Source organism: Gopherus evgoodei, chromosome 10, assembly GCF_007399415.2.
Source record: "Gopherus evgoodei ecotype Sinaloan lineage chromosome 10, rGopEvg1_v1.p, whole genome shotgun sequence".
NCBI lineage: Eukaryota > Metazoa > Chordata > Testudines > Testudinidae > Gopherus > Gopherus evgoodei.
Genome location: NC_044331.1, coordinates 42,625,252 through 43,572,502, shown reverse-complemented (window position 1 = coordinate 43,572,502; position 947,251 = coordinate 42,625,252). Strand labels below are relative to the sequence as shown.

The 947,251-nt window shown below is 46.6% G+C and overlaps 9 protein-coding genes and 1 long non-coding RNA gene across 31 annotated transcripts; 4 read left to right on the top strand and 6 right to left on the bottom strand.

Annotated features, from left to right (window-relative positions):
* Positions 1-22,133: 22,133 nt before the first annotated feature.
* On the bottom strand, positions 22,134-73,001 carry PARP6 (poly(ADP-ribose) polymerase family member 6). 10 transcript variants are annotated; one of them, XM_030578399.1, is made up of 23 exons: positions 72,916-73,001; positions 62,793-63,047; positions 58,660-58,737; positions 57,581-57,675; positions 53,846-53,906; positions 52,912-53,002; positions 51,350-51,416; positions 49,603-49,752; positions 48,564-48,741; positions 47,263-47,316; positions 45,737-45,832; positions 43,949-44,041; positions 43,440-43,565; positions 42,654-42,719; positions 42,003-42,070; positions 40,491-40,563; positions 39,839-39,951; positions 38,365-38,437; positions 37,301-37,370; positions 31,302-31,381; positions 27,828-27,891; positions 23,729-23,813; positions 22,134-22,794 (listed from the first exon to the last, which is right to left on the bottom strand). In XM_030578399.1, the coding sequence occupies exons 2-23, from the start codon at positions 62,793-62,795 to the stop codon at positions 22,692-22,694; spliced, it is 1,887 nt and encodes a 628-aa protein (XP_030434259.1). In that variant the 5' UTR covers positions 62,796-63,047; positions 72,916-73,001; the 3' UTR covers positions 22,134-22,691. The 10 variants fall into 10 exon arrangements, with proteins under 10 accessions (XP_030434259.1, XP_030434260.1, XP_030434261.1 ...); XM_030578400.1 differs by having other exon boundaries at positions 39,839-39,948; XM_030578401.1 differs by having other exon boundaries at positions 40,515-40,563.
* A 41,784-nt stretch (positions 73,002-114,785) lies between these two features.
* On the top strand, positions 114,786-156,084 carry PKM (pyruvate kinase M1/2). The gene is given in 14 exon segments (XM_030577011.1): positions 114,786-114,925; positions 125,455-125,615; positions 126,629-126,720; positions 132,416-132,547; positions 133,567-133,753; positions 136,734-137,004; positions 138,221-138,371; positions 142,381-142,533; positions 150,132-150,298; positions 153,721-153,801; positions 153,803-153,884; positions 153,886-153,901; positions 154,826-154,888; positions 154,891-156,084. Coding segments are annotated over 13 exon segments (1,578 nt in total). The 5' UTR covers positions 114,786-114,925; positions 125,455-125,473; the 3' UTR covers positions 154,932-156,084.
* Positions 156,085-186,645: 30,561 nt separating this feature from the next.
* On the top strand, positions 186,646-270,347 carry GRAMD2A (GRAM domain containing 2A). Of its 6 annotated transcripts, XR_004002390.1 has the most exons (13): positions 186,646-186,715; positions 223,996-224,109; positions 225,371-225,455; positions 234,161-234,233; positions 234,807-234,910; positions 236,541-236,639; positions 239,425-239,496; positions 247,273-247,335; positions 260,149-260,305; positions 261,733-261,835; positions 264,121-264,228; positions 266,556-267,309; positions 267,416-270,347. XR_004002390.1 is itself a non-coding variant. In XM_030578258.1 (12 exons), exons 1-12 carry the CDS (start codon positions 186,672-186,674, stop codon positions 266,557-266,559), a joined length of 999 nt encoding a protein of 332 aa, XP_030434118.1. In that variant the 5' UTR covers positions 186,646-186,671; the 3' UTR covers positions 266,560-270,347. The 6 variants fall into 6 exon arrangements, 5 of the variants coding, with proteins under 5 accessions (XP_030434118.1, XP_030434116.1, XP_030434117.1 ...); XM_030578258.1 differs by having other exon boundaries at positions 225,371-225,428; positions 266,556-270,347; XM_030578256.1 differs by having other exon boundaries at positions 266,556-270,347.
* A 25,982-nt stretch (positions 270,348-296,329) lies between these two features.
* SENP8 (SUMO peptidase family member, NEDD8 specific) lies at positions 296,330-307,441 on the bottom strand. Of its 2 annotated transcripts, XM_030578396.1 has the most exons (3): positions 307,367-307,434; positions 298,546-298,655; positions 296,330-298,007 (listed from the first exon to the last, which is right to left on the bottom strand). In XM_030578396.1, the coding sequence occupies exon 3, from the start codon at positions 297,962-297,964 to the stop codon at positions 297,326-297,328; it is 639 nt and encodes a 212-aa protein (XP_030434256.1). In that variant the 5' UTR covers positions 297,965-298,007; positions 298,546-298,655; positions 307,367-307,434; the 3' UTR covers positions 296,330-297,325. The 2 variants fall into 2 exon arrangements, with proteins under 2 accessions (XP_030434256.1, XP_030434254.1); XM_030578394.1 differs by lacking the exon at positions 298,546-298,655 and having other exon boundaries at positions 307,367-307,441.
* Positions 307,442-307,568: 127 nt separating this feature from the next.
* Positions 307,569-763,123, top strand: MYO9A (myosin IXA). Of its 7 annotated transcripts, none has more exons than XM_030576852.1 (44): positions 307,569-307,636; positions 426,956-427,869; positions 502,919-503,013; positions 511,543-511,605; positions 515,216-515,315; positions 519,611-519,667; positions 527,384-527,481; positions 529,817-529,943; positions 558,521-558,610; positions 589,888-590,004; positions 603,202-603,336; positions 649,934-650,055; positions 652,804-652,945; positions 655,856-656,051; positions 663,376-663,495; positions 673,569-673,644; positions 684,548-684,691; positions 685,684-685,723; positions 689,439-689,561; positions 700,230-700,310; positions 701,469-701,579; positions 703,207-703,329; positions 704,012-704,161; positions 706,870-707,183; positions 707,998-709,710; positions 713,818-713,908; positions 714,423-714,635; positions 723,037-723,149; positions 724,193-724,350; positions 725,871-726,094; positions 726,656-726,772; positions 727,671-727,859; positions 729,150-729,197; positions 730,960-731,071; positions 734,002-734,063; positions 736,997-737,189; positions 738,659-738,787; positions 739,973-740,078; positions 741,181-741,312; positions 748,830-748,953; positions 750,321-750,374; positions 755,785-755,987; positions 757,812-757,954; positions 758,374-763,123. In XM_030576852.1, the coding sequence occupies exons 2-44, from the start codon at positions 427,027-427,029 to the stop codon at positions 758,847-758,849; spliced, it is 8,067 nt and encodes a 2,688-aa protein (XP_030432712.1). In that variant the 5' UTR covers positions 307,569-307,636; positions 426,956-427,026; the 3' UTR covers positions 758,850-763,123. The 7 variants fall into 7 exon arrangements, with proteins under 7 accessions (XP_030432712.1, XP_030432711.1, XP_030432715.1 ...); XM_030576851.1 differs by lacking the exon at positions 307,569-307,636 and adding an exon at positions 307,691-307,931; XM_030576855.1 differs by lacking the exons at positions 307,569-307,636; positions 519,611-519,667 and adding an exon at positions 307,691-307,931.
* A 3,105-nt stretch (positions 763,124-766,228) lies between these two features.
* On the bottom strand, positions 766,229-781,179 carry NR2E3 (nuclear receptor subfamily 2 group E member 3). Its single transcript, XM_030578338.1, has 8 exons — positions 781,122-781,179; positions 777,517-777,667; positions 776,058-776,161; positions 775,295-775,558; positions 774,050-774,231; positions 771,179-771,419; positions 767,946-768,051; positions 766,229-766,491 (listed from the first exon to the last, which is right to left on the bottom strand). Exons 1-8 carry the CDS (start codon positions 781,177-781,179, stop codon positions 766,359-766,361), a joined length of 1,239 nt encoding a protein of 412 aa, XP_030434198.1. The 3' UTR covers positions 766,229-766,358.
* Positions 781,180-856,854: 75,675 nt separating this feature from the next.
* LOC115658825 (protein maestro-like) lies at positions 856,855-858,757 on the bottom strand. Its single transcript, XM_030578275.1, has 4 exons — positions 858,681-858,757; positions 858,318-858,499; positions 857,808-857,960; positions 856,855-856,914 (listed from the first exon to the last, which is right to left on the bottom strand). The coding sequence occupies exons 2-4, from the start codon at positions 858,396-858,398 to the stop codon at positions 856,855-856,857; spliced, it is 294 nt and encodes a 97-aa protein (XP_030434135.1). The 5' UTR covers positions 858,399-858,499; positions 858,681-858,757.
* A 36,367-nt stretch (positions 858,758-895,124) lies between these two features.
* On the top strand, positions 895,125-902,749 carry LOC115659165. Its single transcript, XR_004002464.1, has 3 exons — positions 895,125-895,241; positions 900,447-900,546; positions 902,704-902,749. It is a non-coding gene; the product is annotated as an uncharacterized LOC115659165 (long non-coding RNA).
* A 10,656-nt stretch (positions 902,750-913,405) lies between these two features.
* On the bottom strand, positions 913,406-929,043 carry LOC115658342 (endonuclease 8-like 1). The gene is made up of 9 exons (XM_030577074.1): positions 928,178-929,043; positions 926,052-926,171; positions 925,007-925,070; positions 922,723-922,823; positions 921,049-921,172; positions 917,614-917,641; positions 916,960-917,021; positions 915,278-915,492; positions 913,406-914,536 (listed from the first exon to the last, which is right to left on the bottom strand). The coding sequence occupies exons 1-9, from the start codon at positions 928,654-928,656 to the stop codon at positions 914,494-914,496; spliced, it is 1,236 nt and encodes a 411-aa protein (XP_030432934.1). The 5' UTR covers positions 928,657-929,043; the 3' UTR covers positions 913,406-914,493.
* Positions 929,044-931,629: 2,586 nt separating this feature from the next.
* Positions 931,630-939,258, bottom strand: LOC115658341 (COMM domain-containing protein 4-like). The gene is made up of 7 exons (XM_030577073.1): positions 939,179-939,258; positions 937,542-937,613; positions 936,817-936,882; positions 934,686-934,941; positions 934,051-934,131; positions 933,073-933,249; positions 931,630-932,798 (listed from the first exon to the last, which is right to left on the bottom strand). Exons 1-5 carry the CDS (start codon positions 939,179-939,181, stop codon positions 934,103-934,105), a joined length of 426 nt encoding a protein of 141 aa, XP_030432933.1. The 5' UTR covers positions 939,182-939,258; the 3' UTR covers positions 931,630-932,798; positions 933,073-933,249; positions 934,051-934,102.
* Between the last annotated feature and the right edge of the window lie 7,993 nt (positions 939,259-947,251).

The following is a 947,251-nucleotide window of genomic DNA, read 5'->3' as shown; positions in this document are numbered from 1 at the left end:
CAACCTGTGTTGTCATTTACGCCTGTTCAAAGTGAGTGTAGGATGCTACCAGATCAGAACTGGTGCATCTTATATCCACTTGGTAGCAGTGAAATGGCAACAAACGACGCAGGACAAGAGAATTAGGCCCAGAGTCTTCTGACCCAACCATTAACTTAAACTGCTGAATTTTTGTGGCATGAATAAGGCAAAGGGCTTCTTTTGTCAAATGATCCACTCCATTCCAACCTTTGGAAAAGTTTGTAAGTATTTCAAGACAGGATTTTCCTCCCGTTCCCTTTGACTGCCATTTTGGTTTGAATTCGCTGCCCTAGAACATTGGGGCCAAAAAACGATCTTCAGGTCAGTGAAGAAATGATGGTGAAAGGAAGTGAGATCCACTTTGCTGACATGTCCTACTGTTGAGATCAAACTACAGTGTAAAGCAAAGGGGTGGATGTTCTACAGATCCTGTTAAACCATACTTAGTATTATGGCTAAGAGAAGTAAAGCTAGTCTGCTACTCCTGGCCTTAAAAACTGGTCCCTCAGTCTAAAGCGAGCAAAAACAAGACTTTCATAGGACTTACTGGCTTGGACAACACCAAATAAGCATTAAGATACCACAATAATTGGAACAGCATAATAACCTGAATAGAATAGAATAGAAATATGAAGAAGTAAGTGGCAAGCAATAGACAGGGAACCAATAGAACAGGGAGGTTTGGACAGTGGGAATTTAGGTCACTGGAATTGTACTGTACATCCTTGCCTCAGTGAGGACTTGGGAGAAGTCATGGGTTCATGTTGTTAGTATGCTTTGAGAGCAGGAAATGAAGGATGCGTTATACAAGGAAGAGATTAGTATTATTCTATGGTTATTTTAGTATTTCCTGATTCTCACAAATTCATTGGTCAATGGTTGGTCCCAAGACCTTCTCTGTATCACAAAGTCCACACACTTTGTAGACCTGGATGCCCTGGCATGGTGGACAGTCCTGGCTTGAGATTAACCCTTCCTTGTTCATAATTTCACTAGTGGAGGAACGAAGGCTGGGATTTCCAAAGGAATCTAAAAGAGCTAGGTGCTTAATTCTCATTGACTTTTAATGGAAGTTGGGTACATAACCCCCTTTGGCTCCAGACTAAAAGAGCATTCCTGAAAGGCTTAGGTGGAACAGGCAAGAACCTGCTCATGTGATATGCCTCTTGTTCCATTTCCCATAGTGGCATAAAAGAGAAAAGTAAACAACTGAGACCAGTAACATCAGAAGGCTCCCAGAGTAGAGAATCTAGCAATAATCTAACCTCAGCCTTGATCTGCCTTGCTTGGCACAGTATTCACTCTCTCACCACTTCTGAGTTTCAAAGATCTAGTAGATTCACTAGTAGCAGAAGAAGCTAAACAAGACCATGCCCTGGCCAGGCTCCATAGTACAAAGTGTCCATGATGGAACATATTTGTCCCAGTTATTTGGGTGAGATTTTCTTTTATAACAAACAGATTTTGCTCACCATCCGCTGCCCACAACCACTTTTGGATGATAGCTGTTGCCAAATTCAAGGGATGATATTTTCCACCTCCTGTCTTAATACATCTGCCAGGTCCCAGAGCATGTTATGTTGTAACTGAAAAAACAATTGCTTCTTATTTCTTAAAGAGCTGACCACTTTCTTGCCCAGCATAAAAATATTCACTAGAGTGTGTTAACTCATAAAAGGTTGATTGATTGGTCCATTGCCTTATGCCTGTGGCCAGTCTTGGGCCAAATCCTCAGCTGGTTTCAATATGTGTAGCTTCACTGAATTGAATTGAATTTGTTGGCTCCAACAGAGCTACATTGATTTACACCAGATGAGGATATAGCCCTGTGCATCTCTCCATTTCAAGCCTATTGTGATAATGACTTGAGCAGGCAAATTAACTGGCCAAAAATGCAGAAATACTAACCGTTGCTTCCTTCTCGACAACACCTACAGTGACCAAGTAGACATGGACCATCCCACCCACATGGAAATTCCAGGTGCAGAATTTCATCTAGTTCCTACTGGTCCAATTGGACAATGACCATCAGGTTTTGGAGCAGAACAAGGGACCTATTCATCTGCTTGTTCCAAGGGCTACCAGTTCATGGGGCTCCTGGCACTTCAGTTCAAGGATTCAGATGGCGCTTACTGGAATTGTTACCAGGGCAAAAAATGGCCGCATTTGAATGTAGTATGATGTGATCTCTGAATAGATAGAGCTGGTTCTGGAGTTCCCACTGGTGTACCGCCAGTGACTTCCCTTACTGTTACTGTCTCATTGTGATTTATCCAGGAGTGTGATCAGAATCAGGCACTATACATTTGTAAAGCACTTTGGAGTCCTTCACCCTGAAAGGCACTAGGTTCCAGGTACAAGGCTGACATTAACAATGGAAGAACAGAAAGACAGTGATTGAACCATCCCAGTTCAATTACCTCATGGGGCTGGTTCATCTAGTCTTGTTGCTGTACCACACGTTGAACAGGAAGGGAGCATTGCTGATCTAAGCCTTCACCAGCGTAACAACATTATGGTGCCTACTCCTCCACCCCATTGGCATAGACCAAAAGTAACTCCACTGAAGTCAATGGAGTAACACTGATGTTCAACCAGCGTAAATGTTGGGAGAATCAGGCTCATAAAGGATTAAACATGATACATATTATTAGCTGTGATTATCAATACATTTTAAGAGGCCCAATAAAGATGCCTATTTCTGTGCATTCCTCTAACTTTGTGGAATCATAGAATCATAGAAGATTAGGGTTGGAAGAGACCTCAGGAGGTCATCTAGTCCAACCCCTGCTCAAAGCAGGACCAAGACCAACTAAATCATCCCAGCCAGGGCTTTGTCAAGCCAGGCCTTAAAAACCTCTAAGGATGGAGATTCCACCACCTCCCTAGGTAACCCATTCCAGTGCTTCACCACCCTCCTAGTGAAATAGTGTTTCCTAATATCCAACCTAGACCTCCCACACTGCAACTTGAGACCATTACTCCTTTTTCTGTCATCTGCCACCACTGAGAACAGCCTAGCTCCATCCTCTTTGGAACCCCGCTTCAGGTAGTTGCAGACTGCTATCAAATCATCCCTCTTCTCTTCTGCAGACAAAACAAACCCAGTTCCCTCAGCCTCCCCTCGTAAGTCATGTGCCCCAGCCCCCTGATCATTTTCGTTGCCCTCCGCTGGCCTCTCTCCAATTTGTCCACATCCTTTCTGTAGTGGGGGGGGGGGCAAAACTGGATGTAATACTCCAGATGTGTCCTCGCCAGTGCCAAATAGAGGGGACTAATCACTTCCCTCGATCTGCTGGCAATACTCCTACTAATGCAGCCAGGGCTGGTGCAAGGAAGTTTCGTGCCCTAGGCGAAACTTCCACCTTGCGCCCTCCCCAGCCCTGCAGCAGCTCCCCGCCCGCCCCCTGCCCTGAAGTGTGCGCCCCGCCCCTGTGGCAGCTCCCCACACCCCGCGGCAGCTCCCCACACCCTGGCCCGAGGAGCCCTGTGATACCTCCCCACCCCAGATCACCTCTGCTCTGCGTCCTCCCTGAGCATGCTGTCCTGCTCTAATTATCCTCCCAGGCTTGTGGCGCCAAACAGCTGATTGACACCGCAAGCCTGGGAGGCGGAAGAAGTGAAGCAGCGACTGCACAGTGGAACCCCTGGGCTGCCGGCTGCCGGCAGCGACGCGCTGACCCAGGGGAACCCCTGGGCTGCCGGTGGCGTCGCGCTGACCCAGGGAACATCCTGGGCTGCCGGCTGCCAGCAGCGACGCGCTGACCCAGGGGAACCCCTGGGCTGCCGGTGGCGTCGCGCTGACCCAGGGGAGCCCCTGGTTTGCTGGCTGCCGGCGTGCTGACCCAGGGGAATCCCTGGGCTGCCGGTGGCGGCGCACTGACCCAGGGAACACCCTGGGCTGCCTGCTGCCGCTGCCGCCGGCAGCTCAGACTCCCTCTCCATGCCAGCAGCAGCGGGCCACTTAACCACTTAAGAAAAAATTGGGGAGCGCTGCTTTTTGGCGCCTTCAAATCTTGGCACCCTAGGCAACCGCCTAGTCTGCCTAAATGGTTGCACCGACCCTGAATGCAGCCCAACATGCTGTTAGCCTTCTTGGCAACAAGGGCACACTGCTGACTCATATCCACTTCTCATCCACTGTAACCCCTAGGTCCTTTTCTGCAGAACTGTTCCTTAGCCAGTTGGTCCCCAGCCTGTAGCGATGGAGCTCAGAGGCATCAGTGGAACTGGCGCCTAAAGCACAGAGGCAGGGATGGGCAGGCTACGGATGGAGCTAGACTGGGAGGGATCCCAAAGGGGCAGATTTGCTTGTCTCCCTTCCCAGCAGCAGTGAGCGGTTGGGACCTTTTCCCCTCTTGCAGCCTAACTGCAAATAACCAGGGATGGGCCCAAGCAATTGGATCCACATGGGCTCTTTGCCAGAGATCAGCAGTCCTAGCCCCAGCCCATCTCTATAAAATGTGAGTCTAAGCCACAATGATGGAGCCAGCCCCTGTCTGTGCAGCAAGAGCCAGGCTAAGCACCTACACCCAGGGTAAGCTCACAAGACCCCAAGCAGTTTGTGACACAACTAGAGCGCAACTAACAAAACGGCAGCATTTTAACACAGGACGGGCCAGGGTATTTTTCCAAGTGGGAGATTTTTATCCTGGCTTCTGGAAAGGGCTGTGTGACAGTGGGGCTGCGGCTCTGCTGTGCGTGTAGGAGTCTATTACTCTGTCCTAGCCAATGCTCTAATATTACCTTCATTTGGAAGTACAGTCACGCATGCCTGAACTTTTATCCCTGAGCCTTGGCAGAGTCCCAAAGGAACATGCTTGGGGATACAAATCTGGGAGCCTCACAGTGGCTGTTGCATGGCAGGCCCAGAATAGTTTTCTCAGCAGCGTGAGGGCAGGGATTTCGCTGTCTAATATTAGTATATGTTAAAGTCACAACAGAAGTATGTGTGAACCCATGGGTCCCCAGAAGAGAGTGTCTGAGCCAGGCTGCTAACTGACAAGTGCTCATTTCCTGGTGGGGCCAGATCTCCGCATATCATTCCTTGCTAACAAAGCCTGTCGATAAAGGCACTGCAGCTGGGCTGGGCCAGTTGGGAATGGTGCAGGGTCTCAGGGAACCCAGATGATTAAGAGCAGTCACCTGGGAAGGGCTTCATCAGAAAGCTTTCTAATGAACAACAGTTACGAGGTGTGAGGTCAGCTAATACTATAATTCAGTGGCAATCAAGGGGGACTATCGTGGACAGCCAAGGCACACAGAACTAAGAGCCAAGTTTCACTCCTCCACAGGTCATCTATGTCTCCAGCTGATGTAACATTTTCAGGCATGGGGAAGAAGCAAGGGCTAACGACCACTGTGCTAGCATATGAGGGACCTGGGCCCAGCCTAGCCAGCCTGCTCCTAGCCTCATTTTTCAGCCTGAGCATGCTCTCTGGCTGCACGGTTGCCCTCAGCCCCAAGAGCTGTGTGACAAGACTGTCAGCTCACCAGTTCTGCAGAGCGCAGGCTGACGCAAAGAGATAGTGCCTGGCATGTAGGTGCCAGCACCTCACAGCTGGATTTGCTCGCCCTAGTCAGGCATATACAAGGGACTTGGGCAAACTGGCAGCCAGCCCAACATAGGGACCTCACAGTCTGGGGCGATGGGGAGCACACACCAGATGGCACGTTATGCACCGTGGCTTGTGGTGAAAGGCTGGGACAAGGGGCACAAGCGCTGGCTCTTCTACTGACTCACTTGGTGGCCTTAGGCATCTTATGCCACTTCCCAGTGACTCAGCTGTCCCACCTGGAGCATGAGGCTGATAATCAGGACCAAACTCAATGGACTGAGAGGCTAAGTCCAGTCATGTCTGTAGCACCCTTGGAGAGCCTTCCAGGAAAGGCAGCACGAACCTGTAAAGGCCTTGTGTTACTGGGTGCCGAGCTGTGCACAAGGGCTCCAGATAGCATGTTTTGCGCCGTGACCCTAATGACTCATTGCAGGGCCTCCGGCTCTTCTAGGTTCATCCTCACACGAGTGTAATCCAGCACGTTTTTGAGCCATGCAGGCCAGACACTAGCCAGAGCTAACCACCAGCAGCCCCTAACCAGGGCAAACCTAGTGAGCTGTTATCCACATCTGACATGGCCCATGTATCAAGGGGAGGGTTCATTTTAAAGATTATGGCAAGGTAGATGCAGCCAGCGAGATCGGGGCTGAAGGCTAACCAGAGCCAGCTGCATCAGCAGCACCAGCCCCATCCCCTTAAGGCAGGGATTTTGACTCTCCTAACAGGAGAAGCACTGGGCAGTCCAGGTTGCCCCCTATCACTCATAAGGAGGGCATGGCAGACTCCAGCAGAGGTAAGGGCCCTTCACACATCTGTACCTTCCTGTCAGTTCAGGGCCACACAGCATGGCCCAGGCTGGTTAAATGGGACCACTGGCCAGTTGGGGCTGCGCAGCAGTTTGAATGACTCCTGAGCCGCTCCTGCCAGCAATGTCATGTACCAGTAAAGGGATGAGTGTGAAATGTGTATGGAGGGGGTGGGGCCCAAGCCACTGGTACACGTTACCATGCAGACCTACAGTGTCAAGTGCCTGATAATTTTGGATGCCCAACACAAAGCTGCTTAAAGGGGATTTTCAGAGGAGTGGTGCTCAGCACTGTCTGAAAACCAGGCCCCCTTCGGGTCTCCAACAGGGCACCCAGGTCACTTTGGAACTTGCAGGCCTCAGTATGCAGCAATATTCATGCGCTGGCTTTTTGGGATGCCGGCAAGTTCTGTCTGGCTTTCTCTAAGCAACCCCAAGGCTTTTTCTACGTCTGTTAGGGGAGTAGGGAGGGAGTGCTGGAAAGTGCACTGGGCCAGATCCTCCATTGGTACAAATCATCTCCATTGACTCCAACAGCTCTACCGTGATTTACACTAGATGAGGGTCTTCATGATTAGCATTATGACAGCACTCCTTGGAGCCCTAGTCATGGGCCAGCCATGTGCTGTGCCACCACAGCATGCCATGTGCTGTGCCATGTGCCATGCAACCACAGACCAAAAAGAGCTGGCCTCTTTCCATGCAGGTACAAGCCAGGGATTGCACCGAGCTTCCCAAAACTCCAGTAATGAATGGCCCCTTTGCCTGAGAAACAGCCATGTCCTAGAGCCAGGCCATGTCTACATCTAAAATTTTGCAGCGCTGGTTGTTACAGCTGTATTAGTACAGCTGTATAGGGCCAGCGCTGCAGAGTGGCCACACTTACAGCAACCAGCGCTGCAAGTGGTGTTAGATGTGGCCACACTGCAGCGCTGTTGGGCGGCTTCAAGGGGGGTTCGGGGAACGCGAGAGCAAACCGGGAAAGGAAACCAGCTTCGCCGCGGTTTGCTCTCGCGTTCCCCGAACCACCCTGCAAACCGCAGGGAAGGAGACCTGCTTGCTCGGGGTTCCGGGAACGAGAGAGCAAACTGGGAAAGGAGACCAGCTTCGCCGCGGTTTGCTCTCGCGTTCCCCGAACCACCCTGCAAACCGCAGGGAAGGAGACCTGCTTGCTCGGGGTTCTGGGAACGAGAGAGCAAACCGGGAAAGGAGACCAGCTTCGCCGCGGTTTGCTCTCGCGTTCCCCGAACCACCCTGCAAACCGCAGGGAAGGAGACCTGCTTGCTCGGGGTTCCGGGAACGAGAGAGCAAACCGGGAAAGGAGACCAGCTTCGCCGCGGTTTGCTCTCGCGTTCCCCGAACCACCCTGCAAACCGCAGGGAAGGAGACCTGCTTGCTCGGGGTTCCGGGAACGCGAGAGCAAGCCGGGGAAGGAGACCAGCTTGATTACCAGAGGCTTCCTCCTTCCACGGAGGTCAAGAAAAGCGCTGGTAAGTGTCTACATTGGATTACCAGCGCTGGATCACCAGCGCTGGATCCTCTACACCCGAGACAAAACGGGAGTACGGCCAGCGCTGCAAACAGGGAGTTGCAGCGCTGGTGATGCCCTGCAGATGTGTACACCTTCAAAGTTGCAGCGCTGTAACTCCCTCACCAGCGCTGCAACTTTCTGATGTAGACAAGCCCCCAGTGCTGGGAGCTAGGCTATGCTATGAGGAGATTTTCCTGCTGCAACAGGCTAGCTGTTCTCTTAGCTTCTGCTTACCCTGACTGCCAACTAGACAGAGCGACTGTCAATCATAACACATTGTTTTAATTATATTGTTAACTTGCTTTATAAATCATGGTTTAAAAATGCAAGTGATTTCAGTGGGTTTGTGCAATGAAGGACAGTTGGAATTCCTGATCTGAGACCACTGCTGGGCCAAGGGGAACAGAATTCTTCTGATTTCTTCTCTCTTTGTTTTTGGCTTGTATTATCTGTAGGGTTGAGGGGGTTGGGAGGGCAGGGTATTTTCTCCTCCTCCATACATTGAAATCCTTACACATGAGCCCAGTGGGGAGAACAAGCCCCCTCACCAAGTCGGTTCTTTTGGTGGCCAGAGGCCGATGACTCGAAGGGAACCAGAATTACAGAGGCAGCTGCCGAGGCACAGAGAATTGATGGTTCAAATGTCCTGGCTGGGCCTGGGATGAAGGCTTACCAGAGAGCCTCCTGCAGATATTGCACTTTGGCTGCCTTTTCGGGTCTGAATGGGGGCGTGCAGGGGTTGTTGGCACACAGTCCCTCAGAGCTTGGTTAAAGATGTGTGTTGCCATGAATGGGGGCGGGGGAGGGGCTTGGTCTGTTTTGCCATCTCCCAGCCCTGGCAGGGCTGAGCTCACACACAGTTGTAGGGATGTGGCCCTGTTCTCACCGTTCTTCCCCAGCAACCCAGCCCTGCATGTCCATTGACACAAACCGAGCAGTGACTGCCATCTCTAAGGGCTAACTTTCTGTTGTCACAGTCTATTGCTACCTTGAAGGACTGGGGCAACCACAGGAGCATTCTCAATATAAAGCTACCTCGGACATAAAGGCTGCTATCTCCCAGCCCCATCTTCCATTTACTCACCCTCTATGCCTCCCTTGCTGCAGAAAGGACCCTCCCTGCTTCCTGCCAGCAGCCCTCGGAAGTAGAATCCATTAAGGGGCCATCGCCTTCCTCTCAAAAGTTACTTCTGTCCCAGCCACCTCCCTCCAAGCTGGGAGCCTCCTTGGAGACCACAGGACCCAGCCAGCGAGTACCTTTGTGCAGTACCTCCCTTTAACAGCAGACCTGGAATTCCCTGGTGCTTTGTCCCCTGGCCCAACATCTGTGTCCAGGAGAGGGCGGGAGCCCCACTGGGAGGACCAAGGCAGTGTTCCACCTGGTTCGATGAGCCAGTCAAAGCCATGCTAAGCTTGCCTATCATGGAAGATGGTCTTCGCACAATGCATTCACTCCCTCTTTTTCTCCTGGTCTCAGCCCCTTGCAGCGTGGATTGGGGGGACTGGGAAGAAGAGGTGTTGTAGCTCAGGGGATCACAGACAGCTCCCATCCCAGGAGACCGACCCTAGCTCAGGAGCCCTCCCAAACCCCACCAAGACTAGAAATGGCATCCCTGTGTGAAATACTATGAGAACCCACCCCCCCCCCAAACACAAACACCCTCTCTCCCTCTTCCCCATCTCCCTTCACCCTTTCCAGGCTGGTGTTGCAAATTCCCAGCTGGTTTAGTGCCAACTCTCTTTGCTGCATGGACTCCTTCTGCTACCGCATCCATTGTCTGGTGTTCCTATCCCCACCCTAGAAAACAGCTGCTGGAGTGCTGGGCTGAGTCCACCTAACGGATCGCTTCTTCTGATGCCTCAGGCTTGGGGTGTGAAGGCTGGGAACTCCCTGACTGAAAAGCAACCGAATCCTGCCTTGTGAGGGGAACCGGGAAATGGGCAGGGGAGACAGTCCATCCTTCCAGCCAAATCACACTTCAAGGCACCAGGCCTGCTAGCAAATGCTTTTCAGTGGGTACAATTCCTCATCCCATCCATGCACAGGGCAGCTTGGTGAAAAGCTCCTGACCCATAATTACTGACCTACCTTCCTTCTTAGGAACAAAGCTCCAAGGTAGAAGCACCTGGCACTCCAGCTAGCTACACACCCAGCCCTCATCTGGCTTTGGTAGGGTCTAGATGGGCCTTCTGGGCTGACAAACACACATAGAAACTCGCCCCCCCCCCCCCCGCCCCATCTCTGGCAGGCCAAAGAGAACAAAAGACGCTGCTCCCGGCCTGCTGGGATAGATGTTTCTTTCACACCCACCTCGTCGCTCAACTAACCCTTTTTAAAAATCTTTTCCCTCTCTACTCTCTTCCTTTCCCATAATTCCAAGCAGAGGGCTCGGCTCCAAGGAGGGGAATGTGGGGGCAGGGGAGGGGGAATAGAACACAACAGGCTTTGAGATTCCAATTGAGTCTAATTATTTTGAATGAGTCTCATTTTGATGTCCTTGTAGCATAAGCCAGACGAATGGACAGTAACTCTGTAGCTCTGTAGTTAATGATATGCTGCTTAAACTGAAATAAAGCACAGTGCAGTGGGGTTTTGCCTGGTTGTTTCATGCTGGGGTCTCTTATTAATCTGTGTCTCTTTGTCCAGTAGTATGCAGTTGGCCCTGGGCCCTGATGCCATTGGCATTAGAGCCCTGGGATGTTTCTCATGGTCACGATGCCCCAAGCCGGAGCCAGCCATTTGCTCTTGTGATTTCATTTGCCTGTATGTCCCACGTGGCAGCGCTGATGCTTTCTGCTCCACTCCAGGTCTGTCACTGAGCGTTCCAAGTCAGTAGCCATAAAGGGCAGGTTCTGATTTTCTGGGACAGGGAGACGCAGCGGATGGAAACAAGATCCCAGGTCTTTCCAGGACAGTTCTCGCTGCATCCAAGCAGCTGCAGTCACTCCAACCAGCAGGCTCTCTCTCCCCACACACTGCATGGCTCCGTCGAGCTGACGCCAGGAGCATTGGTCTCTCCCCAACCTAGGCCATGTTTCCTTCTTCAGTAGGCCTGGCAACGGGGCATTTTCTAGGGGGCGGTTGTTGGGGCAGGGTGGTGCCTCGAAGAGGCCTGAGTTTTCCAGACTGGCCTCTGTGTCTGGAACCCTCCATTTTTGGGTGGGGGGATGTAGACACTATAATACCGTGATTGGCAGAGGGGCTGACCATAGGCAACGCACAGCGGGGGCATGCGGGGTCAAGTGCCCCCCCAGATTTCTGCTAGGCTTGCCGGCAGAGGTGGGAGGAGAGGGGCTCTGCCCTTCTCCCACTGCACCTGCCCCCCCCGGCACGTTTGGCCCCTGTCCCTGGAAGCCAGGCCCAGGCAGGGAGTGGAGGGGATGGAACAGAGCCACTTCTCACGTTAGCCACTCCGGGTCACTACTCTGGGCAGCGCAGCACCTGCTTGAGAGCCCGGTTGGGGTCTGCCCCTTCTGCTTCCAAACTGGACAGGGGCCAAGCAAGCTGGAGCCTCTCCCCGGCATGTTTCCGGCTCGCTCAACACCTGTATGCAGGCAGGGAGCTGAGGGGGTGGGCCATCACCGCCTCTCCAGCTGGTCTGTCTCTCAGGCAGCCGCCATGCTACACAGAGGCCGTGACCTGGAGCCTCTCCACTACGGAGCACAAAGCACAGCTCCCCAGCTTGCACTGGCCTTCCCTTGAGTAGCGATGTGGCCAAATGGTGCGGGGCTTGGAAACACAACACCCCAAGGGAGGGGGCCAAGGTGAGAGCCCTTGGCCAAACAGCCATGATGCTCCTTTAACCCAATATCGCTCTAGGGCTGGAGTTCTCAGGAGGTGCCCAGCAGTGGGTCCCAGAGTCTGTGTGCAGTGGGCACCAAGCACTTCTGAAAACCTGGCCCTAACTGTGGGTGATGAGCACGTGAAAGCCCAGCTCTGTGCACCCAGAGACCATGGTGATGGGCACTTTAGAGAGACACAGATGTAACCCTTCTGCCAGGTGGAGTCGGCAGCGACAAGGACCAGGTTCAATACAACACAGCACAACATGGAACCAGCTCAAGCCCCCTCCTAGTAATCTGGAAAAATTACATACCACTTTCCAGGAGCAATACTTCTCACAAGCACCAGGTCTCTGTATGGAAAAGAAAACTTTCAAGAGGAGGGGAAAGGAAGCTGGTTTTAATTTGGGGAAACACCACAAGCATGATTCCAAAACATACAACCATGGAGTGTAACAGAGCATACCTGGCTCCTGCCTCTGCTAGGCTCAGATAAAATCACTCAGAGACCTCAGGTTCTGAAACCACTGGTACTTTTATTTACAAGTTTGTGCTCCGTCCATCCGTGCGTGTCCCCCCACCTCCTCCAGCTTCCTTCTTCCCAGCCTTTTATATAGCCCTGGGCTAACTGGGCTGGCAGCTGACTCTCATGCCCCCATTAGGGCAGGTTCTTTCCAGCCAGCTCCACTTTATTCACCTAAATGGGGCTGGTGTGGCAGGGAGCTGATTCTGCAGCCTTTCTGCTCAGCACCCTGTCACGATGAGCAAAACACCCTCCCCAGGAAATGCTGGACAGTGTCCTTTTCCTCAGTCTCTCCCCTTGATGCATGAAAGTCTGACAAACAAATGTCCCCTCCACCACACCCCACTCACAGTTGTTGTCCTTGGTCAGCGAAGATCCAGAGCTCAGAGGTGTGTAACCCTTCTGCTCCTCTGAGTTGGCAGCAACAAGAGTTGGATTCAGTATCCAGGGGTTTCGTTTCAATAACACAATGCCAGACCAGCTCGAGCCCCGACCCAGTGACCTGGGAAAATCTTACACACACCTCTAGGCGCCTCTAAGAGGCAATACTTCCCCTCTCGCAAGCACAGAGTCTCGGTGTAGTAGAAAAGGTTTAATTACATGAGAGAAACAACAAGCATTAAATTGGGAAAACACCTTAACTAGAGTTCATAGACCAAACCGTGAGCAAAGACCCACCTCAGGAAATTGGGCCGTGTCCTTTTCCCTGGGCTCTTGAGTCCAGCAACCCCCAAATCACCCACAGTCCCAAAAGTCCCACAATCCAAAAATCTCTGTGCTGGGTCAGCGCAGCCCCAGAATTCAAGAGTCTATCTGCAGAGGTCCCTCCCCCCAGCCTGGGTAGGAAGGGGCATCTTACGTGGTGCAGGGCCAACTGCCCTGCCTCTCCGTGGCGTTCTGCTTCCACGAACTGCCCCGCTTTACCAGCCACTCTGCTCCACCAGCTGTCCCGTGATCTGCTCTAGCTGTCCCCGCAAACTGCTTGGCTCCGCTCGCTCCGTGGGCTGCTCCACCTGTCCCACAGCTGCTTCGCTCCGCCAGTTGCTCTGCTCCACCAGCTGTCCCGTGATCCACTCCAGCCATCCCCACAAAATGCTCCACTCCACCAGCCGCTCTGTTCCACAGTATAGCTTCAGGCTCCCCCACTAGTTATCACAGTACTCAGTGCTCTCAGCTCAGTAATTCCAGTTCTTTAGTGATTTCAGCTCATAGTAGGAGAGCCCCAGTGCTAATGCACCATTAGCTCAAAGTGAGTTCAGCTCAGTAACCTGTACCTAGATTCTTAATGGAATAAACAATTAACTCTGACATTCCACAGTGGAGAAAAACATGGAAAGAACTGGTGCTTCTGGCTCCACAAGACACCTACACCACCAGACACAAATATCTATCCACAACCTCTCTCAATTCACTGGGTTTTGGAACCCATGTCCCTTGTTTAGCAAGTACCACCCAACTGAGGTTGAGTCATCTCTGTCACAAAGCAGTCCCACAGTTCCCTATTCACACAATCAGGGTGACAAACTCCACTCCTCCTGCCCCAACAGCAAAGAAACTAGGGATCCCAGAGCTGTCAAAACAACCATCCCAGGTTGCTTTGGGCCACGCCAGATGGGGTGGGTGTGCCTAGGCAAATACCTGAAATCTCTTTCCACACTCTTTGGAATTCTTTCTACACTCCCTATAATTCACCACTAGATGTCACGGTAGAGCTCATCCTGACTCTGCTTACAGGTGCATTCACATGAGCTCACCTCTCACCCCTGGGTGGGGGGCCTTGAGCAATGCCTTAGTACCTGCTGCTGTACCATCCACTCTGCATTGCTACCTGCTGCCAACACAGCACTACTGGCCACTTAAAGTGCGGAAGGGAGCATGGTTACCTCCTGGTCCCATCCCCCCCGCTTCTGGCACCCCTGGACACTGCCACCATTGTTTTAGAAGCCATGCTTCTCTTTCAGGCAGCTTCCCTAGAGATACAGAATGCTCCATGTACCTGTTCAAGGCATCAAGGCAAAACCCCTGCTTATAAAAGATCTTCCAAAAGGAAACCCAAAATGAAGACTATTTTAGTGGGCTCATACAGCTATATGTATATATTTTCTCCCACGTTAAAAACTACATTAACAAATTCAGGTTGAGAGTAGGGCTGGGCAGGAACTGTTTTTTCCCATTCTACAAGAGTTCTCAAGATTTTTGAAAAATTTCCCACCCCAAATCAGGATGAAAGTCAAAAACCTTGAAATTTTTCACAAACTGACAAATAAAAAAATTGAAATTGTTACAATACTTTTGAAACTTTTTGTTTGATTTTGCCCTTTTAACCTTTTTCTTTTTTGGTATACATTCAGTTAAATGTCTAACTGAAAATTCATTTTGAACCAAAAAATACCTGAAAGTTTTAATTCTGAGCATTTCAAAACTTTTTTTTGCAATTTTTTTTCAAGTCAGGCAAGTCACTGAACCCAACCCTTTCCTGAGAGCAGGTTTGGTTTCAACAAATCGGCATCTTTTTTAACAAAAAATGTTTTGTTGAAAAATTCTCAACCAGCTCTAGTTAAGAGTCTGTCTTAGTCATTTAGGGCATGAAACATTATAGCGATGTTGTAATCATCCCCCCTAAAGGGGTGAAACAGGGGGATACATTTCTTAAAGGGCCCATTTTTAATCAATTTTACTTTCTAAACTGTTTAACAGATTTGTTTGTAAATTCTCCAAAAATTCATCCTGTACTCAAAGAGTAAGTGGTGCGAAGGGGGGGGGGTGATATGCAGCAGCCTCCCTGCTTTAAATGCAAAACTCAGCTCAGTTCTAACTATGCAGCTGCTACTGATGCCTCCATTATCTTCCTAGAAGCTGTCCTTTGGACTGCACATTTCTACGTATGCCTGACAGAAAAAATACAAACAAAAAAAGGAAATCGGTCTATCTCCTTTAATTGGTGTTGGAGCAGATTAACAACAGATACCAAAACTGTCCAGCACAGAAGGAAACATGCACAAGGTGTGAGCACTCCACCAATATCCCAAGCATTGCAGCAGGAGCTCCCACTGCTTCTGCCACCGGGGGACGAGGGCCAGCAGTTTCTTGGGCAAATGGCATCCATGGTTTAGAATCACCCCTGGAGCTGCCCCGTGTCTGCCCTGGCTGGGCACCACTTCCACATGGCAGGAAGGTGCAGGTGGGAATCCGATGCATCCAGCAATGAAGATGGCTCCTTCCAGCCATCAGGGAGCAAGAAGCTGGAAGTGCCGTGTCCAGCTGATACAGAGTCTGCCAGTCCAGGTCGATGTTTTCCTCTCTCCTGGGTCAGATCAGCAACTCCTTGCGGGGAAGTTGGTGGTTAGCACCCAAGCACCCACCTGCTCCTCACTGCTGGTGCCCTCTGTCTGCTGCCTCTCCTGCCTCTTGAGTGCCCCGAAGATCACAAGTCCAATAAGCAGGGGTCACCCGTGTTAAGTGCTGAAGGCTGGAACGTCATTGCCTCAGTATCGCTGTTCAGGCTGCTCAGTGCTTCTGTCATTGGAGCTCCAGTGTTACCAGTACTAATAGCAGATAATTCTGTCTGCTAATTCAGCACACCTTGATTGCTACTCATCTCTGCCCATGGTCAAAACGGCCCTCCAGCCTTTCATCCCGACGGCTTTCAGTAACTCTGTCATATATGCTGCTAGCACGACAGACCAGAGACTTGGTGCTCAGCTAACACCGAGGGCTCTGCACATCTCTCACAGCCTCCTGCAGGCTGTCTCCTCCCCAGCTCCCTCCCACACCTCACAGCTGCTGTGTGACTTCTCACCAGCCAGCAGTGCAGCGACACCATCTTTCTTTGCCCCTCCCAGGTCAGGCTCTTCTCTACTCTCCAGCTGCCCCTGACACTTCCAGCTTTGATTCCTGAAATTAATCACCAGAAAGGAAAGTGTTAAACCCACTTTAAAGCAAGTTAGACCCTGATTTCCAGCCTCTGGGCCAGGGCACCTGGCTGGACAGTGCCACAACAGGAAGGGCTCAGAAATGTCAGGCACAGAACGCCAGGGTACAGTATTAACAGCCTTAGGCCTCTGTTATTCCTGGTGCGCAGCACATCCCACCACTGACTCAGCTCAGCACAGGAGCTGCCCTTGCCCGTTTTCAGTGTTTGAATGCCCAGAAGCTCCCTCTCTTGGCATAAGCTGCTGGGGGGGGGGGGGAGGCTTGCAGCTGATGCATGGGCCTAGCCTTCAGAACTCCATCACTGACTTGTTCTGGCCCCTTGTGCAAGTCCCTTCCGCATTCTGGGCCTCAGTTTCTCCATCCCCCAGGAGAGGTTTTGCAAGGTGCTTTGACAGCCCACTTTGACTGTAGCTCTGCAGGGCAAGGGCCCAGCTTTTCTGGTCTGTTTGTTCCGCACCTAGTACAATGGGCTCAAGGACACTGGGCACGACCACAATACAATAATACAACAAGGCACTGAGTATTATCCCTTTCACAGCTGAGAACTAATGCTCTCAGTCCAGCACAGCAGCTCCGAGCACCCTGCAATCGTGACATCTCTGTAGCCCCAGCCATGCCTGGCTTCCCCTGGTGACCAACTGCCATGCTGCTGTAACGCTGCCTGAAGAGGGGTTCTATCATACACAGGGTGCAAAAACACCAGCATTGTCTGCTGGGGCCTGAGCCAGGGGTGGATATTGGACGACCTGTGTCTCCTGGGTTCTGATTCAGCAAGTGCCTAAGGTCAAACCTGACTTTGAGGGGCTGGCTACACTGAAACCTTAGCCCCTGCTCCTACACATATTTGCCTGCCCCCACCCCTGACACACATACACATTACTACGTGTGTGTACATGCCCATGGCCACACCCACACACCCCGCAAGCATGTGCTTACTTAGGGCTAGTCTACACTGGCAATGTTAAAGTGCTCCCATGGCAGCGCTTTACTGTGGCTGTGTAGTCGTGGCAGAGCAGTGAGAGAGAGCTCTCCCAGCGCTGTAAAAACCCACCTTAACGACGAGGGGCATATCTCCCAGCGCTGGTGCACTGCCTACGCTGGTGCTTTACAGCACTGAAACTTGCTGCATACAGGGGGTGCTTTTTCAGCCCCCCGAGTGAGAAAGTTGCAGCGCTGAGAAGTGCCAGTGTAGACAAACCCTTTCACTTTGAACCCATGCATGCTTGGATGGGGGTAAGACCCCAGGCTCTGCTTCAGCTTGGCCTGCAACCCACTCACTCTGCAGTGAGGGTGCAGGCAAAATCAGCGGAGTGATGACACTGTCACAGGGCCCACAGGGCAGCCAGTTCTCCTGGAAATGGCAGGGAAAGGACCCTGGTGTGGCACAGCACAGAGACCCCTGGGACATGCCTCTGACACACATGGGCCAGAGCAGAAACTGAGGCCACAGTAAGTCAGGGAGGGTTTGCTGTGGGAATGCTCAGCCAGATGAGTTAACTCAGCGGTAGGGCCAGGGCCGGTGCAACCATTTAGGCGAACTAGGCGGTTGCCTAGGGCGCCGAGATTTGGGGGCGCCAAAAAGCGCCCCCCAATTTTTTTTTAAATGGTTGAGCAGCCGCTGCTGCTGGAACAGAGAGGGAGTCTGAGCTGCCCGCAGCAGCCGGCAGCCCAGGGTGTTCCCCGGGTCAGGGCGCCGCCATGGCAGCCGGCAGCCCAGGGGGTCCCTTGGGTCAGCATGCTGTTGCCAGCAGCCCAGGGTGTTCCCTGGGTCAGGACGCTGCCGCGGCAGCCCGCAGCCCAGGGGGTCCCCGAGGTCAGGGCGCCGCCGTGGCAGCCCACAGCCCAGGGCTTCCTCTGGGTCAGCGCGCCAGCAGAGCTGCCCAGAGAGGGGGACAAGAGGGGCAATTTGCCCCAGGCCCCGCAGGGGCCCCCATGAGAATTTTTGAGGCCCCTGGAGCGGGGTCCTTCACTCACTCCGTGAGCCCTAGAAAACACTCGTGGGGCCCGGGCCCCTGGAGCTTCTTCTGCTCCCGGTCCTCGCTGGCGGGGGGTCCTTCCACTCCGGGGCAGAAGGACCCCCCGCCGGTGAATTACCGCCGAAGTGGGACCCGCTGCCGACATGCAGCCCAGTCTTCGGCAGTAATTCGGCGGCGGGGGGCCCTTCCACTCTGGGACCAGTCGCCAAAGTGCTCCGGAGACCCACGGCGGGGGCCCTCCACCACAGAATTACCGCTGAAGACCCGGCTGCACTTTGGCAGCTGGTCCCGCTTCGGCGGCAATTCGGTGGTGGGGGGCCCCCGTGGCGGATGGCCCCCATGGCGGGTCTCCGGGGCACTTCGGCGGCGGGTCCCAGAGCAGAAGGGCCCCTGCCACCGAATTACCGCCGAAGCGGGGGCCCCCTGCCGCCGAAGACCCCAGGCCTCCGGAATCCTCTGGGCTGCCCTGGCGCCCCGTTGGCAACCCAGGGAGGTCCCCTGGGTCAGCATGCTACTGCTGGCAGCCGCCAGCCCAGGGGTTCCACTGCGCAGTCCTGCTTGGAGAGGACACGGAGCAGAGGTGAGCTGGGGTGGGGAGGTACCGCAGGGGTCCTCAGGCCAGGGGGTGGGGAGCTGCCACAGGGACGGGCGGCACACTTCGGGGGGGGGAGGCGGGGAGCTGCTGCAGGGCTGGGGGGGGCGCAAGGTGGAAGTTTCGCGCCCTAGGCGAAACTTCCTTGCACCGGCCCTGGGTAGGGCAGCTGGACCATAGGCACCCACTCCGTGGGTGCTCCGGGGCTCAAGAACCCATAGAGAAAACAATAATGGGTGCTCAAGTCAGCACCCAGGAGTCAGTGCTTGAATGTGGAATGTAGTAAGTTCTGTGCTGCTAACAACTTCTACCCTTGGGGCTCCGAGTTTTCTTATAAACAGAGGCAGGGTGATTAAGGGTATGGCTACACTTACAGCTGTACAGCGCTGGGAGTTAAACCTGCCTTCGTACAGCTGTGTAGGGAAAGCGCTGCAGTCTGGCCACCCTGACAGCTACCAGTGCTGCAGTGCGGCCACATTTGTGGTGGTGCTGGGAGTGGTGCATTATGGGCAGCTATCCCAGCGTTCAAGTGGCTGCAACGTGCTTTTCAAAAGGGGTGGGGTGGGGTGTGACAGGGAGCGTGGGGGGGAGAGAGAGAGGATTTTTGGAGCCAACACTGTGTCAGCAGCTGCCTTGCAAGTTCCAACCCCCTCCCCCACCCCTCTCTCACTCATTGAAAGCAAACAGACCCCCCTGCCCCTACCGCTCTGCTGCTTCTCTCCTCAAGCCCTCTCCCTCCCCCTCTCTTCAAGCAAACACTAGCTGTGGGTGTTCCAAAGGGAGCCCCCCTGCCTGCCTCTGTTCATTCACAGCAAACACTAGCTGTGTTTGTTTTTTTGATAACCAGCTCCGGAGCCCGGCGTTCACAACAAAACAAAGAGCGGAATCTTCACTTAAAAGGATTATGGGAAGCTTCCGGAGGTCAGTTACAGTGTACTAAGATTATTTCCTGTTTACACTGGTGCCCCAGTAGCAGCACTATACTCTTTATTTCTCTCGGGGAGGTGGAGTACGAGCAGCGCTGTAGCCATGAAGATACAGCGCTGTATGTGCCTTGCCAGTGTGGACGGGGAGTGAGTTACAGCGCTATAACTCTCAAGTGTAGCCACGGCCTAAGATAACAAAAGGCAGCTTGTCATTAAATGAAATTAAGGGTGGTTAGATAATCCTGAAAGCATTCCAGGCACTGCAGTTAAAAGATAGGGTAGGAACAAATGGTCCATTTTCAAAATGGAGAGAAGTAAATAGTGGTGTGTGTCTTTCCCCCCACACTCCCCCCGGCTTGTACTGGTCTGACACCAGTCCTGTTCAACATATTCATAAATCATCTGCAAAAAGGGTAAATGGTGAGGTGGAAAAGTTTGCAGATGATACAGAATTATTCAAGGTAGTTAAATCCAAATCAGACTACAAAGAGTTACAAAGCGATCTCACAAAACTGCGTGACTTGACAACAAAATGGCAGATGAAATTCAATGTTAAATGCAAAGTAATGCACATGGCAAAATATAATCCCAACTATACATATAAAATGACAATGCCTAAATTAGCTGTTACCCATCAAGAAAGAGATGTTGGAGTCATTTGTGGTACTCTGGAAGCACTGTGATTCCAGAGCACTGCAAATTCATAAGAATCCTTCTCACTGTGCCTGTATCTCCTGAATTGCGGCATGCTCATTCTCCTACTTCAGAAGATTGAAAAATTCTCTCCAGTCATCAATGGGACACACACAACTGAATAATGTAGCTGTCCTTAACATGCATCAAAATAATACCAGGGAACGTAGATGGAAATAAGATTGCTGACAGTTTCATCCAGAAAACTACTGTGAGACATAATGTCTTTAAACTGGGATGTTAGTGAAGACAGCTTGTGATTGCAATGATCTTAATGTACCACAATCGATGATAATGTAATTATGTGGTTCATAACAATGTAATCATTATTAAAATAGTAAAGATACCAGTGATAGACACGTTCAATAACTAGAATATGGAAGTAGTATATAAATATGCTGAAAATAGCCTTCCTCCAAAACTGGCAGAGTGCCCCCCCCCCCCCCGCAACACACACACCTTTCAAAAGCACCCACTGGCAAAAACAAAAGTCAGCACCTATGCGCTGGATCCTCAGTGTGTGATGTGACTAGTGCCGGTGACTTTAATGGGACAGTTCAAGTGCTTAAAGCTTCACCCGCTGGCTGAACTGTAACCCTAGGGAAGGCCTGGAAACAGGGCTGTGCATTTGACTAAAGTGGGGTAGGGTTGAAGCTCTGGGACTTGCTGATGCTGCCAGGAGCTGAATTAGTTTCAAAGCTGCCTGTGCCCCTGGCGGCCCGTGCAATGGGTGCATGTTGGAGCTTTGCAGACAAAAGCCATTCTTCCTCTCCTAGCCTGCAGGGCCACACCAGCTCTGGAAAGGCCTTACCGCCAGGGCATCCTTGCCAGATCAGGCAGCCCTCACTCAGTGCTGGTGGGCCTGAGTGGAAGAGCCTCTGCTTCTTGTGTCTGTCTCAACACCAGGGCAAAGCAGGGGCAAACCATCACCACTCAGATTTGGGAGCAGTCGACGCCCATACTGCACTGATGTCAGTGGGGCAATGGGGAAGCTGGCTGGCAGAGCAAGGTGGGGTTTGCGGTTATGGCCCTCAGTGGTCACTGCGGGGTTTGTAAACGGAACAAATTATGTAGCAAAACCACGAAGCAAAGAGAGCCCCTGAGGCACCATTGCAGAGCTGCTTTACACTCCCATCAAAGTGCCTGGCTCTACTACCAGGGCAGAGGCATTGCCCCAGGGATGTTCCCCTGGTGATCGCAAAGCCACTCTCTGAGCAGCACAGCCTGGGGCTTAGAGTCTCTGATGCGGCTGGCACATGATCAGTGACACTTTCCTCAATCATGACTGCCTTCCAAGAGGCTAACAGTGTGTGGCTGAATACCAAACAGCTCAGCCTTACTAGCTATGGCACTACCATCCTTGGTGCCCCATGGGCAGAGGGTTGGGCTCAAAACTCATCACAACTTGTGACTGGCACTGCTATGCCAGGGAAGTCTCACTGCACTGTCCCAGCAAGTCTCTGGGAAACGGATGAGCCACTGAGACCTTGAGCAAAGCCACTAAACCTACTGCAGCTGTTCCTCCGATCAGACCAATCGGCACCCTGCTACTTACAGTGACGCAACCAGCCCCTGGGTTCAAATGCCAATGTAACCACCCCTGGCTGCACTTCACAAGTGGGTTTCAAACACAGGAGCTTCCACCCTGACGCTCAGCCTGCTACTACTCAAACTAAACCAGCAAAGCCACTAACTGGCTGCAGTAGTAGGCTGTTACCCTTCTATGCCCCAACCACTCATGGTGGCCACAACATTCACATCAGAGGCCCATTCACAAAGGCAGAGTCAGGGACAGTTTTTTAAAGAACTTTAATAAGCTAAAACCATTTTTTTTTGCCTTCTTTTTATTGTTGTTAAAAATGTCATTGCTGTAAACTTGAGAACGGCCATGTGCCCAAGGGCAACGCCCTGGTCCAAGGGCAGGCACATGAGGCAGGATGTGCCCATGGCTCCTGCTCAGTGCTGGGATACAGGGTGATCAAGGCTGGGGGTGGGAGGGAAATGGGAAAATATCAACAAGCCCGCCCTGGCCGCGTTCTCTGCTATACATCTATGCACAGGCAGCAGGGAGCCAGCTGGGAAACCTGACTCACAGTCGCACCTCTGCTTCCCAGATGTGGTATCGGAGCCATTGCCCTTCATATGTGGTGCTGGCTGAAGCGGCAGAGTCCTGCTCCAAGGAGGATGCTGCAGCCGTACCCCACCCCCCCCGCCTGTCTGTTTCCTTTGTGAAGCCAGTGTTTTCATTGCTCCTTTTGGCAGCCTCGGACACCCGGCTCCTTTCTGCCTGCACCAGGGGGAGCGGCTCGCCGGCTCCCTGCATGAAAAGTGTGGGCTCCGCAGGTGCCCCTCAATTTGTGTAGACCTGAGTTCCGATCACGCGCATGATTTCCTTCTGGATCTTGGGGTCCTGAGTGTTTATATTGGCGTCTCCTACTTGCCCGTCTTCATACCTGGGAGGGGCAAGGCAGGGAAAGCAGCATGAGGGGGGACTCAGCGATCACCCAGAGCTCCCATCGCCAGCATGTCCCTGCTTCAGCAATAACCCACCCCCATGGCCACACCCCCATCGAGGGGAGCAGAGCTGGGGTCTCCAGGCCCTCGGATAGAGGGAGAGGTCTCTGACTGCAAAGACAGGCACCCTGCTCTGTATCTGGGCAAGGGGCTGGCAGGAGGGAGATGAGGCCCAGCTAAACCACCTAGGTTTGCCAGTGGGGCTGCAGACTGGGAGCCATTCCATTGCTAACACCCCTCCCAGAGCAGAGCCGGGCCGCTGGCGCCAGCAGCCTGGGTGTCAGCATCTGGTAGTAGCTCTCAGCTCCAAGATGGGTCCGTCTCAGCAGGGCTGGCCTCCTGGTGAGAGTGCAGACCCCTCTGCTGTGCTGATGGCGCTGAGCACCAGGCCAGGGGCTCTGCCTGCCAGCACCTCCCTGCCCAGCACCCCATTGTGCCCCCAGCTGGCAGGCATCAGGCCCTGAGCTGTGCAGAGCCAAGGGGAGCAGGTTCTGGGGCTCACCTTCCTCCCACTGCTGACGGCTGCACGCCAGTGCCGCTCTGGCTGACTGGGGCAGGGGATGCCATAGGGAGAGGGGGTGGTAATGAATGGAGAAGCCTGGTGTGGGGCTAGAGGCTGCACTCGAGCATCCGTTTGGTGGCACACAGGATGCTGCTGGGCCCTGGAGACCTCCCTGGGGGGTGGGAGCAGTGAGGGGCACTGAGCTCTCCTCTCCCCTCCCCTCCGGGGCTGAGTCAAGATGTGGACTAATAGTTCACGATGCTCTTGCTGTTTGGGCCGTCCTGGTGCAGTTTGGGCCATCCCATCCCCAAAGGGGGAGCTGCCACCACCCCACAAGCAGGGCCACTCCTCACTTGTGCCCCAGCACTCACACAAAGAAGAAGCGGGTGCAGACATGGTCCGAAACCGGGCACACCCAGATGTTCCCATGCTTCTGGAGATCCTTCGAGGTGATCACTGCAAAGGGATGGTTGTCAGATAGGCGCCAGCGGCCCTCATGGCTCGCACACAAAGCTGGGGCCCTGCCTTGGATGCCAGTCCCATGGCACTGTCCCTGGGTACGTCTGTCCTGCCGCACCAGGCTGTGGGGGGGAAGGGCTGCCTCCCCATGCCAGACAGGACTGCTGGGAGAGGCACAACCACCAAGGAATAATGGGGTGACCATGCCAAGGACACCCACGGTGCTGCACAATGGCACTGCCTGGCAGTGACCCAGGGAACTGCACCATTATCTACCCACTGACCTGTTAACACCTGTTGCTGCAGCCTGGCTGCACTCCCATCAGTCACCTCATTTAATTAATCCACTGAAGTGTGCCCATTCAACAGGATAACGGGGGAGATTTGGGCCTGTGCTAGGAGGAGTGGTAGATACGCTGGAGGGTAGGGATAGGATAGAGAGGGACCTAGACAAATTAGAGGACTGGGCTAAAGAAAATCTGATGAGGTTCAGCAAGGACAAGTGCAGAGTTCTGCACTTAGGACGGAAGAATCCCGTGCACTGCTACAGACTAGGGACCGAGTGGCTAAGCATCAGTTCTGCAGAAAAGGACCTGGGATTACAATGGATGAGAAGCAGGATGTGAGTCAACAGTGTGGCCTTGGTGCCAAGAAGGCTAACGGCATTTTGGGCTGTATAAGTAGGAGCATTGCCAGCAGATCGAGGGACGTGATCATTCCCCTCTATTCAGCATTGGTGAGGCCTCATCTGGAGTAGTGTGTCCAGTTTTGGGCCCCACACAAGAAGGATGCAGAAAAATTGGAAAGAGTCCAGCGGAGGGCAACAAAAAATGACTAAGGGGCTGGAGCACATGATTTATGAGCAGGAGCGCCAGCAGCCTTTTTGGCGCCCTAGGTGGCGGAAGGTCCCGCCCCCAAAATGGCCCCCCCAACTGCAGTGGCCGAACATCCGGCTGCCGCAGTCGCCGCCCCCCAAATGTCAGCACCCTAGGTGACCACCTAGGTCACCTAATGGGTTGCGCCAGCCCTGTTTATGAGGAGAGGCTGAGGGCACTGGGATTATTTAGTCTGCAGAAGAGAAGAATAATGGGGGATTTGATAGCTGCTTTCAACCAGGGCCGCCCAGAGGACTCAGAGGGCCTGGGGCAGGGCCAGGTCTTCGGCGGCAATTCAGTGGCGGGTTCCTCTCGGAGGGAAAGACCCGCCACCGAATTGCCGCTGAAGAATGAAGCGGCAGCAGTAGAGCAGCCTAAGTGCCGCCAATCGTGGCTTTTCCCCCGCCCCACCCACAGCTTGCAGCGGTTGTACTCACCGGGTGGCGCTCCGAGGCTTCGGCAGCACTTCAGTGGCGGGTCCTTCACACGCTCCGAGTCTTCCGCTGCACTGAAGGACCCACCGCTGAAGACCCGGAGCGAGCGAAGAGCCCGCTGCCAAAGTGCCGCCAAAAACCTGGAGCGGCTGGTGGGGCCACTGCAGGGCCTGGGGCAAATTGCCCCACTTGTCCCGCCCTCTGGGCAGCCCTGCTTTCAACTACCTGAAAAGGGGTTCCAAAGAGGATGGATCTAGACTGTTCTCAGTGATGGCAGATGACAGAACAAGGAGTAATGGTCTCAAGTAGCTGTGGGAGAGGTCTAGGTTGGGTATTAGGAAAACCTTTTTCACTAGGAGGCTGGTGAAGCACTGGACTGGGTTACCTAGGGAGGTGGTGGAATCTCCTTCCTTAGAGGTTTTTAAGGTCAGGCTTGACAAAGCCCTGCCTGGGATGATGTACTTGGAGATTTGTCCTGCTTTGAGCAGGGGTTGGACTAGATGACCTCCTGAGGTCCCTTCCAACCCTGATATTTTATGATTCTGATTCTATGCAAGAGGTTCTCCACCTTTTTCATTCTAAGTCCCTCCGCCCTGCAACATGCTATAAAAACTCCACAGCTCACCTGTGCCAAAACAACTGGTTTTCTGCATATCCAGTGTATTAAAAGTCAGGGCCAGCGTTATGGGGTAGCAAGCAGGGAAACTGCCCAAGGCCCCATGCCACACAGGGCACCGCAAAGCTAAGTTGCTCAAGCTTTAGCTTCATCCCCAGGGAGCTCAGGCTTCAGCTTTCTCCCCTGAGCCCCAGCAAATCTAAAGCCGGGCCAGCTCTCTGGTTTATTTTGGCAGACCCCCTGAAACCTGGTTGAGGCCCCCAGGTCCCCGGCTGAGAACTGCTGGACTACAAGATCTAATAACCTGGCCTTAAAAACTTCAGGAATCATTAGGATCGCCCCAAGGAACCTGCTTATACAATTATGTTTCAAAACATACAAAAAAGAGTTGACTAACATCAACTGAACAGCATTATTTATTTGTATTGTTGGATCATCTAGGAGCCCCCACTGAGATCAAGACCCCATTGCGCTAGGGACTGTATAAACACCCAGCAAGAGCCAGTCCCTGCTGCAAAGAGCAGTGCAGCCAGACAAGTGAGGAGAGAGCCAATGGCAAGGAAGTCAGGCTACAAGCAAAGAGCCTAGAGCTGGCTGGGATTGATTCAGTTCAATCTTTCTTTGTCCCCCTCCTCCCCCGCCCCCTCCCCCCCAAAAAAGCAGAATCATTGAAACCAAAACTTCTGGTGGGAAAGTTTGGACAAATGTCTCAGCCCCAAAACATATTTGGAAAAACCGTTTCTGAACAGTCAAAATGCCCATTTTGCATTTCTCAGAACAAAACGTTCTGGTTCCTCCAGTTGGAAAGTCCTGTCCATTTCAAAACTCAAGCCAGGTAGAGTAAAAAATAGAAACTGGAAAGTCGGCAAAATGTTTTGACTTTATAGCAATGAAATGTTTGACTGAGCCAAACCAAAACGCCTTCGGATTTCCAATGCATGAACATTTTCAAGTTTTGACTTTTCATCCCAATTTGGGACTGGAAGACATTTCTCAAATATTCACAGGAAAAGAAAACTGTTTCCTACCCAACATGAAGAGCAAAATGCTTTCCCCCCCCCGCCCCACCTACCGGCCCCAGGAGGTCAGTGGGCTCAGACCCAATAAAGGGCATAAGTCAATTCCAAAGCATAGGGGCCTAGCACTGGAAATGTCCAGGCAGGGTGTCTGGCTCCGGGGACAGTTCACAAGAGAACATCGGCTGATCTCAACTACTATATGGGGGCCTGGGGAGGAGGCAGGATCCCAGCCAGACAGTCCCACCAGGCAGGGCTTTAAAAAGTCAGTATCAGCCCCTGGAGCTGTGCCCAGAAGCCACCAGGGATCCACCCAGATACCATGGACAGGCCCCATCCATGCCAGAGTCCAGCCATCAGCTGATCAAGTGAGCCCCAACCACACCACCATTCCCCAAGCCCTTTCCCCAGCCAGGCACTGAGAAAAGGAAAGACACTGAAACCAATGGGCTCAGCACAGAAGAGGCCAAGACCTACCTGTCACGCACAGTTCATGGTGGCTCGCTGCCCCCCACAGCCTCACAGCCACGCTGAAAGTGAGGAGGTGATCTAGCAGAGCCCCTGCAACCCTCACCGCTACCGGGGAAAGCTGCTGGGGAGGAGCCAGGGCTAACACCACCCTTCTGGGTCTCCAAGAGAAGACTTCCGAGTGAGTGACGCCAGCCAAAGCTCTACCAGAGACAACGTGGCATGGGTCCCCTCCAGCCATGGACCAGCCCCCAGACTGGCCCAGATACTCCTAGAGAGGGAGAAATGATGCCCACTACAGCACAAGGCCCGGGACATGTTGTGCCACAGCCATTTGTGTGGCAGAGAGGGGACACCAGCATATGGATGGCCAAGGTGGTGAATGGGCAGCGCATCCCACTAGGGCATGGAGCGAGCAGACCACCAGCTGCACAGCCCAGCAAGAAGGGATGGTACGCTGCGACAGTCTGCACTCAGAGAACAGGCAATAGACAGCCAGGTTTCTGACACCCACCATTCCAACCCCCCTTCTTCCAGTGCCATTCCTGGGTCCCAGGGCCCTCAAGGCAGTGAGTGAGGACACCCCTTCTTCCACCTCTTACCTTCACAAAGTGCTATACAGTTTAGATTCCGACTCTGTAGGAACCGGGACTGGATGGATCGAGTCTGCAAACAAACCACAAAGTCTGGGTTACCATGACCTGCCTGGCACCCCACTCGGGTTGCGTCACTGCTCTGCCCTTGCAGCGGCCGGCCCTGCCCCTTTCATAGTCCAAGCTCCGTAGGAGCAGCCAATCACAGTGGAGAATACTGACCACTTCAGAGGTATAAACACTGATAACCCAACCCTGGCCCTGCCTTCATTTGTTATTCTCAGTAATTTGTTGAGTTCTGGGCTCTGTGGCCCAGCCCCCAACTGAGGGTGGGACCCAAAGCACCCCTCAATGGCCACTGGCAGAGGGCCCACTACACCATAACTCGTATCAGGCCTGACACACCCACTACCCCAACAAGCTTTTGTCCTAATATGTCTCTAAAAGGTATCGTGTAAGGTATCATATGTAAACTGGTGACATGCTGGTCCTGAAAGTCATTGCGTAACGCATGTACAGCTAGGGTACAAAGAGTTGTATATGTGTGCTGGAAATGTGTTTGGGAGTTGGAGCATGACCCCAGCTTACCCTAGGCAAAGGAATGTCTGACAGGCTTGATGACCGGTAGAGGACAATGAAAAGTACATTTACATATCACGTGAACAAAGCCATCAAGCTAACAGGCAACGGAGGAAGGCACTCAGTGAGCTCACCGGGGCTTGAGGCCTGCATGCCCAGGAAATCATTCTGGCTCTTGAGACAAAGACAATAGACTTTGGAAATTGTAAGAGAGCACAAAGACATTCTAAGTATCTATCACTTAAGTGAGGCCAGAGCCCTGGGAATCTGTGAAAGGTGGATCTTCAGCCATGGGGGTTGAAGTCTCTGAGAAGAGATTATAAGTGAGAAATTGCCTGAGACCAAGCTTGTGATCAGTTATGTTTTGATGCTAGAAAGTGGGTTTTACTTTCGTTTAGCTTGTAACCAGACAAGCCTCTTGCTTAGTATCACTTAAATCTCTGTTCTGTATAAATCAACGTATTCTTGTTTTCTTACCAAACCATCTCAGGGCTTGTCTACATCAGAAAGTTGCAGCGCTGGTGAGGGAGTTACAGCGCTGCAACTTTGAAGGTGTACACATCTGCAGGGCACCACCAGCGCTGCAACTCCCTGTTTGCAGCGCTGGCCGTACTCCCGTTTTGTCTCGGGTGTAGAGGATCCAGCGCTGGTGATCCAGCGCTGGTAATCCAATGTAGACAGTTACCAGCGCTTTTCTTGACCTCCGTGGAAGGAGGAAGCCTCTGGTAATCAAGCTGGTTTCCTTTCCCGGTTTGCTCTCTCGGTCCCGGAGCCACCCAGCAAACCGCAGGGAAGGAGACCTGCTTGCTCGGGGTTCCGGGACCGAGAGAGCAAACCGGGAAAGGAGACCAGCTTCGCCGCGGTTTGCTCTCGCGTTCCCGGAGCCACCCAGCAAACCGCAGGGAAGGAGACCTGCTTGCTCGGGGTTCCGGGACCGAGAGAGCAAACCGGGAACGCCGCGGTTTGCTCTCTCGGTCCCGGAGCCACCCAGCAAACCGCAGGGAAGGAGACCTGCTTGCTCGGGGTTCCGGGACCGAGAGAGCAAACCGGGAAAGGAAACCAGCTTCGCCGCGGTTTGCTCTCTCGGTCCCGGAACCCCGAGCAAGCAGGTCTCCTTCCCTGCGGTTTGCTGGCTGGCTCCGGGACCGAGAGAGCAAACCGCGGCGTTCCCGGTTTGCTCTCTCGGTCCCGGAACCCCGAGCAAGCAGGTCTCCTTCCCTGCGGTTTGCTGGCTGGCTCCGGGACCGAGAGAGCAAACCGCGGCGTTCCCGGTTTGCTCTCTCGGTCCCGGAACCCCGAGCAAGCAGGTCTCCTTCCCTGCGGTTTGCTGGGTGGCTCCGGGACCGAGAGAGCAAACCGCGGCGTTCCCGGTTTGCTCTCTCGGTCCCGGAACCCTGAGCAAGCAGGTCTCCTTCCCTGCGGTTTGCTGGGTGGCTCTGGGACCGAGAGAGCAAACCGCGGCGTTCCTGGTTTGCTCTCTCGGTCCCGGAACCCCGAGCAAGCAGGTCTCCTTCCCTGCGGTTTGCTGGCTGGCTCCGGGACCGAGAGAGCAAACCGCGGGGAAGCTGGTTTCCTTTCCCGGTTTGCTCTCTCGTCCCGGAACCCCCCTTGAAGCCGCCCAACAGCGCTGCAGTGTGGCCACATCTAACACCACTTGCAGCGCTGGTTGCTGTAAGTGTGGCCACTCTGCAGCGCTGGCCCTATACAGCTGTACTAATACAGCTGTAACAACCAGCGCTGCAAAATTTTAGATGTAGACATGGCCTCAGTGTTGTGCATGGAAGTCAAGGGCAAGTCTTCAGCTAACCTAACCAATTGGTGTGCACACCGTCTCTTTGGAGGCAGCGAATGCAAGTGTCCAGTGAAAGGGGCCAACACTGCAGGGAGATCGCTCCAGGGAGTGCGGGAACTGGGGTTCATTGATGGTTCCCAGCAAGGCAAGGCTTAGCTGGTCAGAGCCTTGAGGAGTGTGCAGTGAGGTGGGCTGGCTGAGTGGCAGGGAGTTGACTCACAGTTTAAGCTCCAGCACAGTTCTCACTTGTGGAGGCAAAGGGGTAACACAGTGGCGTTAGGTTCCGAACAGAGCATCTTTCCCTCGGGCAGGCTCCACCACCCCCTTCTCAGGATTCAAAGAGGCTGCCCCCAGGCTGTGCACAGCCAACAGCCAGCTGTAGACCCTAGTGAGCAGTGCCGTATCCACCCCACCCTGAACAGTGATGGGGGAATTCCCAGTCTCACTGCTCCCATGGAGGGACCAGGATTGGATGCTTGGAGAGGCTGATGGCTCAGGCTGGGTTCACTGCAGGCAGAGCTGTACAGGCTTGGTACACACACACACACACACACACACACACACACACACACACACACCCCTCTGCCAATGCATCCCAGCCTTGTCTCAGGACACACGATCAGCTTCATGCTTTGCAAAAATAGAGCCAGAATAAATCCCAGCAACATCTGATAGATGTAAACAGCCAGGTCTCCAGATGTAGAAGCCCAGGGCACAAACCAGAGAGGTAGGTGAGGCTGACTATACACATTTTATAGATGGGTAAACTGAGGCACAGAAGGTGAGGTTTTCAGAAGTTGACCCTCAGAGTCAGAAGTTGATTGCCCATTGACATCAATGGGACCAGAGTCGGGCCAATACTAAGCGATTATGGCCCTTACCAAAAGACCAACAGAACTGCAAATGAGCCCCAGTCATCTGCTCTAACCACTGGACAACATTCCCTCCCCTCAGGCACAGAAGCAACAGTGATTGCGCACACATATCTCAGGCATGACACAGGCCAGTCTTGCACATACCCCTGCGGCTGGCATGAGGGTAGAAGGACAAACAGAGGCTGTGCATGACTGGAATTTCAGGGACAAGGCCCAGCAAGCAATACCGCCGGTTACCTGAGGGATGGTGTTCATTCGGTTATATCTCTGGACGAGCTCATCCTTTGAGGGCATCCTGTGCTGTCCTTTCCCCATCCCTGTTGGACAATAAAGGAAGAACAACAGCACAAGTCAGCAGTTACTGGGGAAAGGCCGCCCTCCTCTCGCTAGATCCTGTGTCCAGGATGCTCCACAAGGCACACAGCTGCTTGCTGAAGGAGGCGAAAGGATGAGGCTAGCTCTCCATGCAGATCAATAGTGCCCTGGCAATGCACTGCCAAATCCAAGGCTGTGCCCTGACCCAAGCAGACATTCCCATCAAGAACATTAGATGGTGCAGGAACCCTCTCGTATACAGGAGCACAAACGCATGCGTGCACACGGGAACTACCATGCAGGGGCTGACTTGGTGAGTGTAACCACACAGGGACAAGTGTCCCTGGAGATCATTTGGGCAAGAGCTGGGATGACCATCTTCAGTCTGCTGTCTATCTTTTAGGAGGCAAGGCCGAGTGAGGTACACAACATGGCTCCGCCACACCACAGCCACTCATGGATTTAGCCCCAGTGGGAGGACTGGACCTACTCTTACAGCTTGGGAACTGGAACACAGGGTAGATCACATGATTTGCCTAAAGCCACAGCATTTGCAGCTGAGCTGGGAATTGACCCCATGTCTCCTGAGCTACAGCCCAGCACACAGCTCCACCAGGCCACGTGTCTTACCCTGCGTATGTACCTCACTGGCTACATGATACCTGCCTTGTAGCTTAACAATCACAACTGCTCAGGGAGGAGAAGACTCTGCAATAAAGTGCTCCTGAAAGGGCCACGCACTGTGGAATGACAGAGAGCCACAGCTGCCACCATCTAGGGCTGCCTGGGGCCATTGTGAAGGACAAAGGTGGGGAGCAAGTGACACTGCTGAAGGCAGGGTCTGAGCCTTGCTAACAGGAGTTGCTGTGGTTCCCTGTTAGTCTGGAGTTTAACAGGACCTGGAGCTCAAATTCTGTCTCCCCCAGCCTCCTGAAACTGCCATGGGGCCGCTTCAATCCACAGCAGCCACATGAACCCCCGAGCAGCCAGCTTCCTCCCTAGGTGCTTGTGACTGAAGCAGGGGCACACTGATTTTTTCTGCCATCCCACTGGCCTGGGATGGGCCCCCCAGACATGCATTGTCACCAAATGCTCCTGGTGAAGATCCAACCTGACTGGGAAGCATTCATGAGTCAGGGCCCTTGACAGACGACGCAGCGATGAGTCTGACTTTCCAGAGCTAAGGGGCAAGGCCTGCAGCAGTGTGATGTGTCTCAGGGACACTCAAGCTGGAGGTGCATTAAGCAGACAAGGCTTCCACGGCCCTCGTTTGCTTCCTGATGTGCCTAAGAGACATCAGCCCATTGGCCCCAGATCCTCAGAGTGAGTAGTGTAAAAGGGCCCTGGGAATCAGAAAGCTCCCCACGTTCACCTTCCCATGGAGAGGGGAATAAACAGGGACCAGGAGTCTCCACGTCCCCCAGCTCTCTGGCCTGGGTTAGACAGGAGGCCAGACTACGTGATCATGGTGGTCCCTTCTGGCCTTCAAATCTGTGAATCCATGGGACCAAGAGAAAGGCCAGCAGAAACCCTGGAGGGGGATCTGTGGGAACTCTCCCTCCACCCCCACTGGCCATGGCAGCACTGTCTGGCTAGTAGCCGTGATGCCAGCAACTGTGCTGAGACTGCTCCAGGAGGGGGATCTATGGCTTCTAACAGCTTTGGCTGCAGCTCTTTAGCACTCTTCACCTCTCCACGTGACTGGCCCGATTTTCTTAGGGGCTCCGCCCACTGAGTACGGCGGGTACAGGGCTCTCTGGGAAATCTGGCCCCAGTGAAGGGTTCCAATACTGGAAATCTTGGCCTGAGCTCTTTTGAAGAGATAAAGCCAGATTTTCAAAGTTCCTGTGGAGAGACTTTTGCAGATCAAATAAACCAAGCAAGCCCCAGCACGGGAAAGGCCTGAGAGGTGATGGGCTAAGAGATGAGGGCGGAGGACCCTAGTCCTCACTGAAGCCAATAAGAGCTTCAGATACACAAGGGAGGCAGGACTGGGCTCCCATTTTGCATCGGGTTTCTTATGGTGCTGATGCAATGGCTGAGGGAACTGGGCCAGCCAGGAAGCTGGGCGCCCTGGCAGACACATCGGGGGAAGTATGTTAATTAAAGCTAGTTGGAAAACAGGTTATTTTTCTATGGCAAATTTCTACACAAATTAAACAAGTTATTTTTGTCCAAATTTTCCATGGGAAATGTTGATACTTCTCTGAAAAATGGGAAACTGAAACCGAACAAGTTCAGTATGGAAATGCTGCTGCGGTGCCCATAGCAGCTGTAGTTCAGGTGCTTCATGTTCTCCTTCTCTTAAATGGAGCACAGAGTCTGGTCCAAGAGGTGAACACAGCTGAACCACTCAGTAATAGTGACCATAATGTAATATCTTTGGAGGGGGGAAATGCCACAGAAACCCACCACAGTCACATTTTACTTAAAAAAGGGGAACTACACAAAAAGGAGGAAGTTCATTAAATGGAAATTAAAAGGGACAGTCTCAAGGGCGAAATGCCTGCAAACTGCATTGACACTATTTTAAAACACCATGACAGAGATTCAGACTCAATGTATAACCCAAATATAACACAACAGAACAGTAAGAGAACCAAAACACATGCTGCGATGGCCAAAGAGCTGAGTAAAAGAGGTGGTTAGAGGTAAAAAGGTATCCTTTAAAAACTGGAAGTCAAATCCTAGTGAGGAAAGTAAAACAGAGCATAAACTCTGGCAAGTCAAGTGTAAAAGCATATTAAGGCAGACTAATAAAGACTGAAGAGAAACTAGCTAAAGACACAAAAACGAACAGCAATTTTTTTTTAAGCACCACAGAAGCAGGAAACCTGCCAAATAATCAATGAGGGCACTGGATGACTGAGGTGCTAAATGAGCACTCAAGGAAGACAAGGTCATTGTGGAGAAGCTAAATTAATTCTTTGCATCAGTTTTCACTGCAGAGGACGTGAGGGAGATCCCCACACCTGAGCCATCCTGAGGAACCATCTCAGACTGAGGTGTCAACAGAGGAGGTTTTGGAATAAATAGCTAAATTAAACAGTAATAAGTCACCAGGACCAGCTGGTATTCACCCAAGAGTTCTGAAGGAACTCATATATGAAATCGCAGAATTAATATCTGTGGTATGTAACTATTGCTTAAAACAGCCTCTGTACCAGATGACTGGAGGATAGCTAATGTAATGCTGATTTTTTTAAAAAGCCCCCAGAGGTGATTCTGGCAATTACAAGATGGAAAGCCCAACTTCGTTACCAGACAAATTGATTAAAACTGTAGTAAAGAAGAGAATTATCAGATACATAAACATGATATGTTGGGGAAATGTCAACACAATTTTTGTAGAAGGAAATCATGCCTCACCAATCTATTACAATTCTTTGAGGGGGGTCAACAAGTATATGATCCAGTTGGTATAGTTTTCTTGGACTTTCAGAAAGTCTTTGACAAGGTCCCACACCAAAGGCTGTTAGGCAAACTACGCAGTCATGGGATAAGAGGGAAGGTCCTTTCATGGATCAGTAACTGGTTCAAAGATAGGAAACAAAGGGTAGGAATAAATGGTCAGTTTTCAGAATGGAGAGAGGTAAATAGTGGTGTCCCCCAGGAGTCTGTACTGAGACCAGTGGTGTTCAACGTATTCATAAATGATCTGGAAAAAAGGGTAAACAATGAGGTGGCAAAATCTGCAGATGATACAAAATTACTCAAGAGAGTTAAGTCCAAAGCTAACAGCAAAGAGTTACAAAGGGATCTCACAAAACCGGGAGACTGGGTAACAAAATGTCAGATGAAATTCAATATTTATAAGTGTGAAGTAATGTACATTGAAAAAAAATAATCTCAACTATGGATACAAAATGCCGGGGTCTAAATTAGTTGTTACCACTCAAGACAGAGATCTTGGCGTTATTAAGGATAGTTGTCTAAAAACATCTGCTCAATGTGCAGTGACAGTCACAAAAGCTAACCCAATGTTGGGAACTATTAGGAAAGGGATAGATTAAAAAACAGAAAATATCATAATGTCACTATATAAATCCATGGTATGCCCACACAGTGAATACTGCATGCCGTTCTGGTCACCTCATCTCAAACAAGGAGTATTAGAATTTGGAATGGTATAGAGAAGGGCAACAAACATTATTAGGGGTGTGGACAAGCTTCCATTTGAGGAGAGATTAAAAAAAATGGGACTCTTCATTTTAGAAAAGAGACTACTAAGGCAGGATATGATAGAGTCTACAAAATCATGACTGGTGTGGAGAAAGCGAATAGGGAACTGTTATTTACCCCATCACATAACACACAAACCAGGGGTACCCCAATGAAATTAATAGGTAGTAGATTTAAAACAAACATAAGGAAGTATTTCTTCACATAACCCGCAATCAGCCTGTGGATCTCATTACCAGGGGATGCTGTGAATGCCAAAACAATAACTAGATTCAGAAAAGAATTAGATATGATCATGGAAGACAGGTCCCTCAATGGCTATCAGTCAAGATGGCCAGAGACTAAACCTCATGCTCTGGGCATCCTTAAACTTCTGACTGCCAGAAGCTGTGACTGGACAACGGGGAATGGATCACTTGATAATTGCTCTGTTCTGTTCATTCCCTCTGAAGCACCTGGCACTGGCCACTGTCCTAAGACAGGATACTGGGTAAGATGGACCTTTGGTCTCACCCAGTATGGCCCTACTTATGTTCTATGGGCAAAACCCCCTGGTCAGACTACATCGCCCACGGTTCACCACAGTCTCCCCTCTTGGAGAGGTGGGTGATGCATCATGAGAAATAAAATCTGGCTGTGGAGCCTGGCCCAGAGAGGAGAAAGAGGACACGAGGTGCCTGAACTACAGCTTCCAGAAGGTATTCGGGTTTTGGATGAAAAATCAAAGCTTCCCCCAGCAAGCAGATGCTTTTCAGAGAGCCATTCATTTTCCATCCGCTCCTGAGACAAGGATGGCACCTTCCAGACTGCAGGTACGGGAGGCTGCTTCTCAAAATCAGTGCCATGCAATGCTGGAGAAGAACCAGGACACCCTGCCCCCCACAGGCTGGCAGAGTCACCTTTCCGACTGTACCAAGCTGTGACAGCAGATACCTACATAGCCAGGGACTTCCCATCAGAGAAGACCCATCAGTCCGTCAGACGGAGGCAGGATCTGGCACTCCCAGCCAATGGCTGCGGGTACATCCCAGGGAATGTTAGAGAGAGAGAGGAGGGGAGGGGAGAAAGAGGGAGCAGTGCAATGCGTGGGGACTACCATAGCTGAGACAGGTACACACACAAACACACCACAAAGCAGGCATGCTGGCGCCACCAAGCAGGCGTGTATCAGAGAAGGCAGGCATAAGCAAGGGTTAATCCCAGGAGGCCACAGGACCAGCTCCCCTACAATTTAAACCTGGCTCCATGCCACCGGCACGCCCTGCCCAGCCACCCTGCATGGAACTGTTCTTGGCAATAGCCCTGAGGGGGACAACCTGGAGCACAGGGGTGACAGAGGAGCAGGGTCTGGGAGCACTCATGCCAATCACACACAGCTCTGGCTGGAAGCAACATGTGCAGCCAGGGCTCGCATAAAGCCCAGCCTGGTGCGCAGACCAGAGCTCCAGAGGGCAGGCTGTGCAGGCTGACCCACGTGGGAAACCCCGCTCAGAACTGGCCCTGGGACCTGCATTCTCCTTCCCTACTACACATGGCTTCTGGAAAATGCTGTTTGCACATGCTTCTCCCAGCCTGAGCGGTGTGCAACTGGCATGAGCCCTTTCCACAGGGCACCCAGAACTGCCCAGCCCAGCAGCATCGCTCCCAGGCTGGGTTTGCAACAGGGCATGGAGGGGAACGTGTAGTTCTCCAGGGCCATGGGGTGCACAGACAGATGGGGAGAGAGGCGAACCTCTTACCTGAGTATCCAAAGGAAATACTGGAGATGGGGCTCAGATAGATGCCTTTGCCGTAGGCTGCTCCATGCAGCTTGCAGGAAAACACCAGCGTGAGCAACACAGGCAGAGGGTGTGAGCATGTACCCAGAGGCGCCGCATCTGCCAGCCCAGGGCCAAGGCAGGGAGAAACCAACAGGGCACAGACTGGCCAGACTGCAGGCCCTCCCCTGCTAGTCAGTCTGTCCATCCGCCCCACGCTGCAGACCCTTCCTCTGACTGTTGGTCTGTCCATCTGCCCTATGCTGCAGACCCTTCCTCTGCCTGTCGGTCTGTCCATCCATCCCACACTGCCAGTGCCTCCCCCACCTGTCGGTCTGTCTGCCTCACACTGCAGACCTCTCCTCCACCTGTCAGTCTGTCCATCCACCCCATGCTGCAGGCCCTTCTTCCCGCTGTCAGTCTGTCCATCTGCCCCACGCTGCAGGCCCCTCTTCCCGCTGTCAGTCTGTCCATCTGTCCCATGCTGCAGGCCCCTCTTCCTACTGTCAGTCAGTCCATCTGTCTCACGCTGCAAGCCCCTCCCCTGCATGTTGTCTGTCTGTTTCCCGTCCATCCTCCACCAGTCAGTCTGTCTAACTACTTTTCTGTCTGCTTGTCCCACTCAGGAGCAGCTGAGCCTGCAGAGCCAGCGCCTGGACACTGCTGGGAGTGGGGCGGTTTGGAAGAGTCGGCTGCTGGGAGCTGAGCTGCAGTGAGAAGAGGAGAGGGCATGGCCTTGGGCGTGGGACCCTCCCTGGGGGGGGCTGTCAGTGAAAATCCACTGCCCTGGGAGCCCTCAGACATGTCTCCCCTGGGTACACCCTGCTGATGGGAGACTCTGCTGCTGGTGCTCACTGCAGCCCAGCACTGCAGGGGTTAATCTCTCCCCACAAAGCTGGGCTCTCATATAATGCCAGCCAGGCCAGAGCCCACATCTCAGACCTACTGGCTCGCTCAATGCCCAGGAGAGCCTAGGTCACCTGCAAGTGGCCACGCCCAGCCCATGTGGTCAGTGCACTGGCAGAGAGCGGGCACCAGGCTGTTACCTGCAGTTTGGTGTAGGACGCATTGACCAGCCCGTTGCGTAGGATGGAATGCCAGTTCTCAATGTGAGATCCACTGCAAGAGCAAGGAACCAGCACGTCAGGCACACAGCCCTGCCCAGCGCTGCCATCCTGCATGCGCCCCGGTTATAAATGTCCCCTCACTCATCCGCCCTCCACTCCTTCATTGACACCTAGCACAAACACAGCCAGCCATTCCCTTGCTACCAGAGCAGCACCCGCCCCGGCCTCCCTCTCTCCCACGCACCCACACCCAGGATGGCAAGGCCAGAAGTGGAACTTCTGGCTGGAACAGACTCCCACGCGAGCGCTAAACGTTGCCGTGTCTGTGGCAGTGTGGGCACCAGGAGGGGCTGGCCTCCCCGAGGACAATCCCAGGGGAGAGCCTAGCCACATACATAGGGCGGCTAGCCCCTCCCGCTATGCCTGGCTATGTCCATGCCAGCTAGGACTCACATCTCCTGCTCCAGGAAAGTCAGACCCACAGATACACCCTCCCCTAGGGCTGGGGCGGCTTTGTAAAGTCTCAAGAACTCTCTCCTCTGCTGGGGCACGCCCAGGCTCTCCTTCTCAATGGCCCTGGGCCTCTGGCAGGATGGCAGGCCTGGCGGAACGGAGACAGAGGTTCGGCAGACCCAGCCAGCAGCCCTTCCCAAGGAGCTCCCTACTCACGCACCCTGGGGATGCGGGCGGCCTCCCAGGGCTACCTCATCAGCCCTGAGGTGCCCCGGAATGCCCAGCTGTGCCATGGCCACATAACACGGACTTAGCCGGGCAGTCCCAGAAAGGTCCCGCTTAATGCAGGTAAGTTTAGATCCTTCTGAACCTCTGGGCTTTGAGGCAGCAGGCTGGGATTCTCAGGAGAGCAGCCTCCACTGCTCCGTCTGGGCCTGGCCACGCCACCGCCCTCCCAGGGTAAGGAAATAATGCAAGTTAGCTGGTCCATGTCAGCCGCCAGCCCCTTTGGGGCTGGAATCCCTGTTCTGGGTATTGGATTGAGCAGGTTCTGATCTGACCCAGAGGGTCCTTCTCCTCCCTAGCACACAGCACCACCATTCCACTGCCAGGCGAGCTCGCAGGGCCCGATCCAAAGCCCAATGAGGGTCTTTCCATTGACTCCAATGCACTTTGGATCACGCCCTAAGTTTCCTTATCTAGCAGCAACCCCTCCCCCAGCCTGCCTGTAGCACAGCTCTTCCCCAGGTACACTGACCCTCTCGTCTGGCTGAGTACCTGGTTCAGCTGCTGCAGCAGGGGCCTTGGCTCGCTCTCTCTGGGCACTAGTGCCGTCAGGGCATCACTACCAGAGCAGAGACAGGCCCCACTGCAGGGATTCTCCTGACATGCTGCAGCAAAGGAGAACCTGGGGGTGGCAGCACCAGCCGTTTGGGAGCCCCAAGGAAGAAGTAGTGGGGAGCTGCCCTAAGGGGAAGGCCCCATCCCGCCGCAGACTCACTGAAAAGCGAAGGTGCTCCCGTAGAGTTTCTTGGCTGTGCGGAACCGGGCTTCCTTGGCTGGGGGGCTGCTCAGCAGGAGGAACTGGTGTGAGGTGTGCATGAATTTCAGCTGCTACCAAGGGAAACAGACCAGCAAAAAGGGGAGGGAACGAGCAAGCAGGAGAGAAATCAAAGAGAGAGAGATCATGCAGGGAAGTCCGTCCCCAGCGCTGAACCCCCACCCAACCCCACCACCGTCTCCAGGAGCCAGCGCAGGGCCCAGTAGTGCAGACTCCTGCACACCTCAGGGTCGCTGGGTGCCAGGCAGTGACTGGTGGGGGTGGAAGCAAACCAAGGCTGCTCCCTGAGTGGCTAGCAATGGCCACAGATAGAGCCTTTCACCTTCCCAGCCCTGTCCCTCTCGGCAGGGCCTTCAGGCTGTTACCAGTGACCTAGACGTGAGTGAGCTGTACCCAGAGTCCCACTGGATGGGAGTCCTCACCCCAGCAGGTGGCTCCGGCCACATGGGCTGGGGAGCCATGCTGGGAACGGGAGTTGGGGAAGCTCCAGCCCACTGTGGCAATATGGAGCAGGGCTGCACTCACTGGGCATGCAGGAGGGAGTGGGATGGTGGCACGCAGCCAGCCTGATCCAAAAGGAAGGAGATCGTACCCTGAAAGGGGGGCGGCCACGTACCCTGCTGAGAGGCAGCTTGACAATGTGAGATCTGTTACTGGAGATTATCCTAGGGAGGAGAAAGAGGCCATTAGAACTGCGGGATTACCCTGCCAGATCAGCTATTGGCCCAGTTAGGACATCTTAGATCAGACCAGTCCACATTCTTCACATACTGAATCAGACCTCAGCCCATCCAGCGTGGCATCTCGCCTCCTCCCTGGCAGACCAAACCCCACCCATCCAGCGTGGTATCCCGCACCCTGTCCTGGCAGACCAGACCCCGCCCATCCAGCATGGTATCCACCCCCTGTCCTAGCAGATCAGACCCCGCCCATCCAATGTTGCATCCCGCTTGCTCCCTGGCAGATCAGACCCCACCCATCCAGTGTGGTGTCTGCCTCCCCTCCCCTCTCAGTTCAAACCTCAGCCCATCCAGTGTGGTGTCCCGCCCCCTGCCCCAGCAGATCAGACTACCGCCCATCCAGTGTGGTGTCCTGCTCCCTGCCTTGGTAGGTCAGACCCTAGCCCATCCAGCGTGGTATCCCACTCCCTGAACTGGCATGTCAGACCACCGCCCATCCAGCATGGTGTCCCACCCCCTGCCCTGGTAGGTCAGACCCCAGCCCACCCAGCATGGTGTCCCACCCCCTGCCCTGGTAGGTCAGACCCCAGCCCACCCAGCATGGTGTCCCACCCCCTGCCCTGGTAGGTCAGACCCCAGCCCACCCAGCATGGTGTCCCACTCCCTGCCCTGGTAGGTCAGACCCCAGCCCACCCAGCATGGTGTCCCGCCCCCTGCCCTGGCAGGTCAGACCACCGCCCATCCAGCATGGCGTCCCACCCCCTGCCCTGGCAAATCAGGCCACCACCCATTCAGCGTGGTGTCCCGCCCCCTGCCCTGCCAGGTCAGACCCCAGCCCACCCAGTGTGGTGTCCTGAAAGCTTCAGAAAAAAGAAAAACGAACCAGCCGTGCCACATGATCTCAGGGGGAACAAGTGTTTCCTCTCAATTGCTCCCTTTCAAGGCTCATCCAATCCACAGATATTGCAGCTCCAGCCCTGCAGGATTGGTGCCTTTGTGTCTGGCAATGGGCCAGAGAGGATGACAACATTCCAGCCCATCCACCCACCGTGGGACCCACGTTGCCCTAGTGGGCCAAGCAGAGGCTGTTTGTATGAGAAGCAGCACAGCTTTTAGCCACTCGTGGTGGCACAGGGGAACCAGAGGTTGGGCAGTACATCTGATATTGGCCCAGAGAGATGCTCATGCTTCTACTACATTAATAACCATAGGGTCTGACACTCCATGCCCTGGGGACTGTGCCTCTGTACTGCCTGGGAAGCTCAAACCCGCACTGTTCCCAGATTGCTCATCACGGGGAGAGTGTAACTGGGTCCCTTCGGTGAGCCAGTGCTTTTATCCCCTGGCATCTCATCCATCCTATGAGACCCGTGCCCACCTCTGCCCCGACCCTCCCACAGCCCAGCAGGACATGGAGCACTTACCACTGCAAGAGAGGGTGTGCCAGAGGGTCCAGCTTGTCCATCTGCTTCTTGATTTCCAGATACGAGCCCTGCAAAGAACAGGGCAGCGCTAACCCCGGGGACTGGCACAGGACACGGGGCACCAAGGAGCACTTCTCAGTTAGAAAGTCACATAACTGAGTCGGAGCGCCAAGGGCACTGGGGTTTCCGTCACCAGCATCTGCAGCCTGCGTCCTTCCACAGGGAGAGGAGGGTGACAAAGGAAAGTGAACCTGGCTCACCAGTGGTGCTCTGTGGCTAGGATGCTGGCTCGCTAGGGGATGGGACTCTGGCCTGGGGCTCAGGAGAAGCAGACTGTACTCCCAGCCCTATCGCTGACCTCGGAGATGTCATGGCTCTGTTAGCTCTTCAGGAAAGAGCCTGGCTCTTCCTCTGAGGCTGTGCAGTGCCTAGCACACTGGGGCCTGGATCTCGGTTGAGACCTCTAGTGCGGTGGGCCTATGAGTAATAATGAACGTCAAGAATGTCACCTCCCCTGCAGCAAGGGGACACAAGCAGCCACCCCAGTGGGTGAAGGTTGAAGGGCAGGATGGGCTGAGAGAATCTGAGGGGGCCTGGATTTTGGGTCTGCCCTGAGGCCAGACCCAGCAATGGCAGCACCGGCTACCGCACCTGGGTCATTTCCCGGATTGACATCACGCTGTCCAGGGCCTTCTGCAGACGCTCATAGTTCTTCTTCTGCAGCGTGGGAAGGGGAAGAGACAGCTATCAGGCACAGTGCACATACCTGACCTGTCCTCGCTGCCCATCCCCCCCACCAACCCGCAGTCCTGTCAAGGGAACACCTGGCCTCATTGCCCTGTTGCGTCAGTGCAAATTGGAACGGCACTGCAGCCACAGGGTGAGTGGGAGGCGGATCAGATGCCATCCCCGCCCATTCACACAGGGGTGCTCCAGAGTCTGGCTTTGGGCCACAGCAGGCTGGCGGCACTGATGCTAATGGCTGTCAGAGACAGGAGCCTGGGCTCTGTTCAGATCTGCTCTGGCAATTCCTTTGTCCCTCTGTCCAACTCCTGCACCCAAGCGAGTTGCCCCACTCCCTGGACCTGATCTGAGGGTGGGAGGAGGACGTCTGTCTCCCAGCTCAGATAGCATCTCCCCCACGGAGCATAGTCACACCTGGAAACGTCTGGGTTTAAATGGCCTGGGGTCACCACTGTCTTCTTGACTGACAGCAGCACAAGGTCCTACTGAGCCAGCCCAGCTCCAGGAGAGAGGTTGGCATCTCCCCTGCCTCAGGCGGGGGCAGGAGCTGAGTCTGTAGCGAGAAGGGACAGGCCACCACATCCCGGCTCAGTAACTCTCCCAAGCGGGAGTCACGCCCCCAGCTGGAGCTCGCTGCCATGGTCTCAGGAGCAGCCCAGGGCCCCGCTCGCAGCGGTGGGATGAGGCGCTTACCTTGGGGTTAAAGGCAAGTGTTTTGGGATCACTGGGGTCCACCACAGAGGGATACGGCTCAAAGATGATGCTCTTGCGCGGGGACTCCAGGGCAGCCCGGCACATTGCCACAAGCAGGTCCACCACCTGGGCCAGGGAGAGTGTGACTGAGAGAAGGAGGAGGGTGGCAAGGAAGTGCCACTGCTCCTAGCGTGAGATCAGGCCCTGACGAGAGATCCAGCCCTAGAGCTCTGGGCCGCTGGAGCCGGCAGCTGCCAGAAAGCAGGGCCCTGATCAGGAGCAGGAAGGTATCTGCTCGGTCCAAGTCGGGGCAAGATGCTCAGCTCAGCACCCCTCCAGGCTGGGGCTGTCAGGGGAGCAGACGCTCCAAGGGACTCTCACCTGCCATGGCAATGCTGCAGCACCATCACTCTGCTCCTTCCCTAACAGCTCTCCCCCAGGCGCAGGGTTCCCCGCCCCCCAGCTCTCTGCCTGTGCCCCTGCTGATGTCCTCCACTCGGTGCCGGTACCTCTGCTCCCGTGGCCACCTCCTCCGCCGCGCCAGACATCACCCCCAGGGTGTAGAAGGAGAAGACGCACAGCTCCCGCGTGCACACAGCCGGCTGCAGGGAGACAAGAGCAACGCTGCGGGTCAGAGAGAGCCCCATGCCCAGCTTCCTGCACTGACCCCAGCACTGGAGTCATTCATCATAGGCCAGGAGCGGGTACCGCAGGAAGCAAGCCTGCCCCTGCCCCCAGGCATGCTAGCAACCCAGATGAGATGGCACTGCAGCATTTGCCCCCTGGAACCTGTTCCCATAGAGACCCCGGTGCATTCTGGGAATATTTTTCATTTCTGTCAAAGCCGGCAATGCAGCTCCCGCACCGCTCCGAGGCTCCTGGACACAGAAGCAGCTACAGCTACAGTTACATGTCACAACAACAGGCCACCTCCTTGCTCCAGCACCGACCATCCAAGGCGCTCAGCACACGTTCCCTCATTAACACTCACATTCCCCAGGAGGCACCATCCCCTTACGACAGGTGGGCAAACTGAGGCTTGGGTCAGGGGTGGCTCCAGGCACCAGCATGCCAAGCGCGTGCCTGGGGCGGCAAGCCACTGGGGGGCGCTCTGCCGGTCACCATGAGGGCGGCAGGCAGGTTGCCTTTGGCAGCATGCCTGTGGAGGGTCCACTGGTCCCGTGGCTTTGGCAGACCTCACGCAGGCATGCTGCCAAATCCACGGGACCGGGAACCTCTCGCAGGCAAGCCGCCGAAGTCAGCCTGCCTGCCGTGCTTGGGGCAGCAAAATACCTAGAGCTGCCCCTGGCTTGGGTACAGTGAGGCTGGCGTTCTCAAGAAAGCTCTCTAACTTTCGGTACTCGGTTGCTAAGTCCTCAGTCTGAGGTTCTCTGGGCTGGATTTGAAGAGATAAAGGGCAATCAGCGGCCCCTTCGAGTTCAGCTGGAGGTGGGGGTACTCAGCACCCCAAGATTCAGGCCTAAGGACGTTGCCTTCTCTTCAGCTGGGCGGGGCCAAGTGGTGAGTGATTAATGCTCCCATGCTAGTTAGGAGTCAGCCAGCAGGAGGTAGCAGCAGAACAGGCACTGCTCTGCTTCCCTGCGCACACATCACCACCACAATGCAGCTGCTGCGCTGGGGGGAGCAAAGCCCGCTCCCGCCATAGGCCTGGCTATTGGTGAAGAGGGGCCTGTGGGTGTGGGATGCTGGGCAGGGAGCAACGCTGAACTTAGCCTCTCTCTGACTGGGGAGTTTCCCAGGGGGCAGTTGGGCTGGGCAGGGGAGGCCAATAAGGCCGGCTCAGCTGGCTCCTGGTAGCACCCCTGTGATCATAGACTGGGATCAAACCCCCCACATCGCTGGCTGTGCCCCTGGCACACAGCAGCCCATGGGCCGAGGGAAGACAGCACTGCCAGGGGGCTGCCGCCAGATACAGCCACTCTGAACCATGGCAAACCTCCCTCTGCACTCACTCCCTGGGGGGGGGCCTCCTGCTGGACACAATTTAAAGGGCCCTGGCGCCTCCCACATCCCCTTCCACCAATCACTGCACTTCTCTTTGCCTGCCTTATTACCCCGCCTCAAAGTTACCAGTTTCCATCCTTTACTGGGGCATGTTAATAAAACCCCCAGCTGCCTGAGCTCCACCCTTTGCTGACTCCAACAGCACAAAGGGCAACAAGGAGCGCTCCCAGTGCCAGCCGAGCCAAAGGACACCAGCACTTGGCCTGCGTCCACCCACCCCCAGCCCCACCATGAAGGCGCTCCTGGAGAGGCTGGCCTGGAGGTCTCTGTACCTTGAGCATGGATCCGTTCTGGAAGACGTGCTGCTCGTCACACACTACGCAGTACTCATTCAGGGTGGGGATCCGCTGCTCCGCATACTTCATTATCTGCACAGCGAGGCCGCAGTGAGCCAGGACCATCTCTGGGCCACAAACCCCAGCACAAGCCACCCCTCCACACCGAGCCACAGGATGAGCATACTCCACACCAGGCAACACTTCCCATCCTGGGGCAAACGGCAGGTCTGGACCCTCTATTTAGCACTGAGCTGTCTCTGTCCTGTCCTGCCTGCTGATCTGGGCATCTGGCTGGGCAGAATTCACCACCTCCCATGAAGCTACCCCCAGGATGAGCCTCTGTCTGAGCTAGGACCAGGCCACTTCTAAACTCGAGGGGCAGGATCAAAACAGGTGTGGGTGGGCGCAAGAGAGTGGAGCTGGGCCTGTTTAGACAGGGTCACATCATGGCTCCCTGGAGGTGTGTACCACATGGAGCAGGGCTGAACATGTGGCCAGCTCGCTCCCCAGAGGCTGCGTGTCAGGCCGGATACCTGTGTTAATGAGGGAACCATGGCTCAGGTGGAGGGTTCCCAGCAGCCAGCACTGGATGGAAGAATGCTGACCAGTGTGCCCTGCCCCAGACCTCAAACGGTCAGCCTGGAAGTGCTCAACTCTGAGAAACAAAGCGTCCATGCTGCCAGCCCACGGCAGGGTGGAGAGCTGCCCTGCAACCCACAGATCTGGGGGGAGCGCTAGGGTTTCAGAGGCGGGACCTTTGAGGATTCTGACCACACACACACACACCCCGGCGCACTGGGGTCGTGTTACCTAAAGTGTTACAAACACCCTTTTTCTCCTAGTGATGACAAGGCCTGGCAGGGGAAACCCTTATTGGCTGAGGGAATCCTGTCCTGTCACCATCACAGACACCATGAGGAGAAGCGCAGACAGACCATGCTACAGCCATGCAGATGGGCCTCTGTCCCGAAAGACAATAGCCTGTGGGCTGCCCACTGGGCAGTCCAACCCTTCCACATGGCAGACAGTACCCGTGTGCCAGGAACATCTATGAGAATAGGACTGTAGCCTTGCAAAGCCAGAATCGGCACCATGGAGGGGGGTTAATTAAAGGTTTTTCCCTATTGACTGACACCCCTGGACGTTGAATTCCTCCACCAGAACAAACCCTTCCTCCACCCCTCACCATCCAACCTAGCCTGCGGCCTGGTCTCGCCTGGGAGCTCAGCCAAGTTAAGGTCAAACAGAGAAATGGAGTTCAAGACGTTACCCTGCATCCACACTGGGAAAGGCAAAGAACTGAGGCCAGCCCAGCTGGCTCCTGGTAGCTAAGCTTGACCCTGCTCGTAGCCAAGACAAGAGTCAAGAGCAAAAAAGCCCTGTCTCTAGGGCCCGCCACACCTGGGCTCTCCCAGTAGGCAGCAGCCGCCTGTGAAAGGGGCCAGGCTGGAGGGGGATGAGCAGAAGGAGAGGGCAGGTGAGGCATTCTCAGGGGCCACCGGTTAGTGACCATGGTTTACCTGGACGAGAAATCCGTACTCCAGTGTGGGGATGTTCTTGCAATGGCCGCCAACCTGCAGAGAGCACACAAACCAGACCCAGCCGCGTTATCCTGCATTCCTGCCCCTCGGCGTGGGCTGGCAGAGCGGGGAGCAGCCCAGAGGGCTCTGCGCTTGCCTTCCCCTTTGCTGCATGGGACCACCTCATGCCAGATGGCTGAGGATGTTGGGCTCTGCCCCTCATCTACCCCAGTACCTTACCGCACCCTTCCAAGGAGTGACATTCACCTGGGGTGGCTCGGCAGGCACTGTGCCAGGGCACATTGAGACCCCGTCCCGGGGCAGAGCTCTTCTGCTAACTCCCCTTGCTTTGCACCATCCTTGGCAGAAGGGAGGGGAGAACGGCTCTCAGGCAAAGAGAACTAGGGAGCTAAGCCAGAGTAGATCCTGGCACATAGGCACTAACTCTCTGGGTGCTCAGGAGCTGAAGCATCCAGGAAAAAAAATAGCAAGTGCTCAGCAGCAATCGGCCACTGCTGATTGGCAACAGTGCCAATCAGCTGTTCAGCAGCTGGTGGAGGCATTTGGGGAAGGGCAGAGAGCAGAAAGCAGCAGAGACCTCAGGGGAAAGGATGGAGTGGGGGCAGGAAGAAGTGGGGCGAGGGTGGGGCCTTGGGGAAAGGGGTGGAATGGGGGCAGGGCCTGGGGTGAAGCGAGGGTGGAGCATCCCCCGGGGGGAAAGAAAAGCCAAAGCCTGTGTCTTGGGGGAAGAACGGCCATGCTCCAAGAGGCGGCTTCAGCTGAGGGGTCCATCGTATCATTGCTGCTGAGTTCCCAGTGAAGACATGCCCCAGGAAGAGGGTGCATTAGGACACTGACTCACGGCCTGGCTGCTCCACTAGCAAGAAGGGAGGACTCACAGCTTCCAGACAGTGGGGTGCTGGCAAGCAATAACACCTGCTATCACAGCATGAGAGCTGGAGGAACGGGTGGTATGCCTCTGGCGGCGCAGGTGCCAGGCCAAACCAGGTTGGCGTTATCCCTGTTGGCACCAGGATCTGCTGGAGCTGCCTGGCTGCTTCCCAAAAGGGCCAGGAGCTCTGCTGCCACACACACTGTATTCTGCACAGGCCTCGTTTCAACAGGCTTCTGGGCGACCGCAGTGGGGGAGCTGGCCTGTGCCCAGGGGGATCCCCCAGATGCTGAAGTGGGGAAGAGGGGGAGGCAAACCTGCATGAGCATTAGCAAGGGGAGCACACTCCAGGGTGAGTGTGAGCAAAACACACCCAGAGCCAAGGCAGGGGGAAGCAGAGGAAACCCACCAGGATGTTGAATGGGGCGACACCTGCCTGGGTGCTGGAGGGGTAGCCGAACACCTCCACCTTGGGGTTCTTCATGGTGCAGGAGATGGAACGGTTCATAAGGCGATTGACGCGGAGCTCTGGCACCCCCAGCTTGCCCTTCAGTATGGAGTCCTGGATGATGGGGAAGCTGGGAGACCTGGGGAGACAGAGGGACCCATGAGCCCACCAGGGGGCCAGAGCCAGCTCACAGGGAGAAGGCGGGGGCGGGGAGTAACGCAGTATGGACAAGGGGAGAGCAGCACGGCATCTGGAGGCCTGTGTCAGTTTGGCACAGGTAGAGCTAGCGGCACAGCACAGGGGTCACAAAGTGCTGGCTTGGGGGGGGGCGGGGGGAGAGCAGCAAGAAGGGTGCCAGTCCCAGGGCCTGGTGATCAGTGCCCCCAGCCAGCACCCCTGCTGAGGCTCCCAGTGCCAGTCACTTGTTCCTGGACCAAGAGGAGCTGGGAGTGCCACCGAGGCAGCATGTGCCTCCCCCTCTTGCAAGACTCACTGGCTGCAGGGTCCGGGGAGCCACTGATGAGCTCTACCCACCCCCCAGCAATAAGGAGGGGATGGCTGAGCTTTGTTCACAGTTCACTGGCCTTTAGCACCCTGGCACAGCCTGCCTAGCATGGGAAATCCCGAATCCCACAGCAGAGGCAAGCCTGACACCGTCAGGGACAGCACTTGACACAGCGCCAGCCCCACCCCAGCCAGCACCCCGGCACAGGTAGGCAAACTGCAGCACAGAGCATGGTAGTGAATCCTGTCCTGCACGGTGCCCATGGAGGCTCCTGGGCTGACAAGGCAGCAAATGAAATCTTCCCTGGCAGCGTGTGGGCATGGAAGAGGGCCAGACAGCATGGGGGGATGAGGAATCCCACCACACGCACACTGACAGGATAAACGCAGGAACCTACAGGACAGGGGACGACCCTGGGACCACAGTTCAGAGAGAGCCGTGCTCGGGGAGGGAGCTGGGCCAGAGACAGTCCCAGGGCATCTGCGGGAGCCTTACTTGGGGATGGGAGAGAAGATGCTGAGACCTGCTCGGAATTTCTTGATGGTGACACTCGACTTGAACCAGCTTTGTCGCTTCTCCTGCTGGGTCTTCAGGAAATCGTTGCTGAGGTGTTTCCATTGTTGGGACGTGAACATTCCCAGGATCCTGGGGAGAAGAGCCAGAGGTGACTTCATAGGCTGGATGGGGCCAGCGGCCCGGCGCTCAGTCCATAGGGAAAGGCACAAACGCCAGACCTGGGACGTGACTAGGCGTCAGGTCTGATGGGGATCAGGGGCCTCATCTAATTCCCATTGGATCATCATGAAACCCAAAAGGCTGGGGTCTCCCCTGTGCCACCACCTCCCAGCTCAGGATAGGGGTGGGTCACGGGGGGAGGCAGGGGAGACCCAGGCCCTGTGTGTGACATGGAGCAGCCCAGCTAGCAGCTTCTGCCTGGGTGCAGTCTAAGGCCCCAGCAGAGGAGGGCACTGCAGGCCAGGTGCTTTGGCAGGCTGTGAGAAAGAGGGGCCAAAGCATGGGTGTAGCAGAGAGAACCGGGGCTGCGGGAACGGGCAGGATTTCAGACTAAGTGGACAGTTCAGTGCCTATGTCCTCACTCGCCCATTCCTCCAGCAAGGCGCCAGTCAGTGCCATGTGGCCGAGGCAGTGACTGGAGCTCAGCAGCTCATTTTGCATGGCTTCTCACCGGATGGCGACAGTCTCCACTCAGCATGGGCTAGACTTGACCGCAAGTGCATGGCACCACAGCCCTTTGCCAATCTCCTGTGCCATCCGTCCCCTGGCGAGTCGCTCAGGGCACCATGGCTCCCGCCCAGCAAACCCCTCGGCAATCCAAGGGAACCCTAGTGCCCTGGGCTTTGTGCTCATGTCTGTCTCCCATGGGACATTCTGGCCTCAGGGAGTCATTGAGAGATGGGAGCCCAGATCCCACGGCATTTCAGCCCTGGCTAAGGCTTCTCACGGCATTAAAAAGGCCTGTGAGAAATACAGACCAATAAACATAATTACAACCTGCCGACCCTGCATCCTGCCTCACCTGGCTGCCCCTTCTGCACTAACAGGCACTCACAGAGTCCTGCATCCTAAAGCCAGAAGGGATCATTGTGATCATCTTACCTGGTCCCCCTTACAACCCGGGCCAGGGGACATCCCTGAATTACCCCCTGTGTGAACCAGAGCAGGGCTGGTAGACAAACAGCCAGTCTTGGTTTACAAATCACCAGGGATGGAGAATCCACCATGACCCTGGGTAAATTGTTTCAATAGTTCATTCCCCTCACTGTTAGAAACATACATCTTATTTCCAGGCTGCATCTGTCTGGCTTCGACTTCCAGCCATTGGATCTTGTTACACCTCTCTCTGCTCGACTGTAAGAGCCTTTAGCCAATATTTGTTCCCATGTAGGTCCTTCTAGCCTGTCCCCCTTTAACATTCTGTTCGTTAAGCTACACAGATGGAGCTCCTGGAATCTGTCAGTATTATCTAATCCTTTAATCCTCCTCGTGGCTCTTCTCTGACCCGTCTCCAATGTATCACCATCCTTCTTGAGCTGTGGGCCCAGATTCCAGCAGCCCTCATACCAGTGCCAGATACAGAGGCAAAGTAACCTCTCTGCTCCTATTCATGGCTCCCCTGTTTATACAGCCCAAGATCGCGTTAGCCCTTCTGGCCCCAGCCTCACACTGGCCATGGGAAAGACGCCCTGACTGCATGTCCTGGTGACAAGCGCACAGGCCTTACTTTTTCAGCTGAAGACCCAAGCCAAACCCCTCCTTATTAGACGGCTGGAAAACCTCGATCGATGGCTCTGCAGAGAGATCAGAGTCAGCCGACATCAATACCAGGCTCCCCTCCTCCCAGGGCACTTTACCCAGACAGGAATGCATTCACCTGGCCCACTGGGCAAAGCATGGCAACTGCTTGACCATGCGCACCCACACTGTGCCGCATAGGGCACTTGTAGAACAGGCCATAAACACAAATAGGGCCCCACACCTCTGCGGGCAATTGGCCTGGGGCTGATTCAGGGAACAAAATGCTGCCCACTGAATCACCAGCAGCACATGGCTCTTCTCGAGTGGTCTCCCAGCCAAGGAACTGGCTAAGACACCCCTCTCCTTGATTTCAAACACTCTGAGCGCTGACCTACAGAGGTCCTGGAGTCCACACACCTTGGTAGCTGAGTGTTAACTGGGCCAGATCACACTCTGTGGTGCTGCAAATAGGGAGGGGAAAGCCAAAACGCTGCCCAAGTTTAGGCAGATTGAATGGATTCCCTCCACAAAGGCTCTGACCCTGGCCAACCTGTCATCCCGGAGGATATGGCTTCCCACTGGCTGCTCCACACAAGGGTGATTTCCAGGTCGGGAACCCCCACGATGCCTTGGAAGCTCTGCACAAGTTCCAGTGGACTGGAAGGACTGGAAGCACAGACACCCCCACCTCTAGGGAACCCAACCCCTGTGACTCTCAGGCCAGGGAGAAGGGCTGGCAGGTCTCATGGGGGGGCTGTTTCCCATCATCCCCTTGGAGAGCCTGAAACCCTGGATGGTCATTGCAAACCAGGGGGTTGAGCCAATACCCATGCAATGGGTCCAGGTGCCTCTCCACAGAGTCCCAATAGCCACTGGGAACCCCAGAGTCCAGGGAGGTTTGCATAGGCCACCTCCACCACAGAAGGGCAGATGGACCAAGCTGCCCCTGGAGCCTGCAGAATTGTGCCAGGGATAATTGCAGCCTATGGATCACGTGGTTAATTACTCCCAGAGGATTCTGCAGTGTAGTGATAATAATACTGAGCTCCTACAGAGCACCTCTCCTCAGTCAATCGCAAAGCATGTTACAACGGAGGGCAGCCTCATTATCCCTGTTTTACAAATGGGGAAACTGAGGCACAGAGCAAGGACGTGACCTGCCCAAGGTCACCCAGCAGGCCAGAGCTCGGAATACAGCCCAGGTCTCCCAAGGCTCAGTCCAGTCTCTAGCCACTAGCCCACACTGCCTCCAGGGTACCCGTTTGCTTGGCCAGGATGCTGAACAGGCTACTGGTGGCTGTTCACGTTGCCATGACTATTCAGTGTATGATGCAAGGCCCCCTTTCCCCGAGCCGGTCTGACTCAGCACGCTCCATGCTTTTCCCTACAGAGCAGGGTGTCCGACCAATCACCCTCTTCCCTAGCTTGCCCTCTGCTTGTGGGCAGGGCAGGGAACAGAATCCTGGGCAGGGGATGAATTGTGAGGCCAAGGTGCAGTGCTTCCCTGTTTTCGCTCTCTCTGTCCCCCCAGCATAGGCTGGCACTCACCGGGTCCATCTAGGTACTGGGAGAGGGAGAACCGCAGCCTCAGGACAATGGGTTCGGTCCGTAGGACCTTCCAGGCCGTCGACACCTCCTCCTGCAGAGAAAGCAGAGCTGGGGAAGGGCAGAGAGAGCTGAGGGCTCTCGCTCCTTACTGGAGGACAGCCAAAGGAGGGCCTGATCCTGGGAAGGGCTGAGCACCTGTAGCCCATCGGCATGATCACCCAGCAGCAGCATCAGAGAGCGTTTGGTATCTGACCACTGTGCTGGTGACCATTGCCACGGGCCTGTGATTGTTCCTGTCATTGCTCCAGGGCGATGGTTTGGCTTCTCTGGTAGGAGAGCTACCGTGTCTTCCTGCTGCCATGGTTGACTACTCCCCAGCAGCCCTTCTGCGCTGAGCTATGTCAGATCTCAAAGCATCCCGACCCTCACAGCTGGGATCCCACTTCTACGCGCCCCCAAACCTCCGGGTAACTCGCAAAACATGCCACTAACTGCCCATTATCCACCTCTGCCTGCGCGGTGACCCTGAGCCGAGAGTCTCCACAGTGAATGGATATCTACGCCCACCGAGTAAGGCAGGAGCAAACGCTGAGTAGGGACAGTTGGATTCAGCCCAGGAACTCTACAATCTAACACCAGGCGTGTTTGTATTTCCCAATCTCTTTGCAAACACAAATCCTCTGGAGATGGGGCATTTTCATCCCGACCAGCAGGTGTCTTTGTACAGGGCTGGGTAGAGCTTCATCAGATCTCTGCAGCCACAGGGGAATGTGGGACCCTACTGGAACCCAAGAGGGTAGTGTCCGTCTGGCGACAGCAGGTGTGACCATCAGCTCCTACCCACGCGGGAGTCGTGCATGGGACTGTTCAGCCACTGGGAACGAGGCCACGGGAGCACATGTAACCGCCCACCAAAAGCCCTAGCACCACTTACATCCAGGAAGCTGATATTGATGTGGAGGTCGATGTCCACATCGTCAATGGTCCCATATTCTCTGCAAAAGACAGGTAGGATTAGGGGCTGGACCAAAGCCACATGCTCAGCTCCGTTGGGATCAGCGTTTCCTGGGGGCGGATCCACCAGCTGGCACCTGGGAGCATCAAGAGCCCACCTCTCCTGGCAGGGGATTTATAAACAAGCTGTACACGTGTGGATGTTCACAGGCATACCACAGGCCCCACCGCCGCCCCCCCCCATAGCACACACCCTTCCACAGCCCCCTCATGACAAACAGGCCCCACAGCCCTCCCACAGCGCACTTACACCACGTTTGGTACGTGGGGGAAAAGATGCAATGATCTCTCACTGAGAGGAGCAGCAAACATCTGTATTCTGTGTCGAGACCCAGCCTGGCCCATGCAGCAAGAAATCACAAGTCATAGATAGCTCTTTGGGGAAGGGTCTATCCATTGGTTCTCTCCATACAGCTCCTAGCACCCTGGGGCTCTCTGCCAGGCCTGGGGCGATAGGTGCTCCTAATAATTAATAATGATCGCAAAACCCTTCCACTTAGCTCTGCTGCAAGCAACCAGTTACTCACCTCCATTGAGTGCCTGCCAGCTCACTGCCCCCCACAACTCCTGGGGCACAGCTGGTCAGACCCCCATTGGCTGATCCCAGCCATGCTCCCATGGGACACAATCTCATCCTGGATTGCTGGTGGTATTTGCATGGCAGTAGGACCTACGGGCCCCACTTAGGGATCAGAGCCATCCTGCGCTACAGACATCAGGAAAAGGCAGCCCCTACTCCAGACAGCTCCCACAGGCAGGGACATGTTCCTGGGCCAGGTGCTCACCAGTCGCCTCCAGGCTGGACTGATATGGGAGCCAAGAGCCTCAATATCTCCCTCCAGCAGCAAACACGTTCACTTGGGATGGAGGAGAACTGGAATGCCAGCTCCGACTCCCCCTCCCCTACCCCAAAGCTCGTAGATCTGGATCCGAACGGCACAAGCCCCCGTCTCTATTAGAGGTGGGGGCAGGGTGCAAACTCCGCAGCCACACCCGAAAGCCCAGAGGTCTCAGTTCAGGCCCACCTCCAGTCTCTATATTGGGCCAAACCACAGCCCCACCCAAGCACCCCAAACTCGGATCCGTGCTGGCCCCCAAACCTCCTGGCTCAGGCCCAGCCCTCCTGGGTCGGAATGTCATGAGAAGAGATGCCTGTTCCTGAAGGACCCATATCCCTTGGAGGTTTCCAGGTCTCAGACAAGGAGCTAGGGACAGCCACAGGGCCAGAGCTTGCCTGGCCTTGGTGATGCCTGCAAGGGGACCAAAGCACCTCCCTTCCTTACTACCCCGGAAAGGGGCTTCATGCAATCTGGGCCTGGTGCGCCGTGCTCCCCAAAGCCACCTGGACAATCCCCAGGGGTGGGGGAGTGAGTCCAAAGAGATAGATGGCAGTTGGCACTCCAAGGCCTCTGCCTTCGCTCAGCTCCCCGGCACATCAGTCACACTTGGCTAGACTCCCCAGCCCAGGTCAGGCATAACGCCTGCCTGCCCGCCCAACACCCCAGCACAGAGATGGGCCCCACCTGCACCGTGCAGCACTTAGGCGAGCGAAAGGTGCTGGAAGGTTCTAGGCAAAGATGGGACTGGCTCTTCATAATGGCCGTTCCCCAGGGCACACTGCTTTCATCGCCTCCCCCACCAGGGGCAGCTCTAGGTATTTTGCCGCCCCAAGCATGGCAGGCAGGCTGCCTTCGGCAGCTTGCCTGCAGGAGGTCTGCCAAAGCCGTGGGACCAGTGGACCCTCCACAGGCATGCCACCGAAGACAACCTGCCTGCCATCCTTGCAGCAACCGGCAGAGCGCCTCCCGTAGCTTGCCGCCCCAGGCACGCGCTTGGCGTGCTGGTGCCTAGAGCCACCCCTGTCCCCCACCTCTCTCTGCAGGGGAGACGCCCTGTATACTCTAGCTAGGTCTGGAAGGAAATCTTGCAGAATCAGGGGCCTCCAGCCCAGCCACACAGTCAGGGCCCCAGCCGACTCTAGGCACCAGCTAAGGAAGCAGGTGCCTGGGGCGGCAAATCTGAAGGGGTGGCACTCCGTCCGTTCTTGGGGCGGCACTCCAACTGTTTTTCCCCCCCTTCTTCGGTGGCAATGGCCCTGCCTGCATAACTGCTGTTCTGCTTCACCAAGGGAAGAACAGCAGGCTCCCCTCAGGCTGCCACAAGCCTCCCCAGTCTGGTCCCTCCCTCCTCTCCTTTTCCAGCCTTCCTGGCTCCTGCTGCTCACAGAGTGGGGGAGCCGAGAGCCCCTGCATCTTTCTATTTAGGCAGGAGGTGAGTCAGGGGGTCCTGCTCGGCTGGCACTCAGTGGCCTTCCCATCTCCCTGCAGGGTACCTGCCCCTCTCAGGGTGGGGGCTATGCTGTGATCTCAGGGCCAGCTCCTGCACGTGCAGACCCATGGCTCCAGAGGGTGCTGGTTGATTCAGCCCCACTGCACAGCCAAGGACAGGATTCAGGAAGATGGCTCTGGGCATCACCGCCCTGGGAGTGAAATTCAGTTCTGCAGGGGCTTGCAGCTCGCGGGGGGGAGGGGGGGTCACCAGGCAGCCCTCTTTCCCCCCACACACACCGCAGATCTGTCCACATGCCTGGGCCACATGCAAGGTGAGGCTATCGCCCTCCACACCGAGCAGCATGGCTGACGTGCAAGGCAGTGAAGGAGCCGAGAGCACAGATGATCCCAGGGCAAGAAGAACCCCACCCCGAGTCCTGCTCCATGGCACTGCCAATGGCTCTCCTCAGCCCAGGCTGTGATTAGAGCTGGCAGCTGAGGCACGGGGTGGGCATGGCCCTGGCTCCCCAGCCCCTCCTAGCAGTCAGAGGAACACAGGGAGGGGGAGCGAGCTGCTCCATGGCAAGGCCTGTAGCCACATATTCCCCTCCGCAGAGCAAGGGGGAATGGGAGAGGGACTTGAGTCTCTGGAGTGCAGCAGCCTGGTGAGCCACAGCCTAGCTCCAGCCCTGAGGCAGGTCCAAGCAAATCTCGACCATCCATGACAGGTTTGTCAGGCCTGGTCTTACAAAGCTCCAGAGCTTAAGTACCCTTAGAAAGTTCTTCCTAATATCTAACCTAAATCTCGCTGCAGATTAAGCCCATTTCTTCTTGTCCTATCTTGAGCAGACATGAAGAACTGATCACCCTCCTCTTTATAACCTTCAACATATCTGAAGACTGTTCATGGCTGTGACTCTTTTCCCTCTGACTAGAGAGGGGTCCGGACCAGCCCTCTCATCCAAATGCAACCTGGACTTATCTCTACTTCTAATTGGGCCATTCATACCCTCACCAAGGGGACATGGTTCACAGCAAATCTGGCACCATCTCAGCCCTTTGTGACAAGCTCCCGTATAAGCTTGGGGTGCAGATCCCAGCACTAATCAGCGCTTTAGGTGGGTTTTCTGTCTTTCCATCCTGGCAGCTCAGATTCTTGTCCCAGTGTGAATCCTCTCCCCATATCTGAGGCATAGGCAGGGGCTCTGGGTATTCCCCATCCTGGCATCCCAGCAAGGAGATGCAGGGAACATGCTGCCCTCTATGGACAAGCTGTGATCTCTGTTCACCAGTGCAGGGAGGAGAGCAGCTCAGTCAGTGCAGCCCCCATCGGGCAGCCAGAAGGAAGCTGCTGCCCGGGGCTGAGTCCCGTCCGCCCTACGCACCTGACGGACACAGAGTTCTCGCTGTAGATTTCCTTCACCGCCTCAATGTCGGCATCCAGCTGCGGGTGTCGGTACAGATCCGCTGCGCAGGTCCCCTGCAACACACCGCCGGAGCAGGGAGGGGAGGGAGTTCATACAGGGGCTACAGCCAGCATGAGTGTGCCGGGCCCCAGCTAGGCAGATGGCAGTGGGGGCTGCAGGTTGGGACGGAGGTGCACTGGCAGAGCTGAGGGGTGCAGGGGCCAGGGTTTAGCTCAGGCTTGAGATGCGCTAGCAGATGCCCATGGTTTCCTGGCAGCGGGGGCTGTGGAGGAGGACTGAGGGGCATCGCCACACCTGCCTCCCAGCCGTGCAGTGAGACTGTCACAACTCCAGACACTGACCTCTGCTGCAATCAGAATGAGTGGGAGAGGCCACCCCAACACACTCTCCTGGGGAGACGGCAGAGGCTGTTCTCATGCCCCAGTCACCTATGACCAGAGCCCAGCAGGACACACTGGGGTGCTAATGAAGAACTGTCAGTAGCAACCCCCAGCATGCCCCTAGGGCTTTGCCGCCCAGCGGAGGGGTCCCAGGGCACTGCCAGTCTGCAGGGAGGGCCATTGGCAGGAACCTGGAAAATGCTGAACTAAAAGGCTCCACGCCCGTGGCCCCTTGCAGAAAGGCGGGCGCTGTGCTCCCAACCAAGCTGCCCACCAGGGTCTCCCCAGGACAGGGCCAGGGCCAGGACCAGCCACAACATGGCCTCCTGGACACTGCCAGCTCTAGCCAATGGCCAGACGGTTGGCGGCTCCTGGAGCCAGTGGCCCTGGGGCGCTGCTGTCAGTCCATGGAGCTGGACAGGTTTGCACCAGCTGAGAGCATGAGTCCAGGGTTCCAGCAGTGTGTGAGCATGGCTGCCCGGGGCACAGGGGACCGACAGGTCACATCACTCCCATCACTCCCCACCGAGTTTCCCGTGCTAATCCCACTGGGTACGCTGCCCTGGCACACAGCAGAGGTCATTGAACTCCGTCACGCCAGTTTCAGCACTGCACCGTGCCCCCCAGAGGCAGCCGGTGGGTCACCCAGCTCCTTACCTGGACTCCATAGAGGAATTCCTCCGACTCATTGTCTCCATCCGAATCATCGTCAGTCCAGTACTGGCCTTTGATGTCCTGTGAGAAGAGGCTATTGTTAGTGTTTACAAGCCACAGCCGGAGCCTTGGGCCCATGGCCATCTCGCTCGCATCCAGCTCAGAGTAGAAGGGTCAGTTTGCCAGGACAGGGCAGAGGGGACTGAAGTGGGCTCTGTCTATGTACTGGTATGGTCTTCATCTCTGGAGCATCTGAGCACCTCAGAGCCATTCGTAGGGTCTCATGTCAGCACCTTGGAGGAGGGACTATTACCCCAGGTTGCAGTTCATTGACAATCAAAAGGGACCATCATGAATGAACATCTAGTCTGACCTTCTGCACATCACAGGCCACAGCATCTCACCTACTCACTCCAGGTGACAGACCCCTAACCTCTAGCTGAGTTACTGAAGTCCTCAAATCATGGTATAAAGACTCCAAGTTAAAGAGAATCCAACATTTACACTAGTATAAACCTGCAAGTGATCCATGCTGCATAGGAAGGCAAAAAAACTCCTGGGTCTTGGCCAATCTGACCTAGGGAGAAATTCCTTCCTGTCCCCAAACATGGCTATCAGTTGAAGCCTGAGCATGTGGTCAAGACCCACCAGCCAGACTGTAGTAACTCAGAGCCCTGCCCATCTAGTGTCCCATCACCAGCCATTGGGGACACCTGCTGCTAGCAGTCACCAATGGGCCATATGCTATTGTAGGCAGTCCCAACATACTAGCCCCTCCATAAACTTATCAAGTTCAGTCTTGAAGCCAGTTAGGTCTTTTTTCCCCACTGCTCCCCTTGGAAGGCTGTTCCAGAACTTCACTCCTCTGAAGGTTAGAAACCTTTATCTAATTTCAAGCCTAAACTTGTTGCAGGCTGGTTTATAGCCATTTGTTCTTGTGTCAGCAATGGCATTTAACTTAAATAACTCCTCTCCCTCCCTGGGATATATCCTCTGATGTATATATAGGGAGCAATCCTATTTTCCCTCAGCTTTCGTTTGGTCAGGCTAAACAAGCCAAGCTCTTTGAGTCTCCTCCCATAAGCTAAGTTTTCCATTCCTCACAACATCCTGGGAGACCTTCTCTGCACCTGTTCCAGTTTGAATTCATCTTCCCTAAGTCTGGGAGATGAGCATTGCACACAGTATTCCAGATGAGGTCTCACCAGTGCCTTGTATAATGATACTAACACCTCCCTGCCTCTACTGGAAATACCTCACCTGATGCGTCCTAGGACTACATTAGCCTTTTTCACGGCTGCATCATACTGACAGCTCACAGTCACCCTGTGATCAACCAATGCACCCAGGTATTTCTCCTCCTCTGTCACTTCCAACTGATACATCCCCAGCTTCTAGCAAACCCCAGGCTTGGGGAGAGGAAGATGCTTGCGCAGTGTCACTTGTGGCTGAACAGGAAACTGAATGCAGGTCTGCTGAGATCCCCTCCGGTGCCCTACCCACTGGGCCGTCCTCCCCAGGCAGTGAGCCAGGGCACAGCTCTGACCTGATCCCATTGGCCAATCGGTGATAGCGCTTCCCCTCCACACACATGTCCAGATCAGATCAGCTACCAAGGGGCCTGTGCCCTTTCCTGACCCTTCCCAGTGGCTATAGGAGGCCAGAATTGTGGCTTGTTTTCCATCAGGGGAAAGAGAGTGTGGCTTGTTTTTATATGAGGGTCTCAGGAATGGCCTGCCATATTTCCCCTATGGGGCAGGAGGTCCCTCTTGGGGAAGCCAGAGATGGGGACTGGGAACTCACTCAACCCTTAGCTAGATGAGGCTGTTGGACCTTTAACAAAAGAGCCTCTCTCCCACCAGTTTGTCAGGTGTTTGAGTGAATTGAGAGTTAACAAAAGACCCAGCATTTGAAACCAGGGGTTCTCTCCAGTTTTCCCACCATGGGCCACATGCTAATACTGCTCTATTTTAGTTCTTTCATTGTGCTCATCTCTCATCAGCCCCCATGAGACTGTCACACAGACACTCCCCACAGCCCAGCCCAGCTCCCAGGCCCCTGGCAGCCACAACGTTCGCTAACATGGAAGAATGACATTAGGGACACATTCAATGTATTTTTAGCTTCTTTTGATGCAATTTATCTGCTGGAAATAGCAAGGAGGAACAGGCATCGTGGGACCAGCCAGCTCTCTGCACACCACCAGTGAGTGCTCAGCAAACTACTGGCATTAAATTAACCTCCCTTCTCCATTAATTGGGGGCAGGGGCAACATTTTTAAAGCATCTGTGTCACCTGGAAGCCTACACCCCATGCAAATCAATGGAACTCAGGCTCCTAAGTCACCTAGGTGCATTTGAAAATGTTGCCAGGTGTCTGTAATGTCACCTGCCAGTCACAGATTCCAAGCCGAGAATCGACCACTATGATCAGCTAGTCTGACCTCCCGTATAGCACAGACCAGAGAACTGCCCCAAAATAATTCCCAGAATCCACCACGACCCTCGGTAAACTGTCCCAGTAGTTAATTCCCCTCGCTGTTACAAACTGACCCTTTATTGCTAGTCTGAATGTGTCTCACCTCAACTTCCAGCTATTGGATCGTGTTAGACCTTCCTCTGCTAGACCAAAGAGCTCATTAAATATTTGTTCCCCATATAGGCTGTAATCAAGCCACCTTTTAACCTTCCTTTGTTAAGCTATATGAGAGACAAGGTGGATGAGGTGATATCTTTCACGGGACCTACTTACTCTTTGTCATCCATAGACGGACAAACAGGAGAGACAGGACCTGAGCTTTGAAAATAGCAAAACCAAGCAGCAAAAAAGTGTAATAGAATAAAATGAACTTTGGGGCCATGTGGATGCACCACATAGGAATCAAAAATGACATAAGCCACACTCCTTGTGCGGGTCTCCTTTAAAGAAATGGCTGCATTGTTTTCCCTCTCAAGTACATACAGCAAGTCAGCAATGACACCCTCCCCCACCTTGTGTCTATCCTGTTGACTGGGACTGTACACGCTTCAGGGCGGGACCACCTCTTACTCTCTTCGCTTACAGTGCCAAGCACAATGGGGCCCTGCTCCCAGCTGGCATCTTTAGATGCTACTTAACAGAAATGTGTTACTAATTATTAGAGTTATTAATTAACAATACAGTGATGGACCAGGGAAGCAGAAAAAAGCCATGCCAAATATTTTATTATTATTTACCGAAGCCCCTAGAGCCCTAGACATGAAGCATGATGCTAGGAACCGTACAAACACGGAACAGACCAACTGTATTTAGAGAGGGGGAAAACAGGCTTGGGAGAACTGCAGAGCAAAATCAGGCCCTTCATACGTTCAGAGCCAGGAGCCCCCGTCCAAGTGCTCTGGGACATTTGCAAGCCCACCATTCCCTCCCTGCATAGGGGTACTCTTCTTCTCATGGTGGCTGCTAGAGACCCTGGGATTAGGAGCCAGGTCTAGGCCCAGTTTCTCCAGGGAGAAATTCCAAGGGCCGGATTCCCTAAGCCTCAAAGATAACAGTCAGGTTAGGAGAAAGGAAGGAAGGCTAAAAAGGGGAAAGGAAAATAGAGTGGGGGACAGAGAACAGGCGGCAAGGGAGGAGTGAGATGGACCTGCTTTGGTCACTGAACAATGAAAAGAAGAAAGATGGAAAACAGTCAGAAAGATAAAAAGATACACAAGAAAAGACAGTATGGAAGAGGCCTTGAGGGAGGAACAAGAGAGAGAGAGAAGAAAGTACAAAGAAGCCACACCCCAAATGGCAAGCCATGCCCAGCTGTGTGGCTGGGGCACAGCCCTGTCCTGCTATCCTTTGCCAAGCCAGCTGCTATCTGGGAACCCCTGATCTCATGCTTTGAGTCCCAACAGCCTCACTTGTCCACAACATCCCTGACTGTGCCTCCCCTACCTCAGCGCCATCTCTTCGTGCTGGGAAGCTGGCGGAGCCAGAGCATCATGAGCCTTGGGTTGACCCCTCCCCACATTTGCCCCTTGTTTCCCTCCATGCTGCTTTCCCACGCCCACATCCCTGGGCTTTCCCCCACAGCAGCAGCCTGGTGGCCGTCGCTGCGCTGGGCTGGGGCTCCCGCTTGCCTGCCCATCCCTCTGCCATGCCCTGCTCACCATTTGCTTCGTGGTTCCCGGGCACTCCTCTGTCAGGCTAGGCCTCTCCCCTCCATGACACCAGGCGGCCTGGAAAGAGCGACCCAGGCATCCAGGCAGCGTCAGGCCTTGACGTCAGGGCTGAGATCCAGGCTGGAGAGTATCTTCGGCTGTTTCCAGGCAACCGAGTCCCTGGCCTCTAAAAGGCAGCCAGCATCGTGGTTACGTCAGCGCTGTGCAGCGGGGGCTCGGGTGCAGCTCCAAACACTGCTGGCCCTGCACAGCAAACACAGGGATTGCAGACAGAGAGGCAAGACCAGGGATGTGGCACAGGTGCCTCAGCCCCTGGGCAGTGCCGCTGGCACTCCTCGTGCCTGGGATCCTGCCCTCACCCTCCTGCATTGCAGGCCAGGAAGGAATCCTGCCTCACTCCCATGCCCGGGGAAGAGAAGGCTCACTTTGACATGGCAGGAATATGGGCCTATGCCACTCTGCTGTGCCCGGGGAACACACACAGGGCAAAGAGGGTGCAGCAGGTCAAGCGCCCAGCCTCTTTCAGGGCGCTGGGCTGGTCCCCTGGGCATCCAGGCAGCAGAGGCAGAGGAAACTTTCCTCTGAAGTATTTAACCCTCCTTACCCCTACGGAGTGAGTGTGACACATGGGACAGCCGAGGTGGCGGGGGTCAGGGGCCCTCCACTGGCCAGCCCACACAAGGGTGTGACAGCAGCTAGGGAAGCCATTCTCAGCCTTTTGGGGCTCAGGACCCATCTGCAAACCTGGCTGGCCTGTTACGCCTCAGAGACCCCCCGAGATGCCCCCAGACCCGACGCACCCCAAGAGGTGCATCCAAGGGGTCTCAAAGCAAAGATTCCAGATGCTTCAACCAGATATGAATAGCTGGAGACCACCCCACACATCTGCAACTGGGGGAGGGGCAAGTCAAGACACGCCAAAACAAACAGCCACCCAGCTCACAGAGGGCAGAGAATAATAGATAGGGGGAATTTGAGGGCCTGAAAGTGAAGTGGAGAGATTGAGGGGTGCAGTCAGGATTAATGGTTAATTAATGGTTCTAGGAGGGCTGGGGAAGGAACTGGGGGGCAGAGGGATATATGGGTACAGTGAGCTGGAGGAAGGATCTGGGGGCAGAGGGTTGGCAAGCTGATAGTTCCCCAAAAAGCAGAACCCCCCACACATGGCCCCTCGGTTCGGGGCATTTTAGGTTCTGGGGTAAAGTGGGGGGGCTGGAAGGAGTTGGGGGCACTCAAGAGGCTGGGGTGCAGTGGGGGAGGAGCCTGGCTATGCAGCAGAGGGAACATCAGGGTGTCCAGGACAGGGGATATGGAAGATGGGGTGTCACCCAGCTGCAGGGCAGGGGGAACACCAAAGGGCCGGTAGTATACAGGGGAACATGACACCAGCCGCTCCCTCCTGGCCCAGCCCAGGGGCCTGGCAGAGCTCGGCTCCCAACTCTGGGGGTTGCGAGCTCCAAGGCCACAGCACCACTAAGGTTTGGCTCAGCTGTGAGCGGCATTGTGACCTGGCGCACAGATGGCAGTAGCACTCCCTCACACTTAGCCCAGATGGCCCCCCCGCCATCAGGACGGGGTGGCCGGGTCAGACCTGAGCAGCCCCATGACCCTGCACACCAAGCGGCAAGGCCCAGACAGAGGAGCCAAACCCAGCCAGCCCCACAGCTCTGAGACACTCTCTGGAGAGCCGATGTTGGGTGGTGAGGCCAGGGTAAGAACACCTAAGCGAGAGGCTGGCTGTGTGTAGATGGCCCGGGCTGGTTCCACGGGTCTGGAGAGAAGGATTGGCCCGGCTATTGAGCGAGAGGCTGGAAAAGGGTGTTCGAACCCACCATGCATAGACCGTGACTGAGCAGGCAGCATTAGCCTCCTCCTGCTCCCCCCGTAACACCCAGCCCAACCAGCAGGGGGCACACGCAGCCACTCCTCCCCACAGGCAGGGGCCCCTGCACCTCGACTACGGAGATTACCCAGTTTAGCAGAGTGCAGGAGCACCCAGCTGCAGCAATGCTACAGGGCTGCGGTATTCCAGCCCCAGTGCTGCAGTAATAGTCCTGACAATGTGGCAATATTGGGAAACAATCTCAGCCCTCTCTGCTGAAATGCAGCCACCTCTGGGGCAGAACTTGCCATCTGTTTAATGGCACACAGCAATTGCACATAGCAGTTTGGAATCCCTCAGCCAGCTGAAACTGCAGGGCCAGTGCAGGGTGGGAGGAGAGGCCCCAACCACGAATCTGGCTAAGGAGCAATATTCCTTCCATAGCAAAGAATGCCCAAGGAACAGGCCCTCAAGCCACTTACCCCAATATGCCTAGACCCACCTATCACCCTACCACCCAACATGCCTTCCAGTCAACCACTCGACTCACCCACACCCAGCAGCCATCCAACCGCCAGACACGCCTGCACCCACCAGTCACCCAAGCACCCAACATAACCGCACCCACCAGAGAGCTCCCTTCATAGCCACTGCACCCTGAAGGCCCACGGCATCACCCCTGGGGACAGCTCCCATGGCTCCCCCTGCATGAGTGAAGTGCAGCTCCATGTATCCCCCTAGTGGCCAGACCCCTGCAGCTCACCCAGACTCAAACAAACTGGGATCCATACCGCTCCTGGGTCCAAGGCTGCTGTCACTTCACCCCTTGACCCCTGCCCCTTACCAGCTCTCAGAACCCCGTCAGCAGCCTCCAGGCCATATGGGTGGGGGGAGAAACCCGTGGCCTTAAAGCTCCAGGCTCCCTTTCCCTTCCCACGCCTGGTACCCTGTGCTGGAGCATGCCAACAAGTGACCAGCCTGTGGAGCTGGACTGAAAGCGTCGTCTCAGCTCTGGCTCATGTCCCAGGTTAGACTGTCGCCTGAACAGACTGGCCCAAGAGCAAAGCCATGGCTGTGTTGCTATGCCGTGAGCTGCTGGGAGAGGCTGGCAGCGGGGTAGCTGTGGGCACTACCCACAATCCATGCTCCTCCTATTGGAAGTGACAGTTGTGAATACCACAGAGCCGGGCCATAGATTAGCCCCTGTACGGGGTAGCCTGGGCCTTCAGTCCAGCATTGCTTGGCTATTCCCTATTGACAGAGGCTGAAGCAGCTGCAAGCCCTCATCAGCTGGCTTTCCTACAGCGCCCCCTACTGGCAAAATATGGGAATGGCATAGACGGGGCCCTCCCTGCCGGACGAGGCTGGGACAGCTCTGTCCTGTCCCCACCCACAGTGCCCCAGAACTAGCAAGCCTGGAGCAGCATTAACTACGCACAGCCCATTAATAGCTTCCAAAGTTGCCAAAATGTCAGTTTTCCAGCTAAAAAGACCTAAGCAATTATGGCTTTGACTTGGGGTTTGTGCAGGCTCCCCACCTGAGAGGATCTGGGCATCAATGACCCCCAAGATGACAGTAGCTAATAAAGCCCCTCCCTGCGTGCCCTCTCTGCCATGCAAGGAGCTAGGCTTTACAAATGGCACCTGACCTCCCTCAGCCAGCGCCAACAGCAGCCCCGGGCCGCTGCTTGGTTTCCCTGAGTAATTTCTTTTCCGGGATGAGAACATGATGCTTGGCTTGGGCAGGGAAATGCCACTGACTGCCTGCAGTGGAGCAAATGCCAGCCATGGGCTGCGAGATGCCAATGCCTTTGGGCAGAACAGTGATAGCTCCAGTGCTGGCACACATCTGGGCACGGGTGGCATTACTGGCCTCCTCCTTTCTCTCTCAGGCTGAGCTGCCAGCCCCTCGCTTTCCTGGGGACCCTCCTGCCTTCCCCCAGCAGCCCTGCACTGTGAAGCCAGGTTTATGGACGCAATCAGAGCTGGGCTGGCAGCCTGCGATCCGCTGTGGGTTCTGATTGTGGCTCTTTGCATGCTGGGAATGTTGCCGGGTGCCCTCTCTGAGCACCAGCCTGCAGGAGGGAAATTTCTGATGGCACTGAGACTCAGGCCATGGGGCAGTGAGCTCTATGATCTTCCTGCTAGACCCAACAGAGGCTGGGGTAGGAGACACCTTGCCGGCCAGAGCAGCTCTGATGGCTTGTGGCAGGAGCCATGGCACTGCACACAGCTGGAGGGGCCTGGCCCTCGATAGAACAGTATGGCTGGGGGAATCTGCAGGGCCCTACCAGGGCAGTGGGGCTGGGCCGGGGCGTGAGAGCAAGGGACAAGCCAGGATTTCTTTTAAATCCTCTGCAATGCCGAGCCAAGTGCATGGGGACCCCCTGCCAGCATGCAGGGCCTTTAACCCTTTCAGAACTCACACAGCCTAGCAAGCAGGTAGCAGCATATCCCCAGGGGCTCTAGTCACCTCCATCGGGCAGAGTTAAGGTGATGGGTGGTGGCTGGTGTGTCCCCCAATCCTGTGTCTCTGCTTTTCAGAGGGTTACGCTCAGGGGCACTCAATGTCCTGGCAAGGCAGGAGCCACAGTCTGTCAGCCTCAGCTCTGCACCAACACAGCTTTGGGGCAGTGATGACGCAGAAAGCCCATGGGCACTAACAGCACCCTGCGAGCCCACCTCCATGTACACATGGCTGAAAGTGGAGAATACTGTGAGCGCCACTAGAGGGCTCACAGGCTATTTAAAGGGATACCACCCAAGTCCTATAAGGACACAGTGTCATTGGGTAAAGCCAGCTTGGCCCACCCTGGGAGGAGCACACCAGCGCAAGAGGAATCCTCCAGGGGCATGGAGCCTTCATGCCACACACCACGCGAAAAGGGGCATGGCTGGGACGGGAGAGGGCAAGGCTTCCTATGCAGCCCCTTGTGGGTACAACAACTCTCCAGTGGCAACCAGGGGACTGGCCGGCCCAGAGCCGCAGCAGGATGATGGAGGAAAGATGGGGAGTGTGTTAAAGGAGTTCTTTACTGGGGCTGCTGGGCACAGAGCACTGAGGCTCCTAGCCAGCATGCTGCCATGGTACTGCACAGGGCCAGCCTAAGTGCTGGCTGGGCGCATGCTGTGGCAAAGGGCTCGCTGACTAGATACTTCCCCACCCACCTCAGCATCGGGGCTCCTTTCAGCCCAGCCCTAGGGAGGGGAGCCTGCTGCTGCAGTCTAGCCCTTCTCAAAACCCATTGCTCCCCACTGTGGCTGGAGGGAAGAAGGGGGCTCAGGGAGCAGGGCACTGACAAGGGGCTCCAGAGCTGTGTTGCCAACCCCCATGATTTTAGGGTGATGCTTGGAATCATTGGTGGTTTTCACAGAGCCCCAGTTCCTGGCCTCACAGGTTGAGAATCTGGGCTTTCAAGTACATCCAAGAGTTTCTAGCCCTGGGGGATGCTGAGAAAAGCTGGAAAACATGTCCCAAGGGCAAAAACCAAGAGGCGAAGAGAGACCTCAGCATGGATCATTCTAAGACAATCTCCTGTCTTGGTGATGCTCCAAGAGACCTGGGCACAACTCCCAGCTCTGTCACAGATTCCCTGTGAGCCCCCAGGCACATCTCTTCATCTTCACTGAAGTGTTCCTTAACAACCTGAGCCAGGAGCGGTTTCCTTGTGACAGGGGAGAGTTCCTGACAGAGGATCCCCTCCAGGCAGGGCGGAAGCAGGCAGAGTGGGCACCCAGCCACCAGAAACTGAACTGGCCACACCAATCATTTCCCAGGAGCCCACCACCATCTGATGGGTACAATGGTCCGGCACCGCTGAGCAGTGATAGACAAACCCTGGTGACTTCATTTAGTCCCTGTCTCAGCCGCGTTCTTACTTCACTGTGCAGGGTGGGAAGACAAGAGATCGCACAGGGATTCCAGCTGCTCTCAGAACTGGGCCCCAGACCTTCTGCCTGGGGCTGGGGGCTAGGGCCACCCCAGCTACCCTGATGCAGGTGGGCTGGTTCCTTCCTCTCCTTGCCCCAGCCCCTTAGGGCTGCCTTTCAACCAGAGTGGGAAAAGTGGGGCCTGGCCCATGGAGCACCCTTCTCTTAACAGACCAGGACGTGCGGAAATGGCAATGCTCCAGCTTGTTTTGTTCAGAGTGTGTTGGGACCTGGAGTCTCTGCAGGCTGCCCTCTGGTGTAAACATGAGGGCCCCTGCCATCCAGGAGGCAGTGTGATCTGGTGGTCAAGGACCTGGGCTAGGAGACAGGAGACTCCCATCTCTCAGTGAAAAGCTCTAACCACTAGGCCACAATACCTCTGATTGCAGATGCCCTCGTAGTTAATAGAGAAGCACAAACTGCAGAGACTTCATAGCCCAGCATGCAATGCTGTGGCACCCTAGGAAACCCACTTCGTCTCTTTGCAGCTGTTTCCTGTCCCACCCTTTGTCTTGCCTATTCTGATTGGGAGCTCCTTGTGGTAGAGACTGTCTGTTGCTCTGTGCCTGTGCAGCTCCTAGCACAGATCCAGGAGAATCCCAACTTTCTGTTCAAATACAGGAAGTTTCTAGTCCTTATGATTGCAGAGAAAAGCTTGAAAACATGAAACAAGTGCAGCCTAAAGGCTCAGAATGGAGAAGGCAAACTAAAAAGAACCCCTGCTGTATTGTTTTAAAGGGCTCATGATTTTTAAGCTCATCTCATGATTTTTGGAGGCCTGACTTGTGATTTTTGAATGCTTAGAGCTCGCCAGACTGCAATGCTGCCCTTGGACGAGCAAAGGTTGGATCCTCAAAGGTCTTTAGACACTTAATTCCCCGGAAAGTCAATGGGAGTTCGGTGCTAAAATACCTTTAAGGATCTAGGCCCTGCTCTTTAACTCAAGCACCGACGTGGGGTACGGCAGAGAACGTACGTATGTATGTCAAGCTGCGTACAAGTCTTGCAGACATATCTGAATCCTAAGGGAAACCCCTTCCTTTCTGACACCCAGGTGTAACCCCAGGGCATCCTGCCCTCACCAAGCCATCAGTTAAGGCCTGGAGCAAATCCAAGGGACATTAGAATAAACTGCCAGATTTTAGCAGCTATTGCCATGTCAGGCCCAGGTTTTTCCTATCTGAGAGAACTGTCCTATGAGCTCCTGTGTGGCTGGGCGGCCAGGATGACAGTTACCTCGCCCAACTTTCACCAACCCCAAACACCATGCAGGATGGTGCAGCAGGGCCAGCTGGAGGGAAGCACCCACTTTGGTTCTCCAGAAGGTTGGTGTCTCCCTGGAGCTCTCCCCCAGTTCAAGGGGAGACAAGCTATCCTGCCCTTGGGAGAAGGGAGATGTCCGAGGAGTGAGATAACTGGCTGAGTCCTCCCTGCTGACCTTCGATGACCAAGCAGCGGGCAGATAGTTATACTGAGACTCCTTGACATCTCAGGATTTTAGCAAGGCTTTGACCCAGTCCCACATCACATTCTCATAAACAAACTGGGGGAAATGTAATTGCCGCATTTCCCTAGAAACCCTGAGATAAAGCCCAGAGACTTTAGTCTCCTGAGAACTGAATTGCTTTAGTCCAGCTAAGCTATTGTGTGCCACAGGCAGAAAACAGGACAGATGGAGGAGCCACCTATGCCCCAGGACCCTGCAATGGCAGGGAACCTATTAGGTGAGACATGCCCAGCTGATCCCAGCAGCTGACCAGCACCACATGCTATAGAGGAAGCGAAGACCCTCTCTTCAGGTTCCTACTAATCAACCCTGGGGAAAAAACCTTTCCTGACCCCAAATCTGGCAATCAGTTGAACCCTGAGCATGTGAGCAAGATGTACTAGCTCAACATGTAAAACAGAGGATTCTCTGGAGCACCACACAGCTGTGGTCCACCCCAACCAGTGTCCCATCTCCAATGCTTCAGAAGGCAAAAAAACCCACACAGAACATAACTGGTCAATTGTGCATCCGGGGATCCTTCCTGACCCCTGCAGGCGGTCAAGCCTGAAGTATGAAATTTGATCATGCTCATCATCCTAATGTACCACAGCAAGTGTTGGGAGCATGGTAAGGGCAATATGGGCAATCACATTCTCCCCAAGGCCCATGACGGAAGGGGATGAACAGGAAATCACATATTCCAACCAGAAGGGACCACAGACCTTTCAGCCTCACCCCCCGCACTCGTGCACACAGACTGCAGAACTTTGCTGAGAAGACGGATTAAAGCACGTCTTTTGAAAACACAGCTAATCTTGTCTGAACCACTCCAAGTCTACCACCATCCCGGGAAGCTGTTTAACGCTGCAGCTACCAGGCCTTTTCTCTATTTTCAGGGGTGTGGGGGGAATTCCCTAGAATGACTCCTTCCTGCTCAGAGAGACAGATGTGGCCCAGAGGTGTACCAAGCCCTGTACCCCACACCCCATGGCTAGGAATCTTTGCAGTAGGGAAGCAGGCCTCTCCTGCCTCTCTCTCCCCTTTGTCAGCCTGTGAGTGTTTTTCAAAGAAGCAAGGGACACCTGGAAAAGCAGGAGCTGGATCTATCCCAGAAGGTGAGGGCGGCCCGGTGCAACGACCCAACTGCCACCTCCAGGCTCTGGGCTGGGCGGACGGAGTATAAAACTCTCCCACACACAAGGGTAGAAGGAGCAGGAAGCTGCTAAGGTGGCAAAGGGTGCCAACCGACAGGCTCTGCCAGTGCTTCAATCCACTTAGTATGGAACAATACAGAGGGTGGCATAAGGGTCCCGGGCAGAGGTGCCCAGCCCAATACAAGTTGGCTTCATTCTCCCTCAGCAGACAGCGCGAGCACTAACCCCTGATCAGCGCCAGATAGGTTGCTCTGTAGGGGCAGCTCACCACTAAAGTGGGGCAAACTCTTGCCCAATTGGCACTCCTGAGTTGCTGCCTGCAGGCAGGGCTGGCACAAGGCAGATAGGGCTCGTACATAACAGAAGGCAGGGCTCCCCTCGCTGAATCTGTGTCACGCAACCCACAGCCAGGGCAACTCCACCTGTAAGAGAGGGGGACTCTGCCCACAACCCTTCACAGCCAGTGGCCTGCACTGTGTCCTGCAGCGCCTCCTGCTGGGAGAGGCAGGGTTGGATAACTTCCCACCAGCAGAATCATGGATTTAGTGACGTTTTGGCTCTCCTTTGCTCTGTAGGGTCTCCCCCTCCTTACCCAGCAGGGATCAGCACAGCATTGCCCCACTGCAGTGGGGATCAGGACAAAACCCGAGGATGATGTTGCTGCACTTCCATCAGACAGGAGTCAACCCCTGGCCTCAACAGTATTTCCAGCCTGCCTAGGGATATGACCCAGAAGGCGTTGGCCCTGCTCCAAACCCACCCTCACTGACACAACAGTACTCCATGGGGATGGATCTCCTCCTAGGATTTTATCGCCAAGTGTGGCAGCAGCCCTTTAAACAGCACCCAGGCAGGGCTGCAGCGACTCTGTCTCAGACACTGACATAGTTCAGTGAGGGACCTGGGCCTGCTCCCCGCTGCCAGCCATGCCAGGGGCTGCAGGCTGTTCCCCTTGCTCCTGGCAACAAGCAGAATATCCTCACAGGATCCTTCTGCCTGTGCACAGCCTGCTCCGGGTGCTACCTGGCAGAGAAAAGCCACCTCAGGCAGCTCCTGGGCACAGGAGCAGAAGACCCTGAACAGGGTTCCTGTGCCTGGGAGGAACAGCCCTAGGGCAGAACTGAACCTTCCAAGATCCCTGGGCCCACCTGGAACAGACCTATGAGCAGGTGGTGTGGGGGAACGGAGCCTGAACAGGACTGCTGGGCCCACCTGGACGCACTCCGCTGCAGCCCCTAGAAGCAGAAGAACCTGAGCTGAAATCCCACGCTCATCAGCAATGGCCTCTAGGGCAAGATGGCCAATTCTGGCCCACCCCAGGCCTGCTGGCAGGACCCTTCCCCTGACCACAGCCCTGCCCCCCTGCTACCCTGGGCTGTACAGCAGGGACTCCCACAGCCAGACTAGGACTCGAGCGCCTCACCAAGGCCTATGTCGGCAGAAGGCATTGAGATGTGGGGTGAGGGAATGAGCAGAAAACCACCTCTTTCACCTAGCTGGCTCCTGCCCCCTCCCAGCCCCAACACAACAGGCAGTGTCCTGAGTTGAAGGGCTTGTCAATTCAGCAGCACCTGCCAGAGCCAGGGGGTTGAGCAGGGCATTCCACATCTGTGGCTACCTCACCCTCCTCCCTGCCCCACTCAGTGACAGGCAGTGCAGCTTGCTCTCCCACCTACCCAGCCCCAGCTCCAGCCACCGCCAGGCCTCGATACTCACGGTGATTCCTTCGGCCAAGTCCCTGCAGCCGTGAATGCCCTGGGAGGCTGCCAGGCTGGTGAGGAAGCACTGCTGGGTGCCAGGGATCAGGGCTGGAGATGGCTGGCCTCTCTCTGCAGGGGAGCGGAAAAAACGGAGGCTGAGGAGGCTGAGTGGAAGAAAACAAAAGGCTTGTCGTCTGGCTGCTCCTCCTGGCTTTGTTGTTTCACTTAACAGAGCACAGCACAGCAGCCCAGATGGCTTCGCCCATGCTCAGTGCCGCTCCGGGCTGGAGTCATGTGATGCTTTCGGCTCAGTGAGCAGGAGAGTGCTGTTGGGCTGGAGGCAGGGATGCAGAAAGCTCACACACGTTCACCCACACGCATCTAGTGCATCGGATGTCCATGCATCTGTAGGCCGAGCCCCCCACCTACCATCTCAGTGCAGCACAGAAAGCCCACAAGCTCACCCTGGCCCTGGTGCAGCATAAGACACAGGAGATGACCCAACTCCCTACCCCAAGGTCTGTCCTGCAGACTCACTGTGCTGCCCTACCCTCACAGATGGATCGGGCTGGGTGCCAGATCTCTTGAGGGGAGAGCACTGCACTGCAAGTGGCAATTATAGCCAGCTTCTCACGCTTGACCAGGATTCTTAAATGTCCTTTCCCTCTCTGCCACCCTCATAGTTCACCCACCTGCCCAGCTGTGGCCTGGTGACTTTCGAAGGCCCTGTGCTGTGGTGATTATGATGAAGGCTAAGTCAGTCTTTGTTTCTTCCACCCTACTGACCGTAAGGTCCCGAGTCGGAAGGCTTGTTCCAGGGGACAAGGTGACCCAGCCCAGCCTGCCTCTCCTTGGGAACCAAGGCAGCATGTCCTCGCTTGGAGGAATTTCCCGATTGCTTTGTTGAGAAGGCTGCTCAGGTTCAGACCAGATTGTCCAATTTCTAGCAGAGAGCAAATGCTGGTCCCCACACACCCCGGGCCAGTTTTACTGGGGCAGAGCCAGGAGGTAATTGAAGGTCTGCAGCCTCCAACCTGTGGGATGGAACAGTGCCCCTCCTAGCTAGGTAAAGTGGTGAGACGGGCAGGGCAGATCTTTGCTAGCAAACAGTTATGACCTCTGCCCAGGAGGGCCAAGTGCTAGCTTCCCCCAAGCAAGCCATCTCCCAGGGCTGACAGCCTCATCACTGCAGTCCAGCCTCTGACCTTCCTCCTGTGGGAAAGGTTATTAAGGAAGTTGTATCAGGACAGCTGTGGCACCACCTAGGATCCTCTGGTCCTGCCTGGCTTGATGCCAGGGTATGGTAGAGACTGTACTTGTCTCACTGGTCAGGGAGCTTCTCCAGGGGATGGAGGAGGACCCCTGCTGATGGGCAGGCAGTGCTGTGGTCCTACCTGCAGCCCCTGGATGGAATCACAGACAACTGGCTCTCAGGGAGGTCCCAGAGGGTCAGTGGCTTTGGCCTGTGACTCGTACTTCCCCAGGGCACTCCCAGAGTATTGGGGATGGTGTTCCTCAGGGTTCTCACCTGTCACCCACTCACAGTCTGTGAGGCTGCTGGGGAGGTGCTGTCAGCAAGCTGATGACAAAACAAGTCCACATTCCACTCCCATCAAACCCAGGCCATGCCATCTGTTTTCCTAGAGTCTGGCTGTAGTTCAGATCAGACAGGAGAAAAGTGATGCTGGGAGTCTGGGGGAACAACCTGCTAGCTCTGACAAAGGTGCTGTCCCCTCACGCTACTAAGGGCCTCTCTCCAGCTTTTGTTAGCGAGGGTCACAACTGGTGGCCCTTTCACATCCCTGGCTACACCTGGACTTTCATGTAGCAGCAGTAGCCTGGAGTACTTTTATCCTTCGGAACCTGGGTAGGTGGTTGAAATGCTTCTGCTCAAATATGGACGTCCCCACAACTGTCTAGGCCTCTGTCACGGCCAGGCTGGATAACTGTGATGTGTGCTACCTACAGCTGCCTTTGAAGACTGTAATGGAGTACACTCACTGCTAGGGCCCCTCCTCATGGCTACTCTGGGGATTATCTTCTTCAAAGTCCAGCACCCCCTTCTGTCACTCATTCACATGCCCTGCTGCTTCTCTCTCTCTCTCAGCAAATTGGGTGCTCTCTCTTCATGGCACAGCCCTTCAGCCATGTCACTCTGGTCCTCCACTTCTGGGATATCAAAGTTCCATTGGACAACCTGTCCCTGGCAATTTTCTGCTACACTGCCCAGTCTGTGCCACTTCCCCAGCAGCTGGTGGGGGAACCCAGGCCCACACTCCACTCCAGGTTCCAGCTCAGGACTCTCTAATCAGTAGCTAATGTCTGCAATGCCCCACCTTCCTGCTATTTCCCTGGGCCATTTCCTACTCCACCTCTCTCAGGCTTTTGCTTCACCATCCATCTAAATAAATCCTTCCTTCCTTCAGGAGCTGGATCCCCTGGGGTTTCTACTGGCTCCCTGGGCTTCCTTCCATCTCTAACATCCAGAGAGTGGCCACAGGCTCCCTGTCTGCAGGCCCTTTCTGCTGCCAACTTCCTGGCTTTGTCCTAGCCCTGCCTGTCCCTTCTCAGCTGAGCTCCATCATCAATCAGGGGCTACTTAAGCCACAGCTGAGGGGAATTCAGTGGCCTATCAGGTTAATCAACCTACTTTAACCTGCTTTGCATTGTGTGGGAGGGGGTTACCCCTTCACAAAGACCCTTCAGACACTTCCCCCACTGGGGCTGTCCAGCATCAGTGGTGTTCCGTGCTCTTGATGCAGATTTCGCTAACTCCCTGTTTGTTTCTGGCAGCGTCAGCTTCAAGCTAGCAAACCCAGCAAGGTTTGGTTCTAAGGTTGCTGCTTTCCATAGGCCCCATCTCCAGAGTGGGGATCTCCTGCTCTGGAATTCCTTTCCCCTATTAGCCTACTAAGACCAGTTTATTTCTGCTATGGTCTGGCCCCCAGGCCTGTAGTACATGAGCACCTCACAATCTTTAATGTAGGAGCTACAAGCCTCATTTTACAGACTAGGAACGGAGGCACAGAGAGACTAGATGATTTGCCCCAGGTCACACAGAGAGTCTGTGACTCAGCAGAGATTTGAGCCCAGGTCTTCAAGTCCTAGGCTAGTGGCCTAACCACTGGTCCACCCAATCTGTGACCTTCAGGCCACTTGCAAGGTTTTTCCTGGTCACGCTGGTGCGTTTTCAAAAGCAGCCACTGACTTCGGGTGCCAGCTTGAGACACCTGGAGACTGATTGTTCAAGGGGCTGAGCACATCTGAAAATCAGAGCCAAGGAGTCACAAGCTGCAATCCCAGAAATGAAGCAGTGGCTGCTTTTTTAAATGGTGGCCTCTGGCTTTTGCCTGAGGGAGGCCGATTGTCTTCCCTAGACTGGGAAGGCACGTGGGGGGGTGCTCTTTTGGGGCTGACTTTTGCTGTGTTCTAATTTGGAAGTTTGGTGGGCTGAGATCCATTCCTGGCAGACAGAGGAGGCTCAGACTGCAGTGCGGTTCTGGAACCCTGCAAAGCCTAGCGAATGCACTGGATGATTCAGTTAGAAACGCTCCTCCCTTCCTTTCCAGGAAGCAGTGACTGGCATTCAGACCCCCATAGCCCTGCATCAGCCCCCACACCCAGTGAGTAGGCTGCTGAGTCATGACAACAACAGTTTAGGATGCCTAGGAAGGGGACTGAGCCACATTTCCTTGAGAAGACAAGTCCTTCCCATGCCCACTGCTCCCCATCTCAGAGCTGGTAGACTGCTGAAACCAGGGGGCCTGAGGGAGGCATGACAGGAAATAATCAAGGGGAGGAATGTGGAGGCCAATGACGTTTCCAGCTGGTGACAGATGTCAGCTAATCTGGTGGGTGGAGCCAAAGAAAATGAAAGGCCCACCCCCCTCAGGTGAAGGTGGGGCCACACAATACAGACAACAACTGAGTACATTTTGACAGCTCTGGAGACCTCTTTATGCACAGAGTAGGGACAGCTCAATGAAAGCTTCTCCAGCCACATGCCCCTGTCCTGAGCTGAAGCAGGGGAACCACCCCTATGGCAGAGAGGACAGTGCAGCCTCCATGGCCCCTCCAGTGCCTCACCTTGCTGCTGAGGATGCCAGCTAGTGCTAATCACAGTGAAAGTTTTGTCAAGTGTCCCTGGGAGCTGGACTGAGACCCAGCAAACTCATTTCACCCAGGCCACAGACACACCCCCAGATGGGAACAGCTAGACAAGTTTGTGAGGGGGTGCTTGTGATGGTAGGGGGCAGGGCTTGGCAGCCTTCAGGCTCCCTTCTGGTAGATTTCTGATGTTCCATGATTCAGGGCTTTAGCAGCTCACCTGCAGGGATCAGGACTGGATTCCCCGCCTCAGTGTATGATGACAGTTTTTGGTCTCTTTCTTCTGAAACATGAGGAATGGCCACAGCTGCAGGGGAGACACTGGGCGGGGTGGGCGAGGCTCTGAGGTGGCATCGAGCACTGTCTCTCTCAGGTGCTTGGCTGGCTGGTTCTTCCCACATGCTCATGGTCTCACTGATCACCATATGGGGGGTCTTGAAGGAATTTTCCCCCAGCTCCAATTGGCACAGACCTGGGACAGGGGTCACCTTCCTCTGCAGCATGTGCATGCAGGTCACTTGCCAGGATTACCTGGGTGTATCTCATTAACCATTTATATGCTGCTCGGTCCCTCCTAGCTCTCCCTGTGGCAAAGAACAGTTGAGGCTCCTGTGGACTGTGACCCTTTCCTCTCAGTTCTGTTGGTGGGTTTAGCATGCAGGTGCTGGTGACCTGTGATGCACAGGAAGTCAGACTGGGTGATCTGAGCCTTTCTAGCCTTAAACTCTGACTCTTTTGACTTGTTGTCCCTACCCCATTAGGCTGCACCCAACAGGGCAGCCTGACAATGTTGGGGATGAGTGTGCAGGCAGAGCACCTCCTCTGTCTGGGCATTGCCAGGATGCTTCTTCAGACCCTGTGCCTTAGTCTGCATCCTGGCCATGGGGATCCAAGAGGTGTTGTGGGAGCCAGGGGTAGCTGCAGGGGGAAGTAGGAATGTCCCCCAGAATTTCTCCTGAGCTGAGGGCTTCTTTGGGAGGCTGAGGAGTCTTCTTCTGGGGGCCTTGCTACCTTCTGGCCACAACATCCCTGTGAGTTGCCCATCTCACTCAGTAATCTCCTTTGTTAGCAGGTTCAGGACTCAGGGTGTGTAACCCTGACAGCCCTGGAGCATCCTGGCCTCCCCGTGGGCACAATTCATGCTCAGTTCCGCAGGCAGGGTGGCGCAGTGAGATATGGGCTGGCACTGGGAGCTGGGTCTGGCTCACAGCTCCTCCAGACTTGCACTGCTGTGGCTGGAAATAGCCCCCCTCCCTGAGAAGATTTCACTGTGGCATTGGGCCCTCACAGACAGCCAGGAGTTGAAGGGGCATCACCTGATGTTGGGGCTTGCTAAGAGGATGTTGATTAGGGACCTGAGTGTGCAGAGGTCATGGATGGGCAGGGAGATGGGAAGAAGGGTGTGTGGCTATAACAGCTGTACTGCCTCCAGAGCACCCCCTCACAGTAGGAAGGTGCCCCTGCAGGCACCCAACCTCTGTTGCTACCCCAACTAAAGACTCTCTTGCAGGGCCGGCCTTAGGATTTATGGTGCCCTAGGCGAGATTATTAAACTGGTGCCCCTGTGCCTGATCTGCTCTTAGCAACACAAACATAAGCTTACAGTATTGGAAAACTTGCCACATTCACATTATTAAAACCAGTTTAACTTAATTAAGCACACTGTAATGCTGATGGACTAGCACTAAAGAAGCAGCACTATAGAAAAAATTCTGATGACAGAATGATGCAAATTTTTTTTAATTTATCAAAATTTTATTGGAAATTTATATGAAGAGGTATTGAAACAAAGATTTGTTTTTAATTAAAAGCAACCTTTCTGGCTTTTTTGGCTGCAAAATCAGTAATAATGTCATCGTATGACAAAGACAAAGTCGTGTCTTGTTAGATTGCAAGAATAGCAAGACCAGTTAAGCGTTCCTGACTCATTGTAGAGCGGAGATAGTTTTTAAAGAGCTTTAGTTTTGAGAAACTCCGTTCTCCTGACGCTACTGTTAAAGGAATTGTCAGTAGAATATGAGTGGCAATGTACACATTAGGATATATGTCAACAAGTTTGCGGGTATGAATAAACTGTACAATGTCCATCACCGATTTTGCATGTGGCAACATTGATGACAGTGTACTCAATTCTTCGTACAGTTCAAGTCCATTTAAATCAAAACTATCACCGTGCTTCAGGAGGCTCTCTAGGTTCTTGCACTTTGTCATTAGTTGCTCTTGTTTTCCTATTTCGTTGAATTTAGTTATGTCATACAAAAATCCAAACTGTTCATGGTGTACTTGCAAGGTATTAAACCTTTCATCAACAGCAGATACTGCTTTATCCATCACAACATTAAAAAAATTCAACCTCAAATTTCTTTTCTGGATCATCTATGGGCATGATCTGCTGTACAGATTCTTCACAAAGAAGTGTCCCTGGCCTTTTTAACTCATATTAACTATGTATTTACTTTATGAAAGTTGGAGAAAACATTGTGAAAATGTAAAACATTGGCTGCCCAACTTCTGGGCTGGCAAAAGTTATACTGACTCACAGGGAAAAAAAAAAGCAGGAGAATCTTAGTACAACATATGGTCACTCTATACCAGGGGTCGGGTCGGCAACCTTTCAGAAGTGGTGTGCCAAGTTCACTGTAATTTAAGGTTTCTCGTGCCAGTAATACATTTTAATGTTTGTAGAAGGTTTCTCTCTATGTCTATATTATATAAATAAACTATTGTTATTATCTGAGGTCTTGGCCACCGGTCCTGCTCAAGCCACTGCCAGCTGAGTAAATGAAACCCCAAACCGGCAGCGGGCTGGTGGTTGGAACCCTAGACAAGGATCCCAGGCCCTGCTCAGCCCGCTGCTGGTCTGGGGTTATGACCACCAACTCCTGCCAGCCAGGATCCCAGCCGCCAACCCCCGCTCAGCCCGCTACCAGCCTGGGATTCTGCCCACCCAGGCTGGCAGGAGGCAGAGTGGGGCTGGCGGCTGAGCTCCTGACTGGCAAGGGGCCAGCAGCCGGAACCCTGGTGTAGCAGTAGGCTGAGTGCTGCTGGCACCCCAGACTGGCAGCAGACTGAGCCACTCAACCCCCCATCGGCCCTGCTCAGCCCGCCACCAGCCCACTCAGCCCGCTGCCGGCTGAGTGAACGGAACCCCAGGCTGACAGCAGGTTGAGTGGTTCAGCTGGCCTGCTCAGCCCACTGCCAGCCTGGGGTTCCTTGGGGGTCCCCAGGCCAGCAGCAGGTGCTGAGTGGGGCCGATGGCTGGTATCCCAGCTGGCAATAGGGCAGCAGCCGGAACCCCAGAGCAGTGATGGGCTGAGCCGCTCAGCCTGCTGCTGCATACCATCAAAAATCAGCTCACCTGCCACCTTTGACATGTGTGCCGTAGGTTGCCGACTCCTGCTTTATACACTAGTAAGGAGATGAGCATATTACAGTTGTTGGAGGGCTCTTATCAGGAGTAACAGGCTATAGGAAAGTCAGTCAACATTTTTTGTTTCTCTGATGAAAACTGGCCCACTCCCTGCCTCAAACCAAACCTGTCACTAATAATTGTCAACAACTTAATTTTCTGTTTTTGGCTAAGATATTGATTTTTTTTTTAAATAATATTGAAATTGGATTCAGGATTGTTAGCAAGAATTTTTGGCAAACAAAGTTGTTAAATGACAATCTAAATGGCAACACAGTACTGCTTTCATGCTTGGCTCACCCCCCAACCCGCTGGTCCAACAGCTGCAGTAGAGGAGGAGATAGGTGGAAAACTGCAGGACCCCAAAATCCACCTCTTGGGGTGCAGAGTGGCAACAGCAGCAGCAAACCCTCAGGTCCAATCACACGCCAATGGGCACCACCACCAGCCTTATGGACCATGGTGAAGTTAGCACAGCATCTGATCTCAGGGACAGGGCACCCATGGAGCCACAGCAGCTCATCCTGCCCTATGCAGCTCCCCCCCGGATGAGATGGATAGCTGGCAGCTGCCAGCCCGGGGGAGAGGCGCTCCCCAGCTAGGGTGGCCAGATCCAGATGTCCTGATTTTATAGGGCCAGTCCCGATATTTGGGGCTTTGTCTTATATAGGCACCAATTACCCCCACCTAGAGTGACCAGACAGAAAGTGTGTAAAGTCAGGACAGGGATGGGGTGGGGGGGTAAAAGGAGCCTATATAAGAAAAAGACCCCAAAATTGGGAGTGTCCCTATAAAATAGGGATATCTGCTCACCCTACCCCAATCCTGATTTTTCACACATCTGGCTAACCCCGTCCAAACCCTGCGTGACATTCCAATTCTGGCTGCCTGCCCAGGAAGTGAGTTACTTTCACTTTCATTCCTCAGCAAGCAGCCAGCCTCCCCTCCCCCCACCCACCCCCAGCACCTCACCCAACCCAGCCCTGACGGAGGGGAGGGAGGAGAGAGAGAGGGGTGCTCCTGGGGAGGAGGGAGAAAGGAGGGGGTGCTCCGTGGGGCAGGGGGGGAGAAGAATGGATGTTATGGGAGACAACAAAGGATACTGGTTCCAGAGCCACAGCCTCACCTGACCTCCGCCGGGGGGGGGGGAAAGAGTCACACTCACAGGTGAGCTCCTTTCCCAACCCCCACCCCCTTCCCTTCCCAGAGACCCCAGCAGCCAATCCCGTCCCTCAGACTGTGCTGCATTCGGCTCTCTTTAGGACCCAGCAGCCCTGCTTCTACACTGTCTCGGCTGCCTGCAGAGTGGTGCCCCCAGGCAGTGTGAGGCCCTACGCCTTTGCCTATTCTGCCTATGGACGGCCCTGCTCTCTTGGGCTGGGAACTCTCTTGTCCCAGGGTAGTTTATTATTGTACACATGTCAAAGGTTTCAACTTCCCTCCCCTCTCTGCTGCCTTTTGTCACCTCAACTTTTCTTGAGTGCCCAAGATTCCTCGGGGGTCGGGGGTGGTTCCTGAGCTTCTCCCTGTCATCCCCAGCTCCCTGCCCCTTGCACAGATCCAAAGCCATAAGGGCACTCCCTGGCCTTCCTTCACCCCAGCAATCACAGCGTGGCAGGACACAGCCCCTTGGCTTCCTTCAGCTGCCATCCTCTCCAGGATCCCTGCCCCTCACACCTGACAGGGCACAGGGCCCTCCCCGGGCTGTCCTCTGGCTCCAGGGTCTCCACCCCCAAGGCCTCACCCTTATCCATCCCAGAGGCCTGATGAGACATATGTCCCCCTCTTCATTTTTCCCAAGATGGGAAGGTGAGTTCACCATAGCACATGCAGGGTTGAGACCCGTTTCCTGTGACCCACAACCATCCTGTGATGGTATTACTGACAGCAGGGGCACCACCCTCCTCCTACCACAGTCTGGCCCCAGAGCACACCTGCCAGACTTGGGTCAGCTGGAGTACAGTGCAAGGAGCATAAGTTTCAATTGACTTAATCACCAAAGAACACTCTGGCTCCAGGGATCGGTGTGTGCACATGTTCACTGGGTAACAGAAGGTGGCCTTCCCTAGCTCCCTGTCTTAGATGACTGCCCAATGTCATGAGATGGCATAACCACAGAGGAAGGACTGGCTCCATGGCAGTGCTGGAAGGTCACCGTGCTGCTGGTCCTACCTGTTTCTGCTTTGTCAGGCATCCAAGAGTCCTGTCCTAAACACACACAACATGTACCAGAGAATAATATGGCCACTATGCCAGCTGCCAATCTACAGGGCCAGCTCTGCCTCCCACACCCTCCCTGCCTCCTCCTAGGGCACAAACTGTATCAAACTACCCTGAGCAGGAGCAACTGTGAAAGGAATGAAATAGGAAACCAGGGTGCTGGCCATCTGTGGGTATTAAAGATTCCAGGTCCCTTTCCATAAGTTAAGTGGTTTTAGCCAGATGCCCTGGTGTAGTTGGGTGGCACCCACCTCTCATGAGTGCCCCCGGTCCAATTTCTCAGCTCATGGTGCCCCAGGCATCCACTGTGCTTCTCACGTGGGTCTTCGGTGACACAGCCCTCTGGCTGAGTCACCCACAGTCCATGTGCAAACAAACCCTTTCTGGGGTACACTGTCCAACCAGGCCTATCTCAAAGCCCTCAGTAATATCCTGTAGCCCTCCCTGGGCTCAGCCCCTTTACAGACCAACAGGGTACCCCACTGTTGGCAACAGGTCTATAGCCCTCCCCAGGCTCCACTCTGACCAAGGGAACCTATCTCAGTACCCCAGCTGGCCTGTTCTGGTGTGGAGCAGCACCCCCCAGGGCTTCCTCCCTGGAGGCTCTTCACCTGCCCTTTAGTCCTCTGACACCAGCTCTCTAGCTAGGTCAGTTGCAGTTCAGCCCTCTTCCAGGGGGATAACAGGTCCAAATACAGTCCCTTCCCTGGGCTTGTCTAAACTCCTGTCACTCAGGGCAAGCCACTTCCCCAGTGGCTGCTGGTGACAGAGGGAGACCCACACCCACCCACTACTCCAGGTTCCAGCCCAGGGACCCTTTAAGTAGCAGCCACACACCACATGCCTTTAACCAACTGCTTTTCCCTGGGCAACTTCCCCATAGCCCAGTGATGGGCAACCTGCAGGCTGCACATGGCCCATCAGGGTAAACCACTGGTGGGCCACCAGACCATTTGTTTACATTTGCACCACTTCTAGTGGCCATGGTTCACCATTCTCAATCAATGGGAGTTGTGGAAAGCAGCATGGGCTTGGCCACTGCTTCCTGCAGTTCCCATTGGCAGGGAACAGCAAACCATGGCCACTGGGAGCCACAGGCCACCATGCAAATGTAAACAAACAGTCTGGTAGCCCACCAGCAGCAAAGCCATAACAAGGAATTTTTGTGCCCGAAGCAAGGGCTGGCTCCAGGCTCTTCGGGGGCAGGTCCCTCAGTCCCTCTTGGAGGGAAGGACCCGCCGCCAAAGAATGAACAAAGCAGCAGCAGCAGCAATTCAGCAGCAGGTCCTTCCCTCCAAGAGGGACTGAGGGACCCACCACCAGTCATGGCTTTTTTTTTTCCCCCTTGTCATAAACAGATAGCTAAGGGTTAATGTCTCTTTCACCTGAAGCACCTGACCAGAGGACCAATCAGGAAACCGGATTTTTTCAACTCTGGGTGGAGGGAAGTTTGTGTCTGAGTCTTTGTCTGTCTGCCTGCTTTTCTCTCAGCTATGAGGAGTGATTTCTATTTCCTGCTCTCTAATCTTCTGTTTCCAAGTTGTGAGTACAGAGATCATGTATTTACATGTCTATAGTTGCTGGAGTGCTTTGATTTGTATTCTTTTTGAATAAGGCTGTTTATTCAATATTCTTTTAAGAAATTGACCCTGTATTTGTCACCTTAATGCAGAGAGACTATTTGTATGTATTTTTCTTTCTTTCTTATATAAAGCTTTCTTTAAAAACCTGTTGAAGTTTTCTTTACTGGGAAACCTCAGGGAAGTTGAGTCTGTACTCACCAGGGAATTGGTGGGAGGAAGAAGTCAGAGGGAGATCTGTGTGTGTTAGATTTACTAGTCTGATTTTGCATTCCCTCTGGGTGAAGAGGAAAGTGCTTTTGTTTCCAGGATTGGAATTAGAGAGGGTGGACTCCCTCTGTTTAGATTCACAGAGCTTGTGTCTGTGTATCTCTCCAGGAGCACCTGGAGGGGGGAAGGGAAAAGATTTATTTCCCATTGTTGTGAGACTCAAGGGTTTGGGTCTTGGGGTCCCCAGGGAAGGGTTTCGGGGGGACCAGAGTGCCCCAAAACACTCTAATTTTTTGGGTGGTGGCAGCAAGTACCAGGTCCAAGCTGGTAACTAAGCTTGGAGGTTTTCATGCTAACCCCCATATTTTGGACGCTAAGGTCCAAATCTGGGACTAAGGTTTGACACCCCTCCACCCCGCTTGGGTGATAGAGCTGCACCCCTCCACTTTGCGCACCCGGGGCAAGTGCCTCACTCACCTTGCCCTTGTTACGGCACTGACCAGCAGCTTGCTGACTTATCCTGACAGGCCACATGCAGCCTGCAGGTTGCCCACCACTGCTGTAGCCTGTCTTAATTGAGTCCTGGCAGCCAGCCAGAAGCTATTCCCTCACTTTCCCAGGCCCTGCCAATACCTACCAGCCTCAGCCCTTGCAATCCCTGCAGCCAGCCAGGAGCACCTCTTGCTCAACAGTGCCTGCAAGCAGACTGATCTAGCTATGCCTTTCAGCTCAAGCAGACCATCAGGAACACCTCTTACATCCCCAGTCCCTGCAAACAGACTGAACTCTACCCCTGCAGCTCCTTTCTTATGAGCCTGCTATGCCCTCATTGGCAGCTCCCTGAAACCTCTCTGATTGGGTGCTTCCCCTGCAGCCACTCTAGCCTGCTTGAAGGATCCCTCCGTTGCTTCTTCCCTGGGATGGGTATGGCAGGACTCTGAGCCTCCAGTCCACCCTTTCACACCTGGCCAATTTCCAGCTCAAGTAACTACACTCAGCCCAGGAAACCCTTTTCTCCTTCACTTCCTATCCTAAACCATGTTGCTGGGTGCTGTTAAACAGCTGTCAGGTTCCACCCCAGAGGTGGCTGCACTTCAGTGGTCAGTGAAATTATACATATAAAGGAGATTAATATTAGCCTTGGGATCCTTCTGGATAAAAGGTGCTATATATTTGTGCCACAAGCATTTAGACAGATTTGCCTTAATCATAATTAATAATAACCACTTAGCTCCATTTCAGTGCAGCAATGTTGAATACAAGATTCTCCTTCACTTCCTACCCTAATCTGCTCTGTAGTATTGCTGTGTGCTAGTAAACAGCTGCAAGGCTACTCCTCAGCTGCAGCTGCATTTCAGAGGTATGTGAAGCACTGTATGTAGAGTTGGAACAAGTCATGTCATCAGGGGCTAATGAATTTTTGGCTTGCTCTGCAGGTGACAGTTCTTGACACGATTATCCTCCACTTCACTTGTAGATGGGCAATTGGGATAAAGCAAGTTGAAAGGAAAGCTTGTTTGCCTGCAGAAGTGCTGCTGGTGCTGGCTCAGAGATTCAAAATACAGGGTGGGAAGCAAATTAACTTGTGCCATGATGAGCAAAGGTACTTGGCCTGCAGAGATATCTTCCTGGACTATGCCGTACCAAAGAGCAGCATGGATCCGGTGCTCCTCTCAATTATGCTGGGGTAAATCAGGAATAAGTGTTACCAACTCTCCTGATTCTGTTGCAATTCTCATGACCCTTGGAGTTTTGCTGAAATCCCCAGCTCCTGGAGTCACATGAATACACCAGAATCTTAACTTCCAGATCAATACAAAATTGAGTTCCTAGCACATATGATTCCAGAGAAAAGCTTTAAAAAGTGACTGCCTAAAGAAGCAGAGGCCAGACAGCAAATAAAAAGAACTCTGAGTGTATCATCATTAACATATTGTGATTTTTAAGACAATCTCATGATTTTGGGAAAGGGGGACATTAGATAGGTATTTGAAGGGCCAGCAGCCAATTGTTCCCACTGGGTGGCCCCCTGGGAAATGAGTTGGAGGACTGTCATGCTTTTGGAAAGTGTGGGGTCAGCACTGACAATGCGCTGAGGCCAGTGACACTCTACCCTCAAGAAACCTGCTTATGCTCCAACAATTTGCCTTCCAGTGGGCCCAGCTGTCAAGCTCCTAGTGTGAGGATCCTAGGGGCAGGACCACACAAGTGCTCCAGCACCTTATTGGACCTATGGATTACAAGGTTCTGTTTCAGACAGACTGAAACACAGACCAGTTTTTCATATCAATTTGCAGAAACCCCAGACGGTGCAGCATGGTGTTTTCATTCCCCACAAGGGTGGTGGGGCTGATCCAGGATCCCAGGTTCCTGAACCTGCAGGCACTGAGAAAGTACGTCTGGGGACACAGCTAACTAGGACAGGGAGGGCAAATGGGCAACCTCCAGAAGGCATGCGAGGATGAGTTTTCCCCACTCCTGAGACAGGCTTTCCTCATGACACATCAGTTCCAGGTCCAGCCCGTGGCGTTGCTGGTGCAGACATTAGCAGCTCCTCAAAGAGATGAAGACAGTCCTGGTTCAGGAAGTTGAAGAAATGCTGATATGGGGAATAATCAAGGAATCCCATAGCCCCTGGTGTAGCCTTGGGTCCCAAACCCAAAGGGGCTGTCGACTTCAGATAGGTCAGTGCCAGCTCTCACTTTGTTGCCAGTCCATGCCCCAGGTGGATGATTTACCAGACTTCCTCAGCCAAGCCCAATATAGCACCATGTTGCTCTGACAAGGGCCTATTGGCAGGTTCCTCTTTCTCCCGACTCCCAGGAAAAAACAGCATTTGCTAGCCTTGCAGCCTTGTTCCACTTTTTCACAATGGCTTTGGGGTTACGCGGGGCCCTGGACACCTTCCGAGGTCGATGAACTGGATGTTATGACCTCAGTATTGCTACATGGTGGCATTTCTCAAGGATGCTGTAGTCTGCAGCCGAGACTGGTTTACTCACCTTCAGAATCGGGCTGCAGTCCTACAGTCCACATGAGAGACCCATCTCACAGCAAACCCTAGGGAGGGCCAGGTAGGCAAGCAAGAAACAAAGGATTTGGGATCTCTAATGGGTAAAATCCCTCATCAATAAGGCAGAGGCACTTAGAAAGCAGGTATGGTCCTTGTGGGGCCTAGAAAGCTGTTACCTGTGGTTTATATCATATTTCGTTTCCCTGGTGGCACCCCTCGTGGACCTCAACAAAAAGTCAGCAAGTTACCTGCTTTCCCCACCCCCATGTGACCGGCCCCTCCAAGAGCTGAAGCAGATTCTCTGTAGTAAGCCCTTTTGCCCAGCCCAGATTTCACATATTTTATGGACAGCTGCTTCACACTAGGGAATCGGGAGGAACGCCATCAAGAAGAATGGCTCAGCTCAGGAGTGCAACTGGGCGGGGGAGCAGCGAGGGGAAACAGGTCCAGTGTCGCTGTCTGCCACAACAGCAGCTTCAGCAGGTGAACAGCAGCTTCCATGAGAGAGACACTGGCTGTTCTGGAAACATGGCAAATGAACCAGATATTTCCTAAAAAACATTATTTGGGGATTTCAGTGAACTATCTGCCCATGGCCAAGTGCATCCCAGGATCCTTCAGGGGGTTAATTTATTTGTCTTTTCTTTCTGTCTCTCGGCTGTGTTGTGCGTGTTTGTTCCTGAAGCAAAGTCCACAGAGCCCCTACAGGAGCCATGGCCGCTAAAGAAAGGGACAGCTCCCACACCTAACTACCAGAGAGTCCGTCTGGGAGCAGCAATCCCATGCCCAGGGTCACTGTGTCATGGCAGGACACTGACTCTCCAGCCAGCCCAGCTGAGTACATGCACTCACCTCTAACACAGACAGATGGACACAGAGACAGACAGAAAAGGGCAAAACCACAATAATAACTATACTTAACTGGGCTAATACCAGAGAGAGTTCTCGCTGATCAGGAGAATTCTAATAATAAGTAGCGAGACTGATAAATAGTTAATAATAAATACAACTCATAGAGTCAAATAGTAATTACTATTTAATGTACTCATCTGTAACAAATCATTATTAATCATATAAAATGCTGTAATCCTAAACAGTTAATAATAATAATAATAATAATAGATAACAATAAAAACTAGCTATTTCTAAAAAAACCAAAAAAACAGTGAGGGGTCCCTGTGGCACCTTAGAGACTAATAAATGTATTTGGGCACAAGCTTTCGTGGGCCAAAACCCACTTCATCAGATAAATTTGTTAGTCTCTAAGGTGCCACGAGGACTCCTCGTTGTTTTTGCTGATACAGACTAACACAGCTATCACTTTGAAACCTGCAGCTATCTCTAGTCACTATTAAGAATCCAGTTTCTGTTTGAGCCCTATCTAGGGTTACCATACGTCCAGATTATCCCGGACATGTCCGGATTTGGGGGTTTTAAATAGCCATCCGGGAGGACTTTGTAAAAATCTAAGGAGGTCCGAGATTTCCCTCCCAATGCAGAGCCCAGCGTGGTTGACAGAGCGGCTGGGCCAGATTGAGCCACTCGCATCAGGGCCTCCAGCAGCCAGAGCCCCTCCCCTGCTCCCCCCTCCCCTGCAGCCTCAGCGCGCCATGCCAGCAGCGCTCTGGGGGGACGGGGCTGTGCACTCCATGGGGTTGGGGCAGTCAGGGGACAGGGAATGGGGGGGCTGGATGGGCCGGGAGTTCTGGGGGTGCCTGTCAGGGGGTGGGGCTGTGGCGAGGGGTCAGGGCAGTCAGGGGACAGGTAGGGCGTAGTGTCCTAGGGGGGCAGTTAGGATGGGGGGGTCTCAGAAGGGGGCAGTCAGGGACAAGGAGAACGGAGGCTTAGATAGAGGGTGGGGTCCCAGGAGGCGGTTAGGGTCAGGGGTCCCGGAGGGGGTGATCAGGAGACAAGGAGCAGGGAGGGTTGGATGGGTTGGGGTTTCTGTGGGAAGCAGGAAGTGGGAGGGAGCGGATGGAGGTGGGGCTACCCCCCACCCACATGGAGTGTCTTCTTCTTTGAAAGTTCAAATATGGTAACCCTAACCCTATCAAATATCAACCCGCATCTCCAGTTCCTCTTCGTCCTGTCTCTCTCCTGGGGGCTCTGGCTCTGTGCTCCCTGTGAGAGGGGGTGCTGGCTGCAGGGGCTTCTACCCCCCCAGTGCGATCTCCCACAGGCGTAGGGAGGAAGCAACGCCAGACCCTGACTCAGATGCTCCAGGCAATCTAGAGCTCTTGTCTCCCTCTTGCTGCGGCCTGAGGAACTCATGCCCCAACATGCTGGTTTAAAGGGACCCCAGGAACAAGCCCCTCTGGAGCTGCACTGGCCTCTAGGGGTAATGGACCCTCAGGCATCAGGGATCAGTCAATCCCCACAGGGGTCAGGAACGGTCCCCGCATCCCCGCAGTTGCATCATGAGCTCCCCTCACCTGGCGCAGGGGGCTCAGCTGGGGGCAGGATCCCAGCCTAATGGGCCCTTGATCCAGCCTGTGATGACTGACGCTGTGTCCCTGCAACAGGCCAGCAACCCCGCCCCCCCCGGCTCCCCTGAGCAACACCTGCCTCACCCCACTTCTCCCCTCCCCTGTGATTTCCTTCCAAACACATTGCTCTCCCCATGGCCCCCAGAGCCCAGCCCTGAGGAGCACATGAGTCCCGGTCCCGCTCAGCCCAGAGGAGCTGGGAGAGGCAGACTCAGGCTGGGCCAATGTCCCCAGTTGCTCCAGTTCTCTGCTTGTCATGGCTTGGGCGGTGAGGAGCCTTTATTTCTCCACCACCAGTGTTTAAGGGGGAGGCATATGCTCCCATTCCCCATCCTGGGCTCTTTCCCCCTGTTCTGCTTCTCTAGGAGGCTTCGGTGAATCAGGCCTCCCCCAAATCCACACAGCACCTTTGGGGGTGAGTTCCTGTCCCCACCCTATTCTGCAGCTGCAAACCCAGCCCCCCGCTGCCTCACCCGGAATCTTCCGTGTACCCTCCCACACCCCTGAGACCCCATGCTAACCGCCTGGCATTGGGTATGTTAGGAAAAAACTGCCCAGCTCAAGCAATGAGCCAGGGATGAAATAACAAGGGGTCCTGCCGGGGCCAGAGCCACTACAGCTAGGGAGGATCCAGTTGAGGCTGGGGAGGTGGAGGACCAGGAGCAGACATAACTACACCCCACATGGTAGTCACATAAGGCCAGTGCAGCTGGGGGATCAACACAGGGGCCTCCCGTCATGTCTCCATAGGGCCCTAGATAGAGCGCTCCTGGGACATGGCGCTTGGCTCTGGGGCCCCCACCCTTGGTTGATGGTGCCAAAGGGCTGGGGAGCATAGAAGGAGATGGAGTGCCAGACTAATGAGGAGAGAGCAAACGAGCCCCAGGGACTCTGAGGCTGAGCAATGGCTCACTGGTGATTCCAAGGGGAGAACTCAGGCGATGGGAATGAAGAAAGCAAAGGCAAAGAGATGGCTCTCCCTGCTTGTGAGGTCTGTGGGCCTGTGGCAGAATCTCTAGAGGAGGCACCAGGAGCCATGGCAAGGGATTGAAAATGGGGCTGGAGGAACAACCAGCCAATCCCCTGTGGAAAGATCCTGGGAAGAGGGACCCCTCTGGGGCCTGACAGGCCTTTGGACTGTTCTGGCTCCCATTGAGTTCTTGGGAAATGGAGACAGGATCTATACGCTTCTTTACGGGTGTGACACACGGCTAGAAAGGATTAAACATCCTGCAGAATACATAACCCTCAAAAGACGTGGGGAGATAATGTTTATGGTTTTGTGTATTTACATATGTATGAGTAGGGTCAACAATGTAATCAACAGTCCTTGTCTATGCTGTATTCTGATAGTTCAGATATCAAACGGACATCTTAGCATTTAAATGAATTGTAAACACGGTATTCATCTCTCTTTGGCATGTACTGTGAATGGTGGAGGAACAAGCAAATGGCCTTATGTTAATTCGTATAGCTAAGTACCAGTGGTGGACCTCCTTCAAAGTCATCCTAATTATCTTTTGTTCCCTGAGGAATTCCAACTTGTCAAAAGACATGAAATTGTATAAAAGATACTTTGGTCTTGATTCTGTCATCTCAGATCTGCTTAGGCTTCATTAGGGCAGGTTCGAGTCGCAAGACTGAGGTCCCAGTTATGCTGGTATGCCCTGAATATGAGATTTGGACATTGAACTATAACCTATGAACTATTTCTCAAAGAACTCCTTGCAATTACAAAGCTCACCATCTCTGCTATGAATCTGAACCTCAATGAATTGAACTCTGTGTCTGCATGTATATTGATATTTTAACCAGACTCCCTCTCTTTTGTTTTTTCATAAATTTTAGTTTAGTTAATAAGAATTGGCTGTAGCGTGTATTTGGGTAAGATCTGAATCGTCCATTAACCTGGGAGATAATGTGTCCAATCCTTTGGGACTGGTAGGACCTTTCCTTTTATAAGATAAAATAAGATTTACAGAAATTTTCATCATATTTGATGTGGGTACCTGGATGGGGGCCTGAGGCTGGATCACGTTAAGGGAACTGTGTTGTTTGGACTTCTGAGGAACCAGTGAGGTAATAAAGAAGCTGTTTTGTGCTGGCTTGGTGAATCGAAATATTGGAATATCCAGCAGCTTTGGGGGGATTGTCTGCCCCATTCTTTGCAGTTCACCTTAACTGAGTGAGCATGGCTGGCTCCCCACTAGGACCTCAATCACAATGGGGCTTTTGGTGGGAGGGGGCCAGAGCTGCACACTTATCCAAGGTGAGAGCCTCCCAACTGGGACTCTGGGAGTCCCTGAGTGCCAACGGGCAGGGGGCACAATATACCATAACTCACATCAGGCCTGACACACTCATTGCCCCAACACACTGTTGTCACAATCTGTATCTAGAGGGTATTGTGTGAGGTCTCATACACCAGCTGGCAACATGCTGGTCATTAATATCATCTCGTGATGTACGGATGAGCAGTGTAGAAAGCATTAGATATGGGTGATGGAAATATGTTCTTACAAGATTTTTTGCAAGCAGGGCATGAGCCCAGCCTGTCCTAGACAAAGAAATGTTGTTTTGCCTGTTTCCTGTGTCTCCAATGTAAACTGAGCCAGGTAATACCTCAGAGGACAATGAAAATAAATCTACATATAAGGTAAATAAACCCATCAAGCTAAATGACCAGGGAAGATCCTTAACAATCTTGGGGAGCGGTGGAGCCTGCACCCCCAGGAAGCCTTCCTGGTGCTTGAAACAGAGATAGTAGGCTTTGGGAAATACAAGCAAAGGCCAAAAGCTATTTTGGCCTCCATCACCTAGGAGACAAAGGGGGAGTAAAAAGAACAGGAGTACTTTTGCACATAGACTAAAATGGCTGCTACTCTGAAACCTGTCAAAAGGGGGAGTAGTGTAGCCTAGAGTAGCTGGAACTGACTACAGGTGAGAAACCTGCTGAGACAAGAATTGTAACTTTGCTGTGTATTAAACTGAAGGATGAAGTCCTCAGCTAACCTACCAGGCTGATGTGGGCTCTGTCTCTTTGGAGGGAGCGAACTTAACTTCTGTGAGGGACTGGGCATGGCTGGGGAGACAGTTTGGGAAGACTTGGGTTGGAAGGATTCTTGGAGTCACCCTGCAAGGAGTAACCTGGCTAGTGGAAGCCAGGGGGAGGCCGTCGTGCTGTGAACAGGCTGCTGGTGTCAGGGTGCTAAGCCACACCTGCACGGCACTGATGTGCCCAGGGTTACTGGGCAGGTGGTGGCACGGCCCCTCACTGGTCTGGGTGACCTAGAGGCCTTTGTGCTGTTCTGGCTCCCCTTGAGTTCACTGAGAAATGGAAGCAGGGCCAGAACCCCTATGTGTGTCTTTGGAAGGGGTTCTGTGTGAAGGGCCCGGGCCATGACCTGACCCAGCTGACAGCCACCACCCCCACAACTCCCAACTCCCCTGATTTCTTCCCCAGCCACACCTTTAGGCAGGGTTGGAGCCCGTTTCCCTCCCAGGAGAGGGAGGCTCCAGCCCAGCTGAGAATTTCATCTCTTCCTAAGGGCAAAACCCCATCCGACTGGCTGCCTTCTCCACTGCCCCACCTCCTGGGGAAGAGCAGCCAATCAGCACCATTGTGGGAAGCAAGGGGACCTCTCCTCCCACCACCTCCTGACCCTGCTCTTCCAGAAAGGGGGATGTGGGGGAAGCCCAGCAACTCAGGGCAGCTCTGCTCCCCACCCCCTCCTGTGACCAACAGGGCAGGACAGTGCATCTGCTCCTCCCCCTCAAGGTGACCAGACATCCCAATATTATTGGGACATCCTAGGGTGACCAGGTGTCTAGTTTTGGACCAGAACACCTGGTGAAAAAGGGATCCTGGCGGCTCCAGTCAGTACTGCTGACGAGGCTGTTGACTGTCCGGTTGGCAGTTCTGCCTAGCCACACAGCGGGGCTGGCAGCCTCCCTGCTAGCTGCCATGCTGTGTGGCTCCTGGGTCTGGAAGCAGCCAGCATGTCCAGCTCCTAGCCATTGGGGCAGCCAGGGGGATCCATGTGCTACCCGCCCTCCCCCCCCCACAGGCAGAGCTCCCATTGGCTGGGTCAGGGCAGGGGAGGAACTAGCACAACTCACAAGCGCTCAGCAGACGGCTCTTGAGGGGTTGCGTGGTGTGCCCCTCTTCCACTGCTGCCCGGCCCTCTTCTCCTCGAGCTCCTCGTGTGGTTAGACTCAAACTGTGCTGCGTGCCTGTGGCAAACCATGGTCTGTCTGTCGCCCCATTGCCAACACCCAGGAGTTTGAGGTATGTATATCCCCATCTCTGAGACAGCGCTGGGAATGGGCTGCACCCCCATCCTCTTCACTGCATCCCTCCCCGTCCCAACCCCCTGCACTCCCATCCCCCCTCACTGCATCCCTCCCCCGTAACATCCTGACCCTCACACCTACCCATCCCAGCCCTGTACCATTACAGCGCCCTCCCATCCATCCTCTCCACCTCCCAATGTCCCTTGCCTCCCACAGCCCTGCTCCCCATTCACCTCCATACCTGCTGCATTCCCATTATGTCCCTATACATACCTGTGCCCCCCACATCGTCATGCACCTGTAGCCTTCTTCCTCCCCCTGCATCCCCATCCACCCTACATACCCCCCATACTCCCACCTCTCTCCTTCACTGCCCCCTCTTACCCTCATCCTGCTCTCATCCTTGGCCTCTTTCCCTCCCCCTCCTCTCTCCTCCACCCACCCACCCCCATCTTTTCCCCTCCAGACCACCCTCCCCCTTCCCAGCTGGGTGATTTAGGCAGCCCCTGGAAAAGTATATAAAAAAGTGTCTCTGTGTAGGCAAGTGTGTGCATGCATTCATTGTGTGTGTGTAAGAGACAGTGTCTTTGTGTAGGGAGGTGTTTGTATTGTCACATGTGTATACCTGTGTGAATAAAATTTTCAGCCTCTTTGACTTTTATTCCTTTCCCTGGCTTGTGCACAAAAAAGTTGATGACATAAAATATGTGTGTATTCATTTCATAACAAGTTTTTAACAGAGATGGGAACTCTAGAAGAAATGTATTATTATAAACTCTTTGTTGCAGACTCTTTTTTATGTGTCTGTCCAGCCCTTACCACCCTGGAGCCCTGATCTTAGTTGGAGTCTCTAGGAACTAAACAACAATTGTAATATTAAAGATTGTGGAAGTATATGTGTTAGCGCATGCTAGTTGTGTACACATGAATACACGTGTGTATCTGCAGGTAAGTGTGAGTGTCAGTTTCTACAGATTTATTTATCTAGGTGTCTGGACAGATGTGCATTTCTGTGGTAGTGCTCTATGGATTTGTATTTGGGCTTCAGGAGTGGGTCTTTAATGGACCCATTGCGCTGTGATAATGTGCGGCCCTAATTCCACACATAAAATTACAATAACTTTAGTGAACAAAAAACATGGAGCTGGTTACTAAAAGTGGGAAGAGGGGAGGGAAAGAATGATGAAAACCTTTGTGAAATTTCATTTTTTTTAAGTTACCCTTTTCAACTATTTTGCTGCCAGCTCTAGCATCCTGTAACAAATAAAACCTGAATTTAGCATAATACATCTGTCAAAACAATAAATACGCCTGTTTGGGCCTTGAAGTGAAAATAAGCATGGGAGAGAGGGTCGGGGAGAGCAAGCAATGGAGGGAGGGGGGATGGAGTGAGTTGGGGTGGGGTCTCAAGAAGGGTGCAGGGCCTCAGGGAAGGGGCGGAGCAAGGGTGTTCTGTTTTCTGGAATTAAAAAGTTGGCAACCCTAGATCATCCCGATATTAGGGAATTTGTCTTATACAGGTAACTATCCCACCACCACCCCCAAAAAAGTGTCCTGATTTTTTATACTTGCTATCTGGTCACCCTATCCCCCACTCCTCTGCAGCACCTGGCCTGGGAAGGGGCAGAGGGGAGTGAAGGGCCCCTGGAGCTACCCCTACAGCCTGGAAGGGAAAAGGGGAACCTGCTGCAGCCCCCCACCTCCCAGCCTGGGACAGGGGGGAAGTCCCAGGAGGAGCAGGGATGGGACAAGGGGGGCAGAATTAATTGCTGGGCAGAGTGAGGGTGGATGCAGGCTGAGAGCAGGGCCAGTTCTAGGGGTGGGTGAGCAGGGCAGTTGCTCTGGGAGCCAGCTTCCAGGGGCTGCTGAGCAGCTGTGCTTTTTGTGTGTGTGTGTGTGTTTGCTCTGGCTGGCAAAACAGCTAGGGCTGCTCCTGGGGGAGCACTTCTGCAGGGGGTCCACATCCCCTTACTGCATTTGGGATCACTGGCAGCACTGACTGTCACCCGCTTGGCGGGGGGGTGGAGGGGGATGGAGGGAGTTCACAAAACAAAAGCCAGGCCAAAACCACAGTCTAGTTTTTGTTCAAAGGCTTTATGGTTTGCTGGGGTCTGACTCCTGCTTAGTGAACCGCTGAGGTGGACAATGCTGCAGCGTAACATGAGCACATGCTGTGACTTCTCTTCTCCCGTTTCCTCCTTGGAGCGTTTCTGAGAATCCAGGGCTAAGGCTGCTCTAAAAATGCCCTGCTTTCCCCCTTTAAACCTCTGCCCCACCCCAGCCCCCCTGGCTGGATAACGCAGGGTAGGAGCCCTTCATCCTGCCCTCTGGTTTTGTTTTAAGGACTGAGTGTACCAACACCATACAGCTAACACAGCCTGGCAAGAACTCAGGGCTGGGGGCCTGCAGGCAGCACCTGCTTCCCCCATCTGTACATTATATCACAGCAGTGCAATTTCCAGCAGGCAAGAGCATAGCACAGCGCCCCCTGCTGGCCTCCTCTTTCCTCACCTGGTAGAGCTGGGTCCTTCCAGTTCTTGTTAACAACACATACAGTGTTACATACATCTGTTACACATACATTTGTTAGTCGATGAGGTGCCATTGGACTCTTTGTTGCTTTCAACACATACAGAGTGGCTTTGCAGCCCTCATTTGAAACAAGCAACGAGCTCAAAGTTCCCCCAGGAACAAGTCACAGTGACATTTAAGGGACAGTGGCTTGGTTACTTCACAGATCAGCCTTGGTGGTGCCCTGTAACAAGCTACAGCCCTGGCAACCCTAAGGGAAAAGTCTTGAGTCTCATGTTAAATGAGTCAGGTCCCTCATCTCCTTTCAGTTTCCTCACAAAACCAGCAGGCCATTTACCACAATTGGCATCTCTGCCTTCGAGAGCCCCAGGAGGCACCAACCAGCGGGTCAGGCTGCAGGTGCAATCGTCAAACTCTGTAGGGGTGCACAGGGCAAGACCCCACAGAGATCAGCAGGTACACCTTAATCCTGAATTGCTACCCCACTTGCTAGTCCAAATAACAAAAATACCCCATCCCTAGTACTAATGGCCTGAACTCAGCACCCAGCAACTCCCATTGCACTCAGTGAAGAAGAAAATTGTCCATTCCTCTCAGTGGAAGCTGCATGCTGAGTGCCTGGGGAAATCAGGCCCTAGCTGGCAGCAAATTGAGCAGAGGGGCCAAAGACTGAGTAGGAAATTTATTATTAGTTATTATTATTGCTGCTCCTTTTTGACCCAAGCAGCTAGTCAAGGTTTGGGACCCTGTGCATGTGTCTGTTGGGAGTAGAAACGAGATAGTCAGGTATTGCTTTGATGTGGTTTTGTTTATTTACAAAGAATGTACCAAGTCTTGTGTCTCTGAATGCAGAGGAATCAAACTGCAGGAAATGGTTTCTTTTGCTCACAGCACCAAAAGCTCCCCAACCCAAAAAGTCTTACTAGCTTTCTTGCAGGGTCAGCCACCATGCTTTCAGCTGCTCCGCCTTCAGGCTGGCTCTCTCTCTCACTCAGTTTCTGTGGGACCTCTCTTCATGCTCACACACACAAAACAATATTCAGCCAAAAGCTCCGTGGTGGGTTCACACACACCCTTGGTCTTAGGTAGGGCTTATGGTTACGGTTGTGTTAATTAAAGAGTGAGTTCACACCAACCAATCTCCATGGGATTTTAGACTCGTAGACTCATAGACTTTAAGGTCAGAAGGGACCATTATGATCATCTAGTCTGACCTCCTGCACAATGCAGGCCACACAATCTCACCCATCCACTTCTATAACAAACCCCTAACCTATGTCTGAGTTACTGAAGTCCTCAAATTGTGGTTTGAAGACCTCAAGCTGCAGAGAATCCTCCAGCAAGTGACCCGTGCCCCATGCTGCAGAGAAAGGTGATAATAATGTTTCACCTAGCTCATAATATTATTATTTATTTTTATTATTGTAGCATTGGGAGCTCCAGTCATAGAATCACAGGACTGGAAGGAACCTCAAGAGGTCATCTAATCCAGTCCCCTGCACTCAAGGCAGGACCAGCATTCCTTTGTGCTAGGTGCTGTACAAACACTGAACAGCCAGTCTCTGCTCCACGGAGCTTACAATTTAAGTGCTCCTATGCAGAGCAGCGTGGGAAGAGCTGAATTTGTCCCCACCTCCACATGCTGTTCTGAGTATAGAGGTCTTTGGCCATGCTCGTCTCGTACCTTTCCTGCACAATGAAGTACCTAAAACCCAGTGCCCAAAGGGACGCCATATGGAGGTGGCTCTGAAGCAAAGCAGGAGCTGCAGATGAGGCAGCAATCCTTTGTTTTCTGGAGGCAGGTCTCCACTCCAACCCCACACTCTAATTCAGCATTTCTAATGTGACTGAAGGATAATACTAAACCCAGAACACGCTGCACAGGACAGATGGATGCCTGAATCCGTCCGTCTGGTTCCCACAATGCAATTACAGATGGAAAAACCGAAATCTCTTGACCATGATGGGTTTCACATCCAGCCATGGAAGGGATTTTAACCTTTTCAGCAGAGTTAATATGAACAGCAGAATAACAGGTGATGGATGGAGCCAGACACTCCCTCTTCCAGCCCCCTTTCTGTCACCCAGAGTTTGTTCTGCTGCTGCTGGGCAGCGAAGTATATCTGATGAACAGGATCCAGAGACAGATCAGTTAATACATCCCCCATGGGATCAAAGGAGATGAATGCTCCTAATTCAGCGCATGAGCCAGCCACAAACTGCTGAGAGTTAGGGAGAAGCTGCCTTTTGGGCAGTTTACACAATCGTCTTCTCCGGGGTTTCTTCCCACCACCTCCTCTGAAGGATATGGCCCTGGAGCAAGGGGCTGGGTGGCTTTTAGATCTTTTCCTCAGCATCATGAAGATCAGTGGTGCCTTCCTCCCTATGGCGCATGCAGGTCTGTGGTTGTCAGCGCTCACCTGCACACCTTACCCCACAGCAAATGGCAGAGGCACATCCCACCACAGCAGTACCAACTCCCCTGGCCCCACCCACAGCTCACAAACCCTGCCCACTCCATAGCCCCTGCCCTTTACTGGTTCTTCCTACCTCCCCCTGATTCTTGACCCACAAAATGGCCAAAAATATGGCCTGTATCATAGAACCACAGAATATTAGGGTTGAAAGAGATCTCAGGAGGTCATCTACTCCAATCCCCTGCTCAAAGCAGGACCAACACCAGCTAAATCATCCCAGCCAGGGCTTTGTCAAGCCAGGCCTTAAAAACCTCTAAGGATGGAGATTCCACCACCTCCCAAGGTAACCCATTCCAGTGCTTCACCACCCTTCTAGTGAAATAGTGTTTCCTAATATCCAACCTAGACCTCCCGCACTGCAACTTGAGACCATTACTCCTTGTTCTGTCATCTGTCACTACTAAGAACAGCCTAGCTCCATCCTCTTTGGAACCCCCCCACAACATAGTTGAAGGCTGCTTTCAAATCCCCCCTTTTCTCTTCTGCAGACTAAATAACCCCAGTTCCCTTAGCCTCTCCCCGTATGTCATGTGCCCCAGCCTTTTGATCATTTTCTTTGCCCTCCGCTGAACTCTCTCCAATTTGTCCACATCCCTTCTGTAGTAGGGGGACCAAAACTGGACACAATACTTCAGGTGTGGCCTCATCAGTGCCGAATAGAGGGGAAAAATCACTTCCCTTGATCTGCTGGCAATGCTCCCACTAATACAGCCCAATATACCATTGGCCTTCTTGGCAACAAGGGCACACTGCTGACTCATATCCAGCTTCTCATCCACCGTAATCCCCAGGTACTTTTCTGCAGAACTGCTGCTTAGCCAGTTGGTTCCCAGCTTGTAGCGGTGAATGGGATTCTTCCTTCCTAAGTGCAGGACTCTGCACTTGTCCTTGCTGAACCTCATCAGATTTCTTTTGGCCCAATCCCCCAATTTGTCTAGGTCACTCTGGATCCTATCCCTACCCTCCAGCGCATCTACCTCTTCCCCCAGTTTAGTGTCATCTGCAAACATGCTGAGGGTGTAATTCATCCAATCATCCAGATCATTAATAAAGATGATTAACAAAACCGGTTCCAGGACCGACCCCTGGGGCACTCTGCTTAATATTGGCTGCCAACTAGACATTGAGCAGTTGATCACTACCTGTTGAGCCCGACAATCTAGCCAGCTTTCTGTCCACTTTATAGTCCATTTATCCAGCCCATACTTCTTTAACTTGCTGGCAAGAATGCTGTGGGAGCCCGTTGTGATGCTGTACCCCATAAGGCTTTATGGGAATATGACATAACTGGAATATGTTTTGTGATGCCTTTGCCATGTAACATATTTCTGTAAAGGTTATGGTCTACTATATCTATTCATCCTATTTGTACACATATATCATTTTTGTTCTTGAAGTTAAGAATATTGGCTGTATACCTGCTTGATTTCTAAGTATACTTTGTGAGGCATTTGGTCAGCTTCTTTAGAAAGAAATTTGCAAGGTTAAGTACCCAATCAGGAAGCACTTGGGGAACAATGCATCTTGGAATGCTCCAATCCACATAAGAAGTCTTCCTGGAGCCATACAAGATACCATGTGGGCAATGGCTTCTGCCTGTAAAGACTGTGAGTCATGCATGGACATGTGACTTGCCCAGGTGACTCCGAAACTCCATCTTGGAGCTGGACTTTGCATAGAAGGGAGGAGGGGGGGTCTCCATCCACAAGAGAAAGTCTATTTAAGCCCATGGGAGACCCCTCCAAGGGTCTTCAGCTGGCTAAAGACAAGGCCTCTCCACCCCCAAAGATACCTGAAAAAAACTGGAACAAAGGACAGTGACTGCAAGGAGTCCCAGACTAAAAGGAGATTAGTCTGTAAAAGGAAGCATTCTGGAACTGGTGAGGATCTTATCAGTATTCAGTTTCTTACTGTATTAGACATAGATTTGCACGTTCTATTTTATTTTACTTGGTAGTTCACTTTGTTCTGTCTGTTACTACTTGGAACCACTTAAATCCTACTTTCTGTATTTAATAAAATCACTTTTTACTTATTAATTAACCCAGAGTATGTATTAATACCTGGTGTGTGTGGGGAGAAGGGGAACAGCTGTGCATATCTCTCTATCAGTGTTATAGAGGGAAAACAATTTCTGAGTTTACTCTGTATAAGCTTTATACAGGATAAAATGGATTTATTTGGGTTTAGACCTCTTTGGGTGCTGGGCATCTGAGTGTTAAAGACAAGAACACTTCTGTAAGCTGCTTTCAGTTAAGTCTGCAGCCTTTGGGGCAAGTAATTCAGACCCTGGGTCTGTGTTGGAGCAGACGGGTGCGTCTGGCTCAGCAAGACAGGGTGCTGGGGTCCCGAGCTGGCAGGGAAAACAGGGGCAGAAGTAGTCTTGGCACATTAGCTGGCAGATCCCAAGGGGGTTTCTGTGATCCAACCCATCACAACCGTATCAAAAGCTTTGCTAAAGTCAAGATATATCACATCCACCGCTTTCCCCAGATCCACAGAGCCAGTTATCTCATCATAGAAGGCAATTGGGTTGGTCAGGCATGACTTGTCCTTGGTGAATCCATATTGACTGTTCCTGATCACCTTCATCTCCTCCAAGTGCTTCAAAATAGATTCCTTGAGGACCTGCTCCACGATTTTGCCAGGGACTGAAGTGAGGCTAACCAGACTGTAGTTCCCCGGGTTCTCTTTCTTCCCTTTTTAAAATATGGGCACTATATTTGCCTTTTTCCAATCGTCCGGGACCTCCCCCATCGCCACGAATTTTCAAAGATAATGGCCAATGGCTCTGCAATCACATCAGCCAACTTCCTCAGCACCTTCAGATGCATTAGATCTGGACCCATGGACTTGTGTATGTCCAGCTTTTCTAAATAGTCCTTAACCTGTCCGTTCACCATTGAGGGCTGCTCACCTCCTCCCCATACTGTGTTGCCCAGGACAGCAGTGTGGGAGCTGACCTTGTCTGTGAAGACCGAGGCAAAAAAAGTATTGAGTACTTCAGCTTTTTCCATATCATCTGTCACTATGTTGCCTCCCTCATTCAGTAAGGGTCTCAGACTTTCCCTGACCTTCTTCTTGTTGCTAACATACCTGTAGAAACACTTCTTGTTACCCTTCACATCCCTTACTAGCTGCAACTCCAGTTGTGCCTTGGCCTTCCTGATTACACCCGTGCATGCTCTAGCAATATTTTTATACTCCTTCCTAGTCATCTAGGATTCCTCTGTCCAAATTTCCACTTCTTGTAAGCTTCCTCTTTGAGTTTTATCCCACAATCCTTTTCGGCTGCAGAGCATTATGGGGTCTGGTGGATTGTGGGGAGATTTGTTAGCCCTTTAAAGGCTGAGAACTACTGGGCTGGAGGGCTGGGTTGTGGAGAAAGCTTTTCCCTAAAGATCCCCCAACCCTCCGCTAGGCAGGACTTGAGGGAGTGTGTTTCATGGTGTGCCCAAGAGACTTTGGCACAGGCTGATGGGGAATACAATAAGGCTTTTGTTGTCATCTCATTATGAATTTAGTGCTGCTGCAAGGTGCAGTTTGGCCCTTGAGGCAGAAATCTGCCCTTCCTCCACCCGGCAGGGACATCAAGAGCAGCGGCAGGGCCGGTGTCCCCCATGCCTCCTCTCTGACTAGAGGGGCTGCTTTTGTAGGAGAGGTGGATGCAGGAGCTCACAGTGACTCAGCTCAGCACAGCCAGAGTTTGCCTCCCATCTTCCTCAGTCTGTGTCCTCAGGCCACATCCCTGGCCATATTGGAGAGATGAAGTTGTAGGGAGGGGGCAATGTACAGGGATAGGCCAAGGAGGGAGAACACACCTTCTAACAGGATCTGAAAAGAGATGGAGTCAGGGAGGCTGACAATGATTGTTCAGTCCTGGCCCTGCCACCAAAGACTGCTGGTCACTACGGGCCTGAGGCCAGGTTTGCACCCTGGATGGACAGGTGAAAGGCTGCACATCCTGCTGTGCTGAGCCACCAATGTCCCTGGGTGCACTGTGGAGGTGCTGTGTGCAGGGGTTCCACCATCTCCTCCCCTTTGTAGCTCACTGCCCCACCTTGAGATGCAATGCACAGTCAGAGCCATGCTCCACCTGAGGTGCAGCTGGGTTTGATTTTCCTCAGCTACAAAACAACGAGGACAATGATCAATTAAGTAATTGATTTGTATCACAGCAGCCCCCATTATTGGAGCCCACTGTGCTAGACACTGCACAAAAAATTGAGACACAGTCCTCCCCTGAGGAGTCTCCAGTTGGAACACTCAAGGCAGACATGGGATAGGAGGAGACACTGAGGCATCAAGCAGGGAAGTTACTTTCTCAGGGTCTGGCAGAGCCAGGACCAGACCCTGGCTACCTGAGTCCTGTTCATGCCCCTCTCTCACACCAACAAAGGGTTACATTATAAAAAGAGAATTGTTTGAAACAAGATTGATGCTGATTCCTCTGCAGCTCACAATCATTCCATGCCAAAGACTGGAGCTAGGGACCAAATCCTCAACTGGCGTAAATCAGCAGAGTTCTATTGACTGATTTACACCAGCTGAGAATCTGGCTTTAGAATTATAAGTGTCCTTGCACAAAGAGACTCATCTCAAACCCCATTTAGCTACCCTCCTGCCCTTCGGACGTTTCCTTTCCCATCACTGCAGTTTCTGTATCCACTCTCCTTTCTTCTCAGCTTCCTCCTCCTGGAATGTCTCATCTTCCTTCTCTCCCTCCAATGCCCCCCACCCCCACATTCAAATCAATAACAATCTCTTTCTCTGGATGGGAGGGCAGGATCAGGCCTAGGAGGTGCCTGGATTCAAATCTGGACTCTGCTGGCTCCATCCTAGGTTAATATATCTCAACCCTGACCTCTGGCAACCCTGCTATTCCAGACCTCGCCTCCCCCATAATATGATCGAACTTGGGACAGCAATACCCCGTTATTCCAGTCCTGGGTCCCCCCACAGCTTTCTCAATATATCTCAGTCCTGTCCTGTATCACTCCCTGCTACTCTCATTCTGTTGATTGAGAATCTCCTACTCATTTCACAAAGGCTACTGCACAGCCATCATCAGATGTCAGATCGCTGCCGACTTGCACTGGATCCAGACACGTGACCTAAAGCCGCAGCACATCAAAACCCCTTGCCAGCCCCCCGAGCTATCTAGTCTCTCTGGGAGTATGCACTGCTGAACGCTCTAGTGAGCTGCAGATTGAAGGCATTAATAAACAGACAATTATTCCAAATGTGCACAAACAAAGCTGGGATTTTGCAGAAAGCCCCGTGCAGCGAGATGGGGGAAGTCAATGCTGTCTGTGGGATGGAGTGGGAGGGGGTTATACAAAGCACATGGTCTCGGGAACCTACCAAATGTTCCACTGCAGAGACAACAGCTGATGAAAGTGCAGAACCCATCAGCCAAAGCACTTCCACGCAGTTGACCTCAGCCGATGAGCCTCACATGAGGCTGGCATGTGATCCTGCCGAGCTGGGTGGAGGAGAGCCTGGAGAGTCACTCACCATCACTATCCCCTCTCAGGACACATCTCCTGATAGCCTACAGTGAGCACTTGTCCAAGCAATCCCTAAGATTCTCAGGTGCAGAGGGCTCATTATGCTTGTGTCATTTGTGCCCGGCTTAGAGGCTTCCCAACAACACTTTCCCCTGTAATATGCCTGCAGTATTGCAGTGCACAGATAGCTCAGCGTAGGCAGCTGCTTCTGGTGGACACAAAATACCCAGTCAAGTTCTTCTGTTGTTTATAAAAGTGGAAAGGCTTGGGGTGGGTTTGCTGATTATCCTTTTCAAGTGAATGGTCACTGGGACCCAAATGAGCCCTGGAGATCAGACCAGAGCCCTCTGTTTACAAAGCCAAACAGGTGCAGCCTAGACAGCAACAGTGTCAGCTGTCCCGGACTGTCCGCCAATCTGCAGAGACTGCCTCTCAGTGGAGGAGCGCAGCTGAGTCCCCGTAGCCCATTCCATCCATGCGGAGAAGAGGCCCAACTCTGCTAATGGTGTCACCTGTCCACTGGGCAATGGACTGAAGCCTCCAACTCATTTCACCCAAATACCCATCAGATGGGTACGACTTTCAGTTACTACCAGCCTGCACTAGATTCAGGCCAGTGACCTCGTGGGGGAAAGGCCTGCACCCCATCTGCACTATCTCACCTAGACTCTAGCTGTGCAGTAATAACTAGGAAATGCCAGGTAGGCCCAAGCAGGGCAGTAGGCGCTTTGGCAATACCTCCGCTGTCATGGTTTTGATTTGTAATTGTAACACACACTGCTGGATAGGGCACTGGCACCAGGGACTGAACCTGGCACTTCTGAATCGAGCCGCATGAGCCCTGCGGCCCGAGCTAAAACGATCCACCTCTGTTAGCCAAGGCTGTAGCTGGCTCATCAGCTGCTATATAAGGCCTAGCCATCATTAGCGGGGATCAGAGTGCCAGTCTAAGTGGGTGTGGGTGGCACAGTTATCAGGTGGGGCCTCCCAGGGTTAGACTAAGGGGTCCCAGGTCCAAGTCATGTACCTCAGCACAAACACCAACCGTGCCTCCTAGGGGATTGGAGTTAAGCCCTGGAACAAGCCCCACACTTAACAATAAATAACACATTTAACTAACCCCGGCAAAGCCAGGAGCAGACCCAGGCTAGGATCTCTAGCAGGGGTTGCACAGCCTCCCGTGCCTCCAGCACAGTCTGCAGCAAAACAGCTCTTCCCCCCACCACACCACACCACACCACAGACATGCACAGGCTCTCTGCCCTGTGCCAATGCACTCACCCCTCCATGCGGGTTGTCCAACTTATCCATGTGCTCTGCTCTGCTGCTGGCATGTGATATGAGCTCTGAATGGTGTGTCAGTTACCTGATCTCAGCTGGCCTGTCAGCTCCAGGCTCAGAGTTTACAAGAATTCCCTTTTGCCAGCAGCTGGCTCTCCTCCTGGCAACTTCCTCTCTGCCCTAGTTCTGGGCTCTTGCTTCTCCTTTGTTGCACAATCCAAGGGCAAAGCCACCCCTGGTGCTGGTTTTGGATTCGAAGCCTAACCCCTTCGTAGCAAGGTAATACAAGTGAGGGTATTGGATTTCCAAGCAGCAGCAGCCACCAATGAAATGTAATTCAAGAAAGGGAATAGGAGGGAAAGTGTGAATTAAATACAACCAAAAGGGAGCAAAGAAACAGCAGACCCATAGATACTGACAGCCGAGGGTCTGGAATCAGTGCAGCTGTCAGTAGCAGGACTAGCAGCAACCTAGACAGACCATTTCTGACAGGTCCTGGGGCCTTGGTGCAGAGAGACAAAAAAGCAGGTGGTGCAGAAGGGACAATGGAGCTGAATGACACTCTGTGGGCAGTGATGGTTGTGCAGTCTTCAGTTTGATTGCTTAGTTCTACAGCTGTGGGTACACGCATTGGATGCTGTGAATTGCATTTCAGCTCAAGGCAAGTATTGCTTTTTCATTATCTCTGAATGGCATTGCCAGGACAACCTTTGCTTAGAAACAGGTATTTGGTGCAGTAACCTGCAATATGCTGACAGAAGGAAGGAGCTGTGTGGGCAGAAGAGAGCTGGATCTAGCCAAAATGGCTGTAGGATCAATACATCTTGCTTCCAATAACCAAATATAGGAGTTCTTCCTTGGTACTTTTAAAAGAATTTGTAGCAGATTCTAGGGCACAGTTTCCAGGTCTGGCCAAGATTTTCAGAAGTGACCAGTGACTCAATCTGAGGGCCCCGCTAGAGACACATTAAAGGGGATCTGATCTTCAGAAAGTGCTGAGCTCCCACCTGCTGAAAATTTGGCCCCTTTAAAGTGTGTCAAGTCAGACACCCAAAATCCCTGGTCACTTTCAAAAATCTTGGCTTAGGTATTTTGTGCTTTGTTAGGGAGAAATTTATCAGCATGAAGCCTCTGCACCACTTACCCCTCCAAACCAGGCTTATGGGGACTTGAGGTGCACAGGCCTTGTGCAAACTCCCTGCTGAGCAGGGGACTATACCCCTTAGTGAAGATCATATAAAACAATGAGCATGTCTAGCATGTTTCATCAGTTGATCTCAAAGCACGTTGCAAAGAAGGCAGCATCATTATCCCCATTTCACAGATGGGAAAACTGAGGCACCAAGTGGGGATGTGCCTTGCGCAAGGTCACCCAGCAGGCCCATGGCACAGCCAAGACTAGAGCCCGGCTCTACTGAATACCAAGCTGACGCTCAATCCAAGAGGCTACACTGGAGAATCAGACCCTAAATATCCAGAAACCTTGTACTTCGGAAACTCTCTACGTGGCTCATCTCACTGTCTTTCTTAGTGGTAGGGAACATTTTGTGAGTGCTCTCTCCTTGGTCATAGCCACCTTCAGGTGAGGATTTCCTTGTGCATTTGAGTGGAGGGATATGAGATCGGTGTTTTGCTTCCTTTTCCTCCCGTTGCATTTTTTTATGCTGAGCTACATTTATTCCTGCTCTTGTTGGAGCATGTTGGCTAATGAAGCCACTGCATTCCTGCCCAGACTAGGCACTTCAGCTCATAGAAATTGCACATGCATATAAATTCTATGGCTAGATTTCATCTGCTCATGAACTCACTTTCCAGGACCATCACAGGGTCTGTGCTGGCTTCCACCAGTGCAGAAAACCAGCAGAGGACCTTATTGATAGAAAGTCCACAGAGGAGAGGTAACTGCACTAGGCAGCAGCTGCAACATCCTCTGGATGCCTACAAGTGGCCGGGGCTGCCCCAGAAAAGGTATTGGCTAGGAAGCGGGCAGTGGTGAGAGCATGTAGTGACTCAATGGCTGGGGAAAGATTGGTAAAAAGTGGAGCCCATAGAATGTCTCTGAAGAGCAACATTATTACTACCATCCTGGATAAAGAATCCCCTGCTAAAAACCCCATCAGTAATGGGAAGACAGGGATCAGATTCCATGGGCTGTTTGCATCCCCCAGCCAGCATCCTCAACACCTACATCCTACTCTGCTCCAGCCTCCAACCCATCGCTCCAGATCCCTAGTTCTCCCCCTTCCAAACAATCCTTCCAGGTAGCTCCCCTGCCATCGAGCCCCCCACTTCATTTACCTGCTGGGCCCTAATCCTTAAATCCACCCCTGCTTGCTATGCTGCAAAACCCCTCACCCAGAGCAACTGATGGTGGTCCTTCCTCTAGTCAGAGGGAGAGGACTGCCTCTTTCCCTGTTAACCAAGGTGGAAACATCCTCAGGAGCAGACAACTGATGATTCCACACCTATTTTGACATCAGAAACGGGGAGGTAAACAGGCCCAGTTCCTTTGCAATGTCTTGCCACTATAACCCATGCGCATGCACCTATGTGGTGCTCTGTCCCCTCAGGGGCTGTTGGCCCACATACAGAGGTTGATAAGCTCACCCCAGGCTTGGCTAACAGAGCTGGCTCTTTTCTTTCAGGCAGCTCCAATCCTGCAGTTGCTGCCCCACCCCAGGGTGTGGTGTTACACCACAGTCTGCAGAGCTGACTCATTCAGTAACATTTCCCTTCCTCTGGAGGAAGGAGGCTTTAAACTTTCCTTCTGCAGCTAATTTCCCCATGGCTGCAAACAGCTTTTTCCATTTAGAATATCCTGTTCCAATAGAGGCCCTTTTGAATCCTCAGCGGGTGAAGTTCATCTCTGTGCAGAAGGTCAGCACAAGGCCTAGGCGCCACCTGGACTAGGCATTGAGATGCTTTCTGCACATTCGCAGACAACAGGCTCTCACATGGTGTATGTGACAAGCATCAGTTTGCCCGCTGGCGTATTTTGTTAGGACAATGTTCATGCTCTCAGTGGTTGTGCTGGTATCATTTTTCAGAAACTGCACATTGTTGCATGGTTTAGTATCATCATTGTCATATTTATTTATGGAGGCTCCTAACAAAATCTACGCAAGAATGGTATATCTCTATTATACAACACGCCGAGGCTGGAAATATACCTTCTGCTTTATAGAGAGGAGACAAGCTCCCTGCCCAACAGGCTTTCAGTCTAAGGCAAGTACCGCAGGTATGCAGACTGTTGATGATGGACTGAAAGACTGAACTGTTGTCCTATGTCTTTTCTTTGGGGTGTGCTTTGTCTTATCTGGCCCCTGTTACCAACTGCCTCACAATCTTTAATGTATTTAAATTCACAACCCCCCTGCAAGGTAGGTAAATACTATTACCCCCCAGGCACTGAAAGATTATGTGACTTCAAGGCCACCCCATAAGTCTGTGGTTCCTCCTGAACCCAGCAATTGTTTTAAGCCACGGCCTAACTCTTGCTTCAGCACCTGCCCTCCCAAAGGCAAGGCTGGAAGTCTCCTTCAGTAATAGGACTAACGCCTCCTCATTTGATTTTACCATCCAACAAAGGCATGGCTTCAAACTACAAATCCTAACCCAAAGCTCCCCCAAAGCTTCCACGGTGAGTGACCCTGACCAAGCAGAGATGACACAGCCCTTTCCCCACCAGTCACAGTTCTGCCACTGAGGGAACAGACAACCTAGCCCTGATCGGAGAAACCTTCTTGCCAAAGCAATTAAAAAATCTTCAGGTCATGAAAGGCTGCACGGTGCTGCCAGTGGGTGTCACCAGGCTGCATCCAACCTGAGAGCACTGCACTGGCTGGAGTGCTGCACCTCCCGAACAGCAGCCCCATCAAATGTCACCTTCTCTGTGGTGCAATCAGTCAGGCTTGGACTCTAGCCATCTTGTCTGACTGTTCAACTGTCACAGGCTGTCAGTACAGCACAGCAACCTGTGAGAAAGAAGCAGGGGCAGATGGGTCGACAGTTGATGACAAAAGATGACTCATCTGTCCTTTCAGACGGTTGATGGAGTTGGTCTGCCACTTGCTCACTGTTCATCCTGTGAGCTATCTGAAACTGTGTGTAAGAAACCATTTGTTTTCTTGTAACCAGGAAGATCACTGGACACTACTTCACTCTGTCTCTGCTTTTCTTATAGGGCCTATCACAATGACATATAAGGGCTGTGAAAGGCTATGGACATGTGCAATCTTAGGGGCAGGGACCTGGCTTCTGTTAGTACCTGTCTGGAAAGTGCGGACCACACTACTGGGGTTATAGAAATGAAATGTGATTAACTGCATCAGGACTCACCCCAACCCTACACATGCAAAACGCAACAGTTTCCTGCATTGCTTACCACCCTCCCATCCCGGGCAATGCTACTGATAATGCGATCTACCGTTCCAGAAGACTTTCCCTTACTTCTCCAACATACTGAAAAGCAATGAGTTCCCCACCTTCACCAAACACACACTACAGCACAAAACATTAACTGCAATCTACCACATTCTTATATCAATGGATCAGCACATCCGACTGTCACAAATTCCATTAATTCAGGAAGTTATTCTGCCCTCACTTTACTGAGGTTGATGTTAAAGTTTTGGTTTAGAGAGTGAGTTTGATGAGCCCTTAATCCTCCCTTTAGCTTAGCTGAAAAAGACTGTTCTTGTAAAAATGCTTAAAATATTGCAGTAGCGGGGGAAGTATTCTGATTGAGGCAGCTGTGCCCATTGGTCGGCTGTGAGCTCTGGGTGACAGGAGAGTGCCCACACAGCCAGGGGATGGTGCTGTTATCTTTAAGATTAAAGCAGGTACAGGTTTAGTTTGTGTCACTATCTGGCAGCAGAGATAAACCCTGCCATCTGTGTAAAATACCGTGGGCCCTGTCTGTTGGTAAAGAGCTGGGACCAGAAGGAAGGCTGAGGATGGGTCTAATCAGTGATAAGATGCTAGCATGGGCTACTTTCTAAATCTTCCTCTCCTGTCTCTCTCTTAGGCCTGGTCTACACTATGCTGTTAAACCAATTTTAACAGCGTTAAATCGATTTAATGCTGCACCCGTCCACACTACACTGCTCTTTATATCGATTTAAAGGGCTCTTTAAATCGATTTCTGTACTCCTACAAAACGAGAGGAGTAACGTTAAAATCGATATTACTATATCGATTTAGGGTTAGTGTGGATGCAAATCGACGTTATTGGCCTCATTCTTTTACAGTAGCTACCCACAGTGCACCGCTCCAGAAATCGACGCTAGCCTCGGACCACGGACGCACACCGCCGAATTAATGTGCCTAGTGTGGACGCGCACAATCGACTTTATAATACCTGTTTAATAAAACCGGTTTAAGTTAGTTCGAAATTATCCTGTAGTGTAGACGTACCCTTACTCCTCCACTCATCCTCTCCTACTCTGCCCTCCAGTGTCTTTCCCCTCTCCAGCCATGGGGATGGATAATTCTCTTGTGGAGCGGAGGCAGGTGGGGACTTCAGTCAGAGCATCAATTCTTTTCCTGACAAGTACTGCTGCCGCTCCACCTGCTGCAGGAAAGCTGGGAGACCCACAAACTCCCCAGCCAGGCCAGGCTCCTCCTGCAGATCCCACTTCACATTCCTCTGCCTGGAGAGTCCTCATTTCGCCAGCCAGGGAAGAGATGGCAGGAGAGCGAGCCCTCAGGGAAAGGCTCCCCCAAGTCAAGGAAAGAGAGAGAACCATAAAAGGAGCCCTCCATTGGCTTTTAATAGAGGAAGAGGGACTGTGCACTTGTGTACTTTAATCCCTGCACATCAAACAATGGTGGAGTAAACTTCACATAGCGGAAGCACCTTTCTGATCTCCCTTCCTGGTGGTTGGCTCTTGCTCTATAGAACAAGGGTTAACATCTCTTATTCATTTTTATGCTATCTAACGTAACTGCAGATGTTGTCAACATTGTAGTCTGAGGGATACCAGAATGAAAGGGGCAAGGCCACAGAGTCTTAAGGAGCTAGCCAGACCCTGACTCCCAACCATCCCAATAAAGAAACATTTTGTCTCACTTTTCAGTCTCCCAGCCTCTCACAAACTGCGCTCAGCTGTAACCAACCAACCAGCTGCTGGGGGAAGGAAAGAATATTAACATAATCATATACATTTCTACATAACAAAATCATATGAATCGTATAAATCAAGTTTTTTGATTGCTACCAAGTTCTTGGCTTCCCTGAAATCTTGTAAAAGTGAGTTCCACTGACTACTTATCTATTATATGAAAAACTATTCCTTTCTCTTAGTTTTAAATATGTTGGTATTTCATTAGAGAGCCTTTTCTTATAGACTCATAGACTCATAGACTCTAGGACTGGAAGGGACCTCGAGAGGTCATTGAGTCCAGTCCCCTGCCCTCATGGCAGGACCAAATACTGTCTAGAGCATCCCTGATAGACATTTATCTAACCTACTCTTAAATATCTCCAGCGATGGAGATTCCACAACTTCCCTAGGCAATCTTCTTGTGTTATGGGGAAGAGGAATTAGAAGCACCCGATTCAAACTTTTGTGTACCATTCATCAGTCTCTATATTTTTGCCAGGTGCCTTTTTGCATCAACAGACTGAGACATAAACCTTCTGTTCGACATGGAGTGAGGTTCAGGGCTCCTAGTCTCCTAGGGCTTGATTATTTCTGACCAATAAAGATTTATGGCTTAGGACACAGAGTCCACAGGGACTCACAGTAAAAGGTTTAGGTTAAGGCTTTCAAAAATAAGAGCCTAACGTTTCCAAATCCATGTTCAGGTTCCTAAATAAGTGGCCTGATTTTAAAAAGTGCTGAGTGCCTAGCAGCTACCATTGAAATCAATAGCTGCTCAGCATTTTTGAAAATCAGAGCATTTATTTAGCTAACATTAGACTCCTATTTTTTAAAATATCAACGCAAGTCCTCAGTTTATGAACACAACTGGATAACCCCAAGAAAGCAGGAACTAGGAGGCAGTTAAATCACTGGTCTAGGACTGAGGAGATCTGATAACTATTCCTGATTCTGCCAATGGCCCGCTCGGTGATCTTGGGCATGTCACTTAACTGCTCCATGCCTCAATTTCCCCATCTGTAAATAATGAGATAATGATAGTGCCCCCACTTTGTGAAGCACTTTGAGATCTACTGATGTAAGGTGCTATATGATAGCTAGGTAAAATTGTTGATTTAAAAAATAATAATACCTAGAGCACTTTTTATCTATTGGTGCCATTATCCACATTTTTCAGATGGGGAAACAGAGGAAGGAATTTACCCAAGGTCACCCAGCACGTGTCGCTTTCATTTGTCTAATGAAAAACCTATGCTGCCCCAGGTGCTTTGCGGTCTAGAATCCCTGAGTTGGGGGGTGACTCATGTCAGGTCTTAACCGGACATATGGGTTTATACTGTGAGAAAAAATAAGCCATCTCTTCTTGCTCTCATAATGTGTCTCACTGTGATATTCAGAGATCCCAGCCCAATGAATATGTGGTGATATGATGAATAGGAGCTGTTTGCTGTAGGAAGAGGGTGTGCTGCATTACTCAGTGTGGTTTGTGAATTATTTCCAGCTCAGGGAAAAGACAATATGACCTTGAAACCAGAGCAGATGAGTGCTGCTGGGTGCTCCACCACTGCAAACTCATCCTCTGAGTCTGCTTGTCAGAGAGACACACATTCTTGCTGATACCAGCCATTATCAGGGCTAGCCTCACACCTGCAGGACCCCAAGCTCTTAGGACAAGGGGAAACTGGGGGCTTCCCCTGGTAGTCTCAGCAACCCAGAGCCCAATTCCCCACTCTTTAGGCTTTGGAGAATCCTCCAAGGCAGCTCTTGGCTCAGCTGCCTGAGATTTGGAGCCTGCTGTAACCACCTAGGGGGAGGGAATCTGACCATGGGGGCCTCAAGCAGTCATTTGTCATGCTTGGGTTTCAGCTTCCTCCCTCCTCCCTTTGTCACTGGATCCATTCTTTTGCTGGCAGCTTCCCAGCTGGGATCTCAATGGTAATTTGGTGCTAACAATAAGCTCTCTAGGAGCCCTCATTAAAAAAGGGGAAGGAAAAATTCACAACTGAGGAAAAGCAACAATGGGGAACAGAAAGATCTTTGTAAATGGTTTCCAGGGCCCTGAGAGAGAGGGAAGGGCAGTGGGTATTCAGGAGAGGCTTCCAGCTGTGATGCAGGGCAGCCTGGCCTCTGAGCAGGCACATGGGGACGAGTAACGGGGAGCTGGCCCGTTAGAAGCACTGCAGCATGGGCAATGAGGCCCAGCACCGAGACTACGGGGAGCCCAGGCCCTAGCGGAATAGAGGGTCCTACGTGGAGCTCTCTCGTCTGGCACACGCCGTGAGAAGAGATGCTGCTGCTGCAGTGGAAGGAGAAGGGAAAGGGAAGGAAGTTGTGGCCCATTTAAGAGACAGTGATGCTGAACGGGGAGCTAAGGGGCATGGACCCCTTTAACAGATGTTACAGCGGGGGGGGGGTGAGGGCTGCAGTCCTCTTCAGAGCTCCTGCTGCATGGGGGTTTTAAGGGACGCGGCCCCTTTAAGAGATGGTACGGCTGCATGGGGGGAGGTAAGGAATACGGCCCCTTTAATTGCAGCCACCGCTGCCCCTATCACTCGCAGGCCGCGTGCCGAGCGCCTTGGGCGCCTCCCCATTGGCCGATTATTCACGTGATATCACACGGCTTCCCTACCGCAGCTTGTGCGTCCGCTGGTGAAAAGAATCCGTCCGCCCCGCCTCCCCGCGTGATACTGGGGCGGGCGGCGGAGGGATCTATAGGGCGGCTGAATTCACCTCGAGGAGCGGCGCGGAGCGGGGGGTCACAGAAGAGCTGAAGCTTTCGGGGAGGACGGACGTGGTGAGGAACAGTAGGTAGCCGGGCGTGGGGAGGTCAGCGCGGTGCCGCCACCCCCCGGGGCGGAGCGGAGCGGAGCGGGTCCTTCCCAGGGCGCCTCCGTCCTCCCGCGCTGCCCACCGGCCCTGTGCGGAGGCGGGGTGCCGGCTGGTGGGCGGCGCGGCCCCTCTACCGAGGCCGAAGGGGCTGCGCTGTTGGTGGGTGGAGGCGCCGCAGCTCGCCCCTCCTCCGCGGAGCGCGCAGCCAGCGCGGCCTCGCGCAGAGCGACTCTGCGTCCGTGGCGCGCGGGGGCACGTTCGTGGTCCGAGCTCCAGCTGCCCCCTCGCGAGCACGTGGGGTGCGGCTGGAGCTTTACTGTGCCCACTGCAGCCTCGTAGCGCCGGCCTGTAGTTACAGACAGGGGCGGGGCTGCAGCCATGTAGCGCTGGCCTGTTACAGACGGAATGGGGGGTGGGGAGGCGCTGCAGCCCCGTAGCGCCGGCCTATTGTTACAGACGGGGGCTCCCAGAGCCAAATGAGACCATCTACCTCACTAACATAATAAAGAGCTGCGTCCTGAGGCGGGACAAGCACAACTTCAGTTGTCAGATTCTTGCTTGTGTAATTCTGTAAAATATGACCTATAGAAAAATGCAATTTTACTCTTAAAGGCTCTGATGAAACTCAGTCCTTTTAACCTTCCCTGCTTCAGTGTTACAGGGGAGTCCACCGGGGTGACAGTAGAGGAGGAAAGGCAGACTAACGTTTGGTGGAAAGTGAGGCAATTAAGGACCTTTCAAACCATTTTAACTCAAAGTTTAAACCTTGTTCTTGCTCTGTCCCTTCATCCTGTGTTTGAGATGTCCTCATTCTACAGTGAGCTCTTAAACTAGGTTAGCTCTCCCTAGGTCAGCCTTTGAATGGCTCTTGTAGCATTGGTTAGTCTTGTGAGACAGGGATCATGTTGCATTGCATACCAAGCCTGGTCAAATGTGATCTGACTGCCAATAGAAAAGGCTGTTTCAGCTACTACAGTCCTGTAATGATCTGCATTTCAGATCTGATGCCGTTTTGTGTGATTGCAAGGGAGGATCTCTGTAAAACATACTGCTATTAAGTTAAAACTGTGAGGCCAGTGTAAGAGGGTGATTGAATTCATCATTAGAGGTGCTAGATCAGTAGTTCTCAAACTTTTGTACTGCTGACCCATTTCACATAGCAAGCCTCTGAGTGTGATTCCCCCTTTGTAAATTAAAAACTTAAATATATTTAACACCATTATAAATTATGGAGGCAAAGCGGGGTTTGGGATGGAGGCTGACAGCTTGTGACCTCCTGAGAGGTCCTGACCCCCAGTTTGAGAACCCCTGTGCTAGATTTTATCCCAACTTTCCCTTTCACAGGCAGGACTGAAACACAAATGCCCCATGATGATATCCTGAAACTGTGTGTGTGAATCAAAACTGGTCCTCCTTCTCAGCATATCTCTTATGCATACTATTGTAAAAATGGCAAAGATTAAACCTCCTTACCCCAGTGGGTTTATTGGCCCAGACTAACTGATAAGAAACTACTTTGTAGGCAAACTTGATGGGTCAGGTTGCTGCAGCACCATGCAGGGAGACCTGGGTATCTGCTGGGATTGTTCAATGGTGTGAAGGGGGTAGGAGTGCAGGTATCACTGCTGTCACAACCCCTTGTGGCTGGCCGTGACACTGCAGCTTCGGAGGTAGTGGTCTAATGTGCTACAACATAGTGCTGCAGTATTACAGCTGATGCACACTGCAGGAAAAGAAATGTGGAAGAGTTGTTGTAATCCTGGTCAAATAATCCTTCCTAAACGGTTGCCCTGGATTGAACCTCCACTTTTCATCTTTATATCTGTTTTGTTTTGTGGTTTTTTTTTTTTTTTTTGGAGGGGGGGGGTGATGTGTCAAAGTAAACCTCAAAAGAGTGAATTAAATAACTCCAGCTAATGGTATTCTTGAAACAGGATTCCAGTGTTGATAAATTTGAAACTATTACCCTATTGATGGATGATTAACTTTGTAGTTTACTATGCCTTTAAGGTAGGATTAGCTAGAATACTGTACTATGCCCTACCTTATTCTGTACTTCCTGCTTTGTTTCAGATTAATACCAAACACCTCTGGAAAACAATTCTTGGTTTGGTTCACATACATGTGTTTTCATATACTGCCATTAGAGCCATGTCCTCAGATAGAAATGTGTGTACTTTTAACTGAAGATAGCAGTAACCACACTTCTTAATTACCCTTGCATTTAAGGGAAGATAGTGCCATATCAACCCAGTTTGATTACTCAAGTAACTCTGAGCTACTAAAAGGGGGAAGTGATTAAGCAAATTACACTTATTTCTGGCTGCAGCTACATGCTGTAGAATTTGCAGAAAGAAGCTTGGATTCGGAGTTGCAAAGTATTTCAGTTTAGTGTTTCCTGGGGTGCAGGGGGTCAATCAGACTGTGGGAGTAAGGGTTGAATCAAATGGAAAAGGGAGTATTTGCCACCTCCCACACCAAGAGAGCTGGTAGTATCCTAAATGATGCTAACTTCGATCAGTATATGGCTCAAGACTTGTTAATGACTTAGTCATCTCTTCATTGCACAGGCAAGCGAAGGCCCCTTTTGAATGTGTCCTGTATTACGTCTGTGTAAACTTGTCCAATTTATTTTTTGGTAGTCATCTGTACTTCACTAAAGACTATGGTTTAAAAAGAAACCTTTGAAACATGTTTGAACTGCTCTTTTTAGAGTCAGATTTGCATGAATAGTACTTTTGTTACAAAGCATTGGAAACTTCATTGCTGTCATCTCAAATTAATAGAAGTAGAGTAGACTTTTTAAATGGTCATGGCTCTGGCATCCCAGCTACTTTGGGATAGAGTATCGCATAACAAAAAACACTGCTTATGTTTGTATTGCTTAACAGATTCAAAACGCTGTACAACCCTCTGTTTGCACAATCACTGAAACTTAGCGGAACAATTATAACTTCATCCAGCTTCAAGAATCTTAGACTTGTATCTGGTTATCTACAGCCATACATCAAGGGAAACTGAAGTGCAGTTCACCTCTTGAAATCAAGAGCTTTTATAAACAGACCTGGCCACTCTTCCTGTAGCTCTAACCTTCCCCCCCCCAAAACAGTGTTTGGGCCATGCTGGGGTATCAAGATAAACCTTCACTAAAGAATTGAAAAGATATAGAAAGGCTCAAACATGGTTTAAGAACAGATTTTGGGGTGGAGCATAATGCATCTTGAGACTAACAGTTCTCACTCCCCCTCTTCTGTTGTGGCTAGATAACTGCAACAAACTCAAGTTATTCCAGAAGAAAAGTAAACATACTGTGAAATCATAAGATACTTAAGGCTATCTTGTGTCAAAAAAGATCCTTCTGAATTTTCTAGAGATGAAATCTACAAATTCTGGTGAAAAGCTGGTGGTAAATAAGGCAGTCAATTTGATATTGCATTGAGGCAATCTAACATCTAAGAATGCATTTAGTGTATATCTGTGTGCCTCCACTCCTGAGTAAACACTTAGAATTTGGATCACCTATTTATATATAAATAAGACTTGCTGCTGCCAGCAGGGTAGGAAAGAGACCACTCTTGATTACATGAAATCCAAAGCTGAATCCATTTTGCTAAAGCTCTAGATGTGTGGTCAGGATAAATCACGTGGGTGTGTCCTCTCTTTCCTGTCCTCTGGCTTAAGAACAGGCTACTGTCCAATTCCTAGGAGAGGCTATATAGTCCCACCTCCTGTGGAAAAGCAGCAGAGCTTAGCTGCAGTGTGTTGTGATGGATAGCACATAGGAAGAAATAGAACAGCAGTAGTGGCTAACAGCCACTAATCAATGATGTGCACAGAAATCTAGGAGGGATTTCAGTTGTATGCTGTTCTGACTGCATCTATAAATCCAGCTGGGGTTCAAATCTTCACTCTACCAATGAATCTGCTGTTTTTCCTTTGAAAGACATCACTGGCCTTGTTTGCTGATAGCATGGGGGGGAGAACTCTTGGATTTTTCTAAAATGCTGCTTAATTGTAGTTGCTGTGGTAGCACATGCAATACAGATAAGCGGTGCTGGCATGTTATGCCTGCACCAGGACTGCTAATTACTTCTGGATTGGTTATATGATCTCGCTATCAGCATCAATCTGACTCATTAATCAAACCTGTAGTGAGCTCAATTCTTCAGGGCTGCAGACTGAACTAAATCATATGTTAATCTGACAGCTAATCCATTCTCATCCAGGAAAAGTACTGATGTCACAGACACAGCACCAGTGTGGCCCTCCCACCTATCCTTTCCAATCCCATTAATTTGTGCTTTGAAAATCAGAGAAACATTAGCATCCCAAAGCTGCTGCTGAATGTCTGTCTCTGAGGATACAAGTTTAGAATCTGCAATTTGATGGTAGCTGAGAAAGGTGTTCTGAATCAGCTGGGTGAAGCAGAAATTGCTAGGTGGTCCTGAATAATCTGCAGTATCTGTCATGCTGGCTGGAGTGGTTCATTAGTGACTGCCAACCTCAGGGCAGAATGTCAAAAAGTAGGACAGACACCCCAAACTGGTGGTATGTTCTATAATTAGGTCTCACAAGCCCAATAACACAGTGATCCAGGCACTCACATTTAACAGTCTTACTACAGTCAGACAATCCTCATGGGCACTCTAGTCTGTCTTGCCACCCAGGCAAGGTAGGTAAATGGTCACTTACAGTTAAGATCACACAATATTCAGGTTGCTCCCCGTCACTTACTCTCAGATCAATTTGTACCTTAGATCTCATACCAAAGACAATCCTGTTATTAACTAAGGATTTATTAACAAGGAAAAAGCAATGAGGCTATGACAGCACTTATAGCAGCGTAACTGTAGCGCTTGTGGTAGAGAGCTCTAAGCCAGTGGCCTGTCAGCTTAAAGCTACCACCTCTTGCAGAGGCCGGACATCTCAACAGGAGAAGCTCTCCTGTAGACATCGTGCTGTCTACACCAGCACTCAGTTCGGGATAATTTACATCACTCAAGGGTGTAGGTCAGTGGTTCTCACTTTTTTTTTTGTATTGGTGACCCCTTTCACACAGCAGACCTGAGTGCTGCCCCCTCCCCCCTCTCTAAATCTAAAAGCATTTTTAACATATCACTGTTATGCTGTAGGCAAAGCAAGGTGTATACAGTTATTTACAGGTTAAAGCAGGCAACATACAAGCACAAATGAATTAGTCTTAGGTTCCTAAAGGTGATAGGTGTAGTACTGAACCCGAGTCCACTTATTCACTGACACTTTAAAAACCCTTGCACCCCAATCTGGGTCTATGCCGGTTATGCGATATGTATGTATCTTTTCATCCTTGCAAATGGTATCTGTAACCCCCCATAACCCAAGCCTGACCCCAGATGTACCATACCTTCCCTCTCAACCTGTGTATATTTCATTTCAATCATTTACTTTAATAAAATTTTTAAATCTGTCCACTGCATGTCTGTTAGGGCTGACTCTGGGGAATCTTTTTGTTTCCTAGCTCCAGTCCTTTGAGAGTCCAAACAGCAAAGAACCATTTCTTTTTATATGCCCTTCCCCCAGAGTTCAGCCTGATCTAGGGCTCCTGCACACAACTCCTTCATGGGTGAATGGGGCAATCAACAACGCTTTTGTCCTACAATGGCCCATTTAGTTTTGATAGTCCTTCTTGATGGGCAAAGGAACCACTCTTCCTCCTTGAGGTAACAAGTTCACAGCCAGCATCTTTGCAATTTAAATACTACTTTGTTGCATGAGATACAGACATTACAAATAAGATTAATGCTTGCAGCAGTTTATAGAGTCTAAACATATCGTTACAAGTCTAAGGCCTTGGCTACACTCACACTTTACAGCGCTGCAACTGGGGTGTGAAAAAACACCCCCCTGAGCGCTGCAAGATACAGCGCTGTAAAGCGTCAGTGTAATCAGGGCAGCAGCGCTGGGAGAGCTCTCTCCCAGCGCTGCTGCTCTGACTACACTCACACTTCAAAGTGCTGCCGGGGCAGTGCTTTGAAATTCCAAATGTAGCCATACCCTAATACCTGTCTTGAACAATATTAACGTACAAGTGAGCTGGTCTGATTTCCAAGTATGAGTTTGTCAGTGCTCAGCTGATGCCTGCAGCCTCAGCAAGAGCTGGCACCAGGTTTACCAGTGTCACAGAAAAGATTACGTAAGATGGCCACCAAAAAGGAGCAGTTATATAATAGTACAGGGCTACCCTCTGCAAAAGCTATAGGACAGTGGAACAGTATTTTCTGCTGATCAGAAAAGGAGTTGGCAGACCCTTCTTAAACGTATAAACGCCAGAACTAGGTTTGTGTTGTAAAAGAATTCTAACTTGCTTTGGGATGGAGGTAAAATTGCTTAAAACCTAGGAGCCCCTTTCAATCAAACTTGATTCATAGGTTCTGGCTCTCTAAATATGGGTCGTAAACACTTTGCTCCTGAGGGATTGGATTCCTAAACACACCACTAACTCATCTCAGTTCAAACATGTAAGTACATCTTGCCAGAGACATATGGGGCTAGGCTGTATAATAAACTTGGGATTTACAAGTCATGTGTCCTAATGAAATCAATCTGATTTCTTCCTGTCTTATAAGATCCTCATTGTCTTGAGCAAGCCATGCTCCTTTGCATCTTACATTATTTTAGAAATTTTTGCAAAATGCCAAAAATTACTCTCAAATCTTAACCTGCGGCAGAGTTCAGTGAATGTTTTGTAGAAAAGCACTGTATAAGCTTATAAGCAGAGAAGTGCAAAAACTTAGGGCACAATATTGCAAAACTAAAGCCACTTGCAGGAAAACACACTGTTTCTATGTTCTTGACGTGCTTTCCTTTCCACCTCCAACTTCCCGGCCCAGAAAAGCCTGTGATCACTATTTCTGACTTTTGAAAAGATAGTCCCTAATGGGATTCTGACTTCAAATGGAACTTTTTTTATTAAAGCAGTAATCTTATCACAGAGTGAGTGTGAAATACAGAAATTTAAATTAGTTTGTACATGACTGTTATGGGTTTTCCATGAGATGCCTTTAACACCTCCCCTCCTTTTTTTGAAAAGCTTGTGACTCATTAATAGCCTGAGAGCCAGTGTACTATCAGTTTCCATCTCAATTGCTCATCCCTTGTACAGAGCCAGATGAGATGCTTCATATTGGTTCCAGAATTGTCTTGCATTCAGATAGTCAAAATATGCAGCATGCACTTATTGGTGTCAATGAGCATGAGGAGAACTTTTGCTGCTACAGTTCCTTCTCATTCATTTATGAGAATATACATTATACTACTCCCTAATGCATTCAGCGATTTAGACTGTACAAGGTGCTACATAGTGTAAAGGTTTTTGCTTGAATTCTTCAGAGGCATGCACCTGAAATCTAGCTTGTGATGACTGGCTATGGAATATTTGGAGTGAACTAATATTAAACCAGCTGTGTCTTAACTGCTCCCCTTCTGCAAATCAGTCTTTCTTCCTAGTAAGATCCAAGTATTGCTCCTCCCCCTCCAGAAGTTATTTCCTGTCTTAAAAAGTCAGGCTAACCAGTAGGAAATAATTAATTAAACAAATCCATCAGAGGACCAAAAGTAGCCAGATCTGGAAGTCTGACACTCTGTGTTCATGTGTGAAATTGCCTTTTCAGGGAACTCCTTTGTTTTTAATATCTAGAAAACTCTTGCATAAGAGTGGGAGGAAGTGGTTTGATATGAAGGAGCTAATGCTTCTCCTTCTGTACCACCTCCTCATGCTGCTGGGAAACATTAAGCTATGTATGCTGGAATAGCCATGTACCTTAATGTAACCTTGCAATGTTTCTAATATGGGCAGACTTTCATGTGCCTTCATTTCTACTTCAGTGAGTCAGCACCTTCCCATGGGGCTGGATAAGAGAATACTTGCCAGGGTGTACTAAGGTTTTCACTAGCATATGTCACTGATGTAAGTCTGACTCACTACATCCTCATTATGATACAGAGCTGCCTTGCGAGAGGAACTGCACGTAGATGCAGAGAAATTGGAAGGCCTGACTGGCAGAGGTGGGTGAGGGAGGAGCTAAACTTCCTGAGTGAACCATCTTAAAACAGCATGTGCTCTCCTGTGATGTCAATGCTTAATATGTGGTGGAAGGATCATAGGGGATATTGCTTCTGCGAAGGGCTGTAGGTATAGTCATAATGCTCAAGTTTATTACAGTGCTATTCTAATGGTCAGGTAGTGTCTCCTTCAGACACCCTCAGCTTGATGGGGTTTTATGGCACTAGCCTTAATTTGTATGGGGGTGAAAGTTTGTATAGGTTCTCTGTGTGGTGCAGTATTTATTAAACTTAAGCCTATTTAGCCATTCAGACAGTGTTGGTTTTAAATTCCTACAGGATTAATCCATCATGTTGATTAGGCACTTGGGTATAGAAGAGGCTTCATCTTAGAAATGAATGTGTTGAATTATACATCAAGGTGCATATTATCTGTAACATGACTGGCACAATAATAATGTTCACTATGGTATAACTAGTACAGTCTGTAGATACTTGAGGGCAGAGACAGGAAACTGGTTGAGGGAGTAAGGATGAGGGAGCAGCACAAACTATGGATGTATTTTGGACCAGCTGTAGCAAAACTACAGTAGTGGTCAGTCTTGCTGTTGCCTGAGTCCTCAAAACTGATCACAACTGCAGGAAGTATTCCTAGGCTTAACCCCCAAGTGTCAGCATTCCTAGAACTCTGCAGTACGGTGACAACACCTGTGCTCTTGCATAGTAGCACACTTGAAGACTGGCCTATAGGGAGGGGTGTGAATTGTTGAGTGCTCCAACTGCCCCATGTAGATCCTGTTGGCATGAGCTAAAAAGGCGCCAATGTGTGTTGTCCTGTGGAATACATCAACATGCACTAAATACTTTTTTTGTTTACACCAGCAGGGTCTACGTGGAGCAGTTAGAGCACTCTACAATTCAAATCCTTGTAGCCTGGACTGCAGCATCATGTAGCCCTAAGGAAGTCTAGTGTTCTGAAATGATTGGGTCAGGCAATGTTTGCTTATTATACAAGAGTCTGGCATATCTAACTGTGGTGCCATATAAATGAGCCCTTAAACAATCTTTACTATGGTACTAAGCAAACTTGGTTCCTGGTCTGATCAGTTAGGGGCTTCCCTTGGGTAAATGTTACATTAATATATCTGCAAATCCATACACTTGTCTGGTATGCAAGGAGACAGAATAAACTGGCCGTAGAAGACATTTGTCATAAACAGATAGCTAAGGGTTAATGTCTCTTTCACCTGAAGCACCTGACCAGAGGACCAATCAGGAAACCGGATTTTTTCAACTTTGGGTGGAGGGAATTTTGTGTCTGGGGTCTTTGTTTTCTGCCTGCCTGCTTTCTCTGAGCTTTGGAGAAGTAGTTCTGTTTTCTAATCTTCTGTTTCTAAGTGTAAGGACAAAGAGATCAGATAGTAAGTTATATGGTTTCTTTTCTTTGGTATTTGCATGAATATAAGTGCTGGAGTGCTTTGATTTGTATTCTTTTTGAATAAGGCTGTTTATTCAATATTCTTTTAAGCAATCGACCCTGTGTTGTGTCACCTTAATACAGAGAGACCATTTGTATGTATTTTTTCTTTCTTTTTATATAAAGCTTTCTTTTAAGACCTGTTGGAGTTTTTCTTTACTTCAGGGAAATTGAGTCTGTACTCACCAGGGAATTGGTGGGAGGAAGAAATCGGGAGATCTGTGTGTGTTGAATTGGCTAGCCTGATTTTGCATTCCCTCTGGGTGAAGAGGAAAGTACTTTTTGTTCCAGGACTGGGAACAGAGAGGGGGAGTCACTCTGTTTGGATTCACAGAGCTTGTGTCTGTGTATCTCTCCAGGAGCACCTGGAGGGGGGAAGGGAAAAAGGATTATTTCCCTTTGTTGTGAGACTCAAGGGTGTTGGGTCTTGGGGTCCCCAGGGAAGGTTTTTCAGGGGGACCAGAGTGCCCCAAAACACTCTAATTTTTTGGGTGGTGGCAGCAAGTACCAGGTCCAAGCTGGTAACTAAGCTTGGAGGTTTTCATGCTAACCCCCATATTTTGGACGCTAAGGTCTGATCAGTTAGGGGCTTCCCTTGGGTAAATGTTACATTAATATATCTGCAAATCCATACACTTGTCTGGTATGCAAGGAGACAGAATAAACTGGCCGTAGAAGACATTAATGTTTCGTTTCATAACAACCACCTCCCAGCAATTTACCAGGCACTGTTCCTAATCTTTTTGTTTCTAGTATTAGGGCTCCACACGAATAATTTGATTCAGTAACTAGCAGCAGCAAGCTCTGTTGATTTTACCCAAGAAATGATGTAAAATGGAATGTATATCGCTTATATACTCGTGCAGAATTGCTTACTGAGGCTTTTTTAAACTCAACCAACTCAATTTTCAGTGAACCGTGTATGAGACCCAACTAGGTTTTAGATTTACCTGCCAGTCTAAAATAACTCTCTACCCTCTCTCCTAGGTAAAGAATCTCAGCAACCATGTCTAAGCACCATGATGCTTTCATCCAGACCCAGCAGCTACATGCTGCCATGGCAGACACTTTTCTGGAGCATATGTGCCGCCTGGACATTGATTCTGAGCCAATCACAGCACGAAACACTGGCATTATCTGCACTATTGGTATGTGACTCTTAACATGTTGGGAGAAGTGGGGTAATTGCAGCTGTCTTCTAATATAAAATTTAAGAACAGCCCAAAGACTTCAGTGTTTTCTCAAAGATCTATAGAATGAATCATGGAAAAATGCAAATATTTAACTTCCTTATCTCTCTGAGATGAGGAGCATGGGTGAATTCATGAGTATTGCAACCATATCCTTTTCTCAAGTTTGCTTGAATCGTGGCTTCAGAAGTAAGAGAGCCTATCCACTACTACAAAATATAAAATGGAATTAGCCACTAATCACACCCTTCCTGCCTTGGAGACTGAAGCAAAAATACACTGTTGCTCTGTGCCCCAGTCTTCCTGCATGCTGCACAGTGATAGTTGAAGTTGCTTGCATTACAAACTTGTGCACAAACTAAGAAATGGATAGGAGTAGCTTCTTTTAATGACAGAGAATTGTCTGTCTTTGTGTGCAACTAGGGAATTGACTGCTAGGGGGTTGAATTTGTGTTATAAAGTGAAATGCTCTTCCAATTGAGACTCTTCTAGCTATTATAGCTGGTTTTCTTTGCAGCATCGTTATCCCTTTTCTCCATTAAATCTAAACTGGGAGATTGAAAATGCAGTAGTAAAGATCTAGTGTAATGCTATGTGCTGCAGACTTTGGCTGTGGGAGTAACATGCAGCCAGGGTTGAAGAATTCTTTTAATACTTGGGAATTTGAGTGTTACAAGGGCCCTTAGTTGGAGTGCAGTCAGTCTTTGCAGATATCTCCATCTGTCTTAGGGTTTGTATATCTGAGCTAGTTTGAGGCCATGCATGCAATTTCCAGGAGTCCAGCAAGCAAGGAGACGTTACTTCACAGATATTCAAATTCGTTTTACAATGTCTACGGCTATGTGTAGTTCACCCATTCCTACCTTGTGAAATAGCCCACAAACCTAGAACAGTTTCTGGTTTTGCATCTTTGCCTTTAAAAGTCTGTAACAAACTTAATCAATTGATAGTCAAACTGTGGTTCCTTCTAGGCCCAGCCTCCCGCTCAGTGGAAATGCTGAGAGAAATGATTAAATCCGGAATGAATGTTGCCCGTCTCAACTTCTCTCATGGAACTCATGAGGTAAGGGCAGAGAGAGTCTGAATAAACATTGTCCTGACTCAAGCAGAAGTGCTTTCATGAGGCAAGGTACTTGGCTGGAAGCTTGAAGCAGCACACCTTGGACCTTTAGGCAGTGGGAAGATATTTGTGATTTAAGTTATGCATTCTTTCAAAAGACAAATTAACATCCATATCCTGCATTTGCAGGTTCCTTTATGACACTTGGTAAGGTGTCTTGCCACCAGTAATTTGAGAGTCAAAATGTCCACAACAGACCACACTAAGCAAAGGAAAAATAGGATGATCTCTTCCCACAAAAAGATCTCATGCTGGAATCTTCTGTACCCAAACCTTCACCCTAAGAAGCTTGCAGGAGAGGTTTGCTCAGGCCTAACCTTAGTCTGACCTGAGCCCACCCAGACTGAGAGGGTTGAGTTGTTTTCAGATGCAAACTGACTTCCTCCTGAGCCTAGGCTAGTGCTGTTGTCTGCAGCATATCTGTTGGGTCTGCACAGCCTCGCTCCTGCTGGCCACCACCCACTGGTCTCTCCTGTGGAGAGAGAGATGTGCTGCACTGAAACGTCTCAGCACACTCAATCCAGCACAGCAAGGTGGCAGTGGCTGACAGGAGCAGGGCATGCAGCTGCTGCTGCACCCACTCCACAGGCAGGAGAAGGTAAGCAGAGATGATCTGAGCCATGCAAGTTATTTTTCCTCACCTGAACCTAGGACTCATGGTTGGGTTCCATGGTGTTCGGGTCCAATTGCAGGTCTCAAGCTTGCAGTTCATTAGAGGCTGATTAACCTTGGTATTTGCCACTTATGACAGTTTACTACACACGAGCATACATTCCTAGTTAAACTACTAAATCGCTCTGATTCTTCCTCAGCTTCTGTCATAAAGCACCACTGTATCAAGAGGGGTCTGTTCTTACACTCCATTTTTTTTTCTTGCGAGAAAGTACTTTTAAATGTGCAGTCTGAGGTCCCCTGCTCTAAAGAATTTTCTAGCTAAATTAAATCAGCCTATTTGAGCTGCAATCTCTTATAATAGGCATAAATGAGAGCTTCTGGGAAAGCAAGTGTGTGTGTGTGTGTGTGTATGCTTTCTTACAATCCCTTAAGTATGTTAGCAAATGCTAGTCAGTAAAACCTTTTTCTAAGGTATTCTATTTGCTGCAGAGTCTGGATTTCAGTATTAAGCTAGTAGGTCACTGCTACTACCTGACAGCTGGCATACAGGTGACCAGTTTCAAGATCCTTGAAGCATGGACTTTGCCTTTTGGTTGCTGGTTGCCTCTGAAAAGTCTTTTAAAAAAAAAAAAAAATGAAAACTAAATCACTTGACTCATGTTACTATGTGTCCTTAAGTCCTTCAGACTATCACTTAAAATTAGGTTGGGTAGGAACAAAAACAAACATAGGAACAGCCATACTGGGTCAGACCCATGGGTCCATCTGGTCCAATATGATGTCTTCCAACAGTAGCCAGAGCCAGATGCTTCAGAGGGAATGAACAGAACAGACAATTGTTGAGTGATCATCTCTTGTCCACTCTCCACTTCTGGTAGTCAGAGGCCTTAGGGACACCCAGAGCATGGAGTTGCATCCCTGCTCATCATGGCTAATAGCCAGGACACATCCTCCAGGAATTGATTTAATTCTTTTTTTGAACCCAATTATAGTTTTGGCCTTCACAACATCCCCTGGCAAAGAGTTCCACAGGCTTGCTGCATTTTGTGAAGAAGTACTTACTCTTGTTTCTAATCCCGCTTCCTATTAATTTTATTAGGTGACCCGTGGTTCTTGTGACATGCGAAGGAGTAAATAACACTTCCTTATCCACTTCTCCACACATTCATGATTTTATAGACCTGTTGTATCCCCGTTAGTCATCTCTCTTCCAAGCTGAAAAGTCCTAGTCTTTTTACTCTTTCCTCATTTGGAAGCTGTTCCATATCCCTGATTTTTGTTGCCCTTCTCTGTACCTCTTCCAATTCTAATCTCCCTTTTTGGAATGGGATGACCAGAACTGCATACAGAATTCAAAGTGTGGATGTACCATGGATTTATGTGGTGGTATCATATTTTCTGTCTGTCCCCTTTCCTAATGGTTCCTTACATTCTCTTGGCTTTCTTGACTGGTAAGTTCTGATATACTGACTCAGAAGTAATCAGGTTAGGGGTCGGCTGGAGTGGAATAAACTTCCATTTCTGCCTCAGCCACCGGTTTGCTGTTAACATGTGAATTGTATTCAGCGAACACTGATTTACTACTACAGAAATAAGCAGAGTGCTATTAAAGTGATGCATTTTGTTGTAGGCTGTGCAAGTCCCTGTCTCAGAAGCAAACTCTTAGCTACTTCAAATAAGTCCTGGGTCTCTGCTTGGCTCACTGGTTTGCAGAGTTATGTTACCTGACCGTTATGGCGATCGTGCTCTGGCATTTGAAAGCACTGTTAAATTTATGTGAGGAATAAGATCATAAGAAATGCAAACCATTTGTTGTGGCAGGCAAGCCCCCTCAGAGTTTATATAAATAGACTAGATTCCTCTTTGTGACTTGAGATGTGGAAGTGATCCCATTCCCAAATATGGCTTCCCTGCAGTGATGCCCAAGGCCTCCATGTTGACTGTCCTTTAGCCTTCAAAATGTCAGAGGCTGTAGTTTCTGTAGGACACAAAGTAAGCACCTGAAGCTGTGTAACAACTTGGCTTCTTGCCCTCCCCTAAACTTTAAAGGGAACAGGGCATTAAAGTGAACCAGACACTGCAGAAAACACGAACATGCTGACCTTTAAAGTTATGGAAAACTGAAAAATCTAAGCATTGGAGTCAGTGGCTGGGCTTCTGACGATGGCCAGAGCCAGAAGCTGCTCATGAGTTAATTTTCTTCTTTCATAATCTCAGCACTTTGAACAGTTATCTGCCCCTTGGGAAGGCTGTGCTCCTAACTTGGATGGATGTATAGGCTAATGCGGAGATGCCAATCTTACGTATAGCGAAGTTCAGGCCACAACAGGCTATTCAACTCCCCACGCGCATCCTTCAGCTCTTTCTGGGACTCCCATTTAATAGTGCCAAAATTGGTCAGGAATATTCACTGGGTTTGTGCATCTCAGTGCCTGTGACCAACTTGACGCCTTGTGTGTGATTTGAGTTACTCCCCAAAACTGAGGTTCACAAGGTTTACATACTCCTGAAAACTTGATTGCAATAAATGCTCTGAGGCAGGGGTAGGCAACCTTTCAGAAGTGGTGTGCCAAGTATTTGTTTATTCACTTTAATTTAAGGTTTCGCATGCCAGTAATAAATTTTAACAGTTTTAGAAGGTCTCTTTTTCTATAAGTCTATAATATATAACTCAACTATTGTTGTACTAAAGTAAATAAGGTTTTTTAAATGTTTAAGAAGCTTCATTTAAAATTGAATTAAAATGCAGAGCCTCCTGGACCGGTGTCCAGGACCTGGGCAATGTGAGTACCACTGGAAATCAGTTCATGCGCTGCCTTTGCTCTAAGGAGAATGCTGCCTTCCAAGTTTGCCTACATTCCTATGTATAGTCTAAAAATTGGTGCTACTTTCCTGGCACTCTTTTCGCTGCATATTCTGCAGACATGTTTCTATTTCAGTTCTTACTTCCTCCAGCAGCTTCCAATAAAAACCTCTGATGGAGTGTGAAACTTCATGTAAACATCACTGTAACAGTGACCAAATGCGCTGGCTTCTGCCAGCTCAAGTTGTCCAACTTTTAATTAACAAACTCCTTTCCCTCTAATTCTTAAGGTTTAGGTCAAACTAAAACAAAGCAATATAGGGTCTCCCAGGGGGAGGGGGGGGGAAGGCTTGCATGTGTTAAGATGACAAAAAATCCTAATTGTTCCAAAAGTCTACAGTGAGGTCAGGCAGATCCATGACTGTGTGTTTGGACTGAATTACTGTAAAACATCTCATCTTGGGTACACCACCAAGATGAGGCAGGTGCTGTGCCAGTCCTGACTTTCATTTCTTGATCATGAAACTAAATCTGTCTTCTACCCATGGAACCATTTATTTTAATGTATGTACATGAATATCTAGTGTGAACAATAATCCCCTGCCCCGTTTAGTAGTAGACCTCTGTTCCCATCTGTAAGGGGGTTTTCAGTTCTCTGTTTAAGGACGTTGTTGCTTCATATAAAATGCCACCTTCCACCTGCCTTCAGCTCAGTGTTTCCATAAACTTTGAGAATTCCTGAACACGTACGAGGCTTATGAGATCCTAAGGTTATAAAATCTGGAAAGATGCTGAACTGCCTGTACGTCAGACTTGCTACAAACTAGAACTAACAAGCAAAAGCATTTTAATCTGTCTCTTGCTGCTACGTGTGTTTTATGTGCAAAGGAGACAACTAGACTCCTTGTTACATCTATCAATTTGTTTCTAGTCCAAGCATAGTCTTTCTGAGCACCTTCTCTCCTCCAACTGTAACCTGTCTTCAACAACTGTCTGTCAGGATTTACATAACCTTGATCATGAAAAGCTTTCTTTACCCAGTGTTGCTGTTTGATCAGGCTGAGCAAACAGTTCTTTATACTGATCAGCTGTGAAGTGAAAGTCACTTGAGATAGCAAGGAACCTCTCTCAGAACCCAGTTAACTCCTTCCTACCAGGTAGGTAGCAATATAACAGAGTGGGGTAAACAGAGTTGTATAGAAATTTCCCACATCCTCCTCAAGATGAATACTGTAGGCAGGGCCTGTGGAATACTGTGCCAAGCTGGATGTGAATTCTGTAGCAGCTTCAAACTCAACATGAAGTTTTGTACAATGTTCTATCCAACTTTATGCTATCCTAAACTCTCTCCTGAGACCTTGCCATTTTTCTTCTGGAGCACTGCTGAAATTGTCAAGAGAGAGCTGGAGGTTCTTACATGTGGGTAGGCAGCAGCCAGATCTCTTGGCCTCTGGCAGGTGTGGAAGGCAGTCTGGGGTTGTGGCACTCAGAAGGCAGTTTGGGCTTTAGGTTCCAGAGAGGGTTTTCTTTCCCAGTGTTGTTCTTCACCCTGGCAATTCTTGGCAGCTGAGCAGTCCATTGCATCCAAAGGTAAAGCATACTGGCTAAAAACTTCTGTTTGAAATGATTAATAACAAAATAATATTGATGCTTTAAACCATCCTTGGGCTTTCATGTTAGTACCCATTGAGATAAAATGAATTACTTGCACTTGCCTGCCGTTGGTTTTGGCTGTCTTTGCGCACTTGACAGAACTGAATTTACTTAGGCTAGTCTAAACAGTTTTTTGTATGAATATAGCTATATTTAGGGCTGTGACGTTACCAATATATTTATACTAGTACAATCCTAGTGTGGACTGTTACCCCCACCACACACAGCAAGGTGCCTCCTACCAGATAGCTTATTCCTGACTGGAAGAGGAATACTGGTATAAGTGCACAATGTAACTGTACCCACCCTAAGGGAGTTGTACTACTTCAACTGTACTGATAATTAACTCTTGTAAGACCTTGTCCATACACATGACCTTCATAACAATGAGTAATCTTAATTAACTGCAAGCTTAGATTCTGCACTGTATTCCACTCTGATGGAGTAGCTGAGCATGGAGAAAGGGGCCAGCAGCCTTTGACTGTAAGCTTATAGTGTCCAGGACAGCGAATGAAAAGAAGTGGGCTGAAAACTTTTTTTTCTTCCTCTCGCCTCTCTCCTTGCCAGTACCATGAAGGAACAATCAGGAATGTGCGAGAAGCTACAGAGAGCTTTGCTTCTGATCCCATCACTTACAGACCTGTGGCTGTAGCGCTGGATACCAAGGGACCTGAAATCCGAACTGGGCTTATCAAGGGAGTAAGTTTTTTGTTCTGTATCGGGGTGGCCATCCTGATCCTGAGAAGGAGCCAGAATTTACCAATGTACATTGTCAAAAAGCCACAGTAATATGTCAGCACACCCCCTCCTCCAATCAGCTCCCCTCCCAGCACCTTCCACCCACCAGCAGCCCCACTGATCAGTGTGGCCTCCTCCCTACCCGCACCTCCTGATCAGCTGTCGTGCTGCGCAGGAGGCTCTGGGGGGGTGGGATGGGGGAGGAGCGAGGGCACAGCAAGCTCAGGGGAAGGAATGGAGTGGGGGGAAAGGCCTATGGCAGAGCCAGGGGTTGAGCAGTGGGGCTCCCCCTCTCTCCCCAGCACGTTGGAAAGTTGTCACCTGTAGCTCCACTCCCAAAGTTGTTGCCTATACAAGGAGCCACATATTAACTTCTGAAGAGCTGCACGTGGCTCCAGAGCCACAGGTTGGCCACCTCTGTGCTATACTATGAAGGATTATACTAGCTTTCATTCTACATTTTAAAAAATGCCTCTAAGGAACTAGATGGTCTTGTGGCTGTAATACTAACTCTCCTTCTGGACCAAGGGTTCATGTTAACAAACCTCTGAATGAAAGAATGAAGCTGGACCATTTTCAGCCACTTAGGTTCAGGGGACTGAGTGTTACACAGTGTGGATGAATTGACTGTCCACTGTGCAAAACTGGACTATGACCATAATGAACATGTTCCACCATAGCAAGCACATCACGTGCAGGAAAGTAACCTTGTCAGTCAGTGACCATTTTCCATTGTTGGCTCTAGGTGTGTATATGGAATATGCTGTAGGTGTGAGAGACATACTTATAGCAGAGATTGCCACCACAAAGCTACTCTGTCCTGGGGAAAGTGGGTGTTAGAGTCATAGAGTTTAAAACCAGAAGGGACCACCAGATCATCTAGTCTGACCTCCTGTATATCACAGGCCATCAACACTTGTACACTAATCCCAACACCCCACATGCCATTCTGTTACTAAAGTTTTCATTGTTGCACACAGAGTGGCACAGCAGAGGTGGAACTTAAGAAGGGAGCAACTCTCAAAGTGACCTTGGACAACGCCTTCATGGAGCAGTGCGATGAAAATGTACTGTGGCTGGACTACAAGAACCTGACCCATGTTGTGGATGTGGGCAGCAAAATCTATATAGATGATGGCCTCATTTCTCTGCAGGTTAAGGGGAAAGGTATGTAATGATCAAGGGATTCCAGTACCATGAACCCTGCACTAATGGTGATCTCATAGACTCTAGGACTGGAAGGGACCTCGAGAGGTCATAGAGTCCAGTCCCCTGCCCTCATGGCAGGACCAAATACTGTCTAGACCATCCCTAATAGACATTTATCTAACCTGCTCTTAAATATCTCCAGAGATGGAGATTGCACAACCTCCCTAGGCAATTTATTCCAGTGTTTAACTACCCTGACAGTTAAGAACTTTTTCCTAATGTCCAACCTAAATCTCCCTTGCTGCAGTTTAAGCCCATTGCTTCTTGTTCTATCATTGGAGGCTAAGGTGAACAAGTTTTCTCCCTCCTCCTGATGACACCCTTTTAGATACCTGAAAACTGCTATCAGGTCCCCTCTCAGTCTTCTCTTTTCCAAACTAAACAAACCCAATTCCTTCAGCCTTCCTTCATAGGTCATGTTCTCAAGACCTTTAATCATTCTTGTTGCTCTTCTCTGGACCCTCTCCAAATTCTCCACATCTTTCTTGAAATGCGGTGCCCAGAACTGGACACAGTACTCCAGTTGAGGCCTAACCAGTGCAGAGTAAAGCGGAAGAATGACTTCTCGTGTCTTGTTTACAACACACCTGTTAATGCATCCCAGAATCACGTTTGCTTTTTTTGCAACAGTATCACACTGTTGACTCATATTAAGCTTGTGGTCTACTATGACCCCTAGATCTCTTTCTGCCATACTCCTTCCTAGACAGTCTCTTCCCATTCTATATGTATGAAACTGATTGTTCCTTCCTAGGTGGAGCACTTTGCATTTATCTTTATTGAACTTCATCCTGTTTACCTCAGACCATTTCTCCAATTTGTCCAGATCATTTTGAATTTTGACCCTGTCCTCCAAAGCAGTTGCAATCCCTCCCAGTTTGGTATCGTCTGCAAACTTCATAAGCGTACTTTCTATGCCAACATCTGCCCCTTCACATCTAACTATTAACTTGTGGTGATGTTTCATTTGGAATTACCATTCTTTTAAGCTCAGCTAGCTATTGAAGATAGACTAACTTGGTACTTTCCTGGTGATTTGGCCACCCATTTTCACTTCCAGATTTGACCCAACACAATGGGGATGGACTTCTGACTTTGGTAGATGCAGCAAAACCACCTCCACTTCCTTCCCCTTAAAACCATAATTCCAGTAACTGAGTGATGACTTACGCCAGGTTTCACTAGGCTGTATTTGTTCTCCTAAACCAGGGATGGGCAAACTACAACCTGCAGGCTGCATCCAGCCCCTCAAACCTTTTAATCAGCCCCCTGGGCGCAGGGTCGGTGGCTTGCCCCACTCCGGCGATCCAGCCGGGGAGCAGGCCCTGGGACTTGTCCTGCTCTGCCCGCCTGACGCTCCCACAAGTTCAGGTGGGACCTGCGTGAGGGCATGCATGTTACTGTGGCTGCACAACCCAATTACCAAACACGCCTCACACGCCATCAGAGCCTGGAACATGCAAGCCCATGGGCTTGCTACTTGTTCTCTTAGGTGACTCTGCTGTTTTAGTAGTGTTAATTTTCCATTGTTGAGGATAAAACAAAGAATAGTTGGCCAGGAAGTGCCAGCTGCATTGTTCACATTAATCAAAAAGGGTGTGGAAAGGAGGTAAGTTTGGTTTAATTATTGTTATACTTAATTATATATTTATAATAGTAAGGTTTAATGTTCATTTCAACTAAAATGTATCTTTATTAAAGTTTTATTTGAATATCTCTGAATTGTTAATTTCATGAGCATTCATGGCCTGCCATACAATTTCCACATCCAGATGTGGCCCTCAGCCCAAAAAGTTGGCCCACCCCTGTCCTAAACCCTTCATTGCTATCTGCTCTGGTAAAGCACAGGTAAATTTTGGTCATAAACTACTTGACAATTTCTACCACTTACAGGGAAAGCTGGCTACCTCCAACTAGTTGAGTATACCATGAACTTAGAGTATTAATATGCCATGGACTTTTGTGCACAGACCAAGGCATATTAACTGAGTTCTCAAAGTGATGCAGAAACCAGTGGGTAGGGAACTTTGAGTGAAAAATCAATTTTAAAAATCACTGGTTTCAGTATTAAGACTGCTCTGGCAAAGAGTGAGGACTATACCCCCTGGCAAACTATTGTCTGCTCCCTAAATAGTTTCATAGCAATCCTCAGATAGTGGCAGCACAATATATCTGCATCAGTGGACAGTTGCTGATTCTTTTATAAAAGAATAACTAATTTTTCTGGCCTGAGGTATCTCCCTTCTGAAAGGGGAGTAATATAGGATTGGAGTAAAAAGACTGTGTACTCAAAATCTATCTGCCCTCTTGCTACACCACACCAATTCTTGTTTGTTTGTAAAATTAGATCATATAGCTAATGTGGCACTAGTCTCACTAGGAAGTGAAGTGCCAACAGTTCTGTTCTCTCTTTTAGCTATCTGCTTTCATGGTAGAGGGCACTGAACTGTGGCTGGTGAGATGCATCCTCCAGAGCTTTCCCTCTTTCAGTGATACTTATTTGCAAGTGTTCTGGAACATGTGAACAGCCTGTCTAGAAACCATCAAATTGCATTTCTATAGTTCAGCAATCATACTCATGTTTATACTATCTTCCATTTTCAGGAATGGGGGTGGAGGTGAATCTAGACTGACAGAATTTATTCCCAAGAGCAGGATTTAGCAGACCAATGCAAAATGCAGGTGCTCCCAACCAGCCTGTGCCTAAGAGATTACCATAACATGATTGTCTTGTGCCTTTGCAATAGACAATTAACTGTACTGTCTGTTGGGCAAAACAGCTCTATGCTGTGAAAGTGCCCAGTCACTTGCTCTTCTCCAGTAGAAAGAGGAGATAGTAAGAAGTGACCAGTACAGAATAATGGTGAAGTGATGGGGGAGCAAGCAAAAGACTCTGTGAATGTAAGCTGCTGACTTAAACTCATCCAATTTAATTCAGGTGCGGACTACGTTCTCACTGAAGTTGAGAATGGTGGTATGCTTGGTAGCAAGAAGGGTGTAAATCTTCCTGGTGCTGCAGTGGACCTTCCTGCAGTCTCCGAGAAGGATATTCAAGATCTGAAATTTGGTGTGGAGCAGGATGTGGACATGGTGTTTGCTTCCTTCATCCGCAAGGCAGCTGATGTCCATGCTGTCAGGCAAGTGCTGGGAGAAAAAGGGAAGAACATCAAGATCATCAGCAAGATTGAGAACCATGAGGGCGTGCGCAGGTGAGCTTTCCCAAGCATGGCTTGTACAGGTGACCAGTAAAGATTCTCAAAGAGTTGTGGAGAGGGGGGAAAAGAGACTCACTGGGAGCACAAATTTCATTTTGCTGAACTGCAGGTTAGCAGTTATCACTGTATCTGTCAACATCCTGTAACATACAAATGGGTACACTTAGTGTGTTTGGTTGGGTTGGGTTGGTTTGGTTTTTGAGTCCTGGTTTTATGTACTTAACCTCACCTTATCAGCTCAAACTTCAGTAATTTGCAGTGAATTGCCTAGTACTTAATGCTAATTAACAAGGTCTCTACTTTTTTCCCTTACCAAAACTTAATCTCCAATTCTAGCAGTAGCGGCCAGTGACGCTGAAGTATTGACCATTTATTTCTCAAGTGTCAACAGATATGTCTACACTGCACTCAAAAACAAAACAAAACAAAACCACCTTCAGCAGCATGTCTCAGGCCCCAGGTCAGCTAACTTTGTCTGTGAGACTGAAAATAGTAGAGTAGATGTACCCAGTGTGACAATACTTGCTCCTTGTTCAATTTACAAAACTGGAATCTGATTAGCTACCAAAATGATAATCTCTTCTCTCGTTTTAAGGATACACTTGGTATTGTAATTAGCCTTTCACATAACACAAGTAGGCTATGAATGAGAAGATTTTTATGGGTGAATGTCAATTTCATCCTCTACACACTTCTATCAATAATTAAAATTTTCCAATAGGAGAAGTGAGAAAAATGCTGCTTGATAACTTACTCAAAATCCAGTGATTTAGGCTTGTTACAAACAGACTAAAGAATAAATAGTAAAAACAGGTATGACGTGTACATTTTAAGGATAGTTGCTTTGTATATTTTGACTTGTTGACAACTTGTGTGTTACACCTCCAAAGCTTTTTGAATGCCACTGTCTGTCATTAAATAATGGACGCCAATAATTTCACACAACTGTGGAAAATTTAAATTGATCTAAAGTTTAAAAATAAGCATCAGTACTGTCCATTTAAATTATATATTAAAAATAAGTGGAACAGTTTATGGGAACACAGTATTTGTATCTATATTGCTCAGATGATTGTATAAACTTGTACTAAATGAAAAGTATCTGGTGGAGAGCATGACTTCCACCTTTGTCCCCCTTAGTTCCTAAAATTGAAAGATGTCTTGCAGATGGAGGAAAGAGTAAAACAAGTCTTTATTTTTTGGCCATGAGGTTTGATGAGATTCTGGAGGCCAGCGATGGCATCATGGTGGCCCGTGGTGACTTGGGTATTGAGATCCCTGCTGAAAAAGTCTTCCTAGCCCAGAAGATGATGATTGGACGTTGCAACAGGGCTGGGAAGCCTGTTATCTGTGCTACTCAGGTACTTCAAATATCATTAGCTTTCTTAATCACAGTCTTTATCATGTAACTTCTCTGGTAGTACTTGAGATTCACTATGCCCATTACTCAGTTATTATTTCAAGATATCCCTATCAGACGGCCAGTGCAAGGATGTTTCATGCCCTACGCGAAACTTCCACCTTGTGCCCTTCTGTCCCCAGGCCCCTGCCCTGAGGCACCCCCCCCCGCAGCAGCTCCCCACCCTCTGCCCTGAAGCACCCCTCCCCCACTCCCACTCCAGCTCACCCCTGCTCTGCCTCCTCCCCGAGCATGCCATCGCTGCTTCACTTCTCCCGCCTTTCAGGCTTGCAGCGCCAATCAGCTTAGGTGCCGCAAGCCTAGGAGGCGGGAGAAGTGAAGCAGCCGTGGCATGCTCAGGGAGGAGGCAGGACAGGGGTGAGCTGGGGCAGGAAGTTCCTCTACATGCTGCGCCCTCCCCCTACACACTTGCTGCAGGCCGTCCTCCCTGCGCTCCCCTGCCTACGCTCCCTTCACCTAAATGCTGGCAGCGACTGGGGCGGCCAAAGATCCGTCCGCTGGGGTTGCTGCTGAAGAAAATGCCACCTCCCCAAATCCTAGCGCTGCAGTCGCCTAAATAGTTGCACCGGCACTGCTATCAGAGCATGAAGCTAACACACGGAGTGGAGCTGCAAAGTACAGTGGCCCAGCAGCTTTTCTGTCTTCATGAACAAAACACAGGCAAACTGAGATTTCTATACTTGCTTCTCCCAAGTTAGTCAGTAAACACCTCGTACCTCTGTTCAGCCAAATAGAGTAATTTTGGGTATGGGAAGAGATGCCTTCCAGATCTTCTTGTGACTGAACCTCTTGCATGGGTTGGAATATATAAATGGTTAATCCCTAAAATATGAGGCCTAAAAACATTTCATCCAAGTGAAAAAACCTTTTATGGATTTGCCAATACTCCCCCACTTTTCTTTCCTCTTGTGTTCACTGATCTGTCTCTCCATTTAATGGAGACAGAAGATTGTTTCCGATACAGAAGTTTAAATTGCATTTTATAAGGGTAACAGGTGTTAGTGGATTATCTCTTTCTGTGTAAAGGAGTCCATTCTTCATTTCCTTTCTGTTATAACTTTGAAAACAATTAGAGCTGTGCAGGGTTTTATGTAAACTATATTCTGCAGAAGGGATCTTGGACAGAGTATATTCAGATTGCATTTTAGCAAGTAATTCTGCTCCATTCTCCAAGCTTTGTGTCTTGTGTGGAAAATCTCAAACTCTGCAGCAGCACTACAGCCTCAGTTGGGAAAAGAGGAGATGCTGTTAGTGGCAACTTAGAACTTTTATTTGTGCAACTGAGATTCTCCTCTTCTACTTTGTGCTTCACTCTTGGAGAGTGAGCTTTTAAAATGAGTTGATAGTGAATTGGTAGATTACTCTTTATTCCTGGGGGAATTCTGTGCACAACGCTTTCAAATTCTGCATATCATTTGCAGGGCTGGTGCAAGGAAGTCTCTCGTGCCCTAGATGAAACTTCCACCTTGCGCACCCCTAGCCCTGCAGCAGCTCCCCACCCCCTGGCCCGGGGAGCTGTGCGGTACTTCCCCACCCCAGCTTACCTCTGCTCTGCGTCCTACCTGAACACACTGTCCCCACTCTAATTCTCCTCCCAGGCTTGCGGCGCCAAACAGCTGATTGGGAGGCGGGAGAAGCAAAGTAGTGACTGCGCGGTGGAACCCCCGGGCTGCTGGTGGCGCGCTAACCCAGGGGAAGCCCTGGGCTTCTAGCGGCGGCTCAGACTCCCTCTCCCTCCCAGCGCAGCGGCCGCTGAAATGGCTTTAAAATGGGGGGGGGGTGCTGCTTTTTGTGCCCCTAATCTTGGCGCCCTAAGCAACCACCTAGTTGGCCAGGGCTGGTGCTACCATTTAGATCATTTGTCAAAATAACACAATATAATCACACCAGTTTCAATTATTTTTGGTTACTTATTTCAAAATACCTGTCAGCAAGTATGTCTGTATTGTTACAGACAACAAAAGATTCAGAAATGTTTTTTGACATTTCTAATTAGGCATATTAATACAGAACTCTGACTAACTTAAACTACAATATCATATTTCCTGCACTCCTCAGATGCGGTGCAAAAACTTGGGGGAGTCAGAGGAAATGGAGGAGCTGAGAGAGAGAAGTAATTGCTGGGATGGAGCCTGGGTGTGAACTTGGAGGGTTGTTGAGTATGGGTGGGAAAAGTATGGAACAGATTTTTTGGGGGGAGGCAGGGAGGTATTGTTAGGGAGCTTCCCTCATTCAGACCCCAGCTGACCCCTAGCCTTTCCTATTCAGTCAGGCACTTCTGCCCGTTCCCATGTGTTCTTGCATCCCTTGTCCACATGTCTCCCCCTTCTCCGTGTGGCCGTGTGCCCCTTCTCAGCCACCCCTGTCACCATGTGACCCTGTGCCCCTAATCTCATTCAGCCCCTGCCCAAGTCTGTCCTCCCCCGCTAGCCCTTATGAGCCCTTGTTTGACTCCCCAGCAGCCCCATGTCCCCTTAGTCCCTGTCTCCTGACCTGGCCCAACAGGCACTGTGAAGATGGTAGGCTCTTTCTCTTCCCTAGTTGGCTGGGAGCTGCTACTCACCCTTTGGTGGAGAAAGGCGAAACAGCAGCAACTTTCCAGCTGAAGCTTTTTTCTGTGCAAAAATCTAAATAAAAAATATGCACAGCTTGTTAATTATGCCTGTGCACAGTGGTGCAGAATTCCCACAGTAGTAACTCTTGCAGGAGTTTTATAAGTAACCCTCTGGTACTGGAAGGATCATCTTGCTAGTATCTCTGTAGCTTGTGCTTCAAGAATAGCCTGGTTTCCATTAGTAGGATATTTAAAGGACCGTATGGCTGTGGACACTAGCCAGTTGGGCCTCTTGGTGTTTACTACAATGCACGCCAACTCCTGGCACTGTTTAACTGAGACCTCCTCACTGGAAAAGTCCCTAGGGTTAAGTCACAGGTGGAGCAGTAAGTGGGGGAGACTGGGGGAAAGACCAAGGCAAAACTATATTGTGGGGACTGAAAGGTAGGAAAAGATGGTGCAGAATGGAGATGAGGAGAACATAAGTTTTTAAAGCTACCCTTAACTTTCCGCCTGCAGCCTCACTGGCAAAGTGCTAAGATGCTATTTTGGCTGCAGTTTATGGGCACTTCAGCCTCAGCTTGCTTTCTAAACTAGTGTCTTAATTCTGCTTCACATACTCCTCTTAGTAAAGAGTCAAAAACTGTTGAGAAGGCAGCGAAGCTTTTTATTGGCGGGGGAGGGAGCGGAGCACTGTCTGAATAGTCAGCAAACCTTTGAAGTTTAACCTACCCAATTCAAAATAGAGAAGGTGTTTTACAGCCTTTCCACCACTACTTTACCAAATGGCTGCATAAAGGAAAGATGTTGTATAACCTGAACAGTCTCACTGTTTAAAGGGAAGTGGTCAACTAATGAGCCAACTGTAATAGCAACAAGCCACAACAGTGTGCATTAGTCAACTATTGATGTATTAATTTCTCTAATATGTGCCTGGTCGTGGATTATATTATATGAACCTAAACCTCCCACATGCGCACATTTGGCTCTTACCTTGCTGCTGATCAACTGGTGGTTGAATATTAATGGTACGCAGCTGTCTTAAGTAAATGCTAATTGTAGTATCAATTTTTATAATTATGGAGCAGCTTCCTTGATGAAATCTGCTGTAACGCTATTTTTGAGAGTTCTGTCATAAGGTTCGGCATAACAGTATTCAAACTTCATACTTCAGTATGTCATCAGCTCTGTTTCCATGCATGGCACTCTTGTTCTGGTGGCCAGACAAGCATACTTGCTACAAATAGTCAAATCAGACTTACTGATACTTAATTTTGTGCTGTATCCTACAGTATAGAATGCTTTAAAACACATTCCTGTGCTTACATAGGTATACTAGAAAAGTAGTTGGTCTCTTCCGGTGTTAATTTGCTTAGCCTGACTTCTCCTTTTCCAGATGTTGGAGAGTATGATTAAGAAACCTCGCCCAACCCGTGCTGAGGGCAGTGATGTAGCTAATGCCGTCTTGGATGGAGCAGACTGCATCATGCTGTCTGGGGAGACTGCCAAAGGAGACTACCCTCTTGAGGCTGTCCGCATGCAGCACGCTGTGAGTAATGCCTTTTAAAGCAAAAGGTAGAATTACATAGTCCAAAATGGAACCTTTTCGAAGAGGTAAAGGTAACATATATCCCACTTCCTGCTTCCTCACTCCATCCAGATGTCTGGTTGTCCAAATGCATAGTCAAGTGGCTATACCTAGCTGTTCTATAATGGCAGCTCCTTGGCCATGCTCCCACTAACCCTTACTTTTTCAAAAAGTAAGTCTGTTCTCTCTCATCATTTCTTCCCCCCCATTCATCTTCTTAACCTACACTTACACAGAGCATGGACTTGTAAAACCACTATACCCTGACTGGATCAGTGTGGTGCTGCCCTCTGCCACTAGATCTGAGAAATTATTTCCTTTACATACCAGACATGCAAATATCACTTGCCGTATGCTTTGTACTCATCACTTAGAGGCAGAGCCATGAGCTGAAGTGTAATGCTGAGATGTCTACTTCACAGTGGACTATAAGAAACCCTAGTTATGTTTATATGCCAAGGTTGAGCTTTCCTCATTACCCTGGTGTTGATTTCCTTGAGTCCACTGCTCTAATCTCTAACTCCACATTTGACACCTTCTGTCCTGCGGAGCTGCTCCAAGGATCACTTTGACCTTGATTGAGCTCAATTCCATTTACTTAAATTTGAATTGTTTTTCAGTATATGAACTTGTGTGGCGAGGGAGTGGGGTGGTTTAATGGGGTGCTTGTGCCAGGTTTACTGTCCTGTTGCATTCAACAGATTTGGCTACTGTTTATGGAGATGTTTCTTGCATGATGACTGACAGGATTTTTTTTTTTTTTTTTACATGTTTAAACTGCCAGAAACCTCTCTGCTCTGCTTTGAGTTCACCCAGCTCATGTTCCCATTAATTTAAGTGTAATGCTTAGTGTCTAGAAGTACTGATAATCTCCGGGTAACTGCTGTGAATTACAGCATTGACAATGCACTAGTTTGTCAGCTGCAGTTCAGGTTCTGTAGATTAAAAAACATAGCTACTATATGTGCATTTAGAATTCCTTACATAAGTATACTTTCTTCTCTCACTCTTAACTATGTTTGAGCTATGTGCACTGGAACTTTTTACACTTAGGGAACAGATGATGAAACCAGATTGGTGTGGGCCAATGATCTTAAAGCATGTGATCACTCTGCATTGTAAACTATTCACTAACTGCCGGCTTAAAGCTTCTCCTAACAGGAAATCTTGAGGGTTGACCCTGATATCTAAATCTGGAAACTTGCTGCAGTAAAACTTATTTTCAGAAATGAACTCTTGTGATCCAGTTTAGTTCTTTAGATCTGGCCACTAGATAGTATGTGGATACTGGTGGTCTCAAGTGTTTGACCTTCCTTTTTTTTTTTAGTTACTGTAGGTACATTAAAGGACATGGTCAACAGATTAATACAAGTCATCCTAAGATTGATTTTTTTTTTTTTTTCCCCCACATAAGGCAAAATACTGCCTTTTCTTAATGGATGGTGGCTTTCAATGGTGCAGTCTTGAACTTCCATATTGTAGCTGATCATACCTGTACTCCATTTATGCTAGGTTCTTAACTACCAGGTTAAGTTCTGAACACTTGGTTTCATAGTGGCAAAACATATTGGAGAATTGAACCTCCAAGCATGAGGGGAAAATAAACCGGGGCACACAGCTAAGAAGGTGAAACTTCTTTTACTGTGAGGCGATGAGTAGTTAATATCGGCACACATGGACTAAGGTTTGTGTGCACAAAATCCCCAAGCTCAGCCGAGGGCAGTTTAAAACATTGAGGCTTTCTGTTGCCTTAGGGGGATGGAAATCTTACTAAACTCTGTAGAGCATCTGGGGTCAAAACCTCAGATTATGGAATCTGGCTGCTGTGAGGCTGTTTCTCCACCTTTCCAGACTAAGCCATGTAAAATGGCAGTGTGACCGCTTACCAGCATTGCAAGTACTGCCCACTGTAAAACTGACTAAAAGGAGCTGCTCTTCTTTCTAGAAGAAAACAATTTTATCCTAAACCTTAGCAGGGGTAAAGAATCTGATACGACAGGGACTGAGCACTATAGAAATGTCTACACAGTTCAAACAAATTCAGGTTTCCCTACCACTTATGCAGTCCCATTACCTGCAGCTCCATTTATTAGAACTGCTCTTCCTAGAAGTAGGGTCTTAATACTGGGTTGCTAAGTTTTTTTGTCACTTCTAGAGCACTATTTTCCCTTTTTCCTGCATGAGGGTTTTACATGCAGTGTATGGTGACTGCATAATCCTTCTGGGTTGCTCCTGCTTTCTTGCCAGCTAACTGTTTGTTTGCCAGTGGTAAGACTGCCCAATTCCAGTGACATCAAAATGAGCATGGACCACTTCTATTGATGATGCTTTCTTGGTCTAAAAGTCAAGTCAGCTGATGAGTAAGACCCTTATGTTCCTGCTTTCCAGCTTCTATTATGAAAAATGTTTTACACGTTTCAGCATCTTCTATAAATGTGAAGCAATACTTCACTCAGACTCTAGTCCCTTTATACAAGTTTGCTTTTTTGTATTGCTATTCTGTATTGCCAAAATTTTGTTACAAAATACTCCAGCAGCAAAACTGGATGCTAGCTAATGGACGTAGACTCAAAGATCACTGACAGCTGCTACCTGTATACATAAGACTGTATTTCCATCAAACATCAGCTTGGTGGTTAGGGAGTATGGATCAGACTGGTTCTTCACACCTACATTGAAAACAGTGAGATGCTCTAGCTAGGTGCTCTCCCTGCCCATAGCTTCTAGGAATGTTTAGGATGTTTCAGACCCTAGAAGTACTTTTATGTACTAATCTAAAAGAATTATCTCTTAGAAATGGGGGAGAAAGCATCTGTTTAAACTTATGCAAGAAGGTTCCCCAGTGTACTTGATATGTCCTTTCTACACCCAGTGAATCACTCTCTGACCTGACAGATGTGTTGGTAGAATGTAATAATCACCACTTGGTGACAACTCTCTAATTTCTATTGGATAACTAGAATTACCGCTATAGTTAATTTTAATGTCCCCAGAAGGTGGGGCACAGTACTCTAAAAATTCAGTAGCAAGTTTCCAGATGTTGGACAGGATACCTCTTCCTGGGAAGGAAGTAGCTCCCAAAACTTCCATTGGTCCTGTCCGTTTAAAAAGTTGACAACTAATTTGACCAATGGGAAAAGCAAGTCTCGAAACTCTGCCCTTGCCAGTTTGTCCGAAGAGCTCAATGAAATTCAAAGAAAGTAGGACTATGTCTATACTGCCCTGCAGCTTGGACTACAGGGGAGTTAATAACACACACCAGAGTGCTTTGCAGTAACTCTCCCATGTGTATGCTGTGGGTGCATACTAAGATTTCTAGTTCACATTAATGTAATTCATTGCCCAAACAGAAGGGCAGTGTAGACAAATCCTAAGGGCAGGTCTGCTCTACAGACTTACATTGGTGAAGCTGTGGCACATCTGGTGAAGATACTGTAAGCCAACAGAGCTCTCTCTCGTTGGCTTAGTAGTGACTGCTCCTCACAGAGGTGGAGTTATGTCAGTGGGAGAATTTCTGCTGCCCACATGGCGCTGTGTGCACAGAGGGTTACGATCATTATAACTACGTCACTCAAGGGTATGGATTTCTTTCACACCTCTGAATAATGTGGCTATATCGAAGTAAGTATTTAGATTAGACTAAGGGCTTGTCTACACTGGCAGTTTACAGCGCTGCAGCTTTCTTGCTCAGGGGTGTTACAAAACACTCCCCTGAGGGCAGCAAGTTTCAGTGCTGTAAATTGCCAGTGTATACAGTGCACCAGGACTGGTAGCTATGCCCCTCATAGAGGTAGTTTTTTTAGAGTGCTGGGAGAGCTCTCTCCCAGCACTCTGCCGTGACCACACAAGCCACGTTAAAGCGCTGTCGCATCAGCACTTTAGCGTTGCCAGTATAGACTAGCACTAAGTCTAAATGCCCTCCTACCCAACCCCACACAATTGAGGATGTGGCCACACCCTACTACAGACTTGAAGAAAGCTGGTAAAAATCCCCAGTAGGGAAAATGTTAATGAATCAACGTGAATGGCTTGCCATGGACTTTTGGGAGGGACTAACTTAAAAAAAGGGAGTGGGGGGGAGTTAATCTATAAAAAGTACAGCAGGGAGCCTTTTGGTAAGCTCAGGCTTATGCTTAATATTGCCCAAAGCTGCCTGCCTTTGATTCAAGAACTGAAGATGTACTGTGAGCTCCTGGTTTCCATGTTTGGAGTATGCTATATGAGGTGGAAACTTACTTTATCTCCCTTTTATCTAACAAGTTTCAACTCCATGTAATGGAAACTTGCAGCTTATACTGTGGCTTTTATTGCATTTAATTTGCATTATAAAGTAATCTAGGTCAGTGGTTCTCAACCAGGGATCTATGGCGCACTTGGGGACAGTAAGCAAGTTTCAGGGGGTATACCAAGGAGGGCTAGCATTAGACCTGCTCGGGCCCAGGGGAAAAGCTGAAGCCCACACCACCTGAGGCTGAAGCCTGGGGCTCTAAGTCCCACCACTCAGGGCTGAAGCTGAAGCCTGAGCAGTTTAGCTTCGCAGGGCCCCCTGTGGCATGCGGCACTGGGCAGTTGCCCTGCTTCCTACCTCCTAACGCTGACCTTGGCTTTTCTGTACAGAAAAACAGTTGTGGTACAGGTGGGCCGTGGAGTTTTCGTAGTGTGTTGGAGCCTCAGAAAGAAAAAGATTGAGAACCCCTGATTTAGGTGTCTCAGTCCGAATTATTGTTACAAAGGATTTTGTGGCTGGAGACTGGGACTCAAGATTTCTACATCCTCTAGGATATCTAGACAAGCCACTTATAACTTAGATGGAAAAAAATTATAAGAGGGGGATAACGGTGACAATTCATTAACATTTGTAAAGTGCTTTGTCCTCACCTGGAAAGTGCCACAGAGTGAAGTATCTCTATTTAGATGGATTTAGTCCTGGCCACTGGACCTCAGAGGCATGAAGCACCATCGAGGTAGGGGCAGTAGATCATATTCAGTTCCAGAAGGTAGTCTCCTACTGTTCAACTGCAATACCGCCTGTAGCTGTTTACGGAATATTTTTGACCCTGCTGCAGAAAGAACAGCAGTACTTTGGAGAACTGGCCAAGTCCTGGCCACTGGTCTGGGGGGCTCTGCATTTTAATTTAATTTTAAATGAAGCTTCTTAAACATTTTAAAAACTTTATTTACTTACATACAACAATAGGTTAGTTATATATTATAGACTTATAGAAAGAGACCTTCTAAAAATGTTAAGATGTGTTACTGGCACACAAAACCTTAAATTAGAGTGAATAACGAAGACTTGGCAAACCACTTCTGAAAGGTTGCCGACCCCTGGTCTACAGCCTCCATTTTTCTTGCTTGCTATAAACGGCTTCAGCCAGTCCTCTTGAAGAGATTATCAACTTTTCTGCATGCTTTTCTAGTAAACTCTACAAGCCTTCTTTATATGGTTGTGAAGGGCTAGCATTGCCTAGTCAGACAAGAATTCTTGTCTTAAAAATGCTTTCTGTTAGGCATACTTACTGACCTGTATAAGATTCCTAGATTATTGTACAAACTCAGAGTATCCATGGACTGTCTGTAAACTGGATGCAGAAGCTTCTCATGACATCTTCATTCTATGAACAAAAACTAGAAGTATCTTCTGTAGTTGTACACTTGACTAAGTTGAGTACATGCAAACATTAAGTAAGGGTTTCTGTACTCTACATTTTTAGAAAAAACCCATATAAGGAAGACTTGTTTCTATACTGTAAACAGTTTTAGTAAAGGGTAGTGCAACTGTAAAGATGAAGTTCCTTGGCTCTTCTCTAAGTAACAGCCAAACCATAAAAAGAGCCCACCTTCTTAGCTTACAAAGAATGAGATGGAAGGTGGTGGCATTGTTCACAATTGGACTGTTCTTATATAAAAGATTATTCTCACAGTGCTCTTGGCCATTAGAAGTTGGGGCTGAACACACATGCATCCCTGAAGCAACCTATACCTTGCATTCTACTACTGTCTGTTCTCTGGCACACCTAAAAGTTGACTCTGGAAAAGTGCAGAAGCAAGACCTACAGCAAGCTGACACTTGAGGCTTGTTTACACTCTATGGGGGGACGATTTCTAAAGTGCACTGTTGTACATTAATTGGTGCACTTAACATAGTATTGTTTAAAACAATACCACATAAAATTGCACCAAGGAGCTTGGTGTGCACCAGCAGTGTCTGCATCAATCAATTAATGTGCCACACAAATGTACTTATGGGCTATGATTTCTAAAGCACATTACCCCACCATGTAGACATGCCCTCATCATATAATTAGATGAGCAGTTTTTGTAAGGAAGTGGCCCCCCACCTTCCTTAGCCTAAACAAGTGCAGACATTTCAAAAAATATAGCCTGACTTCAGGCCCTGGGGCAGCATGACTGTAAAGCTATCAAAATAATGTAGCATAAAAGGTCTTCTTCTGAAAACACATAATCCAATGTACAGACTAGCTGTAAGAAATGGCACTGAATGTCCACTAGCCTTGGCACTGTTAAAATTCTAACCACGTTTGTCTGTATTAATTCTTAACTTCCGAGCCAAAGGAAGTTTCACAACCCTGCCTCTAATATTCTTTGCCTGCATGACTATGACAATTAAGCAAATTAACTCAAAATCACATTACTCTCTGGTGTATCTATTTCCTTCTTTCTGTGTCACTCCTTTCTTCCTTCCTTCCTCCCCTCCCTCTTACTCTGGCCTGCAGATTGCTCGCGAGGCTGAGGCCGCGATTTTTCACCGTCAGCTGTTTGAAGAACTTTTCCGTGCCACTGCTAACAACAGGGACCCTGCTGATGCCATGGCTGTAGGCGCTGTGGAGGCCTCTTTTAAGTGCTTAGCTCCAGCTCTGATAGTTCTGACCGAGTCTGGCAGGTAGGGCTCAGAGAGGGCAAGAAAGACTTAGGCTCTAAAGGTAAATGAGCATTTTCACTCCACAGTGTGGGTTAGAGATGATCTAACCAAGACAAACTTCTTGTGCTTCAGGACATGTTTCAATGGGTAGAAACACATTCCACTATAACACAGTAGTATACATCCTGTGAGCAGCTCTTACAGTTCACAACTTCAGCTTGGCATACACTAGCAGAATCTGAGTTTACAACATCCTTACAATACAGCAGGATTGGAGGTAGGTAGAAGCAGAGCAAGAGTGCCTGGCAGTTGGGCATGGATGTGAAGAGTGTGCTGGCCAGGCTGGGTGGGGTGACTTGGCAGGTGTCACAGAACTCAGAAGAGAAACCTCTTAATATCAATTATCTGGTGGGTGAATGTTTACTAAATAGCATACCCCAGTTGCTAATGTAGCCAAGCACACTGCTTGTGCATCAAACAGATGACCGCCACCAGCATGGTACCATACACTAATCTGGACTTGGTAGTATAAAACTGATAGGTAAATCTTCTGAATATCAAAATTGCGGTTATGCTATTGACATCCTGCCGGGCATGGCACCTCACCTTACCCTGTGTCACCTGAGCGCTGGCTGACATGAATGTCGTATTCCCCGAATGCGTGTTGCTCTTATAGATTGCTCGCGAGGCCGAAGCCGCCATCTTTCACAGGCAATTGTTTGAGGAACTACGCCGGTTGGCCCCTCTGAATCGTGACCCTACAGAAGCCGCCGCTGTTGGCGCTGTAGAAGCTTCCTTCAAGTGCTGCAGTGGGGCTATTATCGTCCTCACCAAGTCTGGAAGGTAGGAGGTGAAAGGTTCCTTCAAGTCAAATGGACTTCAGTGACCAGGGTGGGGGAAAAGGACACCTTCAAAAGTGTTTTTAAGAATGAATGAAATGGTAACAGTGAAGCAGCCAGAAAACCAGGCAACTTTAAAGCTAAGGTCATCAGTCTGCAATACTCAGTTCCACCAAGAAGATGGTACAAACATTTCAGAAATCTGCAGATATTTAGTCTAATTCAGTTCTTCAGCATTCCTCAACCATGTTGACATCAGCACCAAGCATATAGAATTTTTTTTTCCTGCTGATAAAATTGCATTTTTGTTACTAGTAAAGCTGACTGGAAAACTTTGACAGGAAACAACTTTTGAAAGTTTGTTCGTGGTCACTTTAACCAGAGAAATCTTGGATTTTGATAGTAGGTCAGAAGTTCACTGGATGCAGAATCTAGCTTTTCTGAATAAGGCAGTACCTTTCAACCTACATTTCCAGCTGGGTTGACTACAGTGACAGCAAAAGTAAAGACCTGCCTGGCATGGATCATGGGCTCAACCATTATTAGAATATTGAATCTTCCTGTCTTTTAGTCCTATGACCATACAGCAGACTTCAAACAGAGGACTACTGGACCTGGCTTAAAGAGAGGCTTATTTAAACAGGAGGCTAAAATTACAAAAGTTTGTTCCCTTTTATAGGTTAACACTTCCTAATGTCTATCCTGATTGGGTGAATAGGCCTTGCTTTATTATCCAGTATCCACTGTGAGCTTAGACTAAAGTATCCAACAGACAAATCTGTGGAATATGCTTCTTAATACTAGGTTTACCCAGTGCCTGTTTTCTGCACTGGCTTCCACTGCTTTGTGCCAACAGCGTGCAAGATACTAGTTCATGGAACAGCACCCTGGAATATCTTGGGATTTGACAAATGTTAGTGCTATTAAGGTCATTTAATAGACCCCATGGCTAGAAAATCCAGGAAAGCACAGTAAATGGTCTAAAACCCAGCTCATCAGCCAGCTTCTAGTTTCTCTAAACTGAGAACTGAATTGCTCCTCTCAAAGCAAGTTTTGGCTGCTAATAAGGTTTTTTTGCCCCCAAAACTGATGGCCCTCTAGATGGGCATTATGAAGTCTCACCCTGAATCTGGACCCAGCAAGTAGTAGCACAGCAGATGTGTCATCTAAACATACACAGCAAATATTCTGCATCAAGAACTGGGCTATTGTAAATTCTTGTCTTTAAAGACATTTTCAGGCTGGTGCTTGCTTTATTTCTGCAGAACAGGGAATAGCTGTAAGCATGAGTTTGTGTCCTTCTTGTACTTGTGCTTCCAATGTTTCCATTTAAAGGGTTCCAGTCAGTCTTATGCTTGACCTTTCTGAAGAGATCTGACCTTTTGATATTTGAATATTTTTAGCTCTGGATTCTGTTACATCCTCTGAATACCTGGGTCTCCTTGAGCCACTGGAAGGCTTCTCTCACAGTAGAAAGGTTTTTGTGAGTGGCTGGGTTGGTGAAACTGGCACTGCTGTCTTGTAAGCAACACAAACTTTGACTGGAAATCTTTAGTATTAAGCAGCTTTGCTGAAGTTTGATTTCATGAGAACTGGACCATAAGAATCTAGTTGAAACACAGTTGTGCACTGTATAATCCTGTTCTCTGCTACATGTTGAGCAGTAAAATATAACTATTGATATCATGGCCTTTTTGAGTTCCAGACAGATTCTCCTTAATCCCTGAGCACACACTGCCTTCCAGAACTTATCTGCCCTCCCAGTAGGAAGGAGTGGCACCTGTACCACAGCTCTAGCTTCTGCTGCTAGAGGCTATGAATAAACACCATTTGTGCCTACCATCCCATATTTATTAGATGTCCCACATAAATATTTCCACTTTTTTTACCTTATTTGCTTCCAGATCTTTGCATAAAAACAAAGTTGTGCAACAGATCATAGCAGTATAGACCTTTTATGTTATCCGCATTCATCTTTAAGCAGGTGAGAAGGGGATTGCTCCATATGTATCTGATCTGAGTTGTTTGAATCAGTTTTTAGAAAAGAACCTTAGAGCTCCCTAGGTTTTTTCCTACAAGTTTCCCTCTAACAGTGGCTCCCAGTGATTTTTGCCTTGAAAATAGCCTGCTCTAGCAAGACTCCTGTTAACACTTCAGTGACAGTGCACAGGGTATAATGCAGCACGAGTCATTCCTTCTATCTGCTGCCTCCCCACCCCCACCCCCAGCCTTCAAGGGAAGGGATTCTAGATCCTTCAGAAGAATTTGATTTCTTTTGACTGCAAATTCTGCCACAGCTCTCCCAGGCAAATTAGCTAAACTGTGTGGATGCTCTGGAAATGCTAATGACTCCCCAAAATGGTTGTGTGTGTTGCCAAAAAAAACAAAACAGAACCCCCAATGCATGTCTTCTCCCACACCAGAGACTGAATATTGCCTTTGCCAGCCATGGGAGCAAGGGACTCCATCTAACTCTGAGTAAGAGATTCCACCTAACCCTGTGATCAGATATGCTTAAATGAAAACTAACAAACCAGCAAGCAAACCCCACACTCCTATCTGACAAGCTGTCACCACTACTTGCACAGTTTATTTGCAATGATTTTTTTTTTTAAACTTAAGGTTGACAAGGAAGAAACCCTAATAGCGCAGTGGTGATATTTGGAAGACTTTTAGTTCCTTTCTCCTGCCCTTGAAAAGATGAGCACTCAGGACAAATCTTCACTGTTTTGCTGAACGAGAACAGGATCCATGCATGCTGCCTGAAGTGCCAAAGGGTCAAAACTACGTGACTATGACACAACAGAGAGGCAGCAAATTAAAAGCCAACAATATCTGCCCACCTTGACATTACTGCCAACAGAGCTACAACACCCAGTGCTGGAAACATCCACCTTAAGTGTAGAGTGAAGTTTCCTAAACTCTTCCGTTTTAAAAAACTGAAGTGGGATGACACCATGCTTGGAGAGAAGAGGGAAGAGACTCCCTGCTCCAACAGATGGTTTGCTATGCGCTAAAGCAAGACAGATGGTGTGGACCTGAAGCAGTCCTTCCAGGAAAGGATGCTGTGTAGCATGTCCTCTATTCTTGTAGGTCAGGGAACTGAGGGGACCACCCTGGCCTTCAAACTAAACTTGATGAAACCTTGACTCTCTCTTGCATGGATTTTTATTGCAGGTAGTCTTCCTGGCCAATCTGTGCAAAATACCTGAAGTGGTTACCAGTAGCTGTCTCCATGCCACTCATCTCCACATAAGTGGAGACTGGTACCTATTTTTAGGAGCCATGATCATCTCTCTGATCTTGTCTTCTGTACACTACACTTGCTGTGAACAATTGAAGTTTCTCAAGCTTTTGTTAGGCTGCCATATATGGGATGCTTTTGGAGGTTAATCCTACCTTCCATTTTGTTCTCCTTCTTATTAGATCTGCTCACCTGGTGTCCAGATTCCGCCCACGTGCTCCCATCATTGCTGTGACTCGTAATGGACAGACAGCACGCCAGGCCATCTGTACCGTGCATTTTCCCTGTGTTGTGCAAAGAACCTACCCATGATGCATGGGCTGAGGATGTGGATCTTAGAGTTAACCTGGGCCATGAATGTTGGTGAGTTATGTTGCTTATCTTTACTCTGATCAGGTAACTGATAGCTTATGGAAGAACCACCCCTTCAAAAAAACTCTAGTTTGGAGCATCTTTTGCCTTCTGGTGGAGTCTTAAGGCTGTTAATGAGAAGAAATACTGCTTGTGACAAATGAACGGGCCTCCTACCATCACACCTCCTTAGTCAGATCTGGTACAAAGACTGACAACTTAGTATTAAAAACTGTTCCCCCTTCACAACAGACCTCGATTTTTAATAGCTCTAATGGAAAACTGTAAAGACAAATGCTTGCTGGTCTGTCTGAGAGGCCACCTTTATTTGCTTTTTTTAAAAAAAAAACACTTAGGGCTGAGGTAAAGGGTAGCTCCTCTCACTGTTACAGTGCACTTTGCATTAACTGACACAGGCCCAAAACCAAAGTTCAAAATGGGCTGTATGAAATGGAATTTCATCTAGTGGCAGCACCTGTAGCTGAGTTTAAGGTCTCAAGACAGAACAAATGGTGGTGTAGGACAGAGGTGAGGTGTCCTGTCTTTCAGGATAGATCAAACCATGATTGCTGAAGTGCTTTTATTGCTAGGACAGCTGAGGGAAACCTGAGTCCCTCAGCCTGGTGTAATGATGCCATCTTGTGGCATGAGGGGGTATGTGAACAAGAACTAAGTGAAGCCCTTGGACTGTAAGAGCACCTACTAGGGCTAAATGAGATCCAAGAGAGATACTAAATCCGTGTGGTTGTTCTGGTAGCCCCCTCTATTACATTTGGACTTACAAAGAAAGCAATGGTATTCCTTTGTCTCTGGATCCTGACTTGTTGTGGAAGACATCCTAAACCCTAATGATACTGAATCTACTGGACATTGTCATCTAATAGAACTGTTGGCATGAACTTGGTTTGCAGATATTCACAAAGCTTTCTCTTCCAGGCAAAGCACGTGGCTTCTTCAAGACTGGCGATCTTGTCATTGTACTTACAGGATGGCGCCCTGGGTCGGCTACACCAACACCATGCGTGTGGTGCCAGTTCCATGAACACCAACTCTCAACTCTCCCCAGCAACACCTTCCCTCTCCCCCATTTTCTTCTCCTCTGCCCTACCCCCTTGCATTAGGCTGGCAATCGCTTGCAATGTTATCCGTGTGCAGCAGGGAAGGACCACCTTAAGTCATTCTAAAGAATACTTGAAATGTTTTAGTTTTTTGAAAAATAAATGACCTTTTTCCCCAAGGTGATTCTGCCCTGAAGTAGTTGGGATTTAGTGTATGAAATTCCTGCATGGTGACTGAACTTGTGCTGCTCATCCCCTCTTGTAACTGGATACTACCTTAGGGTGAATACTATGCCTTTCCCTGCACCTTTCTCAGGAGTGCAGGGGAAGGAGGCAAAAACAAGGTTATCGTCTGAGTACCAATGTTACGCTCTCTGCAACAGGCAGAGTACGCTCTGTACCTGTAAGTTCAGATAATCAACAGCTTCATTTAATGCCTCCCTTCTCTGCCATGTCGTCCTAATTACTTCCACTCTGCAAACTGTATTGTCACCGATGCACTCCAGTTTAGGAGCTGTGGTAGATTAAGTCATGGGTCTATGTAGCCACACTTGCAGTATGTAAACTAGTCTTCTTGTCTCCCCCTCCAGATTTACAGGGCTCGCTGCACTCCATAATTAAACTCCACTACAGATACATTAGGTATCTAACACACCAATGAATGTTGATGAAAGATTAAGATGTGCTTAACCCTTTAAGTCCTAAAGTAGGAACTTCCATGAAACATACTACTGTGTATTTCCTCCCAGTGCAAATGGAGAGAACGACTCCAGGTTCCAGTATACCTGGAAACAGTGATTGAAACTCCGCACAGACAGAGTCTAAGATGCAATTCAGGCCTGGGTTCCTTCTAAGTCACTTAGTTTGTCATTTATGGGCAGCAGGGGGAAATAGCAACAAGGGTAAACAGAGGTTTTGCTCTTAGAGTTGAGAGCTGCATTCCACTTCCTGTGCTGCTGAGGGTAAGCTGAGAGCTCCTTGTGCTCCTACTGCAGTATTGCGTATCTGAGTTAAGTAGTCATGTTTCCTGAGAGCATTCTCCTATGTTGTAAATCTGGACAAGTTATTTACTGTAACAGGTGTATTGGATTGTAGAGCACAACTATGTACATCAATAAGAAAAGCTGAAGCACCCATCAGGGTTCTGCTCTTGCTTGGTTTTTCCATTTGCAAGGTGAGAGTCCTTTGTGAAGAAAAGATGAAACATGTCAATGCTTACAAACAATGTCAGAACACTAAAGGAGGAAAATCTATTTTGCATATAGTTGAAAGCTATTTTATCCTTGGTTGTGGAAGGAATCCTCAATACTGTAGTTGGTTTGCAGCTAGATTGTAGAGCCCTCAGATATGCCAAATCTATGGCAACTTCAGACCATAGCTGTCTCTTGTGCAGACAAAAGATCACTTTATGCTACTTCACTTACCAGCTATGTCAATCCTAAATCCAATGTTGTAACTAGAGCAAAGCAGCTGTCATCTACCACCAATTTGCTTCACAGCGCAGCTGGATGCTACACATGTGGCAATTCTTAACTCCTGTTTCTAAAACTTTCTAGTGCAAGTCGTCCAAGTATCACATGTCTTGATATGGGAATGAGTCTTGTTCTGTGGGCTTCTGCTGTTCTGTCCTAACAAGGACTGCCAAATTTTAAAAATAATACATCAGAATGTAGCAATTGGTATCTAGTAATCTAGACTTCTGTTTCATTGTTCAGAAGCATCATTTGATACAAAACCCAAACCTGCTGCTACTCAAGTCGCACTTGATTTGCCAGGGCTAAATGTGTTTGAGGGAGGAGGGGAGCATGGAAAGAGACAACAAATCTTAGGAGCCTTGCAGGGAAAATATGGCTAAATATTCTCTACACAAGTGGTTCTCAGCCAGGGGTACATGTCTTCCAAAGGATACATCAACTCCTCTAGATACATGCCTAGTGTTTTACAACCGGCTACATATAAAAGCAGTAGCGAAGTCAGTTCAAACTAAAATGTCATACAGTGACTTGTTTATACTGATCTATATGCTATGCACTGAAATGTAATTACAATATTTGTATTCCAATTGATTTATTTTAAATTATATGGTGAAAATGAGCACTTATTCAGTAATAATGTGCTGTGACGCTTCTGTGTTTGTCTGATTTTGTAAGCAAGTAGTTTAATAGGGGTGAAACTTGGGGGTATGCAAGACAAATCAGATTCCTGAAAGGGGGTAAGTAGTCTGGAAAGGTTGAGAGCCACTGATCTACACTGCTAGCTTGTTCTGGAAATGGACAACATGAAGCTGCTTCACTTAAATCCCCCTTTCCTCCCCACCCCAGCTCTTAATCTGTCAACTTGATTACTCTTCGCTGGGCAAATATTTTGTACCTGTGGACTTAATACAAGCAAAATCTATAAATAATAACATATGGAGAGCAAACTCATTTGTGTGGGTGTGTAGAGGGCTTAAGGACCTACAGATAAGTAAGGCAAGGAGAGTAGTAGGTGTTCAGGGCCTTAATCAGACATCAAGGACCTTGCTTACAACTTATGTACCTATAGCAGGATGGAATCAATACAGCTGGCCACCATAAAAGGGAAGAGCTCTCCTGAAAGGGGGCTAGTGCCAGCTCCTACTTGAACTTGGAAGCTTTCCACTCCTAATGGTTTCCAATGTGGGGCGAGGGTGAGGGTGAACCAACTGCATTTTGGGTTGCAAGGTCCAGATTAAGGCGATAACTGTAGATGTGCAAAACTAATTCAATGAAATGTTTCACAAACCACTGGCTGGCATAGCTGTTTTGGTATGAAGTCCCTTGGGGCAAGGCATTGTCACCTCTTCATATCTGAAAGGCATCCTTGTTTGAAACCCACTGCCTGCTAAATGACTAGGAGGCAGGCTGTTTGCCTCAGAGGCTGTCCATCAGAATCTTGCCTAGTCAAGCTGGAGCCTATGTCTGGCAAGTTTTGTATCTAGGCCCTTCTTTCCCTTACTGGGCTGGAACTCTGATCTTGAGGCCTATTCCTACATCTTGCATTCCCTCCTCCAGCAATGCTAAGTGTGAGGCCTCTGGCTGGGGGTGAGGGCTGGGACAGATGGTTGGAGGGAGTGTGAGGGCTCCAGCTGGGGGAGCAGGCTTGGGGGTAAGACCAGGGATGAGGGTTTTGGGGTGCAAGAGGGCGGAGGGTTGGGATACGGGTGGTGAGGGCTTCAGCTGGGGATGAGGGGGTGGGGGTACAGGCAGGGTCTCAGGGCTGGGGCCGAGGGTTGGGGTGCAGGGGGTGAGGGCTCTGGCTGGGGGTGGAGAACAGGGAGAGAGGACTCATCCCTCCCCCAGCTTTCTCCCAGCAGCATGGGGCTGGAGGGAGAGGTGCGCAGCTTAGCAGGAATTTGGACCCAGAGTAATTTGCTGTGCTACAGCACACTTCACCTCTGAAGAAGCTTATAACAGCACTGGCCAAGGCATTTCTTAAAGTGAAACAGTTACAGAGCATCCTTCTCTGCTGTTAGAAAATGACCAGTGGATAACCTATATTCATATTCCTTTGGGAAGGGGTCATCAATAAAGACTAGCTCACTAACTCTCTGGGAAGTTGGGGTATGTCTACTTTGCAGTTAAGACACCTGAAGCTGGCCTGGGTCAGTTGACTTCGGTTTCAGGGCTGTTTAATTGTGGTGTAGACATTTGACCTTCCCTGAATTATGTGCCTTGCCCCTCAGTTAAAAACTACTCTCTACGGCTCACACAGCAAATAGTGGACTAAGTGCACAACAATGTGTGCAGAACAATACCTTTGTGTATGCTGTACTGATTGGCTGAAGGGGAGGGGGTAGAAAAGAGTCCTCAAAAGCAACTGGAGGGTTCAGAAGACTGCTGATGGATGACTGAAAATACTTCTAGATCACTACTTTGAGTCTAGCTCTGCTGACAAGTGAGGTCATTAGCATGAGATGACCTATGTGAAAGAGTGGGTGGTCTTGGTTGGTAGGGAGCAGATGTCTCCAGTATGGTTGACCATCTCATCAGGGCTGAGGAGTGAATGGGTGTGAAGGCTGAACAGTCTTCCCCACCCCCTTCCTAGGCGCTCTGCGTCAAGCTTGGGTGCATTCACCTCATGTGGGAAGTGTACACTGTAGCTATGCTTGTCCATATCTATTCTGAGACTTTTTAAGAAAGACATCACCCTCCCCACACACCCAGGGCCATCAAGCTGCTCCTCTTCCCCAGCAGTCCAGTAAGTCCATTTTTAGCGTCCCCTTAGAACCTGGACAGTACTGCTTTCTTAGCCATTGATTATGAGCAACACATCTCGAAGAACAACCATTACAGAAAGGTAAGTAACCAATTTTTCCTCCAGGCTTCAGCTGTGGCTTTTAATGGAATATTAGTCTAACCTGGCTCTCTTTTCCTTTAAGGTTGCAACACCTTTGATTCTTATAGCTGTGCAAGTAACACTTTTATTTTTTCTGCTAGCAAGACTAGTACTATGCAGCAGAGAGCAATCGCAAATGGTGGCCGTTAGGGGATTTTTTTTTTTTACAAAGTTAGTTACAAAGTGCCTTTCATCCTCATGGGCTCCTTTTACAGATAGCATGTGTGTGTACATATATATGCAGAGTGCGGTATGTACCAGTCAGGCAGTATCCACAATACAGCTATACGGGCAATGTTTGGGCTTACTACTGCTGCAGTGTGAACAGGGCTATGGGAACAGAGTGGCTGACAGTGGAACCTCCCTCACAATTCACGTCACTGGCCCCATTCTTGGACAGTGGTTCAGAAGTGACAGGGAAGAGTGTCATCTCTTAGAATGTTCCTGCCTGTTCCTTGAATGTCTCCCATCCAAACACTGAATAAGTTTGACCCTGCTTATTTTGAGAGCACAGTGGAAGACTGGCTGTAAAATACTGGATTCAGTAGTAGGAGTTAAAATGTGGAAGCACTGGATTTATAGGTCACAGACCCTCAGGTGCCCATGGTGAATTGATTAGGATGGTCTAATTTTAGATCATGTTTTAACAATATAAAGGATGGTCTATTCTGGGGCCCAAACCAGCTGAAATGTCAAGCCTCAAATTGTTTTTATTGTCTGCTTTTTGGCTCTTCAGAATAAATGGAAGCATGCCCTTCTGTGTCCCAGCGGGGGGGGGGGGGGGAGCTTTCACTGATGTTATCAAGTCAGACTGGAGACAGACTTGTATTTGTCCCAGATTTAGCATCCTTCTTTTTATTACTATTTCTGTATTTTTTGGTAATGCAAATGTATTAATTCATACAGTGCCAATCCATGTGCCATGGCCTTTACAATAAGTCAGCCTTTAAGTACGTGTGGTTTTTTTAATCTAATGTACAAAAAGCAAAGTCTTCAACTTTAGATTTAAAAAGAGAGACTAAATCTGTAGTCCAGTTCCCCAGGGACGGGAAGTTAGGACCATCTGACAGCTGTTTGCTAAGCTAAATGAAATGAGTTTGGTGGGGTCCAGATTAATTTACTGGGTCTTGTCTACTCACACATTTATTCTTGAAAAGGGATAAACTGTACTGCTAGATAGCACCTTTATAACTGTGCATTTTAGTGATTGTATCATAACTATCACTAAAAATCACACCTCTTACCAATGCATTTATAGAGGTACAAAAAGTGTGTGTTGTTGGCTTTAGGAGTCTGCAGCACACAGGTCCTAGTCCTGCTGGCAGACACAATAATAAGACCGAGCTTAACTATTCAGGCAGAGAGTTGGTCATAAGAATGGCCATAGTGGGTCAGACCATACCTCCCTCTAGACCAGTATCCTGCCTTCCGACTGGCCAATGCCAGGTCCCCCAGAGGGAATGAACAGAACAAGTAATCAAGTGATCCATCCCCTGTTGCCCATTCCCAGCATCTGGTCCCTCTGGAGCATGGCTCATTAGGGGATGGGGGTAGCTCACACTGTGGGTACATCTACACTACCCACCGGATCGGTGGGTAGCAATCAATCTCCCGTCAACTGCTGAACTCCAGCTCAGCGAGAGGCAGAAGCAAATTCAACAGGGGAGTGGCAGCCGTCGATCCCACGCCGTGAGGACAGGGCCGGTGCAACAATTTAGGCAAACTAGATGGTCACCTAGGGCGCTAGGATTTGGGGGGTGGCATTTTCTTTGGCAGCGACCGCGGTGGCCGGATCTTCGGCTGCACCGGTCGCTGCCAGCATTTAGGCAGAGGGTTGGGGCAGGGGAGTGCGGGGAGGGCTGCCTGCAGCAAGTAAGGTGGGGGGGCGGCATGCAGGGGAGCTCCCTGCCCCAGCTCACCCCTGCCCTGCCTCCTCCCCGAGCATGCCGTGGCTGCTTCACTTCTCCCACCTCCGAGGCTTGCGGCATCTAAGCTGATGGTGCCACAAGCCTGGGAGGTGGGAGAAGTGAAACAGCGATGGTGTGCTCGGGGAAGAGGCAGAGCAGGGGTGAGCGGGGGCGGTGCCTCAGGACAGAGAGTGAGGAGCTGCTACGGGGGGGCATCTCGGGGGGGGTGCTCAGGGACAGGGGAGGGCGCAAGGTGGAAGTTTCGCCTAGGGCGTGAAACATCCTTGCACCAGCCCTGCATGAGGATGCGAAGTAAGTGATTCTAAGTCGATCTAAGATACGTCAACTTCAGCTATGAGAATAGCGTAGCGGAAGTTGCATATCTTAGATCAATCCCACCCCCACCCTCACCCCCCAGTGTAGACAAGGCCTGTTAGGGCACCCCTGGCCCTGCAGAAAAGGAGAGGGCATTGCAGCTGCCTGTCCAACTTTCACTCAAAAGATTACTTTTTTCCCTTACAAAGAATAGAGGAGAAAATCAGCCTGAGCTGAGTGGGTGGGGGGTGTCAGAGGGAAGGAAGGCAGTAAAGGGATGGATCGCTGGTAAACACGCAGAGCTGGGCAGAGTTTATACCCATAGTTATTTGCTTCTGTGAAATGGAGGGATTAGAAGCCTGACAAGCAAATCGAGCAAAGAGTTCTCTTCCCTTAAAGCTCCAGCAACTGCATTTAAAGCCATTGAGACGAGCGGAGTAGGCTGTCCTCATTTGTTTCCTCCTCAGGTTAGATGCAGCAATAAACCAAACAAAATCTCATTCATTCATAGGGGACAGTAAGTCAGAGCCCTAACAACCAGGAGGGACAGGTCCCCATAGGGCCTTGGGGAGACAGAAGGGAAAAGGCTATCCAGAATAGCTCACCATAAAATCATGTTTTCAGGTTTCAGCAGCCCCAGCTGAGCCAGAGCTTTTCAGAGGGTCAGATTCATACATTCCAAAGCCAGAAGGGACCATATGATCACCTACTCTGACCTGTATAACATAGGCTAGAGAACCATCCCTAGTGCTTCCTGCATCCAGCGCATCACTTCCAGTTGAGCTAGAGCAGGTCTTTAAGATTAGATGGATAGCTTTCTAAAACACTTCAAGTGATGGAGAATCCATCTTATCCCTAGCTTAGTTGTTCCAATGGTGAACTATCCTCACCGTTTTTGTAGTCTTTATTTCTAAGCTGAGTTTGTCTAGCTTCATCTTCCAAACACTGGATCTCATGCCTTTTTCTGCTAGTTTCAAGAGTCTATAGTAGACTGACAGAAATGGCTTCTCCATGTAGGGACTTGTAAGCTGATATCAAATTACCTATTACCCTTCTCATGGATCAGTGGTTCTCAAGCAGGAGGTACGCACACCCCTAGGGGTACACAGAGACCTACCAGGGGTATATCAGTTCATCGAGATATTTGCCTAGTTTTACAACAGGCAACATAAAAAGCACTAGCAAAGTTAGTTCAAATGAAAATTTCATATGACTTGTTTATACTGCTCTATGTGCTAAACACAAATGTAAATATTTCAATTGATTTATAATTATATGGTAAAAATTGGAAAGCAGTATTTCAGTAACAGTGTGCTGTGACACTTGCATTTTTATGTCTGATTTTGTAAGCAAGTAGTTTTTAACTTAAGTGAAACTTGGGGGTATGCAAGGCAAATCAGACTCCTGAAAGGGGTACAGTAGTCTGGAAAAGTTGAGAGCCACTGATGATCTAAATATTTTGAGTCCTCTTTAGTCTCTCACAGTAAGTTCTTCAGAGCTCAACTCATTCACTCTGTCTCCCTAGTACATCTGTCTAGATCTTTCTAACTAAGCCTTTTACAGATTGTTGCTTTGTGAAATACCTGACTAGCATGGCAATTGCAGTGAGAGTTTGTCTATAGAATTCCAAAACTGAGGTACTGTCTTCCCATCCTCAGCATCCCAGCTATGGTCAAAGCCCAGGGCTTTCAGTGAGAAACCTGACTCTTTTCAGAGATCTCTCTAAACCCTGGCGGAGTCTATCTGTGCTACTAATTAATAGACTTGGCTGGCTAACAGACAGCATGCTATGTGCAGAATGTGTGTGGTTCAGACCAGCACATAGGGTGAGTGTGTGTGGCTGAGCGGCTTTACCAGACATTCCAGACCATCTGCACTCAGCTGGTCACAGCTTTAGTGAGAAGTACAAGCCACTGTGTACTTTGGGAAATCACCCCACTAATCCTGCTAACGGTCTGAGTTCCAGAGGAACAAGAGAGAGATTGAGAGGCGCACACAGAAGGCTATTTACACATGCTCTTTAATTAGCACCAATGCAACAACTTAGTGGAGGCGAGAGAACAGGCTTGAGGGAAGGGACAAGGAGGCAGAGCTGCTTTATTTAAATGTGAGGCTCTGTCAAGTTGTATTCACACTAGCACAGGCGCCAATACCTCTGAGCTGTATCTGAAAAGAAAGTTATAGATAGCAGGGTTGTGACAATCCTCAGAGCCAAAATGGACTCAGGCCTGAACCTTGTTAAGAGTAATTAGCATTTGATTCTCTTAGCCCTCTCAGCATAATGGTCTAAATGCAGCATCACATTCAGCTAGTCAGACAAAACTAGTCCCCTCTTTCTCTGTGATGTATTGTTTGCACTGCAGTCGCACTAACAGCCGCATGCAGGAGATGTTCTAGTGGCTTCTGCACAAACATGTCTAGTAGCTGGCATTCCACCCTTGGCTCTTGGGCCACCTGTGTCTCATTCTAAAGTTTCTAGCTACGTTCTCAGTTCTCCAGGAGATGGAGGCAATTTCAAAGGGACGAAGATGAATGGGTACCATGGGGATAGCAGTGATCCAGCTAGCAACCGATCTCTTGCAGCTAGTGACAGATGTGAAATCTCAGCCCTCTCCTGAGTCCTGTTAATTATTAACTTACCATTGCTTTATGAAAAGCAGATCATGCTTTGCTGCAGTCAAAATCTGTTCGATAGCTTTGTGGTCCTTGGTGCCTATGCTCTGGGACCTGAATGTCTCGAGTAAAACTTATCTAGTTAATAAAACTTGGGTGATGCTGATCCAAAACACAGTTCAGGAGTCTTATGTTTCCTCCTGTGATGTGGGGAATTTCCTGCCCTGCAGCCTGAATTCCACCGATAATACCATGTACCTGTCAGCATACAGGCTTCACGCTGAGCACTGGGATGCAAATGGAAAAGCAGAAAGTGCCAGAGCTGAATGCTCTAAGTCCCAGTGATTAGATTGACTCAGTCTTTCCCTGGACATGGACTATACATCATCCAGGTGCAGCATGATGGTGGTGCTCTGGCATTCCTTACATGAAGACCATGTTTTGAATATAGCAGTGTCCTATTCGCTTGCCTTGAGATCCAGCTCTCACAATGAACAAATACCAAAAATCTTCGTTAATGGCAAAGCAATCTAACCCACCTCCCATACAGGCACACTGGGAATAAGAAATTCTTTCTGGCACTAAAATAGCAGACCAGTCTGCCTGGATCCTAGAGCATGGACTAGATGATGTACCTCACAGGTCTTTTAAGAACAGATGAGCTGCCATAGTGTGTCAGACCATGATCCGTCTTGCCCAAGGTCCTGTCTCCCAACAGTGGCCTGTTCCAGAGCTTCAAGGGGAGTGTAAAGAACAGGATAATTATGGAATGATCCACTCTCGGCTTATAGTCAGAGGTTTAGGGTCACCTAAGCATGTGGTTGCATCCCTGACCATCTTGGCTAATAGCCATTGATGGACCTATTCTCCATGAACTTATCAATTTCTTTTCTAAACCAGTGATTCTTTTGGCCATCACAACATCCCATGGCAGTGAGTTCCACAGGCAAGTTGTGCATTGTGTGAAAAACTACTTCCTCCTATTTGCATTAAGCCTGCTGCCTATTAATATCATTGGCTAATTTTCCAGCTCTTATATCTGTGATCTGACTGTGTGATCCCACTTCTTCATCCAGGACAGTGAGCCTCATGCTTGGCCCCATCCAGTGATGCAAAGTGACTAGTCCCGAAGGATTCTCCCAGTGCAGGACAGTCTTGGAGGCGAGGGCTGCTGTAGTGACTCCTGCCCTACAGCCTTGGCACAGGGCCTGTGTCTGGGGGCAAAGAGCAGGGCTAGGGTATTCCTCCCGCTCAGTGATCCCTGGTTGCTAGAATGTCTCCTTGGCTCATAGGCGGCTGAGTGTAAAATAAGCAGCCTTCAGGCTGCTCTAACATGTGCCGGGGACTGGCCTGCTGCCTGGCCAGCTCCAGGATTAGGGCAGCATAAAGGTGGCTTAATGCCCCTTCCCTATTCCCCCTCCTCCCCATCTTGTGTTGAGCACAACTCAGCTGGAGGGTTCGGCCATCCAGTTGCTCACTATGTTTCCTTCTCCACTCCGGCAGTACAGGAGTAAAACAGCAGAGAGCCCCTGATGTGCTCACAGGGAGGGGCCAGGTGGGTATGTGGGACACTCCCTCCCCCCATTAAATCGCCCCATTTTCCCCTTCCACAAAAAGGCTTATTGGCTATTCGGGAGGAGCTACACCCACTACCCTGAGCATTATGGCAGAGGCACTGCAAACAGCTGGGACATGCAGGGGGATTCAGAGGATTCAGGGGGCCTGGGGCAAAGTAGGGGAGCTGCGGCACTTGTACGCACCAGGTGGTGGTCTGGGTCTTCGGTGGCGGGGGGCCTTCAGTCACTCCGCGTCTTTGGCAGCACTGAAGGGCCCCCCGCTGCCAAATTGCCGCCAAAGATCCAGACTGCTGCCAGGCCAGGGCTCACAGGGCCCCTGGGGCAAACTGCCCCACTTGACCTCCCCTCCCCCTGCCGGGTGGCCCTGGGGACATGTGGTGCTTGAATCAATGTTACACGCTCTGGGCTTCTTCTCTAAGGGAGCTCGCTGGTCCCTTTTCTTTGTTCCGGACCTAACAATCACTCCCCATGCTGGGGGTTATTTGTAGAGGGTGCTTATGTCCCCTGCTTTGTTTTCTCTAATCCAGTCTAGGTGGATTGAGCTCTTTAAAGCTCACACAGTTCAAACCCTCTGATCATTTGTGTCAAACTCCTAGGAAACCACACCCTAGTTGGTTGAAATCATTATCAGCATGCTAAATGCCTGTCATCTGGGGATCTCAAAGAGCTGCTGGGCCTCAGCCCTGGTGGGAAGTAGGTATCGTTATCACCTTATAGATGGGAAAGCAAGGCACAAAGACAAATTTGCCCAAGATCACCCAGCAAATCAATGGCATTACTAGGCTAGAATCCAAGAGTCCTGACTCCCAGTCTCCAGCTCTGACCATTAGCCCACCCTGATGGGCTGAGAATACAGTAGCAGCAGCATTTGGAGTACTTTGTAGTTTGCTTTTTCAAACAAGTTCTTACTCACTCAAGCCCCCATCTCACATGCTCCACTCCCGCTGGATGACACAAACGCTGACCACCATGGTGCTAAGGGAGCCCATACCTGCTGCTTGCTGCAGCTTGTGGAAATTAGCACGCTCTGTTCATTCTTCTGGCCTCCCTCCAAGCCAAGCTCTGGGAAGTCAGGTAAGCTAACGCTGTCCACGGCAGTGACCTGTTTCGCAGGAAGCAGCTGGGGATTTACTCTTCTAAGCTGAAATCCTCTTACCCAGACCAAAACGTTCTTGTGATGATCAAAAATCCCCAGGGCATGTTAATGAGCCTGCTCTTCCACTGCCTAGCACCTTGTAGAGTTGTTTATACCAGGGCAAAGTGGGTATAAAAGGCTGCTCTGATCGGGGAACATAAGTGAAGGAAGATGCAGGGGGAATCAGGGCCAAACCTGTATGAGTGGGGAGTGTTACTGGTGCCTTGCGGTGCCTGATCCATAGAGGATATGAGGCTATTGCAGCCCCAGTGAGGCAGAAATGGGATTTTAGCTCAAGCTGCAGCAGCTCATGGTCTTAACCCTGGACATCCCCAGTTCAATCCCCAGACTGGTGACCAAGATGGCAGCCATGACACAAGCTTGAAAACAGTCACCATCATTCTGGATGCACTCCTGGGCCTAGATCCACAGTGGGTGTAAGCCGCCACAGCTCCACTGAAATCAATGGGACTGATTCACACCAGCCAAGGATTTGGCCCAGCATGTTCACCAGGACTCTGGGGAGCAATATACCGTGACTACACAGGGGTCATTTCAGACAAGGACAGATGCTTCCCATGCCCCTTCCTTTTCCTGCCTTTCTAATGGGGCAGACTTCAACATGGCGCCGTTTCCTTTGCTTCCTTGTTGGTGCCGATGCCATTGGGAACCTCCCCAGCGCGCCGGGCTCTGTGCGTCCTTGTCACTGCACAGCCAGCATCCGCGTGGCTTTTTGGTGTCCTCAGCAGTGGAGAAAACAATTCTTTGCCATTCAAAGGTGCTGGAATACAGCACTTAAATTGGATTTGGGGCCAACAGTGCTTGTCAGCAGGTCTAATCTCAGCTTCACCAGTGTAAATCCAGAGTAACCTCAGTGCAGTCAGTGGAGCTACTCCAGGTTTACACCGGTATAAGGGAAATCACAATCTGGTCCTTTTTATAGAAGTGATTCATTAAGAGTCAGCGTGCATCTTGTCACTCTGGCCACTTTGAGATATGGGTGTCTTCTTTCTCCTATGCCTCCTACCAGAACAACCCAATTACCGTGACACTGCTTATTGCATTAGCTCCCAGCATGCTTCTCTTCAGTGAATGTGATTAGAACCATTGAGCCAGCTGACCTAAATTGGCAACTGAGGATCTGCCCCATTGAATCCAATGGTGTTACTCCTGATTTACATCAATGTAAAGGAGAGGAGAATTATTATTTGTATTACTGTAGTACCTTTGAGCCCTAGTCATAGACCAGGACTGCTCCATGCTAGGAGCTGTACAAACACTTCAGAATGAGACCTGCAGATTTCATTGGAGTTACTCCTGATTCACAGTGGGGTAACCAAGAGCAGAATGTGGCCTTTGCACAGAACAGAGCACCGTAAGAAGACCATTGTCTTCTCTTGCCACAGAGAAGCCGAGGTGAAGCCGAGCTGTTTGTTCTCAGGCAGGAGACGCTGATCCTGTGACTCTATCCCGACTGTCTGGCGCAGAGCTCTGGGTGCAAATAGGGGCAGCTCTTCACAGCTGTTTATTAGTTGGTGTAAAGGTGACACCTTGTAATTCCATGTTCCCTTTCTCTCTCTCTCTCTCTCTCAAAGGAAAGATGGTCTGGTGGGTAGTGCAGCAGAGTGGAGTCAGGAGACCTGGGCTCAAGGTCAGGCTATGCCAGGGACTTGCAGTGTGACCATAAGGGAGTCATTTGGCTTTTCTGCCCCTCTACTTCCTTGTCTATGAAATGAGGTGAGTAGCATTTCTTGGGAGTGCAGCCTCAGGGTGAGAACCCTCCATTCATTCCTGTTGACAGCATGCTTTGAGATCCTTGGATGGAAGGCAGCAGGGGTTGGTGCAAGGCGATTGCCAAAGGTAGCATCAACTGGATTCTGCTCTCAAGCCACAAAGGCCAATGCTGCTAACTGTGCCTAGGATCTGAAAACCAGGCTGGGTTTTTGCTGCTTTCTCCACCATCACCAGTAATAAAGATTCTGCAGTCAGAACTCCAACGACAACCATTCTGTCTAAGTGAAAGTAATTAACCATCGGAACAAATCACCAAGGGCTGAGGTGGTTTCTCCACTGACAGTTATGAAATCAAGACTGGATGTTTCTCTGAAAGATCTGATCCAGGAATTATTGTGGGGCCGTTCTCTGGGCTGGGATTATAGGAGGTCAGTCTAGTGATCACTATGGTCCCTTCTGGCCTTGGAATCTCGGAATCCTGCTAATGGTGCAGGACAGAGCTGTGCTCCTGCACGGGCTGTGTCATGCCAGGAAAAGGGAAATGAGATTTGTGTTGGTAAAGTCAGTGGGTGCTCCCAGGGAACACACCAGATACAGAGATGGAGAGTACAAAGAAGCACGTGTACTACACACAGACATTTCACTGACCATAACTACAGTCCGAAGAGGCAGATCAATAGGAGGAGGGGGTCCAATAGTCAGGGCTCAAGATCCATGACTGTCACTGGCGGGAAGTGTTCTGTACTTTGGGGGCTGGTTTTTAGAGGCACCACGTACTCACAGCACATCATTTGGTTCAAGCGTGTCTCAAGATGCCAGAATTACTGACCACTTTGTAAAACTACAGGCCCTTTTTATAAACAATTGATTCCTGATTGGCTACAAACTGACCATGCTGCACTAAAATGGCTTCATACTGCCAAGGGGAACAACAAGAAACTTCTTCGTTGGAGTTTAGCTCTCCAAGATTTTGATTTTGAAATTCAGCACATCTCAGGAGCTTCTAACAAAGTAGCTGATGCACTCTCCCATGAGAGTTTCCCAGAATTCAGTAGTTAAAAAGTGTTCTTAAAATGTACAAGTCTGTTAGTTATATACTTAGTGGTATATGTAAAGGTGCAAGTGTTGTATTAATCTGTTTATTTTAAAGTTCTAGAAGGAAATCGCCGCCAGTGAGCTTCCCCACTGTCTGCAATTTGGGGGGCATGTCATAAACAGATAGCTAGGGGTTAATGTCTCTTTCACCTGAAAAAAAAGTAACCTGAAGCACCTGACCAGAGGACCAATCAGGAAACAGGATTTTTTCAACTCTGGGTGGAGGGAAGTTTGTGTGGGAGTCCTTTGTTCTTTTTTCTTCTGCTTGTATGCTCTCTCGGATATGAGGAGTGATTTCTATTTCCTGCTTTCTAATCTTCTGTTTTCAAATTGTGAGTACAAAAGATCAGATAGTGATTTATATGTTTTTTTTTTTTGTATTTACATGTCTATAGTTGCTGGAGTGCTTTGAATTGTATTCTTTTTGAATAAGGCTGTTTATTCATATTTCTGTTAAGCAATTGACCCTGTATGTGTCACCTTAATACAGAGAGACAATTTTTATGTATTTTTCTTTCTTTTTATATAAAGCTTTCTTTTTAAGACCTGTTGGAGTTTTTCTTTAGTGGGGAATTCCAGGGAAATTGAGTCTGTGCTCACCAGGGAATTGGTGGGAGGAAGAAGTCAGGGGGAAATCTGTGTGTGTTGGATTTACTGGCCTGACTTTGCATGCCCTCTGGGTGAAGAGGAAAGTAATTCTGTTTTCCAGGACTGTGAACGGGGAGGGTGGAGTCCCTCTGTTTAGACTCACGGAGTTTGCTTCTGTGTATCTCTCCAGGAACACCTGGAGGGGGGAAGGGAAAAGGTTTATTACCCTTTGTTGTGAGACTCAAGGGATTTGGGTCTTGGGGTCCCCAGGGAAGGTTTTTGTGGGGACCAGAGTGCCCCAAAACACTCTAATTTTTTGGGTGGTGGCAGCTTTACCAGGTCCAAGCTGGTAACTAAGCTTGGAGGTTTTCATGCTAACCCCCATATTTTGGACGCTAAGGTCCAAATCTGGGACTAGGTTATTGACAAGACACTTCACTGACCATAACTACAGTCCGAAGAGGCAGATCAATAGGAGGAGGGGGTCCAATAGTCAGGGCTCAAGATCCATGACTGTCACTGGCGGGAAGTGTTCTGTACTTTGGGGGCTGGTTTTTAGAGGCATCACGTACTCACAGCACATCATTTGGTTCAAGCGTGTCTCAAGATGCCAGAATTACTGACCACTTTGTAAAACTACAGGCCCTTTTTATAAACAATTGATTCCTGATTGGCTTCAACTCCATTCTTTGTAAAACTTTCCCCAGTAAGCACGGGTCAGCCAGCCAGTAATCAGAACCATCCAGTAACGTCCCTGGCTCAGAGGCACCCCTTTAGCAATCCTGTCTGCACAGATTCCATTTCATCCAGCTGAGCGTTTTAGCAGCTTTGATAATATTTCCAAAATTCTTGCCTTTTCCAAACCAAACTTCACTAATTCCATTCCTGATCCCCAAACAGAAACAAACAATGCAATGAAAGAAGTTTGTGTGCAACACACAAACTAACCCAGGGAGAAAGGAAAACATGATGGTTCTCTCCTGGTCTGTGAATCACAGGGAAGTGCAGTAGTAACAAATGCTGTAGCTATGATGAGTACTATGATGAGGCAAGGATACGCCCTGTAGTTGATGCCCTGGGTTTGTTTATCAACCAAACAGGACAGGATAGTGAGCTACCCTACAGAAAGAGACTCAGAGGAGAATGAAGTCTTAGCTGAGGGGACATGTAAAGGTATTTACAAAGGAATCCGAGTAGGACACAGAGAGAGAGAGGGGATGTAACTGCCAGGACCTCTACCTGCTTCCACAGAAGCAGCTCTAGCTTCCTTGAGCACCTCCACAGGGGTGAAAGTCACCATTGCTTTTTCACTGTGTTAGAATGTTGAGCTGAGAAGCCCACCCCCTTTCCCCTCCTGAACATTCATGTTACTATAATAATCCTGCTCCGACTGGCTCCTACTGGAAGGCTGTTCCAGAATCTCCCTCCTGTGGTGTTAGAACCTTCTTTTCATTTCCAGCCTGAACTTACTCAGACTTCTCATCCATAGATCTGCAGGTGCTTTGCAAATGGGGTTCAGCATCAGCACATGAGCAGGAACTGTGGGGAAACTGAGGCAGGGGATAATTACAGGCTTGGTGTTCAGAGGTACTTACTGAGCACCCTGAATTCCAGTTGAAGTCAGTGGAGGTGGAAAGGACTCAGCATCTTGGGAAATCTAGTGACTGCACAAGGGCACAGAGCTGGGGATAGAACCCAGAAGTCCTGACTCCCAGTCCTGATCCCCATCAATTATTTCATGGGTGCTAAAACCAGAGACTCTGCCAAACGTGAGCCAGGCAGAGAAGCAAACAAGCAGCAGGTTGCACCTTGTCCTGGGCGGGGCCCACAGGTGCTGAAAGTGGCTGCTGATCAGATTGGAAATCTGTGAGCCAGACTTAAACTCTTAAAACAAAAGAGGTGGAGTGGATTGAGCTATTGTGTAACCTCAAGCTGGGGGGTGGTACTTACAACTCTGTAACCCCATAGCTCAAGGAGATCAGAGACCAGCCCCACAGCACTGACAGGGTGGGCAGGCTGGTCTGCAGCACTCAGCATACTAGGGGCCAGTGCAGGCCTGAGGGAAGCAGCTGTGCCTCCCAGGGAGTTCTCTGGGCCATATTCATCAGTGACATGGATGGAGGTATCAGCCACACATAGGGGGTAGGGTGTCAAGGAGTGGGTGTAAGTCTGTAGTGTAACATGCACCAATCTTGGTTTGGTGGGTGTGCAAACTGGATGTAACTTACATGCTGAGGGGTGAACTGGAGGCTTGGTAGCAGGAAAAGCAGCTAACAAGAGATATTGGGGGGGGCTGCCCATGTCCTTACACACTACTGTAAGTTGCTTTCCCATCACTCCCCCCTTTCCTTCCTGCACCCCCAAGCATGTAAATTGCACTTGCTATGCACAGAGCTAGATTAATGCAGGGGCTTTAGGGGCTGCAGCCCTGGCCTACAGCTCAAGGGGGACCCCGCAGGCCCAAGTGTCAGATGCAGCTCACTGCTTCTTTTCACCTGGCCTGTGGCAAGTCTCCACGCCATGGCCAAGACATCAGTCCCCGAGCCTCACTTCCCTCAGGGCTGGAGCCACAAGCGCTGGCTCGCTGATGTGTCCCTGCAGCTCCTAGATGAGGGGCATTCATGGAATCTCTGTGCACTGCCCCTGCCCCCAGTGCTGGCTCCGCAGCTCCCAATGGCTGGGTACCATGTCCAATGGGAGCTGCAGGCATAGGTAGCATGCACCGCACAGAGTGGCCTGGCCCCTCTGCCTAGGGGCCGGACATGCCAGCCACCTTGAGGAGCAGAGCAGTGTGGAGCCAGGACAGGAAGGAATCCTGCCTTAGCTCTGCTGCGCTGCCGACCAGGAGTCACCCAAGGTAAGCGCCTGCTGGCTGGAACCAGCATCCTAAACCCCTACCCCAGCCCAAAGCCCCCTTCTGCATCTAAATTCCCTCCCAAACCCTACACCCCAACCCCCTGTCTCAGCCCTGATCCCCTTCCTGCACCCAAACCCACCCTGAACCTCCTACTGCACCCTAATCTCTTGCCCCATCTCTGGCCCCACCCCAGAGCCCACTCCCCTAGCTGGAACTGCACCCTCTCCTGAACCTCAGTTGCCTTTCCCAGCCCTGAGCCCACTCCAAACCCCCAGGGGTCCCACAAAATCTAATAGCCCCAGGCCCACAGGATTGTTAATCCAGCCCTGGCTATGCACACCCACAAAATTCCAGCTCAGTGAAACTGTTGTGCCACTCACATCCAGCTTGCAGCCCAGCCCAGAAGGCCGGGGTGAGCCAAGCATTTGGGAACTCCTCATTGGATCATTGCTATTTACATCTAGGAAAGGTTTCAGAGTAGCAGCCGTGTTAGTCTAGGAAAGAAGCCAAACAGCCTGAAGAAGTTGCAATGCAAGCTGGTCAAAAATCTTCTGAGAAAACATTTTCATCAGAGAATGTAGTTTTGTCAAAGCTGAATTATTCCATGGGAAATGTCAGTTCCGATCACACATGACACACCCTCTCTCTCTCTCTCTCACACACACACACACAAATTATGAACAGAAATGTTTCATTTGGAAATCACCATTTTGAAACCACGTATTTTGGTTCAGATAAATAGTTTGTTTTGTTGTTTCCAAATGCTCTCAACGTTTTTGAAATATTTCATTTCATGGAAAATGTTGCTGTTTAATTTGTTTGTCTGTATCAGGATGAAAACAAACATTGATATAGCAGAATATGCCTTAGGATAGAAATTCCATTTCCCCGCTAGCTCCAGTCCAACTAGTACAAAACGGAGCAGCCCTTCTGCTGAACTCAGGTCACTGAGTGTGAATGCATCACCCTGGTGCCCTGCTTTCTGCATTGGCTCCCACCCAACAGAGTCCAGTTCAAGGTCTCTGTCCTAGTACTCCAAGGCCCCTTGTGATTAGCTCTATGGGTACCTGCAGGATTGTCTCTTCTTTCATGCCCACGACCTCCTGAGACAGCTACAATACACTGGGTGAGTGAAACTGTCCCCCATGTGCGGAACCTAGTCTGTCCTGCTGCGGCCCCCCACCCCCAACCAGCCTGGGAGAGGGGGATGAAGAGCCCCAGGGGGAGCAGAGGTGAGGTTGAATGGCTGGACTTGGCAGGGAGCTGGGGGGGGAGACGAAACTGATGGGGGGCAGGACTAACTGCTGAGCAGGTGTTGGGCAGATGTGGGGTGATTTCCTGCAGTGGGGGCCAATGTCACCTCACCCCATATGTTTGGGAGCATTGGCAACACTAATTGTCACCCATACTCTGGGGATGGCCAGGTGGAGCTCAACCATCTAAAAACAGACCAAAAGCCCAGTGTAAGCTTTGTACACACATCTCCTGATGTTTGGGGTCTGACTTGTGATTTTTGGTCTCTTGAAGCTAACAGTGCTAGTGGAGGCAGAGCAGGCATGAGGACAACATGCAGACATGGAAACTACCCCTGTCATTTGCAAAGTGCTCCCTCACGTGGAAATCCTGCCCACATGATCACAGCAACTGAGCTGCAGTATTAATAAAGCGGAGGATAATTCTAGCGAGTGACAAGATCTGCTCTAGCTCAACCCCAAGGTATGGGCTTGCTGCAGGACTCCCTGGGTGATTTCTATACCCTGTGTTTGGCAGGGGCTCAGACAAGATGATCACAATTGATCCTTGTGACTTTAACTTCTATAGGAGTCTGCTTCTCTGGAGGGAGTCCTGGCTTCCTGCCCAGATCCATGAACAGCCCTGATGCAGCTCTCTCGCTAGCCATGCTGTGAAGAGTGACTGTCTGGCTGACCGTGATGCTGAGGCTGTGCCTCTATGGTTCAGTAATGGAACCTCAGGGCTCATGGCTTGGTGAGAGAAAGGGAAGGGAGGCGAATTTGTGAGGAAGTGGTTCACCCCACCCCAAAGAGCGAACAGCAGCCTTGGCTGGGGTTTAGCTAACAAGAAGCATCCCTGAGAGCCACGTCTGGACCAGATACTCCTTGGGCATCTTGGGAGTGGGTGGGGCCTATCTGGGCTGACTGCCTCTAGTGCATCACACTCCCTATGCCCTAGGGGCAGCTGATTCTTATCACAGGCTGCCCATCTGACTGGGCACAACTTCCGTAAGAGACACGTGTAAGCAGCTGGGGCACTCCAAGGGAGCCTGGGGGACTGAGCGCCCCCACCGAGTGGTGCTGAGCACTCACAGCTCCCACTACCCCAATGGGAGTCTTAAGCTCTCCTCCCTCCCAGGCTGTCTTAGGTGGGGATGATGGGCACAGGGCAGGGGCAGGGCAATACTGCCACAGGCCCCCCAGCCCAGGTAAACTTCCAATGGCCCTGTCATCCTCTCCTTATCCACCTGTCCATCCCTGGGGGCCCTGGCTCTTCCCCTGGTGGCACCATTGGCTGGCCAATGGCTCCCCAAGCTCCACTGGGGAGGGGTTGGGTGGGATAAAAGCAGATGAGTCTTGGGCTCAGTGAGAGGCCCCGGATGCAGCCTTGGGGCTCTGTCCTAAGCTGCACCACCACAGAGTCTGGCATGGCTGAGTGAGGGGAGGCAAAGGGAGCTCTCAGCCTCCCCCAGTCCCGCTGCCAGCCTGGGATCAAATTGCCCCTGGGTGCTAAGGGCTGCTGTAACTTCCACCTGCTTGGACTAGCCCCTAGGGACCATAATGCACGTGAAGCCTAGTGGAGCGCCATGTGCAGAGGAATGAGGGGGTCCCAGGAAGGTTGGTGGAAAGTTGGCCAGTCCATGATTCCTCAGTGACGAGCAAACTCTCTACGACCTTATTAGGGCAGCTTTCAGGTCACTTTGTTCCCTGCACCAGTGCAAAGTTCTTAGCAGGAACCGAGGTCTGACCCAGCAGCTGAGACAGATCCTGCAACCATCCCTCATCCTTACACAAAAGCACCAGCGCTGTGAGGAGAATGAGGTTTGCACAGCGGGCCTTGCTCTCAGTTGTACCGGCTTCCCCCCAGTGTTACTCCACTTTGGCCTGAGGAGACACTCCAGTGTGAGAACAGTGTGACTGGGTCAGAATCAGGCCGATTGACTCCTTTCTGGCCCCGGTGTAAGACAGAGGAGAGTCGGGCCCTGGTAGTTGTAAACTGTTAATTGAACCACGATTTTGGAGCTGACTAATCAGCAAAGGCAAGGCAAATGTGTGTGAACCGAGATTTGTAATCAGTTTACAGAGTTATGTAAACAGTCTAATCTCTGGCCAGAGTCACTAATGTTCATACAATCAGCCCAGCATTCACCATGCCTTGTCTGGCAAGTCCTGAGCCATGTCCAGCACTTGTGCCTGCACACTGGGCCACAGGAGTATTAATTCACTCAAAGGATGAGTGTAAATTGGACAGTGCTGTCCCATCCCTGCTAGTTTGCACAAGCAGGGAACCACAGGCCTGTTTGCTCTCCCAGCCCTCGGTCTGAGGTGCGCAGCACAGGTCAGTGGTTAGCAGTACTTCTGTTATGGGTAGGTATTTTTAAGGCCTCAGCGCTGGCCTGTGAAACTCTGCTCTGGGCTGAAATATCCTACAAGCTCTTCTCTCCCCAGCATGGCCCCCTTCTGGTCTGCACCCTTGTTTTCTGATTGCTGCATAGGCAGGTCACAGAGCTGGCTCGAAGCAGCCAGCAAGATCCAGCCATGCCTAGAGAAGAGCTTTACTTTGACTAACTAGTGCGTGCAGGGTTGGATCCTGCGAGATGCTGAGTCCCCAGGAGCGAGACTCTGCCCTTCTCAGGAGGAGTTTGGCACTACATGGGCTTACATTCCTGACAGAGGGAATGAACGGTTCTAGCAGGTGATTGAGCCCCACAGTGAATCTGAGGCATTTGCTTGGTGCCCAGCCTGTGTGCTGAGAGGGTAACCAGCCCTGTGATCGGACGAGACGCCAACACTCTGTCCGCACCACAAGATGCGGAAAGGCAAATGAGAGATTTTCCTGCTTTCAGAGGGTTTGAAAGTTCTGTGTGGCTGCTGGCTCAGACTTTCCACTGATGTCATGTGGAGGCGGGTGTGGTGGAAAAACTGTTTGAGGGCTGGGCCTGGAAAGCAAAGGGGACAAAACCACCCCCAAGCTAACTCCACCGACTTCCCCTACGGGTGGGACTGGCCCAGGGGCCTCATTGCTTGGAGGGAGGGACCTGCATGGAGGACCATTCGGCACTGAGCAGAGGCAATGCCTGCATGGAGCCCAGTGCCACTTGCAACAGGCTGAGGTTTGACTGGCTGCTGAATAAGTACCAATTCTCCCCTTAGAGCCTGAATCCTTTGGGACTGACAAAGGTACCTACAGGAGTTAGGTAACCAGACTCCAGTGACAGTCCATGGACAGGGCCAGCGCTACCATTTAGGCAGCCTAGGCAATTGCCTAGGGCACCAGGATTATTCAGGGGGCGGCATTTTGCCGGGGGGGGCGGCAGGTGGCTCCGGTTGACCTGCCACAGGCATGCCTGCGGAGGGTCCGTTGGTCCGCGGCTCCGGTGGACCGGCCGCAGTCATGCCTGCAGACGGTCGGCTGCTCACACGGCAGCTCCACCGGAGCCGCAGGATCAATGCAGGGGGTGGCGAAAGGGCTGTGCGCCTAGGGCGCGAGAAACCCTAGCGCCGGTCCTATCCATGGGAGGTAGGCACCTTGTAGCTTTTGGCTCCTTGAAAAATCCCAGCCTTCTTTATGTGCTACGATCAGCACAGAGGTCCGAGAGTAGTGAGGTGGTTAAAACAGAACTGTCCTGGCAAATGAACCCAATCTCTGAGCACCTGCCCTGGTCTTTGTGTGTGTTTCACACTCTTAGTGACAGTGCACACATGGCAGACTGTGGCATGGGCACACAAAGGGGCAGGGGCAAAGCCACAAAGGGACTTTATTGAGCTGTGGACCTTCCCAACTGTCCTATTTGTCATGCTAATTACTACAGGTTTGTATTATTATGGCACCTGCATTCCCCAGCTGAGACTTGGGTCTCATTGTGCTGGGTGCTGTACAAACACCTAGTGAGACAGTTCCTGCCCAGAAGAGCTGGCAGACAAGACAAGGTAGTGATAATAATCCCTAGTTCTTAGCACACACCTTTCCTCAGTCGATCTCAAAGTGCTTCACAAAGGATGGCAGTATCATTAGCCCCATTTTATAGATGGGGAAATTGAGGCACAGGGTGAGGAAGTGATGTGCCCAAGGTCACCCAGTAGGCCAGTGGCAGAACTGCAGATAGAACCAGGCACCGAACAGAGCAGATTGTAAATAACCTGGGCTGTGCTTTCCCTGACATTAGTGAGCAAACATGGAGAGCAGGGTGAGTGAGCAGCATTCCCAAGATATTGCCAGAATTCCCTGAGAGGTGCCAGTGAAATGCGCATGGCACCAGCAGGCACCATCAGCATGGCACCATCAGAGATCAGAGGAAGAGCTCCTGTAAGGGAATAATCTAATACTGACATCCTAAAGCCACTCTCTGAGAGCGTGAGAGGATGGGTGAAACTCAGACAAACTGGCAAACACCCAGTAGTTGCCCTGACACAGACCCACGTTTTCAAATGTGGCCACGGCTTTTGGGTGTCTGAGGTCTGTGGATACTCCTGCTGCTTTCACGCAAAGTTTGGGGCACTCGATGCTTCTGAAGATCAGACCTGAGGCATCTCAAAATTAGGCACCCTAAAATGGAGGCATTCGGACTCAGTGATCACTTTTCAGAGTAGCAGCCATGTTAGTCTGTATCTGCAAAAAGAACAGGAGTACTTGTGCTCCTTATGCTGAAATAAATGTGTTAGTCTCTAAGGTGCCACATGCACTCCTGTTCTTTTAGTGATCATTTTGGAAAACTTTGGCCTGAATGGTTTGCTGCCCTTGGTGGCTGGCAAGCTTGCTGCAGCCAGCTCTGTGCTAACCATCAGGTGGCTCACCATTTTCCTTAGGATGCCTGTTGGTAAATTGCCAGCAGGTATCTGATTCCCTTGGATGGTGGGAATATACACCGAAGAGAGTGTGCTGGACCCTGAACAAGTGAGATGAGCATGCCTATTAGCTGGTATCAAACTTCAGGAAATCAGACCCTCCCTGATGGAAGCTACATGGATGAATTCTTCCTCCACTGCAGAAACCCCAGCGTGGCCAGGATTTTGCCCTGCATGAGGGACAAGCTCCTCAGCAGGAATAAGTTAGTGTAGCTCCAGGGAAGCCAATGAAGCTACACTGTGTGGTGTTGGGGACTGTGCCTCTAAGGGCTGAGCTTCCCAGCTCCGGTTGTGGTCAGGACCAGCTCCAGGATTTTTGCAGCCTCAAGTGGCCAAAAAAAAAAAAGTTGCGATCAACGGCTGTTCCACCATGCCGCTTTCTTCTTTGGCAGCAATTCGGCAGCAGGTCCTTCCCTCTGAGAGGGACTGAGGGACTCGCCACTGAATTGCCGCTGAAGAGCCCAACATGACGCCCCTTCCCCTTGGCCACCCCAAGCACCTGCTTGCTTGGCTGGTGCTTGGAGCCGTCCCTGACTGTGGTTATGCCCAGCCAGTTGGAAGCTGGAACTGATTTAGCATAAAGCAGGGCCCTGATTCTTGCAGGTATTTAGGCACCAAACTCCCATTGATTTCAGTGGAAGTTAGGAATCTAAATACCTTTTGAGGATGTGGGCAATCACTGAGCACCACATACTGATTCACACCAGTGGAGAAGTGGTGCAGATTCTTTTCCCCCAGTGCAACCGCCAGTTCTACAGTGATCAAAGCATGGGAAGATTTTCTTGCTCTTCAGTTTTGAGTGCAATGCTCAGGAGCCGTGAATTTGCTGCAGTGGTGCAGCCAGAACACATTGTCTCAGTGCCTTTCTCTACAAAGCCACCATCTGTTGTCAGCCCGAAGGTTCCCAAAGAACCTTAGTACAGAACCTCAAGGCTACAGCCTGCAGTCCCCACTTGGGCAAAATGGTGCAGCCATTTCTGAGGTGGAATGTGGCATCTATTTGAACAGCACACAGGAACAAGTCATTTTTGCAGGGGAGTATTTTTGTTCCCTTTCTTAAGAAGAGATGGGATTATTAACTTCCTGATTTGAAACTGTAGGGAATGTAGACTGGCAGAGTGTTTCCAGGTTGGTACAACATAATTAGGCATGTTAGAAGTTGGCCAGGGCCCTAGGGACAGCACCTACTCTTGCAAAGAGTGCAAAGGAATCTTTTAATGATGCAGGTGTCTGATTTGCTATTTCCTGCGATACTGCCGGGCACTCACAAAGGCAGCTGCCTCTTGTAGGTTAGAAAGGATTTTGTGCTCAAAATGAGAGATGGGGAAATTCTACCTCTGTAGAACAGTTCACTGCTGAATCAGAGGGCCAGTGTGCCTGGACTCCTGACTACACACCTCCAGCATGCAAGATGGCATTCTGCCTCAGGCCACTTTGTCAAATACCCATCACCCTCTCTCTGATTGCTGCATAGGAGATGCCTCCTATTCCCTGAGCAAATACAGGCTGAAGCCTGGTCTACACTACGCGTTTAAATCGATTTTAGCAGCGTTAAACTGATATAACGCTGTACCTGTCCACACTAAAAGGGCCTTTATATCCATATAAAGGGCTCTTTATATCGGTTTCTGTACTCCTCCCCAACGAGAGGAGTAGCGCTAAAATCGGTATTACCATATCAGATTAGGGTTAGTGTGGCTGCAAATCAATGGTACTGGCTCCGGGCGGTATCCCACAGTGCACCACTATGACCACTCTGGACAGCAATCTCAGCTTGGATGCAGTGGCCAGGTAAACAGGAAAAGCCCCGCAAAATTTTGATTTTCATTTCCTGTTTGCCCAGCATGGAGCTCTGATCAGCACGGGTGGCAATGCAGTCCCAAATCCAAAAAGAGCTCCAGCATGGACTGTACGGGAGATACTGAATCTGATTGCTGTATGGGGAAACAAATCTGTTCTATCAGAGCTCCATTACAGAAGACGAAATGCCAAAGTGTTTGAAAAAAAAATCTACAGGCTACACAGTGCTGCGTGACAAGCGTAATGGGAAGCCAGAGACTCAAACGGATGCTCATGGAGGGAGGGGGTACTGAGGACTCCAGCTATCCCACAGTCCACAGCAGTCTCCGAAAAGTATTTGCATTCTTGGCTGAGCTCCCAATGCCTGTAGGGTCAAACACATTGTCCGGTGTGGTTCAGGGAATAGCTCGTCAATTTACTCCCTCCCCCCCATGAAAGAAAAGGGAAAGAAATCGTTCCTTGACTTTTTTCAATGTTACCCTATGTCTACTGAATGCTGCTGGTAGACTCGATGCTGCAGCAGCGAAGAGCAGTATCTGCTCCTCTCCCCTCCCTGGTGGCAGATGGTGCAGTAGGACTGGTAACAATCCTTCTTATCAACCCGTGAGTGCTCCTGGCTGGCTTCAGGTGAGGCTGGCTGGGGGTGCCTGGGTGAAAATAGGAATGATTCTCGGTCATTCCCAGTAGATGGTATAGAATGGCTGGTAACTGTCTTCATCGTAGCAACTGGGGGCTGAGCTCCATCAGCCCCCTCCCTTTCATGTGAAAAGAAAAGATTCTGTACTGCCTGGACTATCATAGCAGTAGGATGCTGGGCTCCTCTCCCCCACACTGCTTAATGTCCTGCCTGGACTATCATAGCACCAGGAGGCTTCCTCCCCCTCATTTTATGTCACTAAGAACTCAGTGTTTCTTATTCCTGCATTCTTTATTACTTCATGACACAAATGGGGGGGACACTGCCACGGTAGCCCAGGAAGGTTGGGGGAGAAGGGAAGCAACAGGTGGGGTTGTTGCAGGGGCACCCCCCGTGAATGGCACGCAGCTCATCATTTCTGTGGGATCTGACACAGAGCAGCTGTGCTCTCTGATACACTGCTTCTCTAGTACATTTGCCCCATATTCTAGGCAGGACTGACTCTATTTTTAGAAACCATAAAGGAGGGATTGACTCAGGGAGTCATTCCCAGTTTTGCTTTTGCACCCCCAGCCAATCTCAGCTAGGGGCACCCATGATAGCAACAGACAGCACAGAAGGACAGATAACCATCATCTCATTGCCAAATTACACTGGCAGCAGATGTTACAGAACAACTGGTAACCATCTCTGCTATCATGCAAAAGCAAATGAATGCTGCTGTGTAGCGCTGGAGTATCGCCTCTGTCCGTGGCATCCAGTACACATACGGTGACTGTAAAAAAAAAAAAAGCTGAACAGGCTCCATGGTTGCCGTGCTATGGCATCTGCCAGGGCAATCCAGGGAAAAAGGGCGCGAAATGATTGTCTGCCGTTGCTTTCCCGGAGGAAGGAATGACTGATGACATTTACCCAGAACCACCTGTGACAATGATTTTTGCCCCATCAGCCGCTGGGCTCTCAACCCAGAATTCTAAGGGGCAGGGGAGACTGCGGGAACTATGGGATAGCTATGGAATAGCTACCCACAGTGCAACGCTCCGGAAATCGATGCTAGCCTCGGACCATGGACGCACACCGCCGAATTAATGTGCTTAGTGTGGCCGCGTGCACTCGACTTTATACAATCTATTTTATAAAACCAGTTTATGTAAAATCGGAATAATCCCGTAGTGTAGACGTACCCTGATTCACAGCAGATTTGTTGGGCTCTAATAGCTTTAAGTTTAAAGAACTTAACTCTTCTGAGAAGCATTCATAGCATGGACAGTTCCATTGTTTGGTTCTGGTGCAATATTGTACATTACTCCAGGCACTGGCCTGGGTCATGATAGCACCTCAGGAAAAAACACAGGTGCAGGCAATAAACTTCTCTGAAGTGCCTCATATGGCTCCTCCATTACCCTGCTGTGATAGGTGTAGTAGGCAGTGTGGCCTAGTGGCTAATGCATTGAGCAGGAATTCAGGAATCCTAGGTTCTAATTCTAGCTGTGCAGCTGGCTAGCTGAGTGGCTAGGGGCAAAGCGTGTTCTTGCTCTGTGCCTCAGTTTCCCCATCTGTAAAATGGAGATAATCATACTGCCCTCCTTTGTGGAGAATTCTGCAACTGGCTGATGAAAAGCACTAGATAAGAGCCAGGGATGGGAGTGTCTCCTATAATACTATCTATGCTGGATATTTTCTGAAGGAGTCTTCTGGCTGCTTTTCACCCTTGCCCAGAACCTGGGCTTTTGCTTGCAGTGTTGGAATCTGAGCTCCCCCTGTGATGGGTTTGGTCACAGAGACCCCCTAGGGACTGTCACCTAATGTGCTGAAACTACAGCTGAGCCTGTTTTCTCTGATGGGTTGGGAGTCCAGAACCCTGTCTTGTTGAGCCAGACAAGCTAGCCTGCTGCAACACAGACCCAGAGTCTGAACCATGCCCTCAAAGCTTCAGACTTAACTGAAAACAGCTCAGCAAGTACTCCTGTCTCCAGCACCCAGACCCCAATGGGATCCAAACTCTCTAATCCATTTTAATCTGTATAAAGCTTATACAGGATAAACTCATAAATTGTCTGCCCTCTATAACACTGATAGAGAGATATGCACAGCTGTTTGCTCCCCTTAGTATTAATAATTTACTCTGGGTTAATTAATAAAAGTGATTTTATTAAGTATAAAAAGTAGGATTAAAGTGGTTTCAAGTAATAACAGACAGAACAAAGTAAGTTACCAAACAAAATAAAATAAAACACGCAAGTCTAAGCCTAATACATTAAGAAACTGAATACTGGTAAATCTCAACCTCAGAGATGGTCAATAACCTTCTTTCACAGACTAGACTCCTTCCTAGTCTGGGTCCAATCCTTTCCTCGGTACACTTCTTGTTAAGTCCAGCTTGGGTGGTAACTAGGGGATTTTTCATGACTGGCCCCCTTTGTTCGGTTCCAACCCCCTCCCCCCAACTCTTTGGCATAATGCAGGAATCTTTTGTCTCTCTGGGTCCCCACCCCTCCTTCTAAATGGAAAAGCACCAGGTTTAAGATGGATTCCTATCATGTGACATGGTCACATGTCCCGTGAGACACCCCCCCCCCAAGTCTCCATTCTTCCAGGGCTGGTCTGCATGTACCCTGGAAGGTTTGCAAGTAAGCAGAGCCATTTACAGGTGACTGATTCTAAATCACTCTTAATAGCTTCCACCTAACATGTTTACATCGGTAATACAAGTTTATAACTTATTCACCTAATTCCAGACATAAAAATAATACATGCAAACAAATGGAATGAACACACTCAGTAGATCATAAACTTTGTAATGACACCTTACAAGAGACCTTTTGCGTAAAGCATCTTCCAGTTACATTATATTCATACTCATAGGCATATTTCCATAAACATATGGAGTGCAACATCACCCCCTAACCCCCTGACACACAAAGAGCCCACCACTGGGCTGGGGAAGAAAGAGCTAAAGAGAAGAGAGAGGCAGCCAGGCTGAGCTATTGCTGAGACACACTAGTGGGTTGTCTCGACCCCACTGCAAGCCAGATGGCTCTTCTCAGGAGGATCCTGGTACTTGGTGCAGATCCGTGGCAGGCACTGCAAGAATAGGGAATGAGTAAGAAAATGGAAGTGATTCTGGCTTTATGAAAAGTTGTGCTACAGCATGTAATATAGCACCTGGGCCCTGTGCTGATTGGCACTCTATAAATATCTTGCATGAGGCTGTTTCACAATCAGCCTGGATGCTGGCACGCTAAGTGTAACGCTACCAAGACTTCTCTTCTGCCACGCCTGTGGGGAGGCAGTAGATGGAGGGGTTTCATTATGGTGGAGAGGGGTTACTGGATCCCTTGGGCCAGTGCAAGCCCAGGTGGATAGCATTGGAGCTAAGTGTAGAGCCTACCATGGGATGTTGTGGGGAGAATTCACTGATGCAAAGGGTGCCCAGAGCATGGGATGGGCACTTGTTTATGCTTTATTAATCAAAATAAATACCTTAATGACACGTTGGAGGAGTGGGCCAAAACCTCCACCCTGTGCCTTGTGCTTCTGAACTCAGAGGGTGTCAAACAGGACCAAGTCTGGTTGGTATCGTTTGACACCCACGTGAAAATGACTACACACAATGTAAGGCAGTGGGGAATCGGGACTAGTGAATCTGACCCTGCTCTCACGTTACCAGTGCTGCCACTGTGGTGGAAAGGGGAGACCCAATCTTCATTAATCTAATAAGCCCTACTGGGCTCACGTTGGAGAGTGTGAGGCAGCACACACCTAGTGCAGGGACTTATCCTACTCTTGGCTGGTCCCGTGGCAGGCTCAGATCAGCCAGCCAATGCCTCACGTGCTACTTGCCCTGCCATCTCCTTGGTCAGGATCCCTGCAGAGCATCCTGAGAAGGAACAATGTGACATGGAGCAGGAGGGCTGTGGGGCCAGGTACAGAGCAAAACTAGGGCCTGGGACAGTCCAACTTCCAGAAACTCCACCAGAGAGGGGGTGGGAGATGCACCTATTGGGGGGACTATGAGGGGCAGGAAGGAGATGCCCCTGTTTGGGGGAGAAGGGTTGGGAAAAGGGTGGGGGAGATGCCCATGTCAGGGGGGCTATGAGAGGGGACAGGCCTCTGCTGGGAAAGGGGAGGGGTGGGCTCTGTCGGGGGGGGGGAGGAGCAGATGCCCCTGTTGGAGGGGGCTGGGCAAGGGGAGAGGGGACTAAGAGAAGCGGGGTAGGAGATGCTCCTGTCGGGGTTGGGTGGGAGGAGATGCCTGTGTCCGGGGGACTTATAAGGGGCGGGGTGAGAAATGCCCGAGGAGGGGACAGACGCCTGGGCAATGGGAGGGGGAAGATGCCCAGGGGGGAGGCCTATGAGGGGAAGGGGGAGGTGCCTGTCGGGGGGGGGGCTAGGAAAGGGGAGGGGGCAGATGCCCAGGGCGGGGGGGCTGTGAGGGGAGGGAGGAGATGCGCAGGGCAGCGGGGAGGTGCCTGTCGGGGGGGGGGGCTAGGAAAGGGGAGGGGGCAGATGCCCAGGGCGGGGGGGCTGTGAGGGGAGGGAGGAGATGCGCAGGGCAGCGGGGAGGTGCCTGTCGGGGGGGGCTGGGAAAGGGGAGGGGGCAGATGCCCAGGGCGGGGGGGGCTGTGAGGGGAGGGAGGAGATGCGCGGGGCAGCGGGGAGGTGCCTGTCGGGGGGGGCTGGGAAAGGGGAGGGGGCAGATGCCCAGGGCGGGGGGCTGTGAGGGGAGGGAGGAGATGCACGGGGCAGCGGGGAGTTGCCTGTCGGGGGGGGGCTGGGAAAGGGGAGCGGGAAGATGCCCGGGAGGGGCTCAGAGGAGAGCAGATGCCCTTGTCTCGGGGTACGCGCCGCCGCCAGGCTCCGCCCCTCACCTGAGCGCGGGGAGGGTTCTGGGGACGAGGCGTGAAGTAGCCAATGGGCGAATGCGGAGGAAGTTGTGCGCTCTGGGGCGGGCTCCTCGCAGCCAATGAGAGGCCGCTGGGTGGGAATTGGGAGCGAGCGGCCGGCGCTGGGACTGGAACCAGTCGCTGGGGATGACGGCGCCGAGCCGGGGGGAGAGCGAGGGGCCGCCGCCCAGGTGCCGGGCCGGGCCGGGCCGGGCAGGGGCGGGACTGGGGGCAGAGGCAGGGGCTGGGGGCTCAGGCTGTGCAGGAGGATGGTGCGGGGACCAGGCGGGCGGTACAGACTGGGGAGCACAGCGGGGAGAGGACAGGGGCGCAGGCTGGGTCGGCGGGGGGTCAGGCTGGGCCTTGGGGAGGAGAGGGGGTGGATCGGGCAGGGGCTCGGGCTGGATATGATGAAAGGGACGTGGGGCGATAGTGTAGCCAGGCCACAGGGAGCAGCATATTTGGGCTGCCGTGTTGTGTGCCCGGGGACCGAAGGGAAGTTCGCTCCAGGGGGTGCCAGCATCGCTTCCTTTGTACTCTCAGACCCCACTTGGCCTCTCCTGGCGCATGTCCCGGGGGGTTGGCTGGCAGGGGCCCACTTTTCCATTCATGCTCCTTTTGCAGCAGTGACAGAGACGGATCTTGCTACTGTGTAGGGGGCCTTCAGCCCAGATGGCATCTGCTGGCTTATACGAGGGGGCCGTCAGGTGGCAAGGTGGTGTTTGCTGCAGCTGATCTGTAACGCGGAGGGACTCTGCCATACCTAGCAGTGCCTGCTGAGTGCGAGTTTGCTCCCTAGCACGGCAGAGACTGTAGTTGAGTATCCCCGATCCTCCTGGGTTGGAATCTGCAAGGCCAATCGCTCTCTGTCCACACGTGGGAGGATACTGTGGGGTTAACTCAGGATCTGTAACTGTCATGACACACGTGTCACCCAGTTGTTGCTGTGGTGGGACGGGGGCAGGGAAGTGAGGTTACACCCTGGCACTGATTTGCTGTTGCTGTTTGATTTGAGGCTGAGGCGAAGGACCTATTTTCTTGGTCTTCCCTCCTAAGCTAATGGAATGAGCCTGTACACAGCTTGCTAGGATTATCTTCCTCTCTTCCCTGCTGCTATCCATACCATAGCCGCTAAATACCTGTTCATCCAGTGTGAGGTGGTGCTGACCTATGACAGTGAAGCAGGAGGGAAGAGGCTCTTGTGCTAGTTGCAGAAGTCTCTCTCCAAGCCTGGCTGAACACAGGACTTTGCAGTTCCATCCTGGGGTTGTACAGGAAGTGAAGAAGGGGGTTCCTCTGCTGCAGCCTCTGGAGATTTCCAATCTCTAGAAGTGCTCTGCGCTGTACAAACTGGTTAATCCAGGCTATATGCAGCTGTAATAGAGCTAAAGGTTGCCTGCAATTAGCAGTTCTCCAAATACTTTGCTGTGGAGATTGCTTGAGGACAGAGCTGTCTATCTCTCAGAGAGAAGTTGTGTCTCTGGCTGAGGACCAAACAAGGAATTTTTCTGTTTGAGTTTCAGCCAAGGGTTGCTTGCTGAGGTTCTGGAGGCCCTGTGGAACTGGGATGTAAACCACAAGTCCTAGCTCAATGTCCTTTCTGGCTGGTGAAAATCACTGGGAAGGTGTTGGGACCATTATTGGCACTCATTGTCAACACCTCCTTTCAGGAGGGAGAGATGCCTGCTTCTCTTAAAGATCCTTCCTCATTGAACCCTTTTGATGGTTCCCAGCTCTCTACAAATTGCTCTGTCCTGAGTCCCCTGTTATTAATGAAGTGGTGGCAAGGCAGCTGTGTCAGGACCTGGATCCTCAGGTCTCTTGGACTCCAGTCAATCTGGGGTTCGGAGATGCAGTGGTTGGTATTTGGGAGTGATTCCCCTCCTGGTGATCCCTTCCTTTAGAGCGATTAGCTACCTTCCCTATGTATGGTGGCTCTAATGGGGCAGATGGAGTCATTGAGTAATTCTGCTGCTTTCTTATTGAGGGACCCTAGAGGTTACTCGGCAACTGCTCCTCTGCCCTAAGGGCTACTTCAGGCTTGGTTTCCTGTGGTTTAATTGTGAGTAGAACATTTTCAGTAAGGGTGGGCCCCTTGACTTTGGAATTCACTTCCCTCTTGGTACAGTGGCACACTCTGGGTGTGCTGCAAGGCTGGTCTGTTTTGCCAGGTTTTCAAATGGGGGGAGGTTAGGGTGGGTATAGCTTGGTTTGAAATGGGGATGATGGCTGCAACTCCTTGATACGGTGGAGAGAGTCCGTCATCTGTTGCTTCTGTTTGCAAGATTTCCTGCCACTTCAATGCAGATGCCCCCTTGAACAGCAGAGTGGGCACAAAACCCAGACATGTCTTAGAAGGGGCTGCATAGCAGCTGGGTTTTGGTGCAGCTGGTTCTGTAGATCCAGAGAGCAGGAAAGGGAATGAGGAGTTTTCTCTTGCCATCTTTAAACAGTGCAGATGGCCAGGAGCAATTCCATGCAGGTCTTGGTGCCAGCGCCAAAGCTTGCATCATACAGAACTGAATTGCTGGGAAGGAGGAGGAGGAGGGCAGTCAGTGAGAACTTGTGGTTTCTTCTAACTTCTCCCTACACAGTTCTTGCTTTGTGTGCTGCCTTTGAGCCTTAGTCCTGGAGAGCAGGACTGTGGAAGCCTGTCTCTGCCATGTGCACAGCTCCCCAACTCTGAACAGGGCTGGACACGTTGACAGATTAGCAGGCAGTGTTCTGCTGCTGACATGTTCAGGCTTCTTGTGTGTGAATGTTTCTGGGCAGATTTTAGAAGCTCTGTGTTTTTGATGAGTTTCGTAGATCCATTTGTAAACTGGGTTGCGGAGCATACGGTTATACACTGGTAAAGCAGACTTTAATTTAGCTGGGGTACAAAGTTTTCCCCACACTTTCTCTTTTCTCCATTTTATTGCATCTCATCAAACATGCTGCTGGGTCATTCACCAGGCTGCTGGCACTTTCTCCATATGCTAATGAACTAATGAAGCTCCACACTGTTTCTTGTTGGGAAATGGGAGTCGTTGTTTCCTGTAAAGCGAGGCCTGGCCTCCCTTTGAATCTCAGCACTAACAGAGTCTGCATTGTTTGTTTTGCTTTATTACATTTCATTCCTTCCTTGTTAATATGAGCATCTGAATAACACCCTCTCCCCGCACTGGTGCGTGTTAATTCTTTCAGCAGGCGGAGCACTCTCTTGGATTGAGAATGTTTGTTTGCCTTGGCATGTTGGGATATATAGGAGACCAGTGCTGCCACACTGGGCTTGGATTTCTGAGATGCGCTTTGACTGGCTGACTTCACTTCTTCCAAACACGTGGCATCTTTCATAGCTATTTAGACTTCACTTTTTTTCAGTGCATTTAGCCCAGCTGCCTGACACTTAGAACATGGCTAGCAGGGAAGATAAGAGTCCGGTGTGCCTCACCCTGGGGGGCTTTATGTCCACAGGGAACATGGGGAAGAGATGGCTTCATTCTGCATTGTTTGTGTGTCCTTGGGCTTGCTGCTTAGATTGCTAGTATGGACACGTGGTCACTAGGAACTGGCCCCACAGCATGCAGGCTACCAAACAGTCAGGAGATAATTACTTTTGATTGCTACTGACCTCGAGACTGTGGCCAGCCAGCTAGAGCTGCCTGACTCCACTAGTCCCGGGTCTGCTGGATTCTTGTGATTAAAGAAACAGGGCAGTGGACTCAGCCCCTAGCCAGAGAGCTATCTCTGAAACACTGGGCTGAACAACTCCCGAGCATTCTCTTGTGCTTGGGATCTCCTTTCCTGAACTTGGTTTTTTTCCTAAAATGTAACGTCCTTACCCCAGCTCCAGGCTGAGTGTTCCCATCTTGGTGGTTGTCACACACATGTCCAACCCTTACTATTGGTGACTCTCACATCCCCACTCCCTGGGGATTGTAGCAGAAATCCGGCTAGATGTGCAGCGACGAGCATGTGACACAGCTTCATTTTGTTTCCAATTTCTAGGCTGTTATCTGGATGCCTGGGGACACTTATTAGGTAAAGGGTGAGAAAGCAGGGTTGGCATTTTGTTTGGCTGGTGAGTGAGGACACTGCGTGGGGACCAAACGGGACCAAAGGCAAAGGACCTGATTTCAGAATTAAGGTTGCTTTCCTGACTCTGGGTCAGCGTGCTCCTCTGTTTGTTTCTTGGGAGAGAAACGCAGACACTGCCCTCCTAATTACGCTCCTCTTTGGCACTGCGCCTTAGTCGGTTAGACTGAAGGCCTGGTGCATCTGAGCACCATGCAACCTGGACCTGTAACCTAGTTTTCTGAGCACCTAATGCTATTTCAGGCAGTCCGGGAGGAGGTTAAAGTGGGGAACTGCATTTGATTGATTTACTCTTGCCCCAGTTTGGATGAAGAGGGGAGCTGTGTTTTGGACGTTGTAGCCCACTTTGACTGTGTTTTTGTGGTATGGAAGTTGGAACTGGAGGCGGGGGCTTTTGAGCAGAGCAAAGAGGTGGAGAATTCAGGACAGCGCCGGTGCAGGATATGGTGTGAGGTGTGGGAAGAGCTGGTGGTAAATGACAAACTGAGCATGGAAATCACACTGGGTGAAACTTGCTCTGCTTGCATGGGCCTGAGTTCACTTGGCTGTTGCTGGGAATCCAGCCACAGCTGCTGCCCGTGGGGTGCTTACATGGAGTTTGAGGGTCAGCAGCTGAGCCTGATCCTAAACCTCATAGCACCACCCTTCACTGGCCCATTTGGATGCAGTGCAGGAGCTGTGGCAATTCTGCCCATAGCCTTCCCCTCTCTCCAGAGGATATATGCGCGGCCTTTGCCTTGTGCAAACCCTCTGTACTGGAATACACCTTATCCTCTGCATGATGATCACCCAGGATCAGCCTGCCCTTGTGCTGGGGAGGCTATGTGACCAGGTGTGAGGATCGGGCAGTGCGTGTGCGGCTTTCCACAGGAACGGCTCCTGGCAGGTGCCACAGTGCAGCAACTGTGAGACTGGCTGGAGCAAAGGCTGATGCACTGTCCCAGCACTTCAGGGGAGCTGGGAGCATCCTGACCTCTGGTGGTACCTGGACAACATGGGAACGCTGGCTCCACTGTTTTTGTGGGACAAACCATGAGGAAACTGCCTCCCAAACTGTCCCCGGGGCGTCTGCCTCAGAACCACACACCAGTGTGTGTAACATATACAATAAAATCTCCTTTGGGCAGTGGGGGAAGGGAGCCCCCATTTTGAGCCTTCTCCTGGCACTAGGCTTTTCATGGGGTCCAGAGAACTAGCATCCGAGGTGGCTGCAGGCAGTCTGAGACATGTCCTAGCTTCACAATGGGCCATGCCCTTTCCCAGTGTTCACTCTTGCTTTTCTTCTGCCCAGTCTGTGGCTTCCCACCCGGGTGTCCACTTCCTCCTAAGGACTTTCCACCTGCACTGGCCCCTGGCATCCTCAGTACCTGTCTGCCTGCCCTGATGCTCCCATCGTGTGTGAGCCTCAGGACTGCCTGTCCCCCTGCAGGTCTAGAGTACGACATGTCTGTTGAAGGATGCCTGGTGCAATCGCCACAGTGATGCCCTGTCTCCATCAGTGTGGGGTGTTTAGTGGCAGGATGGGTCTTTGATCAGGATGTGCCCCAGGAGACCTAGGAGTTGAGCCTCTTGAACAGCGGTGGGGATAAAGAGTCCCCTAAACCCCCTTTGAGCCCTACTTTAATGAGTGTTTGTGTCGCTGTCCCCTGGGCTGGGTGAGCGTGGCAGGAACCTCCTGCCTGAGCTCTGGCTCAATGTGGGTTGGATCTCGGGGCAGAGTGTGCGGCCAGTGGTGCAAGTGTTTATGTAGCTGTGAGTTTTCCATCCCCTTCCATGCATTCCCTCCTCACACTGATGAGCCTGATAAGGGCTTCCTGTTGTGTGCTGTCAGCGGCACTGGGGTCCCTGCAGGAAGCAGGTTGTGTGTTGTTCTAGGCCTGCCCTTGGGTTACGCCACATGCTGTGTGCACTCTACCCCGGCTGCAGCGTGTTTTTAAGGTGTGTTTCTCTCTAGTCATAAGGAACTAACTGAAGCAACCTTGGAGCCATTAGCAATTATCTTTGAGAACTCCTGAAGGATGGGAGAACTCCCAGAAGCTTGGAGAAGGGTAACATGCTGACTTTTTAAAGATAGGTACTAACTTCAATTCCTGGAAAGATACTAGAGCAAATTATCAAACAATCAGTTTGTGAGCACCTGGAGGATAATAGGGTTATAAGGCATATTCAGCATGGATTTGTCAAGAACAAATCATGCCAAAGTAACTGAATTTCCTCCTTTTGATAGGACAGCTGACCTATTGGATAGCAGGGAAGTAGTAGATGTGCTATACCTTGATTTTTGGTAAGGCTTTTGACACAGGTCTGCATGACGTTCTCATAAGCAAACTAGGGAAATGTATGTAGCCTAAATAAAATTTCTGTGAGGTCAGTGCACAACTGGTTGAAAGACTGTACTCAAAGTGTAGTTATCTATTGTACCTAGAGGGGAGGGATAGCTCAGTGGTTTGAGCGCTGACCTGCGAAACCCAGGGCTGTGAGTTCAGCCCTTGAGGGGGCCACTTACGGATCCGGGGCAAAAATTGGTCCTGCTAGTGAAGGCAGGGGGCTGGACTCAATGACTTTCAAGGTCCCTTCCAGTTCTAGGAGATAGGTATATCTCCTATTATTATTATTATTATTATTTATTATTATTATTTACTATTAGATGGAATGAGCGAAAAACTGTCATGATCACTAGCATGACTAATATAGAGCTAGATCTCAGGTATTCATTGTATTCGGTGTTAATACTATGCATGGCAGAATAGGATATTGATCTTTTCATACTTTAAAATCCAGAGAATGTTTATTGATTTTTAAATTTACACAGTTGCACAAATTTCTGGGCTTTAGGCATTTTTTCCATTTTTATTGATTTTAAATTTGCACAGTTGCAGGAAATGAAGGGGTGGTGAGGCAATCACAATTTAATGCCATCTGAAGCATTCTCATGGCTAACACACAAATTGTCAACATTCCATGTCAAAATATACAAAGTAAAGAGCCTTCAATCAAACATTACCAACTTTTCAAACAGCATTTTTCTTTCTTCACCTAGCTGTACATGTTGATTATTGATGCATATATTTTCCCACTGGCTTGCATGTGTATGGTGAAATTGACATTTACCAATTAAAAAAATCAAATCCTTCCAAGTCTAGTTAACAGTGTGACTAGCCTTGGACTGAACACGGATGTGGGTGGGGAAGAGAAGTATCTTTGTGTTAAGTTCTTCTGCTGAGGTGGCCACATCCCTGCCCTGGGATGGTAGCAGCCCCATACACAAGCAGGAACTTGACAGGAGAACTGGAATTGAAGTGGGAGCCAACTGACATAAATTCCCTGACTACTTGCCTGGAATTGGTCAGTCAAGAGCCTCAGGGTAGAATTGGCTGAGCAGACTTGGGGCAGTGATGGTGCTCTGCTTTGGGGGCTGCTGGGCGCTGCGCTGACCATGAGAGCGACACACTGATGGGTTCTGAGGTACACGAACAGCTGTTGCCTTCCTAATCTGGATGATCTTTCAGTTCTTGGGAAATGTGGGGCTTAGTTTAAGCCTCATCCTTCCCTCTTCAGTGTTTTCTGAATACGTGGCACTCAGTTCAGACTGGATTTGGTGACTGATGGCATCAGCTGGTGGTATGCTTAATTCTCAGGTTGTGAAAGCCTTCCTGCATATCTTGTATGCAGTGGTGTTGTAGCCATGTCAGTCCAGGATAAGGAGGAAGATGAGGCAGGTGAGGGAATATGTTGCTCCAACAAAAGATCTGTTGGGGGAGAGAGACAAGCTTTTGAATCACACAGAGCTCAAGATATTCCCTTACCCCCCTTGTCTTTCTCCATATTGTAAGTATATCCTCCGAGTGTTGTTGTCCTCCCCCCACCCCCATCAGGGACCTGGCTTGTCCAAGCAGTGGATATCTACATGCAATTAGTTCAGAGATTTGTGCCTCCTCTCTTGGGGGTAACATGCTTCTGCATGGGACAGGGAGAATACAGACCCTTAATGCAACTGCCATACTGCAATATAGTCCACTTGTCCTGCTGGGGAACATCTCCAAGCCCAGGCACAGATCCTGCCCAGCTGAGAAGGGACCGTGACCCTTCCGTGGTGTGGCCTCGTCTTGCTCCGTGTCAGTTACCATGTGGGATCTAGAGTGGCTTGGCAGATGTTGTATACAGAAGCAGAGCTCCTCTTTCCGGCAATGCCTGGAGTCCCTGGCTGACTTTCCCCCTGCAAACAGCCAGCTCAGGCTTATTGAAACAGTGCCTGTATAAAGGGGGTGGGTGAGAAGGAGGGGATCTGAGGTCCTGCCTTTTAAATGTCATATTTGAGGGGAACCCCAGCTATAAAGGGGTTTTCCTGACGCCCTGGACATGAGTACTGAGGAGCAAAGGGTCCCTTAAGGGTTTCCCTGACACTGTGTTTCTGGTGGTTGTGGCACCGTGGATCCTGAAGAGGGGGGGAATGCTGCAGCAAGTGGGCCAACTGAGTCAGCAGTGTAACTCCAGTGAGGCCAGCCGGGCCTTATTCCACGGGGGCATGTGGCCAGGTGTGTTCAGGATTAAAGCAAATTTCTGGCTGCTGCCACTGGCTGTGCTGAGGGAGGAGAGAGCCATGGTGGTGGGTGAGGATGGCTGCCACTGGGTCCTCTGTGTGCTCCTGCTACCCAGGCACATGACCCTCTGCTGAAGGCAGTGTCTCTCTTCATCCATCCGTTTGGCGATTGTTACCCCCGTTAGCCAGATCTCCCTGCCAAATCAACTGTCACGTGCAACAGGGAGGAGGGGGCTCAAGGCTGAGGGAGCCCCTCACATGCTGGGCCAGTGTTGTCTGTGTTACAGTAGTGCCCAGAGGCCCTAAGTGAGACCAGGGCTTCGTTGTGGGTACATAACGAGAGACAGTCCCTGCCCCGGAGAGCTTACAATCGAACAAGCCAAGGCAGGCAAAGGTTAGGAGGGGAAACTGAGGCCCAGTATGGGGTGGGGACTTCCCCAATGCCACACAGCAGGTCGGAGGCAGAGCTGGGACTAGAGCCCCTGGCTGCTGAGCAGTGCCCTCTCACTGGATCATGCTCCCCCTCGAACATACCCACTAAGATCTACGAGGAAAGCTCCGTTGCTGGCGAAATGGCAGGGGAATAGTTGGCTTAGCTGCTCTTGCTGTGAACGTGGCAGCTGCTTTGTTAGACTCTTGTTTGCGGAATTACAAATAATAAACCCAGAGCCAGTCTGCTCTCCTAACAAGAGAGACACGCCAGGCTGCGCTCAGCGGCAGCCGGAGAGGGACCAGTGCACAGAGGGAGGCAGCGCACAGGGTGCCTGAGAGCAGCTCTGGAGGCTTGCTGTGCTTTTAACAGCAGGATGCAGGTTCTCCCTTTGATCCTGCCCCCTTGGCTGTCAGGCCATGTCCACATCTAAAATTTTGCAGCGCTGGTTGTTACAGCTGTATTAGTACAGCTGTATAGGGCCAGCGCTGCAGAGTGGCCACACTTACAGCAACCAGCGCTGCAAGTGGTGTTAGATGTGGCCACACTGCAGCGCTGTTGGGCGGCTTCAAGGGGGGTTCCGGGAACGCGAGAGCAAACCAGGGAAGGAGACCAGCTTCGCCGCGGTTTGCTCTCGCGTTCCCGGAGCCACCCTGCAAACCGCAGGGAAGGAGACCTGCTTGCTCGGGGTTCCGGGAACGAGAGAGCAAACCGGGAAAGGAGACCAGCTTCGCCGCGGTTTGCTCTCGCGTTCCCGGAGCCACCCTGCAAACCGCAGGGAAGGAGACCTGCTTGCTCGGGGTTCCGGGAACGAGAGAGCAAACCGCGGCGAAGCTGGTCTCCTTCCCCGGTTTGCTCTCTAGTTCCCGGAACCCCGAGCAAGCAGGTAAGGAGAACCGCTTGCTCGGCGGTTCGGGGAACGAGAGAGCAAACCGGGAAAGGAGACCAGCTTCGCCGCGGTTTGCTCTCGCGTTCCCGGAGCCACCCTGCAAACCGCAGGGAAGGAGACCTGCTTGCTCGGGGTTCCGGGAACGAGAGAGCAAACCGCGGCGACGCTGGTCTCCTTTCCCGGTTTGCTCTCTCGTTCCCCGAACCGCCGAGCAAGCGGTTCTCCTTCCCTGCGGTTTGCAGGGTGGCTCCGGGAACGAGAGAGCAAACCGCGGCAAAGCTGGTCTCCTTTCCCGGTTTGCTCTCTCGTTCCCCGAACCGCCGAGCAAGCGGTTCTCCTTACCTGCTTGCTCGGGGTTCCGGGAACTAGAGAGCAAACCGGGGAAGGAGATCAGCTTGATTACCAGAGGCTTCCTCCTTCCACGGAGGTCAAGAAAAGCGCTGGTAAGTGTTTACATTGGATTACCAGCGCTGGATCACCAGCGCTGGATCCTCTACACCCGAGACAAAACGGGAGTACGGCCAGCGCTGCAAACAGGGAGTTGCAGCGCTGGTGATGCCCTGCAGATGTGTACACCTTCAAAGTTGCAGCGCTGTAACTCCCTCACCAGCGCTGCAACTTTCTGATGTAGACAAGCCCTCAGACTGCTGGCAGGGGACCTGCCCTCTCCTGCTTCCATTTCTCTTCCTGAAGGACTGTGGAGGCTGAGTGGGGTTGTTGTCTCTGAACTCATGTGCACTGAGAAGTTCTCCTACACCAGTGAAGTGCTGGCTGCCCCTCTCATCCCCCGACTCTACTACTGCCGTGGCAAAGACGTACAGAGCATAAGCTAAGGGTCATAAGGGTTGATTCCTGGCCCAGAGTTCCCATGGCTTTAGTGCTGTTTCTCCAGGGCATGTTACTGTCCTGGCAGGATGGATGCCGTAATCACCTGGAAATGACAATTAGTTACTGAGGTGGCCTGGGGCCATAGTGAATTCTTAGCTGCTGCAGAAGTGCATAAACAGATCTTTGGAAATTTGCAACCCTGCCCTGAAGGCATAAGTGACTTGGCAATTCATCAGCATCTCTGCCTCCTGGCAGATGGTGGAAATTCTAGGATGCTGGTTAACTCAGTTGCTGCCCCGTGCCGTGCTTTTGGTGTCCACACAGCCCCCTCACCCCCCTACCCCCCGGATGTAGGATTCTCCCACCTTATTGCAAGGTGTGGCTGAGCAATTAGAGCAGGAACTGGGTGTCTCTCTCTTGCTTTGCTCCATCATGGACTTGCTGTGTGGCTTTGGATACATCACCTCCTGGTTGCGTGTCTTGATTTCCTTACCAGTATGTTGTGGAGGATGATCTCCAAAAGCCCCTGTGGAATTGGACCAAGGTTCCTCAAGGGGGTTGGGTGGCCCTCCCCTGGCACCTGCATTCCCACCGAATTTCAAAGCCAGCTGCTCGTGAGAGCCAGAGATGGGGCCTTCCTGGCTTCAGGGCCAAGGCCTTGGAACTCAGCCTTTAGCACCCAGGCAGCTAAGGGACCACAAACCTGGCCTCTCTTCTGAACTCCATCGCCTCTTTGGCCTGGCGCTCCACAGCCACAACACGAAAGCTGAGGAGAAGGGAAGGAGCGAAGGAAACTTTGTGTTTAAAGCCTTAATGGCCTCGGGGAAAGTGAGGAGGGAAATTCTGACCCATGTCCTCCTGTGAGTTCATGGCTAATTCTTCTCGGAGGTGCCCAGTGATGGCCCCATTGTCTGAATGGAGAGAGATGGTAGTGCCCCACTGCTGGGTGGGCTCCTGGGGAGGGGGACAAGTTGCATGTAAAGCGCTTGGTGCCCAGGCAGATGGGTGTGTGTGTGTGTGTGTGTGTGTGTGTGTGTGTGTGTGTCTCTATGCTGCAGAGAAAACCTCTCCGAGCCTAGCTCAATTGACTCGGACTGTGGCGATAAAAATAGCTATGTAGACATTCCTGCTTGGGCTGGAGCCTGGGCTCTGACGCCTGGGAGCTGGGGAGGGTCTCTAAGCCGGGACTTGGGTGCAAGTTGAAACATCTACGCTGCTATGTTTAGCCCTGCAGCCCGAGCCCCACAAGCAGGGTTGGAAATTTCCTGGGGAAAAAGCCATAGGACAAGGTGCTGGTAAATACTGCCTTGAACTTGGTTTAAACCAGGAAAGGAGGGAAAATAATTGCATCAGTATTCAGAAAGCACAGAACAAATCTCAAACTTTGGACATATCTATTCAAAACTGAGGAATAGGCTCGGTCTGTCCACTACCTCCGAGTTGTTCCAGAACACTGCATGGCCAAATGGGTCTGGGCTGGCGTCTGCAGCTCTGCATGCTTCAAGCCTCACCTCTGCATGATTGGCCCTTTCGGATATTGAAAACAGAAGTCTGAGTCATGATGTGTGTAACTTCCTAGCCAGGAAAAAGCCAGGGTCTGTCTTGGCAGGTCAGGGATCTGCCTTGTTGCACAGGTCTTGGCACTCCCTCCAGACTTAAAGAATCACTCTGGCCCAATCAGAGGTTTTGGCCCAGAGGTCCTGGGAGGGGCTGCCGGTGGTTGACATTCTCTGCAATCACTGTTCTCCCCAGATGCATTGACCATGGCTCTGCCAAGGCTGCCTCAGAGACCCAGGTTCACAGACTCAGGAGAGACTCCAGCTTACCGAGGTATCTTCATGGCAGCCAGTGAGGAGACTCCTTCCTGGCTGAATCCCAGTTGTTACCTCTTGGTGAGGGCTGCCTCATGCTTCTAACAGAGCCCAGCGGCAGTCGCTCTAGGCAAAGTTGCTGCTAGGGGAGGGGCAGCTGATTGCCTGGGGGTCAGCACCCTAGTTACTGGCCCCTGGGGGTCTTGCACACTGTAAGACCAGCCTGGGCCTGGCTCACACCTCTTGAACTTGTCCAAGACCTCAAAGAGCCTCATTTGTGAAAGAGTGAGTCAAGCACAGGATCCTGCTGCTGGCCTGCAAGGCCTAGTCAGGCAGTGAGAGCATCTACTTCTCTGCCTGCTCCCCCTGCACATCACTGACTTCCTGAGGTTTGTTCACCTTCCTTGTATGAAACCCGCTGTGCCCGATGGCAGAGCTCCTCCGGCCTGTGGGTGTGCCCCCCTCTGTAGCCCAAGTCCCCCCAAAGACTGGGATAACTTCCTGAAACCTCCTGGCTTTGCTTTGAGTGACTGGGCTGAGGCGTGCAAAGGTTAACTCAGGCTGCACTCTCCCACCAGACAGAGATTAGGGGCTTGCAGGACATGTTGCTAGTTGAGGATGGCCTGTATTAGAGCAGCACCCAGAGCCCCCGGACAGGATTGAGACCCCACTGTGCTGGGAAAGGGCCCCACTCCAAGGAGTTTGCAATCAGTCCTCTCTGAGCATTTCGTCCTTCACTGTGTGCGGCTTCCTGCCTCTTCCCTTCCTCTGGCTGCCTTCAGAGATGGGCTACCTAGCGTTCAGGAATTGGGGCTCTGTATCGTCCTCCGGCCCACCATCCCCGTCTCTCCCTGCACCTACTGGCTGGTGATGGTGTCCACGAGCTGCATCCGTGGCTGGGGGAAGGGGTGTTTGCTGGCTGGAGAAGGGAAGTGAGAATGAGGCACCTAGGAGAAGGGTGGCCGCTGCTACATGGGAGAGGGTTAAGACTTGGGCTTCCTCAGTCAGCAGAAGGGATGGATGCAGTACTGAGCTGTACCAAGCAGGCCGAGGGCTGCCCTCTGCTGGCGGTGGTGAGACTTGCACCCTCTCTCGAGGGCACATCCATTGATTGTTAGCGACATCTGCAGGTTGAGGTGAGGGCACTGTGACTATTCAGCTGATCCTGGGTTCTCAGCAGTAGCCATAAATGCTTCCTTCCCCTCTTGCTGTCTGGAAGGCTCTGCTCACCCCGTGCTCTGTGCTATTGGAACGAATGCTGCTTGGGGCGGTCGTGTGGTCCGTGCTATAGACTGCCTGGGCTGCAATTCCAGGTGTTGGCTTTGAGCTGGAAAGCCTCTGAAGGTTTGGATCCTGTGTCCAAGACGTTTTCCCCTTGCGCTTCGTCTCAGCAGCTGATCGTGCTCCGATTCCGGGACGAGGCATTCAGCAGCAGCACCCATCTCTCAGGCTGGCTTTTAGGAAACGTTTCAGTTCTAGCGTTTCTGCTCCAGCTGCACTCGGTCCACAAAAGGCTGGTTTTTGATGGTGGAGGTAGCAGCCGAGCTCCTTAAAGCCAGGAGAAGGAAGTACAGGGAGCACTCAAGCCCATGGGGGAGACAAGTCAGATAAAAAACAACTTCCTTTTTTGCAAGAGTGCGAGAGAACACAGCCGTTTAGTGAGAGCCGGCCAAGGTTACAAGGCAGTAAACGCTGGTCTGCAAGGAACACTCCACTTCCAATCCCCAGCTTCCTGATTCCAAGAACGGTTCTTGTGTAACTGGCTCTGCAGCCATCTGAAACTCTTGAGCTAGAGAAAAACCAGTGCGTTTAAACTCCGGAGAGCCAGGGCATGTCATTGGCAGTAGCATGCGACTCCCCTTAACCCCCTGTAAGAGATACTCCAAAAGAACATGGCTGTATGGGCAACTAGACAAGAACCATCAATCTGTGGCACCTGTAAGCTTGTCTGTGGTGTGGGTGATGCTGAGGGGCTCAGCAACTACAGTGGGCGCCGCAGAGATGGCGGGAGGAGGGTGTTAAGTGTTTGTAGTAACAATGATTTAAAAATAAGCCCAGAGTGTTGCTGAAAATGCAGCACTGGCCACAAGGTGCGTCTCCGGTTATATTTTTATTGGAGTTGGTGAGAGATGGGACATAGGATCAAGATTCTAGGTAGCCTCTAAAAGCAGGCGCAGGTGCAGAGTCCGCCCCAGGGCGCTCACACTGTCGTGTCTTCTCCTGCATACATGTAGAAGGTCATGTTTGTTAGACGCTGGCGTGATGGAAATGACACACATGCAAGTGTTGCACCCTGAATGAGGGAGTGGGGAGCACCCACTGGGTGCGGCACTGACCTGTTACTGTGCCTCATGTTCAGTTGCAAACCTGTTCCCGGCAGGAGTCCCACAAATGACTGCTGTGAAATGCATTGGCTGGCTGGATAAGAAAATCTTCCTTTTTTATCCCCTATTGAGAAATCCCAGCTTAAAATGTGCTAAACCTCAGTTTTCCTTGTCTGAGGGAAGGAGAAATCCACTTAAAAGCTCCCATCTCCTGCTGCTGCTCACCAGGCATGGGGATTGTTTGGTAGCATCCAACCAGCACTGATAACTGGCTTCCACACTAAGGGCTTGATTGTTTTCCAGAGGTGCTGAGCAACCCCGACTTCCACTGAAAGCTAGAGCAGCTGCAGGTGTAAATCAGGCCATCCGTTCCTGGATTTCTTTTCTTTAACACCAAAATACAGTCAAAATACTGACAAGGGCAGGACCTGACCAGATTTCACTGCTCTGGGTCCCTTGTGCCCCCTTTGCCTTTGTGTTGGGCCCTGCAGAGTCAGTGCCACGCAGGATCACGTTGAACTCCTCCTCCATCCGGCTCGCCAAGGCACAGGAGTTAGGGCTAGCTCAGACTGCCTGGAGGAATAAGCCCAGTGCTGTGGGGGTCAAATATGTCAGGCTGATGAGGAAGCGAGACTGGATTTGGCTCAGTCGGCTGCGCTGGTGTGTTGAGCTGTGGGGTATTACAGCCGGCTGGATGGGTTTATGGTCCCTGCCATCTATAGGCCAGTGTCTGGCTGGTAAACATGCAGACAGTCCGTGGTTGGAGGTGGAATTGCACAGAGCAAACGCCCTGCAGCGCTGGTGCAGTTGGAGAGTGCCCGAAAGGCAGGCTGGAGCTACTGGCCCTGGGAGATCATGAAGGCGGCTGCGAAACAATCGTGTCCGGGAGCTGCCGTTCCAGGGAAGGATTGCCCATGGCATAGAGCAGACATCAGACTCCTCTCCATGCCCGTGCTTGGCTGGGTTTAGATCCCAGGCTTTGTCCTTCCCTCCTAGCAACCCTGCCTGCCCACTGCTGAGGGATATGTTAGGATAGACGGCTACTAGCCAGCCTTTCCCAGCTCTGTCTTCTCCCACTCTTCCCTCACCGGGAGTTCAGGGCAAGGCGTTTAAGTGCAGCCACTGCAGTGTCAAGGCAGGAGGATTTTGCATATGATGCCCAGCCGCACAATGGGGCCTGATCCTAATGGGAACCTTGGATCCTACCGTAACACAACCAATAATTCCATACACATAAAATGGTGCATCCTTTCTAATGGCTATTGATTTCTCTTTATAGGGCAGGCTTCTTTGTGTCCTACTAAATCTATTGCAATAGAGTCCCATGTGTTCCCCAAAGCAAGGGGGTTCTGAGCTGGAGACACTGCATTTTCCTTCTGCTTCGCTGGTGTGTGAAATAGTCTGTGTTTTTAATCCCTCTTTTTGTACACGTTCCTGTCCCAGTGATGATGCCCAGAGCATGAACGTTTCCTTAAATAGTCCTTGCCTCTTGCTCTGCTCTAAAAATGCCTGACTATTTTCCAACAATAAATACAAAGTTGAAATGACTTTGCAAGCAGAAAATAATGGTAATAAAAGGACCCTTCCTCCATCCCAGGACATCAGAGTGTTTTGCAAACATGAACCCTCTCATTGCCATTTCAAGGTGAAGGTTAGTGCTCGCCCTGCTTTTTCAGATGGGGAATTTGGGGCAGGGAGAGGTGCCAGGAATAGGTCACGGGAGTCAGAGAGCTTAAGGCCAGCAGGGACTGCCAGAGTGGACAGATGGGGAAGGGTATCTGAGTAATAGCTGCGCCTCTTGGGGGTCTGGTCCATGGTGGTTCTGGTTCTGCTTGGGGGATGCAGCAGTGCTCTTCATCCCACGGAATAGATGTTGAGTCTGGCCAGCGTTCGCTGCTGTCTGCCCTGAAGTGTGGGGACTAAGTACTCTTTGTTCTGCTGAGCAGTCACTGGCAAACTTAGCCACATGCTGCCCTCCAGGGAACCTAGGAATTGCCACGCTGGGTCAGACCGGTGCTTTGCCACCCACAGTGACCAAAGGAAGATGCAAGAAACCCCGTAAGGAGACAGTTATGGGATAACCTGCACTACGAAAATTTCACCCTGATCCCTATAGGTAGAAGCTGGCTTAAGCCCTGACACAGGAAGGTTTGTCCCTTCCAAAGCTGGATAGCTAAACTAGAATAACTGCACGTTCTTGTTGCCCATATAAATGTCTAATCCCTTTCTGAAGCCTACTAGGCTCTTGGCTTCAGTATCACCTTGTGGCATTGAGTCATGCATAATGGAAAGAGGCCAAATTCAAAACTGAACAGGAAAGGCTTTTTTACATTTCATTCAATGTCCCCTTGGTCTTGTGCTTTGAGAGGGTGTGATCTGCCTTCTGTGTATAGGCTGTACCCAGCCCGGAGTGATGCCAGTGTGTGGCTCACGGAGAACTCGTGTGAACTGAGCTAAATCAGAATCATAGAATATCAGGGTTGGAAGAGACCTCAGGAGGTCATCTAGTCCAACCCCCTGCTCAAAGCAGGATCAATCCTTTCTAAAGAGGCTGTGTGTATTCTGGAGCTTGTCTTAAATAATCTCCAGTCTCACAAAGGTATTGGACTCTAGAAATGAGGGATTTCCTTGGTGATGGAAAAATGAGGTGCCATGGATTCAGCATCTCCTTTCTAAATCCTGCTATTGCTTTGAGTGAGATCCCTAAAAGTAACTGCACAGCTGCCACTGTCAGATCTACAAAAACCAGCTCTGTGTCCAAGATCCCAGCTGTAATGAAGTGTGTGCGCACATGTGCGCACACACCCCTTCTGTAAGAATGTGTGCCAGGACTGCTGGTCAAACTCCAAGCACGTGGTGCATGTCACTCCACTCGCTGGGCCTGATCCTCCACAGCCCTGCAACTTGTGGCGTCGTTAGCACAAGTACTGGAGTAGAATGGTGACATAAAAGACTGACTATTCAGGATGCAAGGCAAGAAAGAATCCCATCCTGAATGTCATCTAGTGCTGGGCATGCGGGCTGCCAACCTCCATCCAGCTGCTCCCTGTCACAAAAGGAACCCTTTTGGAATTCAGCTAACTTCCCTCTTAAGCACAAGTGCTGGAGTGTGACCCCCATCAGCTGTTCTTCCTTAAACAGTGAGCCATTGAACCTCTTAACCTCGCCTGTTGATTCCCATCATGTTGTTTGTTTCAGTAGCTTTAAGGCTTTCATGCCTTTACCAGTCTTGCCTCACAAGGAATCAAGGTACTTTTAAAATGCTGTATATTTTTGATGCAGAGAAAAGCAGTTTTAACTAGTGGCAGGGGTGGCTCCAAGCACCAGCGCAGCAAGCGTGTGCCTGGGACTGCAAGCCGTGCGGGGCGGCCTGCTGATCGCAATGAGGGCGGCAGTCAGGCTTCCTTCGGCGGCATGCCTGCGGGAGGTCCGCCGGTCCCATGGTTTTGGCAGCAATTTGGCGGCAGGTACGCCGAAGGCGTGGGACTGGCGGACCTCCCGCAGGCATTTCGCCGAAAGCTGCTTGACTGCTGTGCTTTGGGTGGCAAAATACATAGAGCTGCCCCTGACTAGCGGTCCTGGCTGAGGACTTCGAGAATAATTGTAATGGTTTAATATTGCAGCCAGTTGACCCAACTGTCTGACCAGGAAGCTCCCCCCTCTCCTCCCCCGGTGCCCTCGCAACAGTATCATGTACAGGGAGATTTTCTCACTGAGCTGTCCTGATAAGGCATGTAATTGAAATGATCAATTCATAAGGATCCTACATAGAGCTAAGTAGGGGTGAGCTATGGGATTGTAAGCCAGCTTCTGTGCTGTTGCAGTGTTGGCTTGGTGATCTTCCGGAAGAGCTTGAGTGGTTAGTGTTTAAACAATAAAGTAAATTTCTTGTTGGCTAAACTAGAGCTATAGGTAGCTAGGAGCTGGCTTCACAGTAACTTTTTAAGACCAGGTTGGTTGGACAAACATCTGTCAGGGCTGGTCTGGGTTTACTTGGTCCTGCCTCAGTCCAGGGGGCTGGACTAGATGACCTCCCAAGGTCCCTTCCAGCCCCACATTTCTACAATTACTTGACTCTGGACTTTCCAGTGTTATTTTCCAGGAGGGTTGGTGGAAGCAGGCTCAAATGTGCCTTTTTTTTAGTTCTGCTGAAAGAGCTACTTCCTTGCTGCTCAGTTTTGTACATGTCAAGTGTCCAATGAATATACATTCAGACTAGCAAAACTTGGGGAGTCAGACAACTTTTTAGTCCAGCGGCACAAATAGGTGAGGTACTTGGATACTAAAAGCCTCTTCTGCCTTAGGTTTACAGCTGTGCCAGGGTTCTCTGTTACAATGTGGCTGTCTCTGGCCTGGCTACAACACAGTTGCATTTTGTAATGTAGATAAGACCTTATTCATATTCTATGACCCAGGCAAAGCCTTGGATATGTCTATGACAGGACTAAGGTTTAGGGACACCACTGAAACATGGTTAGATTTAGCATTGGTCAAAAACTGATGACTTCTTCCATGACACTTTTTTTGTCAATCTTGAAAATTTGAAAAATGTATCCTAGCTTTATTTAGGTCATGTCTATACTGTCATAATCATTCCTAGCTCTTCTCTAGTGCTTTTCATCGGTATGGCTCAAAGCACTGTTACAGGTGGATCGAGGAGATCCACTTTTGTTAGTAAGACTTCTGATGCTTTTGGGAAAATGCAGATGCCCAGTGCATGGGAGGTTGTCACTCATGCACCTGTAAAAGGCTTAATTCAAGACACCGGCATTGAGTGTGCGTGCAGGGTGTAGTTTAAAAGGATCTTGACTTTTTTGGACTTATTTCGGAGTGTTCTGTTTTCTGACAGTGCCCCTCTTGCGGACAAGTTGGGCTCAGACGTGTGGGTTTGCAGATCCTTTAGTGATCTGCACTGCTCTCTCTGCTACCCTGTTGGGGATGTCTTCCCTCAGGGAGCCTGAGAACCACAAGAACAAACTGAAGCATGTTAACACTTCTCTGAGCAGGGGGCTGCAGCTAATTGGATTCTGGAAGAAGTCTGCAAGAGGATTCCAGGCATGGGGGCTGTGTGGAAGGCCAGGGCTGCTGGGGAGCAGGGAAGGGACAGTTTCCTCCAGGCCCCTTGTTTCAGAAGGCTTCCAAATGGAGTGGGGTTGCAATCTGGTGCATGAGGACACAGTGCCATGCAGATTTGGCCTGACTGCTGCTCTGTCATGATGGAGAGAGGCTGGGCCAAACCTGAGTAGTACTGGGACCCCATGGACCAGGTCACCATGCCTGGAGTGGGGAGCCGGGCCCAGCCCCACGGGACAGGAGCCGCCGCTGCGGGACGAGTGCAGTGCAAGGTCACTCTCCAGTCTTCTCCCACTCCCCCTGTCAGCCTCCCCTCGGGGTAAAATTTTTGGAAGCATGGGGGGCCTCTGTTTCAGATTTTGCCCTAGGCCTCCAAAAAGTCTGCACAGCTCTGTGGACGGCAGCCAGCAGCAGAGCAAGAGCAGGACACACCGGCCTCTCGGGTGACGCGGCTTGTGGAATCGGAACGCGAAGAGATGTAGCAGGGAGTTGGTTTGCAAGGCCTCAAAGGAGGGACAGAAGAAGGTGCTCACGTGTGAGACAGCAAGAGAGCATAAGGAGCAGCCAATGCCACGGAGAGACTCAGAAAGAAGCTAATGGGTTTTTGTGGAAGAAAGATGAGCCCAGCCTTAGTAGGGGTATTTCTCTTAGTTGCTGGATCTTTGGCCTGCTTCTGTTGTTTCCCACCTGCAGCAGCATCCTGGCCACATTTCGTGCGATTGTTGTGTCTGCCCTGGTTTGTAATGAATCAGGCTCATTGAGGAGAAGAGGTGCCTGTTTGGACACATGAGATGGCTCAGACTAGTGCAGACAATACATCAGACGAGAAACAGCCACCGAGTGATCTGAAATAGCCAGGCAGCCCAAAGAAAAGATGCAATTTCCATGTATTGTAATGACATTGTAGAGAGGATTGGAGCTTTGAGTTAGAGGAGAGTGGAGGAGGGGAGGAAGCAAGAATGAGCCTATTCCTGAGTGAATGCCAGAGGGGATGGACGGTGAGCTCTGGGGACTGCGTGTGGGTGAATGGCTTAACGTTAAGTCTTCCAGACAGCAGCTGCCGGTGGCTTGGTCAAAGATGTGCAGGCATGTAGCACTTTCCCTTGTCCCCTTCTGCTCTGTTCTGGGGCAGACGAGCCTTTGAACTACACAGGGCCCCTGTGCCCAAGCAGGATTCTTGCAAACTCGGGGGCTGTTTGTGTAATTGGAGCAGAGGGACTGGAAGAGGCTGGTCTAGGTAAGGGATCATCCAGAGAAGAGGCAGAGAGAGAGCTCCCGCCACCTTCTCTCCTTTCTTGAGCAAGGAGAGGGGGTGCTGATTCTTCAGAAATCCAGGGAGCAATCTGTTCATTTCAGGTAGTTTCTGGGTGCCTCAGGCTTGGTAGTGTCCCTGTGTCAGTGGTGTAAGTTTCCCTCTCTCTTAGCAGGTCTAGCTGGAGATCCTACTGTAGGCAACTCGGCCCTGTGACTGCTTGTGTGCATGTCTCTCTGTAGCAGCATCAGGAACAAACCCATACACCAGCTTTCCTGGTACATCCGATCAGAAACTAACCCTAAGCTTCTTCTATGAAACGCCTCCTGGTAGCAACCCTGTATCTCTGCAAAATCCACCCTGCCAGAGGAAGCAGCGCTGTGGCTTCAGCGCTTAAAGGGTCATGTGCTGATGGGAGGATGGGATGGTCTCTCTGGTGGATCCATGGCACCGTAACCATTCAGGACCAGTGGTGGCACAAGCCATTAGCTTTTCTCTGTGATGTGCCACAGCAAGGCTTTGGCTTCTCTTGGGGTTGGAAGGCCTGTTTCTTGCTGAGACATCTGACTGTTCTAACCACCAGGAATCCACGCTGCTCAGGGACTCTGCAGCTTGTAGACTTGTTGCCTTGAGCTGCGCTTGCATTGGGTTATTGCCCCGGGTCCGGTGAGTTTCCTGTCTTAGTCCTGATCCTATGCACGGAGACTGAGAGAATCTTGCCAACCAGTGACACCAATGTTACTACTTTGGCCAAATTGGGGGATTCCCCGGCAATGGGATTTCACACAGGCTGCAAACCACTGAAGTGTAGACAGAGCTGCTCAGCCACATACCCACCGTGTTCCTTTGAATCACCATCTTCCGTGTCCCCCAGACTGTGGACCAGGACACTGGAGGGACCTAGGTTCGAAAACATCCTTTCATCTTGAGCTGAGTTTAGCCGAGCACATGGTTAAATCATTCTACATTGATTGCAAGCTCAGAAGTTTAACTGTAGCCTTGAGGGGCTTTGTAACTCTTTTTATACTGCACATCTCGCTGAGCTGTTTGATTCCAGGCTTCTGGGGTCCAGTCAACCTCTGCTTGCCAGTGTCATGGGGGATGTTTCTGCGATGACAGGCCCTTGCATTTAATGGCTTCACTAGCCATTCTTGCTACTCAGTTTTTGCAGGGCAGGAGGCCATTTGCTTTGCAAATGCAGTGAGTGTTTGTTGAGGGGATGGTGTGGACTTCTAACCCATCCCAAACCACAGGTTGGTGGAATAGAGTTGAAAGTGTTTTGTTTTTTCTGTTGTCAGGGATTAGCAAGTGGCTTATTTTTCTTTTCCAGTTTGCTTCCTGAAAGGCCAATCAGCTGGCTGCCTTGATTCTCACCTAGCACAGAGCTAGACTGCTTTACTTTGTGGCAACAGGCTGAGGTGTCTCAGATGCAGGAAAAAACTTTGTAGGAGTTTGCAGGCAAAGTGAGAGACTTCTGAGTGAAGCAAAAGAAGCTTTCATGCAACTCTTCTGTCTGCATTCCTGCTGCGAAGCTTGGGCTGTCCAGTTTTCATGGCTGTGTCTAAAGTCCTTAAACAAGTGCAGGGGTGGCCAACCTGAGCGTGAGAAGGAGCCAGAATTTGCCAATGTACATTGTCAAAGAGCCACAGTATTACATTAGCAGCCCCCCATCAGATCCCCCACCCTGCTTCCAGTGCCTCCCACCCCCTGGCACATTGGAAAGTTGGCACTTGTAGCTCCAGCCCCGGAGTTGGTGCCTATACAGGTAGCCGCATATTAACTTCTGAAGAGCCACAGGTTGGCCACCCCTGAATTAGTGCATTGATTTAATTCTTTCTTTTCCTGCCAACAAATACTACCTGACCTTAAAGGTAAGTGGCCGTCTTTTAAAGGCAATGTTAGCAATTTGAAAACCTCTGCATGGAAATGAGAAAAATCATGGGATTTGTTTTTCTCAGAGCATCCAGGCAGCAAATCAGAACTTCCTTGTGTGTGAACTCTCTTCCCTAGAGAGAGAATCTTACATGCTCATTACCCAGGGGTTCTAGGGGCTTGTTCTAAGAACGGGAGCCATCTGATTTGTGCTGGACATGGTTGCTGGTTCCTTTTATGTATTGAATGGCAGAGTGAAAGTGTGTGTGTATGTGCCCATCCCCTCCCTCATCCACCACACGTTGATCAGACTCCTCTGCCACACACATTAAAGTCAGCCCTGAGACCTCGCCCAGGGAATGCAAATCTGCCATGCAGATGGCTGGAATTGCTGGAAAATCCAACTGTGCTCTCCTGACCTGGAGCTTAAGTGCAGGCTTGACAGCTGAAGGAGAACACAGGCCTGATCAGCTCGGATGAGAAATGGGGGTTTTTGCATGGGAACACAGACATTGCGGGTCGAGTGTACCAAATGGCCCCCCGCCTATCTCTGCCCTGCCTTGCAGGAGCTCTGCAGACCTCTCTGCCTTGCAAACATGGCTGACCCTTATCCTTTGAGGTGCAACCATCTTTAATGTTTGTTGTTGTTTTTTTTTTTAAATCATAACCGGGGTCACTGTGGTGCTGCAGAACTTGCAATTCCCCTCTGCTGCAGCCACAAGCCTGGAAAGGCTGAAAATGTGGGGTTCTCTGGACCTAGACCATCATCTTAATTCATCCTACATCCCAGCTCCCTCCTCCTGGGTACATGTGCCCCACCTGCCCATGAGCCCAGCTGAAGACTCACCTTTCTAGCACTAGTCCCTGACCTTGTGTGACCCCTTGAACTGTGCTAGGTGGACAGGACTTGATAAACCTTGAAAAGGCTCGGAGTCCTGTGTGCCCAAGCACGGCTCCGTGTTGAGTAAGCTCCCTTCGGTTTCAACCTCACTAGGGGCGGATTCCACCAAGCGAGTCGGCTCGGTTTCCCTGGATAGCAGCTACTAGACTTGCATGGAAGGGAAAGAGCTTTGGTGCTGCTATCTGCATCTATGTGCGGCTCTGAGTTACGCTCTCCTGGGAGGCTGAAGGCTTCCCGTAAAGCTCCAAATGGGTGTCGGGGGGAGGGAGTTTGTGCTCTGAGCCAGAGTCAGAGGAGGCAATAATCTGAGGGTCTGTCTTCAGAGCAGGGATGGCTTGGCTGATCGCACCCAGGTTAGCCTAGCCCAGTGTCTGCAGAGCCTTGCCCAAGTGACTGTCCCTCAGTGCTATGCTTGTCTATGGACTTCTGGGGGCATAGCCCATGGGTCTTTGTGCTGCAGCGAACTGAACCGCTCTGTGGTTCTTTCCTAATGAATTGTGGAAGAACTCGTCCATCCTTCTGAGTTTGTGTGGGAGGGAGGATTGTGGGAGGCATTGGAGGACTGTCAGCACTTGGGTAGCTTAGCCTGTGTCCTCACAGCGAATTGGGTGGGTTACCAGCCCAAGTTAAAGCAGCACCTGATCTCTAACCCACCACCAGCCAGGACAGATAGCCCAGGGTGAAATTGTAACCCATGTGCCTTCTGGGTGTGGTGTTCTGTCCCATCTAGTGGCACCGAGCCCAATTAGAGAGAGAGAGAGAGAGATAAAACGAGTCAGCTCTACAGCCTTAGCTAACAGTCAGGTGGCTTTTAGTTCGTGTGGTAGAGGCTCATTCACTAAGCTCCAGAGGTCCCAGATTCCATCCTGCCCACCAATGATCGGGATCTGTCGGCATTACAAAAACACCACTAACCTCAGGTGAGAGGCTTTCATGGGTGGACAGGAGGGTGGATGGGTGTAAGACCGTGGCTAACTCTGCAGGGTAAGACTTACCCTAAGATGCTACTGATCTCAGGCTCTTGTGACTGTGAGTAATCGGTCTGACTCCGTTTTCTTCTGCACTCAGTCCTTGTGACTTTGCTTATTTAAAATCCCTAGGGGCTGGATTCTTTCAACGAACTCACTGGAAACTTTCTTTCTCTTCCCTGAGTTTGCAGGATGTGGTTATTTTAAGGCTGACAGTGTTACGGAGCCCGAGCCATTTCCTCATGCGCTCGACCCACTCCAGTTACTTCCTTTCAGTTACAATGTGTGGGTGAATGTAGTGCTGGTGAAGGGCCCTGCAGACTGGAGGTGGCTGCATATGCTTGGAATAAGTGTGTCACAGCCATGTTCCTTCAGCGACACGCGATGCCCCTGCCCTAGAGGCACCATGTGGAGGAGGGACCAAGAAATTCCATCTGGTGGCTTGCTCTGTGTCTCTCCAAGCAGCCAATTAGTGCCAGTTGCAACTGGGCAGCTGTTTGGTAGGAGCGTCCCAAAGTGCTGTTGACTGTATGTGGCAAAAGCTGTTTGCATTCGTTACACACTTGAACTGTTTGTTTTTCTGTAGATCTTTTCTTCTGTTTCAGTCCTTTGTTTGCTAGCAGAGCTATGTGATCTCAGCTAGCCGCCTTCTATAGAGCCTCCAGCAGAACTGCTCAGGCTATTGTGTGCGTTGCTAACTCAGGGTGCCTTCCTGCAATCCAGTTGGCTAATGTATAACTGCAAATGACAAGGCAGAAAGGATCTGTGTGGAGTTACCTGTTTGCTCCTTGCCAAACAGAAGTGGCTGTCTTCCCCTGCAGTAACAGTTTCCTGTCTGTGGCAGTGGCTCTTCTGAGGTTTTCTGGTTGTTTTCTTTTGCCATGATAGTAAATGTGATGTTCCCCCGGTGTTATCTGGACTGGTGATCTGCTAGGTCACTCCAGTCCCCAACTCTGGGAGCCAGCCTTTCGCTGCTCTGCTGTGAGAACCCCCACTCCTAGTCTGTTCACGCACAGCTTCTGGCATGGAAGCTGCTCCCAGCACATGACTGAGCACTTCGGGCCAACTGCTGCTTGGATTGTGCAACCAAATGACACCAGCCAGTATCTCCGGTCCCAGACACAACCCTAGGAACCTCCATCTTGCAGTGTCCAGTTATGCCTGCTGGACACTGCAAGCTTATGTGTTCGTCAATTTAACAAAGAAATTGATATGTACCAGACTTGTCATCCCAAGGGAAGTCTCTGACACAACCAAACACACTGCTTCAGGTAGAATAAACTAACAAATTTATTAATTACAAAAGATAGATTTTTAAATGATTATAAGTCAAAGCACAAGAAGTCACATTTGGTCAAGTGAAATAAAAGCAAAATGCAGTCTAAGCTGATCTTAACAATTTTGTGCCCTTACAAACTTATATGTTTTTCACCACAGGCTGGCTGGTTGCCCTTCAGCCAGGCTCTCCCCTTTGATCAGTGCTTCAGGCCTTGGCTACACTCACACTTTACAGCGCTGCAACTGGGGTGTGAAAAAACACCCCCCTGAGCGCTGCAAGATACAGCGCTGTAAAGCGTCAGTGTAATCAGGGCAGCAGCGCTGGGAGCGCGGCTCCCAGCGCTGCACGCTACACCCGTAAGGGATGTGGTTTACGTGCAGCGCTGGGAGAGCTCTCTCCCAGCGCTGCCGCTCTGACTACACTCACACTTCAAAGCGCTGCCGGGGCAGCGCTTTGAAATTCCAAATGTAGCCATACCCTCAGTCACTTGGTGGTATCTGTAGATGGAGATGGAAGAGAGGCAAGAAAGAGCATGGCAAACATCTCTCTCCCTTTTATCATGTTCTTTCTTCCCTATTGTCAGAGTCAGGTGATGATTACCTCATTGTAGACCAAGGGAAGGGAGCTGACTCGCTCGAGAGTCCAACAGATCCTGTGAGGCTGGCTAGGCCAGTGTCTTTTGTTCCTGTGAGGTTTGACCCATACATGCGCTGGTGAGGCGTGAACTGCCCCTCTGTTCCTGGAGAGTTTTGCCTGTGCTTCTTTTAAGCCGTGAGGACACATTATCAGCCTCATAACTGTATACATGAAATTACAACTTATAACATTACTTTAATATCAATGCTCAGTGTATCATGAACCTTCCGAAGACCACCTGGCATGACAAACTTTGCTTTGGATACCACACAATCATATTATAAGGATGAACATGGGGGTGCAGGGTGTTTCCCCCTAGATACAGAGTATCACAGTAAGGTCTTGTAGACACACTGGCTGAATTTCTGCAAGCAACCGCCTTTTAAAATGCAATATTTTAAATTAGCTATTTGATGGTGGTAATCATTGTAAAATCTGTCGCCTCTTATACGTCAATGGAGTTGGCCTCAGAATGCACCTGGGAGGTGCAGGTCCTTACCTCATTTTACAAATGCGGGAATTGAGGCACAGAGATTAAGTGGCTTGCCCAAGGACACTTACAAAGTCTGTGGAAGAGCCAGGAACAGAACCCAGATCCAGTATTGCCAACCCCAGGCATTCACAAATCATGAGTTGGGCCCTGAAAATAATGAAATTGACTTAAATACTGATATTTGTGAAAACAATACTTTGGGGTTCTTTTCCTTTTCCTTTTGAACCGTTAGGGTCACGTTCTCAAACTTTCCTTAGCAACCCCAGGACTCCAGGAGCAGCAGCTTCACAAAAAATGCCAAATGTTGCAAGACTTGGGATAAAAATCACAAGAGTTTTGCTGTGATTCCCAGTCCACTGCCATAACCACGAGACCATCTTTCCTTTGTAGCTAGCATACGCTGGACTGTGCTGGAGAGAGGCCCTGGTCTCTGTCTTCTGTAGTCCGTTAAAATGACTAACACCCACTTTCAAATTGCGTATGCAAACACGCAAGCCCTTTGGGGAGTGTAATTATCATGATTGAGTGCACAAACTTTGCATATTATTGACCTACTAGAGATCTGACTGGTCGTTTGCAGTTATCGTGATTGTGTGATGATGTTGTAATTACTGTGTGTAAATTGGGGACATAAACCCATGCATGTGTGCACACCCTCTGAAAACAGCCATTGTATTTTAGTCAGCAGTGAAAACCAACAAACAGAATGAAAATTCCAGGCATCTCCTTGACATGCTTTAATCTCCTTGAGCTTGCCCCAGCCTGTCAGTTTTACTAAGATGAACTTTTCTATGGGAATGGAAGGTACCAAGGAAGCACCAGTCTGCCCAGGTTTCTTGTAGAGAGTGTAATGTGTGGTGTTACTTGGTTGTATTAAGATACTGCGCAAAAAAACCTCTCTAGGGTAATGGGTAAAGTTACCTGTCCTGCTCATTAGTCATTCAGTGGGATTTCCTAAACCAGAAGAGACTTTCACTGCAGAGTCAACTTGAGTGTAGATCACTCGGATTACATCTCTCTGAGAGCCTGACATGAGTAAGAGAGGCCATGCTGCAAAGTCACGCTCTGTGCTGGAATGCCTGCATCCACACTGGCTCCTCTGTGGTGCTCAGACTTCTGGGTCATTGCGTGGTTCTCAGCACTGCAGTGAACTGAGCCACTCTGACTTACTTCCCAGTTATTGTGGAAGAACTCAGCTGTCCTTTCCAGGCAGAGTCCTGCTGATGCGTGACCCGAAGTGGGTGGGTTTTTTCCACTTCTTGATGGAGTTGAAGCAAAAAAAAAAAAGGAGAAATTTAGCAGCATGGAGTAAAAATCGGCCATTTTTCTAAATGTTGAACTGTAGAGAAACAAATACCCACGTAGGCGGTGAGTTATACGGGCTCGAGGTGCCCGGGCTCCAGGAATGTTCAGGGCCGGGTGCCCTGCTCCAGCAATGTTTGGAGCTGGGTCTCTCCCCTGGCCCTGCCTGGATCAGCCCCGGCCCCGGCCCCTGCGGGTCTCCCCCCACCGCCCCACCCCACCGCGTCCCTGCCTGGAGCAGGTCCCGGCTTCCGCCTTCCACTCCTCCCCTGCGCCCCCCTCCGCCGTGCGTGTCCCTGCCTGCTCACAGATCGGCTCCCGGCAGAACTGCTGTCTGCTGCCCCAGGGTCCTAGCGCCTGCCATCTGCTAATGGCAAGGCAGGCTGCCCTTACGCTGCTCTTCTGCCCTAGCCCTGAGCCTCTCCAACGCCCCAAACCCTCATCCTCAGCCCCAATCCTCATCCCCCTGATCCTCAGCCCCAGCCAGAGCCCTCATCCCCCCACACCCTGAGCCTCAGCCCCAGCCAGAGCCCCCCCACATCATGAACCCCTCATCCTCAGCCCCAACCCTCATTCCCCTGCAGCCTGATCCTCTGCCCCAGCGTGCACCTCCTCCCCCTTCCTACACCCCACCCCCAGCCGAGCCTGCACCCCTCACCCCCTCCTGCACACCCACCCCCTGCCCTAGCCCAGAGCCTGCACCCAGCACCCAAACTCCCTCCCAGAGCCTGCACCTCTCACCCCTTCCTACACCCCCACCGCCAACCCAGAGCCTGCACCCAAACTCCATCCCAAAGCCTGCAGCCCTCACCCCCTCCTGCACACCACCCCCTGCCCCAGCCCGGAGCCTGCACCCAGCACCCAAACTCCTTCCCAAAGCCTGCACCCCTCCTGAACCCTAATCCCCAGCCCAGGACCTGCACCCCAGATCTCCCCCCTGAAACCCTGCCCAGAGCCTTAGGCAGGTGGAGGCAGAGTTTGAGGGGGCGGAGTTGGGGGGGGGCAGGTTCTGGGCGCCACCAACATTTCTACAAACTTGCCTCCCGTGAATACCCATTGTCCAGAAAGGAGAAAACTCTCTCTGTGTCATCTATCGGTGGGTTGTCTGTCACTTACGTTCCCAGAAAAGATTAGGAATAGATGTTATTAAACAAACAAACCACTTTTGTGCCCTAGTGTGAGTGAGTCTGCTGAGTGAAATGACTGGCTGCATTGTTCCATGCTGCCCAGCTGGGTGGCTGGGGAGTAGGTGGGGTCTCAGCACCATCTGAGGCACAGCCAGTCTCTCAAGAACATGGCTATCCCTGCTCAGAAAGGAGATCTCGCTCAGGACCCTTTGTGACAGTACAGGAGCTCAGGTAGCTGCGTCATGCATGCCGTTGTAATCTTGCCCTGGCTCCCAGTAGCTCGAGGTTTAGAAGAGCGAGGTGGTGAATGAGGTTATTTATCCCCTGAGACCAGCTTAGCTCGCACCTAATGGCCAGGTTCCACTTGACAAAAAACAGGGAAGAATCCAGGCTCTGCAGTGTTTAATCCTGCAGCGTGTTCGGTGCTGTGTCGAATCGAGGGGGAAAGCCTGGGAATCTGCCAAGGTAGTGGTCCCTAATAAGGGCTGCTGCCCCACCCAGAACCTGATGTCTAATGTTTCCATCTTCCTCCTCTCTCTCCTGCCCAGCGCTCTCGCAGCAGACCAAGGTCTGGATCAGCTTCCAGTCCCAGGCTTTAATCTGCTGCCATGTGCTCAGAGCTGTAAGCAGAATTGTTCAGAGCTTCCCTCTGCAACCTGCAGGCACTGTTTCCTTTTGCTCACTGCTTGCTTGTTACTGAGTTCCCAGTTCTCTGGTGCTAAGATCCTGCCATGCTGAGTATCCCCTTTGCCCTTTCAGGTGAGTTCTCTCCTTCCCAAAGAAACCACTCCTCTAGCTTCCTGTGTGTGTATGTGGGGGGGGCTTTAGAGCCAATCTGACCATCTCCTATCCAGCCTCCCTGACGCTCAGCTTTTCAGCTTATCCCAGCTGTCAGCTGCTAAATAATCTCCCCCCTTTTGCTGCTCTGACCATGTCCTGTTCCCCTCCTGGAATCCTTTCGCTGGATTTATCTGCAAACTCCTTGCCCTCCTTCCTGCAGGACTGCACTACCTTGCCCTTGCCAGGTCTCACTCCTGGTTTCTGCCTGCTTTGCCCGTCCTTCCCACTGGGTTGTTCCTGTTGGCTCATCTCTCTCATGCTTCTGCCTTTGCCGCCTGCTGCCTGGGTGACTGATGTCCCCTCCTTGCAGTCCTAGAGTTCAAGGGCACAAGGGACCACCTGATCTCTTGTATATCACAGGCACCAACACCATCCTGCACCCACACACCAAGCCATGTAATGCAAATGAGACCATAGTAGTCCAGCCCTCTGCAGACTACACAATGGAGTGCTTCCCCCCTCCCCGCCCTCCACCCCTTCTCCAGTGCTCTTTGCAGCTCTGGTCTTCGATTCAGACTTAACATGGATATTGACCACTCACAAGCTTCATCTGCACCCTGCTGTGAATTGTCTTTCCCTTAGAACTCCTCCCCACGAACCTGCCTCTCTCTGCCTCTTGACTGGAGAGTGCAAGCTCTAGTCACGTTCAGTGGTTAGAGCTGCATTCAGGCCTGAGGGATGAAGTCTGTAGCTGCAGTCCAGAGCCAAGGGTTGGGCTGGAATCATAGCCAGGAACCGGAGGGCAGGGCAGGGTGAGGAAGTGGGGACCAGGAGCAAGGCGGGGTCCTATCTTGGCAGCAGATCTGGGATCTGCCTGGTGCACAGACAATTTCCTGGCACTCCCTCCAGGCTTAAATAACTGGTCTGGGCTGATCAGAGTTTGCGAGAGGGGCTGTGTGGGTGTCACTTCTTGCGGCGACTGGTCTCCCAGGCTGCATGACATGTTGAGTGGGGCTCTGCCCAGGCTGTCTGGGGGTGGTGCAGAAGCACTGCCTGCTTGGAGCTCTGCTGACCTGGGTTCAGTTCTCACAAATCCCCACCGTGGGGATTGCGTTACCGGTTAAATACGAGCGCTCACTGCTACCGACAGCAAGACGGGTAGCACGTGCAGGTGTCTGTGCAGAGCCTTCTCATCTCTTGGCTGCTTCTAGAGATCAGGCCCTTATTCTGCCTTATTGTCTGGCCCCCTGGAGATGCTGCTGTACAGACAGAGGTTCCATGGGCCGCCTTTCGTCTCTTAGGCCGAGAGTGTGGCATGAACCGGACCCCGCCCTGATGTTTTCTTAGTGGGTTACAGTGCCAGGTGTTCCTGCTGCCATAGTTATAATCCAGCCTAGACCCCAGTGAGCATTTGCTCTGTTTTGAAAATCGAGTGGAACTTGGGGCTGGACATTGCTTCCTGGGACTCTCTGTGCAAGTGCTGCTGCCTCCAAACACAAGAGGGAGGAGCAGCTCCATCACAGCCAGACATTATAGGTAAGGGTAGGGTGACCAGATGTACTGTCCCAATATTTAACCCTTTGTCCACATTCCAATCAATGCACGATGGTGATGCCATTTGTCCCAATATTCAGGTAAGGAGGTAAGTGGGAGGAAGGCACTGATCCTGTGGGTGCTCTGGAGCTGGAACACCCACGGGGAAAAATTGCAGCCAAACAAGCTCCCCCCTCCTCGCCTCCTTCTCTTCCTCTCCCCTCAGTGTGCTGCATCCCTGCTTCTCCCCCCCTCCAGCACTTCCTGCCACCTCACAGCTGCTTGGTGGCACTTAGCGGTTTCCAGGAGGGAGAGGGGAGGAGCGGGTATGCAGCACGCTCAGGGGAGGAGGTGGAGAAGAGGCTGGGCAGGGACTTGGGGGAAGGGGGTAGAATGGAGGCAGAGCGAGGGTGGTGCAGGGGCAGGAAGAGGCGGAGGGCTGGAGAGGGTCAAGTGGGGTGGGGGTGGGACCTGGGGCAGAGCCTGGGAGGAGTGGGGGTGGACTGTGGGTGGGACTGATGGCACCCCAGTGTTTCCCGGTATTTTATTGCAGTGATCTGATCACCCTAAGGTAAGGCCCTACCAAATTCATGCTCCATTTTGATCAGTTTCACAGTCATGGAATTTTAAAAATAATAAATGTCATGATTTCAGCTATTTAAATCTGAAATTTCACGGTGTTGTAATTGTAGGGATCCTGACCCAAAAAGGAGTTGGAAGGGGTAGGGGTGTTGTTGCAAGATTGGGGAGGGGGGGGCATTGAGGTACTGCTATCCTACTTCTGTGCTGCTGCTTGGCAGCTGGGGATTGGTGGCTGCTGGCTAGAAGCCTAACTTTCAAGGCAGACCTGCCGCCAGCCACAGCACATAAGTAAGGATGGCATGGTATGGTATTGCCACTCTTACTTCTGTGCTGCTGCCTGCAGAGCTGGGCCCTCAGTCAGCAGCCGCCACTCTCCAGCTGCCCAGCTCTGAAGGCAGAGCAGAAGTAAGGGTGGCAATGCCGCGAACTCCCCGTAAAATCACCTTATGACCCCCCTGCAACCCTCTTTTGTGTCAGGACCAGTCATGCCAAAAAAAAACCAAAAAACCTTGTAGTGTGTTGCTTGTTGCTTCTTTTATTTTGATTGGCTCCCGGCAAGCAGAGGCAAGGGTGGGTGGCTGGGTGGGGAAGCAGGGGAGAGTGTCAGGGTACACAGTGGGCCCACCACAGTCCCAGACTGCACGCTGGATCTAGTCACATGGAGAGTTGGGGTGCTTAAGAATTGGCTTGTTCTGGCCTTGTTTTGAAATGAGATTAGCTTGAATTTTGGCTTATTGTGAAAGTCGGCATGCTCATTTACCACATGAAAGTTGGCAGCTGTGGTCAGGACCCCCAATTTGAGAAACGCTGGTCTCCCCTGTGAAATCTGTATAGTGTAGGGTAAAAGCACACCCATGACCAGATTTCACAGGGGTAGACCAGATTTTTATGGTCCGTGACATGTGTTCCTGGCCATGAATTTGGTAGGGCCCTAATTATCAGCTGGCTTAGCTGCTGTGATGCCAACCACATCAGTGACGATGAGGGCAAGTCTAGTCTGCCATCATGTTGGCCAGTCATGGTTAAACCCTGCAGGGACCTAATGATCACAACCATGGGCAGCGCGTGAACCCCTGCTTTGGGGAGGCTAGCCTGCTGGCTGTGCCTCTTCTGCCCAAGGGCCTCCACCCCACATGCCAGAACCCCGAAATCCCACCTTCCTAACAGGAGATGCCCTGAGGGAGGCCCCCCGACGACCAGAGGAGCCCTGGCCCACCTGCCTCAACCACACAGGGCCAAGCCACCTCCACCCCTCCAACCGACTGCTCCCACCCTGAGCATCAGGCTGATCTGTCGCCCCTCCCTCCCCCGCCCCCAAGTACCAGGCCGGCCCCAGCGCCATGCTGAGCCACCAGCCCCTCTGCCTCTGATGACCCTCACAGCTAAGCCGCCGGCCTCCCAAGTGCCAGGTCAGCCCCCCCCCCACCAGTGCCATCCAGAGCCGCCAGCCCCCCCACCCCCACCAGCACCGGACCAAGCTGACAACCCCCTCCGAGCCACTGTCCTCTCCCCTGGCCAAACCGCTGAGGAGGAGAGATGAGGGAAGTGGCGAGCAGCAGGGACCTCCGCAGGTGGGGGTGAAGTGGAGGAGGCGCAGGCAGCAGCAGCGGGCAGCGGGGGCCTTGGGGGAAAGGGTGGGGCCACCGCGGCCCAGGTGTGCAGCGGCAGCACCAAGCCTGGCCTATTATACCCACTGCCCATGATCACAACTGGATTTTTGTGGTGCAGACACACGTCTAAGTTGCCTGACAGGAATTCTGGCGAAGCGTCTTTCCTTAGCATTGCCCCTGAACCACTGCCTCCCCAGCTTCACTTTGTTAGCTGTCGTCCCACTCTCGGTGTCTTTGATTCATCACCCGCTTCCGTGCTGCTTCTGCCGTTCCTCTGTTGTCTGTAGTCCTTTTTAGCCTCTGTCTGGTTGATTTCTTGTCGCAGGGAGGAACCCAGACTCCATTGCACTGTCCAGCCCTACAAAGAGGAAGTGTCCTCTCTCTGGCCTCAGGTGATAACCCTCTGTGGGCAGCCCTGGGACAGTGTTTGCTTTTGGTTTGGTAACTGCTTCATTCTGCACACGTCAACTTGATAAGCTTCTGCTTGATAAGCCTGGTTATAGCAGATAAGAAACTTGAACGGGAGGCAGCTGCTGCTTATAGCAGATGGGTATTGTTGGAAATGATGCTCTGGTGTCTGGGAAGGCAATGGTTTGTTTTACTTTGCGTTCGGCCCGAGACCGGAGACATGGAACAGTAGATGGGGCTGGTATCACTAGTGATTTGGGTGATTTATAGGAGCTTGCAGCCAGGGCTGGCTTTAGGAAGTGCGGGGCCCAATTCGAACATTTTCGGCGGGGCCCTGGCAGGGATGACTTAAAAAAAAAAAGGTAAAAAAAAGCCTTTCATTTCTTCCATGTATTATTTACTTTCCATAACTATATAAATAATACAATTATATATTATATACATTGCATCTATATGCTGTTGATTGTTTATTAATGACCACCATTTCACATGTGTGGGTCCCTGCCACTCCCTGCAGGTGTGCACATGTGTGGGTCCCAGCTGCTCCCTGTCCCCGTCATTGAAGCAGGTGTGCAGGGTTACTGCCCTGGGAACTGCAGGGGAGCAGTGGACATGGGGCTGGCTGGAGGCAGAGCAGGGGCTGACTGGAGGTAGGGTCTAGCTGCAGGCAGGGCAAGGGGTGCAGGGCTGGCAGGAGATGGGGGTGTGGGGTGGGCTGGCTTCAGGCAGGGCCGCAGGGGGATGCAGCAGGGATTGAGAGGGCTGGAGACAAAGGAGTGCAGAATTGGCTGGCTTCAGGCAGGGGAGTGCAGCGGGGTTGGCTGGAGATAGGGCAGGGGGTTTGGGGCTGGGTGTGGGCAGGGTGTGCAGGGCTGGTGCGGGCAGGGGTGTGTGGGGCTGGCTGGCTTTGGGCAGGGCCACAGGGATGTGTGGCAGGGAGTGGCTGGAGACAGGGCAGGGGGTTTGGCAGGGACTGTCTGTGGGCACAGAGTGCAGAGCTGGCTGGGGGCAGGGCAGGGGGTGCAGCAGAGGCAGCTGGAGCCCCGGCCCTTTAAATGGCCCCCAAGCCTCCCGCTATCCCAGGGTTCTTGGGGTTATTTAAAGGGCCCAGGGCTCCCCTGCTTTTACCCTGCCCCGGACCTTTTAAATAGCGGCGAGAGCCCTGGAGAATACATGGGGGTGGCGGGGCTCCGGCGGCTATTTAAAGGACGGGGTGGCAGAGGCAGCTGGAGCCCCAGCCCTTTAAATAGCCCCTGGAGCCCCCCGCTATCCCAGGGCTATGGGAGCTATTTAAAGGGCCCGGAGCTCCAGCAGGGAGAGCGAGGCTGCGGGGCAGCTTGCCGCTCTCAGGCCGCGGCTCCGGCCGGGAGAGCAGGCCTGCAGGGCGGCTTGCCGCGCTCCGGCCGGGAGAGCGGGGCAGCTTGCCGCGCTCCGGCCGGGGCTCTGGCTCTCGGCGTGGGGCCCTCTTAGGCGCGGGGCCCGATTCCTGGGAATCGGTTGAATCGGCCTAAAGCTGGCCCTGCTTGCAGCTGGGTGAGAAATTCATCCGCAAAGGAAACCTTGCATTCAAGCAGAGATGTATGTGTCTCAGCCACTCCTTACTGCATCAAAGTGTCGCCCAGTTCTCTGGTCAAACAGATGTGCTTTGTCCCCCTCTGTCGTGTCAGTAAAGTGCAAAAAAACACTGAAAAATCGGGAGTTGTGGGAGGGGTAAATCTCAACCTCTCTTCTGGTACGAAGTGAATTGGCAGCTTGGATAGCAGCTGGGCTGGCTCGAAAGAGATGTAAAAGTGACACAGCTATCTGTGAAACAGGCTAGATCAGGGGTCGTCAACGTGGTGCCCGTGGGCACCATGGCGCCCATCAGGGTGTCTAAGTGCGCCCATATACTGGCCGGTGGGCGAGCACCTGCCGAAATGCCGCCGACAAGCTTCGTCATCCAGAGGCGTCACTGCCGAAATGCCGCTGATTTTCAGCAGTATTTTGGCGGCGATGCTACTTGTTGGTGGCATTTTGGCAGCAATGTCTATTGACGTTGCCGCTTGTCGGTGGAATTTTGGTGGATGCTTGTCCGCTGCCACGGTCATCCGTGGCTTGTCATCTGGCACCTGCCAGATGAAAAAGGTTGGGGACCAATGAGCTAGATCTTCAGCTGGTGTGAGCCAGCGTCAGCCAGCGTAGCTTCATTGACTTCTGCAGAACTATGCTTGCTTATTGACACCAGCTGGAGAGCTGGCCTATAGCATTTCTCTCAAAGGGCATTTCCCTTCAATAAGCGCCAAAAGTTAAGTCTCCACTGAGCTCCAAAGAAAGGTACCTGGTGCCGTTTCTGTCACCCAGAGCTCTTGTTTCACGTTGTAGTTTTAAAGACCGTCTCCACATAAGCTTTTCTACAAGTTCAAATGCTCCCCTAACAACCAGCTCACTTCCTCCAGCTCTTTTCCCTCTCCTGCTATTCATTTTAGCAAGCTAGCAGGGCAAGAGATTTCACAGGCCTGCTGCAAACTTCTAGGAAGTCCACAGCTTGGGTCTGGCAGCTGCCTTAATTCTTCTGCATGTAATTCCATCAGCAGCTGCATGCAGCAGAGCAAAATACTTTGGCTGCCAATGGAAGTGGTTCGAAATGTTGAAAACCTCTCTGTGTCAATGGGATTTGAAAGCCATAGAATTGGAGGCCTATTTGCCATAGTTATCTGCCCCCAACCCCCGTCGCTGGTGAACTAACAAACTTCCTGTTTTATTGTGTCTGTCCGCAGCACAAAGCCGGTGCATGAAAAAGCAGCTTCCCAGAAGAACTCTGAGCTCATGCACAGCCAGGAGAAACTGGAGGTGTCTCATAAGGAGAAGAGCTTGGATGCCTTGGATGGCAGGTGAGCTCTGAAAGTTTGGATTTGTAGGGTCTGATGACAGATTAAAGTCTGGAACCATGTTGGTTGTGATCAGCTAATTAGTTCTCCGACACGCACAGGGTGGGGTTTTGTTTTAAGTACTGGTTGTGAACAGCTTCCCATGAGATATGCTGGCCCTCTGTGCAGAACACCACCTCCCACAGAGCGACCATATAACCTCTTCTGATCTCTCCCTCTCCCAGGGACGCAACCACCTTCCTGCATGTTAGAGCAGCAGCGTGCTGAGAACAGAGCTCCTGGCCTAAGTCTTTAGGGCCGTCTGGCCTGGGTGCGTTGACTGCTGCAGTGAAGGAGCTTTCTCCCAACATTCATAGCTGGAGTAGGGCCTTCTAAATACACTTTCTGCATGACTCCAGTGTGCTCTGCGGGGGATCAGTGAAGGGCTGAGAAATCCTATTAAACTAGGCCAGCCTGGCGTTTCCTGCCAAATATTTGCCCTTCTCCTTGTGTGCCAAGTTCTATCAACAATCACAGCTGGCCCTGGAGTGTGAAATGAAACCCAACAGATAGGAAGCTCTTGCCAGCCTTTCAGAGGAGAATCCCACGTTAGCAGTTAAGGGTTGGATGCTGAACATACCAAGTAATTCCCTTGAACTGCTGCTGGGTCCCTCACTGTGATCTAGGGTAGGGTCCCAAGGCCACTTGTAGTTTGCAGTCTCCAAAGTGGGGTGAATATAAAGATTTATATCCCATCGCACAGAGGGTCCCTCTGCTCCATTGTCCTGTCTGGTGGTGGCCAGAGCAAAGAAGGTTTACACCTTCTTCCTGGCATAACACCTTATATTGTCCACTACTGAACCATGAGAGGAAGATTCCTACCTGACTCCAGCTAGTGTTCAGCTTATATCCTGAAATGCAATCATTTACACCAATTATATCTGTTACCCCGGCCAGTGTCACTGCAGATGACTCATATAAATGTCCTATTCTATTCCCCTGAGCTACTTGTTTGTCTCCTGCAGCAGCTAGTTTCACAGGTTAATTATACTGTGTCCGTAAGGGACCAGGGGCCTGGGAGGGTAGGAAGCGCCTATCGCTTAGGTACTTCCTCACTTTTCATTTCAAGGGCCCTCTTATTAACCGCCCCAGGCTGCATTCTCAGCACTATTCATTACGTTGTATACCTCTGTCGTGTCTGCTTTGGGGAGAAGGGTGAGGTGCCCAGTGGATGGCTTTTCACTTGACTAGGATCTCTCTCTCTCTCTGTCTCTCTTTCTCACAGTTTGCATCTGAATGAATCTCTGAAGGATGAAGAAATAAAGAAATGTCTCAGAGAGGCGGTGAGTCGGGGAGAAACACTGCCCATGGTGCGTTTGAACTGTTACTTCAGCCTTCCAGCTGATGGGTGGCTATGTGAAGATAAGTGTTTACTGTCTTGTTGCCAGTCTGGGTCAGTGTTGGGCAATGCACCTCTGTGTGACTGACCAAGAGGCTCTGCAGTGCCTTAAGCTGAGTGCTGATCACTGGACAGGAATTCCTGCTCTGGGGGTGCTGATTGCTTTGCGAGCGCTGTACGGAGAGCAGGGTCTGGGGCCAATCCTGCCCAACCCTACCATCTGCTGCACCTCCTGGATTCCATAGTCTCAGCCCCAGCTGGGAATCTCCTCCCTCCACAACTTCTTTAGCTGCACCTGCCGCATCCTTTCCATTGGCATGAGCAGGCCCATGTGTATGTCCTCTTCTCATCCCCTCCCTCCCCCCCCGCCCACTTGTATCTTCCCCCTTTACAAATCCAGGAGGCTATGTATTTCCACTGCCAGTGCCTTTTCCTGCCACTACCAATTTCTGCATGTGGGGCGGGGGGGAGAAAGAGAATGAAACCTTTGACCTTACTCTGGAACAGTGGTCCCCAACGCAGTGCCTGTGGATGCCATGGAGCCCACTGGGGCATCTATGTGCACCCACGTACTGGCCAGAGGACAAGCATCCACCGAAATGCCGCTGAAAAGCAGCGTCATCAAGAGGCGTTGCCACCGAAATGCTGCTGAAAAGCAGCATCAGCGGCATTTTGACGGTAATGCCTCCTGACATTGCCGCTTCTTGGCAACATTTCCGCTGATGCTTTTCTACCGGCCATGGTCCTCGATGGCTCGTCGTCTGGCGCCCGCCACCCGGAAAAGGTTGGGGACCACTGCTCTGGAAGGACTAGAGGCCTAGAAGGTCATTCAAGTGGCTGCTCCTCTAAGGCATGCAGAATACGGCCTGACAACACTACTGTGAGCTAGTCTGTGTGTGCTGACAGCCTTGGCTATCACAGAACCCTCTTTGTGCCCGGCATAGCCCATTGCACCACAGCCCAATTCCAAGAGACCACAGCCGTCTCTGTGTCTGGAGCTGGTGGACCTTCCTCTGCAGCCCCTGTCATTAATGTGACCTCTCTCTAAGAGTGCGGGAGCTGCCTCCAGTTGTCTGGACACTCAGTTCAGTTTCATTGTAGCACAGTCTGTGTTTATTGGCAGCGTTACAGAGCACGAGAGCCAGAAAGTCAGAGATCCATTTCTGCATCAATGGAATATACAATGGAAAGCATCACTAGACTGACCATCTCGTAGCTATGGAATATGCATCACCCTGTAACACAGGGGTTTAACCCCTATCAAAACAACAATGTGACTGGCTCCTGAGGGGGAAAAGCCTCTGGACAGAGGGTCTGTGTGTAGTCCCTGCCCTGTAATTACAGGGTCTCCTGCTCACCTGCAGCTGTCTGCCTTTCTCGGTGATGTCTGCTTTTTGACACAATGCTCACGTGTTAGCATGGAGTCACAGTATATTTAGTTTGTGATCTATAAGTTTACCCTGTACGGGGTTGGGAGGGGTTTGTGGGTGTGTGTACACATAGAGACATTTCAGTAATTCTGTTGTCTGTGTGGACGGAGAAACAAATCTTTACCAATCCCCTGAACTACTCTGCTCTAGGCTTAATGAGTCTGGACACCTGCAGTAGCACTTCATCATTATGCGAACAAATGGAGGCCCTGTACCTGTGCCGTGGCTCAAGGTGGGGAATCCACTCCAGAATGTGAGTTATTCACATCCGCAGCGTTTGGACAGCACTTAGAGCTCCTATTGAGCAAGGCCCATTGTGAGAGACCATGACACTTTGATATCATTGAGGCATTGCGTATATTGCCTCAGAGACCATAGGTGGTTCGCCTTTGGCCTCTCCTCAGCCTCATTTTAAGCATTTTAGCCACTCAAAGCAGATTCTCTGCATACTCAAGAAGAGGAAGCAATACACTCCTATGTAGGGAAAATCCCAGTGGGAGCAGGAAGTTTGTTTGTTTTAAACCATAGTGTTGATCACAGCTCCTCCTTATGTCTTTTAATCTTCTTCCAGGCCCGGTCTGTGGTAGGTAAATGGCTGGTGTATGTCTACACTGCAATGAAAAACCCGCTGCACCAACTCTGAGCGTGGATCAGCTGTTAAAAATAGAAGTGTAAACATTTGAGCTTGAGACACCCCCACCCCCACCCCCAAGGGGCTCTAGAGCCCAGACACCAGCCCAAGGCTGAACGTCTCTGCTGTGATTTTTAGCCCAACAGCTGGAGCCGCACAAACCAGAGTCAGCTGACCTGTGCCGCAGATCTTTTATCATAGTGTTAACTCCCCTCTCCCCAGTGCTCCGTTTTAAGCCTGTATAGTATCAGGTGAGTAAATAAAGTGGTGATCAAATGGCACTAAGTCTGAGATAATTCTGTTGGCTCAAAGGTCAATGAGACCTGGCAACAGTGCATCTCAGACTGCTGATTGGTCAAGTCTGTCCCATTAGAAAACGTACGTGATGGTGTGTCCCTGGCACAGTATGCGGATAAACTTTGAGCCATGTCTTCAAAGGCAGAGTTGTTAGATCAAGCTAACCTAGGTTCCTGTTCTTGCTCACCCCATAGCACTGAGGGGGTCTAACACATGGGCCTGGAGGCTCCCCACCTATCCCTCATAACTTGCTTTCCAGATCGCTGAACTTATCTTTCTCAATACTAAAGAGAATAGTTTTTAAAAGCTGCTTATTGGTCTGAACCCACAGTGTATAGTGAATGTAACTGACACCAAGATGTTGCTCGTTAGAGGAGAAATACCAGCTGACACAATGCTGTGATACGAGTAGCTGACTGAGCCAACAGGGGCAGGCAGCTGGTTTGCATGTGGAATTGTGAGAGAGCAAGCAGGGGTGTTAAGTCACTGTAGGTAAAGAAACCAAGTGTGGGTGATCTCTGCAGTTTGCCTTTCCTGTAGGTTAGGGAGGAGAAGTAAAGGGATAAGAAGGGAGGTGGAGGGAAAGGTGCCAGCGTTGAGTCATTCTGTGACAGTGTAATGTGGTAGGAGATTCCTGAAGCCAGGGTTCTATGGGATGCAAGCTTTTTCCAGCATCTCTAAAGGTAAAGGGCTCCTTATATAAGCAGAGCTTTTGAACAAAAGTTATAACCAGAAATGGGTCAGGTCCCCTCCAGTGGTCCATTATGGCCTCTCTAGTCCAAAATAGAGATCCCCTAATTAGCAGTTTGCCTCAGTCCCTGTCGAAGGAAGCTCATGGCAAGCGTACCCTGCTAGTTACTGTAGGTCAGAATCTTCATGGCATGAGATGTAGCCGGACCACATGGCAGAAGGAACCTTATGATAGCTACATTTAGTGAGCCAGGAACTCTCCTGGCACACTCACTCATCACTTTATAGGCTTTACCTAATAGCAGACTTGGGCATTGTGGAAAATGGTTAGAGTTTGTTAGTGAGGCTGCTGAAATGCACAGTGCTGATGTAAGTGCCCTAAAGTAGCATTGGAATGTTGTAGTTACGTTAACTCCTTGATGGTGCTTTCCTCATTGTCCTGGATATCTGGCAGCGTGGCCTGACAGCAGCGATCCTCTGGCTGCCAGCTGCCTTTTGTCTGCTGCAGGGTAGCCAGCTTTCTTCTGGGGAAGGCAGATGAGTGTTGAGCCATACGTGTGCAGGTTAACGCTGATGTCTTTCCATTGATGTGTTACAGGGGTAACATGCGTTGTAACGGCTGGCACTGGATTAGTGTTTGTTGACAGCTAACTCCTTGTTGCTGCTAAATAATACGTGACAAGTGAGATCCTCGGAGCACCACATTGCTCAGCAAATGTGTTTTAAGCTTCAGCTTTGGTTGACTGACTCCAGACGTGATTGGTAATAAACTGCCTAGCTCAGTCTTGTGCCAACAGAGCAGGGGGCATGGCACTCACAGCCCTGGAATCACACCATTTTTTCTTCCCTTTTCGTTCAGCCTTATGGAAAAAGGTCCTAAAATGACACATCAGTATATTGTTCAAGCTTCATAACCACTGGTGTTGATTATTCTCTGGCCAAAAGCTTTGCTGGTTGAGGTGAGGCTGAATTGCCATTTTAACACAATATGAATCAAATAATTTCTCATCTAGATCAGGTACAGTGTGGTCTGTAATCTGGGCCCTGTGCTTCTTATGTGTCAAAGATAGTGTGCAGCTGAATGCTGACAAGGCCACGGGAGGGACAGGTGATGCATTGTGTGCATCTACCTCCTCCCAGCAGGTTGTCTGACATGCTGCAGTGATTGATCTCTGGGGCTGTATGTGGAAAGGAGCTTCCTTCAGGAAGGTGTGTGTGTCGTGTTCACATTTGGGTGCTCAATGGAACCTCAGGCTTGGCCATGAGTTACTGCTGTGGCTTTTCCTGTTCTCTTTTGTAAAAGTGGATGAATGCTGGACAGGGCAGGCAGAGGGAAGGGGTCCCATGATAGAAGGCATGGCCCAGGGCAGGACAACAAGGAGAGAAGAGGAAGGAAGCCCCTCATCTGATGGAAGGAGGGGCCTCTCTTCTAAGCTAAGTTCAGTGCTGGCGGGACAGGTCTCAGGTGGTTGAAGGTCAGCAAGGTTGCACCAGCTGACTCCAAGGGCTGCATTTAATGTGTGATCCCGACCGCCAGAGTGGAGCCTGCTGCAGAGTTACCCTCCCTGATGCCACTGCACCTTAATCCCTCTTTAGAAAGACGAATTACAGGTGATTCCTCATTCTGAAATAAATCTGATCTTGTTAAAAATTAACTCTTCTTTGGCCTCCATCAGGGCTTAGTCCTGGTTTTGAATGGGCTTTCCCACTCAAATGCCGCTCTTTATTTGGCTGAGTGTGACTGTGTACCTGTGTTTGCTCAGCCCTTGGTAAGCACACAGGTTTTCTTGCTGCTTCTGCTTTCCAGGAACCATGGGACAGTCCCAGAAGCTACCTCCCATAGTGGCTGAGAATGAGTGAATGGAATTCGGCAGTTTGCAGAGAGAGCTTTGCTTCTGTTCCCACGGGCATCTGCCCTTGGGTTTGTGTGTTACTGAAATTCTAGCTACTATTCGATTTCCCCCCTACCCCTTTTTCTCTGTTCTTTGGATCAATGAAGTCCATGGAAATACTGATTATATTAATAAAATCCAGTGTAAAAAGTTAGATTGAGTGTAAATGCCAGGCTGTCTGCTAGAGTAAGACAACGTCATAAAAGATACACTCGTGTGGACCTGTACATCTGTGCTTGTGTCCTTACAGAAAGAAGGGCCAGAACTGCCTGGACATGGCTCCCCGCTCTGGAAGGAGAGCTGGCGCTCATTGACCTGGCCGAGACAGGGAGCTGAGCTGCTATCTTTCCTTCTCGAGTAGGCCCAGAAGTGGAAGAGATTGAGGAGGCAACACAAGGAGCCGGTGCCTTCGCTCCTTCCACCTCTCTCGCTTCTGGGCCCACTTCTCTCTCAGGTTGCTTTTTTATTTTGTCCTCTTATCCTGAGTATTAAACCTGATATTTGCCCCGAAAACCAGGACCTTAATTTTTGGCACCAATTTTCATCATTTTTTCAAATGTTTGCCGTGAACACCGATACATTCCTTGGAAATTTTAAACAAAATACAAACAGCAGAAGAAGGGCCTTGATTGTGGGAGGTTTTCATTACATGATCCTAGACCCCTGAGCAGTGTGACCTCTGCAGACTTGATGCAGTTGGCCTGGCTATGTGAAGACAGAAATATTTATAAAAATAAGCTGAAGAGCATTCAGAGTATGCACCAGTGTCTAGAAGGGCTACAGGCATGGGGAAGGGAAGGCATGCTGTCGGAACCTCCTACCCATTGAGGTGGAACCATACAGGAAAATAATAAGATGACAGTAATAAGCAAGCAGTTTGCTTGGCATGGTAGCTCTCTGGTGCAGGAGCTATGGTTTTTCTGTTTCTGTGACGGGCCAACCATGCCTTTTTGGGGGGATGGGGGGGTGTTGTATTTAAAAACAACAACAAAAACAGAATCTATCCTTAATTGCAAGTAGTTCTGCACTGGGGATGTGTAGCCGGGACTTGCCTAGTCTGACTTAGGGCCCTGCTGCCGCCTCATTTTACCTTCCAATCTCGCTTCAGACCAGCCACCACATCAGGTGTTTTCAAAATACTGCTCCCCTTCTGGGTGTGATTAATTATTAAAGAATACCAGACAGACCCCCCTTCCCCAATCACAGCAAGTTCTTCAGCAGCCATGTAGTCATTCCTCTAGCTCAGAAGTCTTTCCAGTTGCTGACAGCCCTCACCCCCAGTTTTCTGCCCTCCTAGCTGGGGCTTCCTGCTCCTAGCAGGTGTCTCACATGCCGCCTGGCTGGGAGCTGTGGAGAGTTGTCACAGGCCCTTGTTCCAGCAGTGCCTCTCTGAGTGAACTCAGGCTGCCCTTGTATTCCCCAGCAGGCCTGGTGTCTAGTCACACACTCCTGTCCTGGTGTCATTTCCTTCACATGAAGAGGTGAGCTAACCTTTGCACAGGTAATGCTGAGCTCCAGCTCTCTTAAAGGGACAGCTTTCCTTGTGTCTGGAGTTAAAGTTGCTGTGATCGTATGCCAAACCCAGGGTTGCAGGGCTCCTTGCGAGGGCTCTTTGTGGTGGTTCCCAGGTCGGGCGGCTCTGGTTCAGGCTCCACTGCCTGTCTCTGCGGTGGCAGACTGTCAGAAGGCGTCTTCTCTGCTGGAATTCCAGATGGTGCTACAGCTTGTCACTTAGATTGGGCATTCGCTGGCTGAGTGCAGATCAGCAGGGGCTGTTGGTAGAGGAGATGGCCCATGGCTGCCTGAGGGAGGGCAGGGTTCCCCCTGGCCTTGACAAACGAATATTGGTCCCAGTGTGGAGTAAAAGTGGGAGTCGGGGGGGGGAAGCTGTTATTTCATTACATTGCCAAGGGGCCCATGAGGGAGTGCTGCTCACCAAACCAGGGGAAGAAGGGGGAGTTCTCCCCATTCCATCACTTTAACCCTGCTTAGACCCTTGCTGAAGACACCATCTCTGGATGCAAACAGTGCGTCTGGCTCTTGCCGCGTGTCACGTCTGATGTTCGGCGTAGATCATTCTGTCAGGTTGCGGTGGCTCCTACAACAGTTGGATTCCTTCCACCGCTGCTGCCAGTCAGTGTAGCTGTAGGTCAGAGCCCAGTATGGGATGGTGATGGTTGGTGTGTTCTAGCAGTGGATGAAGGGCAGGTGTTTCTGTGGATTCTTGGTTCTCTCTGCTACCTTTGAGCCCATTGACCAGGAACTGACATTGGCCAACTTTAGAACCTAGCCAGGCAGGTGGAGTTGCTTGTGAGTGGCTCCTTTTATTTCTTTTTAATAAATCCTAGAGGGTGGCATTGCGCAAATGGCTCATCTGCCTTGAGGAAGGTTCCCTGGGTTACCACATGGTTTCGCAGTTGCTTTATATTGTGGTGGTGCCTAAGGTCCCCAGTGATAGACCATGGCTCCGTTCTGCTTGGCTTGGTACAAACCCAACACACAAAGACAGCCCCTGCCTGTGGAGTTAACAGTCTAAGTAGTGTCGTGGTGTCACTCCTCTTGTGTGTGGGTTATTGTGCCCGCAGGAACTTGCTGCACCTAGCTCTGTATTTCTATCAGTTCTGACTCTGCCAGTGCAGTGGAGCAGTCTGCTTGGTTGACAGACGTTGGTACATGGATAAGATGCAGCCCAGACAAAACTAAGAGGCTGCTTCTCAGGTGTTCAAGGGATTTAATCTAAGGAGTAAAATCATCTTTGTTGGAGGTTTTCTCTCTGCACCAGATTCACTAAGAGAGCAGTGAGCTACTTGCACATAATTCCATTTTAAACTTTGGAATTGCATAAGTGTGGTGCCAGGGTGCTAATGGGCCCGGCTGTGTGATCCAGAGATCTGGCCAGCGCCTTTCCGCCTTTGCTGCTGTTCTTCAATTCTGCTTCTATTGTTACTTAGTGCTTTAAAAGGGACCAAAAATATATTGCTCAGTGTATGTCCTGAAGGGTTTAATTTTCTTAGATTAATTGCCCATCACGTTGATCAATATTGTCTCATTGCATCCTTATACTTTCCCGTCTCTCTGTAGCCAATTCTTGTATCTTGCTTGGGTTTGTCTACACATACAGCCACTGTAGTGCTTAGTGAAGATGCTACTTAGACTGTAAACTCCTCAGGGCTGAGCAGCGTAGCTATACCAACATAAGTTTGCAATGTAGACCAATCTTATGACTGTCAGCTCTTTAAGGCAGGGCCCGTCTTTTTGTTCTGTGTTTGCACAGTGCCCAGCACAGTGGGGTTCTGGTCTGTCTCTGAGACACTATGGAAATACAAATAATAAATAATAATAATTAATAATGGAGGAAGCTAAAGTGTTGGGCCAAACATTTGCTTCCTGGTTGACCTAGTGCCCAAATTGTTTCAACGCATGAATGTTCAGACTGTCATCTCCTAGATGAACTAAATATTATAGGGAACTGGGTAGTGTGAGTGTGCACCATTGCTCTCTACTGGCTAAAATTGGAACTGCCTCACTGTGTCATAGACCCTGTACCTCTCACAGCAATTCTTCTTTAGCTCTAGTGGCAGGGCCCCAGGCTTCAGGAGCAGGGGGATCTGGGATGGGTCCCATTCAGGGGGAGACAAGGAAGCCAAACCCCTGTTCCAGGATGTTTCTTGTCTGTGTATCAGTCAGGTTACCAGGTAGCTTCTCTGACCACCTGACATACTTTCTTAATTTCTAGACACCAAATAAATACAACTCGCAGTACCACAAGCTGTTCAAGGACATCCCCACAGAGGAGAGTGTCTTGAAAGGTGAGTGGTGGAGACAGTCTCAAGGGAGTAGAGAGACCTCTGTACAGAACCTCAGTGCTGCACTGGTGTCAGACCAGCGGCCCTCCTCCTTCCACAGATGACCAGACACTGACTGAGACCAGAGGCTGAGGAAGGTGACAAATGCAGAACCCCACTAGGCTCCAATATACTATAGTGGATTAACATGCAAGATTTTTCATGCTGGAGATCAGTCTTCGAGTCCCACCTGGAGATCAAGAGCTGAGGACTTTGATCATCATAGCCTAGGCTCTGTTGGGAGTTTGGCCACCTCGTGCCACGCACTTTAATTGTGAGGGACAGTGCTTAGTACGATGGGATTGGTTTCTTGCTTTTATGAACATCAGGTGTCCCCAAAACAGGGAGAAGGGAGAAAATCCCTGTCTGGATGTCCAGGACAGCGTAGCTAGCAGCATCTCAGGGCAGGTGACGGGCAACATGCTGAAGACCCCAGGCATGACATCAGCACAGAGCTTTGTGGGTTTTGCTGTGGGGCTAGATCTGGGGTCTGTGCTTTCCGCTCCCCTCCCAATGCTACCTTTGTGTGTTTTACAGTCTGCTCCTGTGCGCTCCAGAGAGACATCCTCATCCAGGGACGGCTGTACATCTCCCCCAACTGGCTCTGCTTCTATGCAAACCTCTTCGGGAAGGACATCAAGGTAAGGCCGCGTGGCTGCTCTCCACCGCACTTCACCTTTGGCAGAGGCCTGACATTTGATTCCAAAACACCAGTGCCAGCATATGGCAGTGATTTCCCTTCCCTGTCACTGCCTAGCACTGACCTCTGTTCCATGTGGGCCTAATGGACCCGTACCTCATTCTGTCACGTACGCCAGCTGCGCTGACTCAGAGAGATTTTATTGCTCTTAGACAGGAGCCCCTGCACCATTCCTTCCCCCGGCCCAGGTTCTGTCTTAGCAGGATGAGATGCAACTCCTAGCGCCCCGTGAAGGGTTACTTTGCCAAATGTTCTCCTTAGTGATGCATTTTCCCTCCAGCCCTAAGCAGTTAAATAATGCTGTAGTGCCAAAATCAGCCCGCCATAAGCAGAGGTGGGGGCTTTTCATGCATTGCTGGGGGAGCCATCTACATATCTAGTAACCTCTGTGTCGTCTTAATAGAAATATTGTTTATTTGTGTTGCTTTTTTAATTCCACGCTGCAAATATTTTTAGAGGCTCAAACTGTCAGTGCCTCAAGATCAAAGGCTCCTAGAGGATTCTGAAACAGATCTGAATCTTCCTCTCAACTCTCTGCCTGAGTTGGTAATTTAACATTCATGCTGTAGCTGACAGTAGCTTTTTTGTGGGTTTTATGTTTTTGTTTTAAAACTAACTTCTTTTAAAAACAGCGCTGAGCAGCTGAATTATTTATTATTTATATTTAAACAGATCTCTGCTAGAAGGAATGCGAGTCAGCTCCCAAAGTTGAGCATGTTTCGGTGAAGTTATACTGTTATGAAACTACATCCTGGTTTATTTTTAACTGTGTCCTTGAATGCAGGGACTCTTATCTAGGTCTCTAAACAAAGATCTGCTCTGCTGGTATTGGACAATGGTCTTTTTTTTCTTGTGTTAATTGTATTGAAAATGTATAAATTAAAAACCTTTTCAAACCGAGGTTACTACATGGAGTGCAGTGATCCTTAATACTGATCAGTAACAGTAAAGCTGTCCCCAGCCAATGATTGCTACCTAGGTTACTATCAAATACAGGATGCAATTAGACATCCATGTAATGGAGGTTGGCTCACTGTATTTCTAAAGAAATTCCACATGCAACTATGTTAACAAACCATCACTAAGGTTGCAAAGTCAAGCATTCGGAAGTTAGGAAATGTGAGAGTTAAGGTTGCCCATCACATACTGTTCTTTTCCCAAAGCCCCCATCTCATTCCGTGCACTGGGTGCACAGAGCTCTGTTAACAGGCAGCTGTTCCGTATTATGTTTAATCCTCGTTGGCCAGCATGGGTATGCCTACGCTGCGGGGGAGGGGAAATACCCACGGCACTGAGTCTGAGATCCCGGGTCAGCTGACTCAGGCTGGTGGGCTGCGGGTCTGAGCACTGAGACCCTCTCCCCTCTCCCCCCACCCCTCGCAGGTCTTTTATTGCAGCATAAACATACCCTGCATGGCCCCGTGCCTTATTGACTGCATAATCTCCAGTACCTGCATGGAACACAGAGCTGCCAGCTCCCTCATCGGCTTTTCTGTGGCTGTCGTTCCTCACTGTTGGATCCCCACCTGTAATACATGTGCCTTTACCTGGTGTGTGTTTTTACGTTTCAGGTGGTTATCCCGGTGGTCTCAGTTCAATTGATAAAAAAGCACAAAACGGCCCGGCTGCTGCCCAATGGGCTGGCTATCACCACCAATGCCAGCAGAAAGGTAACTGATTGGGGGTCTTATTTCCACTCAGCTGCTGTGCTAGGGTCTCATGTGAGAGTCTAATCCGACAGAAGGCCCCTAGGGTGCTCCCGTGTATGTCACAGCTACCGTTGTGATGTGACAGAGCATGGATAGCTGCTCTGTGTCACGTTGCTGAGACGACCTGGCAACTCAGCTATTATTATAACCCTAAACGTACATAGCATCTCTCATTCCAAACCATCCCCAAATGTTTAGCAAACATGGCCCCAATCCTGCACTTCATACTTAAGGGGAACCCCCCACTGAAAGTAATGAATGTTGGTGTGAGAAAGGTATGAAGGATGGGCCTTAATTGCTGCAGCCACTTCTGGGGTGGGACATGGCAGTTGTTTAACTGCTTACAAAAACAACGAGGAGTCCGGTGGCACCTTAAAGACTAACAGATTTATTTGGGCATAAGCTTTCATGGGTAAAAAGAGGTGCGGGGTTTCTTACCCATGAAAGCTTATGCCCAAATAAATCTGTTAGTCTTTAAGGTGCTACCGGACTCCTTTGTTGTTTTTGTGGATACAGACTAACGTGGCTACCCCTCTGATACTTGGCACCATAACTGCTTAAAGTAACACTACACGGTTTAAGCCAGGAAATGAAGAGGAGACTTGCATCCCCAACTGGAATTACAGGGGATGTGTGTGGAGGCAGAATGTCATTCGCACATTGGAATTTGGCTGGGGCCTGAGGGCAGACAATACAGCTGGGAGAACCTTTGCTTTCAGTTCACCCCCTCTCTCCCCGCTTGTGAATTATGTTCTGTGGTTGAGGCGAACACAAAGTGAAACCCAGCTGAACTTGGCTATCTTCTTCTTGGCTTCCAGCCAACCCCATTAGCCCAGCGCCCAAGAAAAATGGGGGGTCTTATCCAGATTTATGCCCAGTGTCTTGTGTTATGTGAGTTTTGTTCAGATCTAGCTGATGCTCCTTCTGCAAAGGGTCCCATGGAATATCAGAACGCAGATGATGAGGCCCTTGGTATGATATAGCCTCTCAGCTGGCCCCTTGACAGCCAAAGTCCCATGCTGGGATTTTGGAACATGGCTGAACTGAAGGGACAAGCACCATGTCCTGGGCCCCAGGTCTGCTTTAGCCAGCTCTTCACCATGGATGGGGGTGGAGCAGGGACAGGAAGAAGCAGGGCAGGAGGGGGGTGGGGTCTGAGACTGAGGGGTTGAGCACCCCTGGAGAAAATCAGAAGCCGGCACTTATGGTTCTGACTAATTAATTATCTCCCTTTGGTCTCTCTAACTCAAGGAGAAGCCTCAGCATCCTGGCTGGACATGTCTAACATCCCTCCCCCCCACCCCCCCCAGTTGCAAGTGAAATAGTCATTTTTCATTTCCTTTCCTACATTATATTCAGTGCAATAAAGACACATGCAAAGTGCTCCACTTAGGAAGGAACAATCAGTTGCACATGTTAAAAATGGGAAATGACTGCCTAGGAAGGAATACTCTGGAAAGGGATCTGGGGGTCCTAGTGGATCACAAGCTAAATATGAATCAACAGTGTAACATTGGTGCAAAAACAGTAAACGTCATTCTGGATGTGTTAGCAGGAGCGTTGTAAACAAGACACAAGAAGTAATTGTTCTGTTCTACTCTGCACTGATTAGGCCTCAACTGGAGTATTGTGTCCAGTTCTGGACACTGCACTTCAGGAAAGATGTGGACAAACTGGCGAGAGTCCCGAGAAGAGCATCAAAAATGATTAAAGGTCTAGAAAACATGACCTATGGGGGAAGATTGAAAAAATTGGGTTTGTTTAGTCTGGAAAGAAAAGGGGGGGACACAATAACAGTTTTCAAGCACATAAAAGGTTGTTACAAGAGGAGGAAGAAAAATTGTTGTTCTTAACCTCTGAGGTTAGGACAAGAAGCAATAGTCTTAAATCACATCAAGGAAAAACTCCCTAACTGTCAGGGTGGTTAAACACTGGAATCAATTGCCTAGGGAAGTTGTGGAATCTTCATCATTGTCTAAACTGCTCTTAAAAATCTCCAAACACCTATCATGGATGGTCTAGATAATACTTAGTCCTGCCATGAGTGCTGGGGACTGAACTAGAAGACCTCTCGAGGTCTCTTCCAGTCCAGATTCCATGATTAGTGAGTACTGGTGCTGATAATCCAATATTCCACCCCAGAGCTGGCTATATTTTAGTGCTGGCTGAAAACACGCTCTCTAGAACCCATTAGAGTTGAGCTCTTGCTGAAAGCCGCTCTACAGTACATAGAAGCAATGTCCTATTGGTCTTAAACTTTTAAATTTGCTTTGTTAGTGACCTGAAAGGTCGATTTTTTTTTTTTCAAGGTACCCAGTGTTGGCCTAATTGCTCCCACTGAAGTCAGTTACAAAACTGCCACTGGTGTGAGTGGGAGGAGTGTTTTTGCCTCCCCTCTGGGAGTGGGATGTCTCCGAGTCCTGGTGTTCCTGCACAGAACCATAATGCCATTGTGGGTGGCCCTTCTGTTTGCAAAATGAGCTGCTCCCACAACCATCAGCATGACGCTGTGCTGAGTCTGCCACAAGGCCGGCTGCAGCACCAGCTCTTTGTAACCTGCTCCTGTGCATCTCAACAGAGCGCTTAGTATGGTGGTGAGCATTTAAACAGGAGCCAGAACTCCAATGTGCTGTTGGTTCTAACTCTGAGCATCCCAGCAGAGAGAGGAGCCTGTGCCTCTGGACCGATGTCATGTGCTGAACAGGGATAGCCTCTCACTGCTGCTTCTCTCTCTGTTTGTTTTCAGTACATCTTTGTGTCCTTGATCTCTCGAGACAGCGTGTACGATGTGCTGAGGAGAGTCTGCACGCACCTACAGGTACCCTTCTAGTTCATCACAAATCCAATAGCTCCTGCCAACGGGTTGGAGGGAGCTCAAGGCTGAAGTGCGTGCCCTGAAACCACTGTGCTTGAATGGTGGCAGCACTGTATCTGTTGTTCACATGCATGGTGTGACGTGTCCCCTGTCCGGGATGGTGAAAGGCTCTGTATTTTCCCTGTGTGCCCCCTGGGAATAGCTGTCCTGGACACTGCCACAGAGCAGACTCTAGAGGGTTTGCGTGACAGATCAAACATTACAGCCTCACATCTCAAAGTTGCATGGCTTTGTTTGTTCACCGGTCTGCTACTCTCCCGCCCCCACATATTCAAGCAGGATGATCTGGACATCCGCTGCCGGGGGTGGAGGAGCAGCCCAAATGGGCATGGGAGCAAGAACATCTTCCCCTGTGACTTTGTGCATCCAGCTTCAAATGCCTGTTACTAATGGTGCCTGGATTAGCGATGAGAGAGGAGCACTGCGTCTATCACAGCCTGATAGGAACCAATGGACACCCCCAACAGAACCATATGGCTTAGATGCATTGATAGTGCTGGGGGAGCCGTCTCAAATGCTGGACAGTGGGAGCAGAGGGGATACCACAGACCCCATTGGGGAGCATCATGTGCCATCATCCGCGGCTGAGAGGCTCCCCAGAGACATGTTCTAAGGGAGGGACATTGGGGAGGCTGATCTACTGCCCTCCGCTGGCAACTGACAGTACCGCCAATGACAGGCATTCAGAAATCTGGACCATAATAAATCCATGAGATTGTCTCTGTCTCTGCCTGGAAAGGCTTGCAGGACATCAGTCCCACGGCCCAGGCCCTAGTGCCAGGCAAGCACTGCCTTCCCTGAATAGAGGAGGGGGAGCTGGCAGCACCCCTTTTCTGCAACTGCGCCTTGGAGCAAATGATCGTATTGGGCTGGGTCTATGCCTAGCTAGCAATCAGCTCCTCGAACCTCCCCTAAGTTCTCCAGCATGCTTGCATGACTCGGAATATGCCCAGATATGGCCTGGGGTGAGAGAGCATGTTCCTGGCTGGTGAGGTTGGTTTCCTCTAGGTGGAATCTTCCGTTAGATCAACGACCCCACCCCAACTAGCTTAATTTAGATAGGCCCCATGCGCGGAATGCTAATGCCTCAATGTTTCCAGTCATAACAAATGAGTCCAGGCCACTGGGGATAAACCTGCTGTTTAGATGCTTGTTCCCAGTTCGGGCAGCAGAACGGCTGAGCTGTTCTTACCCTTAACACAAGACAAACCCTCTCTCCTATTAAGCCAGTACCTGCACAGATGACTGATGCTTAAACCTCTGTCTGAGTGCTGTGCGTTTTGCTGCAGTGCAGAGCTCACCGAATGTTTCATTCTCGGGCAGTCACTGAAGTGACTTCGCCGGAGAGCGGGATGAAATCTGAGCACAGGGCTGGGAGCCAGATCATAGCTGTGAGCAGGATGTTCCAATAACCCTTTTCCATCTGTCGCCCTCAAATAGACGAATACAGGAAACATGACTTAACTCATCCTTCTTGCAGCTAACAGTGACATGAGCTTGGGCAAGTGACTGTACTTCTCTGTGCCCAGTTCACCACCTGTAAAATAGTGATCATGCACCGAGTGGGGGGGAGTGAGACTTTATTAAAGTGCTTTGAAGATGGAAAGTTCTGTATGCTTAATATAAGGAAATACATGTCCATGTAATTTGCCGTGTGCGTGCACGCGCGCACACACATGCATGCACACACACAGTAGTGCAGTGTTGCTACTGGAGTTATCAGTGGAAGTTAAATCACATATCCTAACTCGAGGTAGGCAACCTATGACACACGTGCCGAAGGCGGCACGTGAGCCGAAGGCGGCACGTGAGCTGATTTTCATTGGCACTCACTCTGCCCGAGTCCTGGCCACCAGTCCGGGGGGCTCAGCATTTTAATTTAATTTTAAATGAAGCGTCTTAAAGATTATAAAACCTTTATTTACTTTACATACAACAATGGTTTAGTTATATATTATAGACTTACAGAAAGAGACCTTCTTAAAACATTAAAATGTATTACTGGCATGCGAAACCTTAAATTAGAGTGAATAAATGAAGACTCGGCACACCGCTTCTGTAAGGTTGCCGACCGCTGTCCTGGCTTGTGCTGTTAAGCTGCCCATGATGTACATTGTTATATACGGTGGTGGTATAGCTGTGTTGGTCCCAGCATATTAGCGAGATAAGGTGATATATTTTATTGCTGTCCTCTTACAAGTACATTGCCTTCACTGTCCCTAATTCAGTTTACACCTGGAGGCGAAGGTGGTCTTTGTCAAGTGGCAGCTCACAATATGGGAAATCCCACTTGACGGTTAATGTCATAACATTGGCATTGATACTGTTTCCATTGTCTTCGCTGGGAGCAGAATCGGGCCCGTGATAGATAATTTGCATGTCGCATCACAAAAGAGCCTGAATTCCTGCTGTTTTCTAGGTCACTGATAAACTAGGCTGAATCCAAGAAATTTCTTTGCTCTAATGGTGTGCGTGTGCATTATTTATAACCTCAGTGTAAGAACACTGGCTCTGCCAATATTTGTGTTTTTAGGCTCTCTTTACAGGGGTTTTAAATTTTGGAATAAAAACCATGGTACAAATTAGATCCTAGGGGAAATTTAAAAAAAAAGTCTGAGGGGAAGAAATCCATCAGTCCTTAACCTGGTGCTGAGTTTAAAAAGCCTCCAAAGAACACCTTATTTCTGATGTCTTTATTTTGAGCTATCTTGGTGTGTGGTATAATTCAGAGGAATCCTTAATCCAGAAAAGTACCTCTAGCATGTAACAGGCTGTCAGGAGCTTGGATCTTGCATGGATTTGCAGAGTTCTTCTGCTGATTCATCCTGACAGCCAAATTAGATGGAACCCAATAACTCTGCCTCAGGAGTTCTTGCCCCACCCCACCCCCTGCCCCCAACCAAGTCAGTGTTACCTGTTTTACAGAGAGGAGAAACTGAGGCCTGGTCTACACTATGTGTTTATACCGATTTTTAGCAGCATTAAACCGATTTAACGCTGCACCCGTCCACACAATGAGGCCCTTTATATTGATATAAAGGGCTCTTTAAACCAGTTTCTGTACTCCTCCCCGACGAGAGGAGTAGCGCTGAAATCGGTATTACCATATCGGATTAGGGTCAGTGTGGCCGCAAATCGATGGTATTGGCCTCCGGCCAGTATCCCACAGTGCACCACTGTGACCGCTCTGGACAGCAATCTGAACTCAGATGCACTGGCCAGGTAGACAGGAAAAGCCCCGCAAACTTTTGAATTTCATTTCCTGTTTGTCTAGCGTGGAGAGCTCACCAGCACAGGTGACCACGCAGAGCTCATCAGCACAGGTAACAATGAAGTCTCCTGAGAATCCAAAAAGAGCTCCAGCATGGACCGCACGGGAGGTACTGGATCTGATCGCTATATGGGGAGAGGATTCTGTGCTATCAGAACTCCGTTCCAAAAGATGAAATGAAAAAACATTTGAAAAAATTTCCAAGGCTATGATGGAGAAAGGCCACACCAGGGACTCGGTGCAGTGCAGAGTGAAAGTTAAGGAGCTCAGACAAGCCTACCAGAAATCCAAAGAAGCAAACGGAAGGTCCAGGGCAGGGCCAAAAACAAGCCGCTTCTACGCTGAGCTGCATGCAGTTCTAGGGGGAGTCTGCCACCACTACCCTACCCCTGTCCGTGGATTCCGAGGTGGGGGTGGTAATCTCAGCCATGGCTGAGGATTCTGCGGACGGGGAAGAGGAGGAGGAGGAAGACGAGCTTGCAGAGAGCACACAGCACTTTGTTCTCCCCAACAGCCAAGAGCTTTTTTTCACCCAGACGGAATTACCCTCCCAGCCCTCCCAAGCCACTAGCCCAGACAATGAAGCCATGGAAGCGACCTCTGGTGAGTGTACCTTTGTAAATATAAAACATGGTTTAAAAGCAAGCATTTTTTAATGATTGATTTGCCCTGAGGACTTGGGATGCATTCGCGGCCAGTACAGTTATTGGAAAAGTTTGTTAACATGTCTGGGGATGGAGCGGAAGTCCTCCAGGGACATCTCCATGAAGCTCTCCTGGAGGTACTCCAAAAGCCTTTGCAGAAGGTTTCTGGGCAAGGCAGCCTTATTCCATCCACCATGGTAGGACACTTGACCACACCATGCTTGTAGCAAGTAGTCTGGTATCATTGCATGACAAAGCCTAGCTGCGTATGGTCCCAGTGATGGTTGGCATTCAAGCAACATCTGTTCTTTATCTCGCTGTGTTATCCTCAGGAGAGTGATATCGTTCATGGTAACCTGGCTGAAATTCAGGAATTTAATTAAGGGGACAGAGATGGCCATTCCTACTGGGCTGTTTGCCTGTTGCTTAAAAGAAATCCTTCCTTGCAGGTAGTCAAGCGGGGGGGAAGGGACAGAGGAGGGATTGGCACTGATCTTTTTCGCGTTTGGCTAGCAGGGATCTTCCATGATACCAGCCACGCGGTGGGGGGAGGGGTAAAGCAATCATCCCAGAGAATTGGATCAGGGGGTGGTTTTTGCTGCTGCATGTTAACAGGAAAGAAGCAGCACTGAACGGGATTTGCTTGGTATTTGGGAAAGGAGGGCACTGTGTATATGAAGGCTGCAGAAGCCGAAAGACAATGGCTTACCATGGCTGCATGCAAGCTGAATTCTGCTGCTCGGACCTGCGTCTGTGATCTGTAACACCAGAGCTGCAGGCACTCGATATTAAGATGCAAAATGTGACCTTGTAGTGAAATCACATGTGCTATGTAAGGTGAATAGTGTTGTTCACCGTGAAAGAGTATAAGCATTGTCCTGTAAAATGTATCTTTTTAAATACTTCTCTCCCTTTTTTCCCTCCCTCATGCAGCTGCAAATTTTTCAAGCCTCCCTACTCCATCCCAAAGGCTATGTCAGATAAGGCGACGGAAAAAAAGACGCAAGACGAAATGTTCTTGGAAATCATGGAAGTGACCCACAATGAAAGAGCTCATATGAATGAGTGGAAGGACGTGGTATCAAAGTACAGGAAAGATGCCAGTGAACGGGAGGAGAGGAGGGACAAATGTGAGGAGAGAAGGGACGCTCGAGATGAGAGGTGGTGGCAGGAAGATCAGCGGTGGCGGGATGCAACGCTGGGGCTGCTGCGTGATCAAACTGACATCATCCGACGTCTGGTGAAGCTTCAGGAACAGCAGCAGGGTCACAAAGTGCCGCTGCAGCCCCTGTGTAACCAGCTTCACCCCTCGTCATGTTCCATATCCTCCTCACCCAGACGTGTAAGAATGCGTTGGGGAAGACTTCATGCACCTGCCCACTCCACCCCCGGGGACTGCCCAACCAAAAGGCTGTCATTACTTTGAAACTTTTTTAGTGGCCTTTTCCTTCCCTCCTATCATCTTCCCAAACCACACCCGGGCTACCTTGTCAGTTCTCTCCCTCTTTTTATAATGACTTTTTAATAAAGAATACATGATTTTTAAACGATAGTGACTTTATTTCCTTAAGCAAGCTGTAATCGAAGGGGGAGGGTGGGTTGCTTACAGGGAATGAGTCAAGGGTGGGGGGTTCATCAAGGGGAAACAAACATAACAGTCACACCGTACCCTGGCCCGTGATGAAACTCGTTTTCAAAGCTTCTCTGATGCGCACTGCTTCGTGGTATGCTCTTCTAATCGCCCTTGTGTCTGGCTGAGCATAAACAGCAGCCAGCTGATTTGCCTCAGCCTCCCACCCCACCATAAAGATCTCCCCCTTACTCTCACAGAGAGTGTGGAGCACACAGCAAGCAGCAATAACGATGGGGACATTAGTTTGGCTGAGGTCTGAGCGAGTCAGTAATGTGCTCCAGCGCGCCTTTAAACAGCCAAATGCACATTCTACCACCATTCTGCACTTGTTCAGCCTGTAGTTGAACAGCTCCTGACTACTGTCCAGGCTGCCTGTGTATGGCTTCATGAGCCATGGCATCAAGGGGTAGGCTGGGTCACCCATGATAACTACAGGCATTTCAACATCCCCAACTGTTATTTTCTGGTCTGGGAAGTAATTCCCTTGCTGCAGCCGTTTAAACAGAGTAGTGTTCCTGAAGACGCGAGCATCATGAACTCTTCCTGGCCATCCCACGTGGATGTTGGTGAAACATCCTTTGTGATCCACCAGTGCTTGCAGCACCATTGAAAAGTGTCCCTTGTGGTTTATGTACTGGGTGCCCTGATGCTCCGGTTCCAAGATAGGGATATGGGTTCCATCTATCACCCCACCACAGTTAGAGAATCCCATTGCAGCAAAGCCATCCACTATGACCTGCACATTTCCCAGAGTCACAACCTTTCATAGCAGCAGCTTAGTGATTGCTTTGGCTACTTGCATCACAGCAGCCCCTACAGTAGATTTGCCCACTCCAAATTGATTCCTGACTGACAGGTAGCAGTCTGGCATTGCAAGCTTCCAGAGGGCTATTGCCACTCGCTTCTCAACTGTGGGACTGCTCTCATCTTGGTATTCTGGCGTTTCAGGGCAGGGGAAGGCAAGTCACAAAGTTCCATGAAAGTGCCCTTACGCATGCGAAAGTTTCGCAGCCACTGGGAATCGTCCCACACCCACAAAACTATGCGGTCCCACCAGTCTGTGCTTGTTTCCCAGGCCCAAAATCAGCGTTCAGTGGCTAGAACCTGCCCCATTACCAGCAGGATCTCCACAGCGCAGGGGCCCGTGGTTTGAGAGAATTCTGTGTCCGTGTCCTCATCACTCTCGTCGCCGCTCTGCTGTAGCCGCCGCCTCCTCGCCTGGCTTTGCAGGTCCTGGTTCAGCACAGACTGCACGAGAATGTGCGAGGTGTTTACAACGTCCACGATTGCGGTCTTGATCTGAGCAGGGTCCATGCTTGCTGTGCTATGGGGTTTGCACAGGTCACCCAGGAAAAAAGGCACGAAATGGTTGTCTGCTGCTTTCATGGAGGGAGGGGTGAGGCTGTACCCAGAACTACCCGCCACAATATTTTTTGCCCCATCAGACACTGGGATCTCAACCCAGAATTCCAAGGGGTGGGGGAGACTGCGGGAACTATGGGATAGCTACGGAATAGCTACCCAACAGTGCAACGTTCCGGAAGTCGACATTAGCCTCGGTACATGGACGCACACCACCGAATTAATGTGCTTAGTGTGGCCATGTGCACTTGACTTTATACAATCTGTTTTACAAAACCGGTTTATGTAAAATTGGAATAATCCAGTAGTGTAGACATTAGCCTGATGCACAGAGAGGGGAAATGACTTACCCAAAGTCTGGCCATGGGTCTGGAGAGCTGGAACTCAAAGCTCAGTGCTCCTAACATCCTCCTCAAGCCCAGACTGTCATCAAAGTGTCTTTACGTTATGTTGGTTTTGTTCAGTCTTGGAAACAAGAAGAAACACTCGCATGCTGCTGACTCCTCATTCACCTCTTCTCCAGCCCAGGCTAAACTGAGCACTCTGTCTCCACTGGAATAACCCATTGTCAGAAACCCTTCTCTAGAAGTCACATGTACAGGAGTTGCAACCCCTAAGGGTTTGCATGTGGCAAGTTCACATACAGGCGATGTTCTTACCAGGGTCACCAGCAGCTTTGGAACCCAGAGTTACTATAACTTTCTTTTTGGTGGGGAAGAGGGGCAGTGGAGTGTCCTAGTGAGGATGCTCCTTCCAGTGGAGATCCCCTGTTGATGGGTCGGTAATGTCTGCTCCTTCCTCTCTTCCAGGTTTCGAGTAAGAAGAGTTTGAGTTTGAAAGAATTCACAGAGGAACCTGATTCCGTATCCTTGGTAAGAGCCATATTTACAAACAAGGAATCAATAACAACAGAATATCACAGAATGCCCCTGGTAAAATGCCTCTGCAGTGAACATACAAGCACTAATGCTGCAGGCTGTGAAACATCTGTTTGAAGTGTTAGCAAGTTTAATAAAAATCCCCATGCACTTTGAACTTGCCAAAAGCAGCACTGAAGTGTGGTGAACACCAGCTCCTCTGCCTGCCTCCTCCCACAGCCAAAATCATGTTTAACATTGGTTGGTTGTTAGGGAAGGTCATGGTTAGACTCCATTTTTTTTTACCATGGGTTGCAGGATCTTTTGACAGCATCCAGCATGACTTGACAGAAATGGATATTAATGGGGGGTGTGGGGTGTGAAGGGGATCATTTGGAAACCCTTGTGGTGATGCCTGAATTGAAGGCTCATGTTCAAATGTCTAGTCCAGGTTAATAGAAATAAAATCTGCTTGACATTCAAACAGCTTCTTCATTGCCGGTTAGAGCTGAGATCTTAAAATTGAATAAAACCGCCTCAGTTCTAAACACTCATAACATGCTGGGAACATGATTAAATGAGCAAAAATCCCAATAGATTAAAAATATCTTATCATAAACTTTCTGTTCAACCAATTCATCAGTGGATCAGACTCCAAGATCAGCTTTTATTATTATTTGTATTTGCAGGGGAAATAACTCTGTATGAAAATCCCAGCACACCAGAGAGCACAAAGTATATGGAAAGATGTTGGCAGAAATGTTAAGTAGGGCTGGCTGGAAAATAAGAATTCCATTTTGTGACAAATTTTGTGGCTTCAAAATTTGACTTCATTCTACATTGGAACAAAAACCAGAGCTTCTCAGATTTTTCATGAGGGGAAAAAATGAGCGAGAGAGAGAGCAAGCGAGAGCCACCCCATAATACCCAATAGTCCGGTGGTAAGGGCACTCCCCTGGGATGTCAGTCACCTGACCACGATGCTATTGGCTATTCTTCTTCAAGTGCTGTCCCTGTTGATGCTCCACTTCAGGTGTTCGTGTGCCCCTGCGCTTGTAGTCGGAGACTTTTGGTAGCAATGCCCAGTTGGGTCGCACATGCTTGGTCCTTGCCTCGTGCTGCTGCAGGCAGTTAACCCACGCTGTGTGACCAACCCCCACTCAGTTCATTATCTGCCGCCCTTGGCTACAAGGCAGAGCAGTCAGCAGCATCTCCCTACTTTGTAGTTAATTAGTTACTGTCAGTTACTTAGTTTCCTTGTTATCAGCTGCTTAGCTTGTTTCCCTTTTCTTTTCTCCTTGGTTTAAAAAAAGCAACAAAAAGCTCATGGCCAGGAACTTCAGCCATTTGAGGATGAAAGCCCTCACCCCCCAACGGGAATGCCCAGTTTCCCGGGCTTTCAGTGCCTTGCCTCCAGGCTTGCAGACCTGACAGCCGGGGTGGGTGTGTTTGCTGCCTGGGCAAAGCAGCCATGCCACAAAGTTTTTGCATTGCCTCAGGCTCGTGGCCAAAACAACACAAAGTGGAGTGGTCTCTCGGACCTGTGTCGGGGCATGAGGCTCGGGACACCCTGCCCCCTCCCCCTCTTTGCCAACTCCAGCTTCAGACAGAGGTCCTTTCTCCATCCCACGTTGGAGTTCCCCACCGCAGGAATTTAAAAAAAAAAAAAAAAAAAAAAGAGCCGTCCCACAGATGATGATAATAGCACCAGCTGTGCTGTCAGCGCCAGGAGCTCGGGTGGCTGAGAGCTCCGGCACCGCTGCAGACAGACGGAAGGGTGGCTCTGGCACAGGCACTGAAGGGAGGTCGGAATCCCGTGCCTCCGAGCCACAGTCTGCAGCTGCTCCATGAGCAGGCATCCAATGCCAGCACTGCCTGGGCTGTCAGCGCTGGGAGCTGAGGTGGTGGAAAACCCCAGCACCGCTAGAACCAGAGACTCTACAAGAACGGGCTCCGACGCAGGCACTAAGGGGAAATCGAAACCCCGTGCCTCTGCACCGCAATGTCTGTTCATTCCACAGGCAGGCTTCCAATACTGGCACTGTCTGTGCTGTCAGCACTGGGAGCCGAAGTAGCGGAAAATCCTGGCACCACTAGAGCCAGACACTCCACAGGAGCCGGCTCCGACACAGGCAGTAAGGGGAAACCAAAACCTTGTGCCTCCACACTACGATCTACAAACGGCGCCGCAGCACCACTACAAAAGGCAGCTTTTTCAAAGGCGCACTGGACACGCACAGAGGCGCAGCCAGCAGCACCGCCTTCTCCTCTAGCCCTGGCACAGACAAGGAGACAGCCACAGAGGCCACTCAAACCAGCACAGCAGCAGTTCCTCAGACAGAGGGTTCTGGTATTTGGCTCTGCCCCGATCCCCCTGTCCGTGATACCAAGTCTCCCTGCATCCCCAACATCACTCATTGCCTCGCTCCTTATTTGAAGGAGGAAGATGAGGAAGAACAGGGAGCTATTCCTCCAGCGGCTCCTATCCATCAGGAGTCAGTCAACCCAGGAGTCTCTCCTGGGGCATATTATGCTGTCCCCGGGTACTTACAGTGGTATGGGGACCCACTATGCTGCTCCCATCCCAGTGGGCATTCTGGACTCCATGGGTCATATGCCCCACAGAAGTGGGGACTGCCTGCCACGGCCAGACCCAGCACACAGTAATTCCCCACAACTTCTGTACCAGCACCCTCAGTGGTACCAGGGTAAGAGGAGGAAGAACCCCTGCTCCTGCTAGGGATATCGACCACCCACTTGCCATCGTCCACAGAGGACACCTTTATGCCACCGCCTCCTAATATAGGGGATGATTTCAAACTGTTCCTTGGCTTATTTGAGAGGGTGGCCCTCTCTGGACATCTCCCTTGAGGAGGTCCTTGTGATACCGCATCAGCTAGTGGACTTTTGCATATATCCACTTAGTTTAAAAAAAAATTGCACTTCACATGAATGAGGCACTGATGGACCCTGTAAGGTTATTCTGTGGACCCCTGCGGCTGCCCCTCCAGCTGGCGGGAGGTCTGACAGGAGGTGCGTTACCAACAAAGAGCGCAGACTTCGCATCCAGTGCCTAATTTTTAGTGATAGATGCAGTCCAGCTACGTGACATGCAACAACAGCCCAGAAACGCAACTCATGATAAGGCCTGAAAAGACTTGATCAGTTTTGGCAGTAGGCTTGCTCCTTGGCTACCCATCACCTCCGCATAGCCAGCTATGAGACATTACTAACAAAATACAACTATACAAACTACACAAAAATGTCCAAATTTATTAATTTTATTTCCAAGGACAAGGGAGAATTCTCAGCACGTGATTCTGAGGACAGGGCTGCAACATCTGCCTCAACTGTGGTTGTAATGAGAAGGGTCTCATGGCTCTATCTTTCTGGCTTCCCCAAAGAGGTGCAGTCCATGGTGGAAGACTTGCCAGCCCAAATTCATTTGCCAAAAAACAGACGACTTGCTCCACTTGCTCATGGACTCACAAGTAACTCTCCTCTCCGTGGGAACCTATAACCCCAAACCCAAGAGGAAACAGAGGAATTACTTTACATCCCAACGATACCACCGGCCAGTGTATTCACAACAGCAGTGATTTGACTCACAAGGTCGCAGACACAGGCCCTAAGGGGACAACAATCTACTTCTCAAGTTGCTGCATCCCAACCATCAACCTCCAATAATTCAATAAGTTTGTCAGAAACGCAACAATTCAAGATGGTCACACTATACACTATAAGCGACTGCCTGCTAAAAATGTCAACCCATGACACAGCAGTGTAAGCCATCGAACAGATGGTAACCCTCTTCACAAATCTGGGTTTCCTAATAAATACCGACCAATCCATTCTAACAGTGGAAGAGCTGGACTTCATTGGGGCCATAGCCTCACTGCCGAGACAACATTCTGTCACTCTCACCGTGCTCATACCCACTGTGCGAAATAGCCCACAGATCTCTGCCAGGACTTGCCCCCAACTCCTTGACCACATGGCAGCCACAACATTTGCTGTCAGACACCCCAGATTAAACATCCGTTGCCTACAAGGAAGGCTATGTATCAGCTTTGTTCCACACAGGCACAGCATAAACAAGCACCTCACAATATTGGGCAAAATAAAGGACCTTCTTCTCTGGTGGGCAAAACTGACCAACATGTGCACGGGGGCACCCTTCATTCAGACCACAAATGCCTCACTCCTGGGATGCGGTGCCCACCTGCACCCACATTCTATACAGGGCTGCTGGTCCCCTGCGGAATCCCTTCGACATATAAACCTATTGGAACTTCAAGCTGTCTGCAACGCTTGCTCCCAATTCCTGCCACTCATCAAGGACACAGCTATTTTGAAGCCTTGTCTGTATATATCATACATACAAGTTAAGGGGGAGCACACTCACAGTACCTCTGTATGCAAGCCATAAAACCCTGACGATGGTGCATCAGACACAATATCCACCCATAGCAGATAACCTTCAGCAGACAAATTTCTCAAGACCGCAAAGGGAGCTTGACAACACAGTACTCCTGCATGTATTTCAACACTCAGGGTTCCCCACAGCAGACCCTTTTACAACTGCACAAAATACCAAACACTCTCATTTTTGCTCCGGTGCAGGTCTCGGCGTACAGTCATTAGGCGATGCATTCCTCCTCCAGTGGAACGCTCCCCTTCTCTATGCCTTCCCTCCTGTTCATTTCTTGAACCAGGTGATCCACAAGATCAGGCTGGATGGGCCAAGTAATTCTACTAGCATGGTCTCGCCAAACCATGGTATCCTTACCCCCTCAGTGTGACCGTGCATCCATGAATTGCACTCCCACTTCTGTCTCACCTGCTGTCCCGTGTCCTGCATCCACAGAAACTTCATCTCCGAGCATGGCTCCTCCATGACTCACAGAATCTGAGCTGATCTGCTCAGAGGAGGTAAAAAATATGGTTACGCAGTTGAACAGAAATGAACTGTCGCCCATACATCCTGAAGGAGAGATGAGTTAAGGCCTGTTGCCAGCTAAAACGGATGACTTCCATCCCAGGGACATTACCCTCTATACTGTGTTACCTATCAGAACTCAAACGGTCAGACCTATCCATGAACTATCAATAAAAGTCCATCTACCTACCATCACAACATTCCAAGGTGGGTTGCCATCCTGTCTTTTACCCATCTACTGACCCAATGTTTCCTCAGAGGATTCAATAATATCTACCCTGAACTACAGGAGCCTACCACACCATGGGACCTGAACCTGGTTCTTCGGATCATCACCTCTTCCCTGTTTGACCCCTTGATGACATAATCATTACTACTCTGGTCTATGAAAATAGCATTTCTTGTGGCAATGATATCTGTCAAACTTGTGGCAGAACTGTGGGCTTTCATGGTGGAACCCCCATACATGATCTTCTTTGAGGATAAAGCCTCCTTCAGACCACACCCCTAAACCCCACACGGATAGAACAAATTACACACTTCATAATCTTGATGTTTGGAGGGTGTTGGCTTCTTACATAGACAGGACTAAACCATCCCATAAATCACCGTCTGTTTCTATCCATCACTGAATGCTCCAAAAGGAGCACGATCTCTAAACAAAACTCTGCTATTCTCAGTGCGACTCATAGTGATTCGCTCACATCCCACTAGAACCTTATCAGCCTCCACTGCTTCCCTGCACAATGTACCTATCACAGGCATTTGTAGACTTGCTACCTGGGCCTCAGCCTATACCTTTAGACAGCATTATGCCTTAGAGGAACAGGCAACATCTGATACCTCCATCAGATGCTATGGCAACAAGTTGAACAGCAAGTGTCTTGTGTAGGAAACTGTCAAAGATGTTTCCCGAGTTTTGAAAAAAAATCAGTCTGGTCAAGACACTTTTTCAGTGAGATGTATCAAGTTTTTGATACGGACAGCTCCTGAGCCCTGGTGAGGAAAGTCAGAGAATGAGTGGTGGTGGTAGAGCACCCAGTAGGGTTCTAGGAAGACCAAAGGGCTTCTGATCTGTTTTACATTCACATGATGTTGATTAACTGCTGGAAGGACCTGGGGCTAGGAGAGCTGAGGGCTACAGCAGTACAAGCACAGGTTACTCAGATAAGGTGTGTGCACCACCTGGTGATTGTACAGGTCTTTTGTATTAATCAGAGAGAGACTGACATACACTAGCAATTCTGTCAGCATTCAAGTTACTGCAGACTAAGTGAGTCTCCAGCACAGATTAACTGGGGCTAGGACAACAGCTTTTAAGTGTTGGATTTGTTGACCGCTGGACTCCTCTTGTGATGGCCTGCTTCTGAAGCTGGTGACCTCACTGGAGCTGCATGCATGGTAGCCGTGTGCCCCAGAGAAGCTTGTTTTCTGCTCCTCTGGGTTGTGCAGGGAGCACTGAGATGAGCTGATCTCTCCGAAATCCTCGTTTTCTGCAGCTGCTGTCACACCAGGCTGCGTCACTTTCAGAAACAGCAGCCTCGAAAGTAAAGCTCTTGCAGCCTCTCACGAGGTTAAGACTTGTCTCTCTGTGCGCACTGCCGGGGAACGGCTTTCCCCGTGGAAGGGAGCAGTCAGGCAATCTGTGCTGACTGCTGAAGGGAAAGTATCCCATCTGCTGAGCCCAGGCTGGTGCATCCAAAGCCCTTCAGCTCCCCATCCTGCTGCAAAATCTCTCTAGTGACTGGGAGAGTAAATCTCTGTCTATGGGCCAGCTGAGTGCTCTAGCCCCAGGGCTCCCACCTTAATGGGATCCTGTGGTAGTAATGGGATGACTCTTCTCTCCTGGGGGCTTTTTTAAAAAAGCTTCGTCCCACAGTGAGGGCTCTGTGCCCTGAAATGAGAGAACCCAGAACCTTGACTATTGTGATTCCTTGGCCCAAGCTGCCTCAGCTGTGTCTGCTTTATCCACTCAGAGCGGGATCCACGTACGTTTCCTTTCCGTGCCTGCCCCCGTAGATGTAGCAAAGGGGACGTGCGCTCTCGCTGCTCAGGCTGCCGGCTATGACAGTGTCAGGGAAGCTCTGGCACGTTTGTCAGCGGCTTGAAAGCTGTTCCAGCGTTGGGGCAGGTTTTCTCACCTGGATCTTAGGGAGGCAGCACATTTGAGGTGATCTAGCCAGTGTCTCCGTCCATGTGAGCAGACATTGCCCTAATCTGTTGCTATTTCTGCTCACCTCTCCTTATGTTACATGGCTGGTCATGTGGTCTTATGCCATGCTGCAGAGGCCTTTTCAATGATCAATATTCCTTTTGCAGCTCTTGTATTAGTTTTACAACTGCGGTGATAATTGTCTTTTATCACGGCCAGTTATTTTCTACTTTGCCAAGTAACTGGTTATTATCTGTTAGCCATTTGCCTAATGCACCATAAAATGCTCAGAACTTCCAGGGGTCGGGCGTCCCAGGAGGGACAGCTGTTCTGGCCTATAGATGATGTTAAAGGTGTGTGTGAACAAAGCAAGATTATGGTAATAGCATAGGAATTGCTGCAGGTTAAAAGGTCCTGTTGTAGCTGACGCCCTTAACAGCCCGAGTGAAGTTACTTGGCTCCAACAAGGAGCTGTAAGAGCAATTGTATGCTTAGTATTTGCAATGCACCTTCTTGCGTGCCACAGAGATGCTTTGCTCCCTGTGCTGGAATTCCCAGAGCACAAATCCCACCTTGTTTTCTAGCCTGGGATTTGAAGTAAAACAGCACATCCAGTGGCGCTCCAGGGAGGCTGGGGGTTAAGGCACTAGCTTGAAGAAGCTGGCAGCATCTTACCTGAGACCATGTTATGTGTTATGCTTTAGGGACAGGGTCTGTATTGTTAGCAGCTGGCCGTGGGTTCAGGCTGTGTAGTGCTGCTGAGCGTGAGTGAAAGTGAGTGAAAGTGACAGCTTTCTCCCCGAGCCATTGTGGACGTGGTTTCTGGGAGTCACTCAGTGCTCATATGTGAGTGCTTTGCACCAAGATGCAACTCGTGTAGATCCTTCGAGCTGGGCTTTTGCTCCCTGGCCTAATGAGACAACCACCTCCTACCATGGGGCAGGAAGGAAGGTCTAATAGGAGCTGTCCTGAACTCTGCAGGGAGCCCCTCCAACCTCTAGGGCAAAGAGTAGCCCGGAGGAAGAAGACGATGAATCGGTGGGGTAGGAAGAGGAGTCTCCAGAGAAGACCCCTCATTTGAAGACAATGAATTGATTCATCTTCCTAGAACACAGACCAGTGCAAGGGTTGGTTGGTTTATTGGAAGCTGACCAGGGACCTGGCCAGTTCAGGAGGAGGGGAAGGAACGGACAAGCTATTGCATGAGTCCCTCTTCCTGCAGATCAGTCTGTAGCTCTAACTGCTTGGTGCAGTTGCTACTTTTCCTCCTCACTACCACGTCAAGGGGAATGTAGCAGACCTCTTGTCTGAGGAGCTGCTGGCAGGGCTGTGAGCATCCCTCTCACCTCTGGATCTATAGTGCATGGGAGAGGCATTGGTAAAACTCTAGCCTGGGCTGATTTCACCCACACGGCTGCACGAGCCCTGTGTTCTCTGGTCTCGGCACACAAGGGGGAGTCGAAGGGGCTGGAAAACAAGGGAACAGGGCTTGCGTTGTTTCCAGTTGGCTGCTGGGGTGAGGCACAGGGGGAGCTGGGCTGGCCCAGAGCACACACCAGGGCCCTGCCTCTGCCCTCCAGGTGCCCAGAGCAGTCAGATTTACGCTCAGCACAGCTTGCTGTGGCTCAGCACACATGCCCAGTGAGGCCTAGACACTGACCCCTACCGCACAAACACTCATGGGAGCTGACAAACAGGATGGGGAGAGCGGAGCAGAACAGCCTTGTGTCCAAACCCCACTGTGTGGTGCCTTGGAGCGGCTGTCAACTGCTTGACATCAGGGCTGGACAGGGGCCACTTTATTCCCAGTGAGGAGCGGCTGTGTGAACTCCCCAACTGCCAACCAGCACACACCAGGTACTGTCCACCCACACCCCCGCAGCAAGGGCCCAATCCTGCCAGGTCTCCACCTGCCCAGTGGGGCCCCTACATGGTTCAGCACAGAGATGGCTCCTCTCCTCTCTCAGCCACTGCATGGGGCTCCTCCAAACCCCAGGGGGTGGAGATCAGACTCCCTCCGGGAGTGCTAGGCTGCCCTTCACACCTGAGAGCTGCCAACTGGAAACAACGCAAGCCCTGCTCACTGTTCTCCAGCCCCCTCGGCTCCCCCTTGTGGGCTAAGACCAGAGAGCACATGGCTCACATAGCCACGTGGGTGAAGTCAGCTCAGGTTAGGGTTTTACAAATGCCTCTCTCATGAACTACAGATCCAGAGGCGCAAGGAACGCTCAGAACCCTGCCAGCAGCTCTGAGATGGGGTTAAAATCATGAGTCAGAACCCCCATGAGCATTTTTTAAGAGTCTATTGCAGGGGGAGCGTGTTTGCACCCCCCTGCCCATCTCCACTGTGTAAGGGACAATGTTGCCAACACTCCCACATTTACTAAGGAGATTCTGGCTCCTGTTGCAGGATTCCTCACCCCACATCTGCCCATCCACCTGCCCAGCAATTAATTCTGCCCCCAAATCAGTCCTGCCCCACACCAGTGCTCATCCTGCAGCTCCCAGGGTTCAAGCGGCTAGGCTCTTTAGTCCCCTCCCACCCCCGTGAGAACAGCAGTGTTGGCTCTACGGTAGGGGAGAGCCTTGCCTCCTGCAGCAGCTCCGACCGGTCAGGACGAGGGCCGTGGGGAAGGCAGCCAATCGTAAGGGTTTTCCATCTGCCCAACCCCCATGAAGCCAGACTGCCTCATGCCCAGACCCTCCTGCCGAGCCACTCCTGCACCTAGACACCCTACAACGAGTCCCACTCCCCCTGCACCTGGACCACCCTGACAAGCCACCCACACCTGGATCCCCACCCTAGGGAGCCCCAACCTACTGCACCTGGATCCCCACCCACTGAGTCCCACTCCTCCAGTATCTGGATCTCCCCCAGTGAGCCCCCCACACCCAGATTCCCCCTTGCTGAGCCCCAGCCACCTTCACCTGGACCCCCTGCAGAGTCAGTTGCACCCAGAAACCCACAACAAGCCCCTGTGCATCTGCATCCTCCACTGAGCTGCCCGTACCCTGATTGGCCCACCCAGAACCCACACCTGAATCCCCCCCACACTTGGATCCTGCCTTGCTGAGCCTGCCTGCCCACACTTGGTGCACCTGGTATGGAGGGGCATGGCTCTGAGGTGTTTCTGGGGTAGGCCTGGTCCTTGCACTGTATCAGGGTCAGGTCCAGCCTCACCACTGAGTCCATGTCCCTGGGCGAGAGCTGATCTCCCACCTCTGTGCAGCCTGTGGCCTGTGCTCCCCAATGCTAGGCTGGAGCCTCCGTATTTATTTTACAATTAAAATGTGCAGAATTTTAAAATATTGTGTGCAGAATTTTTAATTTTTTGGTGCAGAAATCCCTCAGGAGTAACAGACAAGAAAGGAAATGAAGAGCTTTGTGAATTTCAGCTCCTGTTGAGGAGAAAATCTCAGTTTGCCCAATGGAATGTCCCCATTCAGTGGGGACATAGCTGTGACCCTCCAGCTTTTACGAGAGGTTGATACAGGGTGAGGGTGGAAGAAATGGAATCCCAGCCCATCTTTCAGGAAGGGGTTAGTCTGACCCCTCGCTGCGCAGATGGCTAGGATGGGGCCTGTGGGGACTGAATACTGCAGCATCCGGAACATTTAAGAGACTTATAAGCTGAAGGCCTGGTTTGGCCTGGCGTAAGCTCTGACTTCAGCATAGTTTCTCTTGATTTCCAGCAGTGTGAGATTTGAATGTCCTATTAAATTTCCACTTCCAGAATTAAGGAAGCAAAAGCAGTATTTTTAACTTGGCTAGTGAGCATGAGACCCTGGAATTGTTTTAGTCAGGTCCCCTCCATAGCCCCCAGATAGCAGAAATCTGCTTGAGGCCAAGGGAGACCCAGCTCTCCAGACACTGATAGGCTACTACAGCTGTGGGATTAATGCAAGCAAACCAAGCAGAAGGTGTACAGATCAGCAACGCAGCCACTTGGCCAAAGAAAAACACTACGCATTAATCTGATCACTGACTCTCTGCAGTACTTCTGGTTCTTGCTCATCATTCAACGCTGTACATGCAACCTGACATCTCGGTACCCAAACTCCCCAGAGAGGCCTCCATAGGCTCGAACAGAAGGCTGTGCATCCACCAAGGAAGGATTCAAAGGAGCACACTCACTGCACATAACTGGCAGGCAAGATGCACAGCCTAGGGTTTGCAGTTGTGACTTGATTGCTTGCACTTTGATAGTGCAAGGCTGGACTGACATCCGAAAGAGGCAAAGTGTTTAAACCCCAGCAAGAAATCTGGCTCAGGCTGTAGCATTGTTTGACTGGGAACTGTTTTATAGTGTGCTCCAGAAATAAGTTTGCAATATATAATTTATCTGTCAAAATATTTATAAAACAAGTGCCTCGGCCCGGGTCGGCTGGAGTGTAGCTAGGTTTGAAATCACATAGGAGGAGGTGATAGCAGTGCCATAAATGGTACATGCTGAAAGATTTTTAAATTCACTTTTTGTTTATGTGTTGTGAAGGCTGCAGGGGCGATTTTTAAGGCTGCGGGTAATTAACTGTTGGGCAACTTTGTGACAGATTCTCCGGCACTTGGGAATCTTTTAAAGCAAGATTGGATGTGTGGCTAAAAGATAAGCCCAGTAACTTATGGCCAAACTAGAGTGTGGCGGCCATGGGGCTGAGCTGTGAGCACTTGTGACTGTTGTATGTGACCTGGCTATTGCACTAGTAACCACAGAGCTACGCTGGGATGTTGGACTGGTCACGGTAGTGGTGTAGCCGTGTCATCTCAGAATATGAGAGAGACAAGGGCCGGGGTGGGGGGGAGGCAATATCTGTTACTGGACCAGCTTCTATTGGTGAAATAGACAGACCGGCTTTGAGCTACACAGAGCTCTTCTTTGAACTGTTGTTTTAAAACCCTGTTTCCCTTATGCATTGCTGTTAAGATTGAACGGTGCTCGAAGAGAACTGTCTGGTCCCTGCATTCACCGCTGTCACAGGGCAACGTGCAGGTGCCAAGCTCAGTCAGACCTGCTGAGCAGTCAAGGCTGGGACACAGCGCTGCAGTCCAAGACCCAGTCTGAGAGCGGGAAACGAGTGGGCTTCTACCCCAGGGGAGTGCAGGCACAAGGCCTGAGACCGCAGGGGTGCCCTCAGAGAGAGTTGAGGTGGGTCAGCAGTGCTGCTAGCCCTGTGGCCATGGTGTAGAGTGATACAGGAATCCTGGGTCAGGTTCTCTGGCCTATGTTGTGCAGCAGGTCAGACCCACTGATCAGAATGATCCCTTCCTTCCATTAAGATTAATGGAGATCTGTCTAAACCATGAGATTTGCTCTGAAAATCTCAGCCAGTATTTCCACCATGGACCTGCTTTCCAAGCCCTGCCTGCTCTGGGAAGGACACCCTCCTGGCCTGCACCACAGTGCTCTTCTATCCTGGCAATTGTCCAGCTCCAGCACTTGATAAAGAATTTATACTGTGTTCCTAGTGTCTCTGAGGCTGCTAATCCAAGCAGTGAGAATGTGGCTGGTAGTGGCCACCCAGACAGACCCTTGAGGGGGCCTCGCAGCTGTGCAGAACAGGCTGGAGATTGCTGCCCAGCAGATACATGCCTCACAGAGTGAGAACCCTGGGCTTAGATCCGCTCCTGGAAATCGCTTCCAGGGCTTGGATGGTCCATACTGGAGGCCCAGGCTCTCTCTGATGCCTGCTGGCAGCGGGCGTGGAGGAATGTGGTGCTAACGTTCAGTGTCTTCCACAGGAGGTGATTGTCCCAGAAGTGAAGTGGAGGAAGGTTTCCCCAGCGTGTCTCTCTCTGTCTCTCCCGGATGCAGACTACCAGTGCATCCATCGAGCGTCCATCAGCAGTCTCAGCACCAAGGAGAGCTCTTTTAATTCCGAGGAGCCCCTGGTATCAGGTAAGGGATGCCAGGGACAGAGAGTTAGAGCTGGTAGCCAGCTCTGGCAGTGTATGTACATTGACACCTGTGATTTGCCTGTGGGAACGTTTCTCTGCCCACTGTCCTCCTTTTGATGGTTTGTTTAGCTTATTACACTGAAAACATTTTACAGATGGGGAAATAGAGGCACAAGAGCGATGTGATTTGGTCAGAGACACAACGAATACGGGTCAGCACTGGGATTAGAACTCGGCATTCCTAGTTCTCACAGCTCACTAGGCCAAACCTCTGCCAGGTGCTGCATAACTGAGAATACGTTCCTCTGGCTCCTGTGTAGCCCCGGTGCCCATCTGTGGGTGGAGGACACTAAAACAGTGTCCAGGAGATGGGAGCACTGGCCTCCAAGGAAGGAGGAAGTAGTATCTGCTGCCTCTTGTGTGAAGAAATTTCCCTTGGGAATCCTGGCCATGTGGTGGAGGAATATTCCCATTGGTGCTCTGAGGAGGGTGTGTGCAGGTCAGAGTGGTTTTGTGGGCTCTGTGGAACATAACTCTCATTCACTAACAGCGAAGGTGCGTGTGGGGCTGCTGTGTGTTGCTCTGTAGCTGTATCCCCTGGGGATCGCACAGGGAGAGGACTCCATGACCTCTCCCTAGATCAGGAGGCCAAGCCAAGACTACAGCTGAAGTGGACTGTCCAACAGAGCTGCCTCCTTGGGAGAGGAGATTCCTGTTTGAGTACAACTCTTGCCCATTACATGTGTGAGGCAGAAAGAGCACAAAAAGCTGCCAGCAGGTTTCTTTGCAGATTCCTCAGATCCAGCTCTGATGAGAGAAGAGGAATGCTGAGCCTGGGGCGTAATTAGCATGTCTAAGAGCTTAGCTCTGGTTGGATTGCACTATTGGAGATCTTGCTGTAGAAGCCATGTTCTCCTTGACTGAGAGGGTTTGGCCAACCTGTCCTGAAATGTGAGTCAGGAAATCTACAGAAGGTGCCCAGACAGCCTTGCTTTTGAGAGGGATGTTTGTCTCCTTGATGTGCATGGCTTCATGCCGTTACCTGCCATGAGTCTTAGTAGGACTTGCCCTTTGGGAAGGTGCCTTCGTGCCTGCACTGGGCAGCCAAGGATTAAATGCATTTACTTTGTAAGTATCCTTTTCCTCTTGTAGGAGATAGTTCAGTTGTGCTGGGCATCCCTGAGGTGATGTAGTGAATATTGAACAGGTTCTTAGTATAATGGAATTGAAACAGAGAAACTCATTTAAAGGGTCGGGGATTATAAATGGATTTCCCTAGGGACAGAGTCGTAGCGAATGATCAGGAGGGCGGGGTATATCAGGGCTTTGTAGCTGTTCGAGGCTGGTTCATTCAATTGAATAGGGTCCTTAAACTAGATTAACCATCTGTCAGTTTCATTTAGGTGTCTCTCTTTGCTTTTGTTTCAGAAAGTGCAATAAACACCGAAGAGGAGGAATTGGAGGAGGAACCAAACTATGTAGCAGAGCTGAGACCGTCTGATTATCAGCTCTTGAAAATCTTCATCGTACTGTAAGCACACAGTCAGGCATACATACAGCTACATGGGAGCCGAGTGGAGAGCCGAGTGCATTGGCTGCAAATCCTTTTCCCTAGGGCTCACTGGTCCAGTCACACCCAAGTCAATAGCAACTGAAAGTCATTACCATCTGACAGTCCTGTAGTGGCCTGTGTGAGATGATGTGGGCTCAGTCCAGTTCCTAGACAGAGATCCATGCTGCAGTTGGTATTAGCAGTGGAGGGGGCCTGGGACTGAACCACCTTCTCTGCAACAGACACACATTGGCAGTGGAGGGAGACAGAATACCAGAGAGAGCTTCCTACACTGTTAGAAAGGGATTGCAGTCAGTGGTGGATTAGCCACTGAGCCAATGGGGCCTGGAAAAATCGGCACACCCCCCATTCCCCACCTGATGCTTCTGCCCTGGAGCAAGGGAAGCCTCAACCCCACTCCCTGGCAGGAGCACCAGGGGGCGGTGGGGGACTGCAGGTGGAAAGAATTGGGGGAGGCCTCCACTTGCTCTGGCCCATGGCCCCACAAAACTCTAATCTGCCTCTGATTGCAGGCATTCTGTTCCACACTGCACACAACCATATCCCTGTTCGTTGCTGCTCTCTAGCATCCCCTATTGAAAAGTTCTATAGCCCAACTCTCCTCAAGTCAGGTTCAGATGCAGATCCTTGCAGGAATGCAGGAATTCTCAAAGCCGTCACCTTTGCCACCACATTGCGTTGCACTGGAGGGTCGGGCTAGCATCAGTGCGGGATGGGAGTCGCAGCGTTAGCCAGCTTTGCTGATTGCAGAGAGTAAAGGAGGAGAGGTGGGGAGGAGGAGAGGAGAAAGCACATGGTCAGAGGAATTCAGTAGAAGGTTGGAAGTAGCCTTGTGGCTACAGAGCCTAGTGGGGATGTTGAATGCCTCTGCTGTTGGCACCCTCATAACTGGACTAGCATGGCCGGTTTCAGGATTTATTATCTAAGCCACTCTGCAATCACACTGGGCTGAAACTTACGAGAGAGGGGTTGGCCACGTGGCTGCATTGTGGAAATGATTTAGATCCGTAGAAGGTGAGTAGCCCCCAAAACGCTCATCTCATCCACAGGCTGCTCAGCTTGCATTAGCCAAGCTCTGCCCCGGAACAGCTTGGACTGTGAAGGGGTTTGTGCTCCTCTCCCAAGTGCTGAGCCATCTATACAAAGCTCTTTTACTAGCTTGTCCCATGGCTCGGGCCTGGGAACCCAGATCTTAACGCTTCCCCAGCTGGAAGGTGCCCACCCAGGGACATTGGACTGTTAACCATTTGTGCACTTTATGGGGATTGCTCTGTTAGCTTTCCATTAGCCCAGTCTCTTCCAGCCTCTTGCTGCAGGGGTGAGACACAGCAGGGGCGCTGGGAGTGAGAGGGCAGAGCCTGCACTGCTACTGCCTGTTCTGTGGCTTTAGAGAACTTCTATTCTTTGGGGCTCCATATCCAGCCCCTTTTCACCTGCACTGATATCGTTTAAGGGAAATCTCCAGCACGCCCCTGGCTGTATTCTGGGGCTGAACGGCTGGGGGCTGTGTTACATAGCTGCTGCTACATGGGCCTGATTGCCATTTACACTGAGGCTCCTTTACACCACTTTGGCACTGTAAAATGGGCTTTACGGTTGGTAGAAGTGATCTTGTGACCAGTTCAAGGCCTATTGCCACGCCAGCAAGGGGCCTTGAGATCTTGGTACAACTGAAAATCGGTTCCGTGTGCCCACTGGCATTGCTAACACCTGTCTAGCCCCGGCACCAGCTTTCTGTCCACTGACTGTATATCCTGCACGCAGCCCATGAGTTCAGTCTCCCAGCTCTCGTGGGTAATGTGTTGCATCGGGCATCAGAGCTGGAGTAGAATTTTGCCCTTAGTCACTAACCACAAACTACATTAAAAATGGGAAGCAGCAATTTGTCTGGCTTTGTTTAAAAAAAAAAACTGGAGTGTTTATAAAAACTGCATAGAAAATATAGAACTTAAACAGGCAGCAAGTTACATAAAGGCTCTTGGCTCTTGCTGAATAATAGTATTTTTATCAAATCCATCTTGTTAACGTATATCTCATGCTGTTGCAAGGAGTGACACTCTGTAAAGACACAAACTAAATAAACAAATATGTCTCCAGTTGAGAATCCTCCCCCTTGGTTTTAGTCTCTTCCCCCTCTCTCAGGCCACATCTTCTCTGGCCAGGAAAACACAGCCCCTGCTGTAGGAAAAGCTTTAGCCTCCAAGGCTTTCAGACCTAACACGCAGCTCCTGTTTTGCTCCCAGGATCTGCCTCCTGGTTGTGTCCTCGTCATATCTGGCATTCCGGATCTTCCGTCTGGAGCAGCAGCTCTGTTCTCTGAATCGGGACTACCTCTCACGCGGGCACCGGAGGTAGGAGAGTGCTCAGCTCTGGGACCCTCAGGTGACAAATAGGGGGCCCACAGGGCCATGTTTGTAAAGACTGTGTTTTAGAGGTTTTGCCTACATGATAAAATCAGGGGCCCTGCTTATAGGCTGTGGACAGTAAAGATCCTGTCGTGTGTTACAGAAGAGATGCAGTGTCCTGCCCACAATCTCCTGCTCTGGCGCACAGTCAGCGTGGCAGTTGCCTTCCACATGAAGCTGGTGGCATTTCCACAGTGCTCCCCATGAATCATGTGCAATGCACTTGGGCTCCTTCCACATGGAAGGTGCAATAAATTAAATGACCTCTGCAAGGTGGGAAGTGCCCCTGTAGTTTGCGCAGCGAGACGTCTGACTTTAACTCAGCAGAATGGATTTTATTTAAGGTGACCTGGGGAAGGTCCCATTGCTGTTGCTGAGACTGGTTCTTTGGCACTGGGACAGTCCTGAGGAGCAGCGCTTGCTGCTTCCCAGCCAAGGGAGCCAATGAGAGGCATTCTTGCCATTGGCCTGAGGCTAGCACCAACCTCAGGGCTGGGTGCTGTTCCCAGCATTGGCAAGGAAACGAACATGAGCAACCTTCTCCCCCAAATCCAGAATATCTCATTGTGCAAGTTTTATTTGTCAATAAATAAATGCAGAGCTCCAGCATGGCAGTGGGGAGCACAGGCCACTGGCTGCACGGAGGTGGGAGATCACCCTGCAGCATCTCCACCCCCAGGACGTGGAGTCAGTGGTGAGGCTGCACCAACCCTGACACAGCACAAGTTCTGGGCCTGTCCCAGAAACACCCTGGAGCACTGCCCATCTGTTCCAGGCACACCAGGTGTGGGTAGGCAGGCTCAACCAGGCAAGATCCAAGTGTGGAGGGGCTGAGTTTGGGGGGGACTCGGGTGGGGTGAGAATTCTGTGTGGGACAATCTGGGTGCAGGCAGCTCGGGGGGGGGCACTAGGTGTAAGGGGATCTGGATGCACAGAGGCTCATAGGGATGGCGGGAGGTTTCAGGTGCAGAGGCAACAGAACTCTGCAGGGGCTTCCAGGTGAAAGTGGTTGGGGCTCAGCGGAGGGATCTAGGTGGGGGGGTCTCAGCAGGGAGATCTGGGTGCTGAGGGCGTGGGCCTTGGTGGGGTGGGGGTGCAGCTAGTTGGGGGTCAGTTGCATGGGGATCTGGATGTGGGAGCTCAGGATGGTGCAGGAGGGTGGGGCTTATCAGGGTGGGGGGTTGAGTGCAGGGAGCTCAGTGGAGGGTGGTCTGGGTGCAGGGGTGGGGGTCCTGAGGCAGGGGTTCTGGGTGCAGGGTGCTCCAGATGCAGGGATTGAGGGTCGGTGGGGTGGGGTTCAGGTATGGAGGGCTAGGGGGGTTCTGGGTATCTGGAGTGAGGCTTGGCAGTGGTGTCTTGAGTATGGGAGATCCAGATGCATGGGGTTTGGGTGGATGCGGGAGCAGTTCCCGTACAGTGACCCCCTCCCCCTGCAGCTGAGGAGTGATGGGGGCAGGAAGCATGGGAGGATGCTGAGCTTCCCGCAGCTGGGAGAGGTTTCTGGGGGTGGGTCTGACAGTGTACCTGCGCAGCTAGGGAGTGGTGCTTGACTGCTCTTGCAGCTTCCCTCTGCTTCCATGCCAGAAAGTCATTTTTCTGCGGGGAAGCAAAGAAATCTGTGGGGGACATGAATTCTGCGCATGCGCAGTGGTGCAGAATTCCCCCAGGGTAGTATCTGGTGCTGCATCCCCTGGTAGCATGAGACCAAGCACTGAAGAGCAGTCAGGCTTGCACTGACAGGAGATGCTGGGTGGGTAAGAACTAGATGGGTCTTTCCCCCGGTAATGCTCATGATTGTGGTCGGATATAGTGTCACTCCTAGAGCCTGTGTCATGCCTGCCCTCTCTTACCCCCCGCACAATGCTAGTGGCTCAGCATATCCCTGGCTGTGATAGAATGTTTCTAGTGCAGTTACAACACATCCCTGCTGATTGCTCCAGTGGACCTGTCAAAACTGCCTTATGGTCTGATCCTCCTGCAGTGACTCCAGCAGGAGCAGGACCTGACCCATAGTTTCCATGACTTCAGAGCAGCGTCGTGGTGGCACAGAGTCTGTGACCGAGTGCTGGACAGGGACCTGCTGCAGTGCAGGGAAATAGTGCCTGTGGATTGCCCCCTACAGGATGTGATAGGTCTTTTTAAAAGATGGGATCTGCCCCCGTCACCCCTCCCCCGCACAATGCCAGGAATAAGTTCCTTTGGGAGCCCGGGGTGAAGGCACAGCCCTGTATGGGTTTGCTTGCCTTCATCTTCCTCTGTGTCTCTGTTTGCAGGTGACCGTCGCCCCAGAGCTGTGGCTCACGATGGACCTTGACAGGAAAATAGCACTTTGTGTACAGATCTCCGGGGTGTCCTGCTGGTGAGCGTGTCTGCAATATTGAGAGAGTCTGAATCCAGGACTGCTCACTCTTCTATTCCGCGTTACTTCTGGCTCGTGACACCTCCCTTTGCAATGGCAAAACCCTCCCTTGGCCTGTCACGCTGTGGGATCAGACTGGAGCCCAGCAGGCCATCCATGCAGTCACTTCTTCCAAATGATAGCCACCTGTTTGTACAAAACCCCCTCCCAAGCATCAACTGTTTATCAAAGTCTTGGGTGCAGCTTCATTGGATGGTGGCTTGAGCTGCATCTCCAGCCGGATTCTGAGAGCAAGTAAGAACAGTTAGTAGCTCGATGGTCCAGGAATCACCTCTGTTGAGCACAGGAGGTGTCACAGCAGCAGGCAATCTGCTGTGCCCTTGATCAGCACAATTAGGACCAAATACTGTTGTTCTACCAGCAGAGACTCGTGCTCAAGCAGGGACAGACTGTCAGTATAACTTGAGCTGCTGCCAACAGGACTCCCCTTCTTTTCAATTGGCGAGGCCTGGTGCTAGTGAAACCACATGTTCTTCCAGGGGCCTTGGCTTTGGCCTAAACACATGGTGCCCAGAGCCGAATCACCATGGTAGCGGGAGACTCTAGCACTGTGACACCAGCATTGGGCCATCGTGGCATCCATCAGACGGTGGCACAACAGACTACAGGTGACCGGGCCTTTCTGGTGTGACACTGCTGGGCCCACTCCTAGAAGGACTCAATGTTCAAGTTACCACCATTTTTATTCCTAATTCTGCTTTTTTCTTTTTCAAGGACAACCGTGGACCTCAGTTAAATGAGAAGCCCCGGTAGCAGAGACTGACCCTCCCTACGGAGCTCAGGATGGGAGACACAGCTGGGGCATGTTCTGTTCTCCCAGAATACACAACCCATACTCAGCTAGTTCTCCTCAGGACAGATTTCCTCTTGCCCTTCGGGGTTTCCACATTACCCTTCCACACTGGGCCTTGGCCTAGCCGGGTCCCAAAATGCATCTCTGCTTAGGTGCCAGTGTTCATACTCAGGCAATAGCTCAGTTACAGTAGTTGTCATAACAACTTTCAGTGTAAAAATTACAGCTCCAGTGAGATGCCAGACAGGAGTTAGAGGGCTCCTGGCATGATACCTGCTGAAGTCAGGTTCTGCAGGTGGCAATAGCAGACTGTTAGTCATGGGGATTCTTGTGCAACTCGCATCCCTTGTGAGGCTAATGTGCGCAGCATAGATCATGCTTAACCACCCCACATCCCTTCCAAAATGTACCACGTTCCCTGTGCCAACGTTCCTTCAGGGCAGGAGAGAGGTGAAAATAAAAGGATGAGGTGGCTCGCTAACACCAAAGCCCAGCCCCACCCAGGACTGTGCAGAGTCCGTGCCATACTATAATAATGCACTCTGCCGCGCTGGGCAATCCAGGGAAAGGGCAGCGCGCCCATCCACAAGCAGATGCTGCAAAGCAAGGCTGACCTGCACTGGTAGAGTTTGGCAGTGGGGAGATGAGCAGCTTAGAATTAGACCCCTCATTCAGCTCCTTGAGGAGGCCAGAGGGACAGTTTAGAGCAAGATACAGGAGGGCTCTGTTGGAAAGGTGTCTGCACTTTAAGGGCAATACGGAGTCTGGCCAGGAACCAGCAGTGCAGAGTCCGAACTTGGAGTGACGGTTGTCTGATGGCGGTGTCAGGCACTCTGTGCTCTCCACATGGGGCTCCTCATCACCCCAAGTTTCTAACCACAGGAGAGGGCTGTCTTGGAGCACCCTCAAAGAACAGTCGAGAGGTGGGCCTGGAGCTGGCCCTGGGTGGTTTGGTTGTAGTAGGATGTAGCCCTGCTGCGATCAGGAGCCAGCGAACACCTTAGAGAGGGCAGGAGGAATAGCTCTGTCTGTGTTTCCCCCAAAGCTCTGTGTCGTCAATATCTAAATGAAACGTCCAGTGCTGTGTGGCCTGACGCTGCACTGTCCTGGGAGAGTGCAGGGACTGAGCAGAAACCCCATTGTACATGGGGGACAATGGAGCTGTGGGGGATGGGATGGGAGGCATGAGTGCAATGCTGGAAGAGGCTGAGCTCATAAAAGCCTGCCTGGGCTGATGCATATTAGGAGTCCAGCCTGCTTAGCGTTCTAGAAGCACCTCTCATACAGCCACTGTAACCATGCACTTTAGGAGCCTGATCCAAAGTCAATGGAAAGACTTGCATTGACTCCAGTTGGCTTTGGATCAGCCCCTCCTTCCCCTCACGCTGAATAAAGCTGTCGCTGCATCGCTCGCGTGTGTGAAGCGCTTTAGGATCACATGGAGCGAAAGGTGGGAGACAGACGCAATATGGTGCAAGCAGCACCAGGATGCAGCACTCCCCTCACCCCAGCAAGCAGCTCATGTAACTCTGGCATCAGGGTGCCCGTGACTCCCTCAGTGAGTCATTCTAGAAGGGGTGTGCCCAGCTGTTGTGAGTAGGCTGCTGGAGAGTGGCCGTGTGGCCAGCAAGGTGGCTGCCTGTTACTCACCAATCCCCTCCTCTCCGGTGTGTGTGCGCACATCAGACATCCACTGTTTGGGTTGATTGTGTTTGAAAGCACTGCTAAAACAAAGTGCCATGTCCCCTGTGAGCTCTGCAGGGAGCAGCCTCCTGCCTTCGCTATCCCCCCCTCTCCTCCTCCCCCAGCAGCCGATCTCACAGGGGAGAGGAGCACAGCTAGCAAGGAAGACGTGTGGATTGACTGCAGTGTAACGAAGTGCCAGGAAATGCTGCTTTATGCCAGGGATCATTCTGGGGGTAGGGGTGGGGCTGGGAGGGCTCACTCACTGTCTTGCGCAAATGACAGCCCAGCTTTTTGGAGTACGACTCTTTCAGTGTTTAACAAAAAAAACCCTCCAGTGACATTAACCCACGCTCCTGGGGATGAGGTCCCAGCGAGCAGTGGGGTGTGGGCTTGCTTTGCAGGTTGCGCTCCGCTCCTCCATTGCTGGAACTGTTTGCCTGCGGATTGGCCATCAAAGCTGCTCTTGCGCATTTGCTTGGGTCAGGACTGCTCCCGGCTTTCACCCTGTCCCCTATAAACACCGACAACAGGACCCCTGCAGCCGGCAGAGGTGCACGTTGACCGTGTCAGCCACAGCTCTTGATCTGCCATGGTAGTGCTGGTAGCTTCCTGACAGCAGCAGGATGCCTGGGAGAAAGACAGGGCTGCTGTGGGTGTAGCCATGTCTGCTGTATTGAATGGTGCCATCCAGGGAGGAGCACTGTGATGCTGACTCCTGCTTCAAGGCACAGCACTTGCAGAGCTGCGGAGAGGGCTGTGCAGGCGCTGGCAGGACTTGCAGAAAAAGAACAACACACTCCATGGCCTAACCTCTGTGTGTCTGGGCTGAGCTCATTCAACTCCCATTAACCTCACCACTGCTGCAAGGTCAGCAGCTGCTTCTGCTCCATTGCCATCAGCTCCAGGGCTAAGCAGGGCTCCCACAGCGGGATTCAAACACTCCCCTCTGGAGGAATAGGACCATATGATGAGCTTATTGAAGACTTGGGATCTGTTTGAGTAGCACACTCATCCCAGGGCCTTTGTTAGAGGAGGGCAGCGCAGCACAGAATGAGGGGTGCCATTGTGTGTTCCTATCACAGCTAGCTGAGGCTGGGAATCCACTCATGTCATAGTATAATTCCCAATTCTGAACCTTAGTGTCCAAAATATGGGTACTAGCATGAATTCCCCTAAGCTTAATTACCAGCTTAGATCCTGTAGTGCTGCCACCAAGCAGGACTTAGAGTGCCTGATAAACTCTGGTCTCCCCCAAACCCTTCCCTGGGGACCCCCAAGACCCAAATTCCTTGAGTCTCACAACAAAGGGGAATAAACCATTTCCCTTCCCCCTCCTCCCCTCCAGGTGTTCCCTCCCTGGGCTCCTGGAGAGATATACAGATTCAAGCTCCGTGAATCTAAACAAAGGGATTCCCCCTTCTCCTTTCTTCCTCCCAGATCTTTCCCGCCCTGGGTACACTAGGAGATCACCGTGATTCAAACTTCTTGAATCACAACACAGAGAAATCAGGTGGGTTCCCCCCCCCCCTTTCTCTCCCCCTCCCTTCTCCTTCCCTGTTAAATACAGACTCAATTCCCTTGAGCCTCAACAAGGGGAAAAATCAGACAGGTCTTAAAAGCAAAACTTTTAATAAAAGAAAAAAAGAATAAAGAAAATCACTGTAAATTCAAGATGGAATATTACAGGGTCTGTCAGCTTATAGAAACTGGAGAAAAAAACCTCCAGCAAAAATAGAATTTAAAATACTTTTAGCCAAATACACATTAGACCCCTACTAGCCAGATACACATTTGCAAATAAAGCAAAAACAATCAAAAAGACTAAACCGCCTTTCTACCTTTTGTACTTACTAAATTGGAATAGAAGATTAGAGAGCCTGTAGGTATGTGTAGTCACTCTCAGAGCCCAGAGAGAACAAAGCAAAACCCAAAAAAACAAACAAAGGCTTCCCTCCACCAAGATTTGAAAGTAGCCTGTCTCCTGATTGGCCCCCTGGTCAGGTGGTTGGTTCCCTGTTTGTTAAGCCTTTACAGGTAAAAGAGACATTAACCCTTAACTAACTGTTTATGACAACTCGTCACTGTACAGAGAGGGTTTCTAAGCACTAGCATTTGGGGGTAACCGAAGATTTGGGAACTCTCTTGATCCCACTCCCATTTTAGCTGTTTTCCACTGAAAGCACCGATAATGTAGTATCCTACATAGGTTTTTATACCACACTCCTCACCACAGTCTGTGGGCACCTTCCAGTTGGGCATTAAGCAATGTGACTACGCATCTGTGTTTGTTCCCTTATCCTCGCCCCAGAGGGAGCTGCTAGTGCAGGGGAGTGTCCTGTTTTGGTAAGGGTGATTTTAATCTGATTTTTATTAAATACACTGGTTGCAGAATGGAGATCAAAGAACAATGCACCTTGCACTTCGAGCAGAAGGTGGTGAGGTTTGTGGTAGCCCTTAGTTCCTGGCCGGGGGAGTTCATTGCACAGGCTCAGATTGCCCCTGGAGAAAGGTCTGTCTCCCGCTTCACTCTTTTTATTGTTCCATTGTGACAGAGGAGCAAAGTTGTCGACAAGGTCTTCATCCCAGAGCTTAGATGGTCTTTTAGATATTCTGGCACAGGCTGTCGAATGCTTTGAGGATAAGGACTGAGCCTTGAACTTGAGTGGAAATGCTAGGGGAAGCCAGCGTAGAGAGTAGAGGACTGGTGCTCATGGCAGGCTGTGGTGTTGAGATGTGCTGCAGTGTTCTGTACTCGGAGTTTCATGCACTGCAGGTTTCATGGCCAGGTGTATCGCATTGCTGTAGGCCAGCTGAGCGGTGATGAAGGTGTGAATAACTGAGGCCAGGCCTGATGGGATGGTGTGTCTTAGCCAGCTGGAAATGGTGGAAAGCGTTACAACCATTGTGACATGCAAGCTTGTTGTCAGTGAGGAATCCAGGAGTACTCATAAGTCGATGGACTGAATTGACCAGTTGTGGATGTGAACTTCAGCCAAAGGAGACTCCAACATGGCTGCAAACTCTTCAGAATACTTTCCCCCACCCTCCAGCATCATCTCTGTTTTGCTAGGGTTTAGCATCAACCAGCTGTTCTTCATCCATGAGCTGATCTCATCCAAACATTGAGTTGTCTTGGTGGTAGGCATGTGGTCATATGTGGTGAAGGATGGGTAGAGCTGTGTGTCATCAGCATATTGCTGGCACTTGAGTCCATGTCATCTGACCTGTTCACCAAGCAGTTGGATGTAGATTTCAAAAGGGACCGGGGAGGGAATTGATCCTTGTGGAAACCCAAAGTGAGAAGTCTAGTGGTAGAGGTGCAGTTGCCTATCACTGCTTTTTGGGTGTGTTTGTACAGGAAGGACTCAAACCATTTTACCTCATTACCCTGGACTACTGTCCTCTCAGGCCGGACAGCATATTTCACAGTCATCCATGTCAAACACTGTAGAGAGGCCCAGGAGGAGGAGAATGGCTGTCTGCCCTCTGCACACTGACAGTAGGAGATCACCCATCAGTGCCATTAGGCCAGTTTCATTTCTATGTCCTAGCCTGAATCCATGTTATGCAAGGTTTAGAATGTTAACTTCAGTTAGACGAGCTTGTAGTTGGCTTTTTGCTAGCTTCTCTGTGAGCTCAGGAATGGGAGGTTTGACACTGGGCTAGGACTGAATTATCCAGGCTGGCAGCTTTTCTAGCTGCAATTTAGCCTTCAGTTGTCATCCAGTCATTCAGTTTTTTACTTTTAGCATTCATTTATTTTACTTGTCTAGCTGCAATTTTTTGTCCTTCTCCCCTCCAATGGTGTTGTCACTAAGATGGAGAGCTCTAAGATGGGATGCCAGAGCTACTCCAGCAGGAGAACATGACTTTATTTCCTCTTTTTAACGTCCCTTCCTACAGCCCTCTCCACTACACCTCTGAATGCCAAGTCCTAGCGCCAGTCACTGGTTTGCTCAGGTCCTCTGGAAGATGGGAAGTGAGCACACACTCTTTGAAGGTTTTATAACGGTATTTATTATCTTTAAAGAGCAGGGAAATTGATCCCAAGGCAATAACCCAGAGATGAGCAACTGTTAAAGCTCAGTGGTGGGCAGGACCATCCCATGAGCTATGTGATTGGGAGATGAGAGAGCTCTGCTGGGGCCTTTTGAACCGTCCTCGCAGCTGCATGTTCACTCCCTGTCTCCTAGTGACTGGCTTGCACACTCAAGTAGCTAGTCTCTAAGGGTGTGTCTACACTGCCATTAACCCACAGCTGCCCTGTGCCAGCTGGCTCAGGCTTAGGGGCTGTTTAATTGTGGTGTAAATGTCCAGGCTCATGCTGGAGCCTGAGCTCTAGGATCCTGTGAGCTGGGAGGGTCCCAGAGCTAGGGCTGCAGCCTGATCCCGAAGGTCTACACTGCAATTAAACAGGCCTGCAGCTGAGCCTCAGGAGCCCAAGTCGGCTGGCGCGGGTGTTGAATGGCAGTGGGGAGACACCCTGAAAGGCTCAGCAGGCGGATCAACAGCTGTGTGGGGAAGCAATAGCTTTGCAGTGGATAAATAAAGGTGTTCACAGTGTGTGTGCTGGCTAACCGATTCTGGCACTCGCTTTAGCGCCGCACCAAGCAGCCGTTCTTCGCTCCTGTTTCAGACTTGGTAAACCCGGTCCTGTTTTGTCGTCTGTCCGTTGCCAGTGTTAAACACTGTGTGTAGTGACGGACCCCTGCAAATTGGCCAGGCACAGTAGTAGGTGGGGTTTGCCATCCTCTAACACATGAGGAATCTTAGCTGCTCGTGGAGACAGGATATTGGACTCTGATCTAATCCTGTCCCGCTGAGGAAGCTCTCTGTCCTGCTGTTGCACTCTGTTTTGTTTTGGGGATGGAAGGAGAATGTTTGCAATCCACTGGTGAAATGAGTGTCCCTGAACTGCTGTGACCGACTTCTTACCCTGAGATGGGTCCTCTAACCAGCAGCTGCAAGGCATTGCAGACAGAAGGGCTGCCTGGTTTCTGTAAGCTCCCAGGTAGATCACAGTGAAATCACTCAAACAGCCATTTTTCCTGCCTCCACCACCTGAGACTGGCCCTCTCCCACTGAAGTATTAATGTCAATGAGTGCAGCAGCAGGCAGTCAGAGGGGCTGTAACCTCAGCCAAGGAGGAAATGCCCTTTAGCATGGCCAGTGTGGTCAGGCTGAAGTGAAAGTGACAAGATCCAGGATAGGAATAGCCCAGTAGACATCACAATCCTGTAGCATGGGAGAGGATTCCATTCACTCACACCACACTCCCCCCTGGGAGGCTGGGGACAAAGGCTAGAGCCATTCATGGTCCTTGTGGACGAAGGAAGGGGAGTAGCCAGTGCGGAGCTAATGATGATGTCATGAAGCTTGTTTTGAGGAGCTGGGATCTGTCCCTGGTCCGGTCACTTGTACAGTATTTTTGTGAGTCAAACACAATCTCAGTGCAATTTTTACCCTTACTCTTCACTCCAGCCTGCCCTAGGAGTGTGTGCTGATGCAACACCATGCCTGGGAACTCGAAGTACTGATGCATCAATGACTGGGGAAGGCAGCTGAAGTCAGTGCATGCACAGCCCAGCCTTGTTGCTTCTATTTTTATATTTGTTGTAAACCAGAAGTATTTATATAGATCCAGTGAATGGTTCAAGTCCTTTTTTCTCCCCCTCAGTTGTATAACTACATCTGTTGGCCAGCGGGTGACATCTGAGGAATAGAATGCTGTCTTGCTGTAACCTATGAACATATTTTAAATAAAAACCAACATTTTCTAATGTGCCAGTGTCTGACAAGTGGTTACTGTCTTTCTGTATGTGGAGAATCCAAGCAGGGGAAAATATATAGATGCAAATCTGAGTTTAGCTGCCCTATCATCTCATACTGTCCTCTTGTGTGTTACAAACCAAGTAGGGCATGGGCAAAGCATGAATGGGAAGTCTCAAGGAAGATGCCGCTGTTGGAGGGAGTGGTGATGGTGGCTCAGTGAGTAGGGCCCTTCTTGTTCTGTGTCAGTACAGAACCAAGGTTGGGCTGCTGCAGGAGGCCCTGGCCATTCATTACTGGAGGCCCCATTGTGCTCTCTGGACTGATGTCTCTTGGTCTGTGCCTGGGATCCTAGCTGCTACGGTGATGCTGATAATAACAATGAGCTCCCAGCGTAGCTCCCAGCACGGACACAGGCAGCATGGCTGGGGCCAGGGGCCTGGAACACCCGAGTTCCAGTCCTGGCTCAGTCAGGGCCGTGCTGTGTCCCTAGTAGGCATAGAGCCGGCAGCGTAGCTGGCCACTGCACCTCCCTTACTGCAGCCCTGGTTCTAAGTGTAGGGGGAGCAAACATAAAAAAGGTGCCCCCCCTTGGCTCCTCTTCTGGCCACACCCCCGTTGGCTCCTCCTCTGGTCTCGCCCCCGTGCCCTGACTCTGCCCCCTCCTTCCCTCATTGGATCCCGCCCCCTCATTGCCCCAGTGGATCCCAAGCCGGGCCTGGGGAGGAGATGCCCCTGTGCAGCAGCCTGGGCACACGGGCCATGGCCGGATGGGGCCGGGAGCACTGCAGTGCAGCGCGGAGGCTGCTGCAGCCTGCGGGGCAGCGCGATGGGTCCAGGGGCAGCGCAGAGTGGGCAGGGCATGGGTGGGCAGCACAGCCGGAACATGGGCTGCCCACTGGAGACATGCGGTGGAGAGGGGTTGCGGGGGGGAGACTTGTCCCAGGCGGGGCGGCTGGCAGATGGGCGAGGAGCTGGTTGGGGTCCCCCAAACCGATAAACTTCCCTGGCGCTGTCGGGGAGCCCCACGCCTCTCCCATTCAGCTGCGCTCCAGCGGCTCCTTCCCAGCGGGACGCGCCACATGTGCCCAGGGTAGGCCGGGAGGGGCGGGAGGCTCCACGGGGAGGGCAGCACACGTGGCCAGGCCGCTGTCTGCAATCCCCCGGCGCGGCTGGGGCCTGCTAATGGTGGCTGCAGTGATGTTGGGGCTGCGCTGAGCATGGGGTGCAGTGGGTGAGGAGCCAGCCCCCTCGCTCCTCCGGCCGTGCCCGCCACCCCTCCCATGGCTCCTCCAGCCGTGCTTCCCCCAGCGCCTACCCGGTAGGCGCTGCTTTTGGAAAATGTGCTGAGGGGAAGTGGCTGCTTCCCCTGCACTCCGCTAACTACGCTACCGAGCACAGTGCGATCCGGGGCTTGGCTGGAGCACCTACGAACTGCAACTGGTGGTTGATTCTTGGCATCTTTTACCCATTGGGCCACCCTCTCTTTTGGGCTGCCTGGACATGAGCTGGGGTAGCCAACCTGGCCAGAGGCTTCCCAAGGCTCAGGCAAAGCCAGAAGATCACTTGTCTCTCTCCCTGAGGCTCCCGCCATCCAGTAGGGAAGAAGGTAAAGCAGTGCCATAACAAGGCCGACTAAAGCTGAGAGGTGCAGAAAGGCCCAAGAGCGTCCCTGCCATAACAAAAGCTGCTGCTGCCTTGGCAACAGGATGCCAGCCGGCAGCCGAGCAGCCGGCTGAGGCAGCTGCTGCACATCAGGAGGGCGAGGGAGAGGAGAGGAGGGGCACACACGTGTTTCTCAGCCCTCCCCACCCCCAGCACCCACCTGGAGGAGACTCCGAGGGGGCTTCCGGTGGAAGACACAGGATCATCTGCAACCAGTGGATCTCACTCACCTGAGCAGCTTCTAGGGCTTCAGTGAGTGTTTGACCCTGTGATCTGCCACCATTCCTGCAAACTGGGCAAGGGGCAGCCCCATCCCCTACCCCCAGTGAGGCTACAGTGAGGGGCAGCAGGGGAGGAAGGAAGCCACATGTAATGGCAGTCCCCTCCCTCCCAGAACCCACACCCCCTCTCCAGCCTCCAAATTCTGTCCCAGAGCCTGCCCTGCCCTCCACACTCCCTTCCAGAGCCTGCATCCCTCCACCCATCCTGCACCCCACCCTGTGCCCCAGCCCGGAGCCTGCACCCAGCAAGCAAACTCCGTCCCAAGAGCCTGCACCCTAGACTCCCTCCCAGAGCCTGCACCCCTCCACCCATCCTGCACTTCCACCCTGTGCCCCAGCCTGGAGCCTGCACCCAGTACCCAAACTCCCTCCCAGAGCCTGCACCCCTCCACTCATTCTGCACTTCCACCCTGTGCCCCAGCCTGGACCCTGCACCCAGTACCCAAACTCCATGCCAGAGCCTGCACCCCTCCACCCATCCTGCACTTCCACCCTGTGCCCCAGCCCGGAGCCTGCACCCAAACTCCATGCCAGAGCCTGCACCCCCAGACTCCATCCCAGAGCCCAACCTCTCAACCATCCTACACCCCAATCCCCTGCCCCAACCCAGGGCCTGCATCCCAGACCTCCTCCCCTCACCCAAACTCCCTTGCAGAGCGTTAGGCAGATGTGGGGCAGTGTTTGGGGGCAGGAGGGCTCTAAGCATTCTGGGCACCACCAAAATTTCTACAAACCTGCTGCCTCTGATACTTGGAGTGGGAGTGAGGAGGCGTGTGGCGAGTCAGTGGATGGAGGGGGGGCATCCATTTTCAGTATTTTAATTTTTGGTACTGTATTGATTGACTGCTGTGTGCATTAATATAGTGACCCCCTGGGTCTTTGAATGAGGCTTTATATTTGGGGGTGGGGGGGATGAGGAGGTGAGCGGCAAGTTGGTGGCTGGAGAGGGGCAAATCTCCCAGGTTCAAAATCTGAGATTGTGTCTGTTGGTTCTTTATACTGCTTTTCTCTGGGCTGGGGGTTGTCCCAATGCTGCAAAAAGGGTGTTACCAAAGGAAGGTGCTTGCTTCTAACCCCCTAGGCCATCAGTATGTCTGCTCTTCTCTAGTCAGACCACTTGACAAGTTTGATTGTCCTTGATCTGGCTCCCAGCCCCTCTCCAAGGGTTGCAGCTGTCTGGAGGTGCCTCCCACACCTTCCTCATTCACACCTCATTCATTCAACAGGGCAATTGATTATAAAGTTGGGGGGAAGATCTTATTCTACTTCTAGCAAAAAGATATTTTTCTTTTACCGTAATTATACTACCTTATAAAAAAATGCATAAAGCAGAGATTTATCTACAACTGCATTGATTGATTGTTGTGTGCAGTAATATAGTGACCCCTGGGTCTTTGAATAAGGCTTTATACTTGGGGAGGAAGAGGCGAGTTGGGGGCCAGCAGGTGGGCAAGTGGCGGGTGGGCAAAGAGTCGAGCAGTGAGCCAGCAGGGGTTCTTGGGGTGGGCATGGGGGTTTCTGGCAGGGAAGGGAGAAGGTGAAAGGAGGCAAGTGGTGGGTGAGGGACTGACTAGGAGGGATGCAGCAAGCCAGCAGGGGGCTAGGGAGTGAAGAGGGGTGTGATGGTGGGGCCGAGCAGGGAGGGGGTGGGTCCTATTTTACTGCTGTGATCCGGTCACCCTATGGGTGCCATTTCTTCCCCACACACACCCCTTCCTTTTTGGCCCACAGCTGTTTTGGTGGGGTGCCGCTGGGGAAGGAGGGTTTGTTTCTGCAGGGCTGGGCAATGTTTTGGGGGGGGCGCTTAGGGGGGTGTTTTGGGAGGGGCGGCGCTGGGGGGGGCAATTGTATATTCTTGCCTCGGGCACAAAAAATAGCTAGTTACGGCTCTGAGGCAAAGGAGCAGTCAGAGCTCCTCCTGTTCTGCAGCTGGCGGCTGCAGGGGAGCTGCTGAACATCAGCAGGGAAGAGAAGCAACTGCTGAGAGTGCTCCTGGCTCACATCACTGCTGCTCCTGGGGCTGCAGTGGAGGTTGCAGCAGCCCCTTCCTAGCTACCAGGCCTCATTCTTCTGCTTAAAAACAACAGGTCACGGCGCAGGGACACGTCATAATCAACTGCACGTTTCCTTCTTAGCACGGTTGGTCGGACAGTGGTGGCATGGCATTTGCATGGTGCTTTGGCTCTATAAATCCTAGGCCTTAATGAGGAGAAAATAAAGGCGCGAGGGAACGTTCATTGGAAGGAATGCAGCATCCTGGCTCTGAGCGCAGACCTACCCTCCCAATGATAAGGAAAGGAAACCAGCTTATTTCTCGTAATGCAGACAAGAAAGGAAAAGTGTGTCAAATGCCTGGGAGACTTGCTGGTTAGGCATTGGCTTCTCCCCTGTTGCCATAATACTGAATAACAGTAACTGAATAATAGCTGGGGTGAGAGCAGAGGCAGGTTTGCAGGTGTTGAGGATGGGAATTCCCACTGTGTGCGGGGTGTAGCCTTTTATTTTAGTTCAAGTGTATTTACTAATGGTATGTTACACCACAGTGGGTTTGGCTCTAGTGGCTACAGGCTCAAGCTCAGTGGAGTGAAAGTCACCTCTGCTACTTGTTCCAGATCTATAGCCTCAGCGATCACATGAAAACCAGTCACAAGAACAATGTCTAACATTCTTTTTCAAGTTTATTAGAGTTACCAACAAAGTTTTGATTAGCCAAGCATAGATAAATCCTACACATAATTATAATGATCGTTAGCAGGGGTGGGCAAACTGTTTCCTCTGAGGGTCACATCTGGATATAGAATTGTATGGTGGGCCATGAATGCTAACAAAATTGGGGTTGGAATGTGGGAGGGGGGTGAGAGCTTGGGCTGGGGGTGTGGGCTTTGGAGTGGGACAAGAAATGAGTTCAGGGTGTGGGGCTGTGGGGATGGAGTGTGTGGGGGGGTGGGGTGAGGGCTCCAGCTGCGGGTGCAGGCTCTGCGGTGGGGCTGAGGATGAGGGGTTTGATGTGTAAGAGGGTGCTCTGGGCTAGGACCAAGGGGTTTGATGAGTGGAAGGAGGATCAGGGCTGGGGCAGGGGATTGAGGCACGGGGGGGGGTGAGGCTCTAGCTAGGGGTGCAGGCCCTGGGGTGGGGCTGAAGATGAGGGGTTTGGTGTGTAGGAGGGTGATCTGGGCTGATACCCGGGGGATCAGAGGTGGGATGGGGGTTGGGGCACGGGGGGGCGCAGCTCAGGGGTGCAGGTTCCAGGCAGCACTTACCTCAAACAGCTCCCGGAAGCAGTGGCATGTCCCCCCTCTGGCTCCTATGCAGAGGCACGGTCAGGCAGCTCTGCTGCATGCTGCCCTGTCCGCTGGTGCCACCCCTGGAGCTCCCATGGGCCGTGGTTCCTGGCCAATGAGATTTGTGGGGGCGTCGCTTGAGGCAGGGGCAACATGTGGAGCGGAGCCCCCTGGCTGCCCCTATGCGTAGGAGCCAGAAAGGGGACCTACTGCTGCTTCTGGGAGCCATGCAGAGCAGCCCCCAACCCTGCTCCCCAGCTGGTGCGCCGGAGCGCGGCAAACTCCAGAACTTGCTCCCCGGCAGGAGCTCAAGGGCTGGATTAAAATGGCTGGTGGACCAGATGCAGCCCATGGACCATAATTTGCCCACCCCTGTCCTAGATAGTCTTGTGGTCTGATGTGGCTCTCCTAGCTTGATCATCAGTAGAGGGATGGTTCCTGGTGGAGTTTTCCTATGGGGAACTCAGTTTTCCCAATCTGGGCACCCACTTTTATAATGTGATTCTGACTGTACCTCATACCCTGCAACTATGTGTGAAAGTGTCAACTCTCTTTTTTTCTTATTGCATTGTGCTCCCAAAGAATATTGGAGTACCTTGTTTTCTATAGCTTGTGCCTAGTTCCTTGTATCCTCATTAGCACTGATGCACAGTCTGTGTCCTGAAGTTAAGGCCCGTATTAGTACCTTTAGGGCATTTTGTGATCTAAAATTAATCTTACGGGCTAACTTTTCACAATACCATTCATTGGTACATCTTTTCCTCTAATCGTGGGTCATTCTTTGGTCACTTATTTATGTCAAGTGTTTCTTAACACTAAGCCTAGTATGGCTAAGATAAAATCTTAACAGGTCTCAGCCTGTAAACCCTGCATTTCAACCCTACTTGGATACTTAATTGATACCTATCCCTTCTAGCTACCAATCAGTCTTTTTCAGGTTAGGGCCCTGCAATGGTAGTGGCAGGGAGCTAGGCATTTCTTAAATGAAAAAACAGCTAATTGTTAAAAATGTCTGCCCTGGGGCCATGAGCTGATGCAGCCTGGTGTCCTCTTCAGGGCAGACATCGATGGGCACACGGACCAGGGGCTTTATTCCAGGGGCAATTATTCCAGGGGCTAATGTGTAGTTCCATCCCCACAATATTATACGGAGGTGAGAGCAGGACCCAGAGGGGTCCCTGTGTGCAGGGAACCCAGCTAGGGTTACCACTTGGCCAGTATTTGACCAGCCTGACAGGTTTTGTTAAGAGATTTGCCAATTGCCAGAAAAGTTATTTAATCTGCCAGGTTTGTTTTAACAGGGGTCTAAAGATTTGCATTATTATTACAATACACTGGGACACCTAATGTTAATGTGCCCAGCTAAAGATGCTGCAGTGTTCCCACTTTCCCAGTTTGTGGTAACAGATCAAAACTGTTGCGAGTTGTGAGTCACATGAGTGTGAGGAGCTATGCAAGGCATAGTAAATAATGGAAGATCAGGGCAATGGTGCAACTGAGCCTACAACACTCCTCACCCCACCCCAGAAAATAAAGCTCACATTCAATGACAACTGGCTACATGAAATCAAAGAGGAAGACTGGCTGGCAAAATGTGCTGATAAAACAAACACCAGTTTATCAATCTTATCTGTAGGTGTTATCTCTTTAGATAATGTAAGGGAGGGGGGGTTTGCAGAGTTGCCTTGTGGTTGGGTTTTGGGCTTGCAGTGGGCTTGCCTCCTAGGGATTTGCCCTTTTTTTTTTTTTTTTTTTTTTGCATTGCAAAGGTGGTAACCCTAACCCTGGAGGAGGGGCTGGAGCAGCTGCCACATGGCTAGCTGCAGCCATCTGGGCTGGTGTGCCAGGTGGGAGCAGGGGGTAGCACAGTCTATCACCCCAGGCAGCCAAGGGCAGGTTGCTGTTCATGTGACTCACCAGCAGCTGGCCCTGCCTGGGCCTGCCTTCCAGCCACCAGAAGACACCCACCTCCAGGAGGGGCAGGAGCACATGTGCCAGCCACCAGCATAGGCAGGGGCTCCAGCTACTGATGCATTGCCATAGGAATGGCAATAGGCCTAGCCAGGGATGCCCTTTGAGCCAGCTCCTGCAGAGTCTCTGGCCATGTCCAGACTACCCGCCGTATCGGCAGGTTAAAATCGATTGCTCGGGGATCGAGATATCGCGTCTAATCTAGACACGATATATCGATCCCCGAGTGCGCTTATATCGATTCCGGAACTCCATCAACCCCAACGAAGTTCCGGAATCGACACGGAGAGCCGCGAACATCGATCCCGCGCGGTGTGGACGGGTGAGTAATCCGATCTTAGATATTCGACTTCAGCTACGTTATTCACGTAGCTGAAGTTGCGTATCTGAGATCGATTTTCCCCCCCCAGTGTGGACCAGCCCTCAGTAGCTCCCCTCACGTCTTCTCCTATTCCACTGCCCCTCCCATTCACTGAGAGCTTCCATCTCCCCACCCCACATAACACCCTCCCATTTCTCTCAATGGGGCATGTACTGTGGGGAGTGTAATTGTAACCCTTCTGCCAGGTGGAGCCAGCAGAACAGGGCCAGGTTCAGTATTTAGGGGGTTCCTTTTCAATAACACAACACAAAACTGGTTTGAGCCCCCCGCCCAGTGACCTGGACAATTACACACCACTCCTGGGTGCCTCTAAGAGGCAATCCTTCCTCTCTTGCAAGCACAGAGTCTGTGTGTAGCAAAAACTTTTAATAAAAGGAGGGAAGTAACTCAGCATTCACTTGGGAAAACACCACACTTAGGGTTCATAAACATAAACCATGAGGAAAAGACCTACCCCTCAAGTAAGTTGGGCAGTGTCCTTTTCCCATCTGGGTCTTAAGTCCAGCAACCCAAAAGCCCCTCTAATGTGCCTGTCCCTTCTTTGCACCCAATTCATAGTTGCTGTTGATGGCCAGTGCAGCCCGAGTTCAGAGGTTCAGCCACAGAGTTCTCCTCCCACCCTGTGTGGAAGGAGGTGGGGGGAGTAAGGAGTCACCTTACACGCTCTGCTGCTCAGTCACTCACTCATTGCCCCAAAAGCCAATTGCCAAACATGTGTGGGGTTCTTCTCTGGCCTTCTCTGCTAGCTGCCCTGCTGGTTGCTTGCCACATACCTCTCTGCCATTCACCCTGCTGGCTGTACCTCCCCAACAGCTGCCCATGCCTCCCCACCAGCCACGCATTTCCACCAGATGCTCTGGGGGCCACTTGTTATGCTTCTCCAGTAGCCACACTGCTGGCCACTAGCTGCACCTCTCTGCTATCCTACCCATTCACCGAGATATTTTCAGAGCCCCGCACTCAACACAGTGCTCAGTGATTTTGGCTGTTAGTGGAGGAGCTTCACTGCTGGTACATACAGGGTACTCTTTTGCAATAGAGACACTGTTTTAAAGTAGATGTAATACTTAAACCTAGGTATGACTGATTTTATCTCTACATGACTCTTAATTAAGCCTAAATTAATTTATTTAATGTACTATGGAGAGAAACAGGATCAAACACTGCCCACACCGCCAAATACAAATTCCCCACTCTTACTCAACCCACTGGGCTTTGGAAACCATGTCCCCTGCCTAGCGAGTGACATTCAGTTGAGAATGAGTCCCTCCATTGGGGTATGCCAGGTACAGTTCTGCTGCCCTCAGTTCATACAACAAGGATAACAACCCTTTATTACTCCTGTCCCAATAACAAGGAGACTGGGGCTCCAACACCAGCCACAAGTGATCATTTGGGCAAGCAATCCCATCATGCTGAGTGCCTAGGCAGGGTGGGTGTGCCCATGCAAACGAGATCAGCTCCTGAAGTCTTTTCCACAGCACACCACTAGATGTCAAGGGAGAGATCATTCAGCCTCTGCTTACATCACGATAGCTGTGGACCAAAGGCTTTTGCTGCTGAACTTTTTAGTGGCCCCATAGAGCTACACTGAGCTCATAGGCAGCGGTCACATAGCAGAGCATCCCTTCCCCTTCTCCCACTGCACAAACCAAGGACACTGGCACTGTGTCCTGGCTGCAGAGCAGTGTGCATAGGGGCACATAGATCCCATCCTCCCACCACCCTTTGTTGGGAAGGAAAAAGGGTCAGTCCATAGCAAAGGAAACCACTCGGGAAAGTAACTGCAGCTAAAACCATTTGAGTTGTGGTTTTGGAAGACCTGGGAAAGACAGCTCCAGTCAGTCAAATGTCTGCCTGGAGGTCCCTGTGTGGTATGCTCCTGGCCTGCTTTGCAGCAGCAGGGCTGAGCAGCCCCAATGGGCCAATTCATTGCAAGTGGAACACTAGACAGAGGCAAATGCGTAGGTTTGTCCACACTGGCAAAAAGAAGACCCTGTGATTTCTCCCTAGTTCCCTGGCAGTAGCAATTGTGCGAACTTCGGTATAGCTGGAACTTGGGTGTTTTTACCACCCTGCCCTCTACACTCACTGGGTCTCCCCATGCCCCTGAGCTGTTTGCACTGGGGCTTGCTTGAAAGAGGAGCTGGTGTATAAAAAGCCCACCACTTTCAGTGCTTTCTTTTATTAGTGGTTCAGGGTGGAGATGGGCCTGAACCAAGCCCCTCAGGTCCAAACACCCACAGGCTTTGGGGAACTTCAGTCAGGGCCTGGAGCTTGCACCCCGGGCCCATCTCTGGTCCCAGTGTTAGTGTTTGAGTTAGTGTGGCTCTCCTGCTAGGCTGGGGCATCCAGCTCCTGGCCCCTGCTGCGAAGCCTTCAGCCTCTTCTAAAAGCAGGAACTAACTCCTCATTCACCATCAGATTAAATGGAGAGAGGTGGCACAGGCTGTTCTCTAAGGCCTTGTCTACACTACAAAGTTGCAGCGCTGGTGAGGGGGTTACAGCGCTACAACTTAGGATGTGTACACACCTGCAGGGCATTACCAGCGCTGCAACTCCCTGTTTGCAGCGCTGGCCGTACACCCGGTCCTGCCTCGGGTGTAGAGGATCCAGCGCTGGATCACCAGCGCTGGTCATCAGGTGTAGACACTCACCAGCGTTTTTGTTGACCTCCGTGGAATAAGCAGGTATCCCAGCCTACCTGAGGAAGCCTCTCTGGTAATTAAGCAAACTCCACTGCCCTCCAAGCAGGTCTCCTTCCCCGCGGTGTGCTCTGGCGTTCCCCGACCCCCCCTCCAAGCAGGTCTCCTTCCCCGCAGTGAGCAACAGCGCTGCAGCGTGGCCACATCTAACACCACTTGCAGGGCTGGTTGCTGTAAGTGTGGCCACTCTGCAGCGCTGGCCCTATACAGCTGTACTAATACAGCTGTAACAACCAGCGCTGCAAAATTGTAGATGTAGACATACCCTAAGTCCAGCCCCTGAACGTTGAAATGTTAGCACAGCTGGCAGCATCCATTGTGGCAGACGAGTGAAAGGCCAATGTGTCTGAATCTGATTTGTACAACGGTCCCATCTTAACTGTTCTTCCAAATGATTGGTTATTGCTAACTACCGCTAACCTCATGAGTCAGAGCCTTGGCTTTCCCACAATAGCAACATCAGTCATTTAAAAGCAACCAACCAAACCTCCCCACATAGGCCTACTACTTGGGAGGAGAGAAGAAAGTGCTTGGAGGTGCTCAGCGTGACGAGAGTCATATAAGTTTCTAGATGAACAGATGGATTTAAAGGAGAAATGTTCTTAATAAAACTGTAGGTTTCTCTGCAGTGGCTTGAATTATTTGTTCATTACTGAGAAAAGCCTGAAAAGTAAGGAGGCTTTAGTGCAGGGGTAGGCAACCTATGACACACGTGCCGAAGGTAGCACGCAAGCTGATTTTCAGTGGCACTCACACTGCCCAGGTCCTGGCCACCGGTCTGGGGGCCTCTGCATTTTAATTTAATTTTAAATGAAGCTTCTTAAATGTTTTAAAAACCTTATTTACTTTACATACAACAATAGTTTAGTTATATATTATAAACTTATAGAGAGAGACCTTCTAAAAACGTTACAATGGATTACTGGCACTTGAAACCTTAAATTAGAGTGAATAAATGAAGACTTGGCACACCACTTCTGAAAGGTTGCCGACTCCTGCTTCAGTGTCATGTAAAAAGGAGATTTACACATTCGATGGCAGTAAAGAACACAAAATCCGCAGGTTGACTTCAAAGAAAGCAAGTTACCCTAAATGGACAGGCTGGTGATTCCTTTATCTATCTAAACTGTTTTTCAATGGTTTTCTTGTGTTAATTTAGTGTTGATGCAAAGCATAACGGTACTGGCATGAATGTGTGGTTAAAACATTGGCTTGGGACCCAAGAGAGCTGGGATCTGTTCCTGACCGACTCTATGATCTCACCAAAAGCTTTTAAGCAAAGTAAGCTGTCATGGGATAAGAGGAAAGGTCCTCTCGTGGATCAGTAACTGATTAAAAGATAGGAAGCAAAGGGTAGGAATAAATTATCAGTTTTCACAATGGAGAAAGGTAAATAGCGAGTGTCCCCAGGGATCTGTACTGGGACCAGTGCTGTTCAACATATTCATAAATTAGCTGGAAAAGGGTTAACCAGTGTGGTGGAAAAGTTTGCAGGTGATACAGAATTACTCAAGATAGTTAAATCCAAAGCTGACTGTGAAGAGTTACAAAGGGATCTCACAAAACTGGGTGACTGGGCAACAAAATGGCAGATGAAATACATAGATAAATGCTAAGTAATGCATATTGGAAAACATAATCCCAAACATATGTACAAAATGATGGAGTCTAAATTAGCTGTTACCATTCAAAAAAGAGATCTTGGCTTTATTGTGGAGAGTTCTCTGAAAAGATCCACTCAATGTACAGGGGCAGTCAGAAAAATAAGATACTGTTAGAAACCATTAGGAAAGAGACAGCAGAAAATATCATAGTGCCACTATTTAAATCCATGGTACGCACACACCTTGAATATTGCATGCAGTTCCAGTCACTCTATTTCAGAAAAGATATGTTAGAATTGGAAAAAGTACAGAGAAGGGCAATAAAAATGATTAGAGGAATGGATCAGCTTCATATGAGGAGTGATTATAAACACTGGCCCTGTTCAGCTTGGAAAAGAGACGTCTCGGGGATACGAGAGATGCCTATAAAATCACGAATGGTATGGATAAAGCGAATAAGAAAGTGTTATTTACACCTTCTCAAAACACACAAACCGGGGTCACTCAATGAAATTAATAGGAAGCAGGTTTAAAACAAAAATAAGGAAGTATTTCTTCACACAACACACAGTCAGCCTGTGGAACTCTTTGCCAGAGGATGTTGTAAATGTAGACCATGTTATCAAAAGGGAGAATCTGGAATAGACTCTACAAGCCCAGTCCCACCATTATAAGAAAGGAGCCTGGCAAAGAATCTAACAAACTTATTGAAGCAGCAAAGAGTCCTGTGGCACCTTATAGACTAACGGACGTATTGGAGCATGAGCTTTCGTGGGTGAATACCCACTTCGTCAATTACGCTCCAATACGTCTGTTAGTCTATAAGAGCAGGACTCTTTGCTGCTTTTACAGAACCAGACTAACATGGCTACCCCTCTGAAACTTGTTGAGTCTACCAACTACCGTGTTGTTGCCAAGTACCGACAATATGCTGTTGGCCAAGTGGCAGGAACCCCAGGAGATCATTTGCCAAAGGGGGAATGTGCACTATGACAGTGGTTCTCAACCAGGGGTCTGAGGCCTCCTGGGGGGCTGCAAGCAGGTTTCAGGGGGTCCACCAAGCTGGGCCAGCGTTAGACTTGCTGGGGCCCAGGGCAGAAAGCTGAAGCCCCAGCACATGAGGCTGAAGCCCGGAGCCCTAAGCCCCACCACCCAGGGCTGAAGCTGAAGCCTGGGTAACTTAGCTTCACAGGTCCCCCTGTGGCATGGGGCCCCATACAGTTACTCTGCTTGCTACCCCCTAACGCTGGTCCTGGCTTTTATATGCAGAAAAACAGTTGTTGTGGTACCAGGGGGCCGTGGAGTTTTAATAGGGTGTTGGGGGGGGCCTCGGAAAGAAAAAGTCTGAGAACCCCTGGACTATGAGATCTGTTGCTTGGATAAGAAAAAGGAAAAACAATTTTTCCATATGAACTAGTTAAAGGCTTGGAAAGCACAGGAGGGACTATTTATAGACCTCAAGACATGCTATATGACTTGGGACTGGAAGCGCAGCCTCCAACAGCCCCTGCAGACATTCCCATAGTAGACAGGTGCCCTACACGCCTGTGATAGCATGCTGGGAACCTGTTGGGATACTTTGGTGATCTCTTCTCCTCTCAACTGGGTCAAACCCACCTCCTGACCCACCACATCCAGATAAACCTGGGGGGGCCAAACCTGAACATAGGATCAACAGAGTTCCAGAGAAACTCTGAGTAGCTTTAGAACAGGAGGTTCCTGCAGTGCTAGAACTGGACATCACTGAAGAGTCCCAAAGTCCTTCGTGCAGTGTGGTGCTACTGGTGCCCAAACCAAATGGCACAACCTAGTTCTGTGTGGATTTCAGGGCCTTGAATGCAGCCTCACAATTTGATGCTTATCCTATGCCCCAAGTTGATGAACTCTTGGATCAACTTGGAAAAGTGAAGTTCATTATGACGTTGAATTTACCCCTTAGAGCTGACTCCCAGCTTTGCCACCCATTTAGGGCTGTTCTATTTTATAACCCATGCCCTTCAGATTGCATTGGGTGCTGCCCACCTTTCAAAGACTAATGGATCATGTATTTCATCACCATAGGCAATCTGCAGCTGCCTATCTAGACAATGTAGGGGTCTTCAGTGAAGACTGTCAATCATACTTAGTGCATGCAACATTGGTTCTGCAATCACTGAAGAAGGCTGGGCTTCCAGCACCCATGAAAAAATGTAAATTTTGCCTGCAGGAGACTTAATATCTTGAGTATCTTGCAGGGAATGGGAAAATGCAACCTCTGCAAGATAAAACAGAGGCATTGGGAAAAACTTCCATCCCCCAAACAAAAAAACGTGTGTGCCTTTTTAGGCCTGGCCAGCTATTATTGTCTGTTTATTCGCCATTTTGCAGAACTAGCCACACCATTGATGGGTCTTACCAGGACGTCTGCACCGAAAACAGTACAGTGGACATGGGACTTTCATGGTGTTTCAAAATATAAAAGACATTTTGGGGGAACAACCAGTGCTCTGGTGCAGAGATTCTTCACTACCTTTTACTTTATACACAGACTCTTCCACCATAAGTTTGGGGGCCGTAATGTCTTAAAATTTTCAAGGAACAGAGCATCCGATCTTCTGCTTAAGCAGGAAACTCCAGCAACATGAGACTAAGTATTCCACCATAGGAAAGGAATTCTGGGCAGTAGTGGCACTGTGCTGTTATCTCCTCGAAGCCCCGTTCAAACTACTTACGGCCCATGCTCCTTGAAATGGACACAAGCAATGAAAGATACTAACCCACGAATTACATGGTAGTATCTGGCACTACAACTTTACGCCTTTACAATAGGGCAGTGCCCAGGGTCCCAGCATGACAACGCACATTTCTTTTCCCAAACAGAGAGAGATCTTGTTCTTGGGAAGAATCCCTATCCCAAAATCTTTCAGGAGGGGGAGGTATGTGATAAGGCCCCATGCTGGAGGCCCTGTAGTCCTACTCACCCAGCCTAAGAAAAGAGCAGTGAAGTGGGTCCTCCAGCCTGCCTAAAATGAGCCCAGCAGACTCAACTAAAAAGAGCTGCAGGGCTTTAGCAGGTCAATTCCTGCCTGCAACCAGAGAGGTGAAGAAGGGTGTGCCTCTCTGGCCAAAGGAGCTCAATAGGCTGCATTTACTGGACCTGGGAGAGAGAGGACTTGAGAACTGTAACTCTAAGGTAATGGGGGAAGATAAAAGGACCAAGCGGGAAAAGGCCCAGAGAAAACAGCAGCAACTAATTAAAGGAGGCTATTCGTGGCTGTTGTGGATAGGATCTGTTGATCATTTGTATAGTCAATTGCTTGACCACAATTTAGTTTGTTATTTTGTTATGAAATATACTCAAGAAGAGATCAAATAACCAGTGTCAGTCAGCAAAAAGGTTCTATATGGTAGCAGTCTCCAAAGAGCAGTCCTGAGAAGCAGTGTTACATTTATCTTAAGCAGGTGTGCTTCCCCAAAGTTCCATCCCTAAAGTCATCTCTTTATACCCTTCTTGTACATCGGTAAAAGGCCACCTGAAACTAGATTCACTTAGTTAGTTTTTTACTATGTTTGTTTCTGGTACCATGGTGCAACCATTTATCTCTTGTTCTGAACCCATGCTCTCCAAGTCATAATCCACCCTTATCTTTGTTCTGGGTACATACATTTCAGGTACTAAGGGACACCTCCTAGGCCTGTATCAGGAAATATGTTTGTGAAGGTAACACCCTTTTCGTTGCTATGAGGAAACAATTATATGTCCTGATATTGACAGTTTTCCTTTCTACTTAAGCCTAAATTTACTTCCTCTAATGCTAGGTGTTATGGGATACTTAGGATAAGTGAACAGGCTTATGATAAAGGTATAGGCCAATTTGTGCTATATAACTGCTATATTAATCCTTAATATGTATAATTATTGTATGCTTGGAATATATATATATTGCAGATAGTATTATCAGCATAATATATATGTATGCTAGTCAGCACTTATTAGTCAACAGGTCTCTGGGCTGGAACCTGGAGTAATGGATGGGCCTGGGTTCCCCCACTGGCCAAGCATCGTAAACCCTGAGCAAAGGTCTGGATTTAAAGGGTCCAATGATGGGCTGAAGACCCTGGCGGGGATAGACAATTTGGTGAACACTTTGCTATCCTGGAAGGGATTTGTGTATGTGACTTGGCTGAAGGGCTGCGCCAAACCAACCTAGCGAGATTGGCAATCTATAGAGGCCATTAGGAGTGGGGAAAAGATAGCAGTATCTCACTCAGCCAGTAGGAGGTACTCAAGGGGTGAGTGCCACCCCATCACATACACACTTTCTTTGGGTGATTTTATCTCAAAGGATATTGAAGTAGCACATTACAGTAGCCCAGTTCTAATAATTTCACTCAGTAGATGGCAATATTAACTAAGAAAAACAAGCTGTAAGTATTTGATGAATAGCTATGAATGTCCAAGTAAAATGTTTGAAAAATTACTTCTTTGCGAACTGTGACTTTTAATTTGGCAGTGAGCCTTTGTAACATAAAACAGACTGGGCAGTGAGCGGGCTTTATTTTTTTTTTTTACTTTCTGGGCTCTCTGAGAATTAGATTAAGGATTCAATCCAGTTAACTTTGACACATGACTAACCTTAGTTACATGAGTAGTTCCAGTTATTTCAGTGCACAAAGTTACCCACATGCTTAAGCATTTGCAGAATCAGGCTCTATATGTGTTCAGTGATCTTAGCAAAATGAAGTGAGTTGTGCATATGCAAATCTAGGATAACTTGAACTGCATGCCTGGACAGCATGACATTAACATGCAGGCAGGGTTGTATTAGGATGGAGATGAGGTATCTTTCCTCTACACAAGATTTTTCTTCAAAGTTAGGATGTGGATAGATGCAAGATGACTTGCATTGGGTGAACCTTACAAGTTTCTAGTAAGCCGTATGGAAACTACTCTGATGTAGAAATTGGGCTGAAAATTCCATGGAAAAGACTTTGCTAGAAGCTAGCCAGTACTTTATGTGTCAAGAAATACTGTACATGCTTCAGGAATAGCCTCTCAGAATGCAGAGAAGCAGGTAAATTATTTGTAGAGAACATTATTCAGTAAGATTATTTCATCTTCAAAAGTGCCTGAGTTTAAAGTGAACTGTGCATCTAGAATCTTGCAGTCCTATCTCTGTGAATACCTGAAATACACTCCCTAGATGCATACACAATCTGATGGCTCCAGGTGTCTCCTATAGAGATAGCTAACCAAACTCTGACAAACTAAACCCCTGTATTCTTTCTGTATTTCTTTCCTCTTCGTTACTTAGGAATGTGTGTGGATACACAAATGCTCACACAGATATTAGACAATCTCTCCTTTCAAGTGAGAGAACAGAAAAGACTCTAGGTAAATCCTCCCCTAAGAGGAAGTCTGTCCTGAACTAACCTGAAACAGAAAACATGTACATACCACCTAGGTACCCTAGTCATGGACCAAAGTCATTGAATGCTCATGGACCTGGAATCTCTCTCCCTAAGCTCCTGTCCTGAAAAACTAACTCCTGGTGGCCATTCTAGGTTAGTGGTTCTCACCCCTCTGTGTATCACTGACACCTACCTAAGACAGCAATCCCCCCTGAACACTCACCTGTGCTTAAACTCTGCAATACTTACTCATGGTGGGAAGATGGGACAGGTTTTTCTTTTGCAGCAAGCATGTTGTAATGAAGTGTTTGAGGCTAGACAAAGTATTATGTAAAGATCACAAGTGACACCATATCTGGTGTTGATTACAGATTGGGCCTTAACAACCCATTGGCAAAATCAACACTGGCCAAGGATTGGGTGAGCCTCTCTGCAGTTTTCTGCAAAGAACTAATGCTTCACGAAAGAGCTAACGAGCAAGGTTTCCTGCACACATCAGAAAAAAGTTGGGAGAGTTCCTCCAGTAGAGGAATATTGCCATGTGGTATGAGAGCTGACAAATGTCTACAGACTGGAAGAAGCTCTCAGTGTATTTACATAACTCATTCATCGAGGAGTGGCTGCAGGGTTTTTAAGCCCCCAGTGACTCTATACAAACCCAAATAGCTAAATTAACATATGGAGGCAAGCGATTCTGGGCTCCTCCTTAGGCGTCTCTGCATTAGGAAAGGTTTACCCTGCTGTGCTCATCCGCACTCCTGCCATCTATAAACCACAGGACAGAACTAGATTTTTTTTCAAACATACGCTGGTGCACAGCAGGGCAGCCCTTTTAAAAATTAGATTTGTTCCACTAAAATTACCATCTTTACTCTATGTCCCATCTAAGCCTGTGATTCATTGCTCCCTATAACTGCTTCTGCTCCCATCCATGGAGGGTGATCCACTATTATCAGATACACTATTAGGGAACTCCCTACTTGTGCTGCTACAAATGCAACTATTTTGGTAGGTGAACAAATCCTTTCAGAAAGCAGCCCAGGCCTGCTGCTCTCTCCTGCTGAGCTGAACTCTGCTGTAACCACACAGTTTTGCCTTGTTCAGAATTCTGGGCTGCCTCTCACAATTCAGGCAAAAGGTGCAGCTGCAAAGGCACCTTTGAATTTTTGGTAGAGGTTTGTGTGTGGTGGCAGGGTTGTTTAAATGGTTAAAAACAGCATTTGTATTTCTGATATAAAACAGGGAACAGACAGCAGCTTAGATTAGACCCCTTCTGTCAGGGTAGGTGCCAGCTCATTGCCTACCTGGGGCTTGCAGATTGCCAGCATGTACTTACACAGGAAGCTTTGAGGAAGATAAAGGAGCAAATAGCCCAAGGTGGGTTCATACCTTTCTTTGAGCATTGCCTGTTAGGTTTATTTACCAGCAGGGAAGTATTTGTCTACCTCCCCTTTCACACTGTTTATTCTTACTGTGCCTGTTGCCGCCCTTGGTACTTTAATATATTTGCTTTTCCTTGTGTAAAGAAATTCCACCTTAAGGCCTTCAGTGCTTAACGTTTCCTTCGCTGCTCCCTTCCCAGTTGTGAGTGCGAGCCACGGCGCAATTTCGGTGCCTGAACTCCAGTCAGGTGCCTTTTTTTCAACATGGCACCACTGCGTGGCATGCAACCCCACTTAGCGGCAGGTACCTAAACTCACTTGCTGCCTAACTTTTCACTGTAAAATTTCACAGGCACCAAATTTTAGACTCCAGAGCATGTGACTACTTCCTCTAGGCATCCAGATGCCTCTCTTTCACCCCCGACTCACTGAGATTCATGAACCAGGGGCAGGCAGCTAGGTGTTCAGCTCCCTACATTGTGTGTGGGACCCAAACCAACACCTCTGAGCATGCTGACCATATCAGGTACCATTCAGAGGTGCCCACCTTGTAACTTTTAGCCTAGCGGTTAGAGCAACTGCCTGGGGATGTGGGAGATCCACATTCAATTCCTCCTCTCTGCTAGGAGAAAAAGAATTCAAACTGGGCTCTCTCACTTCTCAGGAAAGTGCACTAATCACTGAGCTATGAGATATTTGAATAGGGTGGGGTGGGGGGGATCCTTTAGTGGAGGCTGTTTTAGTGTGGATAAATAATGAAAGCACAGCCAAATGACTTTTCTATTGAAATACTTTTAGTGGAACTTGAAGGCACACAAAAACTTGTAGGATCAGTCCTTTATGCTGTAAAGTGGGCTTAGCTGAGCCACAAATCTAGGCCACCTAGCTATTTTATAGCTCTGCTAAATAACAAGTAATGATCAAAAACTTCTCCTCCCATCCCCAAGCAACAATACAGACCTGCCTCCCATTTCAAACATTAGTTCGAACTTGTGACCAATCTTTACTCATTTATGAGAAACTGTCCTACCGCTGTTGTTTGCTGTGCAGCAGCCATTGAGCATAACGGATGCAAAGAAGAGACAATAAAGCCTGAAAATATTTTTTCCCCTGCATCATACATGGTTTAACAGGAGTTAATGTCCATGCCTCCTGATTTTTGCTGTATTTTTTTTATGGCCATCCCCTTAATCCACTCCATTTACTAGCTGATAGAAGTGTTGTGAAGCAATTTAAAGAAACTTCAGGTCCATTCCAACTTTCCATGACACATGGCTCACCAGCTCCTCATGGTGACAAAACACAGTAAGAATCTGCTTGTGAATCTTGTTGTCAGCTGTAAAGGAGAAACTACCCAATAAACAGACATGATGTTGCTTTTGGACCGCTTAGCAAAAGGTGGCAACAGCAACTTCTCCCCTCTCCATGCTGTAATCTCATTATGTTGATGAAAAGAGCTAGATAAGAGTAAGGCATTATTACTGGATAATACGATGTAGGAACACCCTCCCTCCCCTGGCCCCCCAACCCAATCATTTTGAAAATGTAACCCATCAAACAACAAACCCAATTCTACAAAACAGAAAACACTTGCTTTTTTTAATTGGTATCTTTTTTTATTCTTGGTACTGGATTCTCCAAGTGATGTATTTGACTGGGAGGAGGGAGTCGGAGGTGGACTGATTTCTTTCCCCCCTCCTATCATATACTGTAATGATCAAAGATGGAAAAGCATTCTCTCTGGGGGCGGGGGGAGACCTAATGCTGATATCACACCACAGACAGAAATATTTCTGTGTATTAACTGAACAGCTAATCTGGAATGGATATTAGAAGTAGCGTCTGCACAACAGTGCTGCAGGGCAAATGTGTGTCCGTGTGTTCGTTAGTTACTTCTTGGTAGCAGCAGGGGCAACAAATAGGGAATGGGGAGAAAAACAAGCAAATTATAGTACCTTAGAGTGACCACCTCACTGTCCTGCCTCTGACCCACTAGGACAGGCTGTCCAAGCAGTACAGAATGTTGTTGTTCAGCTAGGCAATACACTTAGCATGAAGTGACTCAACCACCCTATTTTGTCAGACAATTCCAGGGATTTCAGATACAGGTCAGTGGAACTGACTTTTTCCATGTATTGAAGAAGATAAAGAGAAAGCAGAGAGCCAGAGGCAAACCCTCCAGTCTGTCAGTACTGGAAAGTCTAACAAGGATCATAACGTAATGATCTTTAACTCCTCCTCCTCCCAATCCCATAATCACTTCTGTTTATTTGACTGGGCATTTTGGAAGAATTCATTGGGCCAGATGCTCATTTGGTATGAATCAGGGTTGTGCAGTTGAAATCAGTGGAGCTATGCTGTTTTACATAGGCTAAGGATCTGGCCCACTGCCTCCAGTGAGGTTGTTGGTTACATATTCATACTACTTAATTTTACACTGACATCTCACTCTTCCATCAACATCCCCTTCTTCTGACAATAGGCCCTACTTTCTTGGATCCCAGATGTAATCCAATGCTGCAGAAAAAGCTTTTCTATTTTGAATTAGCCATTTATATTTGGTATGATAGACTAGTATGCGAAGGACTAACAGCTCGATTGTTCAGAAAAGCTGCAGCTTCCATTGATATCAGCACCTCTGAAAAAAATCAGTCACTACATGCCCCCTTTCCCCCGTACTGCTTTTTATTATGTATGAAAGGGTCAAAGGCTTTTTTCTTTCTCATTTTTTTCCCCATTAGAAATATCAGGAATGTAAAGTCTGTTTTTTGGGGATTTTGCAAGAGAAGTTGTTGGCAGTCTCATATGTATTCTGAGTTGTCTTAAAACTTGACTGGAGGAGTAGAGGTGTGGAATCAAAGGCTTCCCCCCCTCCCCCCCGCTTTTTGTAGGGTATTTGTACTAAGTATGTGTTGTTGAAAATAACCTTTATTCACTGTTTAAAACACCTTCCACCTCAATCAGGTTCACTTTCTTAGTTCTTGTTTTGTCACTCTTCTACTAGTTCTCAAGTGGTTCAATCATCCAGGATACAAAAAATGTGTATTTCCAATAAAAAAAAGAAAAGAAAAGAAAAATTCAGGCCTTTGTTAGACATCCTTAAAGCAGCAAGAGAGCAAAATCACTTTTCTTCTTCTTACCTTTTGAGGCACCTTTAAATGATCCTCACCTTTACTTTTGATTTTGCACTCTCAGATCACAAGATATAGATATCCCAAAACCAAATTTTAGCAGTCTAGCTGCAAACTCTGCCCAAAATCCTATAATTTGGAACCACAATTAAAGGCAGGGACAAATCAGAGAGGGCCTAATTTTAAAAGGACACGTATGTATGATGGACATCACTGAACCAGATTAGATTTAGACTAGCAATGTCCATAGAAAATTAAAAATGACATTGCTTACTGCAGAGGTGAGAGGAATCTTCACCAACCTAGTCTGAGATAGCCAGAAAAGTGCTTGAAGTAATAAAACTGCCTTTAAGAACGGTCTGCTGAATGCAAAAAGTGATGTTACCAGTACTTAAGTCAGAAGGCTAGTGGGTTGTAGAGCAGACTAAGGCTTTTCCGCTGGGGTAGTGCAGGGTGTAGCCATGCTGGAGGGGTTACATTCTTTCTGTGGAGAAATTCTCTACTATATCTCCCTCAGGCACTGGGGGTGGAGACTAGAGGACTGGAAAGGTAGCTGTTGGAAGGAGGGACAATTACATTTAAGTCATTTGAGTGCAAGTCTGGCAATGAGAGATTTCCATTCTGCCCTCTTCTGTGTGATATAAGGAGGAGTGAGGAGCTGCAGTACTGGCTCCTGCTGTCCCCTGAAGTATCCCTGACACAGAGCCTCTGTGTTACAGATCACATACATTCCGCAGTCATAGCTGTTCTGCTGGGCAGGGGCCTTCTCCTCTATGAAGGCCATTTTGCCGCCTCTTTTTCCCAGAAATGCCTCCAGTTTCCCTGCCACCAGCTTGGCGTGGGCAGAATTGCTCTTACTGTGGGAGTCATAATGGGCAAAGCAGTTCTTGTCCCGGAAGTAAACCAAAAGGCTCCAATGGGTGCCCCCAGCAGCCTGGTTGGAGTTATCATTGATGGCCAGGAACACAACCTCCTTGTGCGGGAGGCCCAGCGGCTTCAGGAACATGGCTACTTCCTCCTGGCTGGTGGCACACTTGATGAACTGAGCCACTTCAGGGCTGACAAAGCATACTTGTTCGGAAAAGTCTTGGAACTGGTCACTAGCAAAGTACTCAAAAGCAAACCCAATGATGTGGTCATTAAGCCAGCTGGGGGGATCCAGCAAGGAAACATCCGACTGCCTCAGCAAACTGTCCACATAACTCAGAACAACAGGGTCCATTCTGCACAGGCAGGGGCCACAGCAGTCCAAGAAAGGTCAAAAGCTAAGATAAACCAAAGGGGATAAGATAAGTTACTATCCAAATAGACTGCACCTTTTATACTGTGAAGGAGCAACTATATCTGACATTGAGTCATGTGAAAACTAAGGGATTTTCCCTACCTGTGACTAAGGAATGAGGGTTAAATAATCTATCACATTTCAAGAAATGTAAAAAGGGAGAGAAGAGTGGTTTGCAAGTACATTCCCCCTACCCAGTGATGTGTGGTGGAGGCTGCGTGAGGCCTCCTGGATCCCGAGGCTAATGCTAGAAACTGCTTGCTGTGTTCCCAATAATACATTGGTGAGGAAGGATGGTTCAGTGGTCGGAATGCTAGTCTGGGCTGTGGGAGATGTGGGTTCAGTTCTTGCTTTGCCACAAGCACCCTGTGTAATCTTGGGCAAATCACTTGGTCTCTTTTTGCCTGACCTGTAAAATGGGTATAAACAGTAATTCTCTACCTGAAAGGGCTGTTGTGAGAATACACACATTCAAGATGATGAGGTGATTGGACACTATGGTGATGGGGCCAGCTAGGTACCTAAGATAGACAGATGGATGCATGGCTCGTGATGTCAGAAGAACTACTACGCAAAACTGCTTGTCTTCCAGCTTGATGGAAAGGCAGCTGCCTGTAATGGGAGGAATACACTAAAGAAAAACAAGATTATTAACATGATAAAACTCCCCCACATTCAAGCACTCCTTAGAACCCAATTTAGCAACTGTGTTACTTCTTTGACTGTCTAAATCTATATTAAGGGCTTGTCTACATCAGAAAGTTGCAGCGCTGGTGAGGGAGTTACAGCGCTGCAACTTTGAAGGTGTACACATCTGCAGGGCATCACCAGCGCTGCAACTCCCTGTTTGCAGTGCTGGCCGTACTCCCGTTTTGTCTCGGGTGTAGAGGATCCAGCGCTGGTGATCCAGCGCTGGTAATCCAATGTAGACACTTACCAGCGCTTTTCTTGACCTCCGTGGAAGGAGGAAGCCTCTGGTAATCAAGCTGGTCTCCTTCCCCGGCTTGCTCTCGCGTTCCCGGAACCCCGAGCAAGCAGGTCACCTTCCCTGCGGTTTGCAGGGTGGTTCGGGGAACGCGAGAGCAAACCGCGGCGAAGCTGGTCTCCTTTCCCGGTGTGCTCTCTCGTTCCCGGAACCCCGAGCAAGCAGGTCTCCTTCCCTGCGGTTTGCAGGGTGGTTCGGGGAACGCGAGAGCAAACCGCGGCGAAGCTGGTCTCCTTTCCTGGTTTGCTCTCTCGTTCCCGGAACCCCGAGCAAGCAGGTCTCCTTCCCTGCGGTTTGCAGGGTGGTTCGGGGAATGCGAGAGCAAACCACGGCGAAGCTGGTCTCCTTTCCCGGTTTGCTCTCGCGTTCCCGGAACCCCGAGCAAGCAGGTCTCCTTCCCTGCGGTTTGCTGGGTGGCTCCGGGAACGCGAGAGCAAACAGCGGCGAAGCTGGTCTCCTTTCCCGGTTTGCTCTCGCGTTCCCGGAACCCCGAGCAAGCAGGTCTCCTTCCCTGCGGTTTGCAGGGTGGTTCGGGGAACGCGAGAGCAAACCGCGGCGAAGCTGGTCTCCTTTCCCGGTTTGCTCTCTCGTTCCCGGAACCCCGAGCAAGCAGGTCTCCTTCCCTGCGGTTTGCAGGGTGGTTCGGGGAACGCGAGAGCAAACCGCGGCAAAGCTGGTCTCCTTTCCCGGTTTGCTCTCGCGTTCCCGGAACCCCGAGCAAGCAGGTCTCCTTCCCTGCGGTTTGCTGGGTGGCTCCGGGAACGCGAGAGCAAACCGCGGCGAAGCTGGTCTCCTTTCCCGGTTTGCTCTCGCGTTCCCGGAACCCCGAGCAAGCAGGTCTCCTTCCCTGCGGTTTGCAGGGTGGTTCGGGGAACGCGAGAGCAAACCGCGGCGAAGCTGGTCTCCTTTCCCGGTTTGCTCTCTCGTTCCCGGAACCCCGAGCAAGCAGGTCTCCTTCCCTGCGGTTTGCAGGGTGGTTCGGGGAACGCGAGAGCAAACCGCGGCGAAGCTGGTCTCCTTTCCCGGTTTGCTCTCGCGTTCCCGGAACCCCCCATGAAGCCGCCCAACAGCGCTGCAGTGTGGCCACATCTAACACCACTTGCAGCGCTGGTTGCTGTAAGTGTGGCCACTCTGCAGCGCTGGCCCTATACAGCTGTACTAATACAGCTGTAACAACCAGCGCTGCAAAATTTTAGATGTAGACATGGCCTAAGTATGTGTTAATTCAAGATGTGCATTAACCCCAACTGAAATCCTTACTTGACACACTTGTGCTCAGGGAGAAAGGATTTAGTAGTTCTACTGTTTACTGGTCTCCTAACTAATCATAAGGAAGAGGGGTTGTAAAAAATAATTAAGGATGGTTGCTCTAAAGAGTGGCCTACCTCAACAGTTAACTCATGTTGAGATTCTTTTCTGGACAGTTCTAGGTATCTATTTGCCCCGCCTCTAACTGACCCTTGCTTTAGCAGGCAAATAAAAACAACTGAATAACCCAACGCTACCCGAAATACCTGACTTAAAGAGAGATTCAGGTACCAAATGAAGATTTTATTTTAAAAAGGAGTTTATAGAAATTTCTGGAATTCAACAGCTGTTTGGAGATTTAAATTTTCCTCTGTAATGTTGGAAACCTAAACACAAAAGCATTGTGTACATGTAGGTATTCTCATCATGGGGTGAATCACAACTTAGCAGGTAGTTATGACCACCCCTCCCTTCCCTTATTACAAAATAGGAAGGAGATTTTGGGTTAGTCCTGTTATAGAAAAAGACTGAGAACCTCTGGAACTGAGAACCTTAGAGCATAAGAACGGGGGTGTGAAACTGACTAACAAAGATAAAATTGACTAATCTCATGTCCAAGTGAAATGCACATTAATGAGACAGCATGAATAATAAAAATGAAATCAGACTTTTAAATTCAGATTTTTAAAACTCTGTATTTTTAAAAATATATTTTTTAAAAAGTATCAAAACACAAGGAAGGTAAAGAGCTATTTAATAGTAAACAATAAGCACCGTCTACACTTTCAAGCCCAGATTAGGATTTGTCCAATGGAAGATTCCCTCTGCTGAGGGAAATTGTTTAGTAGTGTGAGGCTGACAGTGACTTTTATGCCTCTCCATTTCCTCCCCTTGCCCAAATATCTCCATGTCTGGTGACCCTCAACTGCTAAAACATGCTGGAATCCACAGGCTGCTCTACTTTTAATGCCGGGTACTGGGCTGACAGATTGATGGCCCTAGAATCAGGGAATTGTAAAGGTGGCTTTAAATAACTCTCTTCCCCCCCACTCCTGAGCCATGCTACATGCAGCACAGAAGCAAGCCAGGATCTGGCCCTATACTTCCAAAGTGCTGTGCAAAAATTAATGTGTGTTGCTTTAGTATGATTCATTGTAACCAAGGCAACACCTATCCATTATGATAGAAAACAGCTCCAGCATAGTTTGTTTACACATTAGGAAGGAGTGGATTTGGGCTCTTCCTCATGGCAACAAAAAAAGTCTTTCCTAGGCTAGATATATGTAAATAAAGATAAGCCTAAAATTAACCTATCAAATCTTGGCATGGTCCCTTTAACATGTGACTTTGCCAAAGAAAGCCTGTTAAATAGAATAACAATGACATGCATGTTAAATGTGTAATATACTGGAAGGAAGATCCAAGGTAACCTGCATGAAACAGGTTGGATGTGTAATACACAGGAAGGAAGGCCCAAGGTGAAATATCTTAACTTTTAAAAGCCCATTATTATTTCTACTGAGTCAGACACAATGGTATCTGGGACCATTTCACATGTTAGTTTGGACTCAGATCCATTATTTCCAAATGTAAGGAGCAAGTACAATGGAACAAACTGGAGTTTAGGACAGTAGAGAAAACATGGAGAATGCATTAAGTCTCCAAGACTCCCAAACTCTCACTTAACTGAAATTCTGGATAAACAGGTATATACCTTGCAATATAGTCTAAAAGTGGGCAGTCTTTGGCCAGTCTGCTAACGAGAAACTTCTCAGATGTGTGCTTCATCTTTTCCCAGAGACATGCAGATCAAAACAGCAAACTTGCCAATCAAGCCTTGCAAGAATTAATGGTTGCATGATGAAGCTTGCATTCTGAACTTTGTTCTTTTTCCTCCCTGTAGCAATGAAACTTGGCTTTCCATTTTTAAAGTAAATAATTTGGTGGCTTCCCACAAGCACTCTCTCTTCCTGATTATAATGAACACCACTTAATTGTTACTAGCTACTACTTTTAATTTTATTGCCATCTGGTATTTGTGAAACTGCTTGTAAGATCTGCATGATGACTGACTCACCACATGTATTGCAGAGCTTAAAGGAGAACACTTCACAGACTCATATTCATTCCAGAGCCACTCATCATAAGTGGTACATACTGCACCACAAATAGAGCCAGTTTGGAAAGTGCAGCTTTTTCTCTCTGAAACAGAACCTTCCAATTACAACTAAAGATGAACTCTGTGTGAAGTTTGAATTTGGATCCAAACTTTTTTTTCCCCCTCTTTTACACAGATTAGGGGTGTTTCAAGTCCAAGTCACAAAATTCCAATCAGAACTTCCCACACTTCTTACGAGGAGTCTTTTTCAGCTCTCAGTTACAGATCTGACCTACTCTTTGTAGAGAATATCCAGCACATCTCATACAAATCCCTAATAATTTAGAAGAAATACCAGTTGGCTACAACGAGGACTACAGCAGTAATCAAGATTATAAACAAGAGTAATGCTCTTTGTTTTTTTGTCAAGTAGCTGGCTGAACTTGTGAAAGCAACATATACTTCTCTGTCTCCCTGCTGGGTAAAGCATCTGGGTATTGGTTTGGAAAGAAACGCACACGGGCATGCCTTCTTTCTGAGTGGAAGTTGTAGATCCAGTGTATTTAGGGACAGAGGAAAGTAAATTTAAATAGAAATTTGACTTTTACATTAGTATTTGGGTTTATTCTATCAAGTCCCACTTCTGAAGTTGTCCAGATGGTTCAGTAATTTAAATGGTTACTGTGGTACTTTGCATTAAGATGACTGAATTACCACATTAATACGCTACGTTCTTTTTTTCTGTCACATCTCAGTTATTGCAATCTTAAGTGCTACTAATAACAAGTAAAAAAATTAAGACAGAAGTGTGATTCTTAAGTTGATGGTGTCCCTTTGAACCCAAAATCTAGGGTGGTGGTGGTGGTGATGTTTTACTAAAATTTTGCAAAACCTGAATTATTTTCATAAAACATAAATGAAGACTTTTTAAAGTTGTGAACGCAAACTGTGCCACACTGTGCTACTGCATGAGAACCAGGAAGTGAAACTGACTAGAAACTGACACAGAAAAAGTGAAAGTCTATTTTTATCATCTAACTTGAGCAAAAAAGAACAAACTGTGAAGAGTGAATCAGATTTTGTTACACTTCTGTTTTAATAATATGTTAAGAACATATGGATAGAATATTTTAAAATATGTTGTTTATTATACCCCTTTAGCAAATCTACAAAATATGGAGAAAGCCCAAAAAGCCAGTGGAGGGAGATATTATCCAAATATTAGATATAGAAACATTGAGACATTAAATGATTTGCCCAAGGTCGTATAGGAAGTCTTTGGCAGAGATGGGAATATAATCTCACCTCTCAGACCCATGATTTAACCACACTACCATCCTTATAACCAATGTAGTTTTTGATAGCATATCAGTGCTTTTTCATAGATTCCAGGCCCAGAAGAGCCCATTGAGGGTTATCTACACTTCAATACAAAACTTATGGCACTGAGTCTCAGAGCTGAGGTCAACTGATTGGAGCTTATAGGGCTCAGGCTGTGGGGCTAAAATAGCAGTGTAGAGACTGGGGTCTGGACTGGAGCCTGGGCTCTAATACCCATTCTCCTCATGGTATTTAAGAGGCCAGGCTCCAGCCCATGTCTGAATATCTACATTGCCATTTTTAACCCTGCTGCCTAAGTCCCACAAGGGCCAACTATAGCCGTGCCTCGGGTCTTTTTATTGCAGGTTAGATGTACCCGGTGATCATCCAGTCTGACCTCCTGGCACAGGCCAGAAGACTTCCCCAAAATAATTCCTAGATCAGATTTTTTAGAAAAACATCCAATCTTGATTTAAAATGGAGATTCCATCACATTGTTCAAATGGTTAATTTTTCTGTTAAAATTTTACCTTATTTCCCATCTTAATTTGTCTAGCTTCATCTTTCAGCTATTGGATTGTGTTATACCTTTCTCTGCTAGACTGAGGAGCTAATTATTAACATTTGTTCACCATAAGTACTTGTAGTCTATAATCAAGTCACCCCTCAACCTATCACTACAAGACATGTGATTAGAGGATTAGAAAACATTCTCGTGGCTCTTCTCTGAACTCTCTCCAATCTGTCAACATCTTTCTTGAACTGTAGGAACCAGAACTGGACACAGTATTCCATCAGCAGTCACACCAGTGCTTTACAAAGGTAAAGTAACCTCTCTACTCCTACTAAACATTTCCTTGTTTATGCATCCAAGGATTGCATTCTCTCTTTTGGCCACATCATCACATTGGGATCTCATGATCAACTGATTATCCACCATGACACCCAAATCCTTTTCAGAGTCACCGTTTCCCTGGATGGAGTCCCCCAGCCTGTAAGTATGGCCTACATTCTTTGTTCCTTGATGTATACCTTTACATTTAGCCATATTAAAATGCATATTGTGTGCCTGTGTCCAGCTTAGCAGGCAATCCAGATCTCTCTGTGTCAGTGACCTGTCTTCATTAATCATCAGTCCCTCAGTTTCTGTGTTATCTGCAAACTTTCAGTGATTGTTTTCTTCCAGGTCATTAATATTAAATAGCATAGGGCAAAGAACCAATCCCTGCAGGATTTCACTGGAGGAACACATCCATTCGATGATGATTCCTCATTTACAATTACAATATGATAAAATGGATTTAAAAATAGTTAAACTGATGTAATGGTAATGTGTCATGTTCATTTGATATCTTTCTGATTTTTTAAAATCAAAATGCCATGCAGTACCAAATCAAAGTCTTATTTCAATGGTATTGAAATCTGACGGGATATTGATTTCTACTTTGTCATTGACTGTCCTGGACTACTAGTATGACTACCACCAAATTGTTGTTTGCAGGACACTGTTAATTTAATCTATATCTTCATATATGTCAGAGCTGCCTAATATGTTCTATTACTTAATTCCAGCACAATAAAACATCCTTCCAAAGTTATGAAAATTTACCAGCCCAGGCACGAGGTTCACCACTTATAATAAGTATGATTATTATTTACAAAAAACTAATGCTATTTGAATAACTTGTCTATTAAAGGTTATGCATTGTAGGGTAAGTCGAATGTCGCAGGGCTTCAGTTAGGTTCTAGATGGTAAAAGTTGAGGAAAATTTTCACAGTTCTCAAATGCCTACATACAGAGAAGACCGCATCCACAGACAATGCCTAAGAGCTTTCCAGTTTGTTCCCAAAGCTCAGAGACCAGCCCGCTCCAGCTGCAAAATGGAATAGCATTTTTGGTATTTACATATTAATAAAGCAAGCCTTAGAATTCTACTTTGCTTCAAAATCCTATATGGCAATAAAAAGCCTTTGAACTTAAATAAAATTTACACAGGCCAGGACTGCAGCCATGGGCTTATATTTTACTCAAGGGTGGGGGCAGGGAGAAAGATGTGAGATCATCACAGTACAGCAATCTGATCTAGTGGAGATGAAGTTTGGTGAACAGAAGAGGAAAAATCACCTCAGATAAAATCAGAATCTGGAACTTAAGTAGAAAATCAGAAAGCAAAGTGGATCACTATTCACTTATTTTTCAAGAAGCATTTATTCAACAGAATATTGAAAAGGCTTAAAGAAAGAACACACTTAAATCAAAGTGTGCATCTTCCTCCTGAAAAAGAATACGATTCTGTATGGTGGGATTTAGTCATAAAAATTGCTTTGGGCACTATGTTGTTTGATCTTTTAAAGAGTATCCACTGTAACTGATACGATAACACAGCTATCAGGTGACATTGCTGATCCCAGTGTTTTTAGTTGGTATAATCTGAGCATTTACAAATGTAGTTATATAATATTAGACAATAAGAGACTGTCATAGGATTGCTGTACCTCTCTGGGTGAGTATGCTGCTATGCCCCAGTTCCCCTTCTTTTGAAGAATCAAATCGCATACAATTTGTGTTTTAAATAGGTCTTCCCTTCTGAGGTCTGAAGGCCATTCAGCTCTTCACTCTTGTGTGTGGGCTCCCCAAATCATTTCTGGCCCTCTTCCCAGGACTTCATAGATAAACTCGTATCACAGCTTTGCTATGCCTCCCTAACAAGGCTTCACAATAATCTTGCTTCTGCCCCAACTCCCTCTATATCAGGAGCTCTATTGATCCAGCCCTCCTCCTGTGAGGTGGCAGATTCCTGTTCACTTCTCCTTGTCAGGCAGAGGAGGTGCTGAAGCCTGGGGTCTACTACATGCACCCCAGGTGAGTGCTCCAAGTTTAACCACTGTGGTAAAGATGATAAAACTGCTGCTCCTCCTCTCCCACCCAGCTGTTTTGTGGAGTTAAGTATTGGGCTGCCTAAACGACTCGTGCTGCCTGATCATCAGGACAAGGCAGGTGTGGTCACAAGCTGCCTATATCCCCCTGGTTGGTGGACACTAGCAGATAGATGCCAAATCCTGAGAGTGGGGGCTCATCACACTCCCCTCGCCCCACATCTCCTATGAGCTAACGTGGGCAGTGGGCAGTGCCTCCTTTGAACTGAAAGAACCCAAAGCTGCGGGCGGGGCATGCTGCAAGGCCCATGGGGAAGGCTCAGGCAGGGCATACAGGTACGGTGACCAGAGAGCAACTGTGAAAAATGGGACAGGGTGTGGGGGGTAATAGGCGCCTATATAAAAAAAAGTCCCGCCAAAATGGGACTGTCCCTTTAAAAACGGGACATCTGGGCACCCTCCGTACAGGGGTGTGGCAGGGCTGGCTAGTTTATGGGGTAACAGAGACGGGGGTGCTTCTCACATGAGACACGCGCGGTTTGTCCAAGGCAGGCAGCTCTCCCCGCGGGGTGCAGCAGGCACCGGCCCCTCCTGCCCGCGCGGCCCGAACAAGCGCTTCCCCACGAGGCAGCCCGGGGAACCCACCACCCCTCGGCTCAGACACTGCGGTGACGACCTGAGGGGGTAACGGGGGCTCCAGCGGGGCGGGCTTTGCCCAGTGAAGACAATTTGTGGGTCTCGAACCGCCCGGGCAGAGCCAGAGCGGCCCCGACCCACGCCAGGGAGGGGCCCTTCCCACACTGCCGCACCTCACCTGCCACCTCATAGCCCGGGCATCAGTTAACCGCAGTAGTCCCGAGCCAGCAGGCCCCTGTCGGTTCGGTTGCTAATGACAGCCGTAAAGGTAGAAAAATACTGTCGTAAACCGGCATCGCGCTGTACAACGCCCATGGCGTGGACAAGGGGGGGTGTCAAACTGGCCCCGCCCCTAATGGAGGCTACGCAGCCGTAGAAGGCGAGCGCGGACGCCGCAGATGGCCAGAGAGGACCGCAGCTGGAGAGCGGGACCTGAGGATAGTAGGGGGTGTGTTCTCTCGAGGCTCTGGGGGAGGGGCGGATGCAGTGGCCTTAGGGGAGTGGTGGGGGCGTGTCTGAGTAGCGTGGCCGCGCGGGTCCGCGCATCTGTTGGGCACGCGCGCCGGTGTGTGTCGCGCGCGGGCTGGTTGGGCAGCGCGAGACGCGCAGTATCTGTGCGAGTCAGGGCGGGCGGGCGCTGGTGCCGGAGGAGCCTGGAGAGCGACCTCCTGCCAGTGATTCCGAGCGAGCGGCTGCGGCAGCTGGGAGTGAGCTGAGGGATGCGCCGCGTCCCCAACACTCAGGTGAGAGAGCGGCCACTGCTGAGGGAACCTAAGAGACCGGCCCCCCATCCTGCGCGGGGCGCGCCCCGCCACTTCCCCCTCCCCTCGCTGGGGCCCGCCCAGCTTTCTCTTCCCTGCGTCCCGGGAGGGGACGGAGAGCCCCGCCCCCCCACGTCCCTGCATAGCGCGCGTGGGGGGGACACAGCCCTGTCCTTGCATCCCCCCGGGTATGGGGGGGGACACAGCCCCGCCACGGCCCCCCCGTCCTTGCACCCCCCGGGTATGGGGGGGACACAGCCCCGCCACGGCCCCCCCGTCCTTGCACCCCCCGGGTATGGGGGGGACACAGCCCCGCCACGGCCCCCCCGTCCTTGCACCCCCCGGGTATGGGGGGGGGCACAGCACCGTTACAGCCCCGTGGTCCTTGCACCCCCCGGGTATGGGGGGGGACACAGCCCGGCCACGGCCCCCTCGTCCTTGCACCCCCCGGGTATGGGGGGGGACACAGCCCCGCCACGGCCCCCCCGTCCTTGCACCCCCCGGGTATGGGGGGGGCACAGCACCGTTACAGCCCCGTGGTCCTTGCACCCCCCGGGTATGGGGGGGGACACAGCCCGGCCACGGCCCCCTCGTCCTTGCATCCCCCCGGGTATGGGTGGGGGACACAGCCCCGCCACGGTCCCCCCGTCCCTGCATCCTCCGGGTGTGTGTGGAGGCCCGCCGGGTGTGGGAGAACAGCTCCGCTACCACTTCCCCGTCCCCCCAGGTGTGTTCGCGTTTGTGGGGGATAAACCCTGACACTGGTGGTCCTTCCGTCCCGTCCCTGCATCCCCCCAATGGGAGCAGGGAACCTGACCTGCCACTCTGCCCCCTCTCTTTCTCCCTTAGGCGGGTTTTTCAGCTTCTGTGTTCTTCCTCTCTTCAATCCTTTTTTATAATATCGACCATTGCCACCCCAATAAGTGTAGTGTCTTTAGCTGTACCCTTGATGCTGCTGGGTCTATTGCACGCATGCCTTGTGGCTCCCCCAGGCAGAGAAGACAAGTCTTTATTGGGGTGGAGTGAATAAGATGGTGCATTTCAGATGGGTTGGGTTATGCCCCATATGTTTTCTTTGCTCCCTTCTCCCCCACCCCGTGGTCCTGTGCTGGTGCAATTGCAGCTTTTATTAGGGGAGGGGTATGCTGGGGCCCAGGGCCTCTGATGGGGAAGGGAGTGTAAGATGTGTGGAAATAGTGAACTGTGTGCAGAGACCACGATTTTCGAACTTGAGTGTCTAAAGTTAGACACCTACATCGATATTTAGCTAAATAAATACCTTAGAAATAGGTACCTAAATACATGTACTGATTTTCAGAGGTGCTGAGTACCCACATCTGCTAACTGCAAAGCTTTTCCATTGAAGACAATGAGATTTGCGGGTGATCAGCATTGGTAGGTGCGAAGTTAGATGTTGTCTTGGGTGTCTGTAGGCATGGTTTTGTGAGCACTAAATGGCAATGCTGTATTTCAGCTGTGCAATGAAACAGGTTTTGCTTTACATTAAGAAAAATTTCATGCATCTTTTCATTTGGTTATTGTTACAAAAGGTAGTATGACCTTGTAAAGCAAAACACTCAGCGTAGTGGCCCTATCTGCTCTACAAAATCCACCATATTAGGTACCTGGTTACAACATTTTGATTTTCCAACATGGTTAATACAGGGTTTGGGCTTGCAAGCTAACTAAGACTGACTGTGTTCCCAAATTGTGCTACACCTTTGGACAAATCATACCTCTGTAAGAGGATGATAATGATGCTGCTCAGTTGCTTAATCTGTGATGAAAAGAGTAAAATTAAAGAGCAAAGAGGAGAAGCTATTTTCAGTCTGCAGCCTATAGAAGAGATCTCATTGTTTTTCCATATGTCTTTTGTTAGAGTTTGGATAGATTCCTTGTTACATTAAGGATTTTCTCAAAACATTTGGTTTTTTTATTGTCGTTTTACGCTGGATAGGAAATAAGCTAAGTTTCTTTTTGGCATGTCAGAATAGTGGCAGGATTTGTTGCAATACCTGAACACTTTGATTCATGGTCAGTGTTTTGGTGATATATTTGTTTGTGCTGATGCTTCATTCTCTCTGTGTTGCTCAAAGGAGAAAGTGGAGAACACTGCAGTGTAGACTATCATCTATTAGCAAGTTAGCAACATTAGTGTCGTCAGTACAAGGCTAGGAAATCACTCCAGGCAATAAATGCTTCAAATGATATTCCAAATGGTTGTTAAAGGATGCCGTATCCTGATTAATTTTTGAGAGGAATACTTTAAACTATGGCATAGTGTGCATAATATACAGTGGACAATGTTACCTCTTTAAATTTATAATCAATTATTTTATTTTGAGTCTTCATTAAGCTTTGTAGTTTTTGTGAAGCAAGCTTAAGTGATGAGTTTGTTTAAGGTAAAATGATGATACAGATGGAAAAAATAATATTTTTGCCTTGAATGCCTTATCAACATATTAGTCTTTTCAACCATAGTTAAAGGTGGGCGGAGGATTCAGTGTTTGTCTTTTTTTTTTTTTCTGACTTAACATTAGTGTTTACATAAGGTATTTTCATTAGGGCATGGCTAGTATAGAGGTGTTCTGTGATTTCAATGTTTTTTAAAACAGTAAATGGAGGTGTAAAATGTAGATTTGTGAATAGAATGTGTTCTCAATGAAAAAACAAAAGACTTTTTGACACTAATGTTGGTTTTTTTGGGGGTATATGTGGAGTACGGGGAATTTCCCATCATTGGTAACACTAATAGGAAAGCTAGCATAGACAAGGAATCAGGTGAATGCTGGTAATATATAAGTACTGTGTCATTAGATCTGTTTTGGATGGGGTTCGATAAGATATTAAACATTGTTGCCTGTGGGGAGTCTTATTCTAGGGTTTCCAGTGTTGCTGCCACTAGTGGATCTGTATAAGGAGCAATGGGGGAAATTTTTGCAAAACATGTAGTGTAGACATAGCTCTTGTGTCAAACTTCAATAATATATATTGTGATGGCCTTTGCTATTATTCAGTTTACTTGTTTAGCAATTGCAATAAAAATAGACTGTGATGCTAATAAATAATAGCTGCATTTAAACCTCTTTTAGCCTCTAATTTTGATGATATATCCTGATTTTCAATAAATGCAATATTCTTAATGTACAGTACTTAACTCCTAGCATGAAAGGTGCCTTAATACTTCACCAAGGTTTTGAGTACTGTTCTTCTAGGTTAAAAAAAAACTATTCTTTTCATTATTCTAGAATTTTTCTTATGTGTAGAAAAATGTCTACTTTGCTTTAGGAAAAAAGAGGCTCCGAACAGGATTTGCTGTAGTGTCGGTCTAACTTAAGTGATATAGAGGAGTTTTTACAGTATCTAGCTGTCCTTGTCCTTTTAGTGTTGGAACAGTCTTGTTTATGAATACTTTGGCAGTGCTAATTTCATATAGTTACATGTTGAGACTAGTAATTTAGAATATGACCAAAAGTAATCATGGCTTTCAGATGGTTTGCTGTAGTGTATGTTATTGTGAATGTCAGACTAGCAGGCTGTGTCTGCTCTATACTGGTACTACACAATAGAGCAGAAATGGCCAAACTTACTGATCTTCTGAGCCACATACAGTAATCTTCAGAAGTTTGAGAGCTGCAGGGCACGTACAACCTGCCCCATGTGGCAGTGTCTACCAGGGCGCGGGGCTAAAGCCTGGAGACTTCCCTCCCTGCAGGGCAGAAGCCCCTATCTCCATCATCCCGCAAGAGGGCAGAAGTTCCGAGTTCCCCCACCCAAAGTCTGGTAGATGGAGAATAAGAGAGAAACATAATGGGGATCTGCAAGCTACACTTTTAATTGTAAAAGAACTGCATGTGGCTCAGAAGTAACGGTTTGGCCACACCTAGAGGATAGGAGCAAGCGTAGTGAAGAATGTTATGTAAAGATAAGTATTAGAGAAAGTGAATTAAAGCTCAGTTATAAGAAGAAAATTTAGTGCTCTGTTTTAACTTGTAAAGTTGATTACTGAAAGTCACTGCCTGCAGTTAAGTTCAGTGATATAATTAGGAGATTGTAAAACTATTTTTCAAAATATAGTTTAAATCTTTGCTTCAGTTTTCACAGTGAAGTGCTAAGAATTGTATTGTGAATCTTTTCTTCCTCTCAACTCCAGCAAATTTTATATAGCAGAGGGGTTTGGCACATCCTCAGGATGATGACTGGAGTAGACTAAGGCACCAATCCTGCAAACACGTAAACAGACCACTGTACTTGCCTGTAATTAAACAGGCGGTTATGTCAGTGAGGCTACACCATCACCCTGTACTCAAGTGTAGAGCATCCCTCCTTTAGTGTTCGAGTATAGAATTAGATAACTAAAATTTCCTTTTGCGATCACAAATGTATGTATTCATTAATCTTGCTTACCATTGCTTTTTCTTCTCTAATTACTTGAGAATTAAACTTGCTCTTGTTCCTAGGGACTATTGCTGTGTTAGGGTACATAGATCCTACTCTGGACTGCCCTTCCACAGTTCCTATTGTAGCAGGCATGCAGAGCAGCCTCTTCCCAGGTTTCTCCCAGTATTCTCTTCTCCAGCCTAAACAAACCCAATTTTTAAAAACTTTCCTCTGAGGTCATGTTTTAATCATTTTTGTTGCTTTCCTCTGGACTTTCTCCATTTTGTCCACAGCTTTCTTGAAGTTTGGTGCCTGGGATTGGACACAGTGCTCCTGCTGAGACTTTGCCAGTGCTGAGTATAGTAGAAGAATTACTTCTATGTCTTGCTTATAAAACTCCTGCTAATACATCCCAGAATGATGTTCACTTTTTTTTTTGCAACAGTGTTATATTATTGACCCATATTTAGTTTGCAATCCACTATACCCCTCAGATCCTTTTTTGCATACTCTTTCCAAGCAGTCATTTCCCATTTTGTATTTGTGCAGTTGATTATTCCTTCCTAAATATAGTACTTTGCATTTGTACTTACTGAATTTCATACTATTTATTTCAGACCATTTCTCATCTGTCAAGATCAGGATTAGAATTCAAAATGTTCTCCAAAGTGCTTGCAACCCCTCCCAGCTTGATACCATCCGCAAACTTTATAAGTGTACCCTCTATGCCATTATTCAAATCATTTATGAAGATACTGAATAGAACTGGACCCAGGACAGATCCTTGTGGGACCCCACTAGTTATGCCCTTTGAACTTGATTGTGAACCATTAATAACTGCTCCGAGAGTACGGTTTTCCAGCCAGTTGTGTATCCACCTTATAGTAGGTTTGTCTAGGCTATGTTTCTCTAGTTCGTTTATGAAAAGGTCATGTGAGACAGTATCAGAAGCTTTACTAAAGTCAAGGTGTATGACATCTACTGCATCTCCCCCATTCACAAGGCTTGTTACCCTGTCAGAGAAGGATATTAGTTAGTATCTTAATTCTTGGGTTTAAATATACTCTGTATATACTCGTGTTTCATAAATATTTATTTAGTTGCTTATTTTCAGTAAGGGCAGGTGAATAATTTATGAATTTAGGCTCATTAGCTACGTCCCAATGTTCCTCTAGTTTTTTGCAGTGTTATACTGATAGCAGTCACAATGGAAGTACAGTAAAAGCTTTTTATCCGGCATGTTGAGGGAATGGTAAACTTCCAGTTAACTAAGAAGGAGGGAGTTTGAGTGCGGGGCCAGAGATGAGCTGGAGCCAGTTCCCACTGGTTCGCGGGAACCGGTTGTTAAATTTAGAAGCCCTTTTTGAATCTGGTTTGAAAAGGGCTTTTAAATTGAACAAAGGCTCCAACAGCTCCCTGCCCTTCCCCCCCCACCCCAGCTCACCTCACTCTGCCACTGCCTTCTCCCATTAACGCTCCCCTAGCGGTTCCTCCCCCTCCCCGGTTTCCCGCGAATCACCTGTTTGCACGGGAAGCCTGGGAGGGCTGAGAAGGAAGCAGTGGTTTCCCGCAGGTGAGCTGGGGCAGGGGTGCGAGGAGGGCTCCAGGCGCTACTTGGCTCCGGCCTGGCCCCCGACCCCATCCCTGGGCGGCGCGGCTCTGGTCTGGCCCACGGGCCCAGGCCTGGCCCCGGCCTCGACCGCAGCCAGCCGGGCGCCCTGGCTCTGGCCCCGGCCCCAGTCAAGTGCCCTGGCTCCGGCCAAGTGGCTCCAGTCCCAACCCCAGCCGACCCACTCTAGCCCTGGCTGAGCGTCTCCAGCCTGTGCCCTGGCCTGACCCCCACCTCCAGGCAGCGTGGTAAGGGGGCAGGGAGGAGGTGTTGGATAGAGGGCAGGGGAGTTGGGGGGGTGGATTAGTCTTGGGGCAGTCAGAGGGCAGGGAACAGGGGGATTGAATGGGGGCAAGGATCCCGGGGGGCAGTCAGGAAGGAGCAGGGGTTGGATGGGGCGATGGGGGACAGTCAGGGGCAGGAGTTTGGGGGATAGTCAGGACAGAGAGAAGGGGTGGTGGGATGGGGCAGGGATCCTGGGGGGCCATCAGGAATGAGAGGAGGGGTTGGATGGGACGGCAGGGGGCAGTCAGGGGACAAGGAACTGGAGTGGATGGGGCAGGGGTCCGGGGGGGGGCTGTTAAGGAACATGGGGGGGTTGGACAGGGCAGGAATCCTGGGGGGGGCACGACTCCCTCGTTGGGTGGGGAGGAGGGAACCGATTGTTAATATTTTGGCAGCTCATCACTGTGTGGGGCTGAGGGTTAGGATGCAGAAGGAGGAGGGGGTGGGGGCTGTGGGCTCTGGGGGGGAGTTTGGGTGCGGGAGATGGGTTAGGGCAGTGGTTCCCAACCTTCTTGTGGCCAGTAGCACATGCATGTTTTCAGAAGAGTGTGGCGAGCGCCAACAATTTTTCAAGGCTTATTTCGTATTTGTACATTAAATAATATGAAAAACATCATATTTAATATACATAATATATGAATCCATAAGATAAAAAGGGTAATTTTACATGTAAAAGGTATTAATTAAGTTATTTGGAAATTACTCTTTCACCTTACCATGTGAATTTGCTCTTTTTTATCTACCTGTAAGAAAAATCAAGGAGTTTTTACAAAATAAATATCATAAACATTTTTCGTCTTATTTATTTAAAAAAAGTAAAACATTGTTGAACTGTTGGTCCAAATATATTTTTTATTCTTATTTTAACATAGAATGAAGCCTGCAGCCCCGAAGTTCCCTGTCCCCAGCAGGTGCGGGGCCGTGGTTTCTCTTCGACTTAAGCCGCGGCCCTGCACCTGCTGGGGACAGAGAACACCGGCACCTACAGCCCGAGAGAAGCTGCAGCCCCGTGCCTGCCAGGGACAGAGAACATTGGTGCCTGCAGCCCCAGAGAAGCTGGAGAGAAGCCGCAGCCCCGTGCCTGCCAGGGACAGAGAACATTGGTGCCCGCAGCCTGTGGGCCTGGAGTTCTCTGTCCTCGGCAGGCGCTGGGCCGTGGCTTATCTCCCCTGCTGGGCTCTAGGTGGGCGCACATAAATGCCCCGGCGGGCACCATGGTGCCTGCGGGCACTGTGTTGGGGACCACTGGGTTAGGGCATGGGAGGGGTTTTGGGGTGCTTGATCTGGGGGGCACTCACCTCAGGCGGCTCTCCGCAAGTGGTGACCTGTCCCTGCTGCTCCTAGCCGGAGGCATGGTTAGGTGGCTCTGCGTGCTGCCCCCGCCCCGAGTGCTGGCTCTGCAGCTTCCATTGATTGCAACCCTGAAACTTCTCCTGCGCTCCAACCACTTCCTCACACCCAGACTCCCTCCCAGAGCCCATGCCCGCACTCCTTTCTGCACCCCGAGCCTATGCCCGCATCCTCTCCTGCACTCTGAACCCCTCATGGTCGTTCCTCCACGTAGGAGCAGCAGGGACATATCGCTGCTTCCAAGGTGTCACGCAGAGCCAGGTAGAGAGCCTGATGACCCCGCGCCAACCGAATTATAATCCAGACTCTCTATGAAAATTAGAAATTGTGGTTTATAGAGCTTACCGGATGGTACAGGGCTGGATAACACAGCTTTTACTTTATAAGACTAATTTAATGCCATTTAATAAAGATGATTCACTTGTGAGGCCCGGATCCCATCAATCAAAAGCAACTTTGAAACAGCTTTCAAGTAAACTGAATCAAAACCCAATTTCAGCATGGGTCATTTAATTCTGTTATTAAAATAGATGAGCAAAAATTAATATAATGTAATGTATAGTTAATTATATTACACATTGTATATAGTTAATACAAGTACAGTATATTTTAGTTGCCTTTCTCTTTGGAACAGTATTGAAATTATGGCTTATAAAGTTTGATTTTTTCAATCCTTCATTTACACCAAAAAACCAGCTCTTTGTAATTTTAAAGGATCAGCAGGAAACTAATACAAACAATAGACCTGTTTCTGGTATGATCTGAACGTGCTGATACCTATATGTATGAGCTAAAACTTCAGTAAGTAGGGATGTTAGAAAACTTTTTGCTAAACTTTCCAGATTGGATTGACAAATATAATTGTTTTGTGTTGTATGGCTAAATTCTTTTTTAGTCTAGGATAATTAAGATAATTTTAGTCAATATAAATCATAATTACACACAAACTAATAAAAGAATGTCAAGGTTGGAAGGTCAAGCACTCAAAAGTTAGGAAATGTGAGAATTAAGGTAGTCTGTGCAATCTTAATTCAACTCCCTTGGGGATGTATGCATTATGATGTCATGTAATTAAGACTCTCATACAATTTTTTTACACAGGACCACTTTCCTTGCCCCAAACTGGATCTTGTTCCCTCTGCATTCAAGTTAGGGATGATTCTTCATCCATGCTATTGGAGTGCCCACAGGGATAGCATTGAGAGCACAGGGGAGACAGTCTCCTTATCTGGCACCTCAGCAGCTCCTGGCAGCTATGAGGAGCAATTGCAGTGAAAATCCTGTTGAATCCCTACACCCCTGGGCTAGAATATGCCCAGTACAGAACAATCTTCAGAGACTTTAGCTGCCAAACTCTAACAATTCTCTCTTGGGCGTATGTGAACTGAGACTTTTCACTTGGCCAAACTTGGGTGGTTTGTTGTTCCCATTTAAAAAAAAAAAAAAAAAGGCCCGTTCTGATGGAAAGGCCATCCCTTGTGAAACTTCAAGTCCCTGCTGCAAAATATGGAGGCACAAGAGCTTTTTAATGAAACAGTCGTAAGAACGTGTTTTTAACATGGGCAAAGGAAAATATTTTGCCTGATTTCGTTCTCAAAATCAGCTGAAACACTTTTGCTTAAATTTTCAAAACAACAAAAAAAAAAAATTAGCCATAGGCAGACACTCTGGTATGGAAAATTTCAGCTCAAATGGTAAGAATTTGGCAACGTAAGACCCAATTTTCGGTTGCTGCTAATTGAAAGTATTGGGCAATCTTAACTGTGGGCTTCTCTACCCAAGCTGCCTATTATTCCCTTTCTAAATGAGCTGGAATTATAATTAAAATTTAAACATGAAATATTTTAAAGCCTAAATAAATTAAGTCTTTTTCAGTGCTTTGGGAGAAACAACTATCTGATAAAACTATCGGAGAGAAATTTGTTAACTCTTACATGTGATTATGGTGTATCTAAGTATTGAAACATTTATTTGGTATATGGTTTGTGTGACTTGCATGTTTCTTTCCAAAAATTAATCTTCCATAATAGTGCATATTTCAGCCTCTGAAAGCCAGATATTTGTTTTGCTTAAAAATAAAAAGCCTTGTATTTCACTTGCTAAGGCCTCATTCCTGCAAACGTGTATTTGCATAGTATTGTGCACGTGACCACTTCCTCTGAAGTGAATGGGACTACTCCTGTGGCTAAAATAAATATGTGCATTCATATTTGAATTAGGGCTTAAAATTTCAGTTTTGTGATTTACCCTGGTATTCCTCTAGGGAAAAACAAAATGATAGTTTCTGCTTTTAAGCAGATGGTTAATGTACTCTGAGATAAAACTTGTTAATTGTGTGATCTTCCTGTTACATAATGGTATAAAAATACATAGCTGTAATTTTCAGGTTAGGTGACTCTGGGGTTATCACAGCTCATTACACTAGTGTTGGGTGAGTGAGTTTCTTATTGGGCTATTAGAGTAATACTTCTAAGCATACATATATAGAATATCAGAAACAACGTGATGGAATTGTTTCCAGATTGACCATAAAAATTACCTCAGTCTTTTGTCTTATTTATGCTAAATTTTTCCACAGAGTTCATATATGTGGTATCTTATAAGAACATGTGTTCGGGATTTAGATTCCATAAATAAAATAAACATGCACAGCTCATGCCAGATGATGAAGAGGAGGGGGGAAAGGGAAATTGAGTAGTCTTTTTTGTAAAGGTTCTCTGCATACACATCTCTGTATATCTTAATATTGTCAAGTAATATTGTAATAAGAGAGTTGACTATCTTGATGTACTTATAAATTGAGCATTGTATTAATATTTCAAGTTTATATTTTAGGAATCTTTGATATAGGTTAAATTAAAATAAACTTACACTTTAGATGTGGGACTTTGGAAAATGACAAATTATTATATCTTATATGAATATTGAATTGCGACTGAGATTATTAGGAAGAGATGAAACACTGCTGGCTTAATAAGTGTAAAAACTTTTTAAGAGTTATGTTTCTGTATGTATTTTAAATGCAAATTATTATGTTAGAATTTTTTGCCGTGGGGTTGGGTTATCTGACAGGTAGCTATAAAACAGTTGTATAAGTAAAATGAGAACTGGCTGTCCTTGCCACAGATACTTTTTAATTAAAAAAAGAAAAAGAAAAAATAGCATATCCTTTATTATTTATCCAGTTACAAAATCCCACTTCTGTTTTTTTACCTTAGATTTTTAAATTTTATTTTCAGGGAAGATAGCTTTATTAAGACATCATTACTAGATGCAAACACGCAGTAAAATGCTTATTTGTCTTTCAAGCAGGTTATCAGAATTCCTTTAGTCTCAGCAGGGAGGCATTTTCCCCCTTTAATCCTCTCCATCGTGATTTTACCTTACAGGTACCCTCATTCTGACTGAAGATAGCTGATATGTCAGTGCGGCTCCTCTGCCAGCCAGAGGTGTTGCTATGAGCATTATGAGGCTCTCTTTCCCCTACAGGGTCTGAGAGAGTTGCCTTTGTGCCAACCTCATCTCCTGCAGGCTTGAGGAGCAAGAGACAGAGACTGGAGACAGAATCCAGATTTCCCACATTTCTAGTATTGCAGAACATTATAATTAATCAACAGGTCTGGCCCTTTTAATTAAGTGCATTTAACTTCAAAGGAATCTGAGGATGTATGATGTCTTGTCACTAGCCGCACACAGAACCTATTTTGGTAGTCCTTGTGACTCAGACACTATTAATATATTTTACTATAGGGGAAACTGTTAGTGACCCCTATCTTTAGGTTGTCTGACACTTTCCATTATGAAAGATACTTGTGAGATTCTTTTTGAGAATCTGTAACACCACCATTGTTTGCAACAGGTCTTTGAGATTTAGCAGGGAGAAAACCTTAGGGTCAGCAAAATGCCTCTTCTTTGTCCCATGAAATTCTGTTGAGATTTAATTGAATTATGAACTGTTGCAAATCGCAGCAGGGCAATTGTGATTTTTATTTGCCAAGAGAACTGTACACTTGTATTCTAAAGAGCTGGGCTCACGCTGCTGCCTCAACAGCAGCAGTGCATATTGCCCTGGGAATGCTTCGGAGTGTGTGCTGGAACAGGCTACTCTTACTCCAACGTGGCAGGACTGGACCACCTTCTTCCCCTTGATCTGATGCATGGGCCAAATCTCTGGGGACACCACCCCACTTCCTGCATGGTAGTGTGTGAAGAGGGGATGGTACTCTTGACCACCTCCTGCACCTCCACAAGGCACCAGCAGTTTCTTTCCCCTTCTCTGGGATAACAGCTTTCTTCAGCCAGCTAATGTAATTAGTCCTTTAGCCCAAGTCATAAAAGTATTTTCTGTGGTGCTGAAAAATCAGGATTCAGATCATGATGGTGCACGATGTGATCAGTGATCATGTAGTCCATCATTCCCTGTGAATTGGGGAAGCGATGCTTTATGTTCTCAGGTGTGTAGCAATAAGAATGCAAATTAATAAATTATATATAGATTACAATATAGTTACTTGATGTTGATTGTCATAAAAATTAAGCAAATGGTTCAGATGTTCTCTGTACAACTTATCAGTAAAATAAGGTTCTTGAAACTCGAGGTTTGGGATTGGGGTGAGTGGGAAAGGGAAGGGAGGTATGTGAGAGAGAGAAATAAAAAAATCTTCCAAAGATTGTATTCAATTTTATTTCTAACTCCTGATGTATAGGGAATACAGTTTTCAAAAAAGAAGAGAGATTCTTTCTGCTTACTCGTTTCCTTTGCGTTGTGGTGTTCTCCTTCACTGTCTAGCAATGGCTAAAACCCACAGTTTTTCAATGCCCTTGGATTTTACCAGATAATATAGGCTGAGTAACAACCCCATCTTTCAAACTGGGACATAGCAACCGCAACTACAGGATTTTTAGGCATGGTCCAGCTCAGGCCACCTCTCCTGTTTGCCCCTTTTTCCATCTCTCCCCAATTTTACTTTCTGCCTTTGTAAACTGAAGGATGATGTTGCACTAACTGTATTCTTTGTTACATTCATTTTTTGAAGCCAGATACTTTGAGTGTTACGACGTCTATAATATTTTAATCTATGTTTTCGTTTTTCTTCTTCTGTTCTGAAAATGGACCCCAAACCTTATAAAAGGAAGGTAATGACTATGAATGCCCTTCTTAAAAGTATAGTGTTGCGTATGTCTCAGCTTTTCTGCCGGACATCCTCAAAACCCCCGAACTCATGTGAGCAGGTAGTGGCTTCCAGCAGTCCTTTTGAAGTCTGAGAGTGGCACCTGCCTCTGCAGCTACCTGCCAAGGTCTATACTGATGAATATTTACAGTATTTTATTTTGATTTGATTTGCATAAAAACTTCCTTCCATTACTCTGGATGCTTTCAAACAGTTAAAATAAACTACAAAATATATAATCACATAATTATATATATAGCTGTCCACAATAATAATCATAACTTCATTGTGACTTATCTTCCATCCCACTTGCTTCAACACTACCTCTATCAAAATATGGAAAAAAGATTCTAGGCTCTGGGCCATAGAGAGGTAGGGATTGATCTCAAAAGTCATAGATGTGCCACAGAAATGGTCCCTTTGGTTTAAAAAAGAGAAGCTCAAGCACCTCTGAGGATCACAAATGCAGAAACAAAGATGTTATTTTGAAGATAACCAGGTCCCTTATTATTATTCATTGTTGTGTTGTATTAGTACTCAGAAACCCTAATCAGGATTGGGGCCCCTATTATGCTGGATGTTGTACAAACACATTAAAAGACCCGAAGAACTTATCTGAATAAAGACGTGATGTAACAAGTGAGTATAATAGAGAGCAAAGAGAAGAGTGGATGAGGAGAGCAGTAATAGGAACATTCGGTTACATATACTAGCCAGCTGGTAATGAGCAGGTTTCAAAAGAGTTTTTTTTTTTTTTTTTAAATAGAGAAATTGAAGATACTGATGTCAGTAATCCCTGCTGGCCACCTGCCTTGTCATAATTTGTTGGCAACATAGTTCATGCCTTTTGATACAAGTTCGTTTCAGGTAGAGGATTGAAGGATAGTTTTAGCAGCTTTATGAATTACTTGAGGTAGTGCATTCCACAAAGTATGGCAGGAAAAATTGTAGACAATTGGTGAGAGAAGTAGGTGGGTAGATGGTGCAGGTTGGCCATGTTAGTGAGAGAGTCAGGGTGAGGGGTCATGCTGGTTTTAAATTTGTAAAAACCATATATCTTAAAATCTGTTTGGAAACTAACAGGTTGTCAGGGCAGATAGTGGAGCTACTAATGTAATATGGTCTTGATCAATGCAGTTGTCTTTAGTTTCAACTTCCAAGTGGTCTCATGTTCCAGGCCCACGGCAAACATGTTCGTCAAACTCAAGATTAGGTGATTATGTTTTGATCACTCTGTTGAGATGAGTATCCAGGAACAGTCTAGTATCTACAACCCCATGTTTCAAACAGTGACTGCACTTCCTTAATCAGGGTTTCTGACCTAATTTTACTGTTTTTATTTTTGGTTTTTTGTTTTTTTTTCTTCCAGCCTGTCAACATTACCTTAGTCTTGTCTTGATTTGAGTTTGTCTCACCAAGCTCTAGTCTCATACAGACACTGGTTCAGGGGATCAGGCATAAGACACATAGAGCCAAGGTATTGACATATTGAAGCCTTTGCTCATGTTTCTTCACTACCCCTCCCAATGGATTTATATACATGCTGAAAGGGCCTCTTCTAATTCCTTCTCTCGGAATAAGAATTATGGGAAAGAGTCCTAATTATAGTTTCTTCTCTCATTCCACTAATCTGGTAAAAGGGAGAATTTAGTGTCTACTAGAAGTTTGGATTTTGAAAAAAATGATCATTGACTTCTCTGAATTCCTAAAGGAAGCTGTATTTCACAAAATGTTCCTTTCCCCTCCCAAAACCATAATTTTTCAGTACCAGTCTTTAGAGAGAGAATTTTTCCTACAAGTAGTGCAACTGCTCTTTTAGATGTGATCCATCATCAAAGTGCTAAAGGAACAGAAAGTCTCAGTAGTGGACTTTAGGGTGAAATGTTAAAAATCAGGACGAGGTAGGGGGTAATATTAGCCTGTATAAGAGAGAGACCCACAAATCAGGACTGTCCCTATAAAATCGGGACACCTGGTCACCCTAGTGAATTCTCAGTTGTTTCCTATTCATTCCTGTTAATTTTTACCACCAAATTCAGCACAAGGTTATTCAAATCCATGGTTGCATTTATGACAAAAGTTGCCTTTTTAGCATCTGTGGATGTGCAGGACACATCACTATTTACCTCTGCCATTAGAGCTGCTTAAGTTTCTTGCTGGGCCTTCTTTATTTTCAATAATTTTCACTCCCTTTTAGGTCTACTTATTCTGGGATAAGAAGTTGATTCTGGCCTGATGAGGCTACATGCAAATGTATCTCACAGTTTTAGGAGTCCTTGTGCTCAGACCATCTCAACATAGTCTTCAGCTTTCAAACTTTTTAAAAATGAGTTATATTGGAGTGTTCAGCTTCTCAGAGGGGAATAAATCTTGGTTTTTTTTACAAAGTGTATGAGGTGACTAGTTTGTTCAGTATCTCTTGCTTCTTTCTCTCCATTTCACTAGAATTCTCAGGAACTTCTGCAGACATAAGGATGATGTTTAAACAAACATTAGTTCTTTGACAAATGGTCTGCAAATTGCATTTTTACCTATGAAAAGACATAAACTTAAAAAGCTTTAAATCTACTGCTTTTGAAGTATTTTTAACTTTCTAATGTTTCATGTAACACCTAAGGTTGTTGTAAGTGAAAGACCAGAGAACACTCTCTTTTTCTAAAATTTAATTTTAGTAATTGGAGATAGGTATATCTCCTAGAACTGGAAGGGACCTTGAAAGGTCACTTGGTCCTTCACTAGCAGGACCAAGTACTGATTTTTGCCCCAGATCCCTAAGTGGCCCCCTCAAGGATTGAACTCACAACCCTGAGTTTAGCAGGCCAATGCTCAAACCACTGAGCTATCACTATATCATCTATGTGAAGATTTTTCATACTTCAACATAAGAGAAAAATGTTTTTAAAAATATGATTGTAAAACCACAAAAATTTGCAGGGAACTCAGTAGCAAGTATAATATCTAAAACCACTTCTAATTCAGCTTTGAAAATGACTTGATTTCAAGTTGAAGCCGTATCTTTAAGTGAAAGCTTGATCTAGTAAAATTTCATGGTGTACAGTCAACTGCTATTCAACATCTCCATCTTTCTACCTGTTTGTGTCTTTTATATAGGGCTCCAGCCTAAAGATATTATGGTGATGTAGACAATCAGTGTTTGCTTCTGACTCAGTGGTACATTAATTAATATGAGAACCGATGTAATGTTTGACAAAGCAAATACATTCATTTTCACCAAACTTGGATTTGATTTGCTGATAAGACACTTAGCTTGAATCGTTAATTGAGGATTTGCAATGCTATTGCTGTTGCTGTTTAGCAGGTCTGTGTGTGTGTTCAGGATCTGTTTGCTTTCATCTATCAAACCCTGGCTGTTTAGAAAAAGTCCTGATTTTAAAAAAGCAACAGACAACCGCCCTGATCCCAAACCATCTGAAGTTATGTTAAGGCTAGTTTTTTTTTTAAAGGGGCCTAAGAGGGTTGGGTGCCCAATTCGCATTGAACTTCAATGGAATTGAGTCCCTACATTTGAAGAAAAACCATCCTCAGCATAAACAAGTGTTTGTTCTAAATGCTTTTTTGCACGTTGCCAATATTGTTAATTATATCCTGTATACACACATATACTGCATATACAAGTAACTGCTTTATATTGAGCACTCATTTAAATTGTTTTATGAGTTCATTAGGAGTTGTGGTTGTAGAGGTAAATCCTACTATTTGTAGATTTATTTATCTAGATATTCATATGAAGTACCTCAGAAACATTAATGGTTTTTCCTCAACAGTGCTATGGGGTAGGAAATATTTCAATGGTTTGTATTTATTGGGTGCATACCATAGGACTTCAGCTGGAAGGATTAGTGGATGATGTAATCATTAAAGAATGTGGTCCCATTACTGCAGAAAAACTTAAAGTACAAGTAGGATATGCAACAATTAATTAGAAATACATTACTCACTTTATTAAAGGGACATTAGCCAGTTGTTTAGGCTCCAAATTTAATATTTTTAAATGTTGGATATTATAGTACTAAGTGGCTTCCTAGGATTTCTTTTGACAGTTAACTGCAATATTGAATTAAAAAAACATTCTAACAACTAAAATGTAGTTCCCAAACAAATCAAGCATGTGTGGAATTATGACACTTGCTATTATAATATGCACTTTGTAATTTACTATATGCAAAATTCAGGGCTGAAACCACTTGATATAACCCTTTCATTTACACAGATTTGTCAGTAATTTGGTATTCATAGGAATGAACAACATTTAAAATGCTGTATTGTTGGACAATGCTGGCAATTGGTAATAAGGTACCGAGTCTTTTTACTGCTGTTCTCTGAAATTAGTAAATTTCCCCCATTTTACATGAGTTGAATTTTGCCCATTATCAGTTGGATGTTCAGTGACCTGTGGGTAATGAATTGATATTAACAAGTGTAAGAGGCCTTGGCTACACTGGAGAGTTGCAGCGCTGTAAACCCACCACCAGCACTGCAACTTACTCACCGTCCACACTTGCAAGGCACATACAGCGCTGCATCTCCCTGATTGCAGCGCTGGCTGTACTCCTGCTCTGCTTGGGGTATAAGGATTGCAGCACTGGTGATGCAGCGCTGCTCCGCAAGTGTGGCCACCAAAAGCGCTGTAATTGGCTTCCAGGGTATTAAGAGGTATCCCCGAATGCCTGTTGAGCCACTCTGCTCATCAGTTCGCACTCTACTGCCCTGGCCTCAGGTGACCTGCCCTTTAAATGCCCTGGGAATTTTAAAAATCCCCTTCCTGTTAGCTCAGCCAGGTGTGGAGTGCAATTAATCAGTGAATCTTTCCAGGTGACCATGCCTCCACGTGCCAAACGAGCCCCAGCATGGAGCAGTGGCGAGTTGCTGGACCTCATCAGTGTTTGGGGTGAGGAAACTGGGCAGTCACAGCTGCACTCTAGCCATAGGAATTACGATACCTATGGGCAGATCTCAAGGGCCATGCTGGAAAGGGGCCATGACCGGGATGCAGTGCAGTGCAGGGTTAAAGTAAAGGAGCTGCAGAATGCCTATTGCAAAGCCCGCTAGGGAAACCGCCGCTCAGGTGCTGCCCCCACGACCTGCCGTTTTTTACAAGGAGCTGGACGCGATACTTGGGGATGACCCCACTGCCAATCCGACGACCACGATGGACACTTCAGAGCAGGGGAGGAGGGAGGGTGGGTTAGAGGAGGGGGAAGGGGAGGGGGGGAGGAAACCGAGAGTGAGGGTGCTGGGATGGGGGGAGACACCCCGGAGTCCCAGGAGGCATGCAGCCAGGAGCTCTTCTCAAGCCAGGAGGAAGGTAGCCAGTCGCAGCAGCTGGAACTAGTTGGAGAAGGACAAGCAGAGGAGCAGGTTCCCGGTAAGCAGCTTTTAGTTTCAGGATGCAAATGTTTCGGGAGAGGAGTGGGGGTTTGGGCTGCATGCATACATGCCTAGATGTGGAATAGCCCATGGATGTGGTCTATCACGTCGTGGTAATCGGCCTCGGTAATCTCTTCAAAAGTTTCAGCCAGAGCATGGGCAGTGCGCTTTCGCAAGTTTATATGGAGAGCCACCGTGTTCCTTGTCCCAGTCAGGCTAACGCGTCCGCGCCACTGTGCCGCGAGGGCTGGAGGGACCATTGCTGTACACAGGCAAGCTGCATAGGGGCCAGGGTGGAATCCGCATTGCTGTAGAAGACACTCCAGCTCTTCCCAGGTGACCCGCAGCAGTGAGATAACTTCCAGGATTAACTCCTGTGGAAAATGTTGGGAGAGTGTTCAGTGTAGGTGCCCCCTGCAGCATTTTGCTCTCCCCAATGCACAGAAACCCCTGCACATCCCTAAAGCAATCATTCCCCCTTACTCACCATTTCCTGCCTCCTGTGGGTTAGGTGTGCTCTGTTTGGTATGGGAAAAGTATGCTAAAGTGAAGACTGTAAACTCCTTCACTGTGTGGGAATAACTGTCTGGGTGAGATTATAAGCAATGCAGCCTGTGTCCTGTTTTAACTGTTGCCATTTTTGTCTTTTGAACAGTATCCTTGACTACTGGACTGCCTGTATCATCCACTGGGCAGAGGCTACAAAACCTCAGGAAGAAGCCACGAAAAAGCAAAGAAGACATGCTTAAAGCAGTTATGGATCACTCTGCCAGAGAGAGTAAAAAACTGCAGGACTGGAGACAAAGGGAAAGCATGCTCCGCCAGAGAAACGCAGCGGTTAAGAAGAAAAGCACAAAGCAGCTGATAAGCATCCTGGTGCGCCAAACGGACTGTATCCAGTCACTCGTAGCCATGCAGGCAGAGCACTACCATGCCGGCCCCCCTTCAAAGCTCTTTTCCTTGTGCCCCAATGTTAGCTCCAAACCCCCTTCCCCAGCATCCAGGTTCTTACCACCACCAGCTGCCCCCAACACCTGTACGTTCACCAACCAGCCCTAAGAACTATGACCCTTACCGCCTGCACTCAACCCCCATCACCATGCAGTATTTTCATCCTGAAGTGCAGCAGTCATTGCACAGCACTCCAGACATGACATATTAAAACCTGTGACTGCACAGTTCACCACCCCACCCCCTTGCCTTTTAGGTTCCCAAAATGTTGTGTGTCTGTCAAGAAAGTTATTTTCTTTTCAATAAATGAATTCTTGTCTTTGAAAACGGTCTTTATTATTGCAGAAAGTGAAAGATACCTTAGCCCAGGAAAGAAACACGCAGTGCAAATCATTTTAGAAAAAACAGATTCCTACTATTGTAACCACTGCACTTCACTCCCATGCAAGGCACCAAACATTACTGTTGGTTTTCAGCCTCAAATTCCTCCCTCAAAGCATCCCTAATCCTTGTAGCCCTGTGCTGGGCCTCTCTAGTAGCCCTGCTCTCTGGCTGTGCAAATTCAGCCTCCGGGCGTTGAACCTCGGAGGTCCATCCCTGACTGACTGTTTCACCCTTCCCTTCACAAATATTATGGAGGGTACAGCATGCGGCTATAACTGCAGGGATGCTGCTTTCCCCCAAGTCTAGCTTCCCATAAAGAGATCGCCAGCGCCCTTTTAAACAGCCAAAAGCACACTCCACAGTCATTCTGCACCGGCTCGGCCTGTAGTTGAATCGGTCATTGCTCCTGTCAAGCTTCCCTGTATACGGTTTCATGAGCCAAGGCATTAATGGGTAAGCGGGGTCTCCAAGGATCACGATGGGCATTTCGACATCCCCTACTGTGATCTTCCAGTCTGGCAAAAAAGTCCCTGCCTGCATCTTCCTGAACAGGCCACTGTTCCGAAAGATGCATGCATCATGCACCTTTCCAGGCCAGCCTGTGTTAATGTCAATGAAACGCCCACGGTGATCCACAAGCGCCTGGAGAACCATAGAGAAATACCCCTTCCGATTAATATACTCGGATGCGAAGTGGGGTGGTGCCAGAATAGGAATATGCGTCCCATCTATCGTGCCTCCACAGTTAGGGAAACCATTTGTGCAAAGCCATCCACAATGTCCTGCACATTCCCCAGAGTCACTGTTGCAGTTAATGGCCTTGCAAACTTGCATCAACACTATTCCAATGGTTGACTTTCCCACTCCGAACTGGTTCGCGACCGACCGGTAGCTGTCTGGAGTTGCCAGCTTCCAGATTGCAATAGCCCCCCGCTTCTCCACCGGCAGGGCAGCTCTCAATCTCGTGTCCTTGTGCTGCAGGGTGGGGGCGAGCTCCTCACACAGTCCCATGAAAGTGGCTTTTCTCATCCGAAAGTTCTGCAGCCACTGCTCGTCATCCCAGACTTCCATGACGATGTGATCCCACCACTCAGTGCTTGTTTCCCGAGCCCAAAAGTGGCGTTCCACGGTGCTGAGCATTTCCGTGAATGCCACAAGCAATTTAGCGTCACATGCATCAGGCGACTCGCTATAATCGTCGGACTCCTCATCACTTTGGATCATAAGGAATAGCTCAACTGCCAAACATGATGTGCTGGGCTTCCTCCACTGCAGCAGCTCGGCAGGGAGGAGCCGCCTTCCGGAGGCACTGGAGAGCCAGAGCTTCCCGCTTGCGGCAGCAGTGAGCCCCAGCCATGGAGGAGTCGGTGTGGTGCAGGGGAGCAGCAGCCCTGCAAAGGCGGCAGCACCACTAGCAGGGAGCAGCTGCGCCCCCGTCCCTCCTGCCCAGGCTGCGGCCCTGCGCCCCCTCAGGGGCTCCTGCAGGCTGCAGTGGATGTATGTGGGCGCCAGCCCCCACGCGCCCCCCAGCTCCCCCCTCGCCTAGGGTTACCAGTTTTCAACAGTCAAAAAGAGGGGAGAGCCCTGTCCTAGCCCCGCCCCCATCCACTCCCTCCCACTTTCCACCCTGACTGCCCCGGTCAGAACCCCCAACCCCCCCTGCTCCTTGTCCCCTGACTGCCCCCTCTTGGGACCCCTGCCCTTAACTGCCCCCCAGAACCCCTTCCTGAGCCTCCCTGCTCCTTGTGCCTGATTGCCTCCTCCTGAGACCCCCCCCAACTTCCTCCCCCAGGACCCTGCCCTCTACCTGTCCCCTGATTGCCCCAACTCTTATCCACACCTCCTCCCCCAGACAGACCCTTGGGGACTCCTACACCCCGTCCAGCCACTCCCAGCCCCCTGACAGGATGCGCAGAACTTCCAACCCTCCCCCTGCTCTGTGAGTGTGCCCCGGGATTCCCCTTATTATGCCCATACCGGTCAGACGCTGGCTCCACGTGGAGGCAAAAGTCCATGTGGAGTCCTGAGGCAGCCGGAGGCGGGGAGCTGCGGGAGGGGTGGCGGTTCTCACTTCCGGGAATTGCAGAGCCTGAGCTCAGTGAGGGAGAAGCTGGAGGGCGAACCTGCCCAGGCTGCAGCTCAGTGTGCCCCCCCAGGGGGAGCTCCTTCGGAAGCCCCCCAGCTCCCCCTTTGCCGCGCTCGGGCTCTGCGGCTCCCGAGAGTGAGAGCCACTGCCACCGCCCGTCCCACAGCAGGCTCAGGGCCCCGTGCCCTGGTGGCTCTCGCTCCTGGGAGCTGCAGAACCCGAGTGCGGTAAGGGGGGGAGCTGGAGGGCGTGCCTGCCGCAGGTCTGGGATCCTGGCTGCCGGCCCCGCTCAGCCTTCTGCTGGCCTGGGGTTCCATTCTCTCAGCCAGCTGCACGCTGAGCAGGGCTGGTGGCTGGGACCCCAGCTGGCAGCCATGTGCCAGGCAGAATTGGCTCGTGTGCCAAAGGTGGCACGGTTGCCGACCCCTGCTCTGGATAGTCCTTAGTAGTGTAAAGGATCATCCAAACACAGTTCTTGAAAACCCAGTGGGGGGGGGGGGGTAGCTCAGTGGTTTGAGCATTGGCCTGTTAAACTCAGGGTTGAGAGTTCAATCCCTGAGGGGGCCATTTAGGGATCTGGAGCAAAAATCTGTCTAGGGATTGGTCCTGCTTTGAGCAGGGGTTGGACTAGATGACCTTCTGAGGTCCCTTCCAACCCTAATATTCAGTGATTCAATGACTAGAGTTATGATGAAGAACTGCATTTCCAAAAATGTAGTTTTTCGTATGATCCCTCAACAAATAAGGGATCGTGATCAAGGGGACCTTTGCTCTCTGGTAGATCAGAACCACTGACAGAGCAGAATTATTGGAGGGGAAGGGAAATTGGATATTATAGGGATGGTGTGTACTTGAATTCTGTATTTCCTGGTTTTCCGACATTTGAATGTAGCTGAATTCTATGTTCTGGAAAAGCATGAGCCACCACTTGGCAGCATTAACTCTGTGTTAATATTTTTTGGCAGCTAAGGGCTTGTCTACATCACAAAGTTGCAGCGCTGGTGACGGGGTTACAGCGCTGCAACTTAGGAGGTGTACACATCTGCAGGGCATCACCAGTGCTGCAACTCCCTGTTTGCAGCGCTGGCCGTACTCCCGTTTTGTCTCGGGTGTAGAGGATCCAGCGCTGGTAATCAAGTGTAGACACTTACCAGTGCTTTTCTTGACCTCCGTGGAATAAGCAGGTATCCCAGCATACCTGAGGATACCTCTCTGGTAATCAAGCAGGTCTCCTTCCCCGCGGTTTGCTCTTGCGTTCCCCGAATCCCCCCCCAAGCGGGTCTCCTTCCCCGCGGTTTGCAGGGGTGTTCGGGGAACGCGAGAGCAAACCGCGGGGAAGGAGACCTGCTTGCACGGGGGTTCGGGGAACGCGAGAGCAAACCGCGGGGAAGGAGACCAGCTTCGCCGCGGTTTGCTCTCGCGTTCCCCGAACCCCCCTTGAAGCCGCCCAACAGCGCTGCAGTGTGGCCACATCTAACACCACTTGCAGGGCTGGTTGCTGTAAGTGTGGCCACTCTGCAGCGCTGGCCCTATACAGCTGTACTAATACAGCTGTAACAACCAGCGCTGCAAAATTGTAGATGTAGACATACCCTAAATTTATATTTTCTTCTGTCATTTGATAAAGGTTGAATAGCATTGGCCGAGAACAGATCGTTGTAGGATCCCATTAGAAATACCCATGCTGGATGATGATTCCTCATTCACTCACTCATGCCCGTCACTCCAGTCGGGGTATGGGCCGCCAACAACAGATCTCCAGAGTCCTCTATCCTGGGCCATTTGTTCTAACTGGTTCCAGTTATAGCCCATTTTTTTGCTATCAGCCTGAAGGTCACATCGCCAGGTGTTTCTTGAACGGCCTCTTTTCCGCTTGCCTTGAGGGTTCCACCGCAGTGCCTGTCTGGTGATGTTAGTTGGCTGCTTGCATAGTGTATGTCCTATCCAGCCCCACCTTCTCCTTCTGATTTCTTCCTCTGCTGGGAGTTGACTGGTCCTCTCCAAGAGATGGATGTTACTGATGGTGTCTGGCCAGTGGATCTGGAGAATCCTTCTGAGGCAGCTATTTATGAAGGTTTGGATCTTCCTGATGGTGGTTTTGGTTGTCCTCCAGGTTTCAACTCCATACAGTAGGACTGATTTCACATTGGAGTTGAACAGTCGAATTTTTATTGCCAAAGACAGCTCTCTAGAGCTCCAGATGTTCTTGAGCTGTAAGAAGGCTGCTCTTGCCTTACCAATCCTTACTTTGATGTCTGCGTCTGTGCCACCCTGCTGGTCGATGATGCTACCTAGGTAGGTGAAGGACTGCACTTCTTCCAGGGGGCTTCCATTCAGTGTGACTGGGTCATTGCTAGTGGAGTTAATCCTAAGGATCTTGGTCTTGTCCTTGTGAATGTTGAGGCCAACCTGTGATGACGTGGCTGCCACTACGTTGATCTTCTCTTGCATCTGCTGTTTACTGTATGAAAGGAGTGCAAGGTCGTCAGCAAAGTCCAGGTCATCAAGCTGAGTCCACAACGTCCACTGGATTCCGTTCCTACGCTCGTAGGTGGATGTCTTCATAATCCAATCGATGACGAGAAGAAAGAGAAGTGGTGACAACAAGCATCCTTGCCTGACTCCAGTTTGCACCTGGAAGCTGTTAGTAAGCTGCCCTCCATGGATCACTCTACAGTGTATACCGTCATATGAGTTCTTGATCAGTTTGATTGCCTTTGCTGGGATGCCTTAGTGCCGAAGGAGTTTCCAAAGGGTCTCTCGATCCACGCTATCGAATGTTTTCTCATAGTCAACAAAATTGATGTACAACGAGGAGTTCCACTCTATAGACTGCTCGACTATGATGCAAAACGTTGCCATCTGGTCCGTGCATGATCTGTTCTGCCGGAAACCTGCCTGTTCATCTCGTAGCTATGGATCGACGACATCCTTCATCCTCTCTAAGAGGACTCGGTTGAAGACCTTCCCTGGCACCGACAGGAGTGTGATTCCTCTATAATTGGCACAGTTGCTAAGGTCTCCTTTCTTGGGGATTTTGATGAGATATCCCTCTTTCCAGTCTACCGGAATCACTACTTCTTCCCATATCTTCTCAAAGAGGGGGCACAGCATTTCCACTGAAGCATCCAAGTCTGCTTTCAGGGCCTCTGCTGGGATGTCATCAGGTCCAGCTGCCTTCCTATTCTTCATCATGGTGATGGCTTTTCTGATCTCGTCTCTGGTTGGTTTATCGCAATTAATTGGGAGGTCCTCGTTAGCTGAGTTGATATCTGGTGGATTTGGTGGTGCTGGTCTGTTCAGGAGTTCCTCAAAGTGCTCCGCCCATCTGTTCATCTGTTGTTCTATTCCTGTTATAGACTTTCCCTGCTTATCTTTAACGGGACGTTCTGGCTTGCTGAACTTTCCAGACAGTCGCTTAATAGTATCATACAGCTGTTTCATATTACCGCTGTATGCTGCCTGCTCCGCTTCTGCTGCCAGTTCATCCACATACTCTCCCTTGTCCTTCCTGATATTCCTCTTCACTGCTCTGTGGGCTTCAGCATACTCTTTTTGAGCTTTGGCCTTTGCTGCTCTAGTCCTGCTGTTGTTGACTGCTGCCACCTTCTTCTATCTGTCTTCTATCTTGATCAAGGTCTCTGCTGTGATCCACTCTTTCTGCTGGTGTTTCTTAATTCCAAGCACTTCCTGGCATACTGACTTAAGTGTCTCTCTCACTTTCTGGCATCTGTTTAGTACACTGTCTTCCTCTTCCTCAGACCAATCCTGTAATACTGAAAACTTATTCTTCAGCGTCAGTCCAAAATCTTCCTTGGTCTTAAGGCCCTTCAGAAGGCTGACGTTGTACTTCACTCTTCTATCTGATGTGTCTATCCAGTTCTTTTTCAGCTTCAATCTGGCCACCAGTAAGTGATGGTCGGATGCCACATCTGCTCCTCTTCTAACTCTAACGTCCTGCAAGGATCTTCTAAACTTCTTGCTAATGCAGACACAATCGATCTGATTTTCTGTCGTGCCTGCTGGTGATACCCAGGTACTCTTGTGGATCCGCTTGTGAGGAAAGATGCTACCTCCTATGACCAGGTTGTTAAGTGCACACAAATCTCTCTCCATTCTCGCTCATCTCTCCCAGAGCGTGGATCCCCATGACTTGTTCGTATCCGGTGTTGTCAGGTCCAATTTTGGCATTAAAGTCTCCCATAAGGATGGTGATGTCTTTGTCTGGGAGAATCTCTAATATTTTCTGGAGTCTATTGTAAAAATAATCTTTGTCCTCCTCTTCGCTGTCATTAATTGGAGCATAGCACTGAACAACATTCATCTTAATCCTCTTCATTTTAGTTCTGAAGGATGCTGTGATGATCCTGGGACCATGTGTCTCCCAACCAATCAGTGCTCTCTGTGCCTGCTTGGACAACATGAGGCCTACTCCCTGTGTGTGGGGTGCGTTGCTCTCTTCATGTCCTGAATACAGCAACAACTCTCCTGTCAACAGTCGTCTCTGCCCCACTTGCGTCCAGCTTGTCTCGCTAATGCCTAATAGGGTCAGGTTGTTGCTTCTCATCTCTGCTGCAACCTGCGCTGTCTTTCCTGACTCGTACATGGTCCTCACGTTCCATGTGCCTATGGTAATCCTCCTGGTTGCAAGAAGAGTAATCGTCTTAGTGGCTTCCTCACGGCTTTTACCACCCAGCCTCATTCATCTTCGAATTGAAGACCCTTCTTTTTCCAGTGTAAAAGTCTCTGTTGTCTCTGTTGTTGGCGTTTCTGTAGCAGGTTGATTTTTTACGGGGTGGAGTTGCTAGCCCCACACCCAACCCTCCTCCTTTATCCTGACTTGGGACAGGCAGATGGCCCCAAAGGACCTCTCTGGTGGAGTAGATTCCTCATTGACAATTACTTTTTATGATCCATTAGTTAGCCACTTTTTAAAATCCATTTAATATGTACCATGTTGATTTTTCTGTTGTGCTAATTTTTCAGTCAAATGACATGGTTCTAAGTCAGGTGCCTTACAGAACTGTAAGTACATTATGACAACATAGTTTCCTTTATCAACCAAACTTGTGATGGTGTCAAAAACCTATATCAAATATGAGAAGACTTATTTTCCAGAAATCCCAGTTGATTGTAATTAAGTATATTACCAGTTATAATGCCATCTTTTATTTCTTTACTGATTCCATAGTGTATCAGCCTTTCCATGATTTTTGTGCAGGACCAGTACTGGACTAACTGGCCTATAGTTACGCAGATTTTCCTATTTACCCTTTGGCACAGTGTCCTTTTTATTACATCCTCTGGAACTTCCTTAGTAGTGCAAGTTATTTTTTAAATTAAAATATAGGATTCAGACATCTCATTGGCCAGTTCTTTTAAAACTTCTGGATGCAGGTTATCCAGTCCTGGGGATTTAAAATTTTTAGCTCAGCGTAGTTGCTGTTTAACATCATCCAGGCTTACTGTTAGAAGAGAAAGTAATGAACCTATATCATTGCTAGGATTTTTTTAAAATTATATTAAAAAAATTTGTCTTGTTATCCTTGTCCGTACTGATTATAGATTTTTTCCACTAACCACGTTAGCTTCTTTTATTAATTGTCTGCATTCCAAAGCTACTCATAGTCATTGCTGTCAATTTCTCCCTTTTTCTTTTTATACACACCTCTACCTTGATATAACGCTGTCCTCAGGAGCTAAAAAATCTTACCACATTATAGGTGAAACCGCATTATATCGAACTTAATTTGATCCGCTGGAGCACGCAGCCCCACCCCCCTGAAGCACTGCTTTACTGCATTATATCCGAATTCGTGTTATATCGGGTAGCGTTATATCAGGGTAGAGGAAGGTGTGTGTGTGTGTGTATACACACCCCCGCCACCCCGATATATTTTTTTTTAATTACTGTTTTCACTTTCCTTTTGAACCAGGAAAGATTTTAACCAAAGAAGTCTTGCTCAGTTGTAGAATTGTTATTTTTTGGACATTAGTAAAATATTCTTAAATGACTCCCAATTATCTTTTACATTTTTTGTTAATTTTTTTTCTCCCATTAAATTTTGGGCTAGTTACAACTTTTCTAGACCTTAAAAATCAAGTCTTAATAAAGCCATTGGATTTATGGGTTTATTACAAAAATCTATAATTCTCTACCCCTTTGCCCCCGTTTGTTCTGTGACTACAGGCATGTTAACTGATCACTTCACCTTGAATGGTCCCATGAAATATTTGCTAACTTCTTATGCTAAACTATCTGTTCACCTTGTATGTAGCTGTGATATTCTGAGTATCTTTCCCAGACCTGAGGAAGAGCTTTGTGTAGTTTGAAAGGCTCTCTCGCTAACAACAGAATTTGGTTCAATAAAAGGGACAGCTCAGTGGAGGGGAAGGTTAGCTCAGTGGTTTGAACATTGGACTGCTAAACCCAGGGTTGGTTGTGAGTTCAATCCTTGAGGGAGCCACTTAGAAAGCTAGGGCAAAATCAGTACTTGGTCCTGCTAGTGAAGGCAGGGGGCTGGACTTGATGACCCTTCAGGGTCCCTTCCAGTTCTAGGAGATAGGTATATCGCCATTAATTAATTTATTTATTTACCTTATCTACCTTGTCTCTTTGATATCCTATAGGAAGCCAATGTAAAGAGCAGAGGACAGGGCTGATATGTTTGTAATAGTTATGTGGTTGAAGAGCAACAGTGCAGTGTTCTATAATAGTTGGAGTTTCTTAAGGGCCGATGTCTTCATTCTCAGCTATGTTGCATTGATGTAGTCCAGCTGTGAGGTGATAAAACCATGTATAATTGAGGCCAGGTCATCATTCACCAGGATGAGATGGAGTCTTGTAGCCCGCCAGAAATAGCAGAAAGCATTACTCATGGATGCTACTATGTAAGGGCTTAGTATCAGCAAGAAATCCAGGAGCATTCTTAAGCTATTGACTGAATTGACCAACTGGGGTTGTGTACCTTCAGCCCACGAAGATAGTATTGTGATTGCAAACTCTTCATTTGCCTACCAGCATAACTTTTGTGTTGCTTAGGTTGATTTTTATCCAGATATTCTTCATTCATGAGCTGATCTTGTCCAGACAAAGGGGTCTTATGCAGTGAAGGATACATAGAGCAGTGTATTTTCAGTATATTTCCAATCCAGTGATTGGACCAAGAAACTTCCATTAACACTGAGAGCTGAACAGTAAATTTTTTTTCACAGGATTGATATTGTCTCTCAGAAATGCAGTTATCAAGGAAGATTGCTTGATAGTACCCCCTACATCCCTTGCCAATTTCCCCCCTCCTTTCCTTTCTGATACTTTAGGGAAAGGACATTATAGTGAACATTTACTTGTTTTACACTTAAATGTACTTTTTTGTATTATAGTAAAATAGCTGATAGCCATTCCTGTAAAAAAAAAAAAATAAAAAAAAAAATAAAAAATAAAAAATTGTAGTAATATATTAAGAAATTATATATTTTCTGCTTTTTTCCTCATTCATAAATAGTGTAAACTTATCTTCAGGGCAGTTGTTACTCAGCTGCAAGAAACAATACAATAACTAATAGAGAAACAAATGGTTAAATGAACACGTCAGAGGATTGGGGAACAGCATAATCATCTTTAACAAAAATGAATGCAGAAGTACACACCTTTGCTCTAATACTGAGAAACTTTCATTGCATTTAAAATTACTTGCCTCAGGTAAACAAGACTCAAACTGAAATTGAGGAAAGTGTTGCATAAAAAGTTTTTTCTTCTATTTTGTATACTTCTAAAAAATGTTCTGGATCAGACCACTTTCTGGCACCTTCAATGTACGAATTTACTGATAGTTTGTTCCAAGTGGCAGAGCCAACTATGACTTAGGTTCCTTGACAACTTTTCCTTCGGTCTCTGTGATTTCATTTCCCCTATTGTTTTCTGCCTTAAGCCAGGACACTTCGCAATGAAGCAAAGTTCTTGCCACTTTCACTTTATCTTTAATTCAGGAACCTCTGAATTGTAGAAAATTGATAAATGAAGCAGAGGAGCATAAATAGAAATGTATGGGCAACAGAGTTAAGGACAACAAGAAAAAGTTTTTAAAGAATATTAGAAACAAAGACTCTTAACAGTGATATTGGTTCATTATCAGATGGAAATTGTGGAATTATCAATAATACAGAAAAGGCAGAAGGGTTCAGTAAATATTTCTGGTCTGTCTTTGGAGAAAAATATGATGTAGTGATATATCCTATGATAATGCTCTTTCCATTTTACTAGTGTCTCAGGAAGATGTTAAATAGCAGCTAATAAAGTCAAACGCTTCTAAATCAACATCCAAGTGTGTAAAAAATTGGAGGATAAGCTCACTGGATTGTTAATGTGGATATTTCAATAAGTCTTAAAACACTGGGGAAGTTCCAAAAGGCTAGAAGAAAGCTGCTCATGTGTCAATATGTTTAAAAGGCTAAACAAGATGACCTGGGTAATTATAGGCCTATCAGTCTCACATTGATTCCAGGCAAGATAATGGAATGGCTATTTCAGGTCTTTATTAATAAAGAATTCAGTAATGGTAGAATAATTAATGCCAATCAGCATGAGTTTATGGAAAGTAGACTCTGTCAAACTAATGTGATTTTTTTTTGGATGTGGTTACAAGTTTGGATGACAAAGTTAATAGTGTTGAAGTAATATAGTTAGGGTTCTGTAAGGCATTTGGCTTGGTATTACGTGACATTTTGATTAAAACTGGGAAGATATAAAATGAACATGGCCCAGGTTAAAATGATTAAAAATTGGCTAAGTAAGAGGTCTAAAAATTGTCATTGTAAACAGTAAATCATCATTGAAGGATGTGTTTCTAGTGGGGTTCTATGGGATCAGTTTTTGGCCCTATGATATTTTTAATATCTTTATTAATGACTCTGGAAAAAATACATAAAATCATCACTGATTGTGAATGACACAAACTGGGAAGTGTTAAGGAAGAGGACAGGTCACTAATGTAGAACAATCTGGATCGCTTGGTAAATTGAGTGCAGGCGAACAATATACATTTTAATATGGTCAAGTGTATACATCTAGGAACAAAGACGGTAGGCCATACTTACAAGATGGGGGATGCTATCCCAGGAAGTGGTGACCCTGAAAAAGATTTGGGGGTCATGATAGTTAATCAGCTGATCATGAGCTCCCAGAGCAGGACTGTGGCCAAAATGGCTAACACAATCCTTGGTTGCAGGGCCGGCTCCAGGCACCAGCGCAGGAAACAGGTGCTTGGGGCAGCCAATGGAAAGGGTCATGTCCAGGTCTTCGGTGGTAATTTGGCGGCAGGTCCCTCAATCCCTCTCGGAGGGAAGGACCAGCCGCTGAATTGCCGCCGAAGAATGAAGTGGCATGGTAGAGCAGCCGCTGAAGTGCTGCTGATCGTGGCTTTATCTCTCCCCCCCCACCCCCTTCGCCGCTTAGGGCAGCAAAAAAGCTGGAGCCAGCCCTGCTTAGTTGCATAGACAGGGGAATCATGAGTAGCCATAAAGAGGTTATTTTGCCTCTGTATTTGGCAGTACTGCAACAGCAGCTGGGAATAGTTTCCAGTTCTTGTGTCCTTAATTCAGGAAGACTGATAAATTGAAGAGTCTTCAGAGAAGAGCCTCGGGAATGATTATGAATTAGAAAACATACCTTACAGATATAGACTCAAGGAGCGCCCTCTGTTTAGCTGAACAGAGAGTAGGTTAGGGGATAACTTGATTACAGTCTGTCAGTACCCACATGCTTAATAATGCGCTTTTCAGTGGAGCAGGGAAAAGTATAATACAAGCCAACAGCTCGAAGTTGAAGTTAGCCAAATTGAGACTAGACATAAGGCAAAATTTTTTAACAGTCAGAATAATTAACCATTGGAACAATTTACCCAGGGCCATGGTGGATTCTTAATCACTGGTGATTTTTAAATCAAGATTAGAAGTTTTTCTAAAAGATCTTCTCTGGGAATTAGTTTGGGCAAGTTCCATGATCTGTGTTATACAGAAGGTCAGACTAGATGATCACAATGGTTTCTTCTTGCCTTGGAATCTATGAATCTATGTCTTCCCATTTTCAGAGTAAGTGAGATCTGGGTTCTTCCTAGAGACAACAGCCTCATTTGCTCTGTAAATCTGATTTGTTCTCTGCATATTATACATTAGAGAAATTCCACTAGAGTGTATTGTACACAAGTGTAGTTACACCACTTACATGTTTTCTTGACATAGACAAGCTCTAAATATTTTTCTGTAATAATTTTTGTGAATAAACACAAGCAAAATGTGAAATAGTTCAGTTTTCTAAATTGGTATATTTCACAGGGTGTGTTATTGTTGACTTCATCCCCAGAAATAACAGAAGAAACACATTTGCCTTTGACATGCCTCAGAATCTCAGTTAGGAAGTATGACTGTTGTGATTCCTGATGTCAGATTTGTGTCCATTTATTCTTTTGCGTAGGGACTGTCTGGTTTGGCCAGTGAACATGGCAGAGGGGCATTGCTGGCACATGATGGACAAACCTAACTGGTTTTAAGACTGAGTTTGGTAAGTTTCTTGAAGAATGGATGATTAAATTGCCTACAGTGGCATATAACCCATTCACAAATGCTAATAGCAAATATGCCTAACAGCCAGCTTTATTTATATCTGGACCCAAAATCCTCAAAAGACACTTCTGAAAAGAATTATGTCTCTTCTGTGAAATCAAAGGAGTGAGGTGGTCTTTTGAAAGTAAAACAGCCAAGACTTGTAATCTGTATCACTGAGGACTTGGTTAGGGAGTTCAAGTAATTTCTCATGAAAAAAATAGTTTTTAAAACTTGAACTCAAGAAGTTTCAGCCCAAGTGTAGAGCCAGAGGGCTCAAATCACAGCTTTGTTATTGGCCATACTTTTTGAAGAGGTATCAATCCCTCCTTGAGAAAGAACATGAAGAAAGAGTATACTGGAACCACACATGGCGGCATCATGTGCCAGCAATGCTCCTCTGCCATGTACATTGGCCAGACTGGACGGTCTCTACGCAAAAGAATAAATGGACACAAATCTGACATCAGAAATCATAACATTCAAAAACCAGTTAGGAAGTAGTTAATCCTGAAGTATATGCTGATGTGGGGAAACAATATGAGCCAGTTGCTGTGGCTGGTAGGGTGTGGTTCAAAAAAGACCAGTTTCTGATGCTGTTTACTGGCTGAGCTAGAAAGGGCTAATTATAGACACAAACTAGGGAAGGAAGAGAACAGGGTCAATTAGAGCATCCAGCACTGTTTCCTTTAAATTAGTAGTTGGGTTGAATAGATAAAAAAAAAAATAAAAAAGCAGTGAGTGAATTTTCAAGTGTACTGACTTGAATTGTGCCAGTGGCTATAGCAAATGAAATCTTGTAACTTTTTTCACATTGATTTTTAAGTAAATAGTATTATCAAATTTGTAGTCTTATTTGCCAGTCCATCCAAATGTAGTTTAAAAGAAGACAGCAAGACCGCTTCCCTTTTTCTTGTGATTCCTCTTTTTGATTCCTGTTGTTGAGTGAATGTCAGTAAGTCATAGGAGAGAAGTCTATGAAAGAACCAACATAAAACATCCTTTGACATTATTTAACAAAATGAATCTTTTACATGAAAGACTAATTGAGCAAGTATTTTAAAACTTCATTGACATAAAGGTATTAAAAAAAGCATCTTGAGTGTATAACCTATAGAATCTATACTGTACATATTATATAAGTAGAAATATAAAACCATTTTGGCCATGTTTTTGTCCCTGTTTTGGGGGTGATCATTTTCTTCAATATATCTTAAGGTTTGAAGTTAAGCTTTTCTGGATTTCTTTCCTCTACTTTGAATTAGCTAACGTTTGAAACTCTATGAACAGATGCTTAAGTGCTGTGTGTTTCCGGATCTCAGTTCCATTGGAATAGAAGTAGAAATAATAAACTCATATGCACTGGTTAGCAGCCAATTATTTATTTGGTGCCATTCAGCCAGCTGAACTCCTACTCTTATCTCAGTTTTTCTCCTGTCTTTCTGGTAAAAGGCAGCATTCTGCAGACTTTGCTTTTTGGAAGTAAGTTTTTGATTTTCTTTTCTGTCTTCCAGCATGTCCAAAACTTGGAAGCATTTTGAGCGAATGAATGGAGAAAAAGGAGTGGGGAGAGAGCCCACAGTTGCAGTCACGCTGTTCAGTGCACACTGGCTGGTTCCTTCTGCCAGTCCTGTGACTCAGCCGTAGGCTTGCTTGCTTCCTTGTGGCAGCTTCTGGCAGTATATCAAAGGAGTGCCCTGTGCTTTCAAGTCATGGCTGAAAGAGGACTTTGCTAGAGTGCAAGCTGAGTCTGTGGGATAGTCTCTCCTTAGGAATCTTCCGTGTCTGCACCCCTGAAACATGCACCATTTGCCCTCACAAAATCTGCTACTCTTGTGGGCAGAAAATGTTTTTTCTCCAAGTTATTTTAGCATAAGAACATAAAAATTAGAATGGCCATACTGGGTCAGATCAAAGGTCCATCCAGCCCCAGTATCCTGTTTACTGACAGTGACAAATGCCAGGTGTCCCAGAGGGAGTGAACCTAACAGGTAATGATCAAGTGATTTCTCTCCTGCCATCCATCTCCACCCTCTGACAATCAGAGGTTAGGGACACCATTCATTACCCATCCTGGCTAATAGTCATTAATGGACTTGACCTCCATGAATTTATTTAGTTCTCTTTTAAACCCTGTCATAGTCCTAGCCTTCACAACCTCTTCAGGTAAAGAGCTTCACAGGTTGACTGTGTGCTGTGTGAGGAAGAACTTCCTTTTATTTGTTTAAACCTGCTGCCCATTAATTTCATTTGGTGGCCCCTAGTTCTTATATTACGGGAACAAGTAAATAACTTTTCCTTATTCACTTTCTCCACACCACTCATGATTTTATACCTCTATCATATCCCCTCTTAGTCTGCTCTTTTTTGAGCTGAAAAGTCCTAGCCTCTTTAAACTCTCCTCATATGGGACCCATTCCAAACCCCTAATCATTTTAGTTGCCCTTCTCTGAACCTTTTCTAATTCCAGTACATCTTTTTTGAGATGAGGAGACCACATCTGTACACAGTATTCAAGATGTGGGCGTATCATGGATTTATATAAGGGCAATAAGATATTTTCCGTCTTATTCTCTATCCCTTTTTTAATGATTCCTAACATGCTGTTTGCTTTTTTGACTGCTGCTGCACACTGCGTGGATGTCTTCAGAGAACTATCCACGATGATTCCAAGATCTTTCTCTATTAGTTGTAGCTAAATTAGCCTCCATCATATTGTATGTATAGTTGGGGTTATTTTTTCCAATGTGCATTACTTTACTTTTATCCACATTAAATTTCATTTGTCATTTTGTTGCCCAATCACTTAGTTTTGTTAGATCTTGTCATGGTATAATTCCCCACTCTGAACCTTAGCGTCCAAAAGATGGGGTACCAGCATGAATTCCTCTAAGCTTAATTACCAGCTTAGAACCTGTAGCGCTGCCACCAACCAGGAATTCCAGTGCCTGGTACACTTTGGTCCCCCCAAAACCTTGCCCGGGGAACCGCAATACCCAGACCCTCTGGATCTTACCACAAGGAAAGAAAACCCTTTCCCCCACCGTTGTCTCTCCCAGGCTTCCCTTCCCTGGGTTACCCTGGAAGATCACTGTGATTCAAACTCCTTGAATCTTAAACAGAGAGGAAACTGCGCCTTGCCCCCTCCTTCTCTCTCCCCCTCCCAGACTCTCCCTGAGAGAGACAGTAATCCTAACACAGAGAGAAATTAGCCTCTCTCTCCCCCTTCCCTCCTTTCTCCCCACCAGTTCCCTGGTGAGTCCAGACCCCGTCCCCTGGGATCTCTCACTAGAATAAAAAAAATCAGGTTCTTAAACAAGAAACTTTTAATTAAAGAGAGAAAAACAGTAAAAATTATCTTTGTAAATTTAAAATGGAATAGGTACAGGGTCTTTCAGCTGTAGACACTGAGAATACCCTCCCAGCCTAAGTATACAAGTACAAATTAAAATCCTTTCAGGAAAATACAAATTTGAACTCCTTTCAGCCAAATACACATTTGGAAATAAAGAAAGCAACCATAAGCCTAACTCGCTTTATCTACCTAGTACTCACTATTCTGAACTTATAAGAGCCTGTATCAAAGAGATTGGAGAGAAACCTGGTTGCACATCTGGTCCCTCTGAGCCCCCAGAGTGAACAACAACCAAAAACTAACAGCACACACAAAAACTTCCCTCCCTCAAGACTTGAAAGTATCCTGTCCCCTGATTGGTCCTCTGGTCAGGTGATAGCCAGACTCGGTGATTTTGTTAACCCTTTACAGGCAAAGGAGATATGAAGCACTTCTGTTCTATTAACACTTACTTATCTGTTTATGACAGATCTTTTTGAAGTTCTTCACAGTCTGCTTGAACTTAACTATCTTGAGCAGTTTAGTATCGTCTGCAAACTTTGCCACCTCACTGTTTACCCATTTCTCCAGATCATTTATGAATAAGTTGAATAGGATTAGTCCTAGGACTGACCCTTGGGGAGCACCACTAATAGCCCTCTCCATTTTGAGAATTTACCATTAATTCCTACCCTTTGTTCCCTGTCTTTAACCAGTTCTCAGTCCATGAAAGGATCTTCCCTCTTATCCCATGACATCTTAATTTATGTAAGAGCCTTTGGTGAGGGATCTTGTCAAAGGCTTTCTGGAAATCTAAGTACACTATGTGCACTGGATCCCCCTTGTCCACATGTTTGTTGACCCCTGTTCCTTTAAAGCAGTTTTTTGCAAACTAGGGGATGCGAGCTCTCATCGGGCATGTGAGAAAAATCCTGTAATGGCAAATAACGCTTTTTTTATTTAGTAAGACTTGGCAATGTAATCATAGGTATATTATGACCCTATCTCAGGTGGGGGTTTGCAGTAGACTATATTATTTGGAATGGGTGCACAACCTAAAAAGGTTGAAAACCACTGCTTTTAAAAGTTCATGCCTGTCTGGGGATAAATTAGATATAGCCTTCGAAGATATTTCAGATTACAAAACTGTTCTGTTGGGGTGATTCACGCTCAAGTTCTTTGTGCTACTGTATGTCTTCTAATGAAGGGTCTGTCCTTCCCTTCAGGTTTAGTACTTCAATTTTGGAAATCCCTGGTTAAATATTGAGAGTCCCAGTCTCTCCATCGGAATTGGTATTTTGTAATCAAACATCCAGAATGTCATAGAATAAAGATCAGGATAAATCTTCCTTCTGATAGTGTCTGTTCTCCCTCCTTAATGGGACAGATTGAGATACACGGGAAGGGAGGATTTCCTTGTTTTTCTAAGGAGTGGACAGCAATTACTTGAGGTCTTGCTAGAAGACAGCTTGCTTCAGAAAATATAACTGTCCTGTGGGAATTGGGATGTGGGATGGAATTCTATGAAATATCCCCAGGTGACTTGACTCAAGTATTTCCTCTGTATATGAACTGGTCCTGCTTTGAGCAGAGGGTTGGACTAGATGACTTCCTGAGGTCCCTTCAAACCCTGATATTCTGTGTCCTATCAACTCCTTGGTGCTCTGAGAGTAATGGAATTTGGGGGCTTGTGTACAAGGAGATGACAAAGGTACCTACTTTGCACGACATTAATTCAAACTAGGTACATTTTAGAATGCACCAATAGGATATACACAGAGCAGTTAGAGCACAACACATTAGTACGCTTTACAGATCACACCTTTCTGGCGTGCTTTGCTGCACTGTGCAGACAAGCCCTGCGACCCAGAAAATAAGGAAACAAAAAGTTGTTTCTCTTCAAATATTAATTGCCCTTTCTCCTATATTTGGCTACGTTCATACACACCTGTTTATGGTGTGAAGTTGGAGAATGCTTATCTTAGTGCAGGGGTTGGCAGTCTACGGAATGCGTGCCAAAGGTGGCATGCGAGCCGATTTTTTTTTGGTGGAACGTGGGGGAGGCTGAGCCGCTTAGCCTGCCGCTGCTCTGGGGTGCCTGCTGCTGGCCCCTTGCCAGCCGGGGTCCCCCCTGCCGCAGCCCCACTCAGCACCCGCTGCTGGCCTCGGGGAAGGAACCCCAGGCTGGCAGGGGGGTGAGACCCCAGCTGGCAGGAGCCAGCAGCCAGAACCCCAGAGCAGGGCGGGCTTAGCTGCTCAGTCATAGTCCCACTCACCTTGCGCAGGCCCCAGCCAGACAGGGTCCAGGCCTCTGGCCCTGCTCAGCCCTACCAGCCGCCAGCTGCACTCAGCTCAGTTACCGAACTGGGGTTCCAGCCGCTGACCTCCTGCCAGCTGGGGTCTGGATCTCCAGCCTTGCTCAGCCTGCTTTCTGGCCTGGATCACTGCTCTGCAGCCTCCCCGCTGTAGCCCACTGCCCCCAGCCTGGGACAGTTAGGGTTGCACACAAGGCAAGAGCGGGTGCAGCTCAGCACCCCCATCTTAAAATTGCTTCTATCAGACCACACTGTGTCTGACCTTGTGCCTGCGTTCTATCGCCATTTTTTTCCCCACTGAGAGTTGAAAGGAACATTTGACAAAATGGCAGCTCCTAAGAAAACAAAGCTAGATGTCTGATCATTTCAGCCTGCCTGGACAGATGCATTTGGATTTATTGAAAAGAAGGACCATGCTATTTGTGCTTTCTGTTATGAAAGTATTGCACATCAAGTGTTCGACATTTTGAAACAAAGCACGAGAAAACTTTTCTTGATGAAGCAGACAAGATTGAATCAATCAAAAAGGCAGTAGCAGCCTATGAGAAGCAAAGCAGTATTTTTAAAAGCTTAAGTGTAAGTAAAAATCAAGTTACAGAAGGAAGTTATAAGATTGCACAGTGCATTGCAAAAAACAGCCGTTTACAGATGGGGAATATATAAAATAAGCTTTTCTTAGCAGTTCGGAGATTTTGTTCAATGATTTGCCAAATAAAGATAGTCATATCTAGAATAAAAGAACTGCCCATCTCTGCCAGAACAGTTGAGAGACGCATAAGTGAAATGACAGAAAACATTAAGGAAAAGCAGGCGACTGCATTGAAAGACACAGCAGTGTTTAGTGTTGCAGTTGATGAGAACGTGGATATAAATGACGTTCTGCGTTTGGCAGTTGTTGCAAGACATTGTGCTTCCGATGAAATCCAAGAGGAACTTTGTTGCCTAAAACCCCTGCATGGCACAACAAAGGGGGAAGATATACTGGAAAGTTTTGTAAACCATTTTGAAGAATGAGGAGTTGACATCAGAAAAATATTTTGTGCGACAACAGATGGTGCTCGTGCCATGGTCAGAAAACAGAAGGGATTTGTAAAATTACTTGAAGATCAGATTGGCCATCCAACAGTCAAATTTCACTGTATCATCCATCAAGTAAACCTGTGTGCTAAAATGTCTAATTCAGAGCTTAATAATGTGATGAATACAGTGGTGCGAATTGTGAATTTCCTTGTTGCTTGATCTGCTTTGACTCACAAACAGTTTCAAGCACTGCTAGAAGAGATGGACAGTGCTTATAACGACATCTCGCATCACAGCAACATTAGGTAGCTAAGTCATGGCAAGGTTTTGGTGCACTTTGTAAACTGTTTTGATGCAATCAAGGCCTTTTTGTTGGAAAAGAACAAAACTACCCTGAACTGGATGATGACAAATAGCTGTGTAAGCTCATGTTTCTAACTCATATCTCCGCTTACCTAAATGAAGTCAACCTCTGTCTCCAGGGTGCAGGGCAAACGGTTCTGGATCTTTATGAAGCCTGGAAAGCATTTGTTGTGAAACTAGCAGTATTTTCCAGGGATATTCAAATTTCTACTTTCCACTACTTCCAACTCGTAAAATAGCTATCGACATGTTGCACTGTCAATGTCCGATGAGATTGGAAAGTACATGCAAGAACAGGAATCAGAATTTTCTGACTGATTTCAAGATTTCCAGAGATTTGGCCCAATGCTTTCTTTTCTAATTAAACCTGAAAAGTTCAACGACAGTGATTTGGATTTGTCTGTGTTTCAGTGGATGGGTGTTGAAGATGTCATTACTCATTCAGTTAAAAAGCTCAGAATTATGGACATCAAAGTTTGTAGATCTGCAGAGCGCACTTGAAACTACTGAAAGAGATCATGGGTCCTCTATTGTGACCTGCTGGACGTCCTTGCCAGTGAAATTTAACTGTTTGAAGAAAATTGCATTTGCAATGCTTTCAGCATTTGGGTCCACATACCTGTGTGAGCAGGTATTTTCACACACGAAATCTGTCCTCTGTCCTTCTCGGAGCCGGTTAACAAGTGATCACTCAGAAGCCTGTGTGCAGCTTAAAGTATCTAAATAGGTGCCACCAGACATTGGAAAACTCAGCAAGGAGAAGCAAGGGCCAGGATCACACTAAACTGATAAGATCTGCATTTTAATTTAATTTTAAATAAAGCTTCTGAAACATTTGGAAAACCTTGTTTACATATAACAATAGTTTGGTTATGTATTATAGACTGAGAGACCTTCTAAAAAAAATGTTAAAATGTATTACCGGCACGCGAAGCCTTAAATTAGAGTGTCTAAATGAAGACTCGGCACACCATTGCTGAAAAGTTGTTGACCCCTGCCTCAGACCTACACCCCCCCAGACTGTGTCTAAGGGTACGTCTACACTACAGGATTATTCCGATTTTACATAAACCGGTTTTGTAAAACAGATTGTATAAAGTCGAGTGCACGCGGCCACACAAAGCACAATAATTCGGTGGTGTGCGTCCCTGTACCGAGGCTAGCGTCGATTTCTGGAGCGTTGCACTGTGGGTAGCTATCCCGTACCTATCCCATAGTTCCTGCAGTCGCCCCCGCCCATTGGAATTCTGGGTTGAGATCTCAATGCATGATGGTGCAAAAACAGTGTCACGGGTCATTCTGGGTAAATGTCGTCACTCATTCCTTCCTCCATGAAAGCAATGGCAGACAATCATTTCGCGCCCTTTTTCCCTGGATTGGTCTGGCAGACGCCATAGCATGGCAACCATGGAGCCCGTTTTGCCTTTTGTTACTGTCACCATATGTGTACTGGATGCCGCTGACAGAGGTGGTACTGCAGCGCTACACAGCAGCATTCATTTGCCTTTGCAATGTAGCAGAGACTGTTACCAGTTGTTCTGTACCGTCTGCTGTGCCATTGTAAATTGGCAATGAGATGATGGTTATCAGTCGTTCTGTACCATCTGCTGCTGCTCCTGGCTGACCTTTGCTGAGGTTGGCCGGAGGCGCAAAGACAAAAATGGGAATGACCCCCCGGGTCATTCTCTCCTTTATGTTGTATCTAAAAATAGTCAGCCCTGCCTAGAATATGGGGCAAGTGTGCTAGAGAACCAGTGTATCAGAGAACCAGAGAGCACAGCTGCTCTGTGTCAGATCCCACAGAAATGATGAGCTGCATACCATTCTAGGGGGTGTCCCTGCAACAACCCCACCCGTTCCTTCCCTCCTCCCCCAACCCTTCTGGGCTACCATTGCAGGGTCCCCCCATTTGTGTTATTAAGTAATAAAGAATGCAGGAATAAGAAACACTGACTTTTTAGTGAGATAAAATGAGGGGGAGGCAGCGTCCTGCTGCTATGATAGTCCAGGCAGTACAGAATCTTTTCTTTAGACATGAAGGGGGGGGGCTGATGGAGTTCAGCCTCCAGTTGCCATGATGAGGGCAGTTACCAGCCATTCTGTGCCATCTGCCGGGAATAACCAGGCGTCATTCCAATTTTTACCCAGGCGCCCCCAGCCGACCTCACCTGAGGCCAGCGAGGAGCACTCATGGGCTGATGACAAGGACGGCTACCAGTCCTACTGCACTGTACCATCTGCCACCAGGGAAGGGAGGGGAGAGGATGCTGCTGTTCATTGCCCCAGCACCGTATCTACCAGCAGCACGCAGTAGACCTACGGTGACATTGAAAAAAGTCAAGAAACGATTTTTTCCCCTTTTCTTTCATGGGGGGGGGGGGGGTAAATTGACGAGATATACCCTGAACCACCCCGGACAATGTGTTTGACCCTACAGGCATTGGGAGCTCAGCCAAGAATGCAAATGCTTTTCGGAGACTGCGGGAACTGTGGGATAGCCGGAGTTCTCAGTTTTCCCTCCCTTCCTCCGTGAGCGTCCATTTGATTCTTTGGCTTTCCGTTACGCTTGTCACACAGCACTGTGCTGTGGACTCTGTATCATAGCCTGGAGATTTTTTTTCAAATGCTTTGGCATTTCGTCTTCTGTCACGGAGCTCTGATAGAACAGATTTGTCTCCCCATACAGCGATCAGATCCAGTATCTCCTGTACGATCCATGCTGGAGCTCTTTTTGGATTTGGGACTGCATTGCCACCCGTGCTGATCAGAGCTCCACGCTGGGCAAACAGGAAATGCAATTCAAAATGTTGCTGCTTAACCATTTGTCACTTTGCTTCTCCACTACATGAAACAAGCTTTTGCTCTTACCTTTTTAAGCCTCCTCTCCCGCAATTGTTTCATCTACCGATTGCAGTGGTTCTCAAACTGTGGGTTGGGACCCCAAAGTGGGTCGCAACCCTGTTTTAATGGGGTCTCCAGGACTAGTATTAGACGTGCTGGGTCCCTGGGGTCATAGCTGTAGCCTGTGCCCCACTACCTGGGACCGAAGCCCGTGGGCTTCAGCCCTGTGTAGCAGGGCTCAGGCTTTGACTTTAGCCCTGGATGGGAGGTGTCAGGTTACAGGCCATCTGGCTGAAGACTTTGGGTTTTGGTTTTGGCTTTGCCTTCCTCCCCTGCCTAGGGCATTGGGACTCAGACTTTGGATTCCTCACTGGGGCAGCAAGGCTCAGGCAAGCTCAGGCTTTGGTCCCCCCTCGTGGGGTTTTGTAGTAATTTTTGTTGTCAGAAGAGAGTCACAGTGCAATGAAGTTTGAGAACCGCTGACCTATTGTAACCTAGATCACAAGCTGTTTAAGGTAGAGATGGTCTCTCAAATGTTTAAAAAGTGATTAGCACAGTGGGGCCTCGATACTCCCTGGGGTTTTTGTGTTATGCAAAAATAATAGATATCAATTTTGTAAACGGTTTGACAGAACCCAGAGATGAAAATTTATTTGTTACTTGGGGATGCTTTAGAGCAGACAGGACATTTTTACACTAAGACACTTAATTCCGTAATGTTATTTTCTATAAAGTCATTAGCATTTCAAGTATGTACCTGCTGTCCATATAAAACAGCCTAATGCTTGGATAGGCTGATTTTTAAGAAGATTGGCAGTGATGGCACTGCTTGATCAAAATCTGCAACAAATGCAAGCTAAATATAATCATTCCGCACAACTAATGGACAGTATTTAAGCTAGTGAAATTTCACAGCATTGCTCTTAGTCAAATTATTTTTATGCTGACTGTAGCAAGTGGCGAAGTACAGCATTCATGCTTATTTGTAAACTTTAAAATGGAACTCGGGGTTGCTTTCACCCTGGTGCATATGTGTGTTGATGTATACACGTAAAACAAAATAAAAAACCAAAACATAAATTTGGATGTTATAGAATACCACTTCCCAGATATAATTTGAATACTACCATATAATTCACTGATAAAGTGAATTAGAAAAGTACACGCTTTCTGCTTTAGAATTTGTGGCCTTTTAAAATACCAGGTTAGAATTAGCCATTCAAATACACAACTGTGCAAACTGTCTATAACTAGATGCTGAACAGAGTACAGAATGGGAATAATTTTACCACTTTGATAAGTATTTGTCATTTTTAGTTTATACAAGATATTAGTGTAATTTTGTGTAATCTTCACACAATTGTAATATTTAACCACAACTCTCACGAAAAGTGACAAAGAGCCCTGTGGCACCTTATAGACTAACAGAAATATGTATTCACTCACGAAAGCTTATACTCCAATACTTCTGTTAGTCTATAAGGTGCCACAGGACTCTTTGTTGTTTTTTACAGATCCAGATTAACACGGTTACGCCTCTGATACTTAACTCTCACAAAGGTCATTGTTTCATCTACTACGTGTTTAGCCTAGTAAAAATTTCATAACCTGTTTTAACTTTCTCCACCACCTATAATTCTCAGTAAACTTAGTATTCAGGAAACTACACTGGTTTCCTGTGGACTATTTTTAGTTGCTCTTGGCTGAGAAAATGGCAAAGGTAACTGCACTGAAATATAATAATAATTAAAAAAAAGCCCACCAAGTTGAAAAAATTAAATTTTCCTTTCCTAGGATCAGAATTAATGAATTGAGTGTTATAGTATCCTAAGGCCAGTGTAAAGTAAGTAATTTTTTTCTGACTCTTGCCACTGTTACAGAGTGCTGTGGTTAGTCTTCTCTTTGGTTGACAATAATGCAGGTAGACTGGTGATGAATGGGATTGCACAGATCCCATGATCTTCAGCTGATCAGATTCCTTTTTTACATGTAATAGGTTTGCTTCCAGCTGCTGACAAGGAAAGTGAGAACACAAGTGACAGTGATAGCTGCTAGGTTAGATAATTTTAGTTAGTGTGAAGTCAGTATTTTACTCTTCTAAAATACCTGCTTTGATTCTTTTCTAGTTTAAGGAGCTAGAGATGGAACCAGAGAGGAAAAGCTTGTAATATTCTATCTGGAGCAACTCTTAAGGTCTCTGCTGCCAAATCTTTATGTGCAGTCTGTTCAGCCTGGGAACGTACTCATTGAAGCTGTAGCTTCTCTTATTTCTGCCCCTGAGCTGCTAGCAGCAATCTGCACTTTGGCTGATGTTCAGCCACATGCCATCCTTTACTCAGCAGCATACTCTGGAAAGGAAATAAAAGGATGAAGTATTTCAGTGCTCAGACAACAGCTATGTTAGTCACTAAATAAAGTAAAAGTGTAAATGGGAGAAAACTGTCTCAGTTCAGAGATAGCTGCCCCTTAATGTTCTAGTCTCTCTGGGCATACCTGTTAGTGTGATTTTTCCACTCTTAGCCAGGGCCTGGGACACTATTAGACAGGACTCTGTGTACCAACTATGAATGGGCATCAAGTCCAACTGGATTTGGCTACCTTCAAGTTTTCCCTTTGAGATCTTTGGCTAGTGGTGAATACAGTGACCCAAAACAGCCTTTTCAAAACAAAATATTGTTTAATTTTAGCAGCAGGAACACAGCATAATAAGAGAAAAGGTTTTTAACACTAACAGGTTTACACACACATCAGTCATACTGTTTTGGGCAGTCAGTAAGATGGACTATTATACCATCACGTAAGTTTATCTGGTGTACAGTTGGCTTTCTGTGCTATGAAAAACGTTCTATAACTTGAAGTTGCCTGCAGTAAGGGTCAGAGATGACCTTTATAGCTAGCTCCGTGTCTGAACAGCTTTTATAATTTAGGGTTTATTATTAATTTTGAGCACTTACAGTGTATTAAAGACTATGCAGAATGTAGGGTTTACATAGTTTCTGTGCTTTAATAGTAAAAACTCACTTGGATTCTTTTTGATCACCTTGATCTGTTTTGATTTTTTTCCCATGTTTTCTGAGCACTGATTGTTTCTCAGTGTGTTTCACATATTGTCTGTTTGCAGCAACCAAAAATGTTTTATGGTAAAAAATACGGTAGTGTACTTGCACAAACTGATCATCTTTGGTCTGACTTCTTTCTTCTGTTTAGTACCAGATCAGATAAGGTTTTTAAAATATTTTCAGAGACCTACAATTTGTTGTACAGCTTAGGAATGGTAACATGAATCATATTTTGCTTTATTTGCCACCTTATTTTTGAGGCTGCAGAAATACAACTGTTCATTTGATACCAGTAAATAATTTTAGATTTTATTGTTCAAGATAAAAATGACTTACGCTTGAACATATAATTTGTCTTTGGTAGGGGTATGTTCTCCTCTCAGTGGGTGAGGGTTTATTTACCTAGTTTCCTTGACAATATATTTCTCACTGTAGAGTGTATATCCTGGGAAACAGAGATTCTGAAAACTGGATAATCAGCTGAACGTGAACTCCTTGTGTAACACTGGCCAAAACAGCTATTGCGATCCTTAGATGTATAAACCAGGGAATCTCAAGTAGGAGCAGGGAGGTTATATTACCCCTGTATTTGTCACAAGTGAGACTACTACTGGAATATTGTGTCCGGTTCTTGTGTCAGTAATTCAAGAAGGATGTTGATAAATTGAAGAGAGTTCCGAAAAGAGCTGTGAGAATGATTGAAGGATAAGAAAACATGCCTTATAGTGATAAACTCAAGGAGCTCTATTTAGCTTAATAAAGAGAAGGTTACAGGGTGACTTGATTATTTACAAGGTAAGAACGTATTACTCCAAAAAGTATTTCCAAATATTAAATCTCATCCTCAATTAATACGTAAACATATTATAGTGTTCTCTATGTTATGAATATGCCAAAGGAACATTATATAAAAGGGTTGAATAAGCAACAGTGTCTTGCTTATTCTGGGTCCTGGATCCTTGCACTACCCCTGCTCTCAAATGCTGTATTGAAGTGTCTCAAAGTACCTCTGTTGTCAGTTGTAACCTACAGGTTTGATATTGATTGTCTGATTTAGGGTGGTTTGAGGACATTCCTGGAGGGCCCCTCTAAGCTGTTCTGGAGCCTTGTCTTATGCTTTGCGCTAGATCCTTTTATAAAACTGATTCTAAATGGATTGTTTTATTGTACAATAAATTACTTTTTGTAAATCTCCTTTTTGTGCACCTGTTAAGATTGTTGTGAGTAAAATGTTGGTTTAGTATTTCACTATTTTCTACCTCTAACTTGGTTCTCAGCAAACACTTTTCTCTCTTCTTACATACTTCGCTTGGATACATTCCACTCCATACATCTGATGAAGTGGGTTTTAGCCCACAAAAGCTTATGCCCAAATACATTTGTTAGTCTCTACGGTGCCACAAGTACTTGTTGTTTTTGCTGATACAGACTGTTCTTCCTGGAAGCAGCACATCTGCTCTGACAGTCTGAGATCACCAACCCTTCAAAATTCCTCTCAACATGGAGCTTTCTCTTTTTCAGCCCTTGATGACTACGGCCAAATCTACACTAGAAAGTTTGGTCCATGCAAGTTACACAGGTGTACAGCCAATGAAGTCTGTATATTGTTTGGGTGCATGCAATACTGAGGTGCATCTGTTGGCAGTGCACATACTCACCAGGAGCGCTTGCATCAATGTAAAATGCAGTGCACCATGGGTAATGTGACAGGTTGCCCACCTTCAAGATGCCACTTGGTGTACTGGGATACTGCTGAGCTCGTCTGTTCTGCCAGCCTGGGCACCCTTTTTACCTGACTTGCTGAGCCAGGCTATTAAGCCTGCTCCAGCACACACACAGGCAGGGCCACACCAAACTACAGAACAAAACAAACACTGAGATCAGTTTTGGGAAGACTCATCTTAAGGGACTTGGCCTAGCACTCAGGTATCCACCTCCCTTGGAATGCAGACCCAAAGGTATATTATGAAATCCGCCTCCTCCCTCAATGTGGAGAAAGGTATGCACAGCCTCTTCTCCCCCCCGGCCCCATTATGAATTGCACAAATGGGATTATATTATAAACGAGAAATAAGTTTATTAACTACAAAAGGTGAATTTTAAGTGGTTAAAGAGAGAACAAACAGAATAAAGCAGATTACTAAGCAAATAAAACAAAACATGCAAACTAAGCTTGTTTAACTAAAGAAATTGGTTACAAATAGTAATTTCTTACCCTATATATTGTTGCAGGTAGATTACAGAAAGTCTTGAAAGGCAGTTGCACTGGTCTCCAGCTTGAGACCTTGGGTGGTATTATTCACAAGCTAGACATCCTTCCAGCTTGGGCTCAACCCTTCTTCCCCCAGTTCAGCTCTTGCTTCCAGGTGTTTTTCAGCCTCTCTTTGGGTGGGGAGGCAGAGGAGAACTTTGATGATGTCACTCCCCTGCCTTATATAGCTCTTGTGTAAGGCAGGAACCCTTTGTCTTCCAGTGGAAAAACACTGGCATTCCAAAAGGGGAGGAGAGGTGTCCAGTACCAGGTGACCTAGACCCATATCTCTGCAAGGCTGTGACAGCCATTATTCGTAGGCTGTCTCCAGTTTCCACAGAAATACTAAACTCTTTTACAGTCCATTGTTTTTGCTAATGGGCCATTAGCACTGTCTGGCTTTCTCAGTGTTGTATCTGAAGGGATAGTTGGGGGTGACCCATGAACTAAACCATTTGAAATACAGATACATAGTCAATATTCCTGATTTCAGATACAGAAATGATAGTCATATAAATTGGATACTCGCATCCAGTAAAACATAACCTTTCCAATGATACCTCACAAGACTCATCTTCCGTAAAGTACATCTCAGTTATGTCATATCCATATCATAAGCATATTTCCATAAATAATATGGAGTGTAACATCACAGGTAGGTATTCCAGTGTGTTGCCATCTGGCTCTGTGTGTCTTGAGACATTTTTGTAGTGTTTTGTGGGCTACTGCTACATTCAGGGTTCTAGTGAGGAAGAGACAGATATTTGAGCTCAACAGCTGGATGCTGATGGTCATAAAGTCATTGCTGGTATTCACTGAACAGCTCCCTATGTAGGATTGCTGCCTGTGAGCCTGAGAAACTAGCACTGATTGGTGTGATTGCATCATAATGCAGGTTTGGGATTTTGGATGCAAAAGGCCATGTTCCTTGATCTGTGCGCCAAACTTGACTCAGAGCAGCAGTGCAAGGACATGAGAACACAAGCTGCAGTGAAAAAGCAAAGGGTGATTGCACTCTGGAAACTTGCAGCGCAGAATTGCTATTGGTCAGTGAGCAATCAGTGGAAAATCCACAGTGGGGGTCATTGACACCCAAAAGTGTAAGGCCATGAAGTGTGTCCTGCTACACAGCACTCTGACTCTTGATAATGTACAGAACACTAGTGGATGGATTTGCAACAGTGGGGGCTGATAGAGGGCATGCATATCCCTATTCTAACAACAGCTCACCTTGCCAGTGAGTAAATCAACACAAAGGGTTATTTTTGTCTTGGTTATGCATGTGCTAGTTGATCACTGGGGACACTTCACTGAGATCATGAGGGAAAAGGCATGATGCTTGCATCTTTAAGATTATGGGACTGTACAAAAAGCTGCAAGCAGGGACATTCTTCCCCAACTGATGGATAACTACTGGCAATGTTGAAATGCCAGTAGTGATTCTGGTGGATTCAGACTGTACAGCTTCATGAGTCAGAGGAGCAAGGGAAACTGGAAACCTGGACAGCACTAAGGAAAGATTTCAGTTAATGGCTCAGCAGGTGCAGAATGACTGTTGAATGTGCTTTTGGTAGATTGAAGGGATGCTGGCAGTGTTTACTCACTAGATTAGGTCTCAGCAAGAAAAACATTCCCATGGTTATAGCTGCCTGTTATGTACTACATAATATCTGTGAGGTAAAGGGGAGAAAAGCTGCCACCAGTGTTGAAGGAGTGAGGTGGACCAACTGTCTGCTGATTTTGAGCAGCCAGATGTGAAGACTATTAGAAGAGCTAACTTGAAGCTGTGCAGGTGAGGGAAGCCTTAGAAGACCATTTTAATTATCATCCACAGTAGTGTTGTCTATTAAGTCTGGTTGGGTCTTTGTCTCCTGCTTTGAATTCTGTAATGTTTTGTGTAAACTTAATAAATATATCCTGAGTTTCCAAATCTGAACTTTGTTATGATCAAAGAAGCACGGAAAAAATTAAAATGCAAACAAAAACATGGTTAGAAATTTCTACCAACATGTAACATGATGAACCATACTTTAAAATCCAAAATAAAAATGGAAGTAAACCAGTCAACATTTATGCCCATGTATCTAAAACCTACTGTAATGTAGTAGATTACATATACACTGATCTGTGGCTTTTACAGATCCATGCATATGTGGCTATTGTTCTCCTTGTACAGCGTGGAGTGGTAGGGTAAGGATTCCAGGGTTCCATGTGGTATATTTGGGGAGTAGTGGGTAGGAAGCAGCGATCTTGGAGTTTTCCAAGAATTGGAAAAGCTGCTGAGTCTGGGATCTTTGTGCATGTAGAGCAACACTGCTCTGCAACTTTTTAGTTTGTTGCCTGAGAAAAACACTTATGTCCTGATGCATTTCCTGATGCACCTCAGTCCTTTTCCCTCTCCTGCAGTAACTGTTCTCTCCATTTGTAGTCCTTCTCTATAGTCATATTTAGATGAGTCTATCAAGCCCTGTGTTTGTGGATCATGGCTGTAGCGGATTGGAGGATCTCACAGAACATATCTTCCATAGTCCTCTTCTTACTGCTCCTGTTCAGGGTCAGATGTTCAGCAGATCTTCAGATTAAAATTCACAGATACACCTTTAGATTTACTGTCAGAACAGAAAGGGAAAGATAAGTCTCAAAACTCCCTTACGTTAGTCCCATGTGTACCTTGAATAATAATAATAATAATAATAAATAATAATAATAATAATTAAAAAAAAGGCTGACACTTCAGTTTTGGAGTGCATCACTACAGTACCACTGCACAGCTCAAATCATGGTAAGAATGGCCTAGCGAGAATGAGGGGCTGGTGTTCTGTTTCATGGAAGCATTAAACATTGGATGCCCCTCCCTGGGCATGGGTATAGGGAAATTGCAATGGATATTGACACTATTTTCACAGGCAGTGGTGAGTTTGGCTAATATCTCACTCCTGAAGGTGACAAAGGCATGGAAGACTCAGTTACTGCTGCTGTCCTGAGGCTGCCTGGGCCCATATGCCACAGTCCTGTTTAGTGCAGTGGTGCCAGCTGAACTCATCACAGAGTGAAGTGTGAAAATCTTCTATTGTGGGGGAAGAAACGAGGCAGGCTGACTTCTTTAGAAATCTGCAGAGAGGTTTGGAAAGTATCCACATGAAAGTTTCATCGAGATCTGTTGAGGACAAAAGGGTCATCCCTATTAAGGTAAACAAAATTCTCTGCGTGGCCCTTCCTGCCTAGCCCAATAAACCAAAGAAATTAAAAGTGGATGCTGACTCTACTCTGTTTTTTCTCTCCATACATGAGCACAGGACACTGACGTGGACTGTGTAATCAGGCTTCAACACTACACTTTTTAAAATTTATTCCTTAACATTTTATTTTGTAACGTTATACCAGTAAAGCAATCAAAACTCCAATATCTCTGTTCTCGAAATTTGCGGATGGAATGGGCACCATTTTTAAATGGGGAAGAAGGATGAAGATTGGGAGAAATGAGGTTTCAGGGAAGTTAAAAGGGGGGAAAAAATCTGTAAAAAGTAATTCACGTACACACTTACCTGAGTGCCCTTTCCCTTAATCAGTGAACTCATCTTCTGGGACTCGCTTGACTCTGGCAGAGTTTCAGATGATTCCTGGTTTGCGGCATGGTTCAAGTCACCTGTTGCACCTCGCCCTGCGTCCTCCTTGCTGTTCATGACAAGGTCTCCACTTCAGGTTCCTTCATGGTGTCTGTAGTTGTCTGTGAGGTGCTGGTGGGGTCACTGTGAAGTATGGCATGCAATATGTTGTAAAAGTGGCAGGTGTGTGGGGCAGCACCACATTTCTGGTTGCCCTTCCTCACCTTGTGGTATGCCTGGCAAAGTTCCTTCACTTTCATGTGGCCCTGCTGTTCATCCCTGTCATGCCCCTGTTGCACTGTCCTCTATAGCTGTTATATAACAGTGCTTGGACAACCCAGCTTCTTCACTCCACGGGGCGAGACTATCCATGATTTCTTGTCTGCTCCAGGCAGAGTGCATCTAGTAGTTCTCTGTGTGGAGATGGTCAGATGCATGCAGCGAAGGTGAGCTGGTACGTGTGCTTGTTCAAGGTGGGCAATCAGAAAGAGAGATTTCAAAAACATGTGGAAGGCTTTTGGGGGGAGATGGGAACAGTGAGCTTCCAGTCTTTGTGATCCCTGGGTAGTGGTGTTCAAAATTATGATTCGACTCGTCACTGACACTGGGACCAGGACATTGTGGGACAGATGGTGCAAGACTTCTTAGGGTCATCACAACTATTACTCCTGAGGGCATTCTGCACCAAAAAAAATAAATAAAAAAATTCACACAATATTTTAAAATTCTGCAAATTTTATTTGTCAAATAAATGTGGAGACTCCAGCCTGGCATTGGAGTGCACAGGCCACTGGCTGCACCGAGGTGGGAGATCACTGTGCAGCTTCCTCCCGGGACACGGACTTAGCGGTGAGGCTGCACCCAACCCTGACACAGTGCAAGGACCGGGCCTGCTGCAGAAACACCCCAGGACCCTGCCCCTCTCTGCAAGGTGCACCAGATGTGGGCAGGCAGGCTCAGCAATGCAGGATCCAAGTGCGAAGGGGCTCTGTGTTGGGCAGTCTGGATGCCGGTGACTCAGTGGGGGATCTTGATGCACAGGGACTTGTGTGTGTGTGTGGGGGGGTTCTGAGTGCAATGGTAATGGGATTCTGCAGGGGAGGAAGTGGTGCAGGAAATGAAACCAGATGTTATAGGGATAACAAAAACATGGTAGAATAGTAGTCATGACTGGAGTACAGGTATTGAAGGGTATGTGCTGTTTAGGAAAGACAGAAATAAAGGCAAAGATGGTGGAGTAGCATTGTATGTCAATGATGAGGTAGACTGTAAAGAAATAAGTGATGGAATGGCCAAGACAGAATCTGTCTGGGCAAAAATCACATTGGGAAAGCAAGATACTAGAGCCACCCCTGGGATAGTTCTTGGGGTGTGCTACAGACCACCAGGCTCTGATTTGGATATGGATAGAGGCCTATTTAATGTTTTTAATGAAGTAAACACTAATGGAAATTGTGTGACCATGGGAGACTTTTATTTCCCAGATATAGACTGGAGGACAAGTGCTAGTAATAATAATAATAGGGCTCAGATTTTCCTGGATGTGATAGCTGATGGATTCCTTCACCAAGTAGTCGAAGAACCAACAAGAGGGTGATGCCATTTTAGATTTGGTTTTGGTGCGTAATGAGGACCTCATACAAGAAATGGTTGTAGGGGACAGCCTTTATTCGAGTGATCATTAGCTAATTCAGTTCAAACTAGATGGAAGGATAAACAAAAATCTGGGACTAGGGTTTTTGATTTCAAAAGGGCTAACTTTAAAGAATGAAGGAAATTAGTTAGGGAAGTGGATTGGACAGAAGAAATCATGGATCTAAAGGCGGAGGAGGCCTGAAATTACTTCAAGTCAAAGTTGCAGAAACTATCAGAAGCCTGCATCTCAAGAAAGAGGAAAAAATTCATAGGCAGGAGTTGTAGACCAAGCTGGATGAGCAAGCATCTCAGAGAAGTGATTAAGAAAAAGCAGAAAGCCTACAAGGAATGGAAGATGGGAGGGATTAGCAAGGAAAGCTACCTTATTGAGGTCAGAACATGTAGGGATAAAGTGAGAAAGGCCAAAAGCCATGCGGAGTTGGATCTTGCAAAGGGAATTAAAATCAATAAAAAGAGGTTCTATAGCCATGTAAATAAAAAGAAAACAAAGAAAGAAGTGGGACCTCTAAACACTGAGGATGGAGTGGAGGTTAAGGATAATCTAGGCATGGTCCAATATCTAAATAAGTACTTTGCCTCAGTCTTTAATGAGGCAAATGAGGAGCTTAGAGATAATGGTAGGATGACAAATGGGAATGAAGATGTGGAGGTAGGTATTACCACATCCGAGGTAGAAGCCAAACTCAAACAGCTTAATAGGGCTAAATCCGGGGGCACAGATAATCTTCATCCAAGAATATTAAAGGAACTGGCATATGAAATTTCAAGCCCATTAGCCAGAATTTTTAAGGAATCTGTAAACTCAGGATTTGTACTGTATGACTGGAGAATTGCAAACATAGTTCCTATTTTTAAGAAAGGAAAAAAAAAGTGATCCGGGTAACTATAGGCCTGTTAGTTTGACATCTGTAGTATGCAAGGTCTTGGAAAATTTTTTGAAAGAGAAAGTAGTTAAGGTCATTGAGGTCAATGTAATTGGGACAAAATATAACATGGTTTTTACAAAAAGTAGATCGTGCCAAACCAACCTGATCTCCTTCTTTGAGAAGGTAACAGATTTTTTAGACAAAAGAAACACAGTGGATCTAATTTACCTTGATTTCAGTAAGGCATTTGATACCGTTCCAGATCGGGAATTATTAGCTAAATTGGAAAAAATGGGGATCAATATGAAAATTGAAAGGTGGATAAGGAACTGGTTAAAGGGGAGACTACAACAGATCATAGTGAAAGGTGAACTATTAGGCTGGAAAGAGGTTACTAGTAGAGTTCCTCAGGGATCCGTTTTGGGATCAGTCTTGTTTAACCTTTTTATTACTGACCTTGGCACAAAAAAAGGGAACGTGCTAATAAAGTTTGCGGATGACACAAAGCTCGGAGGTATTGCCAATACAGAGAGGGATAGGGATATCATACAGGAAGATCTGGATGACCTTGTAAACTGGAGTAATAGTAAAAGGATGAAATTTAATAGTGAAAAGTGCAAGGTCATGCATTTAGGGATTAATAACAAGAATTTTTGTTATAAATTGGGGACGCATCAGTTGAGAGTAACGGAGGAGGAGAAGGACCTCGGAGTATTGGTTGATCACAGGATGACTGTGAGCCACCAATGTGATATGGCCGTTAAAAAAGCTAATGCGGTCTTGGGATGCATCAGGCGAGGTATTTCCAGTAAAGATAAGGAGGAATTACTACTGTTATACAAGGCACTGGTGAGACCTCATCTGGAATATTGTGTGCAGTTCTGGTCTCCCATGTTTAAGAAGGATGAATTCAAACTGGAACAGGTACAGAGAAGGATGATCCGAGGAATAGAAAACCTGTTTTATGAAAGGAGACTCAAAGTGCTTGGCTTGTTTAGCTTAACCAAAAGAAGGCTGAGGGGAGATGTGAATATTTATCAGAGGGATAAATATCAGGGAGGGAGAGGAATTATTTAAGCTCAGTACCAATGTAGACACAACACTTGAAATTAGATGAAGGTTTCTAACCATTAGAGGAGTGAAGTTCTGGAACAGCCTTCCAAGGGGAGTAGTGGGTCAAAAGACATATGTGGCTTCAAGACTAAGCTTGATAAGTTTATGGAGGGGGTGGTATGATGGGATAGCCTAATTTTGGCAATTGATCTTTGATTATTAGTGGCAAATATGCCCAATGGCCTGTGATGGGATGTTAGATGGGGATGGCATCTGAGTTACTACAGAGAATTATTTCCTGAGTGCTGGCTGGTGAATCTTGCCCACATGCTCAGGGTTTAGCTGATCACCATATTTGGGGTTGGGAAGGAATTTTCCTCCAGGGCAGAATGGCAGAGGCCCTGGAGGCTTTTTGCCTTCCTCTACAGCGTGGGGCACGGGTCACTTGCTGGAAGATTTTCTGCACCTTGAGGTCTTTAAACCATGATTTGAGGACTTCAATAACTCAGACATAGATTGGGGGTTTGTTACAGGAGTGGGTGGATGGATGAGATTCTGTGGCCTGCATTGTGCAGGAGGTCAGACTAGATGATCATAATGGACCCTTCTGACCTTAATGTCCATGAGTCCAGGTATATGTGGTTGGGGCTTAGCACAGGGGAGTCTGGTGTGTGTAGGGGCATAGAACTTGGTGGAGGTTATGGGTGTGGAAGGTTCAGTGTGACAGTTCTAGATGATGGCAGAATGGGTCTCAGTGGCATGGGGGTCAGGGTGGTCCAGATGCATGAGGTTTGTCTGGGGTGGGGTGGTTCTGGGTCCATGGGAGGCTCGGCTCGGCGGGAGGGTCTGGGTATGAGGGGGTCTGAATGCATGGGGGCTTGGGTGGATGGGAGAGCAGCTCCTTCTGCAGTCGAGAGTGATCCCTCTCCTTGCAGTGGAGAACCGATGGGCACAGGAAGCATGGCTGGGGGGCAGAGGGTGTTAAGTGTTTGCAGAGCATCCTTCAGCCTAGGGAGAAATCTGGAGATGAGTCTAACACAGCTCTGGATGCTGTACAGAGGGAATCCTGTCCTCCTCACCCAACTGGGACTAGCAGCTGAGCCCGGCACAAGGTAGGAGCCACCAGCCAGGGCCGATTCCAGGGTTTTTGCTGCCCCAAGCAGCAGTGAAAAAAAAAAAAAAAAGTCGCGATCTGCAGCTCTACGGCCGCTGCTTCAGTCTTCGGCAGCAATTCGGCGTCTGGTCCTTCGCTCCAAGAGGGACTGAGGGACTTGCCGCCCCTCTCTGTTGGCCGCCCCAAGCACCTGCTTGCTGGGCTGGTGCCTGGAGCTGGCCCTGTCACCAGTTGGGTCTTAACCAGTCCAGCCCCCGCTCCACCTTACAGTGATTTACCTCTGCCATCTGCCCTGACTGCCTGAAACATACTGCTGGGGAGGGGGGGTCATAGGATTGCTCTTGTGGTTTCCCTTTGCTTCCCTGTCAGTCATTTTTCTGCAGGGGAGCAAAGAAATCTGTGGGGGACATAAATTTCCCCAGGAGTAAACTATGCAGCACCTACCCTTGAACTGTGTCGAATTAAGTACTATGGCTCATTGTTTCTTAGAGAGATGTTGCATTGCTGTAACGGGTTACTTGCATGAGTAGGAGACAGAATTTTGGTGAAGACACATGCATAACTTTGTTGATTCAAGTTAACTTACTTTGACATAATTTTGCAGTATTGACCAGGCCTAAGTATTTACTATCTCTGTACCTTATAGAAGGGGCTGTATGTGGTTAATCAGGTCTATAGCATTAGACACCTGAAAGTCAAGCAAAACCAGCATCAAAACAAAATAAGCTATTCTCTCTTTAATGTGCCTGTCCCCCAGCATATTCTTTCAGCTCTGGCCAGTTTACAGGGAACAAAACAAAGATTTTCCTCCCATCTGGTACCAGATGGAGTACACAGCCAGCCTATGCTGGCTCATGTCAGTGACAGAAAATCAAAATGAAAGGAAAATAAATAGTCTTATCTGAGAGTCTCCAGTGAGAATTTCCACTCATCTTCCAGCAGAGTTAAAGCAGTCTGTTTCTCAGGTTGTCTGAATGCCCTAATCAGGCATGGTTTAGGAATCTCCTGGCTTTTAACACAATTCTCTGGTTATGAGTAAAGCAGTGTCTGTTATGGAATCTTCAAGCCACCTACTTTTGAACAGATTTGGGATCTGCCTGGCTGTCCCCTAGATTGGGAGGAGAAAGACAGTTTGCTGCCTGTTTTCCTCTAAGAGTGCCCCCCACGCCAGCCATTTCCTTTCCCTGTCCCGATGAGCCTGCTGGAAACCTCATATCCAAGCAGGTTCTCAGGGGTGATACAGGCCCTCTACCTGGCTCCTTCTGCAGGGAGATAATCCCTTTGATTCCTGATGTACTAAATTAAAAATATAAATAGTACTTGGGCTGAAGACACATAATAAATAACAAATATAAAGTGGTGTGGTTGGAATTCTCTGAGTGCTTGCACTAGGAACTCTTTCTGACAAGTTGGACCACCAATCTCCACATCTGGAGTTCTGTTTGGCTCATGTCATGTCATATAGAATTGAGAGAGAGAGAGAAGATTGACTAGGTCATTTTGTTCATCCTCTGACAAACAGATTGACGAATAAGGCTCTGACTGTCTTCTGAGAAACAGAGGAGGGGTTCCAGAAGAAGCAGAAAGCAATACTGCTTTTTGAAATGATGAATTTTTGCTAATGTGGCACAAAACAGCACAGATAATATACTTTCATGAGAACAAGTCTTGAATACTTAAAAAGCATGTTAAAAGTAACAATATGCAATAGTCTAAATTACAGCAGATAGAAAAATGGCCTTTTAGGCCAAGATTTGCAAAAGGGGCTAGTGATTTTGGTTGCTTCCAATTTTTCATGTCCAACCTGAAGTCCTTATGTCTGTACACACCTGCCCTGATCAAGAAGCACTATCAGCCACAGCAGGCACACTGATATTTTGATCCTTCTTTTTGGCAGGACCTATTAACAAAGAGATCCAGGGGTTGTAGGCATGGGACTCCCCCAGCTGCTCCTTCGTCTCTGGCTCTTGGCCCCTCAGAACACCCAGGAACCGTAAAGCAGGAGTTTTGATGGTTCAGTTGAGGTCACCATACCAGTCTCCATCTCTCCTGACCTATGCCCCCTCACCTGTGCAAACTGTGTGTCCCACTTCTGCAGTGCTTGATCTTGGTTTACTTTGGACCAATGGACCTTGACCACTGTGAGAGTGGAATATACTTTCCAGTGTGCTGCTTCTCCTCCCTCCTGCCTGTCCGTCTTAAGGGACTACTGTCACGAGAAAGTCCTTATCGAGGAAGTTCAATCACTCTTTCACTTTGGAGCCACAGAGGAGGTTCCATTTGGTCTTAGAGGGAAGGGGTTTTATTCTTCATATTTCCTAATCCCAAAAGCAAAGGGGTTCTCAGAGCACCTTTAAACCTGTGTCAACTCAACAAAATCTTAAAAAGGATAAAGTTTCACATCATCATCCTAGCTTCTGTTATCTCTTCCCTGGATCCTTGGGACTATTATGCTGCCCTTGACTTAAAATATGCCTACTTCAATGTGGCAATCAAACAAGCTCACAGGAAGTACCCCTGATTTCTGCTAAGTCAAAATCATGACCAGTTCACTGTACTATCTTTCAGCCTGTCAGCAGCTCCCAAGTTATTTAAAAAGGTTATGGTAGCTCAGGAGTGGGCAAACTTTTTAGCCTAAGGGCCACATCGGGATATGGAAATTGTATGGCGGGCCATTAATGCTCATGAAATTAACAATTCAGAGATATTCAAATAAACTTTATTTAATAAAGATACATTTTAGTGGACATAAACATTAATAGCCCACCTCTCGTTATAGGTAGTACAGCAACACCCGTTTTTTCATGTTCAGTGTGTATATATATCTATATATATCTATATATCTATATCTATATATCTATATATCTATATATATATATCTATATATATATATATATATCTTTCTACTGTATTTTCCACTGCATGCGTCCGATGAAGTTGGTTTTAGCCCACGAAAGCTTATGTTCAAATACATGAGGCCTGGAATTACTTTAAGTCGCAGCTGCGGAGACTGTCAGAAGCCTGCATCCCAAGAAAGGGGAAAAAAACCATGGGCAGGAGTTGTAGGCCAAACTGGATGAGCAAGCAACTCAGAGAGGGGATTAGACAAAAGCAGAAAGCTTACAGGGAGTGGAAGAAAGGCAGGATCAGTAAGGAAAGCTACCTTGGTGAGGTCAGAACATGTAGGGATAAAGTGAGGAAGGCTAAAAGCCGCATTGAACTGGACCTTGCAAAGGGAATCAAAACCAATAGTAAAAGGTTCTACAGCCACATAAATAAGAAGAAAACAAAGAAGAAGTGGAGCCGCTATACACTGAGGATGGAATGGAGGTTAAGGATAACCTAGGCATGGCCCAACATCTAAACAAGTACTTTGCCTCAGTTTTTAATAAGACTAGTGAGGAATCTAGCGATGATGGAGGGATGATAAACGGGAATGTGGATATGGAAGTGGATATTACCGCAACTGAGGTAGAGGCTGTACTTGAACAGCTCAATGGGACGAAGTCGGAGGGCCCGGACAATCTCCATCCGAGGATATTAAAGGAACTGGCGTGTGAAATTGCGAGCCCGTTAGCAAGTATTTTTAAGCAATCAATAAACTCGGGGGTTGTGCCGTATGACTGGAGGATTGCTAATGTAGTTCCTATTTTTAAGAAAGGGAATAAAAGTGATCCGGGTAATTATAGGCCTGTTAGCTTGACGTCTGTAGTATGTAAGGTCTTGGAAAAAATTTTAAGGGAGAAAGTAGTTAAGGACATAGAGGTCAATGGTAATTGGGACGAATTGCAACACAGATTTACTAAAGGTAGATCGTGTCAAACCAATCTGATCTCCTTCTTTGAGAAGGTGACGGATTACTTAGATAAAGGAAATGCGGTAGATATAATTTACCTAGATTTCAGTAAGGCGTTCGACACGGTTCCACATGGGGAACTGTTAGTTAAATTGGAAAAGATGGGGATGAATATGAAAGTTGTAAGGTGGATAAGGAACTGGTTAAAGGGGAGACTCCAGCGGGTCGTATTGAAAGGTGAACTGTCAGGCTGGAAGGAGGTCACTAGTGGAGTCCCTCAAGGATCGGTTTTGGGACCGATCTTATTTAACCTTTTTATTACTGACCTTGGCACAAAGAGCGGGAATGTGCTAATAAAGTTTGCGGATGACACAAAGCTGGGGGGTATTGCTAACACGGAGAAGGACAGGGATACTATTCAGGAAGATCTGAACCACCTTGTAAACTGGAGTAATAGAAATAGGATGAAATACAATAGTGAAAAGTGCAAGGTCATGCACTTAGGAATTAATAATAAGAATTTTGGATATACGTTGGGGGCGTATCAGTTGGAAGCGACGGAGGAGGAGAAGGACCTTGGGGTACTGGTTGACAGCAGGATGACTGAGAGCCGCCAATGTAATATGGCTGTTAAAAAAGCAAATGCGATTTTGGGATGCATCAGGCAGGGTATTTCCTGCAAGGATAAGGAAGTGTTAGTACCGTTATATAAGGCGTTGGTGAGACCCCATCTGGAATACTGTGTGCAGTTCTGGTGTCCCATGTTCAAGAAGGATGAATTCAAACTGGAACAGGTTCAGAGACGGGCTACAAGGATGATCCGAGGAATGGAAAAACTGCCTTATGAAAGGAGACTCAAAGAGCTTGGCTTGTTTAGCCTGGCCAAAAGAAGGCTGCTGGGGGATATGCTTGCTCTATATAAATATATCAGGGGGGTTAACGTTAGGGAGGGAGAGGAATTATTTAAGTTTAGTACTAATGTAGGCACGAAGACGAATGGGTATAAATTGGATATTAGGAAGTTTAGACTTGAAATTAGACGAAGGTTTCTAACCATTAGGGGAGTGAAGTTCTGGAACAGCCTTCCGAGGGAAGTAGTGGGGGCAAAAGACTTTTCTGGCTTTAAGACAAAGCTTGATAAGTATATGGAGGGGATGTTATGATAGGATCGTTAATTTGGGCAATTGATCTTGGATTACCACCAGATAGGTCTGCTCAATGGTCTGCGGGGAGATGTTGGATGGGATGGGAACTGAGTTACTGCAGAGAATTCCTTCTTGGGTACTGGCTGGTGAGTCTTGCCCACATGCTCAGGGTTTAGCTGATCGCCATATTTGGGGTCGGGAAGGAATTTTCCTCCAGGGCGGATTGGCAGGGGCCCTGGAGGTTTTTCGCCTTCCCCTGCAGCGTGGGGCACGGGTCACTTGCTGGTGGATTCTCTGCAGCTTGAGGTCTTCAAACCAATTTTGAGGATTTCAATAACTCGGTCCTGGGTTAGGGGTTGTTATAAAATTGGATGGGTGTGGTTCTGTGGCCTGCCTTGTGCAGGAGGTCAGACTAGATGATCATATTGGTCCCTTCTGACCTATGAGTCTATGAGTCTATGTGTTAGTCTCTAAGCGGACACAAGTACTCCTTGTTCTTTTTGCTGATACAGACTAACATGGCTACCACTCTGAAACCTTACTTACTATTATAAATATACCATCATCACAAATATAATAATTAAAGCAAACTTACCTCCTTTCCATGCCCTCTTTGATTAATGTGAACAATGCAGCTGGCACTTTCTGGCCAACTATTCTTTGTTTTATCCACAACAATGAAAAACTAACGCTACTAAAACAGCAGCAGGCACATGGGCTTGCACATTCCAGGCTCTGATGGAGTGTGAGGTGCATTTGGTAATTGGGTTGTGCAGCCACAGTAACATGCATGCCCTCATGCAAGTCTCACCTGAACATGTGGGAGCATCGAGTGGTCAGAGCAGGGCAAGCCCCCCACCTCACTCCCCAGCTGCAGTGGGGCAAGCCCCACACCTCAATCCCCGGCTAGATCGCCGGAGTGGGGCAAGCCACCGACCCCACTCCCAGGGGGCCGGTTAAAAGGTCTGAGGGGCTGGATGTGGCCTGCTGGCCGTAGTTTGCCCACCCCTGTAGTAGCTGCATTCCTTCAAAGATCAAGAGTTCCAGTTTATCCTTACCTAAATGATTGACTTGTCAAAGACTGGTCCAGACTTCAAGTGCAGAGTAGTGTTGTTCTGATCCAGTCAATGTTCGGTGCTCTGGGACTGTTAACACAGAAAAATCTCTCCTGTCTCTGGTCCAGAGAGCAGAGTTTATAGGGGCTGTATTGGATTCATCTCAAGACAGAACCTTTCTTCTGTACTCCAGGTTCCAGGCAATTTGATCTATTATCGATTTGAAGGCTTGCCCAATCACAACATGAAACCGTTTGAGGTTTATGGGTCAGATGGCCTCCTGCACCCATATATACGAGACTGCAATTCAGAACTGTGCTGTGCTGGCTGACAGTCTACTTGCCAAGATGCTGTCAGTTAGACTCAGTGGTAAGAGTCCCCACCCATGTCTCAGTGTATGTGTAGGCGTTCTGTTTGCCCACTCACAGCCGACTCACATAGGAGTAACAGATGCTTTGGCTCTGGGATGGGGAACCCACCTGGGTTCTCTACAAATGCAGAGTCTGTGGTCCTCAAAGGACTCAGCTTTCAGTTTACTGACATTGATGTGTAAAGCTGTCAGACTGGCATGCCAAGTGTGCCTATTGCAGATTAGGGGAAGCAGCCTGTTAGTCTTCACAGACAGCACAGTGGGGGGAGCCTGCTCTTCTCCAGTCAGTCAAGAAGTGACTCTACTATGGGAGCTCTGTATTGCCAGCTCAATAGATGTAGAAGCATCTATATAGGCCTATAGAACAACTTAGCAGACCACCTGAGCAGATTATTTATGGGTCACCACATGTGCAGATGTAGCCAGATACATCTTCCAGGCATGGGGGTTTCCCCAAGTGAACCCATTTGCGACAAAGTCCAACAGAAACTGTCAGTAGTTCTGCTCCTTTGGGGGGGGGGTCCATAGACCAGGGTCCGCAACAGATGCCTTTTTACTGACATGGTCAGGCACGTTTCTATAAGCTTTTCCACCAATCTTACTCATTCACAGGGTATTACTAAAGATAAGGCAGAACCAGGGCAGAGTCATACTTGTAGCCCCAGTATGGATCCATCAGCACTGGTTCTCCACTCTCCTGGTGCTGTCAGTGAAACGTCCAATTTCACTTCCACTAGAGTCTGCCCTAATCTCCCAGGCTCATGGTCACTTACAATCTCTTCACTTAGCTACATGGATGTGCCATGGCTAGATGCTAGAGAGCAGGCTTGCTTGAAAGACATTCAAGACATCTTGCTAAATAGTAAAAAGCCTTGTCCATTTAGCAGCTCTTAAGTAGTTTCTCTATCTGGTCTCACCAATATGGGGTATCACCAGCCAGTTCTTCAGTTCAGCGTATTCTGGACTACTTGAAACACCAAGGTTTGCCAGATGGTTTCATTAAAATACATCTGGTTGCTACTGCAGTGTTCCATCCTAAAGTGAACAATTGCTCTGTTTTTTCCAATGACCTGTCCATAAAGTCTTTAAAGGGCTTAGTCAAATTATACCCTCGGTTGCAAGACCCCGTTCCCCCATGGGATCTAACCTTACTGTTGTCAAGACTTATGGGTCCCCATTTTAACCGTTGGCTACCTGCCTGCTGCTGCATCTGTTACTGAAAGTGGCATTATTGGTTGCCATTACCTCGCCCAGAAGAATAAGGGAGCTGAGGGCATTAATGTTGGGACATCCATATAAATTTTTTGTAAAGAATAAAGTTTTACTTGCGTCCTCATCTGAAGTTTGTCTCAAAGGTGGTTTCCTCTTTCCACATCAACCAGCCAATTGTTTTGCCTGTATTCTACCCAAAACCACATTCAACCAGGGAAGAAGAGTGTTTGCATACCTTGAACGTCAGAGAAGGCTTGGTGTGTTGGGCAGAACCAGACACTTTCAAAAATCCTCCCAGCTGTTCGTAGCAGTGGCAGAAAAAGCAAGAGGTCAATCAGTCTCTTCCCAGAGAGTTTCTTCTTGGACATATCCTGCATACCCATGTGGTATGACTTGGCTAATGTTGCCCCACCTGACAGTCACAGCTCATTCAATGAGGTCACAATCAGTGTCATTGCCTTTCTGGCACAAGTTCCAAGTGCAATATTTGTAGAACAACAGCCTGGTCGTCAGTCCGCACGTTTGCCACCCGCTATGCTGTGGCCCAAGACTTCAGAGATGATGCTAAAGTTGTTTTCCAATCTTTATTGAAATACTCCAGTCTTACAGCTTGTGAGTCACAAAGAGTGGAAAGCACATATGCAATCACTTGAAGAAAAAAGGTTACTAACCTGTGCTGTAACTGTTCAAGATGTGTGTTGCACATGTTTATTCCATGACCCATCCTCCTATCCCATCTTCATTGGATTTATGACAAGAAGGAACTGAGGGAGAGCCGGCGGAGGCTCTGCTGGAGTGCCCAGACAGCAAGTGTGAAAAATCGGGACAGGGGATGGGGGATTATAGGCACCTATATAAGAGACAGCCCCAAATATCATCACTGTCCCTATAAAATCAGGACATCTGGTCACGCTAGGCTCTGCCCTTTACACCCCCATGCAGTGGTGCACAGCAGCAGAAGGGAGCCTGAGCTACCCATGGGGTACCACTGAGGAAAAAAGTTTTCAGTGGCTATAAGGTAGGGCCACCAACACTGAGTGGAACTGACGTGCAACACATCTCGAAGAACAATAGTTACAGACAGGTTAGTAACGCCATTTTCCACAAGAAAAAATGATCTGCTGTGATAGAGGGTGCAAATGGAGGAATTCAAGGAGGTACGTGAATTGGTTAGTGATCAGAGAGGAAAATGACTTTAAAAGTGGTATTTTGACAGACAAGAGCATGAGACAGTGAGCCTTGATAGGAGAAGGTTACAGTAATGAAAGTGAGAGATGGCGAGTTTCAGTTGTGAATGCAGTGAGGTCAAAGGAAGATTTTTGAGTTAAGTTAAAAAGACACATGATATGAGGGAGGTGAGTAAAAGATTACTCCAATATTCCAAGCTTGATAGATAAGAAACATTGAAGTAAGTGGATACAGATGTGGGTTTAAGAGGAAATATGTTAAATTAGGTTTTGGAGAATGCTTGAGGTTAGACTATTGTAGACTAGGAGTTGGTGGGCAGAGAGGTACCCTTGCCAATTGCAGAGGTAGATTTGAGACAGATTGTAGTTGAAGCTCCTAGAAGAGAGGAGGTGATTGTGTGTGTGTGTGTGTGTGTGTGTGTGTGTGAGAGAGAGAGAGAGAGAGAGAGAGAGAGAGAACAAATAAAAGGAGAGCAAATGGAGGATTAAAAGATGTGCTTGAAAGAACCATTTGTAAGATGATAGGAGAAACCAATAAGCACAGTATGTGAGGAGAGCGAGCGAGCTTTGTAGTGGTGGAGAAGCACGATACACTATCCCAAAAGCAGCAGCAAGATCAAGGAAAATGAGGATGATAGTGGTCCATAGGTAGGCTGAGTCTAAGGCCTTGTCTACACTGGCAAATTTCTGTGCGGTAAAGCAGCTTTCTGCATTGTAACTCTAGAGTGCCAAGCCACTTAGTGCGTAGTTGCAACACTGTTAAAAAAAAAACAAAAAAACAAAACAAAAAAAAGCGGTGCCAGTGTAGACACCCTGGTAGATTATAGCACTGCAGATGACCTCCAGGAGGTGTCCCACAATGCCTATTCTTGCCTCTCTGATCATCAGTTTGAAGTCTACTGCCCTGCCCTCAGGTGACCAACTATCATCCCCACGCTGTAAATTCCTTTGGAATTTTGCAGCTCCCTTTCCTGTTTGCTCAGTGATGCATGCAGTGGTCTCAGTGCATCTTTCCAGGAGGCCATACCTGCTTCACTCACCAAGCAATCCCCCGCTTGGAGCAATGCCAAGCTACTGGACCTCATCAGCATTTGGGGAGAAGAGGCTGTCCAGTCCCAGCTGTGCTCTAGCCATAGGAATTATGATACCTACAGACAGATTTTATGATGCATGACAGAAAGGGGCCATGACTGGGACACACTGCAGTACAGGGTAAAAGTGAAGGAGCTGCAGAATGCCTACCACAAGGTGCGGGAGGCAAACTGCCGCTCCAGTGCTGTGTCCACAAGCTGCCTGTTCTACAAAGAACTGGACATGATAATTTGTGGCAACCCCACCTCCACTGCGAAGACCACTGTGGATACTTCGGTGACTTGCATGCCAGTTGAAACTGGACTTAGCCAGTAGGAGGAAATCTTGGACAAGGATGTGGAGGTGGAGGGGGAGAGGGATCCAGAGGTAGCCAGGAGCTCTTTTCTACCCTGGAGAAGGTTAGCCAGTCACAGCTGTTGGATCGCCGCCTTCCCCTGCAGCCACTGTCACAAAACTTTTTCCCATGCGTACCCCAGACACTGCCAACACACTCTTATCAACCTCCTGGATCCAGTCTGTACCCGCGGAATTCCATTCCTCCCCCATCACAGTCCAATGCTGCGGACTCCCAGTACCCACTGCACTCAACACCCATCCCTCTGCAGTTTAGCCCTGTTAAAGTACAGTACCCGCTGCACTGTACTCCAAAGGAGAAGGTTGGATATGATCCCTGGACACAAATCTTTAGCCATCTAGGACTCCACCTCTTCCTGGGACCTTCCCTTCCCCCGGGCCAGCTTTGGGAAGTGCGGGGCCCGATTCGAATAGTTTTGACGGGTCCCTGGCAGGGATGACTCACCCAGTGGCTCTCCAGGTCTTTGGCGGCACTGAAGAATGCGCTGCCGAAATGCCGCCGAAGACCCGGAGCAAGTGAAGTACTCGCCGTCGAAATGCCGCTGAAAACCTGGAGCACCGCCAGGTGAGTAAAAATTAAAAAGGCGCCTAAGTTAGGCACTCTTCTTTAGAGTGCGGGGCCCTCATGTATGCAGGCACGGGGCCCTCTTAGGTGCAGGGTCCAATTTGGGGGAATCGGACTAAAGCTGGCCCTGCCCTTCACCCATCCCCCTCAGTGCTGACATGGTTTTGTTAGTCTCTCTCCTCCAGTGGTGGTTTTTTAATAAAAGAATTGCGTTGGTTTGAAAGCAATCTTCATTCTATTAACTGAAAGCAAACAACAGAGCCCTGCAAAACAACAGACAGTTATCTTAAACCTTCATATTGCATCTGCACCAATCACAATCACTCCTAGCATTACAAGCACTGCACTCCCAAGTATAGCAACAAATTTTAGTGGCTTTCAGCTTCAGATTTCTGCCTCAAGGCATTCCTGATCCTTGTGGCCTTGCACCCCTCTAAGAGCCCTGGTCTCTGGCTGTTCAAATTCAGCCTCCAGTTGTTGATCCTCAGCAGTCCGAGCTTTCACCCTTCCCTTCACAAATATTATGGAGAGTACAACACGTGACTGTAAGCATAGGAATATTGTCATCGGCCAGGTCCAGCTTCCCTTATAGGCAGTGCCAGCGGGCCTTTAAATGGCCAAAAGCACACTCAACAGTCATTCTGCACTTGCTCAGCCTCTCGTTGAACCGCTCCTTGCTGCTGTCAAGTTGCCCCATGGACGGCTTCATAAGCCACAGCATTTACGGGTAGGCAGGATCTCTCAGGATCATAACGGGCATTTCGACTTACCCTATGGTGGTGATCTGGTCCGGGAAGAACATCCCTGCTTGCACCTTCTTGAACAGGCCACTGTTCCAAAAGATGCGTGCATCATGCAGCTTTCCAGACCAGCCTGTATTAGCGTCCTTGAAACGCCCACGGTGATCCACAAGTGCCTGGAGAATCACAGAGAAATACCCATTCTGATTAATGTACTTGGTGGCTAGGTGGTCTGGTGCCAGAATTGGAATGTGTGTGCCATCTATCGCCCCTCCGCAGTTAGGGAAGCCCATTTGTGCAAAGTCATCCACAACGTCACACACCTTGCCCAGAGTCATGGTCTTTTGGAGCAGAATGTGATTAATGGCCCAGCACGCTTCCGTCAACATGAGTCCAATGGTAGACTTTCCCACTCTGAACTGGTTAGTGACAGATTGGTAGCAGTCTGGAGTAGCCAGCTTCCACAGGGCAATTGCCACATGCTTTTCTAATGGCAGGGCAGCTCTTATTCTCATGCACTTGCGCCACAGGGCTGGGGCGAGCTCATCATGCAGTCCCATGAATGTGGCTTTCCTCATCCGAAAGTTCTGCAGCCACTACTCATCATCCCAGACGTGCAGCACGATGTGATCCCGCCACTTGGTGCTTGTTTTCTGAGCCGAAAAGCAGCGTTCCACTGTGGTCAGCACCTCCGTGAGTGACACAAGCAATCTCATGTAATAGCTAGTGTGTGTGGCGAGATCAGTGTCACACTCCTCTTGCCTTTGTAGTGTAAGGAATAACTCCACTGCCACTCTTGATATGTTAGTCAGAGCGAGAAGTATACTGGTCAACAAGTTGCGATCCATTCCTGCAGACCGAAGAGGCAGAGCACGCAGTACGCAAACCATTGAAAGATGATGCCAAATGCAGAAGCACAGGGATTGCTGGGATGTGAAACAGTGCATCACAGGTCATTAGGACAGGACCTAGGATGCCCCATGATCCCTCTGCCTTCCCACAACTCTTAGCAGCAGAAGAGGAAGAGATGCTCTGTGGGATAGCTACTCAGAGTGCACTGCTCCGAATACTGCTGCTAGTGTGAACGTACTATTGCGCAGGCAGCTGACAGTGTGAACACACAACAGCCGTTTCCCTTCAGCATTCTCTCAGTGGCACTGTAACTGTGCCAATGTAGACATATCCTAAAACTTAGGCCAGTGGTCCCCAACCGTTTTGGCTGGCGGGCGCCAGCCGAAGGACCACAGCGGCGGCAGAGCACCCGCCAAAATGCTGTGGCGGTGACGCCTCTTGATGACACCACTTGCCGTCGACAAGCAACGTCATCGAGAGGCGTCCCTGCGAAATTCGGGGGCGACACCTCTCGATGACATCACTTGTCAGCGACAAGCGTCATCATCGAGAGGCGTCCCCATCATGGCATTTCGGCAGGTGCTCTCCCAGGGGCCAGGACATGGGGCCATCTTAATGCGCCCACGGGCGCTATGGCACCTGCGGGCACCGCATTGGGAACCGCTGAGCTAGACTGAGTTTGTTAGCAGCTTGCTAACTCCTGCAGTCTTATCTCGTTCGTGCAGCATTTGCTCTTTAAGCCCCAGCTCCTGGAGTCTGATGGAAGTGAGAATCTCATCTTTCATTTAAATACAAAATGTACAAAATCTAGAGATGTAAATAAAGTGTAAAAACAGTAACCGTGTAACCAAGATTAAAATTCTATTGGTTACACAGTTAAACATTCAGTGGGCTGGCAGCCTGGAGGGACCATAGGTGAGCTGGGATGGCAGCAGAGTCCTTGCACGGGATGGAAGCTGGGATGCCGAGCACGCCAGGATGTCAGGTGGCAGCAGAGCACAAGGTGCGGCGGCAGCCCAAAGGACCCTGGCTGTTGGTACTCTGGGTGGAGTTTAATCGTTAACTGAAACTGGTAAGCATCAAATTTATCGGTTAACTGATTAAACTCTTGCGTCCCTAGTGTAATCCTCATGATGTGAAGAAATGCTTGAAAACAAGACCAAAGTGTCCCCTGAAGATCAAACCCCTGAAGAACAAAAACCAGGTGGCAAATAATAAATCCCCTTTAAAAAAAAAAAACAAAAAACAAAACCCTCATGATTTTTTAAGCCAATCCCATGACTTCTTTAAGCTACACTCATGACTTTTAGTTGCTGGGGATTTGGTGATAATATTTTGCTAAACTTGACCATGTAAGTTTCAGTGAATAGTGTGTAGAAGCCTTATTGAAAGAATTCCGATGGAGAGTAAAAAAGCAGTTCTGCTAGAAACAATAAGAATTAAGTGAGATACTCTCAAAGTTTCTGCTTGAATGGTTCAGAATTAACAGGAAAAACAAATCTATTGTGCAGGCCTCAGATTTGAAACACTCACAATTGATAACTACTAAACTAATTTTCTTAAATGAGTGTGATCATTTAGATCACTATCTAAAGCCAGGTTTGAACTTTCTGCATGCAACTGAGTTTCAAATAACTAAAAATTGGTTGAAACGTATTTTCCAATAATACTCCATGAAGCATAGAAAAATTAATCACCAAAGAATTTTATTTGTGAAAGTTGATTGGAGCTGTTTTGCCATGTGCCACATATTCCAGAATTTCCTGCTATATTCGGGACCCAAGTGACTTCTTTATGCTGCTAGGGCCTCTTGCGGAGGGGAGAGGAGGACAGGGAAATAGTAGAGCAGTACAGATTCTTTTTGACAGTCATTTGAATCAGAAATTTAATGGTGTTACTTCTGCATATATAGTCACTATATCTGCATATGTTTATAGTTTTTTGAACAGGTTTGGAAACCTTTCATCTCTTCTCTTTCCTTTCCTTTTTGGAAAAGTAACCAAACATGTAAATTGCAACGTAAATTCAGAAGCAACCACATCTTAATCTAGAAGTATTTGAGAAATAGCATGGGTATAATGTATTGGTATCTTTAGGATCATTTATCAGCATCTGTTTTTTAATACACTTACACTCAGTAGAAAGTGGAAATATCTTGCGTATGACAGTTACATTACTTTGAAATAGTAATCCAAGGGTCTTTGGAGATACACAACTGCACAGTACTTCCATCCTCAGTTTCAAATACCCTTGTTAGCAGCACATCTTTGAGCTCTTTTGTAAAACTGACAAATACCAAATAGTCATGCATCTGATTGAAGCTGAGAGGTAGCATCTGCTCTGCAACTGAACCATTATTACTGTACTGTGACTGAACAGGCTACAAGTTGAATGGGTGGTTTGTTACATGTTATGGCCTCAGGCAGCTGCCTGTTGTGTCAAGTGCTGTTGTCCTAATGTTTCTAATTCTGCCGGTGAAATGGAGTGCAAATAATTTCAAAAAGCAATAGGTTAAATCTCCCAATGCCTTCTTTTTCTCCTCCATGCTGCTATTTTCCCTATCATTTCATAATGAACTTGCTTTGCCTCAAGAGGAAAACACTGAGCTAATTTTGTTTGCTCATCTTACTTAATACTTGTGTTGCTGGATGCCCCTGATTTTTCTTTAACATGGAGGTTCTGTCACTACTTCATTATCTGAATGATTAACGTGGGTCATATGTAATCTGAAAGTTTTCAGTTTTAATTTTTAAGTATCCTTTTTCTCCTCTTCACCCTTCCACTTAAATTCCATTTTAAAATAAAATGGATTGTTTGAAACTAAAAGCAGAGATCTTGATTTAAGTAAACAATTGACCAAGTAAATACTTAAAATGAGATGATTTGTATTACTGTAATGCATAGGAACTCTACTCATGGACCAGAAACCCATTGTGGTAAGCGCTGTACAAACACAGAACAAAGATGGTCCTTGCCTGGAGGAGCTTGCAATGGAGGAGTACAATGAAGCAGTGAGACATTGGTCACAGCACACCAGCAGCCCCTGTTGTCAAGTGCTTTTTTGTAGGAATCACCCCAAAGGAGGAGGCATTTGCAAATGGATGATGAGGGATCTTTGTGGTTGTTTATGACAGCAGTTCTCAACCAGGGATCCGAGGCCCCCTGGGGGGTCACAAGCAGGTTTCGGGGGTCTGCTAAGCAGGGCCGGCATTAGACTCACTGAAGCCCAGAGCAGAAAGTGGAAGTCCTGCTTCCCCGAGCCCTGCCACCTGGGACTGAAACTGAAACCTGAGCAACATAGCTTTGCAGGGCCCGCTGTGGCATGGGACCCTGGGCAATTGCCCTGCTTGCTACCCCATAATGCCGGCCCTGACTTTTATACAGGGGTGCTGGAACAATTTGTATAGTGGGAGTGCCGAGAGCCATTGAACTAAACTGTAAACCCTGTATACTTCAGGGTTGGAAACCACTTCAAACCGGGGGGTGCGGCTGCACCCCTAGTTCTGGCACCCATGCTTTTATATGCAGAAAAACAGCTGTTGTGGCACAGATGGGCTATGGAGTTTTTATAGCATTTGGGGGGGCGGCAGCTCAGAAAGAGAGAGGCTGAGAACCCCTGGTTTATGGGGAACACCTTCCAGTTGTGAGGAGCCTTGAATTTTTATGCATTATTGAAAGTTCTGCTGCTGAAGGAAGAAATTTTTAAATATGTAACACTGAATGTGTATCTAAATAAAATAGTGAACAGGACTCAAGCAACTTAAGAAATGTAAGTTATTTCTCTAGGACCCTTGTGAAAAGTTGCTCCGTTGGTCTCTGATGTCTGTCCAGAAAATTAACAATCCTATGACGCTTCTTGAAAATAACAGGGAATATATAATCCCTCTTTCATGATGAATATTCCATCTTTATAAAACAGGTTCTAACATTTATAGGTGAAATTGAGCTATTCTGAAGAGAAAGATACTGTACTATTTTAGGTCCCATTCTTCAGATGGGCAAAATTATCTTTGTTGATATTCTGTTGGCTAGCTCGGGGTATCAGGGAATGATTCATGATTCCCTTCTGAATTATTTTTTGTTCAAATCAAAATAGAAAGAGATTAATCCATTCTGCTATTCTATTCTATGTAGGTTCTTACACCGCACTCAGCATTGAGTACCTTCAATTAATGCGATCAGCAATGTGATTGACATGTATCATGTGGTGTTTTTTCTCTTTTCCTCTCTCCAAGGGGAGAAATGTGTGCAGTAGAGCATCTTGTTTTGGGAGGATTTTTAAAAATATAGATTGTTGCTCTGTATTTGTTAGAGAAGGCAGGTTAAAGAAATGACTTGCACTTGGACCGGAAGCTGATGAGTTTTTTTGATAATCTTTAGTTCCTGTGGGAATTAATTCCATAGCCTGGACCGGACCTTGAGAAAGTCTCCCACGCAGATGAGCTTTACCTTTATTATAGGAAGGTTGTACTTTGCCAGAGGAGCGAAATTGTTGACCATGATCTTCATCCTGGAGCTTTAGGCAGTCTTTTAGATAACCAGGGCCTCAAAGCCTGTGCAACAGTAGGTAATGATCAAGGTATCAGTCCTCATGTAGAAGGTGCTCAATAGGGGGGCCAGCTTAACAGGAAAGGGGTTGCATTATGTTCTGATGGCTGAAGGCCCACACGTATTTTTACAGAGGTAGATTCATGCAGAGAAATTAAAATAAATGAGGTGTCTCTTTTACAGTGGCAACCCATGTTTCTGTAATGGCCACACATTCTTTCCCAAGCCTTTCTCTTGGGGACTTGGCAGTAGGAGAAATATGATCTGAACAGCTTCAAATTTATGGAAGATTTAAAAAAAAATGCACCTTAAAGAACAAACTAGAAATGTATTCTTCTGGTAATCAAAACCAAGGTACAGAGTTTGCAAGAAAGTTCACCTTTGGAGGAATATACTTGTTTTAAAAAAAATGTGATTTTAGTACAACTCTGTTACACATTTCAGATTTTATCTGCAATTAAATGTAGAGCTTTCTCTATGATTGTTATTAGGAATCATTGCTATTAGCTTTTAGAAAGAAATGTGTTACCAAAGGGAAGCTTGTAATGGTCTCAGTGGATTTAGGAACTGGTAAATGCTGATCTTGTAACACTGTCTTTTAGTAAAGTAGTCTGCCTTATTTACTTTGGCCAACAGCATATTTTACCTTTCTGATTCTACCTTTGATAGCAAAGCCTGCAGTCTAAATATTTTTCTTTTCCCACAGGATATATAACAGTATTTGTTTAAAATGTAGACTATATAAAGCTACACTCCTGTTAATTCATCTGTGCAGCCAAATTCACAAAATGCAGATTAAATAGAAAATGTATAAGGAGAACAATCTATACCTTCTCATTAGGAAATGCAGATAGAATAGGTATGTAGTTTTAAAAAATGTAATGTCAATAAAATTTAATTTTTTATAATTTTAATATGGCAAGAAATGCTGTTTCAGCAGCTACAAATCAAATTTTGCTTGAGTGTTTTTTCAAGACTGTTTTATTAATGGGACCTGTATGCGATGGCTAAAATCAAGGTGTGACACAGATGTACTTCAGCCTCTGTAGAAAGTAGTAGTATTGACCACCTTTTGTACTATTGCTGTGGAAGCATTGGGATAGTTTGTAATACACAGACCCCCTGGCATTGGAGAGGGGCATGGGGGATCCTAGTGAGAGTGGAGGGAGCAGTTGAGGGGCTACATGGAACTCCTAGCATGAGGGCTGTATATGTGTTGCATAGGGTCCCAAATTAAAAAAACGCAATAAAAGAACTAAAAGAGCCACCGTGGCTTAACAACCATGTAAGAGAAGCAGTGAGAGACAAAAAGGCATCTTTTAAAAAGTATAAGTCAAATCCTAGTGAAATAAATAGAAAGGAGCATAAACACTGCCAAATTAAGTGTAAAAATGTAATAAGAAAAGCCAAGGAGGAGTTTGAAGAATTGCTAGCCAAAAGCTCAAAAGGTAGTAACAAAATGTTTTTTAAGTACATCAGAAGCAGGAAGCCTGCTAAACAACCAGTGGGGCCCCTGGAAGATCGAGATACAAAAGGAGCGCTTAAAGATGATAAAAAAGCAAACAGGATGTTAGGAATCATTAAAAAGGGGATAGAGAGTAAGACGGAAAATATCTTATTGCCCTTATATAAATCCATGGTACACCCACATCTTGAATACTGTGTACAGATGTGGTCTCCTCATCTCAAAAAAGATATACTGGCATTAGAAAAGGTTCAGGGAAGGGCAACTAAAATGATTAGGGGTTTGGAATGGGTCCCATATGAGGAGAGATTAAAGAGGCTAGAACTGTTCAGCCTGGAAAAAAGGAGACTAAGGGGAGATATGATAGAGCTATATAAAATCATGAGTGATGTGGGGAAAGTAAATAAGGAAAAGTTATTTACTTGTTCCCATAATACAAGAACTAGGGGCCACCAAATGAAATGAATGGGCAGCAGGTTTAAACAAATAAAAGGAAGTTCTTCACACAGCACACAGTCAACTTGTAGAACTCCTTGCCTGAGGAGGTTGTGAAGGCCTGGACTATAACAGCATTTAAAAGAGAACTGGATAAATTCATGGAGGTTAAGTCCGTTAATGGCTATTAGCCAGGATGGGTAACAAATGGTGTCCCTAACCTCTGTTTGTCAGAGGGTGGAGATGGATGGCAGGAGAGAGATCACTTGATAATTACCTGTTAGGTTCACTTCCACTAGGGCACCTGGCATTGGCCACTGTTGGTAGACAAGATACTGGGCTGGATGGAGCTTTGGTCTGACCTAGTATGGCCATTCTTGTGTTCTTATGTTCTTAGGGTTCCTGAAATAGAAGGGTTTGGGAATGTGGCTCAAAAGGATCTTGGAGTGGAGGGAGAAGGGAATGAAGGAATCCAATGTCCTCAGCCTGTGGAAGAAACAGAGTGTAGTAGTTTTTTCTAACTAGATGATTGAGATAGAACACTAACGTCTAGACCGGCGTCTGCAACCTTTCAGAAGTGTTGTGCTGAGTCTTCATTTATTCACTCTAATTTAAGGTTTCACGTGCCAGTAATACATTTTAACATTTTTAGAAGGTCTCTTTCTATACGTCTATAATATATAACTAAATTATTGTTGTATGTAAAGTAAATACAGTTTTTAAAATGTTTAAGAAGCTTCATTTAAAATTAAATTAAAATGCAGAGCCCCTCAACTGAAAATCAGCTCGTGTGCTGCCTTTGGCACGTGTGCCATAGGTTGCCTGACCCCATCTAGACTGAAGTCATGGATGTGGCTTGAGCTTGAGCTCACCTATCTGAGCTAACTTGGGTCCTGGAACAGTGAAGCAAGGTGTGACAGCACAAACTTGAGTGAGGGCTAGCCCTATGAGTAACCATCCTGGGTTCCAGGTGAGCTTTTACAGCACGTGCTGCCAGGACTTCACTGTTCCGGGACACAGGCTAGCTAGATTAAAGTTAGCTCAGATAAGATTTCTCAAGCTGCAATCACACCCAGTGCATGCAGTCTAGATGTACCCTAAGACTTCTGATGATGAAATATCCTTGCCTATAATAGTCTAATAATTTTTCGGCCTTCATCTGAAGGCTTCAGAAATAGTTCCAAACAAAATATTTGACACTATCCTTCAACAACTGTTAACAAATACCTTTTTAAAAATCCATGGCAATCTGAACATACTGGGGACTCTTCATTGAAATGCTCAGTAATAAAACAGACACCCAAATCTTACATAGAGAATGTTTGGACTTGTGTGGAAAATCTCAAAAGAAAAAAATTTACAGATATGGAAAAATTCTTCTCTCTTCAATCTTGTATACAGTTCAACAGTTGGCTCCTACCAAAGAAATGAGTCACTATAGTATGGGCATCCTTTGACTGTCTGAAGCAATTTCTGCAAATGTCACAGCTGAATATTCTTGTGCAGATCTATTCTATAACAGTTGACAAATGCACGAGCAGAAGCCCAGGAAGTGGCTTTGAAAATATCAATTGAAGATGCTTCTCCTCTTTCTGCCCCTGAAGGTCCTATTGAGCATACAGAGTGAGCTTTAAAAGTTTCTATTTTTTTTTTCGTTTGCTGCAATGTAAACCTCTCTGACCACTTCCTTAAGCCATCTAACAATGGTGGATTTAGAGGCTGCTTAACCTTTAAGTAATGGTGCTGGCTGAAAAGTCTGACTGCCTAAACTGATATCTTTGTATGCAAAGTCTATCAGGCCCTGTGGACATACAGGCAATGTAGGCTTCTTGGGTTTGAGACAGAATATGCTAGTGTGATTTCTAGGTTCAGGTAAAAGACGATTTTGGGGGGCCTGAATTCTAGCACAATCCTTAGCCTGACCTTCCTCTGGTTAAAAAAAAAATAAAAAAAACATCCTATGGCTGTGTATGGGAAAGGATCTACAATTCTCCTATTCTTGTTGCTGAATATACTTCCACTAGAGGATCCAGGGCAACTTTTTTCTCAGAAGTGCGAATGAGGGTATTATGAGAAAACTCAGCATCAAGTTCATGGCCCATTTGTGAACCAAGGAACTAGTTCTAGTCTTAGCTTAACTTCTGCTTCTAGAGGCCTGGAAACATCATGCTGCCAGTTTGAGACTCTGTGGAGCCTCTGAGTGCTGCAATTGTTGCTGCTTGAACTGAAATAGAACTAGCACGCAGGTCTAAGATAGGTCGTCTTGCTGAAAATCTGGTATGACTTGCACCATGGCCTTGATCAGCTTTATCCTCGCTTTCACACCAGTTTACAAAGGTTTTTGAAACACTAAAGTTTGCTTTGGAAGTGATAGGCTTACTTGACAATAGCATCATAATAGAGATCCTTTCATCTGCTAAGCCTCTTTTCAGGCTCATACACTTTACTGCAAGGCCAAGAGAACATGTAAGCCATGCTGGATCCTACCTTGCATGAACAGGTATTAAATTAATAGCCTGAGACGTGGGGCAACAGGCATGATCACTAGTTCTGGGTACCATGGCCACCTTGGCCAATCTGGAGGTATAAGTATGAAGGCTCCTTTTGACTAGGGAGGTGTTGTGGAAAGATGACTGGACAGGGACTCAAGAAACCTGGGTTCTGTTCATGGCCCAGCCCCTGCTGGGTGACTTGGCGCAAGTTACTTCACCTCTCTGTGTCTCTGTTTCCCCATCCATACATTAAGAATATTAAAGCTTGCTTCTCTTTCTAAAGTAAAAGTTTGCTGTTGAAAAGAGCTGTTGGTATGATTATCTGGCAGTTTTCTACAGAACATGGGTGGGGGTGAGTATACATTAATTTAGATGCTCTAGAAATTCTATAGCTCTTGTTCTGCATGTAGCTGCTGAAGAAATTTTCCCCCCCCTTGAATGCCTGGTTAGATGACAACCTTAATTCATGGCTACTCCTGCTTTGAACAGAAGAAAGACCACTTATGCAAAGCAAAGCAGTCTCACTAACCCGTAGTGTCTTGTCTTACCCTAAAGCACTAGAGACAAGGATTATGTCTACATGGGGATTAAAGCCCTCTAGCATGGCTGTGGCTGGCCTCAGTCAGCTGACTCAGTCTGCGGGGCTAAAAACTGTTGGGTAGAGAGTCAGGAGGCTTTATTTACAATTTCCTGTAGAAACGTGACTGGTAGCAGGCATGTGACCTACTACTACAGCTCCTTGTTTTCAATGTCCCAAAGACCTGCGACAAGCACATGTACCCTAAAGCACTGTGTCCTGTTACAGGCCCCCTTGTACATATGCATTGAGATACAGCCTTCAGTTACATGATCACATGCTCTTTGTTCCGTAAGAGCATGCAGATGAAGTGTCAGTGGGTCCTTCTGACCCCATGTGGCAATTTACTAGCATCAGCCTGTCCAGACATTGGTCAGCGTATGAAGCTTCACCAAGAAAGGTAACGACAAGTAACATAACAGAGATGACTGGTAGGAGGGCAAGGAAGTATTGTCCACTGGTTAGAGCACTGGCTTAGCATGTGAGAGACCTGGGTTCAATTACCTGTTCCACACTGGAATTCCTGTGTGACCTTGGAGAAGTTACTTAGTCTCTCTATGCCTTAGGTCCCAATCTGTAAAAAGATGATGATGATGATGATGATGATGGTTCTCTACCTCTCAGAGGTGTTATGAGGATAAATACCTTAAAGACTGAAGTGCTCTGAGATCTACTGATGAGAAGCACTATATAAGAAATAAGCATTGTTGTTGCTTACTAAATTCAGTGAGAGTTGGTTGTCTAACTCCTTGAAAGTCCCATTCTTCATTATTTGTGACAGTATTCACATAACATGAAAAGACTATCAGAGGTTATTTTGGGATGTTGTCACTGATCTACAGGACTTTCTATAACTCTTCTCAAAAACATCCTGGGGATTTTTCTCGCTCTTTTCACCTACTCTTCTCTGGAGGGTAGCCATTGCTTTGGTATATTGGTATCTCATATTCAGTTTTAAATCAAACAAATCAAAAAATGAGTCATCCAAAGGGATGACCCAATAACTATATGCAACTTAGGCTTTGCTGCGTGTAATGAACTAGTTAATTAAAACTGTAAGAGTTGAGCCGTTCATAGTGCTCTGAAGATGGCCAAGCTCTAACAGAGCATTGGCTTGAGTAGGTTTCCCAGGCAAGAGCAGTCTGGTAAAAATTCCCAATCATAATCTGGGAAATTCAGTTTCAGGAAGTGAAAGCATGCCATATCTGTCAGGATGGGTGTGAGAGGGTGTGAGGCAATGTCTCAAACAGCAGACCTTCTCATTGTCCATATAATCCCAGACATGTGCAATGATATTCATACCTGAAGTGGAGAGGGCTTTTGATAAGACCTTTTTCTTTTTGTTCTCCAGATAGGTTTCAACCTTTATGATGTGCTTGGGGGTCATCATGCTGAAAGATAAATCCCATGGTCATTTAATCTTCCTACCTAAAAGCATTGCTTGTAGGATTAGGATGTTTGTATTTTGAGCAATGTGTGTCTCTTCTGTTTCAGTTTCCCCCAATGTGTTCTTTGAGATTCAGCTTCTAAACATTAGATACTACACTGCTTTATGGCTTTTTGTGTGCATGTCAGATATCATTCATCAATCTACTGTTTCCATGCTTTGTAATTCTACGGTGTATGTACACATACCACTCCTATGAGAACTACATTCTCAGTGCAAGTCTTCTATAAAGCTATTAGAATGTTAGTGTAGATATGAGTCAGGTACCCTTTCTTCCATTTTTTATGTAACCATCCCATGTCTCCTTTTTCCTTCTCTCTTCAATTTCCTGTCTGAAAGGGATGCCTTTGAAGAGTAGCAGCAGCAGTAGCTTTGATAGTGAGTAGTCTTTAAAAAATGAGTGTGCATTTTATGACTACACACAACTTAAGTGTCTTTATCAAGGATGCATTATGGATGGCCAACTGCCTTTCCCTGCTGTCGGTTGGCATCCACTAATCTGTGGTTTCACTAGTGAGCGTTAGTCCTATTCTGTTTTACAGTTTGCAGACAATGTGCATAAAGTATGTCAGTACAAAGGCATATCCTATTCTCTTCCTCTGAGTCCTGATATGAATATATATGTATATTTTTATGGTGAAATGTTTAACTCCTTTTTATTAGATTATAATAATGACATTAATGTTATTCATACCATACAAAAGATCTTATTTGTTAAAAAGAAACTGAAAACAGAAAATATTAAACAGGTTGTAATTAAATTGTAATTCACATGAATATAGAGGAATGGAGGTAAGAGAAAAGTGATAGTCCATTTTAAAGAAAGGGTTTTAAATGAACTGTGAAAATGAGAAATACACTCAGTAGAGTAGATCTTATGTGTAATTGTCCCCACATTTGAGTGTTTTATTAATTTTTGTGGATAGTGTTTAAGAGGTTTTGGTATCTGGGATTGGGCAGTTGGTGCTTTTAGTACAGAGAGTTTGCAAGATAATTAGTATTTATAGAATAAACATAGCTGGATCAGGAATGAAATTAGCAACATTAACATTAAAAATTGTCACCTGTAGATTTCAGACTCAACAGTCTGTCAATCAGTGGAGCAATACATATCTCGGTGTTATTGTTTCAGACTCTTAGCAGACACAGAAAATCAGTGCTGCATCAATTTGCACTCAGGTCACGTTGTCAACTTTCTAGAATCAGCTAGAAATTATTTTTAATGAAAGCAAACATTCTGGAGCAGATTCCCGTTGAAAGTGGTGAATTCTGCAGTTAATAATGGCTCTGACTAAAACCGTTTCTGCTATGCACTGTATGGTATGTAATAAAGTTTCTGTGGTTGCAGTTTGTACTCATGCTTTTATGCTTAATTTCCACATGCAGGATAGTTCAAAAGTAGATCTTTTATTGTGTGACTAGTACTAATAGAAGTGAGTGAAGTTTAGAAGAAGGAGGGTCTTTTCTTATTTTTGAGATCAGATTGTTGTTCTTTCTACTAGATGATTGTGTATTGCTATAACAACTATATTTAATATTTTTCCATATATAAACATAAAAAGGGGTAGGGGGGCAAGTCTTACGTTTTCTTTTCATATTTTGCCTACCTGCCCGGATTATAATAGTGACCATTTACTTATTTGTCTCTGAAACTGAATGCTTGCGAGGAAGACTTAATTTTTAATTTTTTGTTTTTATATCATTGCCCTAGGATGAGTTAATACATAAAAAGGTAAATAAACCCAGCCAATGCAGGTCAGATGTTAACTGTATTACATAAGCTGTTCCCACTCTATGAATGACATTTTAAAGTAGGAACCTGTTTTTCTAAATATATATAGATCAAAGTTCTCGGTCTAATCTTTTGTTGGGTTTAGTATTACTCTTTTTATAGGTATCTGAATATTTCCCTTGTCAAATTTTTCAACTAGACTTGTAACTTAAAGATAACACAGGCTTCTTTCTATCTAGTCACCTGTTACATATTTTATGAGTGCTAAAGAACCTTCTTAGATGTTTGTTTTTGTACACCCTGGAGCTGTTTGCATGAGTAAGGATTGCATCTATGTTTATAATACCACTTTCAGAAAATATTCCTGCCAATTTTATTTTTCATAATTAGCATAGATCAATTAGAAGAAAAAAAATCTTTAATTGACTGTAATGATGCATTTGATTTTTGCTGAGGTGCAAAAAAACCATTTTTTTCCCTTCCAAGTGAAATTTAGTGCCTGTGTAATATGCTAGAATGACATCACTATACCTTGAAGCCTGTGGTTTACATAGTAAGTGCAGATGAGCAGTGGAAGTTCCCAGTACTGTTCTACCAATCTGCCTCAGCTCAGTTCTGGGAGGGCCACTAATAATTGAGAGTAATTGAATATTCATGGCCTGTGCAGTCCTTGGTCGCTCTGCTAAAACAGCTGACAAGCCCATTTTGCTCTGGCAATAATGATTTTTAGCGAAGTTGGCATCTGTAATACTTCAGGGAGTTTCTAGCTTCTTGGGATGCTAGAAAAAGTCTGCCTTTAGTCTCATACTTTGCCATGCATCAGAGGCACAGTACTTTATAGTTTAATAGACATTCTGTTGTGGCGTGGTACTTGCTTACTTGACAGTGTCATTTTAATGTTGCAAGGTTTTTCCTTAACATGCTTGGATTTATCACAAAAGATGTATTTAATCCACTGTTTGTGCCACTCATTGTATATCACCATACATCCCTGTATTTAGAAGAATGTTTTTTTCTGCGAGTGCCAGGTTTAGCAAAAGTATCTGGTTTCTGTGCCACACAAGCCAACCTTTTTTCAGTGTCTGCATATGTGGTAGCTAGATGTATTATCTTTTGCTAAATGGGCCGTGAGTGCATAGACTGTTTTGGCAATAAATTCTAAATGACTTAAGTTTCACGATTTAATGTCTTAAAACATTCAGACTCGTTCATACTAGAGAGATTGACTTGAAAACTCATCCTTCTGATCTGGTTTATTATATTCTAGTCTAGAAGCTCCCTCCCACTCTTACAAGAATGTGGAATAGTTACTGTTCTCAATCATGGACTAGATGCTCCCCTCGGATTTCTAGAAATGAGCTGCATATTGGTCCTCATAGTGGGCTAAGTACCTCTCCCCCTTGTCACTGTAATAATGTGAGCTGGTTACTACTATACTATCTGTAGTACCTGTGTTGCAATTTTAGTTAAACCAGAACTTTTCTACATGGCCAGTGGAAGCATGAGCTATTCAATGTGGTTCTACTCTGAAAAGAGACTGTAAAAATGACATTGTGAGATTCCATGTTTGTCTGCTCAGTTTATAAGTAGCAGTATGATTTTTTAAATTGCCTGTTAATGTTTCATTGCCAGTCAAAAAGATTCTGTCCTCAGGTAGTACAATTATAAAATAGGCTAGAATTTGACTTTCAACAGGAATTTAGTTAACTATTTAATTCATGTGTAGGGAGGAGATTAGAATCCAGATTGCTTTGTTGACTGTCTAGTCTATTCAGGGAAATCTTATTTTTGTCTTTAAAGTTAGTATATATGACTGAATATAAGCAGGGATCAGAACTAATTGACTAAGAAATTAGTATTTCTACATAGTTACTTTCCAGAATAGAAATACACTTTTAATTTGTATTAATTTCCAAGGTTTGATGGTTTTTGTAACCTTTTGTTTCGGAGGAAAAGGTTGGAAGGTAGAACCTGCCTCTATTTCTCAATGCATTTTATGTTGTCCCTCTATGTAGATTATAATCTCCTTGGTGAAGTCCCAGATTGTCTTGTGTTTTGTACAGCACTAAACTCAGTGACTTTCAATAAATAACCTTTTTCAAGTGCATTTTTTTAAAGTTACGTTTGGTTTGTGAAAAATGAAAACAACCTTTGGACAGTTAACCAGGCAGATGTTGATTTTTGGTTTGAATTCACATCTGAGAAATTTTTGGGGATAAACGCTCTAAAATGTAAAGAAGTGGTGCTGTGCCTTAACCTACAGGTTAACTGATCATGTGATATGTTTAATTCATTCCAGAATTAACTAGTTGTGAAATCTACCATGAAGTAAACTACATTTTAAAGCATTTTGAAAGCCCCTTTCAAAAAGGAGATAGATTCTGTTGGAGGACTTGCTGAAACAGATAATCTGTTCTAAGAGGATGAGTAACAGTGCAATTTGTTTCTATTTGTTTACTAATTGTAACCAACGTTTGTTCGCTTGGCATGAAGGGAGCTGTGAAAAGCATGCAACCATGTTTATCAGACCCCACTTAATAGCCTTGCATGGTGTTATGCAAAGGTTGAGGCTTTGGGGAATAAAAGAGAATTACCAGTTTAAAAGTTTCCAGGAAAGCTTGGTTCACGATGATGAGTGAACCTCTAGAATCTTTTTTTTTAAGCTCTCCCTTTTACTCCCCCATGTAACAAACTGCTTTGGGATTGTTATTCTTTGGGGTTTTGATGTTGCTCAGTAAGTATTTAAAAGTGGTTAAATTAAGGCGTGTAGGTTGGGACATATTGAGCACATGTCGTTTTGCAGAGACTTCTTAGGTATATATGTTTAATGTTAAGAAAATTGTTCTAATTCACTTAATACACTAAAATTTAGAGCATCACCTGTTTTCTTGCAAAGCAGTTTTCTATAATTTTTTTCTTGTACACTGTCAACCGTGTAGAAATATACTATGCGATTTATGGTACTGAGCTCGGGTGAAGTGGGTGGATCTTGCTAGGAAGAAAGGATAGTGTATGATGTCATCTCCTCCGTCCTTTCAATATAAGATTTTACTCCTGCCTTGAGCAGCTGACAAGACTGCAGCTATTTAACCGACTATGCTGCTGAGGGCTGACTTGCCTTTCAGGTTTTTTTGGTGATACTGTTTCATGAAATAATTTGCCTTCCTATTTCAATCTACAGTGCAAACTGGAGAGAGCAGAAAGTGATAGTGAGACTGGGACAAAAACGCATGTTTATTTCACAGTTAGTTGAGAGCTGCCTTCAACGGTAATGTGCAGATGTTGAAATCTGTAGGAACAGCTGAAGGATTTTAAAAAAAGCTGTATTGAGCTGTAGCCGAGTTGGTGCAGGTTGTGGAATTAAGAAGTGGTATAACAGAGAGACAGAACTTGGAACTGGCATTTGCAAAGAAATTGAAAAGAAGAAAAGTTTTATACACAAAATTGCTACTGGGATTGCTGATCTTGCTCTTTTTTGTGGTGAAAGTTATCATTATCTGAGAGTCCACAAGGAAAATATATTAGCAACTTCATTGATGGGAGTGGAGCTAATTTCACTGCATGGTGAAGACTGGGAAATGATCAGAACAGAGACAGAAGAGTTGGAGGGTACTGTAAGAATATAAATTTGTTTAACTGATGATTTTGATTACTATACATATGTTAAAGAAATAGGAAAGTAGCACTCAGAGAATATGATACAAGGAAAGTGTTTTGGAGAGCTAGCTATTTTGTAAGCTAGATGCGCAGAAAGATGTATTAACGTCAGTATTGCCAGCCCCAGATCTTCAAAAAACCTGAGTCAGGCTCCAAAAAATTACAGTAGACTTAAAAATAATGATTTTTTTTTAAAATTACATTTTGGGTTGCATTTATTTGCCTTGTGGTTTTAGCCTTTAGGGGTACACATTTTCATGCTTTTCTCCACATCCATGAGGGCTAGAAACATAGTTTAAAAATGAAAGCTGAGATTTTCATGTATTCACATAACTCCAGGAAGGCGGGGGTTTAAAAATAGCACCAATTATTGAAAGATGAAATAAAATCATGAGTTGGCAGCACTGAAATATTAATTCTATTAATGATTGTAACAGATACAGTTTAGAGAAAATTATCATTAGGTTTGAAAATGTACCCTTTTCACTATGGATTATAATTGAGAAAGATCTGTAATAACAGGGTAAATAAGAGAACACCTATTATACGATGAAATTGTTTGATCTTGTCCAAGCAGTGCCAAATTCCACTGGTTAATTTGTTAGTTATATCAAAGATCATAGTTAAAGGATTTGAAATTAATAAGAAATCACTTGACTTGATTTCTTAAATCTCAGGAGTCTTTTGTGAAGTAAATTTTGTGTAGCAGTTTTGTATGTATTGTTTCATTATTTGTAGCATTGTTTGATTATTTGTGTTAATAATTATTGCTATAGTCCTTTACGGACAATACAAGAAATCCAATAGTTTGTTCATTTGTTTATATAAAATAGATTGAATTATTCTAAGAAGGTGGCCTGCATACTGAGAATCAGGCTAATGAAATGTAAATAGTAGAACTTTTGGAACTCGGAGTAAAATTGTAGAAAAGACTCTCTCTCTTTGATGGAGAAGTTAGATTTTTCTTTTATTTCCAGGCTATAATGTATGAAAATAGAAATCTAGAAAGTGATTCTTACCCGTTTTAGCTGCCTTTTTTGATAGTTTTCATAAAACGATGAAATGATTATACATACCTGTCATATGTATCAATAGAATGCATTTTTATAAAGAACATTATAAAATATGGTCCCCAGAAAAACTGTAATTTTCATTTTACTATCATTTATTTTAAATGACACTTAAAAATTAGAGATTCACTGTGGTCAGACTAATACAGTACAAGAGTACTCTACTGTATCCTTCCACATGCTAATGAATATATATGACTAGCCAGATTTGTCTTACTCGACATAAATGCCTTTGGGGCTGAATTAGCGTGCGTAGGGTGTGTGGTTGTGGTTTCATTCCCTTTCTCTTTGTTCCTTGAAGTTCTTGAGCTCTGCAGGGTTAGAGGTACCTTATTGCTAAAGTCCTGTAAAGCTCCTGAGCTCTAAACATAAGAGGTTCCCTTTCCCCATCTATTGTAGAGCTCCTGAGATGCTCCCTTCCCTCCTGAGTTAAGCACCAGCAGTGTTCATAGGCAGTGCTCTGCCACAGTATTTACCTAGTATGTTAATTCTTAACAAACACACTAGGGGCTTGTCTTCACTTAAAATACTGCAGCAGCTCCACTGTAGCACTTCAGTTGAAAACATTATCTACACTGAGGCAGGGGATACTCCTGTTGACATAGGTATTCCACCTCCCCAAGAGAGGGTAGGTGGGTTGATGGGAGAAGTCATTTTAAGAGAACATGGGAGAACATGTTTAAAATGACCAGGTTAGGTCATTTTAAACGTGTTCTTTGAATAGGAATGGACTGCAGAATAAGGCCCATATAGATTTGTCAAGGGTTGTTGTACTACCAGGAGGGTCAAGTGAATATCCTTTAAAAAGATTCTTAAAAACACAATAGAAAACATTCATTTTTATAAAGATCCTTCACTCTGACTATAGTTGAGGGGTACTGTTATCAAAAAGCATATTCTACTTTAGTTACCAGCAGCTGTTCAATTAGTCAGAAAGGATTGAAATTCACATTGCAGGAATAAACAAAATTAAAATTCCATTAAGTCATTACTTCATTGAAAAACGACATGTGGCACCAACTGTGTAGTACAAAAATATAATGTTGAATGTGTAAGATTTATTTTAAACACTTTACTTTTTCAGGCAATAAGTAGTATGGATTTGTGTGCAGTCCATGATTCTGAAGTAAAATGACAGTAGAAATTTATTTGATAAGATAATAGGGAAATATTCTTTTAGACTACTAATTTTACCACCGAGACAGAAATATTTCTGAAGTGTGATTACGGAAACCATTACATGGGAGATATTTTCTGGAACTACTGTAGCTTCCTTCACAATGCATTCTTCCTTTCAGTCTGTGTGCGCGCTTTTATCAGACTTACTTTGTCCTGTCCTGGAGGTGGTGATAAAGGAAAGGTGTGTATATATAGTTGTCTTTAACTTTAAAATAAGTATCTCCACTCTCCACCCGTGGCTGGGATCTCTCTTCCCACTTTTGAAGTCATCTGCAGGAGAGGTTCATACAGAGGACACTGTTTTATTTCATTCTTTGAGGTTCACAGGTCTCAATTCCTAAATGTTTATGCAAGGAGTTTTTCCTCCATAATTTTTATTATCTTCTGTGGAACTGAACATCCGTATCAGACATTGGGATAAACCTTCTTCATTACAAGTATATATCACCTAAACTACATTAAAAGAACATTAAGCTGGTAAAGTCAAGCACTCAAAAGTTAGAAAACGTCAAAATTAAGGTGGCCATGCAACTTAATTCAGCCCCTTTGTATGTATATATTATAAGTCTTGAATGACATGATCATATACAATTTTTTCCACAGGACCTCTGCCTCATTCAGTATACGGGATGGACAGTGTTCACTGAATGAGCAGCTATTCAATATTTTATGTTATCCTCATCATTCAGTGTTTGTGGTCCCATGCAGTATTCACTGCACACCATCCAAATCCTGCCTGCACTGAATACAGAATTGTTAATTTTCTTTGGCTTTTTTATGGAGTTCTCATTGTAGCATCTTAGTTCATTACAAATGTTAATGATTTCATCATCTCTACACCCCGGTAGGGCAAGGTGATAGTGTTATCCTCATTTTACCTAAGGGAATGGAGGCATAGAGATTAAAACCAACATTATTTCAAATTTGGCACCCAAAATTAGTTAACACTTTTGACATCTTGGGCCTGATTTTTCAGAGTACTTGGGATTTTACAACACTTACATGTTTTGGAGCAGAGCTCCCATTGATCTCTGTTGCAGTTGTGAGTTCTCAGAACTTCTGAGGTCTGATTTGCATGGGTGTCTCAAGCTGATACCTAGAAAATGAGGAACACACAGTGGCCTCCTGTCCACATTTTGGTTTGTGACTTGCCCAGCATCACACAAGAACTCTGGCAGAGGCAAGGATAGAAACCAGTAATCTGGGATGGCATTCAAACTGCCCTGATCAAGAAACCAGCCTTTCTTTTCCTGCAATCCCCTGCCTCATTCATCACACACTCTCCAACTTTGAGTTTGAGTCAGAGGTCCTACAGATAACAGTATCATTCACTACACAATCCTGTTTCATTCCCCAAGCACCATCCATCCTGTGCACTTTTTGAAGCAGAGAAAAAATGTTTGTGATCATCTGTTTAAAGATTGTACCACAATGTATATACTCAAGGAGTCTGAATTAAGATTGCACAGCCAATCCAAAAAGCCTGCAACTTTTTTTTTTTTTTAAATGAGAAAGTGTAATACTTTGACTTCCCCTCAGTGGGGGGAAAATAGTGAGAGTTGACTTTTTTCTTCCACTTCCTCTTACACTTTTTCCAATGGACAAAAGTATGAGAGGAAGTGAAACAGCAGCGCTTTTCCAGTTTGCTTTTTTAAAAAAAAACATACATGCATCCTCTCTACCTCCCCCTGTGGAAACTTTTATCAAAATACAAATATGGTTAAAAAACTGAACAAAATCAAAATATTTGTGCAAACATTTTCACATATTAAAAAGACCAGTTTTGTACATCTCTGCTTGAGACCAGTTGGAACAGGCCAAGACAGAGTCCACCTCTCTTGGGGCAGGAAAAAGGGCTTCTTACAGTCAAGACCATGGCTGCTCACTGGGAGGCTATAGAAACTTTTAATTACAGTTTTCAGGAGCTGATTCCATCACGCTATGCTACCTTCCTTGCTCATAAGCCAGTGTTAGGAACTCAGGATTTTTTTGAGCTCCTTTCACGATCAGGGCAGACAGTGTGTTCTTTATCTCTTGAGCCCTACTCTCATCAGCGCTCCCTCTCCAGATTAGGGGGGCTTTGGGAGGGGGAAGGGTGAGGGGGCTGTGCTGCTGGGCAGCTTTATAGGCTTCAGCATTCTGCCTGTTCAGGTGAGGGAGGCTAAATAAGTGATTAGAAGATCTATACTGGAACACCACAGCACTCAAGCAGTGAGAAACTCACTGGTCCAGATGAATGCTTTGTTGTAGAAACCTGATTGATTTACATGTAGGGAAAAAATCTCTTCTCTCCTCTCAATCCCTTACTGTAAGCACAGTTGGTGTAGATGCTACTGCTTTTACAAGTGATGTTGCTAGCTGTGCTGTGAAACAGTCTAAAATGTCAACTCTTTGGTGGGATGATATTATGACCTTTTAAATTATGCTCACATATTTTTATGTATTTCTGCACTATTTTCAGGGTTTTGGATTCTGTGTGATACCTCAATGGTTGGAATCAATACCATATCTCATTTATGCCACCCCCCACTTCACTCCCAAAGCTGTGTTTGAAAGCAGTGAAATAGGTGTTTTTAAATAAAACCAAATACAAGTCCAACATGAATTAGCTGGAGTAGTATTTTAAAGTAGTGAGAAAGAGATGATATATATATTTTTAAAGTTAAGCAAGTAATGTGTATACTAGATTGAAATCCCACAAAGGGGGGTGAGATAGCTCAGTGGTTTGCTCATTGGCTTGCTAAACCCAGGGTTGTGAGTTCAGTCCTTGAGGGGGCCATTTAGGGAACTGGGGTAAAAATCTGTCTGGGGATTGGTCCTGCTTTGAGCAGGGGGTTGGACTAGATGACCTCCTGAGGTTTCCTCCAACCCTGATATTTTATAGTTGGAAACAAAAATCTCACTGAATGTAAGCATAAACAGACTCCATTGAGGGTTCTGCTGACATAAATTGAATGACACACATTTAAACACTTTTCTATGGAATTTCAGCATTAGTACATACTGTTGAGGGTGCATAATTCTATATGTTCTTTGGGTTCCAAAGTGATTAATGTTACTCTTGCTGTTATATTCTTAAAGGTCAAATATTTTAGTAATTTGTTTGTATCATCAATGAGACTATTGTGTTCATATGGAGCATTTTATCATGAGACAATGCTGAAGTCTTCAAGAGGAATTAATATGGCAAAAATGTATTTGCTTATATTAGCACACATTGTGTTAGATGTGGAATACAGAAAATACCATATTGTTGTCCTTCCATATACCCCCCAATAATTAATTATTTTTAAAATGACTAATCCTGCCTCTGTGCAAGGGGATGGACAGGATGAACTCTTGAGATCCCTTTGTTTCTGTGATTTTACATAGGCAGTTTTTCTGGTTGCATTTTCACAGCAGGACATTGGATTTTATGAGCATTATTTTAATTGATGTTAATAATAGTAATTCTTCTTTGAGTGCTGGTTCCTATGTGTATTCCATTGTGGTGTATGCATGTGCCCAGAGCTGGAGAATTTTGAAAGCAGTGTCCTTTGGTGTGCACATGTGTGCTGGTTCACTTTGTACCTCTGACTGAGGAGATAAAAGCTGAGATAGACAGATCACATTTCTAGTTACTTCTCACTGCCAGATAGCCCAGGTAGGAACCTTCAGTGTCCAAAAAGTGTTGGCTTTATTTCTTTATCCGTGAACCTATATTTAGGTCTGTTTAAATAGTTTGTAAAAGTTTGAGTTCAAAAGTTTTATCTAATAGTTTTTTTAGTGTTTTATAGTTAGTTAGCCTCCCCGGCATGCCCTCATTCCCCCCACATGTCCCGTTTTGGGGAGTATATCCAGGACTTTGGGCTTCAAGTTTGTGCTTACTATTGCGATCTTTCTTGGTCAGCGACTACAACTGGTGCTGCCTGTACTGCCTCAGGGATTCCCACATGTGGCAAGGAGCAATATCTATTTGTTCCCTAGTAGTACCCAAGAAAGTTGGGCACTTCACCTTAGAAAGCACCTAATTGAATAGGCCTAGAGGCCGCAATCAGACCTGGGCTGGGAGACTCCCCTGACTCAGCAAGGATTGCATTTCCTGCTATGAGGTCCAACTCAGGACCAAGAGAACATACCCCCACAGATCCCTCAGCAGGGTCTTGTCTGGAGAGTAAGGAACATGCTCATAAGCATGAGACTAAATCTTCCTCCAAATCCACTTTGTAGAATATGGATTCAAGCCTTGTCTAAACTGAACAAGTCTCTGATCTCAGACTTAGTATGTTCTAAGTCTCAGCGTGGTGATAAGAAAGCTCACAAGTCTAGGGCTCCACCAGCACCGGATGTCAGTTCGCCAGCACATGTGCTTCTAGTTCATCCCAAACACAAACCCTGGGATCTGCCACCACCAACAAAGGCTTGGTCTACACTACGCTTTTAAACCGATTTTAGCAGCATTAAACCGATTTAACGCTGTACCCATCCACACTACGAGGCCCTTTAAATCGATGTAAAGGGCTCTTTAAATCAGTTTCTGTACTTCTCCTCGACGAGAGGAGTAGCGCTAAAATCGGTATTACCATATCGGATTAGGGTCAGTGTGGCCACAAATTGACGGTATTGGCCTCCGGGCGGTATCCCACAGTGCACCACTGTGACTACTCTGGACAGCAATCTGAACTCGGATGCAGTGGCCAGGTGAACAGGAAAAGCCCCGCAAAATTTTGATTTTAATTTCCCGTTTGCCCAGCATGAAGCTCTGATCAGCACAGGTGGCAATGCAGTCCCAAATCCAAAAAAAGCTCCAGCATGGACTGTACGGGAGATACTGGATCTGATCGCTGAATGGGGAAACAAATCTGTTCTATCAAAGCTCTGTTACAGAAGACGAAATGCCAAAGCATTTGAAAAAAAAATCTACAGGCTACACAGTGCTGTGTGACAAGCGTAACGGGAAGCCAGAGACTCAAATGGACGCTCATGGAGGGAGGGAGGGGGTACTGAGGACTCCAGCTATCCCACAGTCCACAGCCATCTCCGAAAAGTATTTGCATTCTTGGCTGAGCTTCCAATGCCTGTAGGTTCAAACACATTGTCCAGCATGGTTCAGGGAATAGCTCATCAATTTACTCCCCCCCCCCCACGTGAAAGAAAAGGGAAAGAAATCGTTTCTTGACTTCTTTCAATGTCACCCTATGTCTACTGAATGCTGCTGGTAGACGCGATGCTGCAGCAGTGAAGAGCAGTATCCACTCCTCTCCCCCTTCGTGGTGGCAGACGGTGCACTAGGACTGGTAGCCGTCCTTGTTATCAACCCGTGAGTGCTCCTGGCTGGCTTCAGGTGAGGCTGGCCGGGGGCGCCTGGGTGAGAATAGGAATGATTCCTGGTCATTCCCAGTAGATGGTACAGAACGGCTGGTAACCGTCCTCATCATAGCAACTGGGGGCTGAGCTCCATCAGCCCCCTCCCTTTCCTGTGTAAAGAAAAGATTTTGTCCTGCCTGGACTGTCATAGCGGTGGGAGGCTGCCTCCCCCTCATTTTATCTCAGTAACAAGTCACTGTTTCTTATTCCTGCATTCTTTATAACTTCATGACACAAATGGGGGGGACACTGCCACAGTAGCCCAGGAAGGTTGGGGGAGGAGAGAAGCAACAGGTGGGGTTGTTGCAGGGGCACCCCCCGTGAATGGCATGCAGTTCATCCTTTCTGCCAGATCTGGCATGGAGCAGCTGTGCTCTCTGATACACTGGTTCTCTAGCACACTTGCCCCATATTCTAGGCAGGAATGACTCTATTTTTAGAAACCATAAAGGAGGGATTGACTTGTGGAGTCATTCCCATTTTTGCCTTTGTGCCCCCGGCCGACCTCAGCCAGGGGAACCCATGATAGCAGCAGACAGTACAGAACGACAGATAACTGTCATCTCATTGCCAATTTACACCGGCAGCAGATGGTACAGAATGACTGATAACCGTCTCTGCTATCATGCAAAAGCAAATGAATGCTGCTGTGTAGCGCTGGAGTATTGCCTCTGTCAGCGGCATCCAGTACACATACAGTGACTGTAAAAAAAAAAAAAAAAAAAAAAGCTGAACGGGCTCCATGGTTGCTGTGTTATGGCATCTGCCAGGGCAATCCAGGGGGAAAAGGACGCGAAATGATTGTCTGCCGTTGCTTTCCCGGAGGAAGGAATGACTGACGACATTTACTCAGAGCCACCCACGACAATGATTTTTGCCCCATCAGCCACTGGGCTCTCAACCCAGAATTCTAAGGGGCGGGAGAGACTGCGGGAACTATGGGATAGCTACGGAATAGCTACCCACATGCAACGCTGTGGAAATCGACGCTAGGCTCGCACCATGGACTCACACCGCCGAATTAATGTGCTTAGTGTGGCCGCGTGCACTCGACTTTATACAATCTGTTTTATAAAACCGGTTTATGTAAAATCGGAATAATCCCGTAGTGTAGACGTACCCAAAGACTGATCACTGAGAGCATCTGTTATCCTCAATACTGTCTTTGTCTTCAGTGGCTGTGGCACAGACTATCTTTACTGAGTGTTGGGTGGACAGAATGCCTCTCACTTCAGGAAGAGCCAAGACTTATGCTCCACCCGAGGACATCTTCGCTGTCCCAGATCTGGAGTTCTTACTCCATTGGGTCCCTTCCTCCACCAGGAGAGCCAGTTCTAAGAATGTCTTCGTAGAATTGCAGGGGAACTGCAGATTCCTCTTGAAGAGATTGAGGATCCTCATCACAAGCTCCTGGACGTGCTTCAATAGAATAATGCTCTTTGTTAATGAAGCCATCCTAGAGCCAGCTAGGACAGTCTGGCATATCCCAGCTTACCTGTGCTTCTACCCATAAGAGGGCAGAGAATTGGTACTATATCCTAGCCAAAGGGGTGGGATTTCTGTTTTCTCACCAGAGGGTAGCCGTGTTAGTCTGGATCTGTAAAAGCAGTAAAGAATCCTGTGGCACCTTATAGACTAACAGACGTTTTGGAGCATGAGCTTTCGTGGGTGAATACCCACTTCCTCAGATACATGCATCTGAGGAAGTGGGTATTCACCCACGAAAGCTCATGCTCCAAAACGTCTGTTAGTCTATAAGGTGCCACAGGATTCTTTGCTGTTTTCTCACTCTGTCCCTAACTCTTTAGTGGTCCAGGCTGTCACGGAGAGATCTAGCCAACAATACTCCTTATCTACCCTGACTGGTGATGCAAATGTCTCAATTTATTGGGTGGGGAAGGTCTTTTCTTCTTCTAGTTTCCAGTTCAGCATAACCAACTATGTATGACTTCCTGAACTATTCAAACTTCATGGTGGGCTCCAACCATTTTCAATATAGAGTATTCCCTTTTGGCACTGCTACCATGCCCCAAGTATTTATCCAGGTGTTCTCTGTAGTAGCAGCCTATATCAGACGCCATGGTTTCATCATTTTCCGCTATATTGGTGATTGGCTTCTTATTGTCAGGTCATGCCAAGAGGCCTATATATCAACTTTGACAATGGTGCAACTCCTCTCTTTTTTGGGGATCAGCATAAATGCTGAAAAATCCATCCTTATCCCAACACAGGCTTTAAACTTCATTGGGGAGTCCTTAAATTCAATCATGGCAAGGGCTTACCTACTGAGGGAAAAGTTTCAGACTATGAATAATATCAGAGATCAGGTCATAAGCAGCCTCAGAGTACCTGTCAGTATTTGTCTCTGTCTCCTAGGTCATATGGCTTCATGCACTTATGTCACACCATTTCCAGGACTCCATCTTCACTGCCTACTAGCGTGGCTTCAAACAGTGTACTCGCCAAACTGGCAGTCCCTGAAAACACTAGTGCAGAGGTGGGCAAACTATGGCCTGCGGGCCACATCCAGCCCGTGGGACTGTCCTACCCGGCCCACAAGCTCCTGGCCTGGGAGGCTAGCCCCCGGCCCCTCCCCTACTGTCCCCCCTCCCTCGCAGCCTCAACTCACCTGCTCCACCGCTGGTGCAATGCTCTGGGCTGTGAGCTCCTGGGGCAGCACAGCTTTAGAGCCCGACCTCATTTGGCAGGACAGAACACTAATCATTCTCATTGCTCCCCTATAGTTTTGGTTCCTGACCCTCCTATGCATGTCATCTTGAGCATCGATTGTTGTTCAGTGTTGCCCAATTTCCTGACCCAGGAAAATGGCAAGATCAAGCATCCCAACCCACAGCTGCTTTATCTCAGAGCTTGGTTTTTGGATGGGCATTGTCCTTTGACTGATCATGTTCTGACGCTGCACAGAACCTCCTTTCTAATAGTATGATGGATTCCACAAGAAAACTTTACCTAACAAAGTGATTCATTTTTCTGTATTGGCTCATCAAAGACGTGTACCCCCAGAAGCTGCTGATATTCCTCTCACTCTGGACTATATTTTTTCCTTAAAGACAGCAGATTTGTCTGTCAGTGTCTTATAGGTCCACTTGGCAGCAGTCAGTGCATACCATCCACCTTCACAGGGCTACTCAGTCTTCACACACGCCCACTGATTGACAGGTTCTAATAAGGCCTTTCCAGAATCTTTCCACCTCTGAAAAAGCTTGCTCCTCAATAGAACTTGAGTCTTGTTATCTCTGTACTCACTGAGCCTCCTTTTGAATCCTTAGCTTCTTGTTCCACGTCTCTCCTATCCATGTTCCTCGTACACATTGCCTCAGAAAGGTTGTTGAGCTTGGAGTGCTGATGGCAGATCCTCTTTACGCTATATTCCATAAGGACAAAGTTTCATGATGTTAATGCCCTAAATTCACCCCCAAAATAGTCTTTCACCTGAACCAGTCTGTTTACTTACCTTTGTTCTTCATCAAACCGCACGCATCCTCAGAAGAAAGGAGGTTCCATTCCATCAGTGTTTGGTTAGCTTTGACCTTTTACCTGCAGAGAACAAAACCAATCAGAAGATCTCCCAGACTGTTTGTTGCCATAGTGGAAAGAGTCAGGGGGTCAAGCTCTATGCTCTCAAAGAATTTCAAAATGGATCTCTGGCTGTATTTTGCTCTCAGCTGTCTAATTTCCCCCCAGCTGTCTAATTTCCCCCCTTCTCATGGATAAGAACTCATTCCACAAGAGCTCAAGCAATGTACATGGCATTAAGATACTGCAACCCTTGTGTGCAAAAAGCTCCAATTGATATTGCTGTGTCCTGATATTTCAATGCAGGGTGGAGGTGGGCAATTTTCTACCAATAACCCTGCTGTGGTAGACTACCTTACTCTAGAGTTGAGCAGTCTTGGTCTCTTTGTGGGGCACAGATCACTTGTAGGTTTAAACTAGGGTAAATGGTGGATTCTCTGAAATTTGAAGTGTTTAAATCCTGATTTGACAAGTTCACTAACTCAGCCAAATATTATGGGTCTATTACAGGAGTGGGGTGAGGTTCTGTGGCCTGCAATGTGCAGGAGGTCAGACTAAGGCCAGAATGATTGGTCGCGATCATCTAAAGGTTAATGCATAGTTGTCAACCATGGTCTTAATCCTGGAGTTTTAAGCACTCTTTTTTTTAAAAAGAGTGGATAGTTAGCCTAGGGATGTATTGGATTCATCATCCCTTGAAATCTTTAAATCAAGACTGAATGTCTTTCTAAAAAATATGCTGTAGTGCTAACAAAAGTTATGGACTTGATATAGAAATTACTGGGTGAGGTTCTGTGGCCTGTGTTATGCAGGAGGTCAGAATAGATTATTATAATTATCCTTTCTGGCCTGAAAAATGTGTGGTTAAGATGTAATGTGTATTAATCCAACAGTTTTGTAATGAAGGAAAACAAATCTATGGTTAATTTTTTCTTTGGCTATATGGCAGTCAGTGTTGAAATAAATATTTTCTTTACCTTTTGAGTAAGGCTACGTTTTAGTCATGGGTATTTTTAGTAAAAGTCATAGACAGGTCATGGGCAATAAACATAAAGTCATGGCCCCTGACCTGTCCATGACTTTTACTAAAAATACCTGTGACTAAATCTTACCTGCTGGGAGAGGGGTGCTCCTGAAGACTTCTGCTGGGGGGGAAGCGGCCCGGCGCCCCGCTGCTGCTGAGGGCAGGGGAGTGACTTCCGTGACCTCCGCGAATGAATCACAGCCTTACTTATGAGGTGCTTGAGTTTGAAACAGTAAGAGGTGAAAATAATAAATACAAGTACATAAAAATATGTTGTGCAAATATAATTGATACTGGCTTGGTTCAGCTGTAATAAGCAGAAGTTTGAAATCCAAATGTTGCCATCACTCATCTAGAAAATATGGATACCAGTATACTTATTTTATTTTGAAGTTCCTTTTGTTTAATGCTTTTCTTTTGGGAATCTTGACCCCAAGTAGTTATACTGGATACTATCAGAATAGAAACTTTTTGTATTAAACTTGTTGCTTTCATAATGCCTGTTTTCTTACACAATGAGAACAGTCATAATGGACCCATATGAAAGCTTTTGTGCATGTGAATGAATCATGTATAGGCTATAGATGATCAGCAATGAGTTACAAGGAAACAATTCCTTCAGAGGAATGCTAGGTAACTTTATATATCACGAGAGTAAAATTTGAGTGTTCTTTCTCACTAGAACCTTGAGGTGGAATTAATTCTGTGTAGCCCTCTGCAGATTCTTTGTAGCTTGGCGTCAAATGCTGTTTTTAAAGTTTGTGAAGCCTTCTCAATAACCAAAACTTACATCAGTGCTGCAACTGAACTGTCACTAGAACTGTCAAGCAAAAATACAATACAGTATGAATTGTATTAAAATTAATTCATTGCCTTGTGCTGGAAAGATTAGCTGAGAATTAATACAATACTTTTTCCTCCGTGCAGCCTTAATGATGGTATATAGATGTTTAAAAGTTCTATTTTGGTTAGTTAGCATTTGGAGTTCACTGTTAAATTATTCAAATTCATATCTGCAGATGACTCAATATTCATGGCTGAGATTTCTTTTCATCCTGGCTGATCACCTGACTTATGCTTTGTAATCAAATAGTTATTGGAAGAAGTAAAACAACTTTTGTCACTCACATCAATTTAAAAAAACAAACAAACAAATAAAAAACTACCCACCTACCACTTAGACGGTAATATTTGTACTTGACAATTTATATTAAAAAATCACTTTATCTTCCACTGGAAATGCAGCATTCTGGGATGAAACATAGCAGCTTCTTTAAAAGTGCTTTATGTAAATTGAGAAAATCAAGTGATGACATGTTTGTGTCCATTTGAAACTGCAGTAGTTCATAGCTTCCAAGGCCAGAAGGGACCACCGTGATCATCTTATCTGATCTTTTGTATAACACAGGCCATAGAACTTCCCCAAAACATCAAATTTTGATTTTAAAATGGTCAGTGTTAGAGAATCCATCACAAACTTTGGTAAGTTGTTCCAATGGTTAATTATTTTCACTGTCAAAAATGTACACCTTATTTCTAATCTAAATTTGTCTGTCTTCAACTTCCAGCCATTGAATCATATTATACCTTTCTCTACTCGATTGAAGAGCCCAGTATTAAATATTTGTTCCTCAGTGTTTAAAGTTAAAATGTAAAACTGAGATTGAGAATTACAACTAATATATCAAAGTTAATTTTAAAAACCCCATCAATTTTCACATTCTGAAGAGCAAAAATATTCTCAGGATTAAAAGAAAGTTTACTTGAGGATTAGATTACAGTACTGTCTTTTTAAAACAAACATCCCCCCTCCGAATGATTATATTGCAATTCACAGTTGACAAGTTATTCAACGAAACTCCAGTAAGCATGTGAGTCTGTGGTCACCAATAAAATGCAACATGAATTCAGATTCATATGCTATGGCAAAAAGTAAAATTGGCTTAGTCAACGCTCCCTGTTAACTGTCATGATTATCCTAGAACTAATGTTTCTCCACATGACTGTCCTTGTCCAACATAAGGGAAAAGTAGTGTTTAACGTATTAGTTAATGTGTGACTTTATGCATTTTTCTGGTGTAGACATTCTCCAAATGAACTGTAACAGTTTATGGCAGATCTTAGAGAGGTGGCTCTCTATGAGCTAAGACGTGAAAAAAATATCCAAATGATATCAGAAGACTCATGAAGAAAATACTGTGGTTTTGTTTTCCTGAAGTATAGATATATTTTGGGTTTTTTTGCCTGCATTATCAAGGAGATGAGTACCATGATCTGTGAGGACAATTAGGAGCCACTAGTATTAGCAATCCTCAGACTGTCTTTACCTTTCTCAGAACACTTGGGGAAACCAGGGAAAAGGGGATCAAAGTATAAAATGGTGCACTGATCATCCGATGGACCATGTATTTGCTGCCCAGGCATGGAGGTTTCTGAATATGGCGCTGGTTTTCTGGCAAATTTTTGTTTTTTTGAAAAGGCAGCAGAGATCCACTTCAAGGCTTGCTCAGATTGAGCCATGACTATCCTGGTCAGGGACCACTGACTGAGACTGATGGTTTCACTTAACAGTGTGCCTGTAAATTGAGGATTCTTGCCATGTGAGTTACTTTTTAGGCTAAATTCCTTTCCCACCCATTCTAAAAGAGCACTCGCTTGTGTAGTGCTCTATGTGGACTCCCCCTTTTTCTGCAGGTTGTTGGTATGAAACCAAAACTGCTTTCTCGCTGCTCTGGGCTTGAGGATGTTGATATGCTTCCTTTTCTTTTCTGGACCATGTCTCTTGAGGATTTCTGGAGAAAAATATTGGTCTCCACATCCCCAAGGCTGCTTCTACTGAGGACTTTTCATAGTGATTCTTGCAATCATGCCATTCAGTAGATTTGGTTGGAATTTCTGTGCACTGAGGAGACTGTCTAATGGCTGCACTGAGAAGAATGGATGCCTGAAGCTCATCTCTGAGGCTCAGTTAAGTCCGGAAAGCTCTTGTGATGATGGGAGTGCTCTCTGGTCCACTGCACCAACTTGTTCATAGAGACTGTGATTCTCAGTAGCTGAAGCACTTGTCTGGCTGAGATCTCATAGACTCATAGACTCTAGGACTGGAAGGGACCTTGAGAGGTCATCGAGTCCAGTCCCCTGCCCTCATGGCAGGACCAAATACTGTCTAGACCATCCCTAATAGACATTTATCTAACCTACTCTTAAATATCTCCAGATATGGAGATTCCACAGCTTCCCTAGGCAATCTATTCCAGTGTTTAACTACCCTGACAGTTAGGAACTTTTTCCTAATGTCCAACCTAAATCTCCCTTGCTGCAGTTTAAGCCCATTGCTTCTTGTTCTATCATTGGAGGCTAAGGTGAACAAGTTTTCTCCCTCCTCCTGATGACACCCTTTTAGATACCTGAAAACTGCTATCATGTCCCCTCTCAGTCTTCTCTTTTCCAAACTAAACAAACCCAATTCCTTCAGCCTTCCTTCATAGGTCATGTTCTCAAGGCCTTTAATCATTCTTGTTGCTCTTCTCTGGACCCTCTCCAATTTCTCCACATCTTTCTTGAAATGCGGTGCCCAGAACTGGACACAATACTCCAGTTGAGGCCTAACCAGCGCAGAGTAAAGCGGAAGAATGACTTCTCGTGTCTTGTTTACAACACACCTGTTAATGCATCCCAGAATCACGTTTGCTTTTTTTGCAACAGTATCACACTGTTGACTCATATTAAGCTTGTGGTCTACTATGACCCCTAGATCTCTTTCTGCCATACTCCTTCCTAGACAGTTTCTTCCCATTCTGTATGTGTGAAACTGATTGTTCCTTCCTAGGTGGAGCACTTTGCATTTATCTTTATTGAACTTCATCCTGTTTACCTCAGACCATTTCTCCAATTTGTCCAGATCATTTTGAAGTTTGACCCTGTCCTCCAAAGCAGTTGCAATCCCTCCCAGTTTGGTATCATCCGCAAATTTAATAAGCGTACTTTCTATGCCAACATCTAAATCGTTGATGAAGATATTGAACAGAACCGGTCCCAAAACAGACCCCTGCGGAACCCCACTTGTTATACCTTTCCAGCAGGATTGGGAGCCATTAACAACTACTCTCTGAGTACGGTTATCCAGTCAGTTTTGCACCCACCTTATAGTAGCCCCATCTAAATTGTACTTTCCTAGTTTATCTATAAGAATATCATGCAAGACTGTATCAAATGCCTTACTATCACATCCACCGCTTCTCCCTTATCCACAAGGCTCATTATCCTATCAAAGAACGCTATCAGATTAGTTTGACACGATTTGTTCTTTACAAATCCATCCTGGCTATTCCCTATCACCTTACCACCTTCCAAGTGTTTGCAGATGATTTCTTTGATTACCTGCTCCATTATCTTCCCTGGCACAGAAGTTAAACTAACTGGTCTGTAGTTTCCTGGGTTGTTTTTATTTCCCTTTTTATAGATGGGCACTATATTTGCCCCCTTCCAGTCTTCTGGAATCTCCCCCGTCTCCCATGATTTCCCAAAGATAATAGCTAGAGGCTCAGATACCTCTTCTATTAACTCCTTGTGTATTCTAGGATGCATTTCATCAGGCCCTGGTGACTTGCAGGCATCTAACTTTTCTAAGTGATTTTTTACTTGCTCTTTTTTTATTTTCTCTTCTAAACATATCCTCTTCCCATAAGCATTCACTATACTAGACATTCCTTCAGACTTCTCAGTGAAGACCGAAACAAAGAAGTCATTAAGCATCTCTGCCATTTCCAAGTCTCCTGTTACTGTTTCCCCCTCCTCATTGAGCAGTGGGCCTACCCTGTCCTTGGTCTTCCTCTTGCTTCTAATATATTGATAAAAAGTCGTCTTGTTTCCCTTTATTCCCATAGCTAGTTTGAGTTCATTTTGTGCCTTTGCTTTTCTAATCTTGCCTCTGCATTCCTGTGTTATTTGCCTATATTCATCCTTTGTAATCTGACCTAGTTTCCATTTTTTATATGACGGCTTTTTATTTTGTAGGTCACGCAAGATCTCGTGGTTAAGCCAAGGTGGTCTTTTGCCACATTTTCTATCTTTCCTAACCATCGGAATAACTTGCTTTTGGGCCCTTAATAGTGTCCCTTTGAAAAACTGCCAACTTTCCTCACTTGTTTTTCCCCTCAGTCTTAATTCCCATGGGACCTTACCTATCAGCTCTCTGAGCTTACCAAAATCCGCCTTCCTGAAATCCATTGTCTCTATTCTGCTGTACTCCCTTCTGCCCTTCCTTAGAATTGCAAATTCTATGATTTCATGATCACTTTCACCCAAGCTTCCTTCTACTTTCAAATTCTCAACAAGTTCCTCCCTATTTGTTAAAATCAAGTCTAGAACAGCTTCCCCCCTAGTAGCTTTTTCAACTTTCTGAAATAAAAAGTTGTCTGCAATGCAGTCCAGGAACTTATTAGATAGTCTGTGCCCCGCAGTGTTATTTTCCCAACATATATCTGGATAGTTGAAGTCCGCCATCACCACCAAATCTTGGGCTTTGGATGATTTTGTTAGTTGTTTGAAAAAAGCCTCATCCACCTCTTCCACCTGATTAGGTGGCCTGTAGTAGACTCCCAGCACGACATCACCTGTGTTTTTTACCCCTTTTAGCCTAACCCAGAGACTCTCCACACTTCCGTCTCCTATGTCCATCTCCACCTCAGTCCAAGTGTGTACATTTTTAATATATAAGGCAACACCTCCTCCCTTTTTCCCCTGTCTATCCTTCCTGAGCAAGCTATACCCATCCACACCAACATTCCAGTCGTGTGTATTATCCCACCAAGTTTCAGTAATGCCAAGAATGTCATAGTTGTATTTATTTATTAGCACTTCCAGTTCTTCCTGCTTATTACCCATACTTCTTGCATTTGTATATAGGCATCTAAGATACTGGTTTGATGTTGCCTCCCAGCTTTGCCCTGACCCTCCTTCCTCTCTGCCATTATAGCCCGTGCTCCCTCCTGTTTCCAACCCATCTCCCAGGTCTTGTTCCCCACTTACTGTGGGCTTTGCTCACCTGTCCCCGTCGAACCTAGTTTAAAGCCCTCTTTACTAGGTTAGCCAGTCTGTGCGCAAATAAGGCCTTTCCCCTCTTCGAAAGGTGAACGCCATCTGTTCCTAGCAGTCCTTCCTCGAATAGCATCCCGTGGTCGAGGAAGCCAAAGGCCTCCTGGCGACACCATCTTCGCAGCCAGGCATTCACCTCCACGATGCATCTGTCTCTGCTCGGACCCCTACCTTCAACAGGAAGAATCGAAGAGAATACCACCTGCGCTCCAAACTCCTTAACCCGTACTCCCAGAGCCCTGTAGTCACTCTTGATCTGCTCAGTGTCACACCTCGCAGTATCATTTGTGCCCACATGGATGAGTAGCATGGGGTAGTAGTCAGAAGGCCGGATAATCCTCGACAATGCCTCTGTAACATCTCGGATACGGGCCCCTGGCAGGCAGCATACCTCCCGGGATGAACGGTCAGGGCGACAGATGGGTGTCTCCGTCCCTCTCAGCAGAGAGTCTCCAACCACCACTATCCTATGTTTCTTATCAGTGGTGGCAGCAGACCTCCCAGCCTTAGGGGTACGAGGCTTCACCTCCTTAACTGTTGGGGGTGATTCCTTCTCTCCTGTATCAAGAAGAGCATAACGGTTATCTTTTACCACAGCAGGAGGGTTTGCAGCAGGGGTGGAGCACTGCCTGCTGCTAGAAGTAACCAGCTGGCTGTGTCCACCCTGAGCCGCCTCCTCCACTGGTGTGTCAGATACACCCTGAGGCATCTCCTCCTCCACTGGTGTGTCGGTAGTCCTGTGAACTGGGACAGCTACGTCAGCTGTCTCCACATGGATACTGTCCAGGAATTGCTCACGGATATGGATGTTCCTCAGCCTAGCCACCTCCTCCTGTAGCTCTCCCACCTGCTGCCTGAGAGATTCCACCAGTAGGCACCTTTCACATTGGATGCCACCCCCAGCCTGGATATCAGTAAGTGGAAATTGCAAATTACAGTCTTTGCAAGCCCACACCAGAATCTGGGTAAAAACATCTGCATTTTCCTGAGCTGCTTCAGCAGGTTGATTGGCTTTTTCCACACTCTAAGAAGGGTAAGATTATCCCAGTGATGGTGTGAAAATGGGCTTATGGATTAGTAGTTTGGAATTAATTCACTTTTGTCCTGGTTGAAAAAGCAGAAGAGATGCTGCTGCTTATCTTCAAACAGAAGACAAATATACCTTTTTATATCAAGTGTTCACATTGCAATATTGAAATTTTATATTTTTCATTGGTGGTTTTAATGATTGATGTTTCTGCTGTTACATACACAAGCAATTTTTTTTTAAAAGTACATATTTCTGATGCTAAAGAACTATAATTCCAGTGACCTCTTAACTCTCTCTAATTTAGCCAAGACTGGTACTGTTCAACATTTTCATTACTGTTAGTTTAAACCAATTGAAAAGGAGATTTAGTTGAAATGGTAATAAAAGTGCTACCAGCCAAGGTAATCTTGTTTGTATTACAGTTCCCACTGTTGCTAACACTGGTTCAACCAATAGGATTTAAAAAAAAATCCTATTGTAGACAAGGTCGCATTCTTGCTACAGTCCTCCAACAAGGAGATGAATATAAAATGTAAACAAATAAAAATAGAAATGTCTGAGACATTCACACACTGTAAAGGACAAAACCCCAAATATTTCACTTTTTTTCAGTTTACATAACTCCTGCAGTTATCAGAAATATCATGTAGGGAACTGCTGCATTTATGAACAAAACTTTCAATATCAAATTTCAAAGTGCCTGAATGTTTAGATTTTAATTCATGTTTTCTTGTTATACATAAATAGCTATCTTTTAAATTACCTGAGTTGAGTAAGCTTTCAGAAAAAGGGGTACATCTTATTCTAATAATGCAGCTTTGTTAATTATTAAAGTGAAAGTGTCTTGATAGAATTGATATTAATAGGATGCATTACCTAAGAAGCTCTTAAATGCTGTATTAAATTAACACAGCTTTTTAAAAGCTTTTTTTGAGTCTGCGGGTTTTTTTCTTAACTATTAACTACATTATAATATCTATTAGCTTCGTACAAATTGGTTCATTTAGTTGCGTTTGTCAACATTTCAGTCCTCTTCTGGAAACTGTAGACAAGATTCTGGAACAAAGCTGTTATTATAATGGTCCAGAACAGTTGCTTATGGTTAAAAAGCTAACAGGCTAGAGAGTGGTGCTTTGTTACTCTCAAACAAGAAGCAGCAGCCCAGATTCCATTGTGATTATGGTTTTTGTAAAAAAAACAAAACAAAACACAACACAACACCAAACCAAGCCAACCCTCCCTCCCCCCATGCAATTTACCAGGTACAACCCAAATCTCCTTTTCTGTTACTGTAGGAAATCAGGAGCATGATTATTTGAGTAGACTACTGTCCCTTTTGTTTTTGATAAAAATGTACCGTCCTATTATGGTGCGGATCTTCCTGTAGAAGTATTTATATGGGAAAACAATAAGTATTAACTTGGGTTAAGTTTTTTAAAAGTAATGAATTTTGAGTGGCTTAGTTCTTGGGAGTGCAAATTTTGATGCATGTTGAAAGCACTTGACTTTGAATGATTGTCCATACTTTGGAAAGTCAGACCTCTTCAAGGTAGTTACTTTTAGATATCTTAGTTTTTTAGGTTAAGTTAGTAAAAGTTTGTGTCTGTTAAATTAATGTACATCTTATTCATGGATGTGTGGTTAGATTGAAAGTTTAGTTCCGGCTATAAAACAGAGCTAAACTGTTCCTGGAATAGAGCATATTAGACAAAACTTGGCATGAGAACTGTAACAAGACCATGATGCCTTTCTCTGCTTGCATCATTGGTGGGAAATAGTTGTGGAGACTGAAATAAAGGCTAATTGGAAATTAATAATACATTAAGAAAGGATTGGTCTGATTATTTTAGCATTCAAAAACACTCATTGTGGCATTGGTTTTCATCTTAAGGATTCCTCTCAAGAAAAACTCTGAAACATTTCTGAATTAGCATTTGCATAATTACTGAATGGTAAACACATTTTAAAAGCCTTGGATATGGCTTTAAGTTTCTCTGTTTTACTGATTTTGTAAGTATTATGTAACCACTGTTTTTATATTGTTTCAGAAATATATAACTTGGGTATAATATTCACTCTTTTTGAAGGGTTTCAGTCTAGGAAAAGATTAATTAATTTTGTTAAGAACGTAGGCTTTTAAAACGTGAATGTACTAAATGGCTGAATTGTTTTCTAGTGAGTTCTTCTTGTACAAAACTTGATCTGAGGGCTTGTTTTGGTGTATTTGCTTGCGCCAGATGGTGTGTAAATTCTGGTGTGCACAGAGTGTCGTGCACTAATTGTCTAGACCTTGCTGGCCCACATTAAAAGTTTCTGACTGTGCATTAACATAGTACTGTTTGAAATGGCATTATGTCTGTGTGTACTTGGGAACTTTTAGTGTGTATCAGCAGGGTCCACGCAGACAATTAGCTCACAACGCGCTGGTGTGCACTAGAATTTACATCCCAGTTGTTGTGTGCTAACACACCATGTAGACTAGCCCTAGATATTCCATGTTCTTACCCAGACTCTAGGGAGAAGGGAATACAGTAGAACTTCAAACTTATGAACACCTCGGGAATGGAAGTTGTTCATAGCTCTGAACAAAACATTACGCTTGTTCTTTCAAAAGTTTTCAACTGAACATTGACTTAATACAGCTTTGAAACTTTATGCAGAAGAAGAATGTTGCTTTTAACCATCTTAATTTAATGAAACAAGCACAGAAACAGTTTCCTTACCTGGTCAAATCTTTTTTAAACTTTCCCTTTATTTTTAATAGTTTACACTGAACGCAGTAATGTGGTGTATTTGCTCTTTGTGTGTCTCGCTGCTGCTGCCTGATTGCGAACTCCTGGTTCCAAATGAGATATGTGGTTGATTGGTCAGTTCATAACTCTGGTGTTCATAACTCTGAGGTGGTACTGTAAATTAGCCTCTGACTTCTAGAAGCTGGGACTGGATGACAGGGGATGGATCACTGAAAAATTGCCTTGTTCTGTTCATTCCCTCTGAAGCATCTGGCCCTGGCTGCTGTTGGAAGACAGGATACTGGGCTAGATGGATAATTGGTTTGACCGAGTATAGCCATTCTTATATTCTTATGTTACCAATTAAGCTGAGTAACTGGCAGAAGTAATAGGCCATTAGCCTTATGTGGACCAGCCATTAGAATTGGAAGGGATACGCATTTTGCCAGTGGTATTCACAGCTATTGACTGGACAACAGAGGAATATTGAAACTCTAGAATCCCGGGTTTGGTTCATCGTTCTGGAATTGAGTATGCTCTAGTGGTATCTAGATGTAGATAGAAATATTACGTTGGACTTTCCCTTGTCATTTATTTGGCAGCAGAATGGTTGTGCCAACAAAGAATGCAAGTTTTGGATTACTGATTTGAATTGGCATGTTACACAGTTCAAATAAATTGTATATTCTACATACTCATTTTATCGCACTCATTGTTTTCTGTAGGGTATATCTGAATGTAAACACATTGTGATGCAGCTTAAGATTACTCAGTTAACTATTGAAAGATATATACAGGTGCATCTGGCACACTTGCCCTGTTCTGTTCCTTTTAACATGTGTGGTCCCTGCCCATCTACTTTTTGTATTTCTTTGATTTTATTCCATCAGAAATTGTTGCTGAAGCATACACTCTGCACAGATGCAAGCGGTTTGACATAAACTATACTTAAAATAATTGATTTCACTCTTTTTGAAGATGGGATTATTTATTACTAGTTTCAAGATGCATTACTGACTGTGAAAATACCTTTCCACTTTAAAGTTGTATCTGCAAACAATATATTGTTATGTGTAAGTACAGTAACAACATTTATGTATTCCTGGGCTTTTTTAACAGAAGAAACTTGAGATGTAAAGTACAGATTGATGTACGAATGTATGCCCTCACCTTGAATGCAGTATTAGTTCTGTTCACTGCATTTCACAAAGGACATAGAAATGGAACAAGTCCAGAGAAGGACAACAAAAATTCAAGTAATAAAAAAAACCTTCCAATGAGAAGAGATGAAAACCTAGGTCTAAAATATATGTTTATCTAGCTTACTGTCTACTTGAATAGGTGCAAACATGATATAGAGAAAGTAAATTAGAATAATATAAATGTAGGGTGGAAGGGACGTCAGGAAGTCACGTAGTCCAGTCCTCAGTGCTGAGGCAGGACTAAGTATTAGCTAGACTAGTGTTTCTCAACTTTTTTGAGAACGGGGACTGGTTTGCTGCTTTCCTAAACTGTGTGAGAGATTTCAGGGACCGGCACTGGTTCACGGACCAATTGTTGAGAAACACTGATCTAGACCATCCCTGACAGATGTTTCTCTAACCTGTTCTTACAAACATTGGGTGCTTTTTTTACTTGTAATTTTAGAGAAAAGGTGAGTCCAGAGATTTTAAAAGGAACAGTTTTAAAATGAATAAAAGGTAATACCCAAAGTGAAGGGGGAGGGTTAGCTCAGTGGTTTGAGCGTTGGCCTGCTAAACCAAGGGTTGTGAGTTCAATTCTTGAGGGGGCCATTTAGGGAACTGGGGTAAAAATGAGCAGGGGATTGAACTAGATGACCTCCTGAGGTCCCTTCCAACCCTGATTATTCTATGAACCATTTTAAGTTAGGTTAATTTTAGGAGAAGTGTTACCAGTTGTACATTTCTGAAAACAAAGATTATAATGAAAACCCTGACAGATGCTTAATTTTAATAGTATTAGTACCATTAGAAGAATAGGTTAGGGAGAACAACATGGTGAACACGAGAAAAAAAATGGGTACACAATAAAAACATGTGTACATAAAAAATGGGTACATAACAAAAACAGCATGCAAATCATTAAATTAAGTGTCTTGTAAACAAGGCTGTGCATAATCATACTCTAGTATATTGAAACCTGAGACTTGCCAGTTCTCATGGGCTTCCTTGTTGATAGATTAAGTAACCTTTCCTTGCCTAGAGACGAGAGAAACAATGGCACAGGAAAAGCTCCAGATTTCCTTCCCTACAGTGTTAGCACATGCTATGCTACTTACCAGCAAGTGACTCAATCTAGCAACAGCATTGATGGCAAAAGGTTGGCTTTTTTTCCCCTTATACTTGAGGCAACAACAGTGATGAGTTCAGCAGTGTTTGCACTTCTGTTATGTTATATCACAAAATATTGTGGTGGAGAATTTCCTAAACTAATGTAAGTTAGAGCAGCAAAATGTGTTTATGGTAACAGATTTTTCTTAGTTTTTATAAGTGTTTGAATTTTCATGGCAACTATGTAACATTTTCTGTTAAGCTTTAAGGAATTATTTGTCCTAACCTGTTCCTGTTCTATCAGTCAGAGCATCTGTTGTAACATATTGGTGGATAAGTGTTCCGGACTCCCATTAAATTTAATGTAGATTAGAGGTTCAATAATGGGAGGATTCTATATTTTTTTCTTGGAGGGGAGATGCTTCACTAGTCCTTGCTTAATTGACTCTTTCTCCTTTTTGTCACGTCATGTATTTTAAGCGGTATCTACACTGGGTCTTAGGCTGGCGTAGCTACATCTTTCAGGGGTGTGGATTTTTCATACCTCTGAGAGATGTAGCTGTGCCAATGTAAGTTTTCAGTGTAGACCAGCCCTAAGTCAATCAAATAAAGAGAATTTCTCTTCCAGCAGTCTTCCTTCATCAGCCCCAAACTTTACACTAGTTTCTTCTCCTTTTTTAGCCATCCAGTGTCTGTCAACCTAGCTACCACCTCTCAAGGAGGTGGATTTGCTACAGCACTGCAGCAGTGCTACAGATTTAAGTGTAGATGTAGCCTAGCTCTGGTGATTTCAAGCTGCAGGTGTCACAAATTGAAGAGGAAAGGGGTTCCTCATGAACAAACATGGAATGGTGCCTACAGTGGCCATCTCTTTTTGTCATTTGTGCCATTTGAAGCCCTCTTCATCCCTGGAGAAAAGTCGGAAACTTCTCTTTCATAAGCCAGAGTGGTCCTTGCAGTGTGATGAGTGAGAGACTTCCCCTGAGGGCCAAGCATACTACCGCTGCAATGCTCCCACCTCATGGAGTGTGAGTGATGAGATCTGTAATGTCCTGTTACGCTAATTAGTAACAGGGCTTGCTTTCCATCTTCAGAAAATTACCTACATCTGGGGTGTAACTTAGCATTTTAACCAAGCTATATTTACCTTACAACAGGTAATTGTCAAAATAATGAGCATCCTACATCACTCTTATTTTTAAAAACACTTGATTAAAAATTCTGCTCTTCCTACAACAGAAACATTTAGTACATAAATTCAGTACTGTTAGCATTTGTTTTTGTCCTTTGAAAAATTTCATTTCCTACCAGGGTTTAAGAATGGAAAAGCTTGTCAGTTATTAAAGCTTATGGTACAATATGTCTGTAAACACTGATACTATTTACATACCAAATAGATGCACAACACATTCATTCATATTTGGAGAAACTTTCACAGATTCCAAGGCCAGAAGGGGCCATTGTGATCATCTAGTCCAGGGATTGGCAACCTTTGGCACGCTGCTCGCCAGGGTAAGTACCTTGGCGATCCGGGCCGGTTTGTTTACCTGCCGTGTCTGCAGGTTTGGCCAATCGCGGCTCCCACTGGCTGCAGTTCGCCGCCCCAGGCCAATGGGGGCTGCGGGAAGTGGCGCAGGCTGAGGGATGTGCTAGCTGTCACTTAATCCTTTAATCATTCTCATGGCTCTTCTCTGAACCCACTCCAGTTTATCAACATCTTTATTGAATTGTGGGCATTAGAAGTGGACACAGTATTCCAACATAGGTTGCACCAGTTACTCAGCTTAGTTGGTAACATATGACCATTCTTATGTTTTTACTGGGTCAGACTAATGGTCCATCTAGCCCAGTATCATATCTTCCAACAGCAGCCAGGGCCAGATGCTTCAGAAGAAATAAACAGAACAGGGCAGTTTTTCAGTGATCCTGTCATCCAGTCCCAGCTTCTGGCAGTCAGATCCCCAAATCTTTTTCACAGTCACTTCTTTCCAGGATGGACTCCCCCATCTTGTAAGTATGGGCTGCATTCTTTTTTTCTAGATTAATACTATTACATTTAACTGTATTAAAACACATATTGGTTGCTTACATCCAGTTTACCAAGCAATCTCTCTGTGTCACTGACCTGCCCTCTTCATTATTTACCACTCTTGCAATTGTTGTGTTATGTGCAAACTTTATCGTTGATCAAGTCATTGATTAAAAACTGGGAACTAGTCTCTTCAGGACACCACTGGATACCTGCGTTTATGATGATTCCATGTTTACAGTTACCTGAGTCAGTTTTTAATTCATTTAATGTGTTCCATTTTGTTTCATTCTAATTTTTTAATTAAAATGTCACACTTTACCAAATGTAGGTTATGGAAGTGTAGGTATATTACGTCAACACTGTTACCTTTTTCAACCAAACTTGTAATCTCATCAAAAAAGATATCAAGTTAATTTGATAGGATCTATTTTCCATAAATCCATTTTGATTTGCATTCATTATATTATAACATTAATAAATTTGTAATTGTCACTTGCTCCTAAAATGTTTCTGGTCAATTTGCTAATAATTTAATATAAATTATGTTTTAATAAAGGCTTGAATGTTCCCAACCCATCTTCTCAATCTACTTAATTTTATAATAGGCCATAATGCAGAATTTGTATTACTATATTAAGTTGCATGTCATTTTCTGTAATGTCCCAAGCACAGAATTGTGACTTAATTGCAAACCTAAGCAAAAAGGTTCAGATAGGTGGGCAAGAATTCTTATTCAAACTTCAATATGTGTAATAATTTCAAGGGGAATTTAATAAGTGTTTGATCAAATGACATTTTTTGTTATAAATCTTGTTTAAAATTTTGTCCTCCTTATAAGCTTTCTATATCATGAAAGTCCATTCTTAAACAGGTGCATAAAGTCCACAAATAGGTAAATAATGACCAGAGCTTCCAAAACTAAACATGGGCATTCCTCCTTTGACTGCCACAAGATTTATAGGCTGTGGTTAGATTTCTATCTCCAATGAAATCAGGGCACTTCTATTCTCTCCTTTATCCTCCTCAAAGATCAGTAGGTTGGTGTAGCAGTTGAAAGAAATCTTAGGTGTAAAGCTATCCTAATCTTATAAGCTGCAGCATGTTTGGTATAGACACATCTATACCGATTCATTAAGTCTCATTTATGAGTCTGTAAAAGTAAGTTGCTGTTTTCTTCATCCACATGGATATATTTTTATTTTGGAGTACTGGGATGTTTGCTGAAAATTCTACTAAATATTCTTAAAACACATGGCATTCTTAAAACACAAAATTTCTCAGGTAAAGTACATGGGGAATATATAAAGCCAGTGTTCATCGATAATGCAGTATCGAATCTTGTCTTAATTTATCTTTTCATATCTTTATCATATTAATATACATATCCAAAGGCAAAGATATACTTAACAATTTATCAGTCAGGGTACTACAGACAATATTGCCACCTGCTTGGGCAATATTCATTTTGATAACTCAACCTTTCTCTAGACCAGTGGTCTCCAACCTTTGCACAAGATCACTTTTTGAATTTAAGTGCAACCCAAGATCTCCCCCCACCCTTCCCCTAGGCCCTGCCCCTTTCCTGAAGCCCTGCCCTGCTGACTCCATCCCTCCGCTCTCCGTTGCTTGCTCTCCCCCACCTCACTCACCTTCACCAGGCAGGAAGTTGAGGTTCTGGAGGGGTTGCAGGCTCTGGGCTGGGGCTGAGGGGTTCAGAGTGTGGGAGGGAGCTCTGGGTTGAGCCTGGGGAAGGCGATTGGGGTGCAGGAGGGGCTGAGGGGTGCAAACTCTGAGAGTTTAAGTGCAGGAGGCGGCTCTGGGCTGGTGCAGTGTGTTGAGGTGCAGGAGGGAGTGCTGACTCTGGGAGGGAGTTTGGGTGCAGGATGGGGCTCCGGGCTGGGGCAGAGTGTTGGGATGCAGGAGGGAGTATGGGGTGCTGGCTCTGGGAGGTGGGGTCGGGGCTGGGGGTTGAGGTGCAGGCTCCTGCCGGGTAGCACTTATCTCGGGCAGCTCCCAGTTGTTGTCAGCGCAGTGGGGCTACTTGCTGCCTGCCCTGGCCCCATGCTTCTCCCAGAAGGGGCCAACATACCCTGGTGGTCCCTGCGGGTGCATGTGACTCTGTGCACTGCCTCTCTCTGCAGGCACCGCCCCTACAGCTCCCATTGGGCACAGTTCCCTATTCCTGGGAAATGGGAGTTGTGAGGGTGGTGCTTGCAGGCAGGAGCAGCGCACGGAGACCCCTTCCCCGCCCTTTCCCAGGGCCGTGCTGGCTGCTTCCGGGAGTGACATGGAGCTGGGACCAGCAGGGAGCCTGCCTTAGCGGCAGTCCCGCTGTAGCCAGAAATTGTGATCGATTGGAATAGTCTCCAGGATCGACCAGTCGATGCGATCGACCAGTTGGTGACAACTGCTCTAGAGGATTACTGCTATGCTTTTAAACTTGTGAAAGTAATGACTATTTTCCTTTGCATGGATTATTCACATTTTATCATAGTATTCCTTCTAGTATGCTTTGGAAAAAAAGGATGTTTTTAAAATCCAGGGAGACAGACCAAACATTGAGAGGTTCTTTGCATGGTATAGTTAAACTTTGTTGACATACACCAATGATTGTGGAAGACCCTTTGCAAATAACTTAACTTTGCAAACAGTCCATTGACCTAAAATAATATATCCCTAAAACATTTCTGGCACTATTTACAAATATTAAATTCTATCATCTGATAGAACATGAGTGCATGTATCTGATACTATTTCTGGGGTTTGTACAATTGTCACTTTAAAAGTGTTGCAAACCAGTTGACTTCTCTCTTGTATATTGCTAAATTAGAATTTCATTGGATGCTTCCAGCTTTAAAAGTAGCACAGCGAAACGGACTCTACAAAGGTACAATTCCAAGGTTGCTGGTATTTTTGCAGTCCACAAAATCAGTTCTTTGCTCTGTAACCTGCCAAACTTTTCAGGTTCTGATACTGTAGCTCAGCTATACAGCGCTTAAATTCATTCATAGATTCCAAGGCCAGAAGGGATCACTGTGATCTAGTCTGACCCCTAGTATAACAGAGGCCATAGAACTTTCCAAAAATAATTCCTTTTGAGCTAGAGCATATCTCTAAAAAAAATAAAAAAAAAAATAAAAAAAAAAATAAAAATCCAATCTTGATTTAATAATTACCAGTGATGGAAAAGTGCATATCTAAAAGTGAACAAAAGTTGTCTTGAGGCCAACGAGGGGAGGATGAGAGCTCTTACAGACTTTGCTATAGTTTATGTGGAACTTGTCGAGCTTCTAAGGCGGGGTGGGCAAACTTTTTGGCCTGAGGGCTGCATCAGGTTTCGTAAATTGTATGGAGGGCTGGTTAGGGGAGGGGGTCGTGGCCCGGCCCCCACTTCCTATCTGCCCCCCCCGGGACTCCTGCCCCATCTCCCCTGCTCCCTGCCCCTGACCCCACGCCGCCCCATCAACCCCCTCCTCTCATTCCTGATTGCCCCACTGGGATCCCTGCCCCATCCAACCATCTCTTCTCCCTGTCCCCTGACTGTCCCTGGAACGCCTTGCTCCTGACTGCCCTCTGACACCCCATCCAACCCTCCCATCTTCCTGATTGCCCTCCTGGGACCTCTGCCCCCATTCAACCTCCTGTTGCCCCCTGACCGCCCCAACCCCTATCCACACCCCCACCCCCTGACCACCACCCCGAACTCCCCTGCCCTCTGTCCAACCCCCCACTCCCTGCCTCCTTACTGCGCTGCCTGGAGTACCAGTGACTGGCGGCACTACAGCCGCTCCGCCCGGCTGGAGCTGTGACGCGCTGCTGCTGCGACCACTTAGCACAGAGACCGGGTCCGGTCGGGCTTTGCAGCTGCACTGCCCCAAGAGCTCACAGCCTTGCCGCCCAGAGCATTTGCCGACAGTGGAGCGAGCGAGCTGAGGCTACGGGGGAGGGGAAACAGCGAGGGAAGGGCCAGGCCTAGCCTCCTGGGCCAGGAGCTCGGGGGCTGGGCAGGATGGTCCCTCAGGCTGGATGTTACCCGTGGGCGATAGTTTGCCCACCTCTGTCTAAGGCCTTGTCTTCATTAGGAAGAAAAGTGTGTTAACTTGAGGTAAAATCCTAGTGAAGACAAGGCAGTTTGTTTTCACATGAGTTTACAAGTCAAGGTAAACCCTAGGCTTCCCCAGTCTTAACGTGACCTGCTAACTGGTATGGAAACAATAGCTGCCTTGTCTTCACTAGGATATTAGCTTGATTTAGTTACCTTGAGTTAGGTAATGTGAAAACACACTCCCTCTCCTCGGCCCCCAGTGGCAAATATTACTGCCAATGGAGAGTTTGTTTTTAAACTGTTTACACAGTTACCACTGGCAAGTATATTTGTTGTTTTTTGTTTGTTTGTTTTTAAATTAGAGCTAACCAAGGAATCCAGCAGTGTGTGCTTTCTAGTTCATAGAGTGTGCCCTGAAGCAATGTGTACAGCTCTCCTAGCATATTGTTTGATTCCATGCCAAGTATGTTTCATAGGAACAAACTGATTTATTCTGTTCTTCAAGCACATATCTAGGAGTGTACACACTTGCTGAAATATTTGACTAGAGATGAATAAGTAGATACAGCATAAAATAATACTTTGCATTTCTGCAGTACCTTCTATCAGAGGATCTCAAAAACCTTTTACGAACTTTAATAAGTTAAACACCCCAACACCAATGTGAGGTAGGAGATTTCCCTGTTTTACACAGTGATAAACTGAGGCAGAGGTTGTAACTTGCCCAAGCTCATAGGTCAAGTCATTGGCGAAATTGGAAATGGACACTGTGGTTGATATTCTCACCTCTGCTTTGTCCTCTTCATACTAGGTAAAAGGGCTGGAGTGGTGTAGAGAGGCTCTTTTAAGCTTCAGATCCAATAGGTTAAGATTCCCCTGGTGCAGGAATGGAGGAAGACAGTCATAAAAATGTCTTCTAAAGAACTTTCACGAATCCTGATGTAGAAGGTGTGCCAGGAGCAGGTATATGAGTGGGAGTGGCATGTCAGGGCAGGGTTGCAGCACATAGGACTATGGAAGTCCTGAGCAGTGCTGCAACCCAGAGGCAGTGAGGGACAGGCTGCCGTATTTCGGACAGGGCCCTAAAGTCATCTGCTATGCCAGGAGCTGCAGAGCAGCCCAGAATTGGGAGGGCATAAAGGTTGCTTAAAACTACCATCCCCCCTCCAGCCTTTGGGCTGTGACTCTTGTACTGCACCTCTTCAGAAAAATCTAAAGTCTCCGCCTGTGTCATCTGGCTGACCATGGCCCCATATTACATAACATTGAGACTATCTTGGGTGGTGCTGAAAGGAAATGTACGAGTGAGTAGATACTTGATTACGCTTCCGGCAGCATGCCACAAACTCAGGAATTATTTTTATCTTTGTCAATATTTTGTTTTCCTTGAAATCAGCTAGTGTGTGTAATACATAAATTTCTATAGAATTAGAATCTACACACCACATAGTATTTAGAGCTAAGCTCTGTTAATACTGTAAATAAATTGAAGAATGAAAGGATTTTAGAATGCATTTTATAGATAATTAAAATCTCTAACATATACCCACTCAACTGCTGTCAGCTTGCAATCTCGCCCATTTTCTGTCTGGAAAAATTCACATTAAGAAATTAGTGCTAGTATCTATGCTGTCGCTGCAAATAATTTGGTTGTGTATCCAGTGGGCAGTAAAAGGGTTGAGCTAGCTTTATGAACTTTGGTAACCCTCAGCACTGTTTGAAGCAATTTATGAGAGAAAATGGACACCATGATGAGAATGCTCAGGGCTAGGTCTTTTAAAAAAAAAAAAATTACATCAGGGGTAGGCAAACTTTTTGGAGTGAGGGCCACATTGGATTTGGAAAATTGTATGGAGGGCCGGTTGAGGGGGTTGTGGCCTGGCCCCCATCTCCTATCTGGTCCCCCCTGGACTCCTGCCTCATCTTCCCCCCCCCCCCGGTTCCCTGACAGCCCCTCTGGGACCCCTGCCTAACCCCCTCTCTGTCCCCTGACTGCCCCCGGAACCCCTGCCCCTGACTGCTCACTGTTGCCTTATCCAAACTCCCTTCTTCCTGACTGCCCCCCCCACCAAACCCCTGACTCCATTCAACCCCATTTCCCCATACCTCTGCCCCTTGATCACCACCTCGAACTCTCCTGCCCTCTCTCCAACCCTCCTTACTCCCTGCTCCCTTAACATTTTGTCTGCAGCACCAGTGCCTGGTGGTGCTACAGCCGTGCTGTGCTGCCCCCACCACCACCATACAGCACAGAGACTGGGTCAGGCCGGGCTCTGCAGCTGCACTGTCCCAGGATCTCTCAGCCCTGCTGCCCAGAGCATTTCGCCAGTGGCGGAGAGAGCGAGCTGGGGCTGCGGGGGAAGAGGAACAGCGGGGGAGGGGCTGGGGGCTAGCCTCCTGGGCCAGGAGCTTTGGGGTCAGGCAGGATGGTCACACGGGCCGGATGTGGCCCGTAGGCCATAGTTTGCCCACTCTTGTTTTACATGATAATCAAACTATTCATGACCTTGATTTTTGCACAGTTTACATTAATCCCTTCTGCCCCCTGCTCCTCCCCCCACTTTTTTTTTAAAGGGTGTGGAGGTGAGGTAGGTTGAGAACTGGATTCTGGCTGTAACTAGCCCAGCTGAGAATTTCTTGTGGGGGTTGCTTCGAAGATGGAGCACAGCTGCCTGAAGTTGCCTCCTGCACCAGCCACTGGCTACTTCACTTGGGAGCAGAAGGTGTATCAAGGGCAGGGAGGTGGAGGGGGAGGGGTGGAGTTCTGCTCCACTGGCAGTCTTACCTTTTTGTAAAGCACCTAGCTTACTGTTGGGCACTGTGTAATTGGATTTTTAACCAAATCTGTATTTCTGGGCATCTTATGGCAAGTCACTGTTTTGCTAAACTGATACCATTTGCCATAGTGGCAGTCAGGGCCGGCTCCAGACACCAGCGCAGCAAGTAGGTGCTTGGGGCCGCCAGCAGAAAGGGGCGGCACGTTCAGCGATTTGGCAGCAATTCGGCGGCGGGTCCCTCAGTCCCTCTCGGATTGAAGGACCTGCTGCTGAATTGTCGCTGAAGAATGAAGCGGTGGCGGTAGAAGTGCCGATCGTGGCTTCCCTCTCCATCCTGCTTGGGACAGCAAAAAGGCTGGAGCCAGCCCTGCTGGCAGTGCATTTGCATAATGTCAGAAATAGTAAGCTAGCTTTCATTTTGCTTTGGTACTGCATTAATAGTCTGAGCTGTAAACATTGCAATATTTGTTTTTATGAGTGAAATTAGAGCTCATGAAAAATGAGGAACTAAATTCTTCCAAATAATCTTATGAACAACCTATCAGTGTCCAGAATACCTAAACATTATGAAATACTCTTATTTTGCTTTGAATGACACCTTGTGAGTTGTGGTTTGGGGAAAACCTCTGGATTGATAAGGAAAATGGTTTCTTTTCTGGTTAGAATATTCCTTTATTGCAGGTATTTGATGCAGTTGTTTAATTTTTAAAATAATAATAATGCTGTGTTATAATGACAGTTGCCCAAAATCTCAAGTCTTAACAGATATTGAGTATCATTATACCCTTATGAGGCAGGTATTTTTAAATGCCTTTTACATATGGGTAAACTGATGAACGGATAGTTGTGAGCTGGAAAAACATTAAATGACATTCCCTCTGTTTAGTTTAAATATCTTAAAATGAGAATGCAGAAAGTGTGAACTCTCAAAAGTGAATTAATCTGTAAAAGTAAACTGTTTTATAGAATGAGTTGTTTTGGGCATGCGAGCACCACAGTTGCTCAGGTCCATTCAGTAGCTATACCACTCAAAATACACGACTTTCTTCACTGACTGTAGCCATAATAGAATGCATTAGTTTAAAACTAGAGATCTAATTTCAAATCCCTGCTATCTTAGAATCTTGGTAATTATTGCAAAAGTATGAAGTGATCAATCCCTGAGTTTATCAGATTAGAATGGAGTCTGAAATTGTTACCGTTAGCACAGTAAAGGTCTTCTGGCTGTCATTTTCTTGAAAACATCATGATATTTAAAACCGCTTTCTTTCCAATTGTCAAACTTAGGAATAATCATTTACCTTTTGTAAAATCTTAATATGATGAGAGTGGTAATTAGCTGTTAGATTGCTTTACCTTTTCATACAGTATGCGTAAATATTTTTAAAATGCCTATTACTAAAAGAAAACCCTGAGTCTAAAATATTTCTGTCTTGATTTTTGTAGTGTTGATGTCATGACAGCATACTGGACTGTTCTAAAGATGCACTGCAGGTACTGATGGGAAGGGGATCAATATGAATGTAAATGATGTTGGAGGAAGACGACGCTTTGAGGACAGTGAGTTTACACTACACGTATATCCTGGGAGCATTGCTGAAGGAACCATCTATTGCCCTATTACCGCCAGAAAAACATCAACAGCTGCTGAGGTAATAGACTCTCTCATTAATAAACTCCAACTGGACAAAACAAAATGTTATGTCTTAGCAGAGGTGAAGGAGTTTGGTGGGGAGGAATGGATTCTCAACCCTACAGACTGCCCTGTCCAACGCATGATGTTGTGGCCCCGCATGGCCCTGGAGAACCGACTGAGTGGGGAAGACTATCGCTTCCTTCTGAGGGAGAAGAATCTGGATGGGTCTATTCATTATGGCAGTCTACAGTCCTGGTTACAAGTGACAGAAGAGCGTCGCAGGATGATGGAACGTGGATTCCTTCCTCAGCCACAGCAGAAGGACTATGATGATTTGTGCAGTTTACCAGATTTAAATGAGAAAACACTCTTGGAAAATCTCAGAAACCGCTTTAAGCAGGAAAAAATTTATACCTATGTAGGCAGCATTCTGATAGTCATTAATCCATTCAAATTTCTCCCCATTTACAATCCCAAGTATGTCAAAATGTATGATAATCATCAGCTGGGAAAGCTGGAGCCCCATATTTATGCTGTGGCTGATGTGGCCTACCATGCTATGCTTCAGCGCAGGAAGAACCAGTGCATTGTGATTTCAGGAGAAAGTGGGTCAGGGAAAACACAGAGCACAAACTTTCTGATTCATCACCTCACTGCTCTCAGCCAGAAGGGATTTGTTAGTGGAGTAGAACAGATTATTCTTGGTGCTGGACCAGTGCTTGAGGTAAGATTAAAATGATGATAGTGATGCAACTATTTTTTGATGCGTTATAAAACAAATAGTCCTGATTTTATATTGCCAGACTGGGAGTATCTGCTAAATGATAATAGTAAGCAAGACTGCAATATTATTAACAATAATACAATTTAGGTATGTGTCTTTTTAAAGACAATACAATTTTAACTTCCTTGAAAAAATTCAGTAAACAGTTATTTTATGCATTTATTAATAACATGCTTTTTCACTTTAGCATGCTTTAGTGGTGCTATAAAATCATGAATTTTATTTTATAAAACATCTTAGTGATCCCAAAACAATTTCTTTGAATTAACAGCCTTAACTACTGGAAGATTTAAAAATGGAGTTTACTGCACCTAGTGCATTGGTATTGTTGCTTTCAAAGTATTGTAAGTGTTTACAGTTAACTTTATTGGGGTTTTTTGATACAAATCTAATTTGTACTAAGATTTTGACAAGTGTTTAATTAGAAGCTTTGCTCTTACTTTCCCATCTGTCAGAAAAAAATAATGTATACTAGAAAATGTGTACCTGTAGTCGGTTGCCAAATGAGAATTTTTGTAAAGAAAAAAGTTAAGTGAGCTGGACAAGTAGTTCTTCAAGTGATTGCACGTGTCCCCATTCCACTTCAGGTGTGTGCATGACCATAGTTGGAAATTGGTCCCTAAGGTTTGGTCTGCACTACAGAGTTAGGTTGACACAAGGCAGCATACGTCGACCTAACTATGGAAGTGTCTACACTTAAATTTCACTCCCGTTGATGTAACTTCCTGTGACATTACTTAAGGTACAATCTGGACAGCTGGACAGCTGTGACCCCTCGGCTTGGGATACTTCTTACACTGCTTTGCAGTGAGAGCAACCACTACTGGTCTGCTCACACACAGCCTCCAGCATGTAAGTCACTCCCAGCTATATTGTATGAGTGCTATAGCCACCTACCCATGAATTACAATGCAGGCAACACCAGCATTTCCCAGTCCCAGACTCCCCCTTAGAAATGTCTGTCTTGTACTGCCAAGCACCCTCCTGGACAACACAAGCTCATATAAACTCTGTCATTTCATGAATAGAAAATATGTACAAATCTTGTTACCCCAAATGAAGTTTCCCAAACACTTCAATCCAAACACACATTGGTTCAGATAAAACAATAAAACAAGTTTATTAACTATGGAAAGATAGATTTTAAGTGGTTACAAGTAACGAGACATAAAAGTCAGAACTGGTTACAAAGAAATAAAAGGTAAAATGCAACTAATATCTAACTTAACGAGCTAAATGCATTCTAGCAAAGGTTTCTCTCACCACATGCTTATAGCAATCTGGATGCCTTTCAGCCAGGACCCTTTCTGATGTTCAGTGTTGATTTCCTTATCCTTCAGGTGTTGCTGATGCCATGAGTAGAGATGGAGGGAGAGGTAATCTGGGGAATCAGTTCCCCTTACTTATAGTTCTCTTTTTTGAAAATCATCTCCAGCTGAGGTTCAGGAGACAGAACATCTGTGTGGCCAAGAATCTCCAGCTGTTTTGTTGCCAAAATGTAAATTTCTTTCACCCTTTTTCCTGCCAAAGAATTGCCACTTAACAGGTGATAGTCCATTTGATTTTGTTGATACCTGACTGAGGCATCAGTTTGCTTTTTGTCTTTGAGGAACTGGTTTGTGTGTACTTTTCTAAACTTGGAGCATGCCTCAGTAAGTCATGCTGTAGAATCTTAATTTACAATTTACAATTAATACAATGTTGCCACACACATCTTACCAGGACAATAATGATCAGCAAATTAGGAGTTTTCAAATGATACCTCAGAAGGCAAATTTTGTACAAAATCCATTATAATTTTGTAAAAAGGGTGAAAATGGGGATACAGACTGTCACACTTCCCCACTACAACGACTTTATAACTCCATCTCCACAAGTGATGTGGAGCCAAGGTCAATGTAGTTAGGTCAATGTAGCGTCAGTGTAGACACTGTGTTGCTTACATCAACTCTTACTGGCTTTCAGGAGTGATCCAACTATGCCCCACACTAACAGTACAATTGATACAAGTGCTCCTAGTGAGGATGCAAACTGCTGACACAAGGAGCACAAAGTGTAGACACACTCAAGCGATATAATTACTGTGGCGCCTGCCAACATAAGTTAGGTCGACTTAATTTTGTAGTGTACACATGGCTTAAGTGATGCACATTGGAGCTTGAGCGCCCTCACCAATCTTCTGCTTCTGCACACTGCTGTCAAGGATGGAGCCAGCCTGGATCCCCTTAGTTCCTTCTTACTCCTGTGATCAGTAGTCAGAGTCTAGGTAGGTCTAGATAGGTTATATCCCCATGTCGTGGATCCCCTTCCTCCCTGGGACTTGAATCTTATGCTGGTAGTGTTGATGAGTTCATTTTTTGAGCCAACAGCTACTTCCCTTACTGCACCTGTTTATGCAAGAAACATTTCTGGTAGTTATTATATCCATGAAAAGGGTGGAGGAGGAACAGGCATTTATAGCTGACTGTCCTGACATGATTTTTTCTAAGGGCAATCCTTAACATCCACATCCTATATTTCTGTCTAAGTAGTTCTGGAATTCCACCTCAAGAAAGAATATTAGTAAGTATATGGCTTTCTTAAGCCCCATTCTCGTAATGATAAGGAGAGACTCTCCATAACTTGGATGTTTGAAGGGCTTTGGCCTTTTACTTGAACAGAAGTAGGCCACTTAGATCATCATCCCAGCTGTGCATTTCAGTTGTCAACAGGATGAAAGGACTTCCAGTCTAGATGTAGACTATTTGTCCTGGATTTTATCCTGCACACATCTATGCTATGACATTGCCAAGAAACCCTCTGACTAGTTACAGCGCACGCTACAAGATGTCAAGTAGTTTCTGCATCTTTTTAGGCCAACATGTCCACAACAGACATTTGTAGAGCTGCAACTTGGTCATTGGTGCATTCCTTTTCAACTTATCATGCTGTGTTTCAGCATTCTAGAGATGATGTGAAGTTTGGACATTTCGTTCTACAGTCACTGTTCAGGTGGACTTAGAAACCCAACTCCTGTTTGAACTGCTTGTGGGTCACCTGAAGTGGAATGGATGTGTGCAGCCACTTGAAGAAAAAAAGGTTTTTAATCTGTTCTGTAACTTTTCTTTGAGATGTTTTGCACATGTCTATTCCATGGCCCACCCCTCCTTCCCTTCTATATCAGAGCATGTACTGTAAAAAGAAACTGAGGAGGGTCCAAGGTGGCTCCACCATTTATACCATTGTGTAGCAACACGAATGTGCTGCTGTGACAGGTATTGCTCTAGGGAAAGATCTCCAATTCTGGTGCGCAGTGCGTGCACACACCTGAAGTGGAATGGACATGTGCAACACATTTTGAAGAATTACTGCTACAGGACATATTAGTAACAGTTTTTTTCCCCACAGAATGGAACTGAGAACATGGAATACAATTGTTCACTTTTTGAAAAGTGTTCTGATGCTTTTTTGTTGCATCAAATTTTAAAAACAGCCTTCCTTACAAACTTGAATTTTGTTTCTGTCATATGAGGGTAAAAACCTTATGGACCGAAAAGGGGGCCCACATCCCAGTTTTCATAATAAAAGGAAGAGATAACATCTTCCTGGGAGTTGGGAAGCTAGGACTCAGATGTATTCCTTCAGGAGCTCAAGAGAAGAAGGCAGGGATACTACACCCAAGTTTTCAAATATGCTTGTTTGCTTGGAAGAATGCTACTTCTGGATGGAGAAAACTGCCTTCAGATCCTTGAAAGAGTACTTCAAAATGTATTACTTCTGTTTGCTTTTGTGAACTGTTTTGAATGTGTATCCAGATCGCTGTTTTATCTGTCATAGGGTTTTGTACTGCCTCCAATCACAGTGCAAGATTGGCAATAATGAAGTGACTAGTGGATTTCATGGTTTCCTTGTCTCTTCTCCTTTTCAGATTATAGTAAGCTCTGCTTGGAGTAAGTTTTTTTCCTTAAGAGGGAAAAAATGGGGGATGATTATGTTGTGAATTTAGTTCTAGTTTTTTCAGGTTAGGGAGATTTTGTAGTGTTTCCCAAAGGCAGCCAAATTCTAGATTCCCTCCCCCACCCTTTGGAAACTTGTTCTGTAGCTGGATCCCTTCATCTGAGAATGTTTGGTCCCTGGTTGTCATGGGCTTCAGATCGGGTTTTGTGATCTGTCTCTTCCCTGAGTAGGGCAACTGTTTTGGCATTTCATAGGAGATGTTTACCAGGGTAGCTGGAACCTATTCTATTAATGACTTCAAGAATTAGGATCAAGGTAATAAGTTGGTAGCAAAGGAGGACTGGGAGTCTGAGGGACTGGAGCACCAGCTTTATGTGCTCATAGCTGCCTAAATAACAGAGGAGGGGGATAGCTGCATTTTCCAATAGCTGGTGTATTTGCTTTATTTTCATATTCAGCTTCAGATTTTCAGTATTGGAGTAATCTGGTCTGTAGGTGAAAAATTCATGTATCGCTTTGGACTGGTCTTCATTTGGGAAGAAGGGGCAAAGTTTCCAACTAACTGGACTTGAAGGAAGACATCTCACTGATATGAGAATCTTTATGCAGATGCAAGCTTCACAGAAAAATGAATGAGAAAATAAATAACCAGGGGAATTTTCACAAATTGTTGTTTATACTAAAGTATTTGCTGCGGCTTACGGGAAGGACTGTGGAACTGGTCTGTCAGTGAAGTCCAGTACGTATTGTCACATTTACCAAGCTAACTGCACATTTGGCTCCCTCCTGATCCTGAGTACACCTTGCTCAGCCTCAAGCTGTCATCTCTTTTGGGGTGGAATCACAAGCTGTCATGGGATAAAAGGGAAAGTCCTTTCATGGATTGAGAACTGGTTAAAGACAGGGAACAAAGGGTAGGAATTAATGGTAAATTCTCAGAATGGAGAGGAATAACTACTGGTATTTCCCAAGGGTCAGTCCTAGGACCAATCCTATTCAATTTATTCATAAATGATCTGGAGAAAGAGGTAAAGAGTGAGGTGGCAAAGTTTGCAGATGATACTAAACTGCTCAAGATAGTTAAGACCAAAGCAGACTGTGAAGAACTTCAAAAAGATCTCACAAAACTAAGTGATTGGGCAACAAAATGGCAAATGAAATTTAATGTGGACAGATGTAAAGTAATGCACATTGGAAAAAATAACCCTAACTATACATACAATATGATGGGGGCTAATTTAGCTACAGTTAATCAGGAAAAAGATCTTGGAGTCATCGTGGACAGTTCTCTGAAGATGTCCACGCAGTGTGCAGAGGCAGTCAAAAAAGCAAACAGGTTGTTAGGAATCATTAAAAAGGGGATAGAGAATAAGACTGAAAATATATTATTGCCCTTATATAAATCCATGGTACGCCCACATCTCGAATACTGTGTACAGATGTGGTGGTCTCACCTCAAAAAAGATATACTGGCACTAGAAAAGGTTCAGAAAAGGGCGACTAAAATGATTAGGGATTTGGAGAGGGTCCCATATGAGGAAAGATTAAAGAGGCTAGGCCTCTTCAGCTTGGAAAAGAGGAGACTAAGGGGGGATAAGATAGAGGTATATAAAATCATAAGTGATGTGGAGGAAGTGGATAAAGAAAAGTTATTTACTTATTCCCATAATACAAGAACTAGGGGTCACCGAATGAAATTAATAGGCAGCAGGTTTAAAACAAATAAAAGGAAGTTCTTCTTCACGCAGCACACAGTCAACTTGTAGAACTCCTTACCTGAGGAGGTTGTGAAGGCTAGGACTATAACAGGGTTTAAAAGAGAACTGGATAAATTCATGGTGGTTAAGTACATAAATGGCTGTTATCCAGGATGGGTAAGGAATGGTGTCCCTAGCCTCTGTTTGTCAGAGGATGGAGATGGACGGCAGGAGAGAGATCACTTGATCATTGCCTGTTAGGTTCACTTTCTCTGGGACACCTGGCATTGGCCACTATCGGTAGACAGATACTGGGCTAGATGGACCTTTGGTCTGACCCGGTACGGCCGTTCTTATGTTCTTCTCTCACTCTCAGATAAGGCCCTGAGCTGCCGGGCCTCTGTGTTCAACTGTGAGTAACTTGCCTGATTTATCTTAAAGTGTCTGCAGTTCAGTTCCCACTGGGAGCAATATCAGTGGTGACCAGACAAACTTCTTAAAGGAAAGTATGAACCAAGACATTTTAAGGGAAACCAAATCTTAAAACAATAAACCAGTCTGTATACATGCGTGCCTATCCCTATGGCTTACCATTCTCTGGGGAAGGCCCAACTTCTTTAGAAACAGACTCCCTCCTTCCAGAATCTATGTGCTGTTCCCCTGGACAGCTTCTGAAAATTGACCCTCCCCCTTCTGCCCTCCCGACTTTTAACTTTTTAACCCTTTAATCAATTAGTTCCCATCCTTGCAAAACAGCTGTCACTTCAGGCTGGAGCCTGGAAGTATTCCACTGCCCTGTAATTGGCCTCCAGTACTTGTTGGGAAGGTTTGTTTATCCATAGCTATTTGTTTCCCCCATAACACCCTTATTAAGCAAGATCAATTCAATTAGACAGGAAAGTCAGCCAGGTGGCGCAGAGTATTCATAAAATGATTACATCTCAATATTCTGAGAAGTTAAGGTGTCTGTTTTTGAAGTTACTGATCTAATATGATTAGTCTCAGTTCCTATTGGACTCTGTAAACTTCACCAGACCTCTGGTGGACTTCGTAAAGTTTCAGATCCTATGTATGCTTTGTATTGTCTGTCACACCTTGCAGGCTTCAAGCTTCACTTACAGGAGCAGAGGTTTAGGTGATCCTGCGAGCTTGGATCTCCAAAGGATGGCAGAAGAGAGCCTCTCTTGGAGAGGTAGCTGCTGGGATAGGTTGTCTCTAAAATTCCATTTCTGCAGAGGGTAGGTGCAATGGAAGAGCACAGCTGCAGAATGCATGAGCACCATGAACTGAAAGTCCACTAACGCAGTGCTCTTAAATCTTGCAGGAGTAGGATTTCTGGCTCACACACAGTAACTATTTAATCTTTCAAATGTTTATTTTTTCAAATATAACCTTCACTTAGAATTTCCTGGTTTTAAAAGTTGGTTATTTTTAAACTATTTAAATTCTAGCTTAATCACATTTTGTGTGTGGGGTATAAATGTTAGAATCCACCTCTCAAGAGTGTGTGTGTGTGTGTGTGTGTGTGTATGCGCATGCACACACTCTTTCTCTTTCTTTCTAATGTAAAATCTATCAAAATACATACAGCAGAACCCAGCTGCAAACTGTCCATGTTACCCACCTTAAAACATATACAAGGATTTGCAGAGCCCACGCAAGCACGTGCTAGCCATATTTTTAAAAAATATAGAGAAATACTTTCCAACACATTCCAGACCCCTAAATTATGTGCTCACTCGGTGTACAAATAATGGATCTCTGAATCTCCATTGCTGCTTTTCCTCAGCTCTTTGCTCTTTCTGCTGGTAAAAAAGTGGTTTATATTACTGTATAAGCAGGGAACACACAAGCCATTTTAGTGTTGCTGTGATCTAGAGGCTCTTTATTTACAGGGGTTATGGTGGGATCTCAGGATCTAGCTGCTCAGACCTGCCCTCTTTGCTATTACTGTCTCATAAATAAACAATGTAAGGAAATTATTACTGTAGAAACTGAAGAATTTGTCATCCATTTTCATGCTGCTTCTCTTTCATGTGTTGGGATTAAAAGTAGAGTTGCCAGGTATATGGTTTTCGACCAGAACATCTGGTCAAAAAGGGACCCTGGCAGCTCCGGTCAGCACTGCTGACTAGGCTGTTAAAAGTCTGGTTGGCATGAGGCTGGCAGGTTCCCTTCACGGTTCCTGCTGCCCTTGCTGTGAGCACCAGCTCTTCAGCTTCCATTGACTGGGAGCTGTGGCCAGTGGGAGCAGCGCCTGCAAGCAGGGGCCATGCACAAAGCCTCCTGGCTGTCCCTCCCCCTAGGAACTGGAGGGACATGTTGGCCGCTTCCGGAGATTCGCCTGAGGTAAGCACCACCTGGAGCCTGCATCCCTCACACCCTCCCGGACCCCAACCCCCTGCCCCAGCCCTGAGCCTCCTCCCATACCCAAACTCCCTACTGGAGCCCACACCTCTCCCACACCCCAATCCACTGCCCTAGCCCTGAGCCCTCACCCTCACTCCAAACCTCTTGATCCCAGCTGGAGCCCTCACCCCCTCCCGCACTCCAACCCCCTACCCTAGCCTGAAGTCCCCACCCACACCTTGAACCCCTCATTTCTGGCTCCACTCTGGAGCCTGCACCCCCAGCCCAGAGCCCATACCCCCTCCCACACCCCAACCCCCTGCCTCAGCCTGGAGCCCCCTCCCACACTCGAAACCCCTTGGCCCCACCTCCCAGCCTGAAGCCCTCTTCTGCACTCCAGACCCCTCATCCTACACCCTGCACCCCCAGCTGGAGCCCTTACCCCAACCTCCCTCACTCCACCCCTCTGCTCCAGCCCGGATCCCTACCTCCACACCCCGAACCCCTAATTTCTGGCTGCACTCCCAGCCAGAGCCCTCCCCCCTCCTGCACCCCAACCTTCTGCCCCAGTCTAGAGAAAATGAGCGAGCGAGTGAGGGTGGGGGAAAGCGAGCGACAGAGGGAGGGGAAATGGAGTGAGCTGGGGCAGGGCTTCAGAGAAAGGGTGGGGCAGGGCCTCAGGACAAGGAAGGGTGTTCAGTTTTCTGCAGTTAGAAAGTTGTCAACCCTAAAAGTACAGGGGAGAGGGCATGGTGCTCTGTTCAATGTCACCTCACTGGATTTGCTGGTCTCTTAAACTGTTTCATGTGAGGCATTGTGAATTTTACAGAATCGCCAGCAGCAGCTTTTGGCAGGAGTGTGTATTCCATGTTTTGGCAGCCCTGTGGCTGTGAATGCACTTTTCTAACTGCCTTCAGATCTCTCTCCCATAGTGTGGTTACTCCAGAATTTCTTCTGGCCACCAGTCCAATTCACAATCACAAAAACAAACTGTGCTAAATTCAAGCGATGCACACCTCTGTTTCTCTCTTTCATTCTTGGAATTTGTGGGGTAAGATCATCAGCTGGAGTTAATATATTGGAGTTGGAGTTATACTGATATCCATTTAGGATCTGACATTTTATTTGTTTCCCTGTATTTTTACCTGTCTAAATTTTTGCTGTTTTTACTTACTTGACCTAGTCTTTCTCATTCATTTTTCTGTGAAGCTTGCCTCCTCACTTCTGCATTTCTCTCCCCTATTTCTTCTTTTGTTCCCATCTTTGCCTCTTATCCTTTACTGCTAAACACCCATGTCCTAAATCATGATCACTCTCCCCTTCACCAAAAGGCAAGGGATGCAGGGTTTTCTGGTCACAACTTGCTTTAGAGTTCAACCTTGTCCCTTTAGTGAGCCATTGGAGATACCAGATTGTGATATTTTTTTTGTTTCAACCTTTGCTGTAGGGGAACGTTGCTGGATTTGCTCCACACAAGACCACTAGGACACCCATTCTTTCTGTATTTATATCTTCCTTTCCATCCTCTGACCTCTCTGCAAAGTCCCTCAGATAGTAATGAAAAATTGAGCTATTTGCAAGTGATGCATTTGCAATGATGCCAGCATGAGTTGAGTGGAAGTGCAGAATACGAAGATTTTATGCAGTTTCATGAGACTCCTGTGACACCTTTGTAATGCACTTTGTGCAACAGCACACGGCAACCATCTCCATGAGATTCCCCCTCAGGATAGTTTGGAAGTATAAGATTCTCATCCTTGGCCAAATTATACTACTTTGGAACACTGTAAAGGCATGCCAGTATTTGCCATCTAGTAACCTTGTTGGGGTTGTTAATATATTTACAAACAAAGCCAATGGTGTGTGCAGATTGCTGCTTTCTGAAAGTGTGCCACCTTTAAGGTGTATTTGTTTTGAATTCTGGTTATATGAAAGGAAACACCTTTTCAGTTTTTGTCAGAATGGTGTTTAGAATACAAACTTGGTTTGTGGTGAGTTGCTTGCAGATCTGACAGTTATTTGTAGTAATAACATAATTGAATGGCAGTTCTGTCACTTTGGTATGTTTGTGTTTGACAGTGCTCGTTGACTTCAAACTAATCCTGTTAATAAGTTGGTTTTTGATTTAAGTATATGAGCTGGCATTATTTTAACAGTGACTAAACAGTCTTTTTGTGATAAGTTGCCACTTGATTGCTGCACCTATATTCTGATTGGGAAGCTTTCAAGTACTGTAGCTGAAAAAGGAAGCCAACTTGTTCTCTTTTGCTTTATTTCTTGTTTGTTATATGTGCATTTTCCAATTTCCATTCATAGTGAAAATATGTTTAGTGTTCCTAAACAAGGCTGCTTTCTTTGATCTAGCATCAGTGTCATTGAGGTTTTACCAAGAAAATAGTGGCCATCAAAGCAGATCTTGAGGAGATCAGGTGCAAAACTATGTATAATCTGTTGTTATATTTTGGTATTGAAGGAGAACAGCATTTCTTTTTACTGCAGGATAATTTATATACATTAGTTATCCTGCTGTAATCCTGGTGGCGACATGGAACTGTAGCTTTACTGTGAGGTAAAGTATGAGAGATCATCCAGAGGTGGGATACAGTGATAACTTTGCCTAGCTACCTGGTGGTAAAGATGTGCCTTGTCTCCACTAGGATTTCACAGCAGGATAACAATTGCATGTTAGTTACACTGCTGTAAAACCCCTTTACTTCTTGCAGTGAACACATAATCTAAGCTCTGCTACGAAAATGGTCTTTCAACAACCCACTGTTAAGTTTTTTTTTTTGTTTGTTTTTTTTTTAAAATATCTAATCCGCTCAACTCAGATCAACTTCAGTGCTTGGAATCACATTGTATTATATTCTGACACCTGGGCAGAAGCAAGAATTCACTCTTGGACAGTGTCTGTGTTGAATGTACATTCTGTCATGTTCCCATTATGTAGAGTCTTAAAGAAAGTGTGCAGTGACAAACCAGTTGTTGTTCTTCCTGCTCTGTGGTGTTCACAGAGCAAATTGAATCAACCTGAGACTCCCAAGTTAGAATCCCATGTAAAAGAGTCAAGTACGCAATCAGCCAAAACGATTCACATCTGATTAATTTATGAGTGTAGAATGTTGAGGTAGTCTGGTGAACTATTTTTGTTAATATTAATGGAATGCCAAAACCTCTATGCTAGTGACATGTAGTTCCCCCATAATGTTTTAAAGCTCAGTATCTAGAATTCGTGCCATTCAGACTTATGCTTACAGGCTTGTCAGTTATCAACTTGAACTTTCAAGTCTGGTCTACTCAGAAAGAGTATGTATGTTGAGAGGAGGAGGTAGACATGGTTGACTTTCACCTGTAGATTGTTTCTCATGCCTGCCTCCAATACTGAAATGGGGTGCTAGGGCTCCTTTGCAATCTAATGTATTTCTAAGAAAGCTTTGTGAATCATGGGATTTGGCACCAAATCTCAGGCTTGGAAAATGAATCAGTCTGGATTGTAGGCTCTGAATCCCCAAACCTGAACTGCAAGGAAAATTAACAAGGAAGATTTTATTGTTTAGACAATACTGAGGCTTTCTTAGAAGTGCATTACACTACCACCACCACATCTAGTACAGTGGAATTTGGTAAATTGTGACCCCAGAATACTTTGTTCGTCTTTCTCACAGCGGTTAACATAGTTTAAACTATCCTGCAAACCTTTTCTACCCAATTCTTTGCTAGAGAAAATAACTTTAAACTTTTTAGTCTAGTTTCCTCAGTGTCTTTCCTTTCATGCCCACTTGTGGAGTTTGAGATTAATCCTAAGCAATAATTCCCACATGCCTACCTTTGTTAAAATGAAGTTAAGGTTTCAGGTTCATGCCAGTGGTTTGTGGGCATATTATCTTTCTAAACCATTACAGATTTAAAAAAAATTAGAGGCACAGTAAATTGAATTAAACAAATGACACTAAACTACCATAATTCTGCCTCCTTAGAGATGCCAGTTTGCTAGCTTCCCTTTTTTTCCATGCGTTTTATGAGTTTCTAATTTTAACTCTTGATATTCCTGAAAGGTAATATGCAGACAAACCATTGATATATCCCTGCAGCCTTCGCTTCACCTTTAATGACATTTTTGGAGGTCTACTGGAGAGGAGTCCTATTCTAGCAAACACTAGGAGAGGAACCCTATTCTTGCAAAGAGGTGGGAAGCCCCGCCCAGTAGACCAGGGTGGAGGACTCCAAATGGAACATGAACCTAGCCTCACAGTCCACCCACCTTATCTTGGAGGGAAGTTTTAATGCAAATATCCAAAGGACTGGAACTCTTCTCCCAAAGTCCACAAGAAGGTAGAAAATGTATCTGGCAGGAGGCTTGGGCATCAGCAGGATTAGGGGAGAAGAACCTTGATAGCCTTCCTACTAATCTCTAGGTCCCAAGTAGGGGATTGGAGTGAGTGAAGAACATTTCCTTGCTTCCCCTGTTGTCTCCTACTGCTTTCTGGACTCCATGTAAGTGTTCCTGGTGAGAAAGGGTTCCCTTTCTTCATTCCAACACCTTTCTCTCCTTGCTAGCCTTAGAAGGCTCCTCAGCTCCCTGACATCCATCAGCCTCCACCCCTTGTGAGCCTTAGGCTTGTCAGAGCCTCGCAAACTCCAGCCACTTTAAGTTTTAGGAAGCTCAGCGTAGTGACCCTTACAAGGTTTGTGGCTTTCCCCAGTGCCATGAGTTTTAAAGTCCATCTTAGCTTCCTCTAACTTAAATAGTGTTATGGGTTAGGTTAAATCTCAGCAAAACCAGTGGGTTTAACAGCTGCCCATTATTGATAAAAGTAAGAAACAAGCTTCTTTATTAAACCAAATAGTTGAAACAAATGTACATATGGGCAGAGGGGTTTGGATATTGTTTTGTGAAAGAGAGTTTGTGAATGTCTGTTTCTTTCTCTCCATGAAAGAAGTGAGAGAGAGAGAGCAGAAAACTAAGGGCACAGCGTGAATAAGAATTGGAAATGTGGCCCTGAGAAAAGCCTGAAGAGAACTCTTGAGGCTGAGTGCTGGCTGAAAGAGGCTTGGAACTGTGAGCAACTAGACAGTTTTCTCTTTGATTCCGTCTGTGTTCAGGGAAACAGGACTTTGTACATTCTTTGTAAATAGAGGTTTGAAACAAAAATATCTGGCTCTATCAGTAGTTTCTCCTCTTAACTGAAACAACCTGCAGGACCCTGAACTTTGACTAACTCCTGGAACTCTAAAGAGCCAAAAAAGGATTATCCGTCTCAGAAACTCCCAAGTGTTCAGAAGTGGGGCAGCCATTAGATTTCTAAGGGCCACTGGGAGTTCTCCATTCTGTTAAGACTTCAGTAAGTCTTCCTGATATTTCTCCAGCCATCTTTTCTCTCTTTCTTCGTCTGTGTAAAAATCTTATGATCTGCAGGAACCAGGGTTCCTTCCTGTGGAGCTCACCAGGTCCACAGGATGGGGAGAAACTTTACAATTTGGATGTGGAATTCTCAATTTCCCAACTTGTTTTCATTATCAATTCCTTAAGAGATTGAGAGTTTGCTGACACATCATGGTACTTTTCACATGCACCAGCATAGGGACATTGTCATGCTGTACACAGCTGTAGAAGTCATGTGCACTTTACTCAATCTCCTATAAATTTAAACGCTTGGAAGGATTAGATATTTTACAGTAAATGTTGAATTCTCTGTACACACAAACTATTTACATCGATAATCAAAATTTACAGATAGGCAAAGTAAGAAAAATGCTGCTTGAACTTTAGAGTTTAAGGATATTTACTTTGTATGTTTTGACATGTGATATTGACAATTTGTGTTTTAAACGTTTAAAGCTGTAACTTTTTGAATCTCAATATCTACTGTCACAATTACTCCGAGTTCCCCATAATTTTGTGCACCTGTGAAAATATAAATAGATAAACATTAAAAAGCTTAAAAATAAACACTGATACTATCTGTCAAAATTATATAAAAAAATCTACAAAGATTATATAGAGGAATGGGATATGAGCAACTTTGTCATTCTTAGTAACAGAAATGAATGTGAGTAAATGTATTGTACTACATTATGTTGTGGTTAAATTGTTTCCTTTTATTTATGCCTGTTTGTATCCCACTATATTGCTGTGTCTCAGCCAGTAACCAATGCCTCTTTTAAAAAGGGAAAATCAGTAAATTTCTCCCGTTACCAAGAGTTGTCCCAAATCTCCCCACAAAGATACCATATGTACATATATTTGGAGGAGCCTCCCCAAGCTGCCCCACAGACAGGAGGATTTGGAGGGGTCATATGTGTGAAATTTTTAGGGGTTTGCTTCAGGTATTCTGACTCTCCATAATGTCCTCAATGTCCTGGCCTGTTTAGGAAGCCTTGTAATGGCAGCAGCCCAGGCTGGACATGTTCCCCAGGTGGCTGTTCAGAACCATTTTCAGAAAGCCAGTCTATGATGTTTAGTTACTAAAATATGAAATTAGAAGCCAAATAAATTCTAAAATAAAGGCAGAGAGCTTCAGTGGTGGTAGTTGATGGTGGCTGCTGTTTCTGCCAGTCAGAGCTGATTTGAAGACCTAAATTTGCATACTGATATACAGAAAATTAGTCATCATGGTTCTTGTCAGGACAACTGCACCTGTATCTCCTCTCAGTGGTCCAGCAAGGGTACCAGCTCTAAGGCTTCCAGTTCCTCAGCTGTTGTCTTTCTCGAGTGGAGACCCATGTCTCTCTCCCTTCTGGACAGGGTACAGTAGAACCTCAGAGTTCCAAACACCTCGGGGAATGGAGGTTGTTCGCAGCTCTGAAATGTTTATAACTCTGAACAAAGCGTAATGGTTGTTCTTACAACTGAATGTTGGCGTAATACAGCTTTGAAACTTTACTATGCAGTTTTTAACCATCTTAATTTTAATTTTTTAGTAGTTTAACACAGCGCTGTACTATGTTTTTCTTTTTTTTCTTTTTTTGTCTCTGCTGCTGCCTGATTCCGTGCTTCTGGTTCCAAAAGAAGTGTGCAGTTGACTGATCAGTTTGTAACTCTGGTGTTCATAACTCTGAGATTTTACTGTATTTCCAGGCTGCATAGTTCTCTGCATTCACTGTATTATTCCAAGCAGAGACAGACTGTCGGAGTGAATAAAAATCAATGATTTTTTTAAAAAATCAGTTTTTTTATTTAAATCGGATTTTTTGGATAAAATGCTTTTTGAGCGAAAAACTTACGTAAAGATAGTTTTAATTAAGATATATCTTTGAGCTATAATGTATCTCATCATGGAATAGGGATTACAAATTCTAATTCGGTAGTGTGAGACAATATATTCTCTTTAACAATAAACAGATTTCACTACCATGTTTGTAAATGAATTCCAATAGTTCATGGATTAGGGACCCAATCTTATGGGGTTCCAGGGGCTTCTGTAGAGATTATTTAGATTAATCTTCTATCTGCTCAATGGGACTCAGTGCTCAGAGTCCCCAACGTGGTGCCCACGTGGTCCCCAACGTGGTGCCCACGGGCACCATGGCGCCTGCTGGGGTGTCTACGTGTGCCCGCATACTGGCTGGCAAACAAGCATCTGCCGAAAAGCTTCCGACAAGCTGCGGCATCCAGAGACGTTGCCACTGAAATGTTGCCGATTTTCGGTGGTATTTCGGTGGCGACGCCTCTGGATGACGCTACTTGTGGGCATTTTGGCGGTGATGCCTATTGATGTTGCCGCTTGTTGGTGGAATTTCGGTGGATGCTCGTCCGCCGCCACATCCTCCGTGGGTCATTGTCTGGCGCCCACCAGACGAAAAAGGTTGGGGGGCTACTGATCTAGAAGATACCATCAGAGATGCTTAGTCTTGCAGTTCTCAAACTGTGGCTTTGTGTTTTCAGAGATAACATGCTTGTTAACAGCAAAAATGTTTTGAATAAATAATATAGAGACATGAGAAATAACAGATCTCAACCCTAGTCTCCCTCTGCAAATTTGTGTGCACAGAGTCAGTCCCTTACCTCTCTCTAAAAGTGCAAAGTTTCAAAAAGTTCAATGGATAGAAGATTGTTGGGGGCGGAATAGATCTGGACAAGGAGAAGAAGTCTGGAGATAAATGTGAGAAGGGCGGGACAGGTGGTAGAAACAAAAGTGAAACTGTTTGAGCAGCACATTTCAGAAGTCTTGAGGTCTTTGAGTGTAGCCTTCATTGATTTGAGATCTGCTACACCATTCTCTCCCTGGAAGGGAAAACCTATAATGGCAGCAAGCCATAAAAGAGACCCAGTTTGGGAATAAGAACCCTTCATGAAATATATGTTTGCTGACGATGATTTAAAGAAAGTGACACCAGTGAACTGGTGGAAGTAACTTAAGCACTTGAATTCTGAAACTGTTGAAGTGATAATGTCACTTTTAACAGCAGTAACTTCTTCTGCTAGTGTAGAAAGAATGTTTTTTTCCTTTGGACTAATTCATTCTAAATTGAAAAATCATTTGGGACCTGAAAAAGCAGGAAAGCTTGTTTTTTCTTTCCCAGATTTTGAACAAACAGGAAAATGAAGGTGAAGATGACTGAGTTAGCTGCAGAAGCCAATATTTTAAGTTTCTCATGTTGACCTGGCTGAGATGGCCAATTAAATTTTTGTTTTTAAAAAAATTTCACTATTTTAGTTAAAAACAATTTTAACAAAAACAAACCTGATTTTTAAAAACTCAAATGTTTTAACTAAATTCAAAAATTCATATACTTGTTTTCTTAAAATATGTTTGCTGTTGAAGAAAAAAATCCAGACTACATAACATTGTTGTTTTAGTTAAATAAAACAACTTAAATGTCTGTCTGGTGATGTTCTCCTCCTAATGCAGCATAGCAAGAAAATCCTCCAAATATTAATGATTAACCTGATGAACTGGAGATAGTTCACCTCCCAATGACTTCATAAATATCTGCTTCAGTTACCTTTGGTAAATGAAATTACCAAACAAATTCTGATATAGCTGTACAATGAATCTAAAAAATTTTCAAAATAAATCACTTAAATGTATAGTGTGTAACTTCTAAAAATGAAACCTACATCTCCCTCTGAGTTGCGAAGACTATGTATTAAGGTTACAACAACCAGCAATAATGCACTTTTATGTAGAAATCCATGATTAAATTGAGTCTTCCTGACTAGTGATTTAAATTTGATCAATTTGATTTAAATCAAATTCACCCTGCAGACTTCCCAAGCACACCTGCTTGCTGTCTCTTTGGAGATGGTTAAGAGTTGTAATTGCTAGTTATATTACCCCTTCAGCACTTCTTTTGCAAGCCTGTTTTATTCTTAAGGTAAAAGCACTGCTGAGGAAACATATTAACAATAAAAGACATGCTACACACATGCTAATAAGTTTGCCAGGGTTCACCACAGTGCTAACATGGATTTTGACAGGAGCAGCCCTTCAATATTCCACCTAAGGGGATTCCTTGTAATTACAAGTTCATCACAGGTTCAGCTCAGAACAAGACCCAGTCTTAGTACTACCTCAGAAGGCCCAGTCCTTTCAACCCTATCCTAAGGATTGGGGCTCTTTGTGGATCAGGCATCCTGTCCATTTGCTGGATCAGGAAGAAGTCCCTGAGCCTGTTTAAAACCAGGCTATTTATCCAAAAATCCTTTCTTTGTCTGTTGGTCCTGGAGAATCCAGTGGAAACTAGTATATACATACCTCTCTAGGAGAGTGGGTTCAAAGGGCTGATAACAGGGATTATATTAACATCCTCCTCCTACTAGAGAGAAGGTACATATAATTCCAGAATAACACATACACAATTGCATTTTTAATACATTGGAATGCTCACTCCCAGGTGTTAAAACTAATTAAATAAGGTTTAATTTAATTCAGTAAAGTTTACCTTAATCCCATGACATTTGTCCAGGATGTTACAGGATATTGTCACTCTGTTACAGTCCCAACTAAAAGTCAACAATTAAGGTTTTATAGTAGCTGAGATACTTCACTATTTCCCAGTTGACACCTACTTAGACAGTCTTACAACCAGCTACAACAGTATTGGAATGATCTGTCTACAGATTCGGAAATAATATCACTTCAGCAGTGTATGTTTGGTTCACGTTTGGAACTTATTGTTTCAACTATAAGGACTAGAAATTGTTAAATTTTCCTGAGAGTGTTTCCTACTCATTACTGGCAAGTGGATTTGAAGAAATGCAAAAGGAACACTAAGGAGATATTTTATTTGAATACTCAAGACAACTGTCATAGTAATTAGGAGACTGTTGCCTGTCTTTTTACAATAAGTTTAGCTGGAAGGACCGCTTTAGATTTCAGAAGGTAAGGAATCTGACTGCTATTATGCATAAAAGGAAACAAAGTTTCACTGTTTGCATTTTTTACAGTAGGTGCTGCCCAGTGCTTTAAAGTTAAATGACAAGCTGCTGAACTGGGGCTAGGGATCAATTAGCTGGAATGATTAGACATGTACAGGGCTTTCAATACATAAGTGACATAATATGAAGTTGTTTCATTTAAGCCAAATATGCATACCTTTTTATAGAAAAAGCCAGCCATCTGCACATAGGTGCCAACTTTCCCCAGCGCTGGTGGGTGCTCCTGCCCCTGGCCCCACCCTGACAACACCCTTTCCCTGCCCCACCCCCATTTCAACCCTTTTCCCAAAGTCCCCTCCCCAACTCCGCCCCCTCCCTGCCCCATTGGACCCCTTCCCCAAATTGCCGGCCCTGTCTCTTCTCTGAGCATGTCAAGTTACCCCTCCCTCCCCCCAGTGCTTGCTGTGCGAATCATCTTTTTCGTGGTGCAAGCACTGGGAGCCAGGGGGAAAAAGCAGGCATGTGGTGTGCCCCGGGGAGGAGGCAGAGGTGAGCTGGGGCGGGTAGCTGCCGGTGGGTGCTAAGCATCCACCAATTTTTAGCACCCACGGAGTCGGTGCCTATGCAACTATAGCACTTTGTTGAAGCCATCTGGGATGGTGAACACCCACATCACCCTCCAAATAATTCCAGATAGGGTGTAATTCCCCTGCTAAATTCCATTGTGTTAACTCTTTTGATGCTTATGCAAATTGACAGAATGCACTTTTCTGATGGCAGATTAATGATGTTGTAACTTTCCTTGCGGAATACAAAGTTCAAATAAAAGCCAATATGCTCACAGAACATACAAACTTGTGTACTTCCATGAATGTTTGAACAATACCACTTGACAATAAACTTTTAGGAAAGCTGAGCTATGTTCTATTAAACATGCATCAACTATGCATGTTAACCTGGCAGCAGTATTTAAAATATGCTGTATGAGCATTTAAACTATAGATGGACTTGGACCTTCCCTTCAAGTATTAACCTAACCTGCTTCTATAATTTTGGTTCAGGATCCAAATCTTGAGCACATCTCTGGCATTTTAGTGTCCCATTATTGAAACAACTTTTATTGCACTGTCTTGAGACTAAATTTGGGGATTTCCAAACCTGAAATCTCAAAGGGAAATTTGTTTATCATTGAGGAAACCATTGCTGCTGGTACCATGTGCATTTGAAATCAGTTGCTACCTTCTGACAAATTTAAGTTTGTAATATACACACCCATGCTGATGATATAGGTGTGTGTGTGTTTTATACTTAAACCCCTAGATCTCTAAGATGTTTTTCAGTCTTTGCTCATCAGCATATTTGTGTGAAAATAGGAAGCATCGACTTTGAAATTTGTCTGCATTTTTGCCTTATTCACCCTAGAAGTGATGGTGATTTTAAAAAGTGATTTGAATGTTGTCGAATGAATCAAGCAGGCTCACTGGAAAGCAGAAGAGTGTATTACCACACAAAGGGACATAATCTTTCAAGATGGATTTTTTTTTTCTAATTTTGGATGCAGAATCAAGTGTGGCCATGGGCTGAGTCTTACTTCCTCCTGTTCTGAAAAGACACCAAGTTGTGTTCTTGCCACTAGGGTGCTAAAGGACACTTTCCAGGTGATAAGAACATAGGAGTTGCCATAATATCTCAGATCAGTGGTCCATTTAGTTGAAGTTTGTCGCCAACGGTGTCTAGTACTGGATGCTTCATAGGAAGGTGCAAGAATCCAGGTGATAGACAGTTGTGAAATAATCTGCCTATCAGGGAATTTTCTTCCTAACCCTTACCAATTTGCAGTTGACTTATTCCCTGAGGCATATTGGTTTATATCTTAAACTTGCTCAGTCTTTCTTTTTATCTAATGTAGCTGAGAGAACTTAATCTGAGTAGAGATGCTTCAGAAACGTTCTGTCCCCTATGTTGTTGCTGTATGAAAGTCTAATTAACTTTAAAATACATTAAAATGGTTTTTTTCCTGAAAATTGTTTTTAAATTTAAATAGACTTTAAAATGTTGGCTTTCAAATGATTTGTGATATTGCAGTAATTTAGTTTGTAGAACCAAACCTGATTGAAAGTCCAGGAATGCGTTACATAGGAAAAGTCAATGCAATAAAACGGTGCTTATCTAATTTGCCTGTAATAGAAAAGAGTTAATTAAATTTGCTTAGTAAAATTTGTTGAGGGCTGTTACACTTTAACTGAGGCAGTCTGTTCTGTATATAAACATAGTTATACAAAATAAGAGGAACTGTTTCATGTTGTAAACTCAGTAAAATATATCTAATCTGGGTAAATTAAATGATCAGTTTATTTTTTCTTCAAAAAGAAGCAGGTTACACTCAAAGAGAATAAGGGAATAGATTCTCCGTACCTGAAGAAAGATGATCCTCATTTAACAATCAACAGGTGCAGTGATCTGGGTCCATTTACACAGAAAAATGGATTTGTAAAGGATTTTCCACACCCCTGAGTGATGTAGTTACGTAGACATAAGTTTGTAGTGTAGACCAAGCCAGTGTTCCCAATCTTCTGCTTGTAGGTTGTACCTTTTTGCCTATATTGTCTAATTAGATTGTAAACATTCTAGGGGGGAGGTTGTCTGTTACTGGGTGTTTCTGCAGTTATTTCTGGAATGGGGTCCTGATTTCAATTGCAGTCTCTTGGTCCTACTATAATGCAATTAAGTAGGGAGTTCGCTGCATTATTCTGTGTTCAGAATGTCTTTGTTGTGTTCATTCCCCCAACATTCTCAGAATGCTGTGATTCTGTAGCTTGTCTATATTAATTTATTTCAAATCAGTTTCAGACTCCATGCCAAAATATTAAGAAATGTTTTTGTTACTCCTAGCTTTAAAATATTCAGTCTATTTACTTTGGAAGTTCATTAGTGTATTTGGTATCTCCCCAGAATATTAGCAAATGATAAAATCAATCTGAGTCTGAGACATTTTTTGCATTGTAATAAACATGAATAAGACTGTTAAATTTTTGGCAGCCCTAATAAACATTCCATTACACTGCTTTTAAAATCCCGTTTCCTTAGAATGTCTGAATGTGAGAAATTGTTGTCTGTGCTTCTGACCCAAGACTATTTTATGTGAAAAATAAAACAAAAAGTTTTTAAAATAGATTTACTAGTAGCAGATACTTTCTTCATTGTGAAACATAAGCAACCATCACATTTCCATTGTGGACTGAAGGTCCACCCTTATTTCTCCTACAGCAGTACTCTCAGTAAGAAAAGATACAGGGCAAGCAAAGTGAAATGAAGAGCTTTCGCTTTTAACTTCTTATTTTGGTTCTCTTTCATTGTTGAATACCTGGCCTTTTGTCTGAGCCTTTTATCTCATTCTCTCCTTCCCTCACCCTGCTCCCCCATACTACTTAGACTTCTCTTGTTCTCCACTGCCCGTACCTCCTTTTTTTCTGTTATCCATCACCAGTTCTCTGACCATTTCTTTTCTTTCCATGCCCCATATCCCCCAGTGTTTTGGATATATCTATCGAGTGCCTAATATCTGGAACTTCACTCAAAGATACTTTTAACATTGCTGGAATATCACTGTATATACTAGTAGGTCAACAGGCGGTCCCAGTATATATGTAGAGTAGGGGTCCCCAACGCGGTGTCCGCAGGTGCCATGGCACCCGCCGGGGCCATCTAAGTGTGCCTGTGTACTGGCCGGTGGATGAGCATCTGCTGAAATGCTGCCGAATTTCGGTGGCGACGCCTCTGGATGATGATGCTTGCCGTCGATAAGCTGTCATCCAGAGGCATTGCCGCTGAAATGCCACCGAAATTTGGTGGCATTTTGGTGGCGACGCCTCTGGATGGTGCCACTTGGCGGCATTTCGGCGGATGCTCGTCCGCTGCCACGGTCCTCCGTGGCTCGCCGTCTGGTGCCCGTCAGATGAAAAAGGTTGGAGACCACTGATATAGAGAATTATTTGGAGATTTTAAGTTTCCTGGACTGTTGAAGTCACCATTGCTGTATCATTTTTTTCAAAAATTTGTCTACTTTGTTGAGAATGAACATCCAGGTTGGCAAGAAATCTATTGAAATTTATTGTGTAAGTTTAACAGCTCTCAGTTCACTTTAAATGTGCCTACACTCTCAGGATTTTTCCAGTGCTGTATGAAGTAAAGGTTGATTCTTAAATGGTTCATAATATAAAGGTAATACTGAACTGTTCATAATATTGTCTGTGGCTTGGAAAAGCTAAATGGTTACAAATGGTTACAAAATCAAGAGATGTACCTCTTCTCTCCCCCTTCACCTCCCTAGATTCATCAAACTCTTTAAACATGTGTGTTTCTTTGGTCTGGTCTACCCTACAGGGTTAGGTAAAATTGAGCTGCATTAGGTCAATTTAAAAATGAATGCGTCCACACAACCAACCCTGTTCCGTCGACCTAAAGGGCTCTTAAAATTGCCTTCTGTACTCCTCCCTGCTGAGGGGAATAGCGCTAAAATCGACTTTTCTGGGTTGAATTTCTGGTAGTGTGGACACAAACGGATGGTATTGGCCTCCAGGAGCTATCCCAGAGTGCTCCATTGTGACCACTCTGGACAGCACTTTGAACTCCGATGTGCTAGCCAGGTACACAGGAAAAGCTCCAGGAACTTCTGAATTTCATTTCCTGTTTGGTCAGCGTGACGAACTCAGCAGCACAGATGACCGTGTAGTCCCCCCAGAATCATAGAGAGTAGAATGTTTCTATGCTCCCCCTATCATCTCCATCCCTGAGGTTATTACAGATTAGAAGGCAAAAAAAATGCACTCGTGATGACATTATTTCCGAGCTTATGAATTCCTCTCGCATTGATAGGGCACAGCTTAATTCATGGAGGCATTCAGTGGCAGAGGCCAGGAAAGAATTAAGTGAGCGCGAAGAGCAGAAGCAGGATGCGATGCTGACACTAATGGGGCAGCAAACAGACATGATGAAGCATCTGTTGTAGCTGCAGGAAAGCCAACAAGAGCACAGCCCCCAGCTGCATCCAATGTATAATCGCCTACCCTCCTCCCCATGTTCCATAGCTTCCTCACCCAGATGCCCAAGAACGCGGGGGGGCCCTCCAGGCACCCAGTCACACCACTGCAGAGGATGGCCCAATCAACAGAAGGCTGTCATTCAAACAGTTTGATTTTTAGTTTGCCTACAATAAGCAATGTGGCCTTGTCTTCCCCTCCCCTGCCTGCCCACCCACCCCACCCGGGCTACCTTGTCCATTATCTCATTTTTTTTAATTAATAAAGAAAGAATGCATGGTTTCAAAACAATAATTACTTTATTTCAAAGGGGGGAGGATGGTTGGCTTACAGGGAATTAAAATCAACAAAGGGGCGGCTTTGCATCAAAGAGAGAGAGACACAGCTGTCACACCAAAGCCTGGCCAGTCATGAAGCTGGTTTTGAAAGCCTCTCTGATGCGCATCACACCTTGCTATGCTCTTCTAATCGCCCTGGTGTCTGGCTGCTCAAAATCGGACTCCAGGTGATTTGCCTCAACCTCTCACCCTGCCATAAATGTCTCCCCCTTACTCTCATAGATATTATGGAACACACAGCAAGCAGCAATAACAATGGGAATGTTGGTCGCGCTGAGGTCTGACTAACAGCACCAGCTAGCTTTTAAACGTCCAAAGGCATGTTCTACCACCATTCTGCACTTGCTCAGCCTATAGTTGAACTGCTCCTTACTACTGTCCAGGCTTCATGAACAGATCCCTGGAGCTTGTTGCTGGGGGGCAGGAAAGCAGAGTTGTAGGGATAGTGATGGAGCTGTACACCATGCCCTGGAGGTTGCTAGGAGCCGGGCACGGAAGACGTTCCCAGAACCCCTGGCCAAGCTGCATGTCCGACGAGGACAGTTAGCAGTCCTATTGCACGGTCTGCTGCCAGCAGCACCCAGGAGGACCAGTATGGATACCCTGAGCTCGTTGCTGGTGAGCAGGACAGCAGAGTTGCAGCGGGAAGTGGTGGATGAGAACAGTTAGCAGTCCTACTGCCCCATCTGCTGCGAAGGCAAGGAGCTGCTGCTGTTTAGCAATGTCAACTGCTGCAGGTACTTCTATGTCGAATGCTTGGAGGTCCAGGTAGGGCAAGGTACCTCGGCGAAAAAGCAAGAGCCCTGGAGCTCTTACATGTGTCAACCACAGAAGTGCTATGGGATGTTATAGTGCTGACCGGACTGGAATGTATGGCTGCAAGACTTCTTCACGAGTGACGAAGGACAGGAATATGATGCACCTAAAATCTAAAAAGGCCCACACATTTCCCAGAGTCACTACCCTTGATAACAGAACATCAGTGATTGCACTGGCTACTTGGATCGCAGCAGCCCCCACAGTAGACTTGCCCACAAAAACAACGGTGATGGTGAGCTGAGCAGGGTCCATGCTTGCTATGGTATGGCGTCAGCACGGGTAACCCAGGAAGAAAGGTGCGAAATGGTTGTCTGCCGTTGCTTTCATGGAGGGAGGAGTGACTGACCACATGTACCCAAAACCACCCTCAACCATGTTTTTGCCCTATCAGGCATTGGGAACTTAACCCAGAATTCCAATGGGTGGTGGAGACTGCATGAACTGTGGGATAGCTACCCACAGTGCACCGCTCCGTAAGTTGATGCTAGCCACGGGTGGACAGGTACAAACTGTGTCCTTTTTTACTTTTATCTGGGTGCATTTTGCCACCTTCTACTATATCATGATCTTGTCTTTATTTTCTGTTTAATATCTCTTCTCTCCCTCCCACTTTTTTCTTTTTTGTTTTGTTCTTTCTTTCTCCATGTTCTTTCATGATGATTCCTTAATTCTTTCAGTCACATCCTCTTCACCTTCATAAGTCTCTCTATATTCAGTTCCTTTTAATCTTAACCTCATCTCTGGTTTTTCCTCATACTTTTTGTAGCTTTTTTCCTCTCTCAATAACTTGCTCCACTGACATAAATGTCTGCACATCTGTCACTAACTCCAGCCCAAATCCACATGCCACCACCATTCATAGTCTTTCCATACAGATTATAGCGTATAGTTCTCTCCATCAGAATTTTAATCTCACAAACCACTTTGGAATTGTTTCAGTATAGTGCTACTTCCCTACCTCTGCAACATAAACTGACCTTCTTACATAGTTTATAGCCAGGTATAGGAGCATCCCGTTGATTTTTTGTCATTCATTCTTCCATTTTTATATCTATTATATCAAGGTCCTCTTCCCTTGCTAAGCATTTTAGTTCAGCTGTTTTTGCCTTTAAGCTTCTTGCATTGATATGAGTTGTCTGAAGCCAAAGATGACACCTTGTCAGAAAAAGGGAGCTATGCTTTTATTTATTTTTATCCACACCAGCTATACAGTGATCAAACAGAGTAATGAAAATTAGGGTTGTCAAATGATTTAAAAAGTTAATCATGATTAATCGCATGATTAAAAAAATTAACCGTGATTAATTGTGCAATTAATCACGCTGTTAAACAATAATAGAATACCATTTATTTAAATATTTTTGAATGTTTTCTACATTTTCAAATATATTGATTTCAATTACAAAACAGAACAAAAAATGTATAGGGCTCACTTTTTATTTTTGATGACAAATATTTGCACTGTAAAAAAAAAAGACAGTATTTTTCAGTTCCTCCATTACAAGTACTTTAGTGCAATTTCTTAATCATGAAAGTTGAAGTTACAAATGTAGAATTCAAAAACAACAATGTAAAAGTTTAGAGCCTACAAGTCCACTCAGTCCTACTTCTTGTTCAGCCAATCACTCAGACAAACAAAGTTTGTTTACATTTGCAGGAGATAATGCTGCAAGCTTCTTATTTATAATGTCATCTGAAAGTGAGAATAGGCATTTGCATGGCGCTGTCGTAGTTAGCATCGCAAGTTATTTACGTGCCAGATGTGCTAAAGATTCGTATGTCCCTTCATGCTTCAATCACCATTCCAAGGAATGCGTCCATGCTAATGGGTTCTGCTCAATAACGATTCAAAATAGTGCGGCCCATCATCTGAGTCAGATGCCACCAGCAGAAGACTGAATTTCTTTTTTGATGATTTTGAGTTTGTAGTTTTTGCATTGAATTGTTGTTCTTTTAAGACATCTGAAAGCATGTCATCATCGCATATTATTGTAACATGACATATATGGCAGAATTTGGGTAAAACAGAGCAGGAGGCATACAGTTCTGCTACAAGTTCAGTCATAAATTTAATTGACAATTTTTTTTTTTAACGAGCATCATCAGCATGGAAGCATGTCCTCTGGAATGGTGGCCAAAGCATGAAGGGGCATACAAATGTTTAGCATGTCTGACACGTAAATATCTTGCAATGCTAGCTACAGATGTTCCTGTTCTCATTTCCAGGAGACATTGTAAATAAGTCACAGGCCACATTATCTCACGTAAATGTAAACAAACTTGTTTGTCTTAGCAGTTGGCTGAACAAGAAGTAGGACTAAGTGGATTTGTAGGCTCTAAAGTTTTACATTGTTTTGTTTTTGAGTGCAATTATGTAACCAAAAACATCTAGCTTTGTAAATTGCACTTTAACAATAGAGATTGCAATACCGTATTTGTATGAGGTGAACTGAAAAATACTGTTTTTTGTTCATTTTTATACTGCAAATATTTGTAATAAAAATAATCAAAATAAAGTGAGTACTGTACACTTTGTATTCTGTGTTGTAATTGAAGTCAGTATATTTGAAAATGTAGAAAAGCATCCAAAAATATTTATTAAATCTCAATCAGGATTCTGTTTAACAGGGCGATTAAAACTGCGATTAATCATGATTAATTTTTTTGAGTTAATCGTGGGAGTTAACTGCGATTAATTGATAGGCCTAATGACAATGCATGAATCTGATTATTGTAATCAACATTTTAGTTCAAGGGCTTGATGGGATTAGCCACTGCTCTACCAGGGGGCTTCTGTAGAGAGTTGTTGATAGCTGAAGGACAAGAATCCTTCCTCGTGCCCTGAAGATGTGTGCAGTGACAATGTGGATTTCGAAAGAACAATATTTTGTAGCTGCACAGAATGAGAAATTGGTGGGGTTTTTTTTTGGCAATTGCTCATGCAGAATAGCTCCTGAAAAGAAAACAATTTATAGTAAGGTCAGTGTGGAATTGTGCTTTATAAATAATTTTAATGAGACTTTAAAATACTTTTAGGAAGTGTGGCATCTATTAAATACCACATTTAGTAATTTTAACATACTGTATCAAAATTATAGTATTGAAACCTAAATCCAAATCCTAACAAGATACTGTTCTTTATGTTAAAAAGTTAGCAGTTGTCATCAATTATGAAACAGAGGTATTTGAGATTAGTAGAGTTTTTCTCTGTATGTAGAATAGGACAGTGGTTCTTAACCTTTCCAGACTACTGTACCCCTTTCAGGAGTTTGATTTGTCTTGTGTACCCCAAGTTTCACCTCACTGAAAAACTACTTGCTTACAAAATCAGACATAAAAAATACAAAAGTATTACAGCACACTATTACAGAAAAATGGCTTGCTTTCTCATTTTTACCATATAATTATAATACAAATAAATCAGAATATAAATATTGTACTTACATTTCAGTGTATTGCATATAGAGAGGCAGAAACAAGTAAATGTGTATAAAATTTTAGTTTGTACTGATTTAGCTAGTGCTTTTAATACAGCCTGTTGTAAAACTAGGCAAATATCTAGATGAGCTGATGTACCTCCTCGAAGATCTCTTGTGTACCTCCAGGGGTACATGTACTCCTGATTGAAAACCATTGGAATAAGATGTATCTGTAGTAATTATGACAACTATTGACAATTTTTTACTTTTTAATGGTTTCTGCTGTATAAATCTGTCATGTTAGACAGCACTGCAAGAGTACTCACCAGGGATGGTTTAGAATGAAATGGTTTTTTGTATGCTATCTATTAATCTTCTCAGAAAGATAATGTAGAATTTGAAACTGCTTACAGTTAGTTCAAACAGATTTTTCAAGGACTTATGCTACAAAATCCTAAAATTCTGCATTTAATTCTGATAACTTAAGAACTAATATTCTTTCTTGTCCACATAATTATTTGGAGTTACTATCTTGCTGAACTGTAAGTACTGGAGCAAATTGCCCTCTGAGACTGCAAATCTAGTTTTTGAATATCTGACTTTCTTTAAATAACTTTCTTTAAATGTGCTTAGCGTTCCCTATTGATTTCTGTTATATAAAGTTTATGCTATTCTATTTAGGTGCTACTGCCACTTTATATATTGGAGGTACTGAAAACAGTAAGCTAGCTTCTTACAATTATTCTTTTTAAGCATTTTGAAGTCTGAGAGAGAGCTGGTCCAATAGCTAGGGCACTAGGCTGGCACTTGGGAAACCGGAGTTCAATTCACTTTCTGCCACACTTTCCTGTGTGTCCATGAAGAAGTCACTAAAGGCTTGTCTACACTGTTGCTTAAGTCAATGTAAGTTATGTTACTCAGGGGTGTGAAAAAGCCACCCCCCTGAGCAATTTAAGTTACATAGACTTAGTGCGCGGTGTTGGACACTGCTTTGTCAGGTGGAAATGCTAACCCGCTGACATAGCATCTGCTTTTCAATTAGGTGGAATAATTAAGTTGACAGGAGAGTGCTCTTCTGTCAGCATAGTGCGTCGTCACCATACGCGGATGTAGTGCGATACCACGGACTAGCCATTAGTCTCTCTGTGCTTTGGCTTCTCATCTGTAAAATGGGGATTATAGCACTTACTTGCCTCCTAGTGTGGTGTGAGGATAAATATATTACATATTTTGAGATGCTCATTAGTATTGTAATGGGGGGCATAGAAGTACTTAGAGAGAGATGGATAATAAACACCATTTCAGCAAGGAGTACCAGGATAGATGGCATTTATTGTACAGGTTGCACAAATCTAAAGACTGTGTATATGTCCATTATTGCTGGTGCCAAATACTCAAAAGTTGGATATAGGAGCTCTCTGCACTATAGAGAAGAGAGAGAGCTGTAAAGGTAGTTTTTTATATTCACAGCTCCTACGTGATGAAACCTGTTTTAATCCACTACACCAGAGACAGACATAAAGTATTTGCATAATATAAATATAATAAAAGATAGTTGTCTTATCAAGAAGGAATAAGATGGAACTACCTGTCCAGCACTCTGTGCATTTGGAGATCCTTTTAGTTAATTTCTTAAAATAGGACGTGGTCTAATAAGGGCTCTCCTGTAACAGTTTTGGTGTAACTGTTCATTATTAATGTAAAATTAGATTTCCTTATGTAAGTTGTTGAAAAAGTATCCTACACTCACTCTATTTTAAAAACCTCTGAGCAATAGTGGGTCACACCAGGAAATTAATTATAAATCATGTGTGTAGATTAGTTCGAAATGTTAAAGCTGAGAATAAAGTTAAGTATACTACAAATGTTTGAGCACAACTGTGTTCCTACAGAATGATTGTAAGAGTGTGAGCCCCTTTTAAAATTAGTATTGGCAAATGTATACTGATACTATAGAAGGAAAGTGTCACGCTATCCTTTTGGATAGTCATACATCTACCAATTATCATTTTTTTGGCAACAGCATTTTATTTGCTGTGTTGAAATGTGACATATCCATTGTTCAGATTGGTGCGATGGCTGTGATGATGCTGTAGTTTTCGTCTCAGTGAAAAGCGTATTCCTATTGTCTAATTGCATTCCACTTTTGTAGGTCAGAATGGTCCTGCTATTCGGAGGCCCCTAGCATAGATATAAACTTGCCAGCAGTTCGTAAATTTTAGCCAGGCTTTCTACCTTAATCAGGAAATGTGCTTTTGAACTTTATATAGGGGATCAGTCTAGGATTTACAGTGATCTAATACCAGTGCCCTGCCAACTGTAACATGTACTTTTACTTTTTTTATTGCTCTTATATTTTAATGTCCTTTGCTTCAGATATGTTTTTTTCTGTATTATTCTTAGCCCTGTTAATCACTAGGGGATAAATGCATTCAGCAACCCTGTGCAATGGCCCTCAGCTGTAATACATTAAATTGAATAACAGTAACAAGCAGCACAGTAAGCAGAAGAATAGCAGTTCCCAAGCTCCAGTGTGGCAACATGAAGTTGCTCTTCCTATATGTATTACATAATTGATATACGGGTTTGGAAGAATTTACTTTTGAGGAAAAAATAAAAGTAAATAGTTTTAACTTGCCCAAATCATGACCAGAGGGGAGTGCAATAACGTTCTAGAAGTATTTAAAGGTTGTATATTCCAAGTAAGGAGAGTTGGAGTAAAAGGTGGCATCAGGGAGGAATAAAAAAGTAAAAGTATACAATTATATAAAGGAAAACTTAACCAGGATATCAGGAAACATTTCATAAGTCATATCTGTTAGTGAAAATGGTTGCATTCCATTTCACATTTACAAATAGCCTGGCCAGGTAATTGAAGAATATACTGTAGGTAGGGCCCTTGGATTTGGGTTTTTATTTTATTTAATTTTTCTGAGAAACAACAAAAACAGGTGAAAATCGATGGAAAAAACAAGATCTCTGTCAAGCATTCTTACAACTACAATACCTACCTGCTGAAGTGAAGAAACAGCTTGACAGAGCCAGAAGAGTACCCAGAAGTCACCTACTACAGGACAAGCCCAACAAAGAAAGTAACAGAACACCACTAGCCATCACCTTCAACCCTGAACTAAAACCTCTCCAGCGCATCATCAAGGATCTACAACCTATCCTGAAGGATGATCTCTCACTCTCACAGATCTTGGGAGACAGGCCAGTCCTCACTTACAGACAGCCCCCCAATCTGGAGAAAATACTTACCAGCAGCCACACACCACACACCAAAAGCAGTAACCCAGGAACCTATCCTTCCAACAAAGCCCGTTGCCAGCTCTGTCCACATATCTATTCAAGGAACACCATCATAGGACTTAATCACATCAGCCACTCTATCAGAGGCTCGTTCCCCTGCACATCTACCACTGTTATATATGCCATCATATGCGAGCAATGCCCCTCTACCATGTACACTGGCCAAACCAGATAGTCTCTATGCAAAATAATAAATGGACACAAATCAGACGTCAAGAATTGACATTCAAAAAGCAGCTGGAGAACACTTCAACCTTCCCAGTCACTCAATTACAGACCTCAAAATCGCAATACTCCACGAAAAAAACTTCAAAACCAGACTCCAACGAGAAACTACAGAATTGGAATTAATTTGCAAACTGGACACCATTAAATTAGGCTTGAATAAAGACTTGGAGTGGATGGTTCATTATACAAAGTAAAAACTATTTCCCCATGCTAATCCCCACCCCGCACCACACTGTTAATCATACCTTCTTGTCAGCTGTTGAAAATGGGCCATCCTGATTATCACAACAAAAGTTTTTTTTCTTCTGCTGATAATAGCCCACATTAATTGATTACTCTTATTATAGTTAGTATTGCAACACTCATTTTTTCGTGTTGTGTGTGTGTGTGTGTGTGTATATATATATATATATAAAAAACTACTGTATTTTGCACTGCATGCTCCCGATGAAGTGGGTTTTAGCCCACGAAAGCTTGTGCTCAAATAAATTTGTTAGTCTCTGAGGTGCGACAAGTAATCCTCGTTCTTTTTAATTTTTCTGGTAATTATCAGGGTTTATTTTGGGGATGGAAGGATGGGAAAAAGTATTCAGTAGATTAATCCTTTGAATATTAGAATTCAGTGTGGTTTGTTGCAGAACTAAAACAGAACTCAAAACAAGTGCCACCTCTGAGTTTAAGAAAACAATAAATCTCTAATCCCCAAATAAAACAGGCAGCTTTGCATATACACAGAGACTAATATATTGTCATAATACATATATCTCATGCAGTGTATTGTTTTTTCCTAATAAAACAAATTATTTTTAATATATTTGATACAAAAGTAGGGTGAGATTCGGGGGAAAAAACAAATACTTTTTGTAAACCCAGGTGTGTTTTTTTTGGGAGGGGGGCGGAATCGGTTTAAATTGTAAACAAAGGAGCTTAACTGCAGGAAACAATCCTGCACTGGTGTGCCTGGAATGGGCTAGATGTGACTTGATGATAATACTTTGTATTCCTATAGTGCCTTTCATCTGATGAGCTCAAAATTAACTCACCTTTGAAAGGGCTTTATTTTCTCCATTGTGTAAAAGTTACTTGCCCAAGTCAACAGAAAATCACTGCCAGACCTAGGAACAATATGTATGTTTTCTGAGTTCCAGTACCCTACTTTAACTAATAGATGACACCTCTCTCGCTAATATGTCTTGATTCTATATACCACATACTGTGTAAAGACAATGTATTTGGTGTACGATGTATTTTATAACTGAACTCTAATTTTTCCCATTTTCTTGCTGTCTTTCCTCAAATTCTATCGCAGAATAACCGACTCTTATAGAGTCTGATTTAAACTTTCTTAATTATTATCCTAGTTCCTGATCTAAATGGGAGAACACTATCACTAATCATTTTAGAAAGTAAATGAGATAAATATAGAACTGCAAATCAGTGCTGTTGTTGGCTGCAGAAATTTTGGGAGGCGGCACAGGAATTGAAGAGCCCACCTTCCTTATGACTGTGAAACATGCACAATGATCTCTCATAATGATATGAGTGCACAAGGCCCACTGTGAGTATATGACCAATACTTGTATAATGCCTTGTGCAGATAACTTCTGAACCCTTTTCAATTACCTTTGATTTAACCAAATTTCTTATTTTTTGCATCATATGCAGTTGCCCGTCTCCAAAGATTTTCTCCATGCTTCATTTTGTGAACTATATGAATTAACACACTATAATTTAAGTTCAGTGACATTTTTCTAAAAGTGCACATACTTACGTATGTGTATGCCTTGATGTTCTAACTATAACCAGTGGGCATCCAAGGACCAGTAAGCCTGGAATAATACTGGGCTTGGGCTCTTGCAAAAGGTATTGCAAACCATAATGTTGGCATTAATGCTACAGGGCCTAAGTCAAGCTATCTGAACTTCTTGTGCTGCAGAATGAAAACTTAGCTAAAACCTTAAACTCGTATGCTTTTTACTCTACTAGCTTATGAAAGGGAAAATTACATTTTCTAGTATTACATCACAATTATAATATTTGTAATAATACAGATGCAATATAAAAAACTTTATGGCACAAGTAAAATATATGTGTAATGAATGGGTGTAACCGGGTTATTGCTTTCTTGGTTTTTCATTCTAGCTCATGTAACCCTCTTCTGTATGTAACATCTGGTTTTCATTATTGACAGAAAAACTGAGTAGTTCCAATAAAATGGAAAGAAAGCATAGTGGTTTTTAACAAATACAAATTGATGTTCATTTCAGCATTTGTTCATCGAACCGGGGGTTTTATGGGAGGTTTGTGTGGAAGAAAAATATGGCAACTGAATGATTTTCTGTATTAGTACAGTAACTCCTCACTTAATGTCCTCCCACTTAACGTTGTTTCAAAGTTACTTTGCTGCTCCGTTAGGGAACATGCTTGTTTAAAGTTGTGCAATTCTCCCTTATAACGTTGTTTGGCTGCCTGCTCTGTCCACTGCTTGTAAGATTTTGTGGAAGAGCAGCTTCAACTCATCTCCGCCTCCTCCCCTGAGCCCACGGCTCCAGGCTTGCTGGGCCAAACAGCTGATTGGCATGGCAAGCCTGGAAGGGAGAGAGGGAGAGAGAAGGGAAGCGGTGGTGGTGCTTTCAGGGGAAGAGGTGGAAGCAGAGGGGAGGTGAGCTGGGGCGGGGAGCAGTTCCTCTCCCTACCCTGATATAACGTGACCTCACCTATAACACTGTGAAATATTTTGGCTCCTGATGACCACATTATATTGGGGTAGAGGTGTACCTGAGCACATTCGTAACTTAAAGAGGAAGTAGTCTTATGTGGGCTACAGCAATTTACAAAGTTTTATTTGTTTTATCCTTCCACTCATACCAGTGTTTAGAGCATGTGATATATTTACAATTAGGGATCAAGTACCTTCTCATGTTTTTAAAACTAGCAACAAGTATGGAACAACTGTGTAAATAGGTATTCTCATTAAAATAGCTAGATTCTCTGTGCCTGTTAAATATTCTCCACCTGTATAGTTGGAAAATATTCAGTTTGAACCATACATTAATTGACAAGATTGAAAGAATTGGCACAGCATCCAGAAGGTTTCAAAGGCTATTAGCCAGAACTCCAAACAGTATTCATTATGAAAAATTATCTGAATGTCTGTTCCCAGACAGTAATGTTGTTTAAAATTTATTAACAACTGATCAGTTATTTACAGTTTATTAACAACTGTACTGTTAGCCATCTAGATACTGTGATAATCGCAGTAGAAATATTTAGATAAAAAATTCCCAAATGATAGTCCACAATGCCTTTGCTGGTGGTCCTTAGAGAGAGATCAGGTCACGCTGAGCTTGTTCCTCCTCCTCCTTTAGCTGTTAAATTTCATTAAAAGGCAACTAAAAATACACAATATTTTTACTTCTCCATGGAAATAATTACTGCTTTTCAACAGGGATGTTATGCAGTTCAGAATGGGCGAGGAGGTGGTCCATGAAACAATCTCTGAATGAAAAGATGACTAGCACTATGAAAAAGTTTGAAACCAATTTTAGGTAGCTAGATTGTCGTATTAGAGTTGTTAGCATTTTATGACATAATAGTTGCAGTGTAGCCAGGTTTTTGACTCTGTGCAATTTAGAAATTACCACTATAATGTTGTATTAATAGATTTTAAATTAATTTTCCGGTTTTAAATAGGAAACAGAAAAGTGAAAACTGGTATTTTTCATTATAGAGAGAGAGAATTTTTTATTTTAAATCTGATTTTGACCCTTCCCTTCCCCAGTTCCACCAAAACTATTCAGCTTCATATTAAATTTTCCTTATGAGCTGTTGCAAGATTAGAATTTGTTTGGAAATTTTTATATAAAATAGACAAGGTAATTCAGATGGATACAAGTTTTTAAAAATTATATGTATTCACTTCTAGTAAAGTTTCCTTTTTTTGGTTCATATTTTATACCTCACAATCATTTCGCTAGAAACTTCAGTTCTGTTTCATTCTGTTACCCTCACTGAGAACTGGTGTTTTAATCTAGTTTAGGAAAGTGAATAGTTTAGTTACTCCACACACAAACCTATGAGATGATCCAATATAAAGTGTTTTAATGCCTGCTTTCACCTTTTTTCCTAACCTAAGAATTTATTAACGTTTCTATTACTGTAGTAATTGTAATGGAAACTGCATATAGAATTTGAGAGCTGCTTCTAGAGGTAGCATCAGTTACACTTAACTTTCAGGTGCTATGTAAGAACTTGGGCTCAGAGTTGTTTTTGGACTCTCCAGTTTTGTGTATATAGTTCATTTCCAACCCCACCCACTAATGAGGTTTAACAAAAGTCTTAAAATAAAATTTAGCTTTAAAACAGCCCATCATGGGAGCAATATCTTTGTTTCCCTTCTTTAGCCGTAAGGTAATAATTATTCTTTAAAAAGAATTACTATGTCTTCCAAAAAGAAAGTTAAAACTAAAGTGAGCCTCACCAATGTAGAGGTATTCTGTATGAGGCTGCTTAGGTTAACATAAAAAAAAGGTTGCTAGCAGACTGGTGACAATGGCTCTCCTTTGTATTGCGCTTCAGGAGCCATATTCATTTGAGTTATGTTTTTTGAAAATGATTAGAATAAACAAACATCTGTTATGTTTCCAACTTCTGAAGAATGGATCACCTCCGTGATTTGCTAGGGGAAAAGTTTTCCCATCTGCTGGAAGTGAACACAGATTCCTGCACTCAGTAAAGGTATGCACAGATAGCAAACATGCCACTTTTTTCTTAACTGCTTTGCCTTAGAATTTAAGGAATTTTTTTTTTGCAGCAGCAGCAGTATCCTTACTCAATACAAGCAATTGATATACAATATACTTATATGTAAAACTTTCTCTAAGACAGGAGTACTTAATGTGGGGGAAAACACAGTTCTACTTTAATTTAAAAATGATTCCATCTTGGGTAAAGGCTGATACTGTTAATTTTTCATATTAAAGCCCAAAGACACTTGAGTTAAGTCGGGTTGTCGATTAATCACAGTTAAGTCACGCGATTAACTACAAAGAATTAGTCACGATTAATCGCAGTTTTAATCACACTGTTAAACAATAGACTACCAATTGAAAGTTATTAAATATTTTTGGATGTGTTTCTACATTTTCAAATATATTGATTTCAATTACAACACAGGATACAAAGGGTACAGTGCTCACTTTATATTCTTTTTTATTACAAATTTGCACTGTAAAAATGATAAAAGAAATAGTACTTTTCGTTCACCTCATACAAGTACTGTATTGCAATTTCTTTATTGTGAAAGTGCAACTTACAGATGTAGATTTTTTTTGTTACATACCTGCACTCAAAAACAAAACAATGTAAAACTTTAGAGCCTACAAGTCCACTCAGTCCTACTTCTTGTTGAACCAATCACTAAAACAGACAAGTTGGTTTACATTTATGGGAGATAATGCTCTCCACTCCTTATTTACAGTGTTGCCAGGTGTTGGCATGGGACTTTTGTAGCTGGCATTGCAAGATATTTACGTCACCAGAAAGCCAAGAACAGGCATTTCAATGGCACTTTTGTAGTCGGTGTTGGAAAGAACGTATGTGCCAGATATGCTAAACTTTTGTATGCCCCTTCAAGCTTTGGCAACCATTCCACAGGACATGCTTTCATGCTGATGACACTCATTAAAAAAAAAATGTTAATTAAATTTGTGACTGAACTCCTTTGGGGAGAATTGTATGTCCCCTGCTCTGTTTTACCTACATTCTGACATATATTTCATGTTATAATATTCTCTGATGATGACTTAGTACATGTTCATTTTAAGAGCACTTTTGCTGCCGATTTGACGAAACATAAAGATGGTAGCAATGTGAGATTTCTAAAAATAGCTACAGCACTTGACGCGAGGTTTAAGAATCTGAAGTATCTTCCAAAATCTGAGAGGGATGCTGTGGGGAGCATGCTTTCAGAAGTTTTAAAAGAGCAACACTCAGATGCAGAAATTTCAGAACCTGAACCACCAAAAAAGAAAATCAACCTTCTGCTGGTGGCATCTGATTCAGATGATGAAAATGAACCTGTGTCGGCCCACACTGCTTCGGGTTGTTACTGAGCAGAACCTGTCTCAGCATGGACTCGTCCTCTGGAATGGTGGTTGAAGCATGAAGGGACATATGAATCTTAAGCGCATCTGGCATGTAAATATCTTGCGATGCTAGCTGAAACAGTGCCATGGAAACTCTTGTTCTCACTTTCAGGTAACATTGTGAACAAGAAGCAAGCAGCATTATCTCCTGCAAATGTAAACAAGCTTGTTTGTTTAACTCATTGGCTGAACAGGAAATAGGACTGAGTGGACTTTTGGGCGCTAAAGTTTTACATTGTTTTGTTTTTTAATGCAGTTATTTTTTGTACATAATTCTACATTTGTAACTTCAACTTTCATGATAAACAGATTGCACTACAGTACTTGTATTAGGTGAATTGAAAGACTATTTCTTTTGTTTTTTACAGTGCAAATATTTTGTAATAAAAATAAAGTGAGCACTGTACACTTCGTATTCAGTGTTGTAACTGAAATAATTATATTAGAAAACGTAGAAAACACCCAAAAATATTTAAATAAATAGCATTCTATGATTGTTTAACAGTCCGATTAATTCTGCGATTAATCACGGTTAATTTTTTAATCACGTGATTATAGTTTTTTAATCGCTTGACAGCCCTAATTAAAACCTACATCCAGTAAAACTTTACATATTCGCACTAATAACTGTGACCTATTGCACATCATAAAATTTTATGAAATAGTAAACAAACAAGCAAATTAACAAATAGTGACTTTAAAAAATACTCGTAGATGTCACTTCCCCCTTCTAAAACATGGAAGTGAAAGAGTTTTTAAAAACGACCCCTCCAAAAAGGTTAGAATTTTTTAACATTGACAAAACTACCTATTTCCCCCACCCTTAATTTCAAACACAGCTGAACCATTTTTGCTGATACTTTATTAAAAATAAAGAAGGAATAAAGCTTGAAAAATTTGTCTGAATCGTAAGTTTGAGAAATGTTAGGCAACCTTATCTATAGGTGTCACTGCCAGCTCTGCTTTATTAAGGACTTTATGACTGATTGGTGAAACTTGACATTTAAAAGTACTATGATGCTTATTTGTATCTTTCCCTTAAAAGATGTTTGTTGTACACCCTAAAGGTCAAATGAAGATGCAGCATATGGGGTTGGCAGTTGGGCTACTAGTTTAGTACCTTGCTCTAGTGCTAACAGAGACTGGGAATGGTGACAGGCAACATATTAGGCCCTTGAGATGAGTGCCTTGTACGGGCTGCAGAGTCATTTTAGCCCTCCTGTGCTGAAGTAAAGGATGGCGTTAAGCAGAGTTTGGCAGAGTGGGAGTCTGGCTGGTACAGGACGGGGTTGCTAGTACCCAGTCAAGTAATTGTAATTACTTTTGGCTTTTCATTATTTCTAATGGTATGTGAAAGCTGATAAAATCTTTGTTTAATTTGTCACAAAAATGAGGTTGAATGAGGAATATCATGGGAACATGAAAATTGCTGATGACAAATGCAAGGTAGTACACATCAGAAGGAATAATTTGAACAACTCATACTCTGGTTTTAACTTAACCCAAACAACTCAAGGAAAAGATGTGGACAGCATTGTGTGGAAATCTTCACTGCACTTGAATGGTTATCTAGGCTAGCCCCCTGTGCTGAGGCAGGACCAAGTAAACCTAGACCTTCCCTGACAGATGTTTGTCCAACCCATACTTAAAATCCTCCAGTGACGGGAATTCCGCACTCTTCCTTGGAAGCCTATTCCAGCTAACTTTCTAATTACTTTGTCAACAGTGTGTAATGGGCCGCTCTCTTACCACTTCAGAAGTTATTTTTCCTCCTTTGGTATCCCGCTGTTAATTGATGTGGAAGTAGTGAAAGAACTGACAGGGATTTGTAGGGGATCTTAATGCATGACAGTCTCTGTTAGCAAGAGTTAGGCTAACTGTAACCCTGATAACGCGAGATTTGTAGAAGCGAGGATTGTGTGAGGCGAGTGGAAAAGCACTGTGTGAGAAGTTGTTTTGACCATGTGTAGATAATACGAAATGTAGACTGGAGTCTCTTAAGTGAGAAAAACAAGATATCAGGATGACCTATGTATAAACAAAATGCAGCTGTTGCTTATTATTGTCTGTAACAAAAGTATAAATGCCTGCTGTAATTGTTTACCTGTTGAGAGACTTGTCCGGGACTGGGGCAATCCTGTGTCCTAGGGCACTCTCTCCCTCAATTGCAATTGCTTGAGAAATAATAAAGTATCTGACTCTGCTGCGCCCAAACAAAAAGTGAGAACTGAGTTTTTCTCCGACATTGATTTATCTCGTTAGACTGACCTCACACTCGGTAAAGCAACCCCCATCCTTTCGTGCCCTCCATGATGAACTTGCAACCTTACTTTTAACCCTGTTATATTCTAGGTGCTTACAAATTGTTTAATAGTTTGTTGCAGTATCCTTCATGTATTGAAGTTAGGCTGACTGTTCTATAATTCCCCAGTTTCTCTTTGTTCCCTTTTTAAAAGATAGGTATTATGTGTTAGTCTCCCCTCTTCTGGAATCTCACCCATTTTCCATGAGTTCCCAAAGATAATTGCTTCAGCTAGTTCCTTAAGTACTCTAGGGTGAATGTCATCAGGGCCTGCCAGTTTGAATTTGTCTAACTTATCTAAATATTCTTTAACCTATTCTTTCTCTCTTCTGGGTTGTGTTCCTTCCCCTTGTTGTTAATGTTAATTTTGTTAAGCATCTAGTCACAAGTAACCTCTTTAGTGAAGACTATGGCAAAATAGGCATTAAACACCTCCGCCTTCTTGATGTCATGCATTATTAGAGCTCTTTCCCTACCAAATACACCTTCATTCAACTTCCTTTTGTTCCTAATGTATTTCTAGAACCTCTTCTTATTGCTTTTTATGTCCCTTGCCAGGTATAACTCATTTTGTGCCTTAGCTGCCAGGACAAAACCTGAATGGTTTGTACTATTCTTTTGTACTCTCGTCAGCAATTTGTCCATTTCCAGTTTTCGTTGGATTCTTTTAGATTTTCAGGTAACGAAAGAGCTCCTGATGAAGCCGTATTGACTATTCTTCCTGTCTTTTTTTCATGTTGGGATAGGTTGCTGTTGTGCCTTTTATATTGTCTCATTGAAAAACTGCCAACTCTTATTCCCATAGATTTTCCTCCCATGGGACATCTGGGAGTTCTATGAGTTTGTTAAAGTCTGCTTTTTGAAGTCCATTGTTCTTATTCTGCTGCTCTCACTTCTTCCTGTCCTGAGGAATGATGAAATGTATCATTTCATGATCACCCAAATTTTCTTCTGCCTTCAGGTCCACTACCAATTTCTGCATTAGTCAGAAAAAAGTCTAAAATGGCTGCCCCTTGGAGTTACTTCCTCCACCTTCTGACCCAAGAAGTTGTACCAATACATTCAAAGAACTTATTGGAGATTTTGTATTTTGCCATATTACTTTTCCAACAAATGTCTGGGTAGTTAAAGTTGCCTGTTACTATCAGATCTTGTGTTTTGGAGGTTTCTTATGTTTGCTCTAGCAATGCCTTATCCATCACCAGCTCCCCTGATTTGGTGGTCTTTTATGTAGACCCTTAGCATGACATGACCCCCTGTTCTCTCCCTCCCCCCCAATCTTCATTCAGAGACTATCAACAGGGTCTGCCTCTCACCTCCTTCTGGTTCTCTGAACAAGTATATATATATTCTTGATGTATGATGCCACACCTCCTCACTTCCCCCACACCTGTCCTTTCTGAACAAACTATACCTCTATACCAATATTCCAGTCATGAGATTTATCCACCAAGTCTCTGTGAATAAATAGAGTGCAGAGGGAATTGGATAAATAATCCTGAAAATATTATAATATGGTTTAGAGGCTTATATAATGGTTAATCAGTATAGGGGGAATCCACAGCTATTTAAAGCCTGCAACAGGTTTCTCCATAGCTCCATGTATGCATGCAACCTCTATGATCTCCTTAGCAAGGTATACCACTGCCTTCTTAGGGCAACCAGCTGCTGCCAGAGTGCCCTCTACTGTCTTGCACTGTGTGCTCCCTTCACTTGCCTGCTGTTGCTGAAATGAGTTGCATTAATGCCAACAACTGGAACAGGTCATTGTTCTGAGCTGGATCCATGCCTTGCTACTGGCTGGAATGGAGAGTGTGGACAGAAGTGTAAAGCCTTGCAAAGCCAGAAGCGCTTTGCTGTGCTGAGTTGGCAGGCTAAGAAAAGTTATGCACAGGAACTTGGGTAGGATAGACAAGTTGTCCCACAATACACTGCACACAATTTATAGAGCAGCAAAGCTTAGCGTGACACTTAAATTGGTGAAGCACCAGTGTGGATGTGGCTATACGGGGTATGGCTTGAGTATGGCATAGCAGTGTAGGTGCTCACGCCTTGGCTATGCTAATGCAGGTACTGGATCCGAGTTAACTGCGGTGAAAACATACCTATGATATAAAATTAATGAGAAAAGCTTCCAAATGACCAGTTTTCACCTTTCTTGGCTCAAGGTTTCATTATTTTCAAAACTTTAATTCAAGCAAGTACTTGGATTATAAACTGTTTAGGGCAGGAACAGTCATTTTGTTGTGTTTGTACAGTGCCTAGCACTGGTCCAGACTGGGACAACTTATATACTACCTAAATCCAAAAATAACAGAAATAGACCTGAGGAGAGCAAATAACTTTACTAAATCATTAGCGGAAAAACACTTCATATGTCTGAATTTTGATTGCTGTGCTTGAAAGACTTACCAAAGTGTAAACAAATAAACATTTTCTAACTATGGCTGAATTATTGTTAAGTGGTCATTTTTGGAGTGTGTTGTATTTAAACATTGAGGTTGTCAGTTGATGATGTCTTTTACATACCGTGTTCTCAAGTGCTACATTGTGCTTTAGAGATTATTTCCACAGAAAGGCTTAGAAAGGGGCAAAGCCATTCACCCAGAACTAGTGACGTGTGTGTGTAAAAAGATTAGGGCTGTCAAGCGATTGAAAAAAATTAATCATGATTAATTGTGCGATTGAAAAAAATTAATTGCGATTAATCACACTGTTAAACAGTAATAGAATACTATTTATTTAAATATTTTTGAATGTTTTCTACATTTTCAAATATATTTATTTCAATTACAACACTGAATACAAAGTGTACAATGCTCATTTTATATTTTTATTTGATTAGAAGTATTTGCACTGTCAAAAACCAAAGAAATAGTATTTTTCAGTTCACCTAATACAAGTACTGTAGTGCAATCTGTTAATAGTGAAAGTTGAATTTACAAATGTAGAATTATGTACCCAAGAAACTGCATTCAAAAATAAAACAATGTAAAATTTTAGAGCCTGCAAGTCCATTCAGTCTTACTTCTTGTTCAGTCAGAAAAATAAGTTTGTTTACATTTGCAGGAGATAATGCTGCCCGCTTCTTGTTTCAATGTCACCTGAAAGTGAGAACTGGTGTGCTCATGGCACTGTTGTAGCCAGCGTCGCAAGATATTTACATGTCAGATGTGCTAAAGAGTCACACATCCCTTCATGCTTCAACCACCATTCCAGAGGACATGCATCCATGCTTGATGATAATCCAAATCAGGGCGGACTGACGCCTGCTCATTTTCATTATCTGAGTCAGATGCCACCAGCAGAAGGTTGATTTTCCTTTTTGGTGGTTCGGGTTCTGTAGTTTCTGCATCGGAGTGTTGCTCTTTTAAAACTTCTGAAAGCATGCTCCACACATCATCCCTCTCAGATTTTGGAAGGCATTTCAGATTCTTAAACCTCATGTTGAGTGCTGTAGCTATCTTCAGAAATCTCACATCAGTACCTTCTTTGCGTTTTGCCAAATCTGCAGTGAAAGTGTTCTTAAAATGAACATGTGCTAAGTCATCATCAGAGAATATTATAACATGAAATATATGTCAGAATGTAGGTAAAACAGAGCAGGGGACATACAATTCTCCCCAAAGGAGTTCAGTCACAAATTTAATTAACATTTTTTTTTTTTTAGTGAGTGTCATCAGCATGAAAGCGTGTCCTGTGGAATGGTGGCCAAAGCTTGAAATACAAAAGTTTAGCATATCTGGCACATACATTCTTTGCAACACTGGCTACAAAAGTGCCATTGAAATGCCTGTTCTTGCTCTCTGGTGACGTAAATAAGAAGAGGGCAGTATTATCGCCTGTAAATGTAAATGAATTTGTTTGTCTAAGCGATTGGCTGAACGATAAGTAGGACTGAGTGGACTAGCAAGCTCTGAAGTTTTACATTGTTTTAGTTTTGAGTGCAGTAATGTAATAAAAAGAATCTACATTTGTAAGTTGCACTTTATTATAAAGAGATTGCACTATAGTACTTGAATGAGGTGAATTGGAAAATACTATTTATCATTTTTACAGTGCAAATATTTGTAATAAAAACACGTTGATTTCAATTGCAACACAATACAGTATATATGAAAATGTAGAGAAAACATGCAAAATATTTAATAAATTTCAATTGGTTATTCTAGTGTACAACAGTGCAATTAAAACTGCGATTAATCATGATTAATTTTAATCTCGATTAATTTTTTGAGTTTTCGGGTGAATTAACTGCCATTAGTCAACATATATATGAAAAGCTATTAAAAGAGCATTAGTTTGCAAAGTCAAACCTTCAACAATTAGGAAATACGAGAATTAAGGTTGCTAGGGTTGCCACCTTTCTACTCGCACAAAACCAAACACCCCTGCAGTTCCTGGCCAATGGGAGCTGCAGAGCTGGCGCTTGGGGTGGGGGTAGCCCATGGAGCCCCCTAGTTGCCCCTACACATAGGAGCCAGAGTGAGAACATGCAGCAGTTTCTGGTAGCTGCGCAGCACATGGAGCCATGGAAGACAGGGAGCCTGCCTCAGCCCCACTGCAGTACCAACTGGACTTTTAATGGCCCAATCAGTGATGCTGATCGGAGTCACCAGGTCCCTTTTGACTGGGAGTTCTGGTCGAAAACTGGACACCTGGCCAACCCTAAAGGTTACCCTTGTAAACTTAATTTGGCCCCCTTGCGTGTGTGTTATAATAGTCTTTCATTATATGACAGTATATTATTTTTTCTGCAGGAGCCCTGTGGATCATGTGGAATGACATGTATATGTATAGGGAGGTTTATGCTGGATATGAAGTTTTGGAAGTAGTGTACAATTATCTGGGAGGGAAGAGGAATGATTTTGTTGCTAAAGCACAAGTTTGATAGGCCAGATATTTGGGTTCTGTTTCTTGCTTTTCCACAGACATCCTATGGGACTTCAAGCAAGATGTTTAACCTCTCTGCCTCAGTTTTTCTATCTGTAGAATGGGAAAAATATTTTACCACCTCACAAGGTTTTTGACACTACATTAATATTTGTCAAGTGCTTTGATACTATGGTGATGAGCACTATAAAATAATCAATAGATAAACCAGGATTATTATAATTGTCAGTATCTTTTGTTACAAGAGTGGAGCAAGAAGCCAGAATGAACTTGCGGTAAGTGGGGAAATGGGATACCGGGAGGAGGCACGAGCAGGAGAGTGCAAGAGGGGAGGACTCCTGTCTCAGACTGAGAAAGCGGGACAATCAGCGAGTTATCTTAAGTGCCTATCACAAATGCAAGAAGCGTGGGAAACAAGCAGGGAGAACTGGAAGTCCTGGCACAGTCAAGGAACTATGATGTGATTGGAATAACAGAGACTTGGTGGGATAACTCACATGACTGGAGTACTGTCATGGATGGATATAAACTGTTCAGGAAGGACAGGCAGGGCAGAAAAGGTGGGGGAGTTGCATCGTATGTAAGAGAGCAGTATGACTGCTCAGAGCTCTGGTATGAAACTGCAGAAAAAAACTGAGAGTCTCTGGATTAAGTTTAGAAGTGTGACCAACAAGGAAGATGTCGTGATGAGAGTCTGCTATAGACCACCAGACCAGGGGGATGAGGTGGACGAGGCTTTCTTCCGGCGGCTTGCAGAAGTTACTAGATTGCAGGCCCTGGTTCTCATGGGAGACTTTAATCACCCTGATATCTGCCGGGAGAGCAATACAGCAGTGCCCAGACAATCCAGGAAGTTTTTGGAAAGTGTAGGGGACAATTTCCTGGTGCAAGTGCTGGAGGAACCAACTAGGGGCAGAGTTCTTCTTGACCTGCTGCTCACAAACAGAGAAGAGTTAGTAGAGGAAGCAAAAGTAGATGGGAACCTGGGAGGCAGTGACCATGAGATGGTCGAGTTCAGGATCCTGACACAAGGAATAAAGGAGAGCAGCAGAATACGGACCCTGAATTTCAGAAAAGCAGACTTTGACTCCCTCAGGGAGCTGATGGGCAGGATCCCCTGGGAAAATAACATGAGGGGGAAAGGAGTCCAGGAGAGCTGGCTGTATTTTAAAGAATCCTTATTGAGGTTGCAGGAACAAACCATCACAATGTGTAGAAAGAATAGTAAATATGGCAAGCGACTAGCTTGGCTTAACAGTGAAATCCTTGCTGATCTTAAACGCAAAAAAGAAGCTTACAAGAAGTGGAAGACTGGATGAATGACCAGGGAGGAGTATAAAAATATTGCTCAGGCATGCAGGAGTGAAATCAGGAAGGCCAAATCACACTTGGAGTTGCAGCTAGCAAGAGATATTAAGAGTAACAAGAAGGGTTTCTTCAGGTATGTTAGTCACAAGAAGAAAGTCAAGGAAAGTGTGGGCCCCTTACTGAATGAGGGGGCAACCTAGTGACAGAGGATGTGGAAAAAACTAATGTACTCAATGCTTTTTTTAGCCTCTGTCTTCACAAACAAGGTCAGCTCCCAGACTGCTGCACTGGGCACCACAGCATGGGGAAGAGGTGACCAGCCCTCTGTGGGGAAGGAAGTGGTTCAGGACTAGTCAGAAAAGCTGGACAAGCACAAATCCACAGGGCCAGATGCGGTGCATCCGAGGGTGCTAAAGGAGTTGGCGGATGTGATTGCAGAGCCATCGGCCATTATCTTTGAAAACTCATGGCTAATGGGAGAGGTCCCGGATGACTGGAAAAAGGCTAATGTAGTGCCCATCTTTAAAAAAGGGAAGGAGGAGGATCTGGGGAACTACAGGCCAGTCAGCCTCACCCCAGTCCCTGGAAAAATCATGGAGCAGATCCTCAAGGAATCAATTCTGAAGCACTTGGAGAGGAAAGTGATCAGGAACAGTCAGCATGGATTTACCAAGGGCAAGTCATGCCTGACTAACCTAATTGCCTTCTATGAGGAGATAACTGGGTCTGTGGATGAGGGGAAAGCAGTGGATGTTATTCCTTGACTTTAGCAAAGGTTTTGGTATGGTCTCCCACAGTATTCTTGCCAGCAAGTTAAAGTAGTATGAGCTTGATGATTGGACTATAAGGTGGATAGAAAGCTGGCTAGATTGTCGCGCTCAACGGGTAGTGATCAACGGCTCCATGTCTAGTTGGCAGCCGGTTTCAAGTGGAGTGCCCCAAGGGTTGGTCTTAGGGCCAGTTTTATTCAGTATCTTCATTAATGATCTAGAGGATGGCGTGGACTGCACTCTCAGCAAGTTTGCAGATGACACGAAACTGGGAGGAGTGGTAGATACGCTGGAGGGTAGGGATAGGATACAGAGGGACCTAGACAAATTAGAGGACTGGGCCAAAAGAAACCTGATGAGGTTCAACAAGGACAAGTGCAGAGTCCTATTCACTGTTACAGACCGAATGTCTAGGAAGCAGTTCTGCAGAAAAGGACCTAGGGGTTACAGTGGATGAGAAGCTGGATATGAGTCAACAGTGTGCCCTTGTTGCCAAGAAGGCTAGAGGCATTTTGGGCTGTATAAGTAGGGGCATTGCCAGCAGATGGAGGGATGTGATCATTCCCCTGTATTCGACATTGGTGAGGCCTCATCTGGAATACTGTGTCCAGTTTTGGGCCCCACACTAGAAGAAGGATGTGGAAAAATTGGAAAGAGTCCAGCGGAGGGCAACAAAAATGATTATGGGGCTGGAGCACATGACTTATGAGGAGAGGCTGAGGGAACTGGGATTGTTTAGTGTGCAGAAGAGAAGAATGAGAGGGGATTTGATAGCTGCTTTCAACTACCTGAAAGAGGGTTCCAAAGAGGATGGATCTAGACTTTTCTCAGTGGTACCTGATGACAGAACAAGGAGTAATGGTCTCAAGTTGCAGTGTAGGAGGTTTAGGTTGGATATTAGGAAAAACTTTTTCACTGGGAGGATGGTGAAGCACTGGAATGGGTTATCTAGGGAGATGGTGGAATCTCCTTCCTTAGAGGTTTTTAAGGTCAGGCCTGTCTGGGATGATTTAGTTGGGAATTGGTCCTGCTTTGAGCAGGGGGTTGGACTAGATGACCGTCTGAGGTCCCTTCCAACCCTGATATTCTATGATTCTATGATTCTGTGTGAGTTTGTGGTGGTTGTTATTATCCCACAGAGAGGGTGGGATGCAGTCTTTGTATTGGCGGTACTAATAGACTCTCTCCCCTCATTATCAGAAGAAAAGTAAAAGACGTTTGGGGAGGTTAGGCTCTAAATTTGTAGAGCTTGGTATTGTCTCTTCACAATAATTATAATTTCTAATAATTTGAAAGTCAGAGCTATAGCTCACTTCTGCATATCTGCATGACAGCATGGTGTAAGGTGTTCAGATGCAGCCTTTCTAGGTGTAGAGCTGGGTGGTAATGCCTGAGAAGTGAGTGAACAGGAAAACTAGGCGAAGGAGGTAGATACCTGAGAAGTGTATGGTGTGTCTAGCTTTTAGGCTCACCTCTCTTTCGCCTTGGAGTTCCCTCAGTCCAGAGCTGTAAGATTGTGTGTTACTGTGCAGGAGTTAGCTGCAACTGTGATCTCTCTCTCAGCTCTTTCCAAGTGACATGGCTGTACCTGCACTTTCCCCAGAGTTGAACTCTGTGGTTCTCCCCATTTTATACTGGATCACCAGGCAACCGCACCCTACAACACCCTCTATTTACCAGTGTACCTCAGCTTACCCAGAGAGTTATACAGTCTTCTCTGGGAACTTGTGACCAGTATGAAATGCAGTGACTCAGAACAGCTCCCATAAAAAACAAGTATGCTTTATTTGTCATATAAACTTGATAAGAAGAGAGAAACAGAGTTAAAACATGAAACACTTGTTTATATTTCCTGTTACCTAATGCTTAATCTTTCCTTGCAAGTTTAGATAGCCGTCAGCTTATCCTAGACCCCTTTTCCGAGGGTCAGCTTGCATTTCTCCAGACGTTACTTCTGTCTTCCTCCATCTTATCAGTAGTGATTGTTTTGTTTCCTGCTTGTTTTTTGTTAACGGCCACTTGTTACTTAGTCTTACAGCAATCGGACAATCATCTGGTACATACAATATTCATAAAGGTAAAAGAGATATGTATGTCCCTTGTTTGTCACAATGTTAAATAAGACACAAAAAGAGGGGGAGAGACATATTCTTTCTCCCAGCAGCTATCTCAGGCCTGGAACTTTGTCCCTGATTCAGGAAGTGTCACTGTTTAGGATGGGTTCTTGAACACATGATTAAGTTAAGCATATGAGTCAATGCTTTATTGAATTGGGGCCCATATAAGAAGTCTCCCCTCAGCTTACATTAAAGGTAGGATGACCAGATGTCTCCTTTTTAAAGGGACAGTCCCGTTTTTTGGGACTTCTTCTTATATAGGCACCTGTTACCCCCTACCCCCGTCCCGCTTTTTCACAGTTGCCATCTGCTCACCCTAGTTAAAGGGAAACCTTTTAAATGGATAAAGGATTCTCAGAAGTACAAAATTGATCAGTGGTTACGACAGAGGAGGGAGATTCTGCCAGAACTAAAATGCTTGTTGCTGGTAAGAGATCTGTACACAAGATCAAAAAGTCCTATTTAGCTGATAGAACTGATTTACCGGAATCAGCTGAGTTGTAAATCTCCTAAAAGATCATGTATTTTGTAATGATTTTTTTTGCTATCAGTTTATCTAGGGTGCCTTAATTGATTTATTTAATGGTGAGGTTTTTTTATGGTTGACCAACTGAGGCTATGTAAATTTGAGGTTCTTTATTCAAGTGAATTACTTGAAGCGAAGCCCAAATTGACATCAGCTCCAATTCTTTGTTCTACCATAAGACCTCATTTCCTCCATATTTAAAGCAATTAATCTGCTTTGAACATTTGTAAGTGATAGTACATTTTAGCTTAGTTGTTACGAAAGCTTCATTTGATAGCTGTTTTACAGCCCCCAGAAAAACTGATTTTTTTTTAAAGTGTGTGGTGGCCTTGAATAGACTTTATGTTGCTGTTACCAAGCAGGTTTTTTGGTGGATTTTAAAACCTTAAGGCATTTTTAGTTAACTTAAAATGCTGGCTTAGTTAAATAATAGAAAGTAAAAGAAAAAACATTGCTTGAAAGATATGCATTCTCAGTTTTCCTTGTGATGACTCAGACAATGTTAATATTTTACAGTTTAACTGAATATTTTTCCTGTAACAGGAGGTTGCATATTCCAATGCCACATAATGACTGTCTTTCTCTGATCATTTACTTTATCAGTCTGAAACTTGCTTAAAATATTTTAAATGTTTTGTGTTAAGAAGAATATTGGCTTTCTCTCATAATGATGCAAACACATTGTTAAGGCTATCTGGATGCTGAGAATAGTATGAAGTGCAGAACTTTAGCCTACAGAACTCAACAGACTACGTGTTTGGACCATTTTTTCCACTTCGTCCAACACCGTAAATATTAATTTGGGATTTTGACCTGTCTTTACAAGAGGCCCTTCCACCCCTGCGGGTCAGAACACAGGCAAAAGCAATCACATCATTATAAGGACTCCTGTATGCATGTTGTGAGAATTCAGAAATTTTTTTCAGAAAAAAAATCCCATCTATAAGTTTTCATTATTTGTCATTCTTTTAATTTCACTGCCACTCTGAAGTTTTTATGTCAACATAACATATATTTAAAAGATTTTTTTATACTAGATATATTAGGGTCTAATTTCAGACTTTGAATGAAAGCCCTAACATCAAAGTTCTTGTTATACCTATTAGGAAACTGGGGTTTCACTGAGCTGTAACACTGTTCACATGAGACACTTTTGCATGGAAGCTGGTATATTGTAATTTGACACCCTGGCTTGGAGAGCAGTAATTTCCTGTGTAGACAAGCCTTAAAAAGGATTAGTATTGTATAGAAGGGGAATGAGTAGAGTGATTGGTGATTTAGGGTATGTCTGCACTACGAAAGTAGGATAATTTTATAGAAGTCGATTGCTATGTCCACAGTAAGCGCATTAAGTCGGCGGAGCGCGTCCTCACTACCGTTGCTAGCATTGGCTTATGGAGCAGTGCACTGTAGGTAGCTCTCCCACAGTTCCTGCAGTCTTCACCGCACGTTGGAATTCTGGGTTAAGCTCCCAATGCCTGATGGGGCAAAAACATTGTTGCGGGTGGTTTTGGGTATATGTTGTCAGTCACCTCTCCCTCCGTGGAAGCAATAGCAGACAATCGTTTTGCCCCAGACACCAGGGCGATTAGAAGAGCACAGCAAAGTGCACTGCTCTTCAGAGAGGCTTTGAAAACCAGTTTCATGACTAGCCAGGCCTCAGTGTGACAGTTGTCTCTCTCTCCTTGATGCAAACCTGCCCCCTTTGTTGATTTCAATTCCCTGTAAGCCGACCACTCTCCTCCCTTCGAAATAAAGTAACTATTGTTTTGAAACCATGCATTCTTTATTAATTAAAAAAAAATGAGATAAACGGACAAGGTAGCCTGGGTAGGCTGGGGGAGGAGGGAAGGATAAGGCCACATTTCTTATTGTAGCCACAATAAAAATCAAACTGTTTGAATGACAGCCTTCTGTTGCTTGGGCCATCCTCTGCAGTGGAATGGCTGGGTGCCCAGAACCTCCCGCCCGTGTTCTTGGGCGTCTGAGCGAGGAGGCTATGGAACATGGGGAAGAGGTTAAGCGGTTAGACAGTGGATGCAGCGGGGGTCTGTGCTCTTGTTGGCTTTCCTGCAGCTACAACAGACGCTTCATCATGTCTGTTTGCTCCCCCATTAGCCTCAGCACTGCATCCTGCCTCCGCCCTTCATGCTAACTTAATTTTTTCCTGGCCTCTGCCACTGAATGCCCCCATGCATTAAGCTGTGCCCTATCAGTGCGAGAGAACTGCGTGAGCTCGGAAAACGTCATCACAAGTGTGTTTTTTTGTCTTCTAATTTGCGATAACCTCAGAGACGGAGATGATAGGAGAAGCATAGAAACATTCTACTCTCTATGATTCTGGGGGGACTGCACGGTCATCTGTGCTGCTGAGTTCACCATGCTGACCAAACAGGAAATGAAATTCAAAAGTTCCCGGGACTTTTGCTGTGTACCTGGCTAGCGCATCCGAGTTCAAAGTGCTGTCCAGAGCGGTCACAATGGAGCACTCTGGGATTGCTCCCGGAGGCCAATACCATCGATTTGCGTCCGCACTACCCCAAATTTGACCAAGCAAAGTCGATTTTAGCACTACTCCCCTCGCCAGGGAGGAGTATAGATGTCTTTTTTAAGAGCCTTTTAGATTGATGGAACAGGGTTGGTTGTGTGGACGCATTCATTTTTAAATTGACCTAATCCTGTAGTGTAGACCAGGCCTTAGAGAGAATGACATTGTTTAATGGGAGCAATCATAAGATGTTAGAGAGGGGAATGGGTGGAGTTGTGAATTGTTAGAGGATTTGGTTTGCTAAAATCTGTGAACTCTGGAATGCTGAGCAAGGCATCTGATAATGTGCTTCTGCATAAAGTTAGCTTGTTCATCTTATTTTTCTTAATGTTGAATCACTAAGTGATTGATTGTAATTTTTGTCAGCAAAATATAATTACAGAGTTGGAATATGGCCAGGATTCCAGGATTAAGATAAAGTCTCTTACAAAAAGTCCCGTGGTGTCTTTATTGACCAAAAGTGCCATCTCTGAAAGATGGCACCTGTAGCAGCACCGCACTAGTGTATTGTGGCAGACCGATAGTCCTGAAAAGCTCCCCAGTCTTAAATTCATTTTAATGGGATTTCTCATGCAACTTGCGCAGCTTTAGTGAAAAAAGAGAGCTAGCTAATGTTTGAAAAAAGAAATTCACATTGAGTAGAATTTATTCCTTGAAAGCAGTATAGATGAGATTGAACACCTTTTCAGTGCTATATACTGCTTTGTTTTCTTGAAACATGGGTTGAGCATTTACATTACTTGTTTTATTGTGATGTGATTTTGTCATACTTTCAGGAAAGAGAATATAGCAGTTTGATGTTACAGAAAACAAATAACAGAGATGCCTTAAAATTTCTCTTCTAAGAGGGAGATTGATATAGAATTGTCTTTTGTTGCTGGCAGGATGTTAATCAGGTGGCTCCCTATCATTCCTGTAGACCCTGTTCCAGTGAATTAAACTGTAGCTGCCTGGCCTCAGGAATAGGTGATGTGATGGAATATGAACCCTCCAGGAACATGAAAGAAAATAGTTAGGAAAAAATCTAGAGCTAAACTGTCTTCTCTGTGATGCTACCACTACAGACATTAAGCTACAACACTAATGAATAGTTATCCATTTAAAATGTTTCATTCTGTGCTCTCACTTGCATGCAAGCATTCATATAAGTGTGTCAGTAGTTTAGGGTAAAAAACTACTATTAAAGGTATATTGTAATTATTCCCCAAAACAAGCATTTATAAACCCAGGAAATTCAGGTGTTCAAAACTGAAGCTAAATCTAAAAGAAATTCAAACGTGCTGAGGTGTGGATTTGCATAGTGAAGGGACCCAAACAACTTTAACTGCCATGTAGTGATGCCATGCAGTAATCATACAATTATGTTTAATACATATTAATTCTTGTGATCTCATACTAGATTGAACTGATTATTAAAGACACATTCTTTTTTTTTAATTTTTCTCTCTTCATCATATCACTACAGGGAAAATTTAACATGTCTTTATGAGTAAGTTTCACTTTCTGTAGAGCAGAAAAGCATAGGGACTGATTACTTCTGTAGCAGCACTCCCAAGAATCAGCTTCCTCACCTGCACCCTTGTTGTTTAGTGGTCTGGCACAGAGAGGAGAAGCTGCTGTACCTCCTTTATAGCAGTGTAGTTCATCCACCCACTCATGAGTGCATGGGGTGTGTGTACGTGTCTGCAAGAGCACCCTTATCTGCCATTGCTTTGTCTGCAGATGCTTACCAGACACAGTCAGATCAGCGCTCCGGGTCCTCTTAGGGCAGGAAGGAGATTAAGGAGTCAAAGTTCCAGTTAACCTTCTGGATTCCTCCTAAGCATGGAGAGAGAAAAACAAAAGAGAGGATGCTGGAGAAAGAGGCAGCTTTTTTCATTCAGAATGGCCAAACAGTAACCGCGCTCCCCCCCCCCCCCAGGTTACTTATAGGTAGGGCCCTACCAAATTCATGGTCCATTTTGGTCAACTTCATGATCATAGGATTTTAAAAATCTGAAATTTCTGCTATTTAAATCTGAAATTTCATGGTGCTATAATTGTAGGGGTCCTGACCTAAAAAGGAGTTGTGTGTGTGTGTGTGGGGGGGTCGCTAGGTTATTGTAGGGGGATTTGTGATACTACTACCTTTATTTCTGTGCTGCTGCTGGGATTCCAGCTCTGAGGGCCAAGCCGCCGCCAGAAGCAGCGCAGAAGTAAAGGATGGCATGGTGTGGTATTGCCACCGTTACTTCTGAGCTGCTGCCTGCAGAGCTGGGCCCTCAGTCAGCAGCTGCCACTCTCCGGCCACCCAGCTCTGAGGGCAGCAGCGCAGAAGTAAGGATGGCATGGTTTGGTATTGCCACCCTTACTTCTGAGTTGCTGCTGGCAGGGCGCTGCCTTCAGAGTTCAGTGCCTGGCCAACAGCTGCCACTCCAGCTGCCCAGCTCTGAAAGCAGTGCAGAAGTAAGAGTGGCAATACCACAATCCCCCTAAAATAACCTTGCAACCTCCCCTACCCCCCGCAACTCCCTTTTGGATCAGGATCCCCAATTTGAGAAATGCCGGTCTCCCCCATGAAATCTGTATAGTATAGGGTAAAAGCACACATAAGACCAGATTTCACAGTCCGTGACACGTTTTTCATGTCTGTGAATTTGGTAGGGCCCTACTTATAGGGTCCCTTAGTATTTGCATTGAAAAAAGTAAAGATATCTGATAGCTGAATTGCACCACTTGTTCTAGTGTAAAAACTTAACTTGGTTCTTCAAAGACTTCCTTCCTTTGAGCCTTTGTCCATGGTCTCACTCTCTTAGCAGTCTGTAAAATTACCTTTCTGGTAGCCATTACCTATTACCTCTGTCAAAAGGGTTGAGGAATTGGCTGCTCTTTCTTGTCAGGATCTCTTTCTGATCTTTGCATACAGATAAGGTAAAATTTAAAGAGCGCTGCCTAATATTTCAAGAAAAGTTAATTTAGAATTTCACAAGTTCCAGCTGACTAAACTCTTGGCTTTTGTCCCAACCCTCCCTCATATGGAGACTCTTCAGCAGGCACTGGACATAATATAGGCGCTGAAGTCCTATTTGCATGTGGCTGACAACCTTTGGCTCTTTTCAAGGAAGGAAAAAAAAAAGGGGGGAGGATGACACTTCTAGGTTAAAACTAGTAGTATGGCTAGATCCTTGAAAATTATTTAGTAGGGGGTATGTCCAGGCAATCGAGAGATATGGATAACTACAGTAGGCTCATGGCTACTTCTTGGACTGAAAGGGAGTCAGCGTCCATGGATGAAATCTAGCAGGCTGCACCTTTGCTTGCTATTCATGAGTAGACGGCCTTAAACTCTTTTATTTCTAATTAAAATACTAAAGTTTAAAGCGAGAAGGGACCACCAGATCTAGTCTCACCACCTGTGTATCACAGGCCACTAGCACCCACATGCTGAACCCAACTATCAAAATTAAATCAAAGTATTGTAGTAGCCTACAGGAGACTAGACTGTTATGTGCAACTGGGAGAGCTTGTGGAGGGAGTGAGGTGCACCAATGCCTGAGTCTCCTGCAGTGGTAGGGAAAATTAAGTGAGATATTCCCAGATAATCCTGGCATATAACCTTTACCTCCACACTGCAGAGGAAGACAACCCCAAGGTCACTTTCCAAGGCAAATTCCTCCTGACCGGGGAGCAGCTGCTCTGTTCTAGCATCACAGCGGCCCCAAGTGGGAAAAGGCGGAACTGCAGCAGCTTTCTGACAGAAGTTATTTTCTGCGGGGGGAAAAAAAATGCACGGCACATGAATTATGAGTGCACACAGTGGCACAGATTTCCTCCATGAGTAGAGTCTGTAGCATTTTCCTACACATTTTTTTCCTTATTTGGGATGCGAATTTCAGATGTCTTTTCTGTGATTGATTTCTAGAAATTTCAAATTTCCTCCATATTTAACTCCTAGAGCTCTTCAATCTAGTTGATTTCTTTAAATAATTCCATTAATTTCGTCAGATCTGCCCGTTTGAAATTAAAAAACCCATAGTTGATGACCTGGCTTTGAATTAACCTTCCATTTAATTTAAACTGAATCAACATATGATAATTCAATCCGTTATTTCATGCAACCAGTTCTTCTATGATGTTCTCACTACTTATAAAACTGAGTATAATTGTAGCAACAGAGGGGGAAATACCTGTTCTTCTTCGAGTACTTGCTCGTATCCATTCCAGTTAGGTGTGCACGTGCTGCATGCATGTTCGTTGGAGACTTTTACCCTAGCAACACTTGGTGGGCCAGCAGGGCGACCCCTGGAGTGGCGCCACCATGGCACCCGATATATACCCCTGCTGGCCCATCCGCTCCTCAGTTCCTTCTTACCGCCCGTGTCGGTTGTTGGAACAGTGGAGCGCGGTTTAGGTGATCTCCACCTCCCTAGCTCTTCGCTTGTTTATATAGTTATTGTGTACATAGTTAGTTTTCTATAGTTCTAATTAGCATTTATATTAGTAGTTCTTACAGTAGTTATGTATATAGTTTGAGGGGATTTGGGGCTAGCCCCTTCTCCTCCCCCGGTACCGGGGCCCATGCCCGGTTCACCGGGCTTCAAACCCTGCACGGCCTGTCATCGGTCGATGCCTACAGGAGACCCGCACAACTCCTGTTTAAAGTGCCTGGGCGAATCCCACCTTGCGGACAAGTGCTGAATCTGCAAGGCTTTCAAGCCCCGGACGAAGAAAGAGCGGGACATTCGCCTTAAGCAACTTTTGATGGAGGCAGCTTTAACTCCTCCATCCTCAGCACTGACTCCGGCACTGGTGACGAGTGCTCCCTCCATACCGGAGCGTATGGTTCCTGTAAAGACTCCTCGGCACCAACCTTCACCGGCTCAACCTTCTGGCTGGCACCAATCTCTCTCCCCGAGGAGCAAGAGGCACAAGGCTCCTGCAGCACCTGTATCTAAGCCGCAGTCGGAGTGTACATCCAAGGCGGACCGCCCGGCACCGTCAACTGCTGCGGCACCGCTTGCCTCTGCACTGTTGATTCCGGTCTCTCAGGAGCTGTCGAGTCTGGTGCCCACCAGCTCCCCAGCGCACGCTATGGTCGAGCTCGTCGTGCCCTTGACCCTGGAAACTTTCTCCGCAGCTCAGGAACTGATTGCTCTGACGGAGCCTGAGCTGCCCCAACCCCCGGCACTGCCGGTGCGGGTTCAGTCATTGGGCAAGCCTGCCATGATGAGGCTATCTTCGCTGGGCACTGCAGAACGCCGCTGGTCCCGATCCAGGTCCCGCGGTCACTCTCGGTCCCGCCATCGCTCCTGATCCTGGCACTGCTCGCAGTCCCGGTACCGCTCTCCATCCCGGTACCGGTTGTACTTGCGGCACTGCTCGAGATCCCGGTCTCCATCGCGGTACTCTCCGCACCAGTCCATACCTCTCGCAGCCGATCTCGGCATGGAGATGTGAGGCACCGGTCGACCTCCCGGCACCGCGCTGGTCGCAGGTCCCGGTCCCACTCCCAGCACCGCTACGACTCTCTCTACCATTTGCCGGTACCGCACAGACAGGAGTCCAATGGACGCAGAGACCTGGTCCAATCGACTTCAGCTCCTCCGTGGCCCTCGCGTCATCCATCCGTCTCCTCCCATGTGGATAGTGCCTCTGTCATAAACAGATAGCTAAGGGTTAATGTCTCTTTCACCTGAAGCACCTGACCAGAGGACCAATCAGGAAACCGGATTTTTTCGACTTTGGGTGGAGGGAAGTTTGTGTCTGAGTCTTTGTTTTCTGTCTGCCTGCTTTCTCTGAGCTTTGGAGAAGTAGTTTCTACTTTCTAGTCTTCTGTTTCTAAGTGTAAGGACAAAGAGATCAGATAGTAAGTTATATGGTTTCTTTTCTTTGGTATTTGCATGAATATAAGTGCTGGAGTGCTTTGATTTGTATTCTTTTTGAATAAGGCTGTTTATTCAATATTCTTTTAAGCAATTGACCCTGTATTTCGTCACCTTAATACAGAGAGACCATTTGTATGTATTTTTTCTTTCTTTTTTATATAAAGCTTTCTTTTAAGACCTGTTGGAGTTTTTCTTTACTTCAGGGAAATTGAGTCTATGCTCACCAGGGAATTGGTGGGAGGAAGAAATCAGGGGGAGATCTATGTGTGTGTTGAATTTGCTAGCCTGATTTTGCATTTCCTCTGGGTGAAGAGGAAAGTGCTTTTTGTTTCCAGGACTGGGAACGGAGAGGGGGAGTCACTCTGTTTGGATTCACAGAGCTTGTGTCTGTGTATCTCTCCAGGAGCACCTGGAGGGGGGAAGGGAAAAAGGATTATTTCCCTTTGTTGTGAGACTCAAGGGATTTGGGTCTTGGGGTCCCCAGGGAAGGCTTTTCAGGGGGACCAGAGTGCCCCAAAACACTCTAATTTTTTGGGTGGTGGCAGCAAGTACCAGGTCCAAGCTGGTAGCTAAGCTTGGAGGTTTTCATGCTAACCCCCATATTTTGGACGCTAAGGTCCAAATCTGGGACTAAGGTTATGACAGCCTCCTACAGGGACTCAGATACGCATGCCCATGGCCCGGACCACGGACCTCATCAGTGGTCCTTTTGGATACCTTGGGCGTATTGTCAAGCCCAAGGCGAACCGACCGGCCCATCACGCTCCGGTCACTCAGAGCACCATGTGCCAGAGGCCGCCATCAGCCGACCTCCCCCCACTGGTACAGAAGAAACCAGTGCACATGCGCTGGACCCGCATGACCTTCCGGACATGGAGATCCCCTTGGACCAGGTGTCAGTGCAGGACCTGCTCGTCCCGGGGCTGTCATCCTCCTCTTCCCTGGATGAGGCAGTAGCAGGGACGTCATCATCGAGGCCACCTCCGATTGACCTCTGGTCATACCAGGACCTTCTGTGGCGTGTCGCCCAGAACATCAATCTGCCGGTAGAGGAGGTTCCAGAAGTGGAGGACCCAGTGATAAGCATCTTGTCTGCAGAGACACCCACCAGAGTAGCTCTCCCCTTCATCCATTCGATCCAGGCTAGAGCAGACACTATCTGGCAATCCCTGGCTTCCATCCCACCTACAGCCAAGGGGTCGAATGGAAGTACATGGTGCCTTCCAGGGGGTATGAGTACATCTACGTGCACCCCGCTCCTTGTTCACTGGTGGTACAGTCCGTCAACGAACGGGAGCGCCACGGCCAACAAGCCCCCGTGCCTAAATCTAGGGATGCCCAGCGCATGGATTTGTTGGGACGGAAAATCTATTCCACGGGAGGTCTCCAACTCCGCATAGCGGACCAACAAGCCCTCCTAGGCAGATACAGTTACAATACCTGGGAGGCTGTTGGAAAGTTTGCCGAGTTGGTCCCGCAGGATTCCCACCAGGAATTCACAGCACTCCTGGAGGAGGGGAAGAGAGTCGCGAGAACCTCCTTACAAGCCTCGTTAGATGCCGCCGATTCGGCGGCTAGAACGGTCGCTTCTGGCATAGCCATGTGCTGTATATCATGGTTGCAAGTGTCCGGCCTGCCACCTGAGTTGCAACATACGATACAAGACTTGCCGTTTGATGGATAAGGCTTGTTCTCGCAAAAGACGGATCCCAGACTACAGAGTCTGAAGGACAATGGAGTAATTATGCGTTCGTTGGGAATGCATACGCCTCAGACTCAGACAGTCCTTCCACTCCCAACCTCAGCGCCCTTACCCCCTGCCTCGGCCAAGGCAAGACTTTGCCAGAAGACGACGTCGTGCTAATCGCAGGCGTCAGTCTGGACCTCAAGGGGGTAACAATTCCGATCCCACCAAACCAACACTGGGACCCAAACCAAACTTGTGAGGGTGCGCCCGAGAGCAGTGTACCAATTGCCTCCCTGGATCCCTTTCAGTTCTACAGCTGCCTTTCCCCATTCCTTCCTGCATGGTCCCAGTTGATGTCAGATCGTTGTGTCCTACGCATGGTGGAGCTTGGATACCATCTTCAGTTTGTTTCACCCCCTCCCTTTCACCCCCCCTCCTCGTCCCTCTTCAGGGACCCCTCTCACGAGCAACTCCTCATCCAGGAGGTCCGCAAGCTCCTCTCAATCAGAGCTATAGAGGAGATACCGGAGGAATTAAGGGGCAAGGGGTTTTATTCCCCGATATTTCCTCTTTTCCAAGGCGAAAGGGGGCCTCCTAGACCTGCGAGGACTGAACAAATTCATCAAAAAGTTCAAGTTCCGCATGGTATCCCTGGGAACCATTATTCCTTCCCTGGATCCCGGAGATTGGTACACCACTCTCGACATGCAGGATGCATATTTCCACATAGCAATTTATCCCTCTCACAGGCGGTATCTGCGCTTTGTGGTAAACCATCGACACTACCAGTTTACTGTCCTCCCCTTTGCCCTCTCCTCGGCCCCTCGTGTCTTCACGAAGTGTATGGCGGTTGTCGCTGCTTCTCTGCGCTGTCGTCAGATACATGTCTTCCCTTACCTCGATGACTGGCTTATCCGAGGGGCCTCCGAGGCATGAATCATCAGCCATGTGGCCATTATCAAGGACCTCTTTCTGCGTCTAGGACTGATCATCAATCTAGACAAGTCCACTCTGGTGCCTACGCAGAGGATAGAGTTTATCGGGGCAATGCTGGACTCCAACCTTGCAACGGCCAGTTTACCCCCCCCCCCACCGGTTTCAGGCCATAGTCTCCCTTGTCCCAAGTCTTCAGAGTTTTCCAACAGCCTCTGCCCGCACTTGCCTTGGTCTTCTCGGTCACATGGCTGCATGCACATTCGTTACAAAGCACACCAGGCTGTGAATGCATCCTCTCCAAATCTGGCTCGCCTCCGTCTATCGGCCACGCAGAGATGCCATAGACATCATTCTGACAGTTCTGCCGAGCGTTCTCGGCTCCCTCGATTGGTGGCGAACGTCCTCCCGGGTGTGTGCAGGTCGACCGTTCCATCCTCCCCAGCCCTCCGTGTCCCTAACAACGGACGCATCCTCTCTAGGCTGGGGTGCTCACCTAGGGCACCTGCGCACCCAAGGCCTTTGGTCGTCCCAGGAGTTGACGCTACACATCAATGTCCGGGAGCTGAAAGCGGTCCGGCTGGCGTGCCAAGTGTTCCAGCGCCATCTGCAGGGCCGTTGTGTTGCAGTATTCACGGAAAACACAACGGCCATGTATTATATAAACAAACAGGGAGGGACACGGTCTTCCCCCTTCTGTCAGGAAGCGATACAACTGTGGGACTTCTCATAGCTCACTCCATAGACCTAGTAGCCTCCTTCCTCTCGGGAGTCCGGAACATGCTCGCAGATTATCTGAGCAGGTCCATCCTGACGCACGAGTGGTCTATCCATCTGGACATTCTCCATTCAGTTTTCCGGAGGTGGGGCTTTTCCCACATAGACCTCTTTGCCTCCCGGGAGAACAGGAAATGCCAAGTGTTCTGCTCCCTACAAGGTCGCTCCCCGGGCTCCCTGTCGGACGCGTTCCTCATTCCTGGACAGGCCACCTCTGTTATGCCTTCCCACCATTTCCTCTTGTCCACTGAGTTCTGCTCAAGATCCGCAGGGACAAAGCCTGCCTTATCTTGACTGCTCCGGCTTGGCCGAAGCAGCATTGGTACACCATGCTGCTCGACCTGTCTCTGTCAGACCCGATTCCCCTACCACTCTGCCCGGACCTGATCACGCAGGACTTCGGCAGGCTGCACCACCCGTACCTGCAGTCCCTTCATCTGACTGCATGGCTGCTGGCTGGTTGAGCCAATCGGAGTTGCGTTGTTCCGCCACAGTGCAACAAGTGCTGCTGGGAAGCAGAAAGCCCTCCATGCGATCAACATACCTTGCTAAATGGAAGCGCGTCTGTCACTGGTGCACTCAGCAGGACCTTTCTCCGCAGTCTGTATTAGTCCCCACCATCTTGGACTGTTTATGATCTCTCAAAGAGCAAGGTCTAGTGATCTCTTCTCTAAGAGTGCACCTTGCAGCTATTTCCACATTCCATCCTGGGGAGGCTGGCAGTTCCGTTTTCTCCCATCCTATAGTTTCCAGATTCCTCAAGGGCTTGGAGTGACTCTACCCCCAGGTCAAACGCCCAACCCCTACCTGGGACCTGAACCTCGTCTTAACCAGGCTCATGGGGCCCCCCTTTGAGCCTTTAGCCACATACTCGCTGCTGTACTTGTCCTGGAAGACAGCGTTCCTAGTCGCTGTCACCTTGGCTAGACGAGTCTCAGAACTTCGAGCTTTGACTGTGGATCCTCCGTATACGGTGTTCCATAAGGACAAGGTACAGCTGCGACCACACCCGCGTTCCTCCCCAAGGTTGTCTCCTCCTTTCACGTTAATCAGGACATCTTCCTGCCAATCTTTTTTCCAAAGCCACATTCATCGCGACGGGAACAGCAGCTGCATACTCTGGATGTCCGCAGGACTCTCGCGTTTTACATCGAGAGGACCAAACCCTTCCAGCATTCATCTCAGCTATTTGTAGCGGTGGCAGAACGTATGAAGGGCATGGCAATCTCTTAACGGATTGCATCTTGGATGACGTCCTGTATTCGGGCATGCTACGACTTGGCTCATGTTCCGACTGACCATGTCACCGCTCACTCTACTTGGGCTCAAGCCTCATTGGCCGCGTTCTTGGCCCATGTTCCCATACAGGAACTCTGCCACGCGGCCACCTGGTCTTCCATCCACACCTTTGCATTGCACTATGCATTGGTCCAACAGTCCAGAGACGATGCCGGCTTTGGCTCAGCGATCTTACATTCCGCAACGTCTCGCTCCGACCCCTCCGCCTAGGTAAGGCTTGGGAATCACCTAACTGGAATGGATATGAGCAAGCACTCGAAGAAGAGAAGACGGTTACTCACCTTTGTAACTGTTGTTCTTCGAGATGTGTTGCTCATATCCATTCCACACCCGCCCTCCTTCCCCACGGTCAGAGTAGCTGGCAAGAAGGAACTGAGGAGCGGATGGGCCAGCAGGGGTATATATTGGGCACCATGGTGGCGCCACTCCAGGGGTCGCCCTGCCGGCCCACCGAGTGTTGCTAGGGTAAAAGTCTCCGAACATGCACATGGTGCGCGCACACCTAAGTGGAATGGATATGAACAACACATCTCGAAGAACAACAGTTACAAAGGTGAATAACCGTCTTTTTTTTATGGAAGTGGAAAGGAGCAGCCTTTTCCTCATGTGTGGTGGTCCTACACAGAGTCAATTTATAAGGTCAGGCCAAAATTATTTTTTGTAAGTGTTGTGTATCAGTAGCTTATAATCAATCAGATTCTTATGCCTTTGTAATAACATACAGGAAGTTTGACGTGATAAAGTTGCATTAAGGATTTGCCTGTTAATTGAGTGTTTTTAAGTATCGTATTGTAGCTGTAATGAAAAATGCTGTCACAACAAGAGGAATATAAATGTATAGGGGTGCTCTGTGCTGATTGTTACCAAGAGGCAATTTATCTTGTATTATATAGCAACCTTTATAGCACATATTGTTTTTAAAATGTAGACATTTTATTTTTTGTAGTATTGTATATTGGTAGAGATATTGGCAAAGCAGAATCAGTAAATACTGGAATATACTCTACCAAATACCCCCTTTTTCTGTGCTGGTAGGTATCGTAAGGTAGCATGCCTGTATCTGTTTCTCTTTGGGTCACAGACAGACCCCTTTGCTTATATAAATCTGGAGATCCTGACACCAAACCCAGTTGCACATAGATGAATTCTGAGACCATTTACATACAGTGCAAGAATATTAGGCAAGCCCAAAAGGGGCTGGGGGACTGATGGGAATTAAAGAGCACCTGTGAAACAGTTAAAATAAACAAAAAGAACAATTCCTTCCCCTACCCTGGAGGTGCCCAAAACCATGACTTGCCAGCTAAGTTCTTTAATCACCAGTGGTTCTGGTGTTACACACAATGCTGAGATGCACTAGCCTGGTAAGGTGCGCTGCTTGCTGTCTGCTTGGTCTGGACCTCTGGCCTCTACTGCTCTTCGGCTACTTCATCTTCCCTGAGGACACATGCAAGTCTTCAACCAAAGTGGTCAGTAATCGCAGTCGAGCAGTGTCCATCACAGTCCTATTCCCCAGGCTCACTCACACCCGCATCCAAGGCAACACAGCCCTTCTTCCTTCCACCGGTGCCCCCCTCTCTACCATTCCCTCCCACAAAGATGGTGCTGTTCCCAACTAACTGGAAACCTCTGGCTTCTTGCCTCTCTTGGTCATTGATCATCCAGGACTTGGCTGCTCACACTTAGGTGCCATCTACTGGCTTATGACAATACTATAGAGAACAGTATTGTACTGACCCAATAGAATGGACAAAATCACCATCAAGTTGGTTCTAATAAATCCTCTTGTATTTCAGGGATTGATTTTTTCCCCCCCTCTATGTACAGGTAGTGTGTGTAATGATGCATGCAGGTGTAAGGTTGCCTAGGTATTTCCATTCTAAAAGGCCTTTTCTGTGGCTTACAGCTTATCAAACTACTGTATCACCTTATAGGCTGAAATTTTTCAGGTGGGGTCAGTGTCTAGGGATGAATTTTTCTAATGAACAAAATTAGTTGTCACTTTTGAGTATAAAGAGTGAAAAAATACCCTTGTTGTCATTACTAACCCTTGTTTAACAACCGTGCTTGACAACTCTAGCACTTCAGTGTGTTGGAACATAAACTTGAACTTTAGCATGAAGAGAATCCTTAAACTAAACACATGCCTTCTAATGGCCTGGTGAAATCTGAACTTTCATGGAATTTTTTTTAAATCAACACTTCAAAAAAAAAAAAAAAAAAGAAAAAACAGTAGCTGGAAATTAAAAGTTAAGGCGGTAGCTCCATCATTAGGTCAGTCTACACTTAAAATCCTGCATTGCTTAAGTAAAGATGTTTCTATGCCAATGGGAGAAGTTCTTCCATCAGCATAGTTAATCCTCCTCCATGAGAGCTGGTCACTATGTCGACAAGAGAAGCCCTATGTTGACATAGTGGCATCTACACTGTGGTATAGGTTGATATAACTGCATTACTCACAGGTGTGGATTTTTCACATCCCTGAGCAACAATTATACTGGTGTAAATCTAGTGTAGACCGAGCCTTAGAAAGAACCCCCTTTTCCCCCCTAGATATTGCAGCACACGTAGATTGGTTTGGCGATGTTAATTTGTATTAGGGCATGTCTATACTAGAAAGTTAAGTTGACCTATGTTAGGTCAACTTACAACCACAGTAATTACTGTGGTGGTTCATGTCCACACTTCCCCCCACGTCTGTTGGTGGTGTGCATCTTAACTGACTTAAGAGGGGCAGTCGGTGGGGGCGGGGGCCGAGAGCCTGGGCTTGCTGCTCCATATGCAGCTCGCTTCTGGAAGCCCAGCTGCCCTCCCAGGCTCTCGGCTCCCTGCTTCCCTCCCCCTAGCTCTTTCCACCCCCCAGCCAGGCTCTCGCCTCCGTGCTCCCCACAGGGAACCTGGCAGTTTCACCAAGGCTCTCGGCTCCCTGCTGGGAGCCTGACTGCGGCAGGGAACAGGGAGCCAAGAGCCCGTGGGGCAGTTGGGCTCTGGTGGCGGGGAGTGAGGAGCCTAAGGGACTCCCTGCAGCACCAGAGCTCCCTGCAAGGAGCCTCCAGGTAGTAGCGCAGCTGAGAGTGAGGAGCTGGATGGATGCAGTCTGGGCAGCAGCTGGGCTGGGAACTGGGTAGCTACGGTTGGGCTGCAGCTGGGCTGGGAGTGGGGACCTGGGGCAGCCAGGCTTGCTGGAGCCTCCTACCCGCCCCACGGCTTTTTTGTCAATTTTATGGCTCCAGTATGGAGCCATGAAATTGACAAGAATGATAGCGGACAGCCAACAGCCATTGTAAGGCACTGCATGGACACTGCATCATCCTAACTACACTGATATAAACCCTGTGCCTCTCATGGAGGTGGAGGAGTTATGTTGGTGTACTAGGGTACTGACACCGGTGGGAGCAAGGCTGTGGTGTGTACACTGACATAATTAGGTTGACGTAAGCTGCCTTATGTTGACCTAACTCTTTAGTGTAGACCATGCTTAATATCTTTCAGCCACTGTCCTTGGTCACAAAATCATCAGCTGCTGAGAGAGATGAAATGTCTTAGCACACGAGAGTAAGGAATGAGGTTTCAGCCTTTGAACTTAATTGGTCAATATGAACTAGATGCTCACTGTTATTTCTTGACCACACCGAACATTTTTTTTAAGTTATGCTTTTTCAGTTCTCCTTAAAAATAAATACTGGCTTAACTAAGCATTAGATAACCCATTGAGATTCTGTCTCAAATGATCTAAGTTTTACTGAATATTTCAGTTGTGTATATATAAGCATCTCATGAGTCTTGTGAGCCCAGGGACATAGTTTAAACTGTCTTAATGATTTTAACAAGATATGCATCACAGTAATAGGTATAGGCTACTAGGATAGATACCTAAAGTGTTTTTGTGCCATGACACATGTACTTTACCATATACAAGTCTGAAAGGGCCACAGGAAGTGCCTCTGAATAACATGCTGTTCATGGCAAGAATAATGTAAAGGCTGTTTTGATTTGGAAGGAATTCTGTTGGCTTAGTACAGGGCTGATCATGCTGACCTAACGTGAATTTCTTTAAAAGCTATGCTAAGGGCCTCTTATTACATTTTCCTCTTCAACAATTAAAATTTTTCATTTTAACATAGTTTGTGGGGGGGGGGGTGTTCAATGCTGCTATGGAGAATGCTGTAATTACAAAAATTTAGATTTCTTTATTTTAATAGTTAAAAAGTAGAATATATATTTCTAGAGATCTATGTCTAATTCCTTTAACCTGAATAAATGTTCAGGAATTTTTACTAGTATAGGGATAGGAAAGAGTCTAATAATCTCTTAGTGAATCTGTAGAGAACAGATTGAAATTCAAGATCCTGCAGTACAATTGCAAACTTTACAATTTGAAGTTTGAAAACTGCTATAATATTATATTTGAATTTGAGAGTCTGCAACAGCGCAAAAGTTCCTTGTTAGCCTGAGCCTGAGCTCTGGGACCCTTCCGTTTTGCAGGGTCTCAGATTCTGGACTCCAGCCTAAGTCCAAATGTCTAAACTGCAATTAAATAGCCCTTTAGGCCAAGTCAGCTGCCAGGGGCCAGCCACAGGTTTTTAATTGCAGTATAGACATACCGTTAGAGCCATGACTAAACTGGTCCCCCAGTAACCTCAGTGACACGGTCTGCACACAATCAAGTATACTTTTTGGAACACTTTTATGAAGCCCAGATTTAATCTTGTGAGAGGCAGAAGTAAGGGTGTTTTCAGTTAAATACCCACACTTAAGGGACAAATTTGTTTAGGTCTCACCCACCAGTTTCAGAGTGTGCTGCAAGATACGCTGGTTTAAACATATATTTTCCCAAACAATGTCAAAGTGACATCAGACACAAAAGGAATACATGGCAGCAAGAGTTTTTCTTTTAGGTCTTTGTGTGCTTTTTCCAGCTTCTGTTAAAGCCTCTCTCAGGGCATCCATCAGGGCTGCAGAGACTAAGACTATGTCTATCATTTAAAACGTTTGTCGCTCAGGGGTGTGAAAAAACATAACCTTGAATGACAAAAGTTTTATTGACAAAAAGTGACAGTGTAGACAGTGCTTCATCAGCAGGAGATGCTCTCCTGGCAATGAAGCTACCACCCTTTGTTGGCGATCGTTTTCTTTTGTCATCCTGATGACAAAGAGGAGCTACACTGCATATCTGACAGTGGAGTGGCTGTAGCTGTACCGATGCAGCTGCACTGCTGTAAGATCTCTTGTCTAGCCACTCTATCCCTACAGGAGAGAGCTCTATAGCACAACAGGGTCCTGGTTTAGGTTTAGGGCCAGTAGGCCCTATGCTACATGGAGCGGCCCCCTGACCCTGCTTCCTGTGGGGCTGGAGCAGGGCAAGCCCCAGATCCTGTTCCCCAGTGGGAGCTCAAGGACTGGTTTAAAATGGCCCACAGTCCAGTTCCGGCCCATGGGCTGTAGTTTGCCCACCTCTGCTTTAAATAATGATGATGATAATTCCAGTATACAAGCTTCATTCATTCTCATAACTTAATAGTGTGAACAATTTATTTTGTGTTTCAGTACATTATATTTTTGAGTTTCATGTGCTGTAATGATAGCTAGGTAAGTCAGTGCTGGCACTTACTTTTTCTATTACATGAAAAACTTTACTTTTTCACTGATGTCTTAATGCACTCACACTTTGCAAAAAAGAACTTATGATACAAGATTCAGCCTCAGAAATCGCTTGACATGATGTAATAAAGCCTCCTTCAGCTTTCTTCTTCACCCTCTCCAGTCTGGCATTCACCCTCTCCACTGAAATTGTCTTAATAGAAGTCATTAATAATGTGTTTTAAAGCCAAAAAGTTCCTACATAGTCTTTTCAGTATTTCCTGGCACAGACATTGTTGATCAGCTGCTTGGCTTTGGCACTGGCTCTCTTTACTGGACTTCTTGTTCATTTCTTGCTGACCATTTCTTTAATGTTATATTTCCATTTCCCTTTCTCTTTCTTTCCGTCTTTCTGTTTTTCTTCCCTCCTATACTCACTTCTGGGAGACTGGGTACATTCCCATAGTTTGTCCCCTTTTCCCACACAAATTTCACTGTTTTCAGGCTCCGAATTAACAAAATAGAGTTCTGATATTTTACAACCTGTAATTCATAGAAATGAATGCTGTTAGGGAAAGAAGAGATTCCAGAGGTCTCTTCTAGTGCTTGGAGGTCTTAAGATTTCAGATGAGATACAGAACTGAAGTCCTGACCACATGGAAAAAGGGTCAATAACAGAATTTTGGGTTATCCCAGATTAGAGAGGGGTGATAGTCCCGTTGAAAGAGATGCTGAAGGATAGTGAGAGAGGAAGGAGAAAAACCAGGAGAGAACAGTATCTCAAAAGCCCAAGAAGGGTGATATGTGAAGGAGAGGATAGATGTTGTCAAAAACAACATAGGGTTGGGGAGTGGCGAATGAGGGTGGAGTAGAGGCTTTGAGATTTAGCCAGAAAGAGGACACTAGAGAATTTAGCAAGAGTGGTTTCAGTAGAGTTGAGGTGAGTGGAAGCCAGATTGGAAGGAATTAAAGGCAGAGTTGAATGGGAGGAAATCTATGCATAGATGGGTCTGTAGTTGAAAAGCAGGTAGGGTGGAAGGACAAGGTATTTCGAGGATATAGACGACCAAGTCATATATATGTATTGTGAGAAGAAGGAGCCAAAGGACAATGAGAGACTGAGAGGAATTTGAGGGTAGGGATTAGCAGGGGAGTAATGGAGGAGAGAAAGCAGAAGTGATGGCGTCAATGGAATAGAGTATGAGAGGAATCTCAAATGTGCATGTATTGATCTTTGACTCTTTCATCAGTGTTTCCCAAAAGGTCATCCATTTTTTCAATGGTTCAGGTACCTTGGTAGATTTTTTTGCAAGTCCAATGCTTGCAATTTTTAGTGTAAGTCCCATTATATATATTTTTTTCTTAAAGCCCCAGCTTCTGGAATCATGTGATTATTTGAGAATCTCATCTTTTATTTAAAATAGTAATTTTTTACTCCTGGTTGTGGGGGAAAAGTTTCAAAACATGAACCATAAAGACTCAAAACCCCAAGGCAATAAAAAAGAACCCCAAACATTTTTTTAAATCTCATGCTATTTAATATCAATGTAATGCTTTTTTGTGACCAGACTTATGATTTTTGAACATTTCAGGTTGACAATATTGATTTTTTTGTAAAGCTTTTCAAATGACCTAACACAGCTTTTAAGATTTAATATACTTTAAAGTCAATTCCAGCCAAATCAAAATAACTTTCTGTTTAAAAATGTGGTAGGAACTTACAGGAGCAAAACCATAACTTGTCTGGAGCTAAATTTTTGGAATTCTTGAATCAGTGTCTAGTCCAGACTGGATGTATTGCTCATACAGAGGAGTATTTAATTTTTTTCTTCTTCAAAATGTTGAGCCCTGGCCAGTAAAAGCTCTGGCCTTGCCTAGAATTTTAGGAATGCTCTTTATGGAGTTTTGCCAATAAGCAATCACAGCTTTGCATCAATCAGTTAGCAGAGGGAAATAATATGGACAGAACAGAATTTGTTTTAGTGAAATAGTTATAGTTTATTCACACTTTTCCAAGGCGGTACTGTTACATTTCATATAATCTTGCTGACTTTACAAGAACACAGTGTACAGTTCAAATATATCTAGACTTGCTCATGTATAAGGTGCCTTAATAGGACTTTTTATAACCTAGTCACTCTTTTAACGATACCTCATGAATTAAACAAACAAAAAAAAAATTAAATTGCCTCAAGTTAACACTCTACTGTTCTTTTTAGCTAGTAACTGTATTTTCAGAATGCCTCTGCCCTAAGATATATGAAGATCTCTCATATATAAAGGAGTAATACAGAAAATATGAAAAATTGACATCACAGGTCCCATAATAGGTAATATTACCTATAATCGTTTCCATGGACTCTCAGGTCATAAAACAGGTTGGCCTGCTGTGTAAAGCCAAAAGAAAAAATGTCATGAAGCCCACAGCTTACGAAGATGGAGAATTCATGCAGCTCACAACTCTGACTCTCACAGCTCCCTATACTTAGTCAATACCTCTATTCCCTACATGAGAACACACAGCCTAAGGAAGCTTACTCCATTCCTAGTGACTGTGACTGCTACATCTGCCTATGGGGAGATGGGATGGTTTTTGTAAAGAAAATAACCTGCAGAGGTGGTGGATTGTGGGGGGAAGTGAAGAGGTCTCTCTCATCTTCAGTCTAATAATAGGCTTACAAAAACGGACATTTGCAGAGGAGGTATGTGAGGTGGTTAATTTTTTCCTTTGACCGTTCTCAGAAATGAGTGTCTCAGCTTCTGAGACCTGCTGGTCTTTTGAGAATTTTTCTCTGACTATCCCTGCCAAGCAGAATAGAAATTTTTGCCCTTAAGATACTGGAGGACTTCCAGAGCTGCTCAGTGCAACCCTCAACGTAATTTCCTTGCTTCTGATTTGGAGTACACCAAGAATATATGACACGGCTTGTGGAAAGGGGACAGGAAGAAGTACTGTACCCTGTCTGATTGGGGGAGCATCTCCTATAGTTGTAGTTTCCTTGAGCCAGTAGGCTGACTTACTACTGGATAGAACCCTTCCTAAATAACAATCATAAGAAATAGACTTAATTTCTCTCTCTGAAACAATGATCTAATCACTTTAATACAGTACAGTACAGAAAACTAGAAAGCCAACTGATCATAAAACCTCAATAGTACTGGTATTTGGTTAATTTTTTTAAGAAATATGAAAGGGTGATAGAGTAGGACCCATGTGGCTGGTTTTTTTATATTGTTGCTTGCTGATGCAAACTCCCTTAAATGAATAATACCAATTTGTTTTAAATGAAGTTTGTTTCAGTCACTTAGCATATGGGTTTTGTGGCCTTGAATTTCAGTCTTATTCCAGAAAAGGTTCATAAAATTAAATGAATATTATTAATAATAAATATTTAAGTACAAGCCATATTCCAAACACAGAATTATTGTTCTGAGTTTATTGATTTTATTCAGAGGACACCTGGGGCAATGTGCTGACTGACATGGAATATAAACATATGCTGCTTATTAGACTGGTACTCTTGCTCTGCACTGCTGAACTGCTCTAGCTTTTATCTGAGCTGTTAGGGTAAGACAAATTGAAGAACATAGGTAAATCCTTCAACTCATGTATCAGAGGGGTAGCCGTGTTAATCTGGATCTGTACAAGCAGCAGAGAGTCCTATGGCACCTCATAGACTAACAGACATTTTGGAGCATGAGCTTTCATGGGTGAATACCCACTTCGTCGGATGCGTGCGACTGTGGTTCAACTCATGTATATAATAGTTTAAATAAAGGAGAATTTCTGCACTGTAACCTTGGAATGTCCATTTCTGATTAGTATTCTTTCAAATCTATCTCTAGCTTCATTTAGATAAAAAATAATCAAGCAGTAAATTCCATTGTTGAAAAATTGGTATAGTATTTCAGTTTTGTTTCTTATTCTTAATATAATTTATTTGTGTAAATGCAAAACTTAGCTTAACCATGGAGTGGTAACTGGCATGTTTGTACTTAGATTTTGAACTCTGTTGTGCTAGAACTGGGGTTCTCAAACTGGGAGTCTGGACCCCTCAGAGTGTTGCAAGGTTATTGCATGGGGAGGGGGGTGGGGTCGCAAGCTATCAGTCTCCACCCCAAACCCCGCTTTGCCTCCAGCATTTATAATGGTGGTGAATATATTAAAACTTTTTTAATTGATAAGGGGGGAGGGGTCACACTAAGAGGCTTGCTATGTGAAAGGGGTCACCAGTACAAAACTTTGAGAACCACTGTGCTAGACACTGTGCCAAAACAGAGGGAGAGTCAGTCCCTGCCCCAATGAGTTTATAGTGTGAATAGACAAAACAGACAAAGGGTGGGAGAGGAGACAGGACTAGAGTGATGAACTGATTTGTCCAAGGTCACATAAAGGTCATTGACAGTGCCAAAAATAGAAACCAGATTTCCTGATTTCCAGTCCAGTGAGCTATCCACTCTAGACCATGTTGCAGTCTCTTTTTGTGTTGCTCATCTACGTGTTCCTTAAAAGACGAGAAAAGCTATTCATTAGTAGATTCATAAACTGCTGCAAAGAGAGAGAGAGAGAGAGAGAGTGTATTATTATGTAACTTACTGCTACTCATAACATTAATTAGACATGCATTTCTCTCCCTCCTCTCTATTACAGTCCTGGTTCAAAGCATCCTTCTCTCATTGTTTGGGTAGTAGTATTTGTTTAACATGCTTCTTAAAATTCAGTTTGTCTTTTGGATTTTTTCATCTACACCAGTGAAAAATATGTTCACAACTTCAAATGATATTTTCTTTATTTCAGGTGAGAGTTCTTGTTCTGTCCCAAATTCTAGCCTTAAAAAAAAATCCCATTGTTTTATTTTGAACTGCAAGGCAGGCTGGATACAGTATAGCTTTTAATACAGTGCTTAAGATAATGAAGGTTAGGGAATACTGAGTCAACTTGCCATTGAGGCAGTGTTTTAAAATCCTGCATTTATAAATATTAACCTCACACATTTTTCTTACTAGTTTCTATCATAAATCTTGGCAGAGGATTGTACTGAAGTGATCAGCTCTGAACCAAAAGAGCATTCCTTGAAAATCAAAGCTAGTTATCAGGTGACCTAAAAAAGTAAATCAATAGCTTGTTGATTCATGACATGGAAATAAAGTTGCCTTCTGTGCATTCTCAGATTGGTTGCTTCAGAATTTGGTAGAAAAGGTAGAAAATGTATACAGTGTTTTTATTCTTTGAGGCGAAAATGTATGTGGAACTTTCATTTGATAATTTTAAAGGGACAGTATGTACAGACTACTGCAGCAGTATCATTTTTGTGTGGCAGGACTGTTTGGTGCAATCTAAGATGGCCTTGTGTGTAAAAGGAGGGAGGCGACCATCCTCTCTCTCTCGCGTGCACACACACACAGTTTTTCTAAAAGATCTATTCTAGGAATTCTTCTGGGGAAATTCTATGGCTTGTATTATACAGGATGTCAGACTAGATGATCACAATGTTCCCTTGTGGCTGTGGAGTCTATGAATCCATGAAACACACAGTTTTCACCAGATCACATATAAAGCTGATTCACATGTATATACTAGCACAACTTGCTTCTGTAATAGTAGAACTTTGTTTTAGTGATCAGTGGAAAATTAACATGGATCAAATTGAATTTTAACATCTTCCATGTGTTCACATTTGAAAAACAAGTAAGCCAGTTATTATGACATTAATAAATATGCCTCATAGTGGACTTATTGGATTTAATACTGCATGTGATAATGGGCATCATGTTTCTTTCTTCAGTGATTTAATTAGAACCAAAATATATGCAAAACATAACTGCAGACTTAAGAGGATTGTTTTGTTGCAATATGTGATTTTGAGCCAGTACCCACAGTCAGAGAACTATTTGTTTCTATTTTATTGAGACTCATCCGGCTCCTTCTTGTTTTGAACAGCCATGGTTAAACTCCAGGCTCCGCTTGTCAGGATAATCCTGCGTTACTAGAGTCGAGGCCAGCTCTACTGTTCCTCCTGACCTAATAACTCAGGAACAGCTGCACTGGTTAGAAACAGCTTTGTTTTCTGATCATATCGGCTGGGGAGTCTTTACTGAACCAGAACTACTCTCATCAGTATGTATCACCAAATTAACGTTTCAGTAAATAGGTCAGTATTTCATGAAAATAAGTGGGAGAGATGCACTAAATGTAGGTGCAGTCCTGTAATGTCAAGCATTTCGCATCCTAAGAGGGAAAATAGAAGCATAACAAACTTTAACTTTTAAAATCTAGATAGCAATAGATTAGTGTAGACTATTGCTAATGAATTGTGTAAGAGTAAAAGTCTGTCCAGAAACTGAATTCCTGTTTGTTCAAAAGATAATTTAGGAAGCATCAGTGCAAACATCAGTGTGGGGACCTTCTAAATTATTTCAGCCAATACTTTTGGGACTGGCCTCTACTGGATTAGGAAAGTAGTACGTTTCACTCTAGCTGAGCATTGATTTTTCTCACAGTAGAGGTTTATAATGGCATATGATGGTTTTGTTGTATGAAACTGTCATACGGCTCCTTTCTACTTAAGACCTTAAGTTGGATGTAAACATGGTCCCCTGAGGTTCAGTGAGAAGCATTAAATCTATTAAATCGTTCAGCCACCCTTCTCCAGGTTTTTATCATTATTTGTGCAATGACAGCCAAGTCCCAAAAGCAAGCCTGTAATGTGCATGTAAGTAGGATATATGCAGCTTGTATCTTCTGAAACACAATGATAACATCTTCTCTTTATTGTGACAGGCTTTTGGAAATGCAAAGACAGCGCATAATAACAACTCCAGTCGCTTTGGCAAGTTTATTCAAGTGAATTACCAGGAAACAGGCACTGTGCGAGGGTAAGTGGCAGTCAGCAGCAGTTTAAGGTTTTGAACATGGGTGTATTGTATGTAGTGATATTCTTACCTGCACAACATGAACGTAAGCAGACTGAAAATATCCATATAATATGTGGCCTAGAAGGTTCATTATCTGCTTTATATTGGCCAGCTTTCTTATTTTACAGTCACTTATATGGGGATATAAGCAGAGTTTACCTGTTATGAACAGATGTTTATTGGTAAAGAAGCTTAAGTGTACATTTTAGCCTCATGACTCACAGGGATTTAGTCTATGGGAATTGCATGAGTAAACCCCTGTGATGAAAATGTAACCATATTCCTTCTCTTCATTTTTATAAGAAAATGTGTTGGTTTGTTTTATCATTTATCACTGTATTGTTTTATTTTTGTTTCCCAGCAAAATAATGTCATACTTTATTGCCTGATTTTCAGAGGGGCTCAGAACCCACAGCTCCCATTTACTTCAGAGACAGTTGTGGGCAGTCAACACATCTGAAAGTCAAGCCATTACTTTCCAACCTTTTTAGGCAATTTTTCACTCCCAACTTGCTTACCTTCTTTATTATTTATTTTTGTTTTAAACAAGCAGTTCAGCAATAAGTCCATTTTTTTAATGATGAGATTCTTCTATTTTAAAATATCCACTTAAATTAAACTCCAGCGTCCTTCTCTATTATAATTAGATGGTTGCAGTGTCAGAAAAAGGATAACTTTCCCCTTTTATTTTGAATAAAGCTAAAAGAAACATGGCCACTTCCTTAACTACGCCATCAATTTATGTAGCACCTTTTCATGAAACCTCTCTGCTGTGCACTAGTGGCATCCGTTGATTAATAGTACAGCTTTGAGAATAGCGATTCCTTCTTTGAGTGATAGTCCCTATGTGTATTCCACATATGAGATACACATGCGCACCATGTGACTCAGTCCAGAATTTTTTGCAAGCAATATCCGTTGGCTCACACTTGTGCTCACAAACTGAGGGCATAAACGTTGGTGTTGGATGACGCCTCTTCAGTTCCTTCTTACCATTGCATGGTCTGAGTTGGAATCTTTGGTGTCCGCAGCTTCTTTTTTTTACTGTGTCATTGCTGTAAGATATTATAAATAGTTAATTTTAATAGTTTTTATAGTATAGTCTACACAGGCAGATAGTAGAGCTAGTGTTTTTCCCTCCATTTCTTTCCCACGTAGAGACTCTCCCCACCCCCCCAAGAAGCTTGGAACTATGCCCAGAGTCCTGAGGTTCAAAAGTAGTGTTTCCTGCCCTTGCTTCTTTTCAGTGAGTGACAAACATCAACATTGCCTTTAGTGCTCATGAGATGAGGTTCATATTTCTACCAAGTACAGCATCTGCCACTCTTTCCCCCCCAGAACTCATGAGTGTCAGGAGCTGAGACTCAGAAAACATCTCATGGAGAAGGTAATGAAGCCCTAGTCAGACATGGGCCCGGGACCGCCCCCTGTACATAGGTCTGACCAAGCAGGCAGTGCCTCTCTGAACTCGAGCTCAGGAACAGAAGCCAATATGTTAAGCCTAAGGAGAAGTCTTCACATGAGAGCAAAGAGCACTTTCATAGACATAAGGACAAGCCATCTTCATCTAAAATGGCCCCAAAGAGAACAGATACCTCCCTGACCCCGTTAAAGTTGGGAGAGCTAGCGCACATGGGTGCTAAGGACTTAGGCCCAAGTAAATTTTCTGAACAGGAGAAGGAGGCATAGAAGGATATGTTTCCAACTGTTCTGACAATGGCTCTGATGATGAAGGTTTGGGATAAACAGCTCTTGGTGCTCCCATCCATTTCCAGAGCTGATGCAGTACTGGTAGTGATACCCATGGGGAAAGCTGATTGCCACAATGACCTGGGAAGCTCTGGTTCCAACAGCTCTGCCAATGGACTCTCCTGGTTTCCCAGGATCATCAGAGAGTTGCCTGTCCTCAGAGGACATCTTTGCTCTTATCTGCATTCTCCACTCCCATCAGAACCATCTCTATTCCAGTACATGGATATGCCAAAGAAAGAGACTATCCTGACAAGGCAGCATCCTTTTCCTGTCCCACCCGCCAGCCTTGAGGTGCAACCATCAGTACTGTCGGTTCTGCCAGAGATAAGGTATCTAGCTTTCTCTTTGGACGAGGCTGAAGCCTCTAAGGATTCTCTGTGGCATTGGATGGAGGTGGCATGAGTCAGATACCCCAAAAAATCAGAGTTCTGACCTCCCACCATATATGATTGTCCAAGAGACAGGTAGTGCCCTATGCCATGTGGTCCTCCTCTGCCATTTGATCCTTTCTACTGACAACATTGGGGGCCATGGGAACCCTACACTAGACACCTGGAATCAGTTCAGGAGTTCTATTTGCCATTGCCCAGACACCCACAATCAGCCCCATCAGAATATTCAGAAGTGGAAGGTGAACTGATTCTGACAATTCTAGGAGCCAAGCTCATTGTCTTCACTGGGTGAGGCGGTTACTCCATCAGATGACTTGAAACAATATCAAGAGCTTGTGCACAGGTGGGTTCAGAGGTACAGATTCAGCTTGAGGAAGGCCAGGAGCCTCAGCACAGTTTACTAGACATTTTGCAACCTTCCGGTCCCAGTGGAGTGGCCCTCCCCATTAATGAGGCCGACATGAACCCAGTAAAAACAGTTTGGCACACTCCTGCTTCTTGTGCTCTCACCCCTAAGAGGGCTGAGAAGTGCTGCTTGGTCCCACCAGCGGGAGGAGGGGCCAAAGCATGGTCCAAGCCAAACTCTTGGTGGTGAAGGTGGCCAAAGCGTGGTCCAAGCAACAACACCTAAAGGCTACTCCCTCTGGTAAAGGTTGAGTTGCTTGTGTTCATTTAGGGAGAAAGGTCTTCTCTTCCACCTCCCTTCAGTTCAGGATTTCAAATTATCCGGCCTTCTTGGCCAAATAAGATTTTCCTAATAAGATTTTGGAATTTAAGGACAAGCTCCCTGAGGGGGGTAAGGTCTGCTTCTGGGCCTTAGACTAGGATAAGGGCCGATTAATGGCCAAAACTTCCCTCTAAGCTGTGGTGCATGCAGCAGATACTGTGTCTAGGGGGGTGGTTATTTCCATTGTTATGGGGAGAAACTTGTGATTGTAACCCTCAGGTTTCCTAGAGAGGCGCATCCAAGATCTGTTTCAAAACAATCAATCTATTCTATAAGAAGATGGATGAGTCTCTTCAATTCCTCAAAGACTTGAGAACAACACTTCGTTCGCTGAGCATTTATATGCGTGCCCCAAGAGAAACTACTAGAGACAAGGGGGTAGGGCAAGACCACCTCCTCAGTCATTTATCCACCAATGTCCTCAAGAGCCACTATGCTAGAGACAGTTTATAGACCCAGTAACCCAGCCTCTGTAATATCCACCGCCACATCATACTCTAACCCCAAGTAAGGTTTTTTTATTTTTTATAGGACTCTCGAGACCTGCATCCCTTTATTGATGCTAATTCATTCCCCTCCTCTGATATTCAGAGGTTGCCTTACTGGTTTGCCAAAAATTGGAGGAGCTAACTATAGACGAACGGATATTAAAAATTATTCATGGCTATCTGATTGGGTTTCTGGTACTTCATACCCACAAACTCCTTTCCTGGTTCTGTTTCAGGGACCATTCTCGTGAGGAGATTCTAAGACAAGAGGTGAACTCCCTTCTCCAGGGAGCTACAGAAAGGGTTCCACTGCAACATCAAGGAAAGGGATTCCCCTCACTAGTTGATCCTCAAGGAGAATAGGTTCCTTTGTTAGAGAGCCATGACCCACATATCCTCCCCTAACAAAGGAACTGTTGTTAAGGATATATGGAATTTTGGTTTTTGAATGAACCTGTTCAGCTGTCTCAGATTGAGAATTGGCCTGCATCCCCTATTCTTCTTGAGGATCAAACAGCCTCCAACCAGATGTAAATCACTCCCAGGTATATCTTTGTATGCTGCAGCCAGCCACACGTTGGCTCTTACCAACCTTACAAATTACCTCAGAGTAACCCCAACAGACTTCTCCCAGTCCCAGATTTGCTCCCAGAAAGATATGTCTTATACTGTCCAGCCCTTTCCTGGATAGTACAAATATATGAAGTCTATTATTCCTTTAAGGGAACAATATGCACACAACTTGCTACCCCAAATGGATTTACCAGACAGTTCAGTTTGAACACACTGGATTAGATAAAACAAGTTTATTAATTACAAAGAGAGATTTTAAGTGAGTACAAGTAATGAGGCATAAAAGTCAGAAATTGTTACAAGAAAAATAAACATAAGATACTTATGAATGCCTAATTTAATAAACTATAATAGATTCAAACAAAGTTTCTTGCCTCATGCACCAGCAGATAACTAACCAAACTCTCAGGTTAGGATGCCCCCATCCCCGAATCCAACGCCTGCTTTCTTTGTCTTTTCAAGTGCAGGGAATGTGATAGGCAGGGAAAGAGAGAGGGGTGCTTTGGAATGTTTGTCCTTCATTTTTAGAATTTCAGTCCCCCTCTGGAAAAACATTTCCAGCTGAGAACTAGAAGCCAAAGAATCTGTGTGGAAGGATATTCCCAGCTGTTTTTTTCACCCGTTGAAACTTCCTTTGTCTTCCCTTCCTATTTGATGACTCTGTTTACTGCTTAAAGGCAAATTAAGCAGAGCACACATTCCTTTGTTTAGGACACATCTGCTTGCCAACTTTTGTTTGGGCAGGGCTGGAAGGTTTGGAACATGTGTTACAAGATTCCCCCGTATGGTATTATGAATTTCACATACAATGTTGCCACATGCATTTTACTGGGATATTACTGACCAGCAAATTAAGAATTTTCAAGTGATACCTTACAAGGTGTACTTTGTAGAAAGGTTATTACAATAGTGTGTAGGATATGACTGCCAGAGTGTGTTCTGTCACAAGGGATGATGTTGGACTCCACTATAGTAGGAATGTATCTACTTTTCAAGGGGTTTTAGGCCATGAGCACGCTCATACATCAGACCCAGGTCAAACAAAGCTTTCCTTTCCCTCCTCAACCACATGGCACACATGATGCTGTTTGTCAGGCTTCCTCTTTGTGGCCTACAGCCTGACTTTTCTCTGTGTATTCACCAGATAAAGGCAACATAAATTGCAAAGCCATTCCACCAAAGTTTTAGATCCTTTCACCTGGTGGACAAAACTGGAGAATGGTTCAGGTAGGGATCCCTTTCCTGACACTGACTCGTGATGCAACCATTGTTACCAGCGCCTCCCTCTTGGTTTGGGGCAGTCACGTGGGTGATCATATGGCACAAGATGTCTGGAATCTAGAATACATGGCAATTTACCAGAACTCGGGGCAGTCCGCTGAGTCTGTGATGCCTTCCTCCCACTCATCCAATCCAGTCATGTCCAAATAATGTCGGACAACACGACAATGGTGTTTTGTATAAACAAACAGAGGGGAGCAAGATCTCTCCCTTTCTGCATAGAGGCAGTGCCCTCTGCAGTTGGTGCATCAGCCATCACATAATCCTATCAGCAGCATATTTATGAGGAGTGCAGAACTACCTAGCGGACAGCCTGAGCAGACATTTTGCCATGATTTATGAATAGGAGGTTCATAATTTTGTGTTTAGCAATATCTTCGCCCAATGAGGAATGTCTTTTGGGAGAAAAGGAAACTTCCTCTGTGCTGCTACAGAGCAACCTTGGTCAAGGTCTCAGTGGTAGATGCCTCTCCTAATGTCATGGAAGAATCACCTGGGGTATGTCTTCCCTCCCATCCCATTAATACTACAAGTTCTGTGGAAGATCCACCAAGACAGTGCTCTGGTCATCCTAATTGTGCTCAACTGTTCTGGTTTATGGGTCTGCTGAAGCTCTCAGTTCATCCACCCATCAACATCCCCGCATTACCTGGAAGGTTCAAGCACCTCACTCTGGGCTGCTGCAGCTCAGGGCCTGGTATCTGAATGGACATGAGAAATAGAGCATTTATGTTCTTTAGGGATGCAATCCATTCTTAACCAAAGCAGAAAAGACTCTACAAGAAGCTGTTACTCAGCAAAATAGAAGCATTTCTCCTATTGGGCTTTCCTATTCAACTTGTGTCCAAAATCTGCCAGGATCCCCTGCTATTTTAGAATATCTACTTACCCTTAAATCATTGGGTCTTCCGTTCAGTTCTCTGTGAGCGCATGTAATAGCGATCAGCGGTTTCCATCCTCTGGTGGATAACCATACAATATTCACTCATCCTGTCACAACTAGATTTCTGAAGGGGATTCTCATATACTTTCCATCCTTGGTGAAGATTGCGCCTCACTGGGACTTCAATTTTGTTTTATCATTGCTCACTAACCCCTCCCCATTTAAGCCTGTAGCTATGTGCCCTCTGGCCCATTTGTCCATGAAGGTGGCCTTTCTAATAGCCACAATGTCAGCCAGAAGAGTCAGTAAGCTCTGAGCACTCATGGCAGACTCACTGTATACCACCCTCTATAAAGAAAAGGTCTTGTTACAACGCCACCCTAGATTTGTCGTTAAAGTAGTTTGAGTTTCAAGTGAGTCAAATAATCCACCTACCAGTATTTTTTCCGCAGATGAAGAGAAATGGCTGTATTCTCTAGACTTTCGAAGGGCTAAGCCTTTTATCTGGAAAGAACAAAGGATGTTAGTAAGACACCAAACTATTTCCATAGCAGAGCAATCAAGGGATCAGGCTATATTGGTACAGAGACTTTCAAAATCAATCTCGGGTTGTATTGCCCTTTGTTACCAGTTAGCTCATATTCCCTCTCTGGAGTGTGTGTGAGAGCTCATTCCACTAGAGGGCAGACTTTTTCCTCTGCCTTGCTAAGACTTGTACTCCTCCTAAAGATACTTAAGGCAGCTACCTGGAGGTCTTCGCATATCTTCATGAGACATTTCGCTCTGGTGCGTTCAACAGCAATGGATACAGCTGTGGGGACAGCAGTATTACATTCAGCTATCACTTCTGTGTCTTCGTAGCCACCCCATGTCTGACTACTGTTTGTTAATCTCCCATGTGCAGAATACACATTGGGATTATCTCTCAGATTAGAAATTGAGGTTACTTACCTGTACTGAAGGTTCTTCGAGGTGTATGGTCCCTATCTGTATTCCATTACCCATCCTCCGCCTGCTCTGCTGGGGATTGTTAGAACTGAGGTAAGAATGGGAAACTGGAAAGATGTCAGTCCGCACCATCGCTTATGCTCTCGGTTCAGAGCATGAGGAGAGCTATGACATGTGTGCAGGCCAATGGACACTGCCTGAGAAAAATTCCGGACTCAGGCTCATGGTGTGCACATGTGTATCCCACGTGTGGACTACAGATAGGGACCACACATCTTGAAGAACTTCGAGTTATAGGTAAGTAAGCTCCATTTTTAGTATAATCCAGCTACTGAAAAAGTAGGAGGAAACCTCTTGCTTCCCTTAGAAATTGCACTTTGTTGTCTCTGGCCATCTGGTATATTATGTTTCTACACGTAATTGTAAGCTCCTTGGGTGCCGCCCCAAGCACAGTAATAGCATTTGAAAAAATAATTAGCTGCCTCTGTTGTAGTATAAAATATTGTTTTTCCATGAACCTCACAAAAATGTTTTTATATAATTCCCTAACTGTGAGTATATTTAAAAATATATATGTAATAGATGTCTAGAGCCAAGCTTTCAGAACCTGTGCAAAATTTGTCTCTGTCTTATACCTGCTGTTTATCAATCATGTTTATTATGGTGGTGCCTAACAAGGAGCCACCTAACAATGGACACCTATTGTGTTAGCCACTGTACAACCACAGTAATATAGCCCTGCCTCAGAGATGACAATTTCTGATGTTTCTAATTGCATTTACACAAGTACATTTGATGAAAAAACAACTTGCACACAGTTCTGAAAATCATTGTCCAATATTTGGTTAAAGAACCGCATATGTATAATTGCCAAAACATGAAGAGCTTGTAAACTTCAGAGGTTTAGTAGTAAGATATTTAGCATCAACAGACTATTCAGCAAAATACTTGAATATATACTTAGATGTGAATGACTGGAGAGTGACCATGATAAAGGAGGGCTTTAAAGTGTAGACCTGAACTTGCAATGAAATCTTCATGGGCAGATCACTGCATCCACATGGATTTCATTGCAGGATCAGGACCTAAATGGGCTCTGATCTCAGTTTGGGATTTAGAGGGTTAGTCAGTCAATTTTATCTTTCTGAATTTAGGTTTAATAGGTATCTTAGATTCTTTAGTTTCTGTCAAGGCTTCCCACTACACTCCCTGCCCATAGGCTAACTCATCAGAGATTTCGTATAGATGTTCGTCCTGGCTTCGTATCAAACTAAAACCCTTAAAGTCAAACATAATTTTGGGCTTGTTCTGCCTAGGAAGAAATTTATATAACTAAATGAAACAAGAATGAAATAAAAATGTCTCTCTTCTGTATAGTAAAAAAATTGCAATAAAGCTCTCCATTTAATCTGAACATTGGATGAATGACTAATTTTTTTCTTCCAGAGCTTATGTTGAAAAGTATTTACTGGAGAAATCCAGGCTAGTCTATCAGGAACACAATGAACGGTAGGAACCTGTTTTTTACTTATGTGTATCTTTTTATTTTTAATGATATATTTATTCGGTGCATGACAGATAGTTTTAATATCCTATTTTAACTGGACTGTAGGATATCAGTTTCACCATTCTAAGGGTACGTCTACACTACCCACCGGATCGGCGGATAGTGATCGATCTATCGGGGATCGATTTATCGCGTCTAGTGTAGATGTGATAAAATTGATCCCCGATTGCTCTGCCATCGACTCCGGAACTCCACCGCGGTGAGAGGTGGAAGTGGAGTCGACAGAGGAGTGGCAGTGGTTGACTCGCTACTGTCCTCGTGGCCAGGTAAATCGACCTAAGATACGTCGACTTCAGCTATGCTATTCGTGTAACTAAAGTTGCGTATCTTAAGTTGACACCCACCCACCCCACCCCCAGTGTAGACCAGGCCTAAGTATGTATTGCTAATAAATTTGCAAGCAAGCTACTTAGAGCTTGTGTACACAGTGACATTCAGGAAAGTGAATTAGTTAAACTGCATTAAACCCCTGTATGAACGCTCATTCAGAATTAAAATGGCGTTAATTCAGTTTAGTTTCAGTTAAGCTAAGGGCTTGTCTACACTTGAAATTCTACACTGGCATAGGTGCAATACTGCAGTTGTAATGCTGTAGTATGTAGACACTCACTACAGCGATTGGTGGAGTTTTCCTATTTGCGTAGGACAGGTAATCCACCTCCCCAAGCGGCAGCAGCTAGGTTAACAGGAGAATTCTTCCATTGACCTAGCCCTATCTACATCGAGGGTTAGTTCAGTTTAACTGTCTTGCTCAGGGATGTGGATTTTTCACAGCCCTGAGTGATGTAGCTTGGTCAGCCTAACTTTTGAGTGTAGACATGGCCTAAGCCTGTTTTGCAGTATTTATTTAATAGCAAATTTCATTTGGGGAGTGAAATCTAGAAGGAAGGAAAATCCAGATGTCCATTTCATCCTTACAGTCCCTTTCTTATATTTTCCACTGTCTTTCTGACTAATGGATACATCAAATGTTATAGCATGGTTATTATGTGACTTCTGCATTATTTGTAAACTATTTAAAATTTAATTTTGGGGCAGGGGCTGTCTTTTTGCTCTTTGAGCAGCACCTTGCATAATGGGCTAGGGCTCCATGACTCCATGGACTAGGGCTCCAAGGCGCAATGGTGATACTAATAATGAGAGAGATTTATTTTGCCTACTGCAGACTTCTCTTTTAATTTCAGTGATTAATTATTCCCTATCTTTTAAACAAATTTTACACTGTCTCATAGTTCATTCCAAAAAAACCCTCAAACCGGCCCCCCCCCCCAAAAAAAAACCAACCATAAAACCCTACAAACCCCACATGACCCTTATTAGGAGGTAGAGAAAGTCAAACTTTATCTTCTATTGATTATGTCAACTACTGGCACTTTCTTCTGTGTTGCTCTTTGAGGGTATTTCTACAGTGCAATAAAACATCCACGGCTGGCCTGGGTCAGCTGAGTTGGACTCCAGGGCTATAAAATTGCTGTGTAGCAGTTCGGGCTCGGACTGGAGCCCTGGTTGTGGGAACCTCCTGCCTTGCGGAATCCCAGAGCCTAGCTCCACCTAGCGCCCAAACGTTTATACAGCAGTTTTATAGTCCCAGAGCCCAACCCTCTTGAGTCTGAACCAGCTGACTGGGGTTAGCTAAGAGTGTTTTATTGCAGTGTAGACATAACTTGAGACTATTGTTCTTGTACAGTTTTACATTAATTGCTATGTGTCCTTTGGTGTAATAGATAAGACCCTCTTGGTGCTAAAATTATCCTATTAAGTTAGAAGGGGAAAAATAAATCGTTTTGCAATCTGAGTCTCATCCATGTGGAATTGGTACATCCATTATTATAATGCTAATGTACTGCTCTCAAGGTTAAATTGCATGCACACTGAAACTTGAAAAATGTATTCAAGGTTGTTATGAGTTAATCTTTTTTCCCCTCAGAAAAACTTTTGATAAGACTCCTGAAGTGCAGAATTCTTAATTTTAGAAATACTGTTATGCTGGCAATACTATTCTATTGTGAAGTCATGCTTAAGTAAAAGTAATTGTTATCTTAGCCATTTTAGCTTTTCTAACATTAATAGTGTATTTCAAGCATTTATGATGTGTTTGATATCAAAATGAAATAAGAGGATTTCAAATCCCCTTCTGCAGAGCCAAAGTGGCAGAGTTCTTGCCCTGTTTACCACTTTGTAAGGAAAAATGTTGACATTTTGGGGTTTAGACTAATGTATTACTATTACACATGTTCCTAAGCTCTTTCATAAATTTATTCTTGGACAATGGGTGTACTAAGTGGGAACGAAGGTTCTAATTCTCTGTTACTCTGCACTTTGTGCCATTGTTAACATCAGTATGAAGTGGTGGTCTGATTTAGTAGTTTTTTTTCACTCACTTTATGTTCACTTGAACGGGTTTAAAAGACTACACATGGTGCAAGGCAACAATCAGACAGAAGGCTTTCCCCTTTCTGCTTCATAGCCTCCATTTATAAGGCTCATATACCTAGTGAAGTCAGATATCCTGCCCATCCTTTACATATATCTAAGCATGAAAACATGCCTCAGGGTTCCAGCGATGAGTGAAGGCCTCACAGGGGAACCGGGGGCTTGTGTCAGGTGAGCGGCTGGGGTGTTCTGTTTTCTCTTTGGGAAAGATGGTCACCCTGCAGTTCCCAGCTGCCATGGGCAAAGAGGGGGTCCCCCTGCAGCTTCTAGCCACTATAGTGGCAGCGGAAATCATGGAGCCACAGCAGCAAAAGTCACAGACGGGTTATGGCTTCCATGAATTTTTGTTTATTGGACATGACCTGTCCATGCCTTTTACTAAAAATAACTATGACAAAATCTTAGCCTTAGTTAAGAGTAAGGTATGTGTAGATAAGTAATTCCTTTAAGTCTGTATCCTTTGCTTTACCACTGGGTTGTCCCAGAAGGAGTTAATTAGAAAACCAGAGGTACTGGAGCCAGGTGGGAGGAGGGGGTATAGGGTAGTGAGCAGTGGGTGGAGCCTTGGGGGGAAGGGGCTGGCTGGGGGCAGGGCCTTGGGGTGGAGTGCAGGCAGGGCCCTGGGGCGGGGAAGAGGCCAAGTGGTTGCTGAGTCTCAGGACAGAGTGAAGGTGGAGCAGAAAACAAGGCCACAGTCTTGGGGGCGGTCCTTTTCTGAGTGTGGGCCTGATGCCATTGTAAACCTGGTACTGAACACAGATGTGATTGTTCCAATGCCTGTTTCTAAGCGGGAACCTGAGTACGGATTGGGTGTTTGCACACACATTAGCCAGTTGTACATTGAACGGACCATTTGCACATGCTCTTGGTATTAATGGCTGGAATGTTAAAAGTGAGCTAAAGAAGTGAGGTGCCCTAATCTTATTTGAAAGTCAATGAAAATTGGGTACCTAAAACCCTTCATGCCTTTGAAAATCCCAGTCCCAATTTGTATGCTCAATTGCATGTGCAGCTGCAGTCCCACAACTTTGGAAATCAGGTTCTTAATGTGAACACACAAGTATATGTACAATGCTGATATTGATTTTCAAGTTTAACATCATTTTTATTTGTTACCAGGAACTACCATGTATTTTATTACCTTCTGGCAGGAGCAAGTGAGGAAGAAAGATCAGCATTCCATCTTAAACAACCCGAGGAGTATCATTACCTCAATCAGGTGGGAATAAACAGGCAGCTTTGGGGATGTGACAGCATTTTATAAAAGGGGTTGTAGAATGTATTTATCTCTAGAATGATGGCCCATTCTTTCCTGATGACATACTTCTTCTCTATTGATTTTATTTAATGTTAATAAAGAAAATAAGCTGAGTGGTGAAATTTATTGTCTGTGGCCTTTGTATTCAGGGTTTCATGATGAGAAGTTCATCAGTGTTGGCACTTCAGCTATTTGAGAAGGGCAATGATTTTGATGCTATCAGTCATCCTTAAGTGGAGTACAGAAGAGTAAAAATATAAGCTATTTAATGAATATAATCTCCTAAGGGAAGTTATCATTTACCTTCCATCTGTATAAATGTTGTTGTTAGTTAATATCTGTCTTTTACTTAGGTCTGTTCAGATAGAGATGTCCGCTTATTAGCAGTGGGCCTGTAGGATATAACAGCTTGCACGATGATGCTATAATTCTGTAGCTTTATGGATTGTCTGCCTGATAGCATGACTTTAGTACTTTAACAATGTAACAAGCCTAATATAAACAAAATGTAGAAACCATCAACCACAAACAAGTGAGATTTCTGTGGGACTATTCAGTTAGCATCGCAGAAAATTTATGAAGCTTCGTTGTAGAAATGTTGTGCCCACTGCAACATTTATGTGAGCGGGTCTTTGTCCAGCAAGCTGGCCTCCCTTACAGCAGGTGAGAAGGAGGGGGAAAGTTTACAGGGATGAGCAGGAAGCAGTTGGAGCTGGGTCAAGACAAGGTCAATGTATAACCCTGTAGAGGTTCTTTTTACCAGGTTTGGGCAGGGTTCTCCTCTGCCATTAATGTACATTAAGAGGAAAACAGTGTTAGCCCCTGTAAATGTTAATGGGATTTGGACAGTCACATGTGGAACCCTTTGTGATGGGTTGGCCCCCTTGGGAAGCCATCCTGATGTCCTGAGATACCACTGAGTCTACCTGTTCTGCCAGCATGGGTCCCCTGTAACCTGTCTTGCTGAGCCAGGCTCTTAAAATAAATACCCACCCACCCACCCACCCAGGAGATCAGCTCTGGGAAGACTCAGCTTAAGGAACTTGCTCCAGCATTCAGATGTCCACCTCTCTTGGAGTGCAGACCCAAAGATACATTATCAAATTCGCCCTCTCCCTCAGTGTGGAAAGAGCTGTGCTTCTTGTCCCCCCCCAGTTAGAAATGACAGAAACTGGGTTTAATAATGAACAAAATAAATCTTATTAATTATAAAAGGCAGATTTTAAGTTGTAAAAGGGGTTACAAACGGAACAAAACAGATTACTAAGCAAATGAAATCAAACATGCAAACTAAGCTAGTTTCACTAAAGAAATTGGTTACAAATAGTATTTCTCACCCTAGATATTGTTGCAGGCAGTTTGCAAAGTTGCTGTGGTTCAAAGTTCCAGTTATATTCCTTTTCAGACTGGACCCCTGTCTCAGTCTGGACTTCCCCCTTGCTTTCCCTTTTGCAGTCTGTCTTCTTGGGCAGATAGGTTGTGGAGAAGGAGTCCTGTTTGCCTTCCTCCCCACCCTGAAATAGGATTTACATAAGGTGGGAATTCTTGTTTTCCCAAACTTGACCTCCCTTCCCTTACAGTGGAAAGTTACAAGAAGTCCCAGATAATGTTTTAGTATCAGGCGACAAGACCACCTTACTCTCTAGGATTACGGCATCCATTAGTCAGTGGCAGTATGGAGCGTCCACAGGAACGCCAAGCTTTTCACAATTCCTTGTCCTTGCTGATGGGCCATCTACCCTGTTTAGTTTTTCCATTGTTGGACCTGAAGTGTTAGCAGTGGATGTCACCCAAAGTAGCATAGTTGAAATACAGATATGTAGTCAATATTCCTAACTTCAGATACAGAAATGATACAGGCATACAAATTGGATAATCACATTCAGTAAATTATAACTGTTCCTATGATCCCTCACATGAGCCATCTTGCATAAAGTATATCTGTTGTTTCATATTCATATCATAAGCATGTTTTCATAAAGAATATGGAATGACATGTCACACCCTTGCTTGTCAGTGGTTAATTATCCTTTCATTTCATAAAGTTGAAATCACATGCAATATAAAACTAAAAAATAAAGAATCCAAAGTTACATTATATGTGGATTTTTTAGATTAAATGTCTGTTTTACTTTGGAATGATAGATCTGAGAACAGTTTAGTATATATTTAAAAGAAAAATGTTTTTTCATTGGCTAGCAGTAAATAATTTGCCATTCTTAGATTACAAGTTAAAGCTTCAGTTGTGTAAACACAGTGCATTGCAAATAGCTTTTTAGTCCGTCTTAAACTTGTTAAAGGTTGACAGCTTAAGAGGGCTAAAGTCTTCAGAAAGTAAGAAATTTAAAAGTCCTTTAAAGCAGTATATTAAACCCAGAATACAATGTAAAAATAATGATTGCCACCCACATTTAATGACATTAAGAATTTCACACAAGCTAGTGACCTAATAGAGTTTAAGGCTTTTGCTCTTAAACATGGTGTAAGTATTGGAGAGGTTTGAGAACATACTGTGTTCTTTATGTAACATGGAGTGTAATTCTGAAGCATGGCAGGGCCCAGATAATTTTCAAATGAATTTTTTTGTTTGGTTATTTCATAATCTTAATTTTGTTTTTTAAAACAGCTATTTTTATTACATTTCCTTTATTTTTTCAAGGTTGTAAAACTGAGATCAACAGTATTTAAAAAACAACAACAAAGTAGTATAATGTACTAGGTAAGGAGAGGGCTGACATGTTTTAGATTAAAACTTCGGTTTTAGTCTAAATCATGGTCTGAGGATGGTTAGAGGTGCACAGAATTTCCAAGTGCCCCTCAGTGGATCTTCAAAGCAGATTCTGGATTTAGCTGAGGATCATGATGACAGTTTGAAGTTTTGGACATGATTACTGTATTGTATCCAGGCCTATTTATTAGAGAAAGAGAGCTTTATCCATGCGGACCTACACAAATTGGCTTCTTTAGAAGTGTTAAATGTGTCATTTCATGCCAGTACCTTTCATTAGTGCAGTAACCACATCCTTCCCATCACCTACATCCAGTGGGGACAATGAAAGATAAGGAGGAAGAGGAAATGGAAACATGAAAAGGCAAAAATATTAAATCCCCTTTGAACATTCTCATACTAATTAAATGGATTTGTTACAGATGCCTTAGAAATACATAAACTAGAGAGAGATTAGAGAGGGATAAGAAGAGATAAAGGGATGATCAGTTACTGTTCACTGAAAAGATGAAAAAATTAGGAAGCAAAGTAAAACTTTTGTCTTTGTGTTTTCACCAAGGCTCTGGTCCACGTTTAGGTGTACAAATCAAAATTATATTTTATATTGAGAGTGAGCATTAAAGCATCTATTGTTTAAACCCCTCCAGTTTTTGTAAGAAGTATGTGATACTTGAGCAAGCCTTCAGTGTAAGAAAAGAGCTGAAATAATTTATTTTTTAAAATATTTTTTAATAAAACAACCTTATTTGTGATTTCTGCTCAGGTCAGATTTGGCCTGTCAAATAGATTTACAGTTGAAATACTAATGGTCCAGTCGTGCATGGTGCTAAATACTTCCTGAGCTGTGCTGGCTGGCTTTCACTCCTACTGCAGTCAACACCATGCAGGACTGGATCTGTAATTAGTTTAATTACTGCAATATAAACAGTTGTGCCATAACATTTTCCCACTGGGGCTGCTTTCTGTTTTTTTGTTTTTTGTTTTAGCCTTGAGAATCCTTATATTTTGTCCACCCTAACTATACCCTTTTAAACCCCATCTCTGTCTTTCTGGCTGAGAAAGACTAGATCGCACTTCTGTAGGAACCCTTGATGCTGTTCCTTGATTGGCCATATGAATCATGGTTTTCTAACGTATGCAGCTCCCCAGAGAAGGGGTTAAGAGAGTAGAAACTAGACCTTGTTTTCCAGCATGGCTGTGCAGATCACTATCACTAGGTAAGCCTATGGCTTAACTATAATGGTCATAGATAAATCTGTCTTAGAAATATATTAGCCTTGTAACATGCAGAATTATCATTATACGTGTTATTAAAATACCATAAGTAGAGATCAGAATATTGACAAATGTGGTAAATAATTCCTAAAACCTAAATTCTTCCTTGCAGATTTTAAATTGCATAACTCCATGGAAAATGAATTCTGACTTTGCAAGTAATGTAATTGCATTGCTGCCCTGTCTCAAAGGCCTGGGGGAGAGAGTTATGCTTGACTTGAATGCTACTTAACCTGATCTGCCTTGCTTTCAGATGACAAAGAAACCCCTCAGACAGAGCTGGGATGATTATTACTATGACTCTGAGCCGGTCAGTACAAGTACATGTGCATTCTGTGTTGCTGGTGTAGAGTGCTTCTTTGCTTATTTGAATCTTTATTCTACACCAAGACACAGAGGAAATTTAGTTAATTTAAAATAGAAACATCAAAGCTATAGGTTTTCTTCTCAGTGCGGTTGCTTGGATATTTAGCTGATGGTGGTGCAAATCTTTTTTCCCCCATCCCTTTTTTGGTCATTTTCCTTTGCTAAGCTTTCTCTCTTAGTTTGGATTGAATATGCCCATCTAATTGAACCAAGTATCAATTTTCTGATGATGATGTTATCCTAAGATTAGTGCATATATGTTGACAAAAAAGTGTACATTGTATAATAATGGTTTCATGATATAGCAATAATCACATTTCTCTTTTGTGAAAATAAAGTACTTCTTTCAGTGATATTTCAAAGTACAACAAACCAAGATTTTTAATTAAACAGGCATTGAAAGATTTGTTCTCCATGGTCCTTCAGAATGACTGCAGTAGTGAATTTCCTATTCGATTTGTTATATAAAAATACTGCACCACGTATGTGAGAAAATGGAGACACCAATATAATTTAGAATAAAAACAGTTCCTTAGTTAAAATAGTTCGGCTTGTAGTGTTATCTGAAAGAACACAGCTTAACAGCAAGACCTTTCCAAATACATATGACCAAAAAAGGAAATGTGAAGCTCTTTTTTACACCTCCCCCGTGCAATTCAGTCAAGCGGCACTAGCCCAGATTAGAGATGTGCTTTTGGTTTGTGTGGCCTGCAGATGATGTGTATGTGTTCTTTTTTTGTCAGTTTTGTCTTGAACCTAAAAGCATGCTTGTAAATCTAATTGCATGTTATCATTGCTATCAATGTGCTTTATACTAACGGAGTTTGGTAATCTTAAGGAGTAAAAGGTAATCTGTAAGGATATTATTTTACTGTATGAGTAAATAGGCAAAAATAAAAGGAAGACTTTCATCAGTGAGAATATTTAATCTCAGACCCACAGAAGGGACAGACTATAATTGCCTAAAGTTTAAAATACTGAATATTGAATCATTCAGTGCTTGTGGGGGGAAATCTCTGTATAATATACTAACAGTTTCAAAGAACTAATTTGGATCATGTATTTAAAAAAAACAAACCATAATAGGAGGTAGATAAGACACATCCTCCTTACATTTGAGCTGGGCTAATCACACTGTGCAGATTTTTTTTTTTTTTTTAAACCAAAGCCAGCTCGGGATGATGTAAGAAAAATAGAGTTGCTTTGCCCATTTCTGAGCAGCAAAGTCTATAAATATTTTTTAGTTATTTGCTGAATCTGGTATTTTGAGATTTTTATTTACTTGTACTGCCAGGTTAGTAGACAATGAAATCAGCTATTATGCGTCGACTATGAAGTTCCTTTTTATTTATTGCGTGGGGTGGTCCTGAATGTTTGGGGGTTTTTTTTGGGGAATTTCTCAAAGATAAAAAAAAAATGGTTTATGAACATAGATACAACACAGAATCAGGGTGGATTTGATTTAAATCAAATTGATATAAATCACTAGTCAGGAAGACTCGATTTAATCATGGATTTCTACATAAAAGTGCATTCTTGTTGGTTGTTATAACCTTAGTACATATTCTTCACAACTCCGAGATAGATGTAGGTTTCATTTTTAGAAGGTACATACTATACATCTTTAAAGTGATTTATTTTGAAAACTTTTCAGATTAGTTTTACAACTATATCAGAAAATGAATGATTGTTTGATTATTTCATTTACCAAATGTATTTGAAGCAGATATTTATGAAGTCAGTGGGAGGTGAGCTATCTCTAATTCAACAGGTTAATCATTAGTATTTGGAGGATTTTCTTGCCATGCTGTATTAGGAGGAGAACATCACCAGACAGATATTTAAATAGTTTTATTTAACTAAAACAACAACATTACGTATTCTGGATTTTTTTCTTCAACAGCAAACATATAATATTTTAACAAAACATATGAATTTTTGAATTTAAACATTCAATTTTTTTTAAATCAGGTTTGTTTTAAGTAAAATAGTTAAATGAAATATTGTTTTAAAAACAAAAAATAAATCGACTACATCAGCCAGGTCAACATGAGAAACTTATAATATTGGCTTCTGCAGCTAACTCAGTCGTCTTCACCTTAATTTTCCTGTTTTTTCATGATTTGGAAAAGAAAAACAAGCTTTCCTGCTTTTTCAGGTCCCAAACAATTTCTCTATTTGGAATGAATTAGTCTAAAGGAAGAAAATATTCTTTCTACACCGGCAGAAGGTTAAAAGTGAGATTATCACTTCAACAGTCTCTGAATCCAAGTGCTTATGTGACTTCCACCAGTTCACTGGTGTGACTTTCTTTAAAACATCGTCAGCAAACATATATTTCTTGAATGGTTCACCCTTAGCTCTGAGTTGGCATTACGGAGGGATGATTGCTGGATGTCCGTGTCATAGCCAACTCCTCTTCTTCAGCAGTTAAGGTTTGACCCTGGTACCAAATATTGAGAATATTTGCAAGAAAATGAGCTGGAGATAGTGATTGTCCCATTTGCTTTTTAATGCTTGTAATTTAACTCTCTCATTGCATATTGTCTTTTTAAGTTCTCACTCAGTTCTTTCCAAATTTCAACAGTGTCAGCAATAAAACAGCTGTTTTTCTGCATTTTGTTCAAGGCTACAGAAATAGGCTTCAGGGTACTCCACATGTGTTCAGCATTTCTCTTAAGCCCAATGTTGAGAACTTTGGCTGTGACAGTGCCATCTATTTTTTCACAATTTTGTTCACAAACTGTCATCGGCTTAGGCCAGTTCTTGATATAGTGCTCAAAACAGTCCGCTACTGAGTTCCATCTCACATCTTCTGGGAGAGTTAGGTTAGTTCTTCCCACTTTTTTTCAGAGCAGCTGCTACCAAGTGGTTGTTAAGGAAGTATTTTGCAATTTCAACAATATTAGCACACTCACCCAGCACCATCACTGCATGTGCTCCTAGGGGCAGGGCCCCTCTCAGGTCCAGGAAGCCCCTTTGCCTCCCCTGTGGTGGGTGTCAGAAGTAAGGACGGCTGCCATCACATGTGCGCGCTTCTTTCCTGCCGCTGGTGCCATTCCCTGGAGGCACAGCACAGAGCAGCAGGGCAGCTGTCCACTGCCCAGGATGTAGGCAGGGATGCTCCAGGGAGGCACGTGAGGGCAGCAGGTGGGGCTGGAGGACACTCTGGGGGAGGCGTGAGAGGTGGCAGTGGAGGTCTGGGGAGAGACCCAGCCCTGAACATTGGTGGAGCCAGGCCCCCATGCCCTGAATTTGCTGGAGCACGGGCACCACTGCCCCATGTAACTCGCTGCCCCAGTGATATTTTCATCTCTGAAGAAGCATATCTTTCAACTTTGAGAGTGGAGATGCTTGAATTCCTCCAATTTAGTGCTAGTAAGCAGGGTTCATGCTTTTATATGAAAAGGCTGGGAGACAACTCACTGCTTAAGCAGAATACTGATGACCAGTTTGATTAGTCTGCAAATATTGGCTCTTTTCACAGTTGTTTGTAATTACAACATGAATGTTCTAAATTTATGACTATCCATTTTGATAAAAGAAAATAAAGTATAAGGACTTACTGCTGATGAAATAGTGTGCAGAGCATCTGCTTTGACATAAATGATTTACAAGAAGCCTTTCCATATGGGTTAACGAGCTTGGCAATGTAAATTGTCAACCACTTTGCCTTTGGCTTTGAATGTATTGCTTCTGAGTCAGCTGTAGTAGTTTCACTATTAACTTGTGATCTAATTTCAAATGGGTGAAATCCGGTAAGGGAGCGGTCACAGGAATGTAGGCACTGTTCTTCATTTTTATTTTTAAATGAGATTTTTAGTGTCTTTGATAGATCCCAGCCCTGGATACTAAATGCATTTATTTGCCTGTGCTTTCCAAGTTCAGCAAGGGCCGGAGTACAAGCTACCCCATATTGTCCTAACACCGTGCATCAACCATAACTTGGAGAGAGGAGTTTAGTCTCATTGGCCCTTTCCTCCCTTGAAACCTTTCTGCATCTGCTAACAAGGAAACCGGTTTTGACAGTATTTTTTTCTGATGTAGACACTTGATTTTTAAGAGCTGGATTGAGATTAACAATGTATTTCATACTGCTTGCCAATTAGCTATCAGTTAGTAATGACTTTTGGTCACTAAAATCTGGGCCAAAGTGGAACCACTGACCTACACATGAAAGGCTTTGTTTCTTGTCATCTGTTTATGGAATAAAATTAATTTGTCTCATTGCTGTATTACATGGTTTATCTATTTTGAGCTATAGCTGTCCCATTGAATACATATGATATATACATTTATTCAGAGTTTAAAAGTAGTTTATGGGGCTATGTTCAGTTAAAGTGGGCATATTTCTACAGCATTATCAATTCAATTTAGCACAACTGATGAAAATGCCCCCTTTTTAATAAGTCTTGTTTTAATAGAATGCAAACATATTCATTTCTCATTTAAATTGAGATTCTGCCTACATTTGTATTACAGCTTGTTTTAAAAACCACGTATAAATCCACTTACAGTTAAACAGTTTTTAGTTGGGGGAATTGGATACTGTCAGTGAATATTGTCTAATATTCCTGTATGTTTGTGTTGTCTATTGATGCTAATATTTGAAATTAAAGTGTTTTATCTTAGGATCAACAAGTGGACATTACTGTAAAGCAGTGGTTCCCAAACTTTAACAGCCTGTGAACCCCTTTCACTAGCATGTCAAGTCTCACGAACCCCCTCTTAAAAATGAATATTTCCAGGGATTTTCTCCTGTACTTGAGTATAAATTATAAAAACAGTGATCTTGGAAATATAAAATTTGTTTGACATGCTTATTACATGCTATTATTAATTATTTATCATTACAGTATTTTTATTACATTATGAAAACGGCAACAACTCTTCCAAGATCTCACTTTTCCAAGATTTCACTCAAAAGTGTTCCTCCTACACAAGCATTCAGGTCTTGAGCAGTCCAGGCAAACAGCGCACATTACAAAAAAGCTTAAACTTGTTCTTCATAATAATTTAAAAAACAATACTAGCTGCCTATTTAATCTTAATAACAGCAAAAAATATTCACCTCCCTTTCCATTTTTTATAAGGAGTCTTGAAGTTTAAATCTCCTCAGCGTGATAGATATGCTTGCTTTGATCTGCTTAGCTCTTGGAAGTCTAGGGGCTCCGGGCTGCTGGGCCTGTGCTGCCCAGGATCCCTAGGGACAGCTCTGTCCACCTGTAGAGGAGCAGACTCACCCCTGCGGCACGTGCTGCTGGTTGTCCTCAGGAATTAGCTCTTTCCAGCTCTGGAGCACCCTCTGCAGGCCAGTGATCTGCCTGTCCTCTGGCCCTGATGTCCCTCCCTGGACCCGGTGCCCTGTTAGCTGGGGTGCTGCCCCCAAGCAGTAACCCCTTTCTCCCAGGGTCTCCCCTCCCTGGGAAACCCCATCCTCTATTGTAGAATCATAGAATATCAGGGTTGGAAGGGACCTCAGGAGGTCATCTAGTCCAACCCCCTGCTCAAAGCAGGACCAATACCCAACTAAATCATCTCAACCAGGGCTTTGTCACCTCACCTCAGTGTATGGCTACTGCCAGTCATTGCCTCGCCTAGCCTCATGCCCTGGGGGAGACTGCAGTATCAGCCTACTCATCACTGGCAAGGAGGGTTTGGACCTGCTGCCTTGGCCTACCCCTGGACTGCCCTCTGCAACCTCCAGTATCTGTTAGCCCAATGCTAGGCCGCAGCCTGGGGCTTTCCAGCTGGAGCTCCCCAGCTGCTCAACCTGTCCCTAGCTCTGCCCCACTCAGGTACCCTATGTCTCTAGCTCCTTGCAGCCAGGCCCTCCTCCCTCTACAAACAGAGAGAGACTGTTTTCTCCTGGCCTTCTTATAAGGCCCTGTTGCTCAGTTTGGGGCATGGCCCCAGCTGCAGCCACTTCCCCCAATCAGCCACTGTTTTACCTTGCCCAGCCCTCTTCTGGGCTGTTTTAAGCCCCCCAGGGCAGGAACAGGGGACCACCCTGCTACACTGCCATTAGGGAATTTTTTCCTGAGAACCCCCTGTAACATTTTGCAAACCCCCAGGGGTTCATGAACCCCAGTTTGGGAATCACTGCTCTAAAGCAATAACTATATTAAGGTAAGGGGGAGAAAAATCTCCCCCCCCCCCCTTAAAGGAGAAGATTTGTATCAATGAGTTAGCTGTGAAGATTTATCCACATATACATGCTGTGGGACGCAGAATGGAGAGACAACTTTGTGCTATTTATTGAAAGTGAGAGCGAGTGTACATGAGAGTCTAGGCAATAGTCAGTATCCTGTGATTGTTTAGTGCCTGGTCTTTGTAGCATGCAAGTAGCCCTGTAGGGTGTGGATTTTCAAAACTGTTCATGCAAGTATGTGTGCACACTTAAATACAATTCTCATGATTTCCGTGCAAATGACCAAAGTGGATCATATAATATTTAAACTCAATTACCTGATATGTGATTGTAGGTTCAGTTTTGAAAATGGGCTATTATTTTATTTATTTGTGTAACGATATTTTCTTTCTGTACAATTGTCAATAAAATAGCCTGTGGTTTAACACAGCCTGACTTGAATTTGGAGACTGACTGTTTGGGCTGTAGCTGGATGGCTCACATAGGAAGAAATAAAAATAATCTGGCCTATCCAGGGGGGAAACCCATGGTGGGCATGGGGTGAACCAAATCACATGAAAGGTGCTGGGCTTGTTAGTTTATAAACCACTTTAAGAGAGTTTAGTTGTAAGGCATATAGTTTTAACTAAGGTTCTTAAACATAGCTGTGAGGCCAATATAGATGGGTCCCAGTATATCTGAAGTGTGAAAACTCTGGAACTCTTTGTCACCATTAACAATTAGTTTTGTAATATTAGTGGGTTATAGAAAACATAAGAGTTCAGTATCTAAATCATTTGAAAGTATCCATGTACCCTCCAAATGTAAAGTTCAGTAGATTTTGAATTTTCTCTGAGTTAGCATTTTCAGAACATTAGTTAATGTTTAGAATAAAAAAACCTGTTAAATATAACAGCCTCCAATCTTCAGCATTCCAAAATTCATGATTTTAACCCCAGAAAATTAATTTTTGATGTATGTTTCAGTTAATTTTATTTATTTTAAAAAATAATGTAAAAATCCATTTACATTCATTAGGAGTGTCTGTGAGTTAGAATCCTGGGGCTCATTTATTCTAAAGATTAATATTTAGAGCAGGCTGGAAATAAGTTAGAGCGCAATCTCCTTGGAAAGTTATATGCACGTACTTCTTCCAGCAAGTTTTTTTTTAACAGTACTCAAAAGCCCCATGTTAACTTTCCTCATTCTTTATTTGACTGAATCTCCATCCCTCACCCACAATAGGTATAGTTCACAATTCATATTGTGCATGCTCTTTTCATTCTGCATTGGACTTTCAGAGTGGTGCCAGAGTGGGGAGAGCGTGAATATGATTTCAAAGATGTGTGTTGCTGGTAACTAATTGAGCTGTTCCTTATTAATGTTAAGGGAGGTCTGCGTCTGTCACTCCTCAGGCAGGAAGGGCATGGAAAGCACTGATTAAGATTTGTGATTTAAGAATTGACCAGCTAGATACATTCTGGTCTTTCATTTCTTTTAACACTCAATCTTTGTGTTTGAACCAAACAGGATTGTTTCTCTGTTGAAGGGGAAGACCTGAAGCATGATTTTGAGCGCTTACAACTGGCCATGGAGATGGTGGGATTTCTTCCCAAGACTCGCAGACAGTGAGTTCATCTTCCATGTTAATATCTGGCATAATGAGCAAAACAGTGCTGAATGCACTTGAATGTGGCTCTGTTGTGCACTATATAATTTATCAGACTGCTGATATGACAGGGTGTAATGACACTTGACAATTTATATGTTAAACCTTTAAATGTTCTTTAAAGAACATTTAAAGGTATAAACAAGATATACTTCCTGTCAGTTGAGGTATTGTTCATGAATATTAATGCCTCACTCTGCATGACTTTAATTCAAATGATAATTCAGTCAGCTATCCTGTCTGTAACCTTTTATTTATTACTTATTTTTAACCTTTGGATCCATTTTGCATGCAATTGCTGATACCAAATATTCTAGAAGCCTTAAAAACACCTTTGTGTGTAACATCTGGATCCACTCATTAAGTGGTATAGCTAGTTGAGAAATAGGGCTGATCAATCTTGTTGTAATACAGAATGAGAATGGCAGTGTCACTCTGAGACGAACAACAGCCTTCATGATGCTGCTAGGCGATTGGGGTGTACGGGGTGGTGGGAATACAACAAAAAAGAAAAGTAACCACACAACACAAGTGTTTGGATATTTTGTTTTAGTTCAGCAAAAAACTGCAAAACAATTCTATATCAATACAGTACTTTCAAGTTCTATCAAGCTACATTATCACTGAAGGTTCTTAAGTCTTCAGTAGGTTATGAATAAATTATTAGATGGAATCATGAATATCTTTTTCCGTAAACCATTACTTCTATAATGTGTTGGTCTAACAGAAATGTTTGTATTCATATTAAATAGAAAAAAATGACATCTGGGTAGTAATACTGTTTTCAGCAACAAAAACATCAGATTCATAAATCGATAACTTGAATATCACTAAGGCTATGTCTACACTACACAGCTTTTAGCAACATAATGGCATATTGGGCTGCATTAGTAGGAGCATTGCCAGCAGATCAAGGGAAGTAATTATTCCTCTCTATTCAGCACTGGTGAGGCCACACCTGGAGTATTGCATCTAGTTTTGGGTCCCCCACTACAGAAGGGATGTGGACAAATTGGAGAGAGTCCAGCGGAGGGCAATGAAAATGATTATGGGGCTGGGGCACATGACTTACAAGGAGAGACTGAGGGAACTGGGCTTATTTAGTCTGCAGAAGAGGAGAGTGAGTGGGGATTTGATAGTAGCCTTCTACTACCTGATGCAGGATTACAAAGAGGATGGAGCCTGGTTGTTTTCAGTGGTGGCAGATGACCGAACAAGGAGCAGTGGTTTCAAGTTGCAGTGGAGGAGGTCTACTTTGGATATTAGGAAAAACTATTTCACTAGGAGGGTGGTGGAGCACTGGAATGGGTTACCTAGGGAGGTGGTGGAATCTCCATCCTTGAAGGTTTTTAAGGCCTGGCTTGACAGAGCCCTGGCTGAGATGATTTAGTTTGGTGTTGGTCCTGTTTGAGCAGGGTGACCTCCTGAAGTCCCTTCCAACCCTGATATTCTATGATTCCATGACATGGCTGTGTTGCTGCAGCCGTGCTGCTAAAAGTCGTACTGTGTAGCTGCTGTTTGTCGGCTCTCCTGCCAACGAGAAACTTCCACCCCCAACGAGTGGCATTTGCATTGTCGGCAGGAGAACACTGCTGCCGACAATGTGCTGTTCACACTGGCACTTCTTGTTGCTGTCTTTCAGATGTGTTTTTTTTTTTCACCTCCCAACACCTCTGAACCTCTGAAAGACAAAAGTTTTGTCGTTCAATTGCCAGTGTAGACATAGCCTAAGTCCCTATATATATTTATTTTTTTAAACAGTAAAAATGTGTTTAAATTGTTTTGATCCAAACAATTGGATTCATTTTCTCAGTGAAGCAAAATTCTCAGAAGTATGCACCAATATTGAAAGTGTCAGCATTTGAGTGTTCAGTGAAAAATGGGCCTTAGATGACTCAAGTTGATGCTAATTTTGAGGGTCTCAATTTTCCAGTGGGCAGTTTTGAAAATGTAGGGCATAACCTATCTGTGCCTCAGTTTTCCTCATTTGCAAAATGGGAATTATAATACTTAATAAATGCAAAGTATTCATATTAAGTATTGCAGCAAATAGGATTCATAGCATTGCACTGTTTTCTGGCAGCTTTCTAATCAGAATACATTTTAAGGGGTGATAGATGATTTGTGGCAGTTTTTCTTTTGGTTCTCATTGTAGTGGGATTCTAATAACAAATGTCATTCCAGGGTTGTTGACACTGATGTTTGCTCCAAGATTCTGACAGTGATTTTTTTTCTTTTGGTATTATGAAAAAAACAATAAAACAAAAATATTTCTTGTTTTTTTGTTTCTTTAGAATTTTCTCTCTCTTATCTGCAATACTACACTTGGGTAACATCTGTTACAAAAAGAAAACATACCGGGATGATTCTATAGATATTTGTAACCCTGAAGTACTACCTATTGTCTCAGAATTGCTGGAGGTGAGCATTAATTTTTCTTTATACTGTCTACAGTTCATCTCCTCTTCTCCTTTTTTGGTGTATCTTTCTTTTAGAAGACAACTTATTTCATATATTGTAGGGAAAAATGTTATATTGAGCTAAAACTTAATACAGGCAATTCTAGTTTTCACTTACTAAATGGCTGTAGCAATTGGCTGTTGGTGGTGTGTTTCCCTTTTCTTCCCATCCTTATTTTGAGTATTAAGGCATCTGCATATTATGTATTCCTGTTTGGTCTATATCACTGTCTGTGACTTTAGATATTCTGAGAAGATATTAAAAGTAATACCCATATCAATGAAATTAAAATGATTGTATAGCTGCAGAAGAATGTATCTCAAATCCCTAACTCTTAGTTCCATCACTAACAATTCCACCCATCTCAGCCCTACTTACGTACCCACCCAAATGGATGGGCTTTGCGGAGGGTCCTGACAGGCAAGAGATTTGGGAACTTTGAGACCAAGGGTGAGTAAATTCCAGAGTTGAGGTACCCTCACTGAAAACACTGTCCTCTGTGTATTGCAGCTGTGGCAGTATCACATGAGGAGGGAGTCAGATAGGCTGGTCCCTAGCTGTATATGATTTTTTAGGTCAAAGCCAACATTTTAAGCCCATCTAAAAGCCATCAGGCAGCCAGAGAAGATTATGAAGCATTGGTGTTATTTGTTCATAGTGAAATATTTAACAAATGGACCACCACATCCTTTACTTACCTTATGTATTCAAGAGCAAAAGTCACCGTGTCCTGGCCCAAATGCAGATGGCAAGAAGTTGTCCTGGTCATTTCTGCTATTTGCTTATCTAAAAGCAGCTGGAATTCAACAGATCCCCCAAATTGTACACTTGACTAACAGATGGGAAACACTCACTCTAAATCAATTCATAATCTTTGTTTTTCCCCCTCTGGTTGGTTCCGCAAACTACCATTATCACCCTAACCTTATCTTGATTGAACCTCAGTCAACTGATTCCCATCCTTATCCGAGTCTCACCCAAACACTGAGAAAGACACTCTGTGGTGCTTCCTGGATTGGATGAGATAGAAAGTTAGATGTCATCAGCATACTGAAGGCACTTCAACCCATATCTCTGCACTGATTTAGCCTAACAGCATCATGTATGTGTAGACCAGAAGTGGTGACAGAATAGCAAACTGCAGCACCCCACATGAGAACCATTAGAGGAGACAGCTGTCCAGCACTACCTGAGACCTCTCTCCAAGTGAAATTTCCTCAGTTAGCAGTCCTGTCCACCCCCACTAGAATGTGCAGTATCAGAGGGGTAGCCGTGTTAGTCTGGATCTGTAAAAGCAGCAGAGAGTCCTGTGGCACCTTATAGACTAACAGAGATATTGGAGCATGAGCTTTTGTGGGTGAATACCCACTTCATCAGAATTACTGTTGGGGTTGTTGAAATGCCTATAGTTATCCTCGGAGACCTAGCCTACCCCTTAATGCCATGGCTCATGAAGCTGTACACAGGCACCCTGGACAGTAGTAAGGAGCAGTTCAACTATAGGCTGAGCAAGTGCAGAATGGTGATGGAGTGGGCTTTTGGATGTCTGAAAGGGCGCTGGCGCAGTTTACTGACTTGGTTAGATCTCAGCGCAACCATTATTCCAATTGTAATTGCTGCTTGTTGTGTGCTCCACAATATCTGTGAGAGTAAGGGGGAGACTTTTATGGCAGGGTGAGAGGCTGAGGCAACTCGCCTGGCTGCCAGTTTCGCACAGCCAGACAACAGGGCGATTAGAAGAGCACAGCAGGGTGCGCTGCGCATCAGAGAAGCTTTGAAAGCCAGTTTCATGACTGGCTAGGGTATGGTGTGACAGTTGTTTGTTTCTCTTGAAGTTACCCGCACCCTATATATATGAAAGGAAATAAAGTCAAAATTGGTTAAAAACTGTTCTTTATTTGATGCACAACGCATTGAGAGCAATTATAAGGTAGACGGGGGTGGGGGGGGTTGGGGAGTGGAGGAGGAGGGAAGGACAAGTCCAGAAACCAAATCAAAAGTTCATGTATCCCAGCTTTCTGGTGCTTGGGCGATCCTCTGGGGTTGAGTGTGTGGGTCCCTGTAGCCTCCTCCCTCATGTTCTTGGGCATCTGGGTGAGGAGGCTATGGAACTTGGGGAGGAGGGAGTTTGGTTATACAGGGGCTGCAGCAGAAGTCTGTGGTCTTGCTGCCTTTCCCGCATTAGATCCACCATACAGTGGAGCATGTCAGTTAACTTGACCATAGCGTCCTGGCTGCACTCATCGCATGCCTCCCTCCTCTCTTCGTGTTCCTGTAATGCTTTACGGGACTCTGCAATTGTTTGCCTTCATGCATTCAGCTAGGCTCTATCAGTGCGGGAGGACTGCATGAGCTCAGCAAATATGTCCTCCAGAGTTCTTTTTTTCCGCCTTCTAATCTGGACCAGCCTCTGGGACAGAGTAGATAGGGACTGCATTGAAACATTTGCACCTGTGGGAGGAGAAAAAGGAAGAACAGTATTAAAAAATACATTGCAGAGAACAAAGGGGGCACTTTGGTATGAGTAAGCCATTATACATGGCTGGGCAACAGAATTCATCTTGCAGGCAGCCCCTAGGGCTACGCGGGATTCTGCTTCTTCTACATTCATTTAAATGCTTTCAAACTGCTGGGCCCCCTTTCCCACAGCAAGCAATGCCTGGTAGGTTTGTCATATAAAAGGAGGGCTTGCGGGCTCTCTGGGATGATCACAGCACACAACCACCCCCCCCCCACCCCGCCCTTCACCGCATGGCTCCAATCAGGCTCAGAGCAGGGACGAGCCAATCACTGTAAACGCGAACAACCCAGCGCGGCTGGGTTCCCCCGCCCCCCACCACGTGGCTCCAATCAGGCTCTCACTCACCAGAAGTACCTTCTCCAGGGTCATGGAACAGGAGCCCGCGTTGGGAGTGAGGGGAGGTTATTGGATCCAGCATTAAGATTAGTTCCTGGCTAGGGGGAAAAATGGATTCCTCACTTGCCGCCTGTGCACTGTCCTCCTCTTTGTCCTCCAATGTCTCTTCCTCCTCGCTCCGTGCAGGTGTTCACAGACAGGGGTGGGGTAGTGGTGGTATCACCCCCCATAATCGCATGGAACTCACGGTAAAAGCAGACTGTATGGGACTGTGACCCAGAGTGCCCATTTGCCTCCCTGGCTTTTTGGTACGCTTGCCTGAGCTCCTTGATTTTTGTACGACACTGCTCTGTGTCCCTGGAGTAGCCTCTTTCCATCATGGCCCTGGAGACTTTAGCGTAGGTATTTGCGTTCCTTTTTTTTGGAACGTAGTTCTGCCATAACAGACTCATCTCCCCAGCATGCAATGAGATCCAGTACCTCCCGTTTGGACCATGCTGGGGCTCGTCTGTGAATCCAGGACTGCGTGATCTCCTGTGATGGTGGACTCTGTGTGGTCGCCTGTGATGGTGGACTGTGCTAATGGTCACTTGTGCTGCTGGTGACCAAACAGGAAATGAAATTCAAAAGTTCCCGGGGCTTTTCCTGCCCACCTGGCTAGTGCATTGGAGTTGAGAGCGTTGACTAGAGCGGTAACAAGGGAGTAGCCTGGGATAGCTCCTGGAGACTGATAATGTTGATTTGCGTCCACAATACCTTTAACCCAGGATTGTGATCTTGATTTAAGCGCTACTCCACTTGCAGAGGTGGAGTACAGAAATCGAGTTAAAGAGCCCTTTAAATTGAAAAAACCTGTTTGGCCATGTGGACGGAGTCTTTTTTTTCTTGAAATAACTTGGCTAATTCCGAAATAACAGGCTAGTGTAGACCAGGCCTAAGTCTCATGCAGTGCCCGCACTATGTCATCCATTGTGGTGATGGGAAATAAATAAATAAAATCCTCTCCCTTTTTTTTTAAACATCCTTCTTCTTCCACCATGCTGTGCACCAAATCCCACGCCTGCCACCAGTTGTGACAAAGTTCCTCCTTTGCCTTGGTGGGTCCTGCGCTTTCCGGTGGATTTGCTTGCCTCATTGAAGATTGTCTTTATATATACATGCATTAAGAGAATTTTTGAGGAAAATTGGGTTGCCTGCATGTTGAATGGGATATACCTTTCTTTAATGACTGTACCTTTGAGGCCCTAAAGAGGTTTGCAGTGCCCCAAATTAAAAATAGCAAAGAATATATAATGAAGAGACATTGTATTGTTTGATGAAGCCAACATAAGAGATGGAACTAGAAATGTAATGTTATGTCCAAATGAATATTTTCTGAATAGTTCTGTATGGAAAGCTTTCCACAAGATTGCGGGAGAAATGTATTATACTGTAGTAGCCATATAGTAGTGCTACAGGTATTGTTATGAGAACATCTCCATTAGAAACCCCTACTTTCAGGGGATTCTAACTTCTGTTAGGTCATTTCTGAGAGATGAGAATATAGGGGAAAAGTTGTTTTTCAGTAGTCTTCTAATTAATTTTTAAGATTTTGCGATGGAGTGGTTTATCTTAATTTTACTTCTCGAGAGTATCTGCCCAATGGCCAAGTATTCCTCCCGCTGAATTTCCCCTACTTTATTTGAATATGTAACCCTCTTTGTACCCTGTGGGAGGGTGAAATTTCAGAAATGGCCAGTGGGGAAGTAGGGGTGGAGGTAGGAGAGAGTCTGCTAGACTCCTTCCAATGCTATCTTGAAGGTGAAGAGAGATTAAGACTTTTTCCAAATTTTGAGGTATCATTGGGAGACATCCTGTTGTCCTTGTGTCTTTTGAGATGTCTCCCTCTCTTTTGTTTCCCAGGCTACAAATGTAATACTGTCTAGGGTATATTGTATTCTAGGTGCCCATGAAACTGATTTGAATGATTGCACTGGGATGTTGTTTGAGTGTACAATGGCAGCTAAGTTGCACCAACACACTTTGTTGTTTAGAACATTTTTTTCTTCCTTTCTATTTAATTTGGAAACAAATCCAAAGAAAAATAATGTGAATTCATTAAATTCAAGTTATCCAAATGTATGGTTTTCCCAACAGCCATAGCTCTTGCAATCCATGTTATGGAAAAAATGTAACAGTTTATGCAGTACTTTAATAAAAAAAAAAAAGGTGCAAAGTCACTGAGTTTAGGTTGCTGGAGAAATAATTTTGAATGTCTTTATTTTCACATTTAAATTCTCATCCATAAGCTTGTGCTAATGTTCTGATATTTGTGTGGGGAGGTTTATTCCTCAGAGCTGTGTTTGGGACTGAATTAAAGAGAACTCTGGGGCAGTTGCTGTAAAGGAAAGCTAGTGTTGAAAGCTATGAGGAAATATGAAGAGTGATAAAGTGCTGAGATGGTCTTCATTATTTGTAGGCATTGACAATGCATTCCAAAATATGGTACTTTTTTGATTTGTTAAAACATTCAGGCTAAGTATTTGTTGTAAATGTAGACTGCTGCATAAGATTTTGCCTGGACTCTGTGGATCATTTCATTTACAGCAAGACTTCAATTACTTAAAAAAAAAAAGACAGACAGTGTGTGTGGATTATGTGAGGAGCTTGGCAGATATTTTTTGGCCTTTGTTTAAACTTCACTGAAAGTCAGTGTTGTAGGATGAGGTTAACGTTGCCTGATGAATTGACCAGATGTGGAATTCTGTAAAAGTAGTGAAGCTATTACAGAGGGAGGGAGAATTTCTGTGACAACAGATTTCACTGGAAACCCAGAGGATCTTTTTAAAAAATAAAATGTTTGTGATGAAGAGCTTGTAAATACTCACTTGTGAGCTCACTGATTCTACCCCTCCCCCGCTCCCCTTCTCTATCTGTCTTGTGTGCCAAGGAAGAAGGTCTCAAAACCTAGGACAGAGGCCTTGGTTACACTTGCAGGTGTGCAGCACTGGGCGTTACAGCTGTCTTTGTACAGCTGTGTAGGGAAAGCGCTGCAGTGTGGCCACATTTGCAGCATTTGCAGCGCTGTTGGGAGTGCTGCATTATGGGCAGCTATCCCACAGAGCACCTCGACCCATTTTGGCGCCGTGGGTTGTGGGAAGGGGGCGGAGGGTGTGGGTCATTCTGCTTCCTGTCACAACTCCCCATGGTGCATCGCTTCACATCCGAGCACTCACAGTTTTTCCGTCCACGTTTGGCGCCATTGAGAGTCTCTGTGCAGAGTGATTTCTGTGGGAAATGGAGCCCGAGCTGCTGAGGACTTTGCTGATGACTGTCGCCAGCACATCACGTTTGGCAGTTGAGCTATTCCTTATGATCCAAAGTGATGAGGAGTCCGACGATGATAGCGAGTCGCCTGATGCGTGTGACACTAAATTGCTTGTGGCATTCACGGAAATGCTCAGCACCATGGAACGCTGCTTTTGGGCTCGGGAAACAAGCACTGAGCGGTGGGATCACATCGTCATGGAAGTCTGGGATGACGAGCAATGGCTGCAGAAATTTTGGATGAGAAAAGCCACTTCCATGGGACTGTGTGCTGAGCTCGCCCCCACCCTGCGGCACAAGAACACGAGATTGAGAGCTGCCCTGCTGGTGGAGAAGCGAGTGGCTATTGCAATCTGGAAGCTGGCAACTCCAGACAGCTACCGGTCGGTCACGAACCAGTTTGGAGTGGGAAAGTTGACGGTTGGAATCGTTTTGAAGCAAGTTTGCAGGGCCATTAATTGCATCCTGCTAAGAAGAACCGTAACTCAGGGGAACGTGCAGGACATTGTGGATAGCTTTGCACAAATGGGTTTCCCTAACTGTGGAGGGGCAATAGATGGGACGCATATTCCTATTCTGGCACCACCCCACCTAGCATCCGAGTACGTTAATCGGAAGGGATGTTTCTCTATGGTCCTCCAGGTGCTTATGGATCACCGTGGGCTTTTCATTGACATTAACACAGGCTGGCCTGGAATGGTGCATGATGCACGCATCTTTCGGAACAGTGGCCTGTTCAGGAAGATGCAGGCAGGGACTTTTTTCCCAGACCGGAAGATTGCAGTAAGGGACGTTGAAATGCCCATTGTGATCCTTGGAGACCCCGCTTACCCATTAATGCCTTGGCTTATGAAACCGTATACAGGGAAGCTTGACAGGAGCAAGGGCTGGTGCCGAATGGCTGTGGAGTGTGCTTTTGGCTGTTTAAAGGGGCGCTGGAGATCTCTTTATGGGAAGCTAGACTTGGGGGAAAGCAGCATCCCTGCGGTATATCCGCGTGCTGTATCCTCCATAATATTTGTGAAGGGAAGGGTGAAAGATTCAGTCAGGCCTGGACCTCTGAGGTTCAACGCCTGGAGGCTGAATTTGCACAGCCAGAGAGCAGGGCTACTGGAGAGGACCAGCACAGGGCTTCAAGGATTAGGGATGCCTTGAGGGAGGAATTTGAGGCTGAACACCAACAGTAATGTTTGGTGCCTTGCACGAGAGTGAAGTGCAGTGGTTACAATGTTAGTAGGAATCTGTTTTTCCTGAGCTGATTTGCAGTGCCTGTTTCTTTCCTGGGCTAAGGTATCTTTCACTTTCTGCAATAATAAAGACTGTTTTCAAAGCCAAGAAGTCATTTATTGAAAAGAAAATAACTTTCTTGACAGACACACAACATTTTGGGAACCTAAAAGGGCAGGGGGGTGCGGTGGGGAACTGTACAGTCACAGGTTTGAATATGTCCTGTCTGGAGTGCTGTGCAATGACTGCTGCACTTCAGGATGCCTGTACTGCATGGTGATGGGGGTTGAGTGCAGAGGGTAAGGGTCGTAGTTCTCAGGGCTGGTTGGTGAACGTACAGGTGTTGGAGGCAGCTGGTGGTGGTAAGAACCTAGATGCTGGGGAAGAGGGTTTTGAGTTGACATTGAGGCACAAGTGAAAGAGCTTTGGTGCAGAGGGTGGAGGGGCGCCAGCATGGTAGTGCTCTGCCTGAATGTCTACGAGCGCTTGGATAGAGTTCGCTTGGCACGCCAGGATGCTTATCAGCTGCTTTGTGCTTTTCTTCCTAGCCACTGCATTTCTCTGGCGGATCCTACTTTCCTTTTCCCTCCAGTCCTGGAGTTTTTGATTCTCTCTGGCAGAGTGATCCATAACTGCTTGCAGCAAGTCATCTTTGCTTTTTTGCGGCTTCTTCCGGAGGTTTTGGAGTCTTTCAGCTGTTGATAACACGGGCATCCAAAAAGTCAAGGTTGCTTGTAGAAAGGCAAAAAAGGCAACAGTTAACAGAGGCAGCATTATTTATATCTCAGACAGTTATTCCCACACAGTAAAGGAGTTTACAGTCTTCACAATAGCATAATTTTCCCATGCCAAAGAGAGTGCATGTAACCCACAGGAGCCCCGAAATGATGAGTAAGGGGGACTGATTGCTTCTGGGCTGTCCTGGGGTTTTTTTGCATTGGGGAAAGCAAACAGCTGCAGAGGGCACCTACCCTGAACAGTCTCCCAACATTTTCCACAGGAGTTAATCCTGGAAGATATCTCGCCGCTGCGGGTCACCTGGGAAGAGTGGGAGGGTCTTCTGCAGCAATGTTGATTCCGCCCTGGCCCCTATGCAACTTGTCTGTGTGCAGCAGTGGTCCCCCACACCCCTCGCGGCACAGTGGCGCGGACACGTTAGCCTGACTGGGACAAGGACCACAGTGGCTCTCCCAATAAACTTGCGCAAGCGCATTGCCCACGTTCTGGCTGAAACTTTGGAAGAGATTACCGAGGCCGATTACCGCGACGTGATAGACCACATCAATGGGCTATTCCACATCTAGGCATATATGCATGCAGCCCTAACCCTCCCTCCTCTCCTGAAACATTTCCATCCTGAAAATATAAGCCGCTTACTGGGAACCCGCTCCTCTGCTTGTCCTTCACCAAGTACCGGCTGCTGCCACTGGCTACCTTCCTCCTGGCTTGAGAAGAGCTCCTGGCTGCATGCTTTCTGGGACTCCGGGGTGTCTCCCCCCATCCCAGTACCCTCACTCTCGGTTTCCTCCTCCTCCCCCTGCCTCCTCCGCCTTCCCCCTCCCGCTCTGAAGTGTCCATTGTGGTCCTCGGAGTGGCGGTGGGGTCACCCCCAAGTATCACATCCAGCTCTTTGTAAAAACAGCAGGTCGTGGGGGCAGCACCAGAGCGGCGGTTTCCCTCATGGGCTTTGCGATAGGCACTCCGCAGCTCCTTCACTTTAACCCTGCACTGCAGCACATCCCGGTCATGGCCCCTTTCCAGCATGGTCCTTGATATCTGCCCATAGGTATCGTAATTCCTACAGCTGGAATGCAGCTTGGACTGCACAGCTTCCTCCCCCCAAACACTGATGAGGTCCAGCAACTCGCCATTGCTCCAAGCTGGGGCTCGTTTGGCGTGTGGAGGCATGGTCACCTGGAAAGATTCACTGATTGCACTCCACACCTGGCTGAGCAAACAGAAAGGGCATTTTTTAAATTCCTGGGACATTTAAAGGGCGGGTCACCTGAGGCCAGGGCAGTAGAGTTTGAACTGATGAGCAGAGTGGCTGGGCAGGCATTCTGGGATACTTCCGAATACCTCTGGAGGCCAATAATAGCGCTTTTGGTGGCCACACTGGCAGAGCAGCTCTGCATCACCAGCGCTGCAGTCGTTATTCCCCAGGCAGAGGTAGAGTACAGCCAGCGCTGTATCCAGGAAGATACAGGGCTGGATGTGCCTTGCAAGTGTGGATAGTGTGTTAGTTGCAGCGCTGTAAAGCCACCACCAGCGCTGCAACTCTCCAGTGTAGCCAAGCCCTTAGAATAATAAAGCAGTTTCTTATTTGCATGTGTAATTTAGAATACGTTAAGTGTGTTTGAACATGATGGGGACTGCTTAATCAGAACTCATAGCTGAAATAAATCTTTTGAGAGCAGATAAGCAAGTCTGTTTGTTTTTCTGATACTGTTTTCCTAGTGTAAAAAGCAGATATTTTCTTACCTTTTGTAAGAGGCTTTTAGCTCTTTGGGTAAAAAGTGCTACATAAATGTTAAGTGGCAGCTCCCTGCTTCTGGAGCTCTTCCCTGCCACAGGGAAAAACTCAAGCAGAGGAGATAGGGTGGAGGAGGCTGCCTCTTCCCTTCACAGCCTTTCCTTATCACAGTGAAAGGCTCTGGCAGTGGGGAGCTGCTGAAGCCTTTACCAGCTGCCTTCCCACTGCCAGAGCCTTTCACTGACATATGTAGCTACATGCTGCACTGTGGCCACAGCTTTTCTTTTCACTGTGGCAAAAGGGGCATGTAATATACACATACCCTATGTGATATTGAGCTTGGGTAATCAGAAGCAATTTTTTCCTGTGCAAATAAAAGCAACTCAGTTATAAGATAGCAGTGTAATAAATTATTCTTTACTGAATCCACCATTCCATACTGATGAGTGTTCCCTTCCAGCAGCTTATAGCCAGGTATATGGATAAATGTATGCTAAGAATTTTTCCGCTGAAAAGCTCTCTTTAGTTCTCTCAGAGGAATTCCTCATTCTTCCTCTTGCAGGACAGGCATGTGAGAAAGATAAAGAGAAATCAAAAAGGAGGGTAGGAATACCATGTCTGTCGTTGCCTTCTGCTGTCAACTATGGCAGTCCACACTGTTATACAGGCCCTCCTCATTGATGGACATATGCATCAATGGGGTCCAAGGATCTTATGGACCCATCTTCTCCAACTGAAATCTGGGCAGGTGGATCTCTGGCCTGCTACTCAAGAATAAGTTTCTTATAGCTAGTCTTGTACCCAGCCCTTCCTTTGACTTCTTCCCATAGATAGAGGCCTTGAAGGCACACAAGGCAGTTTAATAACTCCTCATGACAACAGCAGTGCTGTCCTTCATGGAAATGGTTGTAAGGGTCCCAATTACACCATTTTCTCTAAGCCTGATGAACTCTCATTCCAGCTATGTAGGTACCTGGGTTGGGCAAACAAATGAACTCCTTGTATTCTTTCAGATCTTTTTCTGTTTCCCATTATGATAAAGCTGTGTTCCATACTGTTCTTGGATTTGTTCCTAGGATGCTATCTGCAAATCACGATAACCAGGAGATGCACCTTCCTTGTTTGTAGGTAAACAGTTTATATGAAGGAGAGGTTACATAACTTAGCTGCTAAAATCCTATTTTGGGAAAAAAATATTTAGGATGCCTGCATTCATGTTTGTGTCATGGTGAGTTCAAACACAGGAATGGTATGAGGGTAAGTGCCTAGGTGTCCTATTGACTGACATAGTAAATGTATTTGTGAAATTTATTGTGTACAAAAAGCATTTTACTCTGACTTAAAAGCCCATTGCATATTGCCTATATTATCGATGCCTGCTTGGAAAAGAAAGAATTGACCTCCACCAGAAAAATCTGCTGAGAAGCATCTTGGAAGTCATTTAATTCCATTTTGCTGTGGTAAACACCTGATCTGGCTGTCTCTGCAAAGGCTTCATAAATATGGTATTTTCTGCGTGTAGTGGTCTACAGTAACTCTTCTCAATATTAGTCAAGCATGGACACTCTTACTTAGGGTATGTCTTCACAGAGATAAAAGCACCCCTGGCTGGCCTGGTTCAGTTGATTCAGGCTCGTGGGTCTTGGGCTGCGAGGCTAAAAATTGCTGTATAGGCATTCAGGCTTGGGTCAGAGCCTGGGCTCAGGAACCCTCCACCCTCACAGGGTTCTAGAGCTAAGGCTCCGACCCATGTCCAAATGACGACACAGCAATTTTTCAGTCATGGAACCCGAGCCCTGTGAGGCTGACCTGGGCCAGCTGTGGGTTTTTAATCCCTGTGTAGACATACCCTGGGTTTCCATTAGGCTGTTTTTAGTGGATGCAAAAGGGAAATTTCTTTGCCTGTGAAATGTTTTTTGGTATCAGATGCCACAAGCTGGAAACATCCTTCTGCCCACCTCTTACTTTATCAATTAACTGAATGTAATTTTGTAGGTTTTTTCCCCCCACAGTGGAAGCTAATTATCTAGAGGAAAAATGAACTGCAAAATTCTTAGAACTGTTAGAGAATAAAGTGTGGCCCGAAGAATGATTTGATTTCACTGGGGAGGAGAGGGGGGACATGCATTGACCTCATTGCTCTGTTAGTTAATACCATCCAATTGTTAGATCAGGATAAATGTTGTACTTCTGTTTTCAAAAATGAAGGGTGCTAAAACAAGTGAGGCAGAGAGATCCACATAGCCTAGCACTCAAGTTAATACAAGTTCAGTTTTCTTCAGTTGCTAGATCATAACAGCTCTGCATTACATGAGAAGCAATCTTAGGCTGTCTTGGGAGTCTGACTAGTCCTCTGGCTGGCTGTACATTGCCACCTCCCTCATTTAGCTATGCTGACATTTTTAGCAAAGGAGGAGTTGCCTGTCACAATTCACTGTTTTTTCAGAGATCCAGTTGCCCAACCACTTCAGTGTTAGTTTAACTTACATCTGGCAGGCAGCGAGACCTGAAATCTACATCAATTTTATGAAAGAATTACTTCATTTTCCTTGGGAATTGTGTCCCTATAAACAAGACATAGAACCTTGCAAGCTTTGCCATTTTTTTAAACAGCTCATGACTTCCTTGATTTAACATCAGGAAACAGACAAGGAAATAACAAGCACAATGTATAAGTGTGACGTGATACATAAACTAAAGAAACAGGTTATTTTTCTGTCCCCATAGCTCCATCAATCTTGATAGGCTGGTTAATCTACCTCATCCACTTGCATTCAGAAAGCAGCAACAAATAGGGATCTACTCTTCTGAAAGCTTTGAGTCCTCCTTCCTCTTTTTCTAAACCACTTCCATTACCAGTTTTCATTCTGCATCATTGCTCAACAGTTGCAGTAGTTTTCACTTTGCCACTTTTGTCAAAGAATTTCTTTCAGCTGACCACTGCAGCTTTTTTGTGCAAGGTAAATAGCAGAAATGTTCCTGGAATCTTTTCTTCTTGAGAGAGCGGGATCCTTCTCAAACTGTTTGGGAATGCTTAGGAAAGGTGTTTTGTCTGGGTGGTCTTTTTCTTCCTCCCAATTCTGTGTATAGCAAATACTATTTATTTGCTACCAATGATTGGTTGAAAGAAATGCACTTTGCTTCTGAGGCAAGCTCCCATGTTACCCAGTCATTAATAAGTCTCGATGACTGTCCATAACCTTGTTACTACACCTCTACCCTGCTATAACGTGACCCGATATAACACAGGTTCACATATAGCGTGGTAGCAGCGGGGCTCCAGCAGTGCTTTAACGGGTCCGGGGCTCCAGCTGCTGCGGGGAGCCCCGGGCCCTTTAAATCACCTCTGGAGCCCTGCCGCTGCTATCCTGGGGCTTCAGCAGCAGGGCTCCGCCAGCAATTTAAAGGGTGCTCCCTGTGGCCGGAGTCCCAGGCTCTTTAAATCACCACTGCAGCCCTGCCACTGCTGCCCCAATATAACAGTGTTTCACCTATAACGCGGTAGGGATTTTTGGCTCCCCACGACCGTGTTATGTCGGGGTAGAGGTGTAGTTTTATCTGTTCTGCAACTCAAACAACATTCCTACACTCGGAGCTCGGATTCTGGACTAAACTGGAGTTCCAAAATGAGCCTTGTCGCTATGCATTTGTGACAGATTTCAGCGGTAAAGATTATAGCTCTATCCTTTTGAGGAAAGTTGTTTGTATGGACAAGCCTTGAGTTAAATGTATAGTGATGTGACAGAAGATGAAAGGTCCTTCAGTACATTACTCAGAGCCTGGGCCTCAACTAAGTTCCCTATTGGGAGTGGTTAGTCTGCTAGACGTTGCATTTCTCATTTAATGGTTTTTCATATTTTGTAAGGAATGGGGCCACTATTCCCACAGACAAGTGCATGTACCATCCTGGAAAGAGATTATAGATAATTGTAAGCGTTTATGCCTTAATTCTCTTTTCAGTCTAAATTTCTCTCACATTATTACTTTAATATTTGCTTCATTATTTATGTACCATCCAGAATGCTAGGTACTTTACAAACTAATAAGAAAGGGTCTTACAGAAGAGAGCTAACTGGCTGAAGTTCAGTTACTGAGGTAATATTGGTAGGCTGCGGAAGCAACTGGAAGAATCTGCAAGGATGCTGTCTGTGCTCCTTACTGAGGGAGTGTATCTGTCATTTGGTACACAGATGCATAATTCAGAGGTCTTATTAGATCTAGGTCTATTCCTGGGTCTTGATAGCACAGCTGAGGCCCAAAATGCTTTTTCTGTATATTAATATACCATTTTCGGAGCAGGCCTGGCTATAGTGTCCTTTACCTTTGCTGTCTCAAAATTATGTTGCTGTTATAATGGAGCTATATTGGGCTATATCTTCAGATCATTCAGAAACTGAGGCAGATATACAATATGTCTGGGGCCTCTTATTAAGCAGAGGTACCACAGAAAGCATATTATACTAGTGCTCATTGATCTTATGGGCTGCCTATTAGGTAAGTATCTTCTGTGACTCGGCTGTATTAGCTGAGTTACATATATAGGCCGTATTAAAGCTCACCTTTTTTTCATTCACATCTCTGAAATTGTCCTTTTCTCTGTCCATGCAACCAAAACTCATCCAAGCCCTCATCTTTTCACATGTTGACTATTTTCTGTTCTTGATTACTGTAACTTTGCTCCCTTCAAGTGTATTCAGAATTTTGCTGCTAAAATCATCAATTTTGCCCACTGCTCTGACCACATCAAACTCCATCTTTGAGTCTCTTCTCTGGCTCTCTTTAACTCTGCATTAAATACAAGCTTCTTGTGTTTACCTTTGTGACAGTTTGGATCACAGAAATCCCCCTGGGAACTGCTAACCGATGTGCCAAGACTACTCTGCTCCTGTTTTCTCTGCCAGCTCAGGACTCCAGCATCCTGTTTTGCTGAGTCACACTCCCGTCTGCCCGAACAAAGACCCGGGGTCTGAATTACTTGCCCCAAAGCTGCAGGTTTACCTGAAAACAGCTCACAGAAGTGTGCTTGTCTTAAGCACTCAGATGCCCAACTCCCAATGGGGTCTAAACCTAAATAAATCCTTTTTACCCTGTATAAAGCTTATGCAGGGTAAATGCATAAATTGTTCGCCTTCTGTAACACTGATAGAGAGAGATGCACAGTTGTTTGTTCCCCCAGGTGTTAATACATACTCTGGGTTAATAAATAAAATGTGATTTTATTAAATACAGAAAGTAGAATTTAAGTGGTTCCAAGTAGTAACAGACAGACCACAGTAGGTCACCAAGCAAAATAAAATAAAATGCCAGGTTTCAGAGTAGCATCCGTGTTAGTCTGTATCTGCAAAAAGAACAGGAGTACTTGTGGCACCTTAGAGACTAACAAATTTATTTGAGCATAAGATTTTGTGGGCTACAGCCCGCTTCATCGGATGCATAGACTGGAACGTACAGCAAGAAGATATTTATACATACAGAGAACATGAAAAGGTGGAAGTAGCCATACCGACTGTAAGAGGCCAATCAATTGAGATGAGCTATCATCAGCAGGAGAAAAAAAAAACTTTTAAAGTGATAATCGAGATGACCCATAGAAGGTGTGAGGATACTTAACATGATACTTAATAAAAAAGTAATGCTGAGCCAATCCTATACCACATTGCTTATTTGTATGTCATATCCACATCCTCTGTTTTTGGTCTGTTGATGTATTTAGACATGGTGTAAATGCTTCATGGCAGGGTTTATCTTTTCCCTGTGTTTGTACAGCACCCGACACAATGGGCCCCTATTCCTGATTGGGGCCTATGGATTCTACCATAGTATAGATAATGTTTTCCTCTTCTTTGAATTTGAGGTATTGGCTTTGATATAGAGCCCTGAGTGGTTAGGGAGCTGCCTATTTGAGATTCTCACATCTGCTCTGGCCATTTTACACCTCAGTTTTGGCTGGAGGAGGACCCCCTCCTAAACTCTGGAGTAGGGTTTCAGGGGTGGGGCTGCAGGACATAGCATGGGGATGGTTCTGGACAATGGTGAGGTCCAAAAGACATCTTTCAGAGACAGCTGTAACTTAGGCTGCAGGGATAAAGATCAGGAAAGTGAAAAGGTAGTTTAGAGCCACATTATCCCTGTCACATTGTCTGGAGTGGCTCAAGACCATGTGTGCCAACCTCAGTGCAGATTGTCAAGAAGCAGGGTTGTATGTACTATAATTGGATTTCACCAACCCAGTAAGAAGGGTGAGCTCCTAAAGCACTGTAACAGTATTATCATAGTCACAGACAGTCCCCTTAGACATTCCAGTCTATCTTGCCACCCAGGCAAGCTGGATTTTATGATAATTGGTTGCTATAGATTCATAGACTTTAGGGTCAGATGGGACCAATGTGATCATCTAGTCTGACCTCCTGCACAAAGCAGGCCACACAACCCTATCCATCCACTTCTATAACAAACCCCTAACCTATGAGCATGTGGGCAAGACTCACCAGCCAGCACTCAGGAAAGAATTCTCTGCAGTAACTCAGATCCCATCCCATCACACCAAGGATCACAAAATATTCAGGTTGCTCCCAGTTCCAACAGACCAGTCACTTACCCCAGGTCAATTTGTACCTCAGATATCACACTGAAGACAACACTTGTGGCCAGTCTTACGATAAGCTAACTAAGGATTTTTTTGGTTAAGAAAAGAAATGAGTTGCTATAGTGTTAAAGCAGTAAAATATATATATATTGTGACAAAGTTCCTCCTCTACCTTGGTGGGTCCTGCGCTTATTGGCAGATTTGCTCACCTCAGTGATCTTTCCCACAGTCTGGATCAACTTCTCCTGTATCTGATCAGGAATTGGGAGGTTTGGGGGGAACTGGGGCCCACCCTCTACTCCGGGTTCCAGCCCAGGGCCCTGTGGATTGCAGCTGTCTATAGTGCCTCTTGTAACAGCTGTGTGACAGCTACACCTCCCTGAGCTACTTCCCCATGGCCTCCTCCAAACACCTTCTTTATCCTCACCACAGGACCTTCCTCCTGGTGTCTGATAACGCTTGTACTCCTTAGTCCTCCAGCAGCACACCCTCTCACTCTCACTCTCAGCTCCTTGCCCCTCTTGCTCCCAGCTCCTCACACGCACTTTCTCTCTTCTGGCTCCTCCTTGCCTGACTGGAGTGAGCTCCTTTTTAAACCCAGGTCCCCTGATTAGCCTGCCTTGATTGGCTGCAGGTGATCTAATCAGCCTGTATGCCTTAGTTGGTTCTAGCAGGTTCCTGATTACTCTAGTGCAGCCCCTGCTCTGGTCATTCAGGGAACAGAAAACTACTCATCCAGTGACCAGTATATTTGCCCTCTACCAGACTCCTGTACCCCACTGGTCTGGGTCTGTCACAATGTATACAGATGAGTTACAGTCTATGGTTTCTAAAAGGTGACAGAGTTGTAGTAATCTGTCAGCTTTGAGTGTCTGTTAGGGCTAACCCAGGTTGACCATGGGGATCTCTGCTTCTGTTTTGTAGCTCTGACCCTGTGAGAGTCCAAACATCAAAAGAGACTAAAATTTTTCTTGGCAGCTATTTTTATTTCCTTCTACCAGAATTCAAGATAATGGGATGGGCCCTTTTGTACATTGTCTCTTCATGGGTGTGAAGGGGTAGCTAACAAAGTCTTTGTATTGTGATGTCCCCCAGTGGCCCATTTTGTTTTGACAGGCCTTCTTGATGGATAGGAGACGATCCCTCCTGACTGAGATCACAGTTGCAAAGCAGACATTTTTTACAGTTATAAAGCAAAAGCTTAAATATTACCTTATAGCATATGGTGATATTATAAGTGAGATTAATGCTTGCAGCAACATACAAGCATTTCATGAAGTTGAAACATACGGTTGTAAGTTCAATACCTATCTTAACCATACTAGCACAAAGGGGAAACAGACTAGTTTCCAGGAATGAATTTGTCAGTCCTTGGCTGAAGCCTAAAGCCTTGGCAAGAGCTGACACCTGGTTTGCCAGCAACACAAGCCTCCATCCCTATGGGCTGTTGAGTTCTGTTCTTGTGATCTTAAAGATGCAGCAGAGAATCTCACCCTCTCTCTCTTCCTATTGGACCCTGCTAAACTTGTGATTGGGGAAGCACTGAAGCTGAAGGCCTGCCTGTCATAACATTTCTTCCCAGATCTGGACCTTAGTGTCCAAAATATGGGTGTTAGCGTAAAAATCTCCAAGCTTAGGTACCAGCTTGGACCTGGTATCGCTGCCACCAGCTAAGAATTATACAGTGCCTAGCTCACTGTGGTCTCCCCAAAACCTTCCCTGGGGAACCCCAAGACTCGGATTCCTTGAGTCTCACAACAAAGGGGAATAAACCATGTGTTCCCTCCCTGGGTTCCTGGAGAGATATACAGAAGCAAGCTCCGTGAATCTAAACAAAGGGATTCTACCCTCCCTGTTTCCAGTCCTGGAAACACAAATACCGAGAGAGCTAATCTCTCTTCCCCACTCACCCAGAGGGTATGCAAAGTCAGGCTTAGTAAATCTAACACAAAGAGATTTTCCCCCTGACTTCTTCCTCCCACCAATTCCCTGGTGAGCTGCAGACTCAGTTCCCTGGAGTCCCCACTAAAGGAAAGCTCCAACAGGTCTTAAAAAGAAAGCTTTATATAAAAAGAATGAAAAAAGGACATAAAATGGTCTCTGTAATAAGATGACAATATACAGGGTCAATTGCTTAAAGGAAAAAAATGAATAAACAGCCTTATCCAAAAAGAATACAATTTAAAACATTCCAGCAACTACACACATGTAAATAGAAAAGAAAAACAATATAAACCTATTGTCTTACTAATCTTGTACTTACAACTTGTAATTAGAAGATTAGAAAGCCTGGAGATAGAAAAATCACTCTCAGAGCCGAGAGGGTCAGACCCAAGACAAAGAACAAAGAACTCGCACCCAAACTTCCCTCCACCCAGATTTGAAAAAGTCTTGTTTCCTGATTGGTCCTCTGGTCAGGTGTTTGGTTCCCTGTGTTAACCCTTTACAGGTAAAAGAACATTAACCCTTAGCTATCTGTTTATGACACTGCCTCTTCCCCAAGTTTAAACAGGAGGGAGATCCTGGCTGGGCATTCTCTGTAGAGGATCCTCAACTTTGGTATACACACTCTTGCTCTGTTTTGAGACAGCTTTCATTCTGAGTGTGCTACAGAGCCCTCCTCTTTCTCTGTGCTTTTGAAACCTGGGAGTTCTGAGGGTCTGAGCAGTTTATCTACTTATTTAATCTGTATTTAAATTCATTGAATGCCAGCTGGAGTATAGGATATGTGCTCTGTAAATCTTAAATAAACACATGTGCCAGGTGCCCTCAGCTTATTTGGAGGTCATCTTTAGCAGACACCACACACTAACTGTTGCTACCAGAAGGTATTATGTCTACAACCAAAAATAAACTAAAATAAAATAAAAATCAAAGCCAGCATATTGACTATGTAAGAACATAAGAACGACCATACTGAGTCAGACCATAGGTCCATCTAGCCCAGTATGACAGTGGCCAATGTCAGGTGCCCCAGAGGGAGTGAATAGATCAGGTAATCATCAAGTCATCCATCCCCTGTCGCCCATCCCCAGCTTCTGGCAAACAGAGACACCATCCCTGACCATTGTGGCTAATAGCCATTGATGGACCTATCCTCCATGAATTTATCTAGCTCTTTTTGGAATCCTGTTAGTCTTGGTCTTCACAAAATTCTCTGGCAAGGAGTTCCACAGGTTGACTGTGTGTTGTGTGAAAAAATACTTCCTTTTGTTTGTTTTAAACCTGCTGCCTATTAATTTCGTTTGGTGGCCTCTAGTTCTTGTGTTATAAGAAGGAGTAAATAACACTTCCTTATTTACTTTTTCAACACCGGTCATGATTTTATAGGCCTCTATCAGACCCCCCACTTAATCGTCTCTTTTCCAACCTGAAAAGTCCCAGGCTTATTAATCTCTCCTCATATGGCAGTCATTCCATATCCCTAATAATTTTTGTTGCCCTTTTCCAATTCCAATATATCTTTTTTGAGATGGGGTGACCACATCTGTACACAGTATTTAAGAGCATGTTGCAGTCGTCTCATTTTAATAAGACTAAAGCATGGGTGATACTTGCAAGGTCCTCAGCATTCATGTTGCTCATTTGGAGTGGAAGTCTCAATGACCTTTATAATCAATGCAGTATTATTTATGTGTGACCACCTTATGTGGGAGGGGGCTATTAGAGGACAAGGAGCAGGGGGGGGGTTGGATGGGTCAAGGTTCTAAGGGGGGCAGTCAGGGGGCAGGAAGTGGGAGGGGGCAGATAGGAGGCGGAGCCTTCCCTACCCAGCCTGCCATACAGTTGCACAACCCCGATGTGGCCCTCAGGCCAAAAAGTTTGCCCATCCGTGATCTAGACTGTTCTCAGTGGTACCAGATGACAGAACAAGAAGTAATGGTCTCAAGTTGCAGTGGGGGAGGTTTAAGTTGGATATTAGGAAAAACTTTTTCACTAGGAGGGTGGTGAAACACTGGAATGGGTTACCTAGGGAGATGGTGGAATCTCGTTCCTTAGAGGTTTTTAAAGTCAGGCTTGACAGAGCCCTGTCTGGGATGATTTAGTTGGGGATTGGTCCTGCTTTGAGCAGGGAATTGTACTAAATGACCTCCTGAGGTTCCTTCCAACCGTGATATTCTATGATTCTATGTGGGTGTACCATGGATTTATATAGAAGCAATATGATATTTTCTTTCTTTATTATCTATCCCTTTCTTAATGATTCCCAACATTTTGTTTGCTTTTCTGACTGCTGTTGCACATTGAGTGGATGTTTTCAGAGAACTATCCACAGTGACTCCAAGATCTTGAGTAGTAACAGCCAATTTAGACCCCATCATTTTATGTATACAGTTGAGATTGTTTTCCAATGTGCATTACCTTGCATTTATCAACGCTGAATTTCATCTGCCAATTTGTTGCCCAGTCACCCAGTTTTGAGAGATCCTTTTGTAGCTCTTCACAGTCTGTCTGGGACTTAACTATCTCGAGTAGTTTTGTATTATCTGCAAGTTTTGCCACCTCACTGTTTACCCCTTATTCCAGATCATGTATGAAGATGTTAAATAGGACTGGGCCAATACAGATCCTTGGGGGACACCACTATTTGCCTCTCTCCATTCTGAAAACTGACCATTTATTCCTATCCTTTAACCAGTTACAAATCCACGAGAGAACCTTCTCTCTTATCCCATGACTGCTTGCGAGCCTTTGGTGAGGGACCTTGTTAAAGTCTTTCTGAAAATCTAAATACACTATACTCACTGGATCCCCCTTGTCCATGTGCTTGTTGACCCCCTCAAAGAATTCTAGTAGATTGGTGAAGCATGATTTCCCTTTTCAAAAACCATGTTGACTCTTCCCCAACAAATTATTTTCATCTATGTGTCTGACAATTTTTGTTCTTTACTATAGTTTCAACCAGTTTGCCTGGTACTGAAGTCAGGCTTACTGGCCTGTAATTGCGGGGAGTGGGGGGTCACCTCTGGAACCCTTTTTTTAAAAATTAGTGTCACATTAGCTGTCCTCTAGTCATTTTGTACAGAAGCTGATTTAAACGATAGGTTACAGACTATAGTTAGTCCTGCGTTTTCACATTTGAGTTCCTTCAGAACTCTTGGGTGAATACCATCTGGTGACTTACTACTGCTTAGTTTATCAATTTGTTCCAAAACCACCTCTAATGACATCTCAATCTGGGACTGTTCCTCAGATTTGTCACTTAAAAAGAATGGCTCAGGTTTGGGAATCTCCCTCACATCCTCAGCTGGGACAACCAATGCAAAGAATTCATTTAGTTTCTCCGCAATGGCCTTATCATTCTTGAGTGCTCCTTTAGCATCTTGATAGTCCAGCGGCCTCACTGGTTGTTCAGAAGGCTTCCTGCCTCCGATGTACTTTAAATTTTTTTTGCTATTACTTTTTGAGTCTTTGGCTAGCTGTTCTTCAAATTCTTTTTTGGCCTTCCTAATTATATTTTTACACATCATTTGCCAGAGTTTATGCTTCTTTCTATTTCCCTCACTAGGATTTAACTTCCACTTTTTAAAGGATGCCTTTTTGCCTCTCACTGCTTCTTTTATTTTGTTGTTTAGCCATGGTGGCACTTTTTTGGGTCTCTTACTATGTTTTTTAATGTGGGATATACATTTAAGTTGAGCCTCTATTGTAGTGTCTTTAAAAAGTTTCCGTGCAGCTTGCAGGGATTTTACTTTTGGTGCCGTACCTTTTAATTTCTGTTTAATATTTTTGTGTAGTTCCCCTTTCTGAAATTAAATGCTACAGTGTTGGGCCACTGTGGTGTTTTCCGTGCCACAGGGATGTTAAGTTTAATTATATTATGGTCACGATTACCAAGAGGTCCAGCTATATTCACGTCTTGGACCTGATCCTGTGTATGTATTTCCTGTCATAATCTAGTGTTAGATTTATTATCTCTGATATCATTGGGGCAAACTTTGCTCTGCAGTATTTGTGGGGCAAGGAGCTGGTGAACAATGGAAATTGCACTTGCTTACTTTAGGGCTGAATTTCTTACCACTCACTAAATATATTTCTTGCATAAAAAGAGCAGGTCAGTGACTCTGGCTGTTCTGGAGGGGACTCAGATTTGAAATCAGCCTAGCACCTCTACTGATCTGGTTTTAAAAACAGCAGGATGGTGTGGACTGCACTCTCAACAAGTTTGCAGATGACACTAGACTGGGAGGAGTGGTAGATATGCTGGAGGGTAGGCATAGAATACAGAGGGACCTAGACAAATTAGAGGACTGGACCAAAAGAAACCTGATGAGGTACAAGAAGGACAAGTGCAGAGTCCTGCACTTAGAACGGAAGAATCCCATTCACTGTTATAGACTAGGGACCGAATGGCTAGGAAGCAGTTCTGCAGAAAAGGACCTAGGGGTTACAGTGGACGAGAAGCTGGATATGAGTCAACAGTGTGCCCTTGTTGCCAAGAAGGCTAATGGCATTTTGGGCTGTATAAGTAGGGGCATTGCCAGCAGATGGAGGGACGTGATCATTCCTCTCTATTCAACATTGGTGAGGCCTCATCTGGAGTACTGTGTCCAGTTTTGGGCCCCACACTAGAAGAAGGATTTGGAAAAATTGGAAAGAGTCCAGCGGAGGGCAACAAAAATGATTATGGGGCTGGAGCACATGATTTATGAGGAGAGGCTGAGGGAACTGGGATTGTTTAGTCTGCAGAAGAGAAGAATGAGGGGGGATTTGATAGCTCCTTTCAACTACCTGAAAGGGGGTTCCAAAGAGGATGGATCTAGACTGTTCTCAGTGGTACGTGATGATAGAACAAGGAGTAATGGTCTCAAGTTGCAGTGGGGGAGGTTTAGGCTGGATATTAGGAAAAACGTTTTCACTAGGATGGTGATGAAGCACTGGAATGGGTTATCTAGGGAGATGGTGGAATGACCTTCCTTAGAGGTTTTTAAGGTCAGGCTTGACAAAACTCTGTCTGGGATGATTTAGTTGGGAATTGGTCCTGCTTTGAGCAGGGAGTTGGACTGGATGACCTCCTGAGGTCCCTTCCAACCTTGATATTCTATGATTCTATGATCTGAAAAGAAAGTCATATAGAATATAGAGGGAAATAGAAAAATGGGACAATGAAAGGGAATGCTTATAACTAATACAATCTTACAGGGGTTAAAAATGTTTGGTTTATTGAGTAGTCTTGGACTTGGAAATATTCACAATATTTTATAAGGCAGCTAGCTGGAATTCCATATTATAATGTCTTTAGCAATGCCATCCAATATTCTAGTGCCTGTTGCCTTGGTAATCAGAAAGACAGGGTACCAGCTCATTGTAACTGAGACTTGCATTGTTCCTACTGACGCATGTTTGCTATTTAATGTGGGATAATGACAGCCTGAAACCTCCTTTTGTTCCAAGCCTTTCTGTTTGCATACAATTCCTGGAGGTTAATTGACTGTTCTGCAGTTGTGAAGGGCTGAAAACTTGATGTATTTTGCTTTTGGCTGTCTGGCTGAACTGGCAAATGACCCTGTACATTTGCCCTGCTTTTGCTGAGGTAGGAACTTGGAACTGCACAGGAACTTGGACGTGAAGAGATGCATAATGTTGATTCAGAAAGTCAGACTTCCTCCAGTACCTAAAGAAAATTGTCAATCATATTGACTTTCTAAACTAAATTGATTGCTTTTTTGCTTAGCTTTAGGGAACAGAAACAAACTGTGAGGAACTGCTTATTAGTTTCTAAGCAACCAGAATAATTTTATTTTTAGAATTGCAAAACAAGACCATAACAACTGTAGTTTGTCTCTAGTGATCAGATGGGGTCAATGACATTAATTCCTTGGTGTTAGCATTTGACTTTTCATTACTTGGGCACCATATGCTGGTTGCTGGGAGTTGCACAGAGATGACTTACCATTTCTTGCTCTTCACAGATTATTTAAAAAGTGCTAATTTGGTTGGAGAGGGTGTCAGTCATCCACATAAAAATGCATTAGTTGACCAGTGAGGGGCTTTTAAGGCAGGGGTGGGCAAACTTTTTGCCCCGAGGGCAACATCTGGGAGGGGACATTGCAGGCAGGGTCATGAAAGTAGGGCTGCTGGAGCAGGGGGTTGATGTGCGGGAGGGAGTGCGAGGGGATGTGGTGTGCAGGAAGGGGCTCAGGGCAAGGGGTTGGGAGAGAGGAGGGGTGTGCAGGAGGGATGTGAAGTATGGGAGGAGGCTCAGGGCAGGGGTACAGAGAGGGGTGTGGAGTGCGGTAGGGGGCTCAGGGCAGGGGGTTAAGGTGCAGGAGGGGTGCAGCAGGGGGCTAAGGGAAGAGGATTTGAGTTCAGGAGGAGTGTGGAGTGCACGAGGGGGCTCAGGGCAGGAGGTTGGAGTGCAGGAGGGCTGCGGGGTGCGGCAAGGGGCTTAGGACAGAGTGTTGGGGTGCAGGAGGGGTGTGGCAGGGGGCTCAGGGCAGGGGATTGGGGTTTGGGGTGCGGGCTCTGGCCTGGTGCCGCTTACCTTGAGCGGCTTCAGGGTGGCAGCAGTGTGTAGCAGGGCTAAGGCAGGCTCCCCACCTGCGCTGGCCCTGCACTGCTCCTGCAAGTGGCCGGCACTGCGTTCCTGCAGTCCCTGGGGGATGAGGGGGCAGAGGTTGCTGTGCACTGCCCTCACCTGCAGGTATCTCCCCTGAAGCTCCCATTGGCCACGGTTCCCTGTTCCCAGCCAATGGGAGCTGCTAGGGGCGGTGCCTGCAGGCAAGGGCAGCGTGAGGAGCCCTCTGTGCTCCCCATCCACCAACGCTGCAGGGACGTGGTGCTGGCCACTTCTGGGAGCAATGCAGGGCCCGTGGCACCACGGAGGTGACCATCCCGTGGGCCGGATCCAAAGCCCTAATGGGCCGAATCTGGCCCATGGGCTGTAGTTTGCCCACCTCGGTTGTAAGGAGTGGCCTCTTTAGGGGAGGAACAAAGCTGTGGAAGCCAAATGTCCCCAAATAAAAGTAAAAACCGTGTACAAAATTGCCCCATTATTTCAGGGCTTTCAGGAATTCTTTGTGTTCACAAGCTGTGTCTTCATACACAGAGGATTAGTGGTAATCTTTCAGATTGCATGGCTTTTGGGATACTTCGTGTGGAGTCTGTGCCTGGGACCCCACTTATTTTGCATTTGAGACTGAATTTAATACAGCAGGATGCTCAGATGGTGTTCCAGGGGCTATCCAGCACCAGGTGCTCGTGCTTATCCACAAATGCCATACCTCTTTGAAATCCTGCCACTGTGGCCAGAACTGTTAGAAGTGTTGTATTCTTAGTGGCTCCTCCTAACAGATTAGGGACATCCAAACTTCACAGCAGAAACTTGTCCTCGGTTAATGTGCTGTTTAAACTCCCATGTTATGTCTTAATTTAATTGTTTTTTAAATTAAGTGACAGAGTATATTTTTTCAGTTGTCAGAATGGTGTATGTCGTTGGTGGAGCCAGGAATTTGATAAGTGGCTTGAGAATTGGTGCAGTGTTGACTTGTGCATGGGTTCTTTACTGCTGATAAAGATTTAAAGCACTTTCGTTTGAGGAAGTCCCAAATTCCAAAGGATTAATCAGTTTTGCTTAATCTGGGTCAAAATGGCATTTATAAAAATATTCAGATTAATCAAGTCTGACTGTACCAAAGCAATAATCTTAAACAAGCTGCCAAACTGTTCAGTAAATCATAAATTTATAGCTGGTATGAAAATAATATGCCATAATCACAGCAGAGTAGATGTCATTAGCATACTCTTATCACAGTAGCTAGTCTTATTTCTTTTAATTCCTTTACTTCAACATAAAAATCTTTGAGCAGCTGAAATTGTATTTTCTGATGAAATAATAAATCATCGAACTTGCCTATCTTTCATAGGCAGATCTATCTCACAGTGGGATATAGAGGGGAGAAATAATTGGACTTTCTCTAAGCATTTGGGGCCAGGAACCATCTTTTTGTTCTGTTCTTGTACAGCGCCTAGCTGTATGGGGTCTGGTCCATGAGTAGGGCTCATATGTGCTATGGTGATACAAATAAATTAATAGTCATCTAAATATTTTTGGTCTGACTGCCTTAGCTACAAGTTAAGAAAATAAATCTGACTTTTCAGGAAAGGTCATATTATATTTTTAACATATACTGCATCCATTTTGCTTCATATGTGCTGTTATGGACATATAGGCATGATTTTTAATTATACTCTTCCTGTGGCTTTTATGAAGAATGATATTGTCTGCTATTTGCTGTTTGTTACTAAGCATTTATCTTAATAATAGTAGCACTTATTGCACTTCTTATCTCTCCATCTCCAAGCTCAGAGTGAATCATGCTGTAAAAGTGAAAGGATATTAAATTTAATTATATTATGATCACTATTACCGAGTGGTCCAACTATATTCACCTCTTGGACCAGATCCTGTGCTCCACTTAGGACTAAATCAAGAAGTGCCTCTCCTCTGGTGGGTTCCAGGAAAACTGCTCCAAGAAGCAGTCCTGCAGGGCAGTCAGGAAGGAGGGAGGGTTGGATGGGGGGCAGGGTGCAATCGGGTGGGGGTTCTGGGGCAGTCAGGGGACAGGGAGAAGGGGTGGTTGGATAGGGCAGGGGTCCTGGGGGGGCCATCAGGAATGAGAGGAGGGGTTGGATGGGGCAGCACGGGTCTGGGGGCAGTCAGGGAGTAGGGGTGTGTGGATGGGGCAAGGGTCCGGGGAGGGGCCATCAGGGAACAGGTGAGGTTGGATGGGGTAGGAGTCCTGTGGCCGGGGGGGGGGGGCACAAATCCCTCCCCTAACTGGCCCTCCATACAATTTACGAAACCTCATGCGGCCCTCAGGCCAAAAAGTTTGCCCACCCCTGTTCTAGCCTGAGCACCGAGTCCCATTGGGTAGACAGAAGGATTAACCTATACAGAAGCCCTGGAACCCCATAAGATTGGGTTCCTAATCCATGAACTATTGGAACTCATTTGCAAAAATTTTCTTAAACATTACATGAATGTATTGTCTCATACTATAGAATTAGAATTTATAATCCCTGTTCCATGATGAGCTATCCTTGAACTATAATCTGTCTTAATTAATGCTATCTTAAGACAGGTTTTTTTCTTCAAAAAGCATTTTATAAAAAAAAAATCTAATTTTTGAATTTGTTTTAAAAAATTGATTTTTATCCATCCTGAATGAAATGCCTTCAGAGAATATTAATGCAAAAGGGACTTTAATCTTGCAGGATGTGGCCCTTTTCCCTAACAGTTCATATGATGTAAGTGTAGTAGAGTATGTAAGACTGTGGTAGGGATCTGATTCCTGGCACCCTGAGAGCCCACTATAGGGCTGTGTCCATGCTGGCAGCTGCAGTTCTTCTTCATTGGCAGTAATCACTCATTTGCCATAGTATCTGGTTTATACATCTAATTTTCTTTGAAACCAGTTTCTAAGGTTGCTGATTGGCAAATGATTGTCACCTTATTAAAAATATGCTCCTTCTGTGAGTACTGGCTGTTCTTTTGCAGCTGAAAAGGATCTCCCTGTTTCCCCTTCTTCTTCCAAGCCTTCTGTCCCCCTTCCCCCTCCAAAAATTGCCTTTGTTCAGATGTTTGTTCAGTCTGTACAGTAGCAGGCATTTTCAGTCGTTACTTTCTCTCTGTATGTAGCGTTCATGCTATCTCTATGGGAGCTTGTCCGATCCAATGCATTGTACTAAGTGCATCTCTTTTAAAGTGTCAGTGCTAGTTTGCTACTTTGTACGGTAATTGTGCCCCATCCTGATCGCACTAGAAAGCGGTGGAGTTTTTTTACTAAACAAACTGCAAAAAAACAAACAAACAAACAAAACGTGTGTGGGGGGGAAACCATCCAGGCTACAAACCCTGACAAGTTGAACCACTGGAAAGCACTAGAAATTACTAGATGTGATGTAGAAAATTGGGCTCTCAAACATGCTGTTGTGCCACTTTCTAATACTAGCTCTATGTGCAGAGTTATATTGGCCTTGTACCATCTCATAGAGCATACGCAGGGTTTTCAATAGCTGCCAGACTTGTGGCCCTTTTAGTTTTCTCCTAGAATTATTGATTAACACTAGTATTTTTGTTTTATTAGGTAAAAGAAGAGATGCTGTTTGAAGCCCTGGTTACCAGAAAGACAGTGACAGTGGGAGAGAAGCTTATTTTACCATACAAACTTGCAGAGGTAATGTGATGTTTTATATTAAACTGGAGGAATATTAACATGGTTTTCAGTGCTCTGGTGTCATGTCATGGTGCCAGGAGTGGCTCACAGCTAGGAATGGCAAACTTAGGTCGGACTGTTAGAAACCAGGGCAGACACTCCAGGTGAGTAGTATATTCTATCTGTAGATTTCACCAAGCCTGTAAAAAAAGTGTACTCAATGGATCACTGTATTAGATGTACCATGGAGTCACAGACAGTCCCCTTATGCTCGCTAGCTTCTCTTTACCACACAAACTGGACTTTATGATGAAAGGTTATTAAAACCAAAATTCACCACACATTAGGTTACTTCCAGTCCCAAAGGGCCAGTCACTTACCCCAGGTCAAAATATATTCCAGATCTCACCAAAGACAACACTGTAGCCAATCCTTTACTAAACTAAAAATAATGATGGATTAATTAAGAAAAAGGTATGAGTTATAATAAGGTTAAAGCAGGTAAAATACAGGTGAATTAGAGTTTACTGGTTCAGAATATCAGAGGGGTAGCCGTGTTAGTCTGGATCTGTAAAAGCAGCAAAGAATCCTGTGGCACGTTATAGACTAACAGACGTTTTGGAGCATGAGCTTTCCTGGGTGAATACCCACTTCGTCAGATGCATGCATCTGATGAAGTGGATATTCACCCAGGAAAGCTCATGCTCCAAAACATCTGTTAGTCTATAAGGTGCCACAGGATTCTTTGCTGCTTTTACTGATTCAGAATGAAAGCAGAGATATAGCAATCTGCCAGTGTCATAGAGTCTTATAAATTCTCTCAGGGCTTCCCAAAAATAGCTTTTGGGGACCTCTGTCTGGCATCCGGAACCTCCCTGTTAGTGCTCAGATGGATCTGAGGTAAGGATCACTCCTAAGAATTCCCTTTTATAGCTGAAACAGGCTAGCAAAATGATAGGGGTCTTCACCACGTGGACTTTGATGAATAGCAAATGCAGACAGCCTGTGATCTTAGTTGCTTACCATTCACTAGGCTGTCCAAAGGTGAAACATTTATTAACAGCCATTCAGACTACTAAGATGGTTTATAGATAGTTTACAATGTAAATCAACAAGTTTCAGATAGATAAAAACAATAACATTGGTATTTCACTAGTTTTCATGCATTAAGTAAATCTTAATCTAAATGCTAATACATACTTTGATTTAAGGTTAATTAAGCAGAGGATACATACATGAAAAAGGACATTGCTGTAACAAATTAATTTAGTTACACTAGTACAGTGGGTCTCAAACTTTTTTACTGGCAAACCCTTTCACATTGCAAGCCTCTGAGTGCAATCCCCCTAATAAATTAAACACACTTTTTAATATATTTAACACCATTATAAATGCTGGAGGCAAGTGGGGTTTGGGGTGGAGTTTGAAAGCACATGACCCCCCTTGTAATGACCTTGCAACCCCATGAGGGTTCTGACCCCCAATTTGAGAACCCCTGCACTAGTATACATCAAACAGGATATATATATATACAATGTAAATAGTATTCAGTGGGTTCCAGACAAATGTAGGCAATAATGTCTTCAGGCAATTGACTAAGCTTATTCACCCTACCACAGCCTTTGCACTATTTACATTCTTGCAGATATTACAAATGGTTTTGTGGGGATGTGTGACCATTTTAATGGCTTATGGATAATGGAATGCTACATACCCTCATATCAAAATCATATGGCACTGAGTGTTGTAGGTGCAGTGCTTAATGATAGTGTATACTTGTTCATCTCAGAGTATCATTCTATATAGACACCTGTTGAAGACTTTCAATGAGATTCTAAGCAACTGTAACAACCTTGGAATAATTTATTTTTGAGACCAGTGTAAGGTCCCCCATAGAGAACTCGTATGAGTCATTTCTTCGGTCTGTTTGCATCCTGGCTTCTTATTTTATGCTTTAGTGTAACCAGGAATGGATGGATTTCCCTTCACATCCCATCATTCTTCTCTTTGACTGGCTCAGAAGTTACTTCCAATGTGCTGTCTGCTACCCTTGGGCAAGACACTGCCCCAGGGAATGACATCTAGGACTTTTGCATAATAATGCAGGTCAGGGATACTGGATGGGCATGAATGACTTTTTAAATAAGTGATTTTCAGAAAGTGATAAAAACTATGCAGCTGGTGAACAGAAATACATAGTTCAAGTTCTTGTCTTTATATATTCCACTGTTGATGTGCATGCACCCTATAAACTTGAATTTGGATTCTTTTGGCCCCTAGTGTCCACTGGGCCACACCTGTTCCCTGAGTGTCCTCATGCCTCCCACTGAAGGGCATAAAGATTAGGCCAACTCTGGGGGGATTCCAACCTTCGCTCAGGTCCTTCTCTCTGCATGTGGCTAGGAATCAGACCTCACAGTGTCAGAGCTTCACTTGCTGTGTGGTCTATTCTTATATTATAAATAGATAAGTACCTGTCAGTCAGTCATTAGAGCTAGCTCTGATAGATTTCATTACTTCATATTAGAAGAAGAAACATTTTCTTCCCTGCTTTTTGAGAGTGCCCTGGTAATGGGACCAGTTGTTATGACCAAACATAAATATCCAGACTTTAAAAATTGTCCTTTGTGCAAGGCAGTAATGCTTCTTAAAGATGGACACACCAGATGGGTATTGTGTCTTGGTGAAGGGCACTTAAAAGATAGTTGTGCCATATGTAAATCTTTCTTAAAGAAAAATTGAAAGAGCTAGGGAGTCTTATTTGAAGATGTTTCTTCTGGATAAGTCAGTGCATTTCTCTTCAGACACTGGAGTGTCTGTGACTGAAATTCCTGAGCACTCATTCTCAAAAAAAATGCTCTGTTGGCTCCTCAGTTTGAAGTTCTGAGACAGCTGCTTCTGAAGATTCCATATCCGTGTCTAGTAGGCTTTCAGGGCATGGGGGGGGAAAATACCACCAAACTCCTAAAAGGAAGAGATCTAAGTCTCCTTCACTGGGTCCTTCCCAAAGAGGGCATAAATACCCTGAGATTGCCTCAGAAAAAGGTAGCTCAAGGCCTCTGGCACCCATTCAGATACTGGTCACTGTGCTTCTAAACCAGTGGTCTCCAACCTTTTTACACCCAAAATCACTTTTTGAATTTAAGGGCAATCCAGGATCTACCCCACCCCTTCCCTAAGACCCCCCTATTCCCCAAAGCCTCTTCCCCTCTTCCCTGTTGTTCACTCTCCCCCACCCTCACTCACTTTCACCGGGCTGGGGTTGGGGTTCGGGAGGAGGTGCGGGCTTGGGGCTGGGATCAAGGGGTTCACAGTGTGCAAAGGGGCTCTGGCCTGAGCCTGGGGCAGGGGATTAGGGTGCAGGAGGGAGTGAGAGGTGTTGGCTCTGACAGGGGGGTCAAGGCTGGGGTTTGGGATGTGGGTATGGGGTGGGGGGTCATGGCTGGGGGTGCAGGAAGGGGTTCTGGGTGCAGGAGGGGGCATGGGGTGCTGGCTCTAGGATGGGGCTGGAGGTTGGAATGCAGCCTCCCTCTGGGCAGCACTTACTTTGGGCGGCTCCTGGTTGGCTGTGCAGCAAGGCTAAGGCATGCTCCATGCTTGCCCTGGCCCCTGCCACTCCTGGAAGGGGCTGTTCCCGGCCAATGGGAGCTGCGGGGATGGTGCTTGCAGGCAGGAGCCATGCGTGGAGGGAGACCCCTGCCCCCCTATGCCCACAGGGCTGCGCTGGCAACTTCTAGGAGTGGCATGGTACTGGGACAGGCAGGGAGCCTGCTTTAGCAGCAGTCACGCTACACCACCAGAGATCGCGATTGACTGGTCAATCCTAGAGGATCTCCCAGTCAATCTAAATCGACCAGTTGGTGACCATTGCTCTATACCAACTTTGTTGGTCCATAAGATTCACCTGTTACTGACACCTCTGCACCAAGGTACCAGTACTGATGTCCTCCATTTGCCTACCTACAGCATCAGGGTACTTGGTACAAAGATCCCGTCTGGCATTGATGGACATCATGGCTTTTTTGGTAACAGACTTACCGCTGTGATTAGTAGCGAAGGTGATACCTCTGGCCACGAACTGCTACCCCTTCTCCTGTACTGATCAGAGCAGACTGAGGGTGCGCCCAGCTTTTCAGCTGGAACTGCTTCATACCTACAAGAAGAGTATCTTTCTCTTCCCCTAGCTTAGATAACAGCAGAGAGTTGTCTCCAGTTCACTCCCTAGAAACTAAGATATTCATACCCATACGTACTAGAGCGGGAACCTAGGGCTCATTTCTGTTACCCCAAACATAAAGCTCTAAGACAGATATTGCATGTTGGTCTCCATCCCATGGCCACTTTATCCATATGCCTGTTAGACGGAGATAAATAATCTTTTGTCAATTACCCTGGACTCTTTATCACCAGGGGGTATATCAATGGTTAGTTTGGGTCTTTTGAGATGATTCCTGGTTGATTTATAATGAAGCGTTAAATTGTCTGTGTTCTGTATGCCCATTTACTGAATTATTACTGTATTGTGATTAGAAACATCATTGTGTGTGTTTGCTGAAACAGTAGCTTGAAGATCTGGTGGTGCCCCACTGAAAACTTTGAAAACTGTTTTCCTTTGCAACATTTCTACAATGTTCAAATGATCTATCCGATCATTTCTGTATATATATTCCCTTTATTGTTAAAACTGAGGTAATTTGTATGAAAGTAGATCTTTCGTTCCTAGATATTTGACCCTCCCATAAAATATATCTATTTCAAGATGCCCCTGGATAATGGAGAGAAAACCTTCAACCTGGAGAATGAGATTGAAAATGACAGCTGTTAAGCCTGCGAGGAGGGGCCATTTGCGGTTGCACACATACACATTCACATGTATGCATGCTGCTTATCTATATTGCACTGAATCTTTACTCTCCCTGGTGGCTCTGTTCTTGGAGTCACAATGAAATTGACAAGGTTACTGTACTTGAGTACAATTTTAGTCCCATACCTGCTCTCAGATATTGAGGTAAAACTAAATGTAAGGTCATATGAATAGCTATGATCCCAACAAACTCAGCACGTTATTGCAGTTTTATTGAAGAGAGCTGGAATCTGCTCTCCCTGGAATCCATTAATTCTGTTCGAATGTTAAGCTATTTCACTTCCAATCCCTACTGGTTCAGAAGTGGGAGTCGGAGCTACAGTCCCAGTTCTCCCCAATCATTAATGTGTTGTGCTTTGAGTAGATATATAAGAGCCATCTTAATATGTTACTGTCAGGGGACATTTTAAGATAGAAAATGTCATTTTTAAATTGGGAATTAAATTTTGAGTCTGTCAGCCTTGAATTTCCCTTAGCAAACTCATTAGTTCCTCCTACTTTATACCTCCCCCGAACACCACCTTTCTGGTGGTCCAGCACTTCCTAGTGCAACCTACATCATTCAACCAGTCCTGCTATCTCCAGAGTATGCAGATTTCTTTAGATTTTATTAGGCACTACATGGAAACAATTGAGATGAGAAGTACAATTCTCATTTCAGGTGGGACTAATTTAGCAGGAGCAGATAGACACCTTTTGAACCAAGATCCAGTTTGGAGAGTTGGAGATCTGATCTATTTCTTCTACATTCATATATCATGCCTATCTCAAGAGTACTACAAGAATTACCGATCATATCTTAAAGCTAGAATTGTTTAGGAGAATTCTTCCAAAAAATTCTGTATACTGTCAGCTTCTCTGACTGATAATTCAGCAGATTTTGTTGTATATGAGAAATTGCATCTGACTTTCTGATATTAGCATTCAAGTAAGGCATTTTGCCTCTGGGTTTACAGGTGGTGTTGACACTAATTAAATGCTACTGAATAGGAGAGCAATGTTTTCAGGTGCAAATTGAAATTTTTGTGCACAAATTTTTGCTGATGCTATCTAGGAGGCCATTTGAAGAGCGTATTTGGCCCACTGTAAAACTCAGCAATTCAGATGTGATTTTTATGTCATGTGCAGCTCCACACCAATATTGAGAAAGGATTGTATGGATTAATTTGATCCACTCATTTAAAAGTTGTTGAAATTTAAATGAAAAAAACATCTTGTCCATAAATAATGCTTAGATTTACCTTTGAAAGCTGTCTCTTATCTTCAGACCCGCACAGGGTTTTGTTCTATAGAACTGCTTCCAAGAACCCTTCATTTTGCCTTTTATAGTAACTGCATGCATTTAGAATGGCTCTATAATTTAGTCTAGAGCTAAGATTTACCAGCTTTATGCTGTAGATAACCGTATTAATGTTTGCAGTGTTGTTGTAGCTATGTCAGCCCCAGGATATTAGAGACACAAGGTGGGGTGAGGTAGTATCTTTTATGGGACCAACTTCCATGGTGAGAGAGAGACAAGCTTTTGAGTTTACACAGAGCTCTCGTTCAGACCTGACCCGAAGGAGAGTTCTGTGTAAGCTCAAAAGCTTCTCTCTTTCTCTTTCACCAACAGAAGTTGGCCAATAAATTACCTCCCTTACCTTGTCTCTCTAATAACCTTATTAAGAGAGCCTCTCACACAAGAAATATTGCACTGTTTTTTGTTTGAAACAGCTATCTTGTGTGTAGTCTGAATTATTTAATCCTTAAGGTTAAGTCATGAATGAATTCTCACTTTTGAAAAAAGCTCAATTTTAAAATATTGCTGCTTTTTCAGGAGCAGCACATCTCCTGATCTCTCAATCCCTTTAGAAAAAACTGCTAGCCGCTTGTTGTTTTAATATTTTCTATATGCTTATTTACCTGTGCCATACAGTTAATTTTATGCATATTCATAATTACAAGTAACGAGCAGGAAAGAAGTTCTTGTTGCCAGCTCAATTAATTGAGGGTGTCCTAAACTAGATACATTCAGACATTTTCTCTGGCTTCTTGGATTGGGAGAAAAACCTCTAAAGCTGGCCAGCTGTTCACTGCATTGCTCTGAAAGTGACTTCTACGAGCTGACCAAGAAGCAGTACTTTTGAGTTTTGAAGACAATCGTGTTTGCAGTAAGAGCCTTTGGGGGGAACTTCCATTCAGTTCATTATTCATAGACTCCAAGGCTAGAAGGGACCATTGTGATTGTCTAATCTGACCTCCTGTATAACAAAGGCCATATAACTTCCCAACAATAATTCTTAGAGTAGGTCTTTTAGAAAACCATCCAACCTTGATTTAATAATTGCCAGTGATGGAGAAGCTCTCATAACCCTTATTAAATAGTTCCAGTGGTTAACTACTCTCACTGTTAACAATTTATGCCTTATTTCGAGTCTGAATTTGTCTGGCTTCTAGTTCAACTTGGATCATATTATACCTTTCTCTGCTCTGCTGAAGAGCCTATTCAATATTTGTTTTTCATCTACATACTTATAAACTGTAGTCAAGTCACCACTTAACCCACTTGTTGTTAAGCTAAATAGAGTGAGCTCTTTGAGTCTATCGCTGTAAGGTATGTTTCGAATCCTTTAAACATTCTTGTGACTATTCTCAGAACCCATTCCAATTTATCAACATCCTTCTTGAACTGTGGACAATAGAACTGGACACAGTATTCCAACATGGTTCCCATCAGTTTGCACCCCCAAATCTTTTCCTGAGTCCCTGCTTCCCAGGATAGGATTCCCTATCCTGTAAGTACGGCGTATACTCTTTGCTCCTAGGTATGGTGACCAGATATCCCGATTTTATAGGGACAGTCCCAATTTTTGGGTCTGTTTCATATATAGGCTCCTATTACTCCCCCCACCTCCATCCCAATTTTTCACACTTGCTGTCTGGTCACCCTATTCCTAGGTATATACATTTACGTTTAGCCGTATTAAAACACACAGTGTTTGTCTGCCAGTTTACCAAGTGATCCAGACTGCTCTGTATCAGTGACCTGGACCTCTTCATTATTTAACACTCCCCCAATTTTTGTGTCATCTGAAAACTTTGATGATTTTGAGTTTTCTTCCAGGTATTAATAAAAATGTTATATAATGTAGGGCCAAGAACCAACACCAACAGGACCTCACTAGAAACACACCTGTTTAATGATGATTCCCCACTTACAGTTTCATTCTGAGACCTTTCAGGCAGCCATCTTTTAATCCATTTTATATCTTTCTAGTTTTTAATCAAAATGTCATGAAGTACCAAGTCAGATGCCTTACAGAAGTCTAAATATGTTACATCACCACGATCATCTTTTTCATCCATAAAAAAATCAACTTAGTTTGACAGGATCTGTTTTCCAGAGACCTAAGTTGATTGGCATTAATTGTATTGCCTTCCTTTAATACTTTGAGTCCCCATACAGCTGCTCTGATACCTTGCCTGGGATCGATATAAGACTGACAGGCCTGTCATTACCTGTGACATCCCATTTACCCTCTCTAAATATTGGCGCAACATTAGTTTTCTTGAAGTCTTCTGGAATTTTTCTGGAATTCCAAGACTTATTGAAAAACAACATTAGTGGTCCAGCGAGTTCCTTAGCCAGCTCTTTTAAAACTGCTTCTGATTAACATCCTCCTGAGATGCTACTGGCATGTAAAGAGTATTATCATATGATATGAATATATTATCTGTCTCTTCCTCTCCCCACCCCCAAATACAGAACAGAAATATTTATTCAACACTTCTACCTTTTCAGCATTATTATTATTGATAAATGTGCCTTTGCATTTAGTAATGGACCAATACCATTGTTAGGATTCTTTTTGTTCATAATATTCTTTAAAAAACTTCTCCTTATAGTCCTTAACTGTAGTGGCAATAGATTTCTCCTTGTGTCCTTTTGCTTCCCTTATTAGTTTTCTTCTAGCTTCTGATTTATATTCATTACTATCAACTTCCCCTTTTTATCATTATTATATATTATTTTTTATAGCTGCCTTAGCTTCCCCTCCAACACAGTTGCTTTTTTAACCAGCACAGCCTTCTTCCTCAGTTGTGACGTTTTAGTCATCTAGTAAAGTGTTCTTAATGTGAATGATAATTGGGAATTGTTTTTCTGTTTAAATTCTTCCTCCCAGCTGATTTGGCTCATAATTATTTTCAGCTCCGTTAAATTGGCTCTTTTAAAAGAAGACCAAGTATATATGTCATGATTTGGACTTTATTCTGTTTATGCATTATAAATGTGATCCAGTTGGGATCACTTATACCTGAGCTATCGTTATTTTTTAGTTCTATGATTCGTTCCTCTTTTTCTGTCAAGATGAGGCCTAATGTATATTTCTCCCAAGTTGGATGCAACACTTTGTGAAATAGAAAATTGCCACCTATAATATTTAGAAATTCCAAAGATGTTTTAGTACTGCCAACATGTCACTCAAACTGAAGTCCCCCATGATATTGCAGCTTTTTTTCCCTACACATTACATATAGGTGCATAAAGAGTCGGTCATCCTGTTCCTAGTGTGATTTGGTGGTCTGTAGCATACCAACTAATACTCCACTCAATTTAGGTTCTTAAACCAGGCACCATTGTTGTGATACCTGAAAAAGCAGTTTTGAAAGATGTGAGCAGCAGGAGCTTGTGATGGTCTGTCTTGTGTCATTTTGTTTTCATTGTGGCGACTTAAATTTCTGCTGAAAATATGCTAGTCAGTCGAAGACTTTCTTTCAAAAGAGGATCTATGCCCAGGTAAATGCTGTTGTGGCATGTGGTGGGCAGGAGGTTTGGTCTTGACCTAGTACTACTCTGTTACTATATTTTTGTCCTGTGACTCCTTTGCTGTACTCCTGTTTGTTTTCCTAGTTACTGTAACTCTTGTAGCTGGTTTCGTGCCCAGGAATGGCAGAGCAGCTGGGAGAGAAACAAAGTGGAACTCCATGGCAAGTCTCTGCAAGCTGTAACAGTAGTGAAAAAAAGAAGACATGTCTTCTTAACTTTAGGTCCCACACCCTTGCCGACTTGGAATGCAGATCATGTAGCCATGCTTAGAATTTGATGTGTCCAGAGCAGAATCCTTTTCCTTGGTTTTGGATTCTTATTAAATTTATTTAAAGGGCCAGAAACTGCTTTTTTGAAAACTTTACTTCATTGAACTGAGTCCTTTGCAAAATTCACATGAGATTACAATATGTCATATTTTTAATTTGTTTTGACAGATACATGGCAAGAATAACTTTACACAGTCTCTGTAACAAATGAGTCAAACCAAATTCCACTGGACCATAAGCTAAATTCTCATAAGAAACCCCTAAATTCTTCTGTAATGTTAATTTGACTCAGTGAAACACTCTTAATTCATATTCCCCACCTCCACACAAACACACGAATACAGTTCTGTTCAAAAGTATTCAGTGTAAACTGTGTCAATGATTACTTTCAACAATGATTAGTGAAGATCAATTGTTGTATCAATAAATGTTTCTTTCTCCAGTTTAATCTGTTAACCAGGCTCAGAGAGTGTATAACCTGTGACAAAGTTCCTCCTCTACTTTGGTGGGTCCTGCGCTTATTGGCGGATTTGCTCACCTCAGTGATCTTCCCCTCTGGTGGAACTCACAGTCTGGGTCAGCTCCTCCTATGTCTGATCAGGAGTTGGGAAGTTTGGGGGGAACCCGGGCCTGCTCCCTACTCCGGGTTCCAGCCCAGGCCCCTATGGATTGCAGCTGTCTATAGTGCCTCTTGTAACAGCTGCATGACAGCTACAACTCCCTGGGCTACTTCCCCATGGCCTCCTCCAAACACCTTCTTTATCCTCACCACAGGACCTTCCTCCTGGTGTCTGATAATGCTTGTACTCCTCAATCCTCCAGCAGTACACCGTCTCACTCTCAGCTCCTTGCCCCTCTTGCTCCCAGCTCCTCACATGCAAATCTCACTGACTAACTGGGAGGCTTTTAACTAGTCCCAGCCAGCCCTTGATTGGCTTCAGGTGTCCCAATCAATGTAGCTATGTCCACTCCCTTCTAGAAAGATCTTAATTGGTCCCCGGTGTCTTGATTAACCTGGAGCAATTGCCATTTGGTTACCCATGGTACCAGGGATTTGTGTAGCCTGGGGCTAACATACATGTTCTTCACTACTTTACTGTAGCCATCTGGCCTTGCCTCATCACAAACCAAAAGTTCTGAAGGAATTAAAGTAAATGGTTGAGTTGCTTACATTGTGTCTTATTAAAGTCAGCTACTCAACCAGCGATCTAAAAGAGTAATAAATGTTATACCTATATATGAAAAGACGCTTGGATCTAGGGAATTACAGATCAGTAGTCCTTCCTTCTGTAAAGGTAAGTGGATTGAAACAATAGATAAAGTAGTTATTAAAATAGAATAAAATAGGGGCTACTAGGCTGGGCCTTGATACTTGGGTTCTGTTTCCAGCTCTGATACCGACCTGTATGGAACATTGAGCAACTCACTTCACCTCTCTGTGGCTCTGTTTCCACTAGCCACCTTCATGGCAGGGGCTCCCTCTTAATATGGTATTTTTACAGCACCTGGGACTATGAGGTCCTGACCTCAGCTGAGGTCCAGGTTTTCCAAATAATAAATAACGAACAGGAAGATAGTGATATGAGAGTCTAATCAGCATGGCTTCTGCAAAGAAAAACTGTTCCCTCACTAATCTTCTCTCTCTCTCTCTCTCTCTCTCTCTCGAGTTTTAAGATTTTCAGTAGTGTTCTGAATAAACATGAATGGGGAAATACTTGGCTCCACGGGGCAAGCTGCCCATAAACTGCTGTTCCACTTTGCCTCTTATGAAGGATGCTTCCTAGTTACTTCTGCCACCAAAACTTCAACCTAGAGTTGTTGTTTTTTTTAAAAGGATATTTTATTAAATGTCATTGCTCAAGAGATGCTTGAAATTTGCAATGCTTTTCTTTTCTTGTCTTGTCTTGTCTAATGCTGATTTCTGTCTAAACTTAGGTCATATGATTTGTAATAATGGAAACAAATAATTCCTGAATTAGTCTATCAATTTTTCTTACATGGAATGCAATTTTAACATAGGTGTGGGGAATAACAAATTTTATACAGTCTCTGACAATATGTCCATATCCTTAGGTTAATTTCCTCTGAGCGAAATAAACAAATTATTGTAAATATTTGGAGAAGGAAGATGTTTAAATGCTTTCTGACTCAGGGCAGCTCTACACTGCAAACTTTTTCTGGCACAACTATGTTGCTTAGGGGTATGCTGAGATGTAATTTGTGATTGATGCAGCTTTGCAGCTTTACTGGTATAAGTTGTATCTGCACCAGAAACACTTTGCCATGTGGTGTACCAGTATACCTGTACAGGCAAAGCCCTCCAAATGTAGACTGGACCTGGCCATATGCCTGCATAGTATGTTTTTGCTGTAGGGGAGAAGGTGGTTCTTTCCCCTTTCAAGCAGTGATGAAGATTGCACCTTTTTTTGTTGTCTTCTATCCAAGATCTGAGCAGACTTCTTTCCCCCATGGTGCTTTTTCACTGCATCTAGTTTTCAGTCATTCTACGTCCTGCACTCATAATGACCTGCTAATTTTTCACACACAAAAATTACTGGGATGCACAAGGAAGTCAGAATAGGTTTTCAGATCTTGCTCTTGGCATTTTTGGCACAATAGTGACTGGATGGACATACAAGAGAAAAAACAAAAAAATAGAATTAACTTTGGCTAAGTGACAGTCAGTTTGACTCCCCCACCCTCATACTTAAATTTATGTTCAGCCCAGAAATTCTGATGTCAAATTAGCTTATATCTTTGCTTTCAATATCTTTCTTCTGTAATTTACATAGAAAAAAACAGAACAAACCTGCAAACCACACTGACGACAACTAAGTGTACACTGCTTCCTTAAGTGGGAGAATTTTGGATATATAAAATCAAAAGAGGGCACTGATGACAATGTAATGCAGAACCTTTCACTTTTATGTTGCCATATTGAATCCAGCCTGGGTCAGCAGGATTTCTACCCCCAAGCATTAAAAAAAAAAATCGCAAGTCAGGCCTTTTAAAAAAAAAAGAGAGGGGGAGAGAAACTTTAAAAAAATGAGATTTTTTTTTAAATAATACTCTTTTTTTTTTTTGGTGCTTTTTGGTTTCTGAGCCTTTAGACATGTTTTCAAGTTTTTCTCTACAACCTGGAAGGATAGAAAACTTATTTTTCTTTAAGTGAAAGCTGAGATTCCTATGTAATCACATCTGCATGCTGCTGGAAATTTAAGAAAAACATCAGACATTACAATTCTCATGATAAAATTGCAAGAGATGACAACCCGGGGTTCGTGGAGACAGAATTTTACCCTCTTGGTGCTTTGATAATCTACAATGGGAGTTGATGGTCCGAGTTGCATTTCTGGAGTAGAAGTATCTACGTGTTTTTGTTTTGTTTTGTTTTAAATAAAAAAGCTAAAAATCAGACTTAATAAATGGTATAGATTTTGAATTCTCGTTGTCTACCTTGGTAGAGAGGCCAAGGATTAGATGGTTTATGAAGACTGAACCTCTCACCCTTGGAGACTGATGCACTTTAATAAGGGGCAGGGAAGTCTTCCCTGGTGTTATCTGTGCTACACTTTGGCTGTAGTAAGAAGGAGCATTAATAAGTGGGGAGCAAATTGTCATAGTAGAAGCCTGGGACTCAAAACTTTTATTATCCCAGATGTGCCTCAACTTGCTGTGTTGCCCCAGAGAAGTCAATTAGCCTGTCTGGGTCTATTTCCCCATCTATAAGTTGGGAGATGATAATCTTCACATATTTCACAGTGTCATTGTGCGGATGATTTTGTTTGCAAAAATGTAAGAGGATTTTTTTCCCCAGAAAAGGTTTTATTTTTGGAGATTTCTGGAAATACACTGTTACCAGAGTATGATACAGAGGTTCAAGAACAGTATAACTAGTTCAGAAAAGTTTCAGAGTAGCAGCTCTGTTAGTCTGTATCTGCAAAAAGAACAGGAGTACTTGTGGCACCTTAAAAAACTTCAAAAACGGGCTCCAAAGAGAGACTGCTGAACTCGAATGAATATGCAAATTAGATACAATTAACTCAGGCCTAAACAGAGACTGGGAATGGTTGGGTCATTACACTAATTGAATCTATTTCCCTATGTTAAGTTCTCCTCACACCTTCTATGGGTCATCTTAATTATCACTTCAAAAGTTTTTTTTTCTCCTGCTGATGATAGCTCATCTCAATTGATTACTCACTCTTCCTGTTGGTATGCATACTTCCACCTTTTCATGTTTTCTGTATGTATAAATATCACCTGTCTGTGTGTTCCATTCTATACGTCCGAAAGAGTGAGCTGTAGCTCACAAAAGCTCATGCTGAAATAAATTTGTTAGTCTCTAAGGTGCCAGAAGTACTCCTGTTCTTAGTTCAGAAAAGGGATCCTTAAAACCAACTATAAAAATGGTAATAACCAAGACTATTTTATGTCTCCCATCTGTTCTTTCTGGGTTCAGAAGTACCACCAAACAGTAAGTGTTATGGTGGGTGGTTGCAAGCCCTTCCCATACTAAAGCAGTGTTCCTGTTAGAATATTAAGTTGCAGACTTTTCCATTCAATTTTCCTGTTAAAATTTAATGAAGGGAGTATGAATAGGAAAAGGGACGCTCCTGGGTGAGGGGCTAATCAAATATGATAAAGGTTTCTAGGGCATCTGTAGTTCTGAAACTTTCCATCTTATGTTTGCTTATTAGAAGCTGTGTTCGTTCATGGATGGTTTACTATAATAGAGGGTGAAAGAGTGTACAGGGTGGATGGGGTAACCCATTATAAAAGGATGGAGTAGCATTTTTATGGTAGTCTAGGAATAATGAATGCAGAGGCATCTCCAGAGGAAGAGGCAGACTGTTCCCATTTTGATGAATTGTTATAGTGGTAGTTAATTAAGTTAGTAACACTAAAGATCTTTTTCATTATTCTATATGATACCTTGACACATGAAATAATTGTCTTATTAAACATTAAAAGATGATTTTACTTTTCATGTTGAGGTTTGGATATTTGGGAGGGGAAGTGTTGGAGGGGTCTGGTAAAGTCTGTAGGAATATCTCTTATGAGTAGATGCGGATTGTACTATTTGAGAATCAAGCATTTGGGATCTCCATCTGACTTAAAAGATTGTTGTTGGCATGGAGATGGAAAATCAGAGGGGACACTGGGAAGGGAGGCACAAGGCACAGGGAAAGGTAGTTTCAGACTTTGCAGATCAAGCAGTACAAAAATATTTTAAAAGTTATTAATTTGGGAATTTTTATAACTGGAATAGCAATAAAAAGGACTCACACTGACAATAACTAAATCCGCTCTTACTCCCGCAACTGTTAGTGCTCTAATGTAACAAATGATTTTTCCACATATCTTTCAAAATCCACAAAATACAAATAAAAAGTGTCTGAAAAGATAATGAAAATCAATATTTTTCTCTGTTCCTTAAAATTACTGGTTGGATAGTACCTCACTGCCCCCTAGTATAGCTTGAGATTCAGGGACGGTGTATGGCTACTTTGTGTGCTAATAATGCAGAGCAGTTAAATCACTTCAAGGTCTTAGTTTTTTTGCACGAGATGTATTGCGTACAGATAAGTTAAAAGAAGAAACAAAAGATTCCTTTTTAAGGTTGAAACATACTAGCATTTCTCAGTGGACTTAGGAACAAGCTACCTGATCCCTGTCTGCAACTATGTTCTGATGTTTGTCACTCTTTGTTGCCTCCTTCAGTGGTCCTTTTAAAGGAGGTTTAAATTTTTTTTAATGTTCATGATCAATTTTAAATATAAAAGTACATCCAGCAAAGGGCATAATATCTAATGCTCCATTGTACTGAATAGAGCTATCTTGGGGAAAGTAAGAATGAATACAAAATTCCAATGTAATTGTAAGATAAAGTACGAGTATGGAAAATTACATCATGCTTATTGGGTCTAAATATGATATAATATAATACTCAGTGTTGCCAAGATAGGGATTAAGCTACAGTCTGGTATCCTGCAATAGTACTTTTCTCTGGGTGTTAAGCCAATGTTTAAAAAACTAAGCCAGCCTGTCTCAGCCTATGTCCTGTGACCGAAAGGGGAACCACTAGAGCTGCTTAATCTGTCTCTCACCACAGGACATGTCTGTGAATGTAAACCAGACACACAATGTATTAGGTAACAAATAGAATGCTAGAAAAACAGCAAGAGACCATAATTCTGTGTGCACGCTTGCTCTCACACACAAAACCAGGGACCACTGAATAGATCTTAATTGTTAATGATACAAAGGAGTAAAGTGCTGGTCTGAAACCTATAGATTCAGACCAAAAGAGAAGGATTTATTTCCCATACAAACAATTCCAGTGACAGGCATATTACAATGCTGTGTCTGTTTCTCAGATCCAGCTATCTTGAATGAAAGATTCTCTCAGACCTGGTAAACATGCAATCAACGTACAATCAGAATTTTTTTTGTGCACCCTACCATAATATATTAATGTTCCTTCTCAGCTCTCCTTACTGTTCTGCCTAGCAACAAGGTTCTTGCTGCATCTTTTAATCTACCTTTCTTTGATGCCCTTGGAAGTTCCGGCCCAGGATAAGAGAGAGATGCAATCAAAAGTTTGTTAATTGCACTAGTTTCCTGTCCATACTGGTGCAAGGACAGTCCTAATTAGCCCCACAGAATCCCCTTCCTCGTATGCCAGGGAGCCTCAATAGGGAGCCTTGATTAGGATTAGTGCAGAGGGAGTCCATTTCTCCCACACCAGAGTAACAGCAGTACCATCTTCGTCCATGACTGGGGCACCGAGGCACTACAGCAGTATAATGATGCATGTTTTGAAAGGTCCATTTTTATTTTTTTTTAATTCATAATCTCCCTTTAAAGTTGTCTTAGTATAATTCCCAATTCTGGACCTTAGCGTCCAAAATATGGGTACTAGCATGAGTTTCCCTAAGCTTAATTACCAGCTTAGGTCTGATATGCTGCCACCAATCAGGAATTTTCCAGGGCCTGATACCCTCTGGTCCCCCCAAAACCTTCCCTGGGGACCCCAAGACCCAGATTCCCTGAGTCTCACAACAAAGGGGAATAAACCATTCCCTTCCCCCTCTCTTCTTCCTCCCGGCCCTTCCCGCCCTGGGAACACTAGGAGATTGCCTGATTCAACTTCTTGAATCACCACACCAAGAGGAGTGTTACCTTCCTCCTCACCCAGAGGCAATACAAGCTGCGTGAATATAACACAAAGAGAAAATTTATCCTTCCCTTCTCCCCACCAATTTCCTGGTGAGTACAAACACAATTCCCTTGAAGCTTAACTAGGAGAAAAAAAAATCAAACAGGTCTTAAAAAGCAAAACTTTTAATAAAAAAGAAAGAAAAAAGTAAAAGGTTTATCTCTGCACTTTAGATGGTAAACAGTTACAGGGTCTTTCAACTTATAAACAATAGAAAGAAACTTTATCCAGCAGAAACACAATTTAAGCTACTTCCAGCAAGTACACATATGTAAATGAAAAAAAAATAAATTAAAAGACTATGACCGCCTTTTTTCTTACTCACAATTCTGAATAGATAAGAGACTGTAGCAGGGAGATTGGCAGAAACCTGGTTGCACCTCTAGTCCCGTCCAGGACCCAGAGAGAACAAAGCCAAACCCAAAACCCACAAACAAAGACTTCCCTCCACGAGATTTGAAAGTATCTTGTCTCCTGATTGGTCCTCTGGTCAGGTGTTTGCAGGTCACTGTTTGTTAACCCTTTAAAGGTGAAAGAGTCATTAACCCTTAGCTATCTGTTTATGACACATGACTGGGGCACCTAGGCACTACAGCAGTATAATGATGCATGTTTTGAAAGGTCCATTTTTATTTTTTTTAATTCATAATCTCCCTTTAAAGTACCTAATTTAAACAGATCAATAGTATACACACACTTTACAGCAGGCTGAATATTCAAGATTTTCAAGGACACATCTGGCCTTGTTCTTGTGGACGTGACCTCTTCCTGAGACAAGAAGATTGGTTCATTATAGAAGTTTGATGTGCTCTCTCTTCTACCCATTCCAGTGTCAGATGAGGCATATCAGTAGTGGTAAAGCATCTGTGTGCACTGATTTGAGCCACTTCCATTTCAGTATAATAGATAATGAAATTAGTTTTTGCATACCAGAAACTGATTAGCTTTGTCATTCACTCATATGTACAGTGATGTCTTGTAGAAATAGGAAGAACACTGACTTACCCAGTGAATTTTAATAGTAGAACTATAACAAGCTTATATCAACTTTAAAATGTAAGCGGAACTACAGAAGCATTTAAAGGAATCTTTACTGAGCAATTTAGGAAAGTGCTAATAGGTATTAGAATGTGCTCTTTTACCTCATCCTTGAAGAGAACTCCTATACTATAGCACGTACAAATGTATGGAAGCAGCTGAATTTCTCTTAAGAGGATATACAGGAAACGTGACAGGAATTTAAAACTGGCACCAAATTAAAAGAAAAATCTGGTAACCTATATATAATCCAGAGTTGTTTGCTCATTAGATTTCTACATAATACTGCAGTTAGTTATCTGCAGCTTCTCGAAGGAGGAGACATTACAGCTTGTTATAATGGGAGCAGTTTGAATTTACTGAGGGTAATAGCCCTTAGATGCATGAATAGACATTGAAGATCTCTGGTATTTAGTGCATTGATCTTTTTTGTAGTAATTCAAATGAATTCCTTGAACACTACACTGAAAAAGTATCTTATACTTTTGTGAAAGGAGGGAAAGAGGGCACTCACTGTAAAGCCCTATTTTGATATTTTAGTGTTAAGGGATTTCCTGAGGGGAGAGAATCCTAGTAGTGTGTGTGCTTGTGCTTCCAGTGTTGAGTATTTCATTAGAAGCACCTTCCATCCTTGTATAGAAACTGTAGGACGTAAATCAAAGGCATTGTGGCAGAAGGGGATATTTTCCTTCTTCCTGTGTTCCTATCTGATTTCCTGAAGGGAATAGAAATCTCCATTTCTGATGTACTCAAACAGAGTATGTAAATCAACTTTGGGGGAGCAGTTAAGTTGTTTAGAGCACACAGTTTTAAAGTGCACTGTGTTTATATAAACCATTAAAATTCCAGAAAGATGCTTTTCCAGCAATCATGGAACTTCTCTGTTTATTCTTATGAAATTGTATGAAATACTGAACTGAAGAGAACACATGAGGTTTTTTGTTTTTTTTCCTGGAGAGAAGGGAAATGCATGCATACACGCGCACACAGGCTTATTGGTTTAAACTGCTAAACAGTGTTTCAGAAACTCATAGGTGAATTCCGCAGGCAAATTGTTGGATCATTCAAGGTAATAATGCTAATTCATATTTTCACAAATCAATGCTAGGAGACTGAATATAGAAGTCTGAAGAGGAGACATTAGTATAGGCCTGACTCCTTGCCCATCCAGAGTTCCCATTGTGGTCAGTGGGAATTTTGTATGTGTACAGAATGTAGCATCAGCCCAAAGCTTTAGCTGCTGTGGGCATATGCCATAGATGAAGTTATTAGACCTAATAGAGAAATAATTAGTAATGTAAGGGGATTCTCAGGAAGAGGAGAATATTAGTAAACACTGAAAAATATTTCTAACCTGATAGGCAGTGTGCAGCTGGGTATCAGAAATACAAATTCTCACATCTTTTTGTACCCCCATTTAAACTCTCTGTTTTCAAGCACTTTTCACATTTTGGTAAATTTGCAGGGAGAAGTGCTTTCTTACTCCCTTGTCCCTTTCTGTCCAGTGCTGAAAATTGGGGTAAAGTTTAGTAAAATTCTTTGTCTATCTGAATTATCCAAAGGGCTTTCATAACTGCACCTGCCAGGTTTGAGGAGGGCGGGGCTGGGGAAAGGCATAATATAAAATAGTAACTCAATTCTGTATATGTGGAGTTCACCATTTACTCTCCTGATTTTGGTATTCATCATGGCCCTGATTCAGCAAAGCACTTAAACACGTTTTACTTAAATCACATGCTTAAGCCTCTCCCTATTCAGTAAAGTATGTGCTTAAAAATCAAGGTAAAAAAATCTCATATCTATATACAAGGTAACTTGTCTCTTGTAAATTGCATTTTATGAGAGGCTTCCATAGTTTGGGAATAATGGGATACACCTCTCTCCATGCAAGTAGGTGCTCAGGTACCATGGTGATGGGTTGCAATTCTAAGAACCCAGATAGGTACAGGTAGATGAACAGCTCTGTAGCTGGAGTTTGGCTTCAAGACGGCCCTCTCTCAGGCACAGGGTCCTTAGCTAAACTCCTTGGTTTAGTGGAGATTATATTTTAATGCTCCCCCTCCACTCACCCGTCTAAGGAGTGAAACTGCTTCTCTTTAGGAGATTACAGTGAGGGCAAAACAAATGGAAAGATTCGGTCCATATAGAACTCTGACTCTGTCGTGAGCTTGACAATGGGTTGCCAAATTACCCCTGCCTAGCAGCATGAGTGGGGTCAAAGAAAGTGGCTTATATCTCAGTCTTATTTGTATGCTGAGGATCATATTTCCATATCTCCTCAGACATACAGATTTGCTGCCTGCTCCCTGTCCCTTTCCTCTTGTAGGCTTGGTCTGCACTGCAAAGTTGGGTCAACGTGTGTCACCTTGCATTGACCTGTTTGTGCATGTGCCTATCCAGAAATTTGTCTCCAGACGACAGAAATGACTAGTTATGGTGACACAGTAAAACCACTTCCCCAAACAGCGTGGAGTCATGGTTGACCTCCTGAGGTTAACGCAGTGCCAGTGGAGACACTGTATGATCTGAGTTGACCCTAACAGTTCTCAAGCAGCTGGCCCACAGCACCCCATTCTCAGTGACAGTGACTGCTCTGGTTACAATCTATCACAGAGACCAGAAGCCCCCCATCCCTAAAATCTTCCCATGTAGTTTTGAAACACCTTTTCTAATTGCCCAGCTTGGCAAGCACTCCTAGTAGTGCTCCCTTATAGTGTGTAACTACCCAACCAACCATGCCAGCTCCACACACTAAACTTGCTCCTGCCTTGAGTGGACAGGAGGTGTTGAATCTCTTGGGCCTGTGAGAAGAGGCTGTACAAGCATAGCTATGGTGTCAAGTATCAGAGGGGTAGCCGTGTTAGTCTGGATCTGTAAAAGCAGCAAAGAATCCTGTGGCACCTTATAGACTAACAGACGTTTTGGAGCATGAGCTTTCGTCGGTGAATGCTATGGAACAGCCTTAAAAATGTGGGCATTTACAGACAGATTGCATGGAGGATGCAGGCAAAGGGATACAACAGGGGCCAACATCAGTGCTGCATGAAAGTGAAGAAACATCACCAGGTGTGCAACCAGCACAAGGGTCATGACAATCAATCTGGTTTCAAGCCACAGACCTGGTGCTTTTACCATGGGCTGCATGCCATACTGGGTGGTGACCCCACCAGCACCCCGCTAAATCTGTATTTAACCACCATTATGTAAGTGGTCAGGTTGTTCAGAGGTGCAGGATCACTCCAGCTCCCATTGTAGTCAACCAGTCTGACCTTAAGAAATTTTAGTCTTAATTTGTATTAAACCTTACTGAGGTTAAGGAATAGTCCCCAGTATAAGAGCACGCCAATCCCAACTGGGCCCTTTGGGCACTGGCATAATATAAATATTTAGTATTACTAAGGTTCTGTTTGCTTTTCAGTACTCACAACATATAGCCATATGGAGGTCTTGTTGTCACTATGCATGGGACTCTGTTGCTCTTTAATCTTCAAAATAAGTAGTTGCATGAATTCCCCCCTCTTTCCCCCCTCTACTTTATTTGTCAAACTTATTTCTCTCATCGTCAGTTGGAAAAACTTATAGTTTCTTTTTTATCTTAAGACTTGACATACAGTAAGCTGTTTCTCATGTGTTGAGTTAGTAAACAATATAAGCACTGAATCTAATAGGGCTAACAGACTGCACACTTGGGAACTTTTTTCTCCCAGTAGATCATGTGAAAATATCTATAAAAGGTTAGCTGGGCCTCTGCCAAGAAGGCAGGTCACTGAATAAGAGCTCTGAGGATGCTGTTGTTTTAAATGGCATTTCGGCAACAATGATGCTGTTTGAAACAGCACTTGAGGGGGAGAAAACCGAATCAGCAGAATGAAAAGCAAGGGTTTCTTTCAGATATGAGGGCGTCCCTCGCTGCTCATCTTGCAAAATCATCTATTTACGGAAGCATGGTTGCTGATTTTATAAAATGCCATATGCGGCAACAAAGGAGATCTGAATGTCTGAGAGCAGAACTGAATTGAAAGATTGGACCTTCATTTTATTTAGCGAGATAATGTATTTAACAACCATGTTTTTCTCCCATGGCTTTCCTCTTTGGCTTTATTTATGGCCTGGGAGAGAAGTTATATTTAGCAACAGTTCATTTATTTAATTCCCCATTGAGAACCCCTGCCCTTCTGACAATAAAGTCAGCCCATGGGGGCTGGGAGGGGCAGAGCCCGACCTGTGCCGCCCCCTAGAGGAGAGAGAGGGGGCTGCAGCCTGAGTTCCACTGCCCCAGGTGGGGGGAAAGGTGGCCACAGCCTGTACCCTGCCACCCTGGGTGGGGATGGGGCTTGGGCTCTGCCTTCAGCTCCGGGTCCTAGCAAGTCTAATGCTGGCCCTGGTGACCCCATTAAAATGGAGTCATGACCCACTTTGAGGTCTCGACCCACAGTTTGAGAACTGCTGCATTAGAGTTATAAGAATGTGTTTAATGTTTAGATTTCATGAAATGCTTGTAAATTGCTGCATGCATTAATCTCACTTATAATATTGGTATCTCTTTGTCGTGGAGTAGATGTACTCTGTCACAGGATGCTGGGTTGTGGGGAAGCAAAGTGGGGGGTTGACCAATCAAATGGCCTAGTAGCTATCGTTGTTACAGCTGCCCCTGCTCTCAGGGCAGTATGGCCTAGTGGCTGGATCCCTCAGGGCTGTCCTTGGGCAGTCTTGTCCGCTGTATGGTGCCGGCATCTAGCAGTAGGTGCAGGGCTCATTGGAGGTCCCGGGCCCACCCCTCTCCACTGAGTCCCAACCCAGGCTCCTGTGAAACCAGTGGCCTGGATTCAGGCTCAGTTTCCCATTCAACCTTCACATTCCCTGGGCTGCTTCCTACCTTTAATTCCTGCTCAGTCAGTTCCCTTGGGAGTAGCAACCTCCTGCTCCTCTCATTTTCCACAGTCAAGGGGAGTTCTAGCTTGGATTCCACATCTTCAGCCTCTGCAGTCTGGAGCACTCTGGTTGGAACCTGCAGTATACATCTGCTCTCCTCCTAAGTCAGACTGAGCTGGGTTGCTCTGTTTTATATTCTGTTTCCAATTAGATTATGCTCAGCAGGGGTGAGGGGGCATGGCCTCTTCAGCCCACAATGTGTGATCAAGTGGGCCAGTGCAGGGTGGATACACCCTGTCACACCCATGCTATAAAGTAATATTTAAACGTGTGCTCTGAAACTGTAAACCCCCAAAGTCAGGAGAGAAGCATTACGAAGTGTAAAATACTAGTTTGCCACAGCAAGTGTTATCTCCTGACCAACAAAGGCCCATGGACACCAGACAACTATTGTGGAACATCAGAGTACGATAGACTTTGATTGCTCCCCAACCACACACCCATGAAGAGGAGATGTATATGAGGATTTGTCTCATCAGCTTGAACTATCGGGGAAGGGAATAAAAATTGCTGGCTGGAAGAAACTGGATCTCTGTGCTGTTTGGACTTGGAGAGAGCAAGATTTCTAAGGACATGGCTACGCTTGCGAGTTACAGCGTGTTAAAGTAGCCCCGGACGCACTAGCTCACTACCTGTCCACACTGGCAAGGCAGGCACATAGAGCGCTCTGACTCTAAGGCTAGAGTACTCCTCGTACTCCACCTCGGCGAGTAGAATAACATTTGATGCGCCCCTACTGGAGTGCCCCCACATCAGTGTGAATGAGATGTTGCATTACTGCGCTCTGATCAGCCTCCGGAAACGTCCCATAATCCCCTTAAGTCAAGTGGCCACTCTTGTCATTGTTTTGGATATGCCCTTTGAAAGCTCTGTTTCTGACAGCCGGCATGCTTATCTGCTCTGAGACAAAGCAACCATTACTGGGGAATGCTGTGTGAGAGAGAGGGAGGCAGGAGGGTGAAGGGGAGGTCTGCTTCTGTCTGAATTTACAAGACAGCATACTGACATGCTCTCAGCCCTTCAAAAACCCACACTCTCTCCCCCTACATGCACACAACACACTCCCTGTCACACTCCATCCCACCGCCCATTTGAAAAGCACGTTGCAGCCACTTGCATGCTGGGATAGCTACCACAATGTTCTGCGCTCTGTGGCCATTGCAAGAGCTGCTAATATGGCCATGCCAGTGCGGACAGATTACAATGCTTTCCCTACTGTGCTCTACGGAGGCTGGTTTAACTCAAAGTGCTCTACATCTGCAAGTGTAACTGTGCCTTAAGCATAAGTAGGAGATATCCAGGGCTTAGCCTGGGTTAATCTTAAAGGATTTATAAAGCTTGCATATTACAGCAGCTTATGTTACCTTTTGGAACCAAAGACTGTAACTCATTTTTACGTGTATGTTTGCTTGCTTTAACCTTGTAAAAACACTTATTTGTTTTTCTTAGTTACTAAATCTTTACTTAACTTTTATAAGATTAACTACAAGCATCATATTTGGTGTAAGATCTAAGGTACAATTGACCCGGGGTGACTGGGAGTAACCAGAATGCTGTTATCATTTTTGGGGTAAGAGACTATCTGTTACAAGGCAGGCAAGATAGACCGGAGTACCCAAGGGGACTGTCTGTGGCTGCATGTTTAGGCTGTTATAGTGCCTGAGGAGTTGACACTTGATACATGGGTTGGTGAAGTGTAAGTATAGAACTGACAACGAGTTTGGGGTTTGTGTCCTGCTTCTAAACAGCCTGCCCTGAGGTTGGTACTCTTGTTCCTGAGCCACTCCAGGCAGCATGTCAGTATTGACATCAATGGAGCTCAGTGCAGGGATCTACCTGACCTCATCTTATTTCAGAGGAAGGACCAGAATCTGGAAAGTTAAGGGGATATCAGCACTTGGTGCCATTATAGAAAAGGAAATCTCAGTTTTGTTTGAGCAAAAGATGCTCATGTACAAGTTCAAATACAAGTCAGAATGTCACTGTTGACAACTGAGGGAGAATTATATGACAGTATGATAGCACAGGCGAAAGCTCTGAGGTTAAAATAATAATAAATTAAAAAAAAACAGACTTGCTTCATTAGTCTATTTCTAGAAGTTACTGAATACAGACTAGGAACTTTCTGGGGTACATTCACATGTTCAGGGGTAGGTTCATGGAGACAAAACTCTTATGGAAATATGGGAATCCACTTTTTTAGTGTTCAAAGGAGTAAAATTTAAGTGACTAAACTGCTGCATGAAATAGTCTCTCTTTTTGGGTAGATTTACAAAAGGAGTGTTGGAAAGGTGAGAAAAACCTGGGTATTTGACTAGGAAGTTATCAGGGATTTAGAGAGGATGTTGTAAGGCTCCTGTAACCTTGCTTCCAAATAGATTTGACTTCTTACAATATTACACATGAAAAGCTATGTTAAAAGAATATGAAGGTTGCAAAATCAAGCACTCAAGTTAGGAAATGTCAGAATTCAGGTTACTTGTGCAGTCTTAATTTTGCTCCTTTGTTCATATGTATTGTTAGTCTCTAATTACATGTTTATGTAGTATTTTTGCCCCAGAACCCTTTTCTCATTCAGTGCATATAATGGGTGGTATGAAGTTAATGAACAGCTATTCAAAAATTTGTTTTATCCTCATTGGTCTATGTGTAGTCTTAGGCCTTATTTACTGATAGCAATAGCAGGTTATCATACTCTGTGTGGACCAGCATTAGAGGATGATGAGACGTTGTGCCAGTGGGTTTCACAAATATTTACTAACAGCAGTGGTGAGATTCAGGAATCTTGGGTTCCATTCGACTCCAGGCTCTGGAGGGGAGTGTGCGCTATTGGGCACAGACTCATCTCCTCATTTTTCCCAAGCTTGACCCCTTATGAGCCCTCCTCTTCAACTTGTCCCAGTCCTAGTCCTAGTCCTATCTCTTCTCTATCTCTGGCTCCTTGCTTCATTCCCATTCTCCCATTCTTCACTCCTCAGTCTTCTCATCCCATTCTCCTTGCCCAGCCAGTCCCAATTCCCTACTGCTGACTTCTTGTCCAATCTGCATCTCCCCTCCCACCACTGGCTCTCAGTCTCCTTCCATGGTGTCCTCATCTAATCTGTTTCCCTCCTCACTGGTTTGTAGTTCATCTCCTTGTCCTCTCATTCCATATGGTAAATGTATTTTTCTTTTAGATAATTAAAACATGACATTTGCTGTAATATCAAGGTGCTGAGTTAATCTAGATGTGAACATTTTCACTGTACCCATCCTTTGTATATCACAACGGTGGTTACTTTCTCCAGTCTGTGCATGTCAGTAGCACAGAGAATCCAATCTTTTGTATCATTAGCAACATTCACTTGCACCACCAATTTAAATGGAATCATGAGGGGGAAGTTCAGTTATTAATTCAGCTAGAAAAGAATATTGAAATTTGTAATGCCTATATTTAGAAAGATTGCTTAAGAATGTGGAATCAATAGGAATTAAGCACATGCTTCAACTTAAATATGTCTTTTAAATGCTTTATTTCATGGGGAATGACTTACACACTTTGTTAGGTGCTTTCCTGAGTAGAAGGCTTATAATTGTAATGAGACAAACCTAAATGTGACACACAACTTATGTAGTTGAAATGAAGAAATTCTTCTGACTCATTGAACTTCTTTGACTCTGCCATCCTTTGATTATGTTGTTACCCCTAATACATAAATAGCTGTGATGAATGGATTAAAAATAATAATATGACTGACAAAAGGTGATGAATTGTAGTACAGTTCTACTTTTAGTCCTTCTGGATTTCAGAGATTTTGTGGAGTATAACGGAATCTTTCATCTATCTCCGCTGTAGCATACAGTAATGCATTTAGAACATCTGACATTAATAAGTGACAAAGTAGAAAAATAAATGGAAACTTGTTCTCCAAGCAAATTCCAAAAATCCTGTAGGCAAATCTTGTTTAATCACACTGCTCAAAGAGCAGCAGCAATCTTTCCTCCTTTTAAATAAAAGCCTCATTATATTATATAGTTTACTATCTTATTATGGGGAAGAGGGAAAGTTTGTTCCAAATGTCATTACTCTCTTTACATGAACTGAGTGAAATTGAGTGAGGTATTATGGATTAGGACTGGTCCTGAAGACACTTATGTAAATAAAGAGCCTGATTCATATTTTATGTAAATAAAGAGCCTCATTTCCATTCTGATACTTTTGAGCCTGTACTGTATCTAAGAGTTAGTGTTTTCCCTCATGCTGCAAGCCACTTGAGATTTTCCTGTTAGAAAAACTACTGCTGTGTGATGTACCCATACAGTTCATGACCACAGTTAGTAATCCATCTGGGTTTGTTGTGGTTCTCCCTCTTTTGACATTTGATACATTTTTCATATACAGTGGGGAAAACTGACATGGAAAGGTGTGTGTGTATGGGACAACAAAACAGTGGCTTTAAAATGGAAGAATTTCCTAGCAAAGTTATGAGGCCTAGTAGATTTAAGTCAGAGGTTCTCCACTAAGAGGTTGGTTATCCTTCTAAAGACTCACGGGACATATCTTCCATAAAATTTAGAAATAGCTGTTACTTCCGGACTAATGGGCAAATATATGGCCACATCCCATTTTTATGTAAAATATATGCAGTTCTTTCTAATAGACTTGTATGCATGTGTGTGTCTACATACGAAAGTAACCTCTATTCCAAAAATTGGCAGTGAAGTCTGTAAATTACATCATTTACAACTATTTGTCTTCCCAATACAGAACTTCCTTTACCCATGCATCACTGATGCTCTGTAGGAGGGTGTCTCTCTCTCTGCTTCATCCTTGGCATACTTAAGAAGAGTGTGTAGGAACTTTTCTTCAATTCTTTGCATCTCACAAGGCCCACAGAGAACAAATCCGAAATTTCTGCAAAACCCCAGCATCCGCCTGCTTCTGAGAAATATATAGGGCCAAATCTGCTCTCATTTACACCAGTACAAATATAATGTAACTGCATTGCTGTCAATGGAGTTACTCTTGATTTAAGACCGTATAATTGAGAACAAAATTTGTCTGATAAGGAGCAATAAAATTGAAAACTAAATTCTTGTTTCATTTTTCACTAACACATTTTCTGGCATATTTACACACTTCTGTGCCAGGAGCTTTCTACCAGTTCACTTATAAACCTGTAGAACCCAAGACTCCTAGAAATTCAGGTAGAAAACTTCATGATCTAGATCCACAAATGACAGTATTCTATTGTGCCTGGGTCCTAGAGGATAATAAATTGACAGTACTCTCCTATGTGGCTGCTAAGCTGCACAGTAACAAGGCTCATCTTGAGAGAAAAGGCGCAGCCTTCTTGTGCCCTTCCTCTACTTCCTTTTCACAGGACTTAGGTAACTTGGCTATGGTGGGGTTACTACATACTTAACTATGCCATTGCCAGGGAGGGAAAAGGTGGGCAAAGGAAGAGGAGTTGTTCTGTGCACCTCATATGGTCTGCAGTAGGAAGAAACTTCACCTTTCACTGTAAAATAGACAAGGCTGAAGTAAGGCTACTCCAGAACAAATCTTTGTAACAGTAAGAAATGTTATATCATCTTGGTCACCATCTCTGATTTCCTCCATCAATTTATCTTGGGAGGGACATGATACGGTGTAGTTCAGCATTAGTGAATTGGCTTCCAATGTTAGCAGATTTAGTAAAATGAGGCAGAAGACAGGGTTACCAAAATCTATCTTGAAAACACTTCAATATGTTTAAATATTTCTGAGTAATATTTGGAAAATTCATGCCAAAAAAAAAACTGGTACAAAACTGAATTTTCAGTAAAGAGTATACACGTTGCTTAGAAAATGTAAAGCTCTGTTTATAGGATTCTTGATAAACTAACTGTTAAACCAGTCAGGTTCCAAAACAAATATTAAACTATTGGATTGTGCTAAGATGGGAGCATAGAAAGAGCTGGTCTTCAGTACAGCAAATTTCCTTAACTTTCATTGCTTGTATTTTTTGTCATACGCAAAGTTTTGGAAGTGAACAATCATTTATTTTGGCATTGGCAAGTCATTCTTTTTGCTTGACACTTTTTAATTTTCTTTTTGATTATGAGATAGTTGTGGTATATTGCCATTTAGCAAAAGATAGCCAAGGCAGGATTTGTTACTTGCTGTATTGTACAGACTCGCACACATTTGCGTATTTGGGGCCATCCTCAGATTTACCCATTTTGAGTATCTGGAGGTGATGTTGTTGATTTCATAAATGCCATCTGGTGAGTGAGAGAGAGGCCCTGGCTGACTGCAAGTAAGGGTTCAGAGTTGGCCCAAGAGCACATGGCTATAGTGAAAGATATTGGTATAAAGTACTCAAAGAAAAAAACAGGTAGCTTCCATTGAAACAGTAGTGAAAATCCAGTGATCCTTCTTATTTTGATTACTGTCTTGGTGAAATGAGGCCACTCTTGTAATGCACTGTGGCTGGAGTTGGGTTGAGTGAAGGTGAGTTTTTATCCTTGCAAACTTTTGGACATAGATCTCTATGTAGAGAACAGGAGGAATCACAGAATATCAGGGTTGGAAGGGACCTCAGGAGGTCATCTAGTCCAACCCCCTGCTCAAAGCAGGACCAATCCGCGGACAGATCTTTACCCCAGTTCCCTAAACGGCCCCCTCAAGGATTGAGCTCACAACCCTGGGTTTAGCAGGCCAGTGCTCAAACCACTGAGCTGTCCCTCCCCCACCAGGAAGGTAGGAAGGATGGATGACACAGGCAAACAGTAAATTCTTTGGATAACTTCTCTCTCCTATCTGTTAAATTGAGACAGAACTTTCATTGCCTGCTTGAAAAGAAATATATCCCATTTATGCTCAGTGCCGTATTCTGAAAGTTCACTCAGTGCGAAGCATTGCAGTGCTGTGTATAATAGCTAGCAATTACAGTTGTAGTTTAAGGCTTTTGATTAAAATGGGTGTTTCTGACTCTCCTGTTGATGAGAGACTGTCTCTTTCACCAGAAGAGCTTGATATTCTTTCTTACTTGCACCATAGCTAAAAACAGCTCTGAGTTAATGCCACATTCACCAACCGCTTCATAACATTTAAAGTAATTAACATATACAGCAGCCTTTGAATAAATGGCAAGGTAATAATTCAAGCCAAGGAATTGTAAACTGAGGGCCAAAATAGCTTCAGCAGGTTGTTAATGTCAGTAGGACCTCAGCGTGTGAATTATTGACTCCTTTCCTGCCCAGTACCTAAGTGTTTGTTTCAGAGAGCATATGTTTTTGGAAAAAACAAACTACATATTGATATCTTACTACTTTCTTGCTTTTTAACCACTGTCAGTCAAGTGAAATCCCTTGTGACATGGATGAAAGAACACTACGACTTGGATGGTATTTCTAATGAAGTATTGTTCTTTATTCTGTGATTGCTGTTTGAAGAGCAGTAAACCTGCATTTGGCTATGTCTACTCTGCAGGCCAATGTTGGTGGCATGTAGAGTATGTATAACTAGATGCTGCAGTGAAAAGCAAGCAGTGTCCACACTGGCTCCCGGCTGCTGGAATCTCTCCCAGTGGTGGGGAAAGGCTCCAGCAGCAGGATGCTACACAGCTAAAAATAGCAATGCAGATAGGAGAGGCAGTGCTTGGGCTGTAGAGCGCCATGTAGGGTATATACCTGGACAGATACTCAAAGGCCACAGGCATGTCTTTACTCACCTAAGCAGTACCTCACCGTCTTATGCTGTTTATAGCTGTGCTAGCAGTGCTTACTGTGTACGTACTTTACACACCACCACAAGAACTATGCAATGTAGATGGGTCTTATAAGTGTGATTTGCAACTCCCGGCTTGGAGCCAGCAGGTTTTAGGTATTCAGGAAGCTGAGTGATTCCATCAAGGCTCAGATCTCATCTGTCTCATTTATTGTATTCTTTAAGCTGGCCTCCTGTATCATCCACCAGAGAAAAACCAGCCAAATTCAGGGGACATAGTTCAGGTTTGATTGAATAGACTGGTAATGAAGACAAATCACAAAGTGCTTCAGGAGCAGTGGAGCACATAATGAAGATAAAAGTGTTCTCTAAAATAAAGATGGATGTTGGACACACAACTTCTTTATTATTACGTAAACCAGTTTTAATGCAGGTAATTAAGTATTTCTAATAATTATTTTCATTTTTTCTAGGCTGTGACTGTGCGGAATTCCATGGCTAAATCATTGTACAGCGCCCTGTTCGATTGGATAGTTTTTCGAATTAATCATGCACTTTTGAATACAAAGGATGTGGAGGAAAGCACTAAGGTAACATCTGGATTCTCCTGTCAGCTTGTCAGGCTGGAAACTTCCTCTTGTAAAATATATAACTACAGGGTAAAACATTACCCAAACAATTGATGGCAAATTGCCTGGCAAAGGGAGTAAAATTTTCCTTGCACAACATTAATGTTAACATTTAAAGAATGAGCACATAATTTTGTTTTTTTAAAAGTGATGTTTTGTGAGTCGGGGGCAGATCTTAACGGGTCATGAATTGTGTCGAGAATTTTAGGCCTTGAAGTAACTTGTGATCGGGGGAGGTTTTGTATTGGACACAAAAAGACATGTGCCCCTGAAAAGGAATGCCAATCTCCATGCATTTAAAAGGATGCTGCAGAATGATAGCACCCTATATTGTTGAAAAGGAAATCGAAAGAGGCTAGATGTGTGAATACTACTTGAAGGCATTGTTAATAGGGTTGCTCTACTTTATTGATTTAAAGAACAGTACATAAATATTTTCTTTTGCCCTAAAGAGGCCCCAACTCTTGAATATTTATTGAAAGCTAAGGGTGTGGGTGGGTGTATTTTTAACTATTCATTTATTTAGGAAGTTTTAACATTTGTATAGACCCTTGCCATGTAAATATTGAGACAATACAATAATCATTACAATGACGAACTTGTGTTTAGAGAAACATTATACAGTAGTACAATCAGAGCTCTCTTTAACAGAATGTTAATATGTTAGAGTGAAAACAATGAGAAGTCCGTGTGGCACCTTAGACTAACAAATTTATTTGGGCATAAACTTTCATGGGCTAGAACCCACTTCATCAGATGCATGAAGTAAAAAAATGCAGGAGCAGGTATAAAGACATGAAAGGATGGGGGTTGCTTTACCAAGTGTGAGGTTTAGATTTAAGTTTAGGTTTTGTAATGACACAACCACTTCCAGTCTTTATTCAGGCCTAATCTGATGGTGTCCAGTTTGCAAATTAATTCCAGTTCTGCAGCTTCACGATGGAGTCTGTTTTTGAAGGGTTTTTTTGTTGAAGAATTGCCACTTTTAGGTATGTTATTGAGTGACCAGAGAGACTGAAGTGCTCTCCTATTGGTTTTTGAATGTTATGATTCCTGAGGGCAGATTTGTGTCCATTTATTCGTTTGCATAGAGAATGTCCAGTATCAATTTGCAAACTTAATTTTCCCAATACTAATTTCTCCCTACTGTTACTCACACCTTCTTGTCAACTGTCTGTAATGGGTCACTCTCTTACCACTTCAAAAGTTATTTTTCCTCCCTTGGTATCCTGCTGTTAATTGATTTATCTTGTTAGACTGACTTCACACTTGGTAAAGCAACCCCCATCCTTTCATGTATTTATACTTGCTCCTATATTTTTCACTTCATGCATCTGATGAAGTGGGTTCTAGCCCACAAAAGCTTATGCCCAAATAAATATGCTAGTCTCTAAGGTGTCATAAGGGCTCCTTGTTGTTTTTGCTGATACAGACTGACATGGCTACCACTCTGAAACATGTTAGAGTGAGCATCTTTAACCATGACATTGTCATTTCTAATGATTTTATTAAATCAAGTGAAATCTCTGATTACACTTTTAACAAACCAGTCATATCAATTGAATGTTAATATTCAAAAAAGTTGGACAGGATGCAAGTGTGTGTCTGCATGCACATGTGTATAAATAATAAATATATGCACACATTCGGCTAGTCCAATTCCCTTGGCTTTTATGTTTTTGGCACAGACCAGCAGAAATTCTCGGTCATATGTCTTAGCTGACATCATGGCTGCCAAAGAATGATTGTTTAGCTAAGTGCTAACATTGCATTTGAATTATCCTACTGTACAATTGGTTGAAATTACAGAACTTAACATATGTCTGACCCATTATTTTACTGCATAGAAATGCTTGTAATTTATATAGGAAAATAATTATGGTCTGTGTGCACAAATCTTTGTTTTTTTGTAAAAATACGTGTTTAATATGTGGTGGTGACTATGTTGGCATATAAGTTTGTTAAAATGGATAACATACTATGTTTCTTCTGGCTGCTCTCTCACTTTGATATTTTACTGTAAATTTTACATTCTGTACAATTTCCAAGGGTCTGAAAGCTTTTCTCGGGGCTGTCTGAAGAGGGAATTTATGTATTTGGAGAGCATATAAATTTGCTTTATTGTCAAGGGAATGGATATCTAAAATATTAACCAGATTAATTCACTACTTCTTTTAAAAGTAAGTTTTAAAACACTAGCTGTTCTTCAATATCTGTATGCATACTTGGGCTAGAACATTATTACTTGTCTTACTGAACCTAGCTAGAATACTATAAAAGAATTACCTGTTTGTTTATGGCAGCACATCAGGATGAAGAATAGAAATACTTAAAAATAAGTTGATACATAACACTTTTCAACTTCAAAGCATTTTCCAAACCTTTATTTATTAAGATTCACTTTCACAACTCCCCAGAGAGGTAAGTAGAACTATGTATTATGTTCATTTTATGAGTAGTGGAACTGAAGCACAGAGCTTAAGGCTTTGTCTTCACAGGGAAGTTAGCACAAAATAGCTAGAAGACTTTTGAAGGGCTTGTCTACATGGCAAGTCAGGATGTGAATGTATAGCACAGCAGCTTGCTGCACAGCAATGTCCTGTGAGGACCCTGCTACAGCTCAGTGCAAGTCCCAGAGTAGAAGAGGTGCCCTCAAGTATGTTCTTACCCCATGTTAGCTAACTTGGATTAAAACAGCAATGAAGACATGGCAGCTCGGCTTTTAGCTTTAGTTAAAGCCTATATGGGTACTTGGTTGAACTGAAGTTGATAACACAAATTAAAAGTCGAGTTGCTGTGTTAGCTAACCCTAATTAAGACCACACCTTTGTTTGCAGTGTAGACATACTTTAGGCTTCCATCCCTCTCTCACCTGTTCATGTCTCTGCCTAACTGTCCTGAAAATTTAACTTCTTGCTGGACTGCAAAGACCTGAACATCCACCTTGGCTCGGATTGGGCCTATTGTGCTGCTTTTGTAGTTGGGGATTTGGAGTGCCTCATGCAGGAGGCTGCAGAAGAAAGCAATCACCTACTTAGAAGTACAGCTTTAGTGTAGCATGAAATAAGGATAAAAATACTGCTTTACTCACACTGCCATATGAAGACATATGCGGCCACCAGTAGGGAACAAAATGTTCTGAGATATTACTGAAATCAGGGCAAAACCCCACTTTCAGTAAAACCAGCTGGGCATTCCCTATAAACCAAAACTTCTGGTCAACCTAATCAGAGTCCTTCTAAAATTCCCTGCAGTTCTCTCCTACATTTACCACTGGGGGTCTAATTTATTGTATTTGAAACAAATACAAACCTTATGGATAAGATGTGTAGTTTTGTTGATTAGAAAAGCTACACCTTCATTACCAGTGGTAGACGTCATTTGCTGGTATCCCCCATCATCTGGCCTGAGTCAGCAGACCAGTGAAAAGGGAAAGAGAAGAGAATATTCATATCCTAATAGGTAGGTTTATGCTGTATATTGCACTGGCTTCTATTTTGGACCTTCTCAGTCACTAGTATCAAATACATAATCTTTGTCCCTCCAGTGCTTTTCAAATCCCTTATTGGAAGGACTTAGATCAGACCTTTGATCCATTTTTAGTAAATGTACAATGAATTATTCTGTACAAAAAAAAAAAAGTAAGGGTTGGCTTCTCTTGCTTGCTGGCAGTTAGAATTTGTAGTTTACCGTCCCTGACCTAAGTCTTGAGTTGCTGTAAGCTCTGTCCTCCTTCTGTAGGAGTTCTGCTTTTTATCAGTTTTAGTATGAGTCACTTGGTCTTATTGTGTATTCCTCATTTCCTGTGTTCCTGATTCTATACCTTTTAGCTGTTTTACCATTGCTGATAAGATTATCACCTTTTTTGTTTTGCAAGTCTCAAATCTGTCTCTTATTAATGAGGTCATAGATTTTCCTTCTGGTATCAGCTATAGCATTAAAGCTTTCAAATAGCTCTTATTGATTTCTCTTTACCTTTTAACATATGTTAGGCTTTGTATGAGTCCAGGGTCGCCTGGGGGGACAAGTGGGGCAATTTGCTCCGGGCTCCACAGGGGCCCCCATGAGAGTTTTTCGGGGCCCTTGGAGCGGAGTCCTTCACTTGCTCTTGGGGCCCTGGAAAACTCTCACGGGGCCCGGGCACCCGGAACTTCCTCCGCTCCGGGTCTTCGGCGGCAATTCGGCCGCGGGGGTTGTGTGCAAAATTTAGGTTTTATTTGTAAAATCTAGCCTTGTGTTACTGTACTAGTCATTTTCTACATATTCATGTGTCGTGTTTATGTTGCTTTTTCGTTTCTTTATTGAAAATTGAACTTAAAAATAAGATAAAGGCTAGACTTGCATGCAAAAGTTCATATTCTTCTTCGAGTGATTGCTAATGTGTATTCCACAGTAGGTGTGCGTGCTCACCACGTACCGGTGCCGGAAGTTTTCCCCGTAGCAGTACCCGTACTGGGGGAGCACCACGGCGACTCCCATATCTGATCTCGACGGGATAGGCGTTGTCGTTCTCATTCCAGTTCCTGCTCAACTAGACGTTTCGCTCAAGATTCTCTTGCGATGCCTCAGCACTGGAGATTTCGCCGCCGGCATGGGTACTGAAGCAGCTCTTCAGGCAGGTACCATTCCTTGACTTTGAGGTCCAGGTCCCAAGGAAGGCACCTCTGCTCATACCGTTCCCATGAGACCGTGTGCTCAGCGGTGACCTCGGGCCTCGGCGCCCAGCTGCCCATCCTCGGCCCGCGCGGGACAGCTACCATCACCAGGCCCTCAGACAGGTCAGTGGCAAGGGGCCCCATGGCAGGGACAGTGGTGCCAGTGGGCACCGTGGCCACAAATGCCTGCCCTGACGAGGGCCCGCTTGGTCGCCGGAGTGTCTCAGGCTCCATCAGCCTCATCCAGCCGCCTAAGAGACAGATCGGCAGGCTGCAAGTCGGCGGAGCCGCACCCAGACTCTGATCTGGGTCTTGATCCCGCCCCCGGTACCAACCGAGGCCTACAGCTCTGTGCCGGCTCTTTCCCCAGCACCGGACAACACCATAATGGCGCCTCCATCACCAATCCCTCAGGAGGATTTTAAGACACACCAAGACCTGCTAAAGTGAGTGGCATCCAGCCTTCAGTTGCAGGCTGAGGAAATGGAGGGCCCCTCTGATTCCCTCTTTAACGTGTTGTCTCCCTCAGCACCAGGCCGTGTGGGTCTGCCCCTGCACCAGGGTGTAGCCAGCTTTTCCAACACCCTGTGACAAACTCCTGTCTCCTTGGTGCCAATCTCCAAGAAGGCTGAAAAGAAGTACTTTGTGCCCACCAAGGACCATGAGTATCTATATTCCCACCCAGAACCTAATTCGCTTGTGGTAGAGTCGGTAAACCACAGAGAGCGTCAGGGCCAACCTGCACCTACTCCCAAGAATAAGGACACCAGACGACTGGACTCCTTTGGTAGAAAGATTTATTCCTCGGCAAGCTTCCAGCTCAGGGTAGCTAACCACCAGGCCTTACTGAGCAGATATGACTTTAACGTGTGGGAGTCTCTGCCTAAGTTTGACCTCTCCTCCCAGACCAGGACAGGAAGGACTTTAAGGCGCTAGTAGAAGAGGGAGCGGCGAAGGTGAAAGCGGCCCTTCAAGCGGCGTCAGACGCAGCTGACACAGCAGCCCACTCGATGATTTCGGCTATCTCCATGCGCAGGGTGTTGTGACTCCTGTCTGGACTGTTGACGGAGGCCCAATCCTTTATGCAGGACCTCCCATTTGATGGGAAGGCGGTCTTCACGGACCAGACAGATGTTAGGCTGCATGGGATGAAGGATTCCGGCACCACCTTGCAGACTTTGGGCCTCTGTGTCCTTCCAGCTAAGGACAAGGCCAAAACGCAACCGTTGGCTTAACCTGCAAGGAGCAGACACGAGCCCCCGTATAAGAGACCGAGAGACCAAAAGCTCTGATCTCAGAGGCAGTCCCACTCCACTCCGCAGCCTGGGCTCTTTAAGGGCCAGAGGCAGGGAAAGAGATGGTTTTGACTATTTGCTCAGGGGCACTGGGCCTGTTCCCAGGGAGAACCCCTAATTAATAAAATTTGTGTTCTGCAACTGTTTGTCTGTCTTCCACATGGCGTGGTCCCGTATCACATTGGACCAGTGGGTCTTCAGCACCATTTCCAAGGGCCGCAGGTTGCAGTTCACCTGACCCCTCCAAACCACCCGCCCTCCCCTGTAGGCCCTGGGGACCCAGCGCATGCCCACCTCCTAAGGCAGGAGGTGGAACATCTACTACAGCTGGGGGTGGTGGAAAGAGTACTAGTTGAACTCCAGGGCAAGGGTTTCTACTCCCGGCACTTCCTGATCCCGAAGGCCAAAGGTGGCCTCAGGCCCATCCTGGACCTGCGGAGCCTAAACCATTTTCTAGCTCGCTCCAAGTTCCGCATGGTATCCTTGGCCTCTGTTATCCCCTCCCTGGACCCGGGGGACTGGTATGCGGCCCTGGACCTTCAGGATGCGTACTTCCACATCCATATTTTTGAGGGGCACAGGCGCTTCCTCCGTTTCCTAGTGGGAATAGACCACTACTAGTTTGCGGTCATCCCATTTGGCTATCCATGGCACCCAGGGTTTTCACGAAGTGTATGGCTGTGGTAGTTGCTTACATCAGGCGGGAGGGGGTACAGATCTTTCCATATCTGGATGACCAGTTTCTCAAGGCTGACTCTCATTCCGAGGTACAGACCCATGTGGAGCTGCTCCTGTCAACAGGTGCCGGTCTCAGCCTAGTGGTGAAAGAGACCAAATCAACCTTAGTTCCAGTTCAGCACATAGAGTTCATTGGGGTGCTGGTGGACTCCTCGAGGGTCACAGCCTCTCTCCCCCTGGATAGGTTTGAGAGGTCTCATTGCCTCGGTCACGGCTTTCCCGGTGACAATGGCAAGGGCATGCCTTCGAATTCTAGGTCACATGGCGGCATGTACGTACATGGTCTGCCATGCATGGCTCCGAATGAGGCCCCTCCAACTCTGGCTAGCCTCCCAATTCTCCCAGGCCCTGGACAGGCTAGACAAGATCCTCATGGTTCTGTCCCCTATTCTGGCTTCCCTTCAATGGTGGTCTTACCCAAGCAACATGCTGCAAGGAGTTCCCTTTTGGGAGGCCAATCCATCTATGGACATAGTGACCGATGAGTCGGACCTGGTTTGGGGAGTCCACATGGAACGTGCAAACCCAAAGGACGTGGTTGATCCCAGACTTGTCCCTTCACATAAATGTCAAGGAGCTCAGGGCAGTACGGTTGGCGTGCGTGGCCTTCCACGTGCACCTTCGCGGCAGGGTGGTTAGGGTCCTCACTGACAACACCACAGCCATGTACTACATCAACAGGCAAGGCGGGACTCGCTCCCTAGCCCTCTGCTGGGAAGCCTGGAGCCTATGAGAGTTCTGTATAGCTCATGGTATCTCCCTCAGATCTCCTCAGCAGAGTTTTCTCCCCCCAGTATGAGTGGTCTCTCCACTCGGAGGTCGCTCATTGGCTCTTCTGAGAGTGGGGAGTTCCCCAGATTGACCTCTTTGCAACCTGCCAGAACAAGCGTTGCCCCCGGTTCTGCTCCAGGGGAGGACTGGGGAGGGGAGCGATATCCGATGCGTTTCTCCTGCAGTGTTCGGGCCAGCTTCTTTACGCTTTCCTGCCGTTCCCCCTTATCAGCAAAGTGCTGCAGAAAGTAAAAGCAGACAAAGTGAAAATCATTCTCATAGCCCCAGTGTGAGCCTGCCAACACTGGTATGGGACCTTCCTCTGCCTCTTGACGGCCCCTCTGAGGATGCTGCCACTCTGCCCAGACCTCCTCTCCCAGGATGGGGGCCACCACCTCCATCCCAATCTAGCCGCGCTCCACCTGACAGCATGGTTGCTCTGTGGCTAGATGAGGAGGAGGGCAGATGTTCAGAGCAGGTAAGGTGGGTACTCCTGGAAATTAGGAAACCGTCCACACACCTGGACCATGCTGGCGAAGTGGTCCAGTTTCTCCAAGTGGGTGAGTGAGCGGGGAGTCTTCCCTTCCTCCGTGCCTCTCCAGCTTGGTAGTCTCCTGGACTACCTCCTGTCCCTTAGGATCCAGGGACTGGCATCCGCCTCCATCAGGGTGCACCTTGTGGCCATATCGGCCTTCCACCCACCAGTGCAAGGGTACTTGGTCTTTTCCCACTCTATGACCTCCCATTTCCTGAGAGGCCTTGACCGTTCATTCCCATACGCTAGATCCCCTGTGCCACAGTAGGACTTGAAACAAGTTTTGTCCCAACTCATGGGTCCTCCCTTTCAACCCCTGGCCACATGTTCATGGTTTCACCTCTCATGAAAGGTAGCCTTCCTTGTAGCGATCACGTTGGCCTGACGTGTCTCAGAGCTCAGGGCCTTGACCTCGGAGCCCCCCTATACGGTCTTCCACAGGACAAAGTCCAGCTCTGCCCACACCCAGCTTTCATTCCGAAGGTGGGCTCCGCCTTCCATATGGAACAGAGCATCTCTATTCCTGTGCTCTGCCCTAAGCCCCATTCCTCCAACGAGGAACGCTGTCTCCATACGCTTGATGTACGTAGAGCGCTGGCCTTTTATCTGGATCGGACCAAGACGTTCCGGAAATCTTCGCAACTTTTTGTTGCCTTGGCTGAGTGGGTGAAAGGGCAACCTGTCTCCACCCAGCGTCTTTCCCGCTGGATCACCTCGTGCATACGCACGTGCTATGATCTGGCAGGAGTTCCCTCGCCACCAATTGTCCGGGCATACTCGACGAGGGCTCAGGCCTCATCAGGTGCCTGCGTAGCCCATGTCCCTATCCTAGACATTTGTAGAGCGGCCTCTTGGGCCTCTGTTCACATGTTTACTTTGCATTATGCAATCTTCTCCCAGTCTAGGGATGACACAGGGTTTGGCAGGGTGGTACTCCATCCTGACCTATCATGAACTCCTACCCACCTCCAGCAGGTATGGCTTGGAATCACCTACTGTGGAATACACATGAGCAATCACTTGAAGAAGAAAGGACAGTTACCTGTTCCGTAACTGGCGTTCTTTGAGATTTGTTGCTCACGTCTATTCCACACGCCGCCCTCCTTCTCCTCTGTTGGAGTTGTCCGACAAGAAGGAACCAAGGGTGGGGGGAGTGCACGGTCCCCCTTATAGCACGATATACAGGCGCCACTCCAGGGTTTGCCGCAGTGCTCCCCCAGTACAGGTACTGCTAAAAGAAAAACTTCCAGCACCAGTGCACATGGCGAGCACACACACCTACTGTGGAATAGACATAAGCAACATATCTTGAAGAACGCCAGTTACGGAACAGGTAACTGTTCTTTATTTCTGTGCATGCTTTCTGCATGGCAACCTTATGCTGAAATAAAGACTGCAGCTAGCAAACTTGAAACAGGAACTTCAGAAATTTTAAGAGGTACAAATTATTTGAATTTGTATTTCATTATTTAAATATTGTATTGCAAACTGAATTTTCAGTTCATCTGTTTAAAAATGCAGTATGTATATGTATATAAAGGAACATGCAAAGTGAAGTCCATACAAGGAAATGTTAAGCATATTCCAGTGATGTTGAGGGCGCTTCCCGAGCCAAAGGTCCTTACATCAGAGAACAACTAGAAAGTCTTTCATTATACCTGCTATCAGTGTTGCACTCATCACAGAGAGGACTGAGAGATTTTTGTTTTCGCACACGAATACATTCATATTAGAAGAACTGTTTTTTAGTCAACAGAAGAAAAATTATTTGATTGTTTACTCAGTAAATACACATTTGGGGTTGGGGTATTTGACAAACTCTGTCCTTGATAGGATGATACAACTCATGCGGACCCCTCTGGAGTACTTTTTTGGGGGAAAAAACAATAGTATATATGTAGAAGTGCTGGTTTAATAAATAGAAAATATTTTTTTAACCATTCTGAGTAGCTGTAGTAAGGCTACATTCCCCTTTTTGGAGCAGAAAACAGGGAAGTGGTTGTGAAACTCACAGGTGGTGTTTCAGATATTTGGTCAAATCCAAGACTAACTTAAGCAGAACTGCATTTCTTTTGGGAGTGGCTTAACGTGGTGATGCATTTACATCCCAAAAGAGCATTTTCGTTAGCGATTTCGAACATGAACTGGTGGGCTGAAGAGCTCTGCTCTAGTCTCCCTTGCATGAAATTGTAAAAGTAAAGGACTGTTTTAAAATTTGAGTGTCTTGGCTCGGCTATAGAATTTCTCACACAAAAAACAGTTTGGAGCCAATTTTAAAACTATAAACAGCATGCATGCTGAAGCATCACAGAAAGTGAGAGCCAGCAATCTGTGGCTATATTGTTTGATCCATTTGATGATGTGTTAGAAGAGATCTGAGAAAATTTCTGTCTTGTCCGGTGCGGCAATCACTGTAGCATACTGCATTGCCCATTCTGTGTGCTCAACTTGATGTCTCTATTGACTTTGTTAAAAAGGAGAATTTTTGGATATTAACTTTACATTGTTGTTTCTTTCCTTTACAAGTTGGAGATTCATGGGGTGCTCAGAGTAGGGAGGTATGACTGATCACTGGAGCCCTTAATAGCAATGCAAGATCAAAAGAGAATATTTTAAATAGATTTTTTTTTCATTTATAGCTGGAATAGCTATAATAAGTATTTTATTGACAGTCCAGCTAGGGTAAATTAACAGGCATTAGAAATAAGGAAATGATGATCATGCTTAAATGTTCCATATTAAATTATTTTTGGAAGGCAACTTGAAGGATCCATTTGTATTTAATGTTAATTGGACTCGCACAACAGTGTTTAATTTAATCCAAAGGATTTTGACATACTGCTCATGAGAGAGTGAGTGCAACTGGAGCTGGCAATTTACCATGAATTTTTTCCTTTAAAAATTCTTGCCATTCTTTAACACATACACTCCTGTGTGCATGTGTCCTGTGGGCGCGCGTGGTTACTTTACATGAAAATAAAAGACTTATCACCTATTTAAAGAACTTGCGTGAAATATTTCACATTGTAGCCCTAAAAGCATACATCACACTAGAATCTTTCCTTACTTAAACAGGAGGAAGTGCAAGTGGCTACTAGAAGATTGGTCTTATATTTGAAACACTGACTTTTGTCTCATGTTTCTGTTCTTATTTACATATGCATAATATATGTAAAACATTTTTTATTTAAGCTGTTATGTTTATTACAAAGAATATTCAAAATATGTTGTATTAAGGTGTCTGTACATGTAAAACAGTAAATAAAAATATAGTCCATCATGTAATCTATTGTTAAGCTGTAGTAAACATTCCAGGACTGTGTATATAGGTATACTTGATAGAGAGCAAAGGGACTGCTATATCTGAGTAGAACAATGGCAGGAAGATTTGTAATCCTCTAGGAGGAGTGAATGTATGTGTGTTTAGTCATTCTGTCTGTTGTTGTTTGGTCCAGAGACTGCAAATTTCAGTCCTTTGGTCAAACTATTGTTTCACATGAATATTTGGCCAAATGATTAAAACTTTCAGGCATTTGGTCAAATTACTGAAAATATCATAACAGATCGAGGCATGTAATCTATTTGGTAATGTTGGAATTGGGGGGAGGAGGAATGATAGCAGGGAAGTTGGAATGCCAAGCGAGACGGAGACATGGGATGGCAGAGGAAAGGAATTGGAGAGATGGACTAGGGATAACCACGGATTTTGTTTAATGTTCTTTCAAAAAAATGATTTGCAGTGCAATGAGATGACTTTATTTACACAACCACTAATTTAGTTCATTGGAATCTAAGGCCATTTCCACACTACCATTTGCGGCATGATTGGCTCTAAATATGGTTTTATATCTGTGCATAACAATTGTATCTACTCTGATATTTTAGTGTTCTTCCACCATGGCAGCTAGGGAAGAAGCATTTTACCACTGTATCATTTGACCCTACTGGGATCTGGTCAGACCACAGTGGTGTAAAAAAAACTTGTGGTCAATCTGTTCCATTACTCACTGCTGCTAGCGCTGCTGGAGCTGCACTGGTGCTAGAGTAATGATGGGAGAATTTCCTAAAATTCTACGTGTGGATCAGAGCAGTAAGATTGATATTTGGTTAGTAACTACGACAGGTGGTGGTGTATTTTTTCCCCTGCCAGAGGCTGAGGCTTAGGCTTGGTCCATGGTTCTTATTCTTTTTGTTGTGTGACCAGAGCCCTCTTCCTGTAATGGTTTAACCGGGCTGTCTTCTTTCCATCTGTCTTTGTAATAGGTTATTTCAGTGTGCAATTCACCATGAACTGCTGGTGCTGCTCTCTTTCCATGTCATACATGCACTTTTATCCCCTGCTAAAGTGCAATGGGGATAAGTGTTTTTGTTTGTTTTTTTCATTTATTTTATTTTTAAAAAAAAAAGCATCAGAAGAGTTGCACAGAATGACCTATCATAATCACATAGCAAAAATGTTAAATTGCTTTTCTTGTATATACTTTCTGATCTGTTGTGTCATGCAGGTTTGATATTATAGAGAGTTGCTCTGTGGCATTGCCTAAGTGAGTCCTTTCCCCTCGCTTATTGTGGTGCATTACTTATTTATAAACCCCTCCAGTGTGTATATTACTTTGAAATGTTCACAGCTGGAGTGTAACCATTTACAAAATTAACTCAGGGAGTCCAAATAAGCACATCCCTTTGGTTTACCCTTCATGGTGCAAGTAATTTTTTCCATTGGGTGAAAGCTTTTAAGTCTTAGATCCAGTGGAGTAGGTTGGAACTGTATTCAGATTTCCCCTAAGAGGTGATAATTCATTTAGCTGTAAGTAAAAGCCAGATGAGCACATTATTATTTAGACCAAAAAGTGTGCTATCAGCTCAGTGTGGGATGGAGTACTACAAACAGGAGGGAATTTAATGTCTCTGTCCAAAAGAAAGTACATTGAAGTATTCCCTTCTAGTAAATCAGAACTAACCTAGTGCCTAAAATTATGTATTGTCTCCTTGATTTATGTACAGCCCTCATCGTGGAATAATATTAATAGTTACAGCAGTGATTACAGATCGTTATACTCAATAGATTTCATTCTGTTTGTATGCTTTCTATCATGAATGATGTTCTCATAGTACATTAATTGATCGGATTTTTCTAAGCAACATACTTTGTTTTGTTTTACAGACTTTGTCCATTGGAGTACTTGATATCTTTGGGTTTGAAGATTATGAAAATAACAGCTTTGAACAATTCTGCATTAACTTTGCTAATGAACGCTTACAGCACTACTTTAACCAACACATCTTTAAACTAGAGCAGGTAGGTCTGAATATTCACTGCATGCTGCAAATGACAATTTGCATAGACATATTATACCTTAATGACTTGGAGTTTTTCAATTACAGTGTAATTTTTTTATGTATGAATTTGTGCTTTAATGGATTTAGTCATATTTGAAATCTAAGATGTATTTTTTACTAGTGATTATCTATAAAAGCCATCATGCCCTAGATCTCTTATGTCAAATGACTCCTCCATCCTGGGCCAGCTCTGAACTTAGAAGCACACACAGTTCATGTGAGGATCCTGAAGGCCTCAACTGTTGTACATTTGTCTTCATGTGTGTGCTCTGAGGTTCCCCAAATAAGAAGTCTCTCTCTTGCCTTTATGTGGACTCTCTGCCATGCTATCTAGATGCCACATTTATTCAAAGTTCACACTCTCCCTTCCTCCAGTGTCTTTACTGCTTTCCAGTATGGGAAGGGGTTTCTCTCACTTGTGTTTTTAAGGCAAAGCATAGGCAGCCATTACATTGCCATTATTACAGGAGGGCTTGTACAAACCACTTGGTCATGTGTTGTGTCCAAAAGGTGCCAAGACTCTGGCTCATTCTAATTTCTGATGGTCAAGGGCCTGCAGCCAAGAATGTTCAGACTCTGGAGAGTTATGTTGTGACTGATCCAGAGCTGTCAAGGTGTGTCTTGGAGGAAAAATGGTTCTTTAAGATATCTTGGCCCTAATCCACTGAGGACTTTAAAAATTAGGGGAAAAAAAACCCAAGAAACAATTTTGTTACTGAATGAGAAGCCATAAAACTCAGAGACCCAATATGTTGTGTTCTTGTATGACTGTATTGTGTGGTAGGTAGGCTCCATAACAAGTTGCAGGATGTCTCCTGCAATCCTAGGTAAATCATGCTGCATTAGAAGTGTCAAAGTGTGGACCACTGTTGCTACATCCACATTTGATAGAAAAGGGTATAGCCTCCTAGCTAGCCAAAGTTGGAAAAAGACATTTCCGATCACCTGTTGTTTGGTGTCCAGCAGCCCTACACAGGCCGAACAGATCAAGAACAGATTTTTTTAAGAGCGAGTTATTTCTAGTTGTGAAATGAACAGTTCACGAGCAGAGTCTTGAATTTATGGCCAATAGGAAGAACACTCTCTGTATGTGATTTTGCACAGATTTTAGCTAAACCAGAGTCAATGCAAAATTCAGTACCTGGGGACATTATGTAGATCTTTGAGTCTTTCGAAGGGATTTCAGGTCCCTAAACTTAGTAATGAATTATTATGCTAACACGTATATTGCTAGATAGTATGTTCATCAGTGGCATTTAATCAAATATAATGAAAGCTCATTACATAACTTTAAAATATTAATTTTTCTATGCATGCAGGTCTGCAGGTCCTCACTATGATTGAAATCCTGACTGTTGAGATTAATGGGAATTTTGCCTTTGACTTCAGTGGAGCCAGGTTTTTGTCCAGTGTGCCTTCAGCATACTTGCTGCTTTGGGGACAGAACCAAACCTGTGCATACCAGACAGAGCAGACAAGTTTAATTCTGTGCCTCTGCAGCACCACAAGAGGCCCTGAAATGCCAGACAAGCCTGGCGAAAAGGGAAAGGCACAAATTGGCTTCTCTTGCTTGTGCCCCAAGAAGAGGACACTTAAGATAAGCTACATAGCACTGAATAATTTGAAACACTTCTGAGGCAGTTTGTTGCAAGTTCTACATCTTCCTCTGGACCCTCTTGTCCTTGCTGAAAGGGCTTTTTGCTGAAGAATACCCTAGAATTGATACCTCATTGAGGTGAAATTTCAAGGCAGCCTCTGTAGCCTTGAAAGCCACAGCAGCTTCTGCCTGTTTCACAAGAGAGATCCTAGATGTGGTCATCACACTGGGAATTCCTACATTTTGCTATGTGGCTTGCAACACCTCAATATTCCTTCCTCTGCCCCTGATATATGCAGAGGTTCTGATTGTTGCACTCAGACAGGAAGGGGTGCTCTTGAAACCCTTCCTGGGTTAGCTTCTGAGCAATGCCCTATTAGTTCACTACCATCCATCTGCCAAGGGAAGGGGGGCTTTTAAAGCATGCTTTTCTGGATCAGTAAGATGGGCAATTTCAGAGGTCTACAAGTCCAAATGCCTTGTACCCCTTTGCAAGTTTAGGACACACTGTCTGAGAGCAGAAAGATCCTATGCAAGATCTCATAACAAAAGATTTGCAGGATGGCTACATGGTCATCAGTTCATGTCTTCAAAAATTCAACAAGCATCAGTGGATGCTGCATTCTGCTGAAAGGTTCCTGCAAGCAGTCGCTCCTCAGTGAGGAGAGACTGACTATAAATGTTGTATGTAGACAGGATTAACTTTTCCTTTTGCCCTCCCTGAAGCCACACTACTTAAAAGAATCCTACTTTAGACTCTGTGGACCTGACTGCACAGAAAAATGGAAACGTGTTTTTATACTTAGCTGAGAATTTTTTTCCATCTAGGAGGAAAGTCCACAAATCCAATTCACCCTTGGGGAATTAGTTTCCAGATTATGGATTAAGATTGGGCAGATGTGTACATTGGAAGATGTGATAATATTTGCATGATCTGTAGTAGGACATTTGTCAGGAAGGTATTCGTAGCCTCAGTTATTTGATTCCTTTTATGCTGCAACACAAGTAGTCTTGGCTGTGATAATTACTCAATATGGAAGATTCTTTGTGGCATAGCAGAGGGCACTCCCCTCTGCCTCTGATAGATGAGTTGGTTCTATCTTCATAGCATGATGCAGGTGGAAAATCCCGGGCAATGGGATATGCTTGGGTATTTGGACCATTGCTAGGGTATTTAGAGCTTCCTATGAGAAGAAAGGACATTTTCCGGTAAGCAGTGAGAAATTTTCTTGTAATTGTTTCAGAATCCCATGTGTGAGAATACTATTTAACAGTGACATATTATGGCCATTTGCTGCACCTTTTTCTTCAGTGCCATGCCTGCTACATTCCACAATGTGATACAACTCTGATTTTTACAGAATACTTTCATGGCAGCGAATACACTTGGATGAGAGTCCAGCACAAAAGTGATATGATATTTAGCTTTACAGCGTTATGTGGTGATGTCCTGTATGACCCATCACAAAATGTAGATTATCTAGTGGGAATCTGTTTTTTTTTATATAATCCCTTGTTCCACCTAAAGAAAATGCTGCTTCCAACTGTTTGTAGCCAACCTCTCCTGATAGAGATTGCAGGTATATCCTCTCTTATAACTACAGTTTTCATTGTGCTGTATATCAAGAGAGTCTGTTTGAGACTGAATCAGATTCAAAAATCTTCTCACTAATGGGCTCTCAACTTTGAGCCAAATAAAAATAAGTATAAATGGGAAGAATGCCAGTCAGGATATTGTTGACAGTAAAGTAAGGGAATGGGTCAGAAAGGGTTAAGTGATAGATTTCTGCCTTGGACAAAGACTTTCTAGTTGATTCCTTGCTTGCTGTATTTTATTTATTTTTAAACCAACTGTTCCAAATTACTGAAGAAGATTTAACTCGTGATGATTCACGATAGCCTTGAAGTGTGCGTTACCAGACGATAAGCATGAGTGAAATATACTAACCAGGCTGTAAAACACAGGCACATAAATCCTGCTATAGCTGGGTTACCAAAAGCTTTAGATTCAGAGCTATAATGACCTTATTTCTGGCAGCATGCCCTTGCCCAGGAATTGGAACATAAACTAAGACTATGCTATCATTCAGGAGGAGACTTTTTCCTCCCATCTCCCCAATTATTTCAGCCAAAGTGATTCTCATCCTACCACCAAGCAGGCAGGACACAGCCTCCGCCATTGCATCCACTAATCTCTTTCAGTAATTAGTTCTCTTGGAATGTGCTGCTCACCCATCTGACCAGAATTTTCTCCTCCTCATGTGACTAAACATGTTAAACTCCATGTTCTGCCTTTGTCCTGTTCAAATGGGCTCTTCTCCATGACAGATAAGCATATTGCTGCTGTGCCACTGAGCTGGCACTAAGGGTATTTCTATACTAGGAAAAATGGTTGCTCTGTGTTATAGCTTACTGTTGGTAGCACTGGTACCATTGCACCAGTGTATAAAATAATTACAATTTTTTTAGTATAAATACGGTCTGAGAAAGAGTCTGCTGCTAATAATAAAACCATTGTATGACTTTATTTGGCTTAGATATTTTAAAAAATTATTTATTCTTTTTTACACCCTGATCAAAAATCTTTCTTCTTGCATGACTCACGTGACAACGAATACTGTGAGTAAGGAGCTTTCAGAGCAGTTCATTCCTTTTTTTTATACTACAACTTTCAGGTATTCTTTCTTTGGCTGAAAGGATCGTGATATATCTGTTCTCAGATGAGTGTGTGGTGGTGGTGGTGGTAGGGTTAAGTTTGAATATAGGTTCTGCAATTTCCATTTAAAAAATGTATTGCCCTCCAGTTCACATCTCATTTTGTACACTGGTAACATTGAAATTTGGCAAATAAACAATGTTCATTCTGGAGAGCATGTACTTTTCACTCATTAAAAGACTGGTTGAATAAATAGGGTCTGAGATTGCAAAATCAGTTTTCAACATGGTCACTAGCCATGGGCTAAGATATTTCGTAAAGACTAGTGAAACCCTGTTATAATATAAAACACATTGTTGCTGATGAGCTTTACGTGGTGTTTTGCCCTCAAGCTGCTGCTGGGTCAGTTGGCATGAGGAGAGATTACAAAAATCTCACTGAAATATCTGCAGCAACGTGAAAAAACAAAACAAAAACACACTGCTTTAACCTCAGCAACAGGAGTGAGTCATGCCTGTGAGAGGAAAAAAGGTGGATCCCGCAATTACAATTCTTCAAAATTGTTGTTCCATGCTTTATTGAGCATGGTGTCTGATAATCTTGGCTAATAGCCATTGATGGACGTAGTCTTCAGAAACTTATCTAATTCTTGTTTGAACCCAACTACACTTTTGACCTTCACAACATTCCCTAGCAATGAGTTCCACAGGTTGACTCTGCGTTTGGTGAAGAAGTACTTCCTCATGTTTGTTTCAGGGCCCCCATGAGAATATCTGAGGCTTCCCCCTAGCCCTGTCTCCACCTTCCTCCGGTACCTCAGCGTGCCATGTCCAGGAGTGGCCCTGGACAGCACTGCAGCAGTGTGGCTCCAGCGGGACCTGAGCTCCTCCCGCTCAGAGCCATGTGGTAAGGGGGTGGGGCTGCAAGCTCCGGTGGGCTGAGTGGCAGGAGCTCAGGTCCCGCTGGAGCCATGCCACTGCAGCACTGTCCAGGGCTGCTCCTGGACGTGGATTGCTGAGGCTCTGGGGTGGGGGGAGGTGGGGTAAGCGGCATGGTAAGGGATTGAGGGGGGTTGGATAAGGGGCAGGGAGTCCCAGGGACACTTAGGGGACAGGGAGCAGTGGGGCAGAGGTTCTGGAGGGGGCAGTCGGGACGGAAAATGGGGGGTTGGATTGTTAGTGTTCCAGGGGTCTGTCAGGACTCAGCGGGGGATGGGTAGGGGTAGGGGTTGGGGCAGTCAGGTGACAGGAAGCAGGGAGTTGTGGTGGGGGGTGGGGTCCCAGGGTTGTGGTTGGGGGGCAGGTGTCGAGGGTGGCGGTCGGGGGACAAGGAGCAGGATGGGTCAGGGATTCTGAGGGGGGTCAGTTGGGGAGCAGGAAGTGGGTGGGAGTCAGATAGGGGGCAGGGTTTTCCCTGCCTGGCCCTTCATACAATTTTGGAACCTCGATATGGCCCTCGCGCCAAAAAGTTTGCCCACGCCTGCCCTAATGTCTCAAAATAAAAAGTGCCTTTGAGTTTTAATTTAATCGCTTGATATGATCTATATAGAAAGCCCATGTTCATTTGCAGCATGCGTCCCCACTATTGCCGTGCCGCCTTACCACGGTCCTCCCTTCCCCTCCGACTACTATTCTAGAAAACTCTTTGACCTATATAAGCAGCCGTCAGGCATGCCCAGCGCAGTGTCTACAGTGTTTGTAATCTTTGTCACGTGTACTCTACTGAAATAGCATAACAAGCCTGTGGCTTTACGTTTTAATTCAATCATATGATACCCATTTAATTTTAAATATGGATTGGTTAATTGTTAAGATAAGGAAAGGAGCAGACAAGCTGTTCATGTGAAAGAGCCTTTTTGAAACTAGCACATGTGAAAAACAAACTAAGAACTACAATGTCCCAACAGCGCCTCGACTCACTCACGATTTTGTACATTGAACAAGAATTGGCTTAGTCAGTTCATTACAATGACGTGATTGAGGAATTTAAATCCATAACACCTGGTGAGTGACGTCTCATTCTCTGGGGCAGAAAGATGAAGAAACCTTAATCTGTTTTGGTCAGTTTGGGTTAGCTCTTTATCTGGTTAAAGATAAAGATAATGAAAATTGACTGTATCTTTGTATACGCCTGGTTATCACTACAGCAAAAATTTGGTATTTTGTGTCTCATTTTTTAAGTAAAGTTTAGTTGTTAATTTAAAAAATTAAGTTTAGTTACATTTTAATTTCTTTAGTTTGTTGGATTAATAAAAATAATGTCCTTTATGATTGAGTATTCAATAAATGTTCACCTTTAAAATAAATAAATAAAATTCCCTGGGTGCGCACTCTAATGAAATGTGCTGTGCATGCCTATGTGGGCAATGCTTCTTGGTGTTGCCAAAGCATAACAAAGTGATATAAAGTAAAATTTAGAGCACACATTTTGGAAGATATTCTCCCTCCTGTGTACGATTGTTGTGACAGGTACTTCAACAACTATCTTAACTTCTGTCGCAGTTCAAATTGTTCCGCAACACACCGGGTACATAAGGAATTTTTCAGTTAACTACCTGTGAAGGTTTGGATCACAGAAACCTCCTCGGAGCCGTCACCTGATGTGCCCAGACTACTTCTAGCCCTGCTTTCCCTGCCGTCTGCCCCAACAAAGATCCAGGGTCTGAATTACTTGCCCCAGAGCTGCAGTTTTACTTGAAAGCGGCTAACTGCAGTTTCCTGTTTTTAACACTCAGATGCCCACCTCCCAATGGGGTCTAAACCCAAATAAATCCATTGTACCTTGTATAAAGCTTGTACAGGGTAAACGCATAAATTGTTCGCCCTCTGTAACACTGATAGAGAGAGATGCACAGCTGTTTGCTCCCCCAAGTATTAATACATACTCTGAGTTAATTAAGTGGTTCCAAGGAGTAACAGACAGAACAAAGTAAGTCACCAAGTAAAATAAAATAAAATTCGCAAATCTATGTCTAATCAAACTGAATACAGATAAGATCCTCACCAGTTCCAGAATGCTCCCTTTTACAGACTAATCTCCTTTTAGCCTGGGGCCTGGTCTACACTATGAGTTTATCTCAAATTTAGCAGCGTTAAATTAAATTAACCCTGCACCCGTCCACACAACAAAGCCCTTTACTTCGATATAAAGGGCTCTTAAAATCGATTTCTGTACTGCTCCCCGACGAGGGGAGTAGTGCTGAGATTGACATTGTCATTTCGAATTAGGGTTAGTGTGGCCACAATTCGATGGTATTGGCCTCTGGGAGATATCCCACAGTGCACCATTGTGACCACTCTGGACAGCAATCTGAACTCGGATGCACTGGCCAGATAGAGAGGAAAATCCCCGTGAACTTTTGAATTTTATTTCCTGTTTGCCCAGCATGGAGCGCTGATCAGCACAGGTGACCATGGAGTCCTAGAATCAAAAAAGAGCTCCAGCATGGACCATATGGGAGATACTGAACCTGATCTCTGTATGGGGAGATGAATCTGTTCTATCAGAACAATGTTCCAATAGACGAAATGCCAAAACATATGAAAAAATCTCCAAGGCCATGATGGACAGAGACCACAACAGGGACTCAACACAGTGCTGCGTGAAACTTGAGGACCTGAGACAAGCGTACCAGAAAGCCAAAGAATCAAATGGACGCTCACGGCGGGAGGGGCGACTGATGACTGTAGCTATCCCACAGTTCCTGCACTCTCCGAAAACCATTTGAATTCTGGGCTGAGCTCCCAAAGCCTGAAGGGTCAAAAACATTGTCACAGTTTGTTCAGGGTATATGTCGTCAGCCTGTCCTGTCTGCTGCCACCCCTCCCCCCCCCCCCGGTGAAAGCAAAGGGAAAAAAATCGTTTCTCGCCTTTTTTCAATGTCACCGTATGTGTACTGGATGCTGCTGGCAGATGTGGTGCTGCAGGGCTACACAGCAGCATCCCCTTGCCTTGCCTTGCCTTGCCTTGCAGACGGTACAGTAGGACTGGTATCCGTCGTCGTCGTCGTCGTCCCGTGGGTGCTCCTGGCTGGCCTCGGTGAGATCGGCCGGGGGCGCCTGGGCAAAAATGGGAAGGACTCCAGGTCATTCTCTTCTTTAAGTTTTGTCTAATGGAGATTCAATCCTGCTTGGAATTATCATGGCAGCTGGAGGCTTCTGCCTCAGGCTGTTCTCCCAGTCAGCAGCACCACGTGGTCGCGCCTACCCCAGCCTACTCCGTGCTACCAGGGCTCACAATCAGATACATAGACCTCTACATTTTGCTGCATATAAAAAAATTAAGCTGCTGTTTAGATCTGTCCCCCAACATACATATCCTGGGACATTTTGTATTTTACCAATGTCAACCAAAGATCCACATACAAATGGAAATTCAGTCCTGCCTGTGCTGCTTTCCTAGTGCTTATCACAGATTCCCATTTTCAGCTGTAGGCTGAGCAAGTGCAGAATGGTGGTTCATTCTACTTCACTGTAAGCCAACCGCCCTCCCCTCCCCCCTTTGATCTCTGCTTGCAGAGGCAATAAAGTCAGTGTTGTTTCTTATTCCTGCATTCTTTATTACTTCATCACACAAATGGGGAGATAACTGCCACAGTAGCCCAGGAGAGATGGGGGAGGAGGGAAGCAACGGGTGGGGTTGTTGCAGGGGCACCCCCTAGAGTGGCATGCAGCTCATCATTTCTGAAGAATCTCTGGGGCTCTGACCCTGAGCGGCCGTTTGCCTCTCTGGTTCTTTGGTAGGCTTGCCTGATATTCTAGGCAGGACTGACTCTTCATTAGACAAAACTTAAAGAAGAGAATGACCAAGGGAGTCATTCCCATTTTTGTCCAGGATCCCCTGACTGACCTCACCGATGCCGGCCAGGAGCACCCATGACAGCAGCAGATGGTACAGTATGGCTGGTAACTGTCTTTGCTAACTTCCAAAGGCAAGGGGATGCTGCTGTGTAGCGCTTCAGTACCGCATCTGTCAGCAGCATCCAGTAGACATACGGTGACAGTTAAAAAAGACTGAACGGGCTCCATGGTTGCTGTGCTATGGCGTCTGCCTGGGAAATCCAGGGAAAAGGGTGTGAAATGATTGTCTGCCGTTGCTTTCACGCAGGGAGGATTGACTGACAACATTTACCCATAACCACCCGCAACAAATTTTTGGCCCATCAGGCATTGGGATCTCAACCCAGAATTCCAATGGGTGGGGGAGACTGCGGGAACTATGGAATAGCTATGGGATAGCTACCCACAGTGCAACGCTCCAGGTGTTGACCCTAGCCTCGGTATATGGACACATACCGCCAAATTAATGTGCTTAGTGTGGCCGTGTGCACTTGACTTTATACAATCTGTTTCCAAAAATCGATTTCAGGAAAATCGAAATAATCCCGTAGTGTAGACATACCCTGGGTCCAGCAATCACTTATACCCCTTGCACACTGTCCTTTGTTCCAGTTTCTTTCAAGTATCCTGGGGGATAGGGAGGCTCTCTCTTTAGCCAGCTGAAGACCACCATGGAGGAGTCTCCCAGGGGGTTAAATAGACTTTTTTCTTGTGGGTGGAGACCCTCTCCTCACTCCTATGCACAGTCCAGCTCCAAGATGGAGTTTAGCAATTACCTGGGCAAGTCACATGTCCATGCATGACTCTGTTTTTACAGGTAACATCCATTGTTTACATGCTACCTTGAACATCCTCAAGTAGACTTCTTATGTGGATTGGAGCATTCCAAGATTCATTGTCCTTTAAGTTTCTCTTGATTAGGTACTTAACTTCAACATTCCTTTCTCCAGGAACTGACCAAATGCTTTACTAAGGTTATTTAGAAATCAAGCCAATACACAGCCAATATTTATAACATAGAATACAAAAATAATATGTGCGTGCAGATAGGATTAATAGATTCAGTAGATCATAACCTTTATATAGCTATGTTACATAGCATATGTAGCATAGATAGATTCAGTAGATCATATTCCAGTTATGTTATATTCCCATAAAGCATTATGTGGTACAGTGTCACACCAGCTAACAAAATGAAAGATACCAAGGGAATGAATTTGTTTGCAGGTATCATCACATAGTCAATGATCGTAGGGGTCAGAAAAATGAAATGTACGTATTTCAGGATTTGGGAAGAAAAAGCAGAAGAAAGCTAGACAGACACAAGAAGAAAAGGGAAAAATAACTCTTCACAAATTTCTTCAGGCGCAATCCAAGTCAAGTCAGTTGACTGAGTTGAGCAATGCTGACATTCAAGACTCTTCAGAGGTGGGAAGTGAAAGTGGTGTTGTAAGAGAAAAAGAAAAGGTGGTGTGTGAGGAATCCAAAATATTACCACATTCAGAAAACAATGTTATAGTTGTTGTGAAGAAAGAGAAGGAAATCCAGCCTCTTGGATAGACAATGGAGAATATAGCGGTAACACTGCTATAACTGAGAAACTGGTACAGTTGACTAGTCCTGCTGCTGTAGATGGGAATGACGAAGAAACGTTGTGCAGTAATGACCCAGACTCTTGGAATTACCTAGATATAAAGAAAAGAGATCTTATTGTATTGAAGGGTCCACCACATAAGCCTGAAAACTTTCCTTGTGATTCTTTTGGCAGGAAATTGCCGTTAACAGTTTTTTTCTAACATCTGAGTAATGATCAATGTATTGAAAGAGACTGGATGGTGTGGAGTTAAGATGCTGCAGCAATATTTTGTTTTCCCTGCAGTCTCTACAGAAGTGAAACTCAAACTAACCAATTACATCATTCAAAATTTGTCAAAGATGGAATTGCCGATAATTGGAAAAAGATTTACGAGAAAATGAAGAGTCATGAAGAAAACGCTTTACATTTGAGCAATTACATTAAGTGGAAGGAATTATTTCAGTCACTCAGTGATAAAAGAGGCATTGATGCAGCATTACAGCATAGTATTAAACAGGAGGAGAAAAAACAGCTAAAAATGTTAACTGCGGTTGTTGACCTAATTCTTTTCCTAGCAAAGAATAATCTGCCATTTTGTGGTAGCCATTCTACTGTTTTTATGACGACTTTGAGCTTTTCTTGTCAATACTGAAGCTTGTGAGCAGGTACAATACTGAGGTGAAACATCATCTAGAGATGGTATCTCAGTGCAGAGAGTCTGGTGGAAGAATGCAGGCTCACTACCTGTCATGGTGTAGTCAGAATGAGTTCTTGAAACTGTGTAGGGAGAAAGTTTTAAACTCTGTTCTTGTAAGAACAGCCCGATATTTCAGCCTTGTCGTTGATGGTACACCTGATGTTTCACACATAGAGCAGTTAGTTTTTATTCTTGGATATGTGATGCAAAAAAAATGGAAACTGGGATGCGCATGAAAGATTTGTTAAACTAGTAGATTTTGAAAAGAAGACTGGCACAGATATAGCAGAACAGATAGAAGTTTTTAGAAGAATGTGATTTAGAACTATCTTGGTGCAGAGGGCAGGGATATGACAGTGCCTCAAACATGTCAGGAAAATTTCAGAGAGTAAAGACAAGAATTTTGGAAGCCTATTTTTCTCCATGCAGCACTCACATGCTGAACCTCTGTGGCACCCACGCTATGGAAACCAGTGTAGAGGTAAAAACATATTTTGGAAATGTTCAGAAACTCTATAAAGTATTTGCTCTTAGCCCTGCGAGATGGAAATTTTTGCAGACCGTTGCAATATATCTCTTCACTCTGTATCTAAAACTAGGTGGAGCACAAGAGTTGATGCTGTTCGGGCCCCTAATTAAAAATCATATAGGCATACTGGAAAGTTTAATTAAAATTGAAGAGGAGCTTCATTTACCTCCCGAAATCCAGGCAGATGTTGACTGATTAAGTGGCTTAAGTCGTTTGAATTTGTACTACTTACTACAATATGGTTTAAAGTGCCTCAGTGTATTGATGATAAGAACAAGGTCCTACAAAGTGCCAAATTAACAATGGAAGAGGAAGCTAAACACGTGAGCAACTTAGTCAGGGAAATTCAAACAATGAAAGATTCTTGGCCAATTTTTTTTTAAAAAGCCAAACAAGTCGCTTCAAGCCTCGGCATTGACCCAAAAATGAAAAGTGACTCAAGGATCTGGAAGAACAAGCGATTCTTTGACGACACAGGGGATGCAGACTATATGTTTGACTCTCCTGATGTTCAGTTCAAAGTACAAATGTTCTTCCTGACAATGGATTTGCTTCTATCAGAGCTAAGCGGTCTTGGGGAAAGAATGGCTGAAGTCTCAAATTTATTTTCACCCATTTTGTGTCCACCAGATAAAGTGGATGAATCTTCTATAGAAAATTTTGTTGACACTTTGGCCACAGCATATCCAAAAGACCTCCAGAGAGAAGATCTTAAAGAGAAACTTAGAATCTTTTACAAAATAAAAGAAGATTCCAACTTAAGGGTTTATGGACATATAACCTCTGCACTTACACTTCTTAATGCTCTCTCTTCAAAAAAGGATTGGAAAATGTGTTTCAGATTTTTATTTATTTATGCCTACTAACAGTGTTGCCAATGTCGGTAGCATCGGGAAAGCCTGCATTTAGTAAGCTAAAATTGATTTAAAATAGTTTGCGTTCTGCCATTGGGGAAGAAAGGCTGAACCATTTGCTCACTTTGAGAATAGAATATGAAATGGCCAAAGACATACATTTTGATGACATTATTAATGAGTTAGCCAAAATGAAAGTGAGGAAAAAATTTTCAGCTGTATAATTAATGTTTAGAACAATTTGTAAAAAAATGATTTCATAAGAAGCATTATGTAATTGCAAATGTATACATACCATTAAAGCATTTAATGTTTTTAAATAATATATTTTGTGTATTTTCAAATTATTAAAAATTAATTTTGAATGTATTTCACTGGTTATTTTTTACATTTCCAAATACATGTTACTGTAGTATCGCAACTTTTTTTATGGAAGGGGCCCCCGAAATTGCTTTGCCCCAGGCCCCCTGAATCCTCTGGGTGGCCCTGGTTTGTTTTAAACCTACTTGGCTTTAAACCAATGCCTGGTTCTTGTGCTATGTGAAGGGGTAAATAACTCCTATTCACTTTCTCCACATCATTCTTGATTTCATAGACTTCTATCATATCCCTTCTTAGTTGTCTCTTTTCTAAACTGAACAGTTCCAGTCTATTTAATCTCTCCTCATATGGAAGCTGTTCCATACCCCTAATAGTTTTTCTTGCCTGTGTTTGTACTTTTCCATTTCTAATATATATTTTTTGAGATGGGGAGACCAGAACTGCATGCAGTATTCAAGGTAGGGGTATATGATGGGTTTATATAGTGGCATTATAATATTTTCTGTTTTATTATCCATCCCTTTCCTAATGGTTCCTAACATTCTGTTAGCTTTTTTGACAGCACATTGAGCAGATGTTTTCAGAGAATTAACCAAAATGACTCCAAGATCTTTCTCATCATCCAGTATGCTAAGATTTTATCCAAACGTATGTATTACTATTCCTATATGCTAGATGGAGAGCTCTAGCAATCTGAAAAACCTTCATGGAAATCCTAAAATCATAATTTTTGTGACCATCTGTGCATCACAGGGCAAAATAACTCAAAAAGCAAGTTACATTTTGTGTCTGAATCACAGCGATAAAAAATAGTAATAAGCAGTTCACTAACACGATGTAAATTGATTGAAGCCCTAGTTATTACCCGCAGTATTTAAAGGACCACAGGTGTGCAATATTCTTCACCACAATACTGCTATGGTGTGAACAGCCCTTCACATATGACTAGGACCCTACTAAATTCACGGTCCATTTTGGTGACTTTCATGGTCATAGGATTTTAAAAATCATAAATTTCATGATTTCAGCTATTTAAATCTGAAATCTCACGGTGTTGGAATTGTAGGGGTCCTGACCCAAAAAGAAGTTGTGAAGGGGTTACAAGGTTATTGTAGCGGGGGTGGGGAGGAGGATTTTGTGGTACTGCCACCCTTATTTCTGGGCTGTTGCTGGTGGCTGTGCTGCCTTCAGAGTTGTGTGCCCAACCACCACTCTCCAGCCACCTAACTGTGAAGGCAGCAGCAGAAGTAAGGGTGGCAATATCGTGACCCCTCAAATAACCTTGCAACTTTTCCTGCAAATCCTTTTTGGGTCAGGATCCCTAATTTGAGAAATGATGGTCTCCCTTGTGAAATCTGAATAGTATAGGGTAAAAACGCACACAAGACCAGATTTCACTGGGGGAGACCAGATTCCACAGTCCATGATGTGTTTTTCATTGCCATGAATTTGGGTAGGGCCCTACATATGACATTTAGAGAAAAACTGCATTATTAAAAAAGATATTTCTTCCCTCATATGGAATATCTTCCTCTCATGAGGTCGCTTTTAAAGGCTGGCAGTACATTTTAGGTATGTGCATATTTTACCTTTATCACTGTGAAGTAGGGAAAAAAAACATTAGTAATCAACCATTGAGTATTCAGTGCAAGTTTCTATTTTAGTTGGACCTGGGAATAGCATGGGCGTGCTTTTTGAAAAATGCTTTAGTCAGCTGTATTCCATGTGACATGCAGAGAAATAACAAACTGCAGAAGCTATTTATTTGCTATTTGGCAACATGCCCATCGCACATAGCACACTTTTTTTAAACGCAAAGGCTTGTAGATACTAAAACTCTGTCTTAGAATAGGAAGATTTCAAATTGAAAATGTTGAAGGAAAATGTGGCTCCAGGAATTACCAGACTGAATACTGTTTGCTTTTGCTGCAATGTGTTTGGGGATGAGGGTTTTAATGTGTGTGACTGGATTCCAATATCAGAGCCATGAGGTTCAGCACCATTTGCCACAAGCATTTTACTAGATTTTTAAAACTGTCAATTAACTTCTGACTTTTCAATTTTGCTCCAGGTAACTAAATTGTTAACTCACTGTTTTCAGTTCTCAGTGAGCCAAGGAGATAGAGGGATTTTTTAGGGGAGTATAAGAAGATGCAACTAGTAGAAATGAAATGTTAAAAAGAAAAAGGGGGAAAAAAGAAGCAATATTTAACCCAAATATTAGGCAAAATTTATCATCAGCAAGATCTATTAGGCTGTGGAATAATCTCCCAAGAAGAACTGAATTGCTTGGCCCATATAAGACTAGACTGGAGAAAGCACTAGAAAATGTACTCTAGAGAACAATCCTGCTCTGTTGAGGTGATGCAATAGATTCAGACGTCTTTTTCATCTTTGATAACTAATTAGATTAATCTGCCCATAAGAAATGAATGAGAAATATGAGCTGATTATTTTGGATTCTATAGTTCATCTGAGTAATACATCCATGAGGTCCTAGGGATGTCACTGTTGCTGTTGATTTTTTGTGGAAGGCATTCAGATACTGTGGTGTTGGGTGACAATATGGATCCTGAAGATAGATTTATTCTCCACTGTGAAAGCTACCTTGAAAAGATGAGAGGTATAACTGATAGTTTTGTTCAGAGCTTGGTCTGACCAAGAGACTGGGGCCCAATCCTTGGTAGCAGTGGCTGAGTGGGATAGGTCTTTTCCGCCAAGAACTGGCTGCTAACTCAGTAGTGCTTGAATTCAATAGTAGTTTATTGGCAGTGGCTCCTTCTCTTCTTCACTCGCTGCCTCTACTGGTTCAGCTGTTGAATATTATTTCTCCTCAACAACAGATTGCTAGAAGTGGGATTTGAAGGGAGAGAAACCAAAGCAGCTGCACTTCTGGAGAAGTTTGAGCTTATGTGGGCTCTTCCTCCTGTGTCCCCTCAGGTACGTGTGTGTGTGTGTGTGTGTGTGTAATATGTATACACACACACACCTGGGGGGACACAGGAGGAAGAGTCCACGTAATATACACACACATACAGATACGTGCAGGAGAGGAAAGAGAGCAGTTCTGGAACAAGACCAATCATCACCTTAGATGGGGAGGAAACGTTAAAGGGAATCCAAGCAGAATGAATGAAGCCAAAGGTTGTGATACTGAAGAGAAGTTAGAGGGAAAGCTATGAGGTATCTTAGTATCATGAGCCCAACTGTGCAGAACTCAGAGGATTATAACAAAATGTTTAGAAGCCTTTTAAAATGGCCTAAAATACTTTGACCTAAAATAGCTCTTCAGCACATAATGATGTTGCGATTTTAAGGTTTGATTTCCTGGGGCCTTCCACGGCTAGAAGAAGGTGTAATATCTTGGAAAGGTGGGATTCTGCTTGTGAATGGTGATAGCTCCCATTTTCAGTCTTTGTGCCACATGATATGAATCATCCTACACCTCAGGGCAGTTCCCTCATTATGGTAGGGAAGTAACATTTCTAGTTGTATAAACATCATAAAACTATGGCAGCTCAGTTAAAAAATGTGAATAGTCACAGCAGAGGTTTATTATTTGGACAAAGTACAGGTGAAGTGGTCAGATGTGCAATTTTATCACATGTGTACAACATATGGCCCCTGGTTAACTGTGTGATGTGTTAGAGGAATCTATAGGTCAATATTCAGTTTTGTGAAGAATGTGGCATGTGTATTATGTTCTTTGCACGTTTGAGGTGTATGAGAATTATTTATAGAGGAGTGGAGCCTATCAGTGACAAGTGTGGTACATGAGGACAGTGCCTCCACTTTGTGTGTGTGTGTATTGCACATACACAAAAGTACCTTAAAATAACATTATTAAGGTTGCAAAGTTAGGAAATTTCACAATTAGGTTGTTGGTGCAACCTTAATTTGCACCTTTTTTGCACATGCGTTGAGACAGACTTCAGTTACATTGTTGCATACAGGCAGATGCCTGCCTTGTAAAATTTCATCCTGAATGGTTAGTTTGCAAAGTTATAAGCAACAGAAAACAGGGTCTTACAATGGGAAGTGTCAGACCACTTTAACAGGCAGTGCTACTAGCCCCACCTACTATGTATGGGATGAGAGAAAGAGTATACATGTGATGATATGGGTGTAACTGTGCCTCTATGGGTCACAACTGAGAATACCAAATTCAGGACAAGCTGCTGGGAAAAAGGAAAGACATACCCCAAAACTAGTGGTTTTTCTTCCATGAGATATACCAAACCAGCAACAAAAGTAAACTTTTCTCTCACCACACTGGCTAACAAGAAGTCAGAAATGCAGCCTCGTTAGGTATTCCAGTCCTGAATTCAACACCCAGACACTAGCCTTAATGATGAGTGGTTATTTAAAACCAATTTCATTAAACAAAAGGGTTCTCCTGATCCCAAAGGACCAGCCACATACCCAGGTCAATATACAATTCAGATCTTACCCAATAATCATGCTGTTGCCAATCCTTTAGTATCTAATATGTAAAGGCTTTTTTATAAAAAAGAAAGCAAGGTGAGAGTTAAAATTGGCTAAAGGAATCAAATACATAGAACAATTGCAAAATTCTTGGATCAGGCTTGTAGCAGGGATGGAATAAATTGCTGGCTTGTTAAGTCTCTGGTTGTTTCCAAATCCTTGGAAAGTCCTCAGTCCTTTGGTTAGAATGCTCCCATTAGTATAAATTCATAGTCCAGAGCTTTGAGCAGGAAAGAAGCCAAATGGAGATGTTTCCAGGACCTTTTATAGCTTCTGCCAAGTGAAGGGAATCCCATTGTTCTCACTGTGGAAAATCACAGGTAACAAGATGGTGTTTGGAGTCACATGTGTGAGTCACATGTCCATGTATGATTTTGCTTAGTCATAGCAGAGACATCACAGGAAAGTCTATTAAGTGTAGTTCCATGGTCCATTGTGAGGTAAGTGTTACTTGATGAGCCATTTAACTTGAATAGTCCCTTCAAGATGTGCAAGCTAAGTATCATGTGGGTGTTACCACAGGAGCAAACATTTGTAATATAGGTACATACTTAATATTCATAACTTCAAATATAAAAATGATACATGCATACAACAGCAAAATCATAAATTTAGCAAATCATAACATTTCAATAGACACCTACTTGACATACTTTATACAAGTTTTGTTGCAATTATATGACAGTGGTAGCAACAATGATCTATCTACATGGTCATATTTTATCAGATAACGTCACAATAGGGCATAAAGATTTTATTGCCGTGAGTTTGGTGTTATTGTTCGCTAATAGGACTGTAGAAAATTAAGTCAGACAAGGTGTAGTGATGGAAGGAGAGGACCAGGGTGTTGGAGGAAAGAGATTTCCTCTTAAGGAATTGCTGATTCTTTTGGCTGTTTGTGGATAATCTATTGTGCAGCTTATTTGAATATTTCCTCTTATATCTGTGAATTTTATTACTGACAGATTATGTAGTAACTCTTTAGAGCTGGTAGCTGCCTGAGCACAGGAGGTGAGTTCTGGAAAAAAAGGTGGATCCTATTGGAGGTGGGGAAGAAACAGTGATGCTATTGTCACATAAGCTAATTCATGTAGCAACTATTTTGTTGGCTTTGAACAGAAATACATACTTTATAAACAAAAACCACAGTTGTCACTGAAGTTTAGTGGCTATTTGAGCTCAAGGTGTGATGTGATATGGGCTCTGGAAGAGCCAATATTTTCCACTCTTACAGAATATTGCTGCATCAGATATCAAAGTACAAAATAGCATTTGTGTGGGCTTTGAAAGATATTGTTTAATTGCATTTCCATCTATATATAGGATGAACAACGCAGAGATTCCACTGCAAGCAGCTCTTTAGTCTAATGAGCATTCAGCAGTAACATTTTTAACTAATAGTAGAGGGTACCAGCCCATAGTATGAGTTTAAATTGTGTGTGAGGGGGAAGAGACTCTATTATTATTCTCATCTATCATTTTTGTTAAAGTTTAGGAGATCTGTATTTCAGTGTTGTTCTGGGTCAGTCCTAGAAAATAACCTTTACTTTAATTTAAAACCCTTGCAACTCCGTACTAGTTGATTTACATGGCCAACTATGTAGCTACATCTCTCCTGTTTATGGGTCCGAGCAAAAGCCTGTTGTAGTCAGAGGGAGTCTTTCAGCAGACTTCAGTGGACTTTGGATCAGCTCCTAAATACAGTACTGTCAAATCCTGTTCATTGAAACAACTGTTATAAATTGCATTGAGCTGCTGTCCTCTGAATGGTCACTAAAATAGTAACCTCTGATGTGAAGGAAATCTAGCTGAGTGCTTTTGTTTCTCAGTCAGCTGCCAACATTCAATAACTGTTTTGAAAGTCTATCTAATTAGGTGCATACATGGTATTTGTCACCCACAGGAGAATGCTGCTGGCTGATTTACTCCCACTGGAAAAATTAAATACAACCAAGTGGTTTCTGTAAAATTCTTTACACTAATTCTAATGACTTTCACTTGCTGCTTCTCTCTGTTCCAAGAGAGATTTAATGTCAGCAGAATGATTACCTCAGAAGTTTTAGAGAGGGCCTTAAAATGGGAATTCCCTCCTTTTTCACATAGGACTACCTGTTTCTATAGAGAGATTTAATGGGGACCCCAAAGCGAGAAAGTACCAGCATGCTGTTCTGAGCTTAATTTGTTTTCACCTTTCGTAGAATAAAAAACCATAATCTTCCCTATTCGTTTTCTTAGAGACAAGCCCATAGGCCACAGCCTTGGAGCTGAAAGCGCCTGCCATTGAATGATGTGATGAACAACTCCAAGCCAAGTTAATGATTAGAGAAACAGAACTGCTCTCAAGAGCTAAGCATTTTTCTTGCCAAAGAGAGAGAGGTGACTGGTGATAAAGTGGGTGATTTAAAGGAAGTCAGTCAGTTTATAACTAGAACGGAACGTAAAAGAAATGTGCATGAAGGCTGTTTATCAGAAAGCGCACATTACCAGATGTTATAATTAACAAACTGGTTTATAAACCTCTTTATAGATAGTATGTCTTTCTGCTGTGTATGTGTACTTCTACGTATATGTTTTGTGGATAGAGGTTGTAAAAAAAATAGAAATTAAATGATCATGTGTATAAATTCATTTTATTTCTTACTGACTTAAAATAAACAACAAATAGTTGATGACCTCATAAATGAAAGTACTGGCTTCTTCAGCTCTGGCACTCTCCTCTGGAGTGGTTTCAGGAACTTAAGGCATTTGTGTCATCTGTGGCCCATAAATGTACAGGATAAAGCCAGCAATTGCAAGGATAAACGTTGGCCACATTTGTTCAGAAATAAGAGAATTTTCTTAATTGCACAATGTAGAAGGATATTAGGAGTATTCCATTTCATTGGCTAACTCAAAATGCCTATCTAGGGATCTTTGACAAAAGCATTCCATAATGTTAACTGTCTGTGACGCTGGCAAACCAGGTGCCAGTTTATGCCAAGGGCCCCCATATCTCAACTGAACACTGACAAACGCGTAGATGGAATTAGTGTGTCCCATCTATGTATTAGTGTTGTTAAACTAAGTATTAGAATTCTAAAAATGTACTTTGTGTTGAGACTTTTGAATGCTTGTATGTTGCAACATGTATTAATCTCCCTTATAAACATCTGTATCCCATATTATGTTAATATTTAAGTGTTTGCATTGAGTCTCTAAGACTATGTAAATCACCAGATGAGAGAAGTATTAACGCATGTGAAATATAGAAACATGTTCTAACCCACAAAGAAGGCCCATTGATACCAGACAAACTATTGTAGAACATTGGAGGACAAAAGACTTTGTTGATTGCTCTCTCCTCGAAGGACCATACATGTAAGTGAATTCCACCCATCTGCTAAGTTTGCAGCTCAAAACAGAAAGGGAGAAGGAATAAAAAGGAGGAACTGTGTCTCTTTGCTGCTTGGACTCTAGGGGAGGTAGCAAGATTTGTAGGCATAAGTGAGGGATCCTCAGCTGCTAAACCTAGGTTAGCCCTAAGGGTCATATATAGCTTGCTGTTATAGAAGCTTCTATTAGCTTTTGAAATGTAAGACTGTAACTCATTTGTTGGTGTATGTTTACCTGCTTTAACCTTCTAAATAACTTATATCCTTTTTCTAGTTAATAAATCCTTAAATACTTTATTATAGAATTGGCTGTAAGAGTTGTCTTTGGTGTAAGATCTAAGTGCAGTTCACCTGGTGTAAGTGATTGGTCCTTTGGGACTGGGAGTTACCTAAATATTGTTGTAATTTTTGGTGCAAAGATCATGTATCACAAAGGCAAGTTTATCTGGGTGGGGAGATATATCAGAGTACCCAAGGGGGACTGTGTGTGACTCCATGGTGGCAGGTTGCTCCATAGCACAGTGCTGTGTATCTCCTTTCTGCCAGTATCAGGCACTTTTCCTTGTTGCTTTTAGTGAGATGTCTTCTATTATTCCTAATAAATTGAAGACACGCTTTCTTGTGCTTCCTTGTGTTTGGGAAATAAGGGTGGAAACTAGTCTCTCTGTCTCATCTCTCCTGTCACATTGATAACATAGTCACTCTTCTCTGGGTTTAGACTGCTTTGTGCCACTCTGTGTCCACCAATAGCCTGTGATCTCTGATTCTGTCTTTTGTGAGAATCTGATATTTGCACATTTTACTGTGGTGAGGTATCTGCTAGTGTGGTTATTCTGTCCTGGGTTCTATAGCACTCCATCTTGTTGCTCATTTTGTATCATTTTGGACTTGTATGTACGTGTGTGTGTGTGTGTGTGTGTGTGTGTGTGTGTGTGTGTGTGTGTGTGTGTGTGTGTGTGTGTGTGTGTGTGTGTTAGTTAAGCAGGGTTGTGTTTGCTCCCTAGGTCCAGAGATTGGAGTTGTTGAGCCTGGAGAGCAATTGTGTATATAGATATATTGGAGACTTCATTTGGATTTGGATTTAATTTTTTATCCTTCTGTGTTTGAGGTGAAGGGAGTGTTTGCTGAAGATGGCACCAGAAGTTAAATATTCTTCCCTGTATGTTGATTAGAAGAACAGAAGAGGACAAGGCAAAAATTTGGGACAAAAAGTAGTCTTCTGATGCAATCATTGGTGAACGCCCTAATAGTATATTTATTTAGAATTATATGCTCAGACTAAAATGCCACTATTCATGTGCACTAGGTATCCTGGATATAATTTAAATATACAGCAAAAGTGATGCCTTAGCAAAAGTAACGTGCAGCAGTACAATTCCATATAACTCACTATAGTAAAACAGAGAACTCAAAAGCTGAAATTACCCTCCTCCTCCAACATTTTCCCACCCTTGCAATTTTTCCTCCCTCTGCCCCTCCCCATTTTCAACTGCTCAGGGAAAAAAGATGAGCTTTGCAGATTGCCCTGATTGGATTTGGGAGTATTTTGGGGTGGGAGGGAGGACTCCAAAGCTGTGGGGCCCTCAGAGTGTTTTGCTAGCAACTCCTTCTCATGTGTACTAGGGGAGCTTCAGCTTCAGGTGCCTCTGCTGATTTCAGCTGAGGTGTTCTGGCACAGAGAGAGAGAGGTGATCTCTCAGATGGGGTAGGTCCTAAGCCATTCAGATCATTATACTTCAAAACCAGTATCTTAATATCAGGAAAAACTTTTTCACTAGGAGAGTGGTGAAGCACTGGAATGACTTACCTAGGGAGGTGGTGGAAACTCCTTCCTTAGAGGTTTTTAAGGTCAGGCTTGACGAAGCCCTGGCTGGGATGGTTTAGTTGGGGATTGGTCCTGCTTTGAGAAAGGGGTTGGACTAGATGACCTCCTGAGGTCCCTTCGAACCCTGATATTCTATGATTCAAGAAATTCCTGAAGGCATCTGGGTATGTACCAAAAAATTCAGCATTTTGTCTGATGATTGTGCCTGTTAATTGGGTGACAACATGTGAAAGCCATGAGGTGTGGACTAGATGGCATTAGTCAGATATAATGTTTACAGGAAGTAAATAATTTCTTTCCCCCTCTTTCTTATCTAGCCATCTTAGTTTCACATATGTTGATAGACATTATTTTAATAAAGTTTATTTTTGAACAAATAGCTTACTGATCTTTTCTCGTGGGTTCTGACTGTAATACTCAATATTCATTTTGCTAGGATTTTTGATCATGTTCATATTGAGGGGCTATTTGTACATTTTTGGCTGGCTGACTGAATTTGAAGGCTTGGCAGTAAGCTCCTATTCAAGCCTCAGGAAACAATCTGTCTAACTTCAAAAAGAGAAACAATTTATATATTTTGGTTTATTGAGCCTAAGGTTTCATTTGTGGCTATTTATATCTTTATAGGTATTTAAGTTGGTTTTAAGCACTTGTTTTTTCTGCTTTTTTTTAAATCTCAAAGCAGGATAAGATGGGGATATAGGCTACAGGATGGAAAGAGAATTAAAGGAGATTTATTTACTAGTCTCTTCCATTGTGAATCATAGAACTGGAAGGGACCTCAAGAGATTATCTAGTCCAGTCCCTGCACTTGTGGCAGGACTAAGTATTATCTAGACCATTCCTGACAGGTGTTTGTCCAATCTGCTCTTAAAAATCTCCAATGATAGAGATTCCACATTCTCCCTAGGCAATTTATTCCAGTACTTAACCTCCCTGACAGTTTGGAAGTTTTTCTAATGTCCAGCCTAAATCTCCCTTGCTGCAATTTAAGCCCATTGGTTCTTGTCCTATCCTCAGAGGTTAAGAAAAACAATTTTTCTTCCTCTTCCTTGTAACAACCTTTTATATAGAATCATAGATTATTAGGGTTGGAAGGGACCTCAAGAGATCATCTAGTCCAACCCCCTGCTCAAAGCAGGACCAATCCCCAAATCCCTAAGTGGCCCCCTCAAAGATTGAACTCACAACCCTGGGTTTAGCAGGCCAATGCTCAAACCACTGAGCTATCCCTCCCCCCCAACCTGAAAACTGTTATCATGTCCCATCTCAATCTTCTCTTTTCCAAACTAAACAAACCCAGTTTTTTCACTCTTCCCTCATAAGTCATGTTTTCTAGACCTTTAATCATTTTTGTCACTCTTATCTGGACTTTCTTCAGTTTGCCCACATCCTTCCTGAAAGGTGGAACCCAGAACTTGACACAATACTCCAGTTGAAGCCTAATCATAGTGGAGTAGAGAGGAAGAATGACTTCTTGTGTCTTGCTTACAACACTCCTGCTAATACATCGCAGAATGATGTTCACTTTTTTTGCAGCAGCGTTACACTGTTGACTCATGCTTGTGGTCCACTATGACCCCCAGATCCTTTTCCTCAGTACTCCTTCCTAGGCAGTCGTTTCCCGTTTTGTATGTGTGCAACTGAGTGTTCCTTCCTAAGTGGAGTACTTTGCATTTGTCCTTACTGAATTTCATCCTATTTACTTCAGACCATATCTCCAGTTTGTCCAGGTCAAATGCTGCCTGAGAGTAAAGCAGAGGTGTCATGTCAGGGAGACATTAGTCTCTAAGGTGCCACAAGTACTCCTGTTCATTTTTTATATGTAGACAAGCCCTTAGTGCTACAAGTGTGAGAGAAACTCTGCCACGTAAACTGTGGGATGTACGGTCATTGGGAAGCATTTACGGATAGATGACTGTTCACTCAGGATGGACTTCATCTAAGTAAGGAGGGAAATAGAATTCTAGGATGGAGGCTCGCCGACCTCATCAAGAGAGCTTTAAACTAGGAAGTTGGGGGAGATGGTTGGGAGATGTTCAGGAGATCTCCACGCCGGAATATAACCTGGAGAGGGAAGTAAACAAAGTGAGAGGGGATACCCTTGCGGACCAAAGAATTGATCCAAGGAGGAATAGTGGAGTAGAAACCAGAGTAACGGGTGATGCTGGTGGTAAAAGGTCTGTGCACGACAGGGGACAGAATGTCACTGACGCCAAACGCCAAAAATTAAAATGTCTGTACACTAATGCGAGGAGCCTAGGTAACAAGATGGAGGAACTGGAGCTACTGGTGCAGGAAGTGAAACCGGATATTATAGGGATAACCGAAACCTGGTGGAATAGTACTCATGACTGGAGCACAGGTATTGAAGGCTATGTGCTGTTTAGAAGAGACAGGAAGAAAGGCAAAGGTGGTGGAATAGCCTTGTACATCATTGTTGAGATTAACTGTAGTGAAATAAGAAGCGATGGAATGGATAAGACAGAGTCTGTCTGGGCAAAAATCACACTGGGTAAAAAAGCAACTAGAGCTTCCCCTGAGATAGTGCTTGGGGTGTGCTGTAGATCGCCGGGATCTGATTTGGATATGGATAGAGACCTCTTTAATGTCTTTAATGAAGTAAACACAAAGGGGAAATGTGTGATTATGGGGGACTTCAACTTCCCGGATATAGACTGGAGGACGAGTGCTTGCAGGAATAATAGGGGACAGATTTTCCTGGATGTGATAGCGGATGGATTTCTTCATCAAGTAGTTGAAGTACCTACGAGAGGGGATGCCATTTTAGATTTGGTGTTGGTGAGCAGTGAGGACCTCGTAGAAGAAATGGTGGTAGGGGACAACCTTGGTTCGAGTGATCATGAGCTGATTCAGTTCAAACTAGATGGAAGGATAAACAAATGTAGATCTGGGATTAGGGTTTTCGACTTCTCGAGGGCTAATTTTGAAGAGTTAAGGAAATTAGTTAGGGAAGTGGATTGGACGGAGGAACTTGTGGATTTAAATGCGGAGGAGGCCTGGAATTACTTTAAGTCGCAGCTGCGGAGACTGTCGGAAGCCTGCATCCCAAGAAAGGGGAAAAAAACCATGGGCAGGAGTTGTAGGCCAAACTGGATGAGCAAGCAACTCAGAGAGGGGATTAGAAAAAAGCAGAAAGCTTACAGGGAGTGGAAGAAAGGCAGGATCAGTAAGGGAAGCTACCTTGGTGAGGTCAGATAAAGTGAGGAAGGCTAAAAGCCGCATTGAACTGGACCTTGCAAAGGGAATCAAAACCAATAGTAAAAGGTTCTACAGCCACATAAATAAGAAGAAAACAAAGAAAGAAGAAGTGGGGCCGCTATACACTGATGATGGAATGGAGGTTAAGGATAACCTAGGCATGGCCCAATATCTAAATAAGTACTTTGCCTCAGTTTTTAATAAGACTAGTGAGGAGTCTAGCGATGATGGAGGGATGATAAACGGGAATGTGGATATGGAAGTGGATATTACCGCAACTGAGGTAGAGGCCATACTTGAACAGCTTATTGGGACGAAATCGGAGGGCCCGGACAATCTCCATCCGAGGATATTAAAGGAACTGGCGCGTGAAATTGCGAGCCCTTTAGCGAGACTTTTTAAGCAATCGATAATCTCGGGGGTTGTGCCGTATGACTGGAGGATTGCTAATGTAGTTCCTATTTTTAAGAAAGGGAATAAAAGTGATCCGGGTAATTATAGGCCTGTTAGCTTGACGTCTGTAGTATGTAGGGTCTTGGAAAAAATTTTAAGGGAGAAAGTAGTTAAGGACATAGAGGTCAATGGTAATTGGGACGAATTGCAACACAGATTTACTAAAGGTAGATCGTGTCAAACCAATCTGATCTCCTTCTTTGAGAAGGTGACGGATTACTTAGATAAAGGAAATGCGGTAGATATAATCTACCTAGATTTCAGTAAGGCGTTTGACACAGTTCCGCATGGGGAACTGTTAGTTAAATTGGAAAAGATGGGGATGAATATTAAAGTTGTAAGGTGGATAAGGAACTGGCTAAAGGGCAGACTCCAGCAGGTTGTATTGAAAGGTGAACTGTCAGGCTGGAAGGAGGTCACTAGTGGAGTCCCTCAAGGATTGGTTTTGGGACCGATCTTATTTAACCTTTTTATTACTGACCTTGGCACAAAGAGCGGGAATGTGCTAATAAAGTTTGCGGATGACACAAAGCTGAGGGGTATTGCTAACATGGAGAAGGAAAGGGATACTATTCAGGAAGATCTGGACCACCTTGTAAACTGGAGTAATAGAAATAGGATGAAATACAATAGTGAAAAGTGCAAGGTCATGCACTTAGGGTTTAATAAGAATTTTAGATATACGTTGGGGGCGCATCAGTTGGAAGCGACAGAGGAGTAACTTACTTTTTAACCAGTTGATTAGGATATTATTCTCAAGCCCAGGGCTGACGGCGGGGAGGAAGCCAGTACAAATTACTGAAGCCCGGCAGTCTGAAAGGGGGCCCGGCTTCCCCGGCTTCGTTTGCCCTTGCTGGAGGGCCAGAAAAAAAATGTTCACTGGGGCCCGAACCCTCTCTTGGTAGCCCTGCTCAAGCCTCCGTAGGAAAGGGGGTTTAGGGGCTTGGGTTGATATTTTGAGGGAGGTAGGGCTCCAAGTGGTCCTCCCTGAATGTTTGTTTAAATCACTTGGTGGCAGCGATACCAAGGGCAAGGAAGGACTTGTGCCTTGGTGACGTTTTAAACATCAGCTGGTAGAAATAATTTTAGGGGTTTTTTATGCGGGTCCCCACATCTGTACCCCAGAGTTCAGAGTGGGGAGGATACCCTGACACCATCCCTAACAAATAAAAGCTGTAACAAACCAACCAACCAAAACAATATATCCCAACCAGAATTTTACCTTGAAAAGGGAGAAGAGCCAGAGAATCAGTGAAGTCCTCTCTTACTATTGAGTTTACATGGAAGGCACTTGGGCTAGACTGATGGAAGAATTCTTAATTCTTCGTTCATTTTTTATTTGCAGTTCATTTTTAATTGACACACAGTCAAGACCTGAGTTTTATATCTCATTCAAATGGCTATAGTGGATTTTTAAAAAAAATATGTAGTGATTTGTTCCACTCATCTGAGATTAGAAAAGTGACCAGATTAAAGCACAGTCAAACAGATAAAGCTATCTGGACCCTGCGCTCTGTAAAGTAGTTCTAACACTTCACCTTCTTCCCCCAAATGCACACATGTGCTTGTGTACACAAAATTTGTTTTCCAGCATTAGACCACTTCCTCAGAGTGGTTATTGGTTTTGTGCTTTTTGTTAATCCAGAATATATGTACCCTTAATTGTTCTGTGGATTAGGGAATACTTCTGTGTTTAAAAAACTAAATCAAAGTCTGACAACTAATACCATAGATAGAACTGATACCGCTGTTCCATCAAGGTAGTGGCTTTTATTTCTTCATGTTATGAATCATAACAATTACAGATAGAAAAGACCTATTAGATCACATCCACAGTGATGGGTCTTCTGTCACTTCTTACTTCCCTCCCAGGAATTTTTTTTTTTTTAAATATTCAGCCTCTGTTTTCTAAAATGCACCCAATACTTCTCATTACATCTGCTTGTACCACCCGAAAATATTTTTCTTCTCCTAGGTGTTTGCACCCTACAGTCACTTATAGACAGGTATTATTTTTCTTTAGTAGATATTTGGCCAAGATAGTTGTATTTGAATTTTGATATGTAAGTAAAACTACTAGATGTTCTGCTGAATTCTGTAGAATTTTTATCTCAGATTCTGCGAAACATTTTTGGGTAAAATGATTCTTTCCTCAGTGAAATTCATTGAACATATGAAAACACTCCATTGTTTAGTGAATGAATTTTAGTTTTAGTCAGGCTTGTTTTTAGATCCTTCTGTACCGTGATGGGATCATTTCCACCTGAAGTTCCCTGCAGAGATGGTCCAGACCCTCCCTCCCTCCCCAAAATTTCATGTTCAAAACATTACAGAACCAAAAGACCCTCATTTTCAAACGTGTGTGGGTGCTCAGTGTAGACACACAGATCCCTGATGTGTGTGCATGTCTACCTATGTGGGTCCTGCAACTCCAGCTGGCAGCCATTATAGGTTTGCATGCCTAAATCAGCATTGCACACTTGGATGCACACACGTCAAAATTTGGTCCAAATATTATAGGGCTTTCAATTATTTGTTAAGGCTTTCCACCTGTATTCCTGCACCACAACATTCAGATAAATCTGGTGACTTGAGAGTTTGACTTGATCAGAGCTTTTAAGGCTGCTGCTGGTCAGGCAGGCAAAACCCAGTCTAGGTCCTGTCCTCCTTAATGCTATAAATCAAGCCATGCTCCCCTGCTTAGACCGTATCTTTCTCCAACTATTGGATTAAATCAAGATTTTTTCCCCCACTGAGAGGGAGGCACTAACCCACTCCCCTGTAAATACTGGATGAGTGAGTGAACTGCGAGGCATCGATCCCATGGCTGCTTTGTGGATCATCTGGGGAATGAGCAGTAGTTTCTGTCATTGCATGGTTATAGTAAAATAGCAGATACCCTAGCAATATTGAGCTGCTAGATTCTGAAAAAGCTGATCCGTCTGTTTGGACTCTGCACTGAGCTCCCTTTGCCCAATTCCAAACTTGGGCGCTGAGTGCAGAGCCAAAGCACAACTATTCCTCAGCAGACCTGCAGTGCGGGACCTTCTGTCTGTCACGCTGTAGGCAAGGGCAGGTTTCTGTCAGATTTTAAAAACAAAACATGGAAAAAGCATCAGCAGTCCAAAAACCAGAATCCAACACCAGTCATTTGTGCAGGTATAATAGTGTGAATTAGAGGTGTGATTCTGTATGACAGTTTTATTCTGGAAAAAAGCCTTTGTATGGATGTAGCTAAAAAATGTCCTTTTGTTGGTATAAACTGCATCTTCCCTAGGGGAATTTTCTGGTCTAGTTATACTGGCCTAAGAGACTCCGCCTCTTTTAAAGCAGGCTGGTGTCAGCGAGGTGACATTTGCATAGATGAGCAGTGTAATTGTGTCCAAGGAGATGAGAGAGAGAAAGTGAGTGGGGGAATATCTTTCATTCGGTTGGTGAGAGAGACAAACTTTCAGGTTACACAGACCTGAAGAAGAGCTCTGTGGAGCTCAAAAGCTTCTCTCTCACCCACAGAAGTTTGGTCCAATAAAAGATATTTCTTCATCCACCTTGTCTATAGGTAATTAATTGGTATTACCATTTCCATTGAAGTGACTGGAGACATAAACAGTTATAGTTTATCTGTTAAGGCAGAGGGTACTGCATTCCAGAGGATTCCTTTACATCTATAAATGCTGAAATATGTTTTTCTGTATGCAGTGGTTAATTAAAAGTATGAATTTAAACTGATTTAATTAAACCTGGAAAAATACCTCTGTGGACACTTTTACTTTGGTTTTAAGAGTAGGCTTGGGTTTTTTTTCAGTTTACCTTAAATCTTTTCCCAGTCAGCTTAAGCTTGAATTTATTTAAATTCTTCAGAAATAATTTTCTAATATAAAAGATCTTTGGAGATCTTAATCCGGCCAATTCTGGGTATGCAGGTTTCAGTTGTCCTCTGCAGACATCAGGCAGAACACTGTGTGGTCTAGAAATTACTTTGGGATATAGCACATGCAATGAAGGCAGAAAAATAAACTCTGCCATATCTGAGCCAAGTAACTGAAAGTTAGACAGAACAAACCAACCAGAGAATATTGTCTACAGGAAAGGGGAAAAGATAGACAATGAAAAATAATTTAAAATCTGTAATATAACTGTTACTGTATAATATAAAGCTTGTTTTTATACCAGTGATTCTCAGACAGTGATCCAAGAAATATTAATTGGTCACATGCTTGTGGCTCCTCCTTGGTTCTAATTGTTTCTAATGACATCCAATTTAGTCACCAGCAAAAGCTGGAAAAGCAAAAGCTAGAAGAAAAGAGAGGGAGCTTTTTCCAGTATGAGTGTCTGCTATGAGATAAACGAGTCACCCTCATGAACTGGAACCACCAGTGGAACTGGGGCTGTCAGCAGGAGAGGGGGCAGGGCTGCCAATAGGTCTGGAGCACCCACTGAGGAGGAATGTCCAGGAGATAAGGAAACAATCAATGGGACAGAAAATGTCTAGGGTGAGAGGAAAACTCTGTGGTAGGATAGTGGGAGTAGATGAGAAATGGACCAGGAGGTAGAAAGGCCAAGACACTGTGGTGGGGTGGGGGGAAAGAGAGCTTAATAAAACAGATGGGAGGGGGAGATGACATGAAGAGAAAATCACAACTGCGATTATTTTCTTCAGAAATGCAAATCACTGATTGCATAGAGCATAGTTAAAAATTACAAAAACGTGTTTGTAATAATATATCTCCATGTAAGCAATAGCTGTAGTTGCCACAAGATCACTAGGTGATCATGAGTGGGAGAGAGGGTGGTCTGCATGGTTGTAGAGGAGAGGAGAGGTGATCTGTGAGACATTTTGGACTCAGCATTGTCTCTGGTCACCACAGCAGAAGTGGGGCACCTGGTTGCAGGTCCCCAATCTTGCAGACAGCCAGTCACTCATTTAGCTGTTGGAGTAATTTTAGAGGAACTTCAGCATTGTTCTACACTATATCCCAGATGCAATGACTACCAAGGAGCCATGCAATAGGTAAGGGTTTCCGGAGTGCAGTGCATACCACCCAGACTCCTTCCTCCATCTTGCCCCCATTCTGCGAGCTGATGAAAATGAAGGGGTAATGAAGTAGATCTTGCTTTCTGAGGGAAGTCCCAGCTGCCTGTTAAAGCCAGCATACAAACCCTTTGCACAACCTGAGTGGCTCAAAAGGGCTGTAGTAAGCTAATGAGCTGCAATATTTCTCAGAAGAATGTAGTCCACACTATGAAAAAGTTTGAATAAATTTAATCTATACCATTGACAAAAACAAACAATATCCCCTGCCCCCAGGAAATAATCATCTGTCTCTTGAATCTCTTCATACAGTTATGAAGCAGTCTGAGATAGTGGATTTTTAACTTGACTGACTATGCTACCTTGTGATTTTTCTTCTGTAATCATGTATTTGCTGCAGTATCAGGGTCCAAAAGAGTTACTCAAGGTTTGTTGGAAATTTATCGAAGTAGCTGCTCTGGAATAGTTATTTCAGTATAAGACCACATGTGGAGACTTTTATCTAGGAATAAAATGGTCCATATAGGAAGTTATTCTGGAATAAAAATTTTAAGTATGAAAGCTGAAATTCTAGCCTAACCACTTGCCTCCAAGAATAATAATTCCAAAATAACTATTTTAGTACATTTTCAAGTGTAAACAAACCCTTGTGCACAGAGCAGTACTATCAACTCTGCATTTACTTGCTGTTTATCAATTTAAGTTTGACTTTTACGGACATATTTTGAAGACAGAGCACAGTGGAGCCATCGGCCAACAGACACAACCTGCATCCACCAGCTTTGCACAGATAGATTGGGTAATTGCATTTACTGGTGAAAGTATGGGCATTCCTGTTACATCCACATTTAAAGAATTTGACCCTTAAAGTTTTTAACATTTGGGTTTTTAATTTTCAATTACAAAAATATATACATAAAATTAAGCTGAAAAATTGAAATAACTGGCCAACTATCAGATCAGCAGTGTTTTTTGACCCCAACCATTCAGAAATCATGAGTTGACTCTTCCCCCCCACCCATCAAGAGATTTGATTAAAAATCAGGAGATTTAAAAATAAATAAGTGTTGGATTCTTTTTATGTGCCTTTCGGTTTCTGAGCATTGACAGTACAGTTGGTTCATGTTTCAGGCTTTTCTCTACAACCATGAAAGTTTAAAAAAAATTAAATATGAAAGCTGGGCTTCTTGCCTAACCAATTGCCTCTAAGAGCTGGGACTCTTGGATACCATTCCATTAAGTTATGTTTGTCAACACGTGGAAACATTGCAATTCATGTGTTGTATGAAACACTCCCTCTTACAATGCACATATGATGTAGCTGTAAATGTACAAGAATGTTCCATGAGTGAAAAAAGGCTTGTCAGGCACAGTAATATCCAGTGTGAATGGAACTGGTGGTATTGTCATTTGCAGCCCACATAAATACTCTAAGCAAAGTACAGTACCTGCTGTGAGTGCAGAATGCCAGGTTTTTAAATAATACTGCCATTTTGTTTAAAATAAAAATAAGTGTAATAGTTAATGACTAACTTGGAAAATTTCAGGTTTAAAATTAAGCAGTCATAGTAGGCTAAATGGAGATTTAACTGTGTGCTCATAGAATCATAGAAGATTAGGGTTGGAAGAGACCTCAGGAGGTCATCTAGTCTAATCCCCTGCTCAGAGCAGGACCAATTCCCAACTAAATCATCCCAGCCAGGGCTTTGTCAAGCCAATCCTTAAAAACCTCTAAGGATGGAGATTCTGCCACCTCCCTAGGTAACCCATTCCAGTGCTTCACCACTCTCCTAGTGAAAAAGTTTTTTTCCCAATATCCAACCTAGACCTCCCCCACTGCAACTTGAGACCATTGCTTCTTATTCTGTCATCTACCATCACTAAGAACAGCTCCAACCTCCTTGGAACTACCCTTCAGGTAGTTGAAGGCTATCATCAAATCCCCCATCACTCTTCTCTTCTGCAGACTAAATAAGCCCCAGTTCCCTCTCATCTACTTGGATATTATTTTTACCATGCTGGTAGTGCTAGAAGCCTGAACTGAGATCAGAGCTCCATTGGGCTAGGCGCAGTATATACACCAGTATTGCCAACTCTAATGATTTAATCAGGGCTCTAATGATTTTGGGGACCTTTTTTTGGCAAGTCTGCTAGCTCATGAATTTTCCCTTGTTCAGAATGCCCCATGCTTCCTGATAGTCTATCTGCACATGGAAGTGAGGCTGTCCTTATGTAAATTTAGTGCCCTTGTGGCCAAGATGGAGTCTGCTCAGCAGGCAGCTCTGGCCAAGAGAAGGCGCGCGCAGGAATGCAGCAGCAGAAATCCCTTCCACCCCAGGGGCACCTGTTCCAGACCCCCCAGAGTGAACACCCCCCTACCGCCACAGGAAAAGTACAATGGCTATAACAAAGGGAGGTATTTATTTACAGAGGGATGAGAGGAGAAATACAACAAGGGGAAATATTAAGGGGAGCGGTAAAACAGGGCTGCATCCAAGCCAAGGCCCCACGGGCCCAGTGGGAGCATAGTCTGGAGGGAAAGACACTGAGCAATGTGTCTGCACACAGAGTTCAGGAGTCCTGACAAAGTTTCAGTCCAGTGGTGAGTCTTGGGTACTCCTGTTCGTCTTCGGCGCCAGTGAACTTTCCCCCAACAAACCCCTCCGGTGCCTCTTTGCCATTCTCTGCAAAGCCACGGAGCGACCACCTCCCCACTTAACTAGCTACAGCCTCCCTCCTTGTTCCCAATCCAGAGTCACAAGTCCCAGTACTCTCAGACCCATGCAGCTCTGGGCAGCCATGATACTGGGTCCATCTCCGGCCTGTCCTTCTCGGGCGATTCCTCCCTGGCACAGGGCTCCTCCTGGCTTCTGTCCTGGGCTGTCCCCGACCGGCTGCCCTGGCCTTCCCAGGCTTCAAGCAGGTTCTCTCTGCTGCCTCTCTCCCTCTCTCAGCTCCAGAGAACCCTCTGGCGTTTTCCTTCTTTTTTTCTCACTCTCCCCTAGGAAAAAGATTTAAAGGGGTCATGCTCTCTAAACCCCAAAGGGGCTACACTTAATAAATTTGGCTGCCACTTTCCACTATTTTCAGTGAGATTGAAGTCATGCCCAACAGCAAAATGGCTACCATGCTATGATCCAGGGGACTGGACAGAACACAGAGACTGGGAGGAGCAGCAAAGTCTCTGTGAAAAGGGGATGGAGAGAGTGAGGGGTAGCAGGTGGGAGGTTTAGGACTTGCAGGAGAACGAGGTGAAGAGGGATGGGAAAGAGGGAGCCCGGAGAACGGGGAGAACTATGTGGGAGTGCTGCTCAATTTGGGGTGGAGAAGAGGGGGAGACAGGGAAATGTTTCTTGTAAAAGGCTAATCCAAGCCCACAATGTTTTTATTGTGACATTGTCACTTGTATGAATGATTGACTTGAGTTTAAAGTTCTTTAACAGCTATATCTGTAACTCATCAACCCTAAACAGTAATATAAACTGTGCTCAAGTGTGAATCGTAATGCAGTAATTAGGTCAGTGGTTCTCAAATTATTTACGGTCCAGCCCTCCTTTTATCAAAGGAAATAAACTAGGAGGGGAGAGAGTTGAAGCAGGATAGGAAATGGATGGCAGTTGCCCTGTTTTAGGATTGAGGAGAGGATAAGTGGAGTCTTCTCCTGATCAGCTAATACATGTGCATTTTATGTAGCAGAGGCTGACTTTTCAGGTTCACTAGCAGAGGAATAGAGGGGAGTGAAAAAGTCAGAAAATAGAAAATAACAATTTGATGGAGGGAGTTAAATTTCATGCTATTTGGGGCCAGTCTCATGATATGGGGAGTCTGACAGATGATTTTTGATCTCTTGCGGTTGGCAATACTGCATACACATAGTAAAAGACAAAGAACTACTTATATAAATAACAAATGGTAGGGAAGGGAAGAATAATCATCCACAATTCTATGGATGGGAAACTGAGGACTGTGTAGATTAAATGATTTGACCATGGTTACACAGGGAGTCTGTGGCAGAACTGAGACTTGAACCAAGATAAGCAGAGTCTCAGTTTAGTGTTTTAACCACAAAGCTCATCCTTCCACGTCCACTGCAGGTATTACTGTGAAGAGTGCTCTGAAAAAAACTCATAAATAAAATGAGTAAGTAAACTCCCCACTCATCTCGGTGGTCCCTCTGGGTCAGCAGGTGAAGCATATTGGAAATGAAGAGCGTGAGGAAGTTTGCATTAGTCTTACCTGTTCTGTGGATAATCAGGACTTAAGGTGTCAATGCAGGTGTTAAAGGTTCAAGCTTGAAAAACTAAGCTGTTTATTTTAGTTAGGCTGAAACCACTGAATAAACATTCTGACCTGGTCTGTGCTTAAATTTACGTCATCCTAGCTGCCTCGCTTAGGGCTGTGAAAATCTTCACACCCTGTGTGACATAATTACATAGACTTAACCCCTACTGAAAACACAGCTAGAATTCATGTGTCGGCCTAGCTACTGCCTCTCAAGGGGATAGATTTACTACAGGGCTGGAAAAACTCTTTTGCTGTAGTAAGTCTCTATGCTAGAGCAGTGTAGCTTCAGCTGTGCTACTGTAGCACTCGTAGTGTAGACATACCCTCAGTTTCTGAAGAATTTAAACTATAGGAATTTACTTTCCTATATCACAATGAAAATCTGAACAGATCTTTTCTAGACAACATCTATGTATGGGCTGACAAATGATATACCAAGTTTCAGACCTGTGCAAATTTAAATATCTGTATTACAAATTTTGCTCAGGGCCATGCAGAAGCTGTTAAAAAGAGTCACAATAACAAATAGATGAAGTGGGTAAAAAACCATTAAGGGGATTAATGGGAATAGTCAGCTGACCATGGAACTGTTTATAAACCTGTGAGCTCATCTGAGTTTTCTTTGCTGCTTCATTCAATATGACAAAGATCAAGAAAAATTCTCCTTTCTCTATATTTTTTCTCCTCTGTGCACAGCTAGAAACATTTAAAGAGAAGGTGGAAATGTAATGAATGCTTTCCATATTATTAAGCCTCAGAGAGTAACTTCACTTCTGCAGTAAGGAAGGTTGTTCCAGATGAACATGAAAAACACATTTCAGAGCTGTTGTTCTGCTATCTTGGCTGCCTTCCAAAGAAACTTGGCAACAATTCCAAACCCTTTAGGAGCCAGAGCTGCATTTTTGAAAGTGAAGTCATAAATGGCAACTCTTTCTGTTCCCCTCACCAGGCCTCCTCCTCCTCCTCCTGCAGAAATGGCCAGCGTGGTAGGTGAAGAGGATCTCTGATCTCTTATTTGACTTGTGGCCTTATGGTTTTCTAAGTAATTGGGTTTAAAAGTCCTGTGTTTCTTAACAATCAATAAGAAAGTAGTACTCAGGGTCTGTATGTTGTAACCTGTATGGAGGTAACTTCATTTTTATTTGAAAGGGATCTGCCCTAAACATTATACTTGAATTCATTTTGTCTATGTGTACCCTACAAGTGGTATAGCAGCACAATCACAGCTCTGCTGCTGTAGTGTAGACAGAAGAGGTTTTCTCATCACTGTAGTAAATTCACCCCCTTGAAAGGCAGTAGCTAGGTTGACAGAAGAATTTTTCCATTTACCTAGGCTATGTCTACGCTATGTAGCTTTAGCAACACAGCTGTGCCGTTAAAAGGCACACAGCGTAGCTGCTATTTGTTGTCCGGAGAGAGCGGTCTTGCCAACAAAGCACTGTTCACAGCAGCTCTTGTCTTCGACGTAACTTTTGTCTTTCGGGGTGAGGGGAGCAGTGTTTAACACCTCTGAATGACAAAAGTTTTGTCTTTCACCTGCTAGTGTAGACAAAGCCCTAGTGCTGGCTTGTCATGGTATGAACCCCCACTCTGAAGCTTAGCATCCAAAAGATGGGGTACCAGCATGAATTCCTCTAAGCTTAATTACTAGCTTAGAAATGACAGAGCTGCCACCACCCAAAAATATAGTGTTTTGGGGCACTTTCTGGCCCGCAAACCCTTCCCTGGGGACCCCAAGACCCAAAACCCCACAACAAAGGAAAATAAACCATTCCCCCCTCCTTTCTTCCTCCCAGATTCTCCCCTCCCTGGGTAACACTGGGAGATCCCTGTGATTCAACTCCGTGAATCTTAGAAATTCACCTTCCCTCCCTTCTCTCCCCCTCCCAGACCTTCCCTGAGAGAGAGACAGTAATCTTAACACAGAGAGAGATCAGGCTTTTCCTCCCCCCTTCTCTCCTTCCTCCCACCAATTGCCTGGTGAGTGCAGACTCCCTCCCCTTGGGTCTCACACCAGAATGAAAAAACAATCAGGTTCTTAAAAAGGAAAACTTTTAATAAAAAAAAGAAAAAAGTAAAAATTGTCTCTGTAAAATCAAGATGGAAAATGTTACAGGGTCTTTCTGCTTATAGACACTAGAGAGAATCCTCCCCCCAGCACAAATACAAGTTTCAGTAACAGAGATACAATCCTTCCAGCAAATACACATTTGCAAATAAAGAAAACAATCCAAAAGACTAAACTGCCTTTCTAACTGGTACTTACTAAATTAAACAGAATAGGCTGTTTCAGAAAATGGGAGGAATCGGTTACATGTCTGGCTTTTCTTAATCCCAAGAGAGAACAATAAACCCCGCGAAACAGCCCAAAACAAAGACTTCCCTCAACTGACATTTGCAAGTTTATTGTCTCCTGATTGGTCCTCTTGTCAAGTGTTCCCGGTTCACTGTTTGTTAACCATTTACAGGTAAAAGAGACATTAACCCTTAACTATCTGTTTATGACATGGCTATATTGGGGCATGGGTTATCTTAACTACGTCTCTTAGGGCACACTCTGAGCAATATAGCTTGATTGACCTATCTTTTAGTAGTAGACCACACCTGTGACTCTTTAACACACACTTGTGATATAACCTTGTTGAGGGTTAATGTCTCTTTTACCTGTAAAGGGTTAACAAACAGGGAACCAAAAACACCTGCCCAGGGGACCAATCAGGAAACAAGATACTTTCAAATCTCGGTGGAGGGAAGCCTTTGTTTGTGTTTTTTGGGTTTTGCTTTGTTCTCTCTGGGTCCTGAAAGGGACTAGACGTGCAACCAGGTTTCTTGCCAATCTCCCTACTACAGTCTCTTATATATTCAGAATAGTGAGTATTAAGTAGGAAAGGTGGTTATAGTCTTTTGATTGTTTTCTGAATTTGCAAATGTGTAGTTTGCTGGAAGTATTTTAAATTGTATTTTGCTGGGGGGAGGCTTCTCTCTAGTGTCTATAAGCTGAAAGACCCTGTAACTTTTACTATCTAAATTACAGAGACAACTTTTTTTTTCTTTTTATTAAAAGTTTTGCTTTTTAAGACCTGTTTGATTTTTTCTCCTTGTTGAGGCTCAAGGGATTTGAGTCTGTACTTACCAGGGAATTGGTGAGAGAAGGGAGGGGGAAGGGTGGAATCCCTTTATTTTAGATTCACAGAGCTTGAATCTGTCTAGCTCTCCAGGATAGCTCGGGGGCAGGGGGGAAACCTGATTTCTCTGTTGTGATTCAAGGAGTTTGAATCATGGTGATCTCCTGGTGTACCCAGGGCGGGAAAGATCTGGGAGGAAGAAAGGAGAAGGGAGGGAAATGGTTTATTCCCCTTTGTTGTAAGACTCAAGGAATTTGGGTCTTGGGATCCCCAGGGAAGGTTTTTTGGGGGACCAGAGTGCCCCAAAACACTATATATTTTTGGGTAGTGGCAGTTTATCGGATCTAAGCTGGTAATTAAGCTTAGAGGAATTCATGCTGGTACCCCAACTTTTGGACTCTAAGGTTCAGATTGGGGAAATATACCATGACAGGTCTGGATTCATGGCCTGGCTTAACAGAGGTTTCTGAACTTGATTACGTACTTTATATCCTTTCGGGTTCAACCAAGGAAAACACTTTTTTATAGTTAATAGCTAACGGAGGGGCAAGGAAGAAGATGGGAGCATTGTCCCCTGAACATAGAATTGGAAACCAGAAACCACCTGACTTCTAATCTTAATTCTTAAAATGACTTTGAATTTGGGTAAATCAGTCTTTCTGCTTCAGTTTCCCTTCTTGTAAAATAGAGGTTATACTTATTCAGCTTGCACAGACATTGTGAGCACTAATTAATTAATGTTTGCAAAGTAGTTGGGAGTTAGGATTAAATACATGGCTAGGCATGCAGTCATTTTCACTGAGATCTTTTTCATGGTTATATAACGTGCACCACTCATGCCATCATAGCTAAAAAGCCTCTTCTTTTATAATTAAATGCCACTGCACCCATAGTTACTAGTATTTGAGATCTGAATATAGTAGAGCGAAATATCTCTGAATGAATTAAATTGTCTGAGGGAAAGCCGTATGTGCTGCATTTGATTAAGTTGCTGTCAGAAGCAGGCAGCTGATGGATGGTGCCCATTCTTGCTAATGTTTCATGCACAGACATACAAGAAGAACCTGTACTTATTGAAGAAATGTGTCCCTCCTCAAGGTTGGCAGGACGTTTTCTGCCTTTTCTATCCTGCAGGATTCACTGACTTACTAGTGCAAATGTAAAAACCGAAAGATTTGTCTATCGTTTAGCAGCAATTTGTATTTGATTTCTGACTTCTCTGCTATAATGTGGTTCCATTGCTCATTGTATAGAGATCTTCAAACACTAAAATTCTTCCATTCTAATGCAACATTTTCAGGGATTTTTTCTTTATTATGTGTTTTGAACATTAAACGTTATCCTTCAGACTTTATTCCCATTGCTTAGGTGATCTGGTTTATTTACATTGCAGTTATTATTGTATAGACTCATAGACTCATAGACTCTAGGACTGGAAGGGACCTCGAGAGGTCATCGAGTCCAGTCCCCTACCCTCATGGCAGGACCAAATACTGTCTAGACCATCCCTAATAGACATTTATCTAACCTACTCTTAAATATCTCCAGAGATGGAGATTCCACAACTTCCCTAGGCAATCTATTCCAGTGTTTAACTACCCTGACAGTTAGGAACTTTTTCCTAATGTCCAACCTAAATCTCCCTTGCTGCAGTTTAAGCCCATTGCTTCTTGTTCTATCATTGGAGGCTAAGGTGAACAAGTTTTCTCCCTCCTCCTGATGACACCCTTTTAGATACCTGAAAACTGCTATCATGTCCCCTCTCAGTCTTCTCTTTTCCAAACTAAACAAACCCAGTTCCTTCAGCCTTCCTTCATAGGTCATGTTCTCAAGACCTTTAATCATTCTTGTTGCTCTTCTCTGGACCCTCTCCAATTTCTCCACATCTTTCTTGAAATGCGGTGCCCAGAACTGGACACAATACTCCAGTTGAGGCCTAACCAGCGCAGAGTAAAGCGGAAGAATGACTTCTCGTGTCTTGTTTACAACACACCTGTTAATGCATCCCAGAATCACGTTTGCTTTTTTTGCAACAGTATCACACTGTTGACTCATATTAAGCTTGTGGTCTACTATGACCCCTAGATCTCTTTCTGCCATACTCCTTCCTAGACAGTTTCTTCCCATTCTGTATGTGTGAAACTGATTGTTCCTTCCTAGGTAGAGCACTTTGCATTTATCTTTATTGAACTTCATCCTGTTTACCTCAGACCATTTCTCCAATTTGTCCAGATCATTTTGAATTTTGACCCTGTCCTCCAAAGCAGTTGCAATCCCTCCCAGTTTGGTATCGTCCGCAAACTTAATAAGCGTACTTTCTATGCCAACATCTAAATCGTTGATGAAGATATTGAACAGAACCGGTCCCAAAACAGACCCCTGTGGAACCCCACTTGTTATACCTTTCCAGCAGGATTGGGAGCCATTAACAACTACTCTCTGAGTACGGTTATCCAGCCAGTTATGCACCCACCTTATAGTAGCCCCATCTAAATTGTACTTTCCTAGTTTATCTATAAGAATATCATGCGAGACTGTATCAAATGCCTTACTAAAGTCTAGGTGTATCACATCCACCGCTTCTCCCTTATCCACAAGGCTCGTTATCCTATCAAAGAACGCTATCAGATTAGTTTGACACGATTTGTTCTTTACAAATCCATGCTGGCTATTCCCTATCACCTTACCACCTTCCAAGTGTTTGCAGATGATTTCTTTGATTACCTGTTCCATTATCTTCCCTGGCACAGAAGTTAAACTAACTGGTCTGTAGTTTCCTGGGTTGTTTTTATTTTCCTTTTTATAGATGGGCACTATATTTGCCCCCTTCCAGTCTTCTGGAATCTCCCCCGTCTCCCATGATTTCCCAAAGATAATAGCTAGAGGCTCAGATACCTCTTCTATTAACTCCTTGAGTATTCTAGGATGCATTTCATCAGGCCCTGGTGACTTGCAGGCATCTAACTTTTCTAAGTGATTTTTTACTTGCTCTTTTTTTATTTTCTCTTCTAAACCTGCCCTCTTCCCATAAGCATTCACTATACTAGACATTCCTTCAGACTTCTCAGTGAAGACTGAAACAAAGAAGTCATTAAGCATCTCTGCCATTTCCAAGTCTCCCGTTACTATTTCCCCCTCCTCATTGAGCAGTGGGCCTACCCTGTCCTTGGTCTTCCTCTTGCTTCTAATGTATTGATAAAAAGTCTTCTTGTTTCCCTTTATTCCCATAGCTAGTTTGAGTTCATTTTGTGCCTTTGCTTTTCTAATCTTGCCTCTGCATTCCTGTGTTATTTGCCTATATTCATCCTTCGTGATCTGACCTAGTTTCCATTTTTTATATGACGCCTTTTTATTTTGTAGGTCACGCAAGATCTCAAGGGTAAGCCAAGGTGGTCTTTCGCCACATTTTCTATCTTTCCTAACCATCGGAATAACTTGCTTTTGGGCCCTTAATAGTGTCCCTTTGAAAAACTGCCAACTTTCCTCACTTGTTTTTCCCCTCAGTCTTAATTCCCATGGGACCTTACCTATCAGCTCTCTGAGCTTACCAAAATGCGCCTTCCTGAAATCCATTTTCTCTATTCTGCTGTACTCCCTTCTACCCTTCCTTAGAATTGCAAACTCTATGATTTCATGATCACTTTCACCCAAGCTTCCTTCTACTTTCAAATTCTCAACAAGTTCCTCCCTATTTGTTAAAATCAAGTCTAGAGCAGCTTCCCCCCAGTAGCTTTTTCAACTTTCTGAAATAAAAAGTTGTCTGCAATGCAGTCCAGGAACTTATTGGATAGTCTGTGCCCCGCGGTGTTATTTTCCCAACATATATCTGGATAGTTGAAGTCCGCCATCACCACCAAATCTTGGGCTTTGGATGATTTTGTTAGTTGTTTGAAAAAAGCCTCATCCATCTCTTCCACCTGATTAGGTGGCCTGTAGTAGACTCCCAGCACGACATCACCTGTGTTTTTTACCCCTTTTAGCCTAACCCAGAGACTCTCCACACTTCCGTCTCCTATGTCCATCTCCACCTCAGTCCAAGTGTGTACATTTTTAATATATAAGGCAACACCTCCTCCCTTTTTCCCCTGTCTATCCTTCCTGAGCAAACTATACCCATCCACACCAACATTCCAGTCGTGTGTATTATCCCACCAAGTTTCAGTAATGCCAAGAATGTCATAGTTGTATTTATTTATTAGCAATTCCAGTTCTTCCTGCTTATTACCCATACTTCTTGCATTTGTATATAGGCATCTAAGATACTGGTTTGATCTTGCCTCCCAGCTTCGCCCTGACCCTCCTTCCTCTCTGCCATTATAGCCCGTGCTCCCTCCTGTTTCCAACCCACCTCCCAGGTCTTGTTCCCCACTTACCTGTGGGCTTTGCTCACCTGTCCCCGTCGAACCTAGTTTAAAGCCCTCCTTACTAGGTTAGCCAGTCTGTGCGCAAATAAGGCCTTTCCCCTCTTCAGCAATGCATAGATAGAGTTGGGTGGGAATATTCTGATAGAACTTCTGTTTGAAAATGCTGATTCATCAAAAGCAAAACATAAGTGGCAGAAGTGTTGATTTCAGTGAATTTGCATTTAGAAGAGATTTTTGGAATAAAACAGTTTGATTTTACTTTTGAAATTTCTTTTTTGTTACAAAATTTCTTTTATTTCATATTATAAAACACATTTAAAAAATTAAATGTCAAACAAAATGGAACATTTAAATCTTTCTTTCTTTCTTTCTTTCTTACATTTCAAAATTCCAAGAAAATAATTGTTTTTTTGTTCCATTCCGGACTGGAAAAAAAAATTGTCATGGAATTTCCCACAAAATGGAAAATCCAGTTCCCACCCAGCTCTTGATACAGCATTGTTAATAGGAAACAAGATATCCCTGCATGTGAGAGCTGAGTTGCCCAGTGATTGAAAGCTATGGGGAACTCTGACAGTTTCTCTCTATTTGGAGCCTGCACCTTTAAACCAGAATAGTATATAAAGAGACTTAATCTTATGAGCTTCTACTGAAAACAAAACAACCTCACACCTGAATGCTCTTGTGATGTCATTGTTAAAAACCATTGTGAAATGTCCCAATGCACTTGACAAAATCTCTTGCACGCCTCATGCTGGTGAGTCTCACACAGACTCTCTTACAAAAGTAATCACTTCTGACAATTTTGTGTCAAGAACTATTGGCAGACCATAGATATTTTTAAGAGTGGTGTGTTCTTAAGAAACAGGACCAGAGGTTAAGTTTCCTGATCTCAAGTACATTCATGGGTATTACTCTTTGGCAGAGTCATACCACAGGCTTTGGACTTGGCAGAGTGGCTTCCAGTAAAAATGTTCATGTGCATTGTTTGCTGAACAGAAATGAAATGGCTGGACATTGACTTTCAGGTAGAATAATATTGTGAAGTGCCCTTCCTCTGCTTACAGGGGGCCAGTTAGTGGAGAAAAACTAAAGTTATTCCTTTTTTTAAATATGTACAAATTATGCTTAAGAAAACGGTTAAAGAACACATTTAGCTTGTATACATAAGTTAAAAACATTGCTAACAATATGAAAAACACAGTAGTAAAAAAGAATAGTAAGAGTGGATTGGACACCTGTAAAATGCATATTTGGTGCTTCTTAGGGAGCTTTGTAATAATTCTTTCTTCATCTAACTCAGAGGTGGGCAAACTACAGCCTGGGAGCTGCATCCAGCCCTTCAAACATTTAAATCCGGCCCTCAACTCCTGCCAGGGAGTGGGATCCAGGGCTTGCCCCACTCCACGTATGCCGTGGCTCCGTATGGCTTGTGGAAGCAGCAGCGTGTCCTCCTTCCTATGCATAAGGGCAGCCAGGGGTCTCCACACACTGCTCACTCCCCAAGGGCTATCCCTGCAGTTCCCATTGGCCTGCACTTCTTACCCTCTCTAGCACCCCGACCACCTGCCCTGATCCCCCTCCCACTCTCCGAACCCCTTGGTGCCACCCTTCTGCACCCCAGAGCCTGCACCCCCAGCCCTCACCACCCCTCCCATCCGCACTCCAACCCTCTGCCCCAGGCAGGAGCCCCCTCCTGCACTCTGAACTCCTAATTTCTGGCCCCATCCCACAGCCTGCACCCCAAGCCAGAGCCCTCACACACTCCTGCACTCCAGCTCCCAATTTCATGAGCATTCATGGCCCATCATACAATTTCTATACCTAGATGTGGCCCTCGGGCCAAAAAGTTTGCCCTCCCCTGATCTAACCCAATCAACAAAAGTCACACTGCTTTACAAAAATATAGTAGAAATTTGGCTGGGTTCCATTCTACTGTTTAAATAAATGCTGCTATATACACAACACTGTATATTTTAAAAAATGTGTTTACTATGGAGAGAAAACTAAAAAGTGTTTATGCATAAACATATTCTGGAGATTACATTTTATGAACGGACTACATTGATTGCCAAGTGCATTATAATTATTTATACAACTAGTGTCTCTAAATGGTTTTAAGCCTTTCTATATTTTAATTTAAGAGAAGACATCTTATTTTCAAAAGATAGAGGGTCACATCTTCATTCATGTCCATCAGCTGAGGATCTGGCCTATAAAAGAGAGAGTCTTTATTCCCAAAGTGAAGTTGGGGCAGATCCTCAGCTGGAATAAATCAGGTATATAAAGACATAAATAAAATTACAAATAGTGACTAGTTATCAAAACAAAACAGTAGAATATTGTCCAAGGCACAGATTGGCTACCAAGATTGTGCTATAATGCCTCAAATTAAATCAAAGGTGTTGGATGTTACTTCTTATTTGTGTTACCTTTCAGTCCTAAGGACAATATTTCCTAGCTGCTGGGGCCCAATGAAACAGTAAGGTTTTTATTGTTTTCCTTTACAAATAAATAAATTTTAGATAAAAGCAACACACATCTAATCCATATCTCCTACTAGATGTGTGTTGTGTGACTTTTGTTTTAGGATTGCATGGTGGTTCAGAATGTCGACAGTAAACTGTTGAATGATTTTCATGGCAGCATTGCAAACTTATCACATAATTTTGGGATAGCCAGGCAGAACTGAGAAAACATGGAATAGTGATGGGTGTGTTGTATTATACATATTTTTATGCACGGTAGGTACTATGTTGTATACAGTAAACACACTGTCTAGAGGAGAGAAAATAGGGAAAAGAATTGTTTCTCTCAGAAAAAGTGACAAATGGAATCTTTCTAAAAGTGTCTTGGTTCCATCAAAATAATTTTTAAGGATCGATGTGGCTGAATATGTAAGATGCTCTAGTTTTCTCTGATGTTTAAATTAAGCAACTATTTTATTCTCATACTTTCTTCTGCAAACCAAAAAATAATGGCAGGGCATCATCCCAAGAACTAGCACCATTGTGTTACACATTTTTATATTAATTTCCAACAAAACTATTGTTGCTTCTCTTTTCAGCTTTTGCTCTTGGCTTTGAAATGCATCCCTTGGCATTACCTACAAGTTCTCCCGTGGAGCAACTGTGAAAGACGCGGCATGTTCAGGGTCCTTAACTTCCTCCGCATCTTCATTTTGGGGGACATCCTTTTGCTTCATTACCATCTAAACTAACTTTTCTCTGTTCTTTTGAAAAGGAGAACTTCTGAGTTTTGTAAGCTCAGAACCCAACTTTATTTTAATCAGTTGATCTGTTCTTACTGACTTTCATTTTCCCCCAGGAGGAATACAGAGCAGAAGGCATCAGCTGGCACAACATAGACTATATAGATAATTCTGGTTGTATAAATCTTATCAGCAAGAAACCAACAGGACTGCTCCACCTGCTGGATGAGGAAAGCAAGTGAGTATGAACCATTTCTGAAAGTCACAATGACTGTGGTCGTGTGTTCACCAAACTCCAAAGGCTCGCATTGTCTTACCCAAATTATGTGTGCGCCAGGCAGAAGAAGAAAATAATCTGCAAGGTTACTGTTGGTGGAAGCTACAAGCTTTTGAGCTACACAGAGCTTTTTCTCAGGTTGCCATGGAGGAAAGTTAAATGAGAGAGAGAGAGAGAGAGAGAGAGACAGAGATATCCTTCTTACCTCATCCAGTATTGTTAAAGGGAAATGTTGGAAATTCTTTTCTTCAGTATTTGCTTAGAATGCAGTCACACAATTATTTATGCTGAAGTCTTCTCTTTCTTGATAATATTTGCCAAAAAGTTACCTAACACACTAATCTCTATTTCTCCTTATTTATGATTTCAGTGCCCTTCTAATTGTTTTTTAATCTAAGTGCTTGCATCTAACAGGGTAATGCAAACAGTGCAGAATTTTTTTTTTTTAAATTTAAACTATGAACTAAAAATGTTACTTATATCAAGAGGCTCCCCATCATAGGGAAGAACAGCTAAGGTTACCTTTACTTCTGTTCTGTTCTTTCTTCCAGGTCTGTGTCTCAGGGCATGTCTACACAGTGACATGTAGGAAAGTTAAGATGAATTAACTAAAGGTGTGAATTTATGGAATATTAGTTAAAGTGCATTAACTGCCTGTGTGGATGTGCTCATTCATAAGTAAAGTGGCCTTAGTTTGCTTCTAAAGTGAATTAGTGTATGTCTACATTTAAACTGCTACAGCAGCACAGCTGCAGCATTCTCCCATCACTGAGGTTAATCCATCTCCCCAAGAGGCAATAGCTAGGTCAACAGACAAATTACTCATCGACCTAGTGCCGTCTACATGGGTGTCAGGTTGCCTTAGCTGCGTTGCATGGGACTGTGGATTTTTCACACCCCTGAGCGATGATAGCTGGGTCATCTTAACTTTTTAGAGCAGATCTGGCCTTAGTCTATAGCAAACTAAGGCTCCTTACTTTTGAATGAGAGCATCCACACAGGGATGTAATGTGTTTTAATTAATGCTCAATAAATGCATACCCTTTGGCTTGGTCTATACTTAAACCGCTACAGTGGCACACCTGCTGAGCTTCAGTGTAGACACTCGCTACAGCGACAGAAGGGGTTCTCCCATCACTGTTGTTAAACTGCCTTCCCAAGAGGCAATATCTAGAAGAATTCTTCTATTGATTTAGTGCTGTCTGTGCTGGTAGTTAGGTTGGCTTAGTGACATCTTTCAGAGGTGTCCATACCCCTGAGAGACATAGCTATTCCGATGTAACTTTTCAGTGTAGACCAGCCATTAGTTACTTTGGCTCAGCTTCCCAGGTAGACAAGCTCACAAACTTGTCGGAATTTTGGCCTAAATCCTCTGAATTTAATTATCTAGGCTCATGGGCAAGAAGTCTCCAGTAGGATCCTCTGGCAAAATTCCTCCTTAATAATTCTGTTGGTGGCAGGTGGGGAGGGTTTATTCCCTTCTCTGGAATAAGCCACAAGCCTGCTCTCAAACCTGGTGGTTCCCTAGCAACCTACAGTGGGCTCCCCAGTACCAGGGCAGTGCAGCTCCATTGCATCTGTGCTTCCAGGGACCTCCCCCACCCCTTTTTTCCCCAGTGACCCTAGGGAGTCCTGCAGTAAAAGTGAATACAGCAGTAGGCTTGTATTAACTTTTCCAAGGACTTTCTCCAGAGCCTCAGGAGGGGATGAAGGGTTTCCCAGCCTGCCGAGTCTCCGCAGCCTCTCTCAGAATGGAACCCCAGACCCACAGAGCACCGCCAGAGGCCCCAAAAAGTTGGGGAGACAGTACTACAAAGATAAATGATTCCCTCCGTGTAAGAAAAGAAAGATCTGCCTGCTGAGGGTTCCCCCATACAGAGATATGGAGGAGAGCAGTCCAGGGCAGTATTATTTTTAACCACAGATTAATTTGAATTTTATTTTTTTAAGAGAGAGATTTTAATTCAGTTTCTGATAAAGCTTTAAAATATAGACAAAGGCCCTTTCAGTTGCAAGCAATTAATACACAAAGTTCAAGGGGCAGTGAATTGACATTTTGCTGTGAAAAAACCATGGGCTTGATTCTTCTGTCCATTTATAATAGTGTACATCAGGAGTAACTTCACTGAAATCAATAATATTGATGTAGAACTGGTGTGGGGTGAAATTGGGCCATGTGATTTTATTTACACACCTCTGTGAACTTTTTTAAAAATGCCCTCTTATTGAGACCTGTAAAAAAGCTTAAATACTGAAGTTATGTATGCAGTTAAAATAGCCCATTTCTAGATGGGTGAATATGCGATATATTTGTGTCCTGTGCATTTTGAGTCACAAGGCTGAAGACAAATATGTCTGACCTTTAGATAACTGTAGGTATCTAAATAATCATGCTACTATGATTATATTATTACAAATAGTTATGTGTATGACTACACTTTTGCAATTGATTCATTCTAGACCCAGTTAGCTGTACTAGATATCTGTAGTTGGAAGCTTCATCAAATGTATATAGTGTGTATTTATATGCAGGTATATGTTAGCATCCGTATATTGCCAAATGCAGCTCAGTAATGGGAGTAATATCTGTAAGCACAGAAAAGAGAAAAGCAGAATGTTCCCTCTTACAGTTTATGGTCTGTCAGCAAGGGTGTGTTGTTTTTTTCTTTGACTTCACAGCTAGCTTAATTTGTTCCCCTTTTTATCCAGTTTTCCACAAGCCACAAACCAAACACTACTGGACAAGTTTAAGCGTCAGCATGAGGGGAATTCTTACATTGAATTTCCAGCCGTGATGGAGCCGGCTTTTATCATAAATCACTATGCTGGAAAAGTGAAATACGGAGTGAAGGTCAGTCACAACAGCTGTTCACTAGCATTTGTCAGTTAAAATGCATTCTAGCTATGACTGGGTACCCATTACCCAAGACTGCAGTGTGGATGAGTGAACATTAACTCTGTTTTATTGTCTGCTAGAGTTCAGATAAGATTTTTTGTATGGCAGCAGTGGTCTGAATGTAAAACCACGGCACGTTGCTGAACTAGGTGTTGGTGTGAAGGAGATAGGCACAAGTAGGGAATGTCAGGCATAGGTGCCAAATTCAAGGCAGACTGTCAGGAAATAAGGCACAGACCCCAGATTGGTTGTGTGTTCTATAATTAGATTTCACCAACCAAGTAACAAGCATGAACTCCTCAGACACTGTAACAGCCTTACCATGGAATCACGGACAGTCCCCTAGGCTAGGGCATTCTGGTCTAACCTTACCACCCTAGGCAAGCCTGCCTCTGTGATTAGAGGGTCCCTTACGCCAAAAATCACAATATGCAGGTTACTCCCAGTCCCAAAGGGCTAGTCACTTGCCCCAGGTCAATTGTACCTAGGGTTGCCAACCCTCCAGGATTGTCCTGGAGTCTCCAGGAATTGAAGATTAAACTTTAATTAAAGATTTTCATGTGATGAACCCTCCCAGGAATACATCCAACCAAAATTGGCAACCCTCATTGTACATTTGATCTCTCACTGAAGACAACACTTGTAGCCAGTCCTTTAATAAAGTAGCTAACGATTTATTAACTAGGAAAAGGAAATAAGAGTTCTTCATGAGCTTAAAGCGGGTAACACCCACAAATGAGTTTCAGCTTTAGATTCAAAAAGATAATAGAAACTTCAGTAATAAGCAAACTCCATATGTCCTGTAGGCTAACCCAGGCAAAATAGCTCGGGGGTGGGAGGGCAGGCTTTTGCTAGTGATTCTGGCCCCTTTAGAGTCCAAGCAGCAAGAAGAACCTAGTTTCTCCTTGTCAGGGATTTTTATCCCTTTCTCCCTAGAGCCCAAGCTGATGGGAGGAGTTCGTGCACAGGTCTCTTCTTCCTGGAAGGGGTGAAGAGTTCAGTTAACAAAGTCTTTGTTTTTTTAATGTCTCACCATGGCTTATTTGGTTTCACAGATTTTGTCGTTAGGCAGGACCCAACATCTTTTGTAGGAAGCCAGCATTTGAATTAGAGAAGGCTTCTTTCCTGTTTGATGAATGGTTACAGAGGTTTACAATGCCTTATAACATGGGGTACAGATAAGGGAGACCAATACATGCAGAATCCTACAAATTATTAGTAAAGTCTAAACACCAAACACATTCTTACAACTCTAATATCTAGCTCAACAATACTAACATACGGGTGAGCCAGACTGGTTTCCAGCTATGCATTTTGTCAATGTTCAGTGAGGCCTGGGGCCTTGGCATGAGCTGGCACCTGGTCTGCCAGCATTACAGGGGGCAAAGGATTTATACAGTTTATTGTGGATGAAAGTGTAAAGTTTCAAACAATGTTTTTTTAATAAATTTAAAATGACAATAACCAGAACCTTTTAAATATAAGCATAGCCCAACAGAGCAGCCACACCTTCTTTCTGTATGGTCGCCCTCCTTGTACTGCTTCTTCCCATCCATACTCTTGGTTGTCTTCCATTTTGTGTCATGGATAGCTTTCCACTCCAAACATGCAAGGACTCACATACATGCTTAGCCGTACACACTGTCTTTTACTGGGGCCTAAGATTGCACATTCAACAGGATTACCCAGTGCATAAAACTAAACAGGTGCATAAATCTTCACAGATTTGGGGCTGTAGATAGTAAATTCTTTGGGATAATAACTGGGATTTGTATTTTTCTGTATGGTGCCCACCTGGCTTAGCACCACATACATCAGCAGTTCTAAACCTTTTCTATACTGGGACTCTCATCCTAGTTAGCCAGGATCCCTCCCCCATTAGTAACTGGTAACCTGTTCACTAGCCACCCAGGTTGAGAACTCTTGGAACAGATGATAATATTTAAAGTTGCCAAACAGTATTATGGCACTGAAAGGGAAATTCCTTTGAATTCTTGCAAAGAAACCCAGGTCTACAGTGCAGTGTGGATGCTGAAGCATGGACTTAGATACACTGAGTCCACAAGCCCAGATCCCACAGACCCGCGCTTATTGTATACTGCAGACATACCCACAGACAGCCTTTGAAACACCAAAAGATACAACTTGCAATATGTTCCTTGTTGCAACTTTCTCTCCAAGTTCCTTGTCTAAAGCTCTAAATTGATAGCTGTCAAGTTAAAATAATTATTCTGCTGGAGCAATGCCTTGTAAACTTAGTTAACTGACACAAACTCCATGCAAACTGAGTGCCTGTGTGTAGAATTAACTTGGATTTGCATGGTATCACCAGAGTTTGGGGGTCATGGTTTCTCCAGATTACAGACAGTATATTGTTTATGGCTCATATACTAGCAATACAAGACCAAATGCATTTTCTTTGCCTTTAGTCATTTTACTATTAAATAACTACAACTGGGATTTTCACAGATGTCTAAGGGAGTTAGGAGTCCAGCTCGCTGAGGCATGTTTAAAAATCTTATGCTAATTATTTTAAACTTGACCCCATTGACATTCATGTCACTAAAAGTATTGGTCCAGATCCTTCTGACTGCTGTTTGGCACCTGACCCAGCTCGTGTGGGAGACTACGTAGGTGCTATAGTGTTTAACAATGTACCAAAAAATCACATTAAAGAGTATTAAGTTTGTGGAGTCAAGCACCAGCTTTTAAAATGTCTGTTTTATTAGAAGTGTGTTGGACTGAGAATTTTCATTAAATTGTCTTGCTTTTGAAAGCTGTCACATGCAGAAGAACAGGGAGGACAGTATAAATAAAAGTTGTCATATTACAAGAAGAGTCAAGCCCTTTTTTCTTTCTCACTAGGATTTCCGGGAGAAAAACACAGATCATATGCGGCCAGACATTGTAGCTCTCCTAAGAAGCAGCAAGAACGCCTTTATCTGTGGGATGATAGGAATTGATCCAGTGGCTGTGTTCCGCTGGGCAGTCCTCAGAGCTTTTTTCAGGGCTATGGTTGGTTTTAGGGAGGCTGGAAAACGATACACTGAGAAGAAAACTGGTGAGTAACAGATATTGGGATCCCACCTCTGTACATCTATGAATCTTAACTATATATAATAAATACATACACAGTATGTCCCTGACATCTGAGTTCAGTATGATTAAAATGTTATTGTATCTAATTTACACATATGCTCCTCTTCTTAATAATGTGTCCAAAAACTGGTGAATTGAATGGCTAGATTTCCGACTAAAGAAAAGTGCGGTACTTTACGTGTTGAATAACAAATGCAATGGACCCTTAGCAATTTATGATAAAGGATTTTCATTCTGATGTTGTTTTACCTTTTCTGTAGGATTCATTTTTATGGAAATGTGCATGATTTAAATTGAAGCTTAAAATTATGAAGCAAAAAAGAGAATACTTTGATTCTTTAACTCATATTTCTTTCACTGTTAACATAAAGTCTGAAAACACAGAAAATAGAATTCTGCTCTGTAATTTTTCAGACTGTTCACCCTTTAAGCCGAAAGAGAGAATGTTCTCCTGTCTAGCACAAATTCATAGCTGTGCGGTCAGCTAGAACGACCTACCCTCCCTCATGCAGAACAGGGAGGGCAGTAAATTAAATGAAAGTAATGGTGCATCATCATGCTGTGGCAGGCAATACTTGACTGTGCTTGTAGAACATTTCTCTGCATAAAGCTATTCCTGAATGACAGATACAAGCTATTACTATTAATTTCTGGGCACAAGAGGGCTTGAAATTCACAACAAAGCTAGAACATCAGCAGGGAAATATCAGTACAAAGTTAAAATTAAGCATTGAAATAATTCTGATGATTTCGAGCTTGAAATGTTAATAGATTTGCATTAATAGAGTGAACGAATCAAGGAAAAATCGTATAATTATGAGAATCCACCCATTTAGAATAAGTTTCTCTGCTCAGTGAGAATAACATCAGACCCTTGGATCAAATCCCAAGAATAACAAGAAACAAAACCAGCCTTCAGCTGTTTAGAAGAGTGAGGAAAAGCCAGCCCTAGACAGAATAATTGGAAAGACACTTCTGACAAATGAACCTGAGACTTTTCTTATATAACAGTACAAGGTTGAGATTGTGAAAGTTCCTTGATGGCAATTGTAATGCTGGGAGGTAAAGGGGAGAGAAGTTTTACTTGTAAAGCTCTCATCATGCATTGCATGAGAGCAGCAGTTTTCTTGAGACCTTATGCCTACGGGAGGGGGGAAAAAATCCCTAGAAATCTAGTTCTTTGAAGAGATGTTCCTGCCTTTCGCTCGTATGTTGTGGGGTGTGGTTTGTTGTTTCTTTTTTAAATCTTGCTGATTCACGAATCCTAGCTGGATAGCTGGCTGGGCTATAGAGTGCTCTCCAAGGAAAAATAATAATAAAAATGCAAACTCTCTGACAGCAAGAGCTATTGCTAACCCTGCCCTGCTAATTTCAAGCCCTGCTTCACCCTCTGTCTTCTGTAGTCACATCTGCCATGTTAGTGTCCCTAGCAGTTAGCTTTCTGATTTCTCACTTTTTAGATTGGATCAGCAACTGACTAAAATTAGACATATCAAAGAAAATATGTGAGGTTTTCAGACAATTCTAGGATTTTTATTTTTTTTCTTATGTCAGGACTAATTAGTATATGGTTTCAGTTGAAACAGCTTCTTAACCTCTTTCGGGATACAGTCCTATAGTCCAATCTGTCTTGTGCCCTTTGCATGACCACTCAAAAATGTCTCACTCCATTTTGTTTTGTGCCTTGTAACATTTATTCTTCAGATAAAATAATTCCACTGATATCAAGAAGACAGAGTGAGCCTTAAACTCCAAAATCGTTTACATCTTAATTTTTCCAAGGGACACATTTTAAAAATGTAATCAAATAATGACTGAAGTAGTTTGAGAAATAATGATGACAAACATGCCAACTTTAAGAAAGCAGAACTAAAGAAAGAGGTCACCTAAAGCCAGATTTCCAATATTAACAGTAAAATGCAGTTTAAAGCATCTGTGTGGAGGAAATGTCACAATCTGTTATCTTATCATACATATGTAGTCAATATGTTATCCAGTATACACTAGCATTGCTATCACCTATTACATAGGGTAGCAAAGAACTTACACATGGCAGCAGAAGCAGCATCAGTCATTCAGTTTATATTGCGTAGATGGTTAGTATGAAGAATAAATGATAATGTGGGCTAGTGCATTTTACATTTTTATCAATTTTTTTGGAGTTACATTATTTAGGTATAAAGAACAGGAGTACTTGTGGCACCTTAGAGACTAACAAATTTATTTGAGCATAAGCTTTCATGGGCTACAACCCATATATTATATATATATAATACACATACAGAGAGCATGAAAAGGTGTGAGTTGTCTTACCAACTCTGAGAGGCCAATTAAGTAAGGAAAAAAACCTTTTGAAGTGATAATCAAGATAGCCCAGTACAGACAGTTTGATAAGAAGTGTAAGGTTCCTGGGTTCACCCTTGCAACAAAGCCCGATGCCAACTCTGTTCACATATCTATTCAAGTGACATCTTCATAGGACCTAATCACATCAGGAGCTCATTCACCCGCACATCTGCCAATGTGATATATGCCATCATGTGCCAGCAATGCCCTTCTGCCATGTACATTGGCTAAACTGGACAGTCTCTATGCAAAAGAATTAATGGACACAAGTCTGACATCAGGAATCATAACACTCAAAAAACAGTAGGAGAACACTTTAACCTGTCTGGTCATTCAATGACAGACCTGCGGGTGGCAATTTTGCAACAGAAAAACTTCAAAAACAGATTCCAAGGGGAAGCTACTGAGCTGGAATTGATATGCAAACTAAATACAATCACCTTAGGTTTGAATAGGGACTGGGAATGGCTGAGCCATTACAAACATTGAATCTATCTCCCCTTGTAAGTATTCTCACACTTCTTGTCAAACTGTCTGTACTGGGCTATCTTGATTATCACTTCAGAAGTTTTTTTTCCTTACTTAATTGGCCTCTCAGAGTTGGTAAGACAACTCCCACCTTTTCATGCTCTCTTTATGTGTATATATATCTTCTCAATATATGTTCTATTCCATGCATCCAAAGAAGTGGGCTGTAGCCCACGAAAGCTTATGCTCAAATAAATTTGTTAGTCTTTAAGGTGCCACAAGTACTCCTGTTCTTTTTGCGGATACAGACTAACACAGCTGCTTTTCTGAAACCTGTCATTATTTAGGTATGTAACTATTGCTAATAGAAAAATATATTGCGAATAGGTACAGCATGTTATGGGACCCTGATCTCAGCTGGGGCCTATAGGCAGTGTCCTAATATGAAGTGACGCTAGACCCTTCAGTTAAACTGTAGTGTCAGTGTTCTTTCCTGGGAGGGAGTGGTTGCCTAGTATTGTTGTGCCCGTTGTTACAATTGCTAACACTAAGAGCTAATTAATGTCTTTCCCTCCATATGTGAAGTAAGTCTCCCTTTGCCAAGAATACTTTTATGCATAGAAGTTTACTTTTCTAAAAACAAAGTTCTGTTTTTCTCTTTTTTTTAATTAACTTTTAAAAATTATTCCAGTATTGAGCATGTCAGTGGCACTGTCTGTTGTGGTGGCCACTTAATATCCTTAGAATGATAGACTAGATAAGCTTTGTGGACACTTTGAGAACACACTAGTGTGGTCCCTAGGGACTGATTTACATGATGGTATGGATATTGAAAGCTTTTGTAACTAGCGCTCTGCCTCCCATTCAATTATCCAAACTCTAGCTACAGTTTGGCTTGAACTTCTCCATAACCCAGTCGGTGTCTCAAAAAAGTATCCCAAATGGCATTGTGTGTTAGAACAGATATAACTGAATGTCCGGCATGGGGTACTGGCTTATATATTTGATATCTTAGTTTTGTACATTAGTCCCCAGAACACTGAGAACTTTGTTCTGAGGCATACTTGATTAGCGAATGCAGGTGCCTATCGACTGCTATGTGACATAATACACAATTATCACAATCTGATAATCTAATTTAACATACACCTCTACCCCCAATATAACGCTGTCCTTGGGAGCCAAAAAATCTTACCGTGTTATAGGTGAAACTGCGCTATATCGAACTCGCTTTGATCCACTGGAGTGCGCGCGCGCGCACACACACACCCTCCCCCGCACCCCCCAGAGCACTGCTTTACCGTGTTATATCCGAATTCATATTATATCGGGTCGCGTTATATCGGGGTAGAGATGTACCTACAGCAACTATTCTCTGGGAATTGTTCGCGGAGCCACTCAAATTTTAGGCCCTAAAGTTTACCTATCTTGATAGTCGTCCTATAAAATAGCACATATTTCTAAGGATTGCATATGTTTGGGGTTTTTTTTAACCAAACCTTTCTAGGTTTTAATTAGCATGAGCTGAATGCATCTGGTGCAGCTGGAGTTGGAACTCATCATACAATAAAAATTTGCTTGTGCCCCTGCCCCCCTCGTACATTAATACCTAATAACACCCCACACTAGCGCATATTCTGCTCAGTTTTAAACATTGTTAAGAAAGGCTAGGTGTCTTAGGGCTTGTCTACACTTATCGGAGGATCGAAGCTGTGGTGATCGATGCATCAGCAGTCGATTTAGCAAGTCTGCTAAGTCGACCACTGAGCTTTCTCCCACTAATTCCTGTTCTCCACCTGATGGATAAGAGTAAGGGGAGTCAGTGAAAGAGCATCTCCCGTCAACATCATGTAGTGTGGACCCTGTAGTTGAGTAGATCTAAGCTACATTGATTTGAGATACACTATTCATGTAACTCAAATTGCGTAGCTTAGATTGACTTTTCTCTTTGGTGTAGACAAGGCCTTATAAACTCCCTTATAGCCCTCTCTGACCCTGCTGTGATTGATCAGAAGGTACAGTTGCAAAGCAGTTTTAAAAGATGTCTGAAAAAGCTGCGTATTTTCGTTGGAGCTTATTTTTTTTCAGTGTTTTTAGGCCAAAAGTCTATTTGCTTTCCTTTTCCCTTTGTGAAGGCCTATTTGAGTTATGCTAGCCATACAAAAATCTCAATCCTATGTGCAGTAGACTTTCCAAAACCCAGTTTGGTTTTTTTCCTTTCCTTCATTCTGTATCTTCCTTTCTTTGTGCCAGTGGTGTCCTGAAGCAGTGTGAACATTTCTGTGCTGTGCTTTCAATAGACTAGTGTTGGATAAATGAATCTACTCTTCACTGCTACCTTTTGAAGCTTTTCTTACTGCACTTTTTATATTCTTGTAGTATAGCTTTTAGTGATGTTGTGTTTATAACTGTGAGATATGTAGAAGCAGAGCAATGTAACTGTCTGAATTTTGTTGGATATGTTTCTCTTCTGGCCCAATAGGTGTTTCTTACGGTGCTGCCAACTCTTTTTAATTTGAAAACTTAGATCAGACTGGGTAAAATATCAATAGTTGAGGGGGGTAGCTCTTTGAATTGCTAGTTTTATAATTAAGCTTTCTCTGTCAGATAACAAGAAACTGAAGTTAAATTCTAAAAGAAAAGCTCACATTTGGGTTTGATTTTCTTGAATCGAAATGAACTTGATTAAAGGCACATTGTCAAGTTTTTATGAAGCAAAGTTGTCTGATTTTTTTGTAATCTGGTGATAAATATCCTCTAGATCAGTGGTTCTCAACCCTTGGTCCGTGGGCCGCTTGTGGCCCAATCAGCACACAGCTGTGGCCCATGTGACACAGAAGGAGTATTGGATGCGGCCCACAGTGGTAAATAGGTTGAGAACTACTGCTCTTAGATTAATTTATTCCACATAAAACATAATAATGAACGCCTCGTTGCCGACAAATTTAAAAAGAAAAGTCTCTGTTTTGAGATGACTTACACAAATCCAGTGATGGAAGCCAGTCATCCACAGCTTCCTCTTTGGTTTTCTCTGTTTTGAGCAAGTTGGATGTGAACATAGATCCTAGCTCTGATAAAGGATTTATATGTCTGACTTTATGCTCTCATGCTCACTCTGATGACTCTGCAATAGCATTCAACTAACAAGCACTATTCCCAGTGCTGTGCCCATTGCTGTTGACATAAATGATGATGCTGGTTTGCAGGCAGTGAAGCAAGCAAAAGAAAGCCATGCTGACTTTTGTTGAATTAGCAGCGTTATAAACCAAAAAAGAAGAAAATGAATGTTTGCTGAATAGAAAAAGGCAAAAATGGTGGTAAAAAAAAATTGGTCTTCAGGCTTCCAAATGGGCAGTACAAAAATGGTGTTACTAACATTAGAAAAACAATAGTTGACAGTGTTCCACTAAAGTGTTCAGATCACTCTTTGCTGATAGTGTAAAGCATCAGCCTTGAATGCTAGGCTTAATATATCATGCTGACATAAGGTAACTTCAGTGCCTCATTACTCCTCAAATGAAACATGACATGTCCCACAGTAATTCCCTTTTAGATGGTAACTGGAAGGAGCTTCCTGTTTACAATGTAATACCTGTATAACTTTTTTCCAGGTTACATTTATTATGAAATTATCAGAGAATTATCCTGTATGCCCACACATAGATGTCCACCGTAACTTCTGACATGAACTCCCAGAGTCTGTCTGTCAGCTAAATTCAGTATGTCTGAAATCTCCCTATTCTCAGCCCTAAGGAAGGCTAAGCATACCCCCTCTCCTCTTACTTATGTAAAGTAACTCCTGTTTCAATTTAAATTGCAAATATCTGGATGAAATAGGGGTAACAGTATGTGGAGCAGGTCAGAATTTGAGGTGGCTGTGCTTGTGAATATATGGGTGAGGAGTTCTGAAATCAGTAGCTAACCTCGGCTGAACTGAAGCAGAAGGATATATCGTACTGTAGCTAATAAAACAGATTTGCATAATCACTACTTTTTAAAGGTTACCTTGCAGTGATTATCCAGATGATTGGGCTCTGGCCAATCAACGTGATGGAATTTATATACTATTCAGTTCACAAGAAATAACCCTATAGTCACCATGCAAATCAGACCCCCCTACCCGTCAGAGTGCAAGGAAATGTGTAACTGTGAGTGGATGCCTGCAGAGATGTGGGTCAGTACATTTGCAGTGTCCTTGGACTCTGGATTGAGATAATTATGTCCATGACTGTGTGTGATGTGTCATGATACTTTATCGTGAGAGAACTGAAGTTAACCTGTGTCAGTGCTGTGCATTTTCATAACTGCTGCAAATAGCCTAGTTATGGTCCATAAACAGAAAGGAAGTGCAACTTTTGAACAATTCTTGTTTTACATGAGCAGTTGGCAGCATTGTTCTTTACTCTTTCCTGATTTCTGCTTATATAATCTTTCTCTTCTCTCCATTTTTTGTTTTTATTTTGCTTCCCAAGGGCATGATGATGCAGTGCCATGTGCGGTTTTGAAAAGTGTGGATAGTTTTAGCTTTCTACATCACCCAGTCCATCAGAGGAGCTTAGAGATCCTGCAGAGATGCAAGGAGGAGAAGTACAGTAAGGCTCCATATCCCACCATCCTCTCTGACATGACACTCACACATCAGGAAATGGAAACCAGGAGCATTCTGGGTATCAAGGGGGAAAAGAAACATGCAAAGAAACTTCCAGTGCAGCCCAATGAGAGCATCATAATCAATTGCAGGAAACCTTACGGAAAGGATTTTAGCCCTTTCCTACTAGAAATTGTTAGCTAGAGTTTTGTTCTATAGAGATCTGGATGGAATAGACTCGCTGGATCGCCTGTTCTTGTTAATGAATTTAAAAAAAAAAAATCCAGTATATATCCATGTTTGTTTAATTATACATGGAACCATTTTACTAATGGTTTCACAGGTTGCTCTCCTAAATAAGACAGTATTCTGAAGTTAGTAACACTTTTCATGCCATTAATTTTTAGTGTTACTATTATCACACTTGAAGCAAGTTTAGAACCAGTAGGAATATTTCTAGTGTGAGTTAATATAGCTAGGATTTTACTTCAAGCTTTCTTCAGGATTCAGTCCCTTTCTTTTTTTTTTTTTTTTTACAGCTTTATTTATATGTCAAACTTTAAAAATAACTGTGTTTGGAGAAAGTGCCTATGTCGTTTCAAGGGCTTTCATTTAAATGTGAGGAATTGTTATGCTAGAAGACCCCTTTACAGAACGGGTGGGCAGAGATGCACTTGGTCTCCATTTCCTTGTCCTTACTCCTCTGTTTGTTACATAATAAACTAGTCCTGCATGAACAAACAGGCCTTTCTGCCTGTATTACTAATTATTATGGCTGGACTCCTATTGTAGGAGGAGAAGGGAGTCCAGCAGCATGGAACATAACATCACCTGCCACAAAGAATAGCGCATGGAGATTCAGTGTTATAACAATGTAAAGGGCCTGTCGCAAGATGCCACGATACTAGTTCACTCTTTAAACTGCTCTGTATATCATTTAACTTTAAAGTTCAGATGCGCATACAGTTGCAAGAGCTTCAAAAATGGAACATGCAATAGTCTAATGTCAAGATTTGCCTTGTTGCCTGTGGAGAGGTGATCAAGCTTTAAAGGTGAATTTAAAAAATTAAATATTTTTGCTATCTGTATTTACAGAAGGCTTAAGTCTTATGCCATTGTATTCCTTCTTCATTTTGTATAAATAAAGTTTACAGAGATGGAGCATTACTGTAAACAAGTCTTAATAAAGGCACACTTTCCATCTAAGGCATAGACTTTAAAATGCCTGTAAGATGTGCCTAAATAGAATGTCAAAAGGCTTGTTTCCACATTGTAGAAATATGCATGGTAAGTACAGTATTTTTGTGTTAGCACTTTAGAGACTTCTAAAGTCAAGCACATCTTTCTGAACAGACTTCTTCCATGTGCTCCTTGCAATGTCTAGCACTGGGAAAGTTAAGGAAGGGTTTTCATTCTTAACATAGGCCTTGTCTACACTAGACTGTTTTCCTTTATCTTCCACCACCAATGGGAAATCTTAAGAAAAAGTCTAATGTAGACATAGCCTCTAGAATTTCACAGTCAATATACTTCTAAGTAACACTTACAGATAATTACATAGCTCTCAATAGTTTATTTCTAGTGTAAGTAAAGCAATTGGAATCCAGTTTAAGATTTGCAAGTTAATTTAGCTATATGAGCAAGTTATTTATAGTTCGTTAAAAAACGGGGGGAAACCTATACAGCACAGAATATTTTTTAACTATGACCTATAATTCAGTGTAAAAATAATATGATGCAAGTTTGTTATGGGCAAGCCCAACAGTGTTAAACTTAAATTCATTTTTGCCACTGGCGAAGTCTTGTAATCTTTTTCCCTGCAAGAAATCCATCTTTGGTTGAGAAGGTGGAACATGTGATTTCTGTTACAGTTGCTGATGTTTTGTGACTTGGCCAAGAGCAGATGATCTGGCAAACAAGTAGTTCATGCAGATTAGCTGCTTCTGTATTTGGGTCTCTTGCATATCCAAGTACGTGCTGCTATTGGTCAGTTCCTAGAACTTTTTCTTTAAAATAGGTAGAGTCCAAACCCATTTAATTATTTGATGCTTGGGAGTTAGATTTTGCTAGATCCATTCAGTTGCTAGCCTTGAGGCATGTATTCCCAAGTTTTAGAAGAGCCTGTGTGCTCACCATTGGTATTACTTGGACTTGGCTTTTCCTGGAAGTTGAATAAAGTTACATCACCTTGATTTCTGAAAAATGGATTGTTTGGTAGAAATGTCTTTCTTTTGAGTTGTAAGCATCAGTTCCAATCACAAGTGTAAATTAAAAAAGTTATTTAACCAGTGGATTCGTTTGTGAATCCAAATTCCCCTAAGGTGGTAATATTACTTACTGTTCTAGCTATTTGGCCAAGTTACTAATGGTCACCTTTTCATTGGTTACTTACTTAGATTATACCTAGTACATTTCTGTTGATTCCATAACAGAAAAGCAGGGACCCTTCAATGTCTTAACAAGTTAATCACAAAGAATAATAGAGCTTCATGCTCTGTTTTGAAGGGAATTATGAAACAAAAATTATTGCACAGTGTGATGTGCATTGTGCTTAGTATCACAGGGGTAGCCATGTTAGTCTGGATCTGTAAAAGCAGCAAAGAATCCTGTGACACCTTATAGACTGTATAGTCTATAAGGTGCCACAGGATTCTTTGCTGCTTTTACTGTGCTTAGCTGTCTCTGAGTCAAAGGCAGGAGCTCTGTTGGTTAATGTTCCTATATAGTGGGTAGAAAGCATAGTGTCCACAATTCTTCCCAAAAGCATAAAAATATAGACATTAGACATAGAAAAGACAAATTAGACAAATCAGTCCAGCCCTTGAAAGGACTAGCATTGAAGTAGGGGAAATGAATCCTCAGATGGAAGGGAGTTTTAGACAATAGTCGTATTTACAACCACAGTTTGGGTTAACTGTTCAATCTGCATCTGCCCTGTGGATGGAGAAGCACCCAAGTTCCAGATCCTTTGTTTGGAGAGTAATTGTTTATACAATTCATGAATAAATTTTCCATGGTCAGAGAGTTTGGTGGCAGGGGGAGGGGAGCACAAGCAAATCAGTGGATTAAATTAAAAATAGCTATCCTTTGTTCCCAAAAGCTCCTCTGTTCCCTGCCCAGTAGAAACAGCACTGCACCAAGACTATAGCTTTACCTAGTATTTTGGGGGGATGTAGAGCTCTAAGCATTTGCTCTTCATCTGGTAATATGTATTTCTTAACTCAGCTTGCACTCATCTCATGTGTAATTTATTTTTACAGTTGCAAGTGACAGATCTTTGGATTAGTAGACTGCTTGGAGTACATGACACTTACTAGACACCTATTATATAAGCTCCAATGTAGTTTTAAGTTGATCCTCAAATAAAAATGTTCTTTTCTTGATTTATGTAAGGCCAAGCTACAGCAGCATTTTGATAAATCTTATCTTCATAATTTCAGCATCTCATAAAATATTCCACTCTTGTGGATATTACATTTCTGGTAATTATAATCTTATAATTCTCATTTTTAGTTCATGCTGCAGTTATAGGATAAACAAGTCACTAAATAAACCAAAATCAGTATTCCAATGAAAGGTCACTATTCAAGAGAGACCCACTGGTTATGAAAGATTCCAACCAAAATAGAATATAATAGATTTTCTCCATATGTTTATAGGGAAAAATCAAGACATTTTTACGATACATCAAGTGAGAACCCAGTCAGTGGACATCAAGATATTATCTGCTTAATTAATGAAGTAAATAAATAATTTAAAATTGATCTATGGACTTTCAGTACTGTAAACATGGTGACATACACAGCCTGCTGTACTGCTGGGTTGACTCTATCCTTAGGCAAATTTCCATCTACTGGGCAGTTATTTTATTGGTAGTTCCTTGTCAGTTTTGGACAGTGTAAAATCATAGTAAATCTGCATCCGACGAAGTGGGTATTCACCCACGAAAGCTCATGCTCCAAAACGTCTGTTAGTTTATAAGGTGCCACAGAACTCTTTGCTGCTTTTACAGATCCAGACTAACACGGCTACCCCTCTGACAGTAAATCTGTAAACATCTTTGGAGATTTAAGGATGTGGTGCAATCAATGGCCAACATACAGTAAAGATACCTACAAGAAAAGGGTGAGGTGCACTCATAATTGATTTAAAAGGCTGTTTGTTTTGCATCGCTTTTTCCAGTATCCTACATGTGAACACCTTGTTGGACAATAGGATTCAGTCACGCAGCAGGAATCTGGGAGAGAAAAAGATCAGTGTATCATGTTCTATTATAAAAGCACCAGTCCACCCATTTCTAATGTCTCCTATCATTTCTTACTGGAAGCATGGCACAGATGTCTGAGTTGTCTTCCAGCTCTGCCTCTTCCAGCCCTTCTCTGCAGAAGTGAGAAGAAAGTAAGAACCTCAAGAGAGAAGAAAAAAAGTCGAGGAAGGCTCTGTGTCCCAGATGTTGGTAGGTGTGTTTGAAGGCCTCTGGGAGAATTTCCTTCCCTTTGCCTGCCTCTCACATCTCAGATCTTGGGTTTGCTGTGGAAGCCAGAACCAGAGCTCCATTTCTCAGGAGGAAGTTGCTGTTGCTGTACATCTCTGCAAAGTTACAGTTCTCCAGTGCAGATCTAACATTGCTTTCCACCCCCTGTCCCTTTCTCAGCAAGACAAGCTACAGTGTGATATGTTTTCTTTGCCTTCTGCTGAAGAGGCTTATTCCACATATCACTACAGATAATAGTTGCAATTTAGGCCCTTGCACTTCGTCTGGCTGGAGCCAGATGGGGTCCTGTAGGCAGGAATTTGTGACTCTAAGGCCTGCTGGAACACTACATCTCTGATTCCTGCTCTAAGGGAATGGAGCTGGACCTTCCTTGCCCTGGAAACTACTCTTTTTCTCATGTTTCTTTATGGGGAGAAGTCTGCAGAGTTTACTTTTCCTGGCACAACTGGAACTGTTCATTCTGTCTTCCAGTCCATGTTCTTTAACACTTTGGAGCCCCAATACAAGTGGATTTACCAAAAAGCAACCTCTGGGCCCAGACCCTGCAGTCTCAGACAGGAAGTGGATAGCCAGTTCTATCTCTGGGGAATCCCCTCCTGGAAGGAGGCTGTGTAGCTGTAGATCAACCTCAATTCTGAAAAGGGGGACCCTGAACCAGAGGGTAACTTCCTGTCACTCATAGTAGCTGAATTCTCCAATCTCCTGTCTCCTCACCTCTCTGAATCTAAATGCCATACTGAGGGTAATGCTTTTGGGAGTGCACTAAATAAGAAATGTTTTCTCCATTCTGTCATCTTGGGTTTGACCGAAAGGAATGGGGAAAAAGTGGGCTGGCATTTGACTGTTCCCAGAGCTGCAGTGAAACAGGGTCTTTTCAGGTGGTTGCAGTGTGGTTGTAGCCATGTGGTCCCAGAGTACAAGAGTGACAAGGTGGGTGAGGTAATATCTTTTTCTTCTGAATATATTCCCCTATGGGTGCACCACTTGGGATGTGTGTGACCCCATTTGCTAATGATCACAGATTGCAAAGTGGTGCTTGCAGGCTCACACCTGCATGAAGTAACACCTCATGCTCCAAATAAGTGGCTATAGGGAGGCATGAGCCTACCACCACTTAGTTCCTTTTCAGCCGCCTGTGGATTGGGACGGAGTCTTCTTCAGTTAGCTATATTCAGCTTCCCACCTTTCTTTCACCTCATGAAAGTTTTTAGTTTCTCAGTTATGGACTTTACCTTTATTTTATTTTCACTATATTTCATTTAGCATGATTTTTGTGCTCCTCGAGTGGGGCTCCCCCCCCACTCTTTGACCTTTTCCCCACAGTGATAGACATTCAAGTTGCCTGTGGTGTTTGGGAGACTCCCACATCCCCTCAAAGTGTAAGATCTATCTGGAGTTTAAAGGTCGGTCCAGAGAAGATAGGGACATTAGACTAAAACTCCTGTTAATGGAATGTGCTCTAGCTGTGGAAGGGTCCGCTTCCCATCCTGTCCCTCCACCGATACATCAGCCTGAACATTACAGGCTGCTTCAGTTACCCGTCCAACACTATCTGCACCCATGGAGACAAAGATGTTAAAGAGAAGAAGGCATTCCTCCCCTACCAGAGAAACCATGAAAAGGGGTAGGTCACCCCATAAGACCCACTCTCGGGAGACCTCACATCCCTTAAGGATACTGTGGAGGCTCTGACTGAGTCTGGTACTGAAGCATTGGTACTGTATAAGGAGCCTTGTATTGATAAACCCTTTTCCAGAACACCTATTACAGCAGCACCACCTGATCCCTCACAGCATGCATCCCTCAGTACAGGTTTCTTACCCTAGCTCTGAAGCAAGACAGGACCCTGCATCCACCTCGTACTAGAGTAGTCTCCATCTCACCAGTCCACAGTTCCACCTCCAGTACCAACCCAAGCTTCAACTATAGACTACTAGAGCCCTCTGACTCCTTCCAGATTTTTGTCTTCTGAGGCTTTCCTCATTTTGGATGAACCTGAATCTCCATTGCTACGGAGATTTATCAGAGCCCCTGCACTGGTACTATCCAGACAATTGCAAACCAAAACCTGCCTAAGTCTTCAGCTGTCAGCACCAGCCATGTTACTTGAGGCATCTCAACTTAGCTCCCAAGATGATTTATTGGACTCTGAGCTCTCGGTATGAGAATCCATTCTGCATTAATCAACCAGTTCACTGCAATTTCCCTCCTGCTTTGGAGATTGACTATCCCACAGAAGTTTGTCCAATAAAGGTTATTACCTCACCCACCTTGTTTCTCTTCAGGTGAGTCATCACAGGTAACACTTCCATCCATATTCTCTCTTTGCTCTCCTTATGAACGTTATTGTGTTTCCCTGGGTTACACAGAAGCTTCACTAACAAGAGGGCTGATTTAGCTATCTTAAGAGGCTTACGAACTGGCTACCCATTCTCGTTTTGTGTCCAGGCATAGAACAGAGATCTGAGAAGATTCCCAAATAGATAGCCACTGACCTAAGTCAGTATCTAACTTATCTGCACATTTTTAGTCTCCACTCAGTTCACTTCCTATCTTTGAGAGACATCGTGTGATAGTTCCTGATTTGCAGTGCAATAAATGGGATTGACAGCATCAGTGTCTTTGGTGATGGAATACCAAACCACATATAAAAATCAAGTTGGCCGCTCTCTTCTTCACAGGAATTAAACTCTGTCGAGAAGATGTGACGAAAGCCAATATGCAGCTTTCCGAGACCTGAAAATGCCCCCAAACATCCCAGATCTGACCACTTTGGCTGTACATCAGTTTGTAAGTGTCAGTTCTTCTTTTGACCAGCACCACCCTACAGGGGCAATGAGTTATAAGGGCCTGTGGTGCCCCCGTGCTCCAGCAAATTCAGGGCCTGGGGCCCCGGTTCCACCAATGTTTGAGGCTGGGTCTCTCCCCCAGCCCCGCGTGCCTCCCCAGAGCATCCCTCAGCCCCTCCGGCCACCCCCTGTGTGTCTCCCCCCGAGCATCCCTGCCTGCACCCTGGGCAGCTGATGGCTGCCCTGCTGCTCCATGCTGTGCTCCCTTGCTGGCCCTAACCCAAACTCCTTATCCACAGCCCTGATAGGCCCCAGAGCCCTCACCCCCCTGCCCTCGCATCCCAACCCTCCACCCCAGCCCTGAGCCCCCACCTGCACGGTGAATCCCTCATCCATGACCCCACGCCACAGCCCTCACCCATGCACCCCAACCCTCTGACCTAACCGAGCCCCTCCCACACCCTAAACCCTTCATCCCCAGCCAGAGCCCTCATTCTCCCCGCCACACACACATTGTGCAATATAGGGAAACTGTTAAACACTTACTGTTTCCAGACCATTTTTACATTTAAAAAATTATAGGCTTACAAGGCTAGTGTGTGCGTGGGGAGGACTTGGACCCATTTTGGGCACCACCAAAACTTATACAAACCTTCCACCCCCGCCAACCTATCTGATCTCTTCATTTTATCATAGGAATTTCTTTTGTCCCAGAAGGTCTCTTTCTCATGCTTTTCCTTCCAGACATTCAGTCCAAGAAGAGTTAGAGAGGATGATGATGGGCTATCACTCCTTGCCGAGTATCATCATCTTCCATGGGAGTTATGGGTCTTCAGGTGGCTAATAAGGCCAATCCTTGAACCACAAGTTCTGTTACAATGAAGGCAGATGTTTTCAGGCTCAGCAGGAGGCTGTTGACCATGACTGGAGACCCGTCTTTCCTTTCTCTCCTCCTTAGAGAGGATATGTTTTATGGGGCATGAGGAAGGAATTTAGGGACAGTGTCATCTCCCGTTTCCTTTTACTCGATTCTGTGAAAACTCTAATGGGAATACACAAAAATGAGTTTCTGAAGTGATTGTTGTTCTCAGCCTGTAGACCTAACTGTAGGACAGTTTTGCATGCATCCAGAGTGGCTGGATCTGTTCCATCAAAGTCCCTTTTGCCAATTCTGACAGCATCAAACTGAGAGGCTGAACATGTCTGAGTGAGGTGCACCAGGGTGGTTGTGACCTGTTTTGAGTAGTGTTGGAAGCTATCGACTTCAAAGACTCTCAATCAGATTTGGATTTTTTTAAAAATGTTTTCCAAGAGGACTACAGGAGGACATTGTTAAATGTCAGTACATTCTAAAATGTCTATGAGTTGGCTTTATTTAGAACCTCCAAGTGAGCCCCTAGAGGGTCCCAGGACTCCTTTAGCATAGCTGTACTGGCTTCCTCAGGATCTGTGAGGTAGGATCTCAGAGCTTGTTACTTAGGTCGTTTCTTTTGCAAAGCCCAAAGTAAAAGCTGTACAGGCTTCCCTCACTGGCCTTGAATGTGGTGTGCTGCTACAGGTTTTAAGAAGTTTCCCTCTTTCTCTCATAGGAGAAGTATTCCTTCCACATGCCCACCTTTTAAGAAGGCACATTTAGTATGATTGTTAACTCAGCCAGCCAAGAAGTATGAGACTTCATTCCACTGACCCCAGACTAACTCCTTTTTTTTCTTTTTTTTCTTTTTTTTAAAGAGAAGGTAGTGTTGTATTTCCTTCTATGTTTTATTACAAAAGACAATTTAGGCTTCCTTTTTTTTCATAGAGTTTCCCCTCCCCCTCATTTTGGAGAATTCAGGGCAAAAGAATACACACTTATGAATGTTAGGTGAATTCTAAAAAATTTCTTGGTTCACACTACAGATTTCAGACAGCTAAGAAATTACTTACCTGTTTTCATGATCAGATGAAAAGGTTGTAAATTCTCTAAATATCAGTTATTGGGTGGATAAAAACTATGTTTCGTTGCCTGCAAGCAGTTATATCTTTCCTTTATTTCTGTTAATTTCATTTGTACCCAAAACATTTTAACTTCTTGGGCAGACACAGTTGAACCATCTGCCATTAAAATCTAGAAAGCTGCTACAACATACTCTCCTCACATGTTTATCAGACCTTGAAAATTGAACCTATAAGTATCAGAGGGTTCCGTTTTGGCAGAAAATAAGATTACCCCCTACAGCATACTGCTTACTATGTCAGTGTATATTCATTTGTTAGGAAGAGGAGCAAGCAATGACATACAAGAAGAAACAATTACTGGTAATTGCAGTAATCTAGCTATTTCTCTCTCTCTATCCCAACCAATTCCCTTCTTGATGGAGTGATTGACTATTATATTTCTATATTTTTCATGTTACTGCTTTGAAGTGTTTTGACTGACAGGAAGCAGGTGAACTGGTACCTTTATATCAGTCATCAGTTTTCCTCCCACCTTGGTTTCTAATAGTGGAAAGTACACCATTAACAAATTGTTCACATGTCATATTGGCGGGTGCTCGGGGAATAGGCAGACTAGAGCGAACAGAATTGCTAGTAAGTTATGTTTCCTTGTCAAAGAACATGACAGACGTTAGTAGTCAGTTGATATTTCAGCAGCCATGGCTCCTTCATAAACCCCTTACTTTGTATTCCCAGCATGTGCCAGAATAAATACATATTGTCCTTTTTCATTTGCAGCCAACAAAAAGCTGTTGCTGCTCTAATTTTGTCCTTGTAAAGAGGGATGTAAAAACTCTTGTTGATGTGCTTCCATAGGTATTACTCGGAAAAGCCCAAGAACGCCCCTTTCAGATCTTCAGGGAGTTAACACCATCAATGAGAAAACACAGCGGTAAGTCTACTCTTCACATAAGCAGGTAAAGATAATTTCAGAGGGGATTTTTTTTTGTACTGTTGCAAAACCACCCTGTGAATGCTTCTCCCAGGATGACTTTTGTCTTTTGCCCTCGGTTCGTTCTTGCTTTGCCTTGTCACATCCTTAAATCCAAATGTCTTTGGACCCAGTTTGACAATAGAAATTGGAGAAAAGTTTCTTTCTACATAGAATCCTGTAATTGTAAGTGGGAAGGATTTTAGAAGTTGATTTATAAGGAGGAATGTGCTATAAACCGAAGTCATATTATAGGGAAATAGTCAAGGTTGTCCACCCTTAACGTTCACATAATTGTGTTTGTTGTAGTTATAGAGGTCAGAATTCTTCCACAGTTGTTCTTTGAACAAAAACAAGGGAATTGCGTATTTTATAATGCATAATTCTGTGTATCTGTGATGTGATAGGAAGAAGGTCCCATGGCACACTTTGGTTTGTGCTCCCAAAGAGTTGTGGAGGTTTGTAGTGTTGAGTTTCAAACATCTGCAGATACGTTTGCAGATGCATTTGTTCAGGGAATGTCAAAGGAATCCTAACTGTTAAAATGAAGATATCACAACTGATTGAAACCCTCTTAAAATACAGGTCATCTACAGCTCTGTCATCTTACAGGTCTGGGTCTAAAGTAATTCTGGTGTTAGAGAGATTCTTTAAGATTATAAAATGTCCTTACAGTTCTATCCTGGATTTTTCCATCAAGGTTTCAGTGAGGACATAGCTCATGCAGGATGTCATGCCTACATCTCAGGAGCCGTTAAGGGGTACAGAAGAGGCCAGCACCCCTTTCCAAGCAGTTTTTCTGACCCATATTGAGAATTAAGTCCCCTGTTAAACAGACTGCTCCTACCTTGAAGACAGATCTAGGCTTCTTCTGTGCTCCAGCTTCTCTATTCCTGTGATGCAGATGTGTCAGGAAACCTGCTTAACCAGAACCTCAGGATTCCCCTTGCCTAGGGGCAACTCTGTTTCACCCCTGTTCCTAGCCCTTGGCAAAGGGGTATGGCCAGGGTGCGCCAGCAATCTTCAGCTGCTGAAATAACTGCTTGGGGTTGTGGGCAGCTGAGTGTCATTTATAGCAGCCCTTAATTCCTTTGCTTTGGAGACCTGGACCAGCACCAGAACAGGCCAAGATCAGGCGGAATCAGTGTGATCTGAAGCCACCTTTTTTCCTTCTAGGCTGCCTCAAACACAGTTATAGGGAGACCCAGGATCTTTTCTCTAGCATTGTGGACTCTCTGTAAACCTCCCTATCAATCTACGTAAAGTGTCCCTTTAAAGATATAATATTCTCCCACCCCAGTGCTCTTTTCCTCTGATAAAGCTGAGGTAGCATGACTTTTTTTTTAATATCAGGAAGGCCCTGAAGTTCTGTTGAAACAGAATTAAAGAATCTCAGGTTGATAAATGAGTTTATTTTGATGTACCAAAGAACAACATGGTTCCCACAAAACCGTGTTCTCCAATTAGATCAAAATGTCTATCAGTGATACTTATCCTTAGAGCTAGCACTGTCTTGTTGGAGTGGCCAAGGCCTCTCCCATGAGAAGCAATGCTATTCCTGGTGTGAGGAAAGAAATAAGTCTGTAAAGTCACTGTGTGATCATCCAGGCACAATTTCACTAGAGCTCATAGAGTAGATACAGTTACAGCATTCTACCCAACTCTAGCTTCTGTTCTTGAAAAGTAATCCCACTCTGTTGTGTGAAGTGAATGCACTGGCTGTCTCTATAGTAGACTTTTTATTTTCTTAACCTTTCCTACTAGTACTATAATTGATCCAACTCTAACCAGTTTAACTCCAATCATAGTATATTTACTTTATGTGGTATGATGTGTAATTGACATGTGTGCCGTGTAATTGCACTGAAATCCCTACTCTTCCGTCAGAGGAGGAGAGGGAACAAAAAAGATGGACCTTTTTGTCTTGCTACTTGCAGTCAATGCTCAACTGCATTTATTTGGATCAAAACAAAACAGCAGATAAATTCCCTGAAAGTCAAAAGATCCCAGGATATCAGGATAAGAGCTAAAGCTTAGAAAAATTAAAGTGAAACACATCAGACTGGGTGGAACATGTAAACTTTTGAATGCTTGAATATTTTCTCTAACTTTATTTAATAAATAATCATAGTTTTAAAAACACATAACAACAAATGTCACCTTCATCCCGGTACCAAACAAACACTCCACTAAAAAACCTCATGTCAGGAGAAACCTTACAGAAGTAGTATGTTACAGAAGATGATGTCCTAGCATAGTTTGCTCAGGTTTTGCATTTGGTTCAAAATTAGTTTTGCAGTATTGTTAGGGTTAGAGTTGATCAGAAAATGTTCCATCTTGTCACTTGGCACTGGACCAGCTAATACAAAAGATTCCAATTTTCTACACACCTGTAGTGTTGTTCTCCACTTGCCTCCATAAACTCTTGTGAACAGCAGCCATGTTACAGGTCAGAGGTGGTGATATTTCACTGATGGTTGAGTGATCCTTATATATAATTTACCCAGGGGTCTGGATCCTTCCAAATGTAAGGCTACTTAAAAGTTTCTCTCCCTTGTCTTTTGAAGTCAGTGAAATTTTAAGAGGAGTAACGTACTACTCAATGTAAACAAGAGTGCCAGAATCTTGCCGTAATGTAGGACTGGTGTCATTGGCTATAAATAGTGTAAGTGGTGAATCTGGCTCTGCACTTAGTTTTACCCGTACATCTGAAGCCTGACCTGCACCACCCTCAGTTACTCCAGTCATGACCAAAGACTGTCAACCATACCAGAACATGTGAAAGTTTGAAAAGAGCCCTACTGTGAGACCACTGAACCTTTCCCATTTGCCCTAAAAGACATTTCAACCCAAGACTTCAAGATAAAAGGGGTAGTGACTATCATATTGTCATCCACTCCCACTTTTCTTCTTTCCTTCATCCACAAAGGTTGTAGGCTGGTCTCTGCTACGAGGAGATTGACATTGCTGCAATAGATTCAGCAGGGATAAATTTAGTGGGTCTAGTGAAGACCTGCTAAATCAATGGCAGAGTGCTCTCTGGTTGACCCCGATACTCCAGCTCTCCAAGAAGAATAAGGGAAGTTGACAGGACAGCGTCTCCCGTCAACTCAGCACTGTGAAGACACCGGGTAAGTTGACCTCAGCTACCTTGACAGTAGCTGAAGTAGCGTACACTTAGGTCGGCTTACCCCTGTAGTGAAGGCAAGCCCTGTGTCCCAATAAACTTTTCATCAATGAGTAACAAGCTGCCCATAAGAGTCCTAATATTGCTTTATTAATTGTGCTGGAATTTGTTCAGTGACTAGCCAAGAATGCATTATTCAAGGTATCGTAACTAGTGCATGCTCTCTATCCCAGTACTCTCTCTTAAGTAGTCACAGTCTGTGGGTCCACAATATATAGTAAACTACTGAGCCATTAAATATTTTCTGTCCCCCATAGCCTCAAAAAGTAAAAAACAAAACAAAAACACCAATTCAACATCTCATAAGGTATTTAATCCAAAATGCAATGACTGAATATGGCATAGGCTTGGAAGGATTCGATTTTACTGGTAATTATCGGTAATGTCAGTTTTACCATACACACGCAGATTGACAAAAATATGTCCATGTATAATGATCAAAATTTTCAGATAGGCAAAGTAGGAAAAAGCCACTTTTATTAAAGTCAAAATCTTGGGGTTTAGATTTTTGAATTAGACTCATTACAAATGTACTAATGAATGCATATTAAAAACTGGGTGTAAGGATATTTACTTTAAAAGTGGTAAAGAGTTCTGTGGCACCTTATAGACTAACAAACATATTGGAGCATGAGCTCTTGTGGGTGAATATCCACTTCATCGGATACATGCATCCAATGAAGTGGGTAGTCACCCCAAAAGCTCATGCTCCGAATACGTTTGTTAATCTGTTAGGTGCCACAGAACTCTTAGTCTGGACCTGTAAAAGCTGCAAACACAGCTACCCCTCTGATATTTGATATTTACTTTGTATATTTTGATGTGACACTGACAAATTGTTTTAACAGTTTATAAAGCTTTATCTTTCTGAATCTCAGCATCTATTCTCATTAAATAAATGTTTGTCCCTACCTATAATTTCCCCAACTGTGAAAATTTAAATCGATTAAAATAAAAAACTGTTTAAAAATAAACATCATTATTTTCTGTCACACTTATGACGGAAATAAAATAGAATTCTTCCAAGCCTAAATATGCCATTTGATTTTAATATCACTCACTGCGGTTAATTTTGTTGAAGACAAATGTCTGTTATTTCATTAATTTTATAAATTTTAAGTTTTACAGTTTTTAATATAATTTTAACAATTACCACATACAAAACTGTCTACAAAAGTAAAGATAATGATCTACCAAACTCTATAATAAATCAAACACTGTATGGGGGGAGCGGGGGGAGTGTAACATGATTAATTAGAAATCTATTTTTAACTAAGATGTACAAACTTAAAACAATCGTTCAGATTCTCACATCAGTGCTTTCTGATACTTAATGTGTGAGCCATTGAACATTTTTCTGGGGTTAAATTAAAACCAGTAGTTTCCTCTTAAATACAATGTATTACTGTATGGCTTGAGCCCTGCTATGTAGCCTGAGACATTATTTTGAATGCAAATCTAAGCAATGACATCATGCAAGAAGTAGCTGCAGAGAAGCTTTCTGATGAATCCACATCCTTCAACTCTCCTCCAAAGAAGTGGTTTTGTGGTTTCCACTCGAGTACTATGGCAGCTAGAGGAAAAAAGGCTTCACTAAAGCAGAAGCAAGGTAGCATGTCCAAAAACAGCCTGAAGCAGCCACTAAATAATTAAAAACATGATATCACTAACCAAAGTCTGTCAGGGTGGCTTTAGTTTCAGTTCAACAGAAACTGTTTTATGTTCATTAATGGTTTAAGAAATGTGAAAAGAACAGCTGTAGATCACTCTCTTAAAACAGTCTTGCTTTGTGAAATCATTAAGCCCCAATTGACAGAGGTTGCTGGTATTTATGCTATTGTTAATATGTTTTCACCCTAGAAAATATAATCACAGTGTAGAGGTTCTCCCACACCGTGTAGAGGTGTGGGAGAACCAGTATTGTTGACTCTAGTTCCAGCCCTGTGGCGTCCATTGAGTCCAGTACCAGTGAGGGTAATGTCAGCACCAGCTATTTTTCTGTACCAGTAACACATCAGGTGGCAGTGGACCTCCTCTGCCTTTCCATGCCTAGCTCTCCCTTGGTCCAGGACTTCACAAGGACTATGGCATTCTCAGTCTTGCTGCTTGCATGGGCTTCTGAACCTTCTTGTCTGTCGGCATTGCATCCTGATAATCCCTTGCTGCAGACTGTGGAAGTGAGGCCATTGCCAGGCTCGGCACAAGGGACCTCCTCAGCAGTGGGAGACTCCTCTACACTGCTGCACTTTGCAACACTGCTATTACTGTGGCAGCTTTCCCTGCCCTCCATCTCAGCACCACTGGCAGCATCAGTACCACTTCTGACTTCAGTACTGACACTGCTCCCAGCACCAGAGATGACTTAGACATATTCAGTGCTGGCTGTGCCATTTCCACCATCAACACTGGTCCCTTCCTTGCTGAGGGAAACAGATGAGTCAAACCAGTTGTTCACACCTTCAAGGCTAGCTCCACCTTTATCCCCTGAAACCTGAGATTCTTTGACATCCAGGTTGGGTTCCTCCTCCCGCTCTCCATCACCTGACCTGTATCCAGGACTGTTCATGGAATAGTATCAGTACTGAGATTGGCCCTCCTCACAATAGGAACAGGGGCCCCTGGCCTGGTGTCTCCTGGCCTCCAGTGCCTTACCTTTATGCTCAGTGACCCCCTTGGCACAGTCCTTGATCACAGATGTTGCTGTCCTCATCCTGCTCTAAGATGAGATCACTGGGCATATAGGTTACTGGGTCTGTTGACCCACCCCAAGCTCAGACATCAGTTGTTCTTCCCCTTGGGGAGCTTCTGGAGCTGTCCCATCCAGGTCCAACTGTTCTGGACTGGGACCTGTTATTGGTGCAGCTAATGGCCTCTTCATTGTCCCTGGATAATTCATCAGTGCCTGGTTCCTCCTTCACTGTCTGAGGATTTCAAGGCCTACCAGGACCTTTTGTGATGTGTGGCTACTTCCCTGGGCATCCAGGCAGGAGAACACTCATAAACATCCTGCAGCCTTTTGCCTCAGAGAAAGTGGCTCTCTCCATTAATGATGCGCTACTGGAGCATGCAGATGTTCTTTGGAGAACACCAGCTTTGGTGCCACCTATGGCATAGCATTTGGAAAAATGCTACTTTGTCCAAATGCAGGGATTTGAGGTGTTTTACTCCCACCCAACCCCTAGTTTCCTGGTTGCAACTTCAGCAAACAACAGAGCTTAGCAGGGCAGATTTAAGTCTGTTATTAAGGACAAAGACTCTAAATGGATGGACTTAATGGGTAGAAAGATCTACACCAGCTCTTCCCTGCAAATGTGAATGGCAAACCAGCTGGCACTGTTGTCCAGATACAACTTTGCAAATTGGATGACTACGTCTAAATTTACGGAACAGCTGCCCGAAGCCTCCAATGTGGAATTTCAGAGATTTATTACTAAACATTGCTTGGCAGCCAAGGCGTCGCTGCAGTCTCTGCTAGTTGTGGCATATACTTCAGGCAGAGTGAAGGCCTCAGTGATGCCGATGAAAAGGGCATCCTAGCTACAAAATATGGGCATTGCTTCCAACATGCAGCAGGCTATAGAGGACTTGCTCTTCAATGGATGGGTACTTTTTTGACAAACCTGATGAAAATTTGCACTCCTTCAAGGATTTTAGGGCTACCCTGCACAGGCTCAACAAATATATCAGATTTATTAGGTTCCGAATGGTCACCCTATCGGCTGTCCTCCCCTTGTTGACTCAGAATGACTGGTTTGCTGTTCTATAATTTTAGGATGCTTATTTTCATGTGGCAATTCTCCCATGCCACAGAAGAGTCTTCTGGTTCATCGTGGTGAACCACCATTTTCAGTACACATCCTTACTTTCAGTGTGTCTTCTGTTCTGTGGATTTTTACAAAATGACAGCATACCTCAAGAAGAAGGGAATCCGTGTCTTCCTATATCTGGACCACTGGTTATTAAGGAACAGGTCCAAAGAAGAGGTTCTTTCTCATAGATGCTTTATGCCGTGCTTGTTCAACTGTCGGGGTCTCATCCTAAACACTGGGAAGTCAACATTGGTTCCCACTTAGACAAAATTGAGTTCATGGGGCCCTAACAGTCTCTACAAGTTTGAGTATGTTTTTGTCAACTGACCATTTTCAGACGATTTGTTGTTTTTGTCTCAGTCTGCAGTCTCAACCTTCCATGACAGTTGCATGTGCCTGAGGCTTTTGGGACGCATGGCCATATGCATGCAGTTTGGTTCGATTTGCCAGGCTGCACCTTTGCCCTCTTGAAGTGTGACTCAGGAAAGTTTACAGTCCAACCCTTCACCCCCTTGATAGGTTGGTCTCTTCCCTCTGTTGATCCTGGGCTCCATACAGTGGTGGACAGCTCTGTGCACACTAGGGAGCTTTTAGTGTGCAGTAGCTGGGTCCACATGAACAGTTAGTGGCAGCAGGCTAGCGCACTGTACATTTGCATCTCAGCTTGCCAGGTGCGAACAAGACAAGCCCTAAGATGGTTTTGGCTCCCTGCTCCAGTTGCGCTTCCAATTGCCCCAATTCTGTTTTCCACCTCAAATTCTCTATGCCTTGGCAGGGGAAGGGATAGCTCAGTGCTTTGAACATTGGCCTGCTAAATCCAGGGTTGTGAGTTCAGTTCTTGAGGGGGCCATTTAGGGAATTGGAGTAAAATTCTATCTGGGGATTGGTCCTGCTTTGAGCAGGATCTTGGACTAGATGACCTGCTGAGGTCCCCTCCAACCCTGATATTCTGTGATTATCAGCTTCAGTATAGTGGGTCTCCTTTCAAGGGGCATAGGGAAGAGAGTGCCCATTCTCAATTCCGGTCTGATTCCTTCACCCACCTAGGTCATCCTCCTGCCTGGATCCATGTTTTTGTAGTAGCATAAGGATTTGCCAGGCTCACCTTCTCCAGCCAGGGCCTGTAAAGGATGCATTGGAGCCAGTGAATCCAAGAGTTCTTCTCAGGTAGAGCACTCCTCCCCCGACAGCTAGGGACCGTGCACTCTTCCTTAGGTAAATCCCATTCTGGCAAGCTTCTGAACAAAACCTGTAGGAACTAGACAGCAGCACTGAGAGGTGATCTCTTTGCATACAGGTCCAATTGCTGCTGCCAGATGCATTCATCTATCTGCCCCTCCCACTAGTGTCCATTCAACATTTCCACACCCCACCAACCTCTTCTGGCACTTGCTGTGAGATGCTCTCACAGCGTGTCCCAAAGAGGCCCCACTAACCTCTCCAATCACACAGTGACAGGAGCAGAACGTGGGCTCTTTCAAACAATTTTGATGGGAAGGGGAGAAGGGATTACTCATAGGAGCTGACATATCCAGCTCTATTGTTGCCCAGATCAGTCCAAGTAACTTACCTCTGAGTGGGGGCATCACTCAGCTCAAGATCCTGCACTTTGGATCTCTCCCAGGACCCTGCCCAGCAATTGGGAAACTTGTTAAGGCTGAGAGCCCATCTGTGAAGGCACAGAAGTTGGAATTCTGGGAGCAACTGAAGGTTAAACACTCTCTGCCTTAGGCTGTTTGTAAATTATACACACTGCTCAAAGAATGAATCATGGCTCCCAGGCCAGAATTGATTCTGCTGTGATTCAGTCTTCTGAGGCCATGTCTACATCTAAAATTTTGCAGCGCTGGTTGTTACAGCTGTATTAGTACAGCTGTATAGGGCCAGCGCTGCAGAGTGGACACACTTACAGCAACCAGCGCTGCAAGTGGTGTTAGATGTGGCCACACTGCAGCGCTGTTGGGCGGCTTCAAGGGGGGTTCCGGGAACGCGAGAGCAAACCGGGAAAGGAGACCAGCTTCGCCGCGGTTTGCTCTCGCGTTCCCGGAGCCACCCAGCAAACCGCAGGGAAGGAGACCTGCTTGCTCGGGGTTCCGGGAACGAGAGAGCAAACCGGGAAAGGAGACCAGCTTCGCCGCGGTTTGCTCTCGCGTTCCCCGAACCACCCTGCAAACCGCAGGGAAGGAGACCTGCTTGCTCGGGGTTCCGGGAACGAGAGAGCAAACCGGGAAAGGAGACCAGCTTCGCCGCGGTTTGCTCTCGCGTTCCCGGAGCCACCCAGCAAACCGCAGGGAAGGAGACCTGCTTGCTCGGGGTTCCGGGAACGAGAGAGCAAACCGGGAAAGGAGACCAGCTTCGCCGCGGTTTGCTCTCGCGTTCCCGGAGCCACCCAGCAAACCGCAGGGAAGGAGACCTGCTTGCTCGGGGTTCCGGGAACGAGAGAGCAAACCGGGAAAGGAGACCAGCTTCGCCGTGGTTTGCTCTCGCGTTCCCGGAGCCACCCAGCAAACCGCAGGGAAGGAGACCTGCTTGCTCGGGGTTCTGGGAACGAGAGAGCAAACCGGGAAAGGAGACCAGCTTGATTACCAGAGGCTTCCTCCTTCCACGGAGGTCAAGAAAAGCGCTGGTAAGTGTCTACATTGGATTACCAGCGCTGGATCACCAGCGCTGGATCCTCTACACCCGAGACAAAACGGGAGTACGGCCAGCGCTGCAAACAGGGAGTTGCAGCGCTGGTGGTGCCCTGCAGATGTGTACACCTTCAAAGTTGCAGCGCTGTAACTCCCTCACCAGCGCTGCAACTTTCTGATGTAGACAAGCCCTGAGAAGTTGTTCTTTCTTTAGAAAGTATATGTCTCAAAAATCTCTGTGACAGAAACTAGTGACTGGCTATAAAAGGAACCATGATTTGATGACAAGGCAATTGTATTCAGTAGTTTGGTGGCATATTGCTCCATGGCCCAAGCTGTGGACCTTCAGCGCTTGGAGGATGAGGCAACTGACACCACTCTACTTTCTTCTCTAATTACCCTTTTGATCTGGCACTGCATTGGTTTTCATTCCTCCTTAGCAAGAATCTGGCTCTGGCAGTCAACGTCCAAACATAACAGTACGTGATTGCCACTTATTTAAAGGGGAGAACCTTTAGGTCATGTTCTCCAGAACCTTAAAGGCACATATGGCTGGCAGTAGAACATTTTTATGGAACATTTTCTGCTCTGTAACAGAGCAGGAAAAATTGGATAGGCAATCCTTTGTTTGCCAGGTTATACCAGGTGCAGTTTGGTGATTCTCTTTGTGACAGACTGGTCATGTTGGGGTTAAGGTCTTGAGTTCATAGCACCTCCGTTTCCCAAGATGTTCTTAGGCATTTTACTTTCTTCTCCCTTATCTTCCATGACTGAAATGACTGTGAAACATGGGACACCACACTGAACTCTGATTTTGTGGCATCACCAGAAGTCTTAAACTATATCATTCTCAGTAGCAGAGAACTGAGCTGAGTTCTAAGCTCTTAATTGTATATCCCTAGAAGCACTTTGATTATCTACTGATCAGAAGTATCACTTTGAGAATGAAAGAACAATAGGCTATTGTGCACCTGCTTACCCAAGTAAATATTTTATTCTAAAAATACTTTAAAATACATCTAGGTGACTAGATGATGTCTAGATGTGTGTATGGTACTGTGAACTTGTGTGGTGAATGATTGGTGACTGTTGTTTTCTAATCACACAATTTTATAGTCTGTTAATTTAGAACCCTTTGGCAATTGTAATAACTATTTTCAAAGCCTTCTTTTGTTCAAGAACCAGATATTACATGTGTTTTTAAAATGCACATTGTGATGACCTGTCTTTCATTACAGCGATACCTACGGAGTTGGCTGGACTGGCAGGATGGGAATCCGACAAGGCCGACTCTCTAGTCCTAGCTCCTTCCTAGACAAAGATGGAATATTTGTTAATTCGACCAACAGCAAGCTGCTGGAGAGGGCCCATGGCATTCTCATGTTAGTACAAAAGGCGTGGATTTTGGCCTCATTCCTAGAGTATGCTATGCTGCGTGGGTAATAACAATGCTAATCCAAGAAGTCTGAGTTCCAAGTACACTTGGATGTTCCAAGGCTTGGATATATTGTATAAATATACTGTAAACACGATTAGTTCAATCTCTTAGTATTCCAGGTTGATAGTACCTCTTCTCTCCACTGTGGTCTCTTTCCATTGGAAGAGCAGGCCTTCATTTGTAGTGACAAGAATAGGGAAGGGGTAAGAAGTGCTAAGGTCAAATGATATGACAGTAACGCTATACAGTGACACTACAGGGAAGAGGCTTCCACTAAGTGGGTCACTGAAACAAGATATGGAAGTGATCTATTTAAATTTGAGAGGCTGGGGTGCCCCTTTCTTAACCCATGTTGTTGATTTATAGTACAACTTCATCATAGGTTTCAGAAGAGCTGCCAGACTAGCCAGAGGTAAGGTACTACGGGTGGTGTGTTGAAGCAGATGGGTGAATCTGTTCCCTACAGATCCCCTCTTGCTGTTCTTCACAGTCAACTACCCCATTACTCACAATCTGTAACAATCCAAGTTTTTGAATGGATTCACCTTCCCTTTTATCCCATCCTCTCTCACAGACACACACAGGCAAAGAAATGCAGAAAAAGGGTATGTGGAATGTATGCTAAACCTAGTTATTATGCAGCTTACAGGAAAACATTGCTATAGGTGGTTTGAAGAGTCTTTTTCATTTACTCGTGTGTATCCATTCTACTAAATATGATTTTTCTACTCAATTTGTACTATCTCAAATAGTGTCAATTCTTTCTGACATGGGTATTTTGGCTACTGGCCCTGATGCCAAAGTTATTGGGGCTTCCTAATGGGAAGTCCCAGCTTCTGCCATGAGAGGGTTAAAATGACAACTCAGTAGCAAATACATAATCCCATTCTGTAACCTTATGCCTGTCTTAATATGGCCCTTTTATTGTTTCCGCAGGAGAAACAAGAACTTCAAAGCCAAACCCAATCTCCCAAAGGTGAGTGAACAAACATGTTTACCTCTCTTGTTCCTGGAGTATATAAGGCAGCACATATACTGTATGCACTGCCATTAAATGTTAACTTGTGTATAATGTATACTTTATCAATTTGAGGGGAGCCGATTCAAAGTGAATTGTTCATCTCTAAAGTGTGGTTTATCAAGTTGCTGTTGTAATATGAAAGCTGTGCAAATCAACTCCAGCCCGATATGTTTGAGGTTATTCTTTATTTTATCGCAATGAAAGTTAGCAGAGTTCTCGCGGACAGTGGTGTGTGTTTGTCCTGGAAGAGAGCTGTGCAGACATTGGATTCCTTCCTGCTCAGATGCTGCTAGCTATTTTTTTTAACCTTCATTTTGTGAAGTTAAAAGAAGGCCAACACAGAAAATACTGTCACAAGCTGTTGAAGGAGGTCTGCATGTCCGTTTGCTGGGCCCACTTCAATTTAAGTCTCTAAACTGAAAAAAATGTCCAGGGATCACTCAAAAATTTTTGTACTTGACATATACAGAGCACTTTTCAGGCCATCTTCCTTCATGGTGGAGATTTCCTTTCCTAGGAAAATGTTTACAATTAGTTAATTACAGTATTAGAGTGCTATATTATTTTGGTAACTTCCATTTTATTTAAAGTGCATTTTGAACATTCCTGCTGTTTCCTTTATTTTCTGGCAGTACTTACTGTGCCTGATGGCATAAGATGAGAAGAGATCCACTGTTTATCACTGGCATAATTATAGAATTTTGCGGTCATTATTGACACTGCTTTGTTTAAAGAATGTCTGGTTTGTGCTGTGTGCCTTCCAATAAGAATTACATTTAATTAAAAATGAACAACAAAATGTAAGCGTGGAATACTTTTGAGGGTGCATGATTTTTAAATAGAAAAAAGACTTCTCCTTTCATTTTGTTGACTTCTCTTCTAGACAGATTGTGGAATTAAATGGTTTCATCTCAAGTAGACCAAATCACAAAGCCAGCAAGTATCATTCTGTATAGTGAGCAGTCTCTATTCATAAAATGCATGGTACTCAATAATAATGTGGAGAGAGAGCAGACTTTTTCTGATGGCAGGGGCTGAGTTAGAATGTGGTAGGGTGGTATTCTGATGCAGAGATCTTATCAGAAGCAGCAGTGTGAGTGCTGTAACTTGAAGAGGGCAATCCATATTTGTGCATTAAAAGGCAGAGAACAAATAATCAACTGCTGCTTCTCCTAGAGCAACTAAAGAAAAAATTTGTACTGATGCTGCTCTTTTGTGTCACATATTATAACTAAATAAGCATAGAAATAAGCATAGGTGGTTAGCAAATTGAGTTGATTGAAGTATCCATTACATTTTTGGTCTGGGGACAGCATACCTCAAGGGGATGGACTTGAACTGCTCTTTTTCATCTCTAGCTAAATTAACTCACTCCAGCTAAAATCCACACATTCTTTTTTTGCTTGTGTATTTCAAGCAAAGAAAAAGGTCATTTGAGGGTTTCTCTCTCTCAATCTATCAAAGCTCTGACCAAAACCAGGGGAAAACTCATGTCTTCCATCAACAATTTCCTATTCAAATGAATGAAACCAAGGCTTGCTAGTTATGTCTAAGTGCACAACACAAGCTCATTTACTGTATGCATGTAATACATTTTGCAATGGTCATAATTATACTTTGTGATTAATACCTCCTTAAGATAATTGGTGAAAGTTAAAAGTCCTTGCAGTGTTTCAGTTTATCTGCAGATCCAAGAGATAGCTGTGTATGGAGGGGTAGACTGAGCCCCCAAACTTTGCCTAGTTACAGAACCCATTAGCAACTTCCCAAGCACATGGGGGCTGCATCTCTATTCCAGTAAGAGAGTCTGGCTATTGCAGAAGGCAGAGCTGTGCTGTCTGAGTGAGTAAGCTGAGCATTGTAGGCTTAGTAGCCTGTCCTCGTTGCCTGTTGGCAATATAATATGTATCTCAGCAAGCCATCAGATTGTGCAGTACAGTGTACATGCCAATGGAGGATTTCATTGATCGAGCTGGAGCAAAGCAAGTTGGAGCACATAGCCCCAAAAGGCTAGAAAGGTGCTTTAACTACAACACGATTGTTGGAATTTTACACCTTGAATTAGCTACTAAATTACACTGGTTATAATTCTTAATTTTTAATAATGCTTTACTCTCACTGTATGCCATACTGTCCTGCAGCAGCTGAGGAGCGTGAGTACCAACCGCAAAGCAGACTGTTACAAGCAGGGCACAAACGCCAAAATGGTTTTGAGCTTTATACTTAGATTTCACCAACCAATTATTAAGTGTAAACTCCTCAGGCACTGTAACAGCCTTAACGTGAAATAAAACAAGCCCCTTGGGTATCCTGCCCTGTCTCTCCACTCAGGCGAGCGTACCTTTGTAATAGATGGTCCCTTACACCATGAATCACAGCAATATTCAGGTTGCTCCCAGTTCCAAAAGACCAGTCACTTACCCCAGGTCAATTGCATGTTACATCTCACAAAGACAATACTTGAAGCCAATCCTATGACAAATTATATACAGATTTATTAAAAAATGAGATGAGTTATTTTCACAGTTAAAGCAGGTAAACCTACGCACAAATGAGTTGCAATCTTAAGTTTCAAAAGGTAAAAGAATATTCTGTAATAAGCTATAATGAACTTCAGATGTCCTTTAGGGCTAACTGGGGTTCTGTTGCTTATGCCTAGATAACCTTGCTCCCCAAAGTCCAAACAGCATAGAGGTCCAGTTCCTCCTTGTTAGGGGATTTTGTTCCCTACTCTCATGTGCCATGGGCTGCGAACTCAGCTGATGGAGGAATCAACTTGCATGAGTCATCTTCATGGGGCGGGAAGGGAGAGCAGAGTACCAAAACTTCTGTCCTCTTTAATGTTCCATAGTAGTCCATCTGGTGACGATAGGCCTTTCTTGTTGGCCAGGATGTAAGAACTTCTGTTGGAGACTAGCACGTCACACTAGTTAATGTCTCTCTCCTGTGTGGTGATTTACACAGTCACAGAGGCTCACAATACAAATGCTTATGAGTAGCCTTACAATATGGGGTACAGATGTTTTAAGTCAGATTAATGCGTGCAGCAACTCACAAGCATTCAATAAGGTCTAAACGCTTTCTGAGAATCCTAATACCTATTTTAATAATACTAACACAGTTGAGCCAGACTGTTTCCAGCTCTGTAGTTCTCGGTGTTCAATTGAGACATGGGGTCCTTCTCATGAGATGGCAATTGGTCTGCCAGCATCATACCATATATGAACACACAGCATGCATTAAACCTAAATAGACTCTTCTAAACTTTTGCTAACTTGGAGCATCAGAGAGTCCTGAAAATTATGCACATACAGGAGCAAATCTACAAGCCACATGCTCCTATGACTGTCACTCATCAGCCCCCTCCCACAACCCTTTCCTTGTGGTCTACACAAACCTGCTGTGTTATGTCCGTGTTTCAGTTGTAAGCTCTTTGGAGCAGGGACTTTATATATAGTCTGTACAGTGACCAGCCTAGTGGCTACCATAAAAATTCCCAGTTGTGAATTGTTCCCTTGATATTTGCAGGGGGCATTGCATAGGGTCGGCACCCCAAGGGGAGCCCTATGGGATAGCGGGAATGGCGATACAGCGGGAGAAAGCAGGCCATAGGTAGTCAAAGTTATTTTTGTATAAAAACTCTCTTGGTTTGTTTTGGGTTTTTTGGCAGCACTTGCTGGAAGTGAAATCTCTCAAGCACCTAACTAACCTGACACTGCACGATCGCATTACAAAGTCTCTTCTCCACCTCCATAAGAAGAAGAAACCACCCAGCATCAGTGCACAATTCCAGGTAATTTACTGTGTTTACTCCAAATGTGACGAAGCACAAGAGAAGAAAGAGTTGGTCGTGGGTGCACTCAAAACAAACACTTGCATGGGTCCTCAAGGTGCAAAGGATGGTTCTCACAGGCACAGAACTCTCCTCTTTTACCCTATTCAGAATACAAAAACAGATAAGTATGTGTAGCTTGGCTAAGCAATGATGTTTAGGGGACATAACAGTCTACTGATATTTAAAGGATGCAAATACTGAGGAAGGGGGATTACTTAGGGTGAGTATAACAAAAAGCAGTGGGATGAAAATAAGAAATGTAAGATTGAGGCAGCCTATCAGGAAAAACTTCCAGACATTGGGGTTTTAGACTAACGTAATCTTCCAAGGGAAGTAGTGGAAACCCTATTGCTCAGGGATGATAAACTAGAGGGACAAAACAATCTGAAAAGTATTGTAGGGAGCAATCTTATATTGACCATGGGATGGACTAGTCCCTGGTCTTTTTCATATCTAACATGATTTTTGAGGGGTATGTCCTTGCCTTTCCGAGTTCCCTAATTTTTCTTACACACATATGCGACCTACTTCCATCTCTGGCTCTATCACCATGCGCATTTAATTTTGTATTGAAAAAAGGGCAGATGGTGTCCCTGATTCTATTTTCAAATGCAACATGACAGTTTTGGGGAGAGGAACTGCAAACCCCTAAAATGCAACAGGAGAAAATAGTGGTAATTACATATGCACAGATGGAGCACAGGTTTTTATACCCGTCTTATTGCTTAGCACCTAATTCTGAAAACAGGCCCATTTATGGGGATTTCTCTGGGGAATCCATCAATAGAAGAATTCTGAAAATGGTGGTATTTAAAAAAAGTGTAATTATTTGCATGATGCGTTTCTCAAGGTCAGTTTGTGTTCGTGCCAGTTAGAATGTAATTCCTTGGAAGAGCCCAGAAGGGAAAACCCTGCTGCTTTAGCTCCAGAAATGCATGTGAATTTTGAGATGGGATTGAGGCCAGCATTTTTTGTGCTGTCACTATTCTGCACCAGTTAACCTGCCATTTTGGGTAACTGAAGCTAAAAAAAACTTCTCCAGCCTTGTCTCTGTGGATACAGTCTTGGAACTGCAACTGTCAAGTCTCGAGACACATGCACAAGTGTGTGGTAGTATGAGAGAACAAATTTCATTTAAAATCAGGCATGTGGTCTAGTTTATAGAAAGCATTTTCTAGTTATCCTGATCATTTCAAAAATGTTTCTCTGGGAATTAGTTAATTTCTGGAAACATGTTATACAAAATATGAATGCAGCAAATGCCCTTGTCCCTCCCATCCCAGAGAAACGGAATATACAAAAAGGCAAGCCTCAGCTGGCTTGCATGTTCACAGCTTCACTCCCTGGAAGTGAAGAAGTAGATTTTAGGTATTTACCAGTAAAACACCATGAACAGATAATAAAAAGCAATGTAAGTTGGTCCAAGTGGTTCTATACACAGAATCACAATAGTGTTCTCCCCATTTGTGCTGTCATTCCCAAACAGTGCCCCAGCCAATTTTTTGCAATGATAGAGCAGTCATTTTCTAACTGCAGTCACATACATGGTTACCAAGAATCCTTAAAATGCTCCAATGACAACAAGTTAAATAAACTCCATATCCTGTTTCCATGTGTATTCTGCTAGAAAAGTTAACATCATGATCACTTGAGTATCTTGTAATTGTTAGTTCTAAGCAAACAAAAAGGCATTGCATATTTCATCCCTGATCCAGTTTGGAATTTAATATTCCCCTTGAGAGACTAAATCATGCCACATTCATACTGTAATAAAAATGACGGGCTCATTGTCATCGTAGCATGAAATCCTCTGTAAACAGAATGGAGGGAAAGAAGGAGCATAGCATCATTTTCTTTTGATTTTTTTATTATGTTTACTCTTCTGCCCCACTTTTTCTGTTCAAAGAAGTTGCTGCTTTTACAGTAGTCTGTGATAATGACATCTGTGACTCAAAACCATTTGAGTCAGTGCAGTGCAATAGCAGTCTTCCTTTTAGCTTTTTCCTCCTGCCTCTCATTGGGTGCATCTGTGCTACTCTATCCTTGACTTTCGGAGGCACATAGCCTAAGGGATTCCAATCAGTTTTAGGTATTTGTGAAATCCATGAGTGATAGAGCAGCTGTTTGGGTAGCAGACACAAAGCAGAATCTGTCACCCAAAATGTGACACGGTAAACATTTGTGTTTCCTCTGTGTGACCCAAGCCCATGCTTTCTTGGGTTTATTGCAGTGTTCTTGATAAAAAGTTTTTTTTGCAGGTTTGCACCAGACTATTTTCATGAGCAAATACTTCTGTCTTGTGCAAGTTAAATGAAATCAGAGTTGTGATATCCAGCATTTTTCCAGGGTGAGAACCAGAGGGGAAGAGGGAGGCAGCCAGTATATTGTGCTCATTCTGAGAAAAACCAGCTTGTTTGTTTGTTTTTAAGAGTTACTTTGCAAGCACATAATCACATACAGCTGCATATAGCTCCAAAGATGCAAAAGGACCGTAGGTGCATTTTAGAAATTGGGGGAAATCTAAGGGTATGTCTACACAGCAAAGAAAGAACAGCGGCAGACCCATGTCAGCTGACTCAGGCTTGAGCTTTAGGACCTTTCCATTTCACAGGGTCCTACAGCTTGGGCTCCAGCCCAAGCCTAGAAGCCTTCATAGCAGTGAAACAGCTTCTTAGCCCCTGGTTGCTGTGTGGACATATCGTTAGTCTTTGAAATAACTGAACAGGTTGGGTCCTTCTCTGCCTGGGGAAAAAGATGTTATGATGCCTAATAGCTCTTTCAATATATATTATGCATATAATAATACATACGATAAATACACAACAGAATATCTTTTAGAGCATCTGTATTATTAGAATCAAATCATCCCCATAATTAACTGACATTGGGATGTATCATTATTTAGATCATGCCAATAGTGTGCTAGGAACTTTGCATATACATGTGAGGACAAGGCCACAGTTTCAATGAGCTTGCAATCTGAATAGCCAATGTGTAGATGAAGGATATGAAAATGGAATTCAACAAAAAGCAAAATGATTGCGTGCCTGTCCTTAGCTTCATGTAAACTTTTTTTTTTGGGGGGGTGAGGGGGGGCGGATTAACACTTCATTACAGACAGTAGTTAGGCAGTGTAGTGAGTTTAGAGGAGGGATTAGGAATGATATTTTATTAAGAGACATTCTTGTAAATAAATAATAATCAAGTTATATATTGTACATGTATTAAGTAAATTGTTCAAATAATGCAAAAATAAGAGATAATTTCAGCGCATTTAGTGCTCCATGTTTGTTACAAATTTCAACATAAAAGCAGAGCCAACTTCAAACTGTCAACATGGAATTTCCATGCAAACAGTCACTCCTCTCCACACAACATGAGGTCATATGTTTTCCACAGAAAATGCTGGTCCAGTGAGTGGCGGGAGCAATGAGATGGAGTTTGTCTGGGACCCTTCCAAATGGCCTGCCAGAGCATTAGTGTGACCAGGCTGTGCCTCTAGGAGAATGAATCTAGAGGGCTCTCTAGATGGAATCTGTGTCACTCAACCCAAGCCCAGAGTAGATCTGAAAGCCTCTGCATGATGGGTTAATGCTGGTCTTCTACTGGGTAGTTATTTAGAACAATGTTTCTTCTTCGAGTGCTTGCTCATATCCATTCCAATTAGGTGTACGCGTGCCGCGTGCATGTTTGTCGGAGATTTTTACCCTAGCAACACCTGGCAGGTCGACTGGGCGACCCCTGGCGTGGCGCTGCTATGGCACCGAATATATACCCCTGCCGACCGGTCCGCTCCTCAGTTCCTTCTTACCGCCCGTGTCGGTCGTTGGAACAGTGGAGCGCGGCTCAGCTGATCTCCACTTCCCTAGCTATTCACTTGTTCTAGTTCTTATTGTGTATATAGTTTTATAGTTCATAGTAGTAATTAATACTTTTCATAACCTTTTGTTAATGTAGTTAGTGTATATAGTTCAGAGGCTTGGGGATTAGCCCTTCCCCTCTTCTGGTGCCCAGGATCATGCCTGGTTCACAGGGCTTCAAACCGTGCTCGGCCTGCCGGTGGACGATGCCAGCAGGAGACCACCACGACTCCTGCCTAAAGTGCCTGGGGGAATTCCATCTCACAGATAAGTACCGGATTTGCAAATCGTTTAAGCCGCGGACTAAAAAGGAGCGGGACTTTCGTCTTAAGCAGCTCCTAATGGAGACGGCCCTCACCCCTCCATCTTCGGCACCGAGTACCTCACAGTCCACGCCGGGGAGAAGTGCCCCATCGGCACCGGAGAGTGCCGGCACCGCCAAGATGCCCTGGCACCAGCCGTCACCAGCACAGAAGCCAGCCTGGCACCGCTCCCTCTCCCCATGTGCCAAAAAGGTTAAAGCTCCTGCGGCTCCGATATCTGCACCGCAGTCTGAGCACCAGCCAAAGCCGAGTCGCCCGGCACCAACAACTGCCGCAGCACTGGCAGATTCGGCACCATTGATTCCGGCCATGCAAGAGCCGTCGAGTCCGGAGCAGGATAGCTCCCCGGCACACGCCTCGGTAGAGCTTATCGTTCCCACCACGCCAGAGACCTTCTCGACGGTGAGAGAACTGATTGCCCTGACGGAGCCTTCCCTGCCTCAAACTCCGGCACCGCCGGTGCGGGTTATTGCGTCAACAGGGAAGCCTGCCCTCATCAGGCCACCTTCCATCGACGCCGCAGGCAGGCACCACTCCAGGTCGAGGTCTCGACAGCATTCCCGATCTCGTCACCGATCCCGATCTAGATGCCGCTCGCAGTCCCGGTACCGTTCTCCTTCTCGGTACCGGTCGTACTCACGGCACCACTCAAGGTCCTGCTCTCCAGACCGGTACTCCAGACGGTGGTCCAGCTCCCGGCACCGTTCGCACCGCAGCCGCTCTCACCATAGAGCCTCACGATCCTGGTTGACCTCCTGGCACCGTACCGGTCGCAGGTCCCGGTCAACCTCTCAGCACCGGTACGACTCCCGGTACCGCTCTCCGACACGGCACGACATCTGGTACCATGCTCACAGAGCTCCTCATGCACTCTCTCCTCCGCCATGGCCATCATGGCACCCATCTCAGTCTTCACACGCAGATAGCGCCGCATATGGGGACTCAGAAACGCAGAGCCGTGTCCTCCAGGAGGCTCAGGGCTTGGAACAAGCACCTCAGTGGTCCTTCTGGACGCCTTGGGCATATCACCAGGCCCAAGGCGAACCCATGGTTCCACCTCGTTCCGTCCCGTCGGAACATCGTGCACCAGAGGCCACTGTTAGCCGCCCTCCTCCAACGGGTACAGATGAATCAGCTCTGGCGCCAGACCCTCAGGTGCTCCCGGACCCTAATGCTCCTCCGGAACCGGAGTTATTAGATGAGCCAACCGTGCCGGGTCTGTTGTCCTCTTCACCAGACGAGGCAGTGGCGGGCACTTTGTCATCGGGCACACCCCCGATCGACATCCGAGCCCACCAGGACCTTCTTCGGCGAGTCGCCCTAAATATCAACATCCAGGTGGAAGAGGTCCCGGAAGTGGAAGACCCGCTCATTGACATACTCTTGGCAGATGCCCCAACTCGCGTGGCTCTGCCATTCATCCATTGCATCCAAGCCAAAGCGGACACCATTTGGCAATCTCCAGAGTCTATCCCTCCTACGGCCAGAGGCGTGGAAAGGAAATACACGGTACCCTCTAAAGGGTACGAATACTTATATACCCATCCTCCTCTCTGGTCGTTCAATCCGTGAATGAATGAGAGCGCCATGGACAGCAAGCCCCTGCCCCAAAATCGCGGGAGGCTAGACGGATGGATCTGCTGGGGCATAAAGTCTACTCCGTCGGGGGCCTCCAGCTACGGGTAGCCAACCAACAGGCCCTGCTCAGCAGGTATAATTATAATACCTGGCAATCGGTGGGTAAGTTCGCTGAACTGGTCCCACAGGACTCCCACCCGGAATTTCAAGCCCTTCTGGAGGAAGGGAAGAAAGTAGCATGAACTTCCCTGCAAGCCTCCCTCGACGCTGCTGACTCGGCGGCCAGAATCGTGGCCTCGGGGATTACGATGCGGAGAATATCATGGTTACAGGTCTCAGGTCTACCTCCTGAACTGCAACACACTATTCAGGACCTTCTGTTTGATGGACAGGGCCTTTTCTCTCAGAAAACGGACCCTAGACTCCAGAGTCTCAAAGACAATCGCATCATCGTGCGTTCCCTCAGGATGCATACCCCGCAAACCCTACGGAGGTCCTTCCGTACCCAAACTCAGTGCCCTTACCCACCACCCAGACCACGACAAGATTTTAGCAGGAGGCGTGGTCGCGGGAACCGCAGACGGCAATCGGGTTCCCAAGGGAGCCAGAATAACGATTCCGCCAAACCATCAGCGGGACCAAAACCGAACTTTTGAAGGTGCGCCCGAGAGCAGAGCATCAGTCCTTCCCCAGGATCCCCTCCTGTTTTCCAACCGCCTTTCCTCCTTCCTCCCTGCGTGGGCCCAATTAACCTCAGATCGTTGGGTCCTACGCACAGTGGAGTCTGGATACCACCTGCAATTTATTTCACCCCCTACCTCCCACCCTTTCTCCCCGTCCTTCTTCAGGGACCCCTCTCATGAGCAATTCCTCTGGCAAGAGGTTTGTACGCTCCTCTCTATCGGAGCTATAGAGGAGGTGCTGGAGGAGTTCAGAGGCAAGGGATTTTACTCCCGATATTTCCTAATCCCCAAGGCGAAAGGAGGTCTTCGACCTATCTTGGACCTGCGCTGTCTCAACATCTTTCTGAAAAAGTTGAAGTTCCGCATGGTGTCCCTGGGGACCATCATCCCGTCCTTGGATCCCGGAGACTGGTTCACTGCTCTCGACATGAAGGACGCATACTTTCACATCACCATTTACCCTCCGCACAGACGATACCTACGGTTTATGGTTCACCGTCAACATTTTCAAATTGCAGTCCTTCCATTTGGCCTCTCCACTGCCCCGCGCGTATTTACAAAGTGTATGGCTGTAGTGGCCGCCTTCCTCCGTCGTTGGCGAATACACGTCTTTCCTTACCTAGACGACTGGCTTATTCGTGGGACCTCCGAAGCCCAAGTTACCAGGCATGTTGCCATCATCACGGACCTATTCGAGCGGTTGGGCCTGATGATCAATCTAGAGAAGTCTACTCTAGTGCCCACTCAAAGAATAGAATTCATTGCGGCTGTGCTAGACTCAAAACTCGCAACAGCCTGCCTTCCACTACCCTGCTTTCAGGCAGTAGCCTCGGTCATAGAAAGCCTCCGAACTTTTCCGACGACCTCGGCCCGCACCTGCCTCAGCCTTCTCGGTCACATGGCCACGTGCACTTTTGTAACCAAGCACGCCAAATTACTCCTGCGTCCCCTTCAAACCTGGCTCACCTCGGTTTACCGTCCAGGCAGTGACCCATAGACATGGTCATCACTGTTCCTCAGAGCGTCTTAGGCTCCCTCAACTGGTGGCTAACATCTCCCCTGGTGTGTGCAGGAATGCCGTTCCAACCGAGAGAGCCCTCAGTATCCCTGACGATGGATGCGTCGTCTCTTGGCTGGGGAGCACACCTAGGCCATCGTCGCACGCAAGGTCTCTGGTCTTCTCAAGAGCTGGCGTTGCACATAAACGTCCGGGAGCTGAGAGCAGTTCGCCTCGCCTGCCAGACGTTCCAACATCATCTTCAGGACCGTTGTGTTCTAGTACTCACGGACAACACAACAGCAATGCACTACATAAACAAGCAGGGAGGGACTCGATCCTCCCCCATTTGTCAGGAGGCGATCCAACTGTGGGAGTTTTGTATAGCCCACTCCATAGACCGTGTAGCATCTTTCCCCCCAGGGGTCCGGAACACTCTGGCAGACCATCTCAGCAGATCCTTTCTCTCCCACGAGTGGTCACTTCGCCCGGACATTGCACATTCCATCTTCCAGAAGTGGGGTTTTCCCCACATAGACCTCTTCGCTTCCCGCAACAACAGGAAGTGTCAGAGGTTCTGCTCCTTCCAGGGTCTCGCCCTGGGCTCAGTATTGGACGCCTTCCTAATCTCTTGGGCGAACCACCTGCTTTTCGCCTTTCCACCCTTCCCGATGGTGCACAGGGTTCTCGTAAAGCTTCACAGGGACAGGGCTCGACTGATCCTGATCTCCCCTGCATGGCCCCGACAACACTGGTATACCACGGTACTGGACCACTCGATAGCCAGCCCGATCCCCCTGCCCCTTCATCAGGATCTGATAACGCAGGACCACGGCAGGCTTCTCCACCCAGACCTGCAATCCCTCCATCTAACGGCGTGGCTCCTGCATGGTTAACCCAATCGGAGTTACGCTGCTCTGCACCGGTTCCAGAGATACTCTTGGGTAGCAGGAAACCTTCTACTTAGCCAAGTGGAAGTGGTTTACTTGCTGGTGCCAAACGCGAAATGTCTCACCTACAGAGGTTCCCATCCCCACTATTTTGGACTACCTCTGCTATCTTAAACAGCAAGGCCTCGCTATCTCATCTTTGCGAGTGCACTTGGCGGCTATTTCTACTTTCCACCCTGGAGAAGGAGCTTACTCCGTCTTCTCCCACCCTATGGTCTCGAGGTTCCTCAAAGGCCTGGAGCATCTATACCCCCTAGTACGTCGCCCCGCCCCTTCCTGGGACCTCAATTTAGTCCTGACTAGACTTATGTCCCCCCCATTCGAGCCATTAGCAACCTGCCCACTCCTATACTTATCATGGAAAACAGCCTTCCTTGTGGCCATTACATTGGCTAGGAGAGTCTCTGAGCTTCGGGCTCTGATGGTGGACCCACCGTACACGGTGTTCCACAAAGACAAGGTGCAGCTACGCCCACATCCGACGTTCCTCCCAAAAGTAGTCTCGGCCTTTCACCTCAACCAGGACATATTCCTCCCAGTCTTCTTCCCCAAACCGCATACATCTCATAGGGAGCAGCAGTTACATTCGCTTGACGTCCGTAGGGCGCTCGCCTTCTATATTGACCGTACAAGACCCTTCCGCAAAACGCCCCAACTCTTTGTTGCAGTGGCGGACCGGATGAAAGGCCAGCCCATCTCTTCTCAGAGGATTTCGTCCTGGGTAACAGCGTGCATCCGGACTTGCTATGATCTAGCGCATACCTCTCCTGGTCATATTATTGCACATTCTACCAGGGCCCAGGCCTCGTCGACTGCCTTCTTAGCCCGAGTGCCTATTAAGGAGATATGTCGGGCTGCTACGTGGTCTTCGGTACACACCTTTGCTTCCCATTATGCCCTGGTGCAGCAATCCAGAGACGATGCAGCCTTCGGCTTAGCAGTTTTGCATTCTGCAGTTTCTTGCTCCGACCCCACCGCCTAGGTAAGGCTTGGGATTCACCTAATGGGAATGGATATGAGCAAGCACTCGAAGAAGAAAAGACGGTTACTCACCTTTGTAACTGTTATTCTTCAAGATGTGTTGCTCATATCCATTCCAAACCCGCCCTCCTTCCCCACTGTTGGAATAGCCGGCAAGAAGGAACTGAGGAGCGGGCAGGTCGGCAGGGGTATATATTTGGTGCCATAGCGGCGCCACGCCAGCGGGTGCCCAGCCGACCCGCCGGGTGTTGCTAGGGTAAAAATCTCCGACGAACGTGCATGCGGCACGCGCACACCTGACTGGAATGGATATGAGCAACACATCTCGAAGAACAACAATTACAAAGGTGAGTAACCATCTTCTTTAAAGTCTAGAAAAAAGTACACGATGGATCCAGGAAATCCTAACCATCCAGAATCCACCGCTTTTTGCATCTCAGTTGAGAAAAGAATATGGCAGAAAATCTATCATGTTCAAAACAGTTCTGACCAGGAGCATTCTATGAAAAGGTCAATGCTCGGTGCCTAAGGAATTCACTATAAATGGAGCTATATGAAAGAAAGGGAGGCTAGTCTGGATAAAAGGATATCTGACAAACTGCGAGAATTGATTTGAAAGAAAGCAGCCAACTCTATTTTAAGACCATGCACCAGTGATAACTTACTCTGATTCCAGTACAAGAAAAACCTGTGAGGCAGAGTCAGATGTTTAGGGAGATTTTGGAGGAAATGGGTTGTTCATTTTCACTGTAATGTTCTCCAAATAATGGATTTCTGAAAACCAGCAAAGCAGATCTATGATTATGCTGTCCCCCACAGCCCTCTGATAATTCTCTTGGGCCTCCCAGTAAAATATATATAATTGCAAAGTGAAATTCAAAGCTCATTTCCCTTTCGTACTGAAAACCTGATGTCTAACTGTACAAGGTGGGACTGGAAACTATCCTATCTCAGTATGTACAGTACAGGTCACATGAGCTGCCATTGCTATTCCTGAAGGTAATTATTCATGTAAAAAAAAAAAAGATTTGTCTTTATATCTGCATGTTTGATACAAAGTTTAACATGTTTAGCATATCTAGAGATGTATATGGAGCTGGTGCTGAATGACTTGAACAAAATGTACTCCCCTTAGGTGTTTTAGTTGACTTCTCCTCTGTCAAACAGTTCTTAAATTAGTAATTTCCTCTCATGGGTGAAATGTTTGTCACATCTGGCTCTTTTCCAGCTTTTAAGTTTTATTTTCTGCTGCAGGCATCCCTCAACAAGTTGATGGAGACTCTTGGTCAAGCAGAGCCTTATTTTGTCAAGTGCATTCGATCTAATGCTGAAAAGGTAAAGATCTATCATTGCCAAATGCTTGGTAACAAAAACACTGTTCTCAGCGTGTACATTAACCACCCATCCCACTCTCACTGAAGTGAATAAAATTGGAGGTAAAGGTCAAACTCTGACTTGCTCTCATTATGTTGTTTCCAGATACTGTGGTGTATGATTTCATTGTTTTGACGGTTCTTTAACATGAACCCTGTCAGTTGTGGTGCTTGGGTACACCGTAGCTAATCATTGCTGCTTCAGATACCACAAACAACAAACACGCTGCCCCCTTCCAATATACAGATGTGTCACAATGTCTCATTGGGGTTTCATTGAAATCCCAAAACTTGATAAGAAAGGTCCTCTCACAGAACAGCTGCTGGACTGCAGCATGAATGGTTTATTAGGATGCAGTTTCACCCTTAGTTCTCAAGTGCCTGGGTAAAATCCACAATAACTTGTAAATACTTCATGGTGTAAATTTGATATGCTTGTCTGAAAAGAAGAAAAAGGACCTCCTGGATGAGTCTGAGTGTGGAGATCATTGTTAAACATGTATGGTGGTATTGTTTGTGTGTAATTTTATTCCTAGTTGATAAACCACAATGACCCTTCTGGTCATCATATAAATAATAATCTGAGCTGTCTCCTCTGACGTTCTTACAAGCTCTGGAATTCATGTCTGTCATGAATGAGCACTAAGCCTTCCAGCTTTAATTTTAAAAAAAACTATGAAATTTTAATTGAAAAAAGAAAGATACTTTCATAATAAACCTCATTATTCAAATTAACTTAGTTGTACATAACATTTTTCCATTACATTTTGTAGAAGATGAATTGGTATCATGGACTGTAAATTTATAAACAAAGCTGGAATGAAGCTGGCTGGCTTGTGGGATAATGCAGTCTATCTCCACTAGATCGCCATTTTAAATCCAGCCAGATCAGTAATGCCTGAAAGCCATTTTCTTCCAATGCATGTTCAGTGATAAAAAAAAAAAAAGTTAGTGGTCTTGCCCAAGTTGCTAGAAGTCCATATTGTACTATTGGCAACATGTGTGTCACACAAAAACATGTCATAACATCAATCAACTTCCACGTCTAGGTACTCATGAGTTTCATGAGGTGTTTGTGGTTGGGTGAAGTAACATTGTCTGTCCATTTTTCCTCTTTCAGCTCCCTCTGAGGTTCAGTGACAGCCTGGTGCTTAGGCAGCTGCGATATACAGGAATGCTGGAGACAGTTCGAATTCGGCAATCTGGGTACAGCTGCAAATATTCCTTCCAGGTTAGACAAAGTGCTTTTACCTTTTATTCATTTCTGTTAAAACATCATATCCTGGTAGATTGAGGTGGCCCATTTTTTGCACACACCCTTATTTCTAAATGCGGGTGAATTTAGAGTTCATAGAAGTGAGTGAATAATATCAGTAGCTGGGAGCCAGGCATGGAGTGTGGTAATGTGCTAGGCCAGCTTTGCCAGTGCACCTAAGTTCTAACTCGCAGAGCCTCAGCTATTCTAGTTCTGAACCAAAACTGCCAGTCATGCATTTGTTTGCACAAAAATGTGTACCTAATTTTCATGCGCAGTTGCACACAGACATCTAAAATCAAGACCATAGTGTCCATTAGAAGCTAGAATGAATTCACTCAACCACTTTGTGACCTAAGAGGAGTCAAATCCATGTTTCCAGAAATTAAATTCTAGTGTAGAACTGAGCCTATTCCTAAACCAAGCAGAATTCTGCCTAAACTATAGTTTGGCCATATCAACAAAGGGGAATAGTTATGGGTACGATTTTATTTTAAGTGAATCTTTTTTCATTCATATTTTCTTAATTTAATATTTTATTATTGAGATCGCTATAAGGAGGATTTTTCTCATAATAAATGTGAGCCAGATAATCTCTTTAATTTAGGAATGAGCTCATATGGGAAGCCTCCTGTTGCTTGTTTCTGTTTTTGTTTCTTTCAGTGAAGATAATTTGTTCAGGCCAGTCAGCCCTAACTCAGGGAGCTGGCATTTCCTGCCAGAATCTGCTAGTGCTAAATGCATTTAGCCATCATGTAGAAGTTCCCAAACCTCACAGCACCGGGGGGCGGAGGGGTGCCTTGGTTCACACAGATTTGCTTATTCAAGGGAAATATTTCTTTTTACATGATGGTTTTATCAACAATTTTTCTTTGTGTGTGGTTCTTTCATCAGCAGCTACAACCCACTTTGTTTCCTGTAGTAAAACGAATGGATTTTTGGCATTGAGAATACTGTCATGTCTGTTACAAAAGCTGTGAGAAGGAAGGACTATCAGTTCCTGTGTAGGGAACCTGAGCCTTTTTTTACTTTGGGGGTATTTATCTTTAAGGACTCTAGCAAGTCTGATGTTTGAACCATCAAATGGTAACTGTTGTGAAGCTCTGTGTTTTCTGAGATACTCTCTGGTTCTGGTAAATCCCTCCTGTAATGATCATTTCTCAGGATTCACTGCACATTTTCACAGAATCCCTGGTTGTTCCTCTGGAGGCAGACACTGCAGTATCTCCTATTTGCCTTTCAGACAACCCCGAAAGCCACCAGAACTATAATTTACCCATGGTCATGGTAGAATCTCCAGCTCTGACCATTTAAAATCAAGATTGGATGTTTTTCTAAAAAATCTTCTCTAGGAATTATTGTGGGGAATTTCCATGGCCTGTATTATACAGGACGTCAAACTAGATGATCACAGTGATTTCTTCTGACTTCGGAATCTATGAATCTATAACGATGAAGGAATCTTTGAATTCTGCAGTTCCTGAATGTTAGTTACGTTTCTGCTAATTTACTAAAACATACCTCATTTGGCCAGCAAATAGTTATGTAACAGTGACATAGCACTGCCCTTAGAATTTAACTCTGGTGGCTTCTAATTTTACAGGACTTTGTGGACCATTTCCATGTTCTACTGTCACGAGGAATCAGCCCATCTAAGCACAACATCCATGATTTCTTCAGGAAAATAAAGCTCAGTCCAGACAATTATCAAGTTGGGAGAACAATGGTAAATGTTTACACACAGCTCAGACTCTGCACTGACAAAGTCTGCCTGTATGTGGTAACTTGGTTTTCATACATGTTTGCATTGACATGACTGTTGTCCCACTTTACCAAAAGGAAATAGATTAAGTGAGAAGGGTTTTAATCATGTCATACACAACACAAACTACTAGAGATTGTTGCTTTCTGTGAAGCCAGGATGGTCTGATCATGCTATTTAAAACAAGTTAGCCTCCAATAATCACTCCACGCGTTGTCACATAACTTACTATTCTATACGGTGTTTTCATAGCTGTGTTGGTCCCAGAATATTAGAGAGACAAGGTGGCTGGGGTAATGTCTTTTATTGGACCAACTTCTGCTGGGGAGAGAGACAAACTTTTGAGCTTACACACAGCTCTTCTTCCTGTCTCCCTAACTTACTGTTATGACAGTTATCTCCTCACTCTAGAAAGGGAATTTACTTATCGGCTGCTATATATTGTGATACACATGCAACATTTCACAGCCACATACTGTAGGTAACTGTCCAGAAAACTTTCATAAGTATCCCAAAGTAAAGTCAAATGCTAAGCTCTTCATTTGAGAGCATTCCAGATACAGATGTCTGTGGCATTAACTCATGTCTCTTGTGGCTGGGGAAGCATGACACACATTATCCTCATTCCTCATGTGCTGCATGTTAGGTTTTCATGAAGGAACGGGAGCGCCAGCTTTTGCAGGATTTGCTGCACCAGGAGGTGCTCCGGAGGATTACTCTACTGCAGCGTTGGTTCCACGCTATACTGGAGAGAAGGCACTTCTTGAACTTGAGGCAGGCAGCAGTGATCATACAGGTAGGCGAAAATAATGTTGTTCCTTACTATGTATAGCATCATTAGTGTGCCTGGCACTTCGCAGACACAAAAGACCAGGTTCCTGCGCTGAGGAGCTTACAATCCTATTATAATGAATAATGACAATGTACCTCTATGGCAGGGAAAGGCAGATTAGAAAAGGAAAGCTTGTGACACTGGAATCCTTAAATCCATTTAAAGCACTGCTGCAAAAATCATCTTCCTGGCTCCTCGCTTTGACATTATCACCCCATCTTTATATGCTTCCTCTGGCTCCACCTTAGAATCATAGAACCATAGGGTTGGAAGGGACCTCAGGAGGTCATCTAGTCCAATCCCCTGCTCGAGGCAGGACCAATCCCCAACTAAATCATCCAAGACAGGGCTTTGGCAAGCCTTAACTTAAAAATCTCTAAGGAAGGAGACTCCACCACCTCCCTAGGTAACCCATTCCAGTGCTTCATCACCCTCCTAGTGAAAAAGTTTTTCCTAATATCCAACCTAAACCTCCCACACTGCAACTTGAGACCATTACTCCGTGTTCTATCATCTGGTACCACTGAGAACAGTCTAGATCCATCCTCTTTGGAATCCCCTTCCAGGTAGTTGAAAGCAGCTATCAATTCCCCCCTCATTCTTCTCTTCTGCAGACTAAATAATCCCAGTACCCTCAGCCTCTCCTCATAAGTCATGTGCTCCAGCCCCCTAATCAATTTTGTTGCTTTCCGCTGGACTCTTTCCAATTTTTCCACCTTAGTCCAGCACAGCCTATTTGTCATCACTTTTAAGTCCCTTTAAGGCCTATCCCTGCCTTATCTATCATCTCGTACATGCTATGGACATAGACTCCACCAGTGACACCACTCTTGATTGCCCATTTGTGGAACTTCCCAGTATGCACCATCGTGCTTTCTCCCATGCTGCCCCACATGTGTGGAAGCTGCTTCCTGTAAAAACCCTCAAAGCCAAAACATTATCCTCCTTTAAACTTCTTTGTAAAATCCATCTGTGCTGTGATGTCTGCAAAACTGAGTGGTGGGTAGATGGCTGGTGCATTGTGATCACTGCTTATGACACTGATTATAATTAAGGCTAAGATTTTATCACGGTTATTTTAGTAAAATCACAGACAGGTCATGGGCAATAAACAAAAATTCACGGAGCTTGTGACGTATCTGTGACTTTACTAAAAATAACTGGGGCGTGGGGGGGTAAGGCTAGGTATCGGGGAGGAACTAACAGGCCGAGCCCCCCTGGCTCCAGCAGCCGCAGCAGGGGGTCCAGCTCTGGGATGCCACAAGGAGGTGCACAGCCCCAACTGCAGCCCCCGGGAAAACTGCTGGGCAGGGCGCATGGCCCTGGCTGCAGCCCCCTGCGGAAGCCACTGGGCCGGGGCACACGGCTCTGGCTGCAGCCCCCTGGGGAAGCCACCAGGCTGGGGCACATGGCCCCCGCTGTAGTCCCCTGGGGAAGCCGTCGGGCTGGGGCGCACAGGCCCCGGCTGCAATTCTCACCAAGCCCAGGACACCACAGGGCTGGGGCGCACACCCCTGGCTGCAGCCCCCTGCAGAAGCGCCGGGTTGGGCACATGGCCCCAGCTGCAGCCCCAGGTGGAAGCTGTGGGGCTGGAGCGCATGGCCACTGCCAAGCCCAGGATGCTGCAGGGCTGGGGCACACGGCCCCAGCTGCAGCCTCTGGTGGAAATCGCAGAGCTGGGACTGCAGGGTACTGGTTCCAGCCAGTCTTAGTTGCAGGGCTGGGGTGCACAGTCCCACCTTTGCCTCCTGAAGCCATAGAAGTCACAGAGGTCCAGTAAAGTCATGGAATCCATGACTGCCGTGACCAAATCGTAGCCTTAATTATGATAATCTCACTTGTGAGCCTGTGATTCTCTCATTTGTTTGTTGTACTTACTGGGTGACTCTCATTTTAAATTTTGTAAGCTCTTTTGGGCAGAGACCGTCTTTGTTATATTTTTGTACAGAGCCTACCACAATGGAGTCCATTTCCTAGGTGCTATTGCAATATAAGTTATATGAATCCGTTTGTTTATCATTGTTGGTATCATTTTTTGTTTAATTTGTTTCTTCTCCAAGGAAATTGGGATAACAACATATTTTATGAGCAGAGATGAGAGAGGGAGCTCTGTACTGTATTGTTCAGCTATTGATTTCATATTAAGACGGGAACAGTTTTGCAGAACTAGATGGGAGGACATTAGTGATAAAAGTACCTGGTTTGAAAAACCTACCTCTAACTCCCTGGAAACACAGGGTCACATCCTGACAGAATCAGCCTAGTCCTTCATTCTTCTGAGTTAGGCACAGCAAGCAGTTTACTTTGGAGCTGACTTTTAGATGCACTCTTACCCTGAGGCCTTGTTTGCTTATCCAAGCTGCTATTAAAGATTCCAGGAAACTTTTCCTACCAGTAGTGGTCTGACCTGGCATCCTTGGCAAAGTTTACTGTGCCCTCTTTTACAGATCCACAGGATCTGTTCTATGCCCCAGCTTTTAAACTGTCCCTTGGAGGAACCCCATCAGCGTGTCAGACTTCCAAGGTTTCCCACTGTTCCTTGAGGGTAGGCCATGCAGCCTGAATGCCTAGCACATGTTTAGGAGGAGAGGGGGTTTATTTCATGGTTCTTACTCTCTAAATGAGCCTGGTACCAAACACATCACCAAGAAATGTTATCTGTTTTTCTGCAGAGGTACTGGCGCAGTTATCAGAGTAGAAAGCAAGCTGAAGACTCCCTAGTTGATCCTCTCCCTTTCAGCAATGCAGCACTCGTTCTCCAGGCCCACTGGCGAGGTTTTGTGGAGAGGCGAAGATTCCTGCAGATGCGGGATGCAGCCTTCATCATCCAGAACTATTGGCGAGAATGCTCTAAGCGTAGGCATGCCGCAGCCATGTGCATACAGGGAGGCTGGCGAGGTTACTGCACAAAGAGACTCTACAGGGTCAAGAGAAATAAAATCATCCTATTGCAAGCAGCATGCAGAGGTTACATAGCACGGCAAAGGTAATGGCATGCACCTCGGTGGACACAAAAGTGAACTATTGGATAAAGATGACTGTGTAGCAGGAAGGCTGTGTGATTCGGAGCAATGATTCCCAGCAATTGGCCTGAATATTAGCATTTTTCAGGCTTTTGTTACTAAACATCATGTTCCCTTTCCCTGGTGTGCTTGGGTCCCTGTGCTGCCCCTACGTGTCTCGCACTCTCCCTCTAACCCACAGGGGAGCTTAGTCTGCTCCAAACACCAGTCTCCTGATCAGCAGAGCAATCAGTTGAAAGCACACAGCTGAGGCATTACTCTGAAGAAGTGGTATGACTGTCTGAAAGGGTTGGGGCCCACTGGTGTACTGTAAACGAGCTGAGAGCCAGAATAATGACTCTAAATACACTCTGCAAGTCACTAGTACCTGATTGTACCTTAATCAATCCAGCTAGAAAACTGGTAAAGAACATGGCCAAAACACCAGATACTGCATTTGAACTGTGCTTTCCTGGATATATTAATTTACAAAAGAAAGCAAAAACAAAATACTGAGAGAGTTTAGAGGAACCATAGTCAGGAAAGCAGCAGTTCTCACTAATAGACACCAATGTCATTCACAACTGGGGAAAGAATGAAGCAGCTGAAAATTGAAAATTCATGTTATGTAGAATACCCATGTGCAGTCTCGCACTTGATTTTTAAATGTGTGTTTAGCTAAGGTATTATAACCAAACACAGCACTTTCTCTTAAACGTCTCTTCAGAATCAATACAATGCATCCGAGCAATGAAAGTGGAAACACTCTAAAAATCTGCTGTTTTCTCATTCTTGCAGATTTAAAGCTTTAAAAGAGCAGAGATTAAAAGAGAGACAGCTGGAGAATGGAGTGTCAATCAGAGAAGAGGATAGACTGGAGGCAGATGATGCTATGAAAATTAGGGGCTCAGACCCATCTAAGTGGGAGGATGGATCGTTTGAACAGCGGGTGAGAGCTGTAGAGGAACATAAATCAGTAATAGAGAATAGTCGGGTTAATCATGCTGATCCAGTAGACAGTTCTGGAGACTTACTGTACAAAAGACATGAGAGAGCCAGCAGCCAAAGTGGCATGGACATTGAAGAGGAAGTAGTTGTGAGAGAGAGGCCTAAATCATTGGAGGATCTCAACCAGAAAAAAGTGGTCCGGGCAAAAAGAGAAAGCCGGAGAATGCGTGAATTGGAACAAGCAATATTTAGCTTGGAATTGCTTAAGGTCCGGTCCACTGGCGGGGTGTCTCCTTCAGAGGAGCGTCGGTGGTCCACAGAGCTTGTGTCGGAGGTCCTTCATTCTCCTCAGGGTACCCCAGAGAGTGAAAGCTCTCAGGGGAGCTTAGAAGTGTTAAGCTGTGAGGATACTCAAAAGAATAAACTTGATTCTCCAGTTTTAGAAGAGCAAGACATGCAGTCTGTCTCCACTGAGACCCAGGACTCTTTACCTCACAGTCCTAAGCCTGATTTGCAGGACACAACCTTCTTCTCAGCAGATGTGAACAGCAACTTATCTAACAGAAAAAGGACACCATCAAGTTCTGAGTTATCAGAGAGTCTTGCTACTAAGGAGCGGATGATCTGTGATACCCAGAATGTTATCTACAAAATGCATCCAAGAGAGACCTTCATTCCTAGCAATCTGCCTACTTTTTACATTCCACCACAGGACACCCAGAAAACACATCAGTCACTAGTGGAGAATAACTTGAAGAACAAACTAATGGAAAAGGAAGGAAGACCAGGTACGTTTCCTGAGGTTCAGAAAGATACAGAGCCAGACAGGCGGGGCCAGGGCAAAGCCTTGGATGAAGAGAGAGGAGAAAACCATCCTGTCAAGCAAGAGGAAAGCCTGCCTGCTCTTGCATCAGATACACATTCTTCAGACTCTGTTATCAGGAGACTTGAGAAGCTGAATGTGGAGAAGGAGGAGCGACAAAAGCAGCTGCAGCAGCAAAATGAGAGGGAGATGATGGAGCAGATCCGCCAGCAGAAGGAAATTCTGGAGAAACAACGCAAAGTTTTTGAGCAGTTTGAGAGACAAGGGAGGGGAGAGGCCTTGCAAAGGACTGAGCACAGCAGAATCAAGGATCCCTCACAAGGAGTGTCTCACAGACTCCCAAAGAAAACAGACAACAGGCCTCAATCTCTCCTCATCCTGAATCCCCAGAGCAAAAGGGAAAATTGCCAGATTGTGAATACAACACCAACCTCATCAGTGGATATTAAAGGGCTCACTGTTGCAAAGAAAGGGAGCCCCCCAGCCCACATAGCACAAAAGGACAGGCCTGTCAGCATGTTCCTGGAGCGAAAAGATCAACCTGGAATGACACAAGAATCAACCAGAACAGATCGGTGGATTTCAAAGCTGGCTGTGGAATCTGTGGACTTCTCTAGCAGCCACGCTGCAAGAACAGAGCGCCTCAGGCATCCCCGAATTCCCAACCAGAGCACCGACGCCTCTTCTAGTGAGCCACGGGCTAGTGCTATTTTCTTCACACCAAAAGACAGTCATTTCCTGTGAGTGGAGCGTTTGTTTGCTTGCTTGCTTTATACCATGAGAGGTGACTATTGCATGACCTTTCCTGAAAATAGGATTGATTTCTATAGGTTTGCAATGAAACAAAGAGCCACATGATCAGTTTTGAGCACCTCATTACCAGAAAGATGCTGATAAAATGGGGAGGAATCAGAGAAAAGTATTAGTAATTATTAGGAAGCTGGAGGGATTGACTTAAAAGGAAAATTAAAAGAACTCTCATGCAGTGCATGTCATACAGTCTGTGTCAGGTGGCTATGAGTGACTATGGATAGCCATGCTAACCATCTACAGCAAACATCTGAAAAGTGTTAATAACAAGAAAGGAGAGAAATTACAGTAGGTAGGGCAGTACAAAGTGGTGTAAGTAGAAAGGATGGGATGGAAGTAAGAAAGGAATTTAGGAGAAGTATCAGGAAAAACTTAGTTTTATTATTATCTGGTAGAATAAATTCCCAAGGGAAGTGGTAGAATCTCCAACACTGCACACGTTTAAAATTTCAGTGGACAAAATAGTAGTGAATGGTCAACCAGGGAACAATCTTGCATTGTCAGGGAAAGGGAATAAATGCAGGTCTTCTATGCAGTGTGATTGTAGCCATGATGGTCCCAGGATATTAGGGAGAGAAGGCGGGTGAGGTAATATCTTTTACTGAACCAACTTAGGTTGGTGAGAGAGACAAGCTTTCCAGCTACACAGAGCTCTTCTTCTTAAGCAATCTGTTCCACCTTGCATTTAGCTGTGATGCTAGGAGAACCTTCCCCCTACCTGAAGAAAAGCTTTGTGTGGCTCCAAAGCTTCTCTCTCTCTCTCACTAGCAGAAGTTGGTCCAGTTAAAAAAAAAAAAAAAAAATCCTCACGCATCTTGTGTCTCTCTAGAACAGATCTTCTCCTTATGGAGACTGGTGCACAAGCTTTTGAAAAAGTGTTGCTGTGGGGTAAAGTAACATTTAACAGTCTTGACAGTATTAGAAACAACTGCATAGAGTATGGGCTGTTCTTTGCAGGTTAAATGGTGAATTCATTCCAAGCACAGGTCATGGCAGCATTTCGATCCTATGCAGGTCAGGCTGATCTGGGATATGTCTACATAGCTGACGTTAAAAGTGGCAGCACTTTAATGTGGCTGTGTAGTCGTGGCTGTAGCGGTGGGAGAGAACTCTCCTAGCGCTGTAATAAAACCACCTCTGTGAGGGGAATAGCCCCCAGCGCTGTAGAACTATCTACACTGCCACTTTACAGCACTGAAACTTGCATTGCTTAGGGGGAGAGGGTGTTTTTCATACCCCTGAGCGAAGAAAGTATCAGTGCTGTAAGTGGCAGTGTAGACAAGGCCTGAGTGCCTTTAGGGAGGCTGTGTCTGCAGGGTAACAGCATCCTTCACCCCTCCCAAAGCAGCCTGCCAAATGTCTGGGAAAGGGGGCAGGAGAGAGGGTTGAATCAGTTTCCTTTGTCCAAGTTCTTTCCTGGCCTGCACACACACACACCCCGCCCTTCCATACAAAACAAGAAGTGTCACTATAGGCAGCATGGCAGAATTGGTGTTTTAAGTGGTCTGGCAGATGATATCAGGGACCTGCAATTGTACTTTGTGGCCCATGTGAAAGAAGACACAGAGGTAACTGAGACACAGGCAGACAAAGGTGGGACTTAGCTGCAATGTCTAAACTAGGGCTGTCGATTAATCACAGTTAACTCGTGATTAATTCAAAAAATTAGTTGTGATTAAAAAAAATGTTGCAATTAATCGCACTGTTAAACTATAGAATACCAATTGAAATTTATTAAATATTTTTGAATTTTTTCTACATTTTCAAATATTGGTTTAAATTAGAGCACAGAATACCAAATGTACAGTGCTCATTTTATATTATTTTTGGTTACAAATATTTGCACTGTAAAAATGATAAAAGAAATAGTATTTTTCAGTTCACCTCATACAACTACTATAGTGCAATCTCTTTATCGTGAAAGTGCAACTTACAAATGTGGATTTTTTTTATTGCATAACTGCACTCAAAAACAAAACAATGCAACACTTTAGAGCATACAAGTCCAGTCAGTCCTATTTCTTGTTCAGCCAATCGCTCTGACAAACAAGTTTGTTTACATTTACAGGAGATAATGCTGCCGACTTGTTAATTACAATGTCACCTGTAAGTGAGAACAGGCATTCACATGGCACTGTTGTAGCTGGCGAGGTATTTACGTACTAGATGTGCTAAAGATTCATATGCCTCTTCATGCTTTGACCGTCATTGCAGAGGGCATGCTGATGATGCTCATTAAAAAAAATGTGTTAATTACATTTGTGACTGAACTTCTTGGGGGGAGAATTGTATGTCCCCTTCTCTGTTTTACCCGCATTCTGCCATATATTTCATGTTATAGCAATCTCAGATGATGACCCAGCACATGTTGTTCATTTCAAGAACACTTTCACTGCAGCTTTGACAAAATGCAAGAAGATACCAATGTGAAATTTCTAAAGATAGCTACAGCTCTCGACCCAAGGTTTAAGAATCTGAAGTACCTTGCAAAATCTGAGAGAGATGAGGTGTGGAGCATGTGTTCAGAAGTCTTAGAAGAGCGGAAAATACAGAACCCCAACCACCAAAAAAGAAAATCAACCTTCTGCTGGTGGCATCTGACTCAGATGATGAAAATGAACATGCATCAGTCCGCACTGTTTTGGATCATTATTGAGCAGAATCCACCATCAGCATGGATGCATGTCCTCTGGAATGGTGGGTGAAGTATCAAGGGACATGTGAATCTTTAGCGCATCTGGCATGTAAATATCTTGCGAAGCTACAACAGTGCCATGGGAATGCCTGTTCTCACAGGTGACGTAATTAAGAAGTGGAGAGCATTATCTCCCGTAAATGTAAACAAACCTGTTTGTCGGAGCGATTGGCTGAACAAGAAGTAGGACTGATTGGACTTGTAGGCTCTGTTTTACATTGTTTTATTTTTGAATGCAAGAATCAGAGGGGTAGCCGTGTTAGTCTGGATCTGTAAAAGCAGCTAAGAGTCCTGTGGCACCTTATAGACTAACAGACGTGTTGGAGCATGAGCTTTCGTGGGTGAATACCCACTTCGTCGGATGCATGTGATGAAGTGGGTATTCACCCACAAAAGCTCATGCTTCAATACGTCTGTTAGTCTATAAGGTACCACAGGACTCTTTGCTGCTTTTTTGAATGCAGTTTTTCTTTTGTACATAATTCTACATATGTAAGTTCAACTTTCATGATGATAAAAATTGCGCTACAGTACTTGTATTAGATAAATTGGAAAATAATATTTCTTTTGTTTTTTTACAGTACAAATACTTCTTATAAAAATTAATTTAAAGTGAGCACTATGCACTTCATATTCTGTTTTGTAATTGAATTCAATATATTTGAAAATGTAGAAAATAACCAAAAATATTTAAATAAATGATATTCTATTTTTGTTTAAGAGCGCGATTAATCACGATTAATTTTTTTAATCGCTTGACAACCCTAGTCTAAACTATAATTTGTTATTATTTGTTTCATTTAAATCATTGCAACAATTAACTTGATGCTGTATAAGATACAAAATGAAGACGATTCTTGCCCTAAAGATCTTGCAGTGTAGTAGACAAAACCCGTTGGGAGGCCCAGAAGAAGGAATAACAGAGGAAATAAAATTTCTCCTCCTAGATAGTAGCATGGCAATGAAAATTTTTAATATGATTTTCTGTCTCTTGTTACTTAACTTTTTTTTACCATTCTGCAATTTTACTTCCCAACACAAAGCACTAAAGACAACCTGTATAAGAGCTACTGGCAAGTGTGCAGCAGGGATGATGGTTCATAGTTTGACAAAGGGCAGGATTTCTGTTCATTTGTGCTTTTTATTCTCACTACAGTGTTTAATGGTATTAAGTGTTTGCTGAATAACTAAAGATGGCATCCTTTAAAACACATGAAATCAAATTGCAGTTTATTCTTGATCTGTTGATTTGTACATACTTAAATGTTTCTGGAATCTGGACATGTTATGGGTGAACTTGGGCGAAGAATTTAAATGTTTTGTTGTTGTTGTTGTTGTTGAGTTTCAACAAGGAATCTTCAAATCATCAAATCCTTTCGAAAGACGAACCACCTAGAAAGCCACTAAAGTTCCCTGGGCCAGGCAGAGGAGGGGTAAGTTACAGCTTTCTTATTTTATCTTTCAATTAAACAAAACTTATTCTGCCAGTTTCCTCTCAAGTGTTTGAAGAGAAAACAGAAGGGTGGGTGCTGTTAAATTGCGAGTCTGAGAAGGAAGGGGGGATACTAATGGTGTGGAAACATTAAAACCTTCTATTCAGGATACCCTCGTTAATACAAGAACATAACAGTACAGAATTGCAAGACATTTTCTGCCATGAATGCCCCAGTGGTAAACACTGTAGAATGCAGTCATGTTGTGTTTTGTTTTGTTTAACATATGTTTTGGTAACATCCATGACTGTCCATTTTCCCAGTGCTGTCTTTCATTTTTGTTTTCCCCAATCCCCTGCACTACCTTTGATACTTGTGTGTTATGTGTGGATTAGCATATTGTTCATGGAGTTCTTAAGGCTGTACTTGACCTACCCTGTGATATCAAACATCAGCAGAATCGCCTTTTCTTTTAAAACGTTTTTGTTATCTGTTTTATCATTTGGTCAAGCAGGTTGCCAGACCGGCCCATAAAAAGAAAGCCCGCATGGCGCGGACGCGCTCCGATTTCTTGACTAGAGGTACTTGTGCTGATGGGGAGGGGGATACCGAGGAAGATGATTACGATGACAATTTTGAGTTCCTTCTCTCCCCTGACCAACCTCCTCACCTTGAGCCAGGGCCTACAGCCAGACTTGGGCAGGCCTGTCACAGTGACTCCGAAATGGTAATTTTCCAACATGCGGGAAAACAAAGGGAGCAAGCAGCTGTGCGGGAGCATTTCTTTGCTAATCCTTAGCTGTACTGACACCCTCCACTGCTTCTTCTCCCACTGATAATGATGCTGTAGATGGGTAAACTCAGAGAACACAGCAGAAGCAACCTCAGCAAATGAGGTGGAAGGCACTAGTGTTTGTATCAAACCTTGGCGTTGCCTTCAGGATGGATTTGACAAATAAGACACCTAAAGAAAGTAGTGCTTCTCCAGAGAGCTACAGTATATACCTCGGCCAAATGCTAAGGATCACCCTGCTAGCAATCATGAAAAGGACTAGGGCATAGGGAGGGCTTGCAGGACTTATGTAGTGTCTCTGTAGACTTGGAAAGACTGTTTATAACTATAGCCACAGCCTGCCTAATCTCTCTCTCCTTTGACAAGATTCATTGTACAGGAGATTGGAAAAGATCTAACCGAACAAATTGTCCCACATACATACAATCACTTCTTTGATTAAACCACAAAAACTCTATCTGTAACTTACATTTTTCCTATTAGTTTTGATTGTTTATCTTTCATTACACTTTCTGGCCATTTATTTCCCTTTTAAAATAATGCTTCACTTATTCTTTGAGGTCTATAACTTCAAAGAAACTAGTTTCTGGCATAATTCTTTTTCCAAGATAAAAAAATGGAAGCGAGACCACATGTGAAAATGTAGATATCCGCACAGGAAATGTCTCATTTCCTACCCACTCATTCAGATGGTTTAGACTAGTGGTCACCGTGCAGGCACCATGGCACCCACCGGGGCATCTGTGTGCGTCCGTGTACTGGCTGGAGGACAAGCATTCGCTGAAATGCGGCCGAAAAGCAGCGTCACCCAGAGGTGTTGCCGCCGATTTTCGGCGCCGACACCTCTGGATGCTGCTGCTTGTCAGTGGCATTTCAGTGGCGATGCCTATTGACATTGCCGCTTCTTGGCAGCATCTCAGCGGATGCTCGTCCGCCACGGTGGCTTGTCATCTGGCACCCGCCAGACGAAAAAGGTTGGGGACCACTGATTTAGACCATCTCTGTCTTACACCTACACACAAAATATTTTAATTAATGCTAAAGTTGTGGCAGAAAACTGACCAAAACTGTGAAGTCCATAGTTCAGCTAGGCATTTCTTTCTGGAGCTGTGTTGCTCTGGCTGGAGACTGGAGAGCACATGGCATGTTACCCCACAGGTGATGTGAACTTCCTGCCACACTCACTATAGATACAGCAGAATTGCCTTTATCACTATAACATCCCTTTACTGGGAATTGCTGCAGGACTACCTGAAATGAAGTGGCACTTTTTGTTAAACTCCTTTTTAGTTTTGAACAATAGCTGTAAAAAAAAAAAAATCCTTAGGGTGAATATTCTTTGCAGAGGGGAGGAGAAGAGAGTGGATTGTTGATCCAGTTGACTCTTTAGATTTCTCTTGTTACATAAGAACGGCCATAGTGGGTCAGACCAAAGGTCCATCTAGCCCAGTATCCTGTCTTAGGACAGTGGCCAATGCCAGGTGCCCCAGAGGGAATGAACAGAACAGGTAATTATCAAGTGATCCATCTCCCATCACCCATTCCCAGCTTCTGGCAAACAGAAGCTAGAGACACCATCTCTGCCCTTCCTGGCTAATAGCCATTGATGGACCATTCCTCCATGAATTTATTTAGTTCTTTTTTGAACCCTGTTCTACTTTTGGCCCTCAGAAAATCCTCTGGCAAGGAGTTCCAAAGATTGACTATATTGTGTGAAGAAATACTTCCTTTTGTTTGTTTTAAATCCTCCTTGGTTTTCAAGTTAGATATACCACTATTACTGTCTGTCAGTAACATTATTTCTAAAATATAAGGTTGGGGGTGAGGGGAGAAGTAATATTTGCATGCATGGACTTTAAAAACATCTGTGAATGTTTGGAGAAAAGTTCCCACTGGAAAAGGTGCATTCATATTTGGGCTGTTTGAATGAAAATAATTAGTGCTGCTGAAGACAAGACTAGTATTGTAAAGGATTGAGTACAATGACCAAAGGAACTGACATTGCATAGGTTCTTTGAGAACTAAATTCGGGAAACTCCAAAATATTTGGTGTCTTGCTGCAGTTCTGTTGGCTCCTGTGCTCTTTAGATTATTTACAGGCCAAACATCTAAAAAGAGATTTTTAAAAGTTATTTTAGATAAACTGATTAAAAAGAGTCTGCACTGTGTAGGTAAGCAGTGCCATAAGCTAAGTGCATGCTGTGTTCCTGGAGGTTTACCCTGTTACAAAGCATTAGTTCTTTTAGCAGTAGAAATCTTTCACCCTGGAAAACTCTGCTGAGATGCAAACGGGTGCTGGGCTCACTGTTAGGATGGAGGATGCTATCCTTGGAAGGGTTTTAGTTCATGCCTCTGATTGGAAATGATCCTATGATTCTGCTCACTGGGTTTAATAACAGTCATTGCATGCAAGTAGTCCTAGGCCTGTCTCATCAGTGCACACTATGTATCATCTCTCTTTCTGTATCACTTACCCTCTGTAATACTCCATCACTATCTCTAACTGGTGGTTGGGCATGCAAAGTGGTATCATCTGGGAGCAGTTATTTGCACGACCAGGCTCTGCTTTCTAGCATATGCTGAATAGATACATTATTGCATAAAAATATTGTATATCTGTATGTCTTGTAAATATATGCAGCATTTCCATCTGTCTTCTATATTGCAGGACTAGGTTTGAGACCAGCTCTTTGGAAGCGACAGCTTTTGGCTTTTGTATTTCAGAACCGCCTTTCCTTTGTCTCAGTGCTGTTTTAGAACAGCAAAATTTATGGACTGTTCAAGTGATGCAATTTCCAGAAGCTAATTAGCATTTAGATGTTAATAGCTTAGGCCTTGCAGTGCCTGAGAGGCTGTTCCATGTGATAAAGCAACTTAACAATACAGCAGTACGGATCTGAATTGGTTTCAGTACAAACTGGAGAGTACTTGAATGTGGGTGTTGTTTGCCTTAAGATTTCAATACAATAGAAAGGACAACCAAGCAATCTTCCTATGGATGGTGGTGATTATTTTAATGAGAAAAACAAATCAGTTTATCACACATGCACAATAGCAGCTAATTATCAAAAGTCAGTTTTTAGTAAATGTTTTTGGTATGCTGTTCATAAGCCAATGGTTGCTGAATACATGAAAGAAATACAGTGTGAGACACTGGAAACTAAAGCACTTTTTGATTCAGTTGCTGCTGTTGTTACTAGCCTGCCTGTTTGAAGTCCTGATATGGTAAAACCTGCTGACGTCCCATGTGCAAAATCAATATACTTGTGTAGCCTGCTGGTAGGTAAAGGTGCATTAGATGGTGTTGCTTGCTGGCACTGTGGTATGCACATATCTGCAAAGAAAGTCTTCAACCAGAGGTGAAGTTGAATGTGCAAATCTTGAATCTGATTGCTTAAAACAAAGTAGTACACCTTGCTGACAATAGTGTGTTTGACAATGAGGCCATCTTTTTCAAAGGCTGCTTGGATTTTCTAGGCAGCAAAATTCTAGTTATCGAACAGTATGACAAGTACAAATGTCATTACAGCTTATCTTAAAGGATTAATAGCCCTTGTTTTTACTTTTAAACAGCGAGCTTGCAATCTCTTGTATCATGTATGTAAGAGAGCTTGGCTAGAGAATTAGTTAAAGCCTCATTTGAGATGTCATAGGAAGCATTTATCATTTTGCAGTGATTTGTTTAGATAATTTGTGAGAGGAGAAAGTGAAAGTCTTTAAATGCCATTTATGGAAGTGAAACCCTTTTTCCCCAAGGCGTTTGAGGAGGCATTGAAAATGAGACAACAATGAGGATACTCTCACTACACCTTTCTTAATAAAGCAGTGACGTGAGTTTTGAAATAAAAAAATAAAAGTTCTGAGTAACTCCAAAATTTGTCACCCATTGTCCAACTCATGAAACAGACAATCCATGGACTTGAGGGTTATTACTTCAACAAAGATCCATGAAATAATTGTCATAAGCTATCACTAATCAGTGGGAAATGCATCTTATGAAAATCCTTCAATCCAGCATGATGGAACAAAGTATCATCTCCATCTGTCACAGTCACATATATTTGTGCAGCATGCACATACTAAATCTAAACTCAGCCCATATTATTCCAGAGGAAATTAATTCCCTCCTGTACCCTGCCAGACCCATTAAAGTCTACCCCCTGCAGCCTGCACAAATAGATGCACCTTGGAGTGTGCTCTAAAGGTCAGCAAACCAGCCCTGTTCTAAATTTATGGATAAAGCTTGTTCCAGACCTGAGCCCCCTGACAGAGAACACTTTGTTGCCAGCCCCCTCTCTTTGTAAGGGAAATCCACGCTTTTTAAGGGCAATCCAGCTTGAATGTCTCTGTCAATTGTAACTGGCAGCATGGCAAGGGAAGAGACACTCTTATCAGCTCGGACAGTTCAGTTCCAAGCTATTCAGGGCATTATAAGTTAAAGCCAACACCTTGCATTCAAAAATATAGTCAGTTGTTAAAATAGTTTTTTAATTTTTTAATAGAAAACAATCCCAAAGCTATGGAAGAGCTGAAGAGGAGGATAGTAGGATAGAGATTGCAATCTCAATGGTGCCAAGAAAAAATAATTTAAATAAACCATATCTAATAGTTGAATGATCTCAGATATCCCTTAGAATTGTTTCACTATGCTATATGCATCAACAGACCTTTCCTCTTCACACAAGAAAGATGGCTGTTTCCAGTCCCCACATTAATATCCAACAAGCAAGATGCCAGTGATCTCCCTGCTGCATTTTGTCATCACACAAAAAGCCCCTTCAGTAGAGCTGATTATTTCCATATCTATAATACTTGTTGTTGCTCACATAAATAACTACACTATGAAAGTGTTTACAAGCAAGGTATCTGAATTCTTTTTATACTGCTGGAAGTTTTATGCAGTGTAATCATGATGACCACTAGAATAAGCACTTTGTTCTTGCATATTCCAACTATTTATTACCAAGAAAATTACATCAGCTTTAGTCATCACATCCGCACCACGTTTTTTCTATGAAAAATCTGATTTCATGTCATGCTCTTGATGTAAAAAGCATACACAGATCCTTTCATCAGACTTGTCTAAAAAACCACACTACCAGCACCATTGTATGTAAAGCCTCTGTGGGTAAGTCTGCACAGCAAAGAAAAGCCCATGACTGGCCCATGCCAGACAATTTGGGCTTGGGCTGTTTCACTGCTGTGTAGAATTCCGAGCTTGGGCTGGAGCCCAGGCTCTAGGACCCTGCGAGATGGAAGGGTCCCAGAATTCAGGCTCCAGTCCAGCCCCAGCCTGGAAGTCTACACAGCAATGAAACAGCCCTGTGAACCTGAGTTGGCTGGCATGGCCTAGCCGCAGGGTTTTCTTTTCTGTGTAGACATACCCTGTGTGCACACAAGCTTTTGGTTGCTTTGATTTGCAAGATCAGATGTGAGGATGGGTATACACTAGCTGTGAGCTGGAAGAACATTGTGGTATTGGCCTACGGACCAGCACAACAAACCTTCCACGCTAGTTTTGGAATTCCCACAGCCATTGCTGCCAGAACCAACATGGAGCTTGTTTTAAGCTGAAGCAGAGCATATCTAGGCCAAGAGGACAGCAAACATGAACATATTTCTTTCCCCTTTACTGCTTACAGTAGTAACCAAGCTTAATGTGTCCAGTCATGTGCACTCAGACCACATGAACCATGGCTTTCGTTTGCAAAGTGCAATACCAGAAAGATCCCAAAACACAGAAGTGCACTGTTGAGAAATTCCCCTATAATGTCTTATTTTTACACATATCAGAGCTAAGAAGTTTCTGTGGATAAGGATAAGTGATCACAAAATAGGGCTGAATCCACTTAGTCAAACTGCGATCATTGAGACAGATATTTTAACAGGCTTATTTTTAAACTGAGAGGTTTGTACAAACTGTACCTACTTTCATGAGCATCTGAGGTATCAGTTACTGAAATAGGTATTTCATTGTATCCATATATCTACATGAACAGCTACTGTCATTTCAATATGAAAGATTTTTTTTCTAGTTTCTTGAGGTATTTAAAATATATCTTTAACACAACATAACACAAATAGACTAATCAAAATACTGGAAGGAGATTGGGATCTTATTCTGAGCCTCAGTGCTGCACAGCTGACCTTTGTTGGAGAAAATCCACAAGCTTGAATTATTATGCAGCTTATTTCAGTGTTGGTAGTGCTCTGCATATGCTGCCATCTGCTGGCTGAAGAGATAAAACACTTTAAATGTCTGGAAAACAACATACGTAAAATAAATAAAATAGGCTCTTCGACAGTAACAGGTTTTTCATTACACAGTGATTGTTATTCTCCTGGAATCCATATTTTATGTAATTTTGGTTTAAACCTTTTGAAATATAGATTATTCATGGGTACAGTGGAAAAAATGGTTATATTGAAAGAAATGCATTAAACACAAGTCAGCATGTTCAGCTGATCATAGTGTTTTCATTTAAAAAAAACAGTTGTATAGACCAGAAAGAGATCACACTCCTTGACATGCATCACAATGCCTCATAGCACTCATGTTGCTGGAAAAGGTGACACTCCTGTAAAGGTTCTGTGAGCATGAACCATCAATGGCTTTTTGATTGTAACATACAATCTGGTTTTACAAAGTCTGACTTCCAGCTGCTGTGGTGTTTGTGCCAAATGTGATGTTTTCAGTAAGATGGTCACAACCAGGAGTCAGGTTCAGAAACCCCAATTTTAGCAGAAAATAGTTGCATAATGACCTGACATTTTTAACATGTCAAGAAATGTTTCTCACCCTGTGATCTTTCCAGCTGCTCTGCTGAGAGAAATGGCTGCAGTTTTCTTTCAGTAGTCACATTGATGGAGTCATCAAATCTCATCAGTATTTGCAGAAGCTGGATGATTAAACAGACCATCTTCAGCTAGTCTTCTTGTTTAATATGGCCAAATCTCTTCTCCTGCTGCTTCAGGAATATCATGCATGTATAGCTTCACATGCCAAATGAAAAAGGATCTACTTAAAGTCATAACTTTCACCAGGTTTTTTTCTTTTAGGAGAGAAGAAACAAACAAAAAATACTATCAACTAATCAAACCATTTCCTCCTATAATCAGGGCAGGAAAATATATTTATTATGTATTTCTAATTTTTAATTATTTGTTTTTGGACACTACAGTGATGGGGCTATGAAAATGCAAAGATAAGAATTAAATTACCAACCTTCAATGACTGCCTCAAGACATAATATTGGACAACTTTTTAGAACCATAACCATTGCTCTTTCAAACCAAATTCGACAAAACATTGTGAAAACAGCCTCTCTATTATAACATGCGAGGGAGATTAAGAAAATACCATCTCTGTAATATTGTAATATTGAGAAATAATCAAAATAAGGCAATACTTAAAATCAAATAGACTTAACCCCAAAAAAAAGCATACATTTTCAAAGCTTTGCCTACAGTATAGTTCATGGAACTCTTATTGAATTTAATGAGCTGTGTGATTTAAATCCATTCACACTTCAAAATGTACCCACAGCATTATAAGCTGTTGAAAGAACTAGTGACCGAACATAGCATATTTATTTCTTTATATTGCATCCTCCTAAATGGTATATCTTCATTTTAGCAGGTCAGTGCTAGCACTTTGGACAAATCAATATTTTTATTAGTCTTCTACATAGTTGAATTCACACCAAAACTTGAATACTGAGGAGGATGTATTAATATCCTATAGGGTACCCTCATACGTTGGCTCTATTGACAATTTCATTGTTAGCTGGGAGTATCTGTTGGAAATTCTCTTGTAGATGTTCCTCTTCTAAAAGGAAAAGTTGGATTGATCAGTCAGTTTAGTGTCCCAACTGGCTGAACATTCTTGGTTGCTTTGTAATGTGGACAACTGTGGGTTTGTGTGAAGCAGTTTAAAATATCCATTGCTAAATCTAGTTTAAGGGATGCTCCTTTGGAAAGGAGTTGTTTTGTTAATTCTGTGTGAAAATATGTAGTTAAATACAGTGCTGAAGCCAGTATATATGTTTTGCTGTACTTAAAATGTTCTGCTCTTCTAGGAGGCATTAAGGTTTCTTGTTGCCTGTGAGTGGATCATCAATAGGTTGGACCAGGCCTATCCATTTAGGTTTCACCCAATTGTTAATTTTTTGACAACCAAACAGAAATCGGTACACATTTTAATAATAGCATATAACATTTTCAATTTTTTGTGTGTAGCAGCTGAAATCTCAGATTGTTCTAGGAGGTCTGTGTCACCTGCAGTGCTAACTAGTCTCTTGATTTTAAAGTATATTTATACTTGTAATTGTTGCAGACATTGCAGCGTTTCACATCAAGTGAAGGCCAAACAAAGCTTCATAAAACAATGTCTCAGGGTGAGATTGGGAAGCTGGCAACTGTTCAGAAGAATCTGCCTGCCGACGGAAGGTATGAAATATATACCTGATGAGGGGAGAGCTGAAATGATGAGAGAGAATGAGTCTAACCCATGTCATACATGATTCCCTTCAGACATTAGGGCAACTGGCTCATTCACTGGATTTTCGTTCTGTCTTTTCAAGAATTCCTTTGAAGGTTAAACCTAAGGATTGAGATTTTTGTTAGATTAAAAAGTTTTATTTCATATTACAAAAGAATAGGATAATAAAACCAAGAACCCTTATGTAGCAAGATATATGGACCTTAATTTTCAAAAATGAGTACGAAATTGTCTGTGCAAAACCATCCAGTTGTCAAAGTAACTTGCAGTTTCCCTGTATTTCATTTGTGATGGTTCATGCCACCTAAGTGTGTGTTTTTGAAAATGTGGCCCTTAAAACTAACTACAAGAATCCGAACAAATCACAGGCCTGGGTAGAAATAGAACATTGTGTGAGAATCACTGTGTTATGTCAATCAAGGAAACAGGAAAGAATGCACAATGAAACTGAATAAACATTACAGTGTAAGACCCACATCTCGGTAAAGAAGTACAATTTAATCACTCTATACAGAATTCTTTCCAAACTCCCTTTAATACTGAATGAAAATACATATTTAATGTAAGTTCAGTATCCAGTATTAACTTAAGCAATGTAGACTTGTCTAAGGATAAATTATCATTGAGAAACAGTGGCAAATAGAATTCTGAAGTGTATTTCAGTGCTAACTGTAGTGTTGAAATCCAAGACACACAGTTCCAGAGTCAGTTTCAGACTGGATTACAGAGTCATTCTGAGTGGGCCGTATGTTGACTTTATCCTTTTCTCCATCGGAGAAAGCCCAGCTTCATCCAAACTAGACGCCAGCTAGGATGAATATCTAGTGCTTTTCTTTTTTGCCTAGATTTCCCAACAGTGAAATAGATCCATGTTCCTTTACATGTTTTGTTGGTGTTAGAAGTGAGGAGGGTGCATGGGAATCAGTTAGATTTGGAAAAAAATGGAAATCATCTGAATTAAAGCAATTTCTCTTTTCTCACCTATTTACAGGCCTCAGAGAGCCAAGATGAGATTCTGGGTGAAAGGGAAACAGGGAGACAAGAGAACACCCAGAGAGAAGCTTACAACCCAGTCTGAGCTGCTTGAGCTGTATACAGAGCAAGAGGAACCAAACATAGAGGTGACTCCTGGCCTCCAGCTTAGTGAAGGTAAATGTTGGAGGAGGGATATGTGGCAGTTTTGCCAAGCTATTTTCAGGTGTTTTGAGGGGTCTGCAAAGTTGTACTCGATGTAGCCTCTTGGAGATATAGACCATAATAACCATTTTGCAACTGAGCAGTAAGAGTTAAACAATGATGTAGTAATATGAAGTTCATTTAATTGGTGTAAATACATCTAGAGACTCTTATAATCAAGCAGAGATTTTACAGCTTCCATGTTGACGTTTGTAGCAGAGTTGGACAAGCTCTTCTTTATCAGGAAAAACTTCAAAATGTATAATTAAATTCTTGTTAGTGAATGAATGAGGTTATATATTAGAGTGATGGAATTAGAGTAGGTGCTAGTTTTCACTGCAGAATTAGAGAATTTTCCTGAGTAGGTCAGGTGAGCGCATGGGTGCAGGATTGAAGACAGGAAACACATTGATTACTTTAAAAAAAATAGGCTAACTAGTCAAAACAATGTCATAAACAAGAAACTTTGGTTTATAAATACATGTATCAGTAGTTTAAGGGAAGAAAACTCTAAATGTGGTATTGTTGTTTTAAAATAAATTCAAGCATCTGAAAGGAAATAAATTCAGCTCTAGCTAGCTTTGGACCTGTCTCTCTAGAAAGGTCACACACATCAAATTTGATGACTAGCTCACCACTAAGCCTTCCATTCCAGCTGAGCCTAAAAGCTGCATTACTGCTCTGAGTACTTTCTCTCTCATTTTCTTATTTAATGTACTGGGATCTCTGCAGAAAATGCTTCTGAAAAACATTTTCTCTTCTCTTAAGAATCTCTTACCTCTTTCTGGACTCTGTGGGAGACAGCAGAATTAGGATACAGAGATGGCTATTTGTTCTCCCTTGTGTAGTAGGGCTTCTGTTTTCTCCATAGGTTGCAGGAAATGCCTGTCTAATAATATTTGGCATGTTCCATTTTGAAAATGCTGTACAACCACTAAATAACTAACAATCTCGTTGCACCACTTTGAGGTAAGCAGGTGTTCTCCCCCTTGGACAGACAAAGAAACAGGCAAAGGGGCTAGGTTGATTCCACTCTGATAAGTGATGTACAAATATGACACTTTCCTACTCTACTGTCTGTGAATATTCAGAGTAATATCTGCTAACTTTAGTGACTATTTTTTTTTTCCTTGTTACCCTATCATGACCATCAGTACAGCTTGGAGAGAGAGTGAACTGGGTTCTCTTCTGGTTTGTACTTTATCAGTCGAATTCTTCTCTAAGTTCCCATCACAGAATTGGTGGTGGTGGTGAAAGAGAGACTCCAGCTTGATTTTCAGGTCCTGGGTGGAACTTGCAGTACTGGCATTGGGGAAAATCATCTTTATTATTTGTGCACTGAGCACATTTGAGTAGACATTTCTGAGATTAAATATTGCAGTATTTTAAGCTTTAATAATGAAAAGTGTAAGAAATTAACAACACGATGGTGCTTCTGGGCACTCAAAAAACAGTCATAATCTGCATTTGTCTTTCCTAACTTTTAATTGTAGAGTTGGGTTCACATCACCTGACACCCCCAAGAAGTCCAGAGCTGTCAGGCATCTACAAAAGGGAATTTAAGGAGAACAAGGAGCCATCTCCCAAAGTGAAGCGTAAGCGCAGCGTGAAGATCAGCAGCTTGGCACTGGAGCCTGTACAGTGGCAGAATGACTCTCTGCAGATCATAACCAGTGCTGGTGACTTGAAAAGCATGGATGAGTTTCTCCTGAAAAAGGTACGCTCGGCCATTTTTACTTCAGCATAACTACAATAGAGAACAAAAGACAGATAAAGTGCTGCTGTCTTGTACATTACATAATCAGGGTCACCTCTTAAAAGAGCAGCAGTGGCAACATTTATACCACAACTGAGATGACAGTTTTAGATCAAAAGCTGCAATCTTGACTATAGCCATTCTAAATAATTTTCCAGAGTTACCCTTGTTGTTGTGTTATTCACAGTCAATATGGTGGGCAGGGTTTACTTAATCAATACATTTTTTAATACTGGGAGAGAAAAAACATTCCTCTTTGGTCTCCAAAGGAAAACAACTGATCAGCGAATTGGCTGTTTTAGTTCCGCACCATCAGAACAAAATGAAAAGTCTTCAGGAAGTTGTTGGTCTGATTGGCTAACTGGCTGGCAAGGAAATAATGTCTAAAGGCAAAAATCAAAGTGTATTCTCATAACCTATCAATATCAAACGATGTAATCTGCTTATAAGAGAACAGTTTCTCCTTAAGAAGTGGTGCTGGTGCGTAAAATAGAATATTGTAATTCTTTCTATGGTTCCCAGATGAATGATCTGGATAATGAAGACAGTAAGAAGGACACACTAGTGGATGTGGTGTTTAAGAAAGCATTAAAAGAATTCCGGCAAAACATCTTTAGCTTTTACTCATCAGCTTTGGCGGTAAGTAAAGGTGCTGTCATGTCAAGTACCAGTTTAGAAGAGTAGCACATAGAAAACTTTACACCAAGGAAGAATGAAGGAAAGTTGCCCTAGTTTCCCACAACAAAACCAAACTACAGCATCTTTAATGCACCTTAAAATAGTGGCGGAGACTCAAAGGAGGGCAGAAACTTTATAGATTTAAAAAGTTCATTCAGTGAAATACATATGCTCCTCTCGCCGTAAGCTGTGTGCTGTGTCTGGGTGCCTTGAAAGTGCGATGCTTGTACAATCTACTCAAATGCTGTTGGTTCTGTAAAATTGTAAATCTGGTGTAATGACTCCCTGATAAACCCTACCTTCAGCCGCGTGTAACCCCTATCACAGTAATGCAGGTAGTATTCTAACCTACAGTGGGTCTTGTACTGCTCCAAACCTCAATCATATGCTGCTGAGAAGCCAAAGCTACATTGTAGGTTAGAATGTGCACAATTAAATGGGAAGTAGTAAACTGTTACAGCTACCCAAAGTGCTGGAAACATTGATGTTAAAATTCCAGTGACAGAACTTCTACAAACTCAGAAGTCTTTGCCCTTTGAGTGTCTGTATAGATCTGCATTGTATGTTACAAGATTAGGCTTCCCAAAACTAACAAAAATTCTCTAGCACTTTCATGCGATTCCGCACTTCATGTAGCTGGTAGCCTGCTCAGTTGATCTCTCTCTTGCTGTTCAATCCACCAACAAGCCACTGTACAGTACAGTGTATTCTATGAAATAGCAATGGACAAACTAGCTTTTTCATCACACTTGTACTTACCCACATTCAAGGGCCAAGTGTGCCAGTCAGGGCTGGAACAACTTTCTGAATATATGGAAATCTATTAAAGTCCTTTTTCTGATCTTTTTGTTTCTATAAGATGGATGATGGGAAGAGCATCCGGTATAAAGACCTGTATGCCCTGTTCGAGCAGATTCTGGAGAAAACCATGAGGCAAGAGCAGAGGGATTGGAGTGAATCACCCGTCAAAGTTTGGGTCAACACCTTTAAAGTATTCCTTGATGAGTATATGACAGAATACAAACCTCTGGATTACAGTGCTGCAAAGGTATGCAGGGAACCAATCTGCCTCCTTCTCACCATACCTCTGAGATGATGTTGTAGACTGTCAAAGTGGGCAGCCATATTGCTGCGAAGCCTTGGGGATAAGGCTGGCAGGAGGCCTCCAGTAAAAATAAGTGTAATGCTTTTCACCTCCGGTTGTTCAGCTGGCAACCTCTGAAAAATGGGACAATTATTCTGCTCATCTGGAAGTGGGGGTAGTAGAGGGTCATGTGCACTTTCTGGTGGATTTGAGATTATTTTCATCATCCAAAGGTGAGAAAAGGCAGAGGAACATAGTATAGAGTTTACTAGACCTCACCAAGAGCCTTCCAGTGCCTCCACTTTTGGGAGCAATCATGCCTTAAAAATAAAGGTGTTCCTTCATTCTGCCTCTCTGCCCGTCCCCCAGTGACCACCTGCCCAACTCCCTCTCAGCTTCGGCTGCCACTGAAGAGCCTCTGCAGGGTATGGTATGGGGAGGTGAGGGTGTCCAGGCTACAGATCAGTGCGGCAACCAGCTGATGGTCACAGAGCAACCAGAACCTACCACAGTGCACACCCTGCTCTCACATCCACACTGCCATTCACACACACAGGTTCCTCACTCCCTGCTCTTTCTACTCTGCAATTAAAACCACTAATGGCTCTTAGGCCAGGCTGGTGGGGGTCACCAGTTGTTGTTCTGGAGAGGAGAGCCAACCCCTCTCTTCTGGCTCCCATGCTGCAGCTCATCTACAGTCCTCAGGGCAAGTTTCTTGTGGGCCACAATCCTTGGACTGGATGTGAGCCCTGTAGTGCAGTTTTTTCAAAGCCCGGAGCTCTCAGCTGAAGCAAGGCAGTTATGCAGTTAAGGTTGAATTTTCAAAATCACCCAGCTGACTTGAAAATGGGATTTTGGCTCCTAAGTCACTGACATGCATTTGAAACATTTCCCATAATGCCTGTGTCTGCAAGTCACAGTGTGCATTGGCAGAACTGTGTGAGAGGTCAAGGACATGAAATGTCCAAATTGCCTGTAGGTCTGGATTGAAGTGAACCGGCAGAGCTGTGGAAGGGGATGCTCGGGCCTGGAATTTTAGGGATTGTTGCAGGTCAAGATTGATACTGCTATGCAGCCATTCACTTTCTGCAGTGTTATTTTATCTAAGATGGCTGGGACTGAATATGAATTTGCGGATGAAGAATAAGAAGAGGTGGAATGAAGATAAATTTGAGAGACTTCAGCAGACTTTAACTTGAACTATTACTCTCTGATTTAATTATTATTTTTAAATCTCTTTTAAATACACCTTAGGTGCCAAAAACAGAGAGAAAAAAGAGAAGAAAAAAAGAAGCAGATGTGGTAAGTTGAAATCTGTGCTTTGGTGTTAAAGAATTAAAGTCTGCGTGGTCAGAAAGGAATCATGCTGATAGAAATCACTGTGCCTACATTTGAGCATTGTAACTTACTAAGAACAAATCTCACAGGAAGAGAGATTTAACAGTGTGCTAGGAAAACTAATGAGATGAACTAGTTTTGCTTTTATCTCTTTCTCTCTTTTTTGGCTTTGCTTTTATTGCTAATTCCAATTTCATGGGTTGGTAGAAGGAACAATATAATTTATAATGAATGCTGCGATTTAGTCGTGGAATCCATAACTTCCAAAGACCTCCGTGACTTCAGCCAGCACAGGCTGGGAGATGCAGGGTCCCTTGCTGCCTGCGGAACCTGGAAGGAGGGAGGGATAGCTCAGTGGTTTGAGCACTGGCCTGCTAAACCTAGGGTTGTAAGTTCAATCTTTGAGGGGGCAATTTGGGGATTGGTTCTGCTTTGAGCAGGGGGTTGGACTAGATGATCTCTTGAGGTCCCTTCCAACCCTAATAATCTATGGGTACCCCTGCAGCTCCAGGATGTCAGTTGGACCCCCCCACCCCCGCAGCTCCCTGCCACCTGTGGGAACCCCCACAGTTCGCAGCCACCAGTGGAGGGGGAACCCTGGAGCTCCAAGCCCCCAGGATAGTGGGGGCCCCTGGAGCTCCTAGCCTGCATGCAGCTGACCAAGCTCCCCATTTTGTCATGGATAGTTTTAGTAAAAGTCAGGGACAGGTCATGGGCTTCTGTGAATTTTTCATTATAGCCCATGACCTGTCCCTGACTTTTACTAAAAATATGGGTGACAAAATCTTAGCCTTATAACAAATAATGGAATGTATCAGTCTATAATATGCAGCAGAGGCTAGTATGTGCCTAGAGGTCCACAGTGTAAAATTCAGAAAGTTGCATTCCATTCTTGTAACATTAGGTCAAAGGAATATGATGTTTTTATTGCATTTAGAAATGGAGCCATTTGCTGGAGAAGGAACAGAACTGCAGTTTAGTAACTAAAAAAGCCCACAAAGAGTCTTGTGACATCTTACAGACTTTTAGGCTATAAGGTGCCACGGGACTCTTTGTTGCTTTTTACAGATCCAGACTAACATGGCTACCCCTCTGATAAAAGAGCGCAATTTACAGAAGTGGGTAAATATATGAGATATCTGTATCCCAGCTGCAAATGCTCAGATTGGCAGTTAGTTGTTTAGGAACTTGAATGCTGATTTCAGAGTCCAAATACAGTTTTCTGATGTCCATTCAGGTTGCTAATGTTTGAAGATTGGACTCATCAAAGTAAAAAGAGCAAGGAACAAGGAGATCCTTCCAAATTGGTGCTCTGATAACACACTTAAATCATTAGAGTTTCAATCTCACAACTTGACATGTCACCAGAACTCAAGGGAAATAATTCCTTGTTCAATTCTGTCTCTGCAGCTCAATATACACCAATTTGTGTATCAGTTTTATTTTATTCAGGCACAGACTTAGGCAGCTAGTTGTGAAAGATCTACAAGTAAATTGCTTCAGAAAAGAAAATGCAAATAATACACTGACTCAGACAGAAACACACATCTCTTTTGGGAGTATCTGTGGTGAAGAAGGTCTGTCCTGAATTCATTCCTAACAAAGATGCTGTGGCTGTCGAAATGCTCCAAGTGCTGACAGTTAATTCACCCATTCTGCAGCAGGCTGTGCATCCAGCTCTCTGTCACTTGAGCCACTGAATTGTCAATCTTGTATTTTGTCCTAGGTGGAAGAGCATAATGGTCACATCTTTAAGGCAACCCAGTACAGCATCCCCACATACTGCGAGTACTGCTCCTCCTTGATCTGGATAATGGACAGGGCTTCTGTTTGTAAATGTAAGTATGGACCGTTCCGCTCATCTTGTTTCCTGGTGATACCTATTGTGCTCCTAAGGATCCCCTGTATATTTTGCTCTTCCTTTCGATGACATCCTGAGGCCATGAGAACAGGGGACCCATCTAGGGTGCTCCCGAAATCAGCCAGTAAGGTCACTGTACAGCACACAATGCAGAAGGGAGACACCAGCTGTGGGAATTGTGTGTGGGCATCTCACACAAAACTGCAAATCCACTGCTGGCTCTTGAAGCTAGTCATGTAGCGGTTAATTTGATCTTTATAAAGGCAGTGAAAGGAATAAGAAAAATATTAGCAGGGAAGAATACTGAGCTACAATTACATAGTCTCAGCACGTGGATATGTGGTCCTTTTCAGTCTGTAGAATTTCTGATGCCCTGATGTGCCTGACACCAATTAATCCAGTTTAGAGTATTGAAATTGGAGTCAATTGGACCTTTGTGGGTATGAGAAAAAGTTCAGAGAACTGAGGGTTTTGTCCATTGTTTTAATTTTTCTGACGGCTCTAAAAATTGAATGTGGCTTTTTGATGGGAGAGGAAGGGCTGAAGTACTATTGTCATGGTATTTTAGTACAAAATTGGATACAGGGAGAACTGAAATCAGATATTTCCAACCCAGTCAAACAGATCCAAATCTAATAGTTTAGAGTAGCTTCAGAGAACCATATAAACTTGTGGAATATCTTCTGAACCAATCCTCCAAACCTGGGAATTGCGCCAAAAAACATTAACTGTCGTATCTTTTAAAAATAAAGGCTTTGATTGTCATTTATTAGGGCTGTGAATGCAGATAAGGTATTTCTCAGCCCAAGTGGTATATTGAGTGCAGAAGTGGCCATTTGTGAATGCATATTATGTGTATTGCTGGCATCTAGTGTTGTGAATTATACCTTTAGGATACACACAGTTTGTTACTAGGCTGAGGCACATGAATTCAAGACTCTGTTCCAAAACAGACCAAAGTTTTATTGCGCAATTCACCACAACACTTGAATGTGGTGGGCCTCTGCTAATCAGGAGCTGACCCAGATTTTAGGTTTTGAGGAACCTATATACCTTTTAGCAATGCATGTATTCCTCGTGCACAACATCCCCCCAGCCAATAAGCAAGTCATTTACTTATCTTTAACCTATTACACTTGACTATGCCCTGCGTATTAGCTATTAAACAAATGGTTATGTCGAGACTTTTCCATATTAGATTGTTGCTAACAGTTAAGTCTTTTTCCTTTTTTTGTGGTTTTACCCTTGTGGTTTTACCCTCCTGTCTCAACACAGCCTTTGTGATCTTTCTGAGACGTGCTGTGCCCTACATACAGAACAGAGAGACTTATAAGATGGAGTCGCTTAGGTTAACTGCTCTCAACACTAGCTGTAAAAATCAGGTCCAAAATATCAAGCAGAAGGCTGTAAAATGTGCAGAACACCAAATCTTTGCTAATCTTTGTTAGCTAATTAACTTGTATTGTGGCTTTACTAACTGTGACATTTTGAGTCCACTCAGTCCAATAAGGGATTCTATCACTGCTTGCACTGTGTCTTTGGGAGCCTTTGTATAGAAAATCCCCAGACTGAAAGATGAAATAGTAATGGGAAAGCAAACATATACAAGTTACATGGAGAATAAATGGAAACCTCGGGCTGCACATTTTCATATCAGATAAGATCCCTTTTCAAATAAGAGGTACCTATTGCTTTAAAACAGTTTCCCAGCTATAGGAAGGATCCAGTGTTTGTGGACAACCTCCTGCCTTGAGACAACTATTCCCCAAGTTCTGGATGATCTTCAGTTCAAACCACTTCCACTTGAAAAGGATTTGCAGTTTGTTTTTTTAGTCAGTATAGATATTCAAATTAGGGAAAACTCCCCCCTTTCTGTAGAATGGGGTTTTCCTTTTAGTTTCAAGTTGTTCCCATTTGCTTTGATGGTTCCCCGTTGTTTTTTCCTGGGCTGGACAATGTCTAGATCAGGGGGTGGGCAAACCTTTTGTCCCAAAGGCCACATCTGGGTGGGGAAATTGCATGCAGGGCCATAAATGTAGGGCTGGGGCAGGGGGTTGGGGTGCGGGAGGGGGTGTGGTGTGCAGGAAAGGGCTCAGGGCAAGGGGTTGGGGCAGAGGGGGTGTGGGGGGTGTACGAGGGATCAGGGAAGGAGTTGGGGTGCAGGAGGGGGCCCAGGGCAGGGGGTTGGGGTGCAGGAGTGGTGCTGCAGAGGGTTGTGTGTGTGCTCCGGCCTGATGTCCCTTACCTGGAACAGCTCCAGGGTGGCAGTGGCATGCACCGAGGCCACAGCAGGCTGCCCTCGCCTGGGGGTACTTCCCCCGAAGCTCCCATTGGCCACGGTTCCCCGTTCCCGGCCAGTGGGAGCTGCGGGGGGCGGTTCCTGCAGGCGAGGGCAGCACACGGAGCCCTCTGACTCACTCCCTAAGGGGCCGCAGGGACATGGTGCCAGCCGCTTCTGGGAATAGCACATGGCCCGCAGCGCCACGGGGGTGGCAATCCCACAGGCCGGATGCAGCCGGTGGGGCATATTTTGCCCACCCCGGTCTAGGTGCTTGAAGCCAGTCTCATGGGTCTGGGGAAGTAGCTCCTCTCTGCCTGATTGCTTCACTGTCTTGTTGTGAGGTGATGCTGAAGTACAGTTACAATTTTGTATATACGCTCCTCCTTCATAACCATAACCTGTACACATAGCTCAGAATGACTATTCAGTGCATTACAAGCTTTCATAAAAGATCTTACATGATGCACTCTTACAGTAGAATAACAGAATGCAATCACTTGGTTTAACTGTTTCTTTTTGCTGGGTTAAACCTTTTGTCCCTTTGGGGTGTCTGGAGTCTGATTATTAGACGAACATGCTAGGAGATACTGTAAAGTGCTAAGTATAATTTTTTCTCATTGTTACAGTATGTAAGTATGCTTGTCACAAGAAGTGCTGTCTTAAAACCACAACCAAGTGCTCCAAAAAGGTAAGACTTGGTCAATCCATTTAAATACCTTTTCTCTCCTATGAGCATAGCTTTAATTAGTGATTTTAAGGAGTGTTTACAGGTACAATGGTGGAATTGTACTAGCTGGAAACTGGGTTGCATTCCTGTGCATGTGTGCCAACTGCAGAGGTGAGCTCACTCGTCAAGGAGGCTGGAGAGCTAAATGCTTTTTTGTACCACCTGCCACTCCACTCATCTGCTCCAAGGCCTTAAATATTCTCGCCAGCAGGAAGAGCCTGCTTCATTTTACAGCATTTATGAGATTTCAGAGTAGAGAAATGAGTAGATGTAATTTATAGCACGTGTCACGGTGTATATAGTACCAGGTACCTAGTCGAAGCAGAGGCTATCTAGTATCACTTGTATTTCCTGACCTGTGGCGGTGGTTTTTCTTTTCCATTTTACATCTTGTTACATTTTTATAGCAATTAACTTGTGTTATCCTAGATACTCCAGCAACCAGTGAAGTCCCCTAGTACCCGCTTAATAAAACCTTGCATGTTCTCTTAGCTGTTATTTACCAGGCAGTCAGGATGTATAGACAACAGGGAATAAATTCAGCAGGTTATTAGAGATACCAATGAACCATTAAACTTTTATCTTTTCATTTTCTCCTGTGTTTATTGCACTCAGTAAGTAACTGGTATGGCTCTTGGTAATGTATGAGGAGAATAGCATGTGCAAAGCTTTATAAGCTTTCAAAGTGTAAGTCCCAGAGGGCAACATAGTTCAACTTTTCCCTGTGTGTCACTAGAGATCCTCTTTGTTAAAGCTTGGAAGAACATTTGAATGTATTTACTTTAACATCATTTTTCAGCCATCCCCCGCTCCCTACCCTGACCGTGCATGTTCTGAGTCTCTGCAGTGTGTTTGAGGGAGCTGGATCTATGATGATAGACAAATAGCAGCCCGTGATACTCTTACAGGGATAAATGCATCTCTCTGGTGTTTCCAAGAGAATGGAGTTGCTTTACATGGTTAAGCTTTTTGTATCCTTATGATCTCAGACCTGAACCTGTGTGTTTTATGCAAATATGAAGGAGAACTGATATCTTTGCTACATGCCACCTCCCTCCCCTTCTGCTCAGGAAAACCAAAGGGTATCCTCATGCTGTTGGCTCACCAAACCAGGCCTACTGCTTTGGCCACAATTCAGTGGCACACAGCCAGAAATGTAGCAAACGGGAAATGAAAGAATTCAGTCCAAGAAAACTCTGCTAAAATAAAATAACTGCTTGGTGTGAATTCATTTCCTGAGCTCTAGTGAAGTGACATTAATGTATTCTCCAAGTTCATCTTTAAAAATCTAGCTTGCTAATGCCCAGGAACATTTGGAGTCTGAAAAATAAATACCAGTCCAAGGTACTGATCAGAAATGGTTAGATCATTTGCATTTGTTAATTTGTTGATGCTGGATGGATTCAGGCTGTTAAGGATTACATTTTCACAGTGCATGAGCTGAGAGGGTTGGTGCCATTTGGTATATTTTGAGAAGGTGCCCTTTATCCAAAAGGTAACAGCAGATTTCCTAGTTGTTTTTTAACTTTATGCAGAACCTGGTGGCTTTTCATTTAGGCTTATGATGGAACTAGTAGAGCATCAAGCTTATCTTAGCAGTGTATTTGCTTTGATGGGCCTTGTAGTTTGCACTAATGCATTTTATGCCAGTGTTGGCAGTTGAACACAGTGACAGCAAAAGTTAGAGTTTTTGTTATAGCACTTGATGATAGCTATAGGAACAGCCCAATCCTGACACTAAAAGATTAAGAGATGATAGTACAATAGCTTGTGAATTTTACACGAGATCAAAACCAGTTGCTGTCACCATTTCTTCCTGGTGTGTTCTTGCATGGAGGTCTATCCAGTGTGGAAACCTCCCCTGGATGTTCCCCTCGTGTTGTTTTCATTTGTGCCTTGGTAACAGTGAATGAGAAGAAGCAGACGTGGAAGAGTGGCACTGGTCAGAGGTCTAACCAAGCCGCACTCCTACTTTCTCATTCATTGTTCTGGTTGGATCACTACCCATGCTGGGTTTGAACATACAGTCCATATGTTCAAAGCCTCCTAAGTTGATCTGTGCATTCTTGTGTGAAAAGTTATTCTCAGTCTTTTGACTTTCTCCAACCAGAATCTCTCATTCAGCTCGAATGTGATCTAATTGTTTGCTGAACGTTGAGTCTCTAAAATGCAGTTCCAGTCAGGAAAGTGACTCTGTAAAAATAGAGAATGTCAGCGTCTTTTACTGATTCTCTTTCTCTTTCAATGGCTTCTGTGTCACACTTGCTCAAAACCATTTTTTTAGCTGTCAGCACTGTAAGTTTATCTAGGGATATCAGAATCAAGCCCAAGTGTGTTCTCCTTGATGTATCATCACCAGGCAATTTTGTCAGTGAGGCATGAAGCAGACTAGAATATAGCTCACTGTCGCACAGCTGTGTTGGTTCTACAGTAAAAATGTCAGTACATGAAGCAAATAATGACTCTGAAGACCCAAGGAGAGTACCAGTGGGCCATTTTACAGAGCCATTTTTCTGAGCACAGCCCTGTTGCAAGCCTTAACTACGAACATTTGTTGGTCTTTGTAGCAATGTGCAGTGCTGCAGACATAGCAGAGTGAACACAGGGATAGCTACAATGACCGAGAAAGCCTATTGGAAAGATTGGATTTGCAGGGCAGTGTACAGGCCTTTCCTCTCTTCCCTTGTGCTCAGTTAGATTTACTAGATTAATTTGCAAATAATCCAGTTAACTTTGTTTAAAAATGTGAACTGCATCTTGAACGACAGTCATATTGCATTGCATGCATTGAAAGGTTCAGTCCCAAGACATCCCTAGGTTTACCGTGCTGTGAGCAGCATTGCATTGAGACCTTTGAAAAGGAATTAAGAAATTAATCTCTTTCTCCACATCAGTATGATCCCGAGCTTTCATCACGGCAGTTTGGGGTTGAGCTCTCCCGACTGACCAATGAGGAGCGAGCGGTGCCACTGGTGGTGGAGAAGCTCATAAACTACATTGAAATGCATGGATTGTACACCGAGGGCATTTACAGGAAGTCAGGCTCAACCAATAAGATAAAGGAGCTCCGACAGGGTCTTGACACAGGTAAGATGAAAAAGAGAGAGTCTCAGAGGGGGAACAAAAGGGACAGCTGAGAACCTCTACGAACAGGGAATTCATGTCATCTAAATGGGGCCAAAGCAAAGGAACCCTTTTCCCTTCTCCCACCATAGACTCTGGCTTTTGGTACCATGAAACTACAGACATTTCTCTAATACCAGCCTTCATGAAAAGTCTGCACTGTGTTAGAGCCCTCCCATCTTGTGGAACTGTTTAATTCTTTATTGTTTTATTCCTCCTCTTGTGCACAAGTGTGCAAAAAAAATCATAAAAAGAAGTCGGGAGAAAAAGCTACATTAGCCAGGCTTCATATTTATCAACATCACCTAGACTTCCAAAGTGCTATACAAACGCTCTCTAAAGACTTTCACCCCGGAAAACTGGCTCCTTTCACTACAAGAGTTTTAACATGGTCATATTAAAAAAGCAGGTGCCAAGGTTGTGCTGTTGTGCACTGTGTGATATGAGGTTGCTACAGTATTGATACCTGTTTTTCTATGCAGTGTTCTTGTAGCTCTGCCCACTGTAGAAGAGCCTGAGACATAAGCCCTTGTATCTGAGGGCTGGGCTAAAGTAGCGGTCAAAACTTTGCTGATATAAAACAAAATCAGGCTGTGAGCTTGAGGTAGGCCCTGCTCACAGAATCTGGCAAGAACACGGCTGGTATTGCAGAAACACGCATTGCTGAGTGCTAAGCACAAAACACACACACAAACACGTTCCAGAAGGGTGGTACCAGAACACCCCATACCAAGAATGGTACAAACACATTCCCCAAAGATAACAGGAACATACTGACCCCGCCTAAAGATATGGTCAGGATGACAGTGTGATGGATAGAAATGTACAAGGTGGTGGGTTGTGACATCAGAGGATGTCAACTATCAGAGGAGTAATACGTAACTTGTTTGTATCTGTGTATAAAAATGTATCTCAGAGGCAGTGTTTTTATCTAGCCTAGGGAGGAACGGAAAGTCCCGCCATTTGCTGAGCTGGTCCATTGTTATGGATATACATGTATTAGTGCGGGATACTAGTACTGTGCTTCATCGACAATAAACCTGGCTGGGTGCCTTCATACCTTAACGGATCTTGTGGTCATTGGGCAGTTCGCTCGAGGTCTGCCATGCCAGTTGTCTGTGCCAGGCTGGGGTGGCACACAGAGGGAACACACACAGGCAGCCGAACATCTGACCACACCCATGATAGTAGAAAGACAATGAGTGAGGTAATAGCTTCTATTGGACTGACTTCTGTTGGCAAGAGACAAGCTTTCGAGCTGCACAGAGTTCTTCCTCAGGACCTCTCTCACCCACAGAAGTTGGTCCAACAGCAGTGGTTAGGTAATAGCCAGTGCTAGTACTGACATGAAAACACTGGCTTGTTTACTGGATCAAAACTGATCATTTGCTTTTTCTTTGGTTTCTTTTCCGCTCCCTCCACTCGGTGAACAGATATTGACAACGTAAATCTAGATGACTACAATATTCATGTCATTGCCAGTGTTTTCAAACAGTGGCTGAGAGATTTGCCCAATCCTCTCATGACCTTCGAACTCTACGAGGAATTTCTGCGAGCTATGGGTAAGGAAGGTCCATACAAATCCTATACAATCACACACAAAACCCAAGACAGGGAAGGTACAGTTAGCTGCAGGTACCAAACCCAGTTTCTGCTTGCCCAGAACAAGCAGTCTTTTTTTACTTTAGTTTTATCATCACCATTGTCATGACAAGCAGCAAGCAAGTAGATTGTGTGCTTGTACAATTGTACGGAGTGTTTGAGTCCAAAAAGTCATTTTGGTGATCTGTCATCTTCTATGATGTAACTGGCAAGACAGTGCTGGAGCCTCTCCCACCTACCTCCCCCTTAGAGCCTTTTCCCACTGCCGAGGTCTTCCACTGCAGCAGGGAAAGACTCCATCGGAGGTGACGACACTGCTAAAAATAGCAGTGTAGGTGGGAGAAATGACTTTGGCATTTAGAGAGCCGTGTAGGTGTTGCTTAATTTGTGCCAAGGCTTGCCAGGGCTGAGCTCTGGCACATCTGCTCCAGCAGCTTTCTGCTGTTGAAGCCTTTCCTTGCAGCCTCCCCTTGCCAGAGCCTTTCACTGACGTGTAGGCATTCACTGCAGTGTGGGCACAGCCTGCTTTTCCCTGTGCCATGTAGCCACAGACAGCACTGTGGCACAAACTAATCCCTTACACTGTTACAGTAGTCAAAGCCTTTGCCGTTCATAGCCCTGGTACCATTGGGCTTGCCATGTGAAAGTTGAAAAAAAAAAAATGCTTGAGCCCTGGCACCTCTTTCGTTACAAATTAAGCAGTGTGTGTAGGGTATATCCCTACAGCCTTCATGCATGTCTTTACTCACCTAAGCAGTGCCTCGCCATCTACAGTGCTATTTCTGCCCATGCTAGGGTGGTACGTAGCATATGATTTTGATGGTGAGCAGAGCAGAGTGTGCAGCATAGACGTGCCCCAGGAGACGTTGTTATTCAGCTCCCAACTCTTTTGGAATCTGTTTAAAAGAAATCAGTGTCTTATGCTCATGTTTTTTGCATAGGATACTGCTACCCGAGGAACCTGCAAAGGGGGCTTGCTTGTATAGGCAGGGAGAGGAGGGAGTTGTCATCCCTGTGTCTGTGCACGGGCCTCCTGCCCAGCTCCCCTGTACTGGGCCATTCACTCTACCTTCACAAGTAAAGATGGCAGAAGACACCATGGGGAAGTTGCCTGTAATATGTGTAACTGTGTGTGCTCTCTCCAGGCCTGCAGGAGAGGAAGGAGACCATCCGAGGTGTGTACTCTGTCATTGATCAGCTCTCTCGCACCCACCTCAGTACCCTGGAACGCCTCATCTTTCACCTTGTGAGGTAATGGCAGACCGCAGCATGGGATCATCATACTGCAGCCACTCTTTCTCTTCTCCTTCCTCACTAGGGGCCTGATTCTGATACACTTACTCCCCATGAGTACCACCATACTCCATGAGTAGTTCCACTGGAACAAGGTACTGTTCTCCGTGAGTAAAAGTACCTGAACATGGGCCTATGTGATCCAAGTACTTTTGTCAGGGAAAAAGGGGAATGAAACTTCACAAGGGAGTGCTTTAAATTCTGAAATGGCTTTAACGCTCTGGACCCAAGGACTCTTTTTCCAGACAATGCTTTCATTGACAGCTAATGCCAATAATCTTCTTCTTTTTATATATGTTTCCTTTTGTAATAGCAACAAATGTTTCAGACTTGCTGAGAAGACAACCACTTTAGGTCTCAGCTGGTTACAAACACATGGTTCCATGCCATAGACCTAACCCACTGAGGGATGCAGTAAGATTGCAGTGGATCACAGTGCTGCCACATGATGCATCCTTTAGTTTGAACATTGAGGGTCTAAGGATCATGTGTGATGCTTTTGCATGAGCTTAGACAATATCTAGTTCAGACTATAGTCACTGTGTTACAATCTGCGAAGTTTCCTGCCATCTACATGCATTTCGACACATCTGTGCTCTGTTTCTAAGGCATAGCTTAATGACGGCTAAGTGAGTTGCTTGCTACTGTAATAAACATGCACTGTATCTATTCCTTTTTGGAAAATAGGTTAAGTAGGTCCAAACAAAAGATTTCCTAAAGAGCATCGTGGCATGTTGCATGGTTCACTCAGTATCCGTTGTCTTAACTTTTTGCCCATGTCTGGTATAACATTTACATCCTTGTAGAGTTACCTGTTGGTCTAGTTCCTTACCAGATACAACAAATTGAAGCTCTTCACTTCAAAGCTATATAATATTGTGGAAAATCTTCCTCTGGCAATGACCTCCAGATCTCATGTGCATATACAGCTCTCCTCTCCCTGCCCTGCTCTGAATTTGTATTTCATCCTCTTTCTGTTTCTCTACAGGGGTATTTCCTGCCAGTGTTAGGTGAATTGGAGCTACCTTTAACCGTTACTGCTTTGTTGTTTATTGTTTAGGATTGCCCTGCAGGAAGAGACCAATCGAATGTCAGCTAATGCCCTGGCCATTGTGTTTGCTCCCTGTATTCTCCGCTGTCCTGACACAACTGACCCACTGCAGAGCGTTCAGGACATCAGTAAAACAACCACGTAAGAATATAGCATTACAACTTCCAGAGTAAATCCTGTAATGAGGTCATGTCAGGACAGTCAAATGATCTCTTGAGTAATGCACTTTAATGTGCTCTAGAAGAACAGCTACAAACACATCACTGGTTTGCAAATGAATTGCCTTAATTAAATACTGTCTATTCCATCAGTAACTAGCAGCTGCTAAAGTTAGACCTTTTAAAATCTGCAGGACTGGATAACCTGCACCCAGGAGTTTTTAAAGAACGGGACAGTGAGCTCTCTCAGCCGTTGATGCTGATATTTAACAAATCCTGGATTAATGGGGAAGTTCCAGAGGACTGTACAAAAAGCTAATGTGCCAGGTATCTAAAAAGGATTAACAGGATGATCTGGGTAACTATAGGCCAGTTAGCTCAATATCAGTCCCGGGCAAAATCATGGGAAAGCTGACGTGGAATGTAATCAGTAAAGAATTGAAGGATGGCAGTGTAATTAGTGCCAGTCAACACAGTTTTTTATGGAAAATAGGTCTTGTCAAAATTGATTGGATGCCAGGTTTGGTTGGCAGAGGTAACCACGTTGACATCCTAGACTTAGATTCCAGTCGGGTCATCCTGATTAAAAAATTAACACTATACAAATTCAGTGCAGCAAATATTAAATGGATTGAAAATTGGCTAATTGATATCTCCAAAGTAATTGTAAATAGGGAATCATCATCCAATGGGTGGGAAGGGTTTGTAATGTAGCCCCACAGGGATGTTTTTGACTTCAATTGGAGTTTTAAGAATAAACATGTTGGACTGTGAGAAGCTCAGATAATGGGGCACTGGGGGTTAGATAAGTACCTAGGATGGATAGTGGATCCAGGAATCATTTGATGAAATTCTATGCAGGAGACCAGACTACATGAACCTTCCTGGCCTTCAAATCTCTCCTAGAAGCAATTCTTCTGCCTACAAATGTGAAAATTACTTTGAATCACTCTTCTAAAGGTTCCTTGTAAGAAGTCGTCTCTTTGTAACTTGACTCATATACGCCGCCTTGTATCATTACTGCTCTAAAAGGATTTGTTTCAGAAAACAATACTGATAGTATTAAACAAAATATCTGCCTGTCCAGCTTGGATGCAAACAAGCACAAGTGTGTGTGTCTACAAATAGATATAGCTAGATAGCACAGCATATCAGAAATGGCCATTCTTTCAGCCTTTCATTTGAACATGCTGTGCTTTCCTAACCTTGGTGGGTATTTTCCTTTCCAGGGGAGGGACCTGTTTCCCTGGGGGAGCCCTCTCTTCTTCTTTGAGTGATTGCTCATATCCATTCCAGTTAGGTGTGTGTACGCCGCGTGCACGTTTGTCGGAAGACTTTTTACCCTAGCAACACTTGGCGGGTCAGCTGGGCGCCCCCTGGAATGGCGTCGCTATGGCACCGGATATACCCCAGCTGACCCAGCCACCCTTCAGTTCCTTCTTACTGCCCGTGTCGATCGTTGGAACAGTGGAGTGCAGCTTAGCTGACCTCCACCTTCCCTAGCTACTCGTAGTTTCTCGTTGTTATCGTATACATAGTTACTATTCTTGTAGAGATATATAGATAGATAGATAGATAGATTTAGTTGTAAGTTCTTACATTAATAGTATAGTTAGTTTAGTACTACTTAGCGGGGTTCGGGGAGTAGCCCCTTCCCCACACCCGGTGCCAGAGCTCATGCCCGGCTCACCAGGTTTCAAACCATGCTCGGCCTGTCACAGGCCGATGCCAACAGGAGACCCACACGACTCCTGTTTGAAGTGCCTCGGGGAATCGCACTTAACAGCTAAGTGCCCTATTTGCAAGGCTTTCAAGCCGCAAACTAAAAAGGAGCGGGACATCAGACTGAAACAGCTCCTCATGGAGGCAGCCTTGACACCATCTCCTTCAGCACCGAGCGCCGGTCAGTCGGTGAGCAGAGACACCCCTACAGCACTGGATCACACCGGTACGCCTAAAGACTCTCGGCACTGGCTGCCACTGGCACCGAAGTCGACTCCACGTTGCTTCCTCTCCCCGAGGTCGAAGAAGGCCAAGACTCCTGCTGCTTTGGCACCGCCCACGCTGCAGCCAGAGAGTGCGCCCAGTTCGGACCACCCAGCGCCGATACCCGCCGCGGCACCGACTAAATCGGCACCATTGATTCCGGTCCCACAAGGGCCGTCGAGTCCGGCACCTGATAGCTCCCTGGCACGTGCCATGGTAGAGCTCACCATGCCATCCACGCCAGAGGCGTTTTCGGCGGCGAGAGACTTAATCGCCTTAACGGACTTGGAACTGTCTCTACCCCCAGCACCGCCGGTGCGGGTAATCCAATCTTAGGGCAAGCCGACCCTGACTAGACCACCGTCGGCACAGCAGACCGGCACCCCTCAAGATCGCGGTCCCACAGACGCACCAGGTCGAGACGACGCTCCCACTCTCGGAGCACCATACCTCTCGGAGCCGTTCACACTGCAGGGACTCGAGATCTCGGTCGACCTCCCGGCACCGGTCTGGTCGCAGGTCCCAATCTCGATCCCGGTACCACTACGAATACTGGCACCGGTCCCCATTAAAGAAGGGAGCGAGGTCTGTCGGAACCTCAGCCCAAGGTTTCTCTGCTCCTCCATGGCCATCCAGACAGACGTCGGTGTCTTCTCACGTGGACAGTTATTACAACCAGGAGCGAGATACGGAGGTGCCTACCGGGGTCTTCCAGGAGGTCCGGTCTCAGGACCCAGGACCTCACCAGTGGTCGTTTTGGACACCCTGGGCATACCATCAGGCCCAAGGTGCTCCATTGCTCCAGACCCACTCTGCTTCTTCAGAGCATCGAGCTCCAGAGGCCACCATTAGCCGTCCCCCTCCAGCTGGGACAGAGGAGCAGATAATCCATCCACCAGGTTCCCCAGTACCGCTGGAGCAGGAACCGACCCATGAGCATGAGGGGCTCCATTCAGGACCCCCTCATCCCTGGCGTATCATCCTCTTCCTCCCCAGACGAGGTGGTGGCAGGGACCTCATCATCAGGGCCCCCGCCGATAGACCTCAGAGCTCATCAGGACTTCCTTAGGAGGGTAGCACTCAACATCAGTCTTCCCGTAGAGGAAGTCCCGGAGGTCGAGGACCCAGTTGTCAGCATCCTGTCGGCAGATACCCCCACTAGGGTGGCTTTGCCTTTCATCAAGACCATCCAGGCCACTGCTGACACCTTATGGCGGTCCCCAGCCTCCATTCCCCCTACGGCAAAGGGAGTTGAGAGGAAATACATGGTACCCTCTCGGGGGTACGAATACCTATATGTCCATCCTCCTCCCTCCTCATTAGTTGTCCAATCGGTCAATGAGAGGGAACGCCAGGGCCAACAGGCGCCAGCCCCCAAATCAAAGGAGGCTAGGCGGATGGACCTCCTGGGCTGCAAGGTATATTTGGCAGGTGCCCTTCAGCTCCGGGTGGCCAACCAGCAGGCTCTCCTGAGCTGTTATAACTACAACACCTGGGTGGAGGTGGGTAGATTCACAGAACTTCTACTCCCGGACTCTCGCCAGGAATTTGCCACATTCCTTGAAGAAGGGAAGAAAGTGGCTAGAACCTCCCTCCAGGCTTCTCTCGATGCGGCCGACTCGGCAGCCAGAACTCTGGCCTCAGATATCACCATGAGGCGTGTATCATGGCTACAGGTCTCCAACCTGCCACTCGAGCTCCAATACACCATCCAGGACTTACTCTTTGATGGCAAGGGTCTGTTCTCTGAAAAGACCGACCCCAGGTTGCGGAGTTTAAAAGACAACAAGGTCATCCTGCATTCGTTGGGCATGCATACACCTGTGACCCAACGCAGACCCTTCCGGCCCCAACCCCACCGGCCGTACTTTGTGCCCCAGCATAGACAAGACTTCAACAGAAGGCGCGGGTGGGGTGGCCATAGACGCCAGTCCGGACCCCAAGGGGGTCAAAACCACGGCCCCCCGAAAGCACGTCCGGGGCCCAAGTCTACCTTTTGAAGGTACGCACAAGGACGGCGTACCAGTTTCAGGACAGGATCCTTCTCTTCCCTCCTCCAACTGCCTCTCCTACTTCCTCCCGGCGTAGTCCCAATTGACCTCAGACATCTGGGTCCTACGGACGGTGAAACAAAGATACCACCTCCAATTTGTTTCAACTCCGCTTTCCCACCCCCCAACCCAGTCCCTCTTCAGGGACCCCTCTCACGAGCAAGTCCTCTTACAAGAGGTGCAGTCTCTCCTCGCCGCAGGAGCAATAGAGGAGGTACCACCAGACGAGAAGGGAAAAGGGTTTTACTCCCGCTACTTTCTGATACCCAAGTCCAAGGAAGGCCTCAGGCCCATCCTAGACCTGCGAGGCCTCAACAATTTTATGGTCAAGTTGAAGTTCCGCATGGTCTCCCTGGGGACTATTATCCCATCCTTGGATCCTGGAGACTCGTATCCGCCCTCGATATGAAGGACGCGTACTTCCCTATCGCCATCTTCCCTCCACACAGGAGGTATCTTCGCTTTGTAGCCAATCACCGGCACTTCCAATTCATGGTCCTCCCCTTCGGCCTCTCTACAGCCCCAAGGGTGTTTACGAAGTGTATGGCCGTCATCGCCACCCACTTCCGCCGGCAGCAGATACATGTATTCCCGTATCTGGACAAATGGCTCATCAAAGGAACCTCCCAGACTCAGGTCAGACAGCATGTGGACATAATCACGGACCTATTCTCTCGGTTGGGGCTGCTCCTCAATGCGGAAAAGTCCACACTGGTTCCCACACAAAGGCTGGACTTCATAGGGGCAACCCTGGACTCCACTCGAGCCAGGGCCTACCTACCTCAGCCAAGTTCCCAGACAATCACGGCAATCATTCGAGGTCTGCAGAATTCCCCGACCACCTCGGCTCGCATGTGTCTCGGCCTACTAGGCCACATGGCCGCCTGCACTTATGTGACCAAATATGCCAGGCTCCACTTCCGGCCCCTTCAAACGTGGCTCAACTCGGTCTACCGCCTGGGCAGGGACCCAATAGACATTTTAGTGACCGTTCCCCCAAGCACCTTACGCTCCCTCGACTAGTGGCTGACTCCCACCCTGGTGTGTGCAGGGCTACCATTCCATCCACCACAGCCCTCGCTGTCCCTAACGACAGATGCGTCATCTCTCGGTTGGAGGGCTCACCTCGGTCACCTTCGTACCCAGGGCCTTTGGGCATCACGGGAGCGGAGAGCAGTACGCTTTGCATGCCAGGCGTTCCAGCAACATCTTCACGGCCGTTGTGTCTCAGTATTTACAGACAACACAACGGCCATGTATTATATCAACAAAGAGGGAGGGACTCACTCTTCTCCCCTGTGTCAAGAGGCCATTTGACTCTGGGACTTTTGCATAGCCCACTCAATAGACCTGGTAGCGTCCTTTCTCCCAGGGGTTCAGAACACTCTGGCGGATCAGCTGAGCAGATCCTTCCTCTGTCACGAATGGTCGATAAGACCAGACGTTATTCATTCCATCTTCCAGAGGTGGGGTTTTCCCCTCATAGACCTGTTCGCCTCTCGCACGAACAGGAAATGCCAAGCGTTCTGCTCCTTCCAGGGTCTTTCACCGGGATCGATCACGGACGCATTCCTCATGTCGTGGGGGCACCATCTGCTCTGTGCCTTCCCACCATTCCCTCTGGTTCACAAGGTCCTAATAAAACTCCACAGGGACAGAGCGCACCTAATTCTGATTGCACCAGCGTGGCCCAGATAGCACTGGTACACCACATTGCTCAACCTGTCCATGGCCAGCCCAGTTACCCTACCACTCCTTCCAGACCTCATAATGCAGGACCACGGCAGTCTTCGCCACCCAGACCTGCAGGCCGTTCACCTCACGGCATGGCTCCTACATGGCTGAACAGATCAGAGTTACAGTGTTCTGCTCCAGTACAGCATGTTCTCCTAAGCAGCAGAAAGCCTTCCACTCAGTCAACGTACCTGGCCAAGTGGAAACGTTTCTCCTGCTGGTGTACAACGCAGAATGTTACTCCTTCTGAGGTCTCGATCCTCGCTGTTTTGGACTACCTCTGGTCTCTTAAACAACAGGGCCTGGCGATATCTTCTCTGAGGGTGCACTTGGCGGCTATCTCCACATTCCATCCCGGAGAAAGTGGCCACTCCATGTTTTTCCCACCCTTAGTTACTAGATTTCTTAAGGGCCTGGAGCGCCTCTATCCCCCAGTACGCCACCCTGCCCCCACCTGGGACCTCAACTTAGTCCTAAGCAGACTTATGCATCCGCCTTTTGAGCCATTGGCGACTTGCTCACTCCTATACCTGTCGTGGAAGACAGTCTTCCTGGTGGCCATTACATCGGCCAGAAGGGTCTCCGAACTTTGAGCGCTTACAGTGGACCCACCGTATACTGTCTTCCACAAGGACAAGGTGCAGTTGCGACCTCATCCGGCTTTCCTCCCTAAGGTAGTGTCGGCTTTCCATACCAACCAGGACATCTTCCTCCCGGTCTTCTTTCCGAAGCCTCACTCTTCTCGACAGGAGCAGCAGTTGCACTCCTTAGATGTCCATAGGGCGTTCGTTTTTTATATCAAGTGGACAAAGCCCTTCTGGAAATCCCCCCAGCTGTTCGTGGCAGTCGCTGAACGGATGAAAGGTCTGCCAATCTCCTCCCAGAGGATCTCCTCTTGGGTAATGGCGTGCATATGCACGTGCTATGACCTGACTCATGTCCCTTCGGGCTATCTCATGGCGCATTCTACCAGAGCTCAGGCTTCATCAGCCGCCTTCCTGGCCCACATGCCTATCCAGGAGATATGTCGCGCAGCGACCTGGTCATCGGTCCACACCTTTGCTTCGCACTATGCTCTGGTCCAACAGCCTAAAGATGATGCAGCCTTTGGCTCAGCAGTTCTGCATGCTGCCATCTCACTCCGACCCCTCCGCCTAGGTAAGGCTTGGGAATCATCTGACTGGAATGGATATGAGCAATCACTCGAAGAAGAAAAGATGGTTACTCACCTTTGTAACTGTTGTTCTTCGAGATGTGTTACTCATATCCATTCCAAACCCACCCTTCTTCCCCACTATCAGAGTAGCCGGCAAGAAGGAACTGAAGGGTGTCTGGGTCGGCTGGGGTATATATCCGGTGGCATAGCGGCGCCTCTCCAGGGGGCGCCCAGCCGACCCGAGTGTTGCTAGCGTAAAAAGTCTTCCGACGAACGTGCACGCGGCGCGCGCACAGCTGACTGAAATGGATATGAGCAACACATCTCGAAGAACAACAGTTACAAAGGTGAGTAACCGTCTTTTTATTCCTCTAATTTAGCTCCCCTGCCTACCACCTTTTGGGGCATTTCAACCACACTGTTTGTTTCCAGCCCACAAAGCAGGAGAATTGGTGCACACGTCCCTTCCCCTCTCTGGCATTGTAGGGCTCTAGTACTTGGGCGGCACGGCCAGCTCAAACAGAGCCCGAGTTTTATCCTTCCATTTTACCACTTTCTTTTTCCTTTTTGCAGCTGTGTGGAGTTGATTGTTATAGAGCAGATGAATAAATACCGGGCTCGTCTCAAGGACATCAACAGCCTGGAGTTTGCTGAGAACAAAGCAAAAAGCAGGCTGTCTTTGATCCGCAGATCAATGGTAAGATTCAGGCGGGGTGTGGGGAGGGGTTGAGCTGGTAGTATGTTCTGTTCCTGTGTCAGGAAAAAATGGAGCAGATCTTTCCTTTGTTTTAGGAGGACAGGTTTCTCCAGCCATGTCATTGATCATAACTTCCTTTTTTACATAAAATTCAAAGGACAATCTTGTGTCCATGCAGCTATTGCGTATTTGTATAGTTTATTCAGTGTGTCTGTTGTAACTGAGAAGAATGTGCATGGTACTAAATTGAAAGTCAGAGAATAATTTGGTACTGATAAGCCGGCCCCGTTCTTTCCTCTCATTTTCACTCAGACTAATCTCCCCTAATCTTCTCCTGCCTATTTCAATCTCCCTAGCCCCTTACACCTCCCAAAGCATCATATCCAGGGCCGACAGAGAGACTGAACCTCAGCCCTGCACTTGGCTCCCTGCATTTCCTGAGTCACACATTTATATCAAAGAAAAGCCCAAAGGAGATGGGAATGATGCCTGTCAAGAGTTCTAAAGGGAAGTGCCACGGAAATGTGGTCTCTGGATTTCACAGGCTCATTTGTACATTTTGGGAATATGTTTTGCAAATTTGGACTAATTTATCCTGTGTTAATCAACTCTTTGCTAGCTCTGTTTATGACCGTCTCACTCCTGCACTCAAATCCCCTAATCCCACAGTGGTCTGCTGTCTGGTACTGCCCACTATGTTAAAACCTCTCACTTGTTTCCCTCCCACATAATGTCAGGGGGAATCTGGAGTGATGCTGCCCTTAACTAAGCCCTTGCTTTGACTCCCTGTGTGCAAGTTGCTTCATTAGTACTGCCTTCAGCAGCGAGGACTGAACTGAGCTGCCTATAAAGGGTCACTTTCTTTTCCCCTACTGCTTTTCTGGGAGTTTGGAATATCAACTCATTTAGCTTTCACACACCCAACTGGGTAGATGAATGAGAGGCAGAGTCTGGGGATTGAATCGACCTGTGTCCCCCTTTGCTGTAAGCCGAACAAGCAACAGGCTGTCATCTGCTGTGTTCTGCTCATAGAATGAGAAAGAATGGCTGATTTATCACAGGACAGTCAACCCAGGTCTGTGCTGCTGAAAGGAAGAGCAGGCTCTCCATTTATAAAGACCAAGTATCCTTCTGTGGCATGTCCTATCAGAAATCCTGCTTTGTGAATTGCAGCCAGTGCTAAATCTGCTCCAAACAGGCGCTTCAACAGTTATTTTGCAAAGCTTGTGGCTCAGCTGTGCATTGGTGCTGATGCTGCAGAGAGCTGACTCACTCATAACATTAAAAGACTCTAGAAGTTCTTTTAAGGGGCAATGGCATGTGCACTCTAACCTTCTGCTTTCCTTTTCATGTCCTCTCTAATCCAGAAACCTGTACTAATTGCAGTTAGATTTATGAGCATAACCCGCAATTCAATCCCGGTATGTATTAATTGCATCACACTCCATGACAGCTGCATCCCATCATTGTGTGTAACCCTCCGCTCATTCAAGCACCATGCCACAGGCCCTTGTTTGACTCTGCCCATTCATTCCTGTGCAGGACCCACCCCAGTGACTGACTTTTCATTTCTCTCTCAGTAGGGAGCACCCTAAGGTCCCTCTCTCCTGGAGGAGGCGCTAGAGTAGCAGTAGGAACTGATGCCCAATTGTGGTTGAAATAGCCCTCAGCAACTGCAATTGGTTACTGCAATCCACTCGTCCGCTTCTCCAAAGGCTGCTCTTGTACTCTCTGTGTGCACTCTCCTAGTCATGCCACTGCTCCCGCATGCTGTTCTTTGGAGGGATGATTTGACCTGGCAAATCACACAAACCTTCTCAGAGAGGTTGGAGGGTCAGCACTAACAAATGAAAATAGCTGGGGAATCCTCATCACTTAGCCAACAGAGGCCTCTGTTTGCTGCAGAGTTCTCTCCTGAGTCTCTAATTAACCCTTCTTCAGTCAGCTTTGCCATTGTTGCCCCTTCTATTGTGTTCCTCGTTCCATTCATTTTCTCTTTACCTGCTAGTTCTGTTCTTTTCTTCCCTCCCTTCTGTTTTCATCCAAGCCCTTCTTTTTCCTTTTCTTTCCTCCCTCACACACCTTCCTTTACTCATGTGTGTCTGTTTATACACAGTACCCCTCCGAGGTGTTCCAGCTGCTTCAGTTCTGCCACCATTTCACACCACAGTGGATGGATGCCCCCCAGATACCTGCCCCAGCTAAAGCAGAGTGGCTGAATCAGGGTACTGCAGCGCTAGAAGCATTCTAGGAGAACTAAGCAGGAAAAGAGGCGCACTTTTCCTCTTGCCCCTCCCTTCACCAGATGCACCGTGATGTGCAGAACTTGGCACTTCCAACCTTCAGCTTTTAATTTATGGATCCAATTGATGGATCTTTTATTTTTTCCTCACTCCTGCTGCAGTCTGTAGCCCATCAGGTACTGCCTGCCTCTTGCTTGACAGGATGGTCACGTTGTGATCGATGAGGGGAGCAGTCTCTGCAACCATACTTGAATGTGAAAGATGACACACCTGTTTACTCACAGCCACAGTATCTCCACGGCCTTTTACATACTTAGCAGTGCCAAGCATTTGGGGACTGATTAGAAGATCAGAATCTGAGCTATGCTGCCTTTAATTTCTTTTGTTGGTCAACGTATTCTGCAATTCCTTCATTCATGTTCGTGTCTGTGCTGCAGCATTCTCATTAAGGGTCTGTCTTCAGGAGCCCGTATTGTGCTATGCATCTTTAAAACACGCACACGTTAAAGAGCAGCTGTGTCCTTTGCCTTTCTCAGATGGGTCCAGCAAAGTGCTAGATTGATTCAGGTGAATAACAGAGGTATTATGCCAAGGCACACTTACGTTGACTACAAAGCTTTTAGCTTTTGACTTTCTCCTTCAGTAGCATTAATGTACATGATAAAGTAACTTTTACCCTAGAGCATCTCTTCCAGAAAGGCATCCCACTCTTGTTTTGAAGACATCAAATGCTGGAGAATTTACCACATCCCTTGGTTTATTCCAATGGTTAATCACCCTCACTGTTTAAAAAAAAAAAAAAAAAGCCTTATGGCATGGATGGAATATGGGTCATGGGTGACTACTGGGACTATTGCTACCTTTGCAAATGGGGGCAGGTGGTGATGCTTTATCTTCAGAATTGAGGTGATATGATGCCCCAATGGTAGTTGAGCCTCTCCTGGAGGCTAACCTTGGAACAGCATTGGCCCCAACCATAGAGCAGTTTGCTCTGCTGCTAGATAATATCATAGAATCCATGGAAATGTAGGGCTAGATGGAACTTCAAGAGGTCATCTCCCCACACTGAGGCAGGACCAAGTAAACCTAAACCATCCCTGACCGATGTTTGTCCAAACTGTTCTTAAGAACCCCCAATTTCAGGGATTCCACAACCTCCCTAGCTAACCTGTGCCAGTGCTTAACCATCCTTAAAGTTGGAAAGTTTTTCTAATATCTTACCTCAATCTCCCTTGCTGCTGACTAAGGCCTGGGCTACGCTACCCAGGGTGGGGGGGGGGGTAGTGTTTGAACTAAGATATGCAACTTCAGCTACGCGAATAGCTTAGCTGAAGTCAAAGTATCTTAGTTCGACTTACCTGGCCGTCCTCATATAAATCAATCCCCGATACATTGAACACTACCCGCCGATGCGGCGGATAGTATAGACATACCCTAAGCCAATAACTTCTTGTCCAAGCCCCAGTTGACATGGAGAACAATTGATCACCATCTCATTATAACAACCAAGACTGTTATCTTCCCTCTCAGCCTTCTCTTCTATATACTAAACATGTCCAACCTTTCATCACAGGTCATGTTTTCTAAACCTCTTACAATTTTTCTAGCTCTCTAGGAAACTTATGGACAAACTGGAGAGATTCCAAAGTGTGGTCCCCAGAACTGGACACAATACTCAGATGAGGACTCACCAGTGATGAATAGATTGGAATAGTCACTTCCCATGTCTTAGAAATGACACATACAACAAAATGCCCCAATCTGACATTCAGCTCAAAAGAGAAGGGGAGAATAAAGAGTCTGCAAAATCCCATCTGGATCTGCTCACTCTATCCCCAAAATACATGATGAGCAGCAGAAAGTGCAGTGTGTAGGGAAAGGTGCTGGGATTGTGATTGGGGCACCAGATTCTGTAGATTCAGGAATCATTAAGTGGGACAAAGCAGTATCTGAAGTTCTACCAGTACAATTTGCATTGACATGAATGAGATTTGGCAACTCAAAGCCTGTGCAGCCAGGGCCGGCTCTAGCTTTTTTGCTGCACCAAGCACCAAGAAGAAAAAAAAAAGGGTGGCCAGACTGCTGAAGCAAAAGCAAAAAACCGGCAGCCTGAGGGAGCGTGTGGAGGGCGGTCAAGGCGGCTCACAGGGGGGTGAACAGTGGCACCTGCCCACTCCCTCCCCCTGTGGGCAGCCAGGCGCTGCAGCCCACTCACAGCTGGGCGCGGGGGGCTCCCTCCTCCGGCTTTGGGGTGCCTCTCCCAGAGGCTGCAGGAGGTGCTGGCTCAGCCACTCCTTTAAAGGTGGCTCGGCTGGGCCGGGCTCAGAGCGGCGCGGGAGGCGGAGGCTGGTGCAGGCAGCGGGGAGTGGCGCATCCTGGGGAGCCCGGTGGCACGGTGAGCGGCGGGGATCGCTAGTTCCTGCCCCACTCCGGCCAGGGTCCGTGCCCCTGCAGGGCTGGGCTGGGACTGGCGGAGCATGGGAAGCCGGCTGGGGGCTCCAGAGCTGCAGACTGGGCTGCCAAAAAAACAAACAAACAAAAAAAACACAGCAAGGCGGCCGGAATGTCCCGCCCCAAGATTAGCCGGAATGCCGCTCCTTACAGTGTGCTGCCCCAGGCACGTGCTTTCTCGTCTGGTGCCTGGAGCTGGCCCTGTGTGCAGCACGTAGGAAAAAAATACCTCTCCCCACATTCTCGTTCAAAACAGTCTGGTTTTTTTTGCTTTCAGAGCAAAAGAGAGGAATCATTACAAAGAGACTTAGAGCAAAATCTGTTTAGTTTATCAAGAAGATTAATAGGTGACTTGATTGTATAATTATATTTGGGGGGAGAAAATCCCAGGAATTGAAGGGCTCTTTAATCTGGCAGAGAAAGGCAGAACAAGAAACAATGACCAGAAGCTGAAGTCAGATAAATTCAAATTAGAAATAAGGCATATTTTTGCTAACAGTAAGAGTGATTAACCATTGGAACAAACTACCAAGGGATGTGTTAAATTCTCCAGCATTAAATGTCTTCCAACCAAGACTAGGGTGTCTTTCAGGAAGAGAGGCTCTAGAGAAACACATGTTACTGGACTCAATACATGGATAAGTGGGTGAAATGTAATGTCTTGTGTTATACAGAAGGTCAGACTAAATGATCTAATGATCCCTTCTTCCCTAAAACTCTAAGAATCCAAAGAGTGAAATGCAAAGTGTTTCTCATAATGGTAAAAGTTCCCATATTCATGTAGAACTGAGAGGAGTTTTGTTTCTTCATTATGTCTTATGTCCAAAGAAACCTGTTATTCACGTGAGTCATGCATGCAAAACTGCAGCATCTTCAGTATATGGGGTGTGAAGACTGGCACAGTAATTCCCACACTAATGGAAGACACCAGACATACCATAGTAACATTTATGATACCATAGGAATTAACAGAACATTGCAGTTAGTGTTCTAATATTGAAAGGGGGGATAATTATACTATGCTGCTGATCAAGTTGTAGTTAATATAATGAGCCAGCAGCTGTAATGTGCGTTACAGTGCACTGAGTGAGCCTGTGAATATCAGAAGATACTGAGCTTGCTCACTAGGTTGGGCTTTCCAAAGAAACTAAGTTGATTTAGGAATACAGGTCTCATTCCTCCCAAAAATTACAGCAAGAGAGAATCCTCTTACATAACTAGCTAGCAGTCTTCAAACTGTTGTAAGTTGAAATAATAGAGCCTCTGCTTACTTCACATCAGAATAGTTACCCAGTCGGCTGGAGTTGTACACTGTTTGATCAGCAGTCTAGTAGTTATTCATAGCTCTGAAGGATGCTTAGACATTTTCTCTTGAACAGTTTCTCTGCTCTACCATCTTTCCCTTCGCCTTGTTTCACACAGTGGTACCTCTGCCTCCTCATTCCCTTCCCACTGGCCTCTCTGCTTACTTTAATATTGGACCTCTCATTTTCACAGACAGTATGAGGACTTAAAGTGCAGCCATGGTTTTGTAGCTGACTTTTCCACTTAGCATCATTTGAGCTCCCTAGAGTTTGTTGTATATGGAGAGCAACTCCTCAGCCCACGAAGCTGAATATTCACATTGGAGAGTGTTATCCATATCGTTTTGTGTGCATCGTGGAATTGTTTTCTGCAAAGAATGGGATGGTTTAGGACTGTGCACGCCAACGTTTTGTGTGCAATGTTCAGGATGTTCTCACCGCGAGCCAGCATTGTGATTTGGCAGACTGAAGGCTTCCCATCTTACAGCCTGGGCTTGCAAAAATACATTCTGTTGTGTCTTTAATTGATTTTGGAAGTCCGATGTGTATGTCTCTAAAAAGTTTCATCTGTCCTTTTCTGAACACACAAAACATTTATGTCCCCCCAGCCAGCCTGCTTTGAGCTTTGAGGTGTCCTTGACTGTCATGCATTGTAACTGGTGTTGTGGACTGTGTACATATGCTAAGCACCTGTTGCTGAAGTTGTTTCCTCCATTCTTGGTACTGGCGCTAAAGGGGGGAAGACATACTGTCAGTCTAAAATGTACCATGAGATGCCTGCAAGGTTTGGCAATAATGGCATGAAGTTTGTTGATATGGGTTTTTACCTTCAGGGCAAAGGACGTCTAAGGCGTGGAACTTTCCCGAGTCCAACATCTCCTGTTTCAGTGCGATTACCCTCCGTGTCTGATGTTTCTGAGGAGACCGTGAGTAGTGAGGAGGCAATGGAGATGGATGTCACAGATCAGCAGCAGGCAGCTATGCAGCAAGAGGAGAGAGTGCTGACTGAGCAGATTGAGAGCTTGCAAAAGGAAAAGTGAGTCACAGGGATGGAAGGGCTCAGTGCTCCAGAGGTGGACAATTAATGTTGGGAATCTGGAATCTTAAATTAAGATCCTCTTAGAGCCACAGGTGAACACAAATTTGGTCCCACTCTGATAGCGGTTGAAAAATGTTCTCCACTTCACAACATTTTGTACGATTAGCAATGTCTGCACATCAGGGTGAGGTGCATCAGCAGTACTATGTGAGGACCCAAAACTGAAGGCAAGTGGTGTTGCAGGTTGGGACCGAGGTGCATTTGTGCTGAAGGGTATGGGTGCATTTGTGTGGAATTGCAGGTCAGGATTGAGGCACGTTGCCAGAAAAAGAGTTTTAGAACTGATATGGAATAGAGCAGGGGTCAGCAACCTTTCAGAAGTGCTGTGCCGAGTCTTCATTCATTCATTCTCATTTAAGGTTTCGCGTGCCGGTAATACATTTTAACGTTCTTAGAAGGTCTCTTTCTAGAAGTCTATAATATATAATTAAACTATTGTTATATGTAAAGTAAATTAGGTTTTTAAAATGTTTAAAAAGTTTCATTTAAAATTAAATAAAATGCAGAGCCCCCCTGGACCAGTGGCCAGGACCCAGGCAGTGTGAATGCCACTGAAAATCAGCTTGTGTGCTGCCTTCGGCACCCATGCCATAGGTTGCCTACCCCTGGAATAGAGACTATATGGATGTCAGTTAGCAATGGGAAAAGGTGATGTGTCCATGCTGATCATTAGAAGATCAGCAGTGGTTCCTTTCGTTGAATGTGAAGTATTGTTGAACTGACTGGAATTGGCAGTGTAGCCCTTGGTTTCATTCCTTTCTATGCAGGAGAAGCCAGAGGCTAATGCTGAGTAAATGCTCTTCTTCCTGAAGAGCCCTGACATACACTTCTGTCAGGATTCCAACCGGTCACCCTTCCTGCCCGATGTGTGTGGGGAGCCACTAGGGGAGATGGTGAAACATTCTGAGCTGCGGCATCAGTCTGCGGCTGACACTCAGTTCTCTGATTCCTTCTCCTCTAATGGAGATTCTACAGCCTCGTTACTGCTGCTGTCTGACTGATCGGGATCCGAGTGAAAGACAGCCCAGATGCAGTGGGAGAGATGCTAGCTGGCAGACAGCAGCACTCAGAGTAATGATCATAGACTTTGTCTACATCAGCTGTTGAGGGTATACAGCCCTTCTCCCTTGCTAACCTGGCTCTCCAGCCTTTTGGCCTTGTTAGATGCATCACAGCTCCTGGTTTCCTTAGGTGGCCTATGCGCCTCCATGGCTGGCCAGGAGTCTGAGATTGATCTTCTCTAATGTGGACCTTGCAGGGCTCATCCTTGCCTTTGTCACCCCCAAGCCAGACTGCTGTCGTGTGCTCTATCCAGGCCTGGTGAGCACAGAACACCTACACTGAATTCTGTGCTGTCTTTTTGTTCACCTCAACAATGGTGCAGTTCAAGGTGCTGGTGATGACCATTAAAGCACTGGTCTGGGGATGGGATGGCTAAGAAGCTGCCCCTTGCCAGACGTCCAGCCACAGCACTTGGATTGGCTGGGATGTTCTTCTGATGGTTCCTCTAGTGGAAGCCTCCATGACCACTGGTGGACTGATTCCAGTGTAGACTCCAGCTCTGACATTTGCACTTTCCTCCCAGTGTGATACCCCAGTATCTGCATTTGGTTCTGAACGTTGCTTGTTGTTGTGTTTTGTTTGCACGGCCTCCCTCGAGCTCTCCAGCCAATGCCCTTCTAGGGCTCCCAGCTTACACAGCACTGGTTTACTTCCTCTTCACCTTTGTCCTGGTTCACTGACTAGAGTTATTTTCTGCAGGGAGGAGCTGACTTTTGAGATGCTTGCACTGGAGCCCCGAGCCTCTGATGATGAAACCCTTGAGTCTGAAGCTTCCATTGGCACTGCAGATAGCTCAGAAAATTTGAACTTTGACTCTGAAGGGGCTATCTCTGATCGATCGGGTAATCACAGTCCTCTTCTGACAGGTTTGCTTGGGAGGTGGCATTCCCTGCCTGGGACACCCTCCATCTTCACCCCAGAGGGAGCATAGTCTGTTGATTAAAACACAGGCCTGAGAGGCAGGTTCTAGACCTAGCTTTACTACTGACTTGTGAATGGACTTCAGCAAATCACGTAATCATTTTGTGCCTGCAGTTGTGTCAGCCCCTGGTTGTCCCAGACACTGTGGGTAACCATTTCACATGTTAACCTGTAGGCACCATGGGTGGGTCACTTCTCTTTTCCAGTTTAATCGCATATGTTCCCCCTGACATGCCCAGCAAATTCACTCTCAGATCGTAAGAGTTACATGGAAATGCATTACTGTATATGCAGCCTTGTATGTATCTGTTCTCATTTCCCTCCCCTCTCTTTCTATCAGAGAGAAGTTTAGCACTTAGTTCGCTGAGGCCTGTCAAGATCGAATCCACGAGCAGGTTGCGAAGGCAACTGAGGAAGCAGCAAGACTCTCTGGACTCAGTGGATTCTTCGGTTTCTTCTCCGTCTTCATCCTCCTCATCCTGCTTACCTCACATGACTAGGAAACGATTCCAAATGTACTCCAAGTCGCCCTTCTATCGAGTTGTTGCTCCTGGCAATATCACTGAGCAGAGGCTGGGACTTGAAGGGTTACCAGGGCAGCTTAGGGGTCTGGATGACAGGCCCCAGTTCACCAGCAGAGGGACGTTCAGCCCTGAGAAAGGCAAACAGAAACTGAAGAATGTGAAAAACTCACCCCAGAAAACCAAAGAGCTCCCAGAGGGGGCAGCTGGGGCAGGCCGGAAAAGAAACACTGAAGCAGACTGCAGCAGCACCCAGCAGCTGGTGCTTTTTGGGAACAATGAGTTCATGGTGTGAACCAGTTGCCCAAAATCTCCTCATTGCTGCAGACGAGTGATAACATCTCACCTTTGGTATCTTCCCCCTCATCATCACCGCCGCCACCACCACCATTGTAGAGTTACTGCCAGCTGCCCATGCAAAGCATTTATTCACTAATTGCTTGGGCTTCCAACCTTGCATTGCCAGTACTACAGGGAGCAGAAGACTAACTCTTAACAAAAGCCTGTTGGGGACAGTTTCAGCAGTGGCCTTAGCTCTTTTTAATATTTTGGAACTCAAAACCTGCCAGGTTTTTCTGACTGGGGACTCAGAACAAAAGAAAATAAATTGGGGGAAGAATTGCTGGTGAGCTCTGTTTTACTTCCCATCAGCCCCTGGCTTTCTCTCTCTGAGCAGAGGAAATGGGGAGAGGGAAAATCAAGCCGCCAGGTAACGCCAACAGGATCTTGGAGTTTGGGGAGCTGGTCCACACCTGTCTTGACCTTGATGTGAAAGCTGCAGACTGTGTGTTTGTGCTGGGATGAAGCATAAACTGCTCTTTACAAGGAACCACAGCAAAGAGTAGACCAAGCCCTTTGTTCAGAGCTATTTATAATGCACTCCGTGTTGTTGTCAGGTGATAATAAAAAGCTATCATTTCCATTCAAGCAATCAGAGCATGTCTCAAAATTCCCACCACACAGACCTGCAATGAAAAGAGAGTGATTTTTATTTTTGTTGTTGTTGATATGTCAGGAAAACTAATGCCAGTTTCACTCCTGGTTAGTTCAAGCCAAATACTTGTGCCGAATTTTCAATAGCCATAACTAATCCTGTGATCGAGGCACAAAGAAGCATTTCTAAAAAACAAAGGAACCTTTAGAAATATAAACCTAAAACATTACGACCACATCACAACCCTGAAGTGCTGCCTACTTGTATACACTGATCAAGTGAACAATGGTTAACAGTTCCAGTGAAGGACAGGAACTTCTCAACCAAGCAGCAAACTCATGCAGACAAAACAGCACTATTTTAATTGCAGTGTTAAATCAAAAAGAAATGCATGGAAAAGTGTTAAGGAAAATTTTCCCAAAGTAATCTGTTTTTAAAATGTGACCTTAACCAACTTTCTCCCCTTTTCTCAGATCATCAGTATTAAAGGCAAAAAGAAAAAAAATCAAGGACTACTTTTTGTTAGTATTCTGGTTACTGAAGTTCACTGTATATATATTTTAAAGGTTTTTATTTCCCCCCTGGATGGAACATTTTTGCCAGGAAAAGAAAGGGAGACGTGAGGGAAGGTAGAATAGCCCCTAAGATTATTGCAGGGAAAGAAATGGCACCATTTTTCACCATAGTGCATCACCATTCACCATGTCTCAGCTCACTGAACATTTTGTGAGATTAACAACCTGCCTAAACTGCTTAGAACACGTGAGAAGCTGATGCATGTGCACCTCTCACTGTAAATGTGACACCTTTTGTCAAGGCAAGTATGTGACAAATGTTTGTTTAAAAAGTTCTCACTAGATCTCTTTAGAGTAAGACAAGCAGTGTCATTCTGTCAGATCAAGGCTAGATTTGTTATTCATGATGTCATCCTGTGACTTGCCCCAGCACAGATGTTGCTGTAACACTTTTAAAAAGCAGATTTGTAGGAATCTAATTATTAAGCTTAGAGTCAGTAGTCCAGGAGGTCACTTAGTGACTTGGAACTTTATGGGGATGTCCCTACATGTTAGTCTGCATCCATGGTCACATGGATGAAGACCAGCAATCCCAGAGTATCATTCAGAGAAATTACAGATGCCAGGCCGTTTCCCTAAGCAGCCAGGAATATGCTGATGCTGAGAGTAGGAGTTGATTAGAAGGGGCTTCAGGACCTGAGTTAGAATAATTAGCTGAATAAATGCTGGATTGGACCTGCCAGTTAACCTGCTAGTTCTGTCCTGGGTAATGTTCTGAAGCCAAATGTGGTTGTAACCTTGATCCTCCTAATCAGAAATAGCAACACTGGTTTATGTGCCTGACCTTTCTCTCTCTAGCATCCAAGAGTAACGGGAAAAGACATTTGCATTTCATAATATTGCTGGATAATGGTTTTATTATTTTACCTCCATAATATGGAACTAGAAGTATCATGCAACTCCTAGTAACCCCTAGGTTTAATAATTCCTTCCTCTCAGACTTCACTGGTGGGGAGCATGTTCCTCAGCTGGTTGAACCTGCATTTCTTTAGAGGGATTTTTTTATTTATTTTTTTTTTGCAGTGAAAAAATGTTATTTAGGCCACTTTTACCAGAGAGGTGATGACATGGAGCAGGGACAGGGATATACAGTTCCTGCTTTGACCTCTGTGGATTTAATTATGTCAAACTCTTTAGTTCTAAAGTTGCTAATTTAATAGGTCGCTAGCCATTTTACAGATCAACCAAGAAACCCCTGGCAAGGTGGGTGGTGGTTATGAAGGTGGAAAGTAACTAAGGAAACGCTGCAGGGCACCCAAACCCTTCAGAAGCCAATTATAAGATTACCCCAAAAATGCATATGAAGTGGACTGTGTTCTCTGTGCTTCACACTGTGTATCATCTCCCCTGTGAAATCAGAATGCTGCTGGAACTTTTGCTGAGGCTCCTTCAGGCAGAATAGTACACAGCTTGCTTTTCTTAAGCTGTACTGGGTTCTGCAAGACTGATTCAGAGCATACTTTGTGAAGGAGCCACTTTTACAGAGTTACTTTTGGGATCATCATCTGATAGAGAGAGAATCCCTGTTATAAGGCTCTGCAGATGGAATCCTTAGAAATAGGAGAGGACTCAGTTTTCAGCAGGGATTATTTCTATTTACCTTCTTCCGAAGGTTTTTGCACCCATTGGCTTGCTGGTTCTTCAATAATGTTGATTATTGAGCTACAAAATTCTGCAGAAGCAATGGGTCAGGATGGGGAGAAACATGATAAAGTTTTCACAAAAGGGGGTACAGGTTGCTGTCCCCTGCAGAGTTGTACTTAATATTGCCATGCAAGGAATTAAGTTTGGGATTCCCCCAACAGTGTCCACACCTGCAGAAACAGCATGCATCTGCCCACATATGATAACAGAGGCTGCAAGTCATACTGCTGTTACAGCCTTTTCAGTTGGGTCGAGTGGAGGATACACAGGGAGCTATGGATAGCTGCCTCCACTCAAGGAATGAGATTTAACATTAGCTGAAGACTGTTAATACCGGAAAAGCATCAGGGGCTCCAACATTGATTTATCAAGCCTGGCTTTGTTTAGATTAAGGAACAGTCTGTCTGTCCTTCTCCCCCATGGTGTTGTTGAAGAGGAATTACATAAGCACTTGTAATTAAGATGTTAAGCACCAAACAGTCTGAACACCACTTCCCATTAGAAATCAAATGTGTATGGTTCAAAAGGCGATATACACACAGGAAGCCCTGAATGAAAACGTGGCTTTCGACACACCCGCCTCTGCTGTTCTCAGGGTTTCTGACCCTCCACAATGAATCCACTTAAGTTCTGCAACAGTAACTCTAGGCTTCAGATACACTCCAGGGGTGTCCTAGCTTTCCTTTCTTCCAATCCAAGAGCATTCATTTCAGCCAGAACCCTCCCACTCACCGCTTTCCTTTTATCTTGTCTTGAAGGGGGGAGGGGGAGACAGTGAAAAGGTTTCAGTGGGTCCAGACTGTGTGTTCTGTTTTTGTCATCGTTTAATTATTATTTTGAACACAGGCACGGGATAGACCAATCCTTTGTTTCGTTCCCCGTCCGCGTTTAAGCCTGATGCCTGTCTTCCCAGTCCTGTCACGCAGTAGGTAAGCGGTAGGTTCTCAGAGATGATACACTCCTGTACCAAGTGAATGTACTTACCACTGGAAAGGATAGGGGCTGCATATTATTATTAATTATTATTATTTGTAATGGAAATTTTAAAAGTAATTTATAAGAATGCTGAGTGTAAATTTAAAAAGCAAAGTCTGTATTGTAAAAGGATATATTATCCTGTGTCATACGCTCTATACGTTTTACCTGTTTAGGAAAAAAGAATATATAAAGGAGATTGATTTCTCTTACCACAGAGCCAGATTGCATGCCACAGTGCAGTCAGCTGGCACTTTGTAATTTCATGTCAGTAGGTTTTCTTTATTTTTTTTAATTAATGTTGTTTTTTTCCTTCTGGAACAAGGCCGTCATATGTATAAAGTGCAATTTGTGTAATATTTCTTAAATATATACTGTATGGCTGTACAAAACCAACTTTATGAACAAATAACCCCTAGCTTATTAAAGAACAAAGCTATTGAAAAGCAAAGAATGACAGCGATTGATGTGGTTTGTATGACTTGGGAACATTGCTCTCATCCTGTCCAGATTCACTTTCCTTTGGTTCGTGGCTTTCAAGTATTGGCAGGGATCAGGAGGACAGCCAAGAGTAGCACCCAGGTAAGACAGTTAAGACTTGACAGAGGACCGGGAACAGGGTGTGTGTGTCCTGCTTGCTTCTCCAGAGCAGACTTCAATCTAATGTGGCCCAGATGCATTCTAAAGACATTATGCAAGGTCCCAGCATACAGCCCCTGAGACAGATCTCAGCTATTGAGATCTGAGTTTCTACAAATCCCCAGTGTGTACTGAAGACATGAGTGGCCTCAGTGTGCTTCAGTTGGGCACAGTAGAGACTTGGTGACAAATTTCCATTGCATCCCTTGACTGGGCAGAGTTTGAGCTCCCTGTCTGAAATGGTATGCCCTTGGATCTGAGAGCTGGGACTCATGATCCTGGGGGAGAAAGAGAGGGAAACCATTCTTCCAGGTTTAGTAGCATGTCTGCCTTCAGCATGGTGGTTGAACTAGTCACAAGTGATCGTGCAACAATTACCGGCACTGGATAAAGTTGCCAGAAGACCATGATTCCCAGCTTCCGATAGTCACCAGCAGTTCCCCTATGGGGACAGAGAAAAATCACACAAGTTTTACTGCATGCTGGAAGTGTTGTGAGCATGCGGAGCCACACTCCCATCCCAAGCAATGTGGCTGCAATGGGCCTAGCTGCATGAGTCCAGATGAAGTAGTGCCCGCTGGGACCTTCGGTCCCCACTGTCAGGATTCTGTGATTTGGTAATGCAAAATAAAGCATCTCATCTTTAAGTTACTGGTCCAAACTCAGCTGTAGTAGGTAGTGACCTGAAGTTGTATGGCTGTTGGATCCCCTTTGTTGAATGAGTTAGTAAGGTCAGTCCAGTATCCATGTCACTAAAACCACTACATAGTTACCACTAATTGGCTCTGCTATTGACTGTGTCAGTAGAAAGGCTTAAGACTGAGGACCGAGGTGAGCAAACATCCCCTCTCCCTCCTAGAAGTGAGTGGTCTCTCCAGGTCAGGGTTGAAGCCCACTGACAAGGTCATGTATGAAGGCTTTTCTTGCTGAACCCAATGGCTGGATAAATAGGAGTTCCATCTTCAGAACTATTCATTTGGCATCTCATGAGCTTCTCATGTACATACAGATAATGAAGAGGGCCCTCTTTCTGCATTCAGTTGTGGCCAGTGGCATGCTGCCATTATGGCTCTAGCTTTGGGGACTGCTGTGGGCTGAGCACACCAGAAACCCTCAAGGGTTCTTGCCTCGAGCCATGGTTAGCAATAGGCTGCAATGCAACTGACCTGCAAGAGGAAGGGTCTCAGCCAATAGTGTGAGGTCAGGAATAGACTGGCTGCTCTTGCCTGGGGAGGTGAGTGGGATGCACACAGGAAGTAGGACTAAACAGAGAGAACGGAACAGTTCCAAAGAGCACACTTTATTAGTTACATCAAACCAGCAGACAGCACACACTCTGGCAGTTGCAGGGCGAGAGAGGCACTCTGAAAATACGATGTGTGTTTGTACAATTACAAAGGAGCTGGACTATGTAAAAAATTGCCCTGCTCCCCTTGCTGCAAACACCCTCTCTTGGTTGAAGGACATTGACTCAACATCAGCATGGCTAAGCCACGATAGCCTTTCCGAGACAACACTGTCCTTGGTGCTCCCTTTGCTGCTCACCAATACGAGTTTTAACTCTTTAACCTCAGAACTCCGGTATCTGCCAGCCAAGTGAATGCTTGGGACATAGAGTGTCACCATAGTCTCCAAAGAGAGGAGTCTATGACACTGATGCAGGTGACAGTTCTCCTCATGCAAATATACCTATCAAGCATTCTTGACATGCTAACAGATCCCCTAACAGTTGTCCTTCCTGCATGAGAACAACATCCATTGCTTGCTTCTCCTGCAAGGCACTGCAAAACCCTGCCTCTATCAGAACATGGCATCCCATTTGACTGCTTGGATAGCACTGTTCAGAGGGTGTCATGCTGCCAGAACACACTCAAGGCGCAGCAGTGCGCTATGTGTCATTACACCCACGTCATGGCCTCCCACAGTGCAGCTTTTCTGCATCAGCAGCCTTCCTCCTTTACTGCACAGAAAGGCTCTTCAGAAGACACGGTAGCAGAGATCACATCAGCCTCTCCAGGTCTTTGACTCCGAGCTGTGCTCTCCTAGCTGCAATTAGGGTTTCAAAAGAGAGGCTACCCGTCCGGGGTGTGTTTCAACTTCTCTGAACTCTACTTACATTTCTCAGTTCAAATGCAATAGTAGATGTACTGCCATCACCAAGTGTTCCTAGTTTGAGAGAATGCCAGGTGCTATATAGCACTGTTTCAAGACAGCAGACCATGCATCCCATGTTAAACGTCATAGTCTTCCTTAAAGTCAGTGTCCAGATCACTTGTTAGAACATGGTGTGTAATAGGAAATCCCAGTGAAAAAGTAATCTTAAAAACACATCTTGCACAGGTGATGTTCTGCTGCTGGTTATCCCCTATTTAGGGTTCAGCAAATACCAAAGGCAAGTTCATTTCTTCCCCCTCCAACTGATAGTCGCCTTTTCCTTGACCCTCCTAGGCCACCATCTGGGCCATAGCCCATGGCAGGACGTGTGAAGATTTCCAGGACCAGACCTGAGCCTGGATCTCTTTCAGACTTTCATTTTTTTCATTAATTTTGCTGACGCTTGTGCCTCACTTTGCATCGAGCTGCATTTGCCCACCCCGATTGGGGGGGTGTTAGTACAGTGTCCTGGCTTTCCACTATGCGTCTGTGTTCTTCACATATGTAACGTTAGTTTCATCTTAGTAGGTAGGTACCAGGTGAGTTTTGTGGTTCTGCTAATGGAGCTTGTAAACTTCTGTTCAATTCTGAGTCAGAGTATCTGCTGTGTGAGCTTCCCTGGAGTGACTGAAACCCCCAATGGGTTACAATGACCTGAATGTTGATAGGAACAGAGATTAATCCTTGGCCATACTATGTCAGGGTTGTAGATATGCAGTTGACTTGGACAACTCACTCAGGGCTGAGTGGGATCTCCACATTCCTTTCACCTGCTCTTTGGCTCAGTGCATTGGAAACCAGGTGCTTGGAACTACAGTGTTCGTGCCGCTCCAGGAAGCCCTCAGCATCCACATCAAGGGACTCTGGTTGCAAGAGGGACAGGTCAGTTTTTGAACATGTCGCAGAGCAGCTTCTCCATGGGAGTGTTCCCGATAGTTCTGCGGAAGAAGAGGAGCTCAATCCGGTCTGAGGAAATAAACCTCAAGGAGGGAAGGAGCAGGAGCAGTTTTCCAAACCTGGAGGAAAGCAGAGAAGTGTCAGTGTGGGTTTGGTTAGCTGTTAAGTAGAAGAAGAGTCTCAGGGAGGATTTTACCTGCTGTATCAGAGGTCAAAGGGCTAACAATATCACAATGAGTCAGTAATTCCCTGGCAAGAGGTGCTGCCCAAACAAAGCTTGCAGAGAGCAAAAATGTTCTGACATGGGTGGTTTCCCCTTGATTTATTCCCATCAAATTTCCCTTTGGGGTAATGTGCTTGGGCCATCAAAGCGTGTGTGGCCAAGTGTCCTGGAAAACACAGAGCAATTTGCCAACCTACCTACCACTAGGCTGTTGAGTGTAATGGTAAGGTTCAGGCTGGAAAGTAGGGACCTACCACTACAACATTTTATGCTCTTCACAAGTACAACATGGTCCATCAGGATGAATTGACTCTAGGCTCCTGCCAGATCTTCCCAACCATGTCTGGAGGAGCCACCGTGTAGCCACTGTTCTAAAGCAGTGACACATTGGCCTATGCTCAATCCAGCAGCTCAGTGATGCTGTCATCTGTTTCATGCCATGGCTGCCTGCCCTTGATGGCTTCACTCCAGAGGAGGAATGAGACTCAGTAGGTACAAGCCTGGGTGAGGGGAACAGCTCAAGAGAAGAGCTGTTTGTGCATCCATGGTGCTAAAGACACAGCAAAGAGCAAGTCCTGCCTTGATAAGCTCACAATCAATCTAGGACAGATTCCATCATGGGGGAGGGCCAGAAGGGATTGGTGGAAGAGGCCTTCCAGCCCATGGAAGTTGGCACATGTTTAGGTTTCACCTTTTGCATGTTTGCGGTTTTTGTTGTAAATAACCATGGGATGTGGGTGCAGGAAGCCCCCAGATGGAGATGAGATTACCAGGAAGAAGGAACATCCCCCTTTGCGAGAGGATGTGAAGAGAGAAGAGGGGATGCTTGATGCACAGGAAGGAGGATGGTGGGTGGCGTTGCATGGCAGAGAAGACCTCAAAGGGAGCAGTGGACAGCGGAGCGGGGATGAGCTATAGGCAGGTGCAGAGCCCAGGATGCCTCAATGTGGAGGGAGACATCCCACAAAGCTGAGTCACCCGGCACCCAATCCCTAAAGGAGGTGACGCTCTCCCCTCCCCCAGCAGAGGGCGCCAGCCCAACAGGATGAATCCACCTGCGCTTTAGCATTCTGCCTAGGCGGGAAAGGCTGCTAAAGGAAGGACGGACAGCTCAGCCCTGCCCCAGCTCTAGAGCAGCACAAGGCAAACCGAGGGCTTCAGCATCATGGAGACTAGCTTGTGCAGTAGGGAGAAGAGTGATTTCTAACGGACTTGCCTGGGGGGCAGGCAGTTGTTAGCTCAGAAGGGAGAGGAGGCAGGAAGGCAGGAAGCGAGACAGACACTGGCAAGAAACCAGCAGCGAAGGGTGCTGCGTGGTCAGTGGCATGTCTGCAGCGTGAGCCCTGTTACCTGACAGGCTGGCTGGGGTAGTGTGTCCGGTTGTGTTGGTCCAGCATCACCTGCGACTGATCTTGCAAGTTCTCCACCTGCTCTGGATCCTTCAGGCCCCGTGTCTCTGTAACAAGATCAGGGCTGTTCTGTGGCACCTGCACTGAGAGAGGCTCCTCGCACACAGCAGGAGCACACACAATTCCCGTACTGTGGGGGAGCCAGCGGGTCCCACCACCAAGGAGCAAAGCCTGGGCCCACTGCACTACCCAGGAGCCCCTCTGCACAGATGGAGCTGGTGAGGGCGTGCTCGTCAGATTGGATCACAGGTTGAACCAGCTCAGCTGAGCTGTAATTGTGCCTGGCTCAGCTCTGAGTGTGAGGCTGGTATTCCAGTGACACTCCCTGGGGGGAGCCTGGGCGGGCGGGGACTGGGGGCAGTGCCTCTGCTGCTGTTTGAGATGGTTCGCAGGTCATGGGACCCGACAGCCTCTTGCTCTGGGACAGGTGCTCTAGCATCTCCTGTCTGCCCCCCTTCATACTCCATGGCTGCTCCCCAGACGAACACAACTTCATACACAGTGGGAGAGGAGGGGTAGCTAAGCTGCGGTGCCAACTCTGGCCTTGGATGGTGAATGTAACGGTGGGTGTGAGCTATACAGCTAGGGTGTTGGGTTTGTTTTTAATCAATTCACAGGGCTGTATCCTCTAGGGAAGGACATTTGCTGACGACATTAACACTGGAACCATTGTTAATACGGTGAGAGAAATCCGATCATCTTCAGAAACCATGTGGACGTGGCATGGGCAACGTGGATGAACCCTTGTGTATTAACTCCCAGTAGCTAGGGATGGATGCTCAGAAGGAGATTGGGTTGCCAGGTGTCCGGTTTTCAAGCGGAACGCCTGGTCGAAAAGGGACCCTGGCAGCTCCAGTCAGCACTGCTGCCCAGGCTGTTAAAAGTCCAGTTGACAGCACAGCAGGGCTAAGGCAGGCTCCCTGCGGCTCCCAGAAGCAGCAGCATGTCCCCTCTCCAGCTCCTAGGCATAAGGGCAGCTGGGGGCTTCGTGTGCTGCCCCTGCCCCAAGTGCTGGCTCCACAGCTCCCATTGACCTGGAACTGCCTGGCTGTGCCTCCGCATAGGAGCCGGAGGGAGAACATGCCACTGCTTCCTGGAGCTGCTTGAGATAAGCACTGCCCGGAGTCTGCACCCTGACTCCCTGCCCTAGCCCTGATCCCCCTCCCACCCTCTGAATGCCTCAGTCCCAGCCCGGAGCACCCTCCTGCACCCCAGAATCCTCATCCCAAGCCCCACCCCAGAGTCTTCACCCCCCGCTGGAGCCCTCTCCATCCACACACACCCCTGCCCAGAGCCCCTTCCCGCAGTGCGAATCACTTGGCCCTAGCCAGGAGCTCCCTTTAACACACCAAATCCCTCATCCTGGCCCCACACCAGAGCCCTCACCCCTGCCCCAGCCCAAAGCCCCCTCCCGCACCCTGAATCCCTCATTTCTGGCACCACCCCAGAACTCACACCCCCAGCCCAGAGCCTGTACCCTCTCCCACACCCTGAACTCCTGCCTCAGCCTGGAGCCCCCTCCCATACTTTGAACCCCTTGGCTCCACCCTACAGCCTGGAGCCCTCACCTCCTCTTGCATCCCACTGCCTCAGCCAGGAGCCCCCTCCCACACCCTGAACTCATTTCTGGCTGCACCCCCAGCTGGAGCCCTCACCCCCTCCCACACTCCAACCCCCTGAGCCAGCCTGGGGAAAATGAGCGAGTGAGTGAGGGTGGGGAGAGGAGTGACAGGGAGGGGGGTGTGGAGTGAGTGGGGGCAGGGCCTCGGAGAAGGGGAGGAGGGGCGAGGTAAGGGTGTTCGGTTTTGTGCGAGTAGAAAGTTGGCAGCCCTAGGTAACGGGTTCTGGGCAGAGCAGCAGTGTATGCTGGCAATGCCAAAGGAGGTAGGGCTCAGAGATTATAAATGACACAGAACTAATCTGTTTCCTGGCACTGCAGGAGGAAGGTGAATGGCTCAGACCATCCTCCCTCCTGTTTCCAAACTAAATATTGGAAAGCCGGTGTTGTGAGGGAGCAGCACACACTGCCTGTGAGCCGGCTCCTAGGGCATAGCCTGGTCTCCTGGGCAACACGTTCCCTGGATCGCCTCCAGTCCGAGCAAGCAGGAAGCATGTGGGAGGGTCCCAGGCCTGGCAGCCAGTTTAGCAGGGCCACCGAGAGCAGGTTGAGGCCCTGGTGAAAAAAAAATGTCAGGCCCCACAGCAAGGGTGGACCGGCTAAACGGCCGGGGAAGCTGGGACCCTGGCCCCCTTCTGGACCGCAGGGCCCCAGTAATTTGTACTGGCTCCCCCACCCTCGTCAGCCCTGCAGTTTAGCGTCCTGTGAGGGTTGGAGAGGAAGGCAGCCGGCCAGGCTCTGTCCATGACCACAGTGAAATCGTCCAGAATGCCACCTCTACAGAGCCACATGGGGGTCACAGGCCTCACCAGGTGGCCAGGGAGCCATTGTGAATGACAGCCACGGAGGAAGGGGCATAGAGTTCCCAGGAGCTCACTGAGCAAGGGTGCAAAGATCCTGCGCCCAACCTCCTCAGCCACTGCTGCCCAGTCCCCTCCCAGGTCACGCTCCCGCCACTAGCTAGATCTCAGAGTCTCACTGCTGGCAGTTTGTGGGGGACTCGCGGTGCAAGCATCTCTCTGTCTGAATCTTTGTCTGGGCTCCATGATGGGATTCATACAGCCCAGGAGGGACCCGAAGATGCTGTGCTGGCCCTGGACAGATATAACCAGTGTCTCCAGAGCTGGAGTCTGCTTCTCCAAGGTCCCAATGGCTCAAATGGCCGCCTCACCCTGGGCTAGGCAGGAAGGAGCTAGGATACCAGGGGGGCAGGGGCTGCAGATTGGGACTGATGGGCATTGGCAGAGCTGCAGGGGTGGTGGGAAGATAGGGCTGGAATATTGGGGGGCAGGGGCTTCAGGTCCAGACAGGGGTGTTGGCAGGGCTCCGGTGGTGGGGGGACAGTAGAGCTGGGATATGTGGAGGGGGGGCAGGGGCTGCAGGTCTGGACTGAGGGATGTTGGCACAGCTCCGGCGGTGGGGGGACAGTGCAGCTAAGATACCGGGGGGGAGGGGCTCTAGGTCTGGACTGAGGGGCATTGGCAGAGATGCGAGATCAAGGCCTCCTGCCTCACGGCTGTCCCTAGCCACTGTCCTGCAGCACCAGCTGGGCTCACCTGGTTTGAAGAGCACAATGGCCTTCATGCACGCGAACTCTGTGGGGTCTATGGTCAGGGACTTGAAGCGGCTGATGGTTTCCTGCAGGATACGGATGTCCACGCTGGCAGACACCAGTTTCCCGTGGATGTTGGGGGAGAGCTCAGGCACAGAGAGCAGCGGGCAGCTTTCCAAGGGCATGGACCATTGGATGGCGCAGAGCAGGAACAGCTCGCTCCAGGCTTCCTCCAGCAAAATCACCTGCCAAGGCACAAGAGGAAGGAGCATGTGAGCTATGGGACGGGGCTGTGTATGTGTGTGTATAGGCGGGTGTGCAGGTGTAGGTGTACATGTACATACAGCACCTAGCACATTGAGGCCTTGAGGCCTGATTAGGGCCTGTAGCTGCTCCCGTAATACAGACATTACATCCCCTTTTATCAGGGCCAGTGCAAGGATATTTTGCGCCCTAAGCGAAACTTCCACTTTGTGCGCCCCCCTGCACATCTTTTCATTGAGGGGCAATGAGCCTTTATAGATCCCAGCAGCCAGCCATGCCCAGGGGCTGCTCCCCAGACCAGGCTCCTCCCCTCCCCATCCCCTGAACTCCCCTGGATGGTGCACAGCCCCCCTGCAATCCCATCCCATCCTACCCCACCGGCCCCCGCCCCGACTCCACTCAGTGGCTTGCTTGGGCTTGGGCTGCTGCAGCAGCCCTGCGAAGGTGGCAGCGCCACTAGTGGGGAGCAGCTGTGTGCCCCCCCCTCGCCCCAGGCTACAGCCCAGCACACACACTCCCAGGGGCTCCTGCAGGCTGCAGCAGATGAATGCAGGTGGTGGCCCCTGTGCACACACCCCCGGCTCCCCACTCGCCATCGCTTCCCCTCTCGGAGCAGGCTCAGGGCCCCACACCCCAGCGGTGGCTCACATGCCTGGGAGCCACAGAGCCAGAGCACGGCAAGGGGGGAGCTTGGGCAGGAGGGGCGGGGAACGCGGCTGATCCCTTCTAGCCGTGCCACTGCCTTTGCAGGGCAGCTGCCCCCCCGCACCATGCTGGCTCCTCTATGGCTGGGGTTTGCCGCCCCCGCAAACCGATGCTCTGGCTCTCTGGTGCCTCCGGAAGGCGGCTCCTCCCTGCTGAGCCAGGGCACCGCTTTTTGGCACCCCGCAACCACTTGGTGACCTAGGCAACTGCCTGGTTCGCCTAGTGGTTGCACCGGCCCTGCTTTTTATGTGTCATCTCCCAAAGGTTCTGAAAATGAGTTGCACAGCAGTAGCAGCTACCAGCCGTGGGCCTGCCTTTTGGTCTGAGTGCTACCGACCAAGTCGCCCATGACTACCTCACGCATGGTCTCATCACAGCACTGCTCCACCAGGGCCTGCTGCCCCCTAAACTCTGGCCTTGGCTACACTGGAGAGTTGCAGAGCTGGTAGTAGCTTTACAGCGCTGCAACTTACTCCCCGTCCACACTGGCAAGGCACATACAGCACTGTATCTCCCTGGCTACAGCGCTGCTTGTACTCCACATGGACGAGAGGAATAAAGGGAACAGCGCTGGTGCTGCAGCACTGGAGTGCCGGTGTAAACAGTGATTAATCTTACTATGCTGTAACCGACCTCCGGAATTTCCCCATAATGCTTTTAACTAAAGAACTCTTTGTTTTGTTGTGAATTCAGGGCTCCTGGAGCTGCTTATCTAAAAAACAAACACAGCTACTGTTTGATGGAGCAGAGGCAGGCAGGGAATGTCCACAGCTAGTGTTTGCTTGAGGAGAGAAACAGCACGGCGGGGGGAGGGGGGGGGGAGTCGTCAGAGCAGCTGCTTATCTGGTCTGAAAGCTATTTGCATGTAAGAGAGAATGAGAGGGGGTGGGAGAGGGGGTTGGAACTTGTAGGGATCTGACACCCTCTGGGCTCCAAAAATCCTCTCTCTCTCTCTCCCCCACGCTCCCTGTCACACTCCACCCCACCCCCCTCTTTTGAAAAGTTGTAGCCACTTGAATGCTGGGATAGCTGCCCATAATGCACCACTCCCAACAGTGCTGCAAATGTGGCTACACTGCAGCGCTGGTAGCTATCAGTGTGGCCAGACTGCAACGCTTTCCCTACACAGCTGTATGAAGACAGCTTTAACTCCCAGCGCTGTACAGCTGCAAGTGTAGCCAAACCCTCTGTGTTCCCAGCCACACAGTAGATTCGTCACAAAGTGAAAGCCACCAGCATGTTCCAAACACGTCTGATCTCTCCGGCCATTCTTGGCGGCTATGGCTCAGGAGGAGACATCAGGAGATCTGGATTCTGTTGTGATAACTGGGCCTACAACTTTGCCCCAGCCATGAGCTCAGCTGTGAACAGGGCATGAGTGGGCGGTGGGGCGGGGGAAGAGATCAGGTCCTTCAAAAAATACTCTCCAGCGGAAGGGAAAGGCAACAAAGGCTGTTGTTCACATGAAAGCCTTCCTTAACACTTTACATTTCAAAGGCTTTTGCTGTTTTGCCATCTTTGCTGTATCTTTAACAAAAGGTTACAAAGGGTTTTTAAGGGTGTTTGCCATGGTGCTAACTGCTAAGCAGGCCGAGGTGTCTCCAAACCAAACCTTGTGTGATTTGCGTGGGGACTAGGTTCTGTGAACACTTAGCTCACGTGGCAGGACTGGGACTGAGACAAATCACTTCCCTCTTTGGGCCTGCGATCTGGGATGGTGATTGAAGGGTGGGAGGTGAGTTCATCACTGTTTGCAAAGCGCTCGGGAAGGGGCACACCCAGAGCTGTGTTTTCTGCTGCCTACTCAGAGCCCTGCTGTCTGGTCCTGGGGTCGCCTCAACAATGTGCATCACACCAGCCCAGAGGCCACTAAACGGCAACCCAGTTAGTCCAGATCCCGGCTCACCTGGTCCCTGAAGGGCAGATTGGCAAAGACAGGCAGGTTTTTTGCCCATTTTACCGCCATGAAGAGGAGGCGGGCGGAAGTTTCATAGACACCCTCAGGGCTGGCGGATGGGTAGGGGGACATGGGATACCCCGTCGAGGTCCTCTCAGGCTCATTACCCGTCACGTCGATGTTCTCGTCGGCTGGAGGGAGGAGAACAGCTGGGTCACTGACAGCAGCAGCGCTCACAGAAACTGCCCCAGCTACTTCAGGGACCAAGCCAGGGCTGTTCTGAGTCTTGCTGCTCATGGGCGGGGACATGGACAGCCCAAATTTGAGGTGGGGGAGGAACCAACCCATTTTCTCCCCAAAATCCCTCTAACATTAGCCAGGTTTCCCTGATTTCTGTTTGCCCATTAGCCAGGCTCTGCAGCCCTCCCAAGGCAGCATCAGTCCCCAGCCCAAGAATCTGAGACAGCAGGAGCCCAAGCTGTGAGATACGGCACCTCTCCTGGTCCGAGCTGCTCAGGGAGCAAAGGGTGAGCACAAGGCAGAAAGAGATTTGTGCCAGCCAGGGCTGATCCCCCCGGCACCTGTGGGCCTGGCAGTTCAGGGCCCCACCATCTGTGGGCCTGGCAGTTCAGGGCCGCCAGCACCCCTTTCATTACAAATTACGCACTGCAGGAAGGGAAGCAGTTTGGTAGCAGCAGGGCAGCTGATTGCTGATGGTGCCTGAGGGATACCACAGGACCTTCACAGGCAGAGGGAAGCTCCACTGAAGACTCATCCACTCAGGGACGTTAGTGGCTGGTGCACACTCCTTGTGCTGGGGCAGCCTGGGTTTGCAGAGGGGGCTGCCCTGCGTTCTATAGGAGAGGTTTGTGTGGTGGTGACAAGGCCTGTGTGGCCCTTAGTGGGGACAGGCCATTTTCCCTGGAGGCAGCTGCAGTCTGACAGCAGCCTGGGGCCAGAGGGGCCAGCTCCACAGCTGAGGTCAGGCAGCACTGTGAACTCCAGTGCTGCTGAGGCTGCTCTGTGAATCCCAAGGGCTGGGGAACCAAGCGAAAGGGCTCAGGGCTCTGGCATGGCAAGGAACGCAGCCCCAGGCCCAGGCAGGGACATGGAGTTGATGCTGCTGGTGCCGAGCGCTGGGAAAGAGCTCACCCACTGCCTAAGCTGGCTCTGTGCCACTTGTCATTGCCGATGCCCCAGGCTGGCATGGGTATTGCCACAGCCTCCCTTCCCACCCTGCACCCAGCAACCCACCGTCCTCGGGCTCCAGCTTGGCGCAGGTCTCAGCTGTCATCAGGCTGGCCATGAAGCGGTGGTTACTCGGAGGAGTGGGCACCCGAGGTCCCAGGGTGCCTGGCACAGAGGAGCTGGGGCCCCTGAGGCTCGGCAGGGTGGGGCAAGGTGGCGGAGGGGCCTCCCGTGTGGTGGCCAGGTGCGCAGGCTTGAGGTCTATGTCCAGGGGGATGCTGTCGAGTCTGACCTGGGCAGTGCTGCGGGGCTGGCGCTCGTTCTGCACGGCTGGGGACGCAGAGCAGGATGGTTAGGGGTAGAGGGTCTGAGCACTGACATGCACAGCAAACAGCACCAGGCCCTGTCTGCCCCCTGAGCAGCCGCCCCCAGCCTCCCTGCAGCACGGTTGTGTAGCGAGATGGGCACTGACCCTCTGCCCCCTCCTTCTAGCTGAGGGTGGCAAACGCCCTCCCAGCCCTTCATCTGGAACCTGGCAGCCCTGGTACTATCCTTCCCACTGCACAGCCGTGGGGACCTAGTCACGGCAAGGCTAGGGGCTGGCCCTGTCACCTAGCTGTGTGCTCTGGCCAGCAGCCTCTCCACCTGTCCTGAGCAGCCTCTGGGCTCAGCTGTTCTGAGCTCCTCTCTGCCCAGCATCCACACTGTGGGCACCTGGTACTGCCTAGAGAGCCACAGCCCCAGGCCCCTACCCAGAAGCTCTCACAGTCGAAGGGCTGCAGGTGTGGCCTCCCCAGCCCTGCATCCTCTGGCACCCCCCTGCACTCACCATCCTTGTTCATGCCTGCTTGCAGGCACTTCTTCAGTCTGCAGGCCTGGCATTGGTTCCTGTGGGCTTTGTCCACGGGGCATATCCCCGTCCCAGCCTGGCACCTGAAGGGCAGATGAATGCAGGTCCAGTTATGTCAGCCCTCCTTGCATGGCACCTGGGGGACAAGGTGTTTTCCCCAGTCCAGGATGCTGCATCTGCCTCATAACTAACTGACTAGCCAGGACAAGGCGCTGACACTTTGGGGTCTAATCCATGGCTGGGGATTGCACCATAACCTACCAGGTGTCCCACAGTGCCCACCACCCTCAGCCCAACTGTGCCTTTCCCCCAGCGCCCACCCCCTAGCGCAGCAGCCATACAGTGCTGGCCCACCCCTACTCCCCAGCTTAGCAGTGACCCCCCACTTGCCCAATGGCCCCACGGTCCCCATCCTGTGCAGCTCTGCGGTGCCTCCCCCAACAGCCCAGCAACCTTGCAGTACCTGCCCCACAGGCTGGCTGGGCAGGGGGCTCAGCAGGACTCACTTGTTGGCGGGTGGGGTGGGGGGTGTGGCTCCATCAATCTCTGCTGGACCCTGCTGCTGAAGACCTTCCCATCAGTCCTGTCCCAGAGCTGTGCTACAGAGCTCCGTGTGGCACCAGGGGGTGACCAAGCGTGCAGGGCGCAGTGGGGGCCAGCCGGGATGCTAATGGGCCCTGTGGCTGACCCACTTGCTGGGCTGCGGTTTGTGGTTTCCTGTCTGAGTCCTGGCAGAGAGGTGCCAGCCCGGCACGGGGCCTAGAGCACATGGTCTGTACTGTGCTGGCCAGGAGGGGAATGGCCTGCCATCCGCCAACCCAGCACAGGCCTGGCCCTTCTCCCCATGCTAGTCTGAGCCTCGTCTCCTGCGGGGAGGGGTGGAGACAGCTCCAGTACAGTCCTGGCTCTGTGGCCATGGCACAACCCCTCTGTGGGCTCACTGCTGGCTGGTGTGAAGTGGCTGGGCCTTGGGCAGTGCTCACATGGCAGCATCGATCTGGGGAGCCATGGAAATGGACCTGGGCAGGGCTGGTGGGTGGGGGGAGCTGGCTCTGCCTTGGTTGGCTCCAGGGCCATCAGGCCAGGACTGAACACGGAGATGTTTGCAAAGGGGGTGGGGGGGGTGTCTCCTGGGACGGGCGCCCAGCGCCACCTCCTGCTGCGATGTTGGGGGATGCTGGTGTGTACCCCACACAGAGACCAGAGTGCCTTTGCCTGTGGCCACATGGGGCTTAGGGGCTGGCTGGCTGCAGGTCCCTGAACCTCCTGTGCCAGGGCTCAGAAGGACCAGCCCGCCCTCACGGGCTCTTAGACACCTGCCCCTGGGTGCCAAGGCCCAGGCAAGGGCAGCCCCAGAGCCAGTAGGGGAGGGGCCTGGCAGAGCTGGCACTGCCTCCCCCTGGCCCTGTGAGTCCGGGCGGCAGCACTCTCCTCTCACCTGTAAATGAGCTTCCTCCTCACGCTCCGCTTGAAGAAGCCGCTGCAGCCGTTGCAAGCGTAGATGCCATAGTGCTTCCCGCTGCTGGTGTCGCCGCACACCTGACATGTGAGCACCGGGCTCAGGGCTTTGCTGGGGGCCAGGCTGAGCCCTGCAGGGCAAGAGCAGGAAATCAGCACCTGGGCACCACGGCCTGGAGATGACCTTATCCCCTCACACCCCAGGGCTCGGCTGTCGGGGTAGAGGGCCAGCCCAACACACCCACCCACCCACCCCCCGGAACCCAGGCGTGAGCAAGCAGCGCAGGCTGGGGAGACTCAGGACAGATAGGCCTGAGTGCTGGAACAGTGCAGCTGAGCAGATGCAGTAGAAAACAGCCCTATGGCCCATAAAGCCAGGGCTCCCCAATTCAGAGAGGAGGCACGGAAGGGATGGGGGCTCCAAGAACAATCAAATGCTTGGAGAGAGCCTAGGACTATTTAGAGAGGTGTAGAAAATAGTGATTGGGATGGGGCCCAGCTCTCCCCCTCTCTTATAATACAAGAACAAGGTGACACTAGCAGCACTGGGCAAAGGTGGAGAATCTAATACCGTTAAAAGGAACTCCTCCTTTATACAGTGTGAAATTAGCCGGTGGAACTCACTGCCACTAGATATCATGAAGGTTTAGGAGGGTTCAGCAGAGGATTGTGCATTGATGTAGGCAATGTGAATGTCTCCATTGCATTAGATGGAATCCAAGGGGCCACAGGTTATAAACCAGGAGGGCATGAGCCAACCTCTGTCTGGTGGGGTTGGGAAGAAACGCCGCTATGGCAGGTTCTTGTGTCACTGCCCAGAATGAAGAGCCCGGTGCTGGCTGCTGTTGGTGCTGGGGATGGGTGCATGGTGGGATTCCCCCATGGCAGTCCCTGTTGTTACTGAGATTTGTTATATGCATTACAGTAACATCTGGACTCCACTGTGCTAAGTGTTGCCCAGACAGAGCAAGAAGCCAGACCCTGCCCTGGAGAGCTGTGTCCCCGCAGAGGCCAGCGCTGGTCAAGGTGGGTCCTTTTGGGAGGACGCAGGGCTTGGGGCACAGGGGATAGGACGGCCTGGGCTCTCTGCTAGTGGAACGTTCCTAACCATTTATTTGGCTGGGAGCTTCCTGTGTTGAGCTGGAAACTAAGGGGAGGGGGTGTGTTAGAGCAGGTTTGGCTGGGTTACAACAGCTTTCCACGCTAAACCTTCACAGGCCCAGAGCTCTTGGACACACTGGACTTTGGGGGCTGAAATTCCCCCTACAGGCTATGCTGCTTTAACCACCAGACCCAACTTCCGTCCCAGACCTGGGGCCTGAGTCCAGGAGTCCTGGCTCCCAGCCCCCTGCTCTAACCGCTAGCCCCCAGGGAAGCACCCTGCCTGTAGAGGCGTGTGTTCTTGTGGCAGTGCTGAGTGGCCAGGGCTGTGTTTGCTGTGATCTCCCAGTCTGCTGAGCACCAAGAGGCCCTTTTGACACGGCCGCAGCACAAACCCTCTGCTGGGACACTCAGCGGATCCAGCCCCAACTCTTGCCCACTACATGCAGAGCTCTGTCCTGTGTGCCTGGGATTCCCTCTCAGATCTCCCCGCAGCCTCCCCACCCCAGGCCCAGCCCTTGTGAGTTGAATGGGGGCCAGCCTATGGGCGGGGGTGGCACAGCTCCTCCAGGGGTGAAAGCCCACTCCACACACCCCCGGCAGTGAGGCCCACTGCCCGCCAGCTGAGCAGCGATCTCAGCTGTGGGAGACCCTGTGCTGGGCACTGAGCATCTCCCATGTGCTGATGCTAGGTACAGGGCTGCTCAACTTTCCCTGGCTAGTAACATCCCTGGGCACATGGAGAAGCTCAGACAGGGCCAGGAGAAAATGCTCATTAGCCAGCCCTGCAAGCGCTAAGCGGCTCAGCCCCAGCTCAATGGGGAACTGGGCCTTTGCCCTCATGAGCTATCCCCCTCCAGGCCTACCTTCCCCCACATGGGACAAGCCCCCCTCCTCCTCCTCAACCTCCCCCGATCTCCCCAGTCAAGAACAACACACAGGTTTCTGAGCCCATTACAAATGATTAACCTTGTGGAATGGGTGAAGAAACTGAGGCACTGCAAAGGGTCCTCCTCCCCCAGCACATCTGTGCCGGCCGCAGGAGTATCACAGACTCACGTCTCTCCTCCTCCTAGCTATAGGAAGAGTCAGCATCTGTGGGAAGGGGATGAAGGGCGGGGGCTGGGGCACAGCCAGACCCTAGAAAAGGGAGTTGGAGGGTTGGGGCAGCAGGCATGCTGGCTGTCTAGGGCAGGGGAGAGGGGAGTGCGTGTCAGTGGCATGATTGGCTTCTGGGGCACAGTGCTCTTGGAGTAGCAGGAGGTGGGGGACAGGCCCAGCCAGGCTCTTTCGAGAGGAGAGGAAGGGAGGTGGCTGAGGGACAGGCTCTGGGGGGGGGCTGGGAGAAGAGCCTGAAGAGTGTGTGTGGGGATTCCTCATCCTGCTGCCAACTTGCTCTCCCCCCAACCCCGGGGGGAGTGCTTGCTGAGTCCTCTACCACCTGCTACCGGAACACCCATAGGGGCTCAGCCCAAAGAGTAAGAATCAGGAGTCCCTGTTAGTACTCTCAACTCTGTCCCTGACTTGCTGTATGGCCTGGGCCCAGCTCCTTCCCCTGCTTAGTGCCTCAGTTTCCTCACCTAGAAAATAGGGTTATTGGTCTCAATTGGGCTTTGCAAAACACCTTCAGATCAGGTCTGGATCCCAACCTGCTCAGGAAGCTGGGCTTGGCAAACCAAATTGCTCCTTAGTGTTCAGCTTTTAAATAGATTCTCTGGGCTGGGGGGAGAACAGATCTGCTAATACAGTCATTCTGTGGGCTCCAGGGACCACAATCTGAGGATTTCATTAGCCTAGTCTCTTTCTCCTGGAGCAGAATTCCTTACATTTCCTGAAGGCTCCAAGATGTATTGACATTTTGCCCAGCCCTGTGGGTCTGGGTATTTTCTCAAAGCTCCAGCTTCTGGAGTCAGGGGATTTGGTGCAAATCTCAGCTTGCAATTCTTTAAATATTACATCGCTAGAAACTCATGATCCCTTCAGGTTCAAAATACAAAATGATGAGTAAAAAGAACCTGACATTTATTATTTTTAAGCCAATCTCATGATTTTGGGAGGCCTGAGTCAGGATTTTTGAACACATGGGGTTGGCTGCATGGCTCTGGGAAATCACTAGTTGAGCTGGTCTTCTGCATCCCTGGCTCCAGCCGCAGGAACCCCCTCGCACCATTATGCAATGGTACCCCCGTTGCTCTGTTTGCCAAGATGATGACACCTTGCTTCCAGCACTAATTCACCTCCCACCAAAGCTAACAAGCACCGATCGTTAGTGCTTACCTGTCAGCCAATGAGCATAGATGCACCAAAGCAGGTTCTCTGCAACTGTCTGTCTGTCTAGTTCCAATCCCTGCATTGCTGCAGTGTCTGGGCATCTCCATATGTCCCAAGTGCCAACCCATGCCCACCCTCGTGGCCATTACTGCATCCCATGGCAGCACTGGCCCCAGAGGGAGCATGGGCACATGGCTCAGGATTGCCCCTTACCTGACTGGCTGTCCTCCAGGCCAGCGCTCAAGGTGGACTCAGCGGGGGATGTGGACATGCTGGGGGGTTGTGGCAGAAGTGCAGGTGACCGACAGGTGAGCTTGCGGGAGTGTGGGGGGCCCGGAACCCTCTCCCTCTGCTTTATCCTTCAACCTCTCCTCGGCTGGGATGGCCCCTCAAGCTGGGCTATTGGGTCCGGTTGCTCCCTGCTCCCCAGCAGTTAGCACAAGGTGTCCAGAACAGGGGGAGGTCCTGGCTTCCTGTCACCCAAATCAATGCTATTGCGTGTGCAGAGAGCAGATGGGAAGCTCAGGCCTGATAGTCTGTGAGCTGCTCCCCATGGTCAGCTGTGGGGCCAGGGAGCCAGGTGCCGCTCACAGCTCCTCTGGCTCTGCAGGCTGGTTGTGCGTGTGTGTATATGTGCCTCACGCTCTCTTCAAGGCTCCTAAAGCAGAGCTGGGAAGATTAGTTCTTAACGCTGTGTAAGCAGATGCCAGTTTGTCATCCTCTTAATCTTTAGTCTCTCTGCAAAGGTGGATCAATCAGCCACACCATGAAGAATTAAAAAGGTGCCGGGACCCATGAGCGAGCCCTGGATGGAACCAGCTCACTGTAACCCTAGACCCAGTGACATCAAACCCGCTGGGCCTATGGGGACTTGACAAACCGAACTCTCCAGTCACGCTCTCAGTGCTCCTTTCTGTTCCCCTTGGAGGATGATTACAGTTCATTTGCTCAGCCTTCGCTCTGGATGGCAAAGATGAGCCTTGGCTCCCGTTCCCTGTCGGACATTCGATCTATCTAGCTCCCTGCCCCCTGGCTGCTAGCAGGCCCAGGGCCATCAGCTGAGAGTTTGTGGAAAGGGGGTAGGAATCAGCCTTTATCCAAGGGCACTAGCTAATCATAATTCAATATTTCATGAGGCTGGTTTTCTCAGGCAGGTAAATGCACCTGATTCCCTGCGCTGGCTGGAAGAGTGCCCCTGCATTACTGAGGAGGGGGAAAGGGAGGAACCCAGGGAGGATAATTACAGGGTTTTTAGGAGAAGGGGCCTCTGTTAACACAGTGATCTCCTGGCAGGGGTTAAGAACATCAGGGCCTGCCAAGAGAGTTCAGGGCAAGCTATCAGCGAGGGAGGCTGGCCCGCTCCCTGCCTCCGCTGAATTGCGGTGGGTTGTGCTGGAATGTGGAAGGGTGTGATTCCCGGGGTGGGGCTGGGGGGAAGCTATTGAGGGAGGGGCCCAACCACGCGGCCAGCTTCTCAAGGTTTAAGCACTGAGCTGGTCACCCCTGTTGACGAAAGCTGAAATCCAGACCTGATGGCTCCCAGCTTGGGGTTCAGGCTCAGCCCTTATAGGGAGGTGGATAGGAAACTGAAGCCAGAGTAGGCTATGTGGTTCAGGCCTTTATCTCAAATGAAGGCTCCAGGCAGGCCCCATGGCTAGAGGCTTGTCTACATGGAGAAATTGACCAGAGTAGCAACTGCGGAACAGTGCCCAGGGCGGCTGTACTCCTCTGGGACTAGGGACTGTCCACACCCTGAGCTATTCCAGAGTTGCTATTGGCCTTTCAGTTCACACTCTGGCTGACTCTGGAATAACTTTGCCATATAGACCCTGCACTTCAGGCTGCCAGCACAGGGCATAGTGCAGCCTGCGGGAGCATCTGCCTTGCCCTGTAGCAGCTGGGGGAACATGCAGCCAGTACCACCAGGAGATATACATGAGTGGGACTCATTACCATGACTCTCCGGTGGCTTCTTGCTTGAGGACCTTGTCCCATCTGCTTGGCAGCCCCTCACCTGGTTGCTGCTCACTGCTTAAGTGCCTTGCCCACCTCTCTGCAGAACAGTGAAGGGTACAGAGGCAGGGACATTTAGAACTGGGAGCTGGGAAGATGGATGAGAGAACATCTACGGAATCAGGGAACCATGAGCATCAAGAAAGGGAGCAGGTTTGCATCTCAGTTTTACCAACCCCATGTCTTCAAAAATCATGAATCATGAATCAGGCCAGAACATCATGAGACTGTAGAAAATAAGAAATCCTGCATTCTTTTTATTTACTTTCTGGCCTTTCAGCTGTGAAGGGCCACTTCTTTTTGCTTTTCTCTGCAACCATGAGGGCAAGAAACTCAGTTTTTTTTCCTAAATGAAAACCCCGAATATATTCATGGGACTCCAGGAGCTGGGGCTTTAAGAAAAACACCGAATATTACGAAACTTGCACTAAAAGTCATGTGCGTTTTGGTAACACTGCCAGCTGTGCTTGCAAACTGACTATTTACTGAAACACAGTTATTTCAATTATTATTTGTATTATAGGAACAGCTAGAGGCCTATACTGGGTGCTGCAGAGACACAGTGAGAAACCAACCATGCCCTTAAAGCCTAATTAAGCCAAAGGGTGAGATAGGAAGCGATTTTCCCAAGGTTCACAGCAGGCCCATGGCAGAGCCAGAAATAGAAACAGGGCTCCTGAGCCCCAGTCCATCCCCCTGCCCACTAGGCCATGTTGCCACTTCCACAGAGCATTTGAAAACAAAGTGGAAACTAATTTAAAATTAGAATCATTTATCGAAACAAAGAATCGAGAGCCAAACCACGAGTTGTTAACACAGGGAGCAGCTTCCTCTGAAACTAACTTTTGAGTGGAGCTCATTCCCTTCCCAGCACATTCTGAGCAGCTTGGGTCATTACTTGGAGCCTATGGTCCGTCATTCAGTCAGCCAGAGTAATAGCTAGTACACAGCTTACACTGTGTTGCCTGTGTTATCCCCTAAACTACGGTAATTACTGGGCGCGCTCACACACTCCCTGCAATCTCTCTGAACTAATCCATTTATTCTGTATAAGTAAAAAAGGGGGGGAGGGAAGATGATAAAACAGGTTTAATGGAGTCTGCTAGTTTAACAAAAACAATTAGCCCTGGGATTGAAATAGCAGCTCTGAGTCAATCAATCCCTAGGCATACACAGGCCATATGGTGGTGGATGCTTCATCAGCCATTAGTAACAAGGTCATAATTAGTCCCCTGCCCTGATCTCTCTCCCGGATCCCACTCCGCAGCTCAGAGCTGGCCAGTTGCAGGCTACTTTCTCCCTCCTCCTGTCCTCCGCGGCTGGGAGCATACCCTGGGCAAGTGCGCCAGGTTTAAACCGCCACTGTGAGGACAGACTTCCCTTCAGGAGGAGCATAACCGATAGTGCTGGGCAAAAATTTTCCTGTGAAACCTTTTTTTTTTTTTTTGCTAAAAAAAATAAATAAAATAATTGCAGATTTGGTTCAACCAAAACAATTTCCACATTCTGCTCGATTTTGGTGTGAATTGTTTTGGCCAGAAAAAAGGGTGGGGAAATGGATGTGTTGAAATGGTTGATTTTGGCATTTCCAAAATTAAACGTTTTGACTTTTTGTTGCCGATCCACACTTCAGTTTGGACAGTCCTTCAATTTTAAAAATGCTTTACAATGTTTCACCCTCCCCAAAATGAATCCAAGTGTTTTATTAGACCCCCAAACTAGTTTTTTAACCAACCTTTTCAGTTAGCCAGTGCAGTCCTTCTGCCAGGTGGAGCCAGCAGCAACAAGGGCCAGGTTCAGTATCTAGCGGTTCCTTTTCAACAATATAACACAAAACCAGCTGAAGCCCCCACCCAATGACCTGGGACAATTACAACTGCCCCCCGCCTCCGGTGCCTCTAAGAGGCAATACTTCTCCTCTCACAAGCACAGAGTTTGAGTGTAGCAAAACCTTTTAATAAAAGGAAGGAAGTCACTCAGCATTAATTTGGGAAAACACCACACTTAGGGTTCATAAACATAAACCATGAACAAAAGATCTACCCCCAATTAAGTTGGGAAGTGTGCTTTTCCCCTCAGGTTCTTAAGTCCAGTAACCCAAAAGTCCCTTTAATGTGCGCGTCCCTTCTCTGCACCCCACTCAGTTACTGTCCTGGGCCAGTGCAACCCCAGAGTTCAGAGGTTCATCTGCTGAGTTCACCTCCCACCCTGTGGCGGAGGTGGGAAGGAGGCACCTTTACACTCTCTGCTGCTCAGGCACTTGCTCATCACCCCAACTGCCAATTGCCATCCTTCTCTGGGGGGTTTTGCTCAGGCCCTCTCCACCAACCACCCTGCTGGCCACTCACCAAAATGTTTTCAGGGCCCCCTACTTAACACAGCTCTCTGATTTCAGCTGTTACCGGGGGAGCCTCACTGCTGGTGCATACTAGGTAGTCTCTTACAATAGAGACACTGGCTTAAAGTAGAACTAAATATCAGTGATTTTAGTTCTGCAGCCTATAACAAAACTCTCAAATATCCCTTTTATTAGACCATCATAAATAATACCTAAAACCCATACTACCTAGCATAGCTACCTCTCTGCTTATTGGGCTTTGGGACCCATATCCCCTGCCTAGTGAGTGCTGTTCAGTTGAGGGTGAGTCCCTCCATCGGGGTATGCCAGGTACAGTTCTGCTGCCCTCGGTTCACACAACAAGGATAACAACCCTTTATTACTCCTGCCCCAATAACAAGGAGACTGGGGATCCAGTGCAAGCCACAAGTGATCATTTGGGCAAGCGATCCCATCACGCTGAGCACTTACGCAGGGTGTCTGTGTCCATGCAAACTAGATCAGATCCTGAAGTCTTTTTCCACAGCTCACCACTAGATGTCAGGGGAGAGCTCATTCAGACTCTGCTTACATCAAAATGACAAATTTTGACAATTTTCAATTTTTCAGTGCACCCAGTGAACTGACAAATGGGCTATGCACACAGCTCCAGTGACTGACATGCTCACACCTCCTGGCTTTTTGATGGCCCATGTGCTCCAGCCTATCCATGCTGAAACTGTCACCGCCCCCACCCCCACCCCATAGGCACCTTTCTGGGTGACTCAGGAGAGTGCCCTGGGATAGGCTGGGTCTTGAAGCCTGACCTGACCTTTTGCTCCCAGCTGTGGATGAGGGCAACTTGCCCTGTCGCAGCCCATGCTGGCCCTGTTGTGTGGATACACAGGGACCATCAGCATATGGCCACCCCCAAAGGTTCCAAAATCACAAGTCAGATTCTCCGAATCATGAGATTGGCCTAAGCCCAGAAGTTTTGAAAAAAGAGATTCTAGCCTGTTTTTTGTCCTGGCTTCTGAGTTTTGTACATAGGGTGACCAGGTGTCCTGATTTTATAGGGACAGTCACGGTATTCGGGGTTTTGTCTTATATAGGTGCCTATTCCCCCGTCCCCAAATCCCTGTCCCAATTTTTTACACTTGCTATCTGGTCCCCTATTTGCATCCCCTCTGCACAGGTGACAATTGCCCTGTTACCAATTTACAAGTGTACAATGAGTCCGGTGGTTTCTGGCCCCTGCTACAGGAGCGCTCATCAGAGAACCCAGCCAAGATCAAGGTTCCATTGTGCAAGGTGCAGTACAAACCCAGAGTAAGCAACAGCCCCTGCCTCAAAGAGCTCACAATCTAGTGCAAAGCCTAGTGCTGAGTCTGTGACATGGGTGCTGAATTGAGACTGAGCAAACCCACTGAAAATCCATTAGACGGGAACAACATTAACCTCTATTGGGCTGGGCTGGATTCAAACAGGTGCCCTATTGGTGAAAGGCTCTGTAGTTGTATAGCGCTCACCTGAGGCAGCCCATTCCCCGGGAGCATTAATGATTCGAGCTACGGGAAATTTTTCAGCCAAAACTTTTTTCCCGTTTCAGTGAGCCCAAATAGTTAGTGAATTCATGTCAGTTTTGCTAAATTGTTTGTGTCAAAAATAAACCCTGTGACCAAAAAAAAAAAAAAATCTGAAAAAAGGGGGACATTTTGTGATGTTTTGTTTCAGAAGTGACTTCATTTATGGTTTTAAAATAATGCAAAAACATTTTTTAAAGTGCTTGAAGTGGAAACAGGTGACCAGAAAGGAATTTTTTTGTTCAACCACTGAAATTATTTTTGTAAATTTTGACCCCAAATGATTTTTTTTTCAGAAATGCCAGTGAATCGAAAAATCCATTATTCACCCAACTCTGCTAATGATCCACCTTCAAGACTGAGGCTGCCTTCTGGCAAGGTATGTTTAGTAGCTCAAGTTCTGGCCTTTATGAAGCTTGCATAGGCGGGTTCTTGCCTCTGCAAGAAACTAAAGCAAACTCTCCTACCCCTGCACCTCATCTCTGCTCTCAGGCCTGGTCTACACTACGAGTTTATACTGAATTTAGCAGCGTTAAACCGAATTAACCCTGCACCCATCCACACAACGAAGCCCTTTATTTCGATATAAAGGGCTCTTAATACTGATATCTGTACTCCTGCCCGACGAGGGAAGTAGCGCTGAAATCGGTATTGCCATTTCGGATTAGGGTTAGTGTGGCTGCAATTTGACGGTATTGGCCTCCGGGAGCTATCCCACAGTGCACCACTGTGCCTGCTCTGGACAGCAATCTGGAGTCTGATGCACTGGCCAGGTAGACAGGAAAAGCCCTATGAACTTTTGAATTTCATTTCCTGTTTGCCCAGTGTGGAGAGCTGATCAGCACAGGTGACCATGCAGAGCTCATCAGCACAGGTAACAATGCAGTCTGAGAATTGAAAAAGAGCTCCAGCATGGACCGCACGGGAGGTACTGGATCTGATCGCTATATGGGGAGAGGATTCTGTGCTATCAGAACTCCGTTCCAAAAGATGAAATGAAAAAACATTTGAAAAAATTTCCAATGCCATGATGGAGAAAGGCCACACCAGGGACTCAGTACAGTGCCGTGTGAAAGTTAAGGAGCTCAGACAAGCCTGCCAGAAAACCAAAGAAGCAAATGGAAGGTCCGGGGCAGGGCCACAAACATGCTGCTTCTACGCTGAGCTGCATGCCATTCTAGGGGTGGTCCGCCACCACTACCCCACCCCTGTCCGTGGATTCCGAGGTGGGGGTAATCGTAGCTTTGCCTGAGGATTCTGCGGACGGGGATGATGAGGAGGAGGAAGAGGAGGACAAGCTTGCAGAGAGCACACAGCGCTCTATTCTCCCCAGCTGCCAGGAGCTTTTTCTCAGCCTGACAGAAGTACCCTCCCAGCCTTCCCAAGCACTATCCCAGACAATGAAGCCATGGAAGGGACCTCTAGTGAGTGTACCTTTGTAAATATAAAACGTGGTTTAAAAGCAAGCATTTTTTAATGATTAATTTGCTCTGAGGACTTGGGATGCATTCACGGCCAGTACAGTTACTAGAAAAGTCTGTTAACATGTCTGGGGATGGAGTGGAAATCCTCCAGGGACATCTCCATGAAGCTCTCCTAGAGATACTCCAAAAGCCTTTGCAGAAGGTTTCTGGGCAACGCAGCCTTATTCCTTCCTCCACAGTAGGACATTTGACCATGCCATGCATGTAGCAAGTAATCTGGTATCATTGCATGACGAAGCCTAGCTGCGTAAGGTCCCGGTGTTTGCTGGCATTCAAGCAACATCCGTTCTTTATCTCACTGTGTTATCCTCAGGAAAGTGATATCGTTCATGGTAACCTGGTTGAAATATGGGAATTTAATTAAGGGGACAGAGATAGCCATTCCTACTGGGCTGTTTGCCTGTGGTTGAAAAAAAATCCCTCCCTGCAGTTAGCCAAGCAGGGGAAGGAGGGGGAGGGGATTGGCGCTGAGCTTTTTTGTGTTTGGCTAGCAGGGATCTTCTATGATACCAGCCACGTGGTGGGGGGAGGGGTAAAGTGATCATCCCAGAGAATTGGATGGGGGGTGGTTCTGGTGCTGCACATTAACAGGAAAGAAGGAGCACTCAACGGACTTTGCTTGCTATTTGGGAAAGGAGGGCGCTGGATAGATGAAGGCTGCAGAAGCTGAAAGACAATGGCTTACCATGGCCGCACGCAAGCTGAATTCTGCTGCCCAGACCTGCGTCTGTGATCTCTAACACCAGAGCTGCAGGCACTCAATATTAAGATGCAAAATGCGACCTTGTACTGAAATCACATGTGCTATGTAAGGTGAATAATGTTGTTCACCGCGAAAGAGTATAACCATTGTTCTGTAAAATGTATCTTCTCTCCCTTTTTTCCCTCCCTCATGCAGCTGCAAATTTTTCAAGTCTTCCTCCTCCGTCCTGAAGGCTATCTCAGATAAGGTGGTGGGGAAAAAAGACGCAAGACGAAATATTCTCTGAAATCATGGAAGTGATCCGCAATGAAAGAGCTCATCTGAATGAGTGGAAGGACGTGGTATCAAAGTACAGGAAAGATGCCAGGGAATGTGAGGAGAGGAGAGACGCTCGAGATGAGAGGTGGCGGCAGGAAGATCAGAGGAGGCATGATGCAACGTTGGGGCTGCTGCGTGATCAAACTGACATGCTCTGGCATCTGGTGGATCTTCAGGAACGGCAGCAGGATCACAGTGCCGCTGCAGCCCCTGTACAACCACCCTCCTCCCTCACCATGTTCCATATCCTCCTCACCCAGACGTATAAGAACCCCTCCACTCCACCCCAGTGGACAGCCCAAGCAAAAGGCTGTCATTATTTTGAAATTTTTTTAGTAGCCTTTTCCTTCCCTCCTATCCTCCTCCCAAACCACACCCGGGCTACCTTGTCAGTTCTCTCCTTCTTTTTATAATGAATTAATAAAGAATACATGCTTTTTAAACAATAGTGACTTTATTTCCTTAAGCAAGCTGTAATCGAAGGGGAAGGGTGGGTTGCTTACAGGGAATGAGTCGGGGGGGTTTCATCGAGGAGAAACAAACACAACAGTCACACCATACCCTTTCCCATGATGAAACTGGTTTTCAAAGCTTCTCTGATGCGCACCGCTTCCTGGTGTGCTCTTCTAATCGCCCTGGTGTCTGGCTGCGCGTAATCAGCGGCCAGCTGATCTGCCTCAGCCTCACACCCCCCCATAAAGATCTCCCCCTTACTCTCAGAGATTGTGGAGGGCACAGCAAGCAGCAATAACAAAGAGGACATTGGTTTGGCTGAGGTCTGAGCAAGTCAGTAATGTGCACCAGCGCGCCTTTAAATGGCCAAATGCACATTCTACCACCATTCTGCACTTGCTCAGCCTGTAGTTGAACAACTCCTAACTACTGTCCAGGCTGCCTGTGTATGGCTTCATGAGCCATGGCATCAAGGGGTAGGCTGGGTCACCCAGGATAACTACAGGCATTTCAACATCCCCAACTGTTATTTTCTGGTCTGGGAAGTAATTCCCTTGCTGCAGCCATTTAAACAGAGTAGTGTTCCTGAAGACGCGAGCATCATGAACTCTTCTCGGTCATCCCATGTGGATGTTGGTGAAACGTCTCTTGTGATCCACCAGTGCTTGCAGCACCATGGAAAAGTACCCCATGCAGTTTATGTACTGGGTGCCCTGGTGCTCCGGTGCCAAGATAGGGATATGGGTTCCATCTATTGCCCCACCATAGTTAGGGAATCCCATTGCAGCAAAGCCATCCACTATGACCTGCACATTTCCCAGAGTCACTACCTTTCATAGCAGCAGCTTAGTGATTGCTTTGGCTACTTGCATCACAGCAGCCCTCACAGTAGATTTGCCCACTCCAAATTGATTCCCGACTGACCGGTAGCTGTCTGGTGTTGCAAGCTTCCAGAGGGCTATCGCCACTCGCTTCTCAACTGTGAGGGCGGCTCTCATCTTGGTATTCTGGTGTTTCAGGGCAGGGGAAAGCAAATCACAAAGTTCCATGAAAGTACCCTTACGCATACAAAAGTTTCGCAGCCACTGGGAATCATCCCAAACCTGCAACACTATGTGGTCCCACCAGTCTGTGCATGTTTCCCGGGCCCAAAATCGGCGTTCAATGGCTAGAACCTGCCCCATTACCAGCAGGATCTCGAAAGCACAGGGGCCTGCAGTTTGAGAGAATTCTGTGTCCATGTCCTCATCACTCTCTTCGCTGCTCTGCTGTAGCCGCCTCCTCCTCGCCTGGCTTTGCAGGTCCTGGTTCAGCATAGACTGCACAAGAATGTGTGAGGTGTTTACAATGTCCATGACTGCTGCTTTGAGCTGAGCAGGCTCCATGCTTGCCGTGCTATGGCGTCTGCACAGTTCACCCAGGAAAAAAGGCGTGAAACGGTTGTCTGCTGCTTTCACGGAGGGAGGTGTGAGGCTGTACCCAGAACCATGCGCGACAATGTTTTTTGCCCCATCAGGCACTCAGATCTCAACCCAGAATTCCAATGGGCGGGGGAGACTGCAGGAACTATGGGATAGCTATGGGATAGCTACCCACAGTGCAACGCTCCGGAAATCGATGCTAGCCTCGGAACATGGACGCACACCGCTGAATTAATGTGCTTAGTGTGGCCACGTGCATCGACTTTATACAATCTGTTTTAAAAACTGGTTTCGGTAAAATCGGACTAATCCCGTAGTCACCCGAGTCTCAAACTCACTCTGTTGGTCACATCCTCTTCTTAAAGGGCCAGTTTTCTCTAAGCAAATACAAATGATAAAAATGTAACAACAGTACAACCAACAGCAGCATAGCATCCAAAGGTGTTTCTGCATATAATGCTTTGCAATGTAAAATTGATTGAATAATTACTCCATGCACTTTACACTAACATAAGAACAGCTACACTGGGTCAGACCAAAGGTCCATCTAGCCCAGTATCCTGTCTTCCAACAGTGGCCAGTGCCAGGTGCCCCAGAGGGAATGAACGGAGCAGGTAATATCAAGTGATCCTTCCGCTGTTGCCCATTCCCAGCTTCTGGCAAACAGAGGCTAAGAACACTTCAGAGCATGGTTTTGTTCCTATACATTTCCTAACCCATGGGTCATTAGCATTTGAACCTACAATTTTTACATCCAGAGCACAGGCTTTTCCAGTTCAGCTAGAACGCTGATGGTGGTAGGATTGGAAGCTTGCTGAGATCCCCTGTGTGGACCAGCTCATGCAGGGATTCACACCACGCACATTGGCAGTGGATCATTTGTGGGACAGTGGTGGAGCACTGAGCAGCAGGATTCTTGGTTTCTAAATGCAATGATGCCCCCATGTCAGCTGCTGGGATCAAGCCTGAATTAAAGAGCCAGCTCTCTCAGTATGGAAGCAGTGAAAATCATAGACCTCTGTATGTGGTCTAGAGCAGAGGGTCTCAACTTTTTTCTTTTTAAGTCACACCCCACCCCTCACTATAAAAACTCCACAGCCCACCTATGCCACAACAACTGTTTTTCTGCATATGAAAGCCTGGTGTTAGGGGGTAGCAAGCAGGGCAATTGCCCGGTGCCCCGCTCCACAGCGGGCTCTGCAAAGCTAAGTTGCTCAAGCTTCGTCTTCAGCGCAGGTCCTGGGCTTCAGTCCCGCACAGCGGTGCTTTGGCTTTCTGCCCTGGGCCCCAGCAAGTCTAACACTGCCTCTGCTTAGAGGATCCCTTGAAAACTGCTCATGCCCCCCCTCGGGGGGTTCCAGAGCCCTGGCTGAGAACCACTGGTCTTGAGCATCTATGTCCAAGGAAGGAACTAAGGGGCTGGAAGTCTAGGGCATAGCCTCTGGCTGTGATCAGCCAGGGAAAGTTTGTTGTGATGTTGTAGTGCTTGTAATCTTATATGCAGCTGGGAAGCGCTGGCAGGTGGAGCTTCTGTGGGGCCAGGCACACTCTCGGTACTCTGCCCTGAAGCGGGGAGATGTAATTCCCAGCTCGGGTAGATGTACACTCGCTACTTCTGCTTGAGACAGTGCACTACAAATAGCAGCAGTGCGGGCAGGGGCTTAGGCTGGCCATTAGAGAACATGCCTGAGACCTGAGAGGGGATTGTACTCGAGTGGCTAGCCAGAGCCGCTGCAGCTGCACTGCCTCCAGCAGGGCCCATCTACCCAGACTGGAAATCATGCCTCCAGCCCCAGTGTAGATGTTCCCTCCGAGTCCTGTGTCGCCAGCTGCTCCTACTGCTTCAGGAAAGCTCATTTCAGTGCATTGCTTTGCATAAAATGAGTGGCTGTTCTTTGTCCAAGGTGGGTTTCTTCAAAACTTTTTGTATGAACACAACTTGCAGTAAATGTCTGAAAAACTTTTCCGTATTCCATCAGAACTCTCTCTCTCCCTATCATCCCCATACACAGCCCTCTGTATCTGTCTATCCTTCCCTGTCATCCCCATACATATCCTTCCATCTCTCTCTCTCTCTCCATCTATCATCCCCATACACAGCCCTCTGTATCTTTCCCATCACCATACATAGTCCTCCTTCTCTCTCTCTCTCTCTCTCTCTCTCACCCTACATAGCCCTCCGTTTCTATCTAGCTCTCTGTCATCACCATAACTACATGTCTGTATCCATCTAATTAGTTCCCGGTGGCACCTAGTTTCATATCTTGGTGGCCTCACCACCCTGGCCAAGGGCTGATTGATTGGGCACTCGGTTTCCTACAGCTCTCAGTATCTGCTCTCCCGGGATTCTGTGCTGCCTGATTGTCTCGTAACACCATGGCACAAGGACAGATGGTCTGATGCTTGTGGGGCTTGACTGGGGACTGGAAGATCTGGGTTTTGTTCCTTGTTGTGACTTGCTGTGTGATCCTGGGCAAGTCACTAGATCGCTCTGTGCCTCCATCCCCTGTCTGTCAAGCCATCAACTGGCTTGTCTGCTTTCTCTACCCGTGTGTGCAGCACCAACTCAATGAGGCACTGATCCCAGCTGGGGACCTCTACGAGCTACCATAATAATACTGGGCTGGGCATATTGGCCCACACTGGCAGGGAAGGGGTTAATGATGGTCTGGGGCCCAGATAGCCCTGCCCTGCTTCACCTGCAGCCAATGTTGGGGTAGAGGGGGGACTAAAAGGGGGAGGCCAAGGGCTGCTGAGGAAGGACAGCCGAGTTCTGCTGCTCCCTCAGGGAGGGAAACCAAGAGCTGGAGATGGAGCACCGCCTGGGCGAGCCTCCACTGGAGGGGTTGGCCAGGGCCAGGAGCCCAGCCAGGGCACCGCTGAATGAGGACAGGTGCTGAGTGGATTTCCTGCAGACATCCTCGTTTTTGAGTTCGTAGAGTCCATTATTTTGGGGGTTAGTGCCCCGGAAGGGGTGGGACTCCAGCCTGCCATAGGTGGATGGCTAAAGCCTCCGCACAGCAGACCCCATGAAAGGTGGCCCTTGACCGTCGGAGACTCCCGACCGCATGAGGGGGGCCCACTTGGACCTGTCATGGCTGCTACTGATTTTGTTGTTTTAATGGATTCATTGACTAAACCAAACTTTAAAAAAGCAAAATTTCCAGCAAGCCCTGGGGTTTGGCAGCTCGGCCGTTAAACGCACATCACCTGGGTGAGGACCTCAAAGCGCTTGCCAAACACTGAGGGACAGGCAGTGTTCTCAGCCCCATTTCACAGCCAAGGAAAGTGACATGCATAATGCCAACAGCAGAACCCAGGGCTCCTGATTCCCCAAAGGGCTGGTGCTGGCTGTTTGTAGGCCCAGGCCCATCACACCCTTCCTGCCTTTGCTAGGAGAGTCCCGAGTGAGCAGCCAGGCCAAGCAGACCCTTGTGTGAAGTGCTCCTCTGAGAAGCCTGAACCCCACTGACTCAGAGAGTGAGTCTCCAGGGGACATGGCTGGACTGGGTTACCCTGGGGGACACGTCATACCTAGGCTGGAGGAGGTTGTTAGGAACCAATGTGCAGTGGGACTCTGCAACTCAGTGCCCTGGCTGTGTCTGTCTTATCTGAGGTGTCACCAAGGAACACCCCTGGCCCCAAGATCAGGATGTTCAGTGCATGGATTTGCTGCTTCTCTCAGTGCTTTGCTTGGGCTCCTCTCTCCAGTGGCTGGGGTAAGAGCTTAGCAAAGTGTTGGTTATTCCCAAGGTCCTGGGGACGTGGGCAGGTGCGCCCGTGTGTCTGTGCGTGCACATGAGTGTGTGTCTCTGTGTGTGTATGTCTGTATGCACCCGTGTCTGTGTGTACATGGGGGTGTCTCTGTGTGTGCATGGGTGTGTGCGTGTGCGCGCATCTCTGTGTGAATGTTCCTGCGTGCGTGCATGTCTGTGCAGATGGGTGTGTCTGTGTGTGCATGTCTGTATGCACCCATGTCTGTGTGTACATGGGGGTGTCTCTGAGTGTGCACGGGTGTGGGTGGGTGGGTGTGCATCTCTGTATGTGTGCGTCTGTGTGTGAGTGTTTCTGTGTGCGTGCATGTCTGTGTGCGTGTGTCTCTGTGTATGCAGGGGGGTGTCTCTGTGTACCAGCACATGTCTGTGGGGATGTGTCTGTGTGTACATAGGGGTGTGTCTGTGTGTGTGTATCCATGTGCATGTCTGATTAATTTTCTTGGCAGAGATTAGAGAATGCGATTAGCAGAACTGAGGGCATCTGCGTGAGTCTGATTTTTCTCTCTTGTCTCCCTCTCCCCATGGTCCCAGACAGATGCCTGGAGCCACTTCTTGGATGTTAGCAAGACTCTTAGCTCAATGAGCACTTTAAATGGGATAGGGCCTCCCAGCCCTGGTGCCTGGTGCATGTCGGGCTGATGCCAGGAGGAGGGGAGGACTACCTCCTGGCTCTGCTGACCCCCATGGAGCATGAGACAGGGCATGGAGGCAGGAGGCGTCTAAGAGGGATGCGTACACCACTGATTATGCAGCTCTCTGGCCTGCTGCCTCCATCCATCCATCCCTGCCCTGCTGCACTGGTTGTTTCTCATCTGTGCAGGATGGGACGCTTCAAGAAAACAAACCCCAGAGAGACCCAGGAGAGATGTCGTCCCTGGATCAAGAGCTCTGTGAGCACGTAAGCCCTTCACTAAGGAGGTGAAGGAAGGGTAACGAAAAGTGGTAATTAAAGAGCAAGACCCCTCCCTCCCCCAAGCAATTAATGATGAGCTTTCAGGATGGAGGGGGAAGCTAAGAACTTCTGTGCAAGGGATTAATCCACTCCTTCCACCCTGTCTCACACACAGTCATATACACACCCGCTCCAACAGTCTCTCTCACACACACACAGTAGTATGTACACCCATTCAAGCACAGTCATATACACACCCACTCAAATTCAGTCACGTACACCCAGCTGTGTACACACCCCCTCGAGCAGTCACACGCGCAGAGCTGTATATATACCAGCTTGGACGTCACACACATACACAGTCGTATATGGCTCTGTGTGTGTGACTGTTCGAGCACACCTGCTCAAACAGCCACACATACAGAGCCATATACACACTTGCTTAAACAGTCACATGCACACAGCTGTGTACACAGCTGCTCAGTATCTCTCTCTCTCACACACACACACGCGTATACACACCCCTTTGAACGCAGTCACATGCACATAGCTGTACGTACACTCACTTGAGCAGTCTCTCTCACTCACACACATACACACACCTGCTTGAACTCAGTCACATACACCTACCTGTTTACACACACCCTCAGTCACACGCACACAGCTGTATACACACCCGCTCAGTCTTTCACTCACACACACACACACACACACACACACACACACACGCACACCTGCTCGAACACAGTCACACACACATGTACACATATTCATACACAATCTCACTCTCACACTTTACACATGCACAGTCTCACACACATTCACACACGGACACATTCACAGTCTCACACATGCTCATGCAATCTCCGACACACTCTTACATCCACTTGCACGTGCACACAACCATCTCTGGTCTTTCTTCTCCACAGTCACATGGTACATAGGAGGCCCTTCCAGAGCTAGTCTGCAAAGCCACCGTCCTCCTTTCATTTCACTCCCTCCTGGAGACCCATATCTGCTCCCCGGTGTGGAGAGGGGATTGAGTGCTGGGGAACAGGATGTCTGGACACAAGAACGGAAGCTGGGCATTGGCAAGGGGGATAGGTTGTGAGGAGCTAAATGTGACAGAATAACCCATAAGCTGGGTGCCTCTTTTCCCCTGGTCACCTATGCTTTTTCTGAGATGTTTTTGTGACAAGCCACTGACCCCTTCCCGTGAACACCTTCAGTTTTGACAATCTGGCATTTTCTGAGGAAAAAACTCTTAGCTGAAGCCTTTTGACCAGCTGTCATTCCAAATTCAGTGGATTTGGGCAGTGGGTCCAAGCAGAATTTCCCGTGGGCCTGAGCCCACCACACAATACTGATCCCACAGAGTCCTTAAAAGGTGTTCTCAGCAAGGGTGAGCTAGCACAGCGACTGACCAGCCTTCCCAGCTAGCATGGGCCTGAAGGCCAGGATGGAGTCACTGGTGGGACTCCTTGCATTCCAGCAGCTGACCCACAGTCATTCCTCTCCCTGGCTAGTCTCCTAACTTTCTTCCCCAGGTGGGGAGCCATCAGGTGAGGCAATGGGAAGGAAATGAATGGAGCCCCTGGAAACAGAGGTTATTTTAGGAGATGGGCTGCTAAGAGGTCTCTTCTCTATGGCATGCTGAGCAGCGATCAGCATTCCAGGATGGCACACGCATACTGTGAGGTGTTCACTATTAAATTAACTGATCGCAGTTGAGCCTCCTGCCATTGGCATCATATGTCACGCTAGCTGGATGTGGGCTTGGCAGAGACTGGAAATGAGGCCTGAGGGGAGGGCAGTGGGTAGGAGTTGGGAGAACTGGCTTCTATTCTTGACTCTGCCACTGGCTTACTCTGTGCCTCTGTTTCCACTCGCACCCTTTGTCTTTCTTCTTTCCTTAGCTCAGGGGTGGGCAAACTTTTTGGCCCAAAGGTCACATCGGGAAATAGAAATTGTATGGAGGAGGTGAGGGCTCTAGTTGGGGGTGCAGGCTCTGGGGTGGGGCTGGGGATGAGGAGTTTGGGGTGTAGGAAGGTGGTCTGGGCTGGGATCAAGGGGTTTGGAGACCGGGATCAGGACTGAGGCAGGGGGTTGGGGTGTGGGGAGAGGCTCAGGGGTACAGGCTCCGAGCGGCGCTTACCTCAAGCCAGTCCCGGAAGCAGTGGCATGTCCCTTCTCCGGCTCCTACATGGAGGCACAGCCAGGTGGTTCTGCACACTGCCCCATCTGCAGGCACCACCCTGCAGCTCCCATTGGAGTGCCAGAGGGGGGCATTGGAGTGAATAGGAGCCAGAGCAGGGCCATGCCATGGCTTCTGGGAGCTGCATGGTATGGCGCCCCAGCCAGAGCACCGGAGCAGGGCTGAGCCGCGTGGTGCAGCCCCCGACCCTGCTCCCCAGTGGGAGCTTGCAGACTGATTTAAAGTGGCTCGTGGGTCAGATCTGGCCTGCGGGCTGTAGTTTGCCCACCGCTGCCTTAGCCTGTGGGCTCTTCAGAGCAGGGCCCACCTCTCACGTCCAGCACTTAGCGCAATGAGGCCATGATCTCTGGGCAAGCTCAAGGTGCTAAGGAGTACACGTGCTACCAATGGGTATCTGTTCCCATTGTGTGGGAATGCTGGCTGTGAAGTCAGAAGCAGAGGGCAGCATGTAAACATTCATCATTTTGCGTACCAGTTCGAAAGCTTGGGGTTCTGGATGGCTCAGGGGATTGATAAAGGAGTCAGGGAGCTGCTAGGGGGTGCCCCAGGGTGGGAGTGAGTTATTCCCATAGGATGACAGGGTTGGCTAGTCCCGACCCCCCATCACAGCTAGCATGTGACCAGCATTGCTGTGAGTCTGAGCAGAGCAGGGGCACTGACTGGGCCATGGAGACTGGACTCCCCTCTCACCCCAAGAGGTGGGTCACCACTGAAACATCTCAGAGACCAGCTGTGCTGTACCTGGTCTGTGGATCCATATGGAAACTTGATCTCCAGAGCCAGTCCCTTCCATGCACGCTAGATGTTGTTCTCAAATCTCCCCCTCGGCTTATGGGGAGTGAGCAACTCTTCTTGCCCCGATCCAAAGCCCAGCCAATCCAATGAATTGTGGCTTAGTCCCTTGGGGACGGCTTTCTCTGTACACCAGCCTTTAGGCCATCCAACCCAACTCCCAAACACCACCTCCTGCAGCCCTTGGCTCATTCAGGGCACTCCAGCCCCCACTGTTGGTTTGTTCCATGGTATTTCCATGGGCCTGTTAATTACACCTAGCACATATGGTGCATGAATCCTTTATGGACTTTTCCTTTCTATTTTTAGGGTCCACACTGCAGGGGTCATTACCCCCTTGGTACCCAGTCAACTTGCCAGCACCCTGTTAACTGGCATAAAGTGGACCCAGCTGGAGCCACCTTCCTCTTTAATATGGAGATGGAGACTACAGCTCCCAGCATGCAGTGCACCATCCTAATCCAGGCAGAGGCTGCTCCTAGCTGCACACAGGCTGCGAAGTATTTACCCGTTCTCCTTTGAGGATGATATATTATTTGTTGCAGGTCATGGTCACCGTGTGGCACCTTCCAAACAGAAGGAAGGCGCAGCCTCTGTCCCAGAGAGCTTACAACCCAAGTGACACAGCAAAGAGATACAGGGGAAGGGGCAGGGGTGTTACAAGTGAGAAGAAAAGTCATCTTGGGGTGAATAATGGAATGGTTTGATAGCACAATGAATTGTTTTATGTGCATCCCCAAGTTCTCAGAGTCTTTCCTTGATCAGCTGGCTGGTTGGTTTCTTGTTGGCATCGTGGAAGAAACTAGAATGTGGAGAGAGAGACTTGATCAGTCCTGTTTTCATAGAGAGCCAGATCCTCACTGGTGTGGATCAGCTTGGCTCCAATGAAATTAATAGGGCTGTGCCAATGACACCAGCTGGGGATCTGGCCCCTAGACCAGAAATGACTGTGACCTGCCTGGATCTCCTGGAATGATGATGGGCTCACTGTTAGCTCTGTATTGGAGATCTCGCTCTCTCTGTCATTCCCTGACCCTCTCCCCTTTGTTCTCAGCTTAGGGGCTGAACGTTCCCATTGTCCTGAGCTGAAGATATTACGTTGTCCATAAAGCCTCTTGCTGATTAGACTCAGGGAGATCAAGGAAGACAGAGCACGTTCTCACACACCTGCCACAGAGCACAAGGCTTGGAGATGTTAAGAGCCCATTGGGCTTGCAGGGGGGTTAGAAGGAGTCCTCCTGCCGCTAACTATGCCAGGGAAATCCCATGCTGTGAAACTGATTTGAAATACTGACTCGGACTGTGACCCCATCTCCATTCCCTTTCTCTAAAAGGGAGTGTTGACGAGAGGGGTCCTGAGAGCTCGGTGAGATCCAGAGAACGAGGATTGGATGTATTTTCTTCATTTGGACTCCAGAAAAGGAGTGTGGCCTAGTGCAGTGGTTTTCAAACTTTTTTTTTCATGGACCACTTGAAAATTGCTGAGGGGCTCAGTGGAGCACTTAATGATCATTACAAATGTTGTTTTTACCGTTAGCTAACTATTGTAAAGGGCTTTGGGTAAAAGCGTTATATAAAAAAACCCATAATAATAAATGTTTTTTTGTTCTACAAATAAAAGCACACAACTCATATTTTAATATCTATAGTCTTACCTTTCTAATGCGATGGATGTGCCTTCTCTCCCCCACCATGGCAGCCCCCAAGCTGGGGCTGGGAAGGAGGGAGGTCTCTCCCCTGCCACAGCAGCCCCTGAGCTGGGGCTGGGAAGGAGCGACGTCTCTTCCTCGCCTCGGCAGTCACAGAGCTGGGGCTGGGAAGAAGAGCCATCTCTCCCCGGCAGCCACGGCCCTGAATCTGGGGAGAGTCACTTCTTTCTCTCGCTGCCACAGCCCCTGCATGTCCCCCACCCCCTCTTCTCACACTTTGCCCCATCCCACCTACCTCCTATTCCCCTCAAGGCCACCACCTCACCTTACATGTGCATCTTCTCCAGGGTCCAGGCACCTAATTAGTGGAGCCTCGCCTGTGTGGCTCCGCTAATTAGGTGGATGAGATTCTCTCGTGTGTGGCTGCCCAAGCGCACACCTTAGTGGAAACTATCCACAGACCACCTGAATGGAGCTCACAGACCATTGGTGTCCACGGACCACAGTTTGAGAACCTCTGGCCTAGTAATTGGAACTCAGCAGTGGCAGTCAGGACTCCTGGGTTCTAAGCACTATTCAGCAATGGACTCACTGCCTGCCTTTGGGTAAGTCGCTTTAATTGCTCTGTGCCTCAGTTTCCCCATCTGAAAAATGAGCCTTATTCTTCCTCACCTCTCAGGGATACTGTTAGGAGCAGTTAATGACTGTCAGAGTCTCAGGTAGAAGATGCTCTGCATGTACAAAGGACTGTGATTACAAAGCATTTTGCCTGTTTTGAGCACTGGTGATGGGCTGATAGATTGACAGCCCTGGAGACTCAAGTTCACCAGTTAGTCACAGCGGATGAGCTGCTCACACTGCCCTGCGAGCAGTGATGGATTTACACTGTGCCCATGACTGTGTGCCCCTGAGCCCCTGCAGTGCTCCTGTAGAGGGTATTGGTTCATTCTCCAAGACCCAGCCAGTTCTCCACCACCGACAGAGGCTGATGGTGGTTTGACCTGGATATGCCCGCCCACCGAGACTCACCTCATGTACACCAGTCAGTCAGTCACTGCTTACTTGGGCCAGATTTGAATGGCGCAGATCCACAGATTTATTTAGGCTCCTAACTTCCCTTGAAATCTGCAGGAGTTCGGAGCCTAAATCTGGCATCATAGCTATGTATCCCATTACCAGGCCCCAGTGCCAAACGTCCTGCACTGTGCAGGAGTGAGATTCAGTTTCTTAGCACACTTTGCACCAAGATGAATAAGGGAGCACCCTAAATACACAGAACTAAATCAAAAGTCCCCGTCACGGCGGACTCTGTTGAGAGCTATGTGACTGGGGCATTCTAGGTGGCCGTGCACGGAGTAAAGATCAGGGACTGCTAGATACTGACTCGCCAGGCCAAATCCCACCAGAGCTCCACTGCCTCCTGTCAGCTGAGGCTCTGGCCCTTGGTTTCTAACTTGTTTTTAAAACCAGTCATCGTCTTCACGGTTGAAAGCATTCACCTGTTTGCATTAGGGTGTCGGAGTAGCCATATTCACTGAGAACGTAAAGCAGAGCCGGCTCTCAGCAGGCAGGAGGAACTTCCTGTGTAAAATAGGAACTTGTCTTCTCAGAGGTGCTGCTTTAAATGGGCCATGGGACCTTGGGCAAGTTGCTGGCCTCTCTGTGCCTCAGTTTCCCCATCTGTAAAGCAGGGCTAATGCTAGACAGCCTGTCTCACTGCACGAGGCTGAGCTCCTGAGCATATATCTGCCACTTTGAGATCCTCAGAGGGAAGGTCAAAGTCTGTTAGAAATGATCTCTCCTTCTCTTAGATCCTGGGTCTCTGCTCATGTGTTCCTGCTCTCCTGTGCAGAATCCGGGTCAGGACATCTACAGCATTAATTCTTAGCACCCAGAGACCTCCAAGCCCTTTACAAAGACAGGTAAGCACCATTGCCCCCGGGCACCGCTGGAGACTCAGACATAGAGAGGTGCTAGTGTCCCACCCCAGCTATCTGCAGAGCTGGGGCAAGACCACAGGTCTCCCGGATCCTTTGCAGGCGGTTAACCCACCCGACCAGCATGCCTCCCTTTGCACCAGCAGGAGTCACTGGGATATGCCCAGATGAGGAGGTGCTCTGCAGAGCTGGAGACATCCCCTGCCCCAGACAGAAGTCCCTCCTCCCCAGCTATCCATGCCGGCTTCACAGCAGGATCCCAAGAGCGCAGTGTGATGCCTGTTAGTCATGGGTCCTAGCGGTGGAAGGAGGCTCCATGGGAATTGGGGAGCAGAGGAACTGGATGGAATCCTAATGAGGGCCATGGAAAGAGAGCTCCGAAGAGGAAGGGGCCTCATGCATCCATAGACTGTGCTCCCCCCAGCTCATGGGTGATGTTCCTCTGGGGATGGGAGCCCAGCCAAGCAGGGATCCTGCTGGACTCCAGATTCCGCCTGTCCATCAAAACTACTTTACAACAGGCTCTGAGCTGTAAATATGATGGTTACTTAAGCAAATCCCAGGAGCTCCTTCCCAGGGGCTTGACATACTGGGTTTATGTACATGGGGCCCAATCCTACAAGGTGCTGAGCACCCCCAATTGCCGTTCACGTAAATGGGAGCTGAGGGCTCTGCGTGCCGTGCAGGATTGGGCTCAGTGAGGGAAGGGGGGTGGAGGGCCGAGGGGATCAGAGCGCTTTAGCCTTTAAAACGTGGCTGCTGATTCTTTCAAGTGCTGACACTGTCACTTTCGTGGCTGCCACCAGCCCCTGATCTCCGCCTCCCGCCGCCTAGCCAGGTGCCTCTGGTTGTGTAACCCACTGATAAACCCTTGCTCTGACAGGGCAGCACAATTTGGGATTTGAGGGCTTTAGCCTTTAAACCGGGGCTATTGGAAATTACATGGCTGCTGCTGCTCACAGGTGGCTGGGGGGCTTTAGATTAGAATTGGACCATGTCTAAGATGTCATAAATTCCCTGGGGCTCTGGCTGCCTATTTCATCCCTGCATCCTGCTGCTTAATTAATCCTTTCCCAGTCCCTGGCACCAATCAGTGAGGCTCTCATAGCGCCAAACCAACCATAACGTGTTTAGCCTCCTTGCATTAGCATCTCTATTCTACAGATGGGGAAACTGAGGCATAGAGAAGGGGAGGGATTGGCCCAGGGTCACATGGTAAGAGTGTAGCAGAACTGGGGACAGAACCCAGACAGCTCGGATGCCAGTCCCTGGTGCCAACCACTAGAGAACATGACTTCTATGTGGGACTTGGCAGGGCACCCAGCTCCCTTGCCTTGAGAACACTGGGACCTTTGCTTCCATGCAGACTGGCTCGGGAGGGGTCTGCTCAGCAGGGAGATGGTCTGGGTCAGGATCCTGTGTGGAGGGAACGCTGGCCCAGTTCACCACTGCCAGGACCCATTCCTAGCGATTAGTTTCTACCCTGGATGCTGGGTAGCAGAAGGTAGCTGGGGTGGGGTGCTGGCCCTGGAGGACAAAGCAGGTGTCTAGGGGGGTTGCTATTAATGCAGCCCAGGCCTGAATCTAACCCAAAGTCTCATCATCCAGTGGCTGTCATTAGACTGAGCTGGTCTTGTAGGCACCTTCCAGATCTGCCTCCCAACCCAGTCTCCCCGTGGGAACCCTCCCTGCAGCAGCTCTTGAGCTCAGGTCCCTGGAGAAGCCCTGATAAGAGGGTCCTAAAGAGACAAGATAGGAGGGACTCCCTGTAGTGGCTGCCCAGCCAGGGCCTTCTCCCAACCATGCTGCATCTCAGCTCTTTTCTCTCCTTTCCCCGGCTGGTCACTGGGTCTGACTCTCTCCCACTGCTCTGATCTCCCCAGGTCACTGCAAGGCAGGGTTCACTCCATGCCAGTTTGATCCCAGCTGAATTTAGCCAAAGAAACAGGTGGCCATGGGATCCGGCACACCTGCCCATGGTGCTGGGATGGAGAGGAGTTGATCTGGACACCCCAAAGAGCCCTGGGATAAGCTGCCCCTAGCAGGAAGCGCCACTGACCTACCCTGATGGAGGCTTTGTGTGCTGGACAGGAGCAGCTTCAGAGATCCCCTGGAAAAGGCCCATGGGTCATGGGGAGTGAGCAGCAGCTTGAGGCTGACGTGAAGCTTGTGCCGACAGACTGGCCACGGATCAGACCCTCTGCTGCCTGACACGCTGCACCCAGCACACTGGGGATGAGCCCACTCCCTGGCAGAACATGGCCTTGGACAGACCACCCCGAGCACAGACTGGGCCGCGCCAGATGAACTGGCTGAAATCGCATGGGATTTGCCGAGCGGCCATGGACGCTAACGAGATGAACACATTAACAAGCCCTGGACAGGAGCGACTTCTGTTTGTGTCTGTTGTACTGCCTGAGTCCCACCTCGGGCCCAGTGGCTCCTTTCCAGCCCAAGTGCTGACGCCGGCACTGTGTAAAGCACCCATAGCTTCCCCTTTAGAGCTCCCCTCATTAGGGTATGTTTACATGGCAATAAAACACCTGCAGCACCGTGTCTCAGAGCCTGGGTCAACTGACCCAGGCTCGAGGAGCTCAGGCTGGAGCACAGGCTCTGAGACCCTCCCCTGCAGCCTGAGACCTGTGAGCACGAGTTGTTTGACCCAGGCCAGCCAGGGGCATGCCTGGGGTCTGTTGTTGCAGTGCAGACGTGCCCTTAGAGGCTCAGAGCCGGGCACAGTGCAGGCATGGATGCCTAGGGCCTGCTCCTCCATCCGGCTCTGCCCTTGTGCCTAAGGCCTGAAACCGTGTACTCAGCCCTGGCAATTCCACCCTGGGCCCCTCATGCACAGCTCTGCCTGTGTTCCTGAATCCTTCCTTGCTACTCCATTCCAGAGCCCCCTTCTATAACTCTGCCAGTGCCCCGCTTTCCTGACCGGTCACTGCCCCTGCTTGTCCAGCTCTGGGTCACCCCACATACAGCCCTGCCAATGCCCCACAGTGCTGCCTTATAGCTTTTGGGGCTGCCCCCCAGGGGCGGTCTTAAGAGGCTTTGCTGATGCCACCTCTTCGTCCTGCACCAGCCCTTCTGGTCCAGCCTTTCTGCTGAGTAGAAAATGCCAGCTGCCTCTGAGCTGCCGGGCGATCACATGATGCAGGCTAATAGCCATGAAGGCCATTTCATTTGTGACCTAAATCAGGTTTGAAACCTGGTCTAAAGAGATCAAAGACTAGTAACTGAACCCTATAAACCCTTTAGCTTCAGCAGATCCAAGCTATTTCTGATTCCGAGCGTGGGCCTGTTCAAACCGCCCCTGGTTGCTTCCCAGGGAATTAAAGTCTACATGAGCTTTAGCATATGCCCTGGTGATTCCATTAGCAATCACCCTGCTCTTCCTGGACACCCTGTTTGTTTTCTGCCATTGGCTGATACCATATCAAAGCCGAAGACGCTTTTAGAATGTAGCGATCTTGAGAGAAGAGTTTGCTGCATTTTGGAGAATGACTCTGCCGTCCAGGCTTTGGGTTTGCAAAGGGCTTTCAAACAGTTTGCACACAGTGGGTTGGTAATGATGTCCCTGAGGCGGATCCTTGGGGTGAGCCGGACCTGCAGGGCTGAGCATGAGGCGTGGTCTGCGCTGCAGCTGCTCTGAGGAAAAATGGCAGCCCCAGTTTCCCGTGCGCTTAATCTAGCTAACATGCTTCTGTGGCCCCTGTTACCAAATATCCGAGCCCCTCACAATCCTACCATCACAGCTGTGAGGTAGGACCCTGCTGTTCTCCCCCTTGTACAGATGGGGAGCATCTACACTGCAGTTGGCGGTCTGGTAGCAAAATGAGTAGCACCCAGAGCCAGCTTTGAGTAACAGCAGCAGTGAGGGCTGGCTGCTCAAGTGCATAGTCTTGGGTGGCCATGCTACTGCGTTTTGCGCTCACTCAAGGCTAATGTGGCTATATCTGCCCATGCTGAAGACACACTGCTGATTGCAGGGGAGATGTCGCCTGGGTGACTTAACCACAGTCATACAGAAGGTCTGGGGAATCTAACCTGTGCCTTCGGGGTCCTCAGCTGGGGTCCTAACCACGGACCAGCCCTTCCTGCCACAGTAAAACCCCTTTCAAATATACCCGGGAATGTGGCTGTGGTGAGGCCAGTCTGGGACGTGCTTTCATTGAATGGTGGCAAAGCTTCGTGGCACTCAAAGTGACAGGCCAAGCCAGGAAGTTTGGCTAGGGCAAACCCTTTTGTTGGCAGGAATGTACCACCTGCCAAGAATTCAATACACCAAGCCATGCTGCATCCCCCACCACAGGCTGGCCAACTTCAGCCAACTTCTCCAAGAGTTTGCTCCAGTGTATCCATGACATGGTAATGCTGAACTCGCTGAACTCTTAGATGCAAGCCACAGATAATGACAAACCCTGGTGTACTAAGGCCGCACAGTTAAATTCACTGACTTCCTTGCTGTCTGCAGGATTAGACCCATAGGCTGGGGATTCTCAACAGATCCTAAGGGAATTAGGCACCCCTGAATGTGAGCTGGGCACCCAACTCCCTTGGACTCTGTTGAGAATCCCAGCCATTGGGCTAGGGACCTGGAAGATTCTGCTGCAGTTTTTGAGCCAGGTATGGAAGGGACTTGCCTCACCCTCTCAGCAAAGGAAGGGTCAGCCACCTTCATGGTGCCACCTCCCTCTAGTAGCCCTTGGAGGGACGGAGAGGATCTAATGCATGGAAGATGGTGAGGGGCTGGGGGACACTCAGGGAAGACATTCATTCCCCTCTAGCTCCCAGTCAGGACTATAGCCATAGGCTGCATGGACTGTTGTGCAGAGCCTCCTCCATGCTGGGGGCTAGAAGTGTATCCAGGAGAAGCCACAGATAGGGCAGCCCTTGGCAGTATGGGTGCAATGGATCCATGCTCCCAGGGGCCCAGAGGGGAAGGAGAGGGCTCCTGGGGCTGGTGTGGAGAGACAGAATCTCCATGAAGTTGACCCTGATCTCTCAGAGGATCTGTAGGTTCTGGGCCCAAGCCCCCTGCCTGTGCCATATCAGAAGGGGGGAGTTCAACTTCCACAACTAGCTAGGAAAACTCCCACATTGGAAGCTAATAGAATTCTCCTGGCCCCGTTCTGTGGGTTTTCATTGGGTGGGAGAGATTGTGCCCCTGATTAGGCAATTGGCTGCTCATTTCTGCTTCTGGGAGTGGCCACATCCTAAGCCCTGGAGCATGGGGATTTGACTTGCTTGCTTAGCATGAGTGGGTAGAACTGTGCTCTTGTTTATACCCATGCAACCTCCATTGACAACTTTGGGGTTGTATGCTCAGAAATGTTTGCAGAAATCGAAGGATTGTGCCAAACTAAAGGCATCACTTTGGCCCAGACTGCAGCTGCACAGGTGTAACCGAGAGCAGAAATTTGGCCCATTAACTACTTGTGTCATTATTGATCATAAAATAACCCTTTGGGAAATCCAGCAGCAATGTCTAGCTTAGGCACTTCTCTGGCTCCCGGGAGTGTAATATCTGAGCCCCTCACAGCTTTAATATGTTTCCCTTAGCAGCCCCCTGTGAGGTAGGGCACTGCTGTTAGCCCCATTGCACAGAGAGGGAACTAGGGCACAAAGAGACTAAGTGATTTGCCCAGCATCACTCAGAAAGCCTGAGGAAGAGCTGGAAATTTAACCCTGGTCTCCCAAGAGCCAGGAAAGAGCCCCCGAACGCTTGGCCATCATGCTGCTTCGTAATGCTAACCTAAAAAAAGGAATCACATTTGTCTGGCAAGCTCTGTTCTCTAGAGTGCTACCCAATATTTGTTGTGGTCTCATTCTCCTCTGGGGGCAGAGTGGTGTGTTTGTGTCTTCCATTATTTCACTAGGGTTAGCAGTTAAGCCTTCAGGATGCTAATTCTCAGGTTCACTTTTTACCTTTTGGAAGCCCTGTGCTGTTTGCTTCTCTCCATCTCCTGATGCATCCGTCCCTTTGCAGATGGTTAATACTCCGCAATGTCTGTCAAGTGGGTGGCTGATCTGCACATGTCCAGATATTAAGTGCTGTCAGTAACTATTTTTCTAAGATCTTCTGCACTCCCTGATCATCCACGTTCCTTTTCTTTCTTGTCCTTGCTGAAGACTCTTTCTGAAAAAGAAGCTCAGAGTCTCAGCCATCAGCAGCCTATGTGGTGGTCAGCTCATGAAATGTAAAGTTTGCCACTTTTGTAAACATTAGCCCCAATCTCTCTCTCTCTCAATCTTATTAGTGGCCAGTGAATTTAAAACAAAAAAGAGAAAATACTTCTGCATGCAGGACAAGCAGCCTATGGAACTGCCTGCAATAGAACAGCAGTGCAGAGAAAGGAATGATTATCTAGGGGTTAGGGCATTAGCCTAGGGTTTAGAAGACCCAGCTTTAATTCATGGGTTTAATAGCATGCCCTGCCTCACAGGGGTGCCAAGAGGATAAATACAGTAGTGCTCAGATACTATGAGGAGGGATCCTTAGTACCTGTCTCAATACCTTAGATAGTTAAGGTGGTGACAGTGGTTCCTCTCCCCTACCAGAGGGAATTATCCTGGATCCCCCATTAAAGCTTAGACAGCACAGCGGTTGTACCAAGTCACTTCTAGCAGCACTTGGAATAGAGCCCTGGTGTTGGCAGAGGCTGGCCTCTGCCATGCTACCTGTCTACCCAAGCAACATTACCTTAAGCGCCAGCCACCCATACAGCCAGGCAAAAGTAGGCTAGACCTAAGTAAGGGTAACTAATCATTGGAACAGCTTCCATAGGGATGTGATGGATTCACCGTGACTTGCTGTCAGATCTGGGTGTCTTTCTGAAGGATCTGCTCCAGCTGAAGCAGAAGTTATGGGCTTGACTCTGAAATGCCTGGGTGAGGTTCTTTGACGTGTGTTATTTGGGAGGTCAGATTAGATGATCTAATGATCTCTCTTAGCTGTGCAAGTGATAGAAATGTGGAATTTCAGGGAAGTGATTGTGTTCAAGGAGAGAGACAGAAGCTGTAGGAAGGCAAAAGCTTGTGGTATGGCAATGGGCTGCCCTGTGCTTCACCACAGACTTCTGATGTTGGGTGAGTCATTGGAAACCAACCCTTTGGGGGGTGGCGCACCTTCTGAGGGCCACATGGAGGCGACCCCTTGTAAGTGAGGACAGAAATACTATAGACAGACCTATGAGAGTAGAAACAGGGCAGACGACAGCTGAGATTACCAAAATCTAGCAGCTGCTGCTACTGCTGCGCTCTGGTAAGTAGAACACCCATGTTGGATATGTCTCATCCCTGCACACACAGATTTCCCCCTGGGAAAGAACAAACGACCTGTGACAAATAGTGCTGTGCCTCAGGTTATTCGTTTCACTTGAACTCAAAGCCTGTGGGACTTGACTCTGAGCTTTGCTGATTGGCTTTCACTGCAGAGGGCACCACACAGCTCCAGCCAGTTCCCACAGTCCTGCCCCTGCATGCACTGGGACAGACTCTATTAGACCAGCTCTTCTCTGGTTGCTCCAAAATCCAGGTCAAGAACTTGGAGAGGACTTTGGCGGAGCCTATCCCAGTGTTTGTCAAGCTCAGTGTAAAGGCAGGCAGGGCAGGGTAGAGTGAATTTCCAGCCTGGGACCCATTCGGGCCCCTGACTTCCTGGACCAGCACCAGGGGCTCAGCCACTGGCTAGGAAGGGAGGGGAAGAGCTCACACCTGGCTTTGAAATGAGCCCAGTGTGGAGCAGCAGTGAGTCTCCAAGGCGCAGCTCCATGCTGGGGGATGTGGCTGCAGGGCCATGGGGCTGGGGGGAGGAGAAAGTGCTGTAGAAACGGGAATCTCCCAGAAGGTCAAATATAAACCAGCGGGGTAAAGTACAGAAAACCTCCTCTGTCCCCCACACCCTCCACCACCACAGGGAGAGGGAAGTGTTGTTGACTAGGTAGTGCCTGTCTGGCCAGGCCTCAGTGTCCCTCAACTCTGGGTAGCTGGGCCAGGATTGCAGGCAATGCTCCTGGAAGCTTGTCAGGAACCTACCCCCCTTCCCTGGCATGCAGCCTGCATCGTCTCACCATGCCCCAGCAACCAAGTTCTGCAACCCCCCCTCCTGGAACCTGGACTAGCCACCCTCTACTGTAGCCCCCCTGCTCCCCTCCCATTCCAGTGACAATTAGACCCTCTCCGTGGTCTCAAATCCTGACCTAGATCTCTGACAGCTGCCATCTGTAGCAGCAGCCATCCCCCTGCCCTCAGCAGAATTATGACGCTGGGCTAATGCAGAGAGGAGCTAGCTGTCAGATTGCTCTCCCCAGATCCCCTTGATGGGGCTTAGGCACGCTGAGATAATTTAGAACAGCCAAAGCTCTGGGGCCTCTCGTCTCCCCCACCCGGCCCTGCCAGCACACGCACTGCTTGTCAAAAATAGCCCCTTCTGCCTGGGCTGGCCAAGGTAGGGTAGGAACGCCCAGCCCTTTCCTACATCCCTTCGCTCTGTGAGGGTCCTTCCTCTCACCCGCTTCAGGCCTGCAGGGGTTTTCCAGGGTCCTGGCTACCAAGGGTCAGAGTGAGGGCCCAGCTGGGGATCAAGGAGCACAGGATGCTGCATCTCGTCCTTCCCACGCTCTGAAGTCTCTGCCCCATCCCCCTACCCCTGGGCCCACCATTAGACCTGATCCTTCTGGAAAATCCTGAGACAAGTGATGACTAAATGGCATGTGGCTTAGCAGGCCTTTCACCTGTGGATCTCAAAGCTCATTACAGTCAGCCACTAATTACACCTCCCAGTGCCCCCGCCAACTGCTGTAGATAAGCTTTCCTATTCCCATTGTACAGAAGGGGAAACTGAGGCACAGAGCGGTGACTTGCCCACAGTCACTTTGCAGGTGGCAAAGCTGGAACTAGAGCCAACTCAAAGATCACCCTGAAGGTGGCACTTGTGTGAATTTGGCCTTAGGGCCTGAGCCCAAGCGTTTGCATTCACTCAGCAGGCTTTGGACCAGGCCCGTAGAGCGTAAGGTTTTTGGAGCCAGCCTGTGTACGTACAGCACCTAGCACAATGGGCCCAGACTGGGGCCTGAGATGAGGATGATTAATAATAGCGCTAACAACAGATCAGGTATCATCCGAAACAAAACTGAGGGTCCTGTTCAGCAGAGAAGTTGCAGCCAACTCCACAGCTGTCCCGTTGCTCCTCACGCTTTCCTCTGGCTGGGGCAGTGTGGGAGTTTCTCCTCGGGTGTCATTAGAGCTCCCAGGGTGCAGTTCATAAGAGCAGAGGGGCTAGCCCTGGCCACACGGCAATTTGGATAAATGCCTGTCTAGAATCCCCCTGCATTGTTCCCTCCCCTGCCCACAAGCTGGCCCTGAATAATAGAGTTGGTGCATTTGCCTTTCAGGGGCCGGGTGAGTGATCGCTACTGCAATGTCCGTGTAACTTTCCCTGGTGCTCCTGCCCAGCACTTCTGAGCAGCCAGAGAAGAGGCTGCCCTTTGGGACTCAATGCCATGTGTTACGCCCAGCCCAGACACGAACCTGCCACGACCCTGCCCTGATCTTCCCAGGACCAAGGATGGGGCATGTGCCAGGAAGGCCTCAGCCCAGGTGAGTGAAAACAATGTCAAGAATGTGAAGCCCAGAGGCACACAAATACACTTCACTAAATCGTTGGAGCTGCTTGAACCCTGAGGAAAGGTGCCCCCGAGTGCCGCCTGCTAAGCCCCCCAGCACATCCATGATGCCAGCCTAACTCCAGAAGACCGTGCAGAACAAGTAGTGCCCCAGCCCTTAGGCAGCTGCCATGTGCTTGGTCTGTCGCTATGTCTAGCCTCTCTATGCTGAGGCTACAAGTCTGGCCTGCTAACGTTTGCTCCTGTTTTGTCCCAGTGTAAATGATGATGAAGGGGCCGGGCAGGGGAGAATCAGACCCACTGTGTGGATTTGTGCTTCTAGCTGCTCCTTGCTTGGCAGGGCAGCTGGCTGCATCGGCATTGGGCATGCTCACTCCCCACAGGACAGGCTTGGCCTCGCCCTTCCGCAGCATTGCTGTTTGGTCCTCCCGTAACTCGCTGTTCTGCAGCCCTGAAAGTGGATGGACAGCCCCCAGCCTCATGGTACCAGAAGCAGGTCTGCTCTCCTCGCTACGTCTCTCCAGCACTAGCCCTGCTCTGCATGCCAGGCTCCTGCCTGCTAGAACATGCCTTCTTCCTGTCTCCTGCTGCTGCCTCCTTCCACCACGACCATCCAGCTGCAGACCATACCAATCCACTGGCTGCACTGCTGTCTCCATGCTGGTCCTCTGAGCCAGCACTCAGCATGAGCTGCTCTGGAGACACAGGATCCTGCTGCCCATGCTACAGGGGAGTAGGGTGACCAGACAGCAAATGTGAAAATCAGGACAGGGGGTGGCGGGTAATAGGAGCCTATATAAGAAAAAGACCCAAAACTCGGGACTGTCCCTATAAAATCAGATTTCAGAGTAGCAGCCATGTTCCGAAGAAGTGGGCTGTAGCCCACGAAAGCTTATGCTGAAATAAATTTGTTAGTCTCTGAGGTGCCACAAGTACTCCTGTTTTTTTTGCCTAAAAATTCAGGCCATCTGGTCACCCTACATGGGAGACTCCCAATGCTGTCAGTAGCAGGGGAGCTTATCCCCTCCAGGCCCACAACCCAAACCTGTGAGCAGCACTGGCATCCTGTGTGGTGAGGACGTGTGCGCTTCCATGCCCACATACCCCTCAGCATGCACCGTGTGCGCACATGCACACATACCTCCTGTGCATGTGCACACACCAGTAATCACATTCCACAGTGCTCAGCATCAGTGAAGAGCAGAACTGAAGGTGAACTGCCCCTAGGGGGCACCAGGCCAAGCAGCCAGGGACCCAGCCATTTATGGTTTATCTACACTGCAGTCAGGAGCGAGCCACCCAGCCCAGCCCAGCCAGACTTGAGCTAGTGCCGCTCGAGCTAGTGCACTATAAACGTTGGCATGAACGTTGCAGTGCTGGCAGAAGCTCAGGCTAGGTACCTGAGCTCGGCCCCTGGGGTCTGAGTGGGCTTGGACTCGGGCAGCTCGCCCCCATGCTGCTACTTTTAACTCGAGCAGAGTTAGCAGAAGTTTGTCTCCTGGGGCTGGGAGGCTCACGCCCAGCTGCAGTGTAGACACACCCTTACAGATGTGGCCGGCACTAGGAGGCGATAGAGACAAGGGAGAGGGCCCCTCACACCCACCGATCTCTGATACAGACCCACCAGTGAGCGGATGTCCCTGGTCCACAAAGGGTGTGTGACTATTGTAGCTGGTAGCTCCAGGGCTTGCTCATTTAGCTCCAGCTGCAGAGGTCCTCCGTCCAATCCCTGCTTGCAGTGATGATGGTGGTTGTCACACCCACATCCCTGTCCCTTGCATACAGCACAGGTCTGTGATAAAAGTCCCTTGGGCTTGTGCTACAGGGCTAAGGGTACATCTACACTACATTGTAAACCCAGGCTCAGACCCAGGTTTGAGCCCAAACCCCTCTACTGTCCACCCTCAAATCAGTCTAACTTGGCTCAGCAAACACTCAGGGCCTGGGTCCTAGGACTTACACAGGTACTGAGTCTGAACACAAATCCTGCTGTGTCTCAGGTCCAAGCCTTGTCGTTTTGCAGAGTGGACGCAATCAATCCCGGATCCCTGGAAGCAGAAGCTCTGACTCTTGTTTGCATAGTGCAGTGAGGATGCACCAGGATGGCTGTGGGACCTGGGTCCATGATTGGAAACCTGGATTTACAATGCAGTGGGGATGCATAAGCAAGGACTTGGAAACACTAAGCTGCAGGTCCCACAGACCTGGGTTTACAATGCAGTGTAGACATACCCTGCTTGTCAGATGCCCACAGGGCATCAAAGCCCCAATACTACTAACCAATGGGCCCCACTCCCATCACATTCTCTTTCACCTCGTGAGGCCTGTGGCTTTGAAGCCAAGGTGCTGGGGTCTGTCCCTGTGCTTTATCTACTCATTGTAATATCTCTAGCCAGGCAGCCATGGAGCTGTTATAACAGCCTCAGCCAATCAGTGCTAATGACTGCGCAAACCCATCAGTTACACCCGGGAGCTGCTGCCCCAGAGCCCCAGAACGTGGCAGTATGGAACCTGGCAGGCTGACACAGGGAGGAATGGAGCAATAGATTTACATGCCCCTTCAGAAGTCAGACCTGCAATGCCTTGGTGCAGGGCCCATCCAGTCCCATGGCCCCTTAGCATGTGTTCAAGATGGGACAAATATTTTTATTTCACCCTATTACAGCTCCAGCCTATGAGGCAGGGAAATTTCATCACGCCCATTGGACGGATGGGGCACCTGGGGACCAGGCAGGCTAAGTGCCTTGCTGAAGGGCACACGGTGAATCTGTGGCAAAGCCAGGACTAGACATCATATCTACAGCCTTCTTATCCCCTGTGCAATGCCACTGGGCAGTGCTCCCCCAGCCCCACCATGTGACAATGTCCTGGAGATACACACTTCATGCTTGTGTTGCCTCCCCTGTGAAGTCAGATTGAGTTCATTTGGATAGAGAAAAGCCCAGATGTGCTTGTTTAGAATCTGCATCCGCCCCCCAAAGGTGGAACGTGCCTAGAGCCGCGATCTGTTGCCTCCATCCTCTTCTCCCTGAGGCAGGCCGGAGAGCTGGGATTTCACCAGCTGTGGGAGGAGCTGAAATGGGTCCATGCTTCTAGAACATACCATTCTGCAGGTGTTTTACGTGCGTCTCTCTCCCCAGACACTTTGAGCCAAGCTCCTCTCCTGCAGTCATGTAGTGTGAGCCTTTTCTGGCTCATGCATGTTGCATCCTCTCCAGAGGGAGCCCTGGAATTGGGGCTGGTGGCCAGTGAAGGGAGGGGATATATTGGCCAAGGAGAGTGAGGCAAAGGCAGGAAAGGTGAAGTGGGGCTGGGGTTGCAATGGCTGGGGGGTGCCTGTGGATGGGGTGTAGGGGGTGGCTAGCACTGTGTACACGTGAATGGCTTTGGATCTGGACTAATGGACCAAACCTATTCTGAGCTGAGAAGGGTCAAGGTCATTGTGGAAGTTTTTGCACAGCCCTGATTGTCAGAGGTCCTCCTGTGTGCCCCCCCCCCCAGTCCCCCGATACAGCTTTGTGGGCTCTAACCTGCAGTGGAACATGGGCTGCCTCAGAGCCTAGCCCAAAGCTGACCCCACTGCAGGACAGAGATGCCAGCAGGTAGAGGGAGGAGCCCAGAGCAACAGTCACAGCAGCCTGGAGTTCCCGTGTTGGCACATGGCTCTCCAGCACTGTGTGCTGACTTGGCTAATTTATTGCCTGGTTGATCTAACCTGCACTCAGTCAGTGCAAAGCCAGCTCTGGAGTAAGGCTGGGGGGGGGGCGGTTATGAGGGTATGGGGGGATTAACTTGATTAACCATCTGTTACTAGGCCAATCATCATCACGCAGAGCAAATCCAATAATTAAAAAATATTGTCAGCTCCAGCCCTTCGCCAAGCATTTAGCTAACGCCATTAAAGGGGGCTTGAACTGCTGCAGTCTGGTGGCACAGAAGAAGAGGGAGTCTTTGAGGGGTGGGTAAGCCAGACTGGGGCCAGACCATGAATTGTGTGATGGGGGGGTGGGGAATAGGGATCGGGAGAGTCATGCTCACCCATGCAGTTCTGGCTTGGGGTTTATTCTCACCCATGCAATGTCAGTGAGTGGAAGTCTCTGACCTACACATGGATTGTGCTGCTTTGTGGCCAGCTGTGTTTGGCAATGAGATGGATTTTGCCGTGTGAACCTTATCCATGTTTAGGAAGCTGTGGGGCCCATGGGGCTAGGAGTCAAGAGCACTGGGTTCTCCTCCAGCCCTTTTCAGAGATTCCAAGCCCAGATGGAACCATTGTAATCACCTAGTTAGACCGTCTGCATAACACAGGCCAGAGACCTTCCCCCAGATAACTCCTGGATCAGAGCTTGTAAACAAATATCCTTGATTTAAAAATTGTCAGTGATGGAGAATCCACCATGACTTTTGGTAAGTTGTCCCAATTATCAATTACCCTCACTGTTAAAATCTTACACCTTATTTCCAGTCTGAATTTGTGTTGCTTCACCATCCAGCCAGTGGATCATGGTAGACCTTTGTCTGCCAGGTTGAAGAGCCCATTATTAAATATTTGTTCCTTGCCACCGCTGTGCTGTGTAGCAGATGTTGGAGGTTTATAGGAATCTGTCAGGGATGGTCTAGGTACACTTAATCCTGCCTCAGCATGGGTACGTGGACCAGATGACACCCCCCCCCAGGTCCTTTCCAGACCTATGGGTCTATGATTCTGATGGTAAGACACTTAACCACCATGTTCCGATTTCATCAGCTATAAAACAGGGACAATCAGCTTGTCTATGTTACAAAACAGCCGTGTGTCTGAATGTAGCTCTGAACGCTGAAGTGAGCTGCTGGGAGGCTGACTGGGCAGGACAAACCGACAAGAGCCATGTCAGTGAATTATGAGCCAATGCTGCTGGGCCCAGAATTTAATCATAGTTAGCTTCCACGACACTGAATGAGATCCATTTGGTCGCCAGTGACCCATGTCACAGTTAGTCTTGGAGCAGCTCGGATGGTTGTTCACGTACACTATAACATTTGTAACACAGACTGACCCAAGCAGCCCCATGTGTCTTTGGGAAGCGCTTTGAAGTTGATGGACGATAGTATCAGTACAGTAAAATTCCCTTTGTAGGTCATGTTATATATAGCTGCCATGCTGTACGTTAGGACTTGAGGGCTGGATCCTCATCTGGTGCGACTCGGCATTGCTGCATGGACCAGCTGTTAGTGGAAGGTTTGCTTCCAGTGCCCTTGCTCAGTCCCAGAGTCTCAGTTCCCTGCGTATCCTGTGGACTTACCGTACACACCGAGTGCCTCACAGTCCTTGACATAGTTAGCTCTGGTCAGCCATTCCCGAAGGGCTTGTGTGGCCATTAGCACTGATTGGCTGAGGCCAATATCCCCAGGGTACCTATGGGAAGCTGATGCACAGAGAGACGAGGGCCTGAATGCGCCCAAGGAGTGAGGTGTTTTGAGACCACACCAAACCTTTAGGCATCTACAAAATCAAAGTGCCACATTGTGATTCCCAAGGCTTGTGTTAGGCACCAGGGGTCCTGTACAAGGAATGGGGAGAGCCAGGCATCTTAGGACACCATTCGCAAAAGCCAACCCTCTCTAGGCAGTCTCGTTTAGCTAGCCAAAGGGGATGCCACAAAGATGGTTGTGTGCTAAGACCCCCCCACACACACACAGAGACAGAGACCTGCATCCAGGCTAGTTCTGCTAGCAGGTCACAGCCAGGAACCTGTTTTGGAATTAGCCACCAAAGCCTTTTTGTGAGAAGCCAGAGGATTCAGGGTAGGGTTGTTAAATGCCAGGCATGTGCAGTGTAACACTGCTCAGTCCCATGACATCCATGGACTTAGCCCTGACCCAGTGCATACCACAGACACCTGGATAGAGGAGGCAGAGGGCCCAGGTCTCTCTGTGCTGGGTCTAATCATGTTTTCCATTTTCCACCACCCAGCTCCTGGCAGAGGCATCATTGTGCTTATTGCATCTAACTGCGACTGCTCCATGCTTCCAGTGGAGGATTTAGGATCTGGTGAACATCTGGCTCAAACCCACTCCTCCTGGAAAGGCTCCTATCCAAAGATCTTCTTGGTTTGCTGCCCTGGCTTGGCACAGCAAGGAATTTGAGCTGGGTGAGCCCTTCCTCTTGTTGCTGGCAGGATCCCCAAGGCCATTGCTCCTGGGGGTTTTCTAGTCCAGCAATGGTGATTGCTCATGCTGGTTTGCCAAGCACTTTGTGGAATCCCATGAGCTGCACCCAGTTTGTTCAGTCTATATGGTGGATCTGAACTGGGGGCAGGGTGCGATGGCTGGAAGATTGCTTGCTGCAGTCCAGGGTTAGAGTGTTTGCTAGAAATGCTTGGGTTAGATCTGTAAGGGTACGTCTACACTGCAATAAAAAATCTGCTGCAGCGCATCCCAGAGCCCAGGCCTACTGACTCAGGCTATAAGGCTTGCATTACAGGGCCAACACCAGCAGGGTAGCTATTCGGGCTGGAGCTGGGAATGGGGGTGGGTCTCAGACCCGGGGTCCAGCCTGAGTGTCTTCACTGTTATGTGCACTTTTATGTCAGTTGACTCAGTCTGAAATTCACTGTTGTGGGTCTTTTTTTTTGTAGCGTAGACGTAACCTGAGACTCCTGGGCCCAGAGTTGCAAAGAACTTTAGGCATTGCTGCACATCGCAACAACTGATTTAAGAGCCTAAACCTTATTTTCAGCATTTCACAGCCTAACTCTCATTGACAGCCAATGGGATTTTCACTCCTAGAAATGAGGTTTCAAATCAGTAAGAGTCTGATGTCGTGGTGCCGAGAACAGCACCACCAAACACCTTTACTGTTGCTGATGATGGACCTCACTTGGGCTGGTCTCAGACTTCCCAACTAAGGTTCCAACCTGACTGTCTCTCTGTTCTCCCAGTGCTGTGACTGACCTGGGAATGGGACAGCCCATCCCCATGCTGCTCACAGGCCAGGGCATCGCCATAATGCTCTGGGTGTTCTCAAAGGGAGCACGGCCTGCTCAGGAAGGTGGCTGAGGGCCGGAGAGCAGCAAGCCGGAACCTGCCTGCAGTAAAGTGAAGGAGCAAATGTTAAAGCCAGTGGTGGGGTCGTGACTAAGATCTGTGACAGACGCTGGGGCAGATGCCATGGGATTACTTGGCTAAAACCTAGGAATCTTCTCCCCCAGCAGGTGGAGGACATTTAATTACTAATTTACTAATTACCCAGCAATGCTGCTGAGAGTCTCAAAAATCATTGCCTGGGAGGCAGCCACCTTCCCAAGGCCAGGCTTTGTCAGCCTGTAATCTCAAGAGCTTTGGGGGGCCAGGGCCATGCTGAGATGCTCCCATGCTTCAGAACGGCCTTTTGGTCCCGGTGGTGTCTAGCTTGAGGACACTTCAAATTAATCCAGCGCCTGGGGACTCCTCAATGTTTGTTCCCTGCGAGGGAATGAGACCCCAGGAACTCCTGCCTTAGAGACATGTTCCCAAAGAGCTTGGCTCTGATTTAGGCACCAGAACACATTACCCAGGTATTCGAATGAGCCTTTCCCCCAGCAGCTCCTGTTATTCTCAGCAGGGTGGGGAGGATTCTTTCAATGCCTTGGAACACTAGCTGGCTGAAATTCTCAGCTCACTAGCCCTCCCAATAACCCAGACCCCAGGGACATCCCCATATGACCACCACCCTTCCCACCTGTGCTCCCATCACACCTTGAGCGGGTTGCTATTACCTTGTGCAGAAAGTTTTCCCGTAAAAAAAATAAAGTTTTGTTGAAACCAACATTTTTTGCAGGAAAATATCAATTCTGACATAGGTCTGTTGTGTGCAGTGTTCTAGCCATGTTGGTCCTGGGAAAGCCTGTGCTTTCTGGGCCTGATGCGATCACTCAGGGTATTAGTCCTGGTGCGAATGCTACCTCCTCCCATCCCATCTATTGGCGCAGAACACACTACCTGGGCAATTCTGCTGAGCACAGAGAGGGAGCAGAACAATCAGGAGCAGTTGGAGCCTCCTAGTTCTCAGATGCAGCTGGACACAGTGAGGGTTTCCCATGGAGGAATGGGCCTGAAGGCTGCAAATGGCAATACCAGACTTCCTGGACCATCGTCGGACATCTTAGCCCATGGATCTGTACAGAGGTGATTTTGCAGGGGGTTATTTCAGCCACAGGCCAGGACATGGGCCCTGGGAGCTCCTGCCCTCTCTGAGTATTGTGCCAGAACATCTTTCACTGGGCACATGGCTCCTTCTCTTGCTGTGCCAGGATTCAGCTCCTGGAAACTTCCCCATCCTATGAGGGCTCTGCCAGGACTCGGCTCCCATGACCTCTCACTCCCCACCCCCATCAGCACTGGGCTCCCACCTGGCTCCTGGATGGGTCTCTGCAAGGACCAGGCCAAAACCTTTCTCCTGGGCACTATCATCCCTTCTGAGCACTGTCCCTAGGACCAGCTCCCAGGAGTCCTTATTCATTTTGAACCTTGAATGGCAAAGCAAAGTGTGTTGGAGATGGCCAGCAGACAAGTCACCCTACTGGCCATCGGTGCCTCCTGACATGTCCTGCCACAGTGGTAGCAGAAACACTGGGCCTTGAGGAACATGGCATTTCCCAGCAGCCATGTAACTTCATGCCCTCTCCTGTCAGATCCAGGAATCTGGGCAGGTTTAGGAGTGGCCAGTGTTTGAACAGGAGACCCCAAAGGGAATTCCAGGTGCTCCAGGGGAAATGCTGGTGATTCAGCAGGTGGGGTTCTTCCATCTGATTTAGTGCTAAGCCAATGGTCTCTTGTCCCTGGTGAGATGTAAGACCAAAACCCTTAGTACTTAGGGTCATCACAGACCCATTGGCACTTCCCCTGAGAAGTGTCCTGGGTAAATTCCAGCCCAGGTAAGTACATTCTGTCTTCTGGCATTCTCCCTGCTGGGTCATTTGGACACAGGAGTCCGGTTTACTTCCTGTCCTAAACCATTGTGTCTAGTTGCTGCAGCCTGTCTCCCCCTCCAGATGGTGGCTCTGTTCTAGTGCTGAGAGCATCTCTTGGCCAGCACTCTGGGCCATAACAATAACAAAGAGCTTACAAGTACTCTTGCTATAAGGGGGCAAACTGGAGCCACCTCTCGGGTGGAGTGAGTCAGGTCTTTGGCACAATAGTCAATATGATACTACCTACTGGCTCGAGGCAGGATGGGGGAGGGTACCAACTACACGGGGACATGTCGGCAGGCAGAATGCATTCACTTGGGTTGGAATTTGGTCAGGACCCCTGGCTGACAATCCAGGCCCCGATGACTGTGGGTGGTCATCCCCCTGCTTGCCATCTCCTCTGAAATACAGTTGGCTGGCGCTCCACAGAGCCGTCTTGTCCTTTGGTGACAGCAGGGCTGTGGAGTCTTTGGCTCCAGGCTTGGGGGGATTAGCTCCCCCACATTGTCATGATCCTTTTCTCTAGCAGCTCAGTCCCCTGCCATGACAAATGATGCCTCCTGCTCTGTGGATGCTGGTTGACAGCCTGGCTCAGCTGCTCCCAGAGTCACCTGCTGCAGGGCCAGACAAAGGCTGCGCTGACACCCCAGGCATGGAGGATTAAAGTTTAATATGACTCTGGGCATGACCCGTCCCTGTGAATCCCGGCAGTGAAGGGAGGCATCAGCAGCCTTCCTTCATCTCACTGACCGGGCTGATCTGGGCCAGGCTGGCTTGGGGCCATACACATACCAAGGAGTGTGACCATGTGCTGATCTGGTGGGAAACCTTATCTGGGCACCCCACAGAGCTTTGCAAGGCAGCGCACCCAGCCACAAACCCAGGCACGGCACTTGCACCCATGCGTCCCCTGACATGCACAGTGCACCAACTGCTGCCTGCACACACATTCTGTACACATCCCGCACCTGCCCTGCACCCACACACACACTGCATCCCACACACAGCTACTGCACACTCACACACACATATCTCCACACACACAACACACACAGTGCATCAGCAGTGCCCCCTACTGCAGATACATACGCATTGCATAGCCACATGTGCATGCTGTACTTATCCACATATTTATATATATGCACCTTGTATCACCTAGGCCATTGGTCCCCAAACTTCTGAGGGTTAAATCCAACTTATCCCAATCTGCACCCCACACCAGGGCTGGGAGTGGGGCTGTGGCTCTGAGGGGAGGGATGCGGATGGGGGTAAGGGGACCAAGGCTGGGGATGCAGCTGGAAGTGAGGGTGGGAGTGATGCCAAGGCCAGAGGCTGAGGCTGGGGGTGGGTGCAGCTCTGCTCCCAGCTTTGCTGCCAGTCTTGGCCTAGGCCAGGAATGGAGCTGCTGCCAGTGGCTGAATCTGGGGGTTGGTACGGGGCTGGGAGCAGAGATGCACCGAGGCTGGGGATGGGGCCAGACACAGGGCTGGGAATGCAGCTGGGGGGGGGGACTGGGTGGCACTCCCTCCCGCTCCTGTGGGGGCTGGCCTGGGCCCTGACGCATCCCCGGATATTCCTCCATACCCCCATTCGGGGGGGCACTCGACGGTTTGGGGACCTCTGACCTAAGCATATACAAACATACTGCAGATAACTATGCGTATATGCACAAATCACCTAGGCAGATACACACATACACTGTAGACATCTGTGTATACACATGCACACACCCACAAATCTAGCCCACACAACATGCACACTGTAACCTCATGTGACAGAAATCCTGAGAAAATACTGAAGTGCATCCATTCGATTTTAAATTCTTTGGGGGCGGGGTCATGGGGAAACCCTGGTTCAGCTGTCGTCAGTGGAAGTTTTACCATTGAATTCACTGAGGTCAGGATTACACCCCAAAGGCATCTTGTGCAGCATGGAGCAAACTCTCTAGACCAGCGGTCCCCAAACCTTTTTGTCTGGTGGGTGCTGGACGATGAACCACTGAGGACCGTGGCCGGCGGACAAGCATCCGCCGAAATGCCACCGAGAAGCAGCAACGTCAAGAGGCGTCACCTCTGAAATGCTGCCGAAAATCAGTGGCATTTCGGTGGTGATGCCTCTTGATGACGCTGCTTTTCAGCAGCATTTCAGTGGATGCTTGTCTGCGGGTCAGTATGCGGGGGCAGACAGGGCTGGGAATGCAGCTGGGGGCAAGGAGGGCTGGGTGGCACTCCCTCTCCCGTGGGGGCTGGCCTGGGCCCCGATGCATCCCCGGACATTCCCCCATGCCACCATTTGGGGTGGCACTCGACAGTTTGGGGACCTCTGACCTAAGCATATACAAACACAGGCAGGCCCGCAGGCACCGCATTGGGGACCACTGCTCTAGACTTCTCAAATAATTCCTGGAGTTAAAGCCAGAAGGGACCATCTAGCTCTGCCCTGCATGTCACAGGCTGCGATGCCGCATTGGGACCAGCAACTCATGATTATAATAAACGCTTGTGAACAGTGCCAATCACAACATTCTCCTAGTCCGCTGGGCAATGCTAAGTGCACTGTACATTCGGTTGGCTTGCCGGGAAATTTTGCACACACGATCAGGATCATAGGACATTAAGAACCAGGCCAAGCGTTTGAATTTTTCTATTCCCATTTGTATTACTCTGCTCTGGGTTTGCAATAGGCTTCCATTGCATTATTAATAAAACAATATGGGGGCTCTCTTGTGCCCAGCCCTTCCCTTTAAATCCACACAGCTAGTAAGCAAGGGTGCTATAGTCTAGTGGCTGCTTCCCATTGTGAAAGGGGTCAGTTCAGAGCCTGCTACTTCTTAATTCAGATTCGCTCCTCCTCGGTGACGTCAGTGTCGGGGGAGCAGGCCCAGTGAAAGAGGCAGTGAGGTGCTAGCAGCTGGTGATTGTGGGTGATGTAGAGCACAGCCGCCCCCTGTTGGTCAATCTGCAAATTACCTCAACCAAGGCTTGGTCTATATATCTGAGCCCTTCGGAAACCCCAGCTGTCCCTTTGTATTCCTCGGTTTGCCAAGAAATGGCATCTACCTACTGAAAATACCTGTCAGTCCTAAGATCCTTTGGAGTCACTAATAACTGAGATCGCTGGGCCAGCTGAGAGAATAGTGAGGGTTATATTTAAAAAATCTCTTTTCATCTCTGTAAATTAACTCATGACCCTCACATCCCTCCTTGGCCAAAAGGTTTGCTCAGCCGAGGAATTGGTTAAAACACAGTTAACGACCCCTGGTAGTAAAGTCAGGGTGTCGAGTTAAGTGAACAAAGAGCTGAACAAGCTGTTCATTGGTTTTGGTTCATTGACTTCAGCTAGGTCCTCAGCTGGTGGCCAGTGTTACCTAGCAACACAGGTGTGACAGTGTGTAATCACCACTGACTAGGAAGGAGTTAACTTGCGCTAGTGGAGGAATTTGGGTGCACCTGAGGGTCCATGCACCTTCCCTACTGCACCTGGAGGGATTTGCTTGGCTGAGCCAGGAGATGATGCATTGAGAGTTCAGGGCAGGCAGGGAGAGAAGCCCTGGGGAAGAGATGACGCTGGCTCTCTCCTGGGAGGAGTGAGCTGGTAGGAGATGGGGGTAAGGGGTCTACAATGAGGCAACAGGGTTTGAAGGAAGACGCCAGCAGGGGCAGGAGACATTTAACTGATTCCCTGGTTGTGGTGTCTTTGAAGAGGAGGCCAGGCTGGATAGAAGACATTCTATTGATGGTTAGGGTTGTGTGGGGCATAGGCTATAGCGTGACCTGGTCAGAGAGCCAGCTCCCCACACCAGCCTGAGAACTCGAGGAGGCAGAAGTGCTGCAATGGTGAGGGGGCTCTGGGAAGGTGAGCCTATCGACATGGGGCTGGAGGCACCCGATGCCTCCGCAATGTGCCCCTGCACCCTGCCAAGAGCCCCGCACCAAACACTTGGCATCCCCTGCGCCCTGCAGCTAGCCCAGCGAGGGCTCAGGGCAGGATTTGCCCCATGTCAGCATGGCAGGAACAGAGATCCCATCCTGGCCCCACCCTGCATGGCCACCAGCCCATCCAGGGCTGCCCCAGCCAAGGAAGCAGAGCTGACACTTCCCCAGCTCTGGGCCAGCTACCCAGGAGACAGCTCCCACTCCAGAATGGGAAAGCCCTTCTGATTGGCTTCTTCCCCACTGTCCCACCTGCTGGGGAAGAACGGCCAATCAACTGCTGCAGGAGACAGGCAGAACTGCCCCTCCACAGCTGAGAGGAGTGTCTGGGTAAGGGGGTGTCAGGGAGAAGCTGATGCTATTATCACAAGAGGGCCAGGCTGGGGCTGGTGGAGGAGGATGCCAAAGAGCCCTGCAGCTCAAGGGGCTCCAGCCCCTTCCCTCCTGTGAACAATGTGTCAGTCTGCTCCCTGCTCCCCCTCCTCCTGTGAGCCATGGGTCAGTCTGCTCCCTACTACCTCCTCCCCACTGTGAGAAATGGATCCATCTGCCCCCTGCTCCTGCTCCCATCCTGCTCTAGCATTAAGCACACTCAGGTATATAGAAAAAAAGCTGACACAGTGTTTTCATTAGATAATAGTAACAAACAATATATTAAGTAGCAAACCAAAAAGTAGCCTCATTCATTTATAGCTTAGACCAAACCCCAGACAGTTTCTCAACAGACTGATTTTAGAAGAATTCATTTTATGGACAACTATGTCAGTTGACTGTATATCACAGGCTATTAGAAATACCCCTCTGGTCCTCAGGAGGCTGAACTGTTGTGTGCCACAGGCAGAGACCAGGAGACACTGAGGTGCCACCAATGCCCAAGGTTGCTGCCAAAACAGGGAATTGAAGGAACAAGTATATTTGTTTCTGGGAATTCCCAAACCTGTGCCCAGGGAATCCTCCCAGAAAAAGACTAGGAATATCTGGCTCAGGTGACTGCTAAGAGAGCTCAGGGCCTTCGAGTTGGCTGCACTCTCTCGTCTCCAGTAGCAGCAGAGCAGGGTCTGGCAGAACTGATGTTTTTGATGGATGGAGTGAAAATGGTGACCTGAAGCCAGAAGGCCACAGTTACCATGTGCATGTGAGAACTGCCTGGCTGTTGCAGTCCGGCAGAACTGATGTTTTTGATGGATGGAGTGAAAATGGTGACCTGAAGCCAGAAGACCACAGTTACCATGTGCATGTGAGAACTGCCTGGCTGTTGCAGTCCCCATCAGCTGTCGGCAAGATACAAAGGGCTTTGTCCTCTGGAATGAGGGTGGCATAGTTCTTTCATAGTGATACTAATCCATAGCTGTCTTCTGGTTCTTGCCTCAGTTCCCCGTGCTCAGGCTGCTGCTCCTGAATCAGTTCCATGACGTGTTGCCGGGCAGTTGTATCCAGCTGGTTGTGGAGAATGTCATGATATACTATTCAGGTGAGGAGTGATTTGTACTGTCAGGGACTCTAACCCCGACGGCAAAGTTCGTTGTCTGACCGCGAGAGAGACAGGCAACACCAGCAAGGTCCGATCAAAAGCTCTTTATTGACAAGTGCACGCATCAATAGAGAGCAGCTCGTCTCCAGAGAGAACCAGCCCCCTCTTTACATCTTAGTATAAGCCTATATAGACAGTTCCATCGCGTCATAAATTATTCACTGGAGCAACCCACCCCCTTCTTCTAACAACTAGAAACTAGACACCTTTAGTATACATGCATGCCTAAAGTTAGAAATGTAGGGGAGTTAAAAACAAACAAAGAACAAAACCAGGGAGTGAAAACAAGGAGACTGGGAAACTAGGGCTCTTATCAGTTCTTCGAAGGAGCTGCCCGAACACAGCACATCTGATACTATGCCAGGAATGCAGCTTCTCTTTTATCTCACTTTTTCCCAGCGCTTGTGAGACATGCTGCTGCTTCTCAGTGTTTTCCACTCAGGGATTACCCACAAACCTCTGTTAGCCTGACTTTGGTCAGGTTGGCATACCTGGTTTTGTCTGCTATATCTTTATTCAGGCCTAACAATCCCCCCTTTGTCCCTAGAGGACCATAATGGGACTCTTGGGACACATATTCATTTAACAATTGTACGCGGGAGGCTAGTAAACCATGACCCAAGGTCTGAGTGGTGGTCCTTAAAACTAAAAGTGTGATCAAGAGATATAGCATGGAAAACAACAGAACATTCTTAATAGCTTGTAAATCCTTGTCAATTAAGCCAGAGTGATTAACAGAAAAGCAACATTTTTCCCCGATGCGAGCACAAGCTTCTCCCTAATTTAGCATTCATGGCATTTAGCACACGTTTATTTTGCAAAGTTACTTTTGCTACTTCATTAGTCTTTCGTTGCAACTTTTGGAAAGCGTCTATTAATGCATTAGCTGTTTTTTTAAGCTTTGCAGAAATATTTACAACTGCTCTCTTGAGCTTAGCCACCCACAATCCAGGAATGAGTGCACGGACAAAAGAGTGGAATTCTGTTTGTCTGACAACCTAGGGGTTGGGGCACTGACTATAAATCAGTTAGGTATACCAAGTGGTCTAATTTCCCAGATGTTTCGGTGAATAATTCAGTTTCATGTGCATCCTCCCCATGGACCCGTCAGGATTCGGTATGTGGAAGCCCACACCCCTTGGTCCAAATGCTTGGAAGGAGCACTGTAAATGTTTACACTTCCACCCAGAAAGTCTTTAGTATATCTTCATGACCACAGATCAGATGGTACTTCTGATGTTTCTGTAAGGGCAGTGGGCCAAGTCTGGTACTCAAGATCACTCCGAATGGCCATTAGCTGGTCATTCAGGAAATTTTGAATCTCCAAACATACTAGATCCCACTGCAATGCCTTCCCATCCTCAGTGATATTTAATACCATCTTTCCTTGGTGTAGTACTATATTACATTTGTTATTTAACTATTTTAGGTACTTTTAAAAGGCATTGACATTAATAGCATAGGAGGGGGTTACATTATTAGTCACTGGAATGGTTTTAATACAGGTAAAATTTCCAGTGGCAGAACAAACTCTTCGGGTGCTTGTTATTTAAAATCCAATACATGCTGAAGAATTTATCCAGAACACAGGGCACAGCCTGTAGAATAAACCCCAAAATTCAATTAATACCACATTCCCAAGCATGGGTCCCACAAATTTTTTCTGCCAGTGTACAATTCTTTGTTTCTTCACCAGGGTCAGTTCTTAATGTCCTTTCTAGTCAGGAATTCCTGGACTTTGGCAATTTCAGTGGAGTGAGTGTTTCTTCTTCTTTCCCAAAACAGTCGTGGTGCAGCATCATATAGGGCAGAGGTTACTAGCACATAACCCTGTAATGGCTTTGCTTTTTGTAGAAAAATTCAAAGGCACAATAGATCTGTCGGTGGACAAGGGAGAGGTTACTAGCACGTCACTTTGTATTTTTTCCCTACTGTCCAGAAGACACAGTGGAGCTAGAAGGAGAAATAGGCTAATCATCAGTAGGATAATTCTCCCGAGTTGGAGGGGTCTTTTTGCAGTGAGAATCATGGGTCCAAACAGTCAGTCTTTGGCACTTCACAGCGGTGTTGGTAGTCATCAGGACTTAAGGGCCTTTCCAGCATGGAGCCAAGGCAGTCTTTCGTTAGTGGACCTTTACATCAATCCCGTCTCCTGGTTGTAAGGAGTGGCAGGGCTGCTAGGGTCTTTGGGTAGTGATTCCTTACCTGTGAGAAAAGAAACTTAACACATTTCATTAGTGCCTGGCAGTGTTTTTCAGATCTCATAGCTGCATGGGCAAATTCAAGCTCTCCTTTTCCTGGTTGTTAACCAAGTCTTAACTGTGAGCAGTGTCCTTGAATGGAGTCAGTGTCTTATCTATAGCCTGAGCTTGCTATTTTATTTTATTTTATTTTTTCAGTTAATTCATTCTGTTCTTTGTCCTTCTTTCCTTCTTGGCTTCTTTTAACCTGCAAAGGAAACTTTCACTTTTTACTTATACACCTTTTTCCCAACAATGAACACCTACACATTGTCATTATACAGTACATTAGTCTTATTATTTAATGTATGCCACATATACTCTTTCACTAAAATAACTTTATTACAGAACTTTGGAGCAACAGGCCAGGACAAGCACACCCACTTTGAGGAGTTCACTTAATACAACCTGTAGTCCAATAGCTTCCCACCATCCCCAGCCCTCTGGCTAGAAATCTGAGGTAGCCAGAAGGATCCCATGTTCAATATGGGGAGTGGGTTAACTTTTCATGTCTTTGCTTTCAAAGACTGTTGGTATGCAAATTTTAACAACAATTTTTGCAATTAACAATTTGGCCAATGAAGTTTCTTTTTCTTACTTAAGGAAATGCATTAGACTTTAATATATCACATTGTCCTGATTTATTTAAACACTTTGTATTCCAAGTTGAACAAAACAAGTATGTGCATTTTAATTTAACCTTTTTTTGCCTGATTCCAAACCAGACCATCCCATGAAAACACTAAACACAACAATTCCGGCCACACGACAAACACCACAAGACAGAACATAGAACACAAAACATAATTCCTATTGTGCCAGTAAATGTATGGTACGTTGAATGCTGTTCAGCTGGCATCAGTTTTCTCTGATTATCTGAAAGACAAAAAAAACAGAGGTCTACCCCTTCTGAGCAGTCAATCATTGCTTAAAATAGACAAATACCCTTGTTGATTTCAGGAAAAACAGAGGATTTATTCCATATTTTATGTGTTTTATAGGCAGCCCAGGTTTCAGTGGCTCCTACCTTATCAGTTAGATAATTTGCATTAATACAGATGCTTTCTGGCTTGCTTTTTACTTTTAACTCTTGCTTTCAAACACTGAAAGAAAACATCACTACTTATAGTGCCCTTACAGCCTAATAAAATTTCAATTACATAGCACTATATACATTCTTCAGCTAATTTAACTAAATTCTAAATGATTGCAATTAACAATTTCTTTGCCTTAATTTATTTACAAACATTTCAAAGACACCAAGAACTTTCCTCTTTAGCATTTTTACAAAGTTCAACTGCTGTTTTCTTCAGCAACTACAGAGTTAACTTCTTACTCTCCCTTAAATCACTTGCTTGTCTCCCAACAGCCACTTTTATTAACTCAAATCACCATTCCAAGTAAGTCCTGGGTATTTGAAATCCCCATGCTTACACTTACTTACTCCTTCCTTCTACTACACCCTTAAAGTTTTCCAACCTGTTTTCCAATCTCTCTGTCTGTTGCCTGCCCACCTGGGCCTGATCTTGCTTTTCTCACTGAACCGTCCCTTCCGTAGGCACCAACTTGTTCCACTACCAGTTTAGCTAGGAGGGTGGGCTTCTCAACTAGCCCCCACCCCTCCTGGTCTCTTGCCTTAGACATTCTTACTTACAAAACTACCCGAGTCCTCCTTCATGAGGCTTGCCACCTGGACGAAGACACATGGCCCATTGGGCAAAGGCCATGTACTTAACATATAAGTTAAAGGACTATTCTTAGAGGGTTTACCCAGAGACTCATTCATCTGTTTGACACTTAAACAGAAAAGAGAATTACACAGAGAGCAGAGGGAATTACAGTCTAAGCCAGACTTTCCCACTTCTATACACTGACCGCTACAGGGGACGGGACAGAAGGATCTCAATTCCACCTCAGAGCTCTCTCGCACACATGGCTTCCACTCCGAGGAATTATGAACGAGAGGTTCAGTTCCGCCCACACTCCTAACACCCAAATGAACAGAGCAAAAAAAACCAACAGTAACTGGTTAAATAGAACAGAACCAGAACCAGATAGTGTTTCCTTATCCTATTAGGACTCACTTTTACTCATGCAGTTCTCAGCATATAACACCAACAGTACCAAGCAAAGCAAACACAAAATAACAAGGGTAAAACAAATAGATGGTATAAATTCTGCAGGGCTCCCCTCTTCTTAATTGCTCACCAAACTGTGACAAATTTCTGTTACCAATCTATCCCTCGTGTCAGGTGATCAGGCTGACACTACAGGATCGTTGGGGGAAGATAAAGAAAACACACCATATAACTGAATTTTAAAGTTTCATTAATAAAATAATAAAACAACAATGGAGAGTGTTGGGAACGCTCCCACATTACTCAGGAAAATATTAATGCCCCAAGCCCGAAGCTCCTTTCATACTCACACACGTACGTTCAGACTGGCCACTTCTGTGTATAATGTTCAGAGGAGGAGGAGAGGTGGAAGGGAGATTATCCTGTTTACAGCTTGTCCAGAATTTCCAACATGCTTCTGCTCTTGAGAGGGCTGTTCTCTTACACCCTGGAATCTCCTGCGGCATCTCTTTCAGAGATTCCAGTCCAGGTCGGCTGCCTGTGGCTTCTTTGGTGTCACCAAGTCACACCGACTCCAGGGTCACAAAGGCAGTCTGTTGGATCTTACTGGACAGTTAAGCTTTGCAAATGTAATTTCAGTTCTGTAACTTGTATTTCCTTTGCTTCGCCTCTGTCTACATTTTTTCCTTCACAGCCAGCTGGGGCCGAAAGCAGCCCCTCCCTGCACCAAGCACAGTCCGCGCCGATTCCTGACCCTGAACGCAGAGCAACCCCCTCCTTCCATCCCGGGACCAAGATGATTTTTAAATTAACCCGTTCCTTATGTCTTTTTCTTTCTTTTTCTCTTTCCCATTAAACATTCTAGTAGCAATGCTAACTACTTTAGACAAACTTTTCCCTTGCGTACCATCTGGATGCTCTCTAAATCTCTTTGCAATATCCTTTGCACATTGTGACATGAAAACCATTTTAACCATCTCCTTTCCATGATCAGTTTCAGGATTTAAATTCCCATGCTTTTTAACTTCACAAATCAGTCGAGCACAAAAGTCAGAGAGGTGCTTATCTGGATACTGAACACAAGCAGTCACCTTGCTCCAATTTGGAGTAGCCTCCCCTGCATCTCTAATACCATTCAAAACAGCTTTTAAAAATCCATCCAACTTTGTCTTTTGAGCTGGATTATTGGGATTCCAGTTAGGGTCAGTAATTAGCCAAGGTGCATTCAAATGAGCTGCAGATTTTTCTTTTACTTTTTGTCTTTCATCTTTTGTCATGAGAGTATCTAATAACTGATTTACATTTGCCCAAGTGGGCACATGAGTGAAAAAGATTGTGCAGAACATTCTTTCCACTGCCTCAGGATTGTCTCATAAGTGAGGCATAGTGCACTGCCAGTTAAACAAATTTGAAGTTGCAAACAGGATATGGGTAAAACCATCTCATGTTCCCCAGCAACCAGTAGAACCAGATAAGTTCTCAACGAGGCTTGTAATATCAGGGGTGTCTCAGAAACATTCTCCCTCATGGAGTTCATGGAGTTAAGTAACCTAGTGGGGGTCCACAAGGGCAAGGACGAGGGCTGCTGTAATATTGGGGGTGTTTGAAAAGCAGTCCCTGACCAAGTTTGCAAAAGGCTGGCTGGAGGCTGCACAGAGGGGGTGAGGCTGCCTGATTCTTCTGAAGATGAGGGACCATCACTCTGAGCTCCCCCTTGATTCTCCTCTGTCCCTGAACTGTCCCTAACCTGCTTTTGAATCTTTGCACTCCATCAGGCGGGGAAAAACAGGAACAAAATTGTCCTCCTCCCGGTGCGGCTCTGGGGCATATGGTGGGGGATTTTTTTTACAAGAGCTCTCCATACAAACAGCTTCAAAAGCTATCTGTCCCTCCATGGGTTCATAATTATACCATACAAACAAGTAATCCATTTGTCCCGGCCTAAGATCAACCAAAATATCCCTTAAGGAGTTCATCCTATCTGTGGAAAAGGTTTCACCCTCCGGCCAGTCTCTAGTCGGGGACAAATGAAAGGTAAATGATGGCCATTGGATCCAACACAGATTTCTCATCTTAAATTTAACTAGATCAGCTGTCTCAGAAATCTCTTTCCAATCTCTAAGTATCAGAGACAACGGGGCGTCCCCCGGGCACTTATTGCCAACTTGTCCCATTTTAATGAAGGGACTCTAACCCCTCTTTCCCGGGTCGAGGTAAAGGGACTCTAACCCCCACCTCCCCACGTCGAGCGCTCGCTTACCTCTCCAGGGACTCGAATACCTGGACTGGGACTCAAACCCAGGCTGGGACTCTAACCCAGACAACTTGGATCCTGCGCAAACCTGGACTGGGACTCTAACCCAGACCCGGACTGGGACTCTAACCCAGACCTAAGTTGTCAGGGACTCTAACCCCGACAACCTGGACCCTACTCAAAGGGTAGGTGGACGTTGCTGGATTTCTACGAGCTTCAGCTGGTTCACAGAACACGCCTTATCGCCAACGCAGAGACCAGATCACCAGGCAAGGCTCCTCTAAACTGGAGGATGCGCGCTGCATTGCCGCAGGGTCCGGTCCTCCGCCGGAGAGTCAGAGGGGTCCCGGCGAAGTCGCCAAAGATGTCAGGGACTCTAAACCCGACGGCAAAGTTCGTTGTCTGACCGCGAGAGAGACAGGCAACACCAGCAAGGTCCGATCAAAAGCTCTTTATTGACAAGTGCACGCATCAATAGAGAGCAGCTCGTCTCCAGAGAGAACCAGCCCCCTCTTTACATCTTAGTATAAGCCTATATAGACAGTTCCATCGCGTCATAAATTATTCACTGGAGCAACCCACCCCCTTCTTCTAACAACTAGAAACTAGACACCTTTAGTATACATGCATGCCTAAAGTTAGAAATGTAGGGGAGTTAAAAACAAACAAAGAACAAAACCAGGGAGTGAAAACAAGGAGACTGGGAAACTAGGGCTCTTATCAGTTCTTCGAAGGAGCTGCCCGAACACAGCACATCTGATACTATGCCAGGAATGCAGCTTCTCTTTTATCTCACTTTTTCCCAGCGCTTGTGAGACATGCTGCTGCTTCTCAGTGTTTTCCACTCAGGGATTACCCACAAACCTCTGTTAGCCTGACTTTGGTCAGGTTGGCATACCTGGTTTTGTCTGCTATATCTTTATTCAGGCCTAACAGTACTAAGAGGCTTTTCCTGCCAAGTGGGTTGGGTTCATTGTAACACCCTCTGTCAGGTGGGTTTTGAAAGGTGGTGTTCCTGCTTTCTGATCTGACTCCTTGCCAGGTTTGGTTGTCGTCTGGTTTTGTTACAAGCCCTAGAGGCAATGGGGATTCCATATTAATAGGTGGTGCTCTTGATGTTGGTAATAACAAATGGGACTCAATCTGTTTTCTTCCCCTGCACATCCTGCTTCCACAGAGGCTGGTAGGAGGAAGGATGCCCATAGTGCCCTGGGCCATGGCCCTGCTGCACCCAGCCAGTCTGCATTATGCCATTTGTTGATACCCAGAGAAAACAAGCTGCAACCATGTGGTTACACAATCAGAATCTGGCAAGGAGAGGACCCCCTCCCCCCCGCAGATGGAGACTCCGTGGCCCCAGGAGCCCTGTGAGACTGGAAGAGAGCGTGCATATGAAGGATTGGTTTGAACAGTGGGGATGGGGAGGATTGTTGGGAGGTTGCTAGAAATGGCTGCAGAGATGCATCAATTCCAAGGCTAGACGAAACCATTGTGATCATCTCACTGACTCGTAGACTTTAAGACCAGAAGGGACCATCGTGATCATCTAGTCTGACCTTTACATTTCCGGCCACAGAACCTCACCTATCCCCCTCCTGTAGTAGGCCTCTAACCTCTGGCTGATTTAAAGACTTCAGGTTACAGAGAATCCACCACTGACACTAGTTCAGCAAGTGATCTATGCCCCATGCTGCAGAGAAGGCAAAACCCCTCCAGGGTCTCTGCCAATCTTACCTGGGGGGAAATTCCTTCCTGACCTTAAATGTGGAGATCAGTTAGACCCTAAGCAAGTGGGTGAGACTCGTCAGAGTTGGGTTTGAATTGTTGATTTGGCAGATGTCGGTTAACCCCTTGTGTTCTGTGCCCAATTTCAGCGTTGGTCAGACTACGTAGAGCGGTACGTCAACTCTGATTCTACCTCTCCCGAACTTTGGGAACACCTGGCCCAGAAGCCGGTTTTCCTGCCAAGGTGAGTGAACAAGCTGTGGCTCTGAAAAGTGACACACAGGCCAGAAGTACCCATGTCAGCAGAGGGAGAAAGATCTTACTTGGTCACAGTGTTGGCTGTTGCAGTCTCTTGTTTGTTTTTAGTACTCTGCCACTTTAGAAGACATTAACCTGGGAGTAGCACATAGAGACACAGTGCTGCTGTTTATTCCAAGAGCCCACCCTGGGCTCTTGCTCTCCAGTGACTGAGAGAGGGCATAGGCCACAGGCAGCAGGGAGGTCAGAGGTTTGGGGAGTCACCAGCCCCAGTTTTTGGCAATCCTGCCTTTGCTTACAGAAGCCCTCTAGCTGAGTGCAGAATCAGTGCTTTTCACTAGCAGGGAGTTGGTTGCAAAATAGCTATGAAATGCCCCTACTCTCTGTAAACAGCTGAGATCAGTGGGTTGGCTTATGGTAGGCACATGAGCCTAAACGAGTTTAATTTGTGACCATTCCACTTTGAGCAACACTTTGGGTTCCAAAGGGCTGGCCTGAAGCCACCAGGTACGTCCAGCCTAGTGGGCAGAGGCTGAGCACTAATCCCAGCAGGGATTCTCTGGTTTACAGGAACCTAAGGCGGATCCGTAAGTGTCAGCGTGGTCGGGAGCAGCAGGAGAAGGAAGGGAAGGAGGGAAACAGTAAGAAGTCCATGGAGAATGTGGAGAGCTGAGACAACCTGGAGCATAAATTCAAACTGAACTCCTATAAGCTGGTGTACATGATCAAATCGGAGGATTACATGTACAGGAGGACCGCTGTGCTGCGTGTTCAGCAGGTAGGAGTTGAGTGAAGGGAATGGGATGAGCAGCTGGTGTTTCCCTGAACCTTTTGCTCCCAAAGGGCGTCTGGGGAGAGTCAGAAAACGTTTCTGGGGTGGGAGGGGGGGTTGTTCTCCTGTAACATTTAACACTCTTCATATTGCTTTGAGGACGAGACACAACATGGTTTAGTCCACTGGGCTCTGTAAACTTCCTCTGAATGCTCCTGAGATGTAACCCTTCCTTTCCTCCCCCTCCATTTCCCAAACTCTTCTGTTAGAGTAGGCAGCTGTTAGCATCCTTTTACTCGTCGGTTTCTTGCCTAGGGGCGCCTCACATTGGTTGCTAACCCCCTTGTCAGGGTGGGCCTAAAAAGGGGGATAGCAAAGAACTGAAAAGCTGACACATGTTCTGACATTGCCCGCCAAGCTCATCTCATCAAGGAGCTGTGCCTTGTCCCTGCAGTCACTGAAAGTGGGAGTCTAGGGTTGCTCCCAGGCAGTGGAGCACTGCAAACAAATATACCAGCTGCTTGAAAGCGCTGGGTCTGTGACTAGGATAACCACAGTGATGTCATAATTACAGAAAGGTCCAGGGTGGATCAAAATTGGAAGACTTTTTTTTTAATAAGTTAAATAAAATTCCTTTTTGAAAATGTTTGTTACTTATAAGTTTTTCTTTTTAAAAATGAACAAGTTTAAAATGAAATCAGAATTTAATACAAAATATGTTGAGGCCTAAACTTAGAAGATTATAATAAGACATTTAAATAACAAATAAATATGCTGAATCCATGACCCTGTCTTAAAAAAAAACAAAAAACCCACTTTGAATTAAAGGCTCCTTTTCTATATAAAGAAAGAGTCAGGGAAAGCGTCTAACTTTGAGGTCAAGTTTCAAAAATATGGTACAGTTGGTTAGCCTAGGTAATTTAGGAGATTATGTCTCTTGAAAAGATGACGGGTGAGACTGGAAATTTAAGCCGCAGTTACTTTCACTTAGGCATATTTGAAAATTTTCCCAGACCAACCTGAAATGATCAGTTTAGTTCACTGACTATAGGTAATCCCTCTGACAATTAAATAATTTATTAAATAATGTGAAGCATCTTTTGATAAGAGAAGTTTGTGTCTAAAACATTTAAGGTTGTCTTGTCTAATACATATATATGCTTTTTAATAAACACCTGCATTGAAGGCTGACTACAGTCTTGCATCACCTGACACTGCCATTAATCGGGGAAAAGATAGGAGAAGCTTAGCATTATTGCAGCATTAGGGTTATAATCAAGCAGTCACGTCAGAAACTCCTGGAAGTTACTTCTATTGAGTATTTAATTCTGCTCTGATGCACATGTATTTTTGTGTGTCACTGTTTTGATCATTAACACAGCATTGAATCCATGTAATAAAATATACAGGATAGACACTGTGGCAGAGTTAACATTCTAGTTCAGAGTTCAAATTCAAAAATCATCAAATGTTTGACTACTGAGCACTTGATTTCACAGACTTAATTTTCATTAACACTAGGCTTTTGGGGATTTCCAGTTGGGGAATAAGGATGGCTGTGCCTGCTTGTTCATACGCTGCCTCCAATTTACTGAGGTTTTCCCTTGGTCAGTCGGCAAGGGTCAGTGTTTGTATTGCCAGTTCCCCAGCAGAGCTAAACATCCCAAATCTGTTGTCTTAGGACAGTGGATTTGTTTTCGCTTTTTAAGTGTTTTGTGATCCTGAATGTTGGTGGCTGTAGCCTTTTATTTTTTTGTCTCTCCTGTTTCTGTAGTCCCATGAAAGAGTGAGCAAGTGGCTGCACCAGCGGTTCCAAGCCTGGGTGGACAAATGGACCAAGGAGCATGTGACCTGTGAAATGTCAGCTGAGACAAACAAGTGGCTAATGGGAGAAGGGTTGGAGGGTTTGGTGCCCTGTACCACTGCCTGTGATACAGAGACCCTGCACTTTGTGAGCATTAACAAGTACTGTGTCAAATATGGCACAATATTCAAGACACTGTAAAGTCCCTGAGTGAGGGAAGATCACATGGTGTGTGTGTGTGTGTGTGTTTAACAAGGAAACGAGGAAGATGCCTTTCTCCTTTCACTGTGTATCTCCGTAACATGGCCAGTTGACTAGTGCGAAGCTGGTACAGCCTGTCCCCAGCGGGATTCGGTTTAGGAAAACGAATCTCTACAAACCTAAGCTGGAACTGTTGCCATCAGGCCTCTGACTTCAGAGTGCACTGTGGTGGGAAGGACCCTCCTCAGAACTGAGTGATCCTAGAGAAATGCAGCTAGCTCGTACGCACCAGCAGTTTTGAACTAACTCCTCAATGGCCTGAGCTTCAAGGGAAGAGAACTGGATGTTGCGCACATCCTGACCGGAGTGGTGCATTTAAAGTTACATGCTCAGATATGTCGTGAAACCCAGAGGTGCCTATCACAACTGGATTCTCCTCTATTAGGCTGCTGCAGGTTTGCCACGATCTCACCCAGGGTCACCCATCTGTGCAGTCCAGCTGTTGAGAACACCATCTCCTGGATCTGACCCTCGACTCCTCCCTCCTTCACCCTGCTGGACTCCTGATTCAGCCAGTTCAGATTGGTCTGTCCTTTCTAGTGCCAGTGGGATTGGTTTGTACCTGCTTCTTTACTAGTCTTTCCTAGTGCCATGCCCCAGCTTTTCACACACATACGCGCACACAGCAGAAATACAATTTTAACATGTTCCCCTTCCTTTTTGTAAATATTGTCAATTTTTTTTGTTTTTTATTAAAGGAAGTTTGCTTGATGTGCTAGCATAACTGTACCAGCTTCTTGTGTACCATAGTACCAGGTGGCTTGAGAGTTAGTACCTACAAACAGACCTATGGAGACAAAGGGAGTTACCATTGTAGTGCTTTTGTGTGGAAACTTTTCTCTTCCTTCTTTTGTAAATAAAAATACGTCTTGGTTCTTATTGAGGAAGACACTCGCTCACCCACGGCCCTGTTCCTGTTCTGAAAGGCACCATGCAGCATTCAGTTTGCACTGTGCAGAGGGGACATTTGACCATTTTATTATTGGCTTCACAATCTGAGAGGAGAAGGCGGAGGCAATGTGTGTATTTTGTGGTGAACATGACCATGTTCTAAGCACCCTGTTAAGATATATAAATATATATTATATAACTTTTAATTTTTTTAATTATTTTTTTGGATGGATAATTTTTATCCACCTGGTCTTCCAGCTCAGAGAACCTTCACTTTTGGGAAGTGTTGCTGAGCTACCTAGCTGGGGTTGATTTGCTTATGTATTTTCCCTCTCAGTATTGGAGAAAACATCCTAAGTACCAAACCAGTATTTCATTAGAGCTGCTTTGTGTGTGTGTGAGAGAGAGAGAGGCAAGGCGGGCAGGCTGTGTAATGCATTTCACTAGTGAAATCCACAAATGGGATATATATTTTTTTAAGCATAGAAGTTTAGTGCTGGCAGATATTTAAGCACTGGAAGATTTTGGTTTTCAGACAAGTTGGCATGGACTTCGTAAGCCATGACAGACCCAACTGCACTGTGTCTCCTCCTCAAAGAAGGCATCTTTTCCTTGCACAAAACAATGCTGCCAGTTGTGCCCGAACAGCTTCCATTGTCTCAGCTGGAGAGCTGTGAATGCAGCTTTGCTGCTTTTCAAAGTCCACTTCTGAAATCTGTTGCAGGGATTTCAAGACAGCTGGTTTCCCCCTCAGAACTGAGTTCTCTTACCTTCCCCGGCAGAGAAATGGAGAAGTTGGGGAGAGAGGGTTGGGGAAGGGCAATGGCTCCAGCCTTTGTGCAGCCTGGGAGAGCAGAGTGGTGAAAATGCATGGTCTATAAGAGTCGCTAGTCATTGGCAGCCAATGTACAGAGAGTAGTTCCAGCCATGGTGATGAATGGGAGCCTCGTATGGAGAGAGGAAAAGAGAGTAAAGAGCCCATGGGGGAGTTTTCAGAGTTTGCCAGCAAGAAGTTACCTGTCCCGTTTCACCTCCTTTTGCTGTGTTCAGACAGGAAGGGAGTTTTATTGTGCCCTCTTCCATTTCAAAGGTTTTACACACACTCTCCTGCGCCTCACCCCACCCTCAGGTGTTTCTTTTCAATGTATGTTAAAGCTGATCTGGAAGTGGAAGTCCGGATGATTTAGACTTTACCAGCTTGGAAGTAACAGCTGCTACTGCTTTGTGGGTGTTTTGTCCAAGAATCTGTGCCTGCATGTTGTTTGAGCGGAATGGGGTTAACATGGCAGGATTCCTGCTGTTCAAGGTACCCAGGGAAAAAACCCAATAAAACAAGGAGATCTCCTCCAGCAGCAGGGTTTTCACCTACAGCTTTCATCCCTCCCGATGTCTGACTTCTGAGCTCCAAGCTCTGATCCCAGCCTGTACAATAGCAAAGATTTCTTTTTACTTTAAATTGCTTTTTGTATTCTGTGATGTGATCCTTGGCCACCTATCCATGTGATGATTTCTATGCAAATGTTGTAAACTTGACTGTAGTGCAGTATTTCCATTAAAATATCAGGGCTAATCATTGTGTACAGATTTTTCTTCCTTCTTGATCATACACAATGAGATTTTGACACACATGCTCTCCAGACGGAAGGGAGGAAGATGCATCTGATGAAATCACTTTAATAAAAACAGAATTAGAGGTGGTGGGAGAAAATAGTAGACCTGAAAGTTTGATCTCTGTTTAAGGCACTCACAAATGACCAATGTTTGACTTCCCCTTTAATTTATCTGCTAGGGTATTGCCTCTTGATTCCAGATACTAATTTGTAAGCAATTCCCAGTTCCTGTTCAGAGGTGTGAAACTCCTTTTATTTTGTAGCAGTTGCAACATTTTGTGGTGGCCGAGAGACAATAATTAGCCACTTCTTCCCCTGGAGTTGAGAGGTCATCCCAGCTGCTGTAGATCAGAACAAATAAGGAAGTTATCGGCCCTGTAAATTTCAATTCCACTAAAGCTGCTGGGGGAAGGGGTTGACCCTCCGCCCGCCTTGAGTCAGTCTGGGAAATGGGATAATACAATTTACCAGCCAGTGGAAATGCCTCCAAAAAAACCCCAGCTCTCTCCTTCTGTCTTGTTAGCAGCAGGGCTGTTAAATAACAAATCAATCGTTTTTGGTTCCTTAAACAGTTCTCTTTAGCCTGATTCTTTGTTGATTTAGAGCTGTCTTCAGCACTCTCTTTGCCTACATCCAGTGCTTTGAAGTTGAGGTCTATCACATATACAGTTATGGTGTTTATGGCCACTAAACACGCAGCCACCCTGATGTGAACCTTGAATTTTTTTAGCCTCAGTGGTAACACTGCACTTTATATGGCTCAGTATTTTGTGGAACAGTTTAATAGTTTTTTCTCCCTGCTTTCTGTCTCTTCCCATTGGGGTGAGGAACCTCCATGAGGTGATTGGGTTGTATAAATACACAGGTGGAACTACCAGAAAAGCTCAGCCGGCTGTCATTGGGTATCCCAAGCCACATGCTAAGGAGCACTGAATACAGACTGTAAGGCCATTCATAATGAATGGGGGACCCGAGAGGTGCAAATAGCGGCAATGTCTGAAGTGCTCTAAGGTACTGGATAGCCTGACTGGTTTTCAACAGTGCTTTGAGCCTCCCTTTGAACTCTTCCCACTTGGACTCTGAACTGGGGGATGTCAGCAAGCAAGGGTCATACACCACAATGATCCCTTCTGGCCTTAGAATCTCGTCTGCCTGCCTGTATTACCCAGAACTTCCCCCAACACATTCCTTTGGAACTGCAGCTAGCTTTAAAAAAAAAAAATCCAAAGAAGATGCGTGTGTGGAAGTGCAGCCCACAGGCTTCAGTTCAGCTGAGTCATTCATCCATCTCCTCCCATTCTTTGAGTTTGGAGGCTGTTGCGCGCTCGCACACGCGCACACACACACAAAAAAACCCCTCAGGTTTGCCTGTCCTGGGACACTGCCCGACATGCATGGGCTCTTGCAGTACTTTCAAGGGAGCCAGAACATCTGGCGAGTGCAGTCTTGACTCAGGGATGCTGCCAAGCATGTTTGTGTGGCCAGACCAGGACCACTGCAGCGTGTGCATCTTCCTTCACCAACAGCTGGTGACAGGTCAGCAAAGGTTTGTGACTTCAGGGTAGCCATTCTGTGTCTCCAGGCAGTTTTTTGCTTGTCTCTGTAAGGGCTGCCACATCTTACTGGAGGCTGAAAATCTGAGGAACCTTTGCCTCTCTGGTACTTAAAGCTGCAGCGCTTTCAAAGAATCTCTTGTTCCTTCCCCTCCCAGGCAAACCACAATTCTGTATCTAGGTCAAGCAAAACAGCTGCTCGTAAACCACCGGGTTTGCCTTTGCACTCTATGATGTCCCTGGCATGCTGGGTTAGTGACATGGCACTTGAGGCAGTTAATCCTGCCATTGTCTGGTAATCAGAGTAGTTTCACCAAGGGGTGTGTGATGGAGTAGGGGCTGTCTGTGTGGGGAATGGGAGAACAGGGGAGGACTTTAGAGGATGGACGATACCAGAGCCTGTAACCTGAGTTAAGTAAGGGAGGGAAAAGGTCAACACTTTGCCCGGGAAGGGGGACAGAGGAAGGGAGTGGCAGGAGGGAAGCAGTTTTGAGTTTGGGCTTGGGGCTGTGGGGGCGGGATTCAGGGTATCCTAGCTAGGATCCAAGCACCCTGAAAGCCCAGAAGGACTCGATGGAGGGGTCCTGACTGTGCCTGCAAGCTCTGCTGTAACCTGTGTTCCTGTTGTCCAATAAACCTTCTGTTTTACTGGCTGGCTAAGAGTCACTGTGGGTCCCAGGAAGAGGGGTGCAGGGCCGGACTCCCCACACTCCGTGACAACTGGTGGCAGCGGCGGGAGATACTGCACCCCGTGGACGACGCTTCCTGTAGTAAGTGACTGGGGAGCAGTAAAACGAAGGGGTGATTAACCCCTGGGAGTGTGTGCCCAGTGAGAAGGACTTTGCAGTAACAGGGTCCCCCAGGGGATTGCAGTGAGCAGTCCCAGGGGCGGAGGAGTCTACAGCTCGACCCTGGCAGAGAGGTGGTGACCTCAAGAAGGGCTGGTGCACTAGGGGTCCCCCTGGAAACCGTGGGAAGCGGCGAGGACCCTGCCCTGTGAGTGGCCAGCAGGAAGATGTATGCCAAGCGGCGCAAGTGCGACCTGCTGGAGCTATGCAAGCAGAGGGGGCTGTGCCCGGGGAGACTCACCAAGGACTAGCTGATTGCCCAGCTGGAGCAGGGAGACTGCATGAATGAACAGAGCCCTGTCTCTGAGGGAAGCAGCCGGGCAGATGCAGCACAGGCACCAGTGTCTGTCCCCGCTGGGAGTGGTCAGCCGGCGGCTGAGGGCTTCCCAAGACCCCCCCATTCCTAGGCCTAGGAGAAGGGCAAGGAGGAGCCCAGTGAATACCGAGGGCACCGTGACCCCCCCGGCCAGCAGGGGATCCTCCCGGCGAAGCTCACCCCCCAGCAGGGGATCCTCCCGGCAACGCTCGGCATCCATGGAGCGGATGCGGCTGGAATATGAAAGGGAGCTGAAACGGGAGAAGCTCAAGTTAAAGAGGCAAGAGCTGGAGGAGAAGGTGAAACAGCATAAACATGAGGAGAACCAGCGTAAACATGAGCGGGAGGAGAAGGAGAAACAGCGTAAACATGAGCTGGACCTGGCCCAGCTGAGGAGCAGTGAGGCCCCTGCTGCGGTGAGTGAGGGGGGACCCAAGCCTACAAAGAGCTTTGATAAGCACTTGCTGCCCCGGCGTAAGGAGGGGGAGGACATAGATACCTTCCTGACGGCCTTTGAGAATGCCTGCGAGCTGCACAGGGTTGACCCTGCAGACAGGATCGCAGTTCTCACCCCTTACTGGACTCCACAGCCGTGGAGGTGTACAGGCGACTGAAAGGGGCGGAGGCAGGGGACTACGAACTGTTCAAACAGGCCCTGCTCCGCGAGTTTGGGCTGACTCCTGAGAGGTACCGGAAAAAGTTCCGGAGTCAGCGTAAAACCCATGAGGTCACATACCTACAACTGGTCAACCAGGCGCAGGGGTATGCCCGCAAGTGGACAGCTGGAGCCCAAACTAAAGAGGACCTGCTTGACCTATTCATACTGGAGCACCTGTACGAGCAGTGCCCGTCCGACTTGAGGCTGTGGTTGATGGACCAGAAGCTGGAGAACCCACAGCACGCAGGCCAGCTGGCCGACCAATTTGTGGACAGTCGGGCAGGGGATGGCAGGGAGGAGTCTCGAAGGAGCAGGCCTGCCTCAACGCAGAGAGAGAGTTATCATGGGACCTCCCAAAGGGGGCCTATGGAGAACCCCCCCAAAAGGGCAACATCCAGCGTCAGGTCCCTCCGACCCACTCAAGGGGACCCACGAGACATGGGCCGCTATCGCTGTGGCCAACGAGGCCACATACGGGCCCAGTGCCCCAAGCTCAGGGACAGACCAAGCAGACCCAACCCGCAGAGAGTGGACTGGGTAAAAACCCAATCGGAGGAGGGGGTACATTCCCAGGAAAGGGGGGCTGGCAACATACCACCTGTGAAGGAGGGAGGAGGTCCCCAGGTCAGCTCCTCTGGGGGGCTGGATGCTCCAGGCTCCAGGATTTTGGTTTACCGGGTGGGTACGGGGCTGCCCCTCCGGAAAGAGTGCATTGTTTCCCTGGAGGTAGATGGGAGGGAGGTCACTGGGTACTGGGACATGGGCGCAGAGGTGATGCTGGCCCGGCCCGAGGTGGTGGCCTCAGATCGGATGGTGCCCGACACCTACCTGACCCTGATGGGCGTGGGTGGGACCCCATTCAAGGTGCCTGTGGTGAGGGTACACCTGAAGTGGGGGGCCAAGGATGGCCCCGAGGATGTGGGGGTACACCCATATTTGCCCACGGATGTGTTAATGGGAGGGGACCTCGAGGACTGGCCTAGTAACACCCAGAGTGCCCTGGTCGTGACTCGTAGTCAGAGTCGGCAAAGGGCACTGCACCCCAACAACGGGGAAGGTACTCGACCCGAGGTGCAGGACCCTAACCAGGGGGCGGGGAACGCCAGGGGCACGATTCAGAGAGACTGCGGCCTCAGACCCAGCCAGCAAGAGAGAGCTGGTCCCCATCCCTGTCCCAGCTGCTGAGTTCCAGGCCGAGTTGCAGAAAGATCCCTCCTTGCGGAAGCCCAGGGACCAGGCTGACCTTAGTGCGGTACAGACCATGAGGAGAGGTTGCAAGGAGAGGTTCCTGTGGGAGAAGGGGTTCCTGTACTGAGAATGGGCTCCCCCAGGGGAAGTAGAGTCATGGGGGATCAGTGTTGCTATGGTAGGGGGGACATCCTCTTGAGTGCCGGATGGGAAGGTTTCCTGTGAGTTCCCCTCAGATACTGGCATAGGCTCCTGCATTTCTAGTTCTAACAGTGGAGGGTCGCAGGTGCTCTGGACATCCTCCATCTGTATGTCACCATTGTCCAATAGCCTGTGTAAGTCATTACACTGGGGTCCCACCAGTGGCTCAGGGATGTCAGGAATGGGCCTAAATACTTCTGCCATAGGGTTTAGGGCGGAAGAGGATGTGCTCTCTTCTGATTCAGCGGATCAAGACTGAAATCTTGTCTTCATCCCAGGATACACCATGGTTGTGTCTTCCTCCTCAGACTCACTGTCAGATGTGCCGAGTAGGGGTAGGTTAGCTGCAGGAGGCCGGCTGTCCACATTGGAAGGCAGCTTTGGTACAGCACCTTCGTTTTGCCCAGTTGCCCTGTTGTGGCCCATCTCATAAGGGCTGCCTACCAATTCTCCCACAGGGAGCAAAAGGTTTCTATGCACGGTTTTGGTCTGCCCTGGACCCTCTTCAGGTTTTATCTTGTAGACCGGCAGGTCTCCTAGCTTTTCCATCACTAAGTAAGGTATTGCCTTCCATCTGTCAGCTATCTTGTGTTTGCCAGCAATACCCAAATTTCGCAGCAGGACTCTGTCCCCTAGCATCATATCGATGTTTGTTGCGGCCTGCATTCTTCTGAGCTGCAGATGTAGCTAAGTGATAAGCATCCCGCAGCTTTTCTCGTAGACGGGATAGATATTGCTGGTGAGTTTTATAGCTATCTCCATCCTCAGATACACCAAAGCACAGGTCTATGGGTAATCTTGGTTCTCGCCCAAACATTAAGAGATATGGGGTGACTCCCGTAGCGTCGTTCTTTGTGGCGTTGTAGGCGGGCACTAGAAATGCGACATGTTGGCTCCAGGTTGCCTTCTGCTCTGGCCGCAAAGTCCCTAACATATGTAAAAGGGTTCGGTTGAACCTCTCTGGCTGAGGGTCACCCTGTGGGTGATAAGGCGTTGTCCTTGACTTTTTAATTCCTGCTATCCTCAGCACCTCCTTCAGAAGGTGACTCTCAAAGTCTCGTCCCTGATTCGAGTGTATCCGGGCTGGGAATCCATAAACTGAGAAATATTTTTCCCATAGTACTCGAGCGACGGTAGTGGCCTTCTGATCACGTGTGGGATATGCCTGCGCATATCGCGTGTAATGGTCGGTCACTACTAGGATGTTCCCAATATTCCTCTTGTCCACTTCTAAAGACAAGAAATCAATGCAAACCAGCTCCAGAGGTTTGTTGCTGGTGATGTTCTTTAGATATGCAGCCCTCGTGGGCAGAGTTTTGCTTTGCACACATCGCGCGCAGGTCTCACATTTCCGGCGAACATCTTCAGCCATCCGTGGCCAATAGAATCTACTGCGGATAAGTTCCAGGGTCCTCTCCATCCCTAAATGTCCAAAGTCATCATGCAGGGCCCTCATGGCCAGGGCTCTGTAATCTTTTGGCAGCACTAGTTGATTCCGTTGCTTTTGTAGAGGGTCTGTGGTCGTGCGGTGTAGCACTCCCTGAATCAATTTTAGTTTGGTCCATTCTCTCAATAGTAGTTTGCCCTCTGGGGTAGGTGGGACAACCTCAGCTGGGCCTCGCCCCTCTCTTTTGGCAAGTAGTGTATCACGAATGTCAGCATCTTGTAGTTGGGCCTCTTGCCAGTCAGCCGTATTGAGCATGGGCAAGGGAGATTGGTCCAAAGCAATATAGTTCACTGAAGCAGAAGGCACGCCTTCAGGGGGTAGGCCCAAAGCTTCAGCAACACATCCATGAAGGCTCTCAGGGGACTCCGGCTCTCGGCGACTCACACTGCAAATAGCTCTCACGCCATCCGTGGGTATCACAGCAACATCAGGTGCCTGCGGACGTCTGGACAAGGCATTTGCATGTACATTGCTCCTCCCTGATCGGTATTGAATGCTGAACTCATAGCTAGCCAAGGCGGCCACCCATCTCTGGCCTGTAGCATCCAATTTAGCACTTGTTAACACATAGGTCAGTGGGTTGTTGTCTGTCCATACCTTGAACTGAGCACCGTACAAGTAGTCTCGAAATTTCTCAGTGATGGCCCATTTCAAGGCCAAGAACTCCAGCTTGTGGATGGGGTAGCGAGTTTCACTGTCAGACAGTCCTCAGCTGGCAAAGTCTACCGGTTTGCGTTTGCCTTCCACTTCCTGATACAGTACTGCTCCCAGACCCTCCAAACTGGCATCAGTATGCAGGATAAACGGTTTGCTTGGGTCAGCAAAGACTAGGATGGGAGCATGAGTTAGGCAAGTAATGATTTCCCGAAAAGCCCTCTCACATCTTTCATCCCACCGCGGCCCAAATGGTTCGAAGGGGCCATAGTGTCTCTGCAAAGGAGGCTTTGGAGGCCTCCGCTTATTCTGGGTCTTAGATTTGTTCTTGTTGGACTGGTATCCCCTGGTAAGATCATTCAGAGGTTTTACAATCATAGCATAGTTCTTCACAAATCTGCGGTAGTAGCCACTAAATCCAAGAAACGTCTTGAGTTCTCTGTAGTTAATGGGACATGGCCAGGTAGTGAGTGCTTCTATTTTATCGGGGTCAGTACTCACACCCTCTTGGGACACGATGTGACCTACATACTTCACTGAGGTTTGGCAGAACTGGCATTTATCGATTGAAAGCTTCAAACCGTATGCCTCCAACCTATCGAGCACCTTAAGAAGTCTTTCTTCATGTTCCTCCAGGATTCTTCCAAACACAATCAGGTCATCCAAGTAAACTAACACTTGCAGTAAATTCATGTCTCCCACGACTTTTTCCATAAGTCGTTGAAATGTGGCAGGGGCCCTAGAAATCCCTTGTGGCATGCGTTCGAACTGGTAGAACCCTAACGGGCAGATGAAGGCTGTCTTCTCCTTATCCTCTTCTCCCAGAGGGATCTGGTAGTATCTACTCCGAAGATCCAACACAGAGAACCACTGACTACCCAGCAAACAGTCCAAGGCATCTTGTACTCGAGGCATGGTGTATTGATCAACTGTAGTGCGCCTGTTTAGGGTGCGGTAGTCAATACACATCCGGATTTTTCCACTCTTCTTACGAACGACCACAATGGGTGAGGCATAGGGGCTTCGTGATTCTGTGATGATACCATTCGCGATCAGCTCTTGAAGATGATGGCGCACGTCTTCCATCTCAGAGAGGGCAATCCTCCTAGACCTCTCCCTGAAGGGTCGGGGATCTTGTAGCCTGATATGGTGTTCCACTCCCTTTGCACATCCCACGTCCCACTCATGTAGTGAGAACACCTTGGATCTCTCGCAAAGCTTCTTCCTCAGGCGATCCTTCCTCTCCTCAGACACCGGTGAGTCCCCGAAGTCAAACTTCGCAGGATCTATCATTGGAACTTCAGCTTCACACTGGGGTCTCACAACGCTTTCAGGCTCAAAGATGTCTGCAGTCTTCTGCCCTGGTTTTACAAACACATCACGGCGTGTTTCTTTAGCAACCAGTATCGTCACCTCCTCCTGGGCTTCAGCAGGTAGGGTTATGACTCCGCTGAGAACCAGCACTCCTTCTGGGAGCCCTCCCTTGGTTGGCTGCTCTACCACAGCTAATGTTCCCTTACTGCCTTTTAGGCAGGTACTCCTGACAATCACCTCCTTTTCTGACATGGCAGGCACCACTAAAGGGACCGGGCCCGCATACCTCAGTGCTCCGACTGGCAAATCAGGCATCACTTTTCTCGTGTCCTCAATTTTTCTGTAAGCCTCGGCACAGTGTGTGTGTATCACCAAGGTATTCAGATATTGGTCTCCTGCTCGCTGTCTGCAGTAATCGGCCAGTATCCTAAAGAGGCTGGAGTTGGTCCCTATTAGCACAGACACATCAGAGGCTCCTTTGGGGTCAGGGCATATTAAAGCTGCAGTGTCCACCTCCTGTCTTACCCCAGCAATCTCTTCTGGGAATTCCAGGTGTACTATGACATAGCCCTGATAAGGGTATTCATCCATGCTGAGGCCACACAGACCAATGCCAGTCAGTGGCTGTATGGGCAGGTGCCTAAGCATCTGTTGGTAGAATGACTGAAATATAATAGTCACTTGAGATCCAGTGTCAAGCACGGCTTTACACTCCGCCCCTTCAATCCTCACCATGACCTCTGCTCGAGGCCCTATCAGTCCTGCAGGGATCCCAGCTGGTTGGTCTCTTCTGGGGGAATCTTCAAATCCTCTAGGCCTAGGTGGTCTCCGTCCCCGGACCTTCTGGCAGCTACTGGATTTCTCCCAACTGATCCTCAGCTTTTCATACACTAAGGAGGGGTTCTCTTCCTTATGGCAGTTAGCAGCACTGTGCCCATCCTGACCACACCGGTAGCAAAAGAAGTGTCCTTTCTCCATTCGGCGAGGTGGGACGGTGACTCTAGATACTGACTTCTCTATCATCACAGTCTGAGGCTCCTTATTCCTGGAAGTCTTAGCTTGGTCAATGATGCTTTGCAGCTCAGCTATCCGTTCTGTCAGGACCTGCATTTGTTGGGCAAGTTCCTCTGTGGTGCTCACCATCAGTACGCTGGCCATTGGCGGTGGCGTCGTGCTGGCTGGTTCCAATGTTTGGGCTTCCCAACACTCGCTGGCTGCCTGCCTTTCTTCTTCTTCCCTGACCTCCTTTATCAGCTGGGAGTAACTTGGGGGATGTTCCTGCCGTTCTCTTAGTCGGAGATGAAGTAGGATTGGGTTCCAATACTGAGTCCCTCTTACAACTTGAGCCAGTCTGGTCTGATCCATCTGCTCAGCAGTCACTGCTCCCCTCATAACAGCTCTCTGAAGTAGTCTCTCCAGCCTCTGTATATAGGCTGAAATTTTCTCACCCCTTTGCTGTCGGGAATTAATGAATTTACTGTAACTGTCCTCAGGGCCCTCTACGCTCTCAAAGGTATTATCAAGGGCCTCTAGGCAGTCCTTCACACTGACCTCAGGGTCAGTGAGCTTCAGGGTGCGAATTACATCTAATGCTGGGCCACTAAGGCTCTCTATTAGACATCGTCGCTTTTCTACATCGGGTACGGCCCACTCCCGCAGCATTTCAGTAGTATGCTCCGACCAGAGTTCAAACTCCTCTTCCCCATCAAATAACCTTAACTTACGACAAGAGTTCGACGTAGCATAGGCCAACACAATCTTTTCCAATATATGCCCCAGTGCTTTTGCCCAATCATAGGCTGAGTCTGCCGCCCCTGAGCTAGAGGCTGCAGGACTGGGGCCCAACAAACCCGACATATTAGCCATTATACAAACAGTAGTTTCCTCAAAATATAAACATAATTATTTCCCAATACAGTGGAACACTCAACAAGTGCTTGCGAGGGGTACTGACCCAGGGATCCCGGACGAGCCCCCAAAAATGTAACCCTGCTGCCCCTCTAGTTGGCAGCAACAAGGGCCGGGTTCAGTATCCAGGGGTTCTGTTTCAGTAACACAATGCATAACCGGCTCGAGCCCCCACCCAGTGACCTGGGACACTCACATACCACACACCCCTGGGCGCCTCTAGGAGGCAATACTTCCCCTCTCACCAGCACGGAGTCTGAGTGTAGCAAAATCTTTTTTAATAAAGGAAGGAATCAATGCGGCATCCCATTGGAGAAACACCACAAACAGGGTTATAACACAAACCATAAACAAAAACCCACCTCCAAGTACGTTTGCCACTGTCCTTTTTCCGCTTAGGGTTTTAAGTCCAATCACCCCAAAGTCCAACAACCCAAAAGTCTCTGGTCAATGCCACCCCAGAGTTCGAGAGTCTATCTGTAGAGGTCCCCCACCCCCCAGCCTGGGTAGAAAGGGGCACCTTACGTGGTCCGGGGCCAACTGCCCTGCCTCTCCGTGGGTTCTGCTTCCGCCTTCTCCACGAACTGCTCCGCTTTACCAGCTGCTCCACTCTGCTCCTCCAGCCATCCTCAGGAACTGCTCCGCTCCACCAGCTGCTCTGCTCCATGAGCTGCTCTGCAAAACTGCTCAGCTCCGCTCACTCTGTGGGCCGCTCCACCCATCCCACAGCTACTCCGCTCTGCTGCCACCAGCTGTCCCATGATCCGCTCCAGCCGTCTCTGCAACTGCTCCACTCCACCAGCTGCTCTGTTCCACAGCATGTCTTCAGGCTCCCCCACTAATTAGCACAATGCTCAGTGCTCTCAGCTCAGTCATTTCAGCTTTTTTGTGATTTCAACTCTTAGTGATCTCAGCTCTTAGTGGGGGAGCCCCAGTGCTAATGCACCATTAGCCCAAAGGGCGTTCAGCTCAGTAACCTGTATTTAGATTCTTGAGAGAATAAAAAATCAACTCTGACATTCCACAGTGGAGAGAGGAGAGGGTGCAACTTGTGCTTCTGGCTCCACAAGGCACCTGCACCACCAGGCACAGATACATGTCCCCAGCCTCTCTCAATTCTCTGGGTTTTGGAACCCATGTCCCATGTCTAGCCAGTACCACCCAACTGAGGGTGAGCAATTTGTCACCAAGCAATCCCACAGCTTGGGAGTCTGGGATAGGGTGGGCGTACCTATGCAAATACACTCTCTGAACTTCTTTCCACCAGATGTCAGTGTAGAGCTTATCCTGACTCTGCTTACATCAGGAGGCAGCTGGTGGTCCCCCAGAAGTTTCGCCACAAGCTGCTGTACCTGGCCCATGACATCCCTCTCGCAGGGCACCAGGGAATCTGGCGCACCAGGCAGAGGCTGCTACAGAACTTTTACTGGCCTGGAGTCTTTACCCATGTCCGACTGTACTGCCAATCCTATGACCCCTGCCAGAGGGTGGGGAAGGCCCGGGACAAGGGGAAAGAGGCTTTGAGGCCTTTACCCATCATAGAAGAACCTTTCCAGAAGGTGGCCATGGACATAGTGGGACCCCTCAGCAAGACGACCTGGTCAGGGAAGAAATACATCCAGGTGGTGGTGGATTTTGCCACTCGCTACCCCGAGGCGGTGGCCTTGTCCTCTAGCGAAGCAGACACAGTGGCAGATGCCCCTCTGACAATTTTCAGCCGGGTGGGGTTCCCCAAGGAGGTCTTAATGAATCAGGGGTCCAACTTCATGTCGGCCCTGCTCCGGTTCTTATGGCAGAAATGTGGGGTCCAGCACAACTGGGCCTCAGCGTATCACCCCCAGTCCAACGGGCTGGTGGAAAGGTTCAACGGGACGCTGAAGATGATGCTAAAAACATTTATGAACCAGCACCCGCAGGATTGGGACAAGTACTTACCTCACTTGCTGTTCGCGTACAGGGAGGTACCCCAGGAATCTACCGGGTTTTCACCTTTCGAACTGTTGTATGGAAGGTGGGTAAGGGGGCCCCTAGACCTGATGAGGGATGAATGGGAGGGGAAGGCCGCTCCCGAGGGAGAGTCAGTGGTGGAGTATGTCCTGACCTTCCGGGAAAGACTGGCCGAGCTCATGGGCCTGGCCAGGGAGAATCTGGCCCGAGCCCAGAGGAGGCAGAAGGTCTGGTATGACCGCACGGCACGGGCCCGTGCTTTCGCCACCGGGGATCAGGTGATGGTTTTCATCCCCGTGAGGAGAAACAAACTCCAGGCCGCCTGGGAAGGGCCCTTCAAGGTTATCAAGCAACTGAATGAGGTAAACTATGTGGTGGAGCTGTCAAACCGGGCACATCACCGTCGGGTGTACCATGTGAACATGATGAAACCATACTATGACAGGGGAATGTAGTGTTGGCCGTGTGTGGACACTGGGAGGGGCAGGGAGATGACCCCTTAGTGGATCTATTCCCTGGGACAAAAGCTGGTTTCCCCCCTGGAGGCGATTCCCCTCTCTGATCAGCTGACCCCGGACCAGCACGCTGAGATCAGGGGGGTGCTGCATCTATACAGACAGCTGTTTTCCAACTAGCCTGGACGCACTAATTTGATTGTCCACCGGGTGGAGACCGGGTCACATCCCCCTATAAGATGCTCCCCTTTTCGGGTCACTGGTAAAACTGCCCAGGATCTTGAAAGAGAGGTCAGGGACATGCTGGCTTTGGGAGTGATCCAGCCGTCTTCCAGCCCTTGGGCCTCGCCAGTGGTGCTGGTCCCCAAGAAGGATGAGTCAATCCGGTTCTGTGTGGACTATCGAAAGCTCAATGCCATCACTGTATCTGATGCCTACCCCATGCCCAGGCCTGACGAGCTCCTAGACAAGCTGGGCGGTGCTCGGTACCTCACCACTATGGATTTTACAAAGGGCTACTGGCAAGTGCCGCTGGACGCAGATGCCAGGCTGAAATCGGCCTTTATCACCCCTCTGGGGCACTACGAGTTTCTGACCCTGCCCTTCGGCCTCAAGGGAGCGCCGGCCACCTTCCAGCGCCTGGTGGATCAGCTACTGAGGGGGATGGAGAGTTCTGCCGTGGCATATATTGACAACATCTGCGTCTTCAGCCAGACCTGGGAGGACCACATGTCCCAGGTTAAACAAGTCCTGGACCGACTCCGAAAGGCTGGGTTAACAGTAAAGGCTGAGAAGTGCAAGGTGGGGATGGCTGAAGTATCTTACCTGGGCCATCGGATGGGGAGCGGCTGCCTGAAGCCGGAACCAGCCAAGGTGGAGGTGATCAGAGACTGGCCTGCTCCCCAAACCAAAAAGCAGGTCCAGGCCTTTATTGGGATGGCGGGGTACTATCGAAGGTTCGTGCCCCACTTTAGTGCCATAGCCGGCCCCATCACTGAACTGTGCAAAAAGGGGAAGCCAGACCAGGTGATCTGGACTAAGCAGTGCCAGGAGGCTTTCCGGGCGCTGAAGGAGGCTCTGGTTAGTGGCCCAGTTCTGGCAAACCAGATTTTGACAAACCCTTTATGGTGTTCACTGATGCCTCAGACACGGGACTGGGGGCGGTGTTATTGCAGGAGGATGAAAAAGGGGAGAGACACCCCATCGTGTACCTGAGTAAGAAGCTGCTACCCTGGGAACAAAGCTATGCGGCCATCGAGAAGGAATGCCTGGCCATGGTGTGGGCCCTTAAGAAGCTAGAGCCATATCTCTTTGGGCGACACTTCACCGTGTACACCGACCACTCTCCCCTGACCTGGCTGCACCAGATGAAAGGAGCCTACGCCAAGCTCCTGAGGTGGAGCCTGCTCCTGCAGGACTATGACATGGACGTAGTCCATGTGAAGGGAAGTGCCAACCTGATAGCGGACGCGTTGTCCCGGAGAGGGGGCCCTTAACTTCCCCAGGTCACTGGGCAGAGTGACCCCCCTCAGTTCAGTCTCGAAGGAGGGAGAGATATGATGGAGTAGAGGCTGTCTGTGTGGGGAATGGGAGAGCAGGGGAGGACTTTAGAGGATAGACGATACCGGAGCCTGTAACCTGAGCTAGGTAAGGGAGGGAAAAGGTCAACACCTTTGCCCGGGAAGGGGGACAGAGGAAGGGAGTGGCAGGAGGGAAGCAGTTTTGAATTTGGGCTTGGGGCTGTGGGGGTGGGATTCAGGGCATCCTAGCTAGGATCCAAGCACCCTGAAAGCCCAGAAGGACTCGGTGGAGGGGTCCTGACTGTGCCTGCAAGCTCTGCTGTAACCTGTGTTCCTGTTGTCCAATAAATCTTCTGTTTTACTGGCTGGCTAAGAGTCACTGTGGGTCCCAGGAAGAGGGGTGCAGGACTGGACTCCCCACACTCTGTGACAGGGTGTTTTCAGACTTCTCACTCTCAGCTTCCAGGAATTTGATGTTTCGGCCTGTAAGTGGTCCCATCTTTGACGCACATGGAGACTTTTCCCAGTTGGGTGGTAGAGAATCTGGTGAAGGTACATGTTCCCAAGGCAGCTATAGCACCTCTCTCCTTAGCTGCTTTCTGGAAGGTATCCCAAATGAAACCTAGTCTATTTGGCTTCCTCTCGGAAGTGGCTGTGTAGTAGAAGCAGTTTATTGGAGCATGTTTATAAAACATCACCTCCACGACTGCAACCCCACCTTTGTATCTTCACATCCAACCAGCAGAACTTGCATGGAGGAGGGAGTTGGCTTTGTATTGTCCAAGCATTATTAAAAGTCTGCTTTGTGTGCATTTACCCCATTTTGGACCCAGATGATGCAGAATACTGTATTCTCATTCTAGATCAGTGGTTCCCAAACTTTAACAACCTGTGAACCCCTTTCACTAAAATGACAAGTCTCGCGAACCCCCTCCTCAAAAGGAATATTTCCAGGGATTTTCTCCTTTACTTGAGTATAAATTATAAAAACAGTAACCTTGGAAATATAAAATTTGTTGTTATGACATGCTTATTACACACTTTACTATTACTTATCATTACAGTATTTTTATTACATTATGAAAATGGCAACTCTCTTCCAAGATCTTACTTTCATAGCTTGTGTCACTTTGAATAAGCCTGTTATAAGACAAGGCTCCTACGTGTCATGCTGTTTCACATCTGATACTCCTTGATGAAGGTATTTAAGAAGCCAACTCAGAGTTCCTCCTACACAAGCATTTGGGTCTTGAGCAGTCCAGGCAAACAATGCACGTTAGAACAAAACTTAAACTTGTTCTTCCAAATAATTTAAAAACAATACTAGCTGCCTATTCATTTAAAAAACAGCAAAAATTGTCCACCTCCCTTTCCATTTCTTATAAGGAGTTTTGAAGTTTCAATCTTCTCAGTGTGATAGATATGCTTGCTCTGATCTGCTTAGCTCTTGGAAGTCCCTAGGGACAGCTCTGTCCGCCATTAGGGAATTTTTTCCCCAAGAACCCCCTGTAACATTTTGCGAACCCCAGTTTGGAAACCTCTGTTCCAGATTAATTCATCAACACTGCTGCTGTACATCTGATGTGCACCGTGTAGTCTGCTGAAGAGCAGATTCGATACGAGCTGTGGCTTCACTCTTCTCTTCCCTGAGCTCTCCTACTGAGAGGTGAACAAGAGAAGTCTGTTCTTGCTTGAGCCAATAGCTTGGTGCATTGTTCAAGGATCTCTTATATAAAGATGCTACTGTTCATCTGTCTACATCCTTACAAGTTCCCCATCAGTGCAGTATTTGGGTGCCTGTTTCTGCCTAAATTGCATAACCCCACTGCCTGTTTACACAACACGGGCATCTCTCGCCGTCTTTAATGTCGAGAAGGTAGGAGTCTGATTTCAAGTTTTGGATGAGAACAAAATGGAGACTTGATTACATGCCAGGCGCCTGCTCGTGGTGAGACTGAAAATGATGATGACGTTGTCTTTTGGATTGCGGTGTTAGTCTCTGCTGCAGGTTGCCCAGCTCTACTGTCCAGGAGAGGAAGCTCATCCTGGGCTCAATGTAATTCTGATCTCTTCTCTCTCCCCCCTCTGCCCCTGCATAGGGCTGCCTGCCGGAGGTGAATTCTCAGTGAGCGATACCCTCCGTGCAGGCTGCATGTAGCTCAGAGGTTCTGGGGAAGATTTGTTGAAGGGCCAGAGAAGGCCAAGCCTGACTGCTGCTGCTTGGCAGGCCATAAGCCTTTTCTCCTGAGCCTTGGTTCCCGGAGGGTATACATGGCAGCCCTCTGTGCCCTTAGCCACTAATCTCTTCTTTTTCTGTTAGGCTCCACCCAGAGGTAACAGATTGCAGAGGGCAAACTTGGGAGAGGCTCTGGACTCCTGGGACCTGAATCTTGATGTTTCTGCACCATAGGCAGGTCGGGGAAATACCCTTGTCTTCAGGGTTCCCTGTATAGTTCCCCAGGAAGTCACTGGTCATCTGTGTGTGTCCCTAATAGCCCAATTCAGGAGCTGGAGCTTCCATCCTCTTCCCCTCTGTGGAGGAGGAGAAGATGGAAAAGTCCTAGACATACAAAAGGGAGCCCTAGAGTGAATGAGTCTACCACCCGTTCGTTCTCTATGGGGCAAATGGAGCTCAAAGGCCCTGCTTGGTTGGCAGGTGTATGAGTGAGGCCTATGGAGCACAAAGAAAAGGCTCCTGCCCTAGAGATCAGAGCTGGGGTAGATCTTGATGAGAGCGAGACTCTCCCTTCTGGAACGCCGCAAGGCAGTAACCTGGGCATCCTCCTGCTTTCTCACAGGTCTCCTGGGGCCGGAGAGGGACGCTCCTGGAGCAGGGAAGGGGCCATTCCCTGGGGGTCCTTGTTGGGTGGTTAACAGCACTGCCTGGTGACCAACATACTTGGCCTCCCCTCAATCCCAGGCACTACTAGGGGCTGCTACCCTGCAGAGCGGAGATTGCTGCAGGAGGCTGGTCATTCCCAGGCAGGAGCTAGCACACAGGTGAGTGCAGGGCAGCAGCAATGAAGACCAGTGGGCCTCAGTGACCTGCCCTTCCCTGAGGCCTGTTTGGGTTAGGTCACTTGCTAGGGGCCAGAGATAGACCTGGTCCTGGCCACTAAACAGGGCAGGCTGTAAAATGGAATCACTGCCTCGGAGAGGCTGGCTGGGCAGAGAGGCTGGAGGTACCTGTGGGGAATAGAGGAGGAGAAGGAAACCTCACAGATCTACCCCACAGCTACACTCTGAGGGCTGGCAGAGCTCTGTGGGGGGTGGCGGAGGGCTGGATTAGTGGGGGGTCCTGGGTGCCACAGGGCAGCACTGAAGAGATCTGGGGCTTGGAGGGGGGAGTTTGCACCACCCTTGTCATGTTGTTAGAATGCTCCCAGCAGCCACCCCTGCCCGTTTGAGCCCTCAGCTGCACTCACCTGGGCCACCTGGGGGTCCCCGTCTTGTAGGTGGATGAGCAGCGTCCCCATGCTCTTCTCCACCTCAGCCCCAAAGAGGGATGACCTCTTGGAAACAAATTTGCTGAGGTGGCCAAAGAGCTCTATGGAGGCCCACCTCAGGCTGTTGTTCTCCTGCAGGCAGAGGGGTCAGGGTGGTTAGGGGGGACAAGCTCAGGCCCTCACATGCTTTGGGAATCAGCCTGGCAGCTGCAGAGCCCGGAGAAGTTTCAGCTAGTTTAAACGACAGGACAATTCTCTGCAAACTCCTCTCCTTCCTGCTGGGCCCCAGGGCTGCCGAACAATTGTGGACCCAGGACCCAAGAATGATTCTATCCCTGCCTCCCCTGGCAGAGGAGCTGAGCTGCCCCACAAATCCAGGAATGTGCCTGCCTCAGACACTGAGCCCCCTCCGTGTGAGGGCAAGTCCTGAGCATCTCCCCCTGTGGAGTGTCCTAGAGCACCCTGGGGCCTGCCCTGCGTGGTACTTACATCCTCAAAGAATGTTCTCGCCTGCATGGCCAGCGGAACGGCAACATGCACCTTCAGAGGCGCCTTGGGGTCCTGCAGCATCCAGCAGAGCCCTTCCGTCGCGTCCAGAATGGCGCAGGGGTCGCAGGATTGGCATACGGCATGGACAAAGCTCGCCAGAATCTTTCTTGTTTTTTCCTAACCTGCAGAGAAGGGGTTGGACGCCGCTTGATGAGTAATGATCTGTCAGCCTGAGTGTAACCACAGTCCGGTCAAGTCAGCCGACAGCCCATCTTCTCCATAGAGCCATAGGCTGAGGAGAAGGGGAACCAGGAGCTTCCTATCCAGCCATCTCTGCCTAGTATCCTGCCATTCCAGACCCACCTTGCCGGGAACGCGGTCCACTGCATTCCTGAGGCCATGCAGCGCTCTGCCAGGTCCTGCTGCAGCACGGCCTTCAGCACACTGCTTCCGCATGGCTTGGGCTCATTTTCCTCAGCAGGGGGCTGCCGAGGACTAAAGGGAAGGAAAGGACTGTCAGAAAAGGGCTGGGTGAGGCCAGTGGGTCCTAGCCCGCCAGGAGCAAGGGAAGGGAGTAGATCAGGGCCTAGGAGGTGACTTAGATCCGTACTGACGGCTGTTCACGAGGGGCTGGCTTCAGCTGAGCTTAACAGAATGATATGTGCAGGGGAGAGCGCTCCATCGGGTTCCAATGTGGTGCTCCCAAACCCCACCACAGAGCCCCGAGCAGAGGGATTAATTTACAAGCAATACACCACCAGAACTGTTTCTCATTGGCTGACCAGCTATTGGCCCCCTGTTCCATCATCTCCTGGGCCTGGTTAACCCTTCCCCCTGGTCCTCCAGGCTCACCTCTGCGAACAGGGTCGGTGCAGGCCATGCGTTCGCCCTCCTGGCTGGCCTGGAGGCTGGGAAGGAGAAGCTGTGGGATGCTTTTCAGGGCCAGGTTTGGGTGGCTCACTATGGCTCTGGGAGAGAACAAGAGCTTGTGTTGATGTGTGCATGACAGCCCTGCACATGCCGGAATCTGGCCCGGTCCTGGCCACCCCCTCCCATCTCTGCCCCACTTCGAGAACGTGACTCCTCAGCCTCTATCCTCACCTGCTAAGGAGAGTGAACCCCTCGGGCTGGGCCTCCTCCAGCAGCTGCCAGCCTTGCCTTGGTCCATTACTTCCACAGCTGGCTGACTGCCCCTGAGGCGCAGCACCCATGCCAGGGCCTGCACGGCCATGCTGGGAAGAGAAGGAGCAGAGATGGTGATGCGGGGGATGCCTGCTCTCTGGGTGTGGTGAGGGGGCAGGACTCCCCTGATTGCAGCACTGAAAGGATCAGGGTGGGAATAGATCTACCACCACTTCTGCCTTTGGTTCTCCCCCCACAACTGTGGGGGCGGGGGGCGGGAGTGTCTGTAATGTGACCTTCACTCTCCTCCAAAGATGTGAAAATTGCCCTCCTCCAGGAAACTGACCTGGGGGAGAAAAGTACAGGCAGTGCCTCCTGCTGGCCTGAGCCCTGCCCCCCAGGGCCCATTGCAGAAAAGGGATGAAGTGGCTCAGTGACAGGCCCGGCCTGTCCAAAGCCTTCAAAGCAGACAGTAAATAGAGACAGCAGCCAGCACTGCCCTGCTCCCCAGCTCTGCTCCCTCCGCCCTCAGCTCAGCTCCTCATCAACCCTGCTGAGCTGCCCACTCTGAGGAGCTCTCTGGCTCCGAATATCCGGGGGAGCTCTGCCTGCTCCTCACCACAACAACCTGACTGATATGAACCGTCGATCCCCCAAAGCGTTGGCAGTCCCTGGACAACAAGGGTCCAAGCAGGAAGCTTCCCCCCAAGGGGCTAGCACAGACTCTACGTGGGTGCTGGGATCCATCAGCCCCACGCATTACCTGTGTGACTGGTGTCACTGGGCCATTCCTGCTGGACTCCCGAGTGGGTTGTGCCGGGGGGCAGGCGATGGCGAGGAAGCAAGAGGCGAACAGGTCATCCTCACGTCCCTCCAGGGTTGTCCGCTTGTCCCAAGGCCCCGATCAGCTCCCACAGGCAGTATGTGATCTGGAAGGGAAAAGATACAGTCAGAAGACGGTGGCCGTGCAGAATGGAGCCAGGAAAGGGGGCTGAATGCCAGTGATGGGAACTTACCGCCGGGGCAGCCGGGTGGCTGGGGCAGCTCCTGTCCTGGGTCTGTCCAGGGTTAGCCCAGCCTTCTCCGGGCTGTCGTACAGCAGGATATGCAGTACCTCCTTGGTCAGCACGGGTCTGCACCCAGGAACCTCCAGATGGCCTTGATGTGGCTGTGACGGACGGGCAGGTAAGGAGTTAACACAGAGGACGGGCCCTGGGACACACTGGGGATGACACCCTCTGAGGGGCGACGGGCCAGAAGCAGCAGGTTGAGCCTGCTGGTGGCTGACCTCAAGGCCCTTCAGGCCCTGGCCAGTCCTAAGGGGTTCATACCCTCCTGCCTAGGCACTGCCAAGGGGTGCTGTGTCACAGCAAGGGCTGGGTGGTGGCCAGACTTACTTCCCCAGCTGGGGGCCCCCTCCCTCCCTTGCTGCCTTCTCCTGATGGGAACCAGAGGGGCTGGGGTTAGAGCCCCCATGGGGAAAGCAGTGACTCCAGGGTCAGGGGTGGGGGCTGTGAGGAGGTGCCCACCCTTGGGGGGGGCAGGGCTAGGTGCTGGGCTGGATCTCCTGAGCTGGGGGGGCAGAGATGTGGTGCTGTGGGCAAGAAGAGCAGGAGCTCCTTCCCCATGGGGCAGGGGGCGGGGGTTCAGGAGGAACAAGGCTCCAGTTCTGGCCACGCCATGGCTCTGGGGTGGGGGGTTTGGAGAAGGCTGTAAAATGGCTCTGTGCTTGTCAGCTCTGGGCAGGATGCAAGGAAGGCGCTGCTGGCCCTGGGGAACCTGAGGCTAGTGAATCAGAGAAGACCAGCCTCTAGGGGTAGGATGAGGTGTCTAAAATGCTGGATGGGGAAGGGACCAGGCTGGGATTCCAGGGGGAGAGGGCATTTCCCAGCTGGGGGAGGGGTGCCCCTGTGGGACATGCTCAGTGTAGGGGTCTGTGGGGAACGATGCAGTTAGGCTGGCCCCTCTCCTGCCTCAGCCTGGAGGATGACCTGCTGGGAGCGGGGGCGCTGACGAGGGGACCCTGCTCACATGGGGTCTCTCCTGGTCTGTGTTGTGGTGAGGGGCCCTGGAAGACTGTTCTGGCCTCCAGCCAGCTAAGCCATTGCACAGCCAAACAATGGAAGGGGTGGACTGGTTAGCAGTGCACAGAACCAAGTGGGGAGGGTGACAGCTGTGTTAGGAATAGCTCTGAGCCCTCCAAGGGACAGGGAGGCTAATGGTGACCGCACGCCAGGGCAGCTCCCTGGGGGCCTGTGTGCAAGGGGAGGTCTGTGCTGCATCTAACCATGGTGCTGTGGAGTGACCCCATTAAGGGGGCTCTGAGCTGGAGAGGGGGTTCTATCCTTTCCGAGGGCCGGCACTCACTGTTTGTAAGGCCAGGGCATCTTCAGGAGGATGTTGACTGCGTCTTAGTGTGCTGCCTAGCCAGTAGGTGGAGGATGTCTCTTGTCCCATCACTCAGCCGCCCCCCCGGGGTGGGCTCAGTATGTAGGAAAGAGCGGCTTGGAGATCTGCACCTGTGGAAGCAAAGCAGGGGCTGAGACCCTACCCCTGCTGTGGGTGGCTGGCAGGCAAGGCCAGGAGGAGCTGGTCAGGCTCAGAAACAGGCAACGTCCCATGGCCTGGTGAGGCCGGATAAACTCTCCTAGCGAGTGACCAAGCCGAGGGGGGATCTGGGTTTGGTACCTTGAAACCTCCACCTGTGATCCACTCTGTAGCACTAAGGGTCCTTGGAGGGACATAGGGCCAGTGGTAAGGCAGATCACCGGCCTGCAGAGGCGCTGAGGGATATCCCGGCTGTACCTCCCCTTGTGACAGCACACCTGGGCTGCTTCAGCACCAGAGTGGGATCTAAGTGTCTGGGATGCATTTCCATGCCCTATGTCAATCTGTGTCCACTAGGCAAAGAGTCAGTGACACTGGGACCCCACTGCAGGCTCTGTTCCCCCAGCTGAGGGATGGGGTCTGGAAATAGGGCACATTTCCCAGAGAGTGAGCCGGCAAGCCAGACTTCTGGATCGAAGCCTACAAAGGATTACAGGGCCGTGCCTAGTCCGCCCGGCAGACAGGGCATGATGGGTCCCATTGATCAGTGGTGGTGAGAACGGACGTCTCCCTCCACATCCTCCCTCAGGCCCCAGGAATTCTAGGCACGGGGCAAGATGGAGCTGCCCAAGATGTCCAATGCCCAGCCTTACTTGGCCCTGTAGCTCTGATTTTTGCTGTCTCAGCACCGCCTCCATGACGCCTGCCAGCTGCTCAGCACACTCCCCCTTCTCCAGCAGGCCCACCAGCAGGGTGAAGCTGAAGGGCATGAGGTCACGGGACTGCAGGTGTTCCGATGAGCTGCAGGGAAAGGCACAGGCCGAGTGTGAGCAGCGAGCCGCGGCCCGGGGAGGTGGGTTTGCTCTTCGGAAACGGGGACAGAGGCACTGGCAGCCTGTGCCCAGGGCTATGTGAGTAGGCACTGGAACTATACCCAGGAATTTCCATCTGCTGGCTCCTCATCGAGGGAAGCAGACAATAACCCCCCTTTCCCATATGCGTGTCTGTCTCTCCAGCCGCAGTCTCTTTTACACCCATAGCAACATGGAGGGCTCTCTCTGCAGCTGGCATCCTTCTGCGCCTTGCTCAGTACAGTCACCACCGCCCCTGTCTTGCTGTACACGACGGCTGCACGAGAAGCAGCACTCAGGCAGAGCTCTCGGGCCAGATTCTTCCCCCTCCCCATCGAGCCAGGGCAGGGTGCCAAAGAGCCAGACTCCGGCGCAGCTGGGGTGAGCTCTCAGCTGGCTCCTGGGCCAATTGCCCACCTATCACCCTGATGTAGAAGGTGTGGTAGGGTGGGGTGAGATCAGGGAGGTCCCAGATGATCCCAGGCATCTGATGAAGGGCAAATGCCAGGTTAGCCCAGTAGACACCAACCCACTTCTGCTCTGTCCCCCCTGGTCAGGGCTGATGAAGGCGCCATGTTCTCTCTGCAGCCCTGCTCGCTAGGTAACGGCCGGGGCTGTGAAGGCTGAGAAGTGGCGACTGCTTGCTCCATCTTACCTTTGCAAGGCGTGAAGAGCCAGTAGAGAGCCTGAGATGCCCAGTATCGGGTGGCCTCCTCAGCATCGAAGGCCTGGCTTGTCAGCAGCCCGCCATGTAGCCCTGCTCTGTCATGGGTTTCAGGTCCTAATGGGGCACCGAACAGAAAATCAGGGCATGTGTTGGGGCAGCCCAGCTCTGTCTGTATCATCTTCCCTCCCTCTGATGCTGAGGCGGGGGGGGGGCAGCAGGGTGTGCGCTGCTCACCTCGGTGATGGCCTTGAATTGATAAAACATGAAGAGCCGGGCGCTGGCTCTCACAGCTCGTGTCCTCTCCTGGGCCCGGGAGAGCAGATCCATGGCTGCAAGTGCTGGGGAGCAGGGAGAAAGCCGGTGAGTGGCAGCAATGCTGGGGCAACCCCCAGAAACTGCTTCCCACCCCAGCAGGGAGAGGACAGGAGCATTTAACCCCTTCTCCTCTGCATCCCGACACTGGAACTCAGTGCTCCTCTCCTGTCTGGGGGGTTGGCAGGTCTGAGGGTCTTGGGCTCAGGCTTTGAGGATTCTCCCCATTGATTCTGTGGGGTCTCAGAGCTGTTTCCTTCAGGGGCACAGAGTGCCAACCCAATTTAGGAGGCCAAAGGGACACCCCTGGAGCAAGACTAGGATTGTCTTGCTTGATCCCAGGGTTGGATGTATGCCCTGTGGGGACTGGCTAGTTCACAGCAGCTGGGAGGCCTGTTCAGCCCCCCCCCCCCCCGGGTCAACTGGAGCCTTCCTCTTGTGGTTCGGGAAGAACCTGAGCAGCCGGCCCATCCCCAGATGGCCAGTGCAAATGGGTCCCTCGCCCTCGCCCCATCATACCAGAAACAGATGCAGTAGCGTGGTGGGGTCAGGTGCTGTTCCAGGAATGTCTGCAGCACATGATCCAGGCCCTCCCAGGGCAGTTCTTGGAGAGACTAGAGCAGAGAGAAGCAGGGAAGTAAATAGCAAGGGAGGGGGTGCATGAGCAGGGGGATGAGTGGATCCCCCTCTGGAGCCAGATGCTGTTGATATTCAGGGTCCCTTTACCCAGGTGATACTGATTCCCCTGCACATAGACGTGGGTCTCACCTGGACCATGGGCTGCCCTTTCCCAAAGAATCCTTCTTCCCACCTGGGCTCTCCCCAACACATGTACTGTGCTGGCTCTGGAGGGAAGGCCTCCTCCCTCCCCCTGGAGGGGTCCCAGCTGCCCCAACACCCCGCTGGCTTGCCATGGGCTGAGCTGTTCATCCCCGCTCCAGCTAATCTCTGTTTCTGTGGCAGGGCGAGTCATGGCCTGGCCGTGTAGCTGTCCCGAATCCATGCTTTTGCTCCCTCTGCACCATATGCTATTTAATGCTCTTGGCCACAACCTCAGCTGGTGTAAACTGGGTGTAGGTTCTAGCTCCCTGTGCCAAGAAGCCAGGGTAATTCTATACAGTCTCACAGACACTCACCTCTACAGCTGTCCTCCCTGCCAACCCAACTGCAGAGTTAACTGCATAGCCACTTGTCACCAGCCCTTTGGAAAATAAACCGAAGGGCTGGATTCGGCTAGACATGTAGCTCTCTGCATTGGGCCAGGGTCCAGCTACTGAGCAAGGGGGTGGCTGAGTTTCCCAACCAAGGATGCAGGTGGAAGTTGGAGCTTTGTCTATGCCTCACTAACCTCTGCCCGGATAGCGGAGCTTTCTGCCACCTTAGTCCTCTCAGCTTCGCCAGGGTTGGACGCTGAATCATGGAGCTGGTGATACAAGTGCTGATGGTCTCAGCCACCTGCTCCTTAGACAGGCAGGCTGGAATTTCCTGATTGGAAGGAATGGAGCAGACGGGGCCATTAGAACGGAGACAGGTCCCAGCATGAGTCAGGTTGAGTTTGATGGCAGGAGGAACAGCTCCCACCCTACAGCAGAGCTCCAGAGCATCTCCAGCAGAGCCACCAGCTAGGGAATGGTCCTGTCTGGAAATGCCTATGCCCCCTGGCCCGGCAGGGGCTCTGCTGGGGAAGCTGCTCTCCGGGGATGATCCTGGGCCCTGCTTGCGGCTGCACCCATTCACAGCACTTCATGCTGACGGGAGGGCTCCCTTTTTCCAGGCAATATGCAGAGATGGGTTGGATAAAGTGACCCGGAGGCCGAGGAGGATATAGCACATTAGGGAGCCATCAGGGAGAAGCATCCTCTGGTTCTTATTGCAGCTTGTCCCTCCCTCACTTACTCTCCCTCCATCTGCCCCTCCCCGGCTGCTGAGCTCCGCAGGTGAGTCAGGCCCTATGGACATACCCTATGTATGAGACAGCCAGCAGGGCACACTTGTGGTCGGGGCTCTGCAGCCGGGCCGGTCCTTGCCTCTGAGGATCTCCTGCAGCACAAAGCAGAGAGTCAAAGGCAAAAGAATTCAGGGGAGCCCGGTTACTCAGCAAGACATGGAATCTCCAAATGCTGTTTGATGCCCCACCGAACCTCAGTCCCAGCATAGTGCACTGGGGCACGGAGCTGGAAGATGGCCTGGGAGCGACCATGTGGCCAGAATGCACCTATTTCGCCATTCCTGATGGCACATCTGGGAACTTCAGCATCTGCACGGAGCAGGGAAGGGGGATCTGGAGGCGATATTGTGAATGGGAGCATTAGAGTCCTGAACAGCTGAGGTCAAATATTTTCCTGCAAACCAAGGGAGGGCTGCACCTGTTAACTCCTCAGGAACATGTCCCAGAGTGAAAACCCTTGGAGTTAATCCCCAGGGCACTTTCTGGGTGCCGGGCAGATCCTCAGAAGTGGGATGGGAATTTCCCAGGTGTAAGCAGCATGAATCTGATAATGGAAAATAGTGTCATCTAATTCCTTGGGCTGGAATCGCACCAGAAGATCTGGCATCAGCACTGGCTTTGCAGTGCACAATGTAGAGCCCTAGGCACCCGGTAGCAAACACAGCACATGGCCTTCAACGCTGGATACTCTGGCATGTGCATCTGACCTAGGGACCCCTCCCAGGACCCCAGCGTGCTCACTCACCAGCAGGGGGGACAGCACGGTGTATGTGTCCTGGCTCACCAAGGGAATCCTGCTCACTTGGGTGACAGCTTCACCCACCAGCACGAGGCTTCTCACAAACGCAGATCTCACCAGCGGGTCCTGGGCTCGCAGGCAGGAGGAGGAGAGAACAATGAGGGAACAGCCACAGACAATAGAGAGCTGAGACACAAGGCTACAGGGCAAGTCTCTCAGAGGGAGCTGCTGTCCTAGGCTGGATTGCCGTCACGCCTAAGGGGAAGGACCTGGCTTGCCAAGTGGAACATCTTTGTATTCCCTAGGGGAACACCTCTGGAGATGGGTGCAAGGAATGGACTGATTTCCAGAGGTGCTGAGCACTTGCAGTTCCCAGAGCTGTCAATGGGCCTGCAGCTGTTCAGCTCCCCTGACAGGTCGTAATTCTGATCTAGGATAGAAATCTGCTGCTCTCTGCAGTTGGCTGGGCTCTTCTACCAAGGTGTCCATTCTCCAAGGAAAAATTCAGTTAAACCAAACTAGCATCCCCTCTCCTTTTCACTAGGACGCATATGGCATTGGGTGTAGGACTAAACATCGGCCTCAAACCTCCCATGAAGAAAACAACCTAGAGTTATCTCAAAATCCCCCTTCAGCACCAGAACCTGTCAACTGGGCTAGGGGCCTGAATCCTTCAATGCGCCTTTTGTGCCCAGCTACCCCATGACTGCAGTGTGTGGGGAAACAGGCCTAAACTTTCTCTTCTCATCCCTGGGTGCAGCACAAGCCTAGAGGCACCAAAGAGGGTACAGTCATCTCTGGGACAATAGCACCAAGTGATGCTCAGTTACACTCTAACAAGGCCCAGATGGAGTCCTTCCATTAGCTTCCATGGGCCTGGAATCAGAGAAGAAGCTAATCGAGATGGGGGAGTCCCAGAGAATGGTGCTGTTCTCATGTCTCCTGCCCCTCCTGGGGCAAAGGGCCAGCCCTTGCAGCTGAGTTTATGCAAAGACATAGCTCTGTGCTGGTGTGTGCAGCCTGGGTAGGTGCTGCGTGGGCGGTCAGGGGAGGGCTCTGACTTACATGTGGGCTCAGAAAATAGTGTTTCCGCATGGGAGTCAGGATCTTGTAGCCTATGGTCTCTAGGATGAGGTCTGTGGGCTGAGTGGACCACGTGCCCATAGGTGAGGAGCAGGAGGCTTCTCAGCTGCTCGATGGAAGCTGGCTCCTGAGAATTGCAAAGGAAAGAGTGAGGAGAAGGGATGGCCTCCAGCTGCTCCTAACTCACAAATGGGGCCAGGGGAGGATTTTTCACCCAGCTGGCTTAGCAACCAAAGCTGCTCTGCTGAGCTGAATTGCCTGGACTCTGAGGCCCTTCCCAGATCCCCAGGATTGGGGGTTGAGGTGACCCGGCAGCTGAAGGGACGCACTAGCAGCTGCTTTAATTCAGCCTAGCTCCAGAGATGTCACTGGGACTACAGTGACTGCACTGGCCCAGAGAGTTACTGGGAAGGTGGTGGTGGTGGTGGTGGGGAGGGGGGGGAATGTCAGACATGCCAGCCCTTGTGAGTCTGCCAGGAAGGTCTGTGAAATAGCCCAGTTCAGGGGAAGACCAAGGGTCTGTTCTGCTGAGAAATGTATCAGCTGGAGCTGATGGCATGGCAGTGTCTTTTGGGTCCTCTCTGAGCCTTCTTTATGGGGCTGCGTGGAGCATCTCTGAGCTCCCCAGGAGATACCCTGGAGAGCTTATACAACAGCACCACCTTCCCCCTGGATCCACCCCATTGTGCTGTGATTGCAGCTCAATGGAGGAGTAAGGAAAGGGCTCCCTCCATGGAGGCTGAGCCACTGGCTTGGAAATTCAGCTCTTTGCTGAATAGGCTTCTGGGAAGCGGGTCCTCCCTGGCAGGTCCCTTTACCTGCAAAGGCTGGTGAAGGGATGGATGAAAGAGCAGAGATGCTAGGTGGGACTGTACCTCCAGAGAGCCAGCAGCAGAAGGCTGGAGCTGCACCCTGCTGACGACCTCTTCCCAGTGCTCCAGGATGGCAAAAATCTCATATAGATGTTGCCTGGCACACAGCCCAAGTGCTCGGGAATCCCTGAGAGACAGGAAGATGGAGGTTAGAAATGCTGAGCAACAAGCCAAGGGGCCAGGATGGGCTCTCAAAGTCATTGTCGTGGGCATGGGTATAAGGAAGATCTTTTCGATCCACTGGACCTTGTCCAAGGTAGAACATACACATGTAGCATCAGGGGATTGACAAGGAATGAGGGATCACCTGACAGTGAGGAGCAAAGACCTCACCTCTCTTTCCTCTTCTTCTCGAAATTGACCATCTCCACCAGATGCCATAGCTGGGGCTTGATGCTCTCTTCTGGAGAAAACATCAGCACGGTGCCCCAGCACTTGTAGAGAAAGCTCTGTGAAAGAGACACCATCATGCTGGATGCATTGGGCATGGCCTGGCGTGCACAGAGCTCACTGGTATAGTGTCTGTTCACTGGCCCCAAGCTGCCCCTGGGTAGCGACTGCTGTTCTGAACTAGGCACTGAACCCGTTCCTTCAGGACACTGACCTTGTCACTGGGCCGCTTATCGCTGTGGGCCAGCTGGCGCTGATACTAGTGATGAAACAGCCCAGCCAGGTATGGTCCGAGATGAGGAAGAGAAGGTCTTCCAGGAACTGCCAGGGAAAGAAGAGCCAGTTAGAAACGAGAGGGCCAAGAAACTGGTCCTCTCAATAGCTCCAGCCAGGAATCCACCATAGCTGGGAGGGGAGGGAAGAGGAGCGTGCACTGTCACCCCCCATGTCTCTCGTAATGCTTGTGAATCCTTGTGAGCTGCCCCTGGTGCGTCTCCAATTTTATCTGCTAGGCTCAGCCGCTTCCTCTGTCCCCCAATGCAGTGCTGCTGAGAGGCCTCTTAATCCTGCCTCAGCTGGGGGGGCTGGACTAGAAGACCTCTTGAGTTCCTTTCCAGCCCTCCATTTCTCTGACCCTTACCTGCAGCAGCTGCTGCTCCCACTCCCTCTGGCAGAAGCAGGTCTTGTGATCTGGAAGAGATGGGCAGGTCAGTTTCTTTTGTGTTTAGACCCTTCTACTGGGGAGCAGCCTGCAACCTGGCTCTTGTTTGGTGGGGGGGGGGCTGCCAACTCATGGACCCCCAGGGGACCCATGCTCTTTGCAAATCACTGATGGACAACAATGCTCCTCAGACCCAGATCCCTTGATGTGAAAACCCAGGAGTTCTGCTTGCCAAGATCCTTCTCCAGGGGTGAGGGATGATGAAGGTTAGATATGGTCCTGGAAAGGATCCTTCCTGTCTAGGCACGGGGGCTGGGCTAGATGAACCAGGGATATGATCCTGACATGATCTCTCTGATTCCAATCACAGCATCATATTATCTGGATTCAGAGGGAGCCCCTGGCCTCTCCCTCTCTAGCCCAGCACCACAGTGTCCCCTCCCTTAGCTCCTGCAAGGGAGACACTCCCCCCTCACCTTCCACGTAAGGAGCATTCCGTTGTGTAATTATCCCAGAATCGGCCAGAGCCAGCCTGGAACATGCTCATCAGCTGGAAGAGGAGGAACATGGCTGCCCTTCTGACCTGCACGTCATGTATGAAGATGCACCGAGCACCTGGCGGACAAAGAGGCAGAGGTGGTGTAGCCCTCCTTGCAAGGCAGTGTGAGAAGGGAGCTCCCTACAGGTGCAGGGGGAGAGCTCAGTGATGGAGGGAAGGAGACACAGAGAGGTGGAGGACAACCAGGACAGGATTGAGATGAATTTCAATTGATTGGGGACACTCCATGGAGCAGCTCTTGGCTCCTTCCATCCTCTCACCTCCTGGGCTGGCTCTAGTTCAGATGAAGGAGACAGGCTTATCCAGAGGCCATCAGGCAGCTGTGGGTCAGATCCTGGGCCTAGGTTGAGCAGCACAAGGGGAGCTGAAGCAGCCCGAAAGAGCAGCTGGGCCATAAAGGGAATCCCCAGCTGCCCTTGGTAAGGGAGGATGCTGGAGGCCAGGGGGCAGGAGGGGCCTGCACAACAGTCCCTAAGGGCTCATTCCAGCTGGCTTATATTGGTGCCGTCCGAGGGCTGCACTAACTTGCTGAGGGACCTGTCCAGCCCCAGGATCAGGGAGCCAGGAAGGTGGCTGGCTCAGAAGCTGCTGGTTCTGTTAAATGCCAGAGGTGCTGGGTCGATGTGCAATGACCGAGGAATGTGACCAGCCAGCTCCTCTGGGCTGCGGGGAGAAGAGCCACCACTACGCATTGCAAGCCAGCTCCAGGAGCAGCCCCTTCCCACTAGCATAAAACCTCCTGACTGGGGTTACTCACCAGCAGCCGAGCCAGCAGCTCCTGGGTAGAGTGGCCCTGGGGCTTGACCGACACCCTGTGAACAGAAAGGGGGACACCCATCAGGCTCTGGAGGATCTTTTGCATTTGTCTCTGAGCTCTACCTGTGCCTTGACGGCTGGCTGTGTCCTTGCAGTGAGCTGGAACCAGAGCCGAGAGCTGATCCCCACCCCCACCTAGGGGCAGACGCCTCTCGCTACAGAAGGATAAGAGCGGGTGATAAAATACTAGGACTCACCTCTGTTCACCTTGCCACACCTCCTGTCCAAGGGCAGCCTGCCTTCCTCCTGCATCCTCTTTACCACCCTGACCGAGGTCTGCAGGAGAGGCAGGGCTGGCCATGGGCTGCTGGGCTCAGTGAAGGAGCAGCCAGGCCATAAAACCTGCAGAGCAGAGAAAAGCCATCTCAGTACGGACATATCCTCTTCCTGCACCAGCTCTCTCTTTCCTACACTAGACGGACCCCTGGCCTCGCCGCTGCCAGCCAGATCTCTCTACCCAGCCTGAACCATGCAGCGATCCCCGCCCCCTCCCCTTCACACCTGTCAGCGTCTGCCTCCAGCACCAAATCAAGTGACACATGACTGAGCCCGCCTTTTGCTGAGTGGAGCATCATCATTGCCAGCACCGTATTTCCTAACCCCAGTCCCACTTGGAAGGCTGTGTTCTCACGGCGTGAACGCAATACACCAGCTTGATCAATAAAGAGGAGACTAGGAAAACCAATACCATCAAGTGAAACCATGACAGGCGCTCAGGGAGGTTTGAGCTCTGACCTTCACATCCCCACAGGCCTGCGCCACTTGAACCACAGATGCAATTGCTGTCTGCTGTGTGGACAAGAGGGGGACTTAACACACACTGTGCACAGGGTCACAACTCTTTGCTGGACAGTATAGAATAGTGGAGAGCAGGAACCCCGGGGGTCTCTCCCCACCTGTGTATCTAAAGCACATGTCTTTGGCAGGCTCAGTCTGAACGACAGTGTAGCTGAGGGCACAATACTTGGGTTTGCCTTATTAGAAATGTGGCTTCTAGTCTCAGCTCTGCCTGAATGACTTGTGCAACGTGGCTGTTAATTTGTTCAGTGTGGGGAGGGGCTGGCTAATACTGACTGCTTAGGCTTGTGTTCTGAGGCCTGGGTCAGTAGTCAGGTCTGTGCAGTGTGTGGAAACCTAAGCGTAGTCAGCAAGATGAGATTGGATGTAGTGTCTCCCAGCTCAGTGGATTCTCCCTTCGGCACCAGGGTAGTGTGGGTGAGAGGCAGGAAGTCCTGGGCTAGGGTTGGCTTTTGCAAAAGAAGAATGTGGTCTGTATAGACCCCACCCTGTACCAGCCAGGAAAAAGTTAACAGAGGGACCAATGAAGAGGGACTGAGCTGGAAGCTGCAGAAGCAGCATGACTGGCCACAGGGATGCTAGAGCGGAAGAGCCCTGTGACCAAAACCTGGCATGCAGGGGCACTCAGCTGGTGAGTGTTCCCTGTTCCAAAGAACCAGGTCTGGCTCGGATCCAGGGTCCATTTTACCCAACCCCATGATGTTCTGGAGCGGGGAGGCTCAGGTAAATAAGTCTGGTTGCGGCCTGTCTCATGGAAAAGTCAGACCCAGAGAGGCCTGTGTCCAATGGAGAGGGGCAGGTCACTTACATTGGCCATTCTGGGGAGTCACCCAGGGACTGCAGGGTGCTGGAGCAGAGCTGGCGGACCTCAAGCTCCATGGTGTGCCTCCCGTCTGCTGCCTCCTGATGGTGAGAAATAAAGGAGACACCAGGGAGATAGATTCAGTGGAGACCTCCGTTGCATGGTACCTATAGTGCATGGCAGGGGGTGCAAATGGGGCTTGAAGGGAAAAGGCACAACCCTGGCTGTGATGTGCCATAACCAGCCATGGTCTGTGTGGAGCCAGTTCTAGGCTCCACCCCTCTGTGTAGTGAAAACCAGACCCATCATGGCTTAGTCTCCTGTAGGGTGGATGATCACGGTGGGGCGAGAGAAGGAGGAAAGGGGTCCTGCCCTCCCAGTGCAAGGGACAGAGCCCAGATGGCAGCTGGGAGAGGGATCAGAGAGAATGGGCTGGAGGAAAAACACTGTATTCCATTTGTCATTATCTTCCATCAGTAGATGGAGGGTACCATCTCCAGTTCTCTGCTTCCCAAGCCCTATTTGCTGCCCATCGCCTGCCCTCCCCATCTGCAGCTGCCTCCTTCCCTATCCTTGACCCATGTTCTGCCCTGTTCACGGACCCCCATCACTAAGGTCTCTGCGGATTCTTACCGTGCTATCGAGGGGCAGGTGCATGACGCACCAAGAAGTCAATTAAGGGTCTTGAATCAGATTTCTCCAAGAGCCCATGCCTCCATGGTGCATATAAAATAAGCAAGGGCTTCTCTGACCTCCAGACCCAGACAGAAACAGAAATGATTTGCACACAGTGTAGAGGGACCTTGTCCCTCCCGTCCAGGCTGGGATCCTTTCTCAGCTGTGTTTGGTGAAATACTCTAGGCAGCCCAGAGATGGCAATGCAGGCGGAGCCCTGCTGGGATTCTTTCCCCCCCTTTGCCCTACACTATGGAGCACTGATGGGTCATGTGTTTCGATGCACAGGTCCCGGCAGGCTCTGCACTGGCAGGCAGACATTCACTAGCTTTGGACGCGTTGGCCATGGTTCCAGACTCACCCGTATGCTTGTGCTCTGCAGGATTGGCCCAGGGCTATGAACAGCTTCTCTGTGTGCTGTGACATTTCGGAAACTGTAAGAGACACAGACACCGGCTTGGCAGGGCTGATGTTAAACCAGTGTGCAGGGACCTGAGATTCAGGACCTTAGAGCAACCCAATGTCCTACATGACCCTCTGGCAGGTTACCCCGCAGGTAACCAGCTGCATCTGCCCACGCTGCAGTTCCAGCAGTGATTCCTCTCTCATTGCTGCAGCATCGGCTGAGGGGCTGCAGGACTTGGCTTGTCTACTGCAGACAGGTACAAATGAGCCCAATGAGGCCCAGTGCTAAGCGCTGCTAATTGCACAAGAGGCCATAACACATCAAAAGACAGGCCTCGCTGTGGGGTCACTTACTGTTGGATCGGACTATCTGGTCCAGAATGCAGAGACTGGCACAGGTCTCCTCTTCCTCGTCCTTGTTCAGCCTCCTGAACACGAACACAAGCAGCTCCAGGAAGAAGCGAGCTGCAGGAAGAGGAGTGAATCATAATGGGGTGAATCGTGAAGGGGAAGGGAGTATAGTTCTGTGCCTGGGCTCTGAAATTCCACAGGCTGGGATCTCCTTCTCTGGGAAAGGGGAATGGTTTCTTACCCAGATGGACCAGAGAGTCCAGGGCCTTTCTCCGCTCCTCCAGGTGCTCTCTGGGGAGATGACACACCTAAGGGAAGAAAGCAACACCAGCAAAGGTAAACTAGATCCAGTGTCTCTCAGGCCAAGCCCTGGGATGGCAGAGTGGAGGGATGAGGTGGAGAGGCAATTCTAATTCCATCTAAAGAACAGGCCAGCAAGCTGGATCAGTCTATGAGTGAGGCCGAGGCTTTGGGGGCCGTGGCTCATGTAGAAGCAGAGTTGACGGGTCAGGAACCGAAGATGTGGAGCATTGGAACAAGGTGCGGGATGCTGATGTTCCTGGTCAAGGGTTGGGGTGGGTGGGAGAAAAGAAACCAAAGGAGAGTTCTCCAGGATCCATCCCCCATGGGAACAGGATGAGGCAGGGACAGCTCTTCCCACAGCCTACCCAGTTTAAGCCAGGCGCCGGCATTTTGCCTGAGTGATCCCAGCATCTCTTACCATGGAGTGGAGTGCTGGGAAGAGGATGCCAATGTCCTTCCTCAGGGCAGCCTCATCCATGTCCCTCACGCAAGCAAGGCCCTGTGCAAGAGAAGAGAGGCAGGACATGGCGATGACGTGTCAGGCAGACAAGCCCCAATGTGTAGAATCTCCATCAGCAGCTGGGCAAGCACAACCCAGACTTGGGTAAAGTTCTGGCCCTGGTGGAGAGCAGCTTCCAGCTGCTGCCGGACTCTCCCTTCTCTGGAAGGGGAGTTTGACCCCTTTGTTTGCACTAGCCTAGTATCACTGTGCTTGGTTCAGCAGGACAGTTGTACCTGGTGCCAGCTGGGGTGGTGTGTGCTGAGAGGATGGCAGGGATGACAGGGCCTGATTTGGAAGAGCGGGGCTGCCCTGATTACTTATCACTACTGATGTTATGGCAGCGCCCAGAGGCTCCAGTCAGGATCAGGCCCTGTTGCACTGGGTGCAGCACAACGCAGACAGAGACAATCTGTGTCCTGAAGGGCTGACAGTCTAGAGATCCACACAGACAGGTCAGGGATGGGGAGACAGACTGCATCCAAGGGCTCATCCCTGCTCCCGTGCTGGGGTGAGGAAACCACGTGGAAGCTTGGAAGAGAGTTTAATGTCCCTTTATGCGGCCTTACCAGGGGCCAAGGATCTGGCCCATTGTCTCTGCCTGCTCACCTCCTGGGGAGAGGTGAAGCTCAGGACGATGGTTATTATTTCTCTCCCTGGTTCCCTAATGTAGCCCATTGCTGACCAGCCAGCAAACAGGAAAGAAAGCAGAGCCAGATGCTGGGAATGGAGTCATCTCTCTCCTCTTGTTTGCAATACCTGCCCTGGCAAGTGGGGTCAGAGCATGTTCTCTAGGGCCAGAGAATGGCAGTGAATCTGGGAGCAAGCAGATAGGGAAAAGGGGTCAGAGCCTTAGAGGGTCAATGTGTTGTGGAGAAGGCAGTAGGAGCAGGAGTCCAGGCTGAGTTGGTGATGGAGGGAACGTTGTACCGTCTGTGCCATGGACACTTCCCCAGTGTGCTGTGGATTTCCCGTTCTCTCCTCACTCACTCTGGTCTTCCTTGGCCTTTCCTCCCCCTCCTCCTTGCTGATTGGGGTGAGCTGTCCCCTGGGTGACGAATAGGCCTAAAATGAAGAGAAGGATACTAAGTTGGCTCTTAAGCAAAGTAAGCAGTCATGGGATTAGAGAGAAGGTCCTCTCCTGGACTGTAGCTGGTTAAAAGACAGGAAACAAAGGGTAAGAATCTATTTTCAGTTTTCACAATGAGGTAAATTGTGGAGTCCCCAAAGATATGTACTGGGGCCTTTGCTGTTCAGGGGTAAAATGGTGAGGTGGCAAAATCTGTGGATGACACAAAATTACTCACCATAGTTAAGTCCCAGGCAGATTGCAAAGAGTTCCAAAGAGATCTCACTAAACTGGGTGACTGGGCAACAAAATGGCAGATGAAATTCAGTGTGGATGAGTGCAAAGTAATGCACATTGGAAAACATGCAAAATGATGGGATCTAAATTAGCTGTTACCACTCAAGAAGGAGATCTTGGAGTCATTGTGGATAGTTCTCCGTAAATATCCACTCAATGTGCAACGGCAGTCAAAAGAACTAGCAAAATGTTGGGAATCATTATGAGGAGTCAGTGGGGAGCTGAGCTGGTAAAGGGAGCTGCCTGGTGGGTCAGTTCCCCTTTACTGGCACCCAGGCTGCCCAGTGGCGATTCCAGTGCTGCCCTATGGCAGCAGGGCTTTAGCCCAGCGTGGGATGGCATGGAGGCTGGCTTGTAAGGTGGAGCCCAGGGCAGTGGCTTATGTGCATGTGCAGAGCAGGGCACAGAGCCTGGGTGGAGTCTCTTCTTGCCCTCTCAGCACTGGGGTTTTGCTGTCACTGTGGCTGTTTTCCCATCCCCCCTTTATTCCTGGCACTCGGTACTGGGCATGGGCCTACCTGGATCATGAGGCTCCGCACAGAAAGTGCTGGAGGGGCTGCCCGCTCCTGCAGCCAGGGTTTGTGGCGCCGGGTCTTGTTTTTGGGCCACCTCCTGCTCCTCTGTGTCTGTGGATACAGGCAGATGGTGGGTTAATTTCCCGCAATCAGGGTCACTGATAGAATGCCCTGGGGGTGACAGGGACATACAGCTGTGTGGGAACTGTCTGCACCTTATGGAACCCCTGGCAAGGGATTTCCACCAATCACGGCCCAGACGGTGTCATGTTACTTAACGCTGAGATCGGGCATTTCCCCTTCTAGTTCCTTTACAGACATTACCCACACCTTCCAGACCCCAGTAAAGGTTGTGAGTCTTATTAGCCTCATTATGAAGCTAGGGAAACTGAGGCACTGAATGATCCTGTGTGCCGTGGGATGGAACTTCCTGATGGGACAGCAACAGAAATGTGATGATTTGTCACAGCGAAAGGCTGTTGACTCCTACCTGTGACAGAAGAGTCAGTGGGGCCTGGCTGGCTGGAGTCCAGATTTGTCCTGTCTTTTTGGAAAGGTGTCTGTCCTGTAATTCAGAAGGGCAGTGGCTGGGTGAGGTGTCATGTGACTGAGTCTCTGTAAGGGCAATAGGAATCAGAGGGGAACTGGCATAAATCTGTATCGTGGGGGACGCTCCCAGGCAGAATTCCTACTCACCAATAGTGTGAGTAAGTCTTTGGTAGACACAGTCCAAAAGCCCCATCTTGACTCCTAAGAACCAATGTAAACAGATCACAAGAGTTTCTCTTCTACTGCACAGACCTCAGAACATTCACTAGGGTGACCAGACAGCAAATGTGAAAAATGGGGACAGGGGGTAGGGGGTAATAGGAGCCTATACAAGAAGAAGACCCCAAAATTGAGACTCTCCCTATCAAATCAGGATGTCTGGTCACCCTAACATTCACACCTCATTCTTGGGAGGCCAAGCTAGCGCTCTGGTGCCCAGTGCTCTGCACTGCCATGTGGAATGAGACCCAGGCTCAATTCTTTGTGTTGATCTGCGGCTCTCAATATGGCTGGAATTGCTCGAGGTGGGGGGAACCTCCATTTACATGGGGAGGCTCTCTGCTTGATTGGGACTTGGAAGGGGATTCCATTGGGTTCCCCTCAGCCAGAAGGATGGAACTCATGAGCTGGAGAACCCCAAGGAAATAGAGCCATTGCAAGGCTGCAGCACTGAAATGTGGGATCCCCCTTCTTTGGGGATAAAACCTTTGTGGTACCTCTCCTCTTCCTTGGGATTCAGCAAGGCGGCTCTATCACCTAGAACATTTGGTTCCATGAGGTATTTGAGCTTATGAGGTATGTTCTGACCAAGAAGTTACCTATTCTGACCCACCTCACTGCACAGCCACCAAACAAGCAGTGCTTGAGACAGCTTCTGATCATGACTCACAAAGCCATTTCTATATACATATGAAAAATGTGGGCATCTCAGTCATGAAAAATTCACTGGCGTCTGTTTCCAGGAATGGAATGTGTATGGCTCAGTAGCACCCACAGTTCCAGCCACAGCCATGGTCGCTTGACACACAGATAACCAGTTACAGATCACAATGATAGTTTGCACAAGTAGTCACTGCAACTGCTTGGACAATTGCTGCAACCGTGCACACGAGTTAATAAGCAGTTGTGGACATCCTTCTGAATTCTGAGCATAATGAGACATTTACTCTCATAATAACAGTTGTGATTCTCTAATATAGCACCCCGTGTTAATATACCATTGTTCACTCAGAAGGATCCCATGGGAATTATACTGTTTGCACAAGCTAGAACTAAACATTATGGTAGTTTGTGTCATTATATAATGCCTGCATCTGTAATTTTCACTCTGTGCATCTGAAGAAGTGTTTTTTTAGCCACGAAAGCTTATGCCTAAATAAATCTGTTAGTCTTTAAGGTGCCACGGGACTCCTTGTTGTTTTTGTGGATACAGACTAATATGGCTACCCCCTGATACTAAACATTCTGTTGATTCTGTAAAAGACATTGCAGATGAACAGCAACTTTGGCCTCGGAAAGAAATTCTGGCTGTGTAACATGCCACTTTCTGCCTACCTGGACCAGGAGACTCTGTGTCAGGTGGGTTGCCATCTGTGGCTGACACTGAAGTCTCTTGCACTGCTGTGTCTGTCAATAGAAGAGAAGGGTTAAATTTTTCCATTAAAGGTCTCTGGTTGAACACCCAGGAGAATGATCTGAATGATAGTGCTGAGAGGAGGGGAGTTTTTGGTACCCAAAGCAGCAGGTTCCAGTCCTCTTGTGACAATTCAATGCAGCTGATTTCACTGAGTAACAAATACAGTCACACCTGGGTCACCAAAGAACTTTCTCAGTTACAGAGAACACCTGTGTGACCCAGAAAGGAGCGATTCTCTAAACAGAGGCAAAGCCACCCCAGTTCTCTCTCTCACTGTCACAGGTTGGTGCCAACAATCACAGCCCCCGGCTTCCACAAAGTGCTTGATGGGGTCTCAGCAGTGCAGCGGGTGGCGACTAGTTTGCAGCAAACACAACTTGGAGGATTTAGAAATGTTGCATGTGCAGTGCCTGGGGAGGGAGAACTGTAGGGAGATGGAGACTCCAAGAGCTCTCCTCATTCAGGCAATGCCAGGGCCGCCGTGGGGGGGGGGGCAAGTGGGTCCTTCACTCGCTTCGGGGGCCCCAGAAAATTCTCACGGTGCCCTGGCATCCAGAGCTCCTTCCGTTCCCAGTCTTCTCTGGCGAGAGGTCCTTCCACTCTGGGGCGGAAGGACCCCACACTGCCGAATTACCGTCGAAGAGGGACCCGCCGCCAAAGTGCAACCGGGTCTTCGGCAGTAATTCGGCAGCGGTGGGTGTCCTTCCATTCCGAGACCTGCCGCCGAAGTGCCCCAAAGACCCACGGAGGGGACCCCCGCTGTCGAATTACCGCTGTGAAGTGGGATGGCGGTGGGAGGGGGTCCTTCCGTTCTGTGACCCGCCGCCGAAGTGCCCCAAAGACCTGCGGCGGGGGCCCCCTGCCTCCGAATTACTGTCAAAGACCCGGCTGCACTTTGGCGGTGAGTCCAGCTTCGGCAGTAATTCGGTGGCAGGGGGTCCCCACCGCAGGTCTTCTGGGTACTTTGGTGGGGGGTCCTGGAGTGGAAGGACCTCCCTCCATCAAATTACTGCGGAAGCAAGGGCCCACTGCCGCTGAAGCAGAACCTCATGGGAAGGAGGGGGCCGACCCACTGGAGGGAGTTGGCAAAGGGCAGGTATAGCCTATAGGTAGTGCTCTACCAAATTTACGGTACATTCTGAACAATTTCATGGCCAGAGGATTTGAAAATCAATTTCAGGTTTTCAGATGTTTACCTCTGAAATGTCACAGTGTTGTAGTGGGGGTTCTGCCCTAAAAGGGAGTTGTGGAGGAGCCACAAAACTGTTGCAGGGGAGTTGTGAGATTGCCACCTTCACTTCTTCACTGCCTTCTGAGGAATAGGTGTATGTACCTGGAGGGGGGTCTGATCTCTCCTGTGAGGGCGGCTATGCAGGGGAAGTGCCAGTTTCCTCCCTCCCTCCCCAGCCCAGAGGGGACTAGCAGGTGGAGCCAGGGCCATGGTAGGAGCCTGCCCTTCCCCACCCTCCAATAGCTAGATTTCAGGGGGAAGGTCTGATTTCATGGTCCATGACTTTTTCGTGGCTGTGAATTTGGCCTACCTATGGGATGGTTTAGGTTAAGAAATAAGTAGAAAATAAGTTTAGCACCTAAGTTAGCTCAAGTGCAGAAGAGTTTAGAAAACTGAATTTGTTAGCATGAGGAAAGTTAGCGATAAGTTAGAGGTCCTGTTATAGAAAGTAAGAGTTAGCAAGCACATGGCCTGGGGTTATGCCACTGTTTGGCTATAACTGGCTTAAGCAGGGTTTTGAATGAGTGTTTTTGAGAACTGTGACTGTTTTATTAAAACATTATGTATACTAATAGCATGGGAAGGATATTGGTGCAGATGTTAATGTAAACCACATGTAATGTAGAGAGTCAATAAGGAGGCGATGGAAATATAAGCAGTGTAAGGCGCAGTTGCATGTTCAATAGTCTGAGAATAGCTTCTACTGGGAGTTGTTTTGCTAATTCGGTGAGCGCTCCAGTTAACAGCCCAAGGTACCGTTCTGTCCCAGGGCTCTAAGGCTGTACTTCATGCTGTTGTCAGTGCACTGATCCCGCACTGATCCACAATCCAACACTCAGTGATGACAGTGTAGGTGGTAACTGCACACCTGTTTGCTCAACGAATCATTTTATTTCGGAATGAAGTTTGGTTTTATCATTCATAGTGTCGCCTAAATACATTTTCTGAAACCGACCTAGATGCTTGAACCTGGGTTTTGTTGCAGCCTTATCTGTAACAACTTACTACGAATTGGAAACATTTTAGCATCAAGGTTACAGAAGGTTACGTAGGGAAAGGGGTGAATCTGAGGAGTCTGTACCCCTGTTTCCTACTTACCTGAAGCAGCAGGCTCAGATAGGGAAGGGCTGGAACACCCAGTGGCTGCCGTAGCCTCGTTCCCCTGGTCGGTGGCTGTGGAAAAGTGCAAAGGGAAGGGGGTCATTTCTCCTTTCCTGGTCACTGATAGAAACTGCAGGGCGTGAGGTAGACAATACAGCTGTGTGGAGAACTAATGACACTGCAGGGCACCTCTGGAGAGGGACTGCCATCAGTCACAGCCCAGAGCATTTATATTGCACACCCATCTCCAAGGCATTTGACAAACACCTCACCCCACAGGTAGGGAGCTGAGATAACATGGGCAGGGGCGATAGAGGGCAGGGGAAATTTGTGGAGAATCTGCCCCAAATTCTTTCCTAACCAGGATTCCATTAGAGGCCAGAACTTCCCCAGCTCTGCTTGTCCGTGCTACTCTAGTTAATAAGAGATCTCCCTCAGGAGACAAGGAGAGTGCAGACAAGGCTGGGATGGCAGTGCTGCATTAGAGTCACATCAGAGAATTCCCTGCCAGTCCAGAAGAGCTAGAAATGTCTGGGGGGTTAAATAAAACTAAAATGCTCTCAGAAACCTTGGAGAAAACAAACCACCTCTATCAGGAGACCCTGACTCCCCAAGCACATGGAGATTCCATGCAGATTCCCAGCAGTCCCCTGCAGGTAGCTCTGGAGAGGACAGCAATGGCGGGAGAGGAGGGTCCATTTCTGGGGAGAATTCCTACTCACCTCCAGACCGGACCAGCAGTCGGCAGAGGGAGCCATAAAGATCCATATCGGCTCCTAAGACATGAACCAACATGAATGAGTCCCTGGGGCTTCCTTCCCATGACACAGACCCCACCATACTCACACATGCTTCTAGATGGGCCAAGGAGACCCAGACTTAGGTTTTTTGCTGCCTGCCTGGCTGGAGAGACAAGACCACTAGGTGGTGGCATGACCTCAACATTGATGTAAACATTTTATGAATAGCATTATTATAACTTATGTTTATAATGTTAGGTCATTACAAACATGTTTGTGCCTTTACTGAACATTCAAATATACATTTATCACCAGGATACTTGAAAATATGAGTAGTCCAGTTTTAGTTGGCTAGGTTATAAAATGTTCACGCTAATCAAAGAAATTGCAGACGGCTTCAGCCCTCTGTCATCCAGAAATGAGCAAATGTCCAGAAAATAACATCTCCTTAACCATAAACCTGTTTATGTCCAGCAAGAGTATCTGTACAAACTTTCAAAGGCAACTGTCCTCATTTTAATTTGCTTTAACTTTTATACTATTTTCTTTTTGTGCTCTGTTTAAAATAGCTATCGATTATTGACATTTGTGATTTGTAGAAAATATTTAATAGAAGTTGAATTGCTATAACAAACCACTTGTAACTCTAAGGAACTTGGGTCAAGAATCTAAGCACCCAAAAGAGTGTTTTATCTACACCAGAGCACCCCCTCCTCTATAAGCTGCCAGTTTAGTATAGATCTAATCCTTTAACTCAATAAAACACATGTTATAAAGAAAAATGTTTTAGGAAAGATCTGGCCCTGTAGAAGATGAGAATGTTATTTATGTTGGATATTCCAAAATGAATTTAGGGCTGGGCTAGGGCTAGGGCTAGGGCTAGGGAGGAATAGCTCAGTGGTTTGAGCTCGCAGCTTGCTAAACCCAGGGTTGTGAGGACAATTCTTGAGGGGACTATTTAGGGATTTGTAGCAAAAATCAAGACTCAGTTCTGCTAGTTAAAGCAGGGGGCTAGACTCAATGACCTTTCAGGCTCCCTTCTAGTTCTATGAGATCAGTATATCACCATATATGTTAGAACAATAAATCCAGGCCACAAAGTGCACTCTACTAGCCCCTCTTTGCAACAAAACCCTCTGCTTGGGTCCTTCAACTTTAGAGAAAAATGTGTGTAGTTGAGAAAAAGTTTTGAGAAAACTTTAGCTGATTTCTAAAATATTGAAATGGAAAACTGTTTTGGAGAGCATATTTGCAAAGTATTTTAACTGAATGAAAAGCATCTAATATGGTTTTCTAATATCCTTGCTACAGATGGTAAAATGCGTTATGTACTAACATGAAAGCAAATGACTTTGCTCAGCTGATTGCCAATATAAGAAACATTTAAGTCTAGACTATGTATTATATTAATGAGGATTTAATTAGCTACCCGCAGAGCTCCAGCCACTCCTTCCCCAAACTCAGAAAGATACGAAGAATCATCTCCAATAATTATTCTAAAGAATCAACAACTTCTTCAATCACTATTTAAGCTAAAGACTTGCTAAGAATGATTTGATATTAAAAGACTGCTTCAAGAACTAAAACCTTCTCATAAAGAACAGGCATGTTTGGACTTTTTAAAAACAGAATTTCATATCCTGCTGAACCCTATGAAACTGAAGAAATATCTCAGAAAATAAACTGAATAAGAAGAGATAAAAGACTAAATTTGAAGCAGTTTTGAGAATCTCCGCCACATAAACAAAGGAAATATAACTGTCAAGAAAGACTTACAGCCCTAACTCATATACCCATTAACAAACTACCTACATATAAGATGAAGAGGCTCCATGAATGTACAGAGGCAAAGAAAGGTTGAGAGAGGTGTGTTTTTCTAAAATGACATGGAAATAGGAAAGAGGCGAGAATAAAAACTGTAAGTGAGCACCCTGCACACGCTCAGCAACCCTGCTCAAACTCAACTCATCCTCTCCCTCTCAACAAGCAAGCTGACACAGACAGAAGAGAGAAGCCTCCGGAAGAAACCAGCCCAAGGAAACCTCTCCAAAACTTCAGCATGTGTTGCTAAGAGAAGTTAACTAAAACCCTGTCAAGGTTATAAACTCTTGTAACAGTTTTGTTGTGATATGGAAATACTGTTGTAATTTAAGATGTTCACAGTTTCTCCTGTGAACCACTAAATGGTTCGACCATGCATTTGGGAAAGAGACAAGAGCTAAACATTGGGAAACAGAGAATCATGGGATTTAACTGTATTTAAGATTCTAAATATTTTGTTCCTTGGCCAGTCTCTAGACAGCTCCTTAAATGGTTTCTTCTAACTCAGTAATTTTACTATTTTCTTCTCTTTCCGAGAATTTAGGTAAAATTGCTTACTTTGCCCATCTAGATAAACAGTCTAGTTATTAATAGGATCCGCCTATTCTTAAAATTATTTTGCCCATCCATAATCAGTCTTAGTATCTTCGACTCACAATAATTTTGGGAAATAAGACCTTGGTTTCAATTTACCAAAAGAAAAGTGCCCCATCAAAGGCAGGGCTGCTCACAAAGGTGTCATCTGTTAAAAGCTCTCCAGAGAGAAGCACACAGATGAGACTAAACAGAAATCAGCCTTCTCTCATTGTGTTCTCTCTTTTGTTGTTTTGTTTAGTGTTTTCTTTTCTTTAATAATCAAATAGCCATGGTTAATAACAGTGATTCTTTTGCTTGGCTTTAATCCTGGTGTCCCCTAAGGTCTGTAAAAGAGCTCCTGTGACTAAAACAGTGGAGTCACTCTCTGAATGGTCAGAAAAAGAGATAAGAAGAGCTAGCCTAGCATTGCTTGTTTCTCTAAACTAAATATTTTTGCTAAGTTTTTGGATAAAATTACTTAACATCCAACACCATTTAAAATGACCCCTTTCCACCCCACACCGAGTTCACCGCAGCACTGACTGGTTTAAATCAGAGTGAGTCAAATCAATGATTTTCACTGTGATTTAAATCAGCAAACAGAGGAAATCTTGATTGAAATCAGTGATTTTAACCTTGTTTTCCATTTTTGCTGTTTAGATATTTACCTAAAGAAATGCTGATTGTCAGAGCTTGCTATAATTTCGTCCTCCTCTTTCCTAACCCTGAGGATACGCTAGGAAAGGTCCCTCACCCCTGTGCTGGGATGGTCGAGCCACAGAAGAATGTTGATGTCTCACATATAATTGCAGATGACAGTGAAGATGTGGATTCCTCTGCAAGTTCTATATAAATAGGTGCTATATGCTCCAAAAAATGCTCCCATCTATCTGAAAAGCAGAGCCCAGACAGCCGTGTGCTCCCTCCTCCAGCTCCCAGAGCACACTGAGCCACAGGCTGCCTACCCCCTTGGTGACACAGGGCCACTGCTGACATCACAGAGGCAAGGTGGGCTGGGGCTGTCTGGCTAGGGCCCTTGGGGTTTGCATCCCCCAGATTGGATTAAGGGAGGATTGGTTTTGGCTATTGATGGGAATTTTAATCCAAGGGAGCCCAGGGGTCTCCCCACAAACCCTGTCTGTATAATGTGTCATGAGAAAAGAAGATTCAACTACAAGGTGCAAAATCATTCTGTGTCAGTCCACTCCAGTATCTTGCCTCTTGCAGCAGCAAAGGGGAAGGTGAAATCCCCACAAAGCACCTGGCCAGCTTTGCTGTTCTCTGCCATATGGGTAAAACATTCCTTCCTCAGCCCTCAGGGACCATGGAATCCCTGAAGCATGAGACTGGACTGGGCGTCTGTCTCAGTGTGAAGCGCTCCACTTGCTAGTCCAGACACAGCTGCATCGGTGTCCTGGGCCAGAGAATAAAAGGGCTGAGAAGATTCTTTCCTAAGGATACACATGGACACTAAATCCCATTCCTAAAGGCTGCAATAAAAGGCAGTCAGAGAGCAGGACCCGGGGGTATTTCCTGAGTCCCAGCAGCATGCTGGGGGCTGTACAAAATAGGGGAGGGCGGCGAATCTCTTGCTTGGTTTATTTGATTTCCCACTGTCCTGAGCAGGATCTGGTTTAAGGAGGAACTTGAAGGAAGAGAGGGAAGTTTGGGGCAGGAGCAGAGGAGAATAATGTTAGTCTGAAGAGCAGCATGGCAAGGGAAACCAGGGAAGGACAGAAAGGGAATGGCTGGGAGTGGCAGGGGAATGAGCCTGGAGAGCTAGATGGGGACGAAGTTTGCAAAGACTCAAGAAGGAGCTGCACTCAGGTGCTGAATGGAGCTGAGCGAATCAGTGACTTTTCAGTCGGAGAATTATATGTTATATATATATAGGTTCGGTTTGGCCTGAAACAAATTGTTTTGGTTGTTCATATCACTTTGTGTGTGGATGTTTTTCAGAACACCCCCACCTCTTTATTTAAAGTTGCCTCAATTTCAAAATGAAAAGTGACAACATTTTGCTGTGGACTGGTCCAAACAGACTGGGAGGGATCAGAATGGACTGGTCTGACGGGTGAGATGATTTTACAGCGGGCTGTGAAGGGGAATGAGAGGAGATATGAGGGGAGGGCAGAGTTAATGGGATGGGTGATCAAGGCCTGGAACAGGTGGGCTGGAGAGGACAAGGGGGTTGTAGAGACATGGTAAAGGAAGGACTGTTCAGGAAGGACAGGCAGGGCAGAAAAGGTGGGGGAGTTGCATTGTATGTAAGAGAGCAATATGACTGCTCAGAGCTCCAGTATGAAACTGCAGAAAAACATGAGAGTCTCTGGATTAAGTTTAGAAGTGTGAGCAACAAGGGTGAGGTCGTGGTGAGAGTCTGCTATAAAACCACCAGACCAGGGAGCGATGAGGTGGATGAGGCTTTCTTCCAGCAACTAACAGAAGTTACTGGATCGCAGGCCCCGGTTCTCATGGGAGACTTCAATCACCCTGATATGCGGTGTGAGAACAATAAAGCGGTGCCCAGACAATCCAGAAAATTTTTGGAAAGTGTAGGGGACAATTTTCTGGTGCAAGTGCTGGAGGAACCAACTAGGGGCAGAGCTCTTCTTGACCTGCTGCTCACAGACTGGGACTCTGGACTTCAGAAAAGCAGACTTTGACTCCTCAGGGAACTGACGGGTAGGATCTCCTGGGAGAATAACGTGAGAGGGAAAGGAGTCCGGAGAGCTGGCTGTATTTTAAAGAATCCTTACTGAGGTTGCAGGAATAACCATCCCGATGTGTAGTGTGATAGGCTCAGGCCAGATGTCTACAGGAGAGTGAGCCCTGTAGATATATTAGCACCAGGGTAGCAGGTCCCCTTTCCCTGGGTAAGGTACAGGGAAGGTTCCAGAACAATCAGGAACTTTCTGGGAAAGAATTAGGCAGACAGGTTGATCACCTGCAGCCAATCAAGAAGCTGCTAGAATCAATTAAGGCATGCTAATCAGGGCACATGGGTTTAAAAAGGATCTTCACTTCAGTTTGTGGTGCGCATGTGAGGAGCTGGGAGCAAGAGGCGCAAAGAGGTGAGAGTGAGAGTGAGAGTGAGAGTGAGAGTGAGAGTGAGAGTGAGAGTGAGAAGTGAGAGTGAGGAGTACAAGCATTATCAGACACCAGGAGGAAGGTCCTGTGGTGAGGATAAAGAAGGTGTTTGGAGGAGGCCATGGGGAAGTAGCCCAGGGAGTTGTAGCTGTCATGCAGCTGTTACAGGAGGCACTATAGATAGCTGCAATCCGTAGGGGCAGGCCCGGTTCCCTCCAAACCTCCCAACTCCTGATCAGACACAGGAGAGTTGACCTGGACTGTGGGTTCCGCCAGAAGGAAGATCTCTGAGGCCAGCAAATCTGCCAATAAGTGCAGGACCCACTAAGGCAGAGGAGGAACTTCATCACAGTAGAAAGAATCGTAAATAACCGTGAAACCCTTGCTGATCTAAACACAAAAAAGAAGCTTACAAGAGGTGGAAGACTGGACAGATGACCAGGCAGGAGTATAAAAATATTGCTCAGGCATGCAGGAGTAAAATCAGGAAGGCCAAATCACACTTGGAGTTGCAGCTAGCAAGAGACTGTTAAGAGTAACAAGAAGGGTTTCTTCAGGTATGTTAGCAACAAGAAGAAAGTCAAGGAAAGTGTGGGCCCCTTACTGAATTAGGGAGGCACCTAGTGACAGAGGATATGGAAAAAGGCTAATGTATTCAATGCTTTTTTTTGCCTCTGTCTTCACAAAGAAGGTCAGCTCCCAGACTACTGCACTGGGCCAGCACAGCAAGGGGAGGAGGTGACCAGCCCTCTGTGGAGAAAGAAATGGTTCGGGAGTGTTTAGAATAACTGGACGAGCACAAGTCCATGGGGCCGGATGTGCTGCATCCAAGGGTGCAAAAGGAGTTGGTGGGGTGATTGCAGAGCCATTGGCCATTATCTTTGAAAAGTCTTGGCGATCGGGGGAGGTCCCGGATGACTGGAAAAAGGCTAATGTAGTGCCCATCTTTAAAAAAGGGAAGAAGGAGGATCTGTAGAACTACAGGCCAGTCAGCCTCACCTCAGTCCCTGGAAAAATCGTGGAGCAGGGTCTGCAAGGAATCAATTCTGAAGCACTTAGAGGATAGGAAAGTGACCAGGAACAGTCAGCATGGATTCACCAAGGGCAAATCATGCCTGACTAACCTAATTGCCTTCTGTGATGAGACAACTGGCTCTGTGGATGAGGGGAAAGCAGTGGATGTGTTATTCCTTGACTTTAGCAAAGCTTTTGCTACGGTCTCCCACAGCGTTCTTGCCGCAAGTTCAAGAAGGATGGAGTGGATGAATGGACTACAAAGTGGATAGAAAGCTGGCTAGATCATCGGGCTCAACAGGTAATGATCAATGGATCCATGTCTAGTTGGCGGCCGGTATCAAACGGAGTGCCCCAAGGGTCGGTCCTCGGGCGTTTGTTCAGTACTCTTCATTAATGATCTGGAGGATGGCGTGGACTTGCACCCTCAGCAAATTTGCAGATGACCACAAAACTGGGAGGAGTGGTAGATATGCTGGAGGGTAGAGATAGGATAGAGAGGGACCTAGAGAAATTAGAGGATTGGGCCAAAAGAAATCTGATGAGGTTCAACAAAGAGAAGTGCAGAGACCTGCACTTAGGATGGAAGAATCCCGTGCACTGCTACAGACTAGGGACTGAATGGCTAGGCAGCAGTTCTGCAGAAAAAGGACCTGGGGGTCACAGTGGACGAGAAGCTGGATATGAGTCAACAGTGTGCCCATGTTGCCAAGAAGGCTAACAGCATTTTGGGCTGTATACGTAGGGGCACTGCCAGCAGATGGAGGGATGTGATCGTTCCCCTCTATTTGACATCAGTGAGGCCTCATCTGGAGTACCGTGACCAGTTTTGGGCCCCACACTACAAGAAGGATGTGGAAAATTGGAAAGAGTCAGCAGGGGGCAACAAAAATGATTAGGTGGCTGGAGCACATGACTTATGAGGAGAGGCTGAGGGAACTGGGATTGTTTAGACTGCAGAAGAGAAAAATGACGGGGATTGAATAGCTGTTTTCAACTATCTGAAAGGGGGTTCCAAAGAGGATGGGTCTAGACTGTTCTCCAGTGGTAGCAGATGACAGAACAAGGAGTAATGGTCCTCAAGTTGCAGTGGAGGAGGTTTAGGTTGGATATTAGGAAAAGCTTTTCATTAGAAGGGTGGTGAAGCATTAAATGTGTTACCCTAGGGAGGTGGTAGAATCTCCTTCCTTTGAGGTTTTTAAGATCAGCTTGACAAAGCCCTGTCTGGGATGATTTAGTTGGGGATTGGTCCTGCTTTGAGCAGGGGGTTGGACTAGATGACCTTCCTGAGGTCCCCTTCCAACCCTGACATTCTATGATTCTATGACTGGCGAGAATGGGCAGCAGCCTAGATGTGGGCTGGGGGGAGGAGGAGAAGGAGGGGCAGAGTTGTAGCTGACCCCAAGGTTGAGACTGTGGGGTTGATGGAGAGGAGGGTGGTTGTGAGCCAGCACTGGGGGGGGGCGGGCCCGCAGGTGTGGGGCAGCTGTGGGCAATGCAGCTCTCCGAAGGGCTAGTATGAGTTGGGGGCAGAGAGGCAAGCCATAGCCTGGAAGGTTTTGTATTCGGTTTAATGAATATATTGGCCTAGAGATTGAAAGGTGTTAATATGACCTGCCACTGTACAGCGCTAACAGTGAACAAGGCTTGGAATTTTGGAAGACACAGACATTGGTCTGCTCAGTCCCACAGCAAACACCCAGTTGAAATCTTTGTAACCTTTTATAAAAGACACAGAACAAGAATGAAACTGTTCACACATTTGAAATGTAGCATATTGAGTGAGCTTTTGTTTAACAATATTCTTTTGCTATAGAAAGTTTTTAGAAGGGACAAGTGTCACGGAGTCACCGGGCGATGCTCTGGAACTGCTTCCCACCAAGCCAGGCAGGACTTTGGGGAGCCTCCTCTCCCTTGGAGCAGACTTGTTCAGGGCAAGAAGCTCAGACAGCTTCACCTCCTGGGTCTCTCCTGGAGCATTCAGCATCCTCTGCCCTCCGTGCGCTTCCCACAGCGAGCACGCCCCAGCGGGGTCCTGGGGAAGCCACCGGGTTCTGCACGCCCCACTTTGCAGTCAGACGTGACTCTCAGACCAGCCAGTAACACAGAGGTTTATTCGATGGACAGGAACAGGGTCTAACACAGAGCTTGTAGGACACAGCGAACCGGACCCCTCGGCTGGGTCCATTCTGGGGGGCAGTGAGCCAGACTCCCACGTCTGCCCTCCACCCTTGACCCAGCCAGCTCCAGACTAACAATCCCTCTCAGCCCCTCCTCTCTCCTCAGCCCTTTCCCGGGCCAGGAGGTCACCTGATCCCTTTGTCTCCAACACCTTCAGCTAGCACCTTGCAGGGGAGGGGCCCAGGCCATCAGTTGCTAAGAGACAGAGTGTCAGGCATTTAGGTGCACTGGTCCTTTGCTCTGCCAGATACTTAAGAACTGCCTAGGGGACACTGAGGCACCAACACAGTATTCAGAGAAAACATAAGAACTTTCCCAGTTCGTCACAACAAGCCCTGTCTGGAAGGTCTCTTTGATGGTATTAAAGATGGTAATAGCTGTCCCTTGTTTTTCCCTTTGTTATTTTGGGTTTTGTTTGTTTGGTCGGTTGGTTTCTGGTAGAGAGAAGGAGTTAGCTGAGATGGGCTGGATCTGTTGTTGAGGACGGATGCTGTTTCCAAAAAGACCGACATAAGTCAAAACCACACAAAAGAGGAAGATTGAAACACTTTCCCTTGCAGCCTTACTGCTGGCAAACTAAAGGCACAGCACATGTTCCGATCAGCCGCTCTGAGACATGGCAAACTTGTACCAGCATTGGGCTGCTTAGAACATTGCTTTTGCTGCCACTTTAGTCACAGGATCACAGCAGTGCTGCAAAATATGCAGTCTTGGCCAGCTCAGCCAGACGCTTACTAAACAGAAGGCAAAAGGAGAGGGAGAGGGAAGAAGAGAAATAGGAGGGAAGGAAAATGACACACAAAGGTTGGAGCAGTGGTGACAGCAGGAACTAAAGTCTTACATTCCAGGTGGTGTTTGGGATTTGGCTGGAGCCAGTGAAGCTAGCCATGTCATCTGGGTCCCTCTCTCTCAGGCCTGGTCTGGACAGGATATTTGTCAGCATCAGGGTCAAGATCATGAAGGCCCAACAGTGTTATGGTGGATCCTGAGGTCCCTAGGAGATGGTGGATGTGGCAGCCATGCAGTGAAACTCACTTCTTCCTGTCCACCCATCTCTCAGCTAGTCAGAGCACTTCTTTCTCCCCGAAGGTCTTTTTTTCTAACGGACCCCAAAGGGAGTGATGGGTGTATCATAACCTAGTCCCAGATTTGGACCTTAGCGTCCAAAATATGGGGTTAGCATGAAAACCTCCAAGCTTAGTTACCAGCTTGGACCTGGTAAAGCTGCCACCACCCAAAAAATTAGTGTTTTGGGGCACTCTGGTCCCCCCAAAAACCTTCCCTGGGGACCCCAAGACCCAAATCCCTTGAGTCTCACAACAAAGGGAAATAAACCTTTTCCCTTCCCCCCCTCCAGGTTCCTGGAGAGACACACAGAAGCAAGCTCCGTGAATCTAAACAGAGGGATTCCACCCTCCCCGTTCCCAGTCTTGGAAAACAGAAGTACCGAGAGCTAATCTCTGTTCCCCCTCACCCAGAGGGAATGCAAAGTCAGGCTAGTAAATCTAACACACACAGATTTCCCCCTGACTTCTTCCTCCCACCAATTCCCTGGTGAGCACAGACTTAATTCCCTGGAGTTCCCCACTAAAGAAAAACTCCAACAGGTCTTAAAAAGAAAGAAAAATACGTAAAAATGATCTCTCTGTATTAAGGTGACAAATACAGGGTCAATTGCTTAAAAGAATATGAATAACAGCCTTATTCAAAAAGAATACAATTCAAAACACTCCAGCAACTACATACATGTAAATACAAAAAAACAAACCTATCTTTGTACTCACAACTTGGAAACAGAAGATTAGAAAGCAGGAAATAGAAAAATCCTTCCCATAGCCGAGAGGGACAGGCAGAAGACCCAGAACAAAGGACTCTCACACAAACTTTCCTCCACCCAGATCTGAAAAAGTCTGGTTTCCTGATTGGTCCTCTGCTCAGGTGTTTCAGGTACTTCTTTCCAGGTGTAAGAGACATTAACCCTTAGCTATCTGTTTATGACAGGGTGGAATAGTCCTTCCCCTTATTATTTTGTCCACCAGTTAGACCTCATTTCTGACACACCAGTTTTGGTCCCTTGATTTCCAGCCTCACAGTTCTCTTGTTGACCAGGCATGATCTTAACACTGTCCTTGAGTTACTAGTTAGCCTTTCTGTTTGGGCTCATTAAGTCTGTCCCCCTTTCCTCAACATTCCCTGTTATGAGTTATTGGAACATTTGATCAAGTTTTTATGCACTTACCCAAAGTTAAGCTTACAATTGGGATAGGTGTACGAGGCCCAAATTATTAGAACAGGCTCCACTAGCCTGGCTGGATCATAACATGGTGGCTTGTCTTGCTCTCTCCTCCCCTTGAGCCATTTCTTTAGCCCTTCTCTTCTGTACGATTTGATTCCCCCTTCATCTTCCCCTCTGCCCCCATTCTTTCCTATTCTCTTCCTCTGCATGTCCTCCAACCCTTTCCCCTGGGGCCAGTGGGCTCTTCCTCTGAGTTACCCCAGCTCTCCTTCCCGCCATGACTCCTTGTTTTCTCTCTCTTCCCCCCCCTCCTGCCTCTTTCTTTCCTTCTGTCCCTTTTTGGCTCTTTCTCCCCCACCCCACTTGCTCCCCATTCCCCAGGGGTGTCTTTCCCCAGTGCCTGCCTCTGCTCCCTGCCTCCTCTCCCTGCTTTTTCCTACCCACATAGGTACACACCCATGTACTTTCTCTCTCTGTATCCACGCACTCACACAGGGTAACTGAGGAAGAGTCTAATTTAGAATGAATCAAAGCTCTTGACTCTCTTAAGGAAAAAGCTGCCAAACTCTAGGATGCTCCCTGGCTCTGGCTTTCTGATCATCTCATGTTTCCCTTTGTACAAGAGTAGCTTGTGTCCTCAACCCCAGGCAGTATTGTCAGGGGCATCTGCTCTTCCAGTGTGCCGCTGAGGAGCATTTAGTGGCCATGAGAGATGCAAAGGCTGTCTAGAATTCTTCAGTGGATGCATATTTTCACTGGGCATTCAGGGAGGTCAGGTCAAAGGGGGTGGGAAGCAGTATGGCGCTGCTAAGTCTCTTTGATATGTGTGTGAGGAAAAGTTCCTCTCTCTTACAGTCTCTCCAACAACATTACTAAGCGTTCATCATTCAAAGTGCGTTAGCAAGGTGGGTGAGGAGTATAATCTCCCTTTTACAGATGGGGAACTGAGGATCAGAGAGGGGGAAGTCAATGTTCTCAAAAGCAGCTACTTATTTTGGTGCCTTCATTTCTTGTGCCCAACTGGGGACACCTGGGGGCTGATTTTCAGTGGGGCAGTATTCCCATTGCCTTCAACTAAATTTGGGGCTAGAGCTGGTGTGGAGGTTAAAGGCCTCTGCATGGAGAGCCCTGGCCTTCTGCAGTGCTCTGGGGATGTGCAGGGCTTGAGGGTGGGCCTTGTGGCTTTGTTCCCTCTTCGCCCCCTACCAGGATGATGTGGAGGTATCTCCGCTAGGGTCTCCTCATGGAGATTTCCTCCCCCAGAGCCTTCTAACCATGGGTTTGACCATGGGGGGTGGGATGACTTAGCCACAGAATCCCAAGAAACTGCATCCTGAAAACAATTCAGGTCAGATCAAACCCTCATTGGACAAGGATCATGGTGCAGTAGAAGTGAATGGAGAGAACAAGCACGGCGGGGTGGAACTTCTGTACTCTACTACTTTCTGAAGCCAAATTCTGCAACATGGGAAATTCACAGGGCCCAAATTCTTCTCTTACAGAGCTGTATCTTTAAATGACTGCCCTTGCCTGATTTCTAGCCCATAATAGCCCATAGCTTATTAAAGTCTTAGGGGACAACGTGAATGCCTATTGAGCACATTTGCAGAAGTGGAGGCAGAGAGTGTATATTTTAATACATGATGGAGGTCTAGCTTCTCTGGTTGCTCACACGTCTGGGAATGATGTCAGCAACTGTTCTGATCCTCAGAGAAGTGGTCCCAACGAAGGGCCCCGATCTTACAAGCTGATCATTGTGGGTGGCTCACTGCACCTAGGATGAAGCTCACCGAAGACTCTGCAGGCGTCCACCTACAGGGGCCGCTAGAGTGTTTGAAAGGGGTTCCCTCTCTACCTACGATTCATTTACAATGCAGCTGATGTAACAATGACAAGATAGTGGTGTGAGTAAAACTATTTGAAGGTGTAAAATCGCCATGCAACAGGGTCAGAGTCAGTAAAGACCCAGTGCTGTCCGCTAATTACAATGGATTAATCATCTCTTTTGCGTGCAGGGATGACTATAGAGTAGCACATGAAAGGCAGATGGAGGGACTCAAGTGCCCGTTGCTGGGCGACAGGGAGAGGCGGGACCCGGAACCCAGGCCCCGCCCCCGGGGCGCTCACTCCCCACCGTTCCACCCCCCCCCGGCGCCGCACATGCGCAGTAGCCCTCTCTGTCCCAACCCCGCCCCCCCCCCGTGCTTAGAGCAGCCCGTCCCGGTCTGCCAGGACCGAGGTGGGCGCGGGGTTGGCTCGGGACGCTGGGCCGGGGGTGCGCGGGCGAGCTGCGGAGCGAGCCCCTCTGGCCAGGCGGGGGACCCGAGCCGCCACACCGACCCCTGGGTTCCCGCTGGGCCCGGCTGTGAGCGCGGGGCCGGGATCGGACGGGTCTGGGTTTGGAAAGCGACGTGGCTTCTCCGCAGTGAAACCCGCTGCTGGGGCTGTGGGTCAGCCTGAGAGTCGCAGTGAGTCCAGCCGTGCGCCGGGGCGGGGCCATCGGGGGGGTGTCCCCCCGCTACAGCGGGTGTCGCTGCTCTGAGGCTTGGAGCGGGGGGGCAGCTTCTTTCTCTCGATTCTGACATCCTTTTGGGTTTCTCGCAGTGTAGGAAGGAGGTTCCCCTTTTCAGCCTATGGAGCAGCTCCACAGAGATCCTCTCGCAGATCCATCTGTCTTACCAACACCACAATCTTCCTGTTACTTAGCTCTCAATATTTAAACAAAAAGACTGCTTTCATAGACCCTACCATTACTGCATCTATTCCTGGCAGCTGTCACATAAATCCTTGCTCCTGCAACTTGCTCTGCTCAGGAGGACCCCAGCATGGGAAACTGAGGCCGTGTCTACACCACAAAGTTGCAGCGCTGGTGAGGGAGTTATAGATGCTGCAACTTAGGAGGTGTACACATCTGCAGGGCATCACCAGCGCTGCAACTCCCTGTTTGCAGCGCTGGCCGTACACCCGTTGAAACTCGGGTGTAGAGGATCCAGCGCTGTGATCCAGCGCTGGTCATCAGGTGTAAACACTCACCAGCGTTTTCTTGACCTCCGTGGAATAAACATGTATCCCAGCAAACCAGAGAAGCCTCTCTGGTAATCAAGCAGGTTCCTCCTTCCCAGCGGTTTGCTCCGGTGTTTTTTGAACCCCCGTGCAAGCAGATCTCCTTCCCCGCGTGTGCTGTCACGTTCCCCGAACCACCGTGCAAGCAGGTCTCCTTCCCAGCGGTTTGCTCCGGTGTTCCCGAACCCCCGGGCAAGCAGGTCTCCTTCCAGCGGTTTGCTCCGGTGTTTTTTGAACCCCCGTGCAAGCAGATCTCCTTCCCTGCGGTGTGCTGTCGCGTTCCCCGAACCCCTATGCAAGCAGGTCTCCTTCCCAGCGGGTTGCTCCGGTGTTCCCCGAACCCCCGTGCAAGCAGGTCTCCTTCCCAGCGGTTTGCTCCGGTGTTCCCCGAACCCCCGTGCAAGCAGGTCTCCTTCCCAGCGGTTTGCTCCGGTGTTTTTGAACCCCCGTGCAAGCAGATCTCCTTCCCCGCGGTGTGCTGTCGCGTTCCCCCGAACCCCCCTGCAAACCGCGGGGAAGGAGATCTGCTTGCACGGGGTTCAGGGAACGCGACAGCACACCGCGGGGAAGGAGATCTGCTTGCATGGGGGTTCAAAAAACACTGGAGCAAACCGCTGGGAAGGAGACCTGCTTGCACGGGGGTTCGGGGAACGCGACAGCACACCGCAGGGAAGGAGATCTGCTTGCACGGGGGTTCAAAAAACACCAGAGCAAACCGCTGGGAAGGAGACCTGCTTGCACGGGGGTTCGGGGAACGCGAGAACAAACCGCGGGGAAGGAGACCTGCTTCCCCGCGGATTGCTCTCGCGTTCCTCTAACCCCCCTTGAAGCCGCCCAACAGCGCTGCAGTGTGGCCACATCTAACACCACTTGCAGCGCTGGTTGCTGTAAGTGTGACCACTCTGCAGCGCTGGCCCTATACAGCTGTACTAATACAGCTGTAACAACCAGCGCTGCAAATTGTAGATGTAGACATACCCTGAGCCTCATTGAAGTTAATGCGGCTTCTTCTGCGTAGACGCACAGCCAATCCACTTAAAATAAATTGCAGGATTGGGGCCGGAGTATATGCAGATGCACAGGAAGCTAGATGTGAGCTCACAGGAGTGCCACATGTGTGTGTCCCCCTCCAATCCTGCCATGAGGCACAAAGGAGTCAGGGTAGGCTGTGTTGGGTGGAAGAAAGTGGGAACCAACCAGCCTCAGAGCGATACTACTGTTCTCACATCTAGTTCCCTGCACACGTGCACTACTCTGATAGCAGTATGGTTCAGCCACTAGCCTGGGGGGGGATGTCTGAAACCCTCCCACTTGTATTACATTTTAAAAAATCCTTCAATCCTGTTTTCCTGGAAAAGAACAAATGAATAATTGCATTGTAACCACCTTCTTCAGAACTCAGATGAATGAATGACATGTTGGGTCTAAGACTATGTCAGTCTGCTGCTTCAGGAGTGGAATTTCTGTCTGGACTATAAATTTCCTCTTGATGCTTTAAGTCATAATGTGACTCTCACTGCTCAGCTAGTGTCTTTAAAATCTATACAAGTAGATAACTGAGCCATGGTATCGCTATATGTAGTTCATGCGAGTTCACTTAGGGACAGATCCTCAGGTGGTGTAGATTGTCATAGCTTTGTCGAGTGCTAATATGCTGTAACTTTTGGTTGCAAAGCTATTTGTAAAGCGTTGAATTGGGGCTCCTATCATTTAAATAGAAAAGAACAAAAGGGAAACATTGTTATTAAGAGGATGGCGATCAATTGTTCTCCACATCCACTGAGGATAGTCCAAGAAGTAATGGGCTTAATTTGAAGCAAGGGAGATTTAGGATGGACATCAGGAAAAAAATTCTAATTATAAGGATAGTTAACCTCTGGAACAGGTTATCTAGAGAGGTTGTGGAATCCCCATCATTGGAGGTTTTTTAAGAACACTTTGGAGAAAGACCTATCAGGGATGGTCTTCTAGGTTTACTTGATCCTATCACAGCACAGGAGGCTGGGCTAAAGGACCCTTCCAGCCGTATGTTTCTATGATAGTGTGATTTGTGGGAACAAAGAAAATCTCCATGGCTTGGCACTTGTGGTAGTGAAAATATACAAGGCAGATACAGGTGTTCTGCTGCCAATGGTGACCACATGCCATGCTGGGCACCCAGGCTTATTGTCAGGCTAATAAGAAACAGAATTCTTACTTTTTAAAACATTGGTTTTTTTTAAACTGACTGTTTTTGCAATGGTGAACCACTAGGGAAAAACCAAGCGTGACAAAGCTTTAGCCTTTGTCAGGAGATTGGGAGTCCTTGTATCTTGGAGTGAATGGCTTTATTGCATGTCATCTTTACTGCAGGCTTTTCGGGGACACCTTCCCCCTGGTGTTTCTCCCCTGCTTTCAGACCCCTCAGCAAATCCTTCAGCAAATCTTCTTTGACACACCTTTCCCAACTGGAGGTACCATGCAGAAGTAACAATTTCTGGTACGAGCTGTTGGCTCTCTCCAAATAGTTGGCACTGCAAAAGGCATAGATTTCCTTTTCCTGTTCAACCACTGGCGAAGATTTGTTGCACAAGTGTTGCAGCATATGTGTGGGGCCCACCTCTTGTCCTGATCTCCAATTTTGCAGCCAAAATAAAGATGTTAGGCTTTCTTAACCATAGTGGTTATACTGCACTTTTGTGATGCAAAAGTCACTTCACCACAAACATAGCAGAAGTTATCAGCACTGTTCACACAAGTATGAGGCATCTCTGCTCACTTTGGCTAAACAGAAATGTGTCCCCTTTGCAAAATCAAACACTGACAAATAAGAGAGCACCACACTGTATGATTTCTAGAGCTGATAAAGGGCAATTTGTTCAGCAGAGTGATGTAAGCTTCATTATGATTGCATCATCCATGACTTCTAGGAATAACATGATGCAATTCATATCATGTATGACACAATACCAGCTTCAGATTGCATCATTCATTGTTTTGCCTAAAAAGCAAGTACTGTCCAAACCTAGTCATAGATTTATTCATAGATCCAGTCAAAGATGTATTTTAGTCATTTCTGGTTTAAATTGAGATCCCTTCCCTTTATAACTCACTTGTCCTCCGCCATTCCCAAGTCAAGGGTTGTATATACTGACCCAATAGCATATCTTGAAAACTAGAACAATTTTAAGCATCATTTTCGTTCTCAGTGACCCAGAATTAGTAAAGTTGGACTACATTTATTTCAGAAGCATTTTGGCTGTAGAGCAGTGTAATTAACAAGGACAGAGAAAGTTAGAATGACTCTGCTTGGGGCACTCACCTGAGAGGTGGCAGAGGCCTGTTCAAATCCCTTCTCATCTGGCAGAGGAGGGACTTGAACCCCCTTTGTCCCTGCTCTTTTGTGAAGTTTGGCAGCTTCTGAGCACACTCAATGGATTGGGCCCCGCTTGTGATTCAGGGTACATCTAGACTACCCGCCATATTGGCAGGTAGCGATCGATTTCTCAGGGATCGATATATCGTGTCTCATCTAGACACAATATATCGATCCCTGAAAGTGCTCCCGTCGACTCCAGAACTCCACCAGCGCTAACAGTGCTAGTGGAGTCGATGGGGAACCACGGACGTCGGTCCCGCACCGTGAGGGCGAGAGGTAAATCAATCTAAGATACTTAGACTTCAGCTACGCTATTCACATAGCTGAAGTTGCGTATCTTAGATTGACCCCCCCCCACCTTCCATTGTAGATCAGCCCTTAGGCAGCCAAACCGCTGCCTGCTCCTGGTTTATGGATTGCTAACAACTGTAGGTGCTTTCCACCAGCCCAGACTTGGGGGCTGAACTCAGAGAGAGGAGAGGGGCGGGGTGGGGCTTAGCACATCCCTCTTGCTGGCCTCTTCCATTGACTCCCCACCTACCTTGCTGGCTTTGTGGATTGTTATCAAAGGCGCCTGTCTCACCCCATTCACTGTGAAAGCCCCTACTGCAGGGTTGTTCCTGTGATTTTTCTAGGTGTCTAAAGGTTAAGCATTGTGACGCCTCAGGCCCTTTTTTGGATTCAGGCCCTAGCACTTTCAGTATCATTATCCCCACTTGACAGCTGGGAAACTGAGGCACAGAGCAGTACTGGGGCTTGCCCAAGTAGTCTACTAGCCTGGACCTTGGGTGAGCACTAAGGGGTAACCCAACAGCTAGAAAAAAGTTATTTCTACCACATTAGGCACCTATCATTCATCACCAGCGTGGATAGAGATGGTGGAAGTGGTGCAGTTTTTCTATATCACACAATGTTTAAATGTTGTCAGGCATCCAACCTGAAAAAAATCACAAAAAGAGCCACAGCTCATAGAAAGGTGGTTTAATTTTGACCAAAATTGGCAGAAAGCTTTGAAATACAATTGATAATGGAACTACATACTCAAAATAACACTGGTTTGGAATGATTGGGAAATACTTGCCCCCAGTGATATATTTTATACATATTTCTGTGTTGTTTTGCCTTTGGTTAAAACAAGTCTGTAGTCACACAACATTGGATTTGTTTGTACCATGTATTACATCAAAATATGTCATTATTTGTAGAATGTACTCATCTGAGAAAAGGTTTTCTGTCTGCTATTTTTCTGAAGTTATGCAGATATGACCCCCTACTCCTTAATTATAAAACACATTTTGAAATTATCTGATCTGCCGGAGACGCACGTGGGGAAGACACATGGAATGGAATCGGTAAGTCTAGGGCCAAGCCTGTAGCCTTCAAATGTAAAATATTGCAAACTACAACTGTAGCTGTTAAATAGTTAAGATAACATGCCACAAAATTGGCAGGGCAAATAACAGAAACAAAGGAGGAGTTAAAAGAAAGCAGGAGAAGCCACTGAGCCCTGGAATGTTCTTGCTCTCCCAGAGACAGCAAGCATGGGAACAGAATAAAATGTGGAAACAGCTGTAAAAAACCTACCAAAAAAAAAAAGAGGTATTGTCCTGTTACAAATATTTGTGGTCATCAGCAAGCGTGAGGTAGCTACCCTGTGCCTGAAGAATGGGAACAGAAATGGAAAAAAGTGGTCCTAGCAAAATTAAAAGATGCATTAACAGATGGCGTTGCCCAAAAACAGTTAACTGGAGCATGTAAGGGCACTTCTGCCCTCCATTTGGCATGCGGATAAAAGCAAGAAACACTGGGGCAAACAAATTGAGGTTTTGCAAGAGCAGGTAACAGTCCCCACTTCCTTTCAAAGCCAGGATAAAAAACAGGGGTGTGGGTTCCCAACTGCTTTAACCCCTGGAGCCACACTCCTTATTCATGGCTAAAAATAGAACCGTTTTTCTCAAATATTTTTACATACCGGTTACATTTTCCTTTATCTCCTTTCTCAGTTTGCTCAACTTGCTGCTGCTGCCTGTACCTTAAGATAACTTTATAGAGTTAATTGCTCAGCACTCACTACCTTCCTAGGCTGCTCTTCATCCCCTCATCTCCCCCTCCCTCCCTCCTCCCTGCCAAAAAGTAGTAGTAGTTTATACAGAAACCTCTGAAAGATTAAAAATAGAACAAAACAATCAAAGAAAAACACTAGGGTTAATATTTTATGTTAAAAAACTCCAGTAAATAAATAATTGTAACCCTTCAGGAATACAATAGCAATAGTCTTCATCAACGACTTAGATATTGGCATAGAAAGTATGTTTATTAAGTTTGCAGATGATAGCAAACTGGGAGGGATTGCAACTGCCTTGGAGGATAGGGTCAAAATTCAAAATGATCTGGACAAATTGGAGAAATGGTCCGAGGTAAACAGGATGAAGTTCAATAAAGACAAATGCAAAGTGCTCCACTTAGGAAGGAACAATCAGTTTCACACATGCAGAATGGGAAGTGACTGTCTAGGAAGGAGTACGGCAGAAAGGGATCTAGGGGTTATAGTGGACCACGAGCTAAATATGAGTCAACAGTGTGATGCTGTTGCAAAAAAAGCAAACATGATTCTGGGATGCATTAACAGGTGTGTTGTGAGCCAGACACGAGAAGTCATTCTTTTGCCCTACTCTGCACTGGTCAGGCCTCAGCTGGAGTCTTGTGTCCAGTTCTGGGCACCACATTTCAGGAAAGATGTGGAGAAATTGGAGAGGGTCCAGAGAAGAGCAACAAGAATGATTAAAGGTCTAGAGAACATGACCTGTGAAGGAAGGCTGAAAGAATTGGGTTTGTTTAGTTTGGAAAAGAGAAGACTTGAGAGGGGACATAATAGCAGTTTTCAGCTATCTAAAAGGGTGTCATAAGGAGGTGAGAGAAAACTTGTTCACCTTAACCTCTAAGGATAGAACAAGAAGCAATGGGCTTAAACTGCAGCAAGGGAGGTTTAGGTTGGACATTAGGAAAAAGTTTCTAACTGTCAGGATGGTTAAACACTGAAATAAATTGCCTAGGGATGTTGTGGAATCTCCATCTCTGGGGATATTTAAGAGTAGGTTAGATAAATGTCTATCTGAGATGGTCTAGACAGTATTTAGTCCTTCCATGAGGGCAGGGGACTGGACTCGATGACCTCTCGAGATCCTTTCCAGTCCTAGAGTCTATAAATCTATGAATTACTCCTAACTTGCTTGAAGATATGGTTGCCAAGCAACAGAAATGCACACTCTGCTTCTAATCTTAACCATTAACTAATATTTGAAACATGGGCTTTCCTTATTATCACAGAGTTTTAAAATAAAATTAATATAAAATAATGGAAAATGCCTTGTTACTAAATTAATACAATTTTTGCAAATATTAATATGAATTATTTTTATTAAAAATTAAGGTAATAACTTGCTTATTTAAATGGTTAACCATTTTGTTTATTTTTTAAAATATGTTTATATTTTATTTATTTCGTATAGGTATGTCACGGAGTCCCTGGGCGATGCTCTGGAACTGCTCCCCACAAAGCCAGTCAGGACTTTGCATATCCTCCTCTCCCTTGGAGAAGACTTTTTCAGGGCAAGCAGCTCACACGTCTTCACCTTCTGGGTCTCTCCTTGGAGCATTCAGCATCCTCTGCTCCTCCGTGCGCTTCCCACGGTGAGTCCGCTCTAGCGGGGTCCTGAAGAAGCCACAGGGTCCTGCATCCCACTTTGCAGTCAGATGTGACTCTCAGCCAGCCAGTAAAGCAGAGGTTTATTCGATGACAGGAATACGGTCTAAAACAGAGCTTGGGGGTACTGCGAACCAGACCCCTCCACCGGGTCCATTCTGGGAGGCAGTGAGCCAGACCCCCACGTCTGCACTTCACTCCTCGTCCATAGCCAACTCCAGAGTCCAAAACCCCTCCAGCCCCTCCTCTCTGCTCAGTTCCTTTCCTGGCCCACGAGGTCACCTGATCCCTTTATCTCCAACACCTTCAGTTGGCACCTTTGCAGAGGAGGGGCCCAGGCCATCAGTTGCTAGGAGACAGAGTGCCAGGCATTTAGGTGCACTGGCCCTTTGCTCTGTAGCAATCACACACCCTTATCCCCCCTCCTGGATACTTAAGAACTGCATGGGACACTGAGGCACCAACACAGTATTCAGAGAAAACATTAAGAACGTTCCCAGTTTGCCACAAGGTATAAATAAGAAGTCTGGCGCCAATAGTTTTTGACTGTAAGTTTGTCATGTACATCATGTATACTGCCCTGTGTTGTAGGTGTGTGTATTTGTGTGTGTGTGTGTGTGTGTGTAAAACATCACTTTTTTAAAAATTATCTTTATTTTGTTGCAACAAAAGTCAATTCTCTACCTTTTTAAAAAAAATGCTGGTACCACACTATTTTACTATTGTGTTTGGGGTATAAGTATCATAATATTATTATCACCATTTTTTTAAAGTTCAAAAAGGTCGCAGTTATAAATAGATGCATTATTTGTTGAGGCAGAAATATATGTACAATTAAAACCCAAAGAATTCTCTTTTATTAATCAGTTTTTTTATTTTTATTTTTTTATTCAAAGAAAAAAATGTAAGGGGAAAGCTCAACATTAAGGTAAAGGTAATATTAACAAAATGTCAAATTCTTGTTTGGGTTTTTATGATCTTGTTTGCAATTTTAAATATCCCTATAAAAATGTCATAGCAAAAATGTTTAAATATAACAGTTTCATTCATAAAGCTAACCAAAGGGTTTCAACAGGTTTCCACCGTTGGCTCCCAAACACAACAAAGTGTCATAAAAATTTAATACCCTTAAAGTGTTTGCATGAACTTGCATTTAAAATGTATTTTGGTTTAATTGTTATACACTTTTCTTTTATGTTCTGTTGCAGGGAAATAGTTGTTAACATTTGTGTTTCTAAATACTTAAAAGTGGAATTGGTACCACAGGCAAATTAATTCAAAAAGCTTGGTAAAAATTATGTTACTAACTCTTTTGCTAAAACAGAGTGCTCAGCAAGGGAAAGCAATACACCTTCTAGTAGAAGATTGTGAGCATCTATTCCAGCAATTAAGCATTACATTTAGTATCAAATATTAGTAATGCACCTCAAATAAAAATGAATATCTATACAATTGCAAAAGTATAGCTTGTGTTATAAGAGACTTGGTCCCCATTACACTGTAAACAAACTAAGTTAAGCTGTGTATTAAATTTGCGTTATTAAAAAACAGAAGAAATGTAAAACAAAGACAAAACCAACTTTATTATGTTAACTAACTAGCTGTTTAAAGATGCATCCCCCAGACCAAAGACACTAGAAGATATCAGTTTATAGTGAAGGAACCCCTAGCATAAAAAAAACCCTACAAATAAAAAAAAAGTAAAGTGCTTTATAAATAAGAGACTGGCCAACTACTCCTCACTTTACCATATACGGACAATTAAGTTGGCAAGCAGCTAGAAACCATGATCTGAACCAGGTTAAACTGTAATTTAATTGAATTTGGCTCCTGTGTACAAACCAGCTGCATTATTGCTGTATTGTTATATTATTGCTGTACAACATTTACAATGTGCATAACCTTCCTACATACACAGGTAAAAATCAACAAGCGAATGGCAGCTAACATGAAGGCAAGAAAAAAAATTGTTACATAATAACTACAAATTGGGTAAACAAATTCCCTGGCAGTACCGCCCAAAGAACAGTGCATGTGTGTGCCCAAGATATTGCTCTGAGTCTAAGTTCCACATTATCACCGTGCTTACTTCGAGTATTTTCTTTGAACATACAAACAACCATAATGGGTCAGACCCATGGTCCATCTAGCTCAGTAACCTGTCTTCCGATAGTGGATGGTGCCAGGTGCTTCACAGGGAATGAACAGAACAGGGTAATTATTAAGCAATCCAGTCCCAGCATTTGGCAATCAAAGGTTTAAGGACACCCAGAGCATAGGGTTGCATCCTTGACTATCTTGGTTAATAGCCAGTGAAGGACCTATACTCCATGTATTGATCTAATTCTTTTTTGAACTCAGTTATACTTTTGGCCTTTACAACATCCCCTGGTAATGAGTTCCACAGGTGAACTGTGTGTTGTGTGAAGAAGCACTTCCTTCTGTTTATTTAATTTAATAGGGTGACCCCTGATTCCTGTGTTATGTGAAGGAGTAAATGAGACTTCCTTCATACAATTCATGATTTCATAAATTTCTATCACCCGACCCCCGTCACCTCTTTTCTAAGCAGCACAGGACCAGTTTTTTTAAATTCCTCCTCCTATGGAAGCTGTTCCATCCCCCCAATCATTTTTCTTGCCCTTCTCTATACTTTTCCCAATTCTACTCTATTTTTTTTGAGATGAGGAGTTCAGAACTGCATGCAGTATTCACGAAAGTGGCATGATGCTATTTTCTGTCTTATCTAGCCCTTTCCTAGTGGTTCCTCATATTTTGTTGATAACACACTGCACGCTGAGCAGCTGTTTTCACAGAACCAGCCACAATGACCCCAAGATCGCTTTCTTGAGTGGTACTAGATAATTTAGATCCCATCATGTTGTATGTATAGTTGGAATTATTTTTTCCAAGGTGCATTACTTTGCACTTATCAACATTGAATTTCATCAGCCATTTTGTTACCCAGTCACCCAGTTTAGTGAGATCTATTTGTAACTCTTCACGGTCAGCTTTGGACTTAACCAGGGCCGACTCCAGGAGCAGGTGCTTGGGGTGGCATGGCCGGGTATTTGGTGGCAATTCAGGGGTGGGTCCCTCAGTCCCTCTCAGAGTGAAGGACCTGCCACCAAAGAGTGGAGCGGCATGATTGCACTGCTGTGGCTTTTTGGGGGGGGTGCGGGGGCCGCGCTTGAGGTGGCAGAAAACCTGGAGCTGGCCCTGGAGTTAACTAGCTTGAGTAATTGTCTATTGTCTGGAAACTCTGCCACTTCACTGTTTAACCCCTTTCCCAGATCATTTAGAAATATGTTGAACATCACTGGTCCCAGTACAGATCCTTGGGGAACCCCACTGTTTAACTCTCTCCACTTAGAAAACAAAGGGTAGGAATAAATAGTCAGTTTTCAATCTTTTCACCCATTACTTTTCAAATTCTTTCTGGACCGACCTTTTCCACCTGACTTGTCAGAGTTTATGCCTCTTTCTAGTTTCCTGAGTAGGATGAGACTTCCATTTTTTAAAGGATGCCTTTTTGCCTCTAACTGCCTCTTTTATGCTATGGGTTAGCCACAGGGGCTTTTTTTTTTTTTAATATTTGGGGTACACAGTACATTTCATTTGAGCCTATATTATGGTGTTTGTAAATAGTTGCCATGCAGCTTGCAGGCATGTCACTCTTGTGGTGCCTTTTAATTTCCATTTAACTAGCCTTCGTGTGTGCGTGCGCGCGCGCTGCCCCTTTTTGAAGCTAAATGCTACTGTGGTGGTTTTCTCTGGTATTTTCCCCTCTATTGAGCTGTTAAATTTAATTACATTATGGTCACTATTACCGTGTAGTTCAGTTATATTCACCTCTTGGACCAGGTCCTCTGCACCACTTAGGACAAAATCAAGAATTGCCTCTCCCCTTGGGGGTTCCAGGGCTAGCTACTCCAAGAAGCAGTCATTTAATGCTGTCTAGAAATTGTCTCTCTGCATCTCTTCCTGAAGTGACATGGACCCAGTCAATAGGGGATAGTTGAAATCCCTCAGTTATTACTGGGTTTTCTAGCCTTTCTAATCTCCCTCAGTATTTCACAGTCATTGTCACCCTCCTAGTCAGGTGGGGGGTAGCATGTCCCTACTGCTATAGTCTTATTATTCAAGCATGGAATTTCCATCCATAGAGATTCTGTGGTACAGTTTGATTCCTTTAAGACTTTTACTATATTTGACTCTATGCTTTCTTTCCAATATAGTGCCACACCCCCACCAGCACAACATACTCTGTCGTTCCTAAATATTTTGTACCTTAGTATTACTGTCTCATTGATCACCATTCTACTGAGTTTCCGTGATGTCTATTATATCACTAGCCTCCTTTAATACGAGGCACTCACGTTTACCCAGCTTTGTCTTTAGAATTCTAGCATTTCTACACAAGCACTTATAAAATGTCAATATTTAGTTACCTGCCTTCATGAGATGTAACTGAATGGGACTCTTCTTTGTTTGACTCTTCAGTGTCTACCTGCACTTTATCAGCTTCTATCCTCTCCTCTTTATTAGGAGATAGAGTATCCCCTTTAAATTAATCCTCCCCTAAGGGATGGGTCTGTTCAAACTCTATGCGCTTCTGCAGCTGTTAGACCTTAGAGTTTTTAAACTATGACCTATTTTAATTTTACATACCAGCACTCTGGTTCCATTTTGGTTTAGCTGGAGCCTCTCATTCCTGTATAGGCTCCTCCTTTCCCCAAAGGTTCCCCAGTTCCCAATAAACCTAAATCCAAACACCAGCATCTCATTCATGCATTGAGACCTGTAGTTCTTCCTGTCTAACTAGCCCCATGTATGGAACTGGAAGCATTTCAGGGAATGTGACTATGGAGTTCCTGGACTTCAAACTGTTACCTGAATTTGGCCTGCAGGACCTCTCTCCTTCCTTTCTCTGTGTCATTGATACTAACACATACCACAACCAATGGCTCCTCCCCCAGCTCTGCACATAGGTCAATCCAGATGTCTTGACAGATCCCCATCCTTTGTAACCTGCAGGCAATTCACCATGTAGTTCTCCCAGTCATCACAAAACCTAACTAGCGATAATACTTAGTCCTGCCATGAGTGCAGAGGACTGGACTAGATCACCTCTCGAGGTCCCTTCCAGTCCTATGATTATCTGTCTCTTCCTAATAACTGGGGTTACCTCCCATGGAGGAGTATCCTTAATGAGAGGATACCATGTCATCACCTGGAAGGAGGGTCCTAACTCTGGGATTGTTTCCCTCCACTCCAGCTTGGTGTTCTCCTTCCCTGAGACTTTCAAGCATGTTCTTGCATGTGACTCACAAAGCTGCTTCCTTGTGATCTGCCTCAAGTTCTGGTATTGCAGAATGGGTGCCAGGCACTACTTTCACTGCTTGTGTGATGTGAAACTCACCAACAAGGTATATTTCATGACCAGCTGATCATCTCTATTCACACTCCCCGCTCCCGTCACTGAGGAGAAAGTTTGCATTGTTAAGTGTATTCTTTGATATGAGCTTCAAGTCTTGCTTCGATAATAGCGTTACCACAATCTGGTTCCAAACTTTTTGCATATGGACATTTCCCCTGTGGGCTCTCACCAGTTTTCATTGATTCTTCATTTGCACCAACAGCAGGGTATTGTCATTTTAGTCCAAGGATAAAGGTTCAGTAGCGGATCAGACAGCTCCCCAAAAGTTTTTCCACTTGGCAGGGTCTGTGCATACCATTGGTAGAATCCTCGTGACATCAGTAATAGCTAACGTTGGCTTACAGGAGGCTGGTAGCTTAATCACTGATTGATTTTTCTACAACCAAGACAATGTGCTGCTCTTTGGCTTGTCTACGCTACTGCAGAGGGTCGATCTAAGATCACATAGCTGAAGTTGTGTGAATAGTGTGGCTGAAGTCGACGTACTTAGATCTACTTACCGTGGTATCTTTCACTGTGGTTAGTTGACCGCTGACACTCTCCCATTGACTCCTCTTAAATTTGGATGGAACTCTAAGGGCTCTACACTACCCGCTGGATTGGTGAGTAGCAATCGATTGGGGGGGTGGTCGATTTATTGCATCTAGTATAGACATGATAAATTGACCACTGAGCGCTCTCCCATTGACTGCCATTGACTCCTTGTGCGTCTCATTCTGGTGGAGAATTGGAGTCAACGGGAAAGCGCTCAGTGGTCAATTTATCATGTCTATACTAGATGCAATAAATCGACCACCCCCCCAATCGATTGCTACTCACCAATCCAGCGGGTAGTGTAGAGCCCTTAGAGTTCCATCCAAATTTAAGAGGGTAAGTGGAACAGGTGCCAGCTCACACTTCATATCACCCTAGCTACCAACATCTCTGAGCTACATAATTGTCAGCTTGCAGAATGTGATGATCAGTAGCTTTCCCTTGTGCTGTCTACTGCTTCTTTTGTTAGATTGTCTTGTTGAGATTACCAAATGATTTGAGATTAGACTTTTCTATGAGATCAAAGAGATCTACCTCACCCCTTTGCAGCCTACTGGTTACAAACTGCTTCCTTTCCTGTAGGCCATTCTCACATCTCATGCACAAGCTTTCTGCAATTTCAGGTGGGGCCCCAGTCCACATTGCAGTGTTCACACGTGGCTGTCTGTCATCTGGGCTCGTTCCAGGTTCAGAGCTAAAAGGATTCATCATTCAGTCACAACTTTTCTAATATTTGGGACAGCAGTTTCATCTTCAGCCATGCACTGTGTGGTAGCTTCTTGGTGGAGCTCTGTTGCTGAAGGTTGCATTCCACACGTTTGTTTTCTCATAGCTGTTACAGCTGCCTCAAAATGTGCAGTCAGGTAATACTTGGTCAGAGCCTTTTGTGCAAAGATGATGATGCTTCTCACGGTCCTTGCCAAGAGATTGCTCGATGGCCATGTCACGCCATATGCCACTGAAAGGTCTGGCAGTCCAGTATACTGCTCCTTGGCTATCAGCTAGGGCATGATGTATAGCTGGCTTCTCCTCCAGAAGTCTGGCTTCTGCTACAGTTACACATCCCCACCTAGCATAATTCACGTGATCATACTACAAATGTCTTAAGTTCCATAGACTTGTTATCATCTCTCTTTGCTGCTATGTAATCCATCAGTAGTTGGGAGAAATCCGTTACATTTCTGTTCTGGGAGAACTATGTATCTGAACAGATTGTTTCTTGGATAACATAAGAGTCCATGAGCTGATTGGGTTCTGTTCATGAAGTCTGCCACAGCATTCTGTGCTTCCACTCTGTCTTCTCTGTGTTCCTTCTCCAAAGCATGTTCAAGTTTTCTCCAACATGCGTCTCATCTTCTGGGAGATCATTATTGTTCATGGAATCACAAAGTGCCATCCATTTCAAGCAATTCATTGCCTCATTTATAAGTTCATGGATTTTAATGGTGTCCTTTTTAGTGTATGGCTGACTGAAGCACAAAAGTGGCTGCCCATTTTCCTGCATCATACTGCTTACACCACCCATGAAATTCATTGCAGGATGCATGCCTCCCACATTAAGGTGGTCATGGTCAAATTCCTTTTGGTTCCTCTATTTAATAATCTGTGCTTTGCAGTAGATTGCTTCATCATACACAACATAGGTTCAGTCTTGGTCCAGAGAGCAGAACATAGCCTGAAAATAGATCTTCATGGTATACACTGTATTATCATTTGCCAGTGCAGAAACCACTGGACAGTAGCCAATAGTCATAAAATATCTGGAGAAAAACTTCTCATAAATCCAGTCAACAGTGTAACAGATGGTCAAACAAGCTCATGCTGTCATGTGACTACAGACTTTTGCTTTAACCAAAGGAAAAAAGGGAAAATGCATAAAAGGTATCACCTGGGGCTAAAAATTTCCCAACCAATACTAGTTTGAGGGTATAGTTACATTATCAATCGTATTTAGAAGCTTTCTGCCAATTCTGGTCAAAATTACACTATGTTGCTTCAAGTTATTGGTCTTTGTGATTCTATGATTTTTCCAGATTGGCTACCCAATAACATTTAAGCATTACATGATATACCAAAACTGATCCTCTTTCAGCAGCTCCATACACCCGGTGATGAGCACCAGGCATGCATCTAACATGATAGCAATGACACTTTTCTAACTGACAGGTCACTAATAAGACCCCTTTTTAAATCTGGCTGGTAGACTAAACATCACCCAGCAGGCCAGTGGGTGAGCTATATCCACTGGACCGTGTGTCTCCCACTTACCACAAGAGACACATGCATGCGAGATCACTGATACATAAATGTGAAAGAAAGGAATCCAGGTGCAGGGAGTATTTGCTGCTCAACTGCGACTTTTGTAGCAGTAGATGAATCCCCTTACAATGCCCTGCACCAGGAAGAGTCAATTCTAAAAACACTGTTTTGGGGCTAGAATGTTACCTCTCGTCATGGCACAGTTTAGCTGTGCTATCATTCATCAGGCCAAGAGAAGTATTTCCTATGAAAAACCAGCTGCATTTCTGTAGGAACTTGCTTTTCTCACTTGTTTCCTAGGTGAAAGACTTGGCCATTGCCTGTTAGCATAGGAGCCTTGGATGTTGCTAATGATGATGAAGTGGAAAGGTTGGGGGTTGTGATATTGTCAAGGGTAAAAGTAATAATAAATTCTTACCGATATGGGGGGCAGCCCCAGAAGGGGCAGGGCCTCAGGTGGAAGGAGCGGAGCTGGGAGGGGGTCAGCCTCCCCTAGCCAGCCCATCTACACTGCCTGACCCCCACTGCCCTGGGCTCCAGCGATGATTTAAAAGGGCCCAGGGCTCTGGCCGCTGCTGCAGTAGCAGTGGCCGGGAGCCCCTGGCCCTTTTAAATTGCCAGCCGGGGGGGGGTGGAAGGGGCAATGGTAGGGACCCTACTGGCAGGGCCAACGACAGGGAAAGCAAAAGAGACAGGGATGTTAAAGCTTTGCCCATAGAGCTTTAACGTGGGCTGTGTATGGGTCAGTCCTGGCTCCTGATCAGTATGCTGTACCGGCTCACTTTCACCCACCCAGGGTACAATCTGGACTGTTGGACAGCTGTCTCCCCTCAGTTCTCCAGCATAGGCTGCCTTTTACACTGCTTCGCTGTGAGAGCAACCACTCCTGGCTTGCTCACAGCTTCTAGCATGTAAACTACTCCCAGCTGAGTTAGACAAGTGCTCTTTGCTAGCCACTGCTGAATTATACTGCAGAGGGACACAAGCAAATCCCAGTCCCAGACGTGTCCCCAGAAATGGGCGACTTGCACTGCCCAGCTCTCTCCTTCTTGGCAATATAAGCTCATAGAAAACCCATCATTTCATTAATAGAAAATGATATGCACAAACCTTGCTGTCCAAATAGAGTTTCCCCAAACACTTCAATCCAAGATCGATTTTAAGTGATTACAAGAATAAGGCATAAAAGTCAGAATTGTTTACAAAGAAATAAAAGGTAAAATGCAAACTAATACCTAATCTAACAAGCTAAGCGAACTTGAAGCAAGAATGTTTCTCTCACAATAGGCGTACAACAGTCTGACTGGATTCCCCCCAAGCCAGGACCCCTCCCCAGGTTGTCTTTCAAACATTGTCGATGCAGTGAGTAGAGATGAGGAGAGAAAGGTGATTTGGGGCCTCTATTCCTCATTTTTGTAACTTTTCCTCCTCTTTGAGGATCATCTCCAGCTGGAGTTCATGTAACAGCCAGTCTGTTTAGCCCAGCTGTTCCATTGCCAAGATGTAAATTTCTCGCTCACACCTTTCTTACTGCCAAAGAATGGTTGCTTAACCAGGTGATAGTCCATTTGATTGTGCTGACAGCTGGCTAGTCTTGGTCTCTGGGCAAAATTTGAAACTGTTTTTCTAAACTTGGAGCATGTCCCAGTAAAGTCGCACCGTAGAATCTTATAATTGTACACCAGGACAATAATGTTCAGCCGATTATGACCTTTCAAATGATACCTCACAAGGCATACTTTTACAAAACCATGATCACTCTTGTACAAAGTGGTGAGCACAAGGGTACAGCCTGTTACAGGGGCATTCTCAATAGCCCTTCAGTTTCACTGCAACAGTTTCCTAATTGAGATGGGGAGCCAGGGTTCTCACCCAGAATCAAAGGCCCCCCCCAACTCCCTCCCGACATGAAAAAAATAGTTCTAGCCAAATGATCCAGGCTAGCATCTGAACTGGCGCAGAAGAATCTGCCATTAATTCCCAGTTATTAGAAGGGCTTCTTTATTCCATTTATGGACAGGTATTTCTGTAGCATCCTTCCCCATGTGAATGCTCACAACAGGAATCCAGCACAGTTTAGCTATGGCCACTAGGAACTCCCTTTAACTAGCTGGAAAAAAGAGGCACATCTGAATCACTAGCGCACAGAAAGGGCAGGTCCTAGCAGAATGCCTTGTAAGCCACACTATTACTGTATTGCTGCTTTGCCCTAATACTTGGCCTCCAGAACAGCAGAGAGTCTCCTGCAGTGACAGCAAAGCAGCCACACAAGGGATTGTTTATGGAAACGTTTTATTGTTAGTACTCAAATCAGATTGCTCAGAGCGCTGGCAGTTGGGTGAGAGAACCACACTATGGGGAGGGTGAGCAGGTTGGCACAGTTGCTGAGCCTATAACCTCAGGGCACTGGTTTCTGGGCAGCCCAGCTCAGGAGTGACTGACTGATGGACTCATTCCGCACAACAGCTAAGTGTCAGCACGTCCCCTCTGCAGAGGTGAATTTCTGAAAGAGCCACCCAGGCTGTGCTACCTTCTGATCCCCGCCAGCTCTCAGGCACACGAGCGGGGACAGCAGGGAAAAGCTGGCATCGCTGCTGCCCAGAGACTGCACATGTTTCCGGTAGCAAAGTTGATCCCTTGCTCAGGCATGCCACTGCCACCCTCCTCCCGAGTTACACCAGATAAAATGCTGCTGATCTGCAAAGCTCAGCCCTCCTGCAGAGCATGGGGTAGAGACTCTGGAATCAGCCAGGGCAATAAAAACCATATGCAAACTCCACTCTGTCCCCACTAACTTGGGCCACACACAGCCTCTGAAGCCAGAGCCATCTCGTGGCAGCGTGCAGGGAGGCTGAAAAGGGCAGCTGACAGCAGGGAATGAAGAGCTAAGGTCTTCTGAGGATTTTTAACCTGACCCTCAGGAAACTGTTGCACCGAGTAGGGGAAGTCTGAGGTTGAATTTCCCTCTCTCTGCCCGGAGTCGCCAGTTTCCAGCTGCAGTCACCAGCAGGTGCCCCAGCAGCTTCCAAGGGGTTTGATACAAAGTCATCCAATTGCTGTGTCCTGGAGCCGCATTTAAAAAGGAATAAAACCCGTAACCGAGCAGGGACGCTGACGCCATGGCATCACCTTCTTCATTTCATTGGGCAGGGCTCTTGCGTCAGCTGCTTAGAGCCCCTGCAGCAAGCCCCATCCAAGGAGGGATCTAAGAAACAATGCAGCGGGCACACCCGCTTGAGAGAAGAGTCACCCCAGCAGCTGCTCCCAGCGCGTCTCCCTCAGCATGTGCAGCAGTAGCAAGCGAGCTCCCATCTGAGTTACTCCAGGCTGGAGCAAGGACAGATGCCGTGCCAGACCAGTCATTCAGCCTTCACTCGCCTGGATCTTGGGGCAGCAGTAGCTGCTCCTAAAAAGACAGGAGAGAAAGTCAGAGCAGTGAGAGGGCAAAGTTTGACAGTCAAGTTGCCTGTACCCTGCAGCAGGGGAAATTCACTTTCTCCCACGGGAAGACTGAAGGGGGCAGGAAGCTACCTCTGCTGCCTGAGAATCCTGGGGGTGCGGGGGGGGGAGTGCCAATTTCCTCCTAATAGAGCTCAGATCTCAGTCCTGGCCAGATCCTCTCCTTCCTCCCCTCTACTGCAGCTGGGGTCCTCAGAGCCATCCTCATCGCCTCACGATTAACCCTTCTTTCTCTTAGTACCCATCCTGCCTTGAGCAGATCAGGCAATTTTAAAGATTTGCATCCTGATACTTGGAAATTCTGCAGTCAAAGCAGCAGAACTGGGGCCCCAGGATCCTGTGTAAGGTAACTCCTGCCCCAACCCACCAGTCTGCTATCCTGGTGTCCATTAAGGAATCACTCGCTGCGGACCCACCATGCCTACAGTCAGTGATCTGGTCACACAACACGTGCACAGAGAATTAGCTTCAGAGTTTCTAACTCCAGCGCCCGACCAACAATCCTACAGTGCGTGGGTGGTGGATGCGGATTCCCTTTCCCTGCAGAACACAAGCTCTTTTATTCCACTTTTGAAAAAAAGCCAGATTGACCTTGACCAGCATAAGCCATCCAGGCCTATCCCTGTCCCATGCTTATGTTGGAGCCAGTGCAGCATTCTAACCTGTGCTTCTCCGAGCAGATGCCTATCTTTTCCTATCTGCAGCAGGAGCTTCGTTCGTGGGAGACACTTGACTTGCTGATGCTTTTCTTCTGGACCTGGTGTTTGGCTTTCTTGCTTCATGTGCCTTGGCATTCTCAGCTCCTTGGATGAGCTCTTTCCCCTTCTTCCTGCCAGATCGCTTTGCTACCTTCTCTTGGCTGCTGCTGCCCTTCAAACTTATCTTAGGCACCGGCTTTGTAACCTAGGAAGATGATTGAAATGTGCACTCCCAGTCACGGGGACGCGATTTCAACTTCTTCTGTATGTTCAGGGGTCTCACTAGAAAGTTCAGGGGAACCAGGAGCAAAGGCTGTTGTGGGAAGTGCTGTAGCTGCTCTCGGCTCAACCGTCAGATGCACAGTTTGAACCATCTGTTCTATGGAGTTTACTCCACACACATCAGCTGGGAGCAAACTGGGGCAAGTTTTAAAACTTAACCTGCCTAAAGTCAGACACCAAATGTGAACATTTGGCATTGTTCTCCCTAAAGTTCTCCACCTCAGGAATGCACATCACCAGCTATTCACGCAGCCCTTACAATACATGCTGAGAGAACATTTGGTGCTGTGCAACGCAAAGACAGAGCTCACATCATTTGCTTAGGAGCAGGGACCATCTACTACTCTGTCTGTACCGCACCTAGTGCAGTGGGGTTCTTGGCTGGCCCTTAGAAAGAATATTTATTTTGATAGCACCTATGTTACACAGGCAGACAGACAGACACAGGTATCTGACAGTATGCCAGGCAGAGATGCGTAGGGATGTCTGTGGATTTGCACAGTTTAACAACAAAGGGGAATAGATTAGCTGTTTCACTATTAACCCAAACAAGGGCAGTAGAACTAGTCACATGCCACAGCCTCAGGTCAATAGCAGCTGTATTTTGATTAAACGTTTTGCAGGGACTTAAGCAGTTAAAAAAAGCTGCATTTGTACCCATCCATAAGATGCTTCCTTTCGCCAAGTCGCACAACTTCCGTTGTTCCAAAAACGCCCCTTGGTCAGCATGACCCTGTTAGCGATTTGTCTCTTACTCAAGTAACAGACATTTGCAGTACATTGCTCACCTTCGAACGTGAGATTTAATAATGTCTGGACAATACAAGCGTGTTTCTTTAACCCCACCCCTGAGGCCAGCGGATGACAGAACGGCTGAACCAGCAGACTACTGAAAAATAAAGTAACCTGTTACTCTTGTACTGCGTTCGTTTCATTCTGAGATGAGCTTAATGAGAGCATGGGGTTGAGATCCCAACTATCAGAATATCTCTGGGATGCTGAGCCTCTCTACAGAGATGTGTGTACAAACGTATGTACAAACACACATCTAGTGTCAGGATACGTGTCAGTAAAGTGTCCATGACTTAGGGGGCTAGTTGAGAGGTGGTATTATCCAGGGTAGTGCTTAGAAGACAAGAGTGCGAGGTTGGGTTCTATTAGTTCTAGTCCTGATTCATCAAACCCTAATGGCAACACATTGGTCCCTCTCTTTTCTAGTTTTCTCATCTGGGAATAATGGGGGGGTTGTGAAGGCTGAGATGGTGTTTAGCTTCTTCCATACAAAGATCCAATGAAATGCACAATGGGGCAGCAGGAGAATGACTCCGGGAGCAGAGGGGCCCCATAAAAACTGAGAGATACAGGAGATGTCTAGACAAAGGCTCTGTACCTTTGGACTTGGAGGCTCAGGGTCAGCATTCACCCACGAGTGCTTCTTGCGGGACTTTTCTCCTGCAGGAGAGAATGTTAAGATGACAGTTTAACTCTGGAGATGAGAAAGGGGCCTGACTGCAGCTGAGTCAGAGGTCTAATCCCCAGCCCTCTGTTCCTCTGGGAAGCCATCCAAGGAAGAAAAGCTCCCACATCTGGTCTGGAAGCTTGGAGATGGTTCTGAGAGAGGTAGGATACAGCTGGCCTGCCTGGACTATACATGAACTGAGTGCACTGAGGGTGCTCAGAGTGGGCTGGTTTGCGTAGCTCTCCCTCCACAGAGCAGGTATAGCACAGAGAGCGACAGTGGTAGCTTCCCCACGTTCACATGCATGGACACTTGTAGGGTACACAGGCCACTTGATACTGGGCTGCCAACAATAATGGGACCCTCAGAGACTCACTATCTCCTTTCACCCGGGCTGCTGAACTGTCACCCAGGGGTAATGATGCATAACCACTACTGGATTCAGGGCAGCGAGCTAGAGTTTGAGAAGAGCATCGCTAGTTTCCTTAACAATTCCACAGCAAGCGACGGCTCTCCCTGCCTCTCCCAACCCAACCAGAAGCAAGAGAACCCTGCAAAGCATGGAAGAGTCAAGCTGATGTTCACCTTTCGGGGCCATAGGTCCAGGCTCCCCCTGCAAAGGAAGAAAGAGCTTTTAGACAGTGCCCTAACCCAATCCAAAGGGCAGTTCAAACCCCCATCAGGCATCAGCAATGCTGCCAGACCCTGCAGCAGGGGCACCCGTACATTAGCCAGAGCAACAGGCAGTGGCAGAATGGCATCTCGGAGCAGCAGTAGCTCACTCAAAATAGTGTAAAAGCCCAAATGTTGGCACCCTAGACTTGGAGTTTGTGTCCTCCAGTTCTTTCCACCTCTCCTCCAAGTTGCGCAGGTGATCAGGACAGGATTTCTTGAGCATATCCCGTCTCCTTCCAATCCTATCCAATCTGATCTCCTTCTTTGAGAAGGTGACGGATTACTTAGATAAAGGAAATGTGGTAGATCTAATTTACCTCGATTTCAGTAAGGCGTTTGACACGGTTCCGCATGGGGAACTGTTAGTTAAATTGGAAAAGATGGGGATGAATATGAAAGTTGTAAGGTGGATAAGGAACTGGTTAAAGGGGAGACTCCAGCGGGTCGTATTGAAGGGTGAACTGTCAGGCTGGAAGGAGGTTACTAGTGGAGTCCCTCAAGGATCGGTTTGGGGACCGATCTTATTTAACCTTTTTATTACTGACCTTGGCACAAAGAGCGGGAATGTGCTAATAAAGTTTGCGGATGACACGAAGTTGGGGGGTATTGCTAACACGGAGAAGGACAGGGATACTATTCAGGAAGATCTGGACCACCTTGTAAACTGGTTTAAGAGTAATAGGATGAAATACAATAGTGAAAAGTGCAAGGTCATGCACTTAGAGATTAATAATAAGAATTTTAGATATACGTTGGGGACGCATCAGTTGGAAGCGACGGAGGAGGAGAAGGACCTTGGGGTATTGGTCGATAGCAGGATGACTATGAGCCGCCAATGTGATACGGCTATTAAAAAAGCAAATGCGATTTTAGGATGCATTAGGCGAGGTATTTCCAGCAAGGATAAGGAGGTGTTAGTACCGTTATATAAGGCGCTGGTGAGACCCCAACTGGAATATTGTGTGCAGTTCTGGTGTCCCATGTTCAAGAAGGATGAATTCAAACTGGAACAGGTCCAGAGACGGGCTACTAGGATGATCCGAGGAATGGAAAACCTGCCTTAAGAAAGGAGACTCAAAGAGCTTGGCTTGTTTAGCCTGGCCAAAAGAAGGCTGCGGGGGGATATGCTTGCTCTATATAAATATATCAGGGGGGTTAACGTTAGGGAGGGAGAGGAATTATTTAAGTTTAGTTCTAATGTAGGCACGAGGACGAATGGGTACAAACTGGATATTAGGAGGTTTAGACTTGAAATTAGACGAAGGTTTCTAACCATTAGGGGAGTGAAGTTTTGGAACAGCCTTCCGAGGGAAGTAGTGGGGGCAAAAGACTTATCTGGCTTCAAGACTAAGCTGGATAAGTATATGGAGGGGATGTTATGATAGGATAGTTTAATTTGGGCAATTGATCTTGGATTATCACCAGATAAGTCTGCTCAATGGTCTGTGGGGAGATGTTGGATGGGATGGGAACTGAGTTACTGCAGAGAATTCCTTCTTGGGTACTGGCTGGTGAGTCTTGCCCACATGCTCAGGGTTTAGGTGATCGCCATATTTAGGGTCGGGAAGGAATTTTCCTCCAGGGCGGATTGGCAGGGGCCCTGGAGGTTTTTCGCCTTCCTCTGCAGCGTGGGGCATGGGTCACTTGCTGGTGGATTCTCTGCAGTTTGAGGTCTTCAAACCAGTTTTGAGGATTTCAATAACTCAGTCCTGGATTAGGGGTTGTATAAAAGTGGATGGGTAGGGTTCTGTGGCCTGCCTTGTGCAGGAGGTCAGACTAGATGATCATATTGGTCCCTTCTGACCTATGAGTCTATGAGTTATGAGATCTCTGAGTCTCTAAGTGTAAGGACAAGGCCTTTTCTTGTAGCCATATGGTAAGGCCATATTGAGAGCAGCAGCCACTAGCTAAGAAGCAGGAAGTCACATCCTCACTTTCCATCTAAATTACATTAAAAGAATGTAGCATCGAGCTGATAAGGAGACCCTGTCCTAATAGCACCCACTATCACCAGATAAAGAAACAGATCTTAAGATGGTTAAAGAAGACTCAGTTTGATAGCATTCCGTTTGGCAAGAAACCACTTATAGTTGTGGTTGGGAAATCCTCATTTCTTTATTGTTTTGTCTTTAGCTAAGCAGGACGCAAGTTTCACTATATAAACTGGGGCCCAAAAGGAAGTTCTTGGGAACGAACTCCAGGACACAGCCCCAGGATCAGAGCTGCCAGACCTCAACACCCTGCCAATCACACCGTGCAGAAACTGGAGTCCCCAGATGACCTGATTCTGACTGGCCAGCAGGGAAAGTTCATCTGTCTTATTGGGAGTGATGAGCATTGTATGTGTAGCATGTGCATTCTGTTTTGGTGATTGTTAATAAATAGAGCTTAACTGTGTAAGGCTCCTTCACTGGTAAAAGACCCTGCAAACCCTCAGAAAGATTAGGCCCTGAGTCCAGAGGGAATGGGTGTTTGCTCTGAGCACTGGAGGAGTAAAGCCTAGAGTCCACGGAGCGGTAAAGTTAGAGTGCCTAAATTAAGAGCGTCACACCTGAGCCCTAGGACCTAGGTAGAGGTGGGTGCTCTAGAGTGTGCAAGTGACAGAGAATTTTGTGCGGGTAACAAAGGGACAGATTTTGTACTAGGCTTAGCTAATGTCTCCTGGTGATGCAGAGCAGGATGGGCTGGATTCTCTCTCCTGTGGGCCCAGGGCTATTAGATTTTGTGGGGACCCCGGGGGTTTGAAGTGGGGAGTGGCTCAGGGCTGGAGCAGGAGAATAGGGTGCGGGGTGTAGGCTCTGGCTGGGTAGCACTTACCTCAGGCGGCACTTGGTTGGCGGCACAACAGGGCTAAGGCAGGATCCCTGTCTGCCCTGGCTCCATGCTGCTCTGCTCCCAGAGGTGGCTGGCATGTCCGGCCCCTAGGCAGAGGGGTCAGGTTGCTCTGCGCGGTGCACACTGCCCGTGCCTGCAGGTGCTGCCCCCCGCAGCTCCCATTGGCCATAGTACACAACCAATGGGAGCTGCAGAGCTGGCACACAGAGATTCCCTGAATACCCCCGCCTAGGGGCCACAGGGGCACATCAGCGAGCTGGTGCTCGCAGCTCCAGGGTGGGGTGCCGAGGCTCGGGGACAGGTGTCCAGCCTGCAGCGCTGAGACTTGCCTGGATAAAAAGAAGCAGTGGGCCTCCCCTTAGCCCAACGCCCTGGGCTGCAGCCCCTAAAGCCCCTGCATTAATCCAGCCTTGGGACAGGCATCCTGCCAGTCTCCTCTTGCAGCAAGGTCAAGCCCCACATGAGTCATGAGTCAAGCCCTGCCAAATGTAAGGCCACTGCGGTTCATACCTGAAACCAGATCGTCCTGCCATTGCCATCGCGCAGTGACTTCATGCCAGGGACACAGTAACACTGCAGCCACTCCTCAAAGGCCGCGGCATCGTCAGAGGGCTCTGGGCCATAACCCTTCCCCCCGGCGGGACACAAAAATGCGCATCAGGGAAAACTCTTAGCTACAGGGCTCCCCCTGCAACTCCAGCAGTGAGGGGCTGATCAGCTGTGGGCTTTGCTCTATGCTACGGTGACCCCTGCTGGGGGCAGCAGCAATGCTCAGCTACAGCTTTCTGAACCCTTCCAGGGACTCCCTCTCAAGTATCCCATGTGGGGTGGCCTGGAGATGGATTTGCACCTCTCCAACCTGCACACATGCAGTTTGAAAGCATTTAGCTCTCTGGAGCTTGGTGTTTTTAAGGGAGTGCCTCTATTTCTACACCAGCTGGAGCCATCGACGGCTCTGATAAGCCAAGAGGTCATCGATTTCTCTTGTATCCGGGCTCACTCGTCTTTGCTTTGCATCTTCCCCAATATCTGCAGCTGTCTGGCTTGGCCACCACAGCCAGAGCGCAATGCAGTTAGCTCTGGCAGGGCAGAGGGGGTCTGTCTGCTGAAATCCTCAGGGGAAGTCTGGCCACAACCTACAGCAGGCTGAAGCAGAGGAAGACCCAGAAAGGATGCAAGAGAGGGAAAATAATGGATGGACCATGGGGCCTCTCCTCGCTTAATCCCAGAGACGGAGTCAGGGACACATCCCAGCTGGGACAGGGAGTGAAGTCTGTCCTGTGCAATCAACCATTGTGTTGGGAACACTGAGTAGGGGGACATACATGCACCTGCTCTCCGCTCTTCAGCAAACAGGGCCACCATGGGTCTCTCCCATTATTGACTTTACTGTCAGAAGGAACCATCAGGATCATCTAGTCTGGCCTCCTGCACATGGTGGGTAAGGTTCTGTGACCTGCAAACTCCTCTGGCTGAGTTATTGACGTCCTCAAACCAGGATTTAAAGACTTCAGGGTACAGAGAATCCACCACTGACACTAGTTTAAAACCTGGAAGTGAACTGTGCCCCATGCTGCAGAGGAAGGCAAAAAATCCCCAGGTTCTTGGACAATCTAACCTGGGTGAAAATTCCTTCCTGACCCCAAATATGGTGATCAATTAGATCCTGAGCAAGGGGGCAAGACCCAGCAGGCAGACCCCTGGGAAAAAATTCTCCGGAGTAACGCAGAGTCCTCCCCATCAAGTGTCCCGTTTCTGGCTGCTGGGGAGTTTTGCTACTGGTCAATGACAATAGCTACCCATTGAAACCTGAACAATTTCAGCGTGATGGAAGTAGCTTTGCAGGGGCCGCTGGTGTGCCCCATGCAGCACCTCTGGTGTCATCCCGCCTCTCATGCAAAGGCCCAGCCTCCTCCCACTGGCATTAAACGCCGAGCCCGAGCGTTTTCATACAGCGCCCCTGCTTCCCGCTACCCCCCGCCCCAAGCCACCCCAGGAGGGCTCTGTCCCACCCCTCCCTGTCGCTGAGTGTCTGCCCAGCTAGAGGCAGCAGGGATCCAATTCCAACTTCAACATCTCATTGCACGTCCTCCTGCTGGTGTGGCTAAGTCATCCCCACCCACAGGCTCCATGGCCCGCTGCAGGGCAGGAACCTGAGGCTGTGCTCCCTGAGCTGCCTCCTTACCCATGTGAATGACCTCCATGGGCACCGCATGGCAGAGCTCCAGCAGGTCTGGATTCTCCCGCTTTAACTTCACTTTCTTGCTCAAGGTCAGGTCCGGACTCTGCTGGGTTTGAGAGGAGGAGATTCAAACAGGCAGCCCGGACACAGCCCAAGCCAACCCTCTCCCATGCAGCCCTTCCCCAGCCATCCAGCCCTTCCTCCTCCCAGCAAGGGTAGGCCCAACCCTGCAACCCGAGGTGCAACTACGGCAGGTGCAGACATAGCTGAGCCAGCTTGCTAATAGCCACCAGCATACATACCCCGGATCCCAGGCTGGCTTGTATTGGGGTGGCTAGCCTGGGCACCACAGCCTCTCTGCTAGTTTTAGTGAGGCAGCAGAATCAAAGAGAGCTTGGCTATGTCGACACGGGCTGCACTTACATCTGACTGCGGTGCAGATCTTACTCTAAGCCCCTCTGTAGCAGCTGGTCCCACTCCAAAAACAACCAGTCTAGTCTCCTCCCAGCTGTCCAGCCCTTCCTATAAGGCAACTCCTCCACAGCTGCAAAGCCATCCTGCTCCTCGCCCCTCCCCGAGATTTCCCTCACCAGCGGCCTAAGTCTGCCCTGGCATGTGCTCCAACCCAGCTTCCTCTCCCTCCAGCTGCTAAATGCTCCTGTTTCCAGATGCCAGGCCAAATTCAGCCCTGGCATAAGCAGGGCTAACTCCATAGACTTTGATGCAGTTGGGAATCTGATCTGCCTCTATAAAGTACCCACTTGTATACATCAGTCACTCTACCACTTTACGCAGGGCTGAATTTAGCCTGGCTGCATCTGAAAGCTAAAGATCTCTTATGGCTGGGATGCATCATTGACTGCACCGCAGGTGTTTGTAACTTAACTGCTGCTACACAGACAGGCCGGGGGAAGGGAGGGAGAAAGGCCGGTCAGACAAAAACGGTATTTGATCTTTTTTTAAATAGCTACTTCCCCTCCAGAGGTCACACAGCACTAGACCAGAATAGTCAGATTTGGAGCCTAAACTAGTGGTCCTCTTAGCTGTGGGTTATTTTCACAACAACGAGGATCTTTGGCCCAGATCCCCAAAGGTACTTAAACTCCTAACTTCCCTTGAAATCAGTGGAAGTTCGGGGCCTAAATCCCTTTGAGTACATTTGAGATTGGTAGGGGGAGGGAATGGTCAAGTGACTGCCTTGTATAGTAGCCACTTGCATATTTCAGTGTGCAGTCCCCCTCCGCAAAGGCCAGCGTGTACACAACGCAGGAGCCATAGACGTATATGCCATGATAGGCAGTCATGCTCCATCTGGCTCAAGATCTGCAAACAAGTTTTACATGCAGCACTTTTGCATGGCAACTCCTAGGAGTTAAAGGCACTGGAGGATAAGCGGATGTTTGCGTAGCATCTGTCCTCCCAAAGGACCCCAACGTGCTTTATAAACTAAGCACACACGTGCTGTACATCACACGAGGAAGCGAGTGATTCCTTCATGCTCCTCCAGATGCACTCACTGAACTGTTAAAGAGCCCAGAGCAAGTCTGAGCACGGGGAGGGAAGAATTCCGTCTCCCGCTCAAGCTGCGTAGCTAACTGAGGAGCCAGAATGCAGTCAGCAGAGCTGGGATTTGGCGAGTTCTGGTGCTAACATCCCTGCTTGGACAAGGTGCCAGAGGAGCTTTAACGACCACATGGGAACAGGCCCTGTCTCACAGCTCTCCAGAAAACCACCCCTCCAAACACCATGCTGGAGCATTGCCTGCTCCAGGCCTGACTCAGAGCCAACTGCTAAATGGGAACCACTATTGTTTGCACAGGTCACCTACCCAGGCCATGCACATAATGATATGGCTGAGCAGGGGGGATCTGACAGACTCCAGGCCATGGCAGTGTGGCTGCACGTCACGGGGGGAGGGGTGTGTGTGTAAAGCCTGAAGAATTAAACTGAGAATCCCCCGTAAGAAGGGATTCTGAGAGACCCAGATCAAGCCCTGAAGGCAGAGTGTCTGGCCTCCTGATTCATGGTGAGGATCCACCTCCGAGACAGCAGCCAATTCTAACAAGAAGAAAGAGCAAAAGGACCCGAATCAGAAGCGGTGGAAGTTCTAGGGTTAAAGCTACAAACTTGTAACTGGGGCTGCAGAGGGTCCGAGAGCCACTGACACCATCATGCCCCGTGTGCTGCGATCCTCAGACGCTACAGGGCAAGCACCGAACCCCGAGTTCTATGTGATGAGCTGGAACATTTCTGTGTATGTGCGTGAGCCTTCTCCACCCTCCTCACCGGCTTCCGATGCTGAAGAGCCTCTAACACCGTCCGAGCCTTCTCAAAGGGAGGGATCTTTAACCTAAGAGAGTCCATGTGTTACGTGAGCACCCCAACACAAATGCCAGCCAGTGCAAATGAAGTCCCGGCCTAAGGGAGGGGAGGGAGATTGCTGACACAGTGGGTGGAAGCACTGGCTTTTCATCTCTGATGAGCTGGATGTAATCTACACAGTAAAACAATGGTGCATTCAGACTACGGCACGTGAGCACGGTGTAATTCAGCTCCCCAGGCAAGGTCCCGGACTGAAAGTGTCACTGCAGGCCAAATCTGAGATGCCCAGCATATATAGGCCACTCAGGGGGAAGAAAAAAAAAGGTTAGCGCTGTGTTGGTAGCACATGTAGTGCAGGAACTGCACAGTGCTCAAAGATGAGGTGCCCTGGCAGTGCTGTCTGTGGATGCTTAGCACTGGAATGGACACGGGCTGGCTGCATTTCAGCAAGGGAAATGGGTGGCCTCTCAACAGTTTGGACCCTTCCATGGTGTTGGTCTTGTAGCTACAGGGATGGGAATCACACGGTCTGGCTGCCTAATACCATGTAAAAGGGACCCTATACATACATGAGCACCTCATGCTTTCTAATGTATTTATCCTCCCAACCCCTGAGGTAGTGCTAATATCTCCATTGTACGGATAGGGAAGCTGAGGCACAGAGAGGCTATGGGCTTGTCTCCATAGGGTGTTCAGACCAGTTAACTGAAGCTGTGAAGTGAAGGCACATCAGTGAAAGTGTATCATAACCCCCCATTTGAAGAGGCTCATTCAGAAGTAAAGCGGCCTTAGTTTGCTGTAGCTGAATCCTCCTCAGGGGTTTAATGCACTCGAAGTCCCGCGCATTAACTTCACAGCTTTAGCTATTTCATCAGAACTTTCCTCAGTGCCCCTGTGTAAACACGGCCTGGCTTGCTCCAGGTCACACAGGGAGCCTGGGGTGGAATAGGGAACTGGACCACATCTCCTCAGGACAGGCCTCCTCTTCTCCGCTCTGCACCCTGCTCACCTGTAGAGAATCTCGGCTCGGAGGTAGTTGCCAATCCCATTGAAAAACTTCTGATTTAACAGGGCTTCGCAGATAGGCTTGTTGAAAGCCTTGTCAGACAGGTTCCTCAGCACGTTCCCCCTGGAAGACAGCAGGGCCGGTCAGCTAGGGAGGAGGGGCTGGGAAAACGGCCACCTCACTCAGCCTGTGATGTGCTTCCAACAAAGTAACCAACATGGGAGGTGGGGTTGTTCTCCAGTGAGGTTTTCTGCTGCAGAAGGGTCTGCCTCCAGACATAAGCAGGGAGAAGTGAAACTAAAAATGATGGAGGTTATGGTCTAGCGGGCACAAGTGAAACCTCAGGGGATGGTTTTTATAGCAAGACTGTAAATACAGATGCAAACAATCTGTGTAGGAGAGAGGAGTGGGCAGCATTAGACATCAAGAGGCGTTACAATAAGACAGGTAACGATTAAGGTAGCAGCGAAACCCTTTGGGTAAAGGTACAGGGATGACCCGCTGTTTCCTTAGCAGGGGCAGTGCTGTAAGCTACTTGAATTCAGCCCCGTAGAAAATGGGTTCCTGGAATGCAGAAGTTATAAAGGTATTTGATTGCAGGGAAGCAAATTAAGAAATTGAGTGTGATAAGAGGAAGCATTAAAGACACACCACAGCATAAAGAAGGCTGGAGGAACAGTAAGAGACATCTCCATTAAGGCATTGAAGGCAGTCTGAGTCCTCCGAAACTGACGAATACAGAGAACAAGAAGGAGCCTTTGAAGAGTGGCTTTATGAAGGGTTGGCTCTAAGATTTGCACATCAAAGGGAACACCAACATGTAGAGCCAGGTGAGGCCTGCAGTGGAGAGACAAGGGTTCAAGGAATGCTGCCAAGGGAAATAAATATAAGTGGCCACACAGAAAAGCACTGAAGAGGGAATAGCTCATTCATCAAAGAGGAGGGGGAGGAAATGAACAAGGACTCAATGCCGGAGACTCTGGAATCCTTTCACGCAACCTGCCTTTGACAAGGTGCTCAGGGAATTAACCAACAAACTCACCAAGCTTCTGACGACTGAATGGGATACAATTAGAGAAAGGAAGATTTAAGAATATGAGGGGGGAAAAGATTGGAAGGGAAGCGGTGGAAATCTGAATGCTCAGCAAATCCAAAACTAACCCTGAAAATCCACTAATGAACGTACCACACAGTACCTGGACAGGCAGGCATGCATGTGTACACCAAACAACCCAATGACCCCTTTCAATCTCCAACCTCTGTCAGTCGGTGATACGCCCTTCAGCTATGAATTCTACCTGTGAACTACAAAGTGGGCACTTTGGCCCACAACCTCTAAGGTATTTAGACTCTTCCAACAGAAGTTAGGACCCTCAATATCTTTGGGGACCAGGCCCTTTATCCATCAAGTTACAAGCCCCTCTTTGCCAGCCATGGGATTTTGCGAGTCTTAAAGTAACTACAGCAGGGTTCTCGCTCTCCTGCACTGTGTCACGACTGTAATAGACACATATTAAGAGTGAAACATTAACTTGTACAAAGCAATACAAGAGCTCAACCAAAGCTCTCTGGCTCTCTGACATAGTCAGTTAACAAGTACTAACCCAGGGGATCTCCAGCTTTTTCCAGCCTCCCTCTTTGCATAACAGACCTCATGGACCTACCTCATTCCCAACCATTCAGCCTCCCCCAGCTTGGTTCTCAGCATGCTGAACTGAGTTGATAGCCAGGTAGTCTGCATAGCCACTGGAGAGCCATTGCTGTGAGGGTTAAATTGCCCAGCTGTGCTCTTCCCTTTTGCAATACTTAAGAATTATTTTTGGGCTGTTCACTTGTTGTATAAGAAAAAGCCACACAGGAGGATGTTTAAACCAAGCCTGTTCCCTTGTTCATAGCGAGATCTCTGGGAATGCAAAGCACCAAACAGCCTTCAACCCAAGACAGAGTTTCCATAAACGTGAGCTACAAACGTCCCTGTAATGGTGAAAGGCCATATATTCTATCACCAGGCTTCCCACAAAATTCACTGTTAGAATATTGTGTCTATCATTCATTCCCTCCCCCACCCCCTCGACACACACTCCTGGTCAGTTTCTCAAGCAGAAATGAAAGGTCATGGTGGATTTCACCTGAATTTCTCATACTCCAGCATCACACATGGCCCTCGATCCAGCTGCCACGTCCCATGCACTTCCCATCTCCCAAAGCGCCTGAAATCCACAAAGCAGAGGGCTCGGTGCGGGCTCTCCTTGGTGTAAAACCGCAGATGGGCATGTTTGGGCAGCTCGGCCGCAGAGGTGAGCTTGAAGCTGCCTGACATTCCAAAGCGGAAGACAAGATCCATGGGCTGCTGGAAACTGTTCTGGCTCAGGCCCTCCCTGTCCCTCCCTCTGCCAGGGAGCGTGTTCTTCTCCTCTTTGAGTGGTGTCAGGGTCAGCTTGATCTCCTTGCCCCGCGAGGTGGCAGAGATCAGGTACGCGTTGCTCTCAAACAGCACCTCTGGGTTCTTGCTCACTTCAGACTTCTCCACCTTCCCTGAGAAGATGAGCCCTGCACATACTGTGTTGATGTAGCAGCTGGCCAGGTGCAGCTCTGGGCCCTCTGGCATCTTAGACACCTGCCCAAATGAAGGCAAGATCCAGGCTTAAGGCAGAGCAGCTACTGTAGCACGTGCATCTTACCAATCAGGGCGGGCAGCTCTTTCCGTCCCTGGCTTTGCTGGACCCTCCTGGCCTGTGAACATGGACCCATCGGCTGGTGTGCAGGGGACAACTGCAAGGCTGAGCCAGTGGACAAGGATACCATTGAGGATGGGTATTAGGGACCACCAGGCCATGGGCTGAGCCACCAACCCCTCCATGAGGAGCCAGTGCACAGCCAGGAGATGGGCACCACCAAGCTGGCCGGGACCAGGAACAGAGATGGGCCCTGGGTCCCCGTGAGCCAGGAAGCTCCCCTCCGGAGCCCCAGCACAGGGCCAGCTCCCCCCAGCCAGTATCCCTCCCACTCACCCCCGGCCGAGGGCCATCTCCCCCCAACCAGCCTGTCTCCCCGCCTTGAGTACAGGGCCAGCTTCCCCCACCCCAGCCAGTATCCCTCCCACTCACCCCCAGCAGAGGGCCATCTCCCCCCCACCAGCCTGTCCCCCTGCCCTGAGTACAGGGCCAGCTTCCCCCCCACAGCCAGTGGTCCCTCCCGACCCCGGGCACAGGGCCAGCTCCTCCGCAGTCAGTATCCCCCCCGTCCCCCAAGAACAGGGCCGGCTCCCCCTTCCAGCAAGCGCCCCCCCCGGAACAGGGCCAGCTTCCCCCCCAGCTTGCCCCCCCATAAAGTAGAGGGCTGGCTCCCCCCGCCAGTTTCCCCTTATAACGCTCCCGCTCGGGTTTGCAGCGGGGCTGGAGCAGTTACACAACCAGGCACCGCAGCAGGCCGGCTCCGCAGTCCCCGCCCAGGGGCAGCTCCCCCGCAGCCTGTCCCAGCACAGAACCGAGCGGCCAGCAGACCCCGCCACCTACCCGAGCTCCCGCTCGCACTGCTCCCCGGCAGCCGGAGGGTTAAACAGTCCCCCGGCTGGGAGGGGCGGGGCAGCGCGGGGCACGATGGGAGTTGTAGTTCCACAGGGGAGCATCAGCCTACAGGGTGCGGAGTGGGAGGTCTCCAGCCCTGCGCGGCTGCTAGGAGCGGCTCTGGGGCACGGGCAAGGAATGGAATTCTCCTCCTCCTCCGCCCTGTGCCTTGTATTCTATGGCTGGCTGGCTGGGGAAAAGCACCGCACAGACCCTCACCCCAACCATCTACTGCACAGACACCCCTGCACCCCACCATCCTGCACCGACCCAGAGCAGCTACCACAGACACCCCTGCACCCCACCGTCCTGCACCCACCAGAGCAGCTACAACATGGACACCCCGGCACCCTACCGTCCTGCACCCACCCAGAGCAGCTACCACACAGACATCCCTGCACCCCACCATCCTGCACCCACCCAGAGCAGCTACAACATGGACACCCCGGCACCCCACCGTCCTGCACCCACCCAGAGCAGCTACCACACAGACATCCTTGCACCCCACCATCCTGCACCCACCCAGAGCAGCTACCAACAGACACCCCTGCACCCCACCGTCCTGCACCCACCAAGAGCAGCTACCACAAACACCCCTGCACCCCACCATCCTGCGCCCACCCAGAGCAGCTGCCACACAGACACCTCTGCACCCCACCATCCTGCACCTACACCCAACCATCTGCTGCATGGACACCCCTGCATCCCACTGTCCTGCACCCACCTAAAGCAGCTTCCACCTCAGCAGCACTGCTGCCAGCTTCCCCGTGCAGATGTGTCACCTCCCTGCCCCGCAGTTAGATTTTCCAGAGCCTGCCTGCAGAGCAGTTATTCATAACCTGCTTGTTGGGCACAATGTCACAACATGCCCGAGTTTTTCATTCATAGAGATGATTCCTCCCTCTTCCCTCCCCAGCACCATCTAATTTTGACTCCAGCGGCAGCTTCAGAGACCATGGGAGCTGTTGTAACTTTTACTTTATCTTCTACCACCCAAGCTACTCTTATCCATGTATAACACTAAGCTTGGTAAGATTTACCTATTTGCCACAATATCTTACAGCAGGCAGTTCCACTGGTTAGTTACCTGTTGTGTAACCTAGGCAGTGTGGCTGAGGTGACAGACCTCTGGACTAGGACTCAGAACTGGTTTCCAGTCCCAGCTCTGCTGCTGGCTGACCTTGGGCAAGTCACTTCCTTCCCACTACCTCAGTTTCCCCACCTGTAAATTGGGAATAATAATACAGACCACTTTTTTAAAGTGTGTTGAGATTTACTTCTGAATGTGTGATAGAAGAGTTAGGTATTATTATTAACAAACTATTCTTTGTACCATTTTAATTGTATTGCCTTTCAATTCAATGGAGCACAGCCTTGTTCTTAAAAATAAAAGGCTGCCCCGGTCTTTTGTTGTTTAACAGCAATTTACCAAATTATTTCAGAGTCTGCAGTTAAAATGGTTACCCACTTCACTGCCTTCAGGCTATGCTGGCTTTGCTCTAAAGGAGCAACTGCATCATCCCCGAGCTGTGAAGTTCCTGGAAATCAGAGCCCTGAGCTATAGCCAGGAAAGGGGGTTAGCACAATAGGGCACCAGTGACAGGGGCCAATCTAAACTGAGCACAACTTAAATGAAATTAGCAAAACCCAGCTGGTCCCTCGATGGCTGTTACTGGAGCTGTGCCGGGGCAAGGGCTGGACTAGCTGGGGTTGTTACGAGACAAGGCTGGGGGGAGCGAATAGTTTACAGACTTTGCCTACCCTGGCTCTGGTTTCTGCAGAGGTCAGGACTGAAGGAGCAGGGAGGGTGTATGTGGGATGGAGAGACATTGACAGAGCTGCAGGGGGTGGGAATAGGCTATAGAGCACCTGCCCCATGATGAATTCTGTCTGTGGCATCAATCCCTCCCTTTCAAATCGAGAAGATTTACTCTAGTTATTTAAAGACACGTCTCTGCTCCTGGTCTGAGGGTGTGAGAAGGGAGGGTGCAGGGGTGACAAGGGAGGCAGCGATGCAAATTCAAAATGCTCCACGTGGCTTTATTGGATCCCACTGGCAAAACAGGAAACATCCCAAATAACTGGCTTCATGTGCCAAGGCCAACCGGAAATGCAGGAGAGATTCCCAGATGCATGTTCCTGCTGATCCTTTATTCCATGCATGGAGCTGCCCTGGAAAAGGTGGTAGGAGAATGGGGGGAAGGAAAGAAAGAAAAGCTGCATTTATCCCCCAGGGAGGGGGCTCCTTTAAAGGAAGTGGAAAGAACAGAGGCAAAGTGCTTTTTAGGGGAGGGAAGCAGGGGAGCAAGAAGGGACTAGCAAATGCTCCATCGTGCTTCGGCTGATGAAACTTTCCAACCTCTTATGTACGACTGGCAGAGTCGCCACAGCCACAGGCATCTTGGATTGCTGCAGGAGTTCAGTCAGCGTGTGATGTGGAGCTGGCCTAGCCACAGCATTTGGTGGGCTGCTGCACGCTAGTCTCCAGAGGAGACATAGGAGCCCAAGTGCCTGCCGTGGAGTAGGCACAGGAGACAATTCAGGCAGAAGCAAAAGGACAGATCATCTCCCTACAGCTGTTCAGGAACAGAGCCACCAACAAAGACCTGGGCAGGGGACATCAGGGTCTCTCACTGTTAGAGCAGCCTCCAGCCTGCAGGCCTGGGTGTTCTCTGGAGGCGTGTGTGTTACACGGTGGCACAGCCCATGAGTTTGGATGCCTTTGTTATGGGAACTCTGAGCTGAAGCTGGTCTCAAGGTGGAGATCTCGTTAGCAGATGCAGAAGCCACCAAGCTCCCATCCACCATTGCTCTGGGGATGGATCCTGGAGTGGGGCTCCTGGAAGCACAAGGGCTTGTGGGCAGGATGGAGGAAGGGCAGGCAAGAGGCTTCACAGCAAGACAGCTGGAGGGGGGACCGGGGGGACAGTAGCCAGGAAGAGTGGGAAGAGCAGTCGTCAGTTTCAGCTGCAGGGGTCTGAGAAGGGAGGAGAGAGCCCAGTCCAACCTCTGCCCAGGCAGTGTCTGCGGCCATGTGCAGCAAGGGGCTTCCCCAGCGGAGGAACCGCACCCTCCAGACTCTCTGACGGGTTGCAGCACAATCAGCCGGCTCCTTCCACACTCGCTGACATCCTCCCGGCTCCTCAGCTGAGAGTTTTCATCATGGCGTGGGCCTGTCTCAGCTCTGAAAGTGGAAGAGGAGACGCAAACAGCCAATGGGGCAGAGTGACCTGGATCTCAGCAGGAGGCACTGCAGCCAGTTGCCAATTCACTGGTCACAACTGACCAGAGAATACCTCTGCGCTGTGAGCAGGAACAGAGAAATGACAGGACATGGAGACAGACGATCTCTTCCCCGGCCAGTAGGGAGAGCAGCGGGCACACAGGAGAGGAAGCACCAGACGGCAGAGCGGGGACAAGGCGAGCGATTCCAAGCTGCCCGTCTGCTGTCTACTTACCTGCCAGTAAGACCGGGAACTTCTCTGCCGACACGGTCATGGCAAAGGGCTCCGTCATGCCTCAGTCCCCTTCTCGCACAGTAAACTTCAGGTGCACAAGGGGCTCATTGACCTACTGGAGCTCACTGGAGCTGAGCGTCTGATCCACCCTCCAGGACACAGCGTCCAGATGGTTCACTGAGGACAGAGGTAGAGCCAGTCTCAGGTTTGCGCTGTCAGTGTAAAACACTCTCTCTATGCACAAGCCGGCGATATGGATTTGAGAAGCATTTTTCAAAAGCATTAAGTGGCTTCACCCACTCCTGAAATGCAGCCACCTCAGGTATGTGCAACACAGCAACTGTCTTACCGGCCCACAGCAACAATGAAAGACATTACAGGAAGGAAATGTCTCCAGTTGAAATAACAAGGGAGTTTAGGTCAGTGGAGTGGAGCCCTCCGAGATGGAGTGTGGCTGGGATAATGTAGCTAACACCCCTTGTTGCATAGATTCCCATGAGTCCAAATGGTTAGCACCACCTCAGCTCTCTCTCTCTTTATGGCCAAGAAAGATAACGCAGAAGGCAGAGCACCGCCTAGTGCATCCCCTGCCCCACTCCCTGCTGCACTTGGATTGTCCCAGAGTTGAGCTAACCTGGCCAGATCCTAACCTGTCAGACCGACAAGGTCACAGCCCAAGGGGGTCAAACAACAGGGTTCTGGTCCCAGCTCCTGGTCATCCCCTCGGTTGCTGCTGAAAACCCATCTGGCTTCAGCAAACTCTGATCCTATCCCACAATCCTCAGGAGCAAGTTCTTCCCAGGAAGTTCCAGAGGAGAATGGCTGAGAAAGTCCTACTGAACTTCCATCCATGGACGCAGGGGAACAGCTACAGGGGTGGGGGCAGTGGATGCCAGCCTATATCCCTGTTGAAGGACCATCTCCCATCCACTGCCTGGAGCAGTGTCAGGTTTGCACAGCCAAAGGGGGAACACTTACATCTCAGGCTGTGTGTCCCCAGGCTGTCCTGCAGGGGGCTCTGTTTCTCCTCCTAGGACCGGCACAATCCTGTGGCATGTTCTACAAAACAAGGAGACCAAGAAACGACTCACCAAAGAGCATCAGCTCGGTCCCTACACAACACGACTCTGGTTCCAATGGGCTCAGAAGGGACCCTGGCTGCAAACTGCTGAGCTGGCCTGTTTAGCAGGGGTACTCTCGCAGGATGCTGACATTGGGGTGCACGTGTGATAACGGGGGGATGATGGTACCGTAGGGCATTTCAGTCAGAAGATGGCCCAGCTACTGCTCCAAAGTCTTTCCTGCTGGTTGACACAGCGAGTTCTAACTTCTCACTGATGGAAGAGTGCAGGGGACACACAACCCAGCAGCAATCGCCTCCTCCCCCAGACAGCCAACATACTGAAGTCCACATAGTGCTGGAGCAAGGGTGGAAGGATACAGTTATCCGGCGTTACAGCCTGGTGCATGGGGTAGACAGACTCTACTCCGCTCCCCGGCGCCCTCCTCTGGCTGACGTTGCACAGGACAGTCAGGCTGCTGCTACTGACCCAAGGGCTCCCCAATGTGCTGCAGCCCTCTCTGAGGGACCCATCCCCTGGCACTTCCCCTACCTTTGGGCAGCCCCAGCTGTTGCAGCTCGCTGGACAGAGAGTCGCTGTCTACACTGTGTTTGGCTGCACTGGAGAGGATGAAGCTGAGCACGGCAATAGTGGCCTTCACGTCCCCGGACTCTGGAGACAGGAGAAACCTTTGGGACTCTGCCTGGCAGCAGGGCTCTTCCCTGCAGGGAGGCAGCTTTGATAGACCTGTAAAATTGACGTAGGAACCAACAGCCCTTGACGTGGCCTGCCCTTTGCAGTTCATCGCCTGCAAGAGACAAGAGAGGGTGCATGGACAGATGCCACCTTGCACTGGGCCACAAGGGGCAGCAGGGAAACAGGCAGAAAGAACTGGGCTCATTGTCACCAACCTGGGTAAGAAGCAGTGATGAGCAGGGGACTATTTGTGTGTTGGGGAGGGGGGAGCCAATGCAACCAGCAGGGGTCAAAACAGGTTAGCATTTCAACAAGCCTGGGACAGGCAGGGGTTAAGTCTAACTAGAATCGATTGATGCTAGGGATCCAAATACTAATAATGGCCAAGGGCCAGAGGCGTAAGGGGCTGTCTAAGTGCACACTTAGCTCATGGCAAGCTGGGGTGTAAAGCTACCCTGCCCTAGCCAGCTGCGCACTGTCCATGAGGACCCTGCTGCCGCGGACTAACAGCTCCCTAGGGCACTTTCACCTACTGTTTCCATGCAGGGCAGCTCCCAGGCGCACTGCAGAACTCAGGGTGTGGAGCAGGGTCCACCTGGGCACCTAGCGCATGGCAGATTTACACCCTGGCTTGCCAAAACTAACCATTCAGACAGCCAAAGCCTAAGGTTAACACCGCACAATAACCAGGCCAGTGGCGCTAAGACAGGGCCAAGCCACAGCACGACAACTCAGCCAGGGTCAGCTCATTCATAAAAACCAAACCAGACGTTTCACATCATGGTCCCATCTGGCCTTGATCGTCCAGCCTGACCTGTGTAACACAGCCCACTGGGCACCTTTGAATTAATGCCTGTTTGAACCAGAGCAGATCTGGATTTAGAAATTGCCAGTGATGGGGAGCACTTGGGCAGTTGTTCCAACGGTTAATGTCCCTGTAAAAACACCTTATTTTCAGTCTGAGTTTGTCTAGCTTCAACTTCCAGCCATTGGCTCATGTTAGACATTTGTCTGCTAGACTGAAGGACCCATTATCACCAGTTTGTTCCCCATGTAGGTACTTACAGGCTCCCGTCGAGTCACCCCTTAACCTTCTCTTTGTGACGCTAACCTGGCTGAGTTCCTGCGACCCCTCCCCTCCCCTCTCCATTGCCACACTAAGACAGCAAGTTCTGCAGGACAGGGACGGGGGCTGTTCAGCTGTTTGGGAGGCACCGGGGAAGTGCGGATTGCTACTGTGATCACCACAACCACCAGGACCGGGGCACTTCCACACACTCGGGAAATGGTGTTACCCCCTCTCCCACCACAAGGCCCAGAACCATCCAAATATAAAGCCAGGGCAGTGTTTGGGGTGAGAAGGGGGAACTCGTTAGGCTGCCGATTAGCAGCATCGCCCCCAGACAGAACAGGGGCAAGGACCCTGGGAGATTAGCAGGGCTTGCTCACGAGCAGAGCGTGGTCGGTTTCCAGTGGCTGGGCATTAACTCTTCAGGCCTTCACTGCATCAGGACGTGCCTCTCCACTCATGACCCCAGCCAGCGATGCTTTTCAGGCAATGCGGCTAACAAAGCCGAGCCGGTGCCCATAAACGCTGCAGGTAAAATGTTCTCAGGACATGAGGTGAATCCGACCACGCAGGACCCTTAGAGAAACAGACACTAATACTTACCAGTAAATACTTAGCAGCCGTACGGCCCTTTCCACCAACAGATCTCCCTGATGGGGGAGTGTCACTGGCCTTATTTTACAGGTAGAGACACAGGCTTTAGGCACCCTGCCCAAGATCAGTGGCAGAGCTGGGACTAGAACCCAGGTGTCCTGACTCTTACTCTGATACCTGCCCCACCCACACTGCCTGCCCTGAGGCCAGCCAGCTCGATATGGCCCATGCCACTCAGCCAGAGGGAGGGGAGATTTAGTCTCTGCGATCACTGGATCCCTGCTCAACGGGGCTGAACGTGGGAGAAGAACACCCTTCACTTACATCAATCCCCTCTCCCTGCAGGTCCTTGAGCACCTGGCCACAGATGAGCTTCAGCTTCACCGAGGACTGGAAAGGAGAGAGCAAGAAAATAAAACCCCACCGCAGTGCTGGGCCCAGCGGGCACTGCCTGGCAGGAGTCTGAGCTCCCCTCAAAACACACGCTCTCTGCCACATCAGGGGGACCCATCTCAACCTTGCCCTGCCCCAGCCAAACAGTCACTGGTTTGGGTTGTTTTTAAACCACTCGCTTCTCTGCCACTTTGGGGAACACCATGGTTTGGATTCCAAAGAGACTCCCTGAGTTCTGGATGCAACGATCAGGCTAAAGCCCCAGCCAGCTCTTGTGCTGTACTGAGTGTGTTGCTCAAGCCCTCAGTCAAAGCCTGTTTTATGTTCCTGAGCCTCTCCCGCTCTCTTAGGGAAGCCCGGTCAGCCAGAGACAGGCGCAGAGTTCATGCCAGTCGCTCAGGGACCTGAGCTCTCCCCCTTCACCAGATACCCCGAGCCCCAGAGCTCAGATCAGGATGCATCACTCAGATATTCCCATTGCTCCCCCAGGCTGTAGATACCCCTTTGACAGCCAAAACTTCGTGCTGATTGTCTGGTTCACAGCACCTGATAGCATCTCTCGGGAGGTTTTAAGAGCAAAAATTGCTCAGATCCCAAGGTGCTGGGCACCAGGTAAGATCCAGAAGAAAACAGAGAAAGAGAAACTTCCACTTAACTATTTTGGCCAAGGTGCTGATTTCGGCCAGGACCCAGTCAGGACAGTCCAAGTCTCCGCAGAACCGGAACCTCTGGAAGGAGAAGATCGGGGGCAGTTAGGACCCAGGTGGCGTTTGGGCCAGGGGACGTCAGCGGTAGAGTGTCCTTTGCAGGGCAGCCCAGCTCTTCTTGCCAGAGCAGGGGAACCCTCATTTCCCACCATTATTGCTGCCTTGCCCCCACTGCACCAAAAGAGCCGCCCCTAGATTTCTCTCCTCTCTGGGTACTTGGCTGCCCTCATCTCCAGTCTCTGCTCTGGCTGAGCCTGCTGCAGAGTCGGGCGGCAGATGGGTCGATCCAGAGCTGTACAAATAACTCTCCTCCTCAGGCCCTGGGTCCCCACTGTATAACGCCCCTGCAAACTCAGGCACAGCGGCTCCCTGCATGGAGATCATCAGCTTTGGAGCAAGCTCCTGGGGAGAACGACCGGACACAGCTGGCCAAGCTCAGCCTTGGCATGAGGGCATACAACTGCCCTGAATTCATGGGCTTCCCCCGGGCTGAACTGGGCCCAGAGTCTGAGAGAGAGAAACTCATCCCGGAGAAGGAAAGAGATGGACAGGGCTAGGGTGTGCCCAGAGGGATCAGTCTGATGAAGGGGTGGGGTGAAGATGGGGCAGGGCAGACGGCCCCTTCCTGTTCCTAATAACTACCAGTTAGGCTGCAGCTTCAGCAGTTTAACCCAGCAAACACTGGTACAGACCATGAGCCTGCATCCTGGAGCAGCTGCTTTATACCAGCTGCAGTTACACAGCGATAGCAAGGGCACAAGTCCCTGGCGTCTCATGTATACAGGTCCACAGGCTACAGAACCAGGCATAAGCCTCTCAGAGCAGGGGGCAAATGTCTGGGTTGAGGGGAGAAGGACAGCTGATTTCCCCCCAGGTGTTTAACATTATCATGGCTCTGAAATGATCCTTTCCCCATCAACTCATTCCCCTGCACATCCATTGCTGAAGCCCTTATTACTCCCTGCTTTAGAAACACAGGTGATGCTACAACAACAGCCCATCACGCCCGGCATCCTGCCCCCAGCCCTGGCCAGAGCTGGTTGCTTCTGAGGAAAGATGCATTATGAGGAGTTTTCACTTGCCCCATCCTGCAGTGCAGCACTTTGGGGGTGGGGTGAGGCAGGGAAGGCAGCATTTCCTTCCTGACCCCTGCAGGCTACTGGCCTGCACCCTGAAGCATGAGATTCATTTATCCTGAGCACACTTAACTAGGAGAGGTATTAGAACTCAAAGGGCTGCCACTGTGGGTTCCCCAGGCCAATTGCCTACTGTGCAAAGGGGCAGCTCTTTCTGTTTGCTCCAGCTCCTTCCCCGGGCCCCACTGACCTCAGGTCACTGGAGGGAGGGAGCAGTTTTTAAGCCAGACACAATATTTAACCCACCCCCCAGCTGCCCATGTTAGGAAGCTGGTGACACTGGCCTGGCTAATCCTAAGCATTGGGCTAGCAACGGGGAGTCCTCAGCCATGGCTCCAGCTGTTACCCAGAGTCCCTGCTGCCCCGAGGACACAGCTCTGCATCGCCCCAAGCCCCCAAATCCTAGCAAAGCACTGACACCCCCCAGCCATGCACCGCGCCTGCCCTCACCATGGTTTCCTGCTGCTTCTGCAACGCCTGACCAAGCCCACGGCAGGGCCGGAACCCACCAGCTGATCTTGCAGCACGGTCAGCTGACCACAGACCCCCCTGGTGCTGCAGCCTGTCAGCCGCTCGCTGAGCCGAGTCAGCTGAGCGCAGATTTAGTGACACTTCAGCCATGGAGGTGGCTGGCTTATTGCACAGGCCGAGGCCCAGCCGGGGGCAGCTGCCGCTGGGGTGTTACCAAGTCCTGAGACAAGGTGGGGGAAGGGGATGTCTGTTATGGGGCCAGCTTCTGTTGGTGGGAGAGACGAGCTTCCGAGCCACACTGAGCTCTTCTTCAGGCCAGGCCGTGTACGCTTGTCTCTCTCACCAACAGAAGCTGGGCCAATAAAAGCGATCACCTGCCCCTAGGGTGACCAGATGTTCCAATTTTATAGGGACAGTCCCAATTTTTGGGTCTTTTTCTTATATACATGCCTATTACCCCCCACTGCCTGTCCCGATTTTTCACATTTGCTATCTGGTCACCCTACCTTCTCCACCTTGTCTCTCTAGCATCCTGGGACCAACACAGCTCGAACAACACTGCATCCAAAAAAATCATGAGTTTAAAAAACTGCTCCTACTGTCAGGGGTTCTTTTTCATTTGGTGTCTGGTTTTTGAGGCTTCAGGTCTTACGGTTTGAAGCTTTTTCTATGCAGTGCTGGAAAATGATGGGGTTTTTAAATGGAAGCTGAGAGTCTTACATAATCTCATGACTCTATGAGTTGGGGCTTTAAGGCAAAGCACCAATTGTCATGAGTGAGACAGCTGATAAAGTGAACTGAGTAAGAGTAAATCCAGCAGCCAGCTTTGTTGCTAAATTAAAGCAGTGGATGATCTGTTTTATTGGGTAATCATCACAAAGGCCAAAGAATGGGAGCCCAACTCCACCCCCCTCCTCCAAATTCTAGGGAAGATCTGATCCAAATGTCATTGCTTGGGTTTCTCTCTATGATGGACCAGACTAGAGCCCTAAATCCAAACATGTCCAGTCTCAGGGGGAGTTCAGATTTTGATCTGAATCCAGAGCAGGTTTGGTCCATGCTCTTCCAAAAATGTGCCTATGACACACTGCCTGAGAGAGGGAGGAAGAAGAGGAAGCTTTGGGGGATGGGGTAGTTCTGTGTCATTACTGAGATGCATTCACTTTCAAACCAGCTTGATGCTCTCCTTAACATTGCTGTGGGGAATGCAGGAGGGATTGGGGATGGGATGAGAGGGCATCAATGCCTGCAGGAAGAGTTAACAGCTTAGATGGGCAGGGGAGGGTCAGGTCAGCCCAGCCAGGCTTTGACTGTGGGCTGGCTCTTGATCACAGCATTTTCCTATCTCCCTGCCCACCTATTGGCTTTCCAGCCTCCAGCCCCACACGCCTTTCCTCTCTTCAGCTCCCTTTCACTCAGTAACGGGCCAGGAATATCCCCATGCTGCACTGGGACACTGGTCCCCTTCCTGTGTTCCTGATGCAGACAAGTATCAGAGGGGTAGCTGTATTAGTCTGGATCTGTAAAAGCAGCAGAGAGTCCTGTGGCACCTTATAGACTAACAGACGTATTGGAGCATGAGCTTTCGTGAGTGAATACCCTCTTCATCGGGATGCATGTAGTGGAATTTCCAGAGGCAAGTATATATATATGCAAGCAAGAATCAGGCTGGAGATAACGACGTTAGTTCAAGCACGGAGGATGAGGCCCTCTTCTAGTAGTTGAGGTGTGAACACCAAGGGAGGAGAAACTGCTTTTGTAGTTGGCTAGCCATTCACAGTCTTTGTTTAATCCTGAGCTGGTGGTGTCAAATTTGAAGATAAACTGAAGCTCAGCAGTTTCTCGGTGAAATCTGGTCCTGAAGTTTTTTTGCTGCAGGATGGCTACCTTTAAATCTGCTATTGTGTGTCCAGGGAGACTGAAGTGTTCTCCTACAAGTTTTTATATATTGCCATTCCTAATATCTGATTTGTGTCCATTTATCCTTTTATGTAGGGACTGTCCCGTTTGGCCGATGTACATAGCAGAGGCTGCATATGATGGCATATATTACATTGGTGGATGTGCAGGTGAATGAACTGGTGATGATGTGGCTGATCTGGTTAGGTCCTGTGATGGTGTTGCTGGTGTAGATATGTGGGCAGAGTTGGCATCGAGGTTTGTTGCATGGATTGGTTCCTGAGTTAGAGTTACTATGGTGGGGTGTGTAGTTACTGGTGAGAATATGCTTCAGGCTGGTGGGCTGTCTGTGGGCGAGGAGTGGCCTGCCACCTAAGGTCTGTGAAAGTGAGGGATCATTGTCCCGGATGGGTTGTAGATCCCTGATGATGTGTTGGAGGGGTTTTAGCTGGGGACTATATGTGATGGCCAGTAGAGTTCTGTTGGTTTCTTTCCTGGGCTTGTCTTGCAGTAGGAGGCTTCTGGGTACACGTCTGGTTCTGTTGATCTGTTTCCTTATTTCCTCGTGCGGGTATCGTAGTTTTGAGAATGCTTGGTGAAGATTTTGTAGGTGTTGGTCTCTGTCTGAGGGGTTGGAGCAGATGTGGTTGTACCTCAGTGCTTGGCTATAGACAATGGATCGTGTGGTGCATCTGGGATGGAAGCTGGAGGCATGAAGGTAGGCATAGCAGTCAGTGGGTTTTCAGTATAGGGTGGTGTTAACATGACCATAGACTCATAGACTCATAGACTCTAGGACTGGAAGGGACCTCGAGAGGTCATCGAGTCCAGTCCTCTGCCCTCATGGCAGGACCAAATACTGTCTATACCACCCTAATAGACATTTATCTAACCTACTCTTAAATATCTCCAGAGATGGAGATTCCACAACCTCCCTAGGCAATTTATTCCAGTGTTTAACTACCCTGACAGTTAGGAACTTTTTCCTAATGTCCAACCTAAATCTCCCTTGCTGCAGTTTAAGCCCATTGCTTCTTGTTCTATCATTGGAGGCTAAGGTGAACAAGTTTTCTCCCTCCTCCTGATGACACCCTTTTAGATATCTGAAAACTGCTATCAGGTCCCCTCTCAGTCTTCTCTTTTCCAAACTAAACAAACCCAATTCCTTCAGCCTTCCTTCATAGGTCATGTTCTCAAGACCTTTAATCATTCTTGTTGCTCTTCTCTGGACCCTCTCCAATTTCTCCACATCTTTCTTGAAATGCGGTGCCCAGAACTGGACACAATACTCTAGTTGAGGCCTAACCAGCGCAGAGTAAAGCGGAAGAATGACTTCTCGTGTCTTGTTTACAACACACCTGTTAATGCATCCCAGAATCATGTTTGCTTTTTTTGCAACAGTATCACACTGTTGACTCATATTAAGCTTATGGTCTACTATGACCCCTAGATCTCTTTCTGCCATACTCCTTCCTAGACAGTCTCTTCCCATTCTGTATGTGTGAAACTGATTGTTCCTACCTAGGTGGAGCACTTTGCATTTATCTTTATTGAACTTCATCCTGTTTACCTCAGACCATTTCTCCAATTTGTCCAGATCATTTTGAATTTTGACCCTGTCCTCCAAAGCAGTTGCAATCCCTCCCTGTTTGGTATCATCCGCAAACTTAATAAGCGTACTTTCTATGCCAACATCTAAATCGTTGATGAAGATATTGAACAGAACCGGTCCCAAAACAGACCCCTGCGGAACCCCACTTGTTATACGTTTCCAGCAGGATTGGGAGCCATTAACAACTACTCTCTGAGTACAGTTATCCAGCCAGTTATGCACCCACCTTATAGTAGCCCCATCTAAATTGTACTTTCCTAGTTTATCTATAAGAATATCATGCGAGACCGTATCAAATGCCTTACTAAAGTCTAGGTATATCACATCCACCGCTTCACCCTTATCCACAAGGCTCGTTATCCTATCAAAGAACGCTATCAGATTAGTTTGACACGATTTGTTCTTTACAAATCCATGCTGGCTATTCCCTATCACCTTACCACCTTCCAAGTGTTTGCAGATGATTTCTTTGATTACCTGCTCCATTATCTTCCCTGGCACAGAAGTTAAACTAACTGGTCTGTAGTTTCCTGGGTTGTTTTTATTTCCCTTTTTATAGATGGGCACTATATTTTCCCCCTTCCAGTCTTCTGGAATCTCCCCCGTCTCCCATGATTTCCCAAAGATAATAGCTAGAGGCTCAGATACCTCTTCTATTAACTCCTTGAGTATTCTAGGATGCATTTCATCAGGCCCTGGTGACTTGCAGGCATCTAACTTTTCTAAGTGATTTTTTACTTGCTCTTTTCTTATTTTCTCTTCTAAACCTACCCTCTTCCCGTAAGCATTCACTATACTAGACATTCCTTCAGACGTCTCAGTGAAGACCGAAACAAAGAAGTCATTAAGCATCTCTGCCATTTCCAAGTCTCCCATTACTGTTTCTCCCTCCTCATTGAGCAGTGGGCCTACCCTGTCCTTAGTCCTCCTCTTGCTTCTAATGTATTGATAAAAAGTCTTCTTGCTTCCCTTTATTCCCATAGCTAGTTTGAGTTCATTTTGTGCCTTTGCTTTTCTAATCTTGCCTCTGCATTCCTGTGTTATTTGCCTATATTCATCCTTCGTGATCTGACCTAGTTTCCATTTTTTATATGACGCCTTTTTATTTTGTAGGTCACGCAAGATCTCAAGGGTAAGCCAAGGTGGTCTTTTGCCACATTTTCTATCTTTCCTAACCATCGGAATAACTTGCTTTTGGGCCCTTAATAGCGTCCCTTTGAAAAACTGCCAACTTTCCTCAGTTGTTTTTCCCCTCAGTCTTAATTCCCATGGGACCTTACCCATCAGCTCTCTGAGCTTACCAAAATCTGCCTTCCTGAAATCCATTGTCTCTATTCTGCTGTACTCCCTTCTACCCTTCCTTAGAATTGCAAATTCTATGATTTCATGATCACTTTCACCCAAGCTTCCTTCTACTTTCAAATTCTCAACAAGTTCCTCCCTATTTGTTAAAATCAAGTCTAGAACAGCTTCCCCCCAGTAGCTTTTTCAACTTTCTGAAATAAAAAGTTGTCTGCAATGCAGTCCAGGAACTTATCGGATAGTCTGTGCCCCGCAGTGTTATTTTCCCAACATATATCTGGATAGTTGAAGTCCCCCATCACCACCAAAATCTTGGGCTTTGGATGATTTTGTTAGTTGTTTGAAAAAAGCCTCATCCACCTCTTCCACCTGATTAGGTGGCCTGTAGTAGACTCCCAGCACGACATCACCTGTGTTTTTTACCCCTTTTAGCCTAACCCAGAGATTCTCCACACTTCCGTCTCCTATGTCCATCTCCACCTCAGTCCAAGTGTGTACATTTTTAATATATAAGGCAACACCTCCTCCCTTTTTCCCCTCTCTATCCTTCCTGAGCAAACTATACCCATCCACACCAACATTCCAGTCGTGTGTATTATCCCACCAAGTTTCAGTAATGCCAAATAATGTCATAGTTGTATTTATTTATTAGCACTTCCAGTTCTTCCTGCTTATTACCCATACTTCTTGCATTTGTATATAGGCATCTAAGATACTGGTTTGATCTTGCCTCCCAGCTTCGCCCTGACCCTCCTTCCTCTCTGCCATTATAACCCGTGCTCCCTCCTGTTTCCAACCCATCTCCCAGGTCTTGTTCCCCACTTACCTGTGGGCTTTGCTCACTTGTCCCTGTCGAACCTAGTTTAAAGCCCTCCTTACTCCATCACTTATTTGCACCGTGGTGTGTAGGAAGTGGACCTCCCATGTAGATTGGTCCAGACTGAGGCTGATGGTGGGGTGTAAGCTGTTGAAATCGTGGTGGAATTTTTCCAGAGTCTCCTTCCCATTGGTCCAGATGATGAAGAAGTCATCAATGTAGAGTAGGTAGAGAAGGGGCGTGAGTGGATGAGAGCTGAGGAAGCGTTGTTCCAGGTCAGCCATAAAAATGTTGGCATATTGTGGGGCCATGCAGGTGCCCATAGCAGTGCCACTGATCTGGAGGTATATATTGTCATCAAATTTGAAATAGTTGTGTGTGAGGATAAAGGCACAGAGCTCAGCAACCAGTTGTGCTGTGGCATCATCAGGAATACTGTTCCGCACAGCTTGTATTCTATCTGTGTGTGGGATGTTTGTGTAGAGAGCCTCTACATCCATGGTGGCTAGGATGGTGTTTTCTGGAAGGTCACCAATGCATTGTAGTTTTCTCAGGAAATCAGTGGTGTCACGGAGATAGCTGGGAGTGCTAGTGGCGTAGGGTCTGAGAAGAAAGTCCACATATCCAGACAGTCCTTCAGTGGGTGAGAGTGCCAATGCTCAAGATGATGGGGCATCCAGGATTTCCGGGTTTGTAGATCTTGGATAGTAGATAGAATAGCCCTGGTCGGGCTGATTTGTTCCGGTGCTAGTGTAGAGAGTGTCCTGAATAGATGGTGCAGTTTCTTAGCGTATTCCTCAGTGGGATCTGAGGGAAGTGGCCTGTAGAATTTGGTATTGGACAGTTGTCTGGCAGCCTCCTTTTGGTAGTCAGACCTGTTCATGATGACAACAGCACCTCCTTTATCAGCCTCTTTGATGATAATGTCAGGGTGGTTTCTGAGGCTATGGATGGCATTGCGTTCTGCATGACTTAGGTTATGAGGCAAGTGATGTTGTTTTTCCACAATTTCTGCCTGTGCAGATGGTTTCCCACAGCTGTAGGGAATTAAAAGCGGCTCTGCAGAAGGAGGCCACTGAGAGGCAGGGTTTAGGCGTAGCGTTTCGCACACACCCAGGATTTAGGTCAGTGGAAAGATTGTTCCCTCTGTGGCTGCACATGGGAAGGAACCAGCCTGGGCATACTGAGGGGTGGGGGGGGGGATGAGGGAGGAGTGCCAGCTCCCTGCCAGCACCACACCTTGCACAGAGGAGCTGGAGGAGCTATGCAGCTGCCAGGTACATCCAGTGGATTAGGCACCAAATCCCCTGCCTCTTCTGCTGGGGTGACTAGTTCCCCTCCCACACACAGTCCCCCAGAATAATGAGAATGTTGCAAGCTGAACCTTGTAGGGTGAAATCCTGGCCCTGGTGAAGGCAGTAGCAAAAACCCCCATTGGCTTCAATAGGATTTCACTGGTAGCATTTCCTCTCCCACATGGACCCAACCTCTTGCCTCTCCCCCTTAAAACACTGTCCCAGGAGACCTCTCTACCCTTGGCCCCAGGGCTCCTGTTCAAAGCAGCGGGAGCAAAATGGCCATAAAAATATTGAAACACTAGTCTTGGGGCTGACAAGGCCCGAGCTAATGTCACTGCTCCATTGCTTGTTTTTGCTGCAGCCTTTGTCCCACCCTTCATCTGGATAGTTAGCCTGTAAAGTGTCTGGGACAGAGACCTTGTCTTCATCCTGATCTCACACGTCCTTTCACAGCAAATGGGGAAACTGAGGGACGGGGAGTTTAAGTGACTCACCCGAGAACACATCAAGGGGTTGCACGCTAGCAGAGAAAACAAGCTTGCTTTTAACTAGCTCTTGTGTCCAATTTCTCACACTGTCGGGTTTTTGTTAAAAGCCAATGTTTATGTAGGACTTAAACATTAATCTTTTGTGCAACTGCATTTAACACGCCTATTATTATTTATATTACAGTCAGGGGCATCAGGTTTGTATAATTTTGGTGGTGCCCAGAACGGGTCCAAGTAGAGCCATCTCTAGAGCAACTGCCCCGGGCCCCGTGCTTTGGGGGGGCCCCCATGCTTCAGGGGGACGTGGGTTCCAGGCAGAGCTGTCCGTCCATAGGACATACCAGGGCAACCGCCCTGGGCCCCGTGCTTTAGGGGGCCCCATGCTTCAGGCGAACATGGGGTCCAGGGCAGCCTGGAGGGTTAGTGGGGGGGCTGATGCCAGCAGCAGCAAGAGACCTGGCCCCAGCCCGTCCCTGCTCCACCCCCATTCCACCCCTTCCCCCAAGCCCCCACCTCTTTCAGGCTTATGCCCCCTCCCCCAAGCGATGCTAGGAGCCAGTGGGGCAGAGCGGAACAGGGTGGGCTGGGGCCAGGTCGCTTGCTGCTGCCAGCGCCAGGCCCCCCGCTAACCCCACA

Bases quoted from the DNA above. Each gene is read 5' to 3' on its own strand.
- LOC115658825 (XM_030578275.1), bottom strand. From the start codon at position 858,398: ATGCTGCAGGACCCCAAGGCGCCTCTGAAGGTGCATGTTGCCGTTCCG. The intron at 857,961-858,317 runs GTAAGTACCACG...CTCTGCCTGCAG, and splicing joins CGAGAACATTCTTTGAGGAT to GAGAACAACAGCCTGAGGTG. The intron at 856,915-857,807 runs GTGAGTGCAGCT...CCTCCTCCACAG, and splicing joins GGGACCCCCAGGTGGCCCAG to AGGGGAAGAGGATGGAAGCT.
- GRAMD2A (XM_030578256.1), top strand. From the start codon at position 186,672: ATGACGGCGCCGAGCCGGGGGGAGAGCGAGGGGCCGCCGCCCAG. The intron at 234,234-234,806 runs GTGAGTGGTGGA...TGTGTTTTACAG, and splicing joins AGAGGAGAGTGTCTTGAAAG to TCTGCTCCTGTGCGCTCCAG. The intron at 239,497-247,272 runs GTACCCTTCTAG...CCTCTCTTCCAG, and splicing joins GAGTCTGCACGCACCTACAG to GTTTCGAGTAAGAAGAGTTT.
- LOC115658341 (XM_030577073.1), bottom strand. The intron at 936,883-937,541 runs GTTAAGTGGAAG...TCTCCTTTCCAG, and splicing joins TCAGCACCTTGGCCAAAATA to TCCTCGGTGAAGCTGAAGCT. The intron at 934,132-934,685 runs GTAGGGGAAGTG...CTTGTTTTGTAG, and splicing joins ACAGCTGGGGCTGCCCAAAG to AACATGCCACAGGATTGTGC.
- SENP8 (XM_030578394.1), bottom strand. From the start codon at position 297,964: ATGGACCCTGTTGTTCTGAGTTATGTGGACAGTTTGCTGAGGCAGTCG.
- MYO9A (XM_030576852.1), top strand. From the start codon at position 427,027: ATGAATGTAAATGATGTTGGAGGAAGACGACGCTTTGAGGACAGTGAG. The intron at 737,190-738,658 runs GTAAGATGAAAA...CTCGGTGAACAG, and splicing joins CCGACAGGGTCTTGACACAG to ATATTGACAACGTAAATCTA. The intron at 740,079-741,180 runs GTAATGGCAGAC...TTTATTGTTTAG, and splicing joins CTCATCTTTCACCTTGTGAG to GATTGCCCTGCAGGAAGAGA.
- LOC115658342 (XM_030577074.1), bottom strand. From the start codon at position 928,656: ATGCCAGAGGGCCCAGAGCTGCACCTGGCCAGCTGCTACATCAACACA. The intron at 921,173-922,722 runs TAAGGAGGCAGC...GTGTCCCGCCGG, and splicing joins ATGGAGGTCATTCACATGGG to GGGGAAGGGTTATGGCCCAG. The intron at 915,493-916,959 runs GTACAGAGCCTT...TCATCTTCCTAG, and splicing joins CTGAGCCTCCAAGTCCAAAG to GTTACAAAGCCGGTGCCTAA.
- NR2E3 (XM_030578338.1), bottom strand. From the start codon at position 781,179: ATGTCCACATCCCCCGCTGAGTCCACCTTGAGCGCTGGCCTGGAGGAC. The intron at 777,668-781,121 runs GTAAGGGGCAAT...CTTGCCCTGCAG, and splicing joins CCTGGAGGACAGCCAGTCAG to GGCTCAGCCTGGCCCCCAGC. The intron at 766,492-767,945 runs GTAACAGGGCTC...GCTTTCCTCCAG, and splicing joins TACCCCAGCCAGCCTGTCAG to GTTTGGAAAACTGCTCCTGC.
- PARP6 (XM_030578399.1), bottom strand. The intron at 39,952-40,490 runs GTACGATCTCCT...TTCCCTTGGTAG, and splicing joins GTGGCCGCCCCCCTTTCAGG to CAGCTGAAATTCATGCACAC. The intron at 37,371-38,364 runs GTAACAGCCTGG...TTTTCCTGCAAG, and splicing joins CGTCCTACACCAAACTGCAG to CTGCATGGAGCAGCCTACGG.